At 43.8% G+C, this 915,000-nt stretch overlaps 9 protein-coding genes and 1 long non-coding RNA gene across 25 annotated transcripts in view; 6 read left to right on the top strand and 4 right to left on the bottom strand.

The window, feature by feature from the left end:
- Window positions 1–67,127, bottom strand: part of AGAP1 (ArfGAP with GTPase domain, ankyrin repeat and PH domain 1) — a 589,384-nt gene extending 522,257 nt beyond the window's left edge. For 2 of the 3 annotated variants that reach the window (XM_068245326.1, XM_068245327.1), the window contains exon 1: window positions 65,871–67,127. In XM_068245326.1, coding sequence (XP_068101427.1) covers window positions 65,871–66,033 — 163 coding nt within the window. In that variant the 5' untranslated portion in view covers window positions 66,034–67,127. The remainder of the gene's footprint in view (window positions 1–65,870) is intronic. The other variant, XM_068245325.1, reaches the window with a different exon arrangement.
- A 79,130-nt stretch (window positions 67,128–146,257) lies between these two features.
- Window positions 146,258–184,535, bottom strand: TRUB2 (TruB pseudouridine synthase family member 2). 2 transcript variants are annotated; one of them, XM_068246974.1, is made up of 10 exons: window positions 184,454–184,533; window positions 176,602–176,728; window positions 163,528–163,672; window positions 163,274–163,435; window positions 160,057–160,131; window positions 158,195–158,256; window positions 155,915–155,996; window positions 151,058–151,130; window positions 149,308–149,444; window positions 146,258–146,778 (listed from the first exon to the last, which is right to left on the bottom strand). In XM_068246974.1, the coding sequence occupies exons 3-10, from the start codon at window positions 163,643–163,645 to the stop codon at window positions 146,492–146,494; spliced, it is 996 nt and encodes a 331-aa protein (XP_068103075.1). In that variant the 5' UTR covers window positions 163,646–163,672; window positions 176,602–176,728; window positions 184,454–184,533; the 3' UTR covers window positions 146,258–146,491. The 2 variants fall into 2 exon arrangements, with proteins under 2 accessions (XP_068103075.1, XP_068103076.1); XM_068246975.1 differs by lacking the exon at window positions 176,602–176,728 and having other exon boundaries at window positions 184,454–184,535.
- A 118-nt stretch (window positions 184,536–184,653) lies between these two features.
- Window positions 184,654–190,398, top strand: LOC137524874 (SRSF protein kinase 1-like). The gene is made up of 2 exons (XM_068245319.1): window positions 184,654–185,006; window positions 188,398–190,398. The coding sequence occupies exon 2, from the start codon at window positions 188,472–188,474 to the stop codon at window positions 190,284–190,286; it is 1,815 nt and encodes a 604-aa protein (XP_068101420.1). The 5' UTR covers window positions 184,654–185,006; window positions 188,398–188,471; the 3' UTR covers window positions 190,287–190,398.
- A 3,193-nt stretch (window positions 190,399–193,591) lies between these two features.
- On the top strand, window positions 193,592–195,694 carry LOC137525779 (uncharacterized). Its single transcript, XR_011023010.1, has 2 exons — window positions 193,592–193,964; window positions 194,392–195,694. It is a non-coding gene; the product is annotated as an uncharacterized lncRNA (long non-coding RNA).
- Window positions 195,695–216,956: 21,262 nt separating this feature from the next.
- PRMT2 (protein arginine methyltransferase 2) lies at window positions 216,957–703,379 on the bottom strand. Of its 2 annotated transcripts, XR_011022800.1 has the most exons (10): window positions 701,569–703,379; window positions 694,685–694,873; window positions 694,445–694,606; window positions 681,818–681,982; window positions 679,147–679,322; window positions 666,149–666,278; window positions 665,650–665,783; window positions 657,238–657,409; window positions 656,272–656,447; window positions 216,957–217,053 (listed from the first exon to the last, which is right to left on the bottom strand). XR_011022800.1 is itself a non-coding variant. In XM_068245318.1 (9 exons), exons 1-9 carry the CDS (start codon window positions 702,199–702,201, stop codon window positions 656,415–656,417), a joined length of 1,794 nt encoding a protein of 597 aa, XP_068101419.1. In that variant the 5' UTR covers window positions 702,202–703,379; the 3' UTR covers window positions 656,074–656,414. The 2 variants fall into 2 exon arrangements, 1 of the variants encoding a protein (XP_068101419.1); XM_068245318.1 differs by lacking the exon at window positions 216,957–217,053 and having other exon boundaries at window positions 656,074–656,447.
- Window positions 241,309–409,335, top strand: PCNT (pericentrin). 4 transcript variants are annotated; one of them, XM_068245316.1, is made up of 52 exons: window positions 241,309–241,458; window positions 250,377–250,553; window positions 256,414–256,545; window positions 260,276–260,425; window positions 261,465–261,611; window positions 265,861–267,477; window positions 270,796–272,908; window positions 279,850–279,944; window positions 280,499–280,607; window positions 280,695–280,941; window positions 285,718–285,802; window positions 285,908–286,112; window positions 289,032–289,207; window positions 298,569–298,813; window positions 303,833–304,445; window positions 310,415–310,633; window positions 313,139–313,288; window positions 313,484–313,630; window positions 316,037–316,188; window positions 317,736–317,905; window positions 323,456–323,676; window positions 324,324–324,486; window positions 327,877–328,089; window positions 330,132–330,361; window positions 338,773–338,886; window positions 343,950–343,970; window positions 344,434–344,670; window positions 346,268–346,438; window positions 347,032–347,184; window positions 347,285–347,422; window positions 351,441–352,328; window positions 355,980–356,150; window positions 358,544–358,996; window positions 362,516–362,615; window positions 362,740–362,852; window positions 367,919–368,018; window positions 368,143–368,255; window positions 370,485–370,682; window positions 372,304–372,468; window positions 372,814–373,009; window positions 384,206–384,428; window positions 384,525–384,666; window positions 385,351–386,067; window positions 387,147–387,382; window positions 387,462–387,555; window positions 388,663–388,830; window positions 390,276–390,431; window positions 392,064–392,302; window positions 394,201–394,274; window positions 398,553–398,700; window positions 403,972–404,123; window positions 409,025–409,335. In XM_068245316.1, exons 1-52 carry the CDS (start codon window positions 241,402–241,404, stop codon window positions 409,066–409,068), a joined length of 13,557 nt encoding a protein of 4,518 aa, XP_068101417.1. In that variant the 5' UTR covers window positions 241,309–241,401; the 3' UTR covers window positions 409,069–409,335. The 4 variants fall into 4 exon arrangements, with proteins under 4 accessions (XP_068101417.1, XP_068101415.1, XP_068101416.1 ...); XM_068245314.1 differs by having other exon boundaries at window positions 256,414–256,572; XM_068245315.1 differs by lacking the exon at window positions 343,950–343,970 and having other exon boundaries at window positions 256,414–256,572.
- DIP2A (disco interacting protein 2 homolog A) lies at window positions 480,771–641,186 on the top strand. 6 transcript variants are annotated; one of them, XM_068245307.1, is made up of 39 exons: window positions 480,771–481,216; window positions 569,186–569,257; window positions 573,796–573,915; window positions 574,914–575,033; window positions 575,260–575,502; window positions 575,962–576,090; window positions 576,177–576,296; window positions 576,396–576,593; window positions 584,715–584,806; window positions 587,226–587,336; window positions 587,426–587,549; window positions 591,932–592,041; window positions 594,525–594,627; window positions 597,958–598,022; window positions 598,121–598,214; window positions 599,763–599,882; window positions 599,990–600,104; window positions 601,473–601,612; window positions 601,914–602,050; window positions 602,136–602,216; window positions 604,838–604,965; window positions 611,475–611,589; window positions 612,471–612,672; window positions 613,896–614,005; window positions 614,096–614,176; window positions 616,399–616,522; window positions 620,478–620,599; window positions 622,009–622,120; window positions 622,823–622,932; window positions 624,350–624,480; window positions 627,566–627,734; window positions 627,939–628,109; window positions 628,301–628,330; window positions 631,168–631,229; window positions 631,311–631,368; window positions 632,407–632,481; window positions 632,569–632,743; window positions 634,130–634,253; window positions 640,208–641,186. In XM_068245307.1, the coding sequence occupies exons 1-39, from the start codon at window positions 481,126–481,128 to the stop codon at window positions 640,458–640,460; spliced, it is 4,737 nt and encodes a 1,578-aa protein (XP_068101408.1). In that variant the 5' UTR covers window positions 480,771–481,125; the 3' UTR covers window positions 640,461–641,186. The 6 variants fall into 6 exon arrangements, with proteins under 6 accessions (XP_068101408.1, XP_068101410.1, XP_068101409.1 ...); XM_068245309.1 differs by lacking the exon at window positions 573,796–573,915; XM_068245308.1 differs by lacking the exon at window positions 628,301–628,330.
- Window positions 703,380–718,438: 15,059 nt separating the features above from the next.
- On the bottom strand, window positions 718,439–719,530 carry LOC137526143 (reticulon-4 receptor-like 2). The gene has a single exon (XM_068247363.1). It carries the CDS (start codon window positions 719,528–719,530, stop codon window positions 718,439–718,441), a length of 1,092 nt encoding a protein of 363 aa, XP_068103464.1.
- Window positions 719,531–743,635: 24,105 nt separating this feature from the next.
- NDUFA10 (NADH:ubiquinone oxidoreductase subunit A10) lies at window positions 743,636–791,987 on the top strand. The gene is made up of 10 exons (XM_068245306.1): window positions 743,636–743,765; window positions 746,166–746,334; window positions 756,009–756,224; window positions 772,560–772,646; window positions 779,143–779,264; window positions 780,662–780,741; window positions 783,112–783,166; window positions 788,013–788,098; window positions 791,515–791,623; window positions 791,715–791,987. The coding sequence occupies exons 1-10, from the start codon at window positions 743,703–743,705 to the stop codon at window positions 791,781–791,783; spliced, it is 1,056 nt and encodes a 351-aa protein (XP_068101407.1). The 5' UTR covers window positions 743,636–743,702; the 3' UTR covers window positions 791,784–791,987.
- A 57,287-nt stretch (window positions 791,988–849,274) lies between these two features.
- Window positions 849,275–915,000, top strand: part of HDAC4 (histone deacetylase 4) — a 313,200-nt gene continuing 247,474 nt past the window's right edge. For 3 of the 4 annotated variants that reach the window (XM_068245303.1, XM_068245304.1, XM_068245301.1), the window contains exon 1: window positions 849,281–849,413. The gene's annotated coding sequence lies outside the window, so the exon portion shown is untranslated. Of the gene's footprint in view, window positions 849,414–915,000 lie in introns of all 4 variants that reach the window. The other variant, XM_068245302.1, reaches the window with a different exon arrangement.

Here is a 915,000-nt window from a genome sequence, read left to right as displayed (position 1 = left end):
CTGAGTTTGTGTGCGAGAAAGCAGAGCGAATCGGCCCCAATGGAAGCAGGCCTTTATTGTTAGATTATACTGCTGGTCAGACGCAAAGGATGTGAGGATACGAGATAAGCACATTATGGTATTTCTCTTGTCACAAACCTTACCACAAAACTTCACACAAACCACTTCTGATAAAACTGCACACTAAGCTCTCAAGCAATAAAGAAAAAAATCAGTAAAGAACCAAATGTCTAAAGTAACAAACACTGAAACATTTCAGTCAAGAACAAATCAGAAATGCATATCAAAGTGAAGCTAAATAGATAAAATGGAAGAATGTGATGCAAATATCAACAGTAATGAATCAAGCTTTATTATTCAAATACAACAAGAAACTTGGTTGCTACAGGCAACAGGCTCCCTTCCCTCCAGGTCTCAGATTATGCATCCGTACATATCCCTTTTAAACTACATGTGCTGGCCAGAAAGTGTAATTCTTGGTAGTTTCATCAGACACTCTACCTGTATCCAGTGACAGCTCTGGCATGTTCAGCTTATCTAGCTGCATTTGCAATCCTATAAAGTAGGAAGGGAGAGGGTCACCCGAAGTCATAAGCAGTCAGTGAATAATACCTAGCCTGATTGATTGCCATGCACATTAAGTTGTTTGTGTCACATAGGTGATGCCAGTATACTTATTACTACGGATTTAGAAATAACTTTTTCATTACTTATCACTAGGGATGGTCAATGGTATGCAAACAATTCTGAAATGATGCAGGATTATGCAAATTTTGTATACAAATTAATACAGGTTGAAAATGGACAAATCAAATCCAATCAGGGTGGAATTAGATTGGTCCATTTTAAAGTAAACCTGGAAATTTCCTACAGAGGCTTCATACGTCCTCCTCCTGACCACCGATCCAGCACTGAGACCCTCTGGAATTTCACGGCCATGCTCCCACCTGTGAATGAGCGCAGCTGCATTGTGCAGGAGGAAACCTCACACCTGCGTAGTAGCAGATATCCCTACGGAGCGCCCTGCGCCTGCACAGTGCAGCCACCGCTCGTTCACAGACCAAAGTGCAGTCACGCACTTTTTGACAAGCCCTTGTTTAGGAGGTTAAGGGGTCCCAGCATGGATTGGTGCAGGCGAGGGGGGACTGGGGAAGCCTCTGGATTACCCACAGCCTTCCCTCTACTGGGGCACTTTTTTCCCTTCAGGGTAACTTTCAAACTGCATATATTTGCATAATCCTGCATCAACTCAGAATTATTTGCATCTCATGGACTATCCCTACTAATTAAATTCTTTTTAAGATTGGCACTAAATATAACATTATCTTATTCATTTACTTTCATTTCAAGTTTTCTTCAACTATTAGATGACCGTGTCACGCCAACGGGCGTGATCGTGGCGGCAACCCCAGGACCACCTAAATCCAATTGGCATCAAGTCCTGGGGCGGGGTTTTGCAGGAGATCCCGCACGCCGATGCACGCGCATCTCCGCTTGAATGACGGAGCTCTGCACTGCCATCAGTCTCCCATCGGCGATCACCGCTAGCAGACAGTTCCATCTAATAACAGTGTGCCGCGCTGTGATCTAAGGCGGTGCTATACTGGGGACAGCCATGTGACACAGCTGTCCCCCTGGGGGAGACAGGAGCGATCTGCTGTCATACGCTGATAGGCTACATGGTGGCGGGAGGGAGGGTTATTACAATAAGGATATAATAGATGTATTGGGAAAAAAACTAATATTTATAAAAAAAATAAATAAATAAACATCCTGGGAATGATCAAAGCACACCAACAGAAAGCTCTGTTGGTGGGCAGAAAAGGGGGGAAGATCACTTGTATGCTGAAATGTACAGCTCTGCAGCAGGGCCTTAAAGCTGCAGTGGCCTATATTGTAAAAAATGGCCTGGTCACTAGGCCTGTGGTCCTCAAGAGGTTAAGTCCCTCAATGAAAATTCTGAAAATAATTATCGAACTCAAGAAATACCCTGTGGTTGCTGAAACAGTAGATAATATTAATCTATTCACATATATACTTGCAACAGAATGGTACTAGATAAAAGGAAATGCACTCTCAGGAGACAACTGCACGTCTTGTACTACCGTCTATCCAGGTCAGGGTTAGGTGGAGATGAAGTTCAAGGCGTTTACTAAGAGGAAGTGCAGAGCTTGCAAGGACATGGCCTGGAGCTCAGTCTGACCCAGTGCTCACAGATACCATCAGTGGTGCATCTGTAGAGGAGTCTCTAAGCACACAAACCAGCATTAAACTGCACTTCTGCCTTAATCTGCAGATTTTCTGATAATAGCTCTCATATCCTGCCCTGGAGGCAATAACGCTGTATGAAAACAAACCAGAAGCCAGCCATCCTGGCAATATTAGCAAAGATTTGGAATTTAAAATGCAGAGAAGGAGGAGGCGAAAACAGCAAGGAAAAAGTATTCATTTGGCTACTGGTTTGGATTAAATAAAATATTTCAAGGCAACATTTTGAATGATGAAAAAATGGTAGAACATTTTTTTTATATAATAATGATTTTTTCTGACTTATCTCCCTGCAGATTAAGGTAGGTCCTTAAGAAAAGGTCAGCTGCCAGAAACACAGGCAGACAACAAGCAGCACTGATTAACAAACTACTGTATATACAATATAGAACTCAAAAATTAAAAAGCAAATTCCATCTGCAAGGCCCCACCTCCCAAAGAGACTGGGCAGCACGGCAGTCTCACCTTGCAGGGACGGGTCTCCGGGTTTGAATCTGGGTCAGGACATTATGTGCATGGAGTTTGTATGGTTTCCCAGTGTTTGTATGGGTTTCCTACCCATGTTAGGCCCGGTTCACATTAGCGTTCGCTATCAGGATTTTCCTGATCTGATCCGGAACGCATACTGTACAAACGGAACGTACGTTCCGCATAGCAATGTAATGTCTATGCGGACGTTCACACGCGTCCGTTCCGTACGTACCGGAGCCGGATCGGATCCGGACTCCGGACTCTTTTCCAACATGCGCTATTTTTTGGGTCCGGATCTCCGGCCCACGCATCCTGACCGGAGCCTGACCGGAGCCTGACAGCACCATCAGGCACACAGAAACCAATGGGGAACGGAAGGCACAGAACACACTGCCTACAAAAACCTGACATTCTACCCCACTTCCTATGCATATCCAAGCGGCCATTTCGGATGGGGACACATGGGCCCAGCATATGTGGAGTGGAGCAGCAGTGACAGACGTGCTGGAGCTGTTTTGGCTGAATGTTGGAGGTGGAGGTGAGGCCTACAGCGGAGGAACCTGATTCTACAGGTGCACCTTCTGCTGACCCCAACATTTTTTTATTTAATTTCGCTATTTTTTGCCCACGGATCCTGATGGCAGCCTGATGCATGCCTGATGCAAACGGACCGGATCCTGATCAGATCCTGATCGGAACCGTACGACTCCGATCAGGATCAGGTCCTGATCCGATCAGGATCCGGTCCGTTTGCAAGGCAAAACGCAAGTGTGAATGGGGCCTTAGTTTCTCTGTACATCACCATGGAATGAAACGTTGTAAATCAATAATAATAATAATAACCATTTAGCAAAGCCAGTCAGTATTATGGGACAAAAGAGCAGATAGGGTAGCAAGTCGCCTATATCAAAACAGAGGGAATAAACACAGGTTTAGGCAGATACAGAGCACTGTACCATCTGTGACACTGCAGAACAACATCAATTTACCTGTCCACTATATTTGATAAAAAAAAAACAAAAAAACAAACAGTAAAAAAAACAAAGGATGTATAAATTACCCAATCATGCCATAATCGGTCTTGCTGAATAAGTACTACTGGCTTTATGTAATAAAAAAAAAATGAAAAAAAAAAAAAAAAAAAGCTTACAAGATTCAAATATACAAATAAAAGACGACTGACAGAATGAGGCCTGACATTTGTTTTTGCATTTAATGTCTGTCACTTTTTGCCGCTAGCCTTCTTTGCAGAAGCATCTGGCTGTGGTATCCTTCAGAGAGCTTTCTTACTGGATGGCTCCTGTACTTGAGGGAAAAAAAAAAAAAAAAAGTAGTTGCAGCCCCTAACTCTAAACTGCTGCATTTTTTATTTTGGAGACATTGCATGCATACAAACACCTTTCATTTCCTACATTTCCAGATTATCTATATACACTGAGCGCAATCGTAGCGCTGCACGATTATTGCTGCGATTGTGTTTCGCTCCCGACGGGGAATGTTGCAATCGTGTTGAGTGAAAAAAGAGCTATTGCAAGCGCAAATGCATTTGCGATTGCGCTTGCAAGTGGAAAAGAAAATTTTAACACAAACACTCTGCTGAGCTAATGTATCTGTACAGTGTTTATTGCTAAGCATGAAATACCATATTATCAACTCATTTTTGTGGATACTTTTGACTGTGACCCACCAGTCTTCAACTGTCCTATCTGCACCATCATTACATAAAATTAATTTTTTTATTTACTGTATATAGCGCAAAAATCTTCCATAGTGCTGTACATAGTACAAAACAAATATTGGGGAACATATACTGTATATGTTACGGCCACAACCCGAAGTCTGGCCACTTCAGGTTCTGGCCGGTGAAAACGTGGCCGTGCACCTGCAGCCAATGTTAGAAATAAAAAAGATTCCCGGCCGCATAAACGCATTTTGTGGCCGCCTCGCTGCGGCCAAATGTATCTAACGGGGTAATTGAATTAATTCCTCTGGCAGCAATGTAAGATGAAACCGCCTCTTCGCCTCTGCCTCCTCCCCCTGCCCCTCTCCTATGCAACTTTGGCAGCCGGGGACACCCGTGTCCCCCAGAGTCGTTCGTAGCAGCAGGGAATCCTGCCGTTCCTTCCTGCAGAGCATGTGCCGGAAGAAGCGATGTCTGTAGCCTCCCCGCTCTGCTTCCCTGCCGCTACGAACGACTCTGAGGATACGCGTGTCCCCCGGCTGCCAAAGTTGCATAGGAGAGGGGCAGGGGGAGGAGGCAGAGGCGAAGAGGCGGTTTCATCTTACATTGCTGCCAGAGGAATTAATTCAATTACCCCGTTAGATACATTTGGCTGCAGCGAGACGGCCACCAAATGCATTTATGCGGCCGGGAATCTTTTTCACTTCGCGATTTGACCGGCCAGAACCCGATGTGGCCAGACTTTGGGTTCTGGCCGTAACATATAAATAGGACGTTCAAGACACTGTAAAATCAGGACAACCAGCAATACAAGTACACATACAAACATAGATTCATACTGTACACAGTGAATGTATGGTTTGAGATATAACTAAAATTAATACACATTCATATGGCAAATTACAGCAAAAGAAACAATAACAATTACAGCAAAAGAAACAATACGAGGAGGTCCCTGCTCTTGCGAGCTTTCAATCTAGAGTAAAATGACTACCTTTTCATACAATGTACGACATTTTTAAAAGATTAGACGTTGGAGTCAATAAAACTTTAAATGCAACAAAAGTACGGTATGTTAAAAAACATGACTTCTAACCATGTATGCTTTTTTTGGATTCAACACTGATTGGAAATGGCTGTTCTTATTTTTTATTAAAAGTGGTAGAAGCGATATGTGATGAATGGCTTCATTGCACTGAACAGCACAAACGTACAGTAGCAGTGCCAAGATCGAAATTGGACCAAAATCCCTATGTAATTTGACATGCAAGGTAGCAGTCTAAAAAAACTGACCTGGAAAAAGCAGCAAGAGGTTCCTCAGAGCCTCAGACTGTGGACGGGTAAGATACGAATGCATGCATTACCGCCTATTTTCAAATGCCACATACAGTTACCATAATTTGTGTGTGAAGAAAACCTGCTATTAGACTCTACTGTATTATCAGGGACAAATTGGCTCTGAGGAGAATTAAAAAAAAAAAAAAAAAAAAAAAAAAAGCTGTACAGCCACTGGCATTATTGAAAAAGAACAGGGAGTTTTGTCTTTGATAAAAACTAAATTAGCAGTGCTTTTCAGAAATGTCAGGATGGACAGATTACTCATCCACAAATATCTGTACACTGGCTCCTGATATTGAATAAGCTTGCCTAAAGTACGTATTAAATACTTATTAGTGCAGATTGGGAATGTGCTGCTGTACTGCAAAGGACCTTACCCTATCTGGTACAAACATACCATGCTAACAGGCCCATAGGAAGGCATGAGTCCCTTCTTCAGGTCAGTCGGTTCTCTGCTGCTTGCTCCATGAACAATCCGGGAGTAGAACTAGGCCTCCATTTACTAATCTGCAATAAGAGGGCCGTTGTGCAGGCAGCACATGGTAATTCTAGCATTACCAACGGTTGCTGCTTACCGCACATAGAGACATTAGCGTGACCCATGTTATCTAGGTAAGGCGTAACATATGTTATGCAACTAGCAAAGCACGCAGTGCCTTAGCAATGCTTGCATCACCTAGGTAACACAGGTCACGCAAACTGCACAACATGCGCTACACTGTCAGTGTTAGGAAAGGTAAAATTATGTGCGCTGCTTGCACACAGCATTCTGATTCTAGCTCTGGTATATCAAAACGTTGAAATAATATGACCTCTAAATCACTTTCTTGTTGGCAGCAAGAGACACAAACCTACGAGTTTTTAAGAATCTCTGTAATTGAATTCAGTTCTCTTTCTACAACCTTGATTGAACATAGAATATTTTAACAGTTCAGTAAAGAAAGTGATGGATGAGGACTTAGAATCTCAAATGATTTCAGAAGCACATAAAAAGAACAAAACTACATCCGACGCGTGTGAAATCCTTGCCAGCTAGATGGCTCTTGATTAATCAAAACTAAAAATAGTCTATACTCAGACTGTTCCTGCAGCCAACCACATTCTGCTATATTAAGTTCCACACATATGTGTTTGCTCTTCCCCTACCAATGACCTGCTCAAGATTCTTTGACACTTTCTTAATTGAGACAGTCCAGCAGCTGCCTTTCTATGACTCGCACGTGTGACTCCATCCAACAATGTGTTGTTCTGTTCCTACAAGTTGTTAAAGAGAATTCCTGGCCATAGCCGAGGTGGGAAATTTTCATTGGGGAAACTGTCTATAAATAATGCCCATGTCCACAAATAATTTCACTCCCACACACCTAATACCTACAAGGGTACACACCCCATGCAGGGATCCTCAACACACTATTCCTCTCTGCATCAGTGCTGGGTTTGAGTTGTCCAGATGCTGTTCCCATTCCTAGGTCAGACCTACCTCCTGTACAAGGATGAATGACAAGAAAACTACTACCCCTTGCAATATACCATTCATGTCTACCCAAAGCTATTCACCCTTATAGGGGTGGGAGGGGGGGGGGGGGGTTGGTTAGAAGTAGTGATGGTCATGTCTAGGAACATTCATGGAGAAGCATGTGATCAGTTTGGTCAGGTGATAGATGTGCAAGTCTCTGATTGGCTATTCCTGATCATGTGCTAAAGCAGGATGGGACCATAGCAATTCAGAGCTTTCAAAATCTATCAGCTGATCAAACAAATCACATACTTCTAGACATGACCATCACTAGTTAGAAGTAAAGGAAGATGCTGACAGATGGGCACATTCCCTCACAAAACACACTGGAGCAGGCGGCCTTGATTCATTAAGACTTATCGAATAAATTGCCGACAGCTCGGTAAAATACCGAACTCGCTAAGTTGATTTCAGGATTCATCAAAGTAACCTACAGCTGTTAGCGGGTATTCGGTAATCATTCAGTAATGATGAGTTAAAACAGAAGAAAGTGTAATTCATGAAAATGAAAGTGGGCGTGGTTTAGCATTATTCCTGTCAGATCATTGCTGACAGAGAAGATGGAGCCATTTGAAGTAGTTATTTATCAGCTGAGTGTGATTCAAAGGCGCAGAAGGGCAAGAATAAGGTAAAGAATCATATCAATTTGCAAGAGAATGGATTTATTTGCAATACCAGGACATCGGCATTTCTCTTGAATCATTTTGTAAGAGAACACAGGCAGTGCCAAGGTTAACTTCGAATTCGGTAAAAAAAGTTATCGCAAAGACAATGATGATTCGAGGCCTAGGGTTCTACTAATAAGGTTTTCCTCCATCAGATGTGATCAGGATACTGTGGCATGATTTGAAAGCAAGAAGTTTTAAATCAGGATGATACAAGGTTTAAATCGTAGTTGGACACAATACCAAACCAGTAAGGAATCAGTGGGTGAGACTACCGGAAGCTCCTAGGTGGCCCATGGAGCCCACCCCCGGCGGCTGCAGCTCTCAAGTGCTTTGAGTCTCACAAGAGAAAATAACTAACTTTCATCTAGAAACATTCCTGCTTGCTTACAGAGAAATTCTCGAAATATGACAAACTCCTAATTTGTGAAAAATGATCTTTCTTTAAATGTGAATCAATAAAATGTCTATAAAAGTCTGTATATTTTTGTGGTGGTTCTCACTCTCCTATAATCTGAGCAGATGCTATAATGAGACAGCAGGTGTTTTGTAGCCAGGATCACAGAAGCAGAACGAGATAAGGGATTGAAGATCACAGACACTAGTGTTATATAATGTCAAGGTCACAGAGAGGAAGAGGTGCTTAATCCTCTTATATGTTGTTGTCTCCATCCCCATCCTTATACCATCAGAGGCAGAATTCACCATCCTACTTTAGTCGGAAATGATAAAAACGTACTCCATTCCGCCTACACATTTAGCAACAAGTCAGACTTGGACAGCATGTGACCAAACACACAGTGACAAATAACAAGATCAGATTCCCTTTCTACATTTTAGAGTGGATCCTAGCTGAATGACCCATACATTATTCAGTGCTGAAATCCAAACAGACTTTGATTTTCAGGGCAAACAAGCAGTGAAACAAATTCTCATCCAGTCTACACAGCTAACAGGTAGAGGACAGTGGTCATTACAAAATCGTTTAAAGTGACCCTGAGATGGGGCCATAGCATAAAAATATACATTCCTCCTTCCTGCAGCCCCCTCCAGCCTGATCACTCCCACGCCGTTCTCTTCCGACTCCCCGTTCTCCCACAATTGGCCTCCAGTCCAGGGCCAACTGCGCATGCGCGGCCTGCTCCCGCCGCGTTCATGTCACCTGGAGCATTCTGCACAGGTGCAGAATGGTGCCGCTGATGGGAGCAAGATGGGGAAGTGCGTCTGGCCAGACTGCGCATGCACCGACTGGAGGATTTTTCGGGGGCCAGTGGCGGGCAAAGGAGAAGGAAACTTAGAATAACGAGGGAGCGATCAGGCCAGAGGGGGCTGGAGGGAGCCCCAAGTACGTATACGTTTTTTAACCACTTGAGGACCTAGGGCTTTCTACCCCTTAAGGACCGGCCACTTTTTTTCCATTCAGACCACTGCAGCTTTCACGGTTTATTGCTCGCTCATACAACCTACCACGTAAATGAATTTTGGCTCCTTTTCTTGTCACTAATAAAGCTTTCTTTTGATGCTATTTGATTGCTCCTGCGATTTTTACTTTTTATTATATTCATCAAAAAAGACATGAATTTTGGCAAAAAAATGATTTTTTTAACTTTCTGTGCTGACATTTTTCAAATAAAGTAAAATTTCTGTATACATGCAGCGCGAAAAATGTGGACAAACATGTTTTTGATAAAAAAAAAACCATTCAGTGTATATTTATTGGTTTGGGTAAAAGTTATAGCGTTTACAAACTATGGTGCAAAAAGTGAATTTTCCCATTTTCAAGCATCTCTGACTTTTCTGACCCCCTGTCATGTTTCATGAAGGGCTAGAATTCCAGGATAGTATAAATACCCCCCAAATGACCCCATTTTGGAAAGAAGACATCCCAAAGTATTCACTGAGAGGCATAGTGAGTTCATAGAAGATATTATTTTTTGTCACAAGTAAGCGGAAAATGACACTTTGTGAGAAAAAAAAAAAAAAAAAAAAGTTTCCATTTCTTCTAACTTGCGACAAAAAAAAATGAAATCTGCCACGGACTCACCATGCCCCTCTCTGAATACCTTGAAGGGTCTACTTTCCAAAATGGGTCATTTGTGGGGTGTGTTTACTGTCCTGACATTTTGGGGGGTGCTAAATTGTAAGCACCCCTGTAAAGCCTAAAGGTGCTCATTGGACTTTGGACCCCTTAGCGCAGTTAGGCTGCAAAAAAGTGCCACACATGTGGTATTGCCGTACTCAGGAGAAGTAGTATAATGTGTTTTGGGGTGTATTTTTACACATACCCATGCTGGGTGGGAGAAATATCTCTGTAAATGACAATTTGTTAATTTTTTTTACACACAATTGTCCATTTACAGAGTTATTTCTCCCACTCAGCATGGGTATGTGTAAAAATACACCACAAAACACATTATACTACTTCTCCTGAGTACGGCGATACCACATGTGTGGCACTTTTTTGCACCCTAACTGCGCTAAAGGGTCCAAAGTCCAATGAGTACCTTTAGGATTTCACAGGTCATTTTGAGAAATTTCGTTTCAAGACTACTCCTCACGGTTTAGGGCCCCTAAAATGCCAGGGCAGTATAGGAACCCCACAAATGACCCCATTTTAGAAAGAAGACACCCCAAGGTATTCCGTTAGTAGTATGGTGAGTTCATAGAAGATTTTATTTTTTGTCAAAAGTTATCGGAAAATGACACTTTGTGAAAAAACACAATTAAAATCAATTTCCGCTAACTTGTGACAAAAAATAAAATCTTCTATGAACTCGCCATACTACTAACGGAATACCTTGGGGTGTCTTCTTTCTAAAATGGGGTCATTTGTGGGGTTCCTATACTGCCCTGGCATTTTAGGGGCCCTAAACCGTGAGGAGTAGTCTTGAAACGAAATTTCTCAAAATGACCTGTAAAATCCTAAAGGTACTCATTGGACTTTGGGCCCTTTAGCGCAGTTAGGGTGCAAAAAAGTGCCACACATGTGGTATCGCCATACTCGGGAGAAGTAGTACAATGTGTTTTGGGGTGTATTTTTACACATACCCATGCTGGGTGGGAGAAATACCTCTGTAAATGGACAATTGTGTGTAAAAAAATCAAAAGATTGTCATTTACAGAGGTATTTCTCCCACCCAGCATGGGTATGTGTAAAAATACACCCCAAAACACATTATACTACTTCTCCCGAGTACGGCGATACCACATGTGTGGCACTTTTTTGCACCCTAACTGCACTAAGGGGCCCAAAGTCCAATGAGTACCTTTAGGATTTCACAGGTCATTTTTGTTTCAAGACTACTCCTCGCGGTTTAGGGCCCCTAAAATGCCAGGGCAGTATAGGAACCCCACTAATGACCCCATTTTAGAAAGAAGACACCCCAAGGTATTCCGTTAGGAGTATGGTGAGTTCATAGAAGTTTTTATTTTTTGTCAAAAGTTAGCGGAAAGTGACACTTTGTGGAAAAAAACCAATAAAAATCAATTTCCGCTAACTTTTGACAAAAAATAAAATCTTCTATGAACTCGTCATACACCTAACAGAATACCTTGGGGTGTCTTTTTTTCTAAAATGGGGTCACTTGTGGGGTTCCTATACCGCCCTGGCATTTTACGGGCCCAAAACCGTGAGTAGTCTGGAAACCAAATGTCTCAAAATGACTGTTCAGGGGTATAAGCATCTGCAAATTTTGATGACAGGTGGTCTATGAGGGGGCGAATTTTGTGGAACCGGTCATAAGCAGGGTGGCCTTTTAGATGACAGGTTGTATTGGGCCTGATCTGATGGATAGGAGTGCTAGGGGGGTGACAGGAGGTGATTGATGGGTGTCTCAGGGGGTGGTTAGAGGGGAAAATAGATGCAATCAATGCACTGGGGAGGTGATCGGAAGGGGGTCTGAGGGGGATCTGAGGGTTTGGCCGAGTGATCAGGAGCCCACACGGGGCAAATTAGGGCCTGATCTGATGGGTAGGTGTGCTAGGGGGTGACAGGAGGTGATTGATGGGTGTCTCAAGGTGTGATTAGAGGGGGGAATAGATGCAAGCAATGCACTGGCGAGGTGATCAGGGCTGGGGTCTGAGGGCATTCTGAGGGTGTGGGCGGGTGATTGAGTGCCCTAGGGGCAGATAGGGGTCTAATCTGATAGGTAGCAGTGACAGGGGGTGATTGATGGGTAATTAGTGGGTGTTTAGGGTAGAGAACAGATGTAAACACTGCACTTGGGAGGTGATCGGACGTCGGATCTGCGAGCGATCTATTGGTGTGGGTGGGTGATCAGATTGCCCGCAAGGGGCAGGTTAGGGGCTGATTGATGGGTGGCAGTGACAGCGGGTGATTGATGGGTGGCAGTGACAGGGGGTGATTGATGGGTGGCAGTGACAGGGGGTGATTGATGGGTGATTGATAGGTGATTGACAGGTAATCAGTGGGTTATTACAGGGGAGAACAGATGTAAATATTGCACTGGCGAATTGATAAGGGGGGGTCTGAGGGTAATCTGAGCGAGTAGGCGGGTGATTGGGTGCCCGCAAGGGGCAGATTAGGGTCTGATCTGATGGGTAACAGTGACAGGTGGTGATAGGGGGTGATTTATGGGTGATTGATGGGTAATTAGTGGGTGTTTAGAGGAGAGTAAACGCTGCGCTTGGGTGGTGATCTGATGTCGCATCTGCGGGCGATCTATTGGTGTGGGTGGGTAATCAGATTGCCCGCAAGGGGCAGGTTAGGGGCTGATTGTTGGGTGGCAGTGACAGGGGGTGACAGGGGGTGATTGATGGGTGATAGGTGATTGGCAGGTGATTGACAGGTGATCAGTGGGTTATTACAGGGAAGGATAGATGTAAATAATGCCCTGGCGAATTGATAAGGGGGGGTCTGAGGGTAATCTGAGCGTGTAGGCGGGTGATTGGGTGCCCGCAAGGGGCAGATTAGGGTCTGATCTGATAGGTAACAGTGATAGGGGGTGATTGATGGGTAATTAGTGGGTGTTTAGAGAAGATAACAGATGTAAACAATACATTTGGGAGGTAATCTGACGGCGGGTTTGCGGGCGATCTAATGGTGTGGGTGGGTGATCAGATTGCCCGCAAGGGGCAGGTTAGGGGCTGATTGATGGGTGGCAGTGACAGGGGGTGACAGGGGGTGATTGATGGGTGATAGGTGATTGGCAGGTGATTGACAGGTGATCAGTGGGTTATTACAGGGAAGAACAGATGTAATGAATGCACTGGTGAATTGATAAGGGGGGGTCTGAGGGCAATCTGAGCGTGTGGGCGGGTGATTGGGTGCCCGCAAGGGGCAGATTAGGGTCTGATCTGATAGGTAAAAGTGACAGGTGGTGATAGAGGGTGATTGATGGGTGATTGATGGGTAATTAGTGTGTGTTTAGAGGAGAGAATAGATGTAAACAATGGATTTGGGAGGTGATCTGATGTCGGATCTGCGGGCGATCTATTGGTGTGGGGGGGTGATCAGATTGCCCGCAAGGGGCAGGTTAGGGGCTGATTGATGGGTGGCAGTGACAGGGGGTGATTGATGGGTGATTGACGGGTGATTGACGGGTGATTGACAGGTGATTGACAGGTGATTGACAGGTGATCAGGGGGGATAGATGCATACAGTACATTGGGGGGGGGTGGTCTGGGGGGGGGGGTCTGGGGAGAATCTGGGGGGTTGGGGGGTGATCAGGAGGGAGCAGGGGGCAGGGGGGGGGGGGGGGTATTAAAAAAAAATAGCATTGACAGATAGTGACAGGGAGTGATTGATGGGTGATTAGGGGGGTGATTGGGTGCAAACAGGGGTCTGGGGGGTGGGCAGGGGGGGGTCTGATGGGTGCTGTGGGCGATCTGGGGCGGGGGGGGGAGAAAATCAGTGTGCTTGGTGCAGACTAGGGTGGCTGCAGCCTGCCCTGGTGGTCCCTCGGACACTGGGACCACCAGGGCAGGAGGCAGCCTGTATAATACACTTTGTAAACATTACAAAGTGTATTATACACTTTGTATGCGGCGATCGTCGGGTTAACATCCCGCCGGCGCTTCCGTATGGCCGGCGGGATGTTGCGGCGAGTGAGCGGCGACAGGCGGAGGCGGAGGATCGCGTCACGGATGACGCGATCGCTCCGCCCATGCCCAAACAAGGACCGCCGCATTTTGTCAATACGGCGGTCCTTGCGGCGTCTGCTTCCCGGCCGCCATTTGTCTATACGGCGGTCGGGAAGTAGTTAAGGGGCCCCATCTCAGGTACGCTTAACTATCTCTGGATAATGACAATTCTGAATTATACTGTACATCGATGGGAAATGGTTTTACAAGGAATAAATGAAAGCAGAAGACCCTCAGGATCAGTGACTTCTCAATCCTAAAACATGGTCTGATCAAAAAAAACTATGAACACTAACTCTTCCTCACTCTACAGTTTCCTTTGTTGCTCTGCTGTACAGTATAGAGATTTCCTACTTCTTGAAAACACAGGGAAATTCTTCTAGATTGTGACACAGGTGCTATAAAGCCCAACGCGCTTTTTAAACTACCAAAGATGAAGGTTCCGTTTCCACAATGAGCGTGTCACTGCAAGTTCAGAAGGGGAAAAGCAGCCTAATGAAATCAATAAGATGGTATGCAGCAGAAACAAAAACCAGAGAATGCATGCAAATCCCTATAGCCATGCATGGCACAGCTAGAGGGATCTGAATGTGTCTTGCAACACAGCTATGCTGGCATTGCGTCTCACAAGATGCATGCCAAGCACAGTGGAAACGGACTCTTAACCACTTCCTGACCGCCTAACGCACAGAGGTGGCCGGGAAGTGGACCCCACAAGCAGGGCTGTGGAGTCTGAGTCGTAGTCGTGGAGTCGGAGTCGTGGAGTCGGGCAATTTTGGGTGCCTGGAGTCGGAGTCGGGAAAAAATGCACCGACTCCGACTCCTAATGAATTTGTAACTGTAATTAAAATAGAAAATATGATAAAATGTTCTATTTCTCAGATAATAGTCATTAAAAATAATGTATATATACAGTATTTATACAGTAATAGCTGTGCTTAGTCCACAAAAATGAAATAAACCAATCAAAATGAGTTACTTGTGCTGCTTCAATAAAGCAGTCCCCGTATTTTTAAGATCAGATATACATATCTGGTTGTGACTGTATATATGATGTGTACACAGGAATCTCTTATATATACTAAATAACATCTATGCTGTAAGAATAAAGCCTGATGTGTAGCTGTGTCACTAATAGAGATGGTCAACGAGATGGAAATAATTCTGCACTGATGCTGATTTATGCAAATGTATGTCACTCCCTTTGCTGATGAAATCAAATAATTTGATAGGTTGTTAAAATTTTGGTTTGGTGACTACAAATTAAAAGGGTAACTGAGAACGGATGAAAAGTAAAGTTTTTATACATACCTGGGGCTTCCTCCAGCCCCCTTCAGGCTAATCAGTCCCCTCGCTGTCCTCCACCACCCGGATCTTCTGCTATGAGTCCTGGTAATTCAGCCAGTCCAGCGCTGTCCGGTCCGCATGCCGCTCCCACAGCCAGGAACATTCTGCACCTGCGCAATAGTGCTGCACAGGTGTAGTATGCTCCTGGCGGTGGAGTGTGTGCATGCGCACTACGCCTGACTGGCTCAAGTACCTGGACTCATAGCAGAAGATCCAGGTGGTGGAGGAGGACAACGAGGGACTGATTATCCTGAAGGGGGCTGGAGGAAGCCCCAGGTATGTATAAAACTTTAATTTCATCTGTCTCAGGTTTACTTTGTTACATAGTAGTACTATACTCTACATATGCACTCCCCACAGAGCTGCAGGGAATCCACTGAGAATGCTGTGCACATTGAACACAGAGGTGTTGTCTGTTTACAATCTCCTCATTCCCCTGCAGAGTACCTGCACATCATTCTTACATGTACCCACACTTACATTGCCTAGGGCCTGATAGATGTTCTTTGTTCCGGTTTGTACCTTTTACAAGTACTCTTACCAAGGACTAGTTTTAGTCTAAAGGGAATAAATATAGTAGTCTACATATCCTTCTCACTTCAGTTGTCTTGTAAAATTCCTAAGCGTTGGCAGTTAAGAGACGAAATTTCATGTTACATACTTTTATTCAACAAAATTGTAATATGCAAATTAGAGGAGTCGGAGTCGTGGAGTCGAAGTCGGTGGAATCCTAAACTGAGGAGTCGGAGTCTGAGTCGGTGGATTTTTGGACCGACTCCACAGCCCTGCCCAAAGGCGGCGTTCCTTGTAGGGGCATGGGCGGATCGATCGCGTCATCCGTGACGCGATCCTCCGCCTCCGCCTGTCGCCGCTCACCCCGCCGCAACATCCCGCCGGCCATACGGAAGCGCCGGCGGGATGTTAAATAGACGATCGCCGCATACAAAGTGTATAATACACTTTGTAATGTTTACAAAGTGTATTATACAGGCTGCCTCCTGCCCTGGTGGTCCCAGTGTCCGAGGGACCACCAGGGCAGGCTGCAGCCACCCTAGTCTGCACCCAAGCACACTGATTCCCCCCCCCCCCCGCCCCAGATCGCCCACAGCACCCCTCAGGACCCCCCCTGCCCACCCCCCAGACCCATGTTTACACCCAATCACCCCCCTAATCACCCATCAATCACTCCCTGTCACTATCTGTCAACGCTATATTTTTTTTAAACCCCCCCCCGCCCCCTCCTGATCACCCCCCCCCCACCCCTCAGATTCTCCCCAGACCCCCCCCCCAGACCCCCCCCCCCTGTGTGCTGTATGCATTTATCCCCCCTGATCACCTGTCAATCACCCATCAATCACCCATCAATCACCCCCTGTCACTGCCACCCATTAATCAGCCCCTAACCTGCCCCTTGCGGGAAATCTGATCACCCACCCACACCGATAGATCGCCCGCAGATCCGACATCAGATCACTACCCAAGCGCAGTGTTTACATCTATTCTCTCCTCTAAACACCCACTAATTACCCATCAATCACCCCCTATCACCACCTGTCACTGTTACCCATCAGATCAGACCCTAATCTGCCCCTTGCGAGCACCCAATCACCTGCCTACACGCTCAGATTGCCGTCAGACCCCCCCCCTTATCAATTCGCCAGTGCAATATTTACATCTGTGCTTCCCTGTAATAACCCACTGATCAGCTGTCAATCACCTGTCAATCACCCCCTGTCACTGCCACCCATCAATCACCCCCTGTCACTGCCACCCATCAATCAGCCCCTAACCTGCCCCTTGCGGGCAATCTGATCACCCACCCACACCAATAGATCGCCCGCAGATCCGACATCAGATCACCTCCCAAGTGCAGTGTTTACATCTGTTCTCTCCTCCAAACACCCACTAATTACCCATCAATCACCCCCTGTCACTGCTACCCATCAGATTAGACCCCTATCTGCCCCTAGGGCACTCAATCACCCGCCCATACCCTCAGAACGCCCTCAGACCCCAGCCCTGATCACCTCGCATTGCTTGCATCTATTCCCCCCTCTAATCACACCTTGAGACACCCATCAATCACCTCCTGTCACCCCCTAGCACACCTACCCATCAGATCAGGCCCTAATTTGCCCCGTGTGGGCTCCTGATCACTCGGCCAAACCCTCAGATCCCCCTCAGACCCCCTTCCGATCACCTCCCCAGTGCATTGATTGCATCTATTTTCCCCTCTAACCACCCCCTGAGACACCCATCAATCACCTCCTGTCACCCCCTAGCACTCCTATCCATCAGATCAGGCCCAATACAACCTGTCATCTAAAAGGCCACCCTGCTTATGACCGGTTCCACAAAATTCGCCCCCTCATAGACCACCTGTCATCAAAATTTTCAGATGCTTATACCCCTGAACAGTCATTTTGAAACATTTGGTTTCCAGGCTACTCACGGTTTTGGGCCCGTAAAATGCCAGGGCGGTATAGGAACCCCACAAACTGACCCCATTTTAGAAAAAAGACACCCCAATGTATTCTGTTAGGTGTATGACGAGTTCATAGAAGATTTTATTTTTTGTCAAAAGTTAGCGGAAATTGATTTTTTATTTTTTTTTCACAAAGTGTCATTTTTCACTAACTTGTGACAAAAAATAAAATCTTCTATGAACTCGCCATACACCTAACGGAATACCTTGGGGTGTCTTCTTTCTAAAATGGGGTCACTTGTGGGGTTCCTATACTGCCCTGGCATTTTAGGGGCCCTAAACCGTGAGGAGTAGTCTAGAAAACAAATGCCTCAAAATTACCTGTGATTAGGACATTGGGCCCCTTAGCGCACCTAGGCTGCAAAAAAGTGTCACACGTGGTATCGCCGTACTCAGGAGAAGTAGTATAATGTGTTTTGGGGTGTATTTTTACACATACCCATGCTGGGTGGGAGAAATCTCTCTGTAAATGGACAATTGTGTGTAAAAAAAATCAAACAATTGTCATTTACAGAGATATTTCTCCCACCCAGCATGGGTATGTGTAAAAATACACCCCAAAACACATTATACTACTTCTCCTGAGTACGGCGGTACCACATATGTGGCACTTTCTTACACCCTAAGTACGCTAAGGGGCCCAAAGTCCAATGAGTACCTTTAGGATTTCACAGGTCATTTTGCGACATTGTTGGTTTCAAGACTACTCCTCACGGTTTAGGGCCCCTAAAATGCCAGGGCAGTATAGGAACCCCACAAATGACCCCATTCTAGAAAGAAGACACCCAAAGGTATTCCGTTAGGAGTATGGTGAGTTCATAGAAGATTTTATTTTTTGTCACAAGTTAGCGGAAAATGACACTTTGTGAAAAAAAACAATTAAAATCAAATTCCGCTAACTTGTGACAAAAAAATAAAAACTTCTATGAACTCACCATACTCCTAACGGAATACCTTGGGGTGTCTTCTTTCTAAAATGGGGTCATTAGTGGGGTTCCTATACTGCCCTGGCATTTTAGGGGCCCTAAACCGTGAGGAGTAGTCTTGAAACAAAAATGACCTGTGAAATCCTAAAGGTACTCATTGGACTTTGGGCCCCTTAGCGCAGTTAGGCTGCAAAAAAGTGCCACATATGTGGTATCGCCGTACTCGGGAGAAGTAGTATAATGTGTTTTGGGGTGTATTTTTACACATACCCATGCTGGGTGGGAGAAATACCTCTGTAAATGACAATCTTTTGATTTTTTTACACACAATTGTCCATTTACAGAGTTATTTCTCCCACCCAGCATGGGTATGTGTAAAAATACACCCCAAAACACATTGTACTACTTCTCCCGAGTACGGCGATACCACATGTGTGGCACTTTTTTGCACCCTAACTGCGCTAAGGGGCCCAAAGTCCAATGAGTACCTTTAGGATTTCACAGGTCATTTTGAGAAATTTTGTTTCAAGACTACTCCTCACGGTTTAGGGCCCCTAAAATGCCAGGACAGTATAGGAACCCCACAAATGACCCCATTTTAGAAAGAAGACACCCCAAGGTATTCTGTTAGTAGTACGGTGAGTTCATAGAAGATTTTATTTTTTGTCACAAGTTAGCAGAAATTGATTTTTATTGGTTTTTTTCACAAAGTGTCATTTTCCGCTAACTTGTGACAAAAAATAAAATCTTCTATGAACTCACCGTACTACTAACGGAATACCTTGGGGTGTCTTCTTTCTAAAATGGGGTCATTTGTGGGGTTCCTATACTGTCCTGGCATTTTAGGGGCCCTAAACCGTGAGGAGCAGTCTTGAAACGAAATTTCTCAAAATGACCTGTGAAATCCTAAAGGTACTCATTGGACTTTGGGCCCCTTAGCGCAGTTAGGGTGCAAAAAAGTGCCACACATGTGGTATCGCCGTACTCGGGAGAAGTAGTACAATGTGTTTTGGGGTGTATTTTTACACATACCCATGCTGAGTGGGAGAAAGATCTCTGTAAATGGACAATTGTGTGTAAAAAAAATTAAAAAATTGTCATTTACAGAGATATTTCTCCCACCCAGCATCGGTATGTGTAAAAATACACCCCAAAACACATTATACTACTTCTCCTGAGTACGGCAATACCACATGTGTGGCACTTTTTTGCAGCCTAACTGCGCTAAGGGGTCCAAAGTTCAATGAGCACCTTTAGGCTTTACAGGGGTGCTTACAATTTAGCACCCCCCAAAATGTCAGGACAGTAAACACACCCCACAAATGACCCCATTTTGGAAAATAGACACTTCAAGGTATTCAGAGAGGGGCATGGTGAGTCCGTGGCAGATTTCATTTTTTTTTTTGTCGCAAGTTAGAAGAAATGGAAACTTTTTTTTTTTTTTTTGTCACAAAGTGTCATTTTCCGCTTACTTGTGGAAAAAATTAATATCTTCTATGAACTCACTATGCCTCTCAGTGAATACTTTGGGATGTCTTCTTTCCAAAATGGGGTCATTTGGGGTGTATTTATACTATCCTGGAATTCTAGCCCCTCATGAAACATGTCAGGTGGTCAGAAAAGTCATAGATGCTTGAAAATGGGAAAATTCACTTTTTGCACCATAGTTTGTAAACGCTATAACTTTTACCCAAACCAATAAATATACACTGAATGGGTTTTTTTTAATCAAAAACATGTTTGTCCACATTTTTCGTGCTGCATGTATACAGAAATTTTACTTTATTTGAAAAATGTCAGCACAGAAAGTTAAAAAAATCATTTTTTTGCCAAAATTCATGTCTTTTTTGATGAATATAATAAAAAGTAAAAATCGCAGCAGCAATCAAATAGCACCAAAAGAAAGCTTTATTAGTGACAAGAAAAGGAGCCAAAATTCATTTAGGTGGTAGGGTGTATGAGCGAGCAATAAACCGTGAAAACTGCAGTGGTCTGAATGGAAAAAAAGTGGCCGGTCCTTAAGGGGGGTAAAGCCCTAGGTCCTCAAGTGGTTAAGGTACATAGAGACACACAGTTACTGTCCCCCACAGGGATCAGGACTCGACCTCTTGAGCGATAGCTCAGGGCCAAGTGCTGTACAAAGCATTCTGTTATTATGGAGAGGTGAGGAGGGACAATGGCTCAGTGCACAACAGAGCAGGCAGGGCGAGTTGGAGAACTATGGGCTCAGCTTGTATTCTTGACAGAGGAAATCAAGCAGTCCAGATCTTATGCCAGTGCATCGGGGCTGCCATACACATGCTTGAATCTCAGCTACCCGGCACCATCTGGGGTGCACAAGGCTTAAAATTAAAAAAAATGTATTTGGAGCCATGTTTTTTAAAAGATATTTAGAGAGAGTCTGAAGCCTAAAAAATACCTCTTTTTACTGGGCAGTCCTCTTCGGCAATAAGACCATAGCTGAAACGCCGCATCCCCACGACAGAACAAGATATTTATACCCCCAAAATCCTGGGGCAAAATTCCATGACTTTCCAGGTCGTAGATTTTGCTGCCTAGGGGAGGCAGAGCTTTGCACAGTAGCTCTGCCTCTGCTCGCATCAATCTATGCCGATCTCCACCTCTCCCCACACCTCGAGATCGGCGGAGATTGAACCGAGAAGAGGCAGAGCTACTTTGCAAAGCTCTGCCTCTACCCGGAAGGAGCCCCAAATTTTGCCCCGGTGATTTCGGGGGATTTGATCCTTTTGCCGCAGGGATGCGGCGTTTCAGCTATGGTCTTATTGCAGAAGAGGACTGCCCAGTAAAAAGAGGTTTTTTTAGGCTTCAGACTCTCTTCAAGTAGTTAACATGAGCTATTCCTTAAAGTGAACCTAAAGTGAACCAAAAAAAATGATATTAACTCACCTGGGGCTTCCCTCAGCCCCCTGCAGACGATCGGTGCCCTCGCAGCCCCGCTCAGATGCTTCTGCACCCGCCGGCGACGACTTCCGGTTTCGCCATCACCGGCCGACAGGCATGGGAACGCGAGTGATTGTTTGCGTTCCCAGCCTGTATAGCGCCCCCTATGCTGCTATTGCGACCTCCTGGCCGCAATAGCAGCATAGGGGGCGATATACAGGCTGGGAACGCGAAGAATCACTCGCGTTCCTATGCCTGTCGGCCGGTGACGGCCAAACCGGAAGTGTTCGCCGGCGGGTGCAGAGGCATCTGAGCGGGGCTGCGAGGGCACCGATCGTCTGCAGGGGGCTGAGGGAAGCCCCAGGAGTTAAAGGGAACCTTAACCGGCGGGGGAAAAAAAATCACTTACCTGGGGGCTTTCCCAAGCCTCCTGCAGCCGTCCGGTGCCCACGCCGGTCCTTCCGTGCCCTCCGGTCTCCCTCCGCCGCTAAGTTTCGTTTTCGGACGACTGCCAGTCGTCCTCGGGCCTCTTCCGCATTCCTCGTCGTAAACTGCAGTAAAGCGCGTCCGCATGACGCCAAACGTGTCATGTGCATGACGCCAAACGCGTCATGCGGACGCGCTTTACTGCAGTTTACGACGAGGAATGCGGAAGAGGCCCGAGGACGACTGGCAGTCGTCCGAAAACGAAACTTAGCGGCAGAGGGAGACCGGAGGGCACCGAAGGACCGGCGCGGGCACCGGACGGCTGCAGGAGGCTTGGGAAAGCCCCCAGGTAAGTGAATTTATTTTTCCTCGCCAGTTAAGGTTCCCTTTAATCTCATTTTTTTTGGTTCACTTTAGGTTCACTTTAACCTTAAAGTGCTGGTGTAGTTATTAAAGATATCAATCACCCCGGTTGGAAATTGATAGGATAGTGATCGATTCTGTACCACATTGCCCACTCTAAGTCATTCAGATTTGAGCAGAAATGCATTAAAGAGACAAAGAAATTAAAGAAATGTTGCTATATTTACCTTTTAATTCGCTTCAAAAGTCTCATCAGCGGTAAATCGCCGCATCCCCGCTGAAAAACTAGGTCTGCAGACCCCCCAAACCCCCGGGCAAACATCCACGACCAACTAGGTTGTGGATTGTGCTGCCCTGAGAGGCAGAGCTATGAGCTGTAGCTCTGCCTCTCTTGCCGTCAATCGGCGTGCGTATCTCCGCCTGTCCCCGTCCCTCTCTGTGAAGGAAGAGTGAGAGGGGTGGGGAGAGGCGGCGATCCGCCGCGATTGACATCGGAAGAGGCAGAGCTACAGCAGAGAGCTCTGCCCCTTCCAGGAAGTGCCGGCCAGACTACCCCCCTGGGGATTTGGTGGATCTGCAGCCCTTGTTTTTCAGCAGGGATGCGGCAGTTTACAGCTGATGAGAGTACTGAAGCGAATTAAAAGGTAAATGTAGCAACATTTTTTTGCTTCAGACTCTCTTTAAGAATCAGATGGGCCATTAGAGTCCCATTAGGGCCTTTTTCCACTACACAGCTGAATCGCAAAATCGCAAATCGCTAGTGATTTTTAAAATCGCTAGGGTTGCTACTTTATCAGAGAAATCATGAGAAGTATTTTCCACTATAGTGATTCGATTTGAAAATCGGCAATCGCAATCACTTTCTGGAGCTATTTTAAGAGGGAGAATGCAATGCATATGAAAAATCGCATAACAGAATTAATGAAAAATCGCAGGCGTTTGTGGTTTGTGATTGCGATTGCTAGTGGAAAAGGACTCTTACTTGGTGCAGTGTTATGCTGTGTAGTCATCAATTTCCTTTCACCCCACCACCAGCCTGCTTGACTTAGATTCTCCAATATGTCTGATCACAATTTCAATTAGCCCTAAATCAAACAAAAGCTGATCAAAGCAATCAAAACTGGCCAAAAAAAATCATTTGTATAAAATGATTCAAAGAGGTCTTCAACCAGCGGGTTATAAAGAGAGTTTAAAACTTGTGTAAAACAAAAGCTTATTCTGTCCACCTCATTGCATTAAAATTTCCATCGACACCTGTGGTATAGTCTCATACTTGTACATATATACACTATTTCCTAAAATAATAACTGATAACAGATACCACAATGCTGGAACTGTACAGTTATCACCACACACAACTGTGCTGAACGACTATCCCAATACAGCACGGTGTAGGAGGCAATCTATCAGACTCTCCCAGGCTCACACACACCCTGGAAAATCGCATATACAGCAAACTCGAAAACAAGGGGGAATGACAATACAAAACCTTTCACTCACTACTGCAGTAGACCCATTACTGTGAGCAGAGAACAACATGTCATATGTTGGAAAACTTGCAAATGTTTAAGCATTCACCAGCACAATAGCTGTGTGATCACTTTAACCTGTAAGCTATGCAGATACACAAGAAACTGCCAAGTAAGAGCTTATACTCCTGTCCCTCTGACATCCAGCTTGTCCTCATTTGAGCTCTTCTGCTGTCAGGACACACTTGTGCACTGAGCGAATGCATCAATACAAAACTGTATGCATGTAGGTCAGTGATGACACCGAATGCATCCAAAATAGATTCAAGTGGAAGCAAAGTTTTGCATCAGACACTGCAATGGGGACTTCTCCAGTCAGGATCAAACTATTTATGTATTTTTACTTGCTGTATAAGACTTTTTTTTTCCACTTTAAAAAAAATTGTGTCTAAAGCTAGGCTTGGAATGTACGTCTAATGCTAGATATGACTGATATTTCTCAAAACTTCATTAGAAAATAGTGATTATGCCACCCTAATATTGCCTATACATTGCCTGACAATGCGAGTATAAGTGTGAGAGGAGCGCTGTCTACTCACCCAAGAGACCAGCAAGTCATGATAGTCTTCACTCACACTGATACAGATGTTCAATATGAACAAAAAGTGAACCAATCAGTGGGTGACGGTCACCACTATATCAGCCATGGTCCTGACATCTCACTGTGGGAGGGGTTTCACCACAATATCAGTCATACAGACCCTCCTGATGCTCTGTTTGAGAAAAGGTAACATTTTCTCATGGGAAAGGGGGTATCAGCTACTGATTGGGATAAAGTTCAATCCTTGGTTACAGTTCTTTAACAGTAGTTTTTACAGGGCTGTGGAGTCAGTACAAAAATCATCCGACTCCCAACTCCGACTCCTCAGTTTATGAAATAAACGACTCAGACTCCAACTCCGACTCCGGGTGCCCAAAATTGCCCCGACTCAGACTCCAACTCTGACTCCACAGCCCTGAGTTTTTTACCCACTTTTTAAGTGTTGAAAAGTTATTTTAAGCAGGAAATGAAAATTATCTCCTAGCAGAGAAAGTGAATGGTTTGGGCCAATGGTGCGGTTACCTGGCAGCAAAAGATTGCCTCACATGTCACAGCACAGCCGTTACCGCACACAGATGTGACTCAATATCATTGCTGCCACTCTGCTGCCTGTGCCTAGCACAAGCAAATGAATGTGCCTATGAGCAGCTGACAGCCTATGAAGTCACCGCCTTTAGCCCTTCCATGTGAAAAAAAAGCCTTGATTTGCCCACTCTGAAAATGTGACAATACTTAAAGCAGGGTGCCTTTCTATTCAGGAACCCCAGGTACGTTCTGTGATAAAGGGGAGCCTCAGAACAAAGCTAACATTTGGAGCAGATGACTGATGAGTTACACATACATGAAGCTAAATACTGTACATTTCCCGAGTGTGCAAACCAGCTATTACCTCTCCTGCTCTCCTACAGCAGAGCCGATTCAGTAACCACAGTCCTGAATATGCTACAGTTCCTTTTATATCTACATGAGGAAGCTTGACTGTTGAAAGACAAATATTTTAACTCTGTCCAGATCTGATAGATTGAAATGTTTTTTTCTCCTATGACGTTAGATCAATTAGTTTCTATGAGAGAACAGGGGTCAACAACTAGTATCTATGAGTACAGTAGTAAACAATGAGTCAAGTAGTGCTGCAAAAAGAAAAACAAACACTTATTTGAGAATTGACACTGCAATATAAATGGTGAATATACTCATACAGGGGTATGTGGGGACAATGCCATCACAAGCTCTCATGTATAAACAGTCTAAATAATTCAAAAGACCTAATAATTGGAGAATCTCAAATCTAGTGCCGAGCATCACAAGCTGAGCAAAATAAAAGCACTCTTTGTGGTTTTCAGCAAAGTCGGTATGTCATTTCCTGAGTGTCTGACATTGGGGTAAATAACTGAGTCGCGTCAGATATATGCCAGTGTCCAGTGCTGTGTATAAGGCTGGAAATATGCAAAGAGTTTTTTCGTAGTAGATTTACTGGCCGATTGATTTTCCGATTTGGTACTTATCCGTTAGCAGGGCGCATCCGGCAGGTGGCGCTGTTATTGCTAATTTCATTCATACTCACTTCACGTAATAGTGTGTGAATGGAACCGCCGCAGGTGGCGCTAATTACATTTCTAGTGAACGTAACAATACAGTGTTAATGTAAACTAATACATTGTGTTTGAAGTGGCCGGAAACTGTCACTTAATGGAATTAAAATGAAGGCGGCGGCAATGTAACACATGAAGCCGCCGGCTTGGTCTGTTGTTCTTCTCCCCCTTTGCCCTCTGCCAGCTGGGGGGGGGGGGGACACACTGCCAGCTGGGGGGGACACGCGTGTCCCCACACAGTCGTTCGTTGCAAGCAAACAAGCAGGATTCCCTGCCGTGACGAACAACTCTGGGGGACACACCTGTCCCCGTAGGCTGCCAGCATTGTATAGAAGCGAGAGGGCAAAGGGGGAGAAGAACAGCAGAAGAAGCCGGCGGCTTCATCTGTTACATTGCCGCCGCCTTCATTTTAATTCCATTAAGTCTAAGTCTAAGTTTAATTCTATTAAGTGACAGTTTCCAGCCACTTCAAACACAATGTATTAGTTTACATTAACACTGTATTGAGTGTTACTGTCTACGTTCACTAGAAATGTAATTAGCGCCACCAACGGCGGTTACATTCACACACTACTACGTGAAGTAAGTATAAATGAATGAAATTAGCAACAACAGCGCCACCTGCCGGATGCGCCCGGCTAACGGATAAGTACCTCCGATTTTTCTGAATGATTTTCTGATCAATTTCCATTCACTTATATGAGAAAAACGATCAGAAAAATGATTAAAATCAGATCAGACCTGTCGGAAATTATCTATCGAGCCATCTATCTGTCGAAAAAACTCACTGTGTATTCCCAGTATAAAACATAACAGCACCCAGTCTGCAAAGTCAACTTACGTAAATAATGTAACTGATATACAACAAAAGGCCTTCTTTATCTTTTTTCTAGTTCTGCTTTAAGTCACTGTTTTTATTACCCTTTTTTATTTTGTCATCATCCAATCTGGTAACATCGCCACAGACGTGTTAACCAGAAACCACAGCTGTTGTCAATTTTCCAGCTTTCATTTCACAGCAGATAACTATACCAAGCAGCCAAGCTAAAGCTACAAACACACCTTGGCCCAAATGCAATTACATTTTTCTCCTGAGTTTTCTCCTAGATGATATTTTTAAACTTGTCAATAAAACCACCAACAAGCAATAACATACTCAAAATAATTTTGATACTCTTTACCTACTTTTTGGTATTCTTTCAGTTTCAAACTGCTGAAAATGTATTTTAAATAGAAAAGGAAAAATTATCTCCTAGGAGAAAACTCAGTAGAAAAGTTCATTGCATAGGGGCCCTTGTGTCACAGGGCCTAATGCAATATACTTCAGTGCAACCTAACTCAAAATAATTACAAAAATAATGCATGCGATGGCCAATATTATCCTTCAGTCAGAAAAGGATTCAGATGAAAAGGGGCACTAGCCAAGATGGCAATTTTTTACCCACCGCTAAGGGTCACCTGGCAATTTTTTTCGGCTCTCCCTGTTCAGTAAGCCAGCACCTATTCAGTAGGAGGCCTTGCGCAAGACTCCTTAACATTGCTACTGCCTATAGAGCCCATCCTAGTGGCTGCAGCTCTGGCACTTTGAGTCCACCAGGTGAAAAGTGCAATATAAATGCTATTTGGCTCGTCTTATGGATGATCCGGCTCTGCCTTCAGTCATTTCTTTCGCCAGTGCGCTGTTTAGGCACCAAGCGCATGCTGCTTGTTTTAGAGACTGAATCTGGCACCGACACTTCACTAATTAAACTCAGTAAAACCCAGTAACTGGCACTGCTAATGTGCAATTTTGCACTGGGCTCTATGGCAGGGCACAGTTTAAACTTAACACCATGTGAAAAATCACCTGCATATATTTTTTTTTATAAACTATCAGTGCCATGCAACTACAATGCCTGGAGTGTTATAAAATACTATCATTGACATCATCATCCTTTAGTCAAATATAGTCCTGTCTCTCCAACCTCACAAATGGAAAATGAAGAAGCCCATCCACTGTTAAAGTGGACCTGAACCCTTGCACAGGACAGAAGGAAAACAGAGAAATGCACATTGGCCTCCATTCACTAAGCAGTTTAGACTAGTCTACTGATGGTTTTTAGTCTACTGATTGTTTTTAGTCTACTGATGGTTTTGTCAGTTGCATCAAAGGGGAATTCACCATGACCAAATGTTTTAGACCTGTTTTTAGACCTGGTCTAAACCAATTGGTAATTAGGTGGGTAAAGCAGGGGAAAAGATCAAAAGATGCAATTCACAAACGAGTAGCTATGACTGACATCCTTCTCCTCTGATGAGCTCTCCTCTGCATACAATTAAAATCCAGCATAATTAATTCAAAAGGTTCCATCTTCACATCTAAAATACCTCACAGAATTCCTTTACTGACAGAAATCAGCTGGTCTAATCTCTGTCAGAAAAAGTGGGTGTGGTTACTCCTTGTTTTGTGAATTGTGTACTTACTGAATGTTAGACCAGGTCTAAAAATAGGTCTAAAACATTATACCAAATCATCAGTAGACTAAAAACCATCTGTAGACTAGTCTAAACTGCTTAGTGAATTGAGGCCATTAGATTGTTTAATTCCCCCTCATCTGTGACTAATCACCCCCATAATTTAATCTCTCAGCTGTGTCAGCTCAGGAATCTCCTCTGCCATGGCAGAGCAGCTAATTTGTAAGCACAGGATGTTGACAATATGCCTGCTTCCATGAAAGCAGGAAGTAGACACACTGCAGATTTATTGGAGGAGGATTGGATCTGTATTATCTGTAATGCTGGGGATACACGGTACGTTTCTGTACTGTGTATCAACCAGCTGATCCGGCCAGCTGATAATATTCAGCTGGTCCGATCAAGCCGCTCGACCCCCGCCCGCTCGATTCCCACTGGCGGACAATGGCAGGGAATCGAGCGCTGATAAGGAAGCGCCGGCAGGGACGATCGGCAATCGATGGAACGGGGACGCGGCTGGGTCGATCCGGTGGCTAATCGGCCGCCGGGTCGATCCGGTGGCTAATTGGCCGCCGGGTCGACCCGTGTATTTTAGGCATAACAAATTATTTTTATATTTTTGTAAAGATTATTATGCTGTTGCGTATCTTTTAGAGCGGAGAGGAAGTTCTGAGTTTAAGTCTGCTTTAATTCCAAGACAGCAAGAACGGTTTGAGCTGTGTTGACTTAAGAAGAAAAAAAAGTTGGTACTTGCATGTTAAGGATTAGCCTTGTAAATAAAAGGTGCAGAACTCTACGTGCCGGAGACCTGAATATACGTTCTACATCACTTATTCTCTACACTGGATAAAAAATACAGATGTACTTACGTGCTACACTAGGCACATGCAAAGGCTAATCCTGGTTTTATATTTGCACAATAACCATTGGATTCACAATTGAATAGTTATTATACCTTCAACATTTGTAGTTAGATATATCAGGAGAAGGAGATTACTTACATTACAGGTGAAAAGACAAAATTAATTATCTTTAAACACAAATGGATGCAGGAGAGAAACAGCTTATATTTAGCGCTATATAAAATACTAAATAATAATTGTGCTTACGGTAATTGCTGCAAGATTTCAATGCAATAGAGAAAACAGTTCTTGGAGATACGTTATAAAAACTGCTATAACTAGGAGTATACATTTATTAAACCCATCCTATAAAAGGAAATTCTTATGTGACTGGAGTGCCTCTTTAACAAGACATATTTTCCAGCATGTTGCTTTGCCTAGCCTATAAAGTGTAGGTGACGACCAGGAAATTGTCTTGTAACATGGAAACAATGATGTTATCTGTCTTTACCAGAATGACTGACCTTCTGAGGGCTAATAAAACAGCCCAGCAGCTGAGGCAGAATCTATATATTCAGAAGGCTGGCCACACAGACCTGATTGATTCACCTGCTGACCTTCTTTTCCATTATGTGGCGAACATGGATAACAGGGCTGGAATAGCACAAGCCTCTGCCAGGACCCAACACTGCATTTTAGCACACTTAAAACTTAAAAAAGCTTTCTCATCTACATACTAATGAGGCAAGTTGATCAGCTAAGACAAGCTGTAGGTCAAGGCTGCCAACAAGCCATATTGTTGAGCAGAATACATTATGTATGTGCCATAGTTGAGAATTAGATGCTTAGATTTTGAAAACAAATTAAAGTGGAACTGAACTCTTGTACAGGACAGAAGGTAAACATACAGAAATGCACCCTGTATGTATTTAGAGCATTTAGCCGGTCTATTTCCCCCTCATCCGTGTCTAATCACGGCGGATCGCTCAGAAACAGCCGTATCAGTCCGCCGACAGACTGTACACACGCCGGACTGTCGCTGGAACGCCCACCCAGCGGGAGGTGATGACGGACCCGTCGTTGCCTCCAGTCCGGCGTGTGTACGGACCTAAAGAACAACAACGAAAGTACCCTCACAAACCCAGTACCCCACAGTCAGAGCTTGTATGTGCATTGTAATGAGTGGAATAAGTATTTGATCTTCTTTTAAAAGAGGATTTAGTACTTTGGGGCAGAACCCTTGTTGGCAACCGCAGAGGTCAGACGTTTCTTGTAGTTGGCCACCAGCTGGGCACATATCTCAGGAGGGATTTTGGCCCACTCCTCTTATGAAAAAAAAAAGTGATGCCAAATATAATTTTTGCCTAGAAATGTAAAGTATTTGCAATAATGCAGCTTTAAAGGAGCAAGCACGGTTTCCTATGATACATCAGTCCTGAATATGAACCTGTAGTGTGGGGGGAATGCACTCCAATCAGATCCAATCATTGTGCCAAGGCCCATCCTGCAGTGTAGGGATGTTTAATTCATTTCAAACACATGAGGTCAGCAACATCTTCTTAAATGCTCTTTTATTGGCAGGTACTGTCTACAGATTACAAGCAATTTTAAAAAGATGCTGATGGCCTTGAAACGTTGAAACGTCATTGCTGCTGCTATGATGATACACTTTCAATAAAGGAGCATTTAAAGGACTCTCGAGGTGAAAATAAACTGATAAGATAAACAATTGCATCTATCCTCCTCCTCCTAGAAATGACTTTTTTTTAGATATCCCACAGTTTAATTTTATATTTAAATCTACTTTAAGTTTTTACTGTTTCATTTCTGCTCAATGACACCTTCACTGAAATATGCCCGAGCTAGAATCTGTTAACTATTGACCCTTTTTATCTTTTTCCTGCTGTGAGAAGCCATTTTCTGCTAGGTAAGTGTTTTATGACTGTAATTCCTTATCACTTAGGGTTACACCGTAGTCTGACCCAGTCCTGACAGGAACTGTCACTTACATAACAGATTTTTAAACCTTTCAGGCAGAAAAAAAGAAAAAAGAAAATAAAAGGAACACAGCATAGTTATTTGTGTGCTTGGCACTGTACATACACATGTCACATGTCACCTTAGGTATCCTGTAAAGAAGATGGTGCTGACCTCGTGTTTAAATTCAGTAATATGCAAAAAATTATATATATATATATATATATATATATATATATATATATATATATATATATATATATATATATATATATATATATATATATATATTACACACATACACAACATGCATGCAGCGGTTTCTGACTTTTTGGTCCTCATTAGTGCGTGACATGGATTGACGGGGGGCTTGGACCAATACGGAGTATTACCCAGAAGGCTCATGGTGTTCCAGAACCAGCGAGTATAAGGGGCTAAAAGAGCAATGCTAAATATAATTTTGACTTCTTAAAAACAGAAGGTACTTGCAATAATTACATTTTAAGTGAGCAAGTATAGTGGTGTGCGATACGACTAGCTATGACTACATAGCTACAGTACTCTTAATCGAATTTTAAATTAGATAGTACTGCCTGCGGCAGAGGGGGGGGTGAGCTTACCTATGTCGCTGCCTATAGGCAATACGTTCCACTCACAGTCCATGCAACTCCACTACTTCCTCCTTCAAATCCAGAAGGAGGAAGTAGTGGAGTTGTGTGGGCAGCAGAACCACAACACTGAAGAACTTGGCAGCCTTCCAGACACAGGCCGACAAGTCTGACAGGGGAAAGATACATTGATTTATTACAGAGACTGTCATAGTAGAAAGTGCTGCAGTTAGCCAGAACACATTAGAATAGCTTTTGGAACATGTAGGATGATAAAAAACAGGATGCAATTTTTGTTACGGAGTCTCTTTAAAGAACTTTTTCTCCTAGATTCAGGTCTATGTGAAACTCATGATTCTCATATGCGATAGAACTTTGTATTTCCCCTTTTCATTTTCTTTATATATCTGTAAAGCTGGTTTGGACAAATTTCACAAGTCAGGTAGCCCAGGATCCTAAAAATTACATATGGCTCCTGAATTTTCATATCATCTGTCGACCCCGGCTATAAAAATTCCACTGTAGACTAGTGGCAGATGTAACAGTTCCCTTGTCCAATCTCCATAAAAATGGAGAGTGCACTCCTGAGAGGAAAGAGAGAAAGCTCAGCTCCCAGGGACGGCAGAAATAAAAACCTGACCCAGACTAACCCTTTCTCACAAGCTTTCACACTCTGCATGGAGTTTGGTTTTACTGTTGAAAAGCTCAGCTGTCCACTTCTCTCCACTAGCTTCTTATAACATTAGACCCACAAGACATTAAAGAGAAACTGTAATCAAAATTACTTAATAACATTGCTTATTTTTTTAATTGTATACATTATTTAGTCAGTGTTGGCCAAGCCCAAATAAATATTTCCTCTTCCTGATGTACTTTCTAAAATGTACTGTATTACAGGTGGCAACATCTTTAGTACTGGCAGGAGATCTCTGTGGAATGTTCATTTCTGAATTTTCAGAAGCGAGTACAAAATATACCGGGTTTCTCAGGATGCTCAGGGGGTGAGAATTCTGCATACCTAATCAGCCTAGGCTACACATCACTTGGAGGGCAGAGTTACGCACAATATACAGCAATAAATAGCTATAGGAAATGTTTCTGTTTTTGAAACCAGAAAAAAAAACTAAAAAAAAAACATAAAAGTGGGTATCCTGAATAATTTACTGCATTCTAATTTATGTCGTTACAGTGCCTTTTTTTAAATAAAATTCTACTTTTAATGCAAAAATGTCATCAATATTTATGGATGTCTGTGCAATTTAACGTTATTAAGAAAACATTTTTTTCCATTTCACTTAGAAGCTAGATTACACTATGTACTTGCAAAAGGATGCTAATCTGGGGCACTGACCATTTGTGGAGGACATGCTTGGTAGAAAGGATAGAATTTGTTGGTAGGCAATTAGAAGATTTTAAGAACAGATAAATCAGCAATATTAAAATGACAGCTGAAAGCAAGACATTTCAGCAGATCTAAAAGTAATTTTATGGAAGGCTCCATAGTTTGTGGTCAGTACAATGATGATTTGCAAAATATCAAAATAGCTGGGAGTGGTCCAATGGTTTTGTTGACTTTGTAGGGATATTGGCTGTGGAGTCAGTACAAAAATCATACAACTCCAACTCAGACTTCTCAGTTTATGAAACCCAAAAATTGCCCCAACTCCAACTCTTCCTCCACAGTCCTGGGTGTACACCACAATCCAGGTTTAGGGCTGGTTCAGACGGGCGTTTTTGTGGCGTTTAACGCAGCGTTTCAGACGCAGCGTTTTTTGGGATCTACTGCCATCCCATGCAAGTGAATGGGAGCGTTTAGAGCTGGCTTTTGCAGGCTTTCATGAAAGCCTGGCAGTAGATCCCAGCGTTGCGTCTAGTCTCAAAAGCAACATGCTGCTTTCAGAGGCAGTAAACGCGAGGAAACAATAGCAGAGACCAGAACTGCTAGCCTTGAACGCTTTTCAAAAGCTTTCAAAAGCTAGCTTTTAAACGCTGGCGTTAAAACGCTGGCGTTTGAACGCAATGCCAAGCAAAAGCTCAGCAGACGCCCGTGTGAACCAGCCCTTACATTGCTTTACATTATACAGAGGTAAAACAAAGCCTCCCTCAGCTTTACTTCCTGTCATAGGAGCATTAACATGGAATTCAATTAAGTCACAGAAGAGAATAGGCCAACCCAAACAGAGGCGTCAAATCATGGCTCAAACAAAACACACATGTAGAGCAGCGCACAGGAAATATCGTGAAGCAATGTTTGTTTGGTTTATGCACATACCTATAATGACAGTAACAATGTTTCTCTGGAACTAAAATTATCCTATCGGGAGGAGAGAGACAGGAAAGGGCAGTTTCACACCCCTGCTATCACAATTTATAGCACAAAAGGCAATATATCTAGAGGCAAAACATAAAAACAATGGGCCTCACGCAGAAAACAAATGGAGAGAAGGAAAACATATGCATAGTGGGATAGACAGGCAAATCAGATTGCTAGTTACACAGCAGTAACAAGAAATCTTATTGCAGAAAGAGACATAATAGGTTTCAAACATTTCACCTCTATATGTGGTGTAAGCAAGACTTCCGCCACTAACTCACTAAAGGTTAAAGGACACCTGAACTGAGAGAGATGTGGAGGCTGCCATATTTATTTCCTTTACAATAACAGTTGCCTGGCTGTCCTGCTGATCCTTTGCCTCTAATACTTGCAGTCATAGACTCTGAATAAGCATGCAGATCAGATGCTTCTGACTGAAGGAGACCCAAAGTGAAAGGGATATGGAGGCTGGTATATTTATTTCCTTTAAACAATACCGTTTGCCTGGCATCTTGATGATCGTTCATGCATCAGTATGGTCTTAAGCACCTACCTGGAACAAGCATATGGCTAACCCAGTGAAACTTCAGTCAGAAACATCTGATCTCCCTGCTTGTTCAGGGCCTATGGCTAAAAGTATTCGAGGCACAAGATTGGCAGGACTGCCAGGCAACATGCATTGTTTAAACTCTTGTGGTGCTCTGCCGGAGTTTTACAAAAATGCATTGCTCCTGCTTACACTTGCAGCAACACAACATGAAGTAATAAAAACTACCAAACAAATTTATAATAAACAAGCCTGAAAAATAAATAAGGAAATAAAAACTGCTAGGTAATGCTGTAAGGAAATTAAAGCAGGCCGGATATGAAAAACTAACTATAACAAGTAACTTGTCTATATATCTTATCTAAAGTTTAGATAGTTTACACAGCAAATCTAGCTGCATATAGCTTCAACAGTTTATGATTATTTATTCCTGTGATACAATAAGTGGCCATGTCCTGTTTGTCACATTGTCACAGGCAAGCTGATCTGCATCTCCAGTCCTCAGCCTGTGAAAACTTCACTCCCTCTCCCCCCCCTCCTCCCTTCTGCCTCTGAAATCTCTGGCTAGTAACCTCCTCCTGCCCAGACTGAGCTCCCATAAGCCCTTGCTACTAAGGCTCAGAGTGCCAAGACACTCTGGAGAAGTTGTGGGTGAGGCTTGTTTAGTTTATAGGGAATTAGAGTATTGAAACAAAACAAAAAAAAGTATTTGGCTTGAGGAATGCCCTATAAACTATTTCAAAGGAACACAATTATAAATGAAGATGACCGGCACCATCCGTAGTTATAATGCTCTTTTATTGATCAAGATGCCATGTAGCCATCAAATAGCGACGTTTCGGAGTTTACCTCCTTTATCAAGCAAGGCTAAACATGCACTGACATATCTATTCAATGTAACACATTTATATACATTAATGGATAGTAGACAGCCAATCCTGGACCAAAATACAAACTGTCCAATCAGACAGGTCTATCTTATATACCGACCTGATGGGGAACTGATCTGCTGTCTAGCTATTGGTCACTGATCTCTCTCACCTCCTCTCCCCCTCACGTCACAGTGCTCACGGCCTCCCCACCGCCTGGACCTGCGCATAGACAAACTCCCGCAGCGTCATCAAGCCCCGCTCTCGGCGGACCTGATGGGAAACTGCGGCGAGTGACGTGGAGTGCGGGTGACGTCACCGCCGCCCACACATCCACACGCTATGCGACTGAGGGAGAGAGGCGACTGAGGGACAGATTGGTACATGCAGACATTAGCAAAGGTGAGATGGGCCGGCGTGGACTGACCCGCAGGGGCACTTTCCCATGTCTCAACTGCGTGCATTGCAGTTCTGTTATGAAAGGTGATGTTATCACACACCCCCATAGGGGCACTAAATTTAAAATTAAAGGCTGTCACACTTGTGACTCGATGTTTGTGGTTTATGCGATGAAGTGCCCCTGCGGCTTAGTCTACGTCGGTCAGACTACGCAAAAGAGGAAGGTTAGACTTTCGTCTCACAAACATGCAATTAGGGAAAAACTCTGAGCAAGCAGTACCATTTCATTTTAACCAGGCATCTCATACAGTTAACCAACTAAAATATATGATTTTGGAACAAGTGCCCCCCCCCCCCCCCCCCTAGAAGAGGGGGAGACAGGGTTAAAAAACTGTTATATAGGGAGGCATACTGGATAAAAAAAATTGGACTCTATGGAACCTAGAGGCTTAAATAGGGAATTGGATCTGACCCCGTTTATGTAATTGCTGTGTCTGTGCCTACTGACATCTTGGTTTATTTTATTTTATTTTATTTTTCTCTTATTTTCTAGTTTATACATCATATTTTCAGTAAGAGAATCCTCCTGAGTCCTCCCACAGAGTAAGATTGTAGAATATCCAGTAAGGTAGGAGACTTAACCTGCATATGATAAGATGGGTTGATTGTGATAGTGGGGGTTTCCACAGTGCGCACGGCGCCTTGTTGTCTGTTACCATAGTAACAACCTGTGGGAGGGGACGGACCTGCGCGTGGCCTTAGGGCGGCGCCCGGAATTCCGCCTCTCTCCCACAGTAGCATAGCGTGTGGATGTGTGGGCAGCGGTGACGTCGCCCGCACTCCACGTCACTCGCCGCAGTTTCCCATCAGGTCCGCCGAGGGCGGGGCTTGATGACGCTGCGGGAGTTTGTCTATGCGCAGGTCCAGGCGGTGGGGAGGCCGTGAGCACTGTGACGTGAGGGGGAGAGGAGGTGAGAGAGATCAGTGACCAATAGCTAGACAGCAGATCAGTTCCCCATCAGGTCGGTATATAAGATAGACCTGTCTGATTGGACAGTTTGTATTTTGGTCCAGGATTGGCTGTCTACTATCCATTAATGTATATAAATGTGTTACATTGAATAGATATGTCAGTGCATGTTTAGCCTTGCTTGATAAAGGAGGTAAACTCCGAAACGTCGCTGTTTGATGGCTACATGACATCTTGATCAATAAAAGAGCATTATAACTACGGATGGTGCCGGTCATCTTCATTCAAGTTGGATGCATCTGCAGTGCTGGCGGATTGACCGAGGCACATCCATTTGGAAGCGAAGGAAGGGTGCCACACTATTTACTATTAAAGGAACACAATTATGCAATGAGTAAAAGTTTATCTTGGATCCACTTTAAGGAAGTAATTAAGTAAGGAACACATTCAAACTGAACATTAATAGGATTTGCTGAAAAGAGACCAGAATTCTTAAACAAAAAGATACCCAAGCAGAACACAAATGATCAAGTTTCAAGGAATTATGGGTGGTGGAAGAGTTGGGCATAAGTTGTGACAAAGGATTTTCCCAGCCATTGAATTAACGTTCGAGAGTATGAACACCAGTGCCAATGGTGCCTAAACTGCCATAAGTAAGATCCGGTGCCTAAACTGCCATAAGGAAGATCCGGTGCCTAAACTGCCATAAGGAAGATCCGGTGCCTAAACTGCCATAAGGAAGATCCGGTGCCTAAACTGCCATAAGGAAGATCCGGTGCCTAAACTGCCATAAGGAAGATCCGGTGCCTAAACTGCCATAAGGAAGATCCAGTGCCTAAACTGCCATAAGGAAGATCGTTTATAAATGATTATTTATATGAACGGTCAGAAATTATTGTTTGGGACCACTAATGGATGGAAATCTCCTAACCAATCCAATCAGATTAATGAAATAGCACCAATTTTTGGATCAATCCTGTCAATCTGATCAGATTGGTTAGGAGATTTCCATCCGTTAGTGGCTCCAAACAATTATTTCCGATCGTACATATGAATAATGATTTGCTAAGGATCGTTAATCAGCAAATTGTATCGTTATGGGCCACCTATAGACAGTGTGTTCCAAACCAATCACACATGATCGTTTCAGCCAGGAAGTCTTGCATCTGTACACTGCTTTGGAGGGAACATTTATAATATGGTGGCCACATACTACAGTACAATCAATGTAAGATGACTTGATCATTTTTGCAAATGAGAAGTGAAAAATTATAAAACATAGTAATGATTCTAAAGTTGTAATCATTTCAACACCACAAACATTCAAATGAACAGTAAACTGAGAACCTGTATAACATTTTAAAAGTCACTTAGTTGTCACCACTTGTCTAGCCAAAATGAATAATGTTTATTAGACTGGAGCATCAGCATTTGTTTTTCCAGGATTTTATTTCCTCTCTGTGCAATCAGTGAGACAGGGAATCCTGCAGATGAGCAGCACTGTGAGTAGCAGCTTCACACATTTTCCCCTCCCCCTGCTAATGCTGTTGCTAGGCTTTCTCAATTATGTGTCCTCAATTCACCTTCACTTTACTGAGAAGTAAAAGAGTGAGTTCCCTGGAGGTGAGAGGTCCAGGGCTTGCCCACACTTCCCTCTGGGTATCGCATGGTGGTTTGGGGGTCCCAGCTAGTGAGAGAGACCTGGGGCCCCGGCTGTCGTGTGGACCAGTGTTTGTGATTTTACATTTCTTTTTTGCAGCTTCCAGGATGCAGTTGACAGGTGAGTGGTTAGGGAGGGGGCCGTGTGGGAGATGTGCCTACACGGGGCGTCCCTGTAAACGATGCAATCCACGATTGCAACCAACCGAAGCCTCCCACCTCAATGCTAATTTATGCAATTCCTGCTAGATTTGGTACAGCAGGCAAAGGGTGTATGACAGTACACCTGACTGGCGTCTGCTGGCCAGATAGAGGCAGGACATTGCTCTAGCTGGAAGTTAGCAATTGTGTTTGATGCAAGTAAAAGAAATGACAAAACTTCAACTGCTGAAAACAACAATTCTTTAATAATTAATTATTGCAAAAAGAAAAAAAAATGTTATTAGTGTGGATGGTGGAGGACACTGTAACTATTTGTGACCGTCATTTTCCACAGACTAAATAGAGGTAACCAACAGCCCTTTCCCACTAAATACCCTGACTACAACCACAACGCAATGCAATTTTTCCAAATTTTGACAAGTGTCTTTCTGCAATATCCTTTTTTCCTTTGTGATTAAATATTGTTGGATACCGCAGTTAAAAGCAACAATGGTCAGTAAGTAGTGGGTGCATTGGCTGTACAGTGTATGGCTCCACCATATCAATTAGACTGGGACCCATGTATTATTGTCCTTGATAAATGGGGTCCTGAGTGTCCCCAAAACGCTGGAATAAAATGAGTTTGGGACTAACATAAAGAGGAATGCCGAAAAAAATTTCAACAGGGAAGTTGTAAGAAAATCCAATAGCATCACATTTGGTATGCAATTTTGTTGAGCACTCATTGACTTTAATCCAAGTGCAAGGGCAGGCAAATGCAGCTTACACTGCATTTGCATCTGGGGAAAAACTGCATCGCACAGTGGTGGTGGCAGTGGAAACGGTGTGCCACAATTTCTAATTATTTCAGAGGTGTCCTTGAGATCGGCCTACCGCATGGATTTCAAAAATCAAATCAGAATGCATGCAGTGTAAAAACACAAATGGGACATTTATAAAGTGGAGGTAAAAAGCTGCTCTATACAACACCTAGGATTGCAGTGCTGAGCATCAGGAAACATTGCCCTTTTTATGAAACAAACCAAGTTTCCTTTGGAAGCAATACACTGGAGCACACTAAACCGGCAACTTTCATGCGGATGCTCTGCCTTACTGCACTGCCCAAGTTATCTCATTTTAGATAACCTGAGCAACAGCTTGCCCAGCAAGCTCATGGTGAAGCAGAACTCCCAGGAGTGTGAAAGGGGCTGAAAGGGAGCAAAAAGCCTCCTTACTAAAACGCTATGCAAATCAGATGTTTGACTTCATAAAACAGAAGGTATTTGCGATTATTCCGGCTGGAGTGAGCTAAGAGGTGTCCCACAATGCATCACTGCTGAATATGCAAATAACCTGGGTCAGGGATGCTGCAGCCGACTATTCTCAGGTTGCCTCGCTGGCCTAATGCAAAGCAGCGCAGGGAGTGCTCGATATATCATATATGTCACGTGATGGTGTCCAAAGGAGGATGGCAGTGTTACAGCACCGCTCGGTGAGGAGGAGAACCAATCCTGCATCCAGATCAGGTAAATATATTAATTGCTCAGTTTCAGCTCTGCATTAGGCTTAGGGAGGCTGTTTGCAAAATAAAAATAAAGATTCAGCAGGTAAAAGGGTAAAAGTCACTGGCCCAGAACGAGCATGCAGATCAGGTGCTTTGACTCTGGTCTGACTTCACTGGCTGCTTCTTGTAGGAGTGTGACTCAAATCCAACTAAAGCCAGCATGACAGCCTGGCACCTAAAATTGTTTATAAGGGAATGAAGATGGCAGCCTCCATATTCCTCTCACTTCAGGTTTCCTTCAATGTAAAATTCTACTGCAAGCCTCAATTTCGCAATGTTGCCAAAACTGTCTCCATACACAGCTATGTAATAAACTTGCGTGCATCACTGCCATCCATGCAGTGTACATATGTCATGCCACAGGGCCAGAACCTGTACATGCACCTCCATAACGCACAGCATGCAACACTTTCTAATAACGCCTCACGTTACACACAAACGCAACGTGTGCACTGAGAATGTTGCACAGACTTAGTATTGCTGTGCGTTAGTCCACGTTAAAACATTTTCTAACGTGCGACTTTAACGTCACACTGTGAAAGAGCCCTAAAGGTTATTATGCTGTTTATCTTTAGAGCAGAGAGAGTAAGTTCTGAGCTAATACATCAAGAGCAGAACACGTCACCATAAACAAAATGCTTCTAAACATACATACCTGAACTTTCAGTAAAAAGCAATGAAGGAGGTACGGTAACTCATTTTCCACAGTATATGTAGAGTTTGGGGGTATTTTAAATAAATGAAATGTACTACTACCACAACTGAAGGGAGAGGTACATGAAAGCTGTCATGTTTATTTCCTTTTAAGCAATACCAGTTGCCTGGCAGCCCTGGTGACCCACTGCCTCTAATACTTTCAGTCATAGACCCTGAACAAGCATGCAGCAAATCAGGTGTTTCTGACATGATTGTCAGATCTGACAGATTAGCTGCATGCTTGTTTCTGGTGCGATTCAGACACTTTTGTAGCCAAATGGATCAGCAGGGCTGCCAGGCAACTGATATTGTTTAAGAGAAAATAAACATGGCAGCCTCCATAGTCTTCACACTTCAGTTGCCCTTTAAATGATGAGCCTTCAGTTAGGCCTGAAGGCTTCTGCGTCTGGATTGCAGTTTTGTTGAGCGCCAACCTATAATCTTGAAGTCCCTGAGGGTAGCTTTATACTGACAGCACTATGCAGTCCATTCACTTACAGCGCAACTTTCCCAGTCCAGATGCTACTGTGCAGTAAAAGGGTGATTCAGAAATACAGTAGCTGTGAAAAAAAAAATGAAGACCAACAATGAGTAGTCACCATAGCAACCAGTCTAATTTCATTTTTTATGGAAAAAATTAAACAATACATTTGAATGGTTGCTATTGGTAACTGAATTTTTTTAGAAAAGCTCAGAAAAAATAATAATTGCAAATCAGTTCCTGGAATGAAATGAATTCTTACTTTGTTTATAGATTCCGCACTGTATATAGAAAGATGTCAAAGAGCAGTCCTGGGAAAGGGCACAGCAACCACAGACAATGCTACTAAAACATAATAAAGTCAGTAGCGGCTGACAGTTGTTTAGCATAAATTCTACGTAACAGGCTTTCTATAGAAGCATGTCCATGCTAGTTCATCCTGTGTTGGGGCACAAAAGTGGCTTTAACCATCTCCTGGCACAAGAAGGAGGATGTAGTGTTCGGAAATGCCTGCAAGTACTCTGGCCCTGTTCACAGAATAACTTCAGCTGTCACATATAATCTGTCAGGCTCCCTACCACTGTTGTGTACAGCTGTGAGCAGAAGACTGGAATGGAGATTGGCAAACTGTGACCCCGTTCCAAATTCCACAACAGAAGGAGCCCTGAAGCCGGGCACATCTCTAGCCAGCTCCCTGAAAATATGTGACAGCCACGCTCAGCTGCAACTCACCCACAGAGCTCATGACAGCAAATACCTCAGCATACACCAACAAGCTCTTTATTACTTTACAGAAATGTGACCAACAAGACCTTCATTACCTGACAGAAATGTGAGAAAACATTCACACTGACTGTACAATTTAAAGCCCTTGTCCAGGGAAATTGTAGTCAATATCCAGCGAATAGTTTTATTTTTATTTTTAATACAGTAGTTAAAAAGGGGTTAAAGGGACACTAGTAAAAAAAATCATTTTTACTCCCCTGGGGCTACTACCAGCCTCCTGCAGCCGTCCCGTGCCCTCACAGCCCCTCGCTAATCCTCCTGTCCCCCGCATCCAGCTACTTTCGATTCGCCAAAAGCACTGGCGACGCGTAGTCTTCTTCACGTTACAATAGCGCTATTGCAGACAGGAACGCGAAGGAGACACGTGGGCAAAACTGCGCAGGAGCAGTGAACCTGTTGGTTGAAATGGAAAGTAGCTGGCAGCAGGGGACAGGAGGATTCGCGAGTAACTGCGAGGGCATGGGACAGCTGCAGGGGGCTGGTAGAAGCCCCAGGTGAGTAAACATTTTTTTTTACTAGGCTTAAAGGGAACCTATACTGAGTAAAATTATTTAAAATAAACACATGAGGTAACTTCAAATGAACATTATATTGTTACCTTGCCATCAGTTCCTCTCAGAAGCTCACCATTTTCTTCTGACAATGATCCCTTCCAATTCTGACAATATTTTGTCAGAACTGAAATAGATCAGTTGCTGTCAGTTACAGCTGAGAGGAGAACTGATGTGTCCATGTTTCCCTATGGCTCAAGTGGGCAATATTACAGTTTAACTGTGTGCTGACCAGGAAACTGTTATGGGGTAATGGCCATTTTCAAAATGGAGGACAGAGAATTCCATTGATCACAGTGGACAAACAAGACACAGGAGAGGAGAAAGAGATTGAGGAGTAGACCACACAGCAGGTAAGTATGACTTGTGTATGCTTATTTTGACTTAATTTTCAGTACAGGTTTTCTTTAAGAATCTCTTTAAAGACACTGGAGTATTAGCGCCAACATCTTCTGCAATGCTGTAAACAGTATATAGTCTTATCACTTAACTGTCCCCTCAAGCTACATACACACGTTCAACAAGCGCACAACATGCAAATGACCACCCGCATGAGACGACGAAACGAACGACCTGATGTACTCCACAACCTGTATGTCCACACATCCGGATGGATAAACTACCAACTCATTAGTGGATAAACTACCAACACACGATAGTGGAACAACCGACTACACATTGAAAACGAGTACAAGTTGTTTAACAGTCGTTCACACGACTTGTACACACGGACCATCTACACAATATCAGATAACCGTAGGCCAACATAGATCCGACAGTTGGATCGGGCGCAAGCCCTGTTATCAGTCACTCGTCAAGTTGTTTACACACGTACACGCACCTGATTGTCGTCCAACAGTCTAAAACGAACTAAAGTCGGATGACAATCAGGCAGTTTTGTTGAGCTTGTGTACAGGTCTTCAGAGGGGCTCACAATCTAATCCTTACCATAATCTAGGGCAGAGACGTCAAACTCAATCACGTAAAGGGCCAAAATCTAAAACATATTCCAAGTCACAGGCTAAATGGTTTATAAGATTTAACATTTATTGAACAGTCTCAAACTAAGTGGCGTAACTGTAGCGACTGTGGGTGCCCGCTCCTCCCTCTTCTGCAGAGTAGTGCTTTGGAGCAGTTTAATATATACCTGCTCCAGTGCTGCTTTCTGACAGCCACATGCTCCATGCTGCATATCTCCTGCTCCAAATGCATGTCACCCGATTAGGAGTTTGCAGTATGGAAGCAGAAAGCGTGCAGCAGCTGGGAGGTACAGAAGAGACTTGACACATTGCTGGAGCAGCTCATTATTACACTGCTCCACCACTCTGCTATGTGGGGTGTGGGGAGAGGAGGTGTGCAATTGTGTGCTTTATCAGTCATATGGTGGGTTTGGATCCCAGGAGGGGGTCCCTTGCAAATTTCACTGGAGGGTCCCGTGGGTTGTTGCAGCACCCTGGCTTACTTCAGTGAGTTTAATCTCAATACAGGGTCACTTTAACTATAACACAGATGACAATAATCCTGTGGTGTACAGATCACAGTAATATGGAACTCACTAAAAAGAAATCACTAGTAGCCAGTTCCACGGACAAGTAAAAAAAAAAATGCTGAAACTTAAGTACCTGTAACAGCAGCTAGTTCATTCAGACAGTTGGATTGCATCACTAAGTTGCTCAAAAACTGTAAAGCCGGGTTCACACTGCACTAACAACAAAGTTCAGCAAGTCTGAACGGAACAGATCCGCACACCTGCTGACGGATAGCTATTTAAGTTTACTGACAAAAATGTATTAGCTGGTTGCAGACTGAAATGGAAAGATAGTATTTAACAACAATTTAGTGCAAAAAGACATGCCCCTGATGAGCCACCTGTGACGAAATCGATAGGGCGGAGCGGCGTGGAGGCGAGATTGACCTAAGAAGGGACCCCCAGAACACCGAGCGCGCGGCGGTGATTGGGATAGAGCCCAGTAGGACGGAAACCTGCCAGCCTAGGCCATCATTACGGGGGAGAGCCCGTTGGTAAAACTCTGAGCGATTTTAAATCCTGGAACATGTGAGTGCATTGGTTTTTTAATAAATTCATTTTTAAAAACGTTATTATGCTATGTGGAGTTCTTCCTTCTGAGGTGGTTATATACTGAAGAACTTGTTTGAGAGGAGGTCTGCTGATATTGCCTAAGAGGTGGGGGACGACCCGGGAACTGTCCCAAGGCTTATACTGACCGGTTGGTCAGTGGATGCGGTGAGTGGCACACAAAGGGTGTGGTGGTGGCCATCTCTGTATCATTGAGGAATCTTTTACCCTATGAAAATTGAACTTTCGCATACTGTGGGCTTGACAGCCTGAATTTGTGGACTTTTGCTTGTGAACTTATGGTCCTGATTTTCACTGGTCTCCTATTCTCATGTCAACAAGGAGTTTACCTCTGTGATCCCATTTTATATATATTTATATGCAATTGTTTGGGGTTCTAAACACGCCGTGAGCGCCTGCCTCTTTGAATTAATAAGCAAAAAGACATGTGCCTCACCCATTAACATTTATGCCAATGTTCACTTCATTTGCCTGAGGTGCTGTTACAAAGAATCACACCGCTAAACGTAAAACAAATAAGCAAGCATTGAGATAAAGCTTCTAGTGACCAGTGTAGGAAGGGGTTAACTGCTATCTCAGGAATAAAAATTCAATCATTTGATGAGAATCCACGTGAGCGCCTCTCTTCCCTCAGGCATATGTTTCTGGAGATGAACACCCTCCCAGTATACACACCCTCTACCGTTACTAAAAAGCTTACAAATGAACTGACTTCTGCTAAACCATTAGTGAGATGAAGGAGTAAATGCTATTAGGAGCAGTCCTACTAGTTTTTTTATATCTAAACTGTCTACAATTAGCGACTACCTGTTATTCTAGTTACTTTTTCGCACCACTTAGTTCAAATCCGTTAATAACTTGTAATCTCAACATTACTACCAGTAAGAATCGCCCTTAATTGTTTACAATTATCCATTCAACATATTGTTAGCTGCTCACACAATGTACATCTGCAGGAATAATCCGGCACGCTGCTGCTTACAGGACGGCAGCTAGAGATCCTAAATCCCAACAAGTCGATGGTTTGTAGCCTGCAACTGTACATCAGATTGGAGATAATCCCATTGCTTTCTCTGCTCATCCAAGAATATGTTTATAAATGTGCTAATTTCCTTAAGGAGAATCGCTGAGTCAGACTTCTATTTATCAGACCATCTGTGCTCGTGGAGTTGAGGATATGGGCTTAGATGTGTGGTCTTGTGTGAGCACATAAAAAAACACAGCTAATGATGCATGCGATTCTACACCGAGCAGGAAGTTCACAGAACCTGTTCTGCCTTCAGCTGGGTTAGTCTGATCATTCCCCTCCGTGCTGGAGGGTTACATAACGTCTAGAATCTCAAATTCTAGTAGAAAGGTACAGGAAGGATTCCTCATTAAATAGCATTTTCCTTATTACAGAACAGAAGTTAATACCTGCCAGAGCAGGATCGTCCACCAGGCATCCTAGGCAGGTGCTTGGGGTCTAGCGGGAGTCAAGGGGCCCACCTGCAATTTTCTTTTACCTCTTTACACTTCAGCTTACCAAATGTAACGCAAGGGGGCCCAAATTCTACTACCTTGCTAAGGCCCCATTACTTCTTAAAGTGAACTTTAACTGAAAAGTAAAAAAAAAGCATTTCACTTACCTGGGGCTTTTACCAGCCCCCTGCCGCCACCCTGTGCCCTCGCCGTCTGGAACGATGCTCCTGTCCCCTGCCGCGGCTAAGTTTAGTTTTTGGCAAATCGGCCAGTTGCCGGTCCACTGCGCCTGTGCAACCCTAGCCACACACGGCCTCGCTCGCGCTCACATTGCCATCCTGCACATGCGCAGTACGTGAACTTAGCTGCGGCGGGGGGCCGGAGAATTGCTCCAGGACGGTGCAAGCACAAGGCGGCTGCAGGGGGCTGGTAGAAGCCTCATAAGTGAAACACTTTTTTTTACTTTTCAGTTACGGTTCACTTTAATTCATCTATGATACCTGCATATAGATCAGCAGATCACTCTATTACTATGTTATCAGAGGTCTGTACTATATGTAAGCAGGAAAAGGGTTGCCCAATTCAAATAAGAAAGAAGTATTTTTTCTTTATGTAGAAAGAACACACGGGTACATTGTAAAGCTGATGTGTTATTATGCAAATGCCTACGGCAGTGGATTATTGAACAAGGAAAAGGATCCTGTGTCAAGCATCCGCTGTACCGTGCACAGCAGGAGTCAGATGCAGTGTGGGCCTAGCCTAAATGTCACTTTTCTCTGTACAGTAAAGATTCTGCAAATAATATTGTTTGGTCATATGACTTGTAGCAACTAAGTTGAAAGAGAACAGCAGGATACATAGCCGGGCTGCAGCTGCAGCTTGGTTCAGCAATATCTTGCTCTTCAAATGTCAAAAAGGAGGGGAAGACACAAAAAGGGCATATATATGCAGTAAGATGGGTTAAGCAGTGTGTTAAGTCTTACTGTGCAATGAGCAGTGAAGAACACCATACATTACATGCAATGCATTATGCTACTCGTCATGCGGCAAGACTTTTCGCACGTAATTCTGCTTAATGCAGTTTACTGCATACAACCCAAACACTGAATAATATGAGAATACCGTATCCTATAACAATGAATGTCTCCCGACTAGGCGCTTTTAGATCCCTTGCACACTGCGTTGCACCGCATTACTGTTCCCTGCCGCGAGGGCCATGCAAGTCTATGGAGACTTGCACACTCCACGTGATGTGAAGTGGTGCTGCAGCACACTACCGCATGATCAGTGCCTACAGCACAGATTATGCAGTAATGCACGTCAATGGGTAACGCAGTAAATGTGCATGAGAGGCGCGCAGTGCAATGCAGCATACATGCACAGACTGACAGGAATTCCAGCGCCGAGCGCGTCACTAGCCGGAGGGCAGTGCTATGCATATGACCCTGTTGCTGTACCATTTGGATTTGTCCATTCTTTGCTTAGTGTACCCCAATAGGATTGCAGAAGTGCCATGGGCAGAAGCAGTCCGCACTTGAGGGGTCCATAGCTTTGTAATGCATCAGGCAACACAAAATGCTGTAATAAGTGCCAATCGTGGGAGATGCACAATATACCTATAATCAATGGAAATATTTTGGTTGTTTTTTGCTTTTATTTTCCCCATCAATAAACTATGTTTAGCAAAGAAAAAAAAAAAAAAGCAAACCCGGTTTTGTAGCAAAGAGAACTAATATATTTTACTGTGTAGTATGGATACAGAGGCGCGAAAAGAATAAAATAATCAAAATAGTTTAAAACATGAGTGGGCAGTGGTGGACTTACCTCCTCCAAGCAGACACGAAAATTGCCAATGTGTTTGTCAAAAACAACAAGTTTATTTACATACTCCGGGGGAACAATGCAACGCGTTTCGCAGGTTTGAGCCCACTTCATCAGTCAACAACAACAGAGCAATAGCATATGTGGTCAGTAGAAGAGCCAGGCACCTCTGTCCTGCTTGGAGGAGGCAAGTCCACCACTGCCTCCTCAAGTTTTAAACTTTTTAGATACTTGTATCCTTTTGGTGCCTCTGTATCCATACTACGCTGTATCAAGGGCAGCACGGTGGCGTAGTGGTTAGCTCTCTCACCTTGCAGCGCTGGGTCTCTGGTTCGAATCCCAGCCAGGGCACTATCTGCAAAGAGTTTGTATATTGTCTCCGTGCCTGCGAAGGGTTTCCCCCGGGCACACCGGTTTCCTCCCACATTCCAAAAACATAAGGATAAGTTAATTGGCACCCTCTAAAAATTGGCCCTAGACTACAGTACTTACACTACATAATATATAGACATATGGCAATGGTAGGGATTAGATTGTGAGCTCCTCCTGCGTAATATGTCGGCGCTATATAAATACTAAATAATAAAAATAATAATCAAGTCTACCCCTGGTGGAGGGGTGTTACCCCTTTTTTCCTCATCTACGGGGAGCGACTTCTTAATCCTGAGTGGGGTCATGTCTAATCTCCCCACCTGCCTATACAGTGATTGCCTTTGAGATAACCCTGCTTTGTGAGTATAGCTTATTACTCTATCATACTTCATTTCACCTACCAGTACATACTACACTATATTTGGCCCTTGGTGTCCCTACTTTGTGTAATATATTTTACTAGCTACAGTATATCTATTCAATTAGTAAACCACAGTAGAGTCCAAATTTCAGCAGTACATTTTAGAAGGTCCAAATTGACCTCAATAGTTGCAAAGCCGCACAAGCACTTTAGATTTTCCCACCCAACATGACATTATTATTATCAGTAATGCCACAGAGTGTCTTTCTGCACATAGCACATTAAAAAAAAAAAAAAACAACTCCCCACGCATTGTATATTGCCATTGTCCTACTGACTGCACATACCATAGAGTGTAGCAGCTGACATTATAGAAACCAAGAAAAGCTTAGCAAGGTCATCAACCTAAGGATGTTATTTATGATCCCAAGCAAAAGCAGGTGGAGTCTTTCAACTTTCAAAGTTTGCAAAACTGAAAGATTCCATGCAACACCGAGAACAATGACTGATACGGATTTAAACAGGAAGTATTAGCTTTTCATAGAAAACTGTTTAGCAGGACATTGAAATCCTGTATGTCATACATACTAAACTGGCTGGGAAACACACAGACAACCTAATGTCTAGAAATAATGCATCCTAATGTGTTTGTGTTGACAGGTGTTTCCAGAGCTTTGCATTTTCTAGGCATTTTGAAAGGGTTCAGGCATTTTATTTCATTTCCTGGGAAACTGCAGCTCCAGTTTGTGATTTTAAAACGCACAGCCACAGACTACAATACATTTAAAAATACAGTGCACAAGATTTTTGTATTGCCTCTTAGCACTATAGTGCATCAGGGTTTAAAAGGAACCTGAAATAAGTGGAATACGGAGGCTGACATCTTCATTCCCTTTTATAAACAATGCTAGTTGCCTGGCTGGCATACTGAGCTTTTGGCTTTCATTGTTTCTGAGTCACATGCCTGCAACTAGCATCTAGCCAGTTAAGCCAGACCCCAGCTAAGGTGCCCCTTCACCCCCTCTATAGTAACAATACATGATGTGTCTGTACAGCACTCTGCACTGGACTGTCACTAACCCGAGGGATTGGTTTCCAAAACCAGTGGCAAGTGGTAGTGGAAACAGAAGGGTGCTAACGTTCAAAAGTAAAACCACTGCCCTGCCATCTAAAGTCACATCTGGCAACAAGAGCTGCAGAGAACAAACACTGACCACTTTCTAAGTTAAAACACACCTGAGAGGCATATGGAGGCTGCTATGTGTACCGTATATACTGGCATATAAGCCGAGGTACCCAAGTTTCCCTCAGAAACAAGGAAAAAGTGATTGACTCGCGTATAAGCTCCCTCCACAGTAGCCTGATGTGTCCCCAGTGCAAGTCAGCCCCTCTCCCCATAGCCAAATGATACAGCTGTGTTCCCGATCATTGCACCACTGACACGTTTACGCTCCACTACACAAGCCAGGGGAGACAGGTAGTTTTGAGCAGCGCACTCTGAACACTGCGTTGCAAGGGATGTGGGGCACGGACACAGCAGGGAGCAAGCTGGCAAGAGCAGGATCACTAGTGCACAATCCTTAAGTTCCTCTGCCAGTAACAAAATCTGCTCCATCATCCGTTCTACTCCACTGACCCGCATATAAGCAGAGGGTGTAACTTTTCAGCACATTTTTTGTCCTGAAAAATTAGGCTTATATGCAAGTACATACAGTATTTCTTTTTAAATTGCCTGGCTGTCCTGCTGAGCCTCTATCTTCAATACTTTTAGCCATAGGCTCTGAACAAGCATGCAGATCAGGAGCTCTGACATAACCTCCCTAGCGGTATTAACTTTCCTGGCGGTAAGCCCGAGCTGAGCTCGGGCTATGCCGCGCAGGAGGATAGCTCTGCCTCTAGTGGGGCGATTCGCCCCATTCAAAGTGCTGTACGCGCAGCTAGCACTTTGCTAGCCGCACGTACAGCTCGATCGGCGATCGCCCGGAAGCAGCGGCGGAAGAGGCCCCCCCCCCGCCAGAGCCCTGCGCTGCCCGGACCAATGAGTTCCAGGCAGCGCTATGGGCTGGATCGGAGGCGTCTGACGTCAGGGCGTCAGCTGACGTCCATGACGTCATTCCGATCGTCGCCATGGCGACAGGAGAAGCCAAACAGGGGAACGGGTTATATACGCATTCCCCTGTTTGCTACTGATGCCGGCGATGATCGCACTAGAGGGACGCATGCGCCCTCTAGTGGTGTTTCATGTAGCTACCACTCTGGTAGCTTTACATGAAACAAAAACAATTTTTTTTTTTTAAAAATGGATTTCTGCCTAATTGGCAAAAAAATTAACCGTCAGGAGGGTTAACAGTTATACACCTCAATACAAAACATGCTGTGAACAGTATTGACATGCATACGCGTCAATACTCTCCTGCACTGTATACTAGACCCTTGCTTGACACATTTTGGCAAGTTAAACGGAAAAAAAAAAGGTTAGGGAAATTAATTGGATCACTTTTTGCACAGAAAAATCATCAGGACTACCATACAACTAGTATTGTTTAAAAGGAAATAAATATGGCATCTACTATATGCCTCTCACTTCAAGGGTCCTTTAAAAAAAAAAATCTATGACTACCATTTATCCATCACAGATAAGCGTTGTAAGGACACTGCTGCTTATATCCTTTACAATCAGCACAAACATAAACATGACAACCTGTTTGTTGGATAGCGTACTGTTAAGGCTGCTGTCTGATGTTGGATTAGAGCCCTTAGAGCTCCAAATCCTGGCTGAAGCCTGGAACGACACCAGCAAAGAGTCTTTGGGCAAGGCTCCCTAATGATTCTGGTTGCCCATGGAGCACTTTGAGCCTGCCAGGAGAAAAGAACGATATAAAAGTTCTGTGTCTTGTCTTTGTTGGTAGAACACAACACTATCCTAATGTATGAGGTCACTTTCTAGGCTTGGCCATCTTAGGCCTTTTAACAAAAGCACAATTCAGACTCCCATTTGCTGGTCACGAAGCATCTTTCCACTGCAATTTGATGTCCAAGACAGAAGCAAAATACATTGCATAAAGCATCTGCCACTGCCAGACACAACACCAATTAAGCCTAGTCAGTGTAAACGATGTCACATAAATTAGCAGTCATATTTTTACTTGGTGTTCCGTCAATGACAAGGTAAACCAGCTTTTTATTTTAGTGCAAGCCCAGTCTACAGCTATATAGTCATGCTAGGTGGTTGATCGGAGAAAAAAAAATTGTGAATGCAGGTACGACTAATCAATTCAGAGGACAGTAATCTAAGTATGTGTATGAGGACCTGAACTCTTGCACAGGAAAGAAGGAAAAACAGAGAAATCCTCGCTGTGTGTGTTTATAGAGAACAGCCTGTCTTATTCTCCCTTCTCAGCAAGTAAGGTGCTAGGGTAATTTGAGCTGTCTGCTGACTCTGCTGAATTTTAAGCTAATATGTCAACACAGGAGGTTAACCCTTTCTGTGCTCCTAGGATACCAGGAAGCAACCACTCTGCAGAATCTCAGTAGGAGGTCTATAAACTGTAACAAAGAAATGTTTTTCTTTAACGGTTATTATGCGGTTGCTTATCTTTCAGAGGCTGGCAGTCCTGCTGATCTACTTGGCTGCAGTAGAGTCTGAATCATACACCTGAAACAAACATGAGCTAGTATAGCCAAACCTCTGATATGCATGCTTGTTCAGGGGATATGGCTAAAAGTATTAGAAGCAGAGACAGGACAGCCATGCAATTATTATTTCAAAAGGAAATAAATATGGCAGCCTCCATATCCCTCTCACTTCTTTTAAGTTTTTCCTAAAGGAGGGACAGTTGTCAAGTTTATTTTAATTCAACAATCCTGAATGTGTTCAGTCTCCAGCGCCTAATGATCTAATTTGATTTGATCAGCTGATTGAGTAGATAACGTAAGCAACTATTTCCGCTCATGGGTGATATGGATGTTGGCAAACGTTGTGCCTTAATGTGAACCCAAATTGAGAGGGATATGGAAGCTGCCATATTTATTTCCTTTTAAACAACACCAGTTGCCTGGCAGCCCTGCAGATCTATTTTTCAGCAGTAGTATCAGAATTACACCAGAAACCAGCATGCAGACAATCTTGTCAGTTCTGACAATATTGTCAGAAAGTTCAGAAACATTATCTGCTGCATGCTTGTTTAGGGTCTATGGCTGAATGTATTAGAAGAAGAGAATCAGCAGGACTGCCAGGCAATGGGTATTGCTTCAAAGGAAATAAATATGGCAGCCTCCATATCCCAATCCCCTCGGGTGTGAAGTGAAAAAAAAAAGTCAGATACTCACCTATGGAGAGGAAGATTCTGGATGTTATCGAGCCTTCCAGGTCCTCTCTTGGTGTCCTCATTCCAAAGCTGTCACCCCTGTTGCCGGTATTCGACCAACTGGTCAAATACACCTTCAGGGGTCCTCGGAAGGCTCCGGAAGTAGTGTGTCCCCGAATGCTTCGAATTATGGACAGCTCCTTACCACCCGAGCGCAGTACAGGGCCACCCGTCTTTATAGACAAAAATACTTCCAAAGCTTTTTGAGTGCTCCAGGAAGTTGCAAATTTGAACAGGGGGCAGCACCGGAGCGAGGACACCCTCTGAGAGGAGAGGGAAGGCTCTAGGAGATCCAGAGCTTTCCCACTCCATAGGCAAGTATCTGGCTTCACATTTGCTTTAAAGGAATTGGGGTTTAAATGCATAAAGTGTTCTCAGATTCCCTTTAGTTTAAAGACCAGAAACCATCCAGTATGAAAGAGATGCAATAAAATGGAAGCTCGTAAAGGTGGCAATTACTTTTTCATATCACTGTAGTGTTTTGCCCAATTTGTCAAGCAGATGCATAGAGAAACCATGACAGCATTCACACACAGCACTGCAGGAGGGGAGACAGTAATGCACACAACGGAACAGCTGATCAAATAATTCCTGGCCAGAAATATCCCCCACACACAGATCTGGGGGCACCTACAAGTAAAGTACGCCTGCACCCTGTGTGAGACAGCACTTCATGCAGCACACATGCCGCTACACTCAGTCATAGCACTGCTGACTCAGAACAAAGCACTACAGCCTAATCTCATGTTCTGCATTCTGCTGACATGTGAAAAGGCAAGATAATATCCAAATAAACTCTTGTGACAGGAAAAGCCACTCATATAATATCATGAAATACAACTGAATGTCTTTTACTATTAATACCAGCAGGCATGCATGATTTCTCTTCACTGCTATGATTGCCATGGCAACAGTGTAGGCATGGTGGGCAAAAGCATATATTAAATGGTTTATTCCCTTCCAAAGGGGTCATAGTCCCCCTAAACTGATACTTTAGGGCCCATTCAGAACTCTGCACTTTGCTATTCACGTATGCTTTGGGAGCATTTTAGACAGTGCTTTTATTTATTTGATAAAAACACAATTGTGTGTGCTTTATGTGTAGAAAATGCAACAAACAGGCAGATGTGTGAATTAAGCCCACGAGTTATGTGTGGGCACAAACCGGCTCAATCACTTACAAGCTTCGTATGACCTTGAAGTGTGCTCGGAATCTACTTGATGAATTCTCCACAAACTAACATAGAAACACCTCAATGAGATTTTAAATACTTATGAAAGTAGAAACCAAGAAGAAACGGCGGCGTGTCATTCAACCCACCAGGTGATACACACATCAATTTTCCCGTTCGACTCCCAGCAGATTTGATCACAGTGATTGAATCTGCTGGGAATCTACTGCAAGACATGTTTGTTTTACAATCATTTGAACAACTTGGGCCTAAAAATCAAAATTTAAAAAAAAAAAAAATATTGATCTGACAGGACAAGGAAATCTCTGTCCCCTACCGGGGATGGGGCAGCAGCTGCGGTAGATAGATGGCCCATAACGTTGCAGTGCATTTACAGCCAGATTGCTACGGCTGTAGCACGATCTAGACCAGGCATGGGCAAACCCGGCCCTCCAGCTGTTACGGAACTACAAGTCCCACAATGCATTTGCCTTTATGAGTCATGACTGTGGCTGTAAGACTCCTGCAATGCATTGTGGGACTTGTAGTTCCTTAACAGCTGGAGGGCCAAGTTTGCCCATGCCTGATCTAGACGCAGAGTTCCCCAACCCTGTCCTCAAGGCCCACCAACAGTGCATGTTTTGCAGGAAACCACAAACATGCACAGGTGAGGTCATTAGTGTCTTAGTAGAGCCGATTACCTACCTCTGTGGATGTATACGAAACATGCACTGTTGGTGGGCCTTGAGGACAGGGTTGGGGAACACCGAATTCTAGAGGATCACCCCAGCTCATCCTCCCACTTCCCCTCGCCATGCAGCAAGCAACAAATACTAATCAACAGAGAGCCAAACAGCCTGTTAGTACTAGGAAAGGTCATTATGGATCTAAAGCCTGGGCTGGAGAAGGCCCAGAAGCCAAGTAACCAAGCCTCCTAACAAATTACAGCTATTGCTTTTGAATCTATTTCTTGTCCCTCAACCTGACTCAAAGGTTTTCTTCTGCCTCCTGGATAGCAAAGAATGGCTCCTGAATTACACATGACTCTGTCCTACTCTAGCCTAAGCCTCCTAGAACAAAGAGCATATCAGCCTCTGGCTATGCTGTCACACCCGCTTGTGAGTGTTTCATCCAAAAATAAAATTTGTGTAATGTTTTAGCAGTTCACTGGAAGCAGAGGAGGCAACTCGATTGCTCCAAAACTCACAAGTTCAACCTAAGTGTCCCCTTCTATGTCTGTGCTTTCTCAGAAGTACTAAGAATTTGGTTCATAAGCACTGAGATGGTATTTTAACATTAGCAAAATCCAGTTCTCACATCCCTATGCCCCTCAGCAAACCCGTTTAGGTAATGGATAGCATTGGACAGCAATTCAGGTTTTTTGTTGTTGCCGTTATAAAAAGCTTCAGTTTCACTATTTGCATGCTGTAAATTTTCAGTTAAGCTAAACAAGCAATTTACTGTACTTCACAATCTTTAATAAGAATGCCTCTAAAGTGCAGACTTTAACAAGCCATGATTATTATATTATATAGCACCAACATCTGTAGCACTGGCCAAAGCACAACCCAAATGGTACCTATTTCGTGTACAGCGATTTCTGGACAGGCGATAGGTAACATACTGATCCATCCATGGTGACCTTTGCCAAGCTATTGTACTGTCTCATGGACAGAAGGGAGACTGGACTGGGAAGTCCTCTACTGTGGCGGAATACAACAGCAACTGGCTGAAACGCCTGGACACACACCAGATTGTGTTACGATTCATGTTATATCATCTCCTGCCTGCTGGTGGTGGTATTGAGTCGGACTGCCTTGGACTTCCACTATCCACCAGCAGGTGGCTTATCATTACATTTAAGGACTTGCAGTTCTTTGTATGGCCTGCAGAGGCCTCTAATGTGTCCCTGATCAATTACCACCAGCTGCTTCCTGTTACATGGACTATATAAATCTGCCTCTTCCTCCAAGTCAATGCCAGAACCTCCTTTGTTATAGGTCTGAGTCTCTGGTCACCTCTGTTACCTGATTCCTTGTGTTCTGTGATCTGATTACCTGTTGCTGACCCTTTGCTTGTCCTGACTCTGCTTCTGTTTATTCCTCTGTACCTCGCATGTATCTGATTACCTGTTGCTATCTCTGATATTCCGTTTTGACCTGTCTTTGCCTGCTCCCTTTGATACTGCGTTAATAATATATATATATATATCTCCTGCACGCCGTTTGTAAATAGATTGATCGTTAGTCAGGGTTTTGGTTGTACGTGTGCACACTGTTTTGTTTGGTTTGCGGGAGATTCACTGTATATATTGTTTGCATATGGTTGCATTTTATTTGCATGAGTTGGTTCATAATACACCTTTTTTGCACATTCCTGTTTCAGTGTCAATGTTTCTGCAAAATGTGGTCATTCCTTGCCATTCCTGTTTGTTCCGTAACAGACTGTCACATCTGACCATAAATAATTGCAGGACAAACTTAGCTGGCCACTAACGGTCCAATTTCTAGCGAAAAATCGTTCGAGCGATCAGAAATTCTGATCGGACGAAAAATTGTTCCCTACACCATCAACTAACCAATCTTTGCTTCCTATCTATCACGACCACCAAGAAAATCCAAATTTTCGTTCGACGAAAATTCATTCGGGTGACATTTTTTTCACTCGTTCATAATCGATTGTGTCCACCAATGGAGATTATTTACAACCAATCAGATCAGAATTTCTGATCGCTCGAACGATTTTTCGCTAGAAATTGGACCATTAGTGGCCAGCTTTATTTTATTGGGAAAGTCTGGTAATAATTTTAATAATGAAGGAAATCTTCAGTGTCAACACCTGGATACACAAAAGGTGCAACGTCAAGCCAAAGAAAGGAACAACTGGGTCTCCATCAGGATTTGGGCCTGTGTAGGCCAGTTTATTGAACTAGTGCCACAGTACAAAAGCTCAACAACAACAACAACAACAACGTGCTGGTAATACTTTTAAGGCTACTCCAGTAAAAAAATAAAATAAAAAAAATAAAAAACTCAAAATATTATAATAATATAATAATAGGCTTATGACAATATACACAAGGCATATGACACTGATAATTCTACAGACAGGACAATGCAAAAGCCAGACCATGCCCAGGTAAACAATACCTGTGTTCGGTTACACAAACAAATAAGACCACGTAAAACACATAGATGTTATAAATATCAAAAGACAAGAAAACTGTCAGAAGAACAAATCACCAGACAAGCTGTACTCCAGGTTCCTGAGGTCCAGGGAGGTCGGGCCTAGCAGACAGCAAGCCTCAGGTGTGAAAGGATATGTCTCCTGTTTCTCACCTCAGTCAGGGCTCGGATTTAGAAAGCAGAGGCCAGGTGTTCTGTGTGGTAACCATGCTAGCAACGTCTTCTTCACATGCAGAAATGAATTAAATATCACGGGGCCACATTACACAAAGTACCTGTCAGGTGTTTGTACAGCACATGTGATTTAGTCTGTAACAAAACGTTGTGTGTGAACCTGAATGTCCGGGTAAGCCATCTGAAGCCCAGGATCCTTGATGTAATCTAGAATGAGCTTACAGCCAGAGAAAAGTGTGTTTATTTATTAACCAATGCGCTCATTGTCTGCCAGATCAGCACTGCAGACAAGATCAAACACAGACAGCATAAAAAAAACTTCAAGGAAGGTGACACTGGCCCATTTCTATTTTCTTCCAATAAAACTGCTGATACAGGGCTGCCAGAGTCTCTCACATGCATCAAGCCTCAACAGAATGTGCACCGATAATGGCCCAAGTGATAAGACATAGCTGTTGTGTATGGAAATAAACACCATTTATAGATAAACTTCTAATAACTGTTCAAAGCAACGAAACAAAAAGTACTTCATTAAACAGGACTCATGAGAGCTGCAAGACTATGGATCTTGCCACTGCGGACTTGTTTTAGAATGTAAATTCAATACAACGGAAATAGTACAATAGAGATTTAAAGGACAACTAAAGTGAGAAGAATATGGACGCTGCCATATTTATTTGCTTTTAAACAATACCAGTTGCCTGGCAGCCTTGTGATCTATTTGGCTGCAGTAGTGTCAGAATACCAGAAACAAACATGCAACTAATCTTGTCAGATCTGACAATAATGAACATCTGGTCTGCATAAGCTTGTTCAGGGTCTACGGCTAAAAGTATTAAGCCCAATCTACACGATACGTTTCTTTGTACGATTCGATTACGATTCAATTTAATCCGACATGTCAGATCGGGATTCAATTCAATTCGATTTGCCATTGTTTTGCAATTGCAAATCGAACTGAATTGAATCGAATCCCGATCAGACATGTTGGATTTAATTGAATCGTAAATAGAATCATAATCGAATCGTACAAAGAATCGTATTGTGTAGATTGGGCTATAGTGGCAGAGGATCAGCAGGACTGCCAGGCAACTGGTATTGTTTAAAACGGAAATAAGTATTGCAGCCACCATATCCCTCTCGCTTCAGTTTTCTTTTAAATATTAGCAGAAATGTTCAGCCTGGTCTTAGAAACTGTACTCCAAACCTACTCAGAAATGTCACACACCATATAGAGCTAACTTCATAAAGCAGCAATGGAACAATCAATCCATTTATAATGTTTAGCTACAGATTTGCAATTCTCCATGTCATGGTTTGGGTAATTAGAATTAATCAACTTATTCAGGAAGCACTTTGTGATGCAATGTCCATTACTGAGGGGATCTGTACACTTGCCTGATTTGCGAGACACGTAGTGGAGGTAGAATGCCCTGCAAGTCTTCACTGGGGAGACAAGTCCGCCACTTCCTCCCTTTTTAAATAGTTTTATATATATTTTATCCTACACTGGTGCCGCTGTTTCGATAGTACTTCAATGTTCCACCCTGGTGGAGAGGCGTTACTCTTCAACAGAAAGTGACTTTTTACCTGACAGAAGACAGGCTAATTTCCCTACCTGCGCACACAGCGGTTGCCTAGAAGGTTACTTTTATGAGTAGCATACCTTTATGAGTAGCATTTCAATCTCATATTTATCCAATGTCAAATATACTACACTATAGTGGGCTCTCGATTGACACCTTTTTCAGTGTTCTACAAGTGGCTGTCATGCCATACCTTAAAGGGAAGGTCCAAGCTAAATAAGAAAAAACAAAATACACTTACCTGGGGGCTTCCTCCAGCCCCTGGCAGCCATCCTGTGCCCTCACCGCAGCTCCGGTGGCTACCGGAGTCCTGCGTTGCAGAAGCCAACCTCGCCAGGTCAGCTTCTTGTGTGTTCCACTGCGCGGGTCACGCGGTCTGGCCGACGTCATCAGGATTGTACTGTACAGACCTGATGACGTCGGTCAGACCACATGATCCGATTAGTTGTCCTTTAAGTTATAACTGATAGCAACTGATTAAGTGTAGACGGGGCTTTACAACGCGATGCGTAAAGCAGGATGCAATACACTACATGCAACACATTCTGCTTTACTCATTATGTGTAATGCTGGGAATACACGGGTCAATCTGGCGGCCGATTAGCTGCCGGATCGACCCCCGCCACATCCCCGCGGATCGATTACAGCTCGTCCCCGCCGGCGCTCTTTATCAGCTGCTCGATTCCTGCCATTGTCCACCGGCGAGAGTCGAGCAGCGTGATCGGACCAGCTGAATATTATCAGCTGGCCGGATCAGCTGCTCGATACAGTACAGAAACGTACCGTGTTTGCCCAGCATAAGGCTCGTTTTGCACTTACTCAGATGCTCTCAGTTATAGCCGAAAGGATGAGTATTTTCAAAGTAATGTCCACGTTTTCCTATTGACCAGTTCACACTACACGTATTTTAACTGAAGGCTTTTCACAATGCACTGCTAAGGAGTATGTAAATTTTGAGTAAAATCGCGTACAAATTTACACGCTCATTTTCACCAATCAGAAAAATCTTATTCGATTTTTGGACACGAAAATTTCACAATACAGTGGAAACATAGCCTCAAAGCAACACATTTCTAGTCTCACCTCTGAGTGTTATCTCTTATGTAAACATGTTTCTTTGCCCCTTATCTCTTATGTCTGTGATAAAACTCAGATTTCTTTTTTCAAACTAGCTAACGTGAAAAGGTCCAAGGGATAAAAAATGAGAGGGGAAATTCTGGAGTATTGGAGAGAACTCGGGACACTCCCTTGGTTTGTGAACCTTCCTGATGTTACACAAGGGTTGTTAGGCCACAGAAAATAAATTGTTTTTCAATTATCTATGTATTTGTGCAGGTGGTGAGAGAAGAGGGGGGCAAAGGGGGGAGAGTGCTGCAAAATCAATACACTTTAAGGCCTAACTTAAAAAAATGTTACATTTAAACAGCAATTAGGAGGATATGTGTACAGATAAAGAGTGGTGGACATGGTACCTGTTACAAGGGCCAAATGTGCTTGGAACAGCACTTGCTTTCTACCTGGATTCAGCTGCTGAGCAATCCAGCAAGGTAGGACCATGTGACAGACAAGATTGGAAGAACAGCAGAGGTCCAACATTTCCCTCAGAATCTTTGTACTACAGTAAAACCGGGGTATAGCTACCCCAGCACCATAGCAAGCGGGGAACTCTTCTCTTCCCCTTTCTGCAAAGTAGCTCAGCAAGGCATTACAGCAGCATACAAGGCCAGATTTATACTTTTGTGCCCCTAGGCCAGTAACCTGCAAACTTGGCTCTCCAGCTGTTAAGGAACTACAAGTCCCACAATGCATTTGCCTTTATGAACCATGACTACTGGCTGACTCCTGCAACGCATTGTGGGACTTGTAGTTCCTTAACAGCTGGAGAGCCACGTTTGCAGATCACTGCCCTAGGCCAAATATGTTGTGGCTCTATTTTATTGTGCAGTAGTTCCCCTCCCATGCCATGTGCAGCCCCCTCTTCCATGTGTATTATCCATGTACTGTAGCCCCTCTCTTTGATGAACAGCTCCCTTGAGCATCAGTTTCCCTTTATCATGTGTTGCTCCATTTCAGCCTTCTCTTTCATATGTAGCAGCCCCCCTTTCATGTCCAGGTGACCCCCTGCAATGCAGCCGCCCAAGGCCCTGGCGTCTGTGGCCTTACCAGAAATCCGGCCCTGGCAGCAAACACATCCCTTGCTTACATAGAGTGCACGGCTGGAGGGAGGAAAAGAGGACACCTGACACAGCGATGGAGCAGGTAAATATATTGCTATGCTGCGCTACACTGCAATGGGATGGGGGGGGCTTTGCTGACAGCATGGGGGCCACGGGAGAAATATTGGATTCTAGAGAGCAGGCTCCATGACATTTTCGCTAATAGGGCACCTTAGGTTGTTGTTACACTTCAGGTAGAAAACGTGTCTTCAAGAAGAGGTCATACTTTGTAGGTCAAAAGGAAGTAGATGTCAAGAAATCATCTCTTAGATGATATAATAGGCTCTAAAGATCTTAAAGCGAGCCCAAGGTGGGCTCGAAAAAATTAAAAAAGCCAATTCCTTAAGGTGGCCATACACTGGCCCGATTCGCGGCCGTTTCGACAGCAGATTCGATTCTGGGATCGAATCTGCTGCCAATCGTTCGCGCTAAACGTACCCGCCGATCCGATTTCCTCCCGAAATCAGATCGGTCCGTCGATCGCGCCGTGCGGGAAATTACCCTCGATCGCCCACGGGTAGGGTGCGCGTCGCTAGCGGCGGCCGATCCGATCAGGTATACATTACCTGACGCTGGCTCCCGGGCGTCTTCTCCGCGCTGCAACGCTCTGTTCCGGCTCCATCCCAGCGCTTCCTGTGTCACTGCAGTGACCAGGAAGTTCAAATAGAGGGCGCTCTATTTGAACTTCCTGGTCACGGAGTGACACAGGAAGCGCCGGGATGGAGCCGGAACAGAGCGGTGCGGTGCAGCGTGGAGAAGACGCCCGGCACCCAGCTCCAGGTAATGTATACGGGGGGGGTTCAGGCGGCAGGAGCAGCAGCTCAACAGATTGTGATCGGTTTCAGGCTGAAATCGATTCACAATCTGTTTGCAGTAAAGGCAGCCATACGATCCCTCTCTGATCAGATTCGATCAGATAGGGATCTGTCAGCTGGTCGATCTAATGGCAAATCGATCAGTGTATGGCTACCTTTACAGAACAGAACTAGTCACTGTGTCAGATGACACTGCCTCTTAGGGAATCCTCTCATTTTAGGCCATGCTGATACAGTTGCTGTAGTGCCAAAAGAAAAATACACACATACCTCCTTGATTGGTACACTGAACTGGGGACAAGCAGATCATTTAAGGTGGCTAATCTCTGGTGATTTGGCTATCACCTGTCATGATAAGACTGCATAGGGCTTTAGCAGTCAATCACCCACAACATTTGGGTAATACATTTCTGGTCTATGTGAACTAAAACATACCATAATTAAAAGACAATGAATATACATGCCAATGTTTCAGCCTTTACATTTTGAAGACAACATGCAATAGCAAGAATCTGATAATCAACTCATTTGGGTTTCAATACCACTTATATGCAGATGATGCACAACTGTACCTCTCCACCCCAGACCTTAACTCCCTCCTCACACGTGTTCCCGACTGCCTGTCTGCTATATCCTCTTTCATGACTTAAGACTTTATGCGAGTAAAAAAAAAAAATAACGAACAGTTTTCCACAGTCTCTATCTACTGTACCTCTCTGCCCGATATAACAATAAATGTTAATAACACCTCTATAACTTATGGAAAGCTCCCAAAGCACAGTGCTTAGGGGTAATATTTGACTCCTATATTTTATTCCTCACATTCACTCCCTACCAACCTTCTGTCATTCCAACTCAAAAACATATCTTGCATCCAACCTTTTCTCACTCAGGACACTACTAAACTGTTAGTACATGGTCTTATAATATCTTGTTTGGACTATTGTAATATACTGCTTTGTGGAATACAAACTAACAGACTGGCACCACTCCGATCTGTACTGAACTCGGCTGCTTGACTCCATCTTTCTTCTCGCTGAGTACATTTGAAATCGGCGCCGGTAGACTTGGCGCAGGATACAGCGGTATATGGCTGATCCTGCTTCTGCACAAGTCCGGGCCATTTTAATTACTATTCCCCCTCCAGGCCGCCATGGATAGTGTGGGAATGAAATAATTCGGCTTCCAGCGACTGCTGGAGGCCGAATTATTTTGTTTTTTAAGCAACTTCGGCTCCGTCTTCTGACGGAGCCGACGTTACTTACTGAGCGCCGCTATAGACTGATTCCCATTACAGTCTATGGCTGCGCCCAAATCTAGCAGCGCTGAAAAGCACTGCTCCGTGTTCTCACTCTTCCTCTGCTGCTCCTCTCTGTCAAGCTCTTCACTGGCTACCGATTAACCAGAGGATCCCCTTCAAACCCTTAATCCTAACCTACACAGCTCTCCACAATCATTCTGCCCTGTACATCTCCTCACTAGATTCAAGATACCAAGCCAATCACAATCTCAGATCTGCACATGACCTTCTTTTGTCCTCCTCTAGAATTACCTCCTTGCATTCACGTATACAAAATGTAACACCTGCTTCACCCCTCCTCTGAAATGCCCTTCCACAACACATCAGTCACTCTCCAACCTTTGATATCTTTACGTTTTTTCCAACAAGCATATGCTCTATCTTAGGCCATTCCCTCTTTGACCTCCAGCCAAGTTGCACTCCTACTAGATGACCTAAAAACACACTGCCTCTAGGTATGAAAATTGTATACTACTCCCTCTAGTTCCCCCGCATTCCATTAGATTGTAAGCTTGCAAGGCTAAAGCTCTCTCATCATTTTGTGTCTTGGAATTTGTTATACAGTACATTTAATTTATCAGGTTACTTTTTTCACTGTAATTACCAATTCTGTATTTAGTACCAATACAATTGTCTGTATTACATACCCCATGTTTGTTTCTTACTTTGTACAGCACCACGGAATACGTTGTAGCTTTCTAAATCAATACTGTAATAATAATAATGCAGGCATCTTTAAATTCTCTCTCCTTTTTTTGCAAGTGATAAGAGACTACTTCAGAAGTGAATGAATGAAGGTATATACGGAGATATGGGTAATGCTGTATTTTCCTAGACCCAGCTGTCACCTGCTTTACTAAGACAGCCACATGCACTACACCAGAATTTACCCACCGAGACCTCTCATTGAGTACAGAGTACTAAACACACACAAGCATCCATCTCCTTTCCTGCCTGCCAAAGAAAAAAAAGTGGAGAGGGACAGGAACAAATGACTCCACCATTCATGCTGCAAGAGCAGGAGAGGCTGAATTACAATTTAGATAGCATTTTTGGTAGAACTGAGATGCAAATAGCTCTAATGTAAGCCATGTGCAGCACATGCCATCCTGTATGATAAAATGGCTGAAACAATCAGGGCCTGACCATAGCCCCTGCGGTACGATAGGCATTTTTTTTCCTTTTAGAGAGAAGAAATCATAAAATCCTTATTAGTTCCTTTGTAGGCTAAAAACACAAACATTACAACCCATTACGCAAACATATACCATAATAAAACAAAAATTAAATTACATGTGTAATGCTAATGAGAATCTATAACATTTTTTATTACATGCCTGACCATGCCAAAATGATGGGAGTTTACAGCACATATTTACAGCAATCTGCATTCCTCCTTGCTCAATGCAGCACGCAAGGCATTGTTCACATGCTTACTACTTTTTATGGAATTGTTCTTTTAACAATGACATGATGGGGATGTCTTTTTGAGAAAACCCAGGGGATACAAGCATATCATCCCCTCCCCAGACTCGTACAAGCTTACATGAACAATCATAAGAAAAGCATACCCAAGAAAAGATTTTATGACTGCAGAATCTGTGCAGTAAGCGCAGAAGCCTTTGGCAGAGGAGCAGTTAAATACATGTGACAACACTGGTAGCAATATACACTCAATAATACTCCATACAAATATTGATTCCTCTGGCGAGACAGGGTCACCTGACAAGGTGTGATGACTCAAACAAGTACAGATTTAACTGCTGGACTTGTTAAAAGAGCTAACAACCGTCACTGGCCAAGAAGTCAGCAATGTCAAACCAACAACATGGCAGGCCATGTAAATGGATATGAAAAGAAAAAGTAATGTCTCTTCGGGAACAATACACAACCAATCTATAGATCAGGTCAGCATGGTGAAGTTTCTTCTTACCTTCTATGGCTATAACATGCTCTCGGATCTGATTCTGCAGCGCAGGTTCATCGAGTCGCTCCAAAAGTTCATATATAGAGTAGATATTTGGGTGCACAGACTCGAAACGCTGGATTTCAGCCCGGATGGCTGCCGAGTTGGCCAGCTGCTGCTGGTAGTTCATCTTTTCAGGCTGGGGAGGGCCTCACATATCCAGCCTGGAGGTGCAATGCAATATACGTGGGACAGATAGAAAATAAGATGAAAGGGTCCAGGGTGATGTGTAGGGGATGTACTTTACTAAAGATGTAACTTTCAAGATAAAAATTATCCTAAAATTACAATACAAAGGTTAATGTAGGGCAGAAGAATTAGAAAAGTTGAGGCGATTATGTCTTATACTGTCATATGGAGCGGACACGTTACAACACTACAAATCAGCATATAAACACTGGAGGGAAGAAGTCAAAGAATTAAAGTAGAACAAGTCTGATAATAAGGAGTGGCCTCATTCATGAAAATGATAGCAAGTAAGATATTCTGTTACACTGCAGTGTGTCCATGCACTATATAACATGTACATGGGCCACAATCAGTCATTAAATAAGTTGTTCATTATTAGAGGACTGCTAGCTAGCTAGCTGACATGTTGAAGTGGCAGGTCTGTAATGGGCAGATAATGTAAGTCATGCATATGGGATCACAATTACCTGAAAGTAAGGCAGTGGTGAAGATGTGGCTCAGAATATAAGGACTGCTACTGCAAGATGACAATACAGGGGAGAAGAGAAAGAAAAGGAGAAACCAATATATAAAAGAATTATGAATGAAAGGAGGTTGCTGGTAAAGGCTCTATCTCAGAGATGGAACACAGAACACAGGGGACTAGATGACCATGTATAGGAGAGATGACCTGATGGAAGGCATGGGGGGTGGCAGTGTAGGGTCATCGGATGGCCAGCACAGTGCATCCAAGAGGGGGGATCAAAGGCAGACAGCACAGACTGGTTTGTGCAGGAAAGTGTTATACAGAGGGGGATCGGGCTGTCTGGGAAGTGAAGGAAACAGAAGGTAATGGAAGGCAGGGTGTATTGGGGGAGGAAGAAGGAAGCAGTGGGAATCTCTTCCGTGCTGTCACTAAGCACCGTCAGTCTCTGCACCGTCTATCTTCAGAGTACGGCAGTGCTTCCAGGTCGGTCTCCTTCCTATTCCCTGCAAGACGGTGTCCCGATCCTGCTGTGTTTTCCTCTCTTCCTCCGTGAGTCTCTTCCCTTCTCTCCTCCTCCTCCTCCTCTGAGCCTGTCCTTCCTGTCTCCTCCCCCTCCTCCTGCATCACACTGTGCTCTCAGTCAGAGGGTCTCCTTCTGCACTCCTCTGTCACTAGCCGCATCCATCCCTCAGAGGAGGTGACCCGCCGCTGCACATGTCCTTCTCATGCCATTCTATACAGGGCGTGCAGCTACAAAGGGCGCTTTTTCTTTATTACAGTGTGCGGATTCCTCTACGTGCAGTTTAGTCACCCATTCATAAAAGTATCAGTTAAGGTGCCCATACTTCTGTCGACTTTGCTGCCAATCGACCATCTGATTCAATAATTATTATCTAATCGGATGAATATTGGTCCTGCCAAGAGCATGTCCAATGGACAATTCAACAAATTTCGGCCCATAATTGGTCGATTGTATAGATCAGACATACTGGGAAATTTTGGACTGGCGTGTGCGACGGTACCAGCGCGTTAGTCGCAAACAACGAATGCAACGGAAATCGCTGTCCGCTTACATGTTGTATGTGCTCCCTGGTGCCCTTGCATTTATAATTTACCTGTCATGACTGAGCGTCCGCCATACATCCCCACTGGTGTCCCATGGGACTACTAGCATATTGCATGTGACGTCACACGCGCCCAACATGCTAGACGCTGGTAGAGGTAGTCACGTAGGGCACCAATGTGGAAATACAGTGCGGACACTTGGGGACAGCAGGACAGGTAAAGTATAAATGCATGGGCATTTATACATGGGGGGTGCACATGAAAAATTGGGGGGGGGGGGGGGCAGCTATAAATACGCAAAACATAGATGACATGATGTACTCTAAGAATATATTAAGGCACTTTGTACACAAGGATGTTCTTATGAGCTATCACATAGATTGTAGTGCGGCAAGTTCCATCAGGATAACGCACTGGATGGAGTGCGTTTACAGGGTAACGCTTACGTTTACAATGGCAGGTACGGTATGCCTCACTGTATGGTCGCAACGTACCAGTAACGTGCAATGCAAGCTTTTGGCTTTGTTGCGTTTGCATTGCAATGTACAGTATTGTGCACAATGTGCTAGGTTCACACTACACAAAAATTTCTACCATTTTCAGCAACCAAGAAAAAAGGATAAACAGATGTGTCAATGGATCCACTGTAACCTATAGGTCCCATTCAGACATGTCCCTTTTCAACACATCTATTGTCTGTGTTGCAATAGTGGAACACACTGTTCCTACTTGCATGACTATTATAGCGTAGTATGGAGGCAATGGTGGACTTACCTCCTCCAAGCAGACACAAAAATTGCCAATGTGTTTGTCAAATACAACAAGTTTATTTACATACTCTGGGGACAATGCAACGCGTTTCGCAGGTTTGATCCCGCTTCATCGGGCAATAACAACAGAGCAATAGCGTTTGTGGAGGAGGTAAGTCCACCACTGCCTTCTCATATTTTAAACTTTTTAGATACTTTTATCCTTTTGGCGCCTCTGTATCCATACTACGCTATATCAAGTCCACCCCTGGTGAAGGGGTGTTACCTCCTTTTTTCCTCATCTACGGAGAGTGACTTCTTAATCCTGAGTGGGGTCAGGTCTAATTTCCCCACCTGCCTATACAGTGGTTGCCTTTGAGATAACCCTGCTTTGTGAGTATAGCTTATTACTCTATCATACTTCATTTCACCTACCAGTACATACTACACTATATTTGGCTCTTGGTGTCCCTACTCTCTGTTATGACTATTACAGAGTCCGCAAACACAATGTATATGTGATGGACACAATGAAAGATTAGACACTGACTACATCCTTTTTCACTGGTGCTTTCAAAAATTGACATTGCATAGGAACCCCTACCCTGCCTATGGTTCTTATCGCTACATGCAGAGTGAGCAAGAAGCCAGACCTGGATCAGCTACTGGGGGTGCTCTGTTCGGACTTGTCACCACCCAACCTTTCTGTCTGCTGCCAAACATGCTGCTGATGGCCAGGAATAAGCTGCTGCCTCTGTGGCCAGAGATAACATCACCTGTCCACTACAGTTACTACTGAGGTGCTGAAGGTGCCACCTGTCAGAGGTGGCCTTAGAGTACGTGGGGCCTGGGGCGAGTGTCAGATGTGGGGCCTAAAGACACAGATATGCTGTGGATACACACATACATGCTGTATATACGAGTGTGCGCGCACACACACACACACAGACACACACAGACACACACACACACACTGTGGAAACACACACACACTCTGTATTAGCTAGGTGTCCGCTGTATAGGTTAGATAGGTATGTACTAACAGTATAGGTTATGTAGGTGCCCCCAGTATACGTTAGGTAGGTAGGTGCCTCCAGTGTAGGTTAGATAGGTAGGTGCCCGCAGTATAGGTTAGATAGGTAGATGCCTCCATTATAGGTTAGACAGGAAGGTGCCTCCAATGTAGGTTAGATAGGTAGGTGTCTGCAGTATAGGTTAGATAGGTAGGTGTCCACAGTATAGGTTACATCGGTAGGTGCCTCCAGTGTAACTTAGAAAGCTTTGGTGCCCCGCAGCGACGGGGGGAGCAGGCATAGTAGTTACAACTCACTTACCTTCCGCCGATCCCCAGCAGCCTCCATCTCCTTCCTGTCCCGGCATCTGTCGCATTTGTAACAGCGCCTCCTGTAATGACATGTGGTCACGTCATCACAGGGGACGCTGTTACCAATGCGACGGATGCCGGGGGAGTAAGGAGATAGAGATATCGGCAGAAGGAAGATGAGTTGTAACTACTATGCCCACTCTCACGCCGCAGAGGGTGCGGGGCCTTCTTCAGGCGCGGGGCCTGGGGCAATTGCCCCACTTGCTGCCCCTCCCCCCCAAAGGCCGCCTCTGCCACCTGTGTCCACAGCAAGAGCTGCTTTGGATGGAAAATGTTAGATTTCTCTTGGGCAATTTTTTCACTAGGAAAAGCGATCACTTGCAAAATCGCAATGCAATCGTGCCACCTTCTATTTCTACTATCCACAATTACACCGATATCCCTCGGCACAACAAATGATGCAGGTCAGCAACTGCGATTTGGAGAAAAACAAAATGCACTACTGGAAAAAGAGCACCACAATTTTACACATTATTGTGGTGCTTTTGCGATCGGCAAAACGCAAGCAATCTGCTTTTTGAAGGGGATTGCTGCTAGTGGAACAGGGCCCTTTCTTTCCATTACAATGAACAACGTAAGAACAATGGGATGGTCACAACAGATAGCACATCACATCTGCTGTGCACATCCACGTTGTGGCTGCAGCAGGGCCGGTTCTAGAAAGGCACATATGAGGGTGCAGTTAGAAATGTGAAGGGGCATCATGTTTGAGCAAATTTTTTTCAGTAATGCTAGTGCGGCGCGTGCCGCATCGAACAAATGTGTGTGGTCATGACATCATGTGGGCAGGGCTAACTGTAATGTAACGCGTAACAGTGAGGCAGCAATGCAAGAACCATTACTTGCAACACATGAAATGCAAGACTCATTACCTCTAACACATAAAATGCAACAACCGTTATCCCCGACACATGAAATGCAATAACCATTACCTCTGACACATGAAATGCAAGCAGTGCTTCATCATAAAATGATCGTAATGCGGCAGTCTTTCACCATAAAATAATCGTAACGCAGCAATGATTCATCATAAAATAATCGTAATACGGCAATCTAGCACCCGAAAATAATAGTAATGCAGCAGCGTTTCACCAGAAAACAACCGTAATGCGGCTATGTTTCACTCGAAAATAATTGTAATGTGGGCAGCGTTTCACCATAAAATAATCTTATTGTGGCCAGTGTCTCACCAAAAACTATTGACCACCTGTAAAAAAAAAAGCATTTACTCACCTGCAAAAAACTCCTCTCTCTTGGCGCAGCTTTCCCCGACGATCTGCAGCAACGTAGCCAGCCTGCGAAAGTCCTGCTCTGACAGGCAGAGAGCAGGGCTACGGGAAGATGGCGCCCGAAGCCCTGTACTGGATACATAAATAGTCTACAGTACAGGGCTTCGGGCACCATCTTCCCGTAGCCCTGCTCTGCCTGCCGGAAGACTATGATGACTGGAGCGGTGAGCTGTGGGATGCGGGGATGAAATGGTGCATCGCCTATTAGACGCTGCGGCCAGTTCACCACGGGGGTCCCACAGTCTGGCGGGGAAAGGTGGGCACGTCCCCTGCCTGCTGTTATGCTGTCCCCGCCACCCCTTCCTGCCGCTCTGCCCGATTGAGGAGGCAGGACGTTTATTTGAGGGGGCCCTGCCCCCTTTCGCCTCACGCTAGAGTCGGCCCTGGGCTGAAGTCTGGTGATGCAAAACTATGCAACCAGTAGCATAGAATAGTAGATATACAGTACAGAGACCTATTCATACAGAGTGATGATACATAAAGAGTAATGATGCAGTTTGTGTGTTCTCCCTGTATTTGTGTGGGTCTCCTCCAAGCACTCTGGTTTCCACCCAGAACTTGGCCTAAAGCATTGTATGCATTCTACACAAGGCTGGATTTATACTAGACCAACTTTACCTTTTCTCCATATCCATGTGCAACAGCGCCTATCCCATTCTATGTGCCAGGGGCCCACTAAGTGTGTAGCATCCATGTACAGCAGTCACTCTCATTCCTTCCTTGAGCAGAATCTCTCGTCCTCCATATATTGTTCCTTCCCATTTGCATTGGAAGCTTCTCTGACATATTAAGCAACCACTTTGCCATAGACATTAGACTGTGTTTATGGTAGGGATCGTATTCTTGCTTCTCTGTGGGACAAGTTTGCAAGTAGGTACGAATATTGGCAGATTCGACCAAGAGACAAATGTATCTCTAATCGAATATGATTAGAGATAAATTTGTCTCTAGTCGAATCTGCCCATACACTACAGGCCGATTCCCATCCGATTTCAGCATGAAATCATCAGGGAATCGGCTGAGCCGCCGCGTCCGCCCCGCCGCTGCCCCCAAAATGTATAAATGTATGTAGTGTGTGGTGCATTTATGCATTACCTGTCCTGTAGCAGCTCGCCAGGTCCATCCGTCCATCTCGCCGGTAAGCCGCATACACGCTAACGGCGCATAGCGTCTGACGTCAGACGCTATGCGCCTTCGTGACGTCAGACATAGCGCCGACAGCGTGTATGCGGAACCCGGCGAGATGGACGGAAACCGCAGGGAGGCTGACATATACATTACCGGTCCGGTGTCAGCCTCCACGCGGTTTCCGTTCATCTCCGTCACTACACTACATACATTTATACATTGCAGCAACGGGGGTTTTGTCGTCTCGTCGCTCGTTCAGCCGCCGTACCACTGCGCACCCGACATCTTCCAGCATGCGCGATTGACCGTGCAACCAATTTCTGTCCCGAAATTGGTCGCTTTGTCGGTTGGGCATGCACTTGGCAGCACCAATTTTCATCCAATTTGATTATAACAATAATAATAATAGTATTTGTATAGCGCCTTTCTCCTGTCGGACTTAAAGTGCTTGCGAGGCAGCCACTAGAGCGCACTCAGTAGGTTAAGGAGACTTGCCCAAGAAACTCCTTACTGAAATAGGTGCTGACTTACTGAACAGGCAGAGCCGAGATTTGAACCCAGGTCTCCTGTGTCAGAGGCAGAGCCCTTATTAAGGGTGAAACATTGGCCACACTATCCAGCCACTGCATAATAATCAAATTGGATTGTCGATTGGTTGGTGGGTCGGCTAGTGTATGTCCCCCTTTATGCCTTGCACACACCATACAATTTTCTGTTATGTTGGGGATACACAGCTCAATTTTGCCGCTCAAATCCACGTCCAATTGTTTTCCGCGCTTGATGTATGGATTACTGCAATACTTTGGGTTTATTAACATATACACTAGATTCTCAGTGATAATAATAATCTTAACATTTGTATAGCACTTGTCTCCTGTTTCTCTTGGACTCAAAGCGCTCAAGAGATCTGCAGCCACTGGGACTAGCTCAAGAGGCCACCCTGCAGTGTTAGGGAGTCTTGCCTAAATACCCATTAATGAATAGGTACTGACCTTAGCCAAGATTTGAACCCTGGTCTCCCATGTCAAAGGTGGTGCCCTTAACCAGTACACTGTCCAGCCAGCAGTTATCCAGAACTCTCAAGGAACCAGCAAAAAATCTTGGCCTTGGGAGATCCTCAAAGCTATTTTTACAGTATATTACATACAGTAGTAATAAAACTGTGTTGTATTACTGAGGGTTAAAGGGAACCTAAAACAAAGGAGGCTCAGGTTCCATACTCACCTGGGGCTTGCTCCAGCCCCCTTGAGGTCACTCGGTCCCTCGCCGTCTTTACAGGCTGATCCTTTCCCCTGCTGGACAGCCCGGTACGGCCGAGACACACTTCCTTGCCTGGCCGTGCGCGCCCCCATCATGCTCCCGCGGCATGGAGCATTCTGCGCCTACGCAGTAACTACGTAGATCGTCTCAGGTGCACTTTAAGTTTGTCTTTGGTTTTGTGAACATTTATTCGGCATCTACTGTAGTATGAAATTATATAGGTTTATGAATTAGTGGAAGAGAATGTGACACAACCAAAATGTTAATACATGCTCTTATAATATCTCGTCTGGACTATTGTAACATACTACATTGTGAACTACCAACTAGCAGACTGTCACCACTCCAATCTGTACTGAACTTGGCTGCTCATCTCATTCATCTTTCTTTTTGCTCTTCCTCTGCTGCCCCTATCTGTCAAGCTCTTCATTGGCTACCAATTAACTATAGGATCCAGTTCAAACTCTTAACCCAAACCTACAAAGCTCTCCACAATCTATTTATTTTATTTATTTACTTATTTCTTGTATAAATTGACAATAAAACAGAGGTAAAACACTGGATTATGAGTTTAAGCATACTCTGTGCATACGCATACACTGTGCATACACATACAATGTGACATTCTCCTTACAACCATCTTATCAACATATTCCTAGTCAGCAATCATGTTGTCATTTAGTACCTTCAGTAGAAATATGTTTGAAAATCTTTATATTAACCGATGAGGCACAAAACTATGTGGGACGCGGGAGTTGATCCCTGCCACTACACTGATGAATGGCTTTTCCCCAATCACGTTTTTAAATTATATTTTGATTGAGAGAGGTCAAAGTTTTAACTGCTTTTTCTTTGATTCAGTTGATCATAGATGTCTCATAGTGTATGACTACCTACACCAGTGGTCTGCAAACTTAACTCTCCAGCTGTTAAAGGGAACCTAAACTGAGAAGGATATGGATTTTTCCTTTTAAAATGATACCAGTTTCCTGCCTCTCCTGCTGATCCTGTGTCTCTAATACTTTTAGCCACAGCCCCTGAACAAGCATGCAGATTAGGTGCGCTGACTGAAGTCAGACTGGATTAGCTGCATGCTTGTTTCAGGTGTGTGATTCAGCCACTACTATAGCCAAAGATATCAGCAGGACTGCCAGGCAACTGGTATTGTTTAAAACAGAAACATCCATATCCCTCTCAGTTTAGGTTCCTGTTAAGGAGCTACAAGTCCCACGATGTATTGCAGGAGTCTGACCAGGGGCGCCTCGTCCACCAGGCCGAACCAAATGGTTGCCTGGGGCGCCGTGCGGTACAGGGGCACTGTCCCGAGCAGGGGGGACCGTGCCGACCCCCCAGGTGGTGAACTGGCCGCAGCGTCTAATAGACGCTGCGCCAGTTTACTCCCCGCAGCTCACCTCAGCCTGCAGAGTCAGAGCAGGGCTACGGGAAGATGGCGTCCACTCCAAAGCACTGCTCTGGAGACTATTTGTGTCTCCAGTACAGGGCTTTGGACGCCATCTTCCCGTAGCCCTGCTCTCTGCCTGTCAGCATGGGACTTTCAGCTGGCTGCAGGCACATCATCGGGGAGCTGCGCGCCGCCTGGAGAGGAGATTTCTGCCAGGTGAGTAAATGCTTTTTTTTTTAAAGGTTACATTATTTTCTAGACTCTAGTGAAACGCTGCCAATGGGGAAACGGCCACATTAGGATTATTTTAATGGGAAATGCTGGCCACATCAGGATTATTTTATGGGGAAACGCTGGCCACATTACGATTCTTTTATGGGGAAACGCTGGCCACATTACGATTATTTTATGGGGAAACGCTGGCCACATCAGGATTATTTTATGGGGAAATGTTGGCCACATCATGATTATTTTATGGGGAAACGCTGGCCACATCACGATTATTTTATGGGGAAACGCTGGCCACATCACGATTATTTTATGGGGAAACGCTGGCCACATCACTATTATTTTCTGATGAAACATTGCTGCATTACGATTATTTTCATTGGGGGCATTGCGGGGGGAGGGGGCACCACAGGTTTTCTCGCCTGGAATGACGAAATGGCTAGAGGCACCCCTTAGTCTGACAGCCACAGTCATGATCCACAAAGGCAAATGCGTTGTGGGATTTGTAGTTCCTTAACAGCTGGAGAGACAAGTTTGCAGATCACTGACCTAAACAGACATTTAGTGAACAATTTCATGTTCTTGGTAGAGGTAGTACTAGAAATATGGAAGTTGCCATTGCTTAGTTCTTTCTAAAAGATGTGATCAAGTTTACTGGCTGCTGATTCTTGGCCTATAACTTGATTAATGCTATTCAATATTGGTGCAGTCCAGCAGTGGATTACCTACTGACCAGAAATCAAGTGAAGATCTGTTCAGAACTAGAATGAACCATCTCCACCACTAGCTATGTCTCACTTAATACAGTACAATGTTATGTGGTTGTGTAATTAAAATGTCCGCCTTTATTTTATTTTATAGATTTTTGTTCAGTTTGATGGGTTTATAATTGCCGTTTTCTGACGTTTAGCAGACTTTGCTGATCAGCATACTTTTTCCAAATCTGTGACTCAGAAACCTACTATAGCCAGAGGACCAGCATTACACCAGGACAACTAGCATTTTCCAAAGGACATTATCATTGTCAGCTTCCATATTTCTCCCATGACAGTTCACTTTAAGGCACCACTCAAAACAGTATAAATTATAAATCAGCTTCTGCTGTTGCAGTGCAAACGATGCTGTTCCAAGCTCCAGGTTAAGAGAGCAGAATAAACAGACGATAGTTTAATCCATCAAATATTGCTGAATCCAGGCTGACGTATGTGACGCTTAACAATACACATTTGACAAGTGCAGCTGCTTTTTATTCTACTGTCCTAAGCTGAATGAAAGAGGCAGTCAGCTGACAACCTGCTGTCATGTGGGCAGAGAAGAGCCAGGCGCAAAGGGAGCCAGAGGCTCACATCCACACACTAAGAATAAATATGCACTCACAACAGTCTGGGGATTTCATCCATTTACTCTTTAAGTGATAAAAAAATGACATGTGGAATTGACATTTGTAAGACACACATTTTCATTATTAGGCCTGTACACACATGTAATAAAAGTTGTTTGACACAATCTCAACCTCAGAATCAGAATCAGAATCAGCTTTATTCGCCAAGTATGCCAGAGACATACCCGGAATTGTTTTTGGAGCACATGGCATGGCGTTTATACATACATACATAAGACCTACATACATACGGCGTAGGGTGGGCTACATAAACATGAACATAAGCATGAGCATAGTAAGAGGCATTCAGTCAGTCAGGGGAAATATGCATGAAAGAAAGACACAAGCTGCCAGTTCAGTTGTTCAGCTGGTGTACCGCTTGGGGGAAGAAGGTATTCCAGCGTCTGGTGGTTCTGGTGGGGACAGCCCTGTAGCGGCGGCCCAGTGGAAGGAGCTTGAAGAACCGACTGCCCGGGTAGGAGGGGTCGGTCGAGATCTTGGTGGCCCTCGTCCTCATTCTGGCCGTGTGGAGGAGATCGAGGGGTGGCAGTGGCAGACCGATGATCTTTTCTGCAGTGCTGATTACTCTGTGGAGTTTGTACTTGTCGCTAGCAGATGCCCCAGCGTACCAGACGATGAGGGATGAGCAGAGAATGGACTCCACAGTGGCAGTGTAAAAGCTCCTGAGCAACTCGCGTGGGATGCCAAATTTTTTCAGTTGGCGCAAGAAAAATAGCCTCTGCTGTGTCTTTTTCTGGGTTATGATGGTGTTCTGCCCCCATTTTAGGTCCTTAGGGATAGTAGTGCCGAGGAACCGAACACAGGGGACCCTGGAGACTTCATTATCCCTTATGAGGATTGGGTGGAGGGGGGGTGGGCGTCTCCTGAAGTCCACAACCAGTTCCACTGTCTTTGCTGCATTGAGGACTAAATTGTTATCTGTGCACCAGTTGCAGATCCTGTCTATCTCGCTGCGGTAGGCATCCTCGTTGTTGCCACTGATGAGTCCAATGATTGTGGTGTCGTCCACAAACTTGATGACCATGACAGAGTCATCAGTTGAGGTACAGCTGTTGGTGTACAGGGAGAACAGGAGCGGGGACAGGACACACCCTTGCGGAGCACCTATGTTGGTAGTTCTCACCTTGGAGTAGCAATTGCCTACCTTGACCCTCTGCGTTCTATTGGAAAGGAAGTCGCCGACCCACCTGCAGAGGGTGGGGTGTACTCCCAGCTGAGCGAGGTTGGCAAGCAGGATTTCAGGGCAGATGGTATTTAAGGCGGAACTGAAATCCAAGAACAGGAGCCTGGCGTATGAGTTGGGCCTGTCAAGGTGCTCCGTGATGTACGCCAGGCTGATATAGATGGCGTCCTATACCGACCGGTTTGCCCTGTATGCGAATTGATGTGAGTCCAGGAGGGCGTTGGTGGAGTGCTTCAGGGAGCCAAGGACCAGCCGTTCAAAGATCTTCATGATGGTGGGGGTTAGGGCCACTGGTCTGTAATTGTTGAGATCAGTGTTACCCGTCTTTTTGGGGATTGGGATAATCGTGGACCTTTTGAAGCAGGAGGGGACCTTGCCCTCCGTAAGAGACCTGTTGTAAATGGAGAGGAGGACGGGGGCCAGCTGGTCTGCACACACCTTCAGACAGATCGACGTCACACCATCCGGGCCCGAGGCTTTCCTAGGGTCAAGCTTGCGTAGGTGTCTTAGTACTTCCTCCTCGCAGACTGCGATCGATGTGTCACCACCGTCTCCCAGGATGGGTAGAGGGGGGTGCGCCCCGTTGTCCATGGCCGTTGTCGTGCCAGGCTGCTTGGGTAGTTTATCGAACCTGCAACAAAACTCGTTGAGTTCATCGGCCAGTTTAGTGCTGGGTGTTGCTTGCTGGGGTGAAGGCTTGAGGTTTGTCGCTGCCCTCAGGCCTTTCCATACCTCCCGTGAATTGTTGGACTGGAGGCTCAGGCTCAGCTTGTCCGAGAAGGCCCTCTTTGCGTTTTTTAGCTCCCGATTTAAGGCATTTCTGGCAGCTCTGAACTCCTCCAAGGAACCAGACTTGTGCGCCTCCTCCTTCATTTTCCTGAGCCGTCGCAACTTGCTGTTGAACCAAGGCTTGTTGTTGGGGTACACCTTAAAGGTCTTGGTTGGTATGCAGGTGTCTTCACAGAAACTGATGTAGGAGCTGACATTCTCTGCCCATTCCTCCAGGGAGGGAGCTGCCAGGGCTGACCAATCCGTGCAATCGAAGCATGACTGGAGCTCCAGCTTTGCCTCCTCTGTCCACCTTTTGGTTGACCTGACGACAGGCTTGATGGTGTCAAGGTGCCTTCTATAGGTGGGGATCAGATGAATTAGACTGTGATCGGAGTTCCCCAGGGCAGCTCCTTGAGCAGCCTTGTATGCGTTCTTGTGGGCAGTGTAACAGTGGTCAAGGGTGCGGTCGTTTCTGGAGGGGCAAGTGACGTGTTGCTTGTACCTTGGCAGATCTTGGTTCAGGTTTGCGTGGTTGAAGTCCCCCAATATGACAAGGAGGGCCCCTGGATGGCAGGTTTCCCACCGAGAGATGCAGTCGCTCAGAGTGCTCAGGGCCTGCTTTGCATTAGCGTCGGGGGGGGGGGGATGTAAACACCGACAAGAACAAAGGATGTAATCTCTCTGGGTGAGTACTGTGGCCTGCAGTTGATGGCTAGGATCTCGACATCAGGGGAGCAGCTGATGCTAAGGATGGAGTTATCGGTGCACCATGCGGAGTTAATGTAGAAGCATATCCCGCCACCTCGTTTTTTCCCTGAGAGTGTGGGAACCCGGTCGGCACGGAGGAGGTTGTAGCCTGGCACCTGCAGGTGGTTGTCGGGGATGCCATCATTCAGCCAGGTCTCAGTGAAGCAGAGGACTGGGGTGTTCCTGCTGATTGCAGGTTTGCTGTCGAGGAGTAGGAGCAGCTCGTCCACCTTGTTGGGGAGAGAGCAAACATTCGCTAGTAGAATGGCAGGAATGGGGGAGCGGAGCCTTTTCTTTTTGAGATGTACCAGGGCGCCTGCCCTGCACCCCCTATGGCGCCGCTTCCTCTGGGCGCTGTTGACCCTGCTAGTTAGGTGGTCGATGTGGGAGCTAGCTGTGTCCCACAGGGATCTGGCGCTAAGCGAATCGCAGTGTGCTCTCTGTTCCCAATATAGTAGGACCCTTGACAGGACTCTGGGCTGTGGGGCACGGGGTGGAATGACTGCCCTCAACTTGTGCCTGGGGGCATAGTGCTTGAGACCATGAGCTGGCTGCCCCAGCATGAGTTCAGTGGTGGTGCTGGCACTATGGGAGCTGGTGGTGGTACTGGTGCTGGCACAGAGTATGTTTTCCAAGGTGGCAGACACGCAGACAGGGGCCTGATCTAAGATCTGCGTGGGATTGGGAGCAGGCCGGCCGGGCCTCAAGGTTGTTCTACAACTGTTCAGCAAAAAGTCTACAGGGAAGAGGATCCGATGGGTCAGAGTTTTGGGGGGTTACAATTGTTAGCTATTCTGTACATGGGATCCAACAAAACACTTATTGAAATCCGTTGCGGTGTGCCGGAAGTATCTGAGCCGATGCAAGGGCAGCAGCGCGTTACCACAAACACCATGCTTAATGCATGGGGCTTGGGGTAATGGAAGTCTATGGGTGACGCACGTAGTGTAAATGATGCGCATGTGCAGACCGATAGGAATACCAGTGACGTACTTCCTGCCCAGCAGGAAGTACGTCACTGAACGGGGCGGCACTATGCATATCACCCTGTTGGCACACTCAGCTGCGGGGTCATATACTCAGACGCAGAGTCATATGATTGTCTTTTTTTGAGCTATGGTGGGATGCAGAAGGAGCATGGCATCTCCACCACAACACAAGTTGATCCAATCTGATTAATAATACACTTCCATTACTAACTCTGTTCTTTTCTAAAAATGCTGGTAAAATACTTGCATGTAACTATTTACATTAAGAAAATAGTCATCAGTCCTTCTCAGTGCTCAGTGTATGTTTAAGTGTTGGCACCCAGGGGGCTTATGGGTAAGGATTTGGTCACCAGCCCTTAGCAATAACATTGCTGAAGCTGGCACACAGATGATTTTGCTCACCAGCGCTTGGACCCAGCACTGAGGATGGAGGTGACTAAAGTTGAGTTACAGTTAGGGTTATGGGATTGGGCTAAGGGAATTCTATAGGATGGCTGGGGGAAGGGGGGGTAGGGATGGGGAAAGTTAGGGAGCTGGGTTGGGCATCAGGAAAGGGGTGATTTTAATGGGGGAGGCTAGGTTCCTGGAAGTTTGCCCAAAAAGGAAATCAGTCAGGGTTAGTGATCATCGGGGAAGAAGTTGCAAAACAACACAGACAACTCATAACCAAAGCATCTGAGAATGAGCATAATATTCCCAGTAATCTGCTCTGCTCCCAGCTCACAACTGGCACCCCATCCAAACATTCCCCATATGAGGAGAATATCCCTCACTCCTTCACAGCTAGCAGTAAAAAAATGTAAAAGAATCTACAATCTTTCCCAAATCTATAAAAACCAAAACTAAAGGGACCCATACACTGGTCGATTTCAGCCATTGATCGATCGATCGATTCTATAGAAATCGATTCTTTCAAATCAGCAAATGGATCGATTTGCGATTGATTTCGATCAATTTCGATTGATTTGATCTATCTGACAGAATGGAAAATCTAGGTCGATCTGCTGTTGGCAGCAGATCGATGGCCAATAGAATTGCATTGGATCTAAAGGTGCAATAATGCATTTAGATCAATTTTTAATAGATTTCCAATAGTTTTTATTCTGAAATCTATTGGAAATCTGTTCCTAGTGTGTGGCACACATCAGATAGATTCCTCTCAGATTCGACTTGACAGGCATCTGACAGAAATCTAATTTAATGGTTGAATCTGCTACAAATCTATAAGTGTATGGCCACCTTTAGTCTTTTGGTGGGACTTGGGCTTTAGATAGTTTCTCTGACTTATTGCTATTATTTACTATCCATTAACTGAATCAACATAATGAATGCCTTCAGAAATGTTTAGTGTTTATTTAGTGTTGCTTTAAAATAATAATTAGAAATGCAATTTACAACTTACATTATTGTTGCCTGCTAACATCAGTGCAACATATATAGCATGCCCCCCAACCGTCCCGGATTGGTCGGGATTCTCCCGATTTGGGGGGGCTCTCCCGCTATCCCGGGAAGCCCCCTTAAGTCCCGGCCGGCTGGGGAGAGAAGAGATGACAGAAATGATTGAGGTGCCAGCCGCGCCAATAAGGGATGCGGGAGCCTGCTTTATTCCTCCCACCCTTCCTCTGAATGCCACCACCTGCTGTGAATGTGTCCCCCCCCCCCCCTGCAGGCAGTGTGTGCGGAGCGGAGCGGTAGGTCCTCTTACCGCAATCCATGCGCACCGGCAACTACTCTCCTGCTTCCTGTGACTGCATGGTAAACAGGAGGCAAGAGACTAGTTGCCGGTGCGCATGGATTGCGGTAAGAGGACCTACCGCTCCGCTCTGCACACACTGCATACGGGGGAAAGGCACACATTCACAGCAGGTGGGGGCATTCAGAGGAAGGGAGGGAGGAATAAAGCAGGCTCCCGCATCCCTTATTGGCATGGCTGTCGCCTCGATCATTTCTGTCATCTCTTCTCTGCCCAGGGCAATTTCCTCCCCACACAGGGGCACCTTCCTCCTCACCCACGGGCATTTTCCCCCCCTCCACTGACGACCCCCCTAACCTCTAGCACCCTCCTCCCCACCCACTGGCACCCTCCTCACCCACTGGCACCCTCTTTGCTGACTGGCACCCTCCTCCTACCCACTGACACCCTCCTCCCCACCCACTGGCACCCTCCTCCTACCCACTGACACCCTCCTCCCCACCCACTGGCACCCTCCTCCCCACCCACTGGCACCCTCTTTGCTGACTGGCATCCTCCTCCTACCCACTGACATGCTGCTCCTCACCCACTGGCACCCTCCTCCCCACCCACTGGCACCCTCTTTGCTGACTAGCACCCTCCTCCTACCCACTGACACCCTCCTCCCCACCCACTAGCACCCTCCTCCCCACCCAGTGTCACCCTCCTCCTACCCACTGGCACCATTCTCCCCTACCCAGTGGCACCCTCCTTTCCACCCACAGGTACCCTCCTCCCCACCCAGTGTCACCCACCTCCTACCCACTGACACCCTCCTCTTACCCACTGACACCCTCCTCCCCACTGGCACCCTCCTCCTCACCAACTGGCACCCTCTTCTTTGCTGACTGGCACCCTCCTCCCCACCCAGTGTCACCCTCCTCCTACCCACTGGCACCTTTCTTCCCCACCCAGTGTCACCCTCCTCCTACCCACTGGCACCTTTCTCCCCCACCCAGTGGCACCCTCCTCCCCACCCAGTGTCACCCTTCTCCTACCCACTGACACCCTCCTCCTACCCACTGGCACCCTTCTCCCCACCCAGTGTCACCCTCCTTTCCACCCACAGGTACCCTCCTCCTACCCACTGGCACCCTCCTCCCCACCCAGGTTCACCCTCCTCCCTGCTCACTGGCACCCTCCTCTCTGCCCACTGACACCCTCCACTTTCCACTAACACCCTCCTCCTACCCACTGGCACCTTCCTTCCCCACCCACTGGCACCCCCCTTTCCACCCAGTGTCACCCTCTCCCACCCACTGGCACCCTCCTCGGCAAACTCATTCCTCCCATTGTCACCCTCCTGCAAAAGCAGGGGTGTAGCTTAAGCCCGCACAGGGGGCGTGGCTTAAGTGTCCCTCTTTCACATCTTCAAATGTTGGGAGGTATGATATAGTTCACCTGTGCACAGATATTTCACTTGCTGTCACCCGAAGCAATCTTAAGAGATAATTTTGGGAGACAGTTATCCAAAAAGCGCTGTAAAGACACACTGGTTGGCTTTTGGGTGAGCAATACCTTCTCTCTTCTATGGAGAGGGGTAGGGGGAAGTCAAGCAAGCGGCACCCCTGGTTTCCAGAGACAGGAAGTTCTTGCAGGAACAGTAGTGGTTGGAGCATTGCAATATTTGTAGAGGAGACCAAGGACTCTGGGGGCACCTGTACGCAGTGTAGAATTTTTGTGGACATGATCAAGAACAAATATTTCCACCCAAGGATAATCTAAAGTGTGTATGTACCTTTAGTCTTACAGTAAGATCATCACCCTAAAGGCAGAGGTAGGGAAGGCACCAGCCTCTGGGCGCACGGGGAGGTGGCTGCCTAATACTTATTTGGCTATCTAACTTGGGGAGTGGGGCTGCTTAATACTGGGGTCTGAGCTGGTTATCTAAGCTGAGAAGGAGTTTGCCTAATACTTGGGGATGATCTGGCTATCTAAACAGGGAAGAGGGCTACCTAATACTGGGGGCTCATTTGGCTATCTAAACTGGGGAGAGGGCTGCATAATAATGGGGTCTGATCTGGCTATCTAAACTGGGGAGGGGGCTTCCTAATACTGGGGGCTCATTTGTCTATCTAAACAGGGTAGGGGGCTACCTAATAGTGGGGGAACATCTGGCTATCTAAACCGGGGATGATGATACCTAAGACACATATGGCTATCTAAACTGGGGTGGGGGGTACTTAACACTGGGGGCACATAAAGCTACCTATACTGGGGGGATGGATCTACTAATGCTGGGGGTACATCTGGTTACCTATGCTTGGGGAAATCTACTGAATACTGGGGCTTCATCTTCTACCTACATGGGGGGAGGGGGCTTGGAACGACTCTGCCTCTAGTGCTGGAGACTTTGACCCAGCCCTGGTAACTCATGAGTATTAGCTAGGTAAAATATATGGTCTTTGCCAGTGATGTCAGCTTAGCGTCCATAGTATGCTACTTGGCTCATATTCCTCAGGCTATGAACTCTTCAGCATCATTTATTTTGCCAAGTACAAACAGGGGGTTGTACCTGGAATTGGTTTTGACTCATACAGGTTCTGGAAGGATGGGGGGAATAATATCCGAAAGTCAAGAGATGAGGCTGCCATACTACGGCACCACCAGTTGCACTTGGCAATCATCTGTCATCCCTAAGGAGTCATGGAGGAAGGGGTGCATAGGGAGGCGAAGGTTCCGCAGTGATGACCCAGTTCTTCATGAAATAAAGCTGCGGTGATGGCTGACACTGCTGAGGATCCTGATTGCTGACATCTGGCAGAGCTGGCCAAGGTGTTCCATGGTGTTCCAGTTCAAAAAGAGCAGTAGTGTTCATTTCTGTGGTGGGTCCCGACTCCTGGGCAGCATTCAGCAGGGCTGGTCAAGATAATCTGGCTGTTGATGGATGGAGCTGGCATCCAGCGAGGCCAACGGTTTTCCAATCAGCGTCCTACCTCAGTGGAGCCCTGATCTCCTGGGTAGCAGCAGTCGACTCCACAAGGCCTGTACCTGCACAGACAACAAACCCAGGCAGCAGCAAGGTGGAAAAATTTCAAGACCTGGACTCCCCACAACGCGGACCAATGTACTAGGCTACACCAGACCACATTGCACACCTTTGGGGAAGGGGGGGGGGGGGGGTGAAATGGTAGGAAAAAGGGAAGACAAGCAAGAAAAAGCCAGAATCCTGTGGCCATGGCTGCCATTTAAGGCGCCATCTTCCTGAACGGCAGTTAACAGTTTGCATATCATTTAAAGACTTTAGCTTGCTAAAACGACAGATGTGGATACTGAAACCATCTACTGTAAGGGGAAAAAAGACACGGTTTTATACGGTATATACTTACTGTATATTTACCCAGTCTTTACCATTTGCTGACAAAACAAGGGAGTCTATGAAGTGAATAGGCTTTGTCTAGCCTATGTCCGCAGAGAATGCAGGCCCATAAATCTGACTTGAGTATCAGTAAGGGCCTGTGCTCACAGGTTTTACCTCCAGTGCCCAAGGCCACCTGAAAGCCTAGGCACTCTGCATTCCCAGGTGTAACGTGTCCATCAATGTCAACTGATCCTTCAGTCTATCTGGTGGATACAAGTGACAACGATACTTCTAGTGTTGAATACAACTTAAATATTATCCACAGTATCTCAGGCATGCCAGTAAGCTTGCACGTGCGTCAACCAGAAAAGTCAATTGGGGAGAGGTTTTGTTTTGCGCTATGGTTGCAACCGTAACCCTTTAAAGGACAACTGTAATGAGAGGGATATGGAGGCTGCCATATTTATTTCCTTTTAAGCAATACCAGTTACCTGGGTGTCCTGCTGATCATCTGCCTCTAATACTTTTAACCATAGACCCTGAACAAGCATGCAGGAGATCAGATGTTTCTGACACTATTGTCAGATCTGACAAGATTATCAGCATACTTGTTTCTGGTGTAACCACCACAGCAGCCAAATACAGTGGTTTGCAAAAGTATTCGGCCCCCTTGAAGTTTTCCACATTTTGCTGCCACAAACATGAATCAATTTTATTGGAATTTCACGTGAAAGACCAATACAAAGTGGTGTACACGTAAGAAGTGGAACGAACATCATACATGATTCCAAACTTTTTTTTAAATAACTACAAAGTGGGGTGTGCATAATTATTCAGCCCACTGAGTCAATACTTTGTAGAACCACCTTTTGCTGCAATTACAGCTGCCAGTCTTTTAGGGTAACTTGTTTTGGCCTGGAGCACTCCGGAGTATTTTTTGGCTCTTGGTCTTGTGCACCTCCCCCTCTACCTATTGACAGTCTTTTAGGGTATGTCTCTACCAACTTTGCACATCTAGAGACTGAAATCTTTGCCCATTCTTCTTTTCAAAACAGCTCCAGCTCAGTCAGATTAGATGGACAGCATTTGTGAACAGCAGTTTTCACATCTCGCCACAGATTCTCGATTGGATTTAGATCTGGACTTTGACTGGGCCACACTAACACACATGGATATGTTTTGTTTTAAACCATTCCATTGTTGCCCTGGCTTTATGTTTAGGGTCTTTGTCTTGCTGGAAGGTGAACCTCCACCCCAGTCTCAAGTCTTTTGCAGATTCCAAGAGGTGTTCTTCCGGGATTGCCCTGTATTTGGTTCCATACATCTTCCCATCAACTCTAAACAGCTTCCCTGCCCCTGCTGAACAGAAGCACCCATAGAGCATGATGCTGTTACCACCATATTTGACAGTGGGGATGGTGTGTTCTGAGTGATGTGCAGTGTTAGTTTTCTGCCACACATAGCGTTTTGCATTTTGGCCAAAAAGTTCCATTTTGGTCTCATCTGACCAGTGCACCTTCTTCCACATGTTTGCTGCCCCCTCCCCCCACATGGCTTGTGGCAAACTGCAAACGGCACTTCTTATGCTTTTCTGTTAACAATTGCTTTCTTCTTGCCACTCTTCTATAAAGGCCACGTTTGTGCAGTGCATAACTAAAAGTTATCCTATGGACAGAGTCTCCCACCTGAGCTGTAGATCTCTGCAGCTCGTCCAGAGTCACCATGGGCCTCTTGACTGTATTTCTGATCAGCGCTCTCCTTGTTCGGCCTGTGAGTGTAGGTGGACGGCCTTGTATCGGTAGGTTTACAGTTGTGATATACTCCTTCCATTTCTGAATGATCGCTTGAACAGTGCTCCGTGGGATGTTCAAGGCTTTGGAAATCTTTTTGTAGCCTAAGCCTGCTTTAAATTTCTCAATAACTTTATCCCTGACCTGTCTGGTGTGTTCTTTGGACTTCATGGTGTTGTTGCTCCCAATATTCTCTTAGACAACCTCTGAGGCCATCACAGAGCAGCTGTATTTGTACTGGCATTAGATTACACACAGGTGCACTCCATTTAGTTATTAGCACTCATCAGGCAATGTCTATGGGAAACTGACTGCACTCAGACCAAAGAGGGCTGAATAATTACGCACATCTCACTTCGCAGTTATGATTTCCGTTCCACTTCTCACGTGTACACCACTTTGTATTGGTATTTCACGTGGAATTCCAATACAATTGATTTATGTTTGAGGCAGTAATATGACAAAATGTGGAAATCTTCAAGGGGGGCGAATACTTTTGCAAACCACTGTAGATCAGTAGGACAGCCAGGCAACTGATCTCCTGCATGCTTGTTCAGGGTCTATGGTTAAAAGTATTAGAGGCAGATGATCAGCAGGACACCCAGGTAACTGGTATTGTTTAAAAGGAAATACATTTGGCAGCCTCCATAGTCTTCTTACTACAGTTGTCCTTTAATCTTACAAAACATGAATTGCACAGCTATTAATATGTGTTCCTCCATCTACATTTAGGCCTGGAACCCACTGAAATCAGCAAACGCAAAACGCAACCGCTAGCGTTTTGTCTGAGCGGTTTGCAAGCGGATTCATGTGCGTTTTTGGTTGTGTTTTGCAACATTGTATTTTTTTTGCCCAGCGGGTGCGTAGCGTTTTGCGTTTTGCGTTTTTATCCTGATTGGTCCTGTGAATTATTTTTCATTTTGTTACAGTGTGCTGAACCGCAAAACGCTAGCAAAACCGCTCAGTTTAGGTTTTGCTGAGCGTTTCTGCTAGCGTTTCAATACTTTACATTGAAGCGTTAACGCTCCCAAAATGCTGCAGGTCCTGCGTTTGCGTTTCTGGGAAACGCAAACGCTCCTGTGGAAGTTGCCCCATCCATTAACATTAGCCCAGCGTTTTGGCAAACTGCTAGCGTATCGCAGTGCTGCCAAAACGCTGCCAAAAGAGCTCCTGTGGGTTCCAGCCCTTATACATGTATCTCAACTATAAGAAAATTAGATTTAGATGCTTTAGATTGTAAGCTGGTAAGGGCAGGGCTCTCTCCCCCTTTGGTATCTTGAAATTTGTTATACATTTTATTCATCGTGGTACTTTGTCACTGTCATTAGCAGTTCTGTATTTTGTATAAATTATGTATTTTGTCACTAATTATGTATTCTGTATATTGGTGTATGCCATTTGTCTGTGTTATTATGTACACCGTGTTCGTTTAGTTTTTCAATAATAATAATAAAAATAAAGAAATGTGACATTGTTCTTTTCTATGTGTCCAAAAAACGAATGGCTGTTATTATTAAAAACTGTTTTTTATTACATAATGAAATTTTGATGCGCAAATGGTTATATGTGTAATCTCTCTCCCTATATGACTCAGGTTTGTGCTTCTGACCACAGCCGGGACAAGGTCCTCCAGCACCCAAGGCTGAGACACCAAAGTGCGCCCCTCCATCCCTGCCACCCCAGCCATCACACACTGATTGCTATTAGACTAAGAGGGCCACAGGGCCCACAACCTCCCCAACACCTTAATATCTAGTTATCTGGCTTGCAGTCACTGCTATGTACCCCCTTTTCTTTTTTCTTTCTGCTTCAATCACAATTAGGAATGACAGCTGAATGAATTCTGTGCCCCCTCCTTCACTGCGCCCTGAGGCTGGAGCCTCTCCAGCCTATGCCTCGGCCCGGCCCTGCTTCTGACTCAGAATTATGTATTTGTAGACTGAGGAGAGGAGGAGGAAGGGGGTGTGAGACCTCAAGAGAGCTCAGGTCAGTCTCCGTTTCAGTTTACGAAATGTCATGAGGGCATGAAATGCTAAAACTAAGCCATTATTACCTGCAAGCTTACTTCAGACCAGTTATCCTCCGAATCTTTAAAGATTTCATTGTGCCTGCTGCGCAACCCCCCTTTCTCCCCCCCCCCCCCCCCCCCACACACACACACGCATGCTCCCACCGCACACACACAGCACAAGCAATCCCGTCTTTACTCAGACAGTTGTAATATGCGCGTAGCATCAACGTTGTACATATTACAACTGCCTTTTAGATATATCGATATGCTCTGTTTACCTTATGCAGTGGTGAAGCAGGCAAAGGACAGAGAAAAAAACTGATAAGTTGTCCATACCTTTAAATAGAGACCCTATGAAATTCAAATGATTGTTTGTGACCTTCTCACATTTAATAGCTACCATTTACTAAAAGTGTCTCAATATGAAGTATGTTCATTAAACCGCGATAATGAGAATAACGTGTATAAGGTCTTGCACTTGATGAGTAAAGCATAACGCATTGCATGTAATGTAGTTATTTATGCCATACTTGTAAGACTTTATGCACATTATTCTCATTGCTACAGTTTAGAGTATAACTATATGTCATTAACCTCCTTGGCGGTAACCCCATGTGTGACACGGGGTAAGCCGCCGGAGGGTGCCGCTCAGGCCCTGCTGGGCCGATTTACATAATTTTTTTTTGCTACACGCAGCTAGCACTTTTCTAGCTGCGTGTGCATAACGATCGCCGCCGCTACCCACCGATTCGCCGCTATCTGCCGCGCCGCCTCCCCCAGACCCCTTGCGCTGCCTGGCCAATCAGTGCCAGGCAGCGCTGAGGGGTGGATCGGAACACCTGCTGACGTCACGACGTCGATGACGTCGGTGACGTCATCGCGATCGTCGCCATGGCGACGGGAAAGCCCATACAGGGAATCCCATTCAGAACGGGATTCCCTACAGGGTAATAGCGCCAGCGGAGATCGGAGGGGTGGGAGGGATAGCGAAGGGAGGGGGGAAGCATGTAGCTAGCGCTAGGCTAGCTACATGCTTTAAAAAAAAAAGTGCTACGCTGCCCCCCTGGCGGATTTATTGAACCGCCAGGGGGGTTAAGCAATCTACTTTGCTGGATCACTAAAAAAACAGACAAAAACGTTTGCTGCAGCCTGACACCTCCCGCTCATCTGCCTCTCTCCATGGAAGAAAATAGGCTGCTAGGCTGTTGTTGAACAGCATGTCTGTACAGTGATCATTCCTAAAACTACCACACAGGGGGACAGGTGTTGTGACAGTGGTGACATGATCGTCATAGATTGTTTGCGACAACAACTATTTAGTGTCCGTATGGGTGTATGGGTTTTAAGACAACCCCCCCCCCCCCAAAAAAAAATCATATCTTTTCTGTTTTTAAGCCCAGTATTTAGGTACACTGCAATAGTGCTCACGCCCTGCAGTGCTGGGTTCACGGTTCAAATCCCAGCCAGGTAAACATCTGCAAGGAGTTTGTATGTTCTCCCCGTGTCTGGGCGGGTTTCCTCCGGGCACTCTGGTTTCCTCGTACATCCCAAAAACATACAGATAAGTTAATTGGTTTCCCCCTAAATTGGCCCTAGACTATGATACCTGCACTACACGATACATACATACAATACAATACAATATAATAACATTTGTAAAGCGCTTTTCTCCCATAGGACTCAAAGCGCATAGTTGTGTCTCAGATTAATACAGGGTTGCATATACATAGACATATGATTATGGTAGGGACTTGATTGTGATCCCCTCTGAGGGACAGTTAGTAACAAGACAATATACTCTGTACGGCGCTGCGTAATATGTCGGCGCTATATAAATACTTTAAATAAAACTAATAAATAAATTCCCTGGCATCTGCGGAGGACATTCTTTGGCCTTGTGCAAAGCTGAGTCTGTAGAACTGTATTCTTGGGATGCAAGTAGATAGTGGTGCCGAATTTCACATGTAGCCGAGCAGTGTGGAAATAAAACAGTGCCGCAGTGTCTGAGGTTTGAAAGTAACGAGCCGAGGTGGAGTTAGCAACAGGGCATATATTATTGGAGTAATTTTTTGTGTGGATAAACTTTACAGCCTGCTTAAAAGGAATGGATGTTTGTATGTGTGAGTTGTATGTTGATCGTTTTTTTTTTTTCAGGGAAGGAGAGGACCATGGAAAAACTTTGCAATGATTACCCTGATATATCAATCCACAATTTATCAGTGTTTTCACAGTGACAGTGCAACTATTTTATTTTTGCCAATATGTTTTGAGACTTTAGATTGAACACAGCAGGGCTCTCTCACAATTTGTATGTCTTGGAAATTGTAATTCATTTAGTATCTTGCAATCTGTTATACATTTTATTCATCATGTTCTGATGTTTGTAATTCTGTATTTTGTACCAGTTTCCTAATTTGTACTCCGTTTTCAATATTTTTTATTGGAATTTGTAAAAAAAATTTAACAATATGTCAAAGACATATTAATACAGTGTAAAGTAAACATATTTTTACATTATAACAAACTATTTAATATTAATATTGAATATAATACTGTTAAATTACAAAGCATACATTCAGTTTCAATTTTGTAGGTGAAAACAGTACATCAAACTTTTCATATGAATCAAATGTTTGATTATCTGTGGAGATGAATGGAAGTTTAGTTTATGCGTTGATGTTTAAGTCTTAAAGAGACTCCGTAACAAAAATTGCATCCTGTTTTTTATCATCCTACAAGTTCAAAAAGCTATTCTAATGTGTTCTGGCTTACTGCAGCACTTTATACTATCACTGTCTCTGTAATAAATCAACTTATCTCTCTCTTGTCAGACTTGTCAGCCTGTGTCTGGAAGGCTGCCAAGTTCTTCAGTGTTGTGGTTCTGCTATGCACTCCCCCCTCCAGGCTCCTCTATGCACACTGCCTGTGTGTTATTTAGGATTAGAGCAGCTTCTCTCTTCTCTCTTATCTTTTACAAGCTGGATAAATCGTCCTCTGAGCTGGCTGGGCTGCCACATACTGAAGAATTACAGACAAGGGCAAAGCTGTTTGCAGCAAGAAACGAGCAGCCTGAAACTTCAGTGCATGAGAACAGAGTGAAAGAAACACACAAATGATCTCTTGAGATTCAAAAGGAAAGCTGTATACAGCCTGCTTGTGTATGGATGTATTTTCTATGTGTGGACATACTGTACATCAACCTACTTCCTGTTTTGGTGGCCATTTTGTTTGTTTATAAACAAACTTTTTAAAACTGTTTTTAACCACTTTTAATGCGGCGAGGAGCGGCGAAATTGTGTCAGAGGGTAATAGGAGATGTCCCCTAACGCACTGGTATGTTTACTTTTGTGCGATTTTAACAATACAGATTCTCTTTAAAGGAAGTTATTGTATGTAAATCTACACCATTATTAATTATCCAGTGATTTTACGCATAAATACGCATAAAATACGCATGTGTACATCCTAAGAAGAATTTACGCGTAAAACCCCATAAACACGTAAAAAATGCGTCAAACGCTGCTAACCGCGCGTAAAACGCGCATAACCGCTAAACGCGTCAAAAAACCGCCTAAAAAACACACATTTAACGCTTAATAGCGCGAATGGTGTAAATTTGAGGAAAAACATCTGGATCAACCTAATTTGTACTCCATTGTCTGCGTTATTATGTACCCCATGTTTGCTTCTCTCACTTTGTACAGTGTCACAAAATATGTTGGTGCTTTATAAATCAATTATAATAATAATAAAAACTTTTGAAGTAGTAATGACCATTTCATCAATGTCATTTGAGACAGTGTAGTCTGAATTTTATTATTGCCAAATAAACTTAAAATTAGGACTTTAAGGTTTAGTTGTTTGTAAAACCTTGAATTGTTCTCCCCAAAAAATGTGTGGCGTAGAATTTTTTTGTGTTTTTTTCTTGTAAATTCCACAATAGCTCATCTAAACCTGGCAGTGGCAGCTGATTGGGGCCTAGATGATCATATCAGGAGGTCCAAAGACCCCCATCAGTTTTAAAGGGTTGACATCCATATAACATCTGCGGGGCGGTCTTTTTTGAAGAGTCTGTCTCCATAAGCCATTTGTAATCATCTGATTCTGAGTATTTAAATCAAGGCCTCCAAGTTCGACGAAACTGCTTGTTCCTGTTATGGATGGATTGCGTCAAATTTTCCATTCGATGTAATTACATGCAAACACATACAAACAGTGGCGTATCTAGGGAATTTGACACCCGGTGCTGATTATTTTACACCCCCGAACCTCCCGCAAAAAAAAAACAAAAACCCAAGAAACAAACATTTTTTTGATGGGAGGGTCGATGGGTTGGGGCGCTGAGCGTGTCGCTGCAAATTTGGGGATTTTTAGGGAAAAGGAGTCATCAGGATGTGGATGGAGAGCTAACTGTTATGAAATTCTGTACTCTATACAGCGGTGCAGAAGATGTCAGTGCTATATATATATACACAATAATAAATACACAATAATAATATGGTAGGCTATTAGACTATGACTATGGGAGAGGAGAAATCGCAGGAAGACCTTTCACCAGGACTGCAGACATCATTACCAGGGCTGTTTGGCAGAGATATGCTGTTAAAAGAAGCAACTAAATTCTGAAAAGAGGAAAGGGTTGTGGGGGAAGAAAACAGGGTGGGAGGAGGAGCTGGGAATAGAGAAGATTACCTGCAATCAAGCTTATCTAAATTGCCTGGAGCTTGATTCTCTGGTCAGTACAGAAGTCGGCTCTAATGCTGCATACACACTTGAGATAAAAGTCTCTGGAAAAGGAAAGATCACAGACCAATTTTACCCCATTCCATGTAGTATGAGAGCCATACTCTACACAGTCTATTCTATGGAGCTGAACTCCACGTCAGATAAAATCTTTGCAAGATGCTGCACACAAAGATGCCTGTACACATTCAAAAGATCATTATCTGCAAAAGATCTCTTCCTGCAATAGATCCATTCCTTCAAAATGCATTCATAGTCTATGAGATCTGCAGATCCTCATACACACCTTGTTTAACAGACTTCATCTGCATATCTGGCAATCATCTGCAGATCTGAAAATCCATCCTGGTGGATCTGATTTGCAGATGATTGCCTGCTAAACAAGGTGTGTATGATGATCTGCAGATCTCATAGACTATGAATGCATTTTGAAAGAATGGATCTATTGCAGGAAGAGATCTTTTGCAGATAATGATCTTTTGAATGTGTACAGCATCTGTGTGTGCAGCATCCTGCAAAGATTTTATCTGATGGGGAGTGCAGCTCCATAGAATAGACTGTGTAGAATATGGCTCTCATACTACATGGAATGGGGTAAAATTGGTCTGTGATCTTGCCTTTTCCAGAGACTTTTATCTCAAGTGTGTATGCAGCATTAGCACCTGTATCACTGGCTTCTACAACAGCAGGCTGCCCTGCATTAATGATTAATTATTCTGATCAGGATAAATAATCAATTGTCCAGGGCACTCTGTTATTACAGCAGCCAGTGCACATGGCTACATGGCTACTAATGACAGGCAACTTCTGAAGCACCAAACACATCCTGCCACCTCTCCCTGCTAATGTCCCAGCTGCAGCACAGCAATCATTCTCTCTACTCACCCTGCTGCTCTGCACATTCACTCACTGCAGGCTGTGTGTAGCGAGCGACGAGACACATTGTCCACACGACAGGAAGGGGTAGGGGTGCCACATCTAGTGTAGGAAGTAGTACAGTCCCCTGCATTGCCTGCTATTTCCCCAAATATTGCCCAAACTATGAGAAAAGGTCCTAGGTGGAAGAACATAGTGGCTGAGCACCAAAGTGGCACCCCTAGCCCTGGGTATACTCGATGCTGTGAGCACCTGCAGCCCTATGGTTGGTATGCCTCTGCATAAAAATAAGAAGTTTCTTCCAGAGTAAAATGAGCCATAAATTCCTTTTCTCTTATGTTGCTGTCACTTTAATCTTTCTATCTCCTCTTTTGGCAAGTTCTGTTTCCGATAAACTGCCCCTCAAAAGACCAGGAGGAACTCCACGAGTAAGAAAATGTAGTGAGCTATTAAGGGCCTGTTTCCACTACACTCAGATTGGATGCATAGCCGGCCTTTGACCTGAGCGACCGGAGCGGTCGCTCAGGGCGCCAGCTTCCTAGGGGGCGCCTATAGCTGGTTGCCTATACTGAGGGCACCTACGCCTGATTTCCTATATTGGGGGCACCTATAGCTGGCTACCTTTAGGGCCCGTTTCCACCTGTGCGGTGGGAATCGCAGCGGTAAAAATTTGCATGCGGTTGTATCCGAATTTTCATGCGAATTTGCAAACGATTTTGCATGGATGCTGATGTATGCGAATTTAACCATGGCAGTGCCTGTGTGCTTTTCCATTGATTCCATGCGAAATCGCATGCGAATTTGCATAAAAATTCGCATACTAATGCCGCATGCGAAATTCCCTATTAAATACATTGTATGCGATTCGCATAGTGGTATGCGGTATGCGAATTCTGATGGCTCTGCCGTGCAGATTTTTTCTGCACAGAGAAACGCAAAGGAATCCTGACAAGTGGAAACAGTCCCATCCACTTGTATTGGCTATGCGAATTCGCATGTGGCAAACGCATGCAAATTTGCGATAGTGGAAAAGGGCCCTTACTAAGGGCACCAACACCTGGCTATCTATACTGGAGGCACCTACGTCTGGCTACCTATGGGGGGATGGAGACCTTCAACTGACTTCCTATACTGGGGGCACCTATGCTTGGCCACCTATATTGAGGGCACCTACACATGAGATCCTATACTGGGGGCACCTACACCTAGCTACCTACCTCTACTTAGTTTGAGGGCACTTTTTTGGGGATGTGCACTGCGGCTATAACGCGTGGTACTAATTGTCGGTGCTGTGCTATCATTCTAAATGGGGGGGGGGGGCTAACTGTCCCACAGGAAGAGGATGAAGGGGGGCACAAAAATCAGGTTTCGCTCAGGGCACTGTGAAACCTAAGGCCGGCCCTGATTGGATGCAGAATGGATGCAGAAAAACTGACTCCAATGAATGCCTATGGGAAAATCTGCATCTGAAAAATCGCGTTTAGTGGAGTCAGGCCCATAGACATTTATTGGAGTACATTTTTCTGCATCCAGTCTGCATCCAATCTGCGTGTAGTGGAAACAGGCCCATAATGAAATTTTTTTAAAAATGGATGGTTATTTCACGCTATGGCTGCTAAATTGAGATAAGTACTCAGTCCCTCCAGGACCTGGCAAACTGAGCAACATCACGTTAGAGAAAGCCCTGAATTATCAAGATCTCAGCAGGACTGGATTAGCCTCATAAGTGGAGTTCTCATAGAATTTTACTGTATCTGTCATATGAACATTTAATTCTGGAGAAGTAAATAAATACATCTTCAATAATTATGTGACTATTGTTTCTACATTTTGTTCTAAATTAAAATTAATTGTGGCTGGTGTTTCAGTTTTAGGGTTATCTCCCAGTATTTGGCTACAAGTAAATGCAAACATCAATTCATAGCTTAGCAGTAACTGCAGCTGCAGATTTGTGGATAAGTAGTACAGCACTTATCGCTCTGTCTGTTATTGCTGAGGGTACTTATGTGAGGATTCAGTGTTGGCACAACCTATTATTATTATTTGTATACATCTAAACAGCACTGATACATTTTCTGCACAGCTACAGTATATTGAAAAATGTATTTTATTGACAATTTAATGCCCCTGCTATATTCATAGTCTAAAGTAGGGGTAGGGAACCTATGGCTCGGGAGCCCGATGTGGCTCTTTTGATGGCCACATCTGGCTCACAGACAAATCAGTAGGGGTTGATTCACTAAGCCAAATTGCTCAAGCAGTGCATCTTAGTGTGGCAGCGCAAGTAAAATTTTCAAAGTAGGCACGCTGGCGGCTGTAGCATGCGCTCATAACTTACTCGCACTCCCCCCAAAATGAACAGCTGTTTCGGCTGCCTGTCACTTGACAGGAAGCCTATTGGGCCAAAGTGCAGGGATCTCGTCCTACAAAGTGAATCAACCCCTAAGTGCAGGGATCTCGTCCTACAAAGTGAATCAACCCCTAAGTGCGGGGATCTCATCCTACAAAGTGAATCAACCCCTAAGTGCGGGGATCTCGTCCTACAAAGTGAATCAACCCCTAAGTGCGGGGATCTCATCCTACAAAGTGAATCAACCCCTAAGTGCGGGGATCTCGTCCTACAAAGTGAATCAACCCTTAAGTGCGGGGATCTCATCCTACAAAGTGAATCAACCCCTAAGTGCGGGGATCTCGTCCTACAAAGTGAATCAACCCCTAAGTGCAGGGATCTCGTCCTACAAAGTGAATCAACCCCTAAGTGCAGGGATCTCGTCCTACAAAGTGAATCAACCCCTAAGTGCGGGGATCTCATCCTACAAAGTGAATCAACCCCTAAGTGCGGGGATCTCGTCCTACAAAGTGAATCAACCCCTAAGTGCGGGGATCTCATCCTACAAAGTGAATCAACCCCTAAGTGCGGGGATCTCGTCCTACAAAGTGAATCAACCCCTAAGTGCGGGGATCTCGTCCTACAAAGTGAATCAACCCCTAAGTGCGGGGATCTCGTCCTACAAAGTGAATCAACCCCTAAGTGCGGGGATCTCGTCCTACAAAGTGAATCAACCCCTAAGTCAGCTAGCTAATTGTACAAGCTGTCAGTATTTCCTGTCTGGCTCTCGGGCAAATTGCTGATGTTGCTGAAAACCAAGAGAAGCTGAAGACATGTCTGAAGGTGGCCACTAATGATCCAATTTCTAGCGAAAAATCGTTCGAGCGATCAGAAATTCTGATCGGATTGGTTGTAAATAATCTCCATTGATGGGCACAATAGATTACAAACGATTATAAAAATAGTCGTCCGATTGGATTTTCATCAAACTAAAATTTGGATTTTCTTATTGGTTGTGATAGATAGAAAGCAAAGATTGGTTCGTTGATGGTATAGTGAACGAATTCACTTCCGATCAGAATTTCTGATCGCTCAAACGATTTTTCACTAGAAATTGGACCGTTAGTGGCCATCTTAAGAATTCCGTTGCCCGGTGAATCAACTGTATACACATCGCCATGGCAACAGGGATAGCCCTCTACTGCGCATGTGCACTGTCCCAGTTTGAAACATATTGTATGGCTCTCACGGAAATACATTTTCAAATATGTGGTGTTTATGGCTCTCTCAGCCAAAAAGATTCCTGGCCCCTGGTCTAAAGCCGCTACCAATTTCTTGGAATAGTTGCGGAGGGCGGGGGGTAATTAACCCACCATTAATTTTGGAGAGCTGGGGTGAAATAGGAATGGCCACTGTCCAGCCTATATTACATCTAAGGAGAAATAAGTCTCAACTAGATTTACTTACTGTATTCTTGTAAATACTTCACTGCTAACCAAGTGCAACTCTTACTTTAAAATGGCACGAAAGAATACTTAGAAATCAATGTCTAGATAGTATTTACTTCATGTAACATGAAGCCTGGCTTGGGTTGATTTAGACAAAATATAATTATCCTGTATCACGTCTAATGTTTCCTCTGACACCCTATCTGATGGTGTGGGCAGGGCCTCCTCAGGCGATTCAGCTATTTATCTACATCAGTAGGGCAAGCATTTGATGAAAAAATATGACACATATCTTGCTGTTAGAGCACTGATATATTGTGGAAAGGTACCACATCTTATAGCATACCTAAAGCAGGAATTTACATTAAAATGCGATACTTACCTTAGTAGAGGGAAGCCTCTGGTTAGTCCAGAGACTACCCCGATCGTCCTTTGGACCACTGTTCCAGTGCGGGGTCCCTAAAGCTGGCCACTAATGGTCCAATTTCTAGATCAGAAATTCTGATCGGAAGTGAAATATTGTAATACATAGTTCACTACACCATCAACGAACCAATCTTTGCTTCCTATCTATCACAACCAACAAGAAAATCCAAATTTTGGTTCGACGAAAATTCATTAGGACGACATTTTTTTCACTCGTTCATAAACGATTGTGTCCACCAATGGAGATCATTTACAACCAATCCGATCAGAATTTCTGATCGCTCGAACAATTTTTCCCTAGAAATTGGACTGTTAGTGTCCACGCCATAATCAACAAAGGCTTATTGATTTATATGCTTTTGAGGCTATGCTCCAGTTCTTGTATAAGCACGCCTGTACTGCACATGCACAAATGCAGACCACTAGCATGGAGGTACTTGTGCAATGTTTTTACCTCTGCACATGAGCAGCTTTGTACTACTGGGCATGTGCAGACAAGACCTGCACATGCACAATATAGTCGCACTCGAACATGGACAGGAGTGCAGCCACAGAGATGAATAGGAGCCTGACTAGAATCAGTAAGCTCGTGGAGAATCTAGGAAGCCTCTGGCTTATCCAGAGGCTGCCCCCTTCTTAGGTTAGTATCTAACTTTAAGGCAAGCACTGCATCATAACACAGAAATGAGCCTTCATATGACCCTCTGCCACGGTGCGGCGTCAGGGTCATATGCATAGGCCCGCCCCCTGGTGACGTACTCCCTGCTGGACAGGAAGTATGTCACTGAGATTCACGTTGGTCCGCAATGCGCTACCACCGTGCACAGTTGGTGCGTCGACTTGCATTGCTGCATAATTCGTGTGGCAGGCACAGAACATGCACCAATGTACTGCAGCCTTTGCGGCGGCATTGAGCAGATTCCGATGCTTCCAGTGCACAGCGCTGCATTGCGTGAACTGTGCAAGTCGACTTGCATGGCCCTTGCAGTGGGGAAGCGTACCGCAGAGCGACGCAGAACGCAAGTCTCACATCCGACCATTTGTCACTCAGGTCGCAACTAAAATGTTAATATATGTTCTTATTATATCTTGTCTGGACTATTGTAACTTACTACTTTGTGGACAACCAACTAACAGACTGGCACCACTCCAATCTGTACTGAACTTAGTTGCTTGTCTCATTCATCCTTCCCGCTCTTCCTCTGCTGCTTCCCTCTGTCAAGCTCTTCATTGGCTACTGATTAACCAGAAGATCCTGTTCAAACTCTCTACAAAGCTCTTCACAATCTCTCTCCTTTGTACATCTGCTCACTAGTCTCCAGATACTCAGCCCCGGGGCGCCCACGAGGCGGGGTGAGGCAGGTTCCTCGGCCGCGGAAGGGGGGGGGGGAGCGATGCCTGTCTGGCCGTGGGTGGAGGAGGCTGCCGAGCTAGAGGGGGTAGCAGCCAGGAAGGGGGAGCAGCGGGCACAGTGGTGGAGAGGGGGGTCAGACACCCCCCCCCACACCTATGGCTCCCCTGTCCGCACTTCCCAACAGCTGTTTTCGCTAAATTTGCGAGCAGTGAGCGGGGAAGCAATTACTCACATACTTCCTTACTTCACTTGCGTTCCACCGCTCGCCATGTCACTTCCTGCAATGCCGCCCACTGAAGTACAGTGGACGGCATTGCAGGAAGTAACGTGGTGAGTGGTGGAACGAAAGTAAGGAATTGAGTAATTGCTTACCCACTCGCTGCTGGCAAATTTAGCAAAAATAGCTGGAGGGGGAGCATGGACGGGGAGCCCCAGGTGAGGCGGGGTTCTGACCCCCCCTCCCCAACGCTGTGCCCGCTGCTTCCCCTTCCTGGCTGCTACCCTCTCCAGGCTACCTATTAGGGGAAGGGGGCGGCATCCTCACAAGTTTGCCTCAGACGGCAAAAAGTCTAGAAACGGCACTGCAGATACCAACCTAACCGCAATCTCAGATCTACACATGACCTACGACACTTTTGGCCACGTCTAGAATTACCTCTTCACATTCACGTATACAAGATTTTTCACGTGCTTCACCCCTCCTATGGAATGCCCTACCACAACACATCCGTCTCTCTCCTACCTTTGATATCTTTAAAATGAACCTGAGATGGTGAAATGTGGCTTATTTTATAACTTACCTGGGGCTTACTCCATCCCCTCCATTCTGCCGGCATCACTCCCGATAATCCGGTCAGTCTCGGCCTTCTGCGAATGCGCAGCTCGGCCTTGCGTACCCCTTGTTGCGGACAGGAGCACAGGAGGGGCATGCTGGCTGAGCTGCGCATGTGCAGAAACCCACGACTAGCGGTGACTGACCAGATTACTGGGAGTCATAGAGGCAGAACGAGGCCTAAGAAGACAGCGAGGGAGCCCACGGTCCTCATGCGGCAGGAGGAAGTATAAATAAGACCCACTGTACCATCTCGGTACACTTTAAACGTTCCCTCAAAATTTGCTTTTGCCGACAAGCATATGCTCTACCTGAGGCCATTCCCCTATGACCTAAGGCCAAGTTGCACTTCTACTAAATATCCTAAGACACACTGTCTCTAGGTATGATTATTATATACTACCTCACCTCTTGTTGCCCCCCATTCCTGTAGATTGTAGTCTGATCCCATTATATATAAACAATTATTTATGTCTGATTGCAATGATCGGACGGTTGATTGTACAGGAAATTGGATAGTTATTGGGCACCTTAATGTTCACATAATTGCAAATGACACAGAATCGTTTTTCGTTTTCATAACATGAAGGCACAACATCGTTCAGGTTGATTAGTGGACAAACACCAGGATCTTGCATGCAGTGTGTGGGCCACCAGTCGATTAACTTTCGATCGACCATACTGTTTTTGAGCTCCCAATAAAATAGAGTGCTTAATCTCTCGATGGAAAATCAAGTAATGTGTGGGCATCTAATGCTAGGTACACACAATTTTCTGACAGATTTACTGTCATATTGATTATTTTCAACATGTCCGATCTGTTTTCAGATCGATTTTCCGTTCACTGTTATGGAAAATTGATCGGAAGTCAGATCGGACATGTTGTAAATAATCGATCGGACATCGTGTGTACCTAGCATAAAAGGCTCAGGTGGGGAGTTTGAAGGGAGTTGGCCAAACCATGTGTAGCTACATCACTGCGTACTGAGGGTTTACCTCATGCTGCTCTATATGTAGCCTGAAGGTGACAGCCTTTGCTGCAGCAGCAGACTGCTCTGTGTGACATAAGCACTACAGGCATGAATCGGTGAAAGAGTGAGGTAATCTTGTGCTATAACTCACGGCACAGCCACGCATTATATTCATTCACTGGTTATTTCTCTACCCCGCAGCTCCTCATTCATTCACTTAATTTACTGGCTGCACATCACCCAGCCTGAAGCAACGTATTCTTTCTATCGTGCTCCACCCCTTCTTTCTCTGACGTGACAGCGATTGGCTGAACTAATCTTGTTCTCCCGCCCACTTGTATGCAGTATATTCTATAAGTGATCTGCAAACTTGGCTCTCCAGCTGTTAAAAGTGAACCTTCGTACTAAAAATCTACTCAGCAGAACTGAAAAGGCTTGGTGTTTCTTTAACAGTTTCACAGCATCAGAACTTTGTTTTTCTTACCAATGCATCATTTTTTAGCAGTATTTTTAGCTAAGCTTCACCCATCAAGAAAACTGCCCGGGCTTTTTTCCCTGATGCTGTGCAAAGCATGATGGGATTTCCTATGTTGTTATTCACGTTGCCTAGCAACTGGGAGGGGTGATCAGCACACAGGACAGTTGGAACTGTGTCTCATGCTACCCGTCACGTCCTTTCAACCAAAAAGATGGCTGCCCTCATGAAATCAAACATTTGCCTGTTCTTTTAAAACAGGGTGGGTAAGAGATTATATTACCTATCTATTTTAATTAATATAACTAACTAGCCAACCCGCATCGTAGCATACGCCGCATCTATCTATCTATCTAATAGAGTACGTGCCTCAACCTTGAAGCAAGAAGAATTAGGCTTTCCGTGAGAAAATGTATGCGTGCTCAAACACCAAGTTTAACCCTAGCAAGTCTGGCTTTGCAAATCCGGCCTAATTGGCTGGCTATTCATGAGGCAATGCTCATGCAAATATGCATTTGCTTCCGCATGCCAAACTATGCAGGGTCAAAAAACTAATACTGCAAAGTGCTCTCTCGCTGCCTGGGAACCACAGCGGCACCCCGGAGTGGGAGGCTGGGTGGCGCAGCGCCCCCCCCCCCCCCAAGCGTGGCCAGCGCTGGGGAGAGCCGTCCGCACCCACCTCCTAATATTAAAAACAGCCACTTACCTTAACGTCCATTGGGTTCTGCTACATGCGCATACATTTTGTCATGGAAAGCATTTTGTGCAGTTTTTATCCTTTGGAGGCAGGTGGTGGATGGCTTGCTCCGGTGGTGTGAACCCTGGAGTGAGTGCGCCTGTCCTCCCCCCCCCCCCCCCCTCTGGAGTGCTGTATGTGAGCCAGCCCTGAGCTCTAAAGCTCGGGGTGACCCATGCTTCTCTCCTTTCTCATGCGGTGCCCCCAAATGAATGCGCATGTAGCAGAACGCAATGGACGTTAAGGTAAGTGCCTGTTTTTAATATTGGGAGGTGGGTGCAGACGGCTCTCCCCGGCACTGGCCACACTTGGGGGGGTGGTCGTCCACGCCACCCAGCCTCCCCCTCCGGGGTGCCGCTGTGGTTTCCAGGCAGTGAGAGAGCCTGGGACACTGTGGTCCCCCCAGTTGTATAAAAAGGGGGCATTGGGAATCCTCCCCGTGGCGCTCCTGGAGGCCTGGAGCACACCAAAAACTGCTAGCAGACCCGCAAAATGCTAGCAGATTTTGAAACGCTTTTTCTTATTTTTCTCTAGTATTTCACCTAGCATTTTGCGGTTTTGTAAAGCGTTTTTGGTGTAGTAGATTTCATATATTGTTACAGTAAAGCTGTTACTGAACAGCTTCTGTAACAAAAACGCCTGCAAAACCGCTCTGAACTGCCGTTTTTCAGAGCGGTTTGCGTTTTTCCTATACTTTACATTGGAGGCAGAAACGCCTCCGCAATCCAAAAAATGCCTCACCTCGGGAGGATGCGTTTCAGCAAAACGCCTCCCGCTCTGGTGTGCACCAGCCCATTGAAATACATTACCCAAGCGTATCCGCAGCCGCAAGTGGATCGCAAAACGCTGCCGAACTGCTCTGGTGTGCACTAAGCCGGATAGTGCTAATGTAGCATGTAGCAGGGTGAATGCTTTGTGGTATTGGTTTGTGCATGCATTTGCATGAGCATTGCCTCATGAATAGCCAATTAGGCCAGATTTGCAATGTCAGACTTGCTAGGGTAAGGCCTCTTTTCCATGGACTGTGAATAGGCAGTGAAATGCCTCTCAAACTCTCACAACTGCTCACTGCTGCCTGGTAACTGCTCACTGCTGCGCAGGGGCGTAGGAATAGGCCCTGCAGCCCCTGCGCCCGCGGGGGGCCCGGCCCCCCCCTGGGGCCCGCTCGGGGCCGTTTTGTGGGTGCTGGAGGGGTGGCAGCATGAGGGGAAAGCCTTGCCCACAGTCGGCGGGGAGAGGGGTAGTTCCCCCCTCTCCCTCACCTCGGGGCTCTCCCCTCTGCGCTCCCCTCCAGCTCGTAAGTGTGTGGGGCTGTGGTGGGCAGCGGGCAGCGGCGGGCAGATACATACCTGCTTCCGTGCGTTCCATCGGAGAGTTCTCCCTCTAGCGGCTGACGTCACTTCCGGAAGTGACGTCAGCCGCTAGAGGGAGAACTCTCCGATGGAACGCACGGAAGCAGGTATGTATCTGCCCGCCGCTGCCTGCTGCCCGCTGCCCACCACAGCCCCACACACTTACGAGCTGGAGGGGAGCGCAGAGGGGAGAGCCCCGAGGTGAGGGAGAGGGGGGAACTACCCCTCTCCCCGCCGACTGTGGGCAAGGCTTTCCCCTCATGCTGCCACCCCTCCAGCACCCACAAAACGGCCGCGAGCGGGCCCCAGGGGGGGGGGAGGGGGGGCCCGCTCTGAAAATCTGCAGGGGGGGCCCGGTGGGGCCTAGTTACGCCCCTGCTGGTATCTGCTCACTGCTGCCTGGTATCTGCTCACTGCTGCCTGGTAAATGCTTGTTGCTGCCTGGTAACTGCTTGTTGCTGCCTGGTATCTGCTCACTGCTGCCTGGTAACTGCTTGCTGCTGCCTGGTAACTGCTTGTTGCTGCCTGGTATCTGCTCACTGCTGCCTGGTAACTGCTTGCTGAGCACACAGCTCAAAAGTCCATGGAAAAGAGGCCTTAAACTTGGTGTTTGAGCACGCATAAATGTTCTCATGCAAAGTACTTCTTCTTCTTGTTTGAAGGTTGAGGCACTTAGTCTATTATATATATAGATGTAACTTAATGGCAGTATGTTTGTTTAGGCTGAAGTTCCTATTTAAGGAATTACAAGTCCCACAATGCATTTGCCTTTATAAATCATGCCTATGGCTGTCAGATTCCTGCAATGCTTTGTGGGACTTGTAGTTCCTTAACAGCTGGAGAGCCAAGTTTGCAGATCACTGTTCTGTGGCATTTTGGGAGTTGTAGTTTAGTTCGGATTGGATAGACTAGATTGAAAAGTTTGACTTTTTCTCGAGTTTCAGGCTGCGTTTTTTCCAGTGTGACCAGGTTACATTTAAGGGAAGCCATCAGTTCTGTATATTGACAGAACAAGAGGTTTTTCATAGTAATACATGTAACCATTTACCATGAAGGAAAACTTTTCTTAATAAATTGCAACAAATGACTGTGTCCTATTTGCTTGTCAGTTGACTTTTGAACGTGTTACACGAGACAGTCTCTGATTACAAACAAGTCCTTAATTGTTCTTTGCAAGAAGTTTTAAATCAGGATGATACCATTTATTGGCTAACTACAAATGAATAAGAATAAACAAGCTTTCGGCCTTGCAGTCTTCCTCAGGTTTACATCCTGTTAGTTTGCAAGCTGGTGGTACAGACATGCAACATCAAAAGGGAAAACAGATATTTTTTTCAAGCATAAATACATCATTAAGATGCCTTAATACAAACAGACCATCTAAATGGGGTAAGATAAGAATCTTGTTTACTTTATTGCTCACAGACCTGGTATTAGGATTGACCCAGAGGTATCGTAAATTCTTAGTTCACAAGTTCAGCTAGGGTGGCTGAGACAGTTCATATATCATCAATCTCATACCAATATAGAAAGTTGTTGTCCTTATTCAGACCCTTCTGCACAGCATTGAAACAATTTATAAATTTTGTTTCTGCTATTAATCGATCATTTGACGTTTTGAAGCCGCCCTTCAGGGCAGTGACACGAAGATCATCCATGCTGTGTCCGTTGGACCGAAAGTGTGTAGCAACTGGGAGTCCAGATTTGGTATCATTAATAGTGTGCCTGTGTCCATTCATACGTTTGCGTAGAGTTTGTCCAGTTTCTCCCACGTACATAACATTGGGGCATTTAGCACACATGATCAGATATACCAGATTGGTGGACCCACAAGAAAATTTACCTTGTACTCTGTACTCCTGTTGTGAACCTGGTATCGTTACCCTGTCAGTGGAGTAAATGTGTCTGCAGGTCCCACATATTTTTTGTCGGCAGGGTGATGTTCCGTTTTGTTGAGGCCTATTCAAAGAGCTCCTGACAATCATCTGTTTTAGATTGTGTGGTTGCCGATATGACAAGAGTGGAGGTTTAGGGAATATCGTTCTCAGTCTGTGATCCTTGTGTAAAATGGGATGAAGTTCCTTAGCAATCCTCCTTAAGATTTCCAGGTGTGGGTTGTAGGTGACAACCAAAGGGACACGTTCCTCTTTCTGGTTTTGCTTATATTTCAGGAGTTCAGTCCTGGGGATGTTGCTGGCTTTCCTGATTTGGGCCTCAGCCATTGGAGGACTGTAACCTTGTTTAATGAAAGTGTTCTTAAGGTGATCCAGGTGCTTGTCTCTGTCCATCCTGTCAGAACAAATCCGGTTGTACCTTATAGCTTGGCTGTAAATTATAGAGTTCTTAATGTGCTTGGGATGAAAACTGTCATATCTTAGGTATGTGGGACGGTCTGTAGGTTTGCATACACAGAGGTTTGTATGTTGTTACCCCTGATGTATATGGTGGTGTCCAGAAACTTAATCTCTGTGTGAGAGTAGGTAAGTTTCAATTTGATTGTAGAATGGAAGACATTGAAGTTCCTGTGGAACTGGAGAAGATCATCCTCACTTGCGGACCAGATGATTAAAATATCATCAATGAAGCGGAAGTAGGCCAAGGGTTTTATGCCACATGCATTGAGGTATTCCTCTTCGATTTTGGCCATGAATAGATTTGCATACTGTGGAGCGAATCGCGAACCCATTGCCACGCCCATCTGCTGTAAATAGAGGTCCTGTCCAAAAGTGAAATAATTATGAGTGAGAATGAATTTGATCAGTCCAGTAATAGGCTTTACAGGTATGCCCTGACCCTGAAGATATTTACGGCAGGCCGCAATACCATCATCATGGGGAATGTTCGTGTACAGGGACTCCACGTCCATCGTGGCCAGTATGGTTTCCTCAGGTACTGGGCCGATGGCTGACAGTTTGTTCAGGAGGTGGGTGGTATCCTGTAAGTAGCTGGGTCTTTTACAGACAAGAGGTTTCAAGATGTTTTCCAGCCACCCTGAGATGTTCTCTGTAAGAGTTCCGCTCCCTGAGATTATGGGCCTGCCTGGGTTTCCCTCTTTGTGGATCTTGGGAAGCATGTAAAAGCAGGCTGTTCTAGGCTCTAGGCATGTATATAAGCTGTCTGTACCACCAGCTTGCAAACTAACAGGATGTAAACCTGAGGAAGGCTGCAAGGCCGAAAGCTTGTTTATTCTTATTCATTTGTAGTTAGCCAATAAATGGTATCATCCTGATTTAAAACTTCTTGCTTTTACTGATGGCTAACACGGTACAATACCCTACTGCTACTACTATGGTTGAAGATACCGCAATGTACCGCACTTTCCTGGAACTAAAGAAAGACCTGAAGAAACTTGCACAACTGGACAGCGACATCTTTTTCTTGACTACATGCAAAAAGGAAAAACTTATACCTCAAGGACTAAGGATACAGAATCCCACCCTGCATACATACAATAGCAGGTTTGCAGAAGAAATCTGCAGGAAGAGCTCGGAGAGAATACGGAATAACCTTTTAAGAGTCTGCTATAACCGTAAGAGGATTACAAAGGATGAGATACAGAGCCTGAAACTGTCTCTGAATGATGACCACACTGGATATACATGGGATCAACTACAGACCTTCTATGGGAAACTACAGAGATTCCTAATTAACAACAAAAAGAAAAAACTTCAGAGACTTAGAATTAAGAGTGGACGCCTGGATGCACAAGCAGCAGAAAAAGAGCAACCCACAGGTGTAATGAATCTTTCCTCTTATCAGGCTACTGAAGCTGAAATGTCAGTACTCTCCAAAGGCCTGTCATTCTGCCCTGCGAGACCCATAGACAGGATTGCACTCTGTGGAGATATGGAGGAATTTTTCAGAAAGCTGCAACTCAAGGAACACTACCATGATAAGGAAGCCTGTGATACAATGGATAATGGACCAAAACGCACCAGATCTAAAAAGAAAAAAAAAGAAAAAAAGATGGACCCCCAAAGAAGGAAAAAACCCGGCCCTGGATAAATACATAAACAAATTCAGACGCAGAATCTCTGACAGGATCCTGAGTAAAAGAAAGACACTGGCCCAGAACATAACACCACAGGAGCGACAGGCCATCAGATCCCTTAAGGAGAATAAGGACATTATTATTAAACCAGCGGATAAAGGTGGTGCCATAGTCATAATAAACACCAGTGACTACATCCAGGAGGCACAAAGACAGTTATCCAATACCGCTCACTATGCCAAATTACAGGGGGACCCCACAAAAGGCTACAGGATGGCACTTAATAGGATGGTTAACAGATTGCCTGCAAACATCAGACTACATGTAAGGACCCTTATCCCTGAAGAGCCTAGAACAGCCTGCTTTTACATGCTTCGCAAGATCCACAAAGAGGGAAACCCAGGCAGGCCCATAATCTCAGGGAGCGGAACTCTTACAGAGAACATCTCAGGGTGGCTGGAAAACATCTTGAAACCTCTTGTCTGTAAAAGACCCAGCTACTTACAGGATACCACCCACCTCCTGAACAAACTGTCAGCCATCGGCCCAGTACCTGAGGGAACCATACTGGCCACGATGGACGTGGAGTTCCTGTACACGAACATTCCCCATGATGATGGTATTGCGGCCTGCCGTAAATATCTTCAGGGTCAGGGCATACCTGTAAAGCCTATTACTGGACTGATCAAATTCATTCTCACTCATAATTATTTCACTTTTGGACAGGACCTCTATTTACAGCAGATGGGCGTGGCAATGGGTTCGCGATTCGCTCCACAGTATGCAAATCTATTCATGGCCAAAATCGAAGAGGAATACCTCAATGCATGTGGCATAAAACCCTTGGCCTACTTCCGCTTCATTGATGATATTTTAATCATCTGGTCCGCAAGTGAGGATGATCTTCTCCAGTTCCACAGGAACTTCAATGCCTTCCATCCTACAATCAAATTGAAACTTACCTACTCTCACACAGAGATTAACTTTCTGGACACCACCATATACATCAGGGGTAACAACATACAAACCTCTGTGTATCGCAAACCTACAGACCGTCCCACATACCTAAGATATGACAGTTTTCATCCCAAGCACATTAAGAACTCTATAATTTACAGCCAAGCTATAAGGTACAACCGGATTTGTTCTGACAGGATGGACAGAGACAAGCACCTGGATCACCTTAAGAACACTTTCATTAAACAAGGTTACAGTCCTCCCATGGCTGAGGCCCAAATCAGGAAAGCCAGCAACATCCCCAGGACTGAACTCCTGAAATATAAGCAAAACCAGAAAGAGGAACGTGTCCCTTTGGTTGTCACCTACAACTAGTGTTGGGCGAACACCTAGATGTTCGGGTTCGCGAACGTTCGCCGAACATCGCCGCGATGTTCGGGTGTTCGACCCGAACTCCGAACATAATGGAAGTCAATGGGGACCCGAACTTTCGTGCTTTGTAAAGCTTCCTTACATGCTACATACCCCAAATTTGCAGGGTATGTGCACCTTGGGAGTGGGTACAAGAGGAAACATTTTTTTTAGCAAAAAGAGCTTATAGTTTTTGAGAAAATCGATTTTAAAGTTTCAAAGGGAAAACTGTCTTTTAAATGCGGGAAATGTCTGTTTTCTTTGCACAGGTAACATGCTTTTTGTCGGCATGCAGTCATAAATGTAATACATATAAGAGGTTCCAGGAAAAGGGACCGGTAACGCTAACCCAGCAGCAGCACACGTGATGGAACAGGAGGAGGGTGGCGCAGGAGGAGAAGGCCACGCTTTGAGACACAACAACCCAGGCCTTGCATGAGGACAAGAAGCGTGCGGATAGCAATTTGCGTTTTGTCGCCATGCAGTCATAAATGTAATACAGATGAGAGGTTCAATAAACAGGGACCGGAAACGCTAACCCATCACAGATGTTCATTGTTCATGTTACTTGGTTGGGGTCCGGGAGTGTTGCGTAGTCGTTTCCAATCCAGGATTGATTCATTTTAATTTGAGTCAGACGGTCTGCATTTTCTGTGGAGAGGCGGATACGCCGATCTGTGACGATGCCTCCGGCAGCACTAAAACAGCGTTCCGACATAACGCTGGCTGCCGGGCAAGCCAGCACCTCTATTGCGTACATTGCCAGTTTGTGCCAGGTGTCTAGCTTCGATACCCAATAGTTGAAGGGTGCAGATGGATTGTTCAACACAGCTATGCCATCTGACATGTAGTCCTTGACCATCTTCTCCAGGCGATCGGTGTTGGAGGTGGATCTGCACGCTTGCTGTTCTGTGTGCTGCTGCATGGGTGTCAGAAAATTTTCCCACTCCAAGGACACTGCCGATACCATTCCCTTTTGGGCACTAGCTGCGGCTTGTGTTGTTTGCTGCCCTCCTGGTCGTCCTGGGTTTGCAGAAGTCAGTCTGTCGGCGTACAACTGGCTAGAGGAGGGGGAGGATGTCAATCTCCTCTTTAAAGTCTCCACAAGGGCCTGCTGGTATTCTTCCATTTGGATAGAGCTTAATATTATCACCAGTGCACCCCTTTTCCAGAACAGTGCCACCAACGTGCTTCCACCATAAACAGATACACAAGGCGCTCCTTGAGCCCCTGATGAGTCATTGGACGAAACTAGTAGGGCGGAGCCTAAGGAGCTGAGGAGACGCTGGAGGATCCTGTGCTACGTTTTTTTATATGCGCATGTTTTACTGCAAATTTGTAAGTGCACTACTTTTATTACTTATTAAAATCAAACGGAATTATGCTATGGTCGGCTTTGTTTGAGTCCTAGGATGTCCTTTATCCCAAAAACTGAAGTTATAACAACACGCTATATTGCTGGTCTGTTGCGGGTCGGCCAGTGCATCTGGTGAGCGCCTTGTGTATCTGTTTATGGTGGAAGCACGTTGGTGGCACTGTTCTGGAAAAGGGGTGCACTGGTGATAATATTAAGCTCTATCCAAATGGTATCACACTATTGCATTTCCCTTGTTTTATTCTGAGCTTATGGTCGGATGCCTGGAGAGGCTGGTGAAGTGATCGGAGGAATCTCTTGCTGGCAAGGCCAAAAACGCTGACTGCTGATCTGAAAAGATTGGCCAACCGATCTGGTGAGCGTATAGTGATAAGCGCTGTGACAGAAATGTATCAATTTCTTTGGAGGAAGTTTTACAGTGAAGAGCCTATACTTATCCAATGTGGATGAACTTTGTTTGGACAGCATTAGGCTTACGCCAAAGAGGACATTGATTACTTAGCAACATTAGTGTTGCAGTTCTTGTTACTGTTGATCGCTCTGCTTTTATGTTTTTAATATTTTTGTGAGTGTTACACACACTTTTTATGCAGTAAGCGAACCAGATTGATATAGGAGAGAGGAAAGCAAGGAGGTAGTGAGGAGCGCCAGGTTTTATGTTTATTTTATTCTTCCATTTTGACCTGTCGGACTCTTTCTTCAAGCAGTTTTGGAACATTGTGTTTGTACCGTGGATCCAGAAGGGTATAAACCCAGTAATTGGTGTTGTCCAGAATGCGCACAATGCCTGGGTCGCGTTCAATGCAGTCCTAGGCCGAAGAGGTCATAGCCTAGGGTCACAAAAACCTGTTTATTTGGGCTATTTCAATGGTAGTGATGGTGACGTACATAAATCTCAGCTATGGCCGTTAGCAACGTCTGAATTTCACGAAATGTCTCATGCAGGTAGAAGACATATTGTTAGACTTGGATTCCAAAGATGGGGTCCCTACATCTCTGCAAACCAGAGTTACAGGGGTCCAAAATTGGTAAAATCCCCCATAGACTTTCATTGCCTCCCTATTTCACTTTCCAAAATCTCACATCTTTTCAAAGGGCAATGGCTCAGCAGTACCAAATTTTCTAGCATTGTAGGGACCCTTAGGGGGAACATGACTGGTGAGTTTCGGGCCCCTAGGCCAAAGAGGTCATAGCCTAGGGTCACAAAAACCTGTTTATTTGGGCTATTTCAATGGTAGTGATGGTGACGTACATAAATCTCAGCTATGGCCGTTAGCAACGTCTGAATTTCACGAAATGTCTCATGCAGGTAGAAGACATATTGTTAGACTTGGATTCCAAAGATGGGGTCCCTACATCTCTGCAAACTAGAGTTACAGGGGTCCAAAATTGGTAAAATCCCCCATAGACTTTCATTGCCTCTCTATTTCACTTTCCAAAATCTCACATCTTATTAAAGGGCAATGGCTCAGCAGTACCAAATTTTCTAGCATTGTAGGGACCCTTAGGGGGAACATGACTGGTGAGTTTCGGGCCCCTAGGCCGAAGAGGTCATAGCCTAGGGTCACAAAAACCTGTTTATTTGGGCTATTTCAATGGTAGTGATGGTGACGTACATAAATCTCAGCTATGGCCGTTAGCAACGTCTGAATTTCACGAAATGTCTCATGCAGGTAGAAGACATATTGTTAGACTTGGATTCCAAAGATGGGGTCCCTACATCTCTGCAAACTAGAGTTACAGGGGTCAAAAATCGGTAAAATCCCCCATAGACTTTCATTGCCTCCCTATTTCACTTTCCAAAATCTCACATCTTTTCAAAGGGCAATGGCTCAGCAGTACCAAATTTTCTAGCATTGTAGAGACCCTTAGGGGGAACATGACTGGTGAGTTTCGGGCCCCTAGGCCAAAGAGGTCATAGCCTAGGGTCACAAAAACCTGTTTATTTGGGCTATTTCAATGGTAGTGATGGTGACGTACATAAATCTCAGCTATGGCCGTTAGCAACGTCTGAATTTCACGAAATGTCTCATGCAGGTAGAAGACATATTGTTAGACTTGGATTCTAAAGATGGGGTCCCTACATCTCTGCAAACTAGAGTTACAGGGGTCCAAAATTGGCAAAATCCCCCATAGACTTTCATTGCCTCCCTATTTCACTTTCCAAAATCTCACATCTTTTCAAAGGGCAATGGCTCAGCAGTACCAAATTTTCTAGCATTGTAGGGACCCTTAGGGGGAACATGACTGGTGAGTTTCGGGCCCCTAGGCCAAAGAGGTCATAGCCTAGGGTCACAAAAACCTGTTTATTTGGGCTATTTCAATGGTAGTGATGGTGACGTACATAAATCTCAGCTATGGCCGTTAGCAACGTCTGAATTTCACGAAATGTCTCATGCAGGTAGAAGACATATTGTTAGACTTGGATTCCAAAGATGGGGTCCCTACATCTCTGCAAAAATTTTCTGACACCCATGCAGCAGCACACAGAACAGCAAGCGTGCAGATCCACCTCCAACACCGATCGCCTGGAGAAGATGGTCAAGGACTACATGTCAGATGGCATAGCTGTGTTGAACAATCCATCTGCACCCTTCAACTATTGGGTATCGAAGCTAGACACCTGGCACAAACTGGCAATGTACGCAATAGAGGTGCTGGCTTGCCCGGCAGCCAGCGTTATGTCGGAACGCTGTTTCAGTGCTGCCGGAGGCATTGTCACAGATCGGCGTATCCGCCTCTCCACAGAAAATGCAGACCGTCTGACTCAAATTAAAATGAATCAATCCTGGATTGGAAACGACTATGCAACACTCCCGGACCCCAACCAAGTAACATGAACAATGAACATCTGTGATGGGTTAGCGTTTCCGGTCCCTGTTTATTGAACCTCTCATCTGTATTACATTTATGACTGCATGGCGACAAAACGCAAATTGCTATCCGCACGCTTCTTGTCCTCATGCAAGGCCTGGGTTGTTGTGTCTCAAAGCGTGGCCTTCTCCTCCTGCGCCACCCTCCTCCTGTTCCATCACGTGTGCTGCTGCTGGGTTAGCGTTACCGGTCCCTTTTCCTGGAACCTCTTATATGTATTACATTTATGACTGCATGCCGACAAAAAGCATGTTACCTGTGCAAAGAAAACAGACATTTCCCGTATTTAAAAGACAGTTTTCCCTTTGAAACTTTAAAATCGATTTTTCTCAAAAACTATAAGCTCTTTTTGCTACCCACTCCCAAGGTGCATATACCCTGTAAATTTAGGGTATGTAGCATATAAGGAGGCTTTACAAAGCACGAAAGTTCGGGTCCCCATTGACTTCCATTATGTTCGGCGTTCGGCTCGAACACCCGAACATCGCGGCCATGTTCGGCCCGAACCCGAACATCTAGATGTTCGCCCAACACTACACGTGACCCGTTCGCCCAATCACAGCGCTAGCTGAACGTTCGGGTAACGTTCGGCCATGCGCTGTTAGTTCGGCCATATGGCCGAACAGTTTGGCCGAACACCATCAGGTGTTCGGCCGAACTCGAACATCACCCGAACAGGGTGATGTTCTGCAGAACCTGAACAGTGGCGAACACTGTTCGCCCAACACTACCTACAACCCACACCTGGAAATCTTAAGGAGGATTGCTAAGGAACTTCATCCCATTTTACACAAGGATCACAGACTGAGAATGATATTCCCTAAACCTCCACTCTTGTCATATCGGCAACCACACAATCTAAAACAGATGATTGTCAGGAGCTCTTTGAATAGGCCTCAACAAAACGGAACATCACCCTGCCGACAAAAAATATGTGGGACCTGCAGACACATTTACTCCACTGACAGGGTAACGATACCAGGTTCACAACAGGAGTACAGAGTACAAGGTAAATTTTCTTGTGGGTCCACCAATCTGGTATATCTGATCATGTGTGCTAAATGCCCCAATGTTATGTACGTGGGAGAAACTGGACAAACTCTACGCAAACGTATGAATGGACACAGGCACACTATTAATGATACCAAATCTGGACTCCCAGTTGCTACACACTTTCGGTCCAACGGACACAGCATGGATGATCTTCGTGTCACTGCCCTGAAGGGCGGCTTCAAAACGTCAAATGATCGATTAATAGCAGAAACAAAATTTATAAATTGTTTCAAAGCTGTGCAGAAGGGTCTGAATAAGGACAACAACTTTCTATATTGGTATGAGATTGATGATATATGAACTGTCTCAGCCACCCTAGCTGAACTTGTGAACTAAGAATTTACGATACCTCTGGGTCAATCCTAATACCAGGTCTGTGAGCAATAAAGTAAACAAGGATCCTTATCTTACCCCATTTAGATGGTCTGTTTGTATTAAGGCATCTTAATGATGTATTTATGCTTGAAAAAAAATATCTGTTTTCCCTTTTGATGTTGCATGTATATAAGCTGTCTGTACCACCAGCTTGCAAACTAACAGGATGTAAACCTGAGGAAGGCTGCAAGGCCGAAAGCTTGTTTATTCTTATTCATTTGTAGTTAGCCAATAAATGGTATCATCCTGATTTAAAACTTCTTGCTTTTACTGATGGCTAACACGGTACAATACCCTACTGCTATTACTTGTTCTTTGTTGGAGCATTTAGCACCCTCTGGTGGCAATAAATTAAATAGTGACAAACTAGTTTCTGGCAACAATATATTTTTGCTGTCTGTGACAACTGAAGTGAGGGGTAGATTTGACACAAATGTCAGAAACATCTGATCTGCTGGCTGCATGCTTGTTTAGGGTATATGGCTACAAGTATTAAAGGCAGAAGATCAGCAGGATAGCCAGGCAACTGGTATTGCTTAAAAGGAAATAAATATGGCAGCCTCCATATACCTCTCACTTCAGTTGTCCTTTAAAGCAAACCTATAAGGCTTACAATCCAGGGGTATAGCAATAATAGGGGTTGCAGAGGTTGCGACCGTACCGGGGCCCTTGGGCCAGAGGGGCCCTCCCTCAACTACAGTTTTAGCTTCTTATTGGTCCTGTGCTCATAATAATCACTTCTTTAGATACTTTGCATAGTGGTAATCATCAACAAACTGTTCCCCATCCCCTTCTTGCATCTCTGACACTGTAGTTGCCATTGGCAGGTTTTGGTGCGCCATATCAATTGTTATGTATAGAGTGCTTGGGGGGCCCCATTGTAAAACTTGCATTGGGGCCCACAGCTCCTTAGCTACGCCACTGTTGCAATCCCTCCAAATGGATACTTACCTAGAGGCGTCTCCCCTTCCTCCTCCTCCTGTTCCATCCAGCTTGATCCTGCTTTGAGATCTTAGAAGCGTGGTTGCACCGATGTGCCTGCACAATGGCATAGCTCCCAACTGTCCCTTTTTCGGAGGGACAGTCCCTTTTTGGGAGCCCTGTCCCTCTGTCCCTCTTTCACCCTCATTTGTCCCTCTTTCAGGACTTTGTCCCTCTTTCTATGTAAATATAGGTATTTCTATACTAAAAATGTGTTTGATTGACTCTAAACTTCATTCCCAACCTTTAAATTGATATATTACTAATTTTAAAATGTTACTATGATGAAAAATGAAACAGAATAGCAAAGACCAATGTGGTTTGAATTATAAAACAACATATTTTTCTTATGGAATCTTTATGGTATGCGTGACTAGAGGTGTGGTGAGGGTGTGGCCAGGGGTGTGGCAGGGGCGTGGCTCAAGTGTCCCTTTTTCTCATCTCAAAAAGTTGGAAGGTATGCAATGGGATGGACCCGATTGGGCTACAACATAAAAAGCTGAGCCCGATCCATCAACAAATGATTTTTTTGGAATCCCATCGCTGGCGAGTCACTGGTGGAGAATGGCCAAAGCCTCAGGAGAGTCCAGGAGCTTCGCCCTCCCCAGGTAAGTACCTTTTCCCTAAGGACCGGGGCTGTTCTTTCAGATCTGCGCTGCGTGGGCTCTCCAGCCCGCAGCACAGATCGTGTGCACGGCAGGGCGATCAGACTTCCCCCCTTTTTTCCCCACTAGCAGGATGACCTGCTGGGAGCATCTGATCGACGCCGCTCCGTGTGGCCGAGCGGGGGGCGTTTTCCGCGCTCCCTCCTTCCCCTTACCTCCCTCTCCCTCATTCAGCTGCACAGGACGGATATCCGTCCTGCGCATTGTAGGATAGGCTTCAGCCTATCAAATTACGGCGATCCCCGGCCAATCAGAGGGCGGGGATCGTCGATCTGCCTTACGCCGCTGCTGCGCAGCAGCGCCGTATTGATGTAAACAGCGGGGATTTCTTTGCCGCATGTTTACATTAGGCGTGCGAGCCGCGATTGGCGGCTCGCACACTGTTCACTGAGAGAGTCTCCGTGAACTGACATGGAAAGGCTGCTCGAACGAGCGGCCGTTTCCATGTAATAACCACTTAAACCCGCCGCCACCTATCGGCGTTAGGCGGCCCTTAAGTGTTTTTTAAAGAGTACCTGAGACTAAGGAAGCTAAAAGTTTTATGCATACCTGGGGCTTCCTCCAGCCCCCTCCGCGCAGATCGCTCCCACACCGGCATCTAAATCCTCCTAGATGGTTCGGTAGCAGCCCCGTTCACCATGGCCAGTCGAGCGTACTGCGCATGTGCTGCCTGGCTGCACATACCTGCCCTGCCACGCTTCCGTCGCCGGGAGCATTCTGCGCCTGCGCAGTATTACTGCACAGGCGCAGAACGTTCCCAGATGCTGGAGCGAGATGGGGGAGCGCGCTTGACCACACTGCGCCAACTGGCCGCGACTGGCCACGGGGAACAGGGCTGCTACCAGACCATCCAGGAGGATTTAAATGCCGGTGAGAGAGTGATCTGTGCAGAGGGGGCTGGCCCCAGGTATATATAAAACTTTTAGTCCCCTTCATCTGAGATACACTTTAACCACTTGAGGACACAGCCTATACCCCCTCTTAAGGACCAGCGCTGTTTTTTCCATTCAGACCACTGCAGCTTTAACGGTTTATTGCTCGGTCATACAACCTACCACCTAAATGAATTTTGCGTCCTTTTCTTCTCACTAATACAGCTTTCTTTTAATGCTAATTGATTGCTGCTGCGAGTTTTAGTTTTTATTATATTCCTCAAAAAAGACATTAATTTTGTCAAAAAAAAAGACTTTTAACTTTCTGTGCTGACATTTTTCAAATGAAGTAAAATTTCCTATACATTTGAGCGCGAAAGTTATTCTGCTTCATGTCTTTGATTAAAAAAAAAACATTCAGGGGGGCGTGGCTGGCGCGCTAGAGGGATGGCCGCTTTCTAGCTTCGCTCAGCGTGGCTGACTGCTGTAGCTAGTTGCCCCAGCTTACTGAGCGACAACCCTCACCCCTTTTTGCCCTCTACGACACCCTAAGATACCAGAGCAACGATGGGCCGCACTTCGGAGAGATCCAGAGAGGGATCGCCCCACTCTCAACCGTCCTCCTTATGGCGCCACAAAGGCCCAAAAAGCATGGCGTCCTCGGCCTCCTCCTCGCACTCAGACGTGACAATAGCCTCCAAACCTCGCACCAGAGCCAGGAGATCGGAGTATTCCTCCTCAGATCCTGCCCTAGACTGGACTCCAAAGGACACCCTTCTTCTGGAAAAGTTCAAAACTCTCCTCCATACTGAACTGAATGCAGTTGCTACTAAATTGGCTCACCAACTTAAGAAAGAAGTCAGAGACCTCACCTCCCATATGGCGGAATTCGAGGCGCGCTATGAGAAAACTGCAACGGTGGTTGATGCTCACGATAGAGAACTAACGGAGGTCAAATCCGAGATGGCCGACACTAAATTGCACCTAGAAGATTCGGAAAACCGTTCCCGCGGTGGAAATCTAAGAATACGCGGGCTGCCGGAGTCCATCTTGGACCTGAACTCCACTGCCGCCGCAATGTTCCAGGAGCTTACCCCGAATATCCCCGTCGACCACCTAGAGCTTGACAGGATCCACCGAGCTCTGGGGCCCAAAAGACCGGATGGCTCCCCTCGGGACATAATTATCAAATTTACGTTCTATCGCACCAAAGAAACGATCCTGCAAGCCGCGAGAGAAAAGGAACCGCTACATTTGCAAGACTACCCATACCAGATCTTTGCAGACCTGGCCCCCATCACCATTCAGAAGCGAAGATTAATGAAGACCTACACAACAGCACTGGGGGCCAAAATATCAAGTACAAGTGGGGGTTCCCATTTAAATTAATCTTTCTGCTGTCAGGAAAATCACATACCGTCTCCTCACCTGACGAGGCGCAGGAACTGTTTGAGCGCCTTCATTTGATCCTACCATCAGATACTACCGCGCAAGCCGCCGGCATCTCACCCTGGCGCCCGCCGGGCTCGCAGAATACTTGGCAGCGCGACTCCCCTTCCAGGAAATCGTCCCAATCTGCCCCGGCTGCTCAGAATGCTTCCCCCACTTGAAGATCTGCCGTTTTCGCTTCTACTCTGTGCGGACCCTTCCCCGCTTGAGGATACCCTGCAGCCAGCAAGAGCTGCTCTTCAGATTTTCTGCTCTTCACACATTAGACCGCCCATAGGCCTTCAGTTATGCCCTGTTGGTATCTGTTCAGCAGGCCTACGGTTTAGCTCGGGTCATGCTCCCCGCTTCAGAACTTCCATACCTCACTGCAGGGCCGTATCTATTATGAGGCACCCGTGGGCCAGTGCCATGGGCGGGTCCTCGGGGGGGGGGGGGGGGTGTTAGGCCACTGTTTCAAATAATAATTTATTTTTTATTTTTTTTCCCCTTTCTGACTTTTTTTTTTTATTATTTTCATTTTTTTTGGGGGGGGGGGGGGTTTGCAGCAGCCGCCAGTTAAAGTTCTTACTTTTCTTTTCTTTCTTTTTGCAGCTCTGAAAATGTGCCCTAATTGCGTTTGATTTCTGCTGAACTGTGCCCTAGTGTTTGATTTCTGCTGAACTGTGCCCTAATAGTGTTTGATTTCTGCTGAACTGTGCCCTAATAGTGTTTGATTTCTGCTGAACTGTGCCCTAATAGTGTTTGATTTCTGCTGAACTGTGCCCTAATTGTGTTTGATTTCTGCTGAACTGTGCCCTAATTGTGTTTGATTTCTGCTGAACTGTGCCCTAATTGTGTTTGATTTCTGCTGAACTGTGCCCTAATTGTGTTTGATTTCTGCTGAACTGTGCCCTAATTGTGTTTGATTTCTGCTGAACTGTTCCCTAATTGTGTTTGATTTCTGCTGAAAATGTGCCCTAACTGCGTTTGATATCTGCTGAAAATGTGGCCCTAATTGCGTTTGATTTCTGCTGAACTGTGCCCTAATTGCGTTTGATTTCTTCTGAACTGTGCCCTAATTGCATTTGATTTCTGCTGAAAATGTGCCCTAATTGCGTTTGATTTCTGCTGAAATGTGGCCCTAATTGCGTTTGATTTCTGCTGAAAATGTGCCCAAATTGCGTTTGATTTCTGCTGAACTGTGCCCTAATAGTGTTTGATTTCTGCTGAACTGTGCCCTAATAGTGTTTGATTTCTGCTGAACTGTGCCCTAATAGTGTTTGATTTCTGCTGAACTGTGCCCTAATAGTGTTTGATTTCTGCTGAACTGTGCCCTAATTGCGTTTGATTTCTGCTGAAAATGTGCCCAAATTGCGTTTGATTTCTGCTGAAAATGTGCCCAAATTGCGTTTGATTTCTGCTGAAATGTGGCCCAAATTGCGTTTGATTTCTGCTGAACTGTGCCCTAATTGCGTTTGATTTCTGCTGAACTGTGCCCTAATTGCATTTGATTTCTGCTGAAAATGTGCCCTAATTGCGTTTGATTTCTGCTGAAATGTGGCCCTAATTGCGTTTGATTTCTGCTGAAATGTGGCCCAAATTGCGTTTGATTTCTGCTGAAATGTGGCCCAAATTGCGTTTGATTTCTGCTGAAATGTGGCCCAAATTCTGTTTGTTTTCTGTTGAAATGTTGCACAAATTGCGTTTGTTTTCTGCTGAAATGTTGCACAAATTGCGTTTGTTTTCTGCTGAAATGTTGCACAAATTGCATTTTATTTTCTGGTGTCTGGGGTAACTGTTGCTGCATTTATTATTTAATGGTCATAGTTGGCTATATTTGCTGTGCTACGGTTAAGCTCCGCCCATAAAATGTCATGGCCAAATCCATCTTTCGGCGCGGCGCGCTGCGCGCGCCTCAATCACCCCCACATCCATTTTCCCCGCAAACAGCCCCGCCCCAATCCGCCCTCCAGCCCCACCCACATGTCATGGCCACGCCCACGTATGCGGGATAGCCACGCCCATTTTTCGCCACTTCCTACAGTCCGCTTGGGGCCACAAAAACCTTAGCTGCACCCCTGGTCACAGGCAGCAGCGCCCAGCAGGCCACCACCAGCTAGCTACCCCAGCCCAGGGTCACAGGCAGCAGCGCCCCAGTCGCCCAGGCAGCACAGCAGGCGACCACCAGCTCCCACAGCCCAGGGTCGCAGGCCCCAGCCGCCCAGCAGGCCACCACCAGCTACCCCAGCCCAGGGTCACAGGCAGCAGGCCCCAGCAGCCCAGGCAGCACAGCAGGCCACAACCAGCTACCCCAGCCCAGGGTCACAGGCAGCAGGCCCCAGCCGCCAAGGCAGCACAGCAGGCCAGCACCAGCTAGCTACCCCAGCCCAGGGTCACAGGCAGCAGGCCCCAGCCGCCCAGGCAGCAGGCCACCACCAGCTACCCCAGCCCAGGGTCACAGGCAGCAGGCCCCAGCCGCCCAGGCAGCAGGTCACCACCAGCTACCCCAGCCCAGGGTCACAGGTAGCAGGCCCCAGCCGCCCAGGCAGCAGGCCACAAGGTCACAGGCAGCAGGCCCCAGCCGCCCAAGCAGCAGCCAGCAGGCCACCACCAGCTACCCCAGCCCAGGGTCACAGGCAGCAGGCCCCAGCTACCCCAGGGTCACAGGTAGCAGGCCCCAGCCGCCCAGGCAGCAGGCCACCAGGTCACAGGCAGCAGGCCCCAGCCGCCCAGCCTAGGCAGCAGGCCACCAGCTACCCAGCCCAGGTCACAGAGGCTTCTAGAACTCCGCTCGCTGCCAACCACATAACTGAGAAAGACCCTGAGGCTCAAAGAGCAGCCGGAGTTCTGAGGCTTTGGCCGCCCCACTTTTCCTCCTCCCCGGCTCCGCCTACAGCTCCCTGATGCTGAGAGAGACGTCAGGCATACTCACGCTGGCCTGACGTCTCTGCATCTTCACCGTGTGTGGCACTGGCGGGAAATACCAGAGCTGGACAGAGACGAGGAGACAGAGCGAGTGAATGATTGAGCAGCCAGCCATGAAAGCAGAGAGAGGAGCTGCAGCCCGAGCCTGCCAGTGACAACCTCTAGCTTGCCTTACAGACACCCAGAGGGACATAGCTGCCATAGCCAGCCCAGCAGAGTGCACAGAGACAGAGCCAGCCAGACATATGACAGAAGGGGAGGAGGTAATGTACAATGCTCTGTTGTGTTCCTTTTGCCCATCCTCCTTCTCTCTTGAACACTCTTAGGGCTGGTTCACATGGACGTCTGCGCGGCGTCGCGTTTGATGACGTGCGGCGGCGGCTGCGCGGTCAGGCTTTCAGCAGCCGTCGCGTTCGGATGCGGTCGGCGTTTTTATCTCCCTAGGGGGACTTTACCCGTCACAGTTGCCACTGTATGATTATTTTCTGGTTAAATGTTGCACTCATTGCGATTATTCTCTGGTGAAATGTTGCACTCATTGCGTTTATTTTCTGGTTAAATGTTGCACTCATTGCGATTATTCTCTGGTGAAATGTGGCTCTCATTGCGATTATTCTCTGCTGAAATGTTGCACTCATTGCGATTATTCTCTGGTGAAATGTGGCTCTCATTGCAATCATTCTCTGGTGAAATGTTGCACTCATTGCGATTATTCTCTGGTGAAATGTGGCCCTCATTGCGATTATTCTCTGGTGAAACATTGCTGCTTTACGATTATTTTATGGTGAAATGCTGTCCCTTACCATTATTTTATAGTAAAACGCTGCCCCATTACAATTATTTGGCACCTATGGGGGGGGGGGGGGGGGCATCCAAATTTTCACAAGGGGGCCCAGTGATTTCTAGTTATGCCCATGACTACTACCTAAACTGGGAATATCTATACCTGGCTATCTATACTAGGGACACCTATAGTATGTCTATATTGGGGACACCTATAGGCCTGGCTACTTTATACTGTACTTATACTAATTTATATAGCGCCAACATATTACGCAGCGCTGTACAGAGTATGTATTGTCTTGACACTAACTGTCCCTCAGAGGGGCTCACAATCTGATCCCTACCATAGTCATGTCTATGTATGTATCGTAGTCTAGGGCCAATTTTTAGTGGGAAGCCAATTAACTTATCTGTATCGTATGGTATTGGAATGTGGGAGGAAACCAGAGTGTCTGAAGGAAATCCACACAGACACAGGGAGAACATACAAATTCCTTGCAGATGTTGACCTGGCTGGGATCCAAACCGGGAACCCAGTACTGCAAGGCGAGAGCGCTAACCACTACGCCGCCATACTACTGTAATATATCGTACTGCCATCTTCAGCAGTACTTCAGAGTAGGTAGTCATGTCACTGACTATCCTCTGAGGAGCTTACAATCTAATCCTACCATAGTCTAATGTCCTACCATAATATTATGTATTTATATAGCACTGACATCTTCTGCAGCACTTTGCAGAGAACAGTCATGTCACTGACTGTCCTCAGAGGAGCTCACAATCTAATCCTACCATCGTCATAGTCTAATGTCCTACCATATTATTATGTATTTATATAGCACTGACATCTTCTGCAGCACTTTGCAGAGAACATAGTCATGTTACTGACTTTTCTCAGGGGAGCTCACAATCTAATACCTACCACTTTTTTGTGCGAGAGAACACTGGCTAATGTGTTTTTTTTTGGGGGGGGGAGGGACATTTACTACTTGCTTTTTGCTTTCCTACTAGCGTGGATCGGGGGGGTTGGCCCTAGAGCTGCGCAGCCGCACTCGCGGCTATGCGGACTGCGCAGCCGCGGGCAAAGGATGCGGCCATCTTGGGAGAGGCGAGAGAGCCCGACCCGGGCCGTGGGATCGGCAGCCGGCCCGGGGGGGGGGGCTAATGAGCGGGGGACCCGGTGGATCGGCACGGAGGGCGCGGACGGCGTCCTCCGTGCCTTACCAGATGAGGCAAGTGATTAAATTTTTTTCGCCGTTTCGCCTCGTAAGTCCTTTAAAGAGAATCTGTATTGTTAAAATCGCACAAAAGTAAACATACCAGTGCGTTAGGGGACATCTCCTATTCCCCTCTGTCACAATTTCGCCGCTCCTCGACGCATTAAAAGTGGTTAAAAACTGTTTTAAAAAGTTTGTTTATAAACAAACAAAATGGCCACCAAAACAGGAAGTAGGTTAATGTACAGTATGTCCACACATAGAAAATACATCCATACACAAGCAGGCTGTATACACCCTTCCTTTTGAATCTCAAGAGATCATTGTGTGTTTCTTTCCCCCTTCTGCTCTCATGCACTGAAGTTTCAGGCTGCTCTTTTCTTCCTGCAAACAGCTTTGCCTTTGTCTGTAATTCCTCAGTATGTGAAAGCCCAGCCAGCTCAGAGGATGATTTATCCAGCTTGTAAAAGAGAAGAGAGAAGCTGCACTAATCTAAATAATACACAGGCAGTGTGCATAGAGGGGCTTGTAAGGGGGAGTTCATAGCAGAACCACAACACTGAAGAACTTGGCAGCCTTCCAGACACAGGCCGACAAGTCTGACAGGGGAAAGATACATTGATTTATTACAGAGACAGTGATAGCAGAAAGTGCTGCAGTTAGCCAGAACACATTAGAATAGCTTTAGGAACTTGTAGGATGATAAAAAACAGGGTGCAATTTTTGTTACGGAGTCTCTTTAAGCCTCCAACACACTGCTTTATTATACGGCCTTCCCTATCATGGGAAACTACAGAATGGCCAGGTACTGTCTCCCTAATCCTGACAAACCTTCCCCACCAGAGGGCACTACTCCCCCACTCAATATTTACCACCTTCGCTTATAAGATTTAGTTGAAGATATTTGGTGCCCTGCATAACATCCCATAGTGTCTATGGACAGAGGACGGCTGCTACCCTGATCCTCCCTCACAAAAGCTGTACTACGCCTCTTATCTTTATCTACAACATGGCATGAGATTACGCCTCACTCTTAACACAACATCCTGAGCTGACTCCCCTGCTGGCTAGACGTTCTCGCCCCTCACGAACCTAGGAGCGCCAGTTGTCCTTGCCCGCCTACCCCTCATTAACTGTTTATCAATATTCAACACCCCCTTTTTCCCAACCCCTGCTCATACCCCTTTCCCCACCCCTCCTATGATAACTTTGCTCCTTTATAGCTGGGACTTTAACTCAAGATGGTCCAATATCATTAAGCCAGCAGAGCAGTCGGCCAACACACACCCCCTAATGACCCGGCCGGAGTCACTACTTTGGTGGGACTCTTCCTCTTCCGAGGTCCCCTTGCTCTTGACCCCTACATGGTCAAGCTTTCATCTTAGCCCAGTTCCCGGATTACCATGGAACTGTGCACGTGTCTCCTTCCTGCTCTCTCTCACTTTCATACTCTTCTCCCCCCTCTCTCTGTTGCCTCTCCCTACCCCCCAGGGTCTCCACCTTACAGATCTTAGTATCGCATCAAGCTTTGAAATCAACCCTCCATGACTTCTTCCTTTTTTTAAAAATTTTCTCATAACGTCTAAAGCGTTTACCTATTATAAAGTTTGCCAAGCAGACGTTGTATGCTTACAAGAGACTAGACTAGACCAACCTACTTGTCCTAAATACCTGAATCGTCACTATCCTACAGCTTTTTTCGCCTGTGCCCGTACGAAAGTACGCGGAGTCTTAATTGCCTTTAGGAAGAACTTTCCCTTTAATTATACAAAACATATAGCTGACCCTACTGGCAGATACCTCATCTTACTCGGTACAATATACGATAGAGAGGTCACTTTTGCTACTTATTACGCCCCCAATGCACACCAATCCAATTTCTACTCCCACTTTCTACATGTCCTCTCCCAGCATGGTCTAGGCCAAATCATAATCACAGGTGATACCAACGCTACTCTTAACCCTAAGACAGACAGACAGAGACCCCTTAGCTCTAACCCCACTACAGAACCTAAGGACCCACACGGGATCAAAATCAAAGAAATTCTAGACCACTATGGCTACGTGGATGTTTGGCGAGAACTTAACCCTTCCACTACAGATTTCACTTTTTATTCCAATGCCCATGACAGCTTTAGCAGGATCGACCATATCTTTGTGCAACAGACTTGCCTTCACCTTGTACCAGCAGCTAAGATACACACAACCTCCTGGTCAGATCACTTCCCGGTTTCCATCTGCTGCTCCGCTACACTCCCGATCAATCGATCATTTACATGGCGTTTAAACGATTCCCTGCTCTCTAGAGCAGATATTATCGATTAACTAAAGGGGAAAGTTGAGGAATACTTTGCTGACAATGCGGGCTCTGTATCCTCATCTTTCACTTTATGGGAAGCCCATAAAGCCACTATACGTGGAACATTAATAGGAATTGCCAGTGGTCTCAAAAAACGCTGCAATCAAAAAATTAAAGAACTTACTGCAAAATTGGAACGAGCTGAGAAGGAGTGGAAGCATACACCCACACGCATCAACAAGATTATCAAAGATCGCATAAGCACAGAATTAGATTTGCTACTAACGGACAAGGTGGAGCAACAGCTTAGATGGCGTAGACAATTTTATTACTACAACGCTAATAAGCCACTGTCCCTCCTAGCCAAATGTCTTAAAAATAGGCCTTCCCACCCAACCATGCTTAAAATCCGCAACTCCTCAGGACAGGTTACCGCCAACCCTCGCAAGATTGTTGATTCCTTCGAGAAATTTTTAGCAGATCTATATGCTAACACCTCTAATGCATCTGACACCATTATCCGTGACTTCTTAGACCAGACCACACTCCCTAAATTGAGCCAAGACACTATTACCAGCCTGAGTGCCCCTATCTCAGCAGCCGAAGTTCAATTAGCTATCAAAACATTGAAGTCTAATAAAACTCCTGGCCCAGACGGGTTCTCGGCCCTCTATTATAAAAAGCTATCAGATTCACTGGCCCTAGAACTAGCAAAGTGCTACAACGAAATCCGGGAAGGCAAGTCTCCCCCAAGATCTATGCTAATGGCCTACATTTCTATGGTTCCTAAGGTAGAGCAGGAACACCACGCAGTCCACCAATTTTGCCCCATCTCCCTCATTAACACAGACTTCAAACTATTGGGCAAGATTCTAACGTTGAGACTGAATAAAATCCTCCCATCCCTGATTCAGACGTTGCTAATGGCCATGGCTGCGATTTATGTACGTCAGAATCACCACCATTGAAATTGCCCAAATAAACAGGTTTTTGTGACCCTAGGCTATGACCTCTTCGGCCTAGGGGCCCTAAACTCACCAGTTATGACCCCCCTAACAGTTCCTACAATGCTAGAAAATTTGCCACTGCTGAGCAATTGCCCTTTGAAAAGATGTGAGATTTTGGAAAGTAAAATAGGGAGCCAATGAAAGCCTATGGGGGATTCTACTACTTTACCTAACAATATGTCTTCTACCTGCATGAGACATTTCGTGAGATTCAGACGTTGCTAACGACCATTGCCCAAATAAACAGGTTTTTGTGACCCTAGGCCTAGGCTATGACCTCTTCGGCCTAGGGGCCCGAAACTCACCAGTCATGATCCCCCTAAGGGTCCCTACAATGCTAGAAAATTTGCCACTGCTGAGCCATTGCCCTTTGAAATGGTGTGAGATTTTGGAACTGTAAATAGGAGGCCCAATAAAAGCCTATGGGGGAATTTACCAATTTTGGACCCCTGTAACTCTGGTTTGCAGAGATGTTCGGGAACCCATCTTTGGAGTCCAAGTCTAACAATATGTCTTCTACCTGCATGAGACATTTCATGAGATTCAGACGTTGCTAACGGCCATGGCTGCGATTTATGTACGTCAGAAGAAGAAGATATAGAAGAAGAAGATATAGAAGAAGAAGAAGACGACGTAAATGAAGACTTCTAACTTACAACCATTTTGGACACACCTTCTCATGCAAACACTTTTCATGAAGTTAATTTACTTTTTTTGATACCTTTTTTATAACTACTACATCACCACATAATCACTTGATGTTTTTCTTCATAAAAAAGGTGGTTTCATGCATCATTGACCTCCAATACAAGTTTTAAAAGCTATTTAAGGCCAGTTCGAATATTTTACTCGAATACAGACTTGGATAGTGACGTCGGATATCCGAGTTCGAATCGGATATTCGATTAACTCGAATATTGAACTTCGAGTGAATTTGGATAGTTTACTATCCGAATTCGACCAAACTCGAATAGGATAATGAGGTATCCGATCAACACTGAGGATAAGTAAGGAAAGCAGAAAATGGTATACTTACGTAGCAGTCATTTTCCTTTCCTTACGCCTCTATGGCAGCACAGTGGGTAGTAGCCCCACTCTAACTACCCTATAGGAAAAGTAATGATTTAAAGGAAAAGACTGGATAACCACCAATGTCTTAGTGACTATTCAACTCACTGAATAAATGGGTGGGATCCCTGTGCTGCCATGGATACATAAAAAGGAAAGGAAAATTACCTGTAGGTAGGTATACAATTTTCTACTTTCCATATGTCTCCATGACAGCACAGTGGGATTTAACTAAAAAAAAAACAAGGGAGGAAATCAAAGTTATTGCATTTTTAAACAAACAGATGTGTATTCAGTATTAGCTAGAGAAGAGGAGATAACTGCTCTCCCAAACTCAACAGTTGTGGATGCAGACACATTAACTGAGCAATAAAGGTATGGATTGAACTCCAATTTGCAGACTAAATTTATCTTTGATGCCGGAACCTTGGCAAAAGCTGGCGAAGACGTCCCATGTGGAGTGCATCCGAATCCCCTCCGGAGGTTGCATATTGATAGCCCAGCATGCCCCTTATTTTGTCTTGCCATTATTTTTGCCAACCAGGAGGCTATCATACAATTTGATGCTGGTTGTCCCTTTCTGTACCCGACTGGCACTACAACAAGTCAGATTTTCTGAATTGACTCTTTGCTTGAATGTCGGCTCTTAAAGTGCCAGCTATGTCTAAGGACACAATCTGAAGAACACTGTCAGTGACCGCTCCTGGTTAAGACGGTAAGATGAAGGAACGTTTGGTAAAAAAAACCTGTCCGCCGGTCTAATTTGTACTTTATCATGGACGAATACCATGTATGGTTCTTTATGACTTAATACTTGGAGTCCTGATACCTTCTGGGCAGAAGTTATCACCATGGGAAATACAGTCTTTAGGGTGAAATTCCATAAACTACAACTTTCAATAGGTTCAGGCAAGAGCAAGTTCATAAACGCTCTACCCCCATGTCATCACATACCAGTCGGTGCAGGATCTAGAGAGCGAGCCAGTCCATTAGCACAAATTGTGAGAGAAGGATCCGCAGACCAGACTTGGCTTGATGAAAAAATGTATGTTCTTTATTAGAAAATTCCACATGACAAAAATGAAGTGCAATAAAATCACAGGATCAACTAATGCGTATCGGGCCTATAATCTGCACTTAAAGTGAACCTCCGGACTAAAAATCTACTCAGCAGCACTGAAAAGGCTTGGTATTTCTTTAACAGTTTCACAGCATCAGAACTTTGTTTTTCTTACCAAAGCATCATTTTTAGCTACATTTTTAGCTAAGCTCCACCCATCAAAGAAAAAAAGCCCAGGCTTTTTCCCCCTGATGCTGTGCAGAGCATGATGGGATTTCCTATGTTGTTATTCACGTTACCTAGCAACTGGGAGAGGCGCTTAGGACACAGGACAGTTGGAACTATGTCTCATGCTCCCTGTTACCTCCTTTCAACCAAAAAGATGGCTCCCATCATGAAATGAAACATTTGACTGTTCTTTTAAAACAGTGTGGGTAAGAGATTATATTACCTATCTATTTTAATTAACACAACTAATGTAACTTAATGACAGTCTGTTTGTTTAGGCCGGAGTTCCTCTTTAATCATAGTTTTCAATAGGTTCAAAAGGAGCTTGGCAAGGTGATTTAACACCAAAAGAAGACCCCACTTTGGAAAAGTCAACTTTGTAGGCCGTCTGATCTTTAAAATTGCTAAAACAAATTGCTTGACTAGAGGATGAAAAGCCCTATGATAATCTGATAGGGAGGATATGGCCTTTGATAGGGGAAATCCAGACCTTTATAGCAAGGTAGCTCAGTCCCTTATCTATGCCCATTTGCAAAAAGGCAAGAACTTGCTAAGGCTGAAGATGCAAAGGATCAAACGAGTTCTCTCTCAAGAAAGTTGTAAATTTGTCCCATATTCTATAGTAGGTAAAATTTGTTGTAGGCTTACTAGGCTTCAGAACTGTGTCAATGACCTTCTTAGAGCACCCAAATTGTTGCAATTTTCTCCTCTCAACCTCCAGACTATTAAATTTAGAAGTTCCAGGTTGGGATGCAGAATTAGCCCCTTCTTCAATAGTCATTTCTTGATTGGCGATCTCTGAGGTTTCTCCACTGAAAGATGGGCAGGAGAGGTAACCAAGGTTGACATGGCCATACTAACATCACTGCCAGAAGTGTCACCAGTTCCAAGGCCAATCTTACCAACAGTCTGTGGATCATAGGGATTGAGGGAAAGACATATCCAATGGAGAACTCCTACTGTACTGACAGTGCCTACCCCACTTCTGCTCCCCTGTATGGGAATCTGGCATAATACCATTTTGCAGTTCGATCTCTGCCTATCCCTAGCAATGGCATATCATGTTGAATGAGGTTTGAGTAAGTGACCACTCATTGTTGTTCAGAGTCGTGCAGCCTCTGTGCTGAGCAACCCCAGCATATATCACCTTCAGGGACAATAAATTGCTTTCTGCAAATCGGAAGATCTGACCGGTGAGTGACAACAGTGCTGGTCTACAAAAATAAATAAAGCAGCACTCAATGTACTTGGATTTTATGCAAAAAACCTTTATGCACTATTTTTGTGCAAACAAAGTCCAAGTAGAACTGTTAACACTCAATCCAAAGGCGGATTGCTCTAGTCAGATGCGTGTGGATCTACAAAATTATTAAACAGGTTTTCTAGTAGCGCTCATTAACAGTTCATCATACTTCAATGTCACTGCAAGGTTCCCCCGCCTTCAAAGAGCATCTCACCGAAAGGTGCAGCCCAGACCGGCCCGATATTGCTTCTGGGGTATAAGGCCACCCCACTGCCTCCAACCGGCAACCTCCAACTGCTCACAATCGTCTGAAAATATGAGGAGAGGCTTCCATAATGTAAAAAAGTGCTTTTTATTATAAAATGGTGGCTTGCACCTTTAAAATTAATCGTCAAACCAGTTATACAAACTTGGTGACATACACAACAGTTTTACAAGACCTTTAGATGTTATCATAGGGGTCGCAGTATGTGGCTAGGCTATATTCAGGTTTGAGGGAATGTGTGTATTTACACTACAAATGCCGCAGTTCACCGCCCACTTAAAAAGCATAGAAGCCACTCCGCTCTGGTTTAATGTAACGCCAGCCGCGTCCAGCCAGTGTTACGCGTGACGTCGTCGCTCCATAGCTCCGCCCTACACGTTACGTTGTGTGACAACTCATCAGGGGCTACGGAGCCTCGGATGCGACAAGATTATATCCTAGTGCCGCATACAAATTAGCCTCCCCTTGGCCAATCCGCATGCCCATATAGCGTACTCACACGCCGCGATCCCTTTACAGGGAACTGAATACATATTTATCATTCATACCATTTATTTGCTTCCACAGTAATGCATAATCAAGAATCTAAAAACAAATAATAGCTTTGCCAATGTGAGCGGGTGTTATCACCCGCTGGGGGCATTCCTTTCCTGCTATCACTTTTAGCATAAATATCAATGCATTATACATGATCCTTGTTGACATAAAAGAGTGGTCTTTAGGTGGCCATACATGGTACAATTTTTCAATTAGATAATTTAGTTTGAGTATTCTATTAGATCGAATATAAAGATTTTTCCAGCATGTTCGATCATTTTTCCAGAAAAAACGGGATAATCGTTCGAATTTCTTGATTGAAAAAAAAAATATTTTCAATTTTCATTCAATTCGATCATTTAGATCGAATAAACGGGAAAATCGAACGTTTTTATTGTACCGTGTATGGCCACCATAACATTCATTAGGCAGATAGCATATTACAGTCCTATTAGGCTTAATCATAATATATAGCACTCCATTATTACCAATATATTCATAACAGGCTTAGTCATAATACATAGAACTCCATAATTATCAATATGTTCATAACACCTTACTTCACCCAAGTTTCCATTGAGTGTAGGGGCGCATTATGGTGTTCATCCATGCCTATTCCTCAATGTTGGGTACTGTTTAATAATAGTGCTGGACTGCATGTACCTCCCTGCCTCTGGATATATAAGACCGTTTTCTTGTCTATTCGTAACAAGACAATCTTGGTTATGATTTATGTTCAAAATCCGTAAGGACTGCCCATAGTTCCAGCACATTTGCTGGCTGACAACAGGATTTGGAACGCCATCTGCCCTGAGCCGAGAGACTCTTGCACAGGACGTCCCATCCTCTCATGCAGGCATTGGTTGTAATCACCACCGGGGCTTCTGTGGACAACTGTACTTGAGCATGAATGTTCTGTTTGTTCCTCCACCAAGCTAAACTGAGTTTCATTGAATTGTGAATCAGGATGGGCTGGTTCAACTTTCAATCTGTCCCACTGGTTTGGGAATCCTAACTGAAAGCCCCTGATGTACCAGTGGGCCCAAGGCAGCATTAGTATAGTGGCCGAGAAAGTACTCAGAACTCTCAGACATTCCCTGTCCAAGGAAAATGTCAGGATCATGTTCAGAACCCTGCCCCAGATAACCGGAATCTTTTCTATTGGGATGGAAACCGAGTGCAGGTATGTCTAGAATCGGGCCCCCGAGAAAACAAGATCCTGGGTGGGCTCCAGTTGACTTTTCTTGATATTGATAAGCCAACCAACCTGTCACTTACAATAATCCAAACAGCAGCAACTGTGATGTTCGTTTAAATAACTCATTTCCTGCTGAGGGAGGAGCCAAAGGAGCGACAAGTGGAACTTCCACGTTCCTGCCCCTGAAAGAGCTCCTGTACCAGGTGCGTTCCCAAATCCAGACACCTGACCTGTTGGAACACACCAACCACCCACTCAAGCACGGGGAAACAAAGGGAAAAAGAGCAGACACGCCAAAAAATACTCTATTAGATTTGGTATGATAAATAAGTAAGTGGCTGACAGGCAACTAGGCAAGTGCTGGAGATAAGCATTTAGCCCATAAACCCAGACACACTGCCATTGCCAAATGCCCCCAAGATCAGCAGAATGGGGTGCCCACACAATTTATGGATTGCACAGGGGGCCGTTGCACATGGTAGGCATGGTTGAATGGCGGCTCCCTGATCCAGCCAGGTAAGGGAAAAAATAAACTGTTTCTGCAGCAAAAACCGCAATGAATCCAAGTGAGGACCAGGAACAAAGACACTGGTTGTTATCCAGCATTTACTTTTAATTAATTCCTAGTAATATGGGGTAGTTAGGGTGAGGCAATGTACTACCCACTATGCTGCCATAGGGAAAAGAAATTCAGTGCATGGGTGTTTTTTTGTTTTGTTTTCTACTTAGACATTCATTTCTATCCACTTAACATCTCAGTCGTTTTCAGCTTATGCATCCGAGCAATGTTCACCTCCCATTCATTAGCCTATAACTTTATCACTACTTATCACAATGAACTGATCTATATCTTGGTTTTTCCGCCACCAATTAGGCTTTCTTTGGGGGGTACATTTTGCTAAGAGCCACTTTACTGTAAATGCATTTTAACAGGAAGAATAAGAAAAAAAATGAAAAAATTCATTATTTGTCAGTTTTCGGCCATTATAGTTTTAAAATAATACATGCCTCCATAATTAAAACCCACGTATTGTTATTGCCCATTTGTCACGGTTATTTCACCATTTAAATTATGTCCCTATCACAATGTATCGCGACAATATTTTATTTGGAAATAAAAGAGCATTTTTTCCGTTTTGCATACATCACTATTTACAAGCTTATAAAAAAAAATAGAGAGAAATATTTCATCTTTACATAGATATTTAAAAAGTTTAGACCCTTAGGTAAATATTTATGTTTTTTTTTTTTTTTTTATAGTAATGTTTTTTTTGTTTTTTTTATTAAACATTTTATGAGGGCATTTTTGGGAGGGTGGGATATAAAAGTGTTTTATTTGGGGAAATATTGGTGTATTGTAATGTTTTTGGGCATTTACTTGTAGTTTTACTTTTTGGCCACAAGATGGCAATCTCGATTTTTTTTACATGACGTCACTCTAAGCCAGCCTTTCTCAACCTTTTTACCCTGGAGGAACCCTGCAAATAACTTTTGGATCTCGAGGAACCCCTGCAAACAATTTTTTGATCTCGAGGAACCCCTACATTTATTTTGCAGGAAGCATGGTCTTTAAAAGTATGTGTAGCTGTTTTTCACTACTCCCTATTACACTACCACTCATTATACTGTCTCCTGAGCCCCCAATTTAGTGCTTCTTGTTACACTAACACCCATTATAGTGTGCTCTATTATACTTCCCCCACGATGGGGGAAAATGCCAAGGAACCCCTGCAGAGTGCTCAAGGAACCCTGGGGTTCCAGGGAACCCTGGTTGAGAAAGCCTGCTCTAAGCGTACAATGTACGCTTAAAGGGACACAGCTTCAGAAAGAGCGAAGCTTCTGAGAGAAGCTGTCGCTTTTTCAGCGGGGGAGAGGAATCAATGATGGGGCTCCCTAGCCCGATACATTGATTCCGTGGCTACCGACTCCGCGGCCGGGAGTGCGCGTGCACGCGCGATCGGCCGCGGGAGCGCGCCTGTCCTCCTTGACGTTTTTATACGTCAAGGAGGACAAAGTGGCCATTTTTTTTCCATCTTAGACACACACCTGTGCTAGTCTGCTCTATAACAAAACAAACCCTGCGTCTGCATTGCACTGAGCTACTATTTTGCACAATTTAGTATGAAGATTGCAGGGTGATCTTTTCTTTCTCTCTGCTGAACAGCACATGTGCAACGGAGCAGAACTTTCTAACAGAACAGCAATAACCCCTTTCACTTTGGATAGGTCATAAATGTGACACGGTTGGGAATACTCTTATATTGTCTGCTGCTTCTATGGTAACATATCAAGGCAGACAAAGGTTGAACATTACAGCCCATGCAGCTAAGGCAACCATATGTAACCATAGCAGCCTGCCTTAAAAGCAAGGTCTGGAATATTCAACCTTTGCCTACTTTGCAATGTAGGTGTAATACAGGTCAGCCCTACAAATGAAATGAAAAGCGTAATATGGATTTAAATGAGGAACTGTATAAGCCAGTAATAATCAATGTCAGCATTAACAATGTAAGACAAGCTAACAATGGAAATCAATCAGCCATGGAAATCGATTAAAGTACACCTGTCAGCTAGTGTTGCCAACCGTCTGTCTAAGTACAGGCGTCCGTCTTTATGACGCTAAATTGCTTGTGTCCGTACTTTTCAAAAGGCGTCCGTCATTTAGGCCTCCTTTCCACGAACTGTTGATAGGCAGTGAAATGCCTCTCAAACTCTCACAACTGCTCAGTGCTGCCTAATAACTGCTTGCTGAGCCCACAGCTCAACAGTCCATGGAAAGGAGGACTAACACAGCGGCTGAGCCGCGACCTTGAGTGCACATCTGCAGTACAGGGCAGGCAGGTGCCTGAGCTGCCAGCTCTGTAAGAGAAGCCCCAGACTTCTTTCTCTTCCTGCCCTCCAATCAGTTGTGCGCTCAGTGCTGCTTCTGCATCTCTCCAGCCAATGATAGGGAAGAAGCCAAGAGAGACCGCCCCCCCAGTCTTTTTCTCACGTAAGAACAAGTCTTTACCTTTTTTCCTTGACTACAGTTCTCCTTTCTTATCCCTCGCAGACTGCTGCTCTCTATTTCTATTTATTGCTGCTAGCACACATATAGCACTTTTTCTTTGCTAATTGGAGCCTTTGTCTATATTTTTACTCAATGTTATATACTTATAAACGTGTATATTTTTTGTACACTTTTTTTGCACTGCTCCATAGCATTCTTTATTCAATATATGCTGCTAGCACCAATGCCCCTTATGTTTTAGACCTTTCTGCACATACGTTTTTTGATATTGCTCGCGTTTTTGAATTCCCTTGTTAACTTCATTCATCATATATATATATGTATATATATATATATATATATAGTTCTATTGTGTGGAGCTTCAGATGTATGTGTAATATGTATTTTTGCATTTATACTTTGTTATTGATTGCTACAATGTGGTACAATTGCACTGTGGTACAATGTGGGACCATTCTGCCTGTCACCTTTGGTGACTTTTAATTGCTTTTAAGTTTGTTTACTGTTACTGTTGTTCAGTAAAGACTGGTTTAAAATGGTTTGCAATACAATTTGGTCAGTTTGATGCTGTTTCATTAAGGGCTCTTACCCCTGCTCTTTTTGTGTATTCCTTAGCCCTTAGCACGCCCTGTAACTATATTATTGGTTTAGTATTATAGATTACATGTTGTATACATGGTGCTTGTCCAAACAAAAACCCTTCCCCCCCTTTTTTCTGCAGGGGACAGAGAGAGCATGCTGCATGTTTAATCAGCACTGTGACTGTCTTCCTCTCCCCAGAATATAAGGTGGCCAGAGCCAGTCCAGGTATGACATATATATGTGCAGAACGCTCCAGGCGATGTGAACGCGGCTCGGCCGCGCAGTTGCCCCTGGACCGGAGGACTTTCTGGGGAAAATTGGGGGCGAATAGAAAGGGAGAAAAATACGCCATGGGAGTGATCAGGCTGGAGGGGACTGGAGGAAGCCCCAGGTATATATATATTTTATTACGGGGGCCCTGTCTTAGGTTCCCTTTAAAGCTGAACTCCAGATTAATGTATAAAATATACAGTATACAGTATACATATAGTCTGCAAAAGGCACAAAATGGGCAGGTGTGAAAAAATGCTTTCAAAATGGAAGTGTTAATCCTTTTTTTTCACCAATCAACAAAATGCAGTGAATAAACAAAAAAAGAAATCAAAATCAAATCAATATTTGGTGTGACTGCCCTTTGCCTTCAAAACAGCATAAATTAATCTAGGTACACTTGCACACAGATTTGAAGGAACTCGGCTAGTAGCTTGCTCCAAACATCTCAGAGAATTAACCACAGGTCTTCTGTGGATTTAGAATTCCTCACATCCCTCTGTCTCTTCATGTAATCCCAGACGGAAACAGTAAATTCGGGCGCCTGAGGCTAGTGGACAAATCGGGCGCCGCCATTCACTCCTATAATAAATATCGTTTAATGGGCGCCCGATAGGAAAAAAGGGCGCCGGAGAAAACTAACGTTTTAAAAGCGGCGCCCGGAGACTTAATGTTTTATTACTGTTTCTCATGATTACACATTATTTAATGATTTATACATTTTTAAATATTATTTTTAAACGAAAAACAGTACAATATTTTTTTCCAAACATTATTTTTAAACGAAAAACAGTACTTTTTTTTTTCTTTTTTTTTTACATTATTTTTAAACGAAAAAACCAACAGGGGGGTCTTAGGTTTAGGCACCAACAGGGGGGTCTTAGGTTTAGGCACCAACAGGGGGTTTTAGGTTTAGGCACCAACAGGGGGGTCTTAGGTTTAGGCACCAACAGGGGGGTCTTAGGTTTAGGCACTAACAGGGGGGTCTTAGGTTTAGGCACCAACAGGGGGGTCTTAGGTTTAGGCACTAACAGGGGGGTCTAGGGGTTAGGGGTAGGTACAGGGAGGGTTACTTAGTAATTTTTTTTTTAAACGTTATTATACGTTTCACTATTTAAACGAAAGATTAACGTTTTTACAATTGCCGATTTAATGCACATTATTTAATGATTTATAACTTTAAAAAACATTAATTTTAAACGAAATACAGTACAATACAATTTTAAACGTTATCCATGCTTATCGTTAAAAACCCGGCGCCCTTTTTTCCCAGCGCCCCTTTTTAACGTACGCATCCCAGACACACTAGCCTTGGCTGACCACTGCATCTGCAATTCAGCAGGAAACAAAAAATACAACATACTCACTTCTTTTGGAGCTGCTTGGCTATTGCAGCCAATCCATTTCAATCCAAAATAAACTTTACTGGCAGGTCAAAATACATTAAGGCCTCTCTCACAGTAGGACGCTGCGTTTCAATGCGACGTTAAGGTCGCACAACGCAGCCCTAACGCAACACCTACAGACTTTAAAGTGGAAGTTAACTTAATGCGTCTCTCGGTGCGTCTCTCGGTTTTCAACACACAGTGATGGAACGAAAACAGCACATACGTTACATTTCAAAAGAAAAAAAAAATTACTGAGCATGTGCAACACAAATAATGCAGCAGATTTATTGGTAAACGCACAGCATGCAGCACTTTCTAATAACGCTACACATTACACGCAACCTGTGCACTGTGAATGTCGCACAGACTTAGTATTGCTGTGCGTTAGTCTGCTTTGAAACATTTTCTAACATGCGACTTTAACGTTTTACTGTGAAAGAGGCCTTAGCATTGCCAAAGCAAAACATTAGCTTGGGAGGGGGTGGTTGTGGCATTACCCACTTTATCCACCACTACAGTATATCTACGTCCTCTGTGACTTTATCTAACCCACGAGGACGTAGATATAAATCATGTAGCAGAAGCACAGCTGTGCATGATTGGGCTTGCTCCTGTGCAAACCACTGGCACTATCTGCTGCAGCACTAAATGGTGAAAGGGAATATGTGTTCCCTGAGCCAATAAGATTGATTTTTACTACTAAAAAATGCTTTCATTTTCTTAGTTCAAAGTAAAAAATGCATACTGTAGTATTATTTCAGAATCAAATATCTTCACCATAAATTGTGACAGGAACATAATATAAGTTTTGTAATACATAGTATAAATAGCCAAACAAAATTTGTGTTTTTTATCTAACATAGCATTGTTTGTTTTTATACTTGAATTGGTAAAACTTAGAAATGTTTTTTTTTTCAATGTGTTCCTCCTTTTCCCATTAAAATGTATAAAAAACAAAATTGAGGGAAAAAATGCAATACAATGAAAGCCTAGTTTGTCTTAAAAAACAATATAGATTTCATTTATGTGTCATAAAGAGGGATAAAGTTATTGCTGATTAAACAGGGTCATGGCTAAAATGTCAAAACTGCTCTGGTCCATAGGGGGGAAAGAAGGGCTGGATGCAAAGTGGTTAAATACATGCTCAACCACTGTTTGAGAACTATTTTTCTACAATTGCAAGAGCCGTTATGTCAAGCAGTCTCCCTTTGTCTGTGGATAATCACAAAGTATGTCCATCCACAAACAGGACGGACACAGGTTTTTGCAAGACGTCTTAGGGACAGCAAGCGATTCTGGGTAGTAAAAGCATTGAAAAAAAGTGTTTGAAAAGCAATTTTGCAGCATTCCTCTACTTTGTATTATAGAGAAAACTCTCCAAAAAAAGACATGTATACCTCATCCACAGCCAAGCCTCCCACTCTGTAGCCAGACCCAATTCTGTATTGTGCAGGATTTGCTCCTCTCCACAGCTACAGAGCTGGGGGATGGCTACAGAGTCAGTGGTGGGCTGTGGAGGAGGTAACCCCAACCTCAGAAAACGCCATGGCGTTTTTATCTGAAATGGGGGCCTCCTCATTATACGTCACAGAGTGGGCGAGGGTAGATAGTAAAGCCGCCGTCTTAAACCATTGACGTATGCATACAGTGTCCCTGACACAATCTTTAGGTTACGCTTCAAATTTATCACAAGTGGCAACATCTTTACTACTGGCAAGGAGCAACACTGTAGAATGTTTGTGGTGTTCTGAAGTGAGAAGAAGTAACACTTGGTCTCTCACAGTACTCTGGGGCAAAATGTAGCATAACTAAATAGCCTAGGCTAAACATTGCTGGGAGGGCAGGGTTACATAACAATATACTGCGATATTTACATATAGGAAGTATTTTTGATGCTGAAAGCAGGATAATTAATGTAAAACTGGGTATTCTGAATTATGTATTACATTCTACTACCGGTTGTTGTGGTGCCTTAAGAGATGAGGAGATACACAACAAAACAATAGCAGAAGACATTTACTGTTATTAACCACTTTACCCCCGCCCGTACGAATTTCTCCGTCCCTTTTTCCATCCTTTCACCCCCAGGGACGGAGAAATCCGTACTTTCCGCGATCCCGATGCTGCCTGCGCTCCCGCTCGCTCTAGCGCTTACTCCCGCGGGTAATTACGCCGCCGGCCGCTCGCCCGGAGATCAATGAACGGGAAAATCCATTCCCGTTCGTTGATCTAAGCCCCGCAATGATCCGCTGCTTCTCCGCTAAGCAGCGCGATCATTGTGAAAAAAAACAAAAAAAGTTCCCAGCCTCCTAGTACTTCCTCCAAGCGTCCAGAAGGATGCTTGGAGGTCGCATTAAACAAAAAGTTACTGTTGCCATCTTGTGGCCAAATAGTAAAACTACACCCTAAAGCATTTTTCACACACAAATACATTACTTATACACAAAAAATTAACTCATTACCTCCAACACTCCCCATTTATTTTTTTTGTAATTAAAAAAAATTAAAAAATTTACAATTAAAAAAAAATACATAAATAGTTACCTCAGGGACTGAACTTTTTAAATATTTATGTCAGGAGGGTACAACACTGTTACTTTATAAACTATGGGCTTGTAATTAGGGATGGACGCAAAACTGAAAAAAATGCACCTTTAATTCCAAATAAAATATTGGCGCCAAACATTGTGATAGGGACATAATTTAAATGGTTTTATAACCGGGACAAATGGGCAAATACATTTCATGGGTTTTAATTACAGTAGCATGCATTATTTAAAAACTATAATGGCCGAAAACTTAAAAATAATGAATTTTTTCCCACATTTTTCCTATTTTCTCATTAAAACATATTTAGAATAAAATAATTCTTGGCATAATGTCCCACCTAAAGAAAGCCTAATTGGTGGCGGAAAAAACAAGATAGACGGTAGTTCATTTAATTGTGATAAGTAATGATAAAGTTATAGACGAATGAATGGAAGGAGCGCTGAAAGGTGAATATTGCTCTGGTGCTCAAGGGGTAAAACCCCTCAGTGGTGAAGTGGTTAAAGCAATACTCCCCTCTTGAGACCATTTTTGATTCTTCTCTTTTATATTTTGTCTTTCTTATATTTATCCTCTCTCCTTTTTATTTCCTTGCTTATCTTCTACAAATGGGAGGTGCTCAGCAATAGAGGCTAAATGCTGTCAAAAGACATTTTCTCTGATATAGTGCTTCCTGGGACAGTTTGCCATTTCTGGCTATACAGTTTAGATGACAGAGTATGGACTGTTATGGAAGTCTGTAGTAGATCAAAGGGACTCAAATTATACCACTAACAAGTATAGTAGCGCAGGTATGCAGAACCGCTAGAGGGCCCATCTCTCAGATCCAGTAGCTTGAGCTACAGAGACCAGTTATTATTATTATTATTTAGTATTTATATAGCGCCGACATATTACGCAGCGCTGTACAGTGTATATATATATATATATATTGTCTTGTCACTAACTGTCTCTCAAAGGAGCTCACAATCTAATCCCTACCATTGCCATATGTCTATATTATGTAGTGTAAGTACTGTAGTCTAGGGCCAATTTTTTTTTAGGGGGAGCCAATTAACTTATCTGTATGTTTTTGGAATGTGGGAGGAAACCGGAGTGCCCGGAGGAAACCCACGCAGACACGGAGAGAACATACAAACTCTTTGCAGATAGTCCCCTGGCTGGGATTCGATCCAGGGACCCAGCGCTGCAAGGCGAGAGAGCTAACCACTATGCCACCGTGCTGCCCAAGTTATGTATAAATCATGCCTGCACTCCCCCCCCCCCCCCTCCCCAGCACTTCACTACGATTTTGTACAAAGCGCTTTGTAAGCTCTTTTTTTTGCAGAGCAGTTAAGTTTTTTCACTTCATGACGTCAGTCAGGAAGTGAACTCTTTCACCTGGAAATGAATAAATACAATGTATTTATTCATAAAAGCGAACGCAATCCCTGGATAAAGCGATTGTGAGAGTTTTGAGTTTTTCCTATACTTTCCATAGTAGTAAAATCGCTGTGAAAATGGTACATGCAGCGCTTTGCTGAGCGGAAAGCGGACGAAAAGTGCTGCTCTGAACTATCCCATAAGGATTAATTGCACTAGCGATTTCAGAGAGTTTTTAAAAATCGCTGGCGCTCAAAAAAAACTGCAAAACGCCCTAGGTGTGAACAAGCCCTCAAAGAGGCTTTTCTGCATCTCTTTAGATGTGCAGATCTATATACCTCTACACAGATGAGCCCTTATGCATGTACATCTAAAGGGATGCCAAAAAAGCCTTCTAGTAAGCGGTCACAAGACTGAAGAAGGAATGGCTCATGCAGATTGCTTGTAGGAGGAGAATCATAGCTTGTTGCAGAGACATACTCCCCAGCTGATGAGAATTCTACACTAACGAACAGGGCTTAGTGAATTGAAGCAACATTTTTCACTATATTACCAAATGTGTGGAAATCTTAGTGAGTTTGAAAAAAATCTGAATACCAAATTCTGTAGTATACCAACCTTTTTTTTTTTTTTTACTGAAACGCCTTTGTGAATTGAAGCCAATGTTTTGTTTTCTCTTTTGTCTTGGTCAGAAGCTCAGCAGTGTTATGACGTGTGTTTGAGTGATGGAAGTGGATGGATACACCAGTGTTGCCAACTCATCTCTTTAATTACTGACACATATGAATTATACAGGTTTCGTGGCTAGGTAGATGCAGGTAAGGCACTGATTATGTGTAAGTAGCCCCAGAACCTGTATAACTTAGATGTGTCAGTAATTAAAGGGATGAGTTGGCAACACTGGGATACACCTCTTAGGCCTCGTTCACACCTATACTCGCAAAACGCCGGCGATTATCTCGGAAAAATCACTGGACACTGCGGCGGTTTTGGAGCGATTTATACTAATCATGATCGCTAATCGCAAATCGCCACCAAACCGCTGCATGCAGTGCGTTTGCAGTTATCGCTAACCGCAAATGCGGCAGTGAGAACAATGCCACTTGCTACACTGTGTAGCAGTTTTTGCAAAACCGCTAGCGATTCGCTGAGCGGATCGTTCAGAAACAGCCTTATCAGTCTGCCTGACAGACTGTACACACGCTGTACTGTCGCTGGAACGCCCGCCCAGCGGGAGGGTCAGACGGACCCGTCGTTCCCTGTAGTACAGCTTGTGTACAAGGCTTTAGCAGTTAAGTATAAGACTAAAGGCGACCATACACTGGTCAATTGATCAGATTCAATCACAGAGGGATCTATCTGCTGGTCGATCTGGTGGCAAAGAGGGATCTATTGGCTGCCTACACTGCAAACAGATTTTGAATCGATTTCACTATGAAACCGATTCACAATCTGTGGAGCTGCCGCCGCCCCCTGCGTACATTACCTGATCCGGCCGGCGTGAGTCCCCCCGGTCTCCGCTGTCTCTACTCCGCTCTGGGCTTCACTTTACTTCCTGTCGGGGGAAGTTTAAACAGGAGAGGGCGCTCTACTGTTTAAACTCCCCCCGACAGGAAGTAAGTGAAGCCAGCCGGAGCGCAGCACGGAGAAGGGGCAGCGGGGACATGCGCCAGCGAAACAGGTAATGTATTGCCGCTAGCGTCGGTCGTTGGACATTCGAACGACACTAACGTCGCACTCCTGACCCGCCGGCAATTGAGCGAAATTTTCAGCGCAGACGGATTGATCGATTTCAGGCGGAAATCGGTCAGTGTTTGCGCATCGATTTCACAGCAGAGTCAAACATAGTGATCGAATCTGCTGTGTATCGGCGGGAAATCAAGTGTATGGGTATCTTAACTGATGACATAAGTTCAGTAAGGCCTTGTTCAAATCAATAAGCGCAGATGGCTGTGCGATCGGAACGCAACACATATAATCGCACGCAATCTACGCTGCTGATCCCATTCACTACAGTTAAAGGGTCAGCACTGCAATTCCCGAAAAATATATCACACTGCTGCACAGCGCTTATGATGGGAACGGTGAAAGTGCTGTCTATGGACTTCTGCCATTCTTGCGTGTCACACACTATGGGCTTGATTCAATAAACCGTGATAGCTCATATCACACCTTATTAAAGATATCACACTTTATCAAAGTTAACACGCCTTATCAGAAAAGCATAGCGAGCGCTACGCACTTGTCTTGCTCTGAGCCCCTGCGGGTTCGTAGCGTTTGCTGTGCTACTCTGATAAGGCGTGTTAACTTTGATAAGGTGTGATATCTGAGTTATCACGGTTTAGTGATTCAAGCTCTATACATGCTACCGAAATGCGCACAGCAGCGCGTATTGTGGGAACGAGGCCTAAATGGTCTAGATTAGCCCTGTAATACACAGCTGATCTATTTTGTCAACAGGACACACAAAATGTAAAGCACAACTATGCCACCTGTTATTCGGAGGTAACTTATCCCCTAAACTTTAAATATTTAAACAGTGCACACATGGATTGCAATAATATTGCATAAAGTTTTATTCATTATTTTAACCAAACAAGATACAAACCAAAAAAACATACAAATGTTCAATTTCCTGACATACTGTCCAAAAGATATTTCAGAGACCGTTGTATTTGTAGTTTTATGTGTACAAAAGCCATATATTACATTGGCAAAATCCAAAAACTGGATTAATATCTGAAAACCATATCTGCTTGGGTTCTCGGGAACTCCCACAATGTATCTGAAAAAAAAGGGGCGGATTCACTACGGACCCGTTTCCACCAGTGCCAAATGCAGCACAAATCTTCAGCATTTCCCTGCATTTCCTGCAGCACACACCCAAATCCCCAAGAAATTCAGATGTGTACTCGCATCGCTACCTGCGCCATCGTGCGTCCTGCACTATCGGCATTTACACAAAGTACATAAAGGGCATTACACAAGCGGTTTACGTACATAGCATAAGTTACGTACTTGGTGTAATTTTAGTGTAATTTAGTTTGTATTAATTTTTAAGGCTCGTACACAAGTCTGATGAAAGGCAACGACGGGTCCGTCGTCACCTCCCGCTGGGCGGGTTTTCGGCAGACACTACAGCGTGTGTACAGTCTGTCGGTGGATTGATAAGGCCGTTTCTGAGCGCTCCGCCGGGCGGATTGCTCAGAAACAGCCTTATGGGCTGGAACCCACAAGAGCGTTTTTTTGAGCATTTTGGCAGCGCTGCGATACTCTAGCGTTTTGCCAAAACGCTTAGCTAATGTTAATGGATGGGGCAACTTCCACAGGAGTGTTTGCGTTTCCCAAAAACGCAAACGTAGAACATGCAGCATTTTGGGAGCGTTAGCGCTTCAATGTTAAGTATACAAACGCTAGCATAATCGCTTATCAAAACCTAAACGGAGCGGTTTTGCTAGCGTTTTGAAGTTACAGCACACTGTAACAAAATTAAAATTAATTGAGAGGACCAACCGGGATTAAAACACGAATCACTAAACGCTACACAACCGCTGACACATAAAATACACTTTTTAAATACGCTCCCTAAAACGAGCATGAATCCGCTTGCAAACCGCTCATACAAAACGATAGCGGTTGCGTTTAGCGTTTGCGGATTTCAGTGGGTTCCATGCCTATCAGTCCACCGACAGACTGTACACTCGCTGCACTGTCTGCTGAAAACCTGCCCAGCGGGAGGTGACGACGGACCCGTCGTTGCCTTTCATCAGACGTGTGTACGAGCCTTTAGACTAATTTTATGCATACGAGTGAAGCCTGAAAACAGACCAATACTTGGTCCATTTTCAAGCTACATACATTTACAAAAAATTAACATAAAAATGTGCACCGACTTGGAATTATGTGCATCTCATTGACCATCCCTACTCAACAGAAGTACATTCAATATTCATTGTGATTCCTGTATACAGTTCTCAGTCATCTCAGTTTCATTGGGACCTGACATCACTTGTGAGTAACTCTTCAGCTTTGGCGTTCTGTAAAAAGAGGTCAATATTTTCTTTGTACATTTCTTCAACACTGGCCTTGCATTCCTTTATAGCCCGACAAAGACTATCCACATCCCAATGCACATGTGTCAAGGCAGAGTCCAAAGTGAATGGTCCATCCCGTGTGCGGCGAACCTTAGTGCAGACCGCGGTAGATCTCAGTTCCAGTCCAATCTCATGGATTGTTTTGCGGAGGTGCTGCTGGGTCTCATGCATGCACTGAATCTCTGTGTAGAAAAAAAGAGCCTTTTCTTTATTTATATACATAATATAACAAACCACTTGAATTTTATACAATAAAGCTTGTACAAAAGTGAAATCCTTAAACTCAAATTCATGCATCTTTACTAGCTTAGTTACCCCTATACTTGTCAGGATTTGTATGCTACTTTATACCTCTGTACTTAAAACAAATGAAAAAAATAAAAGATATATATATATATATATATATATATATACACATACACACATAGACACACACACACGCGCGAAAGGGTATCCTTGATCCATACAGAAGCTTAGTGTAACAGGACAATGAATGGGAAAAAAAGTAGTGTTACTGAAATACAGGTAGTGTAACAAACTAAAAAAGAAGAAAAGTAAGGCGATAGCCAGTATGAAGTTCTACTAAATTCTGTGACCGGAAGTCATATGTTGGAGCTTGACTTATGATACACTGACCAGTAAGGGCTCGTTTCCACTCGAGCGAAACTGCATGCGTTTCCTGCATGCAGATTCGCTCAACCAATACAAGTGGATGGCGCTGTTTCCACTTGTCAGGAATTCTGTGCGGCTCGGTATGCAGAAAAAATCTGCACAGCAGAGCCGTCAGAATTTGCACGCCACACACCCGCACGCGAATCGTCGGTAATGTAACTAAATAGGAAAACCGCAAGCTCTTTGTCTTGCGGTTTTCCCGGCGTTTCCGCGTGCGATTTCATCTAAAAACCCATGTCAATGCTTGCCGGCATTGACATGGTTAAAATCGCGTCGTTAAAACCGCGGGCGATTCCGCGTGAAAATCCGCATGGAAACGTCAACGAATCCGCAACCGCATGCGGATTCGTTGATGCGGTTTCCGCGAGCAAATCGCGCTGCTCAAGTGGAAACTTACCCTAAATGGGCATCTAGTTTCGAAGACTGATTGCTGCAGTTACCCCCTGGCAAATCTGTGAGGATTTAATTAACCACTTCCCTACCCTGGTCATTTTCACAGTTCTGCTCACTTTGGCAATAACTTTATCAATAATTATCACAACTAAATGATCTATTTTTTCCCAAGACAAATTAGGCTTTTTATGGCTGACCTTTGTTTTTAGTAATTACCTTATTTTCTGTGCATTTTAAAAGGCAATAATAGGGAAAAAAATGAAAAAAAACCCCACACAATTTATTCACTTTAGTGTAAACAGCTCTATTGTACATTAACCTCCTTGCCGGTTATCTCGAGCTCAGCTCGGGGTAACCTGCGCAGGAGGATTTCTCAGGCCCCGCTGGGCCGATTTGCATAATTTTTTTTTTCCTACACGCGGCTAGCACTTTGCTAGCCTCGTGTAGTACGCGATCGCCGCCGCTCGCCGCCGATTCGACCGCCCCCCCGCCCCAGACCCCTGCGCAGCCTGGCCAATCAGTGCCAGGCAGCGCTGAGGGGCGGATCGGGATTCCCTGTGACGTCCCGACGTCGGTGACGTCATCCCGCCCCGTCGCCATGGCGACCGGGGAAGCCCTGCAGGAAATCCCGTTCTGAACGGGATTTACTGCTTACTCTGATCGCCGAAGGCGATCGGAGTGGCAGGGGGGATGCCGCCACTCAGCGGCTATCATGTAGCGAGCCCTGGGCTCGCTACATGATTTAAAAAATAAATAAATAAAAAAAAAGTGCTGCGCTGCCTCCTTGCCGGATTAATTAGACCGGCAAGGAGGTTAAACCCACAAATTTTATTTGCCTCTCTCTCCTGTTTATTTAAACAGTTCATTTTTTCATATGTAATAGCAACACAGTGTATATACTTTACTCTCTTGTTATATCTGTCTGCTCCTGGAATATTTTAGTTTAGACTTGTTTACTAATAAACCCAGCCATTGAATTCCTTGGGAGGAGGCGAGGGGTTTGCTGTCATTCCTTTGCAACTGTATAGCATTGTTATCAAATCAGAGATAAAACATTGTTATCTAGGATTCTGTAGGGAGTAGAGTGCACTTGTTTTCACGTCATCTGGACAGGAAGTGGTTAATGGTGGAGAGGGCGTGGAAGCAGAGTTTCTGGACTGATTTACGGGTAACTTACTGCCGCCAGGACCCACAGATCCGTTGGGCAGAGCAGATAGAACTTTACATTAAAGATTTTAGAAATTATAAATGAAGTACTCTGTTAATTTAGTACTGGATCCTGAAAAAGTATCTTATTGAAAAGGTGATAGATCTCCTGTGGGAAAGCCCAGACCTTTTTGAATTGAGCCACCTTGGATGTAAAGACAGAAGCTGGTTTTATAATCAGTTTAAATGGTATGATCCAAAGTGTATTCATTCACAAAAAAATTGGCAGTAGATACTGATAACGAGAAGCATACATACATTATGTGGCCAGATGCCAGAACTATGTAAGAAGCTCCTGTAAATAACGCAATGCGGCTGCTCTGTACGTTTAGAAAGGTGCAAAACACAATGTTTGTACAGTGTATTATTGCTATAGTGCTCCATTTTTAAGATGCTCAAAAGAATAAGAAGTCACTGTCTTACTCTTCTGCAGGGCTTACCTAGAGTGAAGTCAGGAAGTGAAAATTCCAAACATCGCATTCCCAGTATGAGAGGTGGAGTTTTCACTTTGGGGCGGAGCTTGCCTTGTACCGCCAAGTCATATGCCTCCTGGCTCTTCAGGTCAATATGACTGTGCCTGGGAAAGAATCAGACAAAACATCATGTCTTACTTACACAAGTTTGCTTTTAAACAGTCAAGCTGAATTTTACTCGGTGAACACTTGTATATAGAAGATGAAATGGCCCTAAGATGCCAAACACATATCCGTTCATATGCAGACAAAGCGGGATACCCAGCAGAGTAGCGAGTGATTGGATAGAAGGAGACATAGCCAGTAAACTTACAGCAAGAGAGCTCCAGTCTAGATGACTCTGTGTCACAATACCAAATCATCTCATGTGAGTACAAAACATGTTTTTAAATAAAGCGTTTTAAGGGTTTTACATTATCAGTGGTTTTTGTCTGCGGTAACTCTGCATGATGTCTTGAACAGAAGAGAGGCAGTGTTTGATCGAGTGGCTAGGGGGGAGGTCCAGTGACCAACCCAGAGGCTTTCTAAGATCGATCTTAAAGAAGAGTATCTGATCATTTGGTGAATTCGGAGTGTAGGTTGTTATGGCGGCTATACTAATTTTCTATCTACTTCAACTGCAAGCTGTAGAAAGTCAAGTTGTGTTTGTTTCTGGAGAAAGATTGATGCCTAATTCTTGATCTGTGTCAGATACAGCATAACAGACTGCCATACTTTTTTACCTAGAGTAGTGTAGCGCCTAGTGGGTCCAGAGGGTACTTGGGCTTGAATATGTTCTGGCAAAAGTGTTTAAAATGCTGTTGAAGCAGTGCTGAGGGAAAAAGGTTCAGCCACAGGTGTTAAATTTCAGCTATCGGACACCCAAGTGGCAACTTTGGGCGCGATCTGGCTATGCATTGGTTGTATTCGATCATTAGGCATTAGTCGGGGGGACAGACCAACATCAGAAGGCTAAGGGCCTGTACACACTGCTGCGCTTGCAATGCGTTTTTAAAAACGCATGCGTTTTTAAAAACGCAAGGTCTTTTGAAAAAGAATGAAAATCGTGATGACTTGTACACACTGGTGCGATGCGTTTTTAAAAAAACGCAAACGCAGTGCCTGCTGCGCTTTTTTAAGCGCAGCGCATGAAAAACGCATTAAAAACGCATGCGCTTGCGTTTTTGCCTGCGTTTTTCAGAAGTCAGTATCCCAGAAGACTCTGCAATCTCCTGATTCCTGTTGAAATGTAAACTAGAAAAAAAACAAAGGATTCTTTAGCCAATCAGCAATTACAAGAAAAACGCAAACGCACAAAAAACGCAGGCAAAAGCGCATGCGTTTTTAAAACTACAGGCACTTTAAAAACGCATGCGTTTGCGTTTTTGCCTGCGTTTTTCAGTGTGTACAGGCCCTAAAGGTTAGGATAGTATATAGTACAATATCAGTAACTTAGGGTAGTATATAGTAAAACATCAGTAATTTTAAATTAAAAATATTTTACTATTTGCGGCTCCTCCTGGCATCCAGCTGCAACGCCGCAATACGTACTCCATCCCGGGATCCTTCTCAAAAACCACATGAATGTGTATTAATAGTATGATGCAGGATAAAATCTGCCCTACAGTTGGTGACCTGCGAGCTAGCAATAATCTAATAATAGCCACAAGCCCTCCTCCATTGACCTGCCATGCACCGTTATACACTTTACATACGTTGGTAAAGGAAAACCACATACGTTAGCATAGCCTTTTGGTTGCTCCCCTGAATCATTGCAATGATCCGCTCCAATTTGTCTCTTGTAATATGATCTGTGGAGAAAATAGGACATCAGTGTTCATGTCTCTGCTTCATAAACAAATAAAAATGTTACTCAACAAAGTCACTTCTGTCACTTAAAGCTGAACATCACTGAGGGCTGGTTCACACTGAGGCGCTTCTCAGCGATTTGCTGATCGCCGGCGATCAGCAAAGCACTCTGGCAAATGTATCAGTCTGTTATGAGACCATTCTCACTGCAGCGTTTGCAATTTGCATAAATTGCAGCATATTGGGGGTGATCAGGGTGAGATTCTCGTTCTTTTGAACGGGAATCGCAAACTGCTACAAAATTCCCAAAATTTCATGTCACTCAATCACTATTGCTGGGTAATTGCGATTTGCACTGTGAACCAGCCCTAAAACTTCTTTTGCCCAGTCTCCACAACAGTTTCATGTTGGCACACAATAAAAAAAAAGTTCCTTGTAATAATAGTCCTATTACAGCATTTCACATTACATTTTAGTCATGGTTCACTTAGTGATACTGAAGCAAAACAAACAAAAACAATTATGATACAATGAATTGGTTGTGTAGTACGGATAATTACTAAAACATTAGTAGCAAAGAAAATAGTCTCATATTTTTATTTTCAGTTCTATAGTTTTTTATTATAACATTATAATATAACATTGCATCATTCTCTAACATTTGCAGTTTACACATTACACTCAGCATTCTAAATGATTTCACAGAGCAGGCTAGTGAACTTTTGAACCATTCTCTGCAGAAAAAACAAAATACAGTGACAGACACTAGAGATAATAAGCTTCAGAAGACAGAACTCTCTCTCAGAGATCTCTGGAAAGATCAGTGCCTCTTTTGCATAGATAACAACTGGAGTTGCTTAACTCTTCCTGTACTGGAAATATTAGACTGCTATCTCTGTTGCTAATGTTTTATTTCTTAGCTGTACTACACATACCAATCATCATATCATATGTTTATTTTCACTACATGTTTACCTCGTCATTTATCTCTCTGTCCGAGGGGGACTTTACAAATTGTCCTGTCGGCTAGGTGCAGGGCACTCAAATACCTGATCTCATACAGGGACACTGTTATATACTGTCTGCCTGCTCAGGAGATGAGAAATATTCTGGCATCAGCACAGTGGTCAAAGCTTAGCTCTCCATACTATAAGGTTCAGTAACAACTCCAAACAATGAAAGCAATCTAAAGGGGTAAAAGTAATAAACCAGGGGTAAACTAAAATCATGCCATATAAAATATTTATCTAAAGCAATGTGTAGATTATGCAGTGTTAGCATCCCAGGAACCAGACTGTTTGCCTGAGGCAAACTTGCGATGCTGCTGCCCCCCCTCCTATAGGTAGTGACACTGCCCCCAGGCAATGGAGGGGGTATCCTGGAGAGAAGAACAGCGAGTCCAGCAGTGGGGGGGGGAGGGGGGGGGGGTCGGACCACTGAACAGTGGGCAGCATTGCAGGAATTGATGCGAGCAGTGGAATGCAACGCTTGAGTGGAAGAAGGAAGGTGAGTCATCGCCTCCCCGGCCTGCTCTCTTGATTACTTAAATGTTGGAAAAATAGATGGAGGGGGAGCGTGCTCGGGGAAGCCCCAGGTGAGGGAGGGGGGTCCGCTACTTCCTCTTCTTGGCTGCTACCCCCTCCAGCTAGGCGGCCCCCCCACCCATGACCAGGCAGGCGCCACCCCCCACTTCTGCCATCTGAGGAACCTGCCTCACCCCGCCTCATGGGTGGCCCGAGTCAAAGTCCTATCAAACGACTCGTGCACACCTAAAATCGCTAGCGTAATCGCAAACGCTACATGTTTTTTGAAGTGATTTTTCTAAACAATTCTAGGCATGTGCCTATCGATTTTCTAGTTATGCCTAGCGATTTCTGGAGCATTTTGGTGTAGCAAATTTTACATTTTTGTACAGTAGAGCTGCAAGTGTACAGCTTATTAAAAAAAAATTGGAAAATCACCATCACCATCACTATTCTAGTGCTTTTTAGAGCGATTTTCCACTGTACTATACTTAACATTGAGGCTGAATCGACTCAGAAATGCTGCAGGACCCGTGTTTGCGCTTGGGAAAAAAAAAATTCACATTGCTTTGGTGTGATCTCCCATACAAAGAAATTAGCCAAGCACTTTTCAAAGCACTAGCATTTTAAAAAGCGCTCAGATGCGCTGTTGGTGTGCAACAGCCCAAAGTCTTATTTCCAGAAAAAGATACTCCCAGCCTGCAAGCTGTGCAGAGCAATTTCTGGCCATCACATCTGGCCCAGAAAAAAATGTAATAGGATGGAGCCATGTCAATGCTGAATCCAAATACTGACAAAACCAGTAGGGCGAAGCCTAGAGAGACGTGCTGGACCGATCTAGGAAGGAGCCGGTGCGAGTGACGGACGGGATACACTTCTGGGGGACGGTGAATAACGTTATGTGTGATGCCGATTTTAAAGAAAGTTTTGAATACGTGCAATAGTTTGGCTTGCAGATATTTACAATTTTTATGGTTTTACACATGTCCCGGTCTTTTTGCTTGAGATACTTGGACGCATAAAGGAGAAAGGATTTGTGAAGGTGCGTGTGATAAACAGGATATCTGGTGAGCAGGGAAAGAAAGGGGGACTGACTCTGAACCCATGGTGATGGACTTTTCTGTTTACACTCTAAGACACACATGTAGTGCAAGCATGTGTGCCCTAGGTGCAGTTCAGAAATTTACATCTGGGCCATATTATGCGGTTGTCTCCGTTTACCTTTTGTTGTAAGGTGTTTGGCTTAAGTGAGGATCACTGCAAGCGACATTAGAAATATTCACTGAAGCCACGAGCGCTATTGCATATGACTGAAATGATAGTAAAGTGAATCTAACTGATGCATTAAGAGGATACAGGTAGAGTGACATTGGCACATGTATACAGTACTTTGCTTTAGATACATGAATACATTTGGCAGCAGGATTTTAATTTTTGCCTGGAGATACACAAAGTGTAAAAATAAATATTAATTTATTACACAATCCTACCCAAACTAGTTCTACCAGAATGAACCTACTGGTAGTTACTTCACAAAAAAGATATTGGGCCCTTATCCAGTGTACTTTTTCACCTATCTCCTTAGAGATATTTTTTTAACTTGTGCTTAAGATAACTTTTCAGCATTTTGCAACTGAAAAATACCAGAAAGTAGATGAAAAGGTACTGTCAAAATGATTCCAAGTATTTTCTTGCTTGGTGATGGCTTAAAGCGGAATATAACCCTGCATTTCAACTTTGCTCTAAAACATTATTTACAGTATATTATATGCAACCAGCATTTTTTTTTTTACTAGACCAGCATTGGAAGGGTTACACAGAGCTTTAAAGTTCCTGGAGATTTCTGCAGACGCATCCGAAGCTGACATAGATACATTTTGTTTACATAAATGTATCTAAGTGTTGAATGTGACTCTCTCTCTCTGAGAAGGAGCTGGAGGACAGCCAAAGAGTGTGTAACATTTATCAATAGATACATTCAACTAAATAGAATGTAACAATCTGAACTTCTGCATATCTCTCCACAGAACTTTAAACCTCTGTGTTTAACCCTTCCAATGCTGGTCTAGTAAAAAAAAATGCTTTTTGCATATAATATGCTGTAAATAATGTTTTAGAGCAAAGTTGAAATGCAGGGTTATATTCTGCTTTAAAGAGACTCTGAAGTCTCTTAAAAATCCTTTTTTTAATCACAAAATACTGTTTAACATGTTAGCCCTAACTAGACCGCCGCATTCCCGCCACTGTACACTATCTAAATCCCCCCCCTAACTCGACAGGGGGCAATCCGGGCAGCGCTTCCGTGAGAGGCAGAGCTATGAGCCGCAGGTCTGACTCTCAGCGCGTCGGTCAGCCCGGATCGCCGCCTCTCCCCCGCCCCTCTCAGTCTTCCTTCACTGAGAGGGGCGGGGGAGAGGCGGAGATCCGCCGCTGATAGACGATCATAGTGGCAGAGCTGCGGCTCATAGCTCTGCCTCCAACAGCAGCAAAATCCATGACCAAGAAAGTCGTGGACTTTGCAGGGGAGAGGGAGGGCGAGTTTGGGGGGGATTTAGTTAGTGTACAGGGGCGGGGATGCGGCGGTTTAGCTAGGGCTAATATGTTAAACAATATTTTGTGATGAAAAAAGGATTTTAAAGAGACTTCAGTGTTTCTTTAAGGCTGCTTACACACTAAGACGTTACAGGCGCACGTTAGTGCGCCTGTAACGCTCCCCCAACGCACAGCAATGTAACACAAGTGGGCTGTTCACACAGCCCACGTTGCGTTACATGTAACGCTGCACGTTCTCCGGAAAGTGCAGCATGCTACGGCGTTACAGCGGCTATAGCCGCGTTAGACTGTTTGCACATGCGCAGTGGGGGGCGGAGAGGAGAGCCAGCTACAGCAGCCGCGCACATGACTACTTAGTATTCACTGCACTGGCGGCCGCTGATTGGCCGGCGGGACCACGTGATGCGGAGTGTCTCGCTCCGCATCACGTGGTCCCGCTGGCCAATCAGCGCCAATCTGGGAGACATTATAGGAATCGAGCCGCCTAACGCGGCTCACTCTACCGTCCTCACTTGCAGCACCATACGTTGTGTTAGGTGCACGTTGTGCGACCTTAACGTGGCACCTAACGCAACGTCTTGGTGTGCAAGTAGCCTTAAAGTCATTTTATTGGCAAGGCATGAAAATATCACCCAGGAGAAAAAGTGAATTTCATATGGGCCATCATGACTAAAACAGTGTTTCCTGATAAGAAAATTATCTTCACTCACTAAATGTTGTCTTTTCAATGATCTTCCCACCATCTGTAAAATCTGCAGTAGCTTTGCCAAAAGTACCACACACTGTGTAATCCTTTAAAAAAAAAAAAAAATAATAGAACAAGTATAACATTAGGATATATTTAAAAAGAATTACATAAGTCTTTACTATTGCAAGTGTATCTAATGCTGGGAATACACGTTTCGTTTTTGCCTTCGTTTTAGCCTTCGATTTGTTCAGTAAACGAATCGAGTGTTGAAAACGTATGTGAAAATAGTCATAATCTCATTATAGTTTCGATTAAGAGACCCCAAAAACGAACGACTAGTGATCGAACATGTTTGATATTATCTCTCTTTATCCATCTAATCGAGCCATTGGTAGGCTTGATGGCTGTTCAGATCGATTAAATATTCGTTTATGCCGTCGATTCGTTAGTCCATCCCTGTACTATTTTGCATAAATGTGGGCGTTTGTGGGCTGGCAATCAGATCCTGTAAAAGCCCAGCTCGAGGACGAAGGCGGAGAGGAGGCAAAATGGCGTCTGAGGAGGGGGACATGGAGCATCCGTTGCCATCCGTGCAGCACACACCAGATATGGTCTTTCCTGCACCCGCTGGAGACCCTGCCAGCGCACCTGGCCTCTGTGTATATGCTATTTGCTCCTCCTAAAAGCCGCCCCTTTCGCTATCGAAAACGAAGGTATAAATGAAAGGAAAAAAAGGGATTTTCGTTTTGTTTCTTTGCAGCCTTCGATCATTGGAAAAACTAAACCATCAGAATCGAAAAAAAAACCCGAAACCGTGGGTGGTGATATTAACCGTACGATCGATTATTTCGGGATCGAAAAGGACAAAAGGCACAATCGAAACGAAGGTTTAAACGAAGGCAAAAACGAATCGTGTATTCCCAGCATTAGGGGTTTCTAAGGCTTGGCTTCCAGACAAGGTATGTGCCTATTACAGCCAGCTGTTGCTTGAAAGGAATATTCTTGACAGGTCTGTTCTAATGTATGTTCAAGTGGCCACTGTCCTCTGAAGCTGTCATGTGGCACACACAGTCCCCCCAATCAATCAAAATATTTTGGGCAATAGTAATCTAATGTCTGCATGCCCTTTAGCTTAACTCATTTCCTTCTGAGAACAAGCGGGTTAAAGGGGCACTACAGCGAAAAACTGTAAGATTTAAAACATGTGCAAACATATACAAATGAGAAGTACATTTTTTCCAGAGTAAAAAAGGCCATAAATTACTTTTCTCCTATGTTGCTGTCACTTACAGTAGGCAGTAGAAACCTGACAGAAGTGGTTTTGGGCTAGTCCATCTCTTCATAGGGGATTCTCAACAAGGCTTTTATTCTTTATATATATATATATATATATTTATTCCCTAAAAAGGATTTAAACAATGATGCTGGCCAGCTTCCCTGCTCCCTACACAGTGTTTTGGCAGTTAGACAGATCACTTGCCATTCACTAAGTGCTTCTGAAAATAAATAAATCCCTGAGAATCCCCTATGAAGAGATGGACTAGTCCAAAACCTGTCACTTCTTTCAGATTTTTACTACCTACTGTAAGTGACAGCAACATAGGAGAAAAGTAATTTATGGCTCATTTTACTCTGGAAAAAATGTACTTATTTGTATATGTTTGTACAGATTTTAAATTTTACAGTTTTTCACTGTAGTGCCCCTTTAAGAATTCAATAAGGGTGCTGCACTGTCTATTTAATATTTGGTGAAACTGGTACTTCTAAAGCAGGCATTCTCAACCAGGGTTCCCTGGAACCCCAGTGTTCCTTGAGTACTCTGCAGGGGTTCCCTGGCCTTTTTCTCCATTGTGGGGGTTGGGGGGGGGGTATGATCGAGAGCACACTACAATAGGGGGTACTGTAAAAAGAAGCACTAAATTGGGGGTTAGAATAATAAATGAGCACATTAATAAAAAGCACCAAAATAAGAAAACATTGTAATGAAGGGTACTGTAATAGGCGGTAGTGACATAAACAGCCACACCAGCCTTTAAAGACCATGTTAGGGGTTCCTCGAGATCCAAAAACTGCTTGCAATGTTCATTGAGATCCAAAAAGTATTTGGAGGATTCCTCCAGGGTAAAAAGGTTGAAAAAGGCTGTTCTAAAGATAACAAACAGGCATACAATGGCAATAAAGTGGACATATATATTCTGTAGGGATTTATTTACAAAGATGAGATAATTCAGAATGAGAAGTAAGTACTATGGATAGTGGAATGAACCATACAAATGAAGCCATAATAAACAAAGAGCCATACCCTGGTGTAATGATTCTCATACATGCTACTGAGAAGCTTGGCTCCATCACGGATTCCAAACACTACAATAAAGAAGCATACCATTATACACAAATACTGTATACAGAGCATTTTTAGTTTTTTTTATTTTTTTTTTTAGACATTGTCTGCCATAATGTGGCAAAAGTTGTCACCCTAACCTGGGTCATGCTGTGGCTGGAAGGTTAGTAGGATAGTAGTTGTGTTACCAGTCTAGGTCCTGGGACACACCGCGCTTCCTCGCCCCTCCATTGCCGGTTGGTGAGCTCTCTCCTTTCCACCATTCTCTTACGGGTCACACTTTGGTCGCATAACACACACACACACACACACAGCCTCTTCCTTTCCACTGCCATTCTCTGTTTCACTTGGTATATCTTATTGCACTATTCCAGCACTTTATCGTTGTCACATGTATGCCTCGTGTGCGCATAATTGCCCATATGTGCATATTGAGGCATCCTACTTTGAGCACATGTGTCTTACCTTCCTGCAATGTTGTGTATTATTTATTAATTGCTTTGATGTATTTAATATTAGGTTGAGGACGGGAGTGGATTACTTTGGTACCGGATTACAGGATCTTCTCAAAAAATTAGCATATTGTGATAAAGTGTTGGTGTTGGTCTACTGTGTTTTATCAAGGGCAGGGTCAATGCAGCTATCAGGAGATTTTGGAGCACTTCATGCTTCCACCCAAAAAGCTTTATAGAGATGAAGATTTCATTTTTCAGCACGACCTGGCACCTGCTCACAGTGCCAAAACCACTGGTAAATGGTTTACTGACCATGGTATTACTGTGCTCAATTGGCCTGCCAACTCTCCTGACCTGAACCCCATAGAGAATCTGTGGGATATTGTGAAGAGAAAGTTGAGAGATGCAAGACCCAACACTCTGGATGAGCTTAAGGCTGCTATCGAAGCATCCTGGGCCTCCATAACCCCTGAGCAGTGCCACAGGCTGATTGCCTCCATTCCACGCCGCATTGAAGCAGTCATTTCTGCAAAAGGATTCCCGACCAAGTATTGAGTGCATAACTGAACATAATTATTTGAAGGTTGACTTTTTTTTGTTTTAAAAACACTTTTCTTTTATTGGTCGGATGAAATATGCAAATTTTTTGAGATAGGAATTTGGGGTTTTCATAAGCTGTATGCCAAAATCATCAATAAAAAAAACAATAAAAGGCTTGAACTACTTCAGTCGTGTGTAATGAATCTAAAGTATATGAAAGTCTAATGTTTATCAGTACATTACAGAAAATAATGAACTTTATCACAATATGCTAATTTTTTTTAGAAGATCCTGTACATTGCTTTATTTGGCGTGTACCCTGGACGATTTTTAATTGTTTAATAATTTTTTGCCAGTTATTGATACAATAAAGCTTATTTCTATATTGTAATAACCATGTGGTGCGGTATTTATTGGGATATTGCTTTCCTGGTTGCTTCATGTTATTGTTCAGATCACATTCTGCACACGTTTGACTATATGATAATTGAAGAATAAGCTTATCATTTGAAGTACTGGTGCTAGCCCAAAAAGTTTAGTAACGGCAAGCATGTCACTTCCTGCTTGGCCAGTCAGGAAACACAGTGCTATAGCGCAGTGTTCCCTGAAGGCCTGTTTTTGACGATGCGGTGCGTCGGTCGCGACGCACCGCATTGCTCATGCTGGTTTCTGGTGTGAAACCAGCCTTAGTATTTATCTCTCTTTAGCTATCTGTGCCTTTCATGGACAATAAGGTGGAATACAGTGGTCTTTTACCAGAAGCAACCATTTTTAATAGAAAAAAAAGGTTTTTATATTAAGAATTTTTAATCATAAGTAAAAACTCACCCAAAACGCCAGATGACAGTCTATCCAGTTTGTGGCCAACACCTATCTTCAACCAATTGTAAGCTGGCCCTTTAACTGCAAAAAACAAAAAAAACAAAAACACCAACAAAACAAATTGAGACAAAACATTAGATTTGTGGCAGCTCTCTGAAGCCTCCCATACACTATTGTACAATTTTAAAAGGAATGTTAAAACTTCCAGCACTTAGTACATTTTTGATCAATATATGAATTGAACAATAAGAATTTCCATCATTTAACTGATTGAGAAGGAGCAGAAGCACAGGGAAGAGCAGCAGGCATTTGCTGGCCACATAGCCTTGTACTGCATTGAGCACTCCTAGTGCTGGCTGCTTTCTGATTACTATTCACTTTGTGTTGAAATTTGATTGATATCAAGCAGTGTAGGGAGGAAAATAGGGTACAAATTGTTATCAGTAAGATATTGAGTGGTCACCTGATTTAACGATCATTACCTAACATAACAATTGTATGCAGCCACCAAAAGGTGGAACAAACATCAAGTTTTTTTTACTCTGCTCTAAAATATTAGCTTCACCATGATAGCCTCCAGTGACAATTTTACATGAAAATGCTTGCTATGGAAGTTGTGCTGTAAAAACTATCTGCAGCTGATAAGACCAAACAAATACAGAGCAGAGAGTTTTTTTAACAGCAGGATTCAGTCAATGACGTTGCTGAGGAAAAATGGTTTTTAAACTGGTAAAATAACATTTTGCTTTGGTACACTAAGGGCACAGGGGGGTGGTGACAGTGGGGGCACAGATAGGGATATTGAAGGCTCGGGGGAACAGAGGGGGCATTGGAGGCACAGGGGGCTATAGAGGAGGCATGGGGATAGAGATGGCACAGTGTTTTGACTTACAGAAAGATTCATGTTAAGAATGAACTTACAGTCCCTATTGTTCGTTAGGTGGGGATTACTATCGCAGTGCCCTGTACAGCAGGGGCGTAACAATAGACCCTGCAAGGGATGCAGCTGAAGGGGGGCCCAGTCCTGAGAGCCTGACAACCATGGGCAAGGAAAGAAGAAACTTTCTGCACAATTGTTCTAATGACTGCATCTGCTCAGCCACTGATAAGGAATCATACAAAGATTTGCAGGCAGTCCCTATTCAGTGTGCATCAGGCCCTTGTGTACAGTGCCCAGCCCCCTTGGTGGGATGGGGCCCCATCCAGAGTTTCGCAGGGGGGGGGGCAGTGATTTTTAGTTACGCCCCCTGCTGTACAGATTGGTGTGTTATAAACCCAATCACAAACATGCCTGCAGCAGTTTGCCTACATTTTTGATTAGGTTAAAGTGGACCAGAACTCTTGCACAGAACAAAGGAAAACATAAAAAAGCACCATGTATGTACTGAGAGTTTAGCCTGTTTAATTTCCCCTCATTTGTGTCTAATCACAAGTTGTAATTTGATCTATCCCCTGTGTCACATGACTGCCATGGCAGAGATGGCAGATAAGCTCATCTGAAAGCATAGGATGTTAACAATATGTCTGTTTCCATGAAAGTAGGAAGTAAACGCTGCAGATTTATTGCAAGATTTGTATCAGCTGTAACAAAGACATTTTTTTGTTTAAAGGTTATTATGCAGTTGCGTATCTTTTAGAGCAGAGAAGACGTTCTGAGTTCAGGTCCGCTTTAAAGGATACCCGAAGTGACATGTGACATCATAACGAGATAGACATGGGTATGTACAGTGCCTAGCACACAAATAACTATGCTGTGTTCCTTTTTTTCTCTCTGCCTGAAAAAGTTAAATATCAGGTACGTAAGTGGCTTTATCTCTTTCTTGCTCTCAGAAGCCATTTTCTGCTAGGAAAGTGTTTTATAGTTGGAATTTCTTATCAGTGAGAGTCAGCCACTTACATACCTGATATTTAACTCTTTCAGGCAGAGAAAAAAAAAAAAGACACAGCATAGCTATTTGTGTGCTAGGTACAGTACATACACATGTCTATCTCATCATGTCACATGTCACTTCAGGTATCCTTTAAATCAGGGGTGCCCAATAGGTCGATCGCGATCTACCGGTAGATCGCGACCGCCTAATCGGTAGATCGCGGCCTCTTGGCCGCGTCCCATTGAATTTAGCAGCCAGCAGCTGTATATCGCAGTTTCTGCTGCTGGCCGCTGGAGGAGAGAGCCTGGCCAATCAGGGGAGGGGAGGAGAGAGCCTGGCCAATCAGGGGAGGGGAGGAGAGAGCCTGGCCAATCAGGGGAGGAGAGGCGCACAGCCAATCAGGGGAGGAGAGGCGCACAGCCAATCAGGGGAGGAGAGGCGCGCAGCCAATCAGGAGAGGAGAGGCGCGCAGCCATTCAGGAGAGGAGAGGCGCGCAGCCATCCAGGAGAGGAGAGGCGCGCAGCCAATCGGGTGGAGAGGCGGAAAACGTCCGAGTTCCGACTCCACTCACGCTGCCCACCGGAGCCAGGCCTGAAGACCTGGACGCCACCGGCCCTATATCCAGGTAACCTATACTGAAGGGACCTATACCCGGCTAACCTATACTGAAGGGACCTATACCCAGCTAACCTATACTGAAGGGACCTGTACCCGGCTAACCTATACTGAAGGGACCTATACCCGGCTAACCTATACTGAAGGGACCTATACCCTGCTAACCTATACTGAAGGGACCTATACCCGGCTAAACTATACTGAAGGGACCTATACCCTGCTAACCTATACTGAAGGGACCTATACCCTGCTAACCTATACTGAAGGGACCTATACCCGGCTAAACTATACTGAAGGGACCTATACCCAGCTAAACTATACTGAAGGGACCTATACCCGGCTAGCCTATACTGAAGGGACCTATACCTAACTACATTTCCGGGGGGGGGGGGGGGGTGCATTTGAAACACCGGTAGATCTCCCGGCCTCGGCGAATTTTAAAGTAGCTCGCGAGCCGAAAAAGTGTGGGCACCCCTGCTTTAAATGAATGGGAGCACATGCAATTCGTATAGCAAATGCGGTGCCCATTTGAAAAATCTCCCATTGCTTTTTTTTTTTTCATGGTGGGAGTCATAATTGTCCCCGCCGATCGCACCCATAATTGCAGCAAAATGTGTGCTTGAAATCAAATGAATATTGTGATCCCAGCATACCATGATTGCCATTTTCAGTGTGGAAGGTGCCTAATTCTATTTTGAGAATCATCCAACACCAACATTAAAAAGAAGGTACTCACCAAGTTCATGATTAACTAAAGAGGGGAGAGATGGAATTTCTTTAGGAAGGGAGGCAACACATGTGACCACCTTGGCTAGCTCCACCCCACTGCTGCCTTCACTGCCTTCTGGGAGGAAAAGCAATGGCTGTGAAGATGAACACCGCTTTATAGAGTTTAGCTCTAGAGATAAAAAAAATGGTAGCATTACCAGTAATTCAAAGTACCAGTTAGATAAGTATCTGAATAAACAGGTTATCACATAGCATTATCACCTTTCAGTAGTTTCATCTGCAGTGTGTCACGCACATTCTTCCAGGTAAATCCTGGAGGTTTATACACAGGGAAGAGGCCATGTAAGGAGCGCATTAAAGAGGCAGCAGAACGCTGCATATCTGATCTCTTGCTTCACACCGATCACTGAGGAAAAAATAATATTTATGTCACAGAGGAGTAACTCTGCATACAGTTTCTCCTCACATTTGTACCCAAACAGTATACTGTACATTAAATAAAAATACCTTACAGCTTCTGGATGAAATTTCTTATCAGTTATACCTCTCTAGTGCAATGCACAATCAAGATCTACATTATATGCAGCACCAAACCGTTTTAATGCCTGGTACACAACATGCAATTTCCTGTCAGATAGACGGCTCAAACCGATTATTTTCGATAAGTCTGATCTGATTTCCAATCGTTTTTCTGATCGATTTTCCTATCATTCTACACAAAATTGATCAGAATAACGATCGGAAAGCAGATTGGACCTGTCGGAAATAATCGATTCAACCCCTCTGACGGGAAATTGCATGGTGGGTACCAGGCACAGTGTTCTCCCCAGGCCCTTTTAGCCGGGTGCTCCACCCGGCTAGTTTTGGTGAGCACCCGGCTGGCATCAGATCACTTCCTCCTCTGCTGTAAGCATAGTAGTGCAGAGAAGCACCAGCCCTGCATTCTCTCATCTCACCCCACCCGGCTAATTCTTCATGCCACCCGCTTACTATTTCATGCCACCAGGCTGGAAAAAAAATTCTGGGGAGAACACATTTCAGGGGCAACTAAAGTGAGAGGGAAATGGAGGCTGCCATATTTATTTCCTTTTAAACAATAGCAGTTGCCTGGCTGCTCTGCTAGTCTATTTGGCTGCAGTAGTGTCTGAATCACATCACACCAGAAACAAGCATTCAGCTAATCTTGTCAGATCTGACAACTGTCAGAAGCACCTATCAGCTACCATCCTGGCCTGTCATTGCTAACATGGAGGGTGTCTCCGTGAACAGCCGGAGAGCCGCCGATCGCGGCTCGCCGGCAAAATGTAAACAGCTTCTGATTGGCCGGGGATCGTCGGCATATGATAGGCAGAAGCCTATCCTTCAATGCGCAGGACGGAAATCCGTCCTGCGCAGCTCACAGGGGGAGGGAGAGAGCGGGCGAGACGGCGGAGAACGCTGCGGAGGGGGGCTTTGAAGAGCCCCTCCCGCTAAGCAAATGCAGCCGGCGGCGATCAGAACCCCCCAGCAGGACATCCCCCTAGTGGGGAAAAAAGGGGGTAGTCTGATCGCCCTGCTGCACTCCTGATCGGTGCTGCGGGCTGTAGAGCCCACGCAGCACCGATCACTGAAAAATCCCCTGGTCGGCAAGTGGTTAAAGCATACGTGAACTTGCCCCCAGCTCTGAAATATCTGCAACTGGAGCTACAGTTACTCCCCCCTCCAAAAAAAATGCAACATTTTGAAATACAATTTTCCAATATTAAAAACAATGAATCAAAAATTAAGCTGGTTAACATTAACAGTAACACTATGTAGTCCCCTTCATCTAAAGGTGGCCACACACCATACTATTTTATATATTTCTTTTTAATTCAAGAATTACATTGAGTTTTTTTGATTGATTGTAGTATTTGTAACATTTGATCAAACGCACACATGCTCAATTTTTCCCAAGTATGAAAAAAAGATGAGTGAAAATATTAGTTTCTGATGTATAGTACCAAGCAATTTTCTCAACCTACCCTACACCATTACATTTTAATAAGAATCCACCACTTGCAATCAACATATCAGAAAAAATTGTGACATTCAATCAGATTACTGTAAAAAATAAAAAAAAAGGATTTCTGCTCTTCTGCTCTTGTAAGGGTTTTTTCGCCTTCCTCTAGATCAACAGGGATATGTGGGGGAGCAGGCTGGTGGTGCACTTTGTTTTCTGGTTGAACTCGATTGACATGGGACTTTTTTTTCAATCCAAATAACTATGTAATTATGATTTCAATGTTACTCTACAACCAATCGTTTTTATTGGGTTGCCATAAAATTGGATTTTATTGTGTGTGGAGCCACCTTTGGTGTTGGTTTCCACTGAATCAGCATCTTCACTGTCACCCAGATGCTAAGCTGTTGAATGTAATAGTAACTCATCCATTGCGGTGGTCAACACTTTGCTGCATGTATTTTTAGCGCACAGCAAATTTATTGCTGTTCTGTTCAAGAAAGGCATGGAATGTGCTTGACAACAGAGACGTTGACCCTGTGCATTCAGTGTTAACCTAGTCTTACACACCCGGCCTCTATTTGCTCTACATGAACCAGGAATGGCAGGGTCTGAAATGGAACTTTGCACAGGGTTATCCACAGGATTAATTACCCAACCAGCTTACCGGTAATTTGATTATCAAGTTTTCAGTTTTTACTACTCAGACCTTGTATGCAAGCTAGATGGTTCTCAGCAGAACCAGCGGACTAGTCTAGAATACAGGGTATGTACCATGACCCCAATGCGTTGGCAAGAGATCCAATGTCGTTGTCCTCTTTACCCCTTTCTCAGTGCAATCTGACCCCTTCCATAGCAACAGATGCATCCTTCCAAAGTCGATCAATCCAGCATGCTCACTTGAAAGTGCTGGGTCACGTGTGCGGCGGTAGATTTCCCTACAGTTGGCAGAACCCGGCTGTCGGAGGTTTCATAAACTGATGAGTCGGATGATTTTTGTACCCACTGCACAGCCCTGGCTCCCAGTATAGGAAAGTGACAAAGGCGCCAGGAGTGAGACACGCTGAGCCGCCACTTGTGCACTTAGCGGCGAGCTGTGCATAGTGTGAGAATGGCTGCTGGACCCGCTACTGCTGCACAGCGGGAGAGCGTCAGGATATTGTGAAAACTGCTGCTTTGACAATCACAGAATCGTCATTTCCTTGATTGCGATTTCGGTTTTAAAACAATGTATTGTTAAGGCCTACCCCAGACCCATAGTGAGTGTGCAGTGTAGTTTTAGCTCGTCTGTCTGCTGGCACATTTTTTCAATGTCTTCTTTTCATTGCTGCCGATATGATGTACATGCGATGGGGTCATGGGGAACAGACAACCCCGGCAGCAATGGAGAAAGATATGGAAGAGGTGGTCCGCCAGCATTCAGGTGAGCCAAAACTACACTGCACACTCACCACAGGTCTGGGGGTACACATTATATTGGGAAGACCTGCTGGGCCCAGGAGGTGGCTGCACAGATTTCCAATAGATTCCATGCTGAAATCTATTGGAAATCTGTGTACAGATGTGTGGCAGCAATAGATCCCTCTCTGATCAGATTCTACCTGAGAGGGATCTATCCGATGATAAAATCTGCTGCATCATCTGTATGGGCACCAATAAGCCTGTTACACAGCTTCAATTTCCATTGACTTTGCCATCTCTAATCAATTTTACCACCTCGTCGGCTTTTCCTGTTTAGTAAGCCAGCACCTATTCAGTAAGGAGATCTTGGGCAAAACTCCCTAACACTGCTACTGCCTACAGAGCACGCCCTAGTGGCTTCAGCGCTTTGAATCGGCCAGGAGAAAAGCGTGATATAAATATTCTGTGTCTTGTCTAGTTTGTGAGTGGTATGATAGGCATGACATTGAGTACATTAAGTTCTTCCCCACATTTATGTCATTTTTGCCTTCTTAGAACAGAAGCTATGTGCTTAATAATTCAGATGTAAGTGCAACTTTGCTTTCCCATTTTGCATCACATCTGATAATGTAAATCCTCTCTTTATACTCGAGAGTAATGCTGCACACTCAGAACCGCTGGTGTGTAGTGAGCCTGTAGAGCCACGCCAATCCAACATACATACAGCCTGTTTCAGACTTATTGGTCCTCATCTGTGCATGTTATGGATTGCTATGGCACTAGGTGACAGGGCTTTTACCAGAACTAAGGAATACCCAGACAGCTCATGGTGACCCAGAACCTCCTGGAAGGTATAACGGGCCTAAAGAGACGCTGAAACGAAAAAACAAAAATATATAATGATTCGTATGTGCAGTACAGCTAAGAAATAAAACATTAGGAGCAGAGGCATAAGTCTATGTCTAATATTGTTTCCAGTACAGGAAGAGTTAAGAAACTCCAATTGTTATCTATGCAAAAAAAGCCATTGAGCTCCAGGACTTTCAAAGTCAGAGAGCTCTGTCTTCTGAAGCTTGTTATCTCAACTGTCAATCACTGTATTTTTTTTTCTCCCCAGAGGACAGGTCAGTAGTTCACAAGACTGTTCTGTAAAAATATTTAGAATGCTGAATAGTGTGTAAACTGCAAATATTAGAGAATGAGGCAATGCTAAAAAAAAATAAAAAACTTTATAACTGAAAATAAAAAATATGAGAATATTTTCTTTGCTACTAATCTTCTAGTAATTATCTGTACTACACAACCAATTTGTTATGAGCTGGTTGATGGTTCAGGGGTAGTTGACCTTCCCACTAGGGAATGAGGTTTTACCCAGAAGCGGGATCTAAGTGACCACGGGTCTTCACCAACACCTTCCCTAATGGAGATGCTGGAACACCCCCCTAGCAGGGATGTCGGACTTCGCTGCCTAGTGCCCACCAGGTCGCAAACTGGGATCGCCTCACTAGTGGTTGGGAGAACTGACACCACGATGTAGAGATGATGCTGGAGTGTAGCAAACAAGCTGAAGTCAGGAGAGGAGAAGCACAGGAGGATCCAGGTACAGTCTGAGGTCAGGGCAGGCAGCAGGCAGAGAGGTATCCAGGTACAGACTGAGGTCAAGGCAGGCGGCAGGCAGAGAGATATCCAGGTACAGGCAGAGGTCAAGGCAGGCGGCAGGCAGAGAGGTATCCAGGTACAGACTGAGGTCAAGGCAGGCAGAGAGATATCCAGGTACAGGTAGAGGTCAAGGCAGGCGGCAGGCAGAGAGGTATCCAGGTACAGGCCGAGGTCAAAACCAGAGGAGCAGAGATCAAGAGAGGTCAGGCAAGCCGGGTCGTCAACAGGGAAAACAGATCAAAGCAAGTTTCTTCCGGAGAAGGCGTCCACACTAGCTGTCAGAACAAACAGCACAGAACACTGGCTGGGGGAGGCCTTTTATAGGAGAATTTGGCGCCCAAACTCCCGCACCATGCGCGTACGTGCCCGCACCTGTGCGCATCACTTCCGGCGCATACACGTACGCGCCCGCACGCGTCACTTCCAGCGCACGCGTAAGACCCTATGCACGCTGTGCGCTGCGTTCCACGCATGCGTGCGCAGAACGCCGTGCAACCACGTGCAGCCCTGCGCACTCCACCACCCAGAGACAACATCCCAACACTGGCAGGGCGCATGCGCACGGAGAGAACAGGACGCCGAGGCCAAATCAAAGCGTGAGTATTACACAATTCTTTGTCATAATTTTTTTTTCACTTCAGTGTCTCTTTAAAGCGACCAAAAAGCCATATATTAAAATGCAATGCTTAAAGAAACACTCAAGTGAGTCTAAGGCCCAGTGCACACCAAAACCGCTAGCAGATCCGCAATACGCTAGCGGTTTTGGGAGCTGATTTCAGAGCAATTCTAGGTATGTTTAGAGAGGTTTTCTAAACATACCTAGCGGTTTTGCGTGCGTTTTTGTGCAGCAGATTACACATATTGTTACAGTAAAAGCTGTTACTGAACAGCTACTGTAACAAAAATGCCTGGCAAACCGCTCTGAACTAGCGTTTTTCAGAGCGGTTTGCGTTTTTTCCTATACTTTACATTGAGGACGAAACGCTTCCGAAAACCGCAAACGCGCAGCAGGAGGCGCGTTTGCGGCTTGGCAAAAAACGCAAACCGCCGGTGTGCACCATCCCATTGCAATACATTAGACAAGCGTTTTTAGAGGCGGATGCGGCCGGCGGATCGCTCCAAAAACCGCTCGGTGTGCACTGGGCCTAAATTCCCTTTTTTAACTTGTAGTTATGTTCATCACTATCCATGGGAGGACTGGCCAGGGGGGAAAGGGGGAGATTTCCTCCCAGGCTGCCTCTCATTTAATGATTTAGGGCTGGTACAGTGCCTGGTGCTTTCATGTTTTTGTATAAGGCAATGTGAACCACTAGGCTGGCTGAGAGAAATAAACGCCCAATTTCAGAGCAATTAGAGGGCAGGCAAGCTGGTAAATATACACAGCATTGTGCAGAGCAGAAGCTTGCCTGCAGGGTCCATGGGAAAAAAAATCTGTCTAGTCTCATCATTGTTAAAATGACTGCATGTGCACAGCTACATAGGGTATTCTCTAGGTTTAAAAGTTTTTGACAGTCAGACTCCAGAAGGGCTGCTTGCAGGTGAATTCTGATAAATTCTGAATGCGATGGAAACCTCATTCGTTGTCCCTCAATTGTTCTTACTGTATTTCCCATGTGACTACTGGCATATAGCACATGGGGCACGTGTGTGTTGTCATTTGGGCTTGGGCTGCGGTGAAAACGGGCCTCTAGTTTGTGTTTTCCCTCCAGGCCAAAAGGTCCCAGTCCTGCTAAACCGCCGCTATTCCGTGGCAAAACAAGGGGTTAATACCCCCCAAATCCCCCCTGCAAAATACACAACTTTCTTGGTCGTGGATTTTGCTGCTCATGGAGGCACAGCATATTAGCTGCAGCTCTGCCTCCATGCCTGTCAATCTGCCGGCGATCTCCGCCTCTCCCCCGCCCCTCTCTGTGAAGACAGATTGAGAGGGGCGGGGAGAGGTGGCGATCAGCCGGGATTGACGCGCTGAGAGGCAGAGCTACAGCCATTAGCTCTGCCTCAAGCAGGAAGCGCTCCCCGGACACTGGCGAGGGGATTTGGGGGGTATAAACCCCTTTTTTTGACACGATAGCGGCGGTTTAGCAGGGGTTATAGTGATGAACATAACTACAAGTTAAAAAAGGGAATTTAGACTCACTTCAGAGTCTCTTTGATGCTATTGCCCTTATTTGTGTGATAATTACATAGTGGTTACAGGCAGGGCTGTGGAGTCTTTACAAAAATCTTCCGACTCCTCAGTTTATGAAACCACCGACTCCAACTCTAACTCCAGGTACCCAAAATGGCTCCGACTCCTCAGTCTAATATTTACCAGGGCTATGGATTTTGTACAAAAATAATCGACTCTGACTCCACAGCCCTGGTTACAGGTAGTCTGGTGGTTTTATTTAATTGGCCAATCAAACTATATGGAGGTAGTAAAACTGTCCAGTCATTGGCCAATCAAAATTGGATATTGTATCAGGCCTCTTATTACACATGTATGCCTCTGTTGCTTGTAACACACTGTAGAATTCATTCACAGTGTCACATGATTTACACAACCAATCCAATAACCAACCTCACTACTCTATGGTTCCTGTTAGAACCTAGTTGGAAATGAAACTTTGCTGGTGAGTGTAATTGATGCTTTAAACATTTATTAACCAGGTTTAACACTATTGAAGATACTTGCCGGTATTGTTTTTAAAGGGACTACAAGCACCTCTCATGGGCATGCCTTTAATTATTTATTTATTTATTTATTTGTTGTATTTATAAAGCGCCAACATATTACGCAGCGCTGGACATTAGTTTAGGTTACAGACAATATTTAGGGGTGACATACAGCAATATGACAATACAGGAATACAAGAAAGACCAGATCACACAGCACAGTAGGAGTACAAGGTAATGCTTAGTCAGTCACTGGATGGGAGCATGGAGTTAGGCAAGTTAGGTTCACTCAAATGCATAGCATGGGTGCACAGTAATAGATGTGCATGATCAGGTAGGACACAAAAGGAGTGAGGACCCTGCCCAAAGGCTTACAATCTAGAGGGAGAGGTAGGGACACGAGAGGTAGGGGACCAGAGTTCGGCTGTGGGTTTAGAGCAATTGTGAGGGGTGGTAGGCAAGAGTGAAAAGGTGAGTTTTGAGGGCCTTCTTGAAGGTGTTGAAGGAGGGGGCGGCCCTAATGGGTGGAGGTAGGGAGTTCCATAGTGTCGGAGCGGCTCTTGAGAAGTCTTGGAGGCGTGCATGGGACTGGGTGATGCGGGGGACGGTCAGGCGAAGTTCATTGGAGGAGCGGAGTGAGCGGCTTGGTGTGTATCTCTGAGTAAGATCAGAAATGTAGGTTGGACAGGTTTTGTGGATGGATTTGTACGTCAGACACAATATCTTGAATCTGATTCTGGACTGGATAGGAAGCCAGTGGCGGGATTCACGGAGGGGAGCCGCCCTGGTGGAGCGATGGGAGGAGTGGATAATTCTGGCAGCCGCATTCATGATGGACTGCAGTGGGGCTATTCGGGTCTTAGGGAGTCCAGACAGAAGGGCATTGCAGTAGTCGAGGCGGGAAATTATGAGGGAATGGATGAGGAGTTTGGTGGTGGCAGGGGTCAGGAAAGGGCGAATCTTACAGATGTTACGAAGGTGGAAGTTGCAGGACTTTGTGAGGTTTTGGATGTGGGGAGTGAAGGAGAGTGCGGAGTCCAGGGTGACACCCAGACAGCGGGCTTGAGAGGTAGGGTGAATAGTAGTGTGGTTAACAGTGACCTGCACATCTGGGAGGTCCAGGGATGACCGGGGTGGGAAGATCATAAATTCCGTTTTGTCTAGATTTAGTTTTAGGAACCTAGCGGACATCCAGGTGGAGATGGCAGATAGGCAGGAGGAGACCTTGTCCATGGTAGTGGTGGATATGTCAGGGGTGTGGAGGTAGATCTGTGTGTCATCTGCATACAGATGATAGTTAAAACCCATGGAGGAGATAACCTTGCCAATGGAGGATGTGTATAGGGAGAACAGTAGGGGGCCAAGGACCGAGCCTTGGGGGACTCCCACTGAGAGGTGGTTGGGGGTGGACGAGGACTCATTGAAGGAGGTCGTGAAGGAGCGGTTGGAGAGGTAGGATGAAAGCCAGGTCAGGGCGAGATCGTGAATGCCCATGGATTGGAGGGACTGGAGGAGTAGGGGATGATCTACTGTATCAAAAGCTGCTGAAAGGTCAAGGAGGAGGAGAATGGTGTATTTACCTTCAGCTTTAGCTAAGGCAAGGTCATTGACCACTTTGGTGAGAGCCGTTTCGGTTGAGTGGGCAGGCCGAAATCCAGATTGCAGTGGGTTAAGACTCCGACCAGTACTGCAAACGTACTGCATACCTTTCTGTAGCTTGTGCTCTCCTCTTTCATTTGGTGCCTGAATCGCCGTTCTACACCAAATAGTTTTTGTTCGATTTCAATTTTAAAATCGCAGCTGCCATCTTGGCTATGTTATAACTTCCGGGTCACACCTGTCTTCTCTGTTAGAGAAGTGCATCACTGAATGAAGCAGGAAGAGGAAGTGGCCATTGCAAGAGGCTCCTCCAGAAAGGCCAGAGCACGACTTTGTTGGAAGTCGTCTGGCATAAAGGCATGCCCATGAGAAGTGCTTGGAGTCCCTTTAAATACAGAAATGTATGAAGCAGGGCTGTGGAGTCGGTACAAAAATCTTCCGACTGTGACTCCCGACTCCTCAATTTCTGAAACCACGTCTCCGACTCCAACTCCGGGTGCCCAAAATTGCCCCCACTCCGACTCCTCGACTCCGACTCCACAGCCCTGGTATGAAGTTCAGAATCCTCTGAGAAGTTGGTCTGTGAATTTTGTATCTGAATAAAGTGGCACAAAAGCATACACTGTACAGCCACACAGGGAATGTATCCCAAGCAGGCGATAAGCAGCAGTGCATTTGTGTGTGGAGTAGCACTGTTGGACTCTTTTACCCAACAGCTGGGGAAACTGACAGGAGGTGGACCTGTACTACTCGGACATGGTGAGAGCTGCTATCAACATTGTAGAAGGAGCTGGTAGGATTCCTGGTGGTCGTAACTCCAAGTATCTAAGTGAGAGAGACCAGGAGCCTAATGGTGCAGTATCGTTTGTACTAAAGGTATAATAGTAAAATGTATTATACTCACAAGCAGGGCTGTGGAGTCGGAGTCGTGGAGTCGGAGTCGTGGAGTCGGGCAATTTTGGGTGCCTGGAGTCGGAGTCGGGAAAAAATGCACCGACTCCGACTCCTAATGAATTTGTAACTGTAATTAAAATAGAAAATATGATAAAATGTTCTATTTCTCAGATAATAGTCATTAAAAAGAATGTATATACTGTATACAGTATATATACAGTAATAGCTGTGCTTAGTCCACAAAAATGAAATAAACCAATCAAAATTAGTTACTTGTGCTGCTTCAATAAAGCAGTCCCCGTATTTTTAAGGTCAGATATACATATCTGATTGTGACTGTATATATGATGTGTACACAGGAATCTCTTATATATACTAAATAACATCTATGCTGTAAGAATAAAGCCTGATGTGTAGCTGTGTCACTAATAGAGATGGTCAATGAGATGGAAATAATTCTGCACTGATGCTGATTTATGCAAATGTATGCACTCCCTTTGCTGATGAAATCAAATAATTTGATATGTTGTTAAAATTTGGTTTGGTGACTACAAATTAAAGGGTACCTGAGACGGATGAAAAGTAAAGTTTTATACATACCTGGGGCTTCCTCCAGCCCCCTTCAGGCTAATCAGTCCCTCACTGTCCTCCACCACCCGGATCTTCTGCTATGAGTCCTGGTAATTCAGCCAGTCAGCGCTGTCCGGCCGCATGCCGCTCCCACAGCCAGGAACATTCTGCACCTGCGCAATAGTGCTGCACAGGTGTAGTATGCTCCTGGCGGTGGAGTGTGTGCATGCGCACTACGCCCGACTGGCTCAAGTACCTGGACTCATAGCAGAAGATCCAGGTGGTGGAGGAGGACAACGAGGGACTGATTATCCTGAAGGCGGCTGGAGGAAGCCCCAGGTATGTATAAAACTTTAATTTCATCTGTCTCAGGTTTACTTTGTTACACAGTAGTACTATACTCTACATATGCACTCCCCACAGAGCTGCAGGGAATCCACTGAGAATGCTGTGCACATTGAACACAGAGGTGTTGTCTGTCACCCATAAACCTTGTTCAGATTGTGCATGAAGAATGTGTGCGCTCACTAGGTATATAGGGTACCTCCAACAGTGTATTTATTTAGAGTAGCTTTAACTCCTTTGGGGTCCCATATTGCAAACCCCAGGGTTACCAATATATCCAAGGAGTGCGAGCGACCATAACCCGCTAAGCGGACCTGAAATACCGAGCAGTAACAGTTATTTTCCCGTAAGCTCTAATAGTGGTTGCAGATTTTCGCAACCTACCCTTGTGAGCAGGGCTGTGGAGTCGGTCCAAAAATCCACCGACTCCGACTCCTCAGTTTAGGATACCACCGACTCCGACTCCTCGACTCCGACTCCTCTAATTTGCATATTACAATTTTGTTTAAATTTGATTAAAAGTATGTAACATGAAATTCGTCTCTTAACTGCCAACGCTTAGGAATTTTACAAGACAACTGAAGTGAGAAGGATATGTAGACTACTATATTTATTCCCTTTAGACTAAAACTAGTCCTTGGTAAGAGTACTTGTAAAAGGTACAAACCGGAACAAAGAACATCTATCAGGCCCTAGGCAATGTAAGTGTGGGTACATGTAAGAATGATGTGCAGGTACTCTGCAGGGGAATGAGGAGATTCTTCCTCTATTACACATTGTTCATGCACAATCTGAACAAGGTTTATGGGTGACAGACAACACCTCTGTGTTCAATGTGCACAGCATTCTCAGTGGATTCCCTGCAGCTCTGTGGGGAGTGCATATGTAGAGTTTAGTACTACTGTGTAACAAAGTAAACCTGAGACAGATGAAATTAAAGTTTTATACATACCTGGGGCTTCCTCCAGCCGCCTTCAGGCTAATCAGTCCCTCGCTGTCCTCCTCCGCCACCTGGATCTCCTGCTATGAGTCCAGATAATTGAGCCAGTCGGGCGTAGTGCGCATGCACACACTCCGCCGCCAGGAGCATACTACACCTGTGCAGCACTATTGCGCAGGTGCAGAATGTTCCTGGCTGTGGGAGCGGCATTTGGCCGGACAGCGCTGACTGGCTGAATTACCAGGACTCATAGCAGAAGATCCGGGTGGTGGAGGACAGCGAGGGACTGATTAGCCTGAAGGGGGCTGGAGGAAACCCCATGTATGTATAAAACTTTACTTTTCATCCGTCTCAGGTACCCTTTAATTTGTAGTCACCAAACCAAATTTTAACAACATATCAAATTATTTGATTTCATGAGCAAAGGGAGTGCATACATTTGCATAAATCAGCATCAGTGTAGAATTATTTCCATCTCATTGACCGTCTCTATTAGTGACACAGCTACACATTAGGCTTTATTCTTACAGCATAGATGTTATTTAGTATATATAAGAGATTCCTGTGTACACATCATATATACAGTCACAATCAGATATGTATATCTGACCTTAAAAATACGGGGACTGCTTTATTGAAGCAGCACAAGTAACTAATTTTGATTGGTTTATTTCATTTTTGTGGACTAAGCACAGCTATTACTGTATATATACTGTATATATACATTATTTTTAATGACTATTATCTGAGAAATAGAACATTTTATCATATTTTCTATTTTAATTACAGTTACAAATTCATTAGGAGTCGGAGTCGGTGCATTTTTTCCCGACTCCGACTCCAGGCACCCAAAATTGCCCGACTCCGACTCCACAGCCCTGGAGATAACAACTGGAGTTTCTCAACTCTTCCTGTACTGGAAACAATTAGACTGATGTATCTGATCTTAATGTTTTTTTTCTTAGCTGTACTACACATACAAATCATAATATCATCATTTTTTTTTCGCTTCAGTGTCTCTTTAAGGCACTTTTTATTGACCTGAAGAAGCAGGCCAGCACCTGTGAAACGCATGGTCTTATGTGCATGAATAAAACTTATACTTATCTTTGTGGTTTGTCGTTTACAGAGGTAAGATCTATTTACTCCTAACACACATGCACTTTGTACTAGATATATAGGGCTCCTCCAACCGTGCTATCAACATTGGTCGCAGAATTAGGGAAGCATTTTGAAAATGGCTGAAATATAGTTAGCCTAATACTATAAAGTGGGGTCATTAGTAACTCACAGAGCTGAGATCTGCAGGGAGTTGAACCATCTGTTTCTCTTCCGGAGTCCTGCACCAATCCTGTACTTGGATGCAGTAAAAACGTGAGTCTTTTGCTGACTTCTTTTCTGTGGCAAGAGTCATTTCCCTGAAAGGTAAATATAAAGTCATCACTGGCTGCAGTTGGAAGTCAGGGGTTGAATGGATGTCATGCCCAGATTGGCAAAGTCTTGGCACTGACAGTCAAGGGCCAGTGACATGAACAGACTATTACTATTAATCTGGGCCAATACACGATCTGCATGGAGGTTGTATGCTCCCCAGTAAGGGCCCGTTTCCACTGGAGCGGAAACCGCTCTGAATCCGCAGAGTTTCCCCGCAGGCATACTCTGCCATAGGAAACTATGGCGATGCCGGCCATATCACTTACCTTAGCGATTCGGCCGACACTGACCGCAGATTTCCCGCGTGAAGCTGCGAATCCCATTGCCGTGCATCGCACGGCTTCTGGGATTCGCCTGCGTTCCCACACACCCAGAAGTGCCGCCATGCGCCTCGCTGATGCGTGCGGCACAAGTGGAAACGGGCCCTTAGGGTTTCCTAACACATTCCAAAATCATACAAATTAATTAGCTTCCTTATAAAATTGGCCTTAAAAGGACACCTGAAGTGAAAGGGACATGGAAGCTGCCACATTTCTTTCCTTTTGAAGCAATACCAGTTGCCTGGCTATCCTGCTGATCTTCTGTTTCTAATACTTTTAGTCATAGACCCTGAACAAGCATGCAGCAGATCAGGTGTTTCTGACAATATTGTCAGATCTGACAAGAATACTGTAGCTGCATGCTTGTTTCTGATGTGATTCAGACACTAGTTCAGCCAAACAGATCAGCAGGGCTGCCAGGCAACTGGTATTGTTAAAAAATAAATAAATATGACTGCCTCAATATCCTAACTACAGCTGTCCTTTAAGGCAGAGTTCCCCAACCCTGTCCTCAGGGCCCACCAACACTACATGTTTTGCAGCAGGAAACCACAGACATGCACAGGTGGGGTAATTAGTGTCTCAGCAGAGCTGATTAACTAATGCTGCGTACACACTGGCGACTATGGTCGTTTGAAACAGCTAATTAACGATCGTTCCGCCGACAATCGGTTAAAGAACTTTACCAAACGATCATTAACACGAACGACATCGGGACGATGGAAATATCCAACCGGACGGATCGTATCTACCGACAATCGTTACAAAACTATAGTGTGTACAGACATCGGCCGAGAACGATCGTTACAAGGGCCAATGCGCCTGCATTGGATTCTGCCCAGCTTCAGTACTTCCTGTGTAGCGCGGCCGTAAAGATTGTTACATTGCTCATTTCAATTAAACTTTGTGTTCAAGTTAACAATCCTATATTTGTATCTATTGTAACTCCAGGTTAGTGTTTTTTTTTTATTTTATATAAATATGTACGCAACATTTCCTTCTGATCGTTCTTTTCTGCGAGAACGATCGTTAAAATGTGTATGATGATCACTGCATACCATCGTTGCATTCCAATCTTTGCAATATCGTTCGTCTGGTAACTATCGTTCCTTGCAAACGATAGTTATCGCAAGTGTGTACGTAGCATAACTCTGTGGATTTATACAAAACATGCACTGTTGTTGGGCCTTGAGGACAGGGTTGGGGAACACTGCTTTAGGCTACTTTCCCACCATGACGTTGCATTTTAGGGGATGTTATGGTCGCATAACGTGCCCCTAACGCAACGTATGGTGGTGTTGAAGTTGGACGTCAGATTGAGCTGCGTTATGCAGCTCTCAAAGCAGCCGCTCCAGGTTAGTGATAGGAAGTCCGGATCTTTTTAAGGATTCGGATCATTTGAATCGGATCATTGAAAAGATCCGGATCTTTGAACCATTTTACTAGGGAAGCAGACTGGGTGAAATGACTAGCAGGACAGGACTTTCCCTGCCCTGTACATTCTGTATGTTCATGTTTCTTCCAGACAGACATCCACTGTGAACCGAATCTTTCATTGTGATGATCCGGATGATTCGACTCACAAAAAAGATCCGGATCAAATGAACGATTCGTTCATGATCCGGACAACACAACAGTCCTACCACGAGTCTCTGCAGTGCAGTGAATATTAATTAGCCATGTGGCTGGCTGCGGAGGAGGAGGGGAGACCTCCTCCTCCAACATTACTGAGCATGTGCAAGCAGTCTAACGCTACTTAGCCCAGTGTAACGTACAGCATGCAGCAGTTTGTTTAACCTCCTTGGCGGTAACCCCGAACGTAGTTCGGGGTAAGCCGCTGGAGGGTGCCACTCAGGCCCTGCTGGGCCGATTTGTTTAATTTTTTTTTTTGCTGGACGCAGCTAGCACTTTGCTAGCTGCGCCAGCACACTGATCGCCGCCGCCCCGCGCACGATCGCCGCTATCCGTCGCGCCGCACGGCCCCCCCCAGACCCCGTGCGCTGCCTGGCCAATCAGTGCCAGGCAGCGCCGAGGGGTGGCCCGGGACTCCCAATGACGTCCCGACGTCAGTGACGTCATCCCGCCCCGTCGTCAGCCCTGATCGGAGATCGCCGAAGGCGATCGAAGAGGGCGGGGGGATGCCGCTGAGCAGCGGCTATCATGTAGCGAGCCCTGGGCTCGCTACATGATATAGGAAAAAAAATTTTTTTTAAAAAACTGCTGCGCTCCCTCCTGGCGGATTTTTTTATACCGCCAGGAGGGTTAAACGTGCAACGTGGGCACTGTGAACAGCACAATTGATTTTACAGTGCTGTGAGTTAGGCTGCGTTACTGGCTGCTGTAACGTGGGACTTTAACGTCCCACTGTGAAACCAGCCTTAAGATGCATACACACACCTCTAATTTTGATTGGCCAATCACTGACAAATGTTATCATCTCCATTTAGTATGAGAGCCAACTGGCTGAATGATATGAACAGATGGTTTAGGTAAGCTCTCATACTTCATGGAAGTAGTAAGATTGGATGTGTGTACCAGGCCTTGGACTATGATGGACATAGGGCTATGGTAGTATGAGAGTTTACCTACACCACCTGTTCATAGTATTCAGTTAGCTGGCTCTCATTCTACATGGGGGTGGTAAAATTGCTCAGCGATTGGCCAATGAAAAATTGGATGTGTGTATGTACATTAAAGTGATGCAGAGATAAAAAAAAAAAAGCTTTTTTTTTCAACTTACCCAGGGCTTCCTCCAGCCCCAGAAGCACGGATGCGTCCCTTGCCGTCCTCCTGCGGTCCTCCGATAAGCCGCGGTGAGCCCTGGTAAGTGGCTGTGTGATGTCAGCAGGGGGCCTTCTGCGCATGCGTGGACCTTCTGCGCAAGCACAGAAGGCCCCAGCTGACATCACTCAGTCAGACTGAGCCGTCTACCGGGGTTTCGTTGCGGCATCTCTGGGTCACTTTAAGCCTCTCTGAAGATGTTAGGGTTAAGACTATACACCCTATTAAATAGAACCTAAACTGAGAAGAATATGGATTTTTCCTTTTAAAATAATACCAGTTGCCTGACTCTCCTGCTGATCCTGTGTCTCTAGTACTTTTAGGCTTTGTTGACATTGGCAAAGGCGGACGACCATGCGTTCGGAACGCAACGCGTATGAACGCACGCCATCTGCGTTTGTATGCGTTGCGTGGCTGATCCCATTCACTGAAAGTGAATGGGACAGCCGCGCGTTTTGGGAAAAAATGCGTGCAGCATGCATTCCCGGACCGCATGCAGTGTGAACATCAGACAGTGCAGTCTATGCACTGCCTGATGTCGTGCATGTCGGCCTCCTGCACGCGTTCCCGAAACGCGGATGGGAACGCGTGCAGTGTGAACGGGGCCTTAGCCAGAGCTCCGCAACAAGCATGCAGATTAGGTGCTCTGACTGAAGCCAGACTGGATTAGCTGCATGCTTGTTTCAGGTGTGTAATTCACCCACTACTGCAGCTAAAGAGATCAGCAGGACTGCCAGGCAACTGGTATTGTTTAAAAGGAAACATCCACATCCCTCTCAGTTAAGGTTCCCTTTAAGCGATGGGAAAGATATCAGCACTACAAAATTACTAAACAATACAAATTAAAAATACCTCTAAAACGATTTCAATGGGTATCATTCATAAAGGCTCTTTCCGCATGAAAAGGTGACAGAGCGATACATTTCCGCCTTGTGCGGAGTTTTTCTAGATTAATCTAGAAAAAGTAACAAACACATCCATTCATAAAGATTAGAGCAAGCGGTATCCGGAAGGAAAATACCGCTTGCTCGACAGTAGCGATAGGCGGGCGGAATACATATAAATGAATGGGAGGGACCTCCCAAGCAGCATCAGACAGAGCAGCGCAGGGAGGGAATCGGGCAGCTTTTAAGTTTCCGCATGTCTTCCGCCACGCTGCCGCCAGCTTCCTCCAGAAAACCTCCGCACTTCTTCCGCAACAGGCAGACTTCTTTATGAATGCCCACCCAGAAGTCTTAATTACCGGTTGCGGAGAAGAACGGTGTTTTCCCGCACTACCGACAGCCTGTTTATGAATGATACCCTTTATGTCTCTAAATATGGTAACTAAATACACTTTTGCAAAGTTTTGTTTTGTACAAGATTTATAATTTGTTATAGTGAAAGGATCAAGAGCCTGTGCTCTAAGCAGTATCAAGGAAAGTCACAGGGGGCCACAGAATGGCAGGAGCATAATGTACACTAATCTGATAATGTCCACAGACTGCATGTTCAATAATTACTGTACCCCCGCCCCATCCCAGGACTCAACCGCTTTCATATCTAACACATTAATCCATTATATTTTATGAACACCTAACCTAACCCTATTCTCACATGAGCCCTTCCACTGCTGATGCCTAACCCTAACCGACCTGCGCTACCCATGCAAACACTAACCAACCTCCCCCACCGATACCCAGCCCTAACCGACCCCTCACCCATGCCTAACCTTAATCATCCCATTCCTTCCTGCAAACCTGCAGATATACGCTACAAAATAAAATATTGTGCGTTGCAAATATTTGAGGCTCATGTTGCACCTGTCATTTGTAGCCGCAATTTGAAGAGTAAGCAGCCCTGATGCCCAAATTTTCTTTTATAGCTTCAATTAATACAGACGGCTATAGGGCACCCAAACTTCAGTCACACCTTCGGCACCTAAATTTTCCATAACCTCAGTTACATGTTATTTAGCAGCACAGCAGAGGAAGCATTAAGCAGTATAAACATACATATATCCAGGCACATCGCCTCTAGTTAGGACATTAAATAAATTATTAGGGAAAGGGAGGTGCTGAAGGGGGTGTGGCTAGAAACAGCAAAAATCAATTAACCCTTTGCACACTCACATGCAAATGTTCAAACAAATGCATTCACAGATTTACTCATCCAGGCACAACTGTTATCCCTACAGCTAAATTAAAAGCCAGGGATAACAGTTGTGCCTGGATGAGTAAATCTGTGAATGCATTTGTTTGAACATTTGCATGTGAGTGTGCGAAGGGTTAATTGATTTTTGCTGTTTCTAGCCACACCCCCTTCAGCACCTCCCTTTCCCTAATAATTTATTTAATGTCCTATCTAGAGGCGATGTGCCTGGATATATGTATGTTTATTCTTATCATTGACCCCTGTGGCTAGGGTCCAATTCGGTGCACTCTCCCCTTCCCCTGTATGTTTATCAGCATGCAGACAGCTTATGCTGGTGTATGCGCATTGGTGCACATGGACACATAACATTAGCTCCCTTGTGCGATTGGTAAGATGCACTGTCTTTCCCAGGAGAGGAAGTTAGGATGTGTGCTCCTAATCCATTGATAGGTTTGATGCAATGGGTATCATTCATAAAGCATTTCCGCATGCGGAAATGCTTAACACCGGTGACTTTCCCGACCACTCAGCATAAGCCCCATTCATAAAGGCTCTTTCCGCATGAAAAGGTGACAGAGCGATACATTTCCGCCTTGTGCGGAGTTTTTCTAGATTAATCTAGAAAAAGTAACAAACACATCCATTCATAAAGATTAGAGCAAGCGGTATCCGGAAGGAAAATACCGCTTGCTCGACAGTAGCGATAGGCGGGCGGAATACATATAAATGAATGGGAGGGACCTCCCAAGCAGCATCAGACAGAGCAGCGCAGGGAGGGAATCGGGCAGCTTTTAAGTTTCCGCATGTCTTCCGCCACGCTGCCGCCAGCTTCCTCCAGAAAACCTCCGCACTTCTTCCGCAACAGGCAGACTTCTTTATGAATGGCCACCCAGAAGTCTTAATTACCGGTTGCGGAGAAGAACGGTGTTTTCCCGCACTACCGACAGCCTGTTTATGAATGATACCCAATGAATGTGTTTGCATGTCTGCACTATGCATGTTACAGGGCCAGAGTTAGGACACCTATGTTTACCTGGGTACTTCTACGCAGTATAGGTGACTAAGCATAAGAATGCATTATTCTGTGAACTAAAACCCTGGCTTTTAATTTAGCTGTAGGGATAACAGTTGTGCCTGGATGAGTAAATCTGTGAATGCATTTGTTTGAACATTTGCATGTGAGTGTGCGAAGGGTTAATTGATTTTTGCATTAAGCAGTATACAATCAGGGCAGCACGGTGGTGTAGTGGTTAGCTCTCTCGCCTTGCAGCGCTGGGTCCCTGGTTCGAATCCCAGCCAGGGCACTATCTGCAAAGAGTTTGTATGTTGTCTGCGTGGGTTTTCTCCGGGCACTCCGGTTTCCTCCCACACTCCAAAAACATACAGATAAGTTAATTGGCTCCCCCTAAAATTGGCCTTAGACTACAGTACTTACACTACATAATATAGACATATGGCAATGGTAGGGATTAGATTGTGAGCTCCTTTGAGGGACAGTTAGTGACAAGACAATATATATACTCTGTACAGCGCTGCGTAATATGTCGGCGCTATATAAATACTAAATAATAATAATAATAATCACTGCAGCAGGTTTAAATTTAAACATATTCTTGGACATTGCTGCATAACTGCTAGATTCTGCAGTTTTTTTTTGTTTTTTTTAAATCTCGCAATCTTTTTTTTGGAGCTTGTCTAGGCAAGACAAATTGACCCCCACATGTGATATATCATTAGAAAGCTCAGAATCTCCTCTAACAAAACACCCCCCCCAGCGCCAGCATTCCTCCAATCAGGAGGAAGAAGTTGCAGAGCACAGATCAAAGCAAAATGGCTGCTACAAACGCGAGCGCGGCGTTTCAGGGCCATTTATTCTGTGTGTATCGCAGCCTGAAAAGAATAAGCTATTTCGTTAGAGGAAATTGTGAGCTGTCTAATGATATATCACATGCAGGGGGCAGCGGGAAGACGGAAAATCATTACCGTTTACACCGAGGTCAATTTGTCTATGGGGACTTGCGGTGGGTCCCCTAAAGTAGACTAGCTCCGTTTTTTTAGTACACACATAATATTAACTATTATGTGTACTTGGGTGCTGAAAGAATTTTCTGAAGTACAGATCAACTTACTCAGAAAGTCATCAAACTTTCAGACTGAAACATGCTCAGCAAATGTACCCTTCTTCATGTGAATCTAACAGTAAAAGGGAACTTCCATCTCTAATTCTCAAGATAGTGAGTATTTTGCCCATATCTTCTAATGCAAACACACTCCAGCCCTCACTGTTCTCTGTGGACAGAGAACACAACAGGGACTCCAGGGAAGGACTGCCAGCAAGCCTCTGCACTTCTTTCAGCTGGAGGTTTGATGGGAAGATAACGAGTTCGGATGATATCCGAATAGGTGTTATTCTGATTTCATGCATTATGCTAATTATTTCACTTGTGCGGGTGGGCGAGGGAGGGTTAATCTTACCCATCAGCCGTCTTCTTCGCTCGTCCCTCGGCTCCTCCCACAATGCTTCCAATCCAGCATCATGTGACTATACACTTCCTCCTTCAACCCGGAAGGAGGAAGTGTTTGAACTCTGTCCTCTCTTCTCGGATTGGCTGGCCAAACACTGCCAGCGAATCACCAGAGTATCTCAGGTTGCATTTGCAGAGCACTGTGGGGGATGAAGGAGGAGCCGATTGGACACCGGAGAAGGAGAACTGGTCTATGAGCAGAGCACATGGTCTGACTGTTTTCAGATGCTCAGCTCACACAGAGGCAGGCAGCCTGTTACAGTCTGACTCTGACTGCAAGACCAGGCTGTGTGGAGTGGAGGAGTTTCAGCAGCGCCAGCCACAGGAAGATAGAGAGACAGAGGAGAGTCAGACACTGGAAACTGCTAAACTGGAGACCAGGCCCCCTCCCCCCAGACCAGGCAGCTCTTCCAGAGGAGCTGACCAGCCGATCTTGTAACAGTGCTGTGTCCTGGTGGGAGCAAGTAGAGGCTCAGCAGCTGAAGTGCTGTGGAAGCAAGCAGGTAAACACAGTCACTCTCCCCTCCCCTCTCTTACTCACATCTCTCTATCTCTCATTCACTTTCTCTCACTCACACATTATCTCAATTACACACTCTCACCTCACTCACACATTATCTCAATTACACACTCTCACCTCACTCACTTACCCTCTCGCACTCTCCCACTCACTCTCACCTCACTCACTTTCTCTCACATTCACTCACTCACTTGCACACTCTCACCTCACACTCACTCACTCTAACCTCACTTTCACTCACTCACTCACTCTTACTCGCACACTCTCACTCACTTGCACACCTCACTCACGCGCACCTCGCACACTCTCACCTCACTGACTCTCTCTCTTACTCACACACTCACTCTGTCTGCCTCTTTCTTTTCTCTCTTCTGTTTTGTCTTTCTCTCCTAACCCTCCATCAGCTCCTATCCTCTCTTCCAGACTCTTAAGGATGCCCATTCTTGATAAAATACTACAGCTGATCAGTCGTTTCTGTGGTAATCAGAAACTATCGGTCATGCCCATTAATGGCCGAATTCCCGCTAGCCAGTTTGATGCGATCAATCTGAATAACAGGTCAATTCTATTAAACTGATCGACTTGGCTGCCAGTAATTCGGTCACTAATGGGTACAACCACGGTTTTTGATACGGGGTCATTGGAAATGATTGAACAGCTGTGGAATTGTATCATTAGTGGGCACCTTTAAGGTGCACCTGTAGGGAAAAAAAAGTGCACCTGTGGGTACTTGGCGGGGGGGGGGGGGGGGGTGAAGCTTCTGGATCCTAATGAGGCTTCCACCATCCTCAGCAGAGGGAATCCAGCACTGGCATCCCCAAAAGTCTGCTTGATGTCGGTGTGCGCAGGTGCAATAGTGGCTTTTCCCTCAGGCTCTGGCGGAAATAACCAAGCCTGAAGAGGTCCGCTCTACTGCGTATAGTGGTCATGATCAGGCTCAGTTGTTTACACTGGAGCCTGAGCGGTAAGCAGCTAGTGCAATGGCCACATGAAATTTTTTTTATCCAAGGCTGCCAGCACTGAATGCCCGATGCTGAGGAAGATGTGGGAAGCCTCATCAGGATCAAGAGCCTTCCCCCTCTCTTACAGGTGTTCTTTAAAGAGACTCTGTAACAACAAAAACCTCCCCTGGGGGGTACTCACCTCGGGTGGGAGAAGCCTCCGGATCCTAATGAGGCTTCCCACGCTGTCCTCTGTCCCACGGGGGTCTCGCCGCAGCCCTCCGAACAGCCGGCGACAGAGCCGACTGTAGCTTCAATATTTACCTTTGCTGGCTCCAGCGGGGGCGCTGTGGCTGCTTTCGGCACGGAAATAGACGGAAATACCCGATCTCCGTCGGGTCCGCTCTACTGCGCAGGCGCCGGAAACTTGCGCCTGCGCAGTAGAGCAGACACGACGGCGATCGGGTATTTTCGCCTACTTCGGAGCCGACAGCAGTCAGAGCGCCTGCTCAGGAGCCAGGAAGGTAAATATTACGTCAACGCTGCACGGAGGGCTGCAGCGAGACCCCTGACGGATGGAGGACGGTGTGGGAAGCCTCATTAGGATCCAGAGGCTTCCCCCACCCGAGGTGAGTACCCCCCAGGGGACGTTTTGTCGTTACAGTTCTTTAAAGTGAACCTGAACATCCTTTCTGCTCTAAAAGATACGCAGCATCATAACCTTTAAAGAGACTCTGAAGCGAGAATAAATCTTGCTTAAGAGCTCATAGTTAGCAGGGGCATGTGTGCCCCTGCTAAAACGCCGCTATCCCGCGGCTAAATGGGAGTCCCTTCACCCCCAAACCCACCCCCGCAAAACTTGGTCGTAGACTTAGTCGTAAAATTTTCTCTTCCTGGAGGCAGGGCTAACGGCTGCAGCCCTGCCTCTCAGCGCGTCTATCAGACGCGCATCGCCGCCTCTCTCAGTGAAGGAAGACTGAGAGGGAGAGGCGGAGGTACGCGTCTGATAGACGCGCATGAGGCAGGGCTGCGGCGGTTAGTGCTGCCCCAATGCGGAAGCGCTCCCCGGCTGTACGGAGGGTATTTGGGGGTGTAGGGACCCCTGTTAAGCCGCGGGATAGCGGCGTTTTAGCAGGGGCACACATGCCCCTGCTATCTGAGGTCTGAAGCGAGATTTTTTCGTCCAGAGACGCCGGAGGTCACTGCTCAGGCCCCGCTGGGCCGATTTGAATAATTTTTTTTAAAAACACCGATCGCTGCCGCTATCCGCTGCGATGCAGGGCCCCCCCAGGCGAGACACCGTGCGCTGCCTGGCCAATCAGTGCCAGGCAGCGCTGAGGGGTGGATCGGGTCTCCCTGTGACGTCACGACGCGGATGACGTCACGACGTGGGTCGCCATGGCGACGGGGGAAGCCCTCCAGGAAATCCCGTTCAGAACGGGATTTCCGGACGGGCCATTGCGCCGGCGGCGATCGGAGGGGTGGGAGGAATGCCGCAGGGAGGGGGGAATCATGTAGCTAGCGCTAGGCTAGCTAGCTCTAGGCTAGCTACATGAAAAAGAAAAAAAAATATATGCAAAAAACGTTCCCGCGGCCGCAGGGAATCAGAACGCCAGGCAGGTTAAAGAAAATAAATTTCTTTGTTACAGCTGATACAAATCTTGCAATAAATCTGCAGTGTGTCTACTCCCTGCTTTCATGGAAGCAGACATATTTGTAAAATCCTGTATTTACCAATTACCTCTGTGCTGTGGCAGTCAGCCGAGACAGCTGGGGGACCAAATTATAACTTGTGCTTAGTCAAAGATGAGGGGGAATTAGACAGGCTAAACTGAATACATACAGGGTGAATTTCTGTTTTCCTTCTGTCCTGTGCTAGAGTTCAGGTCCACTTTAACCCTCATGGCGGTTTATTAAAAATCCGCCAGGGGGCAGCAAAGTCTTTTTTTTTCCCATGTAGCGAGACAGTCTCGCTACATGATAGCCGCTGCTCAGCGGCATCCCCCCAGCCCCTCCGATCGCCTCTGGCGATCGGAGATCAGGAGATCCCGTTCAAAGAACGGGATCTCCCGGAGGGCTTCCCCCGTCGCCATGGCGTCGTGACGTCATTGGGAGTCCCGCACTACCCCTCAGCGCTGCCTGGCACTGATTGGCCAGGCAGCGCACGGGGTCTGGGGGGGGCGTCACGGCGAAGCGAGCGGTGGGTAATCGGCGGCGATCAGAGGGCACACGCAGCTAGCAAAGTGCTAGCTGCGTGCTGCAAAAAAAAAAATTATAAAAATCGGCCCAGCAGGGCCTGAGAAATCCCCCTGCGCGGCATAGCCCGTGCTGAGCACGGGCTTACCGCCAGGGAGGTTAAACTACTTCTGTAAATATTGTTCTTTCTTGTTCTATTTATGAAAAAAGGTTGTAACAAACCCCTCCTATTTTTAGGTCACACCTCCAGGCCACACCCCAGAGCCGGTATTTTTTCAGTCAAAAGGTGGCAACCCTATCACCGGACAGTCATGGAGAGGAAAGTGCTTGCGCTCCAGGCTCGCAAGAAGCGCGCAAGAGGTAAAAAGATCTTGAAAAAGCCGGAGGCGGTTCAGCGCAGCTCCATTCCTGAACCCCAAGTGGACGAACCTCAGGAAGATGAGGAGGAGATGCTGGGATCTGATGATGAGGAGCAGGAAGACCCCAATGACTACTGCAAGGGAGGCTATCACCATGTGAAGATCGGGGACCTCTTCCATAACCGGTACCACGTGATTAGGAAGCTTGGCTGGGGCCACTTCTCCACCGTGTGGCTGTGCTGGGACCTCCAGGCCAAGCATTTCGTGGCTCTGAAAGTGGTGAAAAGTGCAGAGCATTACACTGAGACTGCTCTTGATGAGATTAAACTGCTCAGAACCGTCAGGGAGACCGATCCCAGTGACCCAGGCAACCAAAGGGTGGTTCAGCTCCTAGATGACTTTAAAATCACGGGAACCAATGGGACCCACGTCTGCATGGTGTTTGAGGTGCTTGGCCACCACTTGTTGAAATGGATCATTAAGTCCAACTATCAAGGTTTGCCTTTGTTGTGTGTAAAAAGCATCATCCAGCAGGTTCTTCAGGGTCTAGAATACATGCACTCTAAATGTAAGATCATCCATACTGACCTAAAGCCTGAGAATATTTTACTTTGTGTTGATGATGCTTATGTTCGACGTCTAGCCTCAGATGCCACACAATGGCTCCGTTCGGGTGGGCCGCCTCCTTCAGGTTCTGTGATTAGTACAGCACCACAGCCTAAACCTGCTGTAAAGCTGTCAAAAAACAAAAAAAAGAAACTGAAGAAAAAACAGAAACGTCAGGCTGAACTCTTAGAGAAGCGGGTGCAAGAAATAGGAATGGAAGTAGAAGAAGATGACGATGACGACAACCCTCCCCAGTTGCAGGAGGTGCAAGAGAAGATAGACACTTATGAAGAATCAGAACTGAATACTAATGGATTACCTTATGAGGCGTCACCAGATGAGAGTGATTCTCAGACAAATTCTAATCTGCTACCTTCAGATTTGAGCCTACCAGGTGGAGACAAGTTAAAGCAATCAGATTCTACTTCATCGTCCTCAAAATGTAGCCCTGAGGAAGGTCCAGATCCCAGCATAGGTGAAGTTATGTTATGCCCACAGCCTGTCAACCAACAGCTGGATCTAAGTGATAGTGTGGAGACATGCCAGCAAGACAAAGAACTGACTGAGGAACAAGATGGGCCTGCTAAAAGTGAAGACCGGGATGAAAAGTTATCAGCAGCTGACTTTCTCTTCAATCTTCTTGATCCCCAAAATGCAGAGAAGATAAAAGTCAAAGTTGCTGACCTGGGAAACGCATGTTGGGTACATAAGCACTTCACAGAAGACATTCAGACCAGGCAGTATAGATCCTTAGAAGTTCTCCTAGGTAGTGGTTATAATACCCCTGCTGATATTTGGAGCACAGCGTGCATGGCTTTTGAGTTGGCCACAGGTGATTACTTGTTTGAGCCTCACTCTGGTGAGGATTATTCTCGTGATGAAGACCACATAGCCCTAATCATTGAACTGCTTGGTCAGATCCCACGCAAGCTTATTGCCGCTGGAAAATATTCCAAGGATTTCTTCACTAAAAAAGGAGACCTTAAGCACATTTCAAAGCTGAAGCCATGGGGTCTTGATAATGTCCTTAAAGAAAAATATGAATGGACTGAAGAAGATGCCTCTGCATTTGCAGACTTCTTGCTACCCATGCTGGAACTAGTTCCTAAGAAGCGGGCTACTGCTGCTCAGTGCCTATGTCACCCCTGGCTTCAGTCCTGAAAAAGGACATACTCAAAGCTGTGTCCAGTGTTTCATATTCACTAACAGCAGAGGCTACACATAATTCTGGCCAGAATGAATATGTTTCATTAAAGTTGTGGGCAGAAAAAGAGCTTATGTCCTGTTTTTCTATGACATTGATCTGTTAAATATCTTTGAAGGTTCTCATATATCTAGGTTGTGGTATATCCAAAGGAAAATAATATAAGTCCAACTGAACTCCTTGGCTCTTATTCAATCCACTTTTTCTCCTAAGAGATACTTTTTCATTTTCCATTTTAAAATAACTTTTCCAGCTCTCTGCAATTGAAAAGTACTGTCAATTATTCTGAGTATTTTCTATCTTGCTGATGGTTTAGAAGGCATTTTATTGTTATGGTGAGAAAATATCATTTTGGAGAAAAGGTTAATTGAATAAGGGCGGTTGTGTTTTGGAAGACATTTTGTCACTGCCACAATTGACTTCTTCAGTTCAGGAAATGTGAAGATATGTCAATACATGTTTTTGTACTGAAGAAATTGCTTGTACAAGTGGCAGTGTCTTTTGTAGAAACATAAGGGTGTCCAGTTTAAATTACCTTATTTCTTTGGATCAATATAATTCTGATTAGCACGGTAATGTAAAATGCACAAAAGTGCATTTACTTTTAGAGAGCTGTCTTATAATTTTAAATACACCAGTTTCCTGGGTGTAATGCACATCATCTGTATATAATTCGAATTTAATCCCTCAGTGGGGGTAAGTATTCTGGAGTCCGTATGGTATTAGTGACCCAGTAAAAACATCCATAGGGGAACTCTGCTAATGTGGTTGGGTGTACAGCACCTTCTCAAACTTTAGTTTTTAAGATAGGTTGAAGTAATACACCCACACTATTCAACGAATTAGAATGCTTCAAGTTGTAGACATTGCTGTGATTGGAGAAATATTCCCTATGGACTTTCTTGCTGGGTCACCTAAAGTTTAACCATGCCAGCTTCAGTATACTGTACTGGTGTTTCTTCAGTCTCTTGATCAATTACCCAAAAACTTCTATAGTTAGGTGATCAGTTTTGAAGCCAGGAAACTAATGCTACGTACACACTTGCGATAACTATCGTTTGTACATCTGGTAACTATCGCTCCTTGCAATCTTGTAACGATTGGAATGCAACGATGGGATACAGCGATCATCATACACATTTTAACGATCGTTCTCGCAGAAAAGAACGATCAGAGGGAAATGTTGCGTACATATTTATATAAAATTAAAAAAGCCCCACTAACATGGAGTTACAATAGATAAAAATATGATAGTTAACTTGAGAACAAAGTTTATTTGAAATTTGTAATGTAACAATCTTTACGGGTCGCGCTACACAGGAAGTACAGAAGCTGGGCAGAATCTAACGCAGGCGCATTGGCCCTTGTAATGACCGTTCTCGGCAGATAACTGTACACACTATAGTTTTGTAACAATTGTCGCTCGTTATGATCCGTCCTGTTGGATTTTCTCATTGTGCCGATATCGTTCGTTTGTCGTTTTACTTAATGATCGTTTGGTAAAGTTCTTTCCCCGATTGTCGGCAGAACGATCGTTAAGCTGCTTTTTCAAACGACCATAGTCGCCAGTGTGTACGTACCATAAGACAACAGCCTCCATAGCTCTCTGGCAGGTGTGCTTTAAAATGTATGAAATGTCTGTAGTTTTACTTTCTCTAATAAACGATGGATATTAGGATTTAACAAAATATCTAGAGGAAAAAAAAAAGTACCTTTTGCCTTTTTGTGCCCACGTTATTCCTTTTGTTCACTTCCAAGCATTATATTTTTTGTTTTTGCATAGTAGATTAAAGGAGTACTGTAACCTGAAAAAGTGTTCAACTTACCTGGGGCTTCTACCGGCCCCCCGCAGACATCCTGTGCCCACCCTGAGACAAAACGATCCTCTGGTCCCCCGCCTGTGCAGGAAGCTCCTGGTGATGGCAGCGAGGGCACGTGGCCAGGGTCACGTAGTTGCTTGTGGCATTAAAGTCACAAACAGAAACGAGCCACAGCGGGGCCCAGAGGGTCATTTTTGCATGGGCTCAGGAAGTCTGCGGGCGGCCTTTAGGAGCCCCAGGTAAGTTGAACCCAGGGTGAGAGACATGGAGACTTTTATATTTATTACAATACCAGTTGCCTGTCAGTACTGCTGATCTTGCTGGTCAGCAGTGTCTGAATCACACACTGGAAACAAGAATGCAGCTAGTCTTGTCAGATTTTTGTCAGAAATATTCAATATGCATGCTTGTTCAGGGTCGATGGCTATAAGTATTAATGGCAGGACAAGGAATGTGCATTGTTTAAAAGGAAATCATTGTCAGCCTTTATATGTCTCAGCTTGAGTTCTCTTTAAAGTGAACCTTAAGCCATAAAAAAAAGTTTTACTCACCCGGGGCTTCTACCAGCCCCCTGCAGCAATCCTGTGCCCTCGCAGCCACTAACTAATCCTCTGGGCCCCCGCTGCCAGCTAGTTCCGTTTCTGCCGACAGGCCCGTCAGGACTGGCCACGCGTAGCTTTTTCCGCATTCCCGACTGTAATTAGTGCTATTGCGGGCCGCAACGCGTACAAAAATACGCGTTTCCGCATTACGAACGCATAGATATGCGGCAACTCGTATTTTTGTATGCGTTGCGGGCCGCAATAGCGCTAATTACAGTCGGGAATGTGGAAAAAACTAGAGTGGCCAGTCCTGACGGGCCTGTCGGCAAAAACGAAACTAGCTGATAGCGGGGGACCAGAGGATTATTGAGTGGCTGCGAGGGCACAGGACTGCTGCAGGGGGCTGGTAGAAGCCCCAGGTGAGTAAAACTCCATTTTTTTTTCCTGGCTTAAAGAGAACCCGAGGTGTGTTTAAAGAATGTTATCTGCATACAGAGGCTGGATCTGCCTATACAGCCCAGCCTCTGTTGCTATCCCAAACCCCACTAAGGTCCCCCTGCACTCTGCAATCCCTCATAAATCACAGCCATGCTGTGAGGCTGTGTTTACATCTGTAGTGTCAGTCTCAGCTGCTCCCCCGCCTCCTGCATAGCTCCAGTCCCTGCCCCTGTCCCTTCCCTCCAATCAGCAGGGAGGGAAGGGATGCAGGCGGGGACTAGAGTTCTGCAGGAGGCGGGGAGAGCAGCAGACTGACACTATAGAGATAAACACAGCCAGCTCTGACAAGCTGTTTGTCAGCAGCGTGGCTGTGATTTATGAGGGGTTGCAGAGTGCAGGGGGACCTTAGGGGGGTTTGGGATAGCAACAGAGGCTGGGCTGTATAGGCAGATCCAGCCTCTGTATGCAGATAATATTCTTCAAACCCACCTCGGGTTCTCTTTAAGGTTCACTTTAAAGGGAGCTTCTGCTGGCCCCCTGCAGATGTCCTCTGCCTGCGCCGGGACAACAGTGCACACAGTTTTACCACTTCCATGCAGTAGGGGCCAACAGATTTATCTAATCAAAATTGGAAGTGTGTATGAACCCTGAGTTTTTTAAAATGCTTTTTGCCACAAGGTCCTCTTAAGTCAGGCACAGAAGACAGTAATGCCTGGGTATTGACAGTCAAAGTTCACATGATCGATTATTTTAAATGTTTGAAGTCTGTATGTTCTATTTGGGAAATACACTCTCCCAGATGACAGCACTAACAGAGATCCTGTTCAACTCTTAGGCCTAGTGCACACCGGAGCGTTTCCGCTGCGGTTTGCGATCTGCTTGCGGGTGCGGATCCGCTAGGGTAATGTATTTCAATGGGCTGGTGCACACCAGAGCGGGAGGCGTTTTGCAGAAACGCATACTCCCGGGCTGCTGCAGATTTTGGATTGTGGATGCGTTTCTGCCTCAATGTTAAGTATAGGAAAACCGCAAACCGCTCTGAAAAACGGCACTTCAGAGCGGTTTGCCAGGCGTTTTTTTGTTACAGTAGCTGTTCAGTAACAGCTTTACTGTAACAATACATGAAATCTACTACACCAAAACCGCTACACAAAACCGCAAAACGCTAGCTGAAACGCTGCAGAAAAATAAGAAAAAGCGTTTCAAAATCTGCTAGCATTTTGCGGATCTGCTAGTGGTTTTTGGTGTGCACCAGGCCTTAGTATGTTTTAGCTGCTGTATGTGTTCCTGTAGTAGGGATTGTCTCCTGAAATGAGAGGGATATGGAGGTTGCCATATTTATTTCCTTTTTACACAATACCAATAGCCTGACCGTTCTGCTGATCTTTGGCTGCAGTAATCGCACATCTGTAACAAGCATGCAGCAAATCCAGTCAGGCTTCAGTAAGAAATGCCTGATCAGTGCTGTAGAATATGTTGGCGCTTTATAAATCAATAATAATAATTTGCATGCTTGTTCAGGGTCTGTAACTGAAATTTATTAGAGACAGAGTAACAGACAGACAATTTGCATTGTTTAAAAGGAAATAGATATGGCAACCTCCATATACCTCTAACTTAAGATGTCCTTGAAGTGAAGAATAGAGGCTGCCCTCTTGATTCATACATAACAATGCAGTTCCTGCCTTCTGTGCTGATGCTCTGCTTCTAGTACTTTTTATTTCACTGGCTGAGAATGAGCATGAAGATAAGATGCTGAAATTCTGGCCTGACTGCATGCCCATTGCAAGTATGTGATTTAAAAACAACTAAGGCCTCGTTCACATCATACGTGCTCACTGGTGGCGTGCGCATTTTGGCAGCGCGTTTGGTGTGCGACACGCAAGACTGCAGAACTGCATAGACGCCGCTTATATCGATCAGATCATATGCGCTGGGCAGTAGTGCCATACTATCGCAGTGCTTCATGCATTTTTCTGCCAAGTGTAGTGCATATGGCGTGCGATTGCGCATGCTGTGTTCTGATTGTATGCCCATTCTACGTTAATGATGTGAAAAAGGCTGAAAAGTTTTTAAACTGTTCTATTATTTTGGATGAGTGTCTAGAATTTGTACCAGTGTTAAAGATATTGGGGGCCTCCTCTACTGTGATGGGCCTAGCCATAAAATCCTTCATTGATGCCATTGTTATTCCTGAAGTGAGTTGCGTTGCACTAGGCTTTCCCTCGCCATAGATCATTCAATAGATGGTTGAGCAGCACTTGTTTCTAAAATGTTGTTTGAAATAAAATGACAGTTGTTTTAAGCTTAACAATACAGGAAGAGGGAGGGAGGGAGAGAGAATATCAGCAGTAAAAACCTGACAGACGTTTTTATCCTTTTCCTTTACCCTGCTTTCCAAAACTGACAATGTTTTTATTATGGGGAATTGTAAGGGAAACCATTATGGGCAGCAACATTACATTATACATTCTGTTTACTAGGGCTATCTGGCAATGTACTTTTTCTGGCAATGTAATTTTATAATTTCTGTATGAATAAAAGCACACACCTTTCCAAGCCAAATGTTATGTAAGATGAATAATTTGCTCTAGTAAGGTTTCAAGCAATATTAGAGTCCTTTGTTTGTTGCTAGAGATTAAAGTGGGCATAAACATTTTTTTTTCCTTTTAATTAAGTCCCTATTTGTATTGCTTAAAGGGACCCCGAGCAGTAATTCTAATCAAAACGTTCACTTACCTGGGGCTTCCTCCAGCCCCCACCGTAGGCTGCAAGGTCCCCCTGACTCTTCAGCGGATCCCGCTGACTGCTCCGTTGCTGGCGACACCCGGGCCGGGTGTCGGGGCTACACTTACTGGTTTTGAATCCTTGGCGCCTGCATTGCATCATTGCGCTGGCTGCTCAGCGTCATCATGGCGGCCGGCACAATGATGCGGACGCCAAGGATTCAAAACCAGGAAGGGTCAGGCTGACTCCGGGCCGGGTGTCGCCGGCAGGCAATGGAGTCGCCAGCGGGACCCACAGAAGAGTCAGAACGGCAGGGGACCTCGCAGCCTACGGTGGGTTGGAGGAAGCCCCAGGTAAGTGAAAGTTTTGATTTTAATTACTGCTCAGGGTCCCTTTATTTTAAGGGAGCATATTTAGCCTTTTATAAAAACATACATAAGTTTAACTTGCATAGTCTGTTTTTTTTTTTTTAATTAAGCGCACCATCTTTTTTTTTTTTCAGCTCCCTTTAAAAAATGTTTTGAAAGAGCCCGCTTCAGTTGCAGAGCTTTGGGCTAGGTTCATGGTGGGCGGTGTTTCCTGTAACAGCAGGAAAAGAATGGGAAAGTTGTTCCACATGTTGGGTTGTATACAGTGATGCGTACAGCCAATGAAAAGCATGCTTCACTGTCACTTAGGGCTGGTGCACACCAATAGTGCTTCTGAGCGCTTTTAAAAATGCTAGCGCCTTGATTTTCTCCCAAACGCAAGTGCATGTCCTGCAGCATTTCTGTGTTTTTCTAAGGTGATTTAGCCTCAATGTTAATTATAGGAAAGTGGAAAATCGCTCTGAAAAGCGATAGAATAATTTTCCAAGCGATTTTGTTACAGAAGCTGTTTAGTTTCAGCTCTACTAGAACAAAAAATAAAAACCGCTACACCAAAACGCTCCAAAAATCGTTAGGCATGATTACAAAATCACTAAGCACATGCCTACAATCGCTCTGAAATATCACTTCAAAAAGCGCTGAGCATTTGCAATTACGCTAGCGCTTTTTGGTGTGCACTGGCCCTCAGCGGAATTTCAGTGAAAATAATGTAATGAAAAAAAATGCTCAATTTTTACAATTTATAAATGATCTAGTCAATGTATGCCCATTGTAAAATCTTCTCTCCCTGATTTACTGTACATTCTGACATTTATCACTTGGCAACATTTTTACTGCTGGCAGGTGATGTCTGTGGAAAAAGATGATGCATTTTTGGCAGTTGGAAACAGCTGTTATTTCCCACAATGCAACAAAGCTCCCCACTGTGTGATGAGAGCAGCCCTGGTGCTGACCTCACACTGTGGGAGGGGTTTCACCACAATATCAGCCATACAGACCCCCAGATGATCTGTTTGAGAAAAGAAAAAGATTTATCATGTGAAAGGTATCGGCTACTGATTGAGATTAAATTAAATCATTGGTTACGGTGATCTAAGCAGCTCCTAGCTTTAAATAGCTGAAAGGGCTGCCATGTTTCAGGAGTTTAATAACTCCTGCTGCTTTTACAATGTCTTATCCAGGCTAGGTGTGAAATTCTTCAAGTGCGTCTTATGTTTTCTGTTTGAAGTACAATGGGGAAGGCTCAGGGTTTGTTTGTGGTCAATTAAGTCTAATGAGGTGATTTCTTATCAGCCTTCCATCATCTGTTGATCTCATTCCACAGGTCCTTTCACAGACGGACGCAAGAAGTGTGTATTTTAACCCTTAAATGTAAAAAGATGAGGTAAAACGAAAGGTGTGTTTTTTTTTTTTTAATAATAAACCACATTTTTAGAATGCAATTTTAATTTGCTATAGAGCTGCACTGGGTGTTAAAAATGATGCTCGGTTCACTTTAACGCACAGGTTTTGAGGTAACGCAATTCATGCATTGCCTTGGTATGCTACAGGCTGCTAAACCACACTGGCCTTACCGTGAACGTCACAAAGATGTTGCAGTGCAACGTTCTGCGTTAAAATGCGACCGTTATATTGCACCACAGTGAACGTAGCCTGAAAGAAGTAGAGACTGAGTGGGTAACTTGCACCTTTTCATTGATGTAAATCTCCCACCAGGATGTATGTTGTTCAGCAATATCTAGTTGGCAAAATCACAAGGTCAAAAGCTCAACCAAAGTATTTTTGTTCTTCCTTTTTAAATGTAAAATGTTTGTAAAAAAAAAAAAAAAACTTATCTTTCTGTTGATAAATTCTAAAAATCTATTCTTGAGTTTAAATCCACTTCAAATTCAGCAGCAACATTGGATAAAGAATGCTTTCCTAGTAAGGTGTGTGTGTGTGTGTGTGTGTGTGTGTGTGTGTGTGTGTGTGTGTGTGTGTGTGTGTGTGTGTGTGTGTGTGTGTGTGTGTGTGTGTGTGTGTGTGTGTGTGTGTGTGTGTGTGTGTGTGTGTGTGTGTGTGTGTGTGTGTGTGTGTGTGTGTGTGTGTGTGTGTGTGTGTGTGTGTGTGTGTGTGTGTGTGTGTGTGTGTGTGTGTGTGTGTGTGTGTGTGTGTGTGTGTGTGTGTTCATAATGGTAAAGCAATTTCTCTGGTGACCAAATGTCTGGTCAACATATAAAAAGTAGCCTGTGGGAAAAATAACTGAGAATCAGCTGGTCTCGGTGAAGTTTGCATTGGCAGTCCAGCCTAGTTTCCTCTAGATAACTTGTTTTCTTGATGGGCCTGCAGCCCAAAGTCAAAGCAGTGTTCTCCCCAGAAACTTTTTCCAGCTGGGTGGTATGAAAAAGTGGCCGGGTGGGGATAGACACTCTGGGTGCTACTAGGTGGGGAATCATGCCCCCTTCCCCCCTATTTACCCCTTTAAAGTGACAGGCTAGGCTCTGTCTTTTGTACAGTAATCCCCTCCTGCTCCCTCACCGCCATGCCAAGCTGCTGTGTTCCTTATCACCGCACCTCCTCGATCATGCTCTTGTGGGTGGGAGTGTTTTGCACATGTACAGTAGCAATTTTTAGTTACTGTGCAAGTGCAGCACGCTACCGGTCATAGGAACATTATGGAGGAGGTGAGTGGCCATGCATGCAGAGTTCAGAGGGGGCAGCAGAGGAACAAAGCAGCCCGGAATGACTGCAAGGAATAACAACTTTAGGGGTTGGAAGAAGCCCCAGGTAAGTAGCTGGCCATCTTCTTTTAACCACTTGAGGACCCACCCTTTACCCCCCCTTAAGGACCAGCGCTGTTTTAGCTGATCTGTGCTGGGTGGGCTCTGCAGCCCCCAGCACAGATCAGCGTGCAGGCAGAGCGACCAGATCGCCCCCCTTTTTTCCCCACTAGGGGGATGATGTGCTGGGGGGGTCTGATCGCTCCTGCCTGCCGGGTGTTGCGGGGGGGGGGCACCTCAAAGCCCCCCTCCGGCGAAATCCTCCCCCTCTCTCTCCTACCTGGCCCCCCCCTGGAGATCCGGGCTGCACAGGACGCTATCCGTCCTGTGCAGCCAGTGACAGGCTGTCTCCTGTCACATGGCGGCGATCCCCGGCCGCTGATTGGCCGGGGATCGCCGATCTGCCTTACGGCGCTGCTGCGCAGCAGCGCCGTACAATGTAAACAAAGCGGATTATTTCCGCTTGTGTTTACATCAAGCCTGCGAGCCGCCATCGGCGGCCCGCAGGCTATTCACGGAGCCCCCCGCCGTGAATTGACAGGAAGCAGCCGCTCGCACGAGCGGCTGCTTCCTGATTAATCAGCCTGCAGTTGGCGACGAAATACTGCGTCGCTGGTCCTGCAGCTGCCACTTTGCCGACGCACGGTATAAGCGTGCGGTCGGCAAGTGGTTAATAGTGTCTTTTTTAAAGTTTTAACTACTCTTCAGCTGATTTGATAATGAAATTAGCAGCTTTTCCTATATACCTGGGTGGTCCTAGTGTGGAAAAGAGGATTTCTGGGCCATGGCATTATATTGATAAGCAGGCAGCTTATGAATATCATGCTATGGCACTAGATATCCCCTCTTACACCACCCATGTATATGGGAAACATGGGAAAAAAATCTTGGTAGTTTCATTTTCAAATTCAGTCTGTCACACGGAATATAGCTGGGTGTATGGTTGTCAAGGGGCCAGGGTGTCTCACTAATCACTCTGCTGCTGTCTGGCGTTGCCCTGTGAGTCTGTGACCATCTCCTATCTCCCCCTAAAGCGGCAGCTCCCTCACACCTGTGACACTTCTAGCATTAGTCAGAGCCTATGGGACTCAGTCGCAGGGTAATCAGGAGGTCAAAGGGTCAAGCATCCCCCTCCTTCAGCAGCAGCCAGCAAGACACACAAACACGCAATGGCTGGCAGCGGGATGAATACAGGGAGATGAGGACAAGAGCGTCTGGCTAAACATTCCACAGAGAGAACTGAGCCACGTGTCTTCTCCCTTCCTCTCAGATATTCTGCTCAACTGAGCTGCGTGACATCACCTGCACTCCCCGCCCCTCCACACAACTGCCGGGAGCTGAGGAGGACGGAGGCAGCGTCCTGAGTGACAGCAGCTGGCTGCAATGAGACAGCCAGGAGCTGAGGAGGACGGAGGCAGCGTCCTGAGTGACAGCAGCTGGCTGCAATGAGACAGCCGCTGCTGCTCATTAATGAGCACTAGTGATGGGAATTCCGGCTCTTCTCTGAGAATCGGCTCTTCTGAATCGGCTCCCATTAAAGAGCCGGCTCTTACGGCTCTCAATCGGCTCTTCATTAAATATCACTAGACACCACTCAGAATCGGAGTAAAAGCCCCGCCCCAGTCTCCATGACAACTCCAGACTGCTTCTCTGACTGGTGCAATCCCTCCTGCTACTGCTCTGCTCCGCCCCATACACTCCTACAAGCTGCGGGAGGAGGACTACATCTCCCAGCATGCCTCAGCGCCCTTTATTACAGACCAAAGCAGGGCTGTGTGGGGCGGCTGAGGCATCGGCTCTTGTCGTTCGCAGCAAAGAGCCGGCTCTTAGAGCCGGCTCGTTCGCGAACGACCCATCACTAATGAGCACACAGACCGTTGATATTACCAGCCGGGTGCTCGGGGGAGATGACCAGAGCGGCCCGCACTGGTAAAAGGCTCTGGGGAGAACACTGCAAAGGCAGGAAATAATTTTGGAAAAAGGGTACTATTCCGTTAGCCGGGCGCAACCACCAGGTGGTGTTAATTACTATTCCCCCTCCAGGCTGCCATGGATAGTAGGGAAACAGGCTCTGTCTGTTCAGTAAGCCAGCACCTGTTAAGCAGGAGACCTTAGGCAAGTCTCCCTAACACTGCTACTGTCTATAGAGCGTGTCCTAGTGGCTGCAGCTCTGGCGCTTTGAGTCCGCCAGGAGAAAAGCGCTATATAAGTGTTCGTCTTTCTTTGTCTTTTGAAAGATGTAATTCTGGTGGAGTTTTATCGCCACCTAGTGGATGCGCCCGGCTAACGGAAAAGAACCGGAAAAAGTTATAGCTGGCACATGAGTGTCGACGTTTACCGTTGTCAGTTGAGCTTCCGCCTAACATTATCCTGTTGAGTCCTGAATTATTATTATTTATTGTATTTATAAAGCGCCAACATATTACGCAGAACTGGACAATAAATATATACAAGGATGGTAGACATAAGGTTATACAACATAGAACAAAGTTAAACATGCAAATTGTTCAAAATACATGATCGTGTGATATGGGCTGGTTAGGTAGGCCCAGTAATATAAGGTCAGGCTGTCATAGGACAGGAGCACACAATCCTGTAGATTACACTAGGGAGTGGAGGACCCTGCCAGAGGCTTACAATCTGAATGGGACAGATTGGCTCCTGAATGCTGTCAGGTGAGGGTAAGGTGCCATGACCCATTAAAAAACAAAAACATAGACAACAGGAGCCCAGTAGTGCAATATGTTGATAATTATGACAAAGAATGGTTGTAATCAGGGCAACCAACCAAGTAGGCAATTGGAGATTCACAACCTTGTGTCTACTTGGGAATACCCAAACGTCAGGGAATTGTCGCACTCTTAGGAAAAGTGTAACAGTTGGGTGCTGCAACTCAGGTGTCTGATTATTAGGTGATCTGCAGTATCACCAATAATGCAGACACTATACCTGATTATGTGGAGATCTGCAGAATCACCAATAATGCGAGTATAGCTGGTCAAGATACTGAGAGAGTTGTGTATTGGTGCAACTGTAACTTTATTAGTATTGAGAAGCCTTACCAGAGGAGCTGGCAAGGTTCTAACAGTATACTGAATGTATAAAATAGCAAAGACCTTTCCAGAGGACTGGAATAGGTATAAACAGAAAGAGAATAGAAATATACAGACTAATCCTTCACCAGAGGAGCTGGCAAGGTACTAGTGGGGTGAGTGACTGTATAGACTTGATCAGACCTTTCCAGTGGAGCTGGAAAGGTGCTATCAGTCACTAATAGAGCAATAAGAGACTATCTCACCAGAGAAGCTGGCGAGCCAATAGTGCCTCACCAGTGGCAAGGGCCCACTGGTGAGTAGAAGGTCAGACGGGCCAAGTTCGGCAACAGAGAGGTAGTATCAGTACAGAATCATAAGGCAGAAGGATAACGAGTTGACAGACAAAGGTTCAGCAACTAGTCAGATAGGCAGAAGTACATAAACGCTAAGCAGAAAGCAAGGTCAGAGATATAGCCAGAATCATACACAGGTAATCAAATATAATTCACAATAATCCTAGTCTTGGTGTGAAGTCCTTGGTTTCAACACCTGGCACTAGTCTAAAGTCTGAGCGCTTACACAAAGCATTCACGACAGCAGACAGGGAATGAATGAAGACTGGAGGCTTATGTAGCGGAGATACGCTTCCAGCCACTCCCACCACGAAATCTGCCAATCCAAGCGACGAGAGTCACCAGTGACGCGCCTTCTGCCCACATAAAGGTCTTGTCTCCGCGCGAGACAGACACCCTATGAGCTGGAGACAACACCATTCCTGGCGTGCTAGATGCCAAGGGAACAGAAAACGCTTGAGAGCCAGGGAGAGAGGCGGCTGCAGACACCCCCTGCGAGTCAGCAGCCGCCATCTCCATGCTTGTTACAAAAAGATTATGAAACTATGTTGTATAGTCATCCCTCCCCAAGTGTGGAGTGGACTGAAGGTCCGTCTACACTTGAGGGGGGCTTGACTACACAAGGAGGGGCAAGGGAAGAGGTGCCCGAAGTGGTATAAAACTTAGTTCAAAATTAAAATTTGAAATAGGTGGTTTACTATGGAGCCCCTCACTGTGTTTGGCTATCTTACAGATACCAGCACTTCAGTTAGCCTGAGGAAGTGGGCATAGACCCATGAAATGCATTTTTTTTCTTTTTTTAGTATTGCTGTAGTATGTCCATTTTCCTAATGGCTCCTCCCAATCCACAGGCCTGAGTGATTTTGAATAGCTAGGAGTTGGTCTGTTTACATCCAGCGCACCCATTGTTTTTGCCCACTACCCTTTTGAGTAGGAAATGGACACCCAGGATGGAACAGCAGTACTGGATGCAAATGAAGTAAGACTTGCAGATGTGAGTGAGGTGGGAGCAGGATCTGGGGACTATTAGGCTGAACGGAGTACTTTGTTGTTAAAGAGAACCCGAGGTGTTTTTTTCTCGGGGGGGGGGGGGGGGGGGAGAGGAGGGAGCCCATGGGACACAGAGGCATGTCCTCTGCCTAATGAGATGGCTCTGTGTCCCCACACCGCTGCTTTCTGCCCCCAACTGACACACTATAGCCCCCCCCCCTCCCCAAATTTAGATTTGACGCTAACTCTTAGGTAAACATGGAAGAGGAATTTCCTGAACAAAACGCCCACCAGATGCATTCCTGTAGGGTTTCCTGAGCTGCCTCTCTCCCTGGCCTCGTGCCGCTCCCCCGCCTCCCTGCACATTGTGAGAGACACAGTCGTCTCTTAGTGCAGCATCCTCACCCAGAAAAAACAAGCTTAACCTCCCTGGCGGTAAGCCCGAGCTGAGCTCGGGCTATGCCGTGCAGGGGGAGATCTCAGCCCCTGGTGGGGCGATTTGTGCGCTGTAAATTGCTGTGCGCGCAGCCAGCACTTTGCTAGCCGCGTGCACAGCTTGATCGCCGCCGCTCTGCGGCGATCGGCCGCACGCAGCGGCTGAAGAGGGCCCCCCCGCCAGAGCCCTGCGCTGCCCGGATCAATGAGTTCCGGGCAGCGCTATGGGCTGGATCGGGTGTGCCTGACGTCAGGACGTTGGCTGACATCCATGACGTCATCCCGATCGTCGCCATGGCGACAGGAGAAGCCAAACAGGGGAACGCGTTATATACGCGTTCCCCTGTTTGCTATAGATGCCGGCGACGATCGGACTAGAGGGCCACATGCGCCCTCTAGTGGTGTTTCATGTAGCTACCACTCTGGTAGCTTTACATGAAACAAAAAAAAAAATTTTTTAAAAAAAAGGATTTTTTTAAATTAGGAAAAAAAAAATTAACCGCCAAGGAGGTTAAACTGCTTAAAAACAAGAAGAGGATCGAGAGCCCAATATGGTGCAGTATTGTCAGGTAAAATGAAGAGTTCAATACAATTTTATGTATATACAGTATACTCACAAACACGGGTTACCCATAGGCAACCACTTTAAATGCAGGTGGGGAGCATTAGGACCTGACCCCACTCAGGTTAAGAAGTCGCTCTCTGTAGATGGGGATGCACCCCTCCACCCAGGGTGGACTAGAATATCATCAAAAACTCGGTATACAGAGTAGCGTAAAACGTTTTAAAAACCGCTTAAAAGCAGAGGGGGATGTTGAGGTGGACTCACCTCCCTCTTACAAAAAAAGAAAACTCACTTGAGTCTTGATAAAACAGAATTTACAATTATTTATTCAACTCCACAAATGCAACGTGTTTTGCGGACATGACCCTGCTTCCTCAGGCAAAAATGGGAGCACAACTCAGTGGGTCAAGCAATAGGTTTGAGCGTTTTAATCTACTCTAGCGCCTCTGTATACCGAGTTTTTGCTGATCGTCACCCAGAGGTTAAGAAAGTGAAAATGCCACTCAGCCCCACGGATCAGGTAGCAATTTTTTTTCCCCCCATTTTTTTGAACCCGCGTCGGGCTCTCCTTAAAGAGACTCCGTAACAAAAATTGCATCCTGTTTTTTATCATCCTATAAGTTCCAAAAGCTATTCTAATGTGTTCTGGCTTACTGCAGCACTTTCTACTATCACTGTCTCTGTAATAAATCAATGTATCTTTCCCCTGTCAGACTTGTCAGCCTGTGTCTGGAAGGCTGCCAAGTTCTTCAGTGTTGTGGTTCTGCTATGAACTCCCCCTTCCTGGCCCCTCTCTGCACACTGCCTGTGTATTATTTAGATTAGAGCAGCTTCTCTCTTATCTCTTATCTTTTACAAGCTGGATAAATCGTCCTCTGAGCTGGCTGGGCTTTCACATACTGAGGAATTACAGACAAAGGCAAAGCTGTCTGCACTCTGCAGGAAGAAAAGAGCAGCCTGAAACTTCAGTGCATGAGAACAGGGGGAAGAAACACACAAATGATCTCTTGAGATTCAAAAGGAAGGCTGTATACAGCCTGCTTGTGTATGGATGTATTTTCTATGTGTGGACATACTGTACATCAACCTACTTCCTGTTTTGGTGGCCATTTTGTTTGTTTACAAACAAACTTTTTAAAACTGTTTTTAACCACTTTTAATGCGGCGGGGAGCGGCGAAATTGTGACAGAGGGTAATAGGAGATGTCCCCTAACGCACTGGTATGTTTACTTTTGAGCGATTTTAACAATACAGATTCTCTTTAACGCTGCTTTATAAATCCATTTACACTTAACTCCCTGCCCCCCCCCCCCCCCCCCCCCCCAAAAAAAAAACAAACTCCAGAAGTATTTAAGTATTTCAGCTGTCTTACTCGTAATACTGGTTTTGAATGAAGGAACTTTACTTTCTAGGTGTCTGCCTGGTGTTTTCAATCATAGGCTTAGAAAACTTGCTACAGGGAGAAATTGGGTCTTTTCATAGTTAAAATTAGACTTATCTGGTCACCATAGAGATAACATAATCTCTTATCTCTTTTTTTTACTCTCCTTTTTTGTAAAACACATTTACTTTTCAAGTGTAAAGGTGGCTCTATATCTAGCAATTTCGGTGGCTGGCTGACCAAGAGACAGATCTGATTGGAGAGAGAATTATGGGCCGTCATAAAACGCAGTCTGATTCCCAAAAGATTTCAGCATCAAATATTTTGGGAATTATCCTTGTGATGCTGCCTCACAGCTGCTGTCCCCCTAATGTTCTAAGTCCCTAACACCCACCCCCGTCCGCCTTTGCAGTTATACTTTACCTGTCCGTCGTCTGCGCTGAGTGGTCTCATTGTACTTTTGCGTTTGTGCTGCCACATGGTTGCCAGTGTTATAGCACGTGGGGTGCGTGTGTTACATCACATGGGCACCATGTGCTATATGACGGTAGTCACATGGGGGCCCAAATGCAGAAATAGGGCACTGACACTCAGCGCAGACGGTGGAAAGGTAAAGTATAACTGCACGGAAACTGGTGGTGGGGGGGGGGGGGACACAGACTGTGGTTTCCAACACGTTCATCGTATGCAATTCAGGGCTGTGGAGTTGGAGTAATTTTCGGGTACCTGGAGTCTGAGTCGGTGGCTTCATAAACCGAGGAGGTGGATGATTTTTGTACCGACTGCACAGCCCTGATCCAGCCTTTGCCAAGTGTCACGAAGCACCATAAGTCTCCCATATTGTATTAAAAAAAAAAAAAGCGCTCCACCTACACTTAACACAGATGACATCGAACAATTACTCTTAACTAAAGATCTTCTTAAACCCATGTCCACTATTTACAGCGAACTTATAAGTTTAAATAATACCAGACTCGACAAATGCTACCAGAAATGGGTAAGCGATATCCCTTCTCTAGATAGACGATTGGGATATTGTACTCGAAGATTTTCCCACATCGGTTATCTCAGCCTCCGATCAACTAATCCAAACTAAATTCTTGCACAGAATATATTTAACTCCAGAAAGATTACATAGAATCAGTGACAGCAACTCAGATAGATGCTGGAGGTGCAGCACAGAACTGGGCAGTTTCACACACATATTTTGGGCATGCCCGCGAATTACTTCATTCTGGACAGATGTACATACAATAATAAATACTCTACTGCAGATCTCCTTACCTTTTGACCCGGGTTTACTATTGCTAGGGAGGTTTGACGAGGATAGTATCCCCAAAAACAAGCAAACACTAATTAAAATTCTTTGCTTTCAAGCGAGGAAAGAAATACTGAAACTTTGGAAAAAATCCTCAATACCAACCGTAGGCACCTGGGCTAAAGCCATCAATTTGACCCTTCCACTGTATAAAACTACATATCTCAACAGACGCTGTCCCAAAAAATTTAATAAAGTATGGGGAGTATGGGAGACTAGAATTCTGGACCCTACTAGTGAAGATTTTATCCCAATTATAGATTAGGCGGAGGGTGCGGTCTTCCTGGGGGGCGGGGGGGGGGGGGGGGCGGTGGCTGGACGGAAATCTTTCTTTCTTTCTTTCTCTTGAGTCCTACCTGTCTTTGGACTCACTTTCTCTCTAACTTCTCTTAGTACTACAATGGGTTTATATCCTCTCATGGTGAGTTAGCAAGTACCGGTACATACTGTAACTAATAAATATACTAAACTGCTATTGTGATCATCCGAATTAGATGTATTATATATGATTGTATCATCTTGATTATCTGTTCATGATTCATGTATCTTACCCATTGTATACTACTCTGTCTGCTGTTTTACCAAAATACAATAAATTTTAACTGTTAAAAAAAAAAAAAAAAAAAAAAAAAGAGCTATTGGTTCAAAGCGTATGCAAAAAAGGTATTATACATTACCCCTTCTTCCTGCAATATACAATGCTTGTCATCCAGCTATGCAATTTCTCCTCCATGAGCTTGTTGGGAAGAACATATGCCTGTAGGCCTTTGTATGCACACAGTCATATGTTTTTGGATCTGGGTTCTGGGATAATGACTTCACAATCAGTTTTTCTGTATGGTCACATGACCTGGAAAAGATATGAGTGAGGTGCCACATTTTGGGAAAGGTCAGGCACTGTACATTTAGGACAGAAGAAAAAATGGTATAAAACTTACTCTGACGCTTACTGAGACATGGGGCCATAGGCAATTCACTTTTTCACCTGAGTTTTCTCCTAGGACCTAGGTGCTATTTTTAAACTTGTCAATAAAAGGCATTTTAAATTGGGGCTGTGGAGTCGATACAAAAATCATCCGACTCCTTAGTTTATGAAACCTCTGACTCCAAACTAACAGTGCAATGCAGCATTAACAACACACACAGCATATTCAGTAGAAAATACAGGCAATGAAGAGTATGTCGCCAAGTCTTACTGAGCGTTTGCAAACAGTCTAACGCAGCTAAAATCGTGTATAACACGGCATGCAGCACTTTGATTTAACATGCAGCATTAGACACCAACTGCACTGAACAGGCCATTGATTTTTCATTGCTGTGAGTTATTCTGCGTTGTGTTGTTTTAACGTGCGAATTTAACGTCACACTGTGAAAGAGGCCTTAGTTTAATACTTACCAGAGCTGTGGATTTGGTACAAAAATCATCAGACTCCGACTCAGTTTATGAAACCACCGACTCTGACTTCAAGAACCCAAAAGTGCTCCAACTCCAGCAAGTAAGAAAATACTCAAAATGTTGACACTACTTTTTCACCTACTTTTTGGTACCTTTTCAATTGCAGAGTGCTGAAAGTTATTTTAAATAGAAGATGAAAAATTATCCCCTAGGAAGAAACTCAGGAGAAAAAGTTAATTGCATATGAGCCCTGCTGCCTAGTTGCTTTTCACCAAAAGGCAGAGAACTCCTTTAAAAGTTATAACTGACACCTAAGTTTTTTTTTTGTTTGTTTTTTGTTTTTTTTTACTATAAAGACAACTATTAAATACGTTTTTTTCAGAATGCCCAATGCTGCACAGGGGACGCCACTCTGTAAATTGTGGCACAGTCCAATTACTGGTTCCCCCATTGCGCTCTGCAAGCCGCATGTCCACTGCAAGATAACCAGCTTGCTCCTTTGCTTACAAATGTTGGCTCTTTTGCAGTCCATCAGTACTTTTATGGGACAGCGTTCTGCAGGTGTAGGAAGGGGAACGGGCCATTAATTTATTCTGAAAAGAGTATTCTAGGTGGGAAAAAAAACCTAGATACTCTTAATGTTGCAGAGGCTTCTTACATCCTCTCGGCCCCCACCGTTGCGGATTCCCGGAAAGTGTCCTCTTCATGCATGAGTGTGGCCATACTGTGCCTGAGCATATACAGCTGCTTCTGCGCAGTAAGCCGGGGCTGCTCATGCAGGAGAGGCTCTGTGCTACGGTGCTGGTATGGCCTACTTGCACAGGTGCAGCTCGGCTGCTCTCCTGCATGGAGAGGAGAGCCAGTCACTATTTACAAGAATGTCCCAAGTGGTGGTGGTCTTTAACTACTTAAGTACCAGCTGTCTGCCCCCTTAAGGACCAGGGACTGCTGGGACAGAAATGGAGGAACCCCGTCGATCACCGCACATACCCATCGCAACCGCTTTCACGTCGAGAACCTGGGCCACCCACTCTGCCGTCTCTATGACGGCAGAGTTCCTGTGAGCTGGTAAGGAGCCGCTTTCATTGGCTCCTGACCCTGTTTATCAATGTAAGCCAATAGGAGTTGCTTACATTGAAAGACAGGGCTAGGAGCCAATGAAATCAGCTCCTGACCTGCTCACAGTGCTTTGCCGTCATAGAGACAGGCAAAGCGAGTGATCTGCGATGGGAGATGGTGGGGATTCAGCGGCAAGATCGGCGGATGTGCGCAGCTGCAAATTGAAATCTACGCTCTGGCAGCCAGATGGACATCAAAACGTGGTGTAGATTTCAACTACTAAGGTCCTTAACCTCCCTGCCAGTATTGACTGTTATACACGTCAATACAAATCATGCTGCGAACTGCATTGACATGCATACATGTAAATACTCTCCTGCACTGTGTACTACACATTTGCTTGACACATTTTGGTAAGTTAAGGTGCGTACACACGCACTACTGCTGGCGACTGGTCCGTCAGATCCTCCCGCCGGGCGGACGTTCAGGCAGGGAACACACTTGTCTTTCAGTTTTCTGCGCGCGTTTTCCTGCATACTTTTTCTGCACACCAAGTGTGTTTCTATGCAGGAAAACGCGTGCGTTTTTTCACAGCAGCTGATGTAATTGATAGAGAAAACTGACAAAATGTGCAGAATCATGCAGAATGTCAGTTTTTTTTCTGCGCGCGAACAACATATTAAGTGTGTACTAGCCCATTGATTAGCATGAGTTCTCAGTTTTTCTGTGCAGAAAACGCGCACGAAAACAGTCAAGTGTGTTCCCTGCCTCAGCTGACAGTAGCACGTGTGTATGCGCTGTCGGCGGACTGTTAAGGCTGTTTCTGAATGATCCGCTCAAAGGGCCTTTGTGAACTTCAATAATTACAGCTAGATAGTTAAAGTTAGATACCATAGTAGATGGTAGAGTCTGGAAAGTCCAGTGGCTTTCCATGTCCTTGACGCTATTGCAGGTGGTTGTGACTTTCTTTGTAGCTAGAGACTACCCAGCAAGCTCATGGTGAACCAAAACTCCTAGGAGTGTGGAATGGGCTACAAAGGACCAAAAAAGCCCTCTTGCTAAAATGTTAAGCAAAACAAAAGGTTGCCTTCTTAAAACCGAAGGAATTTGCGATAATTCAGGTTGGCGTGAGCATATGATGTCTCCCATGATGCCTCACTTCTGAACTTGCAAATTATCCCTGGTTGTCCCTGTAAGACACCTCCAGTACCGCTGGAATTCAATGATGTTTGTTAATTGTATAGAGCCACAATAATCCAACATGCATACTGACTGTGATTATTATGGCTCTGTACAGTTAACAAGCTGACCACAGAAAGAAAGGAAGTCCCAGGGCTTCAACTGTGCAGTGTAATTTTAATCCCAGGGAGTCGACCAGTCAGCACCTGGATCCATTAAGGTGCAAATGTGGCAGACCAGCAGAAAAGGAAAGACTGGGTCTCAACCTGGATTGTAGCAGTTATAGCAGAAAATCTTTTTATTCCATAGCAGCAGAAAGCACACAAAGGCCTTGTGCCGAAACGTTGTGTGCTTTCTGCTGCTATGGAATAAAAAGATTTTCTGCTATAACTGCTACAATCCAGTTAACAAGCTGACACATCATTGCATTCCAGCAGTTCTGGAGGTGTGGCTAGCTTACAGGAACAAGGGATAATTTGCATATTCAGCAGTAATGCATCATGGGAGACATCATATGCTCACTCCAACCTGACTTCTCGCAAATTCTTTCTGTTTAACCACTTGCCGACCGCCCACAGCCGATGGGCTGTGGCAAAGTGGACGCCGAAAGGACCGCAATACGCCCAAGGGCGTTGCGCCCTTTCGGCATGCCGGGGGAGAGATCGCGTCATTGATGACGCGCGCTTCCCCCGGCAACTGGCTCCGCCCACCCGTGACGACAACCCGCCGGCCGTTCGGAAGCGCCGGCGCGTTGTTAACCCCAAGATCGCCACTACAAAGTGTATAATACACTTTGTAATGTATACAAAGTGTATTATACAGGCTGCCTCCTGCCCTGGTGGTCCCAGTGTCTAAAGGAACCACCAGGGCAGGCTGCAGCCACCCTAGTCTGCACCCAAGCACACTGATCTCCCCCCCCCCCCCTGCCCCCTGATCGTCCACAGCACACCTCAGACCCCCCCCCCCCCCCGCCCACCTCCCAGACCACTGTTTACACCCAATCACTCCCCTAATCACCCATCAATCACTCCCTGTCACTATCTGTTAATGCTATTTTTTTATTAGGTCCCTAACTGCACCCTGGGGACTCCTGATCACCCCCCACCACTCAGATTCTCCCCAGACCTCCCCCCCCCCGTGTACTGTATGCATCTATCCCCCCTGATCACCTGTCAATCACCCGTCAATCACCCCCTGTCACTGCCACCCATCAATCAGCCCCTAACCTGCCCCTTGCAGGCAATCTGATCACCCACCCACACCATCAGATCGCCCGCAGATCCAACGTCAGATCACCTCCCAAGTGCATTTTTTACATCTGTTCTCTACCCTAAACACCCACTAATTACCCATCAATCCCCCATCAAACACCCCCTATCACCACCTGTCACTGTTACCCATCAGATTAGACCCTAATCTGCCCCTTGCGGGCCCCTAATCAACCGCCCACATGCTCAGATTGCCCTCAGACCCCCCCTCCTTATCAATTTGCCAGTGCATTATTTACATCTGTTCTTCCCTGTAATAACCCACTGATCACCTGTCAATCACCCCCTGTCACTGCCACCCATCAATCAGCCCCTAACCTGCCCCTTGCGGGCAATCTGATCACCCACCCACACCATCAGATCGCCTGCAGACCTGCCGTCAGATCACCTCCCAAGTGCATTGTTTACCTCTGTTCTCTCCTCTAAACACCCACTAATTACCCATCAATCACCCCCTGTCACCACCTGTCACTGCTACCCATCAGATTAGACCCTTATCTGCCCCTAGGGCACCCAATCACCCGCCCACACCCACCCTCAGAACGCCCTCAGACCCCAGCCCTGATCACCTCGCCAGTGCATTGCTTGCATCTATTCCCCCCCACTAATCACACCTTGAGACACCCATCAATCACCTCCTGTCACCCCCTAGCACACCTACGCATTAGATCAGGCCCTAATTTGCCCCATGTAGGCTCCTGATCACTCGGCCAAACCCTCAGATCCCCCTCAGACCCCCTTCCGATCACCTCCCCAGTGCATTGATTGCATCTATTTTCCCCTCTAACCACCCCCTGAGACACACATCAATCACCTCCTGTCACCCCCCTAGCACTCCTATCCATCAGATCAGGCCCAATACAACCTCTCATCTAAGAGGCCACCCTGCTTATGACCAGTTCCACAAAATTTGCCCACTCATAGACCACCTGTCATCAAAATTTGCAGATGCTTATACCCCTGAACAGTCATTTTGAGAAATTTGGTTTTCAGACTACTCACGGTTTTGGGCCCGTAAAATGCCAGGGCAGTATAGGAACCCCACAAGTGACCCCTTTTTAGAAAAAAGTTCCCCAAGGTATTCTGTTAGGTGTATGACGAGTTCATAGAAGATTTTATTTTTTTGTCAAAAGTTAGTGGAAATTGATTTTTATTGTTTTTTCACAAAGTGTCATTTTTCACTAACTTGTGATAAAAAATAAAATCTTCTATGAACGCACCATACACCTAACAGAATACCCTGGGGTGTCTTCTTTCTTAAATGGGGTCACTTGTGGGGTTCCTATACTGCCCTGGCATTTTAGGGGCCCTAAACCGTGAGGAGTAGTCTAGAAAACAAATGCCTCAATATGACCTGTGAATAGGATGTTGGGCCCCTTAGCGCACCTAGGCTGCAAAAAAGTGTCACATGTGGTATCGCCGTACTCAGGAGAAGTAGTATAATGTGTTTTGGGGTGTATTTTTACACATATACCCATGCTGGGTGGGAGAAATCTCTCTGTAAATGGACAATTGTGTGTAAAAAAAAAAAATCAAAAAATTGTCATTTACAGAGATATTTCTCCCACCCAGCATGGGTATATGTAAAAATACACCACAAAACACATTATACTACTTCTTCTGAGCACGGCAGTACCACGTGTGGCACTTTTTTGCACCCTAAGTGCGCTAAGGGGCCCAAAGTCCAATGAGTACCTTTAGGATTTCACAGGTCATTTTGCGACATTTGGTTTCAAGACTACTCCTCACGGTTTAGGGCCCCTAAAATGCCAGGGCAGTATAGGAACCCTACAAATGACCCCATTTTAGAAAAAAGACACCCAAAGGTATTCCGTCAGGAGTATGGTGAGTTCATAGAAGATTTATTTTTTTGTCACAAGTTAGCGGAAAATGACACTTTGTGAAAAAAAAAACAATTAAAATCAATTTCCACTTACTTGTGACAAAAAATAAAATCTTCTATGAACTCACCATACTCCTAACGGAATACCTTGGGATGTCTTCTTTCTAAAACGGGGTCATTAGTGGGGTTCCTATACTGCCCTGTCATTTTAGGGGCCCTAAACCGTGAGGAGTAGTCTAGAATCCAAATGCCTCAATATGACCTGTGAAATCCTAAAGGTACTCATTGGACTTTGGGCCCCTTAGCGCAGTTAGGGTGCAAAAAAGTGCCACACATGTGGTATCGCCGTACTCAGGAGAAGTAGTACAATGTGTTTTGTGGTGTATTTTTACACATACCCATGCTGAGTTGGAGAAATATCTCTGTAAATGGACAATAGTGTGTAAAAAAAATATCAAAAAATTGTCATTTACAGAGATATTTCTCCCACCCAGCATGGGTATGTGTAAAAATACACCCCAAAACACATTATACTACTTCTCCTGAGTACGGCAATACCACATGTGTGGCACTTTTTTGCAGCCTAACTGCGCTAAGGGGCCCAAAGTCCAATGAGCACCTTTAGGCTTTGCAGGGGTGCTTACAATTTAGCACCCCCCAAAATGCCAGGACAGTAAACACACCCCACAAATGACCCCATTTTGGAAAGTAGAAACTTCAAGGTATTCAGAGAGGAGCATAGTGAGTCCGTGGCAGATTTCATTTTTTTTGTCGCAAGTTAGAAGAAATGGAAACTTTTTTTTCCCTTTTTTTTTTTGTCACAAAGTGTCATTTTCCGCTAACTTGTGACAAAAAATAAAATCTTCTATAAACTCACCATGCCTCTCAGTGAATACTTTGGGATGTCTTCTTTCCAAAATGGGGTCATTTAGGGGGTATTTATACTATCCTGGAATTTTAGCTCCTCATGAAACATGACAGGTGGTCAGAAAAGTCAGAAATGCTTCAAAATGGGAAAATTCACTTTTGGCACCATAGTTTGTAAACGCTATAACTTTTACCCAAACCAATAAATATACACTGAATGGATTTTTTTTTATCAAAGACATGTAGCAGAATAACTTTCGCGCTCAAATGTATAGGACATTTTACTTCATTTGAAAAATGTCAGCACAGAAATTTAAAAAAGTCATTTTTTTTTGACAAAATTCATTTTTTTTGATGAATATAATAAAACTAAAACTCGCAGCAGCAATCAAATAGCACTAAAAGAAAGCTGTATTATAGACAAGAAAAGGAGGTAAAATTCAATTAGGTGGTAGGTTGGATGACCGAGCAATAAACCGTGAAAGCTGCAGTGGTCTGAATGGAGAAAAAGGCTCTGGTCCTTAAAGGGGAACTGAAGAGAGAGGTATATGGAGGCTGTCATGTTTATTTCCTTTTATACAATACTAGTTGCCTGGCAGCCCTGCTGATCCTCTGCCTCTAATACTATTAACCATAGCCCCTGAACAAGCATGCAGCAGATCAGGTGTTTCAGTGGTTCAGACTTCTAAGTCTGATCTGACAAGACTAGCTGCATGCTTGTTTCTGGTTTTAATCAGATACTACTGCAGAGAAATAGACCAGCAGGGCTGCCAGGCAACTGGTATTGATTAAAAGGAAATAAACATGACAGCCTCCATATACCTCTCTCTTCAGTTCCCCTTTAAGGGGTAGAAAGACTGTGGTCCTCAAGTGGTTAAGACAAACTTTTGCTTTCTCTGTAGCCATATTCTCATCCGTGTATGACTGTGGCCTTACTGCACATGTACACGTTTGATCTGAGCCTGCGCAGTAGCATGAAGACACGCAAGCACAAAAGAAAAAGCCATGCAAAAGCACATTTTTGCTACATCTCTATGGGCCATGACCATTTACATGTGTGTTTTCTATTAATGCACTGCATTCAGTGTGAATGAACATACATGGTGTATCACACGGTGCATGATGCGTTATGCACAGGGGAAACCGATACACACATGGTCTGAGCACAGCCTTAGGGCATGTTCACACTGAAAATTGCCAAGTGCAATGTGACTGTGTTTTTATCAAATTTCTCGCTATTATTGTGCATTTATAATTTTTTATTACTTGTACCTGCGTTTGCAATACTATTAAGAATTTGCTGCGACCATCTTCCTTACAGTTGCAAGGTCTCCTGTGATAACCCGAAATTTTTTTACTGCACTTCTCAAAAGCAAACGGTTAAAAACGCAGTAACTGCGATTGCATGGAATCTTGTTGCACCACTTTAAATATCGTTTTGCGATTCTCATTCCCATGAGGCACTGAAGTGCAGTGTGCACAGGCTCTAAGAATGCTTATGAAAACCTGGACATTGGTTACATACATTATTTTATGGTTGTTTTTTTTTTAAATAAAGCAAAAAACATTTTTTCTGGTTGACATTAATTTTTGGAGGGTTGTTTAGTAGTCTCAGTACACACCTGACACAAATATGCAGCCAGTGGTGTCAGAACACCTGATTTGCAACTTGTGCTGGGAATGTGACTCATAAATTAATAAAGGTAGAGGGTCAGTCGGTACAACAGTAAGGCGTGTAACACTATTTGTTTCTGTGAAAGAAGCTTACCATTTATGCTGATGCCAGGTTTTCTATTACTAAGAAAAATGCGCTCTCTAAAGGTGCGTGCACACGCACTACTGCCGGATCCTCCTGCTGGGCGGATGTTCAGCTGACGGTAGTGCGTGTGTACGCGCTGTCGGCGGACTGATAAGGCTGTTTCTAGAGGGTCCGGCGGACCCGTTGTTGCATTTAGTAGTAGTGCGTGTGTACGCACCTTAAAGAGACTCCGTAACAAAAATTGCATCCTGTTTTTTATCATCCTACAAGTTCCAAAAGCTATTCTAATGTGTTCTGGCTTACTGCAGCACGTTCTACTATCACCATCTCTGTAATAAATCAACTTATCTCTCTGTTGTCAGACTTGTCAGCCTGCTCTGGAAGGCTGCCAAGTTCTTCAGTGTTGTGGTTCTGTGATGCATCTCCCCCCTCCAGGCCCCTCTCTGCACACTGCCTGTGTATTATTTAGATTAGTGCAGCTTCTCTCTGCTCTATTATCTTTTACAAGCTGGATAAATCCTCCTCTGAGCTGGCTGGGCTTTCACATACTGAGGAATTACATACAGGCAGAGCTGTCTTCACTCTGCAAGAAGAAACAGCCTGACACTTCAGTGGAAGATAGCTGCAGGGGGAAAGAAACACACAAATGATCTCTTGAGATTCAAAAGGAAGGGTGTATACAGCCTGCTTGTGTATGAATGTATTTTATATGTGTGGACATACTGTACATCAACCTACTTCCTGTTTTGGTGGCCATTTTGTTTGTTTATAAACAAACTTTTTAAAACTGTTTTTAACCACTTTTAATGTGTCGAGGAGTGGCGAAATTGTTACAGAGGGTAATAGGAGATGTCCCCTAACGCACTGGTATGTTTACTTTTGTGCGATTTTATCAATACAGATTCTCTTTAAGATACCTCATGTGACCTACTGTGCATCATAGATAAGAATGCAGAATTTTGCAGAGAATATAATATATATATATTATTTTTTTTTTTTTTAAATTGTCTTCTAATAAGTAAGAAAAGTATACAGTCTTCACCTATGTGATAACAGACTGTAGTAAGGATTACTGAAGATAAGCTGAAACAAGACTATGAAAAGTACTCCAGAGAATTAAGACGTCTGAGATATTCCATTGAACATGGATGAAAATAAATATATTTCTGTTTGTGTTTTTTTTTGTTTTTTAAATAAAGGATTTTCTTGTTGTCTGTTTTTTGCTTTTTTTCCCCTCTATACTTTGGACATTCTGCAATTGCAGGAGGAGTACTACTATATCCCAGGATTCATTCTCCTGGGACAGTGGAGATATGTGGGGCACCTTTTAACTTAACTTAAAAGGAAGCTGAGGTGTGAGACCTATGGAAGCTGCCATATTTATTTCCTTTTAAACAATACCAGTTTCCTGGCAGTTCTGCTCATCCTTTATGCACCAGTAGTGTATGAATCACACATCTGAATCAAGCACTTGGCAAATCCAGTGAAACATCAGATCTTCATGCTTGTTCAGGGTCTGTGGCAGGGCAACCAATTTGGATTGTTTAAAATGAAATAAATATGGCAGCCTCCACATCACTCTCACCTCCGGTTCACTTTAAATAGCACCCAATGCTTGTGTCTTTAGCTGAATACACATGCCCGACCTAAGTGGCTGCCTGATTTAATTTGAATGGAGACACCCAGAGGCTTGCATCTTGCTGCCACATACATGTAAAAACTATGGGGAAATTTTGGAAAAAAACAGATCACCCTATTCTAGCTATTCTGCCTATTATTAAAACTATTCACCTACTGATAATCTTACTTTTTTGCTCCCCGCGTAAAATCGAGCTGCAGCAATAGCCGGCATCCTAATTACTCAGTGACCACTGCTATAGCTGTAATTCACTTTATGGTCTATGATGGTGCCCAAATAGCGAGTGCCACACAGTGCCCAAAGAATCTGTTTTGGCTGCTGCCAGCTAGCCTCTTCTACTTACACTTCCGCTGGAAAAAAAAAGGTGATTTCAGAATTTTGTCTTGGAGGGAAACTGTGCCCTTCATGCCTCCAGAGTTTTATTCTTCAAGGGTGAGACAAAGGCCACAAAATCTTTCTCTCATCAACTTCTCCAATAAGTTAATTACATTACTACCTCTGAACAAATCCCGACAGCACGAAGCAGGTTCTTTTTTCAGCGCCAAGCACCTGATCTGGGCTCTGCTATAGCACTTATGCTATAGTGTGCACTCTGGGCAAAGGTAATTTGGGGTTCCCACGACCCCTGAAGCACCTCTCCCTTCATGTTGCTATGAATCGGAGGGGGAATAGCATTTAATGCCGTCATTTGGCTCACCCTGCGCCCAACTCACCGGAGGCATTACAGTACATATGCCGAAAGCATGCTGTGCTCAGTCAATGGCCAAGATGTGAGCCGGCCACTTCACTGTAGTGTTGTTGCTGGAAATGACAACATCCCTCCTGGACCGTGGCAGGTAATTTGGGTGCCGCTGCTGGATATAACTGGAGCCAGAATTTACGCCAAGAAGATACGAGTAGTATTAGGTGTAGGGTTTACAGTAGGAATAGATTTAGGAGTAGCTTGGGACAGGATTAACCTCCCTGGCGTTCTATTAAGATCGCCAGGGAGGCAGCGCAGCGCTATTTTTTAAAAAAAAATTTCTATCATGTAGCTAGCCTTGCGCTAACTACATGATGCCCCCCTTCCTTACGCATCCCTCCCACCCCTCCGATCGCCGACGGCGCTATTACCCATAAGAAAATCCCGTTTTGAACGGGATTTCTTTTAGGGCTTCCCCCGTCGCCATGACGACGATCGTGATGACGTCATCGGCGTCGTGACGTCATCCGGAGTCCCGATCAACCCCTCAGCGCTGCCTGGCATTGATTGGCCGGCTGCGCAGGGGTCTCGGGGGGGGGACGACCCTTACGCGGTGGGTATCGGCACATCGGCAGCTATTGTCCACAACATGCAGCAAGCAAAGTGCTTGCTGTGTGTTTAAAAAAACAAATATATGAAAGCTGGCCCAGCGGGGCCTGAGCGGCGCCCTCCGGCGGTAATGGACGTAATAACTCGTCCATACCGCTAAGGAGGATTTATATTAATGAAAGGATGACACAAGTTAAAAGCCTTAGAAGAATATTGGCAGTATTACCGATATTCTACTGGCGGTTTCACCCGGCGCCCTTATTACATGTATGCTCCTGGCGCCCTGCAAGGATAACATGGCAACTTATTAACTCCGTGTTTAAAACCGATTAAAAAAAAAAGCCAGATACTTACCTAAGGAGAGGGAAGGCTCTGGGTCCTATAGATCCTTCCCTCTCCTCTCCCGGTCTCCGTTCCAGCACTGGCTCCCTGTAGCAGTATTCGACCAATTTGGTCAAATATTGCTGTCTCCGTCATCGAAGAGAGGCTTTGGAAGTCTTTGGGAGCCTGAGTGCTCCTGAAGAAAGGCCACTCCATACTGTGCACATGCGAGCGCCTTCTCTCGCGTACTCGTGCGTGCGCAGCAGGCCTGGATTTACAGCACAGGAGCCTAGAGGCACAGAAGTCCTGGTACTTTAAAACCTGCCCTCCATGAACCTACAAGTACCCACTGAGCAGGGCTGCAGTTGCCCCTTAGCATCAGGTAGCCAGATGTACCCTCAGCAATAAGAAGCTAGTTGTGCCCTCAACTGAAGGGAGATCTGGTCAGTGGAATGCCGGGTGACTAACCTCTCATTTAAACTTCGCTTGGGACACTTCCTGGGTAAGACAGGAGAGAGGCACTTGGGAAGGGGAGGGAGCCGCCTTTCCATTAAGCGCCTGTAGGCACGTGCCTTATGGTAAATCCGGCCCTGGTGCGCAGTATGGAGCCCCCTGTCTTTGAGAGGACTCAGCTCCTGAAGACTTACAAAGTCCCCTGCGTTGGGGAATTCAAATGGGGAAGCTAGTGCTGCACCAAGGGCACCAGGAGAGGAGAGGAAAGGCTCTATGCAGGGGTCCCCAACCACCGGGCCGCGGCCAACTGCCGGTCCGTTGGCAGTTTCCAGCTGGGCCGCGGCGGGTCTGTCCTCTCGCCCCTCCCCCCCGCGGCCGCCACTCATGTTGCCTTATGAGCGAGCGTCCCCTTCCGGATACCCTCAGGCGCCTCTCTCCATGGTGGCGGCGTAGCGTATCGCCGCTACAGGAAGCTGCTGCCCCGCCTCCTTCCCTCCTCCGCAAGACGTGCTGATGTTATCGGAGATGATGCATGAAGGAGAGAGGCGCCTGGGGGTATCCGGAAATGGCCGCCCGCTCATAAGGTAACAGAAGCGGCGGCTGCGGGGGCACCACCTACCCATACTAGGGTACTATACTGGGCACTATACAGGAAGTGCAGAATTATTAGGCAAATGATTATTTTGACCTCCTCATCCTCTTTATGCATGTTGTCTTACTCCAAGCTGTATAGGCTCGAAAGCCTACTACCAATTAAGCATATTACGTGATGTGCATCTCTGTAATGAGACGGGGTGTGGTCTAATGACATCAACACCCTATATCAGGTGTGCATAATTATTAGGCAACTTCCTTTCCTTAAGGAAAAATGGGTCAAAAGAAGGACTTGACAGGCTCAGAAAAGTCAAAAATTGTGAGATATCTTGCAAAGGATTGCAGCACTCTTAAAATTGCAAAGCTTCTGAAGTGTGATCATCGAACAATCAAGCGTTTCATTCAAAATAGTGAACAGGGTCGCAAGAAGCGTGTGGAAAAACCAAGGCGCAAAATAACTGCCCATGAACTGAGAAAAGTCAAGCGTGCAGCTGCCAAGATGCCACTTGCCACCAGTTTGGCCATATTTCAGAGCTGCAACATCACTGGAGTGCCCAAAAGCACAAGGTGTGCAATACTCAGAGACATGGCCAAGGTAAGAAAGGCTGAAAGACGACCACCACTGAACAAGACACACAAGCTGAAACGTCAAGACTGGGCCAAGAAATATCTCAAGACTGATTTTTCTAAGGTTTTATGGACTGATGAAATGAGAGTGAGTCTTGATGGGCCAGATGGATGGGCCCGTGGCTGGATTGGTAAAGGGCAGAGAGCTCCAGTCCGACTCAGACGCCAGCATGGTGGAGGTGGCGTACTGGTTTGGGCTGGTATCATCAAAGATGAGCTTGTGGGGCCTTTTCGGGTTGAGGATGGAGTCAAGCTCAACTCCCAGTCCTACTGCCAGTTTCTGGACTGGAAGACACCTTCTTCAAGCAGTGGTACAGGAAGAAGTCTGCATCCTTCAAGAAAAACATGATTTTCATGCAGGACAATGCTCCATCACACGCGTCCAAGTACTCCACAGCGTGGCTGGCAAGAAAGGGTATAAAAGAAGAAAAACTAATGACATGGCCTCCTTGTTCACCGGATCTGAACCCCATTGAGAACCTGTGGTCCATCACAAAATGTGAGATTTACAAGGAGGAAAAACAGTACACCTCTCTGAACAGTGTCTGGGAGGCTGTGGTTGCTGCTGCACGCAATGTTGATGGTGAACAGATCAAAACACTGACAGAGTCCATGGATGGCAGGCTTTTGAGTGTCCTTGCAAAGAAAGGTGGCTATATTGGTCACTGATTTGTTTTTGTTTTGTTTTTAAATGTCAGAAATGTATATTTGTGAATGTTGAGATGTTATATTGGTTTCACTGGTAAAAATAAATAATTGAAATGGGTATATATTTGTTTTTTGTTAAGTTGCCTAATTATGTACAGTAATAGTCACCTGCACACACAGATATCCCCCTAAAATTGCAAAAACTAAAAACAAACTAAAAACTAATTTTAAAAATATTCAGCTTTGATATTAATGAGTTTTTTGGGTTCATTGAGAACATGGTTGTTGTTCAATAATAAAATTATTCCTCAAAAATACCACTTGCCTAATAATTCTGCACTCCCTGTACTAGCCACGCTGGGCACTATACCAGCCATACTGGGCACTATACTAGATATACTGGGCACTATATACTACCTATACTGGGCACTATACTAGCCATACTGGGCACTATACTAGCTATACTGGGCACTATACTAGCCATGCTGGGCACTATACTAGCTATACTGGGCACTATACTAGCCATACTGGGCACTATACTAGCCATGCTGGGCACTATACTAGCTATACTGGGCACTATACTAGCCATGCTGGGCACTATACTAGCTATACTGGGAATTTTACTAGCTATACTGGGGCACCAACTACCCATACTGGGCACTATACTAGCCATACTGGGGCACTATACTATCCATACTGGGCACTATACTAGCCATGCTGGGCACTATACAAGCTATACTGGGCACTATACTAGCCATACTGGGGCACTATACTAGCCATACTGGGCACTATACTAGCCATGCTGGGCACTATACTAGCCAAGCTGGGCACTATACTAGCCATACTGGGCACTATACTAGCCATGCTGGGCACTGTACTAGCCATGCTGGGCACTATACTAGCCATACTGGGGCACTATATTAGCTATACTGGGCACTTTACTAGCTATACTGGGGCACTACCTACCCATACTGGACACTATATTAGCTATACTGGGCACTAGACTGGGGCACTACCTACCCATACTGGGACTATACTAGCTATACTGGCCACTATACTAGCTATACTGGGGCAACTAATCTCCCTATACTGGGGCAACTATGCTAGCCATGCCGCCGCACCCCAGCCCCCACCCCCGTAACCCGCTGCGCACAACACTGTCCACTAGGTCGCGCAACCCCTACATCAAGCCCAAAGCACCCCCCCCCCCCCCCCCCGGTCCCTGGAGAAAAATTTGGTCAAAAAGCGGTCCCCAGGCCGGAAAAGGTCGGGGACCCCTGCTCTATAGGACCCAGCAGGGCCGGGCCGAGGCATAGGCTGGAGAGGCTCCAGCCTCAGGGCGCAGTGTACAATTCATTCAGCTGTCATTCCTAATTGTGTTTGAAGCAGAAATAAATAAGAAGAAGCAGTGACTGCAAGCCAGATAACTAGATATTAAGGTGTTGGGGACGTTGTGGGCCCTGTGGCCCTCTTAGTCTAATAGCAATCAGTGTGTGACAGCTGGGGTGGGAGGGATGGAGGGGCGCACTTTGGTGTCTCAGCGTTGGGTGCCGGAGGACCTTGTCCCATCTCTGAGACTCAGAGCCTTCCCTCTCCTTAGTAACTATCTGGCCTTTTTTTTTTTTTAATGACTCTATGATTTTAAAAAGCAGTGGCCTAAGACGCAGGTGGCCTGCTCTGCTCCCTGATCTGCATTGAACTCCTAGCAATCTTCCCAACAGATTACTTCCATGCATAAATGGCACCCAATGCTTGATTCTGTAGGTCTGGGGTTCCCTGTGCCTGTGCTTAGCTGGGCCCCCAGACTGTGCAGTGTCCCGACCTTTGGAACACTGTGGGTAATATCACTCATAGAGAGAGACGTCTACAACCATTCTCACTGCTATCATCTGGTGTCTGTACTGTGTAAAGCAGCATGATTTCTGTTGGTATGGACACTGGATTACAATTGTGAGAATAGCTGTGGGACGCAGTACTCTCTTGGCAGTGTGGTATCGGTGTGCCCTAGATCGTCAGTGTCCCCTAAACGACATTATGTAGCATTCACACGTCATCACTTTAGGGCCTGTTACTCATGCACAATAGAACTCCGAAACAGCTAATAAACAGCTTGTTTCAGATACATGCGCAGTTGCCCTAGAATAAGGAAACTCAGAAAAAGGACTGCACCATTCACCATATGGACTGCACATTTGCTTTAGTACCACAGGAAGCAACAGCCGAGAGACAGCAGGAGGTGGGACATCTATTGACTGCTGCAGCAGGGCAGCTCAATGTTATAGGGCAACTGTGCATGTCTCCAAAACCAGCTGTCTATCAGCTCTTTCACAGACTGAAAGTTCTATTGCGCATGAGTAATGGACCTAGCGTGATGACACGACATTGCTACTGCTACATAATGATGTTTAGGGGACACACTGGTGATCTAGGTGGTGGGTACAAGGCTTTACATTCTCAAAGATGTCCAGCTCCCTTTATTTTATCACACTACGTCAGGATGTCAAATCACTTCAGAAATCCCACTTAGGCCTCGAACCCACTAGGAGCGCTTTTCTGAGCACTTTGTGATTTGAAAAGTTCTTGCTAATGTTATGCTATGGGTGTGATCCCACATTTCATTTTATAAAAATCCCCCATAGCATTGCATTAGCAAAAGCTTTTTCAAATCACTAGCACTTAGAAAAGGCTGCTAGTGGGTTTGAGCCCTAAGGCAGGAAACACACTGAATGTGATTGTACGTGTTTTGCCGCAGATGGTGAAATGAGCATGATTCCACAGGCTATTGAAGTCAATAGCCTTGTGCGGGAAACACTCGTGACTGTTCGTTCGCGTTTTGTGTTCTTGATTTTCCATGCGTTTTTAACCACTTGAGGACCTAGGGCTTTCTACCCCTTAAGGACCGGCCACTTTTTTTCCATTCAGACCACTGCAGCTTTCACGGTTTATTGCTCGCTCATACAACCTACCACCTAAATGAATTTTGGCTCCTTTTCTTGTCACTAATAAAGCTTTCTTTTGATGCTATTTGATTGCTCCTGCGCTTTTTACTTTTTATTATATTCATCAAAAAAGACATGAATTTTGGCAAAAAAATGATTTTTTTAACTTTCTGTGCTGACATTTTTCAAATAAAGTAAAATTTCTGTATACATGCAGCGCGAAAAATGTGGACAAACATGTTTTTGATAAAAAAAAAAACCCATTCAGTGTATATTTATTGGTTGGGTAAAAGTTATAGCGTTTACAAACTATGGTGCCAAAAGTGAATTTTCCCATTTTCAAGCATCTCTGACTTTTCTGACCCCCTGTCATGTTTCATGAGGGGCTAGAATTCCAGGATAGTATAAATACCCCCCAAATGACCCCATTTTGGAAAGAAGACATCCCAAAGTATTCACTGAGAGGCATAGTGAGTTCATAGAAGATATTATTTTTTGTCACAAGTAAGCGGAAAATGACACTTTGTGAGAAAAAAAAAAAAAAGTTTCCATTTCTTCTAACTTGCGACAAAAAAAAATGAAATCTGCCACGGACTCACCATGCCCCTCTCTGAATACCTTGAAGGGTCTACTTTCCAAAATGGGATCATTTGTGGGGTGTGTTTACTGTCCTGACATTTTGGGGGGTGCTAAATTGTAAGCACCCCTGTAAAGCCTAAAGGTGCTCATTGGACTTTGGACCCCTTAGCGCAGTTAGGCTGCAAAAAAGTGCCACACATGTGGTATTGCCGTACTCAGGAGAAGTAGTATAATGTGTTTTGGGGTGTATTTTTACACATACCCATGCTGGGTGGGAGAAATATCTCTGTAAATGACAATTTGTTAATTTTTTTTACACACAATTGTCCATTTACAGAGATATTTCTCCCACTCAGCATGGGTATGTGTAAAAATACACCACAAAACACATTATACTACTTCTCCTGAGTACGGCGATACCACATGTGTGGCACTTTTTTGCACCCTAACTGCGCTAAAGGGCCCAAAGTCCAATGAGTACCTTTAGGATTTCACAGGTCATTTTGAGAAATTTCGTTTCAAGACTACTCCTCACGGTTTAGGGCCCCTAAAATGCCAGGGCAGTATAGGAACCCCACAAATGACCCCATTTTAGAAAGAAGACACCCCAAGGTATTCCGTTAGTAGTATGGCGAGTTCATAGAAGATTTTATTTTTTGTCACAAGTTAGCGGAAAATGACACTTTGTGAAAAAACACAATTAAAATCAATTTCCGCTAACTTTTGACAAAAAATAAAATCTTCTATGAACTCACCATACTCCTAACGGAATACCTTGGGGTGTCTTCTTTCTAAAATGGGGTCATTTGTGGGGTTCCTATACTGCCCTGGCATTTTAGGGGCCCTAAACCGTGAGGAGTAGTCTTGAAACGAAATTTCTCAAAATGACCTGTGAAATCCTAAAGGTACTCATTGGACTTTGGGCCCTTTAGCGCAGTTAGGGTGCAAAAAAGTGCCACACATGTGGTATCGCCATACTCGGGAGAAGTAGTACAATGTGTTTTGGGGTGTATTTTTACACATACCCATGCTGGGTGGGAGAAATACCTCTGTAAATGGACAATTGTGTGTAAAAAAATCAAAAGATTGTCATTTACAGAGGTATTTCTCCCACCCAGCATGGGTATGTGTAAAAATACACCCCAAAACACATTGTACTACTTCTCCCGAGTACGGCGATACCACATGTGTGGCACTTTTTTGCACCCTAACTGCACTAAGGGGCCCAAAGTCCAATGAGTACCTTTAGGATTTCACAGGTCATTTTTGTTTCAAGACTACTCCTCACGGTTTAGGGCCCCTAAAATGCCAGGGCAGTATAGGAACCCCACTAATGACCCCATTTTAGAAAGAAGACACCCCAAGGTATTCCGTTAGGAGTATGGTGAGTTCATAGAAGTTTTTATTTTTTTGTCACAAGTTAGCGGAAATTGATTTTAATAGTTTTTTTTCACAAAGTGTCATTTTCCGCTAACTTGTGACAAAAAATAAAATCTTCTATGAACTCACCATACTCCGTACGGAATACCTTTGGGTGTCTTCTTTCTAGAATGGGGTCATTTGTGGGGTTCCTATACTGCCCTGGCATTTTAGGGGCCCTAAACCGTGAGGAGTAGTCTTGAAACCAAATGTCGCAAAATGACCTGTGAAATCCTAAAGGTACTCATTGGACTTTGGGCCCCTTAGCGTACTTAGGGTGTAAAAAAGTGCCACACATGTGGTACCGCTGTACTCAGGAGAAGTAGTATAATGCGTTTTGGGGTTGTCACGATTGTGGAACTTTCCCCGTGATCAGCGCACAACGCGTGCGCTGACACGGCGGAGATCCTCCACAAGCGTATAATTTGCAGGAACCCAGCAAAAGGTGCTATGCACCTGTAGAGGGAAATTCCTGTCGGCAGATGGCGCTGGGGAGTGCAGAGGAACCAATCCTCTGTACCTCCACAAGTGCCAGACAGGAATTGTACGAAGCGCAGAACGCAATCGCAAGAGAGGCGATTGCGAATGAGATTGAGCAAAAGGGATAGGTTGTATGTGTGTGCGCCAATCCAGTCGCCACTCCGCGACCGCGCACACACAACAGCAGATACGAAATAGGAACGCGATCGCGAGAGGTGCGATCGCGAGACGTGACACAAGGCAGAACAGAATAGAATACGAGGGTAGCAAAGGCACAGCAAATACAATAAGGAGATACGGAAAATAACAACCGCTAGCTAACCGCGAACACCGCACTCATTCGCAACAGTGCACGCGGTTATGCGCGATCTCCACGTGATAAGCACAATAGAGACAAGCACACCTAACTAACCATAAACAGACAAACATGAAACAGGGGACGCGAGCGCTTGCTTAACGGTTACCTCACCGAGCCTGTAGCAAGCGCAGCGGACAAGACAGACACACGAAAAACAAGAACTAGGCAGGAAGGATCCACCGCTCTTCCGCCAGAGCAAGTGTGATCCAAGCAGGAACACAGATCAGAAAGATCCACAGCCGCTAACGCTAGCGGCTAGTGCGATCTCAGCAAGACAGAACGATTCGCTATCAACCGCCGTTGGTGACAGCGCAATCGCGACCGACAAGACAGAACAGAAGGATCCCCAGCGCTCGCACAAAGTAGCTAGCGCGATCCCAGGAAACAGAACAGAAGGATCCCCAGCGCTAGCACAAAGTAGCTAGCGCGATCCCAGGAAACAGAACAGAAGAGATAGCTGGCAGCAACCGCTGCACCAGCTATACTCCAAGAACATAGATCAGAACCATTTCCTGTCAACCACCATAGGGACAGGACAATGGCAAACAGGCAAGACAAGACAGAACAGGCAATACAGATAATACAACCTGACTGGGCTAGAAGGGGAGCCTAAAGCAACCCCCAGGAATTAACTATACTAGATAGCAATGGCTGACACTCCAGCAGTGTCCATCAGGAACTGAGCATGGAAGGGAAATGACCAGCAAAGCATTGTGGGAAAGACATAGTACTTATAGTACACGCCTCCAATGAATGTGGCCAGGCAATTTGCATGACAACGTATGCAAATTCCTCTGCAAGCACAAGCTGCAAAACTGACAGAAACTCTTCTTTCCAGAGTCCTGCAGCATGCAAACTTACACAATGGTCAAAGGGCTGCCTGTCTGCACAGGCAGCTAAGCAAATCATCACAGGGGTGTATTTTTACACATACCCATGCTAAGTGGGAGAAATATCTCTGTAAATGACAATTGTTTGATTTTTTTACACACAATTGTCCATTTACATAGAAATTTCTCCCACCCAGCATGGGTATGTGTAAAAATACACCCCAAAACACATTATACTACTTTTCCTGAGTACGGCGGTACCACATGTGTGACACTTTTTTGCAGCCTCGGTGCGCTAAGGGGCCCAACGTCCTATTCACAGGTCATTTTGAAGCATTTGTTTTCTAGACTACTCCTCGCGGTTTAGGGCCCCTAAAATTCCAGGGCAGTATAGGAACCCCACAAGTGACCCCATTTTAGAAAGAAGACACCCCAAGGTATTCCGTTAGGTGTATGGCGAGTTCATAGAAGATTTTATTTTTTGTCACAAGTTAGTGAAAAATGACACTTTGTGAAAAAAAACCAATAAAAATTAATTTCCGCTAACTTTTGACAAAAAATTAAATCTTCTATGAACTCGTCATACACCTGACATAATACCTTGGGGTGTCTTTTTTTTCTAAAATGGGGTCACTTGTGGGGTTCCTATACCGCCCTGGCATTTTACAGGCCCAAAACCGTGAGTAGTCTGGAAACCAAATGTCTCAAAATGACTGTTCAGGGGTATAAGCATCTGCAAATTTTGATGACAGGTGGTCTATGAGGGGGCGAATTTTGTGGAACCGGTCATAAGCAGGGTGGCCTTTTAGATGACAGGTTGTATTGGGCCTGATCTGATGGATAGGAGTGCTAGGGGGGTGACAGGAGGTGATTGATGGGTGTCTCAGGGGGTGGTTAGAGGGGAAAATAGATGCAATCCATGCACTGGGGAGGTGATCGGAAGGGGGTTTGAGGGTTTGGCCGAGTGATCAGGAGCCCACACGGGGCAAATTGGGGCCTGATCTGATGGGTAGGTGTGCTAGGGGGTGACAGGAGGTGATTGATGGGTGTCTCAAGGTGTGATTAGAGGGGGGAATGGATGCAAGCAATGCACTGGCGAGGTGATCAGGGCTGGGGTCTGAGGGCATTCTGAGGGTGTGGGCGGGTGATTGAGTGCCCTAGGGGCAGATAGGGGTCTAATCTGATAGGTAGCAGTGACAGGGGGTGATTGATGGGTAATTAGTGGGTGTTTAGGGTAGAGAATAGATGGAAACACTGCGCTTGGGTGGTGATCTGATGTCGGATCTGCGGGCGATCTATTGGTGTGGGTGGGTGATCAGTTTGCCCGCAAGGGGCAGGTTAGGGGCTGATTGATGGGTGGCAGTGACAGCGGGTGATTGATGGGTGGCAGTGACAGGGGGTGATTGATGGGTGGCAGTGACAGGGGGTGATTGATGGGTGATTGATAGGTGATTGACAGGTAATCAGTGGGTTATTACAGGGGAGAACAGATGTAAATATTGCACTGGCGAATTGATAAGGGGGGGTCTGAGGGCAATCTGAGCGTGTAGGCGGGCGATTGGGTGCCCGCAAGGGGCAGATTAGGGTCTGATCTGATAGGTAACAGTGACAGGTGGTGATAGGGAGTGATTGATGGGTGATTGATGGGTAATTAGTGGGTGTTTAGAGGAGAGAATAGATGGAAACACTGCGCTTGGGTGGTGATCTGATGTCGGATCTGCGGGCGATCTATTGGTGTGGGTGGGTGATCAGATTGCCCGCAAGGGGCAGGTTAGGGGCTGATTGTTGGGTGGCAGTGACAGGGGGTGATTGATGGGTGATAGGTGATTGGCAGGTGATTGACAGGTGATCAGTGGGTTATTACAGGGAAGGACAGATGTAATTAATGCACTGGCGAATTGATAAGGGGGGGGGGGGTCTGAGGGCAATCTGAGCGTGTGGGCGGGTGATTGGGTGCCCGCAAGGAGCAGATTAGGGTCTGATCTGATAGGTAACAGTGACAGGTGGTGATAGGGGGTGATTGATGGGTAATTAGTGGGTGTTTAGAGAAGATAACAGATGTAAACGATACATTTGGGAGGTAATCTGACGGCGGGTTTGCGGGCGATCTAATGGTGTGGGTGGGTGATCAGATTGCCCGCAAGGGGCAGGTTAGGGGCTGATTGATGGGTGGCAGTGACAGGGGGTGACAGGGGGTGATTGATGGGTGATAGGTGATTGGCAGGTGATTGACAGGTGATCAGTGGGTTATTACAGGGAAGAACAGATGTAATTAATGCACTGGTGAATTGATAAGGGGGGGTCAGACGGCAATCTGAGCGTGTGGGCGGGTGATTGGGTGCCCGCAAGGGGCAGATTAGGGTCTGATCTGATAGGTAACAGTGACAGGTGGTGATAGGGGGTGATTGATGGGTAATTAGTGGGTGTTTAGAGAAGATAACAGATGTAAACGATACATTTGGGAGGTAATCTGACGGCGGGTTTGCGGGCGATCTAATGGTGTGGGTGGGTGATCAGATTGCCCGCAAGGGGCAGGTTAGGGGCTGATTGATGGGTGGCAGTGAAAGGGGGTGACAGGGGGTGATTGATGGGTGATAGGTGATTGGCAGGTGATTGACAGGTGATCAGTGGGTTATTACAGGGAAGAACAGATGTAATTAATGCACTGGTGAATTGATAAGGGGGGGTCAGAGGGCAATCTGAGCGTGTGGGCGGGTGATTGGGTGCCCGCAAGGGGCAGATTAGGGTCTGATCTGATAGGTAAAAGTGACAAGTGGTGATAGGGGGTGATTGATGGGTGATTGATGGGTAATTAGTGGGTGTTTAGAGGAGAGAATAGATGTAAACAATGGATTTGGGAGGTGATCTGATGTCGGATCTGTGGGCGATCTATTGGTGTGGGGGGGTGATCAGATTGCCCGCAAGGGGCAGGTTAGGGGCTGATTGATGGCTGGCAGTGACAGGGGGTGATTGACGGGTGATTGATGGGTGATTGACGGGTGATTGACAGGTGATTGACAGGTGATTGACAGGTGATCAGGGGGATAGATGCATACAGTAAACAGGGGGGGGTGGTCTGGGGGGGGGGTCTGGGGAGAATCTGAGGGGTGGGGGGTGATCAGGAGGGGGCAGGGAGCAGGGGGGGGGGATAAAAAAAAAATAGCGTTGACAGATAGTGACAGGGAGTGATTGATGGGTGATTAGGGGGGTGATTGGGTGCAAACAGGGGTCTGGGGGGTGGGCAGGGGGGGGGGTCTGATGGGTGCTGTGGGCGATCTGGGGCAGGGGGGGGAGAAATCAGTGTGCTTGGGTGCAGACTAGGGTGGCTGCAGCCTGCCCTGGTGGTCCCTCGGACACTGGGACCACCAGGGCAGGAGGCAGCCTGTATAATACACTTTGTAAACATTACAAAGTGTATTATACACTTTGTATGCGGCGATCGCGGGGTTAACATCCCGCCGGCGCTTCCGTATAGCCGGCGGGATGTTGCGGCGAGCGAGCGGTGACAGGCGCCGGCGGAGGATCGCGTCACGGATGACGCGATCGCTCCGCCCATGCCCTTAAATGGACCGCCGCCTCTGTGGGTGAGCCGGTCCTTAAGGGCTCCACTTCCCGGCCGCCACTGTGCGTTAGGCGGTCGGGAAGTGGTTAAATCACGCAGCTGTCCACAATGCGCACGTTTGCGTACTGAATATGCCGCAGCAAATGCAGAAAAATTGCGGAACAATCATGGCAAACTTTTGTGAAAGCCGACAGGGACTCAGGAATCGCAGGGGAAAATGTCCCTGCAAGTGTGTTCCCTGCCTTGGAGTACATTTTGTTTTATTCCACAAGAGGGAGACAGAGGCCACACAATATTTTCCTCATACGCTTCTCCAGGATTTTTTATACTACTACCTCAGACAAAATCCTCACAGCAAGCTGTGCTCAGTTCAAGGTCGACATGAAAACTGGCAATTTCACTGCAAGGTTGTTGCTTGAAATGACATCTGCTGAAGCTAAAGGGACCCATACACTGGTTGATTTCAGCCATCGATCGACGGCCAATTCGACCGTTCTGATAGAATCAGCTTGAAATCGATGCAGCAGAAAGCATGATTGATTGATCGATCGATCAATTTCTGGCTGATTTCGATCGATTTGCTCGATCGGTCCGGACGGAAAATCTGGGTCGATCATGGCCCATAGGGTTGCATTGGATCGAATGGTGCAACACTGCATTTCAATTGATTTTCAATAGATTTCATTCTGAAATCTATTGGAAATCTGTTCCTACTGTGTGGCACATATCAGGTAGATTCCTGTCAGATTCGACTTGACAGGCATCTGACAGGAATCTATCTAATGGTCGAATCTGCTGCTAATCTATAAGTGTATGGGTACCTTAAGAAGAGATAAGGTCACAGATCCCTCCCTGCCTGCTTGACTTCAGCTAGCAAGACAGACATAGTAGTGGTGTTTAGATGAGCAGTGTTTATAGTAGTTGTCAGATGAGGGTGAAGAACTAGGGATGGTTAATGAGATTCAAATACAGACGGTCCTCTTTTTAAGGATTTCGCTGTATGATCGACTATTCGATTTGATTATTTTATGGAATCGAGACAGAATCGAGTGTCGAGTATGTTCCAAAATTCCCAGTCGATGAAAAGTGGACGATTTCATGTTGAAACCAGCTTAGTCGATCGGACAGGATGCAAGATATCGGTCGATCGCACAGGAATTGGCTACTGTTAACGTGTCATTCAATTGATTTTTGCATTCAGAGCATGGAAATACAACATCAGTCAGATTTAGTTTGAAGGTGAATCGCATAGGATATCATTTGTAGTGTATAGGTCACTAGTCCATCGACTTTCGATCAACCATACTGAAGTTGATTCCTTAATAAAGTAATTTGCTTTGCTGAAAAATGGGTATGGCCATGGATCGGCATGTGAGTGTGGTCACAGGTGGAGCCAAATTTACAAGAATTTAACAATGGTGGGACATTAGGACTATGGTAGGGATTAGATTGTGAGCATTTCCGACACAGGTGCTGGTGATAAGTGCCACCCAGTTTAGGCTATGACAGAGAACCCCCCCCAGTTTAGGTAGTGACAGGTGCCACCCAGTTTTAGGTAGTAACAGGAATCCCCCAAGTTTAGTGACAGGGATCCTCCCCAGTTTAGGTGGTGACAGGTGCCACCCAGTTTTAGGTAGTAACAGGGATCCCCCAAGTTTACTGACAGGGACCCTTCCCAGTTTAGGTGGTGACAGGTGCCACCCAGTTTTAGGTAGTGATAGGGACCCCCAGTGTAGGTTAAGACAGGGACCACCCCAAGTTTAGTGACAAAGACTCCTTACAGTTTAGGTAGTGAAAGGTACCCCCCAAATTAGGAAATGACAGGGACCCCCCCCCCCAAGTTTAGGTGATGACAGGTGCCCCCTTGTTTAGGTAGTGACAGGGATCCCCAAGTTTATCGACAGGGACCCCCCTAGTTTAGGTAGTGACAGGGACCCCCATCCCACTCACCATGATGTCAGACATCAGATCAGTGCCTCCTGCCTGCTGTGTCCCGTCCCAGCTGCCTATCATGTAACAGGCAGTGTCACTCAGACCTCCGATCGTCGACCAGTGAGTGCATGATACCCCTGTGGACACCGCACTGTATATGCGGAAGTGACATATGATATCACTTCCCCACATCAAAATAGTGTCCATAAGGTACTAGCGCCTGCTTCTCACTGGTCACTGGCTGATCAGCGGTCTGAGTGGCACTGCCTATTACATGATAGGCAGCGCGGATGGGACACAGCAGGCGGACACACAAGGAGGCAGCAGTGGCGGCACAAGACGGGGGCAGGCATGGCGCCCGAGCCATGGCTGCACCCCTGAAGATACGCGCCTGCTATGCCGGGGGGGTAGCTCTTTTGATTGGCCGATGGGGGGGAGGGGGGGGCTGTTGGCCGGGGGGGCTGGTGACCCCGCTTGCCATATGCTGCAGATGCCCAAGCATTTATCCATGTTTCACCATGTTTAACGTAGGACTCAACTTACAAATTCGGCTTGCAAACAATATCCTGGGACGGATTCTGTTTGTAAGTAGGGGACCACCTGTAATTAGGAGATGACAGAGGATTATTTAAATTCTATAAGAAAATGTATGCAGCTTGAAAATTGTCCTATCTCGCCTAGATAGAATTTGATAATTTTCAAGTTGAAAACTTTGCATATAGAATGTACTTAAAATGTACCTGAGATGAGAAAAAAATAAATATATATACAGTATACATACCTGGGGCTGTCTCCAGGCTGATCACTCCCTCGCTGACCTCCTCCAATGCCTGGATCATCCGCAATTCGCCCCCCGGAAAGTCCTTTAGTCAGGGCACGTCGGCACAGGTGCAGTCTGGCCATGCGCACTCCCGTCGCCGGGAACATTCTGTGTCTGTAGAGTAGCACTGCTGAGGCGCAGAATGATCCCGGTAACAGGAGTGCGCGCATGGCCGGGATGGGCATGCACAGAATGCACAAGACTGGAGGACTTTGCAGTCTAATTGTGGATGATCCAGACAGCGTAGGAGGACAGTGAGAGAGTGATCAATCTGGAGGGGGCTGGAGGAAGCCCCAGGTATGTATATTTTTTTAAATTCCCCGTCTCAGGTTTACTGTAATCCTGCATCCATTTTATTAAATATCCATAATAAGCACACAAATATAAGGACATAATAAAGACAGAGTTAGAAACAGCAGCAGAGTGCAGAATTGATTGAGAACTTGTTACTTTAATGGTGCTGAAGCAGGAGGAGGAGGTATGGTAAAACAAATAATAGACCACTGCAATTTATATTTAAATCAGCAACTTATGAGTATGATAACCATTTCACGTCAGTGTCTGTTCAATTCCAACACAAGTACGCATCATTCTGCTTTATAAGGAACTATTTAGGTGATCACTTGAATCAAATCTCATTCAGGCCTTGTTCACATTGCGTTCCATTCGCGTGTCCGTCCACGTTGGGCTGTTTTTGAGGCGTCTTTTTTTTCCGATTCCCGGCGCTTGGGTGGGTGATTCTTTTTGTGCTTAGCGTTTTTCTAAGCGTTTTTTCCGAATGGGTTTTGTAATTCACTCCCTGACACAAGTTAGGAAGTGAACTCTTTGACCCGGAAAAGAATAAATACAATGTATTTTTTGCGTTTCTCCTATACCTTCCATTGAGGGGGAATCGCCTCAAAAATGGCACATGCACCGCTTTACTGAACGGACAGCGTACGTCCCGCGCTGATATGAACCTTCTAATAGACATTCATTGTCCACACGGTCGGGGGGCATTTTTAAAAACTGCACGTGAGCGAAAAAAGCCGAAAACGCCTGTAGTGTGAACAAGCCCTGAATGAGGACAATGAGTGACATAGGGAACACCATAGCAGCTATAGTGGTTGCTGTGGGACCCATAGCGAAGGGTGTTAAGGGGTTCTGAGGTTCAGTATAGGTAGCCAGATGTGACCCCCTCCCCCCCTATGCAGAGTAGCACAAGCTTAGCATAGGAGAGAAGTAACATCTCTCCAGACTCCACTGGCAATCCACTGTCTCCTGGCATCCCAGCTTCTATGACTACAACGTTACATGATGAGACAATAGTTTGTCAGTGGAGAATGGACAGGTGAGTTGCTCCATTCCCATACTCTGCTCGTGCTATTCTGTATTAGGGAAATGCAAAAGGGATCATTTGAATATTCAGCAGTGATGTATTGTGGGAGACATCATATGCTCACTCCAACCTGAATTATCGCAAATTCCTTCTGTTTTAAGAAGGCAAACTTTTGTTTTCTTTAACTTCATTTCCAACATCATGTGTCCTCAGACACCCCCCCCCCCCATGTCATATGTGACTTTGCCGCTCCACCCCTCCCCCGGCACACTCACAAACTCACTTCCCCGCCAGGCAACCCCTTCAAAATGAGGCCTCGGACCATAACCAATACCACCCCCCATAAACCGCCGTCGCAAACCCAGCCCCCCTCTCCCCCCGCTCGCTCACTCACTAACTCACTTACTTAAGCGGCAGCTTAGTGCACTTGGTTTTGGCACTCGGAGAACACCCGCCACCATTCATAGATGCAATAAAAGTCCACCCGCCTGTCCACTTCTCCACCTCACCTCAGGGAAGGTCATTAGCACCTGACTGTGAATTCAAAACCACAGCGCGCTTTCCGCCGCCTCCTCCTATCTAACGTGCACTGTCCCCCGCCTCCCAGCAGCGTCTCCGCGTACATGACGTCAGTTGCCATGAAAGGTGGTGTTCACAGGCAATCTGTGACTGCTGCCGGATTGAGCAGAGCAGCCAGAGTGAAAGCCGCACTGAAGTGGCACATGTGGCTCGAGAGCCGCAGATTCCGACCGCTGGCTTAAAGGAATACTATCAATACCCAAGTGTTCTAAAATGACAATGTACAAATAATGTCTAAGTAGCTGAGTAAACATTTTCCTACTTTTCCTGTTAAATATCAGAGGCAAAAGCTGTAATTCATTGTGTGTAGATTTTAGCTACGTGTGGAATGTCTCATTTGCAAAGGTATGAATCTCTGCAGTCTGACATGCTAAGAAGAGTGTAATATTGAAGCAGAGTTATATCAGGTTTCACACACACAATTACAAATGTTTATGTTGCACATAAGATACATTCCCTCTGCTCTCTGTGAGAGAAAGCTCTGCCTGTCTCTGACTGAGCTCTCTGTACACACAGAGTTAACAGATGCACTGTAAGGGAATTCCCCTCTCCCCTCATGGCTCACTCTAGCATCAAATTAGAGAAGACTGCCATCAGAAAAGTGTGAAAGGAATTAGATAACAGTAAACAAGGAGATAAGGATTCAAATGTATACACCAGTACTTAGCATCACTTCCCAAACATTTCCTATCTCAATTGAAAAAAACATGTTAATCAATAGTGTTCCTTTAACATTTTAGTAAGACGGCTTTTTGGCCCTTTGTAGCCCCTTACACACTCCAATGAGTTCTGGTTCACCATGAGCTTGCTGGGTAGTCTGTAGCATTAGGGAAAGGAGTCACATCTGTCTACCTGTACTGGGAGTTTCTTCTGGCTACCTAGCCCCTCTAGCTACCTATGCTGGGGCTCACATCAGACAACTTATATTGGGGAGGGGGGCTACCCCGCCTACCTATACTGTGGTGTCCACTGGCATAGCTATGGTCTCCAGTGCAAGTTTTACATTGGGGCACCCCAAGCACTTGATGCATAACTACTGTTATATCGGTTATGTATAACTAACTGATACGGTGCACCAAAACCTGTCAAGGATTTCCACAGTGTCAGAGGTGCAAGAAGGGGTTGGAAACAAGTGTCAAAGGTACAAGAAGGGGGTGGGAAACAGTTTGTTAGGCCTGAGCCCACTATCGCAGTTGTGTCCGCTTTTCAGCAACACAACTTACAAGTGCTGAAAAGCAGACAGAAACGGCCACAACTGCGTTAGTGGGCTCAGGCCCTTTCAAAGTATCTATCGAAGTGATTAGCACAAGACTAATAAAGAGCTAATACTGTGTCTGAGGGAGGGCCCTGATGCAGCCACAATCTCTGCATCCCCTATTGCTACGCCACTGGTGGTGCCTCCTTGGCTACTTATACTGAGGAACAGGGGCGTCACAATAGACCCTGCAAAGGATGCATCCGCAAGGGGGCCAAAAAGCTGCAGGGGAGCTCGTACGGGGAGAAATTTCTTTTCCCTATCCTGAGAGACTGACAACTAATGGCATGGAGAAAAAAAGGTTTCTGCCCTTTGCACACTTGTTCTAATGACTGCATCTGCTCAGCCACTGATACGGAATCATACAAAGTTTTGTAGACAAGATTTGTAGACAGTCCCTATTCAGTATGCAGCAGGCTCTCATGTACAGTGCCTAGCACCCAACCTCTCTACCACTACCCAAGTGCTCTGTACTGTAGTGATGCTGGAGAAGTCTGCAGAGCCAGTTCTGCTCAATCATAGATGGACAGAGTGAGTGTAAAAAGCTGAGGCTGGGAGCACAATCGTCTGTGATTTATCTGTATATGTATTCTGCGCACCATGGCCCATATGCAATTAACTTTTTCACCTGAGTTATCTTCTAATCTAGGAGATACTTTTCAGCTTTTCTTTAAACTAACTTTTCAGATTTTTCCAATTGAAAAAATACCCAAAAGTTGTTGGAAAGGTACTGCCTGCTGTCTGTTTTTGTCTGCATGGGGAAAACAGTCAAGTGTGCATTAGCCAATTGAATAACATTGGTTCTCAGTTTACCTGTGCAGACAGTGAGGTGGGGGAAGGGGTCCCATCCAAAGTTTTGCAGGGGACCCAGTGATCTTGTTACACCCCAGCTGAGGAGGTTGTCTATACTAAACTGACCTGATTCTAATACTGAATGTTCTAATACTGACGGCCCCTCTGGCTACCTATACTTGAGGGGGTTGGTGTCAAGAAACGCGGAAGAGCCGCCGCCATGAGTCAGCGGCAGGCGGCTCTTTCCGCACATAGCGTTGCAGAGCATGGAGAGGCAGCCGCCTCCACTCAGTCTGAGGCGGCTGTCCCCGTGCAGGGCATGGCGGAGCGCGGAAAAACCGCCGCGTTGGACGCGGCGGTTAGTGCGCATGGCCCCATTGTGGAGGCACCGCTGAGCGGTGCTGGTATGGCTGGGACACATAGTCCCTCTAGGTTTAGAGTGACGCGCGCGCACTCAGGCAGGGATTATATGACAGCCAGAAGTAGTCAGCTGACCAGGCTGGTCAGCTGACACTGGCTTCATCTTTCATTGGTCCAGCACTATGGGAGGTGCTGGGCAGTCCTAGGTGTATATATACGGCAGGCTGTTCAGTTGCTGGTTGTCTGGCGTTGCGAACACAACGTGGGAGCACTCAGACCCTTAGTCAGATCCGTTAGTGTGCAGGGACCAGCTGGAGCTGTAATCCTACACTAAGCTAGATTCTGTTGATAGCTTAAAGTACTAGTTTGATTGTGATTATCTGTTATGACCTTTTGCCTGCCTGACTATCCTCCTGTACTGTGATCTTGTACCTTGCCATTCTGATACTCTGTTGCCGAACCCCGGCTCGTCCTTAGACTCTGCTTCTGCCTCCTGATTTTGTACCTCGATATATCTGATACCCTGTTGCCGAACCCTGCCTGTACCTTGACCCCGCCTCCGCCTTCTGAATCTGTACTTTATCTGGCCGTGTGTTTACGACCTGGCTTGTCCGACCTCGAGAACCGACCTTACTATTAGAGGCGGTTCCCTGTCTTGTTAGTGACACTACCTCCAGAGTGTCACTCTCAGATATCCTTCCTACTCTCAGCCTGACTCCTCCCGCCTTGGAGAGTTCAGGTCTTCGGGAGGAATCTGTGCAGTACTCCTCACTGCTCTGAGGCCTAGTCCTCTTAAGTGTTACTGTTACACCAAACACTACACTCTACTCAGGTGAACAGAGGTTAGCTGGTATATCGGATTATCGGTGATACTGCAGATCACTTATAATCTGGTATACATCTGTATTCCCAGTGATACTGCAGATCACCGGTAATCAGATCCTCTCTGTGCTTCACCGATCGTTACAGTTGGGGCTTGCAATCTGAGATCACATCACATCTTACTAGCTATACTGTCTGGGAGGTTCAAGCAAAAGATAAAGGTAGGAGGCGCCCTCTAGTATACCATAGTAGCACCTAAGAATTTAAAAATTCACAGGGTAAGAATTAAATTGTCCTACCTGTGTTGAGTGATACTCAGATCGGTATATTAATCAATGATTTTTTATTTTGAATCAAGCACTCGGACAACGCGTTTCGCGACATCAGTCGCCATAGATGGCGCCCAGCGATAAGCTATAGCTTGAGAGCATGCTTATTTGACCTGAGGAAGCGACTGATGTCGCGAAACGCGTTGTCCGAGTGCTTGATTCAAAATAAAAAATAAAAAATCGGTGTCCCTGTGTTTTTTCTATCTTTTATTTTAATCTAGTCCGATTGTCTGGGAGGTTGACTACTTCTTACTAGGGAAGCTCTGTGTGGAATATGACTAGAAGAAATAATGAATTTTTTTTGTTTGTTTGCTTCTGCTTTTAAACTAGGTGTAGGAACAGTAGTGGTTCCTGCATTTGCAAATGGGTTAAATTAATGGGAGTCCATGCAAATCACATACAAATGCGGTGCTACGTGATTTGCTTTGCGATATCTCATTTCAAAAATTTCTGCGGTTGTTTTTTGTCAGGAATCGTATTCGTGTACGCAAATCACACCAGTAATCACAGTAAACATGCGCTTGTAAATGATTGTGATTTTCAGAGTGAAAGGCCCCTTTTAATAAAATACATTAAGAACAAATAAACTTTGTGTTCTATTCAGTAAACAGGGAATGGTCATATAGTCCTCCTGCTAGCATTCTTGTATCCTGTAACAAAAATCGAGGAGTATACAGTACATGCAGAATAGGATCAGTGGTGGCAGTGAGCAATGTGTGGAGGCGTGCCAGGGTGACGTAATTTGTTTTCAGCACTAGCTTCTTGAGAAAGCTTCATGCGCGCCAGCCAGTAGGAGAAGCACAGAATGGTACATCATGAGCGGGAGCGAACACGATGGAAAGGGATGACGGGATGGGCGGGGCTATAGCTGGACTCCGTCCAATCGGAGAACAAAAGTTTCAGTTCGTTATGTAGGTGCGCCAGCCTGGGTGGTGATTGGTTAAAACTTTGTAATAGCGAATGAGGCGGGCTCCGTAGCGCCATGTTGAATGTCTGAAGTGACAGTTAGTAATAGTGGGAAGTATGGACGGGACGGCGGAGGAGCAGCGGAGAAAGAAGGTGCAGGCCGGGAGAAAGCGGGTGAGGCTTCTGATCCAGACCTATACACTGAATAGTTGATTATAAGGAATTTGGGAAACTGGAGCGCAGTAGCCCTGGAGCAATCTGTTACATTCCTTTACTATCCCTACTACCTTTTATTCTATAAAACTCCTGCATATTCCTTCTCAAGTTTACCTTCTATTCAGCTTCAGCCTATATCTGTTCTCAAGATTTGATTTTATATCTCTCTTATTCTTGTCCTCCTGATTCTTCTCTGTACAACTCCCCCATTTAAAGGGATACTGAAATGAGGAAACTCATTGCAGGATAGTTACATACCTAAGTAGAGGGGTGGCTTGCCTCTGGATACCGCATTGAACAGTGGCAGGGAACCTATGGCTCGGGAGCCAGATGTGGCTCTTTTGATGGCTGCATCTGGCTCGCATACAAATCAGGAGGGGTTGATTCACTTAGTAACACTGCTCAAGCAGCGCAGCTTAGTGTGGCAAGCGCAAGTAACATTTTCAAAGTAGGCATGCTATTGCTGTAGCATGCACTACTAACTTACTCACACTCCCCCAAAACTAACAGCTGCTCAGGCAGCCTATTGGGCCAAAGTGCGGGGATCTCGTCCTACAAAGTGAATCAATTCCCAAGTCAGCTAGCTAATTGAACAAGCTATTAGTTGGTAGTTCTCCTGTCTAGCTCTCTGGGAAATTGCTGATGTTGCTGAAACCCAAGAAAAACTGAAGAGGTGTCTGACACTTCCGCTGCCTGGTGGATCAACTGTATACACGTCACCATAGCAACAGGGACGTGAGCCATCTGCTGTGCGTGTGCACTGTCCCAGGTTGAAACATATTGTATGGCTCTCAGGGAAATACATTTTTAAAATGTGGCGTTTATGGCTCTCTCAGCCAAAAAGGTTCCTGACTCCTGGCATAGAACCTTTCCATTCCTTGATCCATCCAGTCATTCCTGTGCCGTTAATCCGACTTTCCAGCGAACCCTTCAAGCCAGCGTACATTTTTTTGGCCTTGTTCACATCTTTTGCGCTGAAAAAAGTGTGAAAGCGCGGGGTAGAAACCGCATGAGCTTGTCTGTGCTTTAGTGTGCGTTTCTGTGCGTTGCACTGCGCTTCTTTAAAGCACGTTTTGCTTATTGTAGCAGTTGTAAATAAAACTTTGTTTTTATATGTAAATGTATTTTTTTCTCCAATTAGGGGTAAAAAACGCATGCGCTTCTATGCGCTAAAAAAGCGCACCCATTCACTTGCATTGATGTGCGCTTTACAGCTCAACGCACAGAAATGCATGCAACTCTACATTTTTGTAACGCTGCTCAGCGCAGCGCATAGATGTGAACCAGCTACATTTAGTTACATGGGAAAATCAATACCTTGCTGATCGCACAGGGCAGTGCGCTGTGGAAAGCGCACTGAAACGGCCCTGATGTGAGGCCTTTCTTTTGTGGTTGCGAAGCATTGTCTCTTCTGTATACTTATCAACTTGGCATACAGAACAGTGCAGACGAGTGGATTCCCAGGGTATGTGTGTGGTGAGATTAGTGGCCCAGCAGGGGAGGGCTCTGTGTGAGTATAGGTAGAGTCTAGGGCATAGTAAAATATTTGTAAATGTTAAGATATTTTACTATATGTATAAAGTGATAGAATATTGGTAAATGTACTGATATTCTACTTCAGCTATGCTAAAAAATAGTGTATGTTGAATTGATGGGTATGTTAGTTTGTTTATTTTACTTGTCAAACTAACTTACATGTATGCTACTTTGTCATGTATGCTAGATTGTTGGGGCACTTTCCCTGGTTGAGGTTATTCTACCCTCCTTGGGCAGCCTGCGGAATTATCCACTTCCCCAGGTAGTACTGAAGACCAGCACATCTGTACTGTGCATGTGAGTCCAGGGTTGCACGTGTGCAGTACAGATGCGCTAGTTTTTGGAAATAGGGACGTGAGTAGTTCCAAAGGCTGCTGGAGGAGTTTTGAAGACCCTGAAGGACAAAGAACTTCATCCGGGGACAGTGCAGGAAAGACTGAACGGACTGAGCACTGAGAAGCCTCTATGGTATCCAGAGTCTCCCCTCTATTTAAAGAGGAACTCCAGTGAAAATAATGTAATAAAAAAAGTGCTTCATTTTTACAATAATTAAGTATAAATGATTGTCAGTTTTTGCTCATTGTAAAATATTTTAAACCCCTGATTTATATTCTGACATTTATTACATGGTGACATTTTTACTGCTGGCAAGTGATGTAGCTGCTGCTTGCTGTTTTGGCAGTTGGAAACAGCTGTAAACAGCTATTTCCCCACAATGCAACAGGGTTCACAGACAGGAAACTGCCAGAAGTACCTCGGTACTCAGAGCTTCTTGTGGGAGGGGTTTCACCACAATATCAGTCATACAGTGCCCCCTGATGGTCTGTTTGTGAAAAGGGATAGATTTCTCATGTGAAAGGGGTATCAGCTACTGATTGGGATAAAGTTCAATTCTTGGTCTGAGTTTCTCTTTAACCTCCTGGGCAATACAATAATATCGCCAGGGGTCGACGCAGCACATTTTTTAAAAAAATTATTATTTTTTTTTTAATCATGTAGCTAGCCTAGCGCTAGCTACATGATAGCCGCTGTGCAGCGGCATCCCCCCACCCCCTCCGATCGCCTCCGGCAATCAAAGCAAACGGGAAATCCCGTTCAGAACGGGATTTCCTGTTTGGCTTCCCCCGTCGCCATGGCGACGATCGGGATGACGTCAACGACGTCGTGACGTCAGAGGGAGTCCCGATCCACCCCTCAGCGCTGCCTGGCACTGATTGGCCAGGCTGCGCACGAGGTCTTGGGGGGGGGGGGGGGGGAGAGCGGCACGGCGGGTAGCGGCGAATCAACGCGGAGCGGCGGCGATCGGTATATACACGCAGCTAGCAAAGTGCTAGCTGCGTGCAACAACAAAAAAATTATGCAAATAGGCCCACCAGGGCCTGAGAAATCCTCTGTGGCGGCTTACCCCGAACTCAGCTCGGGATTATCCCCCAGATGGTTAAGTATTTTTCAAATGGAAGTGAGTTTCCTTACTTCAGGTTTGCATTAAAAATTATTTTTTTTCTCACACAATATACTGTCAATCTTAAATCTGTCTTCTAGAATTGGCCAATGAGAAGCTAATACTGTAGTTAAGCTTGCATTCAAACTTAATGAAAATTGTATGCAGATTGTAAGTACCGGTAGGCCAGGTAAATGTACTTCCTGCTGATTTTGTCTTGATTGATAACTGCATACAGTTTGCACTCAGTTTGCCTGCAAGACTGAATTATTAGCATTCCATTGATGATCTACCCTCCTCTCTTCTTTCTAGCACCAACCCCTTTAGCCTTGGTTCACTCTTGACAGAAAAACTGACTCTATTTTTTTTTCTTTTGTTTTGTCCGTTCTTCAATTCGGAAAATAGTGCAAAATGGACATTTGGATGTTTCCTGTGTTACTAATATGATCCATTCATACATGCCTCTAATAACTCAACATGCATTACTTTTTTTTTTATGGACGGTAGTTGGAATTTGGACATGTCATTATAGCAATGCTATGTGTGATGTGTCCATTATGCCGGCAGCAGTAACAGCCGCTCACTAGCAACCCACACTATGCCAGCATCAGCTATTCACTGGCAGCTGCCACTATGCCAGCAGCAGTTAAAGCCACTCAGCAGCAACCGCCACTATGCCAGCATCAGTTCATCCACCCACCAGCAACTGCCACTATGCCAGCAGCAGAAGCAGCTATTCCCTAGCAGCTGTCACTATGCCAGCAGCAATTACAGCCTCTCGGCAGCAGTTACATCCACTCAGCAGCAACTGCCACTATGCCAGCAGCAGTTACAGCCACCCACCAGCAACAGCCACTATGCCAGCAGCAGTTACAGCCACCCACCGACCAGCAACCGCCACTATGCCAGCAGCAGTTACAGCCACCCACCGACCAGCAACCGCCACTATGCCAGCAGCAGTAAAAGCCGCTCAACAGCAGCTGCCACTATGCCAGCAGCCGTAACAACTCTCACTAGTAGTCACCACTATGCTTGTACTTGCTGTAATGCTAGGTACACACAATGCCAACATGTCTGATCTGATTTCCGATTGATTTTTTTCGATTGATTTTCTGTTCATGTCTTTGCAAAATCATTCGGAAATCAGATCGAACATGTTGTAAATAATCGATCTGACAGTAAATCTGTCAGAAAATTTGCGTCGTGTTTACCTAGCATAACAGTCACTTGATAGGGTTATGAAAAGAGTAAATAAATAGACTAATGCAGGAAACCATGTAGAGAAGTAAAAATAATATATACTTGTGATTAGACACAAATAAGGGGGAATAAAACAAGCTAAACTCTCTAAATACATTCAGGGTGCATTTCTCTGTTTTCCTTCTGTGCTGTGCAAGAGTTCAGGTCCACTTTAAAGAGGCACCTTAACCATATGCAGTAGAGTGTAATAACGTATTCAGGATACCTAATTTTACATTGCTTATCCTAGTTAAAGCCTCAGAAACACTTTAATATCTATTACAGAGGTGCCAAGCAACTACTTGACTACATGCTGTGTATTGCTGTGTATGCTCCTGTTATTTATTGCCTGAGGAAGCGGGTTCTTGCCTGCGAAACGCGTTGCGACTTTCATTGGGAGTAAATGAATAAACTGTACATTATTTGAATTTCGACAGTACGTGTGTCTGTTTATGGTTGGCTGGTCCACCACCGCAACCGGAACAATTTTAAACTTTTTAGTGACTTTTATGACAAAAAATAAAAATCTTCTATGAACTCATCATACACCTAACAGAATACATTGGGGTGTCTTTTTTCTAAAATGGGGTCACTTTGTGGGGTTCCTATACCGCCCTGGCATTTTACGGGCCCAAAACCGTGAGTAGTCTGGAAACCAAGTGTCTCAAAATGACTGTTCAGGGGTATAAGCATCTGCAAATTTTGATGACAGGTGGTCTATGAGGGGGCAAATTTTGTGGAACCGGTCATAAGCAGGGTGGCCTTTTAGATGACAGGTTGTATTGGGCCTGATCTGATGGATAGGAGTGCTAGGGGGGTGACAGGAGGTGATTGATGGGTGTCTCAGGGGGCGGTTAGAGGGGAAAATAGATGCAATCAATGCACTGGGGAGGTGATCGGAAGGGGGTCTGAGGGGGATCTGAGGGTTTGGCCGAGTGATCAGGAGCCCACACGGGGCAAATCAGGGCCTGATCTGATGGGTAGGTGTGCTAGGGAGTGACAGGAGGTGATTGATGGGTGTCTCAAGGTGTGATTAGAGGGGGGAATAGATGCAAGCAATGCACTGGCGAGGTGATCAGGGCTGGGGTCTGAGGGCGTTCTGAGGGTGGGTGTGGGCGGGTGATTGGGTGCCCTAGGGGCAGATAAGGGTCTAATCTGATGGGTAGCAGTGACAGGGGGTGATTGATGGGTAATTAGTGGGTGTTTAGGGTAGAGAACAGATGTAAACACTGCACTTGGGAGGTGATCTGACGTCGGATCTGTGGGCGATCTATTGGTGTGGGTGATCAGATTGCCCGCAAGGGGCAGGTTAGGGGGTGATTGATGGGTGGCAGTGACAGGGGGTGATTGATAGGTGATTGACAGGTGATCAGTGGGTTATTACAGGGAAGAACAGATGTAAATATTGCACTGGCGAATTGATAAGGGGGGGGGGGGGGTCTGAGGGCAATCTGAGTGTGTAGGCGCAAGGGGCAGATTAGGGTCTGATCTGATGGGTAACAGTGACAGGTGGTGATAGGGGGTGATTGATGGGTAATTAGTGGGTGTTTAGGGTAGAGAACAGATATAAACACTGCACTTGGTAGGTGATCTGACGTCGGATCTGCGGGCGATCTATTGGTGTGGGTGGGTGATCAGATTGCCCGCAAGGGGCAGGTTAGGGGCTGATTGATGGGTGGCAGTGACAGGGGGTGATTGATGGGTGGCAGTGACGGGGGGTGATTGACAGGTGATCAGGGGGATAGATGCATACAGTACATGGGGGGGGGGGGGGGGTCTGGGGAGAATCTGAGGGGTGGGGGGGTGATTACGAGGGGGCAGGGGGGGGGATAAAAAAAAATAGCGTTGACAAATAGTGACAGGGAGTGATTGATGGGTGATTAGGGGGGTGATTGGGTGCAAACAGGGGTCGGGGGGGGGGGGGGGGAGGGTCTGAGGGGTGCTGTGGGCGATCTGGGGCGCGCGGGGGGGGGGGGAAATCAGTGTGCTTGGGTGCAGACTAGGGTGGCTGCAGCCTGCCCTGGTGGTCCCTCGGACACTGGGACCACCAGGGCAGGAGGCAGCCTGTATAATACACTTTGTAAACATTACAAAGTGTATTATACACTTTGTATGCGGCGATCCGGGTGCTAGTAACTCGCCGGCGCTTCCGAACGGCCGGCGGGTTACAGCGCGAGGTGGGCGGAGCCAGTCCCCGGCGGCCGATCGCGTCACGAATGACGCGATCGCGCCGCCCATGCCCGTAAAAGGACCGCCGCCATTTGTCAATACAGCGGTCCTTGCGGGGTCCACTTCCCGGCCGCCAATTGTCTATACGGCGGTCGGGAAGTGGTTAATGTTTTGTACTGTACATACACATATGTATCTCATTTTGTCACATATCGCCTCGGGTACACTTTTTAAGATACCGCCACCTGTGATAAATTTTAAGAATGTAAATCAGGAAGAGGAAAGTTTGGTGTTTTTTTTTTTTTTTTTTTTTTTTTTTTTTTTTTTTTTTTACAATGGGCAAACATCAACTAAGCGACATAATCTACAAAAATATGCAATTTTAGTCATTGTTTTATATTCAGTAAAGTTCCTCTTAAAAGTAAACCTAAGATGAAGAAATCAAAAGGATTCATACTTACCTGGGGCTTTCTCTAGCCCCTGTAGTCCATCAGCTCCTTCACTGTCGTCCTGGGCTGATCTGCTGTTCTCCTTTTGAAGTCTACCATCCAGTTGGGTTGGGGGCCACTGAGCATGCACGGTTGATGCACAGCAAAGATCACAGATACATTCTTTACAGACTTCTCATGTGCAGAACGCTACGGGAGTGTGATCGGGGGTTGAGTGCTTCACTGGACCATGTATGGGCAGTAGGCTGTGACTCAGCAGATTTGCAGACTTTGAGGCTGACAGTAGTGATGGTCATGTCTAGGAGAACTCAAGGAGAAGCATGTGATTTGTTTGTTCAGCTGGGTTTGGAAGAAGCCTAATGTAAGTTTAAATCCTTTTTTGCTTTGCTCATATCAGGTACTTCGGCCACGTATGCACCCCTGTTACGCTCCCGCAGCCTGGAGTGTTCTACTACTGTGCAGGTGCAGAACAATCCCGGGCACGGGAGTGTAGCAGGGGCGCTCATGCGCAGCAGCAAACAACTGGCCAGATTACTAGGAGGAATAGTCAGTGAGCGGAGAGGACGCCGAGGGACCCCACAGACTTCATAGGGCTGGAATAAGACCCAGGCAAGTATAAATACATCCGATTAGCCCATCTCAGGTACGTTTAAAGTAAACCAGAGATTTTAAAAATGAAAAATGTGATACTTACCCGGGGCTTCCTCCTGCCTCATAAACACATCTGAGTCCCACGCTTTCGTCTCGCGGTCTGCCTTTCAGCCGCGATCAGCCCTGGTAACTTGCTCAGTCGCTTTAGTCTGGGTCTACTATGCATGCACGGGAGGTCTGCGCATGTGCAGAAGACACAGACTGGACCCGACTGAGCAAGTTACCGGGGCTGATCGGCAGACCGCAGTAGGTCGGCGTTTTCTCAGACGTGTGTATGGGGTGGAAGGAAGCCCCAGGTAAGTATCAAATCTTTCGTTTTTAAGATGTGTTTTTTTAAGTGTACCTGAGATGAAAAAAGAAAACCTTTTATACATACCTGGGGCTTCCTCCAACCCCCTTCAGGCTATTGGCTCCCTCGCCATCCTCACGGGCTGCCTCGATCTTCTGCTTGCTGCCCGGCTAAATCTTCCAGTCACTGTCAATTGGCCATGCCAGGCCGCGCATGTGCAGTACGTGGCAGCAAATGGAAGATATACCTGTGCGCCCCAGGAGGATGGCGAGAGAGCCAATGGCCTGAGGGGCGCTGGGGAAAACCCCATGTACAAATAAATGGTGTGTGTGTGTGTTTCCTTAAAAAAAAAGGTCTTGATTTTTTTAAAGATTAACTGAAGTAAGCGGAATATGGAGGCTGCCATATTTATTTCCTTTTAAACAATATTAGTTGCCTGGCAGTTCAGCTGATATTTTTTTGTTGCAGCAGTGTCTTAATCGCATCCCTGACAGCCAGGCAATTTGCATTTTTTTAAAAAGAAATATGGCAGCTTCCATATCCCACTTAGTTCTGGTGTGCTTAACGTAGATGTGTGTTTGAAGAACGAAGTTTGCTAGTTTTATTATCTTCATGGTCAGGCCAGAGAGTGATGAACAAAATCTATTAGAACTTGTGTGCATCCATTATGGTATGGGTATTGCAGTGTTAAGTAGCTGTACGTGTAAATCTCTAATCCTTCCGAAGCTGATTATCTTACTCAAACATAGTGAGATGGTTGTCATCGCCTGATGTTTCTTTTGTGGCATTATCATTTAAATTGACTTTTTTGTTCTAGTCCTCTAACTTGACTTTTAATTTTTATTAACTTTTTTTAAACAGCCAATTTGTGTTATATATATATTTTTTTATGGAAGCTGTTCTTTTTCTATTCCCCCCAGCCTGCTGAATGCGTTGATTTTTATGAGCATTTTACTGTTAGAAAAGTACTTGGGGCTTCTGTCTGATTTTTGCCTCAATGCACGCCTGTTTTCGTGCTGACGATGGCATCGCCTGTTTTGTGGCCCTGCTACCTGTTCCTCACCTACCTGTCCCTCTATCTGTCCTTTATTTTCCTCTGCAGCTTGCTCACTTCAGACAGCAAAAAACAAAAGGGCAAAACTCTAAGGAGCAGAAAAAGACGCAGAAGAGGAAGGGTGAGATTGTTCACCAGAATGTTCCGCCGGAGGAGAACTCGCTAATCGAAGCTGAATGTATTGAGAAGTTTCTGGAGTCTGACGCGGGCCACGTGTCATCTGAGGTAGTGATTCCCTCACGGTTATTTCTTAGTGATGGTTCTAACGTAACAAAATGTAACTATTCTTTTTCTCGTTTACATTTTTAGGTTCATTAAATAGCTGTAGCCTAAATAATGATCTTTATTTCGTATTGTTGCAGAAGTACCGGCATTTGCTTCTCACATTTTCACATATTTTTGTAAATCTAGATTTTCTTTGTTTCTATTTATATTTGCATGTAGTGTGGTTTGTGAGTCTATTACAACCATAGCCAAATATTTTGCTTTTTTTTTGGGGGGGGGGGGGGGGGGATTCACTTATCGTTAGAGAGCACATATTGATTTACATACTGTACATATTGCTATAGCGACGTGGAAATGATTACACTGCTTATATAATATTAACATATGAACTTCATAATCAGAAATATTGTACAACTTGTGGTATAACAGTACGCTTATTAGTTTTTATATTATGCTCCTCTAGCAGCTGGATGGTACATTGAAATACTGCATATTTAAAGATTAGCAAACTATTCCCGAATAATGTACCAGGGAAAATGACTTTTAAAATGTGGTCTACAGACAACCCTGAAGTGGTACTAAAAAGAGTAAACCCATACTTTATTCCCAATAACAATGGTAGTAAAAACCTAACTATATCAGTCAAACAGGTGGTACAAAATAATCCGTGTGTGTGTATATAGGTCCTTGCTGATCTGCCACCTCCCTGTATATCCGTAACCCGAGAGGGGTGTAGCCACCTCACACACGTGTAGGAGAAAGAACCGTAACACAACTGTTTAGGCAGATATGGCCAAGGTGTGGCAATCCCTGTAACGTGGACACAAAAATCGTGCTGCTAGGTTGTTTAAACTATGCTGTGAGAAATACATATTGGGTGCAAATATACACAGTGACACAGACTCTGTCACAGAGCTCTGACTTAGGCTGATGTGGCTGGGATTGTTGGTGGGGGGGATGTTGGAAATATTTTTTTTTTTAAAAGATTAATTTTTATTGATTTTTTTGCATATAAACACAAACCTAAAATAACCCCCCCCCCCCCCCAATCCCCCCACACTTATAAAGCGTAAATACTTGACAAGATGACATGGTCTTAAATGATAACAGACCGCAGAACAGTTGATGCCCGGGTAAAACTTGCTCTAAAATTGATCAGTAGATAGACAACTTTTATACATTATAGGCTTCTGATACACTGACATTAATGTCTAGATCTGTTATTACTTTATCATTAGCTTCCACCCAAGCTCCCCACACTTTATCAAATTTCCCAATCTGACCTCTAATCTGATAAATTAGATTGTACAGTGGAGGGTTAAGATTAACCAATTTTTTTTTAGATCAGCAAGCTGGGGGGTGTTGGGTTGTTTCCATTACAGCATAATACACTTTCTAGCATAATAAAAGACAATGCGCAGGAACTTCTTCTTATGCTTGCTACATATAGCGTTATCAATAATGCTAAGCATCATAGCTTTCAAGGAGATCTCCACCGGCCGGCCAAGGACCTTTGCTAGGAGAGAAGCTATTGAGCTCCAGAATGCCTGAATATCAACACATTCCCAGATGCAATGTATGAAATTAGCATTCGGGTGACCGCACTTGAAGTACACCAAGCTAATGTTAGAGCCCATTTTTGCTAACCTGAGTGGAGTATAATATGCCTGATGGAACCACTTAAGCTGTATTTATTTATCCTGCGCACTAATAACAGAGGACATATAATACATTTCGAATTCCCCCCCAATCAGCTTCCGTGAAAATGTAAACATCTGACTACCATTTAAGTTTAGCAGCCTCATACCTTTGGAAGCCACATTTGGTGGACAAGATAGAATAGTATCTAGAGATCTGTTTGGAGGTGTCTTTGAAGAATCAGAAGCTCCAGCTCCGAGGGTTCAATCCGAACACCAGAAGTGCCCCATTGGACCTGTACCGCGTCTCTGAGTTGGAAATATTGGAAAAGCGAACTGCGCGGAAGACTGCACTCGCTTCTGAGACGTACAAAGGATTTAAGAGCTCCACCCGTGTAAATGTGATGTACTTAATTCTATGTCTAAACCAGAATTGGACATTATCGAATTTGTAAAGTTCCGGCAAGCAGGGATTGACCCATAAGGGGGTACTGGGAGAGACTGCATTATCAATTTTTGGGAATACTTTAGTAGCTACTTTATATATTTTAACAGATGAGTTGTTAAGAAGTGTACCTTCTGTGCGGGGGCGCTACCCCTCTATAGATTACATTGCTTAGAGCCTCGTATGAGGTGGCTATGTCTGCTTCCAGATTTAGAGAGGCGTCAAGCCTGTTCTGAGCTCATCCAGTGTTGTATATAAGTAAGCTGTGCTGCTAAGTAATATAGGTAGAAGTTTGGCAAAGCTAGGCCACCTAACTCTGTTGGGAGTCTTAGGGCTTGTTTCCACTGTTGCGACGCGATTTCGCCGGCATTCCGACGCTTGTAAAAACGCATGCGGATGCGTTTCCACATGCGTTTTTTACGTGCGATTTCGAAATTAACCATGACACTGCCAGGGCAAAATAAAATTGAAAAAGGTGCGAAATCGCACGCGAAATCGCGGGTAAAAACGCATGTAACAAACGCATGCGTTTTTACTATTAAATACATTAGCGGCGATTCGCATGCATTCCACTTGCAGGCGAATTCGTTGGCTCTTTTGTGCGTTTTTTTTACCGCTGAAAAAAACGCACCTCAACAACGCTACAGTGGAAACAGGCCCATCCACTTGCATTACATGTGCGAATCTGCATGCGTTGGACGCATGCAGATTCGCGATAGTGGAAACGAGCCCTTAACGTGGCTAAAGCTAATCTAGGTGCTGACCACCCCCCCCCCACCCCACCCCCCAAATAAAGCTGTTAATACTAATATTCATTTTTTTTTTTTTTTTTTTTTTTAGTAAAAGCTAGGGGCCATCTGCATTACGTATAGTAGTTTGGGGGCGACTACCATTGTAAGAATTGTCACTCTGCCTGCTACATTTAAGGGGAGCTTGCCCCAGGATTTGATTTTCGATTCTATGTTGTCCATCGGGTAGGATGTTGACAGGGATGTACCTATTGATGTTCCTGGTCACATTGACTCCTAGGTATTTGAAGAATTTGACTACCTCTAGTTGTGAAGCGGGATCTATTTGCTGTCTATCCTTAAAATCTAGGGGAAATAAAGCAGATTAAGTCCATTTCACACGAAGGCCGGATATTTTGCCGAATATATTGTAGATACGGAAAACCTCTACAAAAGAGGGGTCCGGATCCGCAAGATATAATAAACATCTTCGGTGTATAGAGAAATGCGTTCCTCCATGCGGTTCAGCTTGAGGCCCGTCAGTGCAGTGGATGTGCGAATGTACTCCGCCAAGGGTTCCATGGCGAGGGTAAACGGATGAAAGGAGGCACCCCTGCCGTGTTCCCCTCCTAATTTTAAAGGGTTTGGAAATGTGAGAATTAACTCTAATTTTTGCCCTGGGATCCTCTTAAACCATTTTCTGAAAATTTTCGCCAAACCCCATTTTCACTAGGACTGCTTGCATGTAGGGCCATTCAAGTCGAATGCCTTGTGAGTGTCGAGAGATAAGATTACTCTAGAACCTGCATTGCTATGGGGGAATTGGATATTAGAAAACAGCTTCCTGATATTTTATTTAGTGGACTTGCCGGGGATAAAGCTGGTTTGGTCTTCGTGTATAAGGGAGGGGATGAAGTGGATCAGTCTGTTTGCCTGGACCTTGGCTAAAATTTTGGCGTCTGAAGATGTTGTGAATATTGGTAATATTTATTGCACTGTACAGTGTTCACTTCCTGACAAAGCCCTTTGGGGTGAAACATGTTGAAGTCTGTCACTGTATAAATTTGCACCCTACATGTATTACCCACAGCAGCTGGGGTTTCTTTACCCCAGCGTTTATCCATGAAGCTAGATTAAGATTTGGATTCATATTTTGTACGCACTCTTAAGGTAAGTTCGAGTATTGTTAGGGCCAAACCGAACTTGCAATAGCGCTGGTGATTTATAATGTGAACGTAACCGTAGGGCTGATTCACACCGAGAGCACTTTTGTAAGTGCCAGTGTTTTGAAAAGCGATTGGCTAATGTGTTTTGTATGAGCTAGTTCACACTGAAAGAAGTGTTCCCCCCCCCCCCCCCCCTGCGGGTCCTGCAGAATTTTGGAGACTACTCTGCTTCAATGTAGTATTCAAAGTATGGAACCATTGTGAAATCGCTTTAAAAATTGCTGAACAGAATGATTTGTGTGGTTTTTTTTGTTTGTTTGTTTGTTTTTTGTTTTCTTTTTTTGCCAAAAGTTGTTCAATTTCAGTTCAAAGTGCACTTCCTGTTTTGCCACGAAAACTACAAAATCCCTACACACAAACGCTCCAAAATCACTAGGCACCTGCCAGGAATCGCTACTGAAAATTGCTACAAAAAGCAATACTTTTTTTTTGGTGTGAACTAGCCCTCATTTTCTGCAATAATGGTATTTTAAAGAAGCAACTATCAGACATACCCAGTTGGATTCCAAGATATCAGATTGTGTCTACTGATAGAGATACCTCTTCTTCAGATCTTCTGTAGTGTGCCTAGGAATATTGAGGCACAAGATTTGCAATTTAGTTTTAACTGTTGTATACAATAAAATCTCCCCGAAACTTACTCGGCTGAACCTTGAGACCTTTTTGTTGTCAAATGAATCAGGTTCTCTGCTGTACTTCGCTTAGCTGTATAAGCAAGTGATGATATATAAATTGGAGATCCAGCATTTTTTTTTCTCCTCTGATGTCAATGCTCTGTTAAAAGCACTGCATTCAGGAAGTATATTAAACAGCCCTGTTGGGTCCCTTCCAGACTGACAAAATGCTAGCAATACTCCATCTTTCTGTCAGTTGATAATCTCTGCAGTTCCCGTTAAGGCAGGAACTTGTTTTGCTTGGACTGCAGGTTGTAGCTGTTCTCTCTGGAAAGTATTTCACGTGTTTGAGTGGTAATACCCGGTACATAGAGTATTTAAAATATGAAAACTAGATTTGCATGGCTCAGCTTTTTTCTGGAGTGTGACACTTTGTTACCCATAATTGGTCTGGTTGCCTTTACTCTGACACTCAGACTTTCCATTGACAAATTAAAGACTTAAACCTTAATCAACCTTAACTGATGATAAAAAAAGAAAAGGTTTAATTTACCTGGGGCTTCTAACAGCCCCCTGCAAACGTCCTGTTCCCTCGCCAGGACAAACTGATCCTTTGGTCCCCCGCAGCGAGCGATTTATTGTGATTTTGCAGCTCAAATGCATTTTTGCATTTGTATTTTTACTGCGCTTTGCAATTGAGATTCCTGTTCAATAGAACAAGAATCACAACGCAATTTCCCCCAAAGCGCTGCATGCATTGTGCTTCAGATTGTTACAAATCACAAACATTGCAGTGAGAATGTCCATAGGGATACATTAGCAGCAGTGCTGTGCTGATCACCGGCGATCAGCAAAATGCTACCGAAGTACCCAGTGTGAACCAGCCCTCATTGTCACTGAGAGATAACCGGTATGCATCTTGTATGCATCCACTCAACCAGGGTGTGACTTCTGTTCACTGAGGAAAACCTTTTCTGCTTCTCACTAGTTCGGAGGCTGTGTTTAAGGCCTGGTTAAAATAATAAATCCTAGCATATGTAACCGCCATTCCCAGTGCTTACTGTCACTAGCGATGCTGAGGAAGTAAAAGGTTCACCTATGTTTAATCTCTTACCCATAAACGGTAAAAACTTAAATAAAAAAATAAAAAAATATTTCTGAAAGGTTTGTGTGAATGATTATAACATATTTTCCCTTTTTTTCCGGAAAGGTGAGCTTGGCATGCAGCTCGCTGGATTTGTCGCAGTGCCAGGACAAAATGTCTGAAGCGGGTGTCAGCCTGAAAGTGGAACTGGAAGAGACCGAAAGCTATGCTCAAGACTCTACATTGTTGCAGACCACAGTTAAGGATGAGGATTCATTTAAACAGGTTTTTCAGTTTGTTTGATTTTACATTTTCAGTCCGATTAGTCCTAAGGGTCAGATCACACATGCTTTAAAAAACGTATCCGTGAGATGTTTTTAAAGCTCCTCAAACGCAGGAAGTGGATCCTATGTTAAAAATAGGACCTGCTTCCATGGATCGTAAAACAAGGATCGTACACGGATCAGTGTGCCGCGGAACACAGAATCTGTGTTTGGCACGTTTTCCCAGACCGGATGCTGACACTGTCCGTTCTCATTAGGCTAGTCACCTGCATCCACGCTGCCAACATGACGTCATACATGCGTATCCCACCATCCATTGCCCGCCGCTTGGTCCCTTCTGAACAGCCCGGAGGCCAGGGGATTCTCCATTTGGCTGCAACAGACCAATGGGAATCCTCAGCAACAAGGAGAATTCTCATTTATTCATGTTGAACCAATGGAAATTCTCCCTGTTGCTAGGGAGAATCGGCCTGCTGCAGCCTATGGAGAGCAATGCCTCTGCTGGCCTGTGGGCTGCTGAAGGGACTGGGCGGGGGTGAGACAGGCGAGTGGGGTTGCATACTGGCCGAGGTGAGTGAAGCTGAATGATCGAATATTTTGTGCAATGTGGATGTAGAACAGACGGAACACATCTGCCTGGCGGATGAGCGTTCAGTTTCCATTCTGCATCTGCACCAATGTGAACCGAGCCTAAGAAGTGTAATCAAAATGTACCTTTCCTACTTTTACAGGTGGCAATGTTACCTACTGAATGCAGCATAGCCATACGGCCTTAAAGGTGTAATCTAACACCAAATAAAAGTCACAAGTAAAATTGATCTCACTCTAAATCAAGTATAAATAGTCCTTTACCATAAACCTTAGGAATGGAAATGTCCTAACCAGGGCCAAGCTTTTCAGTTTGACATAACAGTATTTTGCTTCCTATGTACAGGAAATGGAATTAGTGGTGGCTGAGTTATCACACATTCCAGAGGGCATGATTCACCAAGCTGTCAGCTGAGTTGCCGTTTACTCAATAATCTTTTCAGTCTTGTACAAAATTAGATTTCAATCCTTACGGCTTCTGCTAATTCTAGTTTTTCATTGATGAAAATGGAAAAAAATGATCTGACTTGTCAGGCTAAAAATGTCATATCTAATGCTGTAAATACATGTTTAGTGTTTTCCGGCAGATTCACTGGCAGATCGTGTGTTTCCCCCCCCCGATCAACTTCCATTTACTTGTATGAGAAAATTGTTCATAAAAATGATCAAAATCAGATCGGACCGGTTGGAATTGATCTATTTAGCCATCTATCTGCCAAAAAACTCTTTGTGCATTCCGAGCATAATTCCAACCCATAAGAACAATTGAAATGCTTTGTTCTTATACAGTCATGGGTAGGGTTGCCGCGGTATATCGGTATGACGATATACCGTGGTTTGATTGTGCGTGGTAATTATTCTGACCTTGATGGGGCTCCGGGCAGATCATGTCGTGGACAGCAGGTATCTCTTAGAGGTGCTTGGTAGGTTTGACGTGAAAGTGCTGCAGTACTTGTGACTGTACTGCTGGGCCAGCCTGTAATGGAAAGCATGGGTAGAGAAAGTAGAAGTGGAGTGTCATATCTACAAAACTTTGAGCATATCATATGCTCACGCAGCCACCATAAAGAGAATAGCATCCCTCTTTTTAACACTATCAGGAAGTGAACTCTTTGACCTGGAACTGAATTTATTTAAAGGCAACCCGAGGTGGGTTTTAAGAATGCTATTAGGACACAGAGGCTGGTTCTGCATACTATCACCAGCCTCAGTGTCTATACTGTGCCCCCCCCAGTCTCCTCCCTGCTCTCTGCTGTCCCCCATAAATAAGACCGCTGTGCTAGCGACATGCACCTTGTCGCCAGCAGGCTCCCCGCTTGCGTCCCTTCCCTCCAACCAGCTTACGGAAGTGGGGAGGGAAGGGATGCAGGCGGGGAGCAGCGCTATACAGGAGGCGGGGGGAGCGGCAGTGACAGACACTCAGAGGTAAACAGCCTGCTACTGACAAGGTTCATGTCACTAGCACATCGGTTTTATTTATGGGGGACAGCAGAGCGCAGGGGGGAGACAAGAGGCTGGTGATAGTATGCAGAACCAGCCTCTGTGTCCTAATGGTATTCTATAAAACCCACCTTGCGTTCTCTTAAATGTTGTTTTTTTCACAAAAGTGCTCACGAAATTGCTTAGTGATTTTCCTATACCTTGCATTGAAGTGCAAATGCTAAGGAAGTGGTGCAACACCCGTGTTTGTGATTAGAAAGAAAGCTCATCGCTCAGAACACTCACATGAGCGATCATTGCTCAAGCGTTTTTATAGTGCTTTTAAAAAGTGTGAACAAGCCCTAAGACTCATCAGGGGACCATGATGGACATGTTTATATTTTTTTAGATAATCTATGCGTATTGAAACATAATTTGAAGTGGTAAGTTATTAAGTTATTCCCATAATTGTACAGCGACCATTATAACCTGATTATTCACTGAAGTTGAAGTTTTCATAGTATACTGTAAAACCGGCTTTGTTTATTTCTAAGTATCGGTGTAAAAATAATAGCTCGATTTCGATTTAGGATTAATGGTACTCTGGGCAATTGCATTTGAATTTATAAAATTGAATGAGATCACCAACAGGCTTGTTATCTGTCTTAAGGTGCGTATTAATGATACAATTTTTTTTAATCAGATGCGATCTTTCAAAAGATCGTAGCTAATCGGAAGGCAATTATCGTTTGTTCCCATTAATGGAATGTTTTAAAAAGGTTTAACATATCGATTCAATCATAAAATCCAACTTTCGGATCGACAATTTTTAATTTTCCGATCGACCAAAGAATTGTATCATGACGATTTGTGCCACAAACTGCACCGTGTTTTTTTTTTTTTTTTTTTTTTTTTTTTTAATACAATTCGATCAAAAAGTGTCGACAGATCGCACCTGAAGGAACAATTGTACCCTTTTAAAGAGGAACTGCCGCTAAAATCTTCAAATTTAAAACGCATACAAATAAGAAGTACGTTTTTCTTCCTGAGTAAAATGAGCCATAAATTACTTTTCTCCTATGTTGCAGGCGTTTACAGCAAGTAGTAGAAATCTGACATTACCGACAGGTTTTGGGTTAGTCCATCTCTCCATAGGGGGTTCTCAGCATGGCCTTTATTGGGCTAGTTCAAAACCTGTCAGTTCTGATTTCTACTACCTACTGTAAGTGACAGTAACATAGGAGAAAAGTAATTTATGGCTCATTTTACTCTGGAAGAAACCTACTTCTTAATTGTTTGTTTACATATATTTTACATTTTAATTTAATTTTTGCGACAGAGGTCCTTTTAATGGGCACCTTAATTATTAAGGTAAGTGTTGTACTCCTGCAGCTGATTGCTATTGTATTCCATTGCAGTGGCTTATTGCATGCTAGCTTGCTGAACTTTTAAGATGGTAGGACGGTATGTGTTTTGTATGTCCACCTACCATCTGATATTTCTACTAAAAATGATCATGGCAATGCTACTACATGCAAGCTGCAGTCAGTCTGCATTTAATGTACATTCACATTTGAAAAATGTGTATCTCATTGACTGTCTCTAGTCTCTCTGTTTTGTACTCAGTACTTAGCCACAACATCATTGTAGTTAGGTGAAATTTGTGATGTTAACAATGATCACCATTATATTTTTAGGAACTTCAGTTTGCTGTCCAAGATCAAAATGAAATCATAACACAGCTGTCAAGTAATTTGCAGGAGGCATTACTGAGTCGAAAGGAGATGGAAGAAAATGCCTTATCTTTATCCAATCAAATACAAGCAGTCCAGCAGCAGCTTCAAGATGTGAGTATTATGGATTTCATCTTGAAATTAGGTAAAAGAATGAGTAAAGTCCCAATTATTCGGCACAGATGGGGATTGCATGACAGATATGAGTGTGTGCCGGTTACTTGAGCAGTCTAGCAACCGACCCTAAAATGACACTATAACCACCAGATGCAGGTCAGGCCAAACATGAACACAATGCAGCAGCTGGAAATTTGCAGGAAGTGTAAAAGATGGCATCCAGACGGTATTGTAAGTTGTTTTTCTGCATGCAGCTCTGCAAAACACAAAAGTTTCGCCCTATTCTTTCCCCTCAGGCAAGCTAGTTGGTTCAGACTGCCGGATGCCTAAGCTCTGGATAGCGGGGGTTATACTGAACTGCTTCCTCTAAATTAAGTGGCTCTTCAGCGTCTCCACCTTTTTCTCATGTTTTCGTCTCCAGCATTGTCATTAGCAGATACTTTGTAGAATAAAGAGGTGTGTGTGTGTTGCTCTGACACTCTCCTCTCCGGCGGTGCGCTTTCTCCTCTGTGCTGCTGTCATCTCCTGGTGCCTGTAGTAACCTCATGACCCAGCGGTGTATGTGAACAAGCGCATGCTGCCGGTGGGTCACTACAGGCACTGAGAGATGATGGCAGTAAGGGGAGTGAGAACACCAGCTGGAGAGGTGGGTGAGAGAGCTTAGCTGCTGCCTCGGGGTGCAGTATTTCCAGGTGGAACACCAGGGGGAGCTGCAGTAATTGATTTTTTTTTTTAATAGATTTTATGCTGGAATCTTAAAAAAATTATATGTAAAACACTGGCAGCAATACATCCCTCTCTGATCTTATATCGACCAAAGAGGGATCTCTTTTTAGGCATGTTGGGCAGGTTTTACATTGCAAAATGATTTGTATAGTATTGATATGTCAGCAGATTTTCTAACTGTACTAGAATATTACTGTAAAGAGGAGTGCAACAATATTCCCTATTTTTCTCTTTATAAAGCTTTGAGACTTTGGTAGTTTGGCTTATTTATCTTTTATTTACCTTTTTCATTTCTTCATGACTAATAAAGGCCAGCAAAGTGCTAAAGAAAAAAAGCCTGGGAAGGAAAGAGCTACATGATGCCCAGCAGCAGTTTTCTGAAATCCACAGCAGTCTCATGGAGCAAGCAGTCAAAAGAGCACAAGACCTAGAAAGAGAACTAGAAACCTCCCAGAAGGTATGTACAGTTTTCTGGGCAGCTTGGAAATGTACTGCAGATTAACAATGATGAGAATTCTCTTCAAGACAGACCTCAGCAGTTTGTTGGTTTTAAAGCATAGGTGAGAAGTCAAACACAAGGCGCGGTCCGAATGTGGCTTTCCTTGCCAGTCTTTCTGGCCCTCCAGAGCTTCAAATGGGCATCATTGTTACCCTTAAAGAATTACAGTACACTTTCTTCCCATCCAAAGGAGCAAACCTGTGTCAGTGTGTATCTGCTTGAAACAAAGTAAGCTTGAACAACAACTAGGACCCCTGTTGCTGGTAACACCCCCCCCCCCCCCCCCCCCAAAAAAAAAATTTTTTTAACAAGAAGACTAAGGGGGAAGTGAGCATTGTTGTTGAGTTGGAGTCGGAGCAATTTTTGGGTACCTGGAGTTGGAATCAGAGCTGGTGGTTTCATAAACTGAGGAGTTGGATGATTTTTGTACCGGCTCCACAGCCCTGGAAGTGAGTGCTAGTATCTTGCCTTAAGCCACATTTGATCTTGTTCCCTTTCTTATGAAGCAGCACTGAGGCAGGTAAATATTACACTGCTCCACTGCAGAAGGGGAAGGAATTACCCCCAAATGTATGCTATAGTTATGCCACCTAGTTTGGGACTGTAAAATAAATGTTAAATCTTATTAATCTATTTGGCCTGTGATTTAGAACAGTGTTTCTCAACATTTTATTGGTATGTACCCCTTTTAAAACCCTGTACTCACCAAGTACCCCCTAGCACAGTAAACATTATCACACGTACCCCTTGACAAATATATATTTAATCGTAATACATAATTGGTTCTAAGCAATGTACAATTATTTACTATTGCTTACAATTAGCTAAAACACTAATTTGTGTTTAAGATTTATCATTTTCTAAGACTCTAAATTAGTTATTCTTGGTTAAGTATAATAAGCCTGAGTACCCCCTGGAACCATCAGAACTACCTCCTGGGGTACGCGTACCAGATGTTAAGAACCTAGGATTTAGACTACAGTGTACTCCCCAAAATGCTGGCATGAATAAGTAGGTGGGTGTGGCGGGACATGGGTATGAAGGGCTGGCACGACTCTGCTTACAGCCTAGGAGGAGGAGGCGAGCTGATGACAGCCAGATGCTCACCAAAATTAGGCAGGTAGAGCACCCGGCTAAAAGAGTCTGGGGAGAACAATGTACTAGGTTTTAGATTTTTGACCCCCTATGTGATTGTTTGACACCCCTGGTTTTAAAGGGTTGTTGTGATTATTATTTTTTTATGTACTATCTCTACTTGTCTTTGTCTAGACAACTCACCTGAGGAAGCATAAGAAATGGTAACCCTTTTTTAAAAAAAAAAGAAAACTGAAGCATTTTTTAACCTCTTCCGGATGTGCGCAATTTCTGGCCCCTAATGACCCGATACTTTTTTTCATGAATACCAGGCAACTGGTATTTGTTTAAAAGGAAATAAAAACGGCAGCATCCATATTTTTCTCACTTCAGTTGTCGTTTAACCTCCTTAGCGGTTATCACGAGTCCAACTCGGGGTGAAAAAAACAAGCTAGGAGCGGTTGTCCCGAGCTGAACTCATGGTAGCCGCCAGGAGTTCTATGCAGAGTCATGCGTGTAGGGGTTTTCTTTACTCACCTCCTGGGGGATCCCGACATCGCCCGCCATTCTTTTTCCTCTCCTCAGAGGCTCTGCTTCCCCCTGGTGAGATTGCAGTCTGTCGTCATGACAACAGTCAGCAATCTCAATATAGGGTTACAGCGCCACCCAGAGGATGGAGGGAGAACAGCAGCGCTGGATCCCGGAGAGGTGAGTGAGGTCTGGGGCTGCTACAGATCTCTCTGCGGTGTGATTTAATTTTATTTGTTTGTTTTTTTTCTCCAGGCTTGCACCACTTTCAGATCCTAAAATCTGGAAAGAATCAGACTGCCAAGGGGGTTAAAGCACTCCTAAAGTGTGCTGAAACTAAAATTAAAATTATGGGGTGCAAGAACGCTTCCCCCTGCCATCCCCTCATGCTACCCATTGTCTTCCTGGTCCCTTCCGCTCCACAACCTTTTTTTCCTACAACCTCCCAAAAGTTCACCAATTAGTGAACAAGTGATTCTAAACTGGGGATGCCTGTGGTTCCTTACCATGCATGCAGAATGAAAGCAAGCACTCATGCACTTCCTCTCTTTCGTGCACAAGTGCTTCCTTATACTAGGCATACATGGTGCACAACTCCTGCAAATTCATTTGATGAGCCAGTTGAATATTAAAAGGCTGTGGAACGGGAGGGACCCTGAAGACAACTAGAAGTGTGATGGTTGATTGGGTAAGTTAATTTAAACACTATATGCCCAATTTAAAATTTTTATTTCTGCTTCAGGTCTACTTTTAAAATACTATATTGTGCTCATGATTTATGGTGAGCATTGCTTTAGGGTCAAAGGCAGGTAAGCTAACTATAAAAGGCAATAAGGAGTTGTACGATTTTTAAATTGAATGCAGTTCCATTTTAAAAGCCATCCCCCTCCCCAACACCCACACATGCCCACTTTTTTGAGTTCTCGAGAAAACACTTAATCTTTACATATAGATTACAGTAACCTTAACCACTCTACCCCCGCCCGTACCAATTTCTCCGTCCCTTTTTCCATCCTTTAACCCCCAGGGACGGAGAAATCCGTACTTTGCGCGCTCCCACCGCTGCCCGCGCTCCTGCTCGTAAACACGCCGCCCACCGCTAGTAAACACGCCGCCGCCCGCTCGTCCGGAGATTAATGAACGGGAAAATCCATTCCCGTTCGTTGATCTAAGCCCCGCAATGATCCGCTGCTCTCCGATGGGCAGCGCGATCATTGTGAACAAAAACTCACGTGTCCAGCCTCCTTATACTTCCTCCGAGCGTCCGGAAGGACGCTTGGAGGTCGCATTACATAAAAAGTTACTGTTGCCATCTTGTGGCCAAATAGTAAAACTACACCCTAAAAATTTTTCAAACACAAATGAATTCGTTATACACAAAAAATTAACTCATTACCTCCCACACTCCCCATTTTTTTTTTTTTGTAATGAAAAAAAAAAATTAAAAAATGTTCAACTAAAAAAAAAATACATAAATAGTTACCTTAGGGACTGAACTTTTTAAATATTTATGTCAGGAGGGTACAACACTGTTACTTTATAAACTATGGGCTTGTAATTAGGGATGGAGGCAAAACTGAAAAAAATGCACCTTTATTTCCAAATAAAATATTGGCGCCAAACATTGTGATAGGGACATAATTTAAATGGTTTTATAACCGGGACAAAAGGGCAAATAAATTTCATGGGTTTTAATTACAGTAGCATGCATTATTTAAAAACTATAATGGCCGAAAACTGAAAAATAATTAATATTTTGCCCACATTTTTCCTATTTTCCCGTTAAAACACATTTTAGAATAAAATAATTTTTGGCATAATGTCCCTCTTAAAGAAAGCCTAATTGGTGGCGGTAAAAACAAAATATAGTTCATTTCATTGTGATAAGTAATAATAAAGTTATAGACGAATGAATGGAAGGAGCGCTGAAAGGTGAAAATTGCTCTGGTGCTCGGGGTAAAACCCCTCAGTGGTGAAGTGGCTAATCTTTTTTTTTTTTTTTTTTTTTTTAATGTATGTATGTACATATATATATATATATATATATATATATATATATATATATATATATATATATATATATATATATATGTATATGTATATGTATATGTATATGTATATGTATATATATATATATATATATATATATGTGTATATATATATATATATATGTGTATATATATATATATATATATATATATATATGTGTATATATATATATATGTATATATATATATATATGTATATATATTATAACCATTCATTTAATTAGATTGAAGCCTCTTCTGCCCCCTCCCCCAAAAATCTTTTAGAACATATGAGGCTGTATCATCTTGCATGCTGGTACAAACATTGCACAGTCTCCCAGAAATCGCAGTTGCAAAAAAAATTTCATGTGTTAGTTTTGCATGCATGTTTAAAGCTGGTAACCTGAATTTGATGCAGTAACCCACTTATCAAAACTTTTAAATATTGGTGGAGGAGTAGCTAGGTAGCTTTGTTGTATTTTCTATTTGAAATGTTGTGTTTGCAATACGGTCAAAGATCTTTTCTTGTTGTGGTTTGTTTGGTTTTCCTTTAAAAAATAACCATGTTTGTTTGGCAGATAACTAAGGAAAAAGAGAACCAAATGGCAAGGCTTAAAAATGTGGTGCATGAGCAACAGAAGGAACTTGAATTACTTCAAGAGAAACTAAAAATGTCAGACAGTCCTATGTCTGTACTGCAGCAGGAACATTCTGAAAGAAACCAAGAAGTCATAGCACTAAGGCATCAGCTCTCTGGGTCTATTCATTCACAGTCCCCACCTCCCATTCTAGGTGATGACAAAGGAGGTGGTGATATATCCAGTGTCCATATCTGTGGAGAGGACAGTGGTGAATCTCTTTCCACTCTTGTTAAGGAGTTAAAAGTAAAACTGACAGAATCGGAGGCCCTTAGAGAATCTTTAGTTAAGAAGTTTGAAAAACAAATGGAGGACTTCGAAAATGAAAGGAAAGTCTGGGAACAAAAGCACAATGTTGTTGTTGAAAACCTCAAGGAAAAGTTGGAGCAAGCAGAACAAACGGCAGCTCAGGACAAGAATGAGAAAGATCGCCTGAATCAAGAGCTTCGTGATTTAAAGAACAACTTGAGTCTTGAAGCACAAAATGGTGAGGCGCTTAAGGCTCAGTATGAAGAAGAGATACAGCTATACAAACTGAAACTTAAGAATCTGGAAGATGAAAAAGGAGCATTTAATCAAAGACTGGTTTACGCTAAAAAGGAAGAAACTGGTTTGGATGAAGAAGAAAAGTTAATTCTGAATGATTCAAGAACTGATAACTTAAGGCATGAGCTAGAAGACATTAAAAAGAATTTAAGCCGAGTGAAAGCCAGGAAAGAACATGAGAACTCAAAAGCTGCTCAGATAATTAAAGATGATTATGAGGAACATGTGCCTAATAACAGAAATCTGACTTCAATGGAGAAGTACTTGATTCCAAACCAGCCTGATCTGTTTGAATCAACCTATGATGATCATGACCACAGCAGATTTGAACTAGATAGTGATTTTATACGGGAACAGAGTCTAAATTCTACAGTGGATGGGAACATTCCAATTCTCTGCTCTCCTATGCCAATCACTGGTGTTCTAGCTGGTGGTGCTTCATTGGGAACAATTTTGGATCCAGAGTCCTTTGCTGTCTACTTATCCAGCAACATAGTGTCATCCAGTGACCGGAGTGAATTGAGCTGTAAGCTTACTGAAGATGTAATACATAGATGTGAGGCTCTCATGGAACAGCTCCAGGACAAAGAAAAACAATTACAAAAGATCTCAGAGTCCATGGAAGAGGCTATAGAAAAATGGAAAGAAGTGACTGCTGAGCTGACTGCAACACAGCTAAAACTGGAGCAAGAAAGGGCAAACAAAAGTGCTTTAGAAAGTAGACTGTCTGGGGTGGAGAAGGAGCTAGAAAAGGCCATTGAGTTGAATCACAATCTACAGATTAGTCATCTTAATCTTAGCCAGAATTTACAGGACTCGGAGAAGGCCAGGGAGTCTGAACGGCAAGAATTTGACAATAAACTAAATTCTAAAGGCATGGAGCAACAGTTGCTTCAAGAAGAAATCAAGACAAAGGAGGAAGAGTTCTTAAAAACAGAGGCAAGCTTGCGTGATGAGTTACAACTACTAAGACAAGTAAATGAAGATTTGGAGAGCAAATTACAAGAGATGGTACGTGAACATGACAATCAGTTTAAAGGGACCTAAACTGAGAAAGTATATGTATTTTTCCTTTTAAAATAATACCAGTTGCCTGACTCTCCTGCTGATCCTGTGTCTCTAATAATTTTAGCCACAGCCCCTGAACAAGCATGCAGATCAGGTGCTCTGACTGAAGTCAGGCTGGATTAGCTGCATGCTTGTTTCAGGTGTGTGATTCAGCCACTACCGCAGCCAAAGAGATCAGCAGGACTGACAAGCAACTGGTATTGTTTAAAAGGAAACATCCATATCCCTCTCAGTTAAGGTTCCTTTTAAAGGGAACCTGTGGTGAGTCTTATGGAGGTTGACCTATGTTCTTTTAAACAATGCACATTGCCTGGCCATTCTGCTGATCCATTGCCCCTAATACTTTTAACCATAGACCCTGAACACGCATGCAGATCATATGTTTCTGAAAAAAATCTGATAAGGTTAGCTGAATGATTGTTTTAGGTGTGTAATTCAGACATTACTGACAAGAAAGATCAGCAGGACTACCAGGCAACTGGTATGGTTTAAATGAAATGAATGTGGCAGCCTCCATATGTCTTACCTTAGGGTTTCTTTTTAAAGCTTTCTTTTCTGACTAGTAGAAGAATGCTGGGATGTAAGCTTGACATTCAAAAGGAATGATGTGTACTATTGTATAGTCCAAGTAACTCGAAAAAATGACATACCTGTCTCTGTGACCAGTACTACAACATTAGCTCTCTGCAGTCTCCTCCTCAGTTTATGAGCCAAAAAAGAAATGGCCAAAAGGCAGAATAGACCACCATGGATGATATTAAACGTCATCCATGTTACAAAAGTAAACAATTGAACATTCACAGAAGACAAAGGTTTTTTTAGGGACTTGTCACTCTCTAAATATAAAAAAAATTAAATCAGAAATGGGTGGTGGAGCTGCCATCAATCTATATATAAATCTATAATTAAAGACCAGAACAATCTCTTGAGAAACACACTGAACTAAAATGGATGAAACAGACTGAAAACACACACTTGTATTATGCATGGACTGCTACAGGAACTCATAATGGTATTCCAACATCACTATCAGAAATTATGCAAAACAGACTCCTATAGACAGTTTGTGATGTGAGCTGTCTTCACAGTACACTTGGAGCTTGTTGGACCCTGGGGTAAACATAATTTTCATTTTTTCTACTGCACTACAGGAGGTCTGTATTGCATAATTTTTCATAGTGATGTTTGTGACATGGATGTTTGCAGATGAATTCTTATCAGTAAGTAAAGGTGACTCCTCATCAAAAGTAAGAGCCGCGAGAAATGCTTTTATTGCAGGCAGGACATAGTGATGATAGGTAAACATGGCTTTAATAAAGCTACTGTGGCATCATGCATTTAATCTTAGATGGAAGTGTGAAGGGTGGCCTGCTGATAACTGGCTTTGTGCTGGTAAAAAAAAGTCAATTCTTCTGGTAGTTAGCTGCTACTACATGTAGCTTGCATGTTGAAGACGTGTATGGTAAATGTTTTGCAAGAAGTACAGAGCAATGCACAAAACTTTGTGCTTAATGGCAATTTACTATCATATGCAATACATAGCCCTACCAGCTGTGATTTTGTAGGAAAGGAGAACTCTGCCCAACTGAGCCTGCAATTTCAGAGGTGGGTTAACCTAGGATATAAAATGTTGAGAAGGTAGTACTGATACTAATTAAGGCCTACACAAACCTTTACAGCCCAAAATGTTAGTTCATGATTGGTTTTGGTGCCTAGGCAAACACTGTACAAGTTGTCCTTTGCTCACTGTAGTGATCATACATGATAAGGGTTTCTCATTGAAAATGCCAGAAGCTTACTTTTCCTATCCCCTCTCCATAATACAGCTTGGCGGATGGATTTCCACTGGATGACCATTATTGCAAGTTTGTATCGGTCTTTAGTGATTGAGTATTCAAATGGCAAGGAAGTTAGGTAGGTGTAATTGAAGTGGTGACTGTTGTAGATCTGTATCAAGCCTGCCATACACTGGCAGAGACTCCTGATGTGCCCAAAAGATAGATCCCCCTCTCGATCGTCATCTGATCAGAGTGGGATTTATCATTGTCACACACTGCACATCAGTGTGAAATCGATAGGCGTCGGCGGGTCGTTAGTGGTATTACATGGTTTCCATGTCAGTTCACGTAGGGTGCCTCCGTGAACAGTGTGCGAGCCGCCGATTGCGGCTCGCAGGCCTAATGTAAACACGCGGGGAAGAAATCCCCGCTGTTTACATCAATACGGCGCTGCTGCGCAGCAGCGTCAAAAGGCAGATCGGCGATCCCCGGCCTCTAATTGGCCGGGGATCGCCGGCATACGATAGGCTGAAGCCTATCCTATCTGGCGCAGGACGGATGTCCGTCCTGCGCCGCTCAGATAAAGGGGAGGGAGGGAAAGAATGGGAGCGCGGAAAACGCTGCGGAGGGGGGCTTTGAGAACCCCCCCCGCTAACCACAACTATCCGGCGGTGATCAGACCACCCCCCGCCAGGACATCCCTCTAGTGGGGAAAAAAGGGGTGAAGTCTGGTTGCCCTGGCTGACACACGATCTGTGCTGTGGGCTGATTAGCCCACGCAGCACAGATCAGAAGAAACACCCCTGGTCCTTAAGTGGTTAAAAAATCAAAAATGCCCTCCCTTTATGACTCATGGGTTTTGCAGAAACATAAAAAAATAGTCTATTGATGCTTTTTGTGTGACTAATTTATAATTTCATGTGGCTGAATGTACATCTTTGTGAGCATGCATGCTTTTACAGACTGGCAGCCATAATGGGGTCAGTAGGTAGGCTTGACTTCAGCTGTATGTCACTCTCCATGTCCATGTAGCTAATTGCCTGGTTTTCATACTTAGTGGGTGTGAGCAGGCAACTGTGTACACATGAGATATTTTACATTTCCATATTGAGTGACATCTTAAAGTAAACCTGTAGGGGTAAAAGAGTCCCTGAGGGTTACTTTACCGAATGAGGCTTCCCCCATCCTCCAGAGTCGTCCCAATCCAGTGCTGGAAGTAAAAAAATCAAATTCCTGATCGCTGCTGCGTGCATGCGCACTAGTGGCTTCCTGCTCAGGCTCTGGCGGAATTGGCTGAGCCCGATCAGCTCATGCACGGGGTCTCAGCGCTAGATACCCTCTGGTAAGGAGGAAAGTGGAAGCCTCTGTGCCCCAGGGACACTTTTTTTTTTTTTTTTTTTTTTTCTCACTGTAGCTTTACTTTTAATAGCTGTATGATAATACATAACACACTTAAATGTGATTCATTTTTTTTCTTCTGTAGAATGCTCATAATGTGGACTTGGAAGCCTTACGGCTTAGTCTGACCAACATGCATGCTGCCCAGCTAGAGCTCAATCAATCTAACCTTCTAAAAGAAAAGGATTCTGCCCTAGTACAGCTTCGTGAGACACTGAATGACAAGCGAGCACAGGAGATAGCCCTTCTTCAGACCCGTCACCAGTTTGAATTGCAGCAACTACAAGATGACCATAAAAAACAGCTGAAGAGTATGCGAGATGACTGTTTGCAGGAGATCTTGCAGTGTCAAGAGCAACATTCAGCAGAAGTTAATCAACTAAGGGCGGAAAGTGCAAGACAAGCTTTGGAATTGGAAGAAAAATATAAACTGGAGACAGAGCGGTTACAAGACCTCCTCAGTGAGGAGAAGGAATTATGGAAGAGTCAACAAGATTTCCATAGTCAAGAGCTGAAGCAGCTTCAAGACAAACTTGCACAGGAAACCTTAGATAAGCTAGCAACACATTCAAACGATATTGACTTGATGAAAGAAAAGCATGGAAAGGAATTTTCTGAACTTAAAGAATTGCATGAGAAAGAAAGAGAAAATTTACAAGCTCAGTATGTCCAAAGCGAAAACACCCAACATGAAAAGTACTCCCAAGAGATTGAGATGTTAAGACACGAACAAAAGGCACTGCAGCAAAAGGAGTTGCAGTTAAAAACTGATCAAATTAATTTTCAATTTTCCGAGGAGACTAAACTGTTGAAGGAACATCACGATAAAGAAAAAGAGACTATAAAAAGGCTACACACAGAAGACATACAGGAATGGGAGATTCAGAAAGGTGAGTACTGTCAGCAACTGAATCTGCTGCAAGCTGAGCTTGAGGAAACCCAGACGCTTTATCGGCAAAACTCTGAGCAGATTGAATTACTAAAAGAGAGCCATGTTGCAGAGATTACTAATCTTGATGAACAGCACTGCCAGGCGATAGAGAAGCTAAAGGAAACCATTAGTGTAGAGAAACAAGAATGGGAAACCCAGAGGGATCTGCAACTTCAACTTTTCAGAGAAGAACGTTCACAGGAGACTTTGCATCAAAGTGAACTGCATCAAGAAGAGATGGTGCAGCTGAAACAAAAACACATTGTTGAGATACTACAGTTAAAAGACCTTCATAACAAGGAAAAAGAGGAACTGCTAAGTACCCATCTTGAGGAAAAGCAACTATGGGAGAAACAGCAAGAAGAGTGTGCAGAAGAAATTTTGAAGCTTAAACAGCAGCATAAAGAAGCCGAGGAATGTCACAGCCTTTTAGTTCAGGAGAAAGAAGATTGTAAGCGGGATCTGGAGGTTAAATCAGAGAATCTAAAGAAGTTAAAAGAAGAGATGTTGCTTAAGACCTCAGAGCTACAAGAAAAACATTCTAAGGAATTTGAGAGTCTACAAAAACAGCATTATAGGGCCATGAAAGATGTTGAAGAGCAACATCTCCTGGAGCGTGAGGAGTGGGAGAGAGAAAGAGATCTCTGCTCTCAAGAGTTAGATATTTTAGTTAATGAACATTCTCTAGAGTTAAAACGTATTGGTGAAGAGCAGCTACAGGTTGCTTTGCAGAAACAAGAGCAGGACTCAAAAATGTTGGAACTTCTACGGGAAGAATGCTCCAATGAAATAATGGATCTGAAAAATCAACATAGCCAAGAAATACAGAAGATAATAGAGCTACATGAAAAAGAAAAGGATCAGTGGGATAATAATAGTCTGTTTCTCAATCAGCAGCAAGACCTTTCCCAACAAAATGAAAATACTCAAGGGCTAGAAATGGTGGTTTATGAAGGGAAATCACAACTTTTACATGAGCTTACAGAACAACATGACGAAGACTTAAAGGCACTACTGGAATTACACGAACTGGAGAAAATGGAATGGGAGAAACAGCAAGAGGAGCTAACAAAACAATTAAACCATCTAGTGGATCAACATTTTCTGGAAACCAAGAAGTACCTGGATGAGAACACTGAACAGATTTCAGAACATTCCATAAAGATCATTGAGCTTTATGAACAGCATAGGAGAGAGATTAATACTCTGCAAGAGCTTTGTGCACAGAAGACATTTATGCTGGAGAAAAGTCACCAAGCTGATGCAGGTACAGTACACAGCCTTGTATTTTATACTGTCTCCATTTCAGTGCCGTACATCGAATTAACCGATTCACACTCGCCCCTTTACTACAGCACAGTACTCGTCTAAAATATCATGACTTACCAACAAACCTGAGCTGACAGTCACTTGATCCAGTCAGGTTAGTCATGATCTGAAGATGATCTGTTTGTGGGTTTTTTTTCTTTGCACTTGAGTGCAAAAGTAATGCACAGCTTGGAATTCAAAAATCTGTTTTTTTTGTTTTTTTTTAACAATTCTTTTTATTAATTTTCAAAAAAGAGAAAAAACAACAAAACATACATCACATTTCTGTCAATCACACGCATAGGTGTGTGACAGAGAAGTTCTTACACACTGTCTGGATACAACAATCATATAACCCCCCCCCCCCCCCCCCCCCCCCTGTGCAGATCAAAGCAAGTATACATAGTGTGATAACATAGTGAAAAGCAACAGGTATATTAGGTTTCCAGATCTGTTATACATTCAGTAACTATGAAAGAACAGAATTTTTTAGGTATACAATTCTATACATCTCCTATAGAAAATAGACAGCACTAATGGGATATATAGTATATTAAAGCGGAATATAACCCTGCATTTCAACTTTGCTCTAAAACATTATTTACAGTATATTATATGCAACCAGCATTTTTTTTTTACTAGACCAGCATTGGAAGGGTTACACAGGGCTTAAAAGTTCCTGCAGATTTCTGCAGACGCATCCGAACTTGAGATAGACACATTTTGTTTACACAAATGTATCTAAGTGTTGAATGTGACTCATCTCTCTCACTAAGAAGGAGTTGGAGGACAGCCAAAGAGTGTGTAACATTTCTAAATAGATACATATAACTAAATAGAATGTAACTATCTGAACGTCTGCATATCTCTCCACGGAACTTAAAGAGACTCCGTAACAAAAATTGCATCCTGTTTTTTATCATCCTACAAGTTCCAAAAGCTATTCTAATGTGTTCTGGCTTACTGCAGCACTTTCTACTATCACAGTCTCTGTAATAAATCAATGGATCTTTCCCCTGTCAGACTTGTCAGCCTGTGTCTGGAAGGCTGCCAAGTTCTTCAGTGTTGTGGTTCTGCTATGAACTCCCCCTTCCAGGCCCCTCTATGCACACTGCATGTGTATTATTTAGATTAGGGCAGCTTCTCTCTTCTCTCTTATCTTTTACAAGCTGGATAAATCGTCCTCTGAGCTGGCTGGGCTTTCACATACTGAGGAATTACAGACAAAGGCAAAGCTGTTTGCAGGAAGAAACGAGCAGCCTGAAACTTCAGTGCATGAGAACTGCAGGGGGAAAGAAACACACAAATGATCTCTTGAGATTCAAAAGGAAGGCTGTATACAGATGTATTTTCTATGTGTGGACATACTGTACATCAACCTACTTCCTGTTTTGGTGGCCATTTTGTTTGTTTATAAACAAACTTTTTAAAACTGTTTTTAACCACTTTTAATGCGGCGAGGAGCGGCAAAATTGTGACAGAGGGTAATAGGAGATGTCCCCTAACGCACTGGTATGTTTACTTTTGTGCGATTTTTAACAATACAGATTCTCTTTAAAACCTCTGTGTTTAACCCTTCTAATGCTGGTCTAGTAAAAAAAAAATGCTTTTTGCATATAATATGCTGTAAATAATGTTTTAGAGCAAAGTTGAAATGCAGGGTTATATTCCGCTTTAAACGATTTCTTTAGATTTGACCCAGTCATTCCAAATCTTCCCAAATTTTGCACTGCACCCTCTAGCTATGTAAGCAGCCAAGTGAACTGAACTATTGACTAGTTTTTTCCAATATTGTAAACCAGGTGGTTCAGTATTTTTCCATTGCAGAACGATAGCTTTCCGATAGTAAAATAGGAGAGCTCTTTGATGTCTGGTCCTGGCCAATCCCTCTGTGAGACCAAGTACACACCAGGTAGGATGTGGAGAGATATTAATTTTGGTTATTGTAGTGATTAAGTCACAAACTAGCTGCCACATTAGGAGCAGTTTAGGGCAGTGCCAAAAAATATGATCGAAATTTTGCCTGGGGGGGAATTACATCTCCAGTACAAATTAGTTTTAGAGGGATCATCTTTGCCAACCTAGCTGGTGTGAATTAGGCTTTATGCATAATCTTAAATTGAATTAATTTATCACGCATTGCAATAAGATACGCAAATGGATGAATCCACATATCCTAAAATTCAGTTCATTTCCCATGTCTGCTCTGAACCTCCTCTTCCTTCTTGACAGTTTAAATGAAAGCCACTTGTTTGAGTTCTCTTGAATGTTACTGCCACCTCCTACAGTGTTTTGGAATGGTGCCTACAAGTCTTACTGTTGTCTCATGTAGTTGACTGGTTTCAGTGCAGGTTAGGATCAGATTTTTTTTTCCCCATAGCTTGAAGCAACACTATGCAAATGTAATACGTGTTGTATCCAGATTTAGGTTAAGTTAATTGAAAATATTGTGGTACCTTTGTTTGCCTTTTTTATCTCTTAAATATTTCAGCTGAAGATGCAGGGGAAGATATGGCCAGACTTCCTCTTTTTACATGATAGACAAAATTAAATAGTTTGAATATAGGCCTCCTTCACACTATAAGCGTCGCCATGCACATTTCAGCAATGTGTATGGTTTGCGATTCAGCAAGAACTTCAGAAATGCACACTGTTTGATGGTCAGACTACGTGCGCAGTGCAGCAGTGCGATGCGCTATTGCACAGCTGCAAGCATTTTTCAGCAAAGGCCACTGCTGACTCATTCACCGTAGTGATGCAACGCACAGGATCGCAGATGGCCACCTGTGTCAGACAATGTGAACGCGGCTTAACTTTATTTTTTTTATTTATTTTTTTTTGTCATGAGATGGCCAGCAAAGCCACAGTTAGACATGTAAAGGTCTGTTACAAAACTACTAAAGAATCCATGACTCTATATAAGTCAACAAGAGCCGGTAATATGCAAATATAGATATTTATTTAAAAGCGTACCACATATGACAATGAAAACAAAGACCAACATCAGCCAGCAGCGGACAGAAATATATAATGTACTAGGATCACAAGCTCCTCAGAATAATCTGTCAATGCTAATCTATCTCCAGCATGTTACATAGAGCAAGCCAGTCCCCATGATAAATATATATCTCCAATGTAGCAAAGTATGGGGGGCACACTGCAGGTAAATAAGGTAAATGCTGCTTACCACTATGTAGCTGAAGAAAGACAGCCAGGGTGTGGGGCTGATCTCACATGTATCGTACCCTCAGGTGGTACTTCCTCAGAGATCTCCTAGTACATTATATATTTCTGTCCGCTGCTGGCTAGTGTTGGTCTTTGTTTTATTGTCATTTGTGGTACGCTTTTCAATATATATTTATATTTTCATATTACTGGCTCATGCTGACTTTCATTTAGAGTCATGGATTCTTTTGTAGTTGCACATTTCATCCATGACCATGAAATTTGTTTTTGTGCTCTATAATTTTGTGCATTGGGATGTAAAGGTCTGTTCACATGCTCAACCACCATCACGCTAAAAGGACAGGTCTGCTGAGAATTGTTATGAAAAGTGTCCCAGCGAGGGTAAAATATAGCAAATATTGTGTAATTATTGGGGGCGGATCAGTTCAGCGATAATTGCTTATAGTCATTGGTATCCATTGGTAACTAACGATCACTCCATTCCAACTACTTGCGTGTAATGGAGTACGTCCTTTTTTTTTTTTTTTCGTGTGATCCGATCTGTGGATCATCGTTGTGCCGTTGCTGAATTTGAACATGCTTTGATCACTGCTAACCATTGGAGGTCGCTAGTTTTTGTAAAGACTTTGGTTGCGTGTGTGTACAGAGGATAAAACACATTGGCCTCAATTCACTAAACTTATCTCCTGTCTTTAATAACTCTTCTAGAGTTGTTACCATGGTGATAAGGCATGTAGTATTTAGGAAACATTTTACCTCAGGCAAACCTAAAGTTAACTCTTCTGTGTGAGGGATAGCAGACCCGCTGCCAGCAGGCATGAGGCAGCGGCCTCCGCTTCCCGAACTCGCACCGCCGGCGTGCTGCCAAGCGGGGCTGTGTGGTCGGCGGAGTCCGTATGCTCGGCGGACTCCGCCGCGCAGTTGCCTCCTATGGGGTCTCCTTCGCCGGCACTTACCCGGCGCTTGGCGCGCAAGGAAACAGGAACTTTATCGTTCCCGAAGAGGAGTCAGCTGACCAGGCTGGTCAGCTGACTCCAGCAGGGCCAGGGATTGGCTGGGAGGCTGGGGGACGCTGCTAGAGCATTCCCCAGCATAAAAGGAGCTGTCTGTCAGTTGCTCCTTGTCTGCTGTCATGAATACACTTCTGTGTTGGCGCTCAGACCTTAGTGCAGTGCCCTGGTGTTGATACTAAGGATTTCACACCTTAGCTTAGGATTGTTATTGTATATTGATCTGTGTTTTGACTCTGGCTATCCCTGATTACTCTATCTCTTGCTGATCTTGTACCTTTTGCCTATCTGATCCTTGTTGCCGACCTCTGCCTGTCTAACGATTACTCTTCTGCCTTCCGCTCCTGTACTGCCGCCGACATCTCTGTTGCCGAACCCTTGTCTGTCTGACCTTTCTCCCTTCAATGGAACGTCTCCCACTGGAGGGTTATCTCTGAGGCTTGCCTCTCCGAGACGCCTGCCCCAAGCAGACGATTACTGCTGGGGGTCGAGATTCCTCACTCAGCCTGGTTAGAGGATCTCACTCATGGGGTTCCCATTCAGAGGTAACCACACCTCTGAGGAATTACCGTGTGGTGGACATTTCCATACTATACACTGATCCACACTGATATATTACTGTCTTTATTGTGTTCTTTTGCTGGTGCCCAGAGGTTAGCGATATATCGGATTATCGGTGACACTGCAGATCATCAATAATCGGGTATATATCTGCATTCTTGGTGATACTGCAGATCTCCAATAATCAGATTCTCTCTGCGTGCTGACACCGATCATGACATTCTGTCTTTAAGTTAACTCTTTAATCCTTAAAATAACTCCAGAGTTAAAGACAGGCTGTTCATTAACTGCTTGTGAAAATAACTACAGAGGAGGTAAATTAACTACAGAAGAGGTAACTTAACCTCCCTGGTGGTTTGTTAAAATCCGCCAGGGGGCAGCAAATACCTTTTTTTTTTTTTTCATGTAGCGAGACAATGTCTCGCTACATGATAGCCGCTGCTGAGAGGCATCCCCCCAGCCCCTCCGATCGCCGCCGGCGAACGGAGATCAAGAGATCCCGTTCAAAGAACGGGATCTCTTGGAGGGCTTCCCCCGTCTCCATGGCGACGGGGCGGGATGACGTCACCGACGTCGTGACGTCAAAGGGGAATCCGATCCACCCCACGGCACTGCCTGGCACTAATTGGCCAGGCAGCGCACGGGGTCGGGGGGGGGGGGGGGGCGGCTGCGGCGACGGGTATAGCGGCGGATCGGCGGGCAGCGGCGGCGATCGGAGGTTACACGCAGCTAGCAAAGTGCTAGCTGCGTGTAACAAAAAAAAAATTATGCAAATCGGCCCAGCGGGGCCTGAGCGGTGCCTCCCGGCGGCATAGCCCGAGCTCAGCTCGGGCTTACCGCCAGGGAGGTTAAGGAATGAAGAGATAAGATAACTCTCTTACTGTGTTGAGGTAAGTTTTCTCTTGCCTTATTATCTCCAGCATGATCTTAGTGAATTGAGGCCAATGCTAGAGACCATGGCCTCAATTCACTAAGATCATGCTGGAGAGAAGGCAAGAGAAAACTTACCTCCACACAGAGTTATCTTATCTCTTCATTCCTTACGTTACCTCTTCTGTAGTTAATTTACCTCCTCAGTAGTTATTTTCACATGCAGTTAATGAACAGCCCGTCTTTAACTCTGGAGTTATTTTAAGGATTAAAGAGTTAACTTAAAGACAGAAGAGTTAACTTTAGGTTTGCCTGAGGTAAAATGTTTCCTGAATACTACATGCCTTATCACCATGGTAACAACTCTAGTAGAGTTATTAAAGACAGGAGATAAGCTTAGTGAATTGAGGCCCATGTGAAGTATAGTCCTGTACCCAGTAGACAGTTGTATGAGAATGCAGAATCCACTTCTTACAGTAGCCTTAGGGGCTTTTCACACTGGTGTGGTGTGGTGCTGTGCTGCATTTCACCACAGCCTAACGCTAGGGCAATAAAAGTCTATGGGCCATATCTCACTACATGCGGTGCAGCAGAAGTAGCTAATCTAACACGAGTGCAAACCTACATTACTGTACGGCGAACTAGAGGTCATGTAGGGCTATGGCGATGCATGTTTTAAAATGACTGCTGCAAGTTTTTTATGTGTCATGCATGCGTGGAAGCGTATTTTAGCAATACCCTCCCGTGCGCGTCATCGATTCGGCCACAAAAAGTGAGCATCACTGTTTGGCATGCTGCCAGAGGGGGATTACCATGAATTAACGCAGTAATCCCTGAAGGCTGTTTTCTGCGGAGCGGCCCCGGGGCGCACTGCATCTGCAGATATGCAGTGTGAAACCGGCCTTACTTCCAAAATAATGTTACTGCCAATAGTCCGACTCTCCCCCTTCCTTCTCTCCCCATCACTTGGCTGAGTTGCATTGGGGTACCCACAGTGATGAAATGTGCCATGTCATGGTATGGGCTGAGGCAGTTGTTCTGCTGGCCATGATGGTGAGAGGTGTGGCCTAGTATACATGTAAATTCTGTTTACCATGTCAGAATGTGGCCATCCGGAATCTCCTTTCTTTTTTGTGCCACATAGCTTTGTGGAAAGTTGTGCTGTGCAGTTTGTGCATAATACAGCACTGCTTTATGTGTGATTGGGTCATAATACCGATACTTTAAGTGCTGTACCACTTCCTCTTTCTGGTAACTTTTCTGTCTTTTACAGCTGTAATAGATGAGGGTAACCAACAGCAAATCTCTTCCTTGCTGGATCAAAGTGAAAATTTGAGTGAAGATCTTACACAAACACTACAGAGCAAGGTGAAAGAAACAGATGCTAATGTATGGCTACTGTTTTGTAGTATTAAAGCGGATCCGAGATGAAAAACGAACTATAACAAGTAACTTGTCTATATATCTTATCTAAAGTTTAGATAGTTTACACAGCAAATCTAGCTGCAAACAGATTTAATAGAAAATTATTATTTCTTCCTGTGATACAATGACAGCCGCCATGTTGTTTGTAAACATTACACAGAGGCAGGCTTATCTGCACCATCAGCACTCAGACTGTGAAAAAAAACCTCATTCCCCCTCCCAGTGGCTAGTAACACCTCCCCCTCCCCCTGCCCAGACTGAGCTCCCATGAGCCCTTGCTACTGCCAAGGCTCTCTGCAAACCTGTGGGCGTGGTTTATTTAGTTTATAGGGAATTAGAGTATTAAAACAAGAACAAAAAAGTATTTGGCTTGAGGAATGCTCTATAAACAATAGGAAAGGAACATGATTATGCAATGAGTTAAAGTTCACCTCGGATCCACTTTTAATTTTTTGTTTTTGGTAATGTTTAATGCTATTTCTAAACCCTTCATTTAGGTTACTTCCTTGCATTTTGTTGATAAACTTCATATTCAGTCAAGTCAAGAATTCCATCTCTTGTGGTCACAGATAGACAGATCACGAGCAAGTCGACAAGAACTTAATGGTAAGCTGCTTTGCTGTCATAGCTGCTAATGCTTGTTTATGGGTTTCATAGACTGGCATATGGTAACTTTGAATCTGTACTATTTAGAGTTAAAAGAACAGCTCATTGCACGCTCTATGCATCTGGAAGAGATAGAGAGAATTAAGCAAGACTTTCACCGGCAGCAGCAGCAACTTAAAGTTGCACATGAGAAAGATATGGAGGACCTGAGGATTTACTTTGAGGAAAAGTCCAGATCAGCAGAGGAGACCTACAGAGAAAATCTGGAGTTACTTCATCAGCGTCTGAGAGACATGAGCAATGAAGGGAGAGAGGAGATCACTACGATAAACAGGTTAGTCTTTTGTCCATTGGCAGAGAGTCCTTGTCTAGTCCCATTACTAAAAGTAGCCTGAGGGCTAAATAAATATTCATAAATATAGTCCTAGAATATTATGCAAGATGTGACCTATCTCTCTGGGTTTCCAGATTTCACACCCGCTGTCTTTCTTTGGGAAACCTTGCTACCATTGATAAAAACTATGCAGTGTTTTTACCGATAGCACTATGTTTTATGGTTTCATAAACAAATGTGCCATCGTAAAAAAAAACACTGCTGCACTTTTCACAATGAGGACAGTGTTTGCACCGCACAGTCACAAAAATATTTGTGTGCTAGTACAGTTTTTTTTTTTTTTTTTTTTTTTTTTTTTTTATACTACATGTAGGAATAATTGAGCTGTTAGATCTGCCTTGAACGTTCTAGTCCATAAAACAGTAAACCATATCCGGGGATATTTTCCTAGAATGAGCTGCTGCTGGTGTAATAGTGTTGGTGCTCTTCTGGTGTAGGTGATAGTGACTAGAGCTTACCTTGGGCCTGCTGTGTTCCACCCACTGTGCTAGTTGCTGGGGTTTACAGAGCCTACATCTGCAGATTTGTCTGCTTAGCACCTGTAATGCTTTGCTGTGTAATAAATCTTTGTTGGTTGCTATGGGCAACAACACTACACCTTCGTTCTGCACCATATAACAGGAAGTGTGATAACTCGACTCCATCACAGCAACAGCATAGGTGATAGAACTTCTTAGAGCATCAACATTCCCCCCCCCCCGGTAGCTCGTTCGCTCTTCTTATACTAAACGCTAAAGAGTTAAATGTGACATCATCTGAGCAGGGATGGATCACTAACTCATCGCCTGCTATTGCCTGATAAGACCCTGAGATATCATGACAAGCACAGTCTTTATTGCGCATGGCCTGGAAAATTCCATGTTCCAGGGACCTGACTCTTAACCTAAAAAGAACATTGTTTACCTTTAGGAAATATGAAAACACTCGATGTTTACAGAACAAGACTGCCTCTCTGTCTGTACATCATAGCCTTGTACAGTCCGAATCACACTGTTCTTCAGTGCTTCTAGAAATGCTCCTTAAAGGTATACTCTGCAAATCAAGTCTTTTAACTAAACTCCGTTAAAGAAACTGAGGCCTATGAACTCATACTTAAATTCTAACATATTGCAGTTGAGCTCTCTAACTTTTCTGGTGTGTATGCTTCTGCCATACAAACTGAGCATTGCTTCTGTAGCTGAGTTTTTGCCTCCTCGGCCTTGTTCACATTCGGCAATGCAGATGGTCATGCGCTCGAAACGTAGTGCACACAATTGCTTCTGCGTTGCCCTGCGTTGTACTGCTGATCCTATTTATTACAGTGAATGGAATCGCCACTGTGTTTGCCAAAAATGTGTGCAGCAGTACGATAGTGCATCACACTGCTGGGCAGCACATAGTCTGAACGTCAGAAGTGCTATCTATGCATTTCTGATGTTTTTGTGTCGCATACCATACGCACTGCGGAAAAGCGCATGGCATTGTGTATAGTGTGAACGAGACTTCAGAGAAGAGGTTAAAATTTTGACTTGCCAATTTCCACAGATGTAAATTTTATCTAATCAAACCCAAATAGAGGGAAATATCTGCATACCGTAGAGCTTTCTTGTCCTTGGTCCATGTTGTTTATGCACTGTTCCCGGTTGAAGTTCGACCTGCTAGATGAAATAGTTCTTTGGTATTCCCACCTGAAGACAAGTGCATACGTGAGTCTGGGCTCGTGCATGCTCAGTACAGATGCACTCTTCTTAGGAACTGCCCGGGGATGAGAGAAGTTCTGAAGTTTGCCCGCTGTGTATCGAAGACCCAGCAGGACGAATGACTTTATCAAGGCACAGTGCAGGAAGGACTGGGAAGGCTTTATGGTATCCAGAGGCTTCCCTCTATTTTGGAATTAATCTAAATCTATTGATTTGCTTTAACAGCCATTAGATTTAATGGACTCCATTTGAAATCCCTGAAATTTTTGAATGCTACATAGTTTTTAAACTCTCCTTTTACCTGTTTTACCTTGCTACTAGTGATGGTCATGTCCAGGAGAACTCATGGAGAAGCATGTGATCAGTTTGGTCAGGTAATGGATATGAAAGTTTCTGATTTAATAATGTGCTAAAGCAGGATATACTCCCAGCAAATCAGAGCTTTGCAAATCCAGCTGCAGATTAAACAAATCCCATGCTTCCCCATGACTTCTAGACACGACCATCACTACTTGCTGCACTCCATCTTTTTCTAGATCAGAGACTACTTAAAGGACAACTGTAGAGAGAAGTATGTGGAGGCTGACATATTTTTACCTTTTTAAAGGGACTCCGAGCTCAGCCAAAAAATGAAAGTTGTACTCACCTGGGGTGGTCGGGAGGTCCCACGACGGTGTCCTGGCTCCTCTCCATGTCCCCGCTCCGGAATGGCTGACCGGCCGCAGCCCGGGCGACACTCGGCCGAGTGTCGGGCTGCTCCTTCCGCGTATGACGTCACTCGCCGGCCGCCTCGCGTCATCACGGCGGCCGGCGTGGCAGTACTGCACATGCGTGTTTAAAGCGCGCATGCACCGTACTGCCACGCCATCGTGGGACCTCCCGACCAGCACTGGGCTGGAGAAAGCCCCAGGTGAGTACAACTTTCATTTTTTGGCTGAGCTCGGAGTCCCTTTAAAGAGAACCCGAGGTGAGTTTGAAGAATATTATCTGCATACAGAGGCTGGATCTGCCTATACAGCCCAGCCTCTGTTGCTATCCCAAACCCCCCTAAGCTCCCCCTGCACTCTGCAATCCCTCATAAATCACAGCCATGCTGCTGACAAACAGCTTGTCAGAGCTGGCTGTGTTTATCTCTATAGTGTCAGTCTGCTGCTCTCCCCGCCTCCTGCAGAACTCCAGTCCCCGCCTGCATCCCTTCCCTCCCTGCTGATTGGAGGGAAGGGGGGGGGGGCAGGGATTGGAGCTATGCAGGAGGCAGGGGAGCAGCTGAGACTGACACTACAGATGTAAACACAGCCTCACAGCACTGCTGTGATTTATGAGGGATTGCAGAGTGCAGGGGGACCTTAGTGGGATTTGGGATAGCAACAGAGGCTGGGCTGTATAGGCAGATCCAGCCTCTGTATGCAGATAACATTCTTTAAACACACCTCGGGTTCTCTTTAAGCAATACCAGTTAACTGACTATCTTGCTGATCCTCTGCCTCTCAATACATTTAGCCATAGACCCTGACCAAGCTTAAGCAGATCAGGTGTTTCAGACATTGGCCTCAATTCACTAAGCTTATCTCCTGTCTTTAATAACGTTTCTAGAGTTGTTACCATGGTGATAAGGCATGTAGTATTCAGGAAACATTTTACCTTAGGCAAACCTAAAGTTAACTCTTCTGTCTTTAAGTTAACTCTCCAATCCTTAAAATAACTCCAGAGTTAACCACAGGCTGTTAATTAACTGCGTGTGAAAATAACTACAGAGGAGGTAAATTAACTACAGAGGAGGTAAATTAACTATAGAGGAGGTAACTTAAGGAATGAAGAGCTAACATAACTCTCTCACTGTGTGGAGGTACATTTTATCTTGCCTTATTATCTCCAGCATGATCTTAGTGAATTGAGGCCATTGTCAGATCTGACAAGATTAGCTGCATGCTTGTTTCTGGAGTGATTCAGATGCTACTGCAGCCAGATCGGCAGGACTGCCAGGCAACTGGTATTGTTTAAAGATAAATATGGCAGCCTCCAAATTCGTTCTTTAACATCCTGAGGGCCCGATTCAATAACTTTTCTTTTTAAAAATGTTCTCCTCGGTGATATTTGCACATTATAAATAAAATGCAAATTAAGCAACCAGCAAGCAAGAAAATATTCAGAATGTCAGAACTTTTCACTTTTATTTTTATTAAATGTTTTTTTTTTTGTTTTGTTCTTTTTTCAATTGCACATTGAAAAACTCATTTTAAACAAAAGATGTAAAATTCTCTTCTAGGGGAAAAAGTTAATTTGATTGGGGCCTATATCTCAAATTTATCCCAGTTCTGCCTCATACGCATTGGTATCAAACTTTTAGATATCTATTAGGAAGCATCCAAAATAATACAATGGCTATCTGAACGATCGTCGTCCAATGATCCGACATGAAAGTCGCGATAGACTCACATTGCTGAACATCGCTTAACGAATTTTTGTTAAATAATGTTACACTATCACAAAAAAAAATTTGTTATAAAAAAGTAATCCTAAAATTTGCATTGTGGGTATGGGCCTTAAGTGTAGTACCTTGTAAACCAGGCAATAGGAAAGCAGGACAATCCCTGCCAACCTGGATCTTGTAGATTATTGGCTGAAGGGCAGCAGGCTGAATAGGCCCTGGTACTGCTCCTAGTGTCAGACGTGATCTCTGTTAAGATTGTGGCACTGTCCGTGATGAAGCTTTATTTAGATCATGTATGACATACATTCAAAGAGCAAATGGGTGATCAGGCATGCGGGTGCCAGTGGGATGAGGCTGCCGCTATTAGCTATTTTTGTATAGAAATAAAAATTTAGTTACTCAATTCTGTCAAATTTATGTTGCTACATATACAGTAGTTTAAATCTACGTTCCCCACTGATTATCCTTTTTAATCAATCTATTCCTTACCTGTTGAGGAGCCGAAGTGGGAAGTCTGCCTGTGCCATGGCTTAAATGACTGAAATCATAAATCTGGCTTCTGGACATTTTTAACAAGCCGATAATACATTTCATTGCTCTTTTCAGCTCTGCTTTGGCATTAGAGGAGTCATTTGAAAGTGAACAGACTGATGTTCTACTTCACCTGACCAACCAGCTGGTGCAGCTCAAGGTGAGTTCCACTGACCAGTCATAAGTTACCATAATCTTTACTTCTACTTGTTCCTGTGCATTCATTCACAGGCTTTCTTTTTTTTTTATTATTTATTTTTTGTAGGAGGAACTAGCTTGTGTACGAAACCAGTCTGAGGAGGATCTAGAGAATCTACGTACTGCCTACACTCTGCAGTACAAAGAAGATGTTCATAACATGAAGTTACAGCTTTCTGACCATTTCACTGAGGAAATTGCATGCTTAAAAAAGAGACACAGTTTGAAGATGGAACAGCTGAGGGCCAGACTGTCTGAGGAACATATTAAGGGTGAGACTGCTTTGTGAGGAGGGCAGGGGCTTCTTGAAGTTATGAAAAAATCTCTAAAGAAGCTCCATACACAGCAGATTAAACTCTGCTGAGGCAGGTGATCACAACTGACGAGAATCCAGCGTGTGTGCAGCAGCCCCCGACCCATCTCGACTGATTGGCCAGTAATCTGTCCTCAGCTAAAAGCATTGTTCTCACCCTGCTCCTGTGTGATGTTGCTCCCATGCTGCTGCATCAACCCTACCTTCCTACCACATAGCAACCCTCAACCCACATAGCAAGCATGCAAGCTGGTGATGCACCAGTCAGTCTTGGCGCTGCAATGTCGCGGAGAGATCCATTCCAACGTCCAGAGACTTGCTGTCTATCAGGCTTGCTTACTGCAAGCTGCAACCATTTGTTTGTTGTTGTTTTTTCTGCTCAAAAACCTTTGGGATGATTTGGAGTTGCTTAACCTCCATGGCGGTAACACCGAGCCTGACTTGTGGTAGCCGCCAGGAGCTCTATGCAGAGTGCAGCACATGTTTTTACTCACCTCCCCGGGGATCTAGACATCGGTAGGCATTCTCCTTCCTGTCCTCGCAGGGTCTGTATCCCTCTGGTGAGATTACTGTTTGTCATCATGACAGACCACAATCTCACTACAGGTCTACAGGTTTACAGCGCCACCCAGAGGAGGGAAGGAGAATTGCACTGCAGGATCCCAGGAAAGTAAGTAAATGCTGGGCTGCTGCATATCACTTTGGTTGAATGTTTTTTTTTTTTTTTGTTAGTTTGTTTTTTTTAGGGTCTGAAAGCAAGCTGAAAAATTGCACTGCTTTTAGACCTTAAAGGACCACTGTCTCGAAAATCCTAAAATGTAAAATCTATGTAAACACGTACAAATAAGAAGTACATTTTCTTCCAGAGTAAAATGAGCCATAAATGACTATTCTCCTATGTTGCTGTCACTTACAGAAAGTAGTAGAAATCTGACAGAACCGACAGGTTTTGGGCTAGTCCATCTCTCCATAGGGGATTCTCAGCATGGTCAGAGCAACTGCCATTCAATAAGTGCTTTTGAAAATAAAGAAAACCCTAAGTTCCCCCCATGAGGAGATGGGCTAGTCTAAAACCTGTCAGTTCTGTCAGACTTCTGTCGGTTCTGTCAGCAACATAGGAGAAAGGTAATTTATGGTTCATTTTACTCTGGAAGAAATGTACTTCTTATTTGTATGTGTTTACATACATTTTACATTTTATGATTTTCGTGACAGTGGTCCTTAAAAATCCAGAAATAATCGTACCGCCAGGGAGGTTAAATAAAGCTTCAACAAAGCTCTGTTTAATTTCTTTGACTTGACTTAAATTTTAATGGTCATCTCTAAGCTAAAATTACAATTTAATCTGTGTAGAGGAAATTTGAAAATTGCCTGTCCAGAAACGTACCCTCTTGTGCCTGTATTGGTGCTGCTGTTATATTTAGGCACTGTCTCCAGGTCCTACTGCTTTGTTTTCCAGACTCTGCAATACCAGTTCTGTTGCCACGCTGTCAATCATGGCAGTGTAGGTTCTTGGAGGTTTCAGTCTCCCGTTTTGTTGGGAAACATTTGCTTCAGGCATTTCTCCTCAAAGTAGAGGACGGTGGGGGATTGAAGTATATTTTCCTTCTTAACTCTTTGCTGTGCTGGTTTGAGCTCTGTGCCCAGAGTTTTGTTTTAAAATCTTAATTGTAATCCAGCTTGTTCTTTTTATTGTAATGCAGAGATCTTAAAGGGGCTCTGTATCAAAGTTTTCAGCCTTATTTCTTCTATCCTATAAGTTCCTATACCTGTTCTAATGTGGTCTGTCTTAATGCAGCCTTTCCTAGTTGCACAGTGGCTGTATTATCTCTGTTATATAATCGAATCTTCTTTCCTTTGTCGTCTTTGTCGGGCTCAGGCAGGAATGTGCTGCTTTGCTTGTGATAGGATAGAAGCTATACACACCCTCTCCAAGTCCCCTCCAGGCTCTTTGAGTCACAGACTGAGCTTCTCTCAGCCTATCACATGCTGGTTAGAAGCCATGACTTTTGTTTGTAAACCCTGCCTAAAACTGGCAATTACAAGCCAGGATTGCAGCAGGGAGTGGCAGAAACAGCACAGAGGGGCCCAGGAGAACATAATGAATAGAATGGTATGCTTTTTATTGTAAGAATTTTAGAGTACAGATTCTCTTTAAGGATTTATACTCTTGACTGCATTAGAGCTAGTACACACAGACCAGTGTTTTTTACATGACTTTGATTTTTGGTAAACTGCAATTGCTGGTTTACATAGACATTTTGAAATTGTTTCCCTTTAAAGAGACACTGAAGCGGAAAAAAAAAATGATATTATGATTTGTATGTGTAGTACAGCTAAGAAATAAAACATTAAGATCAGATACATCAGTCTAATTGTTTCCAGTACAGGAAGAGTTGAGAAACTCCAGTTGTTATCTCTATGCAAAAAAGCTATTAAGCTCTCCGACTAACTTAGTCGTGGAGAGGGCTGTTATCTGACTTTTATTATCTCAACTGTAATTGAACTGTTTACTTTTCCTCTGCTAGAGGAGAGGTCATTACTTCAGACTGCTCTGAAAGACTCATTTTGAATGCTGAGTGTTGTGTAATCTGCACATATTATAGAGTGATGCAATGTTAGAAAAAACACTATATACCTGGAAAAAAAAATACGAGAATATTTTCTTTGCTGCTAATCTTCTAGTAATTATTCATAGTACACAACCAATTCATTATATCATATATATTTTTTTCGCTTCAGTGTCTCTTTAAATTCTATAGCATTGGACTTTATTGGATGTCCAAAATGAACATGGCCGGAAGTCAAAGGACAGTGTGTGCTTTACCGTATGGACAATTAACAGATTTATTCACTGTGAATGTTGTATGTTTTGCAGAGATTACACGGTTGCATCATGAGAACAACCAGACCTCTGACTGCCCTAAAGAGGGGGGAGACCAATCACTGGAAAGAGCACATCACAATTTTCAGTCTGAGAACTTGCTTAATAAAGAAGTGAATGTTTTAGATTTTGACAGCGGTCAAGAACTGGGTGTGAACCAGCAAGATAAGGTATGTAGTATAACAGTTTTTCTTTGCCAGCTCCTACACATTGGGTAGGATTATTAACAGAAAGAAGTGCAACTCTTCATTTAGCGTTACTACTTTAATCTGTTAATATCAATGGGTATTAAGCCACTGAAAGCTTGCATATATTTGTTTTAGCATATCCCAGGTTGAAATAAACAGAACACGCAGACAAGAGAATTATCACTAAATATAATGTATTCTTGTGATAATATACAGAGAATATACAAAAATTACATATAAGCAAGTTATGATTAGGATACCAATTACTAAGATATCTGCTAACATATTATTAGGTCCACCAAAATATATATTGCATGAGATACATTACCAGTTCCTAGAGACCGTTTAAGCAAGAGCAGCAGCAGCCTTAAAATCTCTCTCTCGTTACCTATCTTTATAATGTTGGAACAAAGAAAGAAATCTAACTCCTCCTGCTGATTAACATACGCGTATCAGCACATCACATTCCAGAAATTCATTCTGATGATGTAATGTGCTTTTTGGTTTCACTTTCTCTCTTATGAGTCATTCTAGGAGACCTTGCCAACTATTAGCTACTTGCTAAAATATTTCAGCTATTAGTTACTTCATTTTCAGCGTAAGAAAAACCAAGTGTGGGAATACATGAGAATAGTTTCACATCATTACACTCTATGCGAGATATAAAACTGGTTATACAAAAACTTATTACTCATTTCTACAGTAATTTTGAGACTATGGGCTAGGAATAAATCAAAAGAAATAAATTCATGATATATAAAAGGACTACAACGTTAAATATTTGATATCTTGCTACATAGAATGAAATGGTTTAAAACTGTAAAGCTACTACTGTACTCACCTGTGCATACAGATGGTTTTGAAGTAGTAATTGCAGGTCAGGTTTTTAAGCAGAAAATGTAACAATTGTAGGTTCTAATTGAAACAATTCTGTTTAACAATGGCCTATTTAACCACTTCACAACGGAGGGGTTTTACCCCTGAAACACCAGCGCGATTTTCACCTTGCAGCGCTGCTTCCATTCATTTTTTTCTGTCTTATGATTGGTTATTGGGGACTGGGGCCCCCATAACCAATCATTGGACTGCAGAGCGTGTGTGTGTGTGTGTGTGTGTGTGTGTGTGCGCATGGGTCGCGGGGGCGCGTGATCGCGCGCTGCACAATTGTTTACTTTAGGTTGTTATGAATGAAGACTGCTTCTGTTTGAAACAGTCTTCATTCTGTTCGCAATCGGCGAGTCTAATTGGATTTAGGAACGCTTGTTCCTAACGTCCAATTAGTCACCTGCTGTGCTGGCTGGCTGGAGTGTGCGCGCGAGTTCCCCACCCACTCTCAGCCAGTAAACAAACAAGTGCGCCTTTCTCCGTCCCTGTTGGTGAAGCGATGCGCAGAGGGACGGGGGGTGGGGTGGTTAATTTCAGCCGGGTTATGCTAACAGCTGAACTGTTTTTGTTTGTTTTTTTTGACTGGATTTTAACCACTTCAGGACCACAGTCTTTTCGCCCCTTAAGGACCAGAGCCTTTTTCTCCATTCAGACCACTGCAGCTTTCACGGTTTAATGCTCGGTCATACAACCTACCACCTAAATGAATTTTACCTCCTTTTCTTGTCACTAATACAGCTTTCTTTTGATGCTATTTGATTGCTGCTGCGAGTTTTACTTTTTATTATATTCATCAAAAAAGACATGAATTTTGTCAAAAAAATGACTTTTTTAACTTTCTGTGCTGACATTTTTCAAATAAAGTAAAATTTCCTATACATTTGAGCGCGAAAGTTATTCTGCTACATGTCTTTGATAAAAAAAAAACCATTCAGTGTATATTTATTGGATTGGGTAAAAGTTATAGCGTTTACAAACTATGGTGCCAAAAGTGAATTTTCCCATTTTCAAGCATCTCTGACTTTTCTGCGCACCTGTCAGGTTTCATGAGGGGCTAAAATTCCAGGATAGTACAAATACCCCCCAAATGACCCCATTTTGGAAAGAAGACATCCCAAAGTATTCAGTGAGAGGCATGGTGAGTTCATAGAAGATTTTATTTTTTGTCACAAGTTAGCGGAAAATGACACTTTGTGACAACAACAACAAAAAAAAAAAAGTTTCCATTTCTTCTAACTTGCGACAAAAAAAAAATGAAATCTGCCACGGACTCACTATGCTCCTCTCTGAATACCTTGAAGTGTCTACTTTCCAAAATGGGGTCATTTGTGGGGTGTGTTCACTGTCCTGGCATTTTGGGGGGTGCCTAATTGTAAGCACCCCTGTAAAGCCTAAAGATGCTCATTGGACTTTGGGCCCCTTAGCGCAGTTAGGCTGCAAAAAAGTGCCATACATGTGGTATTGCCGTACTCAGGAAAAGTAGTATAATGTGTTTTGGGGTGTATTTTTACACATACCCATGCTGGGTGAGAGAAATATCTCCGTAAATGACAATTTTTTTATTTTTTTTACACACAATTGTCTATTTATAGAGATATTTCTCCCACTCAGCATGGGTATGTGGAAAAATACACCCCAAAACACATTATACTACTTCTCCTGAGTACGGCGATACCACATGTGTGGCACTTTTTTGCACCCTAACTGCGCTAAGGGGCCCAAAGTCCAATGAGTACCTTTAGGATTTCACAGGTCATTTTGAGAAATTTCGTTTCAAGACTACTCCTCACGGTTTAGGGCCCCTAAAATGCCAGGACAGTATAGGAACCCCACAAATTACCCCATTTTAGAAAGAAGACACCCCAAGGTATTCCATTAGGAGTATGGTGAGTTCATAGAAGATTTTTTTTTTTTGTCACAAGTTAGCGGAAATTGATGTTAATTGTTTTTTTTCACAAAGTGTCATTTTCCGCTAACTTGTGACAAAAAATAAAATCTTCTATGAACTCACCATACTCCTAACGGAATACCTTGGGGTGTCTTCTTTCTAAAATGGGGTCATTTGTGGGGTTCCTATACTGCCCTGGCATTTTAGGGGCCCTAAACCGTGAGGAGTAGTCTTGAAACCAAATGTCGCAAAATGACCTGTGAAATCCTAAAGGTACTCATTGGACTTTGGGCCCCTTAGCGCACTTAGGGTGCAAAAAAGTGCCACACATGTGGTACCGCCGTACTCAGGAGAAGTAGTATAATGTGTTTTGGGGTGTATTTTTACACATACAGATGCTGGGTGGGAGAAATATCTCTGTAAATGACAATTATTTGATTTTTTTTACACACAATTGTCCATTTACAGAGAGATTTCTCCCACCCAGCATGGGTATGTATAAAAATACACCGCAAAACACATTATACTACTTCTTCTGAGTACGGCGATACCACATGTGTGACACTTTTTTGCAACCTAGGTGCGCTAAGGGGCCTAACGTCCTATTCACAGGTCATTTTGAGGCATTTGGATTCTAGACTACTCCTCACGGTTTAGGGCCCCTAAAATGCCAGGGCAGTATAGGAACCCCACAAGTGACCCCATTTTAGAAAGAAGACACCCCAAGGTATTCCGTTAGGGGTATGGTGAGTTCATAGAAGATTTTATTTTTTGTCACAAGTTAGTGAAAAATGACACTTTGTGAAAAAAACAATAAAAATCCAATTTCCTCTAACTTTTGACAAAAAATAAAATCTTCTATGAACTCATCATACACCTAACAGAATACCTTGGGGTGTCTTCTTTCTAAAATGGGGTCACTTGTGGGGTTCCTATACTGCCCTGGCATTTTACGGGCCCAAAACTGTGAGTAGTCTGGAAACCAAATTTCTCAAAATGACTGTTCAGGGGTATAAGCATCTGCAAATTTTGATGACAGGTGGTCTATGAGGGGGCAAATTTTGTGGAAGCGGTCATAAGCAGGGTGGCCTCTTAGATGACAGGATGTATTGGGCCTGATCTGATGGATAGGAGTGCTAGGGGGTGACAGGAGGTGATTGATGGGTGTCTCAGGGGGCGGTTAGAGGGGAAAATAGATGCAATAAATGCACTGGGGACGTGATCGGAAGGGGGTCTGAGGGGGATCTGAGGGTTTGGCCGAGTGATCAGGAGCCCACACGGGGCAAATTAGGGCCTGATCTGATGGGTAGGTGTGCTAGGGGGTGACAGGAGGTGATTGATGGGTGTCTCAAGGTGTGATTAGAGGGGGGAAATAGATGCAAGCAATGCACTGGCGAGGTGATCAGGGCTGGGGTCTGAGGGCGTTCTGAGGTGTGGGCGGGTGATTGGGTGCCCGCAAGGGGCAGATTAGGGTCTAATCTGATGGGTAACAGTGACAGGTGGTGATAGGGGGTGATTGATGGGTAATTAGTGGGTGTTTAGAGGAGAGAAGATCTGCGGGCGATCTATTGGTGTGGGTGGGTGATCAGATTGCCCGCAAGGGGCAGGTTAGGGGCTGTTTGATGGGTGGCAGTGACAGGGGGTGATTGATGGGTGGCAGTGACAGGGGGTGATTGATGGGTGATTGACAGGTGATCAGTGGGTTATTACAGGGAATAACAGATGTAAATATTGCACGGGCGAATTGATAAGGGGGGGTCTGAGGGCAATCTGAGCGTGTGGGCGGGTGATTGGGTGCCCGCAAGGGGCAGATTAGGGTCTAATCTGATGGGTAACAGTGACAGGTGGTGATAGGGGGTGATTGATGGGTAATTAGTGGGTGTTTAGAGGAGATAAGAGATGTAAACAATGGATTTGGGAGGTGATCTGATGTCGGATCTGCGGGCGATCTATTGGTGTGGGTGGGTGATCAGATTGCCCGCAAGGGGCAGGTTAGGGGCTGATTGATGGGTGGCAGTGACAGGGGGTGATTGACGGGTGATTGACAGGTGATTGACAGGTGATCAGGGGGGATAGATGCATACAGTACACGGGGGGGGGGGGGGGGGGTCTGGGGAGAATCTGAGGGGTGGGGGGGTGATCAGGAGGGAGTAGGGGGCAGATTAGGGACTTAAAAATAAAATAGCGTTGACAGATAGTGACAGGGAGTGATTGATGGGTGATTAGGGGGGTGACTGGGTGCAAACAGTGGTCTGGGGGGTGGGCAGGGGGGGGTCTGAGGGGTGCTGTGGGCGATCAGGGGGCAGGGGAGGGGGAAATCAGTGTGCTTGGGTGCAGACTAGGGTGGCTGCAGCCTGCCCTGGTGGTCCCTCGGACACTGGGACCACCAGGGCAGGAGGCAGCCAGTATAATAGGCTTTGTATACATTACAAAGCCTATTATACTTGTTACATGCGGCGATCCGGGTGCTAGTAACCCGCCGGCGCTTCCGAACGGCCGGCGGGTTACAACGAACGGTGGGCGGAGCCAGTCCCCGGCGGCTGATCGCGTCACGAATGACGCGATCGCCGCACAGCCACTCCCGCAGCCGCCCCCGCCGATGGGCGTATTGCGGTCGTTTGGGCCCGGTCTTTGTCGCCGCCCATCGGCTGGGGGCGGTCGTTAAGTGGTTAAAGTGAATCTGGGATGAAAAACTAACTATAACAAGTAACTTGTCTGTATATCTTATCTAAAGTTTAGATAGTTTACACAGCAAATCTAGCTGCAAACAGCTTCAAAAGTTTATGATTATTTATTCCTGTGATACAATGACTGAAGCCATGTTCTGTTTGTCACATTGTCACAGGCTGAGGGCTGGAGATGCTATCAGCTTGCCTGTGTGTAAACTCAGTCCCCTCTCCTCCTTCCTCCCCTCTGCCTCTAAAATCAAAGGCTAGTAACCACCTCCTCCTGCCCAGACTGAGCTCCCATAAGCCCTTGCTACTGTCTGAAATTGCCAAGGCACTCTGAAAAGCTGTGTTTAAGGATTGTTTAGTTTATAGGGAATTAGAGTATTAAAACATAAGTCTTTGGCTTGAGGAATGCCCTATAAACTATATGAAAGGAACACAATTATGCAATGAGTAAAAGTTTATCTCAGACCCACTTTAAAGCTCTGTTACTGGTAAGCTGGTTAGCTCTTTGATGGAGTTTGCGGGTCTGCCTACATGCTGCAGTTATCTGGCGCTCTTAGTCTGTTTACGTTTCAAATTTTTGAAGGAGAAAATGCATGCATAAGAAACGCTGAATATCCCAAGTTTAGATAAAATCAAGGCAAACTATGCTGGGGTATCTCTGCAATGTAGCTTGATTTAAGGAACTGAACAGAGTCTGAGACAGTCATGATATACAAATGTATTCCATTCTTCCTGCTATAGTGTTCGCAGTAATGGCAATTCAGAAGTGTCTTACCTGTCTGCATACATAATATTTTGAAATATATCCATATTTTCCCAGCACATCCTATAATAATATTGAGTTCTGGAGAATTTTTATATGAAAGAACGCATAATTTACCAGACAAGGCTACCTGTTGATCCACCTTGATCCATAAACCAGTTGTGATGCTCCATGTACCCCTGCTAGTCACATTCAGCTGTGGACAGGTTTCAACATGGTTACTGTTACTGATCTGCCACTGTGGCTTTGTGCACAGCAAATCCTATGCACTGTGTACACTTTTTTTCTATCTAATGGCATCAGGCATTTTGTGCACCAAATGTTATTCTGTGGGATCTGACCAGATGGGCTAGCTTTTACTTGCCCATGTGCATGAGTGAGCCTTGGGTGATAATGACCCTGTCACTGATTTTGCATTTGTCCTTCTTTGGACCACTTTTCACAGGTACGAAGTACTGCATGCTGGGAGCACACCACACAAAAAAAATCTAGTCTTCTAGATGTTCTGACTCCGCTATCCAGATTTGACTTTTGATAGAAACACTCATATCCTGCCACTCTTATCTTAAACTTGCTGGTGATTGCTGGCTCCCACACATTATTGTAATAACCTAATATCAACTGGCTGATATTGTAGGCATATTGTTGTGTATAAAAGGAGCTTTGTTTTGCTACAAAACATACATGGCATTTCTTTAGAAGAACAGTAAAACAAAGACTAATCGTATCCTTGCCTACTGTTGCCTATAGTTCAGCATCTCTTAAGGCCCGTACACCTGCTCAACCAAACTGCATGATTGTCTGATTTTAGTCTGTTGGAGGACAATCAGGCGTGTACGCGTGGCAACAGACTAGACCAGTGACTAATAACAGGTGGTTTGTCTGATTCATCTCACACAACTGTTGGACTGATATGCAGTTGGCCACAGGAATATTAGGAAAAGGAAAAAAATCATTATTTCTCAGTTTTCAGCCATTATAGCTTTAAAATAATCCGCGCTACCATAATTAAAAGCTATGTATTTTATTTGCCAGTTTGTCTCGGTTATTACACAATTTAAACTTTGTCCCTATCACAATGCATGGCATCAATATTTTACTTGGAAATCAAGGTGGATTTTTTCAGTTTTGCGTCCATCACTATTTCCAAGCTTATCATTTAAAAATGTTTGTAGTATACCCCCTTCACATGCATATTTAAAAAGTTCAGACCCCTAGGTAACTATGTTTTGGTTTTTTTTTTGTTTGTTGTATTTTTTTTTTTTTTTTCATTAAACATTTTAAATGTTAAATGTCAAAAAAATTATGAAGTGTAAGGCGCCACTCTATTTTCCAATCCTCCCACCTGTCAGCTGCTTAGTTCTCAAGGTGTGGGGTGTCCCCTTAGCCCCCACCAATTGTAACTGTTATATAAAAAAGAAAAAGAGAACAGCGCTTGTATCTAAATCTAATATGCTTATATGTTTATTTATCTTTATATAAAATTTCCAGTTAGTTCAGAAAAGATCTGACCATAAACATCAAAATAATAAAATTCATATACTGTCTCACAACAGATCCCCAAAAAGATTCACATTCGGAAAATCTCTAGTTGTATCTCATCTCTGTCTGCCAAGGAGATTAGATAATAAGCCCCACTCACATACACAATATCATGCACACCTTGGAGCCACCTGATTCTCCGTAAAAAAAAGTTTTAGTAAAAAATTTTTTACGGAGAATCAGGTGGCTCCAAGGTGTGCATGATATTGTGTATGTGAGTGGGGCTTATTATCTAATCTCCTTGGCAGACAGAGATGAGATACAACTAGAGATTTTCCGAATGTGAATCTTTTTGGGTATCTGTTGTGAGACAGTATATGAATTTTATGATTTTATTATTTTGATGTTTATGGTCAGATCTTTTCTGAGCTAACTGGAAATGTTATATAAAGATAAATAAACATATAAGCATATTAGATTTAGATACAAGCGCTGTTCTCTTTTTTTTCTTTTTTTAAATGTTAAATGTGTTTTAAATTGTCTTGAAAAATGTTTGTAGATGTAGTTTTACTATTTGGCCACATTGAGGTTTTTTTTTAATGTCCTACTCGCTTTTTCCCGGAAGCATAAGTAGGACGGAAAACTTTTTTTTTTTTTGCAGACTGTAGCCTCTGATAAGAGAACGTCTGTTTTTCTGCTGGGGACTGAGATCGGTGAACAGGAACCATGTTCCCATTCATTGATCTCAGGGCTACCGGGGAACGGCATGGGGGAGCGATCGCGTGTGGGAGTGCTCCACTGCAGCAGAGCAGCTACCTGGATGGTGATGATCACGTCCAGGTGGCTGAAAAGGTTAAAAAAAAAATTGAAAATTTTCAAAAACTTTTTTTTTTCATTAAACTTTAGATAAATACCTTTCCAACGAGCTCAATCTGCCGTCTGTGCAATGATTTTTGACGAAGCTATGATTTATTTTTATTTTTTTTGGGAAAATCGGTCTACGTCATAATTGGCAATTTTGACTTTGAGCCTCTGAGAGGTCAAGTGCAGAACTATGTCGAACGGCCATGGAATTACCCAGACCTAGAAAAAAAAGATACATACCTGGGGTTTACTCCAGCCACCTTCAGGCTAATCGGTCTTTCACCATCTTCCTAGGCCACCTGGATCCTCCATCGCACTCCCGCACCCAGGAGCACTCTGCGCCTGTACAGTAGTACTGTGCAGACCCAGAACACTCCTGGCGGCCAGGCTTCGCATGCGCAGTATGCCCTGATTTGTGGAGTTAACAGGGCATCATTACACAATGTAACCAGTGTGGAATGTGACACACACTCTGACTGTGCAGGAGCTCCCGGACACAGAGAGAGAGTGAGTCAAATTCCTCACTTGTTACATTGTGTTTACTTAAATGTATCTATCTAAACTTCGGCTGCTGCACCATTTCTCTCCACGGAACTTTAAAGTTCTTTGTGTAACCCTTCCAATGCTGGTCTAGTAAATAAAAAAAAATGCTGGTTGCATATAATACGCTGTAAATAATGTTTTAGAGCAAAGTTGAAATACAGGGTTATTTTCCGCTTTAAGTGTCACTTTAAACTATTTCCTTACATTATTTTCTCTAATATCATGCTTAATTGTCATTTTAAGGATTTACAGGATACAAAACCAGCTCTGGGATGCTTTTTTCATCAGATATCCAAAGATAATGCAAGAGCAGACTTTGAAAAGACAGAAGAGTTGGTTGGTGTAGATGTACATCAGTCATTGTCTCAGGTGATGCAGGATAAGCAGGCCTCAGAAAATGAACTAACAAATGAGTTAGCAGAAGCTTCCAAAATGCTGTATGCAGAGAGGCTGCGAGTGCTAAATGCACTGAGAGAAGTAAAGCACAGGTAGGCATTTTATGTTTCTATATCAAGACACGTATGGTTTTTTTTTTTTGTTTTGTTTTTGTTTTTTTGGTGTGTGTGTTGTATGTTTTAGTGGCTTTATATGTCATAAATGATGGAGTGTTTTTTACGTATAGAGAAAATTGAGCGAAATATTCCAAAAATGCAAATTTAAGCTTTTAAACTTCACAGATTTAGTGAGCTTTTTAGTATTAAAATATTGTTGCATAGTATTCCATAAAGTTCAAACAGAAAGTAAAGTGCAACGCTAGTCTGTACTTTCACATGTCAGTTGATAAAAGGAACACGAAAAACCCTTCCAAGGCTTGGACCAATTGGCTCCACAAGGGAAAAAAGCCATGACTTTTGTTTGTAAACCCTGCCTAAAACTGGCAATTACAAGCCAGGATTGCAGCAGGGAGTGGCAGAAACAGCACAGAGGGGCCCAGGAGAACATAATGAATAGAATGGTATGCTTTTTATTGTAAGAATTTTAGAGTACAGATTCTCTTTAAGGATTTATACTCTTGACTGCATTAGAGCTAGTACACACAGACCAGTGTTTTTTACATGACTTTGATTTTTGGTAAACTGCAATTGCTGGTTTACATAGACATTTTGAAATTGTTTCCCTTTAAAGAGACACTGAAGCGAAAAAAAAAAATATTATGATTTGTATGTGTAGTACAGCTAAGAAAAAAAACATTAAGATCAGATACATCAGTCTAATTGTTTCCAGTACAGGAAGAGTTGAGAAACTCCAGTTGGTATCTCTATGCAAAAAAGCTATTAAGCTCTCCGACTAACTTAGTCGTGGAGAGGGCTGTTATCTGACTTTTATTATCTCAACTGTAATTGAACTGTTTACTTTTCCTCTGCTAGAGGAGAGGTCATTACTTCAGAGACTGCTCTGAAAGACTCATTTTGAATGCTGAGTGTTGTGTAATCTGCACATATTATAGAGTGATGCAATGTTAGAAAAAACACTATATACCTGGAAAAAAAAATCCCTCTGTCCGTGCACCCGGCATGTCAGCTTAGGAGAGGCAGCGGGCAGACAACTCAAAGCCACCGAATGTTCTCCCTGCAAACGCGCTCAGAGCCCGCCGTGCATGCTGCTTAATTAGCGGCTCACCTCTCTCCCATCACCCGGCATGTTAGCAGACAGTGGGCAGACAATTAAAAGCTGCTGCTGATCCTTCTCCATGCAGACGCGCTCACAGCCATCCATGCACGCTGCTGCATTAGCCCGCTCATCTCTCTCTTTTCACCGGCATTAGTAGGCAGCGGGCAAACAATTAATCTGCTAAAGACCTTCTACCCACAGGCGGAGCTCACAGCCAATCGGTTTCAGAAATGCTCAGCCTGAAAGTTGCTGCGGGAGAGGTGGCACCAGGCAATATTTGTAGCATTCGGACTATAAGACGCACTCACTTTTACCCCCCAATTTGGGGGAAGAAAAAGTGCGTCTTATAGTCCGAAAAATACGGTAGGCTTCTAGGGGCTGGAGGAAGACCCAGGTAAGTAAATCTGATTTTAGATTATTCACCTTATGTATCCTTCAACCATTTCAGCCCTCAGTCTTTTTTCACCTTATGCATCCGAGAAATTTTCACCTCCCATTCATTCGCCATTAACTTTATCACTAATTATCACAATGAGTTGATCTAATCTTGTTTTTTCATCCACTAATTAGTCATTCTTTTGCTGGGACATTTTGCTAAGAATTATTTTTTTCTAAATGCATTTTAACAGGAATATTATGAAAAAGAAATTATTTCTCAGTTTTCGGCCATTATAGCTTTAAAATAATACATGCTACCATAGTTAAAACCTATGCATTTTATTTCTTCCAGTTATGACACAATTTAACCACTTCACCCCAAAGCGATTTTCACCCTAACGGACAAGAGCGATTTTCACCTTTCAGTGCTCATCCCTTTCATTTGCCAATAGCTTAATCACTACTAATCAGAATTAAATGATCTATATCTTGTTTTTTTTTTCACCACCAATTGTGCTTTTTGGGGTTGATATTTGTTTTCAGTAATTAGTTTTTTTTCTATGCATTTTTAAAGGGAAAAACAAGGAAAAAAATGAAAAAATACACTATTTCTCCACTTTCATCCCCTATAGTTTTAATATAAACACTGCTACTGTACATAAAACACACACATTTTATCTGCCTATTTGTTTTGGTTATCACAAGATGTTAATTATGTCCCTAGTACAAAGTATGGTGACAATGTAGTATTTGGAAATAAAGTTGTATTTTTTCTTTGGTGGGTTTTTCTCCCACTATTTGCACAGGAATGCACGCGCGAGGGCGCGCATGTGCGCAGCAGCAGCGGCAGCACTGTCTGACTTATAAGAATGTCCTGGGGCCATTAAGAGGCTCTAGCAGGACGTTTTTTTAAGTCAGCTTGTCAATACGTGGTTAAATTATGTCCCTATCACAGTGTATGGTGCCAATATTTTATTTGGAAATAAAAGGTGCATTTTTTTCAGTTTTGCGTCCATCACTATTTACAAGCTTATAATTAATAATAAAAAATGTTAGCAATACACCCTCTTCACATGCATATTAAAAAAGTTCAGACCCTTAAGTAACTATTTATTTTGTTTTTTTGCAATTGTAATTTTTTTCCATTTTTCATAAATTTTATGTTATTCTTGCTGTGGGAAGTAAATAGTTGTAATGTGTTTATTTAATAAAAAAAAAAAAAGTATGTGGATGCAGTTTTACTACTTTTTACTACTACAGGTACAGTGTACATTTTTTTTTTTTTTTTTTTTTTTTTTTTTTTTAAATCCTGAAAGCGAACACCCTCGCTTCCAGGAAGTATAGGGAGAACGGGAAACCTCCTCCCTTTTTTTTTTTTTGTTCTTCAGAAGATTGCGGTTTCTCAAAGAAGCAGTCAGTCTTCCTGCCGGGGACGGGGGGGATGGGGTTGCAGCGCGAGAGGGCGCAGCAGCCAAATAGACATTAGGACAAAATGGTTAAAGGGGCGCTGTTTTTTTTTTTCCAGAGTAATATGAGCTATAAATTACTTTTCCCCTATGTTGCTGTGACTTACAGTAGGTAATAGAAATCATCTGACAGAAGTGACAGGTTTCTAGCTTCATAGGGGATTCTCAGCAAGGCTTTTATTCTTTATAAAGATATTCCCTTATGGTGGCCATACATAATAATAATAATAATAATCCGAACATTTGTATAGCGCTTTTCTCCTGTCGGACTCAAAGCGCTCAAGAGCTGCAGCCACTGGGACGCGCTCAGGAGGCCACCCTGCAGTGTTAGGGAGTCTTGCCTCGAACTCCTTACTGAATAGGTACTTGACCTAGCCAGGATTCGAACCCTGGTCTCCCATGTCAAAGGCGGAACCCTTAACCAGTACACTATCCAGCCACTACATGGTACAATTTTTTTCATACAATCTTACCATTTGTATGTAGTATAAGGGTAAATTTATGTGAATATACTGAAAGTATAACTTAGGCAGTTCCCTTATATTACATAGAAATGGTAAGATTGTATGAAAAAATTGTACCATGTATGGCCACCATAAGAAGGATTTAAACAGTTATGCTGGCCAATTTCCCTGCTCGCTACAGTTTTTTTTTGGGGGGGGGGGGGGGGGGCAGTTGGACAGAGCAACTGCTATTCAGTAAGTGCTTTTGAATAGAAATAAATCCCTGAGAATCCCCTCTTGATGAGATGGACTAGTCCAAGACCCGTTGCTTCTGTCAGATTTCTACTACCTACTGTAAGTGACAGCAACATAGGAGAGAAGTAATTTATGGCTCATTTCACTCTGAAAAAAACATACTTCCTATTTGTTTGCACGTTTTTTAAATGTTACAATTTTTTGTCATAGTGCCCTTTTAAACTTGAGATGGGCTTCAAAACAGGGCTGTTGGCAGTGTTATTCTTTTAATTAAAAAAATAAATAAATAAGATACCTGAGGTGTCTTGATTTGTACAATCGGAGGGAGCAGACCTGTATGGGCAGCAGTACTCATGCCCACCGCTTTCCCCCCCCTCCCCCCACAGTTTTCTCCGATCCGTTGTAAACTCTCCCATAAATAATGACAGGTTGGCCAAGTTGCGCACTTTGCACAAGTGCTGACCCGGAATGTGCGCCCTTGACGGTGGCTGGGAGTACTCTGCGCATGTGCACTTTGGAACGACTTGTGCACATGTGCAGAAATCTCCTGACAACGGGAGAGAGATCAAGGATGTATGCTGCCCAGGCCAGTGCTTGTGCAGTAGTGTGCAACTTATGGAAACTTTTGTTTTTCAAGAATACAGAGGGGGACAGAGGTGAATGGGGGAAGTGTTGGGCATGAGGACTGCTGCCCATACATGCTGCTTCTCAGTTTGTACAAGTCAAGTTACCTCAGGTATCTTTTATAGAGAAACTAGTGAAAATGACATGAAATACTACTTGTTTAAAAAAAATAATATATATACTTTATGAATCATTTAGTTATTGTTTTCCCATTGTAAAATCTCTCATCTCCCTGATTTTTCTGAGAATTCAGAAGCCAGTACAAAACATAAATTGTCTCCCAGAATGCTCTGGGGATGCATACCAGCCTAGGCAAAGCATCACTTGGAGGGTAGGGTTCCATACAGTATTCAGCAATATATACCGTAGCTATAGGAAGTGTTTCTAATGCAGAAACCAGGAATATTACATGAAAAGTGGGAATCCAAAATAATGAACTGTGTTTTTCTTTGTTATGGTTCCTCTTTAAATTCTTCCAAGAAGGACAGACTAAGTGAAGAGCAAATTGGTTTGGAAAGTTTAGTTCTATTTTAAACCCATGTCATCGTATTAACATCCAGGGAGGCTGTGGTTATTGTATAACTCTAATCCTAGTCTAATTATTAACAGATGCAGCACCAGCATGCACTGTTGTTTCACACGTTCTAGCTGTACAGAGTTCTGTGTTACTTTCAGTACTGCCAGAGTCTTTAAGTGGAGGTAAATCATTATTTCATTGTCCTTTTTCTAGAACAAGGCAGCTTGTCGAAAAAGAAAACCTACAGAGAAATCTCTTGAGAGAGCCGCAGTCGAGCTTGGTCTCTAAGGATGAGGATGGTGAGCTAATCTCCAATCTACTGACACAAGAGGAAGAACTGAGCTCTCACAATTCAGAGAACAATAAACAGGAAACTGGCACCAGGGTGTCTGAATTTCAGGAGGATATATCTAATTGGCATCACAATTTTAATTCGTCAGATACAGAAGAAAACTTGTTGTCCTGTTTATCGGATTTATTGCAGAAACACCAAGAAGAACTTTACAGCCAGAACGTGGAACATGAAGCTAATGTCCAAAATCTAGAGTCATCCCATTTATTAAACCTGGACACCTTAGAGTCATCGTACCTTAAAGAGATTCAGAAGATCAGAGATGAGCATGCACTCGCTGTGGAAGAACTGGAAGCATGCCTGTCTGATCGCCTGGAAGCGAAGGAGAAGGAAATGCAGGAGAGGTTAGGAAAGGCCAAGGAGCAGTGGATGCAGCAGCAAGAGCAGGAGCTGCACCACCTCAAGCAAGAACTTTCATCTGTCCATCTGGAGAAGTTCCAGGCAATGGCACAAGAACTAGGGGCTGCTCATCAGGTAAAGCAATTTTACTATTCTGTAAGTTAATGTGGATAGTGATGAGTACATACAGTATATATATATATATATATATTCCTTAATGGGAAGATACAAGATGTAAAAAAAAAAAAAAATAATAATTAAAAAAAAAAAAATTAGACCTACTTAACTTGGGCTTCATCCAGCCGCCGGCAGCCTACTTGTCCATCGCTGCAGCTTCACTCCCACTTGGTGGCCCGGGTTCCCCTCCGTTGCAGATGCGGACCTTGCCAGGTTAGCATCTTCTGCGTCGCTCATGATTGTGCTCACGTGGTGTGGAGTGTTTTGTGTACAGACCATGTAAGTGCGATCACAAGCGGCACTTTGCACCTTCCCTTTAAAGTGGACCAGAACTCTTGGACAGGACACAAGGAAAACAGAAAGAAATGCACCGTAGGTGTTTAGAGAGAAGAGCCTGTCTAATTCCCTATCATCTTCAAGTAATCACAAGTGTAATTTGATCTCTCAGCTGTGTCAGCACAGAAATTCGTCAGTCCTGGGTATACACCACTAATATATAAAGACAGGATGTTAACCCTTTGTCTGCTTCCATGAAAGTAGGAAGTTGACGCACTGCAGCTGTATTGCAGGAGTTCTGTTAGCTGTAACAAATACATGTTTTTCTTTAAATGTTATGCTGTTGCTTGTCTTTTAGAGCAGAGAGGAAGTTCTGGTTCAGGTCCACTTTAAGTACGTATATGAGAAAAATATTGAACCCACCATTGCTAATTCTGATTAGCTGTTAAGTTTGTATTGATGCAAGAAAAAACATGGCTAGTAGGAATGAGGTTTAAGTTGGGGCCAGTGCACACCAAAAAGCGCTAGTGCAAAAGCAAACGCTCAGCACCTTTTTTGAAGTGATTTTTTTTTTTTTTTTTAAAGGTGATTCTCTAGGCATGTGCCTAGCGATTTTCTAAGCATGCCCAGCGATTTTCTGGTGTAGCGTTTATTTTTTGTTTCAGTAGAAGTGTAACTGAACAGCTTCTGTAACAAAAACGCTTGGAAAATCGCTCTGATCTAGCGCTTTTCACAGCGATTTTTCCACTTCCTATACTTAACATTGAGGCTGAATTGCCTCAGAAATCACCAAAAATGCTGCCGGGCCCGCGTTTGCGTTTTGGGGAAAAACACATCGCTCTTGTGTGCTCCATCCCATTCAAATACATTAGCCAAGCGCATTTTGAAGCGCTGGTGTTTTTAAAAAGCGCTCTTGGTTTGCACCAGCCCTTAGTGTGTGAATATAATCCTTTCTAAATCAATCAACATTATACTTGGGAGGAGATCATTAGCAGTGGCTGTTTTCTATAAGTTATTTATGATTTTTTTGTAATGTGGCACAGATTTGATGTACAGACACAGTATGACACTTTCTGGATAATCAGTGTTTAGGGCTCAGAAGATCACTTTGCTGGGCAAATGTAAACATGTATGTAAAATTTACACATGGGCAGAGATGCTTTGCCATACTCCATTTTTAACTCCCCTTTGGGGGAAAGAGTCATGTCGAGGGGCTACCAGCAATATCTCTGGACAAGCGCAAGCATTCAATTTGTGAATCGGTACTCCTGGATGGGTAAATGTTCTCTTGCGTTCATGGTTACTTTAACCACCTCAGTACTTATGGTAAAGTCATCTGAAAGAGAACCTGCAGTGAAAGAAATTCAGGGGCTGTCATCTTCATTCCCTTATAAACATTGACAGTTGCCTGGCTGCCCTGCTGAGCTTAAGCTTTAGTTGTTTGAGTCACACACCTGCGACCAGAATGCAGCCATTGTTATAGACCAGAGTCAAAGCATCTGATATGCATGCTCATCGTGGACCAATGACCTGAAGTATTAGTTTACGTATTAAAGAGAATCTGTACTCTAAAATTCTTACAATAAAAAAAACATACAATTCTATTCATTATGTTCTCCTGGGCCCCTCTGTGCTGTTTCTGCCACTCCTTGCTGCAATCCTGGCTTGTAATTGCCAGTTTTAGGCAGTGTTTAAAAACAGGACATGGCATGTGATAGGCTGAGAGGAGCTCAGTCTGACTCACGCAGGACCTGCAGGGGGTGTGGAGAGGGTGTGTATAGCTTCTGCCTATAACAAGCAGAGCAGCACATTCTTGCCTGAGTGCCTGAGCCTGACAAAGCCGTCAGAGGAAAGAAGATTAGATTATATAACAGAGATGATACAGCCACTGTGCAAGTAGGAAAGGCTGCAGTAAGACAGGCTACATTAGAACAGGTATAGGGACTTATAGGCTAGAAGAAATAAGGCTGAACATTTTGTTAATCTCCTTTAAAGTGCGTACACACGTTCAGTCTTCATTGGCTAATTTTAGCCTTTCCATGTAGCATGAGGCTAGCACGAGGAATACCTTGAACTCGGGTTATGTGGGCAAAACCTCATACTTTATGCATATTAGTGGTAAAATTGGACAATCAAGATTAGGTGTGTATGCACGGTTTAGAGGCAGAACATCTACACATAAATAAGTCATCTGGAATTGTTTAATAAAAAGGGACAAAAATTAGGTGCTTATCTCAGTAGAGGGAAGCTTCTTGACATTCTAAAAGCATCCCAATCCATCCAGGTGCCGATCGCCGCAGGTTTCCTCTAAACAAATTCAACAAGAGCTTGTCTGATATGATCTCATGGCTGTGCTCCCGGCCGCACTGCGCCCGTGTGAGTATGACTACACCTGCCTTTAAGCCTAAGCCGCTTTTCCACGGCCAATGGATGGCCAGGAGCATCCCCACTTACCCCACCTGCCGCGTGGCTCCCCCTAACCCCCCACCCCCTGCAATGTCGCCTGACGTGTGTATGAGGCTCTACACTTTAAATTCTGGTGTTTTTCTTGCATTATAGTACAACATATGTAAAGAATAGATTTGATGAGTAAACTGCCTATTTACCGGTATATGTATTTTTCTTTCTGCGTTGTCTCTACAATCTTGGAATCTTAAGTGGGTGGGGTGAGTGATTTTATGCTAACTTCAGACTTGCAGTGTTGTGTTTTTGCAGATCTGCACATTTTAAGTGGCGTTTTGCTTTGTTTATGGTAATTAAACCCAGCTTCACCATTTTAGCCTTTGTTACAGGCGCAGGTAGGTGTGTGCCTAAGCAACCTGTTGCTAGGATTGGGTTTCACAGCATGCTCGCTGGTGTATTACCACCTGCTGTTATGTAAAATATGTAGTCTACATTTGTAGGAAATGGTTATATCAGTAGCATTGTATTGGAGAGCTACTGGGTCTGTATTTTTAAACCTTGTAGGCCCAAGAATAACAGTGTAAGATTAATATAAATATTGTGAATAGTGAAAAATGGTAGTGTGTGTGTGTGTGTGTCTATAATCCAGTTGCAACTTGCTTGCCTTGTTTGGTGCTTTTATATTTAACACCCTCCCAGTCCCATCCCCCACCCTCCACTTTTTTTTTCTTCTTCTTCTTTAAGTGGCATTGCCAAGAATGTTTTCAGTTTTTTTTTTTTTGTTTGTTTTTTTTTAATGAGGAAATGAGTAAAAATAAACACTACTTATATGCTCCATTATGTTTTTTTGTTTTGTCACTGTTCATGCTTTGTGTGAAGTGGTGTGTGTGGTTTTTTTTTCTTTCTTCTTTTTTTTTTTGCATGCTTTTTAATGACCACTGATCCAATTGTTGAGGTGGCCATATACTTAATTTTTTTTTTTCTTATTTCCGACAAATTCGACCACACTGATCAACACAGCCAGCCATCAAAATCTGTTGCTCTATATATTATCTTACAGACCAAAAGGTGGCTACTGTGAAGAACCTAGAATATGACATATTCAGTTGTTTCACACTTTGTGGTTATGTACTATACTTCCACATGTGTTAATTCATAGTTTGGATGCCTTCTGTGTGAATCTACAATGTTCATAGTCATGAAAATAAAGAAAACTCTTTGAATGAGGCGTGTCCAAACTTTTGGTGTGTGTGTGTGTGTGTGTATGTATGTATATATGTATATATGTGTGTATGTATCTGTATCTCTATCTCTCCATATCCATAGATTTCCTGCGGAAATCTATTGAATACCCATCATAAAATCTCACAAACCAGACAGCAGGCAGTGGTAAAGATTACTTCTAGCTACAAATGTATTGCATGGCTAGAAACACTTTTAAAATGTACATACGTGAGCTGTCACAGTACTTAGACCTTCAGTTACTACTCTGACAGTCTGACACATTTCTACACACTGTGACATTTCCATGTCTTCTATCAACTTTAAGTTTCCATCTTTTGACATTGTCGGATTTTTTTTTTTTTTAGTGTCAAAGGTTGCTACAGCTAAAAATCCGATTAAACAAGAACAAACTCTGAGCTGACAAAATTAAAAATGAAGGTAAAAACTGGTGGTGTGCTCCTTTTTAAGTCCAGTAAGTAAAAGTCCCTATAAAAAATACAAGGAAAGAAGATCCCGGCTATAAACAACCTCTTGTGATTATTGACACTCTGTATTGCTGCCAAGCATCCGAGTGTCGACCACCACCTCACCCTCAGAAGTGGACACTCACCCTTTATCAATAAACCTCAGCTAGATGGGACTTTCAGTGCCTTTGGGATACTTTACAGGCAATCCACAGACTTTTTTTTAATTAAAATGATTATTGTACACTCAAATGTAAACAGATAAGGTAGCCCCTGATGAGTCATAGGAGTTGCTACTAGTAGGGTGGGGACATGGATGCAGAAGTTCCCATCTAACTGAGGTTCATTGATAAAGGGTGAGTGTCCACTTCTGAGTATGAGGGGGTGGTCAACACTCAGGCTTGCTAGCAATACAGCATGCCAATAATCACAAGAGGTTGTTTATAGCCGGGATCTTCTTCACAGCAAGAGCGCTTTCCTTCTATTTTTGGAAAGCTAAAAATCCTGTTGCCTATCCTGAATGTGGTCCAGCTGAATGTGGTGATACATTATATGGACTGCAGCTTGTTTTTGCATCTTGTATCAAATGCATCACTTATTAGGGAGCTGCTTCACAGAAAAACAAAAGCTACATTTGAGTGATAAATAGTACTACAGGACATTTGGGGGTGAAATGCTGGTGGGGTTTAAAGAGACTCCGTAACAAAAATTGCATCCTGTTTTTTATCATCCTACAAGTTCAAAAAGCTATTCTAATGTGTTCTGGCTTACTGCAGCACTTTATACTATCACTGTCTCTGTAATAAATCAATGTATCTTTCCCCTTCCAGACACTTGTCAGCCTTCCAGACACTTGTCAGCCTGTGTCTGGAAGGCTGCCAAGTTCTTCAGTGTTGTGGTTCTGCTATGAACTCCCCCTTCCAGGCCCCTCTATGCACACTGGCTGTGTGTTATTTAGGATTAGAGCAGCTTCTCTCTTATCTTTTACAAGCTGGATAAATCGTCCTCTGAGCTGACTGGGCTTTCACATACTGAGGAATTACAGACAAAGGCAAAGCTGTTTGCAGGAAGAAACAAGCAGCTTGAAACTTCAGTGCATGAGAACTGCAGGGGGAAAGAAACACACAAATGATCTCTTGAGATTCAAAAGGAAGGGTGTATACAGCCTGCTTGTGTATGGATGTATTTTCTATGTGTGGACATACTGTACATCAACCTACTTCCCGTTTTGGTGGCCATTTTGTTTGTTTATAAACAAACTTTTTAAAACTGCTTTTAACCACTTTTAATGCGGCGGGGAGCGGCGAAAATGTGACAGAGGGTAATAGATGTCCCCTAACGCACTGGTATGTTTACTTTTGTGCGATTTTAACAATACAGATTCTCTTTAAAGTGGACCTCTGAACAAAAGCTAATGACTCATAATTATTTTTAACATCTCTACCAGTACTGAGACTTCAGTTGTAACTTGCTCAAGGTGTGAATTAGGATTCCATTCCATGTGGACAGTTTTTTTTGTAACTTCAGATGAAGTGACTTTTTTTTATTTATTTTTTTTAGGATGATCTTAAGGAGAAGCTTGAGCAGCAGCGAATACAACTGGAGTATGAAAAAAGCCAGGCTTTAGATGCTCTGAGAGAAGAGGTTCTTAAGATGGAAGAGAATCATAAATTCGGTCTGCAGGAACTGAGTGACATGCACAAGGTAGAAGTACAGCAACAAACTCATACATTGCAAGACAAAGTGACAAAGCTGTCAGCGGAGCTAGAAAAACAGGAGGTCAGTATAATCTCACAGGCTCCAATATATTAAGTCCAATTACACGTTCTGATGTTAGCTTTTTCCCTTTGGTGGCTTTCTCTGAGCCATAGACCAACATTGCAGACCGAATCAATTGTCAAGTTCACGTAGTTGAATGAGAGTCCCCAGTAACTTTATTTCCTCCCTCCCCTCCAGACATCTGCCAGGCCTCTGTTGCAGGAGACAGGCCATACCGTCACCAGGTTAGGTAGTAGGAGTGTAGCAGGCATGGGAGGGACATGGAAGGGCCAGGCCAAAATGCAGCATGCGGGTGAAGGGGGTGGCGTAAGTATATGTACACCGCCGGTCAGTTGGGCACAGGGTGAGCAGAATGACTGCTGAATTTCCCGGTGGCGTAAAAAACTATTCCCCCCCCCCCCCCCCCCCCCCCCCTGAGTCGTAGCAATTCGGAGGGAGAAGTAATTTAGGATCTGGTCATCGCCAGAACCCCAAATTACCCTTGCGTGGGGCGTGCGCTACAGCATTACTGCTATAGCGGTGCCCACCTCAGGGCGAACGCCAAAACCACCTGATTCAAGGGTGTGTAACTGGGCTTCGAAACTAAGGCAGTTACACCAAATAAGTCACTATGACAAAGCGGTATTGAGACAAAGCAGTACACTGCTGAGGTGACAAGTGCCTAAAGGATACCTGAGGTGACATGATGAGATAGACATGGGTATGTACAGTGCCTAGCACACAAATTACTATGCTCTGTTCCTTTTTTTCTTTCTTCCTGAAAGAGTTAAATATCAGGTATGTAAAGGGCTGACTCAGTTATGACTCGTACAGGAAGTGACTACAGTGTGACCCTCACTGATAAGAAATTCCAACTATAAAAAAAACTTTCCTAGCAGAAAATGGCTTCTTAGAGCAGGAAAGAGATAAAAAGGGTCAATAGTTCATAGATTTTTTAGCTCTGGCATACTTCAATGAATGTGTCCTTGAGCAAAAACAGTTAACTTAATAAGTAGATTTAAACATAAAATAAAACTGTGAAATATCTGAAAGTCATTTTTAGGAGAAGGAAGATAGATACAATCATTTATTTAATTAGTTTATTTTTGCCTTGGGTGTCCTTTAAAGTGTATAGCTTTGCCACCAGATTCGTTATGCAGACCTTGTTTGTTTTATAAAATCATAAAAGCTACCACTATTGGCCTTATTCTAAATAGTTCTTTCCCAGTTGGTGTTTTGTGGTGATTCTCGGTCTCTAATGCTTGGTATGCATAATGCAATTCCCCTCAGATTGATGGTCGAATCGATGATTTTTAACAGTTCCGATCTGATTTTCGAAAATCCGTAAACCGATCGGAAATCAGATTGTACCTGTCAAATTATCAATTTGATGGTCAATGTAATGGGAAATTGCATAGTGTGTACCAGGCATTATACTTTGAATGATGAAGTATACACATCTAACTTAAAGAGGAACTCCAGTGAAAATAATGTAATAAAAAAGTGCTTCATTTTTACAATAATTATGTATAAATGATTTAGTCAGTGTTTGCCCATTGTAAAATATTTTAAATCCCTGATTTACATTCTGACATTTATTACATGGTGACGTTTTTACTGTTGGCAGATGATGTAGCTGCTGCCTGCTTTTTTGGCAGTTGGAAAAAGCTGTAAACTGCTATTTCCCACAATGCAGCAAGGTTCACAGACAGGAAACTGCCAGGAGTACCACAGTCCTCAGTTTCTTGTCGGAGGGGTTTCACCACAATATCAGTCATACAGCGCCCCCTGATGGTCTGTTTGTGAAAAGGAATAGATTTCTCATGTAAAAGGGGGTATCAGCTACTGGATGGGATAAAGTTCAATTCTTGGTCGGAGTTTCTCTTTAAACCCCATCTGAAGACAAAAGTGACAGCAAGGGTAATGCTTTTAGTACAGAGTTTCTCTGCTTTTCTTAAAGTAAATTTTAAAATGAGTTAAAATGAACACATAATGTACCTGCAAATTAATACTACATACTTTCCTCACCGTCAGTTCCTCTCAGAAGCTCACCATTTTCTTCTAACAATGAATAATTCCAGTTCTGACAAGATTTTTTTTTTTGTTTTTTTTTCAGAACTTTTTACTATAGAGTACTGCCAAATTTATTTCCTTTTAAGCAATACCAATTGCCTGGAAGCCCTGCTGATCCTCTACTTTTAGCTATAGACCGTGAACAAGCATATTCAGATCAGGTGTTCCTGACATTGTCCAATCTGACAAAGATTAGCTGAAGGGCCAGTGTTAACTACCGTACTACGCACTGTGCTGCCCACTACATATATTAGGGAGTGTTCCCCAAAGAATAATCAGTCTGATTGCTGTGTCTGTGGCCAGCAGAGCTGATTTTGCACTACGTTGATCAAATTCATGTTGAAGCAAAAAAAAAAAAAAAAAAATCTTATTAACCTCTTTTTATGTATAATCTTCTCTGTTGTCTAAATGGTACTGAGAATCAAAATTGTAAGTAATGTTTGTTTTCCTCAGCTTGTTGTTACAGAACTTGATAGCCAGCGCCAGGTTCTGTCCACTGAACTACAGAGCAAGACCAGTCAGCTGGTGCAGTTACAAGAGGAGATCGAGCTATTGAAATGTCAGTCTGAGATGTTACTGGAGCAACAGATAAATCAACTAAAGGTATGGTGTAGCTTTACATTTAATCCAATCCTTAACAGAAGCATGTAGAGCTGAGAATGACTCATTTTATAGGCTGTGGTGGAAGGAAGGTGCTTCCACAGTTTGTGTCAGAATAAATTCTCCTTGCCGGATTGTCTAGCGTAATTCCGGTTGCACCTTAGAAGTTGTAACTTTGGTGCATTGGCCTTTCCTTAGGAGGAGTTTATTTCTGAGAAAATCACTGCTGTGAAGGAGACCGAGGAACGCTTTACTAGAGACATGGAGAAGATGCAGGGTGAGCATAATGTGGAGAATGAGAGTTTGAAGGGACAACTCGAAGAAAAGAACCTGCTAGTGCTTCAGGTGTGTAGAAATGTGGACCTATTCAGGGTAATTTGGCACGACTTGTAAAATTTATAGCAATCTGGTTAAAAAAATGTTGTATTGATAAGGTGTGAAAAACCTGCCCTGTGGAAAAGCTGATCATTAGAATTGGTGCTCCTAAATTTAAAAGTAACATTTCTCTATTCTCTTTTCCTCTTTACCAAGCAAGCTGAAGAGCCATTTTAATGTGCAAGTTTTGTACACATCCTAGATGGACTGTGGGTGTTGGGGGTTGTCTTGTCTCTGAGTTCATATAACATGGCATGGCAGTGTCATCATTAGACAATAAAGTGTCCACCCCCTTCCCCCAGCAATGTATTCACTCCTACCTAACTAATTGACCCCTTGTGTCACCTATACTTGGCCTTAAAATTAATGGACACTTGTAATGGCTGCCACCCATAGCGATCAGATGTGATTGATAGCACACAGTTCAGAGACACAACACTGTACAGATACATTGCTGTGCTGTTGCCTAGCAATGTATCTTTACAGCACTGGGATCCCCAAACTGTGTGCTATAGTGATCAGATCCAATTGCTACAAACACACAGACTGGTGAAAATGGTACACCACATCCCAACTAGTGATTAAATATGGCATATAGGGTATCATTTTAACCGGAAAAGAGATACATGATATATTTTTATGTTGTTTTAGAACTGTGGCACTTGTCATGTGAAAGTCGAACAGTATTTTCTGCATTTACGCCTCATTTTTTTTCCAATAAAATCTGAAGAAAGCCTAGATTTTCATGAAAAAACAATGTGTATCACTTTGATGGCGTAAATAATAAAAAAAAGTTATTGCTGTATCATTGCGACACTACAAACAATATGATCCAAAACACTGTTGCTAAACAGTAACACTATGATAAGTGCCTTTATGGATAACTAACGTAAGACAATCAAATAAGAAAAACACATCCATATTAGGATACAATAAAGAGCTCAGCTTGATGCCGAATAGATTTCCAAGTAATAAAAACTTTATTAGGGGAAACAAATATTAAAAACAATTAAAATCCAAACAACACAAGGGGGTCCACAGGTCACAGTATATGTCCATACAATCAATATTGAAGTGAGTCATACAAGTATGCTTCAGAATATAATAACACATAGGCCTCTATTCACGGAGCATTATCAAACGTTTGATAATTTACCTCATGGGTAAAATCTCATTTTAAATTCACTAAGGTGTTCTATATATATCGAATGTTTTACCGATAAAACGTTCAACAAATATATAACACCTTAGTGAGATTTTACCCATGAGGTAAATTATCAAACGTTTGATAAAGTGTTTGATAAACGTTTGATAATGCTCCGTGAATTGAGGCCAGTGTAATCTCTGCAATCCATAGAACAGACAGCAGACCTGGCACCGATTGCAATAATCCAAGTTTTCTTTAATCCAGCAGGTACAATCAAAACATATGAAGTAAGTGGATAGTCGGCCTAACAGCCGTTTCGCAGGTTGCCCTGCTTCTTCAGAGGCACAAAGACTCGCACACACGGCCACCCCTTCCTCCTGTTCAGTGTCTCTGCGTCCCTCCCTGCACATGCGCAGTGCTACAAAACACACACACAGGAACATGGGACGCAGAGACACTTGGGTTTTATTATAGAGGATTTTAAGGGATGTGCACTTTAAAAGAACTAGAGATGTCATATGTTGGGACTCTTGTGGCTTTTTTTTTTTTTTTTTTTTCTTTTTAAATGAGTTTTGTTTTTGTAATTGAAATGTTAGGCAAAGATGCCAATAAGACATTTGCTTTGCTGCTTCTAAAACCAATTTTTATAGGCTAAAATCTGCAGGCAGGAAATTGGCTGTACTTGGAAGTACTGTTGTACTTGGAAGTACAGCTAATTTCCTGCCTGTTAGAATTACTGCTGTCCAACTTGCCAGTCAGGCTGTTCAGGTGTTGTGAACTTTTCATTTTCCTTTCTTCCTTTCCTTGTCTAAAGGTGACATACTGTTAAATTATTCAGGTGGCATGTAAAATGTAAGCAAAGACATGGGAGTGTTTTTGTGTTTGGACTTGCTAAGCTTCCAAGCTGTTGCCTTGGTGACTCGGCCACTAGTGGAGCTGTGAATTATGCTTTCTGCATTCTCTGGTGAGAAGTGCTGCCTGACTGCTTGTACTCTACAAAAGCTTTACAGAAGTTTATAGAAGCATGGCTCTTTATGAAGTTTGATTGAAGAATAGAGATATTCCTTGGTTTGCTTTATAAACCAATACAATGGGGAGTAATCATCGAGTACTTCACTGTGTCCACATGGATTCATCACAGCGTCCTCTGACCATAGCTTCTTCATGGATAATATGAATTAGTCATGATAAGCTTTCTCACGGTTTTCTCCATTATTCAAAATTGTCAGTTGCAGGAGAAGGTCACTACATTAACTAAGGAGATGGAAGACTTACAGTCTCATGTGGAGGATGTTGTGGAGACAAGAGCGAGAGAAAATGAGGAGGGAAAGAATTTAGAAACAATGCTTCAGTCTGAAGTTCAGATTGCCCGACAGGAGCAGTAAGTTTGGGATATATGGGAGTACTAAGGATTTTTTTAAAAGATGAATTTGGTGTATGCGTCTTGCAAAGATGAGCGCAAACTAAACTGTGGCAAAAGTGGAGCAGTTGCCCCGAGCAATCAGTCAGGTGTCATGTATTCAAAATGATGATTTTTGATGTTCCTTTTGTGTAACTGCTGTGCTTTTTTCAGTTTTTGATGCACTGGTGTAAATAAAATATGCCAAATGTTTAATATTTACTCTCAGGAATAATGTTTTGACTAACCTTCGCTCCCTTCCTGAGCTGGCACTGTAGCCCTACAACCTACCCAAACAGAAGCCAGCTACATGTACAAGAAATAACTACCGGTACAGTAAAACCCTGGATTGAGAGTAACTTGGTTTAAGAGCGTTTTGCAATACAAGCAAACGTTTTTGTAAAATGTTGACTTGATATACAAGCAAAAAAAAAAATATACATGCGCCATGTCATCACAACTGAGCCGATGGTTCTTCTCCCTTTGGCGCAGCAGGATTCTACTTAATTGTGCTTAATCTGAGCAAAGTCACATTTCCATGAAATTCTTATAAGTATGCCCTCTTTTCCACAGGCAGTTAATAGGCAGTGAAATGCCTCTCAAACTCTCACAACTGCTTGCTGCTATCTGGTAACTGGTCACTGCTGCCTGACAACTTCTTGCTGAGCATACAGTTCTACTGCCTGTGGAAAAGAGGCCTAATTGTCACTGAATAAGTTCCTTGTTGAAGACACACACACACACACACACACACACACACACACACACACACACACACACACACACACACACACACACACACACACACACACACACACACACACACACACACGTGTGAGCCAACAGATGGCAGTGATTTTGTTCGTTACAGTGAAAATCTTGTTTACAAGATTATACTAGTATAATCTCCGCTTTATAGCCTCTGGCCAGTTATTGGGGAAATGCTATTAATCTACCTCCAGTAGTGCGTTGAAAAAAAGATCTGGTAATTTTGTCACCATGTGAAGATGGAAGAATAATATGGATTAAATTACCAATATTTTACTATTGGACACTTGCTAATATTGATGGTAAAAGTTACTGATATTTTACTAATATATCACTTTACTTAACAGTTTTCTCACACTAACCCATCACCTTCTACCTACTGCTCACACTAACCTACCCTAACCTTATGTGAAATATGATGCAGCAGTTTTCGTCACAAAGTTAATCTCTAAACAGCCTACTAAGAAGGTGGTTTGCATGGCTGTGTTCTCAACAGTGAAAGCTGCTGTTAAACTAGTAAACTCCCACTCTCCGTGCTCCTGCATGGTTTTTGTAAGTTACAGGTCTAACTTTTCCAAAAGTTCTTTTTCTGGAACAGCTCCTCTAGTTATGATTTTAAAGTTCACTATTGTGATTTATTGCAGATATGCAGTTGAGATTGTCTCCTGTTGTTCGTTTAGAGGAACACATGAAATATGAGTGTACTCTTCTTGCTTTCCTTTCTTTAAAAAACAAACATCGGCTTCTTATTTTTCTTGCAGGGTAAAACTCCAAGATTCCTGTCAGCGTCTTCTTAAGATTTTCACACATGTGTTAAAGAACACCCTGGTCACTGAAGATTTAATATTTAAAAAGATTGGCATCTGCTTGGACAACAGTTTGTCCCAAATGGATGAAGAAAGAAACCGGGATTCTTTAACTAAGTTAGAAGGTATTTCTCGACTTCAGTGTTCTCCCCAGAATTTTTTTCCAGCCGGGTGGCATGAAAAAGTAGCTGGGTGGGGTGCGACGGGGGAATTCAGGGCCGGTGCAACTCCACTTACCGCACAGGATGAGGAGAAACGATGACACCCGGTGCTTACCAAAATGAGGTGGCTGAAGCACTCCTCTAAAAGAGCCTGATGATAACATTGAATATTGGTGTTATAGTTGCATTTCATACTAGGGGTGATTATTGCATTTAATAGATCTGTTCATTTCACATATCATACAATGGTGTTTGTTGCATTTCATAAAGGAGGGGCAGTGATTTTTGCTTTTCATATGGATGTTATTTGCTTCTGGGGTCAAGGGGTATTGCAGATAGTGTACAGGGTCAGTCAGTATCATACTAAATTATCTGCAATACCGCTGGACCCCAGCAGCAAATAACATCCATATGAAATTACATGCATGTGAACTCTGCAAGAATCACTCCCCACCCACACACTGCCCTTTCAAGCCACCTGCACACACCTTCAACACAGGGTCTGTGTTCCATATTTACTTTTTTGATTAGTGGGAAACTTTTAACAGACTTTTCCCAACTACCAGAGTCAGATTTGTACTTTTTACTGCTCGAGGCCAACTTTTTACAATTGTAAATCAAGTAAGGCACTTCTGACACAGACAGCATTCAGCACCATCCTCCATCTCCAGCAAGTCAGCCTATCTAAATTGCAGCTGACTGCAGTCATCGTTTGTTTTCCCAGGTCCCCTAGCGTGAAAGCTCTGCAGGCTGAAATATATCAGATAAAAAGTGCTGCTATCATTAGTGGACACAGAGCTCTCATACCAGTGGAAGGAGTTCCTGTGCAGTTCTTCCAGCATCAGAGGGGCATAAATCAGAGCAGCTTGTGTTGGAGAGAAGCTGGAGAGGCCGGGGGGGGGGGGGGGCAGAGCTCAATGCCGTGCACTGTCTGATGTTATCTGTGCTCTGAGTCGGGCCTCGGAGCTACGTGGATTCGGAAGGGATGGGACTGGCTGCTGACATTCATGCAGCCAGCCCTGGACAGAGAGAACACACTGATTTCGCTGGGTGTGAGAGACAATCTGCCCGCAGCTTCAGGCTGTCTCCGCACAGAGAACCTCTCCCCACACAGAGAACCTCAACCCACACAACAGTAGCTTGCCTGCACTACATTCTATCACACTAGGGCCCATATGCAATTCACTTTTTCACCTGAGTTTTCTCCTAGGAGATAATTTTTCATCTTCTATTTAAAACAACTTTTCAGCACTTTTCAACTAAAAAATACCAAAAAGTAATTGAAAAAGTACTATCAAAATTATTTTGAGTATTTTCTTGCTTGCTGATGGCTTAAACTGAATTTTATTGACAAATTTAAAAATATCACCTAGGAGAAAAGTCAGGTGAAAAAGTGAATTGCATATGGCCCCAGATGTGTATCCGGACAGCCGCCTCCACTAGCTGAGCTGCCTGCAAGTTAACACATGTGAATGCATTGCAGACACAGGCAGCCAGCAAAGTGTGGTGGACTAGCAGAGTAGAAACACAGTACTAGGGAGAAGCTGAAGCCGACACTCTCCACGAGGGACTAGGAACTCTGCTCACTCCCGCAGTATGCAGAGCATGGTCCCGCCCCTTACAACCCGCCCAGCCAATCATGGTACCCGGAGGAGGTTACACAGGCAGAGAAGCCGTCTGCAGTGTGTAGCAGCGGCTTTCGCTATTGTCTGAGACGGCCACTGATAGAACGCAGTGAAGCGCTCATGGCTGCAGTTTTACAGCACACTTTTTTTCTAGCTAGTGAGGCAGGTGGGCGGGAATTCAAAACAGCCGGGCGGCCCGCCCACCTAATTAGCCCTGGGGAGAACACTGCGACTTGTTCATTGTGAGGGCAGAGTACCATACTTTGTATTAATGGAAGCTTGAGACTAACATTGGCATTAATAATTCTTCAGTGATTTATTCCACTTAGATTAATTAACTGCAAGCCTAGACAATCTAGCAGCTTTATAACTTGTATTTCAAGTGGGAAAAAAACATTTAAAAGGTCTGTGTTCCTCTGGTTTGATCTGCTACACAAAGTTACATTAACCTCTGTGTATGAATTATTACATGCTGTTTTAAAGGGCAACTGTAGTGAGAGGTATGTGGAGGCTGCCATATTTATTTTCTTTTCAGCAATATCAGTTATTTGGCAGCCCTGCTGATCCTCTACCTTTAATACTTTTAATACTTTTAACCATAGACCCTGAGCAAGCATGCAGAAACTCAGGAGTTTCTGACATTATTATCAGATCTGACAAGATTAGTTGCATGCTTGTTTCTGGTGTGATTCAGACACTAAATAGATCAACAGGGCTGCCAGGAAACTGGTATTGTTTAATAGGAAATAAATATGGTAGTATCCATATTCTTCTCGCTACAGTTGCCCTTTAAAGTGGCAATTAGCAATTTTCTTATAAGCCATCATTCTATAGTCTTGATGCACTCCTAGATTAAGCAGGATGAAGAGCTTTCCATTTTACATGTTTAATTACAAATCACACTAATTAGACTCTAGTACAATCTAACTGAACTTTGGTATATGCAAGTGTATATAAACCCTTGTACCCAAAGCAAGGTCAGAGGTATCAAACCAAAAGAAACAGCAAGTAGGATACTTAAGGATAATCTGAATTTATGATGTGAAAAAAATCAGAAAGACACTTCCTCTTACAGGTGTCTGTGTAATAGCTTCAATTTGTATTGCTGATAAAAAAAAAAAAAAAAAGCTTGATGCACCACTTCAGCTGGCTCCAGCACTTTTGGGCACTTGAAACAATCTGGAGAAAACAAGTGCTCTCTGGAGCATTAACTTTTTTACTGCACAAAAGGATAAAAATGAATACACTTACAAGAAAGTAGTTGATCAATCGCATGTTACCACATGCTGCAGGGCTGGAACTGGTCCCCCTCGTGTTGGTCCCTGGGAAGATTACTGCTGTAGCCAGTGGCAGGCATCCCTGATGTGAAGGGCTGTTTCCTGCAGGTGATGGGAGGAGGGTCATGTTCCTTAGTGTGCCGCCAGCGTCATTAAGTGTTTAACTGTTTCAGCTGTTTCACGCCTTCTTCAGACCATCCCAGGGACCAGCACGAGGGGGGCCAGTTCTAACCCCACTTGTGGTGACCAGTTCTAACCCTGCATGTGGTGACATGCGATTAATCACTTACTTTCTTGTAAGTTTATTCATTTTTATCCTTTTGCGCAATAAAAAGTTAATGCTCTAGAGAACGCTCATGTTTTCTCCAGATGGTTTCACCTGCCCAAAAGTGATGGAGCCAGCTGAAGTGGTGCATCAAAACTTTTATATGTGCAGACATTACACTCCACTCCTCAATTTCTCCATAGTGGGAGCGCAGTCAATCTTTTTCTTCTGTCCTTTAACCTCCTTGGCGGTATGGACAAGCTCAGCTTGTCCATAACCGCCAGAGGGCACCGCTCAGGCCCTGCTGGGCCGATTTTTAAAACATGCAGCTAGCACTTTGCTAGCTACGTGTTGGTGACTATCGCCGCCGATGCGCCGCTACCCGCCGCATTACAGCCCCCCCCCCCCCCCCCCCCCCGAGACCCCGTGCGCAGCCTGGCCAATCAGTGCCAGACAACGCTGAGGGGTGGATTGGGACTCCCTGTGACGTCACAGCGTCGATGACGTCATTCCGTTAAGCCCTAAAGACAATCCCGTTCAGAACGGGATTTCCTTATGGGCATACGCGCCAGCGGCGATCGGACGGGTGAGAGGGACGTCGCAGGGAGGGGGGCGGCATCATGTAGCTAGCGCTAGGCTAGCTACATGATTTAAAAAAAAAATAAAAAAATACTGCGCGGTAGCCACCCTGGCGCATTTCATAGAACGCCAGGGTAGTGTTTGTTTATGGATATTAGCCACTTTGTCCTTTGATACAGTATATCTACGTCAGCTGTGGCTCTCTCCAAGCCACAGCGACGTAGATATACTGACCTGCTTGCAGCCCTGTTGTGCAGGAACAGGTACGCTTCAGAGCGCACCTCCCTGCACTAACAGCTGCAATACTAATTGGTGAAAGGGAAAATGTTCCCTTGTAGCCAATTAGTAACCCCTCCATGGATGAACGATCACCGCTGTAGCAAAGAGCGGTGATCCTTCATCTCTCCCCTCGGTGGCCAGATCTGTTAAAAAAAAGGAATAGAAAGCAGCCTGACTCACCTTTTCCTTTTCCTGTTCCAGCGATCAGCCTGCAGCCCAAGCCTCCGATCGCCGCTCTGCACGCAGCCCTGTGATGCTGAATAGCCGAGTCCCGGCTTGATGACGTCATCAAGCCGGGACCCGGTAACTGGCATCACAGGGCTGCGTGCAGAGCGGCGATCGGAGGCTTGGGCTGCAGGCTGATCGCTGGAACAGGAAAAGGTGAGTCAGGCTGCTTTCTAATCCTTTTTTTTTTCACAGATCTGGCCACCAAGGGGGCTGCCTGGGTGGGGGGTGGGACATCTGGCCGGCCCTTAAGGGGGTTGTTGAACCCCTGGTGGGGGGTAAAATGTGCAGCTGGGGCGGGGGATAAAGTAAGAGGGGATACAATTTTATTTAATGTGCATAATTTTATACTGGGGGCATATCTGGCTATAATGGTGGGGGGGGGGCCCTAATCCAGGGTGCACCCGCTAATCCTGAGAGCGCATCTGGCTATAATGGGGGACCACTATTCCTGGGGACACATTTAGTTATGAGGGGCAGTAATCCTGGGGATACATCTGTCTATCTATACTGGGAGGTGCCAAACAGAGGACACATCGGGCTATACTGGGGGTGACTGATATTGGGGACACATCTGGCTATAGGGGGGAGGGGTCTTATACTCGGGACACATTTTGCTATCTATACTGGGGGACAGAATACTGGTGACATGTTTTTATCTTCTGTGGCACTTTTTATTTTTAAACTGGAATTGATAAAAACTGAGCAAAAATGCATTTTTTTCATTTTTCCCCTCTTTTTCCCATTAAAATGCATAGAAAACTTTTTTGGTCTAGGGACAAAATACCCGCCAATGAAAGTCTAGTTTGTCCTGAAAAAAACGATACCTAGATCATTTAGGTGTCGTGAGTAGGGATAAAGTTATGGCTGATTAAAAAGGAACATAGCTAAAACGTCAAAATTGCTCTGGTCAATAAGGGGAAAACAAGGTCTGGATGTGAAGTGGTTAGTAATGGAGAACTAGCAGGTAAGGACCTAATGGTATGACCCACTTTGCAAAGGGAGCAGCATCAGCAGAGCATCTACTCAAGAGTGCGTTGGTGCAAATTCATGTTCTGCACAGGGCTTAAACTTATGGATGCTGACATACGGAAATTTTTTTTAATTTGCTGAGAATTAATCTACAAAGTGCAAAGTAAGAATACCTTTTGAGTGTCAGGTACGTTGTGCACAGTACAGGGGAGCTTTGAAGGTGTTTTGCTGAACATAAAAGCAAGAGGAGGCACCTTAACTGTTTTACTTTTTTTTGTGATTCTTTTTCTAGTGGCAGAGAAGCATCGCCTGAGTCCAGATTGTGAGACTTTGACAGATCACAGCCTGATGTCCACAGATGAAGGATATGAGATTTCAGAATATCTGTGTGACAGTGTGCTGGGTAGCCTGGAAGTTGGCCTGGAGAATGAGGAAAAGATTGTGCAAATGAGCCAGCGTTTACGCTCTGCTGTTGAAAGACTTTTAGACATGGTTTCAGACTCAACAGTTCAGGTTTGAGGAAAAATACTTTAATATAAATATACTTTAATATGCGTGTTACTGAATTGATCTAATTAGCTGCATTTGTCTCGCAATCCAAGTATGTTTGTTTGGTTTTTTTTTGTTGTTGTTTTTTTTTTTTTAAGCCAGAGCTCAGGATCCCATTTTTTTAATGTATGTAATAATAAATTTAAATTTCCGGTAATTAGCAATGCACAAAAGTTTAGTGCATTGTATTTCTGTAATTTTTAGAACTAGATTGAAATCTCATGGACGACTTCATGCCGTAGCTGCTTGCTGCCAGGAGACTGGTAGTTGCTTCCCCAATGAAGAAGAGTTTATCTAGCTCTCCTTACTGGGCAGTGTCAGGTAGCTGAAGTGCTGGGCACAATGAGTTAATCTCTCAGCAGCACAGGGGATAGTAGGTTCCCAGGATCAAGTCTCTGCATGTAAGGTAAGTCTGGCTATTTCCCCCTCCCAGCAGCTTTCTGCCATACTCTCTTCATATGACTGGGCAGAGTTTGGCCAGCTTACAGACTAGCTTTACTTTCAATCAGCAATATCCATATTTGACATATGGAGGAGATGTGATCTTGTCCTCCCCCCTTCACTGGTCAAGTATTGTGTGTTAACATGCCCTTTTACATTTTCCCTTACAGTTAGAGCAGACTCGGGAAATGCAGAAATCATTTGAGGAGGAATTTAAAAGCCGAAATCAGGAGATGGGTGAAGTTGTTGTTCAGAAACAAAATTTGATGAAGCTGCTGGCAGAGGAGACAGAAGCAAAGAACCAGCTGGAGGTGGAACTTCACAAAGCCCAAGGTATGTAGATAGGTTGCAGGAAGAGTGGAAAACCATGAACAAAGCATATTGCTGTGATTTATGGGTAGCACTCTCACCTTGCAGCGCTGGGCCCCCAGTTTGTATGTTCTCCCTGTATCTGCGTGGGTTTCCTTCCACGTCCCAAAAACATAGGGATAAGTTAATTGGCTTCCCCCTAAAATCGGCCCTATACTTGTAACGATTGGTGTCAGCAAGAACAGATTTCTCTGATCATTGGTGATCTGCAGTATCACCAATAATAGACGCTATACCTGATTATGTGTGATCTGCAGAATCACCAATAATACTGGTATAGCCAGGACCTGGACAACCAATGTGAGGGTGTGTGTTTGGTGCAACCGTAATGATAGAGATACTCGCTATTCCCAGAGGAGCTGGGAGATGTGAGTATATCTATGTAACACAGGAATACAAACTCCAGCAAGCTGGAGATAAATGCAATAGTAATATAGTTCACCCGAGGAGCGGGTGGAGTTATGTAACAACGAGTGTACTGATCACCCAAGGAGTGGGTGATTCAGACTGTACTGTAGTCGCTATTACCTGAGGGGCAGGTAGAGGTGAAGATACTGTGACTATTCACCTGAGGAGCAGGTGATTCTGACTGTACTGCAGCTACTGACCACCTGAGGAGCAGGTGACTCAGATAGTACTGCAGCTAGTAATCTCCTGAGGAGCAGGTGATTCAGACTGTACTGCAGCTACTGACCACCTGAGGAGCAGGTGATTCAGACTGTACTGAAGCTAGTATTCACCTGAGGAGCAGGTGATACTAGCAGAGGATCCCTCACCAGTGACTAACTCACTGGCGAGGACAGGAAGGTCAGACAAGCAGGTTCGGCAATAGGCGGACAGAGACGGTACAGAGACAGGAAGCTAAATCAGAGTAGTATTTCAGGCAGAGTCGGCAACTATATTCAGATAGGCAAAGGTACAGAATCCGTGAGCAGAAGAATAGTCAGGCTAGCGAAAGGTCATAACAAATAATACAATTCAATTAGTACTTTAAGCTATCAACAGAATCTGGCTAAGTGTGGATCCCCAGCTCCAGCTGGTTCTAGCACACTTTAGGATCTGACTAGGTCTGAGTGCTAACACGTAGCATATGCAACAGCAGACGTGGAGCAACTGACAGGCAGGTCCTATATATACTAAACGCACTCCATAGCGCCGCCCCAGTCACTCAACCAATCCTGAGTATAGCTGGAGTCAGCTGACCGGGTGATCAGCTGACTCCCCTTCTAGATGCATAAAGGTCCTTTCGCTCGGCACACGCGCGCGTAGCCCTTAGTCTATGAGCGATAGAAGGACCAGGCAAAGCACCAGCCTGTAACTGTGCAGTGGAAACCGCCGGCTGCGAAGCGGAAATAGCCGCCATGCCGCTTGCTGTTGCGGCAGTATCTCCGCTATCCATTACAATACTACAATGGACAGATGACTGGTAGGGATTAGATTTTGAGCCACTCAAAGTGACAAGACGATCTACTCTGTAAAAGCGCTGCAGAAGATGTTGTCGCTATATAAATAATTATTAATACTGGAAAACTTAATTTTGTTTTCTGGTCCAAGCAAAAATTGACTGTCCTTTGTTATCCTGGTCCATTTGTACACATTCTTTAAAGAGGAGCTGTTGGGTATAGGGTCTCAGAGAAAAAAAAACACATCTATCAGTAGCTAAATATTGGCTGTACTTAAATTACATATGCATTTCACTGTCCACGTTTGGATTTCACTGAATTTTTATATAGTATTTGCAAAGAATGATGCTCCTGACAGCTCATGGCAGGTTCCATGTTTGTCTCCTATGAAGCCAATTGTGATGTCATATCCTCCCTGCTTCCTGATGATTCGACTCACAAAAAAGATCCTAATGGACAACACTACTGTGCAGTGAATATTAATTAGCCATGTGGCTAGGAACAATAGTGGACTCATGCAGTATACTCTAACAGAACATGTCCCCTGTGATTTTTCAGTGTTGTGAGCTTGGCTGCAAATTACAAGCTGCTGTAACATGAGCCTGTAACTTCTCACTGTGAAAGCAGCCTTAGGGCGTGATAGGGAAATGAAGGGGATGACCCAAGGTAGTGCAGTGGGGAGAAGAGGCAGCCCCAGAATGCTTTGCAGTATCTGTTATGCGTCCTGTCGGCCTCCTTAGAACTTGGGAATACAGAGTCTTGCTGTTCAGCACACATCAAAGTAAGAGAGATTTTTAACTTCAGTTTGCCTTTTTGGCTTCCTTAAAACTGTTTAACACAGGAGAATAGAGGTTTAAATTAGCTTTTGCAGCCTGACCGTTACTCTTTAAGCAGTGTTCATAACGAAAGAGAAAAAACTAGCAACCAGAGATGTCAAATAGACTTGACTTTTTCTAGGAATGATCAAAGAAAAACGAACAGCTATGTAGAATTTATAAAGCTAAGCCATCAATGGATTTTAAATATGTCCGAACTACGCCTTGAAATTCTGTACCAAATAAACAGACTGCTAAATTCTCTTAAATCAGTAGTTTTAAAGTGTATTTGAAGGGATAATTAGAAATAAAATTTAACAGTAGGCGGAGGCATCTGGATTGTCATCCAGCCCTGGAACCTTCTGAACATATTTGACACAAGGCATTGTCGACTATGTTCTTGCAGCTGCGCTCCAGTCTGTGCACTAGCGTGGCCGCATCTGCGCAGATATAAGTGTAGCCTGCACAGTAGGACGGAGTTGCTTATGCATGGCTTTTTTTCAATGTCTAATTTTGACAGTTTTGAATGATGGTGGATTCACACATTTATTGGCTAACTTAGAGATAAATAAAAAGTAAGCTTTCAGCTAATAATAAACCTTCATCGGACTTGGTTCCTTGTTTCTCCTCTGTATGTCCAATGTATATAAGCAGTGTTTTTTAAAATCTCGTCAGTATATGCAGGAACCAAGTCAGATTAAGGATCATTATTAGCCAAAAGCTTACTTTTTATTTATCTCTAAGTTCGCCAATAAGTGGTATCATCCTGATGCAAAACGTCTTGCATTTACTGATGGCTAACATGGTATAACACTCTACTGCTTCTACTAATTTTGACAGTCAGAAGTTAAATCATTCAAGACAAAAAAGGGAAATGGCAGTTTTAAGTAAAACCCAGCAAAGTCACAGCAGTAGCAGACTACATAATCTGATCGTGTTTTCCATTGATGTGTTGGTGAATGTCTGTTACAGTTATTATTTACTGCTGAAATTCTGTTTAATAACTACTGGTACAATGGTATAAATTCAAAGTCAATATCCCACATCTACCATAAACTGTATAGTATATGACTAGCTTTGCACAACATACAGTTTTTTTTTTTATTTGTTTCTAAATTTGCTGTTGTATTACTCAGGACTTATCGAGGGTTTTGCTGCTGAAAAGGCTGGTTTAGAGGAAGCTTTGTTAACAAAGGAAACTTCTGAGCACCAGCTTGTTGTGCAGCTGGAAAAATCACGTGATCAGCTGAAGGTCCTGACACACGAACCATCTGTGCTTGAGGAGGAGAAGGAGTTGTTGCAAAGGTTACAGGAGGTCCTGTCGGGTAGTGAAAAGGACATTGAAGTTGGTAAGTCTTGCTGTTGTAAACTTGCAAAAAAAATAATAATGTTGTAGATCTAATTAGTTTCATGCTCCATCTTTAGACTAGTAAAGGCTCTGTGACCCTGAACAGCAGTTCAGCTGTAAGTCGAAAAGCTGCCGTGAACACTTAAGGAGCTTATAATGGCAGACTGATTTTATAAACGCATGGATATTGCACTGGATTCCAGGAAATTTAAAAAAAAATGCAGCTGCTCCTCTCCGTTGCACAAGTCCGTATGAATTTATTTGGGAGAGGATTTGCTTTCCTTAATTGATGAAATCATCACATGACGTACCACTGCTACGCCGATGACACACAGCTATACCTGTCCTTCAAACCTGGTGGAACAGACCCTACCCCAAAAATAAACTCTTGCTTAGCTGAGCTTCAGGCATGGATGAATGATAACTGGTTGAAACTGAATGCTGACAAAACTGAGGTCCTGTTTGTCCAAAGCCAGTGCTCGCCATCAAAACCGCTCTATCCTAAAGCAACACCAATCAGGATTGGGAATTCAGACATAAACAGCTCCAACCTTGTGCGCAGCCTTGGCGTACTAATCGATGGGGAATTGAGTTTCAGAAACCAAATTTCATCTGTAGTTAAATCTTCCTTCTTTCATCTGAAGAACATTGCAAAGATTAAACATCTGATTCCCCCAGAGGATCTTCCAACCCTAGTCCACGCCTTCATCACATCACGGCTGGACTACTGCAATGCCCTTTATGCTGGCCTCCCCAAAAAGGACCTGCGTCGCCTGCAATTAGTGCAGAATGCTGCTGCCAGATTGCTAACAAACCAGCCTCGCCACTGTCACATTACACCGATCCTTCGCTCACTGCACTGGCTACCAGTAGAATGGAGAATACTCTTCAAGATTGGACTGCTGACATTCAAATCCCTGCACAATCTGGGCCCTGGATACATGAAGGACTTGCTGAAGCTCCACCACACCTCTCACAACCTCAGATCATCAAGTTCTATAAACTTGGTCACTCCCAGAGTGCACCTCAAAAAATCTGGAGACAGAGCCTTCTGTCATGCTGCCCCTACTCTTTGGAACTCCCTACCACACCCAGTAAAGACAGCACCATCCCTGGAGCTATTCAAATCCAGACTGAAAAGCCACCTGTTTAGCCTGGCATTTCCAGATTTATAAAATTCTTCCTCTGTACCACGATGATCGGAGCCATGCTTATGCGCTTTGAGTCCCACGGGAGAAAAGCGCTTTACAAATGTTATTTGTTGTTGTTGTTGTTTTCTGCCTATTAAATCCTATTCTGCCAGGTAATTAAGTCCTGGCAGTGGAACATTTTCCCTCCCACAGAACACTTTTGCCTTGGATTAAGCACCCTCCTTTACCACCAGATTCAGATCAGCAGGAAGGATAGGGGAAAGAAAACTAAGTTTGGTGGTGGTCTGCGCGATTATAAAACAAACTGATACTGATGAAAGCTTGCTTACTACTATACAGCTAAGCAGCTACTGGGAACTTGACGTCTGTGTGTTTAATGGGCATTAAAATAGAGGTTAAAATCCGTAGCAAAAGAAAAGTACATTTTGTGTATAGTGTCTGCACACATCGAAAGTGGATTATAGAGCTTTAGTCCTGGTATACTCTTCCACTTTTGATTGTCCATTGTTGCCACCTCCTATATAGTACAAGGACCAACAGATTGTGCAGGTGAGCTCTCATACTACATGAATGTGGTAACAATTGGCCAATGATTAACCAATCAAAATTTGCTGTGTACGCACCCTAACTTCAGTCTGCTCACATAAATACCCGGCTATGGATATTGGATGAGCAGTCCTGATGATTTTTTGAGGGGGTCCTGATGGTTTTTTTGATGGAAAACTCTTATCTGAGATTTGTATTCTGTTCTTTTTTTTTTTTTGCTGGGAATGTCAGCAGAACTCCAGATATGTGAGATTGTATGATCCAGATATTTTGAACTCTTAAGAGTTGTAGGATTAAAATGTGCCCTTGGTGTAGTCTTCTGACAATTTCTTTTGGTCTCTTTCAGAGCTTTTAAAAGAAACTCAACGTCTGATAAAGGAAAAACTTGAGTTGCACTGCCAAGCAGACAAGGATCGCTCAAACTTACTTTCACAGATGAGGGTTCTGGAGATGGAATTAGAGGAGCAAATGGCTCGAAATCAGGAGCTGATGAAGAAAACGAATGGCTTGACTGATCTTCAGCAGCAGATACAGTCTCTAGAGAAGCAGCTTAAACACCAGAGACAGTTTATGGATGTAAGCTATTCTCTGCCCGTTTGCCATTTATTTATTTAATTTTTTTAATGATTTCTTTTAACATTTTACTATTGTAAAGATGAAGGGTGCCACAACTTCTATGAATGTTAGAAACCTGACCTCCTTATAGCCAATATTACATTAGTTTAAGGTAGTCATACATTCGCGGCCGATCGACCTCTCTATTCGATTATTATAATCGAATCGGATGAAAATCAGTGCCTCCAAGTGCATGCTAGACAGACAATGCGACCAATTTCAGGATACGGCGAGCGTATGATGTGACCACGTTACTAGGCAACCATGTGGCGCGCGTTTATGCAGAATAGATTGTGCCTAGAGTCCGTGGGGAAAAGCGGAGGTCGTGGACAGGTAATGTATAACATGGGGGGGCACTTAACATTGGGGGGAAAGTGTTTGGGCAGCGAGGCGGTACTATGTGGCATCACAAGGCCGATTCTGGATCCATTACAGTATGATCTTGATTGGAAATCGACCTGCGGTATATGGGCAGCCGACAGATCTCTCTCTAATCAGATTTGATTAGAGAGATATTTGTCCCTTGATCGAATCTGCCCATCATCGCTAGATGTATGGCTAGCTTTGGACTTCTCCAGGTTCCTTCCTATTAGGGTTGTATCTTTGTGGTTGCATGAGGTGTGAGAAGTTTAACGCTTCTTACAAAATGAACTGGAGTAAGGTGACCACTTAAGTCTTTTGTTATAGTATAAGCTGCTGTGTATAAAACTGACACCCACTCTAAAGTTTCTTACAGACTCCAGGTGGCAGGCCACCATATGTGTATTATAGGGGTGTGTGTGTGTGTGTGTGTGTGTGTGTGTGTGTGTGTATCACTTGTACCATTTGATAGCTTAATGCTGATTGGCTTCTTCCAAAAAATACTTCAGTTTGGTCCTGCAATCTACCTTTTGACCGCTCTATAAAATCAAGCCAGGTTGTCATCTTTATGTTGATGGTAAAAGGTCCACAGACTCGTATGGCAATAATTATTGAGTTTAAACACAGGAGACTGTCAACAAGTCCTCTAAAAAACCTTCTGGATTAGGCAGCTCTCATCTCAAACCTTTGGGTGAGTTTAACCCCCTTGGCGTGATGATTTTAGTGTCTAAAAGCGGTGCAATTATTTTTACACCCTTTCGGACCCTTTTTCTAACCCTAACACACATTTACTCAATGACCAAGTTTGTGGGCTTTGCTTTCTTTGTCATCAATAATTTTCAATTAAATAAAACAAATCTGATTGGCTGTTTGTGGCTCTTCTCCCCCCCCCCCCCTGAATTTTAACACTTGTCACCCAATGACCAACTGTACCAGGTTTAAGGTTTGTGCCATTAACCGTGCAAGAATGGCAGCAATTAAATATTCCCCTTGAAAATCAATAGGTGAATTTTTATTGGCTTTTGTAGGCTCCACCCACTTTTCTGAATGTTAATTGAAGTCACCCAGTGACCAGCTGTGCAAAGTTTGAGAAGCCTACCATTAACTGTGTGAGAATGGCTGCAGTTTACATTTTGCCAGTGAAATTTGTATTTGTCGCCGCCCACTTTTTGGTTATGGCGATAAAAAGCATCCTATATGTTATTCCAGGTAATATGCTATGTGTGTGCCAAATTTCATTCAAATCCATTCAGTCATTATTGTGTGATTAACAAACATCCAAACGTTCGCATTTATAATATTAGTAAGAAGTTTGTGTTTGTTTGCAACGGCATGAAATTCCTCGGTATGATAACCGTCTAAAAAAGATACCACGAGGGGCGCATGCGCGGCGCTGACCGATGAGGACGTGATCCCCGGCTGCTCCGCACCAGACCTGCACAACCCACTTATAAACGGGCATAAATTAGCCCAAAACTTACAGCCTGGCCCCGTGACATGAACAGGAAGTAAAAGAAGAGCAAAAAGGGCGATCCTCCGGACTCCACAACCTCTGGCACACCCAAGACTTCCCCGGCCTCCACGCGCTCTGCTAAAAGCAAGATGGCGGAGGCTCAACAAGCTACTACGCAGAGCCCGGCTTCCCCAGAGCACCGAACCTCACCCCAAGCCAATAAAAAGAACTCACCAATAACTCCTTCAGTCCGACCTGCTACCCAGGACGAGCTGGTGGCAAATATCCAAAAAGTCTTCCGCGCTGAACTCAAAGATGCGGTTCGGGATTTCACCCTCCAGATGCGGGAAATTGGAAGCCGGGTCGCTGACCTGGAAAAACAGACTCCATCACAGTATGCCTAGCGGAAGATAAAGAGCAGATGGACCAGTCAAGGCACTCAGATCGACACCTTAGAGCTAAAGATTGAAGACCTTGAAAACCGCAACCGCCGCGCCAATCTCAGAATCCGAGGGCTTCCGGAAACGGAGACCGACCTACCAGCCGCAACGCTTGCCCTCTTTAGCGCTCTGCTCTCCCAGGAAGATCCGCAGCAATTTCGCATCATCCGCATACATAGGGAGCTAGCCAAGCCACCCAAACCGCACCTACCCAGAGACGTAGTCCTTAAACTTCATTACGAAGAGGTCAGAGACCAAATACTGCAAGCTGCCAGAAACCTAACATCCTTACCAGGAGTCCCAGACACCGTCCAGTTATATGCTGACCTGGCTCCGATGACGATCCAGCGCAGACGACTCCTCCGACGTGTAACCCTATCACTCCAGAAGGCCTCCGTCAAGTACAGGTGGGGATTTCCCTTCTCTCTATCTTTCCAGCATGGTGGAAAGACCTTCATATCTCGCACCTTGGAGGAGGGCCGTAAGCAACTAGAGCTGGCAGGAATACAAGCAGAGCCCATGGACATTATCCCCTTACCGCAACGATCTCCGAGACCAGCAAAGGTTTGGACAACCAAAGCACCTCGCTCCCGCCCTCAAACAGGAGACAAGTAAAGAAGCCGCCATGGAGAACATTCTGAACTACGGAAGTTGGGCCCAAAACTGTGAGTACTACGCTGTCCTTCATTTAAAGTCTCCCGGGCGAGTCCACATGGTACCTAACCTACAACCCCTACCTACTAGTGATCTGTAAAGACCTTAATACCGCATCAAGCTAACAGGGGCCACCTAAGTCGGAACCTGAACGGTTACTACCGCTATATTTCTAATGAAATGCGGCCACCTTCAGCCACACCATACGTCTGACAATGTCCCTAACCGGAGCATACCCAATGCTGACTTTACTACTCAAAGACAATAAACACAACCTTTATTTTTTCGCCTAGTCGGGGATGGCTACCCCGACCCTGAACTGATCAACACCTTGATACCACAAGCCTCACCTAACGGATAAACGGCCTGAACATTTATCTGCACCGCTGTAGGCCACCACGGTATACAATGAAGACTGCCTACATCGTATCACTGATCTGGACTCCCGGGTTGACTTGGGGCGCCTTTTTCACTCACGAGGCCCTTACTTCTCATTCTTCCTTCCCCTTCACTATGTAATATAGTTCATGTTGAATTTCTTACCTGTTCACTCCGTTTTAGGATCACTGACGCAAAAACCAATTATTCATTTGGTATATACCAATGCATATCATTCCAGTGTACCCTAACTCTAGTTGTTACCACGCTGGCCATGTTATAGCTAGCTTCTTACGTTATAGCCAAATTCAGCTGTGTTGCTGCAGGCACTGGTTAGAAGTGCTGCCTCACAATGACAATCTGCATGGCTGGCATCTTAATATCCCCAGCTATGCCTATTGTCACAAAGAGCATACTTTGCTCTCTGAGAGCTAGTTCAGTTCACGCTCAACTAGCTCTACCAACAATCATTACATTATCTTTTGCCTGCTTTAAGTTCTCCTTTTACCTGGTTGACACACCCTGCGAGCTACCTTCTCTAGCTGCTGTAGTACAGAATCTCAAACTCTCTAGGCAAATCACCCAATTAGCATGCATGCTCCGGCACAAAAATAGTAATGGCTTCAATTAATAATATATCCCACAACGCCAAGGGCCTTAACGCTCCTGCAAAAAGGAGGAAGGCTTTCATAGACTACCAAAAATGTCATCCGGACATAATTTGTATTCAGGAAACCCATTTCTCCACAAATTCCGCCCCTAGATATTTCCACAAAAACTACCAGAGATTCTATACTTCATCAGCAGCAAAAAAACACAGAGGAGTGATCACTTTACTAGCTAATTCCCTTCCTTTACTGGTTGAAAAAACGATTACAGATGATGAGGGCAGCTTTGTCATTATTCAGGGTAAACTCCAACACACGCAAATCTGTATAATCAATCTCTATGCCCCACCGGAGGCCCCAATACAAGCCATAAAGAAAATACTGACCCATTTATCTGACCTGGGACAAACACAAATCATCTGGGCAGGAGACTTTAACGTGACACCCAACCCCGCTATGGACAGATCTACCACAACAGTCTCCCCCAGACATCAACAACTAGCTGCAACACTAAAAGGATTACTATCCCCATTCCACCTGGTGGACACCTGGAGAGAATTCAACCCCAATAAACGGGGATACACTTTCTTCTCACAGACCCATCACTCCTACTCCTGAATAGATGCCATCATCATGTCATCCTCACTAATCCCCAATTTGGCCTATGCAAGACACGCTATGGCAACATGGTCTGACCACGATATCGTCTGGGCTTCCTGTACCTCATTAAGCACCCCTATTTCGCGGTCACCATGGAGACTCAACGAGACACTCCTGACAGACTCCGAAACAGTCCTTGATATAGAGGAGCACATACTAAACTACTTCAAAGATAATGACACAAATCAAATCAAGCCGGATATCCTCTGGCTTGCACACAAGCCGACCATAAGGGGACATTTCATTAAAATAGCTAGCCAAAAAAAGAAATCCAAGACAGAAAAGCAACTCCAACTAGAAAATAAAGTTTACCGCCTCAAAGCAACTCATGCCCATCACCCATCCCTTTACATCCTAAAACAAATAGAAGATACCACTAAACAGATCAATATATTACTATCCAATAGAACAGAAAAAGCCATGCGTTGGACCAAGTCAAAACACTATATGCACCATAACAAGCCCAACTCTTGGCTAGCCAGAAAACTACGCGAAATACAAAATATCAACAAAATACTTCAAATTAAAACACAGCAAGGAACAGTAACCTCAGATTCCTTTAAAATTCATCAAATCTTTGCCGATTACTACAAAACCCTTTACTCGGCAAACCAAGACAGTAGGGCCCTCCCATCCATAGGTGATTTCCTGCATACGATCCCCACTCCACGCTTACTACCAGAAAAGTCATCAGCTTTAAATGTCCCGATCACCGAACTGGAAGTGACCAAGGCCATCAGAAAACTGAAAAACGGCAAATCCCCTGGCCCTGATGGCCTAACCGCAATCTACTACAAGAAATTCAAAAGGCCACTAACCCCCTACCTCACAAGGCTCTTTAATTCCATTCTACAAGGCAAAACCCCAGCCCCAGAATTGCTCCAATCAATAATCACCGTCATCTCCAAACCAAAACGAGACCATTTAGACGTGCGAAACTTTAGGCCCATTTCCTTACTAAATTTAGATTACAAAATTTTTACCTCTATTATGGTGACCAGACAAAATAAAGTATTGGGACCCCTAATCCACAAAGACCAAGTGGGGTTCATCCCCTTACGACAAGCTCCTGATAACCTGAGAAAAGTAATAAACCTCATCCACATAACTAAGACCCGCAAAAATCCAACTATCCTAGCCTCCCTTGATATGGAAAAGGCATTCGATACTATCAATTGGCTTTTCATGATGGAAGCTCTGAGGAAAGCTGGAATCGAAGGCCCTTTCTCCAAGCTATCAATTGTCTTTATTCTACCCCGACCGCCACCTTAAAACTACCAACCGACCATCCCACGCTAATTCCTATCCAACGTGGCACGCGTCAGGGGTGCCCTCTGTCCCCTGCCCTCTTCGCTCTAGTGATCGAGCCCTTGGCAGAAAAAATTCGCAACTCCCCTGACATCCAAGGAATTAAAGTAGCAGGCCACGAATATAAAGCCAACCTCTTTGCCGACGATCTACTATTAACTCTCACTTCCCCACACACCTCCCTGCCAAACCTCCTCTCTTTAGTTAAACAGTTTGGGAAACTATCTGGGCTTCAGCTTAATGTTAACAAAACAGAGATCCTACCTATACACCTCTCACCTGCAGCAGCCTCCTCTCTAGCATCTTCACTAGGGGTTAAATTGCAGCTCAAGTACCTAACATACTTAGGCATCAAAATCTCAGGTTACCCATCAGAACTATATGACTTAAACATCAAGCCAATGCTAGCCAAACTAAAATCAGACTTACTAAAATGGGCCTCCCCTTCCATATCTTGGACAGGGCGTATTCACGCCGTCCGCATGACACTATTACCACGCATACTCTACCTCTTCCGATCATTACCTATCTCCATCACCCAGGCCTCCCTGAAAGACCTCCAAGGTCATATTTTCAAATTCATCTGGCATAACAGGAAGGCCAAAATCTCCCGCAAAATAATGTACTGGAACAGATCTAGGGGCGGGCTCGGGGTACCAGACCTCTACAGTTACTATAAAGCATCCCAAATAGCCCAATTATCACAACTCTTCTCCCTGCACAACCCACCACTCTGGACCCAAATTGAAAACAGCCTCCTCAATCCATACTCCCTACAGGCACTAATGTGGGCGTCCAACAAACTCCCCCCATCTTACAAATCCTCATCACCATTCTCTGCCCACACCTTGACACTCTGGAACAAACTTAAAACTACTAAACAATTAAAATCAGCCCTTCCACAATTAACTTCTCTATTTGGGAACCCAGACTTCACCCCCGGTCTAGAGAATGCATCATTTCGTTGGTGGAAGAGCAGTGGCTACTTCCTAATTAAACACTTATTGGTAGATGACAAATGCCCTTCCTGTGCCCAATTTAAAGAGAAAACCTCATTTCCGCCATCAGAATACTTTTCAGCACTCCAAATTTTCTACTATCTAAAATCTCTCCCCACACCGCTGGCCGGGTCCCCCCCCCCCCCAGGACTCCGTTCGAATTAGGGTGCCTTAACACACCATTAGAAGGTGGTCTAATCTCCTACTTGTACTCCATATTCTCACAGCCATTAGAACCTTCCAAACTGGCCACCATGAAACAATGGGAATCTGACCTAGGCGTAACACTATCTCTAAAACAATGGTCGGAATGTAGACTGACCCTTACAAAAGGAAGTAGCTACTGCTCCCATATTGAGACCAACATGAAGGTACTTCACCGCACCTACCAAACCCCAAACAAGATCCACAAGTTTGACCTGTCCAGGTCCAAATACTGCTTTCGAAACTGTGGTCGAGTTGGTACCGTGGCCCACACTTGGTGGTTTTGTCCACTTGCCCGTGACTACTGGGATCAGGTCTCAGCCCTCATCAACTCGGCACTTGAAAAAGCACAGCCAACCGACCCACTTCTTTTATTACTAGGCCACAAACCAAAAGGATGGAAATATCCCCAACATCGATTGGCTCAGCACATAGCCAAGGCTGCCAGAATACACTTGGCCAGACAATGGCTTCAACCAACTTTATCCTTGACCCAAACTAAAGAAATAATAAATGAGATTCTTATCAATGAACGCCTTCTGGCAATTGCTAACGACTCTACCTTACCTTTTATCAGAACCTGGCAGCCCTGGCTATCCCTGACTGAAACACAACAGCTACGAACCACGGTCCTAAGCATATAAACACCTTGATTGCCTGAACGTGTATAATCTGACTACCATTCTTGTTGATTCTGTACCTAACAAACCCATTATCTTCTCTTGATGTCAACCACTGTTTATTTTTTCTTTTTCCTATTCCCCAAATATACCATTGTAATTTTGGCCCCATCGGGGCATCCTTATTGCATAACCTGTTATGTTTCTAAACTTCAATAAAATACTTTGAAACTAAAAAAGATACCACAATACAGGTATTATACAATTCTAATACATGATATTAAATAATGTGCCCTCACCCCAGTGTGGGCTGCCCCACTCCCTCGACATATATATGATTAAACCGCTGGGAGATTTGGGTGCCGGGTAAAACTAAAAAGGCTCACCTTACTCCTGCAAAAGTCCTGGTGATATTAGAGATAGGTGTAGCCAGTAGTAGGTGGCCGCAGCATAGGTATTTCATAGGCATTTTCCTTTTTATGAATCCGGATTTCTTGTTTTTGTATCTGCTGTTGGTATTTAGCACTACTCCTTGTTAGCCGATTGCGTCTCTTTTTTATACGTAGGCCAATGTGTCTGTGTTTTTGTTTTTGTGTTTTTTGAGTGGTTGTGTGAATAATTTGGCATACTTTTGTATTGCTGACTATCAAATCTTGTAGTAGAACATACATGGTCTTTACTCTTCACAGGAGCAAGCTGTTGAGCGAGAGCATGAAAGAGATGATTTCCAACAAGAGATCCAAAATCTGGAGGAGCAATTAAAACAAGCTTTGAAAACACATGGAGATTCCAGGTCCTACAGGGTGAGTAATGCAGAGTCAGAATGTTTTGTTTTGTTTTTTTCCCCACATCTTTTTAAAGGGAAGGTTCAAGCAAAATTAAAAAATGAGCCATCCTGTGCCCTCGTAGTCACTCACTGCTGCTCCAGTCCCCCGCTGGCAACTGGACGCATTGCGTACATTTTTACGCATTCCCGCTAGTGCAGGAACATTAACACATACATTTTTTACGCGTTACTGGTTCAATGCGTAAATTTTTACGCATTGAACCAGTAACGCGTAAAAATGTATGTCAATGTTCCTGCACTAGCGGGAATGCGTAAAAATGTACGCAATGCGTCCCGCCGACCGCCAAGGTCGGCAAGCTGCCAGCAGGGGACTGGAGCAGCAGTGAGTGACTACGAGGGCACAGGATGGCTGCATGGGGCTGGTAGAAGCCCCAGGTAAGTGAAACTAATTTTTTTTATTTTGCTTGGACATTCCCTTTAAGACTGGTTGGTTGTTTTTTTAATTCAGGCATATTTTGTATTACTGTAAACCTTCACATCTTCCACACCAAATGGATCATGCACACGACAGCATAAAATATTTGGCATTGCAAAAGGAATTTTAGTTTTAAGCTGAATAGCTTTTTTTTTTTTTTTTTTTTTTTTAAATAATTTTCACACAGAGCTGTAAACACTTGATAAGTAAGTTGCCAGTTCAACATCTCTTTATGAAGAGGTTGTCTTAGAACAAGCAAATTCCTGTAAAGGCTTATACACCTGCCCATCCTAATGCACAACCAACCGCACCACAAGTTGTTCACATGACAAGTGTGCATACAGACCAACCAACTAAACAACCAACTCACTTAAATACTGTGTGCAAAAGCTAAACGGCAAACTGCAAATCATGTCCGCATTCACAAACCACACAGTTGTTCAAACGTCTTGTACAAACATGGCCAACCTGCAAGATGGTTGTGTAGGTTGATCCACTGGATGGATCTGGCAAACCACTTGTTATCAGTTGGCTGTCTTGTTGTTTGCCAACCGTACACATGCCCAGCTTTCTTCCAACAGACCAAGTTTAGATGACAGTTGGGCAGATTGTTTGGGCGTGTGTACAAACCTTAAAGTAATGGTCCAAGCAAAAAAAAAAAAATCCACTTACCTGAGGCTTCCTCCAGCCTGTGGCAGCCATCCTGTGCCCTCGCCGCTGCTCCCGGTCTTCTCCTCTGGCGCAGCCGACCTCGCCAGTTCGGGTTCCGGGTCGGCTTTTTCTGCGTTCCGCGCGTGTTATGTGGCCTCTCCAATGTAATCAGAACGGTACTGCGCAGGTGCAGTAGTTCTGCGCCCGCGCAGTACCGTTCTGATAACGGAGAGGCCACATGACCCGCGCGGTGGAGCGCAGAAGACCGGGAGCTGCGGTGGCGAGGGCACAGGACGGCTGCCACGGGCTGGAGGAAGCCCCAAGTAAGTGGTTTTATTTTTTTTTTTTCCCCCGCTTGGATGTTTCCTTTAAAGAGGAACTCAAGTGAAAATAATGTAATAAAAAATGTGCTTCATTTTTACAATAATTATGTATAAATTATTCAGTCAGTGTTTTCCCTTTAAAATCTTTCCTCTCCCTGATTTACACTCTGACATATACCACATGTTGACATTTTTACTGCTGACAGGTGATGTTAGTGGAAGGATGCTGATGGATGCTGCTTGCTTTTTTGGCAGTTGGACCCAGCTGTAAACAGCTGTTATTTCCCACAATGCAATGAGGTTCACAGACCGGAAACCATGGTCCTGACATCCCACTGTAGGAGGGGTTTCACCACAATATCAGACATACAGAGCCCCCTGATGATCAGTTTGAGAAAAGGAAAAGATTTCTCATATGAAAGGGGGTATCTGCTACTGATTTGGAAGAAGTTCAATTCTTGGTCACAGTTTATCTTTAAGAATAATAAAGTGACAACAGCTCAAAGAAGATTAGAGTCCTTTTATACTGCGTCAGTTTCACCGCAGAATATTTCTTCATTAACTCGCTGCCTGTACAATTCTATGGGCCTGTTCGCAAAGCTGCGTTATTAAATAGATAGGTATAATATAGACTTTTATTTGCATACATAAAAGCACTATAACAGTCGAGTTCAGCTTAGCTCTTTTGAAAAGTAAACAGATGCCAAAACACTTCTACTGTATTTGGCTTAGGAAATATGTTCAATAAGAAGACAGGACTTAGAAATGTAAACCATTTGTAATTGTGTACAGAAATTGAGCTTTCAACATTTGTGATGCTTCACTGCATAGCTTGTGCTTTTGGTTTAGGTACTGTAAAAGAATAGTCGCAGGGAGTTATTTCAGTGGCATTGCTGCACAAGGATGGTTGTCGTTTGTGTTAAGAAAATATAATACTCATTTAGGGCCTCTGGATAAAATCTTTGCATCACAACGCAGATGCACATATTTTTCTATGGGGCTATCTTATTGATTGCATGAAGAGGCAGTGGGTTCCGTTGGAATAATGCACTGCATGCAGTGTGTTTTATAAGGTAAAATGTGCGTTTATAGTGGCAGTGAGACATACGTTCATTGTACTGTATGTCTCACTGGATGGGCGCAACGATAATGCCTGATGCCACATTTTGGATACCATGTGATGCAACTGAAGAACAATCTCATCTCAATGTAATCTTCATAGTAATTTTTTGCACGTTTGCTCACTGATGAGAGGGAGGTATTGGTTGAAAAGAGCAGACCATTACCATGTAATGATGGAAAGGAACCTGTTGGCTAGTAGCGATGATCATTGAGAGCCAAATAATTCCTAGTTGATGCAGGATTATGCAAATGTATGCAGTTTGAAAATGAATCGGTCAGATCCCTCCTCAGCTTCATTCAGTTGATCCATTTTCAAGCTGCATACAAAATTGGTATAATCTTGCATCAACTCTGAACTGTTTGCTGTAGGCCCCGTTCACACTTGCGTTTTGGCAAGTAAACGGACCGGATCCTGATCAGATTCTGACCTGATCCTGTTCAGAACCGTACGGTTCCGATCCGGATCCGGTCCGTTTGTATCAGGCATGCATCAGGCTGCCATCCGGATCCGTGGGCAAAAAATAGCGAAATTTAAAAAAAAAATGTTGGGGTCAGCAGAAGGTGTACCTGTAGAATCAGGTTCCTCCGCTGTAGGCCTCACCTCCACCTCCGACATTCTGCCAAACAGCTCCAGCACGTCTGTCACTGCTGCACCACTCCAGACATGCTTCGCCCATGTGTCCCCATCCGAAATGGCCGCTTGGATACGTAAAGGAAGTGGGGTAGAACGTCAGGTTTTTGTAGGCAGTGTGTTCTGTGCCTTCCGTTCCCCATTGGTTTCTGTGTTTCTGATGGTGCTGTCAGGCTCCGGTCCGGGTGCGTGGGCCGGAGAGCCGGACCCAAAAAATAGAGCATGTTGGAAAAGAGTCCGGATCCGATCCGGCTCTGTACTGTACGGAACGGACACGTGTGAGCGTCCGCATAGCCTTTACATTGCTATGCGGAACGTACGTTCCGTTTGTACAGTATGCGGTCCGGATCAGATCCGGAAAATCCGGATAGCGAACGCTAATGTGAACCGGGCTGTAATCGACCATCCTGATCTATGGACACTACACACAGCCCTTCACTGGTAATAGCAATCTCATCACCAGAGCCTGCAGAGGGGTCAGTGACCTAGAGCTGTTGGAAGCATGTTGGAAGTGCCCATCCTCCGCTTCAGAAATTATGGAGAGTATAAATCTACAAAATAAATGTACACTTGACAGTCCAACACTGTTGGATATGGCTTCATCTGAAGTATGCACCTCCAAAATTAAATTATGGTCAGGTAGGGCCGAGGTTTCAAGTAGGTGCTTCCAAATCGAGTATTCTGTTGTCTTGGTCTGGATTCAGGTGAATGTTCATTTGCAAGATCTGGTTTAGCAGGAAACTTGGGCCTAATATAGAAAATCAGGACATGAAATCACATGACTGATGACACTTCCAGTCAATGTCCTGATCGGTAAGGAAAACTATAACGATTTACTTGTGCATGGTGACACTATTGTCCATTTATTTTTAATTGAATATGACATTTTCATATTGAATATGACATACAATTGAACACCATCTCCCAACATTTTCAGTTGCTTGACAACCAGTCTAACACACAGTTACCAATTGTTTTAAATGGGTTTGTAGTAGAAATCGCTTTCAGTTCTTGGACAATTTGAACATTTGATTAAAAGTATCGACGTGTAATAGGCCATACCTGGTATTTTTTGACTAAGAGAGGTCAAGCATTTACAGAATGCCAAAAGCAAACATTTGTGTAGGTCTTTCTAGTTGATTGTATCTGTTGACTAACAAATGTAGTCTATTTATACTTATGACATACTGTACTTGCTACTGCTATACTTCTGGTTAAAGATTTTTTATTATTATCAGAGATGGTGAATTAGATTGTAATAATTTCAGCTTGCATGCAATGTAATCCAAATTACAGTAGAGTCCCGGTTATCCGTCATAGGTGGGGATTGCCTGATGCTAGATATGTGTAATTTCTGGCTGCTTTAAGAGATCAAGCAACCCGGGCCTAAATGTTAACCCCCTCCCCCACACTTCACTTCCCGCAGCTGCTTTTCTGCATCCGCTCTGTACGGCTCCTGATGCGGGTCAGGTGACACATTGAGACTCATAAGAGGCTGCAGCGGAGCAACAGGAAGCTGCAGGCAAGAGGACTGGCGCCTGAAGCGGTTTTTGCTGCACGCCGCTTTGCATGATGAGGCATGTCCCATTGACTCCCCTGCTTAACAGTTGGTTAGTTGAGACTGCCAGTTGGTAGTCTGGAAAAGCATGAACTCTAATGTATATACATCTTGGAATTTGGCCAATCTGAGTCACCACCTGTAGAATTTAATTGGCCTAATTCCCAGCTACATACATTTTGCAGTAAATTTGCATGCAAGCTGAAATTTCTAGGTTTCATTCCATACTTGATATTCACAGTGTATTTGTTGCTGTATTTTCCTCTCTGAAAAGTTAATGGCTCTGTCCTTTCCTCCCTTCTATGTTCTGATGAAACAGCTCCATGACTGGAGTGAGCAGGTATGAATGGTCACCTTCATGTATGCATTTGTTTTTAAGTGGAAGTTAATTCATCCATTGACCTGTAGAAAACCACCTTGCATGGCTCCACCTGTAGTTAGTGCTGCTTTTGTGTGTTTCAGCTTGCTAGCGCTGCATGGCAAGTGTATATCGCGGCTGTACAACATGCTTAAGGCAACTCTTGTCATCAGCTAGTATGGAACTACAAGCATCAGACCTTTAGGAAGGGGTTTGCTGCACATTTTGTGGTTCCAGAACAGCTGAGGAGCTATGACTTGTCTACCATTGTTTTGCTTCACTAGTTAACCACTTTAGGCTGCATGCGTATATTTGGTATTTTCATAATAGAAAATAGATCTAATTTGCATCCTGCCTCACACTTGTCTCACACATGACCTCATTCTCCTGCAACCAAGCTGTTATTTATGCCGCACATTTAAAATGTATAATTTTATTTCTGCAGCCAATGGAGGCTTTGAACACCAGCGTGAAAGAGAAAGCGGACTTAAATCTGCTTCTGGAGGACAAAACACATTTAGAGCAACAAATTGCCGAAAGAAATGAAGAGATAGACAAGATGTTGCTGAGAACACAGGAGCTGGAACAAGCTGCTCTGAGCAATGCTGATGCGGCCAAAAGGTGCAGCCAGTTGGAGGCAGAAATACAAAGCATGCATAAGGCTCAAAAGGAGTTATTGCAGGTAAGCAAGGAAATGTATGCATACAAGACAGCTTAGTGTAATGTTTGTAAACCGTGTGATTAGTTATTGCCGGATAAGCTTTCCTCAAGTTTCACTTTGTCTTGTATATGAAGAGTTCATCTGGTGGACTTGGTACACATGAATTAAACCTCTTATCCCTTCTCTGCAAAATTCTTCATACCCAAATAACAGTCTTTACTCCACTGGCTAGGTCTGCAAAATCTGCTTTAATGTGTCATGGAGGATGCCATCTTGCATTTTCTCTGTGTAGACAGGAAATTGTGGTGAGATGAGAACTGCTGTGGACACTAAAGAATTTTTTTTTTTATAGAAGAGCTCGTTTCCACTAGGGGTGATTTGCAGTAGACTCCAGATAGGGAATTGCAGACTAGGCATGCGGGGGAAAAAGTGTAGCACCGGTGTTGTCTGATTACGCTGCCTTTGGGTTTGCGCTGCCCCGCATGCGCAGTAGGAGACTGTGCGGCCACAGTTCCCATTGAATTATGCAGCTGATGGTAAAATACTAAATATCTCTGCTTCTAAACATCCTACACTCCCCAAATTTTCAGGGTAGGGAGGGAAACCCCCCAATTACCTCTATGCCAAATTGCAGCCCCCGAGACCCACTGGTTCCCGAGATAGGTTTCTCTAATCTATCTCCTGAACCAGCGGGGCTCGGGGGCTGCAATTTGGCATAGAGGTCGTTCGGGGGATTTTCTCCCTACCCTGAAAATTTGACGAGTGTATGATGTGTGGAAGCGGATATATTTGTTATTTTACCATCAGCAGCATAATTAACTTCACACATGCCTGCTACTCAGTGTGGAAGGGAGCTTCCGGGCAGCGCAATCAGACATTACACCTGCATCATTTTTTAGGATGCTGCTCTGAATCCCCATAGTTGTGTATGGCCTAGCTAGAGGCATTCAGATGCCTACTCGCATCAACACAAGTGCCGACATCCATCTTGGAGATGCCAATACAAATGGATACCAGTCCATAAGTCTGCCACTGCAGCTTTCTTACCCCGCTTTGACTTCTAGCATAAACAATAGAGCAGTACATACTGTCAGGTAGTTTAGAAACTGCATTATTATCCATGCAATGAAAGAAAAATCATGACAACTGATCATCCTCCCTTTAGTGTTGACTCCTTTGTGCAAACAAAGGTGTTTGTATAATCTCCTTTGAAAGGTAGATGTAGGCATCATTCAATCATATTGTCTTGTGCAAAAATCTATCATTGGTGTAACTATCCTATGACGTAACTTGGTGATCTATCAGGACACCTAGCTAAATGATGAACAAATCCTATGCTGTTGTTTTCCTGCCATTGTCCCCAATCTTTCAGGATTTTGTTGTAAGGATGACACTTATAAATCAAGTTTCTCATAAATAAAGCAATGTTAATGAACTTCCTATAGTTTTTGGGGGGTAGAATGTGTGCCATTTCAAGAAGAAAATGGTAATTTTAGGTTATGGTAGGTGATGTACAAGTAGATCAAAATACATTTTAAAGCAAAGCAGACAATATTAGGAGTTGATGGTGGTGAATCAGCCTATTTGTCTCTGGTTTGACTCTGTCTATATGGTTTAGGACAAAGAAGCTCTACAACAGCAGCAATACAACAATGTTCTCCAGATCTCTGCACTGCAATCAAAGCTGGATGAGACCCGTCATAGAGTTTCTACAGATGGGGAGACAGACGCCCTCCTGAAAAATGAATTACAGGCTGAACGTGAAGCCCTGCAAAGGAAAGAAAAAGAGGTATTATTACTAAAAAACCTATAGAATGAAAATCCAGCACCATGCAGCACATATTCAAACTCCAGTCAAAAGTATACATTTTTAGTGAAAAGTGTCCCTACATAAATTGCGTAAATGCGACCCCCATATGAGTTAAATTTGAGGAAAAAAGATGTCCCTTTTAATTAATCAAGGTATAACTTGAGAAGCTTAAATCGGATCAGTTTATTGACCTGTAAAGGCTGATAGTCGTGTTTTAACTGAATTTAATCTAAGGTTAATTAGTATATTTTGGTTTTCTATTCAATTATAAGCCGCATTACTGCTATCCCTTTTTTTTTTTTTTTTTTTTTTTAAATAATAATGCCCCTTAATTCCTGTCTTGACATCCAGTACTGTGTTGTGAACCCTGGGTGTCTTCTGGAATTCTCCCCAAAACAGACTCGGCACTCAGAACTTGACATTGGTTTATGTTAGATGTCCCTTCTCTTGGTAACTTGTGAGGAATTGAATTCCTATTTAGACAACATTGTCTCAGAAGAGAGTCTAGCCCTTTCCTACTAACCAAAGCTAAATATCAGATGGCTTTTGGCTTTAATAACCTTTGGTTACAGGCTGAAAGTCTGGCTGAGCAGTTGGAGCTGTTCAGAGAAGAACTTGCAAACAGGACAGAAGAGGTCCTTCAGCTAAACATGCAGCTCGAGATCCAGCGTAAACAAAGTGAACAGTCTGTGCAGAATGTGCAAGAAGAGTACCTACGGCTAAAGGCAAGTGCTTTGGTGAAGATTTCACCAGAGCCTTTGTTTTTTTGGGATAGTACATAACGTATTTTTTTATTTTTGTCTTTTCCACTTTTTGTTAAAACAGGAAGAAATGGCTTTACTGCATCTTGAAAGAGCTCAAGACAAATCTGGCTCTTCCCGGGATCTTTTCCAGGCTTTGTTACAAGAGAAGAACCAAGAGATTGACCACCTGAATGAGCAGCTTCTTAGGCTGCAACAGGAGGTAAGAAAGGGTCTTTTTTGTGAGAGGTTTTGACTGTCTGCCTTGTGTTTTATTCTTAAAGCAATCGTTTTAGTGAGATCTTAGTTATTTTTTAAAGGAACTCCGAGCAGCGCAGAAACTATAGAAAGATGCATACCATTTTGAAGCTCTCTTTCTCCTCTTTCCAACAATATATAAACCGCCGCCCTACGCCTTTTAGTTTTCGCCATTTAGAAAATAACGAAAACTAAAAGGTGTAGGGTGGCGGTTTATGTGTCGTTGGAAAGAGGAGAAAGAGCTTCAAAATGGTATGCATCTTTCCATAGTTACTTGTATTACAGAGGACGACTTTTCCCCAAAGTCGGCAGCTCCATTCAGCAGCAGACTTTGGGGAAAAGTCGCCCTGTGTAATACAAGCAACTATGGAAAGATGCATACCGTTTTGAAGCTCTCTTTCTCCTCTTCCCAATGACACAATACCGCCGCCCTACGCCTTTTAGTTTTCCATATTTTCGCGATCGAAATCGCGGCGGCTGCGATTTTGATCGTGACCATAGCGAAAACTAAAAGGCGTAGGGCGGCGGTTTATATATCATTGGAAAGAGAAAAAGAGCTTCAAAATGATGTGCATCTTTCCATAGTTTCTGCACTGCTCGGAGTCCCTTTAAGGACAAACATTAGAATACAGATTTAAAGCCTTATTAAGTTGTAGGCTTATCCTAACTAGTTGGCAGTAACCTTTCCGTATGCTAAAGTTAGTCTGTGATCAAGGACTGGAAGAAATGGATTCAGCTTCCATAACCCTAGCTGAATAGTTGTCAGCTGTTAAGCTTTCAACACATGCTAGACCAGGCATGGGCAAACTCAGCCCTCCAGCTGTTATGGAACTACAAGTCCCAAAATGCATTTGCCTTTGAGTCATGACTGTGGCTGTCAGACTCCTGCAATGCATTGTGGGACTTGTAGTTCCTTAACAGCTGGAGGACCAAGTTTGCCCATGCCTGTGCTAGACTGTAATCCGTAGAAAACAAGGAACAATGTGTTGCCCATGACGACTTGAAAATACACCGATAGCCTGTGTTTATGTAGTCCATGTAGTACAATCCATCCTGGTGGATTTGTTTAGACAATCATCTTTGTTAGTCGATAGAAAACACAGGTATCTACGATGATTTACTGTTACTCCATTTAAAGCTTTTGTGCGTATTTTTGGATCCTTAGCTTTGGGCTTCTGCTAACAATCCCATCTGAAGACCATCATTATGTCGATGTTTTATTAAGACATGCTATTGACCGGCTAGTGTTTTTACGTAGCTTTAGTGTGGAAAAGATGCCACTATCTAGTAACTACCGAAAACTGGTTTCATGGTGGTTAGTAGTTATGGGTTAGTGCTGCACTAGCCAAAAAGATAGCCCTTGAGGTGGAATGTTGCCGTTTTTATAAAGCTTGCAAAGAAAAGAGGGCTGCATCAATTTATATATCATTAGTAAACTTCCCCATGATCATGGTCCTATTTAAAAATGTAAGTATGTTCAAGTATAAGACCACTAGGTCTTTGAAGACATGAGAGTGGACTCAGGGTAAAGAGTAAGAGTTAGTGACCCTGTAGTTGGTAACCGTACCTATCTGGTTGTAAGACTGCACACTAGGCAGGTTATTTACCTCAGTAGCCCTGGATGCTTTCTAGGGGGTATAATGATTCTTTGGGAGTTTTAATTCTAACTTTACCTCCTGAAAGCTGCTTGGTTAGGGTACTGATGTAAAGGTCAAGCAAAAACATCACTGGGGGACCGCAAGGGCACTCTGCATAATTTCTGAACCAGGGAGTCTAGAAAAATCACTGAAGCTCAACAGCATCCTTCACTACTGATGTAGAAAAACTGCATTGCATATAGGCTGGCCGTTAGGTTGTCATCCAAATGTATTCAGATTGTCTTTAACCATTTGACTGCTGGGGATGAGGTGCCTTCATTCACAGTTGTTACAGAGATCATTCTCATTAAGGCCCAGTGCACACCGAGCGGTTTTTGGAGCGATCCGCCGGCCGCATCCGCCTGGAAAAATGCTTGGCTAATGTATTGCAATGGGATGGTGCACACCGGCGGTTTGAGGTTTTTGCCAAGCCGCAAACGCGCCTCCTGCTGCGCATTTGCGGTTTGCTAAAAAACCTCAAACCGCCGGTGTGCACCACACATTGAAATACAATAGCCAAGCGTTTTCACTGGCTGATGCGGCTGGTGGATCGCATACAAAATCCGCTTGGTGTGCACCCGGCCAAATATCTGCTCTCTGCTCCCAAAACCGCTAGCGTTTTGACGATCTGCTAGCGGTTTTGGTGTGCACTTGGCCTAAGACTGTGAAAGGTTTTAAACACGCTTAAAGGACTTCCGAGGCCAAAACTAAGAAAATTACACTACCTTTTTTCTAGCCGAATCCACTGAGGACGCCCTGCGCGTCCTCCGCTCCGTTCTGCCGTCAGTGTCGGCCTATTCGTTCCCCCAGGGCAAGCCCCGACCCCACCGAACGGGTCGCATCGATGCCACCCCTAAGATGGCCGCCGCCTTGATCCGCGGCTGCGCAGTACGCTTTGCCGCGATTGCGACTGCGCAGCCTTTAGCCCGCCTCCCGCCGCACGCTTCAGGAGGATGCCGGGACCCGTACGCGGCGAGAGGCGGGCTAAAGGCTGCGCAGTCGCAATCGCGGCAAAGCGTACTGCGCAGCCGCGGATCAAGGCGGCGGCCATCTTAGGGGTGGCATCGATGCGACCCGTTCGGTGGGGTCGAGGCTTGCCCTGGGGGAACGAATAGGCCGACACTGACGGCAGAACGGAGTAGTTTAGTACTCTTCCTGGTCATTTGGTGTGAATTGAACAAAGACAAACAAGGGGAGTCCTTGAATCCTGATGGAGAATTCAGATCAGTTTTTGTGACATGGGCTCTTCAGAATTTGTGTAATTTTGCCTGCTGTATTCCACCACCAACAGAAGTGTGCATGAAAGAAGGCAAACAGCATTGCCAAATGTAAAACACATTTTATATTCATTTATGACTGGAAATAACCCATGAGTTCATTTCTTCTGTGTTCTGATACAGTTGGAGGTTAGGTGCTAGGTTAAACTAAGGTCACAGGCAACTGAACTGTTCATTTGTTGAGCAGTTCAGCCTCCTGGCTGATGGCCACAAGCGCCATTCGGCTGTACTTATATGCAGCTAAATGGCAGCATTTGGTAACAACGTGCATGTTACGTTTGACACATGGTGGCATTTCCCGGTGGCCAAAAAAATCTCATGTCATGTCTGAGGACTGCAAAATCAGCACTCAGGTACAACTTCATGAGGAAGGGGGCTTCCTGTCCGCCACCCATATCAAGTCCTAGCAAGCCAGTGGACGGGATCATTTGACAGGCGGTGTCAAAAATGGAGCTAAGTTAGGTTTGGGAGAGCAGGTGACTTTAGGTTTTTTGTTTGCAGTTGTATAGGCAGAAGAGAGCCACAAGTCAGAAGTCAAGATATCTGTTCAGTGTAATTGTACGATTATCAGAGACGCACTGTGCAGTAAACAAAGCGTTATCACAGGCTGCTACCCTCTCTGTCCTCACACACCTGTGGCATCGCAGCAGTTGGTAGGTATGGGGACATGTCTGGGCATTCAGCAGTCTTGCCTTGCCCTCTTCAATTAAAGCATAGAGCAAGTGAATGAGGGTAAAAGAAGAGGCAGGCCAGATGCAGAATCCTAGGAAGTACCGGTAAGTGGCACTCCAGGGTTCTACCATGTTTCTGCAGCAGTGCAGAAAGCAAATGGTGTGGAGTTTATTGCAAGGAGGCGTGCATTTTTATATAGACCTGTACTCGCCCAGTTTGAATGCCCTGGTTTATACCCGTATTCTAAACTGTGTACTTATAGGTCTGAAGCAGAGTTAGATTGTAGTCAGTAAAACACAAACCGATTCACTTCATGTTAATTTTGTTTGCAAATATTTTTATTCCTTATATTCATATTGCAGTATACTATAAAGAGATATTTTAAATATATTTTCAGGCAGCTGATGTGGAAGAGTTGAAGTCCACAGTTGAACATCTTCGCAGTGACCAGGATAGACACCGTAAGAGCCAAGAAGAGGAGGTGGAACAACTGCATGAAGTCATTGAGAAGCTGCAGCAGGAGCTGGAACGGCTGGGTCCAAACAGGCATGAGGTCAGCGACAGCCAGGAAAGCCTAGATCAGTTAGGTCTAGGAGAAGCTGATAACCTGCAAGCCGAGCTTAGAAAAGGGGCTGAACAGCTGGAAGAAAGAGACATGGGCAAAGAGAGGTTGGAGGAATCCCTACGTGTGTCTGAGCTACAAGCCTTGAGACAGCAATTGGAAGAGCTGCACGTCTCAGAGGTTGAGGTTCTGGAGACAAATTTACAAAGTGTACAGCAATCCAACCGGCAGTATGAACAGGCATTGGAGTTTCTTCAGATGGAACATACAAACCTGCAAGAAGAGAGTGAGCTACTTAGGACTCGCTTGTCACAGAGGGAAGAAGCTGTTGTAGCTCTGTCTGACCAGTTACAAAGACTGCAAGACACCCTAAGGAAGAAAGAAGCAGTGTTGATGGAAAAGGAGCTACAAGTTCAGACCTTGCAAGAACAGAATGTAGCTAGTATGTCAGAGTTGCAAAATCAGCTGGCAGAAAGTATCCAGTCATTGGATGCTACCAAAATAGATCTGCAAGAAATACGGGAACAGAATGTCACCCTACAAAACACTTTGTCTAAAAGGGCTATGGAGGAAAGTGAGAGAGAGGAAAAGAATAAGCAAGAGATCAAGGTGCTCGAACAGGATCTCAGACGGTGGGAGGAGCAGTCTCAGAAGCTGGTAGAAGAGGTGCAAACACAGACTGAAAACCACCAAAGTCTGAACAAACAAGATGAAACTAGCCTGGTAAGATTTGACTACATCAGCTGCTAGGTTTAATATTTTGTGTATGTTGTGTGTTGTTTTTTTTTTTTTTTTTTTTTTTTTTTTTTTTTATATTGCCTCCCTGCTATGTTGAAAATGAATCCTTGTTTACAAAGCATTATGAAAGAGTAGCAGTGTCGGATGCCATCACAAACAGGGCTTTCTTGAATCTTGTCGAATACCAGTCCTATCATAATATGACCAGTTGATGATCTATTATTTTCTGTTCTCTCCCTGTGTGATTTCTCCCTGACCTCTATATTAGTGCAGAGGTCGGGTGATGGTGCCCACAGGGTGGCATGGCTGTGGCAGGTTGGCTGTATCAGGGGTGTGCAGAGGGAGAAGTGGGTATAGCTGGCATTCTGAAGCAGCCGAATATCGGCATTTGCCAAAGCTCAGCAGGGCTTTGTTAGAGAGCAACCAATGCAGTAGAGCTTTCTAAGGTTGTAAAATACTGTATTCTGCCAGACAGGGAGGTAGTGACCCTCTACAGCAGTGGTCCTCAAACTAAGGCCCACGGGCCAAATGTGGCCCCCTGAGGCTTTTTTACCGGCCCCACACACAAAATGTTCTTATAGATGGGGTCAACTACATCTTTAAATATTCGTGGTCCGCATATAGAATAGCAGTACTGGCACCACCCATCCACATGGAAGCCAGAAAGCATTAATTCGCTGGTTTCCAATCAAATTCCACATCAAGTGACATTGGACTGCAGGTTGTCACATGGGTATGCTTCACTGTCTGCCCCGCAAATACTTCTACATCATTTTATGTATACTCCGGCCCCCCAGCAGTCTGATGTATATTGACCCGGCCCTCAACCCAAAATGTTTGGGGACCCCTGCTCTACAGGGTTGTATTAAATAGAAATTCTGCTTTTGTTGATGAGGACAAAAAAGCAGTTTCACCTTTTCAACTCTAATGGCAATTTTATTGGCAAACAAATTTAGTAGATTTCAGGTCTTCAAAGTTACTTGCTACGTCTATCTATGCAGTTTCTACTCAGTTGTTACAATTACAATGGTTACAGTGAAGCTCCATTTAAATCTATTTATTTTTCCTGAATTTATTGCTGGCTACAAATGGAAATTTGGACTTAATTTAACATCAGATTACAATTACAGTTCTGATGGAAATTTGTAATTTTAAGAAAGCTAATTTTATTAATACGGATATGCCAGTACAAACTGTAGAGCTGGTCCGTGAGATTCTTATAATTCCTGCTTGCATGTAATTTAGAGCAAGTTGTATGCAGCTTAGAATTGGGCCATTTCGATTGTTGTCCTGTTGATTTTGACTGGCCCACTTCCAAACTGCTTACAATTTGTTTGGTATTTGAACAGCTATAGATTGTACATGGGCAGTACGGAGCAGCCTGTCTTCGGGAGCACACGGGCGCCCGAAGACTGCCGAAGCCTCCCGCTGTTGAAGAGAGCAGTTTCAGACCCATCAGTTGGAGACTGCTAACGTGGGAGCCAGCGCAGGAACGACGGGACAGTGAGAGGAATGGGGGGTTTCTATAGGACCCAGAAGCTTCCTCCTTAGGTAAGTATATGTTTTTTTTGTTTTAATTCTGGCTTCAGACTAGAGTTGCCGCGGTATACCGGTATGACTGTATACCACGGTTTGATTGTGCATGGTAATCATAACATGCACAATCACGTTTTACCGGTATTAGGGGGCGGAGCGATAGTGGCTGCACCAACGTGAGAAGAGCGGATGCATCAGCACGGGGCGAACAGCCACGTAGGTGGGCAGAACCTACTTGCCATTCTTCGGCCACACACTGCTACAATCTACTTTCTCCCAGGTGTTGTCGCATTCGAACAGCGCCCCCTGTGATGCCGTAGCCACATGTCATCACAGGGGGCGCTGTTATTAAAGTGACAACACCTGGAAGGAACAAGATAGATAGATGCCGTGTGTGGGTGGCTGAAGGAGGAGGGTGAGTAGGTTCGGCCTGCTCTCCCCTGCCGCTGCACTGGAGGCACCTGTACCTATACTGGGGGGCAACTATACTAACCATCTATACTGGGAGGCACCTGTACCTATACTGGGGCAATTATACTAGCCATCTATACTGGGAGACACCTATACCTATACTAAGGCAACTATACTGGCAATATATACTGGGAAGGCACCTGTACCTATACTGGGGGCTGCTATACTAGCAAGAGGTGCCTTCTGCTTGGGTTCATTAATTTTCTGGCACTTTATTGCACCCAAGGAAGTGGGCACACACCCAAGAAACCCGGTGCCAGTGCAAATAAAAGTTTGTTGTTTAGTATACAAATAGCGACCGTGTCCAGCCCTTCTGGACACCCGAGTGGAGTCTGGGTTTGTTCATCTCACCTGCCTACAGTGGTTGGTTGCCCGTCTGCAACCTTTGCTTTGTAAGTACAATCCATTACATTTTGGCACTTGACCACTGTTGTGACATACTGCACCATTTGGGCTCCAGTTTCTCTGTGCTTTTTCCTTCTATGGTGCTCTTTGATCACCCTACACACCTGCATTCTCAGTTCGTGTACTTAAACACAGATGCCCGAGCCTAAACGTGTTCTTTAGGAGAGCTGTGGCTGCGTTCCACTGCTAAATTTGCATACAAAAAAAACACTGCTCCTTTAACTCTCCCAATGCAAAAAAATGAACACAGGTTCTAAGTAGTTTTAGTACTATAGTATACTGTATGTACCCATGTTTATCTCATCATGTTACATGTTAGTTCAGGTACTCTTTAATGAACTGGATAGTCGCAACTGTTAAAATTGTATTGGATAGAGTTGAGGTAAGTTTGAACTTCTAGCTGGCATTTAATGTCACCTGTCTGTGTTGCAGAGATTTCTCTTCACATCATATCCCAGAGATTCAACAAGTAGCTTCAGGGAGTATTCCCAAGGGGGTGAAAAAAATCCTCACTGAAAACTGTTCTAGTAGAAATATGCAGTGGCTTGCAAAAGTATTCGGCCCCATTGGAGTTTTCCACATTTTGTCATATTACTGCCACAAACTTGAATCAATTTTATTGGAATTCCACATGAAAGACCAATACAAATTAGTGTACATGTAAGAAGTGGAACGAAAATCATACATGATTCCAAACATTTTTTTACAAATTAATAACTGCAAAGTGGGGTGTGCGTAATTATTCAGCCTCCTTTGGTCTGAGTGCAGTCAGTTGCCTATAGATATTGCCTGATGAGTGCTAATGACTAAATAGAGTGCACCTGTGTGTAATCTAATGTCAGTACAAATACAGCTGCTCTGTGACGGCCTCAGAGGTTGTCTAAGAGAATATGGTGAGCAACAACTCCATGAAGTCCAAAGAAAACACCAATTGACTCAGGGGGCTGAATAATTATGCACACCCCACTTTGCAGTTATTGATTTCTAAAAAATGTTTGGAATTATGTATGATTTTCGTTCCACTTCTCACGTGTGCACCACTTTGTGTTGGTCTTTCACATGGAATTCCAATAAAATTGATTCATGTTTGTGGCAGTAATGTGACAAAATGTGGAAAACTTGAAGGGGGCCGAATACTTTTGCAAGCCACTGTAGTTTAACTAGAGTTATACTTGCAGTAGTCAGTTTAATGTTACCCAATGATGACTGCTTGTCTGTTTACAGGATGCCTTGAGGGAGCAGCTGAGAGCTGCAGAGAAATTGGCTGGGGAACGAGAGTCCGAACTCTTTACTACCAAGAAAGAAATAACAGAGCTGAACAACAGAATACAAGAACTGTGCACAGAATGTGATTCCTGGAAAGCCAAAGCTGAACATGTCCATCAGCAGCTTCAGGTGAGTGCATGACTTCAACAAAGAATACTCTCTTAAATCACTTTTGAAATTTTGTTTTACTAAGTACTTCATAGTTAGCTTTTTGAAACAACCAAGGCTTCTTTCAGGCTGGCTTCACACTGCAGATTGGCGGCAGCGGGGCCGCACTGCCAAAAACAGGCCTTCGGGGATTTGCGCTTTAGTACACGGTAATCTCCCTCTGGCAGCCGGCCAAGCAGAAAGGGACAATCACTTCTTGTGGCCGATGTGATCCCGTGCGCGGCAGCGTATTGCAAAAAAAAAGGGGGGGGTTCTAAGAATGCACGATGCAGGCTTTTACACTGACCCGTCGCCATAGATTTACATAACTTCTAGTCCGCCGCACTGCACCACCCCAGTGTTAAAGGGCCCTCATGTTCTGGAGGTTATTACTTTTACATTTTTATAACTGGTAAACCACAGCAGCTGAAAGGTCTGGACAGAAACCTTTGCTGCAGCAGGTTAAGACTACGCTGGGCATGCATATTTCTCACCAGAGGTGCTTGAGCATCTCCAGGTTTTCATAATTGTTTAAAGTCCTGTACAGTTATACTTTATTGCCCAAAGTGTTGGTATTTGATAATTTCTGGCTATGATTATTGCTTTTTGCCAATGGGGGTGGGGGCTGGGGTGGTGTTGAGAACAATCTTCAATGGAAAAGGAAAGAGTGTAATGGAGGGAAGGAAAAGTGAGGTCCTGATCCAGTTTACATTTGTTTTGAATTTTGATGGTTTTCATCTTGTATACCAGTGTGTCTCAACATTTTATTGGTATGTACCCCTTTTCAAACCCTGTACTGACAAAGTACCCCCTAGCATAGTAAACATTATCACAAGTACCCCTTGACAAATATATGCATTTAATCGTAGTACATTATAATTGGTTCTAAACAATTTCCAAGCATTTACTATTGCTTTTAATTAGCTAAAACACTAATCTGGTTTTGTTTAAATAAGATTTATCATTTTCTTAAACTCTAAATTTGTCATTCTTGGTTAAGTATATCAAGCCCAAGTACCCCCTGGACCCATCAGAAGTACCCCTTGGGGTACGCGTACCACACATTGAGAACCTAGGGAATGTATTGTTTCAGCACCTAACAAGCGTAAATGTAGGCGAGAGAAGAAATAGCAAACTGTTGATTTGGAATTCAACTTGATTGAAGATGATTTGGGAGAAGGCTGAAAGTTATTTTCTTATTAATGTCTGAAAATATCTCCTGTGAGAAAACTCATAAGTAAACATAATTGAATCGGGGCAAGAGTGTGTGAGAGACTTTCTTTTCTCTTCTTACCTTTTCCTTTCTCTTTCCTTCCTTTCTCCATGGCTTTTCCCTTTTCCTCCTCATTTTTCCTTAAAGGAGTTATCAGGCATCTAGAATGAAAAGTGCTACTTACCCAGGACTTCCTCCAGCCCCAAGCTCCCAGCATGTCCCTCGCTGCAGCTCTGCGGTGAGCAGTTCCCCGCAGCTGCCTCCTGGACCCCGGCGATGACGCCAGGCTGACCTGGAGGTCGGCCTGTACTGCGCCTGCACTGTCAATCACCGCCACGTGGACCGGAGCGTACTGCGCTGGTTTTTTTTTTTAAAGGAATTGTCAATGTAAAAAGATTTGATACTTACCTGGGGCTTCCTCTGGCTCCATAAGCATGGATGCGTCCTGCGCCGTCCTCCCGAGTGCCTCCATTTGTCTGCAATCCGCCCCAGTATCTGGCTCGGTCGGCCCGAAAACCCCGGCTGACGTCACTGAGCCAGCTACCAGGGCTGATTGCCGCTAAATGGAGAACCGTGGTGGGACTGCAAGGCACCCATCCATACTCATGGTTGCTGGAGGAAGCCCCGGGTAAGTGAAAAATCGCTTTACATTGACCTCTCTGGTGCACTCTAAGACTCATTCTCTTTCTTACTCAGTTGAATTATTTTTCCATAACTTTCACTTTCTCCTTTACTTTCACTTCAACCCTCTTCCTCCTACCATACACCATTTTCACCTCCTCCTGTCTTGAGATATTTTGGATACCATTTGGCTTACTTTATGTCCACAACTGCGTACAATAGATTCATTAATGCGCGTGCCATCGGCAGAAATGCAGCATACTGTCAATATTTTTTAACAGTGCACGTAAAAACGCTTGCGCTGTAACCAAGCTCATTGCTTAACATTGGCTGTCAGTTCTAATGCATTTTGTAGTGCATTAAATATGAAAGCTTGCATAAAATGTGAATGACACTTTAGAGAAATAGTCAGGAGCGTTAACTTACTGCATGTTAAATTTGCCCTTTTTAAAAATAATTTTTGAAACGGTTATTGCAGTTTTTCAAAAATAAAGGAAATAGGCCTTTTCACTAATATGTTTTCTGATATTCTTCCTAACAGAAGCGGGATGCATGTGTAACAGAGTTGCAGTCCTACTCTCAGAAACTAGGCGCTCAGGTTAAGAAGCTTCAAGACGCTTTGGGAAATGAAGAAGCAATGATGTCTCTCCTATCAGTGGACTTACAAAAACACAATGCCGAGGATGGAAATAAGCTTGTATCAAGATCAAATGTTAAGCAGCGGAACTTTTCTGAAAGCTTGACTGACCTAAGTGCCTGGGACTCCCCAGACATGGTTAGAAAACAGGAGGAACAAGCGCACAGTTTGAGAATATTGGCCTCCTTCTCTGAGCTAAGTATTGATCACAGTACGGAAATGGACATCCTGAAATCTAAGTCATCTGGATGTGTTAAGCAGCCTGTACAGTACGACCTGCTAGGATCCAGCACACCTTCTCTGTCTGACAGTGCATATTCCATGCAGCATTCCAGCCAGACACAAAGGAGCAGTCCTGTGAGTATTCCCTTACTTTATTACGTGGTGACACTTGATCTGGAAGAACATTTCTCTGCATCCACCCGGAGTAATTGTATTCGAAAGTATGAGATGACTCATAAAACTAACATTAAAGTCCTGTAGTTGGGTCATTACCATCTTCAAGCCTTGCAAATGGCATGTATTTTTATAGAGTTATGTGAAATGTGAAGCACTTCTCTGCTGAAATAAAGATATGATCACTACCATACACTGGCAGACTTTCTCCTGACGTGCCCAAAAGATAGATGCCTCTCTGAATGACATCTGATCAGAGCGGGATCTAAAGGTTCCACACAATGCAAATGTATTTTTAAAGGTCATGGATGGAATTGTGGCTGCAAAGAAGGGTCCCAGTAGTGGGAACTAGAGATGGTCAATGAGATGCAAATAATGCCGTGTTGATGCATGATTATGTAAATTTTATATGCAGCTTGGAAATGAACCATTTGAATTTTACCTCAGCAGGATTTGATTAGTTCATTTTTAAGCTGCATACAAAGTTTGCATAATGCTACATCAACTCCAAATTATTTACATCTCATTGACCATCCCTAGTGCGAATGATAATCCTCGGAGAAACCTCTGGAGGATAAGTACCTAACTGTTTAAAAGTAACTTTGAGGGAATTGCAGGATACTGCAGCAACATGTATTTCACTGAACTCTCAAACTCTTGCTATATTGTAATATGACCCAGGTGAAATTTTTCAGTCCTTACTGGGAAAAAAACCTAGCATCTCTGTTTAAAGTGTACCTGAGATGGGGCGATATAAAAGTTTTATAAATATCTGGGGCTTCTTCCAGCTCACTTCGGCCTGATCGATCCCACGCCGCCGTCCTCCGCGGCATGCAGCCTCCGCAACTGGCCCCTGTAAGTCGTCCAGTCAGGCTGTGTGCGCTCCACTGTCTCGCTCCCATGGGCGGGAACGTTCTGCACCTGTGCAGGCGCAAAATGCTCCCAGCCCCAGCAGCACGATGGGGAAGCGCGCACAGCCAGCTTGCGCCTTCACAGTATGACTTGCATCGGAGGACTTTCCAGGGCATGGGAGAGATCAGGCCGGATGGGGGCTGGGGGAATCCCCGGGTATGTATAAAATGTTATATCCCCCGTCTCAGGTACACTTTAATACCATTTAATAGCTGGCAGGTTTTAATTATTTTAGTACTGGTTTACTGGATCATTTATGGCTTGTACTTCTCCAGCCTTAGCAAATCACATTTTTGCTGATGTCTGGAACAGGGAAAAGTCCTGGTGCTGCTTTAGATTCATGAATGGAATATTTCAGTACAATAGTATTTATATGTCATTTTGATATCCATAATGACAGGGGGACTTGTGGCAGAATCATAACTTAACATTCCCTGAGGGCTAGTTCACACCTTGGGCATTTTGCGCTTTTTTTGAGTGCCGGCAACCCTTAAATACCTTGTGCAATGAATCCTTATGGGATAGTTCATATCTGCGCGTTTTGGTCTGCTTTCCGTGCACAAAAGCAATGCATGTACCATTTTCGGGGTGATTTTGCTGCAATGGAAGGTATAGGAAAAACACAAAACGCTCCCAAATCATTTTTTTTGTTGTTGTTTTTATCCGGCAATTGCGTTCGGGTTTTTAAGAATAAATGCATTGGGCTCTATTCTCAAAGACTTCCCGCATGCGGTAAAGTACATGCGGGAAGTTTGCACCCAAAATACCGTCAAGTTGGAATTCTCAAAATGTTCTGCATGTTTTTTCCGCATGCGGAAAAAGTGTGGTAAAAGTGCGGGATTCATGCGGAAAAATTTCCGCAAAAGTCGGTATTTTCTGCAATAAAAGATCAATTCTCAAAAATGTTCAGGCGCATCATTTCGTCGTTAATTACCGATTTTTTTTTTATCACCTACAAATAGTAGGTGATATATTCCGCATCCCATTGACTTTAATGAAGTGTGGAGGCTTAAGGGCTGTGTTTGCTGGACTTTAACTTTTGTTTTTTTAAACTCTTTTTCATGCAACCTTTTTACCGCATCATTCCCGCATGAATAATTGCTGTTTCCGCATCTTTTTTCCCGCATGCGGAAAACATGCGGAAAATATTAGTGAATGTGGAAAAAATGCTGAGTTTACCACTGGCGGGAATATAGCGGTAAAATTTTGCGGAAAATTTGGCTCTTTGAGAATAGAGCCCATTGTATTTATTTTTTTCCAGGTCAAAGAGTTCACTTCCTGACGTTGGAATTGCGTCGGGAGGAGGAAAAAAATACTCAGAAAATCGCTGCAATTTTAGATGTGAACAAAACTTGAATGTATTTTATACAATAATACAATAAATATTTATACAAAATAAATGCACCTGGGGGCGATCTGACCCCACCAACAGAAAGCTCCATTGGTGGGGGAAAAGGGGGTGGGGGAAATCACTTGTGTGCTGAGTTGTACGGCCCTGCAGCGAGGCCTTAAAGCTGCAGTGGCCTATTTCTGTAAAAAATGGCCTGGTCACTAGGGGAATTTAACACCGTGGTGTTAAACATGATGTGAACAAAACTTGAATGTATTTTATGTTTGTTTGTTTTTTTGTTTTTTTTTCACATGCTATAACATTGCCCCACATAAACCTTTTATTTTAAAGCTGTAATGCTTTTGTTCATGTGCTAACTGAATAAACCACTAGAAAACAATATTAAACTGTTCTGTATAGCTGTTTGAATTAAGGTGCAGGTACTAACTTGCCATTTCATTAAAGGGATACTGTAGGGTGGTCGGGGGAAAATGAGCTGAACTTACCCGGGGCTTCTAATGGTCCCCCGCAGACATCCTGTGTTGGCGCAGCCACTCACTGATGCTCCGGCCCCGCCTCCAGTTCACTTCTGGAATTTCTGACTTTAAAGTCAGAAAACCACTGCGCCTGCACGCCCGTGTCCTCGCTCCCGCTGATGTCGCCAGGAGTGTACTGCGCAGACACAGACCATACTGGGCCTGCGCTGTGCGCTCTTGATGACATCAGCGGGATCGAGGACACGGCAACGCAGGCACAGTGGTTTTCAGACTTTAAAGTCTGAAATTCCAGAAGTGAACCGGAGGCGGGGCCAGAGCATCGGTGAGTGGCTGCGCCAACACAGGATGTCTGCGGGGGACCATTAGAAGCCCCGGGTAAGTTCAACTCATTTTCCCCTGACCCCCCTACAGTATCCCTTTAAGTTCAGAACTAGTGCCCTTGCTTAGGAGAAAACGCATACTTTGTCATAGTTTTTTTTTTTATGTGAAGTGTCTAATTCAGTTGGATACATTTTAACCATCACAAACTGATGTGGGCCCTAGTCTTTAGAAAGAGGCCAAGACAGTTTCTCACTTTACCGGTTTGCTTAAAACCTTGTCCATATTATTTGTCCTCATTAAACATAAATTTTATATAGCACAAAAGGGCAGTCAATGAGTTCTGAACATATGACTGGTGTATGTTATGTTGTAAAGGTTTTGTCTTGGGCAGGTATAACATTACCACGTCTTCTCCTCCAGGTGAGAGAAACTGAACACCTCTCGACTGATTATGACTCCTGTGATGATCAGCGACGCTCCAGGGACGATCTTACAGAGACTGAGCAATCGGACAGCCTTGGTATCTGCACTATTTTCTCACAATTTGTTTATCTGATCTTGTGTGTCATGATTGCTTTCCCATTTGTTCATTGAATTCTATTTTTTCTCTTTATATTCTTATACATGTGTATCTCTATTTATAGACTATAAGCCTGAAATTGGTAACAGGGTTGAGCTGGATGAAGTGAAGGATTTGTCTGACATAAAGCGGAGGATGGAATCCATGACTGGAAGAGGGATGTCTCCACAGCTTCAGGTAATAAGCCAGAATTTCTCTTTGGCAATACTGTTTGAGAGTTGTGATATACATCGGTTGCATTCAGGTTTTTTTTTTTTTTTTTAATTAGAATTTGAAGTATAGATAAGTTTTATGCTAGGTACACACCATTCAATTCCCTAGCAGATTGATGTGCCAAAATGATTATTTATGCCTTGTCCAATCAGCTCCCGATTACAACTGCACAAAATTGGTCCAGTTATCAATCAGAAAATTGATCCTGTTATCCATCAGTAGCTGGTGTAACATGTCAGAAATAATTGTTTTGAGTGATCAATCTGCTGCGAAATTGAATGGTGTGTACCTAGCTTAACTACTTGCCGACCGCTCCACGCCAGTTGGCAGGAACGCCGCGGCAACTCCAGGGCCACTCCACACCGATTGGTGTGAATGGCCTGGAATGGGGATTGCATTGGAGCACGTATCCCTGCTCTGATGACTGAGCTCCGCCTTTAGCCTCCCATCAGCAATCGCCTTTCGGAGACTGTTAGACGGCGAAACTGCCTTCTAATAAGTCTGTACAGTGCTGCAATCTAAGGCAGCGTTGTACTTGGTGGCTGTCCCCCTGGGGGATACAGAAGCGATCCGCGGTGATAGGCTGACGGAGGGAGGGATATTAAAATTAATAAAACAATTGAAATGTAATTTAAAAAAAATACAATAAATATTTATAAAAAATAAACACACCTGGGGGTGATCTGACCCCACCAACCGAAAGCTCCATTGGTGGGGGAAAAGGGGGTGGGGGGAAATCGCTTGTGTGTTGCGTTGTATGGCCCTGCAGCGAGGCCTTAAAGCTGCAGTGGCCTATTTCTGTTAAAAAAAAAAAAAAAAATGGCATGGTAACTAGGGGTATTTAACACCGCGGTCCTCAAGTGGTTAAAGTTGACCTGAACTCAGAACGTCCTCTCTGCTCGAAAAGATGCATAATAACCTTCAAATAAAAAAAACTTTCTTTGTTGCAGCTGATACTAACCCTAAAATAAATCTGCTTTGTTTTTAATCCTGATTCATGGTAGCCGACATATTGTTAACAGCCTGTGCTTTCAAATGGGCTTATCTGCCATCTCTGCCATGGCAATCATGAGACACAGGGGGAGATCAAATTACAGTTTGTAATTTGACACAAATGAGGGGGAACTAGATAGGCTAAACTTTCTAAATACATACAGGGTGCATGTCTCTAGGTTTACCTTCTGTCCTGTGCAAGAGTTCAGGTCCACTTTAAGGGCAAGCGTATACAGGTTTTTGCATTCAGTATTTCCATTGGGTGGTTTTATCTTCATTTTGGAGTGTCTGATCACAGTTTGAGATCCTCTGTAGAAATCACTTGTGAGGCCACATCTCGACTTTGGGATACAAGTTGGGCTGTACACTATAGGAAAGACATTAAAGTTTCATAACAAGTAGGGAAACGGCTAAGATACATTAAGTGATGGAAGGTCTCGCTTTCTAAGGAAGAATAGATAAACTGGGCTTATTTAGCTTAGAAAAAATGGACATAGAAGTGTCCTTATTAACATGTATGCATGCATGCAAGGGCGATTTATATGCTTAATAAATTAGCTTTTTATTCATAGGACTGTAAAAAAAAAATGATATGCGCTGTGCATGGAGGAAAAGAGATTTTACTACCTGCTTAGAGAGGTCCCTCCCAGGAAGAGTGATTAAGATCTGACATATATTACCATTGAAAGTAGTTATGGCAAATGTTGTTTTTGCATGTAAATTGGGTTTTATCCAGTTACAGAGATTTTCTGGATTAAAGTTAGATGTAAAGTTAGAGTAAAGATAGATGCCTCTCTGAATGACATCTGATCAGAGCGGGATCTAAAGGTTCCACACAATGCAAATGTATTTTTAAAGGTCATGGATGGAATTGTGGCTGCAAAGAAGGGTCCCAGTAGTGGGAACTAGAGATGGTCAATGAGATGCAAATAATGCCGTGTTGATGCATGATTATGTAAATTTTATATGCAGCTTGGAAATGAACCATTTGAATTTTACCTCAGCAGGATTTGATTAGTTCATTTTTAAGCTGCATACAAAGTTTGCATAATGCTACATCAACTCCAAATTATTTACATCTCATTGACCATCCCTAGTGCGAATGATAATCCTCGGAGAAACCTCTGGAGGATAAGTACCTAACTGTTTAAAAGTAACTTTGAGGGAATTGCAGGATACTGCAGCAACATGTATTTCACTGAACTCTCAAACTCTTGCTATATTGTAATATGACCCAGGTGAAATTTTTCAGTCCTTACTGGGAAAAAAACCTAGCATCTCTGTTTAAAGTGTACCTGAGATGGGGCGATATAAAAGTTTTATAAATATCTGGGGCTTCTTCCAGCTCACTTCGGCCTGATCGATCCCACGCCGCCGTCCTCCGCGGCATGCAGCCTCCGCAACTGGCCCCTGTAAGTCGTCCAGTCAGGCTGTGTGCGCTCCACTGTCTCGCTCCCATGGGCGGGAACGTTCTGCACCTGTGCAGGCGCAAAATGCTCCCAGCCCCAGCAGCACGATGGGGAAGCGCGCACAGCCAGCTTGCGCCTTCACAGTATGACTTGCATCGGAGGACTTTCCAGGGCATGGGAGAGATCAGGCCGGATGGGGGCTGGGGGAATCCCCGGGTATGTATAAAATGTTATATCCCCCGTCTCAGGTACACTTTAATACCATTTAATAGCTGGCAGGTTTTAATTATTTTAGTACTGGTTTACTGGATCATTTATGGCTTGTACTTCTCCAGCCTTAGCAAATCACATTTTTGCTGATGTCTGGAACAGGGAAAAGTCCTGGTGCTGCTTTAGATTCATGAATGGAATATTTCAGTACAATAGTATTTATATGTCATTTTGATATCCATAATGACAGGGGGACTTGTGGCAGAATCATAACTTAACATTCCCTGAGGGCTAGTTCACACCTTGGGCATTTTGCGCTTTTTTTGAGTGCCGGCAACCCTTAAATACCTTGTGCAATGAATCCTTATGGGATAGTTCATATCTGCGCGTTTTGGTCTGCTTTCCGTGCACAAAAGCAATGCATGTACCATTTTCGGGGTGATTTTGCTGCAATGGAAGGTATAGGAAAAACACAAAACGCTCCCAAATCATTTTTTTTGTTGTTGTTTTTATCCGGCAATTGCGTTCGGGTTTTTAAGAATAAATGCATTGGGCTCTATTCTCAAAGACTTCCCGCATGCGGTAAAGTACATGCGGGAAGTTTGCACCCAAAATACCGTCAAGTTGGAATTCTCAAAATGTTCTGCATGTTTTTTCCGCATGCGGAAAAAGTGTGGTAAAAGTGCGGGATTCATGCGGAAAAATTTCCGCAAAAGTCGGTATTTTCTGCAATAAAAGATCAATTCTCAAAAATGTTCAGGCGCATCATTTCGTCGTTAATTACCGATTTTTTTTTTATCACCTACAAATAGTAGGTGATATATTCCGCATCCCATTGACTTTAATGAAGTGTGGAGGCTTAAGGGCTGTGTTTGCTGGACTTTAACTTTTGTTTTTTTAAACTCTTTTTCATGCAACCTTTTTACCGCATCATTCCCGCATGAATAATTGCTGTTTCCGCATCTTTTTTCCCGCATGCGGAAAACATGCGGAAAATATTAGTGAATGTGGAAAAAATGCTGAGTTTACCACTGGCGGGAATATAGCGGTAAAATTTTGCGGAAAATTTGGCTCTTTGAGAATAGAGCCCATTGTATTTATTTTTTTCCAGGTCAAAGAGTTCACTTCCTGACGTTGGAATTGCGTCGGGAGGAGGAAAAAAATACTCAGAAAATCGCTGCAATTTTAGATGTGAACAAAACTTGAATGTATTTTATACAATAATACAATAAATATTTATACAAAATAAATGCACCTGGGGGCGATCTGACCCCACCAACAGAAAGCTCCATTGGTGGGGGAAAAGGGGGTGGGGGAAATCACTTGTGTGCTGAGTTGTACGGCCCTGCAGCGAGGCCTTAAAGCTGCAGTGGCCTATTTCTGTAAAAAATGGCCTGGTCACTAGGGGAATTTAACACCGTGGTGTTAAACATGATGTGAACAAAACTTGAATGTATTTTATGTTTGTTTGTTTTTTTGTTTTTTTTTCACATGCTATAACATTGCCCCACATAAACCTTTTATTTTAAAGCTGTAATGCTTTTGTTCATGTGCTAACTGAATAAACCACTAGAAAACAATATTAAACTGTTCTGTATAGCTGTTTGAATTAAGGTGCAGGTACTAACTTGCCATTTCATTAAAGGGATACTGTAGGGTGGTCGGGGGAAAATGAGCTGAACTTACCCGGGGCTTCTAATGGTCCCCCGCAGACATCCTGTGTTGGCGCAGCCACTCACTGATGCTCCGGCCCCGCCTCCAGTTCACTTCTGGAATTTCTGACTTTAAAGTCAGAAAACCACTGCGCCTGCACGCCCGTGTCCTCGCTCCCGCTGATGTCGCCAGGAGTGTACTGCGCAGACACAGACCATACTGGGCCTGCGCTGTGCGCTCTTGATGACATCAGCGGGATCGAGGACACGGCAACGCAGGCACAGTGGTTTTCAGACTTTAAAGTCTGAAATTCCAGAAGTGAACCGGAGGCGGGGCCAGAGCATCGGTGAGTGGCTGCGCCAACACAGGATGTCTGCGGGGGACCATTAGAAGCCCCGGGTAAGTTCAACTCATTTTCCCCTGACCCCCCTACAGTATCCCTTTAAGTTCAGAACTAGTGCCCTTGCTTAGGAGAAAACGCATACTTTGTCATAGTTTTTTTTTTTATGTGAAGTGTCTAATTCAGTTGGATACATTTTAACCATCACAAACTGATGTGGGCCCTAGTCTTTAGAAAGAGGCCAAGACAGTTTCTCACTTTACCGGTTTGCTTAAAACCTTGTCCATATTATTTGTCCTCATTAAACATAAATTTTATATAGCACAAAAGGGCAGTCAATGAGTTCTGAACATATGACTGGTGTATGTTATGTTGTAAAGGTTTTGTCTTGGGCAGGTATAACATTACCACGTCTTCTCCTCCAGGTGAGAGAAACTGAACACCTCTCGACTGATTATGACTCCTGTGATGATCAGCGACGCTCCAGGGACGATCTTACAGAGACTGAGCAATCGGACAGCCTTGGTATCTGCACTATTTTCTCACAATTTGTTTATCTGATCTTGTGTGTCATGATTGCTTTCCCATTTGTTCATTGAATTCTATTTTTTCTCTTTATATTCTTATACATGTGTATCTCTATTTATAGACTATAAGCCTGAAATTGGTAACAGGGTTGAGCTGGATGAAGTGAAGGATTTGTCTGACATAAAGCGGAGGATGGAATCCATGACTGGAAGAGGGATGTCTCCACAGCTTCAGGTAATAAGCCAGAATTTCTCTTTGGCAATACTGTTTGAGAGTTGTGATATACATCGGTTGCATTCAGGTTTTTTTTTTTTTTTTTAATTAGAATTTGAAGTATAGATAAGTTTTATGCTAGGTACACACCATTCAATTCCCTAGCAGATTGATGTGCCAAAATGATTATTTATGCCTTGTCCAATCAGCTCCCGATTACAACTGCACAAAATTGGTCCAGTTATCAATCAGAAAATTGATCCTGTTATCCATCAGTAGCTGGTGTAACATGTCAGAAATAATTGTTTTGAGTGATCAATCTGCTGCGAAATTGAATGGTGTGTACCTAGCTTAACTACTTGCCGACCGCTCCACGCCAGTTGGCAGGAACGCCGCGGCAACTCCAGGGCCACTCCACACCGATTGGTGTGAATGGCCTGGAATGGGGATTGCATTGGAGCACGTATCCCTGCTCTGATGACTGAGCTCCGCCTTTAGCCTCCCATCAGCAATCGCCTTTCGGAGACTGTTAGACGGCGAAACTGCCTTCTAATAAGTCTGTACAGTGCTGCAATCTAAGGCAGCGTTGTACTTGGTGGCTGTCCCCCTGGGGGATACAGAAGCGATCCGCGGTGATAGGCTGACGGAGGGAGGGATATTAAAATTAATAAAACAATTGAAATGTAATTTAAAAAAAATACAATAAATATTTATAAAAAATAAACACACCTGGGGGTGATCTGACCCCACCAACCGAAAGCTCCATTGGTGGGGGAAAAGGGGGTGGGGGGAAATCGCTTGTGTGTTGCGTTGTATGGCCCTGCAGCGAGGCCTTAAAGCTGCAGTGGCCTATTTCTGTTAAAAAAAAAAAAAAAAATGGCATGGTAACTAGGGGTATTTAACACCGCGGTCCTCAAGTGGTTAAAGTTGACCTGAACTCAGAACGTCCTCTCTGCTCGAAAAGATGCATAATAACCTTCAAATAAAAAAAACTTTCTTTGTTGCAGCTGATACTAACCCTAAAATAAATCTGCTTTGTTTTTAATCCTGATTCATGGTAGCCGACATATTGTTAACAGCCTGTGCTTTCAAATGGGCTTATCTGCCATCTCTGCCATGGCAATCATGAGACACAGGGGGAGATCAAATTACAGTTTGTAATTTGACACAAATGAGGGGGAACTAGATAGGCTAAACTTTCTAAATACATACAGGGTGCATGTCTCTAGGTTTACCTTCTGTCCTGTGCAAGAGTTCAGGTCCACTTTAAGGGCAAGCGTATACAGGTTTTTGCATTCAGTATTTCCATTGGGTGGTTTTATCTTCATTTTGGAGTGTCTGATCACAGTTTGAGATCCTCTGTAGAAATCACTTGTGAGGCCACATCTCGACTTTGGGATACAAGTTGGGCTGTACACTATAGGAAAGACATTAAAGTTTCATAACAAGTAGGGAAACGGCTAAGATACATTAAGTGATGGAAGGTCTCGCTTTCTAAGGAAGAATAGATAAACTGGGCTTATTTAGCTTAGAAAAAATGGACATAGAAGTGTCCTTATTAACATGTATGCATGCATGCAAGGGCGATTTATATGCTTAATAAATTAGCTTTTTATTCATAGGACTGTAAAAAAAAAATGATATGCGCTGTGCATGGAGGAAAAGAGATTTTACTACCTGCTTAGAGAGGTCCCTCCCAGGAAGAGTGATTAAGATCTGACATATATTACCATTGAAAGTAGTTATGGCAAATGTTGTTTTTGCATGTAAATTGGGTTTTATCCAGTTACAGAGATTTTCTGGATTAAAGTGCAGTGAGGCTGAAGAAGTTGAACCCGTACCTTTTCAGCCTAGATAACTATGCAACTTTGTCAGAGTAAAGTGGTTTTTTTTTTTGTTTTTTTGTGAGTAAGAGGAACAAAGTCCTTAGCAAGTGCAGGGCAAATGGAGCAGAACAGTGTAGCTTAGATCCTAGATGGTGATGGACCAAAATACAGAAAGGTCTGTCTTTGGACTATAAACAGCAGTATATTGATTAGGATTTAATCACTTTGGTGTTAAAGCTGGGTATAGTCAATATTGGGCTGTAGGGTCAAACAACGGTGTTCTATTTTTCTTTACAGTGACTTAGTAATTGCCTTTAGGGGTTCCACACTCTGGTATAATGTGCTAGCAATTTTCATAACCTGGTTGTACTTCTATATTTATTTTTTACCTGAATGACTGCAAGCATCTTACTTGTCTGTGCAGAGAATGCTGAATATGGTTCATGAGGAAAGCTGCAAGATTTTGGAGCTGTCGGAGCGGCCTATGACAAAGGTCACTGTTCCTGAAAGTGCTGAACTTGGGATCCAGAGAGATGCTTGGCTAAGAGAGAAACAGAACCTGCAAGAGACGATCCAGACACTGAGCACTGCCCTAGCACAAGCTGCAGGAAAAGGAGACAAGGTTATTTTGCTGTAATGTATCACTAACCAACTCCAATCTAGACACTGGGCCCGATCCAATTCACTTTTCCTCCTAATATTTCTTATAGGAGATAATCTATCTTCTGATTATTATTTTTATTATTTATAGTGCTCCAACATATTCTGTAGCGCTCTACAACATGGAAAACATACAATAATGGTGGGCACAGATACATGAGCAGATCAACATACTGTACAGGACAACCAGTGACACAAATATTGAAACACAGTTGATGTGTAACTGGAATACCATCACCATTACTAATAGGTAGTGGGATTGAGACGCTAGGGGAGTAGAGAAAGAGAATAGCAGATGAGGCAGCAAGCTTTAAATTCTAGCTATAGCAAATTATAAGCTTGTTTGAAAAGCTTGAGGGTATGTTTGAAAATTTCCAGGTATGGTACATGATTGATAGGCTTTGGTAGAGAGTCCCTAAGGAGAGGTGATACTTGTGAGAAGTCCTGGATGTTAGAGGAGGTGACCAAGCTGGACAACAAGAGGGTCTCTTGGGAAGAGCGAAGGTTACGTAATGGATGCTATTTGGAGATTAATAAGGAAATGTATAGAGGAGAAATAGCCTATGTAGCTTTGTATAATAGTGTTTGAACAAGAACACACTTGTCTTTCAGTTTTCTGCTCACCAAGTGTGTTTTGAATGCAGAAAAACAAGTGCATTTTTTTCACAGCAGCTAATGTAATTCATAGAGAAAACTGTCAAAATGTGTAGAATTCTCCTGCAGGATGTCAGGTGTTTTTTTTTTTTGCGCACAAAAAACACATTAAAGGGATACTGTAGGGGGGTCAGGGGAAAATGAGTTGAACTTACCCGGGGCTTCTAACGGTCCCCCGCAGACATCCTATGTTGGCGCAGCCACTCACAGATGCTCCGACCCCGCCTCCGGTTCACTTCTGGAATTTCAGACTTTAAAGTCTGAAAACCACTGCGCCTGCGTTGCCGTGTCCTCGATCCCGCTGATGTCATCAAGAGCGCACAGCGCAGGCCCAGTATGGTCTGTGTCTGCGCAGTACACTCCTGGTGACATCAGCGGGAGCGAGGACATGGGCATGCAGGCGCAGTGGTTTTCTGACTTTAAAGTCAGAAATTCCAGAAGTGAACTGGAGGCGGGGCCGGAGCATCGGTGAGTGGCTGCGCCAACACAGAATGTCTGCGGGGGACCATTAGAAGCCCCGGGTAAGTTCAGCTCATTTTCCCCCGACCCCCCCTACAGTATCCCTTTAAGTGTGAGCTAGCCCAGCGCAGGGCAAACTACAGCCCACAAGCTGCAGCTAGTTTCCTCCTTCCCTCCCTACCGAGTAGCGAGCAGGCGATTAGCAGGGGTTAAAACTCACTGCTTCCTGCATCGTGTCTCCATGGCAACAGGGCGTCACATAACATGCCGTCGGGACGAGTCAGCGTGTGATACGCTGGTGTTTCATGAGTGTCACGTGACGGCCTGCTACCATGGAGTCTCGACACAGGAATTGGTCAGTAGGTGTGTTTTAACCCTAGCCAATCGCCGCTCACCTGGGCCACACAAAGTTTGCCCAGGCCTGAACTAGCCCATTGATTAACATGAGTTCTCTTGACTTTGTGTTTTAGGAGAATCCTACCTCAGACTGGAGAAGGGACCTGCTGCAAAGCGTTCAGTCTCTTCTGGAAAGTGAGAGAGAATATTTACGCTTGGAACTACAGTCACAGCTTCACCTTGGGTCCGGGGACAGCAATTCACTGTCAGAGAAGGTAGAGCATCTTATCAAAGAGCAGGTGAGTAAACTAATAGAATCACTTAGCTGCTAATTCTGTTGTAAACCTAGTTCCCCATCTACATATTTGGTCGACAGAAGCTATCACTCCATGATTAATTGATTAGGATGTCTTTATGTACAGACATGCGGTCTTACACACCATGTTGATGATCAACATTTTCGGGAGATAGCCATGCAACTTGCATTGTTTAAAAGGAAATACATGTGGTAACCTTCAAATCACTTTCACCTCAAGTTGTCTTTAAGTATTTTAGTACAAGGTGTTTTCATTGGTTTAGGCCCATCATATGTTTTTATTAGTTACACTGTTACACAATGAATAAATCACTCCCTTGATTTGCAGGAGGAACAAAAGCGGCTTGTGTTGGAGCATGTTCTAGCTGTGGACCGCAGTAGTCTATTATCTGAAATTCAAGACCTACGTTCACAGTTACGAATGGCACATCTTCAGAACCAAGAGAAACTTCAGCAGCTACAAGATGCTCTTTCTAGCGCAGAAGAAAAAGGGCACACAAAGGACCACCAGTTGCGCAAACAAGGTAGGTAAAACAACTTGACTGGTTGATTTAAAGAACACCTAAAGTAATAGTCCTGCTGATCGTTCTGATGTTAGAAGTGTCTGAATCACACACCTGAAACAGAGAAAGGTAGGGTGTCGTGGCACCTTCATAGTAAGAACAGGCGCAATAGGAGCCAAAATAGCGCAATATGTAAATGAAGGAGAATGTAGAATTGATAAAGAATTATTACTCACAAAGGTAGGTTGCATGAGGGGCAACCAACTGGCTGAGGAAGGTGGAGTTATATTACCTGACTCCACTCGGGGTGTCCAGCCTGGACTGGATGTTGTCACTCTCTTGTAGTAAAAACACACTTTCTTGCCCACAAAGTGTTGGGCTCGGAAATGCTCCTCCAACCCTTGGGGGTTGGGGGGGGGGGGGTGAAACAGTACAAAAGGAGAGAAGAGACTCCCAGGGGTATATAAAACTAGGTTAAAAAACATTAAAATCGAAAGAAAAAGGAGGCGGCTTGCTTCAATAACGACAGTCGCATATGTCCATAAAATTAAGCACAGGCAACGCATTTTGTGAGTCTGAGTCCACTTCCCTAGGCCAAATACAGTGCCAAAGGTTTGTATAGCCAGAGTATCGGCCTGAGGAAGTGGGTTCAGACCCACAAAACGTCAGACATGTGACTGTCATTGAGGTAAGCCACCTCCTTTTTCTTTTGATTTAAGTGTTTTTAACTTAGTTTTATACACTTATGGGTGCCTCTTCTTCCCTTTTACACACCTGAAACAAGCTTGAGGTTGTGATTTCCATTCTTTATTGCATACTTCTGTCAGCAACCATGCATTACAATTCTGGGGTGTATCGCAACACATGGATGGACACATCTGACTGCAGGCTGTGCACTTCTGATGTCCTTGCGTATTGTGTTAACGATATTTGGTTTGAAGACACGATTGTGGGGAAGAGTCCTAAAGCATATCTAAGTAGATATGAAGTGAGCAATTTAATGACGACTGCAAACTCTGGGCAGTTCCTCCTTCAAGCAAATATACTGTAAGAGAAACAAAATGGAAGTGCTCACAGCTTCTGTATGGCAGTGAGGATATTTCACCCTGGACAGATCTCACCTGAAGTGAGTTCTGGCAAGGCAGCTGTATCAGTGTTGTCCCACTTGTGCAGCCCAGGAACTGAGGCTCATCAGCATGGCAGGATGGTGATTCCCTTCCAGACTTGAAGCGCCAAGCAGCTTGTTACAGCTACAGCGGCAGGACACAGCTGAGTGTAACGTTTAGGCTGAATTGGCGTGTTGTGGGCTGCGCAGACATGACACGTGCTGGCATTTGGGATTGACTGGGATACTGCCTGTACTCTATGAACTGATGAACAGGCACTAGAATTCTATGCTGCTATAAATATAACAGCCTATAATTTGCACGAAGGAGGATTTACTACATGGTTCCTACTTGTTTTGTGGAAGATACCATCTTAGATACCATATTTTACCTGAAATGTCTTTAAAGTGAACCAGAGAAGAAGCACCCTCATGTAATTTTTCCATATATATACCAGTGTGAACATTAGAGAAAATAACCACTTTGCTCTCTGTTGCATCTTTTTTTTTTTTTAAAGAGAATTTTTATTAAATTTTAACATATAACAAAACAAAAACAAAACAAAACACAAGACCATATCCAGCAATAGCGATCATAATGACAACAGGTCTCCACTAGTGAGAGAGAGAACCACACTTGTACATATTTAAGTATAAGAGCGTTCATAAACGTGACCCATGAATATTTTTATAATTAAAACATGCAATCAGATCCATTGTAGATCTTGTACAGCAGCCGTGATATCCAGGTTGGGAATTGTGGTTTCTACAGCATTTACCCATTTGAGCCAAATTTTATCAAATTTTTTAAATTGATTTCGTGATTGATAGGTTAATTTGTACAGCGGAAGGGCTGTATTAACAAGTTTTTTCCAGTCTCTGAGTGTGGGAATTGAGTGCAATTTCCACCGTATGGTAATGGCTTTCCTTGCATAGTGAAGGAGGATTCTGATTAACATTACTTTACTTGCGCTGCAGGCCATATCTCCCACAATTCCCAACATGCATAATTTGAGGTCCATTTGCACCGGCAGGTGTAAATTGTCTCTTAGGAAATGTACTACTGATTTCCAGTACTCGTTGACTAGCGGGCAGTCCCATACACAATGTATAAAGTCAGCATTAGATGCATTGCATTTAAAACATTGACCACTGTATGTTGAGCCCAGTTTTGCTAGTTTCATAGGGGTAAAATATGCTTGGTGGAACCATTTCACGTTTATTAATTTGTCATGAGAAGCTATAATAGCTTTATTGAAGGATTCTGTATATTCAGACCAATTTTCCTGCGTAATATCTGGGGTAATTGCTAGCCATCTATTCCTGGCAGTTTGAATTTTCCTAGCATTACCATGAGTAGCTAAAAAATTATATAAGTTGGAGATTTGCTTGGATTTATCATTTTTAAGAAGTGTTTTTTCCAAATCTGATGGTATAAGGGATACACCTGTCAAGCTTAACTGTGATCGGAGGGCATGTCGCAGTTGAAAATACCTAAAGAGGGCATGTCTAGGTAGGCCGAATTCTTCTCGTAGTGTGATAAAATCTTTAAATGTTCCATTTACATATAATTGGGATAAATATTTAATACTATGGGCATGCCAGAAGGGTATATCTGGGATCGATTGAAGTTCGGGTAGGTTAGGGTTACCCCAGAGAGGGGAGTTCTGAGAGACACCCCTACTAGGTTCACCAAGCATCTTCCTTGCCCTCCTGTATGCCCTGATGGTGTTATGAATAAGAGTTGTTCCCTTGAGTCCAGAGGCTACTCTGTATCTGTAGATTGCTCCACATAATGACTCATAATTTCCAGCAATGTCCGCTTCTGTTGCCACGCTAGAGTTTAATCTGTCGCTACTTAACCAACCTTGAATGGGGGTTAGCTGTGCCGCCAAATGATAAATAAAAAAGTTAGGCAGAGCCAGACCGCCAAGATGAGTAGGTAACTGGAGAGAGGACAGTGAAATGCGGGGTGAGGAGCCGGACCATATAAAAGAGATTACCATGGAGTCAATTCGTTTAAAAAGGGCTTGCTGAATCCATATAGGGGACATCTGCATGACATATAATAGCTTTGGGGCTATAACCATCTTAATAATACAAACCCTTCCGCATACATTTAACGGCAAGGAAGACCATTTTTTCAGCTTTATTTCTACTTGTTCCAATAGTGGTATAAGGTTTGTTTCTATGAAGGATTTCACAGGCTGATTTATCCAGACTCCTAGATACTTAAACTTGTCCACAACCTGTAATTGAGATTGCTTAGTAATTATCTGATGGTCAAAGGAGTCCATAGGGAACAGTACTGCTTTAGACCAGTTAATGGAGAGGCCTGAAATTTTATAAAAGGTTTCATATACTGACAGTACAGCCTCAAGTGAGGGGCCCGGATCTGCTAAATAAACCAGCATATCGTCCGCATATAGGGAAATGCGTTCTTCAATCCTGTTTATTTTGAGGCCTTGAATTGTTGTATTAAAACGAATGGCTTGGGCTAGGGGCTCGATGGCAATGGCGAATAAGAGGGGTGACAGTGGGCAACCCTGCCGTGTTCCTCTCGCTATGGTAAATAAAGGGGATATTAGGGAGTTTATGCGGATTCTTGCTTTTGGTGCATCATATAGGATTCGGAACCACTTTTGAAAAGCGGGTCCAAATCCAAAGTACTGCAGAACAGTTTTTACGTATGGCCACTCTATGGAATCAAACGCTTTATTGGCGTCTAGGGATAGTATTACTCTGGTCCCAGAATTCCGATGTGGGTATTGTAAGTTAGAAAATAAACGTCTAATGTTTAGTTTAGTAGAACGTCCAGGGATGAAGCCAGTTTGATCTGGGTGTATTATTGAGGTTATACATTCATTCAGTCTAGTGGCTAAAATTTTTGTGAGTATTTTAATATCCGTATTGATAAGTGAAATGGGGCGGTAGGAGTCACACGAAAGGGGATCTTTATTGGGTTTAGGGATAAGAGTGATTAAAGCTTCATACATGGAGTCAGGAAGTGTGCCGGTCACAAAGATATGTTGAAAAAGGGAAAGCAGGTGTGGAACCACTAATGATTTGTTTTTTACATACCACTCGATGGGGATTCCATCTGGGCCTGGCGCTTTAGTATGCTTAAAGGAGGAGATAGTGGTAGCTATCTCCTCGGAGGTGATAGGGGCATCTAAGAGTTTAGTTTCATCTGGGGATAGAATTGGTAAATCCAGGTCCCTCAGAAAGCTATCGATTTCTTCTCTCCCATTGACAACCCCAGCAGAATATAATTTTGTGTAAAAATTAGTGAAAGTGGCGGCTATCTCACTAGAGGATGTACATATGGTACCAGAGGGTGTCCTAATGTTAGGTATGGCCATAGATTCCGTTGTGGCTTTTAAGAAGTATGTTAATAATTTGCTACATTTATTGCCAAATTCAAAATATCTCTGAGTCTGGATAATATCCCTCCTTTTAGTTCTTTCTAGTGTTCTTAGTTCTAGTTTCCTTCGTTCAATTTGCCAATTCATATAATTGGCATCAGAGGGGTCGGAGATTAAGGTAAGTTGGGCCTCATTAGTAGCTTTTTCATGGTATTCTTGTAAGGCGGTTTGATTTTTCCTAATGTGTGACATAGATGCCCGAAAGCATCCCCTTAAAACCGCTTTACTTGCGTCCCAGCAGACGTGTTCCCCAGCAGTGCCTGCGTTAATTCGCCAGTAGTCAGACATGCCCTCCTGACAATTCCTAAGGACCTCCTCATCCTCCAACCAACTGGGATTCATACGCCATAACACTTGAGAGGGCAGGTTAGTAAAGCGAAGTTTACACAGCAAGGGGGAGTGGTCTGAAATGCCGTGTGGTAGATAGTTAATCGTGTCAATTAATGGCAGTGTCTCTGAGGAGCCTAAACATAAGTCTATTCTTGACATCGTTTTGTGGGAGTCTGAAAAACATGAGAACACCCTTCTATCTGGAAATTTCCACCTCCAAATATCATGTAAATGATATGTGTCTACCCAGTTGTTAAAAGAGGGAAAGGCTCTGCCTCCTGACCTCAGCCTATCTAAATTTGGATTCAGAACTGCGTTAAAATCACCAATTATAAGGAGAGGACCATCAAGGATTGGATGAAGTTTAGTCATGAGTGCAGTTAAGACAGACTGAGCAAAAGGAGGTGGCACATAGATGGAGACAATTACCAACGGACGGCCCTCAATTTTACACGCTATAATCACAAAATTGCCCTTGGGGTCTATTCTGACTGCTGTAACATTACCTGGGAATGTTTTGGCTACTAGAATGGCAGTGCCCCTTGAGTAAGATGAATAATGCGCCAAGTAATATTGTGCTATCCAGGGTTTTTTAAGGAGAAGAGCTCTGGCTCCCACAAGATGTGTTTCTTGTAGACAAATTATTTGGGGAGATAATTTCCGTATATGACTAAATACTAACTTGCGCTTTATCGAATTATTAAGTCCCCTAACATTCCACGAAAGTACTGAAATTAAGGACATCGGAATAATTGTTTATACTGTCTATACAGGGATGCGCTACACATTGTTCTTCTCTGAGTCACTTTAGAAGACTTATAACAATATACATAATTGCTGGATTGGCAAAACAACATCAAACAAAAACCCCACATCACTAACAAGTCTACACCCAAACTTTGGTGCAGAAAAGTTAGTTCCCAACCCACCCTACTCTCTGTACCAAAAAAAACAAAGAGTCTTACTCCCTTAACTGTCTAAAAGAACTGGGGAACAAAAAAAGGACCGCTATGTCCGACTCACATAGCAGTATCATATAACTCCCCAAGCAACTTGGAGTGATAATAAATCTATCTTCATTGTATCATTAGCTTTGTGGAAACGTCCTATATATATACTACATATTGTAAAATGCCTATCACATTTGAACCGGAATAAGAAGGAGAACTAGAACATCACTTGCAATTATCATTAGTAACTGACTAGCTATAGCGAGAAATGATTATAAAGACAAAGGATGGTGAAAAGAACCGGTCAAATAACCTTCAGACAACTGTTTGCTGAAAGAAGATATAATAAAAAATAAGTTCCTTGGGTATACTGCAGGTGTCTCTCTCCGCCTGAGCAAGAAAAATTGGTAAAGTAATACACAGAGGAAAATAGAGAAACCCCCTGCCATTCTCACATAAACATCATAGTGTAGCACTGTAAAGACACTTTTGGACCACATCATCAGCAGTTATAATGGACAGTTGTACTGAAATAGTGCCCATAGATCCAAACAAAGTTAAAGACCCAGTGTGTAGGGCAAAAGAGAGGTTTCTCCCTGTAAACAGGCGATCCATCACCAGGCTGCATGAATCAGGTTAACAATAAACAGTGAACTATATTAGACCTATATCAGCGTTTCTTTCTAGCAGGAAGCATAGGAATTGGTATATCTTCTCCCTCCATCCATGACGCTGCTTCAGATGAGGTTTCAAAAAAGAGTGTTTTGCCTTTAAACTGTATTCGAAGCTTGGCAGGGAAGAGCATGCTGTAGGGAATTTGTTTATTCCTAAGGCCAGTTTTCACCGCTTGGAAAGTGGTGCGCAATTTCTGTATTTCGGTGGAGAAGTCTTGATATATGGAAATTTTAACTCCATTGCATTCCATACTCGGAGCAAGTCTGGCTTTTCTCAAAATTTCAACTTTATCTCTGTAGTTTAACATCTTTGCAATCATAGGTCTGGGAGTGGCGCCTGGCTTCGGAGGGCCTCCTGGGACTCTATGAGCCCTTTCTATAGAGAAAGTGTGTGAAAGATTAAGATTAGGGATGGTGGATTTAAGCCAGTCCTCTAGGAAATTTTCTGGTTCTGATCCCTCTGATTTTTCAGGAAAGCCCACAAATCTGAGATTGGAGCGGCGGGATCTGTTCTCCAGATCATCTAATTTTAGACCGTGTGAGCTGGAAGTTTTAGCAATGTCTGCATGAGCTACCTGCAGAGGTCTCACGGTGTCCTCCAGATCAGTGATTCTTCTATCCGACTCTACAGCCCTTTCACGTAGCTTTTTAAGGTCATCTTTCACCAAAGACAGGTCAGATTGCAGTGTGTCTAGTCTGGTTGTGACACTAAATTGCATCATCTTTATGGCTTCCAGGAGCTCTGATCTGGTGGGCTCCCCTTCCTCTGCATCTGTGTCTGTGTCCTCCTCACTAGCAGCTTGCGTCTTTTTCCCCTTCTTCCCCCTCCTCTTTCTTCTCTGGGACTTGGGGACAGGGCTGTTACTCACAGTTTGCTCGGCTGGAGGGTCTGCTGTGCCCATCTGGCTTACTGAAGGTGCGGGGGAGCTGCCCTCTCTTTCTGCCTCGGGCGATGTTGCAGGCAGCAGAGCGGCGCCATCTTGCCCTGCTCCATGTGCGAAGCGGGCCAGCCTGTCTGCCGCCGTTTCAGCTGATGGTGGCCCGTACTTAGTCATGTCGGGCACCGATCGTTAGCCACAAGCTTCTGCTGTCTGGGGATGCGTGTGTCACCACTCACCGGCGCTCAGGGAGACAGGATTCCGCAGGATTTTGAGTGAGTCGGCGGAGCCGCGGTAGAAACGCGTCCTCACTCCAGCATAGCAGGCCACGCCCCCCCTCTGTTGCATCTTTCACTGCTCAGCCTGCTTCTAATCAGCCCTGATAAAATCCCTGACTGATCATTCATTCTGTCTTTGCTCAGGGATCATTATAGCAGAGCCAGAAGGGGGCAGGGTTGGGCTTGAAAATGCATCAGAGAAGACAGACTCAACTATGATGATTCCTGAGCAAAGCCAGACTGAATGCTCAGTCAAGGATTTTATCAGGGCTTATAACAAGCAGGCTGAGCAGTGAAGAATGAAACCGAGAACAGGGTAGGTGTTTTTTTTCTAATGTTCCCACTGATCTATATGGTAAAACACATGAGGGTGCTTCGTCTCTGGTTCACGTTAAGAGAATAATAGACTGTTCAAATTTTAACCAAAGATGTCCAAAGTCACCATTGTCCCAAAAAGCTACCTAAAGAAATGTGTTGGCTAAATAACATAGCCAGAGGTTGGGCATACCCAAAAAGGTCAGGGGCTCACTACAAGCAGTTTACTGATTTTGGAAACTGCTCGTGATTTCTGAATTGCAAAGTTCCACAATTTAAAGTGTACCTGAGACCAAGATGATTTAAAAAAAGAATTGATACTCACCTGGGGCTTCCTCCAGCCCCCTTTGGGCCATGTGCTCCCTTGCCGTCTCCTAGGTTCGTCCACTAGCCAGGTAAATTGCACATACATTGGCCAGCCGCGTACGCACCCCCCTTGTGCATCTGTGGTTGGGAGCGTTCTGTGCCTTCACAGTACTAATGTGCAGACATGGAATGCTCCTTGCCACGGGAGTGCACATATGGCCAGCCCGAGCATGTGCAACTTAGCCAAGTTAACAGGCCGGCTAGTGGACGAACCGAATGGCCTAGGGCAGTCTTCGTCAACCTATGGCTTGCGTGACGGAAGTGGCACGCTAGGCCATCTCCGTGGGCAGGCGTGCGGTGTCCGCTACCGTGGAGGCATCGGCTCCCTTCTCTGAAGAGAATCTGCTCTTAGAGCCGGCTCTTCGCGAACAACCCATCACTGCATGAGTTGTTCATGCAGTGATGAGTTGTTCGCGAAGAGCCGGCTCTAAGAGCCGATTCTCTTCAGCGAAGGAGATGAGCCGATGCCTGCAGAGGGAAGAGCCGAAGCTCTGCCCTAAACCCCCTCCCCGCTCACGTCAGTGCGTCCTGTCAGCGCGGGACTTTCAGCTGGCTGCAGGCCAGGAAGGTAATCGTGGAGCTGCGCGCCGCCACCGGGAGAGGAGACTTCTATTAGGTGAGTAATTTTTTTTTTTTTTTTTTGCAGCTGAAATGTTGTCCACAATGAGTTTACTGCTGACATGTTGTCCACAATGCGTTGTTTACTGCTGACATGTTGTCCACTGTCCACAATGCGTTATTTACTGCTGACAATGTTGTCCACATTGCGTTATTTACTGCTGACATGCTGTCCACAATACGTTATTTACTGCTGACATGATGTCCACAATGCGTTATTTACTGCTGACATGTTGTCCACGTTGCGTTATTTACTGCTATAAAGTAGTAAAGGTCACTGCACCAATGATGGGGAACAGATGTGCTGAAATCACCTCTGGAGTCACAAGTATCATGCAAAATACTCCATACGATCCGCACCATCAAAAATTGTATCTTTATAGCTCATAAAAACAATTAAAATCCATGAGTGGGTCTGTGCAAAAATAAAGACGCACAGGCGTTTCGGGCCATCATAGGTCCTTTCTCAAATCATGACCAGCTGGTCATGATTTGAGAAAGGACCTATGATGGCCCGAGACGCCTGTGCGTCATCATTTTTGCACAGACCCACTCATGGATTTTAATTGTTTTTATGAGCTATAAATGAAGATACAATTTTTGATGGTGCGGATCGTATGGAGTATTTTGCGTTATTTACTGCTGACGTGTTGCCCACGTTGCGTTTATTTTCTGGTGTCTGGGGTAACTGTTGCTGCATTTATTATTTAATGGTCATAGTTGGCTATATTTGCTGCTTTGGGGTTACGGCGGGTATACTAATAAATAGCATCACACAGTTTCTGCACACCCATGATGCGAATCCTCGTTTCACCACATCATGGCGGAAACACTGCTTTCTTATGCCTCGCTGTTACATCATTACGTTAGCTCCGCCCATACAATGTCATGGCCACGCCCATTTTTCGCCACTGCCACACCACCACCTCCACCCCTGGCACTTAGTGATAAATAAGTTGATTTTGGGTCGCAGTTTGGGCACTCTGCCTCTAAAAGGTTCGCCATCACTGGCCTAGGGAGTTGGCGATGGAGCCCATGGCCCGAATGGGCTGGAGGAAGCCCCAGTTGAGTATCAGTTTAACTATCTTGGTCTGAGGTTTCCTTTTAAATCCTATTCCCAGAGTGATTGGACCCTGCATCCCTTGAATTATTATTTAGTGATTTATATAGCGCCAACATATTCCTCAGGGCTGTACATAGTATATTGTCTTGTCACTTAACTGTCCCTCGGGGCTCACAATCTAATTTCTACCACAGTCATATGTCTATGTATGTATCGTGTACATTGTAAGGAATGGTGGAGCACTTCTCTTGAATACGTTGTGATGTGCTTAGGTAGGTCTGGCAGCACTCCCGATCAGTTTTGGAAGAAGATATCCGACCTGCACCATCAGATCATTATAATGCCCTTTTGTTTTATAAATGTATTGCAGCAAAATACAGCAACGTTTTAAAGCTTGCGCTTCTTAGGCCTAGGCGGTCCTGATGGGGAACTGCTATGCTAGGTATCTATTGGGCGCTCGGCAGTGATGCCACCCATCCCTGATACAAACCTATTGGTCGCCGCATAATGCGGACATCCTCCTAAAACGGTATTCCCCACCGCCATACCAACACGCCCAAATGTAACGTGTAGTGTATGTATAATAGTCTAGGGCCAATTTAAGGGGAAGCCAATTAACTTATCTGTGTTTTTGGGATGTGGGAGGAAAAATAAGTGCATGGAGGAAACCCACACAGACATGGGGAGAAAGTACAAACTCAGGGCAGATGGTGCCCTGGATGGGATTCGAACCAGACAACCAGCGCTGCAAGGCGAGACTAACCACTAAGCCACTGTGCGGTGCAAATGCGATCACTCCGGGATGGCTCCAAACATTGTGCACATAGCACTGCGGTGGAACCGCCCGCAGTGCTTTGCAGATGGCTGGCAATCGGCAAGCACTGTATGAAGCGCTCAAGTGGGTCCTGATCCTGTGGGAGGTGAGTGACAGATTGTGAATTGATAGGCTTATTGGCAGGTGACCTTTCTATATGATGCTAACCTGCCTCTTGTGTAAAAACAACCTAAATGATTGAGCTGCAGGTGACGGTCTATGATGTAGTCTGAAGAAGTTAGCTGAACTGACTGTCCAAACTATGTATGAGAACTACGATAAGGAGCCAGGGCTTAACGGGAGATCAGAATGTTGGCAATTTGTACCAAATTTTAGTTTTTGGATGTTGATTGGATTAATAGTGTGTTGATATGAAACCATGTTTCTTCTTCTTCTTGTAGTGGAGTTGTATGAATACAAGTTGCAGCAGGAGACTGCCATTGCTGAAGATTTAAAAGGTTCATTATTGCGAGAGCAGGAGAGGTCCTCAGAGCAACACAGACTGTTACTCCAGGAGCAATCTACTGTCTCCCAGCTCCGCTCTGAGATAGAGGAGCTGCAGCTGGAACTGGAGAAGCTGAAAAAGCTACAAAAAGAACTGCAGACCGAGAACTCTAAATTGAGGTATGATGTGTTTTCATGCTGTACATTTAGCTTGGCCATAAGAGTCTGAATTTCCCAAAACAGTGCTCATTTTATTTTTCGCTATCCATATTCCAGAAATGAACTGGATAATAAAGAACAGACCACGTCTGTCTTCATGCAAACACTTCAGTCACAACAGAAAGTGGAAATCCAGAAATTGGAAGAAGAGAAAACCATCATTCAACAAAAACTTGCTGTCAAAGAGAAATCTATACAGGTTAGGCAATAATGATTTTTTTTTTCTACTTACAGTGGGATTAATAATCAGTTACGTTGCTATGTTTCCTAGAATCCTGATCTAATCTCTCCAGATAAGCCTGAAATTGAACAAAGCAAAGTCTAATAGCAATTGGGATAAGTACATTTAAACTGTGGACAGAATGCATTTTTTTTTTTGTTGGCCAGATGTTTGTCATTCCAGATTTTACTTGTGTGCAGGTCAGTAAGTGTACCCCTTGACCCACAAAGCAGGAAGAGCCAAGCATGCTTGAGTACATTTTCCATAATTCTGGCTTTGGGAATAAAGCCTGTGCCCTACATGGGTAAAGGGGATTGGGGGGGGCTTTTTTAATTCACAGGAAGTGGTCGTGGTCACCTTGATCTCTGCTGACAGGCTCTAGAGGTAATAAGCATGTATGCATAGCTATACCAAGAATTTACAAACAGAAAGATATTTTCCAAAAGTAATGTTGATTATAATAATCAAAATGATTACATTCGGGAATTCCCATGCTCAGTTTTGGGTTTAGTTGTGCTTAAAGTATATAATACTTGTTTTTGTTTAAGTAGACTTGCTAAATAGCAAAGATTTTGTCAGTTGGTATGCTTTTTGCAGTTCATTTTTGTATTTTTTTAATTTTACACTTTACATGACTTTATCGCATTTGTCATCTTTTTATAGGAGGCATTTTTATCTCTTGAAGAGCAAAAAAAGCTTAACGCCATGATTTCTGCAAGTTTGACACAAGAGCAGACTTATACAAGCAATCTCAGGAGAGAGCTTGAGATAGAGCAGTCCCGCTGCAAAGCTCTCCTTGCACAAGAGCACAAAAAACTGTCAGAGACCGAGAAAGAGCTGGAGCAGGAAAAGCAGCACTCCGCAAATCTGTCAAGTGCCTTGACTCTTGAGCGCAATGTTGTAGAGCAGCTCAGACATCAGCATAGTCAGGAGCTAGCCAGGCAGGAGGAAGAAAGACAACAGGAACATAAACTGGTGCTAACATTACAGAATCAGTTGGAAGAAGAAAGAAGGCGTTCCAGAGACCTTGCTGCAATGATAGAAAAGACACAGCAACAAGCTGTCCATGCAAAGCGTCAGCTTGAGTCTGATGTTCAAGCTTGCCGTGATGAAATACAGAAAGAGCGAGAAACAGGAATTAAGCTGCGAGCATTATTAGAGGCCTTGCAAAGCCAGAAACAGCATGTGGACAATGTATTGGAGCAGCAGAGAGAGCGGGAAGTTCGTCTGCAGAAGGAGAGGGATCAGTATCAATCTCAGTTACTAATCCTGCAGGAGGAGGAAAGAGTGTGGGCAAAAGAACGTGAAAAGGAGATGAAACGGTCAAAACAAGCAGATGAGAACAGAGTACGAGAAGAAGAGCAGGAGCGGCAGATAAAGGTAAGATTAATATCCTAGAAAACTAAACATGCGTTTCAGGCTTTTTTTTTAATGTTTAGCTGGTGCTTTTACTCCGTACACGATTTATATGTTGCCATCAAGTAATAGTAATAAGCTGTTTTGAGGGCAAGGCAAACCTGGTAGACTAAAACGTGTGAATCCAGTATACGTAATGTGTGTAAACCACTAGTACAGAAGACCAGTTCTGCAACATTGGCCGTTTTCCTTGTGGTCACTTTACTTTTATCCTCTATGAAGTTGAGCACCTTCAAATGAAAACCTGCAACTGCCCTTTGATACTATTGGATTAAGCTCTGTGTAAGCTTTCTCTCATGTTTTTCCTGCTTCCTTACTAATGAAGCCCTTCTTCATGGAGACAAAAAGATGCATTGGAACTGAATTGGCAAATATTGTTGTCAACGTAGTGAACCACTTTTAAAGTGACACTGAAACGAAAAAAAAATTATGATCTAATGAATTGGTTGTGTAGCACGGATAATTACTAGGACGTTAGAAGCAAAGAAAAGTCTCATATTTTTATTTTCAGTTGTATAGTTTTTTGTGTATTTTTTTATAACATTGCATCATTCTCTAATATTTGCAGCTTACACATTACAATCAGCATTCTAAATGATTTCACAGAGCAGGCTAGTGAACTTTTGAAATGTTCCTGAATAACCCATCAACCAGGATGCTCTTATTTTGTTAGGTGGATTAAAAAACACCTACAGTGAAGGACACGGGAATCCCAGAGCACATTTTACTTTATGCTGTATAGATTGTCAATATATTTCCACTCTGGCGCTATTTCGGTTTAGGGCTCCTAGCAGTATGCAGCAGTTACTGACTGAAAACAAAAGTGCTTGACAGATGCACTTGGATTCCTTAATTATTTTGTGGGAATTTTTTGTGTTTGAAGCACACCTTAAAAGTTCAACTCAAAGAGAGTGTAGGTTAAGAGGGGCTTAGTCAGGATAATGTATTGTAGATTAGATACATTACACTGGTAAACAAAGCAGATCCAATGAATTTCATAAAGATTTATGGAAAGCTTTCTCTCCTCCATGGTTTCCCCCCAGGACTTGCAGTTACAGCATGAGCGAGATAAACGTCGTATCCAAGAGTTGCAGCAAATTTTGGCGGACCTGGAAGAGCAAGAGCGTGCTTTGGCCTCCAGAAAGAGCCATGCCTGGGGTGATGGAACCAGCCCCTTAAAAAGTGCTGCTTTGCTGAACAGTCAGATGCAGAGAATTTGGCAGCAGCTTTATCATGCTGTGCTACAAGTGAAAAAATGGGTGCAGAACAGGAGTGAAAGGTAATTTTGGCTCAAAGCTGCTTTATGAAGTGAAGACATGCGCGTCAAACATTGCTAATTTTACAATGTTGCTTCTCAGTCTTCCTGAAGGTTTCCCAAATGAAGCAGAAATGACAGCTGTTCTGAAATCTCTGTCCGAGCTTAAATGTGAACTGCAACGTGGAAATTATCAGGTTAGCAAAAACATTAACCATCTTTTACAACTAACTTTTGGTTACTTTTCTTTCTACCTTTCTTTGTGTTGCCATAGTGCATACGTGCATTCCAGCCTGCGGCATAAATCTGGCCCACAAAGCCGTCAAATTTGGCCCCCAAGTGGTTTCCTTGCATTGCATTGTGTCTGGCCCACTGTAGACCACATGGGAAGGTATATTCGAGATGAAGCCCTAGATCACAGGGAATCCATATGGAGGAGGGAGGGGGAAAGTGCTAGATACCAGGGAACCGTATAGGGGAAGTACGAGGGTCTCTAAACACTAGGGAACTGCATTGGGAGGTGAGGGAAGGACCAATAAACACCAGGGAATAATATAAGGGTATGGGGAAGGCCACTAGACACCAGGGAAACTATATAGGGGAGGGAGGAGAGCCACTAGACATCAGGGAAACTGTATAGAGTGAAAGATGAGGCTGGCACACCTTCCAGTTCTGGGTGCTTGAAGTTGTGACAAGGCTGTGTCACACAAGTCATGAAGTACATCAGCACACCAGTCTTAATCATGCAAAGCACATTTATTATGCATTGATCCACATCAACATCCGACAATTGTTTTGGGGACCGCGCAGGGTCCCCCTTTCTCAAGGCAAGTGCCACTTAACTTAAGAAAGTGGGGCCCTGCGCAGCCCCCAAAACAATTGTCGCATGTTGATGTGGATGAATGCACAATAAGTGTGTTGCATGATTAAGGAAACTGTATAGAGGAGCACCACTAGACACCAAGGAACTGTATAGGAGAGTCGCTAGACAGCAGGGAAATCTATAGGGGCGGGGGGGGGTATGGAACATGGAACTGTATAGGGGAGGGGGCACAAGACACCAGGGGACTGTATAGGGAAGGAATACCACTAGACACCAGAGAACTGAATAGGGGAGGGAAGAGGGCCACTAGACACCTGGGAACTTTATAAGGGAGGGGGGTAGACGCTAGACATTGAGGTTGGTCCCAGTGTACAATTTGGCCCTCTTTGTGTTTTACGTTTGACACCCCTGCCATAGTCCCTTCTAACATGTAATCTCGTCTAACATATTTGCCAGTTAAAATTATTTCTGTGCTCCGCAGATGCCAGTTCCATCGCAGCCTATTGTAGCTGATGTGCTGAAACGTGAGAATGAAGAGCTTGCGGCTACTGTGTCTCAGTTGACCAAAGAGAAACTAGAGCTGAAAAGTCAACTGGTTAAACTCAGCAGAAGCCTACAGGAGCTTCCAAGCAAGGGAGTTAAGGATCCGGTACGTACACTGTAGACTCAGTAATGGGAATTGCAGCAAACACTGCTGAAAAATAAATTTGTTGATTTGTGTTTATTTGCTTTAGACATTACTGAATAAGATAAACAGTTCACCACTACAGGCAGTGGCAGAAAGCAGAGGAGAGTGAGGCACTGGCTGAGGAGAGGAGCCCCGTAATGTGTAATACAGGAAAGGATGGTATTGGCTACTTCCCAGTCATGCTCTGCTTCCATATGCTTTTTAATAAAGGGAATGCAAAAGGGAAATCTCTAGTGATGGGTTAATCTCTAATGATGAGGGGGTGGTCTTACCATACTGGTGAAGGGGAATAAGGCAGTGGAGTAAAAATTGGTGGTGACAAAGGCTATTATATTGATTTCTACTCCATTTATAAGTAAGATCGCGCTACTGCTTTAAGAAGGTCTTTGCAAACCATATACATGAAACAGTGTCCAAGATAACTTCAACAATAAGTCCTATATGTATCTCTTCAAGCTTAGGAGTGGGCAGTCTCTATTGCATAGGCTTCTGTGTGCATACACCTCCACCACACCCTCAAGACTGGGCACTTACGCTTATTAACAGACCCTCAGTCAGATGGGTCTATTGCGTTTGTAGGATTCTCTCAGGCGATCCCCAGCCTTTAACAATCCACTGCTTGATTAGTATGTCACAGCTTCTGATGAGTCGTTCTTGACGAGCTAGTCGGGCGGGGTTACCAATGAGGATGTGATCCAGCGTGGTGGACGGACACCGAGGGGGATGAGAAATCTTAGAGGCCAGTTTTCCGTTAAGCCCTGCCAGACGGCCACCGCATGGGGGAGAGCCCATTAAAATTCTATGCGCTCATACAAATCTATGGACATGTTAGTGCGCATTGTGTATATTTTGTTAAACTTCTGGACGGTTTTACGCTATGAGAGGCCTTGTGCTTTTATTTTAAGGTGATTGCTGTGTGAAGAAAGTTGCATACTAATCCAGCAATGGATCATTAAAGGCTGAGGATTGCCTGAGAGTATCCCACAAGCACAATAGACCCATCTGACTGAGGGTCTGTGGATAAGGGTGAGTGCCCAGTTTTGAGGGTGTAGTGGTGTATGCACACAGAAGCCTATGCAATAGAGATTGCCCACTCCTAAGCATGAAGAGATGCATATGGAGCTTATTGTTGAAGTTATCTTGGGCACGGTTTCATGTTAATGGTTTGCAAGGACCTTCTTAAAGCAGTAGCGCGATCTTACTTATAATTTGAGTATATTTGACATTTGGTTTTAAGGAACGCGCACCACCATTGTACTAAGTGGTATTGTAATTTATCCTAACAGCACAGCGTTTTTATTGTGTATTTATATTCATTTTTAGCTGTTTTCTCAAGTAAAGGGGTAAATTATTTCCTGCTTATGGCATAGTAAAGATGTAAATGTTTTTTGTATTTTTGTGGGCAGCTGCAGTCCGATACTATGGAGTCTGTGCTGGAGGCAGAACGTGCCACATGGAGTCGTGAAAAGCGCCTCTTACAGATTGCCCTTAAGCATGCAGAGTCTGAGCTGGGCAAAGCAACACTGGAGAACAGACCTGCATCAGACGTTTCAAGCTCTAAGGTACCACTCACTGGCAACCATCACCATAGCAACACCCTCAGGCTTCCTCTTATACTTCACATAGATCTGTGTATAATGATTGTAAATGCCATTTGTGCAGAAAGTTTCCTTTAGGTAAGCTGATGCTTCCTCTACAGGGTCTATCCTTCTATTGAGTAATTAATGTGGGAGTTCTCTGGTTAAATATCTGTCCTGCTATCTCTGGCAACTTCTGTAAACCTTAGTTGATGTCTTGGTCCTTCTTACCTTCACTGCTTGACATGCCTTGTACCAATAAATATAACGCTGGACAATGGGTATGACATTTCAATCGGGCAACTAGCATTTTGAATAGGAAGTTGGTCAGGATAGTAATTTATTTTTTTTATCACTGATTTCAGTACTATGGGTTTCATTGACATCACTTTCCCTAATAACTGACTGGCTTACAACTAATCCCAGAGGAGAACTAATACTTTACTGCCAAGCAGAGGCCTTGTCTTGACACAAATAAGGTCTTGTCTTGACGCAAATACCGTTGAGGTCTAAATAACTGTACAACGCCTTACATGCAAAGGGGGAACATTTTTGTTTTTGTTTTTTTATGGAGTACATGTTTAAAGAGATACTTCAGGCAGGACTCTTAGTCCATCATAGTCTAGGGCCAACATTAGGGGGATGCCAATTAACTTATCTGTATGTTTTTGGGATGTGGGAGGAAACTGAAGTGCCCAGAGAGCATACAATACAGGTAGTGCCCTGACTGACCCGGTGCTGCAAGGTGAGAATGCTATCCACTACGCCTCCATGCTGCCCATGTAATGTTCATGCACTGCTGGCTTCTTACTTCCCAATGCGCTATAAAATTAATCTTGAAAGCGTATCACTACCAACTGCCTCTTCTCCCCCCCCCCCCCCCCCCCCGCCCTTCCCTCAACAAATTTAACATTGATCAAAAGGCCCTTCATTTTAATCGATTTTCATTTAGTTTCAAACATTTTTAAATCAAATCTAAGGTATAATCTATTAAAGTAGGCTAATGTATGATCATGTTTTACTCCTTTCACTGTTCTGTCGAGCTCCACTGATGTGCAGACGTGCTGCTGCTGGAGGTCACAACATGTGGCATCACCAAATGCTCTTCCAGCACAACACACATTGCTACCTATACTAGAGTGGGTGGAGGAATAGGGCCACACATGGCTATTTATACTAAAGAGGGAGCGAATGGAGTGAACGGCACAAAGCTACCTGTACTAAAGGTGGTGGGGGGAGGGGCGGCAACTGGCAACCTGAAGGGGGAATCGTGTTTTTTGTGGGCAAACGCTGCACTTCATGTACGGCTTGCAAAGGAGACCTTTCAGGAATCCTCTCCTTAGAAACCCTGGGTTTGTCCTGACTGCTGTGGCCAGCCCGGCATCCTTTGATTTATTAACTTTTGAGCATATCCATGGGTGCAAATTCTGCATGTCAGATGTGTACATGGATGAGTTATACATAGATACAGAATCCTTGATGGAGTACTAGCCAGATAATAGCATTGTGTGCAAGATGGCATAAAGCCCTTTCCTGGCTCTTAACTGCTTTACCCAAAGCTACAGAAGAAACATTCCACCTAAAGTTATTTCCTAATGCAATTATTTGTATTCCCAGATGCAGCGTTTATACAGAAAATACCTCAGAGCAGAAAGCTTCCGCAAAGCCTTAGTGTACCAAAAAAAATACCTCCTGCTCCTCTTGGGAGGATTCCAAGCGTGTGAAAAAGCAACGTTATCACTGATTGCACGCATGGGTGTTTACCCGTCTCCTGTGGACCTTCCGGGTCCTGCAAAACACAGTTCTGGCCTTACCAAATTCCGATCGGCAGTGCGAGCCGTAATTGCAATCTCCAGGTACAGCTATATATTAAATCTTTTTTTTTTATACATTTGAAATGTGTTTTATGTTACAGTATATGAAATTTGTAATTTACATTGGTCTGGAGCTTGAAGTACACCTGAACTAATGCTGGGAATACACGGTTCATTATTGAGCCATTTAGATCTCTCTATAGGTAATTAACGACATGTCCGATCTTCTGATCGATCATTTCGCCGCTCGATTTGTGATAGCAGTGAATGGAAACAGATAAGAAAAACGAGTGAAAGATAAGAGAATCGATTGCAGAATCAAGCGGCGAAACGATCGAAAAGGGGAATCGAGTGGCAAAAAACGAGCTGTGTATGCCCAGCATTAGGAGAGGGATATGGATAACTTGTAAACAATACCAGTTGCCTGGCAGTCCTGATGATCCTTTTGGCTACAGTAATATCTGATTCACACACCTGAAACAAGCATTCAGCTAAACCAGTCAGACTTTGAACAAGCATGCAGATCAGGTGCTCTGACTAGTCTATAGCTAATTATATCAGAGACTCCGAAGGACAGCCAGGTAGTTGGCATTGTTTAAAAGAAAATAAATGTCAGGATCCATATTCCTCTCACTTCAGGTTGACTTTTAAGGTCAATCAAATCCTAGAATTGAACTAAGCAATTTTAGTAGCCATCAGAATGTTAAAGCGGTTTAACACCCAGCATTACAACTTTGCTTTAAAAGATTGCTTACAGCTTAGAAATTATTATGCCAGATTTTTTTTTAAGCAGAAATTCACTGAATGGGTTAAACATGACATTTTAGTGTTGGATTTAACTAGGAATCCGCATCCGTTCTTATCTTTAGTTACAAATGTATCTTTGTTTGGAATGCAAATAGACCTCTGAAAAGCCTGCCAAAGTGGTTGGCCGGAAATATTTTTGATATGCCAAATCTGCTTGCCACTGCTGTACAGCTTGCTTCCCCTCATCTCGGGTTTTAGTTGGTGGTCAGATGAGACTGGGGTGACCATGTGACAGCCAATGTAAGAAGAACAGTAGATTCCTAATTACATCTCTCAGAATCCCTGCACTGTAGTAGAACCATGCTTTTTACAAGAAGTAGGTGGTAGCAATTCCAAAACCTCAATCTGCTAGTAGGAAACTAGTGAAGCAGGAGAGAGCTGAAGCCTATATGGATGGGTACACATGTGCTACACAGTGGGGTTTTTTTAATATAAAAAGTTCAATTCCAAGGGTAGTAAATTTAACGTATGCCAACAAACACACTTGCTTTTAGAATTTACCATGTTCAGTTTTGGGTTTAGTTGAGCTTCAATCTGTACCCATATTTTTGCACATGCATGTGTGTCATGCCCTCAATAAATGATGTAGACTTGAATCAATGTGTCCAATTAGCTTTGATCAAATGTTTCCTATGGATGTTGATAGATGGATAAAATGTCTCTGCTGTATGGATACTAACTGAATGTTCCATAGGATGCTTTAATAACTTGTGCAGTACTAAGATAAATAAGAGAAAGTGTACAGTTTTTATATTCTTGCTGAAATATTAAAGGATAACTGTAATGAGAGGGATATGAAGGCCGCCATATTTATTTCCTTATAAACAATACCAGTTGCCTGGCAGCCCGGCTGGTCTAATTGTCTGCAGTAGTGTCTGAATCAGACCAGAAACAAGCATGCAGTTAATCCAGTCAGATCTGACAATGTCAGAAACAACTGATCTGCTGCATGCTTGTTCAGGGTCTATGGCTAAAACTATTAGAGGCAAGGGATCAGCAAGATAACCAGGCAACTGGTATTGCTTAAAAGGAAATACATATGGCAGCCTCCATATCCCTCTCATTACAGTTGTCACGATACAGAAAGTGGATGCTGCTAGTCCCTTATTACGGATTTTTATGGTTTGTTGTAGATTAAAGTTCCTGGTAAGAAAATGGAATAAAGGAAGTCGCAAAAGTTCAGGTGGCGATGCTGCTGTCCAGCAAGGTAAAGATTGCAGGAAATCTATGGTAAATCTTATATATGTGTGGGCTTAAAAAATATATATATATTTACATATGTAAAATCAGGGCTGTGGAATCGGTCCAAAAATCCACCGACTCCGACTCCTCAGTTTAGGATTCCACCGACTCCGACTCCACGACTCCGACTCCTCTAATTTGCATATTACAATTTTGTTGATTAAAAGTATGTAACATGAAATTTGTCTCTTAACTGCCAACGCTTAGGAATTTTACAAGACAACTGAAGTGAGAAGGATATGTAGACTACTATATTTATTCCCTTTAGACTAAAACTAGTCCTTGGTAAGAGTACTTGTAAAAGGTACAAACCGGAACAAAGAACATCTATCAGGCCCTAGGCAATGTAAGTGTGGGTACATGTAAGAATGATGTGCAGGTACTCTGCAGGGAAATGAGGAGATTCTGGGTGACAGACAACACCTCTGTGTTCAATGTGCACAGCATTCTCAGTGGATTCCCTGCAGCTCTGTGGGGAGTGCATATGCAGAGTATAGTACTACTGTGTAACAAAGTAAACCTGAGACAGATGAAATTAAAGTTTTATACATACCTGGGGCTTCCTCCAGCCGCCTTCAGGATAATCAGTCCCTCGTTGTCCTCCTCCACCACCTGGATCTTCTGCTATGAGTCCAGGTACTTGAGCCAGTCGGGCGTAGTGCGCATGCACACACTCCGCCGCCAGGAGCATACTACACCTGTGCAGCACTATTGCGCAGGTACAGAATGTTACTGGCTGTGGGAGCGGCATGCAGCCAGACAGCGCTGACTGGCTGAATTACCAGTACTCATATCAGAAGATCCGGGTGGTGGAGGACAGCGAGGGACTGATTAGCCTGAAGGGGGCTGGAGGAAGCCCCAGGTATTTATAAAACTTTACTTTTCATCCGTCTCAGGTACCCTTTAATTTGTAGTCCCCAAACCAAATTTTAACAACATATCAAATTATTTGATTTCATCAGCAAAGGGAGTGCATACATTTGCATAAATCAGCATCAGTGCAGAATTATTTCCATCTCATTGACAATCTGTATTAGTGACACAGCTACACATCAGGCTTTATTCTTACAACATAGATGTTATTTAGTATATATAAGAGATTCCTGTGTACACATCATATATACAGTCACAATCAGATATGTATATCTGACCTTAAAAATACAGGGACTGCTTTATTGAAGCAGCACAAGTAACTAATTTTGATTGGTTTATTTCATTTTTGTGGACTAAGCACAGCTTTTACTGTATATATACTGTATATATACATTATTTTTAATGACTATTATCTGAGAAATAGAACATTTTATCATATTTTCTATTTTAATTACAGTTACAAATTAATTAGGAGTCGGTGCATTTTTTCCCGACTCCGACTCCAGGCACCCAAAATTGCCCGACTCCACGACTCCGACTCCGACTCCACAGCCCTGTGTAAAATGCACTAATGATATGTGGTTTGCAAATTTGGCACGGTTTCTAAAACAATTTTAGCCTAGTCAACTTGACTGGTCCATTTCGTTTACTAGGAGAAAAGATGCTAGATGTGTCCCCTCCTTTGCAAGTCTGTCTATATACAAGCATCATTTGGTAACTGGTTTCTGGTCATTTGGGTGCAAGGTATCGGCATTGATGATCACTGCTGATTTTAGGAGTACTTCAATTCATTTCACGTTCCCTGATAACTAGCCTGACAATTGTCTCCATTTTGCGTAATCTTACCTTTCACCATGTAAATACATGGCTGTAGTGTTACTCTAATCCTTACCCAATACTTTCCTGTAAACCTTACTGATAAACCTTGTCTAACCTTATATTGACCCTAAAAGATTTTTCAGGCCCAAAGCTCCCCTAAACTGTCCACTCCCCTTTAAAGAGGAACTGTAGTGAAAATCTGAATAAAATTGCTTACCGTATATACTCGAAAGCAAGCCGACCCATATATAAGCCGACCCCCCCCCCCCCTCCCCCAACTTTTACCAGAAAAACCAGGAATAAATGATTGCCTGCCAGCCCCCCCCCCCCCCCCCCCCCATATAAGCCGGGGGTAGGAAATGCTGGCCGCATGATAACCCCCCCCCCCCCCCAGTGTGTCCCAGTATAGCTAGTATAGTGCCCAGTATAGCTAGTATAGTACCTATTATAGTGCCCAGTATAGCTAGTAAAGTGCCCAGTATGGGTAGGTAGTGTCCCAGTATAGCTAGTATAGTGCCCAGTATGGGTAGGTAGTTGCCCTAGTGCCCAGTATAGCTAGTATAGTGCCCAGTATAGCTAGTATAGTGCCCAGTATAGCTAGTATAGTGCCCAGTATAGCTAGTTTAGTACCCAGCATAGCTAGTATAGTACCCAGCATAGCTAGTAAAGTGCCCAGTATGGGTAGGTAGTGCCCCAGAATAGGTAGGTAGTGCCCACCCCCCACGGCCGCCTCTGCTGTTATTACCTTAGCCGGCGCCACTTCCTCTATTCCCCTCTCCTGCTCGCTCGTAACTAATTCACTCCAGCGCTCTCCACGGCTGCTGTGATAATGAGGCAGGAAGCAGGAGATAGGGCGGCTTCCTGTAGCGGCGATGTGTATCGCCGGTTACTATGGGAACTGCTCTCTATCTCTCCTGCTTCTGCCTCATCACAGCAGCCGTGGAGAGCGCTGCTGTGAATTTGTTACAAGCGAGCAGGAAAGGGGAATAGAGTAAGCAGCGCCGGCTAAGTTAATGGGGGGGGGGAAGTCGCAGACCACATGACTCGCAAGCAGGTCGTGTGTGTCTGTGTTTAGCCATTGTAAAATCTTTCCTCACCCTGATTTACATTCTGAAATTTATCACAGGCTGCTGCATCTTTAGTCCTTCCAGGTGATAGGAGCGGCATATTAGTTAAAGGCATCATCAGGCAGAATAAAGTAAATCTGATTTACTTATCTGGGCTTTTTCCAGCCCCTCGCAGCTGTCCCACACTGATGGTTCCTTTCGCAGCTGCCTGCTTGGGGTCTCCAAACGGTGCAGAGGATTACCTTGTGGTCGTCCTTACTGTGCCTGTGTGAAGCGCCACTGTCAATCAATCCCACGTTGTCCACGGTGTTTTGTGCATACCTCGGGCCGGTGGATGCGGATGGAGTGGTTAGCGTGGGACAGACAGCTGTGAGGGGCTGGAGAAAGCCCCAGGTAAGTATATCAGATTTACATTATTTTGCCTGATGATTCCTTGAAGAATTCTATGCACAGAGGGTGATACTGCTTGCTTGGCAGTTGGAAAAAGCCGTCATTTCCCACAATGCAACCAGCTTCACAGACAGCAAACAGGACCAAGGTCATGATATCTAACTGTGGGAGGTGTTTTATCACAATATCAGTCATACAGACCCCCCTGATTATCTATTCTACAAAAGGTAAAGATTTCTTGTGAGAATGGGGGTATCAACTACTGATTAAAATAACATTCAATCAAACCTTGGTTAAAGTTCCTTTTTACATTACAACACTTAGCTGATGGCATGCCAATGGCTTATATATTATAATTAAGGCTCCTCTGTCTTAATATGTTAGAAAAAGCAACTTTTTCTATTAAACTGAAAATGTATTAGTAATGACATTATGTATGAGTATATAGCTGGCCAATGGCCATACAATGGTAGATATGCCTAAAAGACAGATCCTTCTCAGATCATGATCTGATCAGAGCCAGAACTATCTGATTAAATCCTTCCACACACTATACACACAGATTTTTAATACATTTGAAATTTCAAAATCTAAAAAAAAAACCTTTTAACTGTAGCTTTGCACTGTTCGATGCAGTGCAAATCAATGGGCTGTCAATCTGCCGCCACTCCCTACCTGCCGCCAGTCGATCGCAATGTTCCATCCGGTACAATCGACCAATTCAATAGATTTTGGCCAAAAATCGATTGATAATTGGGCTGGCATATTGGCGCATTGATTTCTAGCAGATCAAATGGGCCAGATATCAGTGGGAAAAATAGAGCAGTTGTATGGCCAGCTTATTAGACATTAAACATTTGTTGACTCTTGCTTTACAGCAATAGCTTTAGGTTAATGGTATGTTTTAATTGGATAATGCCATTAACAAAGTAGAAAATACAGTAGCTTATGGCAGAAGATCATAGTATAATTATAGGTTATTGTACTTAGCCTTGCTGAATATGCTTGCTTTCGTCTTGCATTTGTGTTTTGTTTTTTTCAATTGAGTCACTTACTTTATCTGTAAACCACTTTGTTGAACTGCTTGATTACAGTACAAACGAACAGGACGGATGTTTTACAACACCTGAATGGTACTTTGCTGAATTCTCCTCCTACCCGGGACGTGTCTTTTGGTCACCAGCACAATTCTTCTGCAACTGGTACTCCATCCCCAAAACTGTCACACTGGACTTCAAGGCGGTTAGTAAACTGGTGTCTATCAGTGGCTGAATAGTGTATTGCAGCGGTCCCCAAACTTTATCCGTCAAGGGCCGGGTCAACATACTTCAAAGTAATGGGGGGCCGGAGCATACATTATTATTATTATTTAGTATTTATATAGTGCCGACATGTTACGCAGCGCTGTACAGTGTGTATATATATGTATATATATATATATCTATATATATATATATATATCTTGTCACTAACTGTCCCTCAAGGAGCTCACAATCTAATCCCTACCATTGCCATATGTCTATATTATGTAGTGTGAGTACTGTAGTCTAGGGCCAATTTTTTAGAGGGAGCCAAATAACTTATCCGTATGTTTTTTTTGGAATGTGGGAGGAAACCGGAGTGCCCGGAGGAAACTCACGCAGACACGGAGAGAACATACAAACTCTTTGCAGATAGTGCCCTGGCTGGGATTCGAACCAGGGACCCAGCGCTGCAAGGCGAGAGAACTAACCACTACGCCACCGTGCTGCCCATACATGATATGATGTAGAAAACATTACATCGAACGTAGGTAGTGTAAACTATTACCTGTTTACACGTGAAGCCCTTTTGTCTCCCATTAAACCAAAGCAGATATTATGGCCTCCAATACAGCATGTGCAGGTAGTAACAAAAAAAACTTTTTGCCAGTGAAGCATACCTGTCGTTCAATTAGACAGCAGTGTCACCTGATACAGAATTTGATTGGAAGCCAACAAATGACTGCTCGCTGGCTTCCCTGTGGATTGATGTTACCAGCACTGCTATTCTATCTGCGAGACACCAATATTTAAAGATGCAGTTGACCGCATCTATAAGTAATACATTTTGTGAGTGGAGGGCTGGTGAAAAAGCCTGCGGCGATCATGCTTAGTTAATCTACGGACACATCGGATCATTAAGTCTCCAACGCAGAGCAAAGTAACAGTGATCATTTGCGTCCATTGTGTAGTCACATGACGTTGCGAGCAGGAAGAGGCGTCACTTAACCTCCCTAGCGTTCAATTCCTGCAGGATTTCTGTGCAAAAAGTGGTTCAATTAATTTGATATTTTTGCTTGCAACTTAGTAAAATCCATCAAGCAAGGGTCTAGTATCCATTTTGAGTATAGTAAAAGTTTTACATTCATGTCAAAAAGTTAAATTAACATTTCTAAAAAAAAATTAATCACAAATTGAAAAATCTCCTCAAATATGGCTGAAATAAATCTACAGCTGCAGAAATAAATACTCTCCAGTATTTACCTGAAACCCCTTCCTTGTGGGGTCCAACAAACTTTTTTATGATAAGCCAGACCATATTTTTATTGGTTTCATGATAATACTGTTTTTGGTGTCCTTGAAGACTACCTGCACGAATGGAAAAAGTTTTTTTTAACATTTTGTATTTTGTCAATAAAGTTTTGGATCATATTTTTGCACTGCAAGATTGTGTTTTGACTTTCCTTGAAGGATTATAGTTCTCTTTAAAATAAATCAGTATATACAACGGGTGTGGTGGATCACCCATAGGAGGACTTTCTTTTTTGCCCTTTTGATTGTATAAAGGCTTTTCCCGAATATTTATTAACCGTACAAAAACTAAGAGCCTGTTCACACGCAAACTTGCACCGTTTATGCAAAAGAAGCATTTTGATCTTTATCTGTACCACTGTCTGGAAGCAGCACGGTCTGGTCGTTCTGGGAGCCATTAGCGCCACACTCCTTTTTCCCCCTGCGGGATAAAAAATGTTGATCGCTGGGAATCACCATTGAAAGTCAACAAATGCTTTTCTGTACACTTGCAGAAAAGCATATGGACGACACACTGGGCAGGTGATTGAGACATCCGCCTGAACCAGCCCTAAAGGTCCATACACATGCTGGTCTGAACTCTGAGTGGTGCACCATAACGACTGCCATGGCGGGGGTGGTCATTATGGCCAGACCAGCGTGACTACATCAGGCGAACAACGATTGCATGAAGATGCGGCGTGTTAGATTTTTAGCAATGCCCGGGCACCGCACAATAGCATTGTTCTCACTGCTCCCACCACCAGAAACTTCATTACTCACGCTCATTTCTCTGCTCCACCCTGCATAGCAAGATGCGTCATGTACAAAGGCTGATGACACTTCTGTTGTTAGTGCACTGTCGCCTTTGGCTCATGACGCCTCTGTTGCGATGGGCGGGGGGGGCGAAGGGCCAACAAGCGCATCTGACGGAGCGGCTTCCGACGGGTGGGGATATGCCAAGAACAATGCTTAGGCATAGCTAAAGGTCCAACATGCCAGATCTTTAGGGTTCATCATTGGGCCGCTGTACACACTCTGGTCTGCTGCACAACTCTTAGCCATGGTGGTCGTTATAGTCCATCACGGCCGAATTCAGTCCGGTGTAGCAATAAGTGTCATTATCTGTACAATATACAGTATAGTATTAGATTCCAGAACTAAATTTTCTGTAATGCTGTAATATCTGCCTACTGCCAATAGGTGGTGCACATATACAATTATAACTCTTTCCAGGCCAGTTTTCAGCATTGACAAAGCTAACTCGTCCATACCGTTTGTAGTAAGTTTAACGAGTCAGCCTCGTCCTTACCACCAGGAAGGTTAATGACCGTCGTCAAAGGGACGTCGCTGGAGCCGTCGGGTGGTGAGTATTTACTTTTAAGCTTCTGCTGGAATGCAGCTCCAGCACTTCGGCCAAGCAGGACATCTTAATAAAACACCAGTGCTCTATAGTGCATTGAATACAATTTATTAGACTGCAATAGGAAAATCACTTCCAAGATGGAAGTTAGAAGTTTTGAATCAGGATGATACCATTTATTGGCTAACTTAGAGATGGATAAACAGTGAGCTTTCGACTTAAAAAAAAGCCTTCGTCGGACTGGTTCCTGACCAAAACTGAAAAACACAGCTTATATACACTGACATACAGAGGAGAAACATTCTTTAGCAAACATAAATGTAATTAGATGCCTTAACTGTTACTGAGGAGGCTTTCCCAGGCATCCTATCTAAACTGATAAGATCAATAGAATCCTCAACATGACATAAAGCAGACTCTGGTGATGGGGAGACATCGTAAATTCCGAATTCAAATGTTGACTGGCCTGGTTACATGCACCATTAATTCTAAGCTTAAGAGAATTGTGGCATTTAAAGCCAGCACCTGAAAGCAAATAAAATGAATAGTGACAGTGAATTCCATCTTACACAGCATATGGCACAAAAATGAATAAAAAGATTGAAAAATGAAAATTAAAAGAATTGTGGCATTTAAAACCCATCGTACCAGCACAAGAAGTTAGAGTCCTTGTTTAAACCATCTTCTACAGTTTTGAACCAATGTATAAACTTAGTTTCTTGTGTTAGTCTCATGTTTCCCGATTTGAAGCCACCCATTAATACAGTGACGCGAAAATCGCTTAAACTGTGTCCAGGTAAACAAAAGTGTGTTGGTATTGGGAGATCAGTATATTTTGTATTATCCTTTTTCCTGCTGTTAATAGTGGATCTGTGGTGTGTCATGCGATCACGCAGTGGTTGACTTGTTTCTCCCACATAAATTCCTTTGGGGCATTTTGCACACATGATCACGTATACCACAATTCATTTCATTATTCATTTTTGTGCCATATGCTGTGTAAGATGGAATTCACTGTCACTATTCATTTTATTTGCTTTCAGGTGCTGGCTTTAAATGCCACAATTCTCTTAAGCTTAGAATTAATGGTGCATGTAACCAGGCCAGTCACCATTTGAATTCGGAATTTACGATGTCTCCCCTTCACCAGAGTCTGCTTTGTCATGTTGAGGATTCTATTGATCTTATCAGTTTAGATAGGATGCCTGGGAAAGCCTCCTCAGTAACAGTTAAAGAGAACCCGAGGTGGGTTTGAAGAATATTATCTGCATACAGAGGCTGGATCTGCCTATACAGCCCAGCCTCTGTTGCTATCCCAAACCCCCCTAAGGTCCCCCTGCACTCTGCAATCCCTCATAAATCACAGCCACGCTGCTGACAAACAGCTTGTCAGAGCTGGATGTGTTCATCTCTATGGTGTCAGTCTGCTTCTCTCCCCGCCTCCTGCAGAACTCCAGTCCCCGCCTGCATCCCTTCCCTCCCTGCTGATTGGAGGGAAGGAACGGGGGCAGGGACCGGAGCTATGCAGGAGGTGGGGGAGCAGCTGAGACTGACACTACAGATGTAAACACAGCATGGCTGTGATTTATGAGTGATTGCAGAGTGCAGGGGGACCTTAGTGGGGTTTAGGATAGCAACAGAGGCTGGGCTGTAAAGGCAGATCCAGCCTCTGTATGCAGATAACATTCTTTAAACACACCTCGGGTTCTCTTTAAGGCATCTAATTACATTTATGTTTGCTAAAGAATGTTTCTCCTCTGTATGTCAGTGTATATAAGCTGTGTTTTTCAGTTTTGGTCAGGAACCAGTCCGACGAAGGCTTTTTATAAGTCGAAAGCTCACTGTTTATCCATCTCTAAGTTAGCCAATAAATGGTATCATCCTGATTCAAAACTTCTTGCTTTTACTCATGGCTAACACGGTACAACACTTTACTGCTTCTAAGATGGAAGTTAAAAATGTGCTTATCAATTAGCCCTTCAGGCTGTGCCTGTCTCCTCTTAGGGCCCTTTTCCACTAGAGTGATTGTGATTGCTGAATCGCAAAATCGCAAATCGCTAGTGATTTTTAAATCGCTAGGGTTGTTACTTTATCATAGAAATCACGAGAAGTATTTTCCACTACAGTGATTCGATTTGGAAATCGCTAATCGCAAATCGCAATCGCTTGCTGGAGCGATTTTTACAATGATAATGCAATGCAAATGAAAATCGCAAATCGCAATCGCATAACAGAATTAATGAAAAATCACAATCGCAATCGCTGGCGTTTGTGATTTGTGATTGCGATTGCTAGTGGAAAAGGGCCCTTAGTGCTGTGACCAGCAGCAGGGGTGTCCAGATGTACACAGGACAGGAGCGAGAGGCAGGGATAGATGGGTTGCTAAGATCAAAACTTGGAAACTGCATTTACTTTAACTTTTAAGTGGACTTAATTATGCTGCAAGCTATAGTACTCAGATTGCTGTGTACTGTTAACTGTAGTGCTAATGCAAAAACTGTCACCGGTGAGACGTAATCTTGGGTGTCTTAGCCTACAAGTGGCTTTTATGGAAACACTGTTTTGGTTGTGTTGGGGTTTTTTTTTTTTTGTTTATTTTTGTAATTCTTTTGTACACAGGACTGGACTTTCACCTGCCTTTACTCAGGATAGATCTCCATATACTTCTCCATATACCTCTCCATATACCTCTCAAGATCCTGAACATTCAATCTCTGAGTACATTCACCATTTAGAGATGGTACAGCGAAGACTAGGAGGACTTCAAAATGGTATGATATGAACAGCTGATTGAAGAAGCCTAAGGATGGTTCAATTATCTAAAAATATACAATGATCCAATGTTTTCAATATTGTCTAATAGGCTCCTTTAGCCTCCCGGGTGGTAGGGATCTTTCGTGATTTTAGGGTCTAAAGGAGGTACAATTTTGTTCATGTACTTATAGATTCTAAAAGCAGGGGGGAAAAAATCATACCACAGTGAGATCTGCAGCAGCACTGCGCATTACTTACTTCCCTGAGATCCAGTGCTGCATCTCTTCCTCCTGTCCTCTCGGGGGTACTCTACCCCTATGGTGAAATCGGGTTCTGTCGTCATGTGACACGACAATCTCACTCAAGGGATCGAGAGCCTTCAAGGACCAGATAAAGATGGGCAGCAAGCGTCCAGATCTGGGTGCAGTGAGTTATAACCACTGCTGCGCTGTATGTGTATACACCTCCCAGCAGCTACCCTGAGCCAGCCTCAGGATTACCACCCCTAGCATCTGTTTTTCACCCCGAGCCTGAAACAAGATTACAGTCAAGGAGGTCAAAGGGAACAGGAAAGCTTTATACTTCAAGATAATAAAATATGCGCTTCAGGATTATGCAAAATACACTTGGTTGTTCGCGTTTAAAAAGTGGTGTGTACACACTAATATCAATATCAAGAGACTAAAACACGCTCGCTGCCACAAAAATACAGGAGTTAACAGTCTCACAGCTCGGTAGCAATAATGTCCTTAGAAGCAGATCTCCTTAGCTGATCCCTGTTTTTCCACTCTTGGCTCCTTAATCCAGGGCAATCACCTCCATGTAAAGAAAGGGAAAAAGAGGAGTGCGTAACTGCGTTTACACACTGATTCGAGGGATCATTATATTGTGCTCAGTTACAGGAACACCTTCCACTCACCAGTGCCGGGACACCCCCCCCCCCCCCCCCCCCCATGTGCCCGCACTCACCCCAATAATCCTCCCAACTCTCTGGAGGCAAGATTGATAGCGTTTGGGGGAATGCAGTCAGACCTCGATAACCTCCGTCTCCGTTCACCTCGTAATACACTGCAAACTAAAGAGCGCTCATATAGTGTAAAACCAATGATTTATTAAAATTGATAAAATAGATTGCACTCACAAGCCTGTATAAGGATAAGCGTTTTTAGGCAAACAGCGTGGGTCCCCGGGAAAACCCCTCAGCAGATGCCGCATCAGATCCAAATCAGCATGAGACACAAATAGTATCAAACCTGAAGTGAATTTCTCACCTGTGATTAAAAAAAAAACCATTTCACTTACTTGGGCCTTCCCCAAGCCCCTGCAGCCGTCCTGTGCCCTCGCTGGTCCTCTACTATCCTGTGGTCCCTCACCACAGGTTAGTTTATTTTTAGGCCAGGCATATACTTGTTGGTGTTCCCGTCGTCAAGTGCATCCTGCGCAGTAAGAGAAACCTCGTTCTGTGCCTGCACAGGACGCGCTTGGGAACGCGTACAAGGATACTCGTGGAAAATAAATCTAACCTGTGGCAAGGGACCAGAGGGTAGTCGAGGACCGGTGAAGGCACAGGACGCCTGCAGGGGCTTGGGGAAGCCCCAGGTAAGTGAAACTTTTTTTTTTTTTTTTTTTTTTAACACAGGTGAGGTTCTTTGTACGCAAATCTGAAGTGAGAAATTCATGGTTGATACTAAGACAGGGAAGCCTCTGGATAGTATAAAGCCTTCCTGTTCCTCCTCTGTCCGTCTGTAGAACGGTTTACCCAAACAACTCTTCAGAACTTTTTGTGTCCCTGGTTAGTTCCAAGGATGGGTGCATTGCTACTGCATGTGTAGGAGTCTGGACTCGCACAGGCACAGTATTAATACTTGTCCTCAGAACTACTCAGACACGAGTTGCTCAAACAGCTTTACCGACTGACAGTGGAGAAACTATGGGCCAGATGAAGGACTTCCCTCTTCTTAGGGACCCAAACTTGAAGTAAGGAAATTCACTTCAGGTTGGCCTTAATAGGTGTACCTGAATTGGCGTACGTTAAAAAGGGGCGCTGGGAAAAAAGGGCGTGGGGTTTTAAACGATAAGCATGGATAACGTTTAAAAATGAATTGTACTGTATTTCGTTTAAAATTAATGTTTTATAAAGTTATAAATCATTAAATAATGTGCATGAAATCGGCAATTGTAAAAACGTTAATCTTCCGTTTAAATAGTGAAACGTATAATAACGTTTTAAAAAAAAATTACTAAGTAACCCTCCCTGTACCTACCCCTAACCCCTAGACCCCCCCCCTGTTGGTGCCTAAACCTAAGACCCCCCTGTTGGTGCCTAAACCTAAGACCCCCTTGTTGGTGCCTAAACCTAAGACCCCCCTGTTGGTGCCTAAACCTAAGACCCCCCTGTTGGTGCCTAAACCTAAGACCCCCTTGTTGGTGCCTAAACCTAAGACCCCCCTGTTGGTGCCTAAACCTAAGACCCCCCTGTTGGGGCCTAAACCGAAGACCCCCCTGATGGTGCCTAAACCTAAGACCCTCCTCAGAGATCACTGTATTGTGTGTAGAATAATGTTTTAAAAACAGTAAGGGATAAAATATAGTACAATTTACGTTACGTACTGATCGCTTTGTTTCGTGAATAATGTTTTACAAACAGTAAGGGATAACTTTTAAAATAATGTTTTATTGAAATAGGAAACGTAAATCATCACAAGCAGTTATAAAACATGAAAAATCTTCGGGCGCCGTTGGTAAACGTTATTATTCTCGGGCGCCCTTTTTTCTTGTTCGGCGCCCAGTAAACGATAATTATTATGGAAGTGAATGGCGGCGCCCGATTTGTCCACTAGCCACCTGCGCCCTTTTTTTACTGTTTCCCCTGAATTGACATGTGACATGAGATAAACATGGATATGTATAGCACTAGTCCTACTAATATCTTATCTTTCTCTTTTTATTGAAAGTCTAAAAACCAGTGCTGACATCCCAGGACTCTCCTGAAAGAGAAACAAAATACGTTTATTGGGCTTTGCAAACAACATTTTGTGCATTTTATGTGCACAGCAGGGTCCTCTACATATATTAAAGTGTATGGTAATCTAATATAGTCTTAACGTATACATTTAGGAGAGCAGAAATTGCATTTGTGCACAAGAAGACACCTTGTTGCAGTAGTTTACTGTGTCATACGTGCTAATCTAGTATATCTGATCATTATTTTCCCTGAGATTCGTCTGTCAGCTTGGAGTTGCTGCAGTGCAATAGGTCTAACTTTTAAAGGGAAGGTTCAGGGATGCTGTGAAAAAAACAAAAATCCAAATCCACTTACCTGGGGCTTCCTCCAGCCCGTGGCAGGCAGGAGATGCCCTCGTCGCGGCTCCGCAGGCTCCCGGTCTCCTCCGGTGGCGCGCCCGACCTGGCCAGGCCGGCTGCCAGGTCTCTTCTGCGCTCCAATGTGCGGCTCACTGGTGCGCGCTGACGTCATCGGACGTCCTCCGGGCTGTACTACGCAGGTTCAGAACTACTGAGCCTGCGCAGAACAGCCCGGAGGACGTCTGATGACGTCAGCGCGCACCAGTGTGCCGCACATTGGAACACAGAAGAGCCCGACCTGGCAGCCGGCCTGGCCAGGTCAGGCGCGCCACCGGAGGAGACCGGGAGCCTGCGGAGCCGCGACGAGGGCACCTCCTGCCTGCTACGGGCTGGAGGAAGCCCCAGGTAAGTGGATTTGGATTTTTGTTTTTTTCACAGCGTCCCTGAACCTTCCCTTTACTGGGACTACTAGATAGGAGATTATTTGATAACTCAAATTATACCACATTCCTGGCCTGGAGAATACAGATTTCCTGCACCTTGCGCCTGGGTAATGTAGATACATAGTAAAGCTTGTTACCGAGATGGTGAATTACTTCTGGTATAAGTACAGCCACATTTTACCCCAGTTTGTCTCAACATTTTGGTATGTAGCCCCATGTGAACGCTTGTGCTTCGCAAGTAACCCCAGGTATAAGGAAGACTATCTCAAGTACCACCTGGTGCCCTTTAAATATTGATCTTTTTTCAAAGCTCAAAAATGTGTTATACTTAAAGGCTACCTGAACTAAGAGAATAAAAATACACGTTAGCCATACCTGGGCTTTCTTCCTTGTCCCATAAATTCTGTGGCCCCTCCGCTTTTCTGGCCTTCCCTCCATTGTTATACATGCTGCTCCTCTAAGGCTCTTAAAGGGGAACTGAAGAGAGAGGTATATGGAGGCTGTCATGTTTATTTCCTTTTAATCAATACCAGTTGCCTGGCAGCCCTGCTGGTCTATTTCTCTGCAGTAGTATCTGATTAAAACCAGAAACAAGCATGCAGCTAGTCTTGTCAGATCAGACTTATAAGTCTGAACCACTGAAACACCTGATCTGCTGCATGCTTGTTCAGGGGCTATGGCTAATAGTATTAGAGGCAGAGGATCAGCAGGGCTGCCAGGCAACTGGTATTGTTTAAAAGGAAATAAACATGACAGCCTCCATATACCTCTCTCTTCAGTTCCCCTTTAATGAATCCAGTCTGAACAAAGGTTCATGCTCTGTCTTCTCCAGGCATCCCCCTAAGATGGCACTCCTGAACTGCTATGCACAGCAGCTGTGAGCAGGAGGACCTAGAGACAGATAAACACAGCTTGGAAATTATTATTATTAATATTATTATAGGTCATTGGAGTTTGGTCACAACAAAGAAATAGTACTATAGTCAAACAGGTGAACCTTAAAAGTACAACAGATTGTAGAGTGGGGCCACACACCCTTTTTGCCACAGTGTTTCATGTACCTGGTGGGGGGGGGGGGGGGGGAAGGTAACGGGATGGATCGGGAGTGTCTTTTTTGAGTTTGCTTAATTGTTAATTATTTTTTTTTTATTATTATTTTTTGCTTTCTACAGGTCCCTCACCAGAGCTGCCTCGTGTCCGATATGCACGGAAATGACCACTTTGGGAGCGGTTCATCTTATTTGTATATTAAAATATTTTGTATAATTTTCTTTTTCTACTTGGAGCAATATCTATTTATATAGGGATTTTTAGCACTTGTATAAAGTTTGTATTTTTATATGTTGTATAAAATTTGTAACACAGTGCAGCATCACACAAGGGTACTTGGGGCACAATGATGTGAGAGATCACTGGCTGGTCATTTCTTTGTAAAAAAAAATTTTACATTGTAAAAATTAAATAAATAATCTTCTATAAATGACTTACTAGTGTGGGTTGTTTTGAAATTACTGTAATACTAGCAAAAATTTTAATGAAGCCAACCTGATTCAGTTCTCTCTCCAATCTACTTTTTAAGTTTTAACTTTTATTGTTTTTGCTCAATGACACATTTATTGAAGTATGCCAGAGCTAAAATCTATTAACTATTGGCCCTTTCTCTCGCTCTCAGAAGCCATTTTCTGCTAGGAAAGTGGTTTATAGTTGGAATTTCTTATCAGTGAGGGTCACACTGTAGTCACATTTTTTTTTTTCTGAATATAATTGTGTCCAAATATGTTAATTTTTAAATTGAGGAAATTGTGACCATTAAACCTGCATTCAATGTAAGGATTTAAAATAAAACTGTTCAAGTTCCTGTGCTAGTTGCACCAAAATGAGGTCTGGTCCTTCTTGGTAAAGAGTAGGGATCATAATAGGAGAAAAGCAAGCGTACTTATCAAACATTCAGTTTCCATTAAATATGGGGTTGGTGCCCTCTTTTGCAGACTCCTTGGCCCATATGCAATTAAATATATAAAATTTTACAGAATTTTACAACTGAAAAAGTACCCAAAAGTTGGTGAAAAAGTACTATTAACACTATTTTGAGTATTTTCTTTGCTTGCTGGTGATTTAAAAGACATTTTATTAAGTGTGAAAATATCACCTAGGAGTAAAGGTGAATTGCATATTGGCCCTTGTCTCATCCACTAGAATTTTTCAAAAGGGCTATGGAACTTGCGGACCTTTTTAAACAATGGGTACTGGTGTAGGGTGATGAGGCTTCCCAAATGTATTTAACCTCCCTAGTGGTATGGACAGATATATCAGTCCATAAAAACATGCTGTGAACAGTATAAACGTGCATACACATCAATACTTTCCTGCACTGTATACTAGACCTTTGCTTGACACATTTTGGCAAGTTACAAGAAAAAAAAAGTTTTAAAAATAAATGTTATCACTTTTTGCACAGAAATCCTTGGAAAATTGAACGCCAGGGAGGTTTTAATGTGGTTCAGCAATATTAGTTCTCACAAACTGGGAACATTGCTTATTGCATACATGTTTATAAACCAGACAGATGAGTCACCAGAATCATTCAAACACAATCAGACAGTCCAGTGTGCCCACATGCCTGCAAAAAAAATCCTGTTTTTAACCACCTGCGTGACAGCGCATACTGGCTAATCCCGTAAAACCTGACTGCTGAGCCAGAGTACCTGATCTGCTGCATGCTTGTTCAGGGTCTATGGCTAAATGTATGAGAGACACAGGATCAGGAGGACTGCCTGGCAACGGTTATAGTTTAAAAGGAAGTAAATATGGCAGCCTCCATATCCCCTTTAATCTCTGGCTCCCTTTAAGGGGCCCGAGAGGCTTGGTACCAAAAAATGGGATCTACGGACGTCTTGCTGCATGGAATCGCCACTGTCGCTGTTCACCCCTCACTGCAGGCCACTTGCTCTGCCGGCGCTATGACGGCAGAACTCTGAGCCGGACAGGAGCTTTGGCTCCTGACCCTGTGATCACTGTGGGCCAAAAGGACTGGCTCAAAGTGATCACGGGATAAGGAGCCAATGAAATCGGCTCACAGAGCTCTTCTCTCATAGCGACAGCAGAGTGAGTGGCCTGCAGGGACGGGAGAGCGGCTCGATTGGTGGTAGCGGTGGGTCCATGCGGCGCGGTATTGAAATCTACGCCCTGGCAGGATTAAGGAGCCATAAATAGGGCATGACCTTCAATTACTGTGGTCCAGAAGCATTTAATCATCAAATCTTGGTCATATGAATTTACTTTTAGGGCCCATTTCCACTACCTCCGAATACACAGCGTTTTCCAGCATGTGAGCTGGCTTGCCATCTAAATTGCATGCCAGTAGGTTTCCGGGCAGCATGCTGCAGCTTATCACAGCATGCATCCTAATCCTTTGTCGTACAAGGCCTAAGAAATTAGGCTGCAGCTTTGCACTATCACGGGTGCCATGTCTGATTCGGAAATGGATGCAGCACCCAATTAAATTTGTCTTTAGTTTCCCATGGTCGTACCACTAGCTTCATGAATAGCAGATGGGAATTACAGAAAATAGCAGGGGTTGTCAGACCATCTCTAAATTGGGAGCCGGCCCTGCTACATTCCTCTGCACTGCTCAAAAAGAACAGTAGAAAAGATTTCTAATTTTAGGATATGTTTGTAAACCAGACTGAGGGCCATACCTAGAGTAGGTGACAGAGTCCACTCAACAGACAGTTGTGTGACTTCAAGCTGGTTGCAGCCAATTGTGGGCCTGCTAGAGTTTTTCTCTCACAAACTTAACAGTGCCACCAAGCTGTACAGAAAGCATGATGCAGAGGGGTGACCCTGCCTTACCATGCTTACATCCTTATGGGGAAACAAGCTTTAAAAGGAGAGTACAATAGCGGTAGCTAAAGCTGATGAAAGATAGGTACTAGGTGATGAATAATGAGGGCAAAGGTGACAATGGCTAGGTGATTTTATAGAGGTAAGGTACATTTTTGAATAAATTAACCACTTCAGCCTTCAGTGTTTTTTCACCTTTTATTTTCTATGCATTTTAAAGGGAAAAACAAGGTTAAAAAATGGAAAAATACATTATTTCCCCATTACCATCCACTATGGTTTAAAAAAAACAATGGTATCGTACCTAAAACTCACACATTTTATTTGCCCATTTGTCCTGGTAATCCCAACATTTAAATTATGCCCCTAGTGCAATATATGGGGATAATATATCATTTGGAAGTAATGGTGTATTTTTTTTGTGTTGTGTTTCTTGTTTTCACATTGTACCCTAGCAAAAATTACAAGTACTCATGTGCAAAAATAACAGTAATATACCCTCATGGCATACTGTAGATATTAAAAAAGCTGTGTCCTTAGGGTAACATTTTATGTATCCTGTTATAAATTCTGTCACCTTTTTTTTATTATTACAAGCTTCTTATTTTAGTACTAAATATATGAAAAAAAGAATGGCTTTTGATTGTTACTAAAAGTAATTCAAAAGACACAGGGCTTAACCCCCCCAAAAAAACCCTAAAATCTATTCTACAACTTGTCACGGTTAAAAGGATACCCCACATATGTCATCTAGCATGCCATTAACGACGATGTGTCCATGTGGCTTTGGACAGGCCACTTTTTCCCACAAAGTATTTTAGCGCCATACTATGTTTGCATAGCGCCAGAAGAATCTGGGCAGCAGAAAAAGGACACACCATGTCACCATTATGGAAAGCTAATAATCAGGGCTATTCAAAAGTTGGTGTTTTGTAAGCTACCGACTCATGTAATTTTGCTGAAACTTTCCCAAGTTTGATCATAACTTTAAAAATGAAATTTTTTCTCAAAATGGATTGCGTTTGTCACTACCTACTTTTTATGTGACGTGAGTTCAAGCTATAAGATGCATCCAAATTTATTGTACAACTCATTACGGTTAAAATGAGGTCACATATACATAATTTGTTAACACACTGGATGCACAGCAATCCATTATTCTCAAGGTGCACCTAGGGCTTTTTTGCAAGCCATTTTTTTATTTATTTATTTATTTTTTGCACTAATTGTTACTGCGCCATTCTTTGTTTGCATAGCCCCAGAAGAGTCGGGACATAAAGGCCACAAATGTCACCAATATGGAGAGCTAACAAGAGTTATTTAAAAGGGAGTATTTTGTAAGCTACCGACTTGTGTAGTTTTGCTGAAACTTCCCCAAATTTGATCATAATTTTGAAAGTGAGATTTTTTTTTTAATTATGGATTCAGTTTGTCCCAGGGCTGTGGAGTCGGTCCAAAAATCCACCGACTCCGACTCCTCAGTTTAGGATTCCACCGACTTCGACTCTCCGACTCCTCTAATTTGCATATTACAATTTTGTTGATTAAAAGTATGTAACATGAAATTCGTCTCTTAACTGCCAACGCTTAGGAATTTTACAAGACAACTGAAGTGAGAAGGATATGTAGACTACTATATTTATTCCCTTTAGACTAAAACTAGTCCTTGGTAAGAGTACTTGTAAAAGGTACGGACCGGAACAAAGAACATCTATCAGTCCCTAGGCAATGTAAGTGTGGGTACATGTAAGAATGATGTGCAGGTGCTCTGCAGGGGAATGAGGTGATTCTTCCTCTATTACACATTCTTCATGCACAATCTGAACCAGGTTTATGGGTGATAGACAACACCTCTGTGTTCAATGTGCACAACATTCTCAGTGGATTCCCTGCAGCTCTGTGGGGAGTGCATATGTAGTGTATAGTACTACTGTGTAACAAAGTAAACCTGAGACAGATGAAATTAAAGTTTTATACATACCTGGGGCTTCCTCCAGCCGCCTTCAGGATAATCGGTCCCTTGTTGTCCTCCTCCACCACCTGGATCTTCTGCTATGAGTCCAGGTACTTGAGCCAGTCGGGTGTAGTGCGCATGCACACACTCCGCCGCCAGGAGCATACTACACCTGTGCCGCACTATTGCGCAGGTGCAGAATGTTCCTGGCTGTGGGAGCGGCATGCGGCCGGACAGCGCTGACTGGCTGAATTACCAGGACTCATAGCAGAAGATCTGGGTGGTGGAAGACAGCGAGGGACTGATTAGCCTGAAGGGGGCTGGAGGAAGCCCCAGGTATGTATAAAACTTTACTTTTCATCCGTCTCAGGTACCCTTTAATTTGTAGTCACCAAACCAAATTTTAACAACATATCAAATTATTTGATTTCATCAGCAAAGGGAGTGCAGACATTTGCATAAATCAGCATTAATGCAGAATTATTTCCATCTCATTGACCATCTCTATTAGTGACACGGCTACACGTCAGGCTTTATTCTTATAGCATAGATGTTATTTAGTATATATATATATAAGAGATTCCTGTGTACACATCATATATACAGTCACAATCAGATATGTATATCTGACCTTAAAAATACGGGGACTGCTTTATTGAAGCAGCACAAGTAACTAATTTTGATTGGTTTATTTCATTTTTGTGAACTAAGCACAGCTATTACTGTATATATACATTATTTTTAATGACTATTATCTGAGAAATAGAACATTTTATCATATTTTCTATTTTAATTACAGTTACAAATTCATTAGGAGTCGGAGTCGGTGCATTTTTTCCCGACTCCCACTCCGACTCCAGGCACCCAAAATTGCCCGACTCCGACTCCACAGCCCTGGTTTGTCCATACCTATTTTTTATGTGACATTGGCTAAAGCTATAAAACACATCAAAATGTATTCTACAACTCCTTATGATTATAATGAGGTCACATATAGGTCATTTGATAGCAAACTGGATGCAGAGCAATCCATTATTCTCAAGGTGCGCCTTTGGCTTTTTTCTGCAGTTCTTTTAGATTATTATTATTATTATTTAGTATTTATATAGCGCCGACATATTACGCAGCGCTGTACAGTGTATATATATATATATATATCTTGGCACTAACTGTCCCTCAAAGGAGCTCACAATCTAATCCCTACAATTGCCATATGTCAATATTATGTAGTGTAAGTACTGTAGTCTAAGGCCAATTTTAGAGGGAGCCAATTAACTTATCTGTATGTTTTTGGAATGTGGGAGGAAACCGGAGTGCCCGGAGGAAACCCACACAGACACGGAGAGAACATACAAACTCTTTGCAGATAGTGCCCTGGCTGGGATTCGAACCAGGGACCCAGCGCTGCAAGAGCGCTGCAAGAGAGCTAACCACTACGCCACCGTGCAGATAGGGACTGGTTAGTGATAAAGGGAACCTTTAACTAAGAGGGATATGGATGTTTCCTTTTAAGCAATACCAGTTGACTGACTATCCTGCTGATCTCTGTGTTTGCAGTAGTGGCTGAATCAAACACCTGAAACAAGCATGCAGCTTATCCAGTCTGAGGCCTGGTGCACACCAAAACCCGCTAGCAGATCCGCAAAATGCTAGCAGATTTTGAAACGTTTTTTCTTATTTTTCTGTAGCGTTTCAGCTTTGTGAAGCGTTTTTGGTGTAGTAGATTTCATATACTGTATTGTTACAGTAAAGCTGTTACTGAACAGCTTCTGTAACAAAAACGTCTGCAAAACCGCTCTGAACTGCCGTTTTTCAGAGCGGTTTGCGTTTTTCCTATACTTTACATTGGAGGCAGAAACGCCTCTGCAATCCAAAAAATGCCTCACCCCGGGAGTATGCGTTTCAGCAAAACGCCTCCCGCTCTGGTGTGAACCACCCAATTGAGATACATTGACCAAACGTATCCGCAGCTGCAAGCGGCTGCAGAAACGCTCAAAAAGCCGCTCGGTGTGCCCCAGCCCTTACTTCAGTCAGATCACGTGATCTGCATGCTTGTTGAGGGGCTGTGGCTAAAAGTATTAGAGACACAGGATCAGCAGGAGAGTCAGGCAACTGGTATTATTGTAAAAAGAAAAATCCATATCCTTCTTAGTTTAGGTTCCCCTTAATAGTGGGTGGTTAGCGTCATGAATAACTGAGGGGTGGTTAGGGTTAGGCATAGTTAGCGGAGGGTTCAGTTGAGAGTTTGGGTACAGGGGTGATAGTAGAATAGCAGAATATTGGTTAAATTACCCATATTCTATTACTGTTCTTTTCATGCCCATTACCGTCATTATTGCACCAATTTTTCCTCACGGTGCGATTATACATATGCCCTGTTAATGCTTAAAGAGACTGTTCTCAAAAATTCTTACAATAAAAAGCATACCATTCTATTCATTATGTTCTCCTGGGCCCCTCTGTGCTGTTTCTGCCACTCCCTGCTGCAATCCTGGCTTGTAATTGACAGTTTTAGGCAGTGTTTACAAACAAGACATGGCTGTTACCAGAATGTGATAGGCTCAGAGGAGCTCAGTCTGTGACTCACACAGAGCCTGCAGGGGGCGTGGAGAGGGTGTGTATAACTTCTATCCTATCGCAAGCAGAGCTGCACATTCCAGCCTGAGTGCCTGAGCCCGACAAAGCCGTCAGAGGAAAGAAGATTAGATTATATAACGGATAATACAGTCACTGTGCAATCTGGAAAGGCTGCAGTAAGACAGACCACATTAGAACAGGTATAGGGACTTATAGGATAGAAGAAATAAGGCTGAACATTTTGTTACAGAGTCTCTTTAACTCTAACTTTGCCCGATCTATAGCTAACCCCAGCCATCCCACACAGACTCCTAACACTAATCCTCCCCAATCTATACCTAACACTGATGGGTGCCACCATAGGCAGCCATGTAATATGTCGCTAATAGCAGCTATAACAGTAAATTTGGGTGCCAGAGCCGCACGATAAAATAATGGGCACTGAGACCGCCCATTATAGGAACTGCAGCTATAAATAGCTGGTGTCGTGGCGCTGGCTATTTTTATATTTCTAGTGGCTAAATTTATAGCCGCTTTTTCTATAGTGGGGGGTCCTGCTGGTCACTATTTTATTGTGTGATTTTAAAAACCAAATTTACTGTTATAGCCAATATTAGTGTTTACACGATGTCTATGGCGGCACCCAAATTTATCCACGCGCATTGCATCCAAATTTAGGGGACCTCTCCCAGCTGCTCCTGCCACCTCAGAACACTGATGTGAAGTAACAGAAAACTGCTGTGAGAGGCCACGCTTGTGTCTGCGGAAAACAGTGGCGTTTACCACTGTCAATTTTTTGCGTAATTTTCATCCACCATAGACTTGCCGGCACCTACTAGCAGTCTGCGGGAATAGTATGCATGTTACGATTTCATGCGGCAGGGAATCCGTTTTTTTCACTCGTGCAAATTGCAGCTTGGAAATGAGTGTGCGATTTTTGTGATTCAAATATAAGCTAACTACCGACGTGTAGGTGGATCGGGGATCAGCGGCAAACATCACTGGTTAACCGATCCATCTTCACTACCATGGTAACAAAGGCGTGAACAATTGCTTACTTGAGATAAAGATATCACAGCGGGCAACGGGGATCAGTGTGATCGGTCACTCAGTGATCCGTCGTGACGGTTGCAAACGCTACACATTGTTTGACCAATTTTTCAATCATTCATAGTGTAAAAAAAAAAAAAGTCCCGTCGCGAAAAAAAAGTCAATGCAAATGTTGCATTGTGGGTATGGACTTTCAGGCACACTGAGTGATTCAGGGACGTTATGATCCCTCACGCCAATCATTGCCTTGGGGGGACATGAACAATAGAGATGGCCGGAAATGTTTGCTTGCGAACACTACATGGGGAATGACCTCGGGAGCTTCCTCAATACTGCGAAGGCGCTTTCCTGGGGGCTGCGTGTCCTTGATCACGCGGCTGCAGCCTGGAGCACTCTGCGTATGTGCAGGATGTCACGCAGTGCCCTCCCGGCTGCAGGCACGTGATCAAGGACGCGCTGTCCCGGGAAAACATCTGTGCAGTATTGCGGAAGCTTGCAAACACGGAAGTGACCCTGAGGTCATTCCCCATGTAAAGTTTGCAAACTAACAGTTTGGGCCATCTCTAACGTATTTTTACCTTTACTAATTTTTTTTTCTCTCACAATAAATCTATTTTTTTATTTTTACCACTTAAAATTTTAGGGCTGGGAGGACACTGATTGGCCAAGGGATCACATGATCCTTTGAACCAATCACTGCAGCACAAGGGTAAAGGGATCGCATGATCCCTTTGCCCAATCAGTGTGCAGGTCTGCAGGTAAATACTTCCAGTATGGCGGCACTAGTCTTTGATCGCTGTTACTCTTGTAATAGCGATCATTGTGGCTTCGGGAGGCGCCGATCGGTAGTGCGGCACGCACGCGCTCGATCGGCAGCCGCAGGGATTTTAGTGTAGGACGTAGCTGCTACGTCATGGCGTCCCTAGCAACACACTTTCCTGACGTAGCCGCTACATCCTTTCTTCACAAGTGGTTAATAATGTGTGTGTGTGTGTGGGGGGGGGGGGGTACAAGGAAGATAATACAGCAAAATGCAATCGCAAATTAAAAGTTGCATTAATGCCAGGAAAACAGAAGAAATGCAGCATGCAGGACATTAGCGATCAGGCAAAATCAGATCACAATTGGATCATACTGGTATAATGTGGTTCCTGTAATTTTTCATCATTTAGATAATGTCCTTGCGTTTTGCATTTTTCATTAATTTTTTTATGCGGTTTTTCATCTTCATTGCATTATCACTTCTAAAATTGCTCCAGAACGCTATTGCGATTTGTGATTTGCAAATCGATTCACTATAGTGGAATATACTTCTCATGATTTCTATGATAGTAGCAACCTAGCGATTTGCGATTCAACTGTGCAGTAGGAAAAGGACCTATGAGAAGTCTTGGAACTGTGCATAAGAATGACGAGAATATTAAAAATCCCAGAGGAGAATCAAAATTTGGCAGTTTAATGGGTACCTGAACTGATGTGATATGATGAGATAAACATAGGTTATGTATAGTACTAGCTCTAGTAAGAAATTGTCGGAAGTGTCTTTATGGGAGCACGGCCATAAATTGTCCTGGGCAGTGGAGGAGCAGATGCTTCCCTCTACCTTGGTAAGTATATAACTTTTTGTCCCGAGGAGGCTACATCAGCCTCTGTTCTACGTTGCTTTGATTCTTTTCGCCATAAGTATATAAGTCTCTCATAAGTTTATTTTCCGTTCAGATTTAAACTGTATTGGGGATTTGAAATATAAATGGCACTCTTGTGAAGTGTGCAAAAGGTTTTTGTTTTGCTTTTTTTGTTTGTTTGGTTGGTTTTTTTGCTAGGAATTATTTTATTTTGTATGCATTTTTAATACTTTTTATTTGGAAACATGCATGAAAAAACATTGAGATCAATGACATGAGCCATATATAAAATATACAATCTTATGTTATACGTCTGACCAGCAAGGCATCACATCAGCTGTTAAATCATACATAGCTTTCCAATTTTTATTTTTTTTTGGGTGGGAGGGGGGTACACAACCACCTCCTCATAGAGGAAGAAACAAAAACCATAACAAAGTCTAGTAACCCAACATGGAAATATTCTTTATTGCTGGATATGATATACTCTGTAGAAGTGGAAAGGGAGCTAACATATCTTCCCCCTCAAGGATGGTGTCATCGGAAGCCCCACCCGCCTGCATAGCCAGTCCTACAAGGACCTCCGGCAATGCCATCCATGTCCAAAAACCCGTATCAGCATCATCTAGGTCTAAAAACATGAAACCTCCGACTAATCATTTAAAAATTGACTGGGACAATACAACACAACATAACTAAACTGCTAGAGTAATACCTAAACTCAAACAACCCAGAGGAAAGAGTGTTGATCACCCACCTACATAATCATTTACTCTGGTCTAAAACCAGATTACGAGCTTACAATAAACCCGCTCTAATTAATTCCCCCCTCCCCATCCCACTGATTGTGCAGGCTAGGAACATCACTACCCGCTCCACTCAGGGACGAAATTTGCCTCGAGAAGTGAGAACGGGCAAATAGGTATCCATCAATGTATTGAGAGAAGAGGACCTCAAACTAAAGCTTAGACAAACCCTCTACAACCTTTCATATATGTACCGCCTCCTAATTTAGCAATAGGCATGAGATTGAAAGAAACTACACCTGCTCCACATAACCTAAACCTACAGTGTCCAACCTACTTCAGCGAACAATTACAAGATGTGACACACCAGGACAATAAATAGGAGACAAAACATGTTTTATGTTGATTTATGTTGTACTACTAGTGTACATGTTTGTCTGTTTGTTAAGTTGTCAAACCAATGCCATGTTAATCTACAAGTATATCTATTACTGTACTTTAAAAATTTCAATAAAAAAAACATTGAAAAGTAAAACATGAAACCTTTGGAACTGTAACCTGAAATCAAAGTAACCATATTGGCATTGCAGTTTCCCATCTTATTCTGCTACAATTCAAGCACAAGGCTAAAGCCACCCTCCAGTGGTAGGCCCAAAAATTGTAGCAATATAGGTATTTAAAAAATTTGATGTTCAGCATCAAATTTAGCAACATATATTGAACGTAGTGTCAACCAAATGTTTCTGGGATGGAGGGGGGAAACCCAATCCACAACTTTAAATTACAATTTTTGGCTGCTGAAGTTATCAAATGCTCCATTCGAGAAAGGGAATTATCCTTGTCAGATTGAGATGGGTCACCACAGTAGAACAAAGCCTCCCATGGCCCATTGAGAGGCTGAGATCACCGAACACATTCTCCACACCTTTGCACAGAAAAATTTAATGTGAGAACATGACCACAGGAGATGACATGACAAAGATCTGGTATGTGAGCCCGGAGAAGGAGTCTTAAAATAAAACGCATAATAACCTTTCATAATATTCTTTCAGTTGCTAAGTATTAGGGGCATCGTGGGAAGCAAGAGCATATTTTTTAGGAGATTGAGAGACAACTGCAGAAATTATCAATACCTACCACTGCAGCAAGACTGCTCCTTTGTGTATAGATGCAAGGGGTGCTATCTGAGCCGCTGGATAATAAGCTAAGAAGTTAGGGACTCCTAACCCTCCTGACTCATTATGTAGGTCAAAAGTAGATTTTGATACCCTTGGCAGGACCTGTTCCTTTGAATAGAGTACTGGTTAAGGGCACCGCCTTTGACATGGGAGACCAGGGTTCGAATCCTGGCTAGGGTCAGTACCTATTCAGGAAGGAGTTCAAGGCAAGACTCCCTAACATTGCAGGGTGGCCTCCTGAGCGCGCCCTTAGTGGCTGCAGCTCTTGAGCGCTTTGAGTCTGACAGGAGAAAAGCGCTATATAAATGTTCGGATTATTATTCAGATTATTATTAAAGGTCAAAATATTACTTTGGACTTGCCCAAGGAAGGACAGTGGAATTTTTGCTTCGAGAGCCTAAATAAACAAAATTCTAGGAAAAAGTAACCTCTTCGTAGCATTAATACATTCTAACCAGGAACGCTACCTGCTTTGATTTGGCTATAGTTCGGCTATAAATAGGGTGTGTTTATCATTATGTAATATAAAGTCAGGACTTTCTTTTCATGCTTGTGTAATGCCGGGCATACACGGCACGTTTTATGCGCCGGATCGAGCCAGCAGCTCGATGCCGGCGCATACACGCTCGTCCGCGCGGATCGATTGCCGCTCGCCCCCGCCGGCGCTTCCTTATCAGCGTTCGATTCCCTGCCATTGTCCGCAGGCGGGAATCGAGCGGGCGGGGGTAGAGCGGCTTGATCAGGCTAGCTGAATATTATCAGCTGGTCGATACACGGTACAGAAACGTACCGTGTATCCCCAGCATTACTCTTGTCTTCAGCACTGAGAGCTATCTATTCTCCACCCTCATTCTCACTGACTGACCAATGCTTCACAACCCTAATGCTAAGTTATACACTAAGCACATGACTTAAAGGGAAGGTTCAAGCAAAATAAAAAAATGAGTTTCACTTACCTGGGGCTTCTGCCAGCCCCATGCAGCCATCCTGTGCCCTCGTAGTCTCTCACTGCTGCTCCAGTCCCCCGCTGGCAGCTTTCTGACCTCGGAGGTCGGCGGGATGCATTGCGTACATTTTTACGCATTCCCGCTAGTGCAGGAACATTAACACATACATTTTTACGCATTACTGGTTTAATGCGTAAATTTTTATGCATTAAACCAGTAATGCGTAAAAATGTATGTGTTAATGTTCCTGCATTAGCGGGAATGCGTAAAAATGTACGCAATGCGTCCCGCCGACCTCCGAGGTCAGAAAGCTGCCAGCGGGGGACTGGAGCAGCAGTGAGAGACTACGAGGGCACAGGATGGCTGCATGGGGCTGGCAGAAGCCCCAGGTAAGTGAAACTCATTTTTTTATTTTGCTTGGACATTCCCTTTAAAGAGACACTGAAGCGAAAAAAAAAATATGATATAATGAATTGGTTGTGTACTATGAATAATTACTAGAAGATTAGCAGCAAAGAAAATATTCTCATGTTTTTATTTTCAGGTATATAGTGTGTTTTCTAACATTGCATCCTTCTCTAATATGTGCAGATTACACAACACTCAGCATTCAAAATGATTCTTTCAGAGCAGTCTGTGAACTAATGAACTCTCCTCTGGCAGAGAAAAAGAAAACTGTTCACTTACAGTTGAGATAATAAAAGTCAGAAGACAGCCCTCTCCACGACTTTGAAAGTCATGGAGATTGATGGCTTTTTTGCATAGAGATAACTGGAGTTTCTTAACTCTTCCTGTACTGGAAACAATTACACTGATGTATCTGATCTTGTTTTATTTCTTAGCTGTGCTACACATACAATTCATAATATCATAATTTTTTTTCGCTTCAGTGTCTCTTTAAAGAGGAACTTTAGCCCAGGATTGAACTTCTTCCCAATCAGAAGCTGATACTCTCTTTCCCCCAGAAGTCTTTACCTTCAGCCAAAAAGGTTCCTGACCCCTGATATATAACAACACATCCATTCTGCACTGTCTGCTCTGCACTATGTACTACATTATACTGCAGAGCACACAGTGTGTCCGTAGTCACGAGACATCTGCAGCTTAAAATTCTGTTTTCAAATTTTGATTGCTTGATAAGATGTTCAGTGCCTTTCCGGCTCTGTGGATTTGGCTGTTGTAATTGCCTGGTTTGCATCATCCCACTTTTCAGATTGTAAAGGCGGGGCACAGGGAGAAAATAGTGAAGTTTACTAAATAAAGCTAATTAAAGGGAACCAGAGGCCCCAGAAAAAAGATTCTATACATACCTGGGGCTTCCTCCAGCCCCATACGCACGGAGCACCCCCACGCCGCTGTCCTCCGCTTCCTGGATCCGCCGGTACCGGGTCCCGTCACTTCCGGCGGACGCGGCCAATTGTCAGCATAAACAGGTGTTCCCTCCATACCCTTACGCGTGCGGCTGTGCAGTAGGCAGTCGCACGCGTAAGGGTATGCCGGGAGCCCCTGTGATGCGGACAATTGGCCGCGTGCTGCCGCCGACTGGCCGAAACTACGGGACCCGGTACCACCGCATACAGGAAGCGGAGGACAGCGGCGTGGGAGCGATCCGTGCGTATGGGGCTGGAGGAAGCCCCAGGTATGTATAAAATCTTCTTTCTGGGGCCTCTGGTTCCCTTTAAGAAGCTTGAAGTGTGCTTAGTCACATCTAGAGGTTGTTTTCATCTTATGGACAAGAACAGTCCTGACATTTCTGCTATGCCCCTATTGCTTCAGCGATAACTTTATCATCAGGGATGCTCATCCGGATTCCGGGTACTCGAACTACCTGGAACGTTTTTCTGGTATCCAAACTCAGATAAGGAATCCAGATAGCTGGATAAATACGAATGCACTATTCGAGTGAACTCGAATTTGCATTTGGTATTCGAGGTATTCGGCCGGATACCGTCCGGATACCGAATTCGAATAGCGTTTCCACTGAGATGACGTCCATTGATGTCATTGAGCCAATCAGAGGGCTTCCAGTTGAAGCTCTAGCAACCAATCACAGAGGGGAACCCTGCCCAGCCCCTCCTCTATATAAGCGGGCACCATCTTGAGAATCTCGTCCTTGCTTGCGATCTCTGTACTGAGAGACATCTCCAGTTCTGTGTTGGCTAAGCAAGTGCTGTTTTACTGTGATAAATCTAGTGTTTTTGCTCCTAAACACCTGTACTACACCAGTATTTTATTGTTTCATAGTTAAAGGATACCCAAAGTGACGTGTGACATGATGAGATAGACGTGTATGTACAGTGCCTAGCACACAAATAACTATGTTGTGTTTATTTTTTTCTTTCTCTGCCTGAAAGAGTTAAATATCGCCCTCACTGATAAATTCCAACTATAAAACACTTTCCTAGAAGAAAATGGCTTCTGAGAGCAAGAAAGAGGTAAAAAGGGGAATTTCTTATCAGTGAGGGTGAGTGAGTCAGGACTGAGTCAGCCACTTACATACCTGATATTTAACTCTTTCAGGTAGAGAAAGAAAAAAAAAAAACACAGTATAGTTATTTGTGTGCTAGGCACTGTACAAACACATGTCTATCTAATCATGTCACATGTCACTTCGGGTATCCTTTAACTAGCTTGTATTTTGATTTTAGTCAGTGTGACAGTCAGACTCAATGCTGCAGCTGCTAGGCTAGGTTAGGGCCTGTGTGCACAGGCTAGGCCTGCTGCCAGCCTTAGCTACAGTATAGCTTGTAGGTTAGGGATTAGATTACTGTACTACTAGTAGTCTTATTGTGTAGTTAGTTGTTAAAGAGAGTACTACTACTGTGTTAGCTTCATTTACTACAGATAGTTACACTGCAGTGCTGCTGTTCGAGTCGGTGTGACAGACAGTTAGTGTGTGCTCCTGTCACTCCGTCAGTTGAAGTTCTACTAGTATTACTACAACTAGTCTACTACTACCAGTTATATATAGTTAATTTGAAATTTAGTGTTTTGGCCAGTTTGAAATTAATTTTGATAATTTCAGTCATCTTGTTTACAATTTAATCAAAGAGGCACTTGTAAGTCAGACAAATATAGCATAACATTTATAATGAAATAACCACAAATGTCTTTTCTGTGCTCACATCATTATCAGTTTTATTCAACCCCCAAGTGACATTCATTCTTAGTACTTAGTACAACATCCTTTTCCAGTTATAACAGCTTTTAAACGTGAAGCATAGCTTGACAGACGTGTCTTGCAGCGATCTACGGGTATCTTGGCCCATTCTTCATGGGCAAAAGCCTCTAGTTCAGTCACATTCTTAGGCTTGCGTACTGCAACTGCTTTCTTTAAGTCCCACCAGAGGTTCTCAATCGGATCAAGTCTGGTGACTGTGATGGTCAATCCAAATGTTCCAGCCTTTAATCTACAACCATGCTCTAGAGGACTTGGAGGTACGCTTGGGATCATTGTCCTGTTGAAAGGTCCGACGATTCCCAAGCCTCAGGTTTGTGATGGACTGCATCACATTTTCATCCAATATCTCCTGGTACTGAAGAGAATTCATGGTCCCTTGCACACGCTGAAACAAAAGTTTTGGGATAGTGTTCTGTGGACTGATGAAACAAAATTAGAACTGTTTGGGGCCATGGATCAACGCTATGTTTGGAGGAGGAACAACCAGGCCTATGAAGAAAAGAACACCTTGCCTACTGTGAAGCATGGCGGGGGGTCAATCATGTTTTGGGGCTGTTTTGCTTCTGCAGGTACAGGGAAGCTTCAGCGAGTGCAAGGTACCATGAATTCTCTTCAATATTGCCACCATAGAATCCATCCTCTGCTCCTCAGTCATTGTCTGGTATGCTGGCGCGACGGCCAGTGACAAACACAAACTGCAGAGAGTCATAATGGACGTGGAGAAGATCTTCCACCTCTTGATCTCCTCCACTCCGCTAGGATGAGGAAGAGGGCCACCATGATCTCCCGTGACCCCTCTCACCCAGGCAGCCACTACTTCAAGCTCCTCCCGCTGGGACGACGTTACAGGACTATACCATCCAAAACCACCAGGCGAAAGAACACCTTCTTGCCCCAAGCTGTTCGGTTATTAAACTCCAACCTCCCCCTGTCTGGCCCGCACACCAGCGTGCTCTAGCTGGGTCGGTCAGCCGGCCACTGCCACTATCACTGCTTGCCTTGGCTCTTATCCAAAAATGGACTCGAGGCCATCACCAGCATCTTTATTACCTTACTGGTCCGCATGGCCCAGTAAATGGCCGATATGAACTGTCTTCTGCTTTTTGTAATTGTATGTGTGTATGCAGTGGGGGTTGAATAATTTTGAACACAGCTGTAAATATTTCTGGGGAGACAAATTAGGCTTTGTGTGGTATTTTTTTCCAAGATTTTCCAAGAACTGTTATTTTCTATGTGTTTTAAAGGGTAAAAGAGGGAAAAAAATGGAAACCATACACCTTTTCAGTTTTCACGCATTATTCCTTTAAAAAAAAAAAAGTGCTACTCTAATTAAAATACCAACTGTATTCTTCTGTTATGAATAATAAAAAAAAATGGTAAAGATGGGTACCAATGATTCAATAATAGGTTAATTCAGTATTTTATCTTGACTGTAGATTGTAGAGGGCATAGTCTTAAGAGTTTTTACAGTATTTTTATTGTAATCACCCATGTTTAGCTCCTACTGTCTGCTGTTTTATAGTGCCCCTATTACTTGCCTGCAAGGCATGTGCCATCCTTTTAGTGCAACCAGTGCTTCTGTATGTAGTGTCCACCTAAATATTGCCCTCCTTACATACTTCACAGTTTATAGAACCTCAAAAATATAGTGCCACACATTTATAGTGCCCGCCCTCTAGTACCTCCCATTTATAGTGTCCTTCCATTATAATGTTCCTAAATTTACTGCAGTAAATAGCCAGGCGGTTTTCTCAGAGGAGAGAGGGGAGGCGGGGCCAGGCGCATTGTACCAGGGACAATGTTGTAATAATCAAGACAAATGGGAAAAATAAAATGTGTGGATTTCATTTAACGTTGCTTATTTCATTTTAAAAACTATAATGTCTGAAAACTGAGAAATAATGGTTTTTTTCAGTTTCTTTCTTATTCTTTCTGTTAACATGCATATAAAATACAATAATTCTTAGCGCAAGAAAGCCCAATTTGAGGCTAAAAAAATAAAATGTATAGATCATTTCAGTGTGATAAGTTGTGATAAAGGTATTGGCAAATGACTGGGAGGAGTGCTGAAATGTGAAAATTGCTCTGGTCCATAAGGGGGTAAAAACCCTGGTGGTGAAGTGGCTGAAACAATACAAATTGCCTGGCTGTCCTACTGATCCTCTGCCTCTAAAGGCTCATACACACATCAGACTATAGTCTTTGGGAAATGAAAGATCACAGATCAATCTTACCAGCCATACTCTACACAGTCTTTTCTATGGAGCTGAACGCCACATCAGAAAAAAATCTTTGCAAGATGCTGCACACACAGATGGTGTACAGACACAAAAGATCAGTATCTGCAAAATATCTGTTCCTGCCAAAAATCCATTCCTGCAAATTGCAATGATAGTCTATGAGATCTGCAGATCATCATACACACATGATTTAACTGACATTCATCTGCAGATCAAGCAATCATCCACAGATCTGAAAATCCATCCTGGTGGATCTGACCTGCAGATGAATGTCAGTTAAATCATGTGTGTATGATGATCTGCAGATCTCATAGACTATGAATGCAATTTGCAGGAACGGATCTTTGGCAGGAACAGATCTTTTGCAGATACTGATCTTTTGTGTCTGTACAGCATCTGTGTGTGCAACATCTTTCAAAGATTTTTTTTCTGATGGGGAGTTCAGCTCCATAGAATAGACTGTGTAGGTATGACTCTCATACTACATGAAGGGTGGTAAGATTGGTCTGTGATCTTTCATTTTCCAAAGACTATAGTCTGTGTGTATGCACCTTAATGCTCTTAGCCATAGATCTTGAATAAGCATGCAGATCAGATGTTTCTGACTGAAATCTGACTGGTTGTTTTAGCTGCTTGCTTGTTTCAGGTGTGTGATTCAGACACTACTGACGCCTGAAAGATCATCAGGATGGCGGGCAACTAGTATTGTTTAAAAGGCAATAAATATGCCAGCCTCCATATCCTTCTCCCTTCAGGTGTCTTTTAATTGCCAGAGAAGTTTATTCACATTAAAATTCCTTTTCTTCAACAGCCCATTCTTCCTTACTCAGTGTTTGCATGTTACTGGCACTACAGCAAGAGGATTGTAATGAATATACAGAGTCAAATTAAGAGTCTATTAACAGGAAACACATTTTACAAAAAAGGATCAGCAGCACACACGCTTGCTTTTCAGGAAGTACAGCCACTTTCTGCTTATAGTCATTTCAACCCTGTTCTGTTTCCAAAATATTTTGATGTGGTATTCAACCTTGTTTTAGATGGAACCTAATATCTCTATTCTACAAACATTAAACTCATACCAAAGAACTTCTCTATGAATGAATGCCTGTGCGGAGGAGCAGAAATGCAGACATCAACTAACAAATGTTGTTTCCAATACAGTAATACCTTTAATGCCTGGTTAGTTAGGGTACATGGTTTATTGCAAGATTTAGAAATGTTAAGTTTCTTCTTTGGGCATTATTATACCTCCCAACTTTTTGAGTTAAGAAAGAGGGACACTTTGAGGGCCCGCTTCCATTAGGGCGAATTTGCATGCACATTCGCATAACCAATACAAGTGGATGGGACTTTTTCCACTTGTCAGGTTTTCTTAGCGTTTTTCCGTGCAGAAAATATCTGCACAGCAGAGCTATCAGAATTCGCACACCGCATACAATGTAATTAATAGGAAAAACGCATGCGTTTTTGCCATGCATTTTTCTATACGTTTTCGCATGCGTTTTTGTGTAAAAACAATGAAAAAAGCACACCAGCATTGACATGGTTAAAAACGCTTGGCCACAAAACGCGTGCAAAATCTCATGGAAAAACGCATCCGCATGCGAAAACGCACATGCTTTTTCCGCACAGGAATTGCAACGCACAAGTGGAAAGGGGCCCTAAGGCCCAGTGCACACCAAAAACCTGTAGCAGATCCGTAAAACGCTAGAGGTTTTTGAAGCAGATTTTCAGAGCGATTCTAGGCAAGTTTAGAGAGGTTTTCTAAACATGCCTAGCATATTTGGGAGCATTTTTGTGTAGCAGATTACAAATATTGTTACAGTAAAGCTGTTACTGAACAGCTTCTGTAACAAAAACGCCTGGAAAACCGCTCTGATCTGGCGTTTTTCAGAGCAGTTTTCCACTTTCCTATACTTTAACATTGAGGCAGAAACACCTCAGAAATCTACAAAATGCTGCAGCCCCCGAGTTTGCGTTTGTGGAAAAAAAACGACCTGCTCTGCTGTGCACCATCCCATTCACTTTCATTAGCCAAGTAGTTTCCTCCCTGCAAGCGTTTTAAAAAACGCTTCAGAACCGCTCTGGTGTGCACCAGCCCTATGACAGGCCCAAGGCACACCTCTAGCCATGCCAAGGCATACCTCTAGTCATCTAGTTAAATATGAAGTTTTATCATTCATACAACATTGGTTCTATCTACCTTCATTAGTTTTATATCATAATATTTGGAAGTAAGAAATATATTCATTGAAAGGATGGGAAATAAAGTTTAGAGCCAATTTAAAACATTCTTCAGAAGAAAAATACATATATTTTCCTAGATCCACAGACATCAGACCTGAAGGAGGGACAAATGAGGAAGAAAGAGGGACAGGGGATTTGGTTTCCAAAGAGGGACTGTCCCTCCAAAGAGGACAGTTGGGAGCTATTCGTTATACAGAACTGGATCAGAACCATAAGGGTCTGATACAGTTCTGTATAATGCTTGAAGAAGAAACAATGTTTGGAAAGATTGCAATAAACCATGTACAGCTAGCCATTAAAGGTATCAACGTTTGTTCGTTTGATGTCTGTATTTCGCGTACGTACGAAAAGGGCGTCGGGAAAAAAGGGCGCGTGGTATAAACGATAAATGGAAAATATCGTTTATAGAAATATTGTGTAGAATTTCGTTTATAAATAGTGTTTTAAGAATTTATAAATCACTAAATAATGTGTATGAGATCGGCAATTCTTAAAACGTTAATCTTCCCTATTTGTAAAGTGAAACTTATATTTACGTTTATTAAAAACCCTCCCTGTACCTATCCCTAACCCCTAGACCCCCTGTTGGTGCCTAAACCTAAGACCCCCCTGTTGGTGCCTAAACCTAAGACCCCCCTGTTGGTGCCTAAACCTAAGACCCCCCAGTTGGTGCCTAAACCTAAGACCCCCCCAGTTGGTGCCTAAACCTAAGACCCCCCTGTTGGTGCCTAAACCTAAGACCCTCCTGTTGGTGCCTAAACCTAAGACCCCCCTGTTGGTGCCTAAACCTAAGACCCCCCTGTTGGTGCCTAAACCTAAGACCCCCCAGTTGGTGCCTAAACCTAAGACCCCCCTGTTGGTGCCTAAACCTAAAAGACATTAATAAATAAAAAATGTAAAGAAAAAAATGTAAATTATTTTTTGGGGTGGATAATAATGTTTTAGAAATAGTGATTTAGTATCTTCATAAACGTTATTCGTCACGGGCTCATTTTGTAAACTTAAATCATCACAAACATAGTTATAAATCCTTAAAAATCTCCGGGCGCCGTTATAAATCCTTAAAAATCTCCGGCGCCTTTTTTTCCCTGTTCAGCGCCCATTAAACGATATTTATAATGGAAGTGAATGGGGCGCCCTTTTTGTCCACTTGTCTCATGCGCCCAAATCTACTGCTTCCCTGTATTTCTGTCTGTGCAAAATGACAATAATGGTTGCCCAAGCCCCTTCTCAATCCTTACAGGCGGCCTTTCCTCATACAAGCACACACTGTTTCGTTATGTTACGAGCAGCATGTTTTGCTCTGTCAGGAACCGGCCCGCGGCACGCCTGCGTATACGGTTCCCGACTGCAGGTTTGACCAGATCAAGAGGGGAAGCAGCCTTAGTTGAGCTACCACAAGGCTGTGACCCCTCAAACACTTCTCACTGCCACCACTAGCTGTTGCTAGACACGTCCACCCTGCTGTCGAGTGCTCAGCACGCAATCCGCGTTTTCGTATTCGGGTCAGCTTTGCGCTTTAGGCCGAATATGGGAACGCCACGCACACACACACACAGTTGCAATCTTACACTGTAGTGAAGCAAAACCACTAACAGTCGTTCCGAATAATACTATTAGCCTGTAAGGATCTGCTCAGCTGTCTGCACGGGCAGACAGCTGTTTGTCCATTCTTTAGGTCTGAATGCTGCAGGTCTCTGGAAAAGAGACCTGTCTTTGCTTTGCAAGTTTCAGAGTTGCTCTGCTGAGGAATTTGCATACACTTGTCATGCAAATTGCCTAGCTGCCTCCTTTGAAGGCTTGCAGTATAAATACCATGTTCTCCCAGAATCCCTTGCTGGTCATGATGGTTTGTTCCTACAAACTCTCCTGGAGTTTCAGCCTTGCTATCGTTTGCTAAGATTATCTTAGGGTAATTCCTTGGGACTGCACTAGGCATCCCTTCTAGTGCAGTCAGGTTGTATTATCTGTATTGCCTTGTTCTGTCTCTCTGTCTCAATTGTCTTGTCGCAAGCGGCGGTCGACAGGAAATCGTTCTATCTGTCTGGGAGTGTAGGCCAGAGCTGCAGTTGCTACTGGCTGCTCCTTCTCTCTGGATTGCATTCGCCCTAGTGGTAGTGGCAGTGCTTCCTTCTGTATTCTGCCTTAGGGGTGCTAACCAGAGCAGCGATTGCTACTGGTAGCCCCATCTCTTTGTCTGTCTGGATCGCATCCGCTCTAGCGGTAGCAGCGGTGGTTCCTTCTGTGCTCTGTCTGGGAGTGTAGGCCAGAGCTGCGGTTGCTGCTGGCTACTCCTTCTCTCTGTCTTGTCTGGTGCGAATGCTTGCTGTAGGCTCGGTGAGGTAACCGTTTAGCAAGCGCTCGCATTCTCTATTTCGTGTTTGTGTTGCATTGGTTAGTTAGGGTGCACGCCTATCACTGGGCGCCTAACATGCAGTGATCGTGTTTATAACGCGTTCGCTGTTGCGAATGAGTGCGGTGTTCACGTTTAGCTAGCGTTTGTTATTTTCCTTGATGTTCTAATTGTTGTTGCTTGCTGTGTCGTTTGCTACTCTCGTGCTCTGTCCTGCTCAGTCTTGTGTCTGTTGGCAATCGCCAGTCTGGCGATTGCATTCATACTTTGTTTCTGCTGATGTGTGTTCACCGTCGCTGGGTGGCGACTAGATTGGTGGACACACATTCATTCTGTCCCTGTGCTCTTTCTTTTTACTTGTGTTCTGTCTAGTTCGGTCTTGCGTCCCTATTGGCAATCGCCACTCTGGCGATTGCGTTCCCACTTCGTTTTTGTTGTTGTGTGTTCACCGTCGCCGGGTGGCGACTAGATTGGTGGACACACATACAGTCTGTCTCTGCATTCTCTCTCTCTTTAAGGGCAATCTTGCCCTCCATTGCTTCAACTCGTACAATTCCCATCTGGCGTCTGTGGCAGTGCAGAGGCTGTGTTCATCTGCACTCCACAGCTCCATCTGCCGGTGGGAATCTCCCTCTACAGGTGCATAGCACCATAGCTGGGTTCCCTCAATTTACACGCTTGTGGAGGATTTCCGTAGTGTCGGTGCGCATCCTGTGCGCGCGTCCTGTCCAACTCCCCAATCGCTACATAGCCACTCCGAGACTTCCCACTCTGCTGTCGAGCGCGGAAGTGCCCCATACACACAATGCAATTACAATCTTATACGGTAGCTCAAACATACACTCAGGCATGGACTTATACATCGTTACACTTCAGTCTCTTCTACTAGGCTATGAGTGTTAGTTTAGTACAGCAGAAGTCAAACTTATTAAATAACGATTTAATATTCCAGGAAAAAAGTAGAACAATGCAGAAAATAATATATACTAAAGATTTACAAAAACAAAGTAAAAAAATTACAAAATAAAAGTTTACAAGGATACAAGTACAAAGATACACACAAGGCTATTTGCTTACCAAAATAAACAGGGTTCAAGATAGAAGAACCTGCATTTGCAGATGATATACTTCTGTTTCTGACTGACTCTAAAGAGTCGATGACAGCTGCAGTTGAGGCTTTTAATGCCTTCGAAACTTTATCAAATTTTAAAATGAATATGACCAAGTCTGAAGTGCTTAATGTCACAATGCCTCCATCCCAGGTTGAGGACCTAAAACGATCTATGCCATTTCAATGGAGCAATGACGTGATAACCTATCTAGGGGTCAAACTACCTAAAGATCTCAACAGGCTTTTCCAGCTAAATTTCTCCACTTTACAAACAACTATTTTCAAAGATCTGGAAAGGTGGGAAGGCCTTACTTTGTCCTGGTTTGCTCGCATTGGGGTAATTAAAATGAACGTACTCCCACGTATTCTCTACCTATTTCAGGCCATCCCCATTCTATTGCCTAAAGAATTTTTGAGGGGACTTCAAAGCAGGATTGGCTCCTTTATATGGAATAAAAAAGCTCCAAGAATTAACAAATTCATCCTGTACCTCCCTAAAACTAAAGGCGGGGCGGCAGTACCTAATCTGGCAAATTACCATATGGCTAGTTTACTGACGAGAATAATTGATTGGTCCTGCCATGGGGAAGCTAAATTATGGGTTGATCTGGATGAACAAATCCTAGGTCAACCCATTAGGAATGTTCCCTGGATCCCAAGTCCTGCTGCGAAACCTCTTCTGAGAGAATTTATTCTCATTAAGAGTATGATGAAAAATTTCTACAGTATCTGTAAGTCACACAAAATTTCATCTGAATTGAGAACACTCACGAGCCTACTGTTTAACCTTGACTTTGGACCGGGGGTGAAAGGCCCCTTCATAAAGGGGTCCCCCCCCCAATTTTGAATATAAGGCCAAAGACTTCCTTAGAGGAAGTATATTAACAGATAAACCTGAGAATTTTTCAATACCCACGTGGCCCTTCCGCCAGATATGCTCATACCTCACACATCCCTCTAACAAAAGACTCTTTGGTAGAAATATGACTGGTTTCGAGGAAATTTGTCAGAGGGGAGATCCGGTCCCCCATGTGGTATCCTTATTGTACAAAACTTTGGAGAATTTGAGCCCTGAAACACCTCTACCATTTACCGATAAATGGGAAAGGGCTTTAGGAGACAATGACGATAATATAGATTGGGAGAACATTTTTACTTTGTCTCATAAAAGCTCAATAAATACCACCATACAAGAGGCGAATTATAAAATACTCACCAGATGGCATAAAAATCCTGATTCTTTACATAAAATTTTACCGGACTACTCTAATGAATGCTGGCGCTGCAAATACAGCCCTGCTACTTATGAGCATGTCTGGTGGGATTGCTCTAAAATTGTCCCTTTCTGGAGACTCATTCATAAATGGTCAGTAAAAATTTCATCTTTCCACATCCCTTTCAAAATGAGCACTTTACTCCTCCATAATAATGACATGTCCATAAAAACCTATAAAAACTCCCTTCTGATACATCTCTTGAATGCAGCAAAGGTATTGGTCCCCAGATGGTGGAAGTCAGCTAAGATACCATCCATGAGGGAATGGCTACACAAAATAGACTTCATTTATTCAATGGAGAAGCTCAGAGCAGTTAAGACAGATCGGGCCCATAAAGTTTATATCACATGGGCACAATGGGTTGATTTTAAGGAAACTAAAGACTATACTGATCTGGTGACACTTTAAAGCGAGGGTGTGAAAAGAATGCGAAGGAGGAAAAGGATGGACTGAAATGGGAGAGAGTCCGGGACATGATAAGGGGAGAGACCTCTTGATTGCTAGGATAAAAAAAAGGCTTTCTATGTTAACTTGTATACAAGCGATGTCAGACCGCAGGAGTTGGGGATGATACTAATATTCGTATCAATATTACTGCACGTTTTGTACTAAATATTGCATGTCAGGATGGATGTGGGGTTCTAGACAAATTTTGGGTACTGATTAAATATTTGATGCATCTATGATAGGTCAAGCCGTTCTTACCACTATGTCATTTTAGCTTAATTCTCGGTTCAAGCTACAAGGAAACTGTGTTGTAGACGATTATAGCCTGATATTCAATGTGGACTTAAAACCTTGACTAGCTAATTATATCTTGTTCCTAGTTATAGAAATGTTTGTTCCTTGATGCAAATGTTGAAGACTTGATCTAGCTGTGTAATTTTGTTGATGGATACGAGACAAATGTTGATGTTTATTTTTTGACTTTTCTTCAAATAAAGCTTTTTGGAAAAAAAAAAAAGATAGAAGAACCTAGTGTGAGAAAACGCTGAAAAGCCGCCGCGCGTTCTGACAGCAAGGCGGCTGATTCCGCGACCAACGCGCCGGTTTGCACGTGGAGGCGTGCGTCTGGTAACATGGCAGAACACGGAAAAGCCGCCGCATGTACTGACAGCGAGGCGGCTGGTTCCGCGTACCAGCGCGGCGGTTTGCACACAGCAGCGTGCCTCTGGTGTGGCTGAGTCTGTTAGTTTACACAGGTTTAGGAATACGCGCGCGCGCGCTGAGAGGCAGAACTTTTATGAAGGTCAAGAGGGGACCAGCTGACCAGGCTGGTCAGCTGACGCCAGAGCAAGTTTCTATTGGTCCATCACTTAGAGGTGGCGCCAGAGAACGCTACACTATATATAGTTGCTGCTGGCCAGTCACAAGTTGTCTGCCGTTGCGAACACTACGTGGAAGCACTCAGACCTTAGTCAGATCCTGCAGTGTTTTTGAACCAGGTGGACCTGGGAATTCACACTGAGCCAGATTACTTGTATTGTATTCTGTTTATGCTTAGACCAGTTCCAGGGTGTAGAGACCACGGACCTCACACCCAGACTAGGGAACCTGTGTTATCAATCTGTTTATGCTTAGACCAGTCCCAGGGTGTAGAGACCACGGACCTCACACCCAGATTAGGGAACCTGTGTTACCAATCTGTTATACATCAGACTAGTTCCAGGGTGTAGAGACCACAGACCTCACACCCAGACTAGGGAACTTGTGTTACCAATCTGTTATACATCGGACTAGTTCCAGGGTGTAGAGACCATGGACCTCACACCCAGACTAGGGAACTTGTGTTACCATTTTTCAGACTAGTTCCAGGGTGTAGAGACCAAGGACCTCACACCCAGACTAGGCATTGTTTGATATCTGTTATGACTTATTGCTTTCCTGACTACTCCTCTGATCTCTGATTCGGTACCTCGCACATCTGATACTCTGTTGCCAAACCCTACTTGCCTTGGATACCGAATCAGCGTTCTGTCTAGGTACCTTATCTGACCGTGTGTTGCCGACCTGGCTTGCCCGACCTCGAGAGCTATCTCTACTATTAAGAGATAGTTTCCAGATCACCCAGTGACATTTGTCTTTATTGTCACTCACTCTCTGGACCTTCCTTCTTCCAGCCTGACTCCGCCCCTTGGGGAGTCTCAGGCTACTGGAAGGTTTCCCTATCTTTAGAGCAGTATTGCCCATACTGTCTCTAATTTTCTGTGCTATACTCAAAGTACTACTGTTACACCAAACACTCACATTATCCAGGTGTCCTGAGGTTAGCAATATATCTGTATTATCGGTGATTCTGCAGATCATCAATAATCAGGTATATATCTGTATTCTTGGTGATACTGCAGATCACCAATAATCAGATTCTCTCTGCGTGCTGACGCCGATCGTAACACCTTGGACTTGGTTTTTGTGGACGGACACAGTTCTGGTTGGACCAGGAGCCCACTTAGCTTGGACCGGGAGTCCACCTAGCTTCAGCTACCGTCAGGAGCGGACTGATTTTAGGTATCTGCCCCTGCCTTTTATGCTGGTAGATTCGCCTTGATGCTGCAAGCCCGTTTGGACGGGAACTAGTTTTAATTAAATCTCCAGACATAATTTAATTCCCTGATTGTTCAGTTTGTCATATCCTTTCTGTGATATGCGAACTTCCCAGTATTTTCCTGTACACTTTTGATCTTTACAGAGATTTCCCATCTCCAGGTGACAGGTGACAACTTGAGCAAGGCTTTTCAACATTCCATCAGGCTGTCATATGTAAATTCCAGAGTTTCCTGATAGCCTATTGTAACGATCGGTGAAGCACAGAGAGGATCTGATTACCGGTGATCTGCAGTATCACGGGGAATACAGATGTATACCAGATTATAAGTGATCTGCAGTATCACCGATAATCCAATATACTCGCTAACCTCTGTTCACCTGAGTAGAGTGTAGTGTTTAGGTGTAACAGTAACACTTAGGAGACTAGGCCTCAGTACAGCAAGGCGTACTGTACAGATTCCTTCCGCAAACCTGAGCTCTCCAAGACGGGAGGAGTCAGGCTGCCAGCAGGAAGGATATACTGAAAGTAATTCTCTGATGGAAGGGTCACTAACAGAACGAGGAACCGCCTCCAACAGTAAGGTCGGTTCTCGAGGTCGGACAAGCCAGGTAGTACACACACGGACAGATAAAGTACAAGATCAGGAGGCAAAGGCGGAGTCAAAGTACAGGCAGGGTTCGGCAACGGGGTATCAGATATATCGGGGTACAAAATCAGGAGGCAGAAGCAGAGTCTAGGAACGAGCCGAGGTTGGGCAACGGAGTATCAGAAATATCGAGGTACAAGATCAGAGTTCAGGAGGATGGTCGAGCAAGCAATAGGTCATAACAGATAATCACAATCAAACTAGTACTTTAGCTATCAACAGAATCTAGCTAAGTGTAGGATTACAGCTCCAGCTGGTCCCGGCACACTTGCGGATCTGACTACGGATCTGGGTGCTCCCACATATGTGATCGCAACGCCAGACACCCGAGAAATGACCAGCCAGCAGTATATATACCCATCTCGCTCCCCAGCACCTCCCACAGTGCTGGACCAATGGGGAGTGAAGCCAGAGTCAGCTGACCAGCCTGGTCAGCTGACTACCTCTGGCTACTATATATGCCCTGCCTGAGTGCACGCGCGCGCGTCACTCTAAATCTGGAGGGATTACATGTCCCAGCCACAGCAGCCCCGCTCTGAGCCTCCACAGCGGAAGTATGTGCGCCAACCGCCGCGTCCAACGCGGCGGTTTCTCCGCGGTCCGCACGCTTCTTCACGGGGACAGCCGCCTCATGCTGGGAGGAGGCGGCTGCCTCTCCATGTGTGAGGTCGCTGTATGCGGAAAGAGCCGCCGGCCGCTGGCTCATGGCGGCGGCTCTTCCGCGTTTTCTCACACCTATGAAGTTGGCAGACTCAATTAGTCCGACTGTATTTTGGGACAATTAGGTGTCTACATTTCACAGAGTTCAAAAGCTATGCAGACAATCCAATTAGCAGTGACCCCCTCTCAGAGGAACTGCATACAGAAACTCAAAGTACTTCCTATTGTCATACAGACCATCATATTAGCATTCAGTTTCCTCTGGCCAGGTGACCAATTACCCTGAAGCCAGCTGGCTTCGATCAGACGTACACATGACATAGGCAGAACAATGAAAGAATATGTTCCTGTATTATCCTTAACATCATCAGCACCCCAATATATTACCACATGCTCTATAAAGGAGGGGAGGATGAGCAGGAGAGGGCATTGTTTTCCAGCATGTCCAGTCATGACTGAGCAGTAGCCTGGTATTAGGGGACACCCATACATACTTTGAAAAGGTGACCAAAATAATGGACTTGTCTCCCTTCTCACTGTGATCACGACATCATCATTGCACTGCAAAAAGGACAGATGTCTCTGAGCATCTGCAAGTTAATATGAGTACTGATGATCCACTGTGACAATTACAAATAATTCATTTCATGCAGATTTAGAAGCTGTGCAGGCTACAGGCTATGTGAATCACAAACAAAAATCCATCCACATACAACGTATGAATAAAATGTAGAATGAACTGGGGCTTGAAGGGAACCTTAACTGAGAGGGATATGGATGTTTCCTTTTAAACAATACCAGTTGCATGGCATCCTGCTGATCTCTTTGTCTGCAGTAGTGGCTGTATCACACACCTGAAACAAGCATGCAGCTAATCCAGTCTGACTTCAGTCAGAGCACCTGATCTGCATGCTTGTTGAGGGGCTGTGGCTAAAAGTATTAGAGACACAGGATCAGCAAGAGAGTCAGGCAACTGGGATTATTTTAAAAGGAAAAATCCATACCCTTCTCAGTTTAGGTTCCCTTTAAATGTTTTCATATGCATTGAACAAAACGTGATTTTAAAATCGATTATCTCAAAAACTGCAAGGTCTTTTTGAAAAATTATTTGTTTGAATTGTACCCACTATCCTCCTTAAAGGACTTACGAGGCGAAATGAGGGAAAAAAGTTAATCACTTGCCTCATCTTTTCAGGCACGGAGGACGCCGTCCGCGCCCTCCGTGCCGATCCGCCGGGTCCCCCCGCTCATTAGCCCCACGGCCCGGGTTGGGCTCTCTTGCCTCTCCCAAAATGGCCGCTTGCTCTGGCCGCGGCTGCGCAGTCCACATAGCTACGTAGCGTGGATCGGGGAGGTTGGCCCTAGAGCTGCGCAGCCGCACTCGCGGCCATGCGGACTGCGCAGCCGCAGCCAGAGCAAGCGGCCATTTTAGGAGAGGCAAGAGAGCCCAACCCGGGCCGTGGGGTCGGCAGCCGGCCCGGGGGGCTAATGAGCGGGGGGACCCGGCGGATCGGCACGGAGGGCGCGGACGGCGTCCTCCGTGCCTGAAAAGATGAGGCAAGTGATTAACTTTTTTTCCTCATTTCGCCTCGTAAGTCCTTTAACATATGTAGCAATTTTGGTAGCAATAACATGTATAGGGGCTTTTCTACTCACCGCCACGCGTAAATTTATGCGTAATTATGAACTGCCAGTGATGATTGTAATCAGCTAATTACAATTACGCAAAATTATGCGCACATTTTCGCATTTACGCATATACAGAGGGATGCGAAAGTTTGGGCAACCTTGTTAATCGTCATGATTTTCCTGTATAAATCGTTGGTTGTTACGATAAAAAATGTCAGTTAAATATATCATATAGGAGACACACACAGAGATATTTGAGAAGTGAAATTAAGGTTTTTTTTTAATTTACAGAAAGTGTGCAATAATTGTTTAAACAAAATTAGTCAGGTGCATACATTTGGGCACCACAAAAAAAAAGAAATGAAATCAATATTTGTTAGATCCTCCTTTTGCAGAAATTACAGCCTCTAAACGCTTCCTGTAGGTTCCCATGAAAGTCTGGATTCTGGTTGAAGGTATGTTGGACCATTCCTCTTTACAAAACATCCCTAGTTCATTCAGGTTTGATGGCTTCCGAGCATGGAAAGCTCTCTTTAACGCACACCACAGATTTTCGATTATATTCAGGTCTGGGGACTCAGATGGCCATTACAGAACGTTGCACTTGTTCCTCTGCATGAAAGCCTTAGTGAATTTTGAGCAGTGTTTAGGATCGTTGTCTTGTTGAAAGATCCAGCCCTGGCACAGCTTCAGCTTCGTCACTGATTCCTGGACATTGGTCTCCAGAATCTGCTGATACGGAATCCATGCGTCCCTCAACATTGACTAGATTCCCATTCCCTGAACTGGTCATACAGCCCCACAGCATGATGGCACCACCACCATATTTTACTTTAGGTAGCAGGTTTCTTTCTTGGAATGCTGTGTTCTTTTTCCTCCATGCATAACGCCCCTTGTTATGCCCAAATAACTCAATTTTAGTTTCATTTAGTTTCACAGCACCTTATTCCAAAATAAAGCTGGCTTGTCAAAATGTGCCGAAGCATACCTCAAACGGTTCTGTTTTGCTGTTGGTAGTGGCGTAGCTACAAACCTCTGGGCCCCGATGCGGAATCTGGATGTGGGCCCCCCCACGGCAACATCAGCCCCCCTCCCCCCGGCAACACCAGACGCACACACATATCCGAAACCCTATAGCCAGCTATAGGTCCCCCCAGTATAGGTAGCCAGGCATAGGTAAGCCAGTATAGTTGCCCCCGGTATAGGTTAGCCAGGTAGGTGTCTCCAGCATAGGTAGCCAGTATAGTTGCCCCCAGTATAGGTTAGATAGGCAAGTGACCGCGGTATAAGTTAGATAAGTTAGACAGGTGCCCCCAGTACAGATTAGCTAGGTGTGTGCCTCTAATATAGGTAGCCAGAATAGTTGCCCCCAGCATAGGTTAGATAGGTAGGTGCCCCCAGTATAGGTTAGTTAGGTAGGTGCCTCCAATATAGGTAGCCAGTATAGTTGCCACCTGTATAGGCTAGCTAGGTGCCCCGAATACAGGTTAGACAAGTAAGTGCCCCCAGGTTAGATAGGTAGGTGCCCCCCAGTATAGGTTAGAGTAGGTAGCTGCCCCCCAGAATAGGTTAGGTAGCTGCCCCCCAGGATAGGTTAGGTAGCTGCCCCCCAGGATAGGTTAGATTAGGTAGCTGCCCCCCAGGATAGGTTAGATTAGGTAGCTGCCCCCCAGGATAGGTTAGGTAGGTAGCTGCCCCCCCCCCCCCCCCAGGATAGGTTAGGTGGGTAGCTGCCCACCAGGATAGGTTAGGTGGGTAGCTGCCCCCCCCCAGGATAGATTAGGTAGGTAGCTGCCCCCCAGGATAGGTTAGATTAGGTAGCTGCCCCCCAGGATAGGTTAGGTAGGTAGCTGCCCCCCCCCCCCCAGGATAGGTTAGGTGGGTAGCTGCCCCCCAGGATAGGTTAGGTGGGTAGCTGCCCCCCCCCCCCAGGATAGATTAGGTAGGTAGCTGCCCCCCAGGATAGGTTAGGTAGGTAGCTTCCCCCCGCAGGATAGATTAGGTAGGTAGCTGCCCCCCCCAGGATAGATTAGGTAGATAGCTGCCCCCCCAGGATAGGTTAGGTAGGTAGCTGCCCCCCCAGGATAGGTTAGGTAGCTGCCCCCCAGGATAGGTTAGGTAGCTGCCCCCCCAGGATAGGTTAGGTAGGTAGCTGCCCCCCCCCCCCCAGGATAGGTTAGGTAGGTAGCTGCCCCCCCAGGATAGGTTAGGTAGGTAGCTGCCCCCCCAGGATAGGTTAGATTAGGTAGCTGCCCCCCCCCAGGATAGGTTAGATTAGGTAGCTGCCCCCCAGGATAGGTTAGGTAGGTAGCTGCCCCACAGCATAGGGTGGGTGGGTAGGTAGGTAGGTAGGTGCCCCCCCCATAATGAAGGGGGGAGCCGAAGCTGCGGGGAGGGCAGCCCGACCTCTTCCTCCCTTCCTCTCCCCGGGGCCCCCCCCCCCCTTCAGATGCAGAGTGCGCGGCGCACGGAAGCGCTGTAGGCAGAACTCACCTCCGTCCCTGCGCCGCTGATCTCTCCTCCCGCTGTATAGATGTTGTTACACACTGCTTCCTGTTTAGCCGGAAGCAGTGTGTAACAGCATCTATACAGCGGGAGGAGATCAGCGGCGCTTGGAACGCAGGGACGGAGGTGAGTTCTGCCTACAGCGCTTCCGTGCGCCGCGCACTCTGCATCTGAAGGGGGGGGGGGGCCCGGGGAGAGGAAGGGAGGGAGAGGTCGGGCTGCCCTCCCCACGGCTCCGGCTCCCCCCTCAAAATAGCGCGCACGGTCGGCACTACATGGGCCCCCTCCCCCGCCTCTTCAGGTGCCGGGCCCGGTCGCCAAGGCGACCGTTGCGACCACAGGCCCTACGCCCCTGGCTGTTGGCAGAGAAAAGGCTTCCTCTGCCTACAGCATCTCCTTGTGTAAAGTGCGCCGAATGGTTGAACGATGCACAGTGACTCCATATGCAGCAAGATGATGTTATAGGTCTTTGGTGCTGGTCTGTGGATTGACTCTGACTGTTCTCACCATTTGTCGCTTCTGTCTATCTAAGATTTTTCTTGAACTGAGCTTGTGGTTTTCCATTTCCTCGATATGTTCCTAACTGTGGAAACAGACAGCTGAAATCTCTGAGACAGCTTTCTGTATCCTTCCCCTAAACCATGATGGTGAACAATCTTTGTCTTCAGGTCATTTGAGAGTTGTTTTGAGACTCCCATGTTGCTACTCTTCAGAGAAAAGTAAAAGAGGAGGGAAAGTTACAACTGACCCCCTTAAATATTCTTTCTCATAATTAGATTCACCTGTGTATGTAGGTCAGGGGTCACTGAGCTTACCAAACTAATTTGAATTCCAATAATTAGTTCTAAAGGTTTTGGAATTTTGGACCCGAGGCCCACTTTGACATAAAACATTCTTTCCGAGGCCCGGCAGACCGGGATGGGGAGAAATCAAGCACATAACACGACAAAGTGTATATATAATATATATATATATTCAAACAATTCTTTCTTTAAACATACACACCAAATAAGCCCTTATGAAAAACAGCTTCTCAGCAACATAAACAAGGGAAAAACGGCACATATAAAAATTACAGCAGATCCATATCTCCAAATCAGACATTGCAACTAACACCGTCATAGTGTGATGAGTACAGCTAAAATACTAAAGCCTGATTGGCTGAAGCCACTTTACCTCCCGGTTTCCCCTCCCACACCTCTGTTCTTCTCTGACTGGCCAATATTTCTCATGCTGAGACAGTGCACTTTCTTCTGCAGAGCTGGCTGGGAGTGTCCTCCCCCAGCAATCCACAGAACAGAAACACCATCTCTCTCTCCCCAACCCCAAATCATAATTATGTGTAGTTTTTGATCCACCTCTTGCATAATACATTATTATTCATTAGGGCCTAATCATGAATAATAATGTATTTTGTTCAGTCATGGATACCTTTCAAAAAACAAGCCAGCAAGAGGTGGATCAAAAACTGCACATAATTATGATCACTGCCACGGCCGGCCTTTGACCTGAGCGACCGGAGCGGTCGCTCAGGGCGCCGGCTTCCAGGGGCGCATGTTCAGGGCTTTCTATTCCCCTCACTCCGATCTCCGGCACATACTGTCAGCACTCTTATTTCAGCTGTGGGCGACCCGGCAGCAGTGATGACAGAGGGAGCCCAGTGGTGGCGCTGTGTACCTCAATACAGGAAGTGCTTTCCTGAATGAGCACTTCTGTATTTGAAGTACACAGCGGCTTGTTCACTAGAGATGGGAAGTTCGGATCTTTTCAATGATCCGGATGATTCGAATCGGATCATTGAAAAGATCCGGATCTTTTTACTACCGAAGCATTCGGGGGTGAAATGAATAGCAGGACAGGTCTTTCCCTGCTGTGGACAGGAGAAGGGGAGGGGGTGGACACACAGCGAAAGGGAGAAGATGGACAGAGGGCAGGGAGTGGACAGAGAAGGAGGAGGGATGAGCAGAGAGCAGAAATGTTTGCTTGCACACAATACACACATGCTGCAATTATATGCTTTACATGTATTTCACCTATATGCTCATCTGTGTACTTTGAATGCAAACGTCTCAAAGTGAAAGAAAGCATTCCCCAAAGCATTCCCAGAAGTAAAGTGCAGCTGTTTAGAGCAGTGCAGGAGGATCATAATGCGCTGCAATCACAGTGCCTGCAAAGTTACTGAGCTGTGCTGAGCCAAAAGCTTCCAATGTGTTCACTGTGCACAACTACGGAACAGACAGCCTATAATCAGCAGCACGTTATAGCAAGTATGTGTGCTCTACACATATCTGGCAGTGGCACCCATGTCCCCTCTCTCTCATCTACCTGTCTCCCTGCAAGGCTGGCTCCCATCCAACAGAGCGATCCATCTCAGCTCTGCTTCCAGGACCCCGCTGCCCGCTGAGAGGGGGCATGTCATTCCTGGCCCCGCCCCTTTTGCGATCCGAATCACTCATTTTGATGATTCGGATGATTCGACTCACAAAATAGATTCGGATAAAAGATCCAAATCATTCATGATCCGGACAACACTATTGTTCACTCGCTCTGCCATCAATGCTGCTGGGCCACCCACCGCTGAACTACAGGGCTGGCCGGCTGAGTGCTGGGGATGGAGGGAGCCACGAGTGAGGGAAAGTTGTTATGATGCAGCCCACAGGTCTGTCTGTGCAGGAGCACATCGCCCCAGCTCCCCCAGAGTGCCCAGTCTCGTTCTCTCCCCCTCCACCCATCCCTATCTGTGTCCAGTACCTCTCTCTCCCCCTCCATCCATTATCCATCCATCTATCCATCCATCCCTATCTGTGTCCAGTCTCTCTCTCTCTCTCTCTCTCTCTCTCTCTCTCTCTCTCTCTCTCTCTCTCTCTCCCCTCCATCCATTATCCATCCATCCCTATCTGTGTCCAGTCTCTCTCTCTCTCCCCCTCTATCCATTATCCATCCATCCATCCCTATCTGTGTCCAGTCTCTCTCTCTCTCCCCCCTCCATCTATCTATCCATCCCTATCTGTGTTCCTCTTTCTCCCCTCCATCCATCCATCATCCATCCATCCATCCCTATCTGTGTCCAGTCTCTCTCTCTCCCCCCTCCATCCATTATCCATCCATCCATCCCTATCTGTGTCCAGTCTCTCTCTCTCCCCCCTCCATCCATTATCCATCCATCCATCCCTACCTGTGTCCAGTCTCTCTCTCTCTCTCTCTCCCCCCCTCTATCCATTATCCATCCATCCATCCATCCATCCCTATCTGTGTCCAGTCTCTCTCTCTCCCCCCTCCATCCATCCCTATCTGTGTTCCTCTTTCTCCCCTCCATCCATCCATCATCCATCCATCCATGCCTATCTGTGTCCAGTCTCTCTCTCTCCCCCCTCCATCCATCTATCCATCCCTATCTGTGTTCCTCTTTCTCCCCTCCATCCATCCATCATCCATCCATCCATGCCTATCTGTGTCCAGTCTCTCTCTCTCCCCCCTCCATGCATTATCCATCCATCCATCCATCCATCCCTATCTGTGTCCACTCTCTCTCTCTCTCTCCCCCCTTCATCCATCTATCCATCCCTATCTGTGTCCCTCTCTCTCCCCTCTATCCATCCATCATCCATCCCTATCTGCGCCCAGTCTCTCTCCCCCCTTCATCCATCCATCCCTATCTGTGTGTGTGTCCCTTTCTCTCCCCTTTCCCCCCCCCCTCCATCCATCCATCATCCATCCCTATCTGTGCCCAGTCTCTCTCTCTCCCCCCCCTCCATCCATCATCCATCCCTATCTGTGTCCCTCTCTCTCTCTCCCCCCCTCCATCCATCATCCATACCTATCTGTGCCCAAACTCTCCCCCCTCCATCCATCATCCATTCATCCCTATCTGTGTCCCTCTCTCTCCCCCTCCATCCATCATCCATCCATATCTGTGTCCTCTCTCTCCCCCCCCCCCCCATCTATCCATCCCTTCCCTATCTGTACCCAGTCTCTCTCTCTCCCCCCCCCCCCCATCCCTATCTGTTTTCTCTCTCTGTCTATCTACCTATCTATCTATCTATCTATCCATCGATCCCTATCTGTGTTTTTTATTATCTGGCTATGTATACTGGGCGCATTTGGCTACCTACACTGAGCAACCCAGCAGCTCTTTCAGGAATTTATAAGGTGTGTGTGTGTGCTCATGCATGTGTGTGTCTTGGTTGGGATACTTTTTTTCAGGGGCGGCTGGTGATAGTGGGCCTTGGGCGGCAAAAACTACAAATCAGGCCCCATGTGTCACGTAGATCTGAGCATTTGCCGTGATGTGTCAAATTTCAAAAAGGTTGGGAAAGACTTTCCCAGGAGAAAAGGTGAAAAGTGTGTGTGTGTGTGTGTGTGTATATGCATGTGTATGCGAAGAGGATGAAGGGGGGCACCAAAATCAGGCTTCGCTCAGGGCGCTGTGAAACCTAAGGCCGGCCCTGCTCACTGCAAAGTATTAAAATGCATGTACAACAATCCTAGGCCTAGGGCCTGCCCTATGCAGCACAGTATAGTAAGGCTACATTCAAAGGAAAGGTAGTGAGGCTACATTCAAAGGAAATGTGGAAAAACGCTGACTAAAAGGCATATAGAAACTGACTTGTCCGCCGCCTTACCCTGAAGAGAATGTATCTGGAATACAGTCCGCAACGGCCACGCTATCTCCGTCTCACTGCCGCGCTGCCTCACACTGCCCGGGAAAAGCGCAGCTGCACAGGCTACACACGCTGAAGCCACTCTCGAGAGAGAGATGGGATGGGCTGGGCGTGACTTCCGCGGCTGCGCTCTGCATCTGCCTCTGCTATGCGTACAGGCGGAGTTATAGCCGCGTGCACTCGCGGCTAATGGAGGGGGCGGGACGGTAGATTTACACCAGGCACCAAAAAAATCATTCTGAGGCAGGGGATTTGCCGCGGCCCGGCGCTAAACGTCCCGCGGACCGCTATTGGGCTGCGGACCGGGGTTGGGGACCCCTGAATAAAAGGACAACAGCGCCCAAATGTATGCATCTGCCTAATTTTATTTAAACAATTATTGCACACTTTCTGTAAATCCAATAAACTTCATTTAACTTCTCAAATATCACGGTGTATGTCTCCTATATGATATATTTAACTGACATTTTTTATCGTAACAACCAACCGATTTATACGGGAAAATCATGACGATTAACAAGGTTGCCCAACTTTCGCATCCCACTGTACATAATTATGAATTGTTAATTCAGTTGACTTTGTATAAGCATTCGTAATTACGCATGAATTTATGTGTAATTTATACGTAATTTCGTGCCGACTTTGGCGGTGAATTGTACCTCCTATCCACACTTGTGCCCTGCAGAACGGATCCGTTTAAAACGGATCCGTTTTTGTAAATAATTTTTCTTCCTCTCTGTTTTTAGAGAAAAGCCCTTTCCATGTGTGTGTGTGTGTGTGTGTGTGTGTGTGGTGGTGGTGTGGGGGGGGGGGGGGGTAGGGCACCATCCTGAAGGGGAGAGCTGGCAGGAAGGGGGCAGTGGGGGCAGCGGTCGGGAGGGGGGGTCAGACCCCCCTCACCTGGGTCCCCCCTTCCCCCGCTCCCCCTCCAGCTAGTTTCAATCATTTAAAAACAGTTTAAAATCAATATAATGTAGCAGGCGGCAAGCGGGGAACTTACTTTCTTGCGCTTCATCGCTCGCTGCGTCACTTCCTGTAATGCCGTCCAATGAACATCAGAGGACGGCATTACAGGAAGTGACGTGGCAGCGGTGGGACGCAAGGAAGTAAGTTCCCCGCTCGCTGCCTGCTACATTATATTGATTTTAAACTATTTTTAAATTATTGAAACCAGCTGGAAGGGTAGAGGGGACGGGGGACCCAGGTGAGGTACCCCCTCCCCGCCGTCCGCTGCCACCCCTGCCCTCCCTGCTATCACCCTCCAGCATGGCTATCCCCCCCCCCCCCCCCCCCCCGGCTGTGACGGCTGTGACGGATACGTTTCTGTGTCAAAATCTGCCTGTGTGGAGGGAAATCTATTTCCCATTGCCTGCCATTACCCCTGCATGTATCAGGGTCCAGATCCATTGCGTGAAAATGCAGCAGATCCGGACCTTCCGTTCAGGTTTTGAAAACGGGTCCCTGAAAATGCAGACGAATCCGTTGTTTTCTTGGGTGAGGACGGCTGCTATTTTTAACATTAGTATACGGGGCTCCGTTTTTAATCTGGGCTGAAAAACTGAGCCACGGATATGTTTCCGGACCTAGTGTGGACTAGGCCTAACATGTGTAGCAATTTTAGTAGCAATAGCATGTATAGGGGCAATAGTTGGTAGCAATAGTAGCATGTATAGGGGCAATAGTTGGTAGCAATAGCATGTATAAGGGCTTTGCTTTTCACCGCCAAAGTCGGCACGAAATTACGCGTAAATTATGCGTAAATTCATGCGTAATTACAAATGCCAACAATTGCATACAAAATTAATCAATTACGCTTTTCCCCGAAATTTCACATTACGATTACGAAGCATAAATGTGAATTACGATGCGTAATTAAGCATAGACATAATTTCTGCTCATCCCTAGTCCCCACTTTAGATAAAATTTGTACTCTCTACAGCAACACTGAAGATAATGGCCCCATAGCAATATTCACAGGATAGATTTTTTTATTCACATTTTTAAAGATAAATTATATTTTGTACTAATAGATATCTAATCTGACAAGTTTAAAAATGTAAAATTTCTGATTTTACAATATTTTATTTACTTTTGTCTACTTATTTCCAATTCACTAGTTGTAGTTCTAAGATACAACACAAGATGGCATGGAAGGCATAATTCTCATTACTGCGCAGGATCTCAAAAATGTACTGTTTTCTGCAGCAACATTGTAATTACAGTATGCTTTTGGATGTACTGCAAATGCATTTTTGCGCATTAAGAAAACGAACATAAATTTTAATAAGTGTAAACCCAGCTGTAAGGATTCCTCCTGTGGCGTGTTCTGTCCGTTGCGGTGGAGCTCTGCAGTTCTGGGCAGCTCAGGATACTGTCATCATTCCACCAATTGCTTACTACAGCTGTGCTGCGGCCAGCTAGCCCTGGATTTCCTGCAGGCATGTTGTTACATAATACTGCATGTATTTCCTATGGGAGTCCTTTGCATTCACAACCAGCTAGCAAATGATAATCAAGCCAGCTCAGGATTGAATGATTACCATTCAGCTGTGTGGAGATTTGCATGCTTGCATCCATTAGTCGATGCCGGCATAAAAGTCTGTCTCCCCTTTTAGACCTCGCCCATCATAGTGATCACTATGCTGGTCTGCTGGGCACTGTGCTACTCTGTATAGTTCTGTTATTGTAGTTCAATGCGACCTTATTACTTGTGTTTTAGCTAGTTCTTGATAAATATATATGCAGACTTGCTAATATATATTTATCCGTTAGTTGAGTCATTTGTTATTTTCCTTATAATTGTGTATTGACTAGTTCCATGCTTCATGGACGTTCGCTGCATCCACGGTGGATCAGTGAAGTCCATGATCCTGATAGCTTGGATTCTGCCCTCGCCACGTTGGTGACTGGTAGCATAACTACCACTCTAGTTCTGGGAACATAACTATAGGCTGCGGTTGCTATTAGTTATGTTCTTTCCTGTAGTTTTGTCTGTGTGGATGCTTGCTGGTGATTGTTGTTAGCCTGCTTGCTCTGCTTCTGTGGACTGTGAGCTGTGGTTGCTACTAGTTACACTCCAATCTCTAGTCCTGTCTTGTACCTGTCTGAATGCTTGATATCGCTAAGGCAGCGCAACATCGCACTGTGCTGCCATTGTGTCTTACTTGTCTAGTTACACTCCAATCAATAGTCCTGTCTTGTACCTGTCTGAATGTTTGCTATCACAAGGGCAGCGCAACATCGCACTGCGCTGCCATTGTGTCTTATTTGTAGCGATATCGGAAAGCCCAGAGCTGCAGTTGCACTGGGAAGCCTGTGTAGCCTCTTCCATTAATCAGCTACCAGTCTTGTTGCTTTGGGTGGTCAAAGTTTAACCCCCAAGCATTACACTTGTGATTTGTAAACAGACAGTATTGCTTATGCACACAAGCATTACACCAGCCTTAAGGTAGCCATACACTGGTCGATTTGCCATCAGATTCGACCAACAGACAGATCCCTATCTGATCGAATCTGATCAGAGAGGGATCGTATGGCTACCTTTACTGCAAACAGATTGTGAACCGATTTCAGCCTGAAACCGTTCACAATCTGTGGTGGTGGTGGTGCTGCCGCTGCTTCCCCCCATCCCACATACATTACCTGCTCCCGGGTCTCCGCTCTTCTTCTCCGCTCTGGTCGGGTCTCCGGCATGCTCCCCTTCTTCCTGTCTGGGGGAAGTTTAAACAGTAGAGCGCCCTCTACTGTTTAAACTTCCTGCCGGGACTGGAAGAAGGGAAGCATGCCGGAGACCAGACCAGAGCGGAGAAAAAGAGCGGAGACCCGGGAGTCGCGCCGGCGGAGCAGGTAATGTATTGCGGCTCTATTGCGTCGGTCGTCGGGCACTCAAACGCCGCTAGCGATGCGCTCTTTACCCGCGGGTAATCGACGGTTATTTTCCGCACGGCGCGATCGACGGGAACGGACGGAATGGATCGAAATTCGGCGTGTAGCGCGAACGATTGGCAGCAGATTCGATCCCAGTGATCGAATCTGCTGTCGAAACGGCGGCAAATCGGGCCAGTGTATGGCCAGCTTTTGAGAACATAACAAAGTAAGCTTTTTCAGCAGATTTTGGCTAATAATTGCAATTAAGTAATTACATGATAGCCTATTTAATTTCAGTTTTGCAACGCTGGAATTTATGTGACTGGAGTAGACAGGAGCTTAATTTAAATTCACATGATGTTTTTTTCTCTACAGGAAATGGAATTAGTGGGAGCTGAACTGGAACTTTGCACAGGGCTAATCCGACTTGGGAACCTAATGATAATGTTAATTAAGCTAATTCTACTCCAGGTAAAGTGAAAAAGCAAAGATGGTGTGTAAAAGCCTAGTTTATACAGTGGCTTGCAAAAGTATTTGGCCCCCTTGAAGTTTGTCATATTACTGACACAAACTTGAATCAATTTTATTGGAATTCCACGTGAAAGACCAATGCAAAGTGGTGTACACGTGAGAAGTGGAATAAAAATCATACATGATTCCAAACATTTTTTACAAATCAATAACTGCAAAGTGGGGTGTGCGTAATTATTCAGCCCCCTGAGTCAATACTTTGTAGTACTTTTTGTAGTACTTTTGCTGCAATTACAGCTGCCAGTCTTTTAGGGTATGTCTCTACCAGCTTTGCACATCTAGAGGCTGAAATCCTTGCCCATTCTTTTTTGCAAAACAGCTCCAGCTCAGTCAGATTAGATGGACAGCATTTGTGAACAGCAGTTTTCAGATCTTGCCTCATATTCTCGATTGGATTTAGATCTGGACTTTGACTGGGCCATTCTAACACATGGATATGTTTTGTTTTAAACCATTCCATTGTTGCCCTGGCTTTATGTTTAGGGTCATTGTCCTGCTGGAAGGTGAACCTCTGCCCCAGTCTCAAGTCTTTTGCAGACTCCAAGAGGTTCTCTTCCAAGATTGCCCTGTATTTGGCTCCATCCATCTCCCCATCAACTCTGACCAGCTTCCCTGTCCCTGCTGAAGAGAAGCACCCCCAGAGCATAATGCTGCCACCACCATATTTGACAGTGGCGATGGTGTGTTCAGAGTGATGTGCAGTGTTAGTTTTCCGCCACACAAAGTGTTGTGCATTTTGGCCAAAAAGTTCCATTTTGGTCTCATCTGACCAGAGCACCTTCTTCCAAATGTTTACTGTGTCCCCCACATGGCTTGTGGCAAACTGCAAATGGGAGTTCTTATGATTTTCTGTTAACAATGGCTTTCTTCTTGCCACTCTTCCATAAAGGCCAACTTTGTGCAGTGCACGACTAATAGTTGTCCTATGGACAAACTCCCCCACCTGAGCTGTAGATCTCTGCAGCTCGTCCAGAGTCACCATGGGCCTCTTGACTGCATTTCTGATCAGCGTTCTCCTTGTTTGGCCTGTGAGTTTAGGTGGTCGGCCTTGTCTTGGTAGGTTTACAGTTGTGCCATACTCCTTCCATTTCTGAATGATCGCTCGAACAGTGCTCCGTGGGATGTTCAAGGCTTTGGAAATCTTTATGTAGCCTAATGCTACGTACACACTGGCGACTATGGTCGTTTGAAACAGCTAATTAACGATCGTTCCGCCGATAATCGGGGAAAAAACTTTACCCAACGATCATTAACACGAACGACAAAAGAACGACATCGGGAAGATGGAAATATCCAACTTGATGGATCGTATCTACCGACAATCGTTACAAAACTATAGTGTGTACAGACATCGGCCAAGAACGATCGTTACAAGGGGGAATGCGCCTGCGTTACATTGCTCATTTCAATTAAACTTTGTTTTCAAGTTAACAATCATATATTTGTATCTATTGTAACTCCAAGTTAGTTTTTTTTTTTTTATTTTATATAAATATGTACGCAACATTTCCTTCTGATCGTTATTTTCTGCGAGAACGATCGTTAAAATGTGTATGATGATCGCTGCATCCCATCGTTGCATTCCTGTCGTTGCCGTATCGTTCGTCTTTCAATTATTGTTCCTAGCGAACGATCGTACGCAAACATAGCAAACATATGTACGCAACATTTCCTTCTGATCGTTATTTTCTGCGAGAACGATCGTTAAAATGTGTATGATGATCGCTGCATCCCATCGTTGCATTCCTGTCGTTGCCGTATCGTTCGTCTTTCAATTATCGTTCCTAGCGAACGATCGTTGTCGCAAGTGTGTACGTAGCAAAAGCCTGCTTTAAATTTCTCAATAACTTTATCCCTGACCTGTCTGGTGTGTTCTTTGGACTTCATGGTGTTGTTGCTCCCAATATTCTCTTAGGGCTGGTGCACACCAAAACCCGCTAGCAGATCCGCAAAACGCTAGCAGATTTTTAAACGCTTTTTTTTATTTTTATGAGGCGTTTTGCTAGCGTTTTGCGGATTGCTGCTGCGGTTTTCAGTATAGTAGATTTCATATATTGTTACAGTAAAGCTGTTACTAGACAGCTTCTGTAACAAAAACGCCTGCAAAACCGCTCTGAAGTGCCGTTTTTCAGAGCGGTTTGCGTTTTTCCTATACTTAACATTGAGGCAGAAACGCATCCGCAATCCAAAAAATGCCTCACCCAGGCATTTTTCGTTCTGCAAAACGCCTGCCGCTCTGGTGTGCACCACCCCATTGAGATACATTGACCAAGCAGATCCGCAGCCGCAAGCGGATCTGAAAACGCCCAAAAAGCCGCTCGGTGTGCACCAGCCCTTAGGGCTGGTGCACACCAAAACCCGCTAGCAGATCCGCAAAATGCTAGCAGATTTTTAAACGCTTTTTTTTATTTTTATGAGGCGTTTTGCTAGCGTTTTGCGGATTGCTGCTGCGGTTTTCAATATAGTAGATTTCATATGTTGTTACAGTACAGCTGTTACTGAACAGCTTCTGTAACAAAAACGCCTGCAAAACCGCTCTGAACAGGCGTTTTTCAGAGCGGTTTGCGTTTTTCCTATACTTAACATTGAGGCAGAAACGCATCCGAAATCCAAAAAATGCCTCACCCAGGCATTTTTCGTTTCTGCAAAACGCCTGCCGCTCTGGTGTGCACCACCCCATTGAGATACATTGACCAAGCAGATCCGCAGCCGCAAGCGGATCTGAAAACGCCCAAAAAGCCGCTCGGTGTGCACCAGCCCTATGACAACCTCTGAGGCCGTCACAGAGCAGCTGTATTTGTACTGACATTAGATTACACACAGGTGCACTCTATTTAGTCATTACCACTCAGCAGGCAATGTCTATGGGCAACTGACTACACTCAGACCAAAGTGGGCTGAATAATTACGCACACCCCTCTTTGCAGTTATTGATTTGTAAAAATGTTTGGAATCATTTATGATTTTCGTTTCACTTCTCACATGTACACCACTTTGTATTGGTCTTTCACGTGGAATTCCAATAAAATTGATTCATGTTTGTGGCAGTAATATGACAAAATGTTGAAAACTTCAAGGGGGCCGAATACTTTTGCAAGCCACTGTATATCTGGTGGAGAATATCAATGTAAAGGGACCCTAGACTGAGTCCTAAAATCAAAATCAGCAATTACCTGAGGGTTTCTCCCGCCCGCCATGGCTCGTGAGGTTCCTCGGCCTCCTCCGTGTACCCTCCGTGGTCCGGCTGGCAGCCCCATTAGTGCGTCGACTTCGGCCAAAGGATTGCCAATACAAAAAGCAGAGATTTGCTCCAAAGAAACAATGCTAAATATACATTTGCAATTCTTAAAGTGTACCAGAGATGGGAGGAAATTAAAAAATATATATACCTGGGGCTTCCTCCAGTCCCGCTTGCCTGATCGCTCCCTCGTTGACCTCAGTCGCCTCCTCGTTCGCCTGCAACTGGCACAGAAAAATCCTCCAGTGGGGGCTAGTCGGCACAGGCACAGTCCGGCTGAGCGTGCTCCCCTGTCTCGTTCCCATGACAAGGAGCATTCTGCGCCTGTGCAGTAGTGGTGCGCAAGCGCAGAACACTCCGGCGTCAGTAGCATACACAGTTGGCCCTGGACTAGAGGACTTGTGGACGAACGAGGAGGCAGAGGAGGACGGTGTGGGAGAGATAAGCCTGGAGGGGGCTGGAGGAAGCCCCAAGTATGTATATATATATATTTTTCATCCCATCTCAGGTTCTCTTTAAGGGAGGAATCACACTTGGGTCCACAGAAAACGGCTACACTTTTCTCCGGACGATATTTGTTTTTGTTCCACACGCGTCAGCTGACTGTAAATAGGTAAATTTACCTATGTTTACCTCTTCTCACATGATTCCCTACTGGAATCTATTGAAAATGGTCTGCAGTGTTTGATGGGAATCGATTACTTCCATAGAGGAATCAATCGTTTTTTCCACATCAGGTGGCACTCTATAAGTGTATGGCCAGCTCAGGAATCTTTACATCCCACCAGGGGAGGACTGGGACCTTTTGGCCTGGGGGGACAACACAAACTAGAGGCCCGTTTCACGGCATCCCCAGCCCAAAGCCATATCTTTCTTGTGTGCAAATCTTCAAATTGTGATGACACACACACACACACACACACACACACACACACACACACACACACACACACACACACACACACACACACACACACACACACACACACACACACACACACACACACACACACACACACACACACACACACACACACACACACACACACACACACACACACACACACACACACACACACACACACACACACACACACACACACACACACACACACACACACACACACACACACACACAGTACCTGATGCCTAACCCCATTTCTCCGCACAATCTACCTGTCTGTGTCTGATGCCTAACCTTAAAGGAGTTATCAGGCTTTTTTTTTTTATGAAAATAAGTGCTACTTACCCAGCGCTCGTCCAGCCCCAAGCTCCCAGCATGTCCCTTGCCGCAGCTCTGCAGTTAGCTGTTTGCTGCCGCTGCCTCCCAGCCCCCGGCGATGACGTCAGGCTGACTGCGCCTGTGCGAGCGGCGCTGTCAATCACCGTCACATGGACCAGAGCGTACTGTGCAGACGCAGAACTACTGCGCCTGCGCAGTACACTCCGGTCCACGTGGCGGTGATTGACAGTGCTGCTCACACAGGCGCAGTACAGGCTAACATCCAGGTCGGACTGGTGCCATCGCCGGGGACTGGGAGGCAGCGGCAGCGAATGGCTGCGTACAGAGGTGCGGCGAGGGACATGCTGGGAGCGTGGGGCTGGAGGAAGCCCCGGGTAAGTAGAACTTATTTCATTAAAAATGCCTGATAACTCCTTTAAACAACCCCCCCCCCCCCACACACACACACACACAAACCTACCTACCTGGTGATGCCTAACCCCACTCCTGCCCACCCACCATACAAACTACTTGTCTGACACCTACCCCCCCCCCCCCCTCCAACTACCTGTTTGACAGTGCCTAACTGCCTGCCTCCCCCCTCCCCTGACGCCAATCACACCACAAGAAGAAAAAACGTTCCCCCTCAGGCCAGGGTCAGAATGGGGATGATTATCACACAAAAAAAAAACTCAGAGGGCACTGGCCTGGGCAGAGGATTGAATTTGACAGCAGTAGCAGGCAGGCAGCAAAGTGTGAGTAACTCAGTGACAAGAAGGGAGAAGAAGTACAGAAACAAAATTTATAAAAATCACCTTCTCCTCTGGCGACCTGGAACCGACCTCCTCTATCCTCCTGTCTCCTCAGTTCTACACCTCCTTCTCCTCCACAGCAGCAAGCAGCTATAGGTGGCATCTCCGACTCCCAGCCCCCAGAGTGTCCGACTCCTCCAGCCAGGACAGCCAGCCAGCCACTCATAGCCGCAGCTCCAGGCCCCCAGCCCCCCCCAGCACAGAAAGCTGAAGAGTGAGACAGCTCACTCCGACGACACCTCAGGCATAGCAGCACAGGGGAGGACTGTGTCTGACTCCTCCAGCCAGCCACTCGTAGCCACAGCTCCAGGCCCCCAGCGTAGAAAGCTGATGAGTGAGACAGCTCACTCCGATGACACCGCAGGCACAGCAGCACGTTGCGGGCGGCAATGGCTCCAGGCGGGGGGCGGAGTCAAGCAGGGTCAACCCACCGGGCCAGAGAGGACCTAAGCTATTTGTGTCCTTGTGCCGCTCACATCCACCGCAGGCGCAGCCACGCACAAGGGCACACCACGGCCGGCCGCCTCAGCCCCTTTGATTGGATACTTCAACTTGCTGGGAAATATCACGCGAGGTTGCGATCCCCACTGCGAACCTGTCACCTGTGGTATGTCTGCGGCCGCTGCGTATAGCAGCAGCCGGCCCTAATTACTTAAGATTCGAGAGGCCCGGGGGGCAATTGCCCCCCGTCCCCCTGGGCCAGTCCTCCCCTGCATCCCACCCTTTCTTTGTAGAAAATTAAAACCCATTAGAATACTGCCATGGAGGTGCCAGGAAAACAGAAAATGGATACTTAACTGTAATTTCCTATGCCAATGCAGCTTCATGGTAGCATAGGACCCCCTCCCAGCAGGGGCAAACCCAAGATTTTCAAGGGGGGGATTCCTGAAAGGTCTCCCTCAGTTAAGCACAATACAGTATAAAAATATGGTAGGACATAATGCTGGGTACATTATAATGAAATTTCCTGTCTGACTGACAAACAACGGGATCTATCAGGAGCAGTTTGGATACAGATAATAACTAGAACAGTCGATATTGCTAACGAAGGGGAAAGCGAAGCAATCACACAGCAGGGCACAGGACTGTGCTCATACCTGACACTGTTAAGTTCCCCAGAGCTGCTCCATGCTCTGTACACACACTGCTGCTCCATCCAAAGTCAACTGTAGCAGGGAAAGAAAGGAGGCAGTGCTGTGAGCTGCAGATATCTACAGATATTCTGGTGTCGCTCTCAACTTGTTCCTGTCCCCAGACACTGCACCGGCCCTGGTCTTAAGGGGGATTCTGGGCGGCTGTAGCCCCCCTGCGTTTGCCTATGCCCAGGGAGGAATATAGTTAAAAGAATGGAGAACTGGTTGAACAACAAATCAAATCTATACTAATGGTTCTATCAGGGTTCAGTGGGTAGAGTAAACCAATTAGAATACTGCCAGGAAAGGAAAATTATGATTAGGTAAATATCACTTTGATGAGAAAGGCCTGGCGCCGTGTCCAGTGGCAACCATAATGCTCCTTTTAAAACATAGTCCAACATCAGGAGCTGGTGAGAACTGAGAACGCTCCAGTGGCAGACCGACAGTGGAGTGGAAAGGGTTAAACTTTACTTTTTTAAGTGAACATGAAACGAAGGGGGTAAAAGAATTCATACTTCCCTGCGCAGAACGCTCGTGGCGACGGGGCTAGGCTGCACATGCACTGAAGAGTTTGACTGACGCAAGAATTATTGGGGGCCAGTATTAGGCGATCTGAGCCACCTGGGAAGACGGTGAGGGAGGCAACGGTGGTCATGGTGCTGGAGGAAGCCTAAGGTAAGTATCAATTCTTTTACCTCATTTTGCTCAAGAATTATATTTGACTGCATCACTACAGGTAAAGAAAACCAAGACCAAAGCCTAAATATTTTGGTACTTTAATGTGCCCACCTTATTAATGTTGGGAAGTAATCCCAGGGCAGTTTCTAGGCTAAAATGCACCCAGTGCGAGAGTGTAAAAATTGCGCCCCCCGTGCCGGAGCCAGGTATAGGTGCCTGCAGTATAGGTTAGCTAGGTCTAGTTGCACTCAGTATAGGTAGTGGGCTATAGGTCCCCCCAGTATAGGTAGCCAGGCATAGGTGCCCCAGTATAATTGCCCCCAGTATAGATTAGCCAGGTAGGTGCCTCCAGTATAGGTATCCAGTATAGTTCAGGGGTGGACTGGCCAGGGGGAAGGGGGGCAATTTCCCCCCATGCCACCTTTCATTTAGTGATTTAGGGCAGGTCTGGTGTCTGGTGTATTCGGGTTTGTTGTAAGGCAATGTGAAACTTGAGGCTAGCTGATAAAAGTGCATTCAGAGGACAGGCAAGCTGGTAAATATACACAGCATGATGCAGAGCTTGTCTGAAGGGTACGTGTGCAAACATCTGTCTGGTCTCTCCCTATTGTTATTATGATTGCATGTGTGGATAAGGTGTTATACAAGTTAAAGTTTTTGACAGTCCCTAGACTCCAGGAGGGCTACTTTCTGACTTGTGTGAGAGACTGGCAGGGACAGGAGTCCTATTACAGGCAAGTAGCCTCTGTGTGATGTGCAATACAGATAAGCTTTCTGCTTCATCTCAGGCTATTCTCAATTTCTCTCCACTCCTCCTCTCTTTGGGCTAGTGCACGCCAAAATCGCAATAGCAATCGCTAGCAATTTGTGAGTGTGATTTTGTGAAGTGATTTTCAGAGTGATTTTTTTTTATGAATTGCTCCAAAAAATGCTACATGCAGTGTGTAGCATTTTTTGGAGCAATTCATTAAAAAATTGCTCTGAAAATCGATGGGGATGGAGATGAGGAGCACACAGTCTGGAAGGAGCTAGTAGGTGCCCAAACATGCTCGTCTACCAGCATAGGTAGAGTAGATTGTTAGTTAAGCCTCATGAGGGGGGTTAGTGTTAGGCATTAGGAGGGTAGTGGTGTTAGACAAGGAAAGGTTAGTTTAAGAGTAGGAGATAGGGAAGTCAGTATAATCTATGTTAAGGTGCCCATACATGGTACAATTATTCTTTTTATTAAAAAATTTAGTTTTATTATTCTGTTAGATTGAATAGATAAATTAGTTTTACTATTCTGTTAGATCGAATATAAAGATTTTTCCAACATGTCTGATCGGATTTTTATAGAAAAAAACAGGCTCATCATTTATTTTTCGTGATAAAAAAAAAAAGATTATTTTCAACTTTTATTCGATTAGATCGTTTTGGACAAAAAACAGGAAAATCGAACGTTTTTATTGTACTGTGTATGGGTACCATTAGTTTGATGATGTAGGACAATTTGTCAGACAAAAAAATTATGGGAATGTAGGTTACATTGACGATGTGGGCTATACTCTGCAAGGGCCCCGAGGACTGCTAAACACTTGCTCTGTTCCTACTTGAGTGGAGGAACAGACATTTTTGTACGTTCTCTGCTCCACAGTGGACGACTCATATTTTATAAATAGGAGTCGTTCACACTTGTACTGCTGCATCGGATCAGATGCAGTAAGCGGAACACACTTCTGTGCAGTTTGCGATAATCGCGGGCACACAGATGTGTTCCACCATATAGCACATGGGGGAGCACATGTGCCTCGGGCTACAGCTGGATCATTTGCTCCCGCTGGCTGCAAGTCATCTGGAACAAGTGGGAACAGAGCCTCAGGGGGAGACCTGTAGGGACTGTCAGCCAACTCGGGGCACTTGCCTCAATGGGCATGATTCTCAAAGCTTTTTCACCTGTTTTCACCTTATCTATGATTATTATTTAGTATTTATATAGCGCCGACATCTTACGCAGCGCTGTACAGGGTATATATTGTCTTGTCACTAACTGTCCCTCGGAGGAGCTCACAATCGAATCCCTACCATAGTCGTATGTCTACAGTGGCTTGCAAAAGTATTCGGCCCCCTTGAAGGTTTCCACATTTTGTCACATTACTGCCACAAACATGAATCAATTTTATTGGAATTCCACATGAAAGACCAACACAAAGTGGTGTACATGTGAGAAGTGGAACGAAAATCATACATGATTCCAATTTTTTTTTACAAATCAATAACTGCAAAGTGGGGTGTGCATAATTATTCAGCCCCTTTTGGTCTGAGTGCAGTCAGTTGCTCATAGACATTGCCTGATGAGTGCTAATGACTAAATAGAGTGCACCTGTGTGCAATCTAATGTCAGTACAAATACAGCTGCTCTGTGACGACCTCAGAGGTTGTCTAAGAGAATATTGGGAGCAACAACACCATGAAGTCTAAAGAACACACCAGACAGGTCAGGGATAAAGTTATTGAGAAATTTAAAGCAGGCTTAGGCTACAAAAAGATTTACAAAGCCTTGAATATCCCACGGAGCACTGTTCAAGCGATCATTCAGAAATGGAAGGAGTATGGCACAACTGTAAACCTACCAAGACAAGGCCGCCCACCTAAAGTCACAGGCCGAACAAGGAGAACGCTGATCAGAAATGCAGTTAAGAGGCCCATGGTGACTCTGGACGAAGTGCAGAGATCTACAGCTCAGGTGGGGGAATCTGTCCATAGGACAACTATAAGTCATGCACTGCACAAAATTGGCCTTTATGGAAGAGTGGCAAGAAGAAAGCCGTTGTTAACAGAAAAGCATAGGAAGTCCCATTTGCAGTTTGCCACAAGCCATGTTGGAGACACAGCAAACATGTGGAAGAAGGTGCTCTCGTCAGATGAGACCAAAACGGAACTTTTTGGCCAAAATGCAAAAGGCTATGTGTGGCGGAAATCTAACACTGCACATCACTCTGAACACACCATCCTCACTGTCAAATATGGTGGTGGCAGCATCATGCTCAGGGGGGGGGGGGGGGGGGGGGGGCATCTCTTCCGCAGGGACAGGGAAGCTGGTCAGAGTTGATGGGAAGATGGATGGAGCAAAATACAGGGCAATCTCGGGAGAAAACCTCTTGGAGTCTGCAAAAGACTTGAGACTGGGGCAGAGGTTCACCTTCCAGCAGGACAACGGCCCTAAACATAAAGCCAGGGCAACAATGGAATGGTTTAAAACAAAACATATCCATGTGTTAGAATGGCCCAGTCAAAGTCCAGATCTAAATCCAATCGAGAATCTGTGGCGAGATCTGAAAACTGCTGTTCACAAACGCTGTCCATCTAATCTGACTGAGCTGGAGCTGTTTTGCAAAGAAGAATGGGCAAGGATTTCAGTCTCTAGATGTGCAAAGCTGGTAGAGACATACCCTAAAAGACTGGCAGCTGTAATTGCAGCAAAAGGTGGTTCTACAAAGTATTGACTCAGGGGGCTGAATAATTATGCACACCCCACTTTGCAGTTATTTATTTGTAAAAAATGTTTGGAATCATGTATGATTTTTGTTCCTCTTCTCACATGTACACCACTTTGTATTGGTCTTTCACGTGGAATTCCATTAACATTGATTCATGTTTGTGGCAGTAATATGACAAAATGTGGAAAACTTCAAGGAGGCCGAATACTTTTGCAACCCACTGTATATGACTTGTGTATGTATTGAAGTCTAGAGGCCAATTTGTTTTAGGGGAAAGCCAATACTTATTTGTATGTTTTTGGGATGTGGGAGGGAACCCATGCAGACACGGGGAGAACATACAATCTCCTTGCAGAGAGCGCTAACCACTACGCCACAGTGCTGCTCCCAAAGAACAAAAATCCTCTATAATAAAACCCCTGTGTCCCAGCGTAGCGCTGTCTCTGTGTGGCTGTGTCTGCTATTTGCTACTGTGCACATGCGCAGCACGGACCCCGACAGCAGTTGGGATTGGAGGACGGGGCCAGTGAGCCGGGCGGATGGGCGCACGCACATGCGAAGTTAAAACAAAACGTTTTAAACGGGCTTAGGTCTACTAGTATAATATACTTAAAGGGAACCTAAACTGAGAGGGATATGGATGTTTGCTTTTAACCACTTGCCGACTGCCTTAAGCCGATGGGCGGCGGCAAGGGCTGGGCCCAAACGACCGCAATACGCCCATCGGCGGTGGCGGGCGTGGTTATGCGGCGATCGGGTCATTCGTGACGCGATCAGCCGCCGGCGACAGGCTCCGCCCCCCCTCGCGCTGTAACCCACCAGCAGTTCGGAAGCGCCGGCGGGTTACTAGCTGCCCGATCGCCGCTGCCCCTATGTATAATAGGCTTTGTAATGTATACAAAGCCTATTATACAGGCTGCCACCTTCCCTGGTGGTCCCAGTGTCCGAGGGACCACCAGGGCAGGCTGCAGCCACCCTAGTCTGCACCCAAGCACACTGATCTCCCCCCCCTGCCCTCTGATTGCCCACAGCACCCCTCAGACCCCCCCTGCCCACCCCCAGACCACTGTTTGCACCCAATCACCCCCCTAATCACCCATCAATCACTCCCTGTCACTGTCTGTCAACACTATTTTTTTTAACCCTAAACTGCCCCCTGCTCCCTCCAGGTTACCCCCCACCCCTCAGATTCTCCCCAGACCCCCCCCCCCTGTGTACTGTATGCATCTATCCCCCATGTAATAACCCACTGATCACCTGTCAATCACCTGTCAATCACCCATCAATCACCCCCTATCACTGCCACCCATCAATCAGCCCCTAACCTGCCCCTTGCGGGCAATCTGATCACCCACCCACACCATCAGATCGCCCGCAGACCCGACGTCAGATCACCTCCCAAGTGCATTGTTTACATCTGTTTTCTCCTCTAAACACCCACTAATTACCCATCAATCACCCATCAATCACACCCTATCACCACCTGTCACTGTTACCCATCAGATTAAACCCTAATCTCCCCCTTGCGGGCACCCAATCACCCACCCACACGCTCAGATTGCCCTCAGACCCCCCCTTATCAATTCGCCAGTGCATTATTTACATCTGTTCTTCCCTGTAATAACCCACTGATCACCTGTCAATCACCTATCAATCACCCATTAATCACTCCCTGTCACTGCCACCCATCAATCACCCCCTGTCACTGCCACCCATCAATCAGCCCCTAACCTGCCCCTTGCGGGCAATCTGATTACCCACCCACACCATCAGATCGCCTGCAGACCAGCTGTCAGATCACCTCCCAAGTGCATTGTTTACATCTGTTCTCTCCTCTAAACACCCACTAATTACCCATCAATCACCCATCAATTACTCCCTGTCACCACCTGTCACTGCTACCCATCAGATTAGACCCCTATCTGCCCCTAGGGCACCCAATCACCCACCCACACCCTCAGAATGACCTCAAACCCCCCCAGACCTCCCCCCCTGTGTACTGTATACATCTATTCTCCCCTGTAATCACCTGTCAATCACCTGTCACTTACCCGTCATTCACCCGTCAATCACCACCTGTCACTGCCACTTATCAGATCAGACCCTAACCTGCCTCTTATGGGCATCTGATCACCCTCCCACACCATCAGATTGCCCCAGACCTACCTTCAAATCACCTCCAAAGTGCATTGTTTACATCTGTTCTGCCATCTAATCATCCACTGATCACCCATCAATCAGCCCCTGTCACTGCTACCCATCAGATTAGACCCCTATCTGCCCCTAGGGCACCCAATCACCCACCCACACCCTCAGAACGCCCTCAGACCCCAGCCCTGATCACCTCGCCAGTGCATTGCTTGCATCTATTCCCCCCTCTAATCACACCTTGAGACACCCATCAATCACCTCCTGTCACCACCTGTCACCTCCTAGCACACCTTCCCATCAGATCAGGCCCTAATTTGCCCCGTGTGGGCTCCTGATCACTCGGCCAAACCCTCAGATCCCCCTCAGACCCCCTTCCGATCACCTCCCCAGTGCATTGATTGCATCTATTTTCCCCTCTAACCACCCCCTTAGACACCCATCAATCACCTCCTGTCACCCCCCTAGCACGCCTATCCATCAGATCAGGCCCAATACAACCTGTCATCTAAGAGGCCACCCTGCTTATGACCGGTTCCACAAAATTCGCCCCCTCATAGGCCACCTGTCATCAAAATTTGCAGATGCTTATACCCCTGAATATCAATCGAACCAGCGTTGCTGCACCAATGGATTTGATGTGCAGAGACCACCCCTGGAGTCACAGGGAAATTTCAGCAGTCATCAAAGGTCCGCACCATCCAATATTCAAGTTTCTTTATTTATAGCTCTTGTTAAAAAGACATGAGTGAAAAACAGGTCTGCATAATGATAACGCACAGGCGTTTCGATCCTTCTTCCTCAAATCATTGCAAAGTCTGACAGTCAGACTCTGCAATGATTTGAGGAAGAAGGATCGAAACGCCTGTGCGTTATCATTATGCAGACCTGTTTTTTACTCATTGTAACGATTGGTGTCAGCACGCAGAGAGAATCTGATTATTGTTGATCTGCAGTATCACCAAGAATGCAGATATATACCTGATTATTGATGATCTGCAGAATCACCGATAATACAGATATAATGCTAACCTCTGGACACCTAAGGTATGTGAGTGTTTGGTGTAACATTAATACTTTGAGACATGCACCTGCTGAGCAGGTGATCAGAAGCAGCCTGGAATACTGCTGTTGAGGACACAGAAACCTTCCAGCAGCCTGAGACTCTCCAAGGGGTGGAGTCAGGCTGGAGATGGGAAGGACCAGAGAGTGAGTGACACCTGAAGGTGGATGTCACTATCAGATCTGGAGACTATCTCTTAAACGGAGAGATTGCTCTCGAGGTCGGGCACACCTGGTCGGCAACACACTGACAGATAAGGTACAAAGACAGAAAGCTGATTCGGTATCCTAGGCAAACAGGGTCTGGCAACGGAATATCAGATATGCGAGGTACCGAATCAGAGATCAGAGGGATAGTCAGGACAGAAGTAAAGTCATAACAGATATCAACAATGCCTATTCTGGGTGTGAGGTCCTTGGTCTCTACACCCTGGAACTAGTCTGATGAATAACAAATAGATGACACAAGTTCCCTAGTCTGGGTGTGAGGTCCGTGGTCTCTACACCCTGGAACTAGTCTGAAGTATAACAGATTGATAATGCAAGTTCCCTAGTCTGGGTGTGAGGTCCGTGGTCTCTACACCCTGGAACTAGTCTGAAGTATAACAGATTGATAATGCAAGTTCCCTAGTCTGGGTGTGAGGTCCGTGGTCTCTACACCCTGGAACTAGTCTGAAGTATAACAGATTGATAATGCAAGTTCCCTAGTCTGAGTGTGAGGTCTGTGGTCTCTACACCCTGGAACTAATCTAAGCATAAACAAAATAACAATACAAGTAATCTGGCTCAGTGTGAATTCCCAGGTCAACCTGGTTCAAACACACAGACACACGCTTCCGCGTGCAAACCACCGCATTGGACGCGGAATCAGCCGCCTCCTCAGTAGCACACGCGGCGGCTTTTCCGCGTTCTCTCACAGTACCCCCGAGGAGTGGACTCCAAACATCTCCGGCCCGGCTTCTCAGGATGCAAGTTATGGAACTCCCTTTTCAACTCCTCTGCGTGCATGCGATATTCTGGTACCCAAGTTCTCTCCTCAATGCCATACCCCTTCCAGTGTACCAAATACTGCACGGAGTTTTGCACAAGCCGGGAGTCTAGAATCTGCTCAATTTCATACTCTGGTTGGTCATCAATCAACACGGGGGGGGGGGGGGGGGGAATCCACGTGTACTGCCGGCTTGAGCAAGGACACATGGAACGATCTCACACCTCGCATGCTGGTGGGGAGATCAATGGCATAAGTGACATCATTGATTTTCCTGGTCACTGGAAACGGACCCACAAATCTGGGACCCAACTTAGGAGACAGTTGCTTCAGAGCCAAATGTCGTGTGGACACCCAGACCAAGTCACCTGGAAGGAATTCCCACTCTATGGAACGCCTTTTATCAGCCTGTTTTTTCTGACTCTGAAAGGCCCTCCTCAAATTTTTTTCTACCATTCCCCAAGTCTGCTTCAAGGACCTCTGCCAATCCTCCAGGGCTGGAAATGGAGTGGCAGCCACTGATAATGGGGTGAACTTAGGTGACCTTCCTGTCACCACCTGAAATGGGGAAAAACCCGAGGAGGAGCTCTTCAAGTTGTTGTGTGCAAATTCTGCAAATGGCAGGAATTTGACCCAGTCGGTCTGAACATCTGCCACATAACACCTCAGAAACTTTTCCAGAGACTGATTGGTTCTCTCGGTTTGGCCATTGGTCTGTGGGTGGTAGCCTAATGAAAGAGATAGTTCCATGTCCAACTGATGGCAGAATGCCCTCCAAAACTTAGAAACAAATTGGACTCCCCGATCTGACACTATATTTTCCGGAATGCCATGCAGCCGGAAAATGTGTTGGATGAAGAGATCGGCCAACTCCTGGGCTGAGGGGAGTCCTTTCAGGGGGACAAAATGGGCCATCTTGCTGAAACGATCGACTACCACCCAAATGACCGTCATGCCCTCAGACCTGGGGAGTTCGCCCACAAAATCCATGGACAGATGGGTCCATGGCTCACTCGGGACTGGCAATGATTGCAATGTCCCAACAGGTGCCTGACGGGAGGGTTTGCTTCTAGCACACACTGCACATTCTCCTCTTTGCAGTCAGTTGCCAATGACGGCCACCAAGCACACCTCGCCACGAGGTCCTGAGTTCTGGTGGCCCCAGGATGCCCAGCATTCTTGTGGGAATGGAGCAACTGCAGAATTTGAAGACGGAAAGGCAATGGTATGAACATGACCCCTTCAAGCTTCCCCTCAGGTACATCCTGTTGGAACGGACTCAACGTTTTTGTCCAGTCCCTCCAGGTCTCCGTGGCGGCCAGAACCTTTTTCTGAGGAAGAATGGTTTCTGGGTCTGAGGGCTGTGCTGTCTCGGGCTCAAAACATCTGGACAAAGCGTCAGCTTTGATGTTCTTACTACCAGGGGTATACGTGATTACAAATCTGAATCTCGAGAAGAATATAGACCACCGAGCCTGTCGGGGCCTAGTCTCTTAGTGCCCTCAATGTACTCCAAATTCTTGTGGTCAGTATAGACAGTAATGGTATGTTCTGCACCCTCTAGCCAATGTCGCCATTCCTCAAAGGCCAACTTAAAGATAACCTAAAGTCAAAAAAAAAAAATTAGATTAACTCACCTGGGGCTTCCCTCAGCCCCCTGCAGATGATCGGTGCCCTCGCAGCTCCGCTCCGATGGCCCAAGACCCGCCGGCGAACACTTCCGGTTTGGCCGTCACCGGCCGACAGGCATGGGAACGCGAGTGATTGTTCGCGTTCCCAGCCTGTATATCGCCCCCTATGCTGCTATTGCGGCCAGGAGGCCGCAATAGCAGCATAGGGGGCGATATACAGGCTGGGAACGCGAACAATCACTTGCGTTCCCATGCCTGTCGGCCGGTGACGGCTTAACCGGAAGTCGTCGCCGGCGGGTCCAGAAGCATCGGACCGGAGCTGCGAGGGCACCGATCGTCTGCAGGGGGCTGAGGGGAGCCCCAGGTGAGTTAATCGCATTTTTTTTTAGTGGCTTTAGGTTCACTTTAATGGCTAGAAGTTCCCTATTGCCTATATCGTAGTTCTTCTCTGCGGGTGAAAACCTACGTGAAAAATAGGCACAGGGGTGTAACTTTCCTTGCAACCCAGAACGCTGAGACAGCACAGCCCCTACCCCTACCTCTGAGGCATCTACCTCCACGATAAAGGGGAAGGTGGTGTCGACATGTCTCAAAATGGGTGCAGTACAAAACAATATCTTTAGAGTGGAAAAAGCAGCATGGGCCTCAGGGGACCAGTGGTGAGTATCTGCCCCTTTTATTTGTTAGACTGGTGAGAGGTGAGATCACCGTAGAGTACCCCTTTATGAACCTCCTATAGTTGGCGAACCCCAGAAACCTCTGGAGAGCCTTCAGTCCCACAGGTTGGGGCCACTCCAAAACAGCTGAAACTTTTCCAGGGTCCATAGAGAGGCCAGAGGTTGAAATTATGTACCCTAGAAAGGCCACAGAGGTCACTTTGAAAATGCATTTCTCCAGCTTAGCGTACAGCATGTTTTGTCTCAACCTCCGTAACACAAACTTAACATGATCTCTGTGCTCTGAGAGGTTGGACGAGAAAATTAGTATGTCGTCTAAGTATACTAAGACGAATTTGCCCAACACCTCTCTAAAGACTTCATTAATCAGCTCTTGAAAGACGGCCGGGGCGTTACACAACCCGAAGGGCATCACCAGCAGGGCCGGATTTAGGAACAGGCACCCAAGGCCTGGGACTAGGGCGACAGAATCTGCCACATTCCAAAGGGCGGGTGACAGGTTAATTGCACCTGTCACCTGCCATAAGAGCCGCTCGCCCACTCTGCAAGTCTGCAGCCGCCCCGCTCTGTCTGCCCGAGCCAGTGTGAACAGAGCAGCTGGCAGGGGCGGTCACCAGCTATGAGCAGCGCACTGTGAGACAACGAGCCTGAAGCTTCCTGCATACAGACTCTCTCCCAATCCTCGCTCTGAGCAGCCAGTGTCAGGGGCGACTTCCTATACAGCAGGTAACTGCATCATCGCTGTTTGCACGCAGTCAATCAAGCATGCTACAAGTGACGTTAGCCAGCCCTGAGCCCAGCCAAGAGTGTGGAGTAGATGTGAGGGTCTGAGATCTCGCGTGCTGCTGGGGTTGATTTATGCATGAGAATCCCAGTGTGCAGAGACCGCGCAGCTTGAGAACTCCTTCCCCCTCCCTGAAAAAGTTTCTCTGCTGTGCACACACAGCGATCGCCTCACTTCCAGCGTGGGTGATGGATGCCAGAGGGTCTGACAGCAAGGGAGATAAAGGCTGCAGGCTGTAAGTGTACACCACTGAAATTACTGTACTGTCTGACTGATGTTCAATGTGTGCCCCCTCCCCCCTTTAGATAACTATACCTAGGGGGCTTCTTACCAGTCCCCATCCTCTGTTGTGATCCCTTCTGTTGTCACGCTGTGACCAATGCTGGCTACACACGTTGTGATGTCCCGCTCGATCCGTGGGATCAATCGATTATTTCCGCCATGTTCGATCGGGTTTCGATCGATACAGCCGTCGATTTACTCATGTTAAGTATGGAAAATCGACGGCTGTAATGATCGAAACCCGATCGAACATGGCGGAAATAATCGAATCGATCCCGCCGGAAATCAAAACGTGTGTACCCAGCATGATGCTCTTGCTCTGCGTCTGTCTACTCTGTGCCCTGTGAGCTCCTATTCAGATGTGTACAGCAGCAACGGCCTATGAGCTTTCTCCAGCCCCCTTTAATCCATCTGCTTCATAGCTGTATTTTCGCAGTTTGACACTGTAAATTCCCCAAGCGGCCCTGTCGTGATTCACTGCGGCCAATCGCACTCCATAAGTGGGAGTGTTCTGTACAAGCGCAATTCTCTAAGACTGCAACATTACTTGCACAGTAGGCTGTAGGGCGATTGGAAGGTGTACACGGCCAGCCTGGGACCACACATGTGCTGTGGCACAAGACTGGGCTGGATCACGGACTCCACTGCGGAGAATGGAGGGGAACAGGAGGACGGTGATTAAGCAGATGGATTCAAGGTGGCTGGAGGAAGCCTCAGGTAAGTATAAAACCTTATACTTTATTTCAGGTTTCCTTTAAAGTGTACCTGAGACGGGAGAAAAGTTCTACTTTACTTACCTGGGGCTTCTTCCATTCCCTCGTAGCATTACAGGTCCCTTGGTTTCCTCCTTATCTGTTAAGTTGTGCCGCTGTCCCCATCCAAAAGCTTAGCCCACTAGACCAGTTCTGCACTACTACATATGTGCGGCCCTGGCCAGGCTCGTACTGAGCCGCCGAAGCACCGATTGTCCCATCGTTGGGCCCCGGCCAGCCCGCCTCCTGGGGGCCCCAGAGCTGAGGAGGGGGGCACAGCGCAGGAAGGGGGGAAATTGTGCACAGAGCAGCGGGGGGGAAGCCTCCCCTCCTTCACCTAGGGGCCCCCCCTTCCGCGCTCCCCTACCCTCCAAAATTGCAGCCAGCCAGTCCACGGCAGTAGCAGGGAATAGCTTAGCGGCATCAGAGCGATAGTGCTGCTGGGCTGGGCTGGTCTCCGCCTCCTGCACTGACCAATCACGCTCTCACAGGAAGTACTGCGAGAGTGTGATTGGTCAGTGCAGGAGACGGAGACCAGCCCAGCTGAGCGGCACGCAGCGCTATCGCTCTGAAGCCGTTAAGCTATTCCCTGCTACTGCCGCTGACTGCATGGCTGCAATTTTGGAGTGTGAGGCAGCGCGGAAGGGGGGGCCCTAGGTGAGGGAGGCGGGGAGGCTTACCCCCCCCCCCCCCGCTGTTGTGTGCACAATTTCCCCCCTTCCTGCGCTGTGCCCCCGCCTTCTCAGCTCTGGGGCCCCCACTAACTGGGGACCTGCCTTTGCGGGGAAATCTGCTGCCAATCTAATTGCATTTTCTGGGGATATCTGCCGCCAATCTAATTGCAGTTTGTAGGGAAATCTGCTGCCAAACTAATTGCAAACTAATTGCATTTTGTGGGGATATCTGCCGCCAATCTGATTGTATTTTGATGTGAAATCTGCCGCCAATCTAATTGCATTTTGCGGGGATATCTGCTGCCAATCTGGTTGCATTTTGTGAGGGTATCTCCTGCCAATCTGATTGCATTTAGTGGAAATATCTGCCGCCAATCTGATTGCATTTAGTGTGGATATCTGCCGCCAATCTGATTGCATTTTGTGGGGGTATCTGCCGCCAATCTGATTGCATTTTGTGGGGATATCTGCCACCAAATTGATTGCATTTTGTCTGGAAATCTGCTGCCATTTGACTACTTGATGAATTATCATGAGGCATGTAACTACTTGATTATTTTATCTAAAATGTTTCTGGTCAGACCTAATCTCTGTAAATAACACCGCTTCTTACTTTGTGTTTTTTTATTTTTTATTTAAAGTCTGCCCACGACTCATGACCACGCCCATGTTCCAGTGCGTGGTGACACTCAACTACTCTTGCTGCGCGCCGCATGTGGACATATCCCTATTGGAGACTGTCCTCAGAAGTGCTTACAATCTATTCCCTACCATAAAATCATGCAAAATTTCTAGAGTACATGTGTATGTGAGCCCAAAATGGGGGGGGGGGGGGGGGGGGGGTAGGAGGAGGAGGAGGAGAGGGTGGCGGGCCCCAGGCTGAAACTTCCTTGGTGGGCCCTTAGTGTCCTAGTCCGTAGTGACCCTGGCCCTGCACCTCCTCAGTTGTGCTGCGCATGAGTAGAATGCTGCCAGCTATGGGAGCATGATCAAGGAGGTGTGCAGCCGTGCATGTGCAGTACCCAGCGACTGGCGATCTTTCAGAGGAAGATAACGATAATCTTGGGGGGGGGGGGGGGGGGGGGGGGGGGGTTGGTGACCGTGGGCCTTGGGTGGAAAAAAGTACAAATCCGGCCCTGATCACCAGGTACTCGTAGTGCCCGTCAGGTGTGTTAAAGGCCGTCTTCCATTCATCACCGTCCCTGATCCGCACAAGGTTGTAAGCACCCCTCAAATCCAGTTTTGAGAAAATCTTAGCATTGGTGACTTGAGTAAATAAATCGTCTATTAAAGGCAAAGGATAGCAATTTTTTACTGTAATCTTATTTAAGCCTTGATAATCAATGCAGGGCCGGAGGCCTCTATCTTTCTTTTTCTCAAAAAAGAACCCTGCCCCTGCCGGGGATCGAGAAGGCGAATAAAACCTTTAGCTAAGTTCTCTCGGATGTATTCCTTCATGGCCAACTTCTCTGGCCCAGATAAATTATATAGATGACCTCTAGGGGGCATACAACCAGACCTGAGATCAATGGGGCAATCAAAGGGACGGTGTGGAGGAAGTTTATCTGCTGACTTTGGACAGAACACATCTGCAAATTCAGAATACTGATCTGGCAATCCCTCCATGTGAATCTTGGTTTTACCAAAGGTTACTTTCGCTAGACAATGATGATAGCAAAGGGCAGACCACCTTGTTAGCTGACCCGTAGCCCAATTAATCTGAGGCAAGTGAATTTGTAACCATGGCATGCCAAGAATGATCGTGGAGGTTGCCATTCGTAACACAAAAAATGATAAACTTTCTATATGCAACACCCCTATTGTGACCCCCTGGGGTCTGGGAAAGAGGGTGATTACTCTGCAGAGGGGAATCATCCACTGCAGTGACCCGAATCTGTTGTTTTAGTTGGGAGATCGGAATCCCCAATTTCTTAGCAAACTCATAATCCATAAAATTAGCTGCTGAGCCAGAGTCTATGAAGGCCTCAGTAGTCTCTGTCTTATCCTGCCAGGATATAGTGCAAGGGAGAAGAAAACGTTTGTCATCGAGAGGTAAAGACTGCGCGCCTAGGGTATTACCTCCGACTACACCTAGGCGGCAGCGTTTCCCGACTTCTTGGGACAATTCTGCACTTTATGACGCCCCTTTGCACAGTATCGACAGAGCTGCTCTGTTTCCCTACGTCTCTGTTCCACCTGAGACAATCTCGACCGACCAATCTGCATTGGTTCCGGTGGGGGTGAAGCAGGTGGAGATGGAACAGAAGGAGACGCTGCGTAGGACAAGTACCTCACATTGTTCCTACCCCGGGTCTGTCTTTGGTATCGTACACCACGATTAATTCTGATGGCCAATGAAATGGCCTCATCGATGGATTTGGGCTCAGGATGACTCAACATTAACTCTGAGACCGGTGTCTGACAGCCCTGATAAAAAACAGTCTAATAATGCAAATGAGCCCCATCTGGCTGAAACTGCCCATTTTCTGAACTCAGCTACGTAATTTTCAACCGGATCTCTGCCCTGCCGCAACATCTTGAGCTTCCGCTCTGCAGTAGAGGCAATATCCGGGTCATCATAAATTATGGCCATAGCTTCAAAAAATGCGTCAACCGAGGCTAACGCGCTATCACCTGGCTGGAGACTATATGCCCAAGTCTGGGAATCTCCTGACAATAGTGTCTTAATAAACGTAATTCTTTGTGCTACAGTTCCTGAAGAACTAGGTCTCAACTCAAAGTATGACAACACTCGATTTTTAAAGTTTCGGAAGTCAGATCTGTGGCCAGAAAACCTTTCAGGTACAGACATGCGTATGTCTGTGCTTGGAGGAGATCGCACCGTATCCACAGCCGTCTGTAGGGCTTGCGCAGACCCAGACAAGGCATTATTCTTGGTCTGATGATCGTCCAGCACTGAGATGAAATTTTCCACCGAGGTGGTAAGTGCATTGAAAAGGCTGCGGAGTGCGTCCATTTGGGTTTGGTCTGCCGTTCTGTAACGATTGGTGTCAGCACGCAGAGAGAATCTGATTATTGGTGACCTGCAGTATCACCAAGAATGCAGATATATACCTGATTATTGATGATCTGCAGAATCACCGATAATACAGATATAATGCTAACCTCTGGACACCTAAGGTATGTGAGTGTTTGGTGTAACAGTAATACTTTGAGACATGCACCTGCTGAGCAGGTGATCAGAAGCAGCCTGGAATACTGCTGTTGAGGACACAGAAACCTTCCAGCAGCCTGAGACTCTCCAAGGGGTGGAGTCAGGCTGGAGATGGGAAGGACCAGAGAGTGAGTGACACCTGAAGGTGGATGTCACTATCAGATCTGGAGACTATCTCTTAAACGGAGAGATAGCTCTCGAGGTCGGGCACGCCTGGTCGTCAACACACTGACAGATAAGGTACAAAGACAGAAAGCTGATTCGGTATCCTAAGCAAGCAGGGTCTGGCAACGGAATATCAGATATGCGAGGTACCGAATCAGAGATCAGAGGGATAGTCAGGACAGAAGTAAAGTCATAACAGATATCAACAATGCCTATTCTGGGTGTGAGGTCCTTGGTCTCTACACCCTGGAACTAGTCTGATGAATAACAAATAGATGACACAAGTTCCCTAGTCTGGGTGTGAGGTCCGTGGTCTCTACACCCTGGAACTAGTCTGAAGTATAACAGATTGATCATGCAAGTTCCCTAGTCTGGATGTGAGGTCCGTGGTCTCTACACCCTGGAACTAGTCTGAAGTATAACAGATTGATAATGCAAGTTCCCTAGTCTGGGTGTGAGGTCCGTGGTCTCTACACCCTGGAACTAGTCTGAAGTATAACAGATTGATAATGCAAGTTCCCTAGTCTGAGTGTGAGGTCCGTGGTCTCTATACCCTGGAACTAATCTAAGCATAAACAAAATAACAATACAAGTAATCTGGCTCAGTGTGAATTCCCAGGTCCACCTGGTTCAAACACACTGTTGGATCTGACTTAGGTCTGAGTGCTTCCACGTAGTGATCGCAACGGCAGACAACTTGCAACTGGCCAGCAGTAACTATATATGGAGTAGTGCTCTCCAGCACCACCCCTAATTGATCAACCAATAGTATCCTGCTCTGGAGTCAGCTGATCGGCGTGATCAGCTGACTCTCTCTACCCAGTATAAGAATTCTGCCTCTCAGTGTATTCCTAAGCCTGTGTGCACTAACAGACTCAGCCACACCAGACACACGCTGCCGCGTGCAAACCGCCGCGCAGGACGCGGAACCAGCCGCCTTACTGTTGTTGCATGCGGCGGCTTTTCCGCGTTCTGCCCTGCTACCAGACACACGCTACCGCATGCAAACCACCGCATTGGACGCGGAATCAGCCGCCTTCTCAGTAGCACACGCGGCGTCTTTTCCGCGTTCTCTCACACTCATGTCTTTTTAATAAGAGCTATAAATAAAGAAACTTGAATATTGGATGGTGCGGACCTTTGATGACTGATGCTTATACCCCTGAACAGTTATTTTGAGACATTTGGTTTCCAGACTACTCACGGTTTTGGGCCTGTAAAAATGCCAGGGCAGTATAGGAACCCCACAAGTGACCCCATTTTAGAAAAAAGACACCCCAAGGTATTCTGTTAGGTGTATAACGAGATCGTAGAAGATTTTATTTTTTGTCAAAAGTTAGCGGAATTTGATTTTTATTGTTTTTTTTCACAAAGTGTCATTTTTTACTAACTTGTGTTAAAAAATAAAATCTTTAATGAACTCACCATACACTTAACGGAATACCTTGGGGTGTCTTCTTTCTAAAATTGGGTCACTTGTGGGGTTCCTATACTGCTCTGGCATTTTAGGGGCCCTAAACCGTGAGGAGTAGTCTAGAAAACAAATGCCTCAAAATGACCTGTGAATAGGACGTTGGGCCCCTTAGCGCACCTAGGCTGCAAAAAAGTGTCACACGTGATATCGCCGTACTCAGGAGAAGTAGTATAGTGTGTTTTGGGGTGTATTTTTACACATACCCATGCTGGGTGGGAGAAATCTCTCTGTAAATGGACAATTGTGTGTAAAAAAATCAAAAAATTGTCATTTACAGAGATATTTCTCCCACCCAGCATGGATATATGTAAAAATACACCCCAAAACACATTATACTACTTCTTCTGAGCATGGCAGTACCACATGTGTGGCACTTTTTTGCAGCATAACTGCGCTAAGGGGCCCAAAGTCCAATGAGCACCTTTAGGCTTTACAGGGGTGCTTACAATTAGGCACCCACCAATATGCCAGGACAGTGAACACACCCCACAAATGACCCCATTTTGGAAAGTAGACACTTCAAGGTATTCAGAGAGGAGCATAGTGAGTCCGTGGCAGATTTCATTTTTTTTTGTCGCAAGTTAGAAGAAATGGAAACTTTTTTTTTTTTTGGTCACAAAGCGTCATTTTCCGCTAACTTGTGACAAAAAATAAAATCTTCTATGAACTCACCATGCCTCTCAGTGAATACTTTGGGATGTCTTCTTTCCAAAATGGGGTCATTTGGGGGGTATTTATACTATCCTGGAATTTTAGCACCTCATGAAACATGACAGGTGGTCAGAAAAGTCAGAGATGCTTCAAAATGGGAAAATTCACTTTTGGCACCATAATTTGTAAACGCTATAACTTTTACCCAAACCAATAAATATACACTGAATGGATTTTTTTTATCAAAGACATGTAGCACAATACATTTGGACAGAAACGTATACAGAAATTTTACTTTATTTGAAAAATGTCAGCACAGAAAGTAAAAAAAATAATAATTTTTTTGACAAAATTCATGTCTTTTTTGATGAATATAATAAAAACTGAAACTCGCAGCAGCAATCAAATAGCACCAAAAGAAAGCTGTATTAGTGTCAAGAAAAGGAGGTAAAATTCATTTAGGTGGTAGGTTGTACGGCCGAGCAATAAACCGTGAAAGCTGCAGTTGTCTGAATGGAGAAAAAAGGCTCATACACACATCAGACTATAGTCTTTGGAAAATGAAAGATCACAGACCAATCTTACCACCCTTCATGTACAGGGCCGGTTTAAGCAACAATGGGGCCCCAGGGCAAAATAAACCTGGGGGGCCCCCTCAACATATACCCCGGAACAAAAATCGGCATTAGGGGACCTTTTTTGCAGCTAATATACTCAGGGTGTGAAGTCCCAATCGGTCAGAGCTCCACATTCTGGCTATCCCAGCCTGCATGGGGGACAAGGGGTTAAAAAGTTTCAGGAGGGGGGACCCCACATAATTTTAAAAAAAAAAATTCCTAGACTCTAAACATAAAAAAAATTGGGAAAATAGGAAAAAATGCCAGGGATCTTCATACAGCCATATTGAGGCTGTATAGCGATCCCTGGCCAAAGCGCTGCGGCTGCGTATAGACCCCGTGGAAACCCCGTCAGGAAATTTATTGTGCTTTCGTTTGATGCATGTAAAATTACACTACCGTTAGGCTTGCTACTAAAAGTTATATTTACCGCATTTAAAACTATACTTTTTTCTTTCTAAACTTTAAAATCGATTTTCTCAAAAACTATAAGGTCTTTTTGAAAAATTGTTTTTTCCTCTTATTCCTAATGATCCCCTTAACATATCCTGCAAATGTAGGGTTTCTAGCATTTAAGGTGGATTTGCTATTAACCATTAAAGTCGGCAGGTTTTTAATTGTGGTTTTTTTTCCTTTGAAACTTTAAAATCGGTTTTCTCAAAAACTATAAGGCCGATTTGAAAATTTTTTTTTTCCTCTTGTAGCCACTGGGGGCCCCTACAAGCTCTGGGGCCCTGGGGCAGCTGCCTCCTTTGCCTTAATGGTAGCGCCGGCCCTGTTCATGTAGTATGAGAGCCATGCCTACACAGTCTATTCTATGGAGCTGAACTCCACATCAGAAAAAATCTTTGCAAGATGCTGCACACAAACATGCCGTACACACTCAAAAGATCTGTAGCTGCAAAAGATCTGTTCCTGCCAAAAATCCATTCCTGCAAATTGCAATGATAGTCTATGAGATCTGCAGATCATCATACACACATGATTTAACTGACATTAATCTGCAGATCAGATCCACCAGGATGGATTTTCAGATCTGCGGATGATTGCTTGATCTGCAGATGAATGTCAGTTAAATCATGTGTGTATGGTGATCTGCAGATCTCATAGACTATCATTGCAATTTGCAGGAATGGATTTTTGGCAGGAACAGATCTTTTGCAGATACTGATCTTTTGTGTCTGTACAGCATCTGTGTGTGCAGCATCTAGCAAAGATTTTTTTCTGATGTGGAGTTCAGCTCCATAGAAAAGACTGTGTAGAGCATGGCTCTCATACTACATGAAGGGTGGTAAGATTGGTCTGTGATCTTTCATTTTCCAAAGACTATAGTCTGATGTGTGTATGTGGCCAAAGGCTCTGGTCCTTTAGGGGGCGAAAAGACTGTGGTCCTCAAGTGGTTAAACAATACCAGTTGCCTGGCAGCCCTGCTAATCTCTTTGGTTGCAGTAGTGACTGAATTACACACCTGAAACAAGCATGCAGCTAATCCAGTCTGACTTCAGTCAGAGCACCTGATCTGCATGCTTGTTCAGGGGCTGTAGCTAAAAGTATTAGGGCTCGTTCCCACTATCGTGAATCCGCATGCGTCCAACGCATGCGGATTCGCACATGTAATGTGAGTGGATGGGGCTGTTTCCACTCCTGCGGTGGCGTTGTGCGTTTTTTGTTGCGGAGAAAAAACGCACAAAAAAGGCAACGATTTCGCCTGCGTCGGGAATCCGTGCGAATCGCCGCTAATTTATTTAATAGTAAAAACGCATGCGTTTTTTACATGCGTTTTTACCCGCGATTCGCGTGCGATTTCGCACCTTTTCCAATGTTATTTTGCCCTGGCAGTGTCATGGTTAATTTCGCATGGCACCCTGCCATGCGAAATCGCACGCGAAATCACGGGTAAAAACGCATGCAGAAACGCATCCGCATGCGTTTTTACAAGCGTCGGAATGCCGGCGAATCGCGTCGCAACAGTGGAAACAAGCCCTAAGAGACACAGGATCAACAGAGAGTCAGACAACTGGTATTATTTTAAAAGGAAAAATCTATATCCTTCTCAGTTTTGGTTCCATTTAAAGGGAACCTAAACTGAGAGGGGTATGGTTATTTCCTTTTAAACAATACCAGTTGCCTGGCAGTGCTGTGGATCTCTCTGGCTGCAGTAGTGTCTGAATCACACACGTGAAACAAGCATGCAGCTAATCCAGTCTGACGTCTGTCAGAGCACCTGATCTGCATGCTTGTTGAGGGGCTGTGGCTTAAAGTATTAAGCCCCATATACACGATACGAATCTTTGTGCGATTCGATTACGATTCTATTTACGATCTGATTAAATCCGACATGTCATTGTTTTGCAATGGCAAATGGAATTGAATCGAATCCTAATCGGACATGTCGGATTTAATCGGATCGTAAATAGAATCGTAATCGAATCGTACAAAGAATCGTATCGTGTGGATTGGGCTTAAAGCCGCATCTACACGCATAGATGCGGCCGCGATGCTCCTTATCAATCGAGCCGCTGATGCGGCTCGATTGATAAGATCTGACAGGACGGATCTCCGCACCGCCGATTCCCTGCTCGATCCCCGCGAGGGGACAATGGCAGGGAATCGTGCGGGAGATAAGCGGCGCCGGCGGGGACGAGCGGGCACGAGCGGGGAATCGAATGCGGTGCACGCGCGGCGAGCGTGGACGCAGCGGGCGCGCGGAAGAGGCGATCCGGCGGCTAATCGAGCCGCCGGATCGCTACAACCTCTCATAGTGTAGACGGGGCTTAAAGCCGCATTTACACGAGTAGATGCGGCCGCGATGCTCCTTATCAATCGAGCCGCTGATGCGGCTCGATTGATAAGATCCGACAGGACGGATCTCCGCACCGCCGATTCCCTGCTCGCTCCCCGCGAGGGGACACTGGCAGGGAATCGAGCGGAAGATAAGCGGCGCCGGCGGGGACGAGTGGGCACGAGCGGGGAATCAAATGCGGCGCACGCGCGGCGAGCGGGGACGCGGCGGGCACGCGGAAGAGGTGATCCGGCGGCTAATCGAGCCGCCGGATCGCAGCCTCATCTACCCGTGTAGATGAGCAGGAGAGTCAGGCAACTGTACTATTTTAAAAAGACAAATCCATATCCTTCTCAGTTTAGGTTCCCAGGGTAAGAAAAGTTACATTGAAATGAAGTTAATCAGGAACAACTAACTATGAGTGATTATTACTTCAAGGTTATTTTTTTATCACTTATGATAAGTCATTTATGAGAAGTTTTGTGAATAGACTTCAATGTCATGTTGTAGGAAGGACTGTAACATGTCCCGAACATTAGGGGGTGCTCAAGATACATTGCTGTACAGCCCTTGCATGTAAACAGCCCTTCACATCCAGCAGAATCATACGTTTGAAGCAGAGACCTTCATGACATTGGACATACAATATTTAGTGTGACCTGTTCTTCCAGGCAGCAGTAACAAGTGGTACATATACAGCTGGGCACCCTGCTGGATATGGTTTAGTGTATGGAGCAGCGCAGCCCTATTCAACTCAAATGAATGGAACCACCTGACTGCCTCCTGTTACACTGCTGCCAGGTGCATTTTGAACATGGCACAGTACCAGTGCATCACCCTCAGTGTAAAGAGAGTTGAGATAGTGAAAGAAGCACTGACAGCGACGAGCCACAGAGGAGAGGATGTCCCTTTCCTCATATAGCTTCTTCCCATTCATAGGCGCTCCAGCGATCTGCTATACTGTAATGCCCAGCACGTGTGTGGGTGCGGCTTCCACTGCCCAATAGCATATCGGCGTCTTATGTTGTACCCTATTAGCCATCAGGGGCTGGGCTCAGCTAGGTGCCGGTTTAGCATACGAGTGCGCGCTTAGAGGCGTGTTCAACTGTGTTTCTCATGAATGAGTGCTAGTGAGGGGTGTGGACACACAGTTCTGTTCTGTTACTAGGCAGATTCACAGCTGCCACAACAATCACACCCCCTCTTACATGCGCGCTCCCGGGCCGCTCCCAAGCTCGCTCCCGCACCAAGTCGATCCTGTGGGGTAGGGACTCGGGAGCGGAGGAAAAAGAGAGGAGAGGCCTGAGTAGCGCAGGAGGAGGGGGCCGGTGAGAGGCAGACACCGCAGACGCCGGCTGGAGAAGCTGAGCTAGCTGTGCGGAGCAGAGGGGCCCTGGCTGACAGGCGGGGGAGGGCGCTGTGCAATGTGTGCAGAGGGGATGCGGGCAGTCGTATGAGCCAGGCATCGGGATGGCGGAGAGAGGGGGATGTGCCCTTCTGGAAACACTGCCGGTGGAGATCCGGGAGAGTTTGGCCGAGCTGGAGCTCGAGTTGTCAGAAGGTAAGGAAGCATTCATATACTGAGCCTGCTGCTATCCACAACATGTCACTGCAGACCTGACAGGTAACCAGTGCAGGGATTTGTGTCTCTACTGCTGCTGTACCAGACCTGCCAGGAGACTCCATATAACCCTGACTGTGGATCTACACACCATGCAATTTCCCTTCAGATTGATGGGTCGAATCGATCATTTCTGACAGGTCCGATCAGATTTCTGATCGACTTTGTGCAGAAGTGATCATAAAAATGATCAGATCTGTCGTAAATTATCGATTCGACCCCTTCAATCTAGCGGGAAATTGCAGGATGCTGTGTAGGGATTTATGATGTCCTGCAGGATGTATGCTGCTTCTATCATTGACTCTATCAGTTAGCAAATGCACCAGTGACCTCTCCAATGCACAGCAAAGCTCTGCAACCTATAGCTGCCAAAAAGATGCACATTCCTGAAAGCAGAGCAGGCCAAGATGCATTCTGGTGGGTTGCTATGGCTACTGCACTTTGCTCTTCGCCTCTTGTACTGATTTACTGGCCAAGCCTGGAGCAAGGACTAATATATTCTCAAACTTTAAAAATGTTGTTGTGAACAAAGTAAATATTTGGGAGTTATGTAGAACATACATTGGGTAGGGCCTACATCCTCAACCTATGGTACCTTGGGGTACTTGGGTTGGGTTCAGTGGTTACTTGACCATTCCTGGGGATTTGTATAGCTGGATGTCCAGTCTTGTTTGACAGCAATCTGCAGTGGAATCTATTTTAAGCAGCCGAATGGCAGCATTTTTGGCGTTACCATGGTTAAGGTGGGCCGATGAGAAAGTCCATAATGAAATTCCGCCTACATGTTTAGGGGACCCAGCAGGAAACCTCGTAGGGATATACTGCTTGTGCGGACAACACCCTCTCGAACTGCTGGGTTTCAGCTAGGTTGTAGTAAACTACACTCAACTATTCAGGCAATCACAAGTCTTTGCGGCGTAGAGGGTGCTGTGATAATAAACCTGTTCCCTATGCGGTTTCCTGCTGGGGCTCCTAAACTAGTTTAGCTCCCCTTTTGGAACCGCTAGGTTTCAGATAGGTGGTAGTGATAATACACCCATGCTATTCAGCATATTAAATTACTTGGCGCTAGTCTACTTAAGGTGACCCGGCAGGAAACCTCAGAGGGAAATTCAGCTAATGTGATTGGGTGGACCGCACTGTCTTGAACTGCTAGGTTTCCAATAGTTTGTAATAAATTACACCTTCACTACTCTGCCAATCACTATGCTTTTTGTTTGAGTTTGCTGTGATTGGAGAACTGTTCCATATGAGGTTTCCTGCTGTGTTCCCTAAAGTCGACTTGTGTCAAATGCTTTAAGTTGTAGACGTTGCTGTAATTAGAGAACTGTTCCTGAAGGACTTTCACCTTGACTCATCTCAACTATACTAGCCCTGCATTTTTTAACAACACGCTTGTCATCGTTTCTCGCATTGTAGCAAAAAAAAAAAAGTGACATGTTGCATCTGAGCATGGTCACGGCTTACTCAGATATTGGAGGGCCTGTGCTAGCAAGCGTCTGGCCGGTTCATGGAAGCAGCTGACAGGTGCTGAATTCACTGTCTTCAGCCTCCTGGGTGACGGACCTAATATTAGGCAGGAGAGTCAAATCTTCTGGTCGAAAAATGATTTCAGTTTTGTTCCTATTGATTTTCAGAACGCAGAAGAACATGAAGGAAGAGATAGCATTGACATAGTTGGGGCACAAGCTATCAAGGTGGCCATACGCTTATCGACCCAGCCCCCCCCCCTCCTTTTTCAATTTCCATCAGCATCCATCACTTTGATTGAATCTGCTAGAAATTGATGCCCTAACGCGCTGCCGCGATCAATTATTTGAATTGGTTGATCATACCAAGCAGAAGATATCGATCAGCGAGAGATCGATGGCCCATTGTATCAAACAGTGCAATGCTGCAGTTTTTTTTTTTTTTTTTTTTTTTTTTTTTATAGACTTCATGCTGAGATATGAAAAATCTATACCAAGTGTGTGTAAATTCGATTATTCTTTGATCATATTTGATCTGAGAGACTGATATTTTGGGCTTATCAGGTGCACATTTATATGATATTTATAGGCACCTTAAGTGTAGCTAAATCAGGAGCTGATGCTGGGCATACACGGCCCAGATTCTTCTTATCAATCAAGCCGCTGATGGCTCGATTGATAATTTCTGACATATCTGATCACCGCGCGGATCGACTCCCCGCATGATCCCCGTGGGCGAACAATAGCGGTAATCGAGCGGAAGATAAGGAAGCGCCCGCGGGGACGAGCAGGATTCGATCTGGGCGGCCGCGGGGACACGGCGGGAGTCGATCCGGCGGCTAATCGAGCCGCCTGATCGGACCGTGTATGCCCAGCATGAGAGATAGAATTGGGTGTAATCAGTGTAGAGGTGATACTGGAAATCAAGAGCTGATAAAGACAAAAGGTATAGATAAAGAATAGAGTGGGTTCCAGGACCAAGTCTTGGAGTACTCAAATTGTGAGGGCATACAGGAAGATGGTACTAGAATGTACTAATCTGAAAGTCCTTTCTGTGAGATAGTAAAACAAGAAGACTGTGAGGCACTAGTCTACTTTAGGGCACTGAGCAGGAAACCTCATAGGGAAAATCAGCTAACATGATTGGGTGGATGGCACAATTTCGAACTGCTAGGTTTTCAATTGGTTGTAGTAAACTACGCCCACACTATTTGGCCAATTACAATGCTGGGTGCTGTGATTGCTGAACTGTTCCCTATGAGGTTTCCTGCTGGGTCACCTAAAGTAGACTAGCTCAGCCTGTGATTCCTGGAATGCCCAGAGAGGGGAGAATGGTCCACTGTGTCAAAAGCAAAGGAGAGATGAAGGATGAGTATTGAGTAAAAACCTTCAGATTTAGCTGTCAGTAAGTAATTGATCACTTTGACTAGTGTTGTTTCTGTTGGTTGACAGGGGCAGAAACTAGATTGTTGGTGATCAAACAAGAAATTGGCAGTGAGGTGATGCATCAAGACCAAGTAAACCTGTTGCTCAATTAGTTTGGAAGAGAAAGGAAGGAGAGATAAGCCAGCAGTTGAGGAGGGCAGTAGGCTTCAGAAAATGTTTCTTGAGAGGTGTCTTGTTATGCATTAAGAGCTCTGGCTCAAAAGTGGGTGGAAAAATACCTCTGGAAAAGGAAAGGTTGAATGAAAGTCAGGGTGAGTATGATAGAAGATGAAAGAAGAGTGTTGAGGACGCGATTTAGAGATGAGAAAGGAGAGAATTGTTATAGTTGTGAGAAGACTGTTAAGGAGCATGTTTGGTTTGGGGTCTGTATGTAAGAACTAGGCTACTCGGTGAAGCTCTTTCTAATGTTGCTAATTTTGTTGTTCCAGGGAGTAGGAAGGAAGTGGGGATGGGGCCAGTGGAGGGCTTTGAAGGTAGAGAAAAGCTTTTTGGGATTGTGAGGAGATAAAGGAGGAAAAGTATGGTAGATTGGACATTGAGAGAGCCTATATGAGTGTATGTAGAGTCTACTATAATTCTAGAAGCGCTCATGCAAATTGTTTGCAAGACACCATTGTTCAGCTTTTCAGGTCTCTCTGACAGCTGTCATAGCTCAGGCCCGGTGCACACCAAAAACCGCTAGCAGATCTGCAAAATGCTAGCAGATTTTGAAACGCTTTTTCTTTTTCTGTAGCGTTTCAGCTAGCGTTTTGCGGTTTTGTTAAGCGTTTTTGGTGTAGTAGATTTCATGTATTGTGTTACTGAGCAGCTACTGTAACAAAAAACGCCTGGCAAACCGCTCTGAAGTGCCGTTTTTCAGAGCTGTTTGCGTTTTTCCTATACTTAACATTGAGGCAGAAACGCATCCGCAATCCAAAATCTGCAGCAGCCCGGGAGTATGCGTTTCTGCAAAACGCCTCCCGCTCTGGTGTGCACCTGCCTATTGAAATACATTACCCTAGCGAATCGCAAACCACAGCAGAACCGCTCTGGTGTGCACTAGGCCTCAGACTTTATTGCCAGTGTACCTTATGAGTAGAGATGATCAACGAGTTGCAGAGTTTTTTTTACAATTGCTAAGCAGCTCCAAGGTCGGCCAATCAAATGCAGTTCTTGTCAAGCTTTATTGGCCCTATTCTTAATTTTCATACAATTTGCAATAAAAATTTACATTAAATAGGAAAAAAAATAGCTTGTCATTGATCTTCCCTGCTTATGAATATGTTTGACCAGTTTTCTTTATGAGCAGTCAGTTATTCACATTATGAGCGTGGCACAGTGCTATAACTGCATGCACAAGCTTTGAGTCATAACAGAAGTAATACATGTCCCACACTCCTTTGCTCAAAGCCAACAAGGGTGGTTGACAACAGCCTCAAATCAGTCCATAAACATATATCAGTGAGACTGGCAGTTCTTTAGTAAATAATCAGGTCTAATCCAAGTAGATGACCTATGCAATTGTTTTGAGACTTCACAATCACTGCATCAGGATTTATAAGCAGTGGCTGGATGGTGTACTGGTTAAGGGCTCTGCCTCTGACATGGGAGACCTGGGTTCGAATCTCGGCTCTGCCTGTTCAGTAAGCCAGTAATTCAGTAAGGAGTTCATTGGGCAAGACTCCCTAACACTGCTACTGCCTACTGAGTGCGCTCTAGTGGCTGCCTCGCAAGCGCTTTGAGTCCGACAGGAGAAAGGCGCTATACAAATACTGCCATTATTATTATTATAATTCAGTTAAATACATCAGTAAAACAAAACACACAAAAATCAAGCAACCACCGTGCATCACTATAGGTGAGTAAGAAAACCTAAACTGTGCACATTCATGTGCCATCTCATATTCTGTTATTAAAATTGTAAAGAGACTCTATTCTGGGCTGAAGGAATGCATGCAATTAAACTTAGCAGTGTATAAAGCTGTCTGGATTAGATTGCTTTTTTCTGAACCAAATTGGAATTTCTAGAGCATAAACCCTCTCTAAAGGTAGCCATACACTGGTCGATTTGCCATCAGATTCAACCAACAGATACATCCCTCTCTGGTCGAATCTGATCAGAGAGGGATTGTATGGCTGCCTTTACTGCAAACAGATTGTGAATCGATTTCAGCCTGAAACCGTTCACAATCTGTGGTGGTGGTGCTGCTGCCGCCGCTCCCCCCCGCTTACATTACCTCTGTTCAAACGTAAGTTGACAATCGCTATGCTCAAGTCACGTATGGCTTTGAAGTGCCAGCTCGAATTCAACCTCCGACAAGTTTCACAAATTAAAATACTAGGTTTAGCAAGAACACAGCAATTATTAGGTATGAGCATCTGACAACAGCTACACACTGGTGAAGAGAGCCAGAGACAATTCAAGAAGACAGGTCAAGCAGAAAAGAATTAGAAGCAAAGCACAATATTCCCCAGAGCAATAATAAGAATACTTTACACTGTGTTCTGCAGCTAGTTTTACTGGACATTACACCATATTCTATGTATACATCTTAAATTGTCCTAGTCCAAAGGATTTATGGCCATTTCAGTTGAAATCTAGCGTGTACACAAGTGTCCTGGTATTCGAGTTCTCCTTTTGTACAATTAACCAAGCCAGAAAACCAGACTCTAAAGGTCCGTACACACGCCGGACTGGAGGCAACGGCGGGTCCGTCGTCACTTCCCGCTGGGTGGGCGTTCCAGCGACAGTCCGGCGTGTGTACAGTCTGTCTGCAGACTGATACGGCTGTTTCTGAGCGATCCGCCCGGCGGATCGCTCAGAAACAGCCGTATCAGTCCGCCGACAGTGCGTACACACGGCGGACTGTCGTTGGAACGCCCACCCAGCGGGAAGTGACGACGGACCCGCCGTTGCCTCCAGTCCGGCGTGTGTACGGACCTTTAGAGTCTGGTTTTCTGGCTTGGTTAATTGTACAAAAGGAGAACTCGAATACCAGGACACTTGTGTACACGCTAGATTTCAACTGAAATGGCCATAAATCCTTTGGACTAGGACAATTTAAGATGTATACATAGAATATGGTGTAATGTCCAGTAAAACTAGCTGCAGAACACAGTGTAAAGTATTCTTATTATTGCTCTGGGGAATATTGTGCTTTGCTTCTAATTCTTTTCTGCTTGACCTGTCTTCTTGAATTGTCTCTGGCTCTCTTCACCAGTGTGTAGCTGTTGTCAGATGCTCATACCTAATAATTGCTGTGTTCTTGCTAAACCTAGTATTTTAATTTGTGAAACTTGTCGGAGGTTGAATTCGAGCTGGCACTTCAAAGCCATACGTGACTTGAGCATAGCGATTGTCAACTTACGTTTGAACTTGTAGATACAGTGGTAATCGATGTATTACCATACCATTGGAGGAGTTTAATTTAGACTGTTTGCTTTTACATTTTTGCAGCATACATTTTTATTAACTAGGATATGTTGGCATGCCATTGCCCATCTCTAATTAATAACTAGCTGTGACTCAGTCCTCCATGTTACATGGCTTTTTAAGGGTAACTCCTGAAAAGACACCTTAACTGAGAGGGATATGGAGGCTGCCATATTTATTTCCTGTGAAACACCAGTTGCCTGGCAGTCCTGCTGATATCTTTGGCTGCAGTAGTGTCTGAATCACCCACACCTCTAACAGGATAGGCTTATCAATTTTTCCCATCGTTATGCAGCCGATTAGATCAACCTAGTTGAATTTGCTAGAAATTGATGCTGTGGCCAATTGACCACTTAATTTTTGTACATGCACTGTAAATTACTTTTTTCCTATGTTGCTGTCACTCAGGGCCCGTTTCCATTTGTGTGAATTCATTGCGGAAAATGCGAAAACAAATTTGCATACGGATGCAAATTTTACCGTAAATTCGCGTACGATTTGGCTTTTTTTTTGTAAGTATGTGAATTTAACCATGTCAGTGCCTGTGTGCTTTACATTGATTTTATGGAAAATATACGCGAATTCGCATGGAAAACTCGCATAGCAAAAAAGCATGCAAATTTCCTATTAATTACATTGTATGCAAATCGCACACCACCTTGCGGTGTGCGAATTCTGTTGGCTCTGCTGTGCAGATTTTTTTTGCACAGAAAAACACTTTGTTTTTCTGACAACTGGAAATAGGCTAATTAAGTTGTATTGGTTGTGTGAATCTGCGTGCAGAAAACGCATGCAGATTTGCGATAGTGGAAACGGGCCCTTGCAATGGGTAGTAAATTGCTGACAGATCTGACATATTTTAGAATTTCCATTTCCTCATGGAAGAATCTCAGTATTCCCTTTAGGCCCCATTTATACTAGGAATCACAAAATGCTAGTAAAATTGCTAGTGTTTTTGCAAAGTAATGTTCCCATGATTTTTCATTGTACAATAAAGCGATTTTGGAGTGATTGCATTTTGTGATTTTTTTTTTTTTAAATTTTTTTTTTTTTTATTATTTTTTTTTTTTTTACATTGAAATGCACTTGGTAAAAAAAAAATTCTGCATGCACTGCATTTGCGATTTCAGCAAATAGCTGTTCGCTGGTGATTGCAACAGTAAGAACACTACCATACACTTTACACTGCAGCACTGCTGAAATCGCTAGTAAAACGCCCTATTGTGGACAGCAGGGCAGTGGAGTCGAGGAGTTGGAGCAATTTTTGGGTACCTGGAGTTGGTGGTTTTATAAACTGAGGAGTTGACGTTGGATGATTTTTGTACCAACTTTACAGCCCTGGTGAACAGGACCTTATTCTTTTGCAAAAGTATCTATACAAAAATGTCAACCAACTAATTTGAACACTATTTTGGCAGTTGAACTGAGCCACTGGAGTTCAGTAAGTGCATTTGTAAATCAAGAAATTAAGAATACCCCATGAGGAGATGGACTTGTCCAAAACCAGTCAGATTTTTACTACCTTCTGTAAGGGCCCGTTACCACTCTCGCGGAAACGGCCGCGAATCCGCTGAGTTTCCCCGCAGGCAAATCGCGCGGGAAACTCTGCCATAGGGGATAACTGCGCCGCCGGCCGAATCGCTTGCAGTAGCGATTCGGCCGGAACCCCCTACAGAATTCGCGGCGGAGGCTGCGATTCCCATAGCCGTGCATGGCACGGCTCATGGGATTCGCCTGCGATCCCGCCCACCCGCTCAGTGCCGGCGTGCGTCTACGAGACGCACACCGCACTAGTGGAAACGAGCCCTCAGTTACAGGAACGTAAGAGAAAAGTAAATTATGGTTTCTTTTACTTTGAGAGAAAGCTACATTTATATGTATATGTATTTAATCATGTGTGTATGATGATCTGCAGATCTCATAGACTAGCATTGCAATTTGCAGGAATGGATTTTTGGCAGGAACAGATCTTTTGCAGCTACTGATCTTTTGTGTCTGTACAGCATCTGTGTGTGCAGCATCTTGCAAAGATTTTTTTCTGATGTGGAGTTCAGCTCCATAGAATAGACTGTGTAGAGTATGGCTCTCATACTACATGAAGGGTGGTAAGATTGGTCTGTGATCTTTCATTTTCCAAAGACTATAGTCTGATGTGTGTATGAGCCTTAACATTGGGCATTATTCACAAAGCTTTTTCACCTGTTTTCACCTTATGTTACGTTTAAGCTCCTAAAGAGCAAAAAATAATATAATTAAGGTCAGAAACGTAATATTGAAATACAGTTAATCAGGAACAACTTACTTTGTGATTATTTTGCGTGTAAATGTGCTGAAAGGTTATTTTTATTAATGTGGAGAAAAATAAGTCATTTATGAGGGCTTGTTCAAATTAGGAGCACTTTTCGTTTTTGAAAAGCGCTGGCGACTTTTAAAAGCACTTGAGCAATGTTTCTCAATGTGAGTATTCTCACATCAACAATGAGCTTTCTTTAAAAAAAGCAATTTGCCGAGCGCTCTTTCAAATAATTACATTGTATTTATTAAGTTCCAGGTCAAAGAGTTCATTTCCTGATTGTTGTCAGGAATAAAGTAAAAAAAATCGTCAAACAAAAGCGCTTAGAAAAGCGCTTAGAAAATCCCACACCGCTCTGAAAAGTGCAGGGAAAAGCGCTTACAAAAGCACCCACGAAGCGCTCAGCGATTGCGCTGCCGATTTTCTAAAGTGAACTAGGCCTGAGAAGTTTTGTTAACTGACCCCACTGAATACCTTTTGTACTCGGAGGGATTTGTACTTGATAAGATCCAAATCACTAGTAAAAGCCTCCAAAATGGCTGCAGCAGCATCATGCAACACCATGCTTGTAGCTGGAATTGGCTTTGAAAATAATAATGGATTTAAAGTGCACCTGAGATGAACAGTAGTGCACTTACCTGGGGATTCCTCCAGCCGCATGCAGGCCAAGGACACCACTGCTGTCCTAACGGCCTTCTCCGTTGTCACGTGGTCAGATTCTGAAGCTTTGCCACGTGCGTTTCAGCTGTGCGCTCCCCCCTCGTCTTCTCATGGCCGGGAGCTGCTGCATGGTACTACTGCACAGGTGCAGAAGCTCCCAGCCACGGGAGCGTGACAGGGGGACACTTGTGTGGCGCGACTACAGACCGCGATTGGCAAAATTTCAGACGCTGTAGGCCCAGGTAAGTATAAGGTGCACTTTTAACACTATCCTATAATTTTTGCCATAGCCTGAAAATGTCACAGAATACTGGCATTTGTAGTGTGAACAAGCCTGATGACAGTGGGTGCAACCTATAACGGGCAGTTATTAAGAATGTTTCAGTAATTGTTCTCACTGAAAGAAGTGCTATGCACTGTTTAGCATTGCCCCGGTATAGCATAGTGCTGCCCTGATCACTATAACTGAATGGGGATATGTGTTCAGCACAGCAAGATGTTACTTCCTTACATTCATTATCCATGTTAAAGAGATAAGTTTCGTAACCCTTTTCGTATAATTGTAATAAAGCCTTTCCTTTACACAGGGTTAGGAATGTAGAAGTACATTGTAAAGATCTGGAATGCTTGTGCAAAGTGCTGGTCCATTGCTGATGGTTTCTTGTGAGAAAAGTGTGCAAACTATTGCTAAAGAAGAACCCTGTGATGCCATAAATAAAATATTGCCCAAGTTATTTCATGTTTCGCAGTTCATTTTAAATATCCTTTTATCTATCTTATAATATGCTTTGAAAGGTCGCTGCCCTTTCAGAATGCAACCAGGTCGCACTCAGAATTATTCATGGTATACACACATTAGATAAAAGAGCAGTGCATACATTCAAACAGACCTATAAGCAGAGAGGGAGGTTTACAATTGTGGGAACAATTTCAGAGACAGGGCACAGAGGGTGCAGGGCGGTGGGAGTGTGTCACTAGGGACATATGTATTACAGGGTGTGTGAGTTCAAGAAGGACTGCCTGAGGGAAGAAAGAGTTCCTATGCCTGGTGGTCCTGGCGGCGATGGTTCTGAGGTGGTGACCAGAGGGGAGGCAGTTGCAGTAGTGCCTGCTGGGGTGGGAGGGGTCATTAAGTATCTTGTATGCCCTGGACCTCAATTGATTGGTGTGGAGGAGGTCCAGAGGTGGCAGGAGTGAACTGATAATCCTCTTAGCGGTATTTATGACTCTGAAGTTTGAGCCGTTCCCTTCCACATGCGCCTGTGTACCGGACGACAGAGGAGCAGAGGATGGACTCAATAGTGGCAGTATAGAAACAAGTCAACAGATCCCACAGTATACTAAACTTCCTCTCAGTTGTCTCAGGAAGAACAGACTTTGCTGAGCCTTCCTCTGGATTAAGCTGTTGTTCTCCCCACATCGCAGATCATTTGTGACAGTGTTGCCCACTCTGGGGACCTCCAAAACCCTCAATGAAAATGGGGTGGGTGAAGGAAGGCGCTTCCTGTAGTTAAAGTGAACCTCCAGACTAAAAATCGACTTAGCAGCACTGAAAAGGCCTGGTGTTTCTTTAACAGTTTCACAGCATCAGAATTTTGTTTCTCTTATACAAGCCTCATTTTTAGCTGCACAGTAGAAAACTGCCCGGGCATTTTTCCCCTGATGCTGTGCAAAGCATGATGGGATTGTTGTTCTCATTCTGCTGTTTTGGTGCAATTTTTTTTTTTTACATTTGAATTTGACATTTGAAGCCTAGCACATGCAGCTGGGAGGGGTTATCAGGACACAGGATAGTTGGAACTGTGTCTCCTGCTCCCTGTCACCTCCTTTCAACCAAAAAGATGGCTGCCCCCATGACAAAGATGGCAGCCCCTATGAATCACAAACATTTGCCTGTTCTTTTAAAACAGGATGGGTAAAAAATTATATTACCTATCTATTCTAATTAACATAACTAATGTAACTTAATGACAGTATGTTTGTTTAGGCTGAAGTTCCCCTTTAACGACCAGTTCCTCAGTTTTCTGCTCTATAACCATTTGTATGATTGAGTCGGTTGCACCAAAAGAGCAGAATGAGAGCAACAACATCAGAAATCCCATCATGCTTTGCACAGCATCAGGGGGAAAATGCCCAGGCAGTTTTCTTTTGTGCATCTAAAAATGAGGCTTGTATAAGAGAAACAAAGTTCTGATGCTGTGAAACTGTTAAAGAAACACCAGGCCTTTTCAGTGCTGCTGAGTCGATTTTTAGTCTGGAGGTTCACTTTAAAGGAGATGCTTTTTTTTCATTGCTTCCTTCACTCAAGCAGCAATTTTTCTGTACCGGTATTTATTTGTTGCTATAATAAAAGGAGCTTCATTTTTACAATAATTATGTGTAAATGATTTAGTCAGTGTTTGCCCGTTGTAAAATATTTCCTCTCCCAGATTTACATTCTGACATTTATCACATGGGGACATTTTTACTGCTGGCAGGTGATATCAGTGGAAGGAGATGTTGCTTTTTTTGGCAGTTGGAATCAGTTGTAAACAGCTGTTATTTCCCACAACTGTGATGTCAGAATCATGGTCCTGACATTACACTGTGTGAGGGGTTTCACCACAATATCGGCCATACAGAGCCCCCTGATGATCCATTTGTGAAAAGGAAAAGATTTCTCATGGGGAAAAAGGGGTATCCGCTACTGATTGAGATGAAGTTCAATTCTTGGTTACGGTGTCTCTTTAAGGCAGAGTATGAAATATATTTAAATTTTGCAACTGTTAGGGCCCGTTTCCACTATCGCGAATCCGCATGCGGATTCGCACAGTCAGTACAAGTGGATGGGACTGTTTCCACTTGTGCGTTTCCCCGCACGTTTTTCTGTGCAGAAAAAATCTGCAGGGTAGGGGCCTCAGAATTCGCCTGCGTGTGGAATGCAGGCGAATCACACGCAATGTATTTAATAGGGAAATCGCATGCGTTTTCCCCATGCGTTTTTGCCGCGATTTCGCATGCGATTTCGCATAGGTACCCATGTTAATTCACACAGGCAGTGACATGGTTAAAATCGCATACAGCCTTACCAATGCGAAATCGCATGTGAAATCGCGGCAAAAAACGCACGCGGAATCGCACCCGCATGCGATTTGCCTGCGGAGATTCGCCGGCGATTTCGTAACGCTATAGTGGAAACAGGCCCTGAAACAAAATTTCACAGGTAAAATTACAAATGTTTCTATTAAACGCAGACAATTGGAAGCTTACTGTTGATTATAAAAACAGTAATTGCCATCGCTCAAGGGGGGGGGGGGATACTTCTTAAAACTCAGCTTTATTACTTCAGGCGAATACACACTTGTATAGCAAATAATTCAAAGTGGCTGTACCAGACAAGTTTTAAAGCTCTGAGACATGCATAGGGCTTACTGATCGTGGCATTATGGGTATAGATCTTGGGACCCATCCCCTGATCATGAATTGTAGCCAGCTTCAGACTTGACACGCATGTCACCTCTCTGATGCCAGTAGTTCAGTCAGCTGGAACGTATTTTCACTTTCATAAGTCATTGCAGTGTCTTGCTCATGTGGGATACCAGAAGACAGACTGCATGTAACTGGTGACGCCAGGTTGTAAATATGTGTATCGTTCTTGGTATGCAGGCTTCTCATTGTTTGTTCAGGACGCTAGGAGCAAAAGTTTACTTGCAAGATACAAAGCTCTGCAGAAAGCCTGACAGTTTGGTTTTTGTGATAAGTCCTAGAATTGTGGTAAAAATGTGGTTTGGCCAATCTTTGCATATAATTTACAGAAATGTGACCAAGGTGGGTTGTAAAATGATCAAAAGATTGTGTCACTGATACACGAGTATTGTCATCCATTGGACTACAGTTTGGGGCCCCGTGCTAGCCTAGATGTGCAATGGAACAGCTTCTGCCGGGCAATGTGGAGAACAGTGCACTGGGGTCCAGGAATATTTCAAGGACCTTTATTTCTGACTTAAAGGGCAGTTGCACTTCTGCTAGAAAATTACTAAGAATATAGATTGGTGTTTTAAAAGTCTTTTGCATTGTAATATTACTAAAATAATCTTTCTGCAGCCAGCTAAGGCTTTTTCATCTCAATTTGTTCCAGTTTGTAACAATACTCTGTATACTGGTTGGAGTACTGTTGCTGTGAGACTGTCCCCAAATTTTTTTTTACTTAGCTGCTCATTGTCAGTACCTGGACTAATCCTTTGACTGGCAGCTCCGAAATAGGTGGAAATGGCCGATCCCAGTCGGGTCCACTCTACTGCGCAGACGCAAGTCTCCTGCGCCTGTCCAGTAGAGTGGACCCGACTGAGATCGTCTATTTCCGCCTATTTCCGAGCCAAGAGCTGCAACAGCGCCCCCGCTGGAACAGAGAAAGGTAAATATTGCACAGCCTGACATTGTCGGCTGTGCATTCAGTGGGCTGCAGCGAGACTACTGTGGGACAGAGGAGGACTGGGGAAGCCTAGATTGGATCCAGAGGCTTCCCCCTACCGAGGTGAGTACCCCCCAAGGGAATTTTTTTTTAATTACAGAGTCTCTTTAAGCCTGGTACACACATTCAATTTTGATTGGCAAGTTTTACCACTTCCATGGAGTATGAGAGCTTAACTAAGCAATCTGTTCATAGTATTCAAAATCTGTTGGCTCTCCTACTACATGGAGGTGGTAAAATTGATCATTTTTTGGCCAATCAAAATTGAAATAATTGTGTTTTTACATTCACATAAAAACAAAGAAATCTGAAATCTTTGCAATTTATGCTCATAAGTACCAAAGTAAAAGTGAAGAGTTTTTCTCTTAAAGGGCCAATACAATTCACATTTTCTCCTAAGTTTTCTCCTAGGAGATTTTTCATCATAACCACTTCGCTACCTGCAGTGAAAGCAGCTCTCGGTGCCGGAGCATTTTTTTTGCCTACGGCAGTGTTACTTTTCCACAGCTTATAATTCTTTTGTACTTTTTCCGAAATAGACAATCGTGGTATTTTGGTTTTTTTTTCAGAACGGATAGGGCTTAATTCTAATTTTAAACATTTAATCCAGCACATTACACCAAAAGTATAAATCCATAACACAAAATTTTGAAGGGAAAAAAAAACGTTTTTTCACTTTGACACTACAAAAAATATTTTTAAAAAGGGAGTTAAAATGTATTTTTTTTTCTCCCTAAAACTATTTTTTCAATGTCTCTTGAGTGTAGAGACACCAAATTTGTGTATTTATTTCCAATTTGGTATTATTGGATGTCACAGGAAAAATTGTATGTATTTGGGTTTCGGAAGACTAAAAATGTAAAAGGTTTTTTTTTTTGTTTTTTGTAGCACCATACTTCATTTGTAGCAGGGCTAAAGGTACAAGACCATTGAATATCCCCCAAAATGACCTCATCTAGAACACTAGACCCCCCCCCCCCCCAACTTACTCAACAAGGGGTATAATTAGGGATTTGACCCTCAGGTCTTTTCTCAATTTTGATTTGGAAAATTGGGTAAAATTTAAAAATTCTTTCTTTCCTTCAAACTTGCTACCTTAAAAGCACATAATGCGCACATGCTGTTTGGTGACCACAAAATACATCCTAAAATTTACTCCTCATTCCTCAACTTCTCCCGTGCATGGAGATACCAAATACTAATTCCTGCTAGAGAACTGGGGGGCCCAGAATCAACTGAATCCATTTTGCGTTTTTAGTTTCAAAAGTTTTTTTTTTTTTTATTGAAGATCAAATCAATAACAAGTTACAGCAATGACTTGCCCGGTTAGGGGCTGATTTTCATAAGATAACAAGGTTATTTAGCATTTTTAAGAACTTAAAATCCAAACTTGAATTTTAGCATCATACTTCATTTATAGCGATGCAAAAGGACCTAGACCCCTGAATACCCCAAAGGAGGATTAGGGAACCCCATCAGGGGTTTTGTCGCTTATCCTTATATCACTAGCTGTTACTGCTGCGCACCTGACAGACCACGAAGGCCCAACATCTTGCAGCATGTCCGACCGATTTATGTGACCAATTTCAACACTCTAATACAAATAAATCTGCACTGTTTCTACTTCCTGCTTTTATGGAAGCAGACATATTGTTAACAGCCTGTGCTTTCAAACGAGCGTATCTGCCATCTCTGCCGTGGCAGTCATGTGACACGGGGGAGATCAGATTACGGCTTGTGATTAGAACCAAATGAGGGGGAATTAGACATGCTAAACTCAATACATACAAGGTGCATTTTTCTGTTCTTTTTTCCGTGCCAGAGTTCAGGTCCACTTTTTTTAAAATTATGTTTTTAATTTTTTAATACACAGTACATTCTTTACTGGAATATCTTGTTTTAGTAGACATCTGCAATTTAATCTGTGCAATACAATACTTTAATAAAATAAAATACACTACAATGCTGCTATTCCAGCTTAGGAACTCTGCACGATTTATGCCAGGTTAAAGCAGAGCTGTAATCTACTTATTTTCAGATGTATATATGAGTTATCAGGTTAATGTACATAATCTTATCAGTGTGTACTAACATAGAGATTTGTCATGTGACCTGCAAACATTGTTTTGTAGCTGAACCGCCTCATTCATGAGCTTTAGTTCACATGGGTAGCTGGTGGACAGTGCTTGTCACCTGCTTCTTGGAACTACGGGGTGTTGCGGAGTTTGGGCCTGGTGGAAGGACCCGTGTCATTGCCAGTCTGAAGCTGCCTGCAGTATTGTCTACTGCTCATTAACCACTCAGCGTATCAAAAACTGGCAGCACTGCAGTTAGTTTTTGCCATGAGTATTGATGTTCAGTTGCAGTATACAGCCATTCTTGCTGCAAACCTGTGCTATACTTGAGTGTCTGCTGTGGATAAAGCTGCATCATATACTGTGCACGATTACCTGCTGCCCAACAAGGCTTGTTTTTAAAAACAAGGCTGTAGAGATTTGTTTCAACAATTTGTGTTCTCAGCATGCATGTCTTAGTACATGACTTTAACTACACCCCCACCTGCTCTCCTGACCGTACATCGGCTCTGTACGGATGGTTCGGCTTGAGCACACTGACACCCTTCTGTGCATTTTCAGGGACACATGGATGTTAGACTGAAATGCATTGTTGAAAAATGTGTGCCCTTTTAGTCCTGCTGGTGGAAAAACATGTACAGTCTGCCTCTTGTCGTTACACCTGACTTGTATCACAACTTGGAAAGGGGAAGAGCTTTGTGAGGCATGGTTATGCCCCTTTCCCACCCACATGACTATAAGCCAGCCTCTATTCCAAGGCAGAGATTCTCTTAGTTCATGTGAACAAGCTTTGGTTACCATTAGTCAGAGTATTATTCCAAACTGCAGAATGACTGCTAAGCCTGATATAATGCTTGCTTCTTAAAATAAATACTATTGGGAGGTTGGTAAGGCTGTATATAATGCAGTATAAACTTTAGTGAACACTATGCCTTCCCCACCTCTGTTGGGTTACCTTGTGTGTGTGCATTGCTTAGTTCTAGACTCCTGGTACATGGTAGCTTTGATAGCTGGATGTGTGAGAGGAACCATGTTCAAAGCTCTGATAAGCGAGCCACGCGTCGGGAAGAGAAACAGTCACACACCCATTACACAGTGGAAAATGGATATTCTGGCACGTAAGATGGGCAGGGCTGTGGAACTAAACTCCTAACTTCCTCCGTGCTCTAAGATTAGCCACAACATAATAACCTGTGTGGAAAAAACTTCATTACAATTTATGGAAATCCTAAAAAAAATCCTTAAAGCAGCAGGGACAGCCATACTATCCCTATCCCAGGAAAAACATATATTGGGAGATAAATACATGTTCTACTTACATAAAATATGTATTGTACTGTCCACGTTTTAATTTCGGTGAATTTTATATAGTAAATAAAGAGAAAAGTGGTTCAGGCATTTTCCATCTTTACTGCCTCTAACTGAAGCCAATCCTGATGATCCATTTACCCCCTCACACTTTTTTTTCTCTCCTAGAAACTGCAATATATGTGTGTGTGTGTGTATATGTATATGTATGTATGTGTGTGTGTGTATATGTATATGTGTGTGTGTGTGTGTGTGTGTGTGTATGTATGTATGTATATATGTATATATGTATATGTATATGTATATATATATATATATATATATATATATATATATATATATATATATATATATATATATATATATATATATATATATATATATATATATATATATATATATATATATTCTAATATAATTTTGCTTTGTACACATGTGACCACAGCATAGATCATATTTTAGAAGCTTCTGCAGAGGGGGAGGTGTATTTACCTTCTTATCCTCCTGTCACACTGAACTGCCGCCGCCGTCCTCCGATGTCTGCAGCTCCGGGAACCGGGTCCCCGCACTTCCGTCAGTCTGGCATAAGAGAAGTGCGCCCTCTACGTATCTCTCCAGCAGCTGCTGGAGAGATAAGCAAAGAGCGCACTTCTCCTGTGTAGACTGGCTCCAACTGACGGAAATGCGGGGACCCGGTACCGGAGCTGCAGACATCGGAGGACGGCGGCGTGGGAGCGATCCGAGTGGATGGGGCTGGAGGAAGCCTCAGGTATGTATAAATCTTTTTCTTTTAGTGAGCTCTGGTTTCCTTTAAAGGGAAACTGAAGTAAGAGGTATACAGAGGCTGCCATATTTATTTCCTTTTAATCAATACCAGTTGCCTGGCAGCCCTGCTGGTCTATTTCTCTGCAGTAGTATCTGAATAACACCAGAAACAAGCATGCAGCTAGTCTTGTCAGATCTGACTTTAAAGTCTGAAACACCGGATCTGCTGCATGCTTGTTCAGGGGCTATGGCTAATAGTGTTAGAGGCAGAGGATCAGCAGGGCTGCCAGGCAACTGGCATTGCTTAAAAGGAAATAAACATGGCAGCCTCCATATACCTCTCTCTTCAGTCCCCCTTTAAAGCAGAACTCTATCTATCAACCTATGCTGGCATAGGAAAAGAGGTGTATACAGGTCAATTAATCACATTGTTTTTCCCTACTCTTCCAGCCACATGGTGGATAGAGTTTACCTAAAAATAAAACATCAGTATTGTATTAGAGAATTTGTAAGACGTTTTGAATCCGAATGATAACATTGATTGGATACCTTAAAGGAGTTATCAGGCAAAAAAATGACTTTCACTTACCTGGGGCTTCTACCAGCCCCATGCAGCCATCCTGTGCCCTCATAGTCACTCACTGGAATTTGCCGGATAATTCCTATAAGGTAGCCAGTAAATGGCATCACCCTGATTTAAAACGTCCTTGCTTTTGCTGATGGCTAACACAGTACAATTCTCTACTGCTACTACTTAGAGCATTTGAGGTATACTTTTTCATTGAAAGGTTTTCTTTTAAAAGTTTATTTGTATACTTCTCTATAATAACTTGCAGTCAGTTTCAAATCCTCTCACCACAGCTTATATTTCTCACTGACTGACTGTGTTCCTTTTTTGGGAGAGGCCAGGGCTGGTTGGATGGGTAAAATGGTGCCTCTCATGTAAATGTAGAGATCTCGTCTCTTTACTCATCAGTCAATTGTCTTCTGCCGGAAGACTTACCCACTTCATTGTATATAATGTCAGCTTTTATTTCACTGTGTGTACTCAAGCACCCACGCTCCTCCGCAGCCACTTGTACTGACATGCAGAGCTGTGCATCATGGCTAATTTGTGTGTGAACCGTCTAATCCTCACATCAGCCTCTCAGGAAACTCTTGTCATGTAATAATTTGTATTGTCAGGTAAATATCCTGTCATCCTACGAAGAGTTTTGTTACTCTGAGAACATTGCATCCCAATAAAAAAAAAAAGTGCCTGAATGAAGCGTCTGTCCTCATGGCAACCAATCACTTTCATCCAGAATCTAGGTGTTTGCACTTACAAAGTGGTTATTACAGTCAGGTTTGTAAGTGGTGTTGTGTGTATTTCATTCATATCCTCTTATCTACAGAGTCTCTTTTATTAGCCAAATGCAAAGGGATGATTGTGTATAAACAATACAAAACCTGTACGCAAACCCTTTTTGCTTATTTTCACAGTGAGGGTTCATAATCCCAGAGTTATAAAATAAAAAATTGCAATAGTATTCTACATTAAAGTGTACCTGAGGCGGCATGTGACATGAGATAAACATGTAGGCCTGGAACCCACTGCAAAACGCTATCGCTAATAACAAGCGCTAGAATTTTGTAGGAGCACTTTGTCAGCGGTTTCATGAGCGTTTTAGGTAGTGATTTTACAAAGTGTATCAATTTGTGTAGCGATTAGTGTTTTAAAGTCTGATTGGTCCTCTCAATTAATTTTTAATTTTGTTACAGTGTGTGGTAACGTTGGAACGCTAGCAAAATCGCTCCATGCAGGTTTTGATGAGAGATTATGCCAGCGTTTATATACTTTACATTGAAGTGCTAACGCTCCCAAAATGCAGCATGTCCTGCGTTTGCGATTTGAGGAATCGCAAACGGAACGTGGAAGTTGCCCCATCCATTCACATTAGCTGAGCATTTTGGCAAAACGCTAGCGTTCTGTAACGCTCCAAAAATGCTCTCAAAATCGCCCTTGTGGGTTCCAGCCCTTACAGTGGCAAACATGAAAAACCAGGCTGACCTAATTGTTTTCATTTCGCTGCCTGAAGAGTTAATTTTCAGGCATGCAAGGGACAGCTTCTGTCTTGGTACCTTGTCTGGAATATAGTAAACCTCACTGATAAACAGATTACAGCCATAAAAGTTTTCCTGGCAGAAAACAATTTCTAAGGGCAGGTGAGAGATAAAGGTCAATAATTTAATATATTTTAACTCTGGAAAACTTAATAGGCTGCCAGTGAGTAAAGACAATAAAACATTCAATCTATTTTGTGAATGTTTAAGTATGAAATAAATCCTTTCGATATCGATCTAAAAAAAAATCATTTTTGCAAGTAGGGGGATAAATACAATTATCTCATCAGTTTACAGGGGCGTAACATTAGACCCTGCAAGAGATGCAGCCGGGGGGGGGGGGGGGGGGGGAGTTGGACTGCAGGGGCCCCTGTGGGGCGAGAAATTTCTTTTCCCTGTCCTGAGAGACTGACTAAGGGCACGGAGAGAAAAAAAGCTTTCTATTCTCTATACAATTGTTCTAATGACTACGTCTGCTCAGCCACTCATACGGAATCATACAAAGTTTTTCAGACAAAGATTTTAGACCCTGTTCAGTATGCAGCAGGCTCTTGTGTACAGCGCCCAGCCTCCAACCTCTCTACCTCTCCCCAAGTGCTCTGTACTGTACTGATGCTGGAAAAATCTGCAGAGCCACGTCTGCTCCATCAGAGATGGACAGAGTGAGTGTAATAAGCTGAGGCTGAGAGCACACTCGTCTGTCGCTTTTCTATATGCTTTTTTTCTGCACACCGTGTGTGTCCGTTTGTGTGATAACATGCACGTTTTATCACAGAAGCTAATGTAATTGATAGCAATAAAGAACTGCACACTTCTGTTTTTATCTGCATGTGGCAAACACATTCAAGGGTGCACTAGCCAATTGAATACCACTGATTCTAACTCTACTTGTGCATAAAGCAAAGGCCTGTTGTTTGGGCTTATCCAAAGTTTTGCAGGGGGGCCCAGTGATTTCTAGTTACGCCCCTGTCAGTTTATCTTAACATTTTGGCAGATCTATTATACCCACACTTTCTACATCTAGCATTGGTGCAGTTTAGACCAGTGCGACTAGCACAATCTTCAATACCTGCTGTAATGATCTGCTCGGCTGCCTGAGCAGGCAGGCAGTTTTTTGACCATTGTTTAGGTTTGCATGCTGCAGGACTCTGGAAAGAAGAGCTTCTGTCAGTTTTGCAGCTTGTGCTTGCAGAGGAGTTTGCATACGTTGTCATGCAAATTGCCTGGCCACATTCATTGGAGGCATGTACTATAAGTACTATGTCTTTCCCACAATGCTTCGCAGTTCATAAGGAGTCTTCCTGTGAAACACTCTGGAGAATGTCAGCCATGCTCTTTGTTTGAAGATCAGCTTAGAGTAATTCCTGGAAACTGGCAGGTTACCTAGTGCAGTTAGGATTGTTTATCTGTTTTGTTTGTCTGTTGCTATTGTCCTGTCCCAGCGGTGGTCGACAGGAAATGGTTCTGATCTCTGTTCTTGGAGTATAGCTGGTGCAGCGGTTGCTACCAGCTATCTCTTCTGTTCTGTCTCCTTGGATCGCGCTAGCCACTTTGCGCTAGCGCTGTGGATCCTTCTGTCTCCTTGGATCGTGCTAGCCACTTTGCGCTAGCGCTGTGGATCCTTCTGTTCGGTCTCCTTGGATCGCGCTAGCCACTTTGCGCTAGCGCTGTGGATACTTCTGCTACTCTGTACCTGGATCGCGCTAGCCACTTTTGCTAGTGCTGTGGATCCTATCTCTCGCTTGTCCCTGATTTCGTGTGTCTGTCTTGTCTGCTACGACCGCTTGCTGGAGGCTCGGTGAGGTAACCGTTAAGCAAGCGTTCGCGTCCTCTGTTTCATGTTTGTCTGTCGATGGTTAGTTAGGCGTGCTTGGCTCTATTGTGCTTATCACGTGGAGACCGCGCATAACCGCGTGCACTGTTGCGAATGAGTGCGGTGTTCGCGGTTAGCGTTTATTTTCCGCATCTTCTCATTGTATTATTTACTGTGCCTTTGCTACCCTCGTATTCTGTCCTGATCTGCCTTGTGTCACGTCTGGCGATCGCACCTCTCGCGATCGCGTTCCTATTTTATATCTGCTGTTGTGTGTGCACTGTCGCGGGGTGGCGACTAGGTTGGCGCACACACAACCTGTCCCTTTGCTTGTTCTCATTCGCAATCCCTTCTCTTGCGATTGCGTTCTGCGCTTCGTTCAATTGTGGAGGTACCGAGGATTGGTTCCTCTGCACTCCCCAGCGCCATCTGCCGACAGGAATTTCCCTCTACGGGTGCGTAGCACCTTTTGCTAGGTGCCTGCAATTTTACGCTTGTGGAGGATTTCCGCCGTATCAGCGCACGCGTTGTGTGCTGCTCACGGAGAAAGTTCCACAATCGTTACACCTGCTAGTTTTGTAGTTGCTACAAATTCAAAATTTCTACCAATCTGTTTGTTGTGGTTTTTGTCAAATTTTGAGACTGAATAAAGTTACTTTTCATGTACTTTTATTGAAGTGGCTCTGATTTCAATCAGGCTTAGCTACCTTATTTCTACTTTATCTTTTGGATCCGCAAACACTATATAGCTCACATTTAAACACTATTGTGGGATTTTAAATTCATATTTAACCTGTAGCAGCAGCAAGAGCATTCAAGAGACTAGTGTCTGGCAGCAATTTTCTAAGCGCTTGTGATTTGTAAAGCTCTTGCTTGTGTAATGCTATGGGTAGTTTTTTAAAAATCACGTTCCTTCAGTGGGACCCATAGCATTACAGCATTACAAGTGCTTTAAAAATCACTGACACGTAAAGTGCTGCTATCATGTTTCCCCAAAAGTAAGCCCTAGCTGGAATTTTGAGCATGCTCGAATTATAAGCCCTACCCTGAAAATAAGCCCTAACAGCAGTTAGGCCTGGAACCCACTGAAATCAGCAAACGCAAAACGCAACCGCTAGCGTTTTGTCTGAGCGGTTTGCAAGCGGATTCATGTGCGTTTTTGGTTGTGTTTTGCAACATTGTATTTTTTTGCCCAGCGGGTGCGTAGCGTTTTGCGTTTTGCGTTTTTATCCTGATTGGTCCTGTGAATTATTTTTCATTTTGTTACAGTGTGCTGAACTGCAAAACGCTAGCAAAACCGCTCAGTTTAGGTTTTGCTGAGCGTTTCTGCTAGCGTTTCAATACTTTACATTGAAGCGCTAACGCTCCCAAAATGCTGCAGGTCCTGCGTTTGCGTTTCTGGGAAACGCAAACGCTCCTGTGGAAGTTGCCCCATCCATTAACATTAGCCCAGCGTTTTGGCAAACTGCTAGCGTATCGCAGTGCTGCCAAAACGCTGCCAAAAGCGCTCCTGTGGGTTCCAGCCCTGAGAGGAGGAAGATACTGGGACATAGAAGTACAGTGCCAATCTTACATTGGTCCTGTCATCCCAGCACACAGCTAGGTTATCTGCTATGTGCAGCGATGACAGGGCAGGTGCCTGATCAGCACATGGTGTTCATAGAAATATAAGACATTCCCTGTAAATAAGCCCTAGCACATGTTTTGCAAAATGTATATAGAACACTCTCTTATTTATGGGGAAACATGGTAGTGGGTCCCAGACCTTACTGACAGCATGCAGCAGCCTAAAAGCCCCACCCCATTCTCTTTCTAGTGGAAGATGAGAACAACTGCCCAGAAGTGTCAATACACGTACATAGGAATGTGGGAATTGTGTGAGATATGGAGACAGGTATGCTTTTATTAAGGCCTTGTTCACACTAGCAAACGCTGATGGCTGTGCAATCGCATGCCACCTTCATTCCCATGCATTGTGCTGCTAATCCCATTTATTACATTGAATGGATAAGCATTGTGTTGTGCTAAAAGTGCGTGCATGTCATACACCATAAGAGTTGATAAAATGTGCATGGCAACGCATTTAGGCTTCAATTCACTAAACATTACTGCATTTGGGAATGCAGAAAAATGGATGATTTTTCAGAGCGTTTTGTAAAATGTCAATTCATCAAGGCTGCTACCGCATGGCAAGCAGACATTACCAAGCAGTGAGGTAAATCATCGACTTATGCGGTAAACACCTCAAATGTCAGCTAATGTCAATTCATGACGATCACAGCATGCGGTAAAGCCCAGTAATGTGCAGTGATTACCGGCAGCTCTGAATTGTTGAAAACCAGCTTCAGGATACATAAGACATGACTGACAGGAGCAGAGAGCCTATAGCAGTAGTCCCTGTGTCCTGCAAGTCCCATTGATAGGCTGCACTACCTTCTCTGGAGGGTCAAGCTTCTCTACCCTGCAGGCAGTGCAGGAGAGATCCCGCACAAGAGGTTTCCCCTGCAGCCCTTCAGATGTTTAACCCTTTAGGTTCCTGTTTGAAGATGCGGAGGAGCTAGTAGGGAAATCACCTAATCATGGTGTTATTAAAGAGAGCCTGTAACAAAAAAAAGTTCACCTGAGGGGATACTCACCTCAGGAAGGGGAAACCTTAGGGTCCCATTGAGGCTTCCCCCTCCCCTGTAGCTGCAGGCAATCCAGCGCTGGCTCCCCCGAAGTGTCCCAGAAGCCCGACAGCGATCTGCTATTTCCGCCTATCTCCGAGCGGAGAGCCGATACTGCGCTGGAGTCGGGGAGGTAAGTATTTACATCCCCGCTGTTCGGGGAGCTTTAACGATGCCGCTGTGGGACCGAGGAAGACTGGGGAAGCCTCAATAGGATCCGGAGGTTTCCCCCACCCCTAGTGAGTACCCCCCGGGGGGAGGTTTTTTCGTTACAGGTTTTCTTTAATGTTTCTTGGAAGTTCATCTAAGCTGTGGCGATTTAAATAAAATAAAAAAGACTAATAGAAAGATTTAGAGGGAGCAGAGAGAGTATAACAAACGTACTTCTAAAGGCCATGCCTCTTTATATTGTAATGCCCTCACTGCACAGAAACAGCATGTAACAAAACAGAGACAACTCCACACTATTCTGCTGTTCTGAACAGGTTTTTGTGAATTGAAGTACATTTTTTTTGGTAAATTACCGGACTTCTACCGTACCTGTGAAAATCTTAGAGAACCCGAGGTGGGATTTAATTATGTTAGTGGGGCACAGAAGCTGGTTGTGCACACTAACACCAGCCTCTGTTGCCCCATGGTGTGCCTCCAGGACCCCCCTGCGCGCCGCTATACCCCCCGCAGTGCTAGCGACACACAGCGTGTCGCCAGCACAATGTTTACCTCTGCCTGTCTGTTAGTGCCGCTCCCCCGCCTCCTCCGTAGTGTGCACAACCAGCCTCTGTGCCCCACTAACATAATTAAATCCAACCTCGGGTTCTCTTTAATGAATTGGCAAAAAAAAATTCTAAAATACCCATCGGTATTTTCCGGACTTATTTTTTTGAACAGTCTTTGATGAATTGAAGCCAAAGTGTAACTGAGGCATAAGGCTGGTTTCACAGTGGGACGTTACAGGCGCACGTTAGAGCAGCCTGTAACGCAGCCCACCGCACAGTAATGAAAAATCAATGGGGCTGTTCACAGTGCGGACGTTGCGTTACATTGTAACGCTGCGTCACAAGACAACGTACTGCATGCAGTACTTTGGACGCGGCTGAGCCGCGTTAGACTGCTTGCACATGCTCAGTAATGTTGGGGAGGAGCGGAGAGCGGCCAGGCACATGGCTAATTAATATGCACTGCACGTTGTGACGTGCAGTGTTTACTTCCTGGCGCGGCCGCTCTGTGCGGCGATTGGCCGGCGGGACCACGTGATGCCGCATGCGCACAAGAGTGCGCATCACGGCATCACTGACGCCAGAGTGAGCTGCACAACGCGGCTCACTCTGACGTCCAGATCTAGCACCACCAGGCGTTCCGTTAGGGGGACGTTATGCGACCTTAACGCCCCCTCTAACGCAACGTCCTGGTGTGAAATTAGCCTAAGAGTTACTCATTTTACTGTATTAGACAAGACGCAGAACACTTATATCATGCTTTTCTCCTGGAGGCCTCAAAGCACCAGAGCTGCAGCCACTTAAGGCACATTCCACAGGCACCCAGGATCTTTAGGGAGCCTTGCCCAAAGACTCCTTAGGGTTTTATGTAATTTGCCTTCTTAAAACAGAAGGAAACTTTCAACAATTCAGCTATAAGTGAACATTTGTGGTTACTCACAATGCACCACTACTGAATATGCAAATTATCTCTTCGCCCCTGTAAGCCAGGCAAGCATCCAGAACCGCTGGTGTATAGCGAACCTATGGCTTTAAATATTACACAGCCACATCAACCCCACATGTAGACTGCCTGTTTTGGACTTTTGGTCCTCACCAGTACATGGCAGGGATTGATATGGCTGTATGGGTCACCCTGAACTGCTTGGTTAATCTGTGTTACTGTTTTACATATTGGATTTAATTGGGGTTTGAACCCTGGTCAAATGGCTCAAATACCACATCAATGACAACAGTTTTGCCAATACACTATCCAGCTGACCTATTAGCTGAGAAAGATATAAAGCACACTGTGCAATCAACTATGCTTCAAAAAAGTCAATGTGTGTTTAATTTTGGCTAAGATGCTGTGGTTCAGCCTGCTCATGTTGAAGCAGTTAATCCCAGCCTGATCAGGAAAACAATAGTAGTGTGCAGTACCATGCATGTGGTCCATATTGTGATGTATGCAAGATGCTGAAATCTGATTTGCATGCAAGGCTGTATTTGCATAGGTATCTGTGGAGTGGGAGGCTGAGCTCTGTCAGCATTTCCATCCTCATAGCGCAGCTCCGGCAGATATATGCTGGCACTCTGTACAAATTTCATTGGTGCTGTTTACATGGTCCCTGCCAACTACAGGCTAATGCAGTGAACATGATCCAGTTATTTGCAGTAACCATCAGTCAGCGGTACCAGTAAGCATTACAAATGCTGTCAGGAGGCTTCAGATAAAGGTCAGCTCAACCCAAAATATGAATCAGTTTTGAATGGGTACTGTAGGCTGAATTATCTACATTATTTATTTATTTCTCCTGGACAATGCAATGAAGGCCCCTCTCAAACATCTCATAATGGTGTCACCCACTCAGAGCCAGGTTCTTCTATTGCCGGTATGTTCTTAATTATGGGGAATCTACAACAATCATTCTTAAGGTGGCCACTAACGGTCCAATTTCTAGCGTACAATCGTTCAACTGGATTTTTGTCAAACCAAAATTGGGATTTTCTTGATTGGTTGTGACGGTTCGTTGATGGTGTAGTGAATGATTTTTCTTCCGATCAGAATTTCTGATCGCTTGAACGATTTTTCGCTAGAAATTGGACCGTTAGTGGCCACCTTTAGATAGTGTCAGAAGTTAGTAAGTTTCTGGAGAGCTGCTGTAACAGGAAACCTAGTGACATGTAGGAAGCCATCCAGAGTTAAAGGCTGTGGGAAATTATAGCGAACACTTATTAAATATGTTCCTTTTTATACAGCAGAAGGAAATGGCAGCGCTTACAAACCTTTCCTTCTGCTGTACAAAACTTAAGTATACTTCAGGCTAGCTGCCTCCAAGGGTGTCAGCTTGCATTCAAATTTTAGAATTTAGATTAGTGTTAGCACATAATTTGCATCTGATTTGTATTCAAGGTATGTATTTAGCCCCAAGGGGCTGGGCATATCTCTGGAGCTTTCACTTCACTTGCAGCCTGTGAGCGCTGCCCATTGCTTGATGTTTCTTTTTATAGGCAACATGCACGGTCCTAGTGTTCATTTGTCTTCCATTACTTCTCCCTGAAGTCCGCTTTAGCGGTGCGGTGCATACACATGCATGACAGTTGCACACACAGAATCAAACTTTATCCCTCTAGCGACAATTCTGGGCCAAGTTCTGTAAATACTCACCTGTAAGCTACAGCATAGCGATGTGTTATGTTGCTCTTGAGAGAAGAAGGATGATGGAATAGCTTCCGGTGGGCTGGGTGAGGGAACAATCTGGTTTACTGAGATCGTTTCGATACATCTCAGTGTCCATGACCCCAACGGCTCCCCCCTTGTCGGCAGGCTTTATAGTAATAGCAGGATTAGATGCCAACTCCTTAATAGCAGTTCTCTCAGCTTTAAAAATGAAGGGCTATCATTGCATAAACATGCGATTTAGAGAATCTTTGACTGACCAGGCAGTGGCATTTCACTTTAAACAGGCTAATCACCAGGTTAGCCAGTTGAGATATATGATTATTGAACATGTTGCACCCTTGAGGAGGGGCGGTGATAGGGTTAAAAGGTTGTTATGCAGAGAGGCATTTTGGACACAATGGAGCCTCGAGGTTTAAATCGGGAGCTTGATCTATTACCTTTTATTTAATCTTTATTTGTTCCACATGCCTCTCTGTATGACATTTATGTGAGTTAGCAGTGTACTTTGAGAAACAGATTTTCCCTGGTTGTTCCCCTTTAAATGTCATTCCTGCAGAGTGCTGATATTATTGTTACCAGTCCCTAACATAGTATATCTCTGTCACCTTGCTTTCCTCTCTGTGCCTTTCCAACGTGTCCCCAGCTTTTGTCAGCTACTCTGCTTTTCATGCGAGTTGGTATGACGTGGTATTGTTTACATTGTGCAGGTTACTTCCTATTGGTTGGTGCTGCAGAGGCGCGCCTCCTTTTCCATCTGCTATGGTGAGCGGCGGTATTTCGCAGCGCCCACTTGCGTAGTCAGGGCAACGTGGGAGGCGGCGAGATAGCTCTGCCTATCCCACGCCACGTAGGTCAGTTCCCCATCAGGTCTGCCAGGTTGGCGGCCTGCTGGGAGTTGTAGCCATACGTGCCCTGACATTGAGGCGTGTCCCTGCCACTTGGCAATAGGTAAGTGTGGGAAGAGGGAGAGGATCCATGTTTGAACGTACCTATGAAGTGTAACCAGTGTAGTTTCCCATTAGGTCCGCTCTCAGGACGGACTGCAGGATTGGCTGATGTTGGAATCTGTTTGTTATTGGTTATTTGTTCATCATGTTGTGTATATAAAGCTTTTTGTATGTCATTGCAAACTTGATGGCTAACAGCTCAGCTTGATAAAGGGGCGGTTGCCCTGAAACGTTGTTATGACAGCTGTTATGTGCCAATAAAAGAGCTTATACTTACGTTGATGGTGCCGGACTCATCTCTACAAACTGACAAGTGAGCCAGTGTGCAGCTTGTTCAACCGTGGCACATCATTGATTTTTTTCTGAGGAAGTGCTCCACTACCACTACAATGTGTCACAGCAGGTAGTAAATATCTGACAGGTTTTAAACTAGTTCATCTACTTGTGGGTGATTCATGGGCATGTCTTTATTTGCAAAGGCATTTACTAAATGACAATTGCTCAGTCCAACTGCTAAAATAGTGTGCAAATGAGTAAAGAGCCTGGCCAGATCCTTTCCAGGGAGTGCTTCTGTAAAGAATAAAAGTAATAGTGAGAATCTCCCACGAGGAGACAAATTAGTCCAAAACCTGTCAGATCTGTCCGCTGTTTTCTATCTACTGTAAGCAACAGCAATAGGAGGAAAATGCTCTCGGCTGGCACTTTGCTCAATCGATCCGCAAGGCTGATCACTGGCCAAGTCGTTGGTCAGCTTTGGGGGCTGCTGAAAACATGCTAGATTCTCACTAGAGCACTCACAGATTCACTTTAAATAGTCCAAATGTATTTCGCGTGAAATCATTTTTACTTTTCAGACAGCTTCAATTTACTGCCTGGTCTCTGTAATGTAAAGAAACGTTAATTTTTAAAATAACTAACATGTTTAAGTGATGTGCCTGCCCGTGTGGGTGTGTTTTGAAGTATTTATGTGACATGCAATCTTAATGAAACCATTGAGAAAGCCTGTCTGAAATATTCGCTCTATCACAGTATTCTGCATATGAAAATGGACAAGGAATAATCCCAAGTTCAAGGTTGAGCACCACTTCATGATTTTTTTGTTTGTTTTGAGTTTGAATTGCTTTTCACATAGTTTGGTAGGATTTCAAATGGTTAAGAAAAAAAAAGAGGAATGCTTGTATGACTCTTCCACATGAGAGAATATACTGGATATCGCTCTCTGTCCGGCTCATTGTTATAACAGGAAGTAAAGGAGGAAAAGGACCCAGATGTTTAAGTGTTCATTGTGAGAGCAGCCGCAATGACCTCGCTCTGCACTATTGATTCTTCTCTGTATGTGTCAGACCTCTCTTATGTCTCACTTCCAGCCTGAGGACATAATACTCGCAGCTTACACTGCACTGCTCTTCTGCATGCAGAGCCCAGCACCCATTGATTATTCACACATGGATCTTTTATTTATGGGTGCTTTAATATCAGGGTCAGGGCCAAATGCAAACATGTTTAACCAGATAGGATTTTTCATTGCAATCAGAATTATGTTTTTATTTCACTGTAAATTAATCTCTCAGCAGATCTTAAAGAGACTCCGTAACAAAAATTGCATCCTGTTTTTTATCATCCTACAAGTTCCAAAAGCTATTCTAATGTGTTCTGGCTTACTGCAGCACTTTATACTATCACTGTCTCTGTAATAAATCAATGTATCTTTCCCCTGTCAGACTTGTCGGCCTGTGTCTGGAAGGCTGCCAAGTTCTTCAGTGTTGGGGTTCTGCTATGAACTCCCCCTTCCAGGCCCCTCTATGCACACTGCCTGTGTGTTATTTAGGATTAGAGCAGCTTCTCTCTTATCTTTTACAAGCTGGATAAATCGTCCTCTGAGCTGGCTGGGCTTTCACATACTGAAGAATTACAGACAAAGGCAAAGCTGTTTGCAGGAAGAAACAAGCAGCCTGAAACTTCAGTGCATGAGAACAGGGGGAAAGAAACACACAAATGATCTCTTGAGATTCAAAAGGAAGGGTGTATACAGCCTGCTTGTGTATGGATGTATTTTCTATGTGTGGACATACTGTACATCAACCTACTTCCTGTTTTGGTGGCCATTTTGTTTGTTTATAAACAAACTTTTAAAAACTGTTTTTAACCACTTTTAATGCGGCGGGGAGCGGCGAAATTGTGACAGAGGGTAATAGGAGATGTCCCCTAACACACTGGTATGTTTAATTTTGTGCGATTTTTAACAATACAGATTCTCTTTAAATGACCGACCTCTATACATAAGCACTAAAACCATGGATTGAGAGTCACTTGGTTTGAGTCATTTGCAAGACGAGCCAAAAAAAAATTAAGAAATTTTGATATGCATATGCAAGCAATGTCCTGATGTACAAGCACAGAACGTTTACACCCATTCCGTCATCACAACTTTGCTGATTATTCTTCTCTCTTTGATCCTGTGGGATTGTACTTAAAGTGTACCTGAGGTGACATGTGACAGGAGATAAACGTGTATGTTCAGTACAAAACATATTAATAACCAGACTGTTAATTTCTAGACATGGAAGTGACTACTTCTGTCTTGTAGGTACCTTGTCAGAAATATAGAAAACATCACTGATGACAAAATATAGCCATAAATGGTTTCCTGGCAGAATACAACTTCTTAGGGCAGGGAGAGATAAAATACATGAACTATTGACCTTTTTCTAACTCTGCGACACTTAATAGGCTGCCACCGATGGGACAGTAAAACATTCAACCTACTTTGTAATTGTTTAAATATAAAAGGAAACCCTGGGATACTTTAAAAAGTAATTTTTTTAGTCGTAGGAGGGTAAATGTAATTGTTTCTCTCATCAGATTATTTTCAGCTCATGTTCACTTTATGCTGAGTGTAGGGACTGTACAATATCACATTTTTGTAAAATTCTCAAAAGTTGGCAAAAGTAACTGTCACCAGATAAGTTCCTTGATAAAGGGAGTCTGATTCTTGATTATCAACTGTAATCAAGAATTTTTTTTCTTAAAATTTTATTCTGCTGTTGTTTGTCTTTTAGAGCAGAGAGGAAGTTCTGAGTTTGGGTCCACTTTAAGCACCAAAGACTGCTGGTACCAAAAACAGGATTTACCAAAGTCTTGCCGCATGGAATCGCCATTGCTACAGTTTGTTAACCCATCTCTAAAGCCACTCGCTCTGCCATTGCTATGACAGCAGAGCTCTGTGAGCCGGTCAGGATCCGATCTCATTGGCTCCTGACCCTGTGACCAATGTATGCCAATGAGTTTGGCTCACAGTGATCTTGGTGTCAGGAGCAGATAAAATCTGCTCATGACCAGCTCATGGAGCTTTGCTGTGATACTGACAGCAGGACCAGGTGGACTTTAGTTACGGAAGAGCGGTGCAATCGGTGGGAGCATGCGGTGGGAAACGGCGTGATTTCAACTAGCTTTGTCCTGAAGCTGTTAAGTCTTAGCACTGGTGTTGATGTTTGAATTCAGCATAGCCGATTTGGAATGGGGAAAGCATTGGAGTCACGTGAAACGCAACGTGACTCGCAAGCCAGTGTACTCCTCCTGACCCTGTCCACTTGTTCAGTGCTGTAAATCGGCATACCAGAAGTATTTGGGTGTTTCCAGTCATGTATTCTGAATTCAAACACCAACACACTCTACCCGGGAGGTGCCCGGGAGCTGCTTTTGTAAACAAATGTCGTCTGGCTCCTTTCTATATATTGCAGCTGCTCTGTGGTAGGGTGTAGATTAGCTATTATTGTCTTTCCAGTAGGGACACAGACAGTAGTAAAACATTTTATTCTGTTTCAGTATGGAAGGCTTAAACCTCACCTCTATTCTAAGAAATTACAACTGAATGCTCTAAACTTTTGCTAAAGTTCTATAAGCACTCCTGCTACACTTTTTTTTTTTTTTACCATTTTTATTGGTGTTTCCAGTATACTGATCTGGGGTTAATTTTATTTAAACCAATGCTGAACATTTATCCTAATCAAATCTTATAGACTGAAGATAGATATCGTTTTTTTCCACGTATAGATTCAGTTTCAAAGGCACAAATCAAGGTCAGACAGAATTAAGATCTAAAACAATCTATCCATTAACATGTTGCAATTTAATCAAAGCCGTTTCTAATAGAAATATACTGGTACTTGTAGCTGTCTATACTTGCTACATAAAAAGCAATGCATTCCTATTTTTGTGTGACTAGAGATATATCTTAACTTGTGTACATTTGACCACAGCTAGCCTTTAGTTATTTCACTTCCTAAAAACAATGTAGCATATAGGGATGTATCAAGTAATTGTTGCAAGATTGTATCAAAATATCAATATTTTTCCAGGGCAGTGTCTTAATGAATGCATCCTTCTGAATCATCCCTGATCCGTGGGAATGCTGGGCCTAAGGACTGCCCCAGTTAGGTAGCAAGGACTGGATTGGTGCTTCTTCCCCACCTACTATCTTGTGTTAAAGGACCACTATTGTGTAAAATTGAAAATGTAGATTTATGCATATGAATAAAATGTACATATATTTTAGAGTAAAACGCACTATAAACTTTTTTTTTCCTTTCCTATCTTGCTGTCACAGTAGCACACAAAAATCTGGCAGATCTGACAAATTTTGGAAGAATCCATCTCCTCATGGGGTATTTTCAGGGTTTTCTTTATTTTCAAAGGTACTTACTGAATGGCAGATTCTCAGTCAAACTGACAAAATGGTGTGCAAGTGAGTAGGGAGGCTGGCTGGCTGGCTGGCATCTTTGCATAGCTCCTTTCCACACAGAGCTTTTGTAAAGAATAAAATAAATAGTGAAAATCCCCTGTGAGGTGGGATCCCCTGTGATGGACTAGTCCAAAACAGTCTACTGTAAGTGAAAGCAACATAGGAGAAAAGTAATTTATGGTGCATATTACTTTGGGAGAAATGTACTTCTGATAAATATGTATTTTACATTTTTACGTTTCACAATAGTGGTCCGTTAAGACTTCCTGACAACACGGTTTTGTGTTCACATTGCCCCCATACCTCCATATCTTTTAGAATGCCACAGAGCCAGAAATAGTCAAATAGCATTTTTTCTATGTTTCTCAAATGCGTGTAATAGGCCTGAATATAAGAAATCTTTCTAACCAAAGCCATGAAGCCAGGCTTGGGATTTTTACCGCTCTTAGCTGAAAATGGAATTTCTCAGAATGATCTACTAAACGCATACATTGGATACAGCATCAGCATGCAGATAGCTTGATCTGAAAAGGATTCAGGTTTTTCAGATCGGTTAATGTTTCAGGACATCTCTGTGCAGCAGATCAAAAGAAAAGGCTTGAGTATAGAGTCTCCTGGGAACAGAGAGGCCTGGATCAGACTGAAGTGCTAAGCCTCGTACTCGTATGAAAACTGTCTCCCACTGGGTTTCGGACTTGATCCCTCAGGTGACAGTTTGGATCGGAATTTTATACAGGCGCATCATTAGCCTGTAGGCTAGCAGTGTGTTCTGTTGCTAATGAAGGGGGTAGGAGGGCTACCTACATGGCGCATGATGGTGTGGGGGGCGAGTAGGAGAACAGTGTGCTCAGCTGAGACCATCTGCCATGCTGATCATTCACCAACTGGTCTGGGGCTGTACACATTCTAGATTCTCAGTAAAGATGACCTTGTCCGGCCGCAGTGGAACTATCTTACAATCCCAAGAGCGAGTCCTCCTATTTAACGCTAGATGTCTGTCAGATTGGTCTTATCCGGCACCCACCAGCATGCCGCCTTCTGTGCTTTGCTGCATTTGGGTATTTTATTTAAAAAAGCAATAAAGATAAACTGTAGGCTGTGCTTGGCCTTGTTTCTGATGTTGATTAGATCTACAGTCCCCTTTCCCTGCCGTGTTTGTTTTTGCGTGATGGAGTGATGAGAGCAACAACATGTCATACTAAAGTGTGTGCCATCTGTTGTGTGTCTTGTGGAAATCTGGTTCTGTCTTCTTTCTGTCTTTTTGGTTTTCATTATTTCTGAGACTTGCTGAATAATGCTTCCTGCAACAATCACGACAGTCCCCTATTTTTTTTTTTATTTTCCCTCTTTAAAGCGAATCTGAACTCCAACTAAAAAAAAGTCACTTACCTCAGTAGAGGACGCCTCTATCCTCCTAGGCCCTCTGCTGCTGGCCAGAACCCTCTTGTTCTTTAGGGGCATGCTCTGCTTCATGTATGAGCGCAGGCATGCTGTGCATGTGTATAGACCACGTCTGGGCAGCTCCACAAAGCTGCTCGTGCACAGAGGTAGAAGCCATGCATGATCGGCTTCATGCTGTTGCATAGTTGCGGCCCATGCTTGCACATGTAGAGTACAGCCGTGCTCGTACATAAAGGGAAGTTCAGCCACGAGCAACGTAAGGGCTCAGCACTGAGAAGGAGGGCTGTTAGAAGATCAGGGAAGCCTTTAGACTCTCCAGAGGCTTCTCTCTACTGAGAGAAGTATATAATTTTTAATTTTAAAACTAGATGAAATATTCTGGCCTGTTTGTTCTACATGTGGTTGGATCCAGTTTCTACTGAACAAGAAGAGCCGAGATTCGAACCCTGATCTCCTGTGTCAGAGGAAGAGCCCTTAAAGAGACACTGAAGTCTCATGTTTTTTACCTTGTTTTCTTACTAGGAAAAATGCTCACCAGTTAAAAAACTGGCTCTAGGCCACAGCCCCTACCCCCCAAAGCATGCACAGATGCGTCTCGCTCGTCCATCTGCCACCACTGTCCGAAGTATATGCACACAGGGAGATGTTGCTTGCTTGGCAGTTGGAAAAAGCTGTTATTTCCCACAATGCACTGAGATTCACAGACAGCACACTGCCAGGATTGGAAGCATGGACACAGGATGACTCAGGGACACGGGTTTTATTATATAGAATTCATCCTTCTTCAGCATTAAATTCTAAGCTGAATCGCTGTACCCACGTGGCAGAATGAGTTATTTATAGCCATGAAATTGACCTGGAAAGTTCCACGACTTTGCAGTTTGTAGATTTTGCTGCTTGATAGAAGCGGAGCTTTGCACTGTAGCTCTGCCTTTACTCCGCCGATCTCCGCCTCTCCCCACCCCTCTCAGTGAAATAAGACTGAGAGGGGCGGGGAGAGGCAGAGATAGACTGGAGTAGAGGCAGAGCTACTGTGCGAAGCTCTGCCTCTACCAGGAAGCAGAATGATGCGAGCCCTGGAAGTTTGCGGGACAATTTCAGGGCAATTAATAACTTGTTCTGCCGCGGGGATACCGCAATTCAACCTAGAATTTTTAATGCTGAAGAAGGATGAATAATAAAATAAGGTAAAAAGCGAGACTTCAGTGTCTCTTTAAACCGTACACTATCCAGCCCCAGCCAGAGGGCTCAGCGCTTGGAACAGTGAACCTTTATTAGGATATGGGAAGCCTCCAACTACTGAGGTAATTATCTTACTGCAGTGCACCTACCCTTGTGTAACTGCACAGGAAAAGAAACGCATGCATTTACAGTGGAAACTGGTTCTGTCATTAGTTTAAATAGGTAGAGATCGTAACAGGCTAATATTTTTTGGACTATAAAACTCCCTTTTTCTCCCCCAAAACTGGGGACAAATGTCACTGCGTCTTATAGTCTAAATGCAAGTAGTTCCTGACTAGTGAACACCAACCAATACGAACCTCCAACCCACCCCAATATCGGGGACTTCCTGTACTGTGCCCATGCAGAGGAGGACACAGGGGGACAAACAAAGGGCACGGGCCAAAAAAAGGGGCATAGAGGAGGACACAAGAGGGACAGAGGAGGACTCAGGGAGACACGAGGTACAAGGGGGCATGAGGTAAGAAAGGGCATAATCCACAAAATGTCCCTTCACCACAAATGCACCAGGTTTAATATATATATATATATATATATATATATATATATATATATATATATATATATATATATATATATATATATATATATATATATATATGTGTGTATATATGTGTGTATGTGTGTGTGTGTGTGTGTGTGTGTGTATATATATACACACACGTATGTGTGTGTATGTATATATATATATACACACACACACACACACACACACACACACACACACACACACACACACACACACACACACACACACACACACACACACACACACACACACACACACACACACACACACACTAGCTCCTACACAACCTCAAACATAATTTTTAACCATTGGCAAGTTTTTTTGTTTTTGTCATCCAGTTAGTTATTTTTTTCCCTTCAAACAAACATTTGGCTATTGTGATTGCCAAATAGTTGTTTCCAAAAGGCCTCTGACTTTGTTTACATGCTGTTTGTATGCCTCAGGCTGACTTTTTTGATGGGGACACAAATAAACCCTTCCTGTTTGTACAGGCAGCATCCCTCCTGTGTGCCATCCATACCTTTTTTTGGCCAGTTCATTATACAGTGCTATGAAAAAGTCACACAGTGCTATGAAAAAGTATTTGCCCCTTCATGATTTCTTTCCAAATATTTTTTTTATTGAAAGTTTTGTAGTAAAGGGGGAGAACAGATACATACATAATATTGCTGATAATTCAGTACAAACAAAGTAGTAGTACAGGATGATAAACTTATAAAGCATACCTTAGCGTAAAACGTCGCACCTTCTAATTTTTCCCCAAGCAATGACATTTACAAGTGAACTCCTTAATAGGTTATGCTTCTCCTTGAATTATTCCCAATCCATATTAATGGCGTCTTATGTTGGAGATTTAACCAGTATGATCTCTATAGAGCTAACAAAAAGGAGGTCTGCCATCCTTCATTAACCTTGAAGGGCCGGATGGAGTCCGCCTTAACTTTATACTTAACACTATCAGGCAAGGGACCTGGCCTCCAGTGAGGTCGGGACTGCTTATTAAATAAGAAACTAAGTTCCTTACTAGCGGAGTGCTAAGTGTCATAGAGTGTCCTTTTAGAGGGAGGGGGTACTTAGGAAGTCAGCATTCAAAGCTTCAGTATATTTCAGTTTGTGCTTTTGTTATGTTCATCAGCCATTTTTGTGTTTACATTAGATGTAAAAAGGAGTAAGAGAAAAAGAAAATAGTAGTAGAAAGTAAGGGGCAGGTGAGTGGAGACACCGAGAAGGGATAGGAGAGAGGGTCAAAGGGGGTCCACCCTTCATGATTTCTTACCTTTTTGCATGTTTGTCAAACCTAAATGTTTTTAAGATCATCGAACAAATTTAAATATTCTATAAAATTAACCCAAGTAAACGGACCCTGAGGTGAAATCGGGACACTAGCAGCTGGGACAGGGCAACAAAGCCGCTGAAATGCTGAATTTACACTTGGTGAAGACAAGCACAAAAAGAGCATCAGAATGGGGAAGAAACAGGAAAATTGTACACTTACCTTTCAGCAATTTTCCTTTCCTGGTGCAACTCCATGACAGCATACGTATGGGCAGTTCCTCTTCCCATTTGTATGATGTCATGGAGGCACCAGGGAAAGGGAATTTAAGAGACTTCGACTGATGCAAAATTGGTGGGGCCAAAAAGGCCGGTGTGACTATTTCAGAGACTGCAGATCTGCTATGACTTTCATGCACAACCATCTCTAGGGTTTATAGAGAATGATCCAAAAAAGAGAAAATATCCAGTAAGCTGCAGATGTGTGGATGAAAATACCTTATTGATGTTATAGGTCAGAGGGGAATGAGCAGGCTGGAGAAGAGACATTTTCTTGGCACACTTTGGACCTCTTAGTAGTAATTGAACATTGCGTAAACGCCACAGCTTAACTGAGTGTTGTTGCTTACTATGTCCATCCATTTATGACCACAGTGTACCCATCTTTTGAGGGATACTTTCAGCAGCATAACACACCATGTGACAAAGCTCACCTCATCTAAAGCTGGTTTCCTGAACATGACCATGAGTTCACTGTACTCCCAATAGCACAGTCACCAGATCTCAATCCAATAGAGCACCTTTGGGATGTGGTGGAATGGGAGAGTGTGATGCTATCAAGTCAGTATAGACCAAAGTCTGAGGATTGTTTACAACACCTTGTTTAATCTATGCCACAAAGACATAAATTGTACCTGAGCTGAAGCTCAGGTCAAAAAGTAAATGCTTGTCTAAAGGCCCATACCCACGCCGGATTTCCGCGAACGACTGGTCGTTTGAACGTCCCGTCGTTCGCCTGCTAAATCGGGTGTGTGTACAGACTGCCGTTCGCTTGATAAGAGTGAGTTTGAGCGATCTGCCCGGCGGATCGCTCAAACTCACTCTTATCAAGCGAACGACAGTCTGTACACACGCCCGATTTAGCGGGCGAACGACGGGACGTTCAAACGACCCGTCGTTCACGGAAATCCGACGTGTGTATGGGCCTTAAGAAGGGGGAAACTCGTTGCCCCACGTGGTTTGCTTGTTGGAAATCTGATCTCTTCAAGCACGTGTTCGGTCGTACCTTATCTGCCTATGCGGCGCCATGCTACTGTGCAGGTGCAGCCATGCCCACGCAGACACAGCACAGTTCCGCTCTTGACAGAAGAGAAGTGCGACCCCAGAGAGTCTCAGCGATTATGATGTGTGAAGCATCGATAGGATCCAGAGGCTTCCCACTTCTTTGGTATGTGTTCCTTCACCTGAGCTTAAGCTCAGGTTTGCTTTAAGGCATTATTGTAGGCAAAATGGGGCCCAATCCGGCACTAGTAAGGTGTACCTAATAAACAGTGGTCAGTGAATGAAATCACTTTGTAGAAATCTGTTTTTTGGATTTGACATGAAAGTGTCTAAGTGAGCTCTCAGTGTAAAAATAATCTATTTAATTCCACAGTGAATCGATGTTCTATGATATTTAAGCATGAAAACTTCAAAAGAGATGAGCATTTTTACAGACATTCCATGTTATAATTCATTATAATGTCTTCAGTGAGGCAGCTGATGTTTCGCGTACAGGCTCACTTTAACCATTTCCTGTTCAGTGTGTGTGTGTGTGTTTATATGTGTATATGTGTAAAATATATATATACTCACTCTCTCTCTCTCTCTCTCACACACACACACACACACACACACACACACACACACACACACACACACACACACACACACACACACACACACACACACACACACACACACACACACACACACTCCATTAGCCAAGGGATCCCCCGTAGCAAACAGCAACCTCCAGCTGCATACTTTTGAGCTCACACTTCCTGTATAAGGCCCCATTCACACTAGAGCGTTTTGCCGGCGATTTCGGCAGAACGCTCAAACGCTGGTGTAATAAAACCCTATGGGCCCGTTCTTACTTGGGCGATTTGCGCTAATCGCCACAAATCGGCCAAATTCGCGAAATGCAAATGCGTAGCCTGCACCATTTTCAGGTGATTTCCCGGCGATCACGTTTCAGTGCTATAGAAGTGCTAAACGCGATCGCGGAGAAATCGCTGCACTGTCCAGTGATTTTTTTTCCGTGTGAAAATGCGAAAAGATCACTCCTGCAAATTGCGCTTCTAAGTGTGAATGGGGCCTAATAGAGTATTTTACCCTCCCTATTAACTTCTTCTTTCCCATTTTTAGCATTAAAATATTTTTATAATTGGAGATGAAGGAGAAAAAGAAAAGTACATCATGCAGCAAGAATATACCTTTATTTCAAAAACAAATATAATCACACATTAGAAGTTTTGTTATATATACATTGACACTTATTTTAAAACTGGCGAGAACTGGTTTTTTTTTTTTTCCAATCTTCTTTTTCTTTTCCCTTAAAGTAGAATAGAAAATAATAATATAAAAATGTAAAAAATAACATCCGAAAAACAGTGCAAGTTTAATTTGCCCTGAAAAAAAGTTATTGCTGAATCAATATGAACAAATGTCAAAACTGCTCTGGTCCGTGAGGTGTTAACATGAAATGTTGTTTTTCACTATTTTGTGTGATTATTATAATTTATTTATTTGTTTATTTTTGCCATTACATCTGTTAAAGAACAATGGCAGGAGATTTTTCAGTCCATCTTGGCCCTTTTCACCAACTGACCTAAGGGCTACAGCCCACTAGCAGCACTTGCCGATCGCCAGCGATCTGCAAAGCACTGCACCAATGGAAACCTATGAGGAGGAGTTCACAGCAGCATTTCAATCAGCATACAAGGCAATAAGGACCTTTTCTTGATCACTCCGGGAATAGCAGTTCTGATTCTGAAACTGCAAGTGATTTCCGAATCGCCCTGGTGGGCGCTTGGCCTGTGTAATAGTTTAGGAGTGACCTAAATTGCAAAGAGTGGCCTTGCATTTTCACCCAACAGGGTTGGTTAACTGCCGCGGCTAGTGTCTCCCCTGTGGGGACGAAAACGTTGATCACGATGGAAAGCCGCTGAAAGCCCGAGATGCTGCTGGAAGCCAGGCGGACGTCCGTGTGAACCAGCCCTTTAGACAGTTTTCATGTTGCTATATGGTACAAGTTGCAATATTGGTTTCTGAATTAGGCCTTGTTTCACTTGCACAGTTTAAGTCACGGTATCAACACCACACAGTGATGCGAACCACAGGAACATCACAAAGGGCATAATCTGCACTTTCTGATGCTTGTATTCATGCATTGCTGTGCACAATGGAATCGCACAGCATGGTTGCATGTATTTCTGCATGTTCACGATGAGATTTCATCCATTATCAATGAATGGGATCGCAAATGCATTGAGGAAAATTGCATACCAACACAGTGCCAGGCATTGCGATGGCCACCTGCGATGCATGCAGCACTATAGTGGAAACGAAGCCTAAGCTGCTGAGCTCTGGTTCACCAACTCCTCACCCCTCTTTAAATCCCTTCTCCCATCATACCCAGCAATGCACCACAGCAATCTAGTAGATTGAGCAGCTATTACATATGGCTAGCAGACGTGTGGAGGTCGGAGCTTGTAACAATTGAAAAACTGTAACAAACAACAATACTTGATAAAAAATATTACTGTAAGTAAAAAAAAAAAAAAATAAAGACTTGTAGGTTAAATGTAAAATATGTACTACAGTCTGCATCTTAACACTCTGGGGAGTATGTGCTAGAATGTAAAGAGGAAAGTGTAATTCTTGTGCAGAGATGAAGTAACAGAATGTGTAGTGGATGTTGTGTAGCATTATGGATGTAAGCCAGCCAGGATGAGGACTGGGTGTGGTAGGTGCTGCAGAAAAATGTAGAGTATGCCTTGCCTGGATGTGGGGGGTTACCACACTTGCTGGTATGCATCATAATACGCTTATGGTACATGTGGAATTGTTTATTATAACTTTGCTATGCGTACAATAAACTAAATGTCAAGAAAGTTGGTTGTAAAGTAGTGAGTCCATGACCCATCTTCAGCCAAGTAAGATTTCTGTAACACTTATGCTTTCAGGGAAGTACCTTCAGTTGCTCATATACTGTATATGTGGCAGTTTTTCTATCTAGTTTACATTTTATTCCTTATTTTAGATTGAGAGTAATTGTTTCTGGACTTTGCAATGTTGTCACAGAAGGTAGTTTGCATTCTATAATTTTCACTGCAAGAAAAAAGTGGTAAATCCCTTCATTTTTGATCTAAGGTTGAAAGTGACATTGTACTTGATGCACTAACTTTCAGTAAAGTTGAAGTTGGTCCATGGCAGTTTTACCGATACTTAATCTCAAGGAAGTTACTCGCGTTGTGCTATTACATCAACTCGTGTTACCTGGGGTAATGTTTGAGTTGCTTTGGTAACCGTGTGCTACACACGCTTTACCGAAGTAATGTGAATTGTTCTAATTACTGAAAGTTACTGTGTCAGACCCTGAATGGAATAGAGATCTAGAACAAGTGGCAATGGAAGCAAATCATTTTTTGTTGTTTAGTTTTTTTTTTGTTTTTTTTTGTAACATGTGGGCACCATATATATCGCACAGTCTAAAGCAGGGGTCTCAAACTCAATTTACCTGGGGGCCGCAGGAGGCAAATTCAGGATGAGGCTGGGCCGCATAAGGGATTTCACAAAATAAGTCAATCAGCAGCTCCCGCCGCACCCCCCCCCCGTCCACCCCCCGGTCCCCCGTCCACCCCCCGTCCCTTGCATTTATTTTTATTTCAAAATCAGATTCACACTGAAGTGAACTATTTTGCCTAGCACTCTTCCTTCACAGAGAGGGGCAGGGAGAGGCGGCGATGTGCCGCGGTTGACGTCAGGAGGGGCAGAGCTGAAGCTGAAAGTTCTGCCCCTTCCAGGAAATGCCGGCGGATTGCCCCCCGGGCGATTTGGGGGCTCTGCAGCCCTCGTTTAGCGGCGGGGATGCGGCGGATTACTTGGGAGCACTGAAACGAACTATAAGGAAGCTTTTGCCGGCGGGGGCCACAAAATATTGTATCGAGGGCCGCAAATGGGCCGCGAGTTTGAGACCCCTGGTCTAAAAGTTCATACACATGATGGATAAAACTTGTCTGAAGCTGCCGAAAATGACCACCTCTGCTGAGAATCCAGTCTGTACAGCAGCCCCCCATGACCGCCCGGCCAGGGATTCACCTGGCTTTGTTCTCCCCACTTACCCGGCCCATTGCGTGACATCACACCCACGCCGCTCCATCCCTTCACATAGCAACAGAATATGTCACTGGTAATGCGTATGTACAGTGTCGTCCCACAATGTCGCCTAAAGGATCGGTTCCCCACCAGTTTAACTGCTTTATGACCGCGTTACACCGATTGGCATGAAAGCGGCGCAGCCCCAGGACCGCCTAACGCCAATTGGCGTATATCCTGCGGGTGTGTTTTACTCAGGAATGTGCGTTCCGCTCCGTCATCAGTCTCCCAGTGACGATCGCAGTCTATTTACATTGTACAGTGCTGCGATCTAATGCCGTGCTGTATTGGGGACAGCTGTGTCACTCGTCTGTCCCCTACAGAGGCTCAGGAGCGATCGGCTTTCATAGGCTAATGCATATGACAGCAGATCGCTGTCATTGGCTGGCGGGGGGAGGGAGGAGGAGAAAAATAAAGAAAAAATGCACACATTTATTTAAAAAAAAATATCATAAACACAAACAAACATTATTATTATTTAGTATTTATATAGCGCCGACATATTACGCAGCGCTGTACAGTGTATATATATATATATATATATATATATATATATATATATATATATATATCTTGGCACTAACTGTCCCTCAAAGGAGCTCACAATCTAATCCCTACCATTGCCATATGTCTATATTATGTAGTGTAAGTACTGCAGTCTAGGGCCAATTTTAGGGGGGAGCCAATTAACTTATCCGTATGTTTTTGGGATGGCAGCAGTGATCAGAGCCCACCAACAGAAAGCTCTGTTTGTGAGCAGAAAAGGGGGGAGGGGGGGGAATCACTTGTGGGCTGAGTTGTATGGCCCTGCAGTGAGCCCTTAAAGTGGACCCAAATTAAAAATGCAAGATTTCAGAAATAAAATGTATTTTCTAAATTATAATAATTTTTTCAGCTGCATGCCAAATGTAAAATATTTTATTTTTATTGAAGGAACCCCTCCCTTCCTTTCAAATTGCCGGGACAGAATCCGTCAAACTGCTGGAGTGGGTGGTGTCCAGCAAAGGAGGAATTGCTAATGGCTGCCACCTGTATAACCCTAGTTATGGAAAGAGAAGGGTGAAAAGCATGCACCGAAATGCTCATAGGTTTGAAGGAGTGTTTTAAAGCTGCAGTGGCCTGAATTGTAAAAAAATAGCCTGGTCACTGGGGGGTGTAAGGCCCGGTTCACATTAGCGTTTACCAACGGAACCGGCCGTACTGGTCCGTTCCGCTGAGCGGACCAAAAAATGCTGCAGGACCCAATTTTCCAGACCGTTTCGTTCAGCGGAACGGAAACCTAAGGTTTTGCAGCATATGGGAACCAATGAAAACGGACGTTTTACAACACACTGGCTGTGAAATGGACCGTTTTCACCGGATCCAGACGGCAGGATCCGTATGTCCGGTTCCGTAGGGCCTTAGCCTATGGTCTTCAAGAGGTTGAATGCATTGAGCATGTGTATGGGCCTCAACTTACCGTAAGATATACATTTATAAACCAGCTTATCCCTGCCAGCAGTATTGCTGTGTTTGTTCTCCAATACATAAGAATAGTAAAGCTGGTCTAGCTGGTCTTACCTGCTAAATAATGCACTTTATTTAATACAGAATATGTAGCAGCAGAAACTCCTCTTGATAGCACTGCAGGCCACATCAGGGAAAGCTGTTTCTGTCCAGCTAACACCAGTTTATACAGTAAAATCCCTTTATAGTAAACTCCAAGAACCGGGCAAAGTAGTTTACTATATCAAATGGTCATACTCAAGCACATAAAGTATACCATATATACTGAATCTTAACCACTTAATGACAATCTGTCTTATGAAAACATCCTGCTAGAGCCTCGTAACGGCTCCAGGACGTTTTTATAAGTCAAACAGTGCATTCCCGTGCACTTGCACGTGAAAATAGTGAACAAAAAAACCCCACCATAGAAAAAATTCACCTTTATTTCCAAATGATATATTGTACTTGACCTAGCCAGGATTCAAACCCTGGTCTCCCATGTCAAAGGCAGAGCCCTTAACCAGTACACTATCCAGCCACCATACTTTGTACTAGGGACATAATTAAAATCTTGTGATAACCAGGACAAATAGACAGATAAAATGTGTGGGTTTTATGTACAGTAGCAGTGTTTATAGTGTTTATATTTAAACTATAGGGGATGAAATTGGAGAAAGTGTGTGTGTGTATGTGTGTGTGTGTGTGTCTGTGTCTGTGTGTCTGTGTGTCTGTGTGTGTCTGTGTGTGTGTGTGTGTGTGTGTGTGTGTGTGTGTGTGTGTGTGTGTGTTTTTTTTCCTTGTTTTTCCCTTTAAAATGCATAGAAAATAAAGTAATTACTGAAAACAAATATCAACCCCAAAAAGCCCAGTTGGTGGTGAAAACACAAGATATAGATCATTTCATTGTGATTAGTAGTGATTAAGCTATTGGCAAATGAAAGGGATGGGCACTGATAGGTGAAAATGGTTCTTGTCCGTTACGGTAAAAACCCCTTAGGGTGAAGTGGTTAATGTAGTCAATAGTTGGGAGTCATGTCTTCAATTTTCAGTGCTTCAGCAAGCAAGCAAGCAGAGACAGTGGCCTCAATTCACGGAGCATTATCAAACGTTTATCAAACACTTTATCAAACGTTTGATAATTTACCTCATGGGTAAAATCTCATTTTAAATTCACTAAGGTGTTATATATTTATCAAATGTTTTACCGATAAAACGTTCAACAAATATATAACACCTTAGTGAGCTTTTACCCATGAGGTAAATTATCAAACGTTTGATAAAGTGTTTGATAAACGTTTGATAATGCTCCGTGAATTGAGGCCAGTGTCTAAGCTAGATCAAAATGCAAAGTGCTCAATATACAGGGATTTGTATGCAATAATTATGCAACAGTTTGATACTGTAGTATTGCAGCCATGCACAAGCAAGTCACAGATGATAGGTGATTATCTCAGTTATCAGACAGCAGTTTACACAGGAAGCATGGGTCTCACCAATTAATGCAGATACAGTACTGATTACGTGCTCCTCTATCCACATGTCTGTGCAGGCTAGATGATACTATATCATTGCAACCATGCACACGCAAGTCACAGATGATAGGCGATTCTCTCAGTAATCAGACAGCAGCTTACACAGGAAGCATGGGTCTCACCAGCTGGTGCTTTTTAAGGTAATCCACACAGGCCCAGAGTAGTGGACAGATAGCCAGCCCCCCATAGACCATGGCTCATGGGTCTCCCACTGATGTATGACACATGTGTCCATTGATTATATCTAGATACAAAATGCAGAGGCGGACAAAAACTGGTTTACTATAACAAACATTCTTTTACATCAGGGTTTACTATAGCAGGCGTTACACCCTTATACTTATATTTATCATATCCAAATATTTACTATAGTTCATTATGAGACTACACTGTAGTAAGTAGATGGGAGCCAAACTACTGCAAGTCTGCAAGCAGCAATCTGCTGTGCACTTCACACTCTGTATTAAACAGGATTTTACTCATCAGATCTTGCTACCGTATTTATCTGGCAACACTGGATTTACTATGTGTAATTTGTGGGGCAAAAACCGTTAACTATCTTGCTGCCAAGATTGCCTTCTAGGGTAAATTGAACTTCATTATTCAACTCTGCCAATGGAACAAATTAAATCCAGATTGCTAAACCTTTACGGTACTTTTGTCTTGGATAGCTTTGAAACGGTCCTGTGACTCCACTACTGAAAATTATGTTTTCTTCCTATCTTGATAGTGATAATCAGTAGTGATATAGACATAAGACAGCAGCTTCACTTTTTTCCTGGAAAAAGAAAAAGATTTCCCTCACTTCTTCCTTTTCTGACACTCAGAGCTCACATTTTGAAGGGATCTTTGGACAGTCACAGAAGTCTGAGAGATATCCCAATTTTTCACTACCAGCGCCGGGCCGAGGCATAGGCTGGAGAGGCTCCAGCCTCAGGGCGCAGTGTAGGAGGGGGCGCACAATTCATTCAGCTTTCATTCCTAATTGTGTATGAAGCAGAAAGAAATAAGAAAAGGTGATACATAGTAGTGACTGCATGCCAGATAACTAGATATTAAGGTGTTGGGAAGGTTGTGGACCCTGTGGCCCTCTTAGTCTGTGTGACAGCTGGGGTGGGAGGGATGGAGGGGCGCACTTTGGTGTCTCAGCCTTGGGTGCTGAAGGACCTTGTCCCTGCTCTGTTCACTACAATTAGTATTGAAGGGGACTGTACGGTATAGGGATTTAGGGCTCTTTTATACTGCTGTCGTTTGGGCCGCATTTCGCCATGAGATTCTCATCAGTGTTTTACAAAGCGCAAGAACACCGTGTTTAAAATAGCAATTGCAGGTTCTATTTTAAAACACACATTTTTTGGGGATCAGAAAGTGCAATTGCCAAAGAAAAAATTCATTACAAAATGGCAGTGCAATTGCATTTGCATTTTGCAGTTTAAAACAACCCGTATTGTTTTAGGGTTTATTGTGTTCACCACTAAAAATAACATTAAAATTATTTTTAAACTGTAAACAGATGACTGGTTTACACGGGTTTCTGCTGAGCTTTCGTTTGGCGCCGCGTTTAAACGACCGCGTTTAAAAGCTAGCTTTTGAAGGCTTTTGGGAAGCATTCAAGGCTGGCAGTTCTGGTCTCTGCTATTGTTTCCTGGCATTTACCGCCTCTGAAAGCAACATGTTGCTTTTGAGACTAGACACAATGCCGGGATCTACCGCCACGCTTTCATGAAAGCCTGCAAAAGCCATCTCTAAACGCTCCTATTCACTTGAATAGGACGGCGGTAGATCCCAAAAAACGCCGCCACCCATGTGAACCAGCCCTACAGCTAAATGGCAGTGTTTGTAACTCCACACTTGTCACTGTTTGACATGTGGTGGGGTTATCCAGTGGCAATAAGGCACAACATGTTGCATCTGAGCATGACTGCACTCAGATATCACTCGGTGGCCGCCTCTCTGATACCCCACATTCTATAAGCCTGTTTTTGTTTTTGTTTTGTCCAAATGATCAGGCAGGAGTTTCAACACACACTGCTAGCTTAAGCTTACAGAGGGAAGGACAGTAACTATCATAACCCTTTACCCTTACTTGATCTTACTGATAATGGCAGATCAATGTGGATCTTATTTGGCAGACAAAGGTGAACTAGCATCCAGCCACAACCAGTTTGAATGGGCTATTTTTTTTTACTTTAGTCATTTTGTTTTCATTTATGCGTTTAAAAGGAAAGACTGCCTGTTTGTGTATACATTCCTGGTCTCTGTAGTTTGCTGTAATGTATGTAGTGTATGAAGAATTGGAGGAATTCCGCACCCTCGTGTTGGACATTATCTGCAAGCCTCAGTGTTAGAATGTATTGAATGGTATGTGCAGAACAAGCTGCCAAGACAGATCAGTATGTTGTACTGTGGATTCACCTTCCAGCATGACCTTGTTCTGGAACATTCTGAGAAATTAGCTGCAGTCCTCATTGATTCCCAAAGTAGAATGCTCCAATTCTTCCAACTTTGTGTGAACTCTTCTCAAGCTTTCTCCTTTCATTAGGCTTGTGACCATGATTTACTGGTTCTGCTATGTCTTACTTTTCATGGCTTCATCGTTCTTCCTCCACCGAGGCCCAAAGTGTGTCAGCCAATCAGTTTTGCAAACCGTGGCTTATAATGAATAATGTATCCACTTATAATTATTGTATGTCAGTGATGTATACTGCTAAAAATATCAATGATCCCTCTGTGGGATGTTTGCCTTTGTATGCAAAATATATGTTGGGGAGGGGGGCAGCAACTTGGAAACTGTACAGAAAATCTGTCCTATGCTGTTATTAAAGTGATGGTGTCCGCCCATTTCTTAGTTTGCTATCCCTCGACTTAAATTGCTTAACTCAGTACAGACTATTACTTGTTGGCAGGGAAATCTTTCCCATTAATTTTGATACTGGAGGACTCTTGTGGTCCATCTGCTTTCTTGTTGATAACTGCTTGCAAGTACTGTGACATTTACATGAAACCCTGGTTGTTTTCTCCCTATACTCCTCCAAAGGATCCTTTATGCAGATTAGTTTTAAGCAGAGGATTCTCCATACATGCAATTCTCTGTTGACCCAGGAAGGGGAAGCTGTGCTAACAAATGAAATCTGTCATCTGCTTATCGGTTCTCTGGCAGCTGATAAACTTAAGTCATATGCTACTTCTCATTCCACTTCCTGGATCAGTGAATATTTGAATTTTAGGTGACTTCCCAGATTAGCTTTAGTGACATTTGATTCCGCTAAAGCAGCCGTGCCCAACCTACGGCCCGCGGGCCATTTGTGGCCCGTGAAGCCAGTTTCTGTGGCCCGCGCGGTGTCTGCCTGCGGAGGGGGAGAGGATCGGGTGGTATTGCGTAGTATGGCACTCGGCGGGACGCGCATACACCAGCATGTGCTTGTATTCAGCCCCGGGTAGTGCTGGGAGAGTCAGAAAGCCTCGCTCATTGGTTACTGCAGGAACCTTCCTCCAATAGGAATCAGCCTAGTTCCTATTGGAGGAAGGTTCCTGCAGTAACCAATGAGTGAGGCTGAATACAAGCACACGCTGGTGTATGCGCGTCCCGCCGAGTGCCATACTACGCAATACCACCCGATCCTCTCCTCCTCTGCAGGAAGACACCGTGGGCAGACAACGGGACACGCTGTGTCAGCCCCACACAGAGCCGACAGCCTCCTCAGCCCCACACAGAGCCGACAGCCTCCTCAGCCCCACACAGAGCCGACAGCCTCCTCAGCCCCACACAGAGCCGACAGCCTCCTCAGCCCCACACAGAGCCGACAGCCTCCTCAGCCCCACACAGAGCCGACAGCCTCCTCAGCCCCACACAGAGCCGACAGCCTCCTCAGCCCCACACAGAGCCGACAGCCTCCTCAGCCCCACACAGAGCCGACAGCCTCCTCAGCCCCACACAGAGCCGACAGCCTCCTCAGCCCCACACAGAGCCGACAGCCTCCTCAGCCCCACACAGAGCCGACAGCCTCCTCAGCCCCACACAGAGCCGACAGCCTCCTCAGCCCCACACAGAGCCGACAGCCTCCTCAGCCACACACAGAGCCGACAGCCTCCTCAGCCACACACAGAGCCGACAGCCTCCTCAGCCCCACACAGAGCCGACAGCCGCCTCAGCCCCACACAGAGCCGACAGCCTCCTCAGCCCCACACAGAGCCGACAGCCTCCTCAGCCCCACACAGAGCCGACAGCCTCCTCAGCCCCACACAGAGCCGACAGCCTCCTCAGCCCCACACAGAGCCGACAGCCTCCTCAGCCCCACACAGAGCCGACAGCCTCCTCAGCCCCACACAGAGCCGACAGCCTCCTCAGCCCCACACAGAGCCGACAGCCTCCTCAGCCCCACACAGAGCTGACAGCCTCCTCAGCCAGCACACTACAGGCCACTCTGATACCATTGCTGCATTAATCTGCCCTGTGCATACACCCAAACAGCCACAAACTTCTCATTAAGAAAATGTGCTTCAAATGGTGAGTACAACAATTCTTATATTGTCGTTTTCTTTCCATTTCCAACACCATGTTAACTGTTACTAGAAAAACGTTAAACGTTTTACATCGAAATTTTGTATGCATGTGTTCCGGCCCTCGAGATTTTTCTTGATTTGAAGTTCGGCCCTCGGGCCAAAAAAGGTTGAGCATCACTGCGCTAAAGAATCCAGGTATGTTTTCTTATGGAAAATATACTCACTGGTGACACACAGGGGGAAAACTGTCCACTGATTTACTGTTCACACTACAGGAAAAATGCAGCATTTTCCAGAACAAAGGAAAATGCAAAAAAATAATAAAAAATGTTATGAATAGGACGCATTCACACTCTCAATTGAAACATGCACAGACTGGATCACAAATGTAAAGTCCCGACCTGCTGCATTTTTCTGACACCGTATCCTGAATGTGCTGAAATTCAGACACAATAGTATCTGTTCCCACTAGGATGGTCACCATATGGTAAACTCTCATCTGTCCTGAAGATTAAGTTCCACCCCCACCATTCGGTCCACTGCAGGGGAACGGAGACCAGAAGAAGCATGGGAGGGGTGCCCCTCCCCATTGGTTTGCAATAGACCAATGGGTATCCGGCTGCAACAGGGACAATTCTGATTGGTTCATGGTGGATCAATGAAAATCCACCCTGTTGCTAGGTAGGAATGTCATTGATTTGTTTACAGTCTAACAGGGAGCCCCATTCTTCTTCTGGTCTCTGATCAGTTTCGGGATGGCGCAAACGGTATGGCGGATGAGTGATTAGGTGGTGACATGGAAGCAGCATTTGGAAACATCAGCAAAGTCAACGAAGCAATGCGGACCTCACACCTCCTGTGCTGATTAACTTGCTGCACTTTTTTCGCACCTGCTGCATTTGCGTCGCAGTGGGAAATAGCCCTTAATCTGTTGGTTCCCCAAAGATCTATTCTAGCTGTGGGGACACTTGTAATGCTAAACGCTGCTGTAATGCTAGGAATACACAGTTCCTTTTGTAGCTGATTAGATGGTTGCATAGATAATTTCCGACATGGCCGATCTCCCTTTCGATTCTTTGGCTGCTCGTTTTCTGATAGAAGTTAATGGAAAAAGATAAGAAAAACGAGCGGAAGATGAGAGAATCGAGCAGCAAAAACGACCGAGAGCAGAAACGCACGGCAGAAACGAACCGTGTATTCCCAGCATAATGTCTTACCGCCACCAAGATATACCGTATACTGTATGTAAGTGAATGACAATGAGAAGGCTTAATAAATTGGTGAAATCTTTGTTGAATACTGAATGAACAACCCACCCTTTTATAAAACAATGTATTTAATAAAGATAATAAACCATTGTTTTCCGGTAGTCCTGATAATCGTCCTGTCAGCTATAATGTTGTCCTCACAGGCTGCAATATCAGGCCACTTGCCATATATAGCAGAGTGTCTGGCCAGCAATACAGCATCCTGTTTAGATCTGACATTGGGCTGGATGAGGGTCTGTGGTGGAATCTTCGAAGCTTGCAAGTTGTAACAGTTACACCTTTTGTTACAGGCTATTGTTATGTGTCTCTAAGGAAGGGAAATAACTTGTGTGTGGAATCCTGAGACAGGCGCCTGTGCTCCCTGTAACTGCCATCAGAATGAAAACAAAAGCTGCCTGCTACAACATGAGTATCTCACTCAATGGAACATTTTACTCTGCCTTGCTTATGTAGTCCGTACTGGTAACATTATAAGCTATTAAGAAATACGCATTTAAAGGAAACCAGAGATCAAGCTTTAGTAAGATTTTGAGACTTACCCCGACTGGACGTGACTGAGCAAGTTACCGGGGCTGATCGTGGCTGAATGTCAGACCGCAGGAGGAGGGCGTGGGACTCGCACTTGTTTATGGGGTGGAAGGAAACCCCGGGTAAGTATCAAATCTTACTAAAGCTTGATCTCTGGTACACGTTAATATAGTAACTCTGTGCGTGAATTTCTCTTTTTAGGCCTTAAAAGACAACTGAAGTGAGAGGGAAATGGAGGCTGCCATATTTGTTTCATTTTAAACCATGCAGATTGCCTGGCTGTCCTGCTGATTCTCTGCCTCTAAAGGTACTATACATCGAATCTGATTAGAGAGAGTTCTGTTGGCTGTTCATACACCACAGGCCATTTCCCGATCAATTTCATGCAGGGATCAGGAATCGACCTTGTGACGCCGCCCCCATCGCCTCGCCGAACTGATGCTGTCCCCCCTAATGTTTAGTGTGCCCCGTGCACTCTATACATTACCTGTCCGTGGCCTCAGCTTGCTCCAGGCTCCCTCTGTCGGCTATACACACGCCCCATATGGTGCCTAGTAACGTGGACACACGGGCTCCCTCACTACACAACCATGTAGAGGAGCGTGTTTGGACAGCAGAGGGAGCCCGGAGAACAAGCGGAGGCCACAGACAGGTAATGTATAGAGGGCAAAAACATCCAGGGGGTGTGAAATGTCTGGCACTATAGTTTAATAACTAAACTATAGTGCCAGACATTTCACACCTCATGGATGTTTTTGCATAGACTTTGCTTCTTTGTCTTGAGCACATATTTTGCTGGGTGTTTACCATTTTTGCCTGCACATCACAGCGTTGCCCGAGTGCCTGCCAGCTCTCTTACTAGCAATGTATAGAGTGCACTGGGCACCGGGGGGCACATTAAACATTAGGGTAGACAGCGTCAGGAGTTTCGTCGCTCATCCTAATATCTATGGCTAAAGGTCGAGCAGAAAGTTGGCAGTTATTTGAGTACAAATGGAATTACACTATATGTGTTTTTTTATACGTGTACACAGTTTGTAGTAGTCTGTGAAGGCCGGTAGAGCACTAAACTACATAGGAGGATACTTACCTACAAGTGGACATTGTATAGTGTTTCTATCCTGATAGTGGATTCCATCTTGTTGCTGGACTCTAGATCGTGAGTGCAGGCAGTAGCTATAGACTGCTTGTATTGAGATTTATTTTGATTTGATGATCAGCAAACTATGGTCATTGACCTTTATTATCCAGTAGAACAAATTGTATAGTGAATATTACTATATATACAGTATTATATATATATATATATATATATATATATATATATATATATATATATATATATATATATATATATATATATATATATATATATATATATATATATATATATATATATATAAAATATATATATATATATATATATTATGGTGAATCTCTTACAAATGTGCTATTCCTGAGCAGTCCATTCAAATCAATGGCCAGTGCGGCGGTGAGCATTTTGCTGCATCCAGCAAAATACACACGATTCTGACAAGTGCTTCCAGACTCATTTTTCCGACGTTGTGATCTGGACAGACCTGAGTGCACAAGTGCAGTGAGAACTCGGCTGGTTTGGCACCAAGGTAGCTTTAACATCAGCGCAGCATGCTCATGAATGTTATAACTGCCTCAGTGCTGGAGTTATTCGACCCAAGACTCTCGCGTTGCTGAAGCTTAAAGCGGAACTGAAGACTATCTAAAAAAGAGTTTCACTTACCTGGGGCTTCTCCCAGCCCCCCGAAGCTGACCTGTGCCCATGCCAGTCCTCAACGATTTTCAGTTTCCTCGGCACGGCTCACTTTCATTTCGCGCAGTGGAAGCCGACTTCTACATCGACGCCCACTGTGCCCTGGCTATGCGTATCTTCGTACATGTTCCCGTAGCCAGGAACTACCTGCGCAGGCGCAGTATGAGCAAATCTCTACTGCGCCTGTGCAGCACGCTCCCAGGGATGGAAACGAGGATGCACGTGAACACCTACTATGCGAAGGGAAATTGAGCCACGGCGGGGAAACAGAGGATCGTTTTGAAATGGCGTGAGCACAGGTTGGCTGCAGGGGGCTGGCAGAAAGCCCCAGGTAAGTGAAACTACTTTTTTTTTTTTTTTTTTTTTTTTTTTTTATGCATAGACTTCAGTTCCGCTTTGAGGTTTCATTAGATACGGTTATAATTGCTTTGTAATGCACCATCTATAGCAATGTTCACAGTTCGGCATGTGCATTGCAGTCTGTCATTTTACTTCAGCTATGATTAAGGACCAACTGGTCTGAAACATGTCAGCTGATGATGTGTGATAACCTGTATATACGTCCATAATAAAGGAACTTGTTTTTAGGACAACGTGCGGGCATCTTTCGTTCCCATTTTCCATTGGATTGGCTGTCCTGGCACTGTTTGGTTGAGTGAGCGGTTATCTACGGTTCTTTCACCATTGCAGTATAACATTGTGCGGCATCTTAACTAATTGCTAATAAAAGCGAAGCATTCTTTTAATTGACAAAATACTTCACTGAATTCGATATGCATGGATAATGCATGGGAGCACTTTCCTGATGTATTCTGTTGCTGCTGTTACTTGGTAAGCAACACCACAGCTACTGTGAACATAGCCTAACAGATGCAATGGGGAAGCAAAACAAAAGCTAAAACAAGCTAGATGCATGTTGCCCGGCAGAGATCAGGACTTGATCCCTTGGACAACATTGCCGGGCAGACACTGTCCCTAGAGGCTAGCAATGTGTTCTGTTTCTATGCGGGGGAGGCGGAGCAATGATGGAGCGATGCGGCAGTGACATCACACAGTGGGCAGGGTGAGTGCAGAGACCAATCTGCCAGGCTGATTGATGGCCGAGGGGTTTGGGTGCTGCTGTTCACACTCTCGATTCTCGGCAATTGCGGTCCTAATCGTCCGCCTTGGCTGAGTTTCATCTAACGTGTATGGGGCTTAGCTAACTGCTTTTCCTGACCCCCTCTCCATACAACACTGTGCTAATGACACCAAGCTAGTTAATGTCAAAAGCACTCAACTGCTACCATTGTAACAAATGAGAGGTCACATCCTGCCTTCTAAAGATGGTCAATGAGTTACTAATAATTCTGGCTTGCGTGCAAAATTAATGCAAATTGTAAGCAGCCTGGAACTAAGCAAACCAAGTGCACTTCCTGCCAATCATAGAAGCTGGAATTATTAGCTCATTTGTTATGCTGGTGGAAAAGACTAGTGATTAGTTAGAAAAACTGTTACCTTTAAAAACTGAAAATAACTTTCATTTACTCTAGAAGGAAGGGTCTGGCAATTTTTTTCATTTCACAATGGTATTTCCTGTTGAATATAACCTGTTGTGGAATGTAGAAATGAGATTGTAATTGCAGAAATCCTTCCTGTATCTGTAGAACACAGGCTGTTCCATCACTGACCTTTTATTGTTCTGAAGCTAATACCAGGTTCCCTGTTATTTTTCTCATGGGGAACTGAAAGGATATGATTAATAACCAGATTGGAAAAAATGTCAACAAATCGCACAGTATTCTGAATTTGCAGTACCCTGCCAGATTAACTTCATGAAGCAGAACAAAACCACAGTTGTAAAGTTCAGTACCCATAGTGAGCAATCAGAATCTATCTTCAGTGGGTTCAGCTTTGTGACTACTAATTAGTTGCTCTAAGGTATCTCGCTTAGGAGAAAAAGTGAATTGCATATGGTCCTGAGCTATCTCCTTGGAGATCATTTTCATATTCTCTTTCAAATTACTTTTTCAGCATTTTACAGTTGAAAAAAGTACCTAAAAGTTGGTGAAATGGTACTATCAACATTGTTTTTAGTATTTTCTTGCTTGCTGGTGGTTGAAAATTCATTTTATGTCAAGATGTGAAAATACCAACTTCGAGAAAACTAATGCTGGGAATACACGCTTAGTTTTTTAGGTGATTAGATGGTTGGATAGATCATTTCCGACATGTCCGATCTCCCTTTCGATTCTTTTGCAGCTCGATTTCTGATAGAAGTGAATGGAAAAAGATAAGAAAAATGAGCAGAAGATAAGAATCGACTGCAGAATCGAGCTGCAAAAACGATCGAGAGCAGAAACACACGGCAGAAACTAACTGTGTATTCCCAGCATAAGGAGAAAAAGTGAATTGCATATGGGCCAAAGGGCCCTTTTCCGCTAGCTGAATCGCAAACCGCTAGCGATTTTACAATCGCTAGGGTTTGCTAAATAACATAGGAATCGCGGTAGGTTATTTCCACTACCGCCATTCGTTTTTGCCTCAAACGCGATCGCGCCACTGAGCGATATTTGCCGCAATTTTGCTATGCACTACAGCATAGCAAAATCGTCAACGCAATCGCCGGAACTTTACTGCACTTTGCTTTTCAGCAATTGCTAGTGTTCAGCGTGAACGCTAGCGATTGCTAGTGGAAAAGGGTCCTTAGTGTTGTTTTCCTTGCACAGTTTAAAGTAAAATTCTACTTTTTATGATCTATAAATTACAAGGATTTTGAACAACACAAATTTGAGATTCCTTGTCTAGCTTTCTAGAATTGAGACTAGAAATAACAAAAACCCTACTACCTACTACCCCAAATTCCTACTGACAGCACAGTGCATAGTTGGGTGTGTTAATTTACCCATTGCAGCAGGTCATTACTCAAGAGCTCAAACAGAAAAGACTAATCCCAAGCTCACACTGCCATCTTTATGCTTACCAGGGAGTCAACCAGTCCACACCCGGATCACATAGAAGTGCAAAAATACACTGCAGAAGGAGAGAGATGACTGGGTCTCCACCTGGATTTAAGCCTCAGGGGCTGCATTTATTGAACCATAGTTAAAAGACACATGACGTTTTCGGCCAGCGGCCTTTATCAAATGCTCAAATTACTCAAGAGCTGCAATACACAAGCTGGTACAGCTGTGAACAAAGTTGTTTTGTGGGGTCTGGAAACTGAATGTCCTGGCAGGCTGAAGGTTATTGACTGATGAACGAAGGGGATAGATGGGTGTTCTGTGAGTGTTATCCCAAGGCAGGCATGGCCCATACACACGATATACATTTGTAGTTGTGAGGCAACGACAGGCAAGAGACAACAGCATATTTATGGCAGTGACAATTCGAGTTCGTGACAATTGTACACACATGACATACATCCCAACTTTTTGAGATGAGAAAGAGGGACACTTATGCCACACCCCTAGTTACGCATACCATAAAGATTTCATAAGAAAAATGTTGTTTTATAATTCAAACACTGGTCCTTTCTTTCCTGGTTCATTTTCCTTCATGGTAACATTTTAAAATTAGTAATATCTCAATTGAAAGGATGGGAATAAAGTTTAGAGTCAATCAAACACACTTTTAGTAGAGAAATACATATATTACATAGAAAGAGGGACAAATGAGGGACAGAGGGACAGGGCTCCCAAAGTGGGACTGTCCCTCCGAAAGAGGGACAGTTGGGAGCTATGACATGACAACAGAGTGAAGACCCGACAGGAACTGTGTGCCACAGACTACGTATAGTAGTAGTACTATGGTAGCGACTATGCTCTCTGTAGAAGACTTTCGTACACATGACAGGACACCAACAGACTAAGCAACGGTTTGTGAGACAAAAGACACACACACACACACACACACACACACACACACACACACACACACACACACACACACACACACACACACACACACACACACACACACACACACACACACACACACACACACACACACACACACACACACACACACACACACACACACACACACACACACACACACACACACACACACAATTCACCACAGATTTTAAGTGTCCAGATTTTCTGGCAATTTTGTCTGTTAATATTGGGTTGGCAGCCCTGCCATGTCTATTCATTTTTCAGGTGAAAAACATAAACCAGAACAGATAAGTCAGTTTCTATGGAATTTTATTTTTTTAGTGGGCCATAGGATTGCGACACATTCTGTTGTTATGGAGGGGAGTGGGGGGGAGGGACAGCAGATTTCATTGGGAGTGGTAAGGAGGGGAACAAAGTACTTCACGGAGACTATATGGTACAGCGGATCTCTCGTGGTAGGAACACTAGGCAGAATCACATATGCTGTTTCCATTATGTGCTATGGAAAATGTATATGCGATACTGCCTAGCGTGTTCCTACCATTAGTGATGCATCAGGGAGGATGCACACATGCTACATTCTCAGCAGAGTCAACACTGGCTGAGAACCCTCTGTGTGTGCGAGACTTTCGTTTTAAAGAGGCTTATGTATTGCATCATACTGTATTATAATTTGAAGACACTAACAAAATATGGACTCTGTCATCCCCTCAAAAAAATAATTTGCCTGTCATGGTAATATTTTGGATAATTTAGTAGTAGCTGACTAGCTGTTGCAATCCTACAGCAGTTCAGTATCTCCAGTGACAGTTGCTGAAGATGGGTTTTACTTTCAGTTTGTGAGTAGTTTCCTCTTTCTGATTTGTCTTGGAATAGGAAGTAAGGGAATTCTCCCAAACAAGGGTCATAGGGGGTTGATTCACAAAGGTTACTTATTTTTCACCTTAACTTTAAGGAGTGCTCATGCATGAGATAAAAAAATAAGGAGAGATAATTCATGAGATAAATATATAAGGAGAGCTAAACCATGAGTTATGTCAAATAAGGAGAAGTAAACCATGATTTAAGTTACATAAGGAGAGCTAAACCATGAGTTAAGTCATTTAAGGAGAGATAAAGTGTGAGTTAATAAATAAGGTGAGTTAATTTAACAGAAAAGATTTGTGAATCAGGCCCATAGAGAGCAATAAAAACCTTGCAGAAATTATAACTGTTACTTTCTAAAAATGTCTTTAAAGGGACACTTAAGTCAAACAAAAAAAATAAGTTTTACTCACCTGGGGCTTCCAATAGCCCCCTGCAGCTGTCCGGTGCCCTCGCCGTCTCCCTCCAATCCTCCTGGCCCCGCCGGCAGCCACTTCCTGTTTCGGTGACAGGAGCTGACAGGCTGGGGACGCGAGTGATTCTTCACGTTCCCAGACACATTAGCACCCTCTATGCTGCTATATAGTATATGATATATGCTATAGCAGCATAGATGGCGCTATTGTGGCCAGGAACGCGAAGAATCACTCACGCCCCCAGCCTGTCAGCTCCTGTCACCGAAACAGGAAGTGGCTGCCGGTGGGGCCAGGAGGATCGGAGGAAGACGGCGAGGGCACCAGACAGCTGCAGGGGGCTATTGGAAGCCCCAGGTGAGTAAAACTCATTTTTTTTGTTTGACTTAAGTGTCCCTTTAAGGCAGCTGTAGACGTGACTAATGTACAAGGGCACAGCAGTGAATAATGCACAAGGGTACAAGGGGTAATGTCTACTTACCTTGTGTATAAGCAGATAAAAGGCCCCACCCCTTTCCCTGAACGATATATTTAAAAGAGCGGGGCTAAACTGCATATGGTGTTCTTAGTATCCTTTCTTAAACTATATGATGTAAAAATATTTTTCCCTGAAATGTTTTGTTATGAATAATAATAAACTGTGAAAGCAACTGCCTCTGGGAATTCCATACATATTTTAAGTCAATATTAACGGTTTGGCAAATGGTTCTCTCTGTAACAATACACTGAACATGTTTTAGACCCTTTACATGAAAGTTTTTTTCATTTTTTCAGGATAGTATAACCTCTTCCTAGTGTACCTCTTTACTAAGTGCATTTGTCACCATATGTTAATGATTTTATGTTTGCATTTAAAAGTTAATTTCCAGATAATTACAATCTATTTGCCAATTGATGAGTAGCTGTGACTAAATGTATGTATGTATGTATTGCTCACTGGTTATGTGGCTGCCTTGTGAGTGTACTGCCAGGCTTCCTTCTGTCTCTGGAGTTTTTTTAAATTTCTATGGAGATTAGTTTTAAAGGGAAACCCGAGATGAGAGGGATATATGGAGTCTGTCATATTTCTTTACTTTTCAACAATGTAATGTAAGATCCTGTGGCTCTAATACTTTTAGCCATAGACACTGAACAAGCATGCAAGTTCAGGTGCTCTCACTCAAGTCTGACTGGCTTCAGCCACATGCTGCTTTCAGGGTTTTGGCTCTGACACTACTGAACCCAAAAAGATCAACGGGACTGCCATGCAACTGGTATAGTTTAAAAGGAAGTACTACTGGTAAATATGGCAGCCTCCATATAACTCACTTCGGATACACTTTAGGCTAGGTTCACAGCAGGACGATGCATTGTGATGCGATGTTAAAGAGACACTTAAGGCAGAAAAAAAAATGAGTTTTACTCACCTGGGGCTTCTACAAGCCCCCTGCAGCAGTCCTGTGCCCTCGCAGCCACTCACTAATCCTCTGGTCCCCCGCTGCCAGCTAGTTTCGTTTTTGGTGACAGGCCCGTCAGGACGGGCCACGCCTAGCTTTTTCCGCATTCCCGACTGTAATTAGCGCTCTTGCGGGCCGCAACGCGTACAAAAATGCGTTGCCCGCAATAGCGCTAATTACAGTCGGGAATGCGGAAACGGGCCTGTCGGCAAAAACGAAACTAGCTGGCAGCGGGGGACCAGAGGATTAGTGAGTGGCTGAGAAGGCACAGGACTGCTGCAGGGAGCTGGTAGAAGCCCCAGGTGCGTAAAACTCATTTTTTTTTTCTGACTTAAGGTTCACTTTAAAGTGACTCCGAGCTCAATAAAAAAATAAAAGTTGTACTCACCAGGGGCTTTCTCCAGCCCAGTGCTGGTCGGGAGGTCCCACGCCGGCGTCCTGGCTCCTCTCCTTCTCCCCGCTCCGGAATGGCTGACAGGCCGCAGCCCGGGTGACACTCTCCCGAGTGTCGGGCTGCTTCTTCCGCATATGACGCGGATTACGTCACACGCCGGCCGCCTCGCGTCATCACGGCGGCCGGCGTGAAAGTACTGCGCATGCGCGCTTTAATCGCGCATGCGCAGTACTTTCACGCCGGCCGCCGTGATGACGCGAGGCGGCCGGCGTGTGACGTAATCCGCGTCATATGCGGAAGAAGCAGCCCGACACTCGGGAGAGTGTCGCCCGGGCTGCGGCCTGTCAGCCATTCCGGAGCGGGGAGAAGGAGAGGAGCCAGGACGCCGGCGTGGGACCTCCCGACCAGCACTGGGCTGGAGAAAGCCCCTGGTGAGTACAACTTTTATTTTTTAGATGAGCTCGGAGTCCCTTTAAAGTCGTAATGCACATTAACACTGCATTATGGTCACATTAGGTAGGTGCAGTAAAGCATACAGGCAATGAAAAGTATGCTTTCCTGTACCTGGTAACGTGTGCATTTTGAGGTAATGCACTGCAGCAGTGCATTACCATAACACAACACACTACCATGCAAGGCTAATGTTGCAATGTGAATATCGCATAGACTTATTATTGCAGTGTGGTATGCTGTTATCAGACTTTATAACACAGCTCCGCAATGTCCTACTGTGAACCTCGCTTTAAAGAAGTTTTGAGATGGGATTACAAGTTTAACCTGGGCCCTGCCATTTTTTCTTTTAACATTTTTTTTCTAAGAAATGGGGCTTTCCAGAAAGCTAGCAAGTCAGCCAGACATCTTGGTATGAAATTAAGACCAACCAACCACAATGTCCTACTTTGGCCTGTACATCAATGCAGAGACCGGAATGGTCTAGCAGGAGGCAGGCCTCCATTAGGAATCACAATTACATTTTAAATTTGCAGTCAACTTCAGTATGACGGCAGAATTGTGTGAGCCGGTCAGGAGCCGATTTTTATTGGCTCCTGACCTTGTCATCACTGTAAGCCAATCCCATTGGCTTACATTGATAGGAACCAATGAAAGCTGCTCCTGACCGGCGCACACAGCTCTGCCATCATAGAGACAGCAGAGAGGGGCCCTGCGGTGATGTGAGAGCGGCGAATCAGTGCGGCAATTCCTTGGTAAGCGATATTTTACGGTACCAGCAGTCTATGTTCCTTAAAGAGACTCTGTAACATTAAAAACGTCCCCTGGGGGGTACTCACCTCGGGTGGGGGAAGCCTCAGGATCCTAATGAGGCTTCCCACGCCGTCCTCTGTCCCACGGAGGTCTCGCTGCAGCCCTCCGAACAGCCGGCGACAGGCCCGACTGTTCAATTCAATATTTACCTTTGCAGGCTCCAGCGGGGGCGCTGTGGCTGCTTTCGCTCCGAAGGAGGCGGAAATACCAGATCTCAGTCGGGTCCGCTCTACTGCGCAGGCGCCGGAGACTTGCGCCTGCGCAGTAGAGCGGACCCGACGGCGATCGGGTATTTCCGCCTCCTTCGGAGCGAAAGCAGCCACAGCGCCTGCGCAGGAGCCAGGAAGGTAAATATTATGTCACCGCTGTACGGAGGGCTACAGCGAGACCCCCGAGGGACGGCAGACGGCGTGGGAAGCCTCATTAGGATCCTGAGGCTTCCCCCATCCGAGGTGAGTACCCCCCAGGGGACGTTTTGTCGTTACAGATCCTCTTTAAAGCGGTATCGTCACCATAAAAATCAAATTTCAACAGCAACCGGTCTGAGTGCATTAAGTGATAAAGATACTAATCCTGCATTCAAAACTTTTTCTGCTGTTATGATTTGGAGTTATCTCATACTTAAGGAGCACTGGCCCTTTAGTAGTCGGTGCCAAAGAATTGCATGCTGGGGGTTCTTTTTATCTATAATGTATTCCTCCTCTTTCCTTTATTTCCCTGCCAGCTGCTTATCTGAAACCTAATCCCCTACTCACTTTTGTTTACAAGCAAGGCTGAGGCGACTCAGCGATTGGAGGAGACAAGAAAAAAAGTAAAGGGCAGAAATGACATCACGAGTTAGCCATAACTGTGGGCAAAAGACATGGCCCCCACCACTAACAGAATTCTCGTCATTTACAATATAACATTCACTGAAATCAAAACGGGGACAGTATAATACATGTGTTATGTAAGTAGATCAATTATTTATCTACTTATATATGTTTTTTTTTCCCCTGGCATAGTATGGCTGAACCTACTGCTTTAAAGGGGCAGAGACTGCTGGTATGGAAGTAAAGGTGGACCCAAGGTTAGCTGCAGCCATGATAGCCAGGGACCGAATTACTTTGTATATTTTATAAACCATTTAAATAATTCACTGAGAATAGTTCAGCGTCCGTCATGATGGGAAGAGGTTAAAAAATATAGACTGCATTGTAGACCACATAAGTAGAGCAAATATTTTAATTAAAAGGCTGGAATTCACTAGAGGGGAATGAGACAATATGAAACTTTTCCATGTGTAATAGATGCATTGTGTTAGTCTGAGCTGTGGTTTGACCTGCTGAAGGCTAAGAAGCAGGCCTTGGACAAAACTGGAAAGAGAGGGCGTCAGACTTTTTTCTTTTTTTTATATATATCACTTTGAGAACAGTTTATGGGTTTCCAGAATTATAAAACGTGGGTTGTTGTAAGAGTGCTGCTCAGTTAAACTTGATGATGTCACTTGGGAAATGCCTTGAGTAAGTTTTTACTGTTGAAAAGCTGTTGCATTGTCCTGGCCAGTGTGCTCCATTCAGAGTTGGGGTAGATCACTTGCTTGTTTCTGTTTTATGAAGGGTGGAGATGACTTTGATGTTCCTGGAAGCATCATGTGTCAAACAGTGTGAAGTTTTTGTAAGCAGGCTTCCTTCTTGCAGTGATCCATGTTAACGTGTATTTCTAGACTAAAACTGAAATGGTGTAATTAGAGTAAACTATTCATGTACTGATCTTTAGCAATCCAACAAAGCGTTATGCTACGTATGGATACTGGATTCCTGCTGCCTTGTACAATTGTTTAGTGATTTTTAGGACCACAGTTTTCAGAATCCGCCCTATGGAGATTAGGCAAGTGGGGCACCATGGTGGGAAGGACAGTACAACAAAGTAGCACTGACTTTTTTGTCATTTAAAGGAAACCTTAAAGTGAATATGAAGGCCAAAAAACCAGATACTTAACTAGCTTAGCTCTGGGTCCTAATGAGCCTTCCCGTTCCGCTCCTTAACCTCTCGTTCCCCCGAAGGCCCCCCCCAAGTGCTCCCAAAGACTGGCGGCTCCGTACTGTGCGAGTGCAGTCGCACATGCTCAGTACGGAGTCGCCCATCTTCAGGAGCCTGAGTGCTTCTAAAGACTTAGGAGGTCCACCCGCAGTGGAAGAGAGCAGACTCCGACCAATCGGTTGGAGACTGCTAACGGGGGAGCCACAGCAGCTATGATGGGACAAGGGGAGGAACAGGTCTGCTAGAACATGGAGGGGAATAGTTTTTTATGATGACTATTGTCTGTGTCCTGCAGGGCATTGACCACTCTGGTCCTGAAACAAACGGTGCCCACCTAGCTGGTGGTGACAAATCCATGTGTACTGCTGAAAATGTACATCTTGGACTAGTTTTAATATCCATAATTAATTTACTTAATGGGAAGCTTTCAACCCTGTGACCTCTCAAAACTAAGAGGATTATGTACAATTTCACAGTTTTCAGACAATTCCAGCCTAATTGTATTAACTAAGCAGATTTACAGAGTGGTTTAAAAACAACTTACCAGGTAGTTCTGTGTCTTAATCCATATGTTCACAATAAAGCAAGCAGCTTGCATTTTTTTTTTCAATTTTTCTTTAGTTGTTTCTCTTGCAAATGTTTCAGTTTTATCTTATTGTGCACAGCCAAAAAGTATTACATGATCAGAGCTTAAACTTGGATGATCTTAAGATATTCAGTTCCCATGAGGCCAGATGACTTCATATCTGTGCACTTCTAAAATACAGGAAATCTGCTGACATCTTGTGTTCAAACCCCATCCAGCAATCACTCATCTAGGGCCGGATCCAGCAGCCTTGCCTCTCTGTGACTCTATATACTGACAGTTTATCTGCTAGGTCTGCCTCAGATAATCCCTTATCATACTGTCCAACCAGATCTCAAACCTCCATCTGCTCTAGGATTTATCTGTCCTTTGCAGCCTACTGCTTGCAGCCCATTTCCCATATCCCTGCCAAATCATCAACAGTCTGCATTGGGGAATGTAACAGTATTGTTGTTTGTTTTATGAGTTATAGTGGGTGGTACTCTCACCTTGCAGCCCCTAGGTACCCAGTTTGAATATCTGCCAGTAGTTGTCACTAAGGGGGGTGGTCAATGAGATGCAAATAAGTCTGTGTTGGTCCAGGTTTATGCAAATTTTATATGCAAATGTATGTACTCAGATCCTTTTAGTACATGCACTTTTGCCACGGCAGGTAAACCTCATTATTTCTGATTTCATCATGCGCCAGATTAGTTATATTTACTTATGAGGTGCAGCAGAAGAATCGCATAATATACCGTATTTTTTCACCTAATAAGACGCACTTTTTCATCCCAAAAGTGGGGGGAAAAGTCCCTGCAATTTTTGGATCAATTGCAAAAAAACCCCAGCGAAAATGCATAGAAAAGGGGAGTTTTTTGGTGCGTTTTATGAGGCGAAAAATATAGTACACAGATCACACTTCTGATACTTCATGTTGCCGATGTTTCATAAAAGGCAGAGAAAATTACATTGGTAAAACCATAAATATATCATAGAGGGATGGAGGATATATTTTGCCTTATTATATGATGACCAAGTGCAGTTGTGTTAATATCGCCTCCTCCTGCAGGCAATCTGTCAGAGAAGGAGGGAATGGGCTTGATGTGAGAGAGGCTGCTGGAAATGTTTTCAGCTACTACAGGGGTCTCATATGCAGGTAAAACAGGCATTATTGCTCCTTCCTGTCTGAAAAGAAGGAATTGCATATGGGAATCAAGTACTTCTGACAGAAATCAGGTCTTGTACAGACCTCCCAGGTCTGTAGATGTGCAACAATGGGGAAATTCAGTAGGATTTTTTTTTTTAAATTTTAAAATAGTTTTACAAGGGTTGCTGTAGACCTCTGAAACGTTGCTTGTAGGTGAGGGCAAATTTAAACAGCAGACATACATTTATGTGAAAATAACTACAGTAAAAGAAAGTTTTAAATATCCAGTAGGCAAATGAGTGAATTCTGTCTGCAAATGGTAAACAGCAATGATGCTAAATGCCAACTATGACACTTCTGCTGTTCAATCTATTTACATCTGCCACTTCCACATTGATAATGCTTTTCTCTCGCTACTTCAGTCATCTCTCGCCACTTCCATCTACTCTTGCATAATCCATCGGACAAGTTTGGACCCACTAGAACCTTTGACTGTACTGGGTGCACACAGTTGTTTACACAATATGTTGTGCTGAGTGTGTTTTCACCAATTTACATCGTGAATGTGTAGAAGGCATGAATCAAACTTTAGAACAATTCTTGAATCTAACACAAATGCAAACTCACTGCAAATGATGCAGGATATAGGCAAAGTGCCATAGACTTGGCACACACATTTTACTTCATTCACTAAGCACTTTAGACTAGTCTACTGATGGTTTTTAGTCTACTGATGGTTTAGTGTAATGTTTTAGACCTGGTCTAAAACATTTGGTAATTAGGTCGGTAAAGCAGGGGAAATGATCAAAAGATGCAATTCACAAAGGCAAACGAGGTGTAACCACGCCCACTTTTTCTGACAGAGATTAGACCAGCTGATTTCCGTCGATAAAGTAATTCTGTGAGGTATTTTAGACGTGAGGATGGAACCTTTTGAATTAATTATGCAGAAGTTTAATTGTATCCAGAGGAGAGCTCATCAGAGGAGAAGGATATCAGTCATAGCTACTCGTTTGTGAATTGCATCTTTTGTAGTGCGTGTGTACGCACCTTATGTCTCTTAAATTTTCTAACGATATCTGACCAATGCACCGTTCAATGCTTGTTTAAAATTATTTTTCCTCTCAGAGTACGAGCCTTAATTTAACAAAAGATACGATTTGTCTGACTTGTGTTTTGCTTTTGAACTGAAAACTATTGATTGGTTAATTGTCTTTGTTATTTTCTGCTATAGTGGCATGCTTCCCCAGAGAGCATGTGCTACAACTCGACTAAAAGCAACTTTTTATTCAAGCAAGTTTAAACGTTACATACAAGTGGAGGCGTCCACAAAGCTATAATGTGGCTTTAAAGGGAATCTGGAATGAAAACAAAGTTATGAGATAATGGATTGTATGTGTAGCACAGCTAAGAAATAGAACTTTAGTAGCAAAGATACGAGTCTCATATTGTTTCCAGTACAGAAGAGTTATAAAACTTCAGTTGTTATCTATGCAAAAGAGCTTCTCTGAGCTCTCCGACCCATTGGCTACACTGCTGTTTTGTGAAGCAATTATACATCAAAGAAACAATGGAAGGATGTGGTCCTCTATGCTGACCAGCTCCATTGTTGGTGGACTCTCATGAAACTCTTAAAACGCATACAAATAAGAAGTACGTTTCTTTCAGAGTAAAATGAGCCATAAATTACTTTTCTCCTATGTTGCTGTCACTTACAGTAGGTAGTAGAAATCTGACATTACCAACAGATTTTGGACTAGCCCATCTTGTCATGGGGGGTTCTCTGGGTTTCTTTATTTTGATAAGCACTTAGTGAATGGCAGTTGCTCCGTCCAACTGCCAAAAAAGTGTGCAGCGGGCACGGAGGCTGGCCAGCATCTTTGTGTAAATCTTTTTCAGGGAATGTCTTTATAAAGAATAAAGGACATGCTGAGAATCCCCCATGAAGAGATGGACTAACCCAAAACCTGTCAGTAATGTCAGATTTCTACTACCTACTATAAGTGAAAGCAACATAGGAGAAAAATAATGTATGGCTCATTTTTCTCCGGAAGAAATGTACTTCTTATTTGTATGTGTTTTAAATTTTAAGATTTTCGTGACAGTTCCTCTTTAAAAATACTCCATTAAAACAGCTGTATTACAATTTGCTTATGTGCTTAAAGTGTTGCTGCTTCCATGTTAGATAAACAGAACTTTCCAGACCTGCCTTGAAAATAGTGAATTTTGCCTCCATGACATCACTTTGCATATCTCTGTGTAGTTGTCATCAGGCATTGAATAGATGTCTTTGTAAAAATCCTTTTTAGAAACTATAATCTGGTGTGTACACTTACCAAGTGAAAAGAATCAGCTGTATTGATAACATGTAGATAGCTGACTTCTTCTAAAAAGAAGAAAATAACAAGAAAACCTTTTAAACCTCTTCAAACAGGAAACAGGCGATTAGTGCATGTTAAATGTGTAGCTATCAAAAGACAGAGTACATGTAGAAACTCATTGTTACAAAACGGAGCATTGTTTCATGTATACCAAAATATCCTCTCTGAAACTTGGAATAAGAAAAAAACAAGAGCACCTACAGAAGACACTTTCCTGCCTAGACTGAAAATATCAGGAACCAGTCTGGCTGTTTTCTAACATCAGCCATCACTACTATGTTTGTACTGCTGATTTCCTACTGTACATTGCTGGTAGAGAGTAGCTCGAGCATCGTACACGCAATAGTTTAAGATCTGGAGTGGTCGATAAAGCCCACCTCGGCCAAGAATCTAGCATACATCTAGTGTATGTACAGTGGCTGCCCAGTGTCACCATGCCAGACCTTTAGTGACACCCTAGCAGCCTCTGCTTGCATTGTTCTCACTCACCCGTCCTGCTGTGAGCCACCCTGTCATGCACTGCATGTCATCCCTCCACCGCCCCGTATAGTAACAGATGTGTCGCTGGCCTGTAGGCTAGTGACACACCTGTAGAGCAACAGCACCTTAACTGTTGCCCGAGGTATTAATCCCTTCTGGGCGTAAATCCTCTTGCATGTGTATGTGGCTTATTGGGAAAGTGATGGGGGGGGGGGGGGGGTGTTTTGCTAGTGGAGATGTGCTTTAAATCGAGCAGCGGAGCTCAAGCAGGGTTTGTGGGATGCAAGCAGTGTGAGGGTTTGGGGTAATCCTAATCACTAGGTACACATTGAAGCAAAGACTGCAGGAATGCTTTTGATGAGGGTTATGGCATTTTCACAAAGGCCCAGTACACACAAGTAGATAAGCATTGCTGATTTGGCAAGTACACTGATCAAATGATTAGTTTGCCTGTATAAAAATCAGAAATTATTTATTCTACACACTGATTGGAAACAAGCTTTTAGTTTTATCAACTCTTGAGTGATCAATGTACTAAATATCAATTAATTAATCCTGCCCATGCTGTGTAATGCGTATGGGCAAATGACCAATCCATGTACTGTCAGGAACACATGTGAACAAAGGAGACCAATCTGTGTGCTGTGACAGGAACCCGCGTGGACAAAGGATCGGATGGAAGAGCTATTGTACATATACATCATGAATTCTTTCCAGATAAGCCAGTGCCAGCATTGTCTTCTTGTGATTTCCCCCGTCCTTCTTTGTAGCACAAACAGCAGTGCTTAGCCAAGCCAATCACTCTTGTTTCAATAGATAAATGGTGATTTCAGATCTGACTGCCCTCAAGATCTCTTTATTCATTTACTATCTGATATTGCTTAAATACATCAAACCAGCACATTGTGATTTGGCTGCGTGCAGCAGAAGTATAGATGGTGCAATGTTTCTCCATGCAGATTCAGGCTTGGTGACAATAGGCCCTAACTCAGTAAGGGCCCGTTTCCACTAGACGCGTTGCTATGCAGAACCGCCCACTCATACACTCATACACTCAAACTTTATGAGTGTGCAGTTATTTGGGGTGATGCATGTTATTTGGCTCTATGGCAGCACAAAAAGGCGAAAACGAAAGTCCTCCTATGGGCGATCCACCATGCCCACTATATACACTTATTTGCTTTAGGTAGAGCTTGTATCCTTCAAAAAAAAAAAAAAAAACACAATCTGGCAGTAAAAAAAATCTGATCCAAAAACTTTACTTACAAAATATTAAGTTTTAGCCATTCGTGCAGGTAGTCCTCACAGACTTCAAAGAATCAAAGAAAGAATTGCACACCACCGTGGAGGTGCTGGACCAATGTAAAACTGCAAAAAAAATTGGGAAGGTCCGCACACTCGGATGAACCAACGTCCAGGTTTATTCAAACAATGTGACACAACTTTACTAGGTAAAGTTACCATTCTGTACTGCTTTACCTTGACAAAGGGGACCCCACGGGGCCCCGAAACAAGTCGTCGGTATATGGAGTGGACTTGTGTCACATTGTTTGAATAAACCTGGACGTTGGTTCATCCGAGTGTGCGGACCTTCCCAATTTTTTTTCTCACAGACTTCAAGGTAGTTAATTTGTAAAACCAATCAAGATATGGTCTGGCTTAACGTGATTTGCATAAATAATTCAGAATTGACTGAACATGGAAATATTCGGTTTGGGCAACAACACACAGTCGTTTCGGGTTTCAGTTTAAACCCTTCATCAGGCCACCATATAATTTAAAGAGAGTTCAGTCTGCATCAAAAGCCAGAGCTACACGAAACTATTATGGCATCTGCACCAACCAGACGCACAAACAACTATCCCATCGGCATATCAGAGAAGACGTGCAGCTACAAAGGGAGTTTGTAGCAGCACGTCTTCTCTGATATGCCGATGGGATAGTTGTTTGTGCGTTACTTAAAAGGAAATAAATATGACAGCCTCCATATCCCTCCTGCTTCAGTTGTCCTTTAAAGGGAACCAGAGAGGATGCAATATACATACCTGGGGCTTCCTCCAGCCCCATACGCACGGATCGCTCCCACGCCGCCGTCCTCCGCTGCCTGGATCCGCCGCCACCGGGTCCCGTCATTGCCGCGAGTCGGCAAGTCGGCCGGCGGACGCGGCCAATTCTCTGCATCACAGGGTGCTCTTCCCATACAGATACGCATGTGGCTGCTAACTGCGCAGCCGCATGCGTACATGTATGGAGGGAGCCCCTGTGATGCGGACAATTGGCCACGTCCGCCGGAAGTGACGGGCCCGGTACCGGCGGATCCAGGAAGCTGAGGACGGCGGCGTGGGAGCGATTCAGGCTTATGGGGCTGGAAGAAGCCCCAGGTATGTATAAAATCTTTTTCTTTTTTCACCCCCCCCCCCCCCCCCCCTGTTCCTCTCTGGTTCCCTTTAAGAAATCCCACTAATTTTAGCTTTACCAGGTGCTGATCCTCTGAGGGCCGCCATTTATTAATTTGAGTAAATGGTTGCTTACATTGGTTGTTATGGATTTAATACACATTGTTACTAGTGAGTTACTATGCGGCTATTGGGGGCAGTAAGGCACAGCACAAAGCAGCTGTGAGCATACATGTATATTGTTAGTGAGGAGGGTGCAACCAAGCATCTCAGAAATCAAATTTTGTCTAAGCGTGGCCAGAGCAGCCGCTTTGGTGGTGATCTTATTGTCAACAGTCAGATTGTATATGGTCACATTGAACAATTCTCTTCTTAGGTTTGTATCTATTGTTATATTAAAGCTACATACATTTTAGCAGGGAACAAACATCACCTGGAACTGTTTTTCAGCATCACTTTGGGTTTACCTCTGACCAGTGTACACATGAGCACCAACTTTAACCAAGGATTGAACTATATCCCAATCAGTAGCCAATACCGTTTCCCACAAGAAAACTTAACCTTTTCTCAAATAGAACAGGAGGAAGGGGGGGGGGGGGGGGGGGGGGGGGGTGTCTGTGTGGCTGACACTGTGGTGAAACCCCTCCCACAGTGTGATGTCATGACCATGGTCCTGACAATTTGCGGTCTGTGAACCTCATTGCATTGTGGGAAATAACATATTTTTCATACTGCCAAGCATGCAATATCTACCTCTGTGCAGAGAAGTCTCTGTAATGAACATTCCTTACAGATTACCCGGCAGAACTAAATATGTCACTACCTGTGATACATTGCAGAATGTAAATCTAGATGAGGAAAAATGTTATAATTGGCAAATACTGACAATATAATCTGTAAATAAATATTATAAAATATAAGCAATTTTATTAGTTATTTTCACTACTTTTCCTCTTTAAAGAGAGAACAGAAAGAGCAGTGCTTCTGCATGATATACAACAGTGATGGCTAAATAGGATTTAGTTAGGCAGAAATGTTACCCCCCAATGACTAATTTACAGAACCTCATTAGCAGCAAGTGCAAGAAAATGTCAGTACAGTATGTGCTGGTAAATACAGCACACTAACGATTTCTCTTTTATATTGTAGTTTACCACTATTACATCATCCTAGTGTGCGTTTTTGTAATAAACAGTCTGTCTCTCCTGTGGCCAACAATCCTCTGTCTGCAGTATATATAGCCTGTGAGAATAGGGATTGTGCTGTATATATAACAGCCCTTTTCCCTGTCTCAGCATCTCTGCAGCTTGGCTGTGTCACTTTGCAGCACGCCTGTTAAAGCATGACAAGCCTGTTTCATTGACTATAAAACATAAGCACCACGATAATCCTCTACCGTTGTTTCAGCTGCCTGGTATCTTGGCATCTTTAAATGCGGTCGAAAGGGAGCATAGAACGTATCTTTCTGACTAGAGATAATAGGCTGATGGCTGGTTCACATGGGTGTCTGAGTGCAGCCGACGCTGCGGCTTGTTTAGCTGATGCCAAATGCTTTTCTGCAAGTGAGCAGAAAAGCATTTGGCTACGTTCGGTGGCGCTTTCCATCGTTTGGTCGTCGTGTTGCGTTTTGACCCCTGGAGGGGGACACTGAACTGCTGAACATAGCCGATCCTAGTCGAAGCAAGTAGCCTTTAGAACAAGATGAGACTGGATCTACCATGGCGTTGTTAGAAAAAAACACTTCCACATATGGATGAAAGCAGTAGTGGATCATTTTAAGCGTCGTTTTCGTAGCCCTCTAAAAAAAGGCGCGATTACCACCCCCAAGTGTCCATCTGAGCCGGCCCTTATTAATTATTTAGTGTAAACCATAGCAACCACTGAGAAGTGAAATAAAGAGCACCTGTGTTCCTTTCAAACTTTTTTTTTTTTTTTTTTTTTTTCCCCTTCACTTGATTGAATGTGTGAATTAGAACTACAGTTGTAATAATACAACATGTGCAAATTCAGAACTCACACCCAGACAGGTTATTATTCAGGACTTATTTAAACAGCAATCGTAAGAACCTTTTTTTTTTCTATGTTGTGTCATGTCTTTACATACATCATTAAATCAGCTTTAAAATTAACACATGTTCAGTTTCACTATAATTCTTTAATCAGATTAGTCCCAATCTGTGAAGTATCCCTGAAATTAAAGGTGCTTACACACCTTTGATGGATTTCACCTGTCGGTAATCAGGACCTGATCCCCTTGGGCGACATCGCTGGGCCAGGCTGCAAACAGGCGTCAGCTATGTAGCTGACGATGAGCTGTGTTGCTATGTGGGGGGGGGGGCGGGGGGGGGGGGGGGGGGGAGTTGGAGGCACGACAAGCAGTGGGCGGGAGAGCGGTGAGAGCAATAGCATCAGCGGGAGGTCAGGGTCGCTGGGGGTAAGTAAAGTAGATCCGCTGGGCAGATCACTTGCGGGTTGAGGGTCAGGTGCTTCCGTACTCATGCCTGATTATCGCCTTCGGCAGTCGTTATCGGTCACCTCAGCTGAATTAAGTCAGGTGTCTGAATGGGCCTTAAAGAGAACCTGTAACAAAAAAAAGATCCCCTGGGGGGTACTCACCTCGGTAGGGGGAAACCTCAGATCCCAAAGAGGATTCCCCCTCCGCTGTAGCTACGGGCAATCCAGCGCTGGCTCCCCTGCAGCCTCCGGCAATCCAGGCTCAACAAGCCTGACAAGCTAAATTTATTTACCTTCCCTGGCTCCAGCGGGGGCGCTGTTGCGGCTCTCAGCACGGAGATAGGCAGTAATAGCCGATCTCCGTCGGGTCCGCTCTACTACGTAGATGCAGGAGACTTGCGCCTGCGCAGTAGAGCGGCCCAACAGCGATCGGCTATTTCCGCCTATCTCCAAGCGGAGAGCCGATACTACGCCTGCGCTGGAGCCGAAAAGGTAAATATTTACATTCCTGCCGTTCGGAGGGCCAGAGCAAGGCCGCCGTGGAACACAGGAGGATGGGGGAAGCCTCGATAGGATCCAGAGGCTTCCATCAACCCGAGGTGAGTACCCCCCAGGGGAACTTTTTGTTACAGGTTTTCTTTAAAGGGAACCTAAACTGAGATTGATATGGGTTTTTTCCTCTTAAAATAATACCGGTTGCCTGACTCTCCTGGTGATCCTGTGTCTCTAGTACTTTTAGCCACAGCCCCTCAACAAGCATGCAGATCAGGTGCTCTGACTGAAGCAAGACTGGATTAGCTGCATGCTTGTTTCAGGTGTGAGATTCAACCACTACAGCCAAAGAGATCAGCAGGACTGCCAAGCAAATGGTATTGTTTAAAAGGAAACATCCATATCCCTCTCAGTTTAGGTTCCCTTTAAAGAGCTGTATTTTGTTAATTAGACTTTGCTCCAAATATGAAAAATTTAAACCTGTGTAAATAGTTTCTGTGCTACGAAAGCTTTTTTAAGTTTGAAGAAAAACTGGTACTTTTTCCATTAGCCGGGTGCATCCGGCAGGTGGCGCTAATTACATTAAAAGCTCACATTAACACAAAACACACACGTAAACAAAAACTGCTCGCTTCTCTCCTATAGAATACTGGCAGCCCGGGGACGACCACGACGACATGCGTGTCCCCCCAGAGTCGTTCGTCGCCTGCTTGTTTTATTGCAACAAACGGCTCTGGGGGGACACGAGTGTGTCCCCCCCCAGGGCTGCCAGTGTTCTATAGTAGAGAGGGCAAGGGGTGAAGGGGGGGAGGAGAGTGAGACACGAAGCCGGCGGCTTGATCTGTTACATTGCCGCCGGCTTATTTGTCATTTAATTAACTCACTTTTTTAATATACATTTGGCCGCAGCGAGCTGGCCACTTCAAACACTATAACATTCGTCAACATTAACATTTTAAGTGACATCAAGTATTCATGTAATTAGCGCCACCTGCCGGATGCGCCTGGCTAACGGAAAAGTACCAAAAAACTGACCTGAGACACAGGGAGGCTACCAAGTTTATTATGTTTTAAACAATACCAGTTGCCTGGCATCCTGCTGATCTTTCCCGCATTAGTAGCGCCTGAATCACACACCTGAAACAAGCATGTGGCAAATTCAGTCAAACTTAAAGCACACACAAATTCAGAGGGATATGAAGGCTGGCATATTTACTGGTATTTCCTTTTAAACAATACACATTACCTGGCTGTCTTGCTGATCCTCTGCCTGGTACACATGAGATTTTCTGGAAGATTTACTGCCAGATCAATTATTTCCAACATGTCCAATCTGATTTCCGATCTATTTTCCGTTCCTTCTATGGAAATTCAATCGGAAATGATGGAAATAATCTGGCAGTAAATCTGCCAGAAAATCTCATTGTGTGTACGTAGCATTATGCCTGTTGCGCACCATGCAATTTCTCACCAGATAGATGGTCCAGTAGAAATATTCCGATAGGTCTGATCTGGTTTCCAATAGTTTTTCTGATCAATTTTGTATAGAAGTGATCAGAAAATCGATCAGAAAAATTATTGGAAATCAGATCGGACCTGTCAAAAATGATCTACTGGACCATCTATCTTGCGAGAAATTGCATGGTTTGCAACATGCATAATACTTCTAACCATGGACCACAAACAAGCATGCAGATTAGGTGCTTTGACTGTATTAGCTGCATGCTCGTTTCAGGTGGGTGATTCAGACACTACTGCAGCCAAAGAGATCAGCAGAATTGCCATCAATATCAGCCTCCATACCCCCCTCACTTCAGGTTCCCTTTATGTCAAACATTTGCTCTGCATGCTTATTCATGGTCTATGGCTAAAAATATAAGAGGAAGAGGAGCAGCAGGACAGCCAGGCAATTGGTATTGTTTAAAAGGAAATAAATATCGCCGCCTCCATATCCCTCTCAGGTCAGTTGTCCTTTAAATCTGCTTTTATTATAAAACAGTGTGTATTGCGTTTAAGTTGCTACACAACTAGTTTTGCAGTCTTATATATTGCATATGAATCTACAGCCATTTATGAATTTTAACATTCACTTGTTTGCAAGCATGGCAACAACACATGGCAGAACAGCCCCCAGTTCCCATCTTCCTGAATTAATTCACCGAACAGGAAGTAAAATTTAACATCCCAGCGCTAATGTAGATTTTAAAGTGGGTGTTTCACATAAATTTATATCATTCTTTTGGAATCGGCTAAACTGTTCATTAGCAAACATTCATTTATCACTTCCTTATTGGTTGTTGTGGGCAAAGGGGAAATGTCGGTGCACATTTCCATCAGTAAATCATCAGTCACCCTTTATCTTATTCTTTATTTTGTTCAGCTACTCCTTGGTTTCTTGCTCTTTGACCGAATGTGTCATCTGGTTTTAAGCTTCCTGGTAAATTATTATGCCCAGTTCCCATACAGCATGCAAGTCAGTGGTGATCCCTTGTCTGCCCTCCAGTATGGCCTTTGCAACCCCCATGACCATGATAAAGTGCAGCTCAGGTTCAGTTTTACTACAGTACAATTTTTGGGCACCTCTAAAGTAATGTCATACAAATACAAGCAAATCCGTAAAGAAAGTGATGTTGTGCTTATTTCCTGTGTACAATTTTCCAGAAGTAAATTCAAAACTAAATAGGGCAGCATACAGCTGCCACCATGGTGGGACTGGGACAGATTCTTGCTGATTTTGCGGAGGTTGCCATCTCAGTTGCCTCTATTCACACAAAACCAGGAGGCTTTTAGCTTGAAGTGGATAGACGCCATTCCTGAGCATCCATCACTAGACCTGAGACTGATCATATGGTGGCCAAGTGTCTCATGAAACCAAGTGGTTTCAGAGTTTTCATATGTGACCCAAAGATTCCTACAACAGCTGACCACTTTGAAATCTGAGAGAAACTAGCCACTGTAAGCAGGTAGCAGCAACGTTTACATTTTTATATTGAAAAACTAAATATTTTTTACAAATATTTTATAATTGCTGAACTAAGGATTGGAAGCCCAATAACAAAAAACATTTTTATTTTATTCTAGATTTGAGTAATTTGGAAGAGGATTATACAATTGTGCGGCTTTTCTTCTCTCCCCATTAGAGAGACCTCCCTCTCACTTCCTGTCGCTGAGACCTCTATGGAAATTTGTGGCTTTAATATGAAAACAGATGGTCTTCAAGATCAGAAAATGAAGATCAATAAACATAAGTCAGGGAAACTGTTCCCCAGGCTACTAAAAATGTTTTACATTTTACTGTTCGTGTCACTCGGAATGGACAGGAAATTATAAAACTTAGTTGGGCACACAAGACAGCAGTAAAAATCCAGTAAAAGGTACTAATGGCTCTTCCACACCGAAAACCACAATTGTGGTGCACTGCAACCACAATTTTCATGTAATTTCAAGCGTGTGTTTTGCAAAGATTTTGTGGTGCGGTTGGTGGGCAGGTTTGCGTTTCCGGACTTGGAAAAAAAAGCCACAGGATGTTTTTTCAAAAGGGAAGTCGCATAGCACTGCATTTGCCATGTGATATTCATGCGTTCCCATTCATTTAACTCACTTGCAAATGCAGGCAAACTGCAGCATTGTGACTGGGCCAAATATGGGTTGGACCACTCTATACAGGGCACCGTGATTACGATGTTAATCACGGTGCCCTTGCCATTGGTAAAACAATCACATTGAAGTGCAATCAGTGTGGACAGACAAGACCGCCTTTCCACACTATCTACAACTAAAATATCTCTTTTTGGAACTGAACTTGCCGGTTTCTTTTCTCTTCGGTATATAGTAGTTGTCTAAGTGTAAAATGATCTATTATCCCATGAAGCATTAGTAGTTTCCTCTATACTACCCTCTGCAAGGATTTCTGTTGGACAGGGTAATGGACACATTTTTTAGGAAGACAACGCTTAGACTGCATATTAGCTTCTCTCCCATTACAAGGAAATAAGTATTAGTGTTTGAGGTAATCTCAAGTCCTTACCATTATACTATACCCTGCGTAGACCAGAGTCCTCCTCATAATTACATTACGGCTATTATCCAGATTTGCCTCTGCTTAATTAAATGTTGAGGAAGGCATGCTGCGGTGATTAATAAAGTTCCCTATTAATCTTAAGGCAAGGAAAGCATGTCAGGCCTAGGAGTCAGCAGCTCTTTATGAGCGCCAGTGACTGGTTAAGTAGGATGTGGAAATACACAGCAGAGCCTTCCACCGGTTGTTTGGACCTTTGACTCATGACTATGGGCTTTTGTTCAACTCGGCACCTCTGGGCACAATATGGGGGAGGTTGGATGTCCAGAGCACAGTGCTGGTGCTTTGTGTTTTTGGCCGGTTGAACGTCCGGTCAAATGGATGGATTCTGCCCTTTCCCATGAATGGCAGTGGTATTCTGTGTTCTTGGAATGCCTTATTATTCCTATGAAAGGAGATGCCTGTGGATGAATAGATAGCAATAGCTGTAGTCATTGTGTGCCTGAGAGAAGTCACTGATGTGGTTTTGCTGCCTATAAAATGTCCCTAGGAAATGTGTACAGACAGCCACCTTAGCTGCAGTCACAGTCATCAGTGGAAGTGTAGATATACTTGTACTTAAACCCTGTTGTTATGTGAATGCCCATATCTCGCTATCAGTGGTTTTGATGACTTTAGTTTTCAGACTGCTGATAGCACAGTCTGTGTATTCCTTTTTTTTTTTTTTTTTTTTTAGAAAGACTGATATCTGTCTTTATCTAGGGGGAGCAGCTGTTTTCCTGCTGTCTCTATGTGCTTGTGGGACAGAGAGAGTAGGGACCAGGGGTGATGCAAATGATGGGTTAATCTTCAGCTATGGGGTGGAGAGATTCTCCCTCGCTATTCTATTCAAAGAGGAACAAAGGGATGCGAACAGTGCAATGAGGACAGCATTCCGTATAGCACTGCTGATCAAACTGGATTTGGACTAGTTCTGAATGTCTTCACCAGTCGTGGAGCTCTGACTTTCTCTTGTGCATTTGGATTGTTAGGAACCTGTGTAGACAGATGCCACTGACAGGAAGTTAGGTGTGCAACGCTCTCTGAGGATAGTGGAGGTGAGTACAGCACATATACAGAGTGCTGGAGGGGTGCAGTAATCTGCTAGCTGTATAGAACTTTGGGCCTCGTATTCATGTCCACGTCAACTTGCTGTTGAACAATAGCTCATATTAGATATTACAAATAGACAATTTTATTTGGCCTTTGGGACCTTAGAGAACCTAATGCCTAGAGCATTTACAGGTATTAGAAATAATTCTGTCTCTTCTTTTCTGATTGCAATGGCAATAGGTGTAAACCACCAGTTAAAAGGAAGGTTTATATAACTCTGTATTATGTTTATGTTGTGAGGTTGTGAACTGTGTTTAGTGTTGCAGTTTTATTGTCCTGGAATCCTTTGTTGTAAAGGCGTATTTTCATTGCTGCTGAAATGTGTCTTCTGATCTTTCTTTTATAAAAACATACAGGGCTTATTTTCTTAGCTGTATTATTGGTTGTTTGTAGACAAAAGACTAACAAAGGCAGCATCGCAATATTGCCTCAGAACAAATGTCAATTCCCAGGAGAGATTTGGCAAATAGCATATATTTGAAAATCAAAGCCTGGTCTTAATAATATCTTAAGAAAATAATAAAATACACAGATTTGCATTTACTCATGTCTATATAATCTCATATTTATTTTACAAAACAAAAATATTAGGCTGTGGCTGACGATAAGTAGATTCACAGAGTGCTGTTAAATACTTCCGTGGTTGTATACACCTTTAAAAAAAAATATATTTTTAGATTTTTATTATGTACTTTTTTTATTTGTCTTCAGATTATATATATATATATAATATTTTTTACATTTGTTACTTCTGTTTATTTTGATGTAATAAACGCTATACTGTGTTCTTTTGCAAAGCGGCAAGTTTATTTGTAATGACTAAGAATATTGTGTGATAACTAGTAGCAAACAGCTAAGGTGGGCATACATTCCTCAGTGGCCTTCAGACGATCAGTCTGTCTGATTGAATCTGATCAGAGAGGGATCTGTTATCTGCTCACACACTGCACACCCATTTCAAATAGACTTCAGCATAAGATCCATAGAGTCTCCGCCTGCCAGGCCCCCATTCCCCCATGTCCCCATGTAGTGTGCCCCCCCCCCCCCCCCCCCCATGTACTGTGTGCGTGGTGAGTGTGAAAGCAGGTCACCTATTTCTAGTGTCTTCTCTCCATTGCCAGGAGGCATCTGTACCCCATGACCCCATCTCATGCACGTGATGGGTCTCAGGGGCCCCTGGTGGTGGTGATGGAGAGTAGATGCTAGAGGAGGTGCGGGGCGGATCAGTGACCTGCTTCCACACTCACTATAAAACGGGATGGGCACATATGTGGTGGGGGGAGACTCGCGTGAGATCTTTCCATCATGCCATATCGTTAGTCTCGATTGAAATGATCGATTGGGAGGCCATGTTGCGGCATAAGTTTGCCAGATTCTATCATTATGATTGAATTGCCGTGTGTTGATGCTAATCAAGTAATGTACTTGCACATTTAGAAACACTCTACATGGGTTTGATTTTTCGGTACTTATCCGTTAGCCGGGCGCATCCAGCAGGTGGCGCTAATTACTATTCCCCCTCCAGGCCGACATGGATAGTAGGGAAAGATGCAACTCTGGTGGAGTTTTGTCGCCACCTAGAGGATGCGCCCGGCTAACGGATAAGTACCGATTTTTCTAAACGGTTTTAAAAGATATTGCTATTGATAATTGCACCTCTTTACAATGCACTAATCTGGCCATTGTCTCATTTTAGGCAATCCACTGTGCTTTTCAATGTTGAATATCAAGTGAATCTTGTATATCTGTTTTATTAGTGAGTTTTTGCACATATCCAGATCACAACTTCTGTTGGCCTCTACAGAAACAATTGGATGGTCTTTTTGTCATGCACTTTGGTCCATGTCTAATCAGATTTTTGTTTGTTTTTCTAACTATTGTGTATCATATCCTCCCTATCTTGTATAGCAGATCCCTTTCCCTCTGTGGCATTTTCCTATTCAGATCTTTCTCCCCCTCTTCACTGCCGAGCATCAGCTGATGTGCAGGCCCCTCCCACTGACTTGCTGTCATGCATTAGTATCTGGACTTGATTCTCCCCTCACACCCCTCATCCGCTCACAGTTTCCTTGTATCACAGAACCACATTCCTCCCATAGGAGCGCTGATCACTCTAGGTGTGTCCGCTGGAAATAGCTGAGATTTTAAAAGAATCTACTGTGAATTACACAATAACTTTCTCAAAAATGTGACAAATGTGATCATTCCAGATCAGCTGATAATGCGTTGACAAGTTAATACTGCTTGTATCAATTAACCAAAAGAATAGCTACATTTGTATTGACTGCATTTTTGGTACTGTGCCTTGTTCCTCTAAGGCAGAAAAGCAGTTACAATGGGAGTTATGGAGACCAAGTACTTTCCACTTGACCCACCCTAGGATTCTATTGTTATAAGGATATGTTTTGTGTAGGGGTTCTGGTAAGTGAAAGGCTCGGTTCACACTACAAAATGTGATTACAATCGCTAAGCGCTTAGTGACTGCGATTTTGCAATGCAATTTTTAATGGAATTTACATTTCCTTAAGCCGAATGCAGCAAGATTTCAATTTTCAGAAAATGAAACCGCTGCTGTGAGAACACCCTCCTAGCGCTTGCGCTTTGCCAATCGCTAGCGATCGGCAAGCGCAGCCCAATTGCCCCCAGTGTGAACCAGCCCATTTTCCAAGATCTATGTAGTTCCAGAGCTTTTTTAAAAGATCATTGACTAGTTGATGGTGAATAAATCACGGTTTCTAATCAGGAGCCCAGTCAAAGGCCACCTGTTGTACTACAGCTTGCAGTCTTCTGCGAGACATTCTGTGCCTCTGCTTTTGTACTCAGAACAGCAACCTACTGTCATCCAAACTGCAGCAGTTCCTCCTACGGAGTACAACGTTTAGCTGCAGAAACTTTAGCACTCTGATTACTTAAAGGAAACCCAAAGTGAGAGGGATACGGAGGCTGATAGGTTTATTTCCTTTTAAATAATGCACATTGTCTTGCTGCCTCTAATACTGTAAATCATAATCTGACAAGATTAGCTGCATGCTTGTTTCAGGTGTGTGACTTCAGCAGGACGGCCAGGCAACTGGTATTGTTTAACAGGAAATAAATATGGCGGCCTCCATAGGTCTCACACCTCAGGTTCCTTTTAAACCCCATGCGTGTATGTCTGTGTGGGGGTTCGGATTAAGTTTAACCACTCTGCGACCGCCTAGTGCCGATCGGCGGCTGCAGAGTGGCACCCCCAGGACTGCCTAATGCCGTTTGGCGGCAAGTCCTGGGGGCGGAGATTAGCAGGGAACACTAGCACTCATGTGCAATTGTTTCATGCCGAGACATGGAGTGGAGCTCTGTGTTCAGCCTGCCAGGTGCGATCGTTGCTGACAGGCTGTAAAAGAGGGAAAAAAGCTGGTATTTCTTTGTACAGCGCTGCAAGCCACTGAATACCTACATGTGCTGAAGTTCATCAGTGCAGTTAGCTTTTCACTGTACATGAAGACTGGTGTGTGCAATGGCTTGTGTGATGTGTGTTGTTTAGCTTTTACTTTCTGATTAATAAAACATGTTCTCTGAATTAGGAATGCATTTAGCAGCAGTGAGGTCTAGATAGCTGTTTCAGTGCAGTACAAATAGCATATGCCTGTTTGGTTTTGTAACTGTAAGCTGGTCTATTAATGTAATGCCAGTAGCAAAGATTTGCCCAGAGTGTATTCTTCAGAGAGTGTATGCTAGAAGGGGCTGCTCCATATGGCTTAATGCACTTGTTTTAGTGTTTTCATATGTGTTTTGGCACAGTGCAGTTTGGGAGCCAGCCTGTTTTGCTGACAGGCGTATGTTTGCACTGGCACAGGCTTTAAACAAATCCTATGGCAGTGTTCTTACAGAAAGTTTGAAGCTTGTCCTTTCTATCCATGGGACTCTGTTCAGACACAGCTGCTTATCTCCAGTTGGAAGCATCCTCCTAGAATCCTATTACAGGGTTTACTTTGAGTGTTCACCCTTATGCAGAGTATCAGGCGATAAGCTGCCTGGTAATAAAGAGATTTTCAGTGCATTAAATTTGCCTCCCATTGGGCTGGTCTGTGGCTAGAAGATTTCTGCTGTTTACAGTTAATGTCACACTGCCTGATATGACCTTATGGCGTGCTGATGGGATTTCCTTGCTGTCATTGTAAGCTGAACTAATCACAGTTCTGTTTATTAGGTGTACATAGACATATCTGTCTGATAGCTGTTCATTAGGGGCTGATGCTGTGTCTGTTGGTTTCTTCATCCTATGCAAATGTCACCTGGCTAAGCTGTTTTAATACTGCTATTATCCAGTGAGTGGTCCATGTATGTCCATTCAGCACTAGTATTGTATGGGTAACTAAAACCGCTCCCAATTTTGTCATGTGTTGTAATTTTTAATGTCATTCTATAAATTCAAATTTTGTTCATAATTTAAAGGGAACCCAAAGCAATACGTTTATGGAGGCTGCCATATGTATTTCCTCTTAAAGAAAACCTGTAACGAAGAAAAGCTACCCTGGGGGGTACTCACCTCGGGTGGGGGAATCCTCTGGATCCTATCGAGGCTTCCCCCGTCCTCCTGTGTCCCGCGGCGGCGGCGAAAATGCTCCTGGAATGGCGGGGATGTAAATATTTACCTTCCCAGCTCCAGCGCAGGCGCAGTATCTGCTCTCCGCTTGGAGATAGGCAGAAATAGCCGATCGCTGTCGGGATCTCTACTGCGCAGGTGCAAGTCTCCTGCGCCTGCTTAGTAGAGCAGACCCGACAGAGATCGGCTATTTCCGCCCATCCACAGAGTGATCAGTCACATGTTCACAGGTGCTTGGTAGATTTCCACATAAATCAGAATGTAATGCAGGGAATACACGGCACGTTTTTGTACCGTGTATGGAGCCAGCGGCTTGATGCCCGCTCGTCCCTGCGGCTGCCCGGATCGATTCCCGTTCGGGTATCGAGCGGGGAATCGATCCATGTGGTGATCGGACCTGTCGGAAATGATCAATCGAGCCATCAGCGGCTCGGTTGATAAAAAAAAAACGACCCGTGTATGCCCAGCACTCAGTCCTTAGGGAGATCAGATGACAGATACCGGAGCCGCTCGATCCTGTCAGTCCCGGCCAGCGACTAAACAGGAGAGACTAAGACGTACTGGCAAGATGATGTTGGCAGCAGTGTCGGGCAGACTGGCCCGGCTCCGGCAGGGATGGTGCGGCGCGTCAATAGAATACGTAGCCCGCGATGATCCCGGATCTCTGATGCACTCCAGCGTGTGAGTGCGACACACCTCCTTCCTCGATGATGCTCGTGAGGCCATGGAAGGTTAGCCAATAGCTGACACGTTTCGGATGGGCCGCCTCTTTTTCTCAAAGCTGGCTGTGGGTTGGAGGGTTCCTTCTTTTAAAGGGACTGTGATGTCACACTGTATTATTCAAAGGCAAATAGCTCTAGATCTTTATTCAATCCCAGCGGGACAAGAGTATTGTGATTGTAAATCCAGTAGGTCTCGTGCCTAGACATTTCAAGTATATAGTCACCTCCTCTCCATGTTTTCTTCACTATCTCGATCAGGCAGAATCTAGTTCCCCTTAGTGAACAATTGTGCTGCGGTTTGTAGTGTTCCGAAAGTGGATGTTTTTTATTTCCCTTCAGTATATTGGTACAGTGTTCACCTAATCGCTCTTTGAGGGGGCGCTTTTTCCTGCCCACATACTGCTTGTAACAGGGGCATATAATGACATAAATGACACCCTTAGTGTTGCAATTCATAACATCAACTTTTATCAGCAGTGGATGTGATCTCACTCATCCATCCAATTGTCATACCAATTTCCCTACACATCCTACAAAAACCACCATTCTTAAAATACCCTGAACTGCTTTTAGCAGTCGGTGCTATAATGCTGCCTATATTCTTAGTTTTTTTTAATAGGATTCCTGGATTCTCTGGTGGTATAGTGGTTAGTAGGCAATCCTCTTTCAGTACTTCCCAGTGTTTACCTACAATCTTCTTCAATTTCATAGCCTGTGAGGAGTAATTTTGGATCATCTTTGGATACTCATCAAATTTACTATCATCCTGTGACTTTTCTTCCAGTACGTGTTCTCTCATAGTGCACTTGGTAAGATCCCTGGCACTGGCAATGTTAGTAGAGGAGTTACACTTTTCTTCAAATCTTGCTTGCATCTTATTGGCTTCCTCTTCAAATCTGACATCCTAGCGCAGTTCCAAAGGAACTGACCCTGTGGTATGTCAGAGAGCCACTTTAGATGATGACCGCTATCTATGTTTATGCCGAATGTTTTTTTTTTTTTTTTTAAAGAGTAATGAAAATGTATTTATATATTGTTTGCAGGCAGGGCAATATTTTGAGGGGTACGTATGTTTTTTTTTTTTTTTTTTTTTATAAAGACATTTAGAGAATGTGTGGGAAGGGTTAAATATTACACATTGACCAATGAAATTGGTCAGGAAGATGATGATTCTGCTGAGAATGCAGCACAGGCAACAATTAGTTAATTTCTTAGCAGTAGAGGGGGGAAGTAGATGGGGTCAGGCAATCTCCATTTTGGGGAGTAAGAGATGTTCACTAGACTCCCAGCACTTGCCAGTTTTGTTAAGCTGATATCAATTAAATCATTTTTAAAGTACAGTACATGGGTAGGAGCCCAGGCACTGTCCCATTGTGTACCACAGGCTGCCTGTGCTACAGACTGCAATCTTCTAAGAGGGACGTAGTCTGTGCCTTCCTCTTTGCAGTCTGAACAGTGTAATTATGCAGTCTGAGCATGAGCAGCAGCTACAGGCTAATTAAATATCCTTGGACATAATAAATCTACCAGTACTTACAGATGCTAAATTTTCAAGTGTCACTGAAGACCAATGTTCATGACCACCTTGTGTGAAAATCTAGTGTCTGAAGAGCTCTCAAGACATGGTTTAGCGAACCATTATGATAGATCACTTGATGACAAATGAGAATGTTAGTTTTATTATTGTTATTGATTTATAAAGTGCCAACATTTTCCGTGGTGCTGTACAAAGTAAGAAACTGACATGGATACAAAGTAATACAGACAATGGTATACACCAATACCCATATACAAAATACTGAGTTGGTACAAAATACAGAATTGGTAGCTACAGTGACTAAATGAATAAATGTTTAACAAATTCCAAGACACAAGAAGGTGAGAGCACTGCCCTTGTGAGCTTACAATATAAAGGATTGTCTTAACCTTGTAAGTGATATTAGCTTGTTCTCCCCCTTCCTGTACCATAAAAGACTAAGCAGTGTGACTGTACAGCAGTCATCCCTAAAACTGCTACGATCAGCAATGTTCATTCATCTTTAGGTATGGCTTACATGCTTGTTTTAGTTACTCTAAGGACATTCACTCTATTGACAGACAGCTCTGCATACTTGAACATAGCCCAGCTTGTATTGTGTATGGGGGGGGGGGGGTGGAGTAGTTTAATGGAACTCTATTAAACCAAGTGTTCTAAAATGACAATGTACAAAAAATATCTAAGTAGCTGTGTAAACCTTTTCCTACTTTTCATGTTAAATATCAGAGGTAAAAGCTGTAATTCATTTTGTGTAGATTTTAGCTACGTTTGGAATGTCTCATTTGCATAGGTGAATCTCTGCAGTCTGACATGCTAAGAACAGTGTAATATTGAAGCAGAGTTACATTAAAAGCCTGTCAGGTGTCATGTTTCACACACACAATTACAAATATTTATGTTGCACATTAGATACATTTCCTCTGCTACCTGTGAGAGAAAGCTCTGCCGGTCTCTGACTGAGCTCTCTATACACACACAGAGTTAACAGGTGCACCTTGAGGGAATTCCCCTCTCCCCTCATGGCTCAGTCTGCCATCAGAATTGCCTTCAGAAAAGTGTGAAAGGAATTAGATAACAGTAAACAAAGAGATAGGAATTCAAACGTATACAGTAGTACTTAGCAGCACTTCCCAAACATCTCTCATCTCAAATGTATAAAAACATGTTAATCAATAGTGTTACTTTAAAAGTGTATTTTGACTTTTCAGGAGACATCACTCAGAAAGGTTATGAGAAGAAGAGGGCTAAGCTTCTGGCTCGTTACATCCCACTCATTCAAGGTAAGCTCTTAAAAATCATCAATGAGTTCAGTACAGCGATGGGTGTTGTGATTCTCTGTGAACAAGAGTGCATGTATAGTAGAGACTCTTAACAGTAAAAATAACAGGTTTGTGCAGCTTTCTAGGCTTAAAGGAAACTTGAAGTGAGAGGCGTATTGACTACACCATTATTGAATTCATCTTTAAAATATTACTTGCCTGGCAGAATCACTTTTTTATAGCTTTTTAACTGACCAAAAAGAACTATGAAAGTCAGGGGCTCTTTAGGGTTCTTTGCTGGCTGCAAGTTTGCCTCAAAGAACTGATGCTAAAAAGTCCGCATGACAGATGGGGAATTCAACATTTTAAGGCAAAAATGCAGGTGCACCCTCCTCCACACTTCAGGTTTTCTTTACTTTTGCGTGGTGCTCAGGACAATTTAGGGCCTTTTCACACGGGCAACTGCCGGCGTTCGGGGGACATCATTTACTGCCGGGATCAACAGACACCCACATTGAGATGAATGGGGGTGTTCATCTCAATGCATTTATGATTGTTGCCAGGAATTGTGTGGATGTCATGGTCTATCAAAATTTTCCAGATGCTGCATGTGGTGTCCCATGGTGGTTGCGTTGACTGGTTCTGCGCCCCCCCCCCCCCCCCCATGGGTCTCAAAACTTGACAGAGTGATGGGGGCCAATAACAAATGCTTTTCTGCTTGGTTGCAGAAAAGCGTTAAAGGGAAGGCCGGAGGTGTTTAAAAAAAAAAAAAAATCTACTTACATGGTACTTCCTCCAGCCCCTTGCAGCCGTCCTGTGCCATCGCCGCTGCTCCGCTCCCTGCTAGTGGCCCAGGGTGCCCTCCGGTGCAAGATGTCTACTGCGCTCCAGCGTGCAGCTCACGGAGTCGCACTGATGTCATCCAGACTGTACTGCGCATGTGCAGTGGTCCTGAGCCTGCGCAGTACTGCCCGGATGATGTCAGTGCAAATCCATGAGCCGCACACTGGAGCGCAGTAAGATGCTGACCTGGCGAGGTCGGCATCTGCACCAGAGGGGACCAGGAGCCACCAAAGCTGCGGCAAGGGCATAGGACTGCTGCCAGGGGCTGGAGGAAGCCCCAGGTAAGTAGATTTTTGATTTTTATACACTTTGGACCTTCCCTTTTAAGCATTGGCTAAATGAGACGCCGGCAGAAGCCCATGTGAACCGTCCCTAACGCTTATGTTGCCAACTAACCCATGTATTAGTAATAGAATACCCATACGCACTGTTATGCATTCACTTCTGTTATAATACTCAGAAAGGAAATGAAACTATAACAAATAGTGTAAGTTGATTATTTCTTCACCAATACCATTTTATTATGGAGCAAAATCTCTAAAGCCCCGTACACATACTAGAATGGTCGTCAGAGAGGGATCAGGACTCAATCCCTTGATCAACAGTAAGGGGCAGAGGCTACAGATGTGTTCTGTTGCTATGCAGGGGGAGGGTGACAGAGCTGCGCAGTAAGGAGATCATATCAGGCGGGTTAAGTGGGGAGAACCATGCCTTCGGCAAGTGCTCGGCTGATTACTAGCGGAGGAACTGAGGGAGGTCTGCAGCTGCTCCCACGGCGGTGTGTCCAAAGCTTACGTTATCAGCCTATGGTATGCTCCGTAATGATATTAAGTAGTGGGTTTGTATGAATAGAAGGTAAAGGATGATCACACCATTGGTTGATGAATATTCTTTTACACATATGAAAGATTTTGATAGGCTGCCTCCTTGTAGTAAAGGACTATTATAAATTCTTATTCTAGTTGGCCCTTTTTATCTGAGTGTGTTATAACATACACTGAGCATATTTGGTTATGTTATGAGGTAGGGATCCTACATCTTTTTGCTTAACCCACAAAATGGTTCAGAGTGGATCTAGGATGTGTCTACAGTACTGCTCAGTTTTGTTTTCCAGGCCATTCTGTGTGTTTTACTTGCTGAGTGAGCTGTTCCTGCTGGGCTCTAATCCCTGGCCTAGTGTACTGGAGCCAAACTAAGCAGAACTTTCTCCCGTTCCCTAATGTAATCCCAGCCAGATAAGCAGAGCCTGCTCTTCTCAGTATGGAAAAATCAAGTGATTTTAGGGAAGCAGCTCACTTTGGCTCTGGTAATATTTATCATCCAGCTCAAAACCTGTTTATGCCACTAAGATTAATTGATTTGGACTTATTGTTTTGTGAGTACATGATCCACCCATACTGAACTCTGATTACATCTGTGGGTAGAGATTGGTGGGTGTTTCACTTGCAGGCTTTTTACTTCTCTCTGGGATTTCAGCAACAATTCAGCCCAATGTTCCAACTACAACTCTCTTAAAGGAAACCTGAGGTGAAAATAAACTGATGAGATAAACAATTCTATATTTCCTCCTACTCCCAAAAATGACTTTATTGTAGATATCCCACAGTTTTATTTTATGTTTAAACATGTAAAAACTAGATTTAATCTTTTATTGTCTCTGCTCAATGACACAGTCTTTCAAGTGTCCCAAAGCTTAAAGAGAACCGAGGTGGCATATCGTAATCCTAATAGGACCCAGAGGCATGTCGTGTGCCCAATGACATTCCTCTGGGTCATTGTATCGCTGCTGCCAGCCCCCCCCCCCCCCTGCATTCTTCTGTCCCTCCTTAAAACATTGCCAGGCTAGCGACAATCTGCTTGTTGCTAGCCTGCTTTACTTATGTGAGGCGGTCAATCAGCCTCCACCGCATTGCCCCCTCAATAAGATGCTCCGACCGCTGCTCTCTGCCTCTGTTAGCTTCCTCCAATAGGAAGCCGAGCCATGACCCAGGAAGTACTTCCTGGGTCATGGCTCGGCTTCCTATTGGAGGAAGCTAACAGGTGGAGAGCGGCACAGGGAGCATCTTATCGAGGGGGCAATGCGAAGGAGGCTGATCGACAGCCTCACATAAAGCAGGCTAGCGACAAGCAGATTGTCGCTAGCCTGGCGATCTTTTAAGGGGGGACAGCAGAATGCAGGGGGGGCTGGCAGCAGTGATACAATGACCCAGAGGAATGTCATTGGGCACACGACATGCCTCTGGGTCCTATTAGGATTACGATATGCCACCTTGGGTTCTCTTTAAAATATATGTACTATTGACCATTTTGTATCTATCCCTTGCACTCAGAAGCTGTTACCTGCCAAGAAAAAATGTTATGGCTGTAACCTTTTATCAGGGTGGATTATAGTCTAACCAGGTCCCAACTGGATAGAAACTGGCACTTGCATTCCTTAATGCTCTTTCAGGTAGAAAATGAACATAGCCTAGGTATTACTATGCTTGGCACTGTAAATACAAGTCTATCTCATCATGTCATGTCACCTCGGGTACACTTTAAAGTAGACTTCTATGAATCAATTTCTGAATCGTTAAAGTGTGTGTGTGTGTGTGTGTGTGTGTGTGTGTGTGTGTGTGTGTGTGTGTGTGCCAAGATCTTCTATTCTGGCTGGACCAGCATACTCCGAGGCTAAAGTGTAGTGGCTGGATAGTGTACTGGTTAAGGGTTCCGCCTTTGACATGGGAGACCAGGGTTCGAATCCTGGCTAGGTCAAGTACCTATTCAGTAAGGAGTTCAAGGCAAGACTCCCTAACACTGCAGGGTGGCCTCCTGAGCGCGTCCCAGTGGCTGCAGCTCTTGAGCGCTTTGAGTCCGACAGGAGAAAAGCGCTATACAAATGTTCGGATTATTATTATTATTATTATTATTATTATTAAAGTCAGTTTGGACCACACCCTCCGCCCATAGGACTTTTCTCTTTGGGAGGGTAATTTTCAACCCTATCCAGTATCCCACATATGGGGGTAGCATATTTGATTTGAGATGCAAGGATTTACTCTTCTGAGGGGGTAGATGGGTGACGGAACAGCCGGTGGCCATCATGTCTACTGGGAGGAGAGGGAAATATCTTGCACTTTATGGGATGTTTAGGTGAGGAAGGAAGAATTGGAAAATTACATTTGTTTAGTTCTTCAAATTTAGCTTTAAGAGAGGCATCACTCCTGCTGCATTCTCTGTATGGCAAATAATTATGTGGAAGAAACTGGGGATTTTCTGAGCGAGTGAAATTTTATAAGATGCAGGTGATTTAATCTAATGTACTCTAGATATAAATATTCACAGCTGACCTGCCTATAATTTGTCACAAGCTTTTACAATGTAGTCAGAAATTGGAGGTACCACACAATGATTTTAGTAGTGTGTTTGACTGAAGAGCCTAACCTTTTAGCCCACACCCAAGAATCCCCCCATGCATTATCATAGGTGAGTACATTTGGGATAGACCTTGTAAATGGCACAGGATCGATGTAGGTCTGGTACCATTTATTTATTATATATGTATATTAATTATTCTACCATTTTAATTTTTTTGTATGCTTTACATTTTTTTCTGGATAACAAAAGCATGGGACACCGCAGGATAGAGCTGAAAATATCTTGCCGTTTCAGCATTATGGATGATCATCTTGCATTCTGTACATTTTTGACATGTACAATGCTTTTTTTCCATTTAGGGGTAGATCCTTCTTTACAAACAGAAGCCAAACTCTTAGGATCATCACAAATTACAACTACCGCCAACAAGCAGCAGAGGTCTCGTTCCACCAGTTCAAGGGATGAGCGATTTCGATCTGGTTAGTTCTTACATGAAAGATCTCACAGTTTGGAGGGTTGTAGAATTAGGTCATTATGTAAAAGTGAGTGAAAACTTAAAAAACACAGAGCCTGATTTACTGAGGTGTCATTGGGCAGGAAATAATTGGAGGTTCAAAGTGATCCTGTTAACGTGTCTGATTAGTATAAAGAAAACTGTTAGGTAGCAAGGCCTTGCAATCTTAGGGCTGGTTCACACTGGCTTCTGCTGAGCTTCTGCTCAGCGTCTCGTCTAAACACCGTTTGTTTTTTTCAAGAATGTCAGCATTTAACGGCTATGCTTTTAATGGCTTTTGACGGCTTTTGATGGCTTTCAGGAGAGTGTTGCATTTTCTGGGCTTTTGGTGGCTTTTGCAGGAAGTATAGGGAAAAGCTGGGCTTTTATGGGCTTTCAGTGGCTTTTGCTGGCTTTCAAACGCCTTTTAGAAGCTGAATTTTGCTTTTGAGATGAGATAACACACTGGGATCAACTGCCAGGCTTTCCTGAAAGCCTGCAAAAGCTTGTACTAAACACTCCCATTCACTTGCATGGGACGGCAGTAGATCCCTAAAAACGTTACTTTTAATACCCTACGTTTTAATGCCAACAAATTGTCTGTGTGAATCAGCCCTTAAATTGCCCAAAATCTAAAACGATCCAGCTAAAGGTTACAACCTCTTGCTACATTATGGTTATCTTTAAACAATTCAGGCAAGTCTTTGAAAACCCCCTGTGTGAGCTCCAGTCCAAGGATCCCTTATTAAGTCACTCCCATCGTTTACATGAAGGGAACACTGCAGTCTCCATGGGCTCAAATCCCCAAATCTGCTGGACTTGTTGGTTAATACTTGTTACATTCATGTTTTTAGTAGGTTATCTTTGTTCCAGTAGGTTAATGTTAACCTTAGTAAAAACAAATGTTCAATATTTCACTTTCTCTTTGGCTCCTTATGAAGTTTTTAAATATGTTCCCTAAAACCTCCTTATCTACTCTTGTAGATGTTCACACAGAAGCAGTGCAAGCAGCTTTGGCCAAATACAAGGAGAGAAAAATGCCCATGCCCTCTAAAAGGCGCTCTGGTGTTGTCCAACCCTCTGTAGAGACGTACACCCCACCAGGTAAATATTTTCATATCCTATTTATATGACTGACCATAGTTACTTGTCAGGTCTTCATCTGTTATGCTGTTGCATTGCTTTATTAATGTAGTTTGTCTGTCACATATTCCGTAAATGTTTCTCCCTTTGTAGTGGACTGTCTGTTGTTGATTTATTTAAACCTTGATGTTTTAACCATTATCCAACAAGCACTGTTATTCAGCTGTCATGATTATTTTACTCACAGACACCTCGTCAGCTTCGGAGGATGAGGGCTCATTGCTTCGTCAGGGACGCATCGCATCCACTCCGCTTCAAGGTCATTCCAGCGTAGAGCCCTGGATTAGCAGAGTAACCCAGGGCTCCTCCACCTCATCATCAGCATCTTCCACCTCATCCCACCCAGGAGCCAAGCCTGCTGTCCCCAACAGCTGCCCTGTCATCGCAGCTGCCACCATGCTGGCAGACCTCATGGCACATGCCCAGATAGGTTAGTATCAGGGCATGTGCTGCCGATGGGTTATGGTACAGGTTAGCATTAAAATTCTGCCCGCCAGGCTGATGGCGGATTGTCAGACTAGCAGTTGGTACATGTCATGGCACAGTGTAAGGAATCTGACTTTATACGAAGGTTAGTGACATTGATTTATCTTTTTGCTGTATGTCAAGGCTGTATCGCCGTTTTTGGGGTTTAACCATCATGATGGATTTATTTATTCTCATAAACTTGGGACACTTTAAAATTAATAAATACAAGTAAAAGTTAGTATTTCTTAAATGATTGCTATAGCCAACATTAGCAGTTTTCTGTTGTACATCTTGTAATATAATAAATCAGCCTCAATGTGTCATGGCAGTAACCAAGACTAGGGGGTTTTAGCATTGGGTGACTTCATAAGGTTTTAGACTATGTTCAGTACCATGTCATGTTCTTCATCCTGATAACCAGAGAGTGTTTCTGCGCCACCTGACGTGACCACTGGACTCCTAGGAAACTCTCATCATGAGCGTCCACAGGTGGCATCTGTTCGTGGTGTGCCACGAGGGTTCAACAGCAGCATATTAGAAACCGCAGATGGTGCGTTAGTATTAATAGATGCTTTGAGTAGACATGCCAACCTGAGATGTGCACAGTGGACCAACCTTTTGTTTCATCTCTTGCAGGTGTGCCAGTCAACAGCAGAGTGTCTTCTAAAATTCAACAGCTTCTCAATACACTAAAAAGGCCGAAACGGCCACCTCTCAGGGAGTTCTTTGTGGATGATTTTGAAGAGCTCCTAGAAGGTATCTGTGAAGAATAAAAATTATTTTATTATAATTATTGCAATTGGAACTCCTGTATTTAAGAACTGTCATACTATATTGTTCTGTTTCCTTATGCAGTCCAGCAACCTGACCCCAACCAACCAAAAGCTGAAGGAACAGAGATGGCACTACTGAAAGGAGAACCCATGGGTGTGGTGTCTAATTGGCCTCCGTCACTTTTGACTGCTCTTCATCGCTGGGGGACTACCCAACCCAAAGCCCCATGTCTTACTGCCTTAGACACCACCGGGAAAGCAATCTATACCTTGACCTATGGTAGGAAGCTTGTTTAGTTTTCCGGGCGTTTTTGTTTTTGTTTTTTTCTCTGGACTTTAGTCTCTGGAGAATGATTGGCTGCTGGATCTATATGTATGAAAAGATGGTCTTTGATAGCTTTATGGGCTTCTGTATGTAAGACTCATTGTTTACCATGAAAGGGAAATACTAGAAAGACAAGGCAGATGTCCTTTCTTCAAAAATATTCATATAGCGAGTGCAATTTTTAGATAAAAAAAAGAAGCTGATTTTGGCATGGTACAAGTCATTGAGAACATTTTTCACAGGAGATTGGAGATATGTGTTGAAGTACAGAGAGGCCTGGAGTATGAGGGATGAAGCATTTGGGGGTCTAATGTATAATGAAGGATGAGGTGGAGAAAGGAATGAAGTGTGTGGATACAGGAGAGGAAGAGAGAGTTCTTTACATCAAAAGAAACATTAGCTACTGCTTGATTGCAGCAAGCTCTAGCCATTCCCCATGCTAACTGAATGTGTGGCACCATGTTAATGAAGGTCCTGAAATCTAATTTGTACAGAAACTGGGAACCTACTGTACAGGAGGATGTTGAGTAGGAAATAGGTGAGAGCCTTTGAGGACAAATACAGAGATGTTAATAGTGTTTAGACAGAGTTACTTATTTTATGTGAGGCAGGTAAGTACCATTCCCCTACTTCACTGTGTTATAAACTATAATGAGACAAGAGACTCAGGGATATGGTATAATGACTAAGGCCCAGAGGATGAAGTTGGAGACATAGGGTGCAGATGAATGAGGTAAGAGACATGGCATCCAGGCAGGTCCGAGATGTAATTACATCAGAGAAGATTAAGTAAGGCATGAGGCTATGTAATGTATAGAGAGAGGATAGCAATGTAGTATAAAATGAGATCTGAGCTAAAGAAACATGATGATGTATATAATACATGAGCACCTGAGAATGCAGTAAGGCATGAATTTCTGAAATGTATTGAAGCATGAGTTATATGCAGTATCTGAGGCACAGACAATGCTGATAAATACCGAAGAATGAGGCACAAAGCGGCATAAAGAATTAAAGAGACAAGTGCAGGATAGCAGAGATGACGTACACTGAGGGTTTTAGCATAAAGTACAGACGAGGATGAAGTATGATGGGGTATGAGGCACAAATTGGAGGAGGTATAATGTGCAGTGTGGATTGACTCCTGGTTAGGTCTGAGGCACAAAGACTCATGATATAAGGTTAAGCTACCGTGGCATGAGACACACATAGTACTGAGATATATTGTAAGTTTGGGTACAGATTAGATTGGTATGCATGTGCACTTTTCTGTGCTTGAACAGTGCAGCAATCTGAGAAAGGTAATGTAGAGAAATGGAACCTCCCCATAGAAGCAATAAATGCCATGCACCTGACTATACATTTGGAATAAACAGAAATAGTTCATCGTTTGAAGGTAAAATACAGGCGCTACTCCAACACAAATTGAAATCCACCAGCAGCTTAGGCTACCACATCCATAGCAGGTATTGTCAAAAAGTATATCAACAATACCTCAGCGCTTGGTGTAAACAACGTTATCTGCAGTCACCACACAGTGCTCAAATAATATGCAAGTGAGCGCCACCCAGATAAACAGAATCCAAGGTTACTTTCAAGATAAAATGGTAACCAATTTATTTCCAAAAGTTTCAAATAAAACAGTATATAATAGCTTACATCGCTGGTCCTTGCGACAGGGACCCTTAAGATGTGTTGCGCATATCGTGTATTAAAATACACTACGGATCAAAAAGGCTTGCAAAATACAAATGCACAGTCTCCAGTTCCTGACCAGTTTCCGCTCTCCGCCGTCATCGGAGGATCTTGATCCACAGTCGTCAGAGGATCTTGATCCATAGTGTATTTTAAAACCCGATCTGTGCAACACATCTTAAGGATCCCTGTCGCAAGGGCCCGCAATGTAAGTTATTGTATACTGTTTTATTTGACACTTTTGGAAAAACATTAGTTACTGTTTTATCTTGAAAGTAAACTTGGTTTCTGTTTATTTATCTGGGTGGCGGTCACCTGCATATTATTTGAGCACTGTGTGGTGACTGCAGATACAGTTGTTTACACCAAGCGCTGAGAGATGGTTAATCGCTTCTTCTCTGCACATCTCCTCTTACTTGGCCACACATGGGCCAATATTGAATTGGTTAGACAAATTATAATGCCGATCGGCTGCTTAGTATAGACCCCAATAGCAGCATTCACATTCAGTCAAAAATCGATTTAAAAACTGTTTGTACAGCTGTTTTACTCACACAAAACTATTTACAAGCGTTATTAAATTTATTATTACATTTTATTGGTCGATAGAGTGGTAGGGAAGAGGTAATTTTTTTCCCCTATCAAATCGATTCCATTCATCTGGCTCTGCAGTGCAGTAAGCAGTTGCTTTTGTCTGATCAGTGGTATCTGTACTTGGCTCATATTGACTGGCTGTGTTTACTTAGCATACCTTGCATGCAAATGCTTGGGCACCCTTGGCTATATTGCATACTGAGTTAATTTTGTGTGTGAAAAGTAGTAACTTCTGTAGAAAACCGTTTCTTTAAAAAAGTTTATAAATGTGAATGCACAGTTACTTTTTATTTTTCGAAGTTTAAGTACAGAAACAACTCAAATAATAATTTTGACATTCCACTTGTCTGGTGATAAAGGTTGTTTTTTCTACTACTTTGACGAATGTGTGGTTAGTTTATAGGCTAGCGGTGTGTTCTCTCAATGACAGAGAGAAGCCGGAGGGCTGCTGTGCTCAGTGTGGATTCTCAGCAGACTGGTTAACATGGGGGCAGATCCATTATACTTTGCAGCTGTGCTTTAGTCAAGTCAGTGTTAAACAGCCAAGGAGCTCCTTTGGGAATGGTATCTACTACAAGACAGTATTGTTCCTAAACATACCGTAGCTCAAAATCCACTTTGAGCTGCTTAAAGAATATCAAGCTGAAGGTTTTGGAATTGCCCTAGCAATCACCTAACTTAAACATTATTGAAAATGTATGGATACATCTTAAAGGACAGCTGAAGTGAGAGGGATATGGAGGCTGCCGTATTTATTTCCTTTTAAACCATGCAAATTGTCTGGCTGCCTTGCTGATCCTCTGCCTCTAATACTCTTAGCAATAGTCCACAAACAACCATGCAGATAGGATGTTCTTGGCTGGATTTGCCACACGCTTGTTTAAAGGAATGCTGTAAGGGGGTGTGGGGGAAAAATAAGTTGAACTTACCTGGGGCTTCTAATGGTCCCCTGCAGACGTCCTGTGCCTGCACAGCTAGTCACCGATGCTCCGGCCCCGCCGCTGGTACACTTCCGGAATTTGTGACTTAAAAGTCGCAAACCCACTGCATCTGTGCGGCTGCGTCCTCTCTCCCGCTGATGTCACCGGGAGCAGTGCAGTCTGCGCCTGTGCAAGTACGCTCCGGTGACGTCAGCGGAAGCGAGGATGCAGCTGCGCAGGTGCAAGACGTCTGCGGGGGTTCATTGATAGTTCCAGGTAAGTTCAACTCTTCCCCTCCCCCACACACTCCTACAGCATTCCTTTAAGGTGCGTGATTCGGACACTACCGATGCATGAAAGATCAGCAGGATGCCAGGCACCTTGTATTGTTTAATAGGAAATAAATATGGCAGCCTTCATTTCCCTTATACTTCAGGTGTCCTGTAAGGTGCTCTTTAATGATTCAATCGTGTTTGTACAATCTTACCTAAAGAAAGGTAAACTTGGTAAATAAACAGGTAGTCCCCAGATAACTAACGAGATGGGAACAGTAGGTCTGTTCTCAACCTGAATCTAGTGGAAACACTGTGCCTTCTCTGTCTCCTGTACTTCCTTAACCCCTCTGTACCACCAGTTCCCCGATGTGTCACCTCTGCTCTCCTGTGCCTTCATTTTCTCAAAAACTACGAGGTCTTTTGAAAGAAAAAATTGATTTGACTTGTTCCCACAGAATCAAATATCACATTTTTGTTTTTGTTTGTAATTTGGGTACTACCTGTACTTTGAACAGAAACTTAGGTAGTTCCTCATTACATAGATGTGGCAAGATTGTACATCAATGTGCACCTATAAACCTGATGCTTATGAATGATGACCAGAGAGAATTTATTGGAATAATATGTAATGTAAACATACATATATCCAGGCACATCGCCTCTAGTTAGGACATTAAATAAATTATTAGGGAAAGGGAGGTGCTGAAGGGGGTGTGGCTAGAAAACAGCAAAAATCTATTAACCCTTCGCACACTCACATGCAAATGTTCACACAATTGCATTCACAGATTCACTCATCCAGGCACAACTGTTATCCCTACAGCTAAATTAAAAGCCAGGGTTTTAGTTCACAGAAGAATGCATTCTTATGCTTAATCACCTATACTGCGCAGAAGTACCCAGGTAAACATAGGTGTCCTAACTCTGGCCCTGTAACATGCATAGTGCAGACATGCAAACACATTCATTGCATCAAACCTATCAATGGATTAGGAGCACACATCCTAACTTCCTCTCCTGGGAAAGACAGTAGATTTTAATATGTAATGTAATCTGCAAAGGAGAGTGGGCAAACATCCCTACAAAAAGGACTAAAACAATCTTACCAAGAGCAAAAAGCATGCACAAGCTGTGATATGTGGCAAAGGGAAATGGTGTGTTGCCACTGTTTAACTAGGTGTCCAAAGTTTTTGCACATGCAATAATTACTCCATAAGTATAATATTTCTCCATAATTTCACATAAAAACGGATTGTTCTCAAACAATTGAAATTGTCATTTAACCCAGTTTCCTGCAAATGTATTACTGCTTTTCACTTACAAAGGTATCTACACACTTGCATACAACTGCATGTGATGTTGAAGGAGAAAGTAAATCTTTATAGTCTCTGTGGGTTACAGTGGTGACAGGAAGTCTACACCATTCCACTCTTCAGAAGCAAAAGGGGGAAGCCATGCTCCACATTGATTGTCAGTCATATAGGGCCAGGGTGTCATTTCACATGCTTTACCATACATTATAAATATTGCATCAAAGTCGGTGTCTCATCACAGTCCAGCGTGCAACACTTTGAACTGTATCTATCAACGTGAAGATCACTAGACTTCTCCAGTTACATTTATCTCTCATAAATATTTGATGTTTAATCCTTTCCCTTTCACCAACTTCTGCGGTTCTTTTGTATCAGCCACATTTAAAGTAGAAGTAAACTTTCCAAATCGGATTGTTCCATTCATAGTCCGTCCACAGAGACTATTGCCATGCAGCTGAATACTTTGCAATTACATTACATAGTTACATAGTTATTTTGGTCCAGCAAGTTCAACCAGAGAACAAAGTACAACACCAGCCTGCTCCCTCACATATCCCTGTTGATCCAGAGGAAGGCGAAAAACCTTTACAAGGCATGGTCCAATTAGCCCCAAAAGGGAAAAAATTCCTTCCCGACTCCAGATGGCAATCAGATAAAGTCCTTGGATCAACATCACTGGACATTACCTAGTAATTGTAGTCATGGATACATTTTCAGCAGCTCTAAATAATGTGTATTGCACAGGACTAGGAGGAGTGAAAGTTAATACACAGCTACAGCAACGATATTAACTTGGAGCACTAAAAGGCCAAAGATAATCTGTGATTCATATTTGCTGTACTCCAGTAAATACCTGATGTGCTGGGATACCTTCCAGAGAGGCGTAGTAAGGTCATCAAACAAGACAGTGGTGACAGCATGGGCAATAATAGTTTTTTGAACAATATTTAAAAAATAAAGCTCTTTCTATATGGTAGGACTTTAACCTCTTTCCGACCGCCTAATACCGATAGGCATCGGGAACGTGGCAGCCCCAGGACCGCCTAACACCGAAAGGCGTAAAGTCCTGGGGTGTTTTTTTTTCATGCGCATCCATGCTTGAGTGATGGAGCTCCGCTCCGTCATCAGCCTCCCAGCGGCAATCGCCACTAGGAGACTGTTAGACGGAGAAACCGCTGTCTATTTACATTGCACAGCGCTGCTATCTATGGCAGCGCTGTACTTGGGGACAGCTGTGTCATTTGGCTTTCCCCTGGAGAGGCTCACAGAGCGATCGGCTCTCATAGGCTTATGCTTATGAGAGCTGATGGCTGTCGGGGGGAGGGAGGGAGAGGGGAAACAAAAATAAGGTGGATTTTATTGAGAAAAAAAAAATTAATAAAAAAAACTATGCAGTAGCGATCAGAGATTCACTTGTGTGCTCTGTGTTCTGGCTCTGCAGCGAGCTGATAAAGCTGCAGAGCTCTTAATTGTAAAAAATAGCCTGGTCACTAGGGGGGTGTAAGCCTATGGTCCTGAACTGGTTAAAGATTACTTCTTCTGTCCATTATGGCTAATGCAGTAAACGTCAGGCAGGGAGCGCACAGCAATTTTACTGTTACTATTGCAGGGGGAGCAGTAGCCATTAACCTTTAGCGTCACGTGTGTTACCAGGTTAACAAGCACGTTGCTATGGTAAGGCACAACATAAGGCATATTACCATAGCAATGCACGTGTTACCATAACGTGTGTAGCACTAAGGGTTAATGGCCAGTGTTCCCCTAGTGGTAGTAAAAATAAAATTGTCGCGCACTCCCTGCACACCACAACTTTCCCAGAGTTTACTGCATAAGGCCCTATATGTGTTATGTTTAGCAGCTTTCTTTATTTGAGTTTTGGTCCTTTTTTTAAGAATATTTTGATCCTTAAAAAGGAACTCCAGTGAAAATAATGTAATAAAAAGTGCTTCATTTTTACAATAATTATGTATAAATGATTGTCAGTGTTTGCCCATTGTAAAATCTTTCCTCTACCTGATTTACAATCTGACATTTATCACATGGTGTCATTTTTATTGCTGGCAGGTGATGTCAGTGGAAGGAGATGCTGCTTTCTTTGCAGCTGGAAACTGCTATTTCCCACAAAGCAATGAGGTTCACAGACAGGAAACTGTCAGAACCACTGTGGGAGTGGTTTCACCACAATATTAGCCATACAGACTCCTCTGATGATCTGTTTGAGAAAAGGAATAGATTTCTCATGGGAAAGGGGGATTCAGCTACTGATTGGGATGAAGTTCAATTCTTGGTTACGGTATCTCTCTAACTTAAGACATAAGATGTCCTACCTTTAAACAAGTGAAATGTAGGCCTTTTAGATTTTGTCTTAACCATTTGATAACCATTTGAGACACCTTTCTCCTCTCTGTCTGCCGGATGCAACAGATCTCTTGGGTATAAGGTCTACCTGTAAGAATAAACACCAACATCAGCAAGGCTATACTTCCTGGCTGGAGCCAAACAGTTTTTTTTTCCTGTTCTTGGTTTCCAAGGATATGGATTCTCTGCAGACCAAATCTACTCTCCTCTTCGCCTGCTGAAAGATGAGGGTGTCTGCCACTTTAGTCAGATAGAGGATAACTCCACTGCTTCCTCCAATTTTAGAAGCCATTCCCTGATTTCTTGCAATGTCACACCAGACCCCTGGATATGTTGACTTCAGTTCTAATAAGATTTACTGCAGGCAGTATGGATGTTTTTGAGTACACCTTTACCCCAGTTAGCTTCAGTGCCCTTATTGTGAAGGTATATGTGCATTGTTAAACAATGTATGTATAGGTCCATTGCTATGTCAGAATTATCGAGGGCCATAAAATTAGACTGATTACTTCCTGGAATCAGTAAATTATCTGCATGTTTAAGTGTTTATGTATTCCTTCTCAAATCTAATTTGAACATAAGAAGTCACTTGTAGCGATGATGAGACTTGAACCAAAAAAAGTGTCAGCTAAACCCATCTTTTTTGTTAAACCAAGACAAAAAGCCAATCTTCTGGCATGGTGTCAAACATTCTTACACTATTATGTAACTGAACAATGTGATAAACAGTTTGAAGGGTGCAGATAAAATTATTTGCTGTAGCTCTGAATCATTTTTACCTTCTGTATTTGTTTTGTTCTCACTGACTTGTTAAATAAGTACCGGTGTTCTAAAACCATGAAGAAGGCTGCTGGACTGTTTTAGCTGTTACATACCAGGTTTCTGGTTTAGCCATAAATATTTATTTTTGTTTCTTTTTAGGCAAATTGTGGAGTAGGTGTGTTAAATTGGCCTACACCCTGATGAACAAACTGACTAACAAAAATGAATCTCTCCTTAAACCGGGAGACAGGGTGAGTAACTAGGAACATGTAGTGTGTCTGAAGCTCAGGAAACTAAAAATGCAAGTTTGAGCCTGTGGAACGCCTTTTTCTACTTATTGGAGTCAAGCTAGAGTGTTTCCTGCCTTAAAGAGAACCCGTGGTGGGTTTTACAATTCCTAATAGCACACAGAAGCTGGGTCTGCATATAATGCCTAGCCTCTGTTGCTATATTATCTTCTCCCAGGCCCCCCCTGCGCTCGCTGCTCTGCTGTGCCCCCCCAAAAAAAACACTGTGCTAGCGACATGCAGCGTGCTGCCAACAGGCTTTTTATATGTACACTGTCACGCTCCCCCGCCTCCTCTGTCGCCACTCCCCGCCTGCGTCCCTTCCCTCCCCCCTGATTGGCTATAGAGGAGGCGGGGTGCGGCGGAGAGTGACAGTGTACATGTAAACAGCCTGCTGGCGACACACTGCATGTCGCTAGCACGGCGGTTTACATTGGGGGGCACAGCAGAGCGCGAGGGGGGGGGGGGGCTGGGGGGAGATAATATAGCAACAGAGGCTGGACATTATATGCAGACTCAGCCGCTGTGTGCAATTAGGATTTGTAAAACCCACCTCGGGTTCTCTTTAATGATCTTGTGTTGCAAATGTTTGTGTTCCCAGGGTACCACAACCTTTTCTTAGGTACAGATTAGACTGGCACCTAAGTGTTTTGTGTTGTTGTTGTAGACTTCACAGGTCATGTCAGCTCTTGAAATGTATATGAATGAAACCTTCCCAGACCACTTTTTTTAATGACACAGAATATTTCTTATCCTGGACTCATTTCTTCAGCCCAGATAAAAAAAAAAAAAAAAAAAAGCCTGGTGTGGAAGTGTACTTGATTCTACCCCTCCAAAAAACGTTATGTGGTGTTGATTACGGAGGGAAAGTAAGGGCAACTGTTAAGTTGTTTGGGGGACATGTGAATTTAGCTGAGAATAGTGAGGCTTTTCTTGGAGACTTCTATGCCTCTATTAACAATAATGTACAAGATGTAAGCCAGTTGTGGATTCTTGGGACGCACAGCTACGCTCCTGAAAACTTCACTTGCGGATCAGAGGTATAGATATGCGTCTCTGATTGTTTGTCTCTCCATCCACGCCTCTGTCGCCATCACGCTGGTCCATGAACAGTGAATGGGAACATGTGTTACTAAAGCCTATCAAAGTGTTTGTTATGAATGACCACCGGTATCAAGATGCCTGTGGTCATTCATAACGTGCACTACACTTACTTGTGTTCTGTTCAGCACACAGGACACGGTGTGGGGACATCTAGTGAAAGAAAAATAAAAATACATAAACAATTCATCAGAATACATTAAAAATTAACCCCCCTTTAGTTATTTACCCTTTCTACCCCCTTAGTTACCAAAATAAATCACTTAAAAAAAAATGCAAGAGCATTTGATATATATATATATATATATATATATATATATATATATATATATATATATATATATATATATATATATATATATATATATATATATAATCTTACATAAATAATTCTTTTTTGCAAATAAGATAATATGATGGTTGAAAACAGAATTGCTGACTTTTTTCAATTTGTTTTTCTTATACTTATATGCATAGGAAATAAAATAATTCCTAGCAAAAAGTACTACCTAAAAAAAGCCTAGCTTGTCCCACAAGAAACAATGTATAGATTTTGGTGTAATAAGTAGCGATAAAGTTATTCGCAAATGAATGCGAGTAGCATGATATGTGAAATGTATTTGTTTTCTTAAAGCGGATCCGAGATAAAAAACGAACTATAACAAGTAACTTGTCTATATATCTTATCTAAAGTTTAGATAGTTTACACAGCAAATCTAGCTGCAAACAGCTTTAATAGAAAATTATTATTTTTTCCTATGATACGACAGCAGCCATGTTGTTTGTAAACATTACACAGAGGCAGGCTTATCTGTATCTTGAGCACTCAGCCTGTGAAAAAAAACCTAATCCCCCCTCCTCCCATCTGCCTCTGAAATCAATGGCTAGTAACACCTCCTCCTCCTGCCCAGACTGAGCTCCCATGAGCCCTTGCTACTGCCAAGGCTCTCTGAAAACCTGTGGGCGTGGTTTATTTAGTTTATAGGGAATTGGAGTATTAAAACAAAGACAAAAAAGTATTTGGCTTGAGGAATGCCCTATAAACAATAGGAAAGGAACACAATTATGCAATGAGTAAAAGTTCACCTCGGATCCACTTTAAGGGGAAATATGGTAACTGTGGTAGGGAAGTGGTTAATAATGTGGATACATTATTGGAGGGGATGTTTTCTGTCAGTGGATTTCAATCGAATTTACAGTACTTTCTGCATTAAATTGAATAGCTTTATTGAATGCAGCAATAACTCACGATTTTTTTTTTTTCATTATGAATGTTTTGCAGGTGGCACTTGTTTTTCCCAACAGCGATCCTGTAATGTTCATGGTGGCGTTTTATGGGTGCCTCCTTTCCGACCTTATTCCTGTGCCCATTGAAGTGCCACTCACTAGGAAGGTACAAATACAACTTAGAATTACTAAACAAGTAGACTCACTGACCTTCTGTAGATATATATGCATAAGACGCGCTGTGTTCCTCTGCAGGATGCCGGAAGCCAGCAGATCGGCTTTCTCCTGGGTAGCTGTGGAGTGTCACTCGCTCTCACCACTGATGCCTGCCAAAAAGGACTGCCTAAAGCTCAAACAGGAGAAGTCGTAACATTCAAAGGTAAACGATTACTTATAAAACACACACATCATCTGCCATGGACAGCTTTTACAGAGATTTGGTGTATAATGGTCCATAGGATTTCATTGCCCAAGCGCTTTTCAAAACATTGGAAAGCACTGGCGATCAGAAAATATCTTAAATAGGGCTCTTGGTGTGAAACAGACCTAAGCAACTTCTACTTGACATTATGCATGAATGATTTTCTCTTATTATTAGTCATAAAAGACCACAGCTGACTGTTAGCTTTGTAAGCGCCTTACATACTTCTACACCAATTTATATAGGGAACTTGAGTGCTCTCCAAGCAACCCAGTGGTAATATAGCTGGTGATCCAGGAAGCCAAGACTGGATTTAATTTTTTCTTTCATCAAAGAACTTGTCTTCAGGCCCATTTAATAACAGGCGCTAGGTTGCACCACATGCCCGATCCCGGCCACGTGACACCCGCTTGGCCGGGCCAGCACGCACGCCCACAGTCCTGTACAGTAAGGCTTTGGACACATGGATGCAGGTGGACACAGACCCCTGCAGTTTTATTAGATAGGATATCCAAGCTAACCCACCTCCCCCAAACAGTATACACTTGCATCCTGATCGGTACCCACTCCTGGAATGCGTTGTCTGGCCATCTCCACCCTCCCATCCCCAAGTCTCCAATAATTATTCTTCCCTTACTAAGCCCAGACTAGTAATGGACAGTACCTTTGAACCAGCCATTAGCTGTGCATGCCTTTTTTTTTTTTTTTTTTTTTTTTTTTTTAGCCACTATTGTCGCGTTCAGGGATGCAGCCTTTTACCACATAAGTCTATTTAATAAAATCCAATCCAGGTTTACCAGATCATGGTAGCTGGATGTCTTTGTTATACATAGTTTGCTTTATGTACCATATTGTCCAGATATTGTCCTCCTTGAGGTTATGGGCCACGAGCCACTAGTATAACATTATTATGTTAAAAAACTAGGCTTAGAGCAACCTTGCTGTATAGACCTGGACAAGTGTGTTGGTGCCCTTACAGCTTACTAAACACGTCCATAATTCCTCCTGAAACTTCATTAAAAGAAACACATCTGTCCATGAATTCCTGTATACCATTGAAATGTGTGAAAAGAGAGATAAGGGGTCACTTATTATACTAAGTTAAAGCGGATCCGAGATGAAAAACTAGTTTAGATAGTTTACATAGCATATCTAGCTGCAAACAGCTTCAAACGTTTATGATTATTTATTCCTGTGATACAGTGAAGGAAACCATGTTCTGTTTGTCACATTGTCACAGGCTGAGGGCTGGAGATGCTATCAGCTTGCCTGTGTGTAAATTCAGTACCCTCTCCTCCTCCCTCCTCCCCTCTGCCTCTGAAATCAATGGCTAGTAACCTCCTCCTCCTGCCCAGACTGAGCTTCCATAATCCCTTGCTACTGCCAAGGCACTGTGAAAAGCTGTGGGCGAGGCTTGTTTAGTTTATAGGGAATTAGAGTATTAAAACAAAACAAAAAAGCATTTGACTTGAGGATTGCTCTATAAACTGCAGTACAGACCAAAAGTTTGGACGCACCTTCTCATTCAAAGAGTTTTCTTTATTTTCATGACTACGAACATTGTAGATTCACACTAAAGGCATCCAAACTATGAATTAACACATGTGGAAGTATAGTACATAACCAAAAAGTGTGAAACAACTGAAAATATGTCATATTCTAGGTTCTTTAAAGTAGCCACCTTTTGCTTCGATTACTGTTTTGCACACTCTTGGCATTCTCTTGATGAGCTTCAAGAGGTAGTCACCTGAAATGGCTTTCACTTCACAGGTGTGCCCGGTCAGGTTTAATAAGTGGGATTTCTTGCCTTATAAATGGGGTTGGAACCATCAGTTGTGTTGTGAAGAAGTCAGGTGGATACACAGCGGATAGTCCTACTAAATAGACTGCTATAATTTGTATTATGGCAAGAAAAAAGCAGCTAAGTAAAGAAAAACGAGTGACTATCATTACTTTAAAGCGGTATCGTCACCATAAAAATCAAATTTCAACAGCAACTGGTCTGAGTGTATTAAGTGATAAAGATGCTAATCCTGCATTCAAAACTTTCAAAACTTTTTCTGCTGTTATGATTTGGAGTTTTCACATACTTAAGGAGCACTGGCCCTTTAGTAGTCGGTGCCAAAGAATTGCATGCTGGGGGTTCTTTTTATTTATAATTTATTCCTCCTCTTTCCTTTATTTCCCTGCCAGCTGCTTATCTGAAACCTAATCCCCTACTCACTTGTGTTTACAAGCAAGGCTGAGGCGACTCAGCCATTGGAGGAGACAAGAAAAAAAGTAAAGGGCAGAAATGACCTCATGAGTTAGCCTTAACTGTGACCAAAAGACATGGCCCCCACCACTAACAGTATTCTCGTCATTTACTATATAACATTCACTGAAATCAAAACGTGGACAGTATAATACATGTGTTATGTAAGTAGATCAAGTATTTATCTACTTATATGTGTTTTTTTCCCCTGGCATAGTATGGCTGATCCTACTGCTTTAAGAAATTAAGGTCAGTCAGTCCGAAAAATTGGGAAAACTTTGAAAGTGTCCCCAAGTGCAGTCTCAAAAACCATCAAAAGAAACCAACAAAGAAACTGTCTCACATGTGGACCGCCCCAGGAAAGGAAGACCAAGAGTTACCTCTGCTGCGGAGGATAAGTTCACCAGCCTCAGAAATCGCAGGTTAACAGCAGCTCAGATTAGAGACCAGGTCAATGCTACACAGAGTTCTAGCAGCAGACACATCTCTAGAACAACTGTTAAGAGGAGACTGTGTGAATCAGGCCTTCATGGTAGAATATCTGCTAGGAAACCACTGCTAAGGACAGGCAACAAGCAGAAGAGACTTGTTTGGGCTAAAGAACACAAGGAATGGACATAGACCAGTGGAAATCTGTGCTTTGGTCTGATGAGTCCAAATTTGAGATTTTTGGTTCCAACCACCGTGTCTTTTTGCGACGCAGAAATGGTGAACGGATGGTCTCTACATGCCTGGATCCCAACCGTGAAGCATTGAAGAGGAGGTGTGATGGTGTGGGGGTGCTTTGCTGGTGACACTGTTGGGGATTTATTCAAAATTAAAGGCATACTCAACCAGCATGGCTACCACAGCATCTGGCAGCGGCATGCTATTCCATCCGGTTTGCGTTTAGTTGGACCATCATTTATTTTTCAACAGGGCAATGATCCCAAACACCCCTCCAGGCATTGTAAGGGCTATTTGACCAGGAAGGAGAGTGATGGGGTGCTGCGCCAGATGACCTGGCCTCCACAGTCACCAGACCTGAACCCAATCGAGATGGCTTGGGGTGAGCTGGACCGCAGCGTGAAGGCAAAAAGGCCAACAAGAGCTAAGCATCTCTGGGAACTCCTTCAAGACTGTTGGAAGACCATTTCAGGTGACAACCTCTTGAAGCTCATCAAGAGAATGCCAAGAGTGTGAATAGTGTGCAAAGCAGTAATCAAAGCAAAAGGTGGCTCTAGAACCTAGAATATGACATATTCAGTTGTTTCACACATTTTGGTTATGTACTATACTTCCACATGTGTTAATTCATAGTTTCAATGCCTTCAGTGTGAATCTACAATGTTCATAGTCATGAAAATAAAGAAAACTCTTTGAATGAGAAGGTGTCCAAACTTTTGGTCTGTACTGTATATGAAAGGAACACAATTATGCAATGAGTAAAAGTTTCTCGGATCCACTTTAATCTAAAATGGGCTTGACACATTTGTTGGTACTCATAGAAACACCATAAATAACCGAATGGGATTGATGTCTTTAAAGTGTACCTGTGACTTTTAAAAAGTAAAAAAAATAGATACTTGCCTTGGTAGAGTTCAGTGGGTACCAGCGCTGGAATAGCAAGCTTGAAGGGGGCATCCCCATCCCCTTCAAGTTTGCCGTTCCAGCGCTGGGACCCTCTGAACCTATTAGAGAAAGGCTTGTTGAAAAGGTTTGCGTTGCTGTGCTCATGTCTGTGAATGTGCGTAGCTGCACAGACCAAGTAGCACAGAGCCGCTCATGCATGGAAGGAAAACTGTGCATCTGCTCAGTGCAGCCACGCACATTCACAGACAGAAGCATGGACGCGAAGATGAGGAGGGTCTGGGCCAACAGCCTCTGGAAGATTCTAGAGACTTTCCTCTACTGAGGAAGTATCAAACTTTTTTTTTTTTTTTTTTGTCCATTGAAGGCACAGGGTTGCTTTAATTAGTATCACACAAAACAAGCAATCAATAATATAACCTATTGAGAGTATACAGACTGCCTCTAGGATCTTTCTGCTATATAGATAATCATTCTATAAAGCTGTTATAAATGAAAGCTATTTTATATCTTCTAGGCTGGCCCCGTCTAGCATGGTTTGTTATTGATGGAAAGCACTTAATGAAACCTCCCAAAGATTGGTTTCCACATATCAGAGATGCCAGCAATGATGCAGCTTATATTGAGGTATATTATCAAGATGCATAAATGGACTTTACTCAAATTGCTACAATTGTTATAGGACAACTGTAACGAGAGTGTAATGGAGGCTGACATATTTATTTCCTTTTAAACAACACCAGTTGTCTGGCTATACTGCTGATCTTCTCCCTTTAATACTTCTAGCCCTAGACCTTGAACAATACCATAAATGCAGATAAGGTGATTTTGACATTGTCAGATCTGACTAGATTGGCCACATGCTTATTTCTGGTGTTATACAAACACATCAGCAGCTAAATAGGTTATGAGGGCTGCCAGGCAAATGTTGTTTTATTTTATTTTTTTTTAAATAAATATGGCAGCCTCCATATACCTCTCACTTCAGGTGTCCTTTAAAGGGAACCTTAACTCAAAAAAACCCCCATGAGTTTCACTTACCTGAGGCATCTACCAGCCCCCTGCAGCCATGGTGTGCCGCCGCAGTCACTAATGGCTCCGCCGGTCCCCTGCTGCTAGCTAGTTTCATTTTTGCCGACCGCCATGCATACCTTTTTACGCATTCCCGCTGGTGCAGGAAGCTATCACGGACTTTAAACAAGTACATTTTTACGCGTTACAGGTGGAATGCACCCGTAACGCGTAAAAATGTACTTGTTAATGTCTGCGATAGTTTCTGCACCATCGGGAATGCGTAAAAAGGTACGCATGGCGGCCGCCCGACTCCCAGTCGGCAAAAACGAAAGTAGCTGGCAGCAGGGGACCGGAGGAGCCATGAGTGACTGCGAGGGCACATGATGGCTGCAAGGGGCTGGTAGATGCCCCAGGTAAGTGAAACTCATTTTTTTTTTTTTTTATGCGTTAAGGTTCCCTTTAAGTAATAATATACTTGATGTGTCGCCACCATAGTTCAATTGGAAGTTGAAATATAAGCTTGTGTTATAAAATCACTTATGCTAGGTACACACGCCAGATTTACTGTCAGATCGACTATTTCCAACATTTTCGATCGATTTTCCATTCACTATTATGGAAAATCGATCAGAAATCAGATTGGACATGTTGGAAATAGTCGATCTGACAGTAGATCTAACAGAAAATTGCATTGTGTGTACCAATCACTACACTCCGGTGTAATTGTGGGAACAAAGGACAAAATGTGAAAAGCCTACTTTTCATTTGGGAATCTGTGGACCGAAGCTTGGGAACTGCAGTGGTGAATCATTTTTATAGCCTTTGTTCGTCCTTCCTCCTCCTGACAGTAGACTAGCAATAATTATACCTCACCAAAATATCGTAAATCCTTTTACACAGGTACAACTGTTTTCCTAGACTTGTGTTGGCACTCAGGGGGCTTATTTTTGTGCCTAAGCTCCTCAATAAGGCTGTTGTCTAAGAAATCCCTTTTTATCTGGTCAGGAGCACAGGTACTGGACATGTCCTACATCAGACTGTCAATACTATTAGCTGCAGTCTTCTCAAATAGATTGTCTGTTCCTTGCTGTACTGGCTACAGTCTGAAGTGGAAATTACATAATCTGAGATTGAGAAACCCTCTAACCCTCATAAAAACTTGCAGAAGAGTCCAGTTTTTTTGAGCTCTTTGGCAAATGCAGACATGATGGATGACTTGTCCGTATGGCTTGGGTGATACTTGATATTATTATTTAGTATTTATATAGCGCTGGCATCTTCCCCAGCACTGTATAGAGTATATTGTCTTGTCATGAACTGTCCCGCAGAGGGGCTGAAATGCAATACCTACCATAGTCATATGTCCATTGTAGTCTAGGGCCAATTTTTTTAGGGGAGAAGCCGAGTAACTTATATCTGTATTTTGTAATTGGGTTGTGGGAGGAAACTGGAGTGCCTGGAGGAAACCCACACAGGCACAGGGAGAACATACAAACTCTGAAAATATTCCTGTATGGTGGACAAAAGCTGCACACTAGCAGATTTGTTCTACTGGACGTGCAGGGACCTTACTTGCGCATGCCCAGTACATATAAGCTCGTACATGGCATGAGCAGGGGCTTCAAGAAGCAAATTCGACAAGCCTTTGTCAAATATATGTAAAGGAACCAATCTCTGGGACAGTGAGGTGTAAAAGGACTATCTAGTAGGGAAGATCAATGAGATGCAAATATTTCCGTGTTTATGCACATTTTTATGCAAAAAATATGCAGCTTGAAAATAGACCAATCAAGTCCCACCTGGGTTTAAATTGATTGGTCCATCTTCAAGCTGTACATATTTGTATGAACTTGGAAATATTTGCATCTCATTGATCATCCCTACTATTCAGAGGCTGGACACTACTGAGTTCATTATCTATCATTTAAACCAATTTTAACATAGTTACACTTTAAGTTTTAGTTGCACTGGGTGTTGTAGTATATATTACAACATTATAGGTGCCAGTGAGCTGAATGAGAATCTACTCTTTCTCAATTCAGGTGCTTGAAGAATGAGTATAGTTTTATTCTTCATTGTATTGTATTTTTTTTCAGTACAAAACCAGCAAAGAGGGCAGTACAATGGGGGTCACTGTATCTCAGTCAGCCATGCTGGCTCATTGCCATGCCCTAACGCAGGCCTGCGGCTACTCAGAAGGTAAGTGTGACTGATATTTCTTCTAATTCAATTAACAACTGGCACTGTGCTTTCTTTTCTTTTACACTTTCCCTATTAGTTAAATTGTTTCTCAGATTGTGCCTTTTGTGAGTGATTTAGTCCTCCAGCAACCTGTGCATCACTTGCATACCATACAAGGGTCATGTTATAAAATGCTCAAATGGAGCCTTACTGCTTACTAATTGTGGAATAAGTATAGTTTAAGCTATACTCGGGACGTTTTTTTTAAATTAAGAATGCTGTACTGGTAATGGGTTAGACCTCCCTGTTTGAAGGATTCCTTTGTGATTCTAGTGATGACTTCATTGCTTCATGCAATATCTACAGATTTGTCAGCTCCATATTCATATTATCATATTGCAAACCACCAGCAGCCTGGATTGCCGACACATGGTAGGTTGGGTAATAGATTCATGCACTTCTTACCAAATTCCATCTGTGTACCTGAGCTGAAGTTAATATTATTCACACCAGGTTATGTTTTTTACAATGTTCAGTTGCCCTCTGCAGCGTCTGGTCTTTCCTCTAGGCTGACAGTAATGGAACCCCATGTGGTTCAGTGCGTTGTGCATTTATGCTGACCACAGTTATCAAGAGGGCTTATGGGAGTTTTAGCCTTTCTGTCAGCTTGAACCAGTCTGATCATTTTACCTTTGCAATATTTGATCAAAAAACACATTTCCATTTACAGAACTACTAATGATGATTTTCCATTCTCAGTAGACTTCAGAGACTGCAGGGCTAAGAAATCTAGGTGATGGAGGTCTGCAGTTAGGCTAGGTTCAAGTTCCAAGTTTGCCAAGTTCCTGAGGTGGCCGGCACAGCAGATCCAAAGTATGATCTGCTGTGTCCATGTAATCCTGGTGCCTGTTGTAATGGATACATCATAGATAGCTTAGCTGTCCAGAAAAGTCGTGCAGGAAAGGACTTTGCATTGCTTTACCACAATGGATGTTGTTATAAACTGTTCTAAATCACCTTTCGATCTGGCACCAGCAACTTCTTATAGTTGCGTCTCACGGACTGTGAGATAACTTGACTCTCAACACAGCAAGCAGGAGATAGACTTTTCTCAGGCTTCTTCAATATTTAAGGAGTTTATTCACTACACAAATATACAGATATAGTTCATCATATCCTAGCAAAGCAGATCCGCATGTTTAAGGTCTTGGCGTTACAGCTCTTGACTACCTTCCTCCTGAATGTTAGTCAGTTACCTTCTTTCTAGACTAAGTTACTCTAGACTACCTATGTACAGCATACATTAGATCAGATTACATATAGAATGGAAATACTTAGAGGTCCCAGTCAGCATCTAGGTAGCATGAAGTAGGAAGCAGAGCAGGAATCAGAGAGAGCTCTTTCAGCTCGTCCGCCTCTTTAATACCGACTAGGAAAGAGTTAAATGTGACCTCATCTTCGCAATCCCCCAGACCAGACTATTGGCTGAGCCCCCTCGTGGTGTCATGATACCCACCTACTCGATTAATATTTAACGATGCTTTTGCCTTACTTACAAGAATTTGGTATTTAGAAAACATGGCCCATGTTTACTGTTCTTGTGGTGTACATGTTGAGGTCAGTGTGGGTCTGTGGCCTTCTTTCAGGAACAGCTTCTTGGTATGTTCTAGTTCTGCTGACAGAACTGTAGATTTTCTCTCTAAAGAGAGGGCAGATCTGCACCCCAAGCCTTTTTGACTAACTCAGTCCAAATAACTGAGGCCTACTTAAATTATAACAGATGTATGAACAGATCCTATTGTTCACATAAAACATGTCTGTTGCTGTCTGTTGTCGAAAATGATTAATACACAGGCATATTGTGGACCTAGCCTCTCAGAAATAATCAGAACAGCTTGGTTGGCATCAGCAATCATGCCACAGTCAAACTTGCTGAAATTATTATTTAGTATTTATATAGCTCCGACATCTTCTGCAGTGCTGTCACTTAACTGTTCTCATAGGGGTTCACAAGAAATCAGTTATATTGGTAAATGTAAACCTTACCTGAAAGTTCTGACCTTTATCTGCCCATTTTATTTTCTATCAAGAAAGTGTAATGAAAATTAGGAAAGAAGAGATAAACTTCATTTGCGTGATTCTGAGGGCCCTTTCACACTGGCGCATTGCTACTGCAGCCTAATGAAATCCTATGGGGAAGTTCATACTTCCCAAGTTGTGGTACGCTGCGCCGGAAGTACCAAATTTAACGATAGTGCAGAACTACGTTACCGTGCATGACCCACAGCGATCTGCGTTGAACTGGAAATCATGTTACCCTATGGCGATGCAGGGTTTTTTAAAAGTTGACGTTGCGACGTTGGTGCGCGGAAGCGTATCTTTACAGTTTCTTTTTACAATACGCTTCCGCATACCCGAAACAGGAAGTGACCACAAGTGCACATCACTTCCTGCTTGGCTGGTGGGCAAACAGGGAACACCGTGTACTAATGCGATGTTCCCTGAAGGCGTGTTTTTGGCAGTGTGGCGGTCGCACCGCACTGCAACGCCACCACCAGTTTGCAGTGTGAAACTAACTTGAGGTGTATCAGCATGATTCTGTGCATTTCGGTGCTGCCACAGGAGGGTGCATTCATTATAAAGTGTATAGGAGCAGTTGTAAAGTGCTCAGTGACAAGCTTATGGGCAGGAGAGTCACATATGTCAACCGTATACAAGCACATGGTCAGATTGGGTATACAACAGACCGTTTGTTTTTACATGTTTGTTTTTTATTTTTTCAATTCATTTTTTTTTTTCATTTCATCCTGGGTTAGATACTAGATTTTTTTTTTCCAAGGTATTTATTAATAGCCAAAAGTATCCTAAGTTTATTCACCTTTGTTAATTCACATGTAAGCAATCTCCACAAAGGGTAGATTATAACCTGTTTCGAGAAGAGTTTATCCAAGTAGACCAGATTCTCTCAAATTGGCCTCTGTATCTCGATGTTGGTACACTGCCTGTCTAAGGGAATCACAGATCTGATCCACTCGGTACAAGTTGTGACCGTAGTGAGTATTTCGTACCGAGTGAGGAGCTTTCGGGCTAAGTGGAGAGCTTCAGCTACTATATTTCAAGTCCAGCTTTGTTTCCCTCCTCTGTAGTTTTCATTAGAATATAGCTAATCTCATTATCATCAACTGCGCAAGCCAATAACTGAATATTACGTAGAACTAAGCGAAGATGTATAACTAAATGGTATCATCCTGATTTATAACTTTTAGATAGGAGTATGTGTCCTATTTAATCACGTGCAATTGTGAAAATTTATAGATGATCCTTACAGTTAATTCTGTTATTTTTTAGCGGAAACGCTGATTAATGTTCTGGACTTCAAGAGAGATGCTGGTCTCTGGCATGGAGTGCTGACTGTGAGTGCCTTCATTTTCTACAGGACATGCATACGGTTCTTGCAGTTATGCAATTTATATCACTGCTGTAAATTTGTTAATACAATTGTGTCTTGCAGAGTGTTATGAATCGCATGCATGTAGTCAGTATCCCATATGCACTAATGAAGGTGAATCCACTGTCTTGGATTCAGAAGGTCCATGCCTACAAAGGTCAGTTACTTTTACTTTGTGGGAATGACTGTCATTTGAGGGATGACAATTCTAAAGTAAAGTTTTCTCAGTTCAACTGTATACATTACATAGAGGCCGTGGGAAACATTATCTCAGCTTGCTTAACCTGTTTTTATGTGCAACGATGAATACATACATTTATTTAAAAGGCTTCCTTACAGAAAATGCCATATGGGTGTCTCACACCCTGCTTATTATTCCAACTGTCAGGGGCGTAACTCCAAGGGAGCAGCCCCTGTCACCCTAGGAAGGCCCAGAGCTATATGGGGGCCCCAACTACTACTTCACTTCCTCTAGTAAAGGGGTCCATCCTCCAGATCAGGTGTTTTTGTGGCTACACTTATGAGTGTTGAAGATCCTGATGGCCACACTTATTTTAGGACCGTTGTGAGATGGGCCACCAGGCTGTGATGGTCACCAGGGGTAGGCAAGGGAAAAGTGTGAACATTTGGGGGCCCCATTAAAGTTTTTTTCTGGGGGCCCCCATGATTTGTAGTTTTGCCCCTGCCAGCTGTGAAAGAAGCATTACAAAGCCATCTCCACAGGTGGTGGCCTAGTATGGCTGATAAAGTTCCACCTTCTTTGGCAAACTACTCCTCCTCCAAATGTATTGATAAGTATAGCTCCATTGGTTTGGAGGCTTTTAGTATAAACTGGGGTTTTCAACATCTAAATTCAAGGATTGCATAATTTCAGGAAGAAACTGACCTTAATTGAGACTGTTGTTGTAATACTCCTCTGGGTAAAGGTCTTACAATAATATTGTGATCTCATATCAGCTAGCCCGAAGTATATAGTTCTTTCACAGGTTGTATATAAAGGTGGCCGTGCATCTACAGATTTTGCAGCCCAAATCAGTGTGTCCACCCGACCGATGTTTCAATCGATTTGGGGCCTAAATTGGTCAAAAGCATTCATCAAACGGGTGGAAAATATTGATCAGGTGTGCCTCAATAACGACGTGTGACATTGCGAGGTACGTGATGGACCCCCAGCTGCTGTCCCCCCAAGTGTTGAATGTGATTGTGCTCTGTGAAAATTTTACCTGTCCACTGGCGTGGATCTTCCCCTGTTATCGCAAGTGCCTATGTCATGTGGCACCAGACGTGTTTGTGATGTCACACGCACCACGTGGTGCTGAGACAGCCATGGTGGAGGAGGCTGCCAGTCAGGCCAGCAGACTGGTAAGAATTTTACATAACACAGGCACTAGGGGGACATTAAACACTAGCAGCCAGGCAGGTGTCAGAGGCCCTTTGTTTAGCCGATTCTTGATAGATTTCATGCTGAATAATCAGTCTGCGGTGTATGGGCAGGCAGAAGATCTCTCTCTGATCAGATTCGAGCTGGGAGAGTTGTCTCATGTTTTATCTGACTCAATGGACAAATGTCGTTTTTTTTTTCTTTTTTTTTTTTTTTTTTTCAAGCAAACTAACTAGGTAACTGTGTTGTATGGGCACCTTTAGCTGTTTGATATACAGCAACTTATACATTGTCTAGTTTAACTTCCTGTGTATTTTTCTGCAGCTCGAGTTGCACTAGTGAAGTCTAGAGATATGCACTGGTCACTGCTAGCGCAGAGAGATCAGAGGGATGTAAGCCTCAGTTCCCTACGAATGCTGATCGTGGCAGATGGCGCAAATCCATGTAAGAATTAAAAGAAAAAAAAAACACACTTGCTATGCCTGCATTGTTTATAACTACATTTGGCTGGTAAAGAGGACATGTTACATAAGGGCTGTCTGTGCTTCCAGGGTCTATATCTTCTTGTGATGCCTTCCTTAATGTCTTCCAAGCTCGTGGCCTGAGGCCTGAAGTGATCTCTCCTTGTGCAACCTCATCAGAGGCACTCACTGTATCCATGCGAAGGTGGGATTGCTGCTTTCCTTTGAACATCTTAAGGCACTTAGAATTCTATTCTTCAGAGCAGACTTGTCAGTTATTGGGAATTTTGCCACATTGTGTATTTTTGAACTATGCAGACACGATTCTCCACTTGTAAATTTGGTAACAACATTAAAAAGCTTTTTGCTCTTTTGTTCTTCATCCAATAGATTTTATAATACTTTTTTTTTCCAGTAGGCAAACAAGGGCCAACCCTTCTTAAAGGGAACTGTGCTGTCAATTTTAAAAATATATCAAACGCACCTCCCCTTAACGGTTTTTGGTGGGGCAGCAAGCATTCATTTACCTAGGTAGGCTGTTCCCTAGCCACCACCTGTATGGACACCTGCATCTTCCCACTCCTTCTGGCTGAGAGATGTAACCACATCAATTAACTAGATCTCCTGGCATGCTTTGCGGCTTCTGGGGACACACTATATTATTTTGGGAATTTCAACCAACGGCACAGGACAGAGAATATGGAGGCTTCCATATAGACAGAGAAGTGCCCCTGTATGTAAGTAAATACCAGCTGCACCCCTCCAAAGCCCACACAGTTTACAAACCTCCCTTAGGGGGAGATTCCTTTATTACGCTTGCTGCACTTAGAGGCAACTAAAATCTGTATTAAACACTTTCTAAAGGGGAAAAAAAACATTAGTGGAACCAATGAACTTATCACTATGTTCTTGGGGCGTGTATGAGGAAATTGAAGCGCCTGGAGGAGAAAGAGGGAAACTCCGTACAGGTAGTATCCTTTTGGCCAAGATTTTAACCAGCGATCCCAGTGCCATGCGGCTGTTTCATCGTGTTGTCCTAACTTTTAAAACCCATCTTACCTAAAAACTGAAAACCATACATCATCCTGCTTGTCTTGCATCTCTAATGCTTGTCATTGTACCAGGACAGACCAGTGTAACTGTTGCCTAAATCCTTGGATCCTGCAGCAGTAGTTGATCTAGGTAGCAGTGATCTAATCCTAGGGCCACACACTAAACACTATAGAGAATCTTCATCGATGTCGGACATGTGCTCACAGAACTAGCACTGATTTCTTTCTTTTTTTTTTTTTCTCCCACTTTGGATGGAGTTCAAAGTTCATGAAACAATAACTACGCATTGACTTAACTTTCTGAATATGTGTTGTTGTTTTTTTGTGTTTGTTTTTTTGTGCAGTAGCTGGTTGTTTACCGTTTGCTTTGCACTTACATGATTAATTGAATACATAAATTGACCTGGGTTACCCAAATATTTGCATGTGCTGTCTCTGCCCACTCTCTAGAATCATGAAACATCTTACTATTACAGGATGTTTATTGTGCAAGCTGCTTTATCCTTCTTCTGTGTCCTCAGGCCTCCAGATATGGGAGGAGTTCCTCCTGGGAAGGCAGTATTATCAATGAATGGCCTGAGCTATGGTGTCATTCGAGCAGACACTGAGGAGAAGCTCTCTGTGCTCACAGTGCAAGATGTCGGACAAGTAATGCCTGGAGGTAAGGTGGCAGTTTAGTATATGATATGATTACAGATGGTCATTGAAATGCAGGTAACTCTGGCTTACATGCAAATTTCATGCAAATTGTACACTGATTGGACATGGGCTAATTACATGCATGTACTTTCAATTTTGAATGCCCCATTCCAAGCTGCATTAGTTTGCATTATATTTGCATGCAAGCTAGAATTCTTTGCATCTCATTAATCAAGTCTAATGATGATGTTCAGACACTCTGTGTTAGGTCTATTGTGTGAATAGAACCACATACTTCACAAAACTCTGCCTTCCCTCTGTAGCTAGCATGTGTGCAGTGAAAATGGAGGGGCCCCCATATCTGTGTAAGACAGATGAAGTTGGAGAGTTGTGTGTGTCATCGAGTTCCACAGGCACGGCATACTTTGGACTCCATGGAATCACCAAGAATATATTTGAGGTGAAATATGTGGTTTATATATTGTATGGAATAGGGAGCTGACTGGCTAAACTGATCATTCATAATCCTTTTCTGTTTACCTCAGACTATCCCACTTACTGCCAATGGCGATCCCGTCTCTAACCAGCAGTTCATTAGAACTGGGCTATTGGGTTTCATTGGACCAGTGAGTATTTTTGTTTCAAATGGTAATATGCAGCATGTGTGCAGGTACATGTGTTTGATACAAACAAAATCCTTGCGCTCTCACTCCAGTATACAAAACCGCTCCACAAGTCTTTCCAAGGTATATGCACGCTACCTCATCTCTTTATCGCTTAACCACTAACATCCGATTGCTTTAGCGGTTGTTCTTTTGCATCGCTTTAATACCAACAACCTAACCAGTGACCAGTTCCATAGGCAGTAGCTATGACACATGAGTTTACAGAACTGAGAGCATGGTTGTTTGCATTTTTATTATATATATTTTTTTTTTTAATGAAATTACACTGCCTAGCCTGATCGCGAACAACCTGAGCATTTTTGCACAATTTTTGTGTATTTTTTTATCCACAATTTTTATGTTTTAAATATACAATTTGTCCCTATTCCATGGATGGTTGTTCCTTTGCGTCGCATTCATTAAGAGCCAGGCTACGGTAGTTATCAGTCCTTTGTCCTGGCCACTAAAGACACACCATTTTCCTTTCCCCTCCATCAAACTTGGTTTGGTTTGTATTTTCCCAATGAAATGAAACTAATCTGATTAGCTGTTTGTGGCTCCACCCCCTTTTCTGAATTTGAATCCCAGTCACCCAATGCCCAACTGTGTACCAGGTTTGAGGCCTCTGCCGGTAACAGTGCAAGAATGGTATCAATTTAAAAGATTCCCCTTGAAAATTAATAGGTGAATTTTGATTGGCTTTTGTAGGCTCCACCCACATTTCTGAATATTAAACACAGTTACCCAGTGACCAACTGTGCAAAGTTTGAGAACCCTGTGTAATAATGGCTGCAGTATAAAATTTCCCTGTGAAATTTTTGTCTCTGCCCACTTTTTGTAACCTTGACACACAATCACTCAGTGACCAAGTTTGTGAGCTTTCTGGTTCCTGGCATCAAAAAATGTGCTAAATGAAGCAGTTTATCCAGCAAAGAAATCTGATTGGCTGTCTCCCCCTTCGGCCCCTTTAGTAAATTTGAACCCCAGTCACCTGACTGACGGTAGCAGTTTTGAGGCCTCTGCCATTTATAATGTAAGAATGGCAGCAGTTTAAATATTCCTTTATGAAAGTCAATAGGTGAATTTTGATCGGCTTTTGTAGGCTCCACCCACTTTCCTGAATGTTAATCCCAGTCACTCAGTGACCTAGTGTGCCAAGTTTGAAAACCTCGCGATTAACAGTCTAAGAATGCCTGCAGTTTACATTTTCCCATTGAAAATTAATTGCTGAAATTTGATTGGCTGTTTTATACTTTCCCCGAATTTTTAATCTCAGTCACCAAGTAACCAACTTTGCCAAGTTTCGGGAATTTGGGTTTATTACTGTGAGAATGGCAGCCTTTTCCATTTTTTCCATTGACATGAATAGGTAAAATCTGATTTGGTTGTTTGTGGTTCTGCCCAGGTGTGCAGATGGAACGCGAGTCCGCCGGAACATATCATCCCTGGTAGTAAGAGAGCTGTATAGCGCAAGTTTCGTTGAAATCAGTCAAGGCATTTTCGAGTGCCCGCGACACATACATACTGCATGCACACACACACTTTTAACCTCCTTGGCGGTAACCCCGTGTGTGACACGGGGTAAGCCGCCGGAGGGTGCCGCTCAGGCCCTGCTGGGCCGATTTACTTAATTTTTTTTTTGCTGGACGCAGCTAGCACTTTGCTAGCTGCGCCAGCACCCCGATCGCCGCCGCCGCGCGCCCGATCGCCGCTATCCGGTGCGGCGCGCGGCCCCCCCCCCCCCCCCCCAGACCCAGAGCGCTGCCTGGCCAATCAGTGCCAGGCAGCGCCGAGGGGTGGATCGGGTCTCCCAATGACGTACTGACGTCGGTGACGTCATCCCGCCCCGTCGCCATGGCGACGGGAGAAGCCCTCCAGGGAATCCCGTTCTTTGAACGGGATTTCCTGATCGGTGATCGCCGAAGGCGATCGAAGCGGGCGCTTCCCCCTGGCGGTATTTTTCATACCGCCAAGGGGGTTAAATACCAATATTTTAAGGTTGTGCACAAATCATTATTTTAAAGAGAACCCGATGTGGGTTTTGAGAATGCTATTAGGACACAGAGGCTGGTTGTGTATACTATCACCAGCCTTCGTTACTATACCGTGCCCCCCCTGCGCTCTGCTGTACCTTCTCCCCCCCCCCCCCCCCGTGTTGCTAGCAGGCTGTTTACATCCAGGCTGCCACTCTCCACCATTCCCCCGCCTCCCCTATAGTGCCGCTCCCCGTCTGCGTCCCTTCCCGCCTCTAAGCTGATTGGGGGGAAGGGACGCAGGCTGGGAGCAGCGATATAGGAGGCAGGGGAGCGGCGGTAAATGACAGCCCCTATGTAAACAGCCTGCTAGCAACACGTTGCATGTCACTAGCATGGCAGGTTTGGGTTTTTTTTTTTTGGGGGGGGGGGGGTACAGCAGAGCACAGGGGAGGCACAGGGGAGCATAGTAACAGAGGCTGGTCATAGTATACACAACTAGCCTCTGTGTCCTAATAGCATTCTTAAAACCCACCTCGGGTTCTCTTTAAAGTTGTGGACTTACGTTTGACCAATGCAATGCATTTTTTATTGACGCACTATTTGCAGGAGCGGTTGGTGTATGTTGTCGGAAAGGTGGATGGGCAGATGGTTGTCAGTGGACGCAGGCACAGTTGCGATGATGTCGTAGCAACGGCTTTGGCTGTGGAACCAATGAAGTTTGTTTACAGAGGAAGGTAAGGAATAGTAGGATCAACATTACTAGTAAACCAGCAAAGTTTATTGGTGCAGTTGTAGTGCAAAGAACTGTTTACATGGAATAAAGATGCACCGTAAACCTAAGCCCATAATAGTTAAATATACAATAACCGTACATGGCTTTGTACAGGATTACATATATTCTAAACAATTTTAACACATTGGCCCATATGCAATTCACTTTTTCACCTGAGTTTTCTCCTAGGTGATAATTTTAAACTTGTCAACAAAATGCCTTTTAGGCCACTAGAAAGCAAGACAATACTCAATACAATTTTGATAGTACTTTTTCACTTACTTTTTGGCACTTTTTTAGTTGAAAAGTGCTGGAAAGTTATTTTAAATTGAAGATGAAAAATTATCTCCTAGGAGAAAACCTAGGGAAAAAAAAGGTGAAAAAGTGAATTGCATATGGGCCATAGACCTTCAAGGAAATCTCTATACAACTAGTCTCAACTGAATAGGCGAAAGGCCCAAATTATCATATTGTCGTAATAACAAGTACAGGGATGTGTAACTGACAGGTTTTGATTAATATTCTAAATATTAAAATGCTTATCTCAGTGCGTTAGCCAGCCATCTGTCCCAGATGAGATGAAATGTATAAACCTCATCACTGGCGAGAGATCACTATGGCCAGTCAGAGGGTTAGCTTTGGCATGCGGCCAGTCAGGCGGAGGTGCTGGCACCAGACCGGCAGCTGCGCGCTGCTTCTTTTGCTAACTGGTGCAGATGGTCCCCCTGGCAGCCTATTGGGCCATTTGAAGTGCAGGGATCACGTCCTTTAAAGTGATTGGACCCAAAGGGGGTCAGGGCAAGACGAGTGGAGTGCTTGTTATTTGCAGGGAGAGCGGGCGTAAGTTACTAGCGCTTGCTATGCTGCACTACCCGCAACATAGTATGCGCTCCTGTGGCTGAGGGTAATTGCGTGCTACGCTGCCAGTAGCATGCAGCCACTTACATTTAAGGCACGCTGTTGTAATAGTGCGAGGAGGATGTTAACAGGAGGTTTGTGTTAGTGAATCAACCGCATAGTGTGAATGATCCCTATGTGTACACTGCACTTACCCCTATAGACAGGCCGTCAGTGGTCCACCTTGACTCCTGATTGGACCTGAGGGTTACTGAAAGAAAAAGGGTCTTGAAAGCTTTGCAGTTGCCTACAGTGCTGCCCATAATTATCCATACTCCTGGCAAATTTTGACTTAGTTTTATTCAACCAGCAAGTAATTTTTTGACGGGAAAGGACATAGGTGTCTCCCCAATCGTAATAAGACGATGTACAAGAGGCATTATTGTGGGGAAAAAAAATTCTCAACTTTTATTTACATTTGAGTGAAAAGTGTCCAGTCCAAAATTATTCATACCCCTCACAAACTGTCACAGTATGTGGGAAAATCCAAAGTTCTATACCATTCCAAATAGTCCAAACTGTTCTAAAGCATCCTAATTACCCTGATTCATTGGGAACTGCTGTTTTAATCAACTCAACAGGTGAAAAACAGCAGCTCTCTGCAGTTGGTTTGTGGACAGTCATGGCTAAGACAAAGTGGCTCAGTGAGGGCCTGCAGCTGCACATTGTGGCTGCTCACAAGTCAGGAAAGGACTACAATGTCATTTCTAAATATTTTCAAGTTCCAGTGGCTACAGTGCAAAGTATTATTTAAAAAATACAAGATGTTCAGCCCATCCTGGTGAATCTGGCCTCTGCTGGTGGCAATGTCAACCCAACGGACACTGCACACTGTTTGGTTTCACAGATGCAGACCAAGGAGGATGCCACTTCTCCAGATAAGGCACACAAAAGCTCACATGGCCTTTGCAAATGCTCATCTGGACAAAAAAGAAGACTTCTGGTCTTTTGTGTTCTGGTCAGATGAAACAAAAATTGAATTGTTTGGTCACAATGTTTCATGGTGGTGGTAACCTAATGCTTTTGGGGTGTTTTCCAGCCAATGGACCAGGGAACCTAATCACAGCAAACTGCACCATGAAAAAATAGCAATACATCAGGATTCTCAGCGACAAGATCAGGCAGTCTGCAAAGAAACTTGGCCTTGGGCACCAGTGGATATTTCAGCATGACAATGACCCAAAACATAGCAAAAGTGGTGAGGAAATGGTTAGCAGACAACAACATTAACGTTTTGGAGAGGCCCAGCCAGAGTCCTGACTTGAATCCAATTGAGAACCTATGGAGGGAGCTAAAGATCAGGGTGATGGCAAGAAGACCCTCCAACCTGAAAGATATGAAGCTCATTGCTAAACATGAATGGGCAAAAATACCTGTGGAGACATGCAAAAAGCTGGTCTGCAATTATAGGAAGCCTTTGATTGCTGTAATAGCAAATAAAGGCTTTTCTATTGATTTATTGAGAAGGGTGTGAATAATTTTAGACTGGACACTTTTTGCTCAAATGTAAATAAAAGCTGAGATTTTTTTTCCCCACAATAATGCCTCTTGTACATCGTCTTATTGTCTTCTGGTAGACACCTATATAATTTCCCGTCAAAAAATAACTTGCTGGTTGAATAAAAGTAATTTTAAGTCAAAATTTGCCAGGGGTATAAATAATTATGGGCAGCACTGTATGTACAGTTCAGGTCTATATATTTCAAGGATTGTGACCGCCATCAAGTTCTCACCATGATTTTTGAGCTGAGGTGTAAACCACTATCCTAAACCCTACTTTACAGAATAATATGGTAAGTTTTGGTGTTTGTTTGTGGAGAACTGCCGGTTGATCACTCCAGAGTAGCAATGCTTCCTGCTCTGTGCAGTTTCTTACTCATTACAGGTATTTTTTTTTAGACACTGCATTGCCAACGCACTAATTGTATGATTTAACCACTTGACGACCACAGTGTTAACCCCCCTAACGACCAGCCTGTTTTTAGCTTAGCTGGGCTGTGCAGTTTCTTCAGCCTCCTGCACAGCCCAACTATGGAGCCCAGCAATCGGACTCTCCTCTTTTTCTTTTTTTTCTTTTTTCTTTTTTTTTTGTCCCTAAGGGGAAATGCCGCCGTAAGGGTCCGATCGCTGTGGTCGTTTTTTTTTTTTCTCCCAAGCCTCTGTGAGGCTCTCTCTCCTTTCCTTCTCCCCTCCATCATCTGAATTGGAACAGGACGGCGATCTGGCATCAGCCTATGAGAGGACGGTGATCCCCGGCCAATCAGAGGCCGGGGATTGCTGATCTTGTACAGCGCTGCCGGAGATCACAGCGCTGTACAGTTGTACGCAAAGGGGATTTCTTTCCCCTTTCGTTTACAAACAGCCTGCTAGCCGCCGTGAACTGGCAAGGAACGATCACGCCTGTGCGTGGCCGTTTCCTGCCAAACTGCAGCTCCAGGACTTGACGCCAGTTAGCGTTAGGCTGTCCTGGGGCTGCCGTCGCGGTCACGCCCATTGGCGTGAGGCGGTCTTGAAATAGTTAAAATAAAAATACTATTTCAGCTTAGAGGCCATTTTTATAACCCGCACAGCAAATAACAAACCGAAAAGACAATATCATTTTATTAACATTAAATCACACATTTAATAGTCTAATACTGATGTATGAATCATAGCAATGTCTTTAAGCAAGGGTTTTAGTATGATTTTGAGCTAGGCAAGCACCATAGGCTCGCCTGAAACAATTGATCTTGACGATTCTGTGTGGCAGACTAGTGTACATCAAAATGTCCCTAGACGTGAGCGGCCCCAGCAGTCCACTGAGGTGGAAATTCCACGAACAGTTGTGATTATTATGTCTCTGCAGCAAGATGCCTCCTGCTCATCTTTCTCTGTTCATGGCACAGAACGGGCAAAGAGCCCCGGAGCGCGAGGGTCATTTGTAATCCACATTTGTCCACGGGCCATTTGTTGCTTTAGGCCAGATAAAGATGTTCTTACACAATCTGGTACAACACAGATTTTAAAGGAATGCTCAAATTAAAGCTGACAGCCAAGCTTTGAAAGGTAAACACTCCACACAGTCCTTTTGTATTGAGATGGAACTTGATCTTTTCACTTTTATGCATAGTGCAGCAAATTTCTTTCTTTCATTTTTCTAAAACTTTACTTAAAAAAAAAGTTTTGGGGATTCTTTTTAGACTGTGGCACAAAGATCAGTTAGAAAAAGATAATCTCAACAAACAGGCAGCATAAAGTTGTTTTTGTTGTTGTTGTTGTTGTTGTTGTTGTTGTTTCCCCCCCCCCCCCCCCTTTTTTTTTCCTTTTACTCCCAAGTACTTAGGAAGGTTGATGGACAAGGACTTTCACCTGGAGGCAGTGGCGTACCTAGCATAGCGAGGAGAACGCCAGTGCATACCACTAAGGCTGCATCTGAAATGAAACCCAGCTCAGTGTGCAGCACCTAAATAGGCTTTTTGCACACTTTGCATTCAATTCAGATGCAAATTATATGCAAATCTGCTACTACTTATCATGCAAACAGGAAACTCAGGAGGAGGGGCTGGGAGCAGCTAACCTGATAGTTATATACTTACAGAGTTAAGAAAAAATGGGGGGAAGGCTGCGCATCCCTAAAGACATGCTGCAATTGAATGGTTAATCGCATAGGCATACACCGCCTCTATTAGACCGAAAAATGCATGCCCTGCATCCAAAACAAATGTTGCAGGGCATGGTTTTGGATGCAGGGCATGCATTTTTCAGTCTAATAGAGGCAGTGTATGCCTATGCGATTAACCATTCAATTGCAGCATGTCTTTAGGGATGCGCAGCCTTCCCCCCCCCCCCCATTTTTGCGTACCTAGGGTAGTTGACATCCGGTGCTGATTATCCACAGTCTCTCTTCCCAGAGTGTGACAACTAGAAGGCTATACATAATATGGCAGGACATTAGACTATGGTAGGGATTAGATTGTGAGATCCCTTGAGGACAGTCAGTGACATGACTATGTACTCTGTAAAGTGCTGCAGGAGAGGTCAGCGCTAAATAAATACAAAATATAGCAGGACATTAGACATTGACTATGGTAGGATTAGATTGTGAGCTTCTCTGAAGAAAAGTGGGTGTGGCCATGTCATGATGTGGCTGGAGCCACCACTATATAGCCAGATGTAGGTACCGACCCACCCCCAGTATAGGTGGCCAGATGTCCTATATGTAAGGTGTCAGTATAGGTAGTAAAGGGACCTAGTATAGATGGTAAGGTGTCCCCAGTATAGGTAGTAAGGTGCCCCCAGTATAGATTGGAAGGTATCCCCAGTATGGCTGGTAAAGTCCCCTCAGTATAGGTAGTAAGGTGACTCCCAGTATAGGTGGTAAGGTGCCCCCCAGTATAGGTGGTAATTGTCCCCAGTGTAGATGGTAAGGTGCCCACCAGTATAGATGGTAAGGTGTCCCCAGTATCAGTAGTTGGGTGTCTCCAGGTGGTAGGTAAGTAGCAGTTTGTGGGTTTAGGTAGATAGGTAGGTAGCAGTGTGTGGGTAGGGAGGTAGCAGTCTGTTGTGTTTTAGGTAGGTAGCAGTGTGTGGGTAGGTAGGTAGCAGTGTGTGGGTTTAGGTAGGTAGGTAGCAGTGTGTGGGTGGGCAGGTAAGTAGCAGTGTGTGGGTGGGTGGTTAGGTCGGTAGGTAGGGCGTTTCTCCCCCCCCCCCTCCCCCCAGGCACAGACCTGCAAATCGGTGCAGCAGGCGGGGACAGACCTCAGATCAGAGTGGGATCGGGCGAGCACAGCTGCACACAGTTAGCAGCCGCGCTAGTCTCTTCAAATACAGGAAGCGATGAGTGATGTCACTTCCGCATATGAAGTTGGGGATACTTTCTTCCGCTCTGTCCACCGGGTCCCACGCTGATCTGTCCCCGCTCCCCGCGCTGATCTGCCGGTCTGAACAGGGAGTTGGGAAGGAGGGGGGCAGCCCAGCCCGAGGCTGCACTGCGTCCAAGCTGGGGGCGCTGAGCACAGTGGACAGAGGAAGCTGCAGTGGGCTCCGGGTATCGCACCCCACCACCATGAAGACTCTCGGGGCGGGTCGCTCCTGCTGCTTGATGCTAGAGACGCCACTGCCTGGAGGATCAATTGGGCAATAGGCCGGAACTCAGTTTTGTATGCAACTTGTTCTGTTGCTATGGAGGGCAGTGGGGTTACGACAACAGCACAGGAAAGAAGGGGTAATGAGGATAACAATAGGCTCAGCCTGTGCTCAGACAAGATGATCTGGCAGGCCTGATCTTTTGCCAACACATCAGGGCCGCAGTACACACTAGATTCTTGGTAGAGAGGTGAAAAAAAGAGTCTGAGAAATTCAGCTGTGCATAACTGAAAGCTGAAGTGAGTTAACAAATTAGCTTGGTCGATTTCACATAGTTGAACAGTGAGGTCATCATTCTTCACTGTTTGTACACACATAAGTAGTATAAGGCTAAGGTATTGTGAACAGTGAATGCTGATGGTTAGAGAAGATTAATGTGCTGTAGTATTCTCAATACAAGACATAACCCGCAAGATGCTTATCTCTGGTTAATGCTCTGCTTTCCACTAGGATAGCTGTGTTTTCAGTAAACGTATTGCATGATGAGAGGATCGTGCTGGTAGCTGAGCAGCGTCCGGACTCGTCAGAAGAAGACAGCTTCCAGTGGATGAGCAGAGTCTTGCAGGTAATACTTTCATTTTTACCAACCGCATTACAACTTATGCTTTTGGAATTGCCAACTATTTAGCTTCATTGGTGCAAGAAGGCACATAAGGCATCACTTCAGCTCAGTGAGTGAATATACAAATCATTTTTTATCAAACCCAGACATTCTTCAGAGCCCCATTTTTACTCCCAACTATACAGAGACGTGACACCCAGCTTGCAGACTGCCTTGGCCTTTTCTTTTCTAAAATTTTTCAAAACAAGGTTTTAACCAGTTAAACAGTCAAGAATGACACAGTACACATGCTTAGGAGTCTCTCCTTAAATGGCAGGAACAATAACATTTCCATGAAATGCTTTTTGTAAAATGGTCTATATGTTTAAAGCCTCCAGTCACTGACGCGGTTTTTAGGACTGTCGTGACAGCTGGTCACACATGTAGTCTCTTGAAAGCTATAAATGGCCACATGGTCTGGTCCCTGTAATGTGCCAGTGGTCACAAATGCAGGCTCTTGTGACACAGCTATAGTCATGCACACAAATCCATGTGACCTGTTAGTAGTCATACATGCAATCTTCTGTTATACACCAGTGGTCACATACAAAGTATTTTATGTTACGCAAGTGGTGTACTCCTTTGTGATGGTCTTTGATATGGTAGTGCTTTTACATGGAGTCTACTCTGACGGCTTTGTGACTACGCATGCACACTTAAGTAGCACACCAGTGGTCACTCAAAGGCAGGAATAAAGGATAGAGGGGCAGTTATATTTTACAATATGGAGTCATTTATTGTATAGGAATTATTGATGCTCTGATTAAACACATGTGAGATATTATGTATTTTAGCACGCACGCAGACACATATTTTAATGTATGCTTGCTTTCCATTTCTTGCAGGCAATAGACAGTATTCACCAAGTAGGTGTGTACTGTCTGGCACTGGTACCGGCCAACACACTTCCTAAAGCACCTCTCGGTGGAATCCACATATCTGAAACAAAGCAGCACTTCTTAGAGGGTTCTCTGCACCCCTGTAATGTTCTCATGTGCCCTCACACGTGTGTCACCAATCTGCCTAAGCCTAGACAGAAGCAGCCAGGTAAGTGACCGCTACTAGGCTCCCAGGGTCTCCATTGCATGGACTGATACTTAGGTGTACCATAATTGATTATAGTAATGTTGTTCATTACTCGATCATGTGGCCACTGGAGGGAGCTGTATGCAATAGAAACAGATAGTCAGATGGCTTTGGACTGCATTGAGCAGAGCAAAGGTAGCAATGGCATATCTTCAGTCAATATTTGATCAGAGTTCTGCTGAAATCTGATTGACAATCCAATGGTGCACAACAATAATCCAGGTTAATGTTTGATATGAAAGCGATATCAACAGCCAGTCCTCTCATGAAGCAAGGTGCAACATTTCCATCAGGCGCAGAGATTATAGGGACAGCATGTTTGTACTGTGTTTACACTAACATCATGCAGTGAGAGTAGGAGGAGAAGCGAGAGGAGAGCGAGGTGAAGAGGTCATCATTGGGGAAAAGCAGCTTGTTGTGCTGTGTGAGGAGTCTGACAGTGAGTGAGGGGGGAGGCAGGAGAGCAGCAGTGTTTCAATTGACTTGCACAGCAGAAGGGAGGAGGTGGCACTGAGGAGGAATGGAGTGGCTGAGTGTGAGTAGTTTTGTCAGACTTGCAGCCAGCCAGTGTGCTTTTGTGTTGAGCTGCAGCATGTCATGTGAGAACATTAAATGAAGTGGAGTAAATTGTCGGGTGCTGTGCGGTCATTCCAAATCTGGGAGGGCATCCTCAGAACTTTGCCTCAGGCAGCAAAAAGTCTAGAACCGGCCCTGGATATCCATCATTTACCTGATATTTAAAAAAAAAAAAAGGATTACTCTGTTTAAAGACATGGGAAACTTAACCGCTTTCACTGTGATTGGCACTCTAGAGAGATTCACTGTACAGTGGACAAAATCTCAGCTGATCAATTTTAAAGGGGCTTCTTAATATAATATCTGTTATCTTCCTTGTGTTGGCAGATTTAGCTGAACATTAGCAGGTCTGATCTTTCATTTTTTTTTCAGGGTTTAAGTGGGTAAAAATTTAAACAAGTTTTAGAATTCTGTTGTTTTTACTGAGATTTTATTGATTAAATTAAACAAAATGTGACTATTCATGTTTCTAGAATATAACCCTGGTTTAAAGTAAGTATTCCTTTTATGAGATTACATTGCAATGGTAAATCACACACAGTGTACAGGAATTGCACTATAACAAGTACAGTATATCACTAATAGCTTTATCAATTTGCTTTTTCAAGATGTTGGTCCAGCTTCAATGATTGTGGGAAACCTGGTGGCTGGGAAGCGAATTGCACAGGCCTGTGGGAGAGATGTCACTCAGCTAGAAGACAATGATCAGGCAAGGAAGGTGAAGTCTAATTGAACCAGACAATAAAGTGTTTATTTTGGCATCTTAATTTATATTTCCGATGCTCATCATCTGACTTTTTAATTCTAGTTTCTTTACTTAGCGGATGTCTTACAGTGGAGGACACAGACCACCCCTGATCATGTCCTGCTTCTCCTGCTAAATTCTAAGGTTAGCATCATCAATTTAATATGGACACATACCCAAACAATTACACTTTACACAAACTATAAGGGCAGATATCCATATTAATGAAATATATCCCTCTTTACTGCTGTTTGTTCCATGGCTCTACTTTCTGTGCCATTGCTGCAGAAGAGGGTATAAAAGCTTAATCTGCTATCTTACAATAAACACAGAAATTGTGTACAGTATTTTCTTTAATCAGATGAAATATCTGTATAAGTTTACTTCTTAATGGCTAGGACCACAGCATATTTTCTATCTTTGATGTTTTTCTCTTTGGTTCTGGCTCCTAAATTCATGTGGCTGGTTAGTATGCAAGGGGACGGAGGGAACGGACCACTTATATTGCAGTGACCTTCCTCCAGAAGCCATTGGGACACTGTTCCAAAGACTGTGTGTGAATGCAGCGTTGGAGCTCTGTGTCGATATAATTAAGCATTATTGGTGGGAGCCATTTTGGGAGGGATGGAGCGTTTTTGTAGACATTGGCTTTAAAGCCCAGACTCTGGCAGAGTGTTTTTTGTTAGTTTTTTTTATTATAAGTTTTTTATAGGAATGCAATTCTTTTTGGTGTTTGTCCTTTTACTTTATCACTAAACATCTAGGTAATAACAGAGGTGACGTTGTGGTAGTTTGTTACTATCCATCTTCTAAACCTTTTCACCAATCAATGGGTGGTGGGACCTAGCTGACACTCAGCTGTCCTTCATAGGGGTTAGTGGAGGGACTGACCTGGTCAACAGGGGATGCTCTGGATGCTGTAACTCTCCAAAGATTGCAGCGATAAGCCATGGCGTAATTTGTGTACAAGGAGGAGGAGCTGTGGTCATATTATTATTATTATTTATTGAATTTATAAAGTGCCAACATATTACGCAGCGCTGGACAATAAATATATACAACGATACAGGGATTACAGACATAACAAGGTTATACAACATAGAGCAAAGTTATACATGCAAATTGTACAAAATACATGATCATGCAATATGGGCTGGTTAGGTAGGCCCAGTAATACAAGTACAGGCTGTCATAGGACAGGAGTACACAATCCTGTAGATTACACTAGGGAATGGAGGACCCTGCCAGAGGCTTACAATCTAAAGGGTGGGGTGGAAACACTAGGTGGGGCTGTTAAATATTCAGTAGAGAGTTACTGTGTGGTAGGAGGTGGGTAGGCCATCATAAAGAGGTGGGTTTTGAGGGTCATATGACCACTGCTTATCATGCAAGCATGAAGATATTTTGAAGATTCTATACTGCTAGTGTGAGGGGGAATAAGGCAGCAGATGCTGGCTCTTTGCATCTTATTATCAGCTATATAGAACTCCCTCAGAACAATCTGTTGTCACATAAACTTGCAGTGTACCTTGCTATAAATGGATTGTAAACACATTTTGATTTCAGTTGATTTAGTAGAGTGAAGAGTGAGATAATTGAAATGCTTAGGAAATAGATCTTGTAAGTTCACACTAAAGGCGCGTACACATGTCATACTGTAGCAAACGACGGGTCCGTCAGACCCTCCCGCTGGGCAAACGTTTGGCCGACAGTAGCATGTGTGTACACACTGTCGTACTGTTGGCAGAACGTCCTCCTGGAGGGAGGTCTGACGGACCCGTCGTTTGCTACAGTATGGCGTGTGTATGCGCCTTTACATTGACTTCTGTATGAGCTAAGAAATAATCTATGCATATCCAGTGTTCTCCCCAGAAATTTTCTCCAGCCGGGTGGCATGAAAAAGTAGCCGGGTGGGGTGAGATGACAGAATGCAGGGCTGGCGCTGAGATGAGCCGATGATAGCCGGGTGCTCACCAAAACTAGCTGGGTGGAGCAGCCGGCTAAAAGAGCTTGGGGGGAACACTGTCTCTCAGGAGCACAAAATCTTGCTCCAGCAGATGGTACATAAACAAATAGGTACCAGCAGAAAAGTTATACACGGTTGGTGAGAGGACGTTATTATGAGTTTTAGAGGTTATCTGATCCTTTACAGAGCCCAGATTTTCATTTACAGCCCTATACTTAAATATAGTAGATATCCTAAAGTCAGTAGTTCTTTTCAAGAAAGTTGTTTGTTTTCAAGGTAAATTACTCTACACGTTGAAGCAATTGCCAAATATTCATTACCGTTGACCTTGCTGTGAGTTATTAGCTTTGTAACAGTCCCCCACAGATAAACTCCGCTATTCTCACACTTTCTTCCACAGGGTGCTGTGGCCAGCTCTGCAACTTGCTTACAACTGCACAAGAGAGCAGAGCGTGTAGCTGCGGGATTGGTGGAGAAAGCCCGCCTCAGTGTCGGAGATCATGTAGCGCTTGTGTATCCTCCAGGTGAGAACTATAAGAATAGCCAGTGGTTTCTGTTGCTTGTTGCTTGTACAGGCTATATATGACACTTTCTAAATGCTGCAGATGTAATATGTAAAATATGGTAAGCTATGATGAACTTCCTAGTGTTCTTTGGAGCTGTTCAAATTACTGTGATTTGGGCACCCCAAAATCATGATATGTATAATCCAATGATGTTGTGGAGAATTCTTATCTCAAAGGAAGAAGATGCTTTGCATGAGGTAAACAGGTTTATTAATACACTATATGTACACTACAATATGTTCACTACAACAGAAAGCGTTTTGTGGATCTCTGCCTGCTTCTTCAGATCAATATACAGTGTCTGAAAATAGCCCCCCCCCCCAAATAAAAAAACTTCTTGGTGGGTTATGTTCTAAGTTACTTGAACTTGCAAAAGCTTTTGTAGAGAGTGACCCTCCCGACATCAAGGCCTTAAAGAACCTGAGTGAGGATGTGCTCTCTTCATTTGCTTTCATACTGTAGTTGCTAGTACTGCAACCAACACTTGTATCACTCTTATATACCCATTTGCTTTACCTGGTGTTAAAAATACTACATTATACAAGGCTCCTGAAGTCGGTTTCTTTTCTGGAAGGATCTTTAGACCAGAGTTCCCCAACCCTGTCCTCAAGGCCCACCAACAGCACATGTTTTGCAGAACACCAACCCACATTCACAAGTGAGGTAATTAGTGTCTCAGCAGAGCTGATTAACCACCTCTGTGGATTTCCACAAAACATGCACTGTTGGTGGGTCCTGAGGACAGGGTTGGGGAACACTGCTTTAGACCTCCTTTAGATATCATCCTATGTTCAATTTACTGCTCATCTAGGGCATGCCAAGAAAGAGCAGTAAGCACACAAACGTTCTCTTTACCATCAGGGAAATTCCATAAACATTGTACAATTACTGTTAGCCCATGGTGTATGTAATTTTTATTTATGTATTAAATACGGATGTAGAAAAGTAATAATACTTGCACAGAAATACTATAATAACACGCAATCAAGATGTGTGTACAAATTTGCAGTGAAGGAATACAGGAAAATAGGCCCGAAAGGTTTTCAGTAGGCGTGTAAAGTTACTACAGATACATTCTAAGATAAATATGGCGTGGTTCTAAATTGAACCATAGGCCCCACACATGAATCAGACCCATAGGAATCATTGGATCGGGTGATACATTTATAAGTCTCTGATAGCTCTGATCACTTCCTGCTTTAACCTTCCTAGCATTCAATTTCCTCAGGATTTCTGTGCAAAAAGTGGTTCAATTAACTTTCATAACCTTTTTCCTGTAACTTACCAAAATGCATCAAGCAAAGGTCTAGTGCACATTTTGAGTATAATGAAAGCTTGAAACACAAAATAAAATCAAAACTAAATTTAAAAATGACTCCCCAAAATATAGCGATGATGGGCAGACCAAGAGATATTTATGTTCCTAGTATTAGGCAGGTATGTGTCCCCAGTATAGATTAGGCAGCTATAGGACAGGCATTCAGCCGTCCTGGGGAAGCCAGGGCCGGTGCTTCCATAGAGCCAAAGGGGGCAATGAAAAGAGAGGTTATTTAGTCTAAAAAAAATTTTTGTTATATCATGTGGACAGCTTAGATGCAAAGACGGGTTTTAGGATTTCCCTGGAAAGTGATAATTATTTTTTGGGGAGGAAATATCACAGTTACTCTGTACAGTATAAGAGAATAGATTACCTGAGCTGCAAAAAGGGTACAGTTCCACACTCCTGTCTCTTCTAATGTCCAAGTGGGAATCAATTGCCTCTGTATACCCTTCCCAGGAGCTGGATCTGTTTACATTGTCGTTTGTGTATAGGTCTGACTTCCAGGGGTGTGGTGTAATGACATCACAGCCATCTTCCTTTGTGGACGCCACACCCTGAAAAGACATGCAGGTAGTTGTATACCTGGGCTCCAGGAAGATTGTAGTCATCTGTCTGGCCTCCAGGAAGATTGTAGTTGTATGCCTGGGCTCCATGAAGATTGTAGTGTTATGCCTGGGCTCCATGAAGATTGTAGTCGTATGCCTGGGCTCCAGGAGGATTGTAGTCGCATGCCTGGGCTCCAGTAAGATTGTAGTATTATGCCTGGGCTCCAGGAAGATTGTAGTTGTATGCCTGGGCTCCAGTAAGATTGTAGTATTATGCCTGGGCTCCAGGAAGATTGTAGTTGTACGCCTGGGCTCCAGGAAGATTGTAGTTGTATGCCTGGGCTCCAGGAAGATTATAGTTGTATGCCTGGGCTCCAGGAAGATTGTAGTCGTATGCCTGGGCTCCAGGAAGATTGTAGTTGTATGCCTGGGCTCCAGGAAGATTGTAGTTGTATGCCTGGGCTCCAGAAAGATTGTAGTAGTATGCCTGGGCTCCAGGAAGATTGTAGTAGTATGCCTGGGCTCCAGGAAGATTGTAGTCTTATGCCTGGGCTCCAGTAAGATTGTAGTATTATGCCTGGGCTCCAGGAAGATTGTAGTAGTATGCCTGGGCTCCAGTAAGATTGTAGTATTATGCCTGGGCTCCAGTAAGATTGTAGTTGTACGCCTGGGCTCCAGGAAGATTGTAGTTGTATGCCTGGGCTCCAGGAAGATTGTAGTTGTATGCCTGGGCTCCAGGAAGATTGTAGTTGTATGCCTGGGCTCCAGGAAGATTGTAGTTGTATGCCTGGGCTCCAGGAAGATTGTAGTTGTATGCCTGGGCTCCAGGAAGATTGTAGTTGTATGCCTGGGCTCCAGGAAGATTGTAGTTGTATGCCTGGGCTCCAGGAAGATTGTAGTTGTATGCCTGGGCTCCAGGAAGATTGTAGTAGTATGCCTGGGCTCCAGGAAGATTGTAGTAGTATGCCTGGGCTCCAGGAAGATTGTAGTTGTATGCCTGGGCTCCAGGAAGATTGTAGTTGTATGCCTGGGCTCCAGGAAAATTGTAGTCTTATGCCTGGGCTCCAGGAAGATTGTAGTCGTATGCCTGGGCTCCAGGAAGATTGTAGTCGCATGCCTGGGCTCCAGGAAGATTGTAGTTGCATGCCTGGGCTCCAGGAAGATTGTAGTTGTATGCCTGGGCTCCAGGAAGATTGTAGTCGTATGCCTGGGCTCCAGGAAGATTGTAGTCGTATGCCTGGGCTCCAGGAAGATTGTAGTCGTATGCCTGGGCTCCAGGAAGATTGTAGTCGTATGCCTGAGCTCCAGGAAGATTGTAGTCGTATGTCTGGGCTCCAGGAAGATTGTAGTCGTATGTCTGGGCTCCAGGAAGATTGTAGTCGTATGCCTGGGCTCCAGGAAGATTGTAGTCGTATGTCTGGGCTCCAGGAAGATTGTAGTCGTATGTCTGTGCTCTAGGAAGATTGTAGTCGTATGCCTGGGCTCCAGGAAGATTGTAATCGTATGCCTGGGCTCCAGGAAGATTGTAATTATATGCCTGGGCTCCTGGAAGATTGAGCACCATATAGTTTAGGGAGGTAGTGGCACAAATAATCTACTGTATATTGTCTTATATTGGTACACTGAGATGGGACATACAGTAGCTGTGATAGTTTTTTTAACTAAAAATGTAATACAGGTAGTCTCCGACTTACGAACGACCCGCCAATACGAACGGCATGGATTCTGTGTTTCCATGGGAACAAGTAAAAAAAAATGTTTTCAAACTGGACTTGTAGTTTTTGAGAAAATCGATTTTTAAAAAGTTCAAAGAAAAAATGGCTTTTAAACCTGTATAAGCAGGTACAGAGGACAGAGGTGACACAGAGGGGGGCAGAGAGGAGGAACAGGGGACAGAGATGGCACAGTGTTCTGACTTAACAGATTCAGATTAAGAGCGAACCTACAGTCCCTATCTCGTTCGTTAACCGAAGATTACCTGTATTCATTAAAACTATATAGTTTGGAGCATGGTCTTTATATACCTTTGTTTATGTCTTTTGTTTAGGCATTGATCTTATTGCCACCTTTTTTGGTTGCCTTTATGCTGGATGTATTCCCATCACTGTGCGTCCTCCACACCCACAGAACCTCACCACCACACTGCCCACTGTCAAGATGATTGTAGAAGTAAGTACAACCTACATCTGTCCTCATTTACCTGATCAATGGATTTAAGATTACCCAGTCTATTCATGGAGATCACACTTAGGTGGCCATATATTAGGAGACTTAGTGGTTGACCGACCATCTGATTCAATTATCATAATTGGATGAAAATCGGTGCCGCCAAGAGCATGCCCGATCAATGATGCTACCAATTGGTCATATGTATCATTCGGACATGCTGCAAGACTTAGGTCCGACATGCTTGATCGGGTGTGCAGTGTTAATGGCATGCAATATTGGGAAGAGCATCCGATGTGAGGGAAACCCCTAGTGTAAACAGTGCCACGTCACGTGTATGAGGACCGAGCCAGCGGCGGACACTGACAGGTAAAGTATACTGCATGGTTCACTGGGGGAACATTTTACATTTTGGGTACAGCGGTGGAGGCGGCGTCACAGGGCCGATTCCTGAGAAATACCATACTGAAATCGAGGGAATTGGCCAGAGGTGTATGGACAGACAACAGATCTCTCTTCGATCAGAGCGATACCTGTCCCTCTTTCTCATTTGTCCCTCTTTCTATATGGATTTTTCTACTGAAAAATGTGTTTAATTTACGCTAAACTCTATCCCTATCATTTAAATTAATATATTTCTTATTTTCAGATGTTAATATGAAGGAAAATGAACCAGGATTGGAAAGATTAGTGTGGTTTAAATAATTAAACATTTTTCTTTTGAAATCTTTATATTAAGCATAACTAGGGGGTTTGTCTGGGGTGTGGTTAGAGGTGTGGCATAAGTGTCTTCCTTTCTGAGCTCAGAAAGTTAGGAGGTATGCTAATATCCTTGTAATCCAGGGCCAAATTAAGGGTAAACTAAATATAACAAAAACTTCATGCAGCTTGTGTTCTGTACTAGAATCCAAACTCTATCACTGCAAGGCAAGAATGCTAACCACTTCCTGTTAGCACCACACCTGTTTATGTGGATGAGCCATTGTGGTATATTTGTCATATTTTCCATGTCCTGACTTTGGAAGAGTAGGCCCAAATCATTTGTGTAGTTCTCTATAAAGGATAACTGAAATGAGGGTGATATGGAGGTTGCCATATTTATTTCCTGGTAAACAATACCAGTTGCCTGGCAGCCCTGCTGATTGATTTGGCTGCGGTAGTGAGTGAATCACATCAGCAAAAAGAACGCAGCTAATCTTGCCAGATCGGACATTGTCAGAAATGCCTAATCTGCTGCATGCTGGTTCAGGGTCTATGGCCAAAAGTATTAGAGGCAGGGGATCAGCAGGACTTATAGGCACCTGGTATTGTTTAAAAGGAAATAAATATGGCAGCTTCCATATCCCTCTCGTTTCAGTTGTCCTTTAAGTTCACCTACCTCCTTGTAAAAGTTCTATTTTTCCCCTGTGCAGGTTAGTAAGTCTGCCTGTATTCTCACTACACAAGCAATAATGCGATTGCTGAAGTCAAAAGAAGCCGCTACAGCTGTAGACATCAAGACGTGGCCAACTATTCTAGATACTGGTAAGGAATACATATGGAATATAATCCTCCTGTGATTCTGTGTGGAGACTATTGTACATATCTGATATTCAGGCTGCCGTCTGCGTTTAGTAGTCTGTGGGCTAGATTTATCAAGAGTGTCTGAGATAAAATATTAGTAGGTTTTTTAGAAATCCATGCAGAACTGTCTCAGGCATCTTAAGAAATCATTAGTGCACATTCCTTCTAAAACAATAGGAGGAGCTAGGAAGGTCTCTCAGACAGTGCAGTGGGTGAGGGGAATTGCTGTTGCTGAGGTAACCAACACACTGCTGTATTGATAGCAGCAGGCTCTTAATAGGAATTCAGCAGGTGGGAGGAGCATATCACAAATCATGTCTAGCCTGCACTCTGCAATCATGTTTATCAGCAGTTCTACATTTGTAGAACTGCTATCAAGCACTTCTTAATCTGCACCAGTTTAGGGATGGATTTGCACTTTTCTTAACTGTAGTGCAGCTCTAGAAATTCATGCTAAACTGCCACTATTACCTAAGATTTAAGAAGGTTCTCATTGTCATGCAGAACTGTTCTCCCTGCTGGTTAGTACAGATTAAGAAGAAAAAAACTGTCGGTAATGCGTTGATAAATCTCCCCCTGTAACCTTTTTTATGCTTAATGTGCGGCTCCTGTCTGGTCATTTTGTTACTAATGCTTTCTTTTGCTTTTCATGCTCTCCTGCAGAAGATATGCCCAAGAAGAAAATAGCCCGAGTGTTTAGGCCAACATCTCCAGATACTCTGGCCTATCTAGATTTCAGTGTGTCTACAACAGGGATTCTAGCTGGAGTGAAGGTAAGACGCTGATTGGAATAATAAATCCATCCGAAACTGGTTAAGCAATTGCATGCTGCAGCAGTAGAGTCCCCATTCTGTCCTTCATCCTGCCATCACACCTCCATTGTGATTTATGCAAAGTTTTGGTAATCACTGGGTCCCAACTAGAGAGAAACTATCATTTGCATAGGTGTATATTAACTCTTTCAGTTAGAGAAAGAAGAACAGAAACATAGCATAGGTACAGTATTTGTATGCTTTCCACTGTACGTACATACATACAGACCTTCACATGTCTACCTCTTCATGTCGCTTGAGGCTCCCTTTAAGCTGCATACATAATTAAGATTTTTCTGAGCCAAAATGATTGTTTATGATCTTATCACATGAAGCTCTAGAATGTGAGTCCCGCAATGTCATTGGGGAAAATGTTGTTGTAGTCATTAGTTTTGACATGTTCAGAATATTGTTGCCATCTCTGGCCACTTTGCTGCATACTTCTTCCTAAAAGAGTTACATTGTGTTGATTAGGTTGTAAGGTGGTCCATTTCCTGTTTTTTGTTTTGTTTGTTTTTTTGTGACACTATAGTAGTATATATTTATATAGTGTGTGTGTGTGTGTGTGTGTGTGTGTGTGTGTGTGTGTGTGTGTCACGCTCAGTAGGCAGTAGCAGTGTAAAGGTGGCCATTAATGATGCAATCTTTTTCATCCAATCTTACCATTTCTATGTAATATAAGGGAAATGCCTAAATTATCCATTCAGTATATTCACAAAATTTTAACTTTCTACTACATAGATTTGGTAAAATTGGATGAAAAAGATTGGATCATTAGTGGCCACCTTTATGGGGTCTAGTGTCAGAGGCAGAGCCCTTAAGGTGGCCACACACGATACAATAAAATGATCCGATTTTACGGCAATTTGATAAAAACGATCGTATCTCCCGAAAAAATCGAAAGCTTTTTTTTCATTCGACTGAAAAATCCGATCGGATTTCCCGTTTTCTTTGATTTATATCGATCCGGAATGCCAGATATATTTTTCTTCAATCTTTCTAAAGATTGTATGGTGTGTGTTAGATTGTCAATTTATTTATATACATACCCTAGAAATTTTGTCAGAGTTTCCAATCATTTTTATCATAATTGGGGAAAAATGTAACATACGTGTGTGGTACATTGGTCATATTTTTGAAATGTTACAATCAGTCAGAAAAATTGATTGCAATTCTTAAATTGAACAGATATTTAAAAAATTGTATGGTGTGTGGCCCCCTTTAGCCCTTACACTATCCAGCCACAATATAGTAATATACTGTATATTTCTTTTTCACTAGCTGTGCGTATGGAAACCAGTTGGTTTTGAAAGTCTTTAGTTTCATTTTAAGTACCGGATATTAAATATCCGAAACCGTTCTCTCTTCTCTCCTGCAGATGTCTCATTCAGCCTGCAGTGCCTTATGCCGGTCCATTAAACTGCAATGTGAGTTGTACCCATCTCGGCAAATTGCCATCTGCCTAGATCCATACTGTGGCTTAGGATTTGCCCTGTGGTGCTTGTGCAGGTAAATATCCTTTTTCTGATATAGCAAGTCTTGCTCCTCACAATGTAAAGAGGTCAGATTACATTGCCTGAAATGTCCTACTCGGCCAACATTCAACATTCATTTGCTAATTAAATTGCTTTTTTAAAGAGAAATACATTCACAGCTTGAAACAATCAAAGAATGTGACCAATATTTTGATAAGTTCTTGTTTCCTTGTTTAATGCTAATTTCTAGAACAGTCCTCATTTTTATAAATTAGTGCCTGCATTTGTTGGAAAAGGGGAACACCTTCCAGAGCCATGCACTGTTGTTGGCTGAGGTGAGCACAGGCATGCTAGGCACACTAACTGGAGAGGAGACCATCATTAGGCCAGTGCTGGTGAAATTACAGGGTGGTCTTTCGTTGGCAGTGAGCATGCTCCCACCACACCTCCAGTCAGTGACTTCATGCATAACCAATAAGTTAAATAACTACAAACTCCAATAGGGGTGTATAGTTAAGTAACTAGAAGGACCAGAGGAAGGTAGAAGTTTGATGTAAGTTTTTCTGTTTCCCGGTCACATTCAACTGTGCCTTGTACGTATTTCTGTTCATCCCCATTCAGCTTATACCTGGGCAGTTGGGAGTCTGTAAAATGCTCAAGCGCCCTGAAAACAATCCCGTAAAGAAGCTCAAGTGATCTTCACACCTGATCATGCTGGTACCAAAGTAATCATTAGGAAGAGTGCTAATAGGTTACTGAAATACTGTATTGTTTGCTGTGGCTGTAACATGCACACACCTACATTAAAAGATGTTGCCAACAAATGTAGGACAACTGCAATCGTTATTTTTTTTTGTTTTCTTGGAAATCCTCAATTGTTGAATTTGACCCAGGCAAGTCTCACACTTTTGCCACTTAAAGTAGAACTAAGCTCATAATTTTCCTTCTGCTTGGAAAAACTAGCCACAGCATGATAACATTTATGGGAAAAAAAAAACTTCATTACAATTTATGTAAATCATAAAAAATGACATTTAGAACTTGGTTTCACTTTGCAGGGAGCACTTGGAGCACGTAAGGGTTGTTTACCCTATGGGGAGAGAAGTGGTGTTGCTCCTGCTGTTTATTCACAGCTGCTGATAAGAACTAATTAGACATTTAGATCTGGCCAAAGGAACACACAAAAACAGAGAAGTGGATCTCTTCAGCAACTATATGTGGAATAAAGACTTTTTATTGTGTGCTGTGCAAAAGTTGGGTTCTGCTTTCTTTGTGACTTTTATCCACAGTACGTTTTACTTTAAAACAATAATGGCCGGAAATGGAGAAATATTTTTTTCTATTTGTTTCTTATTATTCTCGTTAAAATGCATTTAGAATAAAATAATTCTTAGCAAAATGTACCACCCAAATAAAGCCTAATTGGTGGCAATAAAACAAGATATACTGTAGATGATTTCATTGTGATAAATAGCTATAAAGTTATTGGCGAATGAATGGAAGGAGCACTGACAGGTGAAAATTAGTAGGACAGTGGTTAATTACAGTATTAACCATTTATTTAAAAAAAAATATTTACATTCTGTAAGACAGTAGAAAACAAACTAGGGACTTTGTGGGAAAGGGGGTATTGGCTATAGATTGGAATGAAGTTCAATCATTGGTTAAATTTCCTCTTTTAAAGAGGAACTTCAGCCTATACAAACATACTGTCATTAAGTTACATTAGTTATGTTAATTAAAATAGATAGGTAATGTAATCTCTTACCCACCCTCTTTTAAAAGAACAGGCAAATGTTTGATTTCATGAGGGCAGCCATCTTTTTGGTTGAAAGGAGGTGATGGAGCATGAGACACAGTTCCAATTGTCCTGTGTGCTGATCACCCCTCCCAGTTGCTAGGCAACATGAATAACAACATAGGAAATCCCATCATGATTTGCACAGCATCAGGGAAAAAAAGCCCGGGCAGTTTTCTTTGATGGGTGGAGTTTAGCTAAATATGCAGCTAAAAATGATGCTTTAGTAAGAAAAACAAAGTTCTGATGCTGTGAAACTGTTAAAGAAACACCAAGCCTTTTCAGTGCTGCTGAGTAGATTGTTAGTTCGGAGGTTCACTTTAAGTGGCATTGACCACTGGGGTGCAGTGTGCCTATATCTGGTAAGTTGAGAGTCCTTATAATGGACCCATATAGCTATGATAGGAGTCCTATACTATGGGGGTGTCTCCCCGGATGGAGAAAGTCAACATAATTACAATTTTTAATAAACTCATAACAGGTTTGCTGAATTAGTTTCTTGTGTGTTTTCTAGACCTGGAAAATCTTATGCTAAGTGTTCATGCTGTTTTAAAGTTGTATATGAATGATCCCAATTGCAAAACCGCCATCTGTGAACATTTTGACTTGTAGTGATTCCATACATACTGCAATGGCACCGTTGTCTGCCGCACTGTAGAGAAGAGAAACTAGCATGTATGCGCCATTTATCATGGAAGTGACACACTCAACACATGGGATATGTAGTAGCTCATTCGCAGTGCATGCAAAGAAACCGTGCATGCATGTTTGTGATCCAATATTTGTACACATGGACTCTGACTCTGATGTACCGAACAACCATTGTTCATATGTTCTCACATCTTTGGGCTATTTTACCAGTGATTGTCTGACCACCAGTGATATAACATTTATGTCTAACGGCATATATGTTGTGTGTACAATGCTAATAATTGATGGCAGGGCTAAGTCAGTTCACAGCGCGCCCCCCTTCAATATTTTTAGACCGTTACTCCACCAATGAAGTCTTTTCCCAGAGTTGCTCTGAAATATGCTACAATTGCTGTACTGTAATGTATGGATAAAGAACGTCTTATTGATGCTTTTACATTGAATGGAGAAATGACTTTCTGTGGTGCTAGATACAGTAGTTGGAGAACCAGAGTTCAGCTGGAGGAGTGTGCATTTTATTTTATTTTTTATTTTAGAATTATTTTCTTTTTTTTGGGGGGGGGGGGGGGGGGGTTATACTGGTAATTGCTTATTTATTTAAATAGCATGTCCATATATGTGTGCCAGTTGGCTGCTTCTGTAACAGTGTGTCTTTTTGTTGTTTGTGCAGCGTTTATTCTGGTCATCAGTCCATCCTTGTGCCCCCTTTAGAGCTGGAGAGCAATGCATCTCTATGGCTTAGTGCTGTCAGCCAATACAAAGTACGTGTCACTTTCTGCTCCTATTCAGTTATGGAGATGTGTACTAGAGGCCTGGGCACACAGACTGGCACCCTGAAGGTAAGGATCTCATTGTTATTACCTTGCAGTGCATTTATATGACTATCCCCCCCCCCCTTGTCTGCCTTCTCCATTACGCTTTTCCTTTCGTGCTGTCCTTAGACTTACCCTTTTTTATGTATTGTTTTTCCATTTTCTTGCCTTGTACGCCATTATTTTGCAAATCCTAAAATGTCCCCCTGACCCGTTCCTTTCCTCACCCAGTCACGAGGTGTGAATCTGTCCTGCGTGCGCACATGCATGGTGGTAGCGGAGGAACGGCCACGTATCGCACTTACACAGTCGTTTTCCAAGTTGTTCAAGGACCTGGGACTGTCTACTAGAGCTGTGAGCACCACGTTTGGCTGTCGAGTCAATGTGGCCATCTGCTTACAGGTGAGGGTGTTATCCCGGGTATATGTGTCTTTTGTGAAGGTGATCATTATCAATCATACACATCTTCATGCTCATTTGGAGGTGGTCTTGTTGACTTCTGATCTCAGAATAGTTCCTCAACGTCTGTTTACTCCTGGCTATCACTATCATACCATTCCCTCTCTCACTTTTCTTTGTGGTTCCTCTTTCAGCCCAACAGACTGGGCAAGCTTGCTGACCAGGTATGGTGTCTGCATGTATGTGTGCTGACATGCTATGTGCAGCGTGCTTTGCTCTGGGCTCCGCTGGGCAGTGCCACAGACATGTTTGTCCGCACAGGAACATAGATCTGAAGTCGCTTAAGATCAGCTCCACCCATTACTGATATTTTAGTCATAAATAGAGATGGCCAGTGAGATGATGATGATGATAATTTTGAGTTGAAGCAAGTTGTTTGTTTTATGCAGTTTGGAATTAGACCACTCAAATGAAGTAGCTGATGATTTTGATTGGTCCAGGCTGCAAACATTTGTATAAATCTAACACAATTTACATCAACCCCTCAATGATTAGCCTCCTACTGACCATCTCTAGCCATAAATAGGCGGTGCTTCTCGGAAACATTCACTTATGGGATGAAAATACACAGGCTGTCATTGCTGTTTTTATGGTGGTGCTAGTTTCCTGGCCATAATGGTGAGCTTTCAAAGTATATCTCTGTTTTGTGAAAATTTCATTGGTAAAAAAATAAATAAAAAAATGCAGCCATTATAGACATTGTAGGCCACACATACATTTGTTATCAAGGTAACATATTTACTATCGTCGTAAAGGCATTTGGTGGCAGATTTTTATCCAAAGGTGGACATACACTTTAGGGCCCTTTTCCATTTTACGCGCTGCATTTTACGATCTGATTCCGATTGCTAACTGGTAGCAAAACACAGGGTAGTGACCTTCATGAAAACGGCAAGCACCATTTCTATTTGTGCGATCAAATTTGCATTGTGGTTTTGTCCAGAGCCCGTCATACTGCTGTGTTTTGGGTGCAATTGAGTCTACTGTGTATATATAATAGCTCAATCGCAATCGCGGTAGGGGAAATAGGAAACACGATCACAACGCAGCTATGATTGCTTTTACTAGTGGAAAAGAGCGCTTAAAGCAGACCTGAACTTAGATCTTCCTTTCTGTTCTAAATGATATGCAACAGCATAATAACCTTTAAAGAAAAACATTTTTGTTACCACTAATACAAATCCTGCAATAAATCTGCAGTGTTAAGTTTGTGCAGTCAAGGATCAGTGGCGTATGGCCAGTTTCTGTGATCTTAAGTAAGTGAGATTCGATTTTACTGACTACATGCATGTTTATCTCAGATCAGTGAGGCTGAGTGAGTGCAAAGCAACCCTATTGGTTGTTCTGGGCAACTATTCTACTTTCTTTCCAGTTTGTTCCGTAGAACATGTCCTGATAAATTGACCTCGTCAATTCCTTACATAGGACAGCCAAAGGTCAAACATTATATCCAGGGAGCTAGCAACCTCAAAAAAAAAAGCCATGGCAGAGCCTATATCTTTACAAGGACAATTAACGTTTTATCTATTATAGAATCAAAGGAAATGTATCTCTGTTGCATCTTTTGATCTCAACCCGCCTCCCCTTCCCTCCCCCAAATCATCAGACCATAATGGAGGTTTCTCTTTTTCCCAGTGGACACACCCATTTATAGTCTACTTCATTAATAGCAATGGCAGTTGCGTAGCACGTGAAGTCTGCCATACGTATCTTTCCTGTAAATTGGCTGAATGCAACACATAGTTTAAATTGCCAGCAACAATTTGAAGCTGAAATACGAGTCTTGGGTGGTTTTGACCTTTAAAGCGTTTTTGTAATGTGCTTGAAAAATAAATGAAGTACAAGGCTGCATAACACACAGCCTTGCAAACTTATTTGTATGCTCCAGTTGCAAAAATGATGCTCCAGTGTGCTTTGGTGGTTTCATGCGCACCTTAGAACTTCCAGACTGAGAAGGTCTAGGAACATTCCACCTAACTTCATCAAACTAATGCTGTGGCTTGTGCTCCAGTACACAGATTAGGACAAGGTCATTTGTGAGTAACCAGTAGTGAGACAGTTATTATAAGTATTCATTTTTAAAGTAGGAGCAGACACATTAAGTGTAATTAACACAAAGGCAATACTGTATACCAAATGCATTAATAAACTGGTCAGAGCCCTAGTTATATTTGCATAAGAGAAGAGGTCCAAGGACTAGGCCCTGTGGTACTACCACAGAAAGGGTGTGAGGGAAGGAGGATGGTATTACAGTAATATACTGAGATAAGAGGAAAGCCAAGTCAAGGCCCCATATACAAAGAGAGGAGAGAGTTTGGAGTAATAAAGAATGTTTGGCTGCATTGAAGCCTGAAGAGCATGGCGAATGAGCATGGAAGCCTTTAGAATCAGCAGTCAAATCTTTGTTTACTTTACCAAGAGCAGTTTCACTTGAATGATTAGTTTGGAAACCAGACTAAAGTTGATCAGAGAATTAGTAGAGAAATTTCTTACTGAGGTATGTTGGGGGTTCTGTATTTTGAGTTTATTCATGTCACGCAGCTTCAAACCTGGTACACACCTTCAATTTTGATTGGCCAATTTTACCACTTCCATGTAGTATTTTGGCGAACAGATTTTGAGTACAATTAACAGATTGTGTAGCTAAACTCTCATGCTACATTGAGGTGGTAAAATTGGTCAGTGATTGGCCAACCAAAATTGGATGTGTGTACCAGGCTTTACACTCAGTATATGTATTTTCAGCACATACAAGTTAGGACTAGGCATGAGATTGGCATTTGAAAAACAGGACAGGCTACAGCAATAATTACACCACCTGTGTGCAGGACACAATGGGTTGGTATAGGTAGTAAACAAAGGCTTCATGTTGTCCAAAATTACATGCCATGTGCTTTTTAGAGTGTTAATAGCTTCTCACCTGCATGGCAGCTCCTGCTCCTAATAATGTATTATTTTATTAATATTCAAAGAGGATTTGATTGTTTCTCCTATTTTACAGGGTACTGCCGGTCCTGACCCCACCACTGTCTATGTAGACATGCGAGCTCTACGCCATGACAGGTAATGCTTCTGTCTGTGTGACTCATGTATGTGACCCACCTTACTATTGTAGTCTAATCATTCATTCTCTGGTCTGTTCAGAGTGCGCTTGGTGGAGAGAGGCTCCCCGCACAGTCTGCCACTGATGGAGTCTGGAAAGGTGAGAATTTTTATTTTGAATGTTGAATATTTCTTGAGGTGGATATTGTGAGCTGCATATTAAACTGTACCTGAGGTGACATGATGTGATAGACTTATGTATGTACAGTGCCAAGCATATTGATAACTAGGCTGTGCTTTTATTTTTCTGCCTGAAAGAGTTTAACATTCAGGTATGCAAGTGACAATTTCTCTCCAGTCCAGACCTGACCCAGTTAGAACTATAGCGCAACCCTCATTGATAAGGAATTACAGCCACAAAACTCTTGCCTGGGAGAGAACAGCTGCTGAGTGTAGGAGAAAGATTTTTTTTTTTTTAAAAAGTTGATGGTTCATATGTTTTAGCTCTGGGACATGGAAAGACTGTCACTGACCAGAGAAAATAAAAATGTATTCATATATATATATATATACTCATATTATTAGTAGGAGGAATAGATACCATTATTTATCTCCGTTTATTTTCACCTCAGGTTCACTTTAGAGAAAGATTGTGGGAATTTACAGATGTAGTTTAATTAGTTTAGATTTTTTTTATCAACACATAACAGCTTTGGTGAATTCAGAACTAGCGCCGATTCCCTTTGGACAGTATTAATATATGCAAATCCCTTGCTCTCCATGGACATCTTACATTTATTTTTTTTGTTTCAGTATTTTAGGCCCGATTTTAATGCTGGTTTATACAAAACTAAATATATTATGATTTAATGTTAGTTGCATTTGACTTGGGAAGGAACTTGATTTCTATTGCAAATTTCCCCACCATTCTTTCCAATGTTCTAGTGCTGAAGCTGTAGCTCTTCTATATGTGCAGTGTGTATAGGTATATATGCTATAATGCCGGTGGGGGTGGGCAGCCATGCAGCAGCCTGCAGAGGAAAGCAAAGCCGGAACAAGAGAAAAGGCCTGAAGAATGCAGGTGTCAGTGCAGCCCTTGTCACAGATGTGTTGGAAATTACAGATAACGGAACTACACCTGAATGGTGCTGTGCTTGCTATTCTATCACTCAAGTTTTGTTTTTTAATTCTGTTGCAGATTCTTCCTGGGGTGAAAGTAATTATTGCACACACTGAGACCAAAGGACCCCTTGGAGACTCTCATTTGGGGGAGGTATGTGAATATGGTGGTTCTGTTAAATCTCAAAATTTACCATGTAAATAAGATAAAAAAGGTAATTGCCTGTATCTCACCCAACAGATTTGGGTGAGCAGCCCTCACAATGCCAATGGCTATTACACTGTGTATGGTGAGGAGGCTTTGCACGCTGATCACTTCAATGCACGGCTCAGCTTTGGAGACACTCAGACAATTTGGGCGCGGACGGGATATCTTGGATTTCTTCGAAGAACAGAGCTCACTGATGCCAGTGGAGGTAAGAAAGCTAGAAAATTAGGCCATATTATTAGAGACAGAAGGTTAACCATAGATATTAGTCATTATTCAAAGCAGGGTTGGATTTACATTTCAAGAGCCTATAGGCACAGACATTCTGGTACCCTAATCTCTGCACTTGGCCAAACCCGCAAATCCTAACATGAATGTGGATCCCTCTTCGAACCGCACCGTAAGTGTGCTGGAAGCCCTCCCTTATTCTATGGCCTGCCAGCCCATCACTTCTCTTCCCTTGGCCGGTGTGCAGGCGCTCACCATTCTAGAGCCACACTGAAGTCACCACCCCTGGAGCACAGAGAGTTAGACAGTACTATCCAGCCAACCCATGAAGCTTTTTAAGCTAAAAGCACAGAGCCGGGCTGGTCACCACCAAGGCAGCATAGAGGGCTGGATGGCCAATCCCATTCAGCCTGCCCATCCAGCTTTCTGTGCTCCAGGGACTGAGACACCCGTGTGGCTCCAGGAAGATGAGCGTAGGTTCGTGAACCTGGGACATCGGCCTCTCTGCACACTGGTGCCTCCAGGCTTGTGTCTGGTGCTAAATCTAGCCAAATGATTGAAAGGGAAAAAAAGAAGGGGGAGAGGGGCTAATTAAATATAGTTTTACATATAAGAAATTGCCATCACCTTTACCACTAGTTGGCTCTTTATCTCTCTCAGACTGGAGGCAGTGCCTTGTGTATTTCGGCAGTGTATTGTGCCCACTGCTGAACCTTTTCCTTCTCCCTCTTACAGTGGGGGAGGGTTGGTGTATCAAGGGTGTAATTGCTGTCTGTGCCTACACTGGAGAGAGGTAGCCTCGCTTCTGCAAATCTCACTTTTGAGTTATCACTGCAGCAGATGTTCCCATTGACTCATTTATCGCCAGCTCTTGGGATTGAGATAACTGCAAAATTTTGGAATTCGTTCTTTTCATCCCCTTGACAGTAATCAGTATAGGTGACTGCACATTTAAATATATTTGTGTAAACGTTCAGAGAGTACTGACATTTTTTTTTTTAACGTATTGCTTTAATACACATCGTTAAATCAAATGTCTCACTGTTTTTCAAAGGCCACTTTAAGTGGAAGTTAAATTTCCTCCTCCTATCCTTGGGCTGTGGGAGGAAACCCACACAGTGAGAACATACAAAATCTTTCCAAATTGTACTTCCGCAGGTACCGAACCCAGGACTCTCTACAATTAGAAAAACAATTGGTTTCAGTATTGCCCAAGTACAGAGGCTTTCCATATGGTAGCCTTGTAAGTTGCCTTTTGGTAAATGTGGAAAAGTGGAGCCCATTGCTAGTAGTTATGCATGAAATATATTCCATTTCTGTAGAAAATAAAAAGCAAACTATCTCTAAGATTGTGCTTCATCTGCAGAGAGACACGATGCCTTGTATGTGGTTGGTTCTCTTGATGAGACGTTGGAATTACGGGGTATGAGATACCATCCCATTGACATTGAAACATCCGTGATTCGATCGCACAAAAACATTGCTGAATGGTGAGTTTTGTCTATATATAATTTATTGAAACAAAATCTAGTTTTCTTTTTTGAGAAAGAAAATGCATTAATAGAGGAAAAAATAAGGTACCGTATTTTTCGGACTGTAAGACGCTCCCCACCATTAGATGAACCTAGGTTTAGAGGACAAAAACTAGGGGGGAAAAATATACTAAACCTGGTCATCCATGGTGAAGGGGCATCTTGTTGATTATGCCCCCTTTGTACATCATGCCATGCCCCTTGTATCTTTTGTGTCTCCCTGTGTCTGCCTCTGTCCTCTGTGTGCCCCTTTGTGTCCTCCGTTGGTCCCCCTGTGTCCACATCTGCATTGGCACAGTACAGGGAGTCCCTGACACTGTGGCGAGTTGGAGGTTCGTATTGGCAGGTGTTCAGAAGGCAGGAACTCCCTGCATTCGGACTACAAGACGGAGTGACTTTTTTCCCCCTACTTTTGGGGGAGAAAATGTCTTATAGTCCAAAAAATACAGTAATTTCTTTTTATGAAATTGTATAAGGAGTGGGATGCATTCCATGAAACTTGCATATCAAAAGGATTATTAGTTCTAGGGCTACAGGCAAAAATGAAGTGAAACTTAAAGCGGATCCGAGATGAAAAACTAACTATAAAAAGTAACTTGTCTATATATCTTATCTAAAGTTGAGATAGTTTACACAGCAAATCTAGCTGCAAACCGCTTTGAGGGCTCGTTCCCACTGTTGCGACGCGATTTCGGCCGCATTCCGACGCTTGTAAAAACGCATGCGGATGCGTTTCCGCATGCGTTTTTACCCGCGATTTCGCATGCGATTTCGCATGGCAGGGTGCCATGCGAAATTAACCATGACACTGCCAGGGCTAAATAAAATTGAAAAAGGTGCGAAATCGCACGCGAAATCGCGGGTAAAAACGCATGTAACAAACGCATGCGTTTTTACTATTAAATACATTAGCGGCGATTCGCACGGATTCCCGACGCAGGCGAAATCGTTGGCTCTTTTGTGCGTTTTTTTCACGCTGAAAAAAACGCACCTCAACAACGCTACAGTGGAAACAGGCCCATCCACTTGTATTACATGTGCGGATCTGCATGCGTTGGACGCATGCAGATTCGCGATAGTGGAAACGAGCCCTAATAGAATATGATTTTTTTCTTCCTGTGATACAATGATAGCAGCCATGTTGTTTGTAAACATTACAGAGGCAGGCTTATCTGCATCTTAACCACTTCAGTACCAGCACCCTTTGCCCTCTTAAGGACCAGAGGGTGCTGGTACAGTAAACCGCCGCTTCCCGACGAATCGCCGCTAAAATCCACCGCTCCCGCCGGTCACGTCGCTCTGTCCCCGCCGCAGGCTTCTGGCTTCACATGCGGCGCATAATGACGTAATCAGGAAGAGCCCCCTAGTGGCGCGCTTCCTAATTGCGTCATTATGCGCCGCATGTGAAGCCAGAAGCCGTCGGGGAGTAGTGGAGGGACCGAGAGGACGGGCTGTGGAGCTTCCGGGCACCACGAGAGGACCTTCTACCGCCGAGGATCAGGTGAGAAGGCCTCTATTTATCTTCCGCTGCCCATATTCTGCCTTTGAAATGGGGCAGAATAGGTAGTCCCCCGCGGGCGTGATGTCATGCGACGGGGCGGAGCTATGGTCGCGGCGTTCATATTGGCGGGTCGTTCGTAAGTCGGGCGTTCGTAACCCGGGGACTACCTGTACATCAGAAGTTTACTATATCAGAAATTGTCATACAATTGTCAGTACTGTGTCCTCAATTATTATATCATAATAATAATTGATATTCAGTCAATAATTGGGAGTCATTTTTTCTTTTTCAATGCTTTATTCAGCAAGGGAGCACAAACAGTGTCTATGCTAGATCAGAATGCAAAGTGCTCAATATGCTGGGATTCCCAGCATATTGAGCACTTTGCATCCTGGGATTTGCATGTAGTAATCACACAACAGTTTGCACATCCTAGTTCTCACCAGGTAATGCAGGTACAGTAATTATAGTGTGCTCCTCTGTCCACATTTCTGTTTAGCCTGGATGATACTGTAGCATAGCAGCCATGCACAAGCAAGTCACAGATGACAGGCAGTTCCCTCAGTAATCAGGCAGCAGTTTACACAGGAAGCATAGTTCTTACTCACTGGTGCTTTTGAGGTAATCCATGCAGGCCCAGAGCAGCATGCAGATATCAAGCAGGCTACAATTTGCTACCAGCCTACCTGCTGACTAATGCTAGGTATACACGATGCGTTTTTTTGGTCGATTTTCTGTCTGATTTCCGATTTGATTCTGTTATCTTTTCTTATCTATTTCCATTCACTTCTATGAGGAATCGATCAGAAAAACGATCGAAAATAAGATCAGACCTGTCGGAAATTATCTATCGAACCATCTATCTAACACAAAATTGTATGGTGTGTACCTAGCATTAAGCTCGTGGGTCTTGGACTGATGCATGAGGCAAGTGCCTGCCTACTTTCCACTATAGCCGTATACAGAATACAGAAGGGGCCAAAAAATAGGTTTACAATAATGGAAGTTCTATTATATCCCTGTTTACTGTTTTACCAGGCAATATTTCCATATACTTGGTGCCTTGCCGGGACCTGGACATGTAGTTTACTATACCCGAATGTTTACTGTATCAGGATTTACTATAACAAGATTATACTCTGCACTAACATTTCTTTAGGCTATGTAAACACTGGTATGTTGCAGATCCGTTTTTCTAAACTTCTTTTCTACAGCCCCCCCCCCCCCACCCCCACCCTTTTCCCAAAAATGTATTTTTTGCAGCATACGTTTCTGTTCAGTGGAAACATGTACCCAGCCGTGGAGGGAGAGGCAGCCATCATGCTGGAGGGGCATAGCAGGCAGGAAGGGGGTGGCAGTGGTCAGCGGGGACGCCCCCCTCACCTGAGTCCCTCGTCCCCGCTACCCCTCCAGCTAATTTCCGCAAAACTTATTAAAATGTATAGCGGGCAGCTGCGAGTCGAGGAGCTAACCTCCTTCTATTTCCTTCGCTTACCGCGTCACTGCCTGCAATGCCGCCTTCTATACATAGGAGGGCAGCATTGCAGGCAGTGGCGTGGCGAGTGGAGGAAGTAGGAGAATGTAAGCTCCTCGCTGCTATACATTTTTATAAGTTATTTGCAGAAACGATGCAGGAGTGCGGTAGGGGTAGCGGAGGGGGGACATCCGCCCTCCCTGCTGACCGCTGCCACCCCATCCTGCCTACTGTACCCCTCCAGCATGGTGGCTGCCTCTCCCCCACGGGCCGTTTCTTTGTCCAAAGATGCCTATGTAGGGGGGGATCAGTTTTTCCACTGCCCTCCATTACCTCTCCGTGTATGTGGGACCGATTACGGTCCTAGAAAATGCAGCAAATCTGTACCGTCTGTTCAGGTTTTTAAAACTGATCCCCCTGAACGCAGACGGATCTGTTTTTTTTTTGTTGTTGTTTTTTTTGTGAGTGAAGGCGGCTTCTACGGTATTTTCAACATTAGTATCCGTGGCTCCGTTTTTTTTATCCGGGCTGAGAAACGAAGCCACGGATACATTAACGTACCAAGTGTGAACCTAGCCTTATAGCAAATGTCCATCACCTGGTGCCTACCCAAAAAACCTCCTTTAGATAACAAAATCCTAAACCAGCCACTGTTTAACCTCTTTTATCCCTTTCTCTTCCAAATTACTCGCACAACATAGCTACCCAGAGTAAAGCAAATTATTATAAATTATAAATGACAAACATTCCCGTAATGTTTGATTTTATCATCTGATTTATACACATTAATTTTCCAACCACATATGCTATCACTAACTTAAAGAGACTCTGGAACAACATTTTCAGCCTTATTTCTTCTATCCTATAAGTTCCTATACCTGTTCTAATGTGGTCTGTCTTACTGCAGCCTTTCCTAGTTGCACAGTGGATGTATTATCTCTGTTATATAATCTAATCTTCTTTCCTCTGACGGCTTTGTCAGGCTCAGGCAGGAATGTGCTGCTTTGCTTGTGATAGGATAGAAGCTATACACACCCTCTCCATGCCCCCTGCAGGCTCTGTGTGAGTCACAGACTGAGCTCCTCTCAGCCTATCACAAGCTTGTTAGCAGCCATGTCTTTTGTTTGTAAACACTGCCTACAACTGGCAATTACAAGCCAGGATCGCAGCAGGGAGTGGCAGAAACGGCACAGAGGGGCCCAGAAGAACATAATGAATAGAATATTATGCTTTTTATTGTAAGAATTTTAGAGTACAGATTCTCTTTAAAGCATAACTAAACTGAGAGGTATATGGAGGCTGCCATATTTATTTATTTGTAAACATTACTAGTTGTCTGGCAGTCCTGCTGATCTATATGGCTGCAGTAGTGAGTGAATCGCACCAGAAACAAACATGCAGCTAATCTTGCCAGATCTGACAATATCGGCAACTCCTGATCTGCTGCATGCTTGTTCAGTGTCTATGGCTAAAAGCATTAGAGGCAGAGGGTTTGCAGGACAGCCAGGCAACTGGCATTGCTTAGAAGGAAATAAATATGGCAGCCTCCATATCCCTCTCGCTTCAATTGTCCTTTTAAAGAGACACTGAAGCGAGTACAAAACTCGCTTCTTCTCTTATATTCAGCAGGGGCATGTGTGCCCCTGCTAAACCACCGCTATCCCGCCACACAACGGGGGTCCCTTACCCCCCAATTCCCCCCCTGCAAAATCAACGACCAAATTGGTCGTAGATTTTGCTGCTCCTAGAGACAGGGCTAACGGCTGCAGCCCTGCCTCACAGCGCGTCTATCAGCGGCGCATCGCCGCCTCTCCCCCGCCCCTCTCAATGAAGGAAGACTGAGAGGGGCGGGGGAGAGGCGGAGCTGACAGACGCGCATGAGGCAGGGCTATAGCCGTTAGCCATGCCTCAATGCGGAAGAGATCCCCGGTGAGGACGGAGGGGATTTGGGGGGTAAAGGACCCCCGTTGTGCGTCGCGATAGCGGCGGTTTAGCAGGGGCACACATGCCCCTGCTGAATATAAGAGAAGAAGCGAGTTTTATACTCGCTTCAGATTCTCTCTAAACCAGACCTCACATTCGTCCTTTCCTCTTGCACAATACTAAAATGCTAGCGCACATCCTATCTGCTCTACCATATTACAGACTGGCAGCATTTTGGCAAAGGGCAGCAGCAGTTTAGGAACATATAGAGAGAGGTGGATTAATTGTGTAGTGAATTCAGTATGAACCAAACACTTTACTGACTGCAAATTATCCATCCATTTCAGGGCCCTTTCATACTGGCGCATTGCGTTGGCCTGGTTTCACTGCAGGGCAATGCTACGCCAATGAAAGCCTATGGGGCCTTCTATACTGACGCAATATCACAGAAGTGACGTTTTCGTCACTTCCCTGACACGAGCACATACTGTACCTACTTTACCGTCAAATCGTTCAGGGACGTGCAGTGGACCGGAAGTCATGTAAGTCTATGGCGGTAAATTGAAAAAAAACAAATGTTAGGGTTGCGCATGCGCGGAAGTGTAATTTAGCAATACACTTTGGCGCAGTTCCTTTCTTCGGCCACAGGAAGTGAGCACTAGGGAACCTCGCTTCCTGTTTGGCACTATGGTAATAATGGGGGATATCTAAAAAAAAAAATTGGGCTAAGCCGATACATTATGGCAGCAACTGTATTCCAACTGCTGTCTCATTTTGTAATTTAGGCCTCTCCTTCACTCACGTTTCATTGTGAACAAATGTAAAGAGCTGATTAAAGCATTGTCTTCTTTCTTTCAAATACTACTACTAAACAACTATATATGCTGAAATTAGATCCTATAGGTTTGTGTATGGAGTGAAACATAGTAATACTAGCTTTTAAAATGTTGCATAAGTTTTATCTCTAAGGTGTTTGATACTGAAACACTCTTCCGTGTGCTTTTGTCTCCATAGTGCTGTCTTCACATGGACAAACTTGCTGGTGGTTGTACTAGAGCTAGATGGACCAGAGCAAGAAGCCCTTGACCTGGTGGCCCTGGTAACAAATGTGGTTTTAGAGGAACACTACCTGATAGTGGGAGTTGTGGTTATAGTGGACCCAGGTGTGATTCCTATTAACTCTCGGGGAGAGAAGCAGCGCATGCACTTAAGAGATGGATTCCTTGCAGACCAGCTCGATCCAATATATGTAGCGTATAACATGTAGATTTAGGAAAGCTGATGGTTTACTATCCCATGGCAACTGGGTGCTGTGGAATGAAAGAGCCCAGGGAGGAGACTGGATATTTCCATTCCTCAAGATGCTGGATTGCTGCTGTCTTCCTTCTCAGGCGATGTGTCTTCCCACCACCCAGGAATGTTCCAAGTCACAGGAGGAGGCGGTGTCTTATTGCCAAGAATTGTCTAGTACAGTATGAACTATTACCTCTTGACTGTGACGCTGGATGTAGCTTCCTCTTCCCCCCTCCACTGTTGGTTTCTATTTCTCCATCCTCTTGTTTTATCACCTTACCAGAGCCCTAAATCATGCAATAATGTGAACCTCCAGATCTCGTAAATCTGAGCACATCAGACTTTTTATATATATAGTTCATAGGGGTGGTTATGCCACCCAGAGCCAAGTGGACTTGTCCAAAGTGTGAATGTTCACCAGCCCTAAAAGTGAGCTGCTACTTCACTTCTCATCATTGAACTGAATGTAATTATGTACAGAAACAGACATTATAATTTATTAAGTGCATCAGGCTAAAAGGACATCCCCTGTGGTCATGGACATAAGGGGACAGACCCACTACAATTTTAACACTGTAGTTTTTATAGCAAAAAAAGTGAAAAAAAAGTATATAAAAAAATGAAACACTATGAGCCTGACAGTTACCTGTGATATTACAAAAAGATAAAAAGCACATTAAACATTTTTAAAAAATCTTAAGTAAGTTTATTTTTAATGTTTTTATTTCTCAGTGTATGTTTTGCAAAAAGGCTATCTTAATATTTACATGGATTGTCAGCCAGAACAAAAAGTAAGACTGTAAATACTATTCATAACTTTTTTCACTTCTCCAGAATTTTTTTTTGCAATGTACGGTTATTAAAGTTGTACTCCTTACTCCAGGATATAAAGTAAGGACACTGCTGCACAGCCGAGGCTTCGCAGATATGATATAGCCATGACAACTTACCAGGAGGAGGCATTTGCCTGAATTTTGAATAAACACGAAGGCCCCTTTTACACTTAATCCGCTGCGTTGGCCATGCGTTTGCGTAAGTGCACGGTTTTTCCTGAAATGTAATAGAAAACCCAACGTGTGCAAACGCATGCCCAGCACAGCAGATTGCATGTAAAAAGGGCCTAAGGGCCCGTTTCCACTAGCGTTTGGGATGCGACGCGATTGCCGCATCGCATCCTGCCACAGGTACTTTCAGTTAGCGTACAAATAACCGGATGCAACGTCATGCAGCTTCCTGTTGGCAGCAATAGGGACTCAATTGCATGCTGCGGAAATCTGCAGCATGCTATTCATGGTTTCCCCCACTACGTATCACGCTGGGAAATTTGGAAACAGTTTTATTGAGTAATGGGAGCTGCAGTTTAAATAGGGTGCGATGATTGCACCACACAGCGTGTAGTGGAAATGGGCCTTAAAGCGGATCCGAGATGAAAAACTAAACTATAACAAGTAACTTGTCTATATATCTTATGTAAAGTTTAGATAGTTTACACAGCAAATCCAGCTGCAAACAGCTTTAATAGAGTGATTATTTCTTCCTGTGATACAATGACAGCAGCCATGTTGTTTGTAAACATTACACAGAGGCAGGCTTATCTGTATCTTGAGCACTCAGCCTGTGAAAAAAAAACCAATCCCCCCTCCTCTCTTCTGCCTCTGAAATCAATGGCTAGTAACACCTCCTCCTCCTGCCCAGACTGAGCTCTCAAGAGCCCTTGCTACTGCCAAAGCTCTCTGAAAACCTGAGGGTGTGGTTTATTTAGTTTATAGGGAATTAGAGCATTAAAATAAAAGTATTTGGCTTGAGGAATGCCCTATAAACAATAGGAAAGGAACACAATTATGCAATGAGTAAAAGTTCATCTCGGATCCACTTTAAGTTGTATGGACTCATCATCAGCTTCATGTCTTAAGCTCAACACACACCATACAATCTTGGTTGTTCAATCTTACCACTTTCATGTAGTATAAGAGCTTATCCAATCAATCATTCAAGGTATTTTCAATCTGTTGGCCCTTATATTATATAGATTTGGTAAATCTGTACAACCGAGATTGTATAGTGTGTGTTATGCTTTATAGGTATCCATCCCAAACTCAGTCAAGTAAATCTATGAAGGTTAAGGGTGTGTTTCTACTATACACGCTACTGTGTGCATTTTAGCACAAGGACATCACAATTGCAAAGATTGATGTACCCAATTCTGCACTACACAGCAGTTTGTTGCTATTATTACTGCTGCATGTATGGTGGTTCCCAATGCAGAGCTATTCCATTCACTATCACTGAATGGGATCGGTACCGCAATGGAGAGGAAAGAAAGTCTTGAGTCTATGAAACTAAAATATGAAGGTGCCTATTTATAAAGTTCACAACACTATATCACAGTATGTCAGCTAGTGGATTTAGTTAGAATAGGTAAATATTAATGTTCCAAATGCACACAGTGGCATATTAATGATGCAAGATGGTGTGAGATCAGTGGCGTCACTAGGGGGTGCGGTAGGTATGGACCCCACCAAGTTTTACCATCAGAGGGGGTGACATCAAGCTCCAGGCTAAGGGAGAGTGGAGCTAAGCTTTTTCCACTAGCTGAGCACATTGTAATTTACATGTTAATTGTGGTGCTAATTTTCATCGTCGATCTGCACCATTTTTGGTGCCATCATACTTCAAGGTACAATTGTAGCCAGTGGAAAGGCTAAGTAAGGTTATGTAACTCTATACCAGCCTGATATACTGCTCCCTCTTGGCTGCTCCATGCTGAGCTGATAATGGAGTTCAGAGGCCACAAGGCCATACCTCATATTCATCTCTTAGCAAAGTGTCCCATCCAAACCCCCAATAGCAAGTGTGTCCAGCAATGTACCCCTCCCTCACCCCTGACAGCAAACATAGTTTCTGTGTACCACCCAGTTGCAGAGAAGTCACATACTGCTGGCAGATCCTGCCCTGGTTACTTCCTTCCTCAGTGAGAACCCAAGAGGACAAAAGGAACAGAAGCCAGAGCCATCCTACTCATCTGTACTGTAAGTATGGCCAATGAGATGCAAATCATTTTGAGTTGATGTATGATCATGCAAATGTATCTAATTTAGCAGTATTTTATAGATCTACTTTCAAGGTGAATAGAAAATGTGCATAACCTTGCATCAACTCAAACTTTTGCAGATCAGTTAAGGCCCTTTTACACTCTAGCCATTACACCACACAATTATAATGTTATGCACGGTTATAACAGGATGATGTGCATGTTTACTCTGTCAGGGAGGCATACTTGCAGTGCCATTAATCTTGAATCACACCGCACCCTGATGGTGTGGTTTGCCCACAGTAACATGCAACGGATTATACATAGTGTGTAAGGGCCCATTCACACTTGTGAGTTGCAAAACTGTGCGCAGGCAATTAGCACAGTAAAATCACTGTACACTCTCAAAATTCAGAGCGATTGCGATCAGCGTTTTATAAGCACTGTATCGTTATTGCTCCATAATCACGGCACAATTCTGCAGGGAACAAGTTTTACGATTGCCGCTAATAGCAAAACACATGTGATCAGCAGCAATCGCCACAGTGAGATCACTGCCATAGGTTAATATTGCGCTACTGCTTCGGCAACTAGTGGAAATCACCCACTAATCACTGGAGAACAAGGGCCCATCCACACTGCAAGTGCTTTTTAAAGAAGTAATATTAGCCATACTATGCCAGGGAAAAAAAACACATATATACTGTAAGTAGATAAATACTTAATCTACTTACATATGTATTGTACTGGCCACGTTTTGATTTCAGTGAATTTTATATAGTAAATGAAGATAATTCTGTTCCTGGTGGGGGCCATGTCTTTTGCCCACAGTCTAGGCAAAATCCTGATGTCATTTCAACCCTTTACTTTTTTTCTTTTCTCCTCCAATCGCTGAGTCACCTCAGCCTTGCTTGTAAACACAAGTGAGCAGGGGATCATGCTTCAGATAAGCAGCTAGGCAGTGAAATAAAGGGAAGAGGAGGAATATATTATAGATAAAAAGAAACCCCAGCATGCAACTGTTTGGCACTGACTACTAAAGGGCCAGTGCTCCTTAAGTATGTGATAACTCCAAATCATAACAGCAGAAAATGTTTTGAATGCAGGATTAGCATCTTTATCACTTAATACACTCTGACTAGTTGCTGGTGAAATTTGATTTTTATGGTGACACTCCCGCTTTAAATGCTAGAGATTTTAAAAGCTCTTGCTAATGCTATGCAGGATTTTTACAAAATCACATTGCTCCAGCGTAAACTCGCACACATAGGATAACATTAGCAAGAGCTTTTAAAATAACAAAGCGCTTAGAAAGCTCTTATAGTGTGAGGCAGAGAACATACTTAACAGTTTTTGTATGCGTTTTCTGCACAGAAAAACGGAGAACTCATGTTAATCAATGGGCTAGTTCACACTCAATGTGTTTTTCGCTTGCAGAAAAAAAACGGACATTCTGCATCATGATTCTGTACATTTTGTCAGTTTTTTGTATCAATTACAATAGCTGCTGTGAAAAAAAAACATGTTTTCTTGCATAGAAACACACTTAGTGTGCAGAAAACTGAAAAACAAGTGTGTTCCCTGCCTGAACGAGCCCTAAAGGGCCTTAGTGTAGACACAGCACAAGGCCTGGGACCCACTTGCAGTGTTCAAGTGAATGATAGAGCGCAAACGCTTTGAAAAATGCTGGCCAAAACACTGCAAGTGGGTCCCAGCCATAAGGTGACCCAGGGCTGGTGCACACCAAGAGCTCTTTTAAAAACACTAGCGCTTTCAAAAGGGCTTGGCTAATGTACTTGAATGGGATGGATCACACCAGAGCAGATTTTTTTTTTTTTTTTTTTTTTCCCCCAAATGCGGAGAATTCATCATTTCTGCTGATTTCTGAGGTGATTCAGCCTCAATGTTAAGTATAGAAAATATGGAAAATCGTTCTGAAAAGCGCTAGATCAGAGCAATTTTCCAAGCGTTTTTGTGTTAAAAAAAAAAGTTACATAAAAATGCTCCAAAAATCGGTAGGTATAAATAGAAAATCGCTAGGCACATGCCTAGAATCGCCTTGAAAAAAAATCACTTCAAAAAGCGCTGATCGTTTGTGATTATGCTAGTGCGGATTGGTGCACACTGGCCCAAACTGTGGTACACATGCTTCAATAAATAAATACATTTTAACATTCAGTATATTTATTTAAAGTAATAAATATCAGTTTTCAAGTACTTTATGGATAATGGGTGTTTTTATTCAATTAAGCAATTTTAACAGAATATTTAAAGGACACCTGAGGTGAAAATAAACTAATGAAATAAACAATTGTATCTAACTTCCATCTCCTAAAAATGACTTTTTAAGATATTCCAGTTTTGTTTTAGGTTTAAATCTACTTTAAGTTTTAAAGGAGTTCTCGGCCAAATTAATGAACCCACACCGGCCGCTCCGCTCACCGCTGGTCTCCGGGCTCGGTATTCAGGCCGACCGCAGGGTCGCCCTTACTGCGGCTGCGTGAAGCGCCGCTGTCAATCACGGCCACGTGGTCAGACTGAATGCCGAGCCGGGGCAACGGCAGGGAGCGGTTGACGTGGGACAGTCGGCTGCAAGTGGTTGGAGAGAGCCCCAGGTAAGTAAACCTCATTTTCATTAATTTAGCTGATAACTCCTTTAACTAATTTATTATTTTTGCTTAATGACACATTCATTGAAGTATACCAGAGCTAAAATGTATGAAGTATTGAAACTTTTTATCTCTTTCCTGCTCTCAGAAGCCATTTTCTGCCAGGAAAGTGTTTTAGTATTTTCTTATCAGTGAGGGTCACACTGCAGTCACTTCCTGTCTGAGTCAACCACTTACATACAGTGGAGGAAATAATTATTTGACCCCTCACTGATTTTGTTAGTTTGTCCAATGACAAAGAAATGAAAAGTCTCAGAACAGTATCATTTCAATGGTAGGTTTATTTTAACAGTGGCAGATAGCACATCAAAAGGAAAATCGAAAAAATAACCTTAAATAAAAGATAGCAACTGATTTGCATTTCATTGAGTGAAATACGTTTTTGAACCCCTATCAACCATTAAGAGTTCTGGCTCCCACAGAGTGGTTAGACACTTCTACTCAATTAGTCACCCTCATTAAGGACACCTGTCTTAACTAGTCACCTGTATAAAAGACCCCTGTCCACAGAATCAATCAATCAAGCAGACTCCAAATTCTCCAACATGGGAAAGACCAAAGAGCTGTCCAAGGATGTCAGAGACACAATTGTAGACCTGCACAAGGCTGGAATGGGCTACAAAACCATTAGCAAGAAGCTGGGAGAGAAGGTGACAACTGTTGGTGCGATTGTTCGAAAATGGAAGGAGCACAAAATGACCAATCGACCTCGCTCTGGGGCTCCACGCAAGATCTCACCTCGTGGGGTGTCAATGGTTCTGAGAAAGGTGAAAAAGCATCCTAGAACTACACGGGAGGAGTTAGTGAATGACCTCAAATTAGCAGGGACCACAGTCACCAAGAAAACCATTGGAAACACATTACACCGCAATGGATTAAAATCCTGCAGGGCTCGCAAGGTCCCCCTGCTCAAGAAGGCACATGTGCAGGCCCGTCTGAAGTTTGCCAATGAAAACCTGAATGATTCTGTGAGTGACTGGGAGAAGGTGCTGTGGTCTGATGAGACCAAAATAGAGCTCTTTGGCATTAACTCAACTCGCTGTGTTTGGAGGAAGAAAAATGCTGCCTATGACCCCCAAAACACCGTCAAGCATGGGGGTGGAAACATTTTGCTTTGGGGGTGTTTTTCTGCTAAGGGCACAGGACAACTTAATCGCATTAACGGGAAAATGGACGGAGCCATGTATCGTGAAATCCTGAACGACAACCTCCTTCCCTCTGCCAGGAAACTGAAAATGGGTCGTGGATGGGTGTTCCAGCACGACAATGACCCAAAACATACAGCAAAGGCAACAAAGGAGTGGCTCAAGAAGAAGCACATTAAGGTCATGGAGTGGCCTAGTCAGTCTCCGGACCTTAATCCAATAAAAAACTTATGGAGGGAGCTCAAGCTCAGAGTTGCACAGAGACAGCCACGAAACCTTAGGGATTTAGAGATGATCTGCAAAGAGGAGTGGACCAACATTCCTCCTAAAATGTGTGCAAACTTGGTCATCAATTACAAGAAACGTTTGACCTCTGTGCTTGCAAACAATACTTAGTGGAAAAACCCTTAAGTCTTTTATTATTAGAGGGTTCAAAAACTTATTTCACTCAATGAAATGCAAATCAGTTGCTATCTTTTATTTAAGGTTATTTTTTCGTTTTTCCTTTTGATGTGCTATCTGCCACTGTTAAAATAAACCTACCATTGAAATGATACTGTTCTGAGACTTTTCATTTCTTTGTCATTGGACAAACTTACAAAATCAGTGAGGGGTCAAATAATTATTTCCTCCACTGTATCTGATATTAAATTTTTCAGGCAGAGAAAGAAAAAAAGTAACTCAGCATGGTTGTTTGTGTGCTAGGCACTCTTCATACCCATGTCTATCTCATCATGTCACCTCAGGTATCTTAATGATTGATTAGTGAAATAGTAAACGACTGTGTGGAAACTGATTTCAGTGTTTCTATTAATAAAATGATTTAATAGAAAATATAAAAATGCTACATATGTGGCTGCTGTTAAAGATAGAGGATTAACAATAGTGATTTTAAGACTAGTATGATATCTATAGCTTCCCTAGGCAATAATGCTGCTCTGATTCATTAGTATATGAATATGCCCCTCAGCCTTTTAGTTGTAGTATGTGGGCAATCTGCATTTATGTACAGGGCTGTGGATTCGGACCAATTTTTCGGTACTTAGCGTCAGGAAAAAAAATGCACCGACTCCTAATAAATTTAAACTGTAGTTAAGAGAAAATGATAAAATGTTCTAGTTCTCAGATAATAGTCAATCAAAAAATAGTTACTTGTTCTGCTACAATAAAGCAGTCACGGTATTTTTTTTTTAAAGTTAGAAATACATCTCTGATGTAAGAATAAAGCCTGATGTGTAGTTGTCACTAAGGGTTGGTACACAACTAAAAGCACTAGCGTAATCACAAACGCTAAGTGCTGAAGTTATTTTTTTTAAAGCGATTTTAGGTATGTGGCTAGCGATTTTTTTTTAGTTATGCCTAGCAATTTTTTAAGCATTTTGGTGTAGCAATTTAAAAATGTTTTTTTTGTACAGTTTGAGCTGGAAATGTGAAGATTTTGGCAAAACGTGCTAGCGCTTTAAGCGCTAGTGCTATAATACCCTATGGGCCCATTCTCACTTGGGCGATTTGCGTTAATCGGTGACGATTAACGCAAATCGCCAAACGCAAATTTGTACCCTGCACCATTTTCAGGCGATTTCCCGGCGATTGCGTTTAGTGCTATAGAAGTGCTAATCGCTATCGCGAAAAATCGGCAAGTGTGAATGGCAATTTTTTTTTTGCGTTAAATCGACAAAAATTGCCAGAGCAAAAGGCTAGCATGTGAATGGGGCCTAAGAGGAATTTTCCACTTTCCTATACTTAACATTGAGGCTGCATCGCCTCAGAAATGCTGCAGGACCTGTGTTTGCGGGGGAAAAAAATCACATCACTGGTGTGATCCATCCTATGGAAATACATTAAACAATTGCTTTTCAAAACACTAGCATTTTAAAATGCGTTCAGATGCGCTCTTGGTGTGCACCAGCCCTAATAGGATGGTCCATGAGATCCAAATAATTCTGCGTTGATGCAGGTCTATGCATTTGTACCCTTTGCTTGTGAAATCCATTAATTTGATATGTTGTAAACCTCCTGAGCGTTACGCCGCTCAGGAGGTTTTGCAGCTAGAGTCCCCCACAAACATTCCAAAAGATTAAATGTCCCCTCAAGCTTTAGCTAACACTAGGCTAGCTAGCATAAGTAGCCAGCACCCTCTGATCGCTGCCAATCCCCCCGATTATACTTTATCCAGCATGGATCCAGCGGTCAGTGCAGCCTCCCCGCACAGCTCCGGTCTCTCTATGTGGAAGATCATACATGACGTCATGCGCAGACCTGATCCTCCCCATAGAGACCGGAGCTGAGCAGGGGAGGCTGCGCCGATCGCTGGAGCCAGGTGGGGTAATGTATTAAGTGGCTGGATCGGGGGATCGGCAGCGAAAAGAGGGTGCCAGCTACTTATACTAGCTAGCCTAGTGCTAGCTAAAGCTTGTAAGGGACATTCAATCTTTTAGAATGTTTGTGGGGGACTTGTAATTCTATGGAGTGGTATGCCTGACACAGTGTCGGGCATAACGCTCAGGAGGTTAATATTGGGTTTAGGGACTACAAATTAAGTTACACCATAGTACATAAGCACTGGTCGCAGGGGTGTTTATCTCCCATAAACCTGGTTCAGATTATGAATGAAGAATCCCCTCATTCTCCTGCACATAACTCTTAGATGTACCCATAGTTAGATAGCCCTGGGCCTGATAGATGTTCTTTGTTCCTATCTGTACCCTCTACAAGTACTACCACGGACTAGTTTTGATTTCTATTTAACAGCTACTCTGCAGCTACAGTATAGCCTAAGTTTAGTTAAAATTCATCTCCGGTGTACATGGAAAAGAAAACCTGTAACGAAAAAAGCCTACCCTGGGGGGTACTTGCCTCGGGTGGGGGAAGCCTCCAGATCCTATTGAGGCTTCCCTCGGTCTTGCGGCGGCGATGTAAATATTTACAAGGCAATAACCTTCCCGGCTCCAGCGCAGGAGCAGTATCTGCTCTCTGCTCAGAGATAGGCAGAAATAGCCGTTCTTCGCTGTTGGGCCGCTCTACTATACAGGCAAGTTTCCTGCACGGTAGAGCGGACCCGACAAAGATCGGCTATTTTCGCCTATCTCCATGCGGAGAGCTGCAACAGTGACCCCACTGGAGCCAGGAAAGGTAAATAAATCAGCGCTTATGTTCGTCGAGGAGGATTCCGGGACACTTCGGGGGAGGCAGCACTGGACTGCATGCAGCTACAGGGGAAGGGGAAGCCTCAGAGGGATCCTGAGGCTTCCCCCTCCCGAGGCGAGTATCCCTCCAGGGGAACTTTTTTTGTTACAGGTTCTCTTTAAAAGTTAGAGTGTGCCAACACATTGTCTGTTTAATAAGATTCACTGGAACCTTGTATTTGCTGGGTTCTGGTGCAAAGATCTGCCCCCTTACAGAATATGGCCCTGACCTTTTCCATATCAGATATAGAACAGGTTCAGGCCTTTTTCTGCAAGGTGGCATGGCTACACGCTGGAACCCGGCTGATATGGGGCTCGGGTGATAATACAGGCAACATATGGAGGAGGTAGTGGGTAGGGGAGCTGGGATTTTGATCTCATCCAGGGATAGACTAATACAATTAAAATACCTGCACAGAGTATACTTCACCCCAAGTAGATTGCACAAAATTAATAACGCTCACTCCAATATCTGTACAAGATGCGGAGTACAAGTAGGAACTTATTTACACATGTTCTGGACATGCTCAAAACTGGAAAGATTCTGGAAACAGGTGGAAAAAACTATCAGGGGAGTGTTACATTTACCAATCAACCTTGACATGAAACTGGTAATGCTAGGAATTTTTGATAAGAGCAGCTACAATAAATATAAACAGGCCATGATTTTCACACTATGCCATGTAGCTAGGAAAATAATCCTGAAACACTGGAACCAACCAGCAATACCCTCCAAGGCTGAATGGATCTCTTCTATTAACTCTATGTTACCCTTATGTAAGATGACATACAAAAGCAGAAACTGCCCAAAAAAATTCGATAACATTTGGTTCAGATGGTGCGATAAGCATTGCCGGAATCTCCAGGTAGATGTTTAGATACTCCTGGTTGAAACAAATATACTGTATTCTTATTCCACTGAAATATAACCATTTTGTATGTGCATAATTACTGTGATATTACCTCTGCCTGGGTTAAAATGATTTGTACAAACACTACGTATAAGTAATGTCATAAAATGACACATGCGACATAATACTAACTAGATTCTTCTAACGTCTTTCTCTCTCTCCAAATGATGCACTGTAAACCAGTATAGTTAACCTTCCTGGCGGTTAATTTTTTTTTTTCAAATAGTGAAAAAAAACGTTTTTTTTAAAAAAAAATAATTTTTGTTTCATGTAAAGCTACCAGAGTGGTAGCTACATGAAACACCACTAGAGAGCGCATGTGGCCCTCTAGTCCGATCGCCGCCTGCAACAATAGCAAACAGGGGAACGCGTATATAACGCGTTCCCTTGTTTGGCTTCTCCTGTCGCCATGGCGACATGGACGTCAGGCACACTCGATCCAGCCCATAGCGCTGCCCGGAGCTCAGCTCGGGCTTACCGCCAGGGAGGTTAAGATGGCTCCTTCTTTCTTTCTTCTCTTCTACTTCTCACTTTCTTTCCTCCTCTGCACCTTAAGGGTCCTGACCTACGTATAACCGGTTGTTGCTGGGTATGTGTTGATTGTTTTACCCAGATGTTATGTTGTACTGTTGTACTAAAAATGAAAAATAAATAAAAATTTACCTGTTAAAAAAAAAATACAGGCAACATACTGGGGCATTCACGTTGGCAATGACAAGCCAGGATGGCTGACAGGGTAGTGTGTCAACTTCGTGGCCAGGAGCTTTTTGTTCCCTAAAGCAGATGCCATCTTAACATAGCTCTAAAATTCCTTAGCTTTGGCAGTGATGAAATGCCTTTTATGTTACATACTTTCAATCAAAACAAAAATTTGCTTTCCTAAAACAGAAAGAATTTGCGATATTTCAGGTTGGAGTGAGCTCGAGATGTCTCCCAGAGCACCACTGCTGAATGTATGCAAATTAACCATTGTACCCTTAGAAGCTAAACACACCTCCAGAACCGCTGGAATGCAATGATGTGTCAGCTTGTTAAATTGTACAGAGCCATAATAATCCAACATGCATACAGACTGTTTCGGATTGTTTGATCCTCATCAGTGCATGGCATGGATTAATTTGGCTCTATGGAGTAGGGTTTGTAAACCGAGAGGTACAGACTAACCAGCAAGCTCATGGAGACCCAGAACTCATTGGAGTGTGTAAGGGACTACAATGGTCCTAAAAGCCCCCTTCAATCAACAACAATATGCAAATTAAAGGAGTCAGTACAAAAATCCTCTGACTCCTCAGTTTAGGATTCCTCCAACTCCACAGCCCGATGCATGTATGGATAAGTTAGAATTGCCCCGATTCAGGATTTTCAAAGAGATGCTAATAATTTTGATGTAATGCACACTTATGTTAATTGATGCAGCTTAGAACTAGACCAATCAAATGCAGAAGCTACTGCATTTAATTGGTCCATTTTCAAGCTGCCTACATTACCATAAAATCTGCAAGAACTCAGAATCATTAGCATATCATGGTAGTCAAAACAGACATGTACATGAGGGTGGAGCTGAGCCTTATGTCTTCCTGAGAACACCTTTTTTTTTTTTTACCCTGCCGATGTTGTGCTGCGTTTTACGATGAGATTCTCCTCACATGCATTTGGCAAAAAAAACGAATGTTCTATTTTGACCACTTCAGGATCACAGGTTTTTCCGCCTTCAGGACCAGAGCAATTTCATTCGCCAATAACTTTATTGCTACTTATCACACTCACATGATCTATATATTTTTTTTTGTGGGAAAAACTAGGCTTTCTCTGGGCAGTACTTTTTGTTAACCATTATTTTATTTATATGTATTTTGCAAGGAAGAAGTAGAAAAAAAAAACACCATTCTCAGGTTTCAGCCATTGTAGTTTAAAAATAAAATGTTTTTATTTTTTAAGTGTTTTGTTTTGGTATCTATGGTGTAAGGGAGGAAGGGGTTAAAAATAAAAACACAACTCTATAATTCTCCTATGGATTAGTGTTCAGTGCATTTGGATGTATTTTTACCTTTTGGCCACAAGATGGTGCTAGACTGTGTGCTCCGGGTTGAGTAAATCAAACAGGGAACCAATGTTTTCGTCGGATTTTTTTCTCATCAACGCTGCAGGAAGCTGTAAGTAATAGGAGACTCGGGGATGTAAACAGCTGTTATCCATTCCCTGATCACGGAGGGACAGGTTTGCGATGATTGCGGACGGGCGACATGTGGCAATTGTGAGTGGCGTCTGTAAACAAACAGTATGCTTATCTACTCCCCTGCAGGGGCGTAGATAAGTATAGCAGAAATCCTGAAGTGGTTAAATCAACGTGTTGGAGTTGCGCTTTGCTTTTTTTTTTTTTTTGCAATTGTAAATATCATGTATGTTGTATTGTGCATGTCGGAGGGCTATGGAGGCTGACATTTTTCCTTTTAAACAATACAGATTGCTGAGCGCCTCTGTCTCTAATACTCTTTAGAGCCATAGACCCTGAACAAGAATGCAGATCAGATGTTTGACTGAATTAGCTACATGTGTCATTTAGACACTAGTAATGCTGTAAAAGGTCAGCAGGACTGCCAGGCAACTGATATGGTTTAAAAGGAAATAAATATGGCAGCCTCCATCTCCCTCTAAGTTCAGGTGTGCTTTAACTCTCACTTATGGGTCGTTTCAACAGCTGACTTTACCAAGCACCTAAGAGAATGTAAATTTATAAGAGCTGTTAGCGCATGAAAAGCTGGAATTACCGACTTGTGCGCTAAACATGTCAGTAAATTTAAATTCATAAAGCTTACAACAAGTGGTAAGGTCTTGAAGCAATACCATCTGCTTTTGAAGTGGTGAAAAGAATGTGGTATCTGTCCAGGAAGACTGTGCTGGAAGCGTGACTCAAGCAGAGGCAGCTGTGACTGACAGGAGAAGGGAGCCAATAGAAACAGCCCTTATCAGATTCCATCATCTACAGTTGCAGAAGACAAGACCCTCAGCCTCTACATCAGGATAAGCTATTAACCCCCCCCCCCCCCCCCCCCCCCAGACGGCAGCAGATCAAGATCCGTACAAAACAGGCATCCCCTGATAACCTTAGGCTGTGTCTTTTTAACCTCTTGGGTACTTGTTTAAAAATATGTAGGAGCTAGAACAAAAAAAAAAAAAACTTAAGCATGGCATGTGTAAAGTTTCTTGTTAGTTAATCTAAGCTATGGCAATTACATAAAATGTTAAGAAAAACTAATAGACAGATTCAGGGCAAGCAGAGGCAGTATAACAAAACATGTACATCTAAAGGGATTTTGGGATGCCTCTTACTTCCCTCACTGAACAGACCAGCTTGTAAACACAGACACTCCACTCTTCTGCTGTTTTTGTAAATAGGCTTCTGTAATTTACCACATTCACATCTGTGAATTTTTTTTATAAATTACCGCATTTGGTATTTTATACTTTTGTGTGCTATTTTCCCGACCAGATATTTTATTCATACAGCCTTTTATGAATTGACCCCTTAGTACTTTACAGCTTAAAGGAAACCAAAGCTCACATACCTAAAAAGATTTATACATACCTGGGGCTTCTGCCAGCCCAATCTGCTCGGATCACTCCCACGCCACTGCCCTCAATGTTCTGCAGCGCCATTACCGGGTCCCCGCACTTCCATCAGTCGCAGCCAGTCTACGCAGGAAAAGTACGCTCTTTGCGTATCTCTCCAGCAGGTGCTGGAGAGATACATAGAGGGCGCACTTCTCTTATGCCAGACTGGCTCCAACTGACGGAACTGCGGGACCCGGTACTGGAGCTGAGGACCGCAGCGTGTGAGTGATCAGAGCAGATGGGGCTGGCAGAAGCCCCAGGTATGTATAAATATTTTTAGGTACATGCGCTCTGGTACACTTTAAAAGTGCTGACCGTGTTGTATCAAAAATTATATTTAACATAACCTTACGGTTCGTTTCTCCAGTGTGATAAGCTTTACAATATGTGCATCTTTTCCAGCAACCATAGACTGTGCCTACTCTTCCTTGTGTTGGCCGTAATTGGGCTGCTTCAGTTGCTCTGGAAGCAGCAGGTAAATGTACAGGAGGTAGGAAGCCTTAAAGGGATCCTTCAGCCTATTTAAAAAAAAATAAAAAATAGTTTTATGCACCTGGGGTTCTACCAGCCACCTGCAGCTGTTCCGTGCCTTCGCAGTCATGATCGGCTCCTCCTGTCCCCCATCGCCAGCTACTTTCATTTTCATCCGACAGGCTTACGGCGCCTGGTCTCAGTGTTCCCATCCGCAATAGCGCCCTGCGCAGGATGCTATTGCAGCGGGAATGCGTAGAAGGCTACAAGTGGCCAGGCCTGTCTACGTAGTGAATGTAGCTGGCGGCAAGGGAACAGGAGGATCCGTGAGTGACTGCGAGGACACGGGACAGCTGCAGGGGGCTGGTAGAAGCCCCAAGAGAGTAAAACTTTTGGTTTTTTTTGATAGGTTTAAGTGTCTCTTTATGACCATTAGAAATTGTCAATTTTGACTGGTCGATAACTGCCTCATTTCACCACCATACAGTATAATGGCTTTTTAATACTATGAACAGATATTTGTGCAGGTAAGCTCTCACACTAAAAGGAAGTGCTGACATTGGTTAGTGATTGACCAATCGTAATAAGTGTGTATTATAGGCTCATACTGATCCTCTCTTTCCTACCCAGCTACTATATCAAAGCAATATTTTACAAGAACGTTCTGCTAACTGATAAAGCTATTTTAGACATTTAAATATATAGTATTTTTAAAAATATTGCTACTTAAATTAAATTTCTACAGTTCAGGTTTGCCTTACGCAAGCAACGTGTACAAGTTGGAGAGCAGCAGATTGTATTGTGCCAGGTGATAGAGTAATGGTAAGTGAGCAGAGTCCTCATGGCAGTCAACAGGTATGGTTTCATATAAAAGTAGCTTCAGCATCTCTCATGGAAATAACCTTCATCTCCATATTGGAAATATTTTGCAGCCAACCTGCAAAACAAAAACAGGGTTAAACACTATTAAAGTAATGTTTCCCTCATTAATAGACATATCTGAAAGGAGAGCTGTGTGTCGAAACGGGTCACCTTCCTTCTGTAGAGGAAACATGAGAATCCAGATAGTATCTGCAATGTAGTTCTCTCTTCAGATACTTTCATCAAAGAATCAGCAGACTGTGTACGCAGAAAAGGTGAGGAGGCGCCCGATGAGTTTGCACAGTTTGGATGTGTTCTATACACTAAGATGCAGTATTCTCAAAGGTTAAAAGTAAATAGTCCTCTCTGTTATACTTTTAAAAATAGGTATTTTATTGGGCACTTAACTGACAACGCGTTTCGCGGTGAGAACCGCTTCTTCAGGTCGAATACTGTGCCTATTAAAAGCAGCAGCTATCCCGGGCACCCTTTAAGGTAGGACCATTTACTTTTAACCTTTGAGAATACTGCATCTTAGTATATAGAACATACCCAAACTGTGCAAACTCATCGGGCGCCACCTCACCTTTTCTGCGGACGATTCACCCCTAAATTAGAGTCACTACTGTTAAAGTGGACCTTTTAATGGAGCTGTGACCACCAGTCGACAAGGCCGAGTGGGGACGGTACTTCCCCACACGCAATCTCAGTGGCTGCTTATGTTGCAACTTATTTTTGTGAGTATAATGGCTCTAATATGTGAAAAAAAGTCCACTATTACTCACAGTACTACACCAGACTGGTGTACCGGTTTTCCTCCTGTCCTTTTTTCTACCTTCCCAAACCCCAGCAGGCTGTGTACTCACACTGTGTGCTGCTGGTGCAGATTCCTTAGTGACAGTCCACCCAAGTCTGACAGATAAGTGACGTCTCCAACATGGATTTCTGAGAAACACAGTAGAGCCTTGAATCTTGTCTCCTTTATGCACCTGTAGAGGCTCATCCAGCATGAAGAGCGTATGCTTCCAATGTGTTGCCCTTAAACAGGAAGAATACTTATAGTAAATCAGTCAATCGAAGAGGAACAGTAAAGATTTTCTAATGTTATTTGCATAGTGATTTTCTCCTGTCCAACTCCAGCACTTGAGAGCTGCAGCCACTAAGAGTGCACTCAATAGTCTATCCAGGAGGGTTAGGGAGTGTTACCCACAGACTCCTTGCTGGGTAGGTAACTGGCTGTAGCCATGATTCAAACCCTGTTCTCCTGGTGGTCAAAGGTGGTGTCTATCCAGTACACAATCCAGTCACCATAGTTTGTGTACGTAGTTAAGATAGAATAACATATAAACCATCAGTATGAGTATATTCACTGCTGCCTTATACCAGGGCTGTGGAGTCGGTCCAAAAATCCACCGACTCCGACTCCTCAGTTTAGGATTCCTCCGACTCCACGACTCCGACTCCTCTAATTTGCATATTACAATTTTGTTGATTAAAAGTATGTAACATGAAATTCGTCTCTTAACTGCCAACGCTTAGGAATTTTACAAAACAACTGAAGTGAGAAGGATATGTAGACTACTATATTTATTCCCTTTAGACTAAAACTAGTCCTTGGTAAGAGTACTTGTAAAAGGTACAAACCGGAACAAAGAACATCTATCAGGCCCTAGGCAATGTAAGTGTGGGTACATGTAAGAATGATGTGCAGGTACTCTGCAGGGGAATGAGGAGATTGTAAACAGACAACACCTCTGTGTTCAATGTGCACAGCATTCTCAGTGGATTCCCTGCAGCTCTGTGGGGAGTGCATATGTAGAGTATAGTACTACTGTGTAACAAAGTAAACCTGAGACAGATGAAATTAAAGTTTTATACATACCTGGGGCTTCCTCCAGCCGCCTTCAGGATAATCAGTCCCTCGTTGTCCTCATCCGCCACCTGGATCCTCTGCTTTGAGTCCAGGTACTTGAGCCAGTCAGGCGTAGTGCGCATGCACACACTCCGCCGCCAGGAGCATACTACACCTGTGCAGCACTATTGCGCAGGTGCAGAATGTTCCTGGCTGTGGGAGCGGCATGCGGCCGGACAGCTCTGACTGGCTGAATTACCAGGACTCATAGCAGAAGATCCGGGTGGTGGAGGACAGCGATGGACTGATTAGCCTGAAGGGGGCAGGAGGAAGCCCCAGGTATGTATAAAACTTTACTTTTCATCCGTCTCAGTTACCCTTTAATTTGTAGTGACCAAACCAAATTTTAACAACATATCAAATTATTTGATTTCATCAGCAAAGGGAGTGCATACATTTGCATAAATCAGCATCAATGCAGAATTATTTCCATCTTGTTGACCATCTCTATTAGTGACACAGCTACACATCAGGCTTTATTCTTACAGCATAGATGTTATTTAGTATATATAAGAGATTCCGGTGTACACATCATATATACAGTCACAATCAGATATGTATATCTGACCTTAAAAATACGGGGACTGCTTTATTGAAGCAGCACAAGTAACTAATTTTGATTGGTTTATTTCATTTTTGTGGACTAAGCACAGCTATTACTATATATACATTATTTTTCATGACTATTATCTGAGAAATAGAACATTATCATATTTTCTATTTTAATTACAGTTACAAATTCATTAGGAGTCGGAGTCGGAGCATTTTTTCCCGACTCCAGGCACCCAAAATTGCCAGACTCCACGACTCCGACTCCACGACTCCGACTCCACAGCCCTGCCTTATACTGCATATATTTTATATTGTATATTTATTAGCAATCATGGAAGAAGAACTAAAGTTAAAGAGAAACTATAACCAAGAATTTAACTTAATCCCAATAAGTAGCTGGTACCCCCTTTCCCATGGGAAAGCTTTTCCTTTTCTCAAGCTGATCATCAGGGGGCTCTGTATGGGTGATTTTGTGGTGAAACCCCTCCCAAAGTGTGATGTCAGCGCCTCACAGTTCTGAGGTCCTGACATCACACTGTGGGAGCCTTGTTGCATTGTGGGTAATAACAGCTGTTTCCAACTGCCAAAAAAGCAGCATCTCTGTCCAGTGACATCACCTTCCAGCAGTAAAAATGTCACCATGTGATAAATGTCAGAATGTAAATCAGGGAGAGAAAGGGTTTTACAATGAGCAAACACTGATTAAATCATTTATACATAATTATTGTAAAAATGAAGCACTTTTTTACTACATTATTTTCACTGGAGTGCCTCTTTAAAATTGTGGCCAGTTGTCTTTAAAAGTTTAAGGAACCCTGAGCAGACCCTTAAAATAAAAATCTGCACTTACTTGGGACTTCCTCCGGCTCACGAGGTCCCTCCGTGGTCGCACTGGCGGCTTTGGGTGAAGTTGTGTGCAACTACGCATGCATGGCCCGTCCCTGCGCCTGGCTCGATCAATCTCGAAAGACTGAACCGTGGGCATGTGCAGGATGCTTACGGTAACAGATGCGTGATCAAGCCAGATGCACGGACGGGCTGCGCATGACTTCGCCAGGCTAATGGAGCTGCCAGCGGGACCATGGAGGGGATGCCAAGGAACCTCATAGGCTACTGGGGGCTGGAGGAGGAAGCTCCAGGTAAGTGCAGATTGTCATGGTAATGGTCTGCTCAGGGTCCCTTTAAGCTTTAAGATGAACATTTCATGCAAGTTTTGTTTCGGAATAGTCAAAGAAATGTTAAATGTGTTAAAGAAATCATTAAACAAGAGAAGAGAAACATGGGAGGTGCCATTGCTGTCTTCTTAAAAGTAATTTTGCACCACACCACAATGTTTCCATAAGGCATTCCTCCCACTGTCCACCAGTTAGATAGATAGATAGATAGATGCAATCCTATGTCCTATGCAGTCCTGTGTGTGTATCTATTTACATGGTAGTTTGTGCACAGATCTGGCACTTGGGGCAAGTTAAAAAAATAAATAATCACTCCATAAAGACCGGCTTCTAGAAGAGACACAGATGCATAGGAGTGCTGGCCCTGGAGCCTTCCAGAAACTGGATAGAGCAGTTGGTTGGTGGGAGAAGTAAACTGTTTAAAGGAAAGGTTCAGGGAGGGTGGAGAAAAAATAAAAACCAATTTCCACTTACCTGGGGCTTCCTCCAGCCCGTGGCAGGCAGGAGGTGCCCTCGCCGCCGCTCCGCAGGCTCCCGGTGGCCGACCCGACCTGGCCAGGCCGGCTGCCAGGTCGGGCTCTTCTGCGCTCCAAGTCCTGGTACTTCTGCGTCCCACGCCGGCGCGCTGACGTCATCGGACGTCCGCCGGGCTGTACTGCGCATGCGCAGAACTACTGCGCATGCGCAGTACAGCCCGGCGGATGTCCGATGACGTCAGAGCGCCGGCGTGGGACGCAGAAGTACCAGGACTTGGAGCGCAGAAGAGCCCGACCTGGCAGCCGGCCTGGCCAGGTCGGGTCGGCCACCGGGAGCCTGCGGAGCGGCGGCGAGGGCACCTCCTGCCTGCCACGGGCTGGAGGAAGCCCCAGGTAAGTGGAAATTGATTTTTATTTTTTTCTCCACCCTCCCTGAACCTTCCCTTTAATGAAATGACATAATGGCAGGAATAATAATAATAATAATAATGTATGCCAGTTTTCTGTGTTTCTCCACATACCTTGTGCATTTTACAAAAAAAGGCACTTTTTTTTACAGCAGCTTATATAACAAGTAGAGAATCCGCACATGGTGTGCAAAATTAAGCCGCAGGTTTTTTTTTCTGCACGCAGATAACCTAAGTGTAAACTAGCCCATCAATTAACATGAGTTCTCAGTTTGTGCATGTTTTCTGCATAAGAAAACATATTCCAAGACAGACACGTGTGACCCTGTTTAAAAGCTAGCATAGGGTAATAGTTTATCTAGAAGAGACATTCTCTGACCTGCACTTTCCAGAGCTACAGAAGCTGTGGTTTGGCGTCAGAGGAAATACCCTAAGACAGATCTGCAGTCATTTTCATATAAGAACTACAGTCAGGTCCATAAATATTGGGACATCGACACAATTCTAACATTTTTGGCTCTATACACAACCACAATGGATTTGAAATAAAACGAACAGAATGTGCTTTAACTGCCGACTGTCAGCTTTAATTTGAGGGTATTTACATCCAATTCAGGTGAACGGTGTAGGAATTACAACAGTTTGTATATGTGCCTCCCACTTGTTAAAAAATGAGATTAACTCACCTGGGGCTTCCCTCAGCCCCCTGCAGCCGATCGGTGCCCTCGCAGCTCCGGTCCAATGCTTCTGGACCCGCCGGCGACGACTTCCGGTTTCGCCGTCACCGGCCGACAGGCATGGCAACGCGAGTGATTGTTTGCGTTCCCAGCCTGTATATCGCCCCTTATGCTGCTATTGCGGCCAGGAGGGCGATATACAGGCTGGGAACGCGAAGAATCACTCGCGTTCCCATGCCTGTCGGCCGGTGACGGCCAAACCTGAAGTCGTTGCCGGCGGGTCCAGAAGCATTGGACCAGAGCTGCGAGGGCACCGATCGGCTGCAGGGGGCTGAGGGAAGCCCCAGGTGAGTTAATCTCATTATTTTTAACCGGCTTTAGGTTCACTTTAAGGGACCAAAAGTAATGGAACAGAATAACGATCATAAATCAAACTTTCACTTTGTAATACTTGGTTGCAAATCCTTTGCAGAAAATAACAGCCTGAAGTTTGGAACACAGACATCATCAGATGCTGGGTTTCATCCCTAGTAATGCTCCGTCAGGCCTCTACCGCAACTGTCTTCAGTTCCTGTTCTTGGGCATATTCCCTTCAGTTTTGTCTTCAGCAAGTAAAATGCATGCTCAATCGGATTCAGGTCAGGTGATGGACTTGGCCAGTGCATAACATTCCACTTCTTTTCCTTCAAAAACTCTTTGGTTGCTTTTGCAGTGTACTTTGGGTCACTGTCCAGCTGCACTGTGAAGCACAGTCCAATGAGTTCTGAAGCATTTGGCTGAATACGAGCAGATAAGCTTGCCCGAAAGACTTCTGAATTCATCCTGCTGCTTTTATCAGCAGCCATATCAATAAACACAAGAGAGCCAGTTCCATTGGCAGCCATACATGCCTACGCCATGGCACTACCACCACCATGCTTCAGTGATGAGGTGGTATGCCAAGGATCATGAGCAATTCTTTTCCTTCTCCATACTTGTCTCTTCCCATCACTCTGGTTCAAGTTGATCTTGGTCACATCTGTCCATAGGATGTTGTTCCAAAACGGTAAAGGCTTTTTAGATGTCGTTTGGCAAACTCTAATCTCGCCTTCCTGTTTTTGAGGCTCACCAATGGTTTACATCTTGTGGTGAACCCTCTGTATTCACTCTGGTGAAGTCTTCTCTTGATTGTTGACTTTGACAAAAGCAGCAGGATGAATTCAGAAGTCTTTTGGGCAATATTATCTGCTCATATTAAGCCAAATGCTTCAGAACTCGTTGAATGGCGCTTCACAGTGCAGATCGACAATGGCCCAAAGCATACTGCAAAAGCAACCAGAGTTTTTGAAGGGAAAGAAGTGGGGTGTTATACAATGGCCAAGTCAATCGCCTGACCTGAATCCGATTGGGCATGCATTTCACTTGCTGAAGACAAAACTGAAGGGAAAATGCCCCAAGAACAAGCAGGAGCTGACGCCAGTTGCAGCAGATACTTGGCAGAGCAACACCAGGGAGGAAACCCAGCGTCTGGTGATGTCTATCCATTCCAGACTTCAGGCTCTAATTGACTGTAAAGGAGTTGTAACTAAGTATTAAAAAGTGAAAGTTTGATTTATGATTATTATTCTGTCCCATTACTTCTGGTCCCTTAAAAAGACATCCGAGGTGAAAATAAACTGATGAGAAACAATTGTATCCATCTTTAGTCTCCTAAAATGACTATTTAGATATCCCACGGTTTTATTTTAGGGCCCGTTCAGACTGCACGCGTTTCCAGCCGCGTTTTGGAAACGCGTGCAGGAGGCCGACACGCACGACATCAGACAGTGCATAGAGTGCACTGTCTGATGTTCACACTGCATGCGGTCCGGGAACACATGCTGCACGCAGATTTAGCAAAAACGCGCGGCTGTCCCATTCACTTTTCAGTGATGGGATCAGCCACGCAACGCATACAAACGCGGATGGCGTGTGTTCGTACGCGTTGTGGTCCGCATGCGTGGCCGTCCGCGTTTTGCAGTTTCAACGGGCCCTCATATTTGCATCTAGTTTTTAAGTTTTTACTATTTCATTTCTCTGCTCAATAACACATTCATAGAAGCATGCCAGAGCTCCAATCTATGAATTATTTACCCTTATCTCTTTTCTTGCTCTCAGAAGCAATTTACTGACAGAAAAGTGTTTTATGGATGTAATTACTTATCAGTGAGGGTTACACCATAGTCTGACCCGGGCAGAAACTGTCACTTGCATACCTGATGTTTTACTCTTTCAGGCAGACAAAGAAAAAAAAAAAAAAAAGGTACATAGCATAGTTATTTGTGTGCTTGGCACTGTACATACACACGTTTATCTCATTTCACATCGGTTGTCCTTTAAAAAGTGGGAGGCAGGGCTGTGGAGTCAGTACAAAAATCCAGACTCAGACTCCTCAGTTTAGGATTCCACCGAATCTTGACTCCTCTAATTTGCATATTACAATCTTGTTGATTGAAAGTATGTAACATGAAATTCATCTCTTAACTGCCAACGCTTAGGAATTTTAAAAGACAACTGAAGTGAGAAGGATATGGAGACTGCCATATTTATTCCCTTTAGTCATAGACTAAAACTAGTCCTTGGTAAGAGTACTTGTAGAAGGTACAGACAGGAACAAAGAACATCTATCAGACCCCTCAGTGTGCAGGTGCTCTGCAGGAGAATGAGGGGTTTCTTCCTCTATTCCACATTCTTCATGCACAATCTGAACCAGGTTTATGGGTGATAGACAACACCTCTGTGTTCAATGTGCACAACATTCTCAGTGGATTCCCTGCAGCTCTGTGGGGAGTACACATGCAGAGTATAGTACTACTATGTAATTTAAAGTAAACCTGAGACAGATTAAATTAAAGTTTTATACATACCTTGGGCTTCCTCCAGCCCCCTTCAGGCTAATCAGTCCCTTGCTGTCCTCCTCCGCCACCTGGATCTTCTGCTATAGGTCCAGGTACTTGAGCCAGTCGGGCGTAGTGCGCATGCACACACTCGGCCGCTGGGAGTGTACTACACCTGCGCAGCACTATTGCGCAGGTGCAGATCGCTCCTGGCTGTGGAAGCGGCACGTGGCCGGACAGCAGTGGCAGATTTACCAGGACTCATAGCAGAAGATCCAGATGGCGGAGGAGGACAGCGAGGGACTGATTGGCTGAAGGGGGCTGGAAGAAGCACCAGGTATGTATAACACGTTTCTTTTCATCCATCTCAGGTACCCTTTAATTCGTAGTCACCAAACCAAATTTTAACATATCAAATTATTTGATTTCATGAGCAAAGGGAGTGCATACATTTGCATAAACCAGCATCAACGCAGAATTATTTGCATCTCATTGACCATCTCTATTAGTGACACGGCTACACATCAGGATTTTTCTTACAGCATAGATGTTATTTAGTATATATAAGAGATTCCTGTGTACACATCATATATACAATCACAATCCCATATGTATATCTGACTTTAAAAATACGGGGACTGCTTTATTGAAGCAGCACAGGTAACTATTTTTTGATTGGTTTATTTCATTTTTGAGGACTAAGCACCGCTATTACTGTATATATAAATTATTTATGATGACTATTATCTGAGAAATAGAACATTTTATCATACTTTCTATTTTAATTACAGTTTAAGTTCATTAGGAGTCCGAGTCGGTGCATTTTTGCCCGACTCAGACTCCAGGCACCCAAAATTGCTCCGACTCCACAGCCCTGGTGAGAGGAACATGTGCAAACTGTTGCAATTCCTACACCGTTCACCTGATTTGGATGTAAATACCCTCAAATTAAAGCTGACAGTCGGCAGTTAGAGCACATCATGTTCGCTTCATTTCAAATCCATTGTGGCTGTGTATAGAGCCAAAAATGTTAGAATTGTGTCAATGTCCCAATATTTATGAACCTGACTGTATATGTAATGACAGATTTCACTTTAGTCATAGAAATAAGATTGTACAGCTTTCAGTATGGCCAGAAGGACATTTACTGTTACAACAATTCCAATTGATATGACACGTTTTTGTCTCAGGAACTTTTGAATAATCACGTTTTATGTTACTTACGGATTAAAAGGACCAGTATTCAGCTCTACATGCCCCTGCTCCTCAATGTTCTCGAACTGAACGCTAAACCAAGCAGTGAAACCATGGAAGACGCCATCACGCTCCACGTGGAATACAAAAGAGCCGCTCATTCTCTAAAGGGAGATTTTAAGAATGTCACCACAGAAGGCAAGCTGATTGTAAGGCTGGGAGCACACTAGTTTGAATTGCGTGCGTTCCTGCAAGTGCGCAAAACGCACGCAAAATCACACATGATGGAAGTCTATGGGCAAGCACCATGTTGGATCTTCCTGCATACTGTATGAATTGCATACAATGCTTTCTTATGCGGGGAAACAGCTTTTTTTTACTAAATAAATATGATACTGTTTTTGGCTCCATTATAAAAAAGAGATAAAAAAAAAAAAACATAAGCCACAGAAACACACAAGGCAGAAAACGTATGGTTTTACGCACAGACAAATGTGCTCCCAGCCTAAGAAGTAAAATTAATACTCACCTCTAACTCTTCAACTGTCAGGGTTTTCATATCTATGTTAAGTAAGGTGCACGGTGCAGACAAACAGTCCTCTGGGTTTAGCACATAGTCCGGCTTTGGCTTTGAAAGGAACTCGTGTACTGCCATAGGCCTGCAGATACAGAAATACACAATCAGATCTGGTAATACAGAATGTGAGGAATACTTGTGGGCATTTTCACTTCAACAAAAAAAAGATTGAAAAGGTTCTTAAACACAATGCATTTCACGCTTTGCAGAAAAACGTTTAAAGGGAATGTCCGAGGAGATATTAAAAAAAAAAAAACAAAAAAAACGACTTACCCAAGGCTTCCCTCCAGCCCGTAAGCTGTCCTGTGCTCTTGCCGCAAAGCTCTACTTCCTGCCGGTGGCCCTGTGACCCCCTCCAGTGCAAGATGCCGACCTCAGCAGGTCCGGCATCCACTACGCCGGCGCATGAGCAGCTCGCGGTCGCACTGACGTCATCTGGAGTGTACTGTGCCTGCATAGTGCACTTCAGATGACATCACCACCGTGAGTGGCTCTCGCGCAGGCACAGTGGATACCTTACCCTCTGAGGTCGGCATCTTGCACTGGAGAGGGGCCACCGGCAGGAAGCAGAGCTGCGGCGAGGGCACAGGGTGGTGACGGAGGAAGCCCCAGGTAAGATTACATCATGTAACATTCAGTTACACAAGTCAGACTTTTAACCACTTCACAACTGAGGGGTTTTACCCCTTGAGCACCAGAGCAATTTTCACCTTTCAGCGCTCCTTCCATTCATTCATCTATAACTTTATAATTACTTATCAAAATGAAATGAACTATATCTTGTTCTTTTCGCCACCAATTAGGCTTTCTTTAGGTGGGACATTATGCCAAGAATTATTTTATTCTAAATGTGTTTTAATGGAAAAAATAGTAAAAAATTTGGGAATTTTTTTTTTTTATTTTTCAGTTTTCGGCCTTTACAGTTTTTAAATAATGCATGCTACTGTAATTAAAACCCATGAAATGTATTTGCCCGTTTGTCCCGGTTATAAAACCGTTTAAATTATGTCCCTATCACAAGGTTTGGCAACAATATTTTATTTGCAAATAAAGGTGCATTTTTTACAGTTTTGCGTCCATCCCTAATTACAAGCCCATAGTTTATAAAGTTACAGTGTTATACCCTCTTGACATAAATATTTAAAAAGTTAAGTCCCTAAGGTAACTATTTATGTATTTTTTTTTTAAATGTAATTTTGTTTGTTTTTTTAATTACTAAAAAAAAAATAATTGGGGAGTGTAGGAGGTAATGAGTTAATTTTTAGTGAAAAAGTAATCTATTTGTATATGAAAAATGCTTTAGGGTGTAGTTTAACTATTTGGCCACAAGATGGCCACAGTAACTTTTTGTTTATGCGACCTGCAAGCGTACAGGAAGTACGCTTGCAAGAAGGGTTAGGAGGCTGGGAAACAGTTTCTTTCTCACAATGATCGCTGCTTCTCGTAGAAGCAGCTGATCATTGCGGGGAGCAGAGATCAACGAACAGGAAAGGTTTTTCCCGTTCATTGATCTCCGGGCGAGTGGGCGGCAGCATGCACGAGCGCACGCGGACGAGCGAGCGGGAGCACGGACAGCAGCGGGAGCGGCGTCAGGTGCGGATTTCTCCGTCCCTTGATATTACCAGGGTGGTAAAAGGGACGGAAAAATCCGAACCGCTGGGGGTAAAGTGGTTAACCCTCCTGGCGGTTCTTTAACCACTTGCCGACCGCCTACTTCATATTGGCGGCGGCAAAGTGGCAGCCCCAGGACCACGTAACGCAGAATGGCGTCGGGTCCTGGGGGAGGGGATTGCGGGCGATCGCGCGCGCGGATTGCGCGCGCATCGCCGGCATTAGGCTCCGCCCACATGTGACGTCAACCCGCCGGCCAATCAGCAGCGCCGGCGGGTTGCAACTTTTTGAAATGGCCAATTGAAAGTGTATAATACGCTTTGTTAGGTAAACAAAGCGTATTATACACGCTGCCTCCTCCCTGGTGGTCACAGCGCTCGATCGACCACCAGAGAGGAAGGCAGCACTGTGAGTCCAAATGCCAGCACACTGATCCTGCCCCCCCTGCACACTAATCGCCCACAGCACCCATCAGACCCCCCCCCCTGCCCACCCCCTGACAGCACTGTTTGCACCCAATCACCCCCCTAATCACCTATCAATCACCCCCTGTCACTAACTGTCAACGCTATCTTTTAGATCAGGTCCTAAACTTCCCCCTGGGGGCGCCTGATCACCCCCCCACACCCTCAGATCCTCCCCAGACCCCCCCCCAGACCTCCCCCCCCCCCTGTACTGTATACAGCTATTCTCTGTAATCACCTGTCAATCACCTGTCAATCACCCATCGATCACCCCCTGTCATCACCTGTCACTGCCACCCATCAGATTAGACCCTAACCTGCCCTTTGCGGGCATCTGATCACCCACCCACACGCTCAGATCGCCCACAGGCCCACCCTCATAACACCTACCAAGTGCATTGTTTACATCTTTTCTCTCCTCTAAACACCTACTGATCACCCATCAATCACCCATCAATCACCCCCTGTCACTACCTGTCACTGCTACCCATCAGATCAGTCCCTAATCTGCCCCTTTTGGGCACCCAATCACCCGCCCACCCCCTCAGATTGCCCTGAGACCCCCTCTGATCAACTTGCCAGTGCATTGCTTGCATATATTCTACCCTGTAATTACCTTCTGATCACCTATCAATCACCCCGTCACCCCCTGTCACTGCTACCCATCAGATTAGACCCTAATCTGCCCCTTGCGGGCACCCAATCACCCACCCGAACCCTCAGATCGCCCACAGACCCCCCGCCAGTGCATTGCTTGCTTATTTTCTCCTCTGTAATTACCTATCAATCACCCCGTCACCACCTGTCACTGCAGGCTCCTGATCACCCTCCCCCCTGCCCTTATATCTCCCTCTGATCACTCCACCCTGCCCTAGATCACCCCCCTGCCATTGTGTATATCTAATCTCCTGTCTGTAACGCTTGATTGTGCTTTGATTGGCTCCAATTGTCTCAATTGCCCTGTGACTGACTTAGATTGTCCTGTGATTGGCTTCGATTGTGCTGTGATTGGCTTCGATTGTCCCGTGATTGGCTTCGATTGTCCCGTGATTGGCTTCGATTGTCCCGTGATTGGCTTCGATTGTCCCGTGATTGGCTTCGATTGTCCCGTGATTGGCTTCGATTGTCCCGTGATTGGCTTCGATTGTCCCGTGATTGGCTTCGATTGTCCCGTGATTGGCTTCGATTGTCCCGTGATTGGCTTCAATTGTCCCGTGATTGGCTTCGATTGTCCCGTGATTGGCTTCGATTGTCCCGTGATTGGCTTCGATTGTCCCGTGATTGGCTTCGATTGTCCCGTGATTGGCTTCGATTGTCCCGTGATTGGCTTCGATTGTCCCGTGATTGGCTTCGATTGTGCCGTGATTGGCTTCGATTGTGCTGTGATTGGCTTCGATTGTCCCGTGATTGGCTTCGATTGTCCCGTGATTGGCTTCGATTGTCCCGTGATTGGCTTCGATTGTCCCGTGATTGGCTTCGATTGTCCCGTGATTGGCTTCGATTGTCCCGTGATTGGCTTCGATTGTGCTGTGATTGGCTTCAATTGTCCCGTGATTGGCTTCGATTGTCCCGTGATTGGCTTCGATTGTCCCGTGATTGGCTTCGATTGTCCCGTGATTGGTTTTCGATTGTATTGTGATTGGCTTCGATTGCCCCGCGATTGGCTTTGATTGCGCTGACTGGCTGTGATTGCCCTCTAATCACTCTTATTGGCTCTAATTGTGTTGTAATTGCCTTGATTGTCCTCTGATTGTCTGTGATTGTTTCTGATTGCCCCCATTGCTGTCTGATTGCCCCCTGATCCCCCCCCCCCCCCCCGGTCACTATCCTAGTGATCTAAAAATAGTGTTTTTAGTATCACTAGTGTTAACAGTTAGGCCAGTTAGCTAGGCCCCTGTGTTAGTGTCAGTTAGCGCTCAGCCCACCGCACCACAGTCACTAATTAGTCGCTGATTAGCGTCATCACTGTCGCTAATCAGCATTGGTACTATATAGTATCTGTAAGTGATCATTACTGATCGCACACAGATCTATATTGGGGTCATTAGGATCCACTAAAAACGCAGTGTTTGCCGATCAGGCCTGATCGTTCGCCTGCACTTGCGTTCAGCCTGCCCCACCGCAGTGACAGAATTTTTTTTCTGATCACTGCAAAAAACACTGTACAATAGCTGTGGCACTGTAAAGATCAGTTTTGATTTTTTTTTTCCAAAACTCAGTGACCACAGCTTTCTGCTCCGCAAGTACTCCCTTTTGCTAGGTAGGTGCTCTTTTTCCTGGGTAGTCTCAGAGGAATACCCCCTAAATTTAGCAGCCCACCATGGCAAGAAAGGGGTATTCCGATGATGAGGTTCTCAGGTACATGGCCCAGTCGGATGAGGACGATTGGGACATCTCATCCGACGAATCTTCTGGGTCAGAGAACGAACCTGTGGACAGCAGTGGCTCGCTGACCGATAGCGATAACGAGGTTGAGGTCCCGGCTAGAGCCAGGCGTACCACACCCCATGTCACTGGACCGCAGGTGGCGCAGGATCTGCCTCAAGGGCAGCAGAGTGGTGCTAGCGCTGGTCTGAGGTTTCATGGTGAGGCATACACCAGCAGCGCAGCATCTCCTGGACCTGGCACCAGTACTTCCGTAGACCCTGGTGAAGTGGTGAGCACCAGAAGGGAAGTTGAAACTGGTTCGGTGGCACGTGTATTAAGACCCGAGTCGCAGCCACCAAGAAAACGGGCCCGTACTACCCATAGTCTTCCAGAGGTGCTGGCAAATCCCAATTGGCAATCCCCTGGTTCCGCCGCACCCGTACTGCCCCCTTTCACCGCCCAGTCTGGAGTCCAGGTGGAGACAGATAATCTAGTAACGGCCCTAGACTTTTTTCATCTGTTCTTCACCGAGGATCTCTACGACTTAATTGTGGCTGAGACCAACCGTTATGCCACACAATACATCACCGACAACCCGAATAAGTACTATTCCCAGGCTTACCGGTGGAAACCACTCCAAGTTTCCGAACTTAAAACTTTTTTGGGCCTTCTCCTTAACATGGGTCTAGTCAAATTGAATGTATTGCGGTCTTATTGGTCTACGCGCCCAATATATCACCTGCCCATGTTCTCTGCTATCATGTCCAGGACACGGTTTGAGATGATCCTGCGCTTCCTGCACTTCAATGACAACACAACCTGTCATCGGAGTGACCACCCTGCTTATGACCGGCTCCACAAAATTCGGCCCCTCATAGACCACATGTCATCAAAATTTGCAGATGCTTATACCCCTGAACAGCACATTTGTGTAGACGAGTCCCTCATACATTTTACCGGGCGCCTTGGCATCAAACAGTACATCCCAAGCAAGCGCGCCCGGTATGGGGTGAAACTGTATAAGCTCTGTGAAAGGGCCACAGGCTATACTTATGGTTTTAGGGTCTATGAGGGAAAAGACTCAAAATTGGAGCCGGTCGGATGCCCTGACTACCTGGGGAGCAGTGGCAAGATTGTGTGGGACTTGGTGTCACCTTTGTTCCAGGAGGGGTACCATCTTTATGTGGACAACTTCTACACAAGTGTGGCCCTCTATCAGCATTTAAAGATAGAAGGGATCCGCTGCTGTGGCACCGTGCGGCCTAGTCGCCGGGGCTTCCCCCAACGGCTCGTTAGTACCCGGCTTGCACGGGGGGAGAGGGCTGCCTTGTGTACAGATGACCTGCTCGCGGTGAAATGGAAGGACAAGAGGGACGTTTACCTTCTGTCCACCATTCACACAGACACGACAGTCCAAATTCAACGGGCAACTGAGGTCACTGAAAAACCTCTCGCCGTCCACGACTATAATGCTTACATGGGAGGGCTGGACTTCAATGACCAGATGTTAGGGCCCTATTTAGTTTCCCGCAAAACCAGACGCTGGTATAAAAAAGTGTCTGTTTATCTAATTCAATTGGGTATTTACAACAGCTTTGTTCTCTACAGTAAGGCTGGGAGAACTGGAGCGTTCCTTAAATTCCAGGAAGACATCGTTATGGAACTCCTGTATCCAGGAGGTGCCGTGGCCCAACCCCAAAATGCAGTTAGCCGGCTGCATGAAAGGCACTACGCCTTTCCCATTCCGTGTGGCCCAAATCAACGCACCCCAAGAAAACGTTGTCGTGTCTGCAGCAGGGCTGGAACAAGGCGTGACACCTCTGTTTACTGTCCCATGTGTCCTGACCAGCCTGGTCTATGCCTAGGGGAGTGTTTCCAGAGGTATCATGAGCAGATACACTTTTAGAGAGTAGGGAACTCCAAACATAGCAGTAGGCACACAAGGGTCTCTGTGCTATTTCACACTGGCGTGATGCGTTAGGGAAAATTGCCTAGCGAAAGTCACACTTTGCGGTCCCCCCCCTACGCCGGAAGTGCTTGACTTAACGCTAGTGCATGCCTACTGCCTACGTTACTGGGTGGCTTCTGTGGCAATTTGGGTCGGCCCGGAAGTCATGTTAGTCTACGGCGACGCAGTTACTTACTAGGCCGAATGCGATTACTGTCGAATGCTACTCTAGCGGTATTCTCTGAAGGTCTGTTTGGGGCGATGCGGTGCGCGCGACCCACCGGATACGCCAATATGCAGTGTGAACCCAGACATCAGGTTTCCAGAGACCCTAATACACAGTGCTGCCAGAAACCTCTCCTTTCACTTGGGACAAAGTGCATAATGTACTTCGCCACATCTCTGTGCGATTTGCACTTTGCATATTGTCCCATGGGGGACGAGAGGTTTGTCCTCAGAAAGGTAAGAAAAAAAAAAACAAATAAAAAAAACAGGTAAGCAAAAAAGTTAATGTTTGGTTCCCAATGTTAATGTTTGGGTTAAAAATGTTCATTAAAGTTTATAAAAGTTGATGTTAATGAAGTTATTGCTTTGCTGCTTGCTTGTTTTTTTTGTGTGTGTTTTTCTCTCTTTTTTCCATCCTTTACCCTTCCAGGTGGACCGACCGACCGACCAACCAGCTGCAGCACTGATGGTGCATCCTGACAGAAGCATTGTGTGTCTGTCAGATTACACACAAGTCGGTGCATGCAGCGCTGCAGGACGAGATTTCTCCTCTGCAGTAAAAAAGATACGTTTGCCGAGGCATATGAGCTGAGGGGTGGTGTTGGAGCTCCTATGCTTTGGCAAGCACTTTGTATCAAAAAAGAACTCTGGCAATGATTTGTTCATCCACATCGATCGGTGTGAATGGATAAATCGGCTTTGCCAGGGCATACGAGCTGAGTGGGTGGACGTTTTTGGGTGGCAGCTCCTATGTCCTGGCAGACGCCTTCCCCTCTTTTCTTTCACATTTTTTTGGCAGATATTTTTTCATCCACATTGATTGATTGATTGACTGTCATTTTTCCTTTCAGCCCAGAGTGCAGTACCCGTATGCCCAAAATAAGGAGTATAGCAGAAACTCCTAATACTGGCCATACATGTAATGATTGCAGAGACCCTAAAATGCCAGGACAGACCCCACGAATGATGCCATTTTGGAAAGAGGACACCCCAAAGTATTACGTGAGGTGCATGGTGAGTTCATAGAATATTTTATTTTTTTGTCACAAGTTAGCAGAAATTGTTGTATGTTTTTTTTCACAAAATGTCATTTTCCGCTCACTTATGACAAAATTTTTTTTTTCTATGAGCTCACCATGCCCCTCATGGAATACCTTGGGGTGTCTTCTTTCCAAAATGGGGTCATTTGTGGGCTTTGTTCACGGTCCTGGCATGTGGGGGGGTTGCTAAATTGTGAGCACCCCTGTAAAGCCTAAAGGTGCTCATTGGACTTTGGGCCCCTTTGCGCAACTAGGCTGCTAAAAAAGTGTCACACATGAGGTATCGCTGTACTCAGGAGAAGTAGTATAATGTGTTTTGGGGTGTATTTTTACACATACCCATGCTGGGTGGGAGAAATATCTCTGTAAATCACAATTTTTTAATTTTTTTACACACAATTGTCCATTTACAGAGATATTTCTCCCACCCAGCATGGGTATGTGTAAAAATACACCGCAAAACAAATTATACTACTTCTCCTGAGTACGGGAATACCTCATGTGTGGCACTTTTTTGCACCCCAACTGCGCTAAGGGGCCCAAAGTCCAATGAGTACCTTTAAGATTTCACAGGTCATTTTGCGACATTTGGTTTCAAGACTACTCCTCACGGTTTAGGGCCCCTAAAATCCCAGGGCAGTATAGGAACCCCACAAGTGACCCCATTTTAGAAAGGAGACACCCCAAGGTATTTACTTAGGAGTATGGTGAGTTCATAGAAGATTTTATTTTTTTGTCACAAGTTAGCGGAAATTGATTTTAATTGTTTTTTTTTCACAAAGTGTCATTTTCCGCTAACTTGTGACAAAAAATAAAATCTTCTATGAACTCACCATACTCCTAACTGAATACCTTGGGGTGTCTTCTTTCTAAAATGGGGTCACTTGTGGGGTTCCTATACTGCCCTGGCATTTTAGGGGCCCTAAACCGTGAGGAGTAGTCTTGAAACCAAATTTCGCAAAATGACCTGTGAAATCCTAAAGGTACTCATTGGACTTTGGGCCCCTTAGCGCAGTTGGGGTGCAAAAAAGTGCCACACATGTGGTATCGCCGTACTTAGGAGAAGTAGTATAATGTGTTTTGGGGTGTATTTTTACACATACCCGTGCTGGGTGGGAGAAATATCTCTGTAAATCACAATTTTTTAATTTTTTTACACACAATTGTCCATTTACAGAGATATTTCTCCCACCCAGCATGGGTATGTGTAGAAATACACCGCAAAACAAATTATACTACTTCTCCTGAGTACGGGGATACCTCATGTGTGGCACTTTTTTGCACCTTAACTGCGCTAAGGGGCCCAAAGTCCAATGAGTACCTTTAAGATTTCACAGGTCATTTTGCGACATTTGGTTTCAAGACTACTCCTCACGGTTTAGGGCCCCTAAAATCCCAGGGCAGTATAGGAACCCCACAAGTGACCCCATTTTAGAAAGGAGACACCCCAAGGTATTTAGTTAGGAGTATGGTGAGTTCATAGAAGATTTTATTTTTTTGTCACAAGTTAGCGGAAATTGATTTTAATTGTTTTTTTTCACAAAGTGTCATTTTCCGCTAACTTGTGACAAAAAATAAAATCTTCTATGAACTCACCATACTCCTAACTGAATACCTTGGGGTGTCTTCTTTCTAAAATGGGGTCACTTGTGGGGTTCCTATACTGCCCTGGCATTTTAGGGGCCCTAAACCGTGAGGAGTAGTCTTGAAACCAAATTTCGCAAAATGACCTGTGAAATTCTAAAGGTACTCATTGGACTTTGGGCCCCTTAGCGCAGTTGGGGTGCAAAAAAGTGCCACACATGTGGTATCGCCGTACTTAGGAGAAGTAGTATAATGTGTTTTGGGGTGTATTTTTACACATACCCGTGCTGGGTGGGAGAAATATCTCTGTAAATCACAATTTTTTAATTTTTTTACACACAATTGTCCATTTACAGAGATATTTCTCCCACCCAGCATGGGTATGTGTAGAAATACACCGCAAAACAAATTATACTACTTCTCCTGAGTACGGGGATACCTCATGTGTGGCACTTTTTTGCACCTTAACTGCGCTAAGGGGCCCAAAGTCCAATGAGTACCTTTAAGATTTCACAGGTCATTTTGCGACATTTGGTTTCAAGACTACTCCTCACGGTTTAGGGCCCCTAAAATCCCAGGGCAGTATAGGAACCCCACAAGTGACCCCATTTTAGAAAGGAGACACCCCAAGGTATTTACTTAGGAGTATGGTGAGTTCATAGAAGATTTTATTTTTTTGTCACAAGTTAGCGGAAATTGATTTTAATTGTTTTTTTTCACAAAGTGTCATTTTCCGCTAACTTGTGACAAAAAATAAAATCTTCTATGAACTCACCATACTCCTAACTGAATACCTTGGGGTGTCTTCTTTCTAAAATGGGGTCACTTGTGGGGTTCCTATACTGCCCTGGCATTTTAGGGGCCCTAAACCGTGAGGAGTAGTCTTGAAACCAAATTTCGCAAAATGACCTGTGAAATCCTAAAGGTACTCATTGGACTTTGGGCCCCTTAGCGCAGTTGGGGTGCAAAAAAGTGCCACACATGTGGTATCGCCGTACTCAGGAGAAGTAGTATAATGTGTTTTGGGGTGTATTTTTACACATACCCATGCTGGGTGGGAGAAATATCTCTGTAAATCACAATTTTTTAATTTTTTTACACACAATTGTCCATTTACAGAGATATTTCTCCCACCCAGCATGGGTATGTGTAAAAATACACCGCAAAACAAATTATACTACTTCTCCTGAGTACGGGGATACCTCATGTGTGGCACTTTTTTGCACCTTAACTGCGCTAAGGGGCCCAAAGTCCAATGAGTACCTTTAAGATTTCACAGGTCATTTTGCGACATTTGGTTTCAAGACTACTCCTCACGGTTTAGGGCCCCTAAAATCCCAGGGCAGTATAGGAACCCCACTAGTGACCCCATTTTAGAAAGAAGACATCCCAAGGTATTCAGTTAGGAGTATGGTGAGTTCATAGAAGATTTTATTTTTTGTCACAACTTAGCGGAAAATGACACTTTGTGAAAAAAAACAATTAAAATCAATTTCCGCTAACTTGTGACAAAAAAATAAAATCTTCTATGAACTCACCATACTCCTAACGGAATACCTTTGGGTGTCTTCTTTCTAAAATGGGGTCACTTGTGGGGTTCCTATACTTCCCTGGGATTTTAGGGGCCCTAAACCGTGAGGAGTAGTCTTGAAACCAAATGTCGTAAAATGACCTGTGAAATCTTAAAGGTACTCATTGGACTTTGGGCCCCTTAGCGCAGTTGGGGTGCAAAAAAGTGCCACACATGTGGTATCGCCGTACTCAGGAGAAGTAGTATGATGTGTTTCGGGGTGTATTTTTACACATACCCATGCTGAGTGGGAGAAATATCTCTGTAAATGGACAATTGTGTGTAAAAAAATCAAAAAATTGTGATTTACAGAGATATTTCTCCCACCCAGCATGGGTATGTGTAAAAATACACCCCAAAACACATTATACTACTTCTCCTGAGTACGGCGATACCACATGTGTGGCACTTTTTTGCAGCCTAACTGCGCTAAGGGGCCCTAAGTGCAATGAGCACCTTTAGGCTTTACAGGGGTGCTTACAATTTAGCACCCCCCAAAATGCCAGGACAGTAAACACACCCCATAAATGACCCCATTTTGGAAAGTAGACACTTCAAGGTATTCAGAGAGGAGCATAGTGAGTCCGTGGCAGATTTCATTTTTTTTTGTCGCAAGTTAGAAGAAATGGAATTTTTTTTTCCCCTTTTTTTTTGTCACAAAATGTCATTTTCCGCTAACTTGTGACAAAAAATAAAATCTTCTATGAACTCACCATGCCTCTCAGTGAATACTTTGGGATGTCTTCTTCCCAAAATGGGGTCATTTGGGGGATATTTATACTATCCTGGAATTTTAGCCCCTCATGAAACATGACAGGGGGTCAGAAAAGTCGGAGATGCTTCAAAATGGCAAAATTCACTTTTTGCACCATAGTTTGTAAACGCTATAACTTTTACCCAAACCAATAAATATACACTGAATGGGTTTTTTTAAATCAAAAACATGTTTGTCCATATTTTTCGCGCTGCATGTATACAGAAATTTTACTTTATTTGAAAAATGTCAGCACAGAAAGTTAAAAAAATCATTTTTTTGCCAAAATTCATGTCTTTTTTGATGAATATAATAAAAAGTAAAAATCACAGGAGCAATCAAATAGCATCAAAAGAAAGCTATATTAGAGAGAAGAAAAGGAGGTAAAATTCATTTAGGTGGTAGGTTGTATGACCGAGCAATAAACCGTGAAAGCTGCAGTGGTCTGAATGGAAAAAAAGGCTCTGGTCCTTAAGGGGTTTTATGACTGCAGTCCTTAAGTGGTTAATTCTGTCAAATAGGCAGAAATACATTTAAAAAAAAAAAATTTGTTTCATGTAAAGCTACCAGAGTGGTAGCTACTTGAAACACTAGAGGGCACATGTGTCCCTCTAGTGCGATCGTCGCCGGCATCAATAGCAAACAGGGGAATGCGTCATGGACGTCAGCCGACGTCCTGACGTCAGAAGCCTCCGATCCAGCCCATAGCGCTGCCTGGAAGTTATTGGTCCGGGCAGCACAGGGCTCTGGCGGGGGGGGGCCTCTTCCGCCGCTGTGTGGGACTAGCAAAGTGCTAGCTGCGCATACAGCACTTTAAATGAGGCAAATCGCCCCACCAGGGGCTGAGATATCCTCTGCGGCGGTTTACCCCGAGCTCAGCTCGGGGTTACTGCTAAGAGGGTTAAAGGACAACTGAAGCGAGAGGGATATGGAGGCTGCCATACTTTTTTTTTCCTTTTAAGCAATACTAGTTGCCTGCCTATCCTGCTGATCCACTGCCTCTAATACTTTTAGCCATAGACCCTGAACAAGCATGCAGCAGATCCGGGGTTTCTGACATTATTGCCAGTAGTAAACATGATTCCTCCCATGCTGCGTGAGGCACTTTTTCTATACCACACTGACAGGGTAAGAGGATTTTTTCTCTCTATTGCTTATCTCTTCTTCTTTTCCTCATAACACACAACCTTTTCCTTTGTTTTGTAAACAACAACAAAAAATGAAAGAAAATTCTCCTTACAGTTCATCTTTAATATGAAGTACAGTAACTAGCGGTGGACATGTTTTTGAAATCTTTGTTATGGTCATATGCTATGCCTTTCATAGGAGATAAAGATCTGGTTAATTCAAATAAACAACAGAATTTTAGGAAACATATCATACATACTTTAAAACACTGAAGTCCAGCCCATAGGGCGATTCCCAGAAGAGCACCTTGCTGGCATACTCCTTCTCTGCACTGCAGGGAACCAGGTGTACAGAGGCCGTGCTGGGCCACATCACGCCACCTTCATTCAGCCACCGGTCCCGAACTAGAAGAACGGATTCCAACATGAACTCAAACTGCCCATGGAAAAGAAAACATGAAATGGAAGACCAAAATAAATGGAGCAAATCTGTGTGATAAACAAAAAGGCTTGTATGACGAAAAGGGAAAGGGTGGTGGGGGGGGTAAAGAAAAATAAAATACAAGATCCCGGTGAGAAACTGTTAGTGTCTTCAAGGCAATTGCCAATAACATTTTTCCATTCAAATTTGCAACCCGCTATGAATTTTCAAGCAAAAAAAAAAAAAAAGTATTATTCACTGGTGTGTGTAAACTGCCCACTAATAGTTGGCTAATGGTGTAATGGTTAAGGGCTCTGCCTCTGACACAGGAGACCTGGGTTTGAATCTCGGCTCTGCCTGTTCAGTAAGCCAGCACTAATTCAGTAGGAGACCTTTGGCAAGTCTCTCTTACACTGCTACTGCCAATAGAGCGCGCCCTAGTGGCTGCTGCTCTGGCGCTTTGAGTCCGCAAGGAGAAAAGCGCAATATAAATGTTATTTGTCTTGTCTTGTCTAATGTCCCTTTTCCTGCATATGCAACTAGCTGCAAATCAAAGATGTTTATTAGAACATTAAATTACAAAAAGTAAGGTGCACATGTGTGTAACAATTTTTAATTAAAGTGGAGTTTAATTTTAACCAAGTGACACAGGCCTTCATTCATCAAATAAAAATCTGCAAAAAATTATATTTCCATGGAAAACAACAATTTTGTTTTAATTTAGAAAAAAGACATAGCCTCATGCAATTTACTGCAATAACCATTTTCTAATGGACACTGTAATAATGGAAATAACATTAAATACAGACAGTCCCCTACTTACAAAAGACTCGAGATACAATTTTTCATACATACAAAGTTGTCTCCATATACAAAATATACAGTATTGTTCTGGTCAGGCCTGTGGAGTCGGAACAAAATACACCCGACTCCAACTTCGACTCCTCAGTTTATGAAACCACAGACTCCAACTTTGACTCCAGGTACCCAAAATTGCCCCGACTCCGACTCTACAGCCCTGGTTCTGGTTCTTATTTTGTTGTTACATGTTACACTACGTATAAACTGTTGTAAGTAGTTTAAAGAGACACTGAAGCGAAAAAAAAATGATGATATTATGATTTGTATGTGTAGTACAGCTAAGAAAAAAAACATTAAGATCAGATACATCAGTCTAATTGTTTCCAGTACAGGAAGAGTTGAGAAACTCCAGTTGTTATCTCTATGCAAAAAAGCTATTAAGCTCTCCGACTAACTTGGTCGTGGAGAGGACTGTTATCTGACTTTTATTATCTCAACTGTAATTGAACTGTTTACTTTTCCTCTGCTAGAGGAGAGTTCATTACTTCACAGACTGCTCTGAAAGAATCATTTTGAATGCTGAGTGTTGTGTAATATGCACATATTATAGAATGATGCAATGTTAGAAAAAACACTATATACCTGAAAATAAAAGTATGAGAATATTTTCTTTGCTGCTAATCTTCTAGTAATTATTCATAGTACACAACCAATTCATTATATCATATTTTTTTTTCCGCTTCAGTGTCTCTTTAAATAAATTAAAAGCATGTTGAAAACTACCCCCCAAAAAATTTACATTTTATATCCAAATCCAGAGTTGTCTAATGATAAATATACTATCAGACAGTGATACATTTAATAATGTTTCCCTATGTACACGACTCACCTTACAAACAAACTCTCAGAACATAACCCATGTAAGTAGGGGACAACCTGTATATGCTTTTAAAATAAAACGCCTATAGAGATACCATACAAAGGGCATGTACCCCAGCCACATCTACCCCACAGATCAGCTAAATGGAAGAGTGTAATATGTACACCCTTATATGATGAGCGACCACATCTGTTTTTTAAGTGAGGTGAACTAGGAGAAATGGGGAGCGGCACACAGATGCAGCGTCTACAAAAGAAAGTAAAATAGTGGGGGCATCTACAATCCAATAGAGAGCAACCCAGGAAGGGGGAGGGGCATTATCAGAGACACTGTACTCACACTAGATTTTCACTAATTGTGCAATACAAATGTTCATTATGTGCAATGAAAATGTAAAGAGTTTATGTATTTTTGGCACCAAACTGTTCTTGCACCACTAACACCCTCTTCACAACCTTCTGGGGAGAGGCGACCCTCTGAGTAAACTGTGAGAATGGACTTCTCCCTACACCCTCATTACTCCAATGTCACCCCATTTCCTACACCAAATCTACCTCTCACATGAAGAGTATGGGCTGCAGGTTAAATGATGGGCCAGGTGTGCCCCCTTGCCAAAATCCTAGTAATGGATCTCAGAAAGCCAAAATCAATCTAACAATGCCACAATCCATCCTCTCCTGCTGCTTCTTCAGCAATCTTGCTAGTTTTATACAGCAGTTTAGATTCCTAAATGTACAAATGATTTCTAAGGTAAAATAATATAATAAAAATACAACCTATAATAATAATAATAATAATCCAATAAACTAAGATTTAAGTGCCATCTTACCACTAAACAGGTCCCCATCCACTCAGATACAAGGACATCGACTTTGGTAGGCAATTCCAACTCTTCTGCTCTCTGACAGAGGACTTTCACCGTACCCGAGAATCCATTTTCTTCAGCTAATTTACTTGTTTGTTCAGCTATATCACTGGCTTCTACAGCATACACCTGATAAAACATGCATAGGTTATATCATAGCTACACAGTGTACATCAGTTTCCTCCATTATGGAAATGGTTGTTATGTTATAAAGTGATAATAAATCACTCTAGAACTCGGAAACCTTGGCCTATTAGTGCAGGGTAAATTGATCCTTGGTAAAATGAGGTAGGTGAACTGGCAGTTTACTTTTTTTGGCCCTTTATATGTAGGCCCCAAGGATTGTCAAGATACTTTCTTCTACAATGACTATACTGTATTTCATCAAATAACGGCAGCAACTTCTGTCTTAATTTAGGAGACCACAGGTAGGTAAAGGCATATATCAGTGCCTTGAGACAAATTAGACACTTCCACAAGCTTTTTTTTTTTTTTTTTTTTGAAGCTGAGAGAGTGTTAGCACCCATCAGAACATTGGTCTACTGAAAGGCAAACATGCATAAATTCCCGAAGCACAGCGTCTCTAGCTATACCAATCAATGTGTAAAATGGGAGAACAAGAAAACTTTGCTCTGCCCAGTGTTATATTCTTTTGCAATTATTTTTTTTAAAACAAACACCCGCTTTATTAATAAGAATAAAGGCATTACAGTTTTTGTATGATAGATTGTTATCCACTCTTTTAATCCAACTTGCTAGCAAGAGCGGTGTGGGCGCAAGCAATCTGCAATCCACCCCTTGCCGTGCCATAAATATGGTACCAGAGAGGTAAGTTTTAAGAGAAGCACCAAGCCCTTCATCTTGTATCACGCCTAAGACGCATACCATGGGGGTCACTATTCATTGGGCAGCCCATTTTATTGTGCAGGAATCCAGGGACCTGTTTCCAGTAATTAACAAGTATAGGGCATTGTTAGATGAGATCTAAGAATGCCCGGGGAAGGATACTGACACTCAAGGCAAACATCAGCAGTGTTACATTTGAATTTACAGAGTCTGTGTCAAATATTATTGATGATATAGAGTTGCGTCATATGCTCTCAAATACATGGCAATGTATTTTTAATCATCAGGAGGGCATCTTCCCAGTGATCAGTCAACTCCACCCCATCTGCCTCCCACGTAAAGAGGAACTCCAGTAAACATAATGTAATAAAAAAAAGTGCTTCATTTTTGCAATTATGTATAAATGATTTAGTCAGTGTTTGCCCATTGTAAAATCTTTTAAATCCATTTGATTTACATTCTGACATTTATTTCATGGTGGCATTTTTACTGTTGGCAGATGATGTAGCTGCTGCATGCTTTTTTGGCAGTTGGAAACAGCTGTAAACAGCTATTTCCCACAATGCAACAAGGTTCACAGACAGGAAACTGCCAGGAGTACCACGGCCCTCAGAGTTTCTTGTGGGAGGGGTTTCACCACAATATCAGTCATACAGCGCCCCCTGATGGTCTGTTTGTGAAAAGGAATAGATTTCTCACGTAAAAGGGGGTATCAGCTACTGATTGGGATAAAGTTCAATTCTTGGTTGGAGTTGCTCTTTAAGGCTCATACACACGTACCAACAATCTGTCCAACTATCTTTGTGTGTACCGCTGGCAAGCAACCAGATGACCAACTGATAACAGGTTGTTTGCCAGATCCAACCAGTGGATCAATCTGCCCAACTATCATGCAGGTTGGAACATGCATACAAGTCTTTACTTCTAGAAGAGTTAGTGATATCCAGCGCTCTGTGTTCCAGTAAGTTTTATAAGCTATCCCAGTTAAATGCCTGACAGGGCCATCTTGAATTATATCTGATAAAGGAACTATCAACATTTATAGGAGTCAGAGGAAAATGCTTGTTAAAGGAGTTCTTTTGATACTAAAAAGAAACAGAAATAGACACTTACCTAGGGTTTCTATCGGCCCCATGTAGCTGTCATGTCCCGCGCCGTTCTCCTCCAATCCTCCGTTCAGAATCAGATTTATTTCGCCAAATACAGCAAGCGCCATATTCGGAAATTTTTGTGGTACACATGGCATCGACATAGTACAGGTTGACAAGAAGCACAACACAGACAATTTACAATTGACAGGAACTGGGTCATAGGTTAGTGTTAAACCTGCCGTACAGGAGCAGCCCAAGAATAGTAATAGGAGCAGTCCAATAATAGTAATAATAATAGTAGTAGTAATAATGATGGTGGTGATGGTGGCCCCAGTGCAGACCCTGGGCAGTTGAGAGCTGACTGAGAGACCCCGCTAGGGCATGCCAGTAGGCGGGCCCGGTGGGGGGAGGTTGGAGTTAAGCAGCCGAACCGCTTGGGGGAAAAAGGTGTTCATCTGTCTGGTGGTTTTGCATGGTATTGACCTGTAGCGGCGACCCAATGGGAGGAGCTTGAAGTAGCGACTTCCTGGGTGGGGTTCCCCACCGCTGATCCCGCTCTGAAGTCCTTTAGTGAGACTGCGGCTGCGCGGCCGCACGTGCTCGTTCCCGCTCCTGGAGTTTACCGCACAGGTGCAGTACGAGAAAACCTTGTACTGTGCCTGCGCAGTAAGCTCCCGGAGATGCGAGCAGGAGCGCGCACTATTCTTCTTGTTAGACGAATAATTGATTGGTTTCGGCGGCGGGGAACGGAGGATCGTAGGAGGACAGCGCGGGACATGACAGCTACAGGGGGCTGACAGAAGTCCCAGGTAAGTGTCTGTTTTGGGGGGGGGGGGGGGGGGGGTTTGCTATCCACAGAACCCCTTTAAAGACATGTTTTAATTGGGGGCATCTGAATTTCGGCACAGTTGGGATAATATGCAACTTTATTAAACTAGGAAAATCAATAAAGCATCCATTTTTAAAAATATGGCCTAGAAAAACAACTCCTCTATTCATCCAGAGTTGGGGACCTGGGATGGTTATGAATTTGTTAAGAGAACAGTTATGCCACAAGGGAGTGTGCATCTCATAGCTTTTGTTATAAAGTTTACTGTCACACTTCCATATTTTACCTGCTTTGTCTAGTATGGGGTTACCTTGCTTATCCCTTGGCAAATATAGTCACAGGACATCCAAGGCAACACTTTCTCTTTGGGGATCTTGACTGTATCATAGTGTCTCCACATTTGTAGCTGAGGGAACTGAGAACCAGGCTGCCATGTGTTGTATTTGTGACGCCAAGCAGTATTTAAGAAACACAGATAAGGCTATTCAACCACCCCCCCCCCCCTTAAACCAGTGTGGTTTTGAAGTAGTGAGCATTTTAATTTTGCTCGTCCCTTACCCCAAATAAAACTAAGCAACTGCATTCTGAATGGAACCACAAGAAATATACATATCTGGGGCTTCCTCTGGCCTGATCGCTCCCACGGCGTCCTCTTCTTCTCCGTTCTTCCGCAATTGGCCACGGTAAGTCCTCTGGTCCGGGGCCAACTGGGCATGCGTAGCCCTGCCATGCATGTGCTTCAGCCGCATTCTCGTCACCGGGAGCACTCTACGCCTGCATAGAAAGCTCTTGGCAACGGGAGCAAGATGGCCTGTGCATGCGCCAACTGGCCCTGACTGACGGATTTTCCAGGGCCAGTGGCGGGCGAACAGAGAGGAAGAAGAGTACGCTATGGGAACGATCAGGCCGGAGTGGGCTGGAGGAAGCCCCAGGTCTGTATATTTTATTCATGTGGCCCTGTCTCAGGTACACTTTAATGAAGGAAAGAGGAATATTAACGGGAGTGGTGCAACATATACAAGATATGGGGTAGCAAAATCATTTTGCTTTAAGGACAACTGAAGCAGGAGTGATATGGAAGCTGCCATATTTATTTCCTTTTAGCCAATACCAGTTGCCTGGCTATCCTGCTGATCCTCTGACTTTAATACTTTTAGCCATAGAGCCTGAACAAGCATATGCAGATTAGGTGCTTCTGACATTATTGTCAGACCTGACAAGATTAGCTGCATGCTTGTTTCTGGTGTTATTTAGACACTACTGCAGCCACATAGATCAGCAGGGCTGCCAAGCAAATGGTATTGTTTAAAAGGAAAAAAATATGGCAGCCTCCATATTCTCACGTCACTTGTCCTTTAAGGTGTTCCTTCGCACCACAGTTAATGGAAGCTTTGCCCATGCTCCACATCTGGACTGCACGAGGGCAAGCAATCCAAATATTTCTTTCTGTAGGTAGCTTTAGGTTCCCTAGTGATGTGTACTTCAAGGTATTCACACATATCCACTACTTCTAGAGATTATAATTGGCAGATGGAGGTGTGTTTAGCTTCTAAGGGTAACAATGGTTAATTTGAATATATTCAGCAGTGATGCACTGGGAGATATCTCAAGCTCACTCCAACCTAAATTATCGCAAATTCTTTCTGACCGTAAACTTTTGTTTTTCTTAGCATTTTAGTAAGGGGGCTTTTAGGACCATTGTAGCCCCTCACACACTCCAATGAGTTCTGGTTCGCCATGAGCTTGCTGGTTAGTCTGTACTACTTCTAGAGAGAAAGATTGGGAGATCAGCCTGTTAGACTGCGCATCTACTAAAAGGATAACAGATTTACTAGGATTAACACATAACCTAGTGTAGTAGCTAGATTCCTCTATAATGTCTAGTGCACGCATCAGGGATGGACCTCCATCTGCCAATTATAATATAGTATCGTCTGCATATACAGTGGTTTGCAAAAGTATTCTGCCCACTTGAAGTTTTCCACATTTTGTCATATTACTGCCACAAACATGAATCAATTTTATTGGAATTCCACGTGAAAGACTAATACAAAGTGGTGTACACGTGAGAAGTGGGATGAAAATCATACATGATTCCAAACATTTAAAAAAAAAAAAAAAAAAAACTGCAAAGTGTGGTGTGCGTAATTATTCAGCCCCCTGAGTCAATACTTTGTAGAACCACCTTTGCTGCAAATACAGCTGCAAGGCTTTTAGGTTGTAGGTTTTAGGTTGCACATCTAGAGACTGAAATACTTGCCCATTCTTCTTTGCAAAAACAGCTCCAGCTCAGTCAGATTAGATGGACAGCGTCTGTGAACAGCAGTTTTCAGATCTTGCCACAGATTCTCGATTGGATTTAGATCTGGACTTTGACTGGGCCATTCTAACACATGGATATGTTTTGTTTTAAACCATTCCATTGTTGCCCTGGCTTTATGTTTAGGGTTGTTGTCCTGCTGGAAGGTGAACCTCCGCCCCAGTCTCAAGTCTTTTGCAGACTCCAAGAGGTTTTCTTCCAAGATTGCCCATCCATCTTCCCATCAACTCTGACTAACTTCCCTGTCCCTGCTAAAGAAAAGCACCCCAGAGCATGATGCTGCCACCACCATATTTGATAGTGGGGATGGTGTGTTCAGAGTGATGTGCAGTGTTAGTTTTCTGCCACACATAGCGTTTTGCATTTTGGCCAAAAAGTTATATTTTGGTCTCATCTGACCAGAGCACCTTCTTCCACATGTTTGCTGTGTCCCCCACATGGCTTGTGGCAAGCTGCAAACGGGACTTCTTATGCTTTTCTGTGAACAATGGCTTTCTTCTTGCCACTCTTTCATAAGCGCCAACTTTCTGCAGTGCACGACTAATAGTTGTCCTATGGACAGATACCCCCACCTGAGCGTTAGACCTCTGCAGCTCATCCAGAGTCAGCATGGGCCTCTTGACTGTATTTCTGATCAGCGCTCTCCTTGTTCGGCCTATGAGTTTAGGTGGATGGCCTTGTCTTGGTAGGTTTACAGTTGTGCCATACTCCTTCCATTTCTGAATGATCGCTTGAACAGTGCTCTGTGGGATGTTCAAGGCTTTGGAAATCTTTTTGTAGCCTAAGCCTGCTTTAAATTTCTCAATAACTTTAATGCTGACCTGTCTGGTGTGTTCTTTGGACTTCATGGTGTTGTTGCTCCCCATATTCTCTTAGACAACCTCTGAGGCAATCACATAGCAGCTGTATTTGTACTGACATTACATTACACACAGGTGCACTCAATTTAGTTATTAGCACTCATCAGGCAATTTCTATGGGCAACTGACTGCACTCAGACCAAAGGGGGTTGAATAATTATGCACACCCCACTTTGCAGTTATTTGTAAAAAATGTTTGGAATCGTATGATTTTCGTTCCAATTCTCACATGTACACCACTTTGTATTGGTCTATCACGTATAAGTCCAATAAAATTGATTCATGTTTGTGGCAGTAATATGACAAAATGTGGAAAACTTCAAGGGGGTCTGAATACTTTTGCAAACCACTGTATACTTATTTTGTCCTGCAGCTACAGAGTCTTATAACCTATGACAGCCGAGTCTGCTCTTCTACATTCATTCTATATGCCAGTGGTTCAGCAACAAGGGCAAACAGTAGAGGAAAAAAGGGGCATCCCCGTCACATGCCTAAGGGGAAGGGGCAAGAGATCCAAAAGTTTGTGAATACTCTTGCTGTAGGGATTTGTATAAAAGTATGCATACCCATCTCCGAAAGTTAGCCACGAACCCAGCAATGACTGCATACAAAAAGCGTCACTCAACCACATCGAAAGCTTTGGCCATGTCCAAGGAAGCAATCGCTGACCGATTTGCAAATATTTATATTGGTGTTTTTCGTGGCCAATTTGATCCGTGTGTATAAGATCCAAGATCACATTATTGAGCCTCATGGCAAGAACTTTCGCTAATATTTTGACATTGGTTGGTAGAATTGATATCAGTCAATAGGAGTCGCAGTGTAACTAGTCCCTCCCAGGCTTAGGGAGAACCACAATCAGGGCCTTACGCATAGCAGGTTGGAAGTTCCTGCTTCTAAGCTCCTGCTTTCAAAAAGCATCATTAAATACCTCCAGAAGGGGGACAGTCAGTATTTCTGAGTATTTTTTGCATATCTCCAAAGGAACCCCATCTAACCCCGGTAACTTTTTATTTGGGATGCTGGCTACTGCACATTACTTTATAGGGGCTCATCTAGCTGCAGCCTCTGTGATCCCTCTAAGTGCAGCAGATAAATTTCTGTTAAATATATTTTGCATTTCTATTTATGTGGTCTCAGTCTTACTGGTGTAAAGGTGTTCACAGTATGCTGCAAATGTATTGTATAATTTTTGTGGAGTAGTGAGAGTGTGACCAGATTTATTTGTAATATGTGAAATAATTGGGGGAGATGAATAAACTTTGGCCGTTTGTGCCAGTAGGGTAGCAGCCTTTTTTCTCCCTATTTATACTGCATCTGCTTGTTAAAGAGACTCTGTAACAAAATGTTCAGCCTTATTCCTTCTATCCTATAAGTTCCTATACCTGTTCTAATGTGGTCTGTCTTACTGCAGCCTTTCCTAGTTGCACAGTGGCTGTATTATCTCTGTTATATAATCTAATATTCTTTCCTTTGTCAGCTCAGGCAGGAATGTGCTGCTCTGCTGTGATAGGTAGAAGTTATACACACCCTCTCCACACCCCCTCCAGGCTCTGTATGAGTCACAAACTGAGCTCCTCTCAGCCTATCACATGCTGGTTAGCAGCCATGTTCTTTGTTTGTAAACACTGCCTAAAACTGGCAATTACAAGCCAGGATTGCAGCAGGGAGTGGCGGAAACAGCAAAGAGGGTCCCAGGAGAACATAATGAATAGAATGGTATGCTTTTTTTTGTAAGAATTTTAGAGTACAGATTCTCTTTAAAGGGATACTGTAGGGGGGTTGGGGGAAAATGAGCTGAACTTACCCGGGGTTTCTAATGGTCCCCCGCAGCCATCCTGTGTTGGCGCAGCCACTCACCGATGCTCCGGCTCCGCCTCCAGTTCACTTCTGGAATTTCTGACTTTAAAGTCAGAAAACCACTGCGCCTGCACGCCCGTGTCCTCGCTCCCGCTGATGTCACCAGGAGTGTACTGCGCAGACACAGACCATACTGGGCCTGCGCCGTGCGCTCTTGATGACATCAGCGGGAGCGAGGACACGGGCGTGCAGGCGCAGTGGTTTTCAGACTTTAAAGTCTGAAATTCCAGAAGTGAACCGGAGGCGGGGCCGGAGCATCGGTGAGTGGCTGCGCCAACACAGGATGTCTGCGGGGGACCGTTAGAAGCCCCGGGTAAGTTCAACTCATTTTCCCCTGACCCCCCTACAGTATCCCTTTAAAGAGCATCTTAAGGTGAGTTCCTCAAGCAGTTGCTTGTGGTCTCTTTGGGCTTCCTCCATACCCGGTGCACCTTGGATGTGTGATCTCTAAGAAACACAGCCTCAGCTATCTGCCTGTCCAAATCCTCCATATGAGCTCTAGTGTCCGCTTTGTGCACTGCCACCACTTGGATCAAACCCCCCCCTAAAGAGGAACTTTAACCAAGGATTGAACTTCATTGCAATCAGTAGCTGATACCCCCTTTTTCATGAGAAATATTTACCTTTTCTCGAATAGATCATCGGGGGGGGGGGAGCTGATATTGTGGTGAAACCCCTCCCACAGTCTGATGTCATGACCATAGTCCTGACAGCTTTCTATCTGTGAACCTTGTTGCATTATGGGAAATTATGCCTTTTTCCAACTGCCAAGCAAGCAACCTCTGCCTCTATGCATAGAACTCTCAGTAACAAGCATCCAGTACAGTTCACTATCCATGGCGGCCTGGAGAAGGAATAGTATTTAATACGGCCGGGACTTGTGCAGCAGCAGGATCAGCCATATACCAGCTGTATCCTGCGACCAAGTCTCCTGCCCCGATTACTCTCGTACGCCACCCAATGTGATTGTCCTATAGGAATATCATTGTTGTGATGCGATAATATTGTCCGTTGTGACACAATGGACACAGTATGAAAGGAGCCTAAGATACATCTGCAGGTTGTTTAGGTTCTTCAGATTAGTTAGAGTGACCAGACGTCCCGGATTGCCCGGGACGCGTCCCGGATTCGGGGTCCGCTGTCCCAGGCTTAATGAGGTCCCGGGAAACGTCCCGCTTTCAGCAGCGGGACGTCCCGGCCTCGGGACTCTGGCCACTCTCTCCTCAATGAACTGGCAGCGGCGTCTATAGACGCCGTGCCAGTTCATTGCCCGCAGCCCCGCTCCAGCCTCCTCTTCCGGTGTCTGTTCCGACACCGGCAGAGCAGGGCTACGGCAAGATGGCTGCCGAAGCCCTGTACTGGAGACCTATTTGTGTCTCCAGTACAGGGCTTCGGGTGCCATCTTGCCGTAGCCCTGTCAGCGCGGGAGACTGCAGGAGAAGTAAGACGGTCCCAGGAGCAGCGCGCCAGAGGCCGGAGACTTCTGCCAGGTGAGTAAATCAATGCTTTCTTTTCCAGGTGAAATGTTTACCCGCATTGTTTCTTTTACAGGTGAAATGTTTGCCCGCATTGTTTCTTTTCCGGTGAAATGTTTGCCCGCAGTGCGTTTCTTTTCTGGTGAAATGTTTGCCCGCAGTGCGTTTCTTTTCTGGTGAAATGTTTGCCCGCAGTGTGTTTCTTTTCTGGTGAAATGTTTGCCCGCAGTGCGTTTCTTTTCTGGTGAAATGTTTGCCCGCAGTGCGTTTCTTTTCTGGTGAAATGTTTGCCCGCAGTGCGTTTCTTTTCTGGTGAAATGTTTGCCCGCATTGCGTTTCTTTTCTGGTGAAATGTTTGCCCGCATTGCGTTTCTTTTCTGGTGAAATGTTTGCCTGCATTGTGTTTCTTTTGTACTGACATGTTGCCCGCATTGCGTTTATTTTGTACTGACATGTTTGCCCGCATTGCGTTTATTTTGTACTGACATGTTTGCCCGCATTGCGTTTACTTTGTACTGACATGTTTGCCCGCATTGCATTTATTTTATACTGACATGTTGCCCGCATTGCGGTTATTTTGTGCTGACATGTTGCCTATTACGTTTATTTTCTGGTGTCCGGGGTAACCGTTACTGCATTTATTATTTAATGGTCATAGATGGCTATGTTTGCTGCTTTGTAGTTACGGTATACTATTAGCATCACACAGTTTCTGCACACCCATGATGCAAAGTCTCGTTTGTCCACATCATGGCGTAAACACTGCTTTCTTATGCCTCGCTGTTACATCATTACGTTAGCTCCGCTCATACAATGTCATGGCCACGCCCATTTTTCGCCGCGGCGCAGCCCCCCCCAGTCTTCGGCGCTGCGCGCTCCTCAGTCCTCCCCACTTTTCGCCGCCCCCCCCCCCCCCCACGCCCCCCTCCCCGTCCCAGGTTGGACCCACAAAAATCTGGTCACTCTAGATTAGTTTAGCATCCATGCAGCCACTTCAGCATGGACTCCACAAACCAAGAGCCCAGGGCCCATATGCAATTACCTTTTTCTCCTGAGTTTTCTCCTAGATAATATTTTCACACTTCAGTAATAAAATACTTTTTATACCACCATCAAGCAAGAAAATACTCAAAATGTTGTTGATCGTACCTTTTCATCTACTTTTTGATACTTTTTCAATTGTTAAGAGCTTAAGGCTGGTTTCACAGTGGGACGTTACAGGCGCACGTTAGAGCAGCCTGTAACGCAGCCCACCGCACAGCAATGAAAAATCAATGAGGCTGTTCACAGTGCGGACGTTGCGTTACATTGTAACGCTGCGTCACAAGACAACGTACTGCATGCAGTTTGCACATGCTCAGTAATGTTGGGGAGGAGCGGAGAGCGGCCAGGCACATGGCTAATTATTATGCACTGCACGTTGTGACGTGCAGTGTTTACATCCTGGAGCAGTCGCTCTGTGCGGCGATTGGCCGGCGGGACCACGTGATGCCGCATGCGCACAAGAGTGCGCATCACGGCATCACTGACGCCAGAGTGAGCTGCACAACGCGGCTCACTCTGACGTCCAGATCCAGCACCACCAGGCGTTGAGTTAGGGGGACGTTATGCGACCTTAACGACCCCTCTAACGCAACGTCCTGGTGTGAAATTAGCCTCCAATTAGAAAGAGAAGATGAAAAATTATCTCCTAGGAGAAAACTCAGGAGAAGAAAAACTGAACTGCATATGGGCCCATGTGTCCTACTGGCACTATGCACAAAGGGAACCTGAAGTGAAAGGAAAGCAGAGCTGGCTCCCTTCATTCTGTAATAATCAATGCCAGTTGCCTGACTTCTGTGCTGATCCTCCTCTTCTGTCATACGTAGGGTCTGAGTCAAAATCCTGGAACAAGCATGACTAATCCAGTAAAACCTAGGTCAGATGAGTTAGAGTGCCTGATCTGCATGCTTGTTCAGGGTCTATGGCTAAAAGTATTAAAGACACTGGATCAGGATGACTGCCAGGCAACTGGTATTGTTTATAAGGACATCCGAGATAAAAATAAACTGATGAGAAACATTTGTATATATCCTCAGTCTCCTTAAAATCACTTTAGATATCCCACAATTGTATTTTATATTTAAAGGACAACTGTAACAAGAGGGATATGGAGGCTGCCATATTTATTTTCCTTTTAAAACAATACCGGTTGCCTGGCTATCTTATTTGGCTGCAGTAGTGTATGAATCACACCAGAAACAAGCATGCAGATAATTTTGTCAGAACTAACAATGTCAGAAACGCCTGATCTGCTGCATGCTAGTTCAGGGTCTATGGCTAAAAGTATTAGAGGCAGGGTATCAGCAGGATAGCCAGGAAACTGGTATGGCTTAACAGGAAATATATATATATCAGCCTACATATACCTTTCACTTCAGGTGTCCTTTAAATCTAGCTTTTAATTTTTTAATGTTTAATTGTCTCTGCTCAATAACAGCTTCATTGAAGTATGTCAGAGCTTAAATCTATGAATTATTGGCTCTTTTTATGTCTTTCCTGCTCTCAGAAGCTATTTACTGACAGGAAAGTGGCTTATGGCTGTAATGATTTATCAGTGAGGGTTATGCTATAGTCTGACCCAGTCCTGACCCGGGCAGAAACTATCACTTGCATAACAGATGTTTAACTTTTCAGGCAAAGAAAGAAAAACAAGGAATACAGCCTAGTTATTTGTGTCCTTGGCACTGTACATCTCATTATGTCACCTCGGTTGTCCTTTAAAAGGAAATAAATAAGGCAGCCACCATATACCTCTCACCTCAGGTTCCCTTCAAGTCACTGTCCCAGAATGAGCATGCAGATCAGATGTTTTGACTCTAGAGGGACTCCACTAGCTGCATGCTTGTTGCAGGTGTGTGACTAAAGCAACTACAGCCTAAAGCTGAGCACCACAGCCAGGCAACTGGTATTGTTTAAAAGAGAATGAAGATGGCAGAACCCAGATTCCTTGCTCTTCAGGTTTGCTTAAAGATTGCGCCCCCCAATGAACTAAAAAGAGAAGGATTTCATGGCAAATTCTGATTTAAAGAATATTTTGGCTGATGTAACTATAGAAGCTACAAAGATAAGCCAACATTTAATTGAAAGCCACACCAAAATAAAACAATATCTACCAAGATAAAAGTACAAATAAATGTGTCTTAGAGGTTTTCCTATAAGCCTAAACTTCAGGGAAAAAAACAGATGCATTTGATTGTTCACTATGTAGCGTAACTTGTATTTTTCCAATTTTCGTCATAGATGGTGTCCACTTGTAAGCGGTACTTACCACCTCTGGCTCTGCCAGCTGTGCACAGAAGAAGCTTATAATGCCAGTTCCGCAGCCAAGATCCAGAATTCGTTTCCCTTTCAGTGCAGAGCTGTTGTGTAGGATAACATCTCTATAGGTCTGTGTGCGGGGGGAGTCTGACAGCATCTCCAAATGCAGCCTCTGTGCAGAGGAAAGCGTCATGAAATGTCTGATCACTGCACATAGTTGTTACCAGAACAAAAATTAAACATATCTTACCAAGGTCTTATAGCTCCCATAGTATTCCTCATCCTGCCAGGGGTCATCTTCTTCCACATCATCTTCATCGTCTATTCTGTGCAAATGACTGGAAGGCACATACCCCTGGCTACCATTGTGTTCTACCCACCACCAATCCTGTGTCACAGAAGACAGGAGGACCACTCTGTCTCCATAGAAAAGGCTCAGCTGTGGGGAGAAAATGAAAGACACAGAAAGGTTGCTGGAAATTAAATGCACATTAAAGAGACACTGAAGCGATAAAAAAACAATGATGATATAATGATTTGTATGTGTAGTACAGCCAAGAAATAAAACAATAGGAGTGGAGACATGGCAATGGCAAATCGAATCACAATCGGACATGTTGGATTTAATCGGATCGTAAATAGAATCGCAATCGAATCGCATAAAGAATCGTATTGTGTAGATTGGGCTTTATATGGTTTCCAGTACAGGAAGAGTAAAGACACTCTAGTTATCTATGCAAAACAAGCCATTCAGCTCCAAGACTTTCAAAGTTGCAGAGAGCTCTGTTATCTGAAATTTATTATCTCAGCTGTCAGGCTTTTTCTTCTGCAGAGAACAGTTCAGTACAGGTCAAAAGTTCACAGCCTGCTCTGTAAAAAAATCATTCAGAATGCCGAGTAATTTTTTTTTCGCTTCAGTGTCTCTTTAAGGCAGGTTTCTCCTAAGTGAATCCTCCTTAAAGCAGAATGTCAGTGTGAGGCCTAAAAAGCTCTGCTTTCTGTCAGGAAGGTTTACATGGGAGACATCTCAAGCTCACTCCAACCTGAATTATCGCAAATTCTTTATGTTTTAAGAAAGCAAACTTTTGTTTTTCTTAGCATTTTAGTAAGAGGGCTTTTAGGACCATTGTAGCCCCTTACACACTCCAGTGAGTTCTGGTTCACCATGAGCATGCTGCTTAGTCTGTACCTTTCGGTGTTACAAGCCCTACTCCATAGAGCCAAATTAATCCATGCCATGCACTGATGAGGATCAAACAATCCGAAACAGTCTGTATGCATGTTGGATTATTATGGCTCTGTACAAATTAACAAGCTGACACATCATTGCATTCCAGTGGTTCTGGAGGTGTGTTTAGCTTCTAAAGCTGAGTACACACGTACGATAACGATCGTTCAAAAACGAACGATAACGACAATCGGAACGATAATCGTGCGTTCAAAAAGTGTGAACGATCGTTTTTGTGAACGATAACGATCGTTATCGTTCAATCGGACCGATCCAACCCGGCGGATTTTTTCGAAAGATAATCGTTCAATCGTTGCAGTGTGTACAAAGATCGTCCGATAACGCATGTTCTTATTGCCTGTCATAACGTCACTTCCGTTTGCGCACGCATTTTTTTATCGTTCGTCGTTCAGTACTTTATACTTATATCGTTCACGTGTGTACACAATCGTTCATTACGAACGATCTTTTCAGTCTAATTTGAATATCGTGTAAACGTCACGAATCGTTCGTAACGAACGATCTTTATCGGACGTGTATACGAACCTTTAGGGTAACAATGGTTAATTTGCATATATTCAGCAGTGATGCACTGGGAGACATCTCAAGATCACTCCAACCTGAATTATTGCAAATTCTTTCTGTTTTAAAAGGATACTGTAGTAGGGGGTCGAGGGAAAATGAGTTGAACTTACCCGGGGCTTCTAACGGTCCCCCGCAAACATCCTGTGCCTGCGCAACCACTCACCGATGTTCCGGCCCCGCCTCCGGTTCACTTCTGGAATTTCAGACTTTAAAGTCTGAAAACCACTGCACCTGCGTTGCCATGTCCTTAATCCCGCTGATGTCACCAGGAGCGTACTGAGCAGACACAGGCCATACTGGGTCTTCACAGTACACTCCTGGCGACATCAGCGGTAATGAGGACACAGCAATGAAGGCGCAGTGGTTTTCAGACTTTAAAGTCTGAAATTCCAGAAGTGAACCGGAGGCGGGGCCAGAGCATCAGTTAGTGGCTGCGCAGGCACAGGATGTCTGAGGGGGACCATTAGAAGCCCCGGGTAAGTTCAACTCATTTTCCCCCGACCCCCTACAGTGTCCCTTTAAGAAAGCAAACTTTTGTTTTTCTAAGCTGACAAAGACCACCCATGTTCTTATGTGGAAAAAAGCTGGTGTTTTTCCACAGTGGGTTAAATTAGACGTAGTAAAGTGTGGTGTGCAAGAAAATGCTGCAGTCAGTCCCACGTACATAAATGTACATTAGATGTGAACAAGCTTGTTGATTTATATTGGCTGCCCGCTCCTAAGCTGGGTAAATACGTGAGAAAACAAAAAAAAAAAAGTCCGCAAACTGAAGAATCAATCTGCCCGGAAGGTTTTAACAATGGATCTTTGCAAAGGATCCGCATGGGTACATCGTAGTCCATTTACTTGTGCTGTGCACACAAAAGTTGAATATCTGGCAATCTTACGCACACCTTGTTTAACGAACAATGGCCTGCAGACCAGATCCACTGGAATGAATTTGAAAGATTGAAAGACATATCTTGTCACTATCATTAAGGGACGGATCAAACTGGCACTTTCTGGTAAATGGATTCGATTTCTGTTCGAACGGATCAGTTTCCGCTCCGTTTAGTTTCCCCATATTCCCCGTCTTCCCAAGTCCCCCATCACCAAAGGTGCCTCTTATGCTGTGCTTCAGCCTCTGTTTCCGTTACGCTGGGCTCCTCTGTCCGGAAAAATCGTTGCAGCACCAAACTTGCAGTCCCCGGACCAATGGGAACAGATCCATTGGTTAACATTGGATCTATACGCATCCATTGGGATCCGTTCCATTACGATCCGCAACCAGACCAATTTTAGTTCCAGTGTGAACCTGGCCAAAAGGTTTTTGTACATTTCTTAAAGTGTACCAGAGAAGAGGGGAAAAAAAAAAAAAAAAAAAAGGATTTATGCACACCTAGGGCTTCCTTCCAGCCCCCTTCATAGCAAATGCTCCCACAACCGTCTTCCTCCGCTTTCTTCTCCCGTTATCAGCCCCGCAAGTTTGTTGGTGCTGCACACGCCAGCCCTTAGGGCTGTGGAGTCTGAGTCATTTTGTGTACCTGGTGTAGGAGTTGGGTTGGAGTCTGATGATTTTTGTGCCAAATCCACAGGCCTGGTAACTATTAGACATATGGTGTGTACACACTTGAAAGATTAATGAAAGATCTTATGCTGGGAATACACCATACAATTTTTTGTAAGATTCTATGTAAGATTTTCCTGCCAGATAGATAAATTTCAACATGTTGGAAATTATCTAACCATCTAGCTGCCTAGCAAATAGGCATTGTTCTACTCATCAGGAGATAACCAGAAGACAATGCACCAGAGATAATGACCAGTCTCTAAAGAAAATAATCTAATTATGCATTCTAACAGAAAATCTTATGGCCCATACCCACGGGCTACAACTGTCGCCGCAACCACGTGGCACGCGCGTGTTGCGGCGACAGGTCGCCCGTGTTTATGAGGCGCGCACCCCGAACAGTCGCTTGTCGCTGCTGTCGCCAGGCGATTGGCACGGCCAATCGCCAGCAAAAGCTGTCGCCGCAACATCGACGCAACTGTCGCTAGTCCGCCGTGTGTATGCGGACTAGTGACAGCAACTCCATACACAATGTATGGAGCTTCCGGAGGGGGGACGGCAGCGGGGAACCTTTGGCGACAGCTTCCGTCGAATCTGTGTCCTGGCGACGAGCTGTCGCTGCTTTTTTTTTTTTTTTTTTTTTATGGCTTGAGCCACCGCTGTGGCTCATGTGTATGAGCCTTAATAAGAAAAATCTAACAGAAAATTGTATGGTGTATTCCCAGCATTAGACCAATTTTACCACCTTCCATGTAGTATGAGAGCCCTACTCTACACAGTCTATTCTATTGAGCTGAACTCCCCATCAGATAAAAATCTTTGCAAAATGCTGCACACAAAGATGCTGTACACATTCAAAAGATCAGTATCTGCAAAAGATCTGTTCCTGCAAAATGCATTCATAGGCCTCGATTCATGAAAGTGTGTGCGGGTAATGAAATCCGTGCGGGAAAACTCCGCGCACGGTATTTCCCACTTCTGGGTGGTCATTCATAAAATTTTGTCAGTTGCAATAACAGAGCGGAGATCTCCCGCTCTAGGCTGGCGGAAGGCATGCGGAAACGTAGGAAGCTGCCGGAGTCCCTCCGTGCACTCCTCTCAGTGCTGCTGCTTGGGAGATCTGTCCCATTCACTTGCACGTGTTCCGCATGGTTATCACTACATCCCGAGGTAGCGGTAATCCCCGGCCGCATCCCGCTTGCGGTAATTTTTATGAATGGGCATTTTGATACTTTTATTAACATAATCACTGCACAAGGCGGTGATTTCTCGCTCTGCTCACGAATGTCGGCTTTTCATGCGGAAAAAGCCTTTATGAATACACATTTTGCTAAGTTGTCGTTAAAGTCATCTGCTTTCAGCATTCCCGCATGCGGGAATGCTTTATGAATCGAGGCCATAGTGTATGATATCTGCAAATCCTCATACACGCCTTGTTTAACAGACATTCATCTGCATATCTGACAATCATCTGCAGATCTGAAAATCCATCCTGGTGGATCTGATCTGCAGATGAATGTCTGTTAAACAAGGTGTGTATGAGGATCTGCAGATCTCATAGACTATGAATGCATTTTGCAGGAACGGATCTTTTGCAGGAACAGATCTTTTGCAGATACTGATCTTTTGAATGTGTACAGCATCTTTGTGTGCAGCATCTTGCAAAGATTTCTGTCTGATGGGGAGTTCAGCTCCATAGAATAGACTGTGTAGAGTATGGCTCTCATACTACATGGAAGGGGGTAAAAATGGTCCGATATCTTTCATTTTAATCTTTCAAGTGCGTACACACCATAAGGAGTCAGAGTTGGAGCCATTTTGGGCATCTAGAGTCGGAGGTTTCATAAACTGAGGCGTCGGAGTTGGATGATTTTTGTACCGACTCCACAGCCCTGGCCACCCCATCTCACTCCCACGGCAGGAACGTTCTGTGCAGTGCACCCTGACTCACTAAACGTTCGGGGCTGATAACAGGAGAAGGCGGAAGTAGAGAGCGTGGGAGGGATATGTGCGGAGGAAGCCCCAGGTATGCATCTTTTATTTTTAGTCGTCTCAGAGTCACTTTAAAGATTATTTTCTTATTGGTTGTTTATCTTTTGTTTTCCAAAGACTTTTATCACGTGTAGCCTCCACCTCACAGAGCCCCTGATTAGTTATTTCATAACTAAACTAGTAGGGCAGACCCCAAATGTGGCATTTCATGTACAAGTCCAAGTACTAGTGAAGCAAGCTATGTTGGGAAGCAGTGAGGTGGAGGCTGCGCACGCAGCAGCAAACTATACACTGTGAGGACCGCACATTAGGAGGAGCCAGCCGAGGCCACCCGAATGGGGGAGAGCCTGTACATAAAACTCTATGCTGTTTTACAGGTCATTTTATGTGAGTGCAATACCCCTTTATATTATCAAATAGTTCTACAGTATTACGCTATGTTTTTTATTTGAGATCATATTGACCATGAATCGGGTTAGTGAAGGTGGAACAGATGTGGACTGTATCTGATTGTGAAGGTCGGTGGTTACCTGGGAATATTCCCAATGGGCTACTAGACCCTGGGGGTCATTGCATCTGGTGAGTGGCTTCTGATCGGGTGTGGTGGTGTACTGTAATATGCAAGGAGAGGGACCTTGAAACATTTGCAGAGGAAGAAAAGGACTTCATGATGTGGAGTTCGTGGGACTTTATTGCTATTACATATGAATTTGAGTGGTGCCTGAGTATTGAACTGTATGATTGTTAAAAAGAGTAGGAGGTGCACCAACAGCAAAACGACTAAGGTGCAGATGGAGACAGCTAGTGTGCATCAGATATTGTGTATTATTGCAGAGTACTGTGTCCTGCTGCCAATCTAAGCGGGCCATCTGTCAAGGTCGGATTTATACATTTTCTGCCCCTAGGCCAACTTTCATGCAGCTTCTGTTCTACGTGCAGCACCCCCCCCCCCCCCATCTATTCCTTGAGCAACCCCTCTTCCATGTCTAACATTCATGTACAGCAGCTTCCTTCAGTTCTATACAAGTCTCTTGGGGAGCAGCTCCCTATCTCCATGTGTTGCTCTTTATTTGCATGTCCAGCTGCCCCTAGACCAGCTGCAGTCCAAGGCCCAGGCCTTGGTGGCCTTTTCCAGAAATCTGGCCCTGCCATCTGCAGTATATTAGTTCATAGCTGTTTGATGTTTTGGAGGCAGAGATGCTCTGTAACAAGGGTGCTTCAATATTTTATTGGGTAACAGATAATCAGAAACGCACTCAAGGTAGCATGTACATTAGGGGTGGCAGTGTGGGCACTTTAGAGGGAACCCAAACCCGGATAAAAAAAAAAAAAACATTTCCCTTTCCTGGGACTACCCCAAGCCCCCTGTAGCCATCTTGTGCCCTCACCGGTCCTCGACTATCCTCCGATGCCCCGCCCCAGGTTAGTCTAATTTTTGGTCGGCCCCTGGTCACGCGCATCCTTGTACGCATTACGGTCGTCAAGCACGTCCTGCACAGGCGCAGTAAGAGAAACCTTGTACTGCGCATGACGAGCTTGACGATAGTAAGGCGTACAAAGATGCGCGTGGCCAGGGGGCGTCTGTCAGTCGGCTGAAAACTAAACTAACCCGCGGCAGGGCACCGGAGGATAGTCGAGGACTGGCGAGGGCACTTCTTTTCTTTTTAATCAGGGTTAAGGCTCATTTTAAAATTTACATGGTATGAGCTAGAAAGTACCATTGTTGCTGTAACACTAAAATAAAACCGCAGCACATGGAATAAGCTCTGTCCCTCCATACCTGTGTGTCATCAGTGGCCTGGTAATCACACATCATTATAAATTCCTTAGTGCTGGAATCTTTGGAAGGACTCTCCTCCACACTGTCCACTGTAGAGATTCCCAGGCAAGCGATGTCTGGAAGCTGCTCATAAGGTTCAGTATATCCACATTGATGATCATCATCCTCTGGTTCTTCATAACCATCAGTCGGCCAGGCGTGACACATTTCTCCCATGTCCATCTTCCTCTTTGAGTATTGGGGCGTCTCCCTGAGCACATAACTTGTACCACTGGCAGTGGGCTGAAGGACTGTATTGCTTAAACTGCATCCGGAAACAGCACTAGACTCCTCTGCTTCCCAGCAAGTAATTGGATCTGACTGTGCATTACAGCTAACTGGATCACCGTCCATTTCCTCCCTTTTATAATGATTTGGGAACCTCACAGAAGAGCTGCCCAGTAACCCTGACCCTATGTCTTCAGAACCACATTCTGTCCCTCCTGTCTCCATCACGGACTTTGTTTCACAAGCACTCATCTTCTTACGCATGTACTCCTCTGAATACAAGTTACTGTCAGTCATGCCTCCTGTCACAGACTCATTTTTAATCTCTGTTTTACTGCCCTCACCTTCTGTCTTGCTTATTTCCATCTCTGCCTTTGCGTCGAGCACTGTGCTGTCTTTGTAACCTTCCTGCCTTTCTACCTCATCTAACTTACCACATAGCTACCCACGCTGCTCCTGTGGTCTATACAGCTAAACGCCTTGTATGTAGTTAGCCTAAAATGAGTCCAATTCTAGAATAATTTCCTTTTAAGTTTCAGAAACAAATTAAAATATAGCTCCTCTTTTGTTACAAAAAAAAATGCTACAGAAATAATTTTGTATTGTAAGATTACGATAAAATGCCTATTAACGTCTGCAAGAGGGAAAAAAAAAAAACTTTCCCAATACAGATGAAACAATTTTTAAATAAAAACTAGTAACAGTATACTGATATGTACTTAGGGTTCCCCCAGAATTCTCATCTTTCTGTGCCAGTAAGCCCAGGGCTCATCCAGATATTTCACACAGCAGGTAGCAATGCACCGAACCATTCACAACACCCTATTTCATCCACCCTAATCACACCCTTCACCCTTTCAGGAAACTATTCCAGTACATTAACGTCAGATCCAGAGCTCAAAAATGCCAAAAAACATTTGCAATACTTTAAAAACATAAAGATGCACAAGTGAGGATTGTGTGTAATTAGTGAACAGAGTATTTAATCCTTTAGTAGCTCTTTACTTGTTTTCTGCCCCTAGGTTCTGGGTCCTGCCTCAATGAAGCCCCCAGCGACAGATTCGGGGACTGTCACCTGCTGATCTTCAGGGACCAGAGCCCTTCACTGAGCTCCCCCTCTCCCAAAGCACTTTTCTGGGAAACTATATAGGCTTGGGGCAGCTTCCTGCCACCCGTTACTTCTATGCTTTACAATTGATGTTTTTAATAAACTACACAACAAGTGACTGCTATGTTTGCCATACTATCCTAATTCAAGTACGTCTCTACTTCTGCCAATTCACCCTAATGGTGACACACCTGCTAAGCTTATTAACGATACCAAGCGCTGCTCACCCCTATTCTATAAATACTTTTCTCACGAAATATTCTCTCTCCACTATCCGCCCACTTCCCGGAACCTCCCAATATATGTATTGCTAGACCACCCAGCCCTGTACATAGAACTGCCATCCAGCCACGCTCCTAAACTCTCCGCTCTCTACACCGACCTCACCACTGCGCGCTGCCGCTATACGTAGCTCAGCAGCCCCCTCTCCGCTGCGGAAGCCCCGCTGCGTATCAACAGCGACCTTGATCACATGACTGGATAAGAATTATGGGACTTGTAGGATCTGCGCTTGATAGTCTGAAGTGGGCAAAATGCAGGAATAGCGCTGTACTATATTGTATCTTTCCTATCTGCAGGGCAGTGTTATAGGTTATTATTTTTATTGTTCGCTAAGGTTTGCGAAAGTAGCCAACTAGTCATTGCACTGCCCCTGCCTAGAACTAGGTAAAACAAGCTGAAATCAAAAGAAATTATGGAAGTAGGACACCTCATCATTCACAATGATGGTCATCATGTCTAGAAGTCATGGAGAAGCATGATATTTGTTTGATAAGCTGATACATTTGCAAACGTCTGATTTTCTGTGATCACATTCTGCTTTATCACATATTCATGATGACTAGCTAATCAGAGACTAAGGCCTAGTGCACACCGAGCGGTTTTTGGAGCGATCCGCCGGCTGCATCCGCCTGGAAAAACGATTGGCTAATGTATTGCAATGGGATGGTGCACACCGGCGGTTTGAGGTTTTTGCCAAGCCGCAAACGCGCCTCCTGCTGCGCGTTTGCGGTTTTCGGAAGCGTTTCGTCCTCAATGTAAAGTATAGGAAAAACGCAAACCGCTCTGAAAAACGCTACTTCAGAGCAGTTTGCCAGGCGTTTTTGTTACAGAAGCTGTGCAGTAACAGCTTTTACTGTAACAATATGTGTAATCTGCTACACAAAAACGCACCCAAAACCGCTAGGTGTGTTTAGAAAACGTCTCTAAACATACCTAGAATCGCTCTGAAATCAGCTCCAAAAACCGCTAGCTTTTTGTGGATCTGCTAGCGGTTTTGGTGTGCACTGGGCCTTAAATTGTACCTGGGGAGGTGGATAAAAAAATGTATACATACCTTAGGCTTCCTCCTGCCCCCTATGGCATCATCGCTCGCACACCGCCGTCCTCAGCTGCCTGCAGCCTCTGCAACTGGACCCGGTAAGTCATCCAGTCGGGGCCAGTTGGCACAGACGCAGTCGGGCTACTGCGCAGGTGCAGAACACACCTGGCCACGGGAGCGAGACAAGGGAGCGTGCACAGCCCGACTGCACCTGCGCAGTATGCCCCAGACCGGAGGACTTTCTGGGGCAATTTGCGGAGGCTACAGGCAGCATGGGATCAATGAGGCCAGAGTAAATAATTATATTTTTTTTTTACCAACATGTTACAGCACTTATATCACTTTTTTTCCGCTAACAGTGATTTCAGGCAAAAAAAAACACTGTGAATGTGAACATGGTCATGTTTCAGTCGGTAAGTATCCAACATTTTCTTACCAAATGTAATTCATTGAGAACAAAGGCCTTTGTATGCGAGTTACATTCTTGCGAATACACATTCGCTGCCCTTGCATTGTGCAAAATTTTTCTGTAGAAACCTACATGTGTGCTTTTTTTCAGAATGGAAATGCGATTTGTGTATTATGTAAGTCAAAGGAAATGCAGAAAAATCACATTTGTTACTCGACAATTACATTAGATTTTGAAGTAGATTACCAGATTTTTTTAAACTATAAGACGCCCCTGACCATAAGGAACACCTAGGTTTAGAGGACAAAATCCTGGGGAAAAAATAAATATACTAAACCTGGTGCATCCATTGTGCAGGGACGTCTTGTGGGAGAGGGAAATATCAGAAGAGATGGAGTGCTGTTACATTTTCAGACAGTTTCCTTTATGACAGATTCCTTCTAATTCTGAGAAATACTGAAATGGTGCAAAATTATCCTAGTGTTGAATGAAACTCCAAAATATGTCTGTGCAGGGAGAGAATTTAATCCTAACAAGAAACGTGTGGGAAAATAAGGTGGTTGCCTCTGTACTAAGCTGTGGCCCCTACAAAGGGATGTTAAATGAAAGAAGGGAAAAAAAATACAACTGTTCCTTGGAGCAGCTTTTACCAATAAACAACAGTACATGGAATGGTCCGCTGTCCATAACAGCTACTACTGGTATGTATGCCAAGGGATGGGCCCACTGTTCAGCTAACACTATCTCTCAGGGTGGGTAACTTCCAGCTCACTGTCCACAATGACGGTTGCTGTATGTCCTCCAAACGTTGTTCATCAATACGTCCCCTGACATGCAGAGAGCACGCCACAGCACATACCACCAAGGGAGTCTGAATACTCAGGGCCCTTTTCCACCAGCGCGTTTGCGCTGGCTGAATCGCAAAACCGCAAACCGCTAGCGATTTTACAATCGCTACGGTTTGCTTTTTAACATAGGAATCGCGGTAGGTCATTTCCACTACCGCGATTCGCTTTTGTCGGGAACGCGAAGCGGAGCGATAATTGCCGCGATTTTGCTATGCAGTGCATAGCATAGCAAAATTGCGTCCGCAAACGTCGGGGGAATCGCCGGTTTTGCGATTCAGCAATCGCTAGCGTTCAGCGTGAACGCTAGCGATTGCAGGTGGAAAAGGGCCCTCACAGCTGCCGCCGGGGTAACACACAAGGACTCAGACGGCCATGGTCATGCAGACGACTCAAGCAGGAAGGACAAAGGACTCGGAGTGTCAGTTGGAGACAGAGGAGCAGCTGCTTTAAAAGTAATGGCTTGTGGGGGGAGTGGGACGCCTGGCACGCCTTTTGACTATAAGACGCACTGACTTTTCCGACCATTTTTGAGGCAGAAAAAAATGCTTCTTATAGTCAAAAATATGGTAGATACATTGTCATGTAAATTAACTTCATTGATATACATAGGGAAAGGGAAATCACAATATGAAATATTGCATTAAAGACGCAAAATAAAAAAAAAAAAATGTCAGATCATTTAAGCATTCACTCATGGAACATGATTATCCTCAAGCAAAGTTAAAGTGTACCTGAGCCAAAGCTGGGGTCAAAAATTTCATACCTCACGTATAAGTCGACTACAATATATACATATACAATAATGGGCAGCACGGTGGCGTAGTGGTTGGCTCTCTCGCCTTGCAGCGCTGGGTCCCTGGTTCGATTCCCAGCCAGGGCACTATCTGCAAAGAGTTTGTATGTTCTCTCCGTGTCTGCGTGGGTTTCCTCCGGGCACTCCGGTTTCCTCCCACATTCCAAAAACATACAGATAAGTTAATTGGCTCCCACTAAAATTGGCCCTAGACTACAGTACTTACACTACATAATATAGACATATGGCAATGGTAGGAATTAGATTGTGAGCTCCTTTGAGGGACAGTTAGTGACAAGATATATATATACTCTGTACAGCGCTGCGTAATATGTCGGCGCTATATAAATACTAAATAATAATAATATTCAACCCTCTTATGCTTTCATTTTTTATTGATTCAAGTATAAGTCTACCCAGCAAAGTTAATGGCTGCACTTGTGGATCGGGAGGGGTTAGTGACTGCACTGCATACAGTATTGCAGCCATTAACCCCTCCTGTCCCTTAAGTGTAGCTAATAACTCCTCCAGGCCCCCAAGTGCTGAAATTATTTATTCCCCTACTGCAGCCCAGTATTTCCTCCCTGCCCCTTTCCTTGTTATTTATTATTGTGGCCGGGACTTTCACACCATTTTTTTCTTGGCATTTCCTTACCTCAAAGTATCACCACTGGGTACATGTCTGCAAATGGGAATGTCACTATTAGTACAAAAATTACTCAGTGTTGCCCATGACTCGTGTAGAAGTTGACCCCTATACTTTTCCAAAGTGAATCAGACATACATTTCTAGACTTATACTCGAGGATATATGGTAGTTTCGTAAGAAGAGGAAAGCCTCTGAATTGGCTTTCCACAGTGTCCTCCGGGCCCCCATTGCAGCTCACCGACCCCCCAAAGTTTACCAACAAGGGCTTGTCAGTAATCTGATCAGGGCCACACTCCTCTTCATACAAGAGTGCAAGCGTGGCTGTAGTGCGCATGCGCAAGTACAGCCGCACCTGGGCAAGCAGCCAGAGCTGCTCCATTCTACTGCACAGTCACATCCTCGTGTGGCTGCAGAATGGCCACAAGAGGAGCGCTGCTAATTAGCAAGAGGGTACCGGGCAGTAGTGGAGGACAGCATTGTAAGGATCTGGAGCATTCTTCCTCTGGACCCAAATGGGGTGCCGTACTTCTTTTTTTTATAGGAACAATACTGGGGTACTTCTTAAAAGGGGTCCCAAAGGGAGCAATAGTAGTTAAGGTTCACACAGGGAAAGGGAACACTTGTTTTAATACATTATGGTAGCACTCATTAACTCATTGTGAAATTTAGCCTGGTCACTAGGGGGAGTGTAAGCCTATGGTCCTGAACTGGTTAAAAAATATGTAAAATGTCAGTAAAAAAAATTGTCCCTAAAGCCAGGTACACATATCCAATTTTGATTGGCCTATTATTGGCCAATTTTACCACTTCCATATAGTATAAGAGCCAACAGATTTTGAGTATTGTGCAGAGATTGTGTAGGTAACCTTTTATTCTACATGCAGGTGGTAAAATTGTGACCTTGTGAACAGCTGTGAGTGCAGAAAGATCAGTTCAAAGCCCAGATAAGTAGCTAAGGCAACACTGGGAGTAACATTCCAGCAGTCAATTCAGGCTTAAGAGGAGCCACTGCAAACAGGCACCTGCTCTGATGATGTATTTCCCGTTTGGCGGCCATCTTCATTGTTTACAAAAACAATGAATAAAACTGTGATTTTATCACCAAGAAAGCAGCAGGGAGCAGCGAAAATGTCACAGAGGGGGCTAGGAGAAGACAAACAGGTTGGTATGTTTATTTATGATTAAGATTTTTACAGTACAGATTCTCTTTAAATGTGTGTTTATGCTAATGTATCCTTTTCCCCAGCAGTGCATGTGAGAGCTTACTGCGTAAGTTGAACTGTAATGAGCTCTCGTGCATGGCACGCAGCTATGACCCAACCCGGAAACACTTTTTCGGCCTTGAGTTGGAGGAATTAAAATAAAATTCATTTTTAACAGAGAAAGGAATATTTACCTTCTCGGGCTCCAAAGCAGACACAGTAGGGGCTCTCCGCTCGGACTCAGGCGGAAATAGCTCAGGCCCGATCTGGTTCGCTCTACTGCGCAGGTGCCAGTCCCATGTACAGTAGAGTGGACCTGATCGAGCTCGGCAATTTCCGCCTAAGCTTATTGAGGAAGCCACTACTGCGCCTGAGCTGGATCCGGGGAGGAAGGTAAATATTGCAGGCACTATTGCGCCTGTGCTACAGCCGACATCCCTTCTCGGCTATGGTTTTGGGAGAGCCAGCGCTGCCACTGTGGGACAGAGGAGAAGGGGGGAAGCCTCGTGGGTTCCAGATGGTTCCCCCACCCAAGGTAAGTACCCGCCGGGGACGTGTTTTACAGTGTCTCTTTACAACTTTTGTTAGGGTATCCTGAATTCGATAATTCTTAAAGGACAACTGAAGTGAGAGGCGTATGAGAGAAATCGCCACCAGGAGACTTTGGTGCTCCTGCACAAGTCCCGGCGGCGATAATTCCTATTCCCCCCTCCAGGTCCACGCATATGGTGGGGAATTATGCAATTCAGCTTCCAGCCAAATTACAGTGTTTTAAAAAAGTAACTTCAGCTCCGTCTTCTGATGGCGCCAAAGTTACTCACTGTGTGCTGCTATAGACGTAATTCCTATTACGGTCTATGGTGGTTCCGGCTGCACATAAATCTGCGCTTTAATCGACATGTTTGAGGGCCCTTTTCCACCAGCGCGTTTGCGCTGGCTGAATCGCAAAAACGCAAACCGCTAGCGATTCTACAATCGCTACGGTTTGCTTTTTAACATAGGAATCGCGGTAGGTCATTTCCACTACCGCGATTCGTTTTTTACTTGATCGCAATCGCGCCGCGGAGCGACTTTTGCCGCGATTTTGCTATGCAGTGCATAGCATAGAAAAATCGCGGCCGCGAACGTCGGGGAATCGGCGGTAATTGCGATTCAGCAATCGCTAGCGTTCAGCGTGAACGCTAGCGATTGCTAGTGGAAAAGGGCCCTTAGCAGCCTCCATATCCCTCTCACTTCAAATGTCCTTAAAATGTAATAAAAATATTCTGGCACAAGTGTTGACTCTTAAAAAAAATGCCATATTGAGCTTTGGAAAATAATAAGTTATAAAAATAGTGCACATTTAATGTTCCCCACCACAAGATTTCCCCATCCCGCCCCACCCAGCTACCGCTTCATAACATTCTGGGGAGATAACTGTTGTTTGAATATGTCTTCATCCATCCTCAGGCTGCCTCCGAGTGCTTCCAAGACAAGCATATCCTTAGGGCCTGTTTTCACTACAGGCAGATTGGATGCAGAATGGATACAGAAAAACTGACTCCAATGAATGTCTATGGGCCTGTTTCCACTAAACGCGATTTTTCTGATGCACATTTTCCCATAGGCATTCATTGGAGTCAGTTTTTCTGCATCTAATCTGCATGTAGCGGAAACAGGCCCCAACTGCGCACAATTTATGTGTTGACTTATGATGTGAAGAATAAAATACTTCAGAATTTACAATTGGTGTGCTAACCAACTTTGGACTTTGCTGCCGTTCACATGCGAGTCCAGACTTATACATGTGCAATATTGCATGCACCTGTCTGGAAGCACCCGAGTGCTTCCGAAGCCTGCCGAGGAGTTCCGAAGGTGTGGAAATTCAAAGTAGTCCCTCTTCATCCTCTGGCTGTGCTTCCAACAGTTAAACACATCCAGACTAAGCATACATAAATAAGTAAGGTCTGCGCATGCCCACTGGAAGAAAACAGCTCCTGCACTTCTTTTTCTTCTGTATATGAGTGCTTTGTTCTACTGGGCATATGTGGACCTTAATCAGTTATGCCAGATGGCCTCGCTTTCGGCCATGAGATGGAAAAAACCTATTGCAGAGGCATAGCTAGGGTTTTCAGTGCCCAGGGACAAAGACAGTTTTTGCGACCCCCTATGGGCATGGCTACACATCAGAATATGGGTGGAGTCAAATGTACAAATGCTGTTTAGACCACCATATGTGCCACCCCTTCCCTTCGTTTAGATAGCCAAATTTTCCCCTTCCCCATTCAGATAGCCCAATGTGCCCTACTTTAAATATCCAGATGTGCCCCCTTTAGATAGCCAGATGTGCCCCCTATTAATAGCCAGATGTGCTCCCCTTTAGATAGATGTGCCCCACTTTTTCTGCAGCTATTAACGCTTCTGCAGGGGCACTTCGGGCAGCCAGCGAGCTGCTTCTCATGCTTGTGGGGGTCCAGCGTCAGTGCTTGAGCGCCCTCACAGTGCTGCGCCTGGGGACATATGTCCCCCTTTGCCCACCCATAGCTAAGCCTCTGACCCATTCAACTGGTGCCAGCTGAATAGGAATAAAGGGACCCTGTAGAGCTACAGGTGGATCAGGGGAACTACTGAGACTACTGGTGAACTTTTTTGTTTCACTTCATGTGTACTTTAAATATGAAAGGGTGGCTCTATAGTCTGCAAAGAAGAGCTGTGCAGCCATTGCAGTACTACAAGTTATAAGGCCGGTCACACGATTCCCACTGTTTACAGCAAAATTAAGATATTTATGAGTATTTTTAGAAACCTACATGTACATAGTTTCTCTAGTGAGAGGGGAAGGGAGCCATGCAAGTAAAATAATTTTTACCTGGGCAAGTTTGTTTTGTTTTATCAATAAATTTGTAGAATATTAAAATATCTTCCTTGAAAATCATTCATGATAGAATCAAAAATATGATACGGAAAACCCAAATATATACATTTTAAGCATATGTATAAGTACAGGTTTTATTTCACTTTTTTTGGTTTATAGTTATATCTTTATACAGTATTTAAATACTATTTCCAAAATCATTCATTTTTTTAGCCATAATTTACAAATTAGTAAAATCTCAGGCACAATGAAACATAGTCCATTATGAAATTGTGAAATAAACAAATACACATTTACCAGCCTACATTATATCAGCGAGTCACAAGGAGGTTGGCACTCAATTGGATACCATAGGGAAAGTTTCCAAAAGTCCCACCACAGTCATATGGTGAGTAGTGTATAGGGGTTGATGAAGAAACACAGTGGCGTAGCTAAGGAGCTATGGGCCCCGGTGCAAGTTTTACATGGGGCCCCCAAGCACTCTAAACATTACAATTAATATGGCGCACCAAAACCTGCAAACCACAACCACAGTGTCAGAGTTGCAAGAAGGGGATGGGGAACAGTGTGTTAATGATTACTACAATTCAAAGCATCTATAGAAGTGATTATTACCAGCACAGGACCAATAGAAAGCTAATACTGTGATAGAGGGTGGACCCTTCGGGGCCCCTCTGGCCCAAGGGTCCCGATGCGGTCGCTAACTCTGCACCCCCTATTGCTACGCCACTGAAGATACACCTTTGTCACTATGAAGACACACCCATGTTACTCTAACCAGGAGACAATGCTTCAAAATCTTGTTTTGTGTAACGATCGGTGAAGCACAGAGAGGATCTGATTACCGGTGATCTGCAGTATCACTGGGAATACAGATGTATACCAGATTATAAGTGATCTGCAGTATCACCGATAATCCGATATACTAGCTAACCTCTGTTCACCTGAGTAGAGTGTAGTGTTTGGTGTGACAGTAACACTTTGAGGACTAAGCCTCAGTGCAGCAAGGAGTACTGCACAGATTCCTTCCGCAGACCTGAGCTCTCCAAGACGGGAGGAGTCAGACTGACAGTAGGAAGGATGTCTGAAAGTGACCCTCAGGAGGAAGGGTCGCTAACAGAGCGAGGAACCGCCTCTAACGGTAAGGTCGGTTCTCGAGGTCGGACAAGCCAGGTCGTACACACACGGACAGATACAGTACAGGATCAGGAGACAAAGGCGGAGTCTAAGTACAGGCAGGGTTCGGCAACGGGGTATCAGATATATCGAGGTACAGAATCAGGAGGCTGAGGCAGAGTCTAGGAACGAACCGGGGATCGGCAACAGAGTATCAGAAATATCGAGGTACAAGATCAGAGTTCAGGAGGGTATTCAAGGCAGGCAAAAGTCATAACAAATAAATACAATCAAACTAGTACTTTAGCTATCAACAGAATCTAGCTAAGTGTAGGATTACAGCTCCAGCTGGTCCCGGCACACTTATGGATCTGACTACGGATCTGGGGGCTCCCACGTATGTGATCGCAACGCCAGACAAAGAGCAAGTGAACAGCCAGCAGTATATATACACAAGGACCTCTCCAGGACCTCCCTAATTGCTGGACCAATGAGAGTTGTGGAAAATGTCAGCTGACCCGCCTGGTCAGCTGACTCACTTCTGGCTGTTATTTAAACGCGCACGTGTAACTCTGAATCTTGGTGGACTATCAGTCCCAGCCACACCAGTACTGTTTTGTAATGTATCTAGTGAACCAAGTGCGGGAGCCGCCTCCAATGCGGATTCCGCCGTTACCAATGCGGATTCCGCCGCTCTGCCTATGCGACATGCGGCGTTTTTTCCGCGTTGTGGCGCCCTGCTGGACGCGGAAACAGCCGCCTCACCTTGAGAGGCAGTGGCTTTTCCGCGTTTCATTACATTTTGCCAGACAAATGTTTCACTGACCAGTTTTTTAATAATAAATTCTTAGCAGACAACCCACAGCTCCTCTTGTTTGTCTGCTATTCGGTCACCTTCCCCAGGCCTCTGATGAGTTACGGCTTGTGAGCTTGATCAAATAATACATTTCTGTGGAGCAAATATAGTGTACTTCGCAAAAAAATCATCTACCAATATAGAGAGGAGGTGACTGAATAACAGACCCGGCTTGGTTTGGATATCGGCCCCCAAGTCTCTGGTAATATTTTAATACACAAGAAAGTGTTTTGTTAGTAGATTTTAACTGCATGTGAGAAATAAAGTTTTGTTTTTACATTACACTATAAGATGTTCTTTATTCCTTAGTAACACTGATAGTCAAGAAGACAAAGAAGAGGGAGTGTGGATTATCTGTTTTTGTTAAAGTGGACTGAACTCTTGCACAGGACAGAAGAAAAACAGAGAGAAATGCACCCTGTATGTATTTCTAGAGTTTAGCCTGTCTAATTCCCCCTCATCTGTGACTAATCACAAGTGTAAGTTGATCTCTCAGCTGTGTCAGCTCAGGAATTTCCTCTGCCATGGCAGCTAATTTGTAAGCACAGGATGTTAACAATATGTCTGCTTCCATGAAAGCAGGAAGTAGACACACTGCAGATTTATTGCAGGATTTGTTTCATCTGTAACAAAGCAATGTTTCTTTAAAGTTATTATGCTGTTGTGTATCATTTAGAGCAGAGAGGAAGTTCTGAGTTCAGGTCCGCTTTGAAAAACTGGCATATAGAACAGGTTTGTCCTGGTGAGAGTATTCTTCACAGTGACGGAGATGTATCTTCATCTACCCCTATACACTACTCAACATATGACTCTCATGACACTTTAGAGAACTTTCCCTACTGTATCCATTAGCGCCAACCTCACTTTGTGAATTTATGATTTTCAGGCAATAGAGGGTACTTGGAAAGGCACTCTGGACATCTCGAAAATCATGTTGAAATACTGCCCTGCGACTCAGTTTCTGAAGGGAGGGGTCGTGCTCTGCTTCAGTATGTCATAATACATTATTGGCATTTCTGGATCCCTCTCTGAACTGTAGCTCCCCAGTTTTGGCAGCACTCATGCAGCCCTAAACCAAGACACTCCAACTACCATGTTTGACAGTAGGCAAGACTTACTTGTCTTTGTTTTTCTCACCTGGTTGCCACCACATATGCTTGACACCATCTGAACCAAATAAATGTATCTTAGTCTCATCAGACCTTAGAACATGATTCCAGTAATCCATGTCCTTAGTCTGCTTGTCTTCAGCAAACTGTTTGCAGGCTTTCTTGTGCATCATCTTTAGGAGAGACTTTCTTCTGGCATGAGAGCCATGCAGACCAGTTTGATACAGTGTGTGGTGTATGGTCTGAGCACTAAAGGACTGACCCCTTATCCCTTTAACCTCTGCAACAATGCTGTCAGTGCTCATACGTCTATTTGCAAAAGACAACCTCTGGATATGCTGCTGAACACATGCACTCAACATCTTTGGTCGAGGCTGTATGGTCTTGCCCATACTGCAGCTTATTTTCAGGGCATTGGAAATCTCCTTATAGCCTAGTCCATCTTTATATAGAGCAACAATTCTTTGTTTAAAGAGAGTCTGAAGCCCCCAAAAATACCATTTATATTAAGCAATAAGATCATAGCTGAAATGCCGCATTCCCTCAGCAGAACAATGTATTTATACCCCCGAAATCCCCGGGGCAAAATTCGGGGCTTCTTCCGGGTAGAGGCAGAGCTTAAGGCAGTAGCTGTGCCTCTGCTCGCGTCAATCTCTGCCGATCTCCACCTCTCCCCACCACTCTTCTTTCACTGAGAGGGATGGAAGAGATGGAGATTGGCGGATTTTGGGGGTATAAATATCTCGTTCTGCTGTGGGGATGCGGCGTATCAGCTATGATATTATTGCTTAAAAAAACTGGCCAGTAAAAAGATGGATTTTTTTATGGCTTAAGATCCCCAGAGAGTTCTCCACCATGATGTGCCATGTAGAACTTCCAGTGACCAGTATGAGAGAGTGTGAGAGCAGTATTACCAAATTTAACACACCTGCTCCCCATTCACACCTGAGACCTTGTAACACTAACAAGTAAAATTATCCCGGGGAGGTAAAATGTCTAATTGGACAGAATTTTGACATTCTTCACTTAGAGGTATATTCAATTTAGTTGCCAGCGGTTTAAACATTAATGACTGTGTGCAGGGGTGTAACAATCGCGCCTGCAAGGAATACAGCTGTTTTTAGGGGCAGGAGGGGATCCAGCGCATGAGGGAGGAACAATAGCCACACACAGTGGCAGGGAGGGAGGCCCACTTCCCCCCTCCCTCACCTCGGGCTCCCCCTTCAGTGCTCCCCCCTCCAGCATTGACAGCAGCAAGCGGGCAGGAAACAGTGAACACTGACATACTTCCATGTTCCACGCAACAGAGGTTCTTCTCTGTAAGACCAGACTTCTGTTGCATGGAATGTGGAAGAGGTATATTCGCATTCACTGTTCCCTGCCCACTTGCTGCTGCCGTCATGCTGGAGGGGGAGCACTGAAGGGGGAGTCCGAGGTGAGAGAGGGGGAAGAGGCCCCCTCCCTGCCACTGTGTTTGGCCCTTCCTCATGCGCTGCACTCCTCGGCCTGGGGCACTTAACTGGCTACCTATACCTGGCTATACTGTGGGCACCTATACCTGGCTATATTGAGGGCACCTATACCTAACTATACTGATTGCACCTATACCTATACTGGGGCACCCATGCCTGACTATACTGGGGGCAACCATACCTGGCTATACTGAGGGCACCTATACCTGGCTATACTGTGGGCACCTATCTATACTGGAGGCACCTATACATAGCTATACTGATGGCACCTATACCTGGATATACTAGGTGCACCCATGCCTGACAATACTGGGGTACCCGTGGCTGGCTATGATGGGGGCAACTATGTCTGGCTATACCGGGGGCACCCATGCCTGGCAATACTGTGGGCACCTATACCTGGCTATACCGAGTACACCTATACCTGGTTATACTGGGGGCACCTATCTATACTGGGGTCACCTATACCTAGCTATACTGAGGGCACCTATACCTGGCTATACTGGGGGTGGGCACCTATACCTGACTATACTGGGGGCACCAATATCTGGCTATCTATACTGGGGGCACCTATACCTGGGGTGGGGGGTAGGGGGAACCCATCCAAAGTTTTGCAGGGGGGAACAGTGATTTCTAGTTAAGCCCCTGGCTGTGTGTTAAGTTGTTTTTATGTGACAACAAATTTACACTGTTACACAAGCTGTACACGGACTACTGTATACTGTATCAAAGTGTCAAATCTCCAGTGTTGTTCCATTAAAAGATATAATAAAATATTTACAAAAATATGAGAGGTTAACTCACTTTTGTGAGATACTGTACGTGGTTGCTGCTCGGTGCACCATACACTTCTCCCCAATCATCTCCTTCTCCCCCAACCAACTACCCAGTCAATGAAGATGCAAACGAAAGCCCTAATTGAACAGTGGGTCTTGAGAAGAGGAGAACAATTTTACGCAGCATCTTCATTTACAGAGGAGCAACACTTACATGTAACCAGGAAAGGCCAGCAAAGATAAGACAAGACACAACATTTATATTGCGCTTTTCTCCTAGCGGACTCAAAGCACTTTAGAGCTCCAGTCACTTTTTCTCCACAGGCAGCCAGGAGCATTATGGAGCCTTGCCCAAAGACTCCTTACTGTTTTATGTATTGGCTTGAGCTGGGATTTGAACCCTGGTCAAAGGCTCAAACACTACATCAAAGGCAACGCCCTTAACTGGTGCACTATGCAGCTGCACATAGGAGCGGGTGGAGACTACAACTCCTCCTCACCTGTAAAAAATGTCTATATGTCAGTATCTGGCTGTTAGTTATGAATGACTATAGGCTGCTGGATACAACTATTTGTTTTCAGTGGTTAACATCATGCTGTTAGTGGTCTATGTGCCTTCCAGTAATCAGTATTTGCATTTCACTGGTCAGTTTTTTCCTGACAGTGGTCACAGTGAGATCACAGTGTGCTTACAGTCTCTACAGGGTCTGAGGTGGCACAGGTGTTGGTTAAAGTGTACCAATTTGTTCTTAAAGAGAACCTAAACTGAAAATAAAAAGTAAAAATAACTATTCACAGGTCATACTAACCTCCTGTGTAGTCTACTTCTCAATCTCTTTCTCCTCTCCTGCGTCCCGTTTGTCCACTGTGATCAATGGAATTCTCCGTCCTCCATTTTACAAATGGCCATTACCCCATAACAGCTTCCTGGTCAGCACACTGTTAAACTGTGAAACCACCCACTTGAGCCATAGGGAAACATGGACATTACTTTGTACAATCAGCTGTAACTGACAGCTGCTGATATATAACTGACAGCAACTGGTATAGTTCAGTTCTGACAAAATATTGTCAGAACTCGAAGGGATCACTGTAAGAAGAAAATGGCGAGCGTTGGAGAGGAACGGATGGTGAGGTTAGTATGTAATACTCATTTGCAGGTATAAGAAATGCCAGAGTAAGGAGCTTCTACAGATTTGGGGCTGGTTCAGACGGACGTTTGGAGGCGTCGCGTTCGTTGGCGTCGCGGCGGCAATGCGTTCGGGCTTTCAGCAGCGTTCGCATTGTGTTCGGATGCGGTCGCGTTTTTTCTTCCCCTAGGGGAACATTACCCGTCGCGGTTAACCGCCCCTGGAAGCAGCATGTAGCTTCCAGGGGCTCCTTCAACGCCAGTGAAATTCGGAACCCAAACGCCGCATTCGTGTAAACGCGCGTAAAAGCTTGGTACAAACGCTCCCATTCACTTGAATGGGAGCGTTTAACGCCAAGCCCCGAATGCTGGCAGTAAACGCTGCACAAACGTCCGTCTGAACCAGTCCTAAGACAAGCTCTACCACTGAGTACCCACACAGGACGGAAAAAAAACATCTGTTTCCAGAGTTGTGCCTAATGCTGGGCATACACAGAGTTTCTTTTCCTTATCAATCGAGCCGCTGATGGCTCGATTGATAATATCTGACAGGTCCGATGACCTGCTGTATAGATTCTCCGCTCGATTCTCGCCGGCAGACAATAGCCGTGAATCGAGCGGCTGATAAGGCGCGACGGCGTGGGCAAGGGGGAATCGATCCACGAGCACGCGCGGACGAGCAAGGATGCGCCCGCATCCAGCCAGCGGCTCGATCCGGCGCATAATTGCATCCGTGTATACCCAGCATTATGCCTAGTACACACCATACAATTTGCTGTTAGATTTTTCTGTTAGATTTTCTATAATTAGATTATTTTCTGTAAAGTACTGGTAGACACTGGTCATTATCTCTGGTGCATTGTCTTCTGGTTATCTCCTGCTGAGTATAACAATGCTTAATTGCTAGGCAGATAGATGGTTAGATAATTTCTAACATAAGACATATCTATGCCTTTTCTTGTTCAATCTTGGACAGATATTTCAATACCAGGATATCTAGGGCCTTTTTTACGACTTCTCTCAGCAGTTACTATGGCTCCAACTACAGTAACTGCAACAGTTAAAGTAATAACCAACACTGTCACAGTTTCTGCTACGCAGAGTCTAGTGTCCAGAGAAGTGAGGGGTCTTCCTCTCAGTGCTGGAGGATCTGCACAGTGCAGGTTCCCACCATCTTGTAAGCTGATTCTATGTAAGCTTCCTAATTTTCCAAAAACACGCTGCAGATCACAGTCACATTCCCAAGGATTGAATGAGAGTAAAAGGAGAGTTCCAGGTGCTGGCAAGCTGCTCAAAGTCTGGAAGCGTAAGTGGCGTAGATTGTTATGTTGTAGATTAAGGTAGCTGAGAGAATGCAGAGGGGATAGTACCCCAGAAGGTAGATCTTGGATTTGGTTTCCAGACAAATCAATAAATTCAAGCCTTTGTAGTACAGAAAAGTCATTATTTCTTAGATTTTTCAACTGATTATTCTCCAGCTGTAGACGACTTAGCTGGGTAAGAGACCTCAAGGCTCCAGGTTCCAATGTAGAAATAAGGTTTCCATGGAGATCCAGCAGTTCAAGACTATGTAAATGTTGGAAGCTGTATTTTGTGACAACATGCAACAAATTATGAGCTAGGTACAGATGCGTGAGGGAGTCAAGGCCAACAGAGAAGGTTCTTGTTAAGTTTCCTATGTGGTTCTCATTGAGATCCAGAATTTGTAAACTTTGCAAACCCCTCCATGACCCATCTGTAATTTCCAAGATGGCATTATGTGCCAGGATCATTGTTTGAAGCCTCCAGACGTTGTTGAGGAGAGGTAGAGCATACAGGGAACATCCAGAGAGGTCAATGAATTCAGCCACAGGTGGAGGAGAGATGGAAATGTGTGACAGATTTCTTCCTGAGCAATTTACAAAAAGTGACCTGGAGCCACAAAGGCATAAAGATGGACAGAGGGTTAAGGAAGAAAGAGCAGAAAGGCGGGGCAAGACAAACAGCAACTGTGGCACCAGCCATGGTGAAGTGAGCAGAGTAGATACAGGCAGTGTCTTGGAAAATAGATCCATTCTGGTCCTGCAATGATAGAATGAGAAATAATACAGTCAGTAGTGATAAGAGGAAAAACTACACTATATAACGTTGGTGTATAGTAATAAGTTAACAAAATTTTCTATGGCATTAATTCACATTTTATATGATGAGAGTGTAGTTCATCATTTATTGCATTTAATTGTTAGAATCTCATCAAAATAATGGTGCATACTTCATATAAAGTTCGACCCTTGGCAAGAATAAAAACAACTCCACGTAAAACTAACAACGATATTTAAGTGACATGTCATAAACAAAACTTGCAGATTTTTTAGCTGTACTCCTGAAAATAATGATCACATAACTGTCACTGCTTTGCTGCTTCTTCCAGTGCAACAGACTAAGATGCAGAGTGCTATAACGAGCAAGTCCTTGCTCTGTCTCTCATTACAGATCAATAGGGTGCAGAATTACTAGCGAGAGAAACAAAGCTAAACTTCAAATCAACTATCTGCCTACAAACCACCAAACTATGGGCATGAGTGAACATGAAAGTTCATGGTTACTATTATCTCCTCCTACTTTGTCCTTCCTGACAAAGCTCAATGCTCAAAGCTCAATGCTCTGGCCATACTGATTGTTAGTTAGCTAGGGGAGTGGATTGAGAAGTTAGACAGTAGCATCACTGTGGAAATTTGTATAGTTCGCAGATATTACCAGCACACCAGGAGTTATGAAACGCACTTTATTGTGCCAGTTTCCACAAGAAATCCAACAAATGTAACCACATGCCTTGATAAAGGGGGACCCTGCGTGGCCCCGAAACAATTGTTGGATTTCTTGTGGAAACTGGCACAATAAAGTGCGTTTCATAACTCCTGGTGTGCTGGTAATATCTGCGAACTATACTAACCGGTGACACTGCCTATGTCACTTTACCAAGCACCCGGAAATAATAGATGGTGTGCCAGCTTTACCCTGTGACATTGTATCGTGTGGAAATTTGTAGACTGCCAGATCACCAGTACATTGGCAGTAGAATCTGATGCTTATGCTGGTAAAAAGATAAAGAGGGAAGATCGAGAGCCTCTGATGGTGCACTATGCCAAGTATTCAGAATAATCTTAATCAGAAAGATTTTATACTCACAAACATGGGTTGCAACCAAGGCAACCACTGTTATCGCAGATGGGGAGATTAGGCACGACCGCACTCAGGCTAAAAGTCACTCTCTGTAGACAGGAAGGATGATGGGGTGCCCCCCTACCACCAAAGGGTGGACTTTGATTGCAAATGTAAACAATATAACATAGACGCCAATTGCTGTTGGAGCTGTGAATAAAATGTATTTTGCTGTTCAAATTGACTTGTGTGAGTCTACTATTGGAGGTAAGTCCACCACTACCTCCCCTTTCCAGCGGTTTTTAAACCTTTTACTTTACAATTAGCTCCTCTGTTATATTGTTTACATTGGCTATATTTTTAAATTGAGAGTCATAATGGACCTATGGGTTCTTTTCAGTAGATTTTTATTTAAAACAAAAACAATTCCAACAGTTACAAATATAAAACTGTAATATACTGTAATTCAATTTAAATGTCTTAAAGTTATACTGTATAAGCATTTTGTCACTGACTAAGAATTATATAACTAAATTAAAACTTATGACAATAAATTGAATAAGATATAGTTTTAGAGCCTCTTTGTTTATTCATTTTCCTTACGTTACATTTTCAGATATTGTTTTCTACATTTGCAAAGCTCTTTTATTTTACTACGCTTTTATTACAATATAATCATTTTACAAATGTTAGAATTTAAATTAATTGATTTAAAAAGGTAAAAACCATAAAAGAGAACATTAGAGAGAAAATATTTAGAAAGAAATATGACAGTGAAATGGAAAAGCAAACCTGAACTAAAGTTTCCTACTTTTCATTTCTTCTCTGTATTATTCTACAAATATAGGTAACAGTTTGTATATAGGTAACATTGTCTTAAAACCACCAGCAAACAGAAATATACTCAAAATGATTTTGATAGTACTTTTTTTTACCAACTTTTGAGTATTTTCTCAATTGTAAAATGCTTAAAAGTTATTTTAAAGAGAATATGAAAATTATCTAATTATCTACTAGGAAATAACTCAGGAGAAAAAATAATTGCATATGGGCCATTGTCAGCTAACCTTGCTGGCCAAGGGTGCAGAATGTATAGTTTTTGTGTCATGAAGGCTGCCATATTGCTATCTGCCGATTCAAAAAATGCTATTGTATGCCTCTGACAATCTTTTTTTTTTTGCTTTCAATCTAAAATTATAATTTCTACCTCTAAACAATGATGACATAAGAAAGTGACAGGAGGGAGGGCTTTAGCTTCAGAGGGCTAGCTGCTTCTTTCAACCAGCAGTGAATGGACAGATTTAATGCAAACTTATGAGACAATTGTATGTGTAGTACTAATAGTAAACAGAACATAGTAACATAGAACAGTCTAATATTTTTATTTTCAGTCTAAGATCTGAATGTATAATCTGCTTCATTAAGCTACAAAACAAGCAAAAGTGATGACCCCTTGACCTTTCCAGCACGGAAATGCTACTGGCATTCTTTACTACAGGGTTTTGCTTTCGATTTACTTTGCAGGACTTCAGGCTAAATTCAACTTACTGTTTGACTGCACCTTTGTATATATAACAATCCGTTTTTTTTAATACTTGCTGTACATGAAAACAGAAAGGCACTTCAGCCAATTTCTTTGTAGGGCTAGCACTGTATGTACCTGTGTTTATCTCATGTGACATGTCAGTTGACATGTCATTTCAGATATCCTTTAAGTACCTCAATGATTAATAAGAACCCCACCCTCTCTCAGCACTTCCTTAACATAAATATGCCATTGTAACACAATAAAAAATACAGCAGTTACACTTTGAGCCGGCTCTTTATCAAGGGAGCACTATACATAAATATGCAATGCTATCAGTTTATCTAATGTATATTTGAGAAATGTTGCAGAAAAGATGAACTTACCTGCATCTGGAGAACTTAGAGTGTCTGTGTGTCTAGCTGGAGACTGAGCCTGATGAGCCAGGTGAGGAGGTCACAGCTATTATTCCCCTCAGAGGTGCTGATATGTATGTAAGACAAGAACGGAACACTGAGACCTTGTGAAATTCACCTGCAGGAGTTATTCGTTTCAGAAACACTGTCAGTTGTGGTGTCACTCAATACTACAGTGTGTGCACCCTCCATTGCACTTCTGTCAGTCTAGGTGCTATCAATAGTATTCATTACTCGGCTCACATACACACTTGTTCCCATTATGTGCGTAAAATAAGGATTTTTAAAATCACATAAGTGACTGACCTGTCATCATGATGCTAACAGATATGTGAGATTAGCTGAATATTAATTGGCTTTGATATTTAAATAGAATTAAAGACTTTGTTCATATTAAGTTAGTTTTAAAATAGTACAGAACATAAAGGGCAATTACAGACAGCACTAAAGATCACCATACACTGTAAGATAACAAAAACAGTGTAACAGGTGCCAACAAGTATAAAATATATGAAAAAACTGGTTAAAATGGAGGTAGTGATGGACTTACCATTTTAGAAAGGGCTTAATAGTCACTTTAAAAAATACTCCAAATTAACCCCTCAACTAGCCTTACTCCAGGTGGGTTTCGATTTGATTCCTTCTCCCCATCGCCTAGAGATTTCACAGATCTTATGTGTAACAAGGCACTTAATCGCATCCAACTGGCGGGATCTAAACCCTCCTCTGTTATCACAAATCCTTGCTCAAACTGCAGTCAATTTAAACATGGAAAAAAAACCCTCAGACATATCTCGAGTTAACCTTTATATACTATGGCCTATTGCACCTACACCCTCTGAATACTACTACCATTACTGTTCATACCAGAGCATCAACGACACTCATGATAAGAGATATCCTCAGATCTGTTATAGTTGTTCATGATAGAAGTTCAGTTCTGTTCACAACAATATCTGTTTATTGGTTTATTTTCATGCCAATTGTCTTCTCTTATTGATTATGCATCACCTGTTCACCTATGCATTTTTTTGGGCAATAAAAATGTAAATTTAAAAAAAACAAACTCCAAATTGTGACTTTTACAGTGGTTACCTTGGAGGTTACCCTGACTTGTGAGTATACGAATAATGAGACAATTCCTGTACCCTTTGGTGCACTAATGTAAACAAAAGTTTGCTTTCTTAAAACAGAAAGAATTTGCGATAATTCAGGTTGGAGCGAGCTTGAGATGTCTCCCAGGGCATCACTGCTGAATATATGCAAATTAACCATTGTTACCCTTAGAAGCTAAACACACCTCCAGAACCGCTGGAATGCAATGATTTAGCTTCTAAGGGTAACAATGGTTAATTTGCATATATTCAGCAGTGATGCCCTGGGAGACATCTCAAGCTCGCTCCAACCTGAATTATCGCAAATTCTTTCTGTTTTAAGAAAGCAAACTTTTGTTGTTCTTAGCATTTTAGTAAAGGGGCTTTTAGGACCATTGTAGTCCCTTACACACTCCAATGAGTTCTGGTTCACCATGAGCTTGTTGGTTAGTGTGCACTAATATACACTGCTCAAAAAATAAATACATTAAGGGAACACTTAAACAACACAATGTAACTCCAAGTCAATCACACTTCTGTGAAATCAAATTGTTCACTTAGGTAGCAACACTGATTGACAATCAATTTTTACATGCTGTTGTGCAAATGGAATAGGCAACAGGTGGAATTATAGGCCATTAGCAAGACATCCCCAATAGAAGGGTGGTTCTGCAGGTGGTGACCACAGACCTCTTCTCAGTTTCTATGCTTTCTGGCTGATGTTTTGGTCCATTTTGAATGCTGGTGGTGCTTTCACTCTAGTGGTAGCATGAGATGGAGTGTACAACCCACACAAGTGGCTCAGGTAGTGCAGCTCATGCAGGATGGCACATCAATGTGAGCTGTAGCAAGAAGGTTTGCTGTGTGAGCATGGAGGCATTTATCGTTAATACGGTGCCTAAAGTAGAAAAAAGGCGCCCGATAAATATCGTTAACAACATTAGAACATTAAAGTTTTTGAAATATTTTATAGTTTTTGTCATATTATATTGTTTGTATGTACAGATTACAGTTTGTATGTACAGATGTTTGTATGTACAGTTTGTACGTACATTATTAAATATGTTACTGTTTGTATGTGTGAAGGTGTGTTTGTGCAAGGGGGATGGTTAGGGTTAGGCACCACCGGGGGGGGGGGGGGGGTGGTTAGGCTTGAGCACCACCAAGGGGGGTGGTTTGGGTAAGGCACCACCGGGGGAGTGGTTAGGGTTAGGCACCACCATAGGAGGGTTCTGTTTGAGAGTAGGGTTAGGTTAAGCTGTATTGTTGAATTATGTAACGATTTTTAAAGCGAATATCTTTTTGTTTTCATCTCCCGTTTGTTTTAAAATGGTATTTATTGTTAACCAATTTTTCGTTAACAATGTTTATGTTATTGAGATTTCGTTATCCACCGGCATCAATTTGTTATCCAGCCGAGTCATTTTTTTCCTGGCGCCCTATTTTCATGCACCCATTTAACTATGTAAAGAATGAAGTATTTAATAAGAATATTTCATTCAATCACATCTAGGATGTCCTGTTTTGTGTTCCTTCTATTTGTTGAGCAGTGTACTACACTATATTGGGCTCTGGCATCTCTTCTTCTTTTGTTTTACTCATACACTGTACGATAAGTTGGGTAGATTAAACAAGAAATGTGAGAAAAACGTGAAGGAAAATATAAAAATCAAGATCCCGTTGATTAATGCTTGACCATTTTATTGATTGAACATTTGGCCTGGTAGTGTAGAGTGTGGGTAGATGCAGTGCTTGAGTAATATTCACATAGCTTTCTACTGCATCAAACACATACAGTACAAAACTAGCAGTGGCTGTAGTCAGACTGACATTGCATCACAGGTCTAGTGACATCTGATGTAATCTCAAGGGTGCAATGTGTTATAAACTGTTCTTATCACCTTGCTTCGACACCATCGTCTCACAGACTGTGAGATCACTTGACTCTCCACACAGCAAACAGGATATAGACTTGCTCAGGCTTCTTTCAATGTTTCCGTTATTTATTCAAGTCACAGGAATACAGATAGATACATTCATCATATCCTAGCCATGCCAATCTTCATGTTGCGTTATAAGCTCATGATTAGACTCCCTCTTGAAGTCAATCAGGTACCTTCTTCCTAACTACGTTACACTAAACTACATATGTACAGCATACATTATATCAGATTACAGAAAGGACGAACATGCTTAGGTCCCAGTCGGCCTTGCGAGCTAGTGCAGAAGGAAGAAGCAGAAGTGAGTTCTCCATTGCTCGCTCCAGATTTAATACCGGCTAGGAAAGAGTTAAATATGACATCATCTTCGCCACCCCCTAAATAAGTCTATTTGAAGGTACCTGATTGACTTCAAGAGGGAGTCTAATCATGAGCTTATAACGCAACATGAAGATTGGCATGGCTAGGATATGATGAATGTATCTATCTGTATTCCTGTGACTTGAATAAATAACGGAAACATTGAAAGAAGCCTGAGCAAGTCTATATCCTGTTTGCTGTGTGGAGAGTCAAGTGATCTCACAGTCTGTGAGACGATGGTGTCGAAGCAAGGTGATAAGAACAGTTTATAACACAATGCATTATCCAGGTAAACTGTTTATACCAGTCAGATATGGGTTATTTACTTGATAAGTAGAGACAGTCAGTAAGGTACAGATGATTCCAGCTTGCATGTAAATTGTATGCAGATTTTAGCAGTCACATTCACTTTCTAGTTTGATGTTGGTGTGTTGCTGAAGTGACCAAGGAGTCATTTCAGCAACACCAACATGAAACTAGAAAGTTTTGATGTTGCTGAAGTGACCAGGGAGTTGCCAGAGAGGTGGGGGATGACCCGGTAACTGTCCCAATGCTGCATTAGACCCACCAGTGGGTCTTAAAGGACGGTGAGTCCAGCACGTGGGGTGTGGTGGAGGCTATTCTATCTTGAAGAAAGGCGATTGGCCATTGTATGGAAGATTCTAGCGGTCGCTTCTATAAAAGACTCTCTATATTCTAATTGCTTCATGAAAGACTGTGTCATTTGCAATTGTGGACATATTGCACATTGAATTGTCTTGTTTACCTTAGTGGCGCTACCTCTGTGTGTTACACCAGTGTTTCTCAATATTTTATAGGTATGTACCCCTTTTAAAACCCTGCACTTACCAAGTACCCCCAGCATAGTAAACATTATCACAAGCACCCCTTGAAAAATATATATTTAATCGTAATACATGATAATTGGTTCTAAACAATGTACAAGCATTTACTATTGCTTTTAATTAACTAAAATGCTAATTTGGTGTTTACTAAGATTTATAAATTTCTAAAACTCTAAATTTGTAACACCGATTGAGCACTTTCGGTGCACCGCGGGTAATATGAAAGCCCCCATAGACTTTCATTGCCCTGCGGTAGCAGTGTGGTAAATTGCCGCGATGCACTGCGCTAGTGTGAAAGAGCTCTGGGGCTATATGAGTGTCCAGTACACTGGTGAGTGTTTTGGCTGGGTCCGTCTTTTCAATGTTGTATCACATGCATGCATGGGCTTGCAGTGGTAAACACACAAGCATGAGTCTGCCCACATTTGGGCATGTACAGTGTGTCAGGGATGATATTTAAATTAATATTGCCAGGCAATAAGGCTATTTCCTGGTCATGATCATGTCCAAATCAGGAAGTGACCACAGCAAACTCGAGCTTACAAATCTATTGCCTGATCAAACTGATCACATGAGGTTTTTTTTTCAATAAGTGCTGAAACAGATTAATCTCCACAGATGTCATGAAGGTTCTTATGTTTGTGATGATGCATTTCAGCCTTCTCTGCAAACTTCAATATGGTTTGCCAAAGCTGAAAAAGTTGATAGTCTTGAACTCACTAATGTTTAGGCTACTGTATTCCTAGTTGTCTGGGAATGCCCTGTATTTGGCTATGTGTAATAGGATTTACATGGAGTCCATTGCCACCAGCATTACTTTATACTTTAGGCCAGGTTCACACTGGCACTAAAAAAATGGTTGCAGATTGTAAGGGAATAGATAACAGATGCAAACAGATCCAATGTTAACCTATGGATTTATTCACAATGGTCAGCTCTGCTCGCTCTGCTGAACAGAATGTAAGTTTGGTGCTGCAGCGAGTTTTCCAGACGGATCCGTTTCCCTGAAAGAGCCAGTGTGAACCGGGCCTTATGCAGTTAAACAGATTTAAGCCTTAAAGCCAATGGGTACCGTTTAAAAAAAGAAAAAGTCAGATACTCACCTAAGGAGAGGAAAGGCTCGGTCCTAATGAGCCTTCCCTCTCCTCTCCCGGTGCCCTCGGTGCTGCGCTGGCTTCCCCGCTCGCGCCCGCCGCCGCAGGGACTTCGGAGGTCTTCGGGAGCACTCGGGCTTCCGAAGACGGGCCGCTCCATACTACGTACGCGCGAGCGCGTCATAGAGGGCGCTCGCGCATGCATAGTTTGGAGCGGCCGCGTCATCGGGAGCCCGAGTGCTCCCGAAGGCTTCCGAAAGCTCCCTTCGGCATGCGGAAGTGGCAGTATTTGACCGAACTGGTCGAATACTGCCACGGGGGATCCTGCGCGGGACCGGGCACCGGGAGAGGAGAGGGAAGGCTCATTAGGACCGAGCCTTCCCTCTCCTTAGGTGAGTATCTGACTTTTTCTTTGTTTTAACGGTAAACATTCACTTTAAAAAGCTAGCAGCATTCTTAACAGCGATTCTGCTATTAGCTTACACCGTATTATCTACTCTAAACTGCTTACAACTAAACAGTGTGGATGTGGAAAATGGTGCTTCCGTCTGCGTCTTAAATAAAGCTTGTGTTGAAAAGTTTGCATTATTAACAGATAAAAAGTTTTTTAATCCTCTTTTAAAATGTCAAAGGCCACCCATGGAGTGAGAATAGCAATTTAACTCCATAATACTAATAAGATGAGTCTCTGACAGCAACTGACACCCTATATGAATTATTCAGGCAGATACAATTGATGCCTCTGTCCCAGGACTCTATCTTCAGGTTACAGTATTCAGTATAACTTGTGCTCACATATATTTTCCATCTGTAATAACAGGTGTGATGACAAGTGAAGCAACATATATAGAGTGTATAGGACGCCTGTAATATTTAAACAGCTCAATGTTTTTGGATAGTGAAACATTTTATCAATCTATTTACCACATAGCTGTGGAAGATGTTTAGGGGGACCTGCTCAGGAGAAGAGAATAAAGTAAAAAGCAAGTCTTGGTGAATGTGGTTTGCCTTTGGTCTCAGGGCTAGTTCACAGTGCTCAGTTATTGTCAATGTCAGGTCACTGCCCATACAATTCTATGGCCCTGTTTCCAGTACTGCATTGTTACATTTTCACGTTATTCTAAGTTGCTGCATGCAGGCTTTATATTAAAATCTATGTCCAGTCTCCATTGCAGTTCATACTCATTATAACACATAGGGCATGATTCACAAAGCTTTTTCACATGTTTTCATCTGTTTTTACCTTTTCTATGTTACTTTTTTAAGCTCCCAAAGAGCAAGAAAAGTAATATTGAAATGAAGTTAATCAGCAGCAACTTACTTTGAGCAATTATTTTGCTTGTAAATGCGCTGAAAGGTTTTTTTCTTATCAATTAGGTGATAAGTAATTTATGAGAAGTTTTGTGAATAGAGCCCAATATAACACGTGCTGCGTGTTATAATGTGTTATAATGAGTATGAACTGCAATGGAGACTGGACATAGACTTTAACACAAAGCCTGCCTGCAGCAACTTAGAGCAAGGTGATAATAGCCCTGACACCAAAGGCAAACAACAATCAGCAAGACTTGCTTTTTACTTTAGTCTCATCTCCTGAGCAGGAGATGAGAACTGAGAACACAGATAAAATGCAATGCAAAGTAGCAAGTAATGTGGTTGCGGTGGCATACAATGTAACGGAGGCATAACAATCAAAATTGCTTCATAGATGTGCGCCGTTTGCGTCGCACATTTGAGACTATAAAGCTCCGCCTTTTTTAAAAACAGATTTGTGTATGTACAATGCCTGTAACATAGTGCGACGCAATGCAAATATTCAAACATGCCAGCGTTACCATAGATTAACATTGAGTGCGTCAGCGCATATATTTGCAAAGGCAGAGCAGGATCTGCGTTATTTTTACATACCCCGTTGACGCGCATTGCACCGCATGCACTGTGAACTATGCATATACTTTTCATTGCTGTGCGATATTCTCCATTAAAATACCTCCATTATAGCGCCACATTATTACTAAACACTGTGAACGTAGCCTAAGATCTGGAATCGACTACAAAGCGATATCGCAATCGCTAGCAATTTGTGGTAGCGCTTTGCAAGTGATTTTAAGAGCGGTTTCCTTGCTCCTTTACAATACATTAGAATGGAAATGCTCCCAAAATGTTGCATGTCCTGTGATAACACTCAATCACAAGATGCAAATGAACTAATAAATCTCATGGGTGGACTAGGCTTCACACAAGTTGTAAAATCTGCTACCCACAGAGGAGGGCAAACCCTAGACTTACTGTTCCACCTTGGAATGGACATAAGTAACATAACAGTAACCCCAGTGGTGTGGTCAGAGCATCACATAATACAGTTTACTATTGAACATCACCCTATCAAGCAGCACCCTAAAGAAACAATCAAAATCCGTCCCCTGAATAAATTAACACCGGAGAGGATAACTGCCAACCTGGATTTTACAAATCTGCTCCACAGTCAAATGGCCCCCAACACTCTAGTAACCCAGTACAACAACACGATATATGAAACACTAGACAGTATTGCCCCATGGCGCACCAAATCAGCAACCAAAAAGCAGAAAGCTAATTGGTTTGACAAAACCATCATGGATCTATAAAAAAAAGGGCGCAGACTAGAAAGACAGTGGCATAAATCAGGGTCTGAGGAGCACAAATCTAGCCTAGTTCAACACCTCAGACAATACCAACAAGCAATAACCAAGAAAAAAATCATGCTTTATCTCGCACAACATATCTACAGCCAACAACAGAGCTGCTCAACTCTTCCACACAGTGGAATCACTCTGCAATCCTTCCTGCCTAAAAGCCCCAACCACATTCTCCAGGGAAAGGTGTGAAGAATTCTCTGCCTTCTTCACAAACAAGGTGTCTACCATCCGTGCCAGCATTACACCAACAACATCAATTGACCACTGGACTTTGCATATGCCTACTACCGTACCACCATGGCAAGTCTTTGACACTCTGAGTGAAGAAGATTTTGGAATTCTCATTCAAAGTCTTCTCCCCACTACCTGAAACCTGGATCCTGGCCCAACTGGATCCTTAATGCAGTGCCCAGAGCTGATTAGGCCAGCACTTCACAAAATCACTCACTGCTTCTTGCAAAGTGGACTTTTCACAGAAGAACTAAAGAAAGCAATCATAAAACTCCTCTTGAAGAAACCATCACTAGATCCTGATTCTGTGACCAACTACAGACCTGGGGCCAACTTACCATTCCTATCAAAAGTTATCGAGAAAGCAGTCGCCAACCAGCTAGAATCCAGGCTTACAGATAACAACATCTTTGATACTTTTCAGTCAGGATTCAGGAAAAGGCACAGCACTGAAACGGCATTAGTCCGAGTAATGAATGATCTACTTACTGCAAGAACAGGGGTGATTTCTCAATTCTGATTCTTCTTGACTTGTCTGCAGAATTTGATACTGTGGATCATGAAATACTAATCCAGCGACTGAAGAATTACTGTGGCCTAAAAGGTACTGTTCTTAGCTGGTTTCAGACCTTCCTATCTGGCAGGACACAGCAAGTATGTCTGGGCACACACTACTCTAATACAGTGCCACTTGCCTATGGAGTTCCACAGGGTTCTGTACTATCACCATTACTCTTTGCAGTCTACATGCTCCCACTGGGCAAAATAATCCAGAACTATGGCCTAGGATACCATTGTTATGCAGATGACACACAACTGTATCTGTCCTTCAAGCCTGGCACCCAAGACCCATAAGCATCCATAAATGCGTGTCTAGTGGATTTACAAAATTGGATGAACACCAGCTGGCTGAGGCTGAACTCTGACAAAACAGAGGTGTTGGTGGTAGGTGGTCCACACATGATGGATAAAGTTCAAAACGCTCACCACCTCAAACTAGCAATTGGGGGAGATACTGTACAGTATAAAGACTCTGTGCGAAACCTTGGTGTGATCCTGGATGGAAATCTAAAACTCAGACAGTAGGTATCAGCTGTCGTCAAGTCTTCCTTCTTCCATCTAAGAAATATAGCGAAAATCAAACACCTTATCCCAGCTGAAGACCTACCTTCCCTGGTTCATGCATTTGTATCCTCCCGCCTAGACTACTGCAACACCCTGTTCATTGGTTCTACAGATAAGGTTCTGCGCCCCTTAGAGCTAGTACAGAATGCTGCAGCCAGACTCCTAGCTAATGCCCCCCGCAGCTCACACATCACCCCAATACTGCAAACTCTTCACTGGTTGCCAGTAAAATGGAGAATCAATTTTAAGATCTGCCGGCTGACATTCAAGGCTCTACACCAGTGGGACCCAAATACATAGCGGATCTATTGGAACTTTATGCCCCTCCACGCACCCTCCGCTCTGCCAACAAGATGAAGCTGGTTATACCCAGGATACACTTAACATTTGGTGCTTGGGCCTTTTCCTATGCAGCCCCTACTCTATGGAACTCACTTCCACAATCAGTACGAGAGGCTCCTTCTCTGGACAACTTTAAAAAAAGGCTAAAAACTCACCTCTTTTCCCTAGCCTTTGAGACTGCATAATGCAGGGTCACAGCGCTTTGAGTCCCCAGGGAGAAAAGCGCTATATAAATATTATTGTTATTGTAATTTGCTTAATCACAATCGCTGTAGTGGAATCTGTCTCATGCATTTACTTTGGCAGAGTGTTAAAGGAAAAATCGCTGTTGTGGAATCTGTCCCATCCATTTACTTTGGCAGAGCGTTAAAGGAAATCGCTAGCGATTCAAAGTGATCCCTAAACGCTTAAAAAAACATACTAGTGGGTCCTAGCCCTAAGGATGGATTCCCAGTGGTCAGTTGCATAACGCACGCATTAAAATGTGTTGTGATAAGGTGCACTGCAATGGAGACTTGAAATAGACTTTTAATACAAAGCCTGCATGTGGGGGGCGGGGAGGTCTCAGGCTTAAATATTTACCTGATCTGATCTGATCTAATCACAGGTGACACTCAACCCCTCTCCTTAGAAATGCAGTCACAGTCATGTGCCAGTCGCAGCCATGTTTCTGAAAACCGCTTTAGATTAGAACTTTGGGAGCTTCCACCTGCACTGCTGCAGCCCACCCCCAGCTCTGTAGCCACCAATTAGGCAGTGGCTGCTGGACTGTGGACGAGCCATGGCAATGGAGATGGAGTGTACATGGCATTTTGGCAGCGGGGCTTCGTACATGGCACTTTGGTGGTGTGAGCTGGGATGGCGTGAGTGTGCATGCGGAGGAATGGCGTGCGTGATGTCCAGAGAGATACATACTACAGTATAGTGAGCACCACCAGCTAGTAAATACCGGTAAATTAAAATCATATAGAACTATTAGCTTTAGTTTTACAAAAAAGAAAACCACCAGACAGGTAGAGGGTGCAGGAATTATTTATTAAAAACTCCACAAGTCTCTACATTTACTTGTAAAACAATTATACAACTTGTAAAGTTATTTATTTATTATATTTATAAAGCGCCAAAATATTATGCAGTGCTGGACATTAGTTAAGGTTACAGACAATATTTAGGGGTGACATACAGCAATAAAATAATACAGGAATTCATGCAAACGAGATCACGCAGCGCAGTACTAATGCTTAGTCAGTCAGTGGATGGGAGCCTGGAGATTAGGATAGTCAAGTTAACTCAAGAGTTCCCTCATGCTGGGAATACAAAGGTCGATCCGCCGGATCGACCCCAGCCGCTTTTCCCTCCGCGTCCCCGCTCATCCGCGCGGATCGATTACCGCTCGTCCCCGCCGGCTCTCCTTATCAGCGCTCGATTCCCTGCCGTTGTCCGCCCGGCGGGGATCGAGCGGGCGAGGGTCAAGCAGCTTGATCGGACCAGCTGAATATTATCAGCTGGCCGGATCAGCTGCTCGATACAGTACAGAAACGTACCGTGTATCCCCAGCATCAGATCCATAGGATAGGTGTAGGGTAATGTAAGTGCGTGAACAGGTAGGAGACATAAGGAGGTAGACCCTGCCGAAGGCTTACAATCTAGAGGGAGAGGTAGGGACACGAATGGTAGGGGACCAGAGTTCAGCTGCGGGTTTAAAGCACCATTATACAACTGTAAACTTCCTAGTATTTAAAATACAATTAGGGCATGGTTAGAGATGTGGCAGGTGTGTGTCTTAGTGGGAGCTAGTCTAGTTGATGGGACCAAGCGGCAAACCTCATAGAACAACGGTTGTTCCCTGCTCGTGGCAATCCAGAGGCTTCCCCCTACCGAGGTGAGTACCCCCAGGGGCATTTTTTTTAAATACCGTGTCTCTTTAAAGTGTTCCCTTTTCCTAGCTTCAAAAATTGGGAGGTAAGGCATACCAGGATGTTTTTTCTTCCTGTACCTACAACCTGTAGGTACTTAAAGAGAAACTCTGACCAAGAATTGAACTTTATCCCAATCAGTAGCTGATACCCCCTTTTTCATGAGAAATCTATTCCTTTTCACAAACAGACCATCAGGGGGCACTGTATGGCTGATATTGTGGTGAAACCCCTCCCACAAAGAAATTCTGAGTATGTACGCTTGGCAGTTTCCTGTCTGTGAACCCTGTTGCATTGTGGGAAATAGCTGTTCACAGCTGTTTCCAACTGCCAAAGCAGCAAGCAGCAGCTACATCACTTACCAGCAGTAAAAATGTCACCATGTGATAAATGTCAGAATGTAAATCAGGGATTTAAAATCTTTTACAATGGGCAAACACTGACTAAATCATTTATACATAATTATTGCACTTTTTTATTACATTATTTTCACTGGAGTTCCTTTTTAATGACTATGTTTACAGATGAAACTTGAAAAATCTTGAAAAAGTTCATTTATTTTAGTAATTAAACTTAAAAGGTGAAACTAATATATGAAATAGACTCATTACATGCAAAGTGAGATATTTCAAGCCTTTATTTGTTATAATTTAGATGATTATGGCTCACAGTTAAAAAAACCACAAAATCAAAATCTCAGCCCATTAGAATATTGTGAAAATGTTAATTATTCTAGGCTCAAAGTATCAGATTCTAATAAGCTAATTAATCTAAAACATCTGCAAAGGATTCCTATGTTATATATTAGTTTTACCTTTTAAGTTGAATTTCAGAAATAAATGGACTTTTGCATGATATTCTAATTTTTCAAGTTTCACCTAAACATAACATTTGGTTTATGCTATGTAATGTTTTATTTGACAAATTACTTAAAGTGTACCAGAGACAAACTATTATAAAAGATTCAGTAGCGTAGCTAAGGAGCTGTGGGCCCTGATGCAAGTTTACATTGGGGTCCCCCCAGCACTATATACATAACAATTGATACGGCGCACCAAAACCTGCCAATGGCAACTACAGTGTCAGAGGTGCAAGAAGGGGATGGGGAACAGTTTCTTAATGATTACCTCTATTCAAAGTATCTATAGAAGTGATTATTATGAGCACGGGACCAATAGAAAACTAAAACTGTAGTTGGGGGATGGCCCTTCGGGCCCCTCTGGCCCAAATGCGGCCGCAACCTCTGCAACCACTATTGCTATGCCCCTGAAAAGATTTATACATACCTGGGGCTTCCTCAAGGCCCCTCCGCATCGCTCGCTCGCACAACATCTTCCTCCGCCTTCTCCTGGTCCTGGTAGGAGCCCCGTAAGTTTGGCGAGGTGGGGGCCAGTCGGCACATTCTGCACCTGCGCAGTGTGCTCCAACTCGCCATACTTACAAAGCTTTTACCGGGACCAGGAGAAGGCGGAGGAAGACATTGTGGGAGCAATCGATGCGTAGGGGGCTGGAGGAAGTCCCAGGTATGTATAAATCTTTTATACTAGTTTCTCTCTGGTTTACTTTAAAGGAATACTATCGATTCACATATTTTTTTCAATTGACACAGGAATTGTTTGGGAAGTGCTGCTAAGTACTGGTGTATACATTTTAGTAGCAACTTCTTTGTTTACTGTTATCAAAATACATTTAAACTTTACTGATGCCAAAACTGATGGCTGACTGAGCCATGAGGAGAGGGGAAATTCCCCTCACACTTGATCAGTTAACTCTGTGTAGCTCTGTGTGTGACAGAGAAGAGAGCTCCCAACAGCTGCAGATCCTGTGTTTCTGACTGACCTGTCTGAAGAGAACAGAGGAAATGTAACTAATTGTCACAGATTTTTCATACTGTTTTTGCTTTCAGAGTTTGATATGTTTGATATTTGCTTTCTGTAGTCTGATATGCAACTCTGGCTGTGCATTGAAGCAGACACCCTTCTGCAATTGATTTGTACCAATATAGCTAAATCCTACCCTCAATAAATTACAGCTTTTGCCTCTGATATTTAACATGAAAAGTAGGAAAATGTTTACACAGCTACTTAGACATTATTTGCACATTGTCATTTTAGAACACTTGGGTATGATAGTATTCATTTAAGTTAAATATTACCCAGCAAGCTCATGGTGAACCAGAACTCATTGGAGTGTGTAAGGGGCTACAAAGGACCAAAGGGCTCTCTTACTAAAATGTTAAGCAAAAGACCACACTTACCTTCGGTAAGGTCTTTTCCAGTAGTCCAGGGGACAGCACCCCTCCTCTGAGACTTGTCTCCCCTCCCAATTCTGGACAGGAAGCTATTAAACAAACAAATTTGCATAATGGACAGCAGTACATGTATAAATACAAGCCACTTACAATGATCCTCAGTAATAACAAAGATGACCCGGACTCACCATACGATGCTTGCAAAATTTCTTCTTAATAGTTTCCCACATAGGGTGGGAAGTAGGGGTGCTGTCCCCTGGACTACTGGAAAAGACCTTACCGAAGGTAAGTGTGGTCTTTCCCAGAACGTCCCTGGGACAGCACTCCTCCTCTGAGACGATAAACAAGATTCTCATTAGGGTGGGACTACTGCCTGTAGAACTTTTCTACCAAAGGCTAGATCACCACTTGATAATAAATTTAGTCTGCAATGTTTTACAAATGTGTTCTGGCTGGACCAGGTAGCCGCTCTACAAATCTGCTCGATGGAAGCTCCAGCCCTCTCTGCCCATGAGGTTGCGATACTTCTTGTAGAATGAGCTTTGACAGATGTTGGAAGGACCTTACCCTGTGATTGATATGCCATTAGAATAGCTTGTCTTATCCATCTAGCAATAGTTGGCTTTGATGCACGGAGCCCCCTATTCTTTCCAGCAAACAGGATGAACAAAGCATCTGTCCTCCTCCATGATTTAGACCTCTCCAAATATTGAAGTAGACACCTTCTGACGTCCAGACAATGAAGCTGTTTTTCTTTCTCATTAGACTGTTTCTCGCAAAATGAAGGAAGAAATATCTCCTGAGTTCTGTGAAAAGTTGAAACTACTTTTGGAAAGAAGGCAATATCTGGCCTCAAAGTAACCTTGTCTTCTGAAATAATACAGTAGGGAGGCTTAATTGACAAAGCCTGTAACTCTCCTACCCTTCTTGCTGAAGTAAACGCAAGAAGAAATGCCATCTTCAAGGATAACAGTTTTTCCGAAACTTGGTCAATTGGCTCAAAGGGAGGACCACACATAGCCTGTAAGACTATGTTTAGATCCCAAGACGGGGTTCTCGGAACCAACACTGGACGTAACCTCTTAATTGCCTGAAAAAAACGAAGAATGAACTCCTCCTGGGCTAGTCTTCTTTGTAGGAAAACACTGATTGCCGCTGTCTGAACTTTTAACGTACTAATACTCAGTCCCTTTTCAAACCCTGCCTGCAGGAATTCTAAAACTGATGTCGATGAATGAACATCCATAGATCTCTCCAAACACCAGCTATTATAGATTCGCCAGGCCTTCTGATAAATTACTCTTGTCACTTTCTTTCGACTTTGAATCAAGGTTTCCGAAAGACCATCTGAAAACCCCTTAGACTTTAGAATGTTCCAACCAGGTTCCATGCAGAGAGATGCATCTGCTGAAGATTTGGATGAAAAACTGGCCCCTGCTGCAATAGATCCAGACGTTGAGGCAAAAGCAACGGAGGACTGATCGATAACCTCTGTAATAGACTGAACCACGGTCTTTTCGGCCAAAACGGAACTATCAGAATTAATCGAGCCCTGTCTCGACAAATCTTGCTGAGAACCTTCGGAATTTGGGATAGAAGGGGAAAAGCATACATTAGTCTGACACTCCAATCTATCGAAAAGGTATCTATCGCCCATGGCCTGTCCTGGGGCCATAGGGAACAAAAGAGTTGACATTTTGCGTTGCTCCTCCTTGCAAATAGATCCACTTCTGGATGTGCCCATGTCATGCAGATCTCCTGAAAAACCTCCGAGTTCAGGGCCCACTCGTCCTGCTTTAGAGCCGATCTGCTTAGGTAATCCGCAAGATAATTGTTTACACCCCTCAGATGCACTGCTCTGATGGATTTTAAATTTTTCTCTGCCCACAATAGGATTTTTGAGGTCTGAGACCATAAAAGGTGACTCTTCGTCCCTCCTTGCCTGTTGATGTATGCCACTACACTGGCGTTGTCTGAACGTACTAGAACATGACAGTGGCTGATGTAATTGCGAAAGTGAAGTAGGCCCATCCATACTGCCTGTAACTCTCTGCTGTTTGACGATCTTTCTTTCATCAAAGTGGACCACCGACCCTGAGCCCCCCATCCCGAGGAGCTGGTGTCTGTTGTCATGATTTTTTCGACTGGAGAAAACCACGGTCGACCTTCGGACAGACGTACTGGATTCTGCCACCAGCTGAGAGCTGCCTTTACTCTGAAAGGAATTAGCAACCTTCTTTCTAAGGACGCCACCTTTCTGTTCCAATTTTTTAGGATCCAATTTTGGAGTATTCTTGAATGGAGTTGTCCCCACTGGACTGCAGGGAAGGAGGAGGTTAGAAGGCCTAGAACCGACATAGCCCTTCTTAGCGTAATGGCACCTGTGGTCTGAAAAGAAAGAACAGTATTAAGAATAGCAGTTATCTTTCTCTGAGGCAAACACACTTTCTCATCACAAGTAGAAATAACAAAACCTAAATATTCCATAGTCTGTTTAGGTTGAATAGATGATTTAGACCAGTTAATAAGCCATCCTAGAGATTGGAGCAATTCCAGAGCTGAATTAATCTGGATTTTCAAGGAATCTACTGATTCACCCCAAAACAAAAGATCATCCAGGTAGGCCAAAACATTAATAGATCTTTTCCTCAAAACAGCTAAGACCTCGGACATGACCTTCGTGAACAACCAAGGAGCCGAGGCTAATCCAAAAGGTAAAGCGTTAAACTGGAAGTGCCTTACCTCTTCCTGAATGCTGATGGCAAACCTTAGGAACTGCTGAGACTGTAGCTCTATCGGGATGTGTAGATAGGCGTCCTTGAGATCCAATGATGCCAGGAAGCAATCCTTCTGTAACAGACTTATAACAGAGGTGATATTGTCCATCCTGAATCTTCGATATTTTACGGCCTTGTTCAACCCTTTCAGATTGAGGATGAAGCGGAACTCCCCCTGAGGCTTTTTTACAAGAAAGACCGGCGAATAATATCCCTGACCCCTCTGGCATGATGGGACTTCTCTGATAACTCTTTTTTGTAGTAACATAGTCACTTCGTTTTGTAATGCCAATGTTTGAATTTCTGTCTTTGGCCTTTGATTTACCCAGAACCTTCGCGGGGGGGGGGGGGGGGGGGGGGGAGGGGGATACTGAAATTCTATGGCATACCCTTCCAACACAACTTTCTGTAACCAGAGATTTTGAGGAAGAAGGAGCCACTGCTCGTAAAAATGGGCCAGTCTTCCCCCCACCGGGATCCTGACGTCATTGTTTATTTTGCTGGGAGGTATGGGCAAAATTTGATTTGGCTTTCTGAGGCCTACTTGGACCCCATCTCTTTTTCGATGAAGTCTTGGGGTCTTGTTCTGGTTTAGAGGAACGAAAGGAGCGTTTGGGTGGAAAGGTCCTCCTTTTAACAGGAAAATTCTTTTTAGCATCAGCAGTTCTTTCCAAAGTCTGCTCTAACTTTGAGCCAAAAAGAAATTCCCCCTCACAAGGTAGACTACATAATTTAGAGCGGGAAGAGTTATCTCCCTGCCATGTCTTTACCCATATACCACGTCTAGCAGAATTTACTAAAGCCGTGGTCCTGGCAGTCAACTTCACCGTATCATCTGCTGCATTAGTGAGATAATTGGTGGAATTGAATAGTTTAGGAAAGTCCTTTAATATCTCCTCTCTAGGAACACCAGAAGCAATCTTGTCCTGTGTTTCCATCAACCAGTATTTCAGGGACCTACCCACTGCTGTTGAAGCTACTGCAGGTTTAAAAGTTAGTGATGAGGACTCCCATGCTCTTCTGAGGAGATTATCCGCTTTTTTGTCAATTGGATCCTTTAGGTTTCCAAAATTTTCGAACTGCAAATCTGTTTTCTTTGACACCCTGGAAAAAGATGGGTCAAGCTTGGGAGATGTACCCCCGAATTTCTGGTCCTCCGCACAAAACGGGTATCTACGATTTAATGAACGAGGCCAAAAGGCTCTCTTTTCAGGTTCATCCCACTCCTTCTTAATCATATTTTTTAGAGAAGAATGAACTGGGATAAAACTGGACTGGGGATCTGACAAACCTTCGTACATCTGATCCAAGGGTGTCAAAGTTCTCTGTTCGACTGTAATACCCATAGCCGTATGCATATCAGATAATAGATTCTTCATTAGATCCGGGGAAAAAGCAAATTTCTGCCCTTTGTCTGGCCTATCAGATGTATCCTCAGCGGAAATCTCTTCAAAGAAAGATATTTCACCCTCCTCCCCAGAATTTTCTGACTCCTCTGAATCCTCTCCCCTCTTTCTCTTAGGAACAGATAGGGAAGGTATAGGGACAGTGACATCAGGAATAGCCGAAGTGCCCTCCATAGGGGAAGTGCCCTCCAAAGGGGGGATGTCCTCCATAGGATCTGCTACAGCTGATGAGGATGATGCTATAGCAGAATCCTTAATTTCTTTTATGGCTGAAGACATCCCCGAGCGCATCCATCCCATTAAGTCTTTGAAAACTACTGGGGATTCATCCTTGACAATTTTATCTGTACAATACTGACATAATTTCTTAGATGAAGGAGCAGATGATGATATGCGATTATTGCAGATAGCACATCTTCTTTCTTTGGAGGATGATGAGTGTTTACTCAGAGTGGACTGAGATGATTTATCCTTTTCCTTATCTTTGTCAGCTTTTGGAAGTTTAGGCTGAAAAATATAGATAAGAAAAAACTATCAGTCCCCTCAGTGTAACTTAAACAGCATAATCCGCAGAAACAGCGCAAACAATATCTCACCAGAGAGGGTTCAGAGCCAGTCCCTGCAGATTGCAGTGAGGAAAGGCCTGCGGCGTCCTCCATGATCCACCAACAGCATTGAGTCATGGACAAATAACAGATCTTTTTTAAATCTTACCCTCCTCCTCCTTAATTGCCAGCAGCTGCCTTTGTTCCCAGCAGCCAATCGCCGTAATGATCACCGCCGCGGGCCTGCAATCAGGCCTGATCATGTGATCAGTCATGTGGGACGCCTGCACATGACGTTATCGCGCTTCCGCCAGAACTTCCGGTTAGCGCTCTGCCGTCCATAAAACTTCCGCACTCCAAGGAGAAGCCTCCACCACGCTGGGCGCATAGCACACTGAGTCCCCTGCTCAGCCCGTCCTTGCCTGCCCCACACGCTGCACCTGCCACCTGACATGGGAGCCCGAGGCCCCTCCATCCGCTCCTGTCCGGGACAGGAAAAACAACTGAGGATCATTGTAAGTGGCTTGTATTTATACATGTACTGCTGTCCATTATGCAAATTTGTTTGTTTAATAGCTTCCTGTCCAGAATTGGGAGGGGAGACAAGTCTCAGAGGAGGGGTGCTGTCCCAGGGACGTTCTGGGAAAAAAAGTTTGTCTTCTTAAGGGCTTGTTCACACTAAGAGCGTTTGCAGGTGTTTTTTTGAGGGCAGGCGATTTCAGAAATCGCCCTAAAAGCGCTTGTGCAATGATTCCCTATGAGAGTGTTCACATATAAGTGGTTCGATTTCGATCCGCTCACCAAAGCGCTGCCTGTAATGGAAGGTGTAGGGAAATCGCAAAGCGCTTGAAAAAGTGCTTTGTATAGAGCTTTCCCCAGCACTTTTAGAATCAATACATTGTATTTATTATTTTCCGGGTCAAAGAGTTCACTTCCTGAATGATGTCAGGAAGTAAAAAAACAAAATGCTCTGCAAAAGGGCTTAGAAAAGAGCTGTACAAAAAAAACCTAATGCGCAGGTAAGCGCCGGGAGGCGCTAAAAATAAATTGCAAAACGCTGGCATCAGAGATATATGATGTGAACAAGGCCTAACAGAAGGCAATAGGCATATTATAACAGTCAGATGAACCAGTCCTTGGGCTACAACTTTGGGGATCCCTTATGTACATTGTGAAGGCAGTGCATAAAATGTCAGTGTTATAGCATACCTCCCGACTTTTTGAGATAAGAAAGAGGGACACTTAAGCCACACCCCTGATCATGCCCCCATCACACCCCTAGTCACGCATACCATAAATATTTCATAAGAAAAATATGTTGTTTTATAATTCAAACCACACTGATCCTTTCGATCCTTGTTCATTTTCCTTCATATTAACATTTTAAAATTAGTAATATATCAATTTAAAGGATGAGAATAAAGTTTAGAGTCAATCAAATAGATTTTTTAGTAGAGAAATATATATATTTACATAGAAAGAGGGACAAAGTCCTGAAAGGGACAAATGAGGAAGAAAGAGGGACAGGTTTCCCAAAGAGGCACTGTCCCTCCAAAAGAGGGACAGTTTGGGAGCTAAGGTTATAGATTTCTAGGCAGGGCCGGGCCGAGGCAGAGGCTGGAGAGGCTCCAGCCTCAGGGCGCAGTGTAGGAGGGGGCGCACAATTCATTCAGTTGTCATTCCCAATTGTGTTTGAAGCAGAAAGAAATAGGAAAAGGAGATACATGGCAGTGACTACAAGTCAGATAACTAGAGATTAAGGTGTTGGGGAGGTTGGGGCGGAGCAGTGCTTTTCAGCGCTGCTAGCTTTGGGCGCAGGCAGCGCCGCCATAGACTGTAATAGGAATCAGTCTATAGCGGCGCTCAGTGAGGAAGGTCGGCTCCGTCTTCACGGAGCCGAAGTTGTTTAAAAAACACAATAATTCGGCCTCCAGCAATCGCTGGAAGCCGAATTATTTCATTCCCCCACTATCCATGTCGGCCTGGAGGGGGAATAGTAATTAAAACGCCCCGGACTTGTGCAGAAGCAGGACCAGCCATTTAACAGCTGGATCCTGCGCCCAAGTCTACCAGCGCCGTATTCAAATGTACGCAGGTTGGGGGCCCTGGGGCGCCTCTTAGTCTAGTAGCAATCAGTGTGTGACGGCTGGGGCGGAGGGATGGAGGGGCGCACTTTGGTGTCTCAGCCTTGGGTGCTGAAGGACCTTGTCCCAGCTCTGTTTCTAGGCAACAAAATAGAAATGTATTTGTTTTTATTCATATTCCGCTTTTTCATGCAACGAGTATGGCACTTTCTGGGAAGGGTCAAAACTTCGGACTGTTCTTGGAAATATGGGGCGATTGTTTAGTATGTCACATTTCGACTGCACCACATGGATGAAACTGAACATGAACGCTGCAAATGAGACAGTGAAATAGACGCGCAACATTAGCCAGCGCGATAACCCCACTTCAGGCAGCTCAAAGTCGCATGCCTGACGTCATCGTGTGCGCCGCTGTCAGGAAGGACCCCGGCGCAGGTTGTCCAGAAGGGCAGAGATATGTTTGCAGCGACAGCGGTCCGCAGCCTGAGGCTGACCTGGAGATGTGGGGTGATCAGCACGGTGAGGGTCGCTTTTATGCGGGAGCGGAAATCATTGTTATTATTGTAACCAGTGCTGTCACCTGCGAGTGCGCCTTCTGTAAATGACATTGAGTTATGTGCCTCTATTCTATTACGGTACTGTCATAAATCATTGATAAATGGTTATGTCTTTTGATGGCCCCTATTGTGCTCATAGCTTCAATCCAAGAAATGAACATTTTGTCGGACTTTAGTTTTAATCTGACAACTGCAAAGCCAAAATTAGTGGGGTTTGAACCAAAACTTTGCTCAGATCACATATATGAGCAAGTTACCAGTTTTATTACATAACTTAACTATGCTGTCAGTTAATTAGTAATTTACTTCTAGTTTTAAAGAGAATCTGTATTGTTAAAATCGCTCAAAAGTAAACATACCAGTGCGTTAGGGGACATCTCCTATTACCCTTTGTCACAATTTCGCCGCTCCTCGCCGCATTAAAAGTGGTTAAAAACAGTTTTAAAAAGTTTGTTTGTAAACAAACAAAATGGCCACCAAAACAGGAAGTAGGTTGATGTACAGTATGTCCACACATAGAAAATACATCCATACATAAGCAGGCTGTATACAGCATTCCTTTTGAATCTCGAGATCATTTGTGTTTCTTTCCCCCATGCACTGAAGTTTCAGGCTGCTCTTTTCTTCCTGCAAACAGTTTTGCCCTTGTTTGTAATTCCTCAGTATGTGAAAGCCCAGCCAGCTCAGAGGACGATTTATCCAGCTTGTAAAAGATAAGAGAGAGAAGAGAGAAGCTGCTCTAATCCTAAATAACACACAGGCAGTGTGCATAGAGGGGCCAGAAAGGGTGAGTTCATAGCAGAACCACAACACTAAAGAACTTGGCAGCCTTCCAGACACAGGCCGACAAGTCTGACAGGGGAAAGATACATTGATTTATTACAGAGACTGTCATAGTAGAAAGTGCTGCAGTTAGCCAGAACACATTAGAATAGCTTTTGGAACATGTAGGATGATAAAAAACAGGATGCAATTTTTGTTACGGAGTCTCTTTAACTTGCACTTGACTAAAAAAAAATATATAAAAATTGTGACGTGATCTAACACCTGCAGAGAAAAGGTCACACAAACGCATATTTGCAAGTACTTCAAAGTGCCCATCCATTGGTTAACTTTGGCGTTTGTGGCCAGGAGGCTGAGTTGCCCGACAGGTGAGCAGTTCAGCCGCATGTGGAAAAGAGGCCATACTTGAGAAAGGAACACAGCCTAGTTCTAAGTAAGATTGGGGCTTTATGTACACGTTTATCCCATCAACTTACATGTCACTTAAAAATACAAACTGTGCTGGGATTGGGAACTGGGATTTTAAAATGTCTTATCTAGATGATTTCCCCCCCATTTATGTCTGTCTCATAATTTTGTGCAAAAGGAAATCATTTTATGAATTATAGTAAAACCTTGCATTGCAAGTAGCCAAGTTTAGGAGCAATTTGCAAGACCAGCACAAAATGTTTTAAAAACTTTGACTTCATAAGCAAGCATCGTCTTGATATACAAGCAAAAAAAAAAAAAAAATACGCGTGTCACGTCCTCACAAGTGACCTCATGGTTCTCCCTTTTGAAGCTGCAGGGTTGTACTTAAAGTAACCTGAGATGGGCACTTAAGAAAAAAAATACATATCTGGGGATTCCTCCAGCCTCATCGCTCTCTCGCCATTCTCCTCCGCCTCCTCATTCTTCTGCAATTGGCACCAGAAAGTCGTCCGGGCCCAGCTTTGCATGTGTGTCCCTGCTGCGCGTGCATGCTCCCATCGTCCTGGAGCGTTCTGTGTCAGCAGGGGGGTGCATGTGCGGCTGGACTGCGCCAACCGGAGGATTTTCCGTGGCCAGTTGCGGATGAATGAGGAGGACGATGGTTGCAAGGGCAGTCTGGAGGTGGCTGGAAAAAGCTCCAGCTATGTATTTTTTTTTTTATTTTTTTTTATTCCCCCATCTCAGGTATTCTTTAATCCAAATGTAGGCACTGTACAATATCACATTTCTGTGAAATACTCAAAAGACATTGGGTAAATTCTTTGTTAAAGCCACACAAAAAAAAAGTTAATTTGAGGAAACAAATAGCAATGATTATGTTACATATAGTGAAAAGATTTTTTACATTTTTACTTTATACAGTACATTGCTTTGTAGTGAATATTTTTTTTTTTTATAAATGTTTTTGGATTCTGGAAGGAATCATCAGTTTCCATTAATCTTTATGGGGAAATTTGGTTTGATGTCTGAGTGATTTGAATTACAAGCAAATCTCCAGAATGAATTATGCTCACAAACCAAGGTTCCACTGAATGTGTATTTTTTTTTTTTTTTTTTTTTTTTAAATCTAATTTTAATCCATTTGTTTTCATGATTTCTCCACAAACAGTCCCAGTTCCATGTCAGCTCAAGACAGGAAATTGAGTATGGCCACTTGGCATTTATTCTTGGTGATCGGGCAACCAAACGGTTTGGACCAAACAGCAAGATAATCACAGTTGATGGGAACTTGGCATCTGGGAAAGGAAAAGTTGCACAAGAACTCTCACAAAGGCTGGGTGAGAATAAATATATTTTTATGTAGTTTTACAAGTGAGGACTCAATTCCAGGGCTGTGGAGTCGGAGTCGTGGAGTCGGAGTCATGGAGTCGGGCAATTTTGGGTGCCTGGAGTCGGAGTCGGGAAAAAATGCTCCGACTCCGACTCCTAATGAATTTGTAACTGTAATTAAAATAGAAAATATGATAAAATGTTCTATTTCTCAGATAATAGTCATTAAAAATAATGTATAAATACAGTATATATACAGTAATAGCTGTCCACAAAAATGAAATAAACCAATCCAAAATTAGTTACTTGTGCTGCTTCAATAAAGCAGTTCCCGTATTTTAAAGGTCAGATATACATATCTGATTGTGACTGTACAGTATATATGATGTGTACACAGGAATCTCTTATATATACTAAATAACATCTATGCTGTAAGAATACAGCCTAATGTGTAGCTGTGTCACTAATAGAGATGGTCAATGAGATGGAAATAATTGTGCACTGATGCTGATTTATGCAAATGTATGCACTCCCTTTGCTGATGAAATCAAAAATTTGATATGTTGTTAAAATTTGGTTTGGTGACTACAAATTAAAGGGTACCTGAGACAGATGAAAAGTAAAGTTTTATACATACCTGGGGCTTCCTCCAGCCCCCTTCAGGCTAATCAGTCCCTCGCTGTCCTCCACCACCCGGATCTTCTGCTATGAGTCCTGGTAATTCAGCCAGTCAGCGCTGTCCGGCCGCATGCCGCTCCCACAGCCAGGAACATTCTGCACCTGCGCAATAGTGCTGCACAGGTGTAGTATGCTCCTGGCGGCGGAGTGTGTGCATGCGCACTACGCCCGACTGGCTCAAGTACCTGGACTCATAGCAGAAGATCCAGGTGGTGGAGGAGGACAACGAGGGACTGATTATCCTGAAGGCGGCTGGAGGAAGCCCCAGGTATGTATAAAACTTTAATTTCATCTGTCTCAGGTTTACTTTGTTACACAGTAGTACTATACTCTACATATGCACTCCCCACAGAGCTGCAGGGAATCCACTGAGAATGCTGTGCACATTGAACCCAGAGGTGTTGTCTGTCACCCATAAACCTTGTTCAGATTGTGCATGAAGAATGTGTAATAGAGGAAGAATCTCCTCATTCCCCTGCAGAGTACCTGCACATCATTCTTACATGTACCCACACTTACATTGCCTAGGGCCTGATAGATGTTCTTTGTTCCGGTTTGTACCTTTTACAAGTACTCTTACCAAGGACTAGTTTTAGTCTAAAGGGAATAAATATAGTAGTCTACATATCCTTCTCACTTCAGTTGCCTTGTAAAATTCCTAGGCGTTGGCAGTTAAGAGACGAATTTCATGTTATATACTTTTAATCAACAAAATTGTAAAATGCAAATTAGAGGAGTCGGAGTCGGTGGAATCCTAAACTGAGGAGTCGGAGTCGGTGGATTTTTGGACCGACTCCACAGCCCTGCTCAATTCACTAAGAACTGTTAGGTAAAAATTTCATGGGGTTGATTCACTAAACCGCGATATTTAATAATGCGCATACGGCGTAACGCTACAATAGCGCTATCAGCAAGTACGGTATAGCGTGCGTTCATTATAACTACTATTAATATTCACTGTGTCCCCAGGAGTTTGCTGCAGCTTCACAGTGTCTTACATTAAATATTTGTTAGCAATAACATTTGATAAACTATACCATGAAAATTCACAGTATACAAACATTACACAGCACACAACACAAGTCACACTACACAGTATCCACATGTTAGATTGCCTACAGTGATATACAATCAATAAAAGTTATGCTTGCTTGGCATTGTACATATGACCAACACAATTTAATTATTGCTTAATAAAAATGAAAAGCTACACATAACCCAAAAACAGATGAAAAATGTAAAGTACACATACAAACAAATAACACTTACTTGCCCAGTCGCAAACTATTCTGAAGCAGGTACTGATGAGCAAAGGTTATATAGGCCAAAAACAGCTGACAAATGTTAAGAAGTACCACCTATTCAAAATGCTTGCATCATTTAACATTACACACGTAACTTCTACGCATTCAAAGTAACGCGCGCTATATAGTTTCAGCGTGCATAACTCTCTATGCAGTTGTAAAGCATATTCCCAGCGTGCGCTGTGCATCTGTAATGAGCACTGTCTACCCCACCGTGTGATGTGCAGTTTGTATTGCACTGCGTAGTTTTATGCGTGCTGTGTAGTTTTTAAAGCGCATAAAACTTTACGCGCACAATGATGCCCGTAATTCATGTAGCACTCGAGCACTATACAATAACGTAGTTTAGTGAATCAAAGCCCATGTGAGTTAATACCTCATGCAGAAAATTAAAAATGTTTTAGTATTCACTAAGATTTCACACATACAGCAGAAGTTTGGTATTTTACGAAGGAACACAGCTTACATTCACTAAGACCTGTTCTGTAAACAGTAGAACAACTGTGGAGTAGGTCTCTCTTCTGTTACGATGATGATCTCCCACTTTTGTGCAGTGACAGCATTACAAAGGTAAGAGGCATCTACGACATCCCTTTAGACCTGCATGTCCCCTTTTAGTTTCTCTGAATCTGTCTATCAATCTTTCTTGACATTTCTTTTTTTAATCGCGTGCATTTAGGTGAGCACACCATGCTTGGATGATTTCACCAGTTGCTCCTTGACATCTGGGCGCAGGAGTCTAAAGGGTTAACGTCTAAAGGACTGCAGGGAAAACCCTCTTCTGTGCTTTCTCTCTTTGATGCCTGAGGGAGAGAAGCTTGTCCCGACCCAATAGCATATCGGCACCAATTAAAGAAGTAGCAGGACATGGTGTCTCCTCCGATTGGCTGGCTGCTTTGTCTGTAACATATTATCAAATGCTGTTTGTTGCTTAACAACAACTGTAGGCTGAAGATGAATACCTTCCTTCTCACTTGATTTACCAAATGCTCTAACCTTTGTGAATTAACATATTTTGAGTTGTTTACCTCACAAGTCGGCAATTTACCTCAGTGGTCGGTAATTTCAGCCTTGGAGAATTCACATTTGATAAAATGCTTAGTGAATCGAGCCCATAGTGCGGTGTGATTGTCCTGCGGCTTGAGAGCCCAGGGCAGGGCAATTGCACCGCACCATTTCCCATTGCACATTACCTCGTGGGCAGAGGGCACCAAAAGGGTAATATGCATAGCTCCACCCCCAAACAGTGATGTGCACCCTGTTGGACAGGAAGTACATAACAGTTTTTCTGGCCGATCGGCGCATGTGCACCGCCACTGCAGCAATCTAAGTAGTCTCCAATTCAAATACCTGATGCGTGGTACCATTCAGCAATGCACTGTAGAGTCTGTGTTGCCTCTCCATCGTTGTAACTGATTCCGCCACGTTGCATCAGGCCTGGAACCCACTGAAAATCGCAAACGCAAAACGCAACCGCTAGCGTTTCGTCTGAGCGGTTTGCAAGCGGATTCATGCACGTTTTCGGTCGCGTTTTGCAACAGTGTATTTTTTTGCTCAGCGGTTGTGTAGCGTTTTGCGGTTTTATCCTGATTGGACCTGTGAATTATTTTTAATTTTGTTACAGTGTGCTGAACCGCAAAACGCAAGCAAAACCGCTCAGTTTAGGTTTTGCTGAGCATTTCTGCTAGCGTTTCAATACTTTACATTGAAGCGCTAACGCTACCAAAATGCTGCAGGTCCTGCGTTTGCGTTTCTGGGAAACGCAAACGCTCCTGTGGAAGTTGCCCCATCCATTAACATCAGCTGAGTGTTTTGGCAAAACGCTAGCGTATCGCAGCGCTGTCAAAATGCTCAAAAAAACGCTCTTGTGGGTTCCAGCCCTCACAGTTGGTGTGGCCAGTCTCCTAGACTAATGGCCACTGCAGCAGGGGAGCGTACCGAAATGCAAAGCCATGCACCATGTGTGAAAGAGGCCTCCATGGTAGTCTTTCATGGTTGCACATAAGTGGTGGAATAACAACCAAAGTTTTTTTTTTTGTTTTTTTTTTTGGTAGCATTTATTAGTTTACATGTCTGTACCCTGGTGGAAAGGTTTTGTATAGAGTTCTATTTTAAAGAGTGGAAGCTGACATTGAGGCTAGGTTCACAGTGATCAGTTGCATAATGCATGCATTATGAGTGTGAACTGCAATGGAGACTGGGCATAGACTTTTTAATTCAAAGCCTACATGCAGGGAGTTAGAATAACGTGATCAGTTACAATGCAGTACCATGAACAGTGAGTGAGTTGACATGCAGTATTATTCTGCAACGCTACTGACCACTGTGAACAAGGCCTTAAAGTGAAATTCCAGTTTAATGAAACACAATGCTGTGAACATGTCGTTGCTGCACGTTCAAGGCTTCCACAGAATGAATGTTATTAAAACTATCTTTCCGAGTCATACTTCAGGAAAGACTGGTAGAAAAGATGTTTCTCCTGTGGTCTTCATGTTGGACAGTGGGTGGCCTCCATTTTTATTTTTTTCCAGGATGCATGAGATGAATATATAGGCAGCCATCTTGATTTTCTTTTAGCACCTAACACTTTGTTGGGGTCACTGGCCTAGAATGAGCGTTAGATGCTTGGACCCTGATGTGGCTTCACTGACTACATGCTTGTTGCAGGTGTATGAATAAAAATGGTTAAAGCCTAAGCTCAACATGACAGCCAGGCACCTGACATGGTTCATAAGGGAAATGAAGATGACCGCCTCTGTGTACCTCTCACTTTAGATTTCTTTTAACCTTTCGAGGACCACAGGCTTACACCCCCCAGTGACCAGGCCATTTTTTACAATTCAGCACTCTGCAGCTTTAACATGTAAGACAAATTAAAAAACACAATCAAGGGCCCGCAGTAGTGTATTATTGACAGAGGCGCTGTACATTGCTACACAACTTCTGAGTTACTCCTATCTGTATTTTTGCCTGAGGAGGCAGGCTTGAGACCCATGAAACGCGTTTCTGGAGTAAGAATTAAAGCTTGTTTAACCATACGCAACAGGGCCCAGGATTGCCTTGTGGTGCAGTCGTTAAGGCTTCTGGCTACCCATCCACCTGCGCCTGCCTGTATGTATTCCTGGCATGGTGTTGCAGAGTTTAGATAGTAGGCGGTGGGTGGCTTACCTCCTTTTAGCTATGCAGGCCATGAAGGCGCTGGTCTGACGTGAGGCTGCGGGCAGAGAGTGGCCTTGTCGGCATCTCGTGAGACTCCAGGCAGCATGGCAGGGGAAAGTTCAGCGTCCAGATGCTGGGACACTGTGTTACCATGCCCCTGTGTTGTTACATTGCTCTCTCCAATTTGGGCAAACTACTAGGCTTGGTTAGATGCTGACAAAGCTTGAATAAATAGAGAGCTCCTCTCTATCAGTGCACCCCCTGCTGTAGAACTGCTGGATTGGCTATCTGGGCGCATAATATTATTTATTTATTTTTTTTAGCCCATATATGATGGGGAATGAACTAGGCCTGAACGATTTATTGTTTTTAAACCGAAATCGCGATCACGGATGCGGCGATTCCGTGATCGTCAGAGTGGCGATTTTTTTTTTTTTTTTTTTTTTTTTTATACGATATCCCGCGCCCTCCCGCTCTGCACTCCCCCTCGCCGCTCTGTGTACAAGTCGTGGCAGCTCAGCGGCTCTCATTCCCGCCGGTTCGCCTGCAAACTTCATTCTCCCGCTGTGCGCCGCCTCTCCTCCTCCGTCATCAGCTCTTTTGGCTTCTTCCTCTGCCTAGCGTGTCATCAGCTGGGCGGGCGCCGGGCATCAGACTCCGCCCACAGGCTCTCACTCGTTTCCCTGTGCAGGACAGTGGAAGCTGCCTCAAGTAGACTTTTAGTGGCTGGAAGAAGCCTGTGCACCGGCAAGTAAAGCTTTACTTTATTTTACCTCAGAGCCTCCACACACTTGTTTTCCCTCTCCCTCCATTGCTAGCTGGGCCTGTCAGTTAAAAATAGTGTGGCAGGCAATCAGGCTCAGGAAATGGAATTACAGGATCACAGTTCAGCGCCCGCCTCCTTTGCACAGTAGAATTCTGAATGAGGCTTACAGCCTGCTAAAGCTTCATTTGAAGCAAATCGTGGATCGAATCGAAATCGCAATTTCTGACAGAAATCGTGCGATTCAATCTGTTCCTAAAATCGTTCAGGCCTAGAATGAACAGTGCAGCTTTTAAAATGAGAGCTGTCAGTAGCTAGTTGAAACCTGTGGAGGATGAGCAGTCCATTGTAACTCCAGTGTATTCAAACTAAGTAATGTGGCCCACTAAAAAGATCTTGCTAATGTAATGCTATGGGTGATTTTTAGAAAATTAAATCCCTCAAGTGGAATCACAAACAAAGCATTACATTAGCAAGAGCTTTTCAAATCACAAGCGCTTAGAAAAGCGTTGCAGCAAGTCCCAGCAAGCTCTCCCAGCTACACATACCTGAATCCATCTGCAAATGGATAATCAATTTCTTAATCGACAGGAGACAGCATATTAGACTTGGGAAACACACATCAAGCTCTCTGACAATCAGTACTGGTGCACCCCAGGGCTGTGTGCTTTCCCCACTGCTCTACTCACTTTACACCAATGACTGCATCTCCACAGATCCATCTGTTAAGGTTCTGAAGTTTGCAGATGACACAACAGTAGTTGGTCTCATACAAAACGGGGATGAGTTTGCATACAGGCATGTAGTGGGACAGCTTTCCTCCTGGTGCAGCAGCAACAACTTGGAACTAGGAGATCTCCCCCCAGCACCTCCCCTTAACCATAAATGGATCCACGATAACCCAGGTAGAGTCATTCAAGTTTCTTGGGTCCACAATCTCAAACAACCTAAAATGGGATAACAATACGGCCACTATCGTCAAGAAAGCGCAGCAGAGGATGTACCATCTAAGGCAGCTGAGCAAGTTTGGCCTACGTAAAAATCTAATGGTGCAGTTCTACACTGCAATCATCGAATCCACCGTAACATCATCTATGACTGTATGGTTCGGCTCCTGCTCAGCTTTAGAAAAGGGGAGGCTGCAGCGCATCATCCGATCAGCGGAAAGGATAATTGACTGTAGCTGCAGGCTCTTTACGCTAGCGAGTGCAGAAAGAGAGCAACCAATATTGCCTCTGACCCCTCTCACCCAGCTCACTCCATCTTTCAGCTCATGCCTTCAGGAGTAAGATTCCAGTCAATTGCTACTAAAACTTCCAGACACAGGAACAGCTTTTTTCCTCAGGCAGTAACCATACTTAATGCTGAACCACGCTATAGCTGCTAGGACTTGAAAGTAATCAGCACAGAACTGAAAATGAACAATTCTCACCTTGCTTACTGCCACTATACTCACATACTGTCTCTGACTTGTAATATACATACTGTCTGTACTTGTATTTTTTTGTTTTGTTTTGTTTGTGTTTGCGTTTGTTAAGAAACTGCCAAGACACATTCCTTGTAGGTGCAAACTTACTTGGTGAAATAAATTGATTCTGATTCTGAAAAGGCTGCAAGTGCGATACCCCATAGTACATCCTTGGTTGGTCAGGTATTGTCACAAGCCCCCTAGTGGCCGGACTGCACAATGCCTTCCAATCTGTTTCAGCACACAGACCATGCAATCTGTGGTCGCAATCGGTGCGCAGAAACCGCTGTGATTTTGGCAGCAGACCGACTAGAAGGGAGCTTGTGAGTTACGATAATACAAACTACACACTATTTCAGGGTATAACTGCCACCACTCCTACAGAAGGGTAGGAGGCCTAACTAATACCTGCAAATAGGAACGGTTAAAACACACTCTATTTTATCTAGCTATCAACAGTAGTAGCGACTCTTCAGAAGCTACAATTCGGTTTGTGCGGCTGAATAGCAGGGGTAGCTGAACAAATAAATTTCTTTTTAGAAGTCTTTATTATAAATGCAATATAAATTAATATATACAGAAAATCATTAAAATCAACAATTATACAGACAATAATAGTGCAGTATGAAAATAAAAATAAGGGAAGAAATAAACAAATACTTAAGCCAGGTGAAAATATGTCCTTTCTGGAAAAACGCGTGTAGTTCTTTGTTTCAGTTCAGGAGCCAAAGTTCAGACAAGATGGTCACTACTCTTCCTCAAAGCAGCAGCATGCTCCCATGAAGATGGTATTCGGAGGAATAAATGATGAGTCCCTGGCAAGCATTTTTGAATGATCCACATTTTTTGGTCTCAGGTTCAGCCCAGGGGCTGGACAGGGTGCGGTTAACCTCCTGGGTAGGTTCCCGGTGCCCACCAAATATGACATTTTCCATATCTTAGCTTATACTTCCCACACACACATAACAGTCACAGATTTATATTCCTCAGAATATGACAGTTCATATGGCATCAAACTTGGTTGCTGTTGCATGTCCGGTTACGAAGTAGTGGAATTCCTTGGGTTCTGGGTATGTCAGTGGCCTCAATTTAATATTAAAATATTCACCAGATCCGGACCAGCAGAATGAGATAACTTTCATACCGCTCATATGAATGGTATTCCTTAAACGGGCTAAAAATCATATACAGAATTTATTTCTAAGCTTCTCTAGACCCCTGCTGTGTGGGAAGCTCGCTTTGCTTGGGGCTCACCAAATGGTATTCTTTTCAAAGGGCATGTTCACACTTGGGTGTCACTGCCCATGAAGGAACTTTTTTTGATGAAGTGAATTACACAACCAGGTCTTCTCAGAAAGCCACTTGTCTCATGAAAAGAAAGTTCTGCTAACAACTGAAATGCTAGATTTCCAAAAGAAGACCCAAGGCTCAACAGTCTGCTACCCCCTAGACATAAAATCTTGATCTGGCAACGCAACGACAATCGGTGTAGGAAATGCAGGCAGCGAATGGCACAACATGTATTATTTATTTATTTATTGTACTTATAAAGCGCCAACATATTACGCAGCACTGATATGTATGGAATGTATGGATGTATGGAAACACATCCTCCATTCCTGTTAGACTTACCGGTAGATGGTATTTCTGCGAGTCCTTCAGGACGGCCTCTATAGCCCGCCCTTTTTATTAAGGAGCATGGATCTCCAGGTAATAAAGTAGAATAGTAATGTATTTATGATGTTTATTCACTACGAGGCTGGTACTCTGTTATTACTGAGGAGCTGTGAGGGTTAACCTTATACTACTACTTAATTTATGCCTAGCCTGTGTTTTTCATTGTGGAATGGGGCAGTGTTCTCTCATGTTAATGCTGTCCTGGAGGATTTGTAGAAATACTGTCTACCTGTAAGTCTGACGTGGATTTTATTTCAGGTTATGATGTGTGAATGTGGTGACTGCAACAATGAAGGCAGTAGTGATGGTCATGTCTAGGAGAAACCATATGTTTGCTCAGCTGATAGATTTGGAAAGCTCAGATTTGCTGTGATCACATCCTGCTTTAGCACACTTTAGCACATGACTGGGACTAGCAAATCAGAGACTTACATATGTATCACATGCTTCTCCATGAGTTCTCCTAGACCTATTCATCACTAGAAGACAGCATATTCAAAAGCTGTAGAATTTGAAATGTTTTTTTTTTTCAGGGACAAAAAACATCTACAGATAACTTTATTTTTTTTTTTTTTTCTCTTTTAAGACATTATATTTCACTTTCCTTCTCTGTAATTTTTCCATCTCTGCCAGGTATGAAGCATTTCCCTGAAGTTGATCGGCATTATCTAGACAAGAGTCTTGGTGATAACACAGAATACCCCCCAGAACTCACTGGCCATTTCAGCTTGGAGAAGTTTTATGAAGACCCAAAGTGTCCCAATGGGAATGCTTACCGCCTTCAGTATTGGATGTTCAGCATGCGCATGATTCAGTACGCAGATGCGTTGGAGCATCTTCTGAGCACAGGTATCTTAAAACCAGTCTGCCTTAAGGTGCCCATTAATGGTAACATTTTTCCTTCAGATTTGATCTTTTGACGTGGTTTTTATGATCAATCAAAATTGGATTTTATGATCGAATTGGAATGTAAAACCTTCTTGAACCTCCTTGGTGGTAACCCCGGCTTGGTGTAAAAGAGAGTGGTAATCCTGGGGAGGTGAGTCTGTTCAGGGGCTGCTGCAGATCTTTCTGCAGTATGTATTTTTCCTGCTTTTAGGATTAAAACCACATGAAAAAAATTGTACCACTTTTAGACCCTTAAATCAGGAAAGAATCATACCGCCAAGGAGGTTAACTGGCGTCAAGTCCTGGAGGCGGGGATTAGCAGGAAACGAGCGCCTTCCCTGCAAAGACACAGAGACAGGATACGTTAGCAGCCATGCCAAGTCGCGATCGGAGCTGGCAGGCTGCAATGTAACAAAAAAAAGATAATAAACAATAGTACAGCGCTGCAATCCAGCGCGGCGCTGTACAGGGGAGAGCCCTGTCACTTAGCTGTCCCTATGATTGACTTACAATCTAATCCCTCTCATAGGCTGATGCCTGAGAGTGGAATGGTTTGTACGGAAAGCAGTCAGGGCCAATTTAGAAGGCACAGAGAAAGGGAAGAAAATAAATAAATTAAAAAAAATAAAAATAAAAAGCAAGCCAATCCTGATGCCATATCCTCCCTTACTCTCCTCTGCCTGATTGTATATGCATTGCCCAGCCTCCTCCCAGTCTTCAGGCACTCCCACCCAGCTCTGCAATAGAAAGTGCATTGTCTCAACATGAGAAATATTGGCCAGTCAGAGAGGAACAAAGGTGTGGGAGGGGAAAACAGGAGGGAAAGAGACTTAAGCCAATCATGCTGCATTAGTTAAATCTGAGGGGAAACGTGCCCATACACTAACTTGGATTCCCGCCTATATACAACAGTTTTGAGCACTGTGACTGAATCTGCTGTGAAATTGATAATGCAAATGCTGACCGACCGATTTCCATTCAAAATAGATTCAGTCGATCTGTCCAGGCAGACAAATTCACTCAATCGTTGCGGGTTGGGAGCGCGTTGTTCAATTCGGCAGCAACCGACGCAGCATATTGGCAGCAAAATCACCTGTCCGGCTGGTGCGAGTCCCCGGTATCCATTCAGTCACACTTCTTCCGGCTGGCCATATTCTCTAGGTCCTCTTCACTTTCTGTCGCGTCCTGTGACAGGCCGAAGTTCAAACAGTAGTGCGCCGTCTACTATTTAAACTTCCGCTTGCCACAGGACGAGACAGGAAGTGAAGAGAACATGGAGGAGGCCGAAAGAAGTGTGACTGAACGGATCCCCAGGACTCGCGCCAGCGGACAGGTAATATTAGTGCTGCTGGCTGGGGGAACAGGGGCGGCGAGTCAGGCGGAAGTGGCAGCTTCACAGTTTTTAAATCAATTTCATGCTGAAATCTATTCAAATCTGTGTGCAGTGTATGGTCAGCCATTAGATTCCTCTGTGAGCAGATTAGATCAGAGAGGGATCTATCTGTTGGTTGGTCTGGTGGTAATCAACCAGTGTATGGCAGCCTTAAAGATGCAAAAAAAGACAACCCAGCATGCCCTGCAACTTCCTTTGTGCGGCAGATCAGATAAGAGTCAGGTAAACTGGGGAATGATCATTTATCAACAAGAAAAGTATAGTGATTTTTTTAACTTGTGGACTGCTTGGTTAGCATCCTTATCACTTGTTTACCAGATAAAAATAAAGAATTGATTTTATGCCCGACAGTTACTTTAACCACTTCAGCCTTCAGTCGTTTTCACTTTTATGCATCCGAGCAATGTTCACCTCCCATTCATTAGCCTATAACTTTATCACTACTTATCACAATGAACTGATCTATGTCTCGTTTTTCCCGCCACCAATTAGGCTTTCTTTGGGGGGTACATTTTGCTAAGAGCCACTTTACTGTAAATGCATTTTAACAGGAAGAATAAGGAAAAAACGGAAAAAATGCATTATTTCTCAGTTTTCGGCCATTATAGTTTTAAAATAATACATGCCTCCAGAATTAAAACTCACGTATTGTATGTGCCCATTTCTCCCGGTTATTACACCGTTTAAATTATGTCCCTATCACAATGTATGGCGACAATATTTTACTTTGAAATAAAAGTGCATTTTTTCCGTTTTGCATCCATCACTATTTACAAGCTTACAATTAAAAAAATATATAAATATTTCATGTTTACATAGATATTTAAAAAGTTTAGACCCTTAGGTAAATATTTATGTGTTTTTGTTTTTTTTAATTGTTTTTGTTTTTTTTTTTATTATTATTAAACATTTTATGTGGGTATTTTTGGGAGGGTGGGATGCAAATCAATTTTTTTAGGACATATTGGTCTATTTTTTAATTATTTTTTTTGCATTTTCATGCAGTTAGCTTTTTGGCCATGAGTTTGTTTACAAACACGGGCGCTTAGAGTGACGTCGGGGGAAATGGGAACAGAAAAACCTCAGCTTCCGTGCGAAGCTGACGGTTTTTCTCGGGGTGAGAGCAATCAGTGATCGTGCACCCTAGCCCGATTTAATGATTGCCTGGCTAGTGAACCGCGGGCCGGGAGTGCGTGTGCACGCGCGGCAGCGGACATGGCCTCCTGGGCGTAGCTAGTACGTCCAGGAGGCCAAAGTAGTTAAAGTGGGGTTGTACTAAAACTAAAATTTCAGTAACTACTCTAATGCCCGGTACAAAATATGCAATTTACTGTCCTATAGACGGGTCAAATAGATTTTATTTCTGACGGTCCGATCTGTTGAAAATAATTGACTGACAGGAATATGCATGGTGTGTACCAGGCATTAGTTGAATACTAATATTTGACTGCAATACCACATAGTCTCTCTGTATACAAATGTTTATTCTTAAGTAACCTCATACACTGGGTCAAATTCCTGCCAATACACAGCAGATTTGATCACTGTGATTGAATCTGCTGTGAAATCGTTAACTCAAACACTGACTGATCGACGATTGCCATCCAAGTCGACGTCGGTCGATCGGTCCTGATGGAAAATTTTGCTTGATCGTTGGCGGGTCGCTAACTGCATTCAATTCGGCGACGACCGACGCAGCATAGCGACAGCAATAACATCACCTGTCCAGTCCCTGGGGTCCATGCTGTCTCACTTTCTTGTGACTAGCTGAAGTTCAAACAGTAGAGCGCCCTTTACTGTATGAACTTCCGCTAGTCACAGGACACAACAGGAAGGGAAGAAGTGAGAGACAGCAGGGACTCTTACCAGCTGGACCGGTGATGTTATTGCTGCTGGCTGGGAAAGCCCGAATGGGGGATGGGGTAGTGAGGCAAGTGATGGCTCCCAACCCTTCTCTGAGCTGGTCAATAAAACTAGCAAGGATTCCCTCTTTACTATGGAAAGCAACATGGTGATGGTAACATTAACTAAAAGTCAAAAGGTTAGGTAGGAGGGACTGGAACAGAAAAGTATAAATGTAGCAGTTGTCAATCAATCTCACTGTTAAACATCAATTTAAAAATGTACTTGAGCATTTTATCATACCAGTTAAGTAAAGTGATTGTTAGGTTTTACAACAAAACGGTGTTTGAAGAGAAAGGCAGCTAAGGGGCAATAGGATGGCAGCAATCCATTTTATCTATACATGTTCATCACAAAGGAAAGAGGCAGTTATATTAACAATTGATGTGGAGAAGACCTTTAGTATACTGTTTGGGGAGTTCCTATTCCAGGCATCGTAAAGGTTTAGATTAGGCCCAGTTTTTATACAACAGATTGAAGGATTTAAATATAAATTTTAGATTAATGGGGTACAAACAGAACATTTTAATATGTTCAGTGGTGTAAGGTAGGAATGCACATTATCCCCATTGCTTCAGAGTCCAGTGAATCGAGTCGTGGAACGCAACTCCATGACTCTCAGGGCTCGTTTCCACTATCGCGAATCCGCATGCGTCCAACGCATGCGGATTCGCACATGTAATGCAAGTGGATGGGCCTGTTTCCACTGTAGCGTTGTTGAGGTGCATTTTTTTTTCAACGGTGAAAAAAACGCACAAAAGAGCCGCAGTATTCGCCTGCGAGTGGAATGCATGCGAATTGCATGCAGTGTGTTTAATAGGGAAATCGCATGCGTTTTCCCCATGCGTTTTTTGCCGCAAATTCGCATAGGTACCAATGTAAATTCACACAGGCAGTGACATGGCTAAAATCGCATATACCCTCACCTATGCGAATTTGCGGCAAAAAACGCATGCAGAATCGCATCCGCATGCGATTTCATCAGCGGTGGAACCAGGCGATTCCGCACCGCAATAGTGGAAACGAGCCCTCACTGCTAGAAATGGTGGTGGACTGCTGTGCACGGAATTATCCGGGTTTCCAAATCAGGAAGCCCGGATTAAAAATTTTAGTCACGCGTTTTACACAATTTACAAATAGGCAGTAGAGACAAAACTAAAGCAATATTTGCAGAATATTTGACAAAAATTCAACATCCATATAAAACCAGCAAATATGTTCGTGATGGTCCTCAATCAGTACGAAGCCTGCAGGACACTCAGTAGTATACCAGACTTTAAAGAGAAACTCCGACCAAGAATTGAACTTTATCCCAATCAGTAGCTGAAACCCCCTTTTACATGAGAAATCTATTCCTTTTCACAAACAGACCATCAGGGGGCTCTGTATGGCTGATATTGTGGTGAAACCCCCTCCCACAAAGAAATTCTGAGTACGTACTCTTGGCAGTTTCCTGTCTGTGAACCCTGTTGCATTGTGGGAAATAGCTGTTTACAGCTGTTTCCAACTGCCAAAACAGCAAGCAGCTGCTACATCCCTTGCCAGTAGTAAAAATGTCACCATGTGATAAATGTCAGCATATAAATCAGGGATTTAAAAGATTTTACAATGAGCAAACACTGACTAAATTATTTATACATAATTATTGTAAAAATGAAGCACTTTTTTTATTACATTATTTTCACTGGAGTTCCTCTTTAAGTGAACCCGAGCTGAAAATAAACTGATGAGATAAACAGGTTTCACCTACCTGGGGCTTTACCAACTCGCTGCTTCTGCTCTGTGCCCGCACCATCCTGGAACGATGTTTCATTCCCCCGCAGTGGTTAAGTTTCATTTTCAGCGACTAGTCAGTCCCCTGAGCCACTGCGCCTGCGAGGCCCTGGCCACTCGTGTCCTCGCTCACGTCATTGTCCTATGTATGCGCAGTACGAACATTTTCAGCATGACGATGAGAGCAAGGACATGCGAGGTGCGGGCCTAACTGCTCGCCAGTCGCCGAAAACTAAACTTAGCTGCTGCGGGGGCCCGGACCATCATTCCAGGATGGCACAGGGTGGCTGCAGGGGCTGGTAGAAACCCCAAGTAAGTAAAAAAAAAAGTTTTTTTGTTTTGTTTTTGTTTGTTAAGGTTCATTTGAAGTGTCCATAAATGAAAATGAAATATAGCTGTAATTAGCTTACCAGTGATGTTTACTATATTCCTGACAAGGTACCAACAAAAGCTGTTATGCTCTGTTCACATCTAAAATCAAAATTGCAAACTCAAGCGTTTAGCGATTTTGTGCGCAATTTATTTTAGAGCTTAAAAAAAACACAATCCAGGCTCCTCGCCTTGAGCTAGGACATTTAAACTCTTGTAGATTTAATGGGGAGGTGCTGGAAGGGGTGTGGCAAGCAAAACATCAAAATGAACTTCCGCACACTCATGCAAATCCTCATGCGAATCCACTTACAAAAATCATGCAGCAATCAATGCTGTCCCTACAGCTAAGTTAAAAGCTGGGATCTTCGTTACAAGAATAAGTCTCTTGCATAGTCGCATACACCGCGTAGAGGTAGCCCAGTGTTGTGTGTGTCCTAACTCTGGCCCTGTAACATGCATAGCACAAACATGCATGCATTCAGCACCTCCCCATTAAATCTACAAGTGTTTAAATGTCAAGGCTCAAGGTGAGGAGCCTGGATTTTGTGGGTTTTTTTTTTTTTTCCCCCCCCCCCTCAATTGTATTTGATCCTTTGTGGCTAGGATTTTATCTAGTGCTCTCCCTCTTCCCCTATTAGTGATCTTAACACACAGCTTGCTGGTGTGTTCGCATGGCACATATGTAGGTACTAGCAGCTCCCTTGCAGGATTAGATGCACGATCTGTCCCAGGAGAGGACGTTAGGGGATATGTGCTCCTATTCCTTTGATAGGTTTTGATGTGCTGAACGCGTGCATGTTTGTGCTATGCATGTTACAGGGCCAGAGTTAGGACACACACAATACTGGACTACCTCTACGCGGTGTATGTGACTACGCAACAGACTTATTCTTGTAACGAAGATCCCAGCTTTTAACTTAGCTGTAGGGACAGCATTGATTGCTGCATGATTTTTGTAAGTGGATTTGCATGAGTGTGCGGAAGTTCATTTTGATGTTTTGTTATTTTAGAGCTTGTCTGCGCGCTGCATTTAAAAAAAAAATTAAAGCGCTTTTTTAATTCACTCTCTGATGCAAGTCAGGAAGTGAAGTCTTTGACCCGGAAAATAATAAATACAGTGTATTTATTCTTAAAAACGCAACCGCTGTACAAAGCGATTTTGCAAGCGTTTTTCCTATACCTTCCATTGAGGCAAAATCACCCCAAAAATGGTACAGGCAGTGCTTTGCTGAGCGGATCAGAAACGAACCGCTCGGATGTGAACTCTCTCATAGGGAATCATTGCACAAGCGTTTTTAGGGCTATTTTGAAAACCGCCTGCGCTTGAAAAAATGCCAAATGCCCTAGCTGTGAATGAGCCCTAACTTCTGTGCCTAAAGATTAACTCTTTCAGGCAGCAAAATAAAACAGCCTGATTATTAACCACTTCCGTACCAGCAGTCTCTGCCCCCTTAAGGACCAGCGACTGCTAGTATGGTAATGCCGCTTACTGACTAATTGCCGCAAAGATCCGCCGGTCACACCGCTCTGTCCACGATGCAGGTCCCTCTCTCTGCCATCGCTATGACGGCAGAGCTGTAGGTCAGGAGCCGCTTTCATTGTCTCTTGACGCTGTCACTCAATGTAAGCCAATGGGGTTGGCTTACAGTGATGACAGGGTCAGGAGCCATTGAAATTGGCTCCTGACCAGCTCACACAGCTCTGCCATCATATAGACAGCAGAGCGAGTGATCTGCAGCGGGAACAGAGCGGCGGTAGCGCGTTGAAGTCTACGTCGTGTCAGATCCGCACTGCCACATGCAGGACGTAGATTTCAACTGCGTCGGTTCGGAAAAGGTTAATGTTTTGCACTGTGCATACACATGTTTATCTCATCATGTCATTTCGGGTACACTTTAAAGAGTTCCCGAGTCAAAGCTCGGTTACATAACATCTGATACTTACCTAAAGAGCGGAAAGCTGTGGGATCCTGTTGAGGCTTCCCTCCCTGCTGTGATGACCCCCGTCAGCTAGAGTGGCCCCCCAGAAGATTAGCGACAATACATTGTCGCAAATCCTAACGAGACCGCGCAGCTCTTTACTACAGTGTGGCCGCGCAATAACCGACTTAGACCGCCTGCGCATGCTGAGTAAGCCGAAGCCACAGGCTCCATGGTACTGCGCATGCCCCACATCAGGAAGAGCTGCGTGGCCCCGACGTGGAGAGGGGTCGCGCTCAACAGGAAGCTATAGATCAGCGAGGGAAGCCTCAGTCGGATCCGGAGGCTTCACTCTTTTAAGGTATGTATGCGATTTTGATCCTGAGCTTCAGCTCGGATTCACTTTTAAGCACAGATTAGACATCTCCAAAAATAAGGATTGAGGAATCCACAAACTGGCTTAGTAGAAGGCATTTCTGAAAAAAAAGTCATGGCTGCATGATTGCATACAGAGAATTTAATATGGCTAAGTCGCCACCACCAGAATTCACTTGAAGGTGGCAAGAGGATCTGAAAATTAGAGAGAGAGAGAGTATTACATTGGACAGGGTTACGTCACAATGTATGGTTACCAAGGAGCAGCAAATATCAGCTTTTACCATTTAAAATATTAAATCGAAACTATATCACATCAGTAAAACTGACCTGATGATATCCCACACAGAGTGCTGTATGCTACAGATATGAAAAGGAAAGAGATCAGGAAAATGTTATTTGGTCATGCAAGAGTCTACAAAGTTTCTGAAAAGTGGTGGATCTTATCTGTTACTATGTAGAAATTTGAGGTAGAAAATATTCTATTTGGACCAGTGAGTAGTTAAAAAGAAGAGATCCTAGGGTCATCTGAAAAGTAAAGTCCATTTTCATTAAAAGTGGACCCAAGGTGTCAGGGAAACAAATACCATGTTGTTCAGACTATAAGACACTCCGGACTATAAGACACATCTAGGTTTAGAGGGCAGAAACCAGGGAACAAATGTAGTAAACCTGGTGTGCCTATGGTCCATTTTGTAGATGTTCTCCCCCCAATAACTGTGGCCTCCTCCTGTCCTCCTGATGTCCCCCTTTGTGACATCCTGATGCCCCCCTTATATCCCCCTTTGTGTACTCCTGATGTGATCAGCTGCTGTCCCCCTCGTGTCCTGCGTGCAGTCCTCCATGCATCCAGTGTCCTGCCTTGCTCCCCCTCTGTGAATCTAAGCAGCTAACCTGATCATTGGAGCCTGTGAGAGCAGCCGCTTGTCTGTCTGGCTCTCTCTTCCCCCCCCCCCTTCCCTCTAGTGCTGGTCGCATCATTATAAGTGTTGGTGCTAGAAGGAAGGAGAAAGACAAGCGGCTGCTCGCACAGGCTCCAATGGTCAGGTTAGTGATATTGGCTGCCGCTTACATCATTTATAAAGGGACAGTGCAGGAGGAGACAGGGGAGTGCAGGGAGTCCCTGACATTGAGGCGGGTCGTCTGTTTATATCGGCGGAAGGTTGCATGTCTGGGACACCCTGTATTCGGGCTATAAGACGCAGGGACTTTTCTCCCCACTATGGTAGATACTTGACTAAGTAGAGGGAAGCCTCTGGATAGTCCAATGATTTACCATGTCCTTCTCAACTCTGCCATTGCCATACACAGACCCTCTGAACCTTTTCGACAAGAGCTTCTCAGATATGTTCTCATTGCCAAGCACCCTGCCTTGTATGAGTGCATCCATAGTATGCCTGCAGGAGTACAGATGCTCCTGGTCTCCGTGCAAGTAGGGGAGTGCGGCCGCAAACTAAAAGAGGGTCCTGTCAGTGGCAGTGGGGTTGAGGACAGAGGAAGCCTTTTGAGGATCCAGATGTAAGTTAAATTCTTAAAGTGTACCTGAGATGGGGGATTATAAAGAAAATATACATACCTGGGGCTTCTTCCAGCTTAATCGGTCCCACAACGTCCTCTTCTGCCTCTCTGTGCGCCCGCAACTGGCCCCGAAATTCCTCCAGTCGGCGCAGGTGCAGTCCGGCTAGATGCGCTCCCCTGCCAGGCGCAGAAAGCTCTCGGTGACGTGAATGCGGCGGGAGTGTGCGGCTGGGCCACCCATATACAGTTGGCCCCAGACCAATTATGGGGGGAACGGAGAGGCAAATCTGGAGGGCGTGGGAGCGATCAGGCTTGGAGGAAGCCCTAGGTAGGTATATTTCCCAGAACGTCCCTGGGACAGCACCCCTCCTCTGAGACTTGTCTCCCCTCCCAATTCTGGACAGGAAGCTATTAAACAAACAAATTTGCATAATGGACAGCAGTACATGTATAAATACAAGTCACTTACAATGATCCTCAGTTGTTTTTCCTGTCCCGGACAGGAGCGGATGGAGGGGCCTCGGGCTCCCATGTCAGGTGGCAGGTGCAGCGTGTGGGGCAGGCAAGGACGGGCTGAGCAGGGGACTCAGTGTGCTATGCGCCCAGCGTGGTGGAGGCTTCTCCTTGGAGTGCGGAAGTTTTATGGACGGCAGAGCGCTAACCGGAAGTTCCGGCGGAAGCGCGATGACGTCATGTGCAGGCGTCCCACATGACTGGTCACATGATCAGGCCTGATTGCAGGCCCGCGGCGGTGATCATTACGGCGATTGGCTGCTGGGAACAGAGGCAGCTGCTGGCAATTAAGGAGGAGGAGGGTAAGATTTAAAAAAAAAAAAAAAAAAGATCTGTTATTTGTCCATGACTCAATGCTGTTTGGTGGATCATGGAGGTCGCCGCAGGCCTTTCCTCACTGCAATCTGCAGGGACTGGCTCTGAACCCTCTCTGGTGAGATATTGTTTGCGCTGTTTCTGCGGATTATGCTGTTTAAGTTACACTGAGGGGACTGATAGTTTTTTCTTATCTATATTTTTCAGCCTAAACTTCCAAAAGCTGACAAAGATAAGGAAAAGGATAAATCATCTCAGTCCACTCTGAGTAAACACTCATCATCCTCCAAAGAAAGACTATGTGCTATCTGCAATAATCACATATCATCATCTGCTCCTTCATCTAAGAAATTATGTCAGTATTGTACAGATAAAATTGTCAAGGATGAATCCCCAGTAGTTTTCAGACTTAATGGGATGGATGCACTCGGAGATGTCTTCAGCCATAAAAGAAATTAAGGATTCTGCTATAGCATCATCCTCATCAGCTGTAGCAGATCCTATGGAGGACATCCCCCCTTTGGAGGGCACTTCCCCTATGGAGGGCACTTCGGCTATTCCTGATGTCACTGTCCCTATACCTTCCCTATCTGTTCCTAAGAGAAAGAGGGGAGAGGATTCAGAGGAGTCAGAAAATTCTGGGGAGGAGGGTGAAATATCTTCCTTTGAAGAGATTTCCGCTGAGGATACATCTGATAGACCAGACAAAGGGCAGAAATGTGCTTTTTCCCCGGATCTAATGAAGAATCTACTATCTGATATGCATACGGCTATGGGTATTACAGTTGAACAGAGAACTTTGACACCCTTGGATCAGATGTACGAAGGTTTGTCAGATCCCCAGTCCAGTTTTATCCCAGTTCATTCTTCTCTAAAAAATATGATTAAGAAGGAGTGGGATGAACCTGAAAAGAGAGCCTTTTGGCCTCGTTCATTAAATCGTAGATACCCGTTTTGTGCGGAGGACCAGAAATTCTGGGGTACATCTCCCAAGCTTGACCCATCTTTTTCCAGGGTGTCAAAGAAAACAGATTTGCAGTTCGAAAATTTTGGAAACCTAAAGGATCCAATTGACAAAAAAGCGGATAATCTCCTCAGAAGAGCATGGGAGTCCTCATCACTAACTTTTAAACCTGCAGTAGCTTCAACAGCAGTGGGTAGGTCCCTGAAATACTGGTTGATGGAAACACAGGACAAGATTGCTTCTGGTGTTCCTAGAGAGGAGATATTAAAGGACTTTCCTAAACTATTCAATTCCACCAATTATCTCACTGATGCAGCAGATGATACGGTGAAGTTGACTGCCAGGACCACGGCTTTAGTAAATTCTGCTAGACGTGGTATATGGGTAAAGACGTGGCAGGGAGATAACTCTTCCCGCTCTAAATTATGTAGTCTACCTTGTGAGGGGGAATTTCTTTTTGGCTCAAAGTTAGAGCAGACTTTGGAAAGAACTGCTGATGCTAAAAAGAATTTTCCTGTTAAAAGGAGGACCTTTCCACCCAAACGCTCCTTTTCGTTCCTCTAAACCAGAACAAGACCCCAAGACTTCATCGAGAAAGAGATGGAGTCCAAGTAGGCTTTAGAAAGCCAAATCAAATTTTGCCCATACCTCCCAGCAAAATAAACAATGTCAGGATCCCGGTGGGGGGAAGACTGGCCCATTTTTACGAGCAGTGGCCCCTTCTTCCTCAAAATCTCTGGTTACAGAAAATTGTGTTGGAAGGGTATGCCATAGAATTTCAGTATTCCCCCCCCCCCCCCCCCACGAAGGTTCTGGGTAAATCAAAGGCCAAAGACAGAAATTCAAACATTGGCATTACAAAACGAAGTGACTATGTTACTACAGAAAAGAGTTATCAGAGAAGTCCCATCATGCCAGAGGGGTCAGGGATATTATTCGCCGGTCTTTCTTGTAAAAAAGCCTCAGGGAGTTCCGCTTCATCCTCAATCTGAAAGGGTTGAACAAGGCCGTAAAATATCGAAGATTCAGGATGGACAATATCACCTCTGTTATAAGTCTGTTACAGAAGGATTGCTTCCTGGCATCATTGGATCTCAAGGACGCCTATCTACACATCCCGATAGAGCTACAGTCTCAGCAGTTCCTAAGGTTTGCCATCAGCATTCAGGAAGAGGTAAGGCACTTCCAGTTTAACGCTTTACCTTTTGGATTAGCCTCGGCTCCTTGGTTGTTCACGAAGGTCATGTCCGAGGTCTTAGCTGTTTTGAGGAAAAGATCTATTAATGTTTTGGCCTACCTGGATGATCTTTTGTTTTGGGGTGAATCAGTAGATTCCTTGAAAATCCAGATTAATTCAGCTCTGGAATTGCTCCAATCTCTAGGATGGCTTATTAACTGGTCTAAATCATCTATTCAACCTAAACAGACTATGGAATATTTAGGTTTTGTTATTTCTACTTGTGATGAGAAAGTGTGTTTGCCTCAGAGAAAGATAACTGCTATTCTTAATACTGTTCTTTCTTTTCAGACCACAGGTGCCATTACGCTAAGAAGGGCTATGTCGGTTCTAGGCCTTCTAACCTCCTCCTTCCCTGCAGTCCAGTGGGGACAACTCCATTCAAGAATACTCCAAAATTGGATCCTAAAAAATTGGAACAGAAAGGTGACGTCCTTAGAAAGAAGGTTGCTAATTCCTTTCAGAGTAAAGGCAGCTCTCAGCTGGTGGCAGAATCCAGGACGTCTGTCCGAAGGTCGACCGTGGTTTTCTCCAGTCGAAAAAATCATGACAACAGACGCCAGCTCCTGGGGATGGGGGGCTCATATAGACTCACTACCAGCACAGGGTCGGTGGTCCACTTTGATGAAAGAAAGATCGTCAAACAGCAGAGAGTTACAGGCAGTATGGATGGGCCTACTTCACTTTCGCAATTACATCAGCCACTATCATGTTCTAGTACGTTCAGACAACGCCAGTGTAGTGGCATACATCAACAGGCAAGGAGGGACGAAGAGTCACCTTTTATGGTCTCAGACCTCAAAAATCCTATTGTGGGCAGAGAAAAATTTAAAATCCATCAGAGCAGTGCATCTGAGGGGTGTAAACAATTATCTTGCGGATTACCTAAGCAGATCGGCTCTAAAGCAGGACGAGTGGGCCCTGAACTCAGAGGTTTTTCAGGAGATCTGCATGACATGGGCACATCCAGAAGTGGATCTATTTGCAAGGAGGAGCAACGCAAAATGTCAACTCTTTTGTTCCCTATGGCCCCAGGACAGGCCATGGGCGATAGATGCCTTTTCGATAGATTGGAGTGTCAGACTAATGTATGCTTTTCCCCCTCTATCCCAAATTCCGAAGGTTCTCAGCAAGATTTGTCGAGACAGGGCTCGATTAATTCTGATAGTTCCGTTTTGGCCGAAAAGACCGTGGTTCAGTCTATTACAGAGGTTATCGATCAGTCCTCCGTTGCTTTTGCCTCAACGTCTGGATCTATTGCAGCAGGGGCCAGTTTTTCATCCAAATCTTCAGCAGATGCATCTCTCTGCATGGAACCTGAGTGGAACATTCTAAAGTCTAAGGGGTTTTCAGATGGTCTTTCGGAAACCTTGATTCAAAGTTCAAATTCAAAGAATCTATAATAGCTGGTGTTTGGAGAGATCTATGGATGTTCATTCATCGACATCAGTTTTAGAATTCCTGCAGGCAGGGTTTGAAAAAGGACTGAGTATTAGTACGTTAAAAGTTCAGACAGCGGCAATCAGTGTTTTCCTACAAAGAAGACTAGCCCAGGAGGAGTTCATTCTTCGTTTTTTTTCAGGCAATTAAGAGGTTACGTCCAGTGTTGGTTCCGAGAACCCCGTCTTGGGATCTAAACATAGTCTTACAGGCTATGTGTGGTCCTCCCTTTGAGCCAATTGACCAAGTTTCGGAAAAACTGTTATTCTTGAAGATGGCATTTCTTCTTGCGATTACTTCGGCAAGAAGGGTAGGAGAGTTACAGGCTTTGTCAATTAAGCCTCCCTACTGTATTATTTCAGAAGACAAGGTTACTTTGAGGCCAGATATTGCCTTCCTTCCAAAAGTAGTTTCAACTTTTCACAGAACTCAGGAGATATTTCTTCCTTCATTTTGCGAGAAACAGTCTAATGAGAGAGAAAAACAGCTTCATTGTCTGGACGTCAGAAGGTGTCTACTTCAATATTTGGAGAGGTCTAAATCATGGAGGAGGACAGATGCTTTGTTCATCCTGTTTGCTGGAAAGAATAGGGGGCTCCGTGCATCAAAGCCAACTATTGCTAGATGGATAAGACAAGCTATTCTAATGGCATATCAATCACAGGGTAAGGTCCTTCCAACATCTGTCAAAGCTCATTCTACAAGAAGTATCGCAACCTCATGGGCAGAGAGGGCTGGAGCTTCCATCGAGCAGATTTGTAGAGCGGCTACCTGGTCCAGCCAGAACACATTTGTAAAACATTACAGACTAAATTTATTATCAAGTGGTGATCTAGCCTTTGGTAGAAAAGTTCTACAGGCAGTAGTCCCACCCTAATGAGAATCTTGTTTATCGTCTCAGAGGAGGGGTGCTGTCCCAGGGACGTTCTGGGAAAGACCACACTTACCTTCGGTAAGGTCTTTTCCAGTAGTCCAGGGGACAGCACCCCTACTTCCCACCCTATGTGGGAAACTATTAAGAAGAAATTTTGCAAGCATCGTATGGTGAGTCCGGGTCATCTTTGTTATTACTGAGGATCATTGTAAGTGGCTTGTATTTATACATGTACTGCTGTCCATTATGCAAATTTGTTTGTTTAATAGCTTCCTGTCCAGAATTGGGAGGGGAGACAAGTCTCAGAGGAGGGGTGCTGTCCCCTGGACTACTGGAAAAGACCTTACCGAAGGTAAGTGTGGTCTTTTCTTTACAACCCACCCCCCATCTCAGGTTCCCTTTTATTATATATTATTTTTCTGCCTCCTTGGGTTTGTTTTTATCAATTTAAAGAGAACCCGAGGTGTGTTTAAAGAATGTTATCTGCATACAGAGGCTGGATCTGCCTATACAGCCCAGCCTCTGTTGCTATCCCAAACCCCACTAAGGTCCCCCTGCACTCTGCAATCCCTCATAAATCACAGCCGTGCTGTGAGGCTGTGTTTACATCTGTAGTGTCAGTCTCGGCTGCTCCCCCGCCTCCTGCATAGCTCCGGTCCCTGCCCCCGTCCCTTCCCTCCAATCAGCAGGGAGGGAAGGGATGCAGGCGGGGACCAGAGTTCTGCAGGAGGCGGGGAGAGCAGCAGACTGACACTATAGAGATAAACACAGCCAGCTCTGACAATCTGTTTGTCAGCAGCGCGGCTGTGATTTATGAGGGATTGCAGAGTGCAGGGGGACCTTAGGGGGGTTTGGGATAGCAACAGAGGCTGGGCGGTATAGGCAGAGCCAGCCTCTATATGCAGATAACATTCTTCAAACCCACCTCGGGTTCTCTTTAAAGAGGAACTCCATTTAAAAGGGGCTAATCCAGTTTGGTAATCTGCAAGTGACCATCACGCAGACTGCTACTTTAGAAGTGCGGCAATCGCTGACTTCAGCAGAATTTACAGTAGTATATAAAACTGGCTATCAGGATAGAATTTGGCAGTGTGTTTAGCTGATTGCTACTTTTATAAATCTGGTGATCTGAAAAATGTTGCTGAATATGTAATGACACATGTCTGTTAAACAACCCTCTCCCTTTTTTTTTTTTTTTTTTTCCCCCTCTCCCTCTTTTCTTTCTCTCTCTTCCATTGTGCTCAGCCCCACGCTCTCTCTCTCCCACTGGGCCTTCTCATGCGCTCTCTCTCTCTCTCTTCCATTGGGCTCTCTTTTCTCTCTCTTTCCTCTCTCTGTTGGATTCTCTCTCTCCCTCTCCCCCTCTCTCTGTCTCTCTCTCTCCTCCCCCCCCCCCCCCCCCCCCCCCTCCTTGGATGCTCCTTTTTTTTTTTTTTTTTTTTTTTTAACCTCCATTGGGCTTTCATGTGATGTTAGCAGAATTCTGAAGGAGGGCTTTCTGCTGTTACTCCAGGAAGCTCAGACCATTCTCAAGGAGCAGTAACTATTTCTCTGCTCTGCCGCGGGGGTCTATTCTCAGCTTCTGCAATTATCTGTGTTACTTGTTGTCCCCTAGATTGGATGCATCTTGGCTGATGGCTGTTTTTAGAGAAATGTACAGGGACAGAAACAAAATGTAATTAATGTATTTTTCTTTTCTAGGTCAGGGAGTGGTACTGGAACGGTCTCCCTTCAGTGATTTTGTTTTCCTTGAAGCCATGTTTAAAAATGGATACATCCGCCCACAATGTGAGTATAATTCGTTTTTTCTTCAGAAATGCATTAGTTGTTAATATACAAAATAGAGTAACTTTGTCTTGTTTTCTAATTTCTCTCTTTCTGTTTAAAACTACTTTTGTTTCTGCAATTGATTGAAAAGAAATGCATATTTTATTATATGCAATGTAGTCCAGCAACTATGAAATAAAACATATATGAATATTTCATGGTTTATCACTTGCAGCCAATTGTCATACATTTCTTAACCTGGAGAAAAATCTCAAATTCATGTTACAGTTTCTACACTTAGATTAGTTTCCTTGTGTTTGAGGGTGACTCTCATGGGATGGTGACCATATAAAGCGATCTACAGATGCTGTCTCTTCTACCCCTCGCGTGCAGTCACCAGTGCTCAATAATAGATGTGGCCACCACCAAATCGCTTCAAAGGTATCTGTATGGACTGAAAAGTTGCATACACCTTTAGACCGTTCCTGGTCATTTTAAAGAGCAGCCCGAGAGAGCGATTTGATGCAATTGGGTCCAGTTTGCATGGACCTTTGATGTAAGTTACATGTTTTTAATCTGTGTATTGGAGCTTTGAATAAAGTGTAACTCCTTGTTGTCTGTGAAATAAGCCTGTGTTGTGGTTTTGGTGCCCTGGTGGTGGCCACATCTGTTATTGAGCAGTGGTGACTGCAGGCTACAACAGTTAAGGGTAGAAGTGACAGCGCTGAGGATTTGATAAACAGGTCTATGCTACTCCATTGTGGATTGGATGACCTCTGTCAGCTGATGTGATTCCATTTTGGCGTTTTTTTTTTCTTTTCTTCTTCAAGATATACAGATGCTATATTAACCCTTCAGTACTGGATGTCTCTGGCCCCTTAAAGGGAGACTTGGCTCGATGCCGGCGCATTATCGCGCCGTGTATGCCCAGCATAACTCATCTTATGTTTGTTACTAGGCTTAATGGAAAATCATGAGGATGCACACCTATAAATCAGCATATATAGTCTTAATACAAACTCGGGTGCTGTGTATAAAAAGATAGCCAATAAATATGTAAAAAAAACACGCACACCATGCGATTACCAATGCAAAAGAGATATATACAAATAGACCAACAAGTTCAATCACAAACATGTAAACAAATTGTTATTGTGCAATAGTAGACAAAAGCTCAGCATCATCTGTAGGTTCAGCTAAAGTGACAATGTACATATATAGCGTGCAACAAATGCACAGCCAGTAACAGAAGAAATACAGTGGCTGCTGTAACTACAACAAGATGTGCCGGCTACCAACATGTAAAAAGTTACATCAAAATATGAACAAAGCTGACATAGAGTCCAACATGGATAGACAGAGTAAGAGCTGGGCACAAACACCGCTGCATTACCCAGACGCGGCGTTTCGGAATGTCCTTTATGGGATAAGCAGAGGAGGCAACCGGAACAATGAGGCGATAATGTCTAGTGAAGCAAAAATAGGGGGTAAAAAATTTCCTTACTGCAGCAGTGGAGATGAAATAGTAGCAGTGGGAGCCAGTCAAGATTAACAACAGATCCACGCATCTGGCATGACTACGCAGTGAGTCAAAGGTACCTGTTTCCATACAGCATGAGACTTAAAGTGAAATAAAAAACAGTCATGCTGGCTTGCTAGAAGGCGGTCAGATTTCACAGCAGGATCTGTATAAATTGTTATCAAGTAGTAAGGAGATGATTGATAAGGTGATAGTGTTCGGTGGAGCAAAAGAGGTATAAAAATACTGCAGCAATGTAGATGAATTGGCAGCGATAGGAGCCAGTCCAGATTGACAACAAAATTTAGCGATAGGTGCTAGGAATATCATGTAGGCGCAGATTAAGGACAAAAATAAAAATTTAAGGTGCTTCACCTTGCGCTGGAGGAGCCCGTTTGTGGGGGTCAGCTTCAATCCACTTAAAGACTTCACAGGGATCTGTAAGAAAGTGATTGCAGTCTCCATCAATGACCCGAAGCTTTGCAGGGTAAACCATGGAATAAGAGATGTTGATGTCTTGCAGGCGCTTTTTGGCAGCAAAAAAGTGTGCGCGCTGTTTTTGAACCTCTGTTGAAAAATCAGGGTGGAACGAGATTCTTGCATTTTCGTATTTGATCTCTCCCTTCTGTCTGGCAGCTTTAAGTATAGCATCTGTATCACGGTAATTTAGAACCTTGAATATGAAGGTTCTTTGAGCTGCTCCCGGTGCCGGCACCCGTGGGGAGATCCGGTGGGCCCTCTCAATAATAAAGACAGAGGAGAAGGTGTCTTTACCAAATATATAATAAGCAGATGTTCAATAAATTGCTCAGGATTGTTACCTTCTGCCTCTTCAGGCAACCCCACTACACGAAGGTTCGATCGTCTGTTGCGATTTACGAGATCGTCTTGTCGGGATTGCAGTGTAGGGATCTGCTGCTGTGCGGTGGCAACGGCCAGTTGAAGGGGCCTCCTAACGACTTCCAGGGCACGAATACGCCCTTCTGCATCTGAGACACGACACCGAAGGTTTTGCAGATCCTGCCTCACTAAGGAGACATCTGTACGCACATCTTCTAACTTGTTGACAGTTATGGTAACGAGACTTGCCTGATAGGCGGCAACCCCCTCCAGCAGTTGCTCCATAGGGTTAAGATCAGGTAGAGACTGCGAGGAGTCTTAATCTATTAGCACCTCTGGGTTGCTGGCGGTATCGGAGCAGTCGGCGCCATCTTGGTTAGGCATGTTGAAAATGGAGTAGCTTTGCCACTGCCTCCGATGCACGTTTTGTCATTTTGGGATATGATGGTGGTGAGTGCCGGGTAGGTTTCCCCAAGGCTTGGGAGGGCTTTCGGTACGCCAGGGTGTTATAGAGAATGGGTAAATTTAACAGTCAGCACAGAGCTCCACTCGGATGCGACCTCACCTCATGGACTTCTGGTCACGCCCTCACATTGCAGTGTTTAAATGGAATTTGATTTTGTGGCTGACCATCCCTCCCTAGTAGTTTAAAAATGTTTGACAAATTAGGAGAGAAAGTGGATGTAAAATACTGTGCTGTAGTATTTGTGTGGCATGAGTGTAGCTGTATAGACTGCTATTGTATGCTGTGAGCCATAAGTGTAAAGCAGAAAGTTTTTTAAAATAAAGGCACACTTGCAATTAATGACACCTGGCAGAGATGCATCTTGTTACTATGCAGAGGAAAGAAGGGCCAACGTCACGGTGCAGGATGGAGTAGGCATGGTGAGGAGAATGCCCTATGGCTGAGCTCGGTGCTAACACAACAAGGGGGGGGGGGGGGGGGGGTGCTGTACAAGCACTAGATTCTTGGCAAAGGTGGCCATGACCATCAGTGTTGGCCAAGAAATATCTAATGTGAGTACAGGGCTTAAAGAGACACATGCTTAAGGGGAGGGAAGCCTCTGGATCCGACTGAGGCTTCCTGTGATGTCCTTCTGTTCTCCACCATTTCCTGGGATCCTCCAGCTGATCGGTGGAACGAGTGGCTCCGGCTTACTGCACAGGCATGGCTGTGCTTGCGCTGTCGCAGTATGGCCGTGCTCGTGCCAGAAGAGGAACACAGCCCTAATCAGATTACCAACAAGTACTGGTCAGTATTCTTTGGAGAGTCTGAGCAGCAGCTGGGGACCGGTGGACGATGTAGGAAGCCTCATTAGGATCCAGATGTATGTATGTCATTTTTGTACCCGAGCTTAGGCTTGGCACAATTGAAGGAGTCATCGGGTAATTTTTTTTTAGCCGCAGAACTACTGCACCTGCGCAGTACGCTGCGGGCCACGTGACCATGATTGACAGCGGCGTTTCACGCAGCCACAGTAAAGACTATCTCGGGGTTAGCCTGAACAGCGTGCGAGAGCCCGGGACGGTGGTGGAGAGCGGAGCAATTGGCGTGGGACAGTCAGCTGCAAGGGGCTGGAGAAAGCCCCAGGTGAGTAAAGTTTTTGTTTTTTTTATTTGCCTGATGACTCCTTTAAGGATGATACCATTTCCTCTGCTGCCCATAATTATTCATACCCCTTGCAAATTTTGACTAAAAAATTATTTTTATTCAACCAGCAAGTACGGTAATTTTTTGACAGGAAATGACATAAGTGTCTCCCAAAAGATAATAGGACGATTTACAAGAGGCAGTATTGTAGAAAAAAAATTCTCAGCTTTTATTTACATTTGAGCAAAAAAGTGTCCAGTCCAAAATTATTCATACCCTTCTCAAATAATCAACAGCCTTTATTGGCTATTACAGCAATCAAATGCTTCCTATAATTGTAGACCAGCTTTTTGCATGTCTCACAGGTATTTTTGCCCATTCATCTTTAGCAATGAGCTCCTCATGTTTTGCTCTTTTTTTCATGGTGCCGTTTACTGTGAGTTGGTTCCCTGGTCCATTGGCTGAAAAACACCCCAAAAGAATTAGGCTCCCACCACCATGTTTGACAGTGGGGATGGTGTTCTTTGGGTTGAAGGCTTCTCATTTTTTATGCCAAATAAAGGAAACATCATTGTGACCAAACAATCCAATTTTTGTTTCATCTGACCATAACACAGAAGACCAGAAGTCTTCTTTGTCCACATGAGCATTTGCAAAGGCCAAGCAAGTGTTTGTGTGCCTTATGTGGAGAAGTGGCATCCTTCTTGGTCTGCCTCCATGGAACCCAGCAGTGTGCAATGTCTATTGGATTGTCTGCCTTGAGACATTGCCACCAGCAGAGCCCAGATTCACCAGGATGGCCTTGGTGGTGAAGCTTGGATTCTTTTTCACCTCTCTCACTATTCTCCTGGCCAGCACAGGTGTCACTTTTTGCTTCCGACCACCTCCAGTGCGGAATATCTTGTATTTTTAATAATACTTTGCACTGTAGCCACTGGAACTTGAAAACATTTAGAAATGGCCTTGTAGCCCTTTCCTGACTTGTGAGCATCCACAATGCACAGCTGCAGGTCCTCACTGATCTCCTTAGCCATGACTGCCCACAAACCAACTGCAGAGAGTTTCTCTTTACCCCTTGTTGAGTTGATTAAAACAGCTGTTCCCAATTAATCAGGGTAATTAGGATGTTTTGGAACAGCTTGGACTATTTGGAATGGTATAGAACTTCGGATTTTCCCGCAGACTGTGACCGTTTCTGAAGGGTATAAATAATTTTGTACTAGACACTCTTTGTTCAATGTAAATAAAAGCTGAGAAATGTTTTTTTTTCCCAATGCCTCTTGTACTTTGTCTTATTACCTTTTGGGAGACACCTATGTCAAAAAATTACTTGTTGGTTGAATAAAAGTAACTTTAAGTAAAAATTTGCCAGGGGTATAAATTATGGGCAGCGCTGTATTAGCAAACAAAAAAAAAATTAAAATAGTAGGCTTTAGATCATACATGTCAAACTCCAGCCCACGGTCCACATCTGGCCCTTAAAGGGAACCTTAACTGAACGGGGGGTATAGAGTTTTACTTACCTGGGGCTATTACCAGCCCCCTGCAGCAGTCCTGTGCCCTCGGCGCCGCTCTGGAATCCTCTGGTCCCCCACTGTCACTTAATTTCGTTTTTGACAACTCACCAGTCGCCGGCCGCCATGCGTATTATTGGACGCATTCACCAATGCAATTAGCGCTATTGCGGACCGCAACGCATACAAAAATACGCGTTGCCGCATTCCGCACACGTAGATATGCGGCAACGCGTATTTTTGTACGCGTTGCGGTCCGCAATAGCGCTAATTGCATTGGTGAATGCGTCCAATAATACGCATGGCGGCCGGCGACTGGTGAGTCGTCAAAAACGAAACTAAGTGACAGCGGGGGACCAGAGGATTCCAGAGCGGCACCGAGGGCACAGGACTGCTGCAGGGGGCTGGCAATAGCCCCAGGTAAGTAAAACTCTATACCCCCCATTCAGTTAAGGTTCCCTTTAAGGGGTTTCCCCACTTAGCATTGTTTGGCCCACTCTAGAACACCAGGGAAGCTATATTGGAGGTGAAGCCCTAGAACACCAAGAAAGCCATATGGGGGTGGTAGGGGGGAAAGCACTAAACACTGGGGAATTAAATAGGGGAGGGTGGGGGGCACTAGACACTAGGGATCTGTGTATGGTAGGGAGGACCACTAGACACCAGAAAACTGTATAAGGGAGGGAGGAGGAGCACTAGACACCAGGGAAATGTATAGGTGTTGGAGGGGAGTAATTGGACATCAGGGAACTGTATAAGGTGGCCAGTAGACCTTGAGGTTGGCCCGCGGCTAGGTCCCAGTGTTCAATGTTGGCCCACTTTGTATTTGAGTTTGACACCCCTGCTTTAGATATAACAGAAGATCTTCTTCAGAATCCCATCCAGGGTAGTCTGAAGATAGATCAAAAGTTTTTTACTCTCTCTTGAACTTCTGAGTTAATCAATAAATGCTAAAACTTTTAATTGTAAACTTTCTGCTAACCCCTAATACGAATATGTATCCCTAGTTTAATGTCTGCAGCTTTCAGCATCTGGGTATTCTGCCTTTTCCAGGTGTGGATCATTATTATGAAATGAAGAATGTAAGCATCGATGAGTTCCTGCCTCCACATGTTGCAATATATTTGGATGTTCCAGCTCCAGTTGTATACAAGAAGATTCAGGAGAAAGAAAATGTAATTTTTTTTTTTTTTTTTGCTCTTCATTTATTTTGTAATGCCACTTTAAAGAAGAACTGCAGTTTAAATAACGTAATGAAAAAAAGTGCTTAACCACTTCAGCTCCACAGGGTTTTTTGCTTAAAAACCAGAGCAATTTTCACATTTCAGCGCTCCTCCCATTCATTCACCAATAACTTTATTGCTACTCATCAGATGTAAACGATCTATATCTTGTTTTTTTGCCACAAATTATGCTTTGTGAGGGTGATATTTGCTTTTAGTAATTATGTTATTATCTATGCATTTTAAAGGGAAAAATGAGGAAAAAAAAGAAAAAATACACTATTTCTCCATTTCCATCCACTATAGTTTTCAAATAAACAATGTTACCATAGGTAAAACCCACACATTGTATTTGCTATTTTGTCCTGGTTATCTCAACATTTAAATAATGTTCCTAGTACAATGTATGGCGATAATATATTAGTTTCTGGTTTGTGTTTTTTGTTTTCTCATTGTACTCTCAGTAATTAAAAGCCCTTATCTTCATGATTAACAGTAATACACTCTCATGGCATACATATTTTAAAAGCGAAGTCCCTAGGGTAACTATGTATTCTCTTTTCAATGCTGTCACTTTTGTTTTTGTTTTTTACAAGTATTTATTTAGGGGTATAGAGTACATGAAAATAACAGTTTTATTGCTTTTCATTCAGTTTTCTGGTAAAAAAAATCACATGACTTAGCCCTCAGTTGTCAAACAACACAAAATCTATTCTCTCACTTGTCACGGTTAAAATGATACCCTATATACATAATCAGATAGCTTATTGGGCATACAGCACACTGTTTACCACAAGTACGCCTATCTACTCCCCTGAGCTTCAGATGAAGTTTTGTGGGGAGTAGATAAGCGTAGCAAGGGATTCAAAGTGGTTAATTTGTACAATAATTATTTATTTATAAACAATTTAGTCACTGTTAGCCCATTATAAAATCTTTCATTTCCCTGATTTACATTGTAAAATGTATCAAATGGCAACATCTTTACTGCTGCCAGGTGATGTCTGTGGAAAGGGATGCTGCTTTTATGGCAGTTGGAAACAGCTGTTCTTTCCCACAGTGCAACAAGGCTCCCACAGTGTGATGTCAGTACCTAGGTGATGACATCACACTGTGAGAGGGGTTTCACCACAATATCGGCCATACAGAGCCCGCTGATGATCCGTTTGAGAAAAGGTAAAGTTTTCTTGTGGGAAAGAGGGTTTCGGCTACTGATTGGGATGATGTTAAATCCTTGGTTACAGTTCCTCTTTAACACTCAGTACCTTTCTGTAGATTAATACTAACTTGTCTTGAGATAACCCACACTGGTTAGATCTGATTATGTATTTTCTGTGATTTGCTTTCAGGATTTTGAGAAGAAAGTTGCTCTTCCTTATCTTCAGAGTATTGAGGATGTGTACAAGACTTCGTTCCTCCCAAATATTAGGTGAGTATAAGGGCCCATTTCCACTAGAGCTGTTTGTGCCCAATTCTATGCACATGAATGCATATTCAGAGTCTTAGCCTATTGAAATCATTAGACTGCTTCCGAATTTGTGCGCGTGAAAACGCATCCGAATCCCCATAGCCGTGCATGACGCAGCTTCAGGGATTCGATGCATAATCAGCGTACAAGTGTTGGGGTCCGTCTCGGAGATGGATGGCTGGTGTTAATGGAAACCCAGCCTAATAGGAAGTTCCTGCTTTCCTTGTGCATCCAGACTGAAGTACTCTTCAAAGCAAAACCAGGGCTGATATCTTTACTACTTGAAACATAAAAATGGTCAAATCACATTTGGGAGTATTTTCAGGCCCACACTGTAGTGTATTTGCCATAACTGCTGAGAAAACCTACATGGCCCTGTGTAAAAAAGAAATTGCCCCCTGAACCTAATAACTGGTTGGGCCACCCTTAGCAGCAATAACTGCAATCAAGCGTTTGCGAAAGTCTTTTACAATGCTCTGGAGGAATTTTGGCCCACTCATCTTTGCAGAATTGTTGTAATTTAGCTTTATTTGAGGGTTTTCTAGCATGAACCGCCTTTTTAAGGTCATGCCACAACATCTCCACAACATCTCAATAGGATTCAGGTCAGTACTTTGACTAGGCCACTCCAAAGTCTTCATTTTGTTTTTCTTCAGCCATTCAGAGGTGGATTTGCTGGGTCATTGTCCTGCTGCAGCACCCAAGATCGCTTCAGCTTAAGTTGACGAACAGATGGCCGGACATTCTCCTTCAGGATTTTTTGGTAGACAGTAGAATTCATGGTTTCATCTATCACAGCAAGCCTTCCAGGTCCTGAAGCAGCAAAACAACCCCAGTCCATCACACTACCACCACCATATTTTACTGTTGGTATGATGTTCTTTTGCTGAAATGCTGTGTTACTTCTACGCCAGATGTAACGGGACACGCACCTTCCAAAAAGTTCAACTTTTGTCTCGTCGGTCCACAAGGTATTTTCCCAAAAGTCTTGGTAATCATTGAGATGTTTTTTTTAGCAAAATTGAGACGAGCCTTAATGTTCTTTTTGCTTAAAATTGGTTTGCGCCTTGGATATCTGCCATGCAGGCCGTTTTGGTGTAGTCGTGAACACAGACCTTAATTGAGGCAAGTGAGGCCTGCAGTTCTTTAGATGTTGTCCTGGGGTCTTTTGTGGCCTCTCGGATGAGTTTTCTCTGCGCTCTTAGGGTAATTTTGGTCGGCCAGCCACTCCTGGGAAGGTTCATCACTGTTCCATGTTTTTGCCATTTGTAGATAATGGCTCTCACTGCGGTTCGCTGGAGTCCCAAAGCTTTAGAAATGGCTTTATAACCTTTACCAGACTGATAGATCTCAATGACAGTACTTTTGTTCTCATTTGTTCCTGAATTTCTTTGGATCTTGGAATGTCTAGCTTTTGAGGTGCTTTTGGTCTACTTCTCTGTCAGATAGCTCCTATTTAAGTGATTTCTTGATTGAAACAGGTGTGGCAGTAATCAGGCCTGGGGGTGACTACAGAAATTGAACTCAGGTTTGATAAACCACAGTTAAGTTATTTTTTTAACAAGGGGGCAATCACTTTTTCACACAGGGCCATGTAGATTTGGAGTTTTTTTTTCTTACTAAATAATAAAAACCATCATTTAAAACTGCATTTTGTGTTCAATTATGTTATCTTTGATTAATAGTGAACGGTTTTTGATGAGCAGAAACCTTTAAGTGTGACAAACATGCAAAAGAATAAGAAATCAGGAAGGGGGCAAATAGTTTTTCACACGTGTGTGTGTATGTATGTATGTGTGTGTGTGTGTGTATGTATGTATGTATGTATGTATGTATGTATGTATGTATGTGTGTGTGTGTGTGTGTGTGTGTGTGTGTGTGTGTGTGTGTGTGTGTGTGTATATATATATATATATATATATATATATATATATATATATATATATATATGATGTATGTATGTATGTATGTATGTGTATATATGTATGTATGTATGTGTATATATGTTAGTGGGCAATATTACAGTTTAACTGTGTGCTGACCAGGATGCGGTTATGGGGTAATGGCCATTTTCAAAATGGAGGACGACGAATTTCATTGATCACAGTGGACAAATAGGACTCAGAAGAGGAGAAAAAGATTGATAAGCAGACTACAGGGGAGGTAAGTATGACGTGTATGTTTTTTACTTTAAATTTTCAGTTCAGGTTTGCTTTAAGCATCCCTTTAAGATGTCTGAGACAGTTCTGCACGGATTTCTAAAAACCTACCAGTGCCCCCCCCCCCTGGTGTTTTTTGGGTATGTCTCCTAACATTCTTCTCTTATTGTAGTGAGACCACAAAGGTACTAAAGTATGCTGGAGGTGATGAAATAAAGACAGAACAGGTAAGAAAAGCAGGAATAAACCCAATGTGTCAACTGAAGTTGAAGGGTTAGCCTATTAACCCTTAGGTGTGATTATTTTTTTTTTTTAAATAACTCTGATCAATATTGCGGTATAGTTGTTTTATTGATTTTACCTCTGTTTACTGCCATGTTTATATTAGGAAATAATTCATTGCTCGGTACGTACTTAAAAGACAACTGACGGGAGAGGGTTGTGGACGCTGCCATATTTTCTTTCCATATTTATTTCCTTTTAAACAACACCAGTTGCCTGGCAGTCCTGCTGTGATCTACAATGCATGAGTAGTGTCTGAGTCACACCCCTGAAACAAGCATGCTGCAAATGCAGTCAAACTGAAATCAAACCTCTTATCTGCATGCTTGTTCAGGGTCTTTGACTAAAAGTTTTAGAGGCAGAGGATCAGCAGGAGAGTCAGGCGGCAATGTGTATTGTTAAAAATAAAATAAATATAGCAGCCTCCATATCCCTCTCGTGATAGTTGTCAATTAAGTAAAACTTGACTGAGGCGGGCCAATAATGACCCCCTCTGCCAGGAAATCCAGCATGTATACAGCAGCCCACAACTCCTAACGGCAGCCTGGCCAGCGATCTGTACAACACTGCGTATCAATTGATTTTCAATAGATTCCCTGCTGGAATTTATTACAAATAAATGTGAAATGTTTTGTTAGGAATCAGTTCATTCTGAATTGATTCCTTAGAGAAAGGAGGCGATTTGTGTTTATGAACATTGGGTGGGTGGGGGTAGCATTTGGCTTCTGGGCTGCAGCAAAACTTTTTGTGTCTTGGTTGGTTCACTGGATGATTTTTAACATTAAATTGTGGCATAACGGTAAGACCTCCTCCTGTGAAACTGGAGGTTTTCCAGAGCTTTTAAATAGGGGGGACGTTAAGTCTTTTTGAGCACTACCTGGTTTAATTTCATTAACACTTTAACTAATGGCAAGAATCAGTGATTAGCACACCTGAGCGGAGGTGGGAGGGTTAAACTTACCCAGGAGCCTTTTGCTTTAATCCATTCCACGCTGCGTTCCAATTCACGTTCACGTGACTACCGCACTTCCTCCTTTCAGGTTGAAGGAGGAAGTGCGGTAGTCACGTGACTGTGAAGTGGTAAGTTTAACCCTCCCGTGTGTCTGACTTTCCCCCCGATTCCCCCCTCCCCTCACTCAGGTGTGCTAATTTTCCTGGATGAATTCAGTATAAAACCTATTCCGAATTCATCCATTGCTCATCACTGGCAAGAATATGTTTCTTTGTATGGCACTGTATGAAAAGTAATTTCAGCATTCACAAGTCCTAATGAGTAATTGCACCTTTGAAATAAAAATATACTGTAATGTCCGTACTTGGTTGATTTAGATCCTTCAGTAACCACCGTTGTTACACATCACATTTCTTCAGGCTGGGTTCACATGTGACATAGCGTGAAAAAGTAGCGTTTTATGCAGGTGCGATTTGACTACGTTTGTTTGTTTGTGTTTTCTTGCTTTTTTTTGTTGTTTTTATTATGGTTTTGACACTCCGGCCAGTATAAAAGAGTGCTCTTGCAGCGTTTCTCTTGTGGGTTTTTGATGAAGAGGTTCCAAGTGAGGTGCTTTGCATATTTGGTGCGTTTGCGGTCCGCTAATTGAAAACACATTTGCGTATTGCATGCGTTTTGAGTGCATTTTTTTCCTGCGTTTTATGCAAAATAACCAGGAAGTAAAGAGGAAGCGGAAATACATCATAGAAGTTGAAATCTGAAAAAAAATGCATGTAAAATGCTATGCATATGCGTCGCCATAGACATTCATTATGTGCTTTTTGGGAGTCAGCCTGCATAATATGCAACAAAACCAGCATTTGCGAAACGCATACTGTAAATCGCAGTGCTACGCATCTTTTTCTGCGTCCCATTGATTAACACTGCTGCATAAAACGCAGCATTTTACGCAACACTAGGGTTTCTGCTATGTGTGCACCCAGTCTCAATGAAGTGTCTAGAACAGTGCTGCAGGCTGTATCCAGCCCCTTGGTGTGTTGAATCCAGCCTGCCAATAAAGGGCTGGATTCCTCTCCTCCCTCCCCTCCTGCACAGTTGCATGCAATGCGTAATAAGTTTAACTTAAATCTCACTTTCCAGCCCTGATCACCATGGCCACAGCAGCGTCATGTGACCTGCCATCAGTATGTTCCAGGCCTTTTTACATGACGTTATTGTGGCCATGGAGATTGGTGCTGGAAGATGCAGCTAGGTGAATTAAACGTATTGTAATGTGCCCCTCGCAACTCTGCAGGGAGAGAGGAGAGGCATGCGGGCGGCTAGAGGAATGCGGCCCACAGCAAAAAAGTTTGCCCATCCCTGGTCTAGAAGCGTGTAGATCACAAAATCAAGTGTTCAAGATTAGAGAAATGGCTTTGGGGAAAATATAAACTAAAGCCCCATGCATACACTCAACAGCGGTCTTTTATGCAGCACAATTATCAAACATCTTTTGTTTTTACACAAAACCCCAAAAAGTTGCTTGCTATTGATAAGACGTCAATCCAACTGTTGAGTGTGTGTGTATGGGGCCTTAGCATTAGTTTAGATGTTCTTATCTCAGACATACCACTGCAGTAAATTGTAGCATGCAAGCTTAAAAGGATGTTTTCTGTAATATAACTTCCATGTTTGGTGCTAAACAAATGCACTGAAAAGTGAGTCTGGGTCGCTATTCAGTGATGAACAAGTGGCATAAAATGCACTGGTGCAGGACTGCATATTTAAAAGTGAATTACCTACCTTTGTAGAAAGACCTGTTACAGAATACAATGTTGACTGGGAAATAAAGAGAAAAGGTGTTAAGTTTTATAGTAGAAACTTGCTGGCATATTTTATGGCTATATTACAGGTATTTATGCTGTTGACGTGTGCCACAGTCAGAACAAGGTTTACCTTTTTAAAACCAGATGTTTCCAAACTATTTCTTCAATGTATATTGAAGCTGCCAACTCTAAAACCTTTTACATATGCTTGGATAATCAATTTGAGATAATTGTTTGGCACTGCTGAGAATCTAGCATGTGTATAGCCGGAAGGAGAAAATTTGGGTGGCCACTAGTGGCGGAAGTTGGGGTGCCACCACAGGGTCCCATGGTAATTGACTAGGAGGGGAAATTTGGGTCCCTGCAGTGCTGTCGATATTTATCAAGCACCCACGTTTCCCCTCCGTGCCGATAATTACAATGGCAGCGGACAATAATTGACATATTTTTCACGTAAGCATATAGCTGCCTACTGATGTACTTTAGCGATATGTCCTGCTAAAATTAATTTACATGTTTTTTGACTTTTGAGGTTCATTTATAAGTTACTGTATTTTTGGACTATAAGACTCAAGATTTTCTCCCCCAAAAGCATGTGTATGTGGGGGGGGGAAGAGTCACTGTGCCTTATAGTCCAAATGCAGTGAGTTCCTGACTTGTGAATGCCTGCCAATATGCAGGGTCGGTTTAAGCAACAATGGGGCCCCAGGGCAAAATAAACCTGGGGGGCTCCCCTAACAGATACCCAGGAACAAAAATCGGCATTAAGGGACCTTTTTTTGCTGCTGGTATAGTCAGGGTGTGAAACCCCAATCGGTCGGAGCTCCACATTCTGGCTATCCCAGCCTGCATGGGGGACAAGGGATTAAAGTTTCAGGAGGGGGGACCCCACATAATTTAAAAAAAATTTTTTCCCACACTCTAAACGTTAAAAAAAAAATTGGGAAAATAGGAAAAAATGCCAGGGATTTTCATACAACCATATTGCGGCTGTATAGCGATCCCTGGCCAAAGCGCTGCAGCTGCGTATGGACCCCCTGGATACCCCATCAGGAAATTTATTGCTCTTTCTTTTGAAACATGTAAAATTACACTACAATTAGGTTTGCTACTAAAAGTGACATTTACCGCATTTAAAAGTATACTTTTGTCCTTTGAAATTTTAAAATCGATTTTCTCAAAAACTATAAGGTCTTTTTGAAAAATAGTTTTTTCCTCTTATTCCCAATGATCTCCTTAACATATCCTGCAAATTTAGGGTTTCTAGCATTTAAGGTGGATTTGCTATTAACCGTTAAAGTCGCCGGGTTTTTAAATATGTATTTTTTTTTCCTTTGAAACTTTAAAATCGATTTTCTCAAAAACTATTTTTTTCTTTTTGAAAAATGTTTTTCCTCTTGTAGCCACTGGGGGCTCCTACAGGCTCTGGGGCAATTGCCTCCTTTGCCTCTATGGTAGCGCCGGCCCTGCCAATATGAACTTCCAACCCTCCGCAAAGTCGGGGACTCCCTGTACTGTGCCCATGCAGAGGAGGACACGAGGGCACAAAGGGGCATAGAGGAGGACACAAGGGAGACAGAAAGGGGCATAGAGAAGGACACAAGGGGGACAGAGGACGACACGGAGACACGAGGTACAAGGGGACATGAGGTACAATGGGGGCATAATCCACAAGATGCCACTTCACCATGGATGCACCAGGTTTCAGGGCTGTGAAGTCGGTACAAAAACCATCCGACTCCTCGGTTTATTAAACCACCGACTCCAGGTACCTAAAATATCTCAGACTCCTTAGTCTAATACTTACCAGGGCTGTGGATTTGGTATAATAATCATGCGACTTCTGTTTATGAAACCTCCTACTCCAGGTACCCAAAATTGCTCTGACTTCTCGACTCCACAGCCCTGCCAGGTTTAGTATATATTCCCCCCTGGTTTTTGTCCGCTAAACCTAGGTGTGCCTTTAGAGTCTAAAAAATACAGTATATTTATTATATTGCCACAGACCACTGTTTTCTGTGTTGTTTTTGATAGATTGCTGAAGACCTTGAATATGTTAAGATTACAAATGGTCCATGGTTAGACCAGGATGATGTCAGCTTCCATTATTTACGTATGCTGTGAGTATCCTCTTATTTTTCGTCATTCCTGGGATATACAGGTTTATAGGTTAGTCATACCAAGTATATAGTAAGATTTATTATTATTATATAGTACATGAAGTGAATTTTAATAATAAAATTATAACATTTACTTAACTAAGTAGCGGGAGGCCTCTGGAGCAAGAATGATGCAACTGTCGAGGAACAAAGGGAGAACACTTACAGTAAAGGAATGTGCTATGAGTGCTAGTCCTATATTATGCCAAAACTATTCCATCTTAGTTCTGACACAATACCCTGACAATAGAAATGTAGAAATTGCTAGAGTTCAGGGTGTTTTTTTACACCATGTATTAGATTTATTGAATTATAAATCAGACATTATTGCTAAATCTTGAGTTGAAGTGTGCGCTCCTCCCCTATCGTATCTCTATCTAGGGGCCTGAGCATTTGTGCCTGCTTCTGTCTGCTTTTCAGCATCTATAACATTGATGTGTGGCTGAAAAGCAGACAGAAGTGCGCAAGTGTTCTCTTAGAGCCTGAGCCATAATTCACTTAAAGAACAACTGAGGTGACATGAGGTAGACATGTGTATGTACTGTGCCAGGCACACAAATACCTATGCTGTGTTCCTTTTTTTTTCTTTCTCTGCTTGAAAGAGATAATCAGGTAAAAAAAAAAAAAAAACCCTAAAAACAATACACCAGACAGAACCTAGGAGCACTCCTAGCAGTCAACACTCGCTCAACCACCATTCCAAACACACATCAGATCACACAATCTAGTTGTAATGTATGCCAGGAACTACGGTAATGCTCTTCAAACGCCCAAAGACAATATAAGCTGGCAAGTAAAGTCCTCTGCAAATCTGCTTGTATAGTATCAGGTTGGTAATCAATACCCTAACACCGCTGCACGATCTTCCTCGTGTCTTTAAAAAAGACTTTAACGAATACAAGTAATAAAATTGCTTTATTTTTTTACATTATTAATTTATAAATTATTTTCCCATGCATTTATTATAATTTTTTTTTTTGCATTGTAATTATGAATGTATGCAGAATTTTCATGAATTGTCCTGATTTTAAAATACCAGGGAAAACCATAAACGTGCAAATCCCAAGCAGTCCATTGACTTTAATGCCCAGTGGAGCAGTGTGCATTTTGCCGTACGTAGGAAAACGTGCAAAACTAGCACGTGCATTCCCTCAATCAGTCAGGCCCCGTTCATATTACCAAACGCAGATGGCCGTACGATCGCAACGCGTACAAACGAATGCCATCTGCGTTTGCATGTGTTACATGGCTGATACCCATTCACGGTAGTGAATGAGTCAGCCTCGCGTTTCGTGCAGCGTGCATTCGCGGACCGCACTGGTCCGGAACGCATGCAGTGTGAACATCAGACAGTGCATTCTATGCACTTTCTGATGTTGTGCGTGTCGGCCTCCTGCACGCGTTGCCGAAATCCAGACGGCAACGCGTGCAATGTGAATGGGGCCTCAGTGGTTCTCTGCCCTGATTTACATCACAGGCAGCAACATCTTTAAAGTACCTCTTCCCCCCCCCCCCCTCCCCTTTTATATTTACTTTATTGCTGGTGCTGGAACTGGCAGACAGCACCAGACTCCCCCCTCCTGTGCCCCCTTTAGCCCCCGTTCTGCTCAGTCAAAGTCTTCGACTGAGGCAGAATGTCTGATATCAGGGCGAAGGTGACAGTTCTTCCTCCCCGCTGTGCGTACATAACTCCGCCCCCTCCATCAGCCGCTTTAGATCCTTATGTGTTACACTGCACACCACACACAGAGGAGCTGCGCTGTGTGTGGACTTGTGATAATTGAGGTCAGATATTGATGACAATTGCTATTAGAACGGGCCACAGGGAGGTGCTGGAGGGGGGGGGGGGGGGATGGTGCTGTGAAAAAGTCACACAGCACCAGTAATAAAAAAAATTAAACAGTTTATCCAGACCAGGTCAGGGGTACTTTAATGCTGGCAGCTGCGTCACTACAGGAGGTTTGTTTACTGTACGTTCTGGGAGGAGAATTCCACATATTACACAGCCTAGGCTGTGATATCACTGGTAGGGCGGGGCTACATACTAATATATAGCAATAGGAATTTTTTCTGATGCTGGAACCAGGATAGTTTGCCTAACATTGGGTATCCTAAATAATTTAGTACATTTTTCTATGTGTCACTAAAATGCCACTTGACAACCGCAGTGGTAAACACCCCCCCCTCCTAAGGACCAGGCTCATTTTTGCAGTGCTGGGCTGTGCAGGCTTTTCAGCCTCATGCACAGCCCAGCTTAGGTGCCCAGCGATCGGACTCACCTCCTTCTTTTTTTGTCCCTAAGGGGACTTGCCACCAGAGGGGTCCGATTGATGCAGGTTTTGTTTATTTTTTTTCTCAGATGCCTCAGCGAGGCTCTCTCCCCGTCCCCCTCCCTCTCCTTCCTCCCTCCTCTCCGTCATGTAATTTGGAACAGGACGGCGATCCGTCCTGTTCCGCCTCTCCTAGGCATCAGCCTATGAGAGGACGGCGCTCCCCGGCCAATCGGAGGCCGGGGATTGCCGATCTCGTACAGCGCTGCGGCCCCCGGCAGCGCTGTACGCTTGTAAACAAAGGGGATTTCTTTCCTCTTACGTTTACAAGCAGCCTGCTAGCCGCGATCGGCGGCTAGCAGGCTATTCACGGAACTCCGTTCCGTGAAGCGGCAGGGAATGGTCGTGCATGCACGTTGCCGTTCCCTAGGAAACTGCAGCCCCAGGACTTCACGCCAATTGGCTTTAGGCGGTCCTGGGGCTGCCGCCGCGGTCACGCCCATTGGCGTGATGCGGTCCTTAAGTAGTTAAGATCAGCATGCAAACTCCATATCTTCACTATTCAGTTGCATTAAAACTTTGGTTGCAGAAGAGATCATTTTTGAAATGAAATGATTTTTTTCATAGCATTAAAGTGTTAGGTTTTCTATTTTTTGAATGTAGACAATTGTACATTTGCATTGAACAGCAATGGACAACATTTTTTTTTTTTTCTTGCATAGCATGTTTTGTATCCTTTGTAGCTCATTCTTGCCAGCAATGTGGGAGTTCCTTCTCCAGCATAGTGCAGGGCACCTGACAATTCATTATTTGTGACCAGCGCGGCATCTCTCATTTTTCCATGTTCCATGTGTGATGAGGCATTTAACCCTTCCAACACCCTCCCCAGTGTGTTAACAATTTTTGTAAGCTACAACTGGCACACTTATGGGTGTGAATGGGCTTCCATCTTAATCCTCCTCTGCCTCAATAAGAAAATCTATGCAATGTTTCATGTCCATTTCTTTATTAGACCGTATCAGTGTAGCAGTTATTGGTTGCATGTTCTGCTATAAATGTTTGCCAGAGTGCATTTTATAACATCATTTTAATGCAATTACCTTGCAGGGTACAAGATAAATATAAAGTTTACAGACTCTTTGGCTTGTCCAGTTTCATACCTGAAGTCACGATTGGTGGGTTGACGTTTGACAAGCTATACCATCAGTATCGCGATGTAAGAGTCCCTTGCGTTGAATTATACATTTCTAATCGTACTTCTTATTAATAAGATGACTGACTATTCTCTCTCTGGTTTTTGTTTGCAGATGCCAGGAAATAGGTATGCAAAGGGATTTAATGAAGATGTTGGTGATAAGTATATTTGGCTGAAGTGAAATCCCATTTGTCCCATAAATCCCATGTCTTCTACAGAAGATCTGTTGATCCGCCGCACTACCTAGCAAGGGTTAATATCTTGATTGCTGTAAAGATATGTTTCATGCTGGTTCCCACCAGAAGCCAGCTTCACCATCTGCAATATTTTTATATCCTGTATTTGTTGCTAAAACATGAATAAAGAAATTGTAATATCCTAGAAACGTATGGTCTGTGGCTTTTAACTTCCAATTGTCTAGATGTTCGTTTTTCAGATGGTAAGTTGTCCAGTTAGGATGATCAGAGCTGCATAAACAAGATTCCTGTTACAAACATTCAGTACAAAGGATTAAGGACCTAATACAAAAGCCATCAACATGGGCACAGGCAAAATGGTATCGACTGTCAGAGCAATGAACAGGTGCTCCTGTAATGTCTCTTACGCAGCACAGCATGTGATTAACAGGATGTTAATATATAGCAACAATTAAAGGAATACTATCGATTCACATATTTTTTTTCATTGACACAGGAATTGTTTGGGAAGTGCTGCTAAGTACTGGTGTATACATTTTAGTAGCAACCTCTTTGTTTACTGTTATCAAAATACATTCAAACTTTACTGACGCCAAAACTGACGGCTGACTGAGCCATGAGGAGAGGGGAAATTCCCCTCACACTTGATCAGTTAACTCTATATGTGTAGCTCTGTGTGTGACAGAGAAGAGAGCTCCCAACAGCTGCAGATCCTGTTTCCTGTGTTTCTGACTGACCTGTCTGAAGAGAGCAGAGGAAATGTAACTAATTGTCACAGCTTTTTCATACTGTTTTTGCTTTCAGAGTTTGATATGTTTGATATTTGCTTTCTGTAGTCTGATATGCAACTCTGGCTGTGCATTGAAGCAGACACTCCTTCTTCTGCAATTGATTTGTCCCAATATAGCTAAATCCTACCCTCAATAAATTACAGCTTTTGCCTCTATTTAACATGAAAAGTAGGAAAATGTTTACACAGCTACTTAGACATTATTTGCACACTGTCATTTTAGAACACTTGGGTATCGATAGTATTCCTTTAAGGATACATACTGTAGATTGCTGCACTGTGTAGTAAATAGATATTGGCAGTGAGGTTGTACAAAACCTAAGAGGAAAGGTATCAAGAGCGCAGTTATCTATGACCTTTTCTTCCACTTGTTCCATATCAAAGAACTCTTGCACCCTCTTCCTGTGCAGATAGACAAATTATTTAAATGGGAAACCATTGTCCAGCCTCTTTTTGGCAGCAATCTAGTAGGTGGGGGAGAGGGGACAAAATATATCTTACAAACCTAGATTGTCAGCCAGGGTCTTGATTGTCAAATATTACAAACAAGATGATTTTCATTTAAATAATTTTGTACACACATGCAAAGACTGTCACCCACAAAGATCGAGACTCGATCCCTTGGGTGACAGTATGGGGCCCAAGGTGTACAGACGCACCGCTAACCTTCTGGCTAGCGATGCTTTCTTTTGATAGTGGGGAGGGGAAACCACATGGCACATGATGGACCACCACGGAATGGGGCGGTAAAGCGAGCAGAACAATAGCCTCCTCGTGCCTTCAGATGACTTGATCAAGCAGCCCAGATCTCTGTAATGCATCCAGGACACTGTATACATGCTAGATTCTTTGGGAAGTGGGCCCCTTCCGGCTGCTTTAGCTGAGAGCCATCTAATGTGTGCACCAAGCAAAACAATTTCTGCAATGTGTACACATTAAAATGTCCTGTTTGAGTCTCTTAGCTGCAAACAGGAAGTATTTATGCGCCTGTCACATCTGCAGCCACGGTGCACTTTTGCTGGGACTTGCTCATCTGTGATTGGTGAACGGGAATATGTTACCTGAGCCAATCCAGCCTTAGTATAACAAATGAGTTTCTCTCCCCAGCTTATCTATCACCTCAGATTGCTGTCAAATCAATGATCAAAGAAAGAAGCTGTGCAGTTCAGTCACAACTACAGTTCATAACCAATTCACCATGAGTTCACTGTCAAAATTATCCAGATATGTATAGTCTGTAAATACTTGACAGAGCACTTTATTTCCACATCAGTAACCTAAAAAGTGTTCTGAGGTGACAGAAGCTGGGAGGGAAACTGTGACTGTACTGTGGTAGGCTTTTTGACATTTTTATTAGGTTTTAACTGCATACTTGCTCTATAAACCCCTTATTCTCCCCTCCTTAGCCAATTAGCCGTTGGTGTCTTTCTAATCTCCACTTTTAGTACTTTTCAGTACTTTTCCCTGCCATATCTACCCTTATTTCCATATTTTTATGTATACTCTTCTATTCTTTTCATTATTCCCTTTAAAAAAAATCCCTTTAAATAAAAAAAAAAAAAAAAAAAATCTATCCCCTATTTACCTATCTTACCTGTCCTCTTTGGGTATGGCAAGGAGGCTCTATTCTACAGAGTAGGTGGTTGCCATCCTCCAGCTGAGCATCAGTGGGGACAATTCTGGAAGTGAGTGGCTCCTTGTGACCAACTCTGAGTCAGTTTGACTGAGGGCTTGATCGATAGATTTTTAAAAATTTACAGAGAATGTCAATTCGATATATTGTATACCAAAAATCAGTTGAACTTGATGTTATTCCTGAAATCAGATAAGACAGAATAACAATGACAGCATTGCTGTATTTCTTACTGAATGTGGTTATAGGAGTTCACAAAAATCAGGAAATTAGAATTTTTTCATACTTTATCTCATACCAGGAAATCGGAATAAATGTGTATTCGTGCACGCACGTTGTTTTCTGGTGTACTTGGACGAAGCAAACGCATAAGGAAAGTTGGAAATATGTTTATACAAGTTCAAGGCCAACTTTAACCACTTAAGCCAATCTGGACCGATCTATTTGTCCAAAAATTGCCACTCAAAGGCGAATATATCCGCGTGCAGGCGGCTCGTTCCCTGACGCTATTACAGTGGATCAATTGCGGAAGAGGAACGAGTGTTCCCCCCGAGGCAAACAATCCCCTGTGAATGAATCAAAATGTCTCCAATGAGGAGGCATCTTGATTCATGAAAACGTAGGGTCACAAATTGTAAAAAAAAAAAAAAAAAAACTCTCGCAGTGCTCGCACTTCCTGGTATCTTCCAGGAGAGTGCTTAGTGCCACCTAGTGGCCAAAAAGTAAAATTAAAGTAGAAATAGGAAAAAAAAAATACACACTTAATAAAACTGACCCCCCCCCCCCCCCACCCTGCCCATCAACTAAAAAAAAAAAGTTTTTAAAAAAATACAAAAATAGTTACCTTAGGGACTAAACTTTTTAATATGTATATTGTGAAGGTACCGGTATATTACTATTAATTTGAGCCTATATGGGCTTGTAATTGGTGATGGACGCAAAACAGAAAAAAATCACCTTTATTTCCAAATAAAATATTTGCGCCATACATTGTACTAGGGCAGGGGTCGGCAACCCCCGGCTCCGGGAGCGCATGCGGCTCTTTTTCACCTTCGCCGCGGCTCCAGTGGCTGTGGCGCGCTTGTGACGTGTGCTGTCGCTGGCCGGCAGCCTATCAGAGAGGCCGCCGGACCAGTGCAGTGCAGGGCTTCGGGCGGCCTTTTTTCCCGTAGCCCTGCAGTGGAATGCAGGCAGGACGTGACGTAGGAAGAGGATCGTGGGAGTTGCGCACCACAAGGTCGGGGCCTGGAGGTCGGGACAGGAGGAGATCGTGACAGGAGGTCTTCTGACTAGGTGAGTAAATGGGTTTTTTTTTCAGATCTGCTGAAGGATTGTGCATATTGGGGTCAGATCTGCTGAAGGATTGTGCATATGGGGGTCAGATCTGCTGAAGGATTGTGCATATGGGGGTCATATCTGCTGAAGGATTGTGCATATGGGGGTCATATCTGCTAACGATTTGTGCATATCGGGGTCCTATCTGCTAACGATTTGTGCATATGGGGGTCATATCTGCTAACGATTTGTTTTATAATGGTTTTGCGGCTCCCAGTTTTTTTCTCTTTTCGGAAACTGGTCCAAGTGGCTCTTTGTCTTAAAGATTGCAGACCCCTGTACTAGGGAAATATTTTAAACGTTGCAATAACCGGGAGAAACTGGCGAATAAAATGTGTGGATTTTATCCACAATAGAACATTTTATTTTAAAACTATAATGACTAAGAGGTAAACCACCTCCTATTTTTTCATTTTATTTTGTTCTTATTGAAGTTTTATATATCCTGGGCACCTCTTCACCCTTGTTTGTGCTGAGTTTGACCGCCCCATCGTTTCTAGGGTGGGTGGCTGGTGCTTTTCATCTGCAGTGGCGTGGCCACTAGCAGATTTAATCAACATTTTTTCAAGAGTGCAACCTACTCCCATCCGGATAATACTGGATTACCAGAGTAGAGACAGGATGATTTTCTCCACCTGCTTCAAGTGGTTGGTTGCCCCTCACCGCAACCCACCTTTTGTGAGTATATTTCCTGTTGTTGTTTTATTTATTTCAGTTAATAGTGACATAATGTGCTGTTGGGCTCCGGTTGTCTCGGTGCTTTTTTTCTAAGGTGATCCCCCTTTTTCACCTCCCCCTTGGCCCTTACAGAACAGTTACTTAAAAAGGTTACTGAAAGTAAATTAATGTTATGCTAGTTTTCAGTAGGTAGTGTCCCATATACACTGGGCAGTCTATATATAAAAGAATCCTGTATACAGTGGAGGAAATAATTATTTGACCCCTCACTGATTTTGTAAGTTTGTCCAATGACAAAGAAATGAAAAGTCTCAGAACAGTATCATTTCAATGGTAGGTTTATTTTAACAGTGGCAGATAGCACATCAAAAGGAAAATCGAAAAAATTACCTTAAATAAAAGATAGCAACTGATTTGCATTTCATTGAGTGAAATAAGTTTTTGAACCCCTACCAACCATTAAGAGTTCTGGCTCCCACAGAGTGGTTAGACGCTTCTACTCAATTAGTCACCCTCATTAAGGACATTAAGGACACCTGTCTTAACTAGTCACCTGTATAAAAAACACCTGTCCACAGAATCAATCAATCAAGCAGACTCCAAACTCTCCAACATGGGAAAGACCAAAGAGCTGTCCAAGGATGTCAGAGACAAAATTGTAGACCTGCACAAGGCTGGAATGGGCTACAAAACCATTAGCAAGAAGCTGAGAGAGAAGGTGACAACTGTTGGTGCGATTGTTCGAAAATGGAAGGAGCAAAAAATGACCATCAATCGACCTCGCTCTGGGGCTCCACGCAAGATCTCACCTCGTGGGGTGTCAATGGTTCTGAGAGAGGTGAAAAAGCATCCTAGAACTACACGGGAGGAGTTAGTGAATGACCTCAAATTAGCAAGGACCACAGTCACCAAGACAACCATTGGAAACACATTACACCGCAATGGATTAAAATCCTGCAGGGCTCGCAAGGTCCCCCTGCTCAAGAAGGCACATGTGCAGGCCCGTCTGACGTTTGCCAATGAACACCTGAATGATTCTGTGAGTGACTGGGAGAAGGTACTGTGGTCTGATGAGACCAAAATAGAGCTCTTTGGCATTAACTCAACTCGCTGTGTTTGGAGAAAAATGCTGCCTATGACCCCAAAAACACCGTCCCCACCGTCAAGCATAGCGGTGGAAACATTTTGCTTTGGGGCTGTTTTTCTGCTAAGGGCACAGGAAAACTTAATCGCATTAACGGGAAAATGGACGGAGCCATGTATCGTGAAATCCTGAACGACAACCTCCTTCCCTCTGCCAGGAAACTGAAAATGGGTCGTGGATGGGTGTTCCAGCACGACAATGACCCAAAACATACAGCAAAGGCAACAAAGGAGTGGCTCAAGAAGAAGCACATTAAGGTCATGGAGTGGCCTAGTCAGTCTCCGGACCTTAATCCAATAGAAAACCTATGAAGGGAGCTCAAGCTCAGAGTTGCACAGAGACAGCCTCGAAACCTTAGGGATTTAGAGATGATCTGCAAAGAGGAGTGGACCAACATTCCTCCTAAAATGTGTGCAAACTTGGTCATCAATTACAAGAAACGTTTGACCTCTGTGCTTGCAAACAAGGGTTTTTTCACTAAGTATTAAGTCTTTTATTGTTAGAGGGTTCAAAAACTTATTTCACTCAATGAAATGCAAATCAGTTGCTATCTTTTATTTAAGGTTATTTTTTCGATTTTCCTTTTGATGTGCTATCTGCCACTGTTAACCCTCCTGGCGGTTAATTTTTTTTTGCCACTTAGGCAAAATCCCTTTTTTTTTTTTTTTTTTTTGTTTCATGTAAAGCTACCAGAGTGGTAGCTACATGAAACACCACTAGAGGGCGCATGTGTCCCTCTAGTGCGATGCGATCGTCGCCGGCATCAATAGCAAACAGGGGAACGCGTATATAACGCGCTCCCCTGTTTGGCTTCTCCTGTCGCCATGGCGACGATCGGAATGACGTCATGGACTTCAGCCGACGTCCTGACGTCAGACACATCCGATCCAGCCCATAGCGCTGCCCGGAAGTCATTGGTCCGGGCAGCGCAGGGCTCTGGCGGGGGGGCCCTCTTGCGCCGCTGCGTGCGGGCGATCGCCACAGAGCGGCGGCGATCGAGCTGTACGCGCGGCTAGCAAAGTGCTAGCTGCGCGTACAGCATTTTAAACTGAGCAAATCGCCCCACCAGGGGCTGAGATATCTTCCTGCGCGGCATAGCCCGAGCTCAGCTCGGGCTTACCGCCAGGAAGGTTAAAATAAACCTACCATTGAAATGATACTGTTCTGAGACTTTTCATGTCTTTGGACAAACTTACAAAATCAGTGAGGGGTCAAATAATTATTTCCTCCACTGTATACAGTGGAGCGTTCTGTAGTGGTGTTATACAGTGTGTAGGCTGAGGATCAAGATGGTGGTGGTGCCGCTCTCTGGAAGCCACTGGATAGTGGTGCAAGTATCTGTATAGACAAGGGGTGAGGGGTATGAGAGGAGAGCGCACTCAGAAAGGTAGCAGTTGTCCCTGGTAAGCCTGCTGGGGAATGATCTCACCTTTAGGACTGACTGACTAGGCCCATATGGGTCTGTCAGCAGTCTAGCGTTGTCCCTCTCTATGCTGGGGACTCAGGCAGCGGTGGTGCTTTCAAACAGGATCAGCTGATCTCCATGTATGGCCACTTGCTGGGTCTCTCTGAATATAGTGCCTGGAGACAGTGTGTGCAAGTTTGTTAGCCGCACTCTGAACTTCCACTGTGTGTGGAGAGTGTGCTGCTGAAGATTCCTGGAAGGTGCAGTGCGTGTGGAAAGGATAGACGGCGAAGTCAGTGTTTGGTTGAAAAAACTATAAAATGTTTATTACGCAATGCGTTTCTGGAGAGAAGCTTTCTCCTTTCTTCAGGCGAAACAAAGGAGAAGAAAGGAAAAACCTTCTCTCCAGAAACGCGTTGCGTAATTAACATTGTTTTATCAACCAAACACGGACTTTGCTGTGTATCCTTTCCACACACACTGCACCTTCCAGGAACCTTCAGCAGCACACTCTATCCCCACACATAGTGGAAGTTCAGAATGCGGCTAATAAACTTGCATACACTGCCTCCAGGCACTACATTCAGCAAGAGGCCATCCATGGAGATCAGTTGATGCGACCGATCCTGCTTGAGAGCACCACCGATGCCTGCTCCCCCAACACAGAGAGGAGCGCTAGACTGCTGACAGACACATATGGGCTAGTCAGTCAGTCCTAAAGGTGAGATAATTCCCCGGTAGACTTGCCCAGGGGCAACTGCTACCTTTTATGAGTGCATTTTCCTCTCTCTCCTCCCATACCCCTCACCCCTTGTCTATACAAAGTTATGCTAGGTACACATGATGCAACTTCCTGTCAGATTGACAGGTAATCTGACAGGAAGTTGCATTGTGTGTACATGTCTAAACTGCTCCTGCTCAATAACTGGATCTGTCAGAATTCTAGCGGTTTTATTTATGCAGGAAAAGCTGTCATATGTGTATGTTCTTAGTTTTAATGTTCTATGCAAAATTTAATTGTAAACTGTAAAGTTAGAGTACTTTTTTAAAATATTGCTCTGTGACATCTCAGCATATTCCAAGCAGTGAAACTCATAATTGGATTATTCTAGTTACAAAAAGCCAGAACATTCTTGTTTATGTTAGTGCATGGCCTTGACATTTGAAAGAGGCTTCTGTGTAAAGACTGGGAACAAGTTAAACTCACATTACTGCAGTAATTATACATGCACATTTTCTTAATTATTACACATAGATATTATTAATCTAAATATTAATAATCAATACAGTCCTTCTAAAGAGAGAAATAATTATTGTTAAAACCTATAATATAATTTAATACTTTAAATTACATTTAATGCTTGATTCTGTCAGTGATAGAGAAAGTAAAACTTTTATAAGATTGTTTTAACTTGTAAGCTAGAAGATTGTTGACGTACTTGTTCCAGACATCAACAATATAATGCCATGTTTTGACTATGAAACAATTCTGGAATGTAAATACTGAACTTTGCAAGGTTGTCCCATATTTAGGACAATTATGCCACCTGGCGGTTTTATAGTCTTATAATTAATATTATTCACATTGCTTGTTATTTACATGATCAAATGCTGACCTCTGCCGGTGGACATTATATTTATTTTATAAGAAAGGCAAATATGTAGAACATGATTTTATATTATTAAGATTTCATATGCAATTATTTCTTATGATTGTTTTAAGAATTATTATATAATGAGCTTTATATTTAAATAAGTATATTAGAAGCCCTGTATGTTTCAATAAGCCCTAAATTGCTGAAGGCTCTTACAGGTCCGTGTACAGTGTTATAGTGTCAACCTGACCTGGGAAAGTATAGACCCATTACAACCTGAACCTAATTAGCAGAAGGACATCTTATCATAAATGCGTCATAAATGACATTGTTTAGTCTCAATGTCTTGGGAAAAAAGTTTAACCAGCAGACAAGATGTCTGGTGACGTCCATTTTTAATTAACTGCGTCAGAAATGACCTGATTAGAATGTGTAAACATTGCAAACCTACGTAGATTCTCACAGTTAAGATAATTAAGGTATTCAAAACAAAAAAGTGTTATTGGTATTTTAAATGTCAAAGATCGAGAGCTACGCATGGAAGCTTTAGCCAATCAGAACCTGGGATTCAGGGAAAGTCCAAATTAGGCAGCCATATTGCCTCCAACCCCTATAAAAGTAGGAGCTGAAAGCTCATAGTTTTCAGAAGCCCAACAATCTCCTGAGAAGACACATGAGGCAGAAGCTACCTTCCTACACATGGTTCTAGATGCTGAAGAGATGACAGAGAAGGGGTAATATGTTTAATATTCTGGTGATTTACTTTATTAATTTTTCAGCATTAAGTTTTGTTAAGATGTTAGCAAGAAATTTTTTTAGAAGCTATTTTTTATGCTATTTCTTTAACCAGTTCGGCCTATCTGGACAAGCTTCCTCATCCAGATAGGCACTGCTGCTCCCGCCGCATGGTGCGCGCGATCGGGCGCTCCTGCCGCCCGCCGCTAGCCCCCCAATCAGTGAATGGGAATATAATTCCCATTCACCGATCTAACTTCCCCGCAGAAAAAACGACGCTTTCTATCCAGAGAGTGCTATATTTCTGCCCCCAGGAAACTTCTCCTCTGCTTTTTAGTTCCTGGATGCGAGATCGTTCGCATCCAGGACTTTTTTTTATATTATTTTACATTTAAAATTAGCAGTTTCCCTCCCACACCAAAAATTACCCACATACATTTTTTATTTAAAAAAATACAATTAAAAAAAAAAAAACCAAAAACAACATAAATAGTTACTCAAGGGTCTGAAGTTTTTAAATATGCATGTCAAGAGAGTATGGTATTATATTATTTAAAATTATAAGCTTATAAATAGTGATGGACGCAAATTGAAAAAATGCACCTTTATTTCTAAATGAAATATCGGCACTATGAATTGTGATAGGGACATCGTGTAATAACCGGGACAGATGGGCAAATAAAATACATGAGTTTTAATTACGGTAGCGTATAATAATTTCAAACTATAATGGCCAAAAACTGAGAAATAATGATTTTTTTTCAATTCTTTCTTAATCTTCCTGTTAAAATGGATTTAAAAAAAATTAATTCTTAGCAAAGTGTACTACCCAAAGAAAGCCTAATTAGTGGCGGAAAAAACAAGATATAGATCAATAATTGTGATAAGTAGCAATAAAGTTATAGGTGAATGAATGGGAGGTGAACGTTGCTCGGATGCATGAGATTTTCGGCACTGCAGTGCTGAACCGGTTATGAAGATTACTACAAGTTTTACACAGCTATTATATACACAGCTATTGATAGATGAGACTATTTTTGATCTTATTCTACATAACACAACTGTTACCCGTATTTCGCGCCGTATAAGACGCTCCGGAATATAAGACGCACCCAGGTTTAGAGAGCACAAACCAGGGAAAAAATATATGTATACATAACCTGGTGCGCCCATATTCCAGGAGTGTCTTATACATGTTCTCCTCCAAATAGTGCCATCCAGTGTCCCACATATTTACCTCCTGTGTCCCACAGGTGCCCTCCTGTGCCCCATAGGTGCCATCCTGTGTCCCCATTCCCTGGTGCAAAATAGGTAGCAGCTCTCTCCCCTGTGTCTATTGTAATAATAGTTCAGGCAGCCGGTGTTCCAACTAACTAGCATACAGTGACGAAACGCCGGATCACATACCATATGGCCGCCGGGATCTGTGCGGTGTAATGCCATCTCCCGTGCTGCCTCTTCTGCCCCGTGTTCCCGATGTCTCTATCACCGCTCCCCATGTGCGTGAGTAAAATATCGGGCACCCGGACTTCCGTACTGCATGGCCGCGAGATCACAGTCTGTGCGCGGCTAGCTCGATTCAAAGGCTCGTTCTGATGACACAATCAGAACGAGCCGCGCACAGAAGACAGGACTGTGATCTCGCAGCCATGCAGTACGGAAGTCCGGGTGCCCGATATTTTACTCACGTACATGAGGAGCGGTGAGAGAGACATCGGGAACACGGGGCAGAAGAGGCAGCACGGGAGATTGCATTACACCGCACAGATCCTGGCGGCCATATGGTATGTGATCCGGCGTTTTGTCAATGTATGCTAGTTAGTTGGAACATCGGCTGCCTGAACTATTGCTACAATTAGTGTAGTGAAAATACACACAGGGGAGCGGGCACACAAAGGCAGAGAATCCCCGACGTGGCGACGGTTCATATTGGCGGGCGTTCAGAGGTCGGGGATTCCCTGCCTTTGAAGTATAAGACGCAGGGACTTTTTCTCCCCATTTTTTGGGGAGAAAAAGTGCGTCTTATACGGCGGAAAATACGGTATATCCTTTTTTTGAATGTATTTGGAAGATTGATGAACGCTTGGCTATAAAGCCTTGATAAGATGGAATACTGTTAGAAGGAAACACTACTTGTAACTTTTCATATTTTGTATATATGCTGTATGATAAGCAAATACAATTTTTTATATAAAATCATATACTGAGTGCTCTGATTCATTTCAAGTTATACCGTCAATCTATAATTACTGTTATAGAGGGTTCAGACCCCGCTATGCCGGATTTATATGATAGCAACGCTTTAAGGGCTGGTCCTTTACTGAGTTAGCAATCATGAAAAAGGCAAGAACCGCTCAGGTTTTTGACAGTTCGATTTTAAGATTATTATTTCACAAAATGGATCCTGTTATCGATTGAACAAGTTGTAAATGAAGTGACACGTTGATCTGATGGAAAGTTGCACCGTTTGTACCTAGCATTAGATAAATGACTCGGCAGTGGGAAGCCTCTGTCCACTGTTCCAGCCGCAGGGTACAGTGCTGGCCAAAAGTTTTGAGACGGTCAAAAATAGTGGAAATTAGAAAAGTTGGTGCTTACGTTTTTATAATAGCAATTTGCATATACTCCAGAATGTTATGAAGAGTGTTCAGATGAATTGCATAGTCCTTCTTTGCCATGAAAATTAACTAAAGCCCCAAAAAAACCTTTACACTGCATTTCATTGCTGTCATTAAAGGACCTGCTGCGATCATTTCAGAAATTGTCTTGTTAACTCAGGTGAGAATGTTGACGAACACAAAGCTGGAGATCATTATGTCAGGCTGATTGGGTTAGAATGGCAGACTTGACATGTTAAAAGGAGGGTGATGCTTGAAATCATTGATCTTCCATTGTTAACCATGGTGACCAGCAAAGAAACGCATGCAGCCATCATTACGTTGCATAAAAATATCTTCACAGGCAAGGATATTGTGGCTACTAAGATTGCACCTAAATCAACAATTTATAGGATCATCAAGAACTTCAAGGAAAGAAGTTCAATTCTTGTTAAGAAGGTTTCAGGGCGTCCAAGAAAGTCCAGCAAGCGGCAGGATCGTCTCCTAAAGAGGATTCAGCTGCGGGCTCGGAGTGCAACCAGCGCAGAGGTTGCTCAGAAACGGCAGCAGACAGGTGTGAGCGCATCTGCACGCACAGTGAGGGGAAGACTTTTGGAAGATGGCCTGGTGTCAAGAAGGGCAGCAAAGAAGCCACTTCTCTCCCCCCAAAAATCAGGGACAGATTGATTTTCTGCAGAAAGTATGGTGAATGGACTGGGGCAAAGTCATATTCTCTGATGAAGCCCCTGCATCTTAAAAAAAATAATTAAATTTTGGGTCCATGGCCTGGAAACTCCCCAGATCTTAATCCCATTGAGAACTTGTGGTCATTCCTCAAGGGTGGACAAACAAAAACCAACTAATTCTGAGAAACTCAAAGAAGTGATTATGAAAGAATGGGTTACTATCAGTCAGGATTTGGCCCAGAAGTTGATTGGGCGCATGCCCAGTCGAATTGCAGAGGTCCTGAAAAAGAAGGACCAACACTGCAAATACTGACTCTTTGCATAAATCTCATGTAATTGTCAATAAAAGCTTTTGAAACGTATGAAGTGCTTATAATTATATTTCAGTACATCACATAAACAACTGAAACAAAGATCTAAAAGCAGTTTAGCAGCAACTTTGTGAAAACTCCTATTTTTGACAGTCTCAAAACTTTTGGCCAGGATTGTACTGTGACGAATAATCGCTATTCGTCTGAATTTAGCAGAAATCCTTTGCTATTGGTTTGTAAAGAGAGGCAGAATGGTTTCTTTTGCAGAGCCCTTTCCAAGGAAAAGGGTAGGAGCTAATTATTATTATTATTATTATTGTATTTATAAAGCGCCAACATATTATGCAGCGCTGCACAATAGATAAAAGGGTTAACATACAAGGTAGGACATTCAGGAAACTCACAACAAAACAAGATCATGCAAATGATTTGATAATGCAGTGTCATAGGGCAAAATAGAGATTGTTCTAGTCCACAAAAGGGGTGATTGTCAGTAAGATTGCATAATCAAGCTGGAAACACTAAGGGGGAGGGCCCTGCCAGAGGCTTACAATCTAAAGGGTGGGGGTGGAGACAATAGGTGCATCTGTTGAGAGGGTGTCTAACAGAACATATTATGGTGCTGGTGTAGGGGGGTATGCGAGCATGAAAGGGTGAGTCTTGAGAGCTTGTGTGAAGGTATTAAAGGTGGGGGCGAGTCTGGTGGATGGAGGGAGCGAGTTCCAGAGAGCAGCTTATTGCGGGTGCACCTGGCATTCCAGAGGCCACAGGAAACAGGGAGCGAATGCCTAGGGGTAGGATGGATAGGAATAAGGTTATGCCGAGGGGGTGTGTGGGTAGAGTGGGGGGGGAGGGTAGGGAGCTGCATGGGGGTTGAGGGCCAAAAGGGAGTCTAAGGACAGAAGGGGAGAGGGTGCGGGGAAACAGAAGGGGGACAAGGTGTAGAAGGAGGTGGAGGTAGAGCATGTGGTGATGGGGAGAGTGAGTTGGGGAGGGAGATAGCTTGGAAATGGTGGAGGGGTCAGGGAGTGAATAGGAGGGAAGGGGTACATTTTGTACTGAAGGGATAAGGTAGGATGGGGTGTGGAGAGTGGAAGCAGACATGGGGACAGCAGTTAGACCAAAATGAGATAAATGTCACCAATGATGTGGCTGAAGGGGTTCAGCAAAGTTGCACCAATAATCAATCTGGTAAGGAGCGGTCCACAGGAGATCAGCAGTGAAGTTGGCAGAACAGCTAATGACCAAGACCTGGTTGCTAAAAGGGCCATAAAACTATAAAAGTGCTCTTAAAGGACATGTTAGGTGGAAATAAATGATTGTATCTATCCCCCTCCTAAAAAATACTTTTTAAGATATTCCACAGTTTTATTTTATATTTAAATCTACTTTTTGTTTTTACTGGTTTATTGTTCTTGCGCAATGACACATTTATTGAAGTATGCCAGAGCTAAAATCTATGAACGATTGACCCTTTTAATCTCTTTCCTGCTTTCAGAAGCCATTTTCTGCCAGGAAAGTGTTTTTTATAGTTGTAGTTTCATATCAGTGAGGGTCACACTGTAGTCTGACCCAGTCCTGAGTCAGACAGGAACTGCCACTTACATGCCTGATGTTTAGCTCTTTTAGGCAGAGAAAGAAAAAAAGAACACGGCATAGTTATTTGTGCGCTTGGCACTGTACATACACGTCGGTTTCATCATGTAACATGTCACCTCGGTTGTCCTTTAAAGTGGACCTGAACTCTTGCAAGGGACAGAAGGAAAACCCAGAAATGAACCCTGTATGTATTTTAGAGAGTTAAGCCTATTTCATTCTCCCTCATTTGTGTCTAATCAGGTCTGCTTTAAAGTGAATTTGAACTCAGAACTTCCTACGTATAAGGAGGGAGCCCCGTGTGATGCGGACAATTGGCCGCGTCTGCCGGCCGACTGGCCAACTCGCGGCAATGACGGGACCCGGTACCGGTGGATCCAGGCAGCAGAGGACGGCGGCATGGGAGCGATCCATGCGTATGGGGCTGGAGGAAGCTCCAGGTATGTATAAGAGGCCCCCCCCCCCCCCCCCCAACGTCTCTGGTTCCCTTTAAAGAAAAACATTTCATTGTTACAGCTTATACAAATCCTGCCAGGAATCTGCATTGTTTCTGCTTCCTGCTTTTATGGAAGCAGACATATTGTTAACATCCTGTATTTACAAATTAGTTGCTCAGCCGTGGCCGAGGAGATTCCTGAGCTGACACAGCTGAGAGATCAAATTACGGTGGTGATTAGTCACAGGTGAGGGGGAATTAGACAGGCTATAGTACATACAGAGTGCATTTCTGTATGTTTTCTTTTTGTCAGTGCAAAAGTTCAGGTCCACTCTGTGCTGCAGGCCCATAATTGTCCTTTGACTGCCTTTTCCACTGAACTGATACCGTCAAACAAGAATGGACCTCTGATAAAGAACCTTGTTAACTTTGCAAAGATTACTGGTTTCATTTACAAATATTGCTGGATTCATTTACAAAGATTGCTGGATTTCTCACAAGGCATGTACAGTATATTAGTACGCCGTTGGGGGCAGGGTGACTATTCACTCTGCTGCCGCTCAAATTCTTGGCAGCTTAAAATACTATTCCCCCTCCAAATTGTAGGAGGGAGAAATAGTTGGGGTCTGGCAATTGCCGGAACCCCGCGTTATCCTTGCGCACTATAGTATTAGTGCTATAGCGCAGCCCAGTGCAGAAACCACCTGCTTTCCTTTCCAGAAATTTTGACTGTTGAAAACTCAGTTATCATTTTTTGCATGATTTCATTATAAAATAAATTGTTAGTCCATTTTGGTCTTGGCCTATTCTGAATAACCCAGTAAAGAATCCTGCCTTCTGAAGATTACCAAATTGTGATATTGTATGTCTAGGTTGGTTGTTAAAATAGCTTTTTTCTTACAGGAACTAGTCAAAGAGTCGTCTTCCTCTCTGAAGAAGTGGTGGAAGTTTACCAAATATCTTCTGATGAGATTGCTGATTGTATCTGTTATACAATCAAGATTGTATTGTGTAGGGACATTCTAACTAATCCAACGTGTTACTCTGTGCACAGTAAGGAAGGCATTCTGGGTAATCCCATTGGCTGGGGCCGACATTGCACTTGGGCCAGAGTAGGCCGGAGCAGGACTGCATGGAGTTATCACAGGTAGCGCTACTCCTAATTAACTTGCACAAGTCAAATAGATTTCTTCTGTCCTTGAGCATGAAAACTTCTGCATAAAATACAATATCTCTGCACTTTAATTCTGATTTATGCTTTGTAATGGAAAACAAAGATCCAGGTACTTCATGTTCAGAAGAAATTGTGCTGAAGTTTTAATTAATTTTATTCACAAGACTTGGTTTTTATGTTAGTTTGCTACAAAAGTAAAATAAGACCTGTTCTTTCAAAAACTGTCACTGCCACCTAAAGATAGTGCTTCAAAGAAATGAAGTATTTATTTGTAATAATAGTTTTCATGTTTTCATAATATAAAATGTAACTAATTATAATAAATGTAAAAAAAAAAAATTAAGATTTCCATTAAGGCGCATGATTTGCTCAAATAGGCATGCAATCAAGTGAGGAAACCTGAATTGAGAGGGATATGGAGGCTGCCATACTTATTTTCCTTTAAACCATACAAATTGCTGTCTGCCCTTCTGATCCTCTGCCTATTTTACTTTTAGCCATACAGCCTGAACAACAATGCAGATCAGATGTTTGACTGCATTTACTGCACGTTAGATTCAGGTGAGTGGTTCAGACACTACTGATGCATGAAAGATCAGCAGGATGCCAGGCAACTGCTATTGTTTAAAAGAAAATGAATATGGCAGCCTCTATATTTCACCTATATGTAGGCAGCCTAAAGCGGATCCAAGATGGAAAACTAACTATAACAAGTAACTTGTCTATATATCTTATCTAAAGTTTAGATAGTTTATACAGCATATCTAGCTGCCAGCAGCTTCAACAGTTTCTGATTATTTATTCTTGTGATACAATGAGGGCAGCCATGTTCTGTTTGTCACATTTTTGACGTTTTGTCTGCACTGTTCTGATGAAGGGGACCCTTTGTGGCCCCGAAACAATTGTTAACTTTGGTGTTGACATGTGATTCATTAAATTTTGCTCATTGAGAAGCTGGTGTGCTGACCAACCTTTCTACTTCTTGGATGTCATTTGGGATGATGCTTAACGTCCCTGGTCAAGCACCCGAAAACCACTAGGAAAAGTGTGCCGCTCTGCACTTTCTCTTCTTTCTGTTTGTCACATTGTCACAGGCTGAGTGCTGGAGATTCTGTCAGCTTGCCTGTGTGTAAATTCAGTCCCCTCTCCTCATCCCTCCTCCCCTCTGCCTCTGAAATCTCTGGCTAGTAACCTCCTCCTCCTGCCCAGACTGAGCTCCTATAAGCCCTTGCTATAGTTCCAAGGCACTGTGAAAAAGCTTTGGGTGAGGCTTGTTTAGTTTATAGGGAATTAGAGTATTAAAATAAAACAAAAAAAGTATTTGGCTTGAGGAATGCCCTATAAACTATATAAAAGGAACACAATTATGCAATGAGTAAAAGTTTATCTCGGATCCACTTTAAAGGAAACCAGAGACGATAGAACATAAAAGTTTTACGCATACCTGGGGTTTCCTCCAGCCCCATACGCATGGATCGCTCCCACCCCGCCGTCCTCAGCCTTCTGTAGTGCCAGTACCGGGTCCCTTAACTTCGGCCAGTCTGCGCAAGAGAAGCGCGCTCTCTACGGATCTCTCCTATTGTCTCTGGTACACTTTAAATCGTAATCAATATTTGTTAAATCTGATAAGTTCAGTCCAATTATACATATATTTCCTCAAATTAAAGAGACACTGAAGCGAAAAAAAAATATGATATAGTGAATTGGTTGTGTACTATAAATAATTACTAGAAGATTAGCAGCAAAGAAAATATTCTCATATTTTTATTTTCAGGTATATAGTGTTTTTTCTAACATTGCATCATTCTATAATATGTGCAGATTACACAACACTCAGCATTAAAAATTATTCTTTTAGAGCAGTCTGTGAACTAATGACCTCTCCTCTGGCAGAGAAAAAGTAAATAGTTCAGGAACAGTTGAGATAATAAAAGTCAGAAAACAGCCCTCTCCATGACTTTGAAAGTGGTAGAGCTTAATGGCTTTTTTGCATAGAGATAACAACTGGAGTTTCTTAACTCTTCCTGTACTGGAAACAATTAGACTGATGTATCTGATCTTAATGTTTTATTTCTTAGCTGTACTACACATACAAATCATAATATCATAATTTTTTTTTTCGCTTCAGTGTCTCTTTAAGTCAATAACATTCAATCAATTGCACATTTTACAAACCACACATTTTTAGCCATTTTTTGATGCCTTTGAGCAGCTTGTTTGTGCACCATATTTGAGGAAACTAAACTGCTGTTTAATCAGAATTTCTATATCGCGTGCTTTTGTTCCTCTACTACATGCCACGGGTTAGTGACTCTTTGAAAAAAAAAAAAAAGGTTTGGTAAACACCAGCTAGCATATGGTAGCTGTGTCTCCTAAGCAATGCCTCCTATATTTACTACATTACCGTATCAAATTAACTTTTCTTTATTCCCTTCCATCTCAGTTTTCTCTGCTAATTTGCTTGCACTGAAGATGTAAACAGGTTTTCCACTAAGTACCCTGCATTATTCAACATCCAGTAATGCACGTGCATTAGTCTTAGTCCTGAGTCGATTACGATAACTGTTAATGGACTCACATATAAATAAAGCAAATATTCTGTTGTGTTGTTAGGTACTAGAGCGACCTTATCAATGTTATGTGCAAACAAAGGAAACTGCTGGTAAAAAAAACTGACCATCACAGGTATGAATGACTTTTACTGTTCTACTGGGAGCAGTGTTTCATAAAGCCCTATGTACTGTGTTATCTAGTTAAACAGACAGTTCTGTTTTGGATTTACGGTTTGCTACAAAATTAAACCTAAATGTGGTTTAACTTCATAAATCACTGAATAAATTAGCCCTGTTGAGATATGAATGTAATGAATAACTGGTTGGGACCTTGTAGGGAGAAATAATCATATGCTCTTGCCCTCTACACGGTAGTACTATAGGGCCTCTCCAGTCACTCGCATGCCAGTCATGTTCTGAACATGTACAGGTATACCTAAAACAGCATTTTATTGAAATAACATGTAAAAGGGAAACCTTTTACGTTTTTCACTGCAATGGGTTCCCATTTTAAAAGGTGCTATTGCTGTGTTAGTTTGCATGGTGACACTGAGCTCACAGTGCTGTTGTGGTGTGCAGATGTACTTCTGATCATTTATCAGTGCTGGTGGCAATTTTTAACTCATGCATTGGGTTATGCAGAGCTTATACTGTATATTCAACACTGTACATTTTGAATATAAAAGGCATAATTTAATACCACTTTTTTAACCTGCTGTACAACTCCTGGAGAAGCAGATGGAGTTCTGTGAATTGTGTTGAAGCATACTATTGCTGTTACACTAAGCAAGTGAAAGACGTGTATCACAGATATACATATGGGATAAAACATTGACTTGCCAGATGCAACATGCAGCGTTTTTGTAATCATGCTTCAGTTTTTATGATGGCAATTTGCATATACTCCAGGATGTTACAAAGGATGATCAGATGAATTGCAAAGTCCTTCTTTGCCATGAAAATTAACTTAATCCCCAAAAACTATTTCCACTGTATTTCAGCCCTGCAAAAATAGGTGAGATCGTTTTAGTACCCTTCCTGTTAACACAGGTGAGAATGTTGATGAGCACAAGGCTGGAGATCGTTTTTGGCATAATGATTGAATGAGAATAGCAGACTAGATGCTTTAAAAGGAGGTTGATGCTTGAAATCGTTGTTCTTCCTCTGCTAACCATGGTTATCTGCAAGGAAACACGAGCAGTCGTCATTGTGTTGCATAAAAATGGCTTCACAGGCAAAGATAATGCTGCTACTAAGATGGCACCTAAATCAACCGTTTATTGGATCATCTAGAACCTTGAGGAGAGAGGTACTGTTGTTGTGAAGAAGGCTTCAGGGCACCCAAGAAAGTCCAGCAATTGTCAGGGCCATTTCCTAAACATGATTCAGGTCCCCGGACCAATGCCAGGCCGTAGGCTGTAGTGAGCCGGCCCGCGGTCCATCCTCCAACCCCCCCCCCCCCATCCCCGTCTGTCACAGACTGCATGCAAAGTGCAGCAGCTGTATCGCTGCCCACTGCATCTCGGAAGTTTTTACTTCCACCCTCCGCCTGCTAGCCTATCAGGATAGAGTAGAGGGGTCGCAATAATGGGACATCACGCATAATACTGCTGGCGCTGATCATGGGAAGGTGTATACCCCGGAGCACAAGCGCAGAGCGTGACATCCCTTGAAAGAAAATTACAGCATGTGGAGCACAATGTAGATGCAGAGAGGATGTGTAGACATCCCAACTGCTGCATTGCAGCAAGGTAAGAATAAATACACTGAGGGCTTGTTCACACTACAAGATATAAGGAACCTGTCTGTTTATGATCTTGTTCTGCCGAGACCCGGCCGGAATCCGCTACTTCCGGGTCTCAGCGCTGTTTTCCACATATGTAAACAATAGTCAGCCAGCTGACTCTGGTCAGCTGACAGCATGGTGTCAGCTGATGTTACAGCTGACACCTAGGTAGGTGTTTTGGCTGTGTGATTTGATGTGCGGGTGTGGCCGGCCACTGATTGGATGTAGAGTCGTATTTAAACTTGCAGAGTGCGCCCAGTCAGTGCCTGTGTTAAGCATAGCTTTGGCTAGTTGCTGGGTGTGCTGTGACTTGTTTAAGAATCGCTGGATATTGACCTTGGCTTGTATTTGACTATCCCTTGTTTTGTTGTGATTAACCTCTGCTTGATTCCTGGAAATCCTTGTCTGCTGCCAGAACCGACCTTGCCTGTTACTGGACACTCTTGCCTGCCGCCTGGACCAACCTCCTGCTGCCTGGACCGACCTCTGCTAGTTACTGGATACCCCCTTGCTTTTCGCCTGGACTGACCCTTGCCTGTTACTGGATACTTCTTGCATGCTACCTGAACTGGACGATAAGTATAATCCTACTATCCTTATCAGTCATCTGAACAGTTGCATGCAGTCTCATATAAACTCTATCACATACTACCTGGAACATCTGTTACCTGCTGAATAACTTTGCATGTTGACTAATAGGAACTGTGTCATAACTTGCATCATCTATTACCTGTTGCATAACACTGCATGCAGACGTGCTTGAACTATCTCATAACCTGGATCATCCATTACCCGTTGAATAACTTTGCATGAAGACATGTTTGAAATGTATCATACCTGGTTTACTCATTACCTGAACTTTGCCTGTGGATTGCTTGATCCGTCTCTTGATACTGGAGAATCTGCAATTGATATCTCTGCCACTACTTACAAGCGACGCTGATTGCTTCATTCCTCTGACTCCAGGTAATAACCCTGTGTGATACTGCTTAACTGTTGAACTGTGTTACTAGCCTCATTAGGGCTCTAACAAGTTATTCCTCTCTACTTCACTCTGTATGCATAGAGACTGATTGAGGACATAACCTGTCAAGCCTTACACAAGAGCTTTTCTAAGCGCTTTGTGATTTCAAAAGCTGTTGCTAATGTTATCCTATATGTGTGTTCTCACTGGATAGATGTGATTTTGTAAAAATCCCCCATAGCATTGCATTGGCAAGAGCTTTTCAAAATCACTAGCGCTAAAAAAAAGCTCTTGCAGTGTGGACAAGCAGTTATGGTGCCATGATTGTACTAAAATGTGTTTGGCTGACAATTTTACCCTTTTTATTCTACTGCCATTAACAGCAACTGTAGTGCTGTGCAAAAATAAATGTATTTCCATGTATTTTTAAGTGGCTGAGATGTGCACATTCATTCACTTGTGCTGAGACACGCTGCTACTGTACCACAGTGCCTTTAGCATTTGGAACAACTTGGCTCCATGCAGCGCAAGTGAATTGGGATGCTCATCTCTGGCACTATGTATATTACATATATGTATGCATTTTAGTGACAAAGGAGGCATCAGTGGCAGCAGCGAAGAGGCAGTGCTCCTTGGGCTTCACTGCTGATCACTCCCCCCACCCCCCATTAACCCCCCCCCCTAAAACCCCACCCCCTAACCCACGGGCCGCAGAAAGTTTTTGCACATGTAAGTGGTCCTTAGCTCCAAAAAGTTGGGGGCCCCTGCCTTACAGTATGGCACAGTGGCTGCTGCCATTACGTTGCTACAGTGGTGGCTTATAATCTACAGGTGAGTAGAGGAGGAGGCAGAGTGGCAATACAAGGTGGCCCCTGCATGTGCCACCACAGCTACAGCCTGCAGGACACTTGGAAAGAACAGATGTAGAGAGCTTTGGGGCCACAAGAAAAAGCTTGCAGTTGCTCCCCAGGTTGGACTTTGAACATGCCTGCTTTAGGGGATGTAATGCAGTAGGTACTTTTTCACATTTGGTGAAATTGCTTGAAGGTTATGGACATGGATGAATCGGGTAATATAATCCGCATTCGAGGATCGCTAAAGCTCCACAAGATGCACTTCTCAAAAAAAAAAGTTTGCCTTTGCCTTTCCAAAAAAGTTTATCCTTACAACACAAGAATTGAAAACTACAAAAGGTAGAGATGTATCCCTACTTACAAACAGGCTAGGTTCTGAGGGTTTTTTTGTAATTTGAATTTGTGTGTAAGTTTTTAGTCCTGTGTTTAACGTGGTGAAACATGAATAATTGATTTTACTTTCGGACAAATCTGGATTTGGATATATAGTATAAAGTGCGTTTATTGGTTGCTTTCCATGTGCTTTAAAGTGTTTTAAACTATTTAAAGTGTTTGAAACTACTTTTAACAGTTTATGCAATACTGTAACATTTAACAACAAATAATGTAAAAAAAACAGTATTGTATATTTTGGACATGAAGACAACTTTGTTTGCATCTCTGACATTTTGTAACTCAAGTGGTTTGTAAGTAGGGGACTGTCTGTAATAGCAAAATCATGGAATTGATTTCTTTTGAATCAATCAAGGGCATTCATAATGTTTTTTAAAAAAGCCAGGGCGATACAGACTGATTTTTTTTTTAATCAGTCTGTATCTGTGTCTGTCTTAAAGTGTACCTAAGATGAAACAAACTCATCCATACCTGGGGCTTCCTTCAGCCCCCTTCGGCCTGATCGCTCCCTCTGCACTGTCCTCCATCACTGCGCATGCACAGTGCGGATGCTCGCTCTCCCCCGCCCCGGTGACGGGAGTGCAGCGGGGCATGCATGCGCAGTAATCCCCGGCTCCCGGAGTTATCAGCACTTACGGAAGATCCAGGAGGCGGAGGATGACACAGAGGGGGTGATCAAGCCGAAGGGGGCTGCAGGAAGTCCCAGGTATGCATACATTTTTTTTTTGTTTCATCTCAGGTTCTCTTTAAGATTGTAAGCTCACAAGGCCAGGGCTCTCTCACCCTTTTGTGCCTTGGAATTTGTTACACATTTTGTACATATTACTTTTGTCACTGTAATTGTCAATCTGTATTTTGTACCAACTCTATTTCGTATATTAGTATATATCATTCTCTGTAATATTTTGTACCCCATGATTGTTTCTTTCTTTGTACAACGTCATGGAATATGTAGGCGCTTTATAAATCAATAATAATAATAATATCAGCTTTTGAGAAAATTTGGGAACCCCTTATAAGTAGAGATGTCGCGAACCTCCGATTTTCGGTTCGCGAACCCTGTCCGCAATAGACTTCAATGAAGAGGCGAACTTTAAAAATTTAGAAAAATTTCTGCTGGCTAGAAAAATGATAGAATAGATGTTTCAAGGGGTCTAATACCTGGAGGAAGACATGGTTGAGTGAAATACACATCAAAAGTCCCAGAAAAAAATCTGGATTTGACACCAAGCAGTGTTTTAAGGTCAGAAATCTCATTGAACGTTCAATTGCAGGCCTACACTGCTTTACAACATCAGGCAGTGTATTCCTCCTCCCTTCCTCCCCTCCTCCCCCTCCTTCCGGGAGGAGGGTCTTGTCTTCCAGGGAATTGTAGCATTTCAAAAGCCAGCTTACATAACTTGGCCGGGAATTGAACCCAGGTCTGAGTGCTTGGTAGGTAGCCCTCTTCACCACTATACCACCACCAACACTACATGCTGAAGCCAGCCTAGCATGTACCATTATGATATATCCAAGAGAAAAATGAGCTTGCTTAAGGATTTGTAGTATTATAAAAGCTAACTCACAGTAGGCTGCTATCCTAACCATTATACCACCAACCACACACTACAATGCTACATGCTGCAGCCAGCCTAGCATGTACCATTGCGATATACCCGAGAGAAAAATGAGCTCTCTCTCTCTCTCTTTAGGACTTGACGCCATTGAAGTGAATTTTCGGCTTAACACCATCAACGGATACCAGCAGAATTTCACAGGCAATTTCGTAATTCCGCCGGATTGAAAAAGCAATTCCATTCCGACCAAATGGAATGGAATGACCAATTTCCGCCCAAAATGGCAGAAAATACAATTCCGCGGAAAGCGGTGACCATCCCTACTAGAGAGAGAGAGCGATGAATCTACATGGCTGTCGGGGGTTCTCTTCGGACAACTGTTGAACACAAAAGGCAAGGACATGCCTGGGTGGGCTTGAACCACCAACCTTTCAGTTAACAGCCAAACACGCTAACCAATTGTGCCACAGAGACTGTGTACCACAAAGACTGAACGGAGTTGCTGTTGAATGATTTTATGGGGATGTACCGTGTTTCCCCGAAAATAAGGCACTGTCTTACATTAATTTTTGCTCTAAAAGATGTGCTAGGGCTTATTTTCAGAGGATGTCTTATTTTGGGGCGAACACACTGTGATTTTTCCTATACAAAATGTACATACTGTATGCCATGTGCAACATACACAGAGCTTGTGGTGTGTCCTGGGAAGAGGTGAAGAGGTGAAGAGGTGAAGTGCTGGTGATGCTTATCATCACAACAGATCAGAAGGGCTGGCTCCAACAAAAACACAAATTGCCTGACACATATATAGGACTGTGTAGAACTCACATTATACTGCTGCTCTCCTGTATCCAGGCTTTGTATTGAGCGTGACTTGCTGGTGTCATGTGGGATGCTGCTAGGACTTAAATTCGGAGAATGCCTTACATTTCAAGCATTCTTGAAATTCCTGCTAGGTTTTATTCTCGGGATGTCTTACTTTAGGGGAAACATGGTATGTGTGTCTTTTGGAGGTAGGAAGTAAGTCTGCTCCAAGAAGTTTCAGCATGTAGTGTTGGTGGTATAATGGTGTGGATAGCAGCCTACAGAGCGGTAGGCCTGGGTTCGATTCCTGGCCAATGTGAGTTGGCTTTTGAAATCCGTCAAATCCCTAAGCAAGCTCATTTTTCTCTTGGATCTATCACAATGGTACATGCTAGGCTGGCTTCAGCATGTAGCATTGTAGTGTGTTGTGTTGGTGGTATAATGGTAAGGATAGCAGCCTACAGAGCGGTAGGCCTGGGTTCTATTCCTGGCCAATGTGAGTTGGCTTTTGACATACTACAAATCCTTAAGCAAGCTCATTTTTCTCTTGGAAATATCATAATGGTACATGCTAGGCTGGCTTCAGCGTGTAGCATTGTAGTGTGTTGTGTTGGTATAATGGTTAGGATAGCAGCCTACCGAGCACTAGACCTGGGTTCGATTCCCAGCCAATGTATGTAAGCTGGCTTTTGAAATCCTACATTCCACTAAGCAAGCTCATTTTTCTCTTGGATATATCACAATGGTACATGCTAGGCTGGCTTCAGTATGTAGCATTGTAGTGTATTGTGTTGGTGGTATAATGGTTAGGATAGCAGCCTACAGAGCGGTAGGCCTGGGTTCTAATCCTGGCCAATGTGAGTTGGCTTTTGACATACTACAAATCCTTAAGCAAGCTCATTTTTCTCTTGGATATATCATAATGGTACATGCTAGGCTGGCTTCAGCATGTAGCATTGTAGTGTGTTGTGTTGGTGGTATAATAGTTAGGATAGCAGCCTACCGAGCACTAGACCTGGGTTCGATTCCCAGCCAATGTATGTAAGCTGGCTTTTGAAATCCTACATTTCACTAAGCAAGCTCATTTTTCTCTTGGATATATCACAATGGTACATGCTAGGCTGTCTTCAGCATGTAGCATTGTAGTGTGTTGTGTTGGTGGTATAATGGTTAGAATAGCACCCTACAGAGCGGTAGGCCTGGGTTCTAATCCTGACCAATGTGAGTTGGCTTTTGACATACTACAAATCCTTAAGCAAGCTCATTTTTCTCTTGGATATATCATAATGGTACATGCTAGGCTGGCTTCAGCATGTAGTGTTGGTGGTGGTATAGTGGTGAAGAGAGCTACCTACCAAGCACTCAGACCTGGGTTCAATTCCCAGCCAAGGTATGTAAGCTGGCTTTTGAAATGCTACAATTCCCCGGAAGACAAGACCCTCCTCCCTCTGAGAGGAGGGCGTGAGGGAGGAGGGAGTGAGGGAGAAATATAAGGAATAGCAATCAGCTTGGAACAAGCATACAAGAGCCTAACTAAATTCTGTCTAGCAGAGTCTGTCAGCAGCTGTCCCTTAACTAATTACTGTAGGCAGACGAGTGAGTAAAACGGCAGAAGAACCTTGCCTTTTATAAGGGGGGGGGGGGAGGGGGGGGTTGGGGCTCCAGCAGTGAGTGTGGTCTGATTGGCGACAATGTGCCTGCTGACTGTGATGTAGAGCTTCAAAGTTGAGCTCAATGGAGCATTATGGGGCAAATCGAACTTCCGCAAAAGTTCGCCTTTGCCGGCGAACACAAACCACCCAAAGTTCGCCTGGAACCGTTCGCCGGCAAACCGTTCGGGCCATCTCCACTTATAAGTTCATATTTTGCCAGAAATAAGTCCAAGATATTGATTTTGGTAGCGCTTGAACAATTGCCACTATGGTGTCGCTTTACAGAATATTTATTCACTTAACCCATTCAGGTTCCGTGGTTTTCACGAGAGAAATGTTCACCTCCCATTCATTAGCCTATAACTTTATCACTACTTATCACAATGAACTGATCTATATCTTGTTTTTTCCACCACCAATTAGGCTTTCTTTGGGGGGTACATTTTGCTAAGAGCCACTTTACTGTAAACGCATTTTAACAGGAAGAATAAGAAAAAAATGGAAAAATTCATTATTTCTCAGTTTTCAGCCATTATAGTTTTAAAATAATACATGCCTCCATAATTAAAACTCACGTATTGTATATGCCCATATGTCCCGGTTATTACACCGTTAAAATTATGTCCCTATCACAATGTATGGTGACAATATTTTATTTGGAAATAAAGGTGCATTTTTTCCATTTTGCATCTATCACTATTAACAAGTTTAAAATAAAAAAAATATAGAAATATTTCATCTTTACATTGATATTTAAAAAATTTAGACCCTTAGGTAAATATTTACATGTTTTTTTTTTTTTTTTTTTTATTGTAATGGTTTTTTTTATTTATAGTAAACATTTTATTTGGGTAGTTTTGGGAGGGTGGGGGGTAAACAATAGATTTATAAAGTAAATGTGTGTTGATTTTAATTTATTTTCATTTTCAGGTGTAGTTTTACATGAGTTTGTTTACATGACGTCACTCTAAGCGTAACACACGCTTAGATTGGCGCATCAGGAAGGGAACGGCCAGAAAAGGCGCAGCTTCCGAGAGAAGCTGTCGCTTTTTCAGCGGGGGAGAGGAATCAGTAATCGGGCTTCATAGCCCGATATATTGATTCCCTGACTACCGAATCCACGGCCGGGAGTGCGCGTGCACGCGCGCGATCGGCCGCGGGGGCGCGCGGTAGCGCACATGGTTTCTGGACGTAGTTTCTACGTCCAGAAACCAAAATAGGTTAAGAACTGGTGTGCAGCCCTTTGGTTTCTCTTGACTTGGCATCTGTCTCCCCCCCCCCTGTCTTTCCCTCTATTTTGCCATCTTCAATTATTCTCTACCCCTCCCAACCCCCCTGTTTTTTTACTGTAGGGCCTGGGTGCCCAATAGGTGGATCGCCTGGTCGCATCCTTTCAAAATCTGCAGCCGCGGCTGTCAGATTTTGCTGCCACTCGATGCATCGGAGAAGAGGGGAGAGGTGCGGCTAGAGGGGAGAGGAGCAAATGATTATGAGGAGACAGGTCTCCTCCCCTCCAGGCTGCTTGTGAGCCGTGCGTTTCTTCCCCTCCAGGCTGCCTGCATGTGCAGCATCTTCTCCCCCCCCAGGCTGCATGTGAGTTAAAGCAATGTGGTAAAATAGCTTCAGGAGGATCCTGTGGATGCAGTGGTTTTAAAGGTCGCACGCAAGCCAAAAAAAGCGTGGGCACCCCTGCTGTAGGTTTTTAAGTTGATTGAACCTTGTAGTATACAACCTACTTGGATATTGTTCTTTGTAATTGCTTAACCACTTCCCGACCGCCCAACGCACAGAGGCGGCCGGGAAGTGGACCCCGCAAGGACCGCCGCATGCACAGAGGGCGGCGGTCCTTGTAGGGGCATGGGCGGCGCGATCGCGTCATTCGTGACGCGATCGGCCACCGGGGACTGGCTCCGCCCACCTCGCGCTGTAACCCGCCGGCCGTTCGGAAGCGCCGGCGGGTTACTAGCACCCGGATCGCCGCATACAAAGTGTATAATACACTTTGTAATGTATACAAAGTGTACTATACAGCCTGCCTCCTGCCCTGGTGGTCCCAGTGTCCGAGGGACCACCAGGGCAGGCTGCAGCCACCCTAGTCTGCACCCAAGCACACTGATTCCCCCCCCTGCCCCCTGATCGCCCACAGCACCCCTCAGACTCCCCCCCTGCCCACCCCCCAGACCACTGTTTGCACCCAATCACCCCCCTAATCACCCATCAATCACTCCCTGTCACTATCTGTCATCGCTATTTTTTTTTTATTCCCTAAACTGCCCCCTGCTCCCTCCTGATCACCCCCCCCACCCCTCAGATTCTCCCCAGACCACCCCCACCCCCCCACCCCCTGGGTACTGTATGCATCTATCCCCCTGATCACCTGTCAATCACCTATCAATCACCCATCAATCACCCCCTGTCACTGCCACCCATCAATCAGCCCCTAGCCTGCCCCTTGCGGGCAATCTGATCACCCACCCACACCAATAGATCGCCCGCAGATCCGACGTCAGATCACCTCCCAAGTGCAGTGTTTACATCGGTTCTCTACCCTAAACACCCACTAATTACCCATCAATCACCCCCTATCACCACTTGTCACTGTTACCCATCAGATCAGACCCTAATCTGCCCCTTGCGGGCACCTACTCACCCGCCTACACGCTCAGATTGCCCTCAGACCCCCCCTTATCAATTCGCCAGTGCAATATTTACATCTGTTCTTCCCTGTAATAACCCACTGATCACCTGTCAATCACCCATCAATCACCCCCTGTCACTGCCACCCATCAATCACCCCCTGTCACTGCCACCCATCAATCAGCCCCTAACCTGCCCCTTGCGGGCAATCTGATCACCCACCCACACCAATAGATCGCCCGCAGATCCGACGTCCGATCACCTCCCAAGTGCAGTGTTTACATCTGTTCTCTACCCTAAACACCCACTAATTACCCATCAATCACCCCCTGTCACTGCTACCTATCAGATTAGACCCCTATCTGCCCCTAGGGCACTCAATCACCCGCCCACACCCTCAGAACGCCCTCAGACCCCAGCCCTGACCACCTCGCCAGTGCATTGCTTGCATCTATTCCCCCCTCTAATCACACCTTGAGACACCCATCAATCACCACCTGTCACCCCCTAGCACACCTACCCATCAGATCAGGCCCTAATTTTCCCCCGTGTGGGCTCCTGATCACTCGGCCAAACCCTCAGATCCCCCTCAGACCCCCTTCCGATCACCTCCCCAGTGCATTGATTGCATCTATTTTCCCCTCTAACCACCCCCTGAGACACCCATCACCTCCTGTCACCCCCCCTAGCACTCCTATCCATCAGATCAGGCCCAATACAACCTGTCATCTAAAAGGCCACCCTGCTTATGACCGGTTCCACAAAATTCCCCCCCTCATAGACCACCTGTCATCAAAATTTGCAGATGCTTATACCCCTGAACAGTCATTTTGAGACATTTGGTTTCCAGACTACTCACGGTTTTGGGCCCGTAAAATGCCAGGGCGGTATAGGAACCCCACAAGTGACCCCATTTTAGAAAAAAAGACACCCCAAGGTATTCTGTTAGGTGTATAAGTTCATAGAAGATAGATTTTATTTTTTGTCAAAAGTTAGCGGAAATTGATTTTTATTGTTTTTTTTTCACAAAGTGTCATTTTTCACGAACTTGTGACAAAAAATAAAATCTTCTATGAACTCGCCATACACCTAACAAAGTACCTTGGGGTGTCTTCTTTCTAAAATGGGGTCACTTGTGGGCTTCCTATACTGCCCTGGCATTTTAGGGGCCCTAATCCGTGAGGAGTAGTCTAGAAAACAAATGCCTCAAAATGACCTGTGAATAGGACTTTGGGCCCCTTAGCGCACCTAGGCTGCAAAAAAGTGTCACACGTGGTACCGCCGTACTCAGGAAAAGTAGTATAATGTGTTTTGGGGTGTATTTTTACACGTACCCATGCTGGGTGGGAGAAATCTCTCTGTAAATGGACAATTGTGTGTAAAAAATTTAACCAATTGTCATTTACAGAGATATTTCTCCCACCCAGCATGGGTATGTGTAAAAATACACCCCAAAACACATTATACTACTTCTCCTGAGTACGGCGGTACCACATGTGTGGCACTTTTTTATGAGTCCAATGAGTACTCCCCCCTGTGGATTGCTGTCACTGCACACATCAACTATCTCACCACCAAGCGAGCACCGATCAAACGCCGCCACAGAGGAAGGAGGGCGGGGGCCCAGGTCCGACTCAAAAGGAAAGGCCTTCGCTCCCCTGTCCCTGCCATCCTACTCGCAAACGTCTGCTCACTCCCCAACAAACTGGACGAGCTGCTTCTCCTACTTGACAGCAAACCTCTGATCAGCAACAACACCCCTGTTCTCTGTTTCACCGAGACCTGGCTGTGTGACATCATCCCCGACAACTCTCTACTTGTTCCAGGCTACAGCCTCCTAAGAGCAGACCGCGACGCTGCCCTCTCCGGGAAAACGAGGGGGGGCGGCATCTGCTTTTACATAAACACCTCCTGGTGCTCCGACATCACCACTCTCCACAAGGCCTGCACCCCTTATGTTGAGTTCCTTGCCATAAATTGCAGGCCTCGGTACTCCCCGCGGGAGTTCTCCTCCCTTGTCCTCGTTGGGGTCTACATTCCTCCCGACGCATGCACCAAGACTGCCCTGCAGGCACTCAGTGACTGTATCTCGCGGTGGGAAACTGCCCTCCCGGAGGCCCTGTTTATCATTCTGGGCGATTTCAATAAGGCGAACCTTCGGCAAGAGCTGCCCCGCTACAAGCAGCACATCACCTGCCCTACCAGAAACAACAACATCCTGGACCACTGCTACACGGTCCATAAGAATGCCTACAAGGCCACAAAGGGCGCCCCCCCTGGGGAACTCCGACCACAACTCAATATACCTGATTCCCACCTACAGGAGGCTCCTGGAGACCTCAAAGCCCACCGTCATAACCACTAAAAAATGGACTGCAGAGGCCAAACTGGAGCTCCAAGCGTGCTTTGAAACCACCGACTGGACGACTCTGGAGGCACCCACCCTTGATGAATGGGCCGAGAATGTCACCTCCTACATTAGCTTCTGCGAAGAAGCATGTATCCCATCCAAGTCCTTCAGAGTCTATCCCAACAACAAGCCTTGGTTCAACGACAGGCTTCGCCGTCTCCGGAAATGCAAAGAGGAAGCGCACAGGTCTAACTCCCCAGAGGAATTCAGAGAGGCCAGGCTCGCCTTGAAAAGAGAACTGCGATCTGCAAAGAAGGCCTACGCCGAAAAACTTGGGCTTTGCCTCCGGTCCTCCAATACACGGGAGGTATGGAAGGGCCTGAGAGCAGCCACGAACTTCAAACCTGCACCCCAAACAGCGACCCCGAGCCCTCGACTGGCGGAGGAGCTCAACGAGTTTTACTGCAGATTCGAGCAGCATCCCAACCAGCCCGTAGGCCAAACAGCATCGACTCTGGCGACCCTCCCCTCTGGGGAACTCTCCCCCCTGGCTCCTGTCGCTGTTCTGGAATCAGAGGTACTCCGTCACCTCCGCAAGGTAAATCCAAGGAAATCCTCTGGCCCGGACGGTGTGTCGTCTATCTGCCTGCGTTCCTGTGCCGACCAGCTAGCCCCTGTGCTCACCACCTTATTTAAAGGTCCTTATCGGAAGGTACAGTCCCCTCCTGCTTTAAGAGATCTAAAATTATACCAGTCCCAAAAAAAACAGGCAGTACCGAGCACAATAACTTCCGGCCAGTGGCCCTAACCTCTAACATCATGAAGCTCCTCGAGCGGTTAGTCCTGGCCCACCTGAAGAAATCCACAGACGCCCTTTTAGACCCGCTGCAATTTGCATATAGGGCAAACAGATCCGTGGAGGACGCCATCAATGCCGGCATGGCATACATAACCGATCATCTAGACAGCCCTGCCTCCTATGCTAGGATCCTGTTCTTTGACTTTAGCTCAGCGTTCAACACGATCTGCCCGGACATCCTGATCACCAATCTGACGCAGCTCGGAGTTGACCCTACTCTTCGGGCATGGATCAAAGACTTCCTGACAAACAGAACGCAGCAGGTGAAGCTCGGTAACCACCTCTCCAGCGTTCGAACCACCAATACAGGGGCCCCACAAGGCTGTGTTCTGTCACCTCTACTGTTCTCCCTCTATACCAATAACTGCATCTCATCCGCGGACTCTGTGAAAGTCATCAAATTTGCAGATGACACCACTATCATCGGACTTATTGGTAGAAACGGGGAGTTGGAGTACTGCAACGAAGTAGAGAGAATATGTAACTGGTGCAAGGACAACAACCTAGTCCTCAACGCAGCAAAGACTGTCGAGCTAGTCACTGACTTCAGGAGAAACCCTCCCCCCCTCTCACCTGTCCTCATTGAGGGATCTGATGTTTCCAGAGTGACATCTGTGCGGTTCCTCGGCACGACTCTAACAAACAATCTGAAGTGGGAGCAGAACACCACCAAAATCCAGAAAAAATCTCAGCAGAGGCTGTTCTTCCTGCGCCAACTGAAGAGATTTGGCATGCCCAGGGAGCTGCTGACCAGTTTCTATACCTCCACCATAGAATCCATCCTCTGCTCCTCAGTCATTGTCTGGTATGCTGGCGCTACGGCCAGCGACAAACACAAACTGCAGAGAGTTATAACGGTCGCGGAGAAGATCATCGGATCTCCTCTTCCATCTCTTGATCTCCTCCACTCCACCAGGATGGGGAAGAGGGCCACCATGATCTCCTGTGACCCCACTCACCCGGGCAACCACTACTTCAGGCTCCTCCCGTTGGGCCGTCGTTATAGGGCTATACCATCCAAAACCACCAGGCGGATGAACACCTTCTTCCCCCAAGCTGTTCGGTTTCTGAACTCCAATCTCCCCCTATCGGGCCCACATACCAGCGTACCCTAGCTGGGTTGTCAACCGGTCCTCGCCGCTGCCGGCCTGGGCTCATCAAATCGAATCGAGGCCACTACCTGCATCCTTATTATTATCATTAGCTTTAGTATTATTTGCCTGTGTTTTTGCACAGCAATGTAAATGGCCGCTACGAACTGTCTACTGCATTTCAAGTGTACGGGTGTTGTGTCTGTCTTGTATTATACAAATTATGCCTATGCCATGTGTACCACAATTAATTCCGATTACAGCTCTTGCTGTACTTGGCGAAATAAAGTGATTCTGATTCTGACCTTTAGGATTTCACAGGTCATTTTGCGACATTTGGTTTCAAGACTACTCCTCACGGTTTAGGGCCCCTAAAATGCCAGGGCAGTATAGGAACCCCACAAATGACCCCATTCTAGAAAGAAGACACCCAAAGGTATTCCGTTAGGAGTATGGTGAGTTCATAGAAGATTTTATTTTTTGTCACAAATTAGCGGAAAATGACACTTTGTGAAAAAAACCAATTAAAATCAATTTCCGCTAACTTGCGACAAAAAATAAAATCTTCTATGAACTTGTCATACTCCTAACTGAATACCTTGGGGTGTCTTCTTTCTAAAATGGGGTCATTAGTGGGGTTCCTATACTGCCCTGGCATTTTAGGGGCCCTAAACCGTGAGGAGTAGTCTTGAAACAAAAATGACCTGTGAAATCCTAAAGGTACTCATTGGACTTTGGGCCCCTTAGCGCAGTTAGGGTGCAAAAAAGTGCCACACATGTGGTATCACCGTACTCAGGAGAAGTAGTATAATGTGTTTTGGGGTGTATTTTTACACATACCCATGCTGAGTTGGAGAAATCTCTCTGTAAATGGACAATTGTGTGTAAAAAAAAAAAATCAAACATTTGTCATTTACAGAGATATTTCTCCCACCCAGCATGGGTATGTGTAAAAATACACCCCAAAACACATTATACTACTTCTCCTGAGTACGGCAATACCACATGTGTGGCACTTTTTTGCATCCTAACTGCGCTAAGGGGCCCAAAGTCCAATGAGCACCTTTAGGCTTTACAGGGGTGCTTACAATTTAGCACCCCCCAAAATGTCAGGACAGTAAACACACCCCACAAATTACCCCATTTTGGAAAGTAGACACTTCAAGGTATTCAGAGAGGAGCATAGTGAGTCCGTGGCAGATTTCATTTTTTTTTGTCGCAAGTTAGAAGAAATGGAAACTTTTTTTTTTTTTTGTCACAAAGTGTCATTTTCCGCTTACTTGTGACAAAAAAATAATATCTTCTATGAACTCACTATGCCTCTCAGTGAATACTTTGGGATGTCTTCTTTCCAAAATGGGGTCATTTGGGGGGTATTTATACTATCCTGGAATTCTAGCCCCTCATGAAACATGACAGGGGGTCAGAAAAGGCAGAGATGCTGGAAAATGGGAAAATTCACTTTTTGCACCATAGTTTGTAAACGCTATAACTTTTACCCAAACCAATAAATATAGGCTGAATGGGTTTTTTTTTATCAAAAACATGTTTGTCCACATTTTTCGCGTTGCATGTATACAGAAATTTTACTTTATTTGAAAAATGTCAGCACAGAAAGTTAAAAAAAAAAATCATTTTTTTGACAAATTCATGTCTTTGATGAATATAATAAAAAGTAAAACTCACAGCAGCAATCAAATAGCGCCAAAAGAAAGCTTTATTAGTGACAAGAAAATGAGCCAAAATTCATTTAGGTGGTAGGTTGTATGAGCGAGCAATAAACCGTGAAAGCTGCAGTGGTCTGAATGGAAAAAAAGTGCCTGGTCCTTAAGGGGGGTAAAGCCCACGGTCCTCAAGTGGTTAAGCACAATGGAAGAAGGTGCAAGTGTTTGAAAGCTTGTAAATTGCACTAATATTGAAACTGTATAGTAAGGTTGAAAGCTAAAGCTCTTTTGAAGTAAAGAGCACATGTTGGGCCAGGCCAGGGTATTAGTTTAACCTAGAGTGTTGTACTGAAGAAAACTTCAAACTATATTCTGATCTGCTAGGGATTGTCACTATGAATTTGTTTTTTATTAAAGATATCCTGCATTTTTTTTCTCTTGTATAATATGTATATGTACATATAGTAGATAGACTATTACTGTAGTGATCAGGAACTCTTACATACTTACATTGCATACACTGCTTGTTTTATGCGCCGGATCGAGCCAGCTGCTAGATGCCGGCGCATCCCCACTCGTCCGCGCGGATCGATTGCCGCTCGTCCCCGCCTGCGCTTCCTTATCACCGCTCTATTCCCTGCCATTGTCTGCCGGCGGGAATCGAGCGGGCGGGGGTCGAGCGGCATGATCGGGCCAGCTGAATATTATCAGCTGGCCGGATCAGCTGGTTGATACACGGTACAGAAACGTACCGTGTATCCCCAGCATTAGGTATTAAGGTTGCCTTAGAAGAGAGCTGAGCTAGATCATTGAAGATGCTGGTCACCCAATCTTGGTGTACACTGACCATAAAAATGTATTTTCTGCATAACCAAAAGGCTTAAGCCCTGTACACAAGCTCGATTAATATAGTTCAGCAGGAATCAGGCGAAGGCGCCACAGATGTTGGTGGAAATTGTAGCAGTGGGAGAAGAGTCAGTTCAGGTTACGTATTGATAGAGAGAGAGTCCAAAGAGAGGGTGGGTCCAAGTGAGAATACGGTTAGATTTAGTGATTGCAAAATATCAGTAAAAATTACTTACATTCTACTTTTGTGTTACTCAGTGTCTAATAGTGGAATATTGGTAATTTTACCGATATTCTATTAGCGGCTAACTCTGGCACCCAAATTACCACAGAGCCCTTCTTAAGTGTTCGCCCTTTCACCGCCACCAAACACTTTTTCCTTTCTTATTCATAACCCCCCCCCTCCCCCCCCCCGTCTTTCGCATACATTCTTCCCCCCACCATATTCTTTCTTTTCACTTAGAAGATAATGAGCCTGGTAATATAATGTCAAGTATATGCAGCCTATAGCTGGGGGCTAGCACCCTTCTCTTCCCTCTCTCTTTCCTTTAATTTGGGAACAGATCAGAATAAAGGACCAGTATTTTTAATCTGGCTTCACTGCAGAGAGAATTTTGTCTGTAACGCTAAAATCTGGACAGAAACACATGGCAAGGAACCGAGCAGTATCCTGTTGTGCCTTGTGGTGGCAGTGTATGCTTGGACCTTGAGGAACTTCCATTGCCCACCAGCTGTTGTCCATTTGCTGACTTTGGAACAATGTGTAGTTCCCCATTTCACCTGCAGGTGGTGTCTGGAGCTTATATCATTGTGACTGTGTCCTACTTGCACCTCTAAGTGATTCCACCTAACAAGATGTTAAACACACAGTTTATATACACTGGACATACATAAGCTGTGTGTTTCATAATCTTCCTAATATACAGGAACTAAATATGAAAAAGGCTTATTACCCGAAAGCTTACTTTTTATTTACCTCTGAGTTAGCCGATAAATAGTATCATCCTGATTCAAAACTTCTTGGTTTGGGAGTTAAAGTGAACCTTATCCGAGTGAATTAAAAAAAAAAGTTTCACTTACCTGCAGCCACAGCAACAGGAGTGTAATCGAGGGACACGCATGGCCAGGGCCATACAGGTGCACTGGCCTGGCGACTGGCCAGTCGACGACAACAAATTAGCTGGCTGCGGGGGACCGGAGGATCAGTTTGTCCCGGTGCAGGCAAAGGATGTCTACAGGGGACTTGTGGAAGCCCCAGGTAAGTGAAACTTTTTTTTTATTCACTCGGTAAAGGTTCACTTTAAAGAGAATGCTGTAAGACTGCAATACCAATTTTTGCCTCAGGGGGTAGCATTGCATCTTTTATACAATTTATGTAAGGTGTGTCCACACATATTCTTATACAAGAATAAGGCTCCTGATAACTGTAAAATGACCTATCCTTATTACATAACAAAACAGTGATATATAATACGTTTCTAACACTATTTTAAAGTGCACTCATTTCCTTAATAGATTTCCGTGCACTGGGTGATTATCACAATACAGCCCTACACTGTATTACTAGATAACACTTACGTTACGCATCATCCTGGTATGTTCAGAACTTGCAGAACTGCCATCACTGCCTACTTTTTATGTTCTAAAGCTGTGGGGTTTATTTACTAAGGTGGGGGAAACGAGAAGTAATGCAACCAACTAAATTCTAAATGCAGGTGCTGCATGTGACTGCAGCAGCAAAACTGCTGATTCACTGACCTTTTAGTATCCCCACTATATTCTGATATGCCCCACATGACAGATATATACATTTGCCACCAAATAGTTGATGATTTGTAAAAGCAAATAAAAAGCATCGGTCCAGGATGGCTGAATCATTGAGTTCTCCCATGTTCTCTACTGTGCTCCAGTTTTAACAAATCATAATATGTGTATAACCTTATAACATGCACAATAAGATTGACTTTTGTCTTTATTCAGGAATTTGTAGAGATTGGGGAATGATGTGATCATGTATAATGCACAATATGCTCTGTATTGTGTGTTTTTTTTTATGGTGATTGTGGGTTGATAGGAAAATGGATGTTTTGCTCACAGAAAAGCGTGACTCTCAGCCGTTGCCAGGCAGCTAAATGCACAATTACAATACATATAGGATTATTGTTTTACCTGCCAAATCATTAAGAAATCTGCACATTTGTTCTTGTTAATCATAAACCCTTGCTATGCCGCATACCCAGGAGAGGGGCCTTATTTGACTTACCTGTACATAAAATTCTGCTTATTTGTTCGCGTTAGTCATACATCCTTTCCACTTTGCTTAGTAGACTGACCTCTCTTTTCTCTTTTAAAAAAAATAAACAATAAACATTTGTTACTTCCTCATATCAACCTGTTAGTCAAAGAACATCCCTACACTGAAAACATTACAGTGTACACTGTGCAAAGCACATAGTTTCAAAGAACTATCAGTGTTATTTTATTCATATAACTTACCAAAAACTGTTTTGTTACCCATAGCAACTAGCCACACAGGCACTTTGCGTTCTTACAAAAAAAGAAATAAAAAGGACCCTGGTTATTCATGCTTTACTGCTTAAATGGATCCTGAGGTGAGAGAGATTGGAGGCTGCCATATTTCTTTTCTTTTCAAATAATACCAGTTGCCTGGTAGAGATGGCCCAAAAAGTTTTCCAGCGAGTTTTCCGCCCCCGGCTCACGACCAGTGATTGGTCGTGAGCCGGGGCGGAGTGAGCGACGCATATGGCGCGTATGTAGTGACGCGTGCGGACACTTGTGTGTTCAGCTGCGCGTCCCCCATAAAGGGCTGGAGGCGGCGAGCATCTACAACCACGCCTCCCTTCATAAAAGCCGGTAGACCCGGCGAAACATGTCAGGGCTGCTGGCATGCTGTTAGCACAGTCCCTGCCATGCGACCCTTCGCCCGCATGCCTTCCACCTCCACTCCCTGCCGGCCTGGTTAGTTCTCTCCTCCTGGGTGCCATTAGATCGACAATAGTGCAGCCTGGAGCCTCAACCTCAGGCAGATCTCTGCAATTACAACAGCAAACTGCATAAGTTGGGACTTTCCATCTCCACTTCATTGCACAGCAGCACACGTGCATGGACGCCTCAGATTCGGATTTTGGGTCACTCCCCAAGCCTTGAGCTCTGGCATATGGGTTTGAGAGACCAGGTACATTCACCAGCTAGGAGCTAACGGGACTCCATCTTGATACATCTGGACTGGGTACAGTATGCCTCTACCCTGTGCTCATATGCCTAACAAGTATCTGCTGCAACTTTCCTTCAGTTGATCTGTGCTCTGTTTGCTAACTGCAATAACTGAACTGCTTGCTTTTGTATGCTGCTTCACCTGGATACTCAGCGCTTATTCTGAACTCTGTCAGTTTGCCAGATTGTATAGTTTTTGGAGGACACTCTATGTAGGAGCATTTCCAGGCCTACGTCGCGGCAGGTTTTGGGATCCCTGATCACATTAGGTGATCCTAGGTAGTGGTATGTTTGTATGGTTGGATGTGTGCTGAGTGAGGTCCTTTGGCAGTCTGTATCGGTGCTTTGTAACATGTCCAGATATAATATTAATACATTTTGTACTTTTTCACTTTACTAGTGAGTTGGTCTGAGCCAATTGTAGGTTTGGGGGGATGGCTCAGATGATGTCACATTTAACTCTTTCCTGGTTTGTATTAAAGCCACTGACGGGCCTACGGAGAGTCACCTCTTCTCTTCGCTGGCTTTCAACTTACCTTTTACTCTTATTTATGTCTTGTCATGTCATCTTATATAACTGTATGCTGTATATACGTAGTGTAGATGGAACGTAGGATACACATAAGAGGACACCTGATTCCATGCAAGGGAATCAAGAAGCTGCAACGCAAAAGACTTACTACAGAATAATCTGCTTGGCTAAAGATGTAACGAACTGTACTGTTTTATCTGTTGGCTGAATAAACTCCCAAACCCTGAGGACGCCTAAGACGTTTATCTCCTATGCTGTTGCTGTGATGAGAGTAGAGTTCCCCACACTTCCTGTGAGTTGCAGCTCTAAGGAGTTGCTAGTGCCGAACAAAGGTGTTGTGTTGTTGCCCATAGCAACCAATGTATAGTTTCTTACACAGACCTCTTACTGACCAATCTCGCATGGCTGCATGGTTGCATAACTTCAGTGGCGTAGCTAGAAACCTCTGGGCCCCGATGCGGAATCTGGATGTGGGCCCCCCGGCGGCAACAGCCCCTCCCCCGGCAACACCCGATGCACACACATATCTGAATCCCTATAGCCAGCTATAGGTCCCCCCAGTATAGGTAGCCAGGCATAGGTAAGCCAGTATAGTTGCCCCCGGTATAGGTTAGCCAGGTAGGTGCCTCCAGCATAGGTAGCCAGTATAGTTGCCCCCAGTATAGGTTAGATAGGCAGGCGCCGCCAGCATAGGTTAGATAGGTAGGTGCCCCCAGTATAGGTTAGTTAGGTAGGTGCCTCCAATATAGGTAGCCAGTATAGTTGCCACCTGTATAGGCTAGCTAGGTGCCCCCAATACAGGTTAGATAAGTAAGTGCCCCCAGTATAGGTTAGATAGGTAGGTGCCCCCCAGTATAGGTTATATTAGGTAGCTGCCCCCCAGTATAGGTTAGATGAGGTAGGTGCCCCCCAGTATAAGGTTAGATGAGGTAGGTGCCCCCCAGTATAAGGTTAGATGAGGTAGCTGCCCCCCAGTATAGGTTAGATTAGGTAGCTGCCCCCCAGTATAGGGTAGATTAGGTAGCTGCCCCCCAGTATAGGTTAGATAGGTAGGTGCCCCCCAGTATAAGGGTAGATTAGGTAGGTGCCCCCCAGTATAAGGTTAGATTAGGTAGGTGCCCCCCCCAGTATACGTTAGATTAGGTAGGTGCCCCCCAGTATAGGTTAGATTAGGTAGCTGCCCCAGTATAGGTTAGATTAGGTAGCTGCCCCCCAGGATAGATTAGGTAGCTGCCCCCCAGGATAGATTAGGTAGCTGCCCCCCAGGATAGATTAGGTAGCTGCCCCCCCCCCCCAGGATAGATTAGGTAGCTGCCCCCCCCAGGATAGATTAGGTAGCTGCCCCCCCAGGATAGATTAGGTAGGTAGCTGCCCCCCCAGGATAGATTAGGTAGGTAGCTGCCCCCCCAGGATAGATTAGGTAGGTAGCTGCCCCCCAGGATAGGTTAGGTAGGTAGCTGCCCCCCCCCCAGGAAAGATTAGGTAGGTAGCTGCCCCCCCCCCCCAGGATAGGTTAGGTAGGTAGCTGCCACCCCACCCCAGGAAAGATTAGGTAGGTAGATGCCCCCCCCCCCCAGGAAAGATTAGGTAGGTAGCTGCCCCCCAGGATAGATTAGGTAGGTAGCTGCCCCCCCCCCCAGGATAGTTTAGGTAGGTAGCTGCCCCCCCCCCCCAGGCTAGATTAGGTAGGTAGCTGCCCCCCCAGGAAAGATTAGGTAGGTAGCTGCCCCCCCAGGATAGATTAGGTAGGTAGCTGCCCCCGCTTTGCCCCCACATAATGGAGGGGGGAGCCGGAGCCGCGGGGAGTGCAGCCCGACCTCTCCCTCCCTTCCTCTCCCTGCCCCCCCCCCCCCCCTCAGATGCAGAGTGAGCGCGTACGGAAGCGCTGTAGGCAGAACTCACCTCCTTCCCTGGTTCCAATCGCCGCTGGTCTCCTCCTGCTCTGCATAGATGCTGTTACACACGCAGCTTCCTGTTTAGCCGGAAGCAGCGTGTGTAACAGCATCTATGCAGAGAGGAGATCAGCGGCGAGTGGAACGCAGGGAGGTGAGTTCTGCCTTCAGCGCTTCCGTGCGCGTCACTCTGCATCTGAGGGGGGAGGGGCCCGTGGAGAGGAAGGGAGGGAGAGGTCGGGCTGCCCTCCCCGCGGCTGCGGCTCCCCCCCTCCATTACAGCGCCCCCTCCCAATAGCGCGCACATGCCGCACGGCCCTCCACACGAACATGGGCCCCCCGGGCCCCTCCCCCGCCTCTTTAGGAGCCGGGCCCGGTCGCCAAGGCGACTGTTGCGACCCCGGTCCCTACGCCACTGCATAACTTGTTAGCATGGTGGAGCCCCAGGGCCTCTGTTATCACTGTATTGTGTTTGCACTATTGCATAGCTCTGTGTTTGTGTGATACTTCACAGACAGAACACTGTCACTGAGGGGCTGGGGGGAGGAGGAGACCTTTTGTGACTCAGTGAGGAAGAGGAGTTTGCTATCTCGGCATCCATCCTTATTCAAATGGGGTCTTTCATGCTGTCCTGCCTGTTGAGGGAGGGACCCCTGTATAGAAATGGTTAAAGGAGAATGACCTGTTCTGGGTGGCAATGGTAGTGGACCCTCTCTGTAAGCACAAAGTGGCGGAACTGTTAGTGGAGGTCTCACCACTTTTAAAGCCTTAGCTCCTCTTGATGTTTGTATGCCCCTCTTAGTAAGCATACTGTGATGCCCAAGCCCGGTTGAGTGGGATACTCCCACTCAACACATTAACTGTTGTTTGGTTTATTTTGTTTTGTTTTCCCCCCCCTTACCCCCCCCCCCCCCCCCCACACACACACACAAAACATTCCTAAAATAAGAGATTTGAAGCTAAATCAGTTTTGGAAGAGATATTGAGCATGATTCCTGGGCAGAACAATAAAAGTAAAAGAGAAGGCTATTCAAAGCAAGGTAATTTTGTGGGCGATGGGCAAAAAACAATGCCCATGAAGGATGAGCTTATCACACAGCTGAATGAAAGGCTCATGGTGAAGGAACTGCCCGGACAGGAAAGCCAGCTTGTGGGCATATTTGCAGGGTGCTGGCACTTGGATGGTCCTAGGCCAGGCCAAATCCAGTATATGTGGCACAAGGTCAACCTTTCTGTAGATGGTCAGGGCTGAGGTTTGCAGTGTTCATTACACATATATAGTGATTGAGAATGCCACATCCTAGCCTGAGATGGTGGTAGAGCAGGAAGAAATCCACCCAGAGCATGGGTGGCCCCGGTTCATCACTCCAGGGTGTCAGAGCTAACGTCCCCTGAAACTGCTAAAAAGAGATACTACACTTGGTCTTAGCCAAAATGCCAAGCAATGATTCCATTGCTTGCAAGTCTCCACTGCGTGGCCCAGTCTGCAGTGGAATTGGTGGCACCACCACCAGGAATGGTAGGCAGGGCTGCTGCCAGCCTGGCTGACACCTGCTCTCTTAACATTTCAGAAAAAAAAATTGTAGAATTTTATTTTAGAAGTATTTTTTTTTTCAATTTTCAAAATTAATTAAAATGGATTATGTCAAAAATACAAATATGTTATATATGTATTTATTTTTCGATTTTTCAAAAATAACTTTGTCAAAAAAGGTAAACTAAAAAAAAAGGAGGGTGCCAGTTCACGCACACCACCCACCACCCTCCCTTCTCATTATTGGTTCTTCAGACACCATGATGGACTTTCAGGTAGCCTGCATTTCATTGCTTCCAGGCCTCCACTGCATGGCTCAGTCTGCAGTGGAATTGGTGGCACCACCACCACCACCACGAATGGCAGGCAGGCCTGCTGCCAGCTTGCCACCCACTGAACACCAATGGCAATTGGCGGCAAGCCGCCACTGCGTGACTCTGCATTGGAGTTGGGCGACACCAGCACATCACCCCGCAACGAATGGCAGGCAGGCCTGCTGCCAGCCTGACACCTGCTGACTTAACATTTTTTTTTTAAATTATCATTAAATTTATATAAATATTACCTTGAAATTTGTTATAAATAAATTTGTATTTTTTAATGTTATAAATAACAAATTTATACATAAATAACTTTCAAAATAAGTTTTTATCAATACTTTTCACAAATAGGCCCAAGAAAAAAAAAAATTCACCTGTACACTGAGCCAGTCTACCTCAGTTGAGCGCGCATGCAACAGCCACACACCTAAGGGCTTTCCAGACCTGTTAGCGCTCAATCTCGGTAAACACGACATTTGGTCTGTCTGTGTAAAGCGGGCATAACCTTTACATTACCACTCTGCACATTTTAAAGCAGCAGTTTTCCTCAAATGTGGGAATGTACTGTGATTTCTGCCATTTAGGAATTAAAACCCAACTATGGAGGTTCGCCCAAATCCGAACTTTTCCGAGATGTTCGGATTTGACGTTCGCGAACCCAAAATCTGATGTTCGCGACATCTCTTTTGCCTGTCCTGCTGATCTTTCTGTTCAGTTGTGTCTGAATCACACACCTGAAACAAGCTTTCATCTAATCTTGTCAGATATTTGTCAGAAGCGTCTGATCGCCACAATTTTTTAGGGTCTGTGGGTAAACGTATTAGTGGCAGTGGATCAGCAGGACTGGCCCTAGGTCCTCTTTCGATCTTTTCTACGAACAATTACAAAGTGCCTCAGCTACATTGAAATTTTTGTTTAATGTGGAGAACGACACATTTGCATTTCTTGACGTGGATGTGCAGAAGAAGGGCCGTCTTCTGTTGTTTGAGCTATACACGAAACCGACAGATCGGAATACGCTTCTCGACTTCAAAAGTTTCCATCCCAAATCCTTAAGAGAATCACTTCCTAAATCCCAATTTATGCGGGTTCGTTGTTAGTAATGAACAACAAATTGAAAGACGTATTTCCTGCATGACATCTACATTTTTGGAACGACATTATCCTAAAAGATTGGTTGAACGGACCAAAGAACAAGTCATGGGTTTTGAAAGATGTTAGCTTTTGGAGTCTCTGAGAGATACGGATAAAAACAGGGATCAAATGATTGTGGCAACCTCATATAATACTCTGTCACCTCGCATTGCATCTGTGATCAGATGACATTGGCCCATCCTGAGATCCATCAGTGCAGATATCCCTCCTTTCAAAACAATCCCTATGATGGCCTGCAAAAGAGCACAGTCAATTAGAGATCACCTTATTAGAGCAGATGTTGGCTCTACTAGGATAGACCCTCAGAGACAGCTGGCCCCTAAACGTAATGGTACTTTTCCATGTCTACATGTACGTGTTGTCAATTGGTATTAAAGGGGAGAAGCATTAACCATCCAATGAAAGCTTTTCCAATCAAATTCAAACATTTTGCCACTTGCGAGACAGCTTACGGTATGTAGTATATGGTTTAAAATGCCCTTGTGGGAAGATGTATGTGGGGGAACAACTCGACCAGTAAAGGAGTGGATAAGTGAGCATAGGTTAAAAAAATCACTGTGGCTATACGCCGAGGGTTTTTTTTTTTTTATTTTGAAAAAAAGGTTTTTCAAATGCTTTAACATACAACATGTACATAACATTGTACAACACAAAGAACCCTCCCCCTTTCCTCACAGTCTTCCTGTAGTCCTCCCGAGTCAGCCCCCCCCCCTTCCCCCCCACACCCTACAATACAAATATAGCAAAGAATGACATATCTCCATTTGATGCTTGACACTGGCCAGTGTCTAGTTAAGATCACCACGCCCCCCAGCAAAGGGGTGTGGTTTTGAACCTGCATAAATGTGTGTGCTGTAATTGGTTTCATTTTACACCTGATGAAGAACCGTGAGGGTTCGTAACATGTAGTGTTGCTCCACCGTCAATATATGCTTTAAATAGCAAGCCTTTCGTGTGCCGCCTCTTCACTGTTTGTATGACCTGATCCTCGGGGGTGACCTGAGCGAGGCGTAGCACCGGCAACGTAAGAAATATTCTTCCTGAAGGGGTTCCAGGACCGTGACGTAGTCCACAGTGAGTTTTGCTAGGTATAGCTTTTTGTCACTAAGAGTGGTATCCCCAAAATGATTAAGTAACAGAGCGACAGCTGTAAAAGGGATCTGTGGGCCGATCACTTCTGTTAGTAAATCATGTACCTGTGACCAGATTTGTTTGATGAGACTACAGATGTGGAAGAATCCTGCTTCTCCTGCCTTGCTTCTCCAGCATGCGTCCTCTACATCCAGCCCCATCCGAGAAAGTCTGCGAGGGGTGCAGTAGACCCTCTAGAGATATTTTAGTGCGCTTAATTTGTGTCTAGCTGCTTTTGGAATTTTAAGGAAATCTGTTACTATTCCTTCCCAATCCTTCAGGGATATATCCGGAAGGTCTACTTTCCATGCTATAAGGGTTTTATCGGGCAGTTTGGAAGGATGTGAAACGAAGATACCGTATAATTGAGATACAATACCAGTAAGGCCGGAATGCATCTTGATCTTCTCCATTTCACTGGAGTGCAGTAATACAGGTGAGGAATGGAATTGTGCTTCAAACGCATGCCGGAGCTGCAAGTACCTAAAATACATGGAGTTAGGAAGAGAGAATTGAGCTTTTAACGAATTGAATGGTAAGAATTTTTGTTCTCCCACAATATCTTTTAATTTGAAAATACCTTTGTTTGCCCATATAGAAGGATCAGGGATTGTGTTGAATTCTTTTAAACTGACATTGTTCCATAAAGGGGTATGAGGGGACCATTGGTTTTCTTTTAATAGATAGCGTTGAGCTAGTTCCCAAACCCAGGCTGTAGTCTTCATAGGAGTTGTTAGAGAGGGAATGGCTCTAGGACCTCAATATGGAAGGGCAGATAGTGCCATGTATGATCCTATGTAGGTGGCTTCCAATACGGTTGCTGGATTGTATGTAGATTGCATGAACCACCAATACACTGTATATAGAACTGCTGCCCAATAATAAAATTTAAGATTTGGTAGAGCCAGACCCCCCCCCTTTTCAACTGGTAGCTGGAGATCAAAGAAAGCAATTTGTGGGGTTGATGACCCCCAAAGAAAGGAGGTGATGAGCTTGTCAATGGCAGAAAAGAAGCAATTTGGTATTAGGACCGGTGTGTTTCGAAATACATAGAGAAGGCGTGGTAGGATACACATTTTAATTAGGTTAGCTCTACCTACGAGTGATAGAGGTAAAGTGTTCCAAGTGCGGAATTTAGTTCTGTATGGTTTTGTAACGGCTGCACATTGAGACCATAGTAGGAGGAGACCTGTGGGGATATTTCTATCCCAAGATACATTATTTGTTGAACTACCTGTAATGGTGACATAATAACAGGATAGTCAGGCAGAGGATCTAGGGGTAGGAGCAGTGATGTGGTCCAATTGATCTGTAGGCCTGAGTATTCTCCAAATGTAGATATAAGACTAAGCGCTGATGACAGATTCATAGGGACCTGCTAAATAAAGTAATACGTCATCAGCGTATAATTACACCTTTTCCTCTAGATTTGATACACGAAGGCCTGTTATATTTACACTTGACCGAAGGGCCGCCGCCAGAGGTTCCACCGCAAGTGCGAAGAGAGCAGGTGAAAGTGGACACCCCTGGCGTGTGCCTCGACCTAGGCTGAAAAAGGAAGAAATTCTCCCACCTGTCCGTACTCGTGCCTTCGGATGATAATATAGAGCTTGAATGTATTTAATAAAGTTGCCCCCAAATTTAAATTTATTAAGTACTTCCCATAGGTAGGCCCAGTCCACTGTGTCAAAAGCCTTTTCTGGGTCTAACGACGCAATTACCCTAGTCCCAGCATTCTCAGGAATAAATCCTGATTGGTCACTAAGTATAAGACTAGTAATAACAGTATTCATGCGAGTGGCGAGAGCCTTTGCCAAAATCTTCCCATCAATGTTTAATAACGAGATCGGTCTGTATGAGGAGCATAGAGCTGGGTCTCGACCTTTCTTGTGGATTACCGTGATGAGGGCTTCTGTCATAGAAGGAGGCACCTGACCCATGTTTAGAATATGTTTAAATAAACGTCAAAGCTTAGGGGCTAACATTTGTTTATATGTGGCGTAGAATTCGGAGGGAAGCCCATCTAATCCAGGAGATTTCCTCTTTTTCAGTGTAGCTATTGCAGCTTCTATTTCAGGTTGGGTGATTTCAGAGTCTAGAAACTGCCTGTCATCATCCTAGATGTGGAAGTTGTATGTCCTGCAAGTATGATGAAATCTCTTCTGCATTTTTTGAAATTTTTGAGCTATAGAAGTTAGAGTAGTAGTCTCTGAATGCGTTATTGATATCCCCGGATGAGTCATGCAGCTCCCAGATGGCGTATTAATATTGGCTATTTGTACTGACAGTTTCTTATACGCTGAGGGTTAAGACCGACAGATGTCGATTCCCCTGTAGCTCAGCACTTTATTGAAATGGGCCATGCCGCTAACCAACTTCGATTTTGTGTCTTAGACATTGTAGCTCCCCCCCCCCCAAGGAGAGGAGGAGATGGAGAAGCTCTGCTACTTCATAGAGAATCATACTGGATTAGATTCCTACAGACTATGACCCCAAAGGGAATGAATGTGGAATTCAGTACTCAATAATTGAATCTATGTTTATGCTTTCGACTGTATTTATTGGGTATTGATGATTTTCTCTGATTTTCATCTTTTTTTGTTTCTCTTCAACTTGCAGATTACAATAAAGTTTACAGTGGAAGTAGGACTTTCTTTGCCAATGGATTTAACCGCCCTCTATGCACGTATGAGGTTCCAGCTTGTTTTGTTAATTGATTGCCTTTAGTGGATTCAGGGGATTATTCCTCTTTGGATATATGGTTATTTAGTGTACGTCCTTTTTTAGGGGTCATTATCAAGATAATTATAAAAATATTTTGCTGTTGGTCCCCTTGAAGATATGCAAGTAGATTTTTAATCATTATTTTCCATTTGCATTACAATTATGTCAAGGGTTTCATTGTGGAGACCTATATTTATCTTGGTAATTCGCATTAGTAATCTGTGTGTTTAATATGTAGCCTTTGTCCTGCATTAATGTTTATATCATTCAGGAAGGCTATTTTACTATTTTATATGTATATGCCTTTGTGCAGCCCTTCCTTTTATGTACCTTCCGCGTTCCAGCGTGGTCTAGTTGCTAAGTGATGTGTCCACATCCTGCCCGGCTTGTTTTATTTACCTTCCACGTTCCGGCGTGGTTCCGTCAGGTGTCCGGTGCGCTGTTGCTACTCCCGGCTAGACGGCAATGGGACGACGTCACTTCCAGGTATTGGCACTTCCGTCCTATGCGTTCCAGCTTGGTTCCGTCTTCGGCTGGCTGGTTGGGTGCGTGCAGATTGTCACACTTAGATGCCCCTTCCTTATTAGTAGCTATGGACACGTGTATTTTGGGCTCTGGACACACGCATGCGCACTGTTTAGATAGGAACGCCTGAAACAGCATTTAAAAAGGGCTTGGGTGCCATTCGAAAGTACACTCCTTGTATACCCTCATGGTTTATTGTACCTGCCAAAGGGATAGTGAGAATTTTTTCCATCTATGGTTTACGTACTTATCTGAACAAATATGTAGTTTATTAATGTTTTAAGGCTGCTGCCTTGCATACTGACAATGCATAGGTGTTCTGTATTGACTGCTATACAGTGTATGGTGTATAGCAGATTAGGAGATAGGTGTGCCTATAGCATACCCCCTATGGACTATATCATATTATTCGTATGGACATTTTATTGCTCAAGAGACTGCATCCCAATGACATTGCCCTCCCCCTTTTTTCATTAGGTGTCTTGTGCATCTGGTTGGCTCAGATGCCCCCCTTTCCTTTACCGTGTAGTAATGGCTCTTGATACAAGCTGGGCTCTCTAGGTGTGTATTGGGTCATTCTTATACCATTGTGCCCTTTTCTCCCTACTGTTGTCCACTTACTATCGTGAACTTGTCTGTGTCTATACACTATCTTATCTATAATATCTTTACTTCATTTGGGTGTAGACCGCTATACACTGGTCTTGGATACACCTCTCACCATGGGGTCGTGGGTCCTCCATCTCCCTGCTCCCTGTGTCAATTCCATCTTTATTCATATCGACTGATGTCTGGTTTCATTATTCTTTTGTTCTTTAGATTAAGCATATTCCTTGTTGTATTATCTCAATGCGTTTTTTTGTTGTTTTCTGGTACATGATGTTCTATTGAAGATAATTTATTAAAAACTAAACTCGATGTAGGGTGGTGGTGTGCTACTCCCCTTTTTCCATATCTTGCTCTTCGCCTAACGATCTTGGAATATGAGGGTGGGAGATTTACAACTCTTGGTGTATATTCCTATGAGGTCTTTCTTCCTCTTTTCTCTACGGCACCTTACGGTGGATATTTGGGTCCAGGAAATATTTTTTCTTACTCTGGACTCTGTGATAACATATATTTTCTCCTCCCCCTTTTTTCATTCTTTTTGTGGTGGTTTCTTCTTTCCACTGCCTTTTCCCTCTTTATTCTATTGGAAATCTTTTGAGAACATATGTGTAGAAACCAGGGTTTTAATATGCATTTTTTGTCTTTTATTTTTTAGAATTATCTTTGTATATATATATATGGTGGCCTGATGAAGGGTTTCAACAAAAACACGAAACGAATGTGTGTCGTTGCCTATACCTAAACTTCATGATTAAGCTCATTGTACTGACCGTGCTATGTTCACTATGTCAAGTCAGACTATGCCACTTTTTGGTTTCATGAAAGTTTCTCTTTTTTGATATTCATGAGGACCATCTACACAAATGACAAAAGGTTTTTTAATATTTTGTACTGTGCCTAAATAAAGTTTTTGATTATGATTTTGTACTGCAAAGATTGTGTCTAAGCATCTTTTTTGAAAATTTACAGTTCTCTCTTACTGAATAACTGTGGAAAACTGGGTGTGGTGGACTGCCTATAAGAGGACTCTTTTTTTTTTCTTTTTTTGTCTTTTTGATTGTAAAAAAAAGTTTTTTTCCCAAATATACATTAAGTGGATCAGCAGGACAGCCAGGCAATGTGCATTATATAAAAGGGGATATTTTTTTTTTTATCTCCACCTAGCTCAACAGCTACAACTTTCCAACTGCAACAAGAGCCCCTTGTCTACTCAACTTGTCAGTGGATCCACCACCAACTCTGGGCTTGTCTCTCAGGAAACTTTTTCTGCTTCTCATTTTCTCTGAGTTTCAACCTCATAACTTCACGGCTGTTTCCCATTGCTATATTCTTCATGGAGAAGAAGGATGACTCCCTTATGCTCTTGTATAGACTACCAGAATCTCAATAAAATTACATTAAAAAACCACACGTTTCTACCACTGATTGTTTAGGAATCTATTTCATATACTGTATTAATCACAGCCAATATATTCATTAAGTAGAACTTCAGAGGGACCTACAATTTTACATAAATTGGGGAGGGAGACAAGTAGAAGACTGCTTTCTGCCACCATTTCAGACCCTTTAAATGTCTTGTGATCAAATTTGCCTAAGAGTCAATATTTCAATATTTTAGTTGAGACATTTGATGTGTATAACAGCAGTCTTAGAAACGAGAAGACTCCATACATTAGATTACTAAGATTTCTATGGCAACCATAAGGGTTTATAGAGCTAGGTGGCCTTGTGCATTCCAGATTGAAAAACAAAAGCACCAAAAAAAGTGGATGAGAATTCATGAAGAAATATATTTAAACACAGATTTTTTTTTAATATTTAGCAGCAGAAAAATGTCAGAGAGCTATTTATAAAGAATGTCGATTATGAAAACTACCTTTTTGTAAGGCAATTGCAACAGCACCAATGGTGGGTCGATGTGCTCTAATCGCCTTTGGAGTCACAAGTCATATGTCCATTCACATATGTCCATTCACTCCATCAGATTAGCACCATCTAAAAGTAATTGTATTAAGCAATCTTCAATTAACATGTTACATCAAGTTAAAATCCACATGTGGGTAAGTATCAGATATCATCAGACTAACTTGATGTAACATTTTAATTGAAGATTGCTTAATAAAATTACTTTTAGATGGTGCTAATCTGATTGATTATGAAAACTACCAATTTAACCTTTTTCCAGCTATCCATATACTTTTATCACTATGCATTTAACTCCATATTTGTAAACAGTCAGGCCTCGTTCTTACTATATGTGCCGCGTGCATTTGTGCATAGACAGCACTTCTGCCTCTCAGATCATATGCGCTGCGCAGCAGTGCGATGCGCTATCACACTGCTGTATGCATTTTTTGGCCAAGCGCGACGCAGACCTATTCACTGCAGTGCTCGTTGTGTTCCAATCGCACAGCCATTCTACGTTAACCATGTGAACGAGGCTTAAAGAGAATCTGTATTGTTAAAATCGCACAAAAGTAAACATACCAGTGCGTTAGGGGACATCTCCTATTACCCTCTGACACAATTTCGCCGCTCCCCGCCACATTAAAAGTGGTTAAAAACAGTTTTAAAAAGTTTGTTTATAAACAAACAAAATGGCCACCAAAACAGGAAGTAGGTTGATGTACAGTATGTCCACACATAGAAAATACATCCAGACACAAGCAGGCTGTACACACCCTTCCTTTTGAATCTCAAGAGATCATTTGTGTGTTTCTTTCCCCCTTCAGCTCTCATGCACTGAAGTTTCAGGCTGCTTGTTTCTTCCTGCAAACAGCTTTGCCTTTGTCTGTAATTCCTCAGTATGTGAAAGCCCAGCCAGCTCAGAGGAGGATTTATCCAGCTTGTAAAAGATAAGAGAGAAGAGAGAAGCTGCCCTAATCTAAATAATACACAGGCAGTGTGCATAGAGGGGCCTGGAAGGGGGAGTTCATTGCAGAACCACAACACTGAAGAACTTGGCAGCCTTCCAGACACAGGCCGACAAGTCTGACAGGGGAAAGATACATTGATTTATTACAGAGACTGTGATAGCAGAAAGTGCTGCAGTAAGCAAGAACACATTAGAATAGCTTTTGGAACTTGTAGGATGATTAAAAAAAGGATGCAATTTTTGTTACAGAGTCTCTTTAAACTTAGTTTTGTTTGCTGGAGATAAGCCTAGAAAAATTGTGATCATTATTACTGTGATTATTCAAAAAAACTATCGATATTGCTGTTTTTTTTTATAGAAATGATCATCAGGAAGGCCCATAATTGCATAAAGCCTTATCTGTATGTAGGTGATAGGAATGAGAGAAACATGTTCAGGAGCTTTGGCAGTTTCTGGTTTTCTGGCTGGTGCGGCTTTTTTTTTCCTTTCCAGTTTTTGGCTTTGGGCACTATGATTGATTAGAGTGATTACAGGAACAGGAGCCAATGAAATTAAATGCCCTGCCCCCTCTACCCCCGAGGACTTATAGTGAATACATATGAGGTTACCCTCCCCACCAGTCTCTTGTCCTTTAACTCACTTCAGGGACCATATTGCTGGGCATTTAGTGCGAGAATATTTTTTACCCCTAACCTGGCTGTCACTTGCAGCCCTCCGTTAAGGTTAACCTCTCCTGGTGATGTCCCTCAACAAAGCTATAAACTAGCTGAAACCATAAAAACCCTGTTATGCTGATTTTAGGGAATAGAATGGGGAGAGGTGGATAAGTATTATGTCTTCTGCTATTCCTCAGTCTGAATAGAATACAGTGCTAAAGGCAGTTACAATAGCCTGAGGACTCCTTCCTTATGTGTCTCTGTGCAACGGCTGCATTGGGCTGGCATGTGTTCCAGCTCCTCTCCACTTCCGGGACTGAGAGTGTGCATGAGCAGAGAGATCAGGGCAGGGAGGCAGGCTGCTGAATGTCTGCAAAGTGCACCATGGCTGAGTAGGAATGCCTGAAATGCCCACATCTTATTGGGCTGCTTGAGGACCTCCTGTAAGCCTGGATACTTGGACACAAAGCGTTGTATAAGATTCAACACATGTGCCATGCAGGGCACATGTGTTAACTTTCCCAAATTCAATGCCGCAAACAGATTGCTTCCATTGTCACAACTTTGCCAATCTCCAGGTGGTGTGGGGTCAGTCACTGATCCATCTGTTCATTCAGAGTGGCCAGGAGAGCTTGTCTGGTGTGACTCTCGGCTTGTATTTAAGTCATGCCCAGGGTGGCGTGAAACAGTCGTACCTGGTATGTGGAATAGGCCCTGGGTAGATGGGTGGTGCAGTTGTTGTAGTAGAGAAAGCTTCCGCAGCAGAAGAGGAGGACTCAGCCAAGGAGGATAGCGAAGAGGATGATGGAGGAGTAGGAGAAGAAGAGGAGGTGGCAGCAGGCCTGCCTGCAAGTCATGGCGGTGTTCCCAACTCCGCTGCAGAGCCATGCATTCCTTGCTTGGCAGCCATCAGCAGATTTACCCAATGTGCACTGTACGTGATATACTTGCCCTGACCGTGCTTTGCAGACCTGGTATCAGTGGTCAGATTGACCCTTGCCCCAACACTGTATGCCAGAGATGCCAGGACTTGTCTTTCCACATGACGATGGGATTACCTTTTTGGAAACAAAGTTTCTGCCCGGTACCTTCCACTGTGGTGTCCCAATCGCAACACATTTTGTAAAGGCCTCAAACTCCACCAGCTTGTATGGTAAAAGCTGGTAGGCTAACAGTTCCAACAAGCCAGCTGTCAGACGCCGGGCAAGGGGGTCACTCTGAGACATTGGCTTCTTCCGCTCCAAAACTTTCTTGACAGAAGGCTGACTGTGGGCAGATGAGCAGGAACTGCTTAAGGTGAGGAGCGGCTGAGTCGAGGGTGGTTGAGAGGGGGCAAGGACAGCAGAGGTTGACATGGCTGAAGATGTTGGACCAGGAGGAGGAGTGTGGCTTTGAATTTGTGTGCTGCTTTTCCTCATATGTTCATCCCATTAGTGTTTGTGTTTTGAGATCATGTGCCTTTGCAAAGCAGTTGTCCCTAGGTGGGTGTTGTACTTCCCACGACTCAGTTTCCTTTGGCAGAGGTTGCAAATGGCAATTCTGTTATCACAGGAAGACGCACACAAAAAAACCCCACACTGAACTTTGGAATGACGGCATTCTGGTGGTGGCAACAGTAGCGTTGAAGGGTGTGTTGGCTGGCTGACCCCAGGTACCGATACATGCTGTCTGACAGTGCCACTAGCTCATTTTGACGAGCTCCCCCTGCTAGTTACAACTCACCTCCTCCTCCTCTCTGTCTCCCCATCTGAACTGTCCCCGTTTTTCATCTCTTCTTGCAAGCACCCACGTGACATCCATGGACCCATCGTTAGCATCAACTGCTCCATTTGTATCACACACCTCCAAAAAGGCACCAACAATGGGTACTACATCATCATCATCACACTCACACCATAGGTCCACGTGTGTACCGATGCGTCACTAAATTCATCACACGAATGTGTGAATAACTCCTCTGACATATTGAGTGGAGCAGTTGTGCTGCTATTGGTGGCTTTGCCTGCCGGGTGATGGTGCATCACGGTTCCATGTGGAAGCTGTAGAAGATGGGGTGTGCTGTGTAAGTCACTCAACTACTTCTTCTGACTATTCGTTGTTGATGGTACACCACGTACCATCAACAACGAACATTCAGAAGACGTAGTTGTGACTTACACAGGCCACCTCTGAACACTGGGCATTCTTCCAGGGCAGGAAATCACAGCAGCATGACCTTGAGGACCCCTGCAGAGTGGCCTGCCTCTACCTGTCATTTTTATTTGGGGTACTGTGCCAGGTTGCAACACGTGAAAAATAATGCACTGGAGTGGTACTGTGCCTGCAACTTAATGTGGCAACAGTAGTGTACACAGCTCTGCGTGTCAGTGGGCTGTGTTGTGTCAAACAGAGAAATGCAATAGTTATATCACAATACAGTGGAAAATAAGGCACTGGAGAAGTACTGTGCTTGTTTCTAATGTGGCAGACAATTATTGCAGTAGTAGTGGGCACAGCTCTGAGTGCTAGTGGGCTCTGTGGAATGTCAGACACAGAGATGTGCAATAGTTCAAACAATATGGGACACTGCAGTAGGACTGTGCCTGCAACTTAATGTGCTGCTTATGTTTACTATGTGGCTGCAGGTGGGCCAGGTGTGCATCTTAAAGTGAATCTAAAGCCACAAAGTAAACCCCCTCCAAAAACAAACAGATTCTTACCTAAGGAGAGGGAAGGCTCTGGGTCCCACAGAGCTATTCCTCTCCTCATCCCCTCATTCACCCGCAGGCTCCTCTGTACTACGCCTGCATGGGAAGCGCCCTGCGACATCAGCAGGAGCGAGGACTCCCGCAGCCAGGGTCATGCAGGCGCCGTAGCCTGCAACATTAAAGTCACAAAAACCAGGAAGTGAGCCCGAGGCGGGAATCGAAGGATCGTTTTGTCCCGGCACAAGCACAGGACAACTGCAGGGGATCGTTAGAAGCCCCAGAGAAATTCAATTCTCCCCCCCTCCTTACAGTACTCCTTTAAATCTCCCATTACAAGAGGCTTCAGCAGTCTTTGGGATCCTGAAGACTTCTGAAGCCCACCTGCAGTGGAAGAGAGCAGTTGGCCAGAGACTGCTAATGCGGAAGCCAGCACAGTAACGCATAGCTCCCAACTGTCCTTCTTTCGGAGGGACAGTCTCTTTTTGGGAGCCCTGTCCATCTGTCCTCCTCATTTGTCCCTTTTTCAGGACTTTGTCCCTCTTTCTATGTAACAATATATATTTCTCTACTAAAACAATGTTTGATTGACTCTAACCCTTATTCCCATCCTTTAAATTGATATATTACTAATTTTAAAATGTTAACATGAAGGGAAATGAACCAGGATAGAAAGGACCAGTGTGGTTTGATTGTAAAACAAAATATTTTTCTATTAAAATATTTATGGTATGCGTAATCAGGGGTATGGCTTAAATGTCCCTCTTTCTCATCTCAAAAAGTTGGGAGGTATGGTATCGACATGACAGGGAGAGAACCTGGAGCCTTCCCCCTTAAATATATTTTTCTTTTCTTTTTGCCTTCAAACTCCGTTTAAAAGGTATCCCTTTTTCCTCCAAAAGTTAGAAGGTATGCTGTTAATGCACATAAAAAAACTGCACGCTCTAGGCTCGACTGACAGCACTAATAATAATATCCTCTCATATACTTCTCAGTAGCAGCTATGATTAGAAAAGGCCTGTGTTACATAAAACATTAGTGTCAATAATTTATTTTATAGCCCCTGGCAAAGCCCGCCTCTCCAGGAGTTCAGACTAAGCTGACAGGTAAGGTAAATGATGTCTATAAATAACTCGTCTCTTTATTGGCTGCAAGGGACAAATATACAACACGTGAATCAATATACCCAATCACGGCTGCAGAAACTCTCAAGCGTTACAGAAGGCGGATTGCTCTTTCGACTGACAACCACCCTAACCAACAGCTCGTCTTGGTGGAGGAGGATTGGCTCGTTCAGGAAGTGGGGCGGGGACTTTGGAGGGTTCCCTGAACAGCAACCTGCCATTCTGCTTTGTGATGACATCTGCTTTGTCCAATTGCTAGAAAAGCCTTGCCTGATTCTGAGAGCGTATTGGTTGGGACTGCGCTGCTGGCTGGGGAGTGGCAGTTGGTTCGGCCAATCAGCGCTCAGAGCGTACAGGGGCGCTGTGTGAGGAGGTGCGCGGGATGTCTGCCGCTCGGAGCTTCGGGTAGAACGGGAGGATCTCCGAGCATCTAGGGGGTAGGTGAGGCGAGGCCTGGGAGTTCGGAAGGGCCGGTGATAAGAGCGCAGCTGAGGTGAGGGAAGAGCAGCAGCCAGATTTGCCTCATGTGTTTACCTCAGTGTGGTTGGCTGGGATGGTGAAAGCTGTCTGCAATGCTTACATGCGTGCTGAGGTGTAGAGCGTGTCCGCCTGAATGTGGGTGGGCACCCTGTGCTAGATCCTGATAAGCTGCAACTCACAGCGTGACTTTAGTCATAGATGACAGCAGGGCATGCTGTGGCTTGTGGTTCTTCATGAGCTGCAGAGCCGCAGATTGCCCTCCCCTGAATGACTTTTGTTTTGGTAGTTGCATGCTTGCTTATAAATAAATGACCATCAGCTTTGTTTATTTTTGAAGACTTCTAGTACACTTCACAATGGGTGTTTAAGGCTTGGTTCAGGGCAGTTTCTATGCTAAATTTCACCTAGGGTGAGGGTGTAGAAATTGCACCCTACCCCCATGGACTTGCGAACCCTTACTCTTTAGAGACTTCTTTCTTCCATTTGGCTGCACTGTGCGTCACCAGCTCCCTAGCGGTTATGTCCTTTTGCTTGGGTCCCCCTTCATCTACTTGCCGGTCTGTGCCCAGGGTGGTCGCCCTGCACAAGAAACCGCCTTGGCTTGGTTCACATGGACAGTTCTGCAATAGCAAACGATGCCATGTTGGTACAATTAGCGACGTTTCCATCCACGATTTGCTGATCCTGAAATTATCAAGCTGCTTCCAGGATAATTTACCGCCACGCTTTTGTTTCCACCTGCGGGGATGAAAAATGCTGCTCGCAAGGAAGCGCCGCTGAGAGCCAACAAATGCTGTTCTGCATACTTGCAAAAAAGCAAATGCATTGAGACGCCGGGCTGCTGCGGGCAGCTGGTTCAGATGTCCATCTAAACCAGCTTTTAGAGGTTACATTCAAAGAAAGCTGCACGTCAAAAGTTGCTGAAGTAATGTGCAAATTTTCTGTTCACATGTCTGTGTTGTGCTGACATGCGTGTTGTGGCAATGCAAATAGTCTATGGTGCATCACTCTGTTGCTCACTGGCAGTGTATGTGTGCAAATGTGCAGTGCTGCGTTCTATGAAGTGGACAGGAACCACAATATACATATATGAAAGGGTTAATGCCAAAGCATGGATCTTTTATGCCAGTCCAGTGTAATGCCTCAGATGGAGTATAGACCGACCTGTGCATCTTCCACCTCAAAAGCCTTCCTGTTAGATCTGAGCAATCAAATGGCGTGTCAGGTGGTTTTTTTCTTTCTTTCTTTGAGGCTAGGTTCACAGTGGTCAGTTGCATAACTCACGTGTTTTGACTGTGAACTGTAATGGAGACACGCCATAATGTTAATACAAAGCCTTCATGCAGCGAGTTACAATAACGCGATCTGTTACTGTGAACAGGCCCATAAAATTGTATAGGCAGTGAGTTAACATGCAGATTTATTCTGCAACGTAACTGACCACTGTGAACAGGGCCTCGCTCTACAAAAATTGGTATGAGAGTGCTCTGAACCACCAGAACCTTGCACTGGGTACATCAACTTCAGAAATTGATAATTCACTGTTGGATTAATCAAGCTCTTGGTTTATTTATGCTCTCTGAACTTCATTAGCTCTACGTTCCAATCCAGTTCAGCCTCCAATTCTGGCGATTGTAGATTTTAAAAAGAAAATACTTGGGAAACTGAATTTCAGATCACCTTTCTACAATCCGTTAGTTAAGATTGAGGATCGGTTTAAAATGCAACTTTATGTGAACAATCAAACCCTTTGGCAGAGACAGTCTGAGTAGAAAAAAATTATCATCTGAAAAAAAATAAAATCTTTGTTACAGCTGATACAAATCCTGCAATGTGTCTACTGCCTACTTTCATGGAAGCAGATATATTAACATCCTGTGTTTACCAATTAGCTTCTCTGCAGTGACAGTCTGCTGACATAAGTGAGAGATCAGATCAAATTACAACAACAACAACAAATAACATTTGTAGAGCGCTTTTCTCCCATAGGACTCAAAGCGCATAAGCATGGCTCAGACCATTGTGGTACAGAGGAAGAATTTTATAAGTCCGGAAATGCCAGGCTAAACAGGTGGCTTTTCAGTCTGGATTTGAATAGCTCCAGGGATGGTGCTGTCTTTACTGGGTGTGGCAGGGAGTTCCAAAGAGTAGGGGCAGCATGACAGAAGGCTCTATTGCCAGATTTTTTGAGGTGCACTCTGGGAGTGACCAAGTTTATAGAACTAGCTGATCTGAGGTTGTGAGAGGTGTGGTGCAGCTTCAGCAAGTCCTTCATGTATCCAGGGCCCAGATTGTGCAGGGATTTGAATGTCAGCAGTCCAATCTTGAAGAGTATTCTCCATTCTACTGGTAGCCAGTGCAGTGAGCGAAGGATCGGTGTAATGTGAAAGTGGCGAGGCTGGTTTGTTAGCAATCTGGCAGCAGCATTCTGCACTAATTGCAGGCGACGCAGGTCCTTTTTGGGGAGGCCAGCATAAAGGGCATTGCAGTAATCCACTTGTGATTAGTCACAGAGGAGGGGGATTAGATAGGCTAAACTCTCTGAATACACACAGGGTGCATTTCTCTCTGTTTTCCTTCTGTCCTGTACAAGAGTTCAGGTCTACTTTAAAATAAACCAGAGACCTCACTACCTAAAGATTTGATACTTATCCACGGCTCTCTCCAGGCCCATAAACATGTGCGAGTCCCTCGCCGTCCTCCCGTGGTCTGCCGATCAGCCCCGGTAACTGGCTTAGTTGTGTCAGTCCAGGTCTACTGCGCATGTGCGGGAGGTGATTGCTACACTTCAAATAAGGGGTAATTGCTACATTTCATATGTGCAGGTAATTGCTGCATTTAAGTGTAGAGTACCCTTTAAGGTACGAGTTGCTTTTTCTTAACTAAAACCTCAGTATTCAGTACAAATTGCTGTGTTGACACTCTGTGATATAGACGTGGGTTTTGGGTTGCAGTTTGGACACTCGGTCTCTAAAAGGTTTGCCATCACTGTGCTCGAAACACTAATGCTAGGTGCACATGTCGCGATATCCTGCTCGATCCGCGGGATCGATTGGATCGATTTGATTATTTTCAACATGCTCGATCGGGTTTCGATCGATACAGCCGTCGATTTTGCATAGCCATCGATTTTGCATGCAAAATCGACTGCTGTATCGATCGAAACCCGATCAAGCATGTCGGAAATGATCGAATCGATCCCACGGATCGAGCGGGAAATCGCGACGTGTTTACCCAGCATAAGGAGGAAACATGGACTATGGACTACACAACAAGGCTGTTAAAATAAACATACACACTTACATACAAACCATGCATTCTGCAAATTAAATCCCAACTCGCTTACCCCCCCCCCCCCCCCCCCGATGCATGTGTTCCTTGAGATCCAAATATTATTTGAAGGGTTCCCCTGGCATAAAAAAGTTGTTACATGCTGGTGTAGAACAACAGTATCCAGTTAAGTTATAAGGAAGCAGCACCACGAGGATTATAGAAGGTGCTAGAAGAAACCTAAAAGCACGCCATAACCCTTCTCTCAAACTTTACAAAACTATGCTTAATATAGTTTGGCCTTCTTAAAATACAAGATATTTTCAGATTTATGTTGTAGAAACAGAGAAACTGTCTTGTTGAATGTCAGTATGTCACATCGCTACTTGTGAGCCTATATATAGCCTTGTACACATGCTAGATGGTTCTTGGCTGAGGCGGCTAGTCGGAGCCACCTCGGCGACAATCCAGTGTCAGTACAGTGGATCCTTTCAATACATCGGCAAACAATGTGCTGATGTATCTTGGCTGACTTGGTTAAGGGCATTGCTCTTATATATTGCTCACTCTGTGCTGTCACCCCCCCCCCCCCCATAACAGTGGAACGCTTTGCTAGCTTGGAGGGTAGCGATATGTCTGTACATGTATCCTTAATCCTAAGACTAGGTTCACAGTGGGAGCATAACCTGTAAAAACAGGAACGAACGGAACAAAAAGGTCACACTGCTCATTATGTGTCTGTAGCGTTGCATGTAGTAAATACAAAGTATGCTTCATTGCCGCTCCTAATCTTAGATTGCGAAACCGGTCGGGAAAGAGACAAGTGGCACCTTTTTGTCTTTTGAGCCGTTGACCAGCACATATGTGCAAATTCATTTTAAAGTTTCCAAAGTCTTGGGCCCCGTATGTAAGTTCTTCTTTTACCTTTTTATGGTTTGCATATATAATTTTTATCACATGAGTAGAAACAGAAAGAAAGAATGCTGGCACTGCAGGAGCCGTCCTCTTATCCAGTGAAGGAGAAGGGAGGGAGAGACAACACAGGCCTAGACACAGGTGTGTGTGCAGTGGATCCTCAGCATGCTCAGGCCAAAAGTGACATCTGTATACATAAAGAAAGAGGAAAGCGCCGGCACTGCTGTCAACACTTTAATTCCAAATTGTTAAAATCGTGAACAAATACAAAATACTGTCCATACAAAGAGTTGATGACACATACCATAGGCATCTGTGAATGGTGCGGAGGGTGTAAAGCCTGACGGCCGTTTCTACGGAGGCTGCAAGGGGGTATTGGTGCCAGCATACCTATATATTCTTCCTAAGTCTGCGTGCGGCGGCTCGCCGTTACAAGCACCGCCCCCCTGGCCATCACGACACGTCTCCCCATTGGCCGCTATGAGCGGGGACAGCTGGGGGCGAGTGACGTCAGGTATTTCCTGACTACGGAGGCCTGTGCGGGAAACACTGTATTAGGTTTCCCTAGCAACCTATGCGAACCAGGCCTTTTGCGCAAGTCGGGAAATGGTGCTGCCATCTTGTGGCTAAAATAGATATTGCAGCTATAAGCTGCAAAGTGCAAAAATAGTGCTGAATTAACATCTTTTTAGGTTCATAAGAGCATCATCTATGCATATGTAAATATTAAAAGTGTTATCAGAGGTGTCCCCGGACATCATGGGGTGAATTTGATATGTTGTGCCAAATAGTGCAATAAATAGTGTGATAAAAAATATAATTATTGGAACAAATCATTAGTGACAAAAAAAAAGGGGGGGGGGGGGGATGAAAGGGGGAATTGCATATCTGCGTGGTGGATATTATGTATAAAAAACCATGTGATTAGGTGGATAAACAAGCTAAATATGTCCGAGACTCAGATTTTTGTGCAATTATGCTGTGTGCCATTTTAGCTAACAAGGAGGTGATGGACGGAGTGCTGGAAATCTAAAAACAATAATCAAGGGGGAACATGGAGGTTAGTTGTTTCCCCTTACTGGAAGGGCCACAGTGGGTCATATGAGGCGTAGGACATTGGCATTATATCATATTCATAGTAAAAAGAATAAAATGGTATATAACAAACACGGGATAGATCCATGTACTTATAAGGAGTTGTAACCACCCCTATGACAAAAGCCATCTAAGGGTGGATGAGCATATCAAAAAAGATGATAAAGTGAAAGATCATAGAAAAACATGATTGCACATGGAAAGGATAGGGGAAGGGAGAGGGAAAGGGATGCTATAGGGAAAGAAAAGGGGGGAAGGGAGGAATGGAGAGGGAAGGATGGGGAAGGGAAGGGAATGTCCATGCTTAGTATAACAGGAGGAATTTCTCTATTATTCCCTAAGAGTTCATCAACCCATCATGGGACAAGGGGACATAATCTACAACATCAAGGTTCCAAGAAACATGAGAGATCAGTGTGGTCGTTCATTCCAAGTGGGCCCATAGCGTCAGTCCTCAATATCATGCGGGCCTCTTCTCTTTTAAGGTTCCTTTCCCTATTACCTCCACGCCTTGGAGGTGGTACCTGCAAAAGTCCTGCAAAGGTCAACTTAGTGGGATCTCCTTGATGAGCTTCCCTCATATGAGCAATCACCTTCAATTGATCCCGATTCAATTGAGTGAAAATGTTCACGGAATCTCCTGTTGAGAGACCTAGTGGTTTCCCCTATATAAAATCTGCCACAGGGGCACCACAATGCATAAACGGAAAAAGAGGTCTGGCATGTAAAAAAAATCCCGTACACGACGACGTATTGGGCCCACCTGGTAATAAGAGCCGGTGGCCATGCTCTCACACGACACGCACCGACCACATCTGTGGTTCCCCTGTGGCAGGTGGCCACTCAGCCAATTGCTACTGCTGCTCCGTGACAAGAATTCACTCCTGCTAATCTTTGAGCCAACGATAGGGGCCCTCTTGAACGAAAATAGGGGTCCCTCCTCAACCAGTGGCTTCAAGATCGGGTCCCTCAAAAGGATATCCCAATTCTTTTTGGTGATCTCCTTGATCCTGTCAGCCATGGGGGTATAATCAAATGTGAATGGGACCTGCCCTCTTTTTAACTTTTTCTTTCTTCGACTCTGTCTTTCCAGGAGCTGTTTCCTGTCCATTCTATTGGCATCTTTAAAAGCTTTCTGGATGACATCTTGTTCATACCCTCTACCTACAAGTCTCCTACCCAGTTCTTCTGATTGGGCTATGAAGCTTGCGTCGTCTGCATTATTCCTCCGCAGCCTAAGGAACTGACTATTGGGTATTGATTGGGTCACATGATTGGGGTGGAAGCTTGACCTGTGTAGGAGGGCGTTAGAGGCAGTTGGTTTCCTAAAGCCCCTGGGAGTCAGGGTATTGCCCTGCACCTCAAAGTCCAGGAAGGCAACCTTTTTGTGATCAATTGTGGCTGTAAATGCCATATTCATGGTGTTGTTCAAATATATTAAGAAATCATCGAAGGTTGCACAAGTCCCGGACCAAAAGATGAGGATGTCGTCCACATATCTGGACCACATCCTGAGGTACCGCCGAAACGGGTTTGAGATGACGTGAACATATTGTTCTTCAAACCAAGCGAGGAAGATATTGGCATAAGTGCAGGAAACCGCCGTTCCCATGGCGGTCCCCGACACCTGCCAATACCAAACACCATCAAATAGAAATGCATTGTGCGAGAGGACAAACATGAGGCACTCACATATAAAATTCTTGAAGTCCTCACTTCTATTTGTTCTGTCGAGAGACTCTCACAGCCTGTACCCCCAAATCATGGGGGATTCGGCTGTAGAGGCTCTCTACATCAATGGTTGCGAGCAGGTCGCCCTGGACCCACGTAAGGTTATCAAGGCCCACAAGGACATCCAATTTGTCCTGTAAGTGGGAAGGAATTTCATCCAATAAAGGCCTCAGGACGTGGTCCAAATATCTGGACAACCTTTCGATGACCGACCCAATGCCAGAGACAATGGGTCGGCCCGGGGGGTTGGTCAGAGACTTGTGCACCTTGGGTATATGATACCACACTGGTTTGATGGGAAAGTCTGGCAGTAAATCTTTCGCTAGCTTGGGGTCTAATACCCCCTTCTCAGCACCCTCTCTTAAAAGCGACCTCAAACGGTCCTGATATACTACAGTGGGATCCCTGCGTAAAGGCTTGTAGGTATTGGTGTCCTGCAGTTGTCTTAAGGCTTCTATTTTGTATTGCTTTTCTGTCATAATGACGATTGTTCCGCCTTTGTCCGCGTGCTTAATTTGGAGATCCGGTCTTTTCTGCAGCCATTGTAAGGCTCTTTCCTCCTGTGGTGACAAGTTTTTAGGACTCCGTGGATACATTTCTGCTCTTATTTCTTTCTCCATGATTTTTGGGAAAATGTCCAAACTCGATCCAGGCTGCACAGGAAACGGTGCCAAAGATTTGCAAGCTTTGAAGTTGGTCTGCAGACTTTGAAGCATCTTATCCCTAGACTCCTCGTCCTCTAACTCCTTGAGTATTTCGAGATTGAGAAGATCCTGCTGATCCCAATCAATTCTAGGGCTAAAACCAAGTGGACTTATCATGGTGCCTCGACCCACGTTTGCCTGCTTGCTCATAACAGAATCTTTCTTAGCATATTGTAGCTGTATATTCATTCTTCTTATATTTTTATACAGATCTATTCTATACTGAGCATAATCGAACTCTGTGGTTATACTAAAATTAAGTCCCTTCTGCAGCAAGCTAATGGTGCCCTCTGGGAGATGGTACTCTGTTAAATTTATGATTTGTAATTGTTCATAGGGAGAGTCCTGCGACTCAAGTTCCTTTAATTCCTTCTCCGCTTCGGTTGTGCCGGGTCTTTCTTGTCTTCCCAGGAGATATTCCTCCCTTTCCTCTTTTGCCTTTTTCTTGCCTCTCCCCCTCCTTGTCCTCCTCCTAAAGGGCGGCCCTCCAGTCTTGTATCAACTTATTGCCCTCTCGGCTTCGACTTAGCGATATCTTCGTCGCTGGAATCCGATTCAGTAGTCCAGTGTCCCTTGCCCTTTCTCGGGGGTCTTGGTGTCCTTATCTTTTGCCAAGAGAAGAACCGTTTAAGTGTATAGTCCTCTTTGTCCCTCTGGAATTTGCGTAGTTTACGTTCTTTAAAGAGACTCTGAAGCGAGAATAAATCTCGCTTCAAAGCTCATAAATAGCAGGGGCACGTGTGCCCCTGCTAAAACGCCGCTATCCCGCGGCTAAACGGGGGTCCCTTCACCCCCAACCCACCCCCCGCAAAAGTGTCGTAGAAAGGTCGCAGAATTTCCCTTCCTGGAGGCAGGGCTAACGGCTGCAGCCCTGCCTCCAGTTGCGTCTGTCAGCGGCGCATCGCCGCCTCTCCCCCGCCCCTGTCAGTGAAGGAAGACTGAGAGGGGCGGGGGAGAGGCGGAGATACGCGCTGACAGACGCGCGTGGGGCAGGGCTGCGGCGGTTAGCCCTGCCCCAACCAGGAAGCGCTCCCCGGGTGTATCGAGGGGGATTTGGGGGTGAAGGGACCCCCGTTAAGCCGCGCTATAGCGGCGTTTTAGCAGGGGCACACGTGCCCCTGCTATTTATGAGGTCTGAAGCGAGATTTATTCTCGCTTCAGACTCTCTTTAATAGAGTCCTGTATCACTGTTAATTTGCGGTCAATACGTTTCAAAGTTTTTGTGTATTGTTCCCGGTTAACCAATCCTTGGTATTGTGTTTTGATTGTGTCAATTTCTTTCAGCACCTTGGTATGCTCTTGTTTTGTGCGCTCAAGTACTATGTCTTGCAGCCGGACGGCTTGCTCAATGAAAGCTCCCTTCCATTTCTTGACGAAATCCTCGTCGTCCTCGTACTCCGAAGGTTCGACGTACCTTCTAAAGCCCCGTGCTGTTATACCATCATCTTTATATTGCTGTAATGTGGTTTTTGTCCAAAACAACTTCACCTCCTTTTCACTAAGCCTTTCCAGGTTAGTTTCCGCCACCCTAGCACCCACCGTTTTATTAGCTGTTGTTGATGCGGCTGGATTCTTAAAGAGACTCCGTAACAAAAATTGCATCCTGTTTTTTATCATCCTACAAGTTCCAAAAGCTATTCTAATGTGTTCTGGCTAACTGCAGCACTTTATACTATCACTGTCTCTGTAATAAATCAATGTATCTTTCCCCTGTCAGACTTGTCGGCCTGTGTCTGGAAGGCTGCCAAGTTCTTCAGTGTTGTGGTTCTGCTATGAACTCACCCTTCCAGGCCCCTCTCTGCACACTGCCTGTGTGTTATTTAGATTAGAGCAGCTTCTCTCTTCTCTCTTATCTTTTACTAGCTGGATAAATCGTCCTCTGAGCTGGCTGGGCTTTCACATACTGAGGAATTACAAACAAGGGCAAAGCTGTTTGCAGGAAGAAAAGAGCAGCCTGAAACTTCAGTGCATGGGGGAAAGAAACACACAAATGATCTCTTGAGATTCAAAAGGAATGCTGTATACAGCCTGCTTGTGTATGGATGTATTTTCTATGTGTGGACATAATGTACATCAACCTACTTCCTGTTTTGGTGGCCATTTTGTTTGTTTACAAACAAACTTTTTAAAGCTATTTTTAACCACTTTTAATGCGGCGAGGAGCGGCGAAATTGTGACAGAGGGTAATAGGAGATGTCCCCTAACGCACTGGTATGTTTACTTTTGAGCGATTTTAACAATACAGATTCTCTTTAAAGAATGTCTTTACATCATTTCTGCCTTTTTCAACTGCCACTCCCTCTTCTTCCTCCCCACTGGGTGAATCTTCATTTTCAGAATCAGAGTATACTACATCATTACTGGTAGTCATAGACGTCATAGCTGCGTGCTCAAGCATACAAATGTAAAGCTGCCAAAGTATCACATGAGTAGAAACAGAAAGAAAGAATGCTGGCACTGCAGGAGCTGTCCTCTTATCCAGTGAAGGAGAGGGAAGGGAGAGACAACACAGGCCTAGACACAGGTGTGTGTGCAGTGGATCCTCAGCATGCTCAGGCCAAAAGTGACATCTGTATACATAAAGAAAGAGGAAAGCGCCGGCACTGCTGTCAACACTTTAATTCCAAATTGTTAAAATCGTGAACAAATACAAAATACTGTCCATACAAAGAGTTGATGACACATACCATAGGCATCTGTGAATGGTGCGGAGGGTGTAAAGCCTGACGGCCGTTTCGCGCGTTTGCGCTTCTGCGGAGGCTGCAAGGGAGTATTGGTGCCAGCATACCTATATATTCTTCCTAAGTCTGCGTGCGGCGGCTCGCCGTTACAAGCACCGCCCCCCACGACACGTCTCCCCATTGGCCGCTATGAGCGGGGACAGCTGGGGGCGAGTGACGTCAGGTATTTCCTGACTACGGAGGCCTGTGCGGGAAACACTGTATTAGGTTTCCCTAGCAACCTATGCGAACCAGGCCTGTTGCGCAAGTCGGGAAATGGTGCTGCCATCTTGTGGCTAAAATAGGTATTGCAGCTATAAGCTGCAAAGTGCAAAAATAGTGCTGAATTAATATCTTTTTAGGTTCATAAGAGCATCATCTATGCATATGTAAATATTAAGTGTTATCAGAGGTGTCCCCGGACATCATGGGGTGAATTTGATATGTTGTGCCAAATAGTGCAATAAATAGTGTGATAAAAAATATAATTATTGGAACAAATCATTAGTGACAAAAAAAGGGGGGGGGGATGAAAGGGGGAATTGCATATCTGCGTGGTGGATATTATGTATAAAAAACCATGTGATTAGGTGGATAAACAAGCTAAATATGTCCGAGACTCAGATTTTTGTGCAATTATGCTGTGTGCCATTTTAGCTAACAAGGAGGTGATGGACGGAGTGCTGGAAATCTAAAAACAATAATCAAGGGGGAACATGGAGGTTAGTTGTTTCCCCTTACTGGAAGGGCCACAGTGGGTCATATGAGGCGAAGGACATTGGCATTATATCATATTCATAGTAAAAAGAATAAAATGGTATATAACAAACACGGGATAGATCCATGTACTTATGAGGAGTTGTAACCACCCCTATGACAAAAGCCATCTAAGGGTGGATGAGCATATCAAAAAAGATGATAAAGTGAAAGACCATAGAAAAACATGATTGCACATGGAAAGGATAGGGGAAGGGAGAGGGAAATGGATGCTATAAGGAAAGAAACCTTAAAAGAGAAGAGGCCCGCATGATATTGAGGACTGACGCTATGGGCCCACTTGGAATGAACGACCACACTGATCTCTCATGTTTCTTGGAACCTTGATGTTGTAGATTATGTCCCCTTGTCCCATGATGGGTTGATGAACTCTTAGGGAATAATAGAGGAATTCCTCCTGTTATACTAAGCATGGGCATTCCCTTCCCCATCCTTCCCTCTCCATTCCTCCCTTCCCCCCTTTTCTTTCCCTATAGCATCCCTTTCCCTCTCCCTTCCCCTATCCTTTCCATGTGCAATCATGTTTTTCTATGGTCTTTCACTTTATCATCTTTTTTAATATGCTCATCCACCCTTAGATGGCTTTTGTCATAGGGCAGCACGGTGGCGTAGTGGTTAGCTCTCTCGCCTTGCAGCGCTGGGTCCCTGGTTCGAATACCAGCCAGGGCACTATCTGCAAAGAGTTTGTATGTTCTCTCCGTGTCTGCGTGGGTTTCCTCCGGGCACTCCGGTTTCCTCCCACATTCCAAAAACATACGGATAAGTTAATTGGCTCCCCCTAAAAAATTGGCCCTAGACTACAGTACTTACACTACATAATATAGACATATGGCAATGGTAGGGATTAGATTGTGAGCTCCTTTGAGGGACAGTTAGTGACAAGATATATATATATATATATATATATATATATATATATACATACACACTGTACAGCGCTGCGTAATATGTCGGCGCTATATAAATACTAAATAATAATAATAATAATAATAATAGGGGTGGTTACAACTCCTTATAAGTACATGGATCTATCCCGTGTTTGTTATATACCATTTTATTCTTTTTACTATGAATATGATATAATGCCAATGTCCTTCGCCTCATATGACCCACTGTGGCCCTTCCAGTAAGGGGAAACAACTAACCTCCATGTTCCTCCTTGATTATTGTTTTTAGATTTCCAGCACTCCGTCCATCACCTCCTTGTTAGCTAAAATGGCACACAGCATAATTGCACAAAAATCTGAGTCTCGGACATATTTAGCTTGTTTATCCACCTAATCACATGTTTTTTTATACATAATATCCACCACGCAGATATGCGATTCCCCCTTTCCTCCCTACCCCTTTTTTTTGTCACTAATGATTTGTTCCAATAATTATATTTTTTATCACACTATTTATTGCACTATTTGGCACAGCATATCAAATTCACCCCATGATGTCCGGGGACACCTCTGATAAGACTTTTAATATTTACATATGCATAGATGATGCTCTTATGAACCTAAAAAGCTGTTAATTCAGCACTATTTTTGCACTTTGCAGCTTACAGCTGCAATATCTATTTTAGCCACAAGATGGCAGCACCATTTCCCGACTTGCGCAACAGGCCTGGTTCGCATAGGTTGCTAGGGAAACCTAATACAGTGTTTCCCGCACAGGCCTCCGTAGTCAGGAAATACCTGATGTCACTCGCCCCCAGCTGTCCCAGCTCATAGCGGCCAATGGGGAGACGTGTCGTGATGGCCAGGGGGGCGGTGCTTGTAACGGCGAGCCGCCGCACGCAGACTTATGCTGCATACACACTTGAGATAAAAGTCTTTGGAAAATGCAAGATCACAGATCAATTTTACCCCCTTCCATGTAGTATGAGAGCCATACTCTACACAGTCTATTCTATGGAGCTGCACTCCCCATCAGATAAAATCTTTGCAAGATGCTGCACACAAAGAGAAAGTTAGCTCCCCGTGACCTGATCCACTTGCTCAGTGTGGAGCTCGGGATAATTTGATTTCCGAATCTGAACTCAACACTGTCAATGTTTAGACTCCATTTTTCTGTAGTTTGCTTTCAGACGGCATATACTATGTAAGGTGTTTTTTTTTTTTTTATTAAGGCTATGTGCACATCATGGTTTCTGCAATGATGTGAGCTTCACTGCAGACCAACTAATATTGTGCAGTTTTATTTGTCGTCTATAAATAACTAATACTGCGTTGTGTAATTTGTTTTTTTCAATTGATAAGACCGGGTCTTAGTTCTACATAAAATATTATGTACTTTTTTCTTTTTCTTCTATTCATCTTTAGCCTTTTGTTGGTGTGGACAATGGCATAATATGCTGTCTCAAATTAGCAGCCATAGCATTTTACTGGATTAAGTTGATTGGCTATAAGTTAAAGTACAGTATGTTCCTTTACCTTCTGCCTTATTGAGGAAGCTAAGTGCAGCCTCATTTCCAGCCACACCCTTCTCCTGCTTCATTGGGTGTTGGTATGATAAAGCTGATTGGCTTACCACAGAAGCAGGGCTGTGGAATCTGTACAAAAATCATCCAACTCCTCAGTTTATGAAACCTCCAACTCCGATTCCAGGTACCCAAAATGGCTCCGACTCCACAGCCCTGCACAGCAGCATAACTATTTTGAGAGCAGGCCTTGCAGCTGCAGGGGATGCCTTAAAGTGTAAACTGTCGGGCATAAAATCAAAAATCAATTCTTTATTTTTATCTGGTAAACAAGTAATAAGTATACTAACCAGGCAATCCAAAAGTTAAAAATCACTCTTCCTTTTCTTATCCATAAAACATCATTCAGTTTTCCTGGCTCCTATTTTGTACATCTGACACACAAAGGAAGTTGCAGGGCATGCTGGGTTTTCTTTTTTTTTTTTTTTCTTACTTTCCTCCCTATTTCCCCTCAGACATAACTAATGCAGCCTGATTGGCTGTACCCTCCCGTTTTCCCCTCCCACACCTCTGTTCCTCTCTAATTGGCCAATATTTCTCATGCTGAGAAAATCCTTCAGAGCTGGGTGGGAGTGTCTGGAGACTGGGAGTAGGGCGGGCAATGCATACACACTCAGGCAGAGGAGAGTAAGGGCCCGTTTCCACTAGAGCGAATCCGCATGCGTTGTCTGCATGCGGATTCGCATAACTAATACAAGTGGATGAGACTGTTTCCACTTGTCAGTTTTTTGGTGCGTTTTTCTGTGCAGGATTTTTCTGCACGGTAGGGCCTGCAGAATTCGCCTGCGTGTGGAATGCAGGCGATTTGCAGGCAATGTATTTAATAGGGGAAAACGCACATGCGTTAAATCGCACTAAAACGAATGTACATTGAGCCAGGCAGTGACATGGTTAAAATCGCTAATAGCCTGCCTATGCGAAATCGCATGCGAAATCGCGGCAAAAATCGCATGCGGAATCGCATCCGCATGCGATTTTGTCAGCGGTGGAATCCCAGCGATTCGCACCGCACTAGTGGAAACGGGCCCTAAGGGAGAAAAAATACATCAGGATTGGCTTCAAAATACAGCTGTTATTTCCCACAATGCAACCAGGCTCCTACAGTGGGATGTCAGTACCTAGGTGCTGACATCACACTGTGGGAGGGGTTTCACTATTATATCAGCCATACAGAGCCCCCGATGATTCGTTTGAGAAAAGGTAAAGATTTCTCATGGGAAAGGCGATATCGGCTACTAATTGGGATGAAGTTCAATCCTTGGTCACGGTTTTTCTTTAATTTCTTATCATCTTTCTATTTGAAACAGGCCTGTCCCTTCCTGCTACAAAGGGTTGTCCTGCTAAAGAATAAAGGTAGCCATACAGCTATCGATTTTGCAAGTTAACCATCCGATTCAATAATTTTTTAGAATCGGAAGAAAATCTGTGACGCAACATGTGTGCCTGATCGACAATTCACTAATTAAGGCCGAAATAAGTCGACTGTTATCAATTGAGCATGCTGGGAAATCTTGGACCACCGTAGAAAATGGGTTGCACAGCAGTAACCAGGGCTGTGGAGTCGGTACAAAAATCTTCCGACCCCTCAGTTTATGAAACCACGACTCCGACTCCAACTCCGGGTAACCTAAATGGCCCCGACTCCGACTCCTTGACTCCGACTCCTTAGTCTAATATTTAACAGGGCTGTTGATTTTGTACAAAAATCACCCGTCTCTGAATCCCGACTCCGACTCCTCAGTTTATGAAACCACGACTCTGACTCCAGGTGCCCAAAATTGCCCGACTCTGACTCCTCGATTCCAACATCCGACTCCACAGCCCTGGCAGTAACAGTGTGCGATATCATGATGATTGATGGAACACCCGGCTGCTGTCCCCTCAAATTTAATGTACTCGGTCAAATCTCACCTGTTCCAGCTGCCACGAGTTTCCAGCTATTTCGGCTTTCACTGAGCAGCCACATGTGGCGTGAATGCGGAAGCAGGAGCTGCTGGTCAGTTGCAGAAGCTGGAACAGGTGAGAGTTGAATCGTCACAAGGCCGATTCCTGTGAAATTGATTGGGAATTGGCCTGCGATGTATGGGCACCTTAAATGCAGTGTTAAAAGTTCCCAGTATAAATGTTTATTTTTACAACAGCGTGTGTGGAGTGTTGGCTATGTGTGTGTCTTTGTTTGAAACCAACATCTCTTTTAGCTTAGACTGGGTGCACACTTGAGTACACGAGGGCTTCTTGGTGGGATTGCGGCACTGCGGTTTCTGCATGCGCTTTGCCATGGTCATTCGCAATACTTTTTTTGGTTTGAGCAAAATCCATCTCAATGGGAACACGTGTCGTGTGGGGAAAAAGCAGAGTGCTGTCCAATTTTTTAATTGCGGGAAAAAAACACGATGTGCTATAACTAACTGGGCCTTTCACCGGGCCAGCAAATTGCACATAATTCTGATAATGTGCTCCCTGCCTTCCTGCTCATGTTTTGCTGCAGCCCATCTATTTATAGTGTCCAATGATCCTGGCCCTTATAAGTACAGTGGGATGCGAAAGTTTGGGCAACCTTGTTAATTTTCATGATTTTCCTGTATAAATCGTTGGTTGTTACGAAAAAAAATGTCAGTTAAATATATCATATAGGAGACACAAACAGTGATATTTGAGAAGTGAAATGAAGTTTATTGGCTTTACAGAAAGTGTGCAATAATTGTTTAAACAAAATTAGGCAAGTGCATACATTTGTGCAACACAAAAACAAAATGAAATCAATATTTAGTAGATCCTTCTTTTGCAGAAATCACAGCCTCTAAACGCTTCCTGTAGGTTGCAATGAGAGTTTGGATGTTGGTTGAAGGTATTTTGGACCATTCATATTCTCAAAACATCTCTAGTTTATTCAGGTTTGATGGCTTCCGAGCATGGACAGCTCTCTTTAACTCACACCACAGATTTTCAATTATACTCAGGTCTGGGGACTGAGATGGCCATTCCAGAACGTTGTACTTGTTCCAATGCATGAATGCCTTAGTGGATTTTGAGCAGTGTTTAGGGTCGTAGTCTTGTTGAAAGATCAAGCCCCGGTGCAGCTTCAGCTTTGTCACTGATTCCTGTACATTGGTCTCCAGAATCTGCTGAAACTGAGTGGAATCCAAGCGACCCTCAACTTTGACAAGATTCCCAGTCTCTGCACTGGCCACAAAGCCCCATAGCATGATGGAACCACCACCATATTTTACTGTAGGTAGCAGGTGATATTCGTGGAATGCTGTGTTCTTTTTCCTCCATGCATAACGCCCCTTGTTATGCCCAAATAACTCAATTTTAGTTTCATCAGTCCACAGCACCTTATTCCAAAATGAAGCTGGCTTGTCCAAATGTGCATTAGGATACCTCAAGAAGCTCTGTTTGTGCTGTGGGCAGAGAAAAGGCTTCCTCTGCATCACTCTCACATACAGCATCTCTTTGTGTAAAGTGTGCCGAATGGTGAAACGATGCACAGTGACTCCATCTGCAGCAAGATGATGTTGTAGGTCTTTGGTGCTGGTCTGTGGGTTGCCTCTGACTATTCTCACCATTTGTCGCTTCTGTCTATCCAAAATTTTTCTTGGTCTGCCACTTCGGGCCTTAAAGGGATACTGTAGGGGGGTCGGGGGAAAATGAGCTGAACTTACCCAGGGCTTCTAATGGTCCCCCGCAGACACCCTGTGTTGGCGCAGCCACTCACCGATGTTCCGGCCCCGCCTCCAGTTCACTTCTGGAATTTCTGACTTTAAAGTCAGAAAACCACTTCGCCTGCGTTGCCGTGTCCTCGCTCCCGCCGATGTCACCAGGAGTGTATAGCAGAAGCCCAGTATGGTCTGTGTCTGCACAGTACTCCTGGTGCCATCAGCGGGTGCGAGGACATGGCAACGCAGGCGGAGTGGTTTTCTGACTTTAAAGTCAGAAATTCCAGAAGTGAACCGGAGGCGGGGCCGGAGCATCGGGGAGTGGCTGCGCCAACACAGGATGTCTGCGGGGGACCATTAGAAGCCCCGGGTAAGTTCAGCTCATTTTCCCCCGACCCCCCCCTACAGTATCCCTTTAACTTGAACTGAACCTGTGGTCTTCCATTTCCTAAATATGTTCCTAACTGTGGAAACAGACAGCTGAAATCTCTGAGACAGCTTTCTTTATCCTTCCCTTAAACCATGATGTTGAACAGTCTTTGTGTTCAGGTCATTTGCGAGTTGTTTTGAGACTCCCATGTGGCTACTCTTCAGATAAGTGGTATGTAGGTCAGGGGTCGCTGAGCTTACCAAGCCAATCTGAGTTCCATAATTAGTTCTAAAGATTTTGGAAGCAATAAAATGACAACCGTGCCCAAATTTATGCACCTGCCTAATTTTATTTAAACAATTATTGCGCGCTTTCTGTAAATCCAATAAACTTCATTTCACTTCTTAAATACACAGTGTGTGTCTCCTATATGAAATACTTAGCTGACATTTTTTAACATAACAACCAACGATTTATAGAGGAAAATCATGACAATTAACAAGGTTGCCCAAACTTTCGCATCCCACTGTATGTGGAGCATAGTGATGGTTGTATGGGAGAGTGTTGAGTCTGTGGGGTAGTGGCCCTGGCTCAAAAACCGGCACTATTTAAACCCTCCTTGCTAAACAGCACTTAGTTCTGTTTGCTTACACAGCTAAAGTGTGATGTTCATGCTGTTCCAGGCTCCCAGCTATCCAAACCTCATCCTGTTTCCCTGCCTGTTTGTCAAAACTGTAACTTGTCGCTGTCCTACCAGCAAGCCAATCATTCTTGCTACCCTGCCCTTTCTACCTCCCAGTGTAGCCTGCACCTTGTCCTTGCCTCCCAGTCCTGTTACCTAGTCCTTTCTCTCAGTCCAGGCACAGCCAGTAAAGCAAAATATTCTCTGTTTGGACTTTGTTTGCTTAAAGGGGCACTATGGCACAAAACTGTAAATTTAAAATATGTACAAACCTACAAATAAGAAGTGTTTTTTTTTTCCAGAGTAAATGAGCCATAAATTACTTTTCTCCTCTGTTGCTGTCCCTTACAGTAGCGAGTAGAAATCTGACAGAAGCGACAGGTTTTGGACTAGTCCATCTCTTCATAGGGGATTCTCAGGGATTTATTTATGTTTAAAAGAACTTAGTGAATGGCAGTTGCTCTGTCCAACTGCCAAAATACAGTGTAGCGAGCAGGGAAGCTGGCCAGCATCATTGTTTAAATTATTTTTAGGGAATATCTTTATAAAGAATGAAAGCCTTGCTGAGAATCCCCTATGAAGAGATGGACTAGTCCAAAACTTGTCACTTCTGTCAGATTTCTACTACCTACTGTACAATTTTTTTGCCATAGTGCCCCTTTAATAAGAGCTGTGGAATTGGAGGCAGTTATTGGAGTTAGAGCCCTCAAAGAAGTAGTGGTTCGGGATAAATATCAATTGTTATAAAAAAGGTGAAACTGACAGATCATACTCATAATAAAGTACATCTCTGATGTACTTGTTTCAATAGTGTGAAATCCAGCTAAACTATTATGCAAGTAATAGTCACAAATGTTAATCCGGATTGTAGTACATTACAAAATGTATTTTTTCATTTTATTTGAGCTCTAATATGTTTAGACTCATTTGAGTTTAATCACGTGTAACTATCGTCGGCTCTAAGACCAGAGCCACATGAGGTGTTATTTTTCTTCTCTGAGCAAAATGATTTATTAAATAGTAAAGTCAAACAGTACAAAGTAAAAAAAAAAAAAAAAAAAAAAAAAAAAAAGTACAGACTACATTACATTGATTAGACATCAACAATATAGCTTATCTTGAAATACCACCTATATGCTGAAAACACTCAGATTTACCTCCATACCCCTGATTTCTCCTCCACCACTATGGACAAGGTCTCCTCAGGCCTCTCAACTATTTTCTCCTGGATGTCAGCTAGGTTCCTAAAGCTTAACCTGGACAAAACTGAGCTCTTGATTTTTCCACCCCGTGCTTCTGAACCCCTCCCTGATAGCCACTCCGCAATCGTTAACAGGACCATTTGCCCTACCTTCCTGTCCCGTTGCCTGGGCATCACCCTGGATCCTTCCCTTCTTTTTCATCGCCTACATCCAAAACGTCACCAGAGCCAGCAATTTCCACATCCGCAATATCTCCAAGATCTGCCCCTACACTACCAACCTGCTCATCCATGTCGTCCTCATCTCCCGGCTTGGATTCCTGCAACTCCCTTTTGTCTGGCCTCCCCTTGAACTGCATTGCACCCCTCAAATCAGTTATGAACACAGCTGCCAGACTCTTCTAACCTCACTTGAGATGCCATCTTCATGTACCTTTTTTAGGTTTTGCTGTGTTTTGGCACTTATGAAATGCCTTGTGTGTTGCATTCCTAGATTCAACAGGGAAAAATACATTCATTTATTGGAAACAGAGGAATTGGAGGTGCCATAAACTGAGGAGTTGGAGTTAAAGGATTAGTGTACCAACTCCACAGCAATGGGCATAATACTCACATAACCACTTTGCTCTTGTTTCGCATAGATATAAAGTATAGATGTCCTGTCTCTAGCAAAAAATGCAGCACTCCTGAAAGTCGAATAAATACATGTGAATCCTTATGCAAATGAAAAGGAGCTGGACCACTGCAAGGATGCTGGTAACAGCTTTGCTGCAATAGGGATGGTTAATGATATGCAAATCATTCTAAGTTGATTGTGTATGCAATGCAAATTATGTGTGCAAATTTTGAAAATGGACTAACCGAATTCCACCTTGGTGCGTTTTAATTGGTCCATTTTGAAGCTGCGTAAATTTGTATACAACATTTCCATTATTCATCAAATCGGAACAATTTGCATCTCGTTGACCATCCCTTTTCCAAACTGGTGCTATCTCCGCTGCTGGATCTATATATTGGCATTTTATGTCAAAACTACAAAATTTAGGAATCAAGACATGCTAGACTATGAACATGTTGTCTGTGGCAAACTGCTTACTTGAGCTGTAAACATTTGACCAAAGACTTTCTGAGTGTATATGGTAGGGTTTTGTCCCTTTTCTTGGTAATGACGACTTAAGAGGAAGTGAGCCCAGTAGTCTTGTGACTGCTGTGTTTACAGATGAGAGCAAACGTTTTAGACAGGTGTGAAAAAATGATGTAAACAAAGAGTGCTTTCAAAAATGGAAGGGTTAATCATTTATTTTTATCTATAAACAAAATGCAGTGAATGAACAAAAGGGAAATCTAAATCAAACAGTTGACGTTGAATGCCCTTTGCCTTCAAAACAGCATCAATTCTTCTAGGTACACTTGCACACAGTTTTGAAGGAACTCAGCTGGCAGGTAGCTCCAAACATCTTGGAGAATTAACCATATACAGTAACACCCCCCCCCCCCCCCCCATATCTAGTATTCAGTTATCCAGAAGTCTCAAGCAACCAGAAAAAAAAATTCTGGATACATAAATATACTTTTACACAAATAAACCTCTATTACATTGTTTTGTCCTTTGTCCTAATTTGTTTATAAGTACTGTATTTTAACATGAATACAGAGTTTATGGTAAGTATTCAGTGTGGGGTACAGTACTATTTTTTTTTTTTTTTTTTTTTTTTTTTTTTTTTTTTTTTTGCCAGGCCAATTTTTATCATTAAGGCCCTGTTTACAGTAGTCGTTTGCATTGCAGAATAATTCTGCATGTTAACTCCCTGCCCATACAATAGGTCTGTTCAGTGCTGCATTGTAACGGATCGCGTTGTTCTAACTCCATGAATTTATCCCGCATCAGCCAATCCCTGTTGGTGCTGGATAATGGGGGGTTTTACTGTATCTTCTGTGGATGTAGGCTTAATCACATCCTTCATTCTGTCTCTTTTATGTAATCCTAGACACATTTTATGATGTTGACATTAGGGCTGTGTGGAGGCTATACCATCACTTCCAGGACTTTTTTCTTTATGCTGAAGAGATTTCTTAATTACTTTGGCTGTATGTTTGGGGTTGTTGTCCTGCTGCAGAATAAATCAAGGGCCAATCATATGCCTCCCTGATGATATTGCATGATGGATAACAATCTTCCTGTATTTCTCAGCATTGAGAACACCATTAATCCTGACCAGATCTCCAACTCTATTTGCATAAATGCAGCTCCAAACATTCAAGGAACCTCCACCATGCTTCAATGTTGCCTGCAGACACTCATTATCAGGGCTGAGGAGTCGGAGAAATTTGGTGTACCTTTTGTTGGAGTCAGTGATTTCATAAACTGAGGAGTCTGAGTCGGATGATTTTTGTACAGACTCTACAGCCTGCTTATTATTGTACCAACCTCCAGCCCTTCGATGCCCAAACTGCCTTCTGCTACTGTTAAATATTTAAAATTTTTACTATTCAGTCCAGAGCACCTGCTGCCATTTTTCTGTACCCCCAACACCCATTCCTATGTTTTCGTGCATTGCTTGGCCTTGTTTCCACATGGGAGGAATGGCTTTTTGGCTGAAACTCTTCCATGCATACCACTTCTGGCCAGACTTCTCTGGACAGTAGATGTGTACTTTGGTCCCACTGCTTTCTGACATTTTGGTGCTGATGGACATCTTCCAAAGGGTAATACGATTGGTGTGTCTCTTACCTGATGCATTGTTTTCTTGGCTGACCACTATGCCTACGATCCTCAATGTTTTTTTGTGTTTCTTCAAAAGCGCTTGAACGGCACATCTTAAAACCCCAGTCGCCTTGGAAATCTTTGCCTGGTAGAGACCTTGGTGATGCAGTATAACTACCTTGTGTCTTGTTGATGTGCTCAATCTTAAGGTAGCCATACACCATACAATTTTTTTAATATTTGTTCAATTTAAGAATTGCAATCAATTTTTCTGACTGTAACATTTCAAAAATATGACCAATGTACCACACACCTATGTTCAATTTTTTCCTCAATTATGACAAAAATGATTGGAAACTCAGAGAAAATTGCTAGGGTGTGTATATTAATAAATTAACAATCCAACACACACCATACAATCTTTAGTAGAAATTGAAGAGAAATATCTGGCATTCAGGATCGATTTAAATTGAAAAAAAAAACGGGAAATCCGATCGGATTTTTCAGTCGAATGAAAAATAAGCTTTCGATTTTTTTTCGAGAGATACGATCGTTTTTATCGAATTACTGTAAAATCGGATCTATTTATTGTATCGTGTGTGGCCACTTTTACCTTGACATGAAACGGTCTTCGACAACATCACCTTGGTAACAGTTTGGCTGTTCCTCATCCAATTTTAAGCCTCCTACACAGCTGGTTCTTTTTCAGTTAATCACGGTTTCAACCTACGCAGTGTTCTCCCCAGAATTTTTTTCCAGCTGGGTGGCATGAAAATGTAGCTGGGTGGCATCAAAAAGTAGCCGGGTGGGGCAATACGAGAGAATGCAGGGCCGGTGCACCCGGCTAAAAGAGTCTGGGAAGAACACTGCTACGTCTGCCATTGATCATTAGCACCTGTTTGGTATAGATGGTTTGTCATACACCTAACTATAATCCTACAAAATCCCTGACTTTGCAAGTGTATCTAACAGTTGATTCTGGTTTGAAGGCAAAAGGTAGTAACCCCAAATATTGATTTGATTTAGATTTTATTTTTGTTCGCTCATTTTGTAAATTTATAACAATAAACAATCATTATTTATATTTCTGAAAGCATTCTTTGTTTACAGCATTTTTTTTTTTTTTACACCTGCCTTAAACTTTAGCACAGTACTGTACATAATTAAGATGTAATATGCTGCTCTTACTTGCTACTTATGTGATTTGAATGCTGCCCGATTCATTTAACCTAATTGCAAATGTACTTGCGATTTGGTTAAATACAGATTGCACCACTCTGTACTGGTCATTGGGATTACTTTAATCATGGGGCTCAGTGAAGCTGCCCCCTCTACAATCGGCACGAATAAAAATTCCATCATGCTTGGTTAGTGCTACGTTTGTGCCCATTTGTGCTGCAAAAATTATAATTTGTGCTGCTTTCATTTTGAAGATAATGGCATTTCTTTCCATAACAATACCATCATCCATCCCCCGACATTCACTTTTTTTTTTATAAAGGTCAAAAGTTCACTCAGGCTCACTCAGCCTTTGTGATGTTGTAGGGGGGCCGAGTGAACTTTTGACCTTTTTAATAAAGATGTGAATATCTCATACTATGTAAGATAGAAAGATGATTTTGCAGCACACATGAGCATATGCATGGCACTACGCACCCATACCAGTTTCATGCCTGTAGGTTGTTGCATGGGGGCTGGGTGGGTATTGTTTTGTAAACAAGTGCTATTATCTTCAAAATGAAAGCAGCACAAATATTAAGGCCAGAAACCCACTAGGAAGGATTTTCTGAGTGCTTTGCGATTTGAAAACTCTTGCTTATGTATTGCTATGGGTGTTATCCCACTTGAGCAATGTGATTTTATAAAGATCCCCCATAGCATTGCATTAGCAAGAGCTTTTTCAAATCACCAGTGATTAGAAATCAGTCCTAGTGGGTTTCTGGCCTCATTTTTGCAGCACAAATGGGCACAAACTTAGCACTAACCAAGCATAATTGAGTTTTTATTTGTGCTGATTGTAGGGGGGCCAGACCGCTTCACGGAGCTTAATCATGAAGCTCTTGCGTTCAGCTATACGTATATGCTTTGAAATTTTGGATTGAGGGCTCTTTTACACTACATGCAATTATGATTTTTGATGTGAGTAATAAAAGTCCTGCATGCGGTGTGTTTTTTTTTTTTCTTTTTATTTTTTTATTTGCGTTTTTCTTTTTGTGCTGCTAACATCCAGTACAAATTGCAAATCAGAATTGCAAATCGGAATCCGAAATTGTGATTTGCAGTGTAAAAGAAGCCTGAAACGCATGCTGTGGGCCCTTAGGCTCCCTGCACACTGCAAATCCGTTTTCCGATTCCGTTTCCGATTCCGATTCCGATTTTCCTTGAATACATTCAACAGAAAAACGGATCAAAAAACGCAGCATGCAGTTAAGATTAAAAATCGGAATCGGATGTAAAAACAGATTAAAAAGCGGAATCGGAATCTGAAATGCATGCAGTGTGCAAGAGGCCTTAGGGTGAGTTTTTACATAAGTCCTCTGCTCTTGGCTTTTTGGTGATTAGCATGTTTTTGTCCTAAAAAGAGGCAAGGTATAAGATTAGTCGGATTCCCTCTGCAAAGGTATTAGTGTAATATTCAGGGATTTTCCATTTTAGAAGATTGGTGTAGAGGGGGGCTGCATTTCGGTACAAATTGTTTACAAATGATGGTTTCTGTAGACAAAATGTTGGCGTTGTATAGAGCTTTATTGTTTTTATCCGGGCTAAATATATTTTTTTAGGTTTTTCCTAGTACTGGCCAATGTTTAATCTTTGACGTCATGCACAAATGTGTGTTCAGTCACCATTCATTGATTCTCTAAGTCCATATGCAGAATTGACACTGTTTTATGTCCTTGTCCTTTTATGCTAATGTGAGGCTTAAAATGAACATTTGTTGTCATAACAATATTGCATTATTGGCATGATTGTGGTTCAGTGCTGCATGCCAGGTACATGTCAATAGAAAATGGTTGGTGCTTTGTGGTTTATAGCTGGGTGTGTCTGCATCATTGACTGATGCCAGCACTCTGATTTGTTTGGCAGGTTAAGACTGGGATTTATGTATCGTGTGGAGACAGTGCAGCCGTTTGTAAGATGGGATTTGCATATTGTCATATTTATTCTTGAATCCTTAATCATCTGAGCCCAGAGAAATGCACATTTACTAAAGCGGTGCAAGTTATGTGCAGCAACTAGATTTATGCATTCACTAGGTAATATGGAGCATAATTGATTTGTGTTTTTTACAAGTTAATGCTGCTTTGTACTTCCCCTTATGTTAATACTTTAGCTCAGAGACCTTTTTTTTTATTAATACATTGATAAGGCACTGGTATATTTTTAATGTATGAAGTTTTATGCAGAAATGTATGTGAGATAAAGCTGGAATTCTTGTGTGGTACTAGTGTGTAGATCAGTCGCAATGAGCTGCTACTGTAGGTATTTTTTTTTTGTAATTTTCTAATAAAAAAACTAAAACATTGAGGGCCTATTTCCACTAGTTATGCATCAGTTCTGCATCAGTATTTCTGCATCCAGATTTGTGGATGTGGCTATTTATCGCCTGTTTCCACCACACGCGGATTCTAGATGCAGAAAAGACTCCACTGAAAGCCTAACTAAACATGATTTGCAGATTTGCAGATTTATGCATCATGCGTTGTTTCCCATACAATGAACACGTTAGTGGAAACATGCCCATAGACATTCATTGGAGTCAGTTTTTCTGCATTCAGAATCTGATGCAGAAGTCTGCAACATGCCATCCATCATTTATCTGCATCAGAAAAATCACGTTTAGTGGAAACAGGCCTATAGGCATTCATTGGAGTCTGTTTTTGTGCATCCAGAATCTACGTGTAGTGGAAACAGGCCCTTATTCAGAAACCTTTTTGTGTTTAAAGATATTAAGTCTAGTACTGTACTGATAGATGCATAAAAAGTTTCTAAAGTGGTTGTTTATCTAAAAATCACTCTTCTCTTGTTTGAACATGACATTTATGTCAGAAGACATTGAATAGGAAGATATCCTTTATAATAAAATGGATGCAAGATCACAGTGTTTCTGATTAAAATGTAAAATGCATGTGTATGCATATGTATAAAATGCACTATATATTTGGTTGTTTGCCCCTATTTTGTTTTAATAAAAAAGAATAATAAGTTACCAATATTTCTTCCTTAATATAAATCAGTACAGTCTTGAAAGTGACACTGAAGTAAAAAAAAAATCTCATGATGTAATGAATTGGTTGTGTAATACGGATGATTAATAGAACATTAGTAGGAAAGAAAATAGTGTCCTTTTTTATTTTCAGGTATATACCATAGTGTTTTTTTTTTTTTTTATAGCATTGCATCATTCTCTAATAATTGCAGTTTCCACAATCAACTTAGCGTTTTTAAATGATTTCACAGAGCAGGCTATGACCTTTTTGATCTTTTCTCTGCAGAAAAAAGAACATAAAGCAGAAACAATGAGAGGCATTTGAGATAAGAGCTTCAAAAGACAGTGCTGTCCACAAGTTGCAGAACTCACAGAAGCTCCTTTGCATAGATAACTGAAGTTTCTAAACTCTTCCTGTACTGGAAACGATATGAGACTCATATCTGTACTAATGAGGTTTTATTTCTTAACAGCACTAAACATACAATTCATTATATCATAAGTTTATGTTCACTTCAGATTTCCTTAAGGCTGGTTTCACAGTGGGACGTTACAGGCGGACGTTAGAGCAGCCTGTAACGCACCCCACCGCACAGCAATGAAAAATCAATGGGCTGTTCACAGTGCCCACGTTGCGTTACATTGTAACGCAGCACGTCCTGATAACGTACTGCATGCAGTACTTTACACGCGGCGAAGCCGCGTTAGACTGTTTGCACATGCTCAGTACGGGTGTTTTTTTTTATTTTTGGTGCGGAGAGAGGCCGCTACGTAGCCAGGCACATGGCTACTTAATATTCACTGCAGTTGCAGTGTTTTCTTCTTGGAGCGGCCGGTGATTGGCTGGCGGGACCACGTGATGCGGAGAGCTCCACTCACATGGTCTCCGCAGTGCCTCCGACAGAACAGGCGCACCAAGAGCTGCTTGTAACGCGGCTCTTGGTAGCGTCCTGCTCCAACACCACCAGGCGTTGCGTTAGGGGCACGTTATGCGACTTTAACGTCCCCTAAAATGCAACGTCCTGGTGTGAAACCAGCCTTAACCTCCCTGGCGGTATGATTATTTCCAGATTTTAGGTTCTAAAAGCGGTGCAATTTTTTTTCACCCGCTTTTAGACCCAAAAATCATACCGCTAGATAGATCTGCAGCAGCCCTGCACATTACTCATCTCCCATGGATCCAGCTCGGGGTTACTGCTCTGAGCTGCGGATTTCTGTCCCGAGCCGTACTTAGGGGTACTTCTAAGGAGGGAACCTAAAGTAAAATTAAAGTGGCCAGTTTAACTTACCTGGGGCTCCTTCCAGCCCTCCTTTTCAGTAGTCCTTCTGGTCCCTCACAGTCGGTCCGCTTTTTTCTGTTAAAGCAAATCTGAAGCGAAATACATTTCTGAGATAATTGTATCTGTAGTACAGCTAAAACCTCGTACACACGCCTGACCTAAGGCAGCTGACAATCGGGCGTGTGTACAGATGCATAATCAGCCCTTAGCTGGCAAGGTGTCTGTTGCTGTGGAGGGACGATAAGCCGCATGCGATGGAGCAGTTTCCAGCAGGTGGAGGAATAAGGAGAACAATACGATCGTGCGGTGCTTAGGCCTCATTTCCATCTGTGCTCTTCTGTCCGCTTTTCAGTGACCTGTATTAATCTGTAAGGGCTCGTTCACATCAGACGCGCTTCCGTGTGTATTTTGAAGTGCGTATGACGTGGTGACATGCAGGAACGGCAGAAGGGAATAGACAGCTCTTCTGCCGCTCGCATCTACTGCGCTGCGCTGCAGTACGATGCGCTATGATGCGCTTGCCTACTGCTACCTGAATTGTGCCCGCAAGCGCAGAGCTGATCCCATCACTGTCTGCATGGGATCAGCAGTGCAGCGGGTAGCGATGCAGATGGCGTGCGATCATGCGCGTTGCGTTCAGATTATACTGCCATCTGCGCTAAGTAGATGTGAACAAGACCTATTGATGTGCTGATAAAAAGCGGACAGAAGCGCACAGAAGGAAACGAGGCATTAGGCTCCCTGCACACTGCAAATCCGTTTTGCAATTCCGTTTTTTTCCTGAATGCTATCAACAGAAAAACGGAGAAAAAACCCAGCATGCAGTAACGATTAAGAATCGGATGTAAAAACCGATTACAAATCGGAATCAGAATCGCATGCAGTGTGCAGGGAGCCTTAGGCTTCGGGCATCAGCAAACATCCAACATGCTGGATCTTTAGCGATCGTCGTGCAGTTGCTGAACACAAGCTGTTATGACGTGGTGGTTATTGTCCGCCATGGCTGAGTTCAGACCAGTTTGGGTATGTAGCTTAATGCTGATAATAGTTACACATGTTTACACTCAAATTACTGTTTAAAAATTTTACAACTCAAATAAAATGAAAACACTTTTTGTAAAGTGCTATTAAAATGTATGTGTGATTTATAGGTTGCATAATAACTCAGCTGGACTTCACCCTACTGAAAACACTATGCACTGGGACTTTTATTCTTGCTGAAGAAGAGTACTTTGTTATAACTGTTCACTGTGGAAATAGGGTATTTTAATCCTGTATTTTTTTTTTAATTACAATTTAAATTTATTAGGCATTGGAGTCAGTTCCTTTTTGCCAACTCCAGCTCTAGTTACCAAACAGTTGCTTCTGAGTCAGACTCCAGACCCCTGACAATTCATTACAAAGCTCTGGTTGGCAAGGTTAGATAGCAGTCTACATAAGTAGTAATTGAGGATGGTCATATACTTGTCGAAGTGGCCGAAAGATCGATCCCTCTGAGATCGTAATCTGGTCAGAGAGGTATTTATCTGATTATATCCCTCCACACACGGCACGTAGATTTCCGCATGGAATCTAATAAAAATCTGTCCAACCGCAGCGCTTCACTGTTCAACACAGTGCAAAGCTATCCAGTATGATCGACTGATTCAATTGATTTTGACCGAAAATCGATCAGTTGATTGGGCCGGCATGTTGTGGCATCGATTTGTAGCGTATTTTCCCTCCTTCTCTTCCTCTCCCCCCCCCCCCCTGTCCACTGTATCCAAATTGATTATGTACCCCAATCATCGGGTACCCGCCCTTCAGGCTGACTTTGACTTGAATTTAGTGGTCTCTAAGACTTACCTGGATATCCTTCAATATAAATTGACCTTGTGTATAAGTTGACTTGACTATTTGACCATCTTAAGTGGATTTTTTATTGACTCAAGTACAAGTCTACTTAGCAAAGTTAATTTTAAATTAGATGTAAACATATACAATTAAGAAGTACGTTTCTTCCAGAGTAAAATGAGCCATAAATTATTTTTCTCCTATGTTGCTGTCACTTACATTAGGTAGTAGAAATCTGACAGAATTGACATGTTTTGGACTAGCCCATCTCCTCATAGGGGTTCACAGGGATTTCTTTATTTTCAAAATGCACTTAGTGAATGGCAGTTGCTCCGTCCAACTGCCAAAAAAGTAAATCTTTTTCTGGCAGTGTCTTTATAAAGAATAAATGCCATGTTGAGAATCACCTATGGAGAGATGGACTAGCCCAAAACCTGTCGGTAATGTCAGATTTCTACTACTTACTGTAAATGCCAGCAACATAGGAGAGAAGTAATTTATGGCTCATTTTACTCAGGAAAAAGTACTATGTGTCTTAAATTTTAAAATTTTCGCGACAGTTCCTCTTTAAGTTCAGCCAATAACTCCTCCAGGCCCCCAAGTGCAGCAATTATTTACATCCCTTCCTGCAGTATTCATCCCCCCGCCCCTTCCCTTGTTAAGTGTGGCCAGGACTTTCAGACCTGTGTTTTCTTGCTATTTCCTTGATCAAGAAGGTGACACTGTTGGTACACACATTACTTACTGTTGCTCATGACTTCTGTATAAGTGAACCCCTATACGTTTATTAAGTGAATCATACCTAAATTCAATACAGGTAGTCTCCGGTTAACGAACGAGATAGGGACTGTAGGTTCGTTCTTAACCTGAATCTGTTCTTAAGTTGTAACATTGTGCCATCTCTGTCCCCTGTACCTCCTCTGTGCCTCCAGTGTCCCCCTCTGTGTCACCTCTGCCCTTTTACCTGTTTATACAAGTTTGAAATCCATTTTTTTCTTTGATTTATTTTTTTTTTTATCGATTTTCTCAAAAACTACAAGTCCAATTTGAATTTTTTTTTTACTTGTTCCCATGGGAACAGAGAATCCATGCCGTTCGTATCGGCGGGTCGTTCGTAAGTCAGACTTTCGTAAGTCGGGGACTACCTGTACTTATAGTCTAGTATATTTGGTAAACTCTTTTGCATGATCTTGTATTTTGTGCCTTGTTGTCTTTCTACTTCTCTATTGTTCAGCACTGCATAATGTTTTTGGGGCGCTTTTATAAATACAAGAAATAATACTGATGGTAAAAATCAACCAGTGGGTAGCCAGATTTAGATATGTAGAACATAGCAGATGAGATCAAGTGAAGGAGAGTTAAGAATCTTTAGTTCAGTTTTGCTTTCAATCCACATGTGATCTCTCTATCTATCTCCAATCCGTCTCTTATGCTAGGTACACACCATACAATTTTCTGTTAGATTTTCTCTTAGATTTACCTGCCAGATAGCTTTTTTCCATGTTGCGGGTAAATCTAACAGAAGAATCTAACAGAAAATTGTATGGTGTGTACCTAGCATAAGTAGTTTGTAGGCAATGTTTTCATTACCTGGCATCTGTCACATGATGTACCTTTCTAGATCCTCCTGCAGACCTGAAAGCAGCACTAAATAGTAAAGTGGTTATTCCTGCACTGATACAAAAATACATGCTTTTAATCCCCTTTCTAATTTCATTGAAAGAGTTGTCAAAGAACAGGAGTTAAAACCGCGTGGGCTTTTATTAGAAAAATCTGGTGGTTAACGTGTGCTGAAAGCAGTATTGGATGGTGATCCATAGAATACTATTATTGCAAGTCCCTTTCATTTGTATAATTAGGCAGAAAGATAAAATCTATATATTTGGGGAGGGGGTTAGTACTTCATTGCTCCTTGTGTTACATTATTAAATAAGCCCCAGTGCCTGTGTTGTGCCTTGTTGAATGTAATTTGGCTTCAGCACACAAATTGCTCCCTGGCATGCTATTGTGTGTTATGCCCAGCGATGCCATTAATGAAGCTGACTTATTTTGTTAGCTTTCAGTCTCACGAGAAGACTTATAATCTTGCATGCATTATGTAGTATGTTGTTTACGAGAGTTAAAACTGTTTGTTAGCATTTGCTGGGTCTTTTATTTGTATTTACATTTATTCCTTTCCTCTTTTTTTTTTTTTTTTTTTTTTTTAATTTGGAATTTCTTAGCTGCACTTCATCATTGCCAGTGTAACTTGCATCATGGGCTTCAGCTACAGATTTTTGTCAATTTGCACCCCTTTTGCCATGTGTACACCAAATTATGGCACTATGTTTTCATTGGTTTTTTTTCTGCGTTGTTGGATACATACGAGTTCAGCTGTTGGTGAAGTTATGAAATAATGTGCAATGCAGGAAGCTTTCAAATGAATGGATTCACTTTGGTAGAGTAGATATTTCGGTCACCATGACGACCTGGACAATTGGAGATTTGTCAATCTATGATGTAAGCTGAGATATTTTTGTCTATATCGCATAGTCTTGCGTGATAAAAAAAAAAAAAGTCTAAATGTGGAAATCATTGTTGCCCACAGTTACCAGAGTGATGCAGAATCTGTTCTGCAGTGTAGCAGCCTCTCATTCTGTCAATGGCAGTGCATAACAGTAAGTCTAGGCTGTGTTCTAAAGACTGTATTGTTAGTGTATCTTTATTAAAGACCTGTGCTACCTCTTCCTTTTTTTTCATCCTCTCTTTAATTTGGAGGTATTTTGATCATTTTTATCTTGATTTAGGATGTATAGGTCTGTTACTGTTTGTGATTGGATGGTCTGATTTTTGCCGTAAAGTTGCCCATGAACCGTCCAGTTTCCCAAATTATTGGAAACCGTTATAGTGGGAAACTTTATAAGCAGTCCGATCAGACTAGTCACTAGTAGAATCAATCTGATTGCTTTGGCTAAGAACTATCGAATGTGTAGAGGCTTTAATGAACCTTTTACTATGCTAATTCAACAAAGCAGCAAATGTAGCTGATACGCGCCACCTAGGCATCGGCACAAAAGCTCTTGAACACCTGGAACCAATCCAAACCGAGGTGAGTACTACGGGATATAAAAAATGATGATTTCAAAGACTGTCTAGTGCCCTGCCATGCCTTTGCATCTGACAAAACATTGCTATTGTTTTAAAGTGGAATGAGACCCAGAATTTCTTCTTTGCTCTAAAACAATATTTACAGCACGTTATATACTACCACCATATTTTTTTTTAATTTTATTATTTTTTTTTACTAGAACAGCATTCAGTTGGTTAAACACAGGAGTTACAAGCTCAGTGCAGAGAAAGCTGGACGCATCCAAACTGGAGATGACGTTACCTTGTGTTTACTTAATTGTATCAAGTGAGGAATGTGACACATTGTGCAGACCCTCCTGAACACAAACAATCAGAAAGCATTTCTACCTTCAATACAAGATGAATAAAACCCAGTTATATATAAAATGCAAAGTCAGCTCTCAGAGCAAAAAAATGTACTTTGGGAACTTGTAATTTCGAAATGAATAATACTTATGCACAAAAGCAATATAAAAAGTAGGAAAACATGTTTTTATTGAATACCAACCCACAAGCATTTTCAGCAGTTTATCCTGTTTGCACCAGTGGGGGACTTGATTCCTTACTTTCAGTTGGGGGCTACCCTCCAGGCTGGTGTCAGCACCCTGGATCTGTATGAAGATCCTGGCCGAGGTGGTGTCAGAGCTTCATCTGCACTTCCTGAGTTTTGTTTTGTATCTAGACGACTTTTTTTTTGTTCACACAGACGAGGGAGAAGTTGCTTTTGAACATTGAGCTGTGTCTGCAGTTCCTATCCCGTCTGGGATGGTTAGTAAACCATTCAAAGTCCAATCTGATTCCTTCTCAGGTGTTAATTTTTCTGGGTTATTCAATTCATGGGAAGAACTTTCTCCTAGTGGAGAAGATTGCAAATCTATGGGAGAGGATAAAGATGCCTATATACACATCTATTTTCCCACTCCAATCCCTGCAGATTTGATCGATCTGCTTGGAATCCATTCCCTCACAATGTCTGACCGATTGGCTTTTGGTTGATTTTGCCCCAAAAAATCTATCGAAAGTACTAGTTCAGGATCAGCGGTTGGCCTAATCTCATCTAGCATTTTGTACAAAGCTTGAACTGGTCTAACTAAACACCCCTCTTCCGTCGCCGGGCGGCGTTGCAACGCTGACTCTATTTTCTGAGCCCCGATCACATGTAATATCATGATGGGAAGCCAGATGACTATGTCAGGATTGCATTGCTGCAGGTGGAAGAAGGGAATAATCCAATACTGCCGTCTGGACAGGTTGGTATAAAAATGTGCCCTGCCCCACTCTGCATAGCTGCATTAGGCAGCAAAATGATTAGCTGGCTGCTGCTGCCCTGCCACGAGTTGTCTGAAACGAGTCAACTTGTGCATGGCTGCTAAAAGGTTAATGAGGTCAAGAGGTACAGATATAAGTATTGGACATGAGCACTCCGTGGTCAGCACATTGTACGTGTGACAGATCCGGGGCTTATTTAAAGGAATCATCAGGCAATATATAGAAAATGACATCTACTTACTGGGGCTTCCTCCAGCCCCTGGCAGCCGATATGTCCCTTCCCACTTCAATGTCCTGGGATCTCCTCCATTGGAGATGCTGACCTCGCCAGGTTGGCATCTACTGCGCCTTCATGGTTGCGCTGATGTGGTTTGGAGTGTACTGTGCTCACACTCACTTCGCACAGCAATTCGTTGCTATGGGCATGATTCCATTAGATGCAAAAATTGCAACCATGTTGCTATTTTTCAGACGTCACATATAGGAAAATTGCTTGCGATGTGATTTTTGCATGTTTTTCACATACGCGATCAGTAATAATAGGACTTCCTTCTTTGTAAAAGTCAAGCCCCTAAAAATTTGCGAATACAAAATCACATATAGGCATATGCGATTTTGCATGCATATTTCGCATCTGAAAATTTACATGCAATTTGCATGCTTCTAGTAGAAACATAGCCTCAATATTGATCTGTGTGCAGCCAGTAGTAGGGCACTCAGTTTTTAGGTTCTGTCCTATCCCCCCATCCAATTGTCCTAAGCAAAGATGATATTATTGTACACGGTGGCGCTTAAACTGGCTATCATTTATCAGCAGTTGCTCCCTGTATAACCTGATGAAGTGGGTGTAGACCCTAGAAACGCATTGCAATTAAGTGAATTTAGAATAAGAAATGCACTCCTTACTTTATAAAATGGGTAAGGTGGCATATATGATCTTGGGTATGACCAGTGAAAGGGTTTGGTTGCTGAAAAGGCTGAAAGCGGCTGCTCTGCAGGATTGATTTCAGCTATAACCACCATTCACGTAACACTGCTGACACCCAGTAGATGTCGGGAATAACACTTTCCATCTTTTGTGTATGTTCTTTGTTATCCTCAGTCTTAAAATGCTATTAATAAATTATGATTGAATCAAAAAGGAGATAGAAGGCAAAAAAAGGTTATTTAGGCTAGTGTTTAGCTGATGAAATGACCTAACTTCTGTACAAGAGCTTCAGGCATACCCCACCCACACAGAATGCAACATGCGTAATTCAGCCTCTCCAGCAAAGAGCAAATCATAATGGGGGCGCATTAAATCTACCCACGGCAGCAAACAAAAATGAGCTACTGCAGGATGTGTCTGTATTTATGACTTTCTTTTTGTATTTCTCGAACAAGAGTTCAGTTCTAATAACATGAAATGCAGTCCTAATATAGTATAATTGATGCTATGAGCATTCAGTGTTGCTTGTAACCATGCTTTTCAATTAAAGCAAAATGTGCTACCGGTACTTGTTAAAAGCTCAGTGGGCAGCAATTTGTTTTTAAGAATGACCACACACAGATATTTTCTAATGTGATCCTAAAGCCTTATACAGGATTTTTGCTGTCCAAAACTGTCATTTGTGATTGTTGCGGCTGACAGTCTTTTTGTTGCTAGGGACAGCTGAAGCTTACTTGGTGATAGGAGGAGGTGAGGCGGTACATGAGTTCAAAGCAGTAAGCATAAAATGACAGCATTTTATATCCTTTGTCAGGCCTGGGACCCACTAGCAGCGCTTTTCTAAGGGCTTGTGATTTGAAAAGTTCTTGCTGTAATGCTTTGTGTGTGAACCCACTTGAGGGATGTGATAAAAACCACCCATAGCATTACATTAGGAAGAGCTTTTCAGATCACAAGCACTTAGAAAATCACTGCTAGTGGGTTCCAGGCCTCAGTAAGGATGGGGTGGTCGGTCTCTTTGTCTCTAACATTGAAGCCTTGTACACAGGTACGAGGCTGTGTCACCCGGCGCACATTGGCACCCAATCCCTCTGTGACATTGCAGAGCCGAGGTTGTACAAATACTTTGCTAGCATGTAGGCTAGCAATGTTTATTCCCATATGGGGGCAACGCAAGTGTAACATGTGGCAGGCTGGGTAAGTGTGGAGAACAATGCTCTCGGTAGGCAAGGGGATTTGGGGGCTGCTGTGCACACCAGGGCTGTGGGGTTGGAGCAATTTGGGTACCTGGAGTCGGAGTTGGTGGTTTCATAAACTGAGGAGTTGGAGTTAGATGATTTTTGTACCGACTCCACAGCCCGGGTGCACACACTGGATTCTTGTCAGAGGCGGTCGTTATTGGCTGGATATATATTGCTTGGTTGGGCGTTGGAAAAAGCTGTTATTTCCCACAATGCAAAGAGGTTCACAGACAGCAAACGTTAAGGACCATGGTCATGGCATCACATTGTGGGAGGGATTTTACCACAATATCAGCCATTCAGACCCCCTGATGATCTGTTTAAGAAAAGGTAAAGACTTCTCATGGCAAAGGGGGTATCAGCTACTGATTGGGATGAAGTTTAACTAGTTACTGCACAGCATGCAGTATATCTTTGCCCTGACAGACTTCATCTGAAGACCCAGGGGCGTAGATATACGAGTGTTCTTGTCGCCGCCCATTAGTAGACAAATCAGTGAATGGGAAAAGTGAACACAGTTCTAAGTGCCTGTGATCAATGAGACGCTGGTGGTCAGTGAAAGTAAAGCATACACGCAGTACATCCTCTGTGTACACACCACACACAGGAGGAATAAACTGTGGGGTGGGGGCGCACATCTAGTGGCCAAATAGTAAATTGCACCCTAACACATTACATTGAATGAAAATATGTGCATATCCCCCCCCCCCCCCCCCCATTGCCAAAATAAAACATTTGTATATATACAGTGTGTGTGTGTGAAAACTCCAACTTCGACTTCAGGTACCCAAAATTACTCCGACTCCACAGACCTGGTGCTAGTAACAGAATTTAAACGTTGTAATAACTGGGACAAATGTGCTGCTTTTGTACACAGCAGCATTTTTTTATTTTAAAACTATAATGACCAAAACTGAGAAATAATGAATTTTGTTCCCTTTTTTTTTCCTTATTATTCTTGTTAAATTGCGTTTAGAATAAAATAATTCTTAACAAACCAAGCCTAGTTGGTAGATTTTGTTATAAGTAGTGATAAAGTTATTGGGGAAGGAAAGGGAGCATCATTGGAAATGTAAAAATTGCTCTGGTCCGTAAGAGGAAAACGCCTCAGAGGTTAACTAGTTTAAGCACAGGACAGAAGGAAAACAGAGAGAAATGCAACCCTCGATGTATTTAAAGGATCACTATCGCAAAAAATTGTGAAATTTAAAATGCATATAAACATACAAATAAGCAGTATGTTTTTTTCCAGAGTAAAATAAGCCATACATTACTTTTCTCCTATGTTTTTGTCACTTACAGTAGGTAGTCGAACTCTGACAGAACCGACAGGTTGTGAACTAATCCATCTCTTCATAGGGGATTCTCAGCAAGGCTTTTATTCTTTATAAAGACAGTCCCTGAAAAGCATTTATACAATGATGCTGGCCAGCCTCCCTGCTCGCTGCCCACTTTTTAGGCAGTTGGACAGAGCAACTGCCATTCACAAATTGCTTTTGAAACTAAACAAAACCCTGAGAATCCCTAGTGAAGAGATGAGCTAGTCCAAAACCTGTCAGTTCTGTCAGATTTCTACTACGTACTGTAAGTGCAGCAACATAGGAGAAAAGTAATTAATGGCTCATTTTACTCTGGAAGAAATGTACTTCTTATTTGTATGTGTTTTACATGTATTTTAAATTTTAAGATTCTGGTGCTTCAAAGAGTTTAACCTGTTTAATTTCCCCTTAATCTGTGACTAATGACCACCAGAATTTGATCTCCCAGCTGTGTCGGCTCCGGAATCTCCTCTGCCGTGGCAGAGCAGCTTTTCTGTAAACAGGATGTTAAAGAGTAACTGTCGGGCATAAAATCAATTCTTTATTTTTATCTGGTAAACAAGTAAGGGCTGGTTCAGACGGACGTTTGGAGGTGTCGCGTTCGTTGGCGTCACGGTTGCGGTCTTTCAGCAGTGTTCGTGTTGCGTTCGGATGCGGTCGCGTTTTTTCTTCCCCTAGAGCAGTGATGGCTAACCTTGGCACTCCAGCTGTGGTGGAACTACAAGTCCCATGAGGCATTGCAATACTCTGACAGCTCTAAGTATAACTCAAGGAGGCAGAAGCATGATGGGATTTGTAGTTTTGTCACAGCTGGAGTGCCAAGGTTAGCCATCACTGCCCTAGAGGGACATTAGCCGTCGCGGTTAACAGCCCTTGGAAGCAACATGTAGCTTCCAGGGGCTCCTTGAACGCCAGGGAAAATCAGGACCCGAAAGCCACGTTCGTGCAAATGCGCTTGAAAGCTTAGTACAAACGCTCCCATTCACTTGAATGGGAGCTATTAACACCAAGCCCCGAACGCTGGCTGTAAACGCTATGCAAGCGTCTGTCTGAACCAGCCCTAATAAGGATGCTAATCAGGCAATCCAAAAGTTAAAATCACTATTACTTTTCTTGTTGTAATTATCATTCCCCAGTTTACATGATTCTTATTTGGTACACAAAAGAGAAGTTGCAGGGCATTTTGGGTTGTCTTTTTTTGCTTCTCTACTTCCCCTCAGACTTAACTAATGCAGCCTCTCTCCCTCCTGGTTTCCTGTTCCACACCTCTAGTCCTATCTCTGATTGGCCAAAATTTCTCAGGCTGAAACAATGCACTTTCTATAGTGAAGGGCGGGCAAATCAGGCAGAGGAGACTAAGGGCGGATATTACATCAGGTGTGGCTTCAAAATAGCCACAGTAAATATAGAAACTGTCTAGAATAGGATTCTCTACTTTTCCTTCATAAAATTCACAGGAATCATAACGTGGAAAGTGCAATACATCTGTTATATAACTAGAGCAAGTATTTATCTACTTATATATTTGTTTTTTTTCCTGAGATAGTATGGCTGACAGCTCCTCTTTAACAATATTTCAGCTTCCACGAAAGCAGGAAGTAGACAAACTGCAGATTTATTGCAGGGTTTGTATCAGCTGCAGAGAGGAAGTTTTGAGTTCAGGTCCGCTTTAATCTTTAAATTTCCTCTTCAATAAATATCCTGGAACTGAGCTTTAAACGCACATAGTGTTGTATTTTGAGGTAACACCACTGTCAGTGTTAACTACGAACACAGTAAGAGGTGTTTGGTACTGTTATTCTTAAGTCATAAATTACTGATTCTCAAAGAACCCTTTACTTGTATCATGACTTACGCAATTGTGAATGTGGAAAGGAAAACGGAGGCTGTTTGAGAAAGGGCCTAATGCTGAGTTTCATGAAACCCTCCTATACAAGCACTTCTCGCTTTGCCACTGTCAGATATTCCCAGCTTCTAATGAATACGTAATGTAAGTATTGGCCACACTGCCAGATGTTAACTGCATTGTGTTCACAGGGAGCAATCACCTTGTGGCTAACCGTGCTCTTAATAGCAGGTATCGCCACAATTTCATAGTGCCAGGCTGGCAGACCACACAGCGATTAGATCCTTCATAAGGTCTGGTTGAAATGGGTTAATGCTGTGCTTCAGTGCTTGGTGTAATTGCTGCTTGTTGTGTTGGTGAGTTTAAAAAAAAAAACTGTTCAAAGTATTTTTTTTCACATCTATTAACAAAATCTGACGGTGATCACCCTAGCCACTAATGATCCAATCTTTTTCATCCAATCTTACCAAATCTTTGTAGTATAAGGGTAAATTGAGTGAATATACTGAATGGATACTTCAGGCAGTTACCTTATATTACATAGAAATGGTAAGATTGGATGAAAAATATTGGATCATTAGTGGCCACCCTAATAAATCTGACCTGGCAGACTGTTATTAACACAGTTGAAATACAGACTATAGAAAAGGTTTTTCGCTGCAAAAGATTTGTTTTTCAGCCCTACCTATCATCTGATTCAGATAGCCCAGCAACACAATAGTTAGTATATGTAAGTTTGTAACTCTGCACGCTCCTGTTTCTCTCTTTGGAGCTCAGCATCACAGCATTAGTAAATCTCATTTTGCTTTCTGATTGGACAGTGTAGGTCATCATCAAGCTGCTGTGTCTTTCTACCTGTAATCCAGTTCCCACAACTTCCCAACAGTATCTCATGTATGCGAGCCACAGTGCATGCCAGGAGATTGTCTGTGGATGCCAGTAGATCTGGATACTGGCATCCACAGACTACATTTCACGGCATGCATTGTGCCGCACACGAGACACTGCCAGGAAGTTGAAAATGCGGCTCAGTATGAGTCGCTCTCTGAAGAAGATGGCACATCCCTTACAGGCTGAAGACCAGAGGAGCAGCACCCCTGTAGGTTAGTAGCGAGGCTCAATACAAAACCCCTCTCCTCAACAACACTCCATTAAAAACCACCTTTATGAGGAGGTTCATTTAAAAATGTTTTCCTTGGTGCTCAGGTTGCTTTAAAGAGAATCTGTATTGTTAAAATCGCACAAAAGTAAACATACCAGTGCGTTAGGGGACATCTCCTATTACCCTCTGTCACAATTTCGCCGCTTCTCGCCGCATTAAAAGTGGTTAAAAACAGTTTTAAAAAGTTTGTTTATAAACAAACAAAATGGCCACCAAAACAGGAAGTGGGTTGATGTACAGTATGTCCACACATAGAAAATACATTCATACACAAGCAGGCTGTATACACCCTTCCTTTTGAATCTCAAGAGATCATTTGTGTGTTTCTTTCCCCCTGCAGCTATCTTCCACTGAAGTGTCAGGCTGTTTCTTCCTGCAGAGTGCAGACAGCTCTGCCTGTATGTAATTCCTCAGTATGTGAAAGCCCAGCCAGCTCAGAGGAGGATTTATCCAGCTTGTAAAAGATGAGAGAAGAGAGAAGCTGTCCTAATCTAAATAATACACAGGCAGTGTGCAGAGAGGGGCTTGGAGGGGGGAGATGCATCACAGAACCACAACACTGAAGAACTTGGCAGCCTTCCAGACACAGGCTGACAAGTCTGACAAGAGAGAGATAAGTTGATTTATTACAGAGATGGTGATAGTAGAACATGCTGCAGTAAGCCAGAACACATTAGAATAGCTTTTGGGACTTGTAGGATGATAAAAAACAGGATGCAATTTTTGTTACGGAGTCTCTTTAAATGCACTGCTATGAAATAACTTAAACGAATGCTGTAAGGAGGGGTGGGTAAAAAGAGTTGAACTTATCTGGGTCTTTTAATGGTCCCCTGCAGATGTCCTTTGCCCGTGCAGCCAGTCACCAATGCTACGGTCCCCGGTTCACTTCCAGAATTTGCGACTTTAGGCAGGGAACACACTTGGCTGTTTTCGTGCGCGTTTTCTACACAGAAAAACTAAGAACTCATGTAAATCAATGGGCTAGTCCACACTTAATGCGTTTTTCGTGCGCAGAAAAAAAAATGAATTTCTGCATCATGATTCTGCACATTTTGTCAGTTTTCTCTATAAGTTACATTAGCTGCTAGGAAAAAATGTGAGCGTTTTCCTGCATAGAAACACACTTGGTGTGCAGAAAAAGCATGCAGAAAAAACGCGTGCGGAAAACTGAAAGATAGGTGTGTTCCCTGCCTTAAAGTCACAAATCACTGTGCCTGTGCGCCTTCGCTCCCGCTGTTGTCACTGGGTGCGTACTGCGCAGAACGGTCTGTTCCAGTTACCTGACTTCTTGCTAATGCTCTGTCTCTTATACTTGAAGTCACGGTTATAAAGGGTTAAAGCAACATAAAAATCCAGGGCTGTGGAGTCGGAGTCGTGGAGTCGGAGCAATTTTGGGTGCCTGGAGTCGGGGAAAAAAATGCTCCGACTCCTAATGAATTTGTAACTGTAATTAAAATAGAAAATATGATAAAATGTTCTATTTCTCAGATAATAGTCATTAAAAATAATGTATATATACAGTAATAGCTGTGCTCAGTCCACAAAAATGAAATATACCAATCAAAATTAGTTACTTGTGCTGCTTCAATAAAGCAGTCCCCATATTTTTAAAGTCAGATATACATATCTGATTGTGACTGTACAGTATATATGATGTGTACACAGGAATCTCTTATATATACTAAATAACGTCTATGCTGTAAGTATAAAGCCTAATGTGTAGCTGTGTCACCAATACAGATGGTCAGTGAGATGGAAATAATTCTGCGTTGATGCTGGTTTATGCAAATGTATGCTCTTTGCTCATGAAATCAAATAATTTGATATGTTGTTAAAATTTGGTTTGGTGACTACAAATTAAAGGGTACCTGAGACGGATGAAAAGAAAAGTGTTATACATACCTGGGGATTCTTCCAGCCCCCTTCAGGCTAATCAGTCCCTCGCTGTCCACCTCCACCAACTGGATCTTCTGCAATGAGTCCTGGTAATTCAGCCAGTCAGCACAGTCTGGCTACGTGCGGCTTCCACAGCCAGGAGCATTCTGCACCTGCGCAATAGTGCTGCGCAGGTGTAGTACGTTCCTGGCGGCGGAGTGTGTGCATGCGCACTACACCAGACTGGCTCAAGTACCTGGACTCATAGCAGAAGATCCAGGTGGCGGAGGAGGACAGCGAGGGACTGATTAGCCTGAAGGAGGCTGGAGGAAGCCCCAGGTATGTATAAAACTTTAATTTCTTCTGTCTCAGGTTTACTTTGTTACACAGTAGTACTATACTCTACATATGCACTCCCCACAGAGCTGCAGGGAATCCACTGAGAATGTTGTGCACATTGAACAGAGAGGTGTTATCTGTCAACCATAAACTTTGTTCAGATTGTGCATGAAGAATGTGTAATAGAGGAAATAAAGTGTAGAGAAACCGAGAGCCCAATATAGTGTAGTATGTTAAGCATAAATGAAATAAAGGTTATCGTGAGAAAATTATACTCACAAACATGGGTTACCACAAAGGCAACCACTGTATAGGCAGGTGAGGAGATTAGACCTGTCCTCACTCAGGGATAAGAAGTCGCTCTCTGTAGATGCGAAAGGGGGTAGATCACCCCTCCACCAGGGGTGGACACGGTATAGCAGTAGGAGAACAGAGGCGCCAGCAGGATAAAAGCGGATAAAAACTTTAAAATTTGCTGGGAGGAAGTGGTGGACTTACCTCCATAAAGCAGACACGAAAGACTGTCTGAATAGTAGCAATCACATTTATTAAATAGTACCCCAAAAAAGTACAACGCGTTTCGCAGGCCCAGCCCGCTTCATCAGGCAATAAACGTGGGGACAAAACAGAATTTCGGCATTAGCAGGTGTAGCGCCTCAGTGAGTCACCTGGAGGTAAGTCCACCACTTCCACCCAGCAAATTTTAAAGTTTTTATCCGCTTTTATCCTGCTGGCGCCTCTGTTCTCCTACTGCTGTGTAATAGAGGAAGAATCTCCTTATTCCCCTGCAGAGTACCTGCACAAAACTCTTACATGTACCCACAGTTACATTGCCTAGGGCCTGATAGATGTTCTTTGTTCTGGTTTGTACCTTTTACAAGTACTCTTACCAAGGACTAGTTATAGTCTAAAGGGAATAAATATAGTAGTCTACATATCCTTCTCACTTCAGTTGTCTTGTAAAATTCCTAAGCGTCAGCAGTTAAAGAGGAACTCCAGTGAAAATAATGTAATAAAAAAGCGCTTCATTCTTACAATAATTATGTATAAATGATTTAGTCAGTGTTTGCTCATTGTAAAATCTTTCCTCTCCCAGATTTACATTCTGACATTTATCACATGGTGACATTTTTACTGTAGGCAGGTTATGCAGCTGCTCCTAGCTGTTTTGGCTGTTACAGACAGCTGTAAACGGCCATTTCCTGTCTGTGAACATTGTTACATTGTGGCAGTTTGCCCAGAGTACCTCCGGTACCAGAGTTTCTTGTGGGAGGGGTTTCATCATACAGCGCCCCCTGATGGTCTGTTTGTGAAATGCAATAGATTTGTCATGTAAAAGGGGGTATCAGCTACTGATTGGGATAAAGTTCAATTCTTGGTCGGAGTTTCTCTTTAAGAGACGAATTTCACGTTACATACTGTTAAGCAACAAAATTGTAATATGCAAATTAGAGGAGTCGGAGTCGAGTAGTCGGGAGTCGGTGGAATCCTAAACTGAGGAGTCGGAGTCGGTGGATTTTTGGACCGTCTCCACAGCCCTGTCTCTATCTCACTACAGGTTTCCTTTAAAGTGTACCTGAGCTGACAAGAGATAAACATGGGTAGAAATAGCCTACTTAGAACTTGTCTGCCCCCCCCTCTCTCTTTCATGTTATTTCTGTTTGTTAGGAGCTGACTGAACCACACTTATGCTGATATTACTGCTGTACACAGTTTGACCCCTCACAAACACAGTTTAAAGTGAACCTCCGGACTAAAAATCTACTCAGCAGAACTGAAAAGGCTTGGTGTTTCTTTAACAGTTTCACAGCATCATAACTTTGTTTTTCTTACCAAAGCATCATTTTTAGCTGCATTTTTACCTAAGCTCCACCCATCAAAGAAAAAAAGCCCAGGCTTTTTCCCCTGATGCTGTGCAGAGTATGATGGGATTTCCTATGTTATTGTTCACATTGCCTAGCAACTGGGAGAGGTGCTCAGGACACAGGGCAGTTGAAACTGTGTCTCATGCTCCCTGTCACCTCATTTCAACCAAAAATATGGCTGCCATCATGAAATCAAACATTTGCCTGTTCTTTTAAAACAGTGTGGGTAAGATATTATATTAGATATCTATTTTAATTAACATAACTAATGTAACTTAATGACAGTATGTCTGTTTAGGCTGGAGTTCCTCTTTAACTCTGTGCACTGAAAATAAGAATGGGACCCCATGAAAGTCATACAGTGGAGGAAATAATTATTTGACCCCTCACTGATTTTGTAAGTTTGTCCAATGACAAAGAAATGAAAAGTCTCAGAACAGTATCATTTCAATGGTAGGTTTATTTTAACAGTGGCAGATAGCACATCAAAAGGAAAATCGAAAAAATAACCTTAAATAAAAGATAGCAACTGATTTGCATTTCATTGAGTGAAATAAGTTTTTGAACTCCTACCAACCATTAAGAGTTCTGGCTCCCACAGAGTGGTTAGACACTTCTACTCAATTAGTCACCCTCATTAAGGACACCTGTCTTAACTAGTCACCTGTATAAAAGACACCTGTCCACAGAATCAATCAATCAAGCAGACTCCAAACTCTCCAACATGGGAAAGACCAAAGAGCTGTCCATGGATGTCAGAGACAAAATTGTAGACCTGCACAAGGCTGGAATGGGCTACAAAACCATTAGCAAGAAGCTGGGAGAGAAGGTAACAACTGTTGGTGCGATTGTTCGAAAATGGAAGGAGCACAAAATGACCATCAATCGACCTCGCTCTGGGGCTCCACGCAAGATCTCACCTCGTGGGGTGTCAATGGTTCTGAGAAAGGTGAAAAAGCATCCTAGAACTACACGGGAGGAGTTAGTGAATGACCTCAAATTAGCAGGGACCACAGTCACCAAGAAAACCATTGGAAACACATTACACCGCAATGGATTAAAATCCTGCAGGGCTCGCAAGGTCCCCCTGCTCAAGAAGGCACATGTGCAGACCCGTCTGAAGTTTGCCAATGAACACCTGAATGATTCTGTGAGTGACTGGGAGAAGGTGCTGTGGTCTGATGAGACCAAAATAGAGCTCTTTGGCATTAACTCAACTCGCTGTGTTTGGAGGAAGAAAAATGCTGCCTATGACCCCCAAAACACCGTCCCCACCGTCAAGCATGGGGGTGGAAACATTTTGCTTTGGGGGTGTTTTTCTGCTAAGGGTACAGGACAACTTAATCGCATTAACGGGAAAATGGACGGAGCCATGTATCGTGAAATCCTGAACGACAACCTCCTTCCCTCTGCCAGGAAACTGAAAATGGGTCGTGGATGGGTGTTCCAGCACGACAATGACCCAAAACATACAGCAAAGGCAACAAAGGAGTGGCTAAAGAAGAAGCACATTAAGGTCATGGAGTGGCCTAGTCAGTCTCCGGACCTTAATCCAATAGAAAACCTATGGAGGGAGCTCAAGCTCAGAGTTTTCTAAGGCCAAGTATACACACAAGATACAAATACATTAAAAAGGAGCTATCCGCTATACTATCTCAACCGCCCCCCCTCCCCCCCCCCCCCCAAAAAAAACCCCATTTATATAAGTAGATAAATACATGCTTGTACGTACATAACATATGTATTGCACTATCCACATGTTTTCAGTGAGTTTTCTACAGTAAATAAAGAGTAAACTGTTTCAGGCATTTGCCATTTTTGAATCCCTGTGTCGGAAGCCAGTCCTGAGGTCATTTCTTCCCTTAAGCCTCATCTGCACGGTACAATTTTCCGTCCGATTGGGTCCATTAGATGTGTCTATTAGATCATTTCCAACCGGTCCAATCGGATTGCGATAGAATTTAGGTACTTATCAATGCAAAATATATTGCAAAATTGATTTGAAACTATTTGGATGTGTACCCACGATGCAATTTCTTATCAGATCACCGGTCGGTCCGATGGAAAATTGTACTGTGTAGATGAGACTTTACTCTGGGAGGAGGGTGGGCAATGCAAACCGTCTTCAGTCACTCCCACCCAGCTCTGCAATAGAAAGTGCATTGTCATTGTGTAACTCTGCAGCTTCTCGGCGTGAGAAATACTGGCCAATCAGAGAGGAACAGAGGTGTGTGGGAGGGGAAAACGTGGAAAGTGGCTTCAGCCAATCAGGCTACATTAGTTAAGTCTGAGGGCAAAGTAAAGAAGCAAAAAAAGACAACCCAACATGCTCTGCAACTTCCTTTGTGCAGCAATGTACCAAATAAGAGCCAAGTAAGCGGGGGGAATGATCTTTTATCAACAGCAAAAGTAAGAGTGATTTTTAACTTTTTGATTGCCTGGTAAGCATCCTATTTTTACCGTACTTGTTTAGCAGATAAAAATAAAAAAAATTATTTTTGATTTTATGCCTAACAGTTAAGCTTTAAAGCATTAATGGCAACAGGAAACCAGAAAATAAGCACAGAATATAATATACACATAAAAAACTGGATGTGGAATGAAATTAAATTTTGTTAAAATAAGTTATTTAAAGAGAACCCGAGGTGGGTTTGAAGAATATTATCTGCATACAGAGGATGGATCTGCCTATACAGCCCAGCCTCTGTTGCTATCCCAAACCCCCCTAAGGTCCCCCTGCAATCCCTCATAAATCACAGCCACGCTGCTGACAAACAGCTTGTCAGAGCTGGCTGTGTTTATCTCTATAGTGTCAGTCTGCTGCTCTCCCCGCCTCCTGCAGAACTCCAGTCCCCGCCTGCATCCCTTCCCTCCCTGCTGATTGGAGGGAAGGGATGGGGGGAGGGACCGGAGCTATGCAGGAGGCGGGGGAGCAGCTGAGACTGACACTACAGATGTAAACACAGCCTCACAGCACGGCTGTGATTTATGAGGGATTGCAGAGTGCAGGGGAACCTTAGTGGGGTTTGGGATAGCAACAGAGGCTGGGCTGTATAGGCAGATCCAGCCTCTGTATGCAGATAACATTCTTTAAACACACCTCGGGTTCTCCTTTAAAGCGGAACTAAAAATTCAGTAAGATCAAAGTGTTTCACTTACCTGGGGTTTCCCCAAGCCCCCTGCAGCCCTCCTGTCCTGCGCCGGTCCTCCACGATTCTCTGTTCTCGCTGCAGGGCAGTTTCATTACCACTGACTTGTAGGTCGATGGCAACTGCGCCTGCGCAGCCCTGGCCACGCATATCCTTCTTTGCGTTTCCATCCTGCAGGATGCTATTAAGGACGGGAAAGCGAAGAAGGATACATGTGGCCAGGGCTGTGCAGTTACTGTCGACTTATAAGTCGGCGCTAACAAAACTGCACCGCGGCAGGAGGACTGTGGATCGTGGAGGACCGGCGTAGGACAGGACGGCTGCAGGGGGCTTGGGGAAACCCCAGGCAAGTGAAACACTTAGATTTTACTGAATCTTCAGTTCCGCTTTAAAGAGTGCTTTATATGATAATACAGTACACTATTTTAAATCCATATTGATATAACTTCCTGGTTGACTAATGTTCTAGTCTAGAGCATATGCCATAATTTGTCATTTATTTTTAGCCAGTTTCAGTCCTATTGTGTAAGTGTTTAATCTGATTTCCTGATATAGAAGATAGGTGTAAATGACTTTGCCCTGTAGGGATCGGTGATGAGTGTTAAATGGGACTTGTAGTGTAACCATTACAGACGTTGAAAGCTTTTTGTGGCTGCATTTTAACAATATATATTCAGGGCTCGTCGTCCCATTTAATATTTAATACACTACTAGTAAGTGTGGTTATTCAGTAATGTGAATACAGCCTCATTACTCACTGTCATATAAACTTACTTGCTTTTGCTACTGTGTGCTCTAGTCTTGGGCTTCGCTCTGCAGGATGAATGATGTAATACTGTTGCTTTGCTGGATGTATATTGTTGACCTGTGATTTAATATTTATTAATGATTGTGCATCATTCATTTAGGGGATTAATAGCTTTTTCAATCACGTTACTCACCTCACTGCATTTTGACTGAATGAACATGTATCGTTTGACATGTCAAAGGCCTCATTTACTGTTGAGTACTGGACCTTGAGTACTTGTAAAGTGCAACCCTAAGTACTGCAGTGCCTTCACGCAAGATAATAGAGCTTCCTCAAGAAAGCTTGTTTTAGGGCAGAGCTGGCGCACCACATTACATCATTTTGAAGCAATTTAAAGGAAGTGTAGTGATTTTTAAGTTTACAAATTTGTCTGCAGCCATAGACCATGTCTTTCACAGCTTTCACAAGTTACATCAGTCCCATTGCAAATTTTCTGTGAAGAAGTTAACATGTTGAGATTCCTCAGTGCCCATCACCAACACATAGAGGCCTCCCAAAAGCCTTTAAAGCGCAGACTAGCCCGCAGTGCTCCAATTGCTTGGACCAAATCCTGAGTTTCCGTTGCAATGTAACTCTGAAGGATTGAAGTTTTGCTTTTCTTTAATTCAATGTTGAGGGCACTATGATTAAAATCTGAGAGAAGTCGAAACCCTATATAAATGCATTGTTTGTTTGTGATTCAATGTTTACGCAAAACCTAAAGTAAAAAACATTATAAATTTGAGCGGTTTACCCAATAAATGTCAATATTGGCCCTGTACTTGCTCTACATTTTTAATGTCGGCCCACTGTCTATTTGAGTTTGATGCCCCTGGGTTATTGGTTTTGTGCAGGTCATCTTTTTCTGGTACTTCTTGATAAAGTACTTTGTTTAAAAAAACTATTCCTGTTAAAAATGCAAGTTCACCTCACTTTTTAACCCTCCCTTGTTGGGCTTGCGAACAGGCACCAGGGTTGGTGTTGGGTGTAGTTATAGGAGTGTTAGTGTTGGGGAAAGGGAAGTAGGGGGTTAGATTTGCTACTGTTATTAATGATGCTATCATTATTTGAATATTAATGAGATATTCAAATAATGGCATCCAAATTAGCACGTGCCTTTTTTGAATTGTACGTCTGCAATGTGTGATGGTCCGGTTTAGGTGGAAAATATAACATTTTCTGAGTTCTTGGAATTCTGCTCATTGAAAAGCATCAGGGAGGGAAACGGGAAATGAGGGGTTCTTTGCAACTGGGACACAGTTTATTTTTATTTATTTTTTAAGTTAGACCATCCTATTGCCATTATAAAGGGTTAGTTTGGAAAGTTGGGCACATCCTTTGGGGCTGTAGCAGCTATGTCCTACCATTCAAGTGACAGGGTGATATGTGTACCACAAAAGTGTGTACTTAAAGTGGATCCGAGGTGAACTTTTACTCATTGCATAATTGTGTTCCTTTCCTATTATTTATAGGGCATTCCTCAAGTCAAATACTTTTTTTGTTTTAATACTCTAATTCCCTATAAACTAAATAAACCACGCCCACAGGTTTTCAGAGAGCCTTGGCAGTAGCAAGGGCTCATGGGAGCTCAGTCTGGGCAGGAGGGGAGGAGGTGTCACTAGCCATTGATTTCAGAGGCAGAGGGGAGGAGGAAGGGGGATTGGGCTGAGTGCTCAAGATACAGATAAGCCTGCCTCTGTGTAATGTTTACAAACAACATGGCTGCTGTCATTGTATCACAGGAAGAAATAATCATTTTCTTTTAAAGCTGTTTGCAGCTAGATTTGCTGTGTAAACTATCTAGACTTTAGATAAGATATATAGACAAGTTACTTGTTAGTAAGTTAGTTTTTCATCTCGGATCCGCTTTAATATGGCTCATTTCACTCTTTGGTATTTCATTTTTGGGAATGCTCTCTGTGTGGCAGGATTGCTCACTGGACACCTTTTTTTATTTTTTTTAATTGTTTATGTGCATTGGCATTAGCCGTTTTTAATTGCCAAGTCATTGCTGTTAAAATTTTTATATATTTTCTGTCCTTATATGTTAGAGGGACTTGCTTCTAGAGAGAAGGTAATCAGTTTTTATACTGATAATAATAGAGTGATAAACGATAATTGTATTAGTGGAGACATATTTTAATAAATTGGGACAATTCAGTGAGGGTTGTAGGGCACCATTAAACAACCAGTACAGTCGGCTGTTCAGTGCACATGTTGGCAGTGTCATATGGATGACTGAATGCATCCACATTTTCGCAGTGTCGTATGGTTGCATGAATGCATGCAGATGTTTGCAGTGTTGTATGGTTGCCTGAATGCATCTGCCACCCAAAGCATCTGCTGTGAAAGTTTGAGTGGTGGATGCATGTCTGTTGTCTTCCTGGCTCTGAAATGGTTTGCACTTTGCAGGAGTTGTTTAAACCAGATGTCCAGCACCTACAGTTGTGTTCAAAATTATTCAACCCCCACTGAAATTGAGTGTTTTGGCCAGTTTGACATTGATTTTGATAATTTCAGTCATCTTGTTTACAGTTAAATCAAAGAGGCACTTGTAAGTCAGACAAATATAACATTTATAATGAAATAACCACAAATGTCTTTTCTGTGCTCACATCATTATCAGTGTTATTCAACCCCCAAGTGACATTCGTACTTAGTACAACATCATTTTCCAGTTCTAACAGCTTCTAAACGAGAAGCATAGCTTGACACAAGTGTCTTGCAGCGATCTACGGGTATCTTAGCCCATTCTTCATGGTTAAAAGCCCCCAGTTTAGTCACATTCTTAGGCTTGCGTGCTGCAACTGCTTTCTTTAGGTCCCACCAGAGGTTCACAATCGGATTTAAAGTGAACCTAAAGCCACAAAAAAAAAATGAGATGAACTCACCTGGGGCTTCCCTCAGCCCTCTGCAGCCGACCGGTGCCCTCGCAGCTCTGCTCCGATGCCTCTGCACCCGCCGGCGAACACTTCCGGTTTGGCCGTCACTGGCCGACAGGCATGGGAACGCGAGTGACTGTTCGCGTTCCCAGCCTGTATATCGCCCCCTATGCTGCTATTGCGGCCTCCTGATAATCTATTTTCTTATGATGATGATCTATTTTCAGCAGTGAAATCTTAGATTCTGGGATCCAAATTAAGTCTTTAAGGTAGTGAGAGGCGGAGATCTGCTCCAGTCTGACCCACTTTCTTTCTGAAAGCGAGAAAGTCCAGTCCAGCACGCGATTCAAATGAGTGGCCCAGTAATAGAACCTCAAGTTGGGAGAGGTAAGACCTCCTTTATGTTTTTTTCTGTATAGTGTTGTAGCACTTAGCCTACTCTTACTATTTTTCCAAATGAAGTTTCTAAATTTAGAGTGTAGTTTTTGGAAGTACGAATTGGGAATATGGATCGGGAGCATTTGTAAAAGGAAGAGTATTCTAGGTAATACATTCATTTTAAAGGAATACTTAAGTCAGCTAAAAAAAATGACTTACTCACCCGGGGCTTTCCTCAGCCCCCTGCAACTGAACGGTGCCCTCGCCGTGTCCCTCCGATGCGCCTTGACTCGCCGGCGGCCACTTCCGGTTCGACCGCCGCCGGCCGACAGGCTGGGAACGCGGCTTAATAGCCGCGTTCCCGGCCGCTATAGCATTATAGAGGGTGCTATTGCGGCCAGGAACGCGACTAATTAGCCGCGTTCCCAGCCTGTCGGCCGGTGACGGCCAAACCGGAAGTGGCCGCTGGCGAGTCCAGGCGCATCGGAGGGACACGGCGAGGGCACCGTTCAGCTGCAGGGGGCTGAGGAGAGCCCCGGGTGAGTAAAAGTCATTTTTTTTTTAGCTGACTTAAGTATTCCTTTAAGCGTAGCTATCCTCCCTAGCCAGGTTATGCCTAGAGGGGACCATCTGATCAGGTCAGAGTCAATGGTACGTAGGATGGGGAGGAAGTTGAGAGAGAAGTGTTGACTATAAGAGGGGCAGAGATGAATACCCAAGTATTTGAGGGAGTGAGCTTGCCATCTGAAAGGGAAGGAGTCTTGTATAGATTTTAGTATTTTTGGAGGCAAGGTCAAATTTATTGCTTCAGATTTGCTCCAATTTATTTTGAAGTTAGAAAGTGTGCCGTATATCTTCATTTCTTTTAAAAAGTTGGGAATGGATATATGGGGGTTGGTTAAGAAGCAAAGAATGTGGTCAGCATAGGCTGCAAGTTTATTATGCATGTCTCCTATGGTGATGCCTGTGATGTCTGGATTCATTCTGACAGATTGAAGGAATGGCTCTAAAACAAAGGCAAAAATGAGGGGTGAAAGGGGACATCCTTGGCGAGTGCCATTTTGGATGTGAAAGGGGTCTGATAGGATACCATTGACTTTGACCTTCACAGTAGGTTGTGAATAGAGGGCAAGTATGTATGATTGGGCTTTGGGTCCTATCCCAAACTTACTTAGGGTGGCTCTCATAAAGTCCCAATCCACTCTGTCAAACGCCTTTTCCGCGTCAGTGGATAAGAAAAATGCAGGTAACTTAAGGCGTCCGACAGAGTGGATCAGAGCAAGAGCGCCGGTAGAATTGTCTCTGGCCTCTCTCCCAGGTATGAAACCAAAGCCTCAGGTTTGTGATGGACTGCATCACATTTTCATCCAATATCTCCTGGTACTGAAGAGAATTCATGGTACTTTGCACACGCTGAAGCTTCCCTGTACCTGCAGAAGCAAAACAGCCCCAAAGCATGATTGACCCCCTGCCATGCTTCACAGTAGGCAAGGTGTTCTTTTCTTCATAGGCCTTGTTCTTCCTCCTCCAAACATAGCGTTGATCCATGGGCCCAAACAGTTCTAATTTTGTTTCATCAGTCCACAGAACACTATTCCAGAACTTTTGTGGTAGTGTTCTGTGGACTGATGAAACAAAATGAGAACTGTTTGGGCCCATGGATCAACGCTATGTTTGGAGGAGGAAGAACAAGGCCTATGAAGAAAAGAACACCTTGCCTACTGTGAAGCATGGCGGGGGGGTCAATCATGCATAAGGGCGGTTTTGCTTCTGCAGGTACAGGGAAGCTTCAGCGTGTGCAAGGTACCATGAATTCTCTTCAGCACCAGGAGACATTGGATGAAAATGTGATGCAGTCCATCACAAACCCGAGGCTTGGGAGACGTTGGACCTTTCAACAGGACAACAATCCCATGCATACCTCCAAGTCCACTAGAGCATGATTGCAGATTAAAGGCTGGAACATTTTGGAGTGGCCATCGCAGTCACCAGACATAAATCCGATTGAGAACCTCTGGTGGGACCTAAAGAAAGCAGTTGCAGCGCGCAAGCCTAAGAATGTGACTGAACTGGAGGCTTTTACCCATGAAGAATGGGCCAAGATACCCGTAGATCGCTGCAAGACACTTCTGTCAAGCTATGCTTCACGTTTCAAAGCTGTTATAACTGGAAAAAGGATGTTGTACTAAGTACTAAGAATTAATGTCACTTGGGGGTTGAATAAAACTGATAATGATGTGAGCACAGAAAAGACATTTGTGGTTATTTCATTATAAATGTTATGTTATATTTGTCTGACTTACAAGTGCCTCTTTGATTTAATTGTAAACAAGATGACTGAAATGATCAAAATCAATGTCAAACTGGCCAAAACACCCAATTTCAGTGGGGGTTGAATCATTTTGAACACAACTGTAAGCTGTGCAATTAGTAAAATATGAGTCCTTTTGTGTTGTATGTGCCACATATGCATTATAGATTTATAAACGTCCGTAGTGTACCTCAAAGCACAGGAAAATGCGTCAGTACAATAATGTTAAAGATCTGCTTACATTACAGATGTAGAGGGGTACAAATCTGGTATGCAGATCTATATAAAACTGTCTCCTCCATAAATGTCCTTACCACACCTTGATGTTCCTCATCCTGTTAAGCAGAATAGTTAAGTACTACCGTATTAAGCTATCAACCAGACCGGTCTATCAGCTTGACACTGAAGAGCAGCTGATTTGTTCCATCCAGGGCTAAAAATGAAAGCAATATAAACTGTTTTTGTATCTTATTTCAAAACTAGCCTTACCCCTACCTGCTCTAACGTAGTTCGGGCGTTGGATCCTGCCAGAGCCCAAATTATGTTAAACAGGTATGGGTTTTGTTAGGTATAGGGTTTACTATATGGGTTAGAGTAGAAATAAGCTAAGGCTAGATTACTGGGTGCCACAATTTAGGCCTTTGGGAGGCATTTGTGTGACGCTTACCTCTTCTGGAGCTGCTATTGCTTTAATTTTTCAGCTTCGGACAGAACGGAGCAGCTGATTCATGACATATCACTTTTCTGCATGTCAAACAAGCCTAACCAGGAAACTACCTAGAGTTCTAACATGTATGGGTTAAAGGCTACGCTGAAAACACATTTGGCGTTGCTTAAGTGTTCCTCTTTTTTATCAAAGACATTAAAGAGATGGAAAGGAGATTGCGGGGAAAATGGAGCCTTAAAGGACAACTGAAGAGAGAGGTATATGGAGGCTGCCATATTTATTTCCTTTTAAGCAATACCAGTTGCCTGGCAGCCCTGCTGATCCTCTGTTTCTAATATTATTAGCCATAGCCCCTGAACAAGCATGCAGCAGATCAGGTGTTTCAGACTTTAAAGTCAGATCTGACAAGACTAGCTGCATGCTTGTTTATGGTGTTATTCAGATACTACTGGAGAGAAATAGACCAGCAGGGCTGCCAGGCAACTGGTATTGATTAAAAGGAAATAAATATGGCAGCCTCCGTATACCGCTTCAGTTCCCCTTTAAGGCTCATTCACACGTCCAACTTAATGCACTGCAACTGCATACCTATCCGCATTCAAAAACAATAGTGGTTCAAAAGACTTGTACACCATTTCAACCTGCCTGATAGTTGGTCAGATTGATCCACCAGTTGGATCTGGCAAACAACCTGTTATCAGCTGGTCATCTGGTTGTTTGTCAGCTGTACACACACCCAACTTATCTTCCAACAGACAAGTTTAGAAGATAGTTGGACAGATTGTTGGTAGGTGTGTATGAGCCTTTACAATGATGGCAGACTACTAGTAGTGTTGAATGCTTCAGAGAGACGTTCCAAATTCTACTCTTAAAGGGAAGGTTCAGGGAAACCTGTAAAAAAATCCCTATCCACTTACCTGGGGCTTCCTCCAGCCCGTGGCAGGCAGGAGGTGCCCTCGCCGCCGCTCCAGAGGCTTCCGGTCGTCTTCGGTGGCCGACCCGACCTGGCCAGGCCGGCTGCCAGGTCGGGCTCTTCTGCGCTCCAAGGACAGGCTCTTCTGCGTCCCACGCGGGCACGCTGACGTCATCGGACGTCCTCCGGGCTGTACTGCGCAAAACTGCTTTCCCCCAAAAAATTTTTTTGGGGCAGACCTGTGTAATATCAAATCTATTGAAACTAAGACCTTTTTAATCTACAATACTGTGTTCGATGCAAGTGGTTCCTGGCAGGAGTGTGAGTGGAAAGGGCTGGCCATGGGCAGCAGCAGCAGTATGTGATAGTGATCTGTGGTAGTAATTATACGTAAAGGACCACCATCATGAAAAATTGTAACATTTAAAATACATGTAGACACATACAAATAAGAAGTACGGTATGTTTCTTCCAGAGAAAATGAGCCTCAAATCACCTTTCTCCTATTTTTCTTACAGTAGGTAGTAGAAATCTGACAGAGCTGACAGGTTTTGGACTAGTTCATCTCTTTATGTGGCAATGCTGCCTTTGTTTATAAAAGCACTCCCTGAAAAAGATTTATACATCTTTGTTCACCAACCTCCTTTTCTCGCTGCAAACTTTTTTGACAGTTGGATGGAAAAACTGCTATTCACTAAGAGCTTTTAAAAAAATATAGAAAACCCTCAGAACTCCCCATGAGGAGGTGGGCTAGTTCAAAACCTGTTGGTTCTGTCAGATTTTTACTCCCTACTGTAAGTGACAGTAGTGGCTCATTTTACTCTGGAAGGAATGTATTTCATATTCGTATGTTTTTATATGTATTTTACATTTTACGATTTTCGCCATAATGTTCCTTTAAAAGGTGAAACAAACATATAAAATAGTAACCCACTGCAGGTGTTTTGGATTAATTAGATGATTAGAGTCTGACACTTTGAGCCTAAAATATTGAACATTTTCACAATATTCCAAAAGTCTGACCTTTTGAGAGATTTTTTTGTTTGTATCAGTCTTTAGTGGTTGTGGAGGTGGACACTTTCTTCTGCAGTTGAGCTTTCATCATTAGTTTTTTTTTTTTTTTCTAGTGGTGCACAAACACATTTTTTCTTCTCACTTTTTCTGTGCTCAGGTTAAAGGGATTCTGTGTATCTTTTTAAAAACAAAAACTGACACTTACCTGGGGCTTCTACCAGCCCCCTGCTGCTTTCCTGTCCCGCGCCGTCCTCTACGATCCTCCGTTCCTCACCGCCGGTCACGGTCCAATTATTCTTCTAACTAGACGAATGCAAATGAGCCTGCGCGTCCTAGCTCTCGCTTGCGTCTCCGGGAGCTTAAGTAAGCAGTAAGTAGTTTTCTCATACTGCGCAGTAAGCTTCCGGAGACGGGGGTGCGGCCGCGCAGGCTCATTTGCATTCGTCTAGTTAGACGAATAATTGGACCGTGACCGGCGGCGGGGAATGGGGGGTCGTAGAGGACGGCGCTTGACAGGAAAGCTGCAGAGGGCCGGTAGAAGCCCCAGGTAAGTGTCCGTTTTTGTTTTTCAAAAGATAAGCTCAAAGTGAAGAAAAATGTTTGTGCACCAAGTCATAAAGTAAGCTGATGTGAGAATTGTGTGCACAGGCCCTTATAACATTTCTAGCAGACTGTGATAAAGGAGTGGCCAAGTTTGCTGCCAGCCAATGGATTAGTCGAGGTTTGGAAAATGAGTAACGAGTAACAAGCGTCTACTCTGTGTAGCTAATTCCAGGCTTGCAAAGGAGCAATTTCAGCTTTGTCTAGTTTTGGAAACTCCATAGCTGACTGCAAAACTGAAATTGAAATATAATAGTACATTAAAATAAAAAGGTCTTGTGAAGCACTGTGTGGATTTGTAGCAATTTGCAAGGAAAAGATTAACAAAAGCCATGCAAGCATTTACAATGTAGAAAATATTAGTAATTATGTATTACTAAAAGTCGGGTGGGAATACCCCTATAGTCCCCAAACATAGTCACATAACTGATTTCAATCCAGTGTAGACTGTATCTCTTAGCAGCAGGAAATGTGGATATATGGCTGTATGGGAGAATTGAGGCTGGATTGGTTGCTGGAATTGGGCATGTATGGCAAGGTATATATTCCATTATTCATTCCCTGCCAATAGTTTGCTCTCTGAGTGTACACTGTCCAGCAAATACAGTTAAGGCTACCTGGAATTTAAAGAGAACCAGAGACGAAGCACTCTCGTGCATTTTGCCATATATATCAATGGGAACATGACAGAACTCGCCTACTCTGCTTTTTGTTTCATCTTTCACTGCTCAGTCTTTTTGTTATTAACTCTGATAAAATCTCTGACTTAGGCTCAACACACACCATACAATCTTAGTTGTTCAATCTTACCACTTTCATGTAGTATAAGAGCTTATCCATTCAATCATTCAAGGTATTTTCAATCTGTTGGCCCTTATACTACATAGATTTGGTAAATCTGTACAACCAAGATTGTATGGTGTGTGTTGAGCTTAAGCATTCAGTCTAGCTTTGCCCCGTAATGATTATAGCGGAGTCAGTCTTCTGTGATGTCTTTTCAAGCCCAAGCCAGTCCCCTCCTGGCTCTGCTTTCCTGCTACGAGGATACATAGCAGGAAAGCAGAGCCACGAGGTGGCATGCTTGGGCTTTAAAAGACATCACAGAAGACTGACTCCGCTATAATGATTATGGGGCAAAGCCAGACTGAATGCTCGGTCAGAGATTTTATCAGAGCTGATAACCAAAAGACTGAGCATTGAAGGATGAAACAAAGAGCAGAGTAGGTGTTTACTGTCATGTTCCCATTGATATATATGGTAAAATGCATGACGGTGACTGGAATGGGGTCTCTCTTTCGTCTGACTAAGCAACTTATGATTCACATGTAAGTTTGGATAGCATTCCAGATGCTGAATTAAAGGGAACCTAAACTGAAAGGGATATGGATGTTTCCTTTTAAACAATACCAGTTGCCTGACTCTCCTGCAGTTGTCTTTAGCTGCAGTAGTGGCTGAATAACACACCTGAAACAAGCAAGTAGCTAATCCAGTCTGACGTCAGTCAGAGCACCTGATCTGCATGCTTGTTGAGGGGCTGTGGCTAAAAGTATTAGAGGCAGAGGATCAGCAGGACTGCCAGGCAACTGCTATTATTTTAAAAGGAAAAATCCATATCCTTCTCAGTTTAGGTTCCCTTTAAGGCTTGATTTGCACTTGCAACAGATCTGAACATATCATCAAAGGAGCACAAAAGCATATGCAATGGCTTGCAAAAGTATTCGGCCCCCTTGAAGTTTTCCACATTTTGTCACATTACTGCCACAAACATGAATCAATTTTATTGGAATTCCACGTGAAAGACCAATACAAAGTGGTGTACATGTGAGAAGTGGAACGAAAATCATTCATGATTCCAAACATTTTTTACAAATAAATAACTGCAAAGTGGGGTGTGCGTAATTATTCGGCCCCCTGAGTCAATACTTTGTAGAACCACCTTTTTGCTACAATTACAGCTGCCAGTCTTTTAGGGTATGTCAGGGGCGTCGCTAGCCCTATTTTAGCGTGGCACGTGCCCCCAATCTGTTCTGGGGTGCCACGGATCTCAGCGGCTCTCTCCAGCCGCCGCCTCCGCCGCCGCGTCTCTCAGACCTCAGGATCAGGCGGCGAGCCGGCGACCAATCGTGCAGGCGCTAGGACCCAGCGCCCGCACTGATATGCGGAAGTGACATCACTTCCGCATATCGAGCGGGTGCGTCCGGCGCCCGCTCTTACTGGTCGGGTCGCCGCTGATCCTGAGGTCTGCTGCAAGGTAAGGGGGGGGAGCGGCGGCTAGAGGGGGGCCTCCCTGGCACTCACTCACTTCCTAAAGGGGCTCCCTGGCACTCACTCACTCCCTAAAGGGGCTCCCTGGCACTCACTCCCTAAAGGGGCTCCCTGGCACTCACTCACTACCTAAAGGGGCTCCCTGTCACTCACTTACTACCTAAAGGGGCTCCCTGTCACTCACTCACTACCTAAAGGGGCTCCCTGTCACTCACTACCTAACTGGAGGCGCCTGTCACTCACTAGCTAACCTGGGGGTCTCTGTCACTCACTACCTAACTTGGGGGCTACCATATTAAGGGGGCATTCTGCCTATTTATGTGAAATGCTGTCTATTTATGTGCCTCATGACTGCTGAATTTGTCTTGTTTGGGAGCCTTATGATTTGTTGGGGGCCTCAAGATTGCTGAATTTGTCTTGTTGGGGGCCTCATGATTTGTTGGGGGCCTCATGATTGCTGAATTTGTCTTGTTGGGGGCCTCATGATTTGTTGGAGGCCTCATGATTGCTGAATTTGTCTTGTTGAGGGCCTCATGATTTGTTGGGGGCCTCATGATTGCTGAATTTGTCTTGTTGGGGGTCACATGATTGCTAGCTGCGAGACTATGGGAAAAGCTGAATCCTTATCATATGAGACAATAGCATTAAACTTACTTTTTTAGCTTTTTAAAACAGAAAATAAAACTGGGAGGTTCTAAAAAAATTAATACATTTTTCAGGAGTAGGATGGATGAAATTGTTTATCTTCACAGTTTATTTTCAACTTGATCTATGCCTATACTGATTGTAAATTATCAAGTAAAGGACAATATTTCGATGGGCAGGCCTGTTATCTGTAGCTTACACCGCTGTTAAGTTCATGTAAATTTGGCCCCACCCATGGCCACGCCCACTCACCTCATGGTCACGCCCATTTTTTGCCACGGCGCGCTGCGTTTGTGAACAGCAGTTTTCAGATCTTGCCACAGATTCTCGATTGGATTTAGATCTGGACTTTGACTGGGCCATTCTAACACATGGATATGTTTTGTTTTAAACCATTCCATTGTTGCCCTGTCTGTATGTTTAGGGTCGTTGTCCGACTGGAAGGTGAACCTCTGCCCCAGTCTCAAGTCTTTTGCAGACTCCAAGAGGTTTTCTTCCAAGATTGCCCTGTATTTGGTTCCATACATCTTCCCATCAACTCTGACCAGCTTCCCTGTCCCTGCTGAAGAGAAGCACCCCCAGAGCATGATGCTGCCACCACCATATTTGACAGTGGGGATGGTGTGTTCTGAGTGATGTGCAGTGTTCGTTTACCACCACACATAGCGTTTTGCATTTTGGCCAAAAAGTTCCATTTTAGTCTCATCTGACCAGAGCACGTTCTTCCACATGTTTGCTGTGTCCCAACATGGCTTGTTGCAAACTGCAATCGGGATTTCCTATGCTTTTCTGTTCACAATTGCTTTCTTTTTGCCACAGTTGTCCTATGGACAGATTCCCCCACCTGAGCTGTATCTCTCTGCAGCTCATCCAGAGTCACTATGGGCCTCTTGACTGCATTGCTGATCAGCGCTCTCCTTGTTTGGCCTGTGAGTTTAGGTGGACGGCCTTGTCTTGGTAGGTTTACAGTTGTGCCATACTCCTTCCATTTCTGAATGATCGCTTGAACAGTGCTCCGTGGGATGTTCAAGGCTTTGGAGATCTTTTTGTAGCCTAAGCTTGCTTTAAAGGGACTCTGAGCAGTGCAGAAACTATGGAAAGATGCATATAATTTTAAAGCTCTCTTTCTCCTCTTTCCAATGATATATAAACCGCTGCCCTACGCCTTTTAGTTTTCACTATTTTCGCGATTGAAATTGCCGCGGCCGCGATTTCAATCACGAAAATAGAGAAAACTAAAAGGTGTAGGGCGACGATTTAGGTGTTGCCAGAAAGAGGAGAGAGAGAGCTTTAAAATGATATCCATCTTTCCATAGTTACATTGTATTACACAGGGCGACTTTTTCCTAAAGTCAGCAACTCCAGTCTGCTGAATGGAGCTGCTGACACTGGGGAATGCAGTGGCTGGATAGTGTACTTCTTATAGGCTCTGCCTCTAACACAGGAGACCAGGATTTGAATCTGCACCTATTCAGTGAGGAGACCTTGGTCAAGACTCCCTAACATTGCTACTGCCTATAGAGTGCACCCTAGTGGCTGCAGCTGTGGCGCTTTGATTCCACCAGGACAAAAACGCAATATAAAAGTTCTTTGTCTCGCCTAATCTTTTATGTGTTCCGTCGCGGATTCATCATCTGTGCTGCTTTGGTCTTGCCGCCACCGCTCAGGTTGCTATTGCTGGTAAGCACTGCTGTATGAATGGGAGTCCCGGCTAAAGCCTTTTAAACTGCTGGGGCTCCCTATTGGACATGAAACAGAGCAATGGGAGTCTTCAAGTACTCCCATTGGTCTCTTTTTTTATGTCCAGTATGGAGGTCAAGCAGGCTTTTGCCAGGACTCCCATTTGTATTGTGTCACTTGGTGATGGCAACCTGAGTGGCGGTGAAAGATGAAGGCAGAAGATGACAGAAGAGAACAAGAATGGATGCAGTAGACACCCTCCGTTCCCATAGGCCTGCATTTGTTTCCGTCGGCATCTGTAGCATATGCCTTGTGTGAAGAAATGCAGCAGGTTGGGAAATTGAATGCAAGTTACACAGCGGATCCGTTACAAATAGCAAGTGCAAGCACAAGCTATTTTTAACATTTTATCCGTTGACATGTCTGTTGATGCATTACCAAAAACGTATCAAACTGGTACATTTTTGGTTCAAGTAGGAACCGAGCCGAACTCGTTATGCTCTTAAAATGGATACATGGCAAAATATGTACTGTACTGAAAATTGATCTTGTTTTGGCATCCAGAAATGTCTTCAGTTTTTGTTCATACCTAGATAGAATTATATAATTGGTGTTTAAAAGGCAGCTGTGTTGGTTGTCATGCTTTATTGGTAGCTGCACAATAGTTGGCCCATCCTTATAAACAAAGCAAAAAATCAAAATATATAGATTTAATTGTTACCTGATAGCCCAAAAATGTGTAATTCTTTCTTTCTCCAGTTTCTCCCCCTACTCATATACTGCTTGTAATGCTAGTGGGGTATAATTTCCATCCGTGGTGTAGATGCAGAGTTGCACTAGCCACCAGTGGACCCTCTTTATTATTTTTCTTTCGAGGAGAATCTGCAGTAGGATGCTCGTGTTCAGTAACGGCTGGAATCATACTGAGCTACATTCCACTCTTGAAACTGGTTGCCAGGGTGACCAAAAAGTATTTGCTTGAATCCAGTTTTTCCCCCAGACAGGCTGCAATTTAAACCTTCAAAATAATTATTTGGCACCGTGTGAATTTTCTGTACAGACGAGGTACACATTTCTCTTGGTGAGTGGGCAGAACTGGGCTGGTTTACAGATCATCCGGCATTTGTGAAAGAGCTGTAATGAGCTGGTGACATTGTCTGTGCTGTATATCTTAAATGCTTCCACGAGAACAAATCTGAAATTACTGTGTTTCATCAGTATTTTGTAATCATTATTTCTTGTTCATCAGCTGAAAAAATGTTGAGATTAGGGTTCTGTTTTTGTTGCTTGCAATCCTTCTACACTTTCGTACATGCGATCTAACCTGCATATAACATGGTTAGAGAGACTTGCTACAGTACAAGAGCCTTCATGTGACCCCCAAACCATCTTTGCGGACACTCCTGGCAACCCTTGCAATCTTTTTATCAGGTTTTGTTATATATGGCCGTCACCTTTTAAAAGACTGTGGTAGGGTCTTACTAGTTACAATAGACCCCTGACTATTGCTAGCTTATATTTATGTAACCCGTCTGAGAAATGGTAAAGGTTGGTACACACACTCCTGTGCTCTCAGCTAAGGCAGTAGTTTGGGGGCTGTTTCTTCCCAGAAAGTAGTGTGTGTACAGCCACCCTGATGCGTTGTTGAATGATCCCAAATGTTGCTTCACATTGGCCATGCACATTCTTACCCACCAGAAGCTGCTCTATCAAGTGCCATGCCATTGTTCTTCCTGTCCACTCCACTCCATAGAAACAGTACATTACAAGGTTGTAGCCTACCGAATGGCCTGTATGGCTCTCTACTCACCTGTCTGTTTATGCGTCCGATAATCACTGTGCATGTATACACCTCCTAATACTGATTGGAATGACTTGAGAGCTTATTCCAGATTTATTTACTTGTAAAGAATGCCAGTTGCCTGGCCACCCTGTTGATCTTCTGGCACAAGTAGTGTCCAAGTCAAAACCTTGGAACCAGCATATGGCCAATCCAGTAAAACCTGAGTCAGCTGCGTAAGAATACCCGATCTCTGCCACATGCTTGTTCAGGGTCTACAGCTAAAAGTATTAGAGACACCAGTGTTTTCCCAAGAAGTTTTTTCCAGCCGGGCGGCATGAAAAAGTAGCCGGGTGGGGAGAGATGAGAGAATGCAGGCCCGGTGCTTCTCTGCACAACTCTGCTTACAGCATAGGAGGGGGCGAGCCGATAACAGCCGGGTGCTCAGCAAAACTAGCTGGGTGGAGCACCTGGCTAAAAGAGCCTGGGGAGAACACTGGGCACAGGATCAGGAGGACTGTCTGGGAACTGGTATTGTTTAAAAAAAAATAAAAATGGCAGCATCCATATCCCTTTCACCACAGCTTACCTTTAAAGGGAAGGTAGGAGCTGGATAAAAAAAACACAAGATCTACTTACCTGGGGCTTTCTCCAGCCACTGACAGCCTATGTGTCCCTCTCCGCAGCTCCACTTCCGGGTTCCCATCCAATGCAGTATCCATGCCGGCATCTTCTGCGTCAGCATGTGACAGTGCTGCTCGTGTTTGTGCTGACGTGGCTTGGAGTCTCTCTCTCTCTCTCTCTCTCTCTCTCTCATAATAAGGTCCAGTACAAGGTATTATATAGGACATAATCAGGAATAAATGCACTATACAAATCAAAACCATTAGATCTTGCATGAATACAGTCAAAAGGAAACCAAAGACATGAGGTTTTTTTTTTTTATTTTTTTTTTTAGTATAAATGCACCAAAAAGTCAACCAGCTACATGTTAGTTCCAAGTACCAACGGGGGAAATGTTTTAAATAAAGTGAGGGCTTATGAATATCAAGTAGAATAAGATCTGAAACAGCATAAAATGGAAGCTAAGCTACGTAAGGGGGCCATAGTCCTTTACTATTTTCCAATGGTCCCAAAGGTGCCAACCCTCGTTGAATCTATTAACACTATCATTCAGTCTAGCTTTCATTTCTTCCAGCTGTTTTACACCCTGAATTTTCCTAATCAGTATATCTCTCATCGTCTGAAACTGAAAATTTCCTTTTTAAACAATGTAGATTGCCTGGCTGTTTTGATGATCCTCTGCCCCTTATACGTTTACCATAGTAATACCGTAGATCTAGAACAAGCTTGCAGATCAGATGTTTCTGACTGAAGTGTGACTGGATTAGCTGCTTACTTGTTTCAGGTGTGGGATTCAGACATTACTGCTGCCAAAGAGGTCAGCAGGGCTGCCAGGCATCTGGTATTGCTAAAAAAGAAATAAATCTGGCAGCATCTATATCCCTCCCACTTCAAGTGTGCTTTAAAGTACACCTGAAGCAAGAGGCACATCAAGGCTGTAATATTAATTTCCTTTTAAAGTGAACCCTCTGTGAATCTTGGATCAAAATTAGTTAAAAGTAAAGCCTCCGGTACCTCCTGAGGCTTCCTGTGTCCTCCACGCCGGGAACCTCTGGAAAATCCAGGCTGCACCCCTCTTCATAAATGACCGCAGCCATGCCTGCTCAGTGCATGAGAAGCTTGGTTTACTGGGCAGATGCAGCTGTACTCACGCAGACACAGTAAAGCCACACTTGTGCATAAAGTGCATGGCCTGGATAAAAAAATCCTATAATCTCTTGTCAGATATCTTTCGGCTGTCTGTGAGAGGCAGCTGGTCTGGAGGACAGTGTGGGAAGCCTCTACAGGACTTATAGGCACTATAGCGAAACATTTTTAAATTTAAAATATGTGCAA

This window comes from Hyperolius riggenbachi, chromosome 7, assembly GCF_040937935.1.
Source record: "Hyperolius riggenbachi isolate aHypRig1 chromosome 7, aHypRig1.pri, whole genome shotgun sequence".
NCBI lineage: Eukaryota > Metazoa > Chordata > Amphibia > Anura > Hyperoliidae > Hyperolius > Hyperolius riggenbachi.
This window is presented reverse-complemented; position numbering and strand designations above follow the sequence as displayed.

What these genes read in the sequence shown, in the direction of transcription:
- TRUB2 (XM_068246975.1), bottom strand. Translation starts at nt 163,645, where the DNA reads ATGCAGCGTTCTGCTGCCTCTTTAATGCGCTCCTTACATGGCCTCTTC. An exon ending in GCAGATGAAACTACTGAAAG is followed by an intron (nt 163,436 to 163,527) that starts GTGATAATGCTA and finishes TTTTATCTCTAG; the next exon opens with AGCTAAACTCTATAAAGCGG. An exon ending in ATGAGAATCATTACACCAGG is followed by an intron (nt 155,997 to 158,194) that starts GTATGGCTCTTT and finishes TTTTTTTTAAAG; the next exon opens with GATTACACAGTGTGTGGTAC.
- LOC137524874 (XM_068245319.1), top strand. Translation starts at nt 188,472, where the DNA reads ATGGAGAGGAAAGTGCTTGCGCTCCAGGCTCGCAAGAAGCGCGCAAGA.
- PCNT (XM_068245314.1), top strand. Translation starts at nt 241,402, where the DNA reads ATGGACGGGACGGCGGAGGAGCAGCGGAGAAAGAAGGTGCAGGCCGGG. An exon ending in TCCAGCAGCAGCTTCAAGAT is followed by an intron (nt 260,426 to 261,464) that starts GTGAGTATTATG and finishes TGACTAATAAAG; the next exon opens with GCCAGCAAAGTGCTAAAGAA. An exon ending in AAGAGTACCTACGGCTAAAG is followed by an intron (nt 347,185 to 347,284) that starts GCAAGTGCTTTG and finishes TTGTTAAAACAG; the next exon opens with GAAGAAATGGCTTTACTGCA.
- DIP2A (XM_068245307.1), top strand. Translation starts at nt 481,126, where the DNA reads ATGGCGGAGAGAGGGGGATGTGCCCTTCTGGAAACACTGCCGGTGGAG. An exon ending in TTACATCCCACTCATTCAAG is followed by an intron (nt 569,258 to 573,795) that starts GTAAGCTCTTAA and finishes TTTTCCATTTAG; the next exon opens with GGGTAGATCCTTCTTTACAA. An exon ending in CTGTCAAGATGATTGTAGAA is followed by an intron (nt 620,600 to 622,008) that starts GTAAGTACAACC and finishes TCCCCTGTGCAG; the next exon opens with GTTAGTAAGTCTGCCTGTAT.
- PRMT2 (XM_068245318.1), bottom strand. Translation starts at nt 702,201, where the DNA reads ATGGAAATAAGCAAGACAGAAGGTGAGGGCAGTAAAACAGAGATTAAA. An exon ending in AGGCCACTGATGACACACAG is followed by an intron (nt 694,874 to 701,568) that starts GTATGGAGGGAC and finishes TTCTCCCCACAG; the next exon opens with CTGAGCCTTTTCTATGGAGA. An exon ending in CTGGACTTCAGTGTTTTAAA is followed by an intron (nt 666,279 to 679,146) that starts GTATGTATGATA and finishes CTGTATCTGCAG; the next exon opens with GCCTATGGCAGTACACGAGT.
- LOC137526143 (XM_068247363.1), bottom strand. Translation starts at nt 719,530, where the DNA reads ATGGATCTATTTTCCAAGACACTGCCTGTATCTACTCTGCTCACTTCA.
- NDUFA10 (XM_068245306.1), top strand. Translation starts at nt 743,703, where the DNA reads ATGTTTGCAGCGACAGCGGTCCGCAGCCTGAGGCTGACCTGGAGATGT. An exon ending in GATGTGGGGTGATCAGCACG is followed by an intron (nt 743,766 to 746,165) that starts GTGAGGGTCGCT and finishes CTCCACAAACAG; the next exon opens with TCCCAGTTCCATGTCAGCTC. An exon ending in TCGTTCCTCCCAAATATTAG is followed by an intron (nt 780,742 to 783,111) that starts GTGAGTATAAGG and finishes CTCTTATTGTAG; the next exon opens with TGAGACCACAAAGGTACTAA.